Source organism: Vulpes vulpes, chromosome 9, assembly GCF_048418805.1.
Source record: "Vulpes vulpes isolate BD-2025 chromosome 9, VulVul3, whole genome shotgun sequence".
Classification (NCBI taxonomy): Eukaryota; Metazoa; Chordata; class Mammalia; order Carnivora; family Canidae; genus Vulpes; species Vulpes vulpes.
Window position 1 is genome coordinate 37,434,110 of NC_132788.1, and position 1,128,391 is coordinate 38,562,500.

A 1,128,391-nucleotide genomic window follows, 5' to 3' on the forward strand; every position below is an offset into this window, starting at 1 on the left:
ATGCAGGGGAGAAAATACATGAGGTAAGTGTACCACAATTGTGATTCCATGGAATGTATATGAGAATTAACTGCAAATAATCAAAATAGTTGTTAAGGTGGTCAGATCATGGAGAAAAATCTTCCTTAATATTTTCACCATACAATTTTGTGGATGAAAAAGTTGCTTTTTTAAAAATAAAGCAGATAGGCTAATGAATTCATATCTATAGAAACAGGATAATGATTTCTGAGATCCACAGCCTCTGCAGAACTGTATGCCTCCTCTGACAGTTGCTTGGCCATCCCCACTCAGGTCAGCCTGCTGTGGCCTGGGGTCCCAGGAAGAGAAGGCATCCAGGTGCCAATCTGCTTATGGCTACCATGTTTGTGACCATAATTGTCCTGAACTATCTTTGTCATCAGGAGCCTACCAGCTCCAGGTTCCTATCTGAAATGCTACCGAAGGGTTCTTTTTACTCATGTCCAGTAAGACAACAACCAATAAATTGGTTGAGAATGGTTTGGCACAAACTATAAAATCAACAGGCTGATTTATAAGACATAAACTTAATACCTTAAGAAAATGTCTCAGCCTTGGTCCTGACCTTCCTGGCATGGTATTGTCAAGTGATCTTCTGAGGCTCAGGCAGTTCTGTGCCTTGTACCATGTGTGCCCAGGCTCCCTGGGCATTTATATTCACCATATTCACCACAGGATATTGGCTCTTTGGTGTCTGCAGCTGTGCAAAGCTAATCACTAGAGAGTATGGTGATGGTTCCCTGGCCGGGGGAGCTTGTATTCAGACCTTCTGTCACACATGGGATGTGAACCGGGCCTGGGAGCGGTCAAGCCACTTATCCAGAACATCCACCAAGAAGGAGCAGAGCCAGGAAAGTAAAACAAACACATGGTCTGCTGGAAGGCTTGTAAAACAAAACTGAACCATGCATGAGACTGTGGGGGCACATATTTTTGTTCGGCAGCAAGGCTAGTACGCTGGGGGTTAATTGAACAAAGTCTTCACTATAGGGTGAAAGGGGTAAGTATTTCAGACCAAACCTGGCTTCCCCTAGAGCATTCTGCAGGACGGCTTTCTCCTCTGATGTTGGCCACTCCATGCTTTAAGAGTCTGAAAAAAAATAGGAACTGCCAATAACTACAAAGTTGGAGCTGGATTTGGACTTTGTAGGCGATTTAATTTTTACCACATGACATTTCACAAGGTGAATGCAACACAACCAAATGTGTGGACCAAGCCCAGCTGCTTCCTAACAGCTGACAGTGTGCTTGCTGCTCTATCATCGGAAGTATTAACAAGCTTGCCCAGTTTGCAAGAACACGTAGAGCCAGGGCTCTGACCCTCGTCTGTGTAAACAGCACCCACCACCCTCAGCCACCATCTCTGCCCACTGGATTTGGAATACTGAGTCATTTCTGAGTGCCTCAAGCCTCAAGCTCTTCTCTAACAGATTGTTTCTGGAATATTTCCGTTCTCTTTCCCTGCAGTGGACACCCCACTGAAGTAAGACATTCAAGATCTATTTAGGCTCTCTATCTTCCCACTGCTGACGCCTGACCAGCTGACTGAACTGAGTCACTACCATCTGAATGGCCATCATGACCAATCGACTCCTTCTTGGCCTCTCTCTTCCACCAGCCTCTCCTCTGGAGTGTGGGTGGCCCTCCCTGGTAAAGCTGGTTGACTATTCCTGGAAGCCACTTCCATATTTCACAGCCACATCATAAACACTTCCCACTTCATCCTTAGTTAGGTCTTAAGTCACATAATTGGATTTTCCACCTTTCATTAAGAAATTGCTGACTCAGAAAGACGATAACTTTTGATTGCACGTTTTTGAGAAATCTTTATATACCTCACTTTAGGCTTCTTCAGACTCACTGTTGTAGAATCAGACGATCACAAATCTTTTAATATTATGGACATAAAAATGAGGCACAGAGAAGAGAAGTGACTTCCTAAGAGTAACATGGTTATTAAGTGTCAAGTAAATATCCAAAGAGCTCTACTCGGAACTCTACCTTGTGATTCCTAGTCCAGGACATTTTTCTTGTATTCCTCCAGGATGCACCACACACACACACATACACACACACACACACCACCACCACCACCACCACCACCACCACCACCACCATGTAGCGAAATAGACAATGTTAGGTATTCACAATAGAGGTTACTCTATTGTCCAGATTTACGTGAAACACACTACACTATTCCTTTTGTTGTTGTTTTTAAACCAAGCTAACACTTCCAGTGATGAACGTTTCCAGATGTCATTGCATACGGTCTTGCAAAATAGTTTCCATAATTTTTAAAATCTTCAACTTGTTTCTAATTATGTTATATGCTGGTAGTTGGGAGGAGGTAAAAAAATCAAGAATGACAAATGACCCTTGAAACCCACTTCTGAACAAATGGTCACTGATGACATGGAATAAAAATAGAGAGCAGGCTATGGGGGCTGCAGAATGTAAAGAACAGAAGAAGTACCAACAGCTTTCCGAGAGTCAGAACTGGGTATATTTTGTTTTTATGTTGCTGCTTTTCACTTATTCATTGTTGATTTTCATCTTTTCCAATATGGTCCTTGTTTTTCTCCCGTCAAGCATTCTGAAAATTTGGCTATTTTCTGCCATTAATTATGTAAGTGGTCCTCTTTATAACATTAAATGGCGCACCTAGATGTCTGTTTCTCAATGTATCAGCTTTAAGGTAGAAGTTGATAGTAGACTGCTATAAGAAGTGGATAAATTACATGACTTTCCCTCCATTTTTCAGGAAAATGGTGTCCCTGCTGTGCGGGGGCAGGGAGGAGGGGAAGGAGGGAAGCTAACAGTAGAACCTAGTGATACCTGAGGGCATCTCCTCCCATTGATTGCAAAACCGTAAAGGGTAATGAAAGACTTCTATCCTACACAAGCAGGCTCAGATCCCTCAAAAACAAAGGTATGAATAACTGAAAGGAGGAAAGAATAATCCCAGCTGTCAGAGGTGCTGGCTAAAGACAAAGGGAATCCAGGATAGGCAGCAAAGAAGGAAACTCCGCTGTCGCAGAAACAGGGACTATCAGTCTACCCATATTTAGTATTAACACATAGGATGTTGGTGATAATGGACCTTACAATTAAATCTACAATGTGCAGATGATAAAATGAGTTTAAGAGACTTTACAGAAGAAAGTATATTAGCCAGACATACAGAACCTGGGTCTGAGTGATTATATGAAAGAGTTTGGTTTGTCTCCCTTTACAAAAGGTGTGTCATTCTGGTTGTATGACCAATAGTAGCATTATGTAAGAAGAATACATTTCTTTTTGCAAACTATAAACATGGAGGGGATCCCTGGGTAGCTCAGTGGTTTAGCACCTGCCTTTGGCCCAGGGCGCAATCCTGGAGTCCCAGGATCAAGTCCCACGTGGGGCTCCCGGCATAGAGCCTGCTTCTCCCTCCTCCTGTGTCTCTGCCCCTGTCTCTCTCTCTCTCTCTCTCTCTCTCTCTCCCTCTCATGAATAAAAAAATAAATACATCTTTAAAAAAAAAAACATGGAGCCCCCAGGCATGCTCTTTCACATCCTGAAGGCCTCAGGTCCTGCCCAGATGGACCTCTCCATAAGGCTGTTTGGGAGTCCCTCAGTGCACACAGCCGGCTTCTTGCAGAACAAGCAAGAGAAACAAGGAAGAGAACAAGGAGGAAGCCACAATGCCTTTTGTGTCCTAATCTCAGAAATGATACATCATCATGATCATTCTATTCCTTAGATACAAACCACCAAATAGAGCTCACGTTAAGTGAGCTCACATAAGAAAGGGTCATCTTTTGAAGGGAGGCATGTCTTAGAGCTTGAGAATGTTTTTTAAAACCGCTGCAGGGTATATGATCTGGATCTGCTTTCTTTCTCTTTAGCCACCCAGCATCTCACCAACATGTCTGCCTGGGGATACACTCACTGTGGGGGAGACATCCATCCTGGACCTGGCAGCTACGACACAGACCCATCACCTAAACACTGGCTATTCAAATCGATACTCTGAGCCTTGAGGGAGGGCTTCACAGACTCGGGGATTGTTGAGGAAGTGGTTTCCTGTGATGAAACCCTGGCTCTTGCACCCCCCCCCCTCCACAGCAGTCCTTGGTTCCTGCCTATTTCCTGAGTCTTTCCAACAGTGCAATGAGCTGCCCAATATCTTCCAATAATTTTCATTCCTGCCTGTTGGTCAGGCTCAGCTGGTCTTTCCTGGTACATGCTCTTGACAAACACAAATATATTAAAATCCCAGCAAAATAGTCTACCCAGAACCCCACCAGAGAACTAAGGGCAATGAAATGCCTCAACACACTCACTGCTAGACCTTGTGTGTATGTTTGTTTACGCGTATGCTGTGCATGTCCATCTTAATGTCAGCTCTATAAGAGACCATCTTATCCATTTTAGATCTTTTGAAAAAAATAACTTCATGTTTTGAATTTATTTATGAATCACAGGAAGCTGCAAAAAAACGGTAGAGAGTTCCTGCGTACACTTACCAGCTTCCCCAATGATAACATCTGCCTAAGTGTAGCACATACTCAAGAAACCAAGGAATATGACACCACTATCATTGGCATTGTACTACCAACTCAAATGCAGATCTTTTCCTTTTCTTTTCTTTTTTGAAGTATAGTTAACATACAGGATTATATTAGTTTCTGGTGTACAATATACAACAGTGATTTAGCAGTTCTATATATTACTCAGTGCTTATTATGATAAACACCCTCCTTAATCCCCATCACCTCTTTCCTCCATCCCCCTCTTCTCCCCTCTGGTAACTACCAGTTTGTTCTCTGTACTTAAGAGTCTGTTTTTTGTCTGTCTCTTTTTCCTTTGTTTGTTCATTTGTTTTGGTTTTTAAATTGCACATATGAGTGCAACCATATTTTTGTCTTTCTCTGACTTATTTCCCTCTGTTTTTCTGTGACTTATACCCTCTAGATCCATCCATGCTGTTGCAAATGGCAAGAGTTCATTCTTTTCTATGGCTGAGCAACATTCCATTTATATACCACATGAAAATTTCCTCAATATCACTAATCAGAGAAATGCAAATCAAAACCACAATGAGATATCCCTTTACACTTGGCAGAATGGCTAGAATCAAGAAGACTGCAAATACCAAGTGTTGGTGAGGACATGGTAGAAAAGGAACCTTTGTGTATCGTTGGTGGGAATGTAAATTGGTGAAGCCACTGTGGAGAACAGCACGGAGGTTCCTCAAAAAAATTAAAGATAGAATTATCATATGATCCAGCAATTCCACTACTGAGTATTTATTTATCTAAAGAAAACAAAAACACTAATTCAAAAAGATATATGCACTCTATGTTTATTGCAGCATTATTTACAATAGCCAGAGCATGGAAGTGGCCCAAGTGTCCATCTACAGATGAATGGAAAATGGAGATGTGGTCTTGCATCTTCAGGACCTGGGTAATAGTGCTTGGCACATGGTAAACATTCAACCAATTCTTGCTGAATGAACAAACAGGTGAATAAGTGAGTGAGTCAATTACAGCAGTACTTGGTGAAATTAAGTGGACACTTTTAATACCAAATTGTAGGATGCCACCCTACATGGAGAAAGAGGAAGGGAAAGAAAGAAGAGAGGAGATTAAGGGTCATGGAATGCAAGATGGTGGGGACAAGAAGTAAGATTTTTGAGCATCCTCCAAAGGGAGTGATACATGTTAGGATGCACTGTGCCAATCCCCTCCAAAAAATCTATAGTAATATTCTATATTATTCTTTGAAGTAGTATTTGACTTTGAAGACTTTGAAATTGTATTTGAATTTCATTTAAGCACATCAACAAGTAGAAGTGATCCTCAAGGCACTCCAGATATTTTCTGAATATTTAACTTACTAACAATTCTTGATGCTGTAACTTCATTGGAGAAGAAGATAGGATGAAGGAGGAGAGGTAGTATTCAACATACACTGACTCACTGGACAGTTGTGGAGGGAAGTAGGGCAGGGCTGTGATGGAAGGAGATGCCAGCCCCTGTTCATCCTCATCGGGGGAGGCCTGTGGCGGTAGCAGCAGGACACAAAGGGATCCCAAGATCCCAAGAGACATACGAAGACTGCAGAGCACAGTCATGCTATGACAGTGGTGAAGTGAGCAAGGACCCGTGGAAGAACAGGGAAGAATTTGCAATTGTGAAGAACAGAATGAAGTTAGATTTAGGTCTATTAAGTCACAAATATCAGATTCTATTCTTTTTACAATTGCAGAGTCATTAGGAAATTGACCGAAACTGAAAACTGCATGACATGAGTTGAATCATGACTCCCTCCTCCCTGAAAAAAAAAAAAAAAAAAAAAGTCTGTATTTTCCGGAATCTGTGAAAGTCACCTTACTTGGAAAAGGGATCTTGCAGGTATAATTTAGTATCTTAAACTGAGATAATCTTGGATTATTTGGGTGGACCCAAATCCAATGACAAGTGCCCTTATAAGAGACAGAAGATGAGGAGACAGACACAGAGGAAAATTCCTGGGAAGACAAAAGCAAAGGTGGGAGCGATGATCTATGAAGAAGGAACACCTGGAGCCACCAACAGTAGAAGAGGCAAGGAAGGATTTCCCCAGAGCCTTCAGAGGGGTTGTATCTCTGCTGACACCAGGACTGGGACTTTTGGCCTCCAAAACTTCTGGCCTTCCCATGACCTCTGCATGAGAAAATAAATGTCTGCTGCTTTAAGTCACAAAGTCTGTGGTAATTTTAAACAGTAGCCCTAGGAAACTAATACACTGCATAAGAACAAACACTGTCAAGTTGGAAAGTGTGGGCTCGTATAGCTTTCAAGACATTGAGTAATGGCATCTGTATCAGTCAGGGTTCAGCCAGTCCCATAGGAGATAATGAGATTTGTTGGAACGCATGGGCTTGTGCAATCATAGGGGCCTGCTGGGACAGTCTGAAATGTGGAGGGCAGGCTGGAGCCCTTGGCACATGCAGACACTGATGTCCTCAGGTTGACTTCCTTCTTTCTCAGCTCAGCTCTTAAGGCCTCCCTACTGGTTGATCAGGCCCATCCCAATTACCTGGGATTATGCTCCCTTACTTAATGTCAGCTGACTTCGGACTCTTATCACATCTACAACATACCCTCAGAGCATGAACTAGGTTGGCATTTGGTTAAATAACTGGGGACAGTAGCCACTCCAGAGAGATTGCTCCCACCGAAAGTTCTGACCATAACCTCGTCACTCATTGTCCCCAGAGCAGCAGACCTAGAATCCAAGACCGAGAAAAACTTGGTTAAGAATAGAGATGATGTGTCAAGTAAAATCTGACAAAGGTGTAAGTTGAAAAGTGAACATAAAAACAATCTTCAGGTTCTTTTCATCTCTCACTAGAGTTGACTTTTCAACCCAAAAAACGGAAAAGATAGTTTTTCTTCTCTCACTTTGGCCTCACAGGGATAACAGTCCTGTGTCACTGATACCCTGGATCCATAGACAACATAACATTTTAATTTTCAGGGATAAAAATAAAAAGTTGTTGCCAGGAGGAAGGGTCAGACAGTCAACTCCTGCCAGGGCTCTCTGTGTAGAATTTAGACAAGAGGTTGCAAGTTGGCAGCAGTGAGGCTGGTGACAAGAGCCAACCCAGCAAGGAAGGCAGTGCAGAAAACTGGAGACAGCTACACACTGAATGGAGTCACTGAGCTGCCAACCACTGCCTCCCCTAGACCTCTACTTATGTGGGAAAAACACTTGAGATCTCACTGGGACAAGCCAATTTCTGTGAGTTTTCTCTTATTTGCAGAACAAGAAATGTGGCTGATCAGACAAAAACAATACTCACCATAAAGTCTATCTTGCCTACCTCAGCAGGTTATTATGTGAATTCAATGAGCTAATGCATCTATAAACAAGATATAAAATAAGGCCTTTTAATATACTGCCCAGCATGTGACGGCTGCCCAAGAAATATGTGCATATGTGTCCTAAATGATGCCACAACACACGTGAAGCAAATGGCTGACTGTTGTTTTTTTTTAAAGATTTTAGTTATTTATTCATGAGAGACAGAGAGAAAGAGAGGCAGAGACACAGGCAGAGGGAGAAGCAGGTTCCATGCCAGAGCCCAATGTGGGATTTGATCCCAGCAACCCAGGATCATGCCTTGGGCTGAAGGCAGATACTCAACCACTGAGCCACCCAGGCGTCCCAGCAAATGACTTATTTGTGAGCTTGGTTTGTCTTTTCCTTTCATAAGAGCAAATGAATAAAAGCATAGGAAATCAAAATATATGTATTTTTTGATCCAGGAAAACAATGGTAAATTTTATTTTTCACAAAGAGGAGAGAGCATTATTGTTTGTGAATTTGCAATTTGCATCTAAATATACATTTCCCCTTAATGACAGATTTTGAAAGATTTTGAGCAAGTCGAGGAGATATGTACAATGCCACACCAGCCCATCCAACTTGAAAAAGGCAGAAGTTACTCTCACCAGTTCATGTGTGTAGACTAGGAGGAGGCTACAGATCCAGGAGACGGGGACACTAGCAAAAATTACGTCATGCCCCTAGTGAACCTTGGAAGGTCATCAGAGACCATCTCTCTGCTTCAGGCCAGCCAGAATCTAAACCACTGTGGGAGATGAGTGCTCACCTAGCCTGTCATGCCACCTGCTCCTCATTAATCAGGATGACATCTGGAGTCAAACGTGCCCTCTTGAATTCTGGAAAGCATCCTGGTGCATGATGATGGCATTTTTCCTTGGATCATGACAGTGAAATGTATTTAGTCAGGTTGCAGTAGCAACTATGCCTTCATGGAAACCTCAGAAAGTGGACCCCAGTTTCTGTAACGCCATAATATATGGGGCAGGTGAAATAGGTGAAGGGGCTTGGAAGGAGGCTGACCTTCCAGTTATAAAATAAATAAGTCATAGGGATGTGATAAACAGCACAGGGAATATTGTAATAACTTTCCGTGATGTGATGATAACTAGACTTATTTTGGTAATCATTTCATGGTATATGAAAACATTAGATCACTATGCTGGACACCTGAAACTAACAGGATATTGCATGTCAATTATACTTCAATTAAAAAATAAACTAAAAAAATAAGATATCTCAAAACCCCTCCTCCTGAAAACTTTACTGGTTTATAAAGAATGGTTTGGGGATGCCTGGGTGGCTCAGCAGTTGAGCGTCTGCCTTCAGCCCAAGGTGTGATCCCCAGGGTCTGGGATTGAGTCCTACACTCTCTGCCTGTGTCTCTGCCTCTCTCTGTGTGTCTCTCATGAATAAATAAATAAAACCTTTAAAAAAATAAAAATAAAGAACTGTTTGCCCTAATAAGTGAACTCTTCCACTTTACCACTTTTAGAAAGATCAACATTAACTGGAGCAAGTTATCATAGTGGTTAAGCAAAGAGACTGTTCTTTTTTGAATGTGCATTGATTGAATGTGCAGCTTCATCACATAGCTGTGTGGTCTTTGACAAGTTGCTTACCTTCTCTGTGTCAGAATTTCCCTATCTGTCAAGGGGGATATATCAATCATATTTTATGATCCTTTCACATCTTGAGGACCTTGCTGGCCAGGGGGGTGACTGTCCCTTCTAGGGCTAGCTAATTCCTAGAGTTAGCAAGCTACTTCACTGAAAGCATCCCTTTCTTATGCAAACCAACCATTCCAAAGCTGGTATTCCCAAACATCTCCTTTATCTGCCACCCAGTATTTCCCTGGCCCCATATCACCCAAGGGCCAGGTACTGGACAAGTGGAGGCCACCTCTATAGAACAAGGCCTACCAAAATTTCTGAAGGTATCCAAATCTAAATCTGCTCAAATCTGACTCCATTTCCTTATACATTCCTTCTCATCTTCATAGAAACCGTGCTAAAGCCTGTGAGCCATGCTTTCTCCTTCATACTCTGCCTCTTGACGCTGGCATTTCTCTATGTGGCATGTGGTAGGTATCTCATGCCCCTCCACTTGGAAACTGTGAGGTATAAAGTTTCTTTCAGTGACATCAATCTCTCGGTTGTTACTTGGTCACCTCTAAAAATTAAGCCCTGGGTACAAATGTAACAGGGTGATATTGAAGATTCCCATCTCTGAGGCCAGTATGAAAATCAAGCAACATAATGCCTATGAAGCATGCAGAATAGCACTTGAAATGCCCATAGAATGGTTTGTATGCCCATCATGGGTTAGCTATTACTAACTAGGCCCAGATTGCTCCCTGTCTTCAGATGGAAAGCTTACATGGCTCCTCACCACCACTGTCCTGGCTAGGTTCCCTCTCATTCCCTGTCTTGTGTTTGTAGCCTCCCTGCCTCCAACACCATGTCTTGCTGCACTGTCCTTCTTAAAACTTACCCTTTCTTTCTCTCTGATTTTCAGACTCCTCCTAAAAGCATGTCATCTGGTATACCAAGACCAAGAGTACATGTTTCTTCCCAAGAGGGCCCAATCCAGTGCACACATCTGTCCCAAGACACCTTGATGATTCAGTCACATGCCTCTCCACAATATCAACAAAGATGTGGAATATATTACTCCTCACATTAACATTTTGAACATAATAGCCATAATAGCTACTAGCAATACTTACTAGTCTCTTATGAGCCAATGCTTTGCTCATTTTCATTTAAATTTTATTCCTTAGTACAACTTTTGAACACAGGTATCATTTTACAAGTAAGAAAAGCATTGCACAGAGAATTTAAGTAGTTTACCTAATGTAACGACCATTGAGGGGCCAAGCCATATTTCAAATGTGTATTACCTGACTCCTACCCATGCCCTTATCACAGTGCTTGTGCGAGCTGCTTTTAATATTCTTAGGGTACTATTTACCATTATTGTCATACATGTGGTTGTTCTTATCATTACTGTTGACTCTATATTACTGGCCAACATCACAGAAGTTTTAATCTCTCCAGTTATCCTTCCCAACAATGAAGAATCAAACTTCTAGCATAAGCAACAAAGGCCACGTCCATTTAGAACACTAGCAAGCCAAAGTTTTCCTATCAATATTGCTTCCATAATTTACTTCTTCTCTAGTTCGTGCTGTTTATTGTAAAATCACTCATGTTTAAATACCACTTTTTCCTCTGATAGAATAATTTTAGAAACAAAACGGCAACAACTCTCCATGTATGAAACCAGACCAAGGACTGTTTGTTAGTCAATTCCCAAAAGGAAGAAAACCTTCCCATTCTATCATAATATTTTCTAATTAATTAATTAATTTCTAATTATAGAAGTATCAATTATCTGATTAATTATGGAAATTGAGTGATCTGTTTTATTTTTCTAGGCAAAGCTATAAAACTCTATGGGTTTTCTAGGCATGTTAATTCACTTTTGTATAAACGCAAAAATTACTTTATAATAATACAACTGACTATGAGTTGATTAAAGCATTTTCGCATACAGCCAGGGTTGGAGTTTGAGCCTTTATTGAAGCAATTTATTTCATTTATAAAACTATTGCATGCCATAGGAGCACTTAGGACCTCAAGCTCAAACCAAAAGCATTGAGTAGATGATGCCTTGAAAGACAGCATGCCATGAAGAAGCAGTTAAGATTCTAAGATAAGCCATAAAGACTCATGGTTAGAAAGCTCACAGAACTCTGATACAGGAATTTCTTTAATCTCTTTTTTCCAACAGAATAAACAAAGGCTCAGAGATGTTGATGCATGTAAAGCTCATGGCTAGATTATATGTAGTGTTGTCTTTAAATACAAACAACACATTGTTAATAATACTTAGCATGAACAATGCTTTAACAGCAACATTCACCCAACTATATGAGGACCTTCAATATGCCAGGTGCTGCTCCAAGTCTTGGGGTTAGTGAGGGAAGAGATGCATTGCTACATAGAAAGGATTACAGTCTAGTGGGGGGAGCCAGGCATGTTAAAGTTTAAAATACAAGGTGGTAATGATATATTATAGAGGGACCATTGGGGTGTCTGCCATGGGAGTATAGACAGGGACCTAATTCTGTATGAGTGGCTGAAAACTGTCATCAGGGCAATTCTTTCCCAACAAGAATCTACATTAATAGGTCTACAGACCCTTGAGTGACAGATGCTCCATTTTTCTTTTCACTTGTGAGGAATTCTAGCTCTGCACACTGTCAAACATGCCTCTCCAGCCTCAAATCTGAGCACACTCACTTGCTTACATCTGGCCACACTAACCTCTTCTCCTGCCCCTAAACGTCCTGCCTCGGCTCTCTTAAATACGTTCTCTCATAACTGATCTCTTCTTTACGCTCCCCTCTTACCCCATCTTGGTCTCATCTACAGGTCACACATCAACCCTTACAGGAACAAATGGGTCTCTGGAGACTATTGATCTGGGAAATCATCTCCAGCTCTGCCAAGACCATGCAGGTGCCCACTCTCTGCTTCCTTAGCTCCTCAGTGACCTGGCCCTCCCTTTCCTACCCCAACCCAGAAATGGATTCAGGGACCATATCACCATGTCCAGGACAGATTCATCATAGGCATTCAACAAGTAAGAATATAAGCAGCTTTTTAATCATTCATATCAAAATTCCGTTTCCATTTAAACATTGCATACACACACACAAATCAATTGTACAAACAGAATGGCATGTCTCTTGTACTGCATAGTTCTTTATCTAAAATGCACATTGCAAGGTGGGGGGCATATGGGCAGCTCATTCAGTCAAGCCTCCAACTCTTGATTTTGACTCAGGTCATGGTCTCGGGGTCATAAGATCGAGCCCCACGTCTAGCCCCATGTGGGGCTCCATGTTAAGCGTAGAGCCTGCTTAAGAGTCTCTCTCCCCCTCTCACTCTAGGTGTGTTAGGGTTTTTTATGTTTCTAATAAACTTTGTGCTATATTAGGCATATATTCATAGGCATTCAGATATCAACCAACCTTTTTGTATGATAGCAGTAATGATTATGAAGTGAAACAAAATGCACTTGTCAACTGTGAATCAGTATACAAATGTGTGAGGCACCATGAACATCTGGACTCTGCCAAGCTTAGGACTCTTTGGATGTCCCCCCGTCTCTGGTTCATTCCAGATTATTGTCCTTCTTCTTCCCTAGGCCTAGCCTAACCTAGCTGAAGACCCAGAAATGATCAAGAAAAATCCCCCCAAACCAAGAATGTTACAACAAACAACAATTAATACAAACATATAGGCCACTGTAAGCTTGGCACACTCCCACCTTTTCCAGCTTGATAACTGCTTATACTTGGGACTTCCCAGCAACCCCCCCCCCCCCACCACTGGTGAGCTAAAAGCTGCTCCCAACATAATGGGGGGTGGAGGGAGGCATGGTGTTCATCATCATCATCATCATCATCATCAGGCTCTAGCACACAGAGAAATAGTTTGGCACAAGGGGAGTAGCTTGTTTTCGAGTCAATCACCTGAGCCAACTCCAGACCCATCTCTTCTCAGCTCCGTGAACTTGAACATGTAAATTAGTTTGTCCTGATTCTTCATCTGAAAAATTCAACGATAATAAACTTCCTTTGTAAGATTTTTTGTGAACACAAAATGGGTTCACAATTTTTGGGATTAGGAAAGTGCCTAGCAGGCAGAAAGCACTCAATACATGGACTATTATAAGAACCATCGTTGTTCCATTGGTTTTCAGAAAACTAACTCAAACTAGTTTAGGCAAAAAGGGCAAATTTTGATTCAGGAGTACAGAAACAAGAGCTTAAAATGCCACAAGGACTTTCTCTTTGTCTTTTGTTTCAGTTGCTCTCTTTAGCCAGGCTAATTCTCTTCACTGGAAGATCCAATGAGAGAGACATTCCCCACCTGGGCTCCTAGGTTGGTCTGACCAATCCCCATGGACAGGACACAGGATCTGAGGTAGGTGGTACCTCTTACTCAAACCTGAGATTATGAAGCTCCTTGAAACAGAAGCACTCTTGCACACAGATAAAAGGGTCATCTGCTACCATGCTCACTGCTGGCTTCTACAGAAGCCATTCCCCTCCCCTTATGGAACACCTTTCTTTCTCATTCATTCATTCTCACATCTGTTTAAACATTTAATCACATGTCTGTATGGTGATAGATGCTTCGAGGTGGAATTAGAGATGAAAAAGACACAGCCTCTCAAGACTCTAAATTTTCTTTTATCCGTAGAGCCGCCTATTTGGCTCTCAAGTCTGTTTGTTAATAAAAAGAAATAGCTTCTGCCCACAGATTGATGGCTAGCCATGCTCCCTGTGAAACAATGAACACAGCAGCTGTTGCTCAACACAGGCCACCTTGTCCAGGAAACAGTGACTTCTGAAGGCCCAGAAACAGCTGCCTCAATTCACGGGTGACATGTGACATAATTCAGTGAATCCCTCTTCAAATGACGATGGGACAAGTGTTGGTATAACCTCCCCATGAATGAGAGTTTGGAATGTGGAGAAGAGCAAAGGGTGACAACATGGAGCTCAGCTCTAGAACACACAAACAGCTGCAGGATCATGTGAGAGAAGCGTGTAAGAGGCCAGGTGGGAAAGCCAGCATGAGGCCGACCCCTGGCCCCTCTCCCACAGCCTGCCCGGTGTTCATCCTGGGCCCCAGCTCAGCCTTCTCCCTTCTTTTTATCACTTTAATGAACATTTCTGAAGGTTCCCTTCTATGGACTGAATGTTTGTGTCCCACAAAATTCATACATTGAAGCCCTAATCTCCTGTGTGATATTTGGTGGGCAGGTAGCTTTGAGAAGTAATTAGGTCATGAAAGCTCCATCTTTCATGACCTAATGAAACTGAAAACTGAAACTGACCTGGCACCCTGATCCCAGATTTTCAGCCTCAATAACTGTGAGAAATACATTTCTGGTATTTAAGCCTCCAATGTGTGGCATTTGCTATAGAAGCCCAAGCTGCCTAAGACCTGCCTACCTAATGCCAAGGCTGCAGTGGGTTCTGAGGATAGAAAGAGAAATAAGAATGGCCCATACCCCAGAGGAGCATACCCCCTCAGGAGAAGCTCATAGACTGGCAGTGACTGTGGTGTGTACACAACTGGATGTGTTACCAAGTGCTGGGGGAACAGGACACAGAAGGAGATCATGACTCTGCCTATGGAACTCAGGTGAAATGAAAGAGAGTATGAAATTCGGGAAAGCAGTTTTTGTGCCTCAAAATATTACTCAAATATCTTTTTCATTCTAAAAATTAATATTTATTTCATTAAAATTACAAATTTTAAATTTTGATTTTCCTTTAGTTTTTAATCCAACATCCAAAGCTTATTCTACAGTCATTAATAGCATTACTGTAGCAAAAGGAACTCTAACAATTTATTGAGATTGCCATAAATAGTTCAAACTTATTTATAAATGTGAAATCACTTTTTTAAGGGCTATAATTTAATAAACAAAATCTTCTTTAGTACTTAAATTGCTCCTACAAAGCTAACAAATTTTCAAAGGTAATGATTCTAAAGTTATCCTAGATGTATATCATTTTAGTAAGACTTCAGTATAAAATAGTAAGTCAAAGTGAACTAGTCAATGATATATTTTTAATAGAATCATAAGGCTAATCTAATTGCTTCAATGACAAATTTCTTTTAAATGCTGCAAATCCTTAAAATGCCAAACATACACAATGTATTTTCCAACATTCAACTATAAATACCACATGATTGATGGATTTCATTCCCTTAAATATTTCTTCATTTCATTCTCAACTTTCTCAGGATTAAAAGATGCTTACCCACCAAGAAGGCAATCCAACATTTTCATATGTAACTCTTCTGCTTGCTGAGGTGAGGGTACAGGAGGATACAGCCCACCAAGGAGATAGAGGCTGAGCCTGAGCTCAGAGGCCTCATACCTCCAGGCCTATTTTTCTATGACCTACCAGGCTGAGCCATACAAAGATGGTGTCTTCACCTCATAGGGAGGGTGTTCAGGAAGCCCACACTCTTGGACCTACACGTGACTCATCCCCTTACCTAATTATTTTAATCTCTCATGGAAGCCTACAACTGCCAATCACGATGTTACATCCCCTAATTAGGTTTTGTGTCTGATTTCCTAGTTGGTTAAGATAGGAAAACAAACACTGAAGGCCTTGTGGAGAGAGAGGCACCTGGACTGCATTTAGAGGTACCTCCTCATGCCTTTCTGGTGCCTAATGCCTTCTTGCTGTCTGCTCACTATCCAGGGCCCCACTGTGTGACCCTGTGGGATGCTGGAGGTAATTGCATACATCTCCTCCCCAGGCCTCTGTCCAGTGATATCTCGTTGGTAGCTCGAAATCAGCCATAATGGGAGTGTTTACACTGTGAAAATGGATAGATACTATGAACATGCACCTTCAGGAAGCTAGTCGTTAGATACTCACCAGCACACAGTAGTCACCCCCTTATCCATACCTTAGCCTTCCATGGTTTTGGTCACCTGCAGCCAACCACAGTCTGGAAGCAGATGATCCTCCTGTGATGTAGGGTCAGAGGTCAGCAGTAGCCTAACACTAGATCACAATGCCTGTCATCCACTTCCCTTCATTTCATCATGTAGACATCTTATCATCTCACACCATCACAAGAAGAAGGGTGAGTAGAGTACAATGGGATAATTTGAGAAAGACCACATTCATATAACTTGTATTGCAGTACATCATTACAATTATTCTATTTTATTATTAGTTATTATTGTTGATTTTTATGTGCCTAGCTTATAAATTAAACCTTATCATAGTTCTGTATATATGCATAAGAAAAAGATAGTATATATGGGGTTCAGTCTCATCCACAGGTTCAAGCATCTGCTGGGGATCTTGGAACATAGGCCCCATGGATAAGAGGTCTATTGTACGGTTGGTGTTTCTCCAGTCAGGCTTGCAACCTCTGCTCAAGCTCTGTATTCCTGACCAAATAGTTGATTATTCTCTTCTGCCAACCAAATTTGGTCTATGCCAAGTCAGAGTATTCCAGAACTTTGTACTACTTTCAGGGAAAACACTAAAGTAATGATGGATTAACTAAATCACATTAAGATATCAGTAACAGGTATTTACAGGCAAGCTGAAAGAGGAGGAATCTTCCATAGCATGGTCTGAACAGATTATAATTTAAGTGTCACTCTCTGGGACCCTCTCTTGTTGTCTTGATATCTAGCTTTCCATGGCACTCTCTAGTATCTTTTTGGTTTTGTTGTTGGTCATAACCTTTTCTTTTTTTTTTTTTTATGATAGTCACACAGAGAGAGAGAGAGAGTGAGAGAGGCAGAGACACAGGCAGAGGGAGAAGCAGGCTCCATGCACCGGGAGCCCGATGTGGGACTCGATCCCGGGTCTCCAGGATTGCACCCTGGGCCAAAAGCAGGCACCAAACCGCTGCGCCACCCAGGGATCCCTGTTGGTCATAATCTTAAAGACCAACAAGCAAACCTATTATTGCCTTATTTTTTTTTTAATTTTTATTATTGCCTTTTTTAAAAGGCCACTTTAGGGGCATCTGGGTGGCACAATTAAGTGTCTGTCTTTGGCTCAGGTCATGATCTCAGGGTTCTGGGATTAAGCCCCACATTGGGCTCCCCACTCAACAGGGAGTCTGCTTCTCCTTCTCTTTTTGTCCCTCCGCACCCCACTTGTGCTCTCATGTGCTCCCTCTCTCTCTCTCTCTCTCTCGCAAATAAATAAAATCTTTTTAAAAAAAATTAAAAATAGCCTGTTCTTAGACTAAAGACCTACAACATGTGGTCTGACTTGCAAACACAAGCTGAGCCAATCAGTCTAGGAAATTGAAATTGGGAGACCGAGAGCTGAAGCAGTGAGCAATTAAGTTGAGATGAAGAGATATGAGATATAACAGAAGCTAAGAAAATGCTTTGGGCTATATGCACACTGAAGTCCTAGACAATAGAAACTATGTTTGAGGAGAGGAGGTTAGCATGAGAGAGAAATAGGGAACAGCATGCAGGGAGAAGGCTCAAGAGGAGAATCCAGTAGCCCAAGAAAGGAGCCTTATGCTCAGTAATCTTCCAGATTGAATTTCCAAGAAATCTATCTGTCCTTGATTCCTGCATTTTGATTCTCTTGAGATTTCTGAAACACACTTGAAGCTCCTTTTATCTGAGTTGGGTCAATGATACTGCAACCGAAAGACACCTGACTCAATTTCAATTTGAATTAACATTTTTGTATTGACTATTCAAAAATATGTCTCCAGGTTATTACATATGCTTTAAATGTATAGTGTTTAATAGTGAAATCACATTTCATAGTATGATTATGTTGTATAAGAGCCCTGAGGGCAGCTCGAGTGGCTCAGCGGTTTAGTACCTGCCTTCAGCCTAGGAGCCCCAGGATCGAATCCCACGTCAGGCTCTCTGCATGGAGCCTGCTTCTCCCTCTGCCTCTCTCTCTCTCTCTCTCTCTCTCTCTCTCTGTCTCTCATGAATAAATAAATAAGATCTTAAAAAAATATTTAGAACCCTGAATGACAAGGAAGTTGACAGTTGATGCTATTAAAATTATTCTATGGGTACTAAGAAACCCATGACCTGTGGTTGCCCAAATGATTCTGGAAGAGCTCCAGTATTCTTTTAAGAACTTTTTTTTTTACCGTCTAGAGTGGCAACATGCATGTACATACCAGCTTAGTAAGCAGAATTTAGCATGGAGAAATCCAGCATGCCTCTGAAAATTCCTGGAATACCTAAATAACTGAACCCATTACCCATGTTTTTACGAGGGCACAGTGGCTGTTTTCAGATTCCCCATGCTATTGTAACTCAGAATAATGCAGCCATAGCCCCACTCTAACCTGGTCTTAGTCATGGGACAAAAATTCTGGGATAAAGGCCATTGTGAAGTCCAGATGAAGATGAACATGTTAGGCACGCAGAAACAACACAGGCAAATAAGTTCTATATATACATTTTCTTTCTTTTTTTAAAAAAGTTTTTACTTATTTGAGAGAGAGAGAGAGAGAATGAGCAGGGGAAGTGGCAAAGGGAGAAGGAGAAGCAGACTGAGCAGGGAGCCCAAACTGGGGCTAGATCCCAGGACCCTGGGATCATGACCTGACCCGAAGGCAGACACTCAGCTGGCTAAGCCATCCAGGTGCCCCTACATTTTCTTTCTAATAGAAAGACTGAAAGAATGTAACATGTTATGATTGTCTCTTACAAGAAAAGCAGAAATGGTATCAGCTCAAAGATTGGCATCAGTAGGTAGTAAACCCTTGGGCAAGCTGTGAAGAATCCAGACTCCATCCTCTGTTTCAAAATGTAATAAATGTTGTTCTTTGTAGGTTTGGAAACTGTTTCGGAAAAGAAATTTTATCACCTTTCCTCACACAAGTTTTATCCACATGGTAACTTCAAAGATCTTCTGTAGCTCTCCTTTCTCAACATGAGGACAATTAGTCTTTCTAGCTCTGAATCCTTAACCTCACACCAATCATCCCACAAAATTACACCAATATTAGCAACTACCTATAAGAGAGAAAACTCACAGGTATTATTTTAAAAATAGGAGCATCTCTGAATGTGATGCAGCTTTTCTCTGAGTGCTTTGCCTTATCTTTTTTCAGGGAATGGATGGCACTATGATGTAGCTAAACCACCAATGAGGTAAGGGAACTTAAAGTTTTAGTGTTATTTAGTACTATTTAGAAATGATCATGAGTCTACATAATTCAAAGGTTAGTACTGAGAAAATGTGAGATAAAAGCATTTAATTACATTTTAAGCAATTTACAAATACAATGATTTCCTTTTGCTAGAAGATTGAGGAAGGAAAAAGGTCTAGTGAGCAGAACAGACTGGAATCCAACAGACTTGGATTCAAATCCTATCTACCTGACCCTGAGCAAGTTCCTCACTGCTCTGAATTTCGTTTTCCTCATCTGTAATATGTTATTACTGACATAGAACTTATATTTCATCAAGGTTAAATATTTCCTGTATTAATAATGCCCTCCTTGCCAGTTAACAAGAAGATTAAGTGGCATTTGTGATGTGATGTGTCTGCAATAAATGTGGTCTTAACGGTGGTACCAGAAAAAGGTCACTTTCCAAGTGGCCTTACACAGAGGTTTGACCATTCCTTCTACTACTCCTCTAGTTCCCTTTGACCTATGTTTTTTTGGCCAGCATGGTATTTGATAAATAATTTCAACATTAAAAAAAATTTATCAACATTTAAAACTTGGAAGATTTCACTTACAGTCCAGATTTCTGCCTTCTCTTGACAATTGGGAAGATCTGAGAACACATGACCCATGTTCTGATGGTCGACAAGTAGCCCGGGCTGAGAAGCAGGTATGCCTCTTTAAATGGGTTGCATTAGTTTCTGTTCACCACAATGTTCATCCAACCTACTTTTCTCACTTACATTTACTGCCTGAAATGCATCTTAAAAATAAAAGTAACATTTTAGGCAGAATGGCAGGCCAATGGGTGTTTTTCAGACATAAAGCAGTATGGACACTGTCTAATAACACAAAATGTTGCCAGGACGATAAAATTACAGCTCTTTTTAAAATTATTCACCCTAATTTCCTGAATCTTCATGCCAGGCCACATATTGGGGTGCACACAATGCTTTCCTTCAACAGAATCATAGACTCCCTGGGATGAGAGGAACCTTCATGATAATCTGGTTGAGGATTCATGCATTGCTTGATACCTCTCTACAACATCTCTGCCAGAGTTTTCCAGTGAACTTCAACCAGCTTAGAAAGTCTGGTCTCCTCCCAAGGCAGCTATTCTGACTCTTGAGACCCTCTTCGTAAATTGAACAGAAATCTGACTCCTCCATTATTACGCCAAAGTTGTTAAGTAGTACAATCTGCAAAGTACAATCACAAATAAACCCTCATTTAATCCTCTGCAAGACTGAGTTATTATTGAGATTGTTGCTTCTTTACAAATGAAGAAATTGAGGCTCAGAGAAGTTGCATGGCTTAGCCAAGGTCACATAACTGGTAAGTAGTGGCAAGAGGTGGTTTCCAGTTTCAAATTTCCATAGAACCAATAGTAAGGTTCTATTGTCTAGCCTATGAAATAATACTGCACATCTAATTTCTCTTTCCTGTAATACACCTTCATATATTTGAACACAGATATGATGTCTAACATGAGTAGTTCCTATTTCTAGCAAAATAGCCTCCTTTCCTTCAAACAAGATTCATTTGACAAGATTTCTGTGGTCCCCTCCCTTCCCATTTCTCTTGCAAACACGACTGTGATGATTCAATGTATGTGTCCATTTGACCAGCCTGAGGGATGCCCAGATAAACTGGTAGGAGATTATATCTGAGTGTGTGAGAAGGTATTTCCAGAAGAGATTAGCATTTGAATTGGTAGTCTGAGTGAAGAAGATGCTCTCATCAGTGTGGTTGGGCATCATCCAAACCACAGAGGGCCTGAAGAGAAGACACGCAGAGGAAGGGTGAATTTGCTCTCTGCAGATGTTTTATCTTCTCTTGCCTTCAGACATTAGTGCTCTTGATTCTCAAGCCCTCGGTCTAATTCCTGGGCTTTACCCAGTTGGCCCCCTGCTCCTGAAGCCCTCAGAATCCGAATTATACCCCTGGCTTTCCTGATTCTCTAGCTTCCCAACTTTTCAGCCTCCATAATCCAATAGGTAAATTTCTATAATAAATAAATATCCATATTCATCCTATTGGTTCCGTTTCTCCGGAGAAACTCTACCAATACAACAATCAATTTTAAAGTTTTGTTTTATTTTTTTTTAAAGATTTTATCTATTTATTTGAGAGAGAGAGAGAGAGAGAGAGAGAGAGAAAGCATGAGTGGGGTGAGGGGCAGAGGTAAAGGGAGAAGCAGATGCCCCTGCTGAGCTGGAGCCTGATATAAGACTCAATCCCAGGACCCTGGGATCATGACCTGAGCCAAAGGCAGACGCTTAGCTAACTGAGACACCCAGGTGCCCCAAGCATTTTATATGTATTACCTAATTTAATCCTCCCAACTCTGAGAGGCAACTATCATAATCCCTGTTTTATGACGAAGACACTGATGAGCTCATGCATCAAAGAGAGATCCCAAAGTCATACTGCTGGGAGTAGAGCCTAGATTCCCACTCCGGCAGGAAGACTTTAGCACTCTCACTTATAGCTACTTCCTTCTATAGTTTCTTGGTCTCTAACCCCCCACATTATGATCAGATCATAGGAGATGTTGGCAATGGATTTAGGGGAGTTGAGAAACACACTTCTCAAATCTTACTGGGATATCACTCAGCTAAAAGTAATCATCATGAAATAAAATAAAAGGAACACACTGTTTGGAGAATTCCAGACAGATGTGGGTTTAGATTTGAGCTCCAGCACTCACCACCTGTACAACCTGAGGCCATCTATTTGAGTTCTCTGAGCCTCAGTTTTCTCACCAGGGAAATGAAGATAAAAGTGTCAACTTCACATGATTGTTGAGAGTGTGCAAAGCCCCTAGCTCAGCATTAGCAGACTTCAAGGGATATTTACCCTCTTCCTTCTTTTACATGGAAAATGAGGCGGGTCTGACCTACTTACCCAGTGGTCTGGGAGCATGCTGGACTCTGCACTCATGCCTGGACCTCCTTGCTATACACTGTGTTTTGTGATCATAACATCCCTTCTTTCTCTTGCCACTGCTGAGTTTTATTCTGAGTATCCAGCCCATTCTTTATTGCAAAAAAGAAAATGCAATCCTCTTTTTGAGCTAGCTAAGTGAAAAACAAAATTTGGGAAGGGAAAAAAACAACAGCAAGGAAAAAAAAAACATTTCAAGAATTCTAGCTATGATAGGAGAAGGAAAACACATTCTCCAATTTTGGAAACTCCTCCATCATTCGACCCTAAATTTAGAATTGAACTCACCATTTTGGCATGTGGCACTGTAGGACTCTGCCACACTGGATTTCGAGTGGCTGCATTCTGACCGAATATCAGTAGAGGTAAAGATAACCGTCACAGGGTTTAGTCCTAAAAATCCCAAGGTGGCTTACTAGCTATGGAACCTGGTTCGGGCTGGTCAACCTGTCTCAAAATCAGTTTCCTTCAGTTTCCATCACAACAATGCTCCCATCCTCAATGGCAGTAAGGATTGAAGTACCAATGCCTAGGGAAAACTTAGCACACAGTAAACTCTCTTTTAAAAAAACCAGTTGGAATTATCATTACTAGTTAGATTTGATTCAATTAAATGCATCTTTGGAATACATTTTATTTTATTTTTTTAAAGATTTTTATTTATTTATTTATTCATAGAGATGCAGAGAGAGAGAGAGAGGCAGAGACATAGGGAGAGGGAGAAGCAGGCTCCATGCAGAGAGCCCGACGTGGGACTCGATCCAGGGTCTCCAGATCATGCCCTGGGCTGCAGGCGGCGCTAAACCGCTGCGCCACCGGGGCTGCCCTGGAATACATTTTAAAAATGTGTGTAAGCTTTACTGCAATAACCTAACGCAATGCTGTAAGAAATATAAGAAGTTGGAAATGGGAGTCATTGATCCCCATCAGTAACTATTCCTATTTATTGATCCCTACCTGTAACTATTCCTAGTTAGGTACCTTAAAATGTTCTTAACTTCCTTTCCCCTTCCACCTCCCATCTCCACCTTTCCTTCCTTCTCTTCACTGAAACAGGAGTCTAATTGGCTACTAAGGAAGGTCCACAGAGAGTTGATAAACAACAGGGTATTGACATAATAGTAACTATCTCTCCCCAACACTAATCAAATACAAAGTGCAAAATAGTGACTTTACCATGGAGGAACCAGCAGACACTGACTTGGCCATTTCATAAATATCAGCATCATACAAGTAGGTCATGGTGACCTCCAAGAAGAACACAGCATAATTTCTACCAAAAATGTGTAGACCGAGACTGGCTATGCAAAAACATTAGAGAGAACCAAATGAGCATCATCCTACACAGTAGAGGACCTAGACTTCTTTGTTATTACCATGAAGATGTAATTGACATATAACATTACTTGGGTTTAAGGTGTATAACATAAATATTTGGCATATATAGAGCAACATGATTACTACAATAAATTTAGTTCATATCCATCACCTCACACAGTTACAATTTTTTTCTTGTAATGAGAACTTTGAAGATCTACTTCATGCCTGTACATTTTAAGACTCTCAAGGACACCATCATAGGCTGAATTGCATCCCCACCAAAAATGTATATTGAAGTCCTAGCCCCCAGAACCACAAAACATCACTGAGTTTAAAGACAGGGTCTTCAAAGAGGTAATTAGGGAGAAATGAGGTCATTAGGGTGGGTCCTTATCCAATATGAGTGAGGTTCTTACAAGGTGAGGAGACCAGGACACAGACTCATCCCAAGGAAGCACAGAGAGAAGATTACCACCTCCTAGCTGAGGGGAAAGATCTAGGAAGAAACCCACTTGGCCAACACCTTGATTTTGGATTTCTGGCCTCTAGAACTGTAAGGAAATAAACTGTGGTTCAAGCCACCCAGCTGCAGGACTTGGTTATGATGGTCCTAGCAAGCTAATACCGACAAGAGAGGGAAAAACTAAGGATGTCCCAGACAGAAGGAAACAAAAGACACATGACAACTGAGTGCAACATGCCATCCTGATCCCAGACCAGAAAGAACAAGAAAGAAGGCGCTGGTGAGATGAGATTGGGGCCTGAGGCTCAGCCTATGCCGAAGAGATGTTGATTTCCTGGTTGGCAGGGTTGTGCCTGGTCATGGAGGACAGGGCTCTAGTTTTACAGAGCAACACACGGAAGTATTTAGGGATGATGGGGCACAAGGTGTGTGTGTGGGGGGAGACATAAATCAGTCTGAAAATAAAGAGGAAGAGCAACAGGGCAAATGTGATCAAATGCTAACAACTGGGGAATGTGGTCAAGGAAATACACACATTCTTTGTATCCTTCTCAAAGCTCGTCTAAAGATTTTGTTTTTTAAGGTAGATAACGTTATTTTGGGAACCCTTGTGTGTAGCTGATGGGAATGTAAGGTGGTACAACTGCTGTGGAAATCAGTATGGCAGCTCAAATATAGACTTACCATATGATCCCACAATCCACTTCTGGGAATATGCCCAAAAGAACCGTAAGCAGAAACTCAAATGCATTCCTGGACACTTGTGTTCATAGCAGCATTAGTCACAATAGCCAAAAGGGGAAAGCAACCCAAGTGTCCACTGATGACTGCATGGATGAACAAAATGTGATGTGCACATAGAATGAAATTCAGCCTTAAAAAGGAAGGAACGTCTGACACATGCTACCATATGGGTGAAACTTGAGGATATTATGCTAAATGAAATAAATCAGTCACAAAAGGACAAATGTCATATGATTCCTTTTTTGAGATTCCTAGATAGTCACATTCAGAGACACTGAAGGGTACCAGAATATGCCACCCCAAAACATGCCTCTCTGGCAATGGATTCTTTTGAGCTTAAAAGCCATTGAGAACCAGCAGATATAAGAAAGCTCTGAAAATAGGGGACCAATTTTCCTCTTGTAAAAGGAATTTGCATTTAATTTTTTTTTTTTTTATTATTTATTTATGATAGTCATATATATAGAGAGAGGCAGAGACAAGGCAGAGATAAAGGCAGAGGGAGAAGCAGGCTCCATGCACCGGGAGCCCGACATGGGATTCGATCCCGGGTCTCCAGGATCGCGCCCTGGGCCAAAGGCAGGCGCCAAACCGCTGCGCCACCCAGGGATCCCAGGAATTTGCATTTATAAAGCAAACTTCCATTTGTAAAAATTATCCTCTTTCCAAGACTAGGAAGGGGAAGACTGTTAATAAATCTTATCAAAGGAAAAAGATCTGTATGACCAACCATACTAAAAACCCTTCTTTACCAAGCTTCCTGGCTACCTTACCATAACTCCACTCTCCCATCAAGAAGCCCCAAACCCATTTCCCTTTGCTTAGGCTACTATGGGATCCAAGCCCAAGCTCTAACCACTGCTTTGGTTACTCATTGAGGGTGCTCCCATGTGTCTATGTGTGATGCATGTATTAATACATTTGTGTTTGTTTTTCTCTTGTTAATCTGTCTTTGGTGTTTTTATAGAGCTCCAGCCAGAAAATGTAAGAGTGAAAGAGGACTTCAACTACTTACATTTTGACTTCAAACCTTCTAAGTGATAAGGTTCTTCTATCCAGCTTATGTCTAAACTTGGGCAAAAGACCCTATGGGCAAAGCATCCCCTGATGGGAACTGAAATCAGCCCCTCAAGCAATAAGGACCAGCCTGAGCCAGCAAGATCCTGCCTATGATTGACCCCAAAACAACGATGACTTGACCTTCACTGCCCACCTGCCCATACTCACCAACCTTTGTCCCCCATTTTCCTTACATAAACCTGGAAGAATTTTTGGCCCTTTGGAGATAGTCTTTGAGACATTAGTCTATCATTGTACCAATGGCGGCCTCACTGAAATAAACCCCTTTCTTGTCTCATCACCACTAGCGTCTCTGCCTATGGACATTGTCAGCGGTGAGTGGCCAAACCTGTCCGTTTGGAACCCCTGGAGCCACGTACTCTTGCACACGGGGGTCCCAGCTACAGGAGGGAGTAGGAAAAAGGAAATATATCCCCTCACAAGACTAAGTAGGATATTGCCAGTAGCTGTAGGAAGAGGGCAATGCTGGATCATGATCTAATGAGTACAGAATTTCAGTTCTACAAGATGATAAGTGTTCTGGAGACTGATTGCACAATCTGTGAATGTTCTTAACAATACTGAACTTACAAGGAGTTAACATAGTACATTTTTTTTTAAGATTTTATTTTTCCCCTGCATGGAGCCTGATGTGGGACTGGATCCCAGGACCCCGAATCACAACCTGAGCCGAAGGCAGATGGTCAACCACTGAGCCACCCAGATGCCCCAAGATAGTAAATTTTTATGTTACCTATATTTTAGTGATTTAAAATGTTTAAAAAGATACCTTCACTATTACTTCTCTCTTTATATATCTGCCTTTTCTTCCTTAGCTATAATAAAAATCTCTGGGGGCCGATAACATGTCTTAAATGTTGCATCTTTCAGAATCAAAAGCCAGGTCCCAGGAGCTGCCCAGTACAGGTATGCTTCTAGGAATCCTGCGAGTGAATGTCTGAACTTGCAGCTGCCTTGGAAGACCTTGAATATGGGGTTTCCTTACTTAATATACCCCGGCATCTATCACAGTGCTCTGTATATAATAAGTGCTCGATAAATGTTCACTGATGACAATGATAAGGACCCAAAAGGTTCTTGAAGGCTTTCTCGCTCTCCTGGCGACAGGCATAGGAACACATCAGCTCTTGCTGAGTGGCCTAGCTTCTCACGGTCTGGGAACGTGTCTACTATGACATATCTTGCAGAAGTTAGTTAGACTTGGACTAGAAGCCAGTTCTTCATTGGCCTTTTTTCCCTCTACATTACGACTAAGTATATGCCTCCATTTTTACTAACTTTGTAAATTCAGGGTTCCATGAAAGGAATCCAGAAATACATCAGAACACCTTTGAAATGCACAGGAGGGCCAAGAACCCATGGAGTGCCGGAGACTTGGCATGTGTTATTTCATTTCAACCTCACAGCAAACCTCACAATTTAACCAGGCTTCTACTGAGAAAATGGAAGCTCAAGAAGGTTATGTAACTTTGCCACCAAGTCCCACTGGTGAGTGGCAGAATCTGGGCCTTCTCTGGCACGCCACAGGCCTCCAGGGGTCAGTGGGGTCACTCCTCTGGGCCGGCAGGTGAGCCCAGAGCTCTGGAGACAGCTAGACCAGAGAATGCAGGAACTTGATTGAAAAGCCCTCTGGCAGAGCATTAGGTGTCTGTGTGGCCAAGGCAGCTGCCCTGGTGCAGCATCAGGGGTCATCTCACTACTACTCTCACCAGGAAGAGAAGATGATTCTCAGAAGTGCATCTGAGAGATTCTTGGGAAGTAACTGACACACACTCCATTTCCTATGATCCGAGCAAAAATGGGACTCTGTGTTCGGATTGGTATCCCTGGGCTGGGGACACCTAGGAACTCTCATTTATCCTTGGCGCAGTCTGCTCAGCAACTCAGTGCTTTCTCTCTCTCTCTCTCTCTCTCTCTCTTTTAACTTTTTAAAATTTAAATTCAATTTGCCAACATATAGTACTTTCTTGAATAGTCGGTCTTTATATACACAGAGATCTTTGTGACTTTGGCTACACTCTTGGCCTGCACACATCATTTCCCCAGAGCCGGCTTGACAGCTCTGCTCTCAACCACAGGAGGGCGCAGTGGTATCATTTAAAAAACCTCCCCACCTCAAGGCTGCTGCTGTGGACCTGGTTTTGGGAAAAGATCCCATTTGGGTTTTGGGGGTGGGGGGAGGGGATTAGAGTTTTGGTTTTTACAAAAGATGACTCTAATACAAATGCAAATTAAGTTGTTCAAAACGGGAGCCTATTCCAACCCCCCGCATCTTGCAAATAAGAAAACTAATCCCAGAAAGTTCCAGGCCTCTGCTGCCAATGGGACACAGGTGATTGGTGACCAAATGTACCACTCCAGGCTTCTCCGGAGAATCTGACCATAACCCGCTGGGATCCAGTGGTTGAGTGGGGGCCACTCACGACTCAGAAAGCACACAGGAAGGCCCAGAGGACAAGAGGGTACAAAACCCCACTGTGTGTTGCAGAGAACTGCCAGGGAAACATCAGCATCACTTCTAGACTTGAACTTATGGCCTAATGGGGGAACTCAGTGAGTACAGCACTCAGGAAGAGCAGATCACAGGCAGAGGTGCCAGGACCCATACCTGCAGAGATCTCCCTGAAAGGGCTTCATAAAACCTGCCTTTGATTCATGGATACCTCCTTGTCCACCACTAACAGTTGACAAAGAATGGTTCTGTTCTTGGACAAAGGACCCCATATAAGTGATCACTAAACAGGACAGGTGATGAGAGAGGATGGATGGTGGTCCTCTTAGACAAAGGAACGCCAAGAAAGAGCTGTACAGTCCTGTCCCAAATTATACGATCCATCCTGCTGATGTTCAAGCACTGAGTTTCTGTGTCTGCTGGTGGCAGGAGTGCAGTGGACTTCACGTCCGAACCCCTGGGGCAGCGCTGCACATGGAAAGCTCTGTAGGCCCCGGGGGCTCAGGCTGGCCCCACTGAAGCTAACCCACCGCAGGCTGGAGCCGCACACGGATTCCCCGGGCTGCACCGGCCCTGCTCAGAGACAGCCCCATGTCTCAGTTTTATTTCATTTACACCTTTGCTCCATTTAGTCATGATCACTCTAACTCCATCACTGTTGTCTGTGTACTTTTATTAACTACCTGCTCTCAGATAATAACCCTGCGTCCTTTTCCAGAGGAAGGCAGCAAATCAAGAGGACCAAGAGGACCAAGAGGACCAAGAGGACCAAGACCGTGAGAGATGGAAGGTGCTGAGAATGAAGGTGATGGAAGGTAAGAAAAGTTTTCTGGTTCCCAAAGGTCCTGCTGCTCAGGCCTCAGGCTCCCTCTTGGGTGTGGAGGCCAAACCCACAGTCGATCTCAGAAGGAGCAAGCTCCCTGCCTCTCAGGTTGTTAAAGAGATACAGTTTGTTTCTTCTAGAGGCATAGAATTAGCAGGATGATAAGAGAGGGTTATACTTTATCATTTATATAAGCCCTGCCTTTTCCAAAATGGTTTTGATAGAATTTACACTAAAAAGTGTGTGACAGGCCTTACTAACGGAAGAACGGAGGGGCTCCTCGGTGGCTCAGCAGTTGAGCATCTGCCTTCGGTTCAGGTCTGATCCCGGGGTGCTGGGATCAAGTCCCTCACTGGGCTCCCTGCAAGGAGCCTGCTTCTCCCTCTGCCTCCCTGTGTCTCTCATGAACAAATCAATAAAATCTTAAAAAAAAAAAAACACACACACAGAGATGAGGATGAAGTATCAGGAGGGGAAAAGAGAGTAAATATAAGAGTACTCACAGGTAAGATAGTTTCTTTTTCTCTTTTTAAGATTTTATTGATTTATTCATGAGAGACACAGAGAGACAGACAGACGGGCAGATGGAGAAGCAGGCTCCATGCAAGGAGCCCGACATGGGACTCGATCCCGGGTCTCCAGGATCAGGCTCTGGGCCGAAGGCAGCGCTAAACTGCTGAGCCACCCGGGCTGCCCAAGTAAGGTGGTTTCTATCATGAAGTATGAAACATGGCTCTGAGCTTCCTGGAGGCCAAGGCAAGAGTAGAAACAAGAGAAATGCATATAGTAGTAGACAAAAAAAAAAAGGAAGGTATGTTTTTAAAAATAACTTTTTTTTTTTCCCTAGACACCAAATCTAAAAAGAATTGCCATATGCAAGGATTCATAACACGGCTTTGAGTCAGGAAACAATGGACAACACCTCCATGAGAATTAATTCACACAAATTGACAGGAATAAGAATTGATATTAAAGCACAAGTTGGTGAAGTTAATCCTGCCAGGGGTGGGCTAACATGAGCAAACTTAAGAAAAACTCAGGATTCCAACAAATGGAGACACGGAATGAAGGATACCTATTCATTCTGCATCGTGTGCAGGAGGTCAGGCTTAAATGTTGATGACAGATTATTCCTTATAAATGCAAGTGGAGCTGCTCAAAACAGGAGTCTGCAAGAAGCCAACATCTCTGATCATAAGTTAGGAATGATTTTCATCAGCCGTGTATCTGGCCCCTGTGCAGGCACCCCGGGCACACACACCAGGCTGTGTGAGGGTGTCCACTGGCAGGGATGTGCACACACGGAGAATGTCTACACTGCACATGTGCAACACAGCTTGATTTCATAATCTCATTTCTGGATTGAATTTTGAGCAGATGTGCCTTGCTCTTGCTCTCTCTCTCTCTCTCTCTCTCTCTCTCTCTCTTTTTAAGGGTAAAAAGTGATGAAAAATGCTGTGGTTTTAAAATTAAGTGAGCACTCAAAAAATATTAGCTCTGTTTGGCTTCAGGTTTTGTTTTTTCCTATACTCTAAAGTTCTCTTCTTGGCAGCAAAATGTCCAGTTGAAAGCGGCATGCCTATTGCCTCCCCATTCCTTAAAAAAAAAAAAAGAAAAGAAAAAAATGCCTGTGGAAAGTCTCCATTAACTGAAAGAGAGAAGTTATTCACACTTTGGTTTTACTTTTAAATGATAGCCTTTACTTAGTTTTTTAAGCATCTGCAATACATTAATTGATCAATAAATTAATTAAAAGTGTAGCACTTTAACATGCCTAGTACTTTGCTGGGCTACAAAACATGATCATCTATTTCTTCTTGAATATTTCTCATGAATACACAATCTTGTTGGAGGAAACTAAAACACAGAACACAGTTAGAGGGTAGTAAGTCCTACTACGTGTCAAATCCTCAAATCTGGAGAAGGAAGGACTATTGTGGGGAGGAGTGAGCAGGGAGGAATGTGAGCAGGGAGGAATTTTTCATGCCTAAGAAAATAAGAAATATCTAAGCATCTTACAACTCTCAGCTCTTCTCCTCTCCGACAAATATCTATCCAGCTCCAAGTTGACACCTCAGGTTTCACTGTGACCCCTTACTTCCTCTTAGATCTTTAAACAAAAAAATCTTTTCTTAACATGTCGAAGGCTGAATGAAGAGCAAGAAAATCTTGCATGTCAGTAAAACACCGGAAATTGCAGAGAACAAGTGTCAGCTCACAAGTTCATCACCTTACACATGGATCCCTGAGCACATTCTCACATTTTTTTCTTTTAACCCTCCCTTGGCAACCTTCCACTCAGACATCACCTTTTATGCAGAGAACCAGGCACTTTTCTCAGCACCATGAATCCTATTCTCAGCCAGGTGCGTAGCCACAGAACATACAGCAACAGGGTGAGACGAGCACCCCAGGACGTGACTCCATGCAGAAGAAATTGCAGCCCAGGCTTCTTGCACAGCTGGGACATTGGCGGGGTCATACATGTACAACCTAATTATACATGAGGTGTTTTGAGAATTGCAAGTGTGTATCTAAGAGCAGAAACATATACAAACTTTAACCCACATGCACACACTGTTCACATCCACAATACACATGTGCCACACACAATCAGGCTGGTTTGCTATGGCTATTAACAGGAAAAGACAATTAGAGTTTTTATTATTACAATCTTGTTTGAACTTTTGCCTCATCAGAAATGTAACAAACAACAAAAGAAGAAATCCCTATGTTTATCCTAGTGTAGCGTATTTCTCTTCTCTCAAATTTTTATGAACACTATTGAGGAAAGGAATACTTTCTGGAATTACCCATGCAATTTTTTGGTGGCAGTGTGGTTACCAGCTTCATTCGCCTCCCGATAACCCTGAGAACCCTAAACACTGAGGACCCTCTGACCCCAGGGGACAGAGCCTGGGCAGCAGTGGAGATCTCATTTAACAGGTAAGATCTTGGGTTCAACTGACAGATCTGCCACCCTCCCCAATATCAGTTTGCCAAGCCTTTGTTAAATACCAACCGTGGCCTTGTTCTACACAGTGTGGGATGATTAACAAAAGGTTGGTGCCCTTTGGGCAGTCATTGTTTTATAGGGAATTCTAGAAGCAGGAAGGAAGGAGGGTCTCAGGGGGGTAGGCTTTGAACTGAATCAGTCTCTAAAGATAAATTGGTCAACAGAATTAGAGAGCGGAAGGGAAAAGACTGTTTTGGAAGGTGGACCTTTCAGAAAAAGCAAATAACTTGAGCAACAGCACCAACACAAAAAAGCCAGAGCATTTGGAGAATTTCAAAACACTGTGCATGACTGAGTATAAGGAGCACGAGAGAGAGTCTTTTGAGAAATACGGCTGGAGAGGTAATGGGCGGCCAGAACTTGTGTCACACAAAGGACCTCTTATGCCACACAAAGGAATTTGGATTTTTTTTCTCTTTAGGCATAAGGAAACCATTGAAGGGCTTTAAACAGGCAGCAATGTAATCAGATTTACTCTTTGGAAATAAGACCTCCTGATTAGTTAATGAGCTCATATTTCTTTTCTTGTGTGTCAACTATTGTTTTATCGCTTGGTCTTTAGACTCTATTATTGATTGAAATAACAAAATGATGGGAGTTAAGAGGTTGTGCCACTTAACCTTCCAAAGCCTGTTTCATCTGCTTTCCCAGTAGGGATTATACTATCTACTTTACCTTACTGGTTTGGTGTAAGATTAAACTAAGATACAGACAGAAAAACCAGCTTGCAGTACTGTTGCCTTGATAATGGCTGCTGGACTCCATCAGTTAGCTGGTACCAAGCAGAGTAGAAATGAATTACTATTTACAATTGGACCAATTATGAACAAAATCAGAAAATATTTGAGCTAGCACAAATTTTATAAACCACACTGAGTCTTTCATTTTATTTTGTATTTTAAAATGTTGATATCTAGGTCCCAACTGAGAGATTCTGATTTTATTAGGGGGTTGGGATTTTTGAAAGGATCATGAGGTTATTTGATATGCAGTTAGATTTGAAAATCACTATTCTAGTATTGTGTGGCTTTACAAGTATGTCCCTTTAAATTCTCCAGTAATACATTATACACATGCTGTATAAACTGTACTAAAACATACAGAAAAAAAAACAAAGGAAGCTATTGAGTTCATTTTATGAAGCAAGAACAATCATAATAACAAAAAACTAAAACTTAAAATTCATCCAAAGACATTAAGCTATAATTAATCTTTCCTATGAATATAATTATAGAAATCATAAATAAAATGCTATAAAAATATTTAAACTGTATATTAAAGGAATAGGCCAAGTAGAATTTATTTGAGCTGAAAGATGGTTTAATATCAGGAAATTTGTAATTATAATGCATCATCATTTAAATAATATTTATTTAGCAATATAAAGCAGCAAGTACCAACGCAATGAGTATATAAGATAAACATTGTCTCCATCCCACAGAATGTATGCTGCAGTGTGAAAGATAAATATTAAATTAATGGTATACACCAAAAGGCAAAATAAGAAAAATATTAATAAATACCAAGTGAGGGCAGCCTGGGTGGCTCAGCGCTTTAGCGCCGCCTTCAGCCCAGGGTGTGATCCTGGAGACCCCGGATCAAGTCCCACATCGGGCTCCCTGCGTGGAGCCTGCTTCTCCCTCTGCCTGTGTCTCTGCCTCTCTCTCTCTCTCTCTCTCTCTCTGTGGGTCTCTCATGAGTAAATAAATAAAATCTTTTAAAATACATACATACATACATACATTAATACATACATACATACATACCAAGTGATATTGGATAAAGTCAAACACCAAAACAGTTAGAGCTAGGAATAGAAAATACATTTTAGCATGCTATCACAATGAAATGTATTTCCTTCTAGTAGCCAATATCCTGTGAAAATCAGGAACAAAACGCTATCTGTTTAAAAAAAGAAAAAAAAAAGCTGTCTGTTGATGTCATTATGATTTTCATTGTTCTAGAATTTCCAGTCAACAGAAAAATAAATTTAAAAAAATAAGAAATATTACTAAGTAGCAATGATTTGGTAAGAAAGATTACTAAGTAGCAATGATTAGAAAAAAAAAACCTGATTTTTCTCCTAGAAAAATAAGGTGAATCATGCAAAAATTATTATAATTAATTTTTAAAGTTTAGTTTAAAAGCTGAATGAAAGATAAATATGCAATTCTAGTAACTGTCATATATGTATTTTACGAATTAAAATTATTTTTTTCACTAAACTCCGTCTCTTTACTCCCACACCTGATTCTCAGAAAACAAGACATGTCCCTTTCTCAAAGAGTGTACTTTCAGTGACTACTTCCTCATTTGATAGGTCAGCTGGCCATATGACCCTGTCACTTAGATTATGAAATGAAAAGCGATCCCCTCTAATTTTCACAAGTATGCTGTGAAGTAAGTTTTTTGATTACAGCATTTTACACAGTATTACATAAGGAAATGCTGCAAGGTCACAAAGCTAGAGGTAGAAGTGACAGGACCCAGGCCAAATCTGACCCTGAGGCTCATGTTTGGTGAATTATCATACAAATCAAATAATAAATGTTACAATCAACAAAAGAAAAAAATCATAAGCTTAAAAAGAGAGAGGAAATACAAGGTTATTTTTTTATTTTTTTAAAGATTTTATTTATTTATTCATGAGAGACATACAGAGAGAGAGAGAGAGAGAGGCAGAGACACAGGCAGAAGGAGAAGCAGGTTCCATGCAGGGAGCCCAACGTGGGACTCAATCCGGGGTCTCCAGGATCACATCCTGGGTAGAAGGCAGATGCTCAACTGCTGAGCCACCCAGGCATCCCATGGAAATACAAGTTTAAAAGCTATACTAGAAATCACAAAGTAAAAGATCCATGCATTTACTTGTATAAACATTCTCAAAAACTTGATCAGTTCCTCAAATTGATAAAAAGCATTCACAAAAAGCCTACAGCTGACATTATACTTAATAATAAAAGCTGACTGCTTTCCCTTAAGAATGGGAATAAGTTAATGATATTTCTACTCTCAGCACTTCAATTTAATATTGTACTGAAGTTCTGGTCAGTGCAATAAGTAGGAAAAGGGGAATTAAAAGCATACAGATTGGGAATGGAGAAGTAAAACTGTATAACACTTGCAGACAATATGATCTACTATATGAAAATCCTAAGGAATCTTCAAAAAACCTACTAGACCTGATAAGTTAGTTTAACAAGGTCACTGAATCAGGATACAAGCATCAAATAATATACAAATAAAATTGAGAAGACAAATCTTTTCAAAATACCATCAAAAAGGATCAAATATTTAGGAGCAAATTTAACAAAAGTACAAGACCTATACACTGAAAATTACAAATGAGGAAAATTAAAGTGGACCTAAGTAAGTGGAGAAATATGTCATAGTCATAACTTGGAAAAATTTTAATATTTAACATGTTTAAGATGACAATATTTTTAAGATTCTCCCCACCTTGATCTATAGATTCAATGTAATCTCTACCAAAATCTCTTCTGGCTACTCTATAGAAATTAATAAGCTGATCTCAAAAATTATATGTAAAAGCAGAGGATACTGAATAGGCAAATCAATTGCAAAAAAAGAATAAAGTAGGAGGACTTACACTATCTGATTTCAAAACTTATTATGTAGCTATAACAATCAAGTCAGTAAAAAAAAATCAAGTCTGTGTTATTGGCATAAGATTAGATACATAAATCAGTGGAACAGGAATGTAAGATCATAAATAAACCCATTAATTTGTAATCAATAAATTTTGAACAAAGTTGTCATGACAACTCAATGATAAAAGAGTGGTCTTTTCAACAAATGACACTAGAACAATGGGATATTCACAAAGAAATATATGTGTGAAACGAGATCCTTACCCCATACCATACACAAATATTAGCTCAAAATTTATTTATTTATTTATTTAGCTAAAAATTTATAATAGACCTAAAAGCTAAGCATTCAGTCTATAAGATTTCAAAAAGAAATCATAGGTACATCGTTGAAAGTCACTGTGGTCTTAGACCAGGCTAAGAGATTTTAGCTGTGAGATCAAAACAAAACTAATAAAAGAAAAACTGATAAATTGTGTTTCATTAAAACGAAATACTCTGGCTCTTCAAAACACATCATTAAGGAAATGCAACGCACATCTCAAGCTGAGATAAACATTTGCAAATCATATATCCAAGAAAAGACTTGTAGCTCAAATAAAGAATTCCTCAACTCCACAGAGAACTTTATAACTCCATAGAAAACAAGCAATCCAATTAAAATTAGGCAAAAAATCGAACAGATAATTCACCAAAAATATATTATGGATAAAAAATAAGCACCTGGAAGCTGCTCACACACATGCACACACACACGCGAGCGTGCGCGCATGTGCGTGCTAGAATGTCTATAACCAAAAAGGCTGATAACCAAATGTTGCTGAAGATATGGAGGAATGGATCTTCATACATAGCTGGTGGGAACATAAAAATGATACAGTCACTTTGTAAAACAGTTTGGCAGTTTCACAATAAGTTAAACAATCTGCTCCTAAATATCTACTCAAGAGAAATGAAAATGTATGTCTAAAGATGTACATGTGACTATCCATAGCAACATTATTTATAGCAGCCCCAATTTGGAAATATCCCAAATGCTCATAACTGGTAAATGGATAAACAATATATGGTATATCAATACAATAGGATATGGTAATAGAAGAGAATGAATTGCTGATACATGCAAGAATGTGAATGAACTTTAAAAACACTATGTTAAGTGAAAGAAGCCTGACACAAAAGACTTTACTGTATGATTCCATTATGTGACATTTTTAGGTAGGCAAAATTATAGAAGACAAATCAATACTTGCCCGCTGCTGCAGCTGGGAGCAGGAAATGGCTTCAAGTAGGCACAAGAGAACTTTTTGGATTAATGGAAAGGTTCTAAAACTTGACTGATGATTGTGCAACTTTACAAACTTATAAAAACTCATAGAGCTATACAGTTACAATGGTTGAATTTTATTATAGGTATAGTGTACCTCAATAAAGCTGCAGTATGAAAAAAGACAAGCAGAGGAAATAATGACAGCAAATATAATGGAAGCATTATTTATTTTAATGTCTCTATTTTATAAAATACACAAATATCAATAAGGATAGCATTATAATTTTTAAAAATTATTATAAAAGAGTTCAAGCACACAGAAGAGTTTGGGAATAATGGGGCAAAAACTAGTATATTCACTATTCAGTTCTGTTGGAATTCAATATTTTGTAATTTTTGCTCAAAATAATTTTTGGCAGAAAAGGAATGTAGAGAAAATAAATTCTCAAGCATTATTATTGTAGCATCTCTGGAAAGAAATCTGATAATATCTGTTCAAGCTAAAAATATACATATATTTGACAAGCAATCCCACTCTTAGGAATATATCTATATTAGATATAAAGCTATCAGTACATAAGGATGTGTGTCAAGGGTACTATTGCAAAAAGGATGTGCAAAAGAAGAATCAAAGAGATTATTCATTGATAAAGGAATGGCTGAATAAACTGGGGGCAATTCCATAAAATAAATAAACTTTTCAGCTGACTTGAAGATTCTCAAACACGTATTTATTTTTTTTAATAATAAATTTATTTTTTATTGGTGTTCAATTTGCCAACATACAGAATAGCACCCAGTGCTCATCCTGTCAAGTGCCCCCTTCAGTGCCCGCCAACCAGTCACCCCCACCCCCCGCCCCTCCCCTTCCACCACCCCTAGTTCGTTTCCCAGAGTTAGGAGTCTTCCATGTTCTGTCTCCCTTTCTGATATTTCCTACCCATTTCTTCTCCCTTCCTCTCTATTCCCTTTCACTATTATTTATATTCCCCAAATGAATGAGACCATATAATGTTTGTCCTTCTCCGATTGACTTATTTCACTCAGCATAATACCCTCCAGTTCCATCCACGTCGAAGCAAATGGTGAGTATTTGTCATTTCTAATGGCTGAGTAATATTCCATTGTATACATAGACCACATCTTCTTTATCCATTCATCTTTCGATGGACACCGAGGCTCCTTCCATAGTTTGGCTATTGTGGACATTGCTGCTAGAATCATGGGGTGCAGGTGTCCCGGAGTTTCACTGCATCTGTATCTTTGGGGTAAATCCCCAGCAGTGCAATTGCTGAGTCATAGGGTAGATCTATTTTTAACTCTTTGAGGAACCTCCACACAGTTTTCCAGAGTGGCTGCACCAGTTCACATTCCCACCAACAGTGTAAGAAGGTTCCCCTTTCTCCACATCCTCTCCAACATTTGTGGTTTCCTGCCTTGTTAATTTTCCCTAATTCACTGGTGTGAGGTAGTATCTCATTGTGGTTTTGATTTGTATTTCCCTGATGGCAAGTGATGCGGAGCATTTTCTCATGTGCATGTTGGCCATGTCCATGTCTTCCTCTGTGAGATTTCTGTTCATGTCTTTTGCCCATTTCATGATTGGATTGTTTGTTTCTTTGGTGTTGAGTTTAATAAGTTCTTTATAGATCTTGGAAACTAGCCCTTTATCTGATAGGTCATTTGCAAATATCTTCTCCCATTCTGTAAGTTGTCTTTTAGTCTTGTTGACTGTATCCTTTGCTGTGCAAAAGCTTCTTATCTTGATGAAGTCCCAATAGTTCATTTTTGCTTTTGTTTCTTTTGCTTTCGTGGATGTAGCTTGCAAGAAGTTACTGTGGCTGAGTTAAAAAAAGGGTGTTGCCTGTGTTCTTCTCTAGGATTTTGATGGAATCTTGTCTCACATTTAGATCTTTCATCCATTTTGAGTTTATCTTTGTGTATGGTGAAAGAGAGTGGTCTAGTTTCATTCTTCTGCATGTGGATATCCAATTTTCCCAGCACCATTTACTGAAGAGACTTTCTTTCTTCCAGTGGATAGTCTTTCCTCCTTTATCGAATATTAGTTGACCATAAAGTTGAGGGTCCACTTCTGGGTTCTCTATTCTGTTCCATTGATCTATGTGTCTGTTTTTGTGCCAGTACCACACTGTCTTGATGACCACAGCTTTGTAGTACAACCTGAAATCTGGCATTGTCAAACACTTGTATTTAATTGAAAAAAAAATAAGATTCAGAGATAGGTGAATTAAAATCCAAATTTTGTAGAGTTCTGGTACAAGATGGCAACATAGGAAGACTTTGAACTCCCCTCCTCCACAGAACACACTACATTACACCTATCAATAGACAATTCCTCCTGAAAAAGAACTGAGGGAAGACTGAACAGCTACTGAACAACCAAAGATTGGGAGAATAACAGGAGAACAGCGAAAGAGACAGAGACACAGCAAGAAAGGGAAACCACACTCCCAACACTGTAAATGGCAGAAGAGAAGGATAGTGCTGAGGTAACGGGAATAGATCGCTCTGTCCTTGGGCAAAGGAAAAAATTTCCTAGAAGACAACACGAGCTGTAATTTCTCTGACATTTGCTATAGCAGCATATTTCTAGACATGTCTTCTGAGGCAGGGGGAATGAAAGCAAAAGTGAAATACTGGGACTATATTAAAATAAAGAGTTTTTTTCAGAGCAAAAGAAACCATCAAGAAAACAGAAAGACCATCTGCTGAATGGGAGGATATATTTGCAAATGCATATCTGATAAGGAGTACATATCCAAATATATAAACAGCTTATACACTCTACAACAAAAAAGACCAAATTATTAAATTAAAAAGTGGCCTGAAGGCCTGAATAGACATTTTGCCAAAGATGACATATAGATGGCCAACAGACACATGAAAAGATGCTCAACATCACTCATCATCAAGGAAATGCAAATCAAGGCCACAGTGAGATATCACCTCACACCTCTTAGAATGCTAAAATGGAAGAATACAAGAAACAGTGGGTATTGGCGAGGTTGCGGAGAAAAAGAAACCCTCATGCCCTATTGCTGGGAATGTAAATTGGTACGGCAGTCACTGTGAAGAACGGTATGGAGGTTCCTCAAACAGTTAAAAATAGAAATACCACATGATCCAATTTTTCCGCGATTGGGTATTTATCCAGGGCAAATGAAAACACTAACTCAAAAAGATACATGCACCACTATGTTTAATGTGGCATTATTTACAACAGCCAAGACATGGAAGCAAGCTAAGTGTCCATCAATAGACAAATGCATAGGAAAAATGTGTGTGCGTGTATATATACATATACATATACATATACATATACATATACATATACATATATATACATACATATATATAATAGTCCATACATTGGAATATTACACAGTCATGAAAAGATGAGGTCTTGCCATTTAAGACAACATGGATGGACCTAGATGATACTATGCTGAGTGAAATAAGTAAGAAGAATAAGAAAAACAAATACTGCATGATTCCACTCACAAATGGAATCTTAAAAAATGAAAACATGAAAAGCGGAATCAGAACTATTAATACCGATGGTTGCCACATGTGAGGGGGCTGTGAGGTTGGGCAAAATGCATGAAGGAAAGAGGAAAATATAGGACTCCAGTTATGGAATAAGTTACAGGAACAAAAAGCAGAGCATAAAGAATACAGTCAATGATATTGTAATAGCTATGTAATGGGCCAGATGGTAGCTATATACTTGTGGTGAACATAGTGTAATGTATAAACTTGTTAAATCCTCTCCCCCTGAAACCCTTTATAAAACTCTCTATAAATGTGTGCTCATGTATACTTTTGTATTAAATCTAAGCATAAGCAATTAGTGGGAAAATAATGTTGAATTTCATTGGTCATAAAAATAAAAACTTTAGCATGCCAATAATAAATATGCCATTCTTACCTATCAAATTTAAAAACTTTCAAAATAGAAATAACTTATTCAAGAAATGCTTCTAAGAAGCAGACACTCTCATGCATGGATTCTGGAAATATAAATTTGTGTAACCCTTTTGAAGTACAGTTTGGATATGTTCTAAGCACACTAATAGCATTTTTATACTTTGACATAATAATTTCAACAATGCACTTGATTCTTTAAAAATAATTTGATAAGGGATCCCTGGGTGGCGCAGCGGTTTGGCGCCTGCCTTTGGCCCAGGGCGCGATCCTGGAGACCCGGGATCGAATCCCACGTCGGGCTTCCGGTGCATGGAGCCTGCTTCTCCCTCTACCTATGTCTCTGCCTCTCTCTCTCTCTCTCTCTCTCTGTGTGACTATCATAAATAAAGAAAAATTAAAAAAAAATTGATAAGTACACAACAATGTTCATTACAGAAGTAAATTTAATCATTGAAACTGTAAATAAAAAATTCTTAATAGGAGACTGGCTAAATACATTTTAAAATGTGCAGTAATTACATTGTAAATTAATGTACATTATACATACAGTAATTAAATGAATGGCAATAAAGACTTTGCATAACTTCAAAAACTGTTGATGTGATAGTATTAATTAGAACAAAGAAATACAATTATATACAAAATATGATATAAACGAGGCAAATAACTTTTTGAAGCCAGTAAGGAATACTCTAAAAAGGTCACAGATCGTTTCTGAACCTTGGGATTACAGGTTATACTATAAGATGGAAATCATTGTAAATGGCTAGTAATATTTCTCTCAATTGATAAACGTATTCCCTTCTTTATATAATGGTACCAACCTCCTCCACCAGTCACTTACATCATCCTGTTTTACTTGCTTTGTAGCACTTTTCCCTGTCTGAAAAATCTTATATAAGTTATTCAACTTATCTGCAGTCTCTCTCCTTTTATTAAATGAAAGCTCTGTGAAAACAATGAGATTTTCATTTTCTTCACTGTCACATGCTCAGCCTGTCCATAATGCACTCAATACATACTGGCTGAATGAATGAAATATGTATAAAGACAACGTTACAAATATTGGCTGTCGTTCTTTCAAATGAGGAAGAGAACAATGGTGATGTCTCCATTAGCCAAGTGACTCTCAAATCAGTTAATTCAGATAGCTTATATTAATAAAAAATTTTAATTTAAAATATTTATATATTTAACATATAGAACTGGTAAATTTATTCTTCAGTTGTCTGGGTAGTATCTCAACTTGAGAGGTGTTACACCATCCTATTTTATGTAGTTGTTAAAAGAATTTATATATGCTTTGAAGATTCAAACCTCAGGCTAATCTAGTTCAGGATCATAATGAACATGTGTATTCACCTCCCATCCCTCCTGAGGGCCATCAAGTGACAACACAGAAGCACAAAGAAGAATGAACTCATACACAAAGAGAGCAAGGAAGAAGGATATCAGTAGACAGAAACTTTAACAAATTTCCAGGAGACAGAAAGCAGATGAACAGGGCAGCAAAGGAAGCTAGAGCCCAGAATTTAACTGTGCAAGGGAGCCAGTCTCCCCTCTGGAAGTCAGAAGAGTCTTGGACCTTAGAAATGGCAAGTACAGTGAGAAGAAATGAAAAAGAAGGCAGAAAACCAGAAGGAATGATTTTTTAAAAAATTTTAATCCATTCCACACTGTTACTTTTAAAAATACAATAAAAAAGAATTAAGAGAAAAATATAATTTTAAAGGCAAAGATATACAAAATCAAAGCTCAAATGTTTTGAGATCCAAAAGACACAAGATTGCATTTCAACATAATCAGAATAAACTTAAAATAAGAAAAAAAAAAGAATTATAAAAACGGTACACATTTATTGAAGGTGTGCATATATGCAAGCAAAACAGGGAATTGTTATTTAATAAGTTTTTGTTATTCTGCAGTTGTAACTAGTTATGAAAGAAATAGTGATTTTAAAAAGAAGAGGGGTGCCTGGGTGACTCAGATGGATAAGCATCTAACTCTTGATTTCAGCTCAAGTCTTGATCTCAGGGTCCTGGGATTGAGCTTTGCATTGCATTGAGTTCCATGCTCAGTGCGGAGTCTGCTTGAGGATTCTCTCTCTCCTTCTCCCTTTGCCCCTCTCCTCACTCATCCTCACTTTCTCTTTCTCTCAAATAAAATAAATAAATCTTTTTAAAAAAAGAAATAGTGATTGCCCATACAAAAGAAAAATGTCTGGGTTCAGCTTGTATGCCTAAAATACAAATATTAAAAAATTATAAATTCACATAATTATTAGAAATACTTGGGCAGCTCGGGTGGCTCAGCGGGTAGTGCCACCATTAGCCCAGGGCAGGATCCTGGAGACCCAGGATCAAGTCCCATGTCAGGGTCCCTGAATGGAGCCTGCTTCTCCCTCTGCCTGTGTCTCTGCCTCTCTCTCTCTGTCTCTCATGAATAAATAAAAAAAATAAAATCATAAAAAAAGAACTACTCATATATAATGTTTGTGTATATGTTACTATGGTAATAATGTATATGTATGTATAATGTATATATGAATATGTATACTTTTTAATTATATGCATTTATAAACAATTATCAACAAACCTTGTATATATTAATATATGTTTATGAATATGTATGACATCATAAGATTTACATATAAGATAATATTATACATTTTGCTTTTGTTAAAAAGATTTTATTTATTTATTTGAGAGAGAGGGAGGGAGGGAGTGTGAGCAGGAGGAGGGTCAGAGGGATAGGCAGAGAATCTCAAAAAGACTCCACATTGAACATGGAACCTGGTGTGGGGCTCCATCTCATGACCCTGAGATCATGACCCAAGCCAAAATCAAGAGTCAGAGGCTTAACTGACTCAGTCACCCAAGCACTCCTATTTTGCTTTTTATAAGGAGGTATATTGCTATCTATTTCTCTCTGTAGATCTGTTAATATTTGCTTTATATATTTAGGCACTCCTATATTGGGTACATAAGGATTTACAAACATATACATACATATACTTGTGTAACATATATTTTATATATAAAGGAGAAACAAACAGAAATATAATGATAGTTAGGAACTTTAATTCCCCACTATCTAAAATGGATAGATCATCCAGACAGAGAATCAATATGGGAACAGCAGATTTAAGCAACACTATAGACAAATATACAGAACTTTCTGTCCAATAACAGCAGAATACATATTCTTTTCAAGTACATGTGAAACATTTTCTAGAATAAATCCTATGTTAGGCCACAAAATAAGTCTGAGCAAGTTCAAGAAGGTTGAAATCATATCAAGTATCTTCTCTGAGGGCAATGGTATGAAACAATCAATAAATAGCAGGGGGGAAATTGAAAAACTCATGAATACTTGGAAATTAAACACTGTTCTCCTGAACAATGAATGGATCAAAGAAGAAATTAAAGGGAAACAAAAAAATACTTTGAGACAAATGAAATTAAAAATGAAAACAAACCATACCAAAATTTATGGGGTATACCAAAAACCGTTCTAAGAGGGAAGCTCATAGCAACAAATGCTCACATTAAAAATGAAAAAAAGATCTCAAGTAAATAACCTAACTCTACACCTCAAGGAACTAAAAAAAAAGAAGAACAAACTGAGCACAAAGTTAGCAGAAGGAAGAAAATAATAAAGGTTAGAGTGGAAATAAATGAAACAGAGAACAGGAAAATAATATAAAAGATAAACAAAACTAAGAGTTGGTTCCTTGAAAAAATAAATAAAATTGACAAACCTTTAGCTATACCACCCCCCCAAAAAAAGAAATAAGACCCAAATCAACAAAATTATAAACAAAAGAGGAGATATTACAAATGATACCAAAGAAATACAAAGAACTATAAGAAGTTACTATGAACAACCATATGCCAACAAACCGGGAAACCTAGAAGAAATGAAAAAATTCTTAGAAACCTACAACCTATCGAGACTAAGTCAGAAAGAAATAGAAATTAACAGGCCAACTATAAGTCAGGAGGTTGAATTAGTAATCAAAAATCTCCCAGTAAAGAAAATCCTAGGACCAGGTGGCTTTACTGGTGGATTTTGCCAAACATTCAAAGGAGAAAAATTTACATCAATCCTTCTCAAATTCTTCCAAAAACTCAGAGGAGGTAACACTACCAAACTCATTTTATGAGGCTAGCATTACCCTGATACCAACACCAGAAAATTACACTACCAGAAAGGAAAACTATGGACCAATGTCCCTAATGAATATAGATGCTATATTTCTCAATAAAATACCAGCAAACCAAATTCAGTGGCACCTTAAATAAATTGTTAACCGTGATCAAATGGGACTTATATCTGGGATGCAAGGATGATTCGACATGTGCAAATCAATGTGATACATCACATTAATAGAATAGAAAAAAAATTATATTATTCTGATAAATGCAGAAAAAGCATTTCACAAAATTTAGCATCCATTCATGATAAAAAAAACTCTTAACAAATTAGGTACAGATGGAATATACCTCGACATAATAAAGGCTACATATGACAGCCCACAGCTAGCAGCATTCTTAATGTTGAAAGGTTAAAAGGTTTCCTCTAAGTTTAGGAACAAGACAAAGGTGCCTATTCTCATCACTCTTATTCAACACAGTACTGGAAGTCCTTGCCAGAGCAATCATACAAGAAAAACAAATAAGCCATGGAAATTGGAAAGGAAGAAGTGAAATTGTCTCTTATTTCCCTATAGTCCACAAAAAAATCATTAGCAACAATCAACAAATTCACTAAAAACCATTCAACAAATTCACTAAACTTGCAAGATACAAAATTAATATACAAAAATCAGTAACATTTCTAAACATTAACAACAAATTATCTGAAAAAAATAAATTGATTTTATTTACAATAGCATCAAAAACAATAAAATACTTGAGAATAAATTTAACCAAAGGGGGGAAAGATCTTTACACTGAAAAGAACAAGTCGCTGGTGAAAAAAATGAAGGAGACACAAATAAATGGAAAGGTACCCATGTTCATGGATGGGAAAAGTCAGGTTGTTAAAATGGCCATACTGCTGAAAGCTATTTATAGATTCAACATAATCTCTATCAAGGTTCCAATGGCATTTTTTAAATAGAAGTAGAAAAAACAATCCTAAAATTTATGTTGAATTACAAAAAAACCCAAATATCCAAAGCAAACCCAAGAAAGAACAAAGCAAGAGGCATTAAGCTTTCTAATTTCAAGCTATATTATAAAGCTATTGTAATCAAAACGGTATAGCAATGCATAAAGACAGACACAAAGACCAAGAGAACAGAATCAAGAGCCTAGAAATAAACCCCTGCATATATAGTTAACTATTTAACAAGATAATATTCAGTGGAGAAAAGACAGTCTCTTCAACAAATGGGGCTGTTAAAGTTGGATGTTCACGTGTAAAATAATGAAACTAGATTCCTATCACACACTAGTCACAAAAATTAACCTGAAATGAATTAGACTTAGGTGTAAGATCTCAAACTATGAAACTACAAAAGAAGACGTAGGGGATAAACTCCTTGACATTGGTCTTAGCATTTGGATTTGACACCAAAATCAAAGGCAACAAAAGCAAAAATAAAATATGTGGGACTATGTCAAACTTAAAAGCTTCTGTACGACAAAGGAAATGATCAGCAAATAGAAAGGCAACCTAGAATGGGAAAGAATATTTGCAAGTCATATATCTGATAATGGGTTAATATCCAAAATAGGTTAGAAACTCATACAATATAAAGAACTTATACTCATTAGAAAAAAACAAATATTCCAATTTAAAAATGGGCAAAGGACTTAAATAGACATTTTTCTGAAGAAGATATATGAATGAATGGCCAACAGGTATTCAAGACCATAATCCTTTCTAACACTCAAGAAAAAAAGAACCCATGGATTTTCTTAATGATATTCTCATGCTGACTACAATAGAAGTTGGGGGGAAAGCCCATCTTAAAGACAGAAAGCAGAAGGTCGGTTATTATTTGATGAGTTCCATCATCATGATCCATTAAAAATTAAAACTGAGTATTGCTATAGAGCCCCATAATATTCATTACGTGGAAGATGAGGAAAAAGACGTTTGTGCTTCTATAGTTTGAAAAGTTTGTAAGCCCCAAACTGGCATCTGACTATAAAATGACTTAAAACAAACATCATACACTATAGAAAAATATAAGAAACAGTTCCTTTAAAGTCAAGAAAAGTGTAAAAATGGCCACGATTACCATTTGAATTCACCATTGCACCAGATATACTAACTTGGTGAATTAGATAATGAACATATGATATAAGGGATATTTTAAAAATGTTATTTTTATAAATATTATATATAATACATTTTAAATAATATATTATTTTATATGATATATTTATAATATTTTATAAATTATAATTTTATAAATTGCAATAAATTATATTTATAATATTTTTATAAATATTATAAATATAATTCGATAATCACCAGAACAATTACAAACAACTAAAACTAGTAAAAGTTCAGCCAAGTTGCTTAGAGGACATAGTGATAAAAAGCTACCTTACTGCATAATCAGTTGCAAAATGTAGCATTTTTTTAAAAAGAAGAATTTTTTTATAAATTAATTTTTATTGGTGTTCAATTTACCAACATACAGAAAAACACCCAGTGCCCATCCCGTCAAGTGCCCCCTTAGTGCCCGTCACCCATTCCCCCCCACCCCCCGCCCTCCTCCCCTTCCACCACCCCTAGTTCGTTTCCCAGTGTTAGGAGTCTTTATGTTCTGTCTCCCTTCCTGATATTTCCCACACATTTCTTCTCCCTTCCTTTATATTTCCTTTCACTATTATTAAAAAGAAGATTTTTATTTAATTTTGAGAAAGAGAGCACGAGTGAGGGGCAGGGAGAGGAAGAAGCAGACTCCCTGCTGAGCAGGGACCCTGATGCAGGGCTTGATCCCAAGATCCTAGGAACATGCCCTGAGCTGAAGGCAGATGCTTAACTGACTGAGCCACCCAGGCACCCAAAATGTAACAATTTTAAAGCTCATTCACAAAAACACAAAAGCATTACTTGTGAAGAAATATAAAAGAAATATAAGGGGCAGCTGGCTCAACAGTTTAGCTCCGCCATCGGCCCAGGGCATGATCCTGGAGACCTGGAATCGAGTCCCACGTCGGGCTCCCTGCATGGAGCCTGCTTCTCCCTCTGCCTGTGTCTCTGCCTCTGTCTCTCTCTCTCTGTGTCTCTCATTAATAAAAAATAAATAAAATATTTTTTTAAAAAAAGAAAAGAAATGCAAGATGTGAAAGGAGAAATGCATAAAACTTTATCATAGGACCTAAAAAAGATCATTGGTACATACATTCATCATTTAAAAATTAACAATAAAATATTTCTTCCCCAAAATAAAAATTACATGTAATTCCAATAAAGTTTACAACATGTTTTTTTCACTAAACTTGCCTATTACCACAATTGAAACAGAAGGATAAAGAATAAAGAGCCAACATTAGCCAAAGCAATTTGGAAGAAGGAATGGAAGGAACAGATTCATTCATTTTGTAACCTATCAAGATTTATAAGTAGAATGATTAAATTATGGTGCAGTGCTTATGTGGGGATAATGAACAGAACAATGAAATAAAAGAAAATTAAGAAATACATTCATGCATATTTGAAAACTGTATATGGCAGAGTTAGAATTTCACTTCAATGTGGAAAGAATGGATTGATTATTCAATAAACAATATCAGGATTATTGGTTATCAGTATGGAGAAAATAAAATGGCGCAGAGGTTCCCGCTAAATCCAATATAATTTGCATATTATGCAAAAAATGTGAAAAGAGACTTTAAAAATTTTTAAAGTATGTAGGAAACTATTGTTATTTCTTCAATAGTAGGGAATAATACTTTAAACAACACACACACGCAAAAAAGGCATACAGGCATACAACAAAACCAAAAGACACAATGATCATTTTATCACACTAAGATGAAAATATATCATCGTGGTCAGGAATTCTTGAGAGAACCCCTTTCTAGAGGTTGGGTCCTTCATGCAAATTCATTGTAGTAATCATTTCACAGCATATTCAAGTCAAGTCATTATGCTCTATACCTTAAAATTCTACAGTGCTATGTCAATCATACCTGGATAAAACTGGGAGGTGGGGCGGGGGGATAAGCAAGAGAAAATAAAATAAAATGTATTTTAAAAAAAGGAAATCCATAGTAAATTGATCTATATTCTCTCATAATCTCTTAATGTGGATAAAATATTTTCCTGTCAGTGTAGCAGTCATCAAAATATATTCCTATTCAAAATTTAAATGCAAAACTACATTTGCTAACAGTAAGCATGCCAGCTTGGGTTTCTCAGCAATGTGTTAAAATATTACAAAAGTATATGAGCATTCTAAATATTCCTCTTTATCTCATTGTGATAAAAAAAGGAAAATTTCATTTGGTTAGCATGACAGAGAAGCAGGTAAGTTTTAGATTCCAGCAAAGGACTGTTGGGGATTTACCCCAAAGATTCAGATGCAATGAAACGCCGGGACACCTGCACGCCGATGTTTCTAGCAGCAATGTCCACAATAGCCAAACTGTGGAAGGAGCCTCGGTGTCCATCGAAGATGAATGGATAAAGAAGATGTGGTTTATGTATACAATGGAATATTACTCAGCCATTAGAACCGACAAATACCCACCATTTGCTTCAACGTGGATGGAACTGGAGGGTATTATGCTGAGTGAAGTAAGTCAATCAGAGAAGGACAAACAGTGTATGTTCTCATTCATTTGGGGAATATAAATAATAGTGAAAGGGAATATTAGGGAAGGGAGAAGAAATGTGTGGGAAATATCAGAAAGGGAGACAGAACATGAGAGACTCCTAACTCTGGGAAACGAACTAGGGGTGGTGGAAGGGGAGGAGGGCAGGGGGTGGGGGTGAATGGGTGACGGGCACTGGGGGGGGCGCTTGACGGGATGAGCACTGGGTGTTATTCTGTATGTTGGTAAATTGAACACCAATAAAAAATGAATTTATTAAAAAAATAAATAAAATAAAATAAAATAAATATGTAAAAAAATAAAAATAAAAAATTGAAGTGGAAAAAAAAAAAAGATTCCAGCAAAGGTATATTAACGCCTGTTTCAAGAAGAAGGATAATAATTTAAAACCCTAAGGGAGAAAAATGAAAAGGTATAAAGGGATGGCTCAATATAACAATTGTCCTATGGTAAAATTTCGAGCATTCAATGCAGGAACAGGAATGAGGGGTTCATGTGACTTGCCATGAGCACATTCCCCCAGTGCACCACTCAGCTCTGCTTGGGACATTGAGGGAAGGAAATGTTATTCCACTGTGTACCCGGATCAAGGCTGCTCTTCACTTTCTACTTTTAGAATCAACCTGCTGACATCAGAAACTTACAGTTAAAAAGACACAAGGTGAAATATTATCAGTCTTAATAATATTGAAATAAAGTCTTCACTGTCAGAAGTTACCAGAAATTGTCAGGGAGGAAAAAAGAGGGAAGATCAGAAGAGAGTAGAGAAAGGTAGTTCTGTAAAAGTGAACTTTTTCCTGGAAAGTTGATAAGTATAGTCTTTAACTGATTGATCACTTCCATTGCTATGAACTGTCCAGAAGAGGGACATCACGGAGACAGATATTAGAATAAGAATTGCCTGAGGCTGGGACTGAAATGAGAAGTGGCTACAAATGACCAGGAGGGATCTTTTTTTGGCATGATAGAAATGTTCTAAAATTAGATTCTAAAACATTTAGAAATGTTCTAAAATTTACCAAAATTCATTTTATTGTATACTTAAAATAAGTGAATTTTATAAGTACACAATACATCAATAAAACTGTGTTTAGGGATCCCTGGGTGGCGCAGCGGTTGGGCGCCTGCCTTTGGTCCAGGGCGTGATCCTGGAGACCCGGGATCGAATCCCACGTCGGGCTCCCGGTGCATGGAGCCTGCTTCTCCCTCTGCCTGTGTCTCTGCCTCTCTCTCTCTCTGTGACTATCATAAATAAATAAAAATTAAAAAAAAGAAATAAATAAAAAATTAAAAAAAAAAATAAAACTGTGTTTAAAAAAAGAACTGATTAAAAAAGTTGATGAGTCAGGGACACCTGGGTGGCTCAGCAGTTGAATGTCTGCCTTTGGCTCAGGGCATGACCCCAGGGTCCTGGGATCGAGTCCCACATAGGGCTCCTTGTGAGAAGCCTGCTTCTCCTCTGCCTGTGCTTCTTGTGAATAAATAAATAAAAACTTAAAAAAAAAATGATGAGTCAAAGAATAGATGTAAAGGCATAGCATTGGGAGCTGTTGGTAACCAACAGGAATCAAAAACAGAAATGTTCTTCAGAATTACCTAGGAGCCATGGGACAGGCTGAGAAAAAGTGGAATGGAGACTTGTTTATCAATTCTGTTTTTCTCTACTGTTTTGATTTTTTTAATCAATGCACAGATTACTGCAATACTTTATTTAAATTTTTTTCATATTTAGATTCCCTGATGCAGAAAAAAAATTTCCTACTTTGAATCTTTTAGAATCTAAATGTAAGTCATTATATCATCTGAGTAAATGAGCAGAATTTATTTTTTCTCCTAATGACCAAGGCCAAGCAGCAGACTTTTTTTACAAGCCACCTTTTTTCCTAACCCAACAGGGGCAAGAGCTCCAACGAGCAGAGTCCAAAGTTCATACCACTCCCAAAATAGAATGGTGTAAAGGAGAAGTAGCAACTGATCATCCCGGGAACAACATTTGGTATGGTTCGTGTCGGTGGTTGCCATGGATTAATAGATCAAACACAAATAATTTTCAGGGAAGCAAGTGCCCTAGAAACAGGAGATGACAAGTGAAGTCGCTAGTGTTATCAGCTGTCTTCATCTGTTTATGTAAGAATCCTGCCAAAGTAACCATCCATATGCTGGGGTGTAAGTCTCATGAGACAGCCTTCCTAACGTGAGCCGAAACTGATATGGTGGCTGATGAGAGATTGTTGACAGTGGAAACAAATATTAAGAACTTTTTGGGATATGAAGTAATGTGGGGGATCATGAGGGCTTAAAGCTACAAGCTAATGGCCTTGCACTTGGTTTAGTGACCACTACACTCAGTACCCAGGTCTCCACAAAGTGTGTGGGAGTTATTTCTGTATTTCATCAAGCAGCCAGAAACTTTAGACCTTCCCTTTAAAATAAAGTGGCACATGAACAGTGGTAATAACAATAAACCAGTCAGAGGGACCACATCCAGCCAAGTAGAATGTGGCTTACTTAGTGGCTCTAAACATGGGAGAACAAGAAGTGGGAATATGCCTACCTTTCTGCCAACTCCACCCAACCAAATATTTCCCATGTAAAAGTGAAACCAGACCTTTCATGGGCCTCTCTGCTGCCTGTCTGCCCTGACTTACCTCAGGATTCAGCTCCTTACCTGAATGTGCAACTAGGGAGCCCTACAGGCACTCAGGATGAGGTTGGGTTGTCCTTGTCATCTGCATGCCCCTAGGTCCCTGCTCCAGGGTTGAACAAGCCACAGCCATAAAAAGCGCAGTGGCTGGTCAAGAGGCCCCTGTCAGACACAGTGAGGTTGGAAAGAAAAGCATCATGTACGCCTCGAGGAGAACACCACTCTTCTCACCCCAAAGGTGGAATCGATTTCCTAACTATGATTCTGACATCAATTCTGATGTGAATGCCCCTTTTACCACACCACCAAGCAATTAACTCGATTTGGATACTAGCTGCCTGGAGATGGTGTCAGACCCCACAGGTCAAGAGTTCAGTCCCATTAGACTGTCCCCTCCCCCTTCCTCACCCCCAACTTCAGATGCCAGGCCAAGCACAGGTTACCACTTGTGCTTCTGACTGGTTAGAGAGTGGAGGTTCCTCCAACCTTTTCTTTCAGTCTGATTAATTTGGTAGAGCAGCTCACAGAACCCAGAAACATGTTACTTGCTAGATAACTGGCCTCTTGTAAAATGTTGAAACTCAGGAACAACCAAATGGAAGACGTGTATAAGGCAAGGTATGCAGGAAGAGGCACCAGCCTCCCTGAATCTTCATGTGCTCACCAGCTCTGAGACCCTCTGAATCCCATCACTTTTAGCTCCTAGGTTTTTATGAAGGCTACATTACGTAGGCGTGATCGATTACATCATTGGCCACTGGTGACCAACTCAACCTTTGACCCCCTCTCCCTTCCCCAGAGGTAGAGGGAGGGGCCTAGGAATGAAAGTTCCAACCCTCCAATCTCGAGGTTGGTTTCCCTGGCAACCAACCCCCATCCATAGGTGCTTTCTTAAAGTGGCTTCATTAACATAAACTCAGGTATGGCTGAAAAGGATGTGTTGTGAATATCAATATACCTTTTTCACTCCTTTTTTTTAAAGATTTTATTTATTTACTCTTGAGAGACAGAGACAGAGAGAGAGAGAGGCAGAGACACAGGCAGAGAGAGAAGCAGGCTCCAGCAGGAAGCCCGATGTGGGACTCCATCCCAGGTCTCCAGGATCACACCCTGGGCTGAAGGCGACACTGAGCCAAACAGGCTGCCCCCCCTTTTTCACTCTTAAGTCTTAGGAAATTCTAAGGGTTTTAAAAGTTCTGTGTTAGAAACTGGATGAAGACTAAATGATATATTTCTTATTATAAATTACAGTATCACAATAATCCTCTCAGTTACTATTTATATGATGTTAAAACAAATCAAAACAGAAAACCCAAATGGCCTTTTCACTAAGCCAGTACTATTTGTTTAGTGAGATTTTAAAATGCACGATCCAGTCAATGGGAGAGACAGCATCATTCATACAAACATTATAAGATAAAGAGCTAAACATAACATTGAAAATATAAGTCAACAATCACATTTGCAAGTATATTGCTGCCAGTAGTTGCTGATTAGTAGCCCCCGAAGATGAGTCCTATATCAATCTTTTAAGTGCAACTTACTGTTTCAGGGCTAAAGAATCTTAGAAGAAAGAATTTCTTGCCAATAATTAAGTTGTGTCCAAATATTTGTTTTTTTATCTGTAGAAATGTAATCAAGATTTCTTTCATTCCTAATACCATCAAAAAAGTTTCTGACAGGGGATCCCTGGGTGGCGCAGTGGTTTGGCGCCTGCCTTTGGCCCAGGGCGTGATCCTGGAGACCCAGGATTGAACCCCTCGTCGGGCTCCTGGTGCATGGAGCCCGCTTCTCCCTCTGCCTGTGTCTCTGCCTCTCTCTCTCTCTCTCTGTGTGACTATCATAAATAAATAAAAATTAAAAAAAAAATGGTTTCTGACAGATACTTCATGGTGATCAGATTTGACCAGCATTTTCTATGGCAGAAGTGCAGATGGCAGATGTTTTGAGTCTTCATGGCATTGACTGGTGGTTGAGTGTGCTCACACTGCACCCAAGTACAGTCAGGGTTGCTTACTAGATTTGCCCCTTACTTGCTCTGGGATTTACTGGAGGTCTATAAATATTAAAATTTTCATCTTCTCTGTCTCCATACTTTCCAGGGCTGCCATGAGCTTAAGTGGGAGCACATGTATAAAGCACACAGCATGGTGCTTGAAACATATAATGGTAGAAACTGTTACAAGTATTTCTACTTTACAGTTGGGGGAACTGTGGCCCGGAGAAATCCAGTGGCTTCTGAGCTCTGAGGTCACAAAGTTGGAGTCTGAATCTAGGCTATTGATAGTATGGCTGTTGTACATATTAATTGAGTGAATCAAGAAAAATCCTGGTAAAGAGAAGCACTCGGTTAGCTCTTTTATTACCACTTTATTTGTTTTCATGCTACTTAGGCCTTTCTCTGTATCTTACTCCAAGAATGAAAGGCTGGTATATGTATGCACATAGTCTATGAGAATGACAACCTTTTGAACTTACTGCATGTCTGTGACTCAGGCTTTTGAGAAAGCCATATTTTCTGCAGGCTATGAGATAGAGATAGCATATGGTAGAAACATACATACAAAATGACTTTTCCAAGTGGGTAAAGTCATTGGTGAAGGAACAGATCTAAATCCTTATAAGCCTCCTGGGCATTCTAGTTGTTTAGTGAACAGTTTTTATAAAAACTTGATGGTAATTATTAAATTTCTGAGTTGTCCCACCTAAGTTGTGGAGTTGTAAAATCACCCAAATTATGTACTTGTAATAAAGGAGAAATGGTGTATGGCAATGATAATTTTAAAAAAGAATGAGAGCCTGGTTTTTTATTTGAACACTGATCTCAAGCTTTACAGAAGTGCTGAAAGGAAAGAACATTGGGGAATTGGGTATGAAAAGGACAGAGGATTCCTTTCCTCTTTCTCTCAGCACTGCAGGAGCACAGCACAACTGATGCTGTTACCTGCCATTCTGGGAGGAGCTGTAAGGAGCAAATCAGGAGCGTGTCATGGTTATGTTCAGTAGAGCAGTCCTGCCTGTGATCCTAGCATCAGCAGTCATGAAGCTTTGGGACTTTGGGTAGGTTTCCTCATCTATGATACGGGGATCATGATAATACCAATCCTCTATTTTTTTTCCTTCCTTCCTTCCTTCCTTCCTTCCTTCCTTCCTTCCTTCCTTCCTTCTTTCCTTTCTTTCTCTCCTGGACCTGCTATTCATTTTTTTTTTTTTAATTGAAGTATAGTTGACTCACAATGTTACATTAGTTTCAGGTGTATGACACAGTGGTTGGACAAGTCTATGGCTTATGCCATGCTCACTACAGGTGGAACTCCCATCCACCACCCATAGCGCTGCTACAGCATCATTCCCGGTGTTGGACTTTTTATCCTGGTGATTTATTTATTCCACCACAGGAAGTCTGTACCTCCCATTCTCCCTCCACCACTTCGCCCACATCCCCATAGGTCTATTTTCTGTATTTATGGGTCTCTTTCAGCTTTTTCCAATAAATTTGTGGGAGGATTCAATGAGATGCAAGAAAATGTTTTAAAACTGCCTAGTACAGTGATGGCATACTACCTATTCACAACTTGCCTAGCAATATCCTCTTTTTTTTTTTTTTAAAGCACCTTAACAATAAGCTATGACATTTCTACAGATGTGACCACCATGAGACAAATAAAGCAAATATGAAAAAGACTACGGGGACCTCCAGTAATCCCAGCGGTGGGAGGCCCACTCTGTGCTCAAACTCTAAGTCGGGCCTGTCGCCCGTGATGGATCAGCTTACAGGGGCTGCCAATTGAGTCAAAGCAAATTCCAGCTCCATTAGCTTCATTTCCTTTGAACTAAAATCTGGAACATAACACTATAAACTTTCTGAAACCAAGCATTTCACATTAAAATGGTAATTGTTTTTTGAAGCTACTTCTGAAAATGCTTATTTTCTTAGGGAAAAAAAACATTTTAATATGGTTCAAATGAAATAGCAAGGCTTTGTTTGGTAAAGAAACCATCAGAATTAAAGAACAGTATTCAGTTATGATACACCATTTTGCCCAAACAGTCTTTGTTTGCTTATTTTTTCAGAATCCTATTTCTATTTAAAATTGTCCTTCAATCATTTTGAAATTGAATTCTAAGAGAAAGCCAATTGTGAACCAGGGGAGCTGGAGCCTGATGTTCTTCTGGGTCTATTCATGAACGCTGGGGTGCCTGCATTCTTTTTCCTTCTTTTCGGGGCTGGAGCTCTATACACAGGGATTCCCTTGGCTTGTGAACAAGCCCCTGGAATGCAGGCATTCAGCATCTGTTGCTGTCTCTGACAATCCCCTTGGGCCCTTCTCTCTCACCCTCACCTCTCCTCCAGCTGCCTGGTCACTTTTTATCCATACTTAACTTTCCAAAGGGAATTCTTTGCACAAGCAGTCTCTCAAAATTGTTTACTGAAGTCACCAACTGACTAGTCTGTGCAAGTCTAGGAGAAAATGCAGGGGAAGGGAACCTAAGAAAATATTATGATGAAATATGTGGGAAATCTATCAACTCACTTACCATCTCTTTAATAGCATTCATGCAGCTAGAGGCGTTTTCTCACTTATCTTTGGACATCAGCTTATGCTCCTCATGACTGACTGTTGGGAAATCTGGTTGACAAATTGAGCATCACTAGCCCCTTCTGATTTCTCTCAGACATAAGGGAAAAGTATATAGTATCATCATCTACTACAAAGGCTTATGGGCACATAAGGAGAACATGCCTGGTGAGGCAAGATGCAGAGCATTTTATGGGGGCATAAAACAATTACTTTGCTCTCAATGGCTTAGTTTTATAGGACACATTAATGAATGATAAATAATAATAGAAACTAGCATATTAAGTGTCAAATGTATGTGGTGTTTTATATATATATTATAGATATGTATAAAGATGAGGAGTTTTGTTCAGTTTCATTTTGATGTTGGTATGTGAGTCCATTAATTTGTGTGTGTAGGTGTGTATGTGTGTGTTAGAGAGGATGCTGCTGACATGGAAAATCTTAAACATCAAATTAGGAAAATAGGAAAAACAGTAAATGATTAGTGTTGCTTCCTTTTCACTCATTTATCCCCTTTTGTCCAACCCTATCTACTGACACATGTCTTCATGTTAAGACCCAGGTCAAGGTGATTATTGAATGCAAAGGTTTAATAAGCTCACCACAGACAATTCCAGAAGGTTTTAATTCCCTGACAATTCATCTAACTGAGCATTACCCAAGTTCCCTACTTGGACACATAACCATCTGGCTATTCAGCCCCAAATGTCAATGAAGGAGATGGTTTTCTTTCCTTGCATCTTCACTTCTCTGTGTACCAACAGAAGGTTACAGAAAGACACTAAACATCCCTCTTCACCTTTATTCCAACCCAATCACTTTATTCTTCAAAAATGGAAAAGAATTGGAAGAATTATCATGATTTTCCCTGACCCTATTTTCCAGTTGTTGTTGTTGTTGACTTTCATTGAACATACATCTTCTACCCTACCATTTCCTTTTCTTGACATTTCTAAATAGCCAGACTGAAGAAGGCATCCAATGAATCTCTTATTTTCCCTTCCGTTAAAAGTTAAAAGTTGGAGTTCCATAAAAAGTCAACACAGAAAATCCAGAAAGGGGACTCATCAAAGAAATAATGCAAGAATCTCTCTCAGAATTAAGAGTCACTAGTGTTTATTAAAAGGGCCAACAAAATAGCCAAGGAATTAAAAAGCAAAATCATATCCAAGTATGTTACCAAAAATTTTCAGAATCTCTAGACAAAGACAAAATTCTAAAAATTTATAAAGATAGAAAAAAGAAAATGCCACATTACTTCAGACATCTCAACAAAAACAATGGAAGCCAGAAGGAGCAATGCCTTTGAAATCCTAAAGGGAAATATTTTCATCCTAGAATTATATACCAAACCCAAATACAAGTCAAGCATAAATACATTATAATCATATTTTAAAATATTCAACTTCTCAAAAAAAATTTTGTGTGCCTTCTATCCTCTCACAAAAAGCTACCAGAAAACAAGTTCTACCAATAAACAGATAGATATTTAATAAAAGAAATAAGAGGTTAGCACAGGAAGAGGCAAAGTAATGGTTAAGAGAGATCCCAGGATGACAGCTGTGTACAAGGCACAGAGAACAAGCAGTCTAGATAAGAGGAAACAGGATGGTTATAGAGGAGACTTCTCCAGAAAAATGAAATTGCTAGAATGCCTCATGTACCTGAAAGTCTTGAAGGAAGATGTAGACATTTCATGAAGAAGCTGTGGTTGAACTGGCAAGAGGACAGAAAGTCAAGGGGAAAGAAAAGATAATTAGCTCCAGGAAAAACAGAACTTTGCAGAGAAAGGAAAAAGTAATCACAATTCATCACATAACTCCCCTATAAATAACATTTACATAGTTATAATGATGTAACTAAAAAATATTGGGCTAATTATTTTATAACCTATTTGAGGAGTCAAGAGAATAGGAAAAGAGACAGCTAATAGGAGGAAGCACAGTTAAATAATCGTCTTTTGTAGTAGGAAGATAACCTACAACAGAAAGATTGAAAAGGAGAAATACAAGCATGCCACTTAGAGAAAATGAAGGAAAGAGAAATTTAGCTAAAATAGGTCAAAGTGGTTGTCTAATAAAATGAAGGAAAAGGGAGGTGAGCCTACTGTTTTTCATAACCAGCTTGTTGGCTTAAACTATGAGCATGTGTAACTTTGATAAAAATTAGAGCCAAAGAAAATAATTAAAGCCAAGACAAATATATATACAAAAATAACCTAACAAAGGGGCTGGCTCCAAGAGGATTGGCTTCTGATACCATAAACTATGGAAACCTGGAGCTTCCATTGACAACTTCAATTAGGGAAGTTATCTAAATTGCCTTCAATTAGGGAAAAAAGACTACATGTATATGTTTAAAGTTATTGTAGTTAGCAATTACTGGGATTTTCTGGAATTAAAAACTTCTGGACCGGGATCCCTGGGTGGCGCAGCGGTTTGGTGCCTGTCTTTGGCCCAGGGCGCGATCCTGGAGACCCAGGGTCGAATCCCACGTCAGGCTCCCGGTGCATGGAGCCTGCTTCTCCCTCTGCCTGTGTCTCTGCCTCTCTCTCTCTCTCTGTGTGACTATCATAAATAAATAAAAATTAAAAAAAAAAAAACTTCTGGCACTATGGGAAATAAGAAAGATATTAGAAGTAAAAAATAGAGTGGCTCACATTCAGAAACAGAGAGTTGACTTATTTTATGAAACACATATACTTTTGGGTTTATGGTTTCAGTGTCTATGCAGTGTTTTCTCATAAGGCAAACCATGTTGTAGGTTACTTTCTGACCATTATAGACAATGACCTTCACCCACAAGATAATGAGTGATGTTGACCCTGAGGCTATCCTTGATTATTCTCCAAATGAATTTGAATAAGTGAGTAGAGATTACCTGAAATCTAGGGTGTATAGGAGTTCCTGACCTCAGCTTTGAAGAAAAGATTTAATGAGGAAACATTATGGAGGGAGTCACAGACTACAGGGAAGGTTCAAGAAGAACTCATCTTGGAAATGAAACCACCTGATGGTTGAGGAGAAAGTGTCAGTACCAAACTGGAATCTGAAACAAAAGATCAGATTTGCGGTCCCTCATTATAAGACAACAGAAACAAGAAACAATTGGCATAAACAAAAGCTGACCTTACGTGGACTGACAATGCATTCTGCTACATCTGTTTGGGTTTACTGAATGGTACTTTGCCAGCAAAGTTGGAGAAATGCATAAAAATAAATCCATCCCATTCTGGGCAAGCAGTATAATCAGAAAGAAAATATAATAAACCAATTCATGGAAATGGTGGGGGTGTATCCTGTAAAAATTCAAAGCCAACATATCCAAGCCAGGATTGACTTCTTCAATAAAATACTGCCGAGTTTCCCAAGACAGCATGTCTCCTTTACTCTCCCTCTGTCTCCGGAAACATCCCAACCCAAAAAGCCACTGGAAACAGTATCCTGGCCCAATTTCCTAATTCCAAAAATTCTACAGCAGATTATCCTAAGATAATGTCATTAGAAATGCTAGGCTAGTTTCCTGCTTGATTTCATTATAAGTCTGATACAAAGTCAACTACAACTATAAAGTAGGACAATAAATTCTAATCCTGCCCCTCAAACACTGGGGAAAAGAGGAAGGGTGGGACCAAATGTCTTTAGTAAAGCATGGACTTCTTAATTTTTCATAAATCATAACCTGTGTGCTCCTTAATTAAAACAGGAAGTTTTTCTGTTCTTCCTTTCACACCACAAGCCATGGAGGCCTTCATAGATATAAGAGATGATTCTAACTCTTTGTCTATCAGTCAGAGTCCCAGCAGGAAACAAGAGTTCACACAGAGGGCTCACTTCCACAACTTCAATGTGGGGTTTTTCAGAGCTATGGGCCCCATGAAGAGACCCATCAAAGATGCTGAGGCACCCAGAGGTTAGCAACATTAGGGAGCTATCATGGCCACTGGGGCTTGGAGGAACAAGGAGAGGAGAGAGGGTAACCAGAGCCCTCTTATCTCAGAGGGACAGTGATTACCTACCCTGCAAGGCTGACTCACAGAGAGCAAGGGGAGAAAGTGGATGCTGTCCATCCACTTGCCATGCCTCAAGGCTAGCTGGCAAGAAGCTGAGAAATGAAATTCATAGGGGGCCAGTCTCCCAGGAGTCAGAGAGAAGAGTGGAGAATGGACAGAGAAATGGGGGGAGGGAGGGAAAAATGGGGAATGACCAGGAAACCTTGTGTTTAAATGGTTGACTTAGAACACACCTGAAATGGATCTTTCAGAAGCTCTAAAAGTATGTGTATTTATATGTGCACATATGTGTATATAAATCAGAGATTAATAAATAAATGATACAACCACACACTAATAATCTTTGTCTCTCTAAAATGATCACAGTTTAATACAGTCATAAAGACACAAAATGCCTTAGGTTATACAATTATGGGTGTCATAGTGGTCCCCTGGCCCCCTGGATTTTCATTCAGTCAGGAATAAGGGGCCCAGGTACTTGTATTTTCAACAGCTCGATGATTGATTTGTTGCACGTACAATTCTGTGAATCATCCATTTCAATAGACTATGATCAGTCTTTCACCTCTAAGGAAATTCACTTAAGCAGATTATTTTCTTCCTAATAACTAGGTTAGGACCTCACTTACTGAAAGAAGGGTGAGAAAGGGGGGTAAGTTAAGAAAGGGAGAGGAGGTAAAGAGAGGAGTTTAAGAGAACAAAGATAGTTTCTGGAGGAATCAGAGGGACAAGAAGGGAGATTGGGGGCATAAAAAGAAATGGGAATCAGAAATGTGTATATGTGTGGCTGGTTTTGTATTAGAAGTCTTATCTAGGTCAATTTAAAACCTTTAAAAATTCTAAGCATTTAAAAGATTGTGACTATCTGCCAAGAAAGACTGAAGATATTGACACCCTGGTACCAATAAGCACCCCAAGAGCCCAAATTTTGGTTTAGAAATACCATTCTGAAATAAAAGAAACAGGTTTTCTTCAGTCATAGCTGATTCTAGGACTGAAGCAAGGAATATGCAACATTTACCCAAATATCCTGTAGTGTCAAGGTAAGAAAGTACTCAAAAGAATGGGAGTGTATTAAAGGGACACAGGATCTCGCCTGAAAGAGCTCCCAATGGCCAAATCTAGAACAATTAGAACAACAGAATAAATAACATAGAGCAGGATTTTTTTTTAAAAGCACTGGATTATAATTCAAAGTATAAAATAAATATACATAATTATACAAATAATATTGAATTTAAAAATGAAGAAGAGACAACATTTTCACCAAGAAGAGTTCCAAATAATACGTGTAGATATTTCCCTACCAAAGAGGTGGAGTTTAACTGCCCTCCTCAGAGGATGGGCCGGACTTAGTTATTTGCTTTCAGAGAACGAAGAACTGGCAAGGGAAGAGTAACAACTTTACATGGAGAAATCTGATAAACACTCTCTGAACCAGGTGATGAAGGTTACCATCACCAGCAACATCATGTGGATATCATATGCTCCCAACATGACATATGAAAAGGACACTTGTCTGTGATAGTCTTTCCCCAAATCCCTAATTCTGGTGCAATTATGAGAAGGACACCAGAAAAAAAACAAAATCAGGCACATTATATAAAATACCAGACTGGTACTCTTCAAAACATTCAAGGTTATGAAAAATAAGGAGAGGCTGAGAAATTGTCACAGTCCAGAGGAACTAACCAGACGTGACAAATGAAAGCAATGTGGCATTTGGGCTGGGATCATAGAATAAGAAAAGGACATTAATGAGAAGACATGTAGAAATTTCAGTAAAATCTGCAGTTCCATTAATAGGAATGTAACAGTGTTAAATTTGAGGAATTTCAAAATCATAACATCAATAACAAATAAAAGGTCATGTTTCAATTAGAACTATTGGTACTTTTTATCATATCTAAAGCAAAGTTTTTAAGACATTGGCTCAAGTCCTAACTTAATTGAATTACAAACCATTTTTGGAAAGCTGATATTGCACAAAACTTCATTTCATATTGCTTCATGTTATGCACAGTGAACATCTGGATGTTTCCATTCACTTTACTGAATTAAAACCAGCTCATCTCCAGGAAGTGAAAAGTAACTATTATATGAGCTCACTGGCCAAAAGCTGCATAAATAAAAGCTCATGTAAAATTTCTGAAAATTTCCTTGAACTAAAAATAAGCAAAATGAGTTATTAATGACTAGATCACTGATAAATTCACCCCAGGAGACATTCCAGAAGCTCTGTAGATAATCATCTGCTTCCACAATAAATGTCAGATTGTTGGCCTGTGGGAAATTTCACTCTCTAAAGTGGTAACAGGTTTTGATTAGTGCCAAAAATTCTCTTTAAAAGTTCCAATAGGAAGCAAAATTATTTGGATAACTTAAGGTAACCTGAGAAATTAGGTATTATAATTGAGAAGTTCATATGCTGGTAAATGATAAGAATATGCTCAAATAGTTTGCAGTATCTTTTTCTTGGTAAATCCCAGGGTCCTTAACACATAGTAGTGACGAGTTGTACACTTTTTTTAGACACCTCCCTCTGGAGACAATTAACTGATTCAGAATTGAGCTAGCTAGAAATTATTTATCAGGGGTGATATTTAGTTATAAGTCTTTTTCTTTCTAGAATACAGAATATTAATGATTCTTTGCAGCACCAATTTCAAGAAAATGTGTTGAGCAAGATATTTCCTGAATGCACTGGAAAATGATTTTGGGGTGCTGAGGGAACACTTCTACTTCCCTGGGCATCAGTCCCACTTAGTGGCCAATAAGATTCAGTGACAACGCTCTTTCTCTATGCAAGGCCTTCCAAAGTAGAAAGGGCAGGAAGGGAGAACAAGGGAAGGAAGGAGCGAGAGAACCAGACCTAATGTCTAAAAGTCCTAATCCACCACCAAAAAGCCAAAATGTTTCAGTTAACTATGATAGGGCATCCTGTGGCATTAATTTCATTTTTTTTACCAAACACAGGTTTTTAAATTTTGTCCTTTTATTTTTATTTTTATTTTACAGATTTTTATATTTCATTCAAAATATTGACTTTAATGTGTTCTGTTTTAAAGATCTCCAGTATGAACTGCTGAATTCCTGTAACCACAAATATGATATTCCAAAGTACTGTCTTCGTACCTCACATTAACATACAACTTATATAGAAGCATCACAACTAATTCATCCTATTGGACAATCCAGAGTGCAGAATCAGACAGTCCCTCCAGGGGACTGCTAAGTGCTTTTTTACCTACTAAAGGACTGGTGATGTGGACAAGGAAGAGTTCTTGGGTGAGTATTTTCTTTGCCATGTATCATGGCAGGAATTCCAGTTTCATTTGAATCCGTGCCTAGGGATTTGGATGAATTCAAAGCTTAACTTTGAGGGAAATCCCAGCTCTGCCAGCAGCTGCTGTTAAAGTCCACCTTGAGTTGGGATTGTTTGGACCTTCATTCCAGCAAGAACCCTGGCCAGATTTCTCAACCTTTATAAGAGGAGGCCCATCTTGCTCATTTGGTAGCCAAAACATACCAATTCTCTTAAAGACTCCACTAGGAAACAGGAATTATGTCTTTTTATCCCCAAATCTAGCACAGGACCAGCCTGATGAATAATAAATGTTAATTGAATGAGTAAATAAATACTATTTTATCATCCAAAGCCCCTTTTGTAAAGTCTAATGTGATCCCCTCAGAATTTGCCACCAAGAAAATGTTGTCTCTATTAAGGACTTTATGAGCACCCAACATTAGAATTATTTAACCCACTAAGCTTACATTTTTGTCCTGGCCACCAAATCAGGACCAAATACAGTGGCCCCCCCTCATCTGTGGTGGGGAAACTTCCAGGTCCCCAGTGGATGCTGAAACCATTGATAGTACCATAACCTATATTTAAAGACAGTCCCTGCTTATAGTGGTTTGAATGATGATTTTTTTACGTTAAAATGGTGCCAAAACAACATGCATTCAGTATAAGCCAAAATTTGAATTTTGAATTTGGATCTTTCCCATGGGACCATTCTCCTTTATGATTATGGGCCATAGTCACAGGTCCCAGTCTGGCACACCATCACAAGGGCCAACAATCATTCTGCACCTTGACAACCATGCTTTTTTGTCACTTTCAGAGTTGTGTTCAGTTACATGAGATACTTAACACTTTGTAATAAAATAGGCTTTGTCTTTGATGATTTTACCCAACTGTCAGCTAAAGTCAGTTCTGAGCACGTTTAAGGTAGGTTAGGCTCAGCTGTGATGTTTGGTAGGTTAGGTGTATGAAAGGCACTTCAATTCCCAATATTTCCAACTTACGACAGGCTTATCAAAATGTGACCCTATAAAGGTATAATACAGATCTTCCTATAAAAACATCCATGATAAAGTTTAGTTCATAGGTTAGACACAGCATGAGATTAACAAGAACTAATAATAAAATAGAACAACTATAATATACTATAATAAAAGTTATGTGAATGTGGTCTCTCTCTCTCTCTCTCTCTCTCTCTCTCTCTCAAAATGTCAGAGTGTACAGTAGTCACCCTTCCTGGGATGCTGTGAGTTGATAAAATGCCTAAACGATGAGATGGAGGGATGTGAATGACATAGGCACGGTGACACAGTGTTGGCTGCTATTGACCTTTCGATGATAAGTCAGAAGGACAATGATCAGCTTCTGGACTGAGGTTCACTGCATATAAGGGGGTCTGCTGTACCATGTTCAATCACAGTAAGGAGACTAACCAGATATTTTCTTTTCTGATCTTGACTAAACATATTGTTTAGTTATATTCTGTTCTCAGCTGCCTCAAGTTTGGAAAGACAGTAATCATTAAATAAATTCAGCCATGCAGTTATGGATCGCAGTAACTGATCCATGGTTTTAATAAGGTGTCCTGTTTTCCAGGGGCATGGAGACTTATCTTCTTCCTCTCCCTGAGAAGCCCAGGAGTGTTGTTTGTATCCTGAAGGCAGGAGAGGTTGCCATACCTCCCCCCAGGGTGATCAAAGGTTTTGCTTTTTTACCTGTGAAGGTCTTGCCTGGGTCCCGAGTAGAGAGTTCACTCCCCTCCCTTCACCACTAAGGCTTTTGGTTTTGTAAGAGGAAAGGTATGCGGGTCAGCTTCATGCAGGTCCCCAGAGGCAGCTGCTCACTTTTATCACCTTACTCCTGACAGGGGCTCCCCAGAGTCTTCAGACCTGCCCAGTCTCCTGAATGATCAGCCTGTGAGTGAGTGCAGTCTCCTATTTTGTCTGGGCCCCAGTTTTCCAGATAGACATGCTCACCTATCTTGGCCTCTAGAATCTGTTAAGATCCCAATGGATTCCTTCTTACTTGCTTGTATGGTGGCTGGCCTCCCCGTCACGTGCTACAAAAGGTGCAGAAATTCACAGATCTGGGCTTTCCTGGAGGAGCTGATCCCTCTTTGGGATTCCATTCACTTGTGACCTCAGCTTTCTGATGGGCTCCAGAAAACAGGATCTTGTAGATGATCCGGGCTTTTGTCATCCCCAGGGTAGAAGCAATGTTCCTTTACAGTTTTCTACATACTCAGTGGAAGCAGAACCCATCAAAAGTGGTATTTTGAACTATATTTAGGGTGTGTGCATGCACTGACTGTTTTTGCTAGCCCCCTCTGAGTTGTAGATTCACGTTCCTATTAGGCCTGTTGTCTCCCCTGAGTCCAACAACATATGCAGTAGAAGCAACCGGCTCAGTCAGGGATCTGGTCCTTTGCCAGGGTTTGAATACCAATCAGACCCATGACCTGGGTTTTATTAGTACTGTGCCCACGGCACCTGGGAAACCAGCCACCCTGGTGTGAAGTTGGGTTACATGACAGGGTAGAGAACAGATGGCGCCTACACAGTTATCACTTTTCGTATCAGGGTTATATTTTGGCAAGATCTCATAAATTCTCATAATAGGACCTTTGACCCACACAGGACAAAGGGAAATAGAGATGAATCATTCTAGCGATAAATATTCAGTAATTTGATCAACACAGTCAATCCAAATAATTTAAGTCTCCATGATATTAGCCCTCACCAGGAGCTTGGTTCATATAAACTATTATATAACAGATTTCTACTTTTTCTTGAGCTTTATTAATCAGGAAAATATGTAATGAAGTCTATATGAAAAATGAAGGTTTGGTGTCTTCCTAAAAGTTACTTTTTCAAACAATGGAGGCCACTATAAATATATCTCTACTAATAATCAACTTTCTTACTGTCTTTATGTTTCTATGTTAACTTGTTCTTGTATGGTTACTGTTTCTGGCTGACGTTGTATCAGGCCTGGGAAGGGAAAGCAAAATGTCCGTTCAAGCTATCATAATACTGCAGTGTGATTAACACCAGCTTTCATTAAGTTGCCTGAAGATTGTACCAAAAAAAAAAGTTATATTCTTTAAAGTTTTGAAGCAAGTAGCCTTAAGTTTAAATAATGGCAGATGACTGGTTTTTTCCTAATAAAAAGTTAAAAATACAGTCACTCTTGTTATAGGGGACACATGCTACCACTTTTTCTGAAGCAATTTTTTAGAGTTTAAATTACAAATACCAGAAGTCAAATGTTTATAATCAAAGCCTTAAATTCTGGTTTCACAAATCCCAGGCTGCCAAACAGGGAGCACATACCTTTTTAATTGAGTATTATGGCCAGAGGCCCTGGGCAGGGCTGAGAGTCAATAATGGGGCAGGGGTGCTTCTATCAGCAGGATCCCCTAGGGGATCCTCCAAAGAGGTGGACCTGTGCCCAACCTGGAGGTGATAGATTATTTCAAAAGAGCAGGATGGGAGGGATCATGTCTGATAGAAAAAGCTTTCACTTTTGGGTTTATGACTCTGTGCTAGTTGAATAGAGCAAGAGTCTCTCTGACTTTCTTAAGTACCCAACTCAGTAAGTTTTCTTTTGCAGTTAAGAATGACAGAGCAAGCATGTTTTTCTGGAAGCCAAACTAGTCCAAACCTTTCTCTGGAGAAGAGATGAAGAATAATTCTATATCTGAAATGAAAAGATCAGCCAATCATTTGTTAAATTAGAAACACATTTATAAGGGGAAAAAAAGCCAGATGGATAAGTATTTTACCTCAACCAAACTATATCATAAAATATAACTTTTAGATAAGGATATTAGCTTTCTTTAAGCATTTGTAACAGATCACCCAATTTCACAATCTCATTTCTTATGCTAGCTAACTTTTATCAATTAGCTGACTGTATATTTATTATTTACTGATTAGAGTTATTTGGAATGTAAATACTTTGAAAAAATTAAATTTTCCTACAGGCCCTTCCTTAATTTCATTCATTTCAAATCGTTTAAGATTTTATTTGATCAGAGACTTTCTTTTTTTAAAGATTTTATTTATTCATGAGAGACACACACAGAGAGAGAGAGAGAGAGAGAGAGGCAGAGACACAGGCAGAGGGAGAAGCAGGATCCCTGCGGGGAGCCCGATGTGGGACTCGATCTGGGACCCCGGGATCACGCCCTGGGCTGAAGGCAGGCGCTCAACCACTGAGCCACCCAGGCGTCCCTGATCAGAGACTTTCTAACTGACAGAATATAAAATGTTTTTGAGAGAAAATATGTTTCTTGCAAATATTTAAGTTCTATGTCAGAAAACTATTGAGATTTTTCATCACCTTGGTTTGTTCAGATTTGTATAAGTTATTTCAAAACAGCCTCACTTTTTATATTAGTTCCTTTGCTTTAAAAGACTCTGAACATGATTTCATTTACTTAGGGTGGAATTGCAATAGATCGAAATGACCTAAAACTACAAACCAAGGCGTTGTGCTAACGGAGCCACTTGTGCTTCTAATGTGGCTGCTTCACTTCACGTTGGCATCTCTTCAACCTCCTTTAGCCACATCTGTTTCATGGATTGATTTGGAAAACAAAAGGGTTATGAGAGCCTGGAAAACATTGATGTTGCCACCAAACATGAACTCAATCCCTCTGTCTTTGAAAGAGCCTCCCAAGGCACATTCTATGCATTTGGTTCCATGTGGAACAGCTTAGGCAATTCAAGAGAACTTCAATATTAGATCAAAAGTATATTTCCAGATGCCACTTTAAAACAACAAACAGAGATTTATAGTTTACTTCACAATAGAGGCGGCACTTGGAACAATGCTTATCATCAACAGTTCCAGCTTCTGCTGATTAAAAATAGTAATCTGTTCTTTTGAAAAGGCTACCAAAATATTTTGTACCAATCAAAAGAGAGTTTAACAGAGTCTATTAAATGCCACCCTCCCTCATCCCTTGGCTAAGGCACCATGCCTGCACTTCGGGAGAAGGAAGCGAGCGACAGGAACAAATAATTTGTGTTTGGAAAAGCTACTTTCATTAGAAAGGAAATAGAGGCAAGTGAAAGTCAGTTAAAAGAAAGAGTACAGATTTCAGGTATAGAGTTTCTCTTCGGTATTTCTGCTTGGTTCTTTTCCTAGGCCTTCCTCTAATTCACTCAGCCAAAGTCATCTGCCTCTCCTCGACATTTCCCTGGAAATTTACTGAAGTGATCCTCTGAGGAGAGTGCTAGCATTGTACTCAGGAGATATCTCTCCCAAAGTAGGTGCTACGTTGTTTGAGCATCTTTTATTTTTATTTATTTATTTATTTATTTTTAAGATTTTGTGTATTTGTTTATGAGAGACACAGAGAGAAAAAGGCAGAGACATAGGCAGAGGGAAAAGCAGGCTTCCTGCGGAGGACCCAGTGCAGGACTCCATCCCAAGACCCCAGGATCACCACCTGAGCTGAAGGCAGACTCTTAACCACTGAGCCACCCAGTGTCCCTTCTTTGAGCATCTTAACCACATCTTCAAATGTGTGTAACCCCTACTGTCTTCCAAATACAGATCCCATTCTGTAGTCACTACTGAATAAATGTTGAAGTAGAATGGAATGGAACTGATGAAAGGGGCACTAAAGAGTGACGATCGAAAAAGACTTTCATTCAAAATCAAAAGAAGTTCACAAAAATGTATCCAGAGAATAAAGAAATTTGTTCTAATTATTCAGTGCAACCAAATAGGGAATGGAAGGGCTATTCTTTTAAAGGAAAGTATTTGAGTTCTATCACATCTACTCATAAACCACTTCTCCCTCTTATAAACTAAGGTTACATATGGAGCAGAGAGGAAGGGAATGTGCCTGCTCTGAACTCCAGATGCAATGAGAGCTCCACTTATATTCCTGTTCCCCAACCCAGGTTCCTAGCTGTAGAACATCAAAGAGCAATGTTGGAGATGATTTGAATCTGAAATAGTTATGGGCGCAGTCTTCAGTCTGTCTTGCCCCCTATTCATTTAGCACAGACTTTTCATCCATCTCTACAGGAAAAAAAAATAGCTAGGAGGAATGAAAGCAAAGCCAAATTCTTTTCAAGATGGCAAAAAGAACACAATGAAAATGTCTTCATATAGTCTTCAAAATCTCACCCAGGAAAGCCACTTTAAACCTCAAGGTAGAATGTGATACTCTTGGATTGTTCCAGAAGAGTTGCTCAATCACAGAAATCTACATGGCTCCTTGGCAATAAACAAATAAAGATATGAATAATGTTGCTTCAGCATTTTTAAATGATGGTAGCCTGGAAATGCTTCCTCCCCCCACCACCAAAAAAAGATTAGTCTGTATGTTAGACAGGTGTCCTGGACTGTCTCTCTTAATCACTGAAAATAATATTCCCTTTCTCACTAACTTAATCCAGAATAATCTTCTCATATTATTATGATACTTTCAGAAAGAAAACACCTGTGTGTATCACCTGGCACAATTTAAAACTTGTTAACAAGGTGGTGACAAGGAATTGGATGCCATTTAGCAGTGGTAGCTACATGTTTCCAATAAACAAAGCTATTTTGCTCTCCTCAGTGCCTTGCTCGCCAGCACTTTAAATACGTGCCTTTCCTTTAGTGAGAGGTAGGATCACTGATCTTTGCCAGCAGGTGGTGCAAAAACCATATTGTAGAAAATATTCACAGAAAAACAGTAGGATATGTCAGGTCCGGTTCTCGTGGTACCCACACACATTGCTTTTGGAAGAAGTGATGGTAGAGCTCCCTTTTTTTGTTTTTGTTTTTTAGCATTAATTTATATTCTACTTCCATAATGCCCCATCTCTTCCCAACCCAAACCGCCTTGCTAATTTCACACATTTGGTGGGACATAAAGATGATCTATTTTAGCAGATAGATTATGACAAATCATAACAAATTATGACAAATTTCATTATTTGTTAGATTTCACCTCATTTCTTCTCTCCCCAGCTCCCTAAAGTTAACTCCAGATCTGCATAAGATCATCAGCGGCTCCCAAGAGGGGCAAGTTATTTGTGATGTAACTCTAGCATGTAGGGCTCAAGACTAAATCAGGGTCCTGAGATCTGATGGGTCCTGTCTACCAAGCTTGTGTGTCCCTCTCTCTGCCTCATTCTCTGCTTCCACTCAGGGGTGAGATCACATACAATCAAAACTGGTTCAAAGTAATCTACTATTGTTATTATTTAGTGACAGAAATGTTTAATCATGAGATGTACTGTGAAGAATAAATAACACAAAAAGTAAAGAACTTTGTGGGATCCCTGGGTGGCACAGCGGTTTGGCGCCTGCCTTTGGCCCAGGGCCTGATCCTGGAGACCCGGGATTGAATCCCACGTCAGGCTCCCAGTGCATGGAGCCTGCCTGTGTCTCTGCCTCTCTCTCTCTCTGTGTGTGACTATCATAAATAAATAAAAATTAAAAAAAAAAAGTAAAGCACTTTATAAATTAAAACGAATACAACTTTTGAATGGTTTAAAATCTGGTTGATTATTTCTTATATGACCTCCTTCAAATTCCTTAACTCTTCTATGCCTCAATGTATTTCTTTATTTACTTATGTTAGCTACCTGACAAGGGAGGGCATAGGGTAAGGCTAATGAGCACCAGAGAAAAAAAGAATAAACCCAAATTTAATTCTTATTCCCTGTTCCAGACACCATGCTTCTGACTTTCATAAACTTCAGTGAAACAGCTACTAAAAGTAGGGATAGTTCTGGGATTCAAATCCAAATCTTGGGTCTTCCATTGTTTCTTTTCAGATATTGATCTATAAATGCTAATTCAGTATTAGGTTACAGACTCTAGTATTCAGACCTGAGAAAGCTGCCAGGTTGTAAGTGACAGTCAGTGGTCTGGTTCTTCTTCTGAGAATGCCACTGTTACAGGGATACTATCAGATGAAAATCCCCCTTCCAGACACACATACAGACCCACACAAGTTCACTTTAAAATGGACTCCAATTTTACAAACGATAGAATGATCCTAGAAAAACTGAACATCCTGCCATGAGTCACAGAGACAGCTGGCTGCCTGAGAATCAACTCTCTGCTTCCTTTCAACTTATATCAGCATAGGACTAAGTACTCCAGACTCAAGTAGAAGAGTCGACAAAGTTTCCCTCATGCCCCACTCTTCTGTGATAGTCCTTGGTAACCCAGATAGGCCTTACATGATCTCACTGCCACCTGGACCACTTCCAATATCTGACCCTTCAGCTTCAAAGCTCATGCTTCCGTTCCCTGCTAACTCACTTCTCTTATCTGCACCTGCATTCCACAGGGGCTGGCTGGCTCCTGGCAAACTCGCCCAACCTGCCCTCCTCCACCTCTCTGTTCTCACCACCAAGCCCTTAAAAGTGCCACTCTGGGGACCTGAGTCATCTCCCGCTCCCAGCCTCTGAGACTCCCAGTTTTGAGACAAACACTTATCCAGTTATGGTTGTATTTATGTGCATTTAGCTTTCACAAAAAATTTAGATCAGATTCATCCCCAAACCTCCAACCTAATTCTATCCAAACCCAGAACTTTATATGCTCCATAAATCCTGGATTTTAAGTTAACTATTATGGAAATATATGTTTTCTATATAATCCTATAAACCAGCATTAAATAGCATATTTTGTATTGATTCACATAATCCGCTGTCTCTCATTACATTTGCAGATGTCTTACCATCAAGACACAGTTTGATCTTAATATATTCTAGTGTTACAGTTTAAGAAACTAAACATTTGATATATGTTTTCTCCTTTTTGTTGTTAATTATCCTTGTGCCTAGTTTTTCTACTCAACTTTTGCATTAAATTTATCAAATGAATGATCCAGGTAAAAGAAGAGCCCATATACATTTTTTTATATTACCCATATTGTTCAGTAAGTGTTTACTAAATATCAACCAAAGTACAAGACACAGAACTTAGCCCCAGGAAAGCAAAAAATTAAAAAGTGATACTCTCAGCCCTTCAGGGATTTATTACCTCAGAAAGGAAAAAGTTAAAAGTGTACACACAGCTCCACTAAGAAGCAGAATGGAGTAAACCTATATCAGAGGCATAAACAAAGTAGTTTAGAAACACAGGGAGGGAGGGATATTTTGGGGGTAGAGTGCAGGCTCTGATCCATAAATGCTAATTCAATCTTAGGTTACGAGCTCTATCAGAAAATGAAATCAGTGAGGGGGTGCTGGAGGCAGTCTGTGCCATTCACATGGCCAAAATGAACAGAGGGGACATTCTAGGCAACGGGACAGCATGGCCAAATCATAGAGGAGAAGACCTGGCATGCTGGTAGCCTTTTGCTGAAGCCAACTACTGGTGAGGGAGAACAGAAACAGATAATACCAATAGCCACTGGGATGAAAAGGAGGCTGGATTCAAGAGATAGTTAAAGAACAATCCCCGGAATCTGACATGTCATTGGGTAGGAGAGCATGAGTCCATAATGCCCTTCCTAAGCAGTAGGCAACATTTTATTTATTTATTTATTTATTTATTTATTTATTTATTTATTTAAGCAATTTTTAAAAAGATTTCATTTATTTATTCATGATAGACAGAGAGAGAGAGAGAGAGAGATTGAGAGGCAGAGACACAGGCAGAGGGAGAAGCAGGCTCCATGCAGGGAACCCAACGTGGGAGTTGATCCCAGGACTCCAGCATCGCACCCTGGGCCAAAGGCAGGCGCCAAACCGCTGAGCCACCCAGGGATCCCGTGTAGGCAACATTTTAATTGTGAAACCTTTATCAAATTGCACTGAATTTTTTACTCATATATCTTATTCCTTACTTGCATTTTACTCCTTAAGAAAAGGAACAGGGTCTTGTTTTCATCTTTGCACTTATGTTCATATTTGGTTGCATTGGTTAAGGGACATAAATACCATCTGTAGAGCATTACTAATATAAATCAGAGATATATGAAATGACAAGGGAGAGAGGAAAGAGAAAACCAAAGACAGATCTTCCTCCTTTAAGGGGACACTGCTATTGAAAGGATGGAAGAAGGTGGAAGAATAGAAGGAGGGCCCAGAAAGAGAGGAGTGCCAGAGAGTAGAGACAGCTACATCACACAAGCTGTGAGTTCAGTGGCACCTTGTGCTGAGAGAGGCAGGAATGGAAAACTCTTATGTCTAAAGGTCCCCAGGATGCTTGGTGTTGGCTGGGTGAGACATAGAAGGGCAAGTAGGGACCATCACCTCATCTTAAGAGGCCAGCAGTCCTCAGCTCCAAGGGAATGTTGACTTAGTACAGCCAAAGCTTCCACAGTTCTGATGAGTGTCAGAATGCAGATAGACATATCAATATTAAAGCTTAACAACTAACTTATGTTTGGAAGATAAAAATATGACAGCCAAGCATTACCTTGATCTCAGAGCCAGACAAAGACCCCACTAAAAAGAATTACAGACCAATATCCCTGATGAAAATGGAAGCAGCCAGTGTAGGACATTCAGGCAAGAGTGATATGGTGGAGAGAATAGATGTTGGAAATGATATGCAGTGGTTATGATCATCGAGACGAGACAGGACACCAATCCCATTACATGGGGCTGAGTAGTGAGTTGAGTGTTGAGAAAAGGGAGGCACAACACATGGAAAGTCACACTCCCTAATGGGTATGTCAACTCCCAAAGCCATGAAGACCAGCCATCGTGGGAAAACCTGCCTTTAAGGGCACACAAAGGTAGTCACCTGCTCAGAACAGCTCAGGTGGCTCCATTTCCCTAATTACAGAAAGCTTGGTGCAGAGGGAAAGTAAGTTATTGTATCTCTAAAAGCCTCACTACAATACCTGCAGGGGCCGGACAGCTGAGACTGGATTTAATCAGCCAAGGTCATACCTATTAGCATCCATTAATGTGCTATCTGTGGTGTCTTTAGAAGTTCCACACAGTCTGGGCAGATTCTTTCCAAACCTGAAATGATTTTGCTTTGGCTGTTGCGGCCTGGGTAGCCCAGAGGAGAGCCCCAGCACAGTGGAGTCTATTCAATGAGGCTAGTCTTGCATTTCAGAGGGTCTTTGCTTGTCAGGATGCCTGAGTGTTAGCTCTCCAGGGAGGACTGAGTAACTAGGAATGGAAATAATGATAACAAGGCTAAGACCTGGTCTATGAGGTTTCCTGTATTTATCGTAGTGCAACGTGAAATTGAATACTTAATAAATGTGTGTGTATGTTTAATGGAGAGCTTCCAACACAAGTGGAAAAATTTTTTTTTGAAATTTTTAAAAGATTTACTTTATTTATTTGAGAGAGAGAGAGAGAGAGATTGGAGACAGGAAGGGCAGAAGGAAAGAGAGAGAAACTCAAGCCAACCCGTGCTGAGAGCAGACCCTGAGATCAGACCCAAGCTGAAACCAAGAGTTGGATACTTTAACTGACTGTGCCACAGCCCCAAAGTGAAAAACATTTTTAGATGAGATTTTTTTCTCTTTTTTGAGTCCATTATCTCCAAATCACAGAATAGGCAGACATCACAGACACGCAAATGAGGTTTTTTTTTTCTCTTTTTTTTGTCCATTATCTCCAAATCACAGAATAGACAGACATCACAGACACGCAGCCAATGAGCTGTTTACAACCACATTCTTCATTTCCTTGGAAACATTCATAATTGTTTCATTTCAAAGTCAGTGCTATTTAAAGGTTATGAAGTATCTTATTGGAAAGCTCTAGTAAACATATCTTATTTCACTGAGCATTTCTGGAAAGTTACTTCAGAATTGTCCAAGATGATACAGAGCAGTTCTGCTTCACTGGAAAGAAGCAAAGGGTAATTTAGTAGCTGTAGGTTGAAACCAAATAATGTTGCCAAAACAGTGTGAAGCCTCTGGCTCAGGACCTTACTTCAACCCATAGTGATAATTCTCATTTTCATGAAAGCTAAGTACAATTTAGGGTTTCTGAAGTTCTCCCTAAATGTATAGTTGGTTCGCTTAATGTTTAATCTTTCCCACTGCTTTGATGTACGGATTTGTTTATTTTGTAATCATTTTTGTTTAAAGGCACCCTGTGATTATTTGACTGCTAGGCCCATTCTTGAAATCCTTAGGATTTTAAACTACCTGTCATAGTAAATCACTAGGACCATTCTGCCAAAAAAGAATAATGAGATTAAACTACCACACACATGCAAGGAATATCTAGGAATACAGTGGAGTCAATTTAAATATATACTAAATAGAGCATAAATGCATTGAATAGAATGCAGATGTAAGTTCATTCAAACTCAAGGCTTGAACATTCAAAGCACCTCTTTCTTCCAAACTAATGCTGCTGCCTGGGACTTTGGGTGGTCCTGGAGACATCTATCTCCTCTGGATAATTCTACCCCAGGGCAACAGCCAGACGAGAGCCTCAGGCAACAGCACACTGTTTTGGCTTTTCACATATAAAGAAATATTCTTGCGGGCTTAAGAGAAAATTGACCTGACACGTTTCCACACAGCAAAACTCTTCTTGCCCTTAGGACACCATTTTCCACCTTCGTACACACCAGTTTATCATCTTCAAAGCAAAGGAATGCCTTCATGGTGACTGATGTGCTCCAGGGAGGGGTGTTGGGTGAGAAGGCATACAGACAAGCTGGTGAGGTTTGCTCCTGAACAGTGACTGTCCTCAGGAACTTGACCCATTTCTCATTTTGCCATTTTCACAATTAAAATGCTTGCTATAGATTCAATGCTTGTGTTCCCCCCAAATTCATAGGTTGAAATCCCACCCCCAAAGAGACAGTATTAGGAGGTGGGGACTTTGGACGTGTTTAGGTCATGAAAGTAGAGTGCTGATGAATGAGATTGATGCCCTTTCGGGGCATCAAAGGAGACTCCAGAAAGTTCCCTCACCCTCTCCACCATGTGACATTATGGCCAAAAGACAGCCATCTATGAACTAGAGGGCAGATGCACCAGACACCAAGTCAACTGGCGGCTGCCTTGATCTTGGGCTTCTAGGCTCCAGAACTGTGAGAAATAAATGCTTGTCATCGTAAGCCACCCATTCCATGGTTCTTTGCTGTAGCAGCCTGAACTGATGAAAACAATGCTGAAAAGAAAGAGAAACCCATTCAGGGAATGGGTTCCCCATTATGGGAATTATTTCCCATAATTGTGATTTTTTTCATAATTAAAATTATGATATGACTGAATCTTTGTGTAGGTGCTTTTCAAATAAAAGGAAAAGTGACTTGTATAATATCATTGTGCTATTAGAATGAAATAGATTTGGTACAGCTCTTAATAGTATGCAAACCATTTTCCTAATGGTTTATAACTCATTCAAGCCCAGAACCAAGCTAACAAAGGTAAATGATGTTATTATTCTACTTAGATGCGGATCCTGGGGTTCAGAGAAGTCTACACTTCAAAACTGTCAGAATCATTATTCTTCTGACTTTCCAGAGACCATCCCTCCCCACCCCTCCCCAGTATGTACCAGTACTTAGCCTGTATCACAATTTTGTAGAATGATTCCTATTACGTGGTACTGGAGGGCAGGTTAATTGTCTTGCTTACTTAAACAGTAACTACAAAGTTAAATCAATTGTGCCGGAAGCCTGGATTACATAATGGAATCTTTTAAAATATTAATAGTATTCAGTATATTTGAAGTACTGAAAAGAATGGGCTATAATATTGCTCTGCCACAGAGATCTAAAAACATCAGTTCTGGGCACAGAGTTAATGAAACCAAAGCTGTTTTCTCGGCTATCCCGACCGAGTTCTCTACAAACCACTGAACAGTTCTGCTGAACCAGAACGGCCTGTGTCATCCCCGAAAATAGTAAGTGTGCACTGCATCGTCATTAAATGCTTGTTTACATGTGTTATTTTTCTCTTGCCAAAGGCTGGTTAATGTTTGATTCATTTAAAATGTTGAACAATAGACATACGTCCCTGAGCACACAAATATGTCTCTTTTATGACTAAGCAAAACGTCCACAGATTTAGGATATTTTCTCTCTTTTTACTGATTTGCGTTCCAATGCTGAACAGAAATCTCTAGTAAGCTGCGGGCATCATTTTGAAGCTCCGGTGTGTCTCTGGTATCTCTCATCACTGTCTTTTCTCTGTCTTTGCCTCAGTTCAATGACTTTACAAGATTGCTGATGGATTCTTTACTAAGCTGCTTCTTGAAAGGCAGATTGCCCCTGTGCGTGCTCGGGAAAACAAAAAGTAGCAAATGGTGTGGCTGGGTTAACACAAACTCCAACACTCATGGCTTCCATAAATGTTTCTTGACTAGAGCGTGTCTATACAGCTACTTAATCACAGTGCTGCTTTCCTGGTGGTCTTCCACCACAACAATCTTCCTTCCATAATTCATTGTTTCCCTCGACAAAAAGCTTTGAGCCATGATTTTCTATTCATTCTCTTATAGAACTGGATCAGATATATTATCTGGAGCCTAATCTAGTATATCAGGAAGTTAAAGAACAGGATCTCCAAGAACACTTTCAACGCTGAAGATGAGAGCCAGCAGCAGGGAGGTGAAGCACCAGTTATGATTTGAAGTTGTTTCATCTAGAGAAAAAATAAAAGAACATCAAAGGGATTACTTAATAATTGTTTGCAAAGTCTATAAAGCATGGCATGCCCTTAGTGATGATGATTTGAGATAGAAGATGATGAGAGGGTCTAAAATCCGTGGTTCTCACAAGCAAGGGTGCTTTTGCCCCCAAAGCACATTCAGTGTTTGGAGATATTTTTCACACTTTAGCTGGAGCTTGGGAGCAGTTGTTACTCTCACACAATGGGTAGAGGCCAGGGTCATTGCCGAGCATCCTACAGTGTTGGGGACAGCCCAACCCCAAAACAGAGAATGTCAGTAGTGTGAGGTTGACAACTAAGAAGACTCAAATCATGTTGAAGAAATGGTCTTCTGAGCACCACTTACTAAACCAAGTCACACAATTAGGGGAGTTTTCCCAATTTTTTTAGAGGTATAATTAACATACAGTGTTATCTTAGCTTCACGTGTACGACATATTGATTCAAAAATTCTGGGGTACCTGGGTGGGTCAGCCAGGTAAGCATCTGCCTTCGGCTTGGGTCATGATCCCAGGGTCCTGGGATGGGTCTGCTTTGCCCTCTACCTCTGCCTGCTGCTCTGCCTACTTGTGTTCTCTCTCTCTGAAAATAAATAAATAAAATCTTTAAAAACACACACACAGGGATCCCTGGGTGGCGCAGCGGTTTGGCGCCTGTCTTTGGCCCGGGGCGCGATCCTGGAGACCCGGGATCGAATCCCACGTCGGGCTCCCGGTGCATGGAGCCTGCTTCTCCCTCTGCCTATGTCTCTGCTTCTCTCTCTCTCACTGTGTGCCTATCATAAATAAATAAAAAAAAAATTAAAAAAAAAATAAAAACACACACACAGACACAAAAATTCTAAATATATTACTCAATACTCACCACAATAAGGGGAGTCACCAAACAGTGTAATTATCATCTTATTGATATCTTATATTTCCTATGCTGTACTCTTAGTCTCTGTGACCTATTTATTTTGTAATTGGAAGTTTGTACCTCTCACTCTCCTTTATCCATTTCACCCATCCCCCACCCATCTCTTCTCTGATAACCAGTTTGTTCTGTGTTTAAGGGTCTGTCTTTTTTGTTCGTCTCTTTTTCTTTACTCACTTGTTTGTTTTGTTTCTTTAATTCCACATGAGTTGAAATCATGTGGTACTTGTGTTCCCCTGTCTGACTTGTTTAATTTGAAATGGAGGCAACCCAAGTGTCCATCCGTAGATGCATGGGTAAAGAAGATGTGGTATCTGTGTATACACTGGAATATTACTCAGCCATTAAAAGGATGACATCTTGCCATTGGCAACATCATGGATGGACCTAGAGGGTATAATGCTATGTGAAGTAAGTCAGAGTTTTCTCAGTCTTCTGATCTACAAAGAATGGATGGGGATGTGCTGATGATTATTCACATTCTTCTGTCACCAGTTTCTGATGGTGTAAAATCATTATAAACTAACGGAAACGTCTTTACTTCATGGTTACATGGTATGTACATCAATCCCTTCACATGTTGTTCTTCCCTTTTGACAAGATTTGGGAGAAACCAGACTTGCAGAAGGTTTTCTGAAGATCCATCTATCTAGACATTTTGATCTGGATTGTTTTTTCTCTTCTTTTTCTGAAAGAAAATTTAACTGTGTATTAATGTTATCTTTACTCTGCTGCAAGGTTTCAGAAGCCATTTAGTACATAATATATGTCATTTAGGTTAATAACCCCAGTCATCATTAGACCTGAGAACAGTTCTAACTGCCCACCATGCCTTAAATTGTAGACTCCATATAACTAAATTTAATGTGAAAATGTTTTCTGTTGAGTTTATATAACACGTTTTGACCTGCTCAGTCCACAGGAAACCAGAAGACTGTAAATAGATTTTTAAAAGCTTTTCAATTCAGTGCAAACAGTAATCCACATTCAGGGTTAAACCTTGAAATTCCAGGAAGATTTGAAGGTTTTATAAGGCTTACCCACCCATTATGTTAACTACTATCTTTTCTTTTATTTTTTTTCTTTCTTTCTTTTCTTTTTTTTTTTTTTAGTATCTACGTTACATGCTTTGAAAGACAATTATCACAATGAAAGATTTTTTTTTAAAAACCCAAGATTTTACCAGTGTCTATAGCTTATTTCATAACTCTCAAATATTTGCTGCCTTTTGGGGCTAATATCTTTAGAACTAACTTAGATAGCACTAAGTCAGCCAGGATGCTGTCTTAGATGGATAAGAGTTCTCTGGTGGGACTAATATCTAGGACACTGTATGACATAAAATCCAGAGCCAAAGTTAGACTGCCTGGGTTCAAATCCAGCCTAACTGCTTCCTTTGGAGGATGGTGGGGATGTTGCCATGTTATTTATTTTCTCTATGTCTCAGTTTCCTTATGTGTAAATGGGAATAACAGTATCTCCCTCAGAGATGTTTATCCAAATTAAATGGTTAGACCAGTGATTTTCAAAGTGTGACCCACAAACCAGAAGCAACCACATTATCTGGGGGTTTATTAGAAATAAATGCAAATGTCCTGGACCCACCCAAACCCACTAAACCAGAAGCCATCCAGGCAGGTCTGATGCATGCAAAAGTTTGAGAAACCAAGTTAAACAATGTAAAATGTAAAACATTGGCTGGGACATAATAAACATTCAATATATGTTAACTATTGTTATCAGCAAATCTTAGTAAGCTTTTCTGAAGTATTTTACTACCTCCTTATTTATTTTAAAATATCTTTTTAAACATCTATTTTTGAAACACCTTGGCTTTCATATACTCCTGGCTTTTTGTCAAGTGCCAAGTGATTCATTCCTCCCACATCCCTGCCTTCCCGGCCTTCTGGGCTTCCTATCACTCTCTGCTTGCCTCCTGAGCACCCCCTCCTTCCTCTGTGAACCTTGTACCGGTCTTGTCACTGTGGAATGAGTTCTCATTGCTTTCTCCAGTAGTACCCCTGATTTTGTGAGAAGGGCAATGTACCCCAATGCAAGAAGGTGTGTGTGCATTTTAATAGTTTGTTTTAGGAAACAGATCTACTTCTTTGTTGTTTATCCTACTGCACAGCTCCAGGGGGCATTCACCCTATATCCTATATAACCCTGCAGAAGATGTCATCCCAAAGGACGTTTTTAGAACAAATAAGAAAAATGATGACCCAATGGCACTGAAAGTGGGATTCCTAGCCTCACTAGGTTCACAAATCAATTTAAATAATAGAAAAGAGAACAGCAAGCTTCCTTCCAAAGAGTACAGAATAGGGAGAGGAAGGAGAGAGAATGCCCTTATAAGGGAGAAACCTGACAAGCACTACCTCAGCCAGGTGACCTAGGTCAACATCAACAAACACAAATCACGTTGATAGCACACACCCTTGATTATATAGCCTTGTATTTTAGATCCAACCTACACATCTACCTTTAGTTCTTCTATTTTAACCTCATGTATCAGCCAACATGAGTATAATTTTCTTAAGGTCAGGTTTTACTATGTTTATTCTCTGCACAGTCTTGTAAATAGGATATGCTTAATTCTTTGAGAAATTGACAGAAGGAAAGAGAAGAAAGGGAGAGAAATAACCTTTTGGAAAAATAAATGGATTTCTCAGAAGATACAATAGATAAAATTGAGGTCATAAAGTACATGTCAAGGAAAATTTCTACTTGAAGAAACATACAAAACAGACATGGTAATGAGGGAAAGTAGTGGTGTTTAATTTAATATTAAAAGATTTAGCAAATCAGTTGGACACATTGACTTTTAAATGCTCTACTTCAAGATATGCATACATTGTGAGTCCTAGTGGTACCAGTAAGTATTAAGCCAACTAGAACTCATCAGTGCAAGTAAAGCTTTATTTGGAGTTATCTGCAGAATGCTTTTCTATCACATCCTTGGCTTATCTCTTTAAACAAACTCTGAAATACTCTAGAGTTTCATGGAGCTATTGCTATACACTCAATAGATATTCCATCACCTTTCTGCAAAGAATCCAACTTGTTCAGGTATCTCACAGAATGCTCTGGAAATGTGGCCTCCTCCCCAGGCCCAGATGGTTAACCATGATCGCATAAGACATCATGGTAATCCTCTTCACCTTTGCCAGTGATGTTTTAAAGACAGGGAGGTTACTCAATTCTGGTCAACAATATGAAAGAATTTTATGAGGGGGTTTATTGGAATGGGTTTATTTGCTCACTGTGAAGAGTCTCATGGATAGAAACCCCCTCCTTGGTTAGATATTATCTGGTCTGTATGTGCTGCATGCAACTGGGTGTCCTTTGATGATGAAGCATCAGGCCAAAAAATCCAACCACAGAGGAAAGATGGAGAGAATTTGAAAGCCCAAGAATACCACGGAGCTGCTAAATTAACCATTGAACTTCCTTATTTCCGTATTTCTTATTGTGTGAGAGGGAAATGAGGTTGTTGGTTGGTACTGTATTATTTGTAATTGAAATTGCCATGGGAAACCTGGGTGGCTCAGTGGTTGAGCGTCTGCCTTCAGCTCAAGGTGTGATCCTGGAGTCCTGGAACCAAGTCCCTTGTCAGGCTCCCTTAAGGGAGCCTGCTTCTTCAACTCTGCCTGTATTTCTGCCTCTCTCTTGGTGCCTCTCATGAATAAATAAATAAAATCTTTTTTTTTTTTAAAGGAATTGTCTTAACTATCAGATACCCACTCATTGCCAATAACCTTGTTAGTCTCATAGGTACCATTTTTTTTATCTCTACCAAGTAGAAAATTTATTTTTTAAAATTTTTTTTTAGAAAATTTATTTAAGCAGGGAAAATAATTACCACATCTTTCTAGCTGTGATTATTTTTTCATAATTCAATGTTTCTGAAATCATGATACAATTTACAATCAAGGCATGCATTTGATATGTAAAAGTTCCTTCTTTCCTTAGAATTATTATTGAATTGGTGGTGCAGATTACAACAGTTGTGTTTTAAACACTAACAAATCTGGTAACAGATTCAGCTTTATCCCAAAAGAGGGAAAGAATAGAGAAAACATCTGAAGAACTTAGTTGGAATATGCTAAACTTGAAATAAAAGGTTTTAATCTAGAGTAGGATTAGGATCTCCAGGGGCCTTACAATTATTTAATTTGATCCCCTTTACGGATCAAATTACACACACATACACACTCACACATGTCTATTCACCTGTAAATCTACATTAAAAAAGTTGGCATAGAGCATAGAGTCAGACTATAATTCCAGAATTGTACAGCTAGAAGAGGCAAACAAGAACAAATTTAAGGCTCTCTATTTATGGTACAATAAGAGCATATATATACATTTTTTTAATTTTACTTTTTTATGATAGTCACACAGAGAGAGAGAGAGAGGCAGAGACACAGGCAGAGGAAGAAGCAGGCTCCATGCACCAGGAGCCCGACGTGGGATTCGATCCCAGGTCTCCAGGATTGCGCCCTGGGCCAAAGGCAGGCGCCAAACTGCTGCGCCACCCAGGGATCCCAAGAGCATATATGTTAAATGATTTGATCTGATTTACACAGATCCATGTAGGAAGACAACCAATCTTTTTGCTTTCATTTTTTGCAAAAAGATCTTTCTAGTGATTTTTTTAAAAAGATTTTATTTACATATTCCTGAGAGACACACAGAGAGAGGCAGAGACACAGGCAGAAGGAGAGCCCTCTGCCTCCTCCCGTGGGGAACCCAATGGGGGACTCAATCCCAGGACCCCGGGATCACAACCTGAGCCAAAGGCAGATGCTCAACCATTAAGCCACCCAGGTGCCCCTCTAATGATTTTTATAAAATAAGATATCTTATAATTTCTAAGTAAAATAATCATTGGGATGTATTTTTATTAATATAGTGCAGAGAAATCATGTTCTTTCAGGCCATTTACAATTATGAACTTTATGTAGGATATGACCTTTAGGATTCTGATACTAAAGGATGCACACAAAATAAGCCCTAAATAGCAAGATAATATTATAAAAAATATATTTTAATGACTTTGAAAATGAACACAAAGTACAAACTATTCTAGAAGATGATTATGATTGACTCAAAAATTATATAAGCCTTAAACAAAACAAAGTCAAGCCAGTGGAGAAGAAACAAGAACACAGGGAAACCATGACCAGAACACCAGGCTACCCTCAGATTATACTACAAACAGCTTCATTAAATTCAAGAAAAGATTGCCTCTTTAATCAACTGACTATATTTGAAATAAGAAGTGGAGAGCACATCAATTCATTTTGTGATGCTACTATAATCCTAAAAATAATCAGATATTAGCAGTGTCAAAAATAAAAATTGCAAGCCAATATCACTGGTTAACACGGATGTAAAAATTCTGAACATTAGCAAATTGAAACCAACAATACAACGTTATATTTCTCCATTGCTTAAAACTGTTGTCTTTTTACATCAACTTTATGGAAGTATAAGTTCTATACTACATCATTTTCTACAATACTTTGAAGAAGTTTTTTAATATTGTCCTCATAGTCTATTTTATTCTTAGTGTTTTGGCGATCTAACAAATGTTTGTTATCCCAAAGTTACAAAAGATATTTCCCGTATTTTCTTCTGAAAGTTTTGCAGTTTTGAATTTATGTTTCAGTGTATGATCTATTCTGAGTTCATATAGTAAAGTAAGGTCATTCAGAAGTGAAATCCATTTCACCATTTGCTGAAAAGATAATCCTTTCCCCCATTGAATTGTCTTGGCACCTTTGTTGAAAATCAATTGACCATATATTTGTAGAACTATTTCTAGACTCTGTATTTGTCAATGTTAATTTTATGCATTGGCTTGACTGGGCTAAGGGATTTCCAGATAGCTGGTAAAACCTTATTTCTTGATGTGTCTGCAAAAGTGTTTCCAGAAGAGATAAGCAGCTGGTTTGGAGACAAATTAGAGAAAAAAGGAAAAGGAAGGGTGAATTTTTTCTCTTTGCTTGAACTGGACATGTCTCTTCTACCCTCTAATATCTGTGCTCCTGTTCTCCACCTTTGGGCTCAAAACTGAATCACACCACCAGCCTTCCTGTTCCCCAGCTTGCAAGTGGCAGGTTGTAGAACTTTTTGGCCTCTGTGATTATGTCAGCCAATTTCTATAATAAAGCTCTTTTATATATATATCTGTACAAATCCTATTGGTCTGAACTCTGAATAATACAATATTCTGGAGAACTCTGAATAATACAATATTCTATTCCAGTGATTTCTACCTGTTCTTACATTAATCCCATACTGTTATAATTACTCTTTAATAAATCTTGAAAAAACAGGAAGGCAAGTTCTACAACTTTATCTCTTTGTGCTTAAAATTGTTTTGACTATTCTAAGTTATTCACATTTCTACAAAATTTTGGAATCAGCTTTCAATTTCTATTAAAAAAAAGCCTGCTGGAATTTTGATTGAACTTCTATTAAATCTATAGATCAATTTCAAGAGAATCATCTTTTTAAAAATGCTGAATTTTCTAGGAAGTTCTGACACAGGCTACAACATACATGAGCTTCAAGGATATTATACTAAGTAAAATAAGCTAGTCACAAGAAGACAAATACTTATAGGAGGAATTTAGTCAAATTTATAGAAACAGAAAATAGAATGGTGGTTACTAGAGCTGTGGGGGGAAGAGGATGAGGAATTATTAATGTATATGGAATTTCATTTTTGCAAGATGAAAAATGTTCTGGAGGCTGGTAGCACTTCAATATGAATATACTCAGCACTACTGAACTGTACACTTAAAAATGGTTAAGATGGTGAGTTACACCTGTACTTTAACCACAACTAAAACTTTAAAAACACATATATTGAGTCTTCAATCTATAAACACAATATATCTATTTAGTTAGATATTCTTTCATTTCTCTCAATGAACAGATCTTACAATATTTTGTTAAATTTATCACTGGGTAATTTTATCACTTCATGTCTTTGATGCCATTGTAATAGGTGTCATTTAAAGACAGTTTTACTACCTCCTTGATCATTTACATCCCTTCCTTCCTCCCTCCCTTTCTTTTTTCCTTGACTCCTTTTTTTCTTTTTTCGCAATGTGGAACTCAAGTGGGAAGAACACACATCCCTTTCTTGTTCCCTCGAGAGAAAATGTTCCATCTTTTTCCTTATAATGTGTTGCTAACTCTGAGTTTTCACACTGAGGAAGTTACTTTTTATTCCTAGTTTGCTTAAATTATTTAATAATTGTGGATGATGAATTTTGTCAAATACTTTTCCTTGCATGTTGAGATCCTGGTGGTTATGTATATTCTGTTAATATGGTGAAGTATTTTTGGTTAATTTTTTAACGTTAAGCCAGTCTTATATTCCAAGGGCAAAACCCACTTGAACATGATGCATTGTCCTCTTTATATTTTGATGAGTCTGACTGACTAAAATTTTTAAAAGGTTTTATTTAAATTCCAGTTAGTTAACACAGAGTGATTGGCTAAAATTTTGATATGTAATTTTTTTGCCTCTATGTTCACAATACATAGATAAATATTTTTTCTTTCTTGTAATTTATTTTTCTGGATTTGGTATCTGGTTAATGCCCACATCAAAAATAAGTTGAAAAGTGTTTTTATTTCTCTGTTTTTTCAAAGAGTGATTAGAAGACTTGTGTAGAATTCACGAGTCTAAAACTACCTGGGTCTGGAATTTTCTTCACTTAGAAAGATTCCATCACACATTTAAATATTTAGTAAATATCAACATGTTCATGTTTTCTATTTCTTCTTGAATCACATTGGTAATATGCTTTAATTAACATAAATTTGTCATAATATCCTCTTATTATTCTTTAATATCTGTATGATCTATAGTGATGATCCACTCTCATTCCAAATTAGTAATGTGCTTCTTCTTTTCCTTTTTTTTTTTAAGATTTTATTTTTTTTATTTGAGAGAGAGAGAGAGAGAACAAGCAGGGGAAGAGGCAGAGAAAGGAGAAGCAGACTCCGTAGCAAGCAGGGACCCTGACTTGAGGGCTCCATCCTAGGACTCCAGTATCACGACCTGAACCAAAGGCAGATGTTTAACTGAGACACCCAGGTGCCCCGCCTCTTCTTTTCTTAGCCGTTCTACTATACTTTTCACTCTCCATCTCATTCTTTGAGCTACTGCTGTCATTTATTTGCTTCTACATTTATTATAAACTCCACAGTTAATTGTTATTACTACTTCTTTATTTTTTGTTTGCATATTTATTTTAATTTCAGTATGATTAATATACAATGTTATTTTCATTTTTACTTCTTCAAACTGTTACCTTTACCTACACATTTACCATTTCTGTTGCTTATCTCTCCTTTTTAAGACCCATGATCTTACTTCAAGTATGATTTTACTTCAACCTGAGGAATTTCTTTTAACATCACTTGTACAATAGGCCTATTGGGGGGGGGGAAATCTTTCTAGATTTTGTTTGTATGAAAGTGAATATTTTGCCTTCATTTTTGAAGAGTATTTTCACTGGACATATACTTCTATGCTCTCATTTTTTCTTTCAGAAATTTAAAGATGTCTTTCTGTTGTTTTCTGACTTCCACTGGTTATGAGGAGAAGTGTAGGACATTCGTAATCTTGTCCTTGTGAATATATGCCTTTCCCCCTGCAGTGGTTACATATAAGATTTTTTCTGCATCATTGGTTTTTAGTAATTTGAGTATAATTTGCCTTGGTGTGTTTTGCTTTATGTTTTTTTTCTGCTTGGAATTTATTGAGCTTCTTGGATCTATTGGTTTACAGTTTTTACCAAATTTTTAAAAATATTAATTCCTATATTTCTTCAAAAATATTTTCTGCCTCTCCTCATTCAAATGACATGTTGAATCATTTGATATTTCCCCAAATGCCGCTAAAACAATGCTGTTTTGTTTAGTCTTTTTTTTCTTTCTGCGCTTCAATTTGGATAGTTTATAATGCTATATCTCAAGTTTTACTGATTTTTTTTTCTTCTGCAGTGTTTAATCTGCTGTTAATCCCACTCAGTGAATTTTTCTTTTCAGGTATTATATTTTTCAACTCTACAAGTTTTATATATATATATATATATATATATATATATATATATATATATATAACTTAATTTGATATCCTAAATATGTATAATATTATATTATTATATATTATATATGATTATATATACATCTTAAATTTCCCTCCTGATTATATATATGTCTTCCCTTAAATCCTGAATACAGTTTTAGGCTCTTCCAGGTCTAAAGCCAGGATGACAGTAGGTCTCTCGCTGTCTTTTCCCTTTCCTCAGGAATCACAGTCTTCTACACCTTGTGCTCCAATGTGTTTCTGTACTTGTTTCATTATCTTGTCCACTTTTCTAATTGTTATGGCAGAAGGGCAAGTCCAGTGACAATGATCACAACATGCCTGAAGTGGAAGTTATTTGTAAGCTTTTAACACACAACCTAACTTCATCTTTACTCCCCCTGCCTCCTTTCACTCAGTTTCTCTCACTAGACTGTACGTTCTATCAGGTCAGGGACTCTGGTCTGCTTCCTACCTGTTGTGCCTCCATTACCTAAAATATGCCATAAATCTTTGTTAAATCTTTGAACAATTATTTATTTTATCTGTAATTTAAAGTGCTTTAGCCGAGAAAGAGTGATAGTATATTTGTTCCAGTGAATTCAAGTTTTGACAGGATACAATTTTTATAATCATGAGTCCATATTTACGGGTGTTTAGCCTGAACATGAGGCATTATTAATGAGCACAATGTGTGTGAAAAATGAGCTCTCATTGAGAAATTAAGTATAGCTAGAGAATGGGGATAGGTTAACATATTTCAGAGATATTCCTCACCCTTAAAGGACATAAGAATTTAATGAGCCTCTAGTCTGAACCCAGAGGGATGCTTTGTGGCTTAATCTTTAAACAAAAAACACTTGGAATTCAGCCATTTTCAAGGCAAATATCTTCTTGCTGACACCAACCATGGAATGTTGTCATGCATTTCACGCAAAGTGCTACTCAGACCACCCAAATGTACAGAGAGCTGGAATTCCATGTAGATAAGAGAACGGGGGGTATGAACAGTTTTATATCTACTTTCCAACCAGTATTGGTTTAGTAAATGTTAGTATGTGTACAGAATTTTGTCTAAGATATGCTTTCATTTTACCTGGTAGGGAGATTGTGAGGCAGTAGCTAACCTCTCTCACCTTAAACTTTTCACAGGTTACTGCTATTTGCCAAACAGTAACAGTTATGCAGGACCAAATTTACTTAGGTTAGTTTGTAATTGACCAAGTTGGGTTTATTCTCAAGAAAGCTAACTTAAGAAAATTTCTATTACTGTGATTCATCTTAGTAATAGATAAAAGGAGGAAAATCTGACAATCATGTTAGAAGATACATCATAGTTCTGATGTACAATTTCAAGTAAATCCATAAATTTTTTAAAATTTAGCAAACAAGAGGTGCACCAGGGTGGCTCAGTCAGTTAAGCCACTGCCTTCGGCTCAGGTCATGATCTCAGGGTGCTGGGATCAAGCCCTGCATGGGGCTCCCTGCTCAATGGGTAGCCTGCTTCTCCCTCTCTCTCTGTCCTTGCTCAGGTACTCGCTCGCTTACCCTGTCTCTCAAATATATATATAAAATCTTAAAAAAAATATTAGCAAACAAGAAATGGAAGAAAGCTTCTTGAACTTGAAAAGTGTTGTACTCAAATCTAACATTAAATAGACCTATGGAACAAAATGAAAACCAAGGAACAGTTTATTTTATATATAATATGTATGCAGTACTCTAGAGGCAGCATTATGAGCTAGTGAGGAAAGTATGAACTGCTCAACGAACTGTGTTCCTTTTCCTACCTCGGAGGAATTTGATCTTTGTTTTTTTTCTGTGATAATCTAGAAGTCCTAGAAACCTTTGATAAAAAGTCTGAATTACTTTAATAGAAAGTGAAAATGGCTAAATATCTAATCTCTTACTAATAATATGTCAAATATAATCTTATTGTGTGCAATTAGTTTTATTGCATATACTGAGACAATTACCTGTTCCCTGGTGGGGGAAGGATGCTTCATCTATTTGACTCCATACACAAAAATAAATTCCAAATGCATTTAAAAATCTAAGTGTGAAAAGGAAAAGTTTGGAAACTAGGAGAAAAAATTATGGAATGTCTTCGTGACCTTACAATAGAGAAATATTACTTCAACAAGACAAAAAAGCAAATACCTGATAATTCATCAGAACAGATATTATGTTAATATTATTTAACTTCAGCATAAAAAAGGTATCTTAGACAAAGATTAATGGTGTTCATTGCACCTACATCAGCCACAAATTAGTATCAAAATTTACATGTAACATTCAGCAATCTAATAAGTCAAAGACAAACCAAGGTGGAAATCGGACAACTATATGAATGTGTAGTTCAAAGAAGAAATACAATGGTTAACAAGCATATTAAAAGCATATTAAAAGATTTTCAAACAGAGAAATGAAGCTAGAAATAATAAAATATTTCATACTCATTAGCTAGCCAAAGTTTAAAACTAAGCATTGAGTGCGGCTTGTGGAGGAATGAGAACTCAGGGAGCACACAGAATCAGAACAACCGCTTGAGGAAGCAATTTGTCAACAGCTAGCAGATCCCTAAATGCTGTCTTCAGGTGTCTTTGTAAAGCCCTCACATATGTACACGTCGAGGGGTATGCAAGTACACTGGATGTTCATTGCAGCATTTTGTTTTAGTGAAGTGCTGGAAACAACCTAACTACTCATCATCAGGGCAGTGAACAAACATTAAATGTTAAGATCTGTGTGGCAGAGATGTTTGTCTCTTGTCCTTCCCTGAGGCTCAGCACCTAGAACAACACCTGGTTCTTAGTAGAAGCTTGACACATCCTTGAAACCTACATGAATAAATGAATTTTCACACCATATTATATCACACAGCAGATAAAACAGTCTATATGCATCGACACTGATGAATCTCAAAGAAAAATGACCTGGAAAAGAATTTGTGGAGTATAAATCCATAAATGTGTATTGTCAAAACACACAGAACAATGTTATATGCTGTTGATGCAAATGTAGGCACTTAACACAAAATCAAAATCCAGCTGGAATTTAGTGGGTCCCGCCCACATCGACACTAACTAGCAGGGCCAAACCATCACCAGCCCTGCACTGAAATTATTATGGCTTCCCCCTCTTAACTAGTCTCCCTGCTGTGCCCATGTTCCTGCCTGGAATCTATTCTCCAGACAATAGCCAGAATGGTTCTGTTAAACAATCATCAGGTCAATGCATTCCTCTGCTCAAAACGCTCAAATGGCTCCTGTCTCAAAAGCTCCTTATGGTGGGCTGCAAGGGAGCACCTCCTCGTCCTAGCCCCTGGCCCTCTAACCTCGTGCATTCCTCCAACCTACCCCGGCCTTGCCCCTTGAACAGAGGCTCCCTGGGCCTGGAATGTCTGCAGTCCTGATGTCTGGTGCTTTGCTCCTCTTCTTTCTTCAGATCTTCCTAAAATGTTACACTGTCACTGAGCAACCTTATCCAAAATTGAACACCCCTTCACCCCTCCCTGTTTTCTATTCCTGCTTTATCTTTTTCTTAGCACATCTTCTCACCTAATACACCATACATTTTATTTGTTTTTGCTCATTGTCTACCTCTACACTCTTTCAAACGTCAGCTCCAGGATTACAGGGACATTTGTATGTTTGATTTGCGGCTAAATCTCCAGGAACTAGAACACTGCCTGCTGCAGAGTAGGCTCAGAATGAAACATAAAAGCATTGTGGTCAGGATGCAGACTTCTTTCAGAATAGTGATAGACACTGGGGACTGAGGAATGTGTAGAATGTGGGGATGGTTCCAAATGTATTGTTTTATATTCTAATAAAAAAAGAAGCAAATATGGCAAATGTGAGCATCAAAAGAATTTAAGTAATGTATTTTTGTCTATTTTTTATTTTTCATATTCTTACTTTAAATTGATGGATAATATCTATATAATAAAGTACACTAACCTAACTGTACAAGTTTTTAAATTTTTAAAGAATTTTTTAGAGAGAGAGAGCATGTGAGTGGGCAGAGGGGCAAAGAGAGAGGAGAGAGAGAGAGAATTGCAAGCAGGTGCCACGCTCAGCATAGGGACAGACTGGGGACTCAGTCTCACCACCATGAAACCATGACCTGAGCTGAAACCAAGCGATGGAAGCTTGATGGACTGAGCCACCCAGATGCCCCAAGTGTACAACTTTTTATTTTTGTGCACATCCATGTGACCACCAGCTAAATTAATACCCCAAAAATATTTAGCACTCTGTAAACGTTGCATGTGCTCCTTCCCAGTTTATAACACTCCTGCCCCAGATAATCACTATTCTGACTTCAATTATCAGTTACACTTTCCTGTTCTTGAAATTCATACAAATGGATTTACACAAATACACTCTTCTGTGTCTGGCTTCTTTTACTGAAATTAACATTATTGAGATTTATCCACGTTGTTGCATGTACCAGTAGATCACTTTTTAAATATTATGGTATTCTACTATACAAATATACACAATTTTTTCTCTAGCGTCCCATTGTGGGCATTTGAATTTTTTTTCTCAGGTTTTGGCCATTGTACATAAAGCATCTATAAATTTCTCACACATATTTGTTTATAAACATATGCTTTTATTTCTTCTATGTGTATTCAAGAACTGGACTATCTGAATCTTAGATTAGGTGCATGCTTAGATCTAGTAAAAATTGCCAAATAGTTTTCTAAAGCAGTTGTTCCATTAATGCAGGCACCAATCATATCTAAGTTTCAGTTGCTCCCATCCTCACCAACACTTGTTATTACCAGCCTTTAAATTGTAACCATTTTGGTGGGTGTGTGGCGATATCTCATTTCAGATTCTAATTCGCATTTTCCTTAAGAGCAATAATGTAAAACACCTTTATTCACTTGGCCATTTGGACTCTTTTGCGAGGCTCCCACTTTAAAAATCAGGTTGGTTGTCTTTGCTTATCATTTGCAACCATTCACCTGTTCTGGAGAAGTTTTCTTCAGATACAAGTATTGTGAATCTATGGCTTGCTTTCATCTCCTTAATGCAGTTTTTTGGTGAGGAGAAACGTAAAATCTTCATGAGACCCACCTTCATGCTTTTGGATATTTAAAATGGTGTGTAATTAAACATTTTTAGTTAAAAAAGAGAAAAGAGGGTCTTTCCCCTTCCCTCATGGTTAGATGGAACATATACAGTTGGAAGGAGACTTCTTTCCTTCCTTCTCTCCTTCCTTCCTTTTCCTCCTTCTTTCTTCTTTCCTTTTTTTCTTCCCTTATTCCTTTGTCTTTCTGTCTTTTCTCCTTACCTTCTGTTCTCCATAGTTATTAGTATTTTTTGGTTTATCTCTCTCTCTTCTCTCTCTCTCTCTCTCTCTCTCTCTTTCTCTGTCTCTCCTTTATTGCTTCTTACTACTTTAAAAACAGGAACTGATTCCATTTGGAAGATGTTCCTTGTTCCAAGGATAGTGTAATGACATTGCAGGGTAAATAGGCTAGGATAGGAAGAAAACAAAATAGATCTCTAACTTCAAAACTTTCTCAAGTGTGAGTCTGTTAAAACTCCTATTGTTCATGCCACCACAGCACTGGTCCCTTTGTAGTTTCCAGCAGGAACGTTTCTTTGAGAAATTTTCTGCATCTCAGACACAAACTTCAACAACTGCCTTAAGTAGCAATGTCTGCTTTGGAAAGCTAGTCACGAAGAATTCTGGATTCTCCGGCCTCTGACAGAAGGTTTCTATTTTACTTCTCAAGGTAACTCAAAGGGACTGGTTTTAATCTACAAAACTCTATTGTCTAGATCTCCTTAGAGATCTCTGTTTTCCTTTGCACACCTTTCATTGCTGGGCTGTGTTACAGCTCATGATGCAAAGATACAAATTTCAGGGAACGTGAGATTTGGTCTTGGAGAAGATAGTATTCTCTTAATAATCCTTTTATTAATTCACACTAGATTAAGCAAGCACAGTTCTGAATAACATGGAATCTGTCTTCTTTGGATGATAGAAAATAAAACTAGGTAGGATATTGAAATTTTCACAGGAAATTAAGGAACATCATAAAAAGTAAATAGCTTTGGAGAATAATGCTCAAGAACTTAGAGAGGAAAGAATAGAGATAACATATTACAAAATAAGGCAGAGCGTAGAAAAGATAATATGTGCCAATCCACCCATTGACAAAGTAACAGAATCGAGGAGATAACAGATAATTCCTAGCAGAAATTAGTCATGTATTTATTCAACCACTCTTTTTTTTTTTTTTTTTTTGCCAACTGAGGTGCTAGGCATGGCTGCCAATTTATACAAGGCATTGATCCAGTCCCTAAAGGAGCCCTAAGGGCAGGCAGGAGTGGTCCTACGCCAAATTATGAGATCTACAACATAGCCTTTATCTTCAGTTTTAAATCTCTTTTTTGCAAACTTCTCCCTGCCCCTTCCCCTTTCTGTGGTTAATTTTCTAATTTCACCAGAATTAAAAACATTCTAGGAAATATATATAGTTAGCATAGTTACAGCTTAGTGGGAACTGAAGTCAATGTATCCTCTCACAGTGGAATTCGTATTTTAATGCTTATCTCTTTCAATTGAAATACTTGGCTGGCTTCAGTAAAGTGAGTCAGAGGAAGGTGGATCCAAATTCATCAGCAGAAAATGATAATAAAGAGCCCTTTCTGTAGCCCCACAGGTAAACCTATCACACATTTTATTATGGTAAGAAACTAAAGGTTAGCTTGTTTCACTGTAAGCTTGAAATAACTTTAGTTATAGTCAAAAAGGAAATCTTGAGTTGGGTCAAATGCTTCAGGGATTTACATCATGGAACAGTAAAGGAATATTCTCTCTGCAATCTGCTTCTTCAAAGAAGACTGTAGTTGGACTGCTCAGAGCAATATTTGTTAACAGAAGTAAGTTGATATAGTTGAGAGGGTCCAGAGCAAGGCACCAAAATGATCAAAGGAGTGATGTGTGCATTAAGATCAAAAGACCTGGCGGTGCGTAGATTGGCCAAGTAACGGTGGAGAGGGGGTATCTCGGTACTTGATAAGCGTCTACAAATATTTAAAAGGTGTTAGCACTAAAGAAGGCAAGTCCTTATTTTGCCTGCTTGGAGGTGAAACAGTAAAGGTAAAGTTAAGGAAAGAACAATATACCTAGAATATCAGGAAATACCTCCAACAAATAACAATTGAGGTTTCTGCAAAGTTAGACTATGTCTAATTTCGGACTTAGATCCGCTATGTCCCTAGCAGAAACTGAGCCTGAATAACTTTCTTTGTGAATCACTATATTTCACTGTATTTCTTGTCTCTATTATCCATTATTTAATACTTACTAACTTATCTTCTGCCTGTTGCTCAAATTCTCTTAATGAAGCATCTTTGCAGTATCTTTGTTAACTATATGCAGCATGTTTGTTACACAAGAAATGCCTAGTTTAGAATGACAGAGTTTGAAGAGCCACAGCAAGCTTGAGGTAACCATTGTCATCAGAGAGGCTGAGTGACTTCTCCAAAGTATACAAGCCTGATGACTCAAACAAGAGCTAAAACCAGGCCTTCACCCCAGTGGGACCTGATTCCCATCATATGGCATTTCATTTATCTTAAGATAATGTATATACACAATCCTATCTGACTCCATGTGACCATCTCAATTTAGTTTTTTCTTAAACCTATGATTAACAAATTTTAAGATTTTTTTTCCTCTGCCAGATTTCCAAATTCTCACATTTTTATTACTGCTTAGCAGAGATTCATTTAAAACTGCAAACTTGGGACACCTAGGTGGCTCAGCAGTTGAGCATTTGCCTTTGGTTCAGGGCATGACCCCGGGATCCAGGATTGAGTCCCACATAGGGCTCCTTGCGGGGAGCCTGCTTATCCTTCTGCCTGTGTCTCTGTCTCTCTCTCTCTCTCTGTGTGTCTGTCATAAATAAATAAAAATTTAAAAAATAAATAAAACTATAAACTAGGTTCATAAGCAGCTTTTATCCCTAATGGGAAAATGATCTCAGGGCAAACTGTCACTGAAGGCCAACCCACCTGTTGCCTTTGTCACAGCAAGATGCTTGAGCTGAGAGGGGAGGCCTTCTCCCTCACACACAAAATGAACAGTCCTTCTCACTGCAACATCTCTACCTAGGTCAAGCTTCACCCTTCACACTCAAGTTGGAAATTAAAAACCTTGGGCAGTGAAGAGCCATGATAGCCTTCTTACCATAGTGGGGGATAGCTTACCAAGTGAAAGTGGGGACTGTGTCATTTCTTTTTACCTAAAAACTTCAATAGTGTCAAGATGATTGTGGGAAATGAGCCACATCATATGGTAATGACTGATGTTGCTCCCCTGGCGTCACTCTTCATTGACTGCCCGTTTGGTTCTTAGCTAGACTCAAGAGACATGAGACGAGTACAATGTGGGTTGTGCCTTCAAAGAGTTCCTGTCTGATGTGCAGAGTGGGAACAGAAACCACTTAGTCTTCCATAGAAGACCATGGTAATTGCTATGGTGGAGACAGTAGGTGCTGGAATGGGTTATTTCAAGAGGGAGAGACAAGGGGCACCCATTCTTACTGACGTTAGGGAAAGCTTCCTGAAAGAGCAGTCAATTTTGGTTGTCAAGAAATCTTCTGTCCTACTTCTCTCTACACATACACAAGTATATAATATTCATAAGGTGAGTTTTTAATGGGTTTATAACATAGACTGCTATGCAACTTGCTTTGAAAACAACCTCAACAAATATTATAGATGTCCTTCCATATATGCCCATATCATTTTTTCAAATAGCATGTTTACCCTTTATTTAACCATTTATTTAACCATCATTCTGTTTTGGACAGTTGGGCTGTTTCTAATTTTCACTAACTACTAATGTAATCTGAATGACAGTCTCCTCTTCATTTCAGTCTCATAGAATATATTCACTCCCTGGGGTGGGGATGGACCAAGGAGGGTATTCTTTAGCTTCTGGAGTTGAGGTCCCCTGCTAGCTGGCATTCCCTCCCCCCACTCTACCACCCAGTGCACCACAGAAGGATGACTGCTGCTTTTCAGAAGGCTGTGGATGAGGGGCTGTGCTCTTTTGAAAAATCAATACAATCTCACAACTTTTTTAGATCAAATACGCATTGGCTTCCAAAAGCTCTGTAAGTAACACTTCCCCTATGATATTTAAGCTTTGTGGGCAGGATGGGAAGAAGTTGAGGGAGGCAGTGGTCAGCAATTGCTCCTCTGTTCACCTCATTGCCTCTGTTGTTCCAACCAAGATGGGCAATGCGCCTATGTTTAGTCCTTGAGAGGACTTTCCAGGTGGTTGTTCCCTGATTCCCAGTCCTCCTGAGTTCTGACACGAAGTCCTCCACCCACTGTCCCCATCCCTGACTCAAGAAAGTTGACTCCCACTGGAAGGTAACAGAGGGGGACTCAACCAAACTGCAGTGGAGCTTCTATCTGTTAGGCTCTCATCTCCAGAAAGCTGGTCAAGCCATTGTCCCCATGGACAGAGAATGGACAGAAATGGGCATCTCTTGATTTCTCTCCACAAGTAAAGCTGAGATTGATTAATCTCCTGCAGTACCTGAAGAAAACATAATTTACCACGAATCTATGTGAAGAATTTGTGATCAAGCCTATTTCTCCTATTACCTTGATTCTGACCCTATTCCTCACATAAAAAATGACCTTGGTCAAAGATGTATCAACCTCTCTCTAGGCCTGATTACTTTTTATTTTTATTTTTTCTAACTTTTTTTTTTAAAAAAGGTTTTATTCATTTATTTATTTAGAGTGAGCAAAGAGGGGGGAGAGGGAGAGAGAATCTCAAGCAGATTCCACGCTGAGTGTGAAGCCCAACATAGGGCTCGATCCCATGACCCAAGATCATGACCTGAGCTGAAATCAAGAGTCCAATGCTTAACGGACTTAGCCCCCCAGGTCCCTGTGGCCTGATTACTATTTCTAACGCCTCCACATTAACCGAGGATGCCCCTGCATGAGCCATCATGGCGAATGGCACCATGAGCAATACTTTTTTTCTGGTCTCCAAGTTTCTCCACTGACAGCAGAGGTGCAACTATCATGTCATTAATTACACAAATAATGCAGGGATGCATACCTTTCTCAGTGATCCTTGCACACACAGGTGCATTCCTGGAACTAGAATGGATCAGTAAAGCCATATTGCCAAGTACAAATTAAAATTCTTCCATCAGGGTACTATGGTAAATATTCCTTTTCCTCTGCATCGTAATATTTTCCTCCTATGTAATAGACTATAAAAAAGGAAATACTGATAAAATTCAAGGCGAAGCACAGTGAAAGTTGGAAAAACAGTTCATTTTCATATACTGCTGGCAAAACTTTTAATTGGTACAACCTTTTTGAGAGTAATGTGTCATTACCATAAAACTGTAAATGCATATCACTTGACCTAACAATCTTCTAAAAATCTTTCCTAAAGAAATATAAGCACATGCTGACCAAGATATTAACTATGGTATCATTTATAGTAACAAAATAATAGAAAATCATTTAATATCCACTAATAAGGGAATATTATGCTGGCATCCTGATATATTTAGTACACAAAAGTAAGTTTTAAAACAATACAGCAAGATACAGCAAGACCACTTTTTGTTTAAAAAAATGTGTGTGGGCACCTGGGTGGCTCAGTTGATTAAGCAGCTAACTCTTGGTTTCAGCTCATGTCATGACCTCATGGGTGGTGATACCCAGCCCCACACTGGGCTCCATGCTGGGGAGTCTCTCTCTCCCTTCTGCCCTTTACCTCCACTCGTGCACAAGTGTGTGTATGTGTGCGCATGTGCACTCTCTCTCTCTCAAATAAAAAAATCCTTAAGATATTGTGTGTGTATGTGGTGTGTATGCATAGTGTGGAGTGTGGAGTTTATGTGTGGAGGGTGGTATGTGTGAGTGCATGGTGTGATGTGTATGTGACATACATATAGTGTGTGTGGTATATGACATATACACAATGTGTACAGTGTGTGTGTGTGCATGATGTATGTGTGTGGTGTATGAACAGTATACTGTGTTCATGCCTGCTGTGGTATGTAGAGTTTGGGGTAGGAGTGGTGTATGTGTAGTGTGTAAGTGTGTGTGCATGGTATGACGTGGATGTGGATGTGAGGCATATATGGTATGTGTGCATGGTGTGGTGTGTGTGTGTGTGTGTGTGTGTGTGGTATATGTGCAGCATATGTGGTATGAGTGCATATGTGTGTGTCCACAGGGGGCATGTGTGTGTTGGCCCCTGTATAATGGGATTAGATTGGAAATAAGGAGGGAAACAGCTCATTTCTACTGCACACATTTCAGTTTCCTTTGAGCTCTTCTTACAGACTCCTGTACCAATGGTCTAATCTCTGAGTCATGTTTCTCTTTTCATGCTAGACCTTTACAGAGGAAATGGTGCAATTTCTATTCAAATTCCAGCACAAACAACCTTTTACCTTTTTTTTTTTTTTTTTAGGAACCTCATCTGAGGACAGTGTCTTATTTTACAATCTCTTCCCCAGTGTCAAAGACATTCCCAATAAAGGGACTTATTGTCAGCGACATTTGTTTCATAACGCTTTGCGCGTACATACAATTGTGGGATAAAGCAGGAGCAATGCATTTCCGGTATTAAATATCACACTGAAACAGTACTTAAGATACCAACTAGAAGGTTAAATAAATAGGAGGGAAGAACACCCTTGGCAGAAACCAGCGTGTTAGCTACCTTCTCTATTTGATATTTGCCAATAATGAAAAAGGCAGCCACACTAAAGGCAGCAATGGGAGTGTCCTCAAATCAAAAGAATATCTGCTAGAAGTACGTTCAATGAGCTGTTGACAGAGGTTACTTTGAGGGTCAGGACAAGACTTTTGCTTCTTGATTTAATTACCTAAAACTATATAATTTTTTAAAAGGACAAATCAGAATTATAATTGATGAGTGGATTTCTTTACTTTGTTTTTTTTTAATTATCCTATTTTCTATAATTAATATGTGCTGTTTTTGTAATCAGAAAAAAATCCCAATACTTGAAATTTAACATTTTTCAGAGGTGGACATATAAGCCTCCTACTGGGGATTCCTGTGGCCCAAGAAGCTTAGGTTAATTTACAGAGGCTATTAACACTTAAGTTGGCAGGGCTCCCTACTTATGAAAACAAAAACAGCATTTTAGAAAAATATTTAATTAACAGAAAACAATAGTGAAATAGTGTGATCTTGTAAAAGAGTACAGCTTTAGAGTTATTCACTCTTGAGGTTGATTTTAGCCATGGGGTCTTGGAAAGTGACACAGCTCTTCTGATCCTTAGTCCCTTGGCCTTTGAACTGGGGGATTTGGTATGAATTTAGCTGAGTGCCAGGCTGAAGAGAGAGAGTTAACCAGGAGCTATTATTATCAATGCTGAAGAATGCATATGAAAACAGAGTTCCACCATATTCCCAACCTCTCAGAGACCCCAAACAAGCTGTCAGATCATCATAGAGACATTTGAGGGAGGGCTGGACACTTTGTTGCCTCTAATTATAAAGCCTCTCCTGCCAAGTTCCATGTGCATGTAGCTCCAAAGTCCTTCACTTCTGGTCATTCTCCTGACTTTTTACCAGTTGGAATCTCTACCTTCTACTGGCTGCGGTCCTCACTATTTATCCATGTCATGTGCAGTCCTGAAAGACCACACCTTTAGTCTTAGCACAAAAAATTCTTGTTCCTTCCCAGAGGTTTCTGCCCCTCTCTGTAGGAGGCCCACATCCCACCAGGAGAGCAGAATCACAAAATGCTACTCCCTCTCCAACCTCTGATATACACAGACCACCTCTATTGTATTCCCAGTTATTCCTCCCTGTCACCACGGAGACTCCTGCTCTCCACCATACCCTCAGCTTGGTACTTGTGAAGGACCAAATATCCTTCTCTGCTCTGGGGCACTCTGTCCCTCTGATAGTGGAAGACTCACTTACTATCGAGCTGTACCAGTATATGAAAGTCCTACCAATCATTGAAGTCTGGACACACTTCATTTATTGTTTTGAAAGAATATTATTTTTAATCTTATACATTCATCTAAAGGATGATGCATCCGTAACCTTGAACTCTAAAATGAACAGAAATGAGGTATTCCCTTTAAAAACTATCATAATACATTAAACTTTTTGGTTGTATAGGACTGAGAGGTCATAGTAGCAATTTCTAAAAATGAAAGTTGCCCATTTTCAAATGCTGTGAAACACATTGCAAGCCAAAATGTAAAATACCTTTTGACTTCAAAACGAAAAATGTTTTTTTTAAAAGGTTTTATTTATTTATTTATTTATTTATTTATTTATTTATTTATTCATGAGAGACATAGAGAGAAAGGCAGAGACACAAGCAGAAGGATAAGCAGGCTCCATGCAGGGAGCCTGATGTGGGACTCGATTCCCGGGACTCTAGGATCACGCCCTGGGCCGAAGGCAGGCGCTAAACTGCTGAGCCACCCAGGGATCCCTGAGTAATGCTTTTTAAAAGAGGAATGTAGAGTGCCTTTCTCTTCCAAAGAGAAACAATTTTTACTCACCTGTTACAGTCAGAAATGACATGTCTTTTTTTCTAAGCTATGCTTTAAATAGTTAAGAATTAACATGTATTCCATACTTACTCCCCAACAGTACTATTTTAATGTTAACAAGAACTAAGGAGTAGGGTACTCTTACTTTCCTCATCTTAGAGATAAGGAACGAAGTTTGAAGTGACTTACTCATCTTCAGAAATTTATGTCAAAGTACTAGACCTCAAGCCAAGGCACCCTCATGTGAGAGACTATTTACCTAAGTTGTATGGTTCTAACCAGGACATTAAAAGGTAGAAATTTGGCTAGAACAGCTTCCTTTTCCAAACTCTTGTTTTTAAAGATTTTATTTTATTTATTTATTTATGAGAGACACACAGAAAGGTAGAGACATAGGCAGAGGGGGAAGCAGGCTCTCTCCAGGGAACCTGACACAGAACTTGACCCTGGGACCCCGGAATCATGCCTTGAGTCAAAGGTAGACACTCAACCACTGAGCCACCCAGGCATCCCTCCAAACTCTTTATATCTACTTCCAACAACATATGTATTTTTTACTTGCTTTCAATAATCTATGAAACTAGAAGATGAAAAAGAAAAACTAAATTTTGAGATTCATGTAATCCATAGGCTTTGATCTTGAATAACATTAGAAAAGTACCATAATGTAGTTATTTCCTACAAATTATAAATAGCAACTGTGCCATTGTATATGCTTTATGAAAAGGTAATTTTATATCGAGGGAAGAAATAATAGCCATTCTATACAAACTCTCCTATTAAATAGAAGATGAAGTAATTCATTCCCAGCTCATTTTATCAGACCAGCATTACCCTATACCTAAACCAAACAAAGACATTACAAGGAAAGAAAACTAGAGATCACTAACCATCATGAACACACATGCAAAAAAATCAACAAATCAAATCCAGCAATATTTTTAAAAACTCATGCATCACAATCAAATCCTTATAATACAAGATCAACCCAACATTCAAAAATCAATCAGTGTAATTCACTATATAAACAAAATGAAGAAAACCATATAATCACATTAATAGATACAGAAAAAGCATATCCTACAAATTATCATTTATGACTCATTTATAATAAAAACTCTCAGAACATTAGGAATAGAGATGGCTTTCTTCAATTTGATAAAGAGCATCTACAAAAAACACTACAGCTACCATTATTCCTATTGGTGAAAACTGTATGCTTTTTCTTTGAGATAGGGAAAAAGGCAAAGGTGTCCTCTCTTAACACTCAGACTCCACATCCTAATGGAAGTCCTTATTAGTGCAATAAGGCAAGAAAAATAGAAGACATACAAATTAGAGAAATAATAGAACAATCTCAACTTGCAAATAGCATTACTTAGGAAGAACATCCCAAAAAAGTTTAAATTAAAAAAAAAACTAAAAAAAAAGCTACAGTAGTAAATACAGTGTAGTACTGACAAAATAATAGACATATGGGTCAACAGAAGAGAATAGAGCTCAGAAATAGACTCACACAAAATATAATCAACCATTCTTTGGTGCTTGGTTTTTTTTTTGTTTTTGTTTTCAAAGGTACAAAGGCAATTCAATGGAGAAAAGATAGTCTTCAACAAATCATGCTGAAATAACTAGATGGTCAAAAGCAAAAAAAATTAACCTCAATCTGTACCTTATCACAAAATATTTAACTCAAAACTGGTCACAGAGTTAAATGAACAGTGTAAAGCTATAAAACTACTAAAAAAAAATAAGAGAAAATCTGTGTAACCTTAGATTGGTCAAAGAGTTTTAAAGTAGGGCATCAAAAGTATGATACATTTTTTTAAATTGCTGCATTGGTCCTTATTTTTTTTTAAGATTTTATTTACTTATTCATGAGAGACATAGAGAAGAGAGGCAGAGACAGACAGAAGGAGAAACAGGCTCCCTGTGGGGAGCCTGATGTGGGACTCAGTCCCAGGACCCTGGGATCATGACCTGAGCGGAAGGCAGATGCTCGACCACTGAGCCATCCAGGTGCCCCACATAGGTACTCATTAAATTTAAAATGTTTCCTTTGGAAAAGGCACTGATAAAGGAGTGAATGGATAAGCCACAGACTGGGGGAAAATATTTTCTAATTATATTTCTGACAAAGAACTCTATAAACTGAACAGTAAGAAAACAAAAGGTGATTAGTAATGAATAAGTCATGAGGATGAAAGGTAAAGCATTGGGAGTATAATCAATGGTATTGTAACACCGTCATGTGGTGACAGATGGTAGCTACACTTGTGATGAGCATAGCACAACATAAAGACTTGTGGAATCACTATGTTGTACACCCAAAACTAATGTAACATTGTGTGTCAGTTACACTTCAATAAAAAAATATATAACGAAACAAAATGCATAATCTGCAAAAAATACAAATAACATTTTAAAAAGAAAACAAAACAAAATACTAACTTTAAAATGGGCAAAAGGTCTGAACAGACACTTTACAAAAAAATGAGTAACAGATAAATATAGAAAAGATACTCAGCATCATTAATCATTAAAGAATTTCAAGGTAAAACTAAAAGATACCACTGCATACTTATTAGTTTAGCGTAAATGTGTAAATGGCAAATGCAAGTGAGAATATGGATCAGCTAGAGCTCTAACATGTTATTGGAAGGAATACAAAATAGTACAACCATTTCAGAAAACAACTTGAATATTTCTTGTAAAACTAAACATATCTATCATATGACTCAGCAATCCTGCACCTAGATATTTACTAAAGAGAAATGAAAATTTTTGTTCAAGCAAGAACTTGTACATGTTTATATTTAACAACTTCATTCAAAATTACCAAAATTTGAAACAACCAAAATGCCCTTCAACTTGTGAATGTATAATCAAGCTGTAGTATATCCATTCAGTGGAATACTACTCAGCAATAAAAAAGAACAATCATTGATCCACACAACAACGTAAATACATTTTGTTAGAGGATGCATTAAATGCAATTTGCTATAGTGGAAACAGACCAGACTACAAAAAAAAAAAAAAGTGAGAGGAAAAGATTAGTGGTTTCCAGAGGTTGGTGAGTACATGGGAAGAGTTGAATATAAAGGAGCAATGTAAGGATATTTTGGGGGTGATAAAATTATTCTCTATGGAGCTGCGGTGGTGGATACATGGCTATTCATTTGCCAGAAACCTGTATACTGTAGTGTAAATTTCCTGAATAAATTCCGTCATTTAGTTGATAGTATTGTATCAAGATTAATATTCTAATTTTGTGATGAAGAAGCTGGCTTCAGGATAAATGGGAACTCTCTGTACTATTTTTGCAATTCTGTAAATCTAAAATTATTCCAAAATAGCACTGTTGGGGCAGCCCTGGTGGCTCAGTGGTTTAGCGCCGCCTTCAGCCCAGGGCCTGATCCTGAAGACTCAGGATCGAGTCCCATGTCGGGCTCCCTGCATGGAGCCTGCTTCTCCCTCTGCCTGGGTCTCTGCCTCTCTCTCTCTCTCTCTGTGTCTCATGAATTAATAAATAAAATCTTAAAAGAAAAACAAAACAAAACAAAAAAACAAAATAGCACTGTTATAGAGATGCCAGGGTGGCTCAGTGGTTAAGCATCTCCCTTTGGCTCAGGTAGTGATCCTGGGGTCCTGGGATCGAGTCCCGCATCAGGCTCCCCGCACAGAGCCTACTTCTCCTTCTGCCTATGTCTCTCTCTCTCTGTGGGTGTCTCTCATGAATAAATAAATAAAATCTTTAAAAATAACATAAAATAATCCCAAATAAAAAAGTTTTCAAAGATAATTTTATATTAAACTGGGTATGCTATACTGAACAGGATCTCTCACATAATTAAACTCTCCTTTATTTTCTATTGAACATATTAGATAATCTGAAGATTAATCTGGAAATTTTGTTTTACAAATGGAGTACAAACTATATTCCTAAGTATGCTCTTAACATATTTCTATTGTTTGAAAGTGAATCCTTCACCATCTACTCTACCACTTTATTTTTCAATTCTATTTAGCAGAGCTACTGTATTCTATTTTTCCCTCAAATTTTGTCTTTTTCTGATTTTACCAAGAATGATAACTGTTCTGTGTGTTTTATGTCCCCAGTGGTGCGGTAGATGCTCTTTCGATTTCACAAATAGTTGCGTCATTAAATTTTTGACTTTATTATTTTATTTTTTTTCAAAAGATTTTATTTGTTTATTCATGAAAGACACACACAGAGAGAAGGAGAGATATAGGCAGAAGAAGAAGGCTCCCTCTGGAGAGCCCAATGCCAGACTTGATCCCAGGACCCTGGGATCACGCCCTGAGCTGAATGAAGGCAGACACTCAACCACTGAGCCACCCAGGCATCCCAAATATTTTGACTTTATATCAACATTTCTTAAAGTACACCTTAGGGCAGGCCTGTTTTCACCTAACATTGTACTTTCTGATGAAGCCAAAATATCACTCTTTTCCTCTCTCTCTCTCTCTCTCGTTCTCTTTTGCGGTGTTATTCTGAAGAAATTTCTTAGTGTGTCTTTCCCCAGTTTCTCATTGTTCCATTTGCGTTTTTGTTAGTGTGGTCAAGCTCCTGGGAAGCAAGATTCATAATTAGTCTGGTGTATTAATCAGCATAAATTCTGAACAGGCAGAAAATGAAATGGAAATCATTTAATTAATTGGAAAATACAAGTTTGATAGCTGATCCGAAAACTAGCCAGAGCTCAGAGAAGTATTTGGACAGTAATATGTTATGGTGGATAAGAATGATATTGTAATCTCTTAAACTCTCAATCTCTTAAATTGAAGAACAGAAAGTAGCAAGGCTGCAATTGGGTAGTTGGAGGCAACTTCATTGTGAATGAAGTACCTTTTTGATCACTGATGGTGGGTGTGTCTGTATGTATCTGCTGAATTAATTTGTTTATTGCTGCTGTTGTTTTATTAGAACAGAACCACTCCATTGCAGATAGTTTTATCATATTCACTGTTGATGGGTCACTACTTTGGAGAAACTTGAATTTGACAGATTATTTAAATCACTAGCTATTCTATTGTCTTGTAGTTATAGATAAATATTTCTAATTTCCAATATTTTATGTGAGGGACATTTAAGAATTAAAACTGACAGTGCTATAGAACCCAATATAAAACAATGTAAGTCTTTGAAAATTCAGTACTAGTATCAATGAAATTAACTTCATTGCTCTGATAACAGAGAATGCACCTCTTTAACTGACCTATAGTACAATGATATATTATTAAGGTCGCAAAGAAAATCACAAGAAATCAATAAAAGTGGAAACAACATAATTCATGTATCTAATCATACATTTCCAACATAAAGAGAATCAAAATAAGTATTAGCTACTTAGAGATGATGAATTTCATTTTTAAACCACAGATGGTTCAAAGAATAAACCCAAAACCAAAATTATGGAATTTTTAAAGTAATGTCTAACACCATTATGAGGCTTGAACTCATGACTCTGCAATCAAGAGCCACATGCTCTACCAACTGAATCAGCCAGGCCCCCAAAATATTTAGATGATAATGAGTACTATTAAACACTATAGAATTCAAAGGACTTCTGATTTTAGCTCCTACATGTAAAGAGATGAGAAGTCATGACTCCTATCCTTATAACAAGAAAAAACGGAAAATCAGTGACTTTTCTAGATCCATGAGGGAATTGAAGTCACAGGGCAAACTGTAACCTCGAAATCTGGAGAGATGGGGAAATATAGAGAATTAAAACAGAGATCTGCTTACCTGAAGCAGAAGCCACAGGAGCCAGTTACAATCAGGAACACTTGAATAATAATTTTGATGAATTCTTAGAGACTGAGTGTAGACTTGTGAGAAATTCTGGGCAGCCCAATCTTAGTGGAATCAGCACACTTTCTTAAATATTACCTCCAAAAACTCCATCATGTTCTTTCAGTGATGATCAGAGAAAGAACCTTTGTGTTTTGGTCAGAGGAAGGGGGAAAGGGACACCTTTCCCCAGAGGGATGTCTGGGTGGCTCAGCGGTTAAGCACCTGCCTTTGGCTCAGGGAGTGATTCTGGGTCCGAGGATTGAGTCCCATATCAGGCTCCCCGCAAGGAGCCTGCTTCTCTCCCTGCCTATGTCTCTGCCTCTCTCTCTCTCTCATGAATAAATAAATAAATCTTTAAAATAAATAAATTCCCAGAACATTTCCACAACAAAAGCTTGCCCTCCAGAGGAAACTACTTTACCAGAGACTTATCTGATGTGGAGCAAGAGCAACAAGTCAACTTCAACCCCTCTGGAATTCCTGCCTTATATATATAAATATTTTTTTTTAAAGGCTAAGAAATGTTTCTGAAATCCATAATCCAGGAACTCAGGCCCACTAAAAAACTGAGATTTAATCATAGGAGCATAGAAAGCTTTCCCTCCCCAACACTTTGCCACCACATCAAAAGGGCCTTGGTACTGACAGAATTTTAAGACACAGACTATTTAAGAAGAAGTTCTTAGGGAACTTAGGGAAAGCAATGGGAGAAAAACAACACAAGGAAACTAGAAGAAACCAAAACCTCTGGCATCTGCAGCTACAGCAAACATTAAACGCAGCCTAGATCTGAGCCAGATTTACATAATTCTAACCTCACATAACATAAGAGATTAACCTCATACAAAAAGTCTAATTATCTCATATGGCATGTACAGGTCTCAACAAAGAAATGACAGGCATGCTAAAAGACAAGACAAAATCCAGTCTGAAGAGATAAAGCGAACATCCTAACGAGACTCATATATGATATAAATTTTAGAATTATCATATAGAGAATTTAAAACAGCTATGATTAACATAGTAAGGGCTCTGATTTAAAAAAAAGTAGACCGTATGCAAGAACAAATAGCTAATGTAAGCAGATAGATCCAAATTCTAAGAAATAAAAAAAGAGAAAAGCTAGAAATCAAAAACACTGTACAGAAGTGAAGATTGTCTTTGGTGGTCCCATTGGTAAAATAGACACAGTGAAGTAAAGAATCAGTGAATTTGGAAAAAATATCAATAGAAACTTCCCAAACTAAAATGCAAAGAGAAAAAAAGAATTTTAAAAAGTCTATGGGTCAATTACCAAAGGTGTAACATGCAAGTAATAGGAATGCCAGTAGAAGAAGAAAGAGAGAAAGGAATACAAGAAATATTTAAAATGATAATAGCTTAGAATTTTCCAAAATTAATGACAAACATCAAACTATAGACCCAGGAAACTTTAGAGAACACCAACCAGAATAAACATCCAAACTTCTCCAGGGAAACACATCATATTTAAACTACAGAAAATCAAAGGCAAAGAGAAAATCTCAAAAGAAGTCTGAAGGGAAAGAAGAAAGAAGGAAAGAAAGAAAGAAGAAAAGAATTTGATCTATTTAAAAGTATGGATAAAAATTATATCAGACTTCTCATAAGAAACCAGGAAAACAAAAAGAGAGTGGAGTGAAATATTTAAAGAGTGGAAAGAAATAAAAACCCTCACTAACTTAGAATTATGTATCTGACAAAACTATCCTTCAAAAGGATATAAGAAATCCATTTTTGAAGAAGAAATAAACTCTCTCAGACAAATACAAACTCAAGGAATTTGTCACCCTGCAAGAAATGTTAAAAGAAGCTCTTCACTAAAAAGGAAAATTATATAGGTCAAAAACATAGATTTATAAAAAGAAAGACTGAGTAAATGAAAGTATAATAAAAATTATTTTTCCTATTTCTTTTTGTTTAATAAATAACTGTTCTGATCAATAATAGCAACAGTATGTTGGGTGATTGTGGTCTATGGATAAATGAAATAAATGACAACAATGTTAGAAGAGATAGGAAAGAGGAATTGGGAATGCTCAGTTATAAGGTGCCTTATACTACCCATGAAACATTACAGTATTATATAAAAGTGGACTTAGATTTGTTGCAGTGGTTGTCATAGAGTTTGTGATATACTTTTACAAATAATAAACAGATTGAGAAGAAAGGAATTAAATTTTCTTTGTTCACAGATTACATGATCCCCAAGGAACTGACCAAAAAAAAATTAAAACTAATAAGTGATAACAGCAAGGTTGCAAGATATAGGGTTAATATGCAAAGGTCAAATGCTTTCTTCTGTATGAGCATTGACAACTGAAATTTGAAATTATAAACACAATATCATTTATATTAATACATACACCCCAAAACCACTCTAAAATACTTAAGTATAAATCTTAAAATATACAAGATCTATATGAAGAAAACTACAAAATTCTGATGAAATAACTGGAGAGCTGTCCCATGTTCTTGGGTAAGGAGGCTCACTATTACTAAGATGTCAATTTTTCCCACTATGATCTATAGATTCAATGAAATCTCAATTAAAATTCCACCAATTTATTTTGTGAATATCAGCAAACCATTTCTAAAGTTATATGGAAAGGCAAAAGACTGAGAATTGCCAACATAATACTGAAAAAGTCAGGGGACTTATTATCTGGATTCAAAATATACTATGAAGCTACAGTAATCAATATAATGTGATATTAGAAAAAGACAAGATGAAATGGATAGACAAAAGAGACAAAATGGAACAAAGAGTCGAGAAATAAACCTACACATACATCAACGTATCTTTGACAAAGGATAGGCTCTTCAACAAAAGGTGTTAGAACAACTTAACAGTCATGTGTAAAATGAATCTAGACACAGACTTTATACCTTTCACAAAAATGAACTCAAAATGGGTCACAGACCTAAATGTAGAAAAAACACAAAACTACAAAATTTCCAGAGGGCAAAACAAGAAGTGACGATGGGTTTGGTGATGAGTTTTGGATATGATACTAAAAGCACAATCATGAAAGAAAAAATTGATCAGGTAAATTTTACTAAAACTAAAAACGTCTGGTCTGCAAAGATATTGTTAAGAGAATAAAAAGGTAAGCCACAGACTGGGAGACTACTCACAAAACACATATCTGATATAGGATTTGTACTTAAAATATACAAAGAACTCTTAAAACTCAACAATAAAAAAATATGTTTCCCAATTTAAGATATGCAAAAGATGTGAATAGGCACCTTACCAGAGAAGATATACGGATAGGAAGTAAACATATGAAAGGATGTTCAACATCAAATGTCCTTAGGTAATTGCAAATTATGATGAAACACCACTACACATAATGGCTAAAATCCAAAAACAAAAAAACAAACAAAAAAACCTGACAATACCTTGACAAGAATGCACAGCAACCCAAAACCCTTATTCATTGACAGTAAGAATGCAAAATGACACAGTAACTTTGGAAGACGGGCAATTTCTTAAAAATTGAACCATAGTTTCACCATGAGATCCTGCAACCACTCTCCTAGGCATTTATTTCCCGAAGTGAGTTGAAAATTGACACCCACATAAATACCTGCACAAAGATGTTTAGCAACGTTATTCACCATTGCCAAAACTTGGAAGATACCAAGGTGTTCCTCCATATGTAAATAGACAAACGATGGCACAGCCAGAAAATGGAATATTATTCAGCAATAAAAAGAAATGAGCTTTGAAAAAGCTCATATTAAGCCATGAAAAGACAGGGAGGAACCTTAAATGCATTTTACCAAGTGCAAAAAGCCAATCTGAAAGGCTACTTACTATATGATTTCGACTGTATGAGAGTCTGAAAAAGAAAAAGCCACGGATATATTCAGCAGTTCAGTGGATTCCAGGGGTTCAGGGCAGGTGGGATAAGCAGGTGGAGCACATAGGATTTTTAGGGCAGTGCAACTATTCTGTGTGAGGCTGTCCTGGCATATACATGACATTATGCGTTTGTTCAAATCTATAGAATGGTACAGCACAAAGCAGGAACTATAGTGTAAACTGAGGACTTCAGCTAATGATATAAATATTGATTCATTAATTACAAATCACACTACTGCAAGATGTGAATAATAGGGATGCCTGGGTGGCTCAGCAGTTTAGTGTCTGCCTTCAGCTCAGGTCCTGATCCCAGGATCAGGGATCGAGTCCTGCATCGGGCTCCGAGCAGGGAGCCAGCTTCTCCCTCTGCCTATGTCTCTGCTTCTCTTTCTCTGTGTGTCTCATTAATAAATATGTTTTTTAAAAAGATGTGAATAATAGAGGGAACTTTGTATGAAGCATAGGGCTTACATGGGACATCTCTGTACTATTTTATTTTTCTGTTGGTCTAAAACTATTCCATAAAATGAAGTCTCTCTATATATATTAAAAAGTTAAGCACTGGCATCAGCAAATTGCAAACTAACACATTATGAGGCACCACTGAATTCCCTTTTGATGGGTAAAATTATAAAGACCGACAGTATCAAGCGTAGTCAAGGTTATAGAGCAAATGGGAATCTCCTACATCACTGGCAGGAATGTAAAATGATATAACCATTTGGGAAAACAAGTTGGCAGTTTCTTGTAATGTTAAATATATGCCATGTAACCCAGAATTTCTACTTCTAGGTATTTGCCTAAGAGAAATAAAAAATATATACCCACTCAAAGACTTGCATACAAATGTTCATAACAGCTTTATAAGTAATAGCCCAAATGTGTACTTTAATTCCTCTCTTTAATTACTTTCTGCAATATTCTGCTTCACTCAATAGTCCCCCTGAACTGACATTTTGAAGAAGAGAGAACGTTTTTTTCCCACAGGAGAGGAAGCAGTCCAGCCAGAGCGGGGGTTGTCCACAGGAGCTGAGAGGGATTTTTAGGAAGCAGATTGGAGGCTTTCTGATGAGAATATAAGCCTTTTTTGAAATTTTGGGTGGGCTCTGTATTAGGGCTACTGTAATAAAGTACCTATTGTAGACTGAGGGGTTTAAACAACAGAAATTGACAGTCACAGCTCTGGAGGCAAGAAGTTTGAAATTAAGATGTTGGTTGGCAGGGCTGGTCCCTTCTGAAGGCTGTGAGGGAAAATCTGTTCAAGGCCTCTCTCCTTGGCTTGTAGATGGCCATCTTCTCTCTGGGTCTATTCATCATCTTCTGAAGAATCTGTGTGTCCCTGTGACCAAATTTAGGTCTTTTTTAGGAAGAAACAAATCATAATGGATTATAGTCTACTCTAATGACCTCATTTTAAGTTGATTACTTCTGTAAAGACCTACCTCCAAATGAGGTCACAGTCTGAAGTACTAGGGGTTAGGATTCCAACATATGAATTCTGGGTTCACAACTCAACCCATTACAGGCTTGAAACATTCCTTTTTAAGGACCTGTAGAGGATAATTGGATAATGTAAGCATGGTCTCCGGTCTCTGAAGGACTTGAGGACATCTGGGTTACCTCGGACCCACATTAACTGGACCCAGGCCCTGTGTGATGTTTTGCCCTACTCCTTTGAAATATTAAGCCCAACTCAAATTTGGGTTTGATCTCCCAAATAAATGTTGGCGTCTCACTATTGTTCTCTAATTCTCACAGAGAAAGAAAATGAAACTTGGCTTTTCTGTTGAGAGTGTTTTCTGCTTGGTTCTCAGTTTTTCTCCATCTTAAAGGTTTTTGTAGAATACACATAACATTAATTTACTATCTTAACCATTTTTAAGTGTACACTTTAGTGGTACTAAATATATTTATATTTTTGTGCAGCCAGCACCACCAACTGCTTCTTGATCTCTTTTCATCTTTGTGATCCTGAATATTTGTCCCCATTAAAAAACAACTTCTAATGACCCCTTTCCCCAAACTCTTGGTAACCAATACTCTTTGTTTTAATCTCTCACTTTCCCCCACACTCCAGGTTCTGGTAACTACCATTCTACTCTGTGTTACTAGGAGTTTGGTGAGGCTTTTTGTTTTTGTCTTTGTAGGGTTAAGATTCCACATATAAGTGAGATCGTATAATATCTGTCTCTCTGTGTATGGCTTATTTCACTTATAGTATATCCCTCCAGTTTCATCCACACTGTCAAAAATGGCAATATTTTCTTCTTTTTTAAAGGCTCAATAATATGCTATGCTATAATATAATGGAATATGTATATTTCAGTAGGCTAATATTCCATTTTCTTTATCCAGTTATCTGTGGATGGACATTTAGCTTATTTCCCAAGCTTGGCTATAGTGAATAACGCTACAGTGAACATGCGAGCATGGAGCTGTTTACTCTTTGATTTCATTTCCTTTAGATACATATTCGAGTGGGATTGCTCGATCTGCTTTGCATAAGCTCATCTCAACAACATTGGGGAGGTAGATGCTGTCATCTTCTTGCAGTACAGGAAAATGAAGCTTTGTGTCTTACCCAGATTGTCCAAGCTGCTATTAAGTTCCAGATAAAAAAGACAGCCCTTCTGACTCCAGTACCCATGCTCTTCCCATAGCATTGAGCTACTTCACATGTGAGCAAAGTATATAAATGGAACAAATTTTAAGTTTATTCCTCCCGTTTTATGTATATACAACTATGTTAGCCCATATAATCCAGGATGTATCTAAACAAAAAGTTGAGAAAAGAGGCATTAGAAAAAGAGTTCCAGGGAACTAAGAACTTTACAACTTAATGGAAGAAAATGTATGTTACCTGAACCTGTATCTCACAGTTGCAGGAATGCATGCCATTCCCCCTGCGAGGTAGAGAACCAAAGGAGGCATGTTTCAGCTGTTGGAAAGAAGACAGCAGGCAGTGGCAACGGAGGGACACGTGAGGCGCCCTCTCAAGAATCTCAGGAAGCCCCGCCATTCTTTGATATGACAAATGGAAGCTTCCTCAGTTTTAAGTGCAATGAAATGCAGCATCAGGCTCCTCACTGGGGATCAAATTGCCGTCCCAGCACCATTACACAGCCAGGTGGCGAAATGCAATTTGGCCAAGAGAGTAAAATAAGCCATTTATAGGTGATGTGGCACCAGGAGTCATCGATAAGATGTAAGCCAGTGTTATTGAAACAGATCACTGAGCAGAGTGTAGTGACATACTTCCTATCACCATGGCATCAGACTTAATTTCACTAATCTAAGTTTCTTGGAGGGAGAGAGAAACGCTTTGCAGTAGCTCCCCTTCATGGTGCCGTTCAGAAATAACAATGGTCCAGGCCACATCTCCACAATGAAGGGAGCTCCGTGGGCTGAAGCACAGCACTAATGAGCCCCGGGTCAAGAGGTCACTCCTCATTCGAGAAGGGCCTTTAGCCACACTCTGCTCCTGGCGACAGATGGGGCCCTAACCTCATTCCCCTTTCATCTCACACGTGGTGGGGGCGGGGGAGGGTTTTGGTCACAAGAGGACCAATTCATAGTCATTCTCAGTGAGTTAGTGAATAAACTCTTCCATTGGAGATGATGCTGCCTTGAGAGACGTATTTTGAACAACAAATCTTCTTGGTGAGATTCGTGTAAATCAAGGATCATTTGACTGGTTTTCATGGGAGTCCCTGCTGTAAGCTTCCAGGGAAACTGTAAGAATCCCTCACCTATTTTGGTGAGGGACTGTTGGTGTCAAACTCTATCAAGACACTAGGATTACTTGCTGATGCAGACACTTACATAGCACTGAATTGTTATGACTTCATATGTCGGCACATGGGGAGACCTTACTCATGAGAGCAGGGTGATAGAATATGGATTTCATGCTAGTTGCAGGGCCGGATGACCTCCAGGAAGAAATGGGCATATGACTACTTGGTAATATTTTGTACTGTTAAATATTCTCATTGTATTCCAAGAAGCCCTGGAAACGTCATGCAGAGTCCAGGCATCACAGGATTTTTCCTGCTCCACTTTCAAGAAGTCATAAAGAATCACATCTGCACTTCAAATACTATCTGAGCTCTGTGCCTCTTTGAGAAATGACACATGAGATCGAAAATTATAAAAGAAATGTTGAAAAGTAAATGAGACTATTTACACATTGCATATGCTGAGCTCATTAACTGTTCAAACCAGTATTTTGCTATTAAAATTTGTTTGGGATTCATAGAGCACGTTATAAACTACACTTTCAGGAAAATAATATTAGACAAAACAAATTAGGGAGGGAAGTTACATAAAGATGAAATTCTACTGTCTTCTCAGTTTTGCAAACATAATTTTAACTCTCCTTCCAGAAGTTGGCAAATTTCCATGATAAAATAGAAAATTTTCCTTCACTCTGTGAAAGAGTGGTCTCTAATTGAAAAATGCACCCTATCCTAGATTGTAATGAAAGTGAAATTTCTGGTTATCTTCTATTCCAATGAGTACTAAAAATAAAATAATCTTATCGTATCTAATCTGCCAATGTTAAGGACCAGGTTAAAAAAATTCTAAATAATGTGCAACAGGTTTGATTTTAAATTATGGAGAATTAGACTAATGTGGTGATGCTTTATGAGTTAAGAGTGCAAACTATGGATTTAGGAAAAACAGTCCTGAAGGTACATATGGCTTTGGGGTCAGCACAGGGCAAGTGCTTTCTCTACCTAACACTTTTCTTTTGTGAATTTAAAAATGCTTAACAGGTGTTACTGAATTATACCTATCAAAGGACTGCATATTGTTTTAAAACCTAGTTTTCAGAATCCCTGATGAAGACCAAGAGTAAGAGTTAAGTCTCTGTCCAAAGACTGCTCCACTTAAGTCTCTAGGATAGAGACTTAAGTGAAAGGGTGGTAGATATCAGCCACTGATGAATTGTTGGTTATCTGCTGAATAATTACCTTCATTGAAACACCACTGTTTAGTTGACAGTCAACTTCTAATAATTTAAGTTGCAAGGAAAAGACAGCTTACTTTAAGATCCTTAAAGACATGTCACATTTAAAACAAAGACACATTTTCAAAACATTACCCCCTCCATGTGTCAGAGCCCCTGGGTGTTTTCCAGAATGGTCTTATAGTGCTATTTAACTACTCTGAATATTTGACACCCAGTCTTTGTGAAAAAGTGTGATTCTTATCAACGAAAAGGCAATTAAATGTTGTCATTTGGAACCCAGATGGATCAGGGATCTTATCACTCTCCAGCAATCACTGTCCTTTCCAACTGGGAAACAGATAACAGAAACTGCACTGCGTGAGGCACAATAGCCTAACGTGATTAGAAATCAGGCCGACTCTGGCTTCTCTGGAGCTGTACTCCCCCACAGGCTGAATTATAGCTCTCCTACCAGTCCCACGGCGCTGAATGATGTCATGGGATCTGCAGTTCAGCGAGATGAAAGGGATAAAGCAGAACCCGCTGGCACTAGGCAAAGCTTCCAACACACAATCCCCAACACAGCTTGGGAACCGAAAAAAGCTACAGATCCAGCCACTCAGCCCAAGCTTGGGGGAGCCACCGGTACTGCCTGGTTGCAGAGGGGAAGGGGGAAAAAAAAGAGGAAAACAACGTGATCCATGTTAAACAAAAGAATTTGTGGACTAGGAGGCGGGAGGGTGACTACCTGCCGAAAGGGAACTTTCTGATATCCGTGCATATATATAAACTTAGTCGTGCCTTTCATGTTCTGCAACTGATCACCGATCAGATTACGGGCATTTCATCTCTCTGCTCGTCTGCCTTTGATCTGCATGGTTAATTTTATTTTCCTGGATTTGAAGTTTCGTCTGGGCTTGTGCTGACATACATTTTTGGGAAGGTAGAAGCATTTGGCATAGAAGTGCTGCCAAGGAGAAACTAAGTTGCCGAAAGGGTGAGTACTGGAAAGAGTTCAGCACGTTGCAGGTACAGCACTTTCTGTTTTGTGTAGCTTTCACTTGACTTTTCCTGTGTGTTCTAAGAAAAAGATGGCTTTAATCAATTAAAAGCAGGCATTTCTCTACTTGAATACTACATTATGTTATATGAATGTGTCCGAGCAAGGAGGATTCTCATTGCCAGTTTAATAGTTCATGCAAAAGGGTTTGCAATCTGTCATGCAAATTTTACTTGGAAATGAGTTGTTCAAACAGGAAAAAACAGAACGCTAACTTTAGCATACAACCCGCCTTCAGAGCCTGAGATCCGTAAGCTGTAATTGCTCTAAGTATTTACAGGTTGCTTTATTTAGTAAACAGGCAGTGGAACTTTACTGGCTGCCAATGCTTTCCTTGTTTTCTTATATAAAAGAGTATAGTGCATCTCTGGCAATACTGTGCCTTTCATTTATTTATTCTCTCACCTCCAAGATGTAAACCTATCAAATACATTTCCTTGTGCAGTTTGCATCCTCAAGGGAATCACTGAAAAGGCATTCAAGTATGATTAAAGCCTTTTATGTGTAAAACTGAAGAATTTTAAAACAGGGAGGGTAAAGTTGTGCCAAGTTTGGTTAAAAAATTCTCTAGTGATTTTCAGTAACCTTTGGAAATAGCACAAGCCTTATTTACAGAAACATTCACGATGTTAGTATTCCTAAATTAACATTTACTTTAAATTTATAGTGACAGCTGTTGTAAGTTAAAATTTGCCAGCTGTTTATGAAAACTGAGTAATCAATAGTTACTAGGCTGTATATAGTTTTTAGTCACATTTTCACTTTAGTTTATACTCAACTTGGCAAAGCCAAAATATATATCGTGGTGTCTAATTTGAAAGTTCAGTGTTTTTTTTTTTTTTGTCAGTTCAATAATCTCACACACACACGCGCGCACACACACACACAGAGAAATTTTTACACTGAAATGCAAGAATTTAAATACAGTGCAAAAGTAAGAGCTCCACATTCACATTAGTTCACTTTAGTTTCTAGTCCTAAGTTTATTTGGGTAGAATAATTATCATCACAATGGTCTGTTTTATGCTAGCTGAACCACAAAGAAATTATAAGTGATAAGACTAGTTATCCTTTAGTCTGAAATTCTGATGAAACAGGAAAGGTCTAATGAGCCTCATTTCGAATGTAATTAATTTTTCAGAGCCAATTAATTTAATCACTTTCTAAACTTTCCTCCAGATATTAGAAGGATGGTAATTAGCACTGTTTGCTTAATTTTAAAACTTTGGTAGCTGTTAAGTGGAGATTATTTAAAATTGTACAAGACGACTATATTTTAGAAATGTGTCAGTAAGAATTTAATCTGAAAGATGTAACTGTTGTTTTTAGTCATGCCAGGAGAGGCATTTAATTTTTTGTTCTACTGACAATGTGTAGCAAAGCATGTCCAAAATATCCTGGGGTATCTGTTTAGGTTGATTCTTATATTTGTTTGCTTAAAAAATCCTCTCTAAATCACCAAAGCAGTTTTAATGTTCACATTCCAATAAAGAAAATTAAGCTTTTAAAGTAATGAGTGGAGAAGATGCCTGAAGAAATAACATGCTTAGGAACTTGATCATTTAGTTTAGATTTGAGATTTATAAAAATGTTAAACCATTGTTTATTCTGCTACTAGGCTCATTTTAACAGCTACAAGTTCTCCTCGGCACAAAACAAAAGGGAGAATTAGCAATTATCTGATTAATTTAGGCTTTGTAGAAAACTAGCTTGGGCAAGTCAAGTCCTTGAAAATCCACTTCAGTGTCTGAATTAATTCAATTAATTGTTTACTTCTTGTGTCTTGGTTGAGAAATGAAGCAGATTGTGTTTGATTTTCAAAGAAAGGTGGCCCTTACCGAATGTACAGGTAGAGTCTCAAAAAGGCATTTCTTAATTAATTGCCACACAATGATCTGGATGGTGACTTAAGTAGCTATACTCCATCATACTTCTATGAAGGAAACCCTTATGTCATATTTTTCAAAGCACTCTCCTATCTATTGCTTCAATGGCAGCTTTGTTACTGTAGAAGTTCCAAGTCTTCAAAAGACTTTTATTTCTAGTCCTGATTCTGTCACCGAGTCGCTATGCGACCTTAAGAGAGTCACTTCACTACTCAGTTTTCTCATGTGTGAAATGAGGGAGGCGCCTCTATCATTGTGAAAGAAGCAGGGTGGAATTTTTAGAGCCATTTTACAGATGAGAAAACTGAGATTAGGGAAAGGTTGCCTTGACGACCCTAACCAAGGTCGCTTGGCTGGTTTTTCAAGTCCTAATCCAATGTTCTTTCTAGTTCACCATGCATAGTTTTGCATAGTCTGTTTTTTTAACAACTGCACAAGAGAACAAATGCACCATGTAGCTGAACAGAGAACAATGTTAGTTCAAAAGATAAAGATGGCTGCTTCCTATTGGAACACACACACACACACACACACACACACACACACACACACACATTTTGTTTGTTTGTTTCCATGATAGGTATGTCAATCAACTGGATTAGTCTGGTTGTCTTCCAGCTGTTCTCTTCACTTCTATATTTCTAAGCAGTCTAAACTCAATTATTGCTGCACATAATGTATCAGAAGGACTAAAATAGTTTATACCAAATATTAATGTATCAGCGCAATGTGGAGTTATATACGTTTGTGTGTGTCTGCCTGTGTATTTGTGTCTATACAAGTTTGGCATTATATAGGCACATTTTTTGTGTTTTCAAGGAATTCATGTTATCTTAGAAGATGTCAGTGGGTCCCTGATAAGTTTAATAGTTAATGAAAGGTTGTTATTCATCTAGGGAGATTCCCAGTGGGATTTTTATGAGATTTCACTTTATAAGTTTCATATGATTCTCTCTTGAGATGTGTTTCATACTACATTTGATTATGTTAAGAATCCTTGAATGTATTTCCATTAACTCTTTATGTTTCTTTTTTCCCTGAGGGGGAAAAAATGTTTCTTGTGAATAAATTTAATTTGTGGACTATGAATTTTGAACAGACAGTACTCTTAAAGCTAAATAGCTATCCCTCATGTCTTATCATCCTCATAAAGGTTTCATATGAGGCTTTACAGATTATTATTCAGTAACAATCACTAATATTTATTAATTCACTAAATTATTAATTCACTTATACTTATTGAATACTTGTATGTCAGGCACTCTCACAATGGTTTTTAAAAGACTATCTAATTTAAATTTACAATCACTGTCATCTGCATCATACAGATGAGGAAAGTGATTCTCAGAGAGGTTAAAAAACATACGCAAGATCACAAGGCTAATTAAGTGGCAGCTCTAGAATGTACCTGATTTCAAATCTTGGTTTCTTTTGTTCTAGGGCTAGGTAGTTAATTCTTTCCATTACAAGAATTATATAGAGCCCAACTTAACTGTTAGCAAACATTACAACCAAAATCTTGGCCAAAAAAAGCGTTCTGTATTTTTTCTTTCTTTTGATATATTTTATGAGAACTATTAGAAATTTTTGATAGAGTTTTCCATCAGTTAGCTATAAAGGAGCTTAAGACATAAAGCATTCTTCTTCTGCTTTGCAACTAGACAGAGATCAATAATTGGCCATTGGCTTGGTCAGATTTTCTTCTCTATGATGGTAGAGCCAGTCCAAGGAACCCTGGAAAAATTAATAATTTGGTGCCCCTTGCAAGAATGATTCTTTATAATTTTGTCAGCCCAATTTACAAAAATGGGCAATGAAAAAGGGGGCAGAAGGAAGCTACCTGATGGCTGTGCTTAATTTCCCCTCTATGTCACAAGCTTTGGCCTGTGGAGTTGTTTCTCAAACCCCTCCTCTTGCTGGAATGACAACTCAGAAGGTACCAAGTCTCCCATCCTTAGATGGAGAGGTGTTAAACCACTATCCAGGGTGAGTTCATTTACTCTTTGCTGAAAAGGGGGAGGAGGAGGGAGAGATAAGGCTTTCCATTGACCTTATCAAGCCATTCCCTCCAGCTTCAAGAACTCTCTGCAAGAGGAGTTCTGACAAGAGCAGCTTTCTCCATGTTAAGCCACATGCAGAGGAGTCTGCCTTTAGATTTAGAGGAGTCAAGGGCTCATTTCTTCTCTCATTAGACACGTGAAAAGTCTAGCTAATGGGGGTGTCGTGAATTCACAAAGATCAGTGCAGGTGCTACAACTTATAACAACTTTGCTCTATAAATGTCATGAGTTTGACATTACATAAACTAAATAACTTCCTTGGCCTTTTCATGTATATTGGTCTATGCACTAATGGTATGGTGAAGATTATATTAAGATTCAGGGAGACTAGATTTTGATTCCAGCTTTATTATTAACTTGGTGTGTGACCTTGAGCAAGTCATTCAATGTCTGGCCCCAATCATACACTGAGAGTCTAGAATTGGCTGCAGTGGGTGTTGGGGTTTACTTAAATAGCTGCATCTTGGTTATTTTCTCCCTTATTTTCTTAAATGTATTTGACAAACTTGATTAATATTTGCGGTCCTCATTCCCGTTTATTAATTCACTCAACAAATTTTAATGAATACCTGCTATGCACCAGGCACTGTGATTTATCCATAGTCAACGAATAGGTTAACTGGGCAGATCAATCAAATACACATGAAATGATGCAAGAACTAATGGACTAAATAATGTCTTACTGTCTCTAAGTACAAAAGGAGGCCAGGAAATAAAAGAGCACTTGGCTGAAGTCAAAGAGGTAGTTCCTGAGCTGGCATATTAAATTCCACTGAGAAACATTTATTGAACATTTGCTTGGGTGTTTGATATTATCAGAGATACAAGTTTGAACAGAATATATCCCTTCTCTGAAAGCATTTTTAACTCCTTAGGGAAGAAAGCTAAGTCATAGACACTTAGGACTCGAGGGAGATGTGGCAAGTACTATTATGGTAGTAAGAAGTTCACAAATCTTGGATAGACTCATAAGAGTTGTGGCTTTTGAGCTGGTTCTTAAATAGGAGTAAGGTAAGTAGGTAAGGAGCCAGAGCAGTAAGGGAAGTAGGTGAGTATAAAGAAGAAGCTCAGCAAAGGGAAGAGGAAATTCAGGGCACATTTGAGGCAAGGCATGCAGACCAGTTTGGCCAGAATATAAAGTGTATGGCATCTTTGAATGTTAATTTAAGGAGTATGAAAGCCATTTTTTACAACGAGGAACCTCTTGTAAATCTTTTAATTGGACAGTGCCAGTGATGAAGTCCAGAGAAAGCAGGACTGCTGGACAGACCAGCAAGGACAAAGATTGACCAGCTGTGGCAATATTCAGATGACAGGTAGGGAGGACCTGTACCATGGTGGAGGGTGTGAGACCAAGAGAAAAAGATGAAGAAAGGGTGAGTGTAGTTAAATCTCACAAAGGAAGAAGCAATAATTCAGGTGAACAAAGACACTGAGTGCTCCGTGCTCTAGGCTCTGAGATAGTAAGAAAATAAGATGTGTCCTCAGATGATTGAAGTCTAAGGTAGGAAGGGAGCTCAGACGAACAGATAACTTCAATATAATGACAAGCATGTTACTGCAGTGCATGTAGCAGTACTAGTAACAGCACAGATAGGCTAGGGAAACTCTTTTCTTCTTTCCTTATAAATATGGCAGACTGCTCTGCATGTGGCTTAACAAAGGAACAGGCAGGCTGGGCAGCCGCCCATGATGCCAGGCAAGGCTGTCCAAGTATAGGGACAGTTAGCAGGATGGAGAAAGCTGTTCTTGTCAGAACTCCCCTTTGCAGAGAGTGGTTGCTGCTGGAGGGAATGGTTTGATAAAGTCATTGGAAAGCCCCACCTACTGACCTCACCTCTCCCTCCTTCTCCCTTTTCATCAAAGAGCAAATTGTACTCACCACAGATGGTGGTGAACTTGCTTTCAATCTAAGGTTGAGACACTTGCCTTGAGGTTTAAATAAGATAGTGCGTATTATTTGTAAATTCTTTACAGAGAAGTTGTTACTGGGGTTTATGTTCTGGCCGTGTTAGATTTGAAGTAGATACCCTTGAGATGTGACGCTTGGGAATCATATTTTTTAATGTATATTCACAAGAACCTGGTCTAGAACTATGGCTTCTCAAGGTCAAAAGATGTGCTATCGGAAATTAACTAGAGCAACTCATTCATTTATTTATTCAACAAATATCTATTGAGGGACTACAATGGGGTTTGGGGTGTAGTAAGGAAACACAGGCTGTGGTTCCACCCAAAGAGTCGTGCAGTTGTGTCAGGAAAACAAAACCCACACACGAGAAATAGATGCCTCTTTGTACTGGAGTCATGCACAGTATCTTGAGTTTGAAGGAATTTTTGCCTTTTATTTACTTATTGGGCAGATGAAATAATAATTGCTTACATTTATATAGCATTCTACTGCTGCAAAGGTATATATATATATATACACACATGATTCTTTTACTCCTTCCAGCAAATTTGCAAACTGGGTACCGCTAGCTCCGTTTCATAGATGCACCAACTAAAGTTCCTGAGCTTCAGCCAGCACCTTACACAAAGCAATCGTAAAGGTATGGAGCCTGGGCACTGTGCTCCCCCACAGGCCAGCGGCTTTGAGTTTATCCAGCGACCCTGTGGGTTGGATGGGTTAGCGCTGGCGTGGAGGAGGTGGACACAGGCGGATACCAGGATGCACGGGGTAAAACTGACCACTAGGGGTTTCTGTCCGCGGGCGGGGGGAGCGCGCCTTGAGTGAGTATCTGCTGGAAAAAAGCGTCAATGGATGAATGAGACGGTGATGATGAGCTAGGTCATCACGATGTGGATCCACCTGGGCGAGCGCGCCGCATCGTTTCCTGGGTACACAGGGAACGGGCAAAAGCAGGTGCTGGGGAGAAGGTGAGCCGGCCAGGAAAGGCGCAGAGATCTTGGGGAAAATACGTCTAGGGTAGAAACGAACCTGTCTCCCTCCGCCGAAGGCAGTTCCCCTAACCGACGGGCTCTTGCTGGTGTTGGCGTCCCGGCCTCCCCCCCCCGCCCCCGCCCGGTCGGCAGGCCCTGCGCGGTCACCGGCTCCCGCGGCCGCAGGGGGCGCACCTCCCGCGCGTCGGACCTGAGCGGGAGAGCCCGACCCGCGGAGCCGAGGCTGCCCGGCGCGGGGGGCGGGCCCGGGGCGGGGCGGGGCGGGGCGGGGCGGGCCCGGGGGCGGGCTCTGGGTGGGCGGGGCCCGGGAGCGGCCACCGTTGCCGGGCTACGGGAGAGCGCTGAGCGCGCGGCGCGGGGAGCGCTCGGCGAGCGCGGGGAGAGGACCCGGTCCCGGCTGCGCACCCGGTGCGCGCCCGCGGCTCGGTCCACGCGGCCTGGCCCTGCAGGGAGCACGGGGAGCGGGGGCGGCGGAGCCTCCCGGTGGCCCGGCAGGTAGGTGCCCCGCTCCTCCGGCGCTACGCGGCGGTGCCTCACCCGCACCCTGGTGGACCCCGAGGAAGGGCAGCCGGGGAGGAGGCGGCTGCCCAACGGGGAGGGTCGCTTGGAGAAGGCTGCTCCGTGCAGGGGGGCGGGGCGGGGGCGAGCGGGCCGTGCGGGGCCAAGGCGCCCCCCGGCAGGGGTGGCCGCGGGAGAGGAGGGCTGCCGAGGGAGGGGGCACCCGAGATGGGGCCGGGGCGGGAGGGACGCGGGAGGATGAACGCCTCCGGCCTCAGGCGGCGATGGCAGTGATGGGACTTAGTCTTCCAGGCCAGGATCTTGTAAATAGAAAACCTGCGTGTGCAGTAGACCTTTGTGAGTGTAAATAAACCCGTGTGAGGCTTGCCGCCGGCCTGGGAGGGCGGCGCTGCGAGGCGGTGGGTCCGGACACCTCCCGGCCTCGGCGCCCCTGTGCACTCCCGCTCCCCGGGGCAGGCGTGCGCAGGCCCAGGCTGCCCACCCGCGGGAGCTGCGGGGGTGCGGGGGTGCTGGGCTGCGGGGCTGCGGGGGTGCGGTGCGGCGGGGGGTGCGGGGGTGCTGGGCTGCGGGGGTGCTGGGCTGTGGGGCTGCGGGGGTGCAGGGGTGCTGGGCTGCGGGGCGGCGGGGGGTGCGGGAGTGCGGGGGTGCTGGGCTGTGGGGGTGCGGGGCTGCAGGGGTGCGGGGCTGCTGGGCTGCGGGGCTGCTGGGCTGCAGGGGTGCGGAGCGGTAGGGGGTGCAGGAGTGTGGGTTACTGGGGGGGCACGGAACTGCGGGGGCGCGGGGCTGCGGAGGTACCAGTATGCGGAGGTGCGGGGGTGCGGGGCAGAGAACAGTGGCAGGGCTCAGAGATGGTCCGGAAACACAGCATTCTGAGGAAAAGAACACTTGGCAAATAAAAGCACTGTTAGTACAATGATGGGTAGAGCGTGGTAGGTTAGGGAGAAAGGTCCGTGTTCTCAGGACTGGTCCAGGTTCTGATGCCATTTCGTGGAATAGAAATTTACTAATACACTCTTGAAGGTGAAATTTGGAAGGCTTAAAATTCAAGGATGATCTCTTTGGATGGCAGCCAACTATTCATCAAATGTACATTTAAGAAATCCATGTCACCTTTTGCATTTTCATTAAAGGACTCAATCTGCAAGCAGAACCATAAGGCTCGGTCAGTGTTGTTTAATTGAAAGAATTGAATTCAAAATATCTATGAAGGCTTACTTTTTACTCCACTGACAGTTATCCTTTACTAGAAGACAATTTCTTCATATAAACAGGAAACAGTTATTGTTAAGCATGACTTATGCAAACAGAAAATTTTAATATGCTGTTATTTCATGATTAGATACTTCTCTTCAAAAGGGAGGATTATATTGCATTAGTTCAGGATTTACTCAGTATGTTTTCTGTTGTGCAGTTTCTCCTTAGGCATTTGTGCCAATGCTACTTTCATGTAGTTTACATATGTATACATATATATATTTTTTTATTTCAAGCACTGCTTATTCTCTAATTTGAAGATCAGTAACTTAAAGGGGGTGAGAATTGAGTCCGACTGTAGAAGAAAGTGTTTGACATTAATTATTATGCACAGAGAAATGGGTACTTAAAAAGAATTTATCTTTGAGTGATATTTATCAAGTTGCTCTGAAAATAATGCAAAACATAGAAATGCAATTTCATTGTGAAAATATTACTTGACATCAATACGTAAAACATTATTGTGAGCTGTGTAAGTTATTTTTTAACCTATGAAAATGTCTTATACCATCTATTTTATTACTGAGGCCACATGACCTTATTGACTTGAGAATTTTTCCATAGTAAGTGTTAGTATTTTCTAGGATGTTGATGGAAGTTATCTGTCCCTTTGATGAGACTGTCTTTTAAATGAGCCCCAGGCTGCATCTTGAATTTGAAGTTAAGGACATGTGAAGACTTTTTACACACTTGAAATTGCAGTGTTAAAGTACCTTTCCTGTCTAGAAACTTGAAAAAAGGAACACAGCTAATATATAAGTAGCCATAAGAAGCTTTTCAAAAGAACAGAAAATGACTTTTTTTTTTATTTCAGGTAATCATGAGCTTTTATTTATACCTACCTACCACACATACGAATGGAAAATGAATGGAGACATGTAACTGTCACATGCTGTCCTTATTATGTTAGTTTAATTTACTAGTTATAGCTCTAGTACATAACTCCAGGGCATGTTGGGGACTTTTAAAACATAAGTAAGGAAGCCTGCTAACACTCATGATGAGAATTTGATTCTCCTTTTTCACCTATTTAGATCTTTGAAGCTTAATCCAATCCCCTGTGACTACTTCCATCATTCAAAAAATTAATACAACACAAAAAAACTGCAGGCGTCTTGAACATATGAAAAAAGCAAGTCCTTTTAAACCTGATGAGTCAGTATTTAAAGTCAAAGATTTAAAATTCGGAAAAAGGCTAACATGCCCTATCTGTGTTGACTACAGGTTGAATGAGAAGGCCCACCTTGGATAATGTACACTCCAAATAAATAGACAGCTGCTTATGTGATAAGAAAGCCAGGAACAGTTCAACAGTGAAGTACATTTGTCTCATGGCAGCTGATTATTAAATGTTCATAGCCTTTTTAAAGTAACTTTCTAGATGAAGAAAAAGAACAGTAAAGCAGTATGAACACAATTTCTTTTCATGATTTAAAGGTTAAGCAGTGAGTTCATTCATCCTATTTTATCCGTCTAAAATGTTTACATTTAAAAGTAAGATGTTTAAACAGTATTGAGCTATCTTTTAGTCCACACATCACAGAATATGTACCTTTTAAACTGAAGTTTAAAACCTGGGTTTTAAAAAGGGAAGAAGCACCCATCAGCAATTAGATAAAACAAAGGAACTTGTATATCTAAAGATTAAATATTATGTAGCCACTCTTCAGTAGGCATGGAAAGGGCTAATAAGAGGAAATCTAAAAGAATGGACACTACTTAGACTGGGAAAGAGGACTTCAGATGTTTCAAAGAGAAGTTTTGGAATTGATCCAGACTTCTAAAATAAAAATTTAAACAGCTGTGTTTTAGAAATGGTTATGCACAGTTCTCTTAAGATACACTGTGTCGGCATTGGAGGTCCCCATGGTCCTTGATGCTACAGTTGTTCTACTTGTATTTTGAGATAGAGAAATATTTATGAATTGGGTGGGGGGTGGTGCCTGGGTTCAATATGCTGTATTTTGAGAATACTGACAGTGATTTTCTGAAGGAACACAAGGATGGTAGAGAACCCAAGGTTGACAGAATTTACAATCCAGAGAAACAAAAAGAATTAGTATCCAAAAACGCTATGCTAGGTTAAGTTCTTAAAAAAAAAAAATTATTCTAGAAGCTTGACAGTGGCCCCTAATGTTTTTGAACTTTGAGGGAATTGAAGATATTGTGTTTGGCAACAGAACATTGTAAAGCTTGTAGAGTTTTTTAGCAGAAAATATTTCATGATTTGAAAAAGGGAAATCTTTCTCATTCTGCAGCCAACAACAATATGTATGTGCTTATTACTGCATGCCTTTGTGAGCTTCCTAGGCTACAAAAGAGGCTGCCAACTCTATGATGTAGGAAGAATGATTTTCAGAACATAATGAAATTGAAGGCTAAGATAGAGGAAGGCTAGAGGGCAGGGGTTATTGTCCTGTTTGGAAATGGCAGTACCCTAAATTTCTAACTAGCTTTTTATTCTCTCAGCATAGGGAATGGACATTATTTCTAAGCCATTTATGATTATGTTCCACCATTAAAATGTAAAAGACTATATGTATAGCACTGGCTTTATTTCAATGCTGATTTTATAAATTGTAAGCCTGCCAGTTTACTTTAATGTTGATTTTTTAAAAAAAATATTTCAGTTTATTGCATATTGGAAAAATGTATGAGTTGACTGTAGCTTTATTACATAATGGTAATACAGTTTTAGGAGATGAAAACTGTTACCTATTGCATGCACTGTATGTTGGATAATAAATCAAATAACTTTAAAAGGTTGAAAAAGTGAAGAAATTAATTTATTCTGAAAAAGTATCCAGATTATTTGAATTATTCTGAAATTCATGTATTTTGGTCATTTATAAGATAAAAAATAAAATTATTCTCAGAAAGTTTACTGAAATAGGGGGCGCCTGGGTGGCTCAGTTAGTTAAGCATCCAACTCTTGATTGCAGCTCAGGTCTTGATCTCAGAGTTGTGAGTTCCAGCCCCATGTTGGACTCCACGCTGGGTATGGAGCCTATTTAAAAAAAAAAAAAAAAAGAAGGAAAGAAAGGTTACTGAATTGTTAAAAGTTGGAAAACAAATACTAGATTCTTATTTAGTGATCTTTGTTATATTATAGCACTATATTCAAGAACTGGGATTCTGGGGATCCCTGGGTGGCGCAGCGGTTTAGCGCCTGCCTTTGGCCCAGGGCGCGATCCTGGAGACCCGGGATTGAATCCCATGTCAGGCTCCTGGTGCATGGAGCCTGCTTCTCCCTCTGCCTGTGTCTCTGCCTCTCTCTCTCTCTCTGTGTGACTATCATAAATAAAAAAAAAAATTAAAAAAAAAGAACTGGGATTCTGAACTGAATTGTGTTATACCAAAGGATTTTATGTTTCAATCTCAAGTTACAGTTGCACATATTTTCCGCATATAGCTTTAGCCCTTATAACAATCCTAAGAACTAAAATGTCATCCCTAATTAGTCAATTTCTTCATTCACTCAACATGTATTGGGCACATATTGTGAGTGAGTTATAATTCTAGAGCAAAATCACAGTTCTTGTCATGAAGTCCTCAAACCATAATTGGTTTGGTTGGTGCTGGAGTGAAGGGAGGCGGCTCAGTGTGGCAATAGGAGATGGTGGAGTATGGGGCACTAGAAACCATATGTTCTTCTGTGTAAAGGATGACTGATGCTCAGCTCTACCTCACGTTGCCTTGGTGTGGGACTAGGTGTTTTAATTTTTCGAAAAAAAAAACAAGTTTTTTTTTTTAATATCAAAAACTTACTTTAAAAAATTAAGGGTACAGTGAGTGAAGAAAATAGTGCGGCTGGCCAGATGCAACACATGGCCTGCAGAGAGGCAAGTGTCCAGGTAATTACACCGCGAGGTAGAGATGAACCCAGGGTGCAATGGAAACAGAAGAGAAGTGCCATGCAAGATTTAGGAAGATCCCAGAAGAACTCTGACAGATTGTGGTGCAGGTATGGTAGATATAGTCAGAGTACATATAGGAAGGCCCCAGGGCAAAAGAGGCAGGCGGCAGTTGGGCAAACTGCAGGTTAAAACAACCAGGGTGGGTTTGGGAGCTAGTGGTGTGCCCAGCCAGTAGGAGATGGAGCCCAGAGCCACTCCTCCTTAGTAGGCTCCTGCAGAGGGCTGCTGGGACCCTGCCTCTCTGCCTGTTCAAACACCAGCGCAGGGTTTTTCCAGGTGAACAAGGAGGTGGAAGGGGCGTGCATTTCAGCACCTGTTGGATTTATCCCGGTTACCATTCATTCAAAGGAGCATGCTGAGCAGTTTGATTTGAGAAGCAGCCACTTTCTGTGCAGCTGAACAGAATGTTTGCAGCCCTGGGCTTCAGGCCCCCATCTCTTCTTTTTTGCTTTTGCTTGCCTGGGCTTCCCCAGACTGCCACTCTGTTTCATACTGTAGAACAGCAGTTGTCAAAGCAGAAGTTCCAAAATCCTAGAAGACAGTGAATCAGGCATCCTTAGTCTTTTCCTTTATTGCCTAGCTAGAGGCAGTTTCTCCACACACATTTTGCAAAAATGGTTGCTAGATTGTTAATAGATGATATCTAGTCTGGATTTTTTTTTGGCAAACTATGAAAACCCATAATCCCGATAATTCGTATGTCTCATGGTTGATAAGTCATCTCCAAATAAACAGGACACTAATATAAAGGCATCTTTCTCCCTGGCTTGGGCCCTGAATGCTCAGAAGTTAAAAGCAATTTCAATAAATACCTTTTTATTGCCTTATTTTTATTTTAAATATTATTGCTTACATGCTTGTTATTTCATTAAATTTTCCTTCTTTTTATGAATGCCAAAGCATTTCACAAGGTTATTTCATTTTTCTCCAGGAAATGCAAGGTCACACTTACAACACTTCACCAGCCAAATTGTTTGTTTCTAAATACCCCTTTGCCGGGTTATACTCAAATGTGTTTAGGAGATACCACCACCGCTGTTAAGCTGTGAGCTCCCTGGAAGTGTACTTTTGTAGTTCCTGCCCCAACTTGATATTGCCTTCTTTCAAGCACCTAATAACTACTTAACCAAAATGTGTTGAATAAATGGATAAATCATGAAATGTCTTATTTTGTTATGTGGTTTTGGTTTTGTTGATCATTTGTGTTCACGTCATCCTACTGTGCCATGGGCCATTGGATGCTGCAGTATAGGATGATAAAACCCTAGGTCAGCCTGGTGGAACAGCTGAGCACCCCATTTTGGAGTTACTAGGCATGGATTTGGTTTGTTTTTCACCATTTCTATGATGTGTCCTTTGACCTGCAGTTTTCCTCTTACATTGCATAGAAGTAAATATCTACTCTTTGTAAGATTTTATTTATTTATTCACGATAGACATAGAAAGAGAGAGAGAGAGAGGCAGAGACACAGGCAGAGGGAGAAGCAGGCTCCACGCGGGGAGCCCAACGTGGGACTCGATCCTGGGTCTCCAGGATCACGCCCTGGGCCAAAGGCAGACGCCAAACCGCTCCGCTACCCAGGGATCTCCAAATATCTACTCTTTTTAAAGTGTGGGAGTATGGAAACAACTATACTTTTTATAAAGTAAAGTCACAGTACTCAACATATAAATGCTTAGTTCAGACTTTGAATTGATTCTTAGTCTTTGAATGTTTTCTGCGCACCTGTAGGTCCAGAGATCTAAACTGTCACCTTCCACTGGATTGTGACCATCTGAATAATGTCTCCTGTTGGTCTAACAAGTCACAGACATTGGACCATTAGGTCTTCAATATGAATGTCATTAACTGCAACAATAACCATCGCCAGTGCTTATGTAGCATTTATTATGTGCCACAAACAGTTTGTATCAATTCACCGTCCTGGCAGTGCTTTATGAGTGCTATTCAACTCACTTATTCCTCACAGCAGTTTCAGGAGGCAGGTATTATCACTAGGCCCAATGCAGAGATGAGGACACTGAGGCTCAGGTTAAGTAACCTGGCCAAGGTCACACACTAGTGGGTGGCATTGCCTAGCAACTGCCCCAGGAACCAGATCCACCCCCGTCCTCTGCTAAGTATGTGAGGCACTGGGCTAGGTAGGCACTTGATATACATTATCTCAGGTAATCCTCACAACAGCCCGTGATACAGGTTCTATTTTTATCTCTACCAATGTGTAGTTTCAAAGTGACATTGCTAAGAAATGGGCCTAAAAACTCAGGTGCTCTAGTTAACACTTTTCCCTGATAGTTTCCCCTAAAAGCCAGGTTCTTAAAAAACCCATATTGGGTTTACATGCAGAAAAATGTTTGAACTTGGACTTTATATCATCCCATCTGCTGTCAGGACAATTGGGCAATCTACCCAGTCCTAATTACTTCCCAGCCTCTTGGTATAAAAAAAGCCAGGCTAAGCGAGAAGTCACCATAGAGAGAAGTGATATATTCCAATGGTGCATTTTGCCTTCTAGCTCCCAGTGTAATAAATCTGTTAAAAAAAAAAAAAAAACCTGCTCACATTTTTTAAAAGCAAATTAGGATTTTTAAAAAATCACCATATTATTCAATCATCAGACTTAATGCCTTGTAGATATAATGACATAGTAATAAGATATATCTGAGATAGAATGTTTATTCTTATTCATCACAGAAAAGTTAAGTCCATTACGTGCAACCAAATCCTACTTGTTTTCCACAATATATTCTTCATTGTTTTGTGCTGTTTTATTCTCTTCATTAATTCAAACATTTACGTGCCCACATGTGCCAGGTACTATGCTAAATACTGGGAATACAAAGAGTAATGAGGTGTGGAACCCCTTTTAAAGAAACACACAGTCTGGTGCCTAAAACTGGCATACAGATAAGCATAATTGCTATGTCATATGATCGATACTGTGCATGAATGTAGAAAGATCTTTAGGGCCATAGGGAACAAATAAATCTCTTTAGTGTGCTTGGTCTTGGCCAGCATCTCAGCAGGGCGACAGCTGAGCAGGTTCTTGGAGGGATTTAGGGAGAAAGGCTCTCAAGACCTAGGTTACAGCCTGAGCGAGAGGGCAAGACCACGGGGGTTCAGAAGAAACGTGGGCATCAGGCTATGGCAGAGCCAGATGGATGGGAGAGCAGTGACTAGTGATGACACCGGTGGGCTAGTGGGTGAGATTGTAAATGGCCCAGGTGCCAGGCTAAGGAGTTTAAAGTGTAATTTGCAAAGATCAACCCATTCAAACTATTTAATTTAGTGGTGTGTGTGTGTGTGTGTGTGTGTGTGTGTGTGTGTGTTGGGAGAATGATATAAGTTAGTACGTAGGATATAGTTCCATTCAGTTTTTTCTGCCCTATCATCTAAAAAAAAAAAAATTCTCCTTCTGATGCAGAAATCATAGTACTTTAATTTTTTTCTTTGTGTTTATGTGATTTTTTATTTTTCTTTTTTTCTTTTTCTTTCTTTTTTTGGTGTTGACATTTTATTTATTTATTTTTTTATAATTAATTTTTATTGGTGTTCAATTTACCAACATACAGAAAAACACCCAGTGCTCATCCCGTCAAGTGTCCGCCTCAGTGCCCGTCACCCATTCCCCTCCAACACCCGCCCTCCTCCCCTTCCACCACCCCTAGTTCGTTTCCCCGAGTTAGGAGTCTTTATGTTCTGTCTCCCTTCCTGATATTTCCCAACATTTCTTTTCCCTTCCTTTATATTCCCTTTCACTATTATTTATATTCCCCAAATGAATGAGAACATACACTGTTTGTCCTTCTCCGATTGACTTATTTCACTCAGCATAATACCCTCCAGTTCCATCCACGTTGAAGCAAATGGTGGGTATTTGCCGTTTCTAATGGCTGAGTAACATCCCATTGTATACATAAACCACATCTTCTTTATCCATTCATCTTTCGATGGACACCGAAGCTCCTTCCACAGTTTGGCTATTGTGGCCATTGCTGCTAGAAACATCGGGGTGCAGGTGTTCTAGCATTTCACTGCATCTGTATCTTTGGGGTAAATCCCCAGCAGTGCAATTGCTGGGTCGTAGGGCAGGTCTATTTTTAACTCTTTGAGGAACCTCCACACAGTTTTCCAGAGTGGCTGCACCAGTTCACATTCCCACCAACAGTGTAAGAGGGTTCCCTTTTCTCCGCATCCTCTCCAACATTTGTTGTTTCCTGCCTTGTTAATTTTCCCCATTCTCACTGGTGTGAGGTGGTATCTCATTGTGGTTTTGATTTGTATTTCCCTGATGGCAAGTGATGCAGAGCATTTTCTCATGTGCATGTTGGCCATGTCCATGTTGCTTATGTGATTTTTAATCTCATCATTTATTTTATAGACTTTTCAAGGAGTACTATATAATTTACCTTTTTGCCCCAAGAACATAACACATATTTTTTCATTATTAATGAAATACCCTGGAAAGAACTTTTAGAAAAAAGAGGGAAAAAAATTTCACCCAGTTACCACAATATTAACCTAACCGCTGATAGTATTCTGACTTACTTATTTTTGTACATAAAACAGGTGTATCTTCTGAAGTCAAAATCGTGTTGCCATGACTTCCAACCCAAAGTGCGTGGTTTGGAAGATACTACAGTATCTGTGTGCCTGCCGCAGTAGTTAGTACAGAATCCTAGTGTATTGTCTAGTGTATTGTTCCGATCAAACTAGTTGCTTGATTGTGGTATGCACTAACTTGGATCTTTTTTTTTTTTCTTGTATATTTGGGTAAATGCTTTGATATTTATACCCTCTCTTCCATTAATATGGAATTAATCCAAGAGATTTTGTGTTTTCCTTTAAAAAATCAGCACATTTTAAAAAATTAGGACCATGTCAAGAAAGAGATAACCCAAAGCATACCTTTTGGGGAATGTGATTTTATCTTCTCTTCCCAATTCTGCATCTGCACAGGCAGGAAGCTGCATGGTTGGATAACTGCTGGGTCATTTTGACATATGCAAAGAGGAAAAAGAAGCTATGACCAAAGAAGCTGGAAAAGCAAAAACCAAAACCAAAGAACTTTGAATTCAGTCAAAATGAATCATTCATTCAACAAACATTAAATTTCATTGTACTGATAATTGGAGCCACTCAGGTGGCTGGAGTAACTTTCTGGGCTGTCTGTCTCAGACAGACAGGGTTGTGTTCAGGCTCACCCCAGGCTGGCTGCTTGGCCAGCAGGGAGACAGCAGCCCGCCAGCCCTGCTTCCTTTGTTGTTAATTGCTATTGTTTTTCTTAAGGTCTTTGGTCCAGGGTTCTGGTTCTCTGCTCTGGTTTCTTTCTAAGTGGTCACATTGTTTGCTCTGGGTCTCTGTTAGTTTTGGAAGATTCAACTTTGAAGAGAAACTGAGCCCTTGTTTCTCTACCTAATAGATGGAACCACCAGCTGAGTCTTCCCTATTATTATTATTATTTTTTTAAGATAGATCTCTTCTCTGGACATTGTATGGGTCTGAAAAAAAGGCAGCCATGTCTGTTTCTACCTTTTAGGTCATTTACCATAAAGATGAGGTGGTTTGGCTTTATCTTTTATCGAAAAGTGAGTGCCTCCAATTTCATCACTTGTAAATGATTTTTAGATGTTCTTAAATAAATGCTCATTTTTCTGCTCATAGATTAGTTTCACTGTACTGGTTGGAGGAAGTACTCACACATGCCAAACATGAGCTGTATCTGCTTCTTTGTGGAGCTGCAGGCCCAAGACCCAAGCCTGATGTCTTTATTAAACAGAGCAGATTATGTTGCAAGGTATATGCCACTCAGGAGCACTGGAGCCAACCCACCTGGGTGTACATCTTGCTATGCCTCTCCTTGGCCTTGAGCAAGGGACTCCGTCCTCTCTGAGCCTGTTTCCCCACATCTCTAAAATTGGGTATCTACCTTCTAGAGTCATTGTGAAGGTAAATGAATTAATGTGCTGGAGATAGTGCCTGGCACATAGTGCTTAGCACATGTTCATTGTTACTTTATCACTATAATTGCCCTCTTGGCACCAACTTAACCCATCTACATGGTGGGCTTATATAGTCACTGTTGTAATATAACTCTATTGGGTGGAGCTGTTGGAACTATAGAGACTTGGGTAGAAAATAAAGGCATGCATAGGGGCACCAGGCTGGATCAGTCAGGAGAGCATGCCACTCTTGATCTCTGGGTTGTGAGTTTGAACCCCACACTGGGAGTAGAGATTACTTTAAAAGGTAAGATCTGTAAAAAAAAAAAAAAAAAAAGAAGAAAATAAAAGCATGTATAGCCTAGGAATTCAGAGCCAGTAGGAGTTTTGCATATAATGTGTAGGGAGACAAAGCTTCCACTCCCCTAACCTAAATTCTTAAAAGCTTACCTATTGTTTGTGTATTTTTTTTACAAAGTGATTTCCTTTAAAACATAAATAGTATTACCTAGTAGAAATGTTAATGGTAAACATTGTACAGTAAATACAGAACACCAGCAACCAATGTCATCCTGGTTAACTAGATCTTCTTGTCTTTTAGAAAACTCCTCCACAATAAATACACGTAATAAGAGCCATGGCTTTAAAAGTGCTCCTGGAACAAGAGAAAGCATTTCGCACCATTGTACTTTTACTGGCCTATTTGGTAAGTCAAGTCTTTCCTAAGAACGTGGTGAGAGAGTCATCTAAGTAGTACCAAAACAATCTTCAATTTCCAATCCAATCTTTTACATTTTTCTTTCAAATTGTATTTTATCATGTTACATTTCATTAGTAAGCAAAGATTGCTGCCAAGACAAAAGTCTTGACATTTGTAGCAATTGTTGAAATTATTTTGTTTACATTTAGATGAAGTAATAAAATCACAGCATTACTCATAGCTCTAGGACAATGGTACTCTGTTGTGTGTATAGGCTTATGTCTCTATAACACACCCTAGACCCTAACAAGACCAGATTCTCTTTGGAGCCCATGATTTACATAGTTTGTGAAGAAATTAGAATTGACTCTTAAAAGAGGTGTGATTTTTATATAGTTATTTAAACCCTTCTTGGTTCCAAAAAGCATTAAAGACAGAGGGAGAATTTTAATGTTTGAATGCTTGACATGAAAGATCTATGAAGGTGTTCAAAAAAGTTGAAATTTATTTCATCTGGAGATAGGATCATCATCTGCAAATGTAAAACGAATTATTCATGCTGAAGACAGTACCTGAAGTCTTCTTGAAAGACAAAGTAAGATAAGAGTGGGGTCACTTTGGAGCCTGAGATTCAGGTAGAGGAAGGAAAATTTTCCTTCCTTCCAGCTGACGCTGTTGCACATTTGAATGAATGGTCTAGGAGGGAGGTAGTGGGATTTGTTTCTCTCTCTCCCTCCCCCCGCCCTTTTTATAAAGATTTTATTTATTTATTCATGAGAGACACAGAGAGAGGCAGAAACATAAGCAGAGGGAGAAGCAGACTCCCTGCGGGGAGCCCAGTGCGACTCAATCCCAGGACTCCACGATCAGGACATCAGGACGTGGGCCAAAGGCAGATGCTCAACCACTGAGCCACCTGGGTGTCCCTGGAATTTGTTTCTCAGAGTGATTACAGTTTCTTTGTGGCTGAATGGAATCTCCACCTTGAATTCTCCCTCCTGCCTGCTTGAGAGGTTCAGACTTTGATTTTATTTAATTGGTTTGCAGGACATCATTATAGACACTCCTGCTTCAAGGAGGACATAGTTTGTACTGATTAATTACTCATCATTACAATCATCAAGAACAATTTCCTGTGCCTTTTTGTATAATTGCCATTCTGCAGAACAATAGTCTGTTCACCCAGTGCTTCTTAGAAAAGAGGACATGTCCTAAGTCATTTTGTCCTTTTCTACCTTAGGCACTCAGAAAAGTATCAGAGGAAGATAGCTGTTGATCCAAAAAAAAAAAAAGAGAGAGAGAGAGAGACACACACACACACACACACACACACACAGAACTCATTCAGGGAATACAGAGAAAAATCAGGCTTATTGACTTATTTGTTCCACTGACTTATTCAGAAAGTGATTTTGAGGGGCACCTGGGTGGCTCAGTGGGTTAAGCATCTGCCTTCAGTTCAGGTCATGATCTCAGGGTCCTGGGATCGAGCCCCAAATCAGGCTTGCTGCTCAGTGGGGAGTCTGCTTCTCCCTCTCTCTCAAATAAATGAAATCTTTATTAAAAAAGTGATTTTTATTCCTAAATTGAAAATTAAATTGGCCTCTGAATTCACGTTTACATTCAGTGATTGTGTAAATAATACTGATGATGTTGTTCCTTTCTTACTAAAAATATATGTATATAATTAACTTACTTTAAAATAACATTTTGCAAAACTTTTTTTTTCAGGCATGTGAAGTGATTTGTGAAACAGGAGACTGTAGACAACAAGAATTCAGGGATCGATCTGGAAATTGTGTTCTCTGCAAGCAATGTGGGCCAGGCATGGAATTGTCTAAGGTAAATATTGGATGCATGGTGAGGTTGTAAATCTGTGCTTTTAAAATACATTCTTTTGGGCTAAACTCTTTTATCTAATTACTGGTGAAGATTTGGACACGATGACAGAATTTGGTTACTTGAGCCAAAATTGGGTAAATTGAGAGCCAATTGAGAATTAGGTGATTACCCAATTCTCTCTCCAATACCTTTGATTCATATATCTTACTGAGATAAAAGGAGTAGGTTCTGATAATTAGAATCTAATTGTTGTTTTGTGAAATTTGTGCTTATCATATGTCAGCGAAAGAATAGAATTACTAAGGTGTATTTGAGTTAGTTAAAAAGAACCAAATACTCTACTGAAGATTTTGAAATAAAATCATAAGAGAAAATACTAACGCTACTTTCTTTTACTGGGTCTTCTTTTTCTTAAGATGAATTATTACCATTGCTAGTCACAAAGTAGCGCCTACAGTAACCATGCTCCATAGAGGCAGCGCCTTTGCAAACTAGCCTTCTGTACATTCTTTTGACAATGCAAGTGCTATTATTAATCTTCCCATGTTAGATGTACGTTATTCCCAGGAGCATTTTAAATATATTCATCTACCCGCTACTTGTTAAGAAGCGGTATGTCCCAGGAGGGCATATTTCAAAGTCTTGGGTATTCTCAGACCTTTTTTGCTTTATTTTCTAACCTTTTGAAGATGTTACTAGTTGTAGATAATTGATATGTCATTTTGTTCTAAATAAAGCATCAAAGTCTTCCTGCTAGAAAACGAACAAAAAGATTTTTCTTTTTACTTAAAGTGACTTTTAAAAGAGGAGTCCTTTGCCCCTACAGACTGCCATTATTTCAAGTGGAGTCTTGTCATTCATAGATTTTTGATCAATGATCCACAAACAGCAGGAAACAAAGCATTCTGCATTCTGCAAGTGATTCCTGGTGGATGGCTTTTCTCTGCTGGTTGTGTTCAATAAGTGGTGCCATTTAATATCCTGGGCTTTACATTTGGATTGAAACTGGCTGATCTTCGAACCCTGTGTTCCATTGACTTCACTGTGGCATCTAAACTGGTATTTTTTAGTCCTTATTGATTGTAGAGAGGTGCATTTTCAGATCTAGGTCTTGTGGTGGTGGGTGTAAGAGGATTCTTTAGAGCAGACCTGTAGATCTAGGATCAGTGAACAAAGTAGCAAAAAATGTGACAGTGCCCAACAGAAAAATAGATGATGAAGTTGCTACGTCTCAAAAGTTCTTCTTTTCCCAAATCTCTGTGAAAATCTGAGTGAAATGTCATAGATTCTGAAAGATGAGTAAATCATTTTCAGAAGTTGCTCCCTCTCCTTCATCCTTTGAATCTAGAGAGTATAGCCTCAGAATAATTTCTGGAGAATCAGACCAGGGACGAAGGTCCATTTGAGCTCTAGTATTTTTTTTTTTTTTTTTAGTATTTTTATCTAAGCTTTTTTTATTAAATTTTTTTAATTAAAAAAAATCTAACTTTTTATTGAAAAAGTAGGCTGACGGTCCTATCACCCCTAACATTTTTTTAATTTAAAAAAATCCATCTTCTGAGATTATCTGATAAGAGTTTTTCTATTTTACAATTTTCCAAATTTTCCATGGATTTTCAGAAGAAATATTTTTCTCTAGGTAGTAATTTTCCCCACATGTGGAAACAGGTGTCTATCCCTATGACACTGGATGCAACCAAAGAGAGTAAGAATTCTGAATAATTCTGCCTTTACTACTTGATTAGTGTTTGTTTCAATATTTATTATCATTTTATTCATTAGAAAAAGGACAAATTGGGTGAGAAAGACTCAAAGGAAAGGTAATGATATCACTGAAAAATTAGGGTAAGACCCACTTGGATGCACGAATGTCACAAATAGTGTATCATGCTCCTACATACCCTGAGGTATCTACCTTGAGTTGGACATAGTACAGCCACAGAGTACCTTTACTAAAGAACATCAGTCAACTTCAGATAGTTCTTAGGTCAAAAAAAGTGCCACTTAAATCTTGTCATATAAAAGTTAATGGATTTCTGTGTGTGTGTATATGTGTGTGTTATAAATTATATATTTTTGCCAGGTCTTTTATCTTGTTTTAGTTCCTAGCAAATAAAATTAGCAACTTAGCCTTGCTCATGCCCTAACAGAGCAAAGGAATCAAACATATCAATGGAATATATATTCATACTACGTTTCCTAGTATGTATATATTATAGTATGTATACTATAGTATATATAATTATATATAAAATACATTTATACATATAAATATACATATACATATGCACATATACATTATACATATAATATTATACATATTATATACAGTATGTATATATCAAGACAGCTTGAGGTTTTTTCATAAGTGATTACTTTGGGGCTGGAAGTTTCTAAACTGTCCATTCATAATTTTACAGTTTCTTCTTTCTAGGCTGCCTTAATTAACTCTTTAGCAAGAACATATATCTTTCAGAGGAGAAAAATATTAAGTTCTGAGTATATTAAAATCAGATAAATCACATAAATTAGCAAACCTTTTCAACTGGTTAACTCTGACATCCAAGTTTTACAAATCAAAGAAAAGTTTACATCTTTGGCTAATATTAAGCTTTTTTAAAAAAAAACATAATCTGATATTTATAAATAATTGAATTCCTTTTTCACTTATTATGCCAAACTTATAATTTGGAGGGTGGAATGCCTGTTCATTTGTAATAACTGAGTTCGGTAGTACTTACCTCTTTAACTAGGCTTAAGATTCTGGTTACCTGTGGTGCTTGAAATTTTGAATGCACAATGAACAGTAAGTATTTTAAAGTCAGTTATTAAAAAGTAGAAAAGCTGAATCAAATTATTGATCACAACCAGTTTTCTTTATATTAAGGGGAAAAAAAAGAAGTGCATTTTCACCAGACATGAGAGCTTTCAGATAACCTTTATCCTAACATTATTAAATTACTTGTTTCACTATAGTAAACATAACTTAAAACATATGTCCATTTTCTAATATTGTGTCTCTCAACCCAAAATAACAAATGCTGGGTCATAGGGTTCTTTGAATTACAAATGTGTTATCTGTGTCTTAAAACTAAAGCCTGGAAATACTTTGGGTAAGCAGGTAGTGTTAAAATTTCCATCTGTGGTTTTATTACTCCTAATGATTATTTTCTTTGGAAGGCGTTCAATTCTAGTTTTTTCTGAAGGTGTCGGGGCTTACTTTCCCATTGTTAGGTCTTTGCCATTTAAAACATGTAGTGTAGGGTTTGGGGGAGGTTACCAGAGTAGCATTCCTGGAGACAGTCTACACTTTGGCACACCAGTCCTAGGTGGTCAGTGGTCCATCTGACCTCTTTCACTTCCTTTCAGTTGTCAGATAGTAAGTCTGCACAGAAGCTCCAAGCTCAGTAATAACCATTGTTGCTTGTTTAGATTGAGACTTTTCCTTTTGTTGGCCACTTTTTAAGTGATTACTTATTTTAACCTTTCACCCTAGATACTTTCGGTTATGTGTGTCTAAGGGATGTCTCTTAGCAAATATGTGCTACCTCTCAAATATGTCTTCAGCTGTTATTCTGTAATATATATCATGCAACCAGAATAGATACTAGCTAACGTTTGTTATAATGAGCCAGATTCTATGTGATATTTGTATATTAAATTACAGAGTCCCTTTAATGTATGTCTTAAATAGGGGGTATAACTCCTTCTGTTTTATAGATGGGGAAACAGACATGGAGATGGTCAGTTGCTCTGTCCATTGCCACCATTAGAAGTGCTGGGAGAAAGTGGTGGGGCCACATGGTGGTAATGATTTCTTTTCTCATTTTGCATAGTGCCCATGTACAGTGCTGTCTGATAGAACTTTCTGTGATGGTGGAATGGTCTGTATCTGCGCTGGCCAATATGGGACTTCCTAGCCACTTGAAGTGTGTTATTGAACACTTGATGGGTGGCTCATGTCACTGAAGCACTAGATTTTAAATTTTAGCAAATGAAATTTTAAGTTTCGCCACATGAAATTGTGGCTGTTATATTGGACAGTGTAGCTCTCTAGAATGATGAAATTCCCTCTAGAAATTCTGGCTCAGGACCAACTTCTATAAAAAGAGATCCAAATCACGCTGACCTGATGCTTGTACATTCTAGGAGCTGCTTTTCTGGTCAGCCTTCTTCCTTTCCTTCCTTGTCTCAGCCACCCATGGCCTGGGCACTGGTTTCTGAACATCCATCTGCTTCTGCTTTCCCACCGCTCCTTTCAGCTGAGCCAAGCGGGAGCCATTGCTGTGGCTTCTCACACCATGTGGCACCCTCTGTGTCCCCATCTGAGCGGTCTGATGGCAGTAGCTAGTAGCTCTTTTGGGCTCTTTCCCTGAAAGCCCCCAGCATCCCATCTTCTCAGTCAGCTTCTTTTTGATAACTCGGCTTAATGGGTAGTTTTCCTGTGTCTTTGGGAAAATGTAGGATAGGCCACTGAGCCATCTGGGGTCTGTTTTGAGGATTTTCTTCCATCGAGCCATAGCTGGTCTTTTTCTCTTCCACATCGGGGTTTAGGTTCAGAAAGTTTAAGAGAAAGATCATTGATAATGTCTTTTTCCTATTTCCAAGACAAAAAGTACAAACTGTTGCTTACGTAGCTCCATGAGTGGTTACATGCTGGCATCTGGAGCCTTAAACAGCCAGCTTTTTGGCTCACAGAAATAAACAGCATTGCGATACGTGGGAGAGGATGACTTTTGTTTTCCCGAAGTGACCACATTAGCCTCTTAATTCTTACTGTCTAGAATCTGCCCAGCCACAGCCCCTCCTCCTCACCGAGTATTAATGCCAACAATGTGCTTTTAACATGATCACCTCCCAGCAGTAAACCAGGAAACTAGTTTTTGCATGAACCACTTGAAACAGTCTTCAAGTCTCTGGCACGGTTTTCAAAGTAAACTTTTCTAACCAATTATTGGGATGACTTTAATGTAAAAAATTAATTCTTGTAAACAACAACACACTTTCCTCCACAAATATGCACATTTTTAAAGATGTCTACTTTTTTGGAAAGCTGTTTTTGTCCCCATGAAGAAAGTCACACATGCACACAAAAAAATTAATATGATTTGCAAGCATTAAAAAGATTCATTTATGCCATCTAATTACAGTGTTGCTCACTTTATTTATGTTTAATTATACCTAATCGAGCCTGGTGATGTTTGGCAGATATTAGCAAGCTCTAGCTTGTAATTTTTCTTTAAAAAACTCAACTACAGATTTTCATAAACTGGAACTTGTGGGGCCGGGGCGGAGGGAGAACCTAGGTCTTTGGTGGTGTTTTATTAAAGGAAATTTAAAAAGCTGATTTCTAAACACCAGCTACATAAATCTAATTTGTCATTTCCATTTGCGTGCCCTAGATTTTCTCCACAAATAACTTCTTCTCTGTCCAAATTTGAGCGTTTCAAGTTCAAAGAACCAAAGTTAATAACTTATTGGCTGTACAAATAAATAGTGCTTTAGACCCAAGGCCCCCAAATGTATTTCCTGGACAATTGATGGTCTGTGAGGATCTCCCCTGTGGTCTGAAACTGCTCCTACAACATGTAGGTAAGATCCGCTTGTGTTTTTGCTAAGTGCTGAATTTGCAGAGGGAGAAAAGAGAGAAGGGGATTTGAGGACTGTTTACTTTGAGTCATTTTGCCACTGGAAAGCCACCAAATGTGGCTTAAAAATATTGGGCAGAGTGTCAGAGCTACTGCTGCCGCCAGCTTGGGTGGAAGCGGCCCAGCTGGATGCAGCCCTCTCTTGCCTTGGAACCAAGATAAGGAGGGTTGCTCAAAGCTTCCACCCCCACCCCACACTGACCCTCACCCTCATCTTCCATCCCCTGGCCCACCTCCGCCAGCCCCAGAGAATTATCTGGACTTACCAATTAGGACACTGCTGTGACCTTTATAGGGTTTGTTCCCTGGAATAAAGTAATGATACTAGTAATAAAACAACATCAGGAAACACTGCCTTCAATGATATTTGTTCATCCATTCATTTAGTCAGCAAACATTTATGTGTTACTCACCAGCCTGGTACGTGCTGTTAAAGAAAAAAATATCCAGTGGCACTTGTTAATAAGGACGGCAAGGCAGGCTTTGTTCGATAGGTATGGAGGGGGATCACAGCAATGGGATTTTCTAGTGGGGGAAAACCACTGGGCTCCATCCCAACACAACATGGGCTTATGGGAATTTATAGCCATGGAGCAGGGGTCGGTGAGTTGAAAGTTACTGAGGGCAAGCATCAAGGGTAGGAGGGGTCCTGGCTGAAGCCAACCTAACAGCTCTTTGCTGAAGACAAGCCAAGGTGATTGGACTTCAAGTCCCCATGAGACTTCAAGTATAGGATGAGGAACCCCAGGAGATATTGAGAATGGGTAGTTCTGGGTAAGCTGACTTAGCAGAGGACTTGCTAAAGCTGGATAGCACAAGGATGTGCACAGGTGTGCCTGGAAGAAGGTTAAGGAACCTGGCTAAAGTTTGGTCAATCAAAGAATCTTTATAAGTACCAGGTGCCCTGATAGGCTTTGGGGAAAGAGTGGTGGAGGGTGGTGTTAGGTATAGAGGATTGTTCACTTATTGTAGGATTTTGGGAAATCACTAAGAATCCTATGGCAATGCTTCTTTTTTTTTTTTAAATTGGGTTATTTTATTCATGTGTACATTTTCACACCTTGATGCTTATTAAAAGGCCTCTTCAGGGATTCAGGAAAGTTGTAAGTTTTCCTCTTAAGCTTTTAAGATACGAGGTCATAATTTCAAAAACAAAGACTCTAGGATTGTTTGAAAGCCTAGATACATCTCTGCCATTGGTATTCACGGCCAACCACGCTCCATAAAAATAAAACACATATATCTAATTCTGAGGGCCAGGCCAATGGCTGACTAATGCCCCCACTCCCGCCCTGGTGTCCTCCCATGTATCCTCCCTCACCGAACACAAGTACAGTCCTTCCAAGGAAATGGTGAGAGGGCGAGCTGTAATGTAACCTGAAAAGTGTCAGAGAACCAGAGCCGGACAGAGGGGAAAGCAGCAAAAACAGATTTCACTCAGGAACTATTGCAACAGGGGGAGAGAGGCCTCAGGATAGAACTAGGCTCAATTCCAAATGCAACATGGACAAGTGGGGATTTCAGCCAAGGACCGGGGTGGGAGGCAGTGGATGGAAAAGTCCTAGGAGGAAACATCAGGGCAGGGGGCATTCTGGCAAAAGCAGACCTAACAGGATTCTTGCTGAAGGCAGGCAGGGCGATCCGAGGATTGGAGGACCAGGAGGAAATTTGAGCAGGAATTGAGGGTGAGCGGATAGGAGGGTGGAAGATTCTGGTTTAACCAACCACACAGGATTCTTGGACAACTGACCTCTTGAGGACAAAGCCAAGGCTAGGGCCTCATAGAGAAAGTAGCTCACAGGAGCCTGTGAAGTTTGGTGAAAAGTGCCGTAAACCTCACCCACCAGCATGGCTAGCTTAGCCTCTTCTTTAAGTACTCTTTGTTTTATGTCACCAAAAATCCATTCCTTCCATTTCTTTATTCTCAACAGTAGTATACTAGCCTGCTCTGGGAAATCATATGCCGAGGGAAATTGTGCCCTTTATATTTAAAAGTAATGGGGGAAGCCGCAAAAGATTTTTTAACTGTTTTCATTAAATGTACCATTAGACAGTGTGATCAATGCCACAGTGCTTCAGCAGACCTCTGTGGTTGCCCCTCCGTCCTGCACTTGGGATGCAGTGATGACTAGCCTCCGGTAGAATGAACTCAACTATTAGCCACACAATGGTATGCTCTCCATCTGCTGGGAGGGAACACTCTCTAAGATGTATTGAGTACAGAAAACTGAAATATAGTTACAGAGTAGTGTGTTAAGATACACACACACACACACACACAGAAGATGTTAGGATATTTCTGGGAGCTTTTTCCCAAACCAGATAACAGCTGTTTGCCTGTGTGGACAGAATAGGAAGTAAAGAGACCAGAGATGTCAAAGAAGGCGTACTGTTTGATTTGTTTATAAAGATCTTGTGTGTAGTAGTAGTTTTTCAGTATAAAGAGTGATAAAAAGAAAAGGGACCAGAAATAGTCTCTGGCCCCGGGGGGTGGACACGAGTTTATAGAGGCACAATTTCAATATGCGCTCAGCAGTACTATCCTAGGCAGGAGGCTGTGAGCCACAAGCACTTCAAGCTGTTTGGCCTTTTCTCTTTTTCTCTTGGTAGTTATTTATTGAGCTTAATGGGGAAGATTTCAGGGCATTTCAACCACCTGGTTTTACTGAATGAAATAAAAACATCAAAGTAGACATTTATATTGGGGATAATTTAATGTTTATATGCTGTTTACTTTATAGCCTGGATTTCAAATAATTGCAGCATCTCTGTATTTATATGGTGCTTTAGAAATATGGCAGTCAGCTCTAAAAGCAGTTGCTGCCATGGACACGGTGCTATCACTTAATTCCTTGGGAATATCTTCTCTGAATTTCTCGTTAAGTCAAGGTTTCTAGTTAATTTAACGTCTAGAATGATCACTTCATAAATTTCTTAGACCATCATGAACTGCAAGCATTTTTTAAAATCTTAAAAATAATGAGGTTGGAATTTTGATACTATCTTTGGGAAAATGACAAATACTTTAGATAAAAGGTATTTTAAACTAAATTCCCCCAAATAGTAATCAGTCTCTATAAAAGTTCTCAGGAGACTACATGATTCACAGTACATTTTTAATACATTTAGGTATTATTTTGTTATTATAATGGACACACAGCTTTTTTTTTTGTTTGGTTAGATTTTATTTATTTATTCATGAGAACACACAGAGAGAGGCAGAGACATAGGCAGAGGGAGAAGCAGGCTCCCTGCAGGGAGCCCAGTGCGGGACTCGATCCCAGGACCCTGGGATCACCCCTTGAGCGAAACGCAGATGCTCACCCACTAAGCCACCCAGGCTTTGTTGTTTTTTTCTTTCTTTTTTTCAAGATTTTTAAAAAAGATTTTATTTATTTATTCATGAGAGACAGAAAGAGGGAGGCAGAAACACAGGGAGAGGGAGAAGCAGGCTCTGTCAGGAAGCCCAATGTGGGACTCGATCCCGGGACCCCGGGATTACGCCTTAAGCCAAAGGCAGATGCTCAACTGCTGAGCCACCCAGGCATCCCAAGGTTTTTATTTATTTGAGAGAGAGAGAAAGAGAGAGAGAGAGCACGAGGAGTGTGAGTGAGGTGGAGGAGCAGAGAGAGAGGGAGAAGCAAACTCTCCACTGAACAGGGAGCCCACCTAAGGATTTGATTCCAGGACCCTGAGATCATGACCTGAGATGAAAGCAGACACTTAACCAGCTGAGCCACCCAGGCGCCCCTGTTGTTTTTTCTATACATGATTTGATCCAATATAGAATGGACCCCCCAAAAAAAGTTTCATGGAATCCTCAGTCTATGAAGTATAGTGATATGTAAGTGACACACAATGATAATGTGGCAGAAACACACTAGTCAAAATGGTCTTCATGTATGTGCAATGCAAACTCTAGAATACAGTCAGGAATCAAAAAATAAGGACAAATATCTTCCCAACACTTAAATACTCATTATTTTTCAAAAGAGATGAGCCTACCAAAACACCTATTTGTCTTTCTTTCAAGTCTATGTCTGCTTGGATATTCATTTAGTTTTTCAGGAATGGAGAGAGGAAGAGAATTGTCAGAGACAGTGATACCCAACAGGACGAGGAGTGAGAGTTGACTGCCTGGCAAGGATATTAAACTGCCTACATACGCACAGGGGCTTCCTAGTTTCTTGTATTACAACACAACACAATAGTTGATTCAAGCAGGTATGGCTAAATTATATTTTGTGTACCATTTTTAAAAGACAGATAACTGCAATTCATTATAGACATATTTTTATTCTCTAAAAATAATTCAGATATAAATTTATGTTTTTTTAAAAAAAGATTTTATTCATTTATTCATGAGACACACACACACACACACACACACACACACACACACAGAGGCAGAGACATAGGCAGAGGGAGAAGCAGGCTCCATACAGGGAGCCCGATGTGGGACTCGATCCTGCAACTCTGGGATCATGTCCTAAGCCAAAGGTAGACACTCAACCACTGAGCCACCCAGGCGTCCCTATATTTATGTTTCAAGTAACCCAGAAAAAATTGGAGTCTGAGGATCCTTTTGTTTCCCAGTGAGGCTTTATTATACTTGAATTGGGAAAGTTGGTTTGTTGAGTTGTAGAGAATCTAGAAAGGTATCATTTACCTGGTGAATGCCCACTCTGTGCTTGATTTATAGTTCACTACTTTTTTAAAAAGATTTTATTTATTTATTCATGATAGCACAGAGAGAGGCAGAAACACAGGCAGAGGGAGAAGCAGGCTCCCTGTGGGGAGCCGGATGTGGGACTCGATCCTAGGACCTTGGGATCATGACCTGAGCCAAAGGCAGATGCGCAACCACTGAGCCACCCAGGCGCCTCTAGTTCTCATTTCTCTTAACCTTTATTTTCCTTTCTGCTCTCTTCCTTTTTCCTTCCTTTCTTTGTTGTGTTGCAACTTGTATATGACACCCTTACCATCCAAGCTGGCTGTATCAAAGTATAATTTTGAAACTTTGCTCTCCTGTGAACCTTTGACATGGAGATACTGAGCCTGTGGGCAACAAGTCCCCATCCCCCTATCCAAATGTCACAGGCACCACACTTTGATCCTGGAAGATTGTAAGAAAGAGGCTCCTGTCACACTGAAAGAGAGTCTTAGGATGCATTCGGCTGTCTCTGCAACTACTTAGCAAAAACACACTTCTGCCCCAGTGCAGAGCCACATCGCCCATGTACAAAGCACCAAAAACAGCAGGGACCTCCCCGCAAAGACCTACTCCATGGACCTAGTCCATGCCCAAGCAGTTCTTCTTGAATATGTATCTTTGGTATTTTCCTGATTGCAGGAGTAAGAGATGCTGTTTGGCAAAATTTAAATTATCGCAGAATTATAACAAATTCAAATCACCTCATAATTTCACTCCCCACCCCTTAGATAATATCTGCTAACAGTTTCAAAGAAATTCTGTGGAGCACCTGGGTGGCTCTGTGGTTGAGCATCTGCCTTCAGCTCAGGTCGTGATCCTGGGGTCTTGGGATCGAGTCCCACATCAAGCTCCCCAAAGGGAGCCTACTTTCCCCTCTGTCTTTGTCTCTGCCTCTCTCTCTATGTGTGTCTCTCATGAATAAATAAATAAAACCTTTAAAAAAATTCTAATTGTGAATAGTTCTTCAAATCAATTTTTTTTTCCTTCTGCTGTCTGTGCCTTGGATTAGAACATCGTCTAGTTGGAACAGTCAGGATTCAGAAGGTTGTTGACCTTTTTTTGCTCCCCTACTCTTTGATGTGGATGTTTAGAGTACACGTTTGAAAGGCTGGCTGAATAACTGAAGAGAGGAAGGAAGGTATGGCTCCTCCATGATATGAATGAGTTAATTAGTAAAAACTCTAAATTGAAGTGCTATTACGAATCTCTTTTATTCAGAAGTTTGTTGGGTATGGGGAATGTTATCTTTTGTGTTGGTTTTGATTTAATTTTTGACAGTAAGTTCTACTTAGTTGACTGTGCCTATAAATACAAATGAAAGGCTTTAAGTATATAAGTTTTATAGGCCAGTGGGAATTTTGAACTAGTAGGGATTTGCATTCTGCATCTGAGTTTTACAGGTGAGGAAATGAAGAGATTTTGTCAGAGTCCTTGCCTCTGCTACTGAGCTGTTTATGTGGGCTCGCTCAGCGTGCTCTCCAAGTGCAGAGATAAGTATCCTATGGATCCTACGGTGTCGAGGTATAGAATCCAATTCCAGAATGAAACAGTGTAGGTTCAAATCCTGGTTCTGACATTAGCAATGTCACCTTGGTTAAGGTACGGACCTTCTGGGAAGCTCCATACCCCCATTCATGAAATGGGAGTCATGATAACACTTTTCTCATTTGAAAGAAGTCTAAAGTAATGAGATAATGTGTATGAAGTTCCAGGCACAGAGTAAACACCCAGTAAACATTAGTACTAATTATCAATATTTTTGTAAGCGATGGGATCATATTTCCATTTCTGTATTATAACTTGTTTTTTAAGCTACCATGAACACATATCTACACATTCTTATTTTAAAAAAATATTTTATTTATTTGAGAGAGAGAGAGCAAGAGAGAGCACAAGCAGGGAGGGAGAAGGAGAAGCAGACTCCCCCTTGAGCAGGGAACTGTCATGGGGCTTGATTCCAAGACCCTGGGATCATGACCCCAGCCAAAGGCAGACGCTTTACCAACTGAGCCCCCCAGGTGCCCCTACATCATTCTTCTTATGGTTGCATTGTATTTACATTATACGATAGGCTCTGATTTATTTGGTTCTCAACCTTGTAGAAATGATCATAATGTGGGTCAAAGCACCATCCATTTTGCCCATCCATGGAAAGCAGTACTGTGTTTTGATGTTCAAATCTATCCGGAGACCTTTAGCATCACACAGCTTAATCCGAACAAGAATTGAGTGTTCTTTAAAGAACTACATCAGAATCTTTCTATTATCACGCAATAACACACGGCTAAACCTGTCAAGATGCTCTCTACTGGATAGATTTCTAGGCTTATCAGCTTAGGAAATTTCTTTCGCAGCTAGCCTCACTTCTAAAATATCACTGTTGAGATCCAAATACTTGTTTTCTGCCTTGCTAAGTGAGTAAGTGTCTGGATACTTCCCTGACTGTAGTTTCTGCACATGCCCAAGACTGGCTTAATTAGGAAAGAAGAAAGTGCCATAATTCTGCCATAAGCTAGCAATAATGCAGCAGTGGGGGTCCCCGAGAACCTTTATTATTCAAATGCTCGTGGCTTCTTGAATAAAGTGGATGACTAAGTATACTCTTCGTAGTAAGAGAGATTATTAGCAGTGGGAGACACATTTGAACTTGCTGAAAGGGCTGCCTTTGTATCCAAGAAGGCCTCGCTTGGTGATTATAAGACCAGGTCTTCCTTTTATCCCCGCCGTCTTTTTCACGCTTGCCACGTCTGAATAGCGTTCTGGTGCCTGTTAATCCCTGCAGGAATGCGGCTTTGGCTATGGGGAGGATGCCCAGTGCATGACGTGCCGGCCTCAGAGGTTCAAGGAGGACTGGGGCTTTCAGAAATGCAAGCCGTGCCTGGAGTGCGCGGCCGTGAACCGCTTCCAGAAGGCCAACTGCTCCGTCACCAGCGATACCGTCTGCGGGGACTGCTTGCCAGGGTACGTTGGGTGATTCCTTTCCTCCATAATCATAGGATGATGATTAAACAAACATTTCCCTTGTTCCCCCTGAAGGTGGTCACACCCCAACAGGAACCTGCACACATCTGGCGAGCGGTCGGGACATCCTCTGTGCCCACCATGTGCTGCGCCCCGTGACACGGGCTGGTTACGAATAAAACGCATAAGTAACGCTAACACAGGATTAGTGTCACGAGAATCTAAAGAGCTTCCTATAAATTGATGAAAAAGAAAATGTGGACAGATGGACAGAAGAGTGATTGGGCAATTCACAAAAGAGGCAACACGTGTGCCCTGTGATCCTGTGTCCACGTTCATCCTCGTTAGTGATCAGAGAAATGCAAATCACAGCCATTCACTCATTTCCACGGATATTTGTGAAGCAGCGTGGAGACATTGCTTTAGGAGAAGTGAGGCGTTGCTGAGGTAGAGAGGCCAAGAACCCTACCAGTGTGGAGTTTAGTTCCTAGTAAGGGTTTTCGAAAGAGCTAAACAGTAAATGATACATAAATTCTGCAGAAACGTAGCAGAGGATGATTTCTGTAGAAGAAAGAGAACCTAGAGCAGGTAAGGTGGATTAGGCATGTCCCGTGGGCAAACAAATGGCAGTGTTCAGGTGGGTGACCAGGGTAGGTGAGCTCTGAGCAAGACTTGGAGGAGTTGAGGCAGTTTGCTGAGTAGGTGTGGGGAGGAGAAAAGCACTGTGGACACAAGAATGCAGAGACAGGTCCTAACATGGACATGACCCTGGAGTTCAGGTGCTCTAGCAGTCTAACATGGGAATCTGGGCTCTCAGGCACTGCAGAGGCAGGGCTCTAACTGGACTTAGCCAGAATACGCCCACAGGGTCAGGGTAGCTCTGACCAAATGGCACAGTGCTAGTTCTGGGGCTCGTGTGTGTGTGTGTGTGTGTGTGTGTGTGTGTGTGTGTTTTAAGACTTTATTTATTTATCTGAGGGTGAGAGAGAGAGCGGGAGGGAGGGAGGGCATGAGTGGGGGCAGGGCATGGTACAGAGGGAGAGGGAGAAGCAGGCTCCTCGCTGAGCAGGGAGCCTGATACAGGGCTGGATACCAGGGCCCTAAGATCATGACCCAAGCTGAAGGCTGATGCTTAACCGAGTCACCTAGATGCGCCTCTGGGGCTCTTGTTGAGGGCAGAGGGGAAGACAGACCTGTGGGCCTGAAGGACGGAAACAGGACAAGAAATAATCTGATGGGCCAAGTGTGACCCTATGCAATGACTCAGCACCTGAACAGGTGCAAAATGTAGTGGTCTGACACCAAAAGCACAAGCAATAAAAGAAAATAGCTCTTAGACTTCACCAAAATTAAAATCTTTTGTGTTTCAAAGGATATCATCAAGAAAATGAAAAGACAACCCACAGAATTAGAGCTATTTATAAATCATATATGTGATAAGAGATTGTCTTATCTAGAATATATAAAGAACTCTTACATCTCAATAATGAAAAGACCAACAACCAATTAAAATATGGACAAAGGATTTGAATAGACACTTCTCCAAAGAAGATACACAGATAGCCAACAAACCCATGAAAAGATGTTCAGTGTCAATTTGCATCAGGGAAATGCAAATTAAAACCACATACTTCTAGCCAACTAGGATGGGTGTGATCAGAAAGACAATGACAAGGGTTGATAAGGACATGGAGTAACTGGAACCATCATCCACCATTGGTGGGATTGGAAAATGATGGAGCTACTTTGGAAAACAGTCTGGCAGTTCCTCAAAAAGTTAAAATAGAGTTACCATGTGACCCAGCAATCCCACTTTTAGGTATTGTAACCAAGAGAATTGGAAACCTGTCCACACAAAAACGAGTACACAAATGTTCAGAGCAGCATGATGTGTAATGGTCAAAAAGTGGGAACAACCCCGATATCCATCAACTGATAAATGGCTTAACAAAATGGAGTATATTCAAACGATGGAATATTATTTGATGATAAAAGGGGGTGAATTACTCATAACATGCAACAAAATGGATGAACCTACAAAACATGCTCGAAAGAAACCAATGACAAAAGATATATTCTATGATTTCATTTGTATGCAGTGTCCAGAATGGGCAGATCTATAGAGTAGAAAGAATATGAGTGGTTACCTGGGGTCGGGGGGTTTTGGGAAGACTGAGGGGTGACTGCTTAAGGGTACAGAGTTTCTTTTTTTGGTGTGATGAAGATGTCTAAAATTGTTGGTTCTGATGGTTGCTCAGCTCTGTGAGTACACTAAAGGCCATTTAGTTGTACACTTTAAGTGGATGGATTGCAATATATGTGAATTAGATTTCAACCTGCTACTTAAAAAAAAAAGGAATGGTCTATAATCTCAGGTGATGCTGATACCAGTGAATATTATTATCCAGGATTTTGACCTCAAGCAGACTAATCGAGGAACACGAACCGAGCATCTGACTCATCTCTGCTGTTCCTATTTTCCGCTTCTGACAAAAGCATGTCAGTGCCCACCTGCTCTCTTCATGTATGGGGCAGGGAGAAGAGGAGGTCCATGGGAGATTCAGGGGTGAGAGAGTGGGGAAGAGCATAGGACCAAGGGATTTAGTTTTTACAAAGAGGGAATCCACAGGGTTTGTGACTGGAGTGTGAGAGAGGGTGCGTTCTCCCCAGGACCTGGCACCAAAGTGCTTCCTCGTGCTTCATTGTCACCTGAGCCCACGGCTTCAGCTGCAACAGTGTTTGTTCATTCCTTAAGTAAATCCTTAGATGTGGGAAAGTCATATATAAGTGAATAGACATTTGAATGATGTTTCATAGTTTATTTATATGATTAGTTTAAAATTACATCCTTTCTAAGCCAGCATGAATGTATGTGGCAGGCAATAATTACATAGTGACTTTGACCCAGGCCTTCCAGAGTGTTTTAAGGTGCTCACTCACCCTCACTATATGTGTGTGAAGAAGGTAAAGAGTTGAAACCCATTTTATAGAGAGGAAAATTAAGGCAGAAAGAAAATAAGCCATTTGCCTATTGCTCCCAGAAAAAGGATGCCAAAGTCAGGCAGAGGGTGGGCATTTTCATTCATAGTGCTACTTCTGCCTTCTGAAGCCTCAACCTCACCCAGATAAGAATCTTCTGCTGCCCATAGGCTTAGCCCCAACAGGACAGTAGCGGCTTTTTCCCCAGTAACAGTACAGTGTGGGAATAGTCTGTCCTCGGTGCCCTCAATTTGAGTGATTGAAGACAGACAGTCCCCTTGTTCCCAAATATGACTTAAGGCTAGTTCCTTAATTTTTCTGACACCCATTCTTCTCATCTACAAATGATCATCTAATAATACCAACCTGCAAAATTGCTGGAATGATTGAGAATGTAATGTGTGCAAAGTACCAAGCAGAGCGCCTAATCCATAGTAAGCACTAAATACATATTTGATCTCGTCACCAATTAATGTTACTGGAAACCAGTGGAAGCTTCATATGACTTGTTCTATTTTGTTTTGTTTACAATGGGCCTCTGGCCTCCCCTTCTGGCTCCCATGTTCCCATCCTTTCTCTGCTAAGGGGACCTGGGGCCTGGCCTGAAAGAATTAACCTGGCCCCTGATGGTTCTTTGCTGTTCCTAGTAACCACGATAGCTAACATGTATTGAGCATTTACTATGTCCTGAGCAGTTTATTTAATCATCAAGACCATTCCATAAACCAGGGAGTAATACCAAATACCCTTTACAAAGGAAGCAGTTGATCCTTGGAGGGGATAAATGACTTGCTCAAGGTCGCCCAGCTTGTCATTTCACTGCTGAGCCCCCATACCTCATCCCGTGTCTGGTTTCACAGGGAGATTCCCCTGGAGCCTCTGTGACAGGTGACTAACCAGGGGGCTGCCACTGCCCTTCCGTGCCCTACCCTCATTGCACCCGCACACCCCATCAGCCTCTTGGCTCCTGAAAGTTGCTGGCATTGCCTTGGTGAGCTTTCTCATCTTGGTGCTTGGTCCTCCTTTGCCCATTCTCAGAGTTCACTCCATGAACCACTACACTGAGCTTGGCTTTGACCCTAGTGGTTCATCTCTTCATTAGTATTTGTTCAGTTTCAACAAGGGGCCATTGCTGTGGATTGCTGAGGACATAAATAGTAGGCTGTCCGTCAATACGAAACTGGTACAAATAAGAATACGGGAGGGGAGAGCATGCCCAGTATCTAACATGCACTGCAGAAAATTTAACCATGGCTTGACCGTAAGACACAGGACACAGTCACTGCCTTCCAGACTGCATTAAGCGAGATCATTATAAAACCAGAGTTGGGCTATGGTGTGTCGTCTCCCTGCAGCAGTGCTCTCAGTGAATGAAGAGTTGATGGTCTACAACCAGGCTTTCTTAAAATAGCACTTTTCAAACATGGTGTCCATTAGGCAAACTGGTGTTATTTGAATCCAGTCCAATTAAAAATTCCTCTCCAATTTCAGTGTTGGAGAAAAATTGGAATCTAAAAGATGTATTTATGTGCTGTCTTTCACCAAACCGTGATTAGATAAAAGCCAGTATGATTTCCTTTTGTCTTTATTGCATTAGCTATCTGAACGCCCAGAGTAAAATCTGAAGTTTGACTATAGAAGCCAGTTTAGCCAGACACCTGTGTATGTCCTGGGTCTCTTTTATTTTATTTTCTTAAAATTTGTATCCTTTCTCATTTGGGCAAAAAGCAGAGTTGCAAATGTTTCTGTGGCCCCAAACCATGATAGTCTAAGCAAAAGAATGTAAAATAATTTTTCAAAATTCTTACATGTATTTATTCACTGAATATTTTCAATTACATGTTAAAACTCTAGTTTCTGTATCTTCATCTTCAAATTGGAGGATAAAATGGAAAATTTTCTTTAAAATTATCTCCTGAAAAAATTAGATTAAATTAATTAAAATTTAAAAATTAAAAATTCAGTCAAAAAAAAAAACAAACCTTAGATTCTGCAATCCAGCCATTGGCATAAAGAAGCTGGCAGAGCAGATTCTGAATGCTTTTGTCAAATCTGTGCAGAGCTGTGAATAGCTGCTCTCAGAGTAACATCCAAGCATCATTTCTTCTAGTGAGCAGTGTTTACACACACGGGAGCCTCATGAATCGCTGTGCACACTCAACCTCAGTTCTAGTTAGTATTTCAAGCTGTTTATACTTCATATCTAGTGTTATTCTAAACGTGATGTAATTTGCTCACCTTCTAGCCACATTTCCAATGATGGCTCAAACCCATATTTTAATCAATATATTTTTGGGAAATATATTTCATTCAATTGTCAGGGAAAGCTCAGACCTCAAAACTTGCCACTAGATTTCCTTATTTTAAGAATGTTAAATGTCTGTGTTTGTTTCCCAAGGAGTATGTATTTCTCTGTGAATTATTGATCTAGAAAATGTTGGATAACATTTTTATTTCACTTGTTGTTCTGAATATTTATTTATGTAGAATGAGTATGTATAAAATGAATTGAGGCTGTGTCATCGTTCAGTTACTTATATTTGTCAAATTTTCTGGCTGAAGGGATAAATAGTATTAGTTTGCATATATTAAAATGTTTAATAAGAAATTAATCTTTAATTTCTTTAATATCTTTAATAAGAAAGCTCTCATATAGCCTTATGGTTCTTTCTTACCTCATGTTAAAATTTTTTATGTGTTTTTGTTGTAAAAAACACATAACATAAAATTTACCATCTTAACTATTTTTAAGTATACAGTTCAGGAGTGTTAAGTACATTCACAATGCTGCAAGTGGCTCTCCAGAACATTTTCATCTTCCCAAACTGAATTTCCATATCCATTGAACAAAAACTCACCTTTTCCTCCTCCCCTCAGCCCCTGGTAACCACCATTCTACTTTCTGTTTATATGAATTTGATTACATGCCTAATACAAATGGAACCATGTAATATTTGCCTTTTGTTACTGGTTTGTTTCATTTAACACATCCTCAAGGTTCATCCATGCTGTGGGGTGTGACAGGATATTTATCCAAGGACCTTTGTGCTGCATTCACTTTCTGGCTATTGTGAATAGTGCTGCTAGGAACAAGGATGTGCAAATATCCCTTCCACGCCCTGCCTTCACTTCTTTTGGATACAGCCCAGGAGTGGAATTGCTGGATCATATAGTAGTTGTATTTTTAATTTTTTGAGGAACTGCTTTTCTCCCCAGCAGCTGCATCATTTTACAGTGGTTCCAATTTCTCTTCATATCCTCCCCAACACTTATTATTTTCCAATTGAGTTGTTTTGGTTTGGTTTTTAGTAGCCATCCTAATGGGCATAAGGTGATACTTCATTGTGGTTTTGATTTGCATTTTCCTGATGATGAGTGAGGTTGACTGTCAGGCATCTTTTCATGTGCTTATTGGCCGTTTATATATCATCTTTGGAAAAATATCTATTCAAGTCCTTTGTCCATTTTCTAATCAGGTTATTTGATTTTTGTTGTTGAGTTATAGGTATTCTTTATATATTCTAGATATTAACTCCTTGTCAGATATATGGTTTGCAAATATTTTCTCCCCTACCATAGGTTTTTCACTCTGTTGATTATATCCTGCTTTTAAAATCCTGAAAAAAATTATTATTTTATTATCAGTCAATACTTTTTTTGATGTGACTTAACTTGTTTTAACTACTTTATTGAGGTATAATTGACATGTCAAAAGCTGTACATATTTACTTGATGAGTTTAGGGATAAGTATATATTGGTTTTATCCTTACTGCATAAAATTTTTAAGTTTCATGTAGTCCAACGTGTCTATTTTTCTTTTTGTTGTGTGTTTCACATATGCCTTTAGATTGCCTTTTATTGTCATATCCAAGAAATCATTGCCAAATTCAACATCATGAAGTTTTTCGCATTTTCTTTTAGAAATTTTATAGTTTTTGGGTCTTATGTTTAGGTCTTTAATTCATTTTGAGTTAGCTTTTTTGTATGGTGTTAGATAAGGTTACAACTTCATTCTTTTGCATGTGGATATCCAGTGTTCCCAGGACCATTTTTTAAGGAGACTGTCCCATCCCCAGTAAGTGGTCTTGGTACTCTTGTTGAAGATCATTTGACCATATATGTGAGAGTTTATTTTTGGGCTATTTCATTCCATTGTTCTTCATGTCTCTCTTTATGCCAGTATTGATTACTACTATCACTGATTATTATACTGTTTTGTATGCTGTACACTTTATTGATACTGCACACTATATTGATTTTATAGCTTTGTGATATGTTTCAGTATCAGGAAGTGTGAAAAATGAAGACTAAGCAAATACTGAATGTATCTGGGCATTTCAAATAATTTACCTAATTTTAAGCACAAATTTTGCTTCAACCATAAATCATACAGATTTGCTACCACAATATCCAATTTCACAAAATAATTGCATCTATCTTGCCCTCTATAGACTTGGTTTATTCTCCATATCATTATTTTGTCATAGAAAGATGTATTTTCAAATATATTTAGAAATAATCACTGTTAAGTTAGGTATATATATCTTACAAATTTTTTTCAATACAAATATATGTATGTAAGTTATATTAGCTGCTTTGGTAAAAAATCTAAAAGGATATATAACAAAGTATGTGCTTGTACAAAACAGAATTATATTATTCACCTTTCCTTTTTTTAACTTCTTGATATTCTGAGTTAGAAAAAAATGTATAGGAGATCTACATCATTGTTTCTTTAAAGGCCACTTTGTATTCCATTGCCTTGGGACTACCATGGTTAGTCATATCTACTGTTGTATACTGAAATTGTGCCTAACTGGGTTTTTTTCTTCTATACACGATACTATGATGGCATTGTTATGCATACAGCTTCACTCACTTGATTGTTTCTTTAGGATAAATTTCAAAAAAAATGAAATTACTGATTAAAGGATATATAAACTATTTTATTGAGTTCTGATGGCATATTGCTACACTGCCCTTCTACAAGTAGCAATTTATAATGCCACTGGTACATAGGCATGTGCTTATTTTGTCGGTACTCACACCAACACTTTCCAAGTTTTCTAAGTAAGAATGGAATATTGTCATTGCAACTTGCATTTACTTGATTAATTTAAGGAAGTTAAACATTTCAATGTTAAATTTTTAAAACTTTAATCACATCGTGTTTCTAGTTTTAAGTTTTAAAATTCTGAAATATTCTTCTTTTGGAAATTAATGTTATTTGCCTATCTTTCAACTGCAATATTCACTTTTACCAGTATGGTTTTTTAGGTTTCTATTACAGACTGGAATCAGATAATACTATGATTAGAACCATTTTTCAGTTTTCTTTTGCCTGTTGACTATGTTGGTGATGCTTTATTTATTTTTTGCTCTTTGGATGTCTTTAATATTTTGTATATGTGTATGTATGGGTCTGTGTGTATGCATGTGTGTGTGTATGGGTGTGCATGGGTGTGTATGGGGGAGGTATGGGTGTCTAGGGGTGTGGTAAAAGCTGTCAATCTCTTTCATTCTGGCTCCTGGGTTTCTTGTCATGCCTAGAAAGGTAATCCTCATATGAAGGCTATATAAGTATCTCCCGATTTTTTTTCCATTGCTTTTATAGTTTGCTTGGCTTTTTTTGGTCTCTGAATTTCAAGTGTTTAAAAACTGGCACTTGATTTACAAGGAATTTTGTCATTTAAACTACATAGAAATGCCAAAGACCACTGATTTCCTAATCCCTCACTAGCACCAGCACCTCAGTATAGTGGGGCTGAGAAGAATTTACAAAGTTATGTTTAGTGGAATTGATATTTCTTAAATGGTCACTGCATCTAAGGGTGTGTTTGTGGGGATTCGTGGGTGGCTCAGCAGTTTAGAGCCTGCCTTCCGCCCAGGGCGTGATCCTGGAGTCCCAGGATCAAGTCCCACATCGGGCTTCCTGCATGGAGCCTGCTTCTCCCTCTGCCTGTGTCTCTGCCTCTCTCTCTCTCTGTGTCTCTCATGAATGAATGAATAAAATCTTTAAAAAAAAAAAATAACGGTGTGTCTGTCTGAGAGAGTGTTGTATGTAAGCCTTTTTGTTGCTTTTTTTGAAAAAAGTAAAACTGATAATGGAGATGACTGATAATTTCTAAACATCGTGAATCTCTTTGCTGCAACTTTGAGCTCAGAAGAAAGAGCTAATGAGGATTCTTTTCTTTTCTCCTCTAGGTTTTATAGGAAGACAAAACTTGTTGGTTTTCAAGACATGGAGTGTGTACCTTGTGGAGATCCTCCTCCTCCTTACGAGCCACACTGTGAGTCAACTCCATACAAACACAGCAGAAGGGCTCTCGGCCTTTTTTTTTTTTTTTTTAAAGATTTTGTTTATTCATGACAGACACACAGAGAGAGACAGACAGAGAGAGAGAGAGAGAGAGAGAGAGAGAGAGGCAGAGACACAGGCAGAGGGAGAAGCAGGTGCAGGGAGCCCAATGTGGGACTCCATCCCAGGGCTCCAGGATCACACCCCCGGAGGAAGGCGGCGCCAAACCACTGGGCCACCGGGGCTGCCCTGTCGGCCTTTTAAAGAAACTTTCCTGCAGTTAGCAAATGGGGCAAAATCTCTCTCCACTGTAGGGCTTAGAGTGTGCATTCTTTTGTCAAGCTTCCAGCAGGATATAAAGCCCTTTTGTTGTGTGCCTCAGTCAACAAACTGTGTCCCTTGATTTGAATCTCAGAGCAAGATACAGACACTTTGCTGCTGCTTGTTTCATTCAAACTTCTATCTTGGGTTCTAGGTTTCTAACTGCAATTAAGTAGGTGATCCAATCCTAAGGCGTACTGTCTTTGCCTCGGGCTCATGAATTTCGATGTTTTCCCATCTTTTAGGCCCCAGTACTGTCCTATGGTGGCTTCCCTACTTTTCCAGAGACTTTCGTCACCATGAATCACCTGCCCTAATTAATGTATTTAAATTAAATATTGGCTCATTTCATTCACTCCTTCGTTTTTCTCCTTTAACACATAAATAGGAAGAGAAAAGCCATTGCATGGTGGGAATACAGCTAAATGAGAAATTTTGCCTTTTCTTCTCTGTATTAACAGTAATCTTCTTGATTGTATTGTTTCCTTCAATATAAAAGGTATTTGTGACAGGGCTAGCGATTTGTGTTGATTTTGAATAGGAAGGAGAGTGGATCCTCACTTTTCTTATTCCTAAATACACATGTGGCCAGTGGAAGTTTACAGGTAATGGGCCAGGAAAGAAGGCAGCAGGTGGGCTCCCCCAGGGTGCTCAGGGCTTGTCTTTGCTAAGCAGGATGATCGTACAGAAGCACCAGCGAAGCCTGAGTAGGGGGGTGGGGGAAGGTGCTCCATCCCATGCATGGGTTGCTTATGCCTTTCTGGGTAGCATGGGTAATGCTCTGAGGTCCTCTTGATTCTTTCTGTGACAGGAGCCCTCTTTGAACTAACTGAAAGTCATTGCATTATTGATAAGACCACACAGTACTTGTGTTTCCAAGAATGTCCCGGAATTTGCTGTCCGTATTATTCTTTCCTTTACCAAAATACATTATTTCCTATTCTTCATTTGATATAGTATAGTAGAAAGGCCAAAAAAAAGAAAAAAAGAAAAAAGAAAGAAAGAAAAAAAGGATTCTTCCTAAGTTTTACAAAGATATGTGGTGACTCTTTTTTATAATATACAAATATTTGCCAAATAATTAATTGTATGTATGTATGTATGTATGTATTTATGAGAGACAGAGAGAGAGAGAGGCAAAGACACAGGCAAAGGGAGAAGCAGGGAAGCAGACTCCTGCTGGGAGCCCAATGTGGGACTTGATCCCAGGACCCTGGGATTACGTCCTGAGCAGAAGGTAGTTGCTCAACCACTGAGCCACCCAGGCACCCCTAATTCATTGTATTTAACAAATGCAGTATCAAATGTTACTTATCAGTCCTAGGAGGTAAAGATACTGATTTACTTAGTTTTCTCACTGTCCCATCATCAGCTTATATTTGTCAATGAGGACACCAGGTCCAGAAAGGTTCATACCTTTCCATTGTTGCCTGGGGAATGGCGAAGACACCATTCAGACCCAGGTCTGTCTAACGCCGAACATTCTGCTTTTGTCACCACACTCTATTGTGTCCCTGAGAAAAACCAAAGCATCTAATCTATCCTCTGTTGTTTGATGTAATCTACTACATTTGACTTTTTGTTTGCTTTAATATTTGTCATTTAAACAAAAACTCTAAAAATCTAACCTAGAGGAGATATTTATGCTACACAGCCTGTAAAAGGACATGTCCTCTTGCCAATTAAAAGGGGGCAGTGGGGATCCCTGGGTGGCGCAGCGGTTTGGTGCCTGCCTTTGGCCCAGGGCGCGATCCTGGAGACCCGGGATCGAGTCCCACGTCGGGCTCCCGGTGCATGGAGCCTGCTTCTCCCTCTGCCTGTGTCTCTGCCTCTCTCTCTCTCTCTCTCTCTGACTATCATGAATAAATAATTTAAAAAAAAATTTTTTTTTAATAAAAAATAAAAAAAATAAAAGGGGGCAGTGACCTGGGCTTGCCATCATTTTGTCCAGAAGGCAAATTAAGATCATGCCCTTCATCTCAAACTACCATTAAGTGATTTAGTAAAGTAACTGCTATTGCCCAGTTTAGAGTTGGAAAGTACTAGGATTTTTTTTCTCTTTAATTTATTCGGTTTAAATTTAATATGATCTGGTCATAAGTCTGAGGCATTGGAATTTTTTGCCTTTAGGGATCTGGCTAAGCTCGGACATCATAAATTAGACTTTAAACATAGTTTTCACATTTAACTTCCAATGTCTTGTAGAGCCCTGAGTAAGTTACAATTTGAAAAGAAAATTAATTAATTTAATTTATTATGTATAGATATATCCCACCATATATGAAATTCTTTAGAAAGCAAAGAAAAACAAATGATTTCTGTAAGTCAGAAATGAAGCATGCAAGGTAATAGCCTTTCAAATCATGAAACAACAGTCTGGGATCTTTAGTGAGTGTTAATCCTTATCTCTGTAGAGGAGAGTTTGCTGCCTTTGGCACAGTTCTTGGGAATATGTCCAGGGCACAACTAATCTCCTCAAAAGAGATCTTGAAATCTTTTGGGGGAATTATGTAAGGCGCCTTATGTTTTCATTTCTTCTACTCAGAGTATTTCAACTCATCCACAAAAAACTACTTCTCCAGTGATTTTTCCCTGCTGAGGGGTTCCTATTTTATTTAGACTCAGCTGTAAGAAAGTGATGCCACTCAAGCTGGCTCAAGTAATGGGGTTTGTTTTAAGGATATACATAGTAGTGAGAGACTGGAACTTCACTCAACCTGGGCGCAGTCCTTCCTTGGGACCAAGGGCAGCCCTGGAGTCTGGGGGCTGTAGCCCCGCACAACAGGAGGCTCCGAGTCCTGCCCTGGCTCTGGTCAGCACCACTGATGCTTCCTCAGTCTGCAGAGTTCTGTTTACATCTCCTCCTTTCCTTTCATGCTTCCAAGGAGTTGGTCCATGCTTCCTCAGTCATGCTTTTCAGGGAGAGAATCTCGTTGGCCAAGGAAAATACCACCGTCCTATAAGACAGAGTCTTTTTGATTTAACTGTTGAACAAATCTTTGGGTGCCTTCTGGGGGCCAAGCGCAGAGTGATGGACAAGTAGATCCCGATTCTTTTCTTCGTGAGCTTATGGTATAGTAGGGGAGTTGTCAAATAACCACTCCAAATTAAACAGTATTTAGATACTACCCACATAGATGCAAAAGTGTGATTGGCCAGTCCTGTCCCTGAAGGGATCTGCAGTGCTCTAAGAATGTATAATGGATCATGATGTAGGAACATTACGGAAGATTTTCCAGAACTGTGACTTTTGAGCTATGATCTAAAGGATCAGTTGGACGAAGATGAACCAGAAAAGGTGACTAAACAGAGGACCAGGGAAGTCGGAGGAAGCCAGGAGTGTATGTAGAACATCCTCTCTTGTGCAAGTCAAGTCAGTTGACACTGGAAATGTCCTTTGTACTTAACATCTTGGAATTCATGACACTGACAAGCACTACTTCACTGAGTAATGGAAATGAAGCCAGATGATAATGAAATGACAAGCTAACGTAAGGGAAGGAATAGAGATGGTTATGGACAACTGTCTAGAAGTTTACCTGTGAAGGCAACATGGGAATATGCAGGCAACGGAAGGATTTCATTTTGTTTTATTTCGTTTCTGAGGTGAGAGACACATATGCTTGTTTGCAGGTTGAAGGAGACGGTCCAGTTGAGAGAGGTTGACTATTTTATATGAGAGAACAGTAGAATGATCAGTCATGTAAGGTTTGCTGGAAAAGGATCTTAAAGTTCATTTGTTGGGTTGGCCTTCTCTGGAAGGAGCAAGTGCTCCCTGCGGTAACCAGCGAAGGTGGGGAGTGGGGCAATGAACATGGACCTCTGCATTCCGTGGCAGGGGGTGAGGGGCTCGTGGATTTGGCTTTTATGTGTGTGAAGTCAGAAACATTGTGTTCTGCCCAGTGAGGCATGAGCCAAGGAACTCAGAGGCTGCAAAAGCACAGGTGTTTGAGAGTCTCATTACACAGTGGGGGAGGGAAGTTGATTTGAGAAGATAGTGGGTTTCCTGGTAGCACCAGGAAGGTGTCCAGATGAAGTTTGTGGTTATAGCAAAGCACCACTTGCTCCTCGAATGACGTCTATAGGTACTTCTGCTCTAGGGATGACTCAGGCCACCTCTGAGGCTGCCCCAAAACATATATAGATTGAGCCCTAAATGTGCAGCTTATAGCAAGCTACAAACAAGCCTTGATAATATTGCCTGTCTTAATAACACAAGAATAATTTTAAATGGATGTAAATAAATTTTCTTGTATTTATACAATACCTGAAATAAGCCAAAGTAATGACTTACATGAGAACTGAAAACTTCCCACATTTCTGTCAACTCTCCAAGGGACCACATATCACATTTCCTATATCTAGTCATCCATTGATGGACGGAGTTATTCCCTGTCATGGCTATCCTAAATAATGCTGCAATGAACATGGGATGCAGATATCTTTTTGAGTTAATGCTTTCATTTTCTTGAGGTAAATACCCAGAGGTGCAATTGCTGAGCTGTATGGTAGTCTTTTTTTTTTTTTTTTTTAGGAATCTCCATACTGTTTTCCATAATGGCTGTACCAATTTACATTCCCACCAGCAGTGCACAAGGGTTCCCTTTTCTCCACATCCTCACTAGCATTTTGTTATTATCTTATCTTGTTGATAGGAGCCATCCCAATAGGGGTGAAGTGATAGCTCATGGTGGTTTTGATTTGCATTTCCCTGATGATCAGTGATATTGAGCATCTTTTCATGTGCCTGTTGGCCATCTGTATGTCTTTGGAAAAATGTCTATTCAAACCCTCTGCCCATTTTTTAATCAGATTTCTTTTTGCTATTGAGTTGTATGAGTTTTTATATATTTTGGATATTGACCCCTTATCAGATGTCTGATTTATAAATATCTTCTCTCATTCATTAGGTTGCTTCAACATCACTTTGTTGATGATTTCCTTTGCTCTGCAGAAGCTTTTTAGTTTGATGTAGTCCTACCTTTTTATTTTTGCTTTTGTTGCCATTGCTTCTGGTGTCAGATCCAAAAAAATCATCACCAAGAACCAATGTCAAGGCGTTTACCACCTATTTTTTTCTGAGTTTTATGGTTTCAGGTCTTACAATAAAGCCTTTAATCCATTTTGAGTTAGCTTTTGTGTGTGGTGTAATAAAGTAACCCAGTTTCATTCTTCTGCATGTGACTGTCTAGTTTTCCCAACACCATTTATTGAAGAGACTGTCTTTTTCTCATTGTATATTTTTGGCTCCTTTGTCATAAATTAGTTGACCCTCTATATGTGGGTTTATTTCTGGGCTCTCTGTTCTGTTCCATTGATCTGTGTGTCTGTTTTTATGCCAACACCATACTGTTTTAATTTCTAGGGTTTTGCAATATAGTTTGAAATTAGGAAGCATGATACCTCCAGCTTTCTTTTTCTTTTCTCAAGGTTTCTTTGACCATTCAGGGGCTGTTGTGGTTCCATACAAATTGTAGGAAAGTTTGATCCATTTCTGTGGGGAAAAAAAACCCATTAGAACTTTGATAGGGATTGCATTGAATCTATACATTGCTTTGGGTAGTATAGACACTTTAACAATGTTAATTCTTCCAATCCGTGAGCGTGGAATATTATCTCATGCAGATTTTGAGTAGAACTAAATGAAATCGTAACCAGAAACCTATCATCCCCAGAGTTAGCCTAGTAATGACTACCTGCCTGCTGGCCTGCTTTCTTCTAAATGGTGACTGCATCTACCCTGCATCTCCTGCAGTCCTACCCCCACCCAGGTATGCTCTTTAGAGGTTATGGAGCTTGGGACTTGTCCCACGTCGGCAGGATCTCATGATGCAGCCGGCTTTGATCTTTGTCTTGCTGTCCTTCACCCCCACCAATGAAAGGGCTCCCCAGAAAGTGGCTGCAGTGGAATTTTTGTATTTGATTACTTGAATGGCTAGAGTACCAGGCTGAAGAAACCCTATTAGGCTGGTATCTTTCCTCCCCATCCCACGACCTAAGGCCTCAGGCCACATGCCCAACCAGCATGAGCTTGAAGCTTCCCTCCCCTCAAAATAAGGATGGATGTGTGACTGTAATTGATTAGTCCACTCATAACCTCTTTGTCAGGTCACCAATAGCATTAATTTGTGAGAATGGCTGGTTGGGCCTGGAGCACAGAGTTGATGAATGATATCACTGTAAATTGCAGATCAATAAAAGGCACCTTTACATAAAAATCCCTGCTCTGGGCTCTGTTCCTCATCACCTGATCTTCACTTCCTCAAAATGTGCACCCATTTAGAACATTAAGGGGAAATCAAGAAAAATCCACAAGAAATTTTAGAAGAACTATATCCTGCCCCAGGCCAGATAAGAAATGTAGATTTTGTATGATTTCTTTTAGCAATGTTTACTTAATTTGGAACAAATACTGTGGTTGGAACAAATGGTTTTGAAAAAAATCCAAAGGGGTTTTTCATCCGAGTATAGCTTTATTTAAGTGTGTTTAACCTAGATGTTTGCTTTGTTCTTGGGGGCTTTGTAAAACAAGCCATGTGATTCTGAAGAGATAAGTGACCAGATAAGTCTCTGTGTGGGGGAAAGACAAAAGCAGGAGCTGTGTGGGACTGGAACTATTTAGGAATTTGACATGGCTTAATGGTCTCAAAGAACAGCAGGTCTCTGTACCAATAAGTGATAAATGACATTAAAAAAAATGATTATTTTCCAAAGGAAACTTAAAATGCCTTCTAAGTAACAGATAAAGTAACATCAAAATAAACTGTTAACTGAAATATTTCCTCATTAAAGATAATTTTTAAAGTTTAGTAGAAACAAAGAAAGGGACACTACCAATAAGCAAAGCATTGCCCACATTAGAACTTAGAAGACAAAAGCCAGCATCTTGGTGGTTTTCTTTCATCCCTTTGCCATCTCTACCACTGATTTATGAACAATGGATGTAACTATGCTGTACATGCCACTTTGTGTCCTTTTCTACCTGAGGTATAGTTTTTTTTCATACACTATTGAAGCATTCATTTTAATGATATTACGGATTAAAGTAGCACGTCGGTGTTAGGGCTACAGTTGGGTTTGAAGACCGCTCTGTTACACACGTTGTTGTTGTTTGAATCACTGTCTATACCCCAGTGGATGGGGGCTCACAGTTTATGTGTCCAAAGGTATCAATACTCAATGTGCAGTTATTGCGAGGTTATTTCAAAGTAAGGGTGCCGGGTAAACACCTCTTTTAAAGAAAATACAACAAATTTAGAAGGAAATACATTGGGAGTCTTTTGAAATCGGCACCAATATGAGTCTTCAGGTTTTCTCTAAAAGAGGAGGAAGAGGAGGCAGAGGGAGAAACCTTGCCTTTGGCAAATTACAAGTGGATTTCAGCTTTTGCCTCAATGTTTTAGTGACTGGTGAGATTCAAAACCCAGTTCCTGGCATTCACGCAGCACCTAGTAGCCTGCATCGTGGGGTACTTTACACACTTACTGAGTCTTATCAGAGGAAATGGCCATGTGAGGGGATGCAGAAGGAAAGCATATAATCCAGGAGAATTTGGCATTTGCTTTGGAAACATGATGTGATTTTTATTCCATCTCTGGGTGTTTATTGTTTCTGCTCTTGTGATGATGAGTGAGCTAATACTTAGTGGCCAGACTTCTCAGGGTACCCCTGAGATCCTCTGCAGGTTGGACCACAAAGCCACGATGTGCTAATGAAGGGTGCCCTTGACTGAGGGTTTTCAAGTAGTCTGTGGTCCTCAGGCCGAGACTCCTCAGTGTCAGACTAGGGGACACTTGCCGTGTGTTAGGTGGATGGAACCTGGCTTTGGGGATTGTTGCAGAAACAGACAGTAGTGCCACCACGTGCCCTGATTAAGTCGCTAATGCAGCAGAGAAGGGGAGCTTCTTGCAGAGGAGCCTTACAGGTTTAGCTCTTTCCCGTGGAACAGGACTTACAGGGTAGGGGACAGGAAGCAATGAGACCAACCTACGCTCTCCCTTTCTTCTTGTCAATATGATGAGATCTCATTATCTTATTGGAAGATGATCTAAAATAGTGGTTAAAGGTTGCCTCTGCGGAAACGGAGGAGGCAGGTATCAACGGGTGTCCCTGTAGAACCGCAGCCCGATTGCTCTCTGCCGAGGGGAACAGCCTTGCAGCTGTCTCGCCGAATCCGTTTATATTTGGCCACAGGCACTGCTATGCCAAGCGAAGGAGCTGCAGTGGAGGGAAGGATGGAGGGAAGGAGGCAGCGGCAGAGATGGAGAAGGCAGGAAGCAGAAGGGCAGCCTGCGGCCAACGGGGGAGGAGCCCCAACACACATAGAGCAGCCCCAGGAGCTCCAAAGCCACTGGGATTTTGTGCCAGTTAGTGTAGGGGAGAGACCCATGCTCCGGTGACTGAGCCCTGAGGGTGTGTCTGGAATAGCACGGGGCCCGGGACTCATCATTCTCATTATTCTTTCTGGACCCCAAGAAAGGGGTGGGGAGACAGTCCAATGATGTTTGTTGAAACCTAATTTTTTAGAAAATGGAAAACCATTGTAATTGTTTTAGACTGGTTTCTATGGAAAACGATTAATCTTTTTTCAGCTTATTTACCTACCGAGAAGTGAACAATGGTTATGTGCAAAGAGGTTAAAAATGTGTTATGGCAAACACCTCCTTTTCCAAGGATGTGGGAAAAAGAGCTGGGCAGTTTAAATGTGTTGACCTCTTCAGAGGAAAAGTGTGCTATAAATGCTACCACTTTGTATGATTATGTAGCTATTTCAAATATTTGTCTTAGCCCTGGTTTCGCTCAAGTTCTAGAAACCAGAACTTCCTAAAAAAAAATGTTCCTTAAACTCATGTGCTCTACCTTCATCCTTTTGTCCCAATATGTTATTGATAAATATATGTAAGCTGTTAACTTTGTTTCAAGTGAAAGAAAAGGAAAGTTTGGATGCCTTGACCGAGTCAGGTGACCGTGTCCCTTGAAGGTGGAGATGCTTTGGAGAAGTTGTTTGCCTGTGACGTCAGGGAGGCAGGAGTGTCCTGAGCCCGAGGCACGGAGTGGCCCACGGTAGCTGTTGATGATTACCCCGTCAGCTATAAATCTGACTTCTCTGCCCTTTATCTTAAGTCTCTTTGAAATGTTGAAAGTCAGTGCGCCGGTGTAAATATTTACTCATGGAGAAACAGGCTGTGGTTTGTTAAAGGCCATCACTAAATTAAATGAATGCTAGATTAAGTACAGTTTATTTAAAAAATCTAAAATCCAACAGGCCTGTTTCACTAAGGTATAGACTTTTGCAAATGGAACAGTGATTAGCGTGCGTGTCCATTGAACGCGTAGCACATACATAAATGTGGAGAAAGCATTCTCACAGTTTCTGCCAAACCTCCCCTTCCCACGGCAGGACATTTATTGTCACGAGGTACTATATGAGGGCTCACATTGTGCCAGGAGACCAGCATTTGGTCCCCTGTGGGCTCACATTCCAAAGGGACTGGAATATGTCACCTTTACCAGTGGATTGAGATCTTTTTGCTTTTAAACAAGGGTGAACGCCTGGCCACTTCCCACATCAACTACTTAAGGGAGGGGATTTAATTTAAGGCACATAATTTTGAGGAGGAAGAAGAGAGCACCAAGAGAGTTTAAAATAGCAAATCTTGAATTCTGCACAGGACCAGACATTTCATCTGCATTTCTCGGTCTGAGCTTGCAGTAATTCTCTACTGTGCCTTCATGTCACAGTCAGGCAGCACAGAAAAGAGGAGACAGGATTCGAACTCAGGTCGGCCTGGTAGCTCAGACATGCCAAGTTCAATACTCACCTCTCCAAGTGAACTCGGGAGGAGCTCTCTTATTCCTATAAAAGAATTTTAAAATAATTTTAAGATTAAGGAAAAAATTTGAAACTATAAATGAAATGTAATTGAGTCCTCCTACTTGAAGAAATAGTGTAAAAAGAACATAAAAGTTAGCAAAGGTGGTAAAAAATAAAAATTGAAAGCTTGAAGTCCTATGTTAAACAGGAATTAGGTATTTTTATTTTTTTATTTTTTTATTTTATTTTATTTTATTTTTTATTTTATTATTATTATTATTATTTTGGAATTAGGTATTCTTAAAAGATTTTATTTATTTATTCATGAGAGACACACAGAGAGAAGCAGAGACACAGGCAGAGGGAGAAGCAGACTCCCTGCGAGGAGATCCATGCGGGACTCCATCCCAGGACCTCAGGATCACGACCTGAGCCAAAGGTAGAGGTGCTCAACCACTGAGCAACCCAGGGCCCCAGGAATTAGGTTTTTAAGGATAACATCTGACTTTGGGGATTTAAAACATTATTTTAACTGCTTTTTAAAATTATTTTGATCATCTCAGAGATATTATTTTAAGTATTCATGAAAATTTTGTCTATATTATGAATCATTTAGCGATTTTCTTAAATATCCAAAAAATATCTTTTCCTGACACTATTATAATTACAATTATAATTAAAGGGAGGTTAGGCTTTTTTTAACTGCTGCAAAATATTTTTTTTAATTTATAGATATACAAATATCATACAAGAAGGTGTGCATAATTCAGTGAGTTTTGATGGATCTGTACACCTGTGTAATCATCTCCCCAATAAAGATGTAAAACACTGCTGTCATTTCTCTAAGAAGAAAAGTCCTGTAAGGGATGACTTTGGAGTAACCTCAGAAGGGTTCACTTTATCTTACTTACTAGCTGTCATGAAGATGTGGTTTGAGCATTTTTTCATTCTCTCACATTTTAAAAAATGTATGCGTATATATATATATATATATATATATATATATATATATTAGTCTTTTCTGAACACGTTCGTTTTCTGTCCTGAGACCCAAGAGCTACAGCATGAAATGTTGAATTTTGTCTTGAAAGGAGCAAAATCTTCAGTATAAAACTTCAAACTGTCATTGAAAATTAATCATGTCTAGAAAGCTTTATAGTGGTCACAGGAGGCATGCTTTTCTTTAAAATGAGAAAAATTCCTTTTTTGGTATTAAGCTGATGTGTAATTGGTGTAATTCAGGAGATGTGCCAGGGAGGACTTTCTGAGTGCCTGATGCTCATCTTGACACAGTGGAATGATCGTAAAGACACCTCTGTGATGTTGTCATTTACCTGTGGGTCAGTCTGTCCACACGGTTGACTGACAAATATATTGAAGGCCTTCTCTGAGCACTGATGTGGGTACTGGCCCACAGCCAAATACACGGATGAAATTCTCAGTCCTCAAGGAGTTGGCATTCGAATGCTCCAGAGCTGGGGTATTATTTAAAATAAAGTGGTCAGGGAAGACCTCAATAAAGTGATCCTAGGGCAGGGCCCTGGAGGAGGGAAGGGAGTGAGTTGGACACAGCATGTTGGGACAGAGCCAGCAACACGCTTAGCAGAGCTGGAATCCAGTGGGGGTGGGGATGGACTTGGGGTGAGGGTGTAGACCACTGAAAGAGCTGGGAAGCCACTGTAAGGACCCTGGTCTAGCTATAGGAATGACATCGCCTGACTTAACTTTTAAAAAGTGTGTTTGGCTGCTGTTCAGAATAGACTTCAGAGGAGCAAGGGAAAAAGCAAGGGGACTAGTCAAACCCAGTATTTTTAACCGGTACAGTAAATGTAGGCACTTTGAGGAATAGGTTTCCTACCCTTTTCTCCAGATTTAATTATTAGTTTAATTAATTTAATTTAATCAGTTTAATGTAAATACATTTAATGAATTTAATTGTTAGTTATATTAATAATAGAATATTTGTTATATTTCGCTTGCTCTGTGTGATGCCAAAGAAAATTACAGAGGAATAGCATTTGATTGAGTTTTTTTTTTTTTTTCCTAAACTCCTGGAAGCCACAAAGTTGGAAGAGGCTAATTGAAGATTTTACATCAGTGCCATAAGATTTTAGTTCATCACAACTGTTTTCTATTACTTTAGGGCCTAGGGACACAGATGAAGATCTGAACAATAAAATTGGGAGAGCTTCTCTCTAACTTCCAATACTAATTGGCACTGAAAGGACACTGTCACATAACACCCACTTTTATCATCCCTGGACGAATGGAGACCCGTATCCACTTGATGTTTCTCACCCTTTAGCTCATGTAACCTTCACCGTGAAGAAGACATGATTTTGAGTCCTGGTCGTAGCACTAACTCTCAACTAGTTATTTAACTTTTCTGGGACCCTGGTTTTTCATGTACCAAATGAGGATTCTAATAATTTTAAAAGAGGAAACAAAGCATTGGTTGAATTCCTGAATCTGCTTCATGTTCTAAGTCTCCAAACAAACTAGACTCCTTCCAGCTTCACCCAGAGTTTTATTCTTTAACATAAATTATATCAACTGTAAAATTATAAAGAAATTGGTAGCAGTATCAATTCTGCCAGAGTAGGAGATAGAAAGAGACACAATCTACATTCAGATTTCCTTTTCAGTGTAGACCTAGCTATATGAAGCTGTGCATCAACATATATGCCTTTTCTTAGTTGGAAGTTAATGGGCAGAAAAAATTTTAAGTTTCATTACCTTAGAATAATTTCACAGGAGATTACCTCTTCAAATACAGCAGTGAGGTAAATAAAAATTATCCACTTTACTAATAACAGGGAACCTAACAATTATAGGATGCAGTGTACTTAGGTGAAAGCATGCCTAGCTTGACCCTGCCCTTCTCCACTTGAGGCAAAATGAACAAGGTCATGCTTTTACAAGGACATGGCATCCAGGAGCCTAAATGGAGCCTGGCACTCAAAGGGTTAAGCAGTCTGCGTGGGGAAGAGCCAGGGCAGGGACCCAATTTCATATCTTTGTTCTAGTTCCCAGATGGCAACCCTGTCTCTTAGTCCCAATTGAAGCAAAACTATTTTTGAGCTTGTGTATCCTTCAGCACAGATGTTCAAGGCCATAATAACGTGTTTCTTTTATGGTGTCCTTTCTGTTTCTTGTGTAGAAGTTTCAAAGCTTCATTGTTTCATCGGTCAAATAAACACAGCAAGACCTTATAGGACTGTGGGATAATAAAAAGAAAAACATCCTTGAAAGCAGGAAAAAATTGCCTCACTTTTTCATACTTGCAGAGAAATACTAGAGACAATCTGCTGCCATTTTTGCGGCCTATAATTTTTTCAGTGTTAATTATGGCATTTATCATAATTAAAGTACCAAACAGTTAGGCTTATAATCTACCCAGCACTGAAGAGAAATTTAAAATAATGAGCTCGCTTTTAGCATAACAGACTTTCTCTGAATAGCACGTGGCAGTGAAAGTCTCTAGTCAACCCCATGGATCAAAATGTGGCCAGCAAGGGCCTGTTGTTCACCTCCCTGACCGGTGAGCTGCTCTCCTGTAATAACTGTCTTCTCTGCTCCTCTTCTTTCTTTTTTTTTCCCCTCAAAGACATGCATGATAATATTTGTCCTATACAGTCCTAATGGGAAACAGACCTCTAGGCTAAGTGATCTTAGAGGCAAGATTAAGACTAGAAACAGAGTCTAGTGAAGTCATTTGCTAAGTCTCAGCTACTGTGATGTCAGCCTCCTGGAACAGACTTGCTACCTGGGATTTTCTCCCTTCCAGGGATGTTCTTTGTGTCATGATGGGGCCTTGGGATCCCCTCTGGCCTCCAGCCCTTCAGATCACTCTCTTTCTGCCTCCCAAGCCTTCACAGATGCCTGTGTATCTGCTGCCAGCCTGGATCCCTCACCCACCACTCCAGCACCTCTCTTAGTAATACTCTTAACCCTTTGTCTGCTTAACCCCTATCACACTTGCTTTAGTCCTCTCACTGGGCTGCTGAGGGCCTGTATATCCCAGGTCCCTTTATTTATTTATTTATTTTAAAAGATTTTATTTATTTATTCATTAGAGACACAGAGAGAGAGGCAGAGACATAGGCAGAGGGAGAAGCAGGCTCCCTGTGGACAGCCGGATGCAGGACTCGATCCCAGGACCCTGGGATCATGCCCTGAGCTGAAGGCAGACACTCAACCACTGAACCACCCAGGTGCTCCAGGTCCCTTTAATTTCATTGCTGCATTTCAAATAGTGTGTTCCATGACATATGTATCTTAAAGAGTAGAAGTTCTGTCTTCATCTGTAATTCTCTTTTGTCTTGTTGAGAAAAAATACAGCTGTTCAGTTCAATACCTTATAAATACAGTTAATTTTCATTTTTCAGATAGAAGTATTCACATTTTGCACTAATAAGTAAAATCCAAAGCCAAGGAGTGCCTGGGTGGAGCAGTCAGTTGAGTGACTGCCTTCAGCTCAGGTCAAGATCTCAGGGTCCTGGGATGGAGTCCTGCTCATCGGGCTCTCTGCTCAGCAGGGAGTCTACTTCCCCCTGCACATTCTTTCTTTCTCCCTCTCCCTCTCTCTCTCCCAAACAGATAAATAAAATCTTAAAAAAAAAAAAAGTCAAATTAAAAAAAACAAAATCTTTGCCTCACTGTCACTAACAGAGTCAACAGTGATGGAATAAGCCCTCAGCCACACCCGTACCCTGGATTAATCTGTCTTCCCCTTCCCCTGTAGTCTCCCCAATGGTTCTGGGGAGCAAACCATGAAATATTATGGCTCTGAGTCCACACTTTGTCTTCATTGCTTAGGCAGCTCCCCAGCCAGTACTGTGTGGTCCAAACAAAACAGGCTCCCATGGCCTACCAGTGGCCTGCACGCCCTGGCCTGGCAGGACGTAGGCCAATTAGGAAGCCGTGGTGTGCTGCTGAGAAGATAAGTGAGAACCAGGATAGTGGCTGAAGGGAGGAAGAGGAGAAAGATCCAAGCATTTGGAAAGATAGTTTGCAAAGCAGTATACAGTGCCGATGTGAAAGAATAATCTAAAGTCACTATTTTTCTAGCAACGTAAATGCAAAGTACTTATTAGAGCAGTCAGAGTGAATGATGACACTGGGGTTTTGGCTTAGGAACAAAACAAAACGATATTGGCACGATAACGCTTTGTACTTGGGTTGTTAAGTACCATCAACTTCCTTTGCAGTGTGAGTCGCCGTCGACGCCAGTCTAATACAGCAGCGTGGTGATGCCTGGAGCAGTGGAGGGGGACTGGGTGCTGCTGCCAGAGAGAAAGGAGCTGGGCTGCCCAAAAGGCAGATAAAACATGCGCTTGGGTATTTAGTTGGAGGAGGTTTGCAATGGAAAATGGTGGTCTCAGCTGAAAGGGGAACCAAGCCTCTGTCCAGGTACAGACTCGGTGACATCTGTCTTAGTTTTTAAAACCAGTTTTTGTAAACACACAGGTTAGCAGTTCAGGTCAGAAAACGCACCAGGCTGTGTTGATGAGAATTAGAAACTGCCAAATCTCTACCTAATTTCATACCATCAGCTTATTGCCAGATAAATGCTGTTGCAGACTTCCTTAACGACTACAACGTACCCGACTTTGAGTGAGACTTTGACTCTCCAGGTAAAAATAAAAAGGTAAATCAAGAGTTAAGAGGCATAGGATAAAATATCGCCAACATAGGATATCCCATGGGCCAGTGGAAGGAGGCGTCTGTCTTAACCTTTTTTAAAGATTTAATCTATGATTAAATGTGCATCTGTTTGCTTGTGAATGCTCTGCTGGGCCAGGCGGCCTTCCAGGCGTCTTCCTCCTTCCCATCTCATTTCTTTACTCAAGTGCGAGTACTTCTCTGGCATGCTGGCAATCCACAATGTCCAAGTGTCCATCTGAGTGTCACCAGACCATCCTCAGGAATGAAGAGTCAAATTACCTTGTCCAACTAACTGGTCTTTTTTTCTGCTATAATTTTGCAGTAAGGGAAGACCATTTATATATTTGAAGTAGAGGGGTGCCTGGATGGCTCAATGGGTTAAGCTTCTGCCTTTGGCTCAGGTCATGATCCCGGGTCCTGGGATAGATACCTGCATTGGGCTCCCTGCTCTATGGGGAGTCTGCTTCTCCCTCTCTCTCTGCCCCTACCACTCCCCTTGCTTATGCTCAATCTCTGTCTAATAAATAAATAAAATCTTTAAAAAACAATTGGCAGTAGAACCAGACAAATGTACATAAAAATGAGAAAACAGAGATTTCTTCTTCTCTGTCCCTTCCTTTTAGACAGCATTTCTATTTGTCCTTTTTTCCTTCGCTACCCTCTTTTTGCACGTAATTTAAATACATACTGTTGTTTTTGCTTAGTGCTTTTTTGTTTCTGTTTATCTGTCACTATGTAGTTAATAAGTCCAGGGCATGGTCTTAGTGCCCAAGGATCTAGGAAGAAATACAATTCATATAGTTTTAGTTCATTCTCTCTAAATAGCTATGCCAGTAATACTTAATATAAGCCTTTGAAAAAATGCGGAAATCTTGTACAAAAATTGGACTTGGTTGTAGAACTATCGGCTTGCATCTCATCCATGTAGAGTTCTCTACAGGGGTATTTAAGGAAGAGTAAGTGCAGGTCCTGTACCTTGTCTTCTGTATGCCTTGAGTGAGAACATTAACCACGGGAGTTGCTTTAAACTCCTGTGCCTGAGCTCTGTGTTTTCAGGGCTACCACTGCTACTGATAGATATTTGAAATTTTTCTTGGGGCACCTGGCTGGCTCAGCTGGTTAAGTGTCTGCCTTCAGCTCAGGTCACAATCTCAGGGCCTGGGATCAAGCCCTGCATTGGGCTCCCTGCTCGATGGGGAGCCTGATTCTCACTTTGCCTCTGCTGCTAGCCCTGCTTGTGCTATTTCTTTCTCTCTGTGTGTCAAATAAATAAATAAAATCTTTTTAAAATTAAAAAAAATTTTGCTTATCAAAGTCACAGTATTCCTTGAAGTTAGATATTTTGTTAATTTTTTATTGTTATATAACATTGCTTAATATTACCAGGTTAGATCATATTGGTAGGACTCTTCGAGATACTTACATAAAAGCAGTGGTAACTTTACTCTTACAAGAAATGCATCTAAACTTCTGGAAGGAACTATTTTGGCTTGTTTTTATTGTTAATTTTCCTTCTGAACTTGACAGTGCTTTAGGGATGTATTATGAGGACACATGCATGAACAAGTAACTCATTCCATCAATTTATTCAACAGCCTGTCTACTATGCAGATGGTTTCAACTGGGTTAAAATTCCAGATTCTGACATAATAATAATTACAATACAGTGTCTGATTCTGAATAATAATGGGAAAAAAGCATGGCTAACACTTATAGAAATTATACTATGTATGAGGTACGATGCCAACCCTTTAAGTAGGTTACTTCATTCAGTTCTCACAAAAATCCCTTCAGGTTGGTATTGTTATATCCTGATTTTACCAAGAAAGAAACTGAAGCAAACAGTTGTCTTTGCTGGTCATATGACTGCTAGTAAATTGCAAACTGGGGATTTGAACCCAGACCGTTTACTACACAGGTCTTAACCATTAGAATGTGCAGTGTTTTACAGTAAATTTTAAAGCCAGAAAAAGACAAAAAAGGAAGAAAGGATGAAGATATGCTGACACCTGTGGACCAGAAAGAGACTTCTGACTTAGTCCTTTTTAAAGATTTAATCTATGATCCTTCAGAAGCAAAGTGCTTAAATTGGTCAACAAGCAGTGCTTCCAGTTCTAGCAGTACCTGCCAGCAGAGCCCCAGTAAAAACAGCAGGTCAGAACTTTGGAGTACTGGAGTGTTTGCTATTTTAGTTCTCAGTAAATTCAGGTTCATGTAAACACAACTCAAATATGCTCTACATGTATGAGCTGTTTACTGCTAGAATCTGCTCAGTTATTATGTATATTAATTTATCCGGACAATCATTGGTACCATTTTCTGCTAAAGCAATGGGTCTAATTAAAAGCAACTATTCTATATAACTAAAATATTGATGCTGCATTCTTATCTTTAACCCCTTGATTCATAACTGTTCTTTCAGTACCAAAGTATTAACAATCACTTGCCTTATTTTACTCTCTGAAAGATGATTTTAAACCACTGACTTTAGTGAAGATTTTCCAAGAACAGAGATAAAGTTGTAAATAAGAACTGATAACTGATGGACCTGTTATTTAAGGAACTTTATACTCTTCTAATTACACACCTGTTCTATTCTAAAAAACTTGGCACAGTGTTTTGATGAAAACTTTCCAGAAGGCAATAAAAGGCTTCGATATTCATATAACCAATGTTTTAATTGCAATATTTGAACCTTCCTTTCTATAATTCAATGGAATTACTGGAATCATTTTTAATAATCTAAGGGAGATTACTATTTAAATGACTTCTTAGAAGAATAATAGAATAAACGTAAATGTGAAGGACATTCCTTAGTGCTTTAAATTTAAGAATGAATATATTTTCCTCTTCCCTCCCCACTCCCCCAAGAAGGGCATTTCACATTTTCTTCATGGTTTCCTTCCAACGAACATGGTAACAGGCTGACAATGGCAATAAAACAGTGATGGGCAGGCAGCCCAGAGGAAAACAGAGATCAATCAAGTCAGAGCTGGCAGATGGAGAGAAGGCTCAAAGATCCTTCATGGGAGCTCTCAGGGTCACCCGCTCTGCACTGCCCTAAATAACAGAGTAGTATCCATCCCATAATGCCACAATCAGAGAGCCTGTCAGTGCCATTGCAACATACTAGATTTCATATAGATGGATTTATTTTGGGTTCCAAAGATATCCTTTCGGCTTTCCCATTCCACTTTGCTTACATTCAGTGGCCCTTCATAGAGCCTGGCCAGGTGGGAAATAAAGGTGTAAAAGTTTACTTCTCACGGGTGGGTTCTCTTTATGGTACAGCCATATTTGTTGGTCATTTGGGTTAGTATTCAGAGCAAGCTTGAGGCCACTTTGGGATTCTGCCTTGATTCACTTGCATTTAAATCACAAAAGAACTGGTGATTCGTACAGTGCCTAGGCCCGAGCTTCGGAGAAGGAATCCAGCTCACCAGTGCAGATGTATCAGCAGATGTTCTTACAACATGGCTCCGCAGTGGAAGAGGGCTTGCAGGGCTGTGCTTTTGTGGATGCTCTCTCAGTTCAAAAAAGAAAATCAATAAAAAAAAAAAAAACCATATAGGGCATGACCTTGGAAACTCAGCACTCAGAGCATGGTGAAAAATTGGCCTGACATGATGAACTTTTGGTTCTACATGCACACAACTGGCTGTCCTAGTTACAGGTGTTAGAATATACTCCAGCCAGTGTTCACTTGTCACAGATGCTGGTGAACAGAGATCTCAAGCTAAAAAACATATATATATATTTTGGTGATGCTTCAAAGGTAGAGTCACAATGTTCCTTAGGAAAAAGATGCAAATCCTAGTCTGATTCTCCTATTATTCATTTGAGAAATGTTACTTTTTAAAATTAAATAATCTTGTGTAAGTAATGGGATCTTGCTTACATCATGATTTCTATTTATTATAAACTTCCACTGAGCTTTGCTCCTATAATTTTACTTGGTGACATCATATTTGAAAATCACATTTTGGTTTCATCTTTATTCAAAGTTTCTCATTCAACAGTAAATTTGTAAGTAGTTACAATGGGCAAGGTCACAGAAATAGAAACTGACAATCAAGCAGTACTTCCCTGTTCTCCTTCCATCTCCACCCCCTTGTAATATCTGATCTGCTTTCTGACTCTGTCACTTTGCCTATTCTAGATGTTTCATATAAGGAATGATATTAATATTTGTCCTCTTGCATCTGGCTTATTTCACTTAGCATAATGTTTTTAAGATTTGCTTATGTCACACCATGTATTGAATTTTCCCGTTTTTTTTTTAAGGCTTAAAAACATCATTTTATGTATATGCCACATGTGTGTTATCCAGTCATCTGTTGATAGATGATTGGGTTGTTTCCACCCTTCAGCCATTGTGAATAATATTGCTATGAACACTGGCATAGAAGTATCTATTTGAGTCCTTGTTTTCTGTTCTTTTGAGTGTGGACTTAGGAGTAAAAGTGCTGGGTGGTACCGTAATTCCATGTTTAACTTTTGGAGGACTTTTGCCAGACTGTATCCTCCAGTAGCTGTATCACTTACATTCCCACCAGTAATGTACGCCTCTGTACCAATACTTATTTTCTGTTTTGTCATCATCATCATCCTAGTAGGTGTGAGGTGGTATCTCATTGTGGTTTTTATTTGCATTTCCCTAATGACTAATGATGTTGACTATCTTTTCTTGTGTGTATTGGGCATTTGTATACCTTCTTTGGAGAAAAGTCTATTTAAGTGCTTTGCCCATTTTGGATTGCTTGCTTTTTGTTGTTGGATTGTAGGAGTTCTTTATATATTCTGAATATTAAACACTACTCAGATACATAGTTTGTAAATATTTTCTCACATTTCACGAGTTGTCAGCATCCTTGATGATGTCCTTAGAAGCACAAAGTTTTTGATTATGATAAAACCCAATTTATCTGTTTTGCTTTTGTCGCCTGTGCTTTTGGTATATATTTAAGGAACTATTGCCAAATCCAAGGTCATGAAGATTTTTTCCTCTATGTTTTCCCCTGGGAATTTTATAGCTTTTACTTTTAAATTTAGGGCTTTGGTTCATGTATTAATCTTTTAATACATGAGATAGGATCCAACTTCATTCTTTTGCATGTGGATATCCAGTTTTCCCACCACCATTTGTTGAAGAGACTGTTCTTTCTCCCATTGAACAGTTTTGGTACTCTTGTCAAAAATCAGTTGATCATTGTTGTATGGGTTTATTTCTGGGCTGTCAGTCATATCCCATTCGTCTGTATGTCTATCCTTATGTCAGTACCATACTTTCTGATTAGTCTAGCATTTGTAGTAAGTTTGGAATTTAGTAAGTGTGAATCCTCCAACATTGTTCTTTTTCAAGACTGTTTTGGCTATTTAGAATTCCTTGAAGTTCAGTATGAATTTTAGGATTTTTTTTCATTTCTGCAAAAAAAAAAAAAAACCATTGGGATTTTGATAGAGGTTGCATTCAATTGCATGTATCACATTGTTATTTTTTAATGGAGTTTTTACTTAAATCTGTACTTTTTAAAAAGCAAGCTCTACACCCAGTGTGGGGCTTGAACTCACAACCCCGAGATCAAGAGTTGCATGCTCTACTGACTCAGCCAGCCAGGCACCTTATGTATGTCACTTTGGATTGTATTGTCATCTTAACAATATTAAATATTCCAATCTATCAACATAGGATGTCTCTCCATTTATTAGTAAATCCATTTATTCTGCCATTTCTTTCAGCAATGTGTTGTAATTCCCAGTGTCCAAGTTTTTACCTCCTTAAGTTTATTTTGTGGAGGGTTTGGTGTCTATCTTTATAAGGACTCTTGATCTGTGGTTTTCTTTTTTTGTAGTGCCTTCATCTACACAGGGTAATTCTGGCCCCCTAGAAAGTTTGAAGGTGTTCTCTCTTCTTCATTTTTTGGGAAGAGTTTGAGAAGGAGTGATGTGAATCCTTCTTTAAATATTTGGTAGAATTCATCAGTGGAGTCATCAGGTCCTGGGCTTTTCTTTCCTGGGAAGTTTTTGATGACTGATTCTGTCTCCTTACTTCTAATGGGTTTCTAATAGGTTCTGATTTTCTATTTCTTCTGTGTCATTTTTGTTGGTTTGTATATTTCTAAGAATTGTTCATTTCATCTGGTTTATCCAGTATGTTGGTATACAGTTGTTTGTAGTATTCTCTTATAATCCTTTTTATTTCTATAAAGTCAGTTGCAATGTTCTCTTTCATTTCTGATGTTAATAATTTATATCTACTCCCTTTTTAAAGTCAGTCTTAAGTTTTGTCAATTTTGTTGATCTTTTCAAAGATCAGCTCTTGGGCTTGTTGATTCTCTGTATTGTTTTTCTACTCTCTATTTCATTTATCTCTGCTCTAATTCTTATTATCTCCTCCCATCTGCTAGCTTTTGGGTTCATTTACTCTTCTTTTTCTAAATGTCTTTGAAAGCTGAAGTTTAAATTATTAACTTTAGATCTTCTTTTTCAATATAGACTTATACTGCTATAAATTTTCCTCTAAGATTCCCTTTTGCTGCATCCCATAGGTTTTGTTATGCTGTGGCTTTGTTTTCATTCATCTGAAAAGGTTTTCTAACTTCCCTTGCAATTTCTTCCTTCACTTATTATTTAAGAGCATATTGTTTAATATCTTCATATTTGTGAGTTTTCCTGTTTTCCTTCTGTTAGTGATTTCTAGTTTCATTCCTTCATGATTAGAAAAGGGACTTTGCCTGAGTTCAATTTTTAAAAACTTATTGAAACTTGTTTTGTGACCTCACTTATGGTCTATCCTGAATAATATTCTATGTGCACTTGAGAAGAATGTGTATTCCACTGTTGTTGACTATATCCTGTTATTCTTAGAATAGAATCCAGACTCCACACTACAGTCTTTAAATCCCTCCATGAACTGACCCTGACCAGCTTCCCTGACATCACATCTCCCTCCACTTTCCTCTTAGTTCTTGCTCAGGAAATACTTTTATTTCCTGAGTTATTAATTAGCTTAATAATTTAGTGTAATAATAATAATAATGTGTCTTGATAGCATGTGAAACAATATATCTTTGTGAAAAGTTTTAAAATATATGGGAAACGCTTATATGTGAAACTTAAAGCAGCATTATTACAATACCCAAAAGGCAGAGAGAACCCAAATGTCCATCATCTGATGAATGGATAAACAAAAGCAGTATATCCAAACCATGGACTGGTATTCAACCATAAAAGGAATGAAGTTCTTATACATGCTACAGAATGGTTGAACCGTGAAAATATTATGCTAAGTGATAGAAGCTAGACACAAAAGGCCACATAATATTGTATGATTCCATTTAGATGACATATCCAGAATAGACAAATCCATAGAGACAGAAAGGAGATTAGTGCTTGCCAGGAAGTGGAGAGAAAGGAAAATGTAGATTGACTGCTTAATGGGTTTGGAGTTTCCTTCTGAGGTGATGAAAATGTTCTAGAATTAGTGGTGATGGTTGCATAGCATTATGAATATACCCAATGTCAAAAGTGGTAAATGTTATGTATATTTTACCACAATAAAAAAATCCGTCCAGTTTATATATATATGTGTGTGTATGTATATATATATATATATCACATATATATACACATATATATACACATACATATATATGTATATACACACACACACAGAAAAAGCTAATTTTGGAATAATATTTCTATCAGTTACTAAAAAGCCAACCACATAGTTCTAAGACCAAAGTCCAAGATGAAAAGAAATAAATGAGGAAGGCTCACTCTTGACATTTATACAATGTCAGAATGCTTGATATAAAGTGGATAAAAAAATCCAACTATTTTGTTTAGTGGCAGACTCTTTTGTGGTACATCTGGAATTCATGTGTTGAGTGCTAACATAGATATTTTGTTTAGCCAGTTTCGATTAACAAGATAAAGCTTACACTCCATAACTGTACCCTCGCCTCAATTAACATTGCAAAGAGTTCTTTGTTAGTATTTTTTGTTGTTGTTAAAGAGCATTACTAGAAATGGATTCATCAAGTTTTAATTTTGTTAAACCTTTATTTGATACAAGATTTTTATCAGTGGTGATAGAAGAGTATAGACAACAATGGATTGAATTGTAGTTTACTTGAAACAAACATAAAAGTCAAAGATAAAATATTTCAGTGAAAATTATTAGGAAATGCCTAAATTATATGCTTATATTTCAGAACTAATTGTCAGTTGAATTACATGTGCCAGAATATGGTTATCAATGCTCACACTTCCAATTATGTTGGAGAGACATGTTATAGGGAAGGAAACCTGATGTATTATTTATTTGCATGTGCTAAACTCTCTGATGAAAACACAAGGTATTACTGAAATCTTGAAAACAGAAACTTAGAAAACACAGTTCATTTACAGCTTGTTTTTCCCTACTGTATTTATTTGCTTCTCATCTAATTATATCATAGAGATCTTAAAAATAAAACTTAAAAAGATCATACATTATCTTTCCCTGCAAAAAAAAAAAAAATACAATAGCCTCTAATCTTGGGGATAAGACAGTTTGAATTTGTGAAGCTAGGTTTGTGTTTTAAATTAAGTCAAGTTATTTTGTATATGTTAGCTGATTAAGTAGAATTTACTGGTCTGTACAAAATTGGAGCCAAGAATCCTTCACACTATAGTAAATTTTTTGCTCTAAATGGTTGCAAAAAAGCATAGCATAATTTACAAAAAAAAAAAAAAAAAAAAAGCATAAGTTTTGGAGCCAGAGACAAATTAGGCTCACATCTAGATCCAACCACCCAATATTTGTTTGATATGAAAAAATATATAGGTATGTAGAGCCTTCTTCATGTACAAAACCCTCACTGTAAAGGATTATTATGACTTTTCAAAAGCAAGTAAGTAAGGGGCTGGCCCTCTGTAGGTGTTTGGCATACGGAAGCCAGGATAGTGTTTTGATAATCTGGTAGCTGTCTCTAAAAAATAATTATGGGTTCCTGTCATTAACAGTTCTGTAGATGCCTATGTCATTTTCTGCATACTTCTGCATAGTTTTAGGGGGAGAGGCTCAGTAAAAAGATAAGATTAGTTTGCCTGATTTGACAAAATGAAAAGAATGCTTTATCATTCCCTTTATCCAATTCAGCTAGTAATCAGTTTCCAAAATTAACACCAAAGCGGCTTTCACTGGAAGATGTGCATGGCCTCCCAAAGGTCCTCCCTTTTCTAGCTTCTTTGGTAATTCATTATAAATTAGTCATCATGATGGATGTATTGTTAACTAAAGTTATATTTGACATATAATAACTAAAATAAGACCCCTTTGTGATGAGTCCTTGGAGTACTAATTAAAACTGACTAGAGAAGGTGAAGTTTTTGTCTCATATTCATTCTGCGGGGATAATCAATAATCTTCAAGTTTTGTGTGTTGATAAATCCAAGCAACCCTTGCTCTTTCACCTGTGGTCACATTAACATCACATAAAGAGCATATAAGTGGAACTGTTATTTGCTGCCAGCTGTTTCCATCTGCACCATCACCAGCTGGGGAGCCAAGGGTGGAAGCATGTGAGGCAAAGACATTGGTGGCATAATCTCACCTTATTAATTAGAGAGGTCCCTGTTAAATTAACTTTTGGCTCTTTAGAATCTTCCAGTTTCTTTCACAAGTGTTCATTCATCCCATCATTTATCAAATACACATGGGCACCAGCTATGGTGGTGGATGGTATAGATATGGTAGTGGACAACACTGATGAAAATCCCTGCCCTTGTGGAAGCTGAATTTGAGTGGGAGGTGAAATTGATTCAGGTAGAAGCTAAGTTGCTATTATAAGGACACCCAAAAACATTGCCGCCTAGTTACATAAGATAGATGTTCCCCTCTCCGTCCGGCAGTAGTGCGACCAGTCCAGCATGGAGGAGCAGGTCTGCTGCAGGTTGTCATTCAGAGGCCAGCTGCTGACTCCCCAGCACGTTCCCAGCCTTTGGATATCTTCCTCATCAGTAGGATCAAGACTGGGCATAATCTAGCCATATCCAGCTTGCAGTCCACAGTGAAGGGGATGTCTGGGGCAAGCAATCTGTCCCTAAATCGGAGATGACACATACTTTGTGCATCACTTCTGTTCATCCCTCCCATCCCCTGTTGCCTCTAACTTAGACATATCATCATGCCTAGCTGCAAAGGAGTCTGGAAAATATGGCCTCTGGCCAGGCCCCGCTTAAACACAAGCCCAATGGGTATGTTTGGGGATGCAGGATGGGTTCTTTTACCCTGACCAGCGTAGAGAATGACAATGAACCAAACAAGTTAAACACATAAAGTGCCAGAGGGCAGTGAGGACTAGGAAGGTAAAGCAAGTAGGAAAGGGGGTAGGAAGCAGTGGTGAGACGCTATAGTTTTAAAGAGTTTGGTGAGGGGGGACGTCTTGCTAAGTGGGTGATGTTTGCAGAAGGACAGCTGAAGGAGTCATCTGTGCAGCCTGGGATGAGCCTAGCCCATAGGCTGTGAGCAGGAGAGGTCTGTGGGGACAGAGCGTTTGTGGAAGGAAGCGAGGAGGTCGGAACTATCAGAGGTTGTAAGAGGTCATCTTTTGGACTCATTTTGGAGTTTAAGATGCATCTCCATTCCAAGTAGAGATCTTCAAATAAGCTGTTAGATGAATCTAGAGTTCAGGGAAGCAGCCCAGACTGGAAATAAAAATTTTAGAGTAGTAAAATACAGCATCCTACTCAATCTTATTCTTTAATGTGAAGGCCTTGGGTGTTTCTGTAGGAAGAAATCAGCCAGGCCACAGATCACAGGACTTTCTTAATAGCCAACATGTCCAAGTGTGCATGGCCACTCACTCCACAGGAGCTCATCTGGCCTGTGAGATGCTCAGCCTCCTTGATGGTGGATCTGTTGTCTACTTGAGCCACTATTTAGTCTTCTCTATGAGGCAACCAAGCCTCAGAAGTCTTGTCCATGGCCAGGGTGGAAAGCAGTGAGAGCTAAAACAGGGAGGCCAGTTTCCTTCCTCCCACGTCAGCCCTCCTTGAGCAGGGCCCTTGGTCAGGAGGATGCTCTGGGAAGAAGGATCTTCTGTTTAGCAGGTTTGTAAACAGCCTGCTAGGAAGTCAACATGGTTACACATGTAGGGAGATCGGGAGTAGCAGACCTATGGAATTACAAATGAAACCCCCCAGAGCACTTATCCATAATAAGCATCGGAGCCTGATGCTTCTGACCCTTCCCAGACTCATCATAAACATTCCTCTCCTCCTTGCCTCAGTGACACTCAGGCATTGCTCTGTGTGCCTGCTGTGGGCATGTGAGATGAGATCCACACTGAGGCCGAGTGGCCCTGAAATGCTTTCTCGGGGCAGATGCACTATGCTGAACTGGCTTCATGCACAGCCGGACAGTCTGCCATTCAGAAAATCCCCTGATCTCTCCATGACCTGGCTGGTTTCTCCCAGCAGAATTGGGCATGGCCTGCACATACACAGGAGCCACATTTTGCTAATCTTTTCCTGGCAAAATGTGTTACTCACTCAGAAGCTACATGCATCCATGGGCCAGCATGGCTCACTGGAGAGGATCCCAAAGCCTGGTTTCAGTTCTCGAGCCATCTTACTTTGTGGTCTAACCTTGAGCAAACTACCCTAAGTCTTGGTTTTCTCATCTTATACAATGGGGCCCTCAGTGCATTGTCACAGCTTTGCCTGGTTGTAAGGGGAATGAAATCCCTGGAGGTCTGTTAGCAGTGTCCAGGGCTAGAATAGCACCCAAAGCCTACAGAAGCTCATTCTGGTCAGGTCTGTGGCCTGCACATTGAGTTCCTAATCTTTTAAGACTTTTCCTTAACTGGTTAGGGTCCAGTAACACAGACCTCTCCATGATATGTGTCTCTCCAGCTACATTCTGAAGCTGTTTAGGGGGTAAGATGTAAGGACACTATCTCTGCAACTTGGATATTTTGCACCTTGGTCACACTCCGAAGAAGGTAAAGGACTTGTATAAAAACAATTGCCAGACTTTGTTGGTGACCTCTGTTTCCTCTTCTTCTGTTTAGATTCTCATTCAACTTATTTAATGTCTTATAGGATGTCTTAGTCACAGTTAGGTACTCAGTATGTAATTGTTCCGCTGGGCCGAACTCCTAAGGAAATGTATAATATAAAATTTGCACTTATCTAATGTAATATAAAATTTAAGCTAAGAAAACAGTTCTCACTCTGAAGTAACTTTGCCGGAGGGTATTGCTAAGATTATAGTGGAATTTAATAACTTAATTAGGGTAAGAGATGCCTTTGTATTCCAGAAAAGTTAAAACTTTCCAAAGACTGAACATTCCTGTTCTCTGTTCTTTAGAAGTACTATCAGAATCCTAATAAGGTACGGGTAAAATTCCTTGCAGGCATTCAATACGCTTGGTCAACTATGGACAGGGAATTTAGTCGAGGCATGTGGGTGGGAAGAATCTTTAACCTCAGTATCATTGTAGCGGTCACAGGTCAGCAAAACAATATTTTTTAGTTTGTAGTAGAGAAATCTTTTTCTGAGAAATCATCAGCAACACCTCAATTAACCAGAACTTAATAGAGTAGAAGCCACTTCATATAATTGATACTCACCTCCTCCTCCCTCTCTCCCCCTCCCCTCCTTTTATTTTTTTTCTACTCAAATCAAAAAGAGTTATAAGGAAACAGGCTTTTAGCAGAAATTTATGTGAATTAGTGGTTCTTAAATGATAGACAGCCCAGTCTTCCATAGTGTCCACATAAATGTCTGCATTTCTGTATGTGATGATGGAGCCTAAAAATGATGAGCCCATTTTCTATAAAATAGATTGCTTGCTGTAACTGTTGTCATAAACTTGTACATATAAACAAAAATCCAGAATGTGGTTTCCAGAGCCCTGCTTCCCATGGAGACCTCTCTGAGACCTTTTCTTATTAGGTGTCAAACATTGAGAGGTAAAACTATTATGTTTTTCTTGTTCATCTTCAGATGCTACTTCCAGGGACATGTAGAGAGAAGGGGCTTTACTGAGTGCACTCTTTAAAAAAAAATCGATGTTATTATGACAACTGGATATCATTGAGATTACGATATTAGTACCCTACCATGGAAAGATATTTATTCCTAAGACTTTTATGATTCACTTGGGGAAAATAGGTCTTGAATCACAAACCACCAGACTCAAAATCCCCATCGGAGGTATTTTAGCATGTTTATAAAGTTCCTTTCATATGAAGGTACATAAGTTGACTAATATACTTACAAAGAAGTTAAACAAGAACTTAAAGAATGCTAATCATGATTCTACTTTAAATGGAAGTCCCAATTCTTAGTAGGATTTTCCTAAATATCCAGTAGCATGTGAATGAATGAGCTGAATTCAATAGTTACAACAGAGTTAGGAACTTTGAGATCTTCACCTCAAATCATGTACTGTGTTGCTATTCTGCAATAGCTCTTGCTAAAGCCCTGCATTGTGTGGAGCTGGTTTATTTGAGGAAGAATTTAAGCTGATCTCGCTCTGAAGTCAACCACCTTTTTCACAAACATAAGCAAGGTGGCAGTTTTCCACAACTGCACCATTTGGTCCAAACAGATAAGAATTCCATTTCCCAAATCCCTTAACCTGTGGGATAGCCTACTATTTCCCTTGCGCAGGATATGAATTCCTATTCGGTTATTGATTTGTCAGTGTTGGTACAGCTGTGCCTGTGTTCATATATCCTCCTGTGAATTTGTCCACTGATAGAGGCTGTTTCAGATTTAAATTTAATCTCTATCAGGTCAGGGATGTAATTTGTTTAACTTGCTGTATGATGCATTTCAGTTTGTGCTGTTTGATGATTATAGGATGTCTATATAGCTACAAGTGGTAAATATATTTTATGAATATGAAACATGTTTACGAACAAATATCTTTTAAAATGTCTGATTGGATTGTAATTCCTAATCATCCAAGCCCAAGGCCTTAGGTGCCTTCTGGGTAGCAATAGAAGACTTTTATCAATGTGGCCCCAGAATTCTTGAGCCTAGAAATACCAAAATTTGATGTTCCTGGATGATCACTCCTGTTTTCCTATTTTTATCAGTCAATATTACTAGCTCAGAAATTTCTGATTCTAGCCTCAGATGTCATATAGTGGAAATCAGTCTGATGTGATTGGAGAGATGTGTAGCCAGGGACAAGAAGAAAGGTACCAAATAATGAGTTGGCTTGCATCTAGGTGCCACGCTGCACAAATGGAGATATAAACCTTTAATGTCTAGGGTTGTGATATCCATACAACTGCCACTAGCTGTATATGGCCAGTGAGCACCTGAAATGTGCTTAGTCCAAAAGGAGATGATGATGTCAATGTGAAATCACATTGGACTTTGAAAGTTTTGTACAAATAGAGAATGTAAACTATGTCATTAATAATTTGTACATTGACTACATGAAAACAATATATTTTAAGATATATTGGGTTAGGTAAAATAGATAAATTTTACCTGTTTGTTTTACTTTTTTTAACATGGCTTCTAGACAACTTCAAATTACACGAGGGACACATGTTATGTTTCTCTCAGGCCACAGTGATCTGGAGTAACCCTCAGCCTTGCAGGAGCCCCCACTGAATGGCACTAAGGAAGTGAGAGCATCTGCAGGGAGCAGAAGGGCCCACCTCATCTTGCAGGGCAGGTACCCAGAGGAGGAAAAGGCATAACTGCCTGTCTGTTTAGGCTTCAAGCTCTCTCAGATTCTTCTCAGGTTAGTTAGTAGGTTATGAATTGACTGCACTTAATATAGATTTCTAATTTAAGTGAGTTCATGCCTCCCAGTACCCTAAGAAAGTTAAGTGCTAATTATATCATCATGATTAATAACAGCAATCAGTGGTTCTAGAGCACCGAGTACAGGGCCTGTTCTACATGCTTCACCTGATATAACACATTTCATTCTTTCAACAGCCAGGTGAGACAGATCCTATTATTACCTCCATAGAACAGAGGTGCGAGTGATACTCTGTGAGATTGAATAATTGGCTCAGGGTTAGAAATCCAGAGGTTAAGCCAGGCAATGAGATTCCAGAACCTTAGTCCTTGACCGTGATGCAATACCTCCCTCTAAAATAGAATCTCTTTCTTGACACTTTCTTAATACATTACTGTGCTGCCCGGCCATAGTATAGAAATAGTATTTGTTTGTTTGTTTTTTCTCTAAAATTTAGCTGTTGTTCAGTAATTCAATAGCCAGGCATTAAAAAATGTTCACTGTCTCAGAGATTGGGGGTCACAATTAGGTTGTGAATGATCCCACTCCTTATTTTCCCTAAAGTTGCCCCAAAAAGCATCCCTTAAGTCAGTGTGTTTGAAAATGTAGGCAGTCTAATTCTAATCAAATAGCAAATATTACACACCTACTATGTGCCAAATGCTGTGTCAAGCACTGGGAGATGGAGAAAGATGAGGAATTCCAGCTGGCAAACAGCTCTGGTCTAGTGGGCCTAAAAGAACATTCAGGCAATGCAATGTGTTGAGGATTGTGTGTCCGCGGGGCTGTGGGAAAGGAGTGGCACATCCACACATTTGGGGTGCAGGGTGAAGGTGCAGTGCTAAAGAGATCTTCTAAGAAGAGGGAACACTGAGCCTTCTTAGAATACCTCGTCTTGTTTTCTGGGGTCTGACTTACCTTCCATGAAGGCCATTATTAAAGATGACCCTCAAGTCAAGTGTAAGCATCAGAGTCTCCGAGGTTGTTGAGAGCCTGCTGACCCCCTTCTTGTGGTTTCCAGGTACCAGTAAGGTCAACCTCGTGAAGATCCCATCCACGGCCTCCAGCCCGCGGGACACAGCCCTGGCGGCCGTTATCTGCAGCGCCCTGGCCACTGTCCTGCTGGCCCTGCTCATCCTCTGTGTCATCTATTGTAAGAGGCAGTTTATGGAGAAAAAACCCAGCTGTGAGTTTGGAGCTCTTTCTGTTTGTTAGCATTCGGGTGAAATGTGTTTCTCATCATTGTCACCAGGGGGTCCACGAGGCCTTGACTGGGACAACAGTCAGGAGCTATAAAAGGACAGAGCGGACATGGAAAGGGAGTCCATAGCCCTTTGGTCCCCCAGAGGCACCGCTTTATAAGGACATTGAAAAAGCAGCAGCATCCCCTGCCACCCGGCAAAAATGAAAGCCATTCCAAGTTCTGGCAACAGAAATGCTCTATAATTTGAGCTTTACCATATTAATTCCTATTTGTGCCTCCATGTAAGAAGAAATATTTTTAAATGTGAACGATGGTTGTCTTTCTCTTCAGAAATATAAGAGCTAGAGGGGTACCTGTCTGCATTAAGGTGTTCGTTGGTCTTTATAGAGGAGATGGTCTTCACTGATGGAATTCTCGCCCCCTGTAGGGTCTCTGAGAGCACAAGACATTCAGTACAACGGTTCTGAACTGTCATGTTTTGACAGACGTCGGCTCAACGAATCTGCTCCCAGAGCATGTTGTCGGTGCCACCGGGACTCGGCCCAGACCTGCGGTAAGTGCAGCCAGTCAAGAGGCCATTCGGGGAGCACAAGGGACACAGACCTTGCAAACAGTTGTCCCTGTTCATCCCACAGCTAGGTTGCTCTGCTTGGTTTTCTAGTTAAAGCTAATATTGTTAAATTATTCTCTGTCCCCCAATGGTTTGGGTGTTTTGAGCCTCTTAAGTATCAAACAGAAGCATCTCATTAAAATTCTAGAATTGTTCAGCAACATTTTAAGGCAAGTTTACCTTTATTGTTTTGGGCCAACTGATTGAAAATAGTATCCTCCTTTTGTAGAGTAGGAGTGTATGTCTTGTCTGGTGGATTCAAGCTGAACTTGGATGTGTCTTATTAATGTCTTTTTGGACATTAATAAAGAAGAGCAGGGAGAAAGATCTATGGCAGGGGTTTACACATACCTCAGTTGCCCCTGGGACTACTGGCCGAAAGGAAGTTTAGGGAAGTCATGCAAATGGAAATTGGTTTCTCACCAGGGCAAAAAAATGGGCAAAGATAATACTTTCTCTGCCACTTACTTATATTCATCAGTATGAGGTTCAAACACTTACACTTCCCTCTCGGCCCCCACTGTGAAGACCCCTCACCTCCTCTACAGAGTAGAATTGGATGGCAGCAGCCTTCCTAGACGTCTGGCACTTCCTGCCTGGCCTTACGTTCTCATAGCACCTTTAAAGCAATGCCGAGAGTGCCATTTTGTCTCTCAGAGCCGCTCTTGAAGCTGAGTGTTTCAATCCACTTAGATTGACTGACGCTCTTGGAACTGACCAGTCGTTCTTACCAAGAAATTACAGGATTCCATTTTCTGATCTAACGTTCCATATGTGGAGTACGAAGTTTTCAGCAGACTTATTTTGCTACTGGTCATTACTGCCTTCTGTTTTAGGAATGGGCTGGGAACAAAATATAAGACTTTCTGTGGTGTGTGTGGCTCCATTTTTGCCTTTGTCTGTGTAGGTAATAGACTTGACAATACCTGAGTGATCCTCAAAACACCCCCAGTGCCGGGGTTCCCAGACACTGTGCTGGCACAGCGTGGCTGGGGTCTGAGAGGGCAGGAATAATTTCCTGAGAGATGAACTCCAATGTAGTAAAATGCAGTTTTGGGCAAACTCTGTCTCCTCTTAACTTCTATCCGAAAAGAAAGATTAAATAGGCAGATGGCGTTGGTGCATATCCTCCTAACAGAACACCAAGCCTACAAAGAATCCGCCCTGCTAAGGTTCAGGATAGCTGACCACTTACATGTGGTTTCCTGCTTTATGGCAGTGCCTTTTTTCTTCTATCTTTTTACTTTGACATAATTTAAGGCTTAAAAAAATGTTGAAAGAATGATACAAAGACTTCTGACGCTGTCTTCACCCAGATTCCCCAAATAATAACATTTTATCTCATTTCCACATCTGCTTTAACATTTTTCTAAGTAGCATAGAGATATATGTACTTATGCACATTTTTTCCATCTCCACTTAAAAATCAGTTGCAAATGATGATCTACATTTCCCCTCAATACTAATCATGTTTGTTTCCAAAGAACAAGAACATTTTCTTACAGAACAGCACAGTTTATGAAAATCAGGAAATTGACGTTAAATCAAAGCTATCGTATAATCTACAGAGCGTATTCAGATTTTCTTAATTGTTGCAAAAATGTCCTTTATAGTAAAAGAAAATCCCAAATGACATTGTTGCATTTAGTTGTCAAATCTCTTTACCTTATTTTAATCTGACATAGGTCCTTAATCTTTCATGACATTATTATTTTTGACAAGCACAGGCCAGTAATTTTGTAGAATGACCCTCCGTTTGGGTTTGCCTGATGTTTCTGTAGGACTATACTGAGAAATACTGCAGAGGTGATGCTGTGTCCTTCCCAGTGTCCCTCATCAAGAGGCACAGCATGTGTGGCTGTCTTGTTCTGGTCGGGGTAATTTGGGTCCCTTCGTTAAGGTGGCACCTGCCAGGTTTCTCTGCTGTAACTTTAGTGTTCTTCTCTTTGTACTTCATCAGTACCTTGCAGGAGACTCTCTGAGACTATGTAAATATGTAAATACCCTGTTAACTCTCCAAACTTTCGCCCAGGAGTTTAGCATCTACTGATGATTCTTACCTGAATCAGTCATTACGATGATGGTTACAAACGCTTGTGTTGTAATTCCATCATTCTCTCCACCTTTATGAGTTGGCTTCCTACAGCAAGAAAGAACTTCTTCCTTATTTATTTATTTGAATTAATGTGGACTTATGGGCTCTATTCCACGGCGTATGCTCCTTTGCTATCATCATTTACGTTGTTGCTCACATTTTCCTAGGTTTGGCCAGTGCATGTCCCTTCATGCCACCTCATGTGTCATTTTGACGTGTCCTAGTTATTCTTTTAGCACTTTCTTAATTTCTGGGACACAAAATAAGTTCCAGGCTCATCTTGCACTTTTGCTGCTTGAGCCCTAGAAACAGTCATTTTGAAAAGGAAAGGCAGTGCCTTTTGCTTTTAAATAATTTTGAAATGTCTCACGGTGAGCGTGACATGGGCTTGCTGAGTTGACTGGCCGTGGATCCAGGGAAGTTCCCCATGCTCACAGCAGCACAGTGACATATACTCACTTAGCACAAGGTGGGGCCTGCACTGAGAGAGATTTAGGCGAATGTGTGCAGTTATCCATCCTGCCTCACACTGGTTCACAAATGCATGTCAATGTTTAACATTCATTTTCAAAAAGAAAACTATTAATTCCACAATATTTTTTCCTTTTGATAAAAGAGAGAATTACTCATGAAAACTTGGGTTACACACATAAACATATAGATGTATATGTAAATATATAATTTCTCCACATCTTTTTCTCTCTTTCTGTGTGTGTCTCTATATTTGTATGCTTTAGTATGTATATGGTTCTATGAAACCAGAGTTATATATGTATGTGTATACAGAGAGAAAAGTTCACTAAATGTTGATAGTGTATATTTCCAGTTTATGAGGTTAGGTAATAGTTATTTTTAAATTTCTTATCTTAATCCCTCTCTTTAAAATCTTTTTTTTTTTTTTATTTCTTTTCTGGGACACCTGGGTGGCTCGGTGATTGAGTGTCTGCCTTTGGCTCAGGTCGTGTTCCCAGGATCCTGGGATGGAGTCCCACATCAGGCTCCCCACAGGGAGCTGCTGCTCCCTCTGCCTATGTCTCTGCCTCTTTCTGTGTCTGTCATTAATAAATAAATAAAATATTTAAGTTTAAAAAATTAAAAAAAAAATTTTCTTCAGTAGGCTTATATTATCTTTGTAATCAAACATCTATGCTGCCTCAGTGAACAAAATGGTTTGTAAAGATGTGTGTACACATCTAGTTGCTCCTTACATCACATTCCTAGAAGTAAAAAAAAGAAATAATAACTGTGTGTGAGTCTGTGTTTGTGTGTGTTAAGGGTTTGAATGTGTTTATGTTCTTGCTCTAACTGCTAGTCCACTCAGCAGAAATATGCTCTTGTTTCTACCATTGTCAGTGATGTAGGACAGTCTCATTTCACATTCGCTTTCACAGGCTGTGTCCTTACCTTTCAGTGTTATTTTTATTGTGGTAAAATGTAACATGTAATGTATCATTTTAACATCATTTAAGTGTGCAGTTCAGTGGCATTGAGCCCATTCCCACTGTTGTACAGCCATCACCACCAGTCATCGGCAGAGCCCCTTCATCTTTCCAAACTGAAGCTCCATCTCCAGTAAAGTGACCTGCCGCCCCCATGTCCCATTTTCCACCAGCCCCAGCACCACCATTCAGCCTGTCTGGGTTTGACTACCCGAGGTACTTCATACAAGTGCTTTAGCATTTTTGTAAGATAACATTTTGTAAGATAACAAAAAAGAGAGATTTTTTTTTTTTAAAGATTTTATTTATTCCTGAAAGACACAGAGAGAGGCAGAGACACAGACAGAGAAGCAGGCTCCCTGCTGCAGGGAGCCTGATACAGGACTTGATCCCAGGACCCCAGGATCATGACCTGAGCTGAAGGCAGATGCTCAACCACTGAGCCACCCAGGCTTCCCAAAAGAGAGAGAATTAAACCTCATATTTCCTTTCCCCAAAGAGTCACCCAAAGGGGAATAGCTGAATTTTCTCCAGCACTGTTGAGCCGGTATTAAAGAGAAAGTTCCCAGAAGACAGCCTTGTGCTTCACACCTCTGCTGGCTTCCCTAGGGCCTGTCCACTTGATTCCATCTCTGTGCTGTGATGAGGCCTGCAGCGGGGACCGGGTGACTCTTGGCTGTAGGGTGCATTCCAAGGCCACTCTTCAGGAGAGGTAACTCGGTATTTTTAATCCATATAATGCATGTCCCCTTGTGCAAATATGCATTCTACTAATCTAGCACTTTTCATGTCAAACTATGAGACATCATTTACAAAATATTATTAATGACATTCTGGACATCGGAGGGGGACAAAGCCTTGGCAAGAGGTAAATGAGTCTCTCAGGGTTACTGATATCCAGTGCGACATTCTTTATACTCTACACTCCATTAATTTTGTTTTTGTCTCATATTCATGATTTGTGACACTTCCGTCATCTCTAAGTAATTTGTAACCTATTGTTTACTCATAGAATTTTAGAATAGCCATCAAGAAACTCAGTTAAGACCCAGGAAACTGCCTATTTTAGACATTGGGTTAAGTATAACTATGTTGATTAGAAGTAGGTATAAAAATTCAGCTTTAAAGTAAGTGGAGAAATTAAACTTTTTGTGTGGAAGCAAGTTTATAGCAAAGGAAGCACTAGAATTCTGACGTAATCAGTTGTTGTTGCATCTAGAAAACTTGAAAGCAGAGCTGGCGTGTTGCTTTGTATTGGTGTTTTTCCTCCCCACAGGTGACTTAAAGATCTTTTGAATGTGTGTTTAGACACACAGGTCCAGCAGGGGAGACCATGCCCACGTTCTTCGGGTCCCTTTCAAGGTCCATCTGTGGTGAGTTTTCAGACGCCTGGCCTCTGATGCAAAATCCCATTTGTGGTGATGACATCTCTTTTTGTGACTCGTATCCTGAACTCCCCGGAGAAGAAACTCATTCTCTCAGTCCAGAGAACGAAAGCTCATCATCTTTGGATTCAAACAGTAGCCAGGATTTGGTTGGTGGAGCTCTTCCAGAGCATTCTGAAAACTTTACAGAAACTACTGATTTCTCTAGACGTAACAGCCCCCCGACAGAACCAGTGCTGACTCAGAATACACTGACTACCAGAAGCCAGCTACGGCAGGAGAGTGGTGACATCACTGACCTGACCACTCAGACATCCCTGCAGGTAAGGCAGTGACTGGCCTCAATGAAGACACAGCATTAACTCAGGACAGACCCAACGGGTTGGAACTCCTCTCACCATAGAAGGTGGGGGGACCTGATGAGAAAGTTTTTCCATCCTTCATAACTTCTTGGTCTTATATGGATAGAGAATATGTTTTAAATTAAATTACAAGTGGGTTTTGTTTTATTTTTTCAATGCATAGGTACTCTGGTCATAATGAGCTCCATCCTTTTACTCCTTGTAAATCCGAGTACTTAGCACAGCACCCCCAGCAACGTTCCTGGTTGAGAGAGATGAGTTAGTCACAGGACCATCTTGTAAACAGTTCCTCACCATCGCTTGATTCACCATCGTTAATGGGAATTTTGATCTCCCCAAGCTTCTCCTTTCCCTCTCTTTTTCTGATGTTTTTGAGATTGCTCTGCTTTCACTGATCTTTTTGGTTAGAAATTGATTGTCAGTCATGATCTGGGTCCAAAGACTGCATAATAACCTTCTAGAAGAAAGGGCTTGAAATCAGATTTGCAAGGAGATAGAGATGGTGACTGAGGGAACATGGGGCTTTCGGGCAGGCTGCAGGGCAAGAGGCAGAGAAGCATTAGGGAAAACTGGGCACCCTGGACTTACCTGATATGTCACCAATGCCTCTTCCGGTGAGGATATAGCCATTCCTGAATTTGACTTACTGTCTACAAGCATTTCCTTCATATGAGCCCATGTAATGTCGGAATATATTCTTTCTGAAAAGATGTCAACCTTTAGTGTATGAAGAGCAGAGTGTCAGCAAGAGTGAGGCTCCCAGGCCCCACAAGGCCTACACATATAGCCTTGCTCTCACTGCTTATGAGCAACCAATTCAGTCTGAAGCCAAAGTGTGAGGTGGTGTGCTCCTTTGAAGAAGAGCCTGTAGGTTATGTGTTGATCTAAATCTGTAGTACTTTTTTTCTCAACTACAAAAAAAAAAAAAAATTCTATAGAGACTTCATAGAGAATTCTATGCAGAAACCATTTGTTGACTTTGGAGAAAAATAATTTTGTTTTTCTCAAAATAAAGGAAATGAAGAGTTAAGGGAAGAAAAGCAAACAAATTGGGCATTTAAATTGTAAAATACATCTCTCTGTAGCAGAGAAAGAGCCTTTACTGACCTTGTTCTGTTGAACCATCCTGTAATTTTTGTAATTTCCATAATAATAGTAAGAAAAGACAACAGCAGAGTTGTGAGCTGTGTGGGGGTCTCAAGAATGGACAGTGGCCCACAAGCCTTGGGAGCTGAGCATACCCAGCTGCCTAGAGGAGGAAGTAACAGGCCCTAAGAGCAGGTGAGAGAGGCAAAAGACAGCTAATGCCAATTTCCCAGCCGGCTGCTTTGCCAAGTACTCTACAAGTCTTGAGAGACTCTTAAAATTAAATCAGTGACACAATTTCATTACATGCTATCAAGTCAATTGGTTTTGATCATAAACTTGCTTTTACTTTCACAAATGTCTGTAGTTACCTCTTCCCACACATCTGTTCTTAGGCACAAGTTCTTAGGGACCTAGAATTGTGTTCCCAGGGACCATCTATGGTTTTTCAGACCATTGTCAGCAAATAGAATTACCACTCATCTTCATTGTGTAGCTTGTCCCCACTTTCATGATGTAAGTTCTGAAACTAAGAGTGAAACATCTTGATGCCAAGTCATATCAGAACCGACTCACTGTCTACCTTTTTCTATTTGTATCATTGGTGAGATGGGGGCAGGAGTAAGCAGTATTATTACAGTTATATGAATGTAAATCATTTAGTGTAGAAGATTGATGTATATAATGGCATTAACTTCTTTTCAAAGACGGTTGTCAAGGTAATCATGATCTCCATAAAGATACTTTCAACTCAGATTATCATGAAAAGAAATGATAATTACATGTAAAATGAATGAGAAAATGTAACATTCAAGTTACACAATGTCATTTATTAGTGAAAGGTTTATTAGCTTTCTAAGATATGTTATCTTAGAATTCTTACATAATGTGGTAAATATAAATGAGGCATTCTGAATTCTGGAAAGGAATTTTTAAAACATGAATCATTTCAGTTTTCCCCCTATAATTAAAAACAACACATAATCTTTTGAGCCCATTTTAAGAGATAATCTTTTCCAGGTTCTGAAAAGCACTTTGCCTTTGGTTGCGTTTATTGAATACTTAGTGAGTGAACTTTAATCTTCAAGAGCAAACAGGAGAGAGATATAACTTTACATCCTTGGGAGACTGACCCTCTTCTTTGCTTCAAGGGTCAGCTGATTATTTAGCTCAACAGTTGTTTTTGTCAATACATTAGATTCCAAAAGGAAATTCAGACTTCCTTTTAATAGGCTGATTCTCCAAGATAGAGAACATACTTACTTCTCATAAAGAATTTGTTTTCATCAACTTGGTGTTATGGACCAAAGAACTTCCAGTTCCTTGAGTTCGTGTTTAGTTAGCTTGGTCCATGGGCTCATTCCTAATTCAGGACAGCATGGTATTTCTGTTTGAGAAATACAGAAAGGCTGCAAGAGTCATTATAGCATTCCCCACCCCCCCACACTTTAGTGATTTATTTATACTTATTTTCAAAGGACCTTGAAATTCCTACCTAAGCATTCACTCATATTTTCAGGTTTTTTTTTAACTACAATTCCTTTCAGGTTTTTTTTAACTACAATTCCTTCTTCTCTCCAGCTTTATTGAGATAGAATTGACACATCACATGGCAGTGTGATGATTTGATAAACATCTATATTGCAAAATTCACAATGGCTCTTTTGTCTTACAGGGTCAGATTGCTAATGCATGATGCATTTGTTTCCAAAAACTGTATTTTTACACAGTAGTTTTCTTGTGGGTAGTTTAAGACCACCCAGAATCAGATGTTGATAGTTATGGTGCAGGATAAAGCACATAGGCGTGAGAACCTTCTTTAGTCTGAATGACACAGTTCCAATCAAATTTTCCCTATACGCACCTCCCCAGAAAAGGGATAGAACTAAAATATTTGGGACATCATTTGCTAAAATCCTTGGGAGAATGAGGCCAACCTGTTTACTTACAGGAAAATCTTTTTTGGTGATGTTTTTCACCATCATTGAAAATGTCAACATGAAATAATAGAAGGAATGGTAGAAAAGATATGAGATGACCTAGGTTCTAGTAGCTTGGTCTCTTAAAAGCCCTATTTTTTTTTTCCATATCAGCAAAATGAGTACTATTTGTCTCCCATAGTAGCATTCATATGGGTATTACTATCATATCAATTGATCAATATATTTGATGAAACTATTTCAGATTTTTGAGAGTTCTTTCAGAAGCTTCTATTTCTAGATTCTCTCCTTCAACCTAGGGAACAAAGTATTTGTAAACTTACCTGATATGTCACCAATGCCAAATTAGTGGTAAAGAAGTGAATGAAAGGTTAACATAAAATGAAGATTCTTTTCGTTTGCAGTAACGTGCAGTTGGCTGATGCCTCCAGAAGTTAGATCGCTGCCCTTCTATGACAAAGGACAGCTCTAAGCATGCCCCTTTGCTGAGGATATTTGCCCTAGGAAGAGTGAGGAGAAGATGATTAGATGAGAAATCATTTCCAAACTATCTCTAAACTTTCTCCAGTGGTTTAGCAGAAGTTTTAAATGCAAAGAATGAGAATGTGACTATTCATTAATCATCTTTGTTCTGAAGGGACTAAAGGATCCTAACATCTTGCCTACAACTGCTTTAAGAGTGCAGCATTGAAACAAGCTTTAAATGTTTGAAAGGGGTCGAAAATGAGCAAAAGAATCATTGTTTAATACACTTGTTTCTGTGGGTCACATTATCAATTCTACAGTGTTATTTGCAAATACTGAGTGACTGTGAGTTGTTATAAAAATCTTTATTTTATCCTCAGAGTATGTGCATACCTGGATATCCAAACACTGTTAATGAACTACCTGTCCATATGTTATTAAAATCACATGTACAACAAGTAAACATTATGTATAATAATTGTCACAGACTGTAGCTCAGCAGTTTTCACTTGTAAGGTATTATTTTTCAAGCTTTCCTTTCTGTTGCTGTTTTAGGAAGCTTAAAGGAGTTGCTTCTTTCTGCCATAGAAGCATATGGATGGAACCCACTGGGCACTCGCCCCTCCGCTTAGGCTTATGAACTGAGCACAGTCTGGACCCTGCGCGGCTTCTGGGGGAAAAGAAAATAAATCTGAACCAAACTGATGGCGTTTTAAGCCTTTCAACCAGTTGCTTCTGAGCCAGACCAGCTGTAAGCTGAAACCTCAAGCAATAACAAGGAAAGACTCCAGGCACTCACAATACTTTGCATCTTTCCTAAACAAGAAGCTTCTATGCCACAAGCGTGACTTCAAAGACTGATGGGTCGAGTTTGCAGCCTACGAGATTATGAGCATATAACAAGAAACAGAAATGCATTCATGCTTATTTTCACGGCGAATGTGGTTTTACCGGACTGAAGACCCAGACTCTATGTTTTTTCATTTATACTTTCTCTCCAGGAATAATTTCATGTAGCCAATTATCCTACTAAAAGTCAGCGTCTGATTAGTTACCTGAGTTATTATGTTGAAGCGTTCAAAAATGAGTGTTTGTATGTGATGAAACTCACTTTTTCATCATCTGATTAGCTTAGGAGGTTATAATTGACTTCATATTGCCTGCCTAAATCATGGGTTTGTTAGAAGAAGGCAACTGGCCTGACTAGGAATCAGAGGAGGGCAAGCCTTCTCCAGAACGGAGAACCTGTAACCTTAGCTACTGACTTGTGAACCCCTGCCGGAGCTGGTAATGAGAGGAGCCTGAGCTGGGGAAGTGGTGGGGAAAGAGCTGCCCACCACCCTGTGTTAAAAACCACTTAGCACATGTATCCTAGAGACTTGGATACAATGATTAGCATATTTCTGTGAAAAGCAATTGATATGGAAGCATTTGTTACTTCTGACTCTGTGATTGAGCTTAGAAGATCCAGAATTTCTCTCTTATAGAAAAGTGATAATTTATAAAGATAATTTTCCTCCCCTCCCCTCCTTCTGCCTCCAAAGCCTACCAGCCTGTCCTCTATACCTATGAGTTTATTTTTGTTTTTGTTTTTGCGTCATATCTTATAACTAAGGGCTTTAGAAATTACTGCTTATCTGGTTCCCTCCTGCTGGAATGTAACACCCAGCGAATCGTCTTAAGAGACTGCACTACATACTAGAACGGGAAGAAAAAGCAGGCAGCCTAGAGGAGAGCAGTTCGTAACTGCCCTCATGGAGTCCGCCCAAGTGTTACAGTGGTCCCTCCGACTGTGCACATTTTGTTAGCACAGTGATCTGCCATAGGCAGTGATGCTGGATTTAAGTGTGGCGTCAGGCGCCCCATCCCTTACATCCTTGGTATTTACACACTAGAATTTTCTCTACAGCTAAGAGAGACAATGAACCCAGTTCAGCCACAAACCGGAAGATGGCTCATTTGCTCTTAATCTTTACACCCTGGAGAGGAATTACTTGAGCAGGATTTATCTGTTTCCTACTTGAACCTACATGATCAGCTCTGGCCTTTGTCTTTTCACATTTGCACTTAAAAAGGAAATCGAACATCACTGTGTTTGAGTGCACTAAAATATGTAGTTTCCCAATTGCCCCACCCAGATCACTCTTTTACCTAACATTAAATTGAACTAAAAAAGATCTTTCTTAGGACTTTTTATCTTCTCACTTATTAGACTATGCTTCTCTCTCTCTGTAGGAAGTTAGGAACATCTAATGAGCCTTCTTTGTAGCTGGACCGGTTTCTCTCCCCATGGTTTTAGGCTCTAATATGTGTGGATTAGCTTGCCTGTGCTTGGTTCTTCTCGTGACCTCAGTTCCTTGAACCAAAATAAGAAATTAGAATCATCTCAGAGTGACCCACAATCTTTTGTGTCTCCCTAGTACCTTCTTTTATTTTCCTTTTGGAGCATTCAGCAATGGTTTATAAGCTTTGATAAGTCTCCAGCTCTTAGGAGAGTTGCCTTTAGGAAAGTCATGTAAAATATTTAGGATTTGACCACAAGATGTCTATGAAAATGCACACTAGAGTTTCCTCGAGTGGCTTCACTGTAATTCACATATGTATGCCATTGTTTGCAATCTGAGCGTTTTGTTTTGACAGAGGGATGATCAAAGTAGGCCCGGGTTGTGCTGCTTCTGGTGACCTGAATATATTTTCCACATGTAGAAACCCTCCTCAACTTCAAAGACAAACACTTGCTGGAGAGACTAGTTGGATGGGAATGAGACTGTGGCCCTAAACCCTGAAACATCACTTTGGATCAGTGAGGAAATACTTAGGGTTGAAAGCTGATTTCATTTGATACTAAATTTGAAAATTCCAGGGTTATTTTATCAAGATGAAGACATTTTACCACTACCTACTGCAGAAACATATAATAATGTTAGATTCTATACTCTGTGTAAACACTTGAGAGGAAAAGCCCAATCTGCATTTCCCGTAGTTGGAATATCCTACAGCGATCACAGGAACTCAGCCTCTAGGATGTGGGTGCCAGGAAATCATCATCAGGTAATAATAGGGCTGGGAGTGAGAACTGGTGTGACTTCAAACATTACAGAGACCCACCAACAAGAATGAGACAAGGATTTGGGGACCGACCATGTAAAGGCAAGGGTTTCCTCATTTTGTGTATATGGAATATATTTTTCAAATATAGATTTTCTACTTTAGATAAAATGTTACTGTTGCTAATACCTAGTTAAGCTCCATTGTTCATGGTAGTAAAAAAAAAAAAATTGAAGAGAAAAGGAAAAAAAGTCCATCGTTGCTTGAAGGTCACCAGCTTGAATCAATTTAGATTTTATCATTACTATTTTGCATACTGGAATTTATAAATTTGTAAATTTTCATTTTCTTATACAAATTGTTTTGTAATATCCTTTTTTATATGTGAATAAAATCGTGACCTGGTATTCGTATTGACATGTCCAGTAAGAAGATGATTGGCGATCAGAATGTGGATTTGTTTTCCTCTCCTCTCCTCTCCTCTCCTGCTCTCCACCTGGGGGGTCTCACTAGGTTGTGATCCTTCCACTATAACACTCTCTGGCCCTCAACTGTTGTGAGGGGGATTTGAAATCCTTCGTAGTGACCTGATTGTATTTCTCAGGTATGTCAAGCTATTGAAGAATGCTCTGAGTTATTTGAGAAGCTTTGGCATCAAGATTCTATTATGATCTCTTTTTCCTCCTTCATTTTATGACATAAAGATGAAAAGAACTAAAGGAGGAGAGGTTTCATATTCATTCTTTGTGGAGGTCAGTAGGATGTTTTCTGCGGAGGAGTGGACCCACTCCCACAGAGTGACACTGGTTACTGTAAGAGTTTCTTTTTTCCTTCCCAGCTTCTGACCTTCCTTCCCTTTGGTAAAACTTTTAAAGCTATTATTAGATATTGAGAGAGGACTTTAAACTTCCTGGAAAAAATTGGATTATTTTAAAGGGATGCCATATTCTCTCAGCGGATTAGACTGTAGTGTTAAAATGACACTACGGGTTCCCTAAGGGAAAGACATTAGCTTCTTCTTCTTTTTTTTAATTGTACTTATTTATTAGAGAGAGACAAAGCATGAGAAAGAGAGAGTATGAGCAGGGAGAAGGGTAGAGGGAGAAGCAGACTCCCCATTGAGCAGGAGCCCAAGGTGGGACTGGATCCTAGGACCCCGAGATCATAACCAGAGCCAAAGGCAGACACTTAACCAACTAAACCACCCGGGCGCCCAGGACATTAGCTTCTCTCCCCCTTCTACACCTCCACCCACACACCAGCTCCTTGGCTCAAGTAGACTTTTCCCATGTGCATGCAATCCAGTTGGGCTTGTGAGTACCATCAACTCTCTGAGAAAAGTAAGTCAAAGCCTGTGAGGTTCTAACAAGAGGTCTGAAGTACTCTCTATTCACATAAACAACTTATTTTCATTATTACCACTATTAGGTCTCTTTGCAATTGGCTACTTGTCATTCTGAATTCGTCTATTAGTGCTATTTTAACTTGAGGAGGTATTGTCTAATTTCCTTAAAAGGTATTTGGCACCCGATAAGCTACATAGATGCTAGCTTAAATTTATCAATCAGTCATCTTGAAACTAAACAACAGTCTGAGAATCTCCAAAGTCTTCTATAATATCTAAGAAATTTCAGTATGACCTGGTATGTGGTTGTAGTCATGTAATTAAATGGAATCAAGTCAACAGTGCACAGTAGCAGTGGCTGTGTCACCTTTCAGCCAGAGGAAGGTCACAAGGTTTCTCCTGTAGAGATCAAGCCGACCAGACCCGGTCCGTTCGCAAACCAGCAGTGGCACCTGAATTAGTGTGATTTATGGCTGCTTTCAAATCAGCCTCTCCAGAAGACCTGAACTTTAAAAACTACTTTCTCTTCAACCCTGGGTGGTCTGATGAAGCAGGTTTCAATTATTAGTCCATAAAGACAGGATTTTGTCTTTTTATCTTAATTTCTAATGGCATTAACTAGTCTTACTTAAGATGGAAATAGCCATGTTCTGTCTGTTTTGTTTGGTGTTGAACTGAGCCAGCAGAACTCTGCAGAGGGATTTTCCTTACCTGGATTGATTGTTTACAGTCAACAGGAGATCTGCACAACAGTCCAGTGGCAATCCTTTAATAGCGGGTTAGGGAGGCAGGCTCTTCTCAGCCAGGCACACGTCACCAGCTCAGTGTACCAGATATGAATTACTTACCTTGAAGTTCTAAATACAAATTTAGTTCCTCTTGGAAGCCTCGTTCTGAGAAGAGCATGTTTCCTATGTCAATCCTTCCTTCTTTCCTTCCTCCATTCATTCATTCATGCATTCATTCACTCATTCATTCTACACATGTATACAGTAGTAGCATAGAGTATGTACTTGGTTGCCAATGTGATGCTAGGGTTAGAGCAAGCAAGGAGATATAAGGTGGATAAATCTTTTAAATATTTATAAGCTAGGTCTTTATTGTGACATCCTGGGGAAAGTCAGGAACGGCACAGCAGCTGGGTGAGGCCCCGGTATGCCAGGAAGGACCCTGTGAGTTCCCCCTGCAGGGAACTTTACCCTTCTTGAACTTTACCCTGTAGGGAATTTACTTCCCTTCCAACAAATGAGTGACATGACATAACAGCTGTATAATCTCTGGTCTTTCAGAAGCTTGGAAGTTATCAAACTAGGCAAGGTAGGCCTCTTTCTAGACACAGAATAGCCCCAGTCATTGAGAGGACATGGCCACCTGGATGGGGCAGGGTGGATAATCAGTCCCTGGTTAGGAAATACTGAGCCTAAGATCTTTCTCCTGTCATCAAGGTCGCCTTGGTCCTTCTGACTTCAAACGGGACCGTGCTGCATGTGAGATCTATGTTAAGGACTTGGCTGAACCACCTGCTCACATCAAATCAATACTAGGCCTGAGTCCTTGAGAAGACATAAGTTAGCGATGACAATCCACCCTGTGGGTGTGGCCTTGCCCTCCCAGAGCCCAAGGACAGCATCACCCATCAACCATGGCCTTTCTGTCCTGAGCCTGGGGCTCAGACTCCTGGTCCTCCTTGACCCAGCGTTCCAGGCACCCCTGTCATCACATCTGAGTTCACTTCTAGAGGGAAATGTGTTTTGTCCCCATTTCTCAATCTTAGCCAGGCCTCTTCACCTGGGAACTGACATCTCACCCGATCATTTGTTTCTTAGCCCGTCGCCCTTGTCTTAGAAATACTGTGGCTTCACTGTCCATTTCTTGCGTGGCTGAGCAGCCTCCCCCTCAGGAAATCCCAAAAGAGGTTGGCCTCTGGTTTTGGGTGGCAGCAATGGTTGGTGGTCTGAGCCCATTGCCTTTCCTGCCCCCTTCTCCTTCTGTCACTTCTGCTCACGAGGTGCCATGGTGTCTGTGGCTGCAGCCTGTCTGCTCCCCAGCACTCGGCATGCCTGCTGTGACACAAAGCTGCAGACCATATCTCTTTGGATACTTCAACCACAAGTAGGTGCACTGAGAGGTGAATAAATAGGCCAGCTGGAAATGGAACCCAAGCATAAATATGAGAGAGGAGCCACACAGAGAACCCCAGGTCCTCCCTGAATCCTGTTCTCACCCTTGAGGGGGTTCGTCCATGTGTTCTTTAGGGGCCCAGGACTAACAGGCAGCGGCCGTTGCAATAATGTGATGAAGAGTTGGCATCTTTCTGTAGAAGGAAGTGTTCATGCTAATGTCACCAAAGCCTAGCCTTGGATCTCGAGAGAGAAAATGGAATGTATGGTGTTAAGATTTCGGCAGTACTTTCTTTCTTTCTTTCTTTCTTTCTTTCTTTCTTTCTTTCTTTCTTTTTTCTTTCTTTCTTTCTTTCTTTCTTTCTTTCTTTCTTTCTTTCTTTCTTCTTTCTTTCTTTTTTTTCTAAGAGAGCGAAAGAGGAGGGGAAGCGGCAGAGAGAAAGGGAGAGAGTCTCAAGCAGACTCCTCGCTGAGCACCTAGCCAGTGTGGTGCTCAGTCCCATGACCCGGAGATCATGACCTGAACTGAAATTAAAAGTCAGATTCTTAAGTGTCTGAGCCACCCAGGTGCCCCCATCATGGGACTCAAGACTTTCTTAAGAGCCCAAGGCAGGGGATCCCTGGGTGGCTCAGCAGTTTAGCGCCTGCCTTTGGCCTAGGCCGCGATCCTGGAGTCCCGGGATCAAGTCCCACATCAGGCTCCTGGCATGGAGCCTGCTGCTCCCTCCTCCTGTGTCTCTTCCTCTCTCTCTGTCTATATCTATCATAAATAAATAAATAAATCTTTAAAAAAAATAAAATATTAAAAAAAAAAGCCCAAGGCACATATCCCAGAAGCCCTTGGTCTGTCAGATGAGAACTACTGCGACTTCTCATCTTTCTCTTCAGGCACAGGTCCTTTTGTGCTCCTTCTCCCCTTTCCTCCCATCAGTAGCTCAGATTGAGGTCTCCACCCTCAACTCTCCATTCTTTCCTCTGCAGACTCGCCCCTCACCACAATGGACAGCCCACATTAAGGGAAAAGCTTGGCTCTAGGTGGCTTTGATGTGATGACTAGATATTAGTTCAGGGAGAATAAGAGAAAAAAAAAGCTGTAGTTCAATGCTAGAAGAATAGCCAAGATGATTCTATCTGATGGGAGCCTTTGCACAAAAACTCATGACTGTCATTTGTTATGAGACATGCAAAATCGCCTGTAGTATGATTTCACCCTGCTGAGAGCTACAGAATCTTCTTAATTAGTCTGTCTCTTTAGTCCCACTTCTCTTTCCCAGGAAGTGGGAATTACTCTGCTGAAAAAAGAGTGATGCACAGAAAGAGCCTGAGGTCTTCGGTGACTCAGAGACAGTCAGAGCAACAGCCTCCGTCTTCTACACTTCTCAAGTGTCATTTTCATGAATCCAGTAGAAACTTGTTCCCCAAGACCCAAAGCACAGTCCCTGCAAGCGAAGCCTCTCCCATCCCCAAAAGCCAACCCCACCTACATGATCTTATAAATCACTCCAGGGGGAACTCTGTCTTCATTCTAAAAACAGGTTCTGCATTGCTCTCTAGCATTGGGATTTGGGTTCCTAGGAATGGCATCTCCGGGACGCTTCTCTCATTGGCCCAAAGGTGCAGTGTGCCATTTCTTAAGCAAACAAACTCAGTTGCTGATGTCCCACGCATCTTTAAGCAAATGATTGATTTTGTTAATGTAGACCAGGAGGCTGAATTTTAGAAAAATCATACATTAAAAAGTACAGTGGAATCTGCCACACAAGAAAACATGCTCATGGCATACAAGGTATTCCTCATTTTTAAACACATTTTATCTAGCTTGATCTGCACCTATATTCACAAGCTATAGCTCTCTGGGTATAATCATTGGTTATTCACCAAAATTCAATCCAATGAATAAAGAGTTACCATCACCAAGGATATAGCAACTTTGGAGACAGCTTCAAAAGATACATTTCAAAGAAGTCTTAAGTAACAGTAATATTATTAGAAGAACAAATTGCCCAATGAAGAGACATCTTTGAAGTTAATGGATATTCAAGGCTTGTTTGTTTTTTAAAAAAAATCCCAATACTTGACAGCTAGGCTTTGTACACTGGACACTTCTGTCAGAAGTGATGAATCAACTCAAAACCAGATTCTTCATTTGAGGACCCACTGATGATAATGTGTAGCATTTGAAAGCAACTCCTCTCTTCCTGAGCACTTTTATACCATTATTTTATTGGATTCTCACATCTATCCTTTGAGAGGTATGATTAGCTTCATCTTACAGATGAGAAAATGAAGATTCAAGGAGACTAAATAACCAGCCCTGAAGTCAGTAAACGGTAGAACTCAGCCATAAGAAAAAAAAAAAAAAAAGGAAAAAAAAACATACAAACAAAAAAACAATGAAATCTTGCCATTTGCAATGACATGGATGGAACTAGAGGGTATTATGCTAAGTGAAATAAGTCAATCAGAGAAAGACAATTATCCTATGATCTCACTCATATGTGGAATTTAAGAAACAAAACAGAGGCTCATAGGACATGAGAGGAAAAAATAAGAAAACGAAACCAGAGAAGGAGACAAACCATAAGAGACTCTTAACCATAAGAAACAAACTGAAGTTTGCTGGAAGGGAGGGGGTGGGGGGATGGGGTAACTGGGTGATGGGCATTAAGGAGGGCATGTGATGGAATGAACACTGGGTGTTACATAAGACCGATGAATCCCTGAACTCTACCTTGGAAACTAATAATACACTATATGTTAATTAATTGAATTTAAATTTAAAAATGCATTATAAAAAAAAAACAGTAGAAAGTGGTAGAAAGCATGTTAGAGAAGAGCTTTCAGCCAGTAAATCCCAGAGCTGGGATTTGAACTCTGAGTTTCTGATCTGTAAACCATAATCTTTCGGCCATGCAGTGCCGTTCAGAGCTGACCATTCATACTGAAGCAAACCGAGAAAAGATGCCACACCGTGTGACCATATTTGTGCAGAGTGAAGGGGTTAGATTGTAACAACAGGGCAGAGCCTCCTTGCTTCACCTGGCAACCCTAAGAGAGAGCTGGAAGGAACCTTAGCAGCTGTCTGGTCCAGCAGTTCGGCATGGTGATCCGTGGGTCCCCAGAGTTCCCAGGAGGCTGCCCACGGAGTGAGAGAGATGCCCGGCTGGAGAACATGGGACTATTCACCTCTTCATTTGGAAATGGAGATACATGGGCCTGGAGAACCTCATCTTCATCCTTGTTGGCTCCAAATCCACTGATCCTCCTCCTACTCCAGGCTGAATTCCATCCTAAATTTCTCTCTTTTCAGTTAATAGATGGAATTTGAGGGCCGCCCAGGCACGGCCCACGGCCTTTTTAATGACTCTGATATGATTGCATCCCACCTTGCACAACCCTCCCGTGCCTCTCCAGCCTCTCAGTGTCAGGTCCTGACTCCCCAGCAGGACAAGCAAGACTCTTCATGACCTGGCCCCAGATCATCAACTCAGCTTCACATCCCTCAGGCTCCCGTTCCATCTCAGTCTCTCATCCTACCCCGTGCTTGAGATTAAGAGTTGCACACTCAGGACACCTGGGTGGCTCAGCAGTTGAGCGTCTGCCTTCAGCTCAGGACATGATCCCAGGGTCCTGGGATTGAGTCCCACATCGGGCTCCCCATAGGGGGCCTGCTTCTCCCTCTGCCTGTGTCTCTGCCTCTCTGTGTGTGTCTCTCATAAGTAAATAAATAAAATCTTAAAAAAATAAAATTAAATAATACATACATACATACATTTATTGCATGGGTTAATGACTCTCAAATGCCTGGAAACCGTATGGTCTTTAGAATAAATTACTGTCCCTTCAGTGCCCACCCCTGTAATTCACACTGCTCTCCTGCTAGCCCCCTGCTTTCCTCCACCCAGGCCTCTGCACTTACTCTTCCCTTGAACTTCGATGCTGCTTCAGTCTTAATCTGAGGACTTCAGCTCAGGTGTACCACCCCCTCCACCAAGACCCTTTCCCTGGCCATGCTCCTCTAAAATGCATTCATCCCCATCACCTCCTCCACCCAGCTGACTTCCCTCTCAATGCTCAACATTTATCAATGCACGGCACTTGCTGATTTGTTCATAATCCACTTCCAGATAGAATGATCACGTCCCAAGTGGAGAACTCCGTCTTCCTTATTCATCACTAAATCCCAAGGCTGGAGCATTATGTGGCATATAGTAAATGCTTAAACATTTATTGAACAGTGATTCCATCTGTGTGATTGACGGAGTTCCTGGTTTCCTGTGAGCTCTCCTGACCCCTGCCATATTTACTCTGACCTTCCCTGTGTCCAACATGAGACTAAACAACATGTCATCTCTAATAGTTGAGGGCTGAGGTAAGTAGTGACCTACCAGACTCATGGGGCTTTTTTCCCCAGAAGAGGGGATGGATTTCCACAGAGGCAACACAACATAGCGGGCTAAAAGCTTGGGCTCCGAAGGCAGAGGGGCTGAAGCGAATCCTACTCCCACATGTGACAGCTGGGGTGCCCTGTCAGCATCACCAGACCCTGAGAACCAGGTTCCTCCATTGCCAAAAAGAGACAATAACTGTCTCTACTTCACAAGAGAGTTGTGAGAACTGAAAAAGAACTTAATGCACCCAAAGCCCATAGTTTACATTCAACAATCTATTATTATTATCATACATATTTTTCCAGGTCCCCAAGGACTACAACCCAAGTGTCCAAGAAGGGAGGCAGTGAATTGATGGAAATGGATGCTGAGACAAAAACAAAGAGGGTAGATTCTAGTCTGAGTTTTGCCACCAAGCAGCTGAGTGACCCTGGGCACATCCCTTCTCTGGATCTCATTTTTCTTATTCTAAAAAGTAAATAAATGCAATTTCATAAGCTCTTTCAGGCCCTTGGGTTCTGCGATCTGAGATCATGGCTTAAGGAGACTCTAACATGCTGCATACACACAGGGGGAAGCTGTAACATGGCCTGCTCATCCCTGTTCTCACCATACCTGTAGTGTACCATGGCTGGCAAGTTTCCAGCTCAAGCCCTAGGGTCCCATCCCCCTCTCACTGTCGTCTCAGGGAAAGAGCAGGACTTGGCTGTGACCACTCCCCCCGCCCCCTATTATTTCTGGATGCTGTTGGAGCAGAAACACTCCTCATTGAAAGTTTGCATGTTACAGAATTCTAGAACTGCTATGGGCCCCTGGGAGGTCATCAAATCCTTTTCTTTCTCTCTCTCTCTCTCAAAAAAAAAATCTATCTTATCCATCAGCAAATGAATGGATAAGCAAAATGTGGCAAGTACATTCAATGGAATATTATTCAGTCATAAAAAGGAAGGAAATTCTGACACAGGCTAAATATGGGTGAACCTTGAAGACATGACACTCAGTGAAATAAAGGATAAATATTGTATGATTCCATTTATGTGACGTATACCCAGAATAGGCAGATACACAGAGACAGAAGTAGAATAGAGGTTACAGGGGCAGTGGGGAAGGGAAATGGGGAATTAGTGTTTAATGGGTGTAGAGTTTCTCTTGGGGAAGATGGAAAAGTTTGGGGTATAGATGGTGGTGATGGTTACAACATTGGGAATGTATTTAATACCACTGAATTATACACTTATGAATGGACAAAATGGTCAGTTTTATTTTATGTATATTTTCCCACAGCAAAATTTAAAAATGCAGTCTATTATCTAAATTAGGATTCCTAGGGCCCCAGCCCAAACCACCTGAGATCTTCGAGATGGACCCCAGAAGCTGCAGGTGAAATAAACTTCCCAGGTGATTCTTATAAAACAGAAGTCCAGGGATGACTCATCCCTGGGGATGAGATGGGGAGTCTGAAGCCAGAGCCCTACCCCCTCTCCTGAAACCTCACAGCTGGTAGGAAACAGAGTACCCACTCAGCCATACTGTGTTGCCTCTGGAGGAGGACACTTGTCACAACACGCATGGCTCTGGGGACACGCTCCAGCAAGGAGCAAGACCAGTAGGGAGGGCCTGTGGGACCACCAGGAGGTGGTGTGGGGCTGGCAGGTTAGTGCCCACAAGGCCTCCACTTAGGACACTAAGCGGAAAGCTCAGTTGACCCCGGCCAGTGGGAGCCACCCTGCAACTTTCTTACCACTTAAACTTCATCCCGGGACAAGGAAAGGACAGTACCCACCGAGGTAGCCTCACCTTTGCAAGGTGAGCGCAGGGCAGGAGGCACCAGGGGGCTGTCAGGTGGCTGCCGCCTCTGGCAGCGCCTTCACTGGCCACCAGGGGAGCAGGAAAGGGCAGAGGGAGCAGGAAAGGGCAACGTAGCTCCCCTGTAGCTCTGATTGCGAATCCCCTTTGTTCCCTGCCTACTTCCAGCTGAGTTTTCCCTGGCCCAGCCCTAGAGATAGACAACTTTTCTACTATGTTCATAGTCATCTTATGTGTAGTCATTGCTTTATTTGTTTGACTAGTGTGCCAGGGTCTGTGCTGTGCTCTGAGGTCCAGAGTGAGTGAAAGGTGCCAGAATGGTAAGGGACAGTGGAAGTGGTGGATGAGTGGGTGCCAGGGAGGAGCCTGGCATGGGGTCAGGGAGAGCCAGAGTCCAGAGCAGGCTCAGCCGCTCACCTGATGCAGGGACTTGAGCAAGTCATTGAACTCTCTGTCTTTTTTTTTTTTTTAATTGTGGCAAAATATACAGAACATACAATTTACCATTTAAACTATTTTACCTATATGGCTCTGTGGCATTAGGTACATTCACATTGTTGTGCAAACTTACCACCATCTACCTATGGATTTTTTTCTCTTTGCAAACTGAAACTCTGCACCCATTAAACAACAACACCCTGCTCCCCCTTTTTTCCAGACCTAGGCACCCACCATTCCTCTGTCTCTATGAATGTCTCTAAGTACCTTATATACATGGAATCATGCAATATTAGTCCTACTATGACTAGTTTCTTTCACTGATCATGATGTCCTCAAGCTTCATCCATGCTGTAGGCTGTGTTAGAATTTTATCTCAGGGCGTTTTAATTACTCCTGTGCAGAAGGGTGACGATTGGTAATTCTCCAGAAAGAATATAGTAAGAATCAGAGATAAAACATGTAACATTGTATCACAGAGCAGCTGCTCAGTAAGCGGAAGATATTATCATTATAATTTCTACTTCTGTTGTCAGTGTGATCAAGTATGGAAAAAGTCTGCAAGCAAAATGGTAAGAGTCGAGGGTGCCTGGGTGGCTCAGTCAGTTAAGCCTCTGCTTTCAGATCAGATTATGATCCTGGGGTCCTGGGTTCAAGTCTGTAGTTGGACTCCCTGCTCAGTGGTGAGTCTGCTTCTCCCTCTGGCTCTACCTCCCCCTCAGTTGAGCTCTCTCTCAAGTAAATAAATAAAATCTTCAAAAATGGTAAGAGTCGAATCTGCCCCATCATCTGGGGCTGTGAGTTTTGGGGAGGAACTTCAGAAGGCACCCACAGTAATCTGCAGTAATCTGAAGGTGGGGGAAGTAATATGGAAACGGGAAGAAGAGAAAAGTGAGGCAGTGGTTTAGGAGCCTGGCCTCATTCACTCTAGGATGTGTGTGTAGAGGTGGAGTCCTGCTGGAAGGGAGGCAGGGAGCGCCTCATTCCCTGTCTGTGACGGTTTCCCATGGGTGCTGCTGTGAGAAACTCCTCTGAGCCAGCCTGGGGAGGAGAGGCCCCTCTGGGGCTGAATGCAGAAATGCAGAGTGTGAAAGAAAGACATTGGGGTGAGAGACTGTGGGAGGAGTTGGGCGGAGCTTCCCAGGGGGCCCTCCAAGTACCTGGCATCCAGGAGGGAGGTCACAGCCACTGCCTTTGAGCGGGCTGCAGGCGCCAGGTCAGCAGGTGTGGGGGAAGCAGCAAGTGTCAGAGGCAGAGGCAGCAGAGGTAACAGCAGAAACAGGTATCAGCGTGTGGGCCAGGGTGTTTGCCACCATCCACATGTTCTGTGGGAGCTGGATTTCTACCAGTCACTGATAAAGCCAGTTCCCTATATTCCCTCAGGGAATGAAGGCTGGCTTGGGGAAAACCAATTACCAGGAAATGCCAGGAATGGGGGTGGCACCCACGTCACCCCAAGATGAGGATCTGCCCATGCCAATACCTACACATGTCTACTTGCAGGGACAGAGGAGCCCCTGAAGAAAGAGCTGAGGCGACAAGGGATGAAACAGGAACACCTATGAAAGACAAACACAAAGCCCTCCTGCCCTGTCTGCCACCAAAGTATCTCACAAGACGAAACCAGCCACCATGAACAAGAACCAGCAGACAATGACAGGGCGAAATGACATCGTGAAGAATTTGCTGCCATTGAGCCACAATCTAGAATAAGTTTTGTTATATGATTCAAGATATAAAACAAGAAAAGAGAATTGTGCAAACGAAAAATAGGCAGATTTGGAAAAATATAACTACAACTTCTAAAAATGCAAAATATAATTGAAATTTAAAACTCAATAGATGGCTTAAACAGATGTTTAAAAAACAGCTGTAAAGAAAATTAGTGGGCTGGAGCCTGGATCTGAGGAAATGGAAGAGATGTGATAGAATGCATGAAAAATAATATGAAGAAGTCTCATGTATATCTAATAAGAGTTCCAGAAAGAAAGAACATGGATGATGAAAGAGGATATTCAGACACCATTTTCCAGAACCAAGTGCAGATCCTTAGACCCAGGTGAGCAGGCGCCCTGCTATGATCCCTGCCCCTCAGGGAGCTCTGGTGCTTTGGAGTGCCTTCCTTGAGGTTTTCTAAATTCCCCTCCAAAGGCAAGGACTGAGCAGAGTTGGCAGTGTTTAGGCATGGTGCCCTGAGCCCAGAGCAAAGCCCATGTGAACCATGATCCTACCTCTACCCTGCAAGGCACTCTCTGACTCTATCTGTGTTAGGGTTCAAGCAGATGCTCCCACAGACCTCAGGTCTTGCCCCTATGGGCTGTCTTGGAGTCCCCAGGGCCAGATCCTCGACCCAGGGTGGTAGCCTCATGAGTGGGGTCTCTCCCATTTGTCACAGCAGAACATCACATGTGATTGAGCTGCTAAAATGATGTTGACATGCTGATTTTGTTGACACAAGTGATTTATATGGACAAGGACCCACAAAAAGTGTTTGCTCAGGGCCCTACACATCTTATCATTTATCAGCGATAGCCATGAGTCAAACCATTAGTGTGAGCCTGCATACCATAAAAGACAGGGACCATCTTTAAAGCCATGAGAGAGGAAAAAACATCTGACCACAAAGGCAAGGCAGCAGCCTGAGCCCAAGTCCTCCACAAGGATAGAGGTCATGTGGCTTTGGAATAATATTTTTGAAACACTGAAGAAAATCCTCAGCCTAGAATTCTGTATCCAGATTAAAATCTCATTTAAATGCAAGGGTAGGGGCATCTGGGTAGCTCAGTGGTTAAGCATCTACCTTTGGCTCAGGGCGTATTTCCAGGTCCAGGGATCAAGTTCCAAATCGGGCTCCCCATAGGGAGCCTGCTTCTCCCCTCTGCCTGTCTCTCTGCCTCCCTCTGTGTCTCTCATGAATAAATAAATAAAATCTTATAATAAATAAATGTGAGTGTAAAATAAAGAAATTTTAAGACAAAAACAGAACATTTGCTACTCATGGAGTCTTGCTGAGGAGCCAAAGATTTTTATTCAAGAAGAAAGAAGAGATGCCCAGCTGGCTCACTTGGTAGAATGTGCAACTCTTAATCTCAGGGCCGTGAGCTTGAGCCACATGTTGGGTGTAGAGCTTATTTTTTTTTCCTTGTAGAGCTTATTTTTTAAAAATTTTTTAAAAGAAAGAAAGAGAAAAGGAAAAGAAGAGAAAAGAAAAAAAAGAAATGAACCTAGATGGAAAAAGTAAAGTAAAAGAAATAAGTGTGGACAAATTAAAAAATAATAAAAATAAATATCTGGGTAAATGAATGATAAAATCACAATGATAGCTACAACTAGGAGAGAGGTTGAGTTTATTCTCTTGAGTTTGGGAAGTGTGCAAACATGTTAAAATATATCAAATTTTACACTTTAAACATGACACTATTATTCTTGTCAATTATACCTCAATAAATCTTTTGAATAAAGAAAGAGAAGAAGTGGAACTAAAATCCATAATGATAATAGTTGAAGGATGGGAGAGGGAATCAGTTTCGACTGCTAAGATCTCTATGTTATTCAGAAGAAGGTTAAAGATATTCACACTAGACTCTGAGGCAAGTATGTAGTTTTAAAATTTAAGTGTAACCCACTTTAAAAAAAATGGAACAGATTACATAACTTCCAAACCACTAGAGGAGGAAAAAAATAGGAATAAAGAAAACTGCAAAACTTCTTCTTTTGAAAAACCTGAGAGAAGGAAGGACAAAGAGTTAAAGAAGAAAAAAGATGGTAAATAGGAGCACAAAATAACATTATTAATGTCTCAATGACCACAATTAGTGTAAATTGTTTAAACTCGGCAATAAAGTGCAAAGACTAGAAATTGAATAAAAAACAAAATCCAGCTTTGTTTTTTTTTATTTATAAAAAACATATACAGGGGGGTCTGGGTGGCTTAGTTGGTTAAGCATCTGACTCTTAATCTCAGCTCAGGTGTTCATCTCAGGGTCATGAGTTTGAACCCCACGTAGGGCTCTATGCTGCACATGGAGCTTGCTAAAAAAAAGGAAGGAAGGGAGGAAGGAAGGAAGGAAGGAAGGAAGGAAGGAAGGAAGGAAGGAAGAAAGAAAGAAAGAAGATGAAAGAAAGAAAGAAGAAAGAAAGAAAGAAAGAAAGAAAGAAAGAAAGAAAGAAAGAAAAGAAAGAAAAGAAAGACGAAGAATAAGCAGACAGGAAAAAATATCCAGGTAAATACCGCCTGAAAGAGAGCCAGGATTGTGATATCAACACAAGATCAAATGAACTTTGAGGCAAAATAAATAAATTTATTAGAGCTATAAAAGAGGACCATTGTATAATCAGAAAAAAGCAGCAGGAAACATAGCAATGTATGAACCTAATGGCATAGGCTCAAATATATAAGTGGACGATTAAAATACACACAAGAAATATAATATGGACAGAACTACACAGTGAAATTGTTTAATTGACCTCTGCAAGTGGGAGATTTTAACACATTTCTCACAATAAATTCAATGAAGCTCCAATCAAAATACTGATAGTTTTTTAATTGAACTTGATTGTGCCAATTCTAAACCTTTTCTAGAACAGCAAAGGGTCAAGCATGGCCAAGACATTTCTGAAGACGAATACAGTGAAGGCACAATAAAGAGAAGGTAATTATGCCAGTGCAGTGAGCAGCAGAAATCAGACGATACTACCTGAGGATGTGACACATGACAGGTGGCACTGCAGGTCAGAGGGTCGAGGTGGGGGGGACAGCAGGGTTGGTTATCTGTAGGAAAATTTGCAATTAAGTTGGAGATCTAGCTCATGTCATGCATAAAAATAAGTCCTATTGTAAATTAAAGATCTAAACATTCAAAGCAAAACTCTAAATTTTTAGGCTAAAATCCATTTTGGCCTTGGGTAGGGAAATATTTCTCTAATAAGACATAAAAACACAAACTGTGAAGGAGAAGATGGACAAATTTGACTGCAATTGGCCCTTGAACAAGGCAGGGGCTAGGGCATTCCCCCAAGCCCTGAGCAGTCGAAAATCCACATATAACTATGACCCTCTAATAGCGTAACTACTGATAGCCTACTATTGGCCGGAAGTCTTCCTGATTATGTAAACAAGTCTTCCTGATTATGTTATATGTGTTATACACTGTATTCCTACCATAAAGAAAGCTAGAGAAAAGAAAATCATAAGGGAGAGAGAGTACCATGTATAGTCCTGTGTGGATATTTGTTGAAAGAAATCCATGTATAAGAAGATCCATGCAGTTCAAACCCATGTTGCTCAAGGGCCAACTGTACATTCAAATTTAAGACTAGCCTATCACAAAAGTCACCAGATACAAATTGGTAAGCCAAACCACAGACAAGGAGAAGAGAACTTGCAAGGCCTATAACCAATCAAGGATTGGTAGCCTCACCAATGAGAAAAAGAAAAAATCACCTCTCAAGCTGGCAGGTATATTTACCTCTCCAGAAGAAGAGAGGGAAAAGATAGGAGGTGGTGGTGGGGAATGGTGAGACTCTAATTTGTTTGTTAAAGACCCTTGAAGCAACTACAGACAAAGCCAGCGTGTCTGTAATCTCAAGTGTGGTTATATAGAATGGATGGCTTTCCCTGTGTCTCCTGTGCCTTCAGAGAGGGTATAGGAGGAATGCCTGGTAGGGAAAATGAGTAAGAAGTGGGAAACTTTAGGGAGCCAAGACAGAAATTAGTGTGTGGGCATCTTTCCTATTAAGCTGACCTTCTTAAAAGCTGTCTGTCCACATACTCCCCTTTTCAATCATAATGTAATGCTCAAAATACATACCCAGACCCAAAGTGGACTTATAAGTACATGTAAATGAGTACACGTTATTGCATGATTGGAACAACACATGGAGCCCAGCTGGGCAAGAATTGCCTTCTGTATGACCTGCAGTGTTCCCACCCTGCGGGGGACACAGACCCCTCTTCTAATAGAAGGGTGTTAGACCATGGAGCACTGACTCAGACACAGTGACCAAACCAGGGGTACTTTGGTGATCACCCAAACTGCCTACAGGGGCCTTTGCCTGGTGACCTATCACTCCAGACACCTGGCCCCGTGGGGCTGCCTGAGTTCCGGAGGGCCCGGGAGCCTCTGGCCCCAGGGAAACTATTGAACTCACCGTTGCAGGGATTCTTTTCAGCAAGTAAGCTGGGCTATTCATCTGATACTAGTCATCTTGGCATGAAGTGTGTGGGGGGAGTTGGAATCTGCTCTTTGTTGTGGGTTCTTTGCGGGCCTGCGGCTCACGTTCCTGGGAAGGCCATCCGAGCAGCAGGCCACGTGTGTTCCGCTCACTCTTCCTCTCCCTGATTCTGCCGGCTGAGGTTTAGATTTCTACCTGCAGCACATCCCACCTCAGAGACCGCTGTATTTTGGCATCTGAACAAAGGCCCCTTCTCAGAGGCCAGTGTGTCTGGGGGAGCCTCCTAGGGGGAGAAGGCAGGGAGCCAGGCCATGCACCTGTAACCTAGCCTCGAGTGGAACTCTGCATGCAGGAGACACCACCATCTACAGTGAGCCTGGGCCTGCGTGTTGATAAACCTGCCTTGGCCTCTTCTGGGCCATGCAGCTATTTTGGTGATGTCCTGGACCAGGGCTGACATCAAGGTTGTACAACCCAGGAGTCATCTAGGATCCTGTGCTCAGATGGGCCCCTGTCTGGTTGCATGTTCCGCTTGCAGTCACCCTCTGAAAACCATCAGTCACTCTTTAACAAGGGACCCCAACATGTTCTCATGTTGAATCTGCCCCCGCCTTCCAAGGCCTGGACTGCATCGGAATGGCAGGGTTACAGGCATGACTAGATGAGAGGAGGTGGGAGGGATGATATGATGGAGGTGAAATGAAGGGGGTGCTCTGCTGTGAGCTGAAACATCGCTTCCCTTTTTCACCTCTCCTTTCCCTGCATCTACCCTGCCTGAGCCTCTCATTTCAAAGCACCCATCATGCCAACTAGAACTGGATGTCTGACAGCCCTGTCCTGAGAGCTGAGTAACCCCCTACCAAGGGATCAAGGAGTGGACACTACTACCTCTGGTTTATCTCTGTTTGAAGCATCTTGAATCACTACAACTTGAAAAGCAAGAGGAAGCCTCCTTTGGAATTCCTGATATAACCTAATCAGAGAAAATCAAGTGCCTTCCTAAGTAGAGCAAAAGCATCTGATGATAGCTTTGAATGAAGAATCAGGTGGCATTTGTGATGCTCTGAGGTCCAGGCTATCTTGAGAAAGCCCAAAGGGTGACTCCCTTTCTCTGGTTGTGAATTTATGGTTACATCCATTTTTGGAGACAGGTTGGCTTGTCTTTACCTCCTATGCTTTACAAAGGGGTTCCGATGATCCGTGTTGTGGCAAGCTGTTGTGGTAGAAGGAAGGTATGGGAATTTGGGGAGACCTCCAAACACGGGTCAAGAGAATCCTAGACTCTGAGCTCTCTTCCTCAGACCTTATGATGCTTTAGTTCACTTTTCCTCCAACATTGTAAAGGCTGGAAGAGTCGCACTTTAGGGAAAGTATAGGATTTTGACAAATCCACCCCATTTTATGAAAATCCAGCCAATTCTTTGAGCCTTAATCTGGGCAGGGGTGGGATCAGGTGTACTGCCTGTAGAGTAATGACAGCTGAAAATAACGTTCTATATAATGAAGTCCTGAATATTAATATACGGGAGAAGTGTGACTCAGGGAAAACCACTGATGTGAGATCATTTGTTTCTTCACATTTATCATCCCCATAAACCACCAACACATCCACATCCCCCCAACTTAATCTGCTCTAAACACTGCTTTTGCCACTTTTCCCTCCACAACCGACGCAGGTAGCAGGCAATGGGGTGTCATCGTTAGGAAGTGTCAGTAGCGTAGGGACCCAGTTCACACTGTCCCACAGCTGAGCCCCCTCCCGGAGTTACTGACTGCCAAGGTGGTCAGTTCTGAAGCCGTCGGTTCAAGGTGGGGTATGAGATCCGAGTTGAGCAGCACATGTAAACCGTTTGCACGTAAACCATTCTCAAAGTCTGAGATGAGATTCATGGAGATCAAATGAGTTTGTAGGGTCAAGAATGCTTGTTATAAATCTGCTCATTTGAAATTCGCAGTGTGCGGCTAAACCAAAATAACTCTAAAGATATGGGGATGCAGGAGGAAACTGTATCGTTGAGAACAAGATCCAAAGGGCTGGAATCAAAGCCAGAAGATTTTGATAAAGTCTAAATGTGGTAAGGATCCTATTTTACAAGGGCTAGGCTGGAGCCCTTCTGGGTAGAACAATCTCTGTTTTATTTTTAAAAATCATGCAAAAGGAGCTTCTACCCACCCCAAGTTCTGCCCCTTTCTTTGTTCCCCTCCATCCCATGCCTCAGAATTAACTACTGCCAAGCTTTTCTCAAATCTAAATGCAACCTCTTATTCTGGTACTAACGCATTTACATCATGTGAAAGAGATGGAACATTAGAGCTAATCTAATAGGATAGATTAGATAGGATAGGATAATGCCTCCCCCACAAGAACATTTAGGTCACTGAGTCTGTCTCCCAATTATTTTATGTTTTCATCACAGATCGTATCTCTGAGTCTCTCCATCACTCTTGCCATGATGGGCCCCAGTTGGCCAGGTCCCTGAATAAGCGACACTCTGTGAGGCAGGAGCAGAAGGCCGAAGGCCATCCGCTCCGCAGTACAGTTAATTCTCTCTGACGTTGCCTCCCTGGGGAGAAGACGGGGGAGGTTGCCGCCCATTAAGTGAAACTAAATAAGCTCCCGACTCAAGGATGAGAATAGGATACCAATAGCAAGAGGCGATAATTAGGGGCAGTAAATCAAAGGCAGGCCAATGTGGAAAAAATGCAAACTCTCACACTAAGGAGGACGAGAATCCCACACATAGTTATTAATGGCAAGGAGATAAAGTATTTGGAAAATACAAACACTGAAGAGACCTCAGGGGAACGAAAATGGCCAACAAATTATATGTGAGCTGGTAACGTGATCTGGCCGGAACAACCGCGCGAAACACAAGTAATTCTGAGCTGCATAGTTGAGGTATCAGGTCATGGAGCAAGGACGGGAGAGACCGCTCCCTGAGCCCTCAGAGACCGCAGCCACGGCCCTCAGACAGTGGAGAGATTTCCATGAGACGGAGGGCTTGCGGGGCGAGCCACGGCAAAGGGCTGCTCCGCGAGGGCCTGACCCGGAGCCCTGCGTGGGGTCGCTGAGCGCCAGGCCCCAGGGCGCCGCACGTCCTGCCCAGGGCGGGGAGGCCAGCTACCAAGGTGCAGGGAGGCAGCTGGCGGCCGTGGCCTGTTGGCCGAGTGGCTCTTCTGAGCACATGGAGGCCGAGGCGTCACCAGCCCTGCAGCAGCCTTGGGTTGCTCCGTGGGAAGGGCGCTGGGCGTCTCCTGCGGCCGGTCCAGGGACCCAGAACCGAGCCTCCATCGCAGGGTGGACACTCTCAAGGGCCAGGCTGCCCGTTCTTCCCTCACTCACCAACACCCGGACTTCGGTGACACGCGTGACAACCGTGATGTCCCGCGGGCTCGCCCTCCCGCCATGCCTGGCCTTTCTATAATTTCTCGTGACCCATTTTCTGCCTGTGTCTTCACTAAGAGCCAAGAGAGGAGCTGAAAGCAGGGGAGGACAACAAGGAGAAAGTGTGGCGGAGAGGGCGGAAACGCCTGGGGACAGCAGCGGGCCTGGGACAGCACAGGAAGCCTGCAGGGCCAGCCACGCGGGGCACAGCCGGGCTGGCCAGCCCAGGACCGCGGCCTGTCGGCCTCGAGGGCCCTGGCAGGAGGGCAGCGGCGGCGCCCAGCACCTCCGAAGGCGCCAGACAGCAGGCTGCGGGCGGGTAACCAGCGCCCTCGGCCTCATCAGCCCTGGGACCCACGTCAGGCTTTCGTGCTTCCAGTAAATGCTTAGCGAGCCTCAGGGGCCCTCAGGAGGGCACTTGAGATGAGCACTGCGTGTCATACCACATGCTGGCAAACTGAGTTTAAATAACATATTTTTATTTTATTATTTCTGTTATTTTTTTAAGATTTTATTTATTTATTCATGAGAGACACAGAGAGAGAGAGGCAGAGACACAGGCAGAGGGAGAAGCAGGCTCCATGCAGGGAGCCCGAAGTGGGACTCGATCCCAGGACCCCCGGATCATGACTTGAGCCAAAGGCAGATGCCCAACCACTGAGCCACCCAGGCGTCCCTAAATAAAATATTTTTTTAATAATAAAATAAAAACAAAACAAAAGACAGTGCAGAACTGAATAGTGTGAACCTCAGGGGGACATGGACACAGGGGGTGGGGATGGGAATGGAAGTCTAGTGGTGGTCACTGACAGGAAGGCCAAGGCCACTGAAGGCCAAGGCCAGGCAGGAGGCGCAAGGCATGAAGCATGTCACATGGCAATCAATGGCACAGATGCTGATTCACTCTGTCTGGATTTGAAGCTGTGTGACCTTTGTCAAGTGACTTAACTTCTCTGTACTTCAGTTTCCCCATCCGTAAAATGAAATAGAATTTCATTTAGAATGAAAAGAACAAAAAAGAGTATCCACCTCCCAGAGTTGCTCTGAGGATTAAACATGTTAATATATGGAAAGCCTTAGCACCCTGTCCGGAACAAAGGAAGTACTTGCTAAATAGGAGTGATTGTCTTTCCCATTGTGGGTTCGCAGAACTTGGAGAAATTCAGTATATTGGAGTGGGGATGGGGAGCCAGCATGCCCAGGGGCAAAAGGGCTGGAATGGCAGTGGGGGCTACTGACAGGGAGGGTGAGCCTCTGAAGGCACCCCCAGGGAGGCACAAGCCCCCTGGTCTTCCAGGGACTCAGAGGAGAAATAGCTTTCTACTTCTAACTTGCAGATTTAAAAATACATTTTTTCCATTATTTTTGAAATCATGTTCCAATTATATGACCTACAAAACTAAAATTAAAACACTTTGGTATTTTTTCTATTGCATAATTCAAGAGCTGTAGGAAGCTATCGCTTAAACATGCATTTACTGGTGGCTAAAAGAACAAACAAACAAAAAATGTCAGAGTCTAATTATTTGGCTCAAAAAAACACAGAAGGCTAGGGCAGCTTAGGAGAAACAAAAAATGAGTTCCACAAAAGTAGGTTACCAAAAATCATTAAGTTAGCAATCAAAATAAAAATAGTTGACATTTGAATGCCTACGGGGTCCTGCCCCTGAACGAAATGCTCCAGTGGCCAGCCACCCTCTCAGGCTCTCGGCCTGGAAATTTACGGCAAAAGGGCACTCGGGGGCCCTGGGAGAAGAATGACCCATTTCTACACTCTGGGGAAATCTAAGTAAATCTTTTAGATGCTGAAGAAGTCACTGATTTTTAAATTAATTTATAATACCATCACCTGTGCTTCTTTAAAATATATACATCCCTTCCCCAAAAGCTACATTTCTACAAGTGAGGGATCAAAGCCTTGAGCTGCTGTGGGGAGTGGGGGGTGGCATGGCCTTTGTTCCTCCCAGCTCTTGCACAAAGGAGCAGGATAGCAGGTGGGGCTGGGTGTCCGTCAGCCCACATGTCCTGGTAAGCCGGGTCAAAGCCCCTCACCTGTCCTGCGTGGTGACCCCTGGTGGGCCAGTTCTCTCTTCTCTGCTTCCCAACAGGCATGGATCCTCATCTCTTTCATTTATCCCGCTGGCTAAGATTTGAGGTAAGGCGTGGAAAGAGGAAGCCCCATCAGGCCTGAGGCCTCAGCTGTGTGCTGTAGCCTGGTTTCCAGAGTGTTTCGAAGCCTAGCAAGCAATAACATGCTACTTCGGTTTACTTGGCCATTGTAGTTTGGGTGGAGGCCTCCTTCCTGAAGTCCCTGGAGCCTGGAGAAGGCTGGGTCAAAGCCAGGCTCTGCATTCTGATGGCCATTACAGGCTCTTAAAACCATTAGAACCAACAAGCCGAAGCACATCTAGGTTCCCAATCATAGCTGGACACTCCAGTACTGGACAGGGTTCCCTCCATCACACTAGTGCCAATGATGAGGACACAAGAGAAGAACATGGCAGATGTCTAGAGAACCAGACTCTACCACAACCAGGCACCCTCTCTCCCCCCACCCCACCCCGCATCCTGGCTGCAAACCAAATGCTTCCTGGATGGATTCAGAAAATATAATGTAGCCCTTTAAAAAAAATGAGGGAGGGAGGGCACCTGGGTGGCTCAGTGGCTGAGCTTCTGGCTTTGGCTCAGGGTGTGACCCTGGGGTCCTGAGATCGAGTCCTATATCGGGCTCCCTGCATGGAGCCTGCTTCTCCCTCTGCCTGTGTCTCTGCCTCTCTCTCTCTCTGTCTTTCATGAATAAACAAATAAAACCTTAAAAATAAAAAAAAAGAAAAGAAAACTTAGCCCTGCCCTCTGACAACCTTCTGGAACTTGGAAGCCAAGCCACCCACATAATGCCACGAGGGTCTGAAGAAGAGTAAAATGTTGTGAGCACGAGAAGAGACAACAGACATGAGCGAGGCCTGAGGAAGGACAGTTCCCACCAGGGGCCCAGGACCATCAGCCCAAATCGCGCTGAGTGTCCGGGGGGTCCATAAATGAGAAGCAGGCCCCAGTCTGATGAATACCTACCTGGCCTCTCGCACAAGTAACGTGTATTCCCTCAGGCCTTTCCTGTACCACTCTTCCACACCAGCTTCATAAAAATTATAAGCCACTTTATCAGGGGTTACTTGGAAATTCTTGAGCCCTCTTAAAATGCTGAGGTTTGGAGAAGTGACTCCAGGAGGGCAGGAGGTGTTTGATGACTAATTATCAAGTTGACTACCTCCAGGCAAAATACTGGATATCCTGACACCTCCAGGGGAGGCTGGCGACCAAGAAGGATCCCTCCTCTGACTGCAATGGCCTGACATGTAAAGAGTTAAAAAGAAAATGCTCAAAGGTCAAGAAATTCGATACTGGATTTCTACAGCGGCCTGCCCTGGCCCACACATTCCCACTAACCATCCAGTGACAGGCTGAAGCCCTGCCAGATGCCACTTGAAAGGGAGTGGTTTTCTCCCTGCTTGCTGGAACTGCAAGTCTGCACATCAAAAGCCTTTGATAAATATTTGACAACATGACTCTTGCGCTGCCCTCCCTCCCCTCAGCCTGGATAAAGCATAGGGGACCCTGGTCTGCAGGGGATAGGGGTACACACTAGCCTTGGCACAGGCCAGCTGCACACAGGGCCAGAGCCCCCACCCATCTCTACTCCGTGGGAGTCCAGAGGACCAAAAGGTGCTCCTCAACACACTCACACAGCTCGTGGATGAGCAGTTACTGTACACCTAGCACTAGGCCTCGCACTTCATATCAACCGGTCATCGGTCAACAGGTCTTTGCTGAAGGCCCATCAAGCCCGATGCTCTTCTGAGAGCTGGGGACACAGTGACAAATAAAATACTGCTTTTCCACCAAGGGATTTAGTGATCCATGAGGGAGATGGTGTGATGTAACAATGGCTGGTGCTGGGGTAAAACCAGAGGAACCGGGGCCTGATAGAGTAGAGTCAGGAGAAGCGCCAATGGGGATGAAGCCTAACGTGGGATGCAGAAATCAGAGGGGTCATATGCTAGTAGGTGTTTAATAACCAATTCTTCGATCGCTTTTCAGACTTCATAGTTGCTGCTTCAAAAAGCGGTTTAAAAAAAAATTACCAGTTTTTCTCAATGAATCCCTGGGTTATGGCACATGCGGATTTCTGTGGTGTAGACACTCCCTCCGTGGCAGATTTCACGTTACTAAGGTGATGCCATCCAATGTGGAGTTGGGAAGAGAAGCACACACTGGCTCCTCGGAGTTGGTCTGAGCTGGCTCAGGCTCTCCGCTGGGAGGTGAGGAGGTTAAGGGGATGTGTAGTGTAAGGCTAAAGGGATGAACACTAAAGCTGGACACGCTGCATTCAAATCACAGCTCTGAGGCTTATTAGCTGTGTGATCTTAGGCAAGTAATCTTAGCTCTCTGTGCCTTAGTTTATCTCCCTGGCATAACAGGGTACCTCAGGATTGGTATGAGTAGTGAGTGTACATTTTTAGAGTGTTTAGAAAACAGCCAGTGCAGCCCCGGTGGCGCAGCGGTTTGGCGCCCCTGTAGCCCGGGGTGTGATCCTGGGGACCCGGGATCGAGTCCCATGTCGGGTTTCTGGCATGGAGCCTGCTTCTCCCCCTCTGCCTGTGTCTCTGCCTCTCTCTCTCTTTCTCTCTCTCTGAATAAATAAATAAATAAATCTTTAAAAAAAATAACATCCAGCATGTAATAGGTGACATTTAAGTGTTTTCCAAATAAAACCTAGAAGAAAGAAGAGCACAGTTGTCTGAGTTCACATTATGGGAGCTTTCTAGGTACAAGAACCAATTCACAGAGAGGTGCTATGTTATCAAAGCAGTAGAATGTCAGACAACAAAGTGAAGGAAAACTTTTGTTTATTGTTTCTTAAAATATATTGTTAGTCGTTAATAGAGTTCAGTGCTTTCAGAGAGACATCTTCAGCCTTAAAAGAGTCTGGCTCATTTCCACCACGGAGCCTTTGCACATGCTGTTCCCTCTGCTCTCCCCCCAGACATCTGACTCTTTCATGGTCTTCTTATAAGTCATTTTCCCAATGAAGCTGCCTCCAAACACCCGGTTTTGTTGTTGTTGTTGTTAAGATTTAATTATTTATTCATGACAGACACACAGAGAGAGGCAGAGACACAGGCAGAGGGAGAAGCAGGCTCCCTGAGGGGAGTCTGATGTGGGACTCGACCCCAGGACCCTGGGATCACGACCTGAGCCAAAGGCAGATGCTCAACCACTGAGCCACCCAGCCACCCCAGATATTATCTTTATCCTCAGAAGAGTGTTCCACACAGCAGAAGATACATGTGTAAAGAATTTAATACCTTATTGTAAAAAAAAATACTGCAGATTTCTGCAGATTTCCCAACTCATCAAATTAATAAGTGTTATTTACCACTTAAATAATGTAGCTTTTCTGCAGCAGGGTCCTCAGGCATTAGAGCCCCTGCCTCTGAGCTACCAGGAAGATTTACACACATACACATACACATACACATACACATGAGCAGTAAGATATTAAATCAGCATTATTTTTTAAAAATATTTATTTATTTGAGAGAGAGAGAGCACAAGGAGGGAGCAGGGGCAGAGGGAGAAGGAGAAGCAGACTCCTCGCTGAGCAAGGAGCCCGATGTGGGCCTCAGTCCCATGACCCTGGGATCATGACCTGAGCCAGAGGCAGTTGCTCAACCACTGAGCCACCCAGGTGCCTCTAAATCAGCATTTCATTTAATCTATCAAATGAATGATGTGTATGTTTCACATCTGCGTACATGTTTTCTACTAACATTTTCTTCATTTACATGCCTATAAAACACTGTGCCTATTACCATAAGATACATGTGAGCTATGATGAAGTCTTTCAGTAATAATCATGATTAATTCATAATCATCGTAACTCATTCATGACATCCAAGAAAGTCAGGCGTATGCTCTCCATGGTGCATTTCAGAATGCTTTTGCAAGATTGGCGTAGCATAACACAATAACCATATTTAAAAACCACGACCTGAATGGAAAGTATACCTGACTGCTTAAAATTTTAGAAAGCTGTCATCCTGAGGTCTCTGTCCTGGGTGCATTTGAATAGATCACTAGTTTGCATTGGTTGGGAGACTTACCACATGCCCTCAAATATTCCCATAATTCAAGAGTTCCAGGAATCCCTATAATATGGCTAGGTGGGCATTTTCTTTTGCAAAGTGTAGGCAGGAACAGGCCATCCTTCTTCCTTGTACTCTCACCAGAATATCCAAGGGCCACTATCATCACTACAACTTTGCTTGGCTATAAAGGACCCTGAACCACTCCCTCTCCAGACATTTTTTTTATTGGTGTTCAATTTGCCAACATATAGAATAACACCCAGTGCTCATCCCATCAAGTGCCCCCCTCAGTGCCTGTCACCCAGTCACCCCCACCCCCCGTCCACCTCCCTTTCTACCACCCCTTGTTAGTTTCCCAGAGTTAGGAGTCTCTCATATTCTGTCTCCCTTTCTGATATTTCCCACTCATTTTTTCTCCTTTCCCCTTGATTCCCTTTCACTATTTTTTATATTCCCCAAATGAATGAGACCATATAATGTTTGTCCTTCTCCGATTGACTTATTTCACTCAGCATAATACCCTCCAGTTCCATCCACGTCGAAGCAAATGGTGGGTATTTGTCGTTTCTAATGGCTGAGTAATATTCCATTGTATACATAGACCACATCTTCTTTATCCATTCATCTTTCGAGGGACACCGAGGCTCCTTCCACAGTTTGGCTATTGTGGCCATTGCTGATAGAAACATCGGGGTGCAGGTGTCCCGGCGTTTCACTGCATCTGTATCTTTCCTCTCCAGACTTTTAATTACAAAACCCACCTCTGTTTTTGACACGGCTAAATAGGGTTTTTTAAAGAGTTACCTAAAAACCAAAGTAAATTAAAAATTGATAGAATTGCCATGTGTGACAAAATCATATTCGGAGCAGGAAAATTTCACAGTAACAGGGTTTAGCAGGGAGCCAGAGTGATGCTCCACAACCAAACCCTGGCCTGAGATTGTCGTTCAGAGCTGGTGAAGTCTCTAATACTTCTCAGAAAATTTCCAGTCCAATTCCAGTTCTGAGGAACTTGACAGCTCCATTGTTCCCCTGGGATCTTGCCTTGCCCGGTACTCCTCACACCCCCGCCCCCAGGACTTGAGAAAATATTCTGACTCCCTTAGTGAAGTAGTTCTCAGTCTTCTTTAATCCTAAAATTTTTTCTTTAGGGAACATCTGGGTGGCTCAGTGATTGTCTGCCTTTGGCTCAGGTGGTCATCCTGGGGCCCTGGGATTGAGTCCTGCACTGGGCTCCCCACAGGGAGCCTGCTTCTCCCTCTGCCTATGTCTCTGCCTCTCTCTGTGTGTCTCTTCTAAATAAATAAATAAAATTTAAAAAAATAAAGTGAACATCTAATAACAATCTAGTAACAAGATATAAAAGTTCTTACTTATGAGATGAGTAACCTGAAAGTGAGACAATAAAAGAAGAAATTCAAGCTTTTGATAATTTCATAGTCTTTTCATCATGGGGTGACAAAATCGTTAGGCAGGGAAGAAAAATAGGTGCTATCTTAACCCAATCACTCTGGGAAACCAGTTGGTCATTTGTCGGGTTTCCTCCCTTCTCCCTAAATGCGGAATCTAGGGAGCGGCCAAAATGAGTTAGTGGGAGTCTCAGTCCGGGATGATGACAAGTTCCAGAGGTGGGTGGTGGTGATGGTGGCACAACAGTGTGAATGTACTGAACGCCACAGAACCGTACACGGAAAAATGGCTAAAATGGTAAATCTTTATGTTATGTATATTTTACCCCAATTTTTTGAGAGTCACAAAAGTGAACCCGCAGAACTCAGAAATGTTCTCTTCAAATGAAGCGTGTGTTTTTGTCATTTATTTTACTTCAATTTAATAAACAAGTGAGATGTCCCACATGCACAGCGAGGTGAGGGAGGCATAATGTGAGGGGCCAGGTGGGTCCTTTTGAACCAGGTGCGTCCTGTTGGGCCTCACAGTTTGCCTTTTGTGCTTTCTATCCGGGAAACAATTTGAGAAAATACTGAAAATATGCACGTGTAGCAATTTCTGTCTGCACCCCAGGCCCAGGCTCCCACTGCTCACCCCTGCCCCCGCCCAGCCTCCACCCTCCCACCCTCATCCCGCCCTTCCCTCCCCCAACACCCCGGCTTGCACCTGCGCATGCGCCCGGGTCTCCAGGCTGACCCTGACAGTGGGCAGCAGAGCAAGGCACCTTGTTGGTGTCTGTGTACAAATGTGTGGGTCACAGAAGGTTGCTTTTCCGTATCGTTCCTTTTTCTCCTACCCCACAATATTCATCTTTAAGGAATATTGGGCAACTTTATTCTTTAAAAAGTGACTACGTTAAGTGGAGACTATTTTCTTTAATTTCACCCCAAATCTCTTTAGAAAAAAAAGAAGGTTGTTATATGTTTTTATTCTGGGGTTTATATTCGAATCATCTAAAGACCTGTTAACATAGTACATGATTATGGTTAATAAACTTGCTTTTGGAATACTGATTGTGTCTGTGGGAAACATCCAGTATCAGGAAAATCTGCTTATATTTGAACATTCACCATTTCTTACAACAAAGTCCTTTGTGTCTTACTGACCATGAAAAGCCTCCCCTCTATTTTATTTTGTTATTTTAAAAAATATATTTTAAATTTAATTTGCCAACAGATTGGCCTCCCCCTATTTTAAATGAAGAAATAATTCAAATCAGAATGTTATGTTGGGAAAAAAAAGTGTTCTTTCCAAATTCTATGAGGCAATGTCTTTGACACATTAATGTTCTTGGAAAGGACATCTTATAAGTAAAAATGTGGTTGTGAATGTGTGTGAAAAAAATCCTATTTCAAATCGATTGAAGTTAGTTCAAGTCTCTTTCAATTCCAGTGTCAAACACTGAAATCAAAATAATTTTTGGGGATACAGATAATGTGCTTCAAGAATATAACTGGCACAGAATCAGTAAAAAGAAAACTTGGTGAAATTTTCTTTTAAATTTGGCCTTTCACTTCCTTGAAAGCAAAACATTAATTTTGGGAAAATAAAATATGGATGAAAGCCACACTAAATGTAAAATATAAGATGTGATGGCTGTTTTCAATAAAATTTTGGTATCATTTAAATATACTATATCAGCACATTTCTCTCCAATTCCAAATCCTCTTGCCTCTGATTAGCTTGAAAGTGACAGAACATGGACGCAATTTTTCAATCCCTGCAGGATGACAGTCACCTATTGATAGAAACTGTAGCCAACAGAGTGGCGGGGTTGTGTGTGCCCCATGGAGTCTGGGAGTCCCTGCCCTTCACCCCAGGCCCAGGTTAGAGCTGGTCCTGCTTTTCCCCTGGGAGGGGGGCAGGTGGGAGCGCAGGGGTGGGGCTAACAGACCCAGTACCTTTGGAGCCCTGTCTGGGAGATGGAGACCATCGATGCAGGCTCTGCAGTCGTTTAGAGACAAAACAAAATTGTATCAGGGGGCCTTAAGATCCCATAAATTCCAATATGGGACACAGGCTGCTCATTACAGTTTTATTTTTTATTTCCTTTTCCAGGGAGGAATCCTGTCCTTGCCCTTTTCACTTTATGGCATTAGGAGATTATTTGCTTCCTTAGAGAAGGTGCTGGTTGATCTTTTAGGTGATGTGACCTGCCAGTAATAGGATTGGAAGACTTGGCGAGCAACAGCCAGTGAATAAAGCCTCTCCTGGGGAGGGAGTGTGGGGGGGGGGGGGCGCTCCTTACATATGAAACCAGTGCCTAGATGCTTCCATGGCTTCTTGTCTTTGCTCCTTCCTTCTCCTGGCCAATTCAGGTACCTGGGCTAACACAGGGCAGGGGACACCTGGAAGGTCAGGTCCTCTATGGTCACTGAAGTCTTCCTATTAGGATGTATTCTTGGAGAGGTTGGGGTAGAGCTTTGCAAAGCCCAGAGCATATCTCAGAGGACTCTTCCCTGCCCCCCTTCAGAGTAGGCAAAAGCGTCTGCACCATAGGAACAACCTCAGGCTCTGTTTCTCCAGATTTTGGAATAGCTGAGTTGAAATAAATTCTTGGGAAAACAGATTCTTTAAATTCTCTCCACATAAGCCGAACTGAGATATAAGTACTTGTAAGAGGGACTTTCATGCATTTCACCTCCTCCCTTTTTCCAAAGCAGTGAAAAACATTCCCTAAATGGCATTTTAGACAGAAACCCAATGTGTAAAGTCTGTCCCCCAAGGTTGTCAATCCTCCTGATCCCCCTATGATCCCCCTATGATCCCCAAAGCGGAACTCCCGGGAATCAGCAGACCCTGTCTGAGAAACACTGACCCTGAGAAATACCCAGGAACAGCCCCATGCTAGCCTCTATTCTTGCCCTCTATAGCCCTCCCCCATGCAGACTCAGACCTAAAGGAGCACTGGAATCCAGCAGAGGTTTCTGCCCTGTTGAGGGAAGGCAGGGTATCACAGATTCCTTTGGGAATTTGTAGCTCTGGACTCTCAGACCAGGAATGTGTACAAACATGCAAAATTATACATATAGATTTAAGTGCTCCATGGACCCTTTGAGGCCAATCCATACAGTTCAGCTGCAGCACCATCCCTGCAAACTGGTCTCCTTTAAGGAAGCAATTTCATCTTCGATTGTAGGTGACACGTTAGAAATCAGCTTCTTGAATAATCACAATGAGTCAGGTTTTTTTTCTAAATGCTGGGGATTCAACGGGGACTCAGATGAAATCTCTGCCATTTGAGAGCTTACATGTATGTTAGAGGGGAAAAGACCATGAAAGCAGTCGAATAAATCGATGTGTTCTGATTCTGATTAAGGGAATGAAGAGGCATCATAGGTGGTGCTGGCGAGAGTGAGAACCCATCCAGGTGCAGCAGGGAAGCTCTCTCTGGGAGACCCAGAGGACTCCCCTAGGGAGCACTGGGGCCAGGCCTTCCAGGCAGAAGGAGCAGCAAGTGTAGAAATGGGTGAGGAGGAGCCTCTTAATCCCAGAAGAAAGCAAGAAAGCGAGTGTGCCCGGAAAGCTGTGCTAGAGGACACACTGGAGGGGCTGTGATTAATTCCTAGGTTAAGGGAATATGTCTGGGGCTTGGAGGAAGGATAAGAGCACCCTGCTTACGTGCACCGCATATAACCAGCCGGGTGCTCACCTGCCCCTGATGCCTTATTCCGTGTGCTCTTTCCAGAGAGCACCTTCCCTTCTTCTTGGAAATGGGCTCATTCTGGTCCAAGTCTTCTCTCCTTGAGGAGAGGCAGCATCTCACCCCTGTGCATTTCCTATGGCGATGCACACAGGGAGCTTGTCAACCATTAGCTCCTGTAAATGTTGAAAGAAAGCAGCTGGTGTCCCTGTGGCTCAGGCCTTCCACTGTGTTAAGGTTGGAGTGACGCCTGACCAGCTGAAGATCAACCTCAGATGAACACCAAGCAGAGAGGCTGGCTTCTGTGGGGCCACCCGAAGGCCTCACTCTTTAGTAGGTGATTTATTTACCATCATAGGGTGCAAGTGTTTTAAACATGTCCTTGTGCCAGGTGGTGAATTTTATAAACCAAATTTATTAACTATGTAAACCATTAACTGGGTAAGTAAATAAGCTTTTAGGGCTATTTGTGGCTGAGATTTCCTATAGTGAGAGACGAAAAATTGGCCCATGGCATTTATGAAGATGATACCTGGGGCCAGGACATTCTTCTCTGTCTCTGTGTCTGTCTCTGTCTCTCTCTCACAACACACATACACACACCCGTACACACACACCTGTGTTGCTGATGGAGAGAGAGCACTGGTTAGATAACAGCAAATGACATCAAACAACTCAGTGAGTCCCTTTCCGAGAGACGCAGGCCGGCTAGTTCTCTGGCTTGGCACCTCTCCATCTGGGGCATGGTCCTACACCTTAGCTGCTTTGATCTTCCCCCTGCCCTTGTACAGCTACTGGTCTTCCAAATGGACAGTTGTATGCTGGTTTCCTATCTTGTCTTCCCAACTTCCAGAAAGAAACAGAAGGGATTCTAAAACTCTAAGCCAAAGCAGCTCCTGGAAAGAAATGTGCCCAGAATAATGGACTAGGTGCCTGAGGGTGGGCCTGGGCCTGGGCCTGCCTCCTGCCACGGGGACGCCCATGGGCCACTGGAGATAGAGTCCAAGACCTTTCCTAAGGTGTCTGTCTGATGACAAAGGTGAGCTGTAGGTGGGGAACCAAAGTCAAACAAAGAAGGCAGCAAGGACGGCTGGGCACTCCCTTGCCTGGCTTGGCCTTTGCTGGTGAGGGTGGGGACTGGGAAGGGCTTACTTGGCAAGAATTCACACAGGTGTGGAAGCACACCCTGAAGGATCCTGAGAACATCACCACCAGCCCCAGGTGTGAGGGATATAGGGTATGGAGAGGCAGGTAACAGGCTGATAGGCTGACCACCAGCTGCTAGAAATCCTGGTGACTCAGGAGAGTGACCAGAATTCAGAATACCAGAATGCGGTATTGTGCTCAGAAATCCTGGGAATGCCCACATCACTCTGTCAATCACCCTTTTCCCTGTGGTTCAGCTGAGACAGATACAGACACAAAGATGGGAGGGAGAAGGGAGGATGTTGTCAGATTGATCCACCTCTTCCTGTCACCCTAGAGGGCTCTAAGATGATTTCAGAAGGGTTACAATTCATTCATTGCCCACTGTTGGGCCAAGCAATGTCCACATGACTTTCATTCAAAAAGCAGGGTCTATTTAGTCACATGTTATATGAGAACACTTAAGCTTCTGCTGCCTCAAGCTCCAGAATTCTTAAGGAATTGTATTTTCCCAGAATCATCCTCTCTCAACTTCACTATGGTGGCCCCAGGGTTGGAAAACAAGATCTACCATACCAAAGTGTAAGGATAGGGGCAATTTTAGGGCTCCATGCCTCTGGAAACATTGTCTAGCCTGTTCAAGAATTTCTCTCACACCTTCTATCCCATCATCCTCCAGGAAAGTTCCTCTATTAAGACTGCTCAAATCTCAAATTGCACTGTGGGTATAGATGTTTTGCCCAATGATTTCACAAAGATCAGCACAAAAAAGACTAATCCAGAGTGGGTGCACATTAAGGTACCCATTCTCACATTCAGCTGACATTTGAACAACATGGGGGCAGGGAGGGGTGACCCTCCTCCACGCGGATGAAAATCTACGTATAACTTTGATTTTCCAAAGCTTAACTGCTGATAGCCTACTGTTGACCAGAAGCCTTACCGGTACCATAGTCAACACTATTTGGTATATGTATTATATACTATATTTCTACAATAAATAAAATAAAGTGAGCTAGAGAAACGAAAGTGTTAAGAAAATCATGAGAAAAATACCTTTACAGTTCTGAACATATATTCATTTGAAATAATTTGCATATGAATGGACCTGCATAGTTCAAACTGACATTCATGGGTCAGCTGTACTGCTAGCAGTAATGTGTACTGATACAAACTTTCTAGAAAGAAATGTGGCAAAACACCAAAAGCTGCAAGCAATTTTGATATTGTTAGGCCTAGGAATTATGTTTCTAGGACTTTATCCTGAGGAAGTCACCATAAATGTTCACGAAGATTAATTGAAAAGGTACTTAATTTTTATGCTGTTTGGCAACAGCTTTGTCCAAGGGAATGCCTCTTCCACATCCTCTAGTTTTGTGGGCTCTCCCTCAATCTTCCCAGCTTCTACCTCAGAGAGAGAAACACAGTGGTTGGTTAGGTATAGGCACTGGGTGAAGGTATCAAAGGCCCTGGGCTTGGAGCATTTTTTCCTTTCTTCATTGCTTTCCCCTAGGGCCAGTGTGGGAGCTGGCGAACCAGTGGGTTGTCTGCTTGAAGCTTTCTCTGAGGCGGGTTCTTCCAGCGTACGAACAGAAGGACAGAGTTGGCAAGCCCAATTTGTCTCTCGTGGTGAGCTACACCTCCCAATTTAGCTTTAATTAGGAGAGAGGGTGAGATTTTGGTTCTCCACCTGTTGTGGAAAACCAGTCTCAATGGACTGGGGTGAAAAAGCTGGGTACTACTTACTGACTTCTTTCAGAGACCCTCAAAAACATTCAGTAGAACTATGTAGCTGTTAAAACTGGTATAGAAAAATACTTACAATCAAATTGGTCATATTTTAAAGCAAAAAAAAAAAAAAAAGAAACAGTTATAAAACAAGATGTAGTTCATTGCAGAGGGAGAGAGAATCTCAAGCAGACTCTGCACTGAGTGTGGAGCCCGACATGGGGCTCGATCTCATCACCCTGAGATCATGACCTAAGCTGAAATCAAGAGTTGGACAATTAACTGACTGAGCCACCCAGGTACTCAGTAATTACTTTTTATTGGATTTTTGGTCTTGGACAAATTTAAATTATTTAAGTGTATCCTTGGTTAATATTGATAATTATGAAGTGTTTAAGTGAGGATCAGATGAGCTGATGTACACGAAACACAATGTACACTGTAAGAAGCCATTTTCATTTAAAAGTTAGTGGATCATTATAACTCTGTATGTATTGTGTGTATCAGTAGGAGGAGACACTGAAAGGAAGAAGACAAAACTGTAAGGAGCTGTGACCAGGAGATTTTCCCCAGCACCCAGCATAGCATCTGAGTCATAGCAGGACACTCAGAATTAATGTTTATTAAATGAATGAAATGCGAGGCAGAAGGATTCATTGCACTAGAACAATGGTTTCTCTGAAAATAATTTCATGCAAATTTGATGTGATTGTTCGTGGTTTCTGTGGGGGCTGTGGAAATGCACTGTTTAGCTCTTCTTCAAGAGAGTCTGCAGTGGGAATTATAGTTGAGTGACAGCACCAGTTGCTAAGTCTTGGGATCTAGCAGTATTGGTAGGCTATGCTTTCCCTGGGGTCCTCCACTCAGCAACTGAGCATGCTGAAGGCACTAGTGCTGGACAACTACTGCTTCTATTTTTAACAGCTTAATTGAAGTATAATTCACATACCACAAAATTCACTTATTTAAAGTAAATACTTCAATGGTTTTTAGTATAGTCACAGAGTGGTGTAACCATCACCACTAATTCTAGAACATTTTCATCATCTCTAAAAGAAACCCCACACCCATTATCACTCACCTCCTATTTCCTCTACTCCCCCCCACCCCCCACCCCCCGCCAATTCCCTATATTCCCTAGGCAATCACTAATCTACTTTCTCTCTATATTTGTCTATTCTGGACATTTTATGTTTGGAATCACAAAATTTGTGGTCTTTCACTTAGCATAATATTTTCAAGGTTTACCCATGTTGTATGTATAACAATACTTTTTCTTCTTTTACTGCCAAATAATATACCACTTTTGTTTATCCAGTTATCAGTGGATGAATTGTGGGTGGCTTCTACTCTTTGAGTATTATGACTAAAATTTCTGTGAACATTCATGTATAAATTTTGGGATGGATAGATTTCACATATACATATGAATGGGTTATATTCATATGTAATCATATAAATATCAAATATATTTAATATATTCAGTATATTCCTATTTCATTTCCTGGGTATATCCCTAGGAGTAGAATTGCTGAGTCATATGATAACTCTATATTTAACTTTTTGAGTAACTACCAAATTGTCTTGTAACTACCAAATTGTACCAAAGCAGCTCTACCATTTTACTTTCCCATCAGAAATAATGAGAGTTCCGGCTTCTTCACAACCCCACAGATTTGTTACTGTCTTTTTGATTCTAGCATCCTAGTGGGTGTAAAGTGGTATGCTATTGTTTTGACTTGCATTTCCCTGATGGTTAATGACATGGAACATCTTTTCGTGTTTACTGGCTAATTGTATATCTTCTTTGGAGAAATATCTATTCAGATTCTTTGCCCATTTTTAATTGAGTTATTTGTCCTTTTATTACTGAGTTACAAAATTTCTTTATATATAAGTCCCCTGTCAGAGACAGAATTTGCAAATGTTTTTTCCCATTCTGTGCATTGCCCTTTTGCTTTCTTGTGGGCATAATTTGCAGCACAATTGAAAAGTTTAAAATTTTGATGCAGTCTAATTCATCTGTTTTTTATTTTGTCACTAGTCCTTTTGGTGTCCTATCTAAGAAGCCATTACTTAACCCAAGTCATAAGAACACACACTTTGCCTGCTATTCTTACCCCACCCCTCTCCTTTCACAGGTGTCAGACCTGCATCAGTGTCTAAAGGCTCTCCCTGCTCCCTCCTATTTATCCTTCACAGGCATTTCCCCCAACAGATCTCCTGTACTTCTAATCCTGTTTCACCATCTGCTTCTCAAAGGACCTGAACTGGCTCTGTTCCCTAAGCTAGTATTTTCTAAATCCCACTCCAAACCTGTTGATACACTTGGAGATATATCAGCTAATAATGGAAGAGAAATTTCAAGATATGGAAACTTCTAGATAACACTTCTTTTAAGTGATAGGGGCCCAATATCCTCTTTATAAGGAGACTAAGCCATTCAGCTCTGAATGTCCCAACCCATAGCCCTTCAACAGTGAGGGCTGAAATGGGCAATCAATATCTCAGGTGAAGATGAAGTAAGTCTAATGGGCTACTTTTCATTGATCACCAACAACCATGTAACATGATAGTTCTTTTCCTTGTGGTTTAACCCATTTGATTCCAGGTTTATGTTATTTGCAGCCCAAAGCATCCTAATCCCTTTTGGCAGCCATTGGATGCTGTGAGACACCTTTGAAGCATTCTTATAAGAAATCAATAACTGTACTCAAGAAGTTCAAGTTTGCATTCTACCATTTACAGTCAAAATAATAAATAAAATGTCCGTGTTTCTAAAAATCCTGTAGAAAATAAATTGACAGTTATCTTGTACAGCAAATGAAAACCAATCTTCATCCTAACTTTCTCTATGTGAGAATATTTAATCTATCTTTGAAAATGTAAACACAAAAAGTGGTTATATAGAAATTTAGAAGGAAAGTGAGGAGAAATAAGAATTATGAGCATTCATATGCACTAGGTACTTTCAAGAAGTTAACATTTTATAACAAAATAGAAATGTTTCATTAATCAGGAAAGCATACAGAAATAATTGCACTTCCAATCAAACCTTATCTCTTGAAGCCTGTCACCCACATGAGTAAAGAAAATTGTTATGGCAAAAGGTAGTTTAGCAAACTTGCTAATCATCAGCAAAGCTTCAGTGAAGATGCAGCCAGCTGGGCTACCACATAGCAGACATCCTATTAGTCACTGGATAAATAAGGATGAAAAGATACACATCTTGGCTTTAGTTTGTTCAAACGTAGTGGGGAGATAAATACTAATAAAGTATAATTCTAGATTTATTTTCTAAGAAGTTTTATTGAGATAGAATTCACATGCTATAAAATTCACCCATATAAAGTATGCAATGGAATGGTTTTGGTATATTACATTACCAACTTCTAAATATTATAAAATATTTATAACAAAATTTGTCTATCACCTTAACCGTTTGTAAGTGTATCATTCAGTGGCATTAATTACATTCACATTATTTTACAATCATCACCACTATCCTTGGACAAAACTTTTTCATCACCTGATATAGAAATTCTATTAAGAGATAATCCCATTACCTCCCTCCCAGCCCCTGGTAACCTCTAGTCTGTCTTCTGTCTATGAAGTTACCTGTTCTAGATATTTCATATAAGTGTAATCATACAGTATTTGTCTTTTTATGCCTGGTTTCTTTCACTTAGTGTAATGTTGCTGACTTTATCCATTTACAGCATGTATCAGAACTTCATTCCTTTTTATGGCTGAATGACATTCCATGATAATGGACATACTACATTTTGTTTATCCATTCATCAGTTGATGATAGTTGGGCTGTTTTCATGTTTTGGCTATTGTGAATTATGCTGCAATGAGTGTTGGTGAACAAATATCAATTCTAATACTTGCTTTCAATTCTTTGGGTATACGCTTAAGAGTGGAATTGCTAGGTCATATGGGTGATTGTGTATTTAGCTCTTTGAGAGACATAATTACAGGTTTCTGGTAATGGTGGATTCAGCATTTGGGCCAAACTTTCCATAGAAGATAATTTTTAAAAATCAGATGAAATATTTCTTAAAAATCTTAAAAGCATTCAAAAACTAACCATCTAATATGAAATTGATTGAGATCTGGGAGAGAATAGGTATTTGCAGGGGTGAGCTTGGGCACTCATGGTTTTTTGCTCTGAAAATGTTTGCCAATCTGAAAAAGACTGCTGTGCATTTGAATTGTACCTCTGATAGGCCTTCAGGACCATTCCACGGAGTAAGGGTAAACTAGGAATACAGGTAACATCCCTTCTGCTTTAGGATTGGATCCCTTCTGCTTTAGGATTGGATGACATCCCTTCTGCTTTAGGATTTAGAAGAGTGAAATAGAAATGAAACAGCTCTTGCATGGATTTTAGCAGCTTTGAGTCACGTGGGTTGCCCAGAAAAATCACTAGTCCTAAAATTGGAAGCATGTTATCTAGATTATTAGTGCTTTATGTGCTCCAAAGATGACATCAACTTATTTCTAGAAGTAATTTTGCAAATACCATTTCTAGTACTCAATGAAAGCAACAGACATATATAAACAAGAACCAGAGAAACAACAGATATTGGAATTATCAGACTGCAAGGAAACAGCTGCAAGGAAGCTATGTTTACCATAGTGAAGAAGAGTCAAATGTGAAATGTTCGTAAGGAAATTGGAAACTATTAACAATGCCACAGCAGATCTGAAAAAGAAACAGGAACAAATTCCAGAACTGAAAACATACAGCAACTAAGAGCTTGGGGGATGCCTGGGTGGCTCAGTCAGTTAAGCTTCTACCCTTGGCACAAATCACAGTCCCAGGGGCCTGGGATGGAGTTCCAGGTCAGGGTCCCTGCTCAGCAAGGAGTCTGCTTATCCCTCTCCCTCTGCCCCTCCCATCCCCCACTCATGTTCTCTCTTACTCTCTCATAAATAAATAAAATCTTAAAAAAAAAGAACTTGGATAGATCAAGCATATTAAATACAGCTGAAGATAGAATTAGCAAATTGAAAATATAGACCAGGTAGGGGCTATCTAGAATGAAGCAGAAAAGGATGAAAAACGAGAAGAAAAAATAAGAGACACAGAGGATACAATGAAGTCTAACATACATTTCATTGGAGTCCCAAAAGGACACTGGCCAGCACAATATTTGAAGAGATAATGATTCAAAATTTTCCAAAACATGAAAAGATAGTTAATTCTTGGATCTAAGAATCAGTAAATTTCAAGCAAGCTAAATAAGTAAGCAATAAGATAAACAAATATGCAGCTAGATACATCATAGTAAAACTAAAAAGTAACAAAGAAAAAGTCTTAAAAAGAACCAGGGTAGGAGGGAATAAAAATAGGTAACCTTCAAAGGAGCAAGACTCTGATTAACTACTGACTTTCCAATAGCAACAGTGAAGCCAGAAGGTGGTGGTGCAGTATGTAGAATGTGATGAAAGAAAAGAGCTGCCAACAGAAGTCTATACCCAATAAAAGTATGCTCTTATAATAAAATGAGACATTCTCATGATGAAACATTTGAAAAAAAATGAATGAAATAAAATAAAGACTTCATAGGCAAATGAAAATGGACTCTTAAGCAGATCCATGTTAAAAGAAATTCTGAAGGTGATCTTCAATCCGACATGGAAAGTGAAAGGTATGGGAAAGAATAAAGAGCAATCAAAATGGTAAACACACACTTGAATCTTTATGAGTACTAACTATATGAATAATAAAAATTATATATACATATAAAACAAAGAATATATAGTTTCCAAATTAATAGAAGTAACAAAATGGAATAATAAAATAAACAATGCAGTAATAATAGATATCAATAGAAGAATGAAAGAAAGGAGAAAAAAAGAATTTATTTTTTTAAAAGAATTCAAAATAGGTGAAACAAAGAAATCATATAGTAAGATGATTTATTTAACAGGAATGAATTAGTATTTTACACAAAACATAAGTGAACTAGGTGATCCAGGTAAAAGACAAAGAATATCAGAGTAAGATACAATATACTATGATAAAAGACACACAACCATTTAAGGATATAGTTAAAGGATGAAAAATACAGCACGTAAGCATTAATCAAAAGAAAACTAGGAGGGCTGCCTGGGTGGCTCAGTTGGTTAAGCGTCTGCCTTCAGCTCAGGTCATGATTTCAGGGTCCTGGGATCAAGCCTCGAGTCAGGTTCTTGGCTCAGCAGGGAGCCTGCTTCTCCTTTTCTCTCTGCCACTCCCCTCACTTGTGCTTGCTCTCTCTCTTTCAAATAAATAAAATCTCCAAAAAAGAAGAAAACTAGAAGCAATAATAAATTGGGCAAAACAGATTTTAAGCAAAAAAGTATAATTAGAGATCATCACATCATAATGATAAAAAAAAATTAAGTTATCAGGAAGATATAACCAGCCTAAATTTGATGTAATATGGCCTCAAATCAATAAAGCAAAATTGACCAAATTACAATGGTAAATAGATAAATCCATAATTATGGCAAGAGATTTTTAACACATCTTTCAGTAAGTAGAGTAAGCAGACAAAAGATAAAGAAAATGACTATTGCACCTAACAATATGCATTCTAGTAAATACACATTCTTTTCAAGGACATATAACATGCTAACTATGTTGACCAAATACAGGATGATTAAGCAGTCCTCAATACATTTCAAGATATTGAAATGGTATATAAAATGTGTTCTGACTAAATGTAAGAATCACCTGTTATACCATATTAGGTTATATTTTGAACTGAGTAATCACAATAATGAAAATACTACATGCGAATATCTTTGGGATGTAATTTAAAAGGTACTTGGAAGAAGGTTTACAGCCTTAAATGCATATTTTAGAAAGGACAAAAGGTTGAAAATTAAAAATTAAAGAGCTAGGCATCCGTCTAAGAAATAAGAAAAAGAACAGCAGAATAAACATGATGAAAGTCAGAGAAAATAATAAATAGTTCAATAACTAATAAAAAGAAAACAAACACAAAAAGAGAGGACAACAAAGCCAATGATTTGTTCTTGGAAGATGACTGAGGTTGACAAACTTCTGATGGGACTAATCGAAGACAAGACAAGACACACACACACACACACACACACACACACACACAATGTAAGTTAATCATAAGTCTAACATGATTTACATGGTCTTAAAACACACACAATCTGAAAAATTGATTTGAAGAGAGATTTCAAAATTTGAAAAATCCCACAAACATAATAGAGTTTTATGAGAACAGTTGTCTGGGGTAGAAACTCAAAGCCCAGGAAGTGACCACTCACCAAATGTACATGACTGACGAGTACCACAAGGATCCCTTCTACAGCCAAGGGAAGCCATCTCGGTGCATACTCCCAGAGCACAAAAGTAACCAGGCGGCAGTGCTGGACCGTGGCCTATGGAACGCAGGACTCAGTAGGACCCAACACAAGCTGGAGGGAGAGGTACTTGCATTCAGGTACTTGGTTTTATGTTCTTCATCTAGAGCTGCAAGGCTCCTTCTCAGCAAAGCAGAGGGCTTTCTCCTTTTCTGCTGATGTGTACAAGCCAACTTCCACTATTTTGGATCCCCTTGCTTAGAAAAAGATCTCCCATGAACCAATCCATCATCCACATTACTTGTTATCACTGCCCTGTCTTCCAAGCAAGTATGACATAATTTGTGTGATGAAAACGCACATTGTAGCAGAATAGACTATGATGACAAGGAAAATGAGGACGTGGTAAGAGTCTTGCATACATCATAAACCGGTGTCCTAGAGCCGAGGGCCCGCCAAGCCCACGCCTGGCTGTTAGGCGGGGCCCCCCGGCTCACCTGCCTCTTCCCTGGCAGTGCAGCTGACCCTGTCTCCAGGGCTGGAGATGGCCCTGGGCCCCAGGCGGGAGTACCGGGCCTTGCAGTTACATCTGCACTTGGGGGGCTGTGGGTCGCCCGGGCTCAGAGCACATGGTCGATGGCCACTGTTTCCCAGCCAAGGTGAGCATGTGGCAGAGAGGCCAACATAATGTGATCGATATGCTCTCACAGGCTCCTTGGCTTCCAGGCTGAACTGGGACACAGAGTTCATGTCCAATTATCCTCAGGCCAGCTTTGATGTTCATTCAGCTGCCCGATCCCCTCATGATCAGCCAAGTTGGCACCAAGCTCTATATCCTGAAGGAAATTCCCCAAGAATATTATTTTTACCCTTTTCTCCCTCATCGTGGCTGCCTCTGCCCCTCAGGGACTCCCAACCATACTTTTTCCTTTCAGGCAATAGAACATAAATCTCTCAATGAACTTAGGCTTTATCAAGCAAGAGCCAGGTGAAGAATTAAGGCAAATTTATATCTAGTAAAATTTCCTTCTATTCTTTAACTGAGGTATATATCAAACACAGTGGAGTATGGGAGAAGATGTGCCTCTGTCTGGAGTAGTCGTGAGAAACTTCCCAGAGCAATTCGTGCTCCAGCTGAGACTCTGAAAGATGTGCAGACATGTTCCAGGCTGTTTAGCAAAGGAGACAGCTGTTTTGAAGATAGGGAAGATATATCTGAAGCTGGAGACAGGGGAATTGGCAAAGCACAGAAATCACAGGAACGAGGGTATGCTTCTTAGGTATTCTTAGCAGGACTTGGTACCCATGAGTCACTTTAGTAAGAAAGAACCAACAATGTTTAGGGAAGTATTGAGAAGAGTTTGCACAATATCCTAGAAATGCAGAGTCTTTTCCCTTCTAAACATGGGAGTCTAAAGATGGGGAAGTGCAGAGATGAGGTTGTTAAAATAACAGTCTTGATGGTCAAAGCATAAATGAGAAGACACACAAGCTAATCTAACCTTCCTACCCATGCAGGACTCCTGAAGCATCCATGATAGATGCTTATCAACATTTCCAGTGATGGAGGGGCCCATTTATCAGAATCCCTGTATCATTGTTAGCAGCTCAAGGTATTAGCAAGATATCCCTTATACTGAGTCAAAATTAGCCTGCCTCAGTGCTCACTGACAGTTTTTTCTTTTTTAGGATTGTAGATAAATCTGATCCCTCCTCCTACATGGCAATTTTAAAAATGTCTGCAGAAGGCCCTCATGTCTCTTCTCCAGGCTCTGTCCAATTCTTTTCTTTATGCCTCATTTATCATGCTAATAAACCTTCCATTTGACTCTCTTCCTTGGATGAGACCTGCTTTGTTAAAATCTGAATTGGGGTTCTCTAGAAAAACTGAACTAATAAATACACATTGGGGATGGGGAGAGAGAGAGAGAGAGAGAGAGGCAGAGATTGATGGATGGATGGATTGATTGATTGTAAGGAATTGGCTCACATAATAATGGAGGCTGGCAAGTCCAGATCTGCAGGGCGGGTCGGCAGGCTGGAGATCCAGGAGAGCTGATGTTGCAGGTGAGGTCCAAAGACAGTCTGCTGCAGAACTCATCCTTGCTCCAGGAAGGTTCATCTTCTGTTCTATTCAGGGCTTTGACTAATTGGATGAGGACCACCCACATGAGGGAGGACAATCTGCTTTACTCAAACATTTTACATTAAATTTAAACATTAATCTCATCGAAAAACACCCTCACAGAAACATCCACAATGATATTTGACAAACTATCTGAGCATCATAGCCTAGTCAACTTGACACATAAAATTAGCCATCACTGTGTCTGTCTTGAGAATGTGGTACATAAACATGAACACATCAAGCCAGCCACACAACTACAGAGCCCTGTGATTGGTGGCAGTGGTGTATTCTGCACCTTTCACATACCTCTTGGGATGATGTGGACTGACCCATCTCTATGCTCCTCAGGCAGATGATCGTGAGATCCAATGGGCACCATATGCCATCCTGTTGCTCTTCTCCCCATTAGCCGGACCAGGTTTCTTGATAGAATAATCTACACTCATTGATTCCATTTCTTCATGTTATTCCTCAATTTCTTTTCATCTGGTTTCTTTCTCCACTTGATTCCCAAATTTAATAGCAGCTATGGCCCAGCATGCCCCTGACCCTTCACACGCTGGACACTATCACTCTTTCAACCTTGGAAACCCTTCCCTCCCTTTGCCAACGTGATCCACCCTCTCTTCCCATTTTGTTCAGTTCAACAACTTTCAATGGCTGTGTGTCACCCACTGCTGGGTACTGGGGACATAGAAACCACTCAGACCTCATTCCCCCTTCAGTTTTCTTGACTCTTGTCTCTCTTTGGGCTCTTTCTTTTCAAGGTATAGAAGAAAAAGCACAGTAATATATAGATTGCACAGAACTCCATAAAATATGAATTATCCATTAACTAAATACTGAGCTCCTATATTGTGTAAGACACTGAAAGGGACCTACCCACAAATGACTAAGATGTAGCCTTTCACTTTTGAGGAATTAACAGTCTAGTAGCAGAGATGATAGACATGTTCACAAATGCATACATTATCAAGTAGAAAGTACAAGAGCTCTCAAAAAAGATTTAATTATATGCCCTAAGTCAAGATCAAAGGAGAGAGAAGCCTGCTTATGGTCTCAGGCAAGTGGCATCTGAGTTGAAACCAAATGTGAGTGCAGGATTTGAGCACATAGAACAGAAGCAAGGACATTCCAGGCAGAAGCAGCTGCATAAAGAAGGCACTCGCAAGGTGAGATGGAAGGTCCACAGGGCCCAGAATGTGGGCAGCTGTCAGCTTCACCCTAAACAGTTTGGCATGTTTTTCAAATGTTCAATAGGGACTTGGTGTAAAGGTTTTTTGGTAGCAACACGACGTGGCGAGCAGCATGCCTTAGAAGGGTCCTCTAACGGCCACTGAGATGACCAGGATTGAGCAGTGATGGAGCCAGTTCAGGTGGCAGCAAACGGGCTGAGTCAGAGGGAGGCCTGGCGAAGTGGGAAGACAGAACTGGAGGACCCAGCAGAGGGAGACTCTTCAGGGAAGGACCCATTTGGGGTGAGGGAAACAATGTGAGTTCTGGGTTCAGCAATTCAGTGACTGGGAAGAGATACTGCTTGAAACAGAAGTGGGGCATTAAAGCTACACGTGTGGATAGTGATGTCTTAAAGGAAGAGGAAAGGCTTTCTCCTGGATACAGCCTCGGTATCTAGAAACTACTGCTTGAGTTCTGTGTGCGAATGAGGTACCACTGAGGAGATGGACTTCTGGACTATGACCCCCCCCCCCCCCAAATCACATGTGATGCTATTTGGTGGCAGGGCCCTTGGGAGGTAATCAGGCCATGACAGTGGAACCCCATTAGTGCCCACAAAAGAAGAGGCAGGAGACCGGGAAGAGAGCCCTCACCAGAACCACGCCCACCTGGCACCCTGAGCTCCAACTTCCAGCCTCCAGAACTGTGGGAAACACATTTCTGTCTCAGGCCCCCAGTCTGTGGCATTTTGTTATAGCAGCCAGAACTAAGACACAGCCAGTGCCCTGAATGAATCTTTTCTTGTGTGAGATGCGTGGTGTGGGTTCTGCTCCCTTCTCTGAACCCCAGGGCACAGTGTGCATCCTCACTGGATGGTGAGAGGAACCAGGAAGCGTGTGCCACAGCCGGGAACACTGACCCAAAGGAACAGAAGATGGGTCACATGGGTCTGTCAACAGGGTCAGGTGTGGCAGGAAATGTAGGGAATGTGAGAATGAAGATCAAGTAGGCATGGTGATTTGAAAGTCCCCTGGGAGAACACAGGTTGACTCAGGGACATAAGGCAGACTGCAAAGTCCTCTTTGGAGGCCCAAAAGGCCTCTCAGGAAGTTCTCGAAGGAAGGTGATCAGCCCCTGGTGGTGTGGGGACAGGGATGAAGCATCTTCCAACTTACACTTGTCATAACCTAAAGCTACTTAATCATGACCATGTGAAACCCAAGCGGCCTTCAAAGTTTGTAAACTATGAACGTACTTGAAGCCCCCTGAAAATCAGCAACTTTTATCTCATGAATATAAAATAATCTGTCTGGTTCTGAGTTTCTCTGGTTCTTTTGGGCAGCAACCCTTCTTTGTTCTAAGATCCTTCGTTCATTTGCTTCACGTGAGTGGCCTGGCCTACCTGATGGTGGACACAGGCTGACCGTCTGCATGCCTTGCCGAGTGTTCGTTTCACTCTCTAGTTCTCACCCATCACTTCCTGCAGGAGCTCCCGGAAGACCTACTTGCTCTTCATATCCTCGTCTGACCTGCAATGACACGCTGGAAGTGCCTTGGTTCTTCAGCACCTCTTGACTACGGTGTTAGCAACTTGAGGGCAGGATTCAGATTGTATTCATCTTTGTATTTATAGCACCCAGCCCAGTGCTTAACAAGTAGTAAATGATCCAGTCTGAACAGCTACCAGCTGTACTGAGAATCCACACATGGTTGGGCATGAACAAGACAAACATACATACTACACACGTCACACTTCCTATCGTGTTTTTATGTGTTGCTTCAAAGTGATTCTCAGGAGCTCAGCTACTGTATGTACCCGAGGGACTGTACAGTTGTGTCCATCAGCCCCCACAGGACGTTAATGTTGCTCTCACTTAAGGAGTTCAGTTAATATTGTCATGAATAAATTCCCCTGGCCTTTGACCTCTCAGGAGTGATAGGGCTTGCTAAATATTGTAATGTGATGTTTAATGATCAAACCAAAGAATTGCTGGCCAGCTGTGGTGAGCATTCCCCCCAACATCCTGAAGATGTGCTCCATGCAATCCGAAGTTTCCAATTTCATTGCTCTGGAAGCACTGTGGACAATCAGATTGCCATCTGTCATCTCAGTCGTGCAGGATCCTATATGAAAATATCACAGACCACGTGACTCATCAACAAATAAAATTTATTTCTCATGGTTCTGGAGGCTGGGGGTCTAAGATATGGTATTGCATTTTACATATGAATTTTGGGAGAACACAAGTGTTCTACTATGGCATGTGTTCTGGCTCTTTATTATTATTACTATTCTTTAACTTTCCAAACTAAAAAGTAAAGGGACTTTGAGAAACACGGTAAGCTATAAACTTGCCAATAAAGAGCTGTCTGTCGTATGGAACTGGCTTATTCCGTAAGCAATCTGCAGACTATTAAAAACATATTGCGCTACAGAGCTGTTTACACTGCTTATCTTTCATCATCTCTTTGTGTGCATTTATGATCTTTGCCCTCAGTCTACATGCTTTTTCTGACTGTGACAAATTGATAATGCAAGTCTCACCTCTTCTGATGTATGTGTGTCAGCATCTTCGATGTTAGTGCGTGTACTTCAGAAGATGCCATTGTCCTGGTGAAGAGGAGAGTTTACTGGCCTTATGAGAGGCATGGAAACAGTGAGGGTGCTGACATGTGGATTGAGCCTAAGTGCTTACTTCTATGCTTCATTCCTATTAAACTCTGTGTAACTTAGGATGGCTTTGCAGGAAAACAATCCTGGTTCAGTTGTGGCCTGTATACGGTTGTGTCAGTGAGCAGGTCCCCGACATGCTGTTTTGTCACCACTTTTCTAGGCAAGAGTAAGTAGGACAACAAGGCCTTCTTCGCTCCCTTTTTTTCTAGTAGCTAGGCATAAGCAATTACTAAAAACTGAATGTGAGAAGTATTAACTGAAAAAATATAAACACAATTTGGTTCTAAATTTAATGTATTTTTACTAAATCAACCATAAAATATTTGAGTTAAAAATGGAGGTCTTCAGAGCAGCTTGACCTCAAAACACAGGCAGGAAGTTTTGACAGAGTTTGCCCCTTTCTAAGGGCAGGTGTTTTCTACGTGCTCCCAGCTCACCCAGGGGCCCTCACTTGCTGCACCAAGCTCTTTGCTCATGGCTCCTCCAAAAAGATTGGTAAGAAAGAATAAAAATAACTTTGCATTCAATGTTGAGTCAACATAAAAAGCCATAAAAGCAATTTCCCCAAATGTCCATGACATTTGCTTTCTTGAGGCTTCCTTCTTCCTGCTAAATATCTGCAGACTAGTATACAACTTGTATTTCAGAATTAAACAAAGACCTGGCTCAGCCACAGAGCACTCCTGCCCAGTGAGTAATGCCTTTTTTGCAACTAGCCATGTACAGGACGCCGGAGTAAAAATTAACGAGAACAATGGGTCAAAAGAGGTTTCTACACATATTCTAAAGCAAACATCACAGCTGTGCTTGAGACTTTTTGCTGAGGCTGATTTGGTCCTGATTTCCTTGGTGTTTACTTTTATCGTAAATTCCAAAAAAACAATTCCACATTTCCTCACTGGTCCTTTTGTGGATTCTTCTTAAAGCAGCAATAGGAGCAACCAGAAATTTCCATAAATCTCATCATTGTAAATGGTAACTATATCCAATGGATTTTAAAGAAGTTTCCAGAAGGATCAGGTTACAAGCTTCCATTACTTGTATGGTTCAAGCCCACCTGCACAATATTGCCTGTACTTGCTCCTCCTTTTCATGTCCTTGGACGCTTATTACTTTACGCTCGACCACATCGGAGGCTTTTACTGATATTCTGATACATATCTGGCACTTGAGATTGGCCAAAGGCAGCTGAGTCAGAATGCTTCAGGCCTTACTGAGCCAGATATATAAGGAATCAGTCAAGTGCGACAGGGAAGGAAGTATGAACTTCAAGAATGAGGGCTCAGAGAAGAGTGACTAACGCTTTTGGTAGGGTTTCTACTCAGCAGCTGGAAAAAATGGAATGTCACTAACCAAAACAGTGACTCAGGACAAATATTTGGGACAGAAGATGAGTTTGATTCTGGAGGCTGACTTTGATGTGTCTTCAAGATAAACAGGTAATGCAGACAGCTTGAAAAACACCTGGAATTTAAGATGAAAGTTCTAAAAATGGCATGCTACTTGACATCCCACATGGCATCTTGATGCTCAGTGTTTGCATCATGGAAGAAAACATGTCTAAAATGTTCTGTGTGCTACTTGGGGACCTTCCTAGGTCAAATGCATTTTGTTTAAATAGTAAATATATTTATGTTTTCTGGGTCTTTTATGTATTAGATACTTTTTATATTCCCAAGTCCTTCGTTATTTCATAATACAAAACAGCTGAATTCTGATTGTGACTATGGGCAAATTAGAGCCCCGTGCTTTGCTAAGGTGAATTAACCACATTGATACCACATGAGCTCTCCTTTGAGCTGCTTTTCCAATCCATACCTACCATCTATTACAAGATTTTGCTTAGGACCCATCCCTCTGGAAGCATTCCCTAACCAGTGCTCTTGTGGGAATGAAGACTCACCATCAACATTTTACACCATCCACACTACTCCATGCGCTCAAGAGTTGGCTTTTATATGGCCTTTTTCAAGTGTCACTCTATCGGGATCACTTCACCCAACCCAAAGAATGCTTGTAAGGATAAAATATTTAAAAACAGGAACACAGTATGTGCAGAAGTGCAATTAACCACAGACCAAGGGAGTACTATGCTGATGTATCTGGATTTTCAGAAAGGCATCTGACACAATTCTTCATGATCTTCTGTGTGTGTGTGGAAAAGACACAGAAATGTACCCAGAGGATGGCTCACAATTGCTGGATGATCGTACTCAAAAGATGAAGATTAAGTAATATATCAACCTAGAGAACAGTCACTAATGGCTCACCACCACTAGTGCCTAGTTCTTATTTGCCCACAATTTTTTTTTTCTAAAATCAGATTTGAGTCATGATTTACATGAGCACATAGGTGGCATATTTACCTAATTCTTCCCCCTCCACCACCACACAATTTAATACCAAGTTCTGTCAATGAACATTCCAGGATGTCTCTGTCTCTCTTCACCACCCAACCCCAACCTGCTCTAATGCAAGTCCTCATCTTTCCAGGTCTGATGTTTTAACATTGTATCATACTCTATTTCCCTGTCTATCTGCCCATGGGCATTGGACTCCTCAAGCAGAAACACAGTGTATGACATAAGGCCCTATGGCCTGTGTGGGTCATGTGACCATGCAACACTGTATCTAGTACATGACACAGTTCTTTGTAAACTGAAAAATGCCACATATACATCAAGCACTATTGTTAATATTTTATCTCAATCACCTTTACCAGGTCAGACTAAACATTGAGTATTAATACAATTTTTGACTATACAAATTGTTCCCTGAACTGTCCCAGAGATGTTTTCTGAACTTGTTTACATCAGCTGAGCATTCTTTGGAGTTGGAAGAATGCTTTAAATTTGGCTCTGTCATGAATATTAAACTTTTTGTAAATTTTAAATAATTAAAATTAACACATTACCTATTTAAAAAGTTTGGGAATAGAAGAAGAATGGAGAAAAAGGCCAATATCCCAACGCTAAAGATAACTACATTAACATTTTAGTCATTATCCTACAGTTCTTTTGCTACACTAATTTTTTTAGTGTTCATATATTCATAAGCACTTTAAATTAGATTTTTGGAACCTGGTAGTGTATCGTAACTACAGGAGAGAATTTTTCCCAGAGGAATTGCTGTGCAATTATGGGCTTATTCCCATCATAAGGAAAAGCATTCAGAATAAAATAACTTGCTATTATGATTTATCCAGCTGTTATTGTGAAAAGAGGCAATGACCCCTCTGCATTCTTAGAAGCTCCATAGAGATTTCCTTTCCTTTGATGCTTGGTCTAAATTACTTTTTCTTTTAGCAATTTTTAAAGAAAGGTACGAAGCTGGGGTGTTTCCTGAGCCCTTGTATATCTGAGAATGCCATTTTGCATCTCAGCCTTTACCTCTCAAAAGTTCTTTTTTCCTTGTCCCTTGGCATTTAATGGAGATGAACAATTGCATTCTGGGATCACTGTAATTTTTATTCCTTTATGTGTAAGCCTATTATTTCCAGCTGAATGTATTTAACAGTTACTTCCCACTTTTGTGAAAAAGGTCATCCATAGATACTCCAAAAAAGGGGTATCTACAACCAAATGTTTGGGAAATATTGGTGCCCATATGCAATGCGAGAGATGTTCTGTGATTGTAGGCTTGCTAACCTTCAACACTCAGCATTTCCCAAACGTTATTTGACAACAGGACCCTTTTGAGTTCATAGAATACTACATAACAGTTATTAGGGAGTGCTCTGCAAAGCCCAATTTGAGATACACTGGCTTGTAATTTTAATATATTTATAATTAAATTCTCAAAAGAAAAAGCAGATTGTGTCTAGGCAAGGGTCTCTTTTCAGTGTTTTATTTGTCTTGGTCTGGAATACAGGATTCCTTTTTTCTTTTAAAAAATTGTTGTAAAATATACATTACATACAATTTACCATTTTAACCACTTTTAAGTGTACAGTTCAGTGGCATTAAGTACATTGACGTTATTGGGTGACCATCACATGTTTCCTTTTAAATTGCACACTCATTTTTTCTTTCCATCTCAAAAAAGTTTCCTTAAATTCACTGAATAGCATGTATTCATTCGCCAAGGCACCTCCAATGTGCTAGATGTTGGTTTTAGCAATGGGAATACAGGAGGACATAAGAATTTACTTTTTGTTGTCACCTTTGTTCCAACCGTTCTGGCTTCATCCTCAGGAATCCTATCATCCGAAGGAGGTGACTCTTCTGCTTCTTGGCCATTAGCTCTCAACACATCCCTTTGACTTGCATTCTCAGATGTTTCTCAAGTTTGACCTCTACAACTTTGCTCTTTTCTGCTTTGCTACAATAAGGTTTTAAAATCATTGCACTAGTGTTTCTGTTTCTCTGTATTTTTCTTTCTTCTTCCGCTCATCTTCTCTCTCTCTTTTTTTTTAAAGATTTTATTTATTTATTCATATGAGAGAGAGAGAGAGAGAGAGAGAGAGAGGTAGAGACACAGGCAGAGGGAGAAGCAGGCTCCATGTAGGGAGCCCGACGTGGGACTCAATTCCAGGTCTCCAGGATCAGGCCCTGGGCTGAAGGCGGCGCTAAACCGCTGAGCCACCTGGGCTGCCCCCATCTTCTTTTTTAGCTTATTCTATTACCTTATTTCTGCTCACCGTTTCTTCTATGGTTTCATTAATACTGTGTTTTCTCAAATATCACCAGGAATACCAGAGAGGTTTTCCACAATGTGCTTTACTTCCTTGAACAAACAGTTTTTCAAGTTATGATCTTCCAGGTGATCTTTCCCTTTCCTTTTCCAGGAGATGTTTGCTTACAGGCTCCACACAGCTTCTTCTCCTTCACCTTCAACTGAAAAGCGACTGGTAAAAACCCAGAGGTTTCTCATTGCTGGTGGACCTGCTAACTGGCCAAAGAACCTTTTAAGATTTACTTTTAATTGACTGGCAGGTCGATGTCAGCTTCTTCAAGCCCATTCCTGGAACAGAGTTGGCGTTTGTGTAGTGCAACTTTGTAGGTAAGATCTTTCCTCACCTTGGCTCAGAGACTGTGAATAAATGGGGTGGAGCATACACACAGCTACATTCCTCCCTGTGTACTTGTTTCAGGGCTCTTCCTGTGGCCATCAACCCTCTAAGACTTGTCCATTCTTCCACTCTCTACCTTCTCAGTATAGAGGAGGCTCTGCTGCCAGGCTTGCCATACTTCTTACCCAAGTATTCTCTGTGAGATACTGTTTCCAAGTGTTCATAGACTGAGAAATCCAAATGTGGAGCAGCTGAAAGAAGGATAAATGGCAGGACTGTGGCTAAGGTAAAAGTACTGCCCTGGTGGTATGTCAGCAGCTCTGCTTTCTGGCTGGTACCCACTTTGGGTTTTTCAGTGTGAGCAAGGGGAGGGGACAGAACAAAAGCTCTCCTATCTAAGGGGATCCAGCATGCATGGGTCACTGACATTTCTTCGTCTGCTTCTGAGCTTGTAGAAATTCTTTCAGATCCTGTGAATAGGCTGGATGTGGGTCCCAGTTGTGGGGATTTCAAATCTTGTCTTTTGGCACCATCTTTGGTCATTTAGTGAGAAGCAGAAGAGGCTGCTAGCAGATGCCATTTTAAGCTAAAGTCTATAATTAAATTCTTGACTTTGATGGTGGGAAAACCCCACTGAAGAATTCCTTTTCTATTATTAACACACAGTGATACGATACACAAGAATGTAAAGCAGATGGGTTCAGGATGAAGTCAGACATGGTCTGAATCTCCCTTTCCTCATTTCTGCTGGATCTTGACACACCATTTGTTAATTGCACTTATCTTTGTACATTCATAGTCAAGCCAGGAAAGGACGAGTTCAAATCCGAGTCCATCTGTGTAGCCTCAGCACTAAGACTAACCCAGTGCAGTCAACTATGAGTACTTTGGAAATCATACTTGCTCTAAGTGCATTTTCAAATGGTAATCATTCAAAAGAATATGTGTAACTCTTCTGAAGACTGTTTCAAACTAAAACACGTTTGCTTTTAATTAAGTCTCTAATTTAATCAATTAGAGATCAATATGGGGGGAAAAGTTCAACAGGAGACTGGCTGGATTAAGGGAGTGCCCATACCTTGAATTTAACGCTAGGTTCTAGTTTTTATTAGCTCACTGAGTAGATTTCCATATGTTCAAAACTCTGCCAAACAGGCTAAAAGCCAGCATAATTAAAACAAATTATTTATTCCAAGTTCCATCGGTATAAGGTTTTTCAGAAATTAGAATACTGAAATCAGAAATGAGTGTTCACAGCTGTAGCATTTACAACCAAGTTCATATCTACACGATCTTGATTTAAAAGATCCAAGGTGCTTCTATCATTCAGAATCCATGAGGAAAGTTTCGAAATCTGGATCCAAGTCGGAAACAAGGGCACTTACAAAGTCATCCATAGAAGGACACTTCTGAAGCATACCTGCGAACAAAGAAAAGATGAGCCAGCATATCCACCTGGAGACAATAAAGAGGGACAAAGGCATTATACATTAGGGGAACATTCTGGCTTTTTGAAATAAGGGCTCATTACATAACTGCCTATGTAAACATTATAAAAAGTCACCCGTGAAAAGAATTCTTGGGTAGTGGGTGGGCCCTGAGGCTATTTATGATTTTAATATATTTTTACTATCTAGTCAGCAGTTAGTACAGAGATTTAGGACCAAATTCATTTCCCAAGGGTTTTTATATTGCAGATATTACTATAAAGTGATGTTAGAAGACCGAACTTTTGGTTGAGTGTGTTGGTTCAGAACTTAAAATGTTTAGTTGCTTATCAAGTTCCATACACTTTAAAATCAATCAAGTGTTATTGTTTTGCAGAAATCTTATAACAGAGCTAAGTTACTGGCTTTCCTCCAGATTTTCCTATTTTGGAGAACTCCTAGCTTTGTGACTTTCTAATTGGGTAATGAAAAAGTCACTTATAATCTCTGGTACTCAGATTTCCTCATCTAGCATTCAAGGTGGCTATCAAGATAAAATGAGAAGATGTAGTAGAAAACAATGAGGCATCATATCTAAAACATATTAACAATTCAGTAAAAAGCTAAATCTCTCTCTACTCTTTTTACTCCAAGGAAGTAAAGGACAAATATTTAAGCAATCAACCTTGTTGCCATGACCTATATTCTTGGCAGATAATGCTAACTCAAGGGTTGGACAGGGCTCTATACACTGGCATTTAATTTGGGGGTGGATCTCATAAAACTCATTCCAACACAGAGACATTAAAGGATGGCCAGAGTCCTATATTACCATCTCAATCTTTAATGCAATTCAATATAATATATCTTGAGTATTTGGTGTGTGTAATGACCAGGCCAGCTCATGAACAGTCAAAGATGAACAGGCTAAGTCACAATATGACTACCTGTAAAAGCTAAAATTATGAAGACCATTGAAGAAAATGCGTTTGCAACTTTGAGGTACGCAAAGGTTTCTTAGGATAAGAAAGTAATAACCATGAAAGAAAAAAATTGCAATATTAGGTTTCATCAAAATAAGAAACTTCTCTTTAAAAGAAATAATTAACAAAATGAATAGTTAATGAAAGAATGGGAGAAAATGCTCAATATATATCTCACATGACATTGGCATCCAATATATACATAAAATACTCCTTCAACTTATCATAAAAAGAATTTAAACAAATTCAAAATGGACAAAAGATTTGGGCAGACCTTTCACAAAAGAAAAAAAACAAATAAACAAACAGGTACTGAAAAGATACAACATCATTGTCATCTGGGAAAAGAAAACTGAAGCCACAATGAGGCACCACAACACACCCACTAGAATGGCTAAAATTACAAAGACCAAATGTAGGGCAAGGCTGTGGGCCAGCCTGCACTGTCACACATCAGTGATGGAAGGCTGAAATGGTACAAGCACTTTGGAAAAAGACCTAGGAGTTTCTTATAAAACTAAGCACACACATACCCTATGACCCAGCAATTTCCATCTAGGTATTTACCCAAGGGAAATGAAGGCATGTCAACAAAAAAGGACTTTACAACCCTAAACTAGGAACAACACAAGTTTCCACCAACAGGATATGGATAAACATATGGTATATTCAGAAATGGAATACTATTCAGCAATAAAAAAGAACAACTCAATGACACATGCAACAACATGGATGAATCTCAAAAAGCCTTACACACAAAGGAGTACATCCGGTTTGATTTCATTTATACGAAGTCCAAAAGCAGGCCCAACTAATCTGTGGTAAAAAAAATAGTGGCTACTTTGGGGAGTGGAGATGACAACCAACTGAGAAGAAACCAACTTCCTGATGTGATGGTAAATGTTCTCTATCTGGATAGTGATCCATTAGTAATGTGCATGCTCGCGTCAGGATTCATTAAATGGTACATTAAAGCTTTGTGCCTTTCACTGTATATAAATTTTATCTAAAAAAGAAAAGTAAACAAATACACATTTACTGCTGTTTGACACATGCTTTGAAAAATTACATATATTATATATGTAATATATATACATGGTGGATTGAAGGACTGATGGAGGAATGGATGGCTGGATGTGTGACAAAAACAACAAAATGTTCATTGTAGAATCTGAATGGCAAGTATATGAGTGTTGTGCTGTGCATTCAACTTCTCTGAATGTCTGAAAATGTTCAATATAAAACGTTTGGGAAAAAGTCAACTGTGGGTGTTAACAGTATACAAAGTGCAGTTGGTGGGAGGAGAGAGTGGGAGATGAATTCTGATGGAGATTCAGAAGGCTTTGTGGAGGGCTGGGATCTGAGTAGAAATCTGAGGGATAGAGAAGAGTCATATTCAAATTAGGGCCCTCTGTATGGAGAGGACCACGCAGGAAGGCACCAAGGTGGGAAAAGGCAGGATGTATACTCCTTTAGGGCTGGAGGAAGCCTGGAGGAGGCTCTGAGGGCACATGTGTTGTGGAGACTCTAAGATTGGGCACTAGAGTGACCAGGAAGGGAAGGTAATTGAGCCAGAGCATGGGAGGAAAACCAATAGCCTGTTACATTTAGGTGCCAGGGGGTGCTCCACCTGCAGGCCACCAGGCTTCAGTCAGCAGTGAGAACAGAGCTCAGGGGTGGGCCTAGACAGGACCAATGGACTTGCTCATTCCCATCAGTGGGAGCGACTGGGTGGGAAACTGCCCAAGAACTGGTTTGTGTGAAAGACATAAAAACAGCAGCTCTAAACACACACTCTTAAACCACTAACTAGACCTAGAGTAGTTAAGAACAATAAGAATATTGTAATATTTTCAACCGAGGACCAAAATATTTTCATCCTCATTCGAGGTCAAATTCTAACATCTCCATTTAGGAACTAACTGAGAAATAACAAGCTGCTGCCGGAAGAGAATGTCATTGCTTTGTCTTTATTTACCAAACGAAAGTTCAAAACACAATTTTCTTTGTATGGTAAAATAATCTCTATGGGCGAAAGAAGGCCTTTCCTCTGATCCAGCTGTATCTCTAAGGATAGAAATGTTGAGCCTTCGATGATTGCTAAGGTAGCACATTTCCCACTAGATCTTCAGATACAGGTTATTGCTTAAGTGGAAGCAATCTGATTAATAAATCAGGGTTCATGCATTTTCTACCCACCAAGTTTCTTAACGCAGGGAACAGCTGTGGGGAAAACATTTAAACATGGCTTTTGCTCAAATGTGTTAACCTTTATACTCTTTTCTTCCTTTTAGTATGTGAAACATTCTATAATTAAATGACTGGTCATTTATAATTAAATGCCTGGAGCTGTCAGAAGTTAAAACCCATTTATGCAGAGCCAACCTATTCAGTTAAGCATGGCTTCCCATCCCTTTGAAGTGGTTCATTTTCACTCGAAAAGCTGCCAATATAAAGATGACCTTGCTCTGTCCTTCTCGGGACACGGACCTAACTAGCACACATCCTTCTCCAGTTTCCCATCATCAGCCATGGTCACATCTCAGAGAATGTCCATCGCGGCCACAGAGAAAGCTTTTAAAAATATTTACACTCATGGCATTTTTCAATCGAATCTGGTCAGTAGCAAATGGCTTGATATGACTGCTAAAGAGGAAGGTCTCCAAGAGAGGAAACCAAGACCCAAAGGGATAAAGAGTAGCTCCTGAGGCAAGACTTCTCTTGGCATATTGTCAGGGTATCCTTGCTTTAATTAGATTTAACTGTTCTGCAAGTGGCAACATGAACGGACTTCTACACAGAGAATTAAAAGAAAAATGCAGTGTTTTCAGGCAGTTCCCCAAGTCAGAAAACTTAAAATTAGCTTTTATATGCATGTATGGTCAAAAAAATTCCAGGAACTCTTTGATTTTTTTTTTTTTTTAAGAAGCTGACAAAGATGTCCCCTTTGTCTTCAAGTCTTGATCTTCAAGGGTGATGATTAGGTCTGCAGTTTCTTGGAAGCCTCTGGGAGTTAGATTGGGGCTGCTAAGTCCAGAAGTGGGTGGAATTTACAAACATATTTCACTGTGGAAGTCACCTGACTTTGCCAAAAGGACTGAAATTTCACAGCTAACAAAAGTGTTGACAGCACTGTAAGAAAGAGCTGCATTAGGACAGACACTTGCATATATCAGTTCATAACAAGGAAAAGAGGTAGTTGAGTTTCACCTACCTGTCCTAGACGAAGAGAGACTGTATAATGAGCAGTTGAAGAATGATGATTTAATTTATTTTTCTCCTCATTTTACCTGAGAGGCAAATGGGCTAATAAAAATTGGTACAAGCCAGAACACTTTTGTCTCGACTGCTCTGCTCAAATGAGTGTGTTTCATAACCTTGAGGTACCGGGGCAATTATTCTGAGCCTGACTGAAATAAATTATGATATCACAAGGATTCCAAGACTGACTTTTGAAGCAATAAGGGTTTCCAAATCACACGATGTGCTCTTCCTTCTAGTACTTACTGGCACAGGGCTGGAAATAAAGCATGGATAAAGACACGAGGCATGAGGAGTTGACCCCCACACAGCTGGTCTAGAAAAGGTTTTATCAGAAAACCAACAACCAAGTGACGGTGGCAGTTATCTGCTGAGCATTCACTGTGCGCCAGGGATTGTGCTAAAACACACCTGTGAGGAACCTATCTTACAAATAAGAAAAGAGAGCGGAGAGAGGTCACGCAACTCTTACTTTTGTTGAACCCTGGGAGTCTGGTGCCAGAGCCCATGCTCACAGAGCACTGTGATTTATTATACTGCCTCAGGCCCTAGGATTCTGTAAAACAACACATTCTAAAAAGGTTCCTATTTAAACATCAGCATCCTGGATATGACAAAGCCCACCTGTGTGGAGATACTGGGGTGGGGGAGAAGGGAGTCTGCTGGCCTCATGATGTCCCCCAGGGCTGGATGGTCCTCCACTTATTAACTGGCCCCGTACGGCCTTGGGGCAGGGCCCAAATGGCCACTGTTTCTTGGGCAGGTTGGTTTTGGTGCTACCGAGCACATTTCACCAACCCTCCCAACTACTTAACTATCCAGGGAGGTAGAGCACAGGGCGCGAGCTCTGTCGAAGAGGCTGGTACCAGGAAAATGGCTCTTCCTCTCAGGGCACGGTGCTCAGCCACGCTTGGCTGCTGCTGCAGTTGTAGGCATGATACCAGCAGAAAAAACACCTAGGAGTTCCACACTTCAGGATGTTTTCTGGTTGGCCTCCAAGTATCTGTGGTAACCCCTTGCAAACAAAAGCCCTTACATGTTGAAGGGGCTCCCGACTTTGCATATTTCTATGCTTTCACCATGAACAGAATGTCAGCTATACGTGTACAAAGCTGCACATTCACGCCCTGTTAGTCTGTAATATGTAATATATCATCTAACCAGACCATCATTTAAATATCAACATATTCTTGGCAGGATCTCTTTAACTCCTTGAGTGCCCATCTGGATGTGCAACTAATACAACTGTCTGAAAACATGACTGGGTGCCTGGCTGGCAGTTTGCTCATGGCTCTAAGACAACCTGGCAAAGACGGACTCTTGTTCTGGCCCCCTTTACGAAGCACCTCAAGAATACAGGAGATTATTGGGGCACTTAAAAACATCATTGTTATTTTGAGCCTTGGAAGAGAAGTAGAATAGTTACACCTCCTCTTTGGGTCTATTTCATATATTGCTGAACACCAAGCAAGGGTGGCCAATCAAATAAAACTGGTTGAGTTTGTGACCAAAGTTTAGTGAAAGCAAAGAAGGGTGACTGAAGGAACTATAAGTAAAATCTCTGTGAGGGTTCCTTCTTTCACTCACTCACTCACTCACTCACTCACTCATTCATTCACTCACTCAATGTGGGCTAGAGTGCTTAAAGTCAGTTGAAGGAAGGCAAAAAGATCACTTAATTATTTATTAGGAAGATTCGGTATGTGTATATATCATATATAAAAATTACTAAGAATCTATTTTATAGAAATATATGGTCTCCTGGTTCTAAGAGCATAGTTCTCTGATGAACACCATGGGTATCACTCGGGAACCTGCTAGAAATACAAATTTTAGGTCTGGACCCCAGGCCTAATATCAGGAACTGGGAGTGGGCTCGGCAGTCAGCGACCCTGATGAAGTGTGAGAACCACAGCCCAGATGGACATGTGGAAACTGATTAAAGTGGAAAATGAGATCTGGTTTCTCTCCGCTGGCAACCATCGTTTGAAAAGTATGGGGCAAGAAAGATGTAATTAGTTTTCTATTTACCTAAACTGAAAAATACTTGTTTCTCAAGTGAAATAGGAAACAATCTCAGGAAACAATCTTAGGGAAAAAAAGGAGGGTTTGTTTGGGACACTGTTCAAAGTTATGATTACCAAGCCTCAAGAGAGAGGACACAGCTGGCTGGAAAAGCACGTAAAAGGATCAAGTGGATTTGGCATGAAGGGAGTCTGAGAACCTGGGGCGGAGGAGGAGGCTAGAAGGGAAGCTGCCACAAGCCATAAGCTGTGGGAGGAGGGCCATGCTGTGATTGGCCCTGATTGAGAGGTCTCCCAGATGGGAGGTGTGCTCCAGGGGTTGGTGGCAGGGTTTTTATTTTAGAAAAGGAAGCAGAGTATATTTTGCTTACTAGAAATCCCCTGGGAAATGGTGCTTTGTGTTTATTGATTATTGTCTCTTGTGAGGACAGCTCAGAACACATCTCAGAGGCTTCTTTCCTGTAGCAGTTCTGACTGGTCTGAGCTTGAGAACTGTCATCAAATCTGAGTTGCTAGGAATGCAGAGAGGCCACCTGGGGCTCCTTCTCTAGCAAAGAGACTGGGAAGTCACTACAGGAGCCAGTGGTCCACAGCAACATCATGAATTCTGTGCAAATGGGATCTTAGGGTGATTCAGAGTGGAGGGGGTGCTGGATGTTGCTGAAGTCGACTCTCCGTAGACTTGGCAAGATCCCCCCTCTGAGAGGCTCCGAAAGGATGCCCACACCTGGCTGCCAAGCTCCACACACCACGGCAATGAGCAGAACCATGCCTATACCCTCCTTCCTTCAAGACAGAAAGTGTTCCAACATTGACAAAAAAATTTAATTGTTTTGAGTACCCGTGTGCCAAGCACTATGTGCTAGAGATACGAGGCACATAGACATGAGTGGGACATGTTTTCTGCTCTTGACAAGTTGATTATTTGAGGAGAAAACCATATAAATACATAATTGTTTATGTAGAACAAAGGTGTACATAAGATACAAAATTGGTACAAAGAAGGGAGTGATCAAGTGAGTGGCTCATCATGGCACCAGCATCCCAAAGACAACATCCATTCCTTCTCCCAAGACACAGGAAGCTGTGCTTTCTGAACTCTGCTGTGACTTCCCCTTCAATTCTATGCCCACCTCCACATTGTTCCCAAAAATTCTGCTTTGGTAAGCCAGAGTAGGTTCTACTTTTTTTTTCAAGAAGATTCCCAGTTGATAAAAAGATCAGCTAACAAGTTATTAAAAGGGATTGAGTAACACCTGGGGGACACCGATATTTTTGTTTAAGGATCAACTTTCTAGAACCAGAGCTTGAACTAGATGGTCTTTTTTTTTTTTTCCACTTAAATGACTATCTTTCCTCAGATTCATAAAGTCTGAGTGATATACCGCAAGCTTTATGTCAGATTTCCTCTCCCCCAGTTCACTGGGGAGGAAAGGAGAGCTTTCCTGGCCAAAGAAGAGGAACAAGTATTCCACTGCCTTGCAATCCTGGCCAGGTGTGGCTGGGAGGTCTGCTAAGAGGTGGGGTGGGATTGTCTCCATAGTCTTTGGGTTCCTTCCTTGTAGAATCAAGGGGGAAAACGCCCTTATGTTTGTGGGTTTCAAAGGTGCACTGAGAGTTTGTGGACTAGACGTGTGTACAAAGCTGTCCAGCACAGAGATGAGGCCTGGGTGTGGTATATTTGGGAGCCCGGTGGACATAAGCCTGATATCCACTGGAATGGCCAGGTCCAGAACCCAAGATGACAGGGGAAAAATAACTCATTGGTTCTTTTAAAATCAAGGCTAAAGGTCAATCATAATCTTACATTCCAGACACTGGTACTTGGTCTAAATTATACTAGTCAGTTTATAGTTAGGACCTACAGGTAGTACTTATTTAGGGGTCAGGCTGGAGGACAAGAAAAGCTTTAGGCTCCCAGAGGAAATGTCCTGGGCATTCCCTACCGGGACACACAGCCTGCTCTACAAAACCCAGCAGAGTCACTACCATGTGGTTCCATAAACAGCTTCAGGGGCAATGTGCAGGTTAGGATTTTAAGCTGAATGGAACAGTATTTGTTTCGGCATAGCATTTTATAACTTAAATTTCAGTGTAATTCTCCTTTTCTCACTATACAAAAGTTTTCCTTTGAAGGGTTGACAAGGGAGAATAGAAAGGAAAGAGAAATTCTTCCTTTTCTAAACACAACTTTAGATGCCCCTAAACAAGGTACTAAAATCCTGATGGTTTAGTGAGTGATTACCTGAGTTAACAAACTGGTTAAGAGACCTTACCAGTCACTTCACCTATACCTCACGTCTGCTAAGAGCAATCTGAGTAAAGGTAAAATGCTAGAGTGTAATACAATGTTTGAAGATCATAAAATTGGCACAGTGCCATCTACTTTGCGAGATTGCTGTAAGAATTTTAAAAGATGGTGCATTTAAGACAGAAAATGCTCCATAACTGGTAGTAATAACAATCAGATCCAAAGGAAAGCCTACTTCCCAGTTCAGTGAGTTGAAGGATGAGGTTGTTTATTTACTTATTTATTTCACAAGTTCAATTCTAAAACATTGCTCTATGATTACATATTTAGGATATGATCATCAAACTCACAATCACAAGCTAATTATCCAGCAAAAGAATCACTCCTTGCTTTACTTTTTTTCCACTTTTTGCTATCTGCTTTTTAGGAGATAACTGTTTATCTGCTAAAAGAATGAAGCAAAAGATGCGGCTAAAATGGATCCATTTTTCTCCCTAATTATTAGTAGCTGTGAGAAAAGCTGGGAGAAGAGACCACTGGGATGAGGGGAAAGTTCTGGAAATGGACAGTGGTGATGATTACACAGAATCATGAATACACAACATTGTGACTGAAACACATATTTAAAAATGGTTAAGATAGTAAATTTTATACCATAAGTAACTTTTCCACAATTTAAAAAACAATGAGGAAGAGGGCCTGAAGTACTAAGATAGAGCCTTTGATTTACCCAGTCAGCTGGCTCTGCCAACCTCTCCTCTGTTAGCAAATGTTATTAATAAGGGGGATACGCCAACAGGCAGATTCTCTGTCCAGATCTAGGGATGAGTGAAAAGGCATGTCTGTGTACTCCCAACACCACTTCCAGTTCTAAAAATCCATCATAAGAGCAAATGGCTATTCTGTGTGTGTGCTGAAATAATTATATGTGCCAAATGCAGTGCAGCCTGATGAAGAATTACAGGTCAAAGGCTGGCCTGGCAGTTTGGAAAGTCTGAAGTGAAGTTTACGAGATCAGAACTCTCATTCCAGATCTGTCTCTCCCAAGCCTAGGGCGACTGTATTGCTCACCTTCTCTGCTTTGAAGTTCTTCTCTGCTACAAGGCTGTGGTTACCCACACCTTCTTCTAAAGGTGGATTCCCACTATCTACAATCAGTTCCTGGGAAAATCAGAGTATCAGCCAAAAAGTGAAATTCCTTTCTTCCTTTGAACTGAAAAAACCCGATTGCCTCCTAGGCTGGGTTAATATCTGTCTCTGGTCAAACAGGCAGTTCTGTCTGAGGGGCTGCTGACTGCATCGACACAGAGCGTCTGAACTTCGTCCGGGACAGAAGCTGATCCAGCCAGGCGAGCCCCACATACATGATCTGCTTACAAATTGGTTTACTTTAACTTCATTTTCAGATGTAATAATTCCATTTACAATTACGCTTCTGGGTTACAAAACATTTTGTCTTTTGTAGCTCCAGGTCTTCCTTAAACAAACACACCCACATATTAAACACGCACACACCCTCTCCAAAAATCAGTGCATTTACAAAAGGGAGGTCCTAGCCTTGAGAACGCAGGTGCTCCCTTCTCTTCCATCTCTTTCTTCCAGAAAGCTCTCAGCTATTTCAGAGGCCACGTTGAGTAAATATCCAAAGAAGCCAAAGATTAGGGATTCTATTTACTTGGCTATTATTTCGGATTGCCGTTTACCTCTATTACTGAAACTATGTCATAATCCTGGAGCCACTAAATTCTAAGTCTGGTTCCATGACATGCTTTCCTCATTTTTTCCTGTTGCACCATGCAAAAGAAGCTTGCTGCCATCGAGTGTGTTGTCAAGCCCTAAAACTTGCTGGACACTCATGTGTTCTCACTCAACAAATCTTATTTGGCTACAGAACCACTTTACTACATGCAATCCAGTTGATACCTTATCGATGCTACTTAACATCCACCACCTTTCACGTTTGTCCCTGTGACAGCCTGCTCTGCAAACTCAATGGGATCTTTCTTGAGCATCAGTGTGTTTGTGACGAGCAACTCAGTGCCAAACATTGTAAAAGAAGGAGCAGGAAAATACAGTGGAAGATGCGCACAATCATTTCTAAAGCCAGAGTTTCCTGACACAACCTGAAAATTAAGTTTAAGAGATTGCAGTGCCCCAAGACCAGTCAGAGTGCCTGAATGGGAGTCAGGGTTCCACCAGTTGCTCTGGCATGAGCTTGGGCAGTCAACCACGTGAGCACTGCAGGGTCCCCCAGAGCAGGAAATGAGGTGACTCCGTGCAGAGGGCTGAGCACAGCCCCAGGCGCAGCAAACACACAAACACACCAACACACAGCACAGGTGCTTCTAGCAGGAGTCAGTGCTACCACTCTCACTCTTGCTGCTGCTCCCGCTCTTGTTACTCCCGCCTGTCCACCCAGCTCCAGAAATACAAACAGCACTAGAAATCAGTCTTCAGTGGTTAATATCCAACATAAAGTAATAGTTAGCTCAGGAAAATTAGTATGCGAAGGTGACTGTCCTAAAGTGAAAAAATTAGTATGCGAAAATTCCTATCCTAAAATGAAAAAAGAATGTGTGCAGAAGGGAAGACACAGGGGAATGAGGTACCAGAATTCCAGTTATTCTGAGTGCGTGATTTAAGATTTCAAGAGGTTTTTGTTTTTTGTTTTTTTAAAACTCTGTTTTCTTTAAACTGCTTGGATGGAAAATAGAAGTGGAGTTTAGCCATCCTCCTGACCCTATGCCTTAACTGAACTAAACATACTTTTAGTTCTATACCGGAAAAGATAAAAAAACAACACATGAGTTACTTGACAACCCCTACTTTGTGTGATGAGGTAGAGAAAAAGAACTTGATAATGTGATTCAAATATTTGAGATGTGAACACTCTGAGATTAAAAGGGGATTATTCTATTTAAAAAACAGCCTTAGGGACACCTGGGTGTTTCAGTGGTTGAGCATCTGCCTTTGGCTCAGGTCATGATCCCGGCGTCCTGGGATCAAGTACCACATCGGGTTCCCTGCAGGGAGCCTGCTTCTTCCTCTGTCTATGTCTCTGCCTCTCTCTGTGTGTCTCTTGTGAATAAATAAATAAAATCTTAAAAAAAAAAAAACCTTTAATATCAAGAAGAACTAATAAATAAAAGAAAATTAGGTTTGGCTTGATCGTTTCTTGATCTAATTTTGTTATTAGTAATGTTATATAATAATCAAATGGAAAACAATTTCTCTTAGATAGTTGAGAGCCTCAAATAAACACTGGAAAATATCTTGTAAAATGATCTTTCAGGAAACAATCCAGTTAAACCAAGAGACATTTTCCTGTCTCTATGTTCCCTGGCAACATTTCAAACAAGAGTGGGTTAGCAAATGCCAGTTTCAATTGTTCCACTAAACTGTGCTCTAGATCTCTGGCCACTGCTATTATTATTTTACCTTTTATTGGTATGCTTGCTAGATGGAAATGCAGCGGTGCTGCCTGAGATACTTAGGGCTTCTAATTTGTTCTGCCCTTCAAGCTTGGTGCCTCGGGGTACTGGGCTAAGAATCTCCATCAAGAGCTTTGGGGATACGACATCTGCTTTCCTAACCTGTTTTTAGCCCACTGCCAACAGCACACATTTGTGACCACATGTTAAGAACACCATCTATAATGACCATCTTTAAAGAAGATTTTATAACATTTCCATTAAGTAATCAAAAGGAACTGAAGAATACCATCTGCGTTCCTTCTAGAAAGTAGAGTTGATATAATCTCGAAGTGGAACTGCTAGTGTACTTCCTGGAATGAGTCTACTACAAATTATTTACTTGGAAACAAAAAGGCTCTCACATCTCAAAAGAAGCCCAACTCCAGAGACGTTGTCTCTGATGACTACACAAGTGGTGGAGGGCTCCATCACGTTTACACGGCCAGTGGAGAAGGACAGTTTATTAGGATTCAGAGACTACCAAGGGGAGCACTGCCCACCCAAAGTAAACAGCAACTAAAAAGCATATCAAAAGTCCATGGCTCCAGGGAACCTAGATGGTTTAGCAGCTTAAGTGTCTGTCTTTGGCTCAGGTTGTGAGCCCCTCATCAGACTCCCTGCTCAGTGAGGAGACTGCTTCTCCCTCTGCCCCTCTCCTCACCCCACTCATGCACTCTCTCACACTGTCTGAAATAAATAAAATCTTGAAAAAAAAAAAAAGAAGTCCAAAGCTCCAAGAGGGCAGCAGAGGAGTGCCATGAGTGGGCAGATGCAGGGAACACCTCCAGGGGTGTGAAGATATGACACCCCAAGTCAAATCTCTGATGAGGCCTTTAGAAGCTTGGCACACTGTGCTAGTTACTCAATTTCTCTAGGCCCTGCTCCCCATATATGTGGAGTGGGCATAACACTACATTGCAGATTAATGTTAGGTGGCTTACAGACACTGTCTGGGTCTGCATCGAACATTTTTGCTGTGACTTCCAGTATGTCATTGCTCCTTGACCTCTTCTGCATACTGAATCTCCTGCCTGCATGCTGACTATCTGAGATCATTTGGGTAGGAACTTGTGATGCCCAGGGTTTAATAAGAGCTGCTCTACTGTGAGCACTAGTGAACATGCAGTGCCACGGCCTTTTGTCTAACGAGGTTCTCTAACTAGCCCTTCTAGCCAGTTGTTTGATAATTAACCCTCACTGGCAAGCAAGGCATTGTACTGAAATGAAAAGTGCCACATGTATACATATGGCACATTTTATATATAATGTAGCATACACTGGCAGGTTAAAAGTTAAAATTCTGAAAAAAATAAAATAAAATTCTGTTTAAAAGTTATTTCCCTACAGGCTTTTCATCCTCTTTGCTAGCAAAAATTATGCTGTTGAATTCAGTCAGTGGAACGTTGACAGTGAAACAGAGGGGAAAAAAAAATCCAAGGATAGTAGATGCTTCTGGGTTGTTTCACAGAAGAAAAAAAACTGTCATTTCCTGGTAAAGGCTGACTTCCTTTTACTGGTGTAAAGAAATCAATATGCCTTGTAGTTTCTATTTACCCTACACTGTAAAAATGATACAGAATGCTCATCGGTTCCTGGTACAGTAGTATGAAGTTATCTTTTTGATGTGCTAACAAAACACCATAACCCAAGAGTATTACTTAGTCCTGGTGCTCCAAAGTCAATTTATTAAGTAAAAAAATTGCCACTCTTCCCATAAGGGCATTTCACTTATCATACCCACATATTTTCTCTTTTGTTTATCTGTGTCATTGAAATACTGACCTTGTATTTTTATTATCAAAGACAATCTGAGTGGCTGTTCCCAGGGTGGGTGCCTCTGATCGCTACAGAATGCTACCTATCTCCAGGATTAGACGGGGTGTATTTTGGTTAAAGCGTCTGGTGAAATCAGGCTGCAGATTCCCAGATGTATTGTCCATTAACATAATAGGTATGTAGAGAGCTTTCCCAAAGGTCAGCATCCTGGCATATTTACATAGGTCTATACCTTCAGCATACCCCTTTCCAGGATGCCTCACCTAGTTGTCCAGTCAGTACCCAGTACTAAGGTAGCTGGCTCGGGACAGGAAAGGCTGAAACCCAGGAGCCCAGCAGGAACCCCAGACCGTGCCTGGTGCAGGCTGCTCAGCTCCAGAGTGGGCACCTTTCTGCAAACCCACCTCCCAGAAGGGGCTCCTTTTTCTAAATCTGATAGGATGTTATCCCTCTCACATAAGTGTAGGACCTCTATATTATTCCTGTTTATTTTCATGTCTCTAAAGTGCCTGCTTAGCAGTATTCAATAAATATTCACTAAGCTCAAATGGATTAACACTGCCAACAACTCATAATGCTTTTTCACATTATTTACTGCTCACTAACCCAAGGATATTAAAGTGGTACATTCTAACAAAAGACAGAATTTGGGACAGCCCCTTTGGTCTTAGGCTACAAGGGTGGTGTGGCTGAAAGCAAAGGGTCCTGGATGCCAAAATACACCAGGTGGCCAGGAAGAGGAGGAGACATCAGATGGAGGTGGTGGTGTAGGCTGAGGCCCCAGGGACCACTTGGCCTCAGGGAGGGTTTACTTAGAGTTGGTCCTCCTTTAATGAAGCCCCAAGAGTCGACTCAACTCCTATAACAGAGCCCACTACTCATTGCCATAAATCAAGTTGCAGAATTTATCTCTAACCTCCCACAGTAGGGAAAGCATTTTCCACTTAATGCGTATTTGCTAAATAACTATTAATTCACCAGATGGACTTAGTCTTGCATTATAGGAATTCTAAAACACAAGGAATGATCTATTTTGTTCTACCCTGCAGAATACTGGTTATGTACAGTGTAATAAATATAGGTGCTCTTTAGGGGAAAAGCTCTACCGAGAACACAAAATATGCTGGATAGAGAAATAAGATGATATTCACTTAGTAGCCGTGGCTCCCTTCTACCTGTGGATGAAGCCTCTTTGATCAGAAAAAGGATTGAGGCCCATGAAGCTGGGGTCCTGGTGTTGGTGTGGCGGGTGGCAGAAGCCAGAATGAGTGGCAGGAAGGCCAAGGAAAACTTGATGTCTAGACAGCAGGGCAGCCACAATGCCATGGCATCAAAGAGGGAAGGCACTGAATACACAGGTGACAACACAGAATACTTTCACTGTATATATTTTTCTTTTACTTTAGAAAAGAGCTCTGCAAAAATGTTTGGTCCCACGAAACCCTTAAAAGTATTTATGTCATATAAAACTTCTCAGACAAGGTGAATGAAAACTTGTCCTTCTTGTAATAACCACCGCTTTTTTATGGCACAAGAAATATTTCACCTTTTAAGTATATTTTAATATGTATGCATTCACTCATTTAACATATGTGTACTGACTGCCGACTGCAGGTGCTAGGGATCTGGTGGCGCACAGAACAGTTCCCCTCCTCTCACAGAACCTAGACCACAAGCCAATAAATGAAATAATACAGGTTGCAATTTGAAGTAAATACGTGCTGCAAAAGAAACAGAGTAAAACATGGCAGAGTAAGGAGGTAGAGGGTGACGGGGAGGCCTGACAACGAGGGAGAAATAAAGATGATCTAGATTTCTAAACATTTGAGCAATGCATCCAAAGTCATTTGATTCACTTCGAACAGCACAGTCCTGCTTGGCATGCTAGTAGTTTTAAATCATCTTATCTTTTAATATTTAATACATGGGAGAGGCTCCCTTAAAAGTCACAAATGTAAAATACATTCTGGGGTGGGCACTCACTCGTACGCCACGGGGCATATCTTTGGAGCATGTCCTGGCATTTATTTACTGGGAGTCCCTACACGCCCAGGGGGCACAGATGTCAGCCAAGTCAGGCAGAACCTGTCATGTGTTAATCTCTCCCTTCAAAGTCCCACTTAATTAAAAAAATAAAAAGCAAAGAGGCATATTTAAAAAGAAACAAACAAACGCAGGAATAACCATCCAAAGTCTGCGTGCATTTATTATTCTCATACGGTGTTAGGCCTGCCAGCTTTGTGCCATACATGGCAATATTTAGGGACTAACCACATTACATGCTTAAATGCTAATAGCATGTTTTAAAACTGAAGTAGTAACTACAACTAATTCTTAGTACCATAAGCCAATGGGAAATGTCATTTCTCTTGAAGACACTGTGTACGCGTTTTGACAATTGGAAAAACCAATCAAGCTAATGTTGAATAAGGACTGTTTATGTAGCTTTCTTACTTTTAAAACATCAGCTGTATTTCTGCTGACAGACAGGACTTCCTGCTCCTTCCCTGCTGTCATGCTTGTACTGTACAAATAACACCAACAGTAAAGCTGCATGCTAAGCATGTTTGGCCAATTCGGTTAGTAATCAGGTTATTTAAAAAAAAAAAAAAAAGTATCAACGCTCATTACCTAAAGACACCACATCAACAAGACATCAATCTTTTCAAGCAGACAGAATATTTTGAGTCCGTTTTAATGCTTGTATCACCCCGTCAATGAGAACTGTCACAAAGTGTAATGAATTTGCCTTGTGACAAAGTGGGTTTCCCATCATTCGAACTGTCTGGGAAGGAGGGGCTTCTGGAAGCTAATCAGTACACGGTTCCTTAGACAATTCTGGAATCAAAACCCCCTGACTTGGGAGTTTCTGGAGCTGAATTCCACATGGGGGCTGAACTGTCTTAGGGCAGTGGGCCTCCTTATTGGTTCTCTGTTCTCTCTTCCTTTCTAATACAACACACTTTAGTCGGTCACTGCTCCACTGCTCCGATCAACAGGTCCCCAAGGCTCTCAAGAGCACAATCACCTCTCCTGCAGCAAGAGAAGGGAATTTGGGAGTCATCTTTGACATCTCTCCTGCTTGCTCACTTCCACACAGCATCAATTCCAAGACCAGTTGTTCTTACGTCATAAATGGTCTTAAGTTAGAAAACCTCTTTTTCATCCCAGCTGCTTGCTCTCCTGGGCTGGTTGCCCTCATCTCTTACCACGATTGCTGCTAACAACAAGGGGCCCATTCAAATCAGCCTTACCATGGCCCCTCCTCAGCACGTAATGGATACCGTAGACCATAAATCCAATTTTGTCACTACCTGCCTTGGAAATACTCCCAGGGCTTTCTCATGGTCCTCAAGATGAATGTGTGGAAATGTGGCAAGTAGAATTGGTGGCAGGAGGGGTCAAACCACAGGTGGTTGTGCCATTACCAAAAAAATCTTACCAAAGAGGCTTTTTTTGTTTTTATACTGACAATTTAAAGGTGATTTTATATTTACTCAAGAATGGTGAGGACAGAGCATGCCCACGCAGCACACCCAGTTGGTCCATCCAACTCCTCCGCATTAATATCTCCTCTTGGTTGGGCATGTGTGTCACAATTGGTTAACCAATACCTATTGGTCACAATAGTAACCAGTATTACTGTTAACTAAAGTCATATTTTATTCACATTTCCTTAGTTTTTACCTAATGCCCTTGTTCTGCTCCAAGGATACACATCTGCTCCCCAGGACACCACCATGCACATAGCTGTCACACCTCCTTAGGTTCCTCTGAATTTTGAAAGATTCTTTGATTCCCTGACCTTGATGGTTTTAGGGTGTACTGTTCAAGTATTTTGTACTATGTCCCTCAGTTTGGGTTATGGGTTTGGGAAGGAAGATCACAGAGATGAAGTGCCCCTTCTGTTATGTCATATCAAGGGAACATCGTCTCAGCATGGCTTCACAGCAGTTGCTGATCATGAACACCTGAGTAAGTACTTCTCAGTTTATCTATAAAGTTATTGTAGGGGCACCTGGGTGGCTCAGTGGTTGAGCCTCTGCCTTTGGCTCAGGTCATGACCCCAGGATCCTAGAATCAAGTCCCACATCGGACTCCCCACAGGGAGCCTGCTTCTTCCTCTGCCTATGTCTCTGCCTCTCTCTCTGTTTCTCTCATGAATGAGTGAATGAATGAATGAATGAATGAATGAATGAATAAATAAATAAATAAATGTTATTGTAATTCTTCCTCACCCCCTTCCACATTGGATTCCTTTGGAAGGAAGTCATTTTGCACAGCCCCCACTTACGAGGTGGGGAGTTACACTCTACTTCCTTGAGGGAGGACTTCACCTATATAAATCATTTGAAACTCTTCTGCCTGAGAGATTTATTTTCCTTATTTACTTATTCATCCATTCATTCAATCATTTACATCATTAGAACTCCTGGATATAAATTTTATACTTTGTGTTATATTCCAGTAATTGCCTTATTTATTTTGTTGTGCAAATTGTTACAGCTTTGGCCGCTGGGAACTCTTTTAGCAAGTGTTTGCCTCCCTTTGACATCCTTGTGTGTGTTTCTGAGTACTTTCATATTTTCTGGTGCTCCCAGCTCACACTGTACACTCAAACCTAAAATAAACCATTCTCCAAGGAGCCCTGGTTCCTCTTAATGGAGAATGGTGTGGAACCAAGATTTAGGTGCTGGGTGCATTCATTGCTACTAGGACAAAGAAGATTTTTGTTTTTTAAAGATTTATTTATTTATTTATTTATTTATTTATTTATTTATTTATTTATGAGAGAGAGAGAGGCTGAGACACAGGAGGAAAGAGAAGCAGGCTCCATGCCGGGAGCCCAACGCGGGACTCGATCCCGGGACTCCAGGATCGCGCCCTGGGCCAAAGGCAGGCGCTAAACCGCTGAGCCACCCAGGGATCCCCGACAAAGAAGATTTTTAAAGAAAAGAGTAGTTATCACTATAGATTGTATTAATCTCCCTGGGGATGATCAGGGATGATCTCTTGGAATATAAACTATAATCCTCTGGTTTGTTTCTTGGACAAAAATAATATGTAATAAGCTAGAATAGATGCTACAGGGTAATTGTAGCAAAAATTAATGTGTTTTGAAAACTATAAAGCTTTGCAGAAATGTAAGGTATTACGATTTTAAGCTTAAGGTAAGGCCCTGTGGGCTTCTAGCCTTTGGTTTCATGAGTCAGTTCAGCAACAGGAAAACAAACTGAAGGGAGTTCCACTGTGAATGAACTCATTTATCTACTATTTCTTTTAGTTTTATCGATGTTTGGTCTTTTTAAAAACTCTGTCACGTTTTTACTTTGTATCTCCTTGCATACTGCTTTTGAAGGCAGGCGCTAAACCTCTGAGCCACCCAGGGATCCCTTTCATACTGCTTTTGGCCCCAGAGACATAAAAATGAAGCTGAGAGTTTCCTTTCTGGAAATAAGCAGAGAAGTAAACTTGTTCTGTGTTTGAAATAACCTTCTGGAATGCGAAAGTCGTGGACTTTAACCTTTCTTTTCCCCCACAAAATTCTTTGTGCAAAGGTTGAAGGGTAGAGCACAAGAATGCTATAACCAGAGGCAGAAACATGAAACTTCACTGGGCATCAGGCTTATTTGGCTGTGGTGAGAATCTTTCTCTTGGAAGCATCAAGATTAAAAATGATTATAAACTAAGTTGATAGCTTTACCACAAAAGTCTAAAGGAGCTCTTACAAAAACAGATTAAGGAAAATTTTATTGCTCATCAGTGGATGTCAGGCAGGCCTCTCCAATGTCAATGGGAATAGCTAGGATGTGACATTTAAAACAACAAACCGCAGGCTTTGGGGGATCATTAAGGCCTCAAGACTCATGTCACTTATATATCCCATGTTCTAAAGACCAGTTCGATCTCCAGAGAGAATTTAGAGATCAACTGAGGAAGACATGGGAGTCAGGAGGAGAGGCAGCACAGAAAGAGAATGACCTCTAAGTTTCATTATCTATAGAAATGGGGACCATGTGACCTACATATGGGAACTAAATTAGGTAGCACAGCAGAAGGCACCTAACAGTTTCTCAAAATGTTAGGGTTTTTTTCCTGATTATCTAAGAGATAATTCCGAACCTAAAAACTCAACAAGGCCATTTATTCAAACTTCTAGATGACATAAAACACAAAAAGATAGTTTACAAAGGAAGATACGGGTGAATAAATAATCTGTCACTCACAAACTGCTGCAATCCTATAACTTCTACCCTGACTAGCCATATCATCCCAGTCTTGTATTTGGTGTAGTAAGAAACAATTCCACTTCACAGTGGGTATGAAATATTACTCCCCTGCTACTCACAAACCTTTACTGCATGTTTGTCTTCTAGAAAACCATACATTTTCTGAAATGATTGTAATAGAAACTGAACTTTGGATCGTGTCCACCACAGCACACTTAAAAGTATTCCAGTGTATACTTTTTAAAAATAGCAAAATGAATGAAAATGCTGTTTATTGTTATTGTTTCTTTTAAGCAAAAACTTTAAGTTCTTTTATTACTCAGAAATGTGATACTTAACATAAACCAAAAAATACTGGCGGGTAGCAGATGGCATGAAGAGCAGAAAAACTCTCACTATACAAAGAGTTCAATCTCACCCCAGAGTTCCTGGCAATGAAAAAAGTTGGTTTCAGTCATGTATTGCCAAACTGTTGAGTGGGGGGATTAATAAGTAAACGAATATTGTGTTTATAACATCTACTTTTACATATGCCATGAATGTGTTTAAAAGCAGATGAGGACATAACTTCAATCTGTAGCTCCTTCTACTCCATCTGTTTTATCCCTTGGGTACACATAAGCGCCCCTTCAGAGATGAACTGGGGCAAGAGCTAAGGACAAGCATATTAGAAGGAAATTAAGTTGTGATGCCAAATCACCCCTCTTCTCCTCGAGGGAAGGTGAGTGACTTTCTTAAGAAGTAGTGGAGCTAGGGGCTGCAGATCCCAGGTGGCTGTACCATGTGACCTCCCTTTTTCTCCCAGGAGGGGAATGTGGTTTTAACTACTATTTAACTACCACGTTGTTTTCAAATGGGTTTAGAGTGTTGAGTGGAAACAAATACAGACTCTAGGAAAGGCTTCTGTGGCCCTGACTTGGACTTCCCTGTGGGGCTCCCTGGGAACAGAGCTGAGTCAGCACACAGGGCTGCGAGGCAGCAGCCTTTAACTGATGAACGTGGAGCAAAGGAGAAAAGGAGGAGGAATGCTGTGTTCTCCGGTACTTCCTTCAGACCAGGCTTTGGCCACAAGGGTGCTCATCTGTTGGTGGGACCAGAAAAGATCAACGGACTCAGGGTTAATGACGACTCATTCCAAAAATAGGTCCTGTGTTGTTTTGATTATTCAAAGACCAAAAAAGCATGGCATACTTGATTCCTTTGACTATGTATCATTCAAAGAGCATGAGTACAAAGCAGAGAGGTATTCTGACTCTAAGGAATTGCCTGGAGTTTATCTGAAACATAAGCCTTAAAGCACGGTTAATCAAGTTGTCGTTTGGTCAGGGAGGCACATAGCTTAAAAAAAGGTGTTCTTTCTTTATCTTCTGCTACTTGATGTAACTTTATAACTCTTTACATTTACCTAGTAAGTAGTTAAGTAACATATATAAACACCTATAAAAATTACATTTTCATACAAGAATACTACCTACTGGATTGTTTAAGCTTTTATATCACAACTCTTAGTAATTTCACCAATCACTACTCCTTGGGGCACCCCGGAGTTTGGCTATGAGCCATCCCCTAAGACATTCCTGTTTAGGGGTATGGGCTGACTGCCTACAAGAAAATGAGAAGCCACTGCTGGTCTTGTCTTACAAATCCAGCCCTATAAAGTGACAACAGCCATAATTCCTCTGCACGTCTCCCATTCATCTTTGACATGTAACAAATCATGTGAATTAATGAGATATGACGGAACAACATTAAGAAAAATATTAAAGTTTAAAAGCAGAACTCTCCCATTGTTGGTGTTAACTGGAATCTGAATACTTTATCGTCTCTGGTTTGAACCACAGTCTTGTTTTTCTCTCCCAAGTGTGCGAATTTCAGTGTGGAAAATATTAAGTTTCTTAACACAATGATGTTTCATCTAAAGAACAGAATTTTTAGAGAGGTTTGTTACAACATTCTTGGAAGCCAGTAGAAAAATATAACAGCCAAAGGACAAACATAGAAAAGGATTTGATTTTTTTTCTTTTGAGGGAACCGTATGTATGCTAATATTTATGTGCAGACAGTGTTTAGATCCTGGTCTCAAAGAGGAAAAGCTAAACACGCTGCCAGGAGAGTGTATGTCACAGAAAAGCTACAGGAGGAAGCAAACTGCAACAGCCCTTCTTGACTCACAGTGGGCTTTCTGTGAGACACCACAAACCACCAGCTGAGAAGTACACAATGTACACTCTCGGTGGTTTCTTATCATGAGCCTGGTCATCTCTCTTTTATGTGGGTCGGTCCATGAGGGTCCATGAGACACCCTTACCCTGGCGTCCTGTTCCACAGACTGCTGGAGAGCATTCTCTCTGCAGACAGAAGACACAGGTTTAATTCCTGACTGTTTTACTCACTGCCTCTAACACAGGCCAAAGACCTGACCTGTTTCAGCATCTGTAACATGGGAATAGTGATCCTTAGTACCTTATAGGGGTACTAGACGATGAAATTAGTTGATGCATGTAAACCATGTAAAACCTGCCCCTGGGTGTAGCAGAGTTCAAGACAGGCCATGAAGGAACAAGTGGGAAGAGAGGTACCCCTGGCATACCTTCTGCATCCCAGGATGACAACTCTGAGGCACAGGGTACCGACGGGAGACCAGAGTGATGTTGTGAAGGGCTTTTGTCATGGCGGTTGGGCCAGGCTACCTGAAACTGTAGGCTCTCTGGGTCAGCTGATCTGTTTTCTAAACAGAACACGGCATTGGGCAGATGGTGCCCGGGAGAAAGCACCTTCGTGGCCAAGTTCCACAAGAACCAGGTGTTTGTCTATGAGTCTTTCAGCACTGCCCTCAGCATAGCTCAGCACCATGACAGGGTCGGGCACCCAGGAGCACTCAGCACGTAGCTGCTGAGTAAAAAACAGACGAAGGAAAGGAGTTCTGAGAAAATGGGCAATAGGTATTAGATTGAACAGATCTAGGCAAGAAAACATTGATGTCAGACCCATTGCTATCCTGCTTCTCCAATACTGGATGTTATTTCCTAAAAGCAAAGTTTATCAGCTAGAGAGAGGTGTCAGCTGCAAATATAATTGTTGATATGTTGAGAATATCCAATAATATTCACATTTTCCTTAAAATATCTGTGAGAATATTTTATGAAAAAATGATGGTCATTTCCATCTACAGTTAAATTTTCAGGGAAAATACTTAAATGAAAAAAATTAACCCCCCATATTACACAGGAAAACAAGCATTGTGGTAATCTGGAAGAGATTTTTTCAGTGGGTAAAAAATCTAGCCCAATGCCTTGGGATTTCTAGCAAAGGCTTAACTAAGCTTTTGGAGAAAGAAATAAAGGAATAAGAAAAAAAATGAGTCCTTTAGGCTAAAGACATACACTGTGGCCTGTTAAAACCTAAAGGCAAATTTTCTGATAATTTATGACAAACTTACAAATTTCCTATTAGAGCATTAGGAACGTTTTAAAAGTTAAAACCTGAAATTCATGTTGGAATTTAAATAAATTGCAGTAACTAAAAATTAAATTGTTGTTTGGGATACAATAAATAGATGCTCAGAACAAAGTACACAGCTGAAGCCTCATCTCTAAAGGGAAAAATGTATAGAGAAAATATGAGCAGCTTTTATTATAGATGGTGCAAAAGCATAACTCAAAGATCCAATACTAAAACATAAAGCCCATAAAATGGGAGAGTAGGGAGAGAATGGGCAAAATAGATGGAGAGGACAGAGATACAAACTGCCAGGTATAAAATAAGCAAGTCACAGAGATGAAAAGCATGGCATAGGGAATATAGTCAATAATACTGTAGTAACAGTTTCTGGTGGCAGATGGTAGCTACACTTATGTGTAATATACAGACTTGTCCAAACACTATGTCGCATACCCAAAACTAATACATTGTTATGTCAACTATACTTCAATAATTAAAAATATATATATATATAACCCAGAAAACCTTTTTAAAAAATGGATCATAGAAAAATTACCAATCCTTTTGTTTTACCTTGCACCATGAGCATGGGCTCCTTGCCCCCGCCGTGTGCCAGCATCTCCCTGCGATAACGCTCCCCTGCTGCCCTGTGGGAGGGGAGAGAACACTCTGTTATAGTCCCAGGTCACACTTGTCTTAGTTTCTCAAAACGAAGCCACTGACATCATATTCAGAAAAGCTGTCACCTTGAGACAATTCAGTCCTTTGTTTTCTTGCTTCTAAAACTCTAATTCCAAATTTAAATTATTCTAATAAGTAAAACCGGGTGTGAAATATTTACTGTAAAAGGAGAACTGTATTTTCATCTTTCTGTTTCAGAGCAAGCAATCTCTCTTCAAAGAAAGGATCATTTAGTTTCTGTATTATATAGTTAAGTAAAAGGTATCCCATTCTCCATTACCTTTGGAGTTCCCTTAAAGTGCGATTTGAAATTATTTACACTGAGATGAAACAGAGAGAAAAATAACACTGTGAAATGAAAGTGAGGGAGACAAAGCTGGCAGGAGGGGGTTAATTACACCCCCTCCGGGGCTGAGGGTAACAAGCCTGGGAACAGGAAGTTGACTCCTGAGTGCACCAGGGGTGAAGGCAAAGGCAGGAACAGCTCATCTGCATCTTCTGATGCTCTCTCTCTGCTGGGTTCTATAGGGAACACTATCTATAATAATACTTGCAGGCAGATTTTGGAGAACTTTTACAGATAGAAATTCTCCAACTTATCAGCACCTGGAGACAAGCTATCTAACACTACGTTTGTATTTTATGAAAAATGCAATTCTTTTAATGCCAGATGACTACACACCATGATGCTCTAAGTTACACAAATGCACATGATGTTTCATTCCACTATTTCAGGAGCATCTTTATGTATGGGCAATTTTGTGAACATAGTTTCTAATCAGAAGTTTTGATAGTATTACAGTATCAAAAATATGTTGATATCAAACACTCTGTGGATGCAAAGGCAAAGTGTGTCATGAATTAGGAAACATGGACAGAAGGCTGGGCCCACCCAGGGAGGGGACGGGGTGGCCAAGAGTGTGCAGTTTCCCTCCCCTTGGACCCTGTTCTCAGGCCTCAGGTCTGCACTCCTTGGCTTTCTGGTGAGGCTTCCAGTCTGGTGATTTTTCAGAAGTTGGATCAAAAAGGATCCTTTGACATGGGTTAGAAATTTTCTAGTCCAGTGAGTATTTTTACTAGCTTACTTTTACATGTCTATAAAAGTATGGTGAACTACATGTCTAGGCAAGAATGCACATATAAACAAGATATAAATGCCTGGAAATATATGTATTTAATAGTATGCAGTTTTCTAGTAAAGTACAGTTCCTTTAAGCAAGATAATATTTTCCCTGGTTTATAGAAATCTCCAGTAAAGAATCATAATCCCCCAAACTGATTTATTATAGTCAATTTTGGCTTTAGGTCCTTTGAAAATAATAAAATCTGAAAAGCAGACCAAATGTCTGCAGTGTGCAAAGGGCGGAAGACAAAATAACATGTGGGTACCAAGCTGTAAAACATTTAAAAATTCGATTACATCAGATTCAAGTTCAAAAGGCCTTGGAACTGAATGTGATTATTAAAAGCTAAGAAAATCCAAGCCTACATCAAACTGCATGAAAAGCTGGGGGCTGGGCAGGAGACAGGGAAGGAAAAGGGGTCGGAATGAACAGACCTGCTTTATTATCTAAGTCCAGTCTGTTCACTGGGAAGCCTTGGGCAGACCACTTGTCCCCTCTGAGCCTTAGTTCCCTCTTACAAGAAGCACCTGCTCTGCCAAGGCTGCTGCAAATGTAAAATAATGTGCCACATGGGAACTTCTGGGCACTCTGCACATCCCAGGTGCCATTAATTTTAAACCACAACCACATGAAAGCAGTAAAGATACTAGTCATCATCCACAGCTGCCTGAGAAGTATTTGGATATGTGTTTATTTGCGTGGTGAGGAGATAAAATGCTTTAAATGAATATTAGACCAGATCATCATTAGTGGTTTGCTTTCAAAGGAAGCTCCTTCTAAGGACTCGACGGGACCAGAACTCCCTGACTTCCCCGAGGTTCCCGGCGTTGAGGGAAGCCTGTGAGAATCAGGGAGCCCACTGAGGGCACAATGGAAGCAATCCTGTGCTTCTTCCGTGGCCGGGGGGAGCTTACTGAGATGCAAGGCTGCCCCTCCCAGACCCCACTCTCCCTCCTTCTCCGGCCCACCACTGTGCGTGACCACCTCCATAGTGGGGATGGGGTGGGCACCATGTATCCCTGGCTGAAATCAATCAACCTCCCCAGAGTCCCTAACGGAATTGTTAAAGGCTCACACAGTCACCAGCTGAGCTGATGAAATATGCTCTGGACAGGGCTGAGAGTCACCACACAATTACGTTCATGACAGCTGTGGCCTCTGCTGTTGAACTCCTGCCCCATCCTGATGCTGGCAATGGTGAACAAGGCTGTTCGGGAGGGCACCCAGGAGGCAAGCAGTGGAGAGCGATGCAGGGCAGGAGTTCTGCAACTACCAATGCTAAGGGGTGGTCAGTGGCCCCCATAATGGGATGCCATGGAGGAAATGATCAGGGGAGCCACTCCCCTTCTTCAGACTGCCATTGTCCTACACGGAATGGAAGTGTTCCAAAGTCAGGTGGAGGGGGAGGGGAACTTTCCGGAACAAAGTGGATGCTAGAATCAATAATCAAAGTTTCTAATGGTGCCGCTCCCAAATGAACAACGGTGGCTAATCCTTTGCTGGGCAATAAGAAGGAAATCAGGTGTTCCCCATGAATGAATCCTTGGAAGCTTGCGCTGAAAATAAAGAATACTGTCAAAAGTAACAGAGAGCAGGGTAAAGACAAGGAGGGAGGCTGGAACAACTAAGAAAACCCACCAGGGAGGCATGGAAGCAGAGCAGTCTAGGCCCACTTTGGAGAAGCAAAGAGCTCTCACACAAAGGTCCCCACGGGCATGATGGGAGGGCGCCATGCCATCACCAGCGTGTGGCAACTGTGCGGTGCTGAGGAGCAAGTCAGAGGCTCAGGGCCAGGCTCTGTCACTGGAAGCCCGAGGGAGGCCCACCCGGAAGTCCTGGCAGTGGTGTGGGTGAGGTGGTGTGGGTGAGGTGAGCTTCTCAGCCTGGCTTTAGACACAGCAGGTTGGGGGATCACTAGCATTAGAGAATTCTTCCCCTTTGTTACCTGTTAAAAGGATCTTGTTGAAAACACTCTTTCCACACCATGGAAGCTACTGCCCTGGACATCAGGTAAGAGTAGTACTTGGCACCATAGCCCACAAGATGGCTGAATCGAAGCTGCCAGGCCTGCCAAAACAGAAACATAACACAGGAAATAGTAAGTCTTTGTATTTTCAGATATTATGTACGAGAACACAATGGAACCGCAATAAGGAAATCCGCAAAGGTTTTAATTCAGATTTAACTTTAGAGGGCCGTGTCACTCATGATATTAATATTTTTCCACATTTTATACACTGTTATGGACTGAAGTGTGTCCCTCTCCCCCCCCCAAAAAAAAATCATATGTTGAAGCTTAACCCTAATACCTTGGAATGTGACTGTATTGAAGTCAGGGCTTTAAAAGGGTAGTTAGACTAAAATCAAGCTGTGAGGGTAGGTCCTAATCCAGTAGGACTGGAGTCCTTATAAGAAGGGAGGGATACCAGGCATGGGCTCAGAGGAAAAATCATTGAGGGCACAGCCAGAAGACGGTCATCTGCAAGCCAAGGAGAGGGACCCTGAGGAAAGCAAACCTGCCACACCTAATTGTTCACAAGTTCATCACTGCTGAGATTCATTTCTGTGACAGACATGGAGAGAGGACAGCTCACACCCAGCAGGAGGAGCAAAGATGGTGGAATGGGGACAGCTTTCATATCCGGTGTAGCCTGCCTGTCATTGACACCAAGAGAGGGAATTATGTTATGGGTCTGGCACTGAGCATGTCATTTTTTTTTTTTTTAAATAAGGACAACGATGTTGTTATTGTAAGAAAGGCCATGTGAGTTTTCATGGAAGCATACTGTTCCACTGGAAAATCCTTGTCCTACAACTACTGTTCTTGCTGGGTACCTAAATGCTGAAACACCTACGTTCTGAGCTGTTAGTAATAGGAAGGTTATCCAAGTGCCAGCACATAAACTTAGCACAGCCTATTGATGGTAATGTTACTACAACAGAAGCTAGAATTACCACAGCAGTCCTCAAAAGACATATTTATGACCTAAATTTTTTTTGCTTTTCTAAAACAAACATGCAATAATCCACTGTCTTCTAATGTATGCTTTAGTTGATATTCACATTTTTTGAGGAAGAAAAATTGAAGCCTGAGGTTTTTTTTTAAGATATAAACAAAAAACTGAGCCTTAGTCATAATGACAGATTTATTATTCTTTCATTACTAATTTAATTTCTTCACTTTTTAAATGGAGGTGTAATTGATATATTACATTAGTTTTAGGTGTACAACATTATGATTCGATGTTTGTATGTATTTTGAAGCGATCACCACAGGAAGTCTAGAAGCTCGTTTTTTAACAAAGATAAGTAAGCATTCTCTAGCAAATCTTTTAATTCCCCAGGAAATAAAATATAAGGTATAATCCTTACCATAAACCTATAAACTAGATGAACAAATCCTACCTGATTAAGAATATTAAAAAAAAAAAAGAACAATGATTCCTTGATCACAGTGTGTGGCAAGTTTTAGAACACAGTCTATCTAAGTCTTACATCCACTACACAGGGACTCTAACGGTGAGGTCACAGCGCTACTTACTCTCTGCCTGTGCCCAACACGGTAAGGCAAATATTCTGTCTGGATTGGGCAAAGGAGCTATTATAAAAGAGGGTGTGCTAATGTGGCATTGTGTGTCAGCCATACTTCAATTTTTAAAAAAACTATTAAAAAAAAAAGGAACAGCACAAATAAATGGAAAGTTGCAAATGGGAAAAAAGAGGGGGGGGAGGTGTACTGGAGCACTGAAACTAGTTTTGAACATGAGGCTATCATGGCAGGGAGAAACAATTACCCTGCATAACCACTTTCCCTGTTCTTCAAAATGGCTATGCTTGGAAATAAAGTGAGCACCTTGTGAGTGATGCTTCTTATTGAAGGAAGGAGATGTGGCCCCCATTGGTCCCATGTTGGGCCAACTGTGGAGGGGAGATCCTAGATGTAGGGAGCCACAAGCCAGGAGTGTGGTTTCTGACTCTGTGTAGCCACTGCCAGCACAGGGTGGGTGCGCTCACAGGTTGTTATCTGGGGTCTGTTACAGTAACCAGACCTGGATCCCTCCTCATTTGCCCCAGGCACAGATGCCAGCACCATGAAAACATGAAGGGCACTGGAGCTGAGGCCCCAGAAGCTCAACTGAGGCCTCGCCCCAGATGGGAGAAGGTGACTGCACACTCTCCAGCCAACAGGTACCCTCAGTGGGGCAGCGGGGTGGTGGAAAGTACAGAAAGACTTTCTTTCCCATTCTGTTTCCTATGCAAGTGGTATTTGAATTGAAGGCAAATAGCCAAGGACCATCTATGGGCTAAATTCCATTATGATAAACCTGGAGAAGCTAAATTATTAGTCAAAGGGTTGGGTCTTTCAGAATTCATTTATAAGACATAACAGTTCTGTATCTGTCTTATTAAAAAAGGGGATCTATGTCAATTTTTCTGTTATGCCAACATCTTAATGGACCACTGGTAATCTTTCTCATATAAAGCCACTGATTGGGATACAATGATATCTTTTGAAATGGCATTTCACCTGCTGTTTTAACCTGATACTCCACTGATACTGGTTCTCATGCTACTGATAATGTCAAGGCGGAAGCCTCAAGATTGGAAGCACAGAGTTGAAGGGGTCCTGTCTTTGAGACTTCTTCTTGCTGATCTGCCATAACTAGTTTGGTAGCCTTTGTAGTACAGAGCAGAGTTTAATTTTGTTTAGACTCCAGCTGAATGCAAATTTGTCTTACCTTGAAAGCAGGCCTACTTGAACAGAGGCATTGGATTCAAGCTAAGAAATTTCTAAGTTCGTTCGTGTCATCAGCTCATAACTAAGTCCTCACATAAACAGAGTAATAAAATAAGACCTTTCAGAAGTGTAGAAAGAGACATTGGGATTTGTGCAATGCTCAATTTCTTGAGCTGCCACGGCGTCTGCCTTATAGCAACATGCCTACCTGGATACAGATGTTCTGGCACGATGTTCACCTCGTTGTGTCTTGTTCTTTAATTACAGGTTTGAGTTAGGTACTACACCCTTTCCATACTCAAGACACGCTAGAGAAATTACACCCACCTGACACCTTTCATCAGTGGTTTGCAAGTTTCTGGTAGGCTAAGACCTATGGTTCTACTGCTATTTAACCACAAATAGCTGAATTCCTTCTTATTCACCCTAATATTAAGTCTTTGTTATAATTTCACCCATTCATCAGGAAAAGGAAAGACAGCATTTCATTTTAAGCTCAGGAATTATGACACACTCTTCTTCCTTTGAAGTTGAACCTCTTTTCTTTCCAAGGGACACTACTGGATGGACACCTTCACCCTTCCTTTGAAGTGTAATGTGCGGATCTGGTCTTAAAAACAAAAGACACAAATCCCTTTACAGCGTTTCTTTTATTTTGACCAGAGGTGTAGTCTTCCAACCCTGACACTATCCCAAGTCATGGCTATTACAAACTTCTTGGTCAGACACTCACAGTGATCCCATAGACAGGAATGTGGAGCAGGTGAAGAGTGATCTAGAAACTCTGTGGAGACTATCACTTGCTTTAGAACTCAGGGAAGGGTAGGCTCTTTGAGGATTCTTATTCGCTATAGCCCCTTCCTCATCATGTGATTTTCCTCCATCCAAATGAGAGACAGGTCCAGGAATGGAAACACAGCAAAGTAGCTGGTTATCTACTATCTATTTTGGTTTTGAACGTCAAAGGGGGCTGGAGCAGAGTAAATACTCATTAACTACATGTTCAATGTTCAATGATTGAAGTAATCATTTCTCTTAATTTATATTTCAAATAGCACATCATTTCTTCATTTCTAACTATTTATGTATAAATGCTTTTAGCTAAAATTTATTTTAATACAATCTAATCAGTGACATTATAAATTGAGAACAGGAATGACACCCATTGCCTCTTTGGTGTGTGTCAAATGAACTGAAATTTCCTTAAGAGAAAAGACCACAATACTATGTCTACATCTGAACTCAGCACAGTATGGGGACTACAACAGGAATTCAATAGCCGTCTGCTGGATAAGTGGATGAATGGATGGATGGATTGATGGATGGACAGATGGACAGACACTATAGGAGTCTTTCAGGAAGATGCTCAATGTTATTGAAAAAATAGCCTCTGACTGCAATGAGGAGGCCAGGAATAATATCCGTATCACAAACAAGAGGATATTACAGAGCTAAAAGCAAACTTTGGATCTTATAGTATCAATAACAATTTTTAACTAAATATTTTTGCTACATCATTTGATAGATAATATAAGATTTTTGAAGACACCAGATCTCCAGGTCTGAACTATGTACACAATCTGTGTAGTGTTTCCTAGCATGTGACTTCAATCTCCTTCAAGCTTTGTAGACTCTAAACATTAAACAACGAGCCTAGCAATACCATGCCAGTTCATAAAGGCCTACTGTTCAATGTGTACCCGTTGTTAATTCGGGTAACTAAAAGACAACAAGACAGAAGCAAATTCCTGAGCTAGTCTTTATGGGTAGACCTTTTTGACTTTTTACATTCTCTACACGCAGGGTACCTCTTATGATACCAAATCTGTGGCATCCAAACTGTTCAACCACAGTGGAAAGCAGTAGCAGAAGCAGGTATTTTTCCATCTGCCTTCTCATGTTTATATTCTCTATCTCTCTCTCTTTTTTTTCTAATTTATGATAGTCACACACACACACACACACACACAGAGAGAGAGAGAGAGAGAGAGAGAGAGAGAGAGAGAGAGGCAGAGACACAGGCAGAGGGAGAAGCAGGCTCCATGCACCGGGAGCCCGACGTGGGATTCGATCCTGGGTCTCCAGGATCGCGCCCTGGGCCAAAGGCAGGTGCCAAACTGCTGCGCCACCCAGAGATCCCCTATATTCTCTATCTCTTAATGTATGTGTACGTATACATTTTCTGTGAATCAATACAGACTAGTATTTCTAATGTGATAAAAAGTTCCTATTGACACTTCACCAAAACCTGAGAAATGACTATGCCAAACAAATAGGAATTCTCCATCTGGAATATAAAGTGATTTTAAATGAAACACAGCAACTGTGTCTGACAACCTCTCAGGTGGCCCCCATAATCCCATTCACACCTTTGTGAAATCATTTCCCTTGAGTGTGGGCAGGACCTGTGCCTTGCTACTAGCTAACAGACTGTGGCAAAGGCAATGGAATGTCACCTTCATGGTTAGTTGTGCTATACATCATGTCTTGTCTGGGTAGCAGATTCACTCTAAAAACCCTCCGTGACCTGAGGAAGTTGGCAACCATCCTGGAGAAGCCCACCTGGCAGGAAGCCAGGTGAAGCCTTCCAGATCTGGGAGGAAGGCTTTAAGATGTGGGAATGGCCTCTTGGAAATATGGATGTCCTAGAGCTGAGAGCAAGAAGTCGGGACCCTGGGTCCCACAGCTGCAAAGAGATGAATTCTGCCAATGACCCAGGTGAAGCAGTCAGGCCCTACAAGAGGTTGCAGTTGGCTGACACCTTAGCTGAAGCCTGTGACACCCCGAGCATGGGACGCAGCTATGCTGTGCTTCTACCTCCTGACAAACAGAAAGAGAGGTGGCTATTGCCAATAAGTGTGTGGTAATTTGTTACATGGCAATAGAAAATGTATATTATTATTAATTTCAAAAAGTGAGAATTGTATTCAGAAGTGCCACTAAGAGAAATGAACGCCTGAAAATATGGAAGAAATACCTATATTTTTTAAGTGTCTCTTCATCAAAATCTTTTGATGACGTTTTTATAGATATTTCTGTAAATTTTTATAAATAGTTTAACATTTCCCATCTTACAAATAAGAATCAAGAAAGAGTAATTTGGTCACAGCTACTGGCAGAGATTGTTAAGCAGCCCACCTCATTTCCTTCTTCCTCTTAGAAACAGAATCACACCTTTTCCCTAACACATCTGACCAAGGTTGTGGTCACTCTGGTAGAGACTACCCTTCCCAGGCTTCCTCGAGGGGCAGGGTGGCTACACTACGTTCTCACACGCACAGGCGAAGGGAGGTAACGTGTACAACCATGTCCTTCAAAGGAATGCTGCTCATCCTTCTTCTCTTCCCCCTTCTCTGCTAGCCTTGAAAAGTGAAAACTGGCACCACCTTGGACACAGGTCAAAGCCATATGTGGAGGAGCTACCAGTCCACCAGCCCTATCTGCACACCCTTGCCTTGTCATGCAGGAGGAAATGAACTGTATCTCATTTAAGTCATTGTATTTTGTATTTCCAACTGATGACTACACAGGTCACATGTGTGGAGACAGAATTCACAGCCAGGTGTCTTCCTAAAATCAAAGCCCATGTCTCTTGCTACTCCATATTGCACATTTTAAAGTATTGAACTGAATCATGTGACCTACTGCTTTCCATGAATGGGAAAATTATAATCATCTTTATTTCAAATTCTGGACCCTCAGAACATATTCCTATGTATGACTTGCATGTTTTTACTTAACACCGTGACTGAGAACTTAATTTCTATCATACCAGCTTAAACACATCAAAAATACACCAGGTAGCTATTCTTACAGCTAAAAAGACCTTGTGCAAATGATAATAAGAGTAAGTGTTATAATAAGTCAACAATGTTAACACTTCTGGACTTGAAGGAGGCCTCTGGGACCTTTGAGTGGCCTAGAGCTGATAGCTAGGGAAAAGCTGGCTTGCATATATTAATACTAAACCTGCATATAATACTAAGAGTAAGTTAAAATGCTAACACTCCTCTCCAATATGTAAAAATATTTATTTTCATTACATAAAACCTTTTCCACATTACCATTCAAACTTGATTTCCCAAAGTGCCATTAAGAGAATGTGTAACCCCCAAACATACTCCTATGCCATATTTGTGTGTTTGTGACACAAATACTAATGACAACTGGAAGACATTTTCTATGATAATGGTAGAATTACGGCCTATTTTCAGGAGATAAGACCCAGTGTCAGAAGAAAAAAATTTCTAACAAACTGACCAACTCTCTTCAGGCAATCAATAGCAATATCAGTCATAATCATTATTAATGCATAATATATTAATTAGGAGTATATCTCTTTAGTATGTCAACCTCAATTGTCAGTTTTCTTTACATTTGGGTATTTAAAAGGAAAAATTCAACAAAACAAAACCCAAAACCTACTACTCCATTATCCTACTCCTACTACTCCTACTCCTACTACTCCATTATCAGAGCAAAGGTGTAACTGATTCAAACATTCATATTATTAAAGTGCTTAGTAGATGAAACATGGTAAAGTGATATTAATCAAAGTAAATGAGACAATAAATAAAAACCACAAGCATGGAACCGGAACCAAGACATGCTGGCATGTTTCTTCCTAATCATAGCTCCTTAATACTGCTTTCCCCCTTGTCTGTACCATCTCATGAGAGAAAGGAGGTTCCTCTCCATTCCAAAGGAACCATGGTCAGGTAATGAGGACTGCCACAGAATATGAGGGCTTCTGTGATCAGGAGGCACCAAGGGGATGAGAGGGATCCCTGTGAGAACAAGACACAATCAGGCACAGCTCTGGTGTTAATACACTCACCAAAAGAAGCTGGATTCTAAAACAAACAGAAAACAATGGATAAAACGGCAACAGTAATTCCATATATAAGAATAATTATTCTAAATGAAAATGGACTGAATTCTCCAATTAAAAGACACAGAATGGCTGGCTGGATTTTTTTTTTTTATAAGACCCAACTATATATGCTGCTGACAAGAGACTCACTTCAGCTTTAAGGACACATAAAGGCTCAACATGCAGGGATGGGAAAAGGTATTCCATGTAAATAGGAAGCAAAAGAGAACAAGGATAGCTATACTTACATCAGAGAAAATAAACGTTAAGACAAAACAGTAACAGAGACAAAGAAGGCCATTATTTAATGTTAACAGAGTCAATTCACCAAGAAGATAGAACAGTTGTAAATATATATGCTCCCAACATCAGAGCACCTAAATATCTTAAGCAAATGCTGAAAGATTGGAGGAGTAAAACACACAACCATACAGTAACAGCAGGGAACTTTGATACCTTTCAACAATGGACAGTTATAACAGACAGAAAATCAATAGGGAAACACTAGACTTGAATTTAAATCAAATGGTCCTAACATAGGCATATATATGCAGAACACTCCATCCCACAACAGCAGAAGAGCAGTTTTTTAAAAATATACTTCTTTATTTTAGGGAGGGGGAAAGGGCAGAGGGAGGGGAGACACAATCCTCAAGCAGACTCCCTGCTGAGCACAGAGCCTGACACGGGGCTTGATCCCAGGACCACAGGATCATGAGCCAAGCCAATACAAAGAGTTGGCCAACCAACTGAATGAGCCACCCAGGAGCCCCTAAAGCAGTTTTTAAAAAATAAACAAAATAGAAGAACCATATCTAGATTTAACAAGAGAAGAAGTGAGAGGATAAAATAAGTAATATTAGTAATGAAAGAAAACGTTACCACTGATACATGGAAATATAAAGGATCATAAGAGACTACAAGTAATGATACACCAACAAATTAGATAACCTAGAATAAATGGATGCATTCAGAAACATGCAATCTACCAAGACTGAATCAAGAAGAAATAGGAAATCTGAACAGACCAATTACTAGTAAGGAAATTCCATCAGAAACTAAAAACCTCCTAACAAACCAAAGTCCAAGACCAGATGGCTTCACAGGTAAATTCTACCAAATGTTTAAAGGAGACCTAATACCAATATTTCTCAAACTCTTCGAAGAAAAAAAAAGAAGAAGAAGAAGAAGAAGAGGGAACATTTCCAAATTCATTTTGGGAATCTAGCATTGTGACAATACCAAAATCAGACAAGGATTTGAAAATCGTACAAGAAAATTACAGGCCAATATTCTTGATGAATATAAATGCAAAAATCCTCAACAAAGTATCAGCAAACTGAATTCAAAAGTTTCATACACGACAATCAATTTACTACAGAGATACAAGCATGGTTCAACATCCCCAAATCAATCATTGCAAACATCACATTAACAAAAGAGGGAATTAAAATCATATGATCATCTCAATAGATGCAGGAAAAGCATTACACAAAATTCAATATCCACTCATGATAAAAACTCTCAACAAGCTGGGTATAGAGGAAATGTGCCTCAACAGATTAAAGGCCAAATATGACAAATTCATAGCTAACATCATACTTAATGATGAAACACTGAAATCTTTTCCTCTAAGATAAGGAAGTGGACTTAAATGCTCATTCTCGACACTTTTTATCACTGTAGTACTAGAAGTCCTAGCCAGAGCAACAAGGCAAGAAAAATAAATAAAAGGCATGTAAATCAGAAAAGAAGTGGTAAAACTGTCTCTATTGGTGACATATTATATACAGAAACTTCTAAAAATTCCACACTAAAAAAGATCCTGTTAGGGTAACAAACAATTCAGTAGGTTGCAAGATAAAAAAATCAAGGCATAAAAATCAGTTACATTTATATACCAACAATAAACTCTCAGAAAGAGAAATTGAGAAAACAATCCCATTCAGAATTACATGAAAAAGAATAAAATTAGGAATAAATTTAACTAAGGAAGTGAAAGATCTGTATACTGAAAGCTACTAAAGAAGACACAAATGGGAAGATATTTCATGTTCATGGATTAGAAGAATTAATATCACTAAAATGACCATACTACCCAAGCTATCTATAGATTCAGCACAGTCCCTATCAAAATTCTAATGGGATTTTCCACACAATTAGAAAAAACAATCCTGAAATGTGTATGAAACCACAAAAGACCTCTTGTGGGGTCTTAGCCAAAGTGATCTTGAAGAAGACCAAAACTGTAGACAACATGGTTCCTAATTTCAAACTATATAACAAAGCTATAGTAATCAAAACAGTATGGCAATGGCAAAGAGAGAGAGAGAGAGAAATCAATGGAACAAAATAGCCCAGAAATAAACCTACACATGTATGGTCAGTTAATTTATGATGAATGAGCCAAGAATACTCAATGGAGAAAGGACAGTCTCTCAAATAAATGGTGGTGGGAAATATGGATAGTCACATGCAAAAGAATGAAACCAGACTGCATTCCTATGCCATTTACAAAAATCAACTCAAAATGAATTACAGACTAGAATATAGGAACTGAAACTAGAAAAGTTCTAGAAGAAAACACAGGCAGTAAACTTCTTGACATCAGTCTATCAATGATATTTTGGATTTGACACCAGAAACAAAGGCAAAAATGCAAAAATAAACAAGTGGGGCTGCATAAAACTAAAAAGCTTCAGCACAGCAGAGGAAACCAACAACAAAATTAAAAGGCAACCTATGGAATGGGAGAAAATATTTGCAAACCCCATATCCAATAAAAGGTTAATATCTAAAACATACAAATAACTCCTACAACTCAGTAACAACAACCAGAAAACAAATTTAAAAATGTGTGAAGGATCCGATTGAATATTTTCCCAAAGATTATATACAAATAGCCACAGGCACATGAACAAATGCTCAATATCACTCAGGGAAATATATATCAAACCACAATGATATACCAGCTGTTGGAATGGCTCTCATAAAAAAGGTGAGACAAGTGTTGCTAAGCATATGGAGAAAAGTTGTTGGTGGTAATGTAAATTGGTGCAGCCATTATGGAAACCGGTATGGAGTTTCCTCAAGAACATAAAAATAGAATTACCTTATGATCTAGCAATCCTACTCCTGGGATATACCCAAAGGAAATGAAAGAACTAACTTGAAGAGGTATCTGTACTCTCAAGTTCATTGAAGCATTATTCACAACAGCCAAGGTACGGAAACAACCTAAGTGTCCATCAACAGATAAATGGATAAAGAAAATTTGGCCTATATGTGGAATATCATTCAGTCTTAAAAATCAGGAAATCCTATCATTTGTGACAACATGAATGAACCCAGAAGGCATTGTGCTGAGTGAAACAAGTCAAAAAGAGAAAGACATACAACATGATATTACTAATATGTGGAATCTTAAAAGAAAGGTCATAGATGGCTTTTAAGATGCTGAGGAATGTTCCCTCTATCCCTACACTCTGAAGAGTTTTGATCAGGAATGGATGCTGTATTTTGTCAAATGCTTTCTCTGCATCTTTTGAGAGGATCATATGGTTCTTGTTTTATCTCTTGTTGATATGATCTAACACGTTGATTGCTTTACTAGTGTTGAACCAGCCTTGCATCCTGGGGATAAATCCCACTTGGTCATGGTGAATAATCTTCTTAATGTAGTGTTGGATCCTATTGGCTAGTATCTCGTTGAGAATTTTTGCATCTATGTTCATCAGGGATATTGGTCTATAATTCTCCTTTTTGGTGGGGTCTTTGTCTGGTTTTGGAATTAAGGTGATGCTGGCCTCATAGAACAAGTTTAGAAGCATTCCATCCCTTTCTATCTTTCAGAACAGCTTTAGTAGAATAGGTACTGTTTTTCTATAAACATTTGATAGAATTCCCCTGGGAAGCCATCTGGCCCTGGGCTTTTGTGTCTTGGGAGGTTTTTGATGACTGCTTCAATTTCCTCCCTGGTTATTGGCCTGTTCAGGTTTTCTATTTCTTCCTGTTCCAGTTTTGGTAGTTTGTGGTTTTCCAGAAGTGTGTCCATTTCTTCTAGATTGCCTAATTTATTGGCATATAGCTGCTCATAATAAGTTTTTAAAATTGCTTGTATTTCCTTGGTATTGGTGGTCATCTTTCCTTTTTCATTCGTGATTTTATTAACTTGAGTCTTTTCTCTTTTGTTTTTAATAAGGCTGGCTAATAGTTTATCTATCTTATTAATTCTTTCAAAGAACACACTCCTGGTTTTGTTGATCTGTTCCACAGTTCTTCTGGTTTCTATTTCATTGAGTTCTGCTTGAATCTTTATTAACTCCCTTCTTCTGCTTGGTGTAGGTTTTATTTGCTGTTCTTTCTCCAGTTCCTTTAGGTGCAAGGTTAGCTTTTGTATTTGAGTTCTTTCCAGTTTTTTAAGAGACACTTATAGTGAGATATATTTCCCTCTCAGGACTGCTTTTGCTGTATCCCAAAGATTTTGAACTATTGTATCTTCATTCTCATTAGTTTCCATGAATCTTTTTTAATTCTTCTCTAATTTCCTGGTTGACCTTTTCATCTTTTAGCAGGATGGTGTTTTAACCTCCACATGTTTGAATTTCTTCCAAATTTCTTTTTGTGATTTAGTTCTAGTTTCAGAGCATTATGGTCTGAAAACCAAAGAGGTAAAGGATCTATACCCTAAAAACTACAGAACACTTCTGAAAGAAATTGAAGAAGACACAAAGAGATTGAAAAATATTCCCTGCTCATGGATTGGAAGAATTAATATTGTGAAAATGTCAATGCTACCCAGGGCAATTTACACATTTAATGCAATCCCTATCAAAATACCATGGACTTTCTTCAGAGAGTTGGAACAAATCATCTTAAGATTTGTATGGAATTAGAAAAGACCCCGAATAGCCAAGGGAATATTAAAAAAGAAAACCAGAGCTGGGGGCATCACAATGCCAGATTCCAGGTTGTACTACAAAGCTGTGATCATCAAGCTTTATGTAACACAGTCTGGTACTGGCACAAAAACAGACACATAGATCAATGGAACAGAATAGAGAACCCAGAAATGAACCCTCAGCTCTATGGTCAACTAATATTCAACAAAACAGGAAAGACTATCCACTGGAAAAAAGACAGTCTCTTCAATAAATGGTGCTGGGAAAACTAGACGGCCATGTGCAGAAGAATGAAACTAGACCATTCTCTTACACTAGACACAAAGATAAACTCAAAATGGAAGAAAGATCTACATGTGAGACAAGAATCCATCAAAATCCTAGAGGAGAACACAGGCAACACCCTGTTTGAATTTGGCCACAGCAACTTCTTGCAAGATACATCCATGAAGCCAAGAGAAGCAAAAGCAAAAATGAATTATTGGAACTTCATCAAGATAAGAAGCTTCTGCACAGCAAAAGAAACTGTCAACAAAACTAAAAGACAACCTAAAGAATGGGAGAAGATGTTTGCAAATGACACATTAAAGGGCTAGTTAGTATCCAAGATCTATAAAGAATTTATTAAACTCAACAGCAAAGAAACAAACAATCCAATCGTGAAATGGGCAAAAGACATGAACAGAAATTTCACCAAAGAAGACATACACATGGCCAACAAGCACATGAGAAAATGCTCCGTATCACTGGCCATCAGAGAAATACAAATAAAAACCACAATGAGATACCACCTCACACCAGTGAGAATGGTTAAAATTAACAAGACGGGAAACAACAAATGTTGGAGAGGATGTGGAGAAAAGGGAACCCTCTTGCACTGTTGGTGGGAATGTGAACTGGTGCAGCCACTCTGGAAAACTGTGGAGGTTCCTCAAAGAGTTAAAAATAGATCTGCCCTATGACCCAGCAATTGCACTGCTAGGGATTTACCTCAAAGACACAGATGCAGTGAAACGCTGGAACACCTGCAGCCCAATGTTTAGAGCAGCAATGTCCACAGTAGTCAAACCGTGAAAGGAGCCTCGGTGTCCATCGAAAGATGAATGGATAAAGAAGCTGTGGTCTACGTACACAATGGAATATTACTCAGCCATTAGAAATGACAAAACCCACCATTTGCTTCGATGTGGATGGAACTGGAGGGTATTATGCTGAGTGAAATAAGTCAATCAGAGAAGGACAAACATATGGTCTCATTCATTTGGGGAATATAAAAATTAGTGAATTAAGGGAAAAGGAGAGAAAATGAGTGAAAATATCAGTGAGGATGACAGAACCTGAGAGACTCCTAACTCTGGGAATCAAACAAGGGGTAGTGGAAAGGGAGGTGGGCGGGGGGTGGGAGTGACGGGGTGATGGGCACTGAGGGGGGCACTTGATGGAATGAGTACTGGGTGATATGCTATACGTTGGCAAATTGAACTCCATTAAAAAATTAAATAAATAAAATAAAATAAAGGTCAAACCCATAGAAACAGAGAGTAAAAAAGTGGTTGCTCAGGGGTAGCGGGGACAAACAGTGGGAGAAGTCAGAATAGATTGGTAAAAGAGTACAAACTTCTCAGTTATGGGAGTAATAAAGTCTGAGGATCTAACGTATAATACAGTGACTAGAGTCATACTGTATTGTAGAAGTGAAAATTGCTAAGAGTAGAACTTAAATATTCTCACCTCACCAATATGTGAGGTGATGAATGTGTTAATTAAATGTAGTGGAAGGGGATTCTTTCACAATGTATACATATATGGGGGGATAGATCACACTACCATGTTGTTACACTCTTAGAGTTACGTCATTTATACCTCAATAAAGAGAAAAAAGGAACATACACATATTTTTTTTTTTTAAAAAAAGAAGAAGAGGGATACTGTTTCTGTCTTCATTGTGATTATGAGTTCAAGAAAAGCAGTGGGAGTCTGTGGGCATTGAGACAAAACCCACAAAAGCAAACCTGGAAAAGAACGTGAGTGTCCCTTGTAGACAATGGAATTTTCTCCTCATGCATAAAAAAGTGATGCAGATGGGACAGTGACTTCTCAGTGTGGAAGAAAATCCAAAAGCGGGTACATCACCCATGGGCTCCACATGGGAACTCAGATGGGTGAGTGGACACAATCGGGCTGCATGAGCCACTCAACTCGACTCCTCCAAGGAACCAGTGCATTTATAGGTTTATAACCACGTCCAGCTTGGCTTGGAACAGGCAGACAACACTGCTAGCCCATGAGACAAAGGTGTGACATGAAAAGGGGGAGGACACTAATGTCAAATACGGGTTCACAGACTTCTCACATTAAGCAGGCAAGGAGAATCCTGGCATCTCTTCCTTAGGACTCTTAGCTGCTAGATTTCATGTCCTATCACTTTTTCCTCCTTTCTCTGCTTTTTGGCTCATCAGAAAAAAGTCTTTGTCCTTCCTTTTCTGTCTGCCTCACATACTCTTTCCTCAGAGATATCTGGATGGCTTAACTCACTCTCTTTAGTTTCTGTTCAAATGCTCCTTTACTGGCACAGCCTACTCTGAGGTTAAAAAAGGAACACTGTCTCACTCAGTGCTGATCGTGGGCACATTAGAAGGCCGAGAATGAAGGCTAGTCCTCAACTTTACTGCTGCCCTCCTGCTCCCAGGGGGCTGAGCCCTCATGCCAGGAGAAGCCCGCTTGTCCCCTGGGTCCCTGTTCATCTGAGTCCTCATCACGGAGGGCAATTCGCCCTGGCACTTGGCTAGGGCCTGGTTCACCTGCCTGCTGCCTCCATCTCACCCCAGTGCCCTCTGGGGTGGCAGATCTCCCTGACCCTGGACCCAAGCTCCTCAGCTGCAGGGCCCCCTTGCCCCACCACCACGACCACACCTGACCTGGTCCTCATTCAGTTCATTGGTCAGCACCTGGGATTTCTGTAGTGGAATGGCCCAGGGGAAAATGATTTGTGGAGGTGAAAGTTAAAAACACACTTTAATATTTTCAAAATACAACCCCAAATACAAATGAATTTTTATTGTCCTTTTCAAGTCTTCACAGAGAAAGCTAGAGGGGCTGTGTTTCCTTCCCTGAACCCCTAGAGCCTCTGGAACCTGAACCTACAGCATGGGCTACTTACAGACACCCACGCTCCTTTCCTCCTTACCTTGGGCACAACGCATAACAAAAACCATCCATCTTTTCAAAGTTGACTGAATCCTCCTGGTATGTCAGGCACTGCTACAGAGGGGAGCATTCTCAGACACTGCCCCCTGAGCATTCTCAGACACAGCCTACTGGAGAGACATACACTACATAAAGTGTCACCAGAAAGATTACAACATGACAAGTGCAATGTGAGTCCGGGCTTGGCACCAACCAGCTGTGTGAAAGATGACCTCACTAAGTAAGTGCTCATCTGGAGCATGACCATGATCATACCCACTTTACAGGACTGCTTCATGGATTAAATGATAGAAAGTAAGGAAAAAGTCTGTACTGTGTTGGCCTTTACGGATGGCTCAGTTTGTCAGCTACTAACATTGTTCTTTGCAAACAGGGAGAACAGCATGTACCTCTTTGCATCTCCTGCCTGGCCCAGTGTCCTCAAAAAATATTCACAAAAAGATGATGAAAAGAGTAGGAAAACTAGAATCAAACAACTGCAATTTAGACACAATTCACATCAGTAAGTCCAAATTTTCTTCCTATAATTAATTAGCTTCAATAATCACTAAAATCATAACAATGTCAACAAACAGGTAAAAATACTAATTAATTTACTGACTACACATGCACACACCCACATACACGTCTGAATTCTGGAGTGATACAATAACACTATCACACACAAAAAAAAGATTGTCACTTACTTTTACTAACTTCTCATAGGATTGAACCAATGGATACAGTTAACACCGAAGAATTTATGATAATGCTCCCAAAGTCCTATTATTTCATCCCTGAAATTTGTGAAATCTGGTGTCTGTACAGTAACACCTTCACCTATTAAACCTTATGCCTAATATGTTTAAGTGGTATTTACTCAGCTTCCTTGATCTGAGTGACTGCTGCTTTCCAAATCTATTGTCTTTTTTTTTTTTTTTTTAAGATTGTATGTATTTATTTGACAGAGAGAGTGAGAACAATCAGGGAGCAGCAGGCAGAGGGAGAGGGAGAAGCAGGCTCCCCATGGAGAAGGGAGCTCAGTGCGGGGCTCAGTCCCAGTACCCTGGGATCATGACCTGAGCCAAAGGCAGAATCTTAACCAACAGACCCACAGGTGCCCCCCAAATCTATTTTCTAACTCACATTGTGAAAGATCCCTCCAGACCACATGAGAAAGTACATCCTATGAACTTTCCTTTATGTTGCCTAAGACACACATAGCTAGACAGGCACATGAGGAAATGTCTTACTAAGGGTTATACTCTTGGTGAGATCAAAGTGAGTTGGTAAAGTTGGGGAACACCTTCACCTCCAGAAATGCATGCTGACCACCCCACCCCACCCCCCACCACCCCTATGCAATACCGTGAAGGCACTCTGGAAGTTTATGAAGTGAGGGCATATTCTGAAGGGCCGCTCAGGGCTTGTGACAGTACATCTTCTGTAGGTCATGTTACTACCTGTATTTTGTACAGAATAACCAACAGAAATAAAATACATGATTGATCCACTGAAATTATGAGGGTTGCCTGCTTTCTATCAACATGTCATCAATCCTCTCTGATGATCTCGTCTGAAGAATTTCCAAAATTCCTGATGTAACAGCTTTTAGCAATTTCTTACAAAAAAAGAAACTGCCAGAGTTATGGTTGAAACATATGGAAAATATGGGTAATGATAAACAGTACATATTACTGCAGTTCAAAAGCAGGGTAAGATAAAAAAGAATCGACTAACCATTAGTTAAAAGTTTGCAGTCACTATTAAAAAAAGGGGGGGAGCACCTAAGTATTATAACTTTGTATAAAAATGGTATCAACCAGCATTATCTTATAATGTTGTAATAGGAGCTACATATTGGCTTTCTTCTTCTCACATGTCCTAAAGTTTGAAAGTTTAAGGTGTAATCTTCAAAAGCATCAGCCATAGTGATGGCTTGTCTAAGGTTGATGGTCTTCTAAATCTATAGGTTACTAAGGTAAACCTTATTCTACATAACCATAGCCAGAACAGGCTTCTGAGGCAAGCTGGCCAGTTCAGTCTCCTCCCCTGCTGGAAGGAGTCAAACCCATCAAGTATCACCCTCCAAGTCTAAATGATGTCAGTATTCACTCTTCTCTTAAAAATCCAGGTAAAATCCACACACCATAAAATTCATTCTTTTAAAGTGTACAGTTTAGTGAGCTTCAGTATATTCAAAGCTGTATGACCATCACCATTAATTCCAGAATATTTTCATCACTCCCCCAGAGAAATATCTTATCCATTAGTAGCTACTCTGTATTCCCTCCTCCCTCCCAGCCTCTGACAATCACCAATCTACTTTCTACCTATGGATTTGCCTATTCTGGACATTTTGTATACATTCAGTCATACAATAGATAGCCTTTCATGCTTGCTTGCTTCCTTCTCTAAGCATAATATTTTTAGTTATTAATTTTGTAGCACATGTCAGCATTTAAACTCCTTTTTGTGTTCAAATATCTAATTGTAGGCATATATAACTCTTGTTTATCCATTCATCCAAATGTCAATTGAAGGACATTTGGGTTGTTCCACTTTGGGGCTATTATTAATAATGCTTCTATTAACACTTGTGTACAAATTGTTGGGTGGACATGTGTTTTCATGTATCAATATATATATTGAGTATATAGCTAAAAGTGGAATTGCTTGGTTACATGATAACTCTGTTTAACTCTTGGGGGGAACGGCCAAACTGTTTCCCAAAGCGTTACACCATTTTATACCCCCACTAGAAGTATACAGGGCTCTGATTTCTCCATGTCCTTGTTAATACTTTTCATTGCCCACCTCTTTTATTATATCCATCCCAGCAGTGGGAAAGAAGTGTATCTAATTGTGGTTTTGATCTGCATTTCCCTAAGGACAAATGATGTTGAGCATTTGTTATCTTGTGTCTTTTTGTTGATAGCTACTCTGACAGGTACAAGGTAATATCTCATTTGTGCTTTCGATGTGCATTTCCCTGACAATTACTGATACTAAGCACCTTTTCAGGTACCTGGTGGCCATTTGTATGTCTTTGAAGAAAGGTCTACTCAGATCCTCTGCCCATCTTTTAATAAGATTGTTTTTCTATTGAGTTATATGAGCTCTGTATATATTTTGTGTATTAACTCCTTACTGGATTATGTGATTTACAAACATTTTTTCCCATTCTGTAGGTTACCTTTTCATTTTGTTGATGGTGTCCTTTGTAGTACAAAAGCTTTTTAGATTAACGTAGTCTCACTCATTACTTTTTGCTTTTGTTGTTTGTGCTTTTGGTGTCAAATAAAAAATTTGTCGCCAAGACCAATGTCAAGGAGCGTTTTCCCTCTGTTTTCTTCTAGGAGTTTTATGGTTTCAGTTCTTATGTTTTAGTCCATTTCAAGTTAATTTCTGGGAGTGTTGTAAGATGAGGGTCCAATTTCATTCTTCTGCATGTGGTTAAACAGCTTTCCCAACATCACTTATTCTTTTCCCAGTGAGTATTTCTTGGCTCCTTGGTCAAATATTAATTAACCGTATATGTGAAGGTTTATTTCTGGGATCGATTCTGTTCCATTGCTCTATGTGTCTCTTATGCCTGTACCATATTGTTTTGATTATCATACCTTTGTAGTACAGTTTGAAATCAAGTCATGCAATGCCTCTGGCTTTGTTCTTTCTCAGGACTGCTTTGACTATTTGGGCCGCTGATTTTCATAGGAATTGCATTAAATCTGTACATGGCTTTGGGCAGTACAAACATTTTAACAGCATTAATTCTTCCAATCCATAAATATGGCATATCTTTCCATTTATTTGTGCCTTACTCAGTTCCTTTCATCAAGGTCTCACAGTTTTCAGTGTATAGATTTTTTGCCTCCTTGGCTAAATTTATTTCTAGGTATTTTATTCTTTTTGATGCAATTGTAAATGGGATTATTTCATTAATTTCTCTTTAGTCTACTATTAGTATATAGAAACATAATAATAATAAAATAATAATTTAAAAATAAAAAAGAAATGTAATAGATTTTTGTATATTGATTTTGTACCCTGAAACTTTAATAAACTCATTGATTAGTCTAACTTTTTCATAGTCTTTAGGATTTTCTATGTAAAGAATCATGTCATCTGCAAACAGAGACAGTTTTACTTCTTCCTTTCTAATTTGGATATCTTTTATGTAATTCTCTTGTCTAATTGTTCTGGCTAGGACTTCTACTATGTTGAATAAATGTGGTGGGAGGGAGACCTTGTCTTGCTCCTGAGCTTCAAGGAAAAGCTTTTAGTTTTTCACTGAGTATGACATTAGCTGTGGGTCTGCCATATATATGGCACTTATGTTGAGCTACATTCCCTCTACACTCAATATATTGAGAGTTTTTACCATGAACGAATGTTAAATTTTGTGACATGCTTTTTCTGCATCTATTCAGATGATATGATTTTTATCCTTCCTCTTATTAATGTGATTTGTTACACTAATTGATTTGGGGATAGCGAATCATGCTTGCATTCCTGGAATAATTCCCACTTGATTATGGTGTATGACCCTTTAATGTACTGTTGAATTCAGTTTGCTAACATTTTATTGAGGAACATGTTATTGCATCTATGTTCATCAGGCATATTGGCCTGAAATTTTCTTTTCTTGTAGTGTCTTTGTCTGGCTTTGGTGTCAGGCTAATGTTGGCCTTAAAGAATTTAGGAAGAGTTTGGAAGTTTTCCCTCCTCTTCTGTTTCTTTGAAGAGTTTGAGAAGGAGTGATATTCTTTATTTTTAATTGAAGTATAGCTGACATACAATATTATACAAATCTAAGGTTTACAACATAGATTCAATTAGACAAAGCTCAACAAGATAAATGTAGTTATCACCTGTCACCATACAAAATCATTGTAATATTATTGCCTATATTTCCTAAGCTGTACTCTTCATTCCCATGACCTATAACTGGAAGTTTGTACTTCTTAATCACCTTCATCTATTTCACCCATTCCCCAATCTCCACCCTTCTGGAAACACCAGCTTTGATCTCTGTATTAATAAGTCCATTTCCTTTTTTTTACTTGTTTGGTTTGGTTTTTAGATTCATGAGTGAAATCATATGGTATTTATCTTTGTCTGATTCATTTCACTTAGCACAGTAGTTTTAGGTCCATCCACGTTGTTGCAAATGGCAAAATTTCATTCTTTTTTATGACTAATACTCTCTCCATGGTATGTATACACACACACACACATACCCTACAGCTTCTTTATCCATTCACCTATGGACATTTGGGTTGCATCCACGTCTCATAAATAATGGTTCAATAAACAGGCATGTATACATCTTTTTGAATTAGCATTTTCATTTTCTTAAGGTAAATACTCAGTAGTAGAATTACTGATTGTATGATATTTGTTTTTAACTTTTTGAAAAACCTCTATGCTGTTTTCCATAGTGCCTGTACCAACTTACATTCCCACCAGCATGAGGGTTCCCTTTTTGTCCACATTCTCAAAAACACTTTTTATTGTCTTTTTGACACTAGCCATTATGACTGAAATAAGGTGGTATCTCATTGAGGGTTTGATTTGTATTTCCCTGATAATGAGTGATACTGAGCATCTTTTCATGTGTTTTTTGGCCATTCGTATGTCTTCTTTGGAATAGTGTGTCTGTCTATTTAGGTCTTCCTCTGCCCTTTTATTGGATTATTCATTTTGGTGTTGAGTTGTATAAATTCTTTATATATTTTGGATATTGACTTCTTACTGGATATATCATTTGTGAATATATTCTCCCATTCAATAAGTTGACTTCATTTTGTTGATGGTTTCCTTTGCTATGCAAAAACTTTTTAGTTTGATGTAGTCCCAATTGTTTACATTTGTTTCCCTTGCCTGAGGAGACAAATCCAGAAAAGATGATGTCCATCAGATTCATGTGAATGTCTTCTTTTGGGAGTTTTATGATTTCAGGTCTTACATTTAGGCCTTTAATCCATTCTCAGTTTATTTTTGTGTATGATATAAGAAAGTGGTCCAATTTTTCCAACACCACCCACTGAAGACCGTCTTTTTCCCATTGTGTATCTTGTCTCCTTTGTTATAGATTAAATGGCCATAATACTCTTGTGTGTTCTGATCCACTGATCTATATGTATTTTTTTGTGCCAGTACCATACTGTTTGATTATCATGGTTTTGTAGTTTTAAATCTGGGAGTGTGATATCTACAACTTTGTTTTTCTTTCTCAAGATGGCTTTGGCTATTCAGGGTCTTTTGCGGTACCATACAAACTGAAAGGATTATTTGTTCTAATTCTACCACAGTCCATCTGTCTGCAATGATAAACTATGGTTACTGCAGGAGCACTAGTGGGCAAAGAGGGCTGGCCACAAATGCTGTGGAGGGGCTGACTTCCCCCTCCCCAGGGCAGAAGTCACTTTGAAGGGGTGCTAGTCCTGACTGAGGCTGTCTATCAGGTGTGGCAGGGTGGGAGAGGAGAGGGTGTCAGGGTCCTTAGTTGCACCTCCAGGTCCACACCAGCTAGGAACCAAGGTAGGTAGCAGTAGTGGCCTGAGCTGGTGGTAGATATTCTTGGTTACGGGGATCAGCTGCAGGTGCTTGTGTAGCTGGTAAAGGCCAGATGCAGACACATGAAGTGGTGGGGAGCAGGGTAGGCAGCAAGGGCCAGGGTTGGCTCTGGGCTCACTTACACCTATCAGTGCCCTGGCTCTTGGCATGCTGCCCCAGGTTGAACAGTGTCTCCTCAGACATGTGCACTCCAATGGAGACAGATCACAGGGGTTGGGCCAAGGGCATGTGGGTGAGCAGATCACATAGGCCAATGACAAAAGACAGGGCCAGAACTGGGCCTGCAGTAGCTGCAGAGTCCCTGGCTGTTGGTGTGCTTTCCCAAGTTTACATGGTGTCACCCTAGGCATGTCCACATAATTGAAGCTGGTGACAGGTATTAGGCTGGCAGTGTGTAAGTGCATAGGTGAGGGGGCTAGCCACTAGTGATGCACGCAGACATGGAAGTCAGCCATCAGGGTCTCTGGAATGGTGTCTTGTGCTCATGTAGCCACAGAGGCTCAAACTAGTGTAGTTCCCGCAGGGAAGGAAAAAGAGCAGGGAGAGACTCTGGTGGCTGGTGTCAGCAAAAATGAATTCCTGTGGGGCAAACGCTGCTGAAATCCACAGGGGTCCACTTCTATGCCTTGGCTTAGGTGGCAGTATGAGCTGGGTCTGTCTGCAGAGAATGTCATTGTCACCCACAATCACTCTACCTGTGTGGCTGCTCTTGGTAGCCCATTTTTCCTCCTTTTTCTTAGCCGTCTGTCTTTCTGTCTCAGTTTTGCCAGTCTAGGTGGGGTGACACTGAAGTGCGACCTTTGCATGGTGCCCTGAAAGGTGGAGGAAGCTAGCTACCCATTGCTCTTCCTCTTCAGGCAAGGTGGACTCTTCCTAGCTGGGAAGTTCCCTGTGGCGCTGAGCAATGCTGACTTGGGGGAGGATATAATGTGGGCAAAATTCAGCTGTCTTCCTTCTCTTCTTACGAGGTAATTCTCAGGTCTTTTTGTTCTACCATGTTGCCAAAGTTTCCTAAGTGGAGTCCAGGGCTCCCTCAGATCCATTTTTGTTTGTGGGTAGCTATCTGATTATTGAGCTTTGTAAGGGGATAGAGACTGGAGTCTCTTATGTGACCATTTGGGTGATGTCATTCTTGGAATTCCACAGGCTTGATTACTACAGATTTTGTAGTAAGTTTTGAAACTGTTAAGTGTGAGCCCTCCGACTTTTTTCTTCTTTTTCAAGATTGTTTTGGCTATTCTGGGTCCCCTGGTTTCAAAATGTATGTTATGATCAGTTTGTCAATTTTGGCAAAAAAAAAAAAAGCCCCAAACCAAAAATCCACAGCTGGGATTTCACCATTGTATCTGTAGGTCAGTTTGGGAAGTACTGTCATCTTAACAACCTTTCTAGTCCATGAACATGAGACATCTTTTCCTTTCTTTAGGGCTTCTTTAATTTCTTTCAATAATGTTTTATGGTTTTCAATACACAAATGTAAAACTTTTCTGTTCAATTTATTCCTAAGTACTTTTTTCTGTTTGATGTTATTATGAATGGAATTATTTTCTTAATTTTTGGACTGTTTATTGCTACCGTATAGAAATACAATTGAGTTTTGTTATTAATCTATCCTGCAACCTTGCTGAATCCATTTATTAGCTCTAGTAGTTTTTCATGGATTTCTTAGGATTTACTTTTTTTTTTTAAGATTTTATTTATTTATTTGGCAGAGAGAGAGAACATGCACAAGTAGGCAGACTGGCAGGCAGAGGGAGAGGGAGAAGCAGGGAGCCGGATGTGGGGCTTGATCCCAGGACCTTGGAATCATGAACTGAGCTGAAGGCAGATGCTTGAGCCACAAATCCTGGATTCCTTAGGATTTTCTATATATAAGATCATGTCACTTGCAATAGAAATAATTTTACTTTCTCCTTTCCAATCTGAATACTTCTTATTCCTTTTTCTTGCCTAATTGCTCCGGCTAAAACCTCTAATATAATATTTAACAGAAGTGGTAATGGCAGACAATATTGTTCTATTCCTATCTTAGGAGAAAGCTTTCAATCTTTCAGCATTGAGTATGGTATTAACTGTGGGTTTTTCCTAAATGCTCTTTATTGGGTTGCTGCTGATCAGCACTAACTCGGGATTCCTTATTCTCAGTTATACTCAATTGATCCTCAGGTCCTGAAAATTTTATCTCAATATATTTCTTGTTTTTCCTCCCTTATGTACATGCCTACCATCAATGCCCAGATTTATTAGACCCTTATCATCTTCTGACTAGATGGTAAGACCTTTAAAGCAGGAGCTATGGTATGTGTGTATATATATATATGTATATACAGTGCCTAAAAGAATCACATTCATTCAACAAGATCAAGATGCTATGGAAAAGAAAGAAGCAGCAGCAGCTACTGGTGATAAAAAAGATAGATGTGAAAGGCAAAAAAACAGATTTTGTAGTAAGAGAATTCATTTTCACTAGAACATGAGTGAAAAGAGTAGGAAGAAAAAAAAATCAAGGTAATGTCTCAGAACAGGACATAGATCCAAAGCCGAATAGGAATCACTGAAGGAAGAAAGGAAGGGAGAAAGTGGACGGAGGGGCTTCAGGTCTGCAGCATGGTGGATCTGATACTTCAAACAACTGTCTTGAATGAAACAACTAAAATGCTGGGTAAATATATTTTAAAAAATATTTGTGAATGTGTTGCTGAGATAGGAGACAATAAAATGTTTATCAAAATGATCAAGTAGATCATTTTTACAAATAAAAATGGTTGTTAAGCATCTGTTAAAATCCACTGTATTTTTATACTTTGTTTTTGTTTCTTCCCTGTCTTCACTATTTTTACCCTCCAACCAGTCTCTGTATTGAAACCTTCACTTTTCCCTAGAGCTTCTACCTGTTTGTGTCACTACTCTGCTTACAAACATCAAACCTCCAGGGTCTCCCCCTTCCCTCCGGGATCATGTATACACCTCTGTGCAGATATACAGGGGTCTTTACGTTTAATCCTAACTTCATTTTCAACATCCATCCTCTCTTCTCATACCACACTCCCTAACATCAAGTAACTCACTAACGACCCTCTATCATACTTCCCTTGTCCCTTTTCCCCTCCTCCCTACACTTCCTTAAACTGGGGTAAAAATTGACTTAGATGTGACTAAGCATAGGGGTACCTGGGTGGCTTAGTCAGTTAAGTGTCTGCCTTTGGCTCAGGTCCTGATCCCAGGATCAAGCCCCGCACCAGGCTCCCTGCTCAGCAGGGAGTCTGCTTCTAAACAAAATTTTTTAAAAAAAGAAAAAGAAATGACTAAGCACAGATAAAATGCAATTTCTGATGCCTTAAGGCACAATTAAACACCTCCCGGTATAGAACAGAGCTCTCACTGCACCACAGTGCATCATACTGATATATGTACATACTCATCCTCAAAAGGCAATGTCTATAAGTGAATTAACCCACATGAAGAGAAATGGTGGTGTTGGGATTAAATAGGAGTTGTAGTTTATTTCTCTGTTGGGATTAAATAGGAGTTGTAGTTTATTATATCTCTATCTGAAAAAGGTTTTATGGTTGATTTGGAAAAGTGGAGAAGAATAAACAAAAATAAAGAGAGCCACAATAAATTAACATGGTGTTTTTCAAACTATGGAGCCATTGTCTGCTAGTGGTTTCTGAAATCAATATAATAGGTTGTGACTAGCATTTAAAAAATGAAAATGCAAAATAGAAACTATTGGAGCACAATGTACATAGGGTAACTTTTAGTTAGGGGTACTTTTGTTTTAGTTTTACACACAAATACACTCACCTACATATACATACAAATATTTGTATAACAGATCATAATATAGTACATTTCTTACTGTGAGCTTGGTCAGAATGCTTGAAAGTCAATGAGTTAATAGTTTGAAGGATACGGATAAGAAAACCAGTGTTACTCTAAGTAGAGAGAGAAGCCAAGGATATGACAATAGATGTAAAAGCTTAAGATGGTTGATCTCATAACACATACTAGATTTTACAATAGTAAAATGCAGGGAAGTAGATTATAAGGAGATAAATCACCTCTGTGGCTCTCTACATTTAGCACTTTGAAATATTTGTGTTTTTCTAACATTATATGTAATCAGAATGCAGGCTCTGGAATGATGTGCCAGTCTCTACTGATTCTAGTCCTACTGGTCCCGTGTTCATCATGTTTGTGAAATCTGGTTATCATCTACACAGAACAAAAGAAGTCACAGGTTGTATATTAAAATTATGAATCACTTTTAGCTAACCACTCTGAGACATCCCATCCTAAAATATGAAAGACAATCAACCTCAGAGGTAATCATAACAAACACAGTGGTAGAAGTAATTCAGAACATGGAGTTCACAGTATGGCACCAGTGCTTGTTTCCTGGGTTGAACAATGTACTCTGGGTTATCTGGGATATTGTCACTGGGGAACCTGGCTGAAGTGTACATGACAACTATGTTTGCAACTTATGAAAATGTTGAATGAATATTATGATGTTTTAATTCAAGATAAGAGGTTATTAAAAATAATTAGGATTAAAGTGCTCTGTGGATTCTTAGGATCGATGCCAGTAAGCTAATTTGAGATTACTCCACCTCTGTGACTGTGCTTATTACTCATGATGGAGACAAACCAGCTTACGGCTGAATTCTCTTATTTCAAATGAGCCAGCTCAGCAGCATCTAGTATTACTCCACACTTTTTCAATACTGTGCTTTTCTAAACTAAACTGTGGCCATGCATTATTCTCCAAAATCTTTTTATTTATTTCTTTATTCACTTTAATTTAATTTCAGCATAGGACTGGGAACATTTCAGAGGAGTTACTAAATTTTAAGAGGGAAAACAGGTTTCAAAAAGTGGCTACAAAATAAATGTAAACTATCATTTGATTTATAGACCTCCACTGCTCTCGTTTAAAGGACTTAGCACCAGGAAAGGGTTGTTTAGACTGTACTTTGGCTTAAGTGGAAAAAAAGTTATTGCTGAAATTGTATAAATCATCCCAAATATTGTTTGATTTTAGCTTTTAAGAGTCTGGGTTTTCCTAAGTGTTCGGAGAAAGTTTGGTTCACTTTTCACTCTCTATAAATCACCAAGTATTTCAAAGCTTCCCTGAGACATAGAAAAATATATACATGTGAAAAGAATGATTGCACCATCACTAAGCTAAGGATCTGAAGATAGTATTAAAGAAAGCAACACTGGGTCCTCGGTATTGTAATTATTAAATATGTAAAGACGTGTAAAAGACACCAAGATAAGCTATTCTCATACATTAATAACCACATGGAAAGCAGTTAGAAGGGCACAAATCCACCATAATGGTGCTCGAGACACTAGCTGTGCATTATTAACAGGGACCTCTGGCTATCTTTCAGGAACAGGAATCATCCTCAAAAGTCATTGACAAAAGAATGTGGCACGCGCTCTTGCAAAATGTGTTTGATCATATAAATTCCTTCTTTTGAATAAACAAACCAGCATAGGGAATATAGGCAATGGTATTGACAGAGTGTTGTATGGTGACTGATGGGAGCTATGCTTGTGGTGAGTATAGCATAACATATAAACTTGTTGAATCACTGTGTTGTACACCCAAAACTAACATAACATTCTGTGTCAACTATACTCAAATTAAAAACAACTCCCCCTTTCAGTAAATATTTATTATTACTGACAATAATAATAATGCTTACCATTTGTTTTGCATTTACTATGTGCCAGGCATTGGGCTAAATGCTTTTGACAAATATTATTTCTTTCAACCTTCCAATAACCATACTGGGTTTAATATTACCATCTTATGGATAAAGATCTGATGTTTAAGACTCAGTGTAGGCCCATTTGATTCTGGAGCTCTGTACCCTTATTCCTGCATTGCCTACCATATCGATTTAACTTACCCTCTGTAGAGGAGCCATCTTTACTCAGGTTGTCATCCCCCTACACAGAACGTTGGCTTTGTATATCCTATTTCCTCACAGAACTTTCTCACTCCTGTCTTTGCAATCTGAATATGTGACTCTTTATCCTGCCACGTCCTCTTCTCTACAACACACACTCTAGCCCTCTTTCAAATCATAGATCAAACTCAAAACATTTCAACCTAGACCACAACAACTTCTTGCTAGACATGTCTCCAAAGGCAAGAGAAAAAAAAGCAAAAATGAACTTTTAGAACTTCATCAATAAAAAGCTTTTGCACAGCAAAGGAAACAGTTGACAAAACTAAAAGGCAACCTATGGAATGGGAGAAGATGTTTGCAAATGTCTTATCAGATAAGGGGCTAGGATCCAAGATCTATAAAGAATTTACCAAACTCAACACCCAAGGAACAAAATATCCAGTCAAGAAATGGGCAGAAGACAGGAAAAGACATTTCTCCAAAGAATACTTACACATGGCCAACAGACACATAAAAAAATGCTCAGCATTCCTCAGCATCAGGGAAATACAGATCAAAATCACAATGAGATACCACCTTACATGGGCAGAATGGCTAAAATTAACAAGTCAAGAAACAACAAATGTTGACAAGCATGAGGAGAAAGAGGAACCCTCTTACATTGTTGGTGGAAATGCAAGCTGTATAGTCACTCTGGAAAATGGTACAGAGGTTCCTTAGGAAGTTAAAAATAGAGCTACCCCATGACCACTTAGTAATTGCACTACTAGATATCTACTCAAAGAATACAAATGTTGTGATCCAAAGGGGCACCTACACCCCAATGTTTATAGCAGCAATGTCCAAAATAGCCAAACTGTAGAAAGAGCCTAGATGTGCTTTGACAGATGAATGTATGAAGAATGGAATATTACTTAGCCATCCAAAATAATGAAATCTTGCCATTTACAATGACATGAATGGAACTAGAAGGTATGCTAAGTAAAATAAGTTAGAGAAAGACGAGATATATAATTTCACTCATATGCAGAATTTAAGAAACAAAACAGATGAACATAGGGGAAGGGAAAGAAAAATAAAATAAGATGAAATCAGAGAAGGAGACAAGCCATAAGAGACTCTTAATAATAGGAAACAAACTGAGGGTTGCTGGAGGGGAGGAGTAGGGGGATGCGGTAATTGGATGATAGGCATTAAGGAGGGCATGTGATGAGCACTAGGTGTTATATGCAACTGGTGGATCACTAAATTCTACCCCTGAAACTAATAATACACTATATGTTAACTATATTGAACTGAAATAAAGAATTTAAAATTTTTTCTCATTAAAACTATAAACCAAACAAGCATGCTCAATTTCCCTATTACATTTAGCATTATTTTGAAAGTTCAAGCCAGTGAACCTAGACATATGGACACATAAAGATTGGGAGGGGGCAGCAAAAATATTATTTATATATGTTGGGAGATATATTACATGTATCTCTACATAAACATTTATGTACATAAACATAACTGGAAAGTCCCTAAAATAGGGTGAATAAGTATCAGAAACAGTAAGCTGTTCATTAAGAGTGTCAGCCAAATGGGCAGCCCCAGTGGCTCAGTGGTTTAGCACTGCCTTCAGCCCAGGGTGTGAACCTGGAGACCTGGGATCGAATCCCACATCAGGCTCCCTGCATGGAGCCTGCTTCTCCCTCTGCCTGTGTCTCTGTCTCTCTCCCTTTCTCTCTCTCTGTCTCTCATGAATAAATAAATAAAATCTTAGGAAAAAAAAAAAAGAGTGTCAGCCACAAAAGCAGTAAACTAAAATAAATAACTTTCTATGTACCCATGGAGACTAGCTAGAAAAAGGAGGGAGGAGGAAATATATAATATCCACTCACAACAGAAAAAAAAAAACTTAAAACAGGAATACACTTAACAAGATATATGAGGGAAAAAAAAAAAAACAAGATATATGAGGGACTTCCAGTAAGAATATTATAAATATATGACAGTGTAACAGGAAGAGATAGAAAAATGGAATAGTGGAGCAAAGGCATGTCTATTCAAAAACCACCAACAACAAACCCTTCACAAATGACTATGCAGTCTGGGCAAGAACCCCTGAAATGGAAAGGCCAGAACCAAATCTTGTGCAGGAAAACTTTGTATCTCACAGAAGAGGCCTTTTCAAATCAGTAGGGAAAAACCAATTAGAAGAACTAAAGCTGGTTCCAAATTTCATACCTTCTACCGCCACAAACTTAAACAAAAATTGGAAAGTGAAAAATAAAACCACAAGAGTGCAAGAAGAAAATACGGGCAAAAATTTAAATATGGTTAGGCCAGCAAGTTCTCTTTAAGCCTGACAGAACACTGAAAGGAAAGTCGTTAAATGTTAAAAAAAAAAAAAAAAAAAAAATAGTAATAAAAGCTGAAAGATAAATAACAAAATGGAGGAAACATTTATGACAAAAAGAATAAAAGCCTGAAAATCCTATAAAAATCACTAACAAAAAGATCAATATAAAGATGAGAAAATGCAACAACAGGCAAAATTCAACTCCAATCGTCCAAAAAGATGGTAAAATATTCTAGGGGAAGCTCTTGGTTTCCCTAGTAATAAAATAATTGCAAGCAGAAATAAATTACAGTATCTGTGGTCTATCAGCTTGGCAAAAATTAAAATCAAATCTGTAAATGAATCTTCTATTGAACCACTCCCAACCTTAAGAATTTATTTTAAGGCTAGAGTAGTCAAGTGTACAAGACCTATGCATCCACAGAGCTAACTGTAGTCCTCCTATAACCTTGAAAACTGGGTTCAGAACCTTGAGCAAGAGTTAGGGTTAAGAGATAGGAGATAGGGTTCTGGGCACAGTTTCAGAACAAGAGGAGGGAGTGTGAGTACCAGATGGGGCCTGGGAAAACACACAGTGGGTGAGGGGAGGCCTTGGCTTGGCATATAGATGAGAGTCAAGCGTACATTGTCTGCTCTGCTCTGCACACGTAGCATCAACTTATTGTGCCTGGCACCCAAGAATAGAGAGGTCCTTGGAAAATTTTTGATAGAACACAAATGAACGAAGTCTAAACTGCATTTCATGGAGGATTGAGTTTAATCCCAGTAAAGACATCTGAGACTTCAAGGTGATTTGCGAAAGTAAGAGAATCACATTACAAAGAAATGGGTTCAAAGAAAGCCATTCATTTTCATCTATTAACATATGTGTAAGTTTTTTCCAAGTGAGAAACACACTTTCTCTCTGCTCTATGTCCTCTATCCCAGTACATGTGCATAGTGCTGGGTGATGAGAAACTACTCAATGTTGTGAGGAAACTGGGTGGCACTTCCAAAGCCATCTCTTTGAGGATGCACCTCTTACAAGGCCAGAGAGCTTGCATTCTCAACCTCCAAGATCACTTAAAGAAAACAGGGAAAGTATTTATGCTCTGGGGCAGGGCATTTTATATCCAGGGGGAGGGAGAGCTTCTACTCTGAAGCTAATCTAAGCTGAGCCCCGCTCCTTCATCTCAGTTGGGCTCCCAGGACTAGAAGAGCCACACGACCATGGTCATTTCAATGACCTTTGCCATCTTTAATGGCACAGAAAGAACTGAATGCCTGTGTCACTGAAAGCCAACTGAAGCTATGTGTTTGTATACATGTCTGCCTTTCCAATTTTACAAGGAATATGTGCTCATTATAGAAAAACTGGAATAAAAAATATAAAAAAGAAAATGAGAGCACCTGGATGGCTCAGTCAGTTGAGCCTCCGACTCTTGGTTTCAGCTTGGGCAGTGATCTTATGAATTGTGGGATCAAGGCTCTGTACTTGGTGGGAGAGCCTTGCCTTCCCCCTCAAAAAAAAAAAACCCCAAATCTTTAAAAGAGAAAATGGAACTCACCCTAATCCATGATTGTGATAAACATTTGTTAATGTGAAAGCTCTCTTCAGTCTGTTTTCAAAAGACAAAGTCACGCTATCTACAATTTCATTATAGGTTTTTCACTAAACTGATTTTAAGAATTATTTATTAACATTAATAGGTATGTATTACTTCATCATATGGGCTACATGAGTCAGGATATACTAAGTTACGATTACAATAACATGAATCCTAACATCTCAGTGGCTTCAAGAAGCAAAGATTCATTCCCTGAGCAGATGACACCTCTCTCTCAGGTCAACAGACTCTTCTCATGTCAGCGGCATGAAGATATCTACACTTTCAGGGTCTCCACCACCTAGAGGGTGGTTGGTTGCTGGGCCAACGGGAAGGAAATACACACAAGCGCAGAGTGGCCCATAGAGGCTGCGGCCCAGCAACGAGAACCATCACTTCTGCTCCATGACTTGGCTGAGTCAAGTCACATGACAATAAACTGCATGGAGCAAGAACATGCACTTCTACCACATGTCAGAGACAGCAGTGGAGTGTTAGTGAACAGGCCTGATGACAAGCACTGGGCACAACATTGTTGGATTAACTGTTCCTTCAATGTTAGACCCTCTCTAATTTTGGGTAAATGTGGTGATCATCAAATATATGTATACCTTTAGAATAAATTTCTCCATGTTACATTACTGACTTAAGAGGTATGTAAGCTCTTCATGTTTTTGATCTCTCCCGCCAAACCAATTTCTCTCCCCTATGAACAAATAAAATAATATATACATCAGTGTATCAATATGATCACTAGTGGTTGTCTTTTAATAAAATATAGTCATATGACAAATGAATGTATCATTTTGCTGCTATTTCCACTTGCATATTTTTGCATGCTAGGAAAGGCAAACCATTTTTCCTATATATTAATCATGTGCATTGTCCTCTTTTGTGACTGCCTTTAATTTTCTTTGTCCATTTTACTTTGGGCGAGTTTTCAGACTTTATTGTTATTCCTTTGCCCTTTTTTTGTATTTGTATGCACTCTTTATGCAGCAACAATGTAAACCATTTGTCATAAATGCTATAATTTTTGAAAACCAGTATGCTTATCTGTGAATCTTATTCATGTTTTCTGTGAGAAATTCAAATTTTGTGATTAAATCTATTCATTTGTATTCCCATTTGTGACTTCTATTTCTAACCTACTGCCCTTTTCTAAATGAAACAGGAGATTTTTTTTTAATGGCATTTTTTTCTATTTAAGTGTTTGCTACATTTGGAGCTTATTTCATGACAGTAAGTATAAAGCTAGGCAATACGTACACTAATCTTCATTTTATTCTGTCCCTATAACATATTCCCAAAGTTTGGAAAGCTTCTTAACTTCAATACAAAACTGAATGGTCATCCTGGCCTCTGCCACTACTGAAAATATCAGGAACAAATAAACAGAAAACCGTCCTTGCATTTTGCAAACTAACGTGAATACATGTCTCATTCTCCACACCTTGATCTTCAATTCCCAATTGTTTCAGTAAGATCAATTTTGAGCTTTCCCCATCCAACTGCCAGAGGCTCCAAGTGAGACCATCAGTTTCCAGGTCAGCGTGCTTTCTTATTTTTCCCTCCTACCCCATTGGTTTCTTTCTCCCATTCTCCTTTGTTGGTTCTTCCTCATTTTCCAGCCCTCTAAATGATGGCCCCAGGCTCATCTTTATTCATAACTTTTTCCATTTATACTCACACTATAGGGTGACCTCCCCAGTCTCTTGGCTTTGATACAATCTATGTGTGGGTAGCTGCAAATCCCAATCTCCAGCAGAGACTGCTCCTCTGAACTTTGGATTTGCATATCCACCTGTCTACAAGACATCTCTTCTTGTCTGAGTAGTGGTATCTCACATTTATTATTTCTAAAACTGATTTCCTGACTGCCCCAGGGATCTAGTCTTCCCACAGTCTTCTCCATGTTAATGGCAATGCTATCCTTTTGGCAGCTACGGCCAAAACCCTTGACTCTTTTCCCTCTCTTATACTACAAATTCTGTCTGCCCCCTACATCTGAAACCCTCAGATGGCTTCCTATTTCGTCCTCATTAGAGCCAAAATCCTTATACAAAGAAAACATTCAAGTGGCCTATAAACATATGAAAAAGTGCCCAGTAATATTAGTCATGAGAGAAGTACAAATTAAAACCACAATGAGATATGGCTCCATACTCTCAGAATGTCTAAAGTTATAAGGACTGACAATATCAAGTATTGGACAGGATATGAAGCAAATGTTACACTCAAACATTGCCTGTTGGTATGTAAACTCAGGAGAACTATTTTGAAAAACTGTATGGCAAGAGCTGCAATAAAACTAAAGTCTATCCTGTATTACTCCTGGGTGTATACTCAACAGAAATAAATGCTTATATCCACCAGAAGACATAGAACATTATTCACCTTAACCCCAAAAGGAAAGAGTGCAAATGTCTTGTCAATAGTGGAATACAGAAGCTGTAGTATATTAAAAATGGAATACTTCAAAGCAGTGGAAAAGATGAATTGCTGAAACATACACAAGATGGATGGGCTCTCACAGACATAATGCTGTATGGAAGAAGTCAGACTCAAAAGAGTACATACCATATGATGGCACTTAGATGAGGTCAGAAAAGGGCAAAACTAGTGGTTACCTTGTGGATAAGGTATATTGACTGACAGGTTGCAGGGGCCTCCTGAGGTATTAGAAATGGTGTATATCTTGATCTGAGTAGCAGTTACACAGGCATAGACATATATACAATTTCATGGAGCTGTATATTAAGATTTGTGTGTATCATGGAAGTTATGCCTCAGTAAAAAGGTTAAAAAAAAACCTGTCTATAAATATTTTTTGGGCACCTACCATGCATAAGTAACCCAAAGAAATAATGAACAAATCAGAAATGGGCCCTGCTGCTGTGAGAATTTTACTCCCATTGGGAAGACAGAAACTAATCAAATGACATCAAGAAATTAAGAAGTAAGATGACTGATATGAAGGGAAAGACTTTGGTTCTGTGGAAGTGTGCAACAGAGGAACTGGCTCGGCCCAGAGGAGTGACATTTCCAGTAGTGGTAAAGTGAGAAGGAAGAAGAGCCTGCTCCAGGCAGAGGGAAGTAAGTGCCAAGAACCAGCAACAAAGAAAAGGTGAGTGTGTTCAGCTGGACAAAGCTGGAATGACCCAACCACACAGGAACCCATGGGCAGCAAAGGTCTTTGGCCTTTAGCTTAAGAGTGACAGAAGGAACTGAAGGCTTTTAAGGGAGGGGTGTCATAATCAAATGTGTATTCAGAAAAGATCTCACTGATAGCTGTTTGGATATGAGAGTGGGAAAGTAGGTAAGGGGATACTCGTTAAGAGAATTGTAACTGCCCAGTGTAGAGTCAGCTTACCTGGGAAGAGAAGGTAGGAAGAGCAGTCAGGAAGCAGATTTGATATACCTTTACATCTAAGACAAGTGATTTCAACTTCAGGCAGTATGTGAGAAACCACAGTTAACACCTATAGAGAGGGGCCGAGGGCCAGGAGGCCAGAGTATAGCAGAGATGTTACACTGGGACCCTCTTACATCTTAATGATTTTTAGGCATGTACATATATTCTTACTCAAAATATAATTAAAATGTAAAATTAATATCACTCAGCGGGTGGCTTCCTTACATTACTAATGTTGCCCTTGGCCTCCCTGTTGGTCACAAGGCATAGAGATGAAAAGACACTGTAACCAGCCCCTCTGGGTACTGTCACTCATGAAGAATAGCAAGGTCTCTGCGTCCTGCTCACAGCTCACATTCACTGTGGATGAGAACTCGATTCACCTTAGAGAATCACCAGAGAAAAAAGCTTCCTGAAATGTAAACTGCCTAAAATCTAAAATACACACATTATCATTTAAAATACACAGTTTACCTGGTATAGGAAAAACTTAATATCCTGGATTTTTATTTCATTATATTTAACCTATGTAAATATGCAGGGAAAAAAAAGTATAGGTCTGTTCATGAAAACCAAGACAAAAATGAAAGCCGGTGACTTGGCTTGAAAGACTCTATTATAAAAACAACCCAGGGAAGTCCTATAATTTCCTCCTGTTTTAAATCAGTGAAATCTAGAGTTGCAGCTGTCCCACAAACTGAAACCATACAAATTTTTAGAAAATGAGTCAATCATGAGATTAAAGTTTCAATTTATAACACTTCTGTGTTTTAGTTACAAAGTCGTAAATAAATCTAGCATGACAGAGAAGGTAAATATTTTCTCAGTTGTTTATTCAGCCAAAGAGGAAAGGAATTTAGCATGCAATTAACTACTTAGGGTTTTTTTCGATATGCACCATATGGTCTTTGTATTTAAGAGAAAGCAAAAAATAAATATTGTTTTGTTTAATCTAACATTTGCTTAGCAACACCAAATACTCCAAATTCGTGCAACGTGGGCAACACCTTCACTTTCACGGAAGAGTTTCTCCATTTGTACAAGAGCTAGCACAGAAGAACGAAGGGAAATGGAACTTCTTCCCCAGGAAGGAAAAAATAAATAAACGAAATAGGAGGAATGAAGATTTTTATTACGTGATTTAGGTTGAGTTCTCTGGAGACAGAATGGTGAACTTTTAACCATCCAGGGGTTCTAGATCTAACATGTAATAGATAGCATTTATCTTTTTCACATGAAAAGGAAAGACCTTTATGTCATGCTTTACACCAACATCTGAGCAAGTGTGAGATTAAGAATAGTGAAGGTCAAAAGCAGACCTCAGATTTCTATATAACGACTCTCATGTAATCAGTTTCTCTTATGAGGCTTACTTTAAAAATAATTGGAAAAAATCTGATTGCTATTTTAATCTAGATCACAGAAATCATTTAAGAGCTAATTATTTATCCTCATGATTTACTTGTTTTTCTAAAATTAAAGCTTTTAATATAAAATCATCAATACTTGATTTTATATAAGATCAATAACCTGTAATATAATTTTAAAGTTATGAATTATTTTATGAAAATCTTTGAAATCTAAACTTAAAACTTTTAAAACATAATTTTTAATATATCTGAATGCACAAATATCAGATATCTACATGGATTTCTATACAAATATCCTGATACACTCAACTTATATATTTGTAAGAAAGTAGCCCTTCAAAATTGGCTTATCAAGGAGGAAAGAAAATAAACCCTAAGAGCAATAAATCAAAATTTTCACATCCAAGCCATGTATAGCAAGGCCATGTTCTCATAATGAGTGTTTTTGGTTTTTTTCTTTTTGAGACTTAAAGGAAAATAATACAAAACTCTATACAGTAAAATAAATATGGTAAAAGCTCTTTCAAAATCTCTCTGCACTCTTCCATTACATTGATTTCATCTCCCTATTTACAGCCTTCCACATGGTTAAGAGGTCTGTTTGAAAGTTAATCTGGGATGAGCACACTATATAAACAACTGGGTTTACCACTGGTTGCACTCCTATTTCCCGACTGGCAAATTAGAGGTTACTTTCCTTTGCATGTATTATCATGACACACCAATGTCAGCTTAAGAAACAGCTCTAAAAATTGAGCAATTTCAAGATGGGAAGCCCTCAAATTACACATAAATCTTATGCTAAAAGTTCATTTATTAGTCTGTTATTTGGAACTCAGAACACACATCCAAAATAAATGTTCTATAAACAACGTTCCAAGCTACTATACAGTCAATGTAACCCTGAAATAACAGAAAAGAGCAGGGCATTATATTGTTGTAATTGTAGTAGCAGAAACAGAAAACAGTATTTTAAAACTTTGGGTTTTGCTGGTACTTGGAAAAAAACTGTTCCTATTAGATCCTCTCCAACCACACTGGCTGATCCACTGTGTGTCCATTGCTTAAATATTCCCCTGAGTCATCTTCTAAATTTCCCTTCTTAGTCAGTAAATTCTCTTGGCTCAGTGCTGTCTGTGACCATAGCTTATAGTTCTCTCTCTCTCTCTCTCTCTCTCTCTCTCTTTCTGAGGTGAAGGTCTTTCAAATCTATATAGCTCCCACCTTGATTTGTTTTCTGGGCTTCAGACCCATTGATCCAACTGCTGCTCAGAGGCATCTCTACTTGGATATTCCACTGTCACTTCAAACTGTACTCAACATCTTTGCATCCCTCATGCGATTAAGCAGTGACCCCTCCTGTAGTCCATATTCCACTGAATGTCATCCTGGTCCCCTAGCCCCTCAGATGGCCTCCTTCCCATCATTCCTCATTCCTCCTTCTCTTCTCTTCTCTCCCAACCTATCAAACACCACATACCCAGATCTGTCTGATGGCCCACCCGAGCCCCTAAACCGCTCCTCTGTTCCTCCTAGCCACCCGTTAATCTTTGCTTGGCCTCCAGGTGTCTGAGCAGGGCTACATCCACACAAATTCTTACTGATGCCGAGTTACCACATCAGCAAGAATGAGGAAGAATGTAGGAACCAAATGAAAAACCAAAAGTCCCTCTTTTTCTTATGAATATTTCAGGTAAAAAGCGCCCCCCTTTGAAAATAAAAAACAGGGTCTCAACATATCATTTGTATTAGCTGTTTTATGCTTTGAAAGGTCTCAATCTTTTATATTCAGTCCATCTGCTCACAAAGCAATCTGAAGGGCTCAAAGAATATTTTGCTTAATAATGAAATGTTTGGCAGCTAGCCAGACATAATAATAATTATGTATGCATACCCTCCAACAAGCCATTGCTAATACAGGCTTCATGAGGGAAGAATTTTGGTCCGTTTCATCCACGCTATATTATATCCCCATTTCCTAATGTATGGCATATAGCAGGCACTTAATAAGAATAATATATTTTAAATATATCAACTGTTAAAAATAATTTACAAGTGTTACTTATAATAATATAAGTAATATAATTGAATGAATGTACAAATATATAAATTAGAATTTGGAAATGGTTTTATTTATACCAAATAACAAAAGGGTGCTTGCTTTTTGATATGTCTGACTAGCACAAATTTCAGCTGTTCTAATATGGAGAAATACTATAGATAATTACACTGAATGTGAATTATATATATCTCTTCCATGTGATTAGACATCATAGAAATAAGTCTCAATAGAAATCAGTCTCCCGTGGCAGAAGCCTTTTTGAAATGATGTGCCTTGAGCAGGTGGAAGCCAATCAGGTATGTTCCCCAAGAAGCCTGCAGGTCACACCCACCCAATGAGATGTACAGGCAAGCAATGTGTACAGATCATACAAATTCCCATCTCCCCAGCTCAAGTAAACTACAACTGGTGTGCCACTTTTACTTAGTTTAACACTGAACTGCCATAATATGTTTGTCACTGGTTTTAAAAAATTGGAGCTTTTAAATCTGGAAGGAATAATATTTACAAGAAACATGCTTTCTTTTTGCATTATTGGTGCTTGTTCTAACAGGAATAATGTCCAGATATGAACATGTCGTTCAATCCCAGTAAGAGCTTTCCTAAAATAATTCTTTTATTTTAGCTTCAATCAAGACAATAAATTTTAAGTTAAAATGGACAAGAAAGGCACTCTTCTCAGATATATTATTATATTTTCATGAAACAAAGACAGGTGCTTGGGACTTTCTTGTCCTGTACACATCACTGGTTTCTTTTTTCTTTTTTTTTTTTAAGATGTATTTATTTGAGAGAGAGAGTGAGCGAACGCACTTGCACATGAGTGGGAGAGAGGCAAAGGGAGAGACTCTTCAAGCTGACTCCTCACTTATTGGGGAGCCAGATGACGGGCACAATCCCAGGACCTATGAGATCATGACCTGAGCCAAAACCAAGAGTCAGATGCTTAATCAATTGAGCCACCCAGGCGCCCCCACATCACTGTTTTCAACCTGAAGTGGGTAAAAAGGACCAAGAAAGTCTGACTGGCAACAACATTTATTCAGAGAATACTGTTACTCCTGGGATAGCTGCATGTAAGATGCAACTTTACCAAACCACAAATCTACAAGTTAGTTCAAACGGTGAGATACAAATGAGTCACTAGCAAATCTTGGAAAACTGCAGTCTATCAGCAGAGCCAGTTGTTCATGCTTTGAATTTGAAAAATACTCACAAGGATAGAACTGAAGGGTCATAAGGCTAGAGAAAGGTTTCGCCCCATACTCTCCCAGACATGACTGTCAACTGCTCAAGAGAGCTAAGTGACAGTGTAAAATATAAACCTGAAATACTATAAAAATAAAAAATTCAGCATTTTCTAACTCTGAATTAATAATGTGGGAAATACACAATCATTTAGAAACAAAATATTCTGAGAAGAGATGGTCATTAATATAAAAACAAAACATTATGCTCCGAATAGAATAAAAGTGATAATAGAAGAAGACAAGCCTATTGGTATATGCTGTAAAGTTGCCCTCTACAACGGAGCAAGAGCTTTTTGGGTTCCTAACAAACTACTGTTAGAATAGCAAGACAATTACAAATTAAATCTGTTCATTCATATATCATACAGAGTACTTTAGCTCTCTCATAAATATTAACAAATTGATGACATAATAAGGCTATTTATTCACTTGAAAAATAAGCACCCATTATTTATTGCAGAATATTAATGGAGCTGCCCTTGTTAAACAGTTGCATAACATAAGTGTGGAGTTTGCTAAAATATGACCTATATGAGGCTAATGCCTAGAAATGAATCAGGAAGACTTTCATGGTCAACAAGCTTGGGAACACAGCACGAGAGACTCAATGTACATTTGGAGACATCTCAGATCCTGAGAAGCCCATTTAACATCATTTAAATGAGTATTCTCAAACATAACTGATGGGATACTTTATTCCCAAGACGAGCTATTAATGCACTAGAAGAGAAATTAATATAGATATACATATAATCACCATCTAAAAGTTTAGACCATATTACATACATGTAACTTGTGCAGGCTTTTATCAATATTATGAATACTCTGTAGGTTGTTGTTTAATTTATTTTCTCTTCTTCACATGGTTTCATTTGAGAGAATAAAAGGATTCATTTGAGAGAAACACTTTCTGGAGATAAGTTTATAGGAAAACTGTCACTCTTCCAGCTTGCACAGCAGGATGCTCTGAAGTCCTCCTCCCCAGTTGATATTCATGATAGACCTGCAATCATTCTCATAACCTCCACCTCCATGTCTAGCCGACCACCTCCAGGCACGTCTGGAGGCACGTCTGCCTTCTGGATTCTGCCTATTTTCTGTTCTCCTACCCCCTTCAATATTAGCTTTTCCATGGCCACTCTCCTAGTCCAAGGCACCAACTCTATCTGGCGCCTGAATAACTTCCCAACTGGTCTCCTTAAATCAATCCTTTACCACATATGTTACAGCCAAAATAACCTCTTAACAGTTAAAAATATTTTCTACATACTAATTTCCTACCATTTTTATATACTATTAAGGTGGGGAGAATGATGAAACTATCAATGTTATGCCCACTAATCGGTTTAAGAAATAAGACATTTCTAAAACTCCTATGATCCCATTCCTTGCTCCAGAGGTAAGCACCATCTGAATTTTATGCTTACTATTCCCTTACTTCTTATAGGTTTACTGCTTACGTATTTACCTATAATGAACTGCTTAGTTTTGCATGATTTTGAACTTTTTAATAAATGTATACAGTTTAATTCTTCTGAAACTCATTTTTTTACTTGACACTGTGCCTGTTTATTATTTGTGTCCCTCAATTTCCACTGAATAGTACTCTAGTCAATGAATATGACACAAATTATTTACCTATTTTTCCACTGACAGTCACTTGGGTTCTTTCCAGAGTCTTCTTTTTCCACATACAAACAGTGCCATTATAAACCTTCCTATTCTTCATGAAACAACACTTTGTCTAGGTTGGATATATGAGCTGTACTGCGGTGTCATAGGGAACGTCCATCTTCAGCTTTAACAGTAATGCCCAACTGTTTTCCAAAGTGGCCACACCAAGTGTGCACTCCTACCAGCACAGGTAAGAGTGCTTGGGACTCCAAACCCTTGTCAACACTGAGTCACTGAGTACTGTCAATTGTCTTTTTTTTTCTTTCTTTCTTTCTTTCTTTTTTTTTTTTTTTTTTTTGGTCAAACTAGTGAGACTAAGATGCTATCCTAAGGTGGTCTGAATTATCAGTTACTGATGAATGTGGGTCACTTTATATGGCTCCCTGTACATCTATGCTTTTCGCTCAAAGTACTTCAAAAATACTTCTCTTCCAACATGATACGTTTTATGGGTTTTTTGCCATAATAAAAGTAAATAACTAACTAAATAAAAGAAAATATCCTAGTTATAGGTGTTGAAAATATCTACTTTCAATCTGTGGTTTTCCTTTCACCATTTTTTACATTTCTTTTGATACAAAGAAGATGTAAATTTTCATACAGTTCAACTTATCAGTCTTATCTTATGGTTATCACCTTTGATACTGTAAATAAGATTTAAGATAGTCTGGGCAAGTAAAAAAAAATGGGAGGGGGACAATCAGAAAGACATTCTTTTGTATCATCTTCTAAAAATGTAAAGCTTTACTTCTCACATTTGGGTATTCAACTCACTTTATATTTGTGTGCAGAATGAGACCCAGATAGAAGTTTCATCTTATCCATATGGATGATTAATCTTTACAGCACCATCTTCTAAAAAGACTAGTCCCTCCTTGGCCCAAGACCTATATGGCCACCAGCTTAGGCTCAGGAGTCCAAACATGTGTTAAAGTAGCATTTGGGCGCTTGGCTCTGTTCTACTCTTCTACTTGTCCCTTCCACATCAGTGTTACCCTGCCTCAGTTCCCACTGCTTTATTTGGACACTAATCCCAAGTGGGGAAGCCTGTCAACTTGCTGCTATTCTTCAAAATTGCCCTGGCTATTACAGGCCATTGCTCTTCCATATAAAACAGTATAAGCTCAAACAAACCAATAAAATAACATTAAATTAATTGGAAAATAATACATTAATTAGAGATAAAAATGTTTTTGGCATTAAATCTTATCTATAAATTTGGTTCAGGTCCTCATTTACTTAGCATTTTGAAAATAAAGATAATATACTTTTTATTTTAGATTTTTTTCAAGTTTTTATTTAAATTCCAGTTAGTTAACATATAGTGTAATATTAGTTTCAGGTGTACAACATAGAGATTCAACACTTCCATACAACACCCAGTGCTCATTGCAACCAAGTGCACTTCTTTTTTTTTTTTTTTTTTTTTTTTAAATTTATGATAGTCACAGAGAGAGAGAGAGAGGCAGAGACACAGACAGAGGGAGAAGCAGGCTCCATGCACCGGGAGCCCGATGTGGGATTCGATCCCGGGTCTCCAGGATCGCGCCCTGGGCCAAAGGCAGGCGCCAAACCGCTGCGCCACCCAGGGATCCCCCAAGTGCACTTAATCCCCATCACCTATTTAACCCATTCCCCTCACCCACCTCTCCTCCAGTAATCTTCAGTTTATTCCAGATAACTAAGAGATAAACAGCCAAGAGTCTGTTTCCTGGTTTGCCTCTTCCCGTCCCCCATATTCAACTGTATTGTTTCTTAAATTCTACATATGAGTAACATCATATGATATTTCTTTCTGATTTATTTCACTTAGCATAATATTCTCCAGCTCTATGCATGTCATTGCAAATGGCAAGATTTCATTCTTCTTGACAGCTGAGTAATATTCCATTGTGTATATATACCACGGCTTCTTTACCCATTTATCAGTTGATGGACATTTGCCCCTTCCATGCTATTGCTGATAATGCTATGAACACAGGGGTGCACATACCCCTTCAAATCAGTACTTTTCTTTCCTTTTGGTAAATACCTAGTAGTGTAACTGCTGGATTGTGGGGTAGTTCTATATTTAACTTTTTGAGGAACTTCCAGTGTTTTCCACAGTGGCTGTACCAGTGCACATTCCCACCAAAAGTGCACGAGGGTTCCCCTTTCTCTGCATCCTCACCAACACCTGTTGTTTCCTGCGTTGTTCATTTTAGCCATTCTGACTAAATGGGATACCACCTTGCAGGTCATATCTCATTGTAATTTTGATTTGAATTTCCCTGATGATGAGTGATGTTAAGAACCTTTCCATGTCTGTCATCTGGACGTCTTCTTTGCAAAATGTCTATTGATGTCTTCTGCCTATTTTTTAAACTGGATTATTCATTTTTTTGGGTATTCAGTCTTATAAGTTCTTTATACATTTTGGATATTAAACTTTTTATCAGATATGTCATTTGCAATTATTTTCTTCCATTCCATAGGCTGCCTTCCAAAGTTTTGTTGACTGTTTCCTTCAGGCAGTAGCTTTTTATTTTGATGAAATCCCAATAGTTTATTTTTGTTTCCCTTGCCTCCAGAGATGCGTCTAGTAAGAATTGCTATGGCCAAGGTCAAAGAGGTTACTGCCTGTATTCTCCACTAGGATTTTGATGGTTCCTTGTCTCATAATCAGGTCTTTCAGACGTTTTAAATGTATCTTTGTGTATGGTCTAAGAAGGTGGTCCAGGGCAGCCCGGTCTCAGCGGTTTAGCACCGCCTTCAGCCCTGGGTGTGATCCTGGAGACCGGGGATCGAGTCCCACATTGGGCTTCCTGCATTGGAGCCTGTTTCTCCCTCTGCCTGTGTCTCTGCCTCTCTGTCTGTGTCTGTCATGAATAAATAAATAAAATCTTTAAAAAAAAAAAAAAAAAAAGAAGGTGGTCCAGTTACATTCTTTTGCATGTTGCTGTCCAGTTTTCCCAACACCATTTGTTGAAGAGACTGTCTTTTTCCGATTGAATACTCTTTTCTGCTTTGTTGAAGATGAGTTGGCCAGAGTTGTGGATGCAATTCTGGGTTTTCTATTCTGTTCCACTGATCTGTGTCTGTTTTGTGCCAGTACCTTACTGTCTTCATGACTACAGCTTTGTAATATAACTTGAAGTCCAGAATTGTGATGTCTCAGGTTTTGCTTTCTTTTTCATAATTGCTTTGGCTATTTGGGGTCTTTTGTGGCTCCCTACAAATTTTAGGATTGTTTTTCTCTAGCTCTGTGAAAAATGCTGGTAGTATTTTGATAGGGATTGCATTAAATCCATAGATTACTTTGGGTAGTACAGACATCTTAACAATATTTGTTCATATTTTAGATTTTTTAGTAGGTACCTCATACTTTTTATTTCCACAGTGGTATCTTTAAAATTGCTTTTGATTTGTTGATGATAAACAGAGATGGCATATTAATTTTTATATATTGTTTATCCAGAGAAATTGCTTACTTCTCATTGATTTCAATAATTTCCCTATACATACTTTGGGTTTTCTCAGCAATCAATCATCTACAAATAATGACAGTTTTGGGACTTCCTTTGTAATGCTTACATCTTTTCTCTTCCTTGTCTTATTGCCCTGATGAATGTTGCACTGTAGAATTCTAATGAGCATCCTCATTTTATGCTTTATTTTTATGGAAATGTTTGTTACAAGCTTAATGATGAACTGAATGAGGAAATGCAAATGTTTCTAAGTAGGAAGAATAGAATATTTATGAAAACCTAAACAAACTCTTTTTTGGGGGTGGGGGAGAAGACAAGTCTTAAAAGAGTCTTTCTTCTCTAAATGCTCTAAATGTAGCTATGTTTCTTCTAAAGACCATTTAAAATAATGTACTCAAAGGGCTATGGCTTTTGACAATGAACAAGGGAGATAATCCTAGAGAAGAAATAGATCTTTATATTTTCTCAAAAGGAAGTAGGACAAGGATAATGGGCTTAGTAACATCATCCTTCCTTTTAAATTAAAATAATTTACTGATAGTTGATTCAGATTTTAGTTGCTACTGTTACCTCATCTTTGTATATTTATTTATTGCACAGAAGAATCCTGGATGGTAGGGAAGTTTGAGTTCTCTTCTAAGGAGAAGTAGAGCTACATCATTATACGACTTAAAATAAAGGGGAGGGGTGGCAAGCAGCTTGGCCAAGTTCAAGTTCTACTGCATAGGAAGCTTCTCAGTCCCTCCTACTATTAGCCTTTCTGGAACTTTATCACTTTCCAGCCATGTTATAATTACATGGAGTTTAAGTACCATCCATTCTTAAAACTAAGCAAAGACTCTAAAATGAGCACAAAAACACATAAGCATAACAGCACATGAATCAGGTAGTGTTCTGTAAACTGGAAAAAGCTATTAAAACTAGGCCATTGTTATTATAATTTATTCCACTGAAGAATAGTTTATTCTCATTACCACAAATCTTCACTAAAATAGATAATCCAGAGTGCAATAATATACAGCATAGAACAATAAATTACATATAAAGTCAAAAATAGGTATGTAGTATGACTAGCATTATATATATGGAGATGATTAAGCTTCTAAGACAACAAAAACTATTGATAAGAAGTATTATGAAGATAAAATACACTGTTATTTTACTTGTCTGGTAAGTGTGAACTATTCCCATGTATGTTTGAGTATTGGGACCTGAAGATCCACTGGACAATCAGCATTTACTGATAAGCCTCTAAGCAGATATACTGCTACCCAATACCATAACATTTATTTGGCATTTTATAGTTTACAGAGCACTCTCTTCCTATCAGACTGGCTAAGCAGGAAGGATCAAGCCAGGCCCTACCAGCAGCCACTACACCACTCAGTCAGGGTAGCCTGCCTGAGAACAAAGTGCATCCTAAAAAAGACAGACCCGAGAAATACATTTTGAACAATATTCTACAAGAACTAACTAGATCCAGTTTACCTGAAACCAGATATACCCTTGCACCTTTCAGTTATGAGACTCAATAAATTCTCTTTTTAGCCTAAGCAGTATGAGTTGGGTTTCTACCAGTTGCACCTGAGAGCCCTGAATCACATAAGGGCTAGATGCATTGCTAACTGCACCAGCCACCACTCTCTCCATCACACCCAGTTTCCCTTCGGGAACCTTGGAGCAATGGAACAGCATGGTTTCATGAATCCCAACACAACCTACATGATCATGCATATGAACCTCAATATGAGCCCCACATATGGGAATATTATCTAATTCACAGGGTGGTTTGAGAGTGAAATTTGAGAGTGAAATTTGAGAGTGAAATTCTCTTGGAAAGCAGCTAGATGGAGTGTGGCACTTAGTATTCATTGAGTGGTAACAATATTCCTGCTTTCTGTGTTGATAGGCCATACTAAATGAGATAAGATATGCAAAAATTCTATTATAACCCCTGATACAAATAAGGTACTCAATAAATATCAATTTCTTTTGCAGTGAAAATAATGTGAGGCTGATAATCATATTCATCTTATATTGCTAGCCATTTTTCTCACTATAGGAAAATATAGGAAATCATTTTTCTCACTATAGGAAAATAAAGAATTCAGACTAACTCCAATAACCTTTTCCACCCCTTCCTTCCCAGGAATCTAGCAGGAAGTAAACAAACACATATAAATGGATGGTTGGATATACTAAATGAGCTAGGTAATTTCTAGCATTTGCCTCATAGGAAACCTTGACATAAATATACAGAATTCAAATTCTGCACGGGGGAAGGTGACCACAACCTACTCACTCTGACAGAGACACTAGCTGGACCATTCAATGGCACACAACAGAATCAAAACGCAAGACTCACAGTATTTGGAACGTATGGTAAGCCATAAAATTTCTCCTGTGTTTCCCTGAGAATGTCTGTGGTTGATGTCCTCAAGGGGTGTTTCCCATGGTAGATTTGATCCAGAGTGGCGTAAAAGACCTAGGTAGATGAAAACATTCACTCAGTTGTGTCAGTCCATCCTTACATCTCAGACATTGTGGGCCAAAGGTGTTAGAAGTGTGTCAAAGTAATAATTATACATAACCCTGTTGAAAACATTCACAAATAGAAGTGTATATGGCTTGGGATGTATTTTGTACCACCTTTAAGACCACGTTAATAATGAAAAGGAAAGCTCTCAATCTTTTCATCATTAAGGATATTTTTAAAAACTGGAACTTATCTATAAGGTATTCTTTATGTTGCATTAAATTTGTGACCATAAAACTGGAATTTGGCCCATAGATATCTATAGATATATTTAACATATGTAGGTGGGTCAATGAAAAAATAAAGTCACAACTTGTGACACTCTGGATCTAATAAATCCTGTTTGGTTTCATCATAGAATCCTGCTCTCTCTAAAATGAGAGCAAAGAAATGGCCCAAATCCCAGTTTTGTGAGGAGAAGGGACAGAACATTAAATAGTCGGGGTGAGATGAAGAAAGGACTAGCAATCTTGTGTCTGATGGGGGTACAGAAGTTACAAAGAATCTGGTGCAGCTGTTGCCCAGTTAGGGGAGCCAACCCAGACCCTACACCTGGTATCGGGAGATACCAAGGAAGCAGCTGCTGTGCTCCCGCAACTCTGCCTTACAGAGGTGACCAAGAGAGAAGGACCACTCACCTCTGAGTAGAGGAAGAGGCCATTAAAATATGATAGAAGAATAAACATTAGTTTGAACATGAAATTTGCTGCTTACAAAGTTCTGAAAACTAGATTTTACATAGCAAATTTAAAGTAAAGACAAAGTGCTTTTTCACTGGACCATATGGCTTGAGTATTAACATTGTTTGGAGTTCACCTAAAGCAAGAAAGCAGAAAATGCTTTATTTTAAAGGAAAAATTCTGACATGCAATTATGTTTCTGATATGTATCTTTCTGATTTAAAAATGGAATTTGTAGAGAATGTGCAGCTGTTGACTTAAAAGAATTGAGGATTAGTTTGGATAAAAGAAAAAATTCAAATGACCTCTAGCTTTTGGCTTCATCTAGATATAGAATTATGGTTCTAAATTATAAGTCAAGTTTAAACCTTCCTAGAAAAATATAGACATTTCCTAAATATAAATATTGTTTTACTCTAACTGGTAATCTAAACATATAGCTAAATACAGCTCTTTCAATTCTTTATTCTGTAATGAGTAACGATGCATAAAGTAATCAGAGAAGCCAAAATTACTCATCCACATCTTGTCTATATTCTAACAGAATAGGTTATTAGGAATTGAAACTTAAATTCTAACTTTAACAAAGGTGTTTTATTTTGGGGGTTGGGTTTTTTTTTTTTAATTGCTAATCTGTAAACAGACCAGAATTCAAAAGTTTCATTCCTAGAGTTATGCCTTTCAAAGGCATAAACATGGAATGACTTTAATGATAAAAACAGAGAAAAATAAATGAAATGTGCATGTTTCGTGCTTATTTGCTGATAAACCAAACAATTCTAAAGCAATGAGCCTATTTGCCCACCCAGGGAGTCATGCCTGTCTGGGAACAACAACTTTAGAGCCACAGAAAAACAGAAGCCTATTTTTCAAACAATGCACAAGAGAAAAAAAAAATTGCAATTTTAAGAACACTGTGTATACCCTTTTAGAAACCTGGAACAATTCATTTCCTTTCCACTCTTATTTGTGTGCACTGTACAAGGGGGCTATTGTAGAATAGGAAAGCTGGCACGGGGAGCTCTTTGGGCAAGAATTTGCCTCCCTCTCTTTTCTCTTCCTCTCTGTCTCTTGGAGGGGGTGGTGGTGGTTATTCTTTTGGAGAGTGGAAAGAAGGAAAGGTAGGTTTTTCCATTTTAAAAGAAAGTTTTTGCAACAAATATTCAAAAAGAAAGCCAAAACTCAGGCTTTTAAAAGGTAGGACTTCCACTATAGATACCATCATATCAAAAGACTTTTGCTAGGTAAAGCAAATTTTTTTCAAATAATTCAGAAATACTTTTAAAATTATATTGATATGCACAGACATTAATATAAATCAAATATAAATCCACAGTTTTTTCTGTAGTATACATTTTCTTCAAATATATATTTTAAGATACAACATAAACAGAGTTCATAAAGGCTGAATTTTACAAAACCATAAAGCAATTAAATAATGCCCACACTTTTAAATAGGTAGCTGGATCATTATAAAGTGAATATTGCCTGAGATGAAAGACGGGTATTTAGGCTGTGTTTATAGAATTCTCAAGACCTGATGAAGAGTAAGAATTCCATAAACAGTCTCAGTAATTACAAGTAACTGAAACATCTGGTATCATGTAGACCTGACATACAGATGGTTCATAAGATTTTTCTAGTCTGTATCTGGAAACCCAGAAAATTGGCTTTGAATATTATCTAAAACTAACAGTCATTACTGTTTAAACTTCACATCAAAACTACACAATTTTAAAAAGATACAAAGTGACATAAAATATAACATGATTGTTGAAATGTATGGTTTAGAAGTCATGTGACTTTCCCAAGCTTTGATTTTCCCAACTAAAAATGGGAAATAACCCTATTTAACAACCACTTCACAAGGACAGTGTGAGGACTGAACAAGTCGGTTTTGGTCAAGTTCTTTGAACTAAGATGAAAGAGATCTTAGAAGCATAATTATTATAATAAATGTGCAGCACTGGCAAGAATTTAAAGTTATATATTTATTTTGAATAATTACTCTGAAAAACTTCAGAACAAAGGTACATACATACCTGAAGTTGCATATCAGCTGCAGCGCACACCTTTTTAGATTCACAAAGCCGAGACACCATACTTTTGGGCAGTGACTTGAAAAACAAAAGAACATATATGTAAGTTGTTTCATAAGTCACTGCACTGTGTGCTTATGAAGTGGGAAAGTTAAAAACGACATCAAACAAAAAAGTTAGTAACAGAATTTAATCACGGTGATTGTCAAATTAGGGTTTATACATGAAAAACAGTTCTTGTAGGGAACTGAGACAGTGGCATTGATCTTTAAGAATCTGTTTAAAACCTTAGAAAAAGTGAATGCTTCTCTGTTCCTTTGTTACTAGTGAAAGCCTGTTCAAGTGCTCGTTGACTTTTTTTTAAAGACTTTATTTCTTTATGAGAGAGAGAGAGAGAAAGGATGAGCTTGTGGGTGTCGAGCAGGGAGAGGGCCAGAGGAAGAAGCAGGCTCCCTGCTGAGCAGGGAGCCTAATGTGGGACTCCACTGCAGCACCCTGAGATCATGACCTGAGCTGATGACAGACATTGAATTGACTGAGCCTCCCAGGCACCCCAATGACTTTTAAGTACATATAATAATGGATGATAGGAATAAGGGAGTCAAGTGTCAAGAAATAGATGATAATCCATGGTATCAGCCAGTATTAAAGCTGAACTGATATCCTAACAAAAACCATGATAATGAATTGCACATCCTTTTATTTTCCAACCTGAAAGAGCTGCAGAGCTTGGAAACTCGGTATAATGACCCTATCTGGTTTAAGGCTTCCTCTCTGAAACTAATTAGGCCTAATCACATAACATCATATATTCGCTTAGAAATAAACTGAAAACGTAGTCAAGGAAGCACTTTAGTCAACTTACTCTACTTTAAAAATTATTATTGAAACGCCCTAGGGGTGGTGGAAGTGGAGGAGGGCGGGGGGTGGGAGTGAATGGGTGATGTGCACTGAGGGGGGCACTTGACGGGATGAGCACTGGGTGTTATTCTGTATGTTGGTAAATTGAACACCAATAAAAAATAAATTTATTTTTTAAAAAAAGGGAAAAAAATTATTATTGATATTTACTGAAGACAGCTACCACTTTATACAGCTCTATGGATAATCTAAATGAAGCTAAAAGCTCCTCTACAAAGAAATCTGTTTAGGTTCCTAATACTACCATTGTGTAAATTAACCAATGAATGGACACAGTGAGCTATCTGCTGGCAGGGGGTTGGGCATTGCCATATTTACATGTGTGTATCTCCTCAGAGTGCCCACCCCACAGCAGACACTCAATAAACATGTCCAGAAAGAATGGATGAACACTAGAATGATCATTTTAAAAAGGCTTATGTGAAAGACTACAGCAGGATATGATGAAGGCTCAAACAACAAAGTCTATTCTCTTCTTCCTGTTCCGGTATAAGAAAGGGATACGGGACAAAAAGAAAATTTTGAGGAGTTAAGATGTGGATTGAAGGAGGTTGTATAGTATAGTTTCTGGCACAGGTGGAAGGCTTGAAGCTTTCTCACACCAGGGGCAACCATCTTGTATAAAATAAAAATGTCCTCAGACAATATTTTAAAAAGTCAAGATTTAGTCAGGGCATATATGCCAAAAGTCTCTATCAGAATGTTCAATTTCTTTAAACCTTACTTTACATTATACCTTCAGCTAACAGGTATTGTGCTATACTTGGATTTTTTATGCTTCATGAAGCTTTACTAGTTTTGTTTTCATAGAAAAAGAAGTATGTGGAAGGATGGCATTTTCTCATTTTTCCAACAATGAAAAGTACTGTGGACAAGCACTGCATTAGGCATTAGGGACAGAAGCTGGTGAACAGATAGGGTCCTGGCCCCTCAAGCTTCATAGGCTGACACTACCTATGTAAGCACAATATTAAAGAGAGTTAACAACTATCATGAGTTCTGAGAAGGAAAAGCAGTGCAGGTGGGTATGAGAACCATAACCTAGAAAGGCTTAGCAGAGGAACTGCCATAGGTGTGAAATTTGCAAAGCAAACAGGCATTAAGGAGACAAGGGACCGGCTGCAGGGAGAAAGAAGCACCCCATGTGGAACCCATGTGCGAAGGGCAGAAAAGAAGAGGGTCCTTGGCAAGTGGTGAAAAGAGCCAAGGGCAGGCAAGCAGGGCTCCACCAGGCAGGAGAGGCAGGCGGAGCCAAGCAGGGACACTGGTCTCCACCCTCAGTCTCTGCCTCATGGTAAGCCACTGGCGAGTTTTAAGCAAAGATGTCACAAGGTCAAATTTGTGTTTTTGAAAGACTTTTGGCTGCAGTGTAGACACTGGATAAGGGGAAGAAAGGAGTGGCTTAGGGAAAAAACACAGGAGGCTAGAGTTAGTGCACCAGTGATGCACATCAGTAACCCAAGCAACTACCAGAGACACTGGGCAGGGGCACCACTGGAGAGGGCTGGGGCAAGGCAGTAGGTGAGGCCCAGAGACAATGAGTACACAGGACACCACAGTTTCCAGACGTGTGCCAGAGAGGTGCACAGAGGAAGGGTAGTAGCTGCAGAGGGAAAAAGCAGGGAGGGAAAAGTCTTGAGGCTGGAAAAATGCACACGCAAGCTTAAGAAATGCTGATGGCAATGAACCCTGGGATACAGGCTGGAGATGTAGAGAGGAGAAGAAACAATGAGAGTACAAGGTTCCTGACCAGGCAGGAGAAGAGGCATAGACCAGGCGAGAGGTGGCTCAGACCTCCGATGTAGGGCTCCCACAGATGGGCGGTCAGACAGGAGGCTGTGAGAAGAGTTGGATTCCCAGGCTTAAGGAGGTGAGAGAAGGTGGTGGAGAGTGGTCCACTGAGAAGCGCAGCAGCATTGTCAGCCCCGGGAGAATCCTGGGATCCCAATCTGGCCTGGGGAATGGGCAGATCTGAGGATAGGGCAGATGGGGGAATGGGAGGTGGATGAGGAGGATCATCCAGTCAGCAGGGAGGTAGGAAGGTCCCCTGCCAGGCGGGGAAGCAAGCATCCCCAGGGCCCATAGCAGGGGTCAGGCATCTTTGAAAGGCTGATGATGACTTCTGCCCTGTAGACAATGATATGGAAACGCCAAGTAATGGATCTCAGAGCCTAACGCCTTTCCATTCGGAAGTAGCTCATTTATTTAGAGGGCAATACCTCAGAGATTCAAACCCACTCAGCAATGGTAAACGTTAAAGGGACAAATTTAATGAAGCTTGATTCTTTCCTTGTCAGGTTTACAATAAAACAAAAGATGTAAAGAAAGAGAGCATGGAAAGATGAGGGCAGCTAGAAAGAGTTCATCAAAAATGATTTGATAAAAGGAAAACACATACTATATAGTTGTATAAAATGTTACTGCTGGGGGAAATGAGTACCATTGCTGGTGAAGGTGACATGGGACCTCTATGTTATTTTTTTGCAACTTCCCATGAATCTGTAATTGTTTCAAAATAAAAGGATAAGTACCAAAAAAAAAAAAAAAAAAAAAAAAAACTCCCAAAATGATGTTATCTGTAAGACCACTTATGCTTTTAGCTTCCAAAGGAAAAAGAAACACAAAAAAGTTTTGGAAAGGGAAACTACTGCCCATTAAGTCAGGAATCAGAAATCATTAAAGATTATTATGAAGAGACCTGGGGAGCACCTGGGTGGCTCAGTCAGTTAAGCATCTGCCTTAGGCTCAGGTCATGATCCCAGGGTCCGGGGATAGAGCCCCGTATCAGGCACCCTGCTCTTCAGGAAGCCTGTTTCTTCCTCTCCCTCTGCCTGTCACTCCTCCTGCTTGTGTTCTCTCTTTAGCTCTGCTTGTCAAATAAATTTTTAAAATCTTAAAAAAGAAAAGAAAAGAAAAGAAAAGAAACCTACAATGTATCAGCATGTGTGGTAAGACAGTTTAAAACTGTCAAGAAGAAAAAAAAATTGTCAAGGAAGCATCTGGGAGTATCAGTTAGTGGGTTTTAGCCAAAAGACAGTTCGTTCACTCAACAAATATTTATTCATTGCCCATCATGTGACAGGCAAAGCTGATATATCAATGAATAAAACTGATAAAACATCCCAGTTCTCAAGGAACTTATATTCTAGGAAACCGTGTCATTATTATTTTTAAATTACTAATGGAGGGAGGAGGGGACACTTTTCATTACTTCAGCTCCTATAGGCTTAAAGAATAAAGTACCAGAGATTTAAAGCACCATCTCCTTTAGGTTGACCAAAATGATTCAACTGTGCTGTGTACACATGCAATCTCTAAACACTTTAAGTTCATTCGTGAGTTATCTCATGTTTAAATAAGAGTAAATAGGCAACAAACAGTGAATGAAGGTTAGATATGCATATAATTCACATTCGTATGCTTTAAAGGAATGAAATGGTAAAATATGCAAATAATTGATCTCAATGTATACTAAAAGCACCAGCAATTATTCTTGCATTCACTCAATAAATTCTTAGTATACGGTGCCATTCTAGAAACCACGGGAAGAAGACAACACCATCTCCTACCCTCAAAAGAATTATAATCAGATACCTGCTTCCCACAATGAAGTTTGTGCGGTATGTTGTAGCTGTATGACTTTGGGCTTTTACATTTATTTTCTATTTATATACGTACCCCTCCAAATTCAATACTGCAATTCAGGTATACTGTGGCTTGATGGTAAAAATAACCTTTTGCAAAATTTGTTTTATTAATACTCTAATAGGGGCACCTGGGGGGCACAGTTGGTTGAGTGTCTGACTCTTGATTTCAGCTTAGGCCTTAATCTCAGGGTCATGAGATTGAGCCCCAAGTAGGGCTCTGTGCTCAGCAGAGTCTGCTTGAGTTTCTCTCTCTCTTTCTCTCTCTCTCTCTCTGCCCCTCCTCACCAATGTGTGCTTGCTTGCTTGCTCTTTCTCTGTCAAATAAATCTTTTTTTAAAAAAATACTCTAAAAGTTCCTCCCCAAAAGGATTAGCAATGATAATAAAAATTCCAGTAAATATTAATTAGCATATAATTAATAAATGATGAAACAAAAGTGGGAAAATAAATGAGGTCAGAATGGAAATTGGGCACAGAAAAAAAAAAAAGGAAATTGGGCACAGAGATATACATCTCACACTTTCATTCATCTTCACAGGTGGGCCATAAATTTAGCTCTAGTTAGAGAGAGAAAGTCAGTGAGGTGCCTATTCAAACTGCTATGAGCACAGGTCTAGATCCTTTACCTGGGGTTCCATAATCCAGAAAGGTCTGAAGACTGAAAGCTTTTCACAAACTAGATAAAACACACTTGATGGCAAAATGTGGCCGGAACAAAAGTGAAGTTTTCAAAGTGTTAATTCTACTTTGTAAATATGCAGAAATACGAATTCCTTTGACTACAGGATACTCTGTCAGAACCCACTAGTTTTTAAAATTCAAAATATACAACAATATAGTTTTTTAAAATCCAGAATATACTCAATTCCAAGGTATGCAATCTCAAAGTTGTAGACAGAAAACAATGTACCTCTGTATGACATATATTTCGCCTGAGATATAAAGTGAACTTTCAACTGAAAAGAAAACAGACAAAAAATAAAGCTTTCCATTCAAAGCACTCCATAGACAGTACTGTGTACTTCTTCAAGAGATTTATAGGTGTGTGCCATTAACAATGTGTTAAATAACCAAATAAGTGAGAAACTCTTCCTACATTCTTCATTTTTTATCTATGGAACCCAACTCTATCTGAAGTTACTGGCCTTACATTGGACTTTGGCTGACTCCCATGCCCCCACGTTTACGGAGGGGAGGTCTTGCCTTATGATAGAAGGATACAGCAATAAAAGCAAGTCAGGTTTCTCCATGAGATTCTCCTCAAATAAATTACTTGCCTGGACATTCCCAGTTCAAGTTAGCATATTAAAAGTTATGAGTAGTCCTAGCTTTAAAGAACAGAAAACTTAATTTCTACATTCATTTCCTAAAATTATTTGAGCATAAAATGTGCTCATTATGGTATAAAAATACCATAATGCATCTTTATACAACCAAGTGATTTAATACCTAGGACACTAGTTGGGAAATAATTTGCTAAGGAAATGAGATGTAAACTATAAATACAAGAAAAATTATTACAAAGAAAATTTCTTTAAAAATATACAAATGCAGTTATACCATTCTCACTAATCTTTAAATTTCTTGCTGATCCTAAATTTACCCAGTTTCTTCAGAAAGCTTCTTTTCAGCTCTTTCAATCTCATCTTGGCACTCACCTCTCTGGAGGCCAGCAGACTCCCTGGATTTTCTGGAAACTGGCCTCCAGGATGCCCCAGCTACTTCCTCAGCCCCACCAGTTCAGGACCTTGGTCAGAACAGTCTCCTCTAACACATGTGAGCTGATGAGCTAATGAAGAACACACTAACCTGCTTTCCTTTCTGGCCAGGAAACAAACAGGCCATGTTCCAAAGGGACACATGTCCCTACTTTCCTCACTGAATTAGCACGTCCCAAAGTTCCTCTGACTTCTCCACTGCAAACCACTTGCTGCTCTCTGCCAGGCCACAGACAGAAGACAGGCCAGCCTCACACAATGAGTCCACCCTGAAAATGCCAAGTAATCTTAGGCCCAAGTCCCACGTTTCTCCCCTGCAAAATTCATTTTCTACAGCAACAAGAGGCAAATTGCCATTTTGTTCTTTTTCAGGCGCGTCTTCGCATCAATACTTATTTCAAGGAGCCATCTCTGTTAAACATAACAGCACATCTAGTTATATCCTTAACAAAGCTTAGCAATCTGCAACCCTACATAGAGCTATTCAGACATGGTTTTCAGAAGCAATCTGTATCCCTCAACAAGGGAAGACTATTTGGAACAAGGTTTGAGAACATGAATGAAGATTTATTTCAATATAATATTTACTGACTAAACTTTATATGTCAGATCATTTATGCCCTAGCCTGAGTTTCTTTTATAAAAACACCTATAGTGATTTTGTCTCTATCGAAGGCTGCTAGGTGTGAAGTAACTCTGGTTTGATGCTGGCTCACTCCCATGTTCCCTGAGCAGAGGCTCTGCCTGTGGAAGGGGACAAAGCCATAAAGGCAAGTCAGGTTAGTTAGGGAGACCCACTGAGCTCATCTTGGGAAGCATCCCATGGTGTGCAAGGGACCCTACTAAGCAGTCAGGTCACACAACAATGAAGCCTTCCCACCCGTGCTACCACAAACAGGAAAAGGAATGTATGTTGACACTAACAATGCAAGGGAATATTCCCCCAGTACCACAGGAGAGATACAGAGAGAGTAATGGAGGAATTTAAAAGACAGCAATTATTTAGTGTCTAAAAGGCAATTACTTATGCCTCCGTATTACTTGAGTGGTAGTATTTCTATTTCAAAGATTCACTCTAGCTATAAAATATAGGAAGTCACTGTGATCTTTACCCTCCACTGGTAAATAGGAAAACAGCAGAACTGTTGTTTCCACAACTGGGGCATAATATGCTAATAATTAACTACAGTGACAGAATTTATTTTAATAATTCAATATGAGGCAACCCTCTCGAGTCCCTTCCCTCTTTGGCCATTTTGTACTATCACTCAATAAACTTTGCCTCACTATCACTCAATAAACCCTGCTTTGCTGCCCAACCCCCAAAAAAATCAATATGAATTTTTCCACAACTATCTTTGTTCTTTATTTAAAAACAAAAATGCTTGTGTCATTTGTAAAGAAGTAAGATCTGACTTTGTATGACTAAAACAGAGACAGTGCAGCCTGTCTCATAATATATGCCAAGTCCCCTATAAACCACAGGGCCTCAGCCTCCATCTCAGAGTCCAGAAGGCTGCACTGCCCCAAGCCACAGTTCTGCTATGTGCAGAGTAGCAGTTCCTATTTCTAGCATTTAGTTCATTTATTCATCCTATCCTGATGAATCCATCTTATTGATGCATCCAGTGGTTTCCGTTTCAGTTTTTGGAGCCCCAACTACATTCTGAGGCACAGCCATCATGGTGTGAAAGGTCCCTTGAAAATACCTAGGGGACAGAAAGCCCCATCCTTTTCTGTGTACCCAAAGTACATGGCTGTACTAGAGCCCAGTCCCAGCTCTCAATTCTTCTTTTTTTTAACGCCACAACACAACTAATAGCTGAAAAGAAAAAACAAAAGACCATAAAATTGATCCTTCCCTCTGTCAAGAAGGTAAAGTCTGGTTTCCTATTCATAATTAAAATACGAATAACAAGGAAAATAATTACCAACTACATGAAGCCTGAAGCAAGTAAAGACCAGCAGCCTCAGCATCACCTGGGAGATTCTTGGAAATACAAAATCATGGGTGCTCCACACCCACCATGTCAGAATTCACATCTTAGCCAGGTCCCCAGGTGATTTTATGCCCATTAAAGTCTGAGATATCCTGACTTAGAAAAACATAAGCATCATGAGTACTTGAACAACAAAGGTGAGCAAAATTAAATCATCCTGATTTTACAAGTCGAACTGCCTTTGGGAAGGTAGCACCATGAGAGAGCCAGAGGACTGTGTCTGAGATCAGGCAGCTTGTGTTTTCAAGCTGCTACTCACTTGCTTGGGATGGCAGGCAAGTCTCCTGGTATTGTGTGTTCTCAATTGTGAAATAAGGATTAAAATAGCACTGTAAAAAATTGGTATAAAGATTTAATGTGGTAATAGTTATTCAGTCAATTTGTGGAAAGGATTAACTAACTAGATGAAATTCAAGTCCCTGCACCTAACATGTCTATCTTGCCTAAGGGCTATCATGGCTAGGGTGTCCACACAGGCAGGTGGGCCTGGCCATCTTGGTTTGGGACTACTGTTCTGTTCTAATTGATAAGAGCATCCCTCTTCCTTCTTTAGGGTGGGCGGGTGTGGAAGAAAAAAAAAAAGTGCTCTGGCTTGGACAACAGGTTACATCACTGTCCAGGTAACAACACGCTTCTCTGAGAGCTTCATTTGAGTCAAACACTGAGTTGTGCAGAGCATATGTACACTGTCTTCCCAAAGGAAGGGAGGTGTTTACTATAGGATAGACACAAGCTGCACTGCTGGCTGACCATACACACCAACAAAACCGTTAGAATAATAATAGCTTAGCTGTTACATTAAAGCAGCACATCATTTTTGGAAGGTTTCAGAATATCATCAAAAAATGCAAATATTTTAACGAACTCAGCATTACCTGAATTCTCTGAATGTTTCCCCATGAGCTCAACTTGTAAGCATATAACCTCATATGTTTTCCAGACATTTTCTATCACTTCACAATCTCACCAGTCTAATTTAAATAATGTCTTGTTAAAAGTTTTGGCATCAGACTTTTCTAGAGCCAAGTCACTGTGATAAAATAGCTTGTTTTATTTATGACCATTTAGAAAATGTATTATGGTAAAAGCTGCATAAATATTAGAAGTGAAGACATTCTCTGGTACAAACCCTTGTTATGGTAATAAATTCAGCTCTTCCCAAAGCAAAGAACTCCTAGCACTGATATCCTTTAGGAACATGTTGGATCTAATGACATAAACTTGTTGAGACATGGTCATCCAGAACAAGAAAAGCCTTCAGAGGCAGAAAGCCGAGCATCAAAGCTGTCCAGGGTATGAGTCGGCAGCCTCAATTTTGCAGCTTGATCCCATACCACCCCAAGCACTAAATCTCCACACGTGCCTATAACGGGAAAACAACTGGACTCAGCATGTATCAACTAGTCTGTTTTGCTATTATCCTATAATCCAGATGGCACATAATCAATATAATGAAAAAGCTGCCTACTCCCAAAGAGACAAAAATCTCAGATCTAAATCCACAGGAAATAACATTGCTTTTAGCTTCCATGACTCGTAGTGTTGCTTCTGACAAACTAAGATGAAATGAGAAAAAGGAATCTTTAGAAATGCTTATATGTTATCACAGACTCACTGATGGTTCAGAGAAATAGACAGAAGTACTTTGACTTTTACAGGGTTCAGTTAAATATTTTAATGTGTGATAGAGTTCTAACTTCCATTTTATTCTTTAAAAAAACTCCAATACCGTGTTCACACTTTACATATATTACAAAATTTGACTCAAAAACTAGTTTTTGAGGTAAGTATGGGGGTATTAATTTTTAACTTCTAAATTTGCATTTTTATTTTGTACAAAAAAGCTGGGGCACCTGAGTGGCTCAGTTGGTTAGGCATCTGCCTTCGGCTCAGGTCATAATCTCAGGGTTCCGGGATCGAGTCCCACATTGGGGCTCCCTGCTCAACAGGGAGTCTGCTTCTCCTCTCCCTCTGCCCCTTCCCCCTGCTCATGCTCTCTCTCAAATAAATAAATAAATTTTTTTTAAAAAGATATTAAAAAATAAAGAAAAGCAGAGAAGCCTCAGACAAGTTCAGGGACTCATCAGAGGTCAAGTGTGTGTGGTGGAAGACCAAGCTCAGACCCGCCTCCGCCTCCCAGCTCACTGTTCTTGTCTAGACATAATTGAGAAGCATGAAAGCTGAAAATAAGTTTCAAAACAACTTAAACCTGCCAAAACTAATCTAGTTCCAGTGGCGCTATGATTTTTACCTTCAATCCTTGTTCATATCTCCTGAGAGAGAATGACAGAAGATTTATTACAAGCCTATCTGTCTCCTTGGAAATAGATCTTAAGCAATTTTACCCTTGGGCTGACTTTCACGAACTAAATCTAACAATGACGCAGCACAGAACATTCTAAAATGAAAGCACTAGAATTCTACTGTTCTAAAAATAACAAAATGGAAAGAGGTCTTTGATTTTCCAAGACATACTGTAAAAGAAGTATAAGCCATTTCCTACCACACTAAAAACTGGAAAAGAGAAAACACCCATATGTTATAATATTGATTTTAGCAACTGACAGAAATTTAAGAAAGTTCTGATGTGAAACTAAGAGGTCTACTAACATCACAAATAGAAACTAAGAGACCAACCCCCATGTTACTATTGTGTGATCTTTGGGCAAATTAACCTAAATCAGTTTCTATAAAGTGTGGATAACCATGTACCTACTTCATGGTTAGATAGGATTAAATACGATAAACATATAAAATAATAAATGTTCATTCCTATTATTTGATAAATATTTTGTGAGAAAGTTACCTAGAGCAACAAATTTTAGTAGTGGCCAATGCACAAAATTGTACAAAAGCTGTAGATTCTCTCAAAAATCAAATGATTATATACATTCTTTAAGATGTTATTTATTCATTTGAGAGAGATAGAGAGAGCGAACGCACGAGCAGGGGAAGGGGCAGAAGAAGAGGGAGAAGCAGACTCCCCAGTGAGAGGGGAGCCTGATGTAGGGCTCAGTTCCAGGACCCCAAGATTATGACTTGAGTGGAAGCCAGATGCTCAACCAACTGAGCCACCCAGGCACCCCAGTATTTTTCCTTCTTTAAAGTTTTATTTTTAAGTAATCTCTATACTCACACCCCGAGATCAAGAGTCGCATGCTCTACTGAGTGAGCCAACTAGGCCTCCTGCATACGACTCTATTTAATGATTAGTGACCTAGTTAGGGTTGCAAGACTATCAGAAAAAAAACTTTCAGGTGAAGCATTATGAAGATTAAGAGGACAACACATGAGGAAGAAAGGAATAGTTCATCAGGAAAATTTAACAATTCTGTATATTTATGCATCTAATAAAATATACTCAAAATACATGGAATAAAGAAAGAAAATTTTATAAGGCAGTGAAAATACTGGATATGATGCCATGATGGCATTTGTCCAAATTCACAGGATGTACAATGCCAAGAGTGAACCCTAATATAAACTATGGACTTGGAGGATTATGTGTCAGTGTAGGTTCACCAACTATAACAAACACATACAACTCTGCTGGAGGAATATAATGGGGGGAAGCTCTACCCGTGGGGGGGTGGCAGGGAGTATATGGGAAATCTCTGTACCATCTTCCCAGTGTTGCTGTGAACCTAAAACTGCTCTAAATAAATAAAGTCCTAACTTCAAAAAAAAAAAAAAAAAAGAAAAAGATAGGTAAAACTAAGGTGAAAATATTATCCATCATCCTGGAAGATTTCCACCTCTCAATTTTTGCTAGTTCAAAAAAAGTAGTTACATATCAAAAACCTAAACAACACAATGAAAAGATTGTCTTAACAACAGACTTATATGCAACCCCAGACCCAACAATCAGAAAATACACAATGTACTCAGGCACAAACAAATCATTCCCAAAAAACTGAGGACATACTAAGGTATAAAATATCAACAACCCACAAAGAATCAGTAATAGGTATACTAATTAAATATAAATAAGAAAAAGATAAGCAAAGGTTTAAAACTTTTAAACTATATTTCTAACAACTTGTGGATCAAAGGGGAAATTACAATGCAATTAGCAACATTAGAAAGATTTTATATTAAAAGCATGGCATGCAGCTAAAGCGCTGTATCAGCACAATTTAAAATTATAGCATTAAAATGTGAACAGACATGTTAGATTATATTGAAATTGAATTAGTTCAGTGCCCACCTTAATTGAGGGATACAAACAAAGAAAGAGGAAGGAAAGAAGAAGAATAAGTGAACTAAAACAAACAAAGAGGATAAACAAAATATGCATTAGTTCTTTGGAAACATTAAAAAGACAGACAAACTTCTGCCAGGATTAATAGAGAAAAAATAAGAGAACGGTATTAGAAATGAAAAGGATATAACTACACGTTTAGCAGGATTTGAAGGATAAAAAAGAATGATATAAATAACTTTATGCCAATAAACTTGAAAACTTGGATTAAATGGGTAAATTTCTAGAAAATTACAACCTTGCAAAGCTTACTTAAAAGAAAAGAAGACCCAAAGACTACTGGGACTATTAAGGAATCAGTCTTTTAAAAAAAAAATCTTCCCACAGAGAAAATAATAGGTCCTGAATGGTTTTAGAGATGAATTCTGACAAAGTTTCAAGAAACAGATTAATACAATTGTATAAACCACTTTTAAAGAACAGAAGGGAAAAAGAAGGAACATTTGGAAGCTCATTTTAAGAAATGGTATATTCTTAATATTAACAAAGCAAAGAACAAGAGGATAACGAAAAATCATAAGCCAGTCTCTCATAAATACAGATGCAAAAATCTTCTGTATGAAAACATTAGCAAACCGAAGCCAGCGCTGTGTTAAAAATAAGTTAGGACCAAGCCTATCTAATCCTGCAATGCAAAAATGGTTTAACATTTAACAGCAATGTTCACTACATTAAGAGACTGAAGGAAAAAAACAACCCAATTATCTGAAAAGATGCACACACACAAAATCTGATAAAATACACTAACCTCTACTTCTGAAACCAATAATATGTTAATTGAATTTAAATAATTTTTTTAAAATGCAATACCCACTAATGATCAAAAAAAAAAAAAAAGTAACTAGAAATAGGAAAGAATTTCCTTTTCCTGAGATCTCCACCAAATCTACAACAAATATCTTTCTTTTTTTTTAATAATAAATTTATTTTTTATTGGTGTTCAATTTGCCAACATACAGAATAACACCCAGTGCTCATCCCGTCAAGTGCTACAAATATCTTTCTTTACGATAAGACACTGAAAACATTTCTTTTAGAAATCAGGATAAAGGCAAATAATGACCATATTACAGCGTCTATTCAACACTGTTCTGGAGGTTCTGGTAAGTCAAATAAGGCAAGAAAGAGAAATAAAAAGAGATAGGAGTTGAAAACAAAAAATAAAATTGTCATTTTTGCAGCAAAAGTTAACTGGCTAAAAAGGTTACAAATTCTATAGGTAAGTTACCCAAAATAAAAAGAAAGTTTAGCAAAGTGGAAACAAAATCTATATACAAAAAAGGATAAATAGCTCCTTTGTTTTTTTACTTTAAAAAAAAGTTTTTTTTTTAATTTATTCATGAGAGACACGGAGAGAGAGAGAGGCAGAGACACAGGCAGGGGGAGAAGCATGGGACTTGATCCCAGGTCTCCAGGATCACGCCCTGGGCTGAAGGCGGCACTAAACTGCTGAGCCACCTAGGCTGCCCAATAGCTCCTTTAAACAACAGTAACAATTAGAAAATATAATTCAGGGATGCCTGTGTGGCTCAGTGGTTGGGAGGGGTGCCTTCCACTCAGGGCATGATCCTGGAGTCCTGGAATCAAGTCCCACATTAGGCTCCCTGCAGGCAGCCCTCCTTCTCCCTTTGCCTATGTCTCTGCCTCTGTGTGTGTGTGTCTCTCATGAATAATTGAATACAATCTTAAAAAAAAAAAAAAAGAAAGAAAACATAATTTTAAAAAATATATTATTTATAATAGCTTCAAAAAAGTAGGGCATCTAAGATTAAGTATAGCAAAAGTTGAGCCTTAGGAAAAAAATTTAAAACTTTATTAAATGACTTAAAACACCTAAGAAATGGGGACACCTGGGTGGCTCAGAGGTTGAGCGTCTGCCTTCAGCTCAGGGTGTGATCCTGGGATCTAAGACCAAGTCCTGCACGGGCTTCCTGCAGGGAGCCTGCTTCTCCCTCTGCCTATGTCTCTGCTTCTGTCTCTGTCTCTCATGAATAAATAAATCTTTAAAAAACAAAACAAAACAAAAAACACCTAAGAAATGAAGAAGTATACCAGTCATGTATCGGAAGATCAATATGGAGTGATATCAGTTCTCTCCAAATTGATCTACTGATTTAATAATCCTAGCCAAACTCTTCTGTTTGTTTTTGTTTTTTTTATTTTTATTTTTATTTTTTTTTGTTTTTTTTTTAAATAGGTCAGTTAGTTCTGAATGTATATGAATGAACACAAAAATTCAAGAATAGACAAGAAATTTCTGAAAAACAAATGGAGGAAGACTTGATGAAGCTGCCATAATAAAGACAGAATGGTACTAGTATCAGGGCAAAAAATGTAAACAGTGAAATAAAAGAAAAATCCCATAAACAGCTTATTGCATATAGTGGGTACGTGCTTCATGATGGGTCACCAGAGAATGAGTAACAGTGCTAGGACAGGGCTATCCATTGACCAGAAAGGAAACTGGATTCTACCCTGTACTAAACACATAGAGAATTTCCAACTGGATTACAGAGACGGGAAAAATCAAGAAAAAGATTAAAATGTTCAGAAGAAAACAAAAGAATATCTTTATGGCTTTTAAGGAAACAAATGCCTCTCAAATAAGATCTAAGAAGCACTAACTATAAAGAAAAGATTGCTCAATTCAACAATGTTAAAATGCAGGAATTAAATCCATCAAAAGATACCACAGAGAAAGTGAAAAGACAAGCCACAAACTGAGAGGAGACATATGCCTACCACAGGATTACTGTTCTAACATAGCAAGAAGGAGGAGAGATCAATAAGAATAAAGTAAATCAGGCAGCCCCGGTAGCTCAGCGATTTAGTACCACCTTCAGCCCAGGGCCTGATCCTGGAGACCCGGGATCGAGTCCCACGTCAGGCTCCCTGCATGGAGACTGCTTCTCCCTCTGCCTGTGTCTCTGCCTCTCTCTTTCTCTCTCTCTGTGTCTCTCATGAATAAACAAATAAAATCTTAAAAAAAAAAAAAAGAATAAAGTAAATCACCGCATAGAAAAATGCACATAAGACAGACATTGAAAGAAAACAAAAACAGACAATAAAAACATAAAAAGCTATTCAACTTTAAAAGTAGCCAGGGAATGCTGCTTACCAGTAAAGGCCACAATAGCATTGTATTTCTTAACTATAAAGCTGACAAATCCACTTTGATATTGTCACTCTGACAATATCAGATGCTAGTGAGGATGTGGTGTGAGGGGAACACTTGCTAAGAGGAAGGCAAATAAATACAAATAGTTTGAAAGGTAATTTGGCGTTATCACATAAACTTAAAATCACACATCCCCTACAAATCCAGCAATTCCAGTCTTTCACATGAATACAAAAAGTATAAAAATGCTCGCAGCAGAATTGGGTGAACTAGCAAGAACCTGGAAGAATCCTTGTGACCGATGACAGGAGAATGACTTAACAAACTATGGAAAGTTATACTGAATTGAAAGTAGACAGATCGCAGTTACATGCACCCCTGATAAACTTTAGGCATATAACTGGGAAAAGCACACATTGATTATAAACAGTATAATATCACTTTTGTACAGCTCAAAAACAAAACTAAACACCATGTTGCTTATGAATCAATAACTCATGTGGCAAAAAACAATTTTTAAACAAAAATTAATAAGAATTCAGGTTGTCCTTTCTTTCAGAGAGGAGCATATAGTAATTTAAGTTGGGTTTAAGTTCACACCTGTTCATTTTATAGAAGTTATTTTTCAACATTAAATACTAAATTAAAAGTTTATTACTTTCAGAGGCACTTTCTTTCTAATCACTCATGAGAAGAATCTACTGAATTGAAATCAGCTTCATAATAACCCCCATCCACTATTACCAGTACCATTGGTTTTTACTCTGGAATGACATAGAACAATTACCTTTTTACTCTTACATGGCATCCTTCAGATACTATACAACACATTGCAGTTTCTTTTTTCTAGTCTTACATCATTCCCAATGTGAGATGGTTTCTAATTTTATACTAATGTAGCAGGCTACTCTTCAGAATATTTTCTAACTCACCAATGTCACTGCAGAACATGGCATCCCACACTGAACAGAATACTTGAGTACACACTGAAATACACTGGGGTTTGCCACCTGCTCCATACAATATGCAGAAAGAGTATTGTGGGAAAAGATGGGAACAATGCAAATGTGGGGGGAGAGTTGCTGGGGAGTAGGGGGGCTTAGATATTACTGGTTGCAAACTATGGACAAAGGGGACAGAGGCAGACACTGCTGAAGGGAAATAGGGTGGTGTGATATTGTGATATAAGAAATATATATTTGATCTTTATCCCTGCCTGTGTAATAACAATGAGAAAAACTCTGGATACTCCAAATAATCTGAGAATCAGGGACAGCCTACCTTCCTCATGGGGATGGATACAGGGATGAGAGTCAAGGGTCAGGCTTTTAAACTACACCATAGAAGTGCTTAGTGTTTTTAACTTTGGTGTAGGGGCTACGACTATCTTATTTTCTTGAATCCAGGAATGTAATAATTGTATTAAAAAATGTACCTGGGGCACATTATAATATATAGGGTGGGGGCACACTTACACCATTAAATAAATAGATAGTTAACAAGAGATATCAGTTTCAGAATTACTAAAATAAGAAAAATAAGTTGCATCATCTGCTAAAATTAACTCAAAATCAATTAAAGACCTAAACATAAGACTTAAAACTATAAAAGTCTTAGAAAAAAACATAGGGGAAAAACTTCATTACATCAGATCTGGCAATGATTTCATGGATATGACACCAAAAGCACAGCCAACAAAAGAAAAGAAAAATAGATTAACTGGACTATATCAAAATTAAAAACTGTGCATCGAAGGACACAATCAACATCCTGAAAAGGCAACCCATAGAATGGGAGAAAATACTTGCAAATCATATATCTGATAAGGGATTAACAGTAAGAATACATAAAGAACTCCTACAATCCCATAACTATAAAAAGAGATAATCCAATTATAATATAATAATAAAGACTTGAACTGACATTTCTTTGAAGATATACAAATGGTCAAAAAGTACATAAAAAGATGTTTCACATTACTAGTCATCAGGCAAATGAAAATCAAAACCACAATGAGACACCACTTCACATCCATTTGGATGACTACTATCAAAAAAATCAGAAAATAACGTGTTGATGATGATGTGGAGAAATTAGAACCTTGTGCTCAACAGTGTACAAAGTAGGAATGTAAAAAAGATGCAGTCACTGTGGAGAACTGTCTAGTGGTTCCTCAAAATATTTAAAATAGACTTTCTATATGATCGGGCAATCTCACTTCTGGATATATATGCAAAGGAACTGAAAACAGAGACTCAAGCAGCTATTTGTAAATCAATGTTCACAATAGTCAAAAGCTGGAAGCAACCCAAGTATCCATTGCGGATGAAGAGACACAAAAAATGTGGTCTATACCATAGTGGAATGCTATGCAGTCTTTAAAGAAAAGGAAACTGTCAGAGGCTACAACATGAGGAGCTTTAAAAACATTATGCTAAGTTAAAAAAAGGACAAAGAAAAAAAAAAAAAAAGAAAAGGACAAAGACTACAGGAATCCACTGATACAAGGTACCTAGAATAGTCAAATTCAGAGACAGAAAGTAGAAAGATGGTTGCCAGGGGCCGGGGGGAGAACAACTAAGGAGTTGTTTAACAAGGACAAAACTTCAGTTTGTAAGATGAAGAGAGTTCTAGAGGCAGATGGTGGGGATAGGAGCAAAAAATAAGAAGGTACTTCATACCACTGACGGGCACACTTACACAAGGTTCCGATGGTAACTTTTACATTATTTTTAGTACAACTAAAAAGAAGTTAAAATAATGTTTAAGGGAGAATAAGGATCACGTTTCCAGAAGTGTGAGGCCTACCTGTAGATAATTTTCTGCTTACTGGGAGCAACAGGAAAAGGGTTAGGCTTGAGGTGGGAAGAAATAAGCACCGAGAAGAGAGCCAGTCATCTCCAGCTCCTTGTATGGTACAGGTCCCTAATGTAGCCTGAGCTAGAAGATCAATGGGGAGACTCCATCAGGCTGTTGATTCAGTTCTGTCTACTAGGTCCAAAAACCTGAGCGCTTTTCACATGAGCAGCTACCAAGTCTGTACTCCTCTACTTGTGTTATTAATTTTAAGATTAATGGACAAGAAATTCTGCTTCAACTTTGATGTTGTAGCTTGTCAAGACAGTTCTGAATCTCAAATGAGGACCCCTGGCATTTGTTATCTCTGACAGCTGTATGGCCCCTACAAATCTGATAAGCATGCTTCTCATTCCTCAACCACAAGGAATTCATTGGCTATGCCATGCTCTAGTTAAGATAAAATATTTGTAGGTGTTAATAAGTCACTGATATATTATCCTTACTCTGAGAGTTCTCTGAAATATACCACATGATGGTTAAAAAAAAAAATCCTTTCCTAATATGTAGCAGAATAGGAAATGAAGCATAAAGATGCAACCCTGTTATTCTTCTTATGGGCTTTAATGTCATTTATTTACAAAGCCTTGGATTTTAGGGAATTAACTCCTTGTCCTTAAGGCTAAAACTGCCCTTAAAATGAAATCATCTAGCCACTTGGTATCTTAATTAGTGACAAGAAGAGGCAAGCCCTTTGCGAAACTCAAGGCAGTTACATGTTTCTGGCCTCCTGGCACTCTCTGTTCTCCATATGAATCGCAAAATTATTTTAAATTCTTTAGAGACTGTGTCTGCAAGTCCCTTTAGCCCACTGGATGTGTCTTCTGAATCTGAAACTTGAATTAATTCAAACAAGCTTACTGTTTCTTTCCATTTTCTTTCAGTTTCAAGTGTATCTTTGGACCTACTGTTGTTATCTTGAAACTATCTTGTTCAAGAATGGCTCTTCTTACAGAAGAATGCAATAATAAAATAAGAATAGTCCTGTTTGGGGACATGACATTATTAGTGGCTCTTGCCTTTCTTTGCTCCTCTGATGGTTCTATTTTGTAAATAGATAACATTTTTAAAACTGATTTTAGTAATCATGGTGAATTTCAGCACGAGATTTAACTTTCTGCTTTAAGTATTACTCTGAGAGGCTCATGGCAAACCTCTTACCTATGTTTGTTCTTCTCAGATCCCCTTTGCAATCTAAGCTCCTCAGCTCCTTTCCTGGTGATGCTGCTTCTTCAAGTGCCTGCTTTTCTCTCACAGGCCATACTTTAATTGCCAAATACCTCCATACATTGCAGTTTCTATTTGATTCTGGATTTTAGAGTTGTATTACTAATGGCCCCATGGATATGGCCAAAAAAAGAACTCTTCCTTCCTCAAACTTGGACCTCTTCCAGAATTCTCTTTTTATGTAGCCTCCATTTTTTATTCTCCTCTCTCACCCCTGTATCCAACTATCCTCAAATTCTTCCAATTAAGTCTCCAAGAGCTCTTGAACTCTGCTCTTCCAGGCCCCGGACAGCCAATGCCTTCATTCTGGCCCTCACCATTGCTTCACTACATATTTGCAAGTCTTCACTTGAGCCCTGCTCAGGGCTGAGCAAGGACACGGGTTCAAAGGTAGAACCCAGGGAAGTGTCTGCCAAAGGCTAAGGAACAAATGGGCTGGGGCAGAGTTGAGAGCCAAGAGGACCAGACACAACTCCCAAGAGGAAATGTGAGAGCAAAGCCCAGTGTAAACAATGGCCAAGAAAAACCAGTCAAGTCACAAACGGTGGTCTAGTAAATGAGCTGGGATTAAAAAGTGTGTGGGGGCAAGAGGACTGCAGGGATTGGGAGTGAATCCTAGAAACAAGAACATTCCAGTGTTTTCCTGTCTCTCCTTTTTCCTCCTTCTGTTCTTGCCACTACCAGCATCTTGTCATGGTCTCAGATTTTTCTGTGACTTTACAGGCTTTTCCTTCTGGCTGGAATGACCTTGTCTTTAGCTCTGTCTTAGTTCTGCTGAGATTTAAAGACCTTGAATGTCAGAATGTTGTCTCACTTACTCCTGGCTGTTTCTCAGGATGTTTCTCAGATGCTGAGAACAGTGCCTGGTACATAATAAAAACTCAATAACTACTTCCTGACTACTTCCCTATGTATGTCCTTAGTGTTCTCAGTAAATAGATTTTAATGAGATGGAAAGGGGCTGAGAGAGCCGACTGGCAAATTGCCCCTTTTACATATTTTTTCCAGACCCAGCAACTCCAGCACTTCCTGCATGAAGCCTCTTCTGGTACCCCCTGGCTCTGCACCCTACAGCAGGTGCAGGGGGGCCGGGGATCAAAGGAAGGGCTTAATCAGGTCTTTTGGATCATTCCCAAACCCCAAAATGTAAACCCCATGAGCAGAATGTGCTATTATTTGATGGTTTGTGTTTCTGTTACTGGCTGGGTTCTCTCTGCAGGTTAATGGACAGGTAGCTCATTGATTACCAATATCTCAATTCTGTCACCTTAATAATGGAGCTAAATTATGACAAAGACCCAGTCAGATTAGTTAGCCAGAAACTCCCCTGTTGACAGTAACAGATGAAATCAAGCTCCCAAATTAGAAATGACCAAATTGCACTAGAAAAAGACTCAGACATAAAGGTGGGTTTGGTGATTTTTTTCTGATTCCATTCATCCCTTCATTTATAATTTCTTTTAGTGCTTCTTATGTGCTATGGGACTCTAAGTGCTAAGGATCCAAAGATGACTGTAATTTCACAGCTGCACTCAAGGAGGTACAATCTAAGGAGGAAACATCAACTAATGTGACAGTAATTATATAATCCGAGTTCTCAGAGAAGGAGAAGAAGATATTTCACAAAGCAGGTGGAGAGTACACGGCACTATGTCCATAGTTAGGTTTATGGCCAACTCACCATAAGAGCTTTCTCATTGTCTTCCTAGTTTATAAAACTTTAAAATCTTTTAAGTTCCACTTTAAATCCAACTATTGAAATCAAAACTCTGAAGCTGAAGAATTTTTAGACCTACTGTGCAAGGCACGATGGGAAAAGAGGGCACTGCTCATCAGTTTTACAAAACAACGGAAAAATTTAAACCAAGAAAACAAATACTCAAAGGCATAAATGAAGAGGAAAGACCAATGGCTTTTCTGAAGCGAGACAGGTTTGAAGGACTATTGTCTGGAATCAGGTTGTTTGTTTCCCCCCTCCAGAAAACAGAAAGAAGCACTTCCCTCAGGGCAGAGTTGTGAGGACTAAATAAGCTAGGACTTAGCATGTAAGACAGAGCAGCTCTACTGGCTGGCAAAAAACTAAAAGTACAATAAAAACACAGCAGAAGGATTCTGGTTGCAAGAGAGGGTGACCGTCCTGAGGGGCTCCACATTATGCAATGGGCTGGGAAAGCTCACCGCCACCACCCAGAGGACAGCACTTTGCTTGTGTCTGCCCTACCTGCCCGGTCTGGTAGTGTCTGGCAAATTGGGTAACCACCCGATAGTCATTTGCAAAGTACTCCATCAGAATAGACGGAACCTCAGCAAAGTCAGTAGGGCACCTGGTCCCTAAAATGGGGAGGAAAGAAAAAAAAAAGGTTGGCATGAATCAAATCAACATATTTATCTTACTTTTTATGTACTCTTTAAAAACTTTTATTTGTACTTCTGATGAACTATAAGATTTAATTCATTAAATCAATATTTTGCTTCTATAAAATTATTGCACATATTTGCAGAAAAGTTTATTATAATCCCATATATTTCCCTGTGTATCAAAAGTAAAACAAAATATTTGCACAGCTGGATAAAACACCTTATAAAGCAACGCCTCACTCTCTACAAATAAATCCGACCTCAGCTCTGCTGGTCTACACACAAGACGCAAACTAAAACATTCTTATAATTAATAAACCATTTGTATCAATTCACTGAATTCTACCACAGAATGCTTTTATCCTTCATTTATTTGTTTGCTTGTTCTATGCTCTATGCTGTACTTTTCATCTCCATGACTTATTTCTTTTATAACTGCAAGTGAATACCTCTTAATCCCCTTCCCCTATTTCACCCATCCTCCAAAGCCCTCCCTTCTGGCAACCACCAGTTTGTGCTCTGTATTTTAAAGACTGTTTGGTTTTTTTTTGTCTGTTTGTTCATTTGTTTTTTAGATTCCACAAATAAGTGAAATCATCTGCTATTTGTCTTTCTCTCACTTATTTCACTTAGCTTAATACCCTCTAGCTCCATCTATGTCATTACAAATGGAAGTTCTCACTCTTCATGGCTAAGTACTATTTCATAGAATATATCATCACTTCTTCTTTATCCAACCCTTCATTTGTTTTAAAAGTACCTTTTAAAACCGTTGTTTGCTTCTTGTAACAAAGTCAACCCTCAATGCCAAAAAACAATATTTTAAACTTAAAATGACTTAAAGCAAAATCCTGTAAGAACTTTCTGGTAACATTTTATGATTCTGTCCAGCTAATCTACAGTCTTTTCAAATATCTTCTTCTCCCCCCAAATACTGGGTATACAAAGTTAGTTAATAAATACTGAATGACAGCAATTTAGCAGATGATCTAAAGCTGACCAATTGGGATAGGGAGCTTAAGACTTAGAGATGAAACAACTAAGAGGAAAGCCTACATATAATATCATCAAACATGGTCACATACCAGCTGAAAGAATGCCATATTACACAGGGGGAAAGCATAGGAAGTATCTTTTTTTTTTTTTTTAAGTATGATTTAATATGTATTCTAACTGATTCTGGAGAAAAAGAAGCAACATTCTTTCACTTACTCTGTTCTAGGTACTAAGGAAACACATATTTATTCACACAGACATAGCCAAAAACTTCAATTCCATAAAAAAAAGATAAAATGTAAAAGTGAAAATTCAGAAGACAACTGAGATAGTCCTCAGTCAGAACTATTAGCGAAGAAGGAGAAAAATGTAAGATGAACAGGTTGCATAACAAGTAGAAGGATGAGATGAGGCAACCTGCAAGAAACGACCACCTGACAATATGAAATGATCAAATTTTCTAAATAAAGAGCTTTTTTTTCCCAATTTAAAATAAAACACATGTTTTTAAAAGATGGTTGTTAAACAGAAGCGCCCTCTTAATGGCTCACCAGTGACGTGTTGGTAACGAGTTCGTCCCAGCATAGAATGCATGGCATGTCCCATTTCATGGAAAAGATTTTCCATCATTCCAGGAGTTAATAAAGTTGGTGAATTCCTTGAGGAATGGGGAAGATTCAGCATAAGAACTACGACTGGGAGCTGATAGTCTCCATCTTCCTTTAATCTGCCTCCACGGATTGTAAAATGGCAATCCTTGAAGGGTCAGAAAAAAAAACAGAGAAGAAAGTATTAGGTAATCTGAAGAATAAAATAGTTTTAATGAATATAAAATTGCACCAAGATGTCTCAGTTCAAATTTACCTTAGTCCTACTCTTCTATTTAGTCACAGGTACTTTTTCCTAACATTTTTTATTTTGTTAAAATTTTAAGTTTTTACCTTAAGCTTGTGTTGATTCATTCATTCATTCATTCATTCATTCACTCCAAAAATATGTATTGAGGAGATGTTATACCTGATGCTGGAAACACAGTCATCAAAGACCTTAGATCCACACACTCAACTGTACACAAGCAAGTGGGAAGGGCACAGACACCGAACCACTGGGGGTAGGGATACTAATGCTTACTGAACCCCTTCTATGTGTCAGGCTATAAACAGGGAGACACTTCTCATACCTAATTATCTTCATTGCTCAGAAGTGACGAACTCTGAACCATAGCAAAGGAAGGATTTTGGAGTAGCTTTCGCTAACAGGCTGAGATTCACATGCATTGTATCACTTATTCTTCACAATAACCCATAAGGCAGCTCTCTCATTATCCAGATGGAGAAACTGAAACTGAGCCTTGGAAACACTGAGTCACATAAAGAAAGTCACATAAAGCATCACCTGATGTGGTTTGTCTGCTCGCTGAAAGAAATCACAGTAAATGTACCCCAACAATCCTTCAGATTCATGAACCACAGCCTGGAAAAAAAAAAATACGTTTAATGGGGAATGAAGCCACCAGAAACTCTAAAAGTAGAAAAACATCACTAACAAGAATCTATATATAAAACATCCATAGCTGTAAGTAGAGATATTTTATTACTTTCTCCATCCCACATTATCTAGAGACACATTCTATTTTCCCCTCTCAGAGGATTTTGATTTGGGGATTCTTCCCAGGAGAGGAAACCCTCCTTGTTTGAGCCCTTCATCCCAAACGCTAGTGCCCCAAGATAACCACGACCAAACACACCTCTTCAGACTGTTCACATTGAAACCTCCCCAGACACTTGGGAAGAGGCGCTAGCTAAACCATTCTAGATCTAAATCTTACAGTGTAGACATATGCCTCAAAATGCGAACCCTTGAATTCAGATACAACAAAAGGTTACTTCTCGCTTCAGCTGAAGATAAGTAATTTTATTTATGCCCTTCCCTCAAATTGGGCCTATAGAAGACGAATGGCTTGTGGAGATCTCAACAGATAGCCTTTGGCTTGCCTCCTTTCTCTTGTCACAACTCAAGCAATCTGCCACAGAGAACCTAAGCTTTGTGCATTACAACTTCGTACAGGCATATATTCATTAATTCAACAAATACCTCTTAAGCACCGAGTAGGTGTTTGAAATTTATAAAGGCATTCGGATATTAGCAATGAATAAAACTGGCAAATAACTGCTGTCCAAGTGAGGCCTACACCCCACACTGGGGGAAGCTGGGTGGGCTCACACCCTGTAATGAAGCAACATTTTCATTACTTGCATTGTCATCCTTTCACTTTTGCCAAGTTTTCTTTCATTGTATCTCTGCACTTTATCAGGCTCCACCACTTTGTGAGGTACACAGATAATCAGGTAATTAGTGCAGTTATAAAGTGTGCTCCTACTCTATCCTTTCAATTCTACCACCACGCCTATTCCACTCTCACAGAACACAGCCAGAAGGCCATGAGACAGCTTTCTTTTCTTGAAATACTGGAACAGAGTACAGTGTAGTACGCATATAGGCAGAAAGTAAAACAGCGTAACAACTACACAGAGCCTTTGTGATACACAAACAAGTCCATAAACCCTCATAATCTTACCAGGAAAAAATAAACAGTCACATCTCAAATAAAGTGGGCCCTAGTAGGAGAAAGGTGGACATCAAGCTTTAAGTCACATCAGAACATGGGATATAAATCAATATATTATGCAAATAAGTTCCATCTTCCACAAGATGGGAAGAGGGTTTAAAAAAAAAAAAAAAGGAAAGGTTAGACACAAAGGACTCTGAAATTAACCAAAAGGGACACTGAGCACTGCAGGAATATGAAGAGTAATGACAAATTTCCCTTTAACTAGAATTTGTCCACATACAAAGACTCAACTTTTTATCAAGTCCTGAAAAAAATTTTTCAGAGAATTCACTATTATATGTTTCTATCAACTTAGGGCAACAACTGATTTTAGAGAAAAATGTTTTTTTAAACAGTGTCCTAAGTCAGAAGCAGTGACCTGGATTTTTCATGAAACAGAAATAAGGTGAGACACACTCCATCAGGGTAGAGCTAACTTGAAGATGAAACTGCTGTTAACTCAATTACTGAACCCAAGAGATGATGTGGTGTAACTCTACACCAACTGGATACTTACCAGTTTGCGAACATCTTCACACCATACCTCTCCTTTTGCAGGCTGCTCTGCATATAACGTAATTCCTAATAGTTTGGTAAACAAAATATTTAGGCCTTCCATGCATGCTCCAAGAGAGAAAAATGGGCAATATAAACTGGGTTCAATATTATACCTAAAAGAAAGAGAAGAGGTTTAATAGCATTTTTGTTTACTTCAGCTTCTTCAGGTAAATCCAGTTAACTCCTTTAACTTCTTCATTTAAAATTCAGGATCATGGTTGCTAAAAAAAGAATTGAAAACAAAAAAGTACATCTCTCTATCTTGCAAGGAACTTTCAGAAGAAAGGCAGTCTAATTATTCTTAGTAGTAAGAGTAGTAAGTAGTACTTCTTAGAAGCAAGAGTACTATTAGTAATGAGTAATTTAGGTAGACATACCATTCCCTAAACTTCATTCTTTTCAGGAGGCAGAGAGGTGGACAGACTACTACTATTTACTTGCACTGACTTAATTAGGCAATCCAGCTCAATTACCCACACTACACACATTCCTTTATGCATACCTACAGACAGAATCTAACCAGTGTGAGCTATAATGAAATATGAAATATATTCTATTCTAAAAAATTACAACTTCTATCACATAAATAACAAACTCAAGTCCTGAGGCATAGTGAATTTAATTCTATCTCTAGTAAATTAATTCACTATCTTTAGTGAATTTAAATTCTATCTCTAGAATTAGAATTAGAATTACTAGATTAGAATCTAGTAAATAAATTCACTATCTTTAGTGAATTTAAATTCTATCTCTAGTAAAACACTTGTTAATGGAAAAAGTCTCTAACATAAACAATCAGATCTTAATTTACCTGTTTTATAGTTCTATACCTTAAATGAAGCATAATGTACTGGCAAGGTTAATTATTCTTCACTCAACTATGACTTTTTATGTCCTCTTCCAACATAAGCCAAAGCACATCCAGAATATATGATGTGAGTGCTCACTTTTGGGTAATTAGGTCAGGCCAAATTTTATGACCACAGCTAGAAAGAATGGCTCTAGAATAATAGAAATAGAATAGCTTATTCTATTTCTAGTCTCTGGAATTAACAAAATATATACTTGTGGTGACAGAAGATAGCTTAGCATTACGTATACACTTGTTGAATCACTATATTGTACACCTGAAACTATCATCACATTGTGTGTCAACTATACTTCAATAAAAAATCAACTAAAATCAAAACAAAATATATATAAACCTTCATGTAAAACATATACAAATGTATGCTTATTACTAAGTGAATGATTGGATGTAGTAAGCATGTATAAATTATACCATAAAAGAAATTTTGGAGATGCCTGGGTGGCTCAGTGGTTGGGTGCCTGCCTTTGGCCCAGGGTGTGATCCTGGAGTCCGAGGACCGAGTCCTGCATTGGGCTCCCTGCATGGAGCCTGCTTCTCTCTCGGCCTATGTCTCTGCCTTTCTCTCTCTATCTCTTATGAATAGATAAATAAAATTAAAACAAAAAAAAAGAAATTTTGACTCTAGAAATCCACAAATTTACAACTTAGTTCCTGATCAATTTTTCATAAAAAGGATCTCACTGGCGAAAGATATATCAGCAGTTCAGTGTCCTTGGTCACTTGATTCACATACTTGTGCAGGCTGTCAAGAGTCCGCCGGTTTTTGGAGCTAGGGAATAAGGAGAGTGTCTGTCTCTCTGGAGCTCACTGTAAAGGAGGCAGAGAGGTGGACAGACTACTATGGTCTCCCAAACGTGGGGTAGCAGCAGAGTGGTGCTAGAGACACCATCAGAGGACTCAGTGAAGGACACAGACGGAGGGCCAGCAAGGGGGTATGATGACTTCACTTGTGGAAGAGAAGGTAGGAATAGGAAGGGGTCACAGAAAGAAACTCAGGACCAGGAGTCTGCTGGGAGGGGTGGAGACAATGAATAAGGACAATTCTAGGGAGAAGCAACAGTGTGAAGTCAGGAAACAGCCTGGTAACTTCTAAACCAGTGCCTAAACATGAGTGAGTTGATATGGGGATAAACAGGAAAAGAGAGGCAGGGGAGTCTGGACACACATGGGCAGGATTCAGAGAACATAAACTGAGGGATTAGGACTTCACATTGTAGGCACATGGTCTCTCAACTTTTTGATTATGTACCCCAATTCTTAAAATAATTTTTACGTATTCAACCTTAATATATGTATATTAATAAATTATATGCATGTGCTATTGTTCTACATTTCAAAACAAAAAAAAAGTGCTCGCTTTGGCAGCACATACACTAAAATCAAAACAAAATGAAGGATACATTTTTACAAGTTGAAATGAAAATAAATCTAAACAAAATTTCTAATGCAGTATGTCCACACTCTCAGTGAATTGCTTACAGATTGGGAGACATGGAAGACTACTTTTTTAGGCAACAGAGAAGCAGTCTGATGATTTCTGGAACACTGCGAAGTTGACAGTGGAGGGAGGAATGCAGGAGAGGTGAGGAGCGCAGACAGTAAACTAGGGTCTGAACCTAAGCAAAAGCAGGTAGGGTCAAGGAAGAGGAGGCAGATATGAATTTGTTTTTCTTTGAGATGAAAATGTTTTGGGACTATGTGAGTGAGAAAGAATGGTCTAGAATAACACATAGGTTTCTGGCTTGAGCCAGGTACATGGGATGGCAGAGTCATTTGATCAGAGCACTAAACAGGAAAAAAGAAAGAAAGGCGGGTGGGTATGTTTGTGGGAGAGGAAGGGAGGGTGGGGTGCAGTTGTGGGAGAAGGGCAGAGGAATCACAGAAAATAAATTCAATTCTGGAGACACTGACTGTGAAGTGCCCATAAGGTGTCAGACACTCAGGATATTAAGTCAGAGGCTTTACTGCTCAGGTGTTAGTTAACTGTTGAGGGAGAAGCATCACCGGGAAGGGTGATGCAGCCTGAGAAGAGGGTCAACAGATCTTCCAGATGAAGAGATGAAAAGGAAGACAGAGAAGAAAAGTCGGAGCTGCTAGGGCATGGAAAGAAAGGGACATGATGGAAATGGGGGAGAAAATGTATTGTAAGAACAGGAAATAATGGAGGCTTTGGTGTCCTGACATGTAAGGAGCCTGGAAGGTATTTTTCTATCCTACCAACAAGTAAAACAGTCAACTAAAAATCACCAACTCTTCTTGTATCCAGCATAAAATTGAGGTCACAGAGCAAAATGCTGCTCCAAAAAATATACAGACAAGCAGGCATACAAGAATCACAATTCATAGAACTCTCCAGTGTAGACAAACATTAAGGTAGGAAAATTTAAACTAAAATTGATAAATTGCGGGAGCCTCAGTGTGGACAAATCTGAGAGTTAAAAACTCTAGGGAGGCCCAGTTTAGGGGGGATTCCCACACTTTTCATGAGTTTTCTTTCCAATAGCCCTACTAGGTTCTCATAGTAAAGATGGAGAAAAATTCTCGCAATGCTTCCAGCAGGGGGTGGGGGGATGGGGTGGGAAACAAGCCCTTTGAAATACACCAAAGAATTCTGTTATTCCTAACAAGGCTGCCCTCAAAAGAAACTACCTTACCAGAGCATAATTTACCTAGGAGAAAAGAAATATCCAACCCAGTCGCCGTCTCATCCAAACATGGAAGGGGAACTGAAAAGCACTTGCAGAAGTCAGAGCTGAGGGCACAGGCTTCGTACCAGTCTGAGACTTAATCACAGAACTTTAGAATGCATCCCACCCACCCCACCCTCACCACCACAGCAATAGAGACCCTATAAAATATAACAGGAGATACAGTTGAAAAACTGCACATCTCAGATATTATTTAAGTAGAAGTCTCCAGAGAAACCCAAACACATCAGAGATAAAGAAAGAAAGAAAGAAAGAAAGAAAGAAAGAAAGAAAGAAAGAAAGAAAGAAAGAAAGAAAAAAGAAAAAGGGAAAAATATGTTTAGCCTCCAATACCACAGTTACAGCAAAAGTAAACAGAGTCTAACTAACTGAAGTTCAACTTTCACCAAACAATTTCAAGTCATGATAAAAGAGCACAGTCTGAAGAAACAGAACAAGCACTAGAACTAAATTCAGGTTTGTCGGAGGTGTTAGAATAACCAGATTGAGAATTCAGAACAACTATGATTAGCATGCTAAGGGTTCTATAAGGAAATTCACAAGATTCATGGGTAATATAAACAAAGATATGGACACTCTAAAAAAGAATAAAAGAAAATGCTCATCAGTAGACTGGGCATGACCAAGGAAACACTCAGTGAGCCTGAAGAAATGTCAATAAAAACTTCTAAGAATATGATGTAAAGAAAAAAAAAGAATGAAAAAGACAGAAGAGAAGACCCAAAGAATTGTGGGATAATTACAAAAAATGTAATGTACATGTAATGGGAATTACAGGAGAACACAGAAAAAAGGAACAGAAGAAATATTTGAAGTCTTAATGGCTGAAAACTTTCCAAATGAAGGGCGAACACCAAGCAGGACAAAAAACATATTTGGAGGAGGGGGGTGCACCTGGGTGGTTCAGTGGTTGAGCACCTGCCTTCTGCTCAGGTCATGATCCTGGGGTCCTTGGATTGAGTCCTACATCAGGTTCCTTGCAGGAAGCCTGCCTCTCCCTCTGCCTGTGTCTCTGACTCTCTCTCTCTCTGTGTCTCTCATGAATAAATAAAATCTTTAAAAGAAACACACACATTTAGGAATATCATATTTCAACTGCAAAAAAATCAAAGACAAGGAAAAAATCCCCAAAGAAGATGGAGGAGGGCGGAATAATCACCTTACCTATAGAGGAGCAAGAATAAAAAGTATATCTGCATTCTCTTCAGAAACTACACAACAGAGAATGGGGCAGGATGGCAGAGGAGCAGGGTCTCCAAGAACCTGGCCCCACCAACTTACCTAGATAACTTTCAAACAATCCTGAAAACCTACAAATCTGACCTGAGATTTAAAGAGAGAACTGGAATGTTACAGAGAGAAGGGTTTTCGCTTCTAACAAGGTAGGAAGGCGGAAAAAAACAACAACAATGAATCAAATGGGGGGGGGGGGCGCTAGGAGCCTCTGTGACAGGAGAGCCCCGCCCCGGAGAAGCGGGAACTTTAAAAATCAGCACCAGATTCTTCCCGGAGAGAAAGGTGCACGCAGGGAACTCGGGCAGGATCCCAAGAGGGGCAGTGGAGCCCCCAGGTTCCCGGGGTCACTAACAGAGGAGGGGCGCCCGGGGAGAGTGCGCCACACCCCGCGGGGCAGTGAGGTAAAGGGCTGGAGAGCAGCCGGATGGGGCCTCGGGAGCAGCTCAGGGGTGGCTCCACGCGGAGGGGGCTGTGCAGCCCCGAGAGCGCGATTCCAGAGGCGCAGGCCCCGGAGCCCAGGGCGCCAGGGGACACAGCCCAAGATCCTGCGCACCCCCCTCCCCAGCACAGGACAATGAGGAATCTCCTGCCACCTGGCGCCCCCAAGCTGCGCTGATCAGCGATGCCCACCCCCGGAGCATCCAGGCCAGTGCAGACTAGATGCTGCCGTAGTTACTGTGGGAGCTGACTCCAGGGCTGGAGAGCTGGCTGCCGCCAGTGGTGGTGTCCCTCCTGGTGTCACCCTGTGTCTGGGAGGGTCGGGGCCGCCAGGGAACAGGGACCTCTCGGGGTAAACAGCTCCCAATGAGCCAGGCACCTGGCAGGGGGCAGGGCACTCGCCCAGGTGCACACACCTGAGAATCATAACGGCAGGCCCCTCCCCCAGAGGACCAGCTGGAAGGACAGGGGAAGAGCAAGTTCCTAACCAAGCAGCGCTGGAAAGCTGCAGGGGAAGTAGAGGGATTTACAGTATATGGAACCAGAGGGTACTCCTCCTCTTTTTTCTACCTTTTTTGAGTACAACTCGTTTCAGACTGTAAATTTCTAATTTTTTTTCTCTTTTCCCACCTTAACTACAATATTTTACCACCTCTCCATTTTTAAGATTCTTCCTTTTTGACTTTCATATTTGTACAATTACAGGTCTTAGATATATTTTCCACTTCAAGATTCCCTTCAACATACTCAAGTGAATTTTGGGAGATATACAAGACATGCTTTCTTTTGTTTTGTGGTTTTTGTTTTTTCTCTGCCTCATTTTGTTCTACAATGGCAGAAGTTAATACCTTCTAAAACATGACCAGTATGCACCCAGAACCAAGTGGTATACCATGCTGGTTCACTCTGTGAGATTCTTCATTCCCATTTGGCCCCCCTCTTTTATCTCATTTATGTTTTGATGGTCAATGTTGGAGCTCTCTACAAGTATTTCTGGTTTATATAAATTGGGAATTGAGCATCTTTGAATACACAGAACTTAATATACTCAGAAACAAGAGGATCACACTCTAGAACCCCTCAGGTAGACTACATTCTCCCTCCACTACAACTTCTTCACCACCACCATCTCCCAGTCCCCCCACTTTCTTCTTCTTATTTTCCTCTTCTTCTTTAGGATTGTTGGCCTTTTATTTTTTACTACTTTGTTTTAAAATTTGTTTTTCACTTTAGTGGTCCTTTTGTTTTATTTCATTCTGATCTTTGGTTTCAATTTCTGGTCTCTGACCTCGGCAGAATCATCTAGGGTAAAGTTTACTTAGGTCATAGTTGATACTCTTGATGCAGCCTGCTCATAGACACTCTGCACTGAGCAAAATGACTAGAAAGAAGAACTCACCACAAAACAAAGAATCAGAAACAGTACTCTCTGCCACGGCTACAGAATTTGGATTACAATTTGATGTCAGAAAGGCAATTCAGAAGCACAATTATAAAGCTACTGGTGGCTCTGGAAAAAGCATAAAGGATTCAGGAGACTTCATGACTGCAGAATTTAGATCTAATCAGGCCAAAATTAAAAATCAGTTAAATGAGATGCAATCCAAACTGGAGGTCCTAATGATGATGAGGATTAATGAGGTAGAAGAAAGAGTGAGTGACACAGAAGACAAGTTGATGGCAAGGAAGGAAGCTGAGTAAAAAATAGAAAACCAATTAAAAGACCATGAGGAAAGGTTAAGGGAAATAAATGACAGCCTCAGAAGGAAAAATCTACATTTAATTGGGGTTCCAGAGGACACCGAGAAGGACAGAGGACCAGAAAGCATATTTGAACAAATCATAGCTGAGAACTTCCTAATTTGGGGAGGGAAACAGGCATTCACATCTAGGAGATAGAGAAGATCCCCCTAAAATCAATAAAAACCATTCAATACCTCAACATTTAATAGTGAAACTTGCAAATTCCAAAGATAAAGAGAAGATCCTTAAAGCAGCAAGAGACAAGAGATCCCTAATTTGTATGGGGAGAAATATTAGATTAAACAGCAGACCTCTCCACAGAGACCTGGGAGGCCAGAGGGGGCTGACAGGATATATTCAGGGTACTAAATGAGAAGAACATGCAGCCAAGAATACTTTATTCAGCGAGGCTCTCATTCAGAATAGAAGAGATAAAGAGCTTTCAAGATTGGCAGAAACTGAAAGAATCTGAGACCACCAAACCAGCTCTGCAAGAAATATTAAGGGGGACCCTGTAAAAGAAAGAGGAAGCCCAAAGAAATAATCCACAAAAACAGGGACTGAATAGGTATATATTGCAGGGGTAGCAATCCTCATATCAGATAAACTAAAGTTTATCCCAAAGGCTGTAATAAGAGATGAAAAAGGACACTATAATATACTTAAAGGATCTATCCAACAAGAGGACCTAACAGTCACTGGAGAGGCCGGGCACTATGTGCTAAGCTCTGGAGACAGCAAAGCCGGCTAATGCTACTACTTGTCACAGAGTGGAGACCAGGTACTGAAGCCATGTGAAAGGTACAAGGATATCACAGCGAAGGACATGGGGGTCGTGGAAAAACTATCAGAAAACAACGAAAATAGAAAACAAAACAAAACAGGTATTCAGCTAAAACCTGGGGAGTACAGACTGCTATGGAAGTCTCCTGGAAGGGCACCATTTTCTCTGAACCTGCAAAGTGCTGTCTAAACTGGGACTTGAAAGATGACCAGGAAGCAACCAAGGAAGAGGGTCAACCAAAGAAAGGGGGACCTGGGGCTCTGAGGACTGGGAGGGTGTGAAGAGAAGTTGATAGCACTTGGAATGGTCAGAGGTGCGAGGGCACTGTTGCTTGGAGTTCCATACGGAGCCCTAAGCCCAGTCCAGATCCCAAAGGGCGCTGTAAACCATCCTCTCTAAAGCTATCAGCACCACTCCACTGCTTCACATCACCTAGGGGTTAGGCCCCTATGCTCTAGCTTGACGTAATCCTGGAATTGAATCACATCTCTGCCCCTTACTAACTTGATCTTGGGCAAATTAGTTAACCTCACTGAGCTTCCTGTTCCCACCTTAAAAAATATGAGATGAGGGCAGCCCGGGACGCTCAGCGGTTTAGGGTTTGGGGCCTGCTCTCGGCCCTGGGCATGATCCTGGAGACCCAGATTGAGTCCCACGTCAGGCTCCCTGCATGAAGCCTGCTTCTCCCTCTGCCTGTGTCTCATGAATAAATAAATAAAATCTTTTAAAAAAATTAAAAAAAAAATCACATATTTATGCCCCTAATATTTATGCCCCTAATGTGGGAGCTGCCAAGTATATCAACCAATTAATAACCAAAGTAAAGACATACTTAAACAACTATACACTAATACTGGGAGACTACAACACGGCACTTTCTGCAAATGACAGATATTCTAGGCACAACATCTCCAAAGAAACAAAAGTTTTAAATGATACACTGGACCAGATGGCTTTCACAGATATTTACAGAATTTTACATCCAAATGCAACTGAATATACATTCTTCTCAAGTGCACAAGGAACTTTCTCCAGAATAGACCATATACTGGGTCACAACTCAGGTCTCAACCAATACCAAAAGATTGGGATTGTCCCCTGCATATTTTCAGACCATAATGCTTTGAAACATGAATGTAATCACAAGAAGAAATTTGGAAGAAACTCAACACGTGGAGGTTAAAGAGCATCCTGCTAAAAGATGAATGGGTCAACCAGGAAATTAGAGAAGAATTAAAAAAATTCATGGAAACTAATGAGAATGAAGATACAACAGTTCAAAATCTTTGGGATACAGCAAAAGCAGTCCTAAGAGGGATATACATCACAATACAAGCATCCCTCAAAAAATTAGAAAAAAACTCAAATACACAAGCTAACCTCACACCTAAAGGAACTGGAGAAAGAACAGCAAATAAAACCTACACCAAACAGAAGAAGAGAATTAATAAAGATTCAAGCAGAACTCAATGAAATAGAGACCAAAAGAACTGTGGAACAGATCAACAAAACCAGGAGTGGGTTCTCTGGAAGAATTAATAAGATAGATAAACCATTAGCCAGCCTTATTAAAAACAAAAGAAAAAAGACTCAAATTAATAAAATCATGAATGAAAAAGGAGAGATCACAATCAATACCAAGGAAATACAAACAATTTTAAAAAACATATTATGCAGCTATATGCCAATAAATTAGGCAATCTAGAAGAAATGGACACATTTCTAGAAAACCACAAACTACCAAAACTGGAACAGGAAGAAATAGAAAACCTGAACAGGCCAATAACCAGGGAGGAAATTGAAGCAGTCATCAAAAACCTCCCAAGACACAAAAGCTCAGGGCCAGATGGCTTCCCAGGGGAATTCTATCAAACATTTAAAGAAGAAACAATAACTACTCTACTAAAGCTGTTCCGAAAGACAGAAAGGGATGGAATACTTCCAAATTTGTTTTCTGAGGCCAGCATCACCTTAATTCCAAAACTAAAGACCCCACCAAAAAGAATTATAGACCAATATCCCTGATGAACACAGATGCAACAATTCTCAACAAGATACTAGCCAATAGGATCCAATAGTACATTAAGAAGATTATTCACCATGACCAAGTGGGATTTATCCCTGGGATGCAAGGCTGGTTCAACACTAGTAAAGCAATCAAGGTGATAGATCATTTCAACAACAGAAAAAACAAGAACCATATGATCCTCTCAATAGATACAGAGAAAGCATTTGACAAAATACAGCATCCATTCCTGACCAAAACTCTTCAGAGTGTAGGGATAGAGGGAACATTCCTCAGCATCTTAAAAGCCATTTACGAAAAGCCCACAGCAAATATCATTCTCAATGGGGAAACACGGGAAGCCTTCCCTCTAAGATCAGGAACACAACAGGGATGTCCACTCTCACCACTGCTATTCAACATACTACTAGAAGTCCTAGCCTCAGCAATCAGACAACAAAAAGAAATAAAAGGCATTCAAATTGGCAGAGAAGTCAAACTCTCCCTCTTTGCAGATGATGTAACACTGTACATAGAAAACCCCAAAGACTCCACACCAAGATTGCTAGAACTCATAGAGCAATTCAGCAGTATGGCAGGATACAAAATCAATGTCCAGATATCAGTGGCATTTCTATACACTAACAATGAAACTGAAGAAAGAGAAATTAAGGAGTCAATCTCATTTACAATTGCACCCAAAAGCATAAGATATCTAGGAATAAACCTAACCAAAGAGGTAAAGGATCTATACCCTAAAAACTACAGAACACTTCTGAAAGAACTTGAGGAAGACACAAAGAGATGGAAAAATATTCCATGCTCATAGATTGGAAGAATAAATATTGTGAAAATGTCAACGCTACCCACAACAATTTACACATTCAATACAATCCCTATCAAAATACCATAGAAGTTCTTCAGAGAGTTGGAATAAATCATCTTAAGATTTGTGTGGAATCAGAAAAGACCCTGAATAGACAGGGGAATATTGAAAAAGAAAACCAGAGCCGGGAGCATCACAATGCCAGATTTCAAGTTGTACTACAAAGCTGTGATCATCAAGACAGTATGGTACTGGCACAAAAACAGACACATAGATCAATGAAACAGAATAGAGAACCCAGATATGGGCCCTCAACTCTATGGCCAAATAATATTTGACAAAACAGGAAAGACTATCATCTCCTGGAAAAAGGACAATCCCTTCAATAAATGGTGCTGGGAAAATTGGACAGCCACATGCAGAAGAATGAAACTAGACCATTCTCTTACACCAGACACAAAGATAAACTCAAAATGGATGAAAGATCTAAATATGAGACAGGAATCCAACAGAATTCTAGAGTAGAACACAGGCAACACCCTGTTTGAACTTGGCCACAGCAACTTCTTGCAAGATACATCCATGAAGTCAAGAGAAACAAAAGCAAAAATGAGTTATTGGGACTTCATCAAATCAGAAGCTTCTGCACAGCAAAAGAAACGTCAACAAAACTAAAAGACGACCTACAGAATGGGAGAAGATATTTGCAAATGACCTATCAGATAAAGAGCTAGTTTCCAAGATCTATAAAGAACTTATTAAACTCAACAGCAAAGAAACAAACAATCCAATCATGAAATGGGCAAAAGACATGAACAGAAATTTCACCAAAGAAAACATACACATAGCCAATAAGCACATGAGAAAATGCTCCACATCACCTGCCATCAGGGAAATACAAATCAAAACCACAATGAGATACCACCTCACACCAGTGAGAATGGTTAAAATTAACAAGACGGGAAACAACAAATGTTGGAGAGGATGTGGAGAAAGGGAACCCTCTTGCACCGTTGGTGGGAATGTGAACTGGTACAGCCACTCTGGAAAACTGTGTGGAGGTTCCTCAAAGAGTTAAAAATAGATCTGCCCTACGACCCAGCAATTGCACTGCTGAGGATTTACCCCAAAGGTACAGTTGCAGTGAAACGGCAGGACACCTGCACCCCAATGTTTATAGCAACAATGTCCACAATAGTCAAACTGTGGAAGGAACCTCGGTGTCCATCAAAAGATGAATGGATAAAGAAGATGTGGTCTATATATATGCAATGGAATATTACTCAACCATTAGAAATGACAAATACCCACCATTTGCTTCGACATGGATGGAACTGGAGGGTATTATGCTGAGTGAAGTAAGTCAATCAAAGGACAAACATTATATGGTCTCATTCATTTGGGGAATATAAAAATTTGTGAAAGGGAATAAAAGGGAAAGGAGAGAAAATGAGTGGGAATATCAGTGAGGATGACAGAACATGAGACTCCTAACTCTGGGTAACGAACAAGGGGTAGTGGAAAGGGAAGTGGGCAGGGGGATGGGGTGACTGGGTGATGGGCACTGAGGGGGGCACTTGACAGGATGCGCACTGGGTGTTATGCTATATGTTGGCAAATCAAACTCCAATAAAAAACATACAAAAAGAAAAAATAAAATAAAAAATAAAAATAATTCACTTTTTAATGGCCAGATAATAAAAATAAATATAAAAACAAAACAAAAAAATAAAGGATTCTGGGAAGATTCCAAGAAGGAAGCATCAGTAGTCTGTCTCCCCACTTAGAAAACTGTATTGGTACAATCTGTCTGATGAAACTGTTTTGGAACTCTGGGGTATTTTGAAGACATTCAGCTTCCAGGGGAAGGCCTGGAGTGTAAACTGTGGTCAGTTTTAGCTCTTAATACAGTAATACAGTAGTGCCTACCTATCCCCATCCACAGCCACATGGCAGGCAGCTGTGCATCTGTTCCTGGAGCAGCTTACACACAGCTTGTGGGATTAGGGTGGGCAAAAAGGACTCTGTTCCCCAAATACTGGGGATCTGTGCTCTGACAGTTGATTGCTGCTTTGCTCTTAAAGGTGCAAAGAGGCCAGCAGCCATTGTTGTATCACCCCCTATTGTTGCAAGCCTCCCTCTTCAGCTCAAGTGACTTCCAGATGTAAAGGATTCGTGCTTTTTTCCCTTCTTCATTTTTTACTTTTCCCTTTTTCGGAACTAGACATCATAAACTGGAACAACTTTCAAAAACAATTGTATATATGAGGAAAATTAGTGCACGTATCCAAAGAAAAGCTCAGAAAGATCTGGGAAAATATTAAGTTTATACCTCAAGTGATCCCCAGCACAGAAGCAGCTTACAACAGTCAAAATCACAAAAACAATAAACTAGAATAACATAAAAACCAGCAAACACTGGGGAAGTGTTCAATAAAAACATCGCAAGGCATACAACAAAATATGAAAGTATGGCCTACTCAGGGAAAGAAATAATTCAACAGCTCTGTCTCTGTCCCTGAAAAAGACTGAATGGTAGATACATTAGACAAAGATTTTAAAAGAACTGCTTTAAATATGCCCAAGAACTAAAGGAAGTGGAGAAGGCCAAGGAAATAATGTGTGACCAAAATAAAAATATCAATAAAGGAAGAGAAAAAGCTAAAAAGAAACCAGTAAGAAATCCTGAAGCTGAAAGGCACAATATCTAAAATGAAAAATTGACTGCAGGTGTTCAAAGGCAGATGTGAACAGAAAGAAGAAAGAAGCAGTGACACTAAAAAAATAAAAATGAAAATTAAAGACGCTGATGAATAGAAAGAAAAAGATTGAAGAAAAGTGAACAGAGCCTAAGGACCAATGGAAAACATACAAAGGACCAACATACATATTATGGGCATCCCAGCAGGAGAAAATAGAGAAAAGGGGGCAGAGAGAATATCTGAGGAAATAATAGCTGAGTCGTAGGGCAGGTCTATTTTTAACTCTTTGAGGAACCTCCACACAGTTTTCCAGAGTTTCTGCACCATTTCACATTCCCACCAACAGTGTAAGAGGGTTCCCTTTTCTCCGCATCCTCTCCAACATTTGTGGTTTCCTGCCTTGTTAATTTTCCCCATTCTCACTGATGTGAGGTGGTATCTCATTGTGGTTTTGATTTGTATTTCCTTGATAGCAAGTGATGCAAAGCATTTTCTCATGTGCATGTTGGCCATGTCTGTGTCTTCCTCTGTGAGATTTCTGTTCATGTCTTTTGCCCATTTCATGATTGGATTGTTTGTTTCTTTGGTGTTGAGTTTAATAAGTTCTTTATAGATTTTGGAAACTAGCCCTTTACCTGATACGTCATTTGCAAATATCTTCTCCCATTCTGTAGGTTGTCTTTTAGTTTTGTTGACTGTATCCTTTGTTGTGCAAAAGCTTCTTATCTTGATGAAGTCCCAATAGTTCATTTTTGCTTTTGTTTCATTTGCCTTTGTGGATGTATCCTGCAAGAAGTTACTGCACTGTTGGGGATTTACCCCAAAGATACAGATGCAATGAAACGCCAGGACACCTGCACCCCGATGTTTCTAGCAGCAATGTCCACAATAGCCAAACTGTGAAAGGAGCCTTGGTGTCCATCGAAAGATGAATGGATAAAGAAGATGTGGTTTATGTATACAATGGAATATTACTCAGCCATTAGAAATGACAAATACCCACCATTTGCTTCAACATGGATGGAACTGGAGGGTATTATGCTGAGTGAAATAAGTCAATCGGAGAAGGACAAACATTATATGGTCTCATTCATTTGGGAATATAAATAATAGTGAAAGGGAATAGAAGGGAAGCGAGAAGAAATGGGTAGGAAATATCAGAAAGGGAGACAGAACATGAAGACTCCTAACTCTGGGAAACAAACTAGGGGTGGTGGAAGGGGAGGAGGGTGAGGGGTGGGGGTGAATGGGTGACGGGCACTGAGGGGGGCACTTGATGGGATGAGCATTGGGTGTTATTCTGTATGTTGGCAAATTGAACACTAATAAAAAATAAATTTATTATTAAAAAAAGAAAGAAATAATAGCTGAAAGCTTTCCAAATTTAAAGAAAGACATGAATATAAACATTCAGAAGCACACCAAATTACAAGAAAAATATGTTCAAGGACACCCAAACGAAGACATAATATCATCAAACTTTCAAAAGCCAAATATGAAGGATTCATCTTTTTTCCTTTTTTAAAGATTTATTTATTTATTCAAGAGAGAGAGCGAGCGAGCGAGCATGAGCTGGGGAGAGCATGCACTGGGGGAGGGACAGAGGGAGAGGGAGAAGCATACTCCTCACTGAGCAGGGAGTCTGATGTGGGACTTGATCCCAGGACCCTGGGATCATGACCTGAGCCAAAGGCAGACACCCAACCAACTGAGCCACCAAGGCGCCCCTCAAGAATCTTATATCTAGTAAAACTGTCCTTTAGAAGTGAAGGAGAAATCAAAACATTCCCAGATAAACAAAAGGTAAGGAGTTCATGACCACTATACCTGCCCTGCAAAGAAATGATCAAGAAGTCCTACAAGGTGAGATGAAGGACACTAGACAGTAACTGAAATCATATGGAGAAATAAAAATGTCAATTACAGTAAATACATGAGCAACCACAAAAGCTATTGTTATTAAAACAGTAGTATGTAAATATACTGTTTTCTACAGTATTTAAGAAACCAATTAAAGAAAAAAACAATTATTAATGTAAATCTAGTATTACTATAGCTTTGGTTAGTAACTCTAAATCTTGTTTTCTATATAATCAAGGAGACCAATGCAGTTGAAGGAATTACTGGTTTATGTTTTGGGGCACTCAATGTGTAAAGATGTAATTCTGTGACATTTACAATTGAAAGGGGTGGGTACAGAACTGTAAAGGAGCACTTTTTGTATATTACTGAGGTTAAGCTGCTATAAAAGTAAAATGTTATAATTCTGTATGTTATTTTTTTAATTTTTTATTTTATTATTTATGATAGTCAGAGAGAGAGAGAGAGAGAGAGAGAGAGAGGCAGAGACATAGGGAGAAGCAGGCTCCATGCACCGGGAGCCCGACATGGGATTCGATCCTGGGTCTCCAGGATCGCGCCCTGGGCCAAAGGCAGGCGCTAAACCACTAGCGCCACCCAGGGATCCCTAATTCTGTATGTTAAACGTAATCCCCATGGTAACCACAAAGAAAATAACTATATAATGTACTCCAAAAAAATTACAAATGAATATAAACATTGAATTACAAAAAAACCCACAACACAAATGAACACACAAAAAAAGATAAGAATGCAGGAAATGAAGAAATAAAAACCTATTAGCCATAGAGGAAAAAGAAAAAAGCACAATGATCAAAGTAAATCCTTTCTTATCAGGACTTTAAATGCAAATGGATTAAACTCTCCAATCAGAAGACAAAGATTAACAGAATGGATAAAAACACATTATCCAACTCTATGCTGTCTAAAGGGATTAACTTGAGATCCAAAGACAGGTTCAGAGTGATAGAATGTAAAGAGATATTCCATACAAACAGTCACCAAAAGAGAACAGGAGTGGTTATAGAATAGACATAGGAGGACACAATATGTTAACTAAGATTCAATAGAGTTAAAAAATATAACAATTAAAAATATTTACACAATGACATCCCATCCGCATCAAAATATATGAAGCAGAAATGGAGAGAATCACAGGGAGAAATAGACATTCTACAATAACAGAGACTTCAATACTCCACACAGTCATGAATACAACAAGATAGATGATAAATAGGGAAACAGAGGACTTAACACAACAAATCATCTAACCCTGACAGCTATAAATAGAACACTCCACCCAACAGCAGCAGCACACACAGTCTTCCTAAGTGTACACGTGATATTTTTAGGATAGACCGTATATATTAAGCCACAAATTAGGTCTCGATAGATTTAAAAAATAGATATCATACAAAGCATCTTCTCGGACCATAACAGTAACATGAAAAAAAACAGAAAAACTCACCAACTAGAAATTAGACAACACACTTTTAAAAAAACCAATGAATCAAAGAAGAAATAGTAAGGGAAATTAGAAAATAATTAGAGATGAATGACCATAAAAACACAACATACCAAAACTTACGAAATTTATGAGATACAGCAAAAGTGGTGCTAAGGGGGAAATTTACAGCTATAGATGCTCACATTTAAAAAGAGAGAGAGAGAGGGAAGAGAGAGAGAGACCTTAAAACAATAACATAAAACAATGTTGGGGATGCCTGCGTGGCTCAGCAGTTAAGTGTCTGCCTTTGACTCTGTGTGATCCTGGAGTCCTAGGATCAAGTCCCAGATTGGGCTCTCTGCATGGAGCCTGCTTCTCCCTCTGCCTATGTCTCTGCCTCTCTCTCTCTGTCTCTCATGAATAAATAAATAAAATCTTTAAAAAGAACAACAATGTTGGTAAGAATGTGGAGAAACTGGAACCCTTGTGCACTCTTGGGGAGAATATAAAATGGTGTAGCCACTGCAGAAAATAGTATGGAGGTTCCTCCAAAAATTAAAAACAGAATTATCCTATGATCCAGTAATTCCATTTCTGGGTATATACCCAAAAGAATTGAAAGCAGGCTCTCTAAGAGGTATCTGCATACCCATGGTTCACAACATTATTCACAAAAACCTAAAATATGGAAGCAACCTAAGTGCCCATTTACCACTGAATGGTAAGTAAAATGTGGTGTACACACACAGAAACACCACACAAACACACACACGGAGGGATATTATTCAGCTTCAAAAAAGAAAGAGATTCTGCAATGTGCTATATAACATGGGATGAGCCTGGAAGACATTCTGCTACATGAAACAAGCCAGGCACAAAAGACAAACACTGTATGCTTTCACTTACATAAGGTACCCGGTCAAAATCATAGAGACAGAAAGGAGAATAGTGGTGGCCAGGGGCTGGAAGCAGGGGAGAATGTGGAGCTAGTGTTTAATAGGTACAGGGTTTCAGAGTTACAAGATGAAAGGAATTAGGGGACGGACGGAGGTGAGAGCTGCACGACAATGTGAATGAAATTAATACCTCTGAATTGTGCCCTTAAAAATGGCTAAGTTAGTACATTTTGTATTATGTGAATTTTAACTCCATGAAAAAAAGGAAAAGGGGAAAAATAAATAAAAGAGTAAAAAGAGTCTAAATCTTTTTTTTTTTTAAAGATTTATTTATTTATTCATGAGAGACAGAGACATAGGCAGAAGGAGAAGCAGGCTTCCCACAGGGAGCCCAATGTGGGACTCAATCTCAGGACTCCAGGATCACACCTTGAGTGGAAGGGAGACACTCAACCACAGAGCCACAAGGTGTCCCAAAAGAATCTAAATCTTAAGATTAAATCTTCTTAGGTTATAATAAACATATAAATTACTCAATTATGTTTATAGAAAAGAAATATAGTAAAGCTAACAACAACAACTTAACCTATCCATAACCTACATATATTTATTGATTTACCTATGGGTGGTATTCAGGTAAAATTCAATTAGCTTGGACAATTTAGCTTGGAGAAAAAAAATTAAGTATAGAATATGTTTATATAATATTCTACAATTTCAACTCTGTATAAATTATTACGAATGCTAAAAAGCAAATGATATTAATTTGAAATGAGTTAAGAAAAAATGTATTATAAAGTAACATAAATTCCCTGTTTAAAAACAAAAACCTCAAATAGTATCTCCTGGTTCCCTATGCCCACAATCTACAGGTAACCACTATTAACCATTTCTTGTATATCCTGATTCTATTTGGGTATCAAGGTTTATGTATACATGTGTGCATATACATATACATATACATAAATATAGGTATATATATATATACACACACACACATACAGAGCATATATATATAAAAAACAGAATTATACCATTCATACTAATCTGCAATTTCCTTTTTTAACAAAAATATAATTTGAAATACTGTCCATTTCAGTACACAAAGCTCTATCTCACTCTCTCTCAGGGGTACAGAGTCATCTATGACAAGCACCTTCCATAACTTCTATAGCACGTCTCCTACTCCAATATGTAGGGACAGGGTAGGGGAGGCAAAACCAGTACTGCTGTACCGTTTAATGGGAGTATCCTATCACTGACATTGTTTGGAATTGCTCACACATGGTGATGATAAAAGAAGCTAGACTTGTAATCATGTTTTTATTGATTGTAACTTCTCTACAGAAAACACCCACAGCTACCCTCCCTACACTGCTCTACCTCTCCTCCTACTGAGTAAGTCAGCCTGCTGTTAATTTATCTCTGCTACAGATGATGCTTCCGCAAACACTCTTGTCACATCAGGCAAGCCTATCTGCAGGACAGATTGCAGAAATAACCTTGTCGTACAAAGTATGAGTTTTAGAGGGGCGCCCGGGTGGCTCAGTCAGTTGGGCATCTGGGTCTTGATTTTGGCTCAGGTCATGATCTTGGGTCATGGGACTGAGCCCTTCACTGGGCTCCAAACTCAGTGCAGAGTCTACTTGAGATTCTCTCTCCTTCTCCTTCTGTCCTCCCCTACCACACTCATATGCACTCTCTCTCTCTAAATAACTAAAAATCTTAAAGCAAAAAAAAAAAAAAAAAAAAAGGTATGAGATTTAGAAAAAAAATTTTAGAAACGTAAATTTACTTTTATTTTATTTGGAGACTTTATATTTTTAAATAGGTATTCCAAATCATCCTCTGAAGCAAACTGTATATATTCCTATTAACTGTATATAAAAATGGTCAGTGTCCTCACTCTTGCCAATGTAATTCTGTAACGTTCTTTTTAATACTTCCTTCATTTCTTTCTTTGGCTCTATGGGTAGCATTTTCTTTTTATTTCTGATAATTTAGTGTGTTAAGAGTCTGCTTTTCCCTCCTCTGGTGGTTATCACTATCATTTTTTTAAACACTTAAGCATTTATTTGTTGGTTTATCAACTTTAAATAAGATCTATTCTCTGTGATTCCCACTATCACATCATCCGATTTTCTATTTCACCTTGCCAATCTTTTCTCTTCTTGTATATAGATGTAGGTATAACTATACTGGTGGTCTTTTTGTTAATTTTACTAGGTGCCAGGAATGGGAATAGAGCTTAAGGCCTTTATTTTGCACCATTTACTAGATCTCTCTAAGAATATACACAATGTGGGAGCAGCCACCATCAGTAGGTAGGAAGAAGAGAGAAATCAAAAAGGGCTGTGCTACAGAAGGAGTATTCTAGCAGTGGTAAACAGGACAGAGCCTAGAATGCAAAGATTCATTATTATGAAAGATTAGGGGAGATTCAATATTACAAATATGTCTATTTCCCTTCAATTTAATCTGTAAAATAAAAACTTATCCCTAAGTCATGATGATGATGATGTAATAATAATGGTAACGCTCACTCTGACACTAGGTTAATTAAGCCCTTTATATGTATCTCATTCAAGAGCAAAAACAATCTTGCAAGATAATATTTAGCCCCATGTTACCTGATTTACATGAAGATTTACAGGAAGAAAAGTAATCTCCCTGCAGTTGTAACATATAGTAAGTAAAAGGGCTAATAAAGCTTTCTTTCTAACAGGATGGTAATGGTATGGGAGTTGAGAAAAAATGATCCCGTACAAGAAAACTGAAGACATGATTCTGTTTAGTACCTTAGTACATAAGTCTTTTCCCCAAGGACTTGCCTACAAGTTCAAGAACTAAAGGAAGATGACACTGTATCTTTCACTCTTCCTTTTATTTCCCAAACCACTGCAAGAGGAAAGGACCTCCTGATCATACCGGGGTGTCAGAACCCTGAGGGCATTCCTAAGGCTGCCAATTTAGAGAAGAGGAAAGAGAAACAAATGAGAGGGTGGTGAGAAAGAAAAGGAGAGGGAGTTGAGAGTATGTACTGAAGAAAGAATTTGGGGAAACAGGAACCAGTCAGCGATCTCACAAACTGCAGAGGTTAGGGGGTGCTGAGGGCTAAAACCAGTTACTGAACAGTGATGACTGGCAGGCTGCTGAATAACTCGGGAAGACCAGTCTGACAGATGGACAGGACTAAGATTCAGACTATGGCTGTTAGAAAAAGGAAACATCTAGTGTGGACCACTGTCAGGGGAGGTCTGGCAGAGAAATGAGGACTACCGTCTTTCCAAGGGTCATGGGAGAGGTAAGCTGATTATTTGTATTTTAAGATGTGGGAGGGGCTCCTGGGTGGCTCAGTCCATTAAGCATCAGAGTCTTGGTTTCAGCTCAGGTCATGATCTGAGGGGGGAGATCAAGCCCTGGGTCAGGCTCCATGCACAGCCAGGGAGGAAGATTCTTTCCCTCTTCCCCTCCCCTTCCTGCATGCATGCTCCTCCTGCCTTTTCTCTCTCAAATAAATAAATAAATAAATATTTAAAAAAAAAAAAAAAAAAAAGACGGGAGATATCCTAGCAACTTGGCAGACATAGAGAAAGAAGTTAACAGAAAGGAAGAGATTGATGATATATTAAGAAAGAATAACTGATGAAGCAATCCCTGTGATAGTTTGGATATTATCTTACATTTGCATATTGCTTTACAATTTGCAGAGCCCTTTCACACCACAAGTCTCCCATATTCCTTACATAATTCTATGAGCCAGGTAGAGCATGAACTATCACTTAATTTTACTCGAGGAAACTGAGGCCCAGACAGGTTTGTGGGAATCCAAGGCAGTGTAGGAGAAAGAGCCCTGAAGTAAGATCTTGGATCTCTCTTTCACAGATTCTGTGCTTTGGGCAAGTTACTTGGCTTTCAGGGGCCTCAATCTCCTAACCAAGGAAATGAGGATAATACTTCCCAGGCTCCTCCAACACTCAGACAATGCCTGCCAAGGTGCTGGCAAGGTGCCTGTAGAAAAGTAGGCACTGCAGAAGCTACAGCCACACTTTGGCAAGGAGACTGAGGCAATGCAGTGAGCATTCATTAATATCGAGTGCCCGATAACTCAAGATAGTCAGGCACCGTGACCATAAAACATCACTGCAAGTGACAAGGGGCATCAGGTGAACATACAAGCGGCTTAAGAACAAAGACGAGACTATGGTTAACTGTGCGCACCAAAGGGTTAAGGATAAACATGTAAGGATCGTGGAGAAGTTCAAGACGGAGGTGGCCTCTGGGGTGGATGTTGAAAGAGGAGTTCCCTGGTGGAGGGGGAAGTGCATTCTAGGAGGAGAAACAGCACCCGCAAAGGCTCACGGGCATTCCAGCAAACAGGGCACACAAGCTCGATCAAGCCAAGATCCCCTTGGAGCTGACTCAGCCACCTCAAGACAGCAAGAAGAGAGCTCATAGCACCTGCATGCTGCTCCACACCCTCTGTGACTCCCACAGGTGGGAGGCGATTCCCTCCCAAAGAACAGCCAGAAGGGGAGAAAGTCTAGCAAAGCTGCAAAAGAAATGAAGAGGTAAAGGGACTTCCAGCAGCTATAAGTCAGACCTGAGGCACCTCGAGGCACATCCCTACAAAATATCAATCCCCAAACCGTGTGGGCCCCTGCCTTTCATGCTCTCAGCTGACACCTGCAACACAGTGTGAAATCACACGTAGGATGTGGCAGCGGCCACAGGTCACTGAGGCACTCGATGCCATGCCAGTGTTCATCCAAGTCACAGCTGGCAGCCACAGCACGAGAGCTACTGGTGTGCCCGTGAATACCTGCTCACAGCATCTCCGTCTGCAAAATCCCTCCTCTGTCATCTAAAGAGTCCCAGAATGGCAGAAAAGTGCTACAAGCAGCATGGAAAACCTTATGGCCCTCAGAGCCACAACCCAGTAGAAACAGAGTAAAACCGAAGTGCACTTTGAGGATCTGGTTTCATTGCCCATCCCTTTCATCACCTCAAACTCTTTTATAGTTTTACAAGAGAGTTTTACTACTATTTACAGTTAAAGATGTTCCACTGGTTTGAATCCAGAAATAAGATATGTCTGGAATCCTGTTATTCTTCTCCCTCAGAAAGAAATAGGAAGGAAATTACTGTTATCTACCCTGGATACTAAGTGAAGCTCAACAAATGAATGCTCTGTTATTTGTTCTGTTTAAAAATATGCTTACCTATGGGTTTACAAATTCGCAATTTTCTTTTTTTTTTTTTTTTTAATTTATGATAGTCACAGAGAGAGAGAGAGAGAGAGAGGCAGAGACATAGGCAGAGGGAGAAGCAGGCTCCATGCACCGGGAGCCCGATGTGGGATTCGATCCCGGGTCTCCAGGATCGCGCCCTGGGCCAAAGGCAGGCGCCAAACCACTGCGCCACCCAGGGATCCCCCAAATTCGCAATTTTCAAAGAACTAGAACTTACTGTGATCGGCATGGTAAAATAGTAAAAAATTAAAAAAAAATGGGTCTTTCTGATTAGGAGCCATAGAATTTAGCAATGTTTCAAAATCCCCATCAGAGACACTGATTATCACTGCAACAAGTACAAAAAGATTAGTCAGAGATTCTCAACTGAAGAATTCTTTGTTGTAATTTGAGGTCTTTAAAAACAACAAAAAGAGTCAATGTATCATTGCACTTATGAAGCACAATCTATGAGTCAGACTTATATTTCAATCTCTGATGCAGCTGGGATTAAAGAGAGAACTTGGACATTATTTCTAAACGCATCTTGGCAGTGAACTTCATGAAAACATAGAGACACAATTAAATAGATTCAGTGAATCCAGGTTGAAACTGCAGGTAAACATGGGCTTCAGTCCTCCCCTGTGCTAGTCAGGAGGATAAGGTGGGTGTGAGAGAAGCTTTGCACCAAATGGCAAACCTTGGGGAGGTTCAGGGCGGCAGAAGCCAGCCAGCCTGCCAGAGGGACATGTGGACTGGGGGAAACACACGCTGAACAGGAGCAGAGTAGGTGACAATGCTGTCAGGCAAACTATTTCTAACTTGATCAAGAGAAAATGAAATAAGAATGTTTTTGGCACCAGGGATGACTGTCTCAGCATGATTTTAAGGTGATGGGATTTTAAAATGTTTAGTCTTGAAAGCCATAGGGAGAGCTACTGTTTCACTGAGTTAAACAAAGGGAAGGTAGTAAAAGAAGTGAACATACTAAAATTGGTTTACCTTTCAGGTAATTGGATTGTACTGAAAAAAAAAAAAGATCATTCGCCCTCTCTGGTTTATAAAGAATCAGCCATTGCCAGTTTGCTTGTTTCTATCTTGCCTTCTGAGGCTAAAGGCAAGAAAAGTTCTGCAGCCAAACTTCCTGGTAATCAGAGAACAATGTTCCTCAATGGTGCCAATTAACTATACCTAGTTCACTGGAAACTGTACTCAACATAAATCAAAACTAAAGTTAATAAGTGAAGAAACAAAGTACAATTTTATCATGACCCTAGCGAAGTGGGAAAGTGAAGCAGCATGCCTGATGTAAAAAAGGATGATCACATTACCTGCTGGGGTACCAATCTGGATATTATGCCCCCTCCCCATCAAAGAGGCTGAAGCTAAATTTAAGGATGGCAGTGAGACCTCTACTCATAAGTCTCTCATTCAGATTCCTAAATTATATCAACATATAAAATTAGTCACACCTACGATGCAGTAGTAAGACAAAATACCCAAAAATAGTGGGGGATGTATAGCACCCAGACTGTAAGAAGCAGCAAAATGACACCACAAGAAAGCAATCACATAGATCCAGAAGTTTGAGAAACCTGTAGGGAAAGTAACCTGGTGTCTATAGCCAGTTAGTAACATGAAGAAGGTGGGAGGTGAGGCGGGGGCAGGAGGGGCGCAGATGTGCTCTAGAGTAAGAATCAGGAGACAAACCAAAGGAAATGTGCAGGCCTTGTCTGGTTCCAACAAACTGCCTGGGAGAAGACGGACCTGACACTATCAAGGACACAGGAATACAGACTGAGTACCAGATGATGCCAATGGGCCGCTGTGAACCTTCCTGTATTGTGCTGGGACTGCTGTAAGAAAATACCCATATTCCTGACAGAGCCGTAATAAAACGTCAAAGTGAAAGGACATGAGGTGTAGGGCCTGCTTTAGTCACAAGAAGGAAGAAAAAAGAAAAGAAAAGAAAACAAAAGATAGAAATGAAGCAAATCCAGCACAGTTTTAACAGTTACTCAATCTGGAAGATAAATATATGCAGGTAACCTACATTATTCTTTATATCTTCACTTATTTGAAAGTTTTCATAATAAAGCATCCTTTTTTAAACACTGACAGCACCCAGCTCACTGCACATACACTAGCCAATAAACCATACAACTTCACACATCAAATAAGTCTTTATTATCTTGAACACCAGTGTCAGCTGTCCATGAAAATCCAGGGTTTTCTAAAGAGTTTAAAACATAAAACATTCTTATCTCATTATGTGAATGCTCTTGAACTTTTTTTTTCTTTTTTTTTTTTTTTGAGGATATACCTTAGCAAGGAACAAGTGATACTGAATTCTCCTTCCCAATAATACCCTTATATAAAATTGCATCAAAATTAATGAAGCATGATTCACTGAAACTCACTATTAGCAGAAAAGAAAAAATTCACTGAGCATTAAAAATCAAACACCAAGGACACATTAAACAACTTTAAAATGATTACCTCTATAGGGGACAAAGCAAGGGGGAATGCCATGAGCAGGGATGGGGGTGACACCAAAATTTCTCACTGAGTACTTTTTAATGTTGTTCTGACTTTTGGATTCACACAAATGGACTGCCTAATCAAAAATCACATTTCATTTTAAACAAAACAACTGAATATATACTTTTCATAATTTAAAGAATTACTTCTCCTCTTACATGCGGACTCCAACTGCGGACACTAAAACTTGAAGAAAAAAAATTAAGATTTTTCTGTGCTCTTTAAGATGTCTATCGATCACTCATGTCACTATCTCCCAGGATTGACTTTTGGTGGTTTTAAAACACATTTGTTTCTTATCTTACTTCTAAGAGGTTCTTTCCTTCTTTAGGCGAACATTTAAGAAACTTAAAATGCATCTGAACATAAAAGCAAAAAAAAATTTAAAAAGGGTCCCTGGGGTTAACTTGAAGAAAAACTCAAATCAAGGAAAGCCCCTTCTATTTTTTGTTTCGTGTCAAAACACATATTTAAGTCTTTACTTGAAAGCAGAGGAATTTAACAAGGATTTAGCAGTCTTCACTTTGCTCCCTTCTAACCTCAAACCCAAACTATTATATTTTCATTTTCTTTTGTCATCCATTACCTGTGCTTCTCGGCCAACTCTTGTCAATCAAGATTATTGAAACCTCAAACCAAAATGCAGTCATTTGCCTTTTAAGCACCTTAAAATAGATGTTTAAAACCCTCACTTCTTACAGTCTCATCTGAAGCATTTATGTATCCCTTTGCTTGGTGCTTTTACTGAGTTAATAGCCTAACAAATGACCTAGTATTGAAACCTGAAGTAAATTAACTAAAGCCCCTGGTGTAACCAGGCAGGTTACATTGTGTTCCTGGAATACCTGGTGATTCCTTAACTCTAAGAACCAACAAGCCTGGTAAAAACCTTTGTCAACAAAAGAGTATTATGAAGGCCTCCCGAGGGTCACCCTGCTTTCAATAAATCTGACAGATGAAAACAGCCATTCACCAAAATATGATATCCTCTTTAAAAGAGAGAGAGAGAGAGAGAGAGAGAGAGAGAGAGAGAGAATCACTGGATTGTTTTTAATAAGGTTTTCAATTACTGGTTTATTGTTTTTCCCTTTTTCTTTTTTTTAATAATAAATTTATGTTTTGGGATCCCTGGGTGGCGCAGCGGTTTGGCGCCTGCCTTTGGCCCAGGGCGCGATCCTGGAGACCTGGGATCGAATCCCACGTCAGGCCCCCGGTGCATGGAGCCTGCTTCTCCCTCTGCCTGTGTCTCTGCCCCTCTCTCTCTCTCTCTGTGACTATCATAAATAAATAAAAATTAAAAAAAAAATAAATAAATTTATGTTTTATTGGTGTTCAATTTGCCAACATACAGAATAACACCCAGTGCTCATCCCGTCAAGTGCCTACCTCAGTGCCCGCCACCCAGTCACCCCCATCCCTAGCCCTCCTCCCCTTCCACCACCCCCAGTTCGTTTCCCCAATTACTGGTTTAGATACAGTCTTGAACAGTGGCTATCAACCAATATGTATTTACTGAGTCCAGAGTGTGTATTCCACAATTTACTGCAAATAGAAGAAACAAGTCACACTTTTTTCTTAAGAGCTTTAAGGTCTGGTTGATGAGACATGTCTAACACATAAGACCAACAGAACACATTGTTAAAGATCAAGTGTACCACATGTGGCTGTAAGCACAGTGGTGGCAGGAACTACAGTGGCTGTAGCAGACCTGGATGTCTGGTGGACTTCTGGCAAAATTTCTCAAGTAGGACAGCAAAAAAAGGCAAGGTGAACACTAGTAGCCACCAGACAGGCTCTGCCTGAGACAGAAAGGGATCTGACTTGGGACAGAGACACTAGTCCAGCTGAGGAAAGCTGTAAAGGAAGAGGCATGGTAGAAAAAAAAAAAAAAACAAAAAAAACAGAAGGATAGGTCATACCCAACAAATAACTGTGAGTGTGCATGCATTTGTTGTTAAAGAAAAGTGGGCTATGATCAGATCCTAGAAACCATGAATGACGGCTCCAATTCTATTTTGAAAGCAGTAGTTATCCCATGACCTTGAAGAGAAAAAGGACCAGAAACAAGCTGTCCTGCCAGCCAAGCACAGTCCTCCTCCCCGCTGGACACAGTAATGCTCTGGGAAGCACAGGCAAAGTGGACCTCTCTGGCCGTGTTCTCTCTCCATCATTAAAAGCTTCTCTGATAAGCATTCTACAACTAACTCAATACATTCATCATACTTTAGATAAGTGTTAGAGAAAGCTTCAGGGAGAAGTGACCACTCCTTCAAAAGATTTTAATTTTTTTTTTTTAATTTATGACAGACACAGAGAGAGAGAGAGAGAGAGAGGCAGAGACACAGGCAGAGGGAGAAGCAGGCTCCATGCACCGGAAGCCCGATGTGGGACTTGATCCCGGGTCCCCAGGATCGCACCCTGGGCCAAAGGCAGGCGCTAAACCACTGCGCCACCCAGGGATCCCAAAAGATTTTAGAGAACACTTAAAAAGCATCTCTTAGAGTAGATCATCTTCTGGAACAGTGTCCAGAGAAGTCCAGTTCCATATAATAATATTATTTCACTACTAACTCATTTAGTCCTATGAAGGAGGGACTATTATAACCCCCATTTTATAGATACCCTTGCTGAGAGGCTTCAGAGAGGACAAGTAACTTTCCAAAGATGGTGTATAGCTCATTAGTGGTTGAGCCAGAGCTCCCCCTGAGGCCCCCCAGACCTTGGGGAACATGCTCCAGATAACACTGCCACCCTACCTCGGGTGTTCCCACTCTTTCCATTGGCCTGTGTGGACAGCAAGACCCTGTCTCTGTGGCTTGTGCACAGGGGACAGACCTCAGTGATCTCTAAGTACCAACTCCAGAGTCAGTCAGCAACATGAAGATTTTGCAATCTTTGCAATATTGAACTTTGGTAGAAATGGAGAAGAGAAAGTCACTATCCTTTAGTCAAGGTCTTTTATTTAGGATTACTCCCAAACTTCTCAGGGATCCCATACTCCTAATTAATGCATATACTTTACAATTGAGTATAGCTTTCCAAGTCTTCAAATATTCATATATAATTTTCACAGAACTACCGTTTGGGCATCCTACACTTTCAAAATAAGACTAAATGACAAGAATATCACTTAAATATAAGGCTAAGACATTCATGGGTGACATAAAACAGAGGAATACCACATAAAAATCACAGTAGCAAAAATCAGAAAGAAACAAATTCATCTATTTTACATTACTTTCCAATGTCAAAAGTTTTTAAAACCCTTTTTTGATATGGAAGGCATTCATAAAATTTTAGTGTTCCCTTATGCTACATCTTGGTTGGCCAAGCAACCAAGTCAAATCTTGCTTTGAAAAAGTTTGAAGAGAGAAATCATTTGTTTTATGTAATGATAGGGAGCAAAGTCTGGGGTTTTGCAGCCATCAAACACATTTGTGAAGTAATTACATTAACCTATCATATATTCTAAGCACTCACTGTTTATTGTAATCAAATGATTTACAGATTTTGAGTAATGGTTTATGTGCTTCCATAGAAAAGGTGGCTCATGCTGAATTTGGGATATATGTATAAAAAACAGCTGAAAAAATATCAGGAGACAATATGCTTTGTAAGATTAGTCTAAGGAACAGAGATGACACAGAGAAGCCAAAGAGGAAAATGAATGAATATTAAGTGGGTAAACTCTTCAAGACACTGATCTCAGGGAACCTCTCCTCCTACCAGTGCAGAAAAGAGCACCAAAAGTTACTGCTTTCTGCTTTTATAACAAATATCAAAAAAAAAAAATCATTAAAATAAACAAAAAGCCTAATTTCAGTGAGATATGTACTACCCTTTACTTCATGTTTAAATAATGCATAGTAACAAAAAGATTTCAAAGTTAAATACCAATCAAATAAGCATATTATCATGATATATGCCAACATGCTTTATGAAGAAAAAGGCACAAAGCTTTTATTTTCTTCTATTACCTAAATCAATCTAACTCTGGGTTAAAGCTGAGGATCTCAAAAAGGAACTATAAGAGAAAAAATGTTAAAGATCTGTTGAAGTGTAGAATTGGAAGTTTGTTTTTTTTTTTATTTCTATTGCATACATATAGTTGCTTGGGACACAAACATTTCTAAATTTATTCACTTTGAACAGGCCTCCATATTTCTTGGGTTTACATGCAAATATAAAAATGACAGAACTAGAGGATATTTCAGGAAAAAAAGCATTCCTACTAGTTTGCCCATAACAGAATAAACACAGGAGAATATGGAAACCAAAGGACTACTTACATCAAGTTAACTGTCCTAAATCCTTATTTCACATATATCCTTCCAGATGTGCCAAGAAAGTGCCCACAATATATTCAAACAAAAATGAGGAAACATAAGAAAAATCACACAGCCCCATCCCAAGCACTACTTTATTCCTCTATTGGTTCAACATATATTTGCTGAGCACCCATCCTGGGCCAGAAATGAGAGAAAATCAGGGTTCGAGTAGAGTCTCAGCCCCCAAAATGCTCATTGTAGTAAAAGAACCTGGAAGCTACACACAGGAAGAAGCCAGATTCCAGACCCCACAGGGAGATATTTAAAAGTTTTAAACAAGGAAATGATATGAGCCATAGAACAGGCTGCGGGGGTATGAGGAGGGGATAGAGCATGATCCTATGCACGATTTTAATCCAGATAAAAAACATGTGGGCAAATGCTAACCATGCCAGCACGAGGCCCGGACTTGAGAGCATACAGGCTTAAAATGCAGGCAACTGAGTGAGTAGACTAGTTGCATACTTAATGTGCAAGGTGCTCAATAAAGATTAGCTTTTTTCTTCCTTCTCATATATGAAGATTTCTCCAAAAAAACCTTACCTTTCTGCACGAATCACACCACTGTAGTAAGGGGGATCCCAAGGCATTAATTCCTACAATGGAAAAATTCGTTGCTATGAAAGTTATTGACTATGCCACAGTTTTTACCAACAAGTTAGACAGCTTATACAATGTAAACCTGTTATCAGAAAAGTTTTATAAAAATCCTGAATATTCATGAAATACCTCTTTATTTTGACTTCCCCATAATCAAGGAGTACAAGGTATAAATGAAACATAATCCCAGAATTTGGGGAAAAGGTAAATAATGCAAAAAGTAAACATGAAAGTCAACATTAATAGATTAAAATAGCCATGTCAAAATTTTTCCCAAAATGCAACCCACATATCAATCCATAAAACATACTGCAGGTAAGATTAGGGTTCTAAAGATAAGATTAAAGTTCTTTCTAAATCTAAGCAGGCAGCTTAGGGTGGATTGCCAAAGTGAAAGCAACAATTTCAAGTGTAATGAAGGGAGAATTACCTCTAATCTTGCCAAAGAAAATATGTCATAAAGAAGCACTGTCACAAAAAAAAAAAGAAAGAAAAGAAAAAAGAAAAGAAAAGAAAAGAAAAGAAAAAAGAAAAGAAAAGAAAAGAAAGAAAAGAAGAAAAAGAAAAAGAAGAAGAAGGAGCACTGTCACAGAAGTTGGTTTTGACAACTGGTACAGAATACTGAAGGGAAGAAAAGCTTGAATACCTGAAAGATCCTCCTCCCCACAAATTGTCCAGGTGACAGGAGTGACTAAAAGCCCAGGCTGTGAAGTCAGAATGCCTGGGCTCAAGCTTTCAATCCACACTACTGTACGACATGGAAAAAGTATTTCTGCTCGTCAATGCTTTCCTGTTTTCCTTCTATACCACCTGATCTCACCCCTCTGTACCCCAAGCCCATCTCCTGCCACTTCCACCCTCCCGAGCTCCAGTCTGGCCAAACTGGTCCCCTCCCTATTCCTTGACCACAAGGGGCAGGTGCGCTCTCTGCGGAGAAAGCTCTGCCCCGAGTTACTCTGTGGGGCACTACCTCATCTCTTCCAAGTCTCTGCTCAAGTGTCTTTCTTTTTTTTTTAAGATTTTATTTATTCATGAGAGACACACAGAGAGAGAGAGAGGCTGAAACAAAGGCAGAGAAAGAAGCAGGCTCCATGCAGGGAGCCCAATGTGGGACCCGATCCAGGGACTCCAGGACCACGCCCTGGGCCAAAGGCAGGCACCAAACCGCTGAAACATCCAGGGATCCCTCTGCTCAAGTGTCTTGAGAAGTCTTCCCTGACCAATCCCTACAGAACAGCAACCTCCATCCTTGTTGCTCTGCATTATTTTCCCCTATTGCCCTTATCACCATACAACATGGCACGTATTTCTTTTTTTCATGTACTTACTATCTGCTTTCCTCCCCTAGAATGTAAGCTTCTTGAGGACAGGGACTTTGTTTGTTCGCATTTTTCCTATTATATCCTCAACTTGAATACTGCCTGGTACACAGTAGTGCCTCAATAGTTATTTGCTGAACGAATCAACAGCATCTCCCAAATACCATTTCTTAATGCACTTGGACTATTAAACAGAATACCTGGCATTGAGTAAAAACTCCATGAATGTTGGCTTCTTTTATCCTTTGATTTATCCTTTAAATTTTCAGGTCAGACATCATGTCCTCAAATAACAAGGTGTTCTTTTTTATATTTTATTCCATGACCATGGAATGTAGCCAATGTAAGATACTTCTAGGCTTACTATCCTTCTCCCAGCATCCCTGGAACTATGGCCCCCAAGTGTTCAGTTCCTGGGACACATTTCCTCCAACAGATGATCATTTACGACCTGCTACATACCAGAGAGTGCAGGCTCTAGGGAAATAAAACCCAGTAAGACCTGATCCCTGTACCAAGGAGCCGGTAATGGTCTAGACTCCACAATCAGAGTACAGTAGGTTATGCCTGTGATGTTGTACCATGTGAAACAGAGCCCATGAGAAGGGAACTGGAGGAGATAAAGCCTGAGCTGAGTTTTGAAGACCAGGCACATTGAATCCAGATGAGAAAGAGGGAAAGGCATTCCTGTGTACAAAGTTTGTAAAGGACTGCATGCTACCTACCACAGTCGTGGGCACATAAATACCAGTCAGAATTTTAAAACAAAAGAAAGAAAAGCAAAGACAAGCAAAGAAGCAAAGTGGTAAGTAGTTTTTAAGAAGCACAAGAGCATCACACAGGCATTACTTAGTAGGGAACGAGAGACACAGCTTAAAGGGCAGCAGAAGACAAGGCTGGAGAAACAGGTAGAAACAAAATGGAAAGGCTTGGTGGGAAAGCTAAGAAACAGGAAAGTAAATCTGAGAATTAACACAAGCCACTAAAATATCTTTAAAAAGTGGCAAAATCTTGGGGGATCCTTGGGTGGCTCAGCAGTTTAGCACCTGCCTTTGGCCCAGGGCGTGATCCTGGAGTCCTGGGATCAAGTCCCACATCGGGCTCCCTGCATGGAGCCTGCTTCTCCCTCTATCTGTGTCTCTGCCTCTGTGTGTGTGTATGTGTGTGTGTGTGTATGTGTCCCTCATGAATGAATAATTAAAATATTTTTTAAAAAAAGTGACAAGATCTGATCTGCCTTTTGGCAAAATCCCTCTGGTGACAAGTCATTCATTCATTCATTCATCCCTATTTCAATTAAGTGCTAAGTACCTACCTTATGTCTAACCCTGAACTAGGCACATTGCTAAGTAGTCCAAATCAGGAGCCAGAACAAAAGGCTTGAAAATCAGTTTGGCAACTACAATGATAATCTGGGTGAGAAGTAACAATGACCTCAACCAGCACCGCGGCAATGGGCATGGAGAGGCAAGAACACAGAACCCTCAGGAAGGAAGAATATATAGGATTTAGTAACTGATGGGAGGGTGGGGGATAAATACCTGAAGGGCAAAAAAAAAAAAAAAAACCTGAAGGGCTTGTCAAAACAAGGATTATAAGGCTAGAGATGCAATGGGTCTCATGTAGGGCTCAAGAATCTCTATTTCTAACAAGTTCCAGTTGATGCTACAGCTTCTGGTACAGAGAACACACTTTGTGAATCACTGGCCTAGAGTGAGTGCAGGTTCTGGCTATGGTAGCAAGGTAAAAACAGGGAATTCAGGAGAAAATGAGGCATTTCACAAATATCTGCAAAATAACCTGTATCGGTAAGGTATACAAAACGTCTAGAGAGGATAGTTCCATATTAGCTTTTAATGAATTAGCTTTTGACAACATACCTTATCTTTTCTGTTTCTATGTTCACCAAAATAAATTCTAATCTGTATCTAGTTTCCTAAGTGGACCTACCTACCATGCCAAAATATGCAGATGATTAATCCTACTTTGCTAGACAGCTCCTACCATAAATTAACAAGTTGACATGCTATTCCAGAAATTGGTGAATTTGATAAGATTAATCTATTTCTTAGTAGCTATATCTGAGAAATTGGTAAATAATTTCTAAATCTGCAAGGCTCATTTCCCCTAAATGTTCTCTATGATTTTGGCCCTGGCAGCAGCACCAAACCAAGAATTGCCAACAATGGCACCTGCAGGAAAATGATGCAACCAGCAACCCTGCTGTGTCCTTGAACCAAGTGAGAACCAGGGTCCTCGTACCTGGAATCCCATCACTTTTCAGGGCATGGCATCACTTGGGCAGCTTCTGAACATAAGGACATTTAAGCCTGTACAGTAAGACCAAGTGACCATTTAACCTTATGATTAAAAACAACACTTAAGTGTGTTAAGTTGGGGTATACTTTGAAGTCAATATTGATCTATTTAGTTGAGCTCCATAAATTAGCAAATAAAAAAGTAAACTGCAATGTTAACATTGATGGTTAAATTGCCACGTGCCAGATCAATCCTCCACTGAGCTTCCTCAAAGGCTGCTTCAAACTAAGAAGGCCACTTTCGGTAGAATGGAAGCAGCCTTCGTGTGACTGTATATTAACATATGTTGTTAATATACATTTATAGGTGTGTATATGTGTATGAGCATATGTGTGCATTAATGTCAACTAACCAACAAAAATACTGGATTTCCTGAAAATGTCAAACTCAGACATATGGATCAAGTATTTCAATACTTTATTCACCAAACCCAAGATTCAGAACCAAGACCAAGGATCAGAAACAAGAATACACACACCTTTAATATATCACAAGAGTTCTAGTGTCAAAAAATAAGGACTTCAGCTGATAGACTGTTTAAATTATAATCAAAATATTCCAAAATTGTCACTTACAGAATTTTGAGGATTTAGTTTCATTTTCATCCTTCGTATCATCTCAAAGTCTTTTATAGTTCTGTAAAATAGGTTTATCATTCATTGTTAGGAGAAAATTTTAATAATTACATTATTAAACAACTAGTTCTCTGGGGAAATAGGGTAACTGGGTGATGGGCATTAAGGAGGGTACTTGATGTAATGAGCAGGGAGTGTTATATACAACTGATGAATCGCTAAACTCTACCTCTGAACCTAGTAATACACTATATGTTACTTCATTGAATTTAAACAAAATAAAAAATTTTTTAAAAAAGAACTAGTTTTCTTATGTAACTTTCCCCAGTATTCATGATAAAATCAGAAGTAATTTGTAATGCAAATGTAAAGCAGTATTAGTCCAAATTTTACCTGTGTTAGAAGGGGCAGCAATATAGCATCAGTAAATTATCACAATTTGTCTTTGAAAACATCCTAGCAGATAGATACAGGACTTGAAAGTATTAAAGCTTGGAAAAATTAGCAATGTTACAGATACATGTAAAGGTTACAACCAGCAAACTTTATTTTTTTTTAATTTTTTTAAAATTTTTATTTATTTATGATAGTCACAGAGAGAGAGAGAGAGACAGAGACACAGGCAGAGGGAGAAGCAGGCTCCATGCACCGGAAGCCCGACGTGGGACTCGATCCTGGATCCCAACGTGGGACTCGATCCCGGATCTCCAGGATCGCACCCCGGGCCAAAGGCAGGTGCCAAACCGCTGCGCCACCCAGGGATCCCAACCAGCAAACTTTAAATCACCGCTCTTTGCTATACGTTAAAAAGGTAAGAGACTAACAAATTACCTTTATAAAAAAAATATAGAGATTATATAAAATATATAATTATATACAAAAATATAAAGAGAGGTTACTATTCATAATTTTTCTCCTACAGAAAACCTCTAGCTGGGCAATAATCAAATATGTGCTTAATGTCAATAGAATGTGAATTTTTTTATTAGAATTAACTCCTATATATACCTGTAAAAATCTGATGGCATGCTTGCTCAAAATATAATCTATTGTTACATACAAGGGAAGAAAGAATACTAACACTTAACTAATAAAAAAAAGTAAATTCTCAACTAACCACATAATTAACACTGCCTCTTCATTAAATCAAAGCTACAATGGTTCACCAGATTAAAAGAAAAGCTTAGAGTATATAGATATAATCCAAATTAGAGAGGATTGGGTTCTAAGGCATGAGTTTATAATAAAATAAAATGGAAATCTGAGCTAAAATTTAACATGCTAGTATAGTCAAAAAGGCAAATGAAAATTTAGACAGCTTTATGAGACAACCATGACATGTCTCTTCCTGGAATCCTAGGTATCTGAAGGCTACTGGAATGTGGCCTCTCAGCAAAGGACTAGAAAGCACCAGTGGAAGACAAGAAATTCTATCAAAGATGGAAAGGCAAAAAAAAAAAAACAAACAAACAAACAAAAAAAAACAAACAAACAAAAAAAAAAAAGATGGAAAGGCATAGCCAAACTGTGGAAGGAGCCTCGGTGTCCATCGAAAGATGAATGGATAAAGAAGATGTGGTCTATGTATACAATGGAATATTACTCAGCCGTTAGAAACGATAAATACCCACCATTTGCTTCGGCGTGGATGGAACTGGAGGATATTATGCTGACTGAAATAAGCCAATCGGAGAAGGACAAACATTATATGGTCTCATTCATTTGGGGAAACATAAAAAATAGTGAAAGGGAATAAAGGGGAAAGGAGAAAAAATGAGTGGGAAATATCAGAAAGGGAGACAGAACATGTTTTCAACTCATACCACCAAATGTTTTAATTACACATCAATGAGGGGTTCCAATGGCAATGAAGTAGTTAATCAGAGGGGTCAGCCTCAGTTTTCAAGATTATCACCTTAGAAAGACAGCTGTGTGCTTGCTAAATCTTCCTCACAGTTAATCCAATCTCTTGACTAGTCCACAGATCTGACCCAATATTCCCATACTTCTACCTCCTAATTTTTTATAAATCAAGTCTTATTTTATAAAAAACTACATGATACACACTCTAAAGAGTAGAATAAAAAAACTAACCTTTCAGAAAGTCTGTCTGATAGCTTCTCAAGGAACTGCATGACAGTCTCTAAAAATGAAATCCAAAAGAAAATATCTTTAATTACATAAAATAAAATGAACATACCTGTTAAAGTTGGGATGTAATGGTTATAATCTATGCACTACAATGCCATTAAGTGATCATTTTCAAAAGGTCCCAGGGCTGCTAACATATACTAGTCATATAATAAATAATTCCAGATGATGATGATCAATTTAACAGAAAACGAATTAAACAAATATAGTAATAATCCAAAGCCTTCCATTATACTCCAAAATGAGGAATGAATGGGGAGTCAAAATTTCAGTGTGTTTCTATCTACTCATACGTGTAAGAGAAAAATAAGTTTTTTAGAGCTTTCTAATTTTTCCTGAGTTTTAAAAAAAGATAGCTGGATTTTGATTTATTTATAAATATCAGTACAATTTAGAAGCATGATTCACTGAAAATTATATTTTAAAAATCAGGTTTTTTTCTGGACAACTATTTTTATTTTTCACATATAGCTGCAGAATAATCGATTCAGGATCAATACCAAAAGAAAATATGCCAAAATTAGAACATTAGAAATTTAAGCTCTGCTAGGATTTTAAGTACTTAAATACTTCAGCCATCTAGTCATTATATATTTGTTACAAACTCATAAAGGCAACATAGTACAGCAACGATTATTTTCCATGATAGGGAATTTTTCATGTGTATTTTTGAATTTACCACTTTTTGCCATTGATTTATGTATAGAGAGCTTTCACATGTATTTTAGAGTTTGCCACAAACACTGTTTTTATATTTTCCAGATGATCTTGTATATGGTTTTAAGTTTCCTGCCATCTCCAATTTATCTTCTTTCTGAGTAAAATACAAGCCTGAGAAAAGAATGGAGGTTAACCTAAACCAAGAAGCCATGGGGTTTCCTGCCACTGTTGATCCTTAACAAGCCTCGTACACACTAATCCTGAAAACAGTGCCTCATGTACCATATAAAATGGTATTAGACCTTTAAGAAAAAAACGGTTATTTCATTAAAAATGAAACCTTATTTCAGGATACCTACCAGCTGCATAGAAAAGTATTCTCAAGTAAGTCTATGCATGCTTTTTATTTCTAAACATTTTTTATTCACTTTCACCCATTTTTGTTTTTCTAGCTATTTTGTACATGAAAAATCTACCTCAATTCATCTACCTGAAAAATTGTCATATTAAAAAGAATGAGTTTGAAGATAAATGCCTCACTGGAGAATTATTTCCTAATTCACCTGTTGCAGGAATGGCCACCTTAAAACCTTGCTTCCGTCCTGCCCTCCTTCTGCCTCTTGCTGAAAGCTCACCATTCCCTCACCTCCAATTTCTAGTTTCACTTCCCTCACGAAACCCTTGACAACCACATGAGCATCTGACAAACTTCCCCCACTCCTCAAATCCTACAGCATTGTTTTGACACTGAAAAGGCATTGACCTATACAATTATTTATCTTTATATTTATATAACTGATCTCACCAAGTAAATTTTAAATTCCTTAAGGACACAAGTCACATCCAATGTGACTCTATGCACAATAGCCTAACTCCGAAATATGACCATACTAACCCTCTAGTGAGCGATGACATCTGGCATTAGCTGCAGCAGGTCCAGTGACCTCCAATCCACACTGCTCACCTCAGTGGTCAATCCTCAGCCTTCTTCAGACTGCACCTGCCCTCAGCATTTGAGTCAGCTGATCACTCCCTCCTTAAGACACTTCTTCATGTGGTTTCCAGGAGCACCTCCTCTGTTCATTTTTCTCCTCTCACTGATGCTCGTTCTTGGCGGCCACTACTGGTTTTTCCTCAGATTTCTGACCTCTTAAACCTGGGGGGCACCAGACCCCATTTCCCAGACTTCTCTTCTTCCTTAGATGCATTCACTCCCTTTGAGATCTCATACAATCTCAAAACTTTAAACAAAGACCTAGGGGCTCCTGGGTGGCTCAGTTGGTTAAGTGTCTGACTCTTGATTTTGGCTCATGAGAGTTTGGCTCATTTGGCTCACGGCTCCATGGTCAACAGGGAGTCTGCTTGAGATTCTCTCCCTCTCCCTGTGCTTCCCCCACCCACACGCTCTCTCTAAAATAAATAATCTTTAAATAAATAAATAAAGACCCAGATTTATATCTGTGGCTCAGAGCTCTCTCCTCAATTCCACAGATACATATCTAACTGCCTACTCAGTATCACCATGTGAACACCAATTGGTATCTCAACTTAACTTGAACCAAACCAAGCCTCCAGTCCTCCCCATTTTAGTTAACAGGAACTCACTATGTCTTTTCAGTTGACCAGGTTAAAAGCCTTGGTTTCCCCTTCAAAATGCTGCATATCCAGAATCAGACATATTCCCAGGAACTCACTATGTCTTTTCAGTTGACCAGGTTAAAAGCCTTGGTTTCCCCTTCAAAATGCTGCATATCCAGAATCAGACATATTCCCACAACCTCCTTTGCCACCATTTTGGTCAAGCTACCATCCTTCTCATAATTACTACAAAACAGCTTCTACATGGCCTCTCCTCCACCCCTGTCTCTCTGCAGTCTATCTCAGAGTCAGCAGCACATGACCTGCCATCAAAATTTAAGTCATGTCACCTTCCTTCTCTGCTCAAAATCCCTCAACGACTTGCCACCTCACTCGAGGAAAAGCCCTGCTGAACACAGCCCCTCCTTATCTGCCTCTGCCTCTTACCACTCCCCTCACTCACTCTGTCCACCGCTTTGCCCTTTGTGTTTTTCCTCAAACCAGGTCAACCTATGTAGGGCCCGCTGCACTCACTGTGTGTCCATCTGGAACTTTCTTTCCCTAGTGAGCCATAGGCTTATTTCTGCACTTCCTCCAAATCAACGTGCACATGCCTCATCTTCAGCAAGCGCCTCTCTGGCAAGTCAGTTTAAAATCCAGCACCAGGGCAGCCCCAGTGGCGCAGCAGTTTAGTGCTGCCTGCAGCCCAGGGCGTGATCCTGGAGACCTGGGATCGAGTCCCACTTCAGGCTCCTGCATGAAGCCTGCTTCCCTCTCCTCCTGTGTCTCTGCCTCTCTCTATGTCTATCATAAATAAATAAATAAATAAATAAATAAATAAATAAATAAATAAATAAATAAATCTTTAAAAAAAATAAAATAAAATCCAGCACCACCCCCACATGCTCATGCTCCTTATCCCCTAACCTGTTCAGTTCTCTCCACAACTTGTAGTAACTAATATCATACTGTGATCCTTACCTATTTATTTTGTTCTTATCTCCCTTATAGAAATATAAACAGCACAAGAGCAGAAATTTTTATGTCTTACACAGATTTATATCTAGGGCCTGGGATAATCACCAGCATGTAGTGGGCACTCAGTAAATATTGAATCAACGGATGAAAACAAAGACTGAAGATGATGTCTTTTATATTATCTGTTAAGTCTCAAACAGCTTATGAAGACCATAAGTTTAGAGCATGGGTTTAGGTTTCAGCTCTGCCACTTTTTAGCACTATAACTAACCTTGAAGGATACAAACATCTACCTCACACAGCTGTGCAGTAATTAAATGAAATAATGGCCAATGGCCCAGCGTAAGTATCTTACTATTATTACAGTTGATCCTTGAACATCAAGGTTCGAACTGTGCAGGTCCACTTATACAAAGGTATTTTCGAAAAATATGGTACAGTACTATAAATGTGTTTTCTCTTTCTTATGTTTTTCCTAATAACATGTTTTTTTCTAGCTAACTTTATTGTAAGAATACAGTATATAATACATACAACATATGAAATATGGGTTAATTGACCCTTTGTTATCAGTAAGGCTTCCAGTCGACAGTGGGATATTCATAGTTAAGTTTTGGGGGAGTCAAAAGTTACATGTGAATTTTAGATTGTGCAGGGTTGCAGGGATGTCCACAGCCCTGCATTATTCACGGATCAATGATACAGATAATAATAATAAAGTATTGTAACAATCTGGTGACAACAATGACTACAGAAAAACATACAAAAATGACATAAGATCTATTTAGGAGTTAAACGGGGTGAAAACAAATTGTATGCACAATTGTATGTTTGTCAGAGACAAACAACGGTGTCTCGGGGAAGTGAAAAGGCTTTGTGAAAGAGGTAGGTTTTGAGCTGAGCAATGAAAAACCATATAAGATTTAACAGACTGGGAGGTGGGAGCTGTTGCCCATGCAGGGAACAACATAAGGAAAGGAATGAGTGTGATGAGCCCATGGTTTTGCAGAGAGCGTTGACAGGTGAAGGAAATGGATGTTTCTGAAGAACGCTTTGGAGAAGATGGGGACATACTAGAGTGAGAAGGGATATGCATGGAATGAATAAAGACAGAACAGAATGAACAATGTGATCTTCCTCCCACACAGAATTCACTTCTAGTATTCCCTCTGTCCACGAAGGGCACGCCAGCCTAGATGCACAACCAGAAACCAAGGGTACCCAGCACACCATCTCCTCCTCCCTCTCAACCCATCACCAAGGCTCAGAGATTCAATCTCTAAAAGGTATCTTGAATAGGACAATGCCACCATCACAGCTACTCTACTCCTGACTCTGAGAAAACCCACTATAGACACTTAATTTATTAGTACTATTGTGTAAGGTTTTCTTTGATACATTACAAATCAGAAAGAACTCAACAGAACACAAGGCAAGACTCTCACAAACCCTAGGTTGCTTTTTCCCCAACACAAATCCTCCCATTTCGTACTCTTCTCTCTAAAAAGGAGGTTTATAGAACTATATGTTTTTATAGCACTAGCCTATATTCAACCTTGTCTTCAGCACATACACTGATCTTTCCTCCTCTTTCACACTAATTCTAACCAATTTGGTTAGGCTGACCACAGAAACTAGCTGAGTTATAATGAAAATAATATAAATAAATAAATAAATAAATAAATAAATAAATAAATAAATAAATAAATAAAATGAAAATAATTGAAATCAGCATCAATGAAAATTTAAGTATGACTTACTCTCAACATGCACAAGACATAAATTACCATGGTTGGAGAGAATATATGTCAAATTATTTGCTCTATTTAGAAGTCAGTTTTATATAAAGATGTAGAAAATCTCAATAAATGGGTCTCTGAGTATATTAAAAAGAGAACACTAATTTACAGCTATTTAAAATCAGAAGTTCAGTTTTGGGATCCCTGGGTGGCGCAGCGGTTTGGCGCCTGTCTTTGGCCCAGGGCGCGATCCTGGAGACCCGGGATCGAATCCCACATCGGGCTCCCGGTGCATGGAGCCTGCTTCTCCCTCTGCCTGTGTCTCTGCCTCTCTCTCTCTCTGTGACTATAATACATAAATAAAAATTAAAAAAAAATAAATAAATAAAATCAGAAGTTCAGTTTTACAAAAATCTTATTTTACCCTGAAAAGTTGGGTAGGTGAACAAGATTACCTGGATTTTTGGCTATTGTTCCTTGGAGGGCTCTGTGGGAATATGTGGAATATCCCACTAACTTGGCCAGAAGGTCTCTGTGGCTGAGCAACTCTTCCAAACATTTTAACTGACCGGCATTGGGATAAAGAAAAATTTTGTAAGCAGCTTCTCGAACCTATATTTAAAACGTAAATGGTAGAAGGTATAAGAAGTGTCATGACACAAAGGCCCATGCAATGACAATATAGGCTAACTCTCACTTCTCTATTCTATAGGTGATCATTGCTTTAAAAATAAAGTCAGGTTTTATACAGGATGAATAAAGCTTTTTGATCCATACTACAAAGCTTCTGTAGTATGGGATATAAACACATCCTTGACTGGAGTTCTCTGTTATAGGCTATGGTGGAACAAACATTCACCCAATGCATGTGCCATAATCAGATTAAAACTACAGGCATTAAGAATCTAAGTAGTCTCAAATGTCAATTATTATCTATCATACTTTAAAAATGAGTTCTTTGGGCAGCCCGTGTGGCTCAGCGGTTTAGCGCCACCTTCAGCCCAGGGCCTGATCCTGGAGACCCAGGATCAAGTCCTACATCAGGCTCCTTTCATGGAGCCTGCTTCTCCCTCTGCCTGTGTCTCTGCCTCTCTCTCTTTCTCTCTCTCTCTGTGTCTATCATTAATAAATAAATAAAATCTTTAAAAAAGTAATGAGTTCTTTATGAGACATGAATAAACCATTTTCATCATTCAAAGTATTAGCAGAAGTAATAATCTCACAGTCAAATTTTAGGCCTTAGTAACACTCAAGTATTTTTAAAGGTATGATGACATTATCACTGAATTTTGAGTTAAAACAGGAGCAACATACAGACAGAAGCCGAACTATGAAGAGAGTGGAATGCACGTACCAAGTCATCTGGAGCATCTGCATGTAGACCATCAATTATGACATGATTTCCAGTGACTACAAAGTTACGATGAATGTGTTCTGGTAAGAGATACTTCTCAACCTTGTTGGGAAAGTTAGTTCCCACGAGAAATGTATTACTCAAATCCAAGATTTTAACATTCAGGTCCACTGCTCTTTTACGCTAGATGCAGAGGGAGTAAAAGTTATTTAAAGGCATTTAAAGTAATATTTCACAACTGATTTAACAGACCATCTATAAAGATGGTAAAGCAACATATATGGTTAAATTAATTGAGATACTAAATAAAAGGAATACTATGTTGTTTATATATTATCTATAAAACATATAATAATATCCTATAAATAGTATAAATCTATTTTTGATAGATTCTTAATATCCTAACAGTTTTTATGGTATTTCTATGCTTTGAGATTTACATAAATTCCAGGGTTCTATTTTATGCCTATAATCTTTTATATAACTAATCTTTGAAATTAACGACATTTGGAAGTACAGAATTCTTCTCTAATCCCCAAAATAACCTCTTAGTTAAATGAATTGGAGTACAGTAGGTAGTTGAAGTATCGATATAAGTAGTTGTAGACTAAAAAGAGCAAGTAGGGGTGCCTGGGTGGCTCAGTCAGTCAAGTGTCTGCCTTCGGCTCAAGTCATGATCCTGGGATCCAGAGCCACCTCGGGCTCCCTGCCTGACGGTGAGTCTGCTTCTTCCTCTCCCTCTGCCTGCCACTCTCCCTGCTTGTGCTCTTACTCTCTCTCTTTCTGTCAAATAAATGAATAAAATATTTAAGAAAAAAAGCAAGTATTGGAAGGGAAAATTTGAAAATATACTCAGTCCTAAATGATGAGATAAAAAAGTAGAGGGAAAGGAAAGGAATTTTTGCAAGTCTTCACAGGAGCACAGTGAACACCCAGAGGGGGCTGCCCTGTAGTGTGCACACACTTGAGCAGCTACAGAAGGACAGCAGCACAGTGGGAAGAGAGCCAGACAGAGCCCACAGGGCAGGCCCGGTCTTCCAGCTCCGTGCCCGGTACCCGTCACCCTGCCAACTCACGGGAGAGGATGTGGATGGTGTTGGCACACCCACGTGGGCTTTTTCTTGCAGTCACACCTTTAGGACATACAATTTCCTGAGAAAAGATGTATTATCAAAGGGAGAGCCCACAGATGTTTTGGAAAAAACATAAACTGATTCATGTAATCAATCCCATCTACTGGAGGACAAGGAGGAATCTGCAGTTGTTATTACTAGAAAACTAGATGGGCACCTGGTGAAATCAGATGCACCTCTTTCTGGGATGGTGGTCACTAGCCTTCAACACATTCTAATTGTAGTATGACCCTTAAAAATGGTTAAGCAGCATTAACAATTTTTAAAAAGGTATTTAAGATGCCGACATATGCTTGATAAGATGTTGGGGGAAAATCAAGTATATGTTAACCACCAAAAATTTTACAAGATAGGGGCACACGGGTGGCTCCATGGGTTAAGTATCAGACTCTTGATTTCAGCTCAGATCTTGATCTCGGGGTTTTGAGTTCAAGCCCCATATGGGGGCCACGTTAGGTCCCATGTGGGGCTCCACACTTGGTGTGGAGCCTACTTTAAAAAAAATCACAATATAGAGAAATCAAACTTCATGGAAAAAAATTAGTTTTCAGATACTCCAATGTCTTTACAGTCCAAGTTTCTCTTTACCGATTTTGTCTCTATTATGGCCATCTATCGCCACCTAATGGCCACCAACAGAATAACCAAAAAGGTGAAAGATTTGGAAATTACACTACTTTCCAAAAATATTCCCCAAAGCCTTTACTAATGGGAAAAAAAAAAAGTCATAAAACTATTTCAAAGAATTTTAAAAATCCCCAGAAAATTAAAAACTGGGTTACTTCCTGCATTCACCAATTTTCTAGGCATAGCATTCCATCATTCTGAGGTAAAGATTTGATACTCTAAGAATTCTATGCAATTGTGTTATTTAACAAATGATTGCTAAAAAACATATACCTCCATCAATTTTAAACTTTTAAGTTATATTCATAAGAAACCTTAAAAATTAAATAAAAGATAACCTAGGAAGAATACAGAAAGAATATACAGGCCTTTATAATTTGTACATTATGTTGGTGGGTTTCTTTCAAAAAGCGTAACATGTCTCCTTTTATCCTGTCCTAGTGGAGCACCTTGGAGAACAGACACAGAGGTTACGAGAGAGGAGTTCAGCAGGTTTACTTTACTTGCATCTTTAAGGTTCGTGGGTTCCAGGGAGTGACATGCCAGGAAGGGCAGCTATCCTTTTAAGAACACTCAAGAAGTAAAAGCAGCAGGTTCAATGCTGGTGAAATAGACCTTGACTTGACACATAATACCTTTGAGTAAAGTTTCAAAAACATCTTTCCTGAGGATTATATAAAATAACAAGACTATTCACCTAGATTCTCTACTAGCAAGTCTACTATTCTCCACTATCTTCCTTCTGAATATCAAACTTAGTATTAGCTAGAATTATTATGATTCATCATACAGTCATTCAGCATTTGCTGAGGCCAAAACTGGAAAAACATGACTGGCATTCTTGGTCCTTAAGAATCCCATAATTTAGTTAAGTAATGCAATAGGAACAGCTTCAGTAACAGGCACTTAAAGATAAATGCCACATGCATGAAAGAAGTCAAAAGGGAATTCAGACGAAAACAAAACTCCAGGTGGGGGATTGATAAAAGCTTCACAGACACAGTGTCTGAAGATGAGCAGGTGTTTAAGGTAGGCAGGCCTGGTGGGCAGACAGAGGAGAAGGAAGAGCCACATCAGGGCCACAGAGAGAAGGCACAGTGTAATGAGTTACAGGGGAGCCAAGGAACAGCTAGGAGTGCATCACCATGTTTCTTCTGTTACATCTTAGCTGCTATAGGCAACAGAAAGTGACTGAGAGGTTCTGGGCAGGAGAGTAATGATTGAATCAATACTTTAAGGAAATCACACCAATGTTCACAGAGAGGTTGGACTGACCAGCAGAAAACCTGAGCAGGGAGAGCTGAGCAGGCTCTGGAGTCTGAGCTCTGTGACGTTGTCACATAAATGCTAGGTGCCTTGGTTCCTCGTCTACAACACAGGAATGATAGCAATACTCAAACAACCTCACAGCTATTATGAAGCTCTGATGAGAATGCATGCTTCAAATAGCAAATGCTTAATCACTATTAATTATAATGAGAGACAGGAAGACAAAGACCTTTAGGACAGGCCAGGTACATGGTGATAAGCTTCAGGGTGAGTTGTTTTGGGGATGCAGACAGACGTAGGAGCTCTACAGAAACAATCCAAGGACTCTGTCACTGATTAGGACATGAAAGTATAGGGAATTTAAAAAATGTGAACTGACCCCAAATTTTTATTTGAGTGAAACAGAAACTAGTGGATTTATTATGCAGAGAAGTAGTACTAAAGAACTGGCTTGAAAAGAAGCCAATGTGTCAATTTTAAACAACATACATTTACAGTAGAGCCTATTAGCCGTGGGGACTGCTGGGCGGCATGTCTTGGCTCAGGGTTGAAGTTAGGAGTCTTGTGTTGAGCCCTTAAAGCCACATAAACACACAGGTGTGCAAGTGGCCCCAGCATTACTCAAACCCAGCACTAAGCAAAATGGTATTACCTATTGTAGGTGCTGCATATTCCCAAGACCCTGACCTCGACTTTCCAAAGTACTCTGACAAACTAATCTCTATTCATAAGTAAACGGCTTTATGCTCTATTTATTAGGAGAAACATACCTATGAAAAAAAAAAAGCATAACCATAACAGACTGCAGGCAAGTAGAGGAGATAACTATGGAGCAGGAAGATCTTTCAGTGGTGCTCAGTCACCCCACTCTCCCAGCCCTGAGCTTAATATAGAAATGAGGCACTCATTTTCTTAGGATGCTGTGTTCTAGAAAGAGAAACAGCCAGGGTGAGACATTTTGGAAACAAAGGATGGGAACTTGAACAAATCATTTTGTCCTATTTCCTTATTTGTGAAAGGAGGGGTCTGAACAATGTCTAAGGTCCCTCCTGTTCCAGGGTAAACATTGTAGAACCCCTGCTTCCTGCTTCCAGAACAAAACCACATGAATCTGTCAAAGACACGTACAATATGAACACGCACATGTAAAGGTCTCAGCGATAATCCCTGTGCTTCCACTCCCAGACCTCAATCTTCAGCATTCTCAGCTTTCCTGTTCACTTGCCTCTCTTTCCTGATATCGCCCATCTAGGATGCCATAACACTTCAAACACCTCAACTGTCTCGTGTAATTTCATAATTCTCAACTATCATGCATAATGGACAAATTTCCAGAGAGTGCTACATTCAAATATAACTAATAAAAGAACTTCATAACACAAACAACCTAAAATTTCTGTGATTTGCATATTTAAGCAATGTACAAGGACTGTAGCAATAAAGATACCAAGCAGATATTAGTAAAATGAGCATAAAAAAGCAGAGAGGAAAGATTCACCTTTTCTTTGTCTAGATGGATTCCACTGATTTCAAAATCAAACATAAACAGTTCAGCCACTCGCCTGTAAATAAGAACCCAGGTTATAACATATAATAATAATAAATAAAATCACTTTCTTGTTAAATAAATTGGACTTTTTCAACCAAACTCCCCAAAAGCCAAATGTTTACATACACATGCATACATGCATGCACACATACAGATAAATTTGTTTGAAACCAGGAATTAACATCTTAAAAATCAGGCAAAATACCCAGCTGACTGACCGGGCATTTAAGCTCTCCTATGGATGATTTGGCATCATATACATCATGCTAGTGGTATAATAAGCCTTAAATTGAACCAAGGGAATGATGATTACTCAAATAGGCCAAATTTATCTGCTGCTCTGTTTTTTTTCTAGAAGAGATGGACATCCTTTCAATTATCCACTGCTTTTCCTTCAAAAATATTTGTCACATACTTTATGCAACCCACCAAATAAATACTCATGGGACACACACATGATTTCCAATTGCAACTAGATAAGCCTGTATACATATAACTATAATATACTTTATATCTAGCATGTATATTTAACAGAACTATACTCTAAGATGCTTGTGGGTAAAGACATGAATGTTTCATAAGGCATGGTCCCATAAAGGGATAAATACTTTTTGAATGAATGAATACAAGGTAAAGATAAAGTAAATTTCCTAACATGGATACAAATAAAGTATTTGGGGAGTTCTAAGAGAGACCATCAAGCAGGCTCCTCACTTATCAGCTTCCATTCACCTTGTGCTAAATTGGCTTAAGACTTGTGAGGGAAGGTTCCTCACCATCTCCAGAACTAGTACTAGTTTGCACTATGGAGAGGAACATTTTTAATAATCACTGAATGCATCTGCAAACTTAAGAGCAAGCCCTAATTTTCCTACCCTTTCCCTGATGTAACAATTTCATCAGAACAATAAAAAAAACAATAATGGAATAGAAAGTATCTTGGATAGTATCTAAAGTAAGGGGCAATTTTTCATTAATTTTCTCCTGTAATATCTTATATTTAGAAGGACATTTCTCCCTTTTTAGTTATAAGCTAATATGATATATTTTACTTCCCATTAGACACCAGAGGAATTAAAATGTTGAATTCATACCATATCCTAAATGGAAGAGAATTATGTGTGTGCTGGAAACAAGATGTCATCATGCTGTGCCACGAAAGCATGGACCGGTACACACAGTACATTAGAGTGAAAAACTTGGTCCCTGATGTCCAAAAAATAAGAGTGTAATATCACTCTTAAGTAAATCTGACTGATAAATATGTATCGGGATCAGGAAACAAGAGTGTATCTTATAGAGCTTATGCTAGTATTACTAACCTGTAAGAAAGAAGTAATCACACATCACTTTCTTAGCGATATGAAAATTACACAGTAAATGGTAGCTATTTATTTGGTGGTGAGGGGGAAAAGGATTAGAAAGAAATAGGGCAATCAACCAAATTAACCCCTTCTGGGCATCAGACCCTCCAGACACCTTTTCATCCTTTAATAAATACACTTTCTTTCCTGTCAAGGGCCTTCCAGTCATGCCATCCTCTCCATGCAGGTGGTGTGCTTCAGGGACAGTAAGTCCTCTCAAGAAAATCCAGCTTAGATGTTTTGGCTAGACCACCTTCCTAATGAGAAGGCCCGTTATAAAATGTTCTTAGAGCCCTGTACTTCTAATTCCCTACAGTGCAATGCAGTTCTCTTTGTGTGTGTGTGTGTGTGTGTGTGTGTGTGTGTGTGTGTGTCTGTGTGTGTCTGTGTGTGTCTGTGTGTATACTGGATGCTTCTCCTCAACACTACGCTGTGAGCCCCTCTGGAGACTGGGGTCTTGGTTTCTGCCATCTAATGACTGACTCTTCAGTGCCTGGCACAGTGTTTGTGTCTGAGTAGCTTCCATACCGACTTCTCTCACCTGCTGATAAGCGGCAGTGTGTCTACCTAGACCAATATAGACACATTGCCATATATTATCTATATGCATTTTCACCGATTTAATCTGAATACTATAGAATGCATTGAGACCCACAGAGGAAACTCTTCAGAAACACATACTCATCACTGTCCTTTCATGCAAAAAAAAATTATCAAAATAGTTCTGCATATGTACCTTGTTATTTAGAAAATTATCTGTTTTTATGAAGTTTTCAAATTTATTTCCACAGACTAGGGTTAACATAATTCCTTCTATATTTTTAACTTTCCCTGTTACATCTGTAATCTTATCTCATATTTTGGATTTGTAACTTTCAACAACTTTTAAATTATATTATCTACCGACTTCTTCATTTTACTCATTTTTCCAAAGAGTCAACACTTGGGTTTATTTATCATTTGTCTGTTTCCTAATGCTTATTTGCATTTTTCTTCTCTTTGTCTTTTCTCTTTTAAAATTCAGAAGTGCTTTAGTTTAAAGTTCACAGAAAAATTGAAGTATTACTTTTATTTTCAATTAACTTCAGTTGAATGTTCCTCACATATTTTTCTTTCCTATTACTAATTATTTAAAGTTATGACATTTCTTCTGTGCATTTTAGCCACCCACAATAAAAATGTTATTTTCTGTAAAAAAAATAAAATAAATAAAATAAAATAAAATAAAATAAAATAAAATAAAATAACCCCTTTTCTCCTTCCTAATACCACTGTCCTAGTTCAGGCAGCAGTCCTCCTTCCCCTGATATACTGTAGCTAGCCCTACTGCATCACCTTCCTCCAGTCCTGCATCCCTACGGATGACCTTTCTCAAGGTCAGAATCCCTTGGCGTGATCAACCTAGCACCTCATGAAACACCTGTCCTCCACTGCGAGGTCTCTGAAGGCTGTCCTTCACTACTAACCAAATTAGGGGCCTCTACTATGGACTCCAATAGCATTTATGATTTCCACTTACCAAACTTAATTTTAAAAAAAACATAGGGAGAACATAGAGTGTTTTAAAAAGGTTGTACTGGAGCCGTATGATAGTCATGAAAAAAAAAAAAAAGAAAGTCATGAATTGTAATGCTTGGGTTGTAAATGCTTTATAAGGAATTTAAGTATAATAAGCAAAGAGGGAACAAAGAATAACTTCAACCAACGTTTTAAAAAGTCAATATATGTACTGCAGAACATGAAAAATAATTATGACTAGCTTTACATGTAGGAGCTTATTCCTTTATTCATAGAGTACAAACCTGAGAACACCACCACGATAATTACTTATTTCAACTCCATCCAAATTCCAATAATTAAAAACATAAAACAGTGTGCACTTAGACAATTTTTCAAAGGCTCTACTGCATGAGATTTTCAGTTTTTCTTCCAACTAGTAGCAGCTACTTAGAATATTAAATTCTTTGATGCTATGCCGGAAGCTGAGTTTCTTGGCTAATGAGAATCATTTTCTTTCTCTTTAATCCTGCTACATGCTTGGAACCAATTTCAAATGTAACACCTCTTTCTGTCAATAATTTTTTTAAACTACTAGTTTTCTGGAATTAAGTTATCCAAATATTTGATCTACTCTCCTGGCTTTCTCTGACTTTTCATAAAGGGTATATTTATCTTCTTGATTATTGTGCCAGTATACCTTGAATGGACAGAATTAAAGTTCTTCTAAATTTCTGAAAATTCAATAGACCGCATTAATAATTTAGTCACTTACCTTCTTTCTTAAATAATGCAAAGCCCCTAAAATATCCCCATTATCTCTACCTCACAGTGATCTCCCATCCTGAACAGTCAACCTAAAACACATTCCACTCTGTCTCTTCTAGCAACAGTATTTTGTTTGATTTATTAAGAGGGGAAAAAAAACAACAGGCATTGATAAACGGGGATGAGAATGTATAAAGTAAGTTTATATTATATAAGTTCATTGTATAACAGCTTTGTGTAGAAATGTAGGGAAAAAGGAAAATCACTAATCTCACAAAAGATAACCACCACTAAAATTCTTATATTTCCCTCCAATCTGTTTATTTTTATTTTTTAAGGCTATGCAGAACATGTGAAATTAAATAACATAAAGTTAGAGAAGTTAGCACAGTGCCTAACATATAGTAGATACTTGAAAAATGTTTGCAGAGTTTCTGAATGGATGTAAGAGGCACTTAATTCCCTCACACCAACTCCACTTGATGGAGGAGGGCCAGGTGGACTGGTGGGGGACACGCAACAGGACCGCATCCTGAGAAGCAGAGACAGCATCTGCAGTCTCATAAAGACACTGTCTCGGTGAAAATGTAGTTGTGGCTAACATCAACAACAATAAAGACCCTCCCTTGGCTTCCACCCAATCTACTTGAGTATGTTATACTACTTATTTAAAATAACTGGGAGCCAAGTAACAGACTTTTATCTTGCTTTTTCTCTTAAAATTAAACCACAAACATTGAACATTTCTTTTTAAAAAATTTTTTTCAATTTATTTATTTAAGAGAGTGAACAAGACCACAAGTTGGAGGGAAGGTCAGCAGGGGAGAGGGAGAAGCAGACTCCCTGTTGAGCAGGGAAAGCCCAATGCGGGCTCCATCCGAGGACCCTGGGATCATGACCCAAAGCGAAGGCAGACGTCCAAATGACTGAGCCACCCAGGCGCCCCTATCTCTTTAAATACTCTTCAGAGGGATCCCTGGGTGGCGCAGCGGTTTGGCGCCTGCCTTTGGCCCAGGGCGCGATCCTGGAGACCCGGGATCGAGTCCCACATCGGGCTCCCGGTGCATGGAGCCTGCTTCTCCCTCCGCCTGTGTCTCTGCCTCTCTCTCTCTCTCTCTCTCTCTGTGACTATCATAAATAATAAATAAAAAATTTAAAAAACAAAACAAAACAAAAAAATACTCTTCAGAAACATGGCTTTTAATGTTTGTAATATTTGGTCTTATGGACTAAAAATATTTTCATTTTTCCCATTCCTGTAATTCATGCTATGATAAAAGTCCCTGTTACATACACCTCTTTATTCTTGTTTCCTGAGAACACATTCCAAGAAACGAAACTGATCAAAAAGGTGTCCTCCATAAATATTTATCAATTTGCACTTAACTAGACAGGACCCATTATCCTAAGCCATTCAAACTACCCTTGCTCTGTTTCAACTTGGTTAAGTGATGGGCTCTTTGTTCTTTAAGGATGGCAGGGTCCTGTTCTTTGAATGACTATTATGTGCCAGTCACTGTCAAAGCATTTTACTTTCATTATTTCATTTAAACTTCATAAAAATCCTATGAAGTACTTTTTAACTCTTTTCTTACAGAGGAGAAAACAAGACCTGGAGAGCCAAGGAGCTAATATCCAACCAAAGTAGTCTAATAGTACAGGCCACATGTGCAGCCACTGCTTCACATTGATTACATGTATCACACTTATTACACTGTTCCAGGTTTCTTTTTTTTCTTTTTAAATATTTTATTATTTATTCATGAGAGAGAGAGAGAGAGAGGGAGAGAGAGGGAGAGGTAGAGGGAGAGGCAGACACAGGCAGAGGGAGAAGCAGGCTCCATACAGGGAGCCCGATGTGGAACTCGATCCCAGGACTCCAGGATCAGGCCCTGAGCTGAAGGCGGCACTAAACTGCTGAGCCACCCGGGCTGCCCTGTTCCAGATTTCTTGCCCATCTGTTGCTATTCCTTATTTTGTGAAAGGAGAGTTTCACAAAAAAAAAAAATCCTTTATCTAATTTTCTAAAAGGAAATACACGTTTGTTGATTTTTAGTAATCTGTAAGGACTCTTAACACAGTAAAGATATTAACCCTTTATTGTGTAACATTTGTCCCAGTATTCTGTATTCTGTATTCTGTATTCTGACTGTGAATGTGGAAAAGTTTCGATGTACCAAAGTTTGCAGTTTTCAGATAATCAAATCAATCTTTTGTGGTCAGACTTTGTTATCATGAGAAGACAGACTTCCCATATTCCAAGATTTTCAATACTTTTATGATTTCCTTTTTTAAAAAGATTTATAACTTTAAGTAATCTACTATTTTCTCCGAATAGCAGGGAATCTGGCCTAACATCATCTACTGAAAACCCTACTGATACTAAATGACACTTTTATCATATACTAAATAGAGTCTTATATATATTCGTGACTGAATTTCTCTCTTCTTCCATTGATCTAATTGACTATGCTGGTTTAAGTACAAGACTTTTAAATATAGCATTTTTGTAATATGTCTTACTATCTGGTACAAATCCCTTTTTAGTGCTTTTCTCACCAGTTTTTTCCTGTCTTTTCAGCCACATTTATTGTCTATGACTTCAAAATCATTTAAAGTAAAACAGAAATATATTCTTTATAGATTGTATTTCACTGAACTTATGGACCTAGTAGAAAACATCACTGAGCTTTCTTCTTATCTAAGACAATGTAAGTTTCTCCACTTAATTGTCTCTCATACTTAAACTTATGTGTGGGTGTTGAGGTTCTGCATGCTTTGCATTCCTGAGTTTATTTCAAGGTATATTACAGCTTCTGTTGCTCTTGTGACTGGGGTTTTCCCTCCATTATATTTTCTGAAGATGATGAGTTTATGTTCCTTGCATATAAGAAAGCTCTTAATGGTTTTGGAAAAACCCAAGTAAAACAGGTTTCTTTATGGTTGGGCTTCTCACAGACTCTAATAAACTAAAACTCTTCAAGAGGAGACCATACATAAATGCAGGCCAAACTTAACTAATGGAACCCTTCTGGGAATACTTTTGAATAGCTCATAGAACTAGTATTTCAAGGAATTTATCAAAGAATAAGATGATGATCTACTACTCAATTTAAATCATTTCTTTTATATAGTAACTTGTTATGACAAGATAATTTATTAAATCTATAATTCTCTGGCTTATATGTACAATTTATAATTCTTGTCTCATACCTTACTGCACACAAGGTCCTCTCTGAGTGCTAGCCAACACTCGATGATACACAAGTGCCATGATATTTCAATAATTATTACTTTAAATTCTTGCTTTCCTCTACTTCCAAGTCTCCTTTCTAGAATACTGATACTCTCCCTTGCTCATTTTTTCCAAGGTAGTCATCATTTTGTCACTTTAAAGATCCTGTTGGTGTTTTTAGTAACATCTAGAAATGAGGATATATTCTGTTAGAACAAGTTCTTTGCACCTAAATAGCCTTCCAGTCCACTATACTTTTTCTGTTAAATATAGAAAAGTTGATCATTAGCAAAGTCAGGTTATGAATAACCTGCTATCTCTACTCAATGCCCATACCAATTGAGTATAAATCCAGCACAATGAGCAGGCATTCAACTTTGACTTGTTTTGTTAACAAAGACAGTGTTAAGCTCAAAGACAGTGTTAAGTATGATAAAGACAAACTATTCTGACGGTATAACCAGCTTTCCTAGTATCCTGAGGCTCAGGATCAATGTAGTGAACTAAGATCAAACCTATACCTGCATACTAGAAGTCAGGTGAAAATAATCCCCCAAAGACAGCCTCATTGTATGATTTCTATGGCATGGTGCTTGTGTATCAGATTAACAGTGAGATCCCATATCAACTGATCCCTGCAGAACAGGGCTTCACATGGGAGTCATAAGCCACATAACAGAGATAGGGGAGAAGGAAGCAAGAGGGAGATTGAGGAATGAAAAGAAGTAAGTGTCCCATAAAATACAAAGTAGATGAGCAAATACAAACAGGTAAGAAAAAATATTAACCTCTGTGCTACAAGACAAGTAATATATAGGTGGGTTAGTGACAAACTTATAAAATCATTATAAATAAATAAGCTTGAGCAAAGAAACATGGTATCCAAAATCCTACATGAAATATTTTTATGCACTGACTTAGAAATTCAGCTTTTTCAATTCAGATCATAATAAATGCAATTGAATAAACCAAAGGAAACCATTTCAAGGATAATGACATCCAACCAGTCAATAAAATCAAATTGCTTCTATCTTCTGGTGGTATCAATTATAGAACTTCAAACATGAAGCTAAGTGTGATTGCCAACTGCGAATAGGAAGTCATTCCATTGTGAAGCCCCTACTACAGGCCAGGAACTGCTGCAGGTGCTGGGATGCAGCCCTGAACAAAATAGACCCAATGCCTGCCCTCCAAGAGGAAGAGAGATGTAATCAAATTAGCAAACAGATAATGCTGGAAATAAGGACTGAGAAGAAAACACAAGCAGAGAAGGAGGAGACACCATTTGAGTGAAGTCCTAAAGAAAGTGCCAGAGTCATATAGTGACCTGGGAGCAATACTGCAGAGGGGGCTGTGAGTACAGTGACACTAGTTGTCCTTCCAATCTGCCTCAATAGTCACAACCATAATTAATGCAAAGGAATAAGTACCTGGTTTCTGGATCGAGGGACTCCACAAGTTTTTTATCAGCTAGCAATTTTTGCAAACTCTGATATAATTCCACATTTGTGTTCAACCTAGAAAAATTACAAATGAAAAAAATTAAACAATCTTCTAATATCTTCTATTTAACTTTACATTAAGAGAACGGTGTCACATCCTAGCATACACACGCCCACAGGCCAAAGGTTTGGGGTTTTGTTTTGTTTCTTTATTTAGTATAGAAATAGTACAAACCACAGTTAGTACAGAAACAGGCAGTCCCTCAAGCAAAGTGTCAGGGTACTAACTGTTGTGAAAGGTAAAAGGATAAATGTAAAGCCACGGTCAACAGCTGGAACTAGAAAAGCAGACAGGAGAGAGGCGAGGGGGAGGAATTTAGTAGCTGGTGAGCTGAGTGATCTGAGCCTACTGCCACTGAGAATTCATTCAGAGCAACATGCTGATGGCCATTTGTTTGTTTAATAAAAAGGGAATGAAGATGGGAGGAAGCATGAATACAAAGATTGTGCAGTTCCAAAGTGAAGAGCCTAGAACATGGGTGACCTTTGCCCACCTGGGCCACAGTAGCAGGCTCACATGGCCACACAGTGAGGAAAGCTCAAGGACGCAGGCTTCAGGGCCACACACTAGAGTTACAACACCAGCCCTACTACTACTTGGTGACCTCGGGCAAAGATTTGAACTCCTCCAGCTTGTTAGACTGCAGGTCACCCTGAGGGTTAAATGAGATGCTCCCGCCATGAATGAAGAAATAGTAGTTATGATTAAGTGGCCTTGCCAGCCTGCTCTCAGCCCCCCAACTGAGTACTGCCCTCAACCCAAGCCACAGTCCCACTACCAGGTCCTGAGTTCTTTCTTCTTTCCTGGATGCCAGAAAGCCCTGCCACTCTCGGAACTAAATAGTGACTTGGTTTCAGACATAATGTGATCCCTGCCCAGTAGATCTCCAGGGAAGGGAGGCTGTAAGAACTGTCTGCCCATTCTGACTCAGGAACTCAAGGATGGCCAGGTTCCCTAATGAGTCAAAAACCTACAGCTCTGTAGAAATTGAAGAGTTTCTGTTGCTATGGCTCTCGTGGACCACCCCAAAGACCAAGGGAACTGAGGCAGTCACCACCAGTGGGAAAATGTTCAACAAGAAGGGCAGGCACACCACCTCTCCTGCACCCAGGCAGCAATCCCAGGAAACTGGAAGAAAATCAATGTGGGCCCCCACCACCTCCAGGATGGCTCATTCAACAAGCTACTACATACATGTCAAAAGGACAGGCATTCAGACACGGCCTGTGCTGTATCCTCTTCAGAAGTTTCAGCACATCTCCCGCATTATGTTTTATGTCATAAGATCCTGAGATAAAGTCTCTATTTTAGTCTATGGCTGGCATCAACTATAAACAAACACACCTAACCTTAGGCTTTTATTTCCACTACTGGGGAACAAATCAATTCTACACACACACCTGAAATCATCCTATTTCTCAAAGATCAGCTCCAGTAGTTAAGGCATGATTCAGTTAGACTCAAGAGGAAAAGGAGTCCTGGTGCTCAGGGAGAACCAAGAGCAAAGCACGGGTGAAGGCCATTAGTTCTGTGCCCTGACCCACTTGCAGGCCCTCGACGGGCCTCAGGGCAGCCGGTGGTGTGGCAAAGAAGGAGAGAACTGAAACACTCTCCAGGATGAAGTGAAGACCTTGCACAGATACTCTTGACAACCATTTGCTACCAATTATGGTCTCCTTGTTGTCCTGCTGCAAAATTAAGAACCCACATGCATCAGACCAGAGCTGTATCTCAGCTCAGGCCCGATACAGTGTTCAAGGTGCCTCAGGCAGGCACCCCAGCAGCTCATACTCATTTCTTGGGGCTCTTCCCTGGGCAGTGCTGTCCCTCCCAAGGAGGCCACAATTGCAGTCCCTTCCTCATGCTCAGTGTCTGGAGTGTGCAGGGACCCATTTTATCTCAGTCAACGAGTAGATTTTCAATGGCTCCAAGAGAACGTACATGTATTGTCCCAAAGAGAGCAAATGATGCTCAGTGGGGGTGAAGCAGCAGTAGCACCTCCTGAAGCCTCAGGTCAAAACCAGAGAAGCCACCGCACTCTGTCTCCACACACCTCCTCCAACTTCTGGCTTGTGAAAAAGCCCTCCAATGTTTTCCAGTGGTATGTTCATGCCCAGCGAGCCCCTGCCATGCTCACTCGCTTTCGACAGTGTCTGGCATGGCCTCATGCACTTAAGTGCCTTTGAATATGGCACTGTCCACCTCAAAGTCATTTTCACAAGCACTTTCAAGCTCTTGGTAAAGGCTTAAAATATTTAAATCAACCCCAAGATTGCTTGAAAATAACTCATTTCATCAAAGCCCCAGCCTGCCTCAGCCCTCCCAGACAGTTTTATGATCTCCTTAGACAACCTCCCCACCCCAGATTCAAGGGACCACAAGGCTACTTTGCAGAGACAGTGTTGGCCTCTTGCCTAGAGCCCACAGCCATCAATGCAATAGCAGTTTCATTATAGGATAATCAAGAAATTCCAACTTGCCACTGAGATACCAAAAAACTCTTACTTTAAATAAATAAATAAATAAATAATAAAATGAAAAAATAAAAAACTCTTACTTAATGTAAATAATAATGAGAGTGGATGTTTGCTACATGCCTGATACCACCAGAAGCACTTTATTATCTCATTTTCCTCACAGTACATCTAAGAGGCAAATCACATTATTACTTCACTTGCAGACAAGGAAAAGAACAGATAAGTAAGCTGATGAATAGCCAGTCACAGTGCTGGTGCCAAGGAGACCACAGTGGCCTGCCCCAGGGCCCCCCTCTTCCCCAGCACCCTGGGCACTGTGCAGGGTAGCACACCATCCCCTAACCTGCAGGGAGGAGCCCTAGAGACAAATTTCCTAAAGCAAAAATCAACAAAACCACATCACCCAAGATTGTAATGAAAGGGAACAGAACATACTTTTCTACCATGGTGCCAATACTTCTACAAGCTTCTTCCGCCGCCTCTCTGAATGCGGGCTCAGGGTGAGCAATTTTCACAAAATCGGCCTAATAAAGAAGAAAGACAAAACCAAGAGGGAATTTGATGGAAAGCTTTCTTCCAAGATCTGAGGGTAAAAATGAAAACCTGTGCTTTCAAGTGTGCCATTTGGCTTGACATAGGCATTTCCATTACTGAAATTTTCCTAAACTAGAAGGGCAAAGCAGCTACTTTCTGAACATTTATTAATTCTGTTATTCCTTAGAATCGAGTGGGTTTCATTCCAAAGAAAATACTTGCACTAACTTTATTTTAGAAGTCTTTCTCCTTCAAAAATAAACACCAAGTGAATTCCTCCTAATTCTACAGTCCAAAAAAGCAGAATTTTATTTCAAATATTCTAAAACCGTTGGCAATATGGTCCTCACGTGTTAACCTGGCTCCAGAGAACAACTATAGAGGCTTTTTTTCAACTGACAGCATAGTTTCAAGACTGATTTAACTACATTCTAGCCTTTGTACAGAAAACAAAGGCACATTCTCTCTTTATAGGCCTTTTAATAAATATGAATTCCCAGTCTCAGCTTAAATGACTCATGACTAATAGTGGTGCAGTGGCTGCTATCCTGACTTAAGCATTATGCTGAGCTAGAATTATTTTTACTCTTTTAATGAAATTATGTAAAGCTAGATTTTAGTTTTCATGTTAATTGTAGCATACTGCAAAAGAAAAATGCAAGGGAACTACACATTCTTCAGTCTTCAAGAAAACATGTGTGACTATAATATGAAATAAAATCACCACAAGATAAAATTTCCTAATTTTATTAAACATTTTTAATATAAAAACATTTAAATCCACAGTTTTATACATTTGATATAACAATGACATTAGTACTTGAAAAATGAGCCATGTAAAATTTACAATTTGTATAAATTACTAATGTACATGTTGCAGAATTTACAATCAATATTTATTTCAAAATGCTGGCATATATTTTAAAATTCATTTGTGGGGCGCCTGGGTGGTTTAGTCGGTGAAGGGTCTGCCTTCAGCTCAGGTTATAATGTCGGGATCCTCAGATAGAACCCCACGTGGGAGGGGATCCCTGGGTGGCTCAGCAGTTTAGCGCCTGCCTCCGACCCAGGACATGATTCTGGAGTCCCGGGATCGAGCCCCACGTGAGGCTCCCTGCATGGAGCCTGCTTCTCCCTCTGCCTGTGTCTCTGCCTCTCTCTCTCTCTCTCTCTGTGTCTCTCGTGAATAAATTTTTAAAAATATTAAAAAAAAAAAGAACCCCACGTGGGTTCTGCTTCTCCCTCTCCCTCTGCCCCTCCCCCCACTGAGCACCCCTGCTCTCTCACTCTGTCTCTCAAATGAATGAATAAAATCTTTTCAAAAAATTCTTTAGAAATAGTGATAGCAATTGTATTAAAAAAGAAAAAGAAAGCAAAACCAAATGATCATTTGGTGGGAAATAACAGTTTATGAAGCCCTTGCCTTATTACAGTATTGATCTTACTGGCAGGTAAAGTCTTAAAAATTCAGAAGGAAAACGGTTCTTTGAATTTTTTACCCAAAGATTTCCACATAGAGATCACATTTAGAACTTTTTAAATGAGATTTTACTATACCTCATAAATACTAAAAACTTCCAAAATAGGACAAGCTATGGGGCAGAGTTAAAATCTCTTTAGAGAGGAGCAAAAAGCAAAAATGTAAGGAAAAAAAAAAATCCTAGAACACTACTTAATTAAAATGGAGGCTAAGACAACAAATAAACCACCAACAAAGTCAATACTTGACTGCACGTAAGTGAAACTCCCTGACAAATATTTTCCTTTTCAGATTTCAGTGACACAATTAAGCAAAGGTATGAGGCATCCTCGGGCAGTGCATGTCCCGTGTCCTCAATCGTTCAGGGTTCAGTACCTGCACACTTCAGAACAAAACTAAGATCCTATAAAACCAAGAAGTGACAAAAAGGAGTCTGCAACACACCTCACTTCACTCTTGGGAGAAACCCTTTAAAACACTATCAGTTTCCTTAAAATAGGGTGGGGGTTGCTTGGGGGGCTCAGTCAGTTAAGCATCTGCCTTCAGCTCAGGTCATAACTCAAGGGTCCTGGGATGGAGCCCCACTGAGCAGAAAGCCCGCTTCTTCCTCTTCCTCTCCCTCTGCCCATACCTCCCACTCGTTCGTGCTCTCTCATGCTCTGTCTCAAATAAATAAATAAAATCTTAAAAAATAAATTTCTCTTAAAATGGGGGCGCCCACAGTGACAGTATGACCATCTAAAAGGTATTTCTGCTCAATTCAGGTGTATGGGAGGGGAAGAATGTTCCAAACGGGGGAAAAAAAAAAGATGGGGAGGTGTTATGCTAGGTGAAAGAAGTCATTCCCAAAGGGCAAATGATTCTGTTTACCTGATGTTTTAGAAGAGACAAACTATAGGGATGGAGAACAGATGGGTAGTTGCCAGAGCTAAGAAGGGAGAGCTGGGTCTGACTGTACAGGGGCTTTTCTGGGGCAATGGAATAGTTCTGTACCTTAATTATGGTGGTGGCCACATGAATACATGAGTTAAAATTCATAGAACTGTATCATCCCCCAAAAGGAGTCAATTATACAGTAGGATCATTTTAAAAATAAATAAATACTTTTTAAAAAGATGGGGATGCTGACTTTCTAACCTCTCCAGGTACAGATGGCCTATTCATCTGACCTAAGCAGCCAGCCAGCCTGTAAAAGGTACAGAACAGCAGGTGAGGACATGAATTCTTCAGCCAAAATGCCTGGACTCTGAGCTCAGTTCCACCATTTACTGACTAGGTATATCACTTAACCTCTTACAGCCTTTCTTTCCTCATCTGAAAATGGGAGATATACTAAGAAGGTTAATTTAGTTAATCCAAACAAGCCTCTTACCAGAATCTAGTGCCTCATAAGATCTAAAAAAATAAAAAAAAAGTTAACATCAGAATATAAACTCCAGGCAGCCCCGGTGGCGCAGCGGTTTAGCGCCGCCTGCAGCCCAGGGCGTGATCCTGGAGACCCTGGATCGAGTCCCACGTCAGGCTCTCTGTATGATGCCTGCTTCTCCCTCTGCCTGTGTCTCTGCCTCTCTCTCTATCTCTGTCTCTATGAATAAATAAATAAAAAATCTTTAAAAAAAAAAAAAAAAGAATATAAACTCCATGAGGTCAGAGATTGCACCTGTCATGACTGCATTCCCAATGCCTAGAAGAGTGCTTGGCACCTGGTGGGGACTCAATATTGAATGAGTGTGAAGATATACAGTCCCATACCAAATAGACAAGATCAAGAGGGTCCACAATTTTGGATTATGTGCACTACTAAAATTTCCTTCACTGACATGACTAAAGCAAAGGTGGCTCTTTTGGGCAGCTAAAAAAAAATCGTGCCTTCTACGTCGACAATGGGCTTCTTAATGAAAAGACCCTATGTACGTTGTCTACTCCAGTTTCAAAATGTGAAAAAAGAAAGTCTATAATACAGGTTCATATCCAAACAGTTTTCATTGGAAAAAGACATTCCTGAAAAGGTTTATAAGCAGTGGCTTTTCTTAAGATTTATTATAAATGTACAGGTAAATGTCATATTAAAATTCTGGTAGAAGTTTTCATGAATGAAGAATCTTTGTCAAATGAAGACTCTTTGCCAAATGAGTGAGTAGTCATTCTTTTATTATATATCACATATGTATTTTTTTAACTATACATATTAAAGTACAGATTCTACATATCACCTTTTCCTATACATTTTTCCCATACCTAATGACTTACTCCCACTATAACAAATTATACTCAACAGCTCTCAAATAGGTCAGATGTTGTTAGTATACATGCCAAAGTGAGCACCAGATGCTCTGAGCTCTATAGTCTGTAACAGTAAACCTAATAAACTTAACTCAAATTTTAACAGCTTGACAGAGAGGTAGCTTCAAGGCTCACATCAAGCATCTTACCAAGTCAGCCACTCTGCACAAGGAATCGGAGAGCTCGTCAAAAATGAGCACGGTCTGGGGCCCAGGCGGCATGGAACACACGCGCTCCACCAGCAAGTCTGCCTTTCTCAGGGCATTTTCTTGTGCAATCCGAAATCCTTCTGGTGCACTGAGCTCGGGAACTCCAAAAAGACCCTGCAATCCAGAGAACATTTCCAATTTGTAATGAAGAATAGGATTTTTTCATATTAAGTCCTCTTTTCATAAAGGAAATCTTGGTTTTCATTGGTATATCATGTAATACCTGTGATCACAGACACCACGTTCACATTCCCCACATTGTTCCACATAAATTAGACTACAAATATTTTAAGGACGGAATTGGTCTTTCCTTTTTAATTATTTCATAAAAAACAAAAACAGAATGGTATAGGTTCAAAATCCAGCTCAGCCACTATTATAGAACCTACCTCATCAAGTGGTTAAAATGATTAAATGAGATGATACATGTTTGAAAAACATTTTAACAGTGTGGGGCACACAGAAAGCATTTAATAGATGGTAGCTATAATCACCAAGAGTTGTGTGATCTTGGTTGGCCAAGTTCTCTCTCCTCCTGGGCTTAATTTTCCCATCAGGCACAATGAAGATGACAATACATATCTCACAGCATGGATACAAGTACCAGGTTAGAAAGTATATATAATGTCTTTTAGGGATGCTGCTGGCCATCCAGCCAGGTCCAGTTCACAGTACCAAGTATTCCACAACTATAAGGTAGGGAGGAGGAGCTGATTTTTGAGCACACAGATATTTCTGAAAGATTTCATAAACATGTTAAAACCAACTCTTAGGTGGAAAGCAGCAAATTTTATATGTTCCCAAAAATATTTTAATATATTGATAAACACAAAAATCACTAACCCTCAAGAAGGCAGGTAAAAAACACGAAGCATTTACTATGCATTTACTGCATGCAAGAAGTGAACTATGTGCTTTATATAGGTCCTCTCATTTAAATCACATAACCCTAGTGTAGGAAACACCATCCTCCATTTACAGATGAGAAAACAGTTAAAAAAAAAACAAAAACATGTTTGAGGTCATTAATGGTGGGAAAGAAAGAACTTGAGCTTGCTTCATACATCTCTAAATCCCACACTTTCTCCCTACTTCTGTATTGCAATTTATCTGTTTGAAAGTCTTCTCTCCTGAGAAGGCAAAAGATCCTAGAGGTAGGAATCCTGTTCATCATTTAAACTAGCTGCCCAGCGTAGTGCCTACCACATGGAGAAACTCATGAATGAAACAAATTAAAGGGTCCAGTGCTTAATCCCGTAGATTAACTTTGGAGATGACTAACATGTTGATTTTCTAAATTAGCAAGAGATACAATTTTCAGGACTAAGAAGGCCCACCGTTTCTGCAAGAAGGGATGCATGAAATTAAACTCTTGCCAAAATGATTAAGAAGTTGAAGAAAAAAAAGACACTGCAGGCAGAGCAGAATCGGGACCAAAAATAAATTAGATTCTTTCCACTGATTTAATTTGATTCAAGTACAGGCTGTTTTTCATTTCCCAGCACACATGCCTATACTGCTCTTGGGAATTCTACACCTCAGACTACTAGTTACAGTAATGACAAAAAATTACATAAACCTTTAGGGGTGTTTGTTGTTCTTGTTTAATCAAAAACAATTCACATATCTGATACCAGTGTCTAAAATCATGATAAGCAAAAGAAAAAAAAATAAAGCTAAAATTAGCTATATTTCATCCGTCCATAACCAAGCTTACTCTTTCATCCTTCTACTCAGTACCTATAGATAGTTGCTCTCCTCCTCACAGCAATTATGTCAAAACCATACTATGTTATGTTAACCATATGGGAGTTGGTGGAGCCAATTCCGTATGAAAGTATTTTTTAAAACAAAGCTAATGACAGAGCTCAAATAAGAAAACACATCATTAGGCTCTAATGGTGTGACCATGTCCAAGACTGCTTATAAGAGGGGCAGTGTTAGAAATAAGCGAGAAACTAAAAAGGCAAAAATAAAAGTAATAACCTCAAGTGGGTAAAATCCACAAATGCAAAGGAGAACAGGCACCAGGCAAGTCCCTTCGAAGCCTGCCTTCCTGCCACCTTTACTTCAGTCGCTCAGTCCACACCGAGCGCCTAGGGAATGCCAGACAGCACGCTGGGTGTGTGGGCACAGAAATAAATGGGAACCGAATGAAGAATTCGGCCAGTGACTTCCCAGGGAGGTAGGGGGGGGCAATCAAGGTGGTCAACGCCATCAACGCCACTGCAGGGCAGGAAATCACTGTTCTCGCCACTTCTGCGCCTGCGTGCCTGGGTGGGGTCCTGTTATCGCCCCGCATCGGGTCCGCCGCAGGGGAGCCTACTTCTCCCTCTGCCTGTGTCTCTGCCTGTCTCTCAGGAATACAATCTTAAAAAAAAAAAAAAAACAGGGCATCCCCAGTAGCGCAGCGGTTTGGCGCCGCCTGCAGCCCAGGGCGTGATCCTGGAGACCCGGGATCGAGTCCCACGTCGGGCTCCCTGCATGGAGCCTGCTTCTCCCTCTGCCTGTGTCTCTGCCTCTCACTCTGTGTCTCTATGAATAAATAAATAAAATCTTAAAAAAACAAACAAAAAAAAAACAGTTCTGTGTTTTATAACAAGAGCCCAAAGCTTGGCAAAACATTAAGGACCCTATTTCGAGAATCAAAGAACCGAGTCATCACAGGCCTCCCGGATGCCACCGCGAGGTGCAGGGCGAGCCTCTCCCCACCCCAACACCCCCCCCCCAGGGCACAGGTGCACGGCGGCGAGGACCGCTCGGAGCGAGGGCGGGGCGGGGGCGGGGGCGGGGGCAGGACCCTCCCCTCCCGGCCGGACGCGCCGCCTCCAACAGGAGGAACTGACGCGGGGAGCGCAGCGGCGGCGCCGAGGAGACGGGTCCCGGGCGCAGCTCCGGCCGCACCCCGAAGGCCGCCCGCCCCGCAGGAGCAGCTGAGCCGCAGGGTCGCCGAGAGCGCGCCCGGGCCCCTGCCGTCCGAGGTGGTTCGCTGCCCGGCCCTTCCCACGCCAAACCACCCGCCCGACCCCGCCGGCCACGCGGGGAGCCCCTCCCGCACCGCTCACCCGGCGCTCGCCGAACAGGTCCAGGCGGCGGCCCTGGGGCTTGACGTTGAAGGCGGCGCCCACCGGGGACCAGCTGGTGCTGACCGCTCGGGCCCGGCGCCCAGCCCCCAGGCCGCCCGGGCCCGGCCGCCCCCGCCACCCGGCCGCCGCCGCGGGCCCGAGCCCTCGCAGCCTCCGCGCGCACAGCATCCTGACCCCGCCGCAGGCCCGCCCCTGAGCCTCAGCCCCGCCGCGAGCGCGCGCGCCGCGTTTCCAAGGCAGCGGCCCACGCGGCGGCAGCGGACGCCGGCGCTTCCGGTCGGGGCGCGCGGTCCCTCGGGACGGGAGCACGTCGGCGTCCAGAGGGCAAGAGCGTGGCCCCGCCGCCCGGACGCCGAGCGCCGCGGTCGTGCGCCCCCGCGTGCCCGGAGTGAGGAACGGCCGAGGGTGCCCCTGCTCCCCACGTGACCGGAGCGGGCGGGCCGTGTGGCTGCGGCTGCAGGTGAGCTGCTGCGGGCGCCCCCGCGGCTCCGGGAACTACCCGAGCGCCTGCCGCCCGCCCGCGCGGGCCACGCTCCTGCTCTGCAGGGGTCCTGCGCTGTGCGGGTGTGCGGCGCCCACTGACTTACCTGCAGCGAGCCTCCATCGGCTGCGCCTTGTACATGTTTTTCTTTTTGTTTTAAAGATTTATTTGTTTTTATTTATGAGAGAGAGAGAGGCAGAGACACAGGCAGAGGGAGAAGCAGGCTCCATGCAGGGAGCCCGACGCGGGACTCGATCCTGAGACTCCAGGATCGCGCCCTGGGCTGAAGGCGGGCGCCAAACCGCGGAGCCACCCAGGGACCCCTGCCTTGTACAATTTGTGATGATAATCGACAATATACATTTGCAGAGGGAGGATTGCACCAAACTTCACTCAACCACGAGGGAGTGAGAGGGTTTGGGGGCAGGGGGTGCCTGGGTGGCTCAGTGCTTGAGCGTCTGTCTTCAGCTCAGGTCGTGACCCCAGAGTCCAGGGATCGAGTCCCACATCAGCCTCTCTCAGGGAGTCCTCTCCTCCCTCTGCCTATGTCTCTCTCTCTGTCTCTCATGAATAAATAAATAGAATCTTAAAAAAAAAAAAAAAAAAAAAAAACATTGGGGGCAGGAGGCGAAGAGGAAATTGTGATTTGGGGCTTCAGATGGCGAGTGTGGAAAAGGGTGTGGCCTCATCCCCCTAGATGAACGGGAAGCAGCCACAGCTGGAGTGGGGTGGGGGGTGGGGTTCTCCTCGGGGAGGGAGGCTCAGCCTTGCTCCGCTTCAACATCCTCCTGTGCAGAGAGGGACTCTTGCAAGGTGCCTGCTCCTTTACCTCCCTGAAGTGCATGCAGGTTAAGTGAAAGGGTTTGGTCACAGTAAGGTGTTTCTTTTGAGAGGTTCTGTAGGTGGAGAGGGAAGAAAATCAGTAGTTGGAGAAGGGACAGAGGGGACATGAGGCTGCCACAGTGACCCTCACATTTTGCCTGGCGCTCTCATTCCACGCACCTGCGGCTTCTTGGTCTCTCAGGGTGAACGGGGTGCTGCTGAATGGCAAACCCATATGGGATGGGCCCCTTGAGAATTGACCCTTCTGCAGAAGAGAAGCCAGGTGTGTGGGTTCTGAGAAGACCACCCCCCACACACATAACACACATACACTAAGGAAGTAAGCAAGAGGGAGGCTGGCTACTGTCCTCCAAATACTGTTCTCCACCTCAGTTTTTGTTTTGTTCTTATAAAGCAGGCTCCACATCCACAGTGGAGCCCAATGCAGGTCCCAACTCACAACCCTGAGATCAAGACCTGAGCTGAGATCAAGAGTCCCATGCTTAACCTGCTGAGCCACCCAGCTGCCCTTCTCCACCTCAGTTTTATGCAGGAACTAGACCAAGTGATTCTGTTAAATCAGTATGAGTGCAGAGGGTATTGATGGCTGTGGTCTTCTGTGACCCCAGAAGGTTGATTCCTTTGCCTTGGGTGCCAGAAGTGTGACTTGTGCAGAGGAGCAAATAACCCAAGTGAACATTTTTGTTCCCAGGCAACGCATAGTCACGTTTTCTTAAACTCCTTTTTTAAGTCATTCCAGAGCTTTATCTCACCAGAGTATTTGGGCTTAGAGTAAATCTATGTTCATTTTAACATTGCCTGTTGGGTTTGAGGAGTCCTAAGAACCTTCTGGAAAGTTCCAGAGAGTCAGAAGTTAAAGCCAGGAGTGGTACATGCTTTCTATAGATAGCTTCTAATCCCACCTCCCTCCTTCCTTTCCACCCTCCACACACACAGCAAAAAAGTTTGTTTTCAGTATAGCCTGGAAGGGAGAAAAAACCTAATTGATTGTATGATAAGTTGTGATTTCATTTTATACTGAATTTAGTGATTCATCAGTTGCACATAACACCCAGTGCTCGTTACATCATCACATGCCCTCAATGCCCATCACCTAGTTACCCCATCCCTCCATCCTCCTCCCCTTCAGCAACCTTCAGTTTGTTTCCTATGTCTACTAATTTTTGTATGTTTGTTTTTAAAGATTTTATTTATTTGCCAGAGAGACAGAGCCAGGGAGCACAAGAAAGGCAAATGGCACAGGGAGAGGAAGAAGCAGGCTCCCCACTGAGCAGAGAGCCCAATGTCTGGGTATGGGGCTCGATCCCAGGACCCTGGGATCATGACCTGAGTTGAAAGTAGATGCTTAACTGACTGTGCCACCCAGGTGCCCCTCTACTGATTCTTTAATCAAAGATTTAAAATGATTTAAAATCCCCAAATCCCCACCTCCATGGTAATATCATATTCTTGGTCACTGGCTGGGTCTTAGGGCAGCTGTCCCACATGATAGACCTAATGCCTATATAGCAGACCCTTACAAAGATGTCAGATGTGACATGTAAAAAAGAAATTTCATCAAAATATTTGACAAAAATGCTTACTTTGTCGTATTTTCTTTCTTTCTTTTTTTTTTTTTTTTTGTCGTATTTTCTTAAAAGGTGTTTCAAATCTGAGAGCCTTCCTTTAGCCCAGAATGGTTGTCATACAAGGATACCTAACCATTGTAATGCAACATTTAAGCCTAAAAGTGTCCTCAGGGGTTGATGACTTATCCTAAATTAACAAGGTTTCTGGTGTTTCAGAGAGACTTGGCATAGTTAGACTTTTAAAAACTGCAGTCCACAAACAAAGGGTTGCAGAAGGGGGAATGGGGTAACTGGGTGTTGGGCAATAAGGAGGTGTTATACTATATGTTGGCAAATTGAATTTAAATAAAATATATTAAAAATAAATAAAAATAAAAACTGCAGTCCAGGTTCGTAGACAACCAATGAACAATACCCCCAAGTGGCAGATTAGACACGCTCCACCCCTGCCAGTCAACTTCATCTTCTTGAAATCCTTTAAGATATGTTTTATATCTCATCTTCTGTATTTGACCTAAAAAAAATAATTTCAGAAAAGCTTCTATCCTATGTAGCATCATAAATGTGTTTTTTCTTTATGTCTATCTCAACCTATAAAGTTGTATTCCTAAGTAGAAAGGAGTTTGTACTGTTCAGTCCATAACAAAACCAGGCTTTACACTGGGGAGAAATAGCTTAGATTATTACAATTTGAGAAAGCCACAGAAGCCAAAAAATGAGGCCACTGTGGCTCAATAAATAGAGTGATCAGTCACACTACAGCTGAGTGGAAGTAGGGCAGCAAGGGAGACATTAGGGTTGGGATGTAAAATTGAAGAAGACCCTCAGTGTCCGGGTCATGTGCCTGCAATGTCAGCACCTGGAAGGGAGCCTCTCCTTCTCTGCTGCACCCTGGGGGCCTCACTTGCTTCATCCCAGTCCTGGCTCTGTTCTAGAAGAAACAAACTAAGGAAGGCCATTAAAATGCCTGCAAGCAAAGTATTTCTGTACATTTCCAGAATTTTCCATAACCATTGAGTAATTTTTCAATATTTCATTTACAGCAGTGCTGCTCATAATTGTAATTCAGAAAAATCCCATTTTTCCCAAGGAACAAAGATATCATCACGTCAGTGTTGACTCCGTTGGAGTACGGAAAGAATGGCTCTAAGTCCCAATTTCTAGAGGTGCCCCTGTCAGGCAAACTGGCCCCAGACTGTGATTTGGAAAATAGCATAGCTTGAATATGCATTGAGCTTGCATCCTTCTGCTTCTTTATTGGTTGCTTTTAACTCATAGAAAAGTATATTGAGTTAACTTAGGCATATGTGATACTTCCAGAATTTTAGAGGTGTGGGACCATATGAAATTATTCCATTCCAGCACTACTGTATGATAGACTAGAGCACAGAAAAGCTAAATAACGTATCCACTTCAAATTCTTTTGTCATGGCTGGAACCACAACTCATACATCTCTACTCTTAGTCTTGGGCATTTTCCACTACAATCGTGCTTTCCCTCTCCTTGGGCCTTAGACTACTTAATATTCTTTTAGACAAGAGCAGTAGTAACCATGACAATAACAACAAAAACCCTGCATCATTCTGGCTCAAGTGACACTATAGTTCAGGGATATCTCTAGTATCTCTGTCTTCAGGAACAGCTGGATTTAGGGCTCTAAACAATGCCATGGGAACTGGGTCTTCTCCAGCCTTGTTTGATTTTGTTTTGGGGCTCTCCAGATTAGCTAAATGGCTGCCAGCTGAAGTTCTAGCTTCACCTGAAGAAGATCTTGTCTTCTTTCCCCACCTCCCACCCCCACCCCCACAGGCCTTCCAAAGTTGCAGTTTGCATCTCATTGGCTCTGATTGGATCCGTCCATTTTGGAAATAGTCACTGTGGCCAGAAGAAGGTACTATTCTTATTATTAGCCAGGCCTGAATCTCCAGTGTCTACACAACTTGAAAGACTTGTCTGAGAGTGCACACCAGGATGCTTTTTACCAGATGAGAGGTATTTCTGAACAAGAAATATCCTCTGTGGCCCAAAAGGCAAGTTTCTTTTCACCTCCCAGATTTCTTGGTATATTCATCTCCATCCTCTGGTTTCCACCATAACTCTGTTTGATGTCTCTGTCCAGGTACCTCTTCCTTCTGTGTAACTCATTTAAAAATTTTGTAAGATAGGGGATCCCTGGTGGCTCAGTGGTTCTGTGCCTGCCTTTGGCCGGAGACGTGATCCTGGAGTCTCGGGATCTAGTCCCAGTCAGGCCTCCCTGCAAGGAGTCGACTTCCCCTCTGCCTGTGTCTCTGCCTCTCTCTCTCTCTCTCTCTCTCTCTCTCTCATGAATAAATAAATAAAATCTTTTTAAAAAATTTTTTGTAAGATAAATAGTGAAAAAAAATCTAATGGAATTCTCCCTGATGGGTTTTGGACTCGTTTGGGACCCTTTTTTTCCTTCCTTTTTCTCCATTTTGGAATGGGACTGCCTATCCTGTGCCTTCCCCACCATTGTATTTTGGAAGCAGAGAATGTGTCTGGTTTCACAGGTTCACAGAGGGAGATTTTGCCCCAGGATGTGTTACATAATAGATCTTACCTGTAGCTGACATAAAGGATTTAGATGACGAGATTGGGGACTTTGAGCTGGAGAGATTTTACCTGAGATTCTTAGAGTTAGCATTGATGCCGACATTGTTAAGACTTTAGGGGATGTGGGATTTGGCACTGGGGAGGATCACGAATTTTGGAGGACCAGAGCAGTCTGTTATAGGATGAACTGTCTCACAAACAGATTTGTCAAAGTCCTAACCCTGGGTTTCTATGAATGTGACTTTATTTGGACACAGGGTCTTTGCAGATGTCATCAGGTTAAGATGAGATCATATTGGATTAGGGTGGCCCCTATTCCAAATGACTGGTGTCCTTATCAGAAGACGGATGTTTGCATACAGGCAGACACAGAGGGAAGACTGCCATGTGAGGATGGCGGTATGGCCTGGATGCTTCCACAAGCCAGGGATGCCTCGGTCCACTGGAGCTGGAAGCAGCAAGGTAGAACTGTCCTCAGAGACTTCAGAGGGAGGCTGGGTGCTGCTGACACCTTGATTTTAGACTTCTAGCCTCCAGCACCGGCAGACAACACTTTGTGATGTCTTAAAGTCCCCAGTGTGTATACTTTGTCCCAGGAAACTAGCACAGATCAAGTCTGGCAAAGGGTCTCAGAAACAACTACTTGTCAGACTGAATGGTGATTAAAACCTAAGTAGCATGATGAGCAAAGTACCCTGCAGCTTTCTAGGACGTCTCGTTGTCACCTGCTTGCAACTTTTATTACCCACTAAATGGAATGAACATTTGAACATTTCCCCTTTCTGTGTCCCAGAGTCATCAGAAATTCAGATGAGGGCCAAGTCCTGATATGGCTCCTTCAAACGCTAGAATGCCATCAGAACACTAGTCCCACAAGGAACATACATGCAAAGATTTCTTCAGATGAGGGAAATGAGAAAAAAATCACAAATAAATTATAATAAATAACGCAAATGTTTTTTAAAGATTTGATTTATTTTTTTATGATTTTATTGCATTTTTTAAAAGAAATCTCTGCACCCAATGTGGGGCTCGGACTCAGGACCCCCCAGTCAAGAGTTGCATGCTCTACCAACTGAGCCATCCAGGCACCCCCAGATTTTATTTTTAAGAAATCTCTACACCCAACATGGGGCTCAAACTCCCAACCCTGAGATCCAGAGCCACATGCTTTACTGACTGAGCCAGCCAACCACCCCACTGCAAGCATTTTGAAACCCTTGGAAACAACAATGTAAGTCACAAAAAAATCAGCTTTAGGAATAACTTTCCTATTGTTGCCTCTCTACAATTATTACAGTAATGAGAACAATTCATAGAGTGGAATCATCTGAGAACACATTCACCAAGCCAGCTCGGAGTGGCCAGGGAGGCAGACCCCAACAGGCCTCCCTGTCACTGGCTGCTGAACAGAAGAAAGCCTGTGAAAGTTGTGTCATCATCCTCATCCGCAAATAAGCCATTAAACCTCTCCCCTCCTGTCACCTGCATCCACACCTCGTCCCCCAGCTTCAGCGGCAGCACGATGCCACCCGAGGCCTGGTCCTCAGAGCTCATGTAACTGTCTTTGGTGTGCAGTATTTTCACCCCATTCTTGACCAAAGATACCTGAACATTCCTGGAGAAAACAGTGATGTGGTAGGTGAAGTAATAGACCCCAGCAACGTGGCAAGTGAACTTCCCTGTGGCTACATCATAATGATTAAACTCGTTGTACAGGATCTTATCAAATTTAATAGGAACATCTGAAGTAGGAAACTTGCTCAGGACCGTGAGGCCCACGGTGAAAGCACTCTTGGGCAAGACTGGAGTCTCGCCAATTTTCCCTTTCTCACCCCGGTCACCTTTCCAGCCTCTCATTCCCCGGACTCCTGGCTCTCCCTGGGGCCCCAAGGGCCCAGCATCTCCCTTGGGGCCAGGCTTTCCAATGGGGCCCATGGGACCAGGTAGACCCATTGGGCCCGAAGGCCCAGTGCTGCCCTTTAGCCCTTCTGGACCGCTGGGCCCCACACCACCTTTATCCCCCTTTTGCCCTTGGGGGCCAGTCTCTCCCCTGAGGCCTTTCTCTCCCATGGGACCAACAAGTCCCTTTGGCCCATGTTTCCCTGGGGGTCCTCGTGAGCCTTGATTGCCTTTGATGCCTTTGGCTTCAACTTTTCCATCTGCTCCTGCATGGAAAAAGAAAGAATAAAGGAATAAGATAATTTGTGAAACAGCACCTTGTAAAACCAACTTTGACTTTTGCATTATTGAGCATATGGATGGGATAAAGCAATGCCCAGGTTCAGGAGATGCTCGGAGTCTGAACATTGAATATTAATTTACTCCTAAATTGAGTGCACAGTGTACACACGAGCACACGCACACATGCCCACACACGTGTGTGCCTGAGAAACACCTTCTGACCCTACTGTGCTAGTGTTGGAGCTCACATTAGAAATTATAGCTCTTTGCCATCACAGTCTACTCTCTGACCACTAAACAATGCTGATCCTCGAGAACATGTCTTTGGAATAGGGAAGAACAATCAAAGGCAGATGAGCTCAGGCTGCTTTTAGTTAGCTGACTCTCAGCCCTGGGTCTGTGACATTCCCTAAAAAACTCCTCATGGGAGTGAACACAGAGTAAAGTCTTCATATAGTGTGGCAGTCATTGCTCTCTGCTGTCTGCTTGAGGCTGTCCATTGTACCAACTAGATCATGCTGATGGTCGCTGTGAGTACATTCTCCATGCTTTCCAGTGGTTATGAGCACGAAGTCTGGGGTTAAAAGCCAGGGTTCAAGCCTGTCTCCTCCACATAAGCACAATGGGACATTAGGCAGCTGATTAGCTACCTACACCTCTCTTTCCTCATCTGTGAAATTGGTATAATAATTACTACCTCGTTTCTAGGCTGTCGTATTGAGTCAATGCATGAAAAGCACTTAGAACAATCTAGCACAAAATGAACATTTTTTGTGTTTGCTATTGTGACCATTCCGTCTCCCCCTCAGTCACAACGACCAGAACACACCTTACCTTCAGGACCCAATTCTATCACCACCTCCTCCATGCAGTGTTGCCAGAAGCACTGAGTCAAAATTTAATGGTACTCCTCAATGTTCATCCACTAAACCAGGCTCAGCAAACTATGGCCCGTAAGCCAAATCCAGCCTCCCACTCATTTTTATGGCCCACAAACTAAAAATGGTTTGCATTTTTAAATGTCGCAAATAATATTCGGCAATACGTAAAAATTACACAAAATTCAGATTTTAGTTTTCATAGAGTTTTACTGGAACACAGCCCCACTTAGGTAGCATCTGTGGCTGGTTTTCTCTACAGTTGTGACAGAGACCGTAGAGCCTGTGAAGCTGAAATTACTTGTGATCTGGCCCTTTACAGAAAAAGAATCTTGAGCTTCTTAGAGAACAAGAGCTGTGTTGCCCTTATTGCTGGATTGTTCTCAGAACCTAGCAAAGGACTAGTCCTTGGTTATTAAGTCACCAATGACTCAGAATTAGAGCATGGTAAAATGGAACACAGTTTCTAACCTCGCTCTCCTTTCTCTCCATTCATTCCATCTTTCCCTGGGCCACCAGGATGTCCTGGTTCTCCTAGATAGTAGAGAAGAAAACAGACAAGAGTTAAAATTCCAATTCTGCATTTCCTAGACGTTGGCTCAGGCAGGGGTGTAGATTGGAGAGTCCTGGGAGTGTGCTTGGCTCTGATACACACATGCCCCTCACAGAAGTGCAGTTAGAGAGAGGCAGATGTGAGCGAGCGGCAGGGGTGCTGAGTGGTGTAAAAGAAGCGAATTTTGAAATGAGTTGGGTAGACTTCCTAAGCACCCAGTTCTGGGAAGGCAGGACCGGAAGGGAGGGAGTGTGTGCACAGATGGTCACAATTACACCCTTCTCTTGTGAGAGGAACTTGTGTAGTGACAGATTGTTGGAGGCACGGAGTGGCTTTCTCGATTCTCCTTTTCTATCACTCTTGCATAGAGTTCACTAACCTCCTATGAAAACAAAGATGACTGGGGTTACCGGGCACTACTTGAGATGGAAGGAAGGATTCTGGAAGGATCTCCAGCACCTTAAAGCGGTGGTAAGTGTTGCTGATCAAGCTGGCATGGCAGACCCCATTGGGAACATTGGATGAGTGAGGTTTTGCCTACCACACATGACTTTGGAGCTCAGAACAGGCTACCCTGGGCTCCAGCTTCCATGTCCTAAGTCAGCACATCTATAGTCAAAGGCAGTCCTTGCTGTAAGGAAGAAGAGTAGAACCAAAAGATGAGGGCATCATGAAGACACAAGTGTATCCTATGCATGTATGCACACATATGCACACACAGGTGCACACGCACACACATGCACATGCACTGTGGTCCCAGTGGGAGAGTAGGGGAATGGATTTCATTAAGAGTGAGGCTCTGTCTTTCACTGGGACTGGGCTTCTTACTACCCAGAAATGAAATCGGCCTAACACCAAAAAGTGACACAGACTCGCTGGAGATGTTACACATTGGAGACTCCACAGAGCAGATTTGCAGGGTAGTGTTTGGAGAGATGGTTGGTGACCATCTGCTGCATCCAGCCCACCCCACAACCCCCTTGGGACACCAAATGCCACAAGCAGGGAAACACCTGGACTTTCATTCATCTGTAGAGTAGACTTCCCTTAAGTAATTTGTTCTAATACTTGTTTCTCCAGATCTTAGCAAAGACTTTTTAAAAATCCATATGCCAACAGCATTTGCTGGCAAAGCCTTAATTTTAGTCCATCCTGATGTTGCTTCCTGTGTATTATCTCAATAATTTTTAAAAGATTTTTTTTTTTGAGAGAGAGAAAGCAAGACAGCACAAGCAGTGGGGGGAGTGGCAGACAGAGAGGGTGAAGCAGACTCCCTGCTGAGCAGGGAACCCAATGCAGGACTCGATCTCAGGACCCTGGGATCATGACCTGAGCTTCTTGAAGGCAGATGCTTAACTGACTGAGCCACCCAGGCACCCCTATTTCAACCATTTTTAGTCCAGCCAGAGGAATGTCTAATCCTATGATATAATTATGAAATATCAAAAAGGCTTCTAAATGTTCATCATTAAGCTTAGTGAGGTTTTCATACTATAATGTATTGTTTAGGAAAAGTAACAGTGGTTTGTGTTCACATTCCACACAGAGTCCTGGAACGTCTCATTAATGGGAGCGTTTCTATTAATAACTGATACCTCATGGCACAGTTTACACATAGGATGAGGTTCATTTTAATGAGTGTAAATGTAAATTCATAGGGCCAAAGTCTTAAAAGTCTCCAGGTTTCTGTCAAGCTTCCTGTCAGAGCTAACTAGTTCATCATCGTTATCTCCCACTCACATATGGTAGAAGAATTCACACTGAGAGATAGATGACAGCTCTGCTATTTTTGTTGGTTCTTTAATGTTTGCATTGTCAAGTCGACCTTCAGTCTTCAATTCCTCTGCAGAAGGGTTTCAGGCACCTGTCTGTGATGGTTCGATAGGACAATTTGAAAATCCCTCGGCTGGGCACATGTAATCACGGTACGCCACAGCACAGTGATGGACAGTGAGCCTGTGAGAGCTCACACTCCTCCCACAGGACCCACTTCAGGCCTCAAATGGCACATGTCCATCTGCAAAGAGACCAAACAAGGCTATCCACGCCAAGTCATATATTAAATATTTTTAAAGCTCAATTTTTTTCTTCATCTAAATTATTTTTTTAAATGTCAATAGTAGGGGCGCCTGGATGGCTCAGTCCAGTAAGTATTTGTTGATTTCAGCACAAGTTGTGATCTCAGGGTCCTGGGATCAAGCCCCATGTTGGGCTCTGCGGTGAGCTCAGCCGGAGTCGGCTTGAGATTCTCTCTCTCTCTCCCACCTCCCTCCCTACCCTGACTCATGCTCACTTGCTCTCTCTCTCAAATAAATATTTTTTAAAAAGAAATAAAATGTCAATAGTAGTTTTGATTTTTTTCTCCCTGCACCATGTAGATCAGTCTGCTTATGTCTCAGGTATAAGACCCTATGGTCAGAGCCAGACTCAAGAACCCCGTTCAAGAACCAGACCCATCAGTAGGTGTTATGGAAACCACTCATATACTCCGACTTTTGCAAATCTCTTTCCCAGAGACTAGATCCTGTCCCCAAATCTTCAAGCCCCAAGGCAGATTCCAGCACAGGACACACATACCCAAGTACAGCTTGTGGCTGTACTATCATCTACTTTTGTATACTCTGTAATTCTGCATCACCTGCCTCACTGTGTGGCAAGGCATTAACTCTTCCCTGCACTGTAGCTGGGTGCTCTCAGCTAAATATTTAGCAACCAGATTTCTCTATAGGCCCCATGTTCCAAAGACCCATTGTATCTGCCATCTGAGGCAGAAGGATCTACAACATCATATACTTCTGAAGATGGCCTTTAATAACAGAGGTGATGGCTAACAGTTGTCCCGTCTAGATAAGAACATCCATGAAAGATCCACCCCGGATGTCCCCCCCTCACTGACCCGGAGCAGAGAGGACATGGCAAACCAGGTTATCAAGTGCAAGGCTGCAGTTGCCTGGGAGGCAGGAAAGCCTCTCTCTAAGAAGAGGTAGAGGTGGCACCCCCAAAGGCCCATGAAGTTCAAATTAAGATTATTGCCACTGCAGTTTGCCACACTGATGCCTACACCCTGAGTGGGGCTGATCCTGAAGGGAGTTTTCCAGTGATACTGGGACATGAAGGTGCTGGAATTGTGGAAAGTGTTGGCGAAGGGGTTACTCAGCTGAAGGCAGGTGACACTGTCATCCCACTTTACATCCCACAGTGTGGAGAATGCAAATTTTGTCTAAATCCTAAAACAAACCTTTGCCAGAAGATAAGAGTTACACAGGGGAAAGGATTAATGCCAGATGGTATTAGCAGACTTACTTGCAAAGGAAAGACAATTTTACATTATATGGGAACCAGCTCATTTTCTGAATATACAGTTGTGGCCGATATCTCTGTTGCTAAAATTGATCCTTTAGCACCTTTGGATAAAGTCTGCCTTCTCGGTTGTGGCATTTCAACTGGTTATGGTGCTGCTCTGAACACTGCCAAGGTGGAGCCTGGCTCTACTTGTGCCGTCTTTGGCCTAGGAGGAGTTGGACTGGTGACTATCATGGGCTGTAAGGTGGCTGGTCCATCCCGGATCATTGGTGTGGGCATCAATAAAGATAAATTCTCAAGGGCCAAAGTTTGGAGCCTCTGAATGTATCAACCCCCAGGACTTCAGTTAACCCAACCAGGAAGTGCTCATTGAAATGACTGACGGGGGAGTGGACTATTCCTTTGAGTGTTAGTAACGTGAAAGTCATGAGAGCAGTGCTAGAGGCCTGCCCAAAGGCTGGGGTGTCAGCGTCATAGTTGGAGTAGGTGCTTCAGGTGAAGAAATCGCCACTCATCCATTTCAGCTGGTAACAGGGTGTATATGGAAAGGCACTGCCTTTGAAGGATGGAAGAGTGTGGAAAGTGTCCCAAAGTTGGTGTCTGAATATATGTCCAAAAAGATAAAAGTTGATGAACTTGTGACTCACAGTCTGTCTTTTGACCAAATTAACGAAGCCTTTGACCTGTTGCATGCAGGAAAGAGCATTTGAACTGTTGTAAAGCTTTAAATTCAACAGCAAAAACATGTCCATCCTTGTACCGAAGTCTTGTGGTCCAACTGGAACAGCAAGACAAGCAAGGAGATGCTCTTCCAAGTTCACAGCCTCTTAGTACCTTCTCTACTACTACTTCTAGAGTAATCTTCTCTGGGGAATAATATTTTTTGTATAATTCATAAATCTCTAATCAAGGACAAGGCTAATACAGTCATAAATCTGTTTTCTGAACTCTCCTTCACATGAATAATTGCCAACCCATTAAGGAATATTCTAACATAATAGAAGTAATTTCTGCATAAAAAAAAGAACATCCATGAAGGGGGGCCCTGTTGGTCTTGGCCTGCACCACGTACCCCAGAATCTGACCTGGAGCAGGCTCTCCACCACTGCTTTCTGGGCAATGTATGCACAAATGAAGGGGGGAAGCAGGCAGACAATGACTACACTGGTGATGAATGAATGAATGAATGAATGATCTAAGAGGAATGGAGGTGTAAATGGAAGGGCACCGGAAGGCCACTAGCTGGCAAGTACCTGCCTCTCCCTTGTCACCCTTTGCTCCATCTCGTCCATCTCTCCCGGGCAAACCATTGTGACCAGGATTCCCAGGGATGCCAGGGTGCCCTTGCCTGCACGTGTCCTGGGACTTCACGTCTCCCATGCAGATTCCAGCGGCAAGCAGGAGCAACCAGATCCTCATGGTTCAGTCGGCGCAGCTGAACTGTAAGAGGGAAACACAGACCAGAAGGGGAAGGCTTTGTTTCTGGGGTCACAAGACATACCCTCCATTCCTTGTCACGGGACCCACACCCACCCCTGCTCAGCCTTGGACAGAACAGTCAGGACAGATGGGGCGTGAGGGCGAAGCGGGTAGCCAACAGAGCTGCTTGCAGTCAGAAGGCCATTGCTCTTGGAAGGAAACATGTGACTGGGTCCACTCTTGATGGTGAGTGATCAAGAAGGAAGCCAAGTCCCAGGTCAGAAACTTCCATTTATCACTCTACTTTGGGTAAACCGCTTTTCAGAGACAAAGAAGAGATTAATACTTATCTCCCAGGGCTGCTGTAAAAACCACATTTGGTCAGTGTGCCTGAAAGCACATTTTCAGTAGTAAAGCAAACAATTCACATTTGATCCAGCGATCCCATTTCTGGATATAGATGCAAGAATCTCAAGTGGAGACTCCAGCAGATACTGGTACACCTATGTTCATGGCAGCCTTATTCACAGCAGCCTGAAGGTGGAAATGACCCACATGTTCGCTGACGCATGGATGGTTGAACAAAACGTGGCACATACATGCAATGGAATATGACTCAGCCTTTAAAAAGGGAGGAAATCCTGAAACTTACCACAACATGGATGAACCTTAAAGACTTCATGCTAAGTGAAATGAGCCAGACACAAAAGGACCACTATTGTACAATTCCACTCGCATGAGGTCCCCAGAGTCGTCACCCTTACAGGGTTTCTGTAAAATGGGGGTGGCCAGTGGCTGGGACAGTGGGAGTGGGAGCTACTGGTCAATGGAGACAGTTTGGGAAGATGAAAAATTTCTGGAAGTAGATGGTGGGGACACTGAACAATGTGAATGTACATAATGCCCTTGAACTGGACACTTAAAAGTGGCTAAAATGGTAAATTGTATGTAATGTATATTTTACCACAATAAAAAGAATAAAATGGAATGAAAAATAGTGAAGGGTTCCAAGCAGTCCTGGTATGATCACATGTATATTCCTTAAGGTTTTATTTCTACAGGAGAGCACTACGAAGGGCACACGCACACACATACACACACATGGGGCACACAGTTTGTAAAGTACACTTTCAAGTCCCCTCTCAAGTTCTTGGTCTGCTTTCCAGCCCCATGAGGAGTGAAGGCAATGCTGGATGATGAGGTTTGCAATCAGATCTGAAGGAGCAGAGCAGCTAATTAGGTCAAGTGCTCTAGACAAAGAGAACACACGGGTAAGACCCTAGGGCAGTGTGCACACGAGACTCATGGGACTTTCTTGACTACATTGAGTCACCCCAGGAAGGGCCACCGCGTCCCTCTCTCTTGTGGTGCCGTAATTGGGGGTTACATGTGTTCATGTCCCTGGATGGCTAAAAGTCTGACTCTTCATCTGACTGTATTTTCCTCCTCATTGTATTCTTAGTACTCAATATTAAGCCTGGAAGAGGGTGTTTTTTTTTTTAACATTATCTTTTATTGTTTTTTATGATAGTCATACAGAGAGAGAGAGAGAGAGAGAGAGAGAGGCAGAGACACAGGCAGAGGGAGAAGCAGGCTCCATGCACCGGGAGCCTGACGTGGGATTCAATCCCGGGTCTCCAGGATCGCGCCCTGGGCCAAAGGCAGGCGCCCAACCGCTGCGCCACCCAGGGATCCCTGGAAGAGGGTGTTGAATAAATATGTGTTAAATGAGATGAATGTGTGGTGGCAGGTATCTTAGGATGTTAAAAAAATAACATGACGCTAGTGAAACATGTCAGAACCCAGAGTCTCATACAATGCTGAGGACAACAGATGTCTGCACAGCCCTTTGGAAAGTTAAAGAGAAAAGGCATCTTAAACCCAGTGATCTCATCCTGAAAATTCTTCTTAATAATCCCAAATTTGTGTGCCAAAGGTATTAACCACAGCATTATCATAATAGTGAAAAAGTGCGTATTACATAATGTACAACAATAAGCGGTTCAAAAGTAGATTATGTAACCACTTAAATAATTATGTAGGTCACATAGAAATATGTAAAAGGTATATGTTGTGTTGAATCTGTAAGAAGTAGACTAAAATGTGCACATTTTGAATGTGCCTGTCATTATGGATGCATAGTACCAAAAGCTAGAAGCAAGTATATCCAAGTGACTTGGTTGCTTTAGAATGATGGAATGATGGGAGTTTTTCCTTCTTAAAAAATGCTTTTCTTTACAGTGTCTATTACAGTATTTGTAGATATGTATTTTTTTTTTAGATATGTATTTTTTAAACCCGGCAGACTTGTCACCCAAAGGATTAGATCGCCATCTTATGGAAGCTTCTAAATATCACATGGTCCAGTTGGATGCAAATAAAATATTTTTGGAAAAGGAAATACAGATGTTTCCCTTTGAAGTCACAGACTTGCACCATTTCAGGAAATTGAGTTGTTTTCTTAGAGCCAAATTCCATAAATAATCTACATCATCCTCTTTTGTTTAACTCAGAAATGACTAGTAGTAGTCAAATCTAAATGGCATAGACCAACCTCTGAGAGGTTTAGATCTTTCCGTTTTAATTTTTTAAATGTATATTCCATTTTTTCCAATAACACAAAGATCACAGGATCATAAAGGTGTCAAATTAGGATGAACTCCCTTCTGCCCTCCAGCTAGATAAGAACTAAGATCGAAGCAAGCATGTATCCTTCCGTAATTTCTTTCTCTAGTTTAGTGTCCTTGCATATACTTCATGCCTAGCACATAGACAACCTTTAATAAATGATTTTGAATCACCGAATATGCTTTGCTCCCAAATAAGTAGTGAAATAAGTTGTGGCACTGTCTCGAATAAGAAAATTAAGAAGAGGGACATGAGGGTTTGCACAGGGAATGCATATAGTAAACATATGAATATGTTATTTATAAAAATTAAAAGTTACATTTGTGGTCTCACAAAGCCATGGACTGGCTCCTCAGTTCATTAGTTTCATGGCTCATTAGTTGATACACTCAACTCTTCGTTCCTATGTCTGGTGTTTCTCCAGAATGCACAGGAGCTAGGAACTCCCATCTCCCATCCTTCCCTCCTCCCTCCTTCTCTCTTCACTGGATCACCGCCACCCCCGATCTATCTGTCATCCACACTGCACCTAGGCTGGGGGTCACTTATGAGGCGCCACCCTAGACTTAAAGCATTTTGAGGATAGCAGCTGCATCTTTTCACTCACTTATTTTCAGTGCGTCGCAGGCAAATATTTGTTGAATGATTTTAAAAGAAAGAGAGAAAAAGAACTTTTGATAGAAATATCCTGGCTCCAGGATATTTCCAAAAGTGTGCAAAGCATCACTTTGGGGAAGTGACTGGGTATTAATTTTAATCCATGTCAATGTCTTTGGTGGAGATTACTAGTTTCTTTATCACCTCCTCTCTTTGCTCCCAGTAATAGAAATTTTAGGTGGCAGGTGGCTGCCCGCAGTGGACACTTCCCAGTCTCCCTTGCAGCAGCCCAGATAATACAATGAAACTAGATTCTGGCCAGTGGGAAGTGAACAAGAGGGATCTGTGCAAGGACCACAGCCTTGAAGGGAAGGGCTGTACTCTCCCTGGGCACCTTCCCTTCCTGTGGCTGGAGTGAGCATGGCTGAGACATCTAGGACTCCTTGAAGGTGAGCAACACTTTGGGGATAGAAAAATTCTGGTCTCTGATGCCAGCACAGATTAGACCTGCCCATCAGCCCATCCCTGACATGAGAGAGAAGTATAGGGGCACCTCGGTAGCTCAGTCGGTTAAGTGTCTGCCTTCAGCTCAGGTCGTGATCCCAGGGTCCTGGGATCGAGCCCCAAGTCCAGCTTCCTGCTCACCTGGGGGAGCCTGTTTCTCCTGTCCCTCTGCCATTCCCTCTGCTTGTGCATTCCCAATCTCTCTCTCTCTCTCTCAAGTAAATAAATAAAATCATAAAAAAGAAAGTGAGAGAGAGGGAAGTCTGCTACAAACTTGTTTATTTGGGGTCTCTTTTCCCTACTACTAAGCCCACGTCTTGGTTAACACAAGGCTTCTGTGTCAAAGGGGTGCGCACTCATCCAAAGTGAGAGAGGTTTGTGACACATAGCCCAACTGTCAGAGTTGCCGAGCCCTCCCTGGATATTAAAAAACTGAAAATATCACTGCCTCAGACAGATCCATCTAAGCCTATGAATCAGAGAGAATAGATGCAATCCCTCTGCTAAACGTCAAGTTCCCGAGGTGAAGGACCCTGGCCTTCTGCTGTGATCTCATCAACCAGACACACTGGCACGTCAGGAGCAGAGGCACAAGACTGCAAGGGGCTTTGGAGTTACTGTTTTATAGGACCCCCCACCCACCCAGACACACACCATAGGTCCTGACTCAGTTAACTTCCGATTTCTGGGTTGTTTCTCCTATGTTAACCTGTATTTCTCCTTCATTAAATTTCTTGATAAAAGGTTACCTAATTGTTTTTAAGGATTTTATTTATTTATTCATGAGAGACACAGAGAGGCAGAGACGTAGGCAGAGGGAGAAGCAGGCTCCCTGTGGGGAGCCCGATGTGGGACTCAATCCCAGGACCTCAGGATCCCAACCTGAGCAGAAGGCAGATGCTTGACCGCTGAGACCCCAGGCGTCCCTTGAGGTCACCTAATTTGAGCAATCTGTGATGGATCTCCCAGCCTCTGAGCCTCTGCATCAGTGCATCAAACTCAAAGGATGAAAAAACCCCTAACATCCCTCCCAGATTCAACAATTTAAGAATATAAAAATCAAGACTTTTCCTCATTAAATACATTTTCTTCCACATGTCCCATACATTGTACACTTCACGTATTTCTTCTTCAACATATGTGGAGGGGCTTGTTTCTAAGCTACACCATGTAAATCAGTATAGCCATAAATATAAAAATGTACACACTGAAATTTGTGCCAGATAATCGGCAGGCTTCTCTAGAAAGCTCTCTAGGAAAGTCTGCTCTTCTTACAATTTGTTCTATAGCGTCATCCCTCCTCCCAGCCAGTCTGCAATGTTCTGGCAGAAGAACTTCAAAATCTGCTCTTCTCTCCTGTCCACTCTCTTCCTCAAGAATGAATTGTGAGACCAGCTTGCTCCTTTCCCCACCCAAACTCTGTAGACTCTGCCTATTTTGCAAATAATTAAGCAGGGTCATCGCACACCAAGAACTTACGAGCTGTTTTAGGACTCCAATGCCTTAGGTTGAATGTCAAGAAATCGTTTCCTAATGCACTTACCTGACCCCCAGGGCTGCAGGCTGCACCCAGGTGCTGCACACACCAGGAATCAAGGGCTAACTAAATAAAATCACGCCTTCCTGCCGTACAATTCCCTAGTGGGCCTGTCTGCAAAACAGCAGGAAGGGGAGGGAGCAGAGTAAGGCACAAGATGTCTTGGAAGAGCTTCAAAAATTGCAGCCACACAGGAGTCAGGTAGCATCTTCTCCCAGGACCAGTGCAGAAAACTTAGCTCCTTACCCCCCTCCCTGTCCTTGTGACTAAAGGGACAGAAATCAGGTACACTCTCCAAGGAATCCGCACAGCCGACGTCTTTCCGTAAAGTGATGCTCACGCCTTTGCTGGAGCAGCTCCCCTGCTGACCTTGGGCGAATTATGGGCCAACAGGACTAAACCGAAGTCCAACAGATTATTTGAATTACAGACCGTTGGAACTGGCATCGTTTAACTAGATGTCTCAGGCTTCTGAGTAGGTCCTTTGGTCTTAGACACTGTGTATGTTAGAATGTCATGCTGTTCTCATCACACACTCTCTCTCTCTCTCTCTCTCTCTCTCTCACACACACACACACACACACACACGCCACCTGCCACTGAGAGAAACATGGTGCGACTATTTCTTCGATGCTATGTAATCATTCATTTTTAATTTTTCCCAATCAGAGTCTATGAACATGGGTCTCTAACTTGAAAATAGCATCAGGAGGACAGACTCCTCAACGCTGGTTTTCCGAGGTGCTGAGAACCGACTCGGAGAACCTAGGTGGCCTGCAGAGGCCACATGGAGAATGGGGAACGCGGGCGGAGGGCGAGTCCCAGGGAACAGAGGCAACATGCTCTCTCCTGGCCAGGCCTCAACATCCTCATCTGCACTGCAGGCCAAGCCGTCCTGACATCACAGGGGAGTGGCAGGATTTAACTGGGTGACATCAGCCATCTGTCTTCCTCCATCCCACAGCCTGCCCTCACCTCTTGATTCATAGCGGGACAGGGCCGCTGCAGCATTTTCCCTGCTGAGGATTCCTCCTGCTTTTGCTGGCCTTCCCGGCCCCAGGTCATCCTGGCGTCCCCCTTCTCCATCCCAGGCTTCTTCCCTGTTCTCTTGCTCTGCTTTCTCACTCCCTGGGGGTGTTCCAGGCCGACCCCCTCCTTCAGCTGTCTGCACTCTAAGATTTTACAAATGTCCTATTTTATGATTGTTCACTATTTACTGCAAGGTTGTTGTGCATTTTAGTTAGGGTGAAAATTGAGAAGGTTGCTTTTGACCCAAGGCCACTTCAACTGTCTTCCGACAGAGTTGGCAAATTCTGAAAAAAAAAAAAGTTAAGTGAAATTTATTAAAGCATTGGGCTATCTTTGTGAGTGTGTGTGTGTTGGGGTGGGGGGACATCCACACTACACAACGTGGGGTTCAAATGAGACAGAGAGAAAGCAGGATTCCCAATTCTCTCCACCTGCCTGTCCCACTGTCACCCCTCTCTCTGGAGCTGTACGCAGGATTGCACTACCCACACATGGGACCAGAGTATCATCACATGGGCTCTGGCCAACCCAAAATTCTTTTCTGAATCCATTGATGGCGCCAGCACCCAGCCATCTGCACCGCAGGCCAGAACTAGGGAGCCATGTCTCCTGCCAATGGGTGCATGAAAGGCCGTGGCTCAGCACCCTTCACCTCCACCGTCCCCTCCTCTCCCACTATCTCTTTGCTGGACACCATTTCCCAAATCATCTCCTGTCTCTGGTTTTAAATACACCCTTTCCTCTGCCATGAGCTCCTGAGCAAATCTGGGCATGGCTTTCCTTGCCTTCAAAATGAATTCCCAGCACCTTGTCCTGGTTGGCAGATCCTTTGGGATCCAGCTTCCACCACTGGTGGCTTCTTACACAACCCATGGCAAGTTAGTTCAAGCAACACACCCAGGACCCCCGGCACTCTGGGTGAGCCCTCCAGAATGCTGCTTGGGCCTCATCTTCTGGGCCACCTTTCTGCCCTGATGCGCACCAGATGAGGGAATTGGCTCCCTAAAGACCTTAACTTAAATGCACCACTCTTGCTGCATAATTCACACTGAATTTTAATGACACCTTTATGTGCCTGTCTCCTGTCTCTGACCACATGCTCCTTTGGAGCGTTACTGATTTGAGCTCCCCCAATCCACAGGGCAGGTGGCTGTCCGGCTCGGTCATCTCCTTCCTCAGAAACTTCTATAAAGTTTTCACTGCTCTCTTTTCACCCTTTCCTACATGTGGCACCTCCTCGGTCCCTGGAAGCCCCCATTGAGGCAGGCTTTCAGGTTTCCAGTGCTCCCCCTCCCCTCTCCACCCCTAAGACAACCCCCTCTTCTAGTGCAGCCCAAGGATGTTGGGAGTAAACAAACACTGGGGACTAGCTGCTTGGCAACCTTTGTAGGAATACTTTCCGATTAGAAGTCACAGCAAACAATGGGCTATTTACTTAACTTCTCTGTGCTGTTAATTAGAGAAGGAAATTCGTATGTTCCCCGCCCCCAAAGGGTAAGCAGCAGATCTCCTGGTGAAGTGGCCCAATCTCCACCCTCCACTGGGGCAGCAGCAGCGTGTGAAGGCAGTTCATCTGCCATCCACCATCCACCATCCACCATCAGTAGCTGGCACTGCTCCTACAGGGGGGAGGAGGCCGTATCACTTTGGGCTTGATCTCATCAGCCTTATTTCCAACCTGTGGAGACTCTCCTCCCTGTTCACATGGGAGCCCTGTCCCCCATACCTTGCCAGTGGCTTAAGTCCGCTCATCCATCATGAATTTGTACTGATGAGAAGTCTATCAATGTCCAGACAGGAAATGAGCTCTAAGTCCCAGAAACCCGTCTAGCACTTGCTATTTAAAAAATATATACATATATATAATGTCTTATTTTACTACTCAAATGCATTACTGGAACCAGTTTGGCAAATTAACTTTAATATACAGATACAAAACAACAAATATAGATTCACAGTATTTACAAGGAATTATTCAAATAACATTGTAAATAATATTTTTTTTTTTTACAAAAATTTCATTCAACAGAAATACATATCAAGTTTTAGCAGTCTCATACAACACACTTCGGCTGTCAACAGCGAATTCAGTTTGGAGGCTGTCACGTGACTTAACAACATTGTCTTGATGTTGAGTTAAATCCAAGGAAAAGCTTGCAAAATAGGTAAGCCAAACACAACTGGTGTTAATATTTACAAAAAAAAAAAAAGCAAATTATTAAATTACAGGATTAGTTAAGGGAAAGTTTTTTCTTAATACAAATGTCGATGCCTAGGAGATGACTAAGGATGACAACCTTAAATGTGTGGTAGCTAAGAATATTTGCATCAAATATGTAAGCCTCTGGGTTTTTCCTTTTAAGATCATATAGTTGCTACTTACTCTTTTCACAACCGTTTGAACTCTACTTTCACTGCATGCATCCTGAGAATAACAGTATCAGCCAAGTGGATTTCTAACAAGGAGAAAATAGGTAGGTTAAGCTTAAAGGGACAAATGTTTCTGAGCGGCGTGACCTAGCTGATTGGTGCCCAGCATCCCTGGCATGTTGGCCATCAAAAGGACATGTATCCACACTTGTTAGTGCTGTCCTGGGAGAGACACACATCTACTTCTCCTCTCTTCCATAAAATAACAATAGAGCAATTTTCTCCTTAATTCCAGGCAAGCAGGCTGTTCTGGTGTGGCTATGTAACTAATAAGTTGATTTGTATTGAGAAATATCAGCAATTTGGGCATGCATAGTTTTCCAACTGATAAATGCTGGATCATGGCTATTACAGAAGAATCCTATTGTGAAACAAAGTTCAAATTAAATGCACTTTTGCTTTCTGTCTAGACAAGAGCAATGCAGGATTGAGGGGATTTTCTGAACAAGCATGGAGTTAGTCTTCGTCTGGATTAGGTATAAAAAGACACAACGATATTTAGGAACAGTGTGAAGATGGGGGTGAAATGTTTTCAATGACAAAATCAGATCCAGTAGGGAAAAAGAACTGATCAACTGAAAACTATGGAGGGACCCAGGAAAACTCTGGCACATTGCTGCCGGTCTTTTTCTTACTTGCAGGCCAAAGACGAAGAACACTCTTTCTCTAAGATTTTACAAATAGTCCATTTCATGATTGTTTACGATTTACTGCAAGGTGGTTGTGCATTTTAGGTAAGATGAAAATTGAGAGGGTTCTTCTGACCCAGAGCTGGCAAATTCTGAAACATAAATAATAAGTGAAATTTGTCAAAGTGTTGTGCTATCTTTGAGAGAGAAGCAGAGAGAGAGAGAGAGAGAGAGAGAGAGAGAGAGAATGTGTTGGGGGGCACCCGTATTATGCAATGTAGGGTTAAAAGGAGACAAGGAAGGAGAAAGCAAGATTCGCAATGAAATCCATGGATCTTATTCCATCTGGGGGCTCTTGGTCTATTTCTTTCTCTTTCCAAGTGAAACTACATGACTTAAATCAAGAAAGTAAGTTGGGTAAACCTAAAAATTTTAGTACTTGAGCCACCTATTCTTTATAGAACTCAATATGTCTGGTAATAAAACTCAAGCTAGATGAACAGATTTAAAAGTCAAAAGCATTCTACCTTCTTATAAAGATTTCTAATTTTTCAAAATCACCTTTGAAAAAGTCAAGCAGGACCACCGTGAGCGGTCGGGGTGGGTATTTGATCAACCAACTCTTCGCACTGTATCGAGCTCGCGGGGGTGACCCTGGGCCTGGTATGTGCTCTGGTGTCTGAGCTTCCTGCTCCTGTTAGAGAGCCTGGAGGGACAGGTGGTAACCAGGTTGGGCTTGGATGGGAAATAGAGTGGGACTGGTCACAGAACTGACAGCGCATCTTCATTGCACATTAGGAAACATTAGTAAATGGAAGCCCATGAAGTGGTTCTTTACTTGAATTGAATCATCACTGAAAATGTAACATAAGCAAATGGTTCTCTTTTCTTCCCTAAAGTAATCTTTATTAAAAAAAAAAAAAAAAAAGACCCAACTATTCAAAAATGTTGTATATACAAACAACTCTGTTTAGCACAGAGACTCCTATAGTTATTGCTGAGGGGTCGACAAAAAGCATTTTAAGTGTCGTTTTGAAAATATATCATTACATTTTCCTAGTAAAAAGGTCAGCTATATAAATGTAACTAAAATCGAGATGAATATCCAAAGAAGAAACAACACACCCGTACACACACACACACACACACACACACACGTGCAGTTGTACATGCAGAGCCACAGCGCCTCCTGAGAAGCTTCCTCACAGAAGCAAGCTCTATCCTGGGACACCGGGTACTGACGTCCACAGAGGCCACCCCGGGGTTGGGGACCCCAGGGCAGCACGACCTCGCAGCAGTCTGACATACAAGTGAGCACATCAAGGTGGCAGAGCAGGGTCAGACCAGGTAACATTTCCAGATAATGCTCTAAGGCCCCACTCAGACATCCAGTGATGTCACCTCCTTCAGGACTGGCCCTGGATAGGGAGGGAAGGTGGCAGGGGGAAGGAGGGACCAGACACTTAGAGGCACAGGTTACACCTCTGTCTAGGACACTACAGGTTTGTTTATTCTCCAGCTGGGCCTATTGGAAAACAGGACTTTCTGAGCGTAGCATACAGAAAGGGGATTCTGGACCAGGAAACTGCCAAGTGTGTACTACAATAGCCGGTCCAGTGCATTAAGTACAATTAAATGGCATCTCCCTTGCAGAATCTGTCTTCTTCAGACGTATTTAAAAGTTATTTTCATCAAAATTTACAATATAGACAAAGACAAGGAGAGTACTATGGCCAGGTATCGGCCCACATGGCCTTCGTTAGTAAAGACAGCTATGTCTTAGGTGTATTTCTAAGGTCTCTGTAAAAAGAAAGGATCTTCAGAACCCTCCTGACGGGTTAATAAGGGCGTGGTTAGCACTATCATTTGGGTTTTATGCAACCAAGTTGGCTCTGAATCCCAAGAAGGTGGGCTGCTCCGAACCTCATGCTTTCTCCATGGAATGTTCGGGTCACTCTAACTTAGTGGACGGGTTCATGCCATGTTCATGCCATGTTCATGCCATGAACACCTGATGGGAAAAGCGAACTGATGCTCTAAGAATGCCTTGCCATTGGTGCATGTACATATTAGTTTTATCATAAAATTAAAGTCAATGGGTTTTTGTATCGCAAACGGAGATGTCTGGCTAGTTCCGTAAGCCCACAATGTGCGAGGAGGTGTGATTTCTGCCCACGGAGTCATGTGCTGCACTCACCAGCAGATGGGACCTGACTTGAGAAGCACAAATCCACCGGGCAGTAGGACTCTGCACTTGCTCCCCAGAAAGCAGTTGCATCTTCAAGACCACTGAAGCTGCCTGGACCATGCTCCCCATGCGGAGCTCGTCATGCCTCTTCCTCTAGCCCATACGGGCCCCGCCCGGCCAGAGGAAGCCTGTGCTACTGCGTGGCAACCACTCAGATGACACCAGGGGACCCCATGGCCATCTGCACTGCGGTGGTAGGTCCTCTCACACCGTGGAAGAAGGAACAGCCTGCCTGTGCCGCCAAGACGTTATCATATCAACCCCATCATCACTACTGTCCCCTTCAAATCCATAGGCAAAAGTGGCATGGTCATCTCGTCCCTCCTCAGCACGGCAGCAGTGGGTGTGCCTGTCATCAGCGATGCCTGTTGGGGTCTCCGCTCAGCTTCTCCACAGAGCAGGTCCTCGGTTCCCACAGCCCAGCCGTCTGGGCACAGACCCCAGAGGGGTCTCGTGTACATCGGGGCCGAGCGTCATGACCTGCGTCTCCCTTCTGAGGAGGAGCTAGGCCTCTGAAGACTGAGGTGCGTCCAGACCTTCTATTCTTCACCAGTCCCTGCAAGAAGTTTTCAGCACACGAGAAACAAAACTGGGTCTCCTCTTTACAGACACCTCAGGAAAAGTGTGGCCTTCCATTTTCATTTCTTAAAAGGGGTGAGTTTGTTGAATGTGTGCCAGAAGAGCGAAGGCTTCCTCTTGGGTTCCGCCAGGGCAAACACCTGCTGCTGGGGGATGCTGGTGGGCACGGTGACGTGGCGCTGGTGAAGGGGGTGCAAGCTCTGGTGGGGCGGGGCCACGGGGCATCCGCTGTAGCCTAATACAAGAGGAGAGAAGGATGGAAACATGAACTGAGTGTCACTGGTTAGCCGAAAAGGGAAAAAAGTGCCAAGACTTGACTTCTTAGCTGATTGAGTCATATTAATTAATATAATCTTTTTTTTTAAAAGATTTTATTTATTTATTCATGAGAGAACAGAGAGAGAAAGGCAGAGACACAGGCAGAGGAAAAAGCAGGCTCCCCATAGGGTGCCTGATGCGGGACTTGATCCCAGGACCCGGGGATCATGACCTGAGCCACTCAGGTGCCCCTAATTCATATAATTTTAATTCATATTAACCTAAAGTACATCTAAGAGCTATCATAACACTTCTTCTTGCGTGCAGAACTGTGGCAAAGATGACCCCACAAAAACCCTCAAGGAGGGAGAATGAAACCCAGAGAAGTAATATGAATTATCCACAGTCACACAGCAGGACAGCAGGGGCAGGGTTGGCCCAGATGGCTGCTTGGGAGGAAAAGCAGGGAAATAACCTCAGTGAGAGCCTGGGGCCCTTCTGCCCTGGCCCAAATCCTACTCTGCCCCTCACTGGCTGTGTTTATTTGGGATGTTATCTGCTTTCTCTGTGACTCTGTCCCCTAAATCTACCGTGGGAATAACAGCACCTAACAGTTGCTATGAGAGTTAAGGGAGCTCATATAAGTAACGTGCTTATAACACAGTCCCCGGACCAAATCGCTTACTCGAAACAGTTTCATTGGGATAGGTGTTTTAAATCTGCACAGAGATAGGGTGCCTGGGTGGCTCCATCCGCTAAAGTGTCTGCCTTCGGCTCAGGTCATGAACCCAGGGTCCTAGGATCGAGGAGGCCCATATCGGGCTCCCTGCTCAGCGGGAGTCTGCTTCTCCCTCTCCCTCTGCTGCTCCTCCCTGCTTATGCTCTCTCTCAAATAATAATAAATCTTAAAAAAAAAAAATCTGCCCAGAGGTAATGAAAAAGGCCCTACTGCAATTAGCTACAGGATCATAAGCTAACTGAAAAAGTCAGTGTGACAGGGAATGAACATGAGTCTTAGAAGGAGTCGAGACTCCATTCAGAGAGTATCCCCGCCCTGATCTGCCACAAGGCTCCCCTGGCCTTCCTGGGTGAGAGGTGCCTGACAGGTGGACCCTCCCCCCCCCGCCACCACCAACAGTATCCCTTTCATCACGGTGCCTAGTGGCTGAGCCAGTGACTCCTGGAAGATACAGACACAAATAACACATTCTAACCAATGGATATTTACTGGTCACCTGCCATTGATTCGGAGATGAAAAAAAAAAAAAAAAAGAAGAAGAAGAAAAAGAAAACAGGTTTTTCTAGCTCAAAGTTATTTATCAGTAGGTTGCAGGTAGGGCAGTTCTGTATTTGAGAAAACAGGAAATGGGACCCCTAAGGGTTGTTTTGGTAATGAATTCTTGGCCCTCAGGAGATGGCACATCACCATCCTGGGCTTAACTGGGTCTTGTTTTTGCATTTTCAGTTAGGAAAAATACTGAATGGGACACATTTCAGAGGATAAATTGTTCTTAGAGGAGGAAGTCGATCTGAAGAAAAGCTTCTAAGAATACAACAAATATGTTTTGGAATAAAAATCCTTATTATTTTATTCATGTTGGGTGAAATTATCGACAATGTAAAAAAATCTTTGCACATGAGGCCCTTGGGCCGTGACCTGAGAGTTGGTGATTTTCAGTAGCTGCCCAGGCAATTCTAATGTGCATGGAGGGTAGGGAGTCCTTGCTCTCAATAAGATAGTGTGTCTTCTTTTCAACTAATTTCTTCATGTACTGGACTTTTAGATCTTTTTTCTTCCCTACATCAGAACATAGCTCGCACTGATCAGCAGTTTGGGGCTAGAGATTTCCTCCACGTGTGCCCAAAACATGCAGGACCTACTGGTTTGCCTCAGCCTGGTGACTGGCCCGAGGAAGAACACTGGTACTTCCTCAGGATGGGGAGATGCAGAAGCTCTTCGGTACTAATCCAAAACACACCATATAGGCTCATATTTAAATGGAGGTAAATACTGAAACATACACTCAAAACTAAATGCAGATTATTTTAAACTTCCTATCTTGGGGAGTGGAAGGGCCCTATCATTTTGAGTTTCGCCTGTACGCCTCTCCTCCACTCTGAGAGCTGGTCACCAGCACGCTAAAGACTTCAGACATTCTCCCCGATTTTAATTCCAGTACTGATACACACGAAGGAGATAAGGAGATGAATGAAGCCTCCTTCAAAACTCACCTTTTGACTTTCCGTGTCCTGCCTTTTGAGCATTTAACATGGCGAGTTTCTTTTGATTTTCTGAAATTTCCATTCCTGGATTTAGGAACAGACATGAGAAATATTCAAAACAGGTGAAATAAGTCAATCAGAGAAAGATAATTATCCTATGACTCACTCAAATGAGGCATTTAAGAAACAAAACACAGGAGCATACGGGAAGGGGAAGGAATAAAATAAGATGAAATCAGAGAGGGAGATAAACTATAAGAGACCCTTAATCATGGGAAGCAAACTGAAGGCTGCTGGAAGGGAGGGGGTGGGGGATGGGGTAACTGGGTGATGGGCATTAAGGAGGGCATATGATGGCACGAGCACTGGGTGTTACGTAAGACTGAGGAATCACTGAACTCTACCTCTGAAACTAGTAATACACTATATGTTAACTAATTGAATTAAAAAAATAAAAACAAGTGACATCATTGCAGAGTAAAACTAGAGCCATAACCCATATTAACCCTGAGGTGCTCTACATAATCTGCAGCAAAGAACCTTATTCCTCAAGGAACTCTAAGAGGCTGAGCAGACTACAAATGGAGAGTAGCAACGATGGTCACAAGGATGGACACTAGGATGACAGCCTCCCAACCAGGACATGTTAGCGGGTGCAGTGGGGCGCTATGAGCATCGACACCCTGAGCCTACTGAATAAATGCTGCCCGTAGGAGCTCCACCTGTCCTGGTCTGTCCTACAGCATGTTTAGAAGCACAGCTGACGACCCTTGAACAACATGGGGTTGAACCACAGGTCCACTTATATGCGGGGTTTTCCTAATAAATACAGAGCAATACTGTAAGTGTATCTTCTCTTCCTTACGATTTTCTTAAGAACATTTTTCCTCTAGCTTACTTTATTAGAAGAACACCACATAGAATGCATATAACACAGCAAATGTGTGTTACTCAACTATGTTACAGGTGAGGCTTCCGGTCAATAGTGGGCCACGAGTAGATAAGTTCTGGCAGGGGTCAAGAGCTACACATGGATTTCTGACTGTGTGTGGGGTCGGCACCCCAACCCCGCATGGTTCAAGGGTCAACTGTATTCAGGATTTGCAGATCTGGCTTATCTCCCCCGCCCCTGGGGAAGGGGTGGCAAGTATGGCCGGAATGGGCTGAGGACTGCTGGCTCTGGGGCCAGGGCTGGAGACAGAGGTGCCGCTCACCCATCTCGCGGTCCTCCTGCACGCGCCTCCGTTCATCCCCACACGCCTGCAGCCACCGCGCCTTGTCCTCATGCTTTTTGGCACAGAACAGGTGCACCTCATCGGTGGTTCTGCTGACAAGCTTGAAAGCGTTTTTGACGTGGAGGTTCCAGTCCTTGTCCCGGCCATCCTCCAGGTCCACGAGCTCCACCTCGTCCATGTCCGTGCGGCCCCTGTAGTAGAGCACATCCCGGCGCAGCAGGTCCTTCTTGCAGGACACCAGCTGGTGGTCAAACAGGAAGAACGTCCGCTGCTGGCTCTTGCCGTGCTTGCTGATTTTGGTCAGTTCCCCAGAATGGATCAGTTCGGAACTTCGGTCTAAGATATCCAGCCCCTGCAAGGATGAAAATACATTTTAAGATCTTCGGGCTCCGATTCCTTCAGAACAGGTCAGGGATACAGGAACAAGTCCTGACACCTTCTTTCTCCGACTTGCCAGTTATGAGGCATCCTTCCACAAGGCAGCAGAGCCACTTAAATCTCGGGCTGCTAGATTCCCTGGATACAAAATTTCTTTTCCTTATTTCCTACTCAATGGGAAAATGTTACAGTGCCCTGTGGTATCTGAAGTGACTTCCTGACAAGAAAGGATTGATGATAAATGTGCTGGATGAGGAGACTCCAATCGGTCAGAGATGGCTGCCCCTTGGAGAATAAGGATACTAAGGAGGCCTTCTAAGTGTAGGGACTTAGTGCTATTGACTCTGGGGCTCTGGCTTTCGAGGCTGGTATGCAGAGAATGGCTCCCAGAATAATAACTAGCTTCAGATCTTGGTCACAAAAGACCAGACAGCACATTGCCAGCAAGGTGTCGGTAACCTTCTGACCATAAATTATCTCCTAAATGTCAGTCCAAGAACACAAGGAAAAAACACATCTTTACGGTATTAGGTGGGGTTGAACCCAATGTAACTGTGATATTTGGCATGACCCTGGTCTTTTTTTTTTTTTTTTAAGATTTTATTTACTGGGATCCCTGGGTGGCGCAGCGGTTTGGCGCCTGCCTTTGGCCCAGAGCGCAATCCTGGAGACCTGGGATCGAATCCCACGTCGGGCTCCCGGTGCATGGAGCCTGCTTCTCCCTCTGCCTGTGTCTCTGCCTCTCTCTCTCTGTATGACTATCATAAATAAATTAAAAAAAAAAAAGATTTTATTTTATTTGTTCATCATCTCTGATGATGATCCACAGAGACAGAGAAAGAGACAGAGACACAGGCAGAGGGAGAAACAGGCTCCATGCAGGGAGCCCAATGTGGGACTCCATCCCAGGACCCCGGAATCACGACCTGAGCTGAAGGTAGATGCTCAACCACTGAGCCACCCACGCATCCTGACACTGGCCTTTGATTTATAAGACTTTATTGTCCTTCAATCCCAGTCATACACAATATTTTGTGGAGGCAAAATATCTTGGCTCCAAAATAGTTCTTCTACTTCTCTTGCCTGGAGCAATTCTGTGCTCCAGATTCTCCACTTACAAAGTAAGAGTGTTAAACGCAGTGATGTCTGAGGGCCTGTCTAAGCTCCAGGAGTATCTATGGCCCCTGAAATAGAAATATTTATTTCCAATGTTCACTGCTAGAACCTACTTTAGTTAAAAACCTAACTTCTCAATCCAAACTTTCTTAATCCTTAGGGACAGTGATTTCTGACCAATTAATTTAACATAGGATGAATTTTATCACTTCTTGGCCTTTTGGCTAAGATCAAGTGTACCAGGATGAATTTTACTTGGTCTGGAAACAATCTGAACAGTATGAGTTGTTAGAGCAAGCCACTTCACCCTGCCATGTTCCCATTTCCCTGCCTGGTAAGTGGAGGTAATAGTAGCTCCTACCTCATAAGATTATTGAGAGGACTAAATGAGTTCACATATAAAAATGGCTTAGGCCAGGGCCAGGCATGTGGTCAAGACAATTGTCACTGTGGTTGTTTTTACAAATAAGTTCTTGTGCATGAGTGTGCACAAAAGCATGCTGGACCATTATTACAACTTGTGCCAAGCACTGCATTTGCTACTGTCTTATATAATCCTCACAATAGCTCTATGAAGTTAGGCAACATTTTTAACCCCATCTTAAGGATGAAAATCTTAATCTTGCCCAGATCTACCAATTCAAACACAGGCAGTGTTTAAATTTTTTCCAGGGGCACCTGGGTAGCTCAGTTGGTTAAGTGGACGCCCCTTGGTTTCAGCTCAGGTCATGATCTCTGGGTCGTGAGATGGAGCTCTGTGTCCCACTCTACTCTCAGTGCAAAGTCTCTTGAAGACTCTGTGTCCCTCTGCCCTTCCCCCCCACCCCCTACGCTTACCCTCACTCTCAAATAAATAAATAAATAATATTTAGAAAATGTTTTCCAGTTACTCTCATGGAGTGTTATTTCTAGCAGGAGAGACAAAACACAAACCATAAATCAATCACAGACACTCTTCAGGGTTGATTTTTTTGGTGGAAATTAGTTACTGGTAAAGCAGCTGTTAGGTTCAACCATATGCTTCAAAATATATATACCGTTAAAGCCAAGAATATAAAACATCAATCACAAGATGTTACAGTGCGTCATCAAACTAGACCAGAGCGAGGGAGGGCATGAGCAGCGTTGGGTGGCACAAGGTGCAGGCAGGTGCAGGCACGAAGCACTTACCTCCCAGCCTACGATGGACACCTGCCACCGTGCTATCTTGTCTATGCTTTCCAGTCTGCGCTTGCGCTCATTGATCAAACAGGCTACGTTCTTCATGGCTTCATATGCTGCCTTTATGTTGTTGTAATCACTGTAAAGTAGAAGGTTCATTTTAACCATATAACCTGAAACTTGCAGAGGAAGACTGACAAAGTAAGACACTGCATCCTGGATTCATATACTAACAGTCTAGACAAAGTGGCATTTAGATAATGGCTTTTTCTTGTTCCTTCATGAATAGACCACAGTTTCCATAGGTTAAGGGAACTGACCGAATGCAATCCAGAATTCTTTGTAATAAGAATGTTTTCATTCATTTCCCAGAAATCACAATGAATGAAAGTAAATGCCACAAAATAAGTTTTAGTCACAGTGACAATGGGTTATTTTCATTAATAAGAAAAGGACCATCTTTATGATTGCTTCGGTCCTCCTATTAGCCAGTTTTGCCATATGAAGTACTTTAATAATCACTAACTCTTCTCAAGAGTAATTATTCACTTTGAGTCTCATCCTTTACGATGTTCAAGAAAGGATACAAACAGGACACAAGCCACAGAAGCTTGACACGGTGAGTTATGTAAATACTAACACCATATTCACCTCATTGACAGACCCTCATTTCTGCTGCTTCCATATGCTACAGTCAGATCAGACTAAAATGTCCTCGGGAGCAGGCTCTTGTTCCTTCAGCTTCTAAAACTGTAGGTACCAGGGAGACAAACTTCACACAGACTAGAGCAGAGCATGGCTAGTACTGGAAAGTTTGACATTCAGGTTTTGCTCAGCGTTAATAATTTGGGCACATGTAAACCAATCACCCAGGTAATGAGCTGAATTCTTTACTTTCCAGCACTTTCCTGTGTCTTATGTGATAGAGCCTTAGGATCGCAGGAGCACTGAATTAGAATCCTCCTGCACAGCAAGGGAAAAAAGCCTTGGAAGCAGACTCTATTGTCTATTTACCAAACACAAATAACTCAGCTCCTGGGAAGTCCCTGGGCATTCCCCCACAAGGCCGACCTGCTGCCTTAGGCAGGGTATTCACACTCAGAAGCAGAGCACAAAGGAAGAACAATACAGATACAAGGGGGCTGCCAAAATAATGGAGCAACCACCCACCCAAGGCCTCCAGCAATGAAAAAAGTGTACAAAATAATTGTACATTTTTTCCGTCAAGATTTTCTGTCAATTCTAGAAAAGAGGCAGAGTATAATGGTCTTTTGGAAAAAAAAATTTGTTTTGTTTTCCTGAAGACAAGGAAATGGGCTTTCTGTCATTTCCTTTAAAAGGATTTTTTTTTTTTTTTTTTGTAAAATTGCCCAAATATGCAAATACCTCCTAGTGAAAATGTGTTTAAACAAGAAGAATTAACTGCTAAAGAATGATACATGGACTTCTGGCCATACCTTTCCCATCTTGGAATGTACCAATCTCCTTTCCTTGTCTTACTCTCTTATGTATTTTCTCTAGTTTCTCATCATGGTATGTTTTTATTCTTTGTTTTAACATTTTCTTCAAATCTGTGGCTCTCTTGACTTTGCTATTTTCCTTCCATTCAAGTTTTCTGATTTTTCCATCAGAAAAAAAATATATAGAGCTCTCTTCCCTTTTTATCTACTTCAATGAACTCCTTTCTCTTACTCCTTTAATCTTAATTCTTTAAACTAACATCCACATCTAGGGTCTATTGTTTGGCAACCTAGCTCTTTTTCTCTTTCTACCTTCCAATCTAATTGCAAAAAGATTCCTTTTGCAAGCCCTATGTCTCCACAGGAGTCTGGCAACAGACAGGACAAAAGAATGCTCCATTCTGTACACCCTGCAGGGCCAGGCACTGCCATGGCTAATTTGATTGCCATCAGGGCAACACTTAGCTGTTAAAACCCAGCACTGTTGTGGGCTGGCACAGCAAATTTCCTCTGGGTACCCATCCTGTCCCCCACTCCACCTCATACTGGAATCTTTCAAAATTACCCATTCAAGGGCTACAGATGCACTGAAAGCTTTGTACATGGACGTCATAGGTGAGGTTTGATTCTTACCTCAAACAGTAAGGCTTCATCCTCAAACCCTGCCCACTGGCATTCCAGTTCTGGCCTGGTGAGAACATAGCAATGACTCAACCAGTGCCATCTAAAGGCACCACATGGTTGGGACCTGCACATCTTGGGGAATGGCACAGAACAGCCTGCCCATCCCAATACTGAATGGGTGAGATCTCACATATAATCACAGCACAGTTTTACATCATTCTGTTCATGTACATGCAGGAAAACAGTGAGTTGTTATGAAGTAAGCAATGGATTACTTTTTGGCTTCTCTAGAAGAGCTTAGTTAAGGACAAAGTAAGCTCCACAAGGAAATGGAGCACGTAGGTGACCATGATGAGAAGCCCCATGCTCCATGTGTTAAGAGGATGGGGTGGGATGGATTACGGACACAGGGCAAGCACTCGGTTGGTTGGGCAAGAAAGGTCTTAGGGGCACCTGGTGGCTCGGTTGGATCCAACTCTTGGTTTTGGCTCAGGTCACAGTCTCTCCGGGTCGTGAGATTAAGCCCCGTGTCGGGCTCTGTGCTCAGCACAGTCTACTTGGAGATTCTCCTTTCCCTTCACCCCTTCCCCTACTCACATGCGTGCATGCATGCTCTCTTTTTTTCTTTAAAATAAATAGATAAATCTTGAAAAAAAAAAAAAAAAAAAAAAAAAAAAAACAAAGGGCGAAGAGCTAGACAGGATCTCGGTGCAACGTTTCTCCAAGCTGACCCTGCACACTACTCTGTGTATCCTTGAGATTCCCCACTCTGATTACAGGGTTGAGACTTTGGAAGTCCTCACCCATCCATAAAGCAACTTTTTGTTGCAGTGTGAGATACTGTGCTGAGGGTGAGCTGCCTTAGGACAGGAAGTAAAAGATTTCTGAAACTGTATTCACACTGGTGTAGGTCTTTTAAAAATTGTTTTATTAACTACTTAATAGCTACAAAAAAGGATTTGTAAAATATACATCAGTTATAAGGACTAACATTACAATATAAATCCCTATGTGCTCATGACACAGTTACAGAATTATTCTTACTTTTTTAGTATCTCTAGGAATGGGTATTCTGGAGCCTCTTCAATGACCCTATTTCAAGACTTCATAATCCTGAACATTCTAAGCAAGGTGACAATTTCTTCCATAATACTAACTGAGAGTGTCAAGAGGACACCTAAGCCCACCTGTCACTGCCACTCTGTGAGGCTCTGAGTGCTGGGCGCAGGGCTGAGAGTGCCGGCACTGCTTCCACCCCATAGGGCAGGCTCTGCGTGCACATCTCCCAGAGGTACATGCCTCCCTCACCTGTGCTCCTGCGTGGTGTACTTGAGCAGCTCGGCCAGCTGCAGAGGGTACTTGCAGATCTTCTGCACCGGCGTAAGGAGGAAGCCGTCAATGGCGATGTCGATCATCTGCTGGAGCAGGCGGCAGGCTTCAAAGAAGTGTCTGTACCTGCCCTGCTTCATCAGGTTGGACAGCTCCGCGCAGGCGCCAGGGTGGTTGTTACAGTACTCGGAGTAGATGGCAAAGCCCTCTTGCTGGGAAGGGGAAGCACAGCTGTGTCAGGTTATAGGTGGGCTCGAGGCCATGACAAGGACAGGCTAGGCAGCCCTATCCGAGGGGAATCCTGGAAAGGAGGCACCCCAAGGTGTTCTGCTATGTTCTTCACACCTGGGCGATAAGCCTACATCTTCTCTGTAGGAAGGGGCCACTTACAGACCAGAGGGTGGGAGCTGGAAGGATGAGAGAGGGGGAAGGGGTAATCTTTGCAGGTGGCACCCTGGTCCCACTCAAAGCCCCCTCCGTGTACCCCAAAAGGGTGTGTCACAGCCACATGGGGCTTCCTGGGTGAGCAGCACCCTCTCCCACCACCGTCTCCGCCCTAGCTCTGCTCTAAGAAAAAGGCAGGCACTAACAAGTCCAACTCTCTCCCGCTTTCCTCTTTACTTTCACTGATACATATAGTCGTGACCATGACCAAGAAGTGAGGATGCAAGACCACCACCTGCTCGCCTCACTGCAAGTCCTCTCCCTGACATCCTACCCTCTGGCTTCCACACGCATGTCCCTTCTGACCTCCAACTGGAAGCCCCTGGCTCACTTCCTTTTGCCTAGACTTCTTGCCTCAAGGCTGCAGCCACCCTGCCAGGCCTTGGGACACCTGCCCTTCTCTCTTGGACTCGAGCGGCACCCTGCCAGTCCCCTGTGCATGCGTCGTGGCCTTTCCCCTACTCCCTGCACCCCTCCCCACGGTGGCCACTGTGGCCAGGCTGCTGGCTCACAGTTGTCTACCCTGCCCACAGCCCTTCAGCCTGTGTCCTGCCCCACAGTTTATATCTGTCCATGCTCAACACAACATGTCCACACCAGATGCCTATTTCCCTACAAGGCAGGTTTCCCTAACCCACCCATTCATTCTCTGGGACACAACACCCTGCAGGCAGTTCCAACTGCTGCTCTTCCATGTTCCCCAAGATCGGTTTTGTCAGCTGGTTCTCAAAGATCCCCACGCCAACATAGCTGTTTTTCCACATCCGCACTGCAGCCACCTGGACCCAGGCCCCCCTCCCCACCCTCCCTAGAAACAGCAAAGTCTTGCTCCTCAGCCAAACTCTCTGGGTGTTCCAGTCCAGGCAAGGCCCCCACCCAGAGGCTCTGTCTTCACCAGACCCTGCCCTGCTGCAGCCTGACCTTCGTTGACCTCTGAAGTATCTCTCTTGGAACCTTGTGCTCTGGCCAAACAGGCCTTTCACCACGTCCCAAACAGGCCCAGTGCACTCAAGGGGCCAATCTTCCTACTTGCCTGTCCACCACAGCCTCATTTTCAGCTGTTTAAAATCAACCCAGCCCCCGAGGATCTGGGGATACTCAGCATCTGCATAGTCACTGGGGTGGGTACCCAGCAAGTGCTGCCTGAAGAGGTGGTGGCAGTCAATGCTGTTATTATTACAATCATTACACCCATTTGAGCTGGGAATAAAGTCTCCTTCCTCTGAAATCTGTTAGTAGTAAACACGGGCAGTCAATTCTCAGTTAATAAGCTCGCCATCATCACAAGACTGTTCAGAGGCAATTTGGGCATCCTGAGCAGGGGTCCCAGAGCCGCACACCTCAGTCTGAATCCACACCTGCTCCCATACTAATGTGTGATCCTGAGTCAGTTACTCTCTGGACTATAGTTTCCGATGTAGAAAATGGGTAAAATAATCATACCTTCTCTACAGCAGTACAGGAGCTAAGGTAAGAAAACCCTGGAATCAGTGCTTAACATAAAATAGCCACTTAGTAGGTATTATGAGAAATTACTCCAAATACAATTCTAAAAGCCCTCAAAGGTTCATAAAAGTGCAAAGATTTTGAAATCTTGGAGGTATTTAGGTAAAGATTAACCATATAACCCACCAACTTAATTTGCAACTGACATCTCTCCATTCCATAGGAAATTAATCCAGCAAACAGAGCAAGAAACAAAACAGAACAAAAAAGGCCTCATTTCTATGTGGGGAAACACTTCAAAATTATTTAACAGGATGTTATTAATAAGAAGTAACAGGTGACATACATGTTGAAGAAAGCAGGATCCTATTTCACTTAAATGAGGTTCCTCTTTATTGTACTGTTTCTCAAGATCTTTCAGGAACTTTCTTTGGAATTTGTAAATATCTTCAATGTTTCCAAAAATGGTGGCTAGTTGTGCAACAGTGAACATTCCCGTGTGCTTGCGACACTGTCGAATATAGCCCTGCAAAACAAAAAAGTAAACTTTAAAAAAATTAATTTGGAGATCCAGAGAAATTATTATTTGAATAATGTAGCTTTTTGGGCCCATAGCCATTATCTTGGAATGGGTTTTAATTAGAGAAAATCATTTTAACCCTATGGGTCCCTGTTGGGATAATGATACTTCTATGACTATAGTATGCTATGAATATTTTAAAGACGAAAGGAAAGAGAACAGGTGCATGTGGTTGGATTTGTAATGCAAGGAACTATATAAAGTTTTCAGGTTATACTCATGAAACAAAGTTGCTTGGCTTCAAATATTAAAGCTCAAACATTGGGACTGTAACACTTTTTCTAAACTCTTAAGATGATCATTCTCCCATCCCTAATTTCATTTCACAGCCGAGAAGACTTGTCAAATACGGAATAGCACAGCTTGCTGAATAGCTCATGCAGCCGGCTCACTGTCATGGCAAAGAGCCAGGAACGTCTTACCCAAAGATTCCACCATCACCTCTTTTCTGCATGGAGCATAAATCTGCAGATCTTTAATCCAAGGCCCACACAGATTAGCGCACGATTCATTCTTTATGAACAGCACCCTAAGTTGTGCTATGGCCTGGGTAGGAGTTAGTGCGGTGGGAAGGAAAGGCCATAAATATGTGTGATACTTTTCCCCAAATCAGCACCATGTGATTACACAGCCTAAGTGGACTGCATGATAAAACACATACCACTCACTTTTGGTACAAACTTTAACAGAATGACAGTGTAAAGCTTCAAAATACAGGCTCTAGTGCACACTGTCTGGTTTAAATCCCAACCCCACCACTTCACCTGCTGTGTGCCTCAGTTCTCTCATCTGTAAAGGGGGGGAGAGGCGTTAAGAGGACCAGCTGATGGGAGTGTTTGTAGGAGTTAATCCAGGAAAGGGATGGCACACAAAGCTCAACAATTATTAGCCATGACTTATTTTCCTAAAACGGCACTTTAAAACTCCCATAACTATACACTTACATGGAACAAGACGGTTCACATATATAAGCTAAACAATTGCTCAATCTCTATGTGGCCAGTTAATCCAATTATAGAATGGGCACTTGTCTCGCTTCAGCTCGTCTTCGGTGCTGGATGTTCGGGGCTGAGCTGGGAGTGCAGACCTCAGCATTCACAGCCAGGACCGAAGGAATGATGAGACAGGGCCAACAGCAGTGTAGTGTTGCGCTCATCCCGAACCCGCAGAGGGCAAGAGTATCGTGGGAGAGGCAGACGTGACCGCACAGTAGAATACTGGGACACTGCCGAACACAGCCTTGGGTAGCACTAGATAAAACCAGTTTTCTTCTTTTTGGTCTGCATCTAAATGACTCTGAACCTAATTTGTGAGTCAGTGATTCAATGCAGTGAGATTGTAAACAGTGACAGACCTTTGTCAAATCACTTGGGTTTCACGGAAAGGGTGTTGCCTTCTCTGAATAATCTTGGGGGGTAAGTCCTCGAAGAGAGGACTGCACGGTGCCCAGAAACCTGACCAGAGCATAGAGCCACCGATGCTCACAGGGGCAGACAAGTATTCAGTGAGGGCGCACTCTGGGCAGGGGCCACATGGACGGAAAGGGGTCAGGAGAAGGGAGCGCCACAGAAAAGAATATAAAAGGAGGGTCTGACCGAGGGCCTATCAGGAGTATCACATGATCGCACAACAACCTGGGGGAGGCCACAGGGTCTGGCGTCTTACCTCGCAGATGTCCTTGAGGTGCTTGATGTATACTCGCTCGGTGTTCATGATCTCCTGGATGACATTGGTCCTCATCTGGTGCTTGCTCTCTGCGTGCTTGTGGCGGCTCTTGCCAGCATCCTCCTCCTGTTCCTCGCCCTGGGTGCTGCTGGAATTTTCCGACAGCTCTTCCTGATTGACACGCAACTGCAAGCCACACACACAGGTGACCAGTGACTCGGGGGGAGGTGGTGACCAGAAGCAGGCGGAAGGCCCCCCGGGTTCCACTTCTCTACGGTTGTGAGGAAGGCAGCCTGGCCCTAGGCTAAGGCTTCCTGTGCTCAGCAGAGCCAGGACTGTGCCCGTGGCTCAAACCTTGGTGGCAACGCCAAACAACTGGTTGACCACGGTTGAAATTTCTCCTTCAATCCAGTCTGATTCCTGAATGCTTTCATTAAAGTGATTACAAAGAACCGAACCTGTACAGAGTGGGCTTGAGCCTGACACCACAGTGCTACGGCCCACCACAGACAGTCGCAAGACACGTTTGTAAGCGCCACACACTTACTCTGACAAAACTTGCGGGGAACCAGGCTTCCTTGTCTTCATTGCGGCCCCACCACCAGTCCTTGTTGGAGGCTTCCAGAACCTGGATGACATCTCCTGCCTTGAAGCCCAGCTCCTGGTCGTCCATGGTCACGTGGTCCCACAGGGCTTCTGCGCAGACCACACTGCCATCGCCGATCAGCTGCAACGGGGATATGCTTAGTGCCAAACCAGGCGGGCGGAAGAGCAAGGGATGTGCTGTGAGCTCTCCCAGGGTGACACGGACTCTTCTACCTCATAAATGTACATACTGCTGGCTTGCGGTCAATACTTGGCCTTTGATTATTATACGAAAGGAGTTTCCACATTAAGGGAAACGGGGGGATCCCTGGGTGGCGCAGTGGTTTGGCGCCTGCCTTTGGCCCAGGGCGCGATCCTGGAGACCCGGGATCGAATCCCACGTCAGGCTCCCGGTGCATGGAGCCTGCTTCTCCCTCTGCCTATGTCTCTGCCTCTCTCTCTCTCTGTATGACTATCATAAATAAAAAAAAAAAAAAAAAAAAAAAGGGAAACGGGTAGGTGTCTCTCATGTGCTTTCTTTTTAAAGATTTTATTTATTTATTCATGAGAGACACACAGAGAGGCAGGGACGCAGGCAGAGGGAGAAGCAGGCTCTCCACAAGGAGACAGATGTGGGACTTGATCCCAGACCCAGGGATCACACCCTGAGCTGAAGGCAGATGCTCAATTGCTGAGCCACCCAGGCGTCCCTCATATGCTCTTAAAGGAAACTCCAAATCTACTTTCTTAAAGAAGGTAGAAACTCACTCATCTATATGTCAGTTATCTAAGGAATGTATCTGAAATATTCACCTCTAATATGGTTTTTGAACAAACTAAAAAACACAGAGCCAGGCCTCGGATGGTTATGAGCATACTTTATTGCAAGACCCTCGTGGCTTCACCTACAACTTACTCTTCATACTTCATTCACCATCTGAATAAAGTTTTAATCTAACTTTTAAAGAGAAGAGAGCCATCTCCAGATATTTACCAGCCAATGAAAAGATGGCTGCAGGTCCCTTCAGCATTGAGAGACATCATCATCATATTCTACAGCCACAACTGGTATTATTAACAGAGATGCGAACTCACCAAGAAGTGACACTCCACATGCTCCATTCAAGAACTCCAAAAGCCAGTAGTGCCTTCTAGAAAGACTTCCACAAAAAAGGGCTGAAGATGCCCAGTGGTGGAAAGAACACCAGATTTGTAGTGAGAAAGACCTGGTTTATGTCAGCTCTGCCATTTACTAGCAAGTGGTGCAGCCTCTTAGTTTCAGAGTGTTTATTAAAATATGGGTAATAATTCTAACATCTACCTCTTAGACTGGTTGTGAGATCTTTCTGAGACAATGTGAGGAAGAGCATTTTGTGAACTGAAAAGCACTACCTAAGCACTGAGCAGTAGTCGCTGCTCTTACTACTTAGAGCTGTGAGTGAGCTTTGGTTATCTGGAAAACTTAGATAAACTGTCCTTGAAAATGCTAGAATATCAGAGTTCTAGGTTTTAGAATATGTCTGGTAAGAAATAATCAAGAGGGGGTCTTCTGGGGGGGCTCAGTGGTTGTGTGCCTGCCTTTGGCTCAGGTCGTAATCCTAGGATCCTAGGATCAAATCAAGTCCCACACTGGGCTCCCACAGGGAGCCTGCTTCTCCTTCTGCCTATGTCTCTGCCTTTCTGTGTCTCTCGTGGAAAAATAAATAAAATCTTAAAAAAATAAAAGAAAGAACCAATATGGGGCACCTAGGTGGCTCAGTCAACAGGCATCCAGCTCTTGATTTTGGCTCAGGTCATAATCTTAGGGTAGTGGACTCGAGCCCCATGTGGGGCCCCCTGCTCAGCGGGGAGTCTGCTCCTCCCCTTCCCTCTGCCCCTCCCCTCACTTGTGTGTACCCTGCCCCCCCCCCAATAAATATTTATAAAAAGGAGAGGGGGGGAAAAAAAAGAATCAAGAGGGCAAAGTCTAAGTGATCCTGCATCCAGAAAACTGGGTATCCAAGATTCGCCACTGTCACGTGTGAATTCTAGTACCTCGTTGATGGCCAACTGTTCCCCTCCTGGCTGTAGGTATCTGGGGTTGGCCTGACAGAGATCTTCATAGCTGTAGTCCTCCTCACTGCCGTTGTCATCCACTAAGGCAGCAGACTCAGTACCTCCATCTGAAGAAACTAAAAAAGCAATGGCATGGATTGCGGTTAAAAAGACAAAGCTAACAACAACAAAAAATTTAATGACAAAATAAATGACTTCTGAGAACATACCCACACAAGGTGAAGGAATCATGTGGGTCTTACCTAGAATAAGAAATTATCAGAAAATTCCTACAGACCTGTCAATCCAAAGGTAGCAGTTGTGGCCAAGCGCCACAGTAAGTGGGAAGGAGAACTTCCCCGAGGACACTGCCAATGTTAACACACACCATTACTTTGCCACTTAGGATACTGGGTAAACTCTGTGTGATTTGGTTGACAATTTGTGCTCCAAAGCATATACAAAATATATAAATGCAGATTATATTTCTAAGTCATGTGCTGATAAGCTTGAGGAGATAAAGAAAATGAAAACAATCATTTTTAAAACAGTGTTCTGCTTCCATCTTTCACCTGCAAGGCAGTGGTGCTACCAAAATCAAAAGGTACTGATAGCATCATAAATGCAAATGTGTAGTCATTCTTTCCAGGTGTCCATAATATGAAAAGGTTGGAACTTATAGTGTTAAGGATTATATAGCACCTTTGACAAAAAAAGAAGAGAATGGGTATAGCATTCTCTCTTAGTTTAAGGATGGCCATAACATTTTGGAATGCCCACCTTGGCATTCAGATTTTTCTTTTTCCTAGGACAGTAGGCTACCCTCCCCATGGCTAATCTGTCATCCAGCAGAGGGAATTATACAGCGAAAGAGAAAATTCCTGTGAAGAAGACAGAGAGAGCCTTCATGGAAGTAGCTGGTTTGTTAAAATACTTGAAATGGCTCTTGATTGAGAACCAAATGTGGCCCAATTGGAAACACACGGTATATGGACACCCATCCATCTAATATGAGATTTGAAAAGTTGGGATGGGGGGGTGCCTCAAGAGTCTACGGTAAGCAGTAGGGTGGCTCCTTCAGGATTCTGAGTAGGAAGTGACAGGTTTTGAAAATAGGCCCCCTGACACTATAGAAAGAGAACAGGTTGTAGAGTCACAGAGTCTGGTCTGAATTCTAGCCTCACCCGTCTGTAGGCACAGGACCCAGAAACTTTCTCTGAGCTTCCTCCTCTATTTTAGAAACTATTTTCTTTCTTTTTGGAGAATGAGGTGAGATGATGTGTGTCAAGTTCCCAGCATCCTTGAGTTATGGTTGGGATTCGCTGAAAGAGAGTTTTGTGATGATGGCAGCGCGTGTGGTGGGAGCCGGGCTGGAGAGGACTTTGCCACAGTAGCCTGAGGGAGGGGTGGGAGTTCCTAAACCCACTGGGGAGATGATGGGTTCGTTGGAGAGTGGAACCAAGGGGGCTGCACCAGGGGAAATGGCAAGAGGAACTGAAATTCTAGGATGTTGTCTGTGCAGGTCAAGCTGATGACAGAGCAACAGAGAGGATGAAGTCAATGATGATTTGGAAAATCCCAAGTTATTGGTAGAGTTAACAAGACAGCAAAGTCAGAGAAGCCAGTGTGGTGGGAAGAAGAAGGCTGGTTTGAGACTCTCTAGTGCTATCTGTTCTTGCCCTTTTCAAGGACCCACAAATTTGGATTTCTAGTAACTACCCTCAGAGGACAGGTCTTCTTCCTAAACTAAACAACCTTTTTTAAAACATGAGATATGTTCTATTCTTTGTTTTGTTCTAAGTCTTCAAAATCTGACATGCCTTTTACATTTGCAGCCCATCCCAGCTGGACGGGCTGCATTTCCGGTACTCCACAGACCTGTCCAGCCCCAAGACCATGGCCCCGAGCTCTGCATACCAGGCCCCATGGCTTCCCTCATGTCATTTCAGCCATGCTGCAGTTGTGAACAACTTTTTAAAAGAAACACACTTTGGGGGCACCTGGGTGGCTCAGTCAGTTAAGCATCTGACTCTTGATTTTGGCTCAGGTCACGATCTCAGGGTTGTGAGATCGAGCCCCACTTCGGGCTCTATGGTGGGCATGGAGCCAACCTACAATTCTCTTTTCCACTCCCTTTGCCCCCAGTGACCCACTCAACTTGTGCACACACTTGGTCTAAAAAAATAATAAATTAAAATTAAAATTAAAATTAAAGCAACACACTTTGTAAATGGAGCCTAGAATTCTTATGTGAAAACAATGATAACTATTGAAAAAAGATCTGCAACAGTGGGAGGCAATCAACACCATGAAAATTAGCTCTAGGATCATATTATATGCATCAGACTCGAGTTTTCCTCAACGTGCACAGACAGGACTACCATTATGGTGATGAATTAAAGCCAAGTAAACTAGGGAGACAGAGGAAGCACATGGAGTAGAAGTCGGGGTTGGGGAAGACACAGGGTGAGCGCCCCTTTCACAAGCTGCCCCCTTCCTCTCCTGTGCCCGTTGTCTGTGCCTGAGCGCTGGACAGAGCACCTGCCAACCACGCCCAGCAGGCCAGGTCTTCACAAGGGCCCATGCTTCCCAAGTGCCTTCCCAAGGCCTGGGCGCCCCACTACACTTGGGAAACTCCCACAACCCAGCAGCCCTCCTCCTGTGGGCCTGGGGGTGGGGGTGCGGGGTGGGCCAGCTGCTTCGTGGGCCCTCCTCCAGCATACTTTTATGACAGCAGGGATGTGGTGAATTACAGCCATTGGTGTGAGTACCTCCGTCCCAGTTAGAGTACCAGGTTGTCGATGGTCTCCCCGTGCCTGGAGCAGCACACTGCGTGTCAGCGCAGTGAGCCTGGAGTTGGAGCTCTCAGAGGACAGGGTATCCTGGGCTCTGACCATCCTCTCCCACGTCACTTCTGCTCACTGTTACCCTGCTCAGTCTCATTCAGGGAAGATGAGGGCCCGTGTCTGAGAGGGGTACAAGGGAGCTGCCTCAAGGAAGAATGGAGGCAGGGAAAGAATGTCCCTTGAGGGCCTCACCACAAAGTCCGGATGGAAGCTCTCCAGACCCCTGGCACTGCCTTGCAGATCTGTAGCTTGCAGACTGATTGACCATGAAGAGAGGCAGCACCTGGCTCAGGGCAGTGCAGGTGGTCCAGGGGAGGGCCCAGGCAAGGGGAGTGCAGGCAGGTGGGCAGCAGAGAGCCAGCTGCAGTTGTGCATGTGCACACAAATGTGTGTCCACGCCCAGTAGGAGGCGATGCCACGTGGTAGGGCCTTCTGTCTCAGGGGGCTTCCCCCTGGAGTGCGATGCTGGTGGTGCGTCTGTTGCCCAATGCTGGGGTTTGAGTGGGATCTGGAGAAAGGCCACTTTGAGACGTGTGTGAGCTAAGAGCCTGGAAACCATGTGGTACGTCTATCTCCTATGCTGTGGACAGAGTGCTTGAAGGCAGAGAATATGAGGTCATCCAGTCTAGGGCACGTTCCTGATGTGTGTGTTTGGGGGCAAGGTGGTGGAGGGATAAAGTCTTGAGGAAGCAATATAAACTTTTTTGTACATGCATGAGTCTTTCCTATTAGGCTACAGAAACAAAACAAAACAAAACCCCAAACACCAAAGCTCCAAGCTTTCTCTCTAACTGGAGACCCTGGAGCAGCTGCCAGACTACCATGCCCAATAGCGACCTCGGTTAGCGGCTGAAATGTTCTGATGCTCCTGGGTAAGGAGGGTACATGCAAACCCTTGGCCTTTAAGGGAGCCCAGAGGGGCAGGAATCTGCAGATATCGGCCAACACTAATCTGGCACCGCCTGGCACCAATAGCATTCCTCATATCATTTTTCAGCTGCAGCTATTGAGCCAAAAACAGGGAAAAGCAGTAAAAGAAAGGCACCTGGGCTTTCTGCCCACAGCAAAGCCCTGAAAATGACACTTTTTTCCCCTCAAAAACCCACTGAACATTTTCCAGGGAGAAGTTTTCACCATCTGATCTGGATGTTGCTATGAAAATCAATAAGGGGGGGCGGGGGGACTAAAAAAAATAAAAAATAAAAATAAAAGCCAGTGGTGACAAGGCACAAACTCACAATTTCCTGGAGTCTAATGTGAAAATGATTCCATGGAAAAACTGCTAAACCTCCACAGGAGGTAGTAGAATGAAGTTGTCTGGAAATAGGTAAGGCCCTTCATCTACCTAGTGATGTTCTGAGTTGCTATCATACAGTCAGAAAACTATCTCTGGCTGAGGTGCACCATGAGAAAGATTTCCACAGTGACTGTTTCAACACCATAGATTAATGTTTACTAATCACTGCAGAAACAAGATGGTCCTGGGCGCTGGGTCAGCTGAATCTTCCAGTAGGTGAGTGAGGCAGGGCAGGAGGCCCGCAGTGGGAGGGAAGCCTACGGAATGTGGACAAACCTTGGCAAGCACCCTAGCTTTACTGACTTTCTAGCTTAATGACCTTGGCACCAGTCGCTCTTCCAACCTCAGTTTTCCCATCTACAAAATGGGAGTAAGTTTACAGGTTTTAGCTTTTCAGAGGCCATTCTTTTTCTCCTACCTGCCTCACATATCCCATGTCCCGCTCATCAACAAGTCCTGACTCTCCCCTCCCTTCAGAGTGCGCCCAGAATCTGGCCAGTTCTCGTTGCCCTCCCACTCTAGCCAGGTCACTGCAGCAGCCCCTCCCCGCTCACCGAAGTAGCCAGGGCCAATCTGTCACTCCACTGCTCCAAACCATCCGGAGGTCGAAGGCCAAGTCTCTGAAGACAGCTCCCCGACCCCAAACACACCCTGCACTTCCCGGCCTTGTCACGGAGCTCTGGCTCTGACAGCTCTCATTTCCTAGCCCAGCTCTCCTTCCTCAGGGTGTGCTGTTCCCTGCACCTGAGATCCTCCCCCAAGCACAGGAGGCTCGAGGCTTGGCCGAGTCCTTCTCACAGGCCCGTTCAACACCAGCACTCTCCGCTCATCTGCTTTCCGGATTCATCTTTCTCCATAGCATCTCTGACCATCTCATATACTTTGCTGGTTGCCTGTCCCTCCAACTACGGTGTAAACTACATTAAGGCAGTGATTTTTGTCTGCTTTGCTCTTAACTGTATTTCTAGTACCTGCACCACTGCCTGGTACACACAGGCACTAAGTATTTGCTGGCTGGCTGGCAACCAACCAACATACATACAATCAAAGAGCAGGGCTTTGGGTCAGATGGACTTGGCTTTCCATAACTGTGCTCCATAAAAATGGTTTTTGGGGAGCACCTGGGTGGCTCAGGTGGTTAAACGTCTGCCTCTGGCTCAGGTCATGATCCCCACAGGTCCTGGAATGGAGCCCCATGTCGGCTCCCCGCTGAGCAGGGAGCTTCTCCCTCTGTCTCTGCTGCTCTCTTGCTTATGTTCTCTTTCTCGCTCACTCTCTCAAATAAATAAAATTTTTTAAAAAGTGGTTTTTGGGGCGTGCCCGGATCGCTTATTTGGTTAAGTGTCTGCCTTTGACTCAGGTCATGAACTTCAGTCCCGTCTGGGGTTGAGCCCTATCCAGGCTTCCTGCTCAGTGGGGAGTCTGCTTCTCAGTCTCTTTTCCTCTCCCTTCCTCCCTCCCCCCTGCCTGTTCTCTCTCTCAAATAAATTTTTAAAAATCTTTTAAAAAATGGTTGTGGGGAGGTTTGAGTCGCTGGGTCAAGTTTCTTTCTCAATTTTTCACCTGCTGAATTGTCAAATATACATAGTAACAGCCATCGCATGGGGTCATTTGTAAATCCTCGACAATAACTTATTACATCACTGTGGACCTAAGGGAAATAATGATACTGAAACACATTACAGAAGTCCAAGATCATTTATTTCCCTCAGCATTACAATGTGCCAGGCACTGTGTCCTTTTGTGTGACCCGGCTCACAGAATCCTCGCGGCAACGCTACGTGGTAGGTACTACCGGGTTCACCGGATGAGTAGACTGATGCCCCAATAGTACACGGTGTGTGCAGCAGGGGTCAAGCCAATGTCATCCGCTCCTACTTACCAGCATTGCTGCCTCTGCCAGGACTACCTTTGTTCGTGGTAAGACAAAAACGATTGGACAGAGCAGCCCGGGTGGCTCAGTGGTTTAGCGCCACCTTCAGTCCAGGGCGCGAGCCTGGAGACCCAGGATCGAGTCCCGCATCGGGCTCCCTGCATGGAGCCCGCTTCTCCCTCTGCCTGTGTCTCTGCCTCTCTGTCTCTCTGTGTCTCTGTCTCTCTCTCTCTCTCATGAATAAAATCTTTAAAAAAAAAACAGTTGGACAGATATTAAAGATGGCTTACCACCCTGATTCTAGTACTTCTACATCATTCTGGAGAGTGGCAGTGTTCACCATCCCCTGTTCCTACGTCTGCCTTTTCTTCCTACTCCCCGCCTTCGTTCCCAACTGGGTCTGCAATGATCTGATTTTCTGCTTTATCCTTTTCCCTTTGTGATTTTAAAGACTCTTCTAAGCTGATGGGCTCCTTACGTTTCTGTCCTATCATTTACACACATTTTATGGAGTTGGGTTTCTCCACGTCTGCTGCCTAGAAGGGAGGGATTTTAGCACTACAGTGTGATACTGCATCTGTGCATATGCACTGCCTTTATATGTGTGCTCTCCCTCTGAGACCATAATTTCCTTTAGGGAAGGGAAGGGCCAGAGTACATTTTTTTTTATCCCTGGGACCTAGGATAATACCTGGCAGAGAAAAGGCACTTAAAAAATTCTTTTTTAACTGAAATGCAAATTGCTGATAAGTAAACTAAGGTTCCAGGAACTTTAAGGATTTAACTGGGCTACACAGTGCTGGCTGGGTCTGAGGCAGGATACACACCTGGTCTTCCTGCTTTCCATCCCCACCTGGCTCCCTGCTGGCCAATCTACAGATCACTTCCAAGGTAAAATGCTTTTTTTTTTTTTTTTCCTGGTCTGTACCTTTTCTTCCTTTCATTTTTTCAGTACAGTTGACACATGGCGTTACATAAGTTTGAGGCATGCCGCACAGTAATTTGACAATATTGTGCTGTGCTCACAAGTGGAGCCCCCATCTGTCACCGTACAGCGCTATTACAGTATCACGGAGTACCTTCCTTCTGCTGTGCCTTTTATTCCTGAGACTTATCCAAGGTAAACTGCTTTAAAACAACGGTTTCATGATTTTCACAAGAAACTACATAGTAGTTATCAATTGCATCCTGACAAAATTCTCCTGTAGTACTCCAGACCCTCGGTAATCTGACCCTTAATCTACTTAAGTGATCTTCTCTCCCACTGTGTGTGGAAGCCCAGAGTCACCTCCACCAGGCAGGCCTCTGCACAAACAGCAGGTCTGGACCACCGCCCACGTGGATTGCAGACCTCTTCATGCTGCTGATCACTTCCTCGCCAAGGGAATGCAGTCTCATTTAACCGAATGGCTTCAAAATCTTCAACTACAGACTAAGGTCAGTCATCGTGACTTTTTCTTTGGGAGAGATTTTGCATGATGTGGAGCTACTTCAAATTCTCAAAATGTACTTCAGCAAAATTAGGAGAAATGAATATATTCTAATAACAAAAGAGTAAATTTAATGTCTTCTTTCCTTTCCTCCTTTCTATTGTAGTAAAAAAAAATGTAACATTAAATGAACCATCTTAGCCATTTTTAGGTGTACAGTTCAATAGCGTTGTGTATTCACATTGTTGTGAACCGATCTCCAGAACTCTTTCATATCTTACAAAACGGAAACCTTATACCCATTAAGCACTTATCCTCCCTCCTTCCTGCCCCCGTTCCTTGGCAGTCATCTTTCTACTTTCTGTTTCTATGGTTCTGACCACTTTAGATACCTCACCATGAGTGGGATCAGACAGTGCTTGTCCTTTTGTGACTGGCTTATGTCACTTAGCATAATGTCCTCAGGGTTCATCCATGTAGCATGTTGTTAGAATTTCCTTCCTTTCGAAGGTAGAATCATATTGCACAGTGTGTACACACCATGTTTTCTATATCCATTCATCTGTTGATGTATTTGGGTTGCTCCCAGCACTTGGCTACTGTGAGTAATGCCACAGTAAACATGGGCGTGCATGTATCTCTTTGAGATCCTGCTTTGAATTCTTTTGAATATATACTCAGAAGTGGGATTGGTGGATTATATGGTAATTCTATTTTAACTTTTTGAAGAACTCCCATATTGTTTTCCAAAGCGGCTGCCCACTGCATATGCTCACCAACGATGCACTTGGTTCCTTGCCAAATACATGTCTTCTGTTAATATACAGGTGTGAAAAGGCCATTTGTGAAAACAATCTTGTAAACATGGAGCAAAGATTGTCGTGGATTAAAATCACTTTTAAAATCCCCAAAAGCCCTACATACAATAATATGAAAGCAGATATGGTGTGTTCTCTTTCCATAGCACTTCTTAAAGCTGCAGGCAAGCCCAACAGGAACATCCTTTATCATCTAAAAGCTCTGCACAGTGATTTTTAGCACATGCCTCTGGCTAGGGCCAATTCTGAAACAACACACCTTTTTCCATAGGGTAAACATACAGAAAAATTCTAAATCTGGATAAAATGAATTTTTAATGTTCTTGTTGAATTGTCACAATTGGCATCCTCCTGGAAAGGCTGTTGTTCTGTAGGGGTCTCCCAGCCACTGCACTTGGGCCACCTTCTTCCTACAGCAACACCTACCCAGTCCTGTCCCTTCTTCGGTTGCATCTTCAGATTCAGCCCTGAGAACTGCTCTCCCCTCCAGATCCCTGCTTACTTCCTGAAGGAACTGGTGACCGCCCCAGGCCTCATTTACAGCCTGGTTAGTTGGGGCTTTAGAAAAAACTGGACACAACCACATATCCATAGAGTTCAGGCTATTTTTAAGTCAGCAGGACTGCTGCAAATACAATTAGAGGTAATACAATTTGAGATGACCTAAGCTGTTTAAAAAAAAAAAGAAAGAAAGAAAAGAAAAGGCCAACAACAAACAACTTCCACATTCCTAAGGAAACATTCCTCAGGGAAGCAACAGACATTCTCCTGTCTGAACTTATATTTTGCGTTGGTGAAGGGATGAGACCTGGACACAGACTCCAAAGGTGAATTTTTATGACAGGAAATATCAAACATCACCAACAATGGAAAACTTTATTTTATAGCATGTGACAAAGGAAAGGACTTCCTATAGGAGTCTGGTTTGCGTACACAAAAGACAGGCCCATGTCCTGGCGGGAGTTTTTCTCAGGACACACAACACGTCTATTTCCCGTCTGGCTTATTTTTGCATGCTTAAGGGCTTTTGAGCAGAGTGATGGAATTTCAAAAGCACTGGTCCAGGAGCCTAAGACCTTGGTTTGGGTCCCAGCATGGCTACGTAGACAAAGACCCTGAGCCTTTGCTTTTTCATTTGCCACCAAGAAGGACAGCACCTCTCTTATGTGTCTTCACGCGTCCGTGGGGAGGGCAGATGACAGGGTGCATGTGGAAGCGTTTTGTTAAATCAAAGGAAGGTAAGAACGAACACAGTGGGCTTCACAATCAGCCACTTGATGTGAAGGTCATCCAATGTCAGCTGCTGCCATGATGGTGGGCCTAACCCCAATAAGACTATCTCCCAACTAGGCCTCTTCCCGCCGGTACAGCTCCTCTGTGGGGACTTCCACTCACCAAACTTCACTGATTACAGGGGAATTCCTACACGTAGAATAATCTGTTAAAAACATGTGCTTTAGAAAACCTCCTGCTGGTCGCTCAGACTTCCTCAGGTTTGAGATAAGCCAGTCTCACTTCCCATCCTAAAAATGGAAATAATCAACCAGGGAAGGCAGGGAGGCAGGCAGGCGGTTTGGACTCAGGGCACTGAGCAGCTCTCACAGAGCCACTACTACTATTGCATGGGCCAAAACCCTGACCACCCAGAACGACTCTAGGCCATGGAGATGCACACAGAGGGGACGAACCAGGTTCCAGGGCACTGACTCAATGGCAAAAGATGGGACACTGCTTCCTCTTCAGCGGTTCCACGTACCCAGTGTTGATGACACCCAATCACCTGGGAAATGTTTAGAAGATTCCTGCCCTCTGCTGGACCATGGAACCAAATTCTCAAGGAAAGGGGGGATGTTTGCTGAGTATCCATTTTTAAAAGCACACCAAGTGCTTCTTGATGCCTGGCTAAATGTGGGAACTGTGCGAACGAACTTAAGGCCAAATTTGCTTAAATCCACCAGCAGGGATCTGTTCTAGGATGTATGGGTTCTATTGCCTGTCTATGCAGCAAGCCACAATCTGGAGAGCAATGTACTCTGATCTCATTGGGGAAACCTTTGCTTTAGCTACTCTGTACCAATGAATGTTCCCTTTATTACCAAAAAGGACAAAATCCCTTTGCCCCTGGCTAACCTCTCCATGAGGAGCAACATTCTCACCCAAAGAGTTGATCAAATTCTGCCTCATAACTTTGAAGACTCTGGTTCCCACTTCTTGATGATGGGTTGCATGACTTTTTGGCTGTCCTCTCCATTACTCCGTGACCCCCTGTAGCAACAATCTCTCTCTCTGATGTTCTAGAGGCATGGGAGAGCTTACTGCTTTTAAAATATGCATCACATTTATATTGTTATATTTTAGCTGTTTAACTACAGTACTCTGGTTAGCTGTTCATGTGCCTATCTCTTCAAATCTGCCCCCACTCCGCTCCCCAAGAAAAGGACTTTCTTAGGGAAAAGAAACATGCTTACTAGTCAGTATCACTTGATTGGGTGAAAGGCTTGAATGAACAGCTTTTGTATCTAGAATTTAAAATGTTATTGTCATGAAAATCACTATTATGTCTAATCTAGACTTGCAAACCATTTTCCTTTTAAAAAGTATTTTTGGGGATCCCTGGGTGGCGCAGCGGTTTAGTGCCTGCCTTTGGCCCAGGGCGCGATCCTGGAGACCCGGGATCGAATCCCACATCGGGCTCCCGGTGCATGGAGCCTGCTTCTCCCTCTGCCTGTGTCTCTGCCTCTCTCTCTATCTATGTGTGACTATCATAAATAAATTTAAAAAATAAAAATTAAAATAAAAAGTATTTTTGAAAAAAAAGAAAAAAGTATTTTTGAGCCTTTTAAATATATTGACAATAAGATCAAAAAGAGTCCTAGAAATGAACATGGTAGCTTTCACTGATAACCTTCTATAGTGTCCATGGATCTTTTAAAAATAATTCTCTCAACATTTAGCTTTCCATCTCGCTTCTGCTTAGGGCCACTCCTGACTTCTGCTGCCCTGAGTGGTGATGGGAATAAATCACATCACAACTGAGCCTAATTTACACCATGGTCCTGATGGAGGATTTTGTTTGGATAAATGCTTTAATGAGTTTTGTTTTAAACTACCTATGAATCATCTTCCCTCTTCTCAATTTAAAACCAAAACCTCCCCTAGAGTTGGGTCATATACATATATACACTGTATCATAAAGAAAAGAGTCTCCCTGGGCTCATCAGCCAAATGGGTACTCAGAGCCCTCAGATACCAGGGTTAGGTATCCCCAAAACAATGCCCCCAGGTCTCTCTTCCTCTCTCTCCTGGGAGCACAGAGGCTAGAGAGACCTCAGCTTCCTCCTGTTCTGGAAGCTTGCCCTCCCTCTGTCCCATCTCCAATTCAGACGTGGGATCCAGGCTCTGGGTTTCTCAGTGTCTTGCCACTAACCCTCGGGTTTACCTTTGGCTTATCCCCTGGAATCTCCTTAGCAAGCTGCTGCTACTCCTTGGGTTTCTGGTTCTGACCATGGCTCCCCTGTCCACCACACTGCCACCTGTGGATCTGTCGTGGGCTCCTCTCCCCCACTTGGCTACTCCCCGCCAAAGGCTGTCTGGGCTGGTCTCACCACCCCTCACAGCTCCCGGTGGCTGCTTCTTATGCTGGCTGCACAAATCCTGAGCAAAAACCTGTCTGGTTTCACCACAACCCTGGAATGAACCTTCAGTATGTACCAGGCACTGTGCTCAACAGTTAATATAAATCAACTCAGTTAAGCCTTGTAAGCATCTTGGAATTATTACTGTCCATTTATAGAGGAGGAAACTGTGGTTCAAAAAGGTCACACCAGCACTCCTAAGTGGTGGGGCTGGAATTCAAATCCAGGTTTAACTGGCTCCAAGCAATCTTGCTACGCATCTGCCTCAGTCCGGGTCTTACTCAGTTCACAGGGACAGGACCACAACCTGGCAGCCCGCCCTCCCCACCTTCCCCCTGCCAGTCCCCTAGCCTGGCTTTCTCTGGAGAGGAGAGCCATCAGGCTGTCCCTCAGGGTCCCCCAGCCCCTCCTCTGCTCCCTGCCCAATCAGGGTACTCAAATAAAAGAATTTATTCTTTTTTTGCCACAATTTAGCAAACTCAGTACTTTTATCTTACGCTGGCATATCATTTAAAGTTGACTAAATACTGTGTTTGCTGTCATTTCCATCATATATATATATATATATATATATATATATACACACATATATACACACATATATATATATATATATATATGCTTAGTATAGTGAGTATATGAAAAAGTCTGTGGAACATACTGAACCAGTGAACATTCAGAGCAGGAAGAGAGAAGGTTCCTGCAGAACCGGCCTTCCCAGTTAAATAGAGTTCCTTCCTCTTCTTTACAGCTAGGCTCATCAAAGGAACACAGCCACCTGTGTATGGGGGGGGGGGGGGGGGAGGGGCAGGGAGCAGCAAGGTAGCCCCTAACAGAACACAGGGAGGGAAAAGAAGTGCAAAGCCTTGCACAGAAGATTCTGCTATGCTGCATCTCTTTAGCTACGTGGAGAGCATTCCACTCACAGCCAGAAGCTGGGTCAGGCCTTCCCTCGGCCTTTGCAAGAGTGTGGGAAGAAAGACTGGGAACCTTGCCCAGGGAGTGGAGGAATGCTGAAAGGAGGAGCAGCAAGACAGCGGGGGGCTCCCATCACTGACCGCCTGGCCGCCTCTGCTCTCCCACGCACTGGCTGGCTTGGCCGGCTGAGCTGTAATAAACACACAGACCCACCCATTGGTGCTCAGGATGAGTGGGGCGGCCAGCCCCTCTCTGTTCTCCATTCCAGCCTCATCTGGTCCACAACAGACAGAGGACCATGGTACTGAGTTACTGGAGTTGACAAGCACAGCCACTTGGTAGGCAAGTCTATGCTCTGAATGCAGTGGTTGAGTGAGCAACTTTTTAGTGAAATGGGAGTACACGCAGGTCTGGGTTTTTTTTAATCTGCCAGACACAGAAGCCATAACCACATCCCTGTCTGCTCTCGGCCAACACAGAAAACCGATCAAAACAAGGAAGATGTGCAAACTCTAAACTGCATTGCTCTGGTGAGGCCCAAGGCTGCCTTCAAGCTGTCAACTACAGTTCTCATTCATCTCAGCCTGAGTTACTGGCATTGATTTAAAGCAAAAACAGAGACAAGACTTTTAAAGAGCATCTTGTTGTATCCACATTGTAGCAGTTGGCTAAAATTCATTCTCCGAAGTAGTTTTTTCCTTACCCCTTTTAAAGAATACATGGATTACAATCTATAACTTTTTAGTGTGAGAGTACCACATTTCCTTCATATTTAAATAGGAACTACCTTAGCTCATAACACTCACAAAAATACTGAAAAGTCAGAAGGAGAAGAACAGTGCGGTAACCAAATGCGGGGCAGTATCACTTTTGCAAACAGTAAACAGTCTTTTTCAGCAATCAATACACAGCCTTCCATACCCCAAATTAGCAAGGAACATTTATATACAGCCCAACAATAAACCCTTGTATAGAAGAATTTCATGTAACAGAAGCAAAAACCAGCACAATAAAAACCAGATCTGTAACTCATACAGGACACATGCTGCTTCTTTTCTGTTTCACCCTAACAGCTATGCCACAAACAAAGCCAATTTCTTTGATTTACTGTATCCACAACTAAAAGTACCCTCAGGACGCTGCACAAGGATGAATGAACTCTCACAGACACGCTTACACTGACGAGCAGCTGCAAAGAGAGAGCACAGTAACTTGGAAGGAAACAGAGTGGAAGCAGCAACATTGCCACGACATAATAATTCATTCTGTGCACACATACCCATGTGAAGGCTTTCCAGACTCCAAAATCTTGCTATTTCCCCTCTAGCTACCATCCTCCTCTTTGAAGAACAGCCACATTCAGAGCAGGACCGGAGTGTGACTGAGCATCACGGAGAATCACACAGGCTCTCAGCTACGGGAACGGCAGAAATCGCTTATTCACTGCTTTGATGCTGTGCACACTCCCAGCACAGCCTGCCGGGCAGCTGACAGCTCGCTCACTGCTCAGAGCCGCCCAGAGCCGCCGGACAGCAGCCCCAGGCGTCCCAGGGACGACGTCAGGGAGGAAATTCGTACCAAACCCAAACACACTCACAAGCGGATCTAGGGGGGTCAAGAGTCTTCAATGAAGATGGCAGAAATGCCTTTGCTGCTTTTAATTACAATCCCAAAGCCTGAGTGAGACTTTCTGAGATCTTTTAGAAATGTATCTATTTCACGGGGAAAAGGCACAGAGGTTGCTAAGTTCAAGAATGGAGTTAGAATTTCATGACAAAATTTTGAGTTATGTTCATTGTAAATTTATGAAATCACCTTAAAGGAAGGGTTTTGTTCAAAAGATATATATATAGATATATATAGATATATAGATATGTATATAGATATAAATGTGTATTGTCTATAATGAAGAAAATCGCTTTTTTAAAAGCATCTCTCTAGATGACATACAGGCCATTTATTTCTCCTATCCTCACTAGTTTCTAAGTTATGTGCAACAAGCAAGTCTTTCTTTTATATTGTGAAATAATGACTGCTGACAAACTACACTTTCTTAGATTTCTTCATGCCAGGAAGATGTTGCCTTTTTAACTTTATGAACAATGAGATATAATATATGCAAAGGAGCAGTCACATGGTCATCCCTCAATAAATGGTGGTTAAAACCATCACAGTACCAGTTAGTAAATGCATGTTTTACTCTGATGGGACTCAGACCACCTGGGTTCAAAATCTGCTCTACCAAACTACATTAGGAAAAGTTTCTAAGTCTCTAGAGATCACAGTTTCTGGACTGCAGAATGGGTACGGCTGGGGCACCAGTAATCCTCTGAGGGTTATTGAGAACATATTAAAAAGTGTTTAGAATAATACTGACACTTGATTAGAGATTAAATAAATGTCACCAATCATGCCTCAACATCAAAAGACCTAACGTCCGTAAAAAGGTGCTAGTTCCCACAAGATTTACAGCATGGACTCACTAGGGAAAACTGTATAGTTAGGGTTATTACTATGTGCTGTACCGTAAAACTATTCTTAAGTATTTGTGGCTATAAAAAAAAAAGTGTGGCTATTTGTACTGCCTTAATGCATCTATCTCACCTTTAATTAAACCCAGCTAAAAGGAGTTTTCTTAGGAACTCACAGCTTCAATAATCCATAACAAAGGTGAAATTCATGTGAAACCCCCCCCCCACACACACACACATCACATCAGCTTCACATCTTTCCTTTGCAAATATTTTTTTTAATGAGTCAAATTTTTTAAATGATAGTAAAATAGGTCATTCAAAAGGGGATTATCTATTCTTTAAAAAGGTGGTATTAAATTAAATTATGGACTCAAAAGACTCCTTGGAATTGTTTCTCAAAACAGATTCTCCATATAAGGTAAAGTTTCCTATATGTCACAGGGAATACTAGTTGCCTAGAATGGTCCATGAAAAAAGTCTACCTCCAGGAAATGCACAAGGATAGGCATTAGGAGCCAGAGGCTCTCGTAAGTCCAAATAATGGTATCTGTGTAACATTGTTCAACATAGAACTTTCCAACCTTATTGGTCACAAAACTCTCTTTTTATAGTAAAACATATTACTACTCCCAAAGAAAATGTGCCAGGGCCTTGCCACTTGGGGTGCGGTCCACGGACCCATAGCACTGGCAGGACCCAGAGCTGGTTAGGTCCCATTCTACCGATGTAGAATCACAACCCACATTTTAACAAGGTCTGGGGCATTCAAATACACATTCAGATTTGAGAAGTATTGTTCAAGGCAATTCAAGAAACTTTCCCTGAGGTAATACCGTGAATGCCAGGGTGCTTCTTAAAAATCAATTCAGAAACTAAAGATGACCATGGAATGAATGGGCAGACGTAATTTTAGCTTAGAATGAAGAGGCAAAATGTTCAATATTGAGATACAAAGCACTGAAAAGTTGGAATTAATTCTGATGGCTCTCTCTTCTAACAGTTTAAATTCCAGCAGGAGGTAACTAAAATCCAGAGTTTTCATTTTCTTAAATTTGGGGTTTCTTTGGTTAAAATTGCAAGTTGTCAAGAAGAAAAAAGATCTCTTTGCCACATTTCCTTGGTATTGTCCTAAAGGTTTGTTTGCTCACTTTAACTTCTCAATGGCAGCTGGTACACAGGATAGCTCTTACATCCCAAAGACTTTTTCTAAATCCAGATACAGGGTCAAGGTACTACATTAAGATCCTTGGGAGTTTAGGATCTTAAATCAAAGTCATTTAGTAAATAAACTTACTTTACTGCACATCTAAAACAAAACAAAGATAAAAAGAAGGAAAATAAACAAAACTGTGTTTAAATGAGGCATCTTATCAAAGGATACTGACCCAACAACCCTTCTAAGATATTTTTGGAAGAAGTAATATAGAAGTTTGACTTTCAGCTTAAAAAAAAAAAATTTCTTTTTAAGTGATGAAAGCCTAGATTTACAAGATCAATAAGAAGACCACAACAAAGATCTTAAGACTTAAACTTCACCCCCGCCCCAACACACACATTAATCTATTTTCCTTGGATAAGACACCACTACATTACATGGTCAGGACTGGGCATAACAAACACTGATTACTGGCAACCCTAAAAGAATTAAGTAAGGGCTCAGTCCCATAGAAAAGAAGAGAAATTCAAGTTATATCTTAATATCAAATATTTAGAAATCAGTGGAGATTAAGTAAAAGTAGAAAATACATGCAATGTTATGATAATTTTTGTTATATAGATTTAGAAATTGAGGTGATTTTTTGGCAAAGTGATCCCTAAGATCCATATATATTTACACACACCCATATGGAAAGGAAAATGCCATAAAACTATTGGAGTAAGTTAGCAGTGATACCTCAAACTCAAACCAGCAGTCATCTCTGCTTCTTCAGGACTGTTTTTTGAGATTGACTAGGTGGTCATTAAGGTTCATTCCACTTAGCTTTGAATTTCTGATATCTTATTTTAAGTACAATATGGTATGGATTTTCTTTTATGATCATCTTCTGCTTGTGCAAAGATTACCAGCATTCATTTTCTGCTCAAAGTTTCCCAGCTCCTACTGCTGCTTCACCAAAGCAGCAACCTTCCTGCATGGTACAGAGGGGGGTCTTTAGCCTAAGAATATCCTAGCAACTTCATGTGCCTGCTGGGTTTAGATATGGCTCCATTACCAAGAGCTACAGGACATGTATAAGACAGGAGAAGGTCCCGGAGGATAAAGTAACATTATTCTTCAGCAATTCTTCTAAAACAACACTGTCAATTTTAGAAAACGGGCTCAAGGATGGGTACACCACATCACCACGAACCCAGGAAGTCCCTACATCTGGCTGGAATGAACCACAGTACCAACTCCCATTTGAGCAACAACTACCCAGAATTAAGAGTAACGCAAGATGCGTTCTATGTACAACCACTCGCTCTTCTCCACAGTTCCTAAAGGTGGACTGGGGTATTCCTTAACAGGAAATAATCTGCTACACTTGCTATTAGTTATTCAAACCAATGCTCCCTTGTCCCCACTAGCACAAATAAATATCCAGAGTGATCCTCTTACTCTGAATGGACTAAAAACAAGTAGTAGTATTAATCTACAGACCAGTGACGTTATTTTCCAGAGAAATATAAGAAAATATAACCCAGACAATCAACGTAACATGTAAGATAACATTTTCTAGAACATTCTGATGTATAGCTGTAGACACTGTTACAGTGTGCTGCCTGCTTATGTATGGCTAAGGCAGGCTCAATTTGGGTCTTGCTGAAATACCCCTCAGCAGCCAGGCTCCTCACCGCAGAAGGGGAGGACCCAGTCACATAGAGCACACAGGAAATGGAGCCGAGTTATAAGAACTTGCTTGGTGAGAACCATGAGCACATTTGAAGATATAGAGGATATAAATGTGCCTCTCTCTGTGTTTTCAAAGTTACTGCTTTTCAATCTGTGGTGATGCAGACTCGAACACACAAGATGATGCAAAATTTTTCTCAGTGGCTTAAATAAACCCTCCCATCTGCCCCTACTCTATGCCCCAACCTCTCCAAAAATGACACTGTTCCCAGGCACTGTTTATCACAATGTTTAGACTAATTCAGAAACAAATAAAAAATTGCCCTTTAGAAGAAAAGTTAATGTCTTAATTTTAAGACCTCTGCTTCTCCTGTCTCCTGTAAACAGCATGAGGATTTTTTCATCCTTCTGAACCTAGTACATATTTCGTGTCTGTTCTGTATTTATGTATTTGTCTTTGCAGTCTTAAGACTGAGCATGTTTCAAACATTATAAGAGCAAATAGGTACTGGATAAATTTCCCTTTCTTCTTTGTATTAAAGGCAATTATTAAGGCACGGTCTTAAAAGCCAAAACACCGGTATATGTGTAAGCACATAAAGAAAAAATCATTTTGTGTTTTTTGATGGAAAATCACAGCACCTGGAAAACAGGGTGGGATGGGAGTAATCTGGACTTTAAGTCAGCATGATCTGGTCTCAAGGCCAGCTACACTACTTACAATTTAAATCTTGCTTAACTGAGTAAGGGAAAAGGTCTGAACAGTTTAAAGCCTTGGATGTATCTCTGGGAATAGTAATATGTACAGAGCACAGGCACTGTGTAGTTGTTCGCTCGATGTTTATAGATCTACTGGCTCGCCTTCCTTGACTTTTAATACTCTTTCTTCTACTTTTAAAACTCAAGTTTGAAACTTGTATTGGACACAGGATAAAGACTTTTTTTACTTTTTTTTTTAATTCTAGAAAGATTTGAACAAATCAAGTTTTAGAACTGAGAATGTTTTAACTGTTAAGATGATAACAATTTCAAGAGTTTGCTAGGAAAAAAAGTGAAAAACTTGGTTATTTTTCTGAGACAAACTAGAACATTATGTTCCTTTTTACAAAATCCTGATTATAAGCAAAGACAAGATCTGAAATACCAGCTCAGATAAAACTCCTATCAGAGCTAACAGCATTTCTAAAACCTACAGGCACTACGGTTCAAGGCACTGATGTCCGTGTTTGTAATACTTGTTCTTGTATACGGAATAATTTCTAAATTCCTCTGACTGTGGAATCCACACTGTCTCACAGCATGGTCAGAAGAGAGTGCTTTTAATGTGTTCAGTGTAGCAGGCAGGAAAACACTCTTACTACAAGTATGTGCCTAAAGACAAGTGAACAAAGTTCTCTTGTTTCACAAATAAGTACAAGCAATGCCCAGTGTCCCTTGGTAGTATAGAGTATATAGGGAAGGGAGAAGAGAACTAGACCACACCTAACAACCAAAGCTCTCTATCACCAATACTTCAACTTGCTTTCCCAAGAACAGTTACTATCACTCTCAATAGGGGCTAAGCAAGCAAGATCTGACTTAGTATTTTCTCTCTGATTCATTATTGAAAGATAACTTCTGAAAAGCAGGCACAGAAAGAGATAATCCAAACAATAAGAGATCAGACAAAAAAGGTTTTATACTTGATAATAACTTCAAGGTGTCGCATACACCTTAACACCTGCTATTGCGTTTCTTTTTTCCCTTTGCTGTAACAAAAAACCTGGTGGAGTCTCTAAGTGATACTCTGGAACTTACTACTTAGATAACGTCTAAAATCTTGGTCCAAGAGAATTAACAGAAAAATTCTTCCTAGTTTTTACTTTTGCTAAAAACCCAAGTGTATGCATCTTAAGTTTGCTTATTTTATAGATGCTTAACCTATATTTGGATAATAATTAAACAGAATATTGTTCCATAAAGAATCCTAGTACTCTAGGGCTTTACTTACTTAAGTGACTTGTCTAAGGTTAAACTGCTGGTTAGTGCAGTTAAATAAGTAACTCAGAACTCTGGCTGTAAATATGGCCCACTGGCCTCACTCCCCCTTTTCCCCCTGGGTAATGAATACATCCCTCTAGTTCTTTGCACGAACAACAGCTGATATTTGGTGTACATTTACTGTACACCAAGTCATTCTCACACATCTGTGAGGTACAAAACATGACTACTTCCTTTTATAAATGAGGACATTAAGACTCTGAGATGAAGGTAATGTAGCTAGCCAACAGGATTAGGATTCAATTCTTTTTTTTTTTTTTTTTTTTTTGAGCTAAAAATATGTCATTGGGTCAAAGGAGAAAATTTACTTTCATAACAATAATTTTTATTTATTTATTTATTTATTTATGATAGTCACACAGAGAGAGAGAGAGGCAGAGACACAGGCAGAGGGAGAAGCAGGCTCCATGCACCGGGAGCCCGACGTGGGATTCGATCCCAGGTCTCCAGGATCGCGCCCTGGGCCAAAGACAGGCGCTAAACCACTGCGCCACCCAGGGATCCCCATAACAATAATTAGAATAAGAAATTAGAAATAGGATCAACAACAACAAACTAAGGCAAAGGAAAAAAACACATTTTCTCTGTATTGGCCAAGTAAAAGAATAAATCTCAAGTGTTTTAATAAATGTATTAATTTCATCACATGACTTTTCAAAAATATTTCTTCAGTAATTTCTTACAATTTATTTAATTAAAAAATCAAGGGTTAAGATGGCATAAACCATTCTGGTTAAATTTTCTCTACCTCCTCAATGTTGGGGTATTACTTCATAACCCTAAATCAAGGAATGGAACTTTCTGATGCACACTTAATATCACTGTTTTGTTTTACCAAAACATTTGGTAAAAATAAACAAGACACATCTGTATCAGTGAAGTTTCAGATACTGTAAAGCCAAAATAAGTTTTTTAAATGGCAGCAAGACAAAATGTTTTAATTACCCCTAACATTTAAGGGAAATGAGAAACAAGATCGATAAAACAGCTCTGTACTAAAACTTAAGGTCCTGACTTTCCCCAGGGCCTTGTAGCCACCCTCCCACTGCATTCTGGCTCTGCCCTCCCAGTGAACTCAAGCTGCCTTTGTCAATCAAGGTCAACACTGTCCTCCTCACTGCTAATCCAACACATATTTTTCAGAGTGCCCAACTTCACTCTGGATACATCTGACACTGTTAACCACTCTGTCCCTGAAGCCAGGCTTCCTCTGTCATCTGGGACACCACTTACCTATCTGACCATTCCTTTCCTATCTTCTTTGTGGATTTTTTTTTTTTCTTTTACTGTTCCCAGTTGATCCTCTTCTAATTTTTCACACACACCATGGATGATAACATTGCTTCCTGTAGCTTTAAGAACAACCACTCACTTGCTGAGGACTCTTAAGTATGCTCTCCTGCGTCTTCCTCCTCAGTATCAGACTATTATGATGAAGTGCATGGAGAGAACATCTCCACTTGGCTACTCCACCTGTGCCTCCAATTCAACATGCCAGGATTGGAACCAAGCCCCGCACTCACGTACTTTTCTCTTATGCTCCCCATCACCCAGGCACCCAGGCTTCAGCACACAAAACATCCAACTGGCTTGACCTCCAAGTTTTCATTTCTCCAGGACTATGGTAATGTTCTCTCTCTCCCTCTTTTTTTTAAAATTTATTTATTTGAGAGAGAGAGAAAGAGAGTGGGAGCATGAGCACATAGGTGGGGAGGGGGAGAAGGAGAGAAAGTCTTAAATGCAGAGCCCTGAGAACATGACCTGAGCGGAAACCAAGAGTCAGAAGCTTCATGGACTGCACCATGCAGGCGCCCCAACTATGGTCATGTTCTTAAATCAGGGTTCTATGCACCTAATTTAGCAAGAGATTCTTCCTGTCTCCAGAGAGGACAAAATCTGACCAGCCATGTCTCTGAAATGCAAATCTGATCATGGCACTGCACTTAAAACCCTACCTGCTCCTACCTGCCCCTGGGCTAATCTAATCCCCTCACCTAAAAGCCCTGAGTGGACAGGCTCCTTACCTCTGATTTCTGGTCTAGACTCATCTCTCAACACTTCAATCTTTCCCTCACCTCCTCCTGCTACAGCCAGGAGACCTACCGAAGCGGTCCACCCACAGGTGCAGTTGGACTGCCTGAAAGCCCTAAGTCCAAAACATCACACGTGCTATATGCTATAAACAATTTAAAACATATAAAAGTGCAGTAAGTTCATCTTTGTTATCACAAAGGACCAGAGGTCTTCATGTATGTCATCTGACTGCAATTCTGCATTCTTTCTTGCATAGGTCACACCAGAATGTGTCAAGTGTGATTTCCTGTTCTGGTTTCTTTCAAGATACTCGTGAAGCATTCCAAGTAGATTCCTTAATTTTTCATGTTTGTTTTTTTTTTTTTTTAAACAGCTATCAATTCTCACCTAATTGGACAGAAAATAGTTTTTTGGCAAATCACCTTTATTGAATGAATCTCTACAAAGTACTCGATTTAGTTTTCTTTTTTCCTTTTTTTTTTTTAAAGATTTCATTTATTCATTCATGAGAGACGCAGAGACATAGGCAGAGGTGTCCCTCAATTTAGTTTTCATAGATGTGAGTCTCTTCAGTCTTACACTTCATTCGTTTATATATTTAAGTAAGATCTATAATGACAATAATAAATATAGCTGTCATAAAGGGGTTTGGAGGCATGCCCTTGACCCCGTGTAGAGACACAAGTTAAGTAGTACCAAATGAAAAGCCTACTAAAGCAAGCACTCTGGATGCTTGGGTGGCTCAGTAGCTGTGTGTCTGCCTTTGGCTCAGGGCGTGATCCCGGGGTCCTAGGATCGAGCCCCACATCAGACTCTCCACAGGGAGCCTACTTCCCCCTCTGCCTATGTCTCTGCCTCTCTCATGAATAAATAAATTTTTAAAAATCCTAAAGCAAGCATTCAGCATGCTACAATCATCAGTCTTCAAGCACAGGACACCTTGAATCTGAGACACCTGCAGATGGGGTAAGAAAGTTTCTGTTGGGCAACCCTAACCTCAGTTTCTTATATGTGCTCTTCTTTCTCTCACTTCCATCTTTTGCATATGCTGTTCCCTCTGCCTGGAACATACCTTCCCCCTAACAACAAACCTAACCATTCACCCTTCCTGTTGTTACCTGTGAGACTCCCAGAACCCAGGAAACCCCCAGAAGCCTGTGCCTATCAATTTTATCTTTTAGAAACTAGCTAACTAATTGCTAGAACAGGAAAAGATACATTTTGAGTCTGACCTTCCCTCCACCCCAACCAGGACTACATCTGCGCAGATGAAAGTGCCCCACAGTGACCTGCTTCATTAATGTTAAAATCCCTGCTCTGGGAGGGGCAATAAGCTTCCATAGCATGATATACAATATAAGTATGGGTATGTTTTCTGAGTACACATGTGCAACTTTAAGCCTGCCCATTATATGAAATGAGGAGGTCTCCTTCGAATATTCAAATCCCAGTAAAAGGAGCCTGTTTACCCATTCAGGGAGGCATGACCTTGGAAATTATCCTGTGTTCTCCTTATTTACTATAAATAAATATAACCTTGTGAGGCACCTCCACCTGGTATAATAAGTCTACTACTCGCCAAGGAGCTGACCCACATTGGTTTAGTAACAAGTCTCAACTTTGATGTCACTTTCTCCTGGAAGTGTTTGGACTCCCCAGATCTGATTTGCATGCTCTCCCTTCACACTGAGCTCCTTTCTCCTTGTAATGGCTTTACCCTGGAGGTTTGTGAGTATGGTCTCTGGCTTCCTCAGGACCACCCAGCCTCTAGTACAGTGCCTCACTCATAAAAAGGCAGACATAGAGATATATAAACAAACATATCTCACAATATCACATAGATTTATTAGACGGGTCAATACAAATGAGGTATCTCCTAAACCAAGAACATATTAAAAGGTCAACTCTGAAAGTTTCAGGGCACCTTGGGCATTTCCTGAAATATCACTGTTTGATTACATCATTATGGCACATCCTATATCACTTACCAATAACATTAGTCGTTATCACCTGCAAAATACAGCTGAATAAACTTGCCTTTACAACCAATACCAGTTCCTCAACAGGGAAGAGTAAATAAATACACCTAAGGAAATCTTTTCCATTACTGAGCAAATACATTTCAGTACAAAATCAAATCAAAGAAACAGAAGTTGAAGACATGCAAAGAATGTCACCCCTGAATGATAATCCCCAACTGTACTTAAAAACCACTGGGCTTTGGGGATCCCTGGGTGGCTCCGCGGTTTGGAGCCAGCCTTCTGCCCAGGGCGTGATCCTGGAGTCCTGGGATTCGGCTTCCTGCATGGAGCCTGCTTCTCCTCTGTGTCTCTGCCCCTCTCCCTCTCTCTCTCTCTCTCTGTCTCAAGAATAAATAAATAAAATCTTAAAAAAATAAAAAATAAATAAAACCACTGGGCTTTCAAGACAGCGGACGTGTCTTCGTACACATTTTCTCTCCTTCAGACAAACCAACCTTAAGTGTGTGTAGGAAACACGCGGCAGATGCAAGCAAGCAAGGCCTGGGGGCCGTCGTGGGGTGGCCGTTGCGGGTGGGGCGTGGGGCGGGCTGCGGGCTCAAGGGCGGACACAGCGGCCGCCGCGCGCACGGCCAGGCCACGTGGGCGGGCGCACCCCTCCAGCCGGTGGAGGGTGGGGGGTGGGGGGCCGGGATGGGCCGCCCCGGTGCAGGTGCAGCTGCTTAAGAGGAACCCTCACCCGGCTCCCCGAAGAGACAGCCGCGCGCCGTCGTTTCTCTCGGGCCTCTCACATCATCATCGATCCGGCAAGAACTCCTGGTGTGGCCGCGAGGTTCACCTGCGCAGATGGCCTGCGGGGCACCCCAAGCCGCCTGGGGCTACTCGCGGAGAACCAGCACCCACCTGTGCGAGGAGAGGTCACAGATGGGGCTGAACCAAGCGCTAAGGTGCTGGGCAGAAGCCAATGCCTACGTCTGCCCACACTGTAATAGGCAGTGGGGTCCACCCAAAACCTACTAACTGAGCTCGCAAGGTGCTAACCAGGATATGCTTTCCTTTCCATCTCCTGGCCTGACAGAAGGTCCCAACAAACGTTTCCACGTGGATAGCACAGTGGAGGAAAAGCAATGCTAACTGGGAAGTAGGAGCTTATTCAGTGGGAGATGCCATCACCTTTTTCAGAGTTGAATGTTGGTCTAAAAAGTCCTCAATCTATTCTGTAGCAAAATGAAAAATGCATTATGTCGGATTTCTTATCACTAAGTACTTTATTTTGGAAATCTCTACATTACCTTATTCCTCACTTGTCTTTGTATTCTAGTGGTAGCCCTTGGTAAGACCCAAGATAAATTTGAGTGTGGTCTGTAATATTTTTTACTTGCTTTCTTACTGACACCAGAAACAGGGATTTTTAATCCCTTAGAGCAGGTTTTCAAAACACAGTTGACTCTTGAACAACATGAGTTTAAGCTACACAGCTCCACTAACACATTTTTTTTCAATAAATACAGAGCAGTATTGTAAATGTATTTTCTCTTTGATTTTCTTAATAACATGTTCTTTTCTCTAGCTTACTTTATTGTAAGAATACAGTATATAATACATATAACATACCAAATATGTGTTAATCAACTACTTATGTTACCAGTAAGGAAGGCTATTAGTAAAGGCCTAGCGGAGCCAAAAGCTATACAGATTTTGGGTTATGCAAGGGTGGGGGATATTCCCCTAACCCCCACATTATTCAAGGTTCAACTGTACTTCCTCCTCCACCAAACATTAGGCAAGCTCTAACGTACTCAAACGGGTTGACCAGTGTAGAATTTGTATCATTCTGTCCTTTGCAGATCAAGATGTTTTTTATATAAAAGTATTGGCAAGAATATGGAGAAAAAGGAACCCTCACGCACTGTTGATAGGAATGCAAAGTGGTATAACCACTGTGGAAAACAGTATGGGGGTTCCTCAAAAAATTAAAATAGTACTACCATATGATCCATTAATTGCATTACTGGGTATTTACACAAAGAATACAAAAACAGTACTTTGAAAGGATATGTGCATCCCTTTGTTTACTGCAGCATTATTTACAATAGCCAAATTATGGAGGCAGCCCAAGTGTCTATCGGTAGATAAATAGATAAAGAAGATGTGGTAATATGTTTACAATGGAATATTAGCCGTGAAAAAAGAATGAAATTTTGCCATTTGCAACAACATGGATGGATCTAAAGGGTATAATGTTGAGCAAAATAAGTCAGAGAAAGACAGATACTGTATGATTTCACTCATATTTGGAATTTAAGAAGCAAAACAAATGAACAAAGGAAAAAAGAGACAAACCAAAAAACTGATGGTTATGGAGAATAAACTTATGGTTACAGAGAGATGGTGGGTAAAGGGATGCGTGAAACTGCTGAAGGGGATTAAGAGTACACTTACTGTGATGAGCACTGAATAATGTATGGAATTACTGACTCACTGCATTATACACCTGAAACTAACAACATCCTATGTTAACTAACTAGAATTTTTTAAAAGGAAGCTGTTCTTTGTATACATCATGACTTTAAGGACTGGATTTTTTTTGGTTGTTTTCCTAATGAAAAATGTGGATAGGGATTATAATTTAGAGTTTTACAATGCTATTGTTAGCAACTTCAATTATTCTATCATTCTCCTGAAGACTGAAAAATTCTAGACTGGGTTATCAGAGCGCTACACAGGCTTAATTTGATTCTCTTTCCTAGCTGGAGAAAAAAAAATGACTATATTCACAAGAAATTAAGATGTAAAATTATTTAAAAAATCAAATCAATCAATAATTTGAGTAATCTAGAAATATTTTTTAAATTCATGAAAAGTCTAATTAATTCGAGGTGGCTGGTTGGCTCAGTAGGTAGAGCATGTGACTCTTGATCTCGAGCCCCCTCATGAGTTTGAGCCCCATGTGTGGTGTAGAGTTTCCTTAAGAAAACAAAAACAAAAACAAACCTAACCAAGTCAATTTGTCAACTTTGTATCTCCTTAGAAAACCATTTTCTTCTTTTTTATATTTAATGATTACTGTACCTAATCCTGTTTCCTCTCCTCTGTTAAATGGCATTATTAAAAATACTCTAATATAGTACTTAATGGTTGATGAAAAGGCTTTTAAAAATATAACACATTTTTTAAAATGGCATTCCCAAATCTGATTTTCAATGTCATGCTTTATTTAGTTCCTTGCTTGTAACCCATAAAGATTCCACAGAAATGTAATAGCTCAGGAAATTGAATGTTTTCCTTTCTGGGAAATGTTTCCTTTTTGGTTAAGATAATCATTGGGTTTATGTCACATGAGCAAGCTAATCCGAACTCGATGGGTGAGATAAGTAGAAAGATAGGATGAGTAGACATGACAAGAAGAATTTTAGAAAGTGATCAAATTTGACTTCTGATCAATACACACTAGTAAGGAAGGATGTAAGGCTGGAATCCAAAGTAAATATGGGCAAGTAGGCTGTGACATAATACGTTGCCTTGGATGTAAGACTAAAGCTTCATTAAAAGAAAGCAAAAGACAGCAAAGAAAACTCCCTGAGAAAAAGCTATCGCAGTGCAGATGTGCTTGCCAAGACCCAAGGAGGAAGAAGGACCACAGATACCATCACCAGCAAAGCAATAAAGTTTTTATAGGTTGGCAGCCTCTCATTCATGAATTTTATAGAAGCACTTATGAGTGCCATTGTGATTCCTGATCCAGATTCTATTATTTCAATACCACACCCATATGATCAATAAACATTACTGAGGAGTACTGCATGTGACCTTCACAGACTGTAAGGGTATTTAGTAAGGAGGTAAGACAGTACTCTAACTGAAGCAAGAAAGAAGTGCTAGTAGACAGGAACAGAGCACACTGCTGTGAAGTGCTGAGAGGAGAGAGCTCACCTCCACCTGAAAAGAGTAAGTCTTCATTTCTTAAACTAATTTGCTAATTTCTACATTTTGAGGAAAATTTAGTTGTGGGCATTTCTCAATTTGCATATTTGGGGAGTATCTGACCAGGGAGGAGGAAACATATTTTCACTGTTTTTAAAACTTGTAAGATAAATTTCAAACAAACACAAAAGTAGAGAAATTAAAGGATGAACCCCCAATTATCAATACTTTACCATTTTTTTTTCCAACCTTTCTCAGGAGGTTTTTGGATTATTTTAAAACAAATCTCATGTATTATGTTTCATGCAAAAAATATTTTAGTATGTACCCATAACACCTAAGGACTTAAAAATAACTACACTATCATGATCCCAACTAACAAAATGAACAAGAATTCCTTTGCTGAATTCTCAGTCCATGTGAAAATTTCCTCACTTATCTCAAAATGATCCTTTTATTTATTGGTATCAGGATCCAAACACTGCATTTACCAAACGTAATTTAGATTAAACCAAATTTATCCATTTGGATGACATCTACCAGAGATCATACACTCAACTCCTAGGCTCATGGAGCTGGCTATCATCCCAGCACTTCGATGGGCTATAGATCTGGACCCAGTCCTGGCCCACTCTTACAGCAGCGGAGAAGCCAGCTCTTGGCACATAGGAAGGAAGAAGTGCAAATACCAGAAGATAAAGGCTGGAGCTAGTCCATCATGGACTTACATCCCCTGGGCTCTGTCTCCCAAACTAAATGATGGAAGTGGCAGCAACTTTTGTGAGCACGGTACTGCTTATCTGTCTAGGCAAGGGGAAGTCATTGGGGAAGTCAGTGAGAGATGCTTCTGTTGCAATGAGGCCCAGGACCTCCATGGAGGTGGGACATATGTCACAGGAAAAAGGGCATAGCTCTTCTACTGGCAGCAGGGCCAGCTCAGTCATTGTAATGGTTGACCCACATGATTTCTGGCTATGCTTAACTTATCACAGGATCTGCAGGAACAAAAGTGATGAGTAACTGCATTGAAATATTAGTTGATTCGTACAGTAGGAAATCTCTAAACCTGGTGACAGAAACCATGACAGAAACTCAAGGGCCCTCACACAGCTCCTGGATCTCAGCTAGTTTCCAGACTCAGAGATTCTTCATGAAGCAGAAGACAGGTTGGGTAGATAGGTATCCCACAGTGACAACTCTTCCTTCCAGCTTTCTCAAAAGGGCGCTTCCAGCATTTATCTGGTAACTGTGCCCCCAGAAACTATACCCCCTGTAATAAAATCTAAGTGATAATTCTTCCTAATCCTTTCTGATTGAGAGGAGAGAGGGTCCCAGCAGGGATTTAGCTTGTGTGGATAGATGGCTAGGACAATGACGTGGCTGAATGGCTTGGGTAATCTGAAAGAACAAAATAGGTAATGGACAGGTTTGGGAAAGGAGTACGATAAGATACACCAGAACACACTCAAAGCACGATAAATCATCTGTCCCATATGAATGTCCAGTTGTGTCTCACATGAATCTGATTGCAAAAGAGCCTGTTTAATAATTGTGTGAACACTGTGTTCCACTCTGTAAACGCCAATCTTTGTTCCTAGTCATCTTGATGCTTACTCAGTAGGTTCAGGAGAGAAAAAAAAGAAAAGAAAAAAAAAAGGCCATGGTGGCAGAAATGGATGCCAAGCCTGGGCTAAACCACAGGGTGTCCCTCTCAACAAAGTTAATGATATGGTTCCTTGAAGGAACCAGACAGCTCCTTGTGGAAAGCTGATTACAATGGACCCTTTTCATAATAGAGGAGTAGATGATCTGTTCTTAGTGGGAAAGACATTTATTCTAGATCTGGATTTGTTTTCCTTACCTGTGAGACCTCTGCCGGAATGTCACCGAAGGCCTCATACACTGTCATGGCACCTCATATGACCATGCTTCTACCAGAGGACCTCAGTGAGAGAAGTACAGGGACAGACCAGTGTGTGCAAGTGCCACAAGTTTTATCCTGTTATTGTCCAGAAGCATACAATCATGGCCTAATGGACACGAAGTTCTGGAGATGGCGTGGGGACACAGATTGAAGTTGTGAAGCTGTCTTGGATGGGATGTGTGTGCATGTGAACCAGTGCCTGGTAAGGTGATGTTCACCCATAGCCAAAACAGATGTATCCAGAAACAAAGGGCAGGCCCGGGGGTCGCCGCTTATGATGACTTAATAATATATTTGCAAAGTATTTTCTTCCTATTCAGTAACTCTGCCCTGTCGAAACTGAATTTCTTCTCCCAAGAGAGAAGCACTCCCACTGGAATTCATAGGCCTAGCCCCACTGGATTAGAACCAAGGCCGGCCACTTTCGCCTCCCTACGCACCAGGCAAATAAGCACCCAAGACAGACCCGGATGTCTTTTGTGGTCAGTGCCACCACCATTGCTCAACTGGACTTATGCAACAACCTCCAAGCCAGTCTCCCTTCCTCTGCCTTTTCTCCCTCAAACTGTTCTTCCCCTCGAAAGCTTCAATCAGTGCCTATCACTGCTGGGCTGGCGATGGCTTCCCGTTTCACTTAGAATAACTGCAAGTCCTACCCGAGACCTGCAATGCCCTTTCTATCCGGCCGCAGCCTCCCCACCAGACTGCAACGCCCTCTGCTCCTGCCCTTGTTTCCTGAACTCTGGCCACCCTGGCCCTCTCACTGAACCCTCAGACACACCAAGTTCCAGCCGAACTTTGGACACCTGATGTTCCTTCCACTGGGACCACTCCTCCCTCAGATCTTTGGCTCATCTTTCAAGCCTCCACTCCAGTGTCAGCTCCTTAGAGACACTAGGTCACCCTCTGCTGGGCCCAGTCCTACACTCTCTACCACATCACCCATGTTCATTGTCTCTGGAGCACTCATTACCACCTGTGATAAGGGTATTTACTGACTTAGGGACCTGGTTTCAATGCTAGGATGTGAACTTTGCAATGCTTTATCCTCTGCTGTCTTCCAAATGGTAAAACTGGTGCCTGGCAGGCTCAGGTTGATGCTCCACACACATTTTCACAGACTGACTGAGTCTTGACTAAGGGAGGGGATGAGACAAGGGTATTTACTGACTCACTGAATTGGTTTCAGTGCTAGAATGTGAACTTTGTGATGCTTTATCCTCTGCTATATTCCAAATGGTAAAACCAGTACCTGGCAGGTGTTCCACATATTTTTATAGATCGACTGATTTTTGACTAAGGGAGGAATCTTAAAAAAAAGGTCAGAGCATTTCTAAGCAAGCAGGACCGCTAATAGCTCCACACCACAGAGGGAAGGTCTGGGCCACCTCAGTTGGCAAAGAACACTACCAGGTAAGGTCCTGGGCAGGAGCCAAGACAGAGCATGATACAGGAACTAGATGAGCAGAGTCAGTAGCACATATGGCCTTGCAACAAGATGCAGAAGAGAGAAATTTCCTTTTGTGGTATCATGTATGTATACATGATATTTATGTATTTTCTATTTCCTTTCCTCCCCCACCTCTTTCCACTACGAAAGGGTATGTTGCTTACATGTACCTCTGGGTATACAAAATGGAAAAGGCATTGCGACAGGACTGGAAAAGAAATGGCTATTACTCTGGAGGGCCTAGACTCAGGAGAGGTTTGTAGTAATTGATGAGCTTTTGGGGTGTCTCCTTCTAGAGAAGGAGGGAGAGGGTTTTTAATTATACATGGGATAGGGCATCACATTAGAATGACATTTTAAAATAAAATGGACACCCTCCACCCTGCTTCATTTTTTCTTTATAGGACCACCTGCTCTGTTATATGGTCACTTGTTAATTCATTATCCCCTCACTAGAATGTGACTTAAGGGCTTTGTTCTGTTCACTGATGCCACCTGGCACACAGTAAGTGCTCAATTGTTACTGAATATATGAACAAATGAATGAACAATGGAGAACCTGTCCAGACTCTCTATTTCTAATACTACTCAGATTTCCTCTAGGGGAATGACCTCCTTTCCACTGTGTTCAGCCCCTGTGACAGGGAATCCACAGACTTGCCTTCTACAATGGAAGGCAAAGGGTCTCTGGAGGCACCCAGCCCTTCACCCTGTTCCAGTGCCACCAGGAGGTAGACACGTCACCTAAGCTTCAAGAATTGATTTTCTCAATCCTGGGACTCTTGAGTGAAAGAGTCTATCTTGACTGAAGGACAGAGGGAACAGTTGGCCTTCAACTACTCCCGGCAGTGGCACTATGCCCTCCTGCTACATCCTCCCTCAGCTTCTTCCATGTGGTTCCTTGGTTCCCAGGAACAACCCCGAAGGTTATCCACTTCCCAGACTGGTTCTCTAGCCATTCAAGTGTTCAAGCTCAACAATTAACAACTCTGGGGACATCTGACACCGTTCCAATAAGTTCTCTTTTGGCTTAAGCTGGTCAAAGTTCGTTTTTGTTGCTTCTCAACAAAAGAACATTAAAGTCAAAATCAAACACTGGTACAGGAAGTACAGAAATCAGCTGTTTGTATATATACAGGGTTGGAGGAGCAATCACCAACACTCCTTCCATGTTAACTACACTGTCTTCAGTGTTGCACATTCCTGTTAAATCTTTGAACACATGTGTACATGTCATATATTGTTGTAATCATGGTAGATGTTATAGACTGAATTACATCCCTTATAGAGATGCTGACATGCTAACCTCAGTACCGTCAAAGTAACCTTATTTGGAAATAAGGTCTGAGTAGATGATCAAATTAAGAGGAGATAATTAGAGTGGGCCCTAATTCAGGGAGAAAGCCATGTGAATATGTAGGCAGGGAGAAAGGCAATACTTTGTGCCTTTCTCTACATGCCAGAGCACAAGGCACCGGAGACAATCAGAAGCCAGCACAGAGGAGCAACCACCCCTGCCAACGTCTTCATCTGACTCCTAGCCTTCAGTGCTGAGACACAAATTCCTGCTATTTAAGCCACCTGGTTTGTGGTACCTTGTTACAGCAGCCTTAGCAAACTCATACAATATATATGATTTTCTTTTCTTTTTTTCCTCACTTTAAAATTGTAGCTGTCACTTTTCATGTTGTTGCACTGTTTTCCTGTCGATGTTGTCAACTGTTCTGAGGTAGTGGCTCATGCAACACCCCAACTCACTGGTCTGCCATAACTGGACATTCACTTTGACTTTTGTGCCTACACCATATTGTGAAGAATAACTTGTGCAATAGCTTTTTTTCTCCTTTTGGATAACTTTCTGAAAACGTCACCAGAATTGGATGACCATGAGGCCTGGGGCTGAGCAGCTTTGCAGAAGGAAGACAATGAGTGCACTTTGTCTCCAAGGGCACACAAGTGAATGGGTTTTGAATTCTGAATGGGAAGAACGTTGACATACGCCAATGGGAAAGAAGGGAGTTCTAGACAGCGGGGGCAATGTGAGAAGCGCGAAGGGAGTGTGAAAGCCTACAGCAGATGCAGGAAGACTGGATGGCAAGCTCTGGCGGGAGAAGGGAGAAAAACAGATGGAAAGTGACACTCCGGTTTCACAAAAGTCCATAAACTCATTTAAGGAACTGGGGCTTGATTCCAATGGTGGGAAAGAGTTGAACATGAACAGTGGCTCTGACTAGAGAGTGTATGAAGCTTGGCCTCAAGGAGGTGATGGGGTGGCTGTGAGGGGAAGGGTTAAGGAGACTGAGAAGCAAGGTGATCCTGAGAGCCAATGGATGGGACCTAGTGAGGGGAGTGATGAGGAGGGGAGTGATGACTCCCAGGTGTCTATCCTACTGGGTTGAAAGACTGACAACGTCATGAGATGTTCACAGATTTCCTCAACCTCCACCTGCAAGTCCCACCTTGAGTCCTCCCAGTACATGTGACACGAGTTAGAAACCATGGCGACACCATGTGGGGTGGTAACATTCCCTCACCATTCACCAACTCCCTGACCTCTCACCACCCAGTGTAACACGGTCCTCGACGATTTCTGTGTCAGAATCCATCAGAGACCTTCTTGTCCCCATTTTTGGTCACCAGTCACATCCTCTTTGCCTGTCCTTAGAAATGTCTTCCTTGGCCAGGGAGTCCATACCTCCTTGCTCTCTTTCCCTTCCTTGACCCATCTTTTCCCTACCTCCCTCCTTCCCTCCCCGGAATTTCAGTTCTTCAAGTGACACCCTCCACCTTCTTCAAGTCTGTTTAAACCTCACCCCATCTTACAACTTCCGTTGCCACCATCACACGCAGGATGTGCCCACACAGCGAGGTGGTGGTGCTGCTGCAGCCAGCAGCCAGGCTTCCTAATGTCCAGCTCTTACTCTCATGCTCACCACATAATATTCATTTCTAAAAGTAAGACAGGAAACTGCCATTGCAGCTATAATCATTAGGGTTGGCTGCACCTCTTTCAAGAGGCAGCATAGTTCAGTGGTTAAAAATGAACCACTTAGTATTAAAAGTTCTATTTGTAGACTCAAATCTCATTTCTGCCCCCTCCTGAGTGACCTAAGGCAGGTGACCCATATATACCTGGGCTTTTTCATCTGTAAAAACGAGAATAATAGCATCTAACATGGCAGGTAGTTAACGAAGATCAAATAGGCTAATACATGGGAGCACATGGGGCAGTCTGCCACACGGTAAGTCCTCAATAAATGTTGGCTCTTGTTACTCTGGTCCATGCCATTCATTATCTGACCAGCTGATTGGTTCTGACATGAATATTGGCAGAGGGGAAGATTTTATTTTTTAAGAATGTAAACATCATTCTGAAAACATGCGGTTATTAATTCAAATCAATAAGCATTTACTGGACAAGTACTGTGAGAGCATATTAACTCCTGTATTAGACAAACTTTTCTTTGGTGTTCAAAACAGCATCTGCAAATCTCAAACACCCAGAAAGCGCTTCAGAAAGGTTCAGACATATGCCTGGGACTCCATTCTTAGCTCTCCACCTACAGGAACTTAGATACACAGATGAGGGGAGCAAACTTCTCAAGTGGGGTCACTGTGATGACACAGAGCACCCACCCCGGAAGAGCTGACGACACCCCCACGCCTGCATGAGCAGACCCTGAGGCAAGCCCTCCTCACTCCCAGCTGAATAACAACCAGGCCCAGAGGCAGTGGAGAGGTGCCCATTCGAATGGGCACATTTGTTTCATTGAAAACAGTCCAACATAAAAAAAAAAAAAAAAAAAAAAAAAAAAAGAAAACAGTCCAACAGAGGACTCCACAGCAGTTTCTAAAAAGGGACCCCTGAACAGGGTGGGCCTGAGAAACTCACCATTGGATGCTCGCATCTGCCGCCGGCGTCCCACGCGGTCCAGCCCAATGGGGGTGCTCTGGGAAAAGGTGAAGGGCCGCAAGCGGGCCGAAACCGCCTTGTAGGGCAGCACCTGGTGAGCTGGCACGGGAGGCCTGGCTGCCGGCTACAAAAGGAAAGCAAAACGCTGTGAGGGGATGCCAGGAAGTGGCACCTCCTGCAAAGCTCTTCACACGCACAGCAGTGAGCAGGTCGGCGCCGTCACCTCCAAGCCACTCACACATGTGAAACACTTTCTCCAAATCATGGCAAGAGCTTCAGGCTGCACTGGGGCTCAGTTGTGATGAATTATTCCAAGATTTTAGAAAACCAGTATCGACTCAAGAGCTCTTACCTCACGGCACACATTTCATCTTATTTGTCAGTAACATACCAAAGGGTAATACTCTAGTAAAAGCAACGTGTCCAAGAAGAAGAAAAGCAGATTTAGGAAGTGGTGGCTTTCTCACACAGATGCAGAGGCAGAAGGGTAAGAAGATGTGCTCCCGGCAGCCGCCTCGAGGGGAAGCACACGGTGCTAAAGACCCAGTCCTGGATGACAGCCTCGGACTGGCACACCCATCAGGGACATCCACATGCAGGCACTAGGTACGTGTTTGTGGAATACAAATGTTCCTTACCTAAACTATCATGACAAATAAGCTTTGTTTAAAAGAAGAGTTGGTTTTCCATGAATTTACCCAGGTCTGTTTAGAATCACCTATGTACCCTGTTGATTTTCCCATGTGAACCATCTCTATACAGCGAAGGTCAAGTTGGTTTATGCTTTCCTTAGGTTTTCTTAGTATTTTCCACCCAATTCCCTAAATGAGCTTACAGTACATAAAGTTATCTTACCACATTCCTTCTTGATGCTCCAAAGTGAAATGATTTCAAAGTGCTTTCGATTTTCCCCACACTGTGTTTTAAGTTAAAACAGATTACAGTTTGCTTTGGTTCAGAATTATTTCCTGGCATATAGCTCATCTCAATACCACAAAAAGTTCACGGTATTCTTCCATTTAATTTTTTATCTTAAGAATACAATTCAAAAAAAAAAAAAGAATACAATTCAATTGAACTCTATTAAACAAGAGGTATTTGAGCACTTCCTATAAACAAGGCATCAGGCTGGGCTCTACGGGGGGAATGTAAATATAAAATCCAATACTAACATAGATTTTCCCCTTTAAGAGAATATTTTGAGTCACTTAAGATATCAGCTAGCAAGCTCAAAAAGTGAAACTGGGCACTTAATCATATACTATTCTGGGAACCCCAGACTATGGCTGGGTCTCACCATTAGCATACACTCCTCCTGAACAGGGCCTTTATTTAAATGTTTTGTAGACTCAAAGTGTAAGTACTTGTTGAATTACTAAGGGGAAAAGATAAAGATTTTAAATCTATTGGTAAAGCAGTTGCAAAGCAGCAACTTGAATGTAAAGAGTTAAAAAATGGTAGGAAAATGATTTCCTTAGCTCCTAAAGAACCGATTTCTTATTTTCTTCTTATCTTTACATTTTAACATTGGAGGACACTTTCTCTTTCAAGAACTTCTTTCAGGAAGCTCACTAAATGTGCACTGCTACTTTTTCCTTATTAAGATCTCAGGTGATTTAGAACAAACAGCAAACCAGTTTCACATACTGTTTGAGATTCCAGGAAAGACAGAAGATTAGTAAAAGGCATCCACACGTCAGACGGTTAGTTTAATTCATGCGTGCTTTCAAAGTCAGGAAGAAAGGTTGTGAGTCTGTCGTCCTTGAGGCAGAGAGAAGAAAGAAAAGCAGCGGCCTGTTTAGTTTACAGAGGAGAACAAAGGCCAGGAAGCTGGAGGACTTGGTTTGCTTTGGTAGAAGCACACCAGATCTTACTTGGGCTAGAAGACTCTCTATTTCCTCTGTCTGGCTGTTCCCATAGAAGCTGACCCCGCCTATCACAGAGATGGGGCGTCTTCTCCGGCTTCCTCTGGGGCAGCCCACGGCAGGGTTCTGGTCCGCAGGGACTGTGGGGGCCGTGTTTGGCTGGTGGTCCCCCTCCGAGGAGTCCTCTTTCTGGGGGTCTACAGCAATTGAATCTTCAGGAATAGACAGACTTCGGTGGGCCAGCTGGCCATAGTCAGAGAGTGGTCGGGGCCTTGATCTTCTCCCAGAACCCCATTTCCTCCTGGTGATCCTCTGAGACTCTGTCCTTTCTTCATCTCGGGATGAGCCCCGCCTCCAGGATTCCTCTGTCATGACCTTTTCAAATGTGAACAAGTTAGGTGAGCACCAAGATCCAGGAAGGTATTGAAAGAGAACAAGCCATACACTCCCCTCCCAGCCTCTTCGGCCCTGCCTTAAGGCCTTATTGATGTACTTGTTTGTTTTAAAAAGTTATTTGTCTAACAGGAAGACATAACTGCACTGTGCATTAAAATAAGCAAATCATCTTTAATTGGAGGCTGAATTAAAACCATAATCTAAATAGTGATGTATGGTGACTAGTGATGGCCTATGATAAAATTTATTAAGGAAATCAGTTCCATTGCGAGTTGCTAGAAAGAAGGAACTACAGTGTTGCCCAAAAACACACATAACAACAGCATGGGGAAATGCAGAACTCCAAAAGGAGAAATGAATGTGTAATACCTTACACTGCTGCTCTAAGGTATTTTCTTGCAATAATCTTTAAAAATAGGATGTGCTTTAATAAAAGTAAGTCTGGGCTGTTAGCGCCTGACACTCAAGGACTTGGGTCTTTTGGGTAGAGCACTGAACTAGGATTCCAAGAACTAGATCAGGCTACTAACTAGCTGTGTGACCAGGACAAGGAACAACTGACCTTTCAGGACTAGACAATCCCACAGCTGGCAAGTCTGTGGTCCTAAACTAGGCAACACTTTCAAACTATTCAAATACTGTTTTCAGAGACATGCAGTGTACCAGCAAAAAACCATGAGGTTAGAAATGGACAGCCTTCTGGGTAAATCAGCCTGGGCCACTACCTAGCTTTGTAACCTCAGGCCAGTTACTTAAGGTCTGAGGATTCAGTTCTGTAGCTCTTCACTGGGGAATAAATAATGGGTCCTGGTGTGGATGAAATGCTGTAACAATGATAAGTGAGATAGCCCTTATCAGCCACAGTTAATTATTGCTCTTAAAAAGCAGTGTGTAGAATAAGCATGCCCAGATTCAGCCCGGCCTGCCAGATAACCTCTATGTCAGCATACCCCTCAAAGTCTGGGTTCAGAGGAAGGCTGCTACATAGTTCTACAGGAAGCACATGCCTGTGAGACTGGGCACCTCCAGTTTCTCCCATCTCTGGTTATTGTTTAAAAATAAAATAAAAAATAAAAACAGACCAGAACCCAGGGAAGAGAACAAGAACAGAGATGTCTCTCAAGGGCAGGGCAGACCTGCAGACAGCCTGCAGAACTGCCCCAGGCAGCCCGGCACTGCCCCCAGGACGGGCCCAAAAGATCATGCTACTCGCCCAACAGTGGCAATCGAGACCTCAAATATGGTTCCTGTAATTTTCAATCCCATGTGCCTCGGAGGTCCCTAAGATCATACACAGTTGACATCTAAGCAACACAGGAGTTAGAAGTGCTGCCCCTGGCACAGTAAAAAATCTGCATGTAACTTTTGGCTTCCCCCAAACTTTACTAACGGTCTACTGTTGGCTGGAAGTCTAACCAATAACAATCAACACATATTTGGTATGTTATACATAGTATAAACTGTGTTTTTATAATACTATAAGCTAAAGAAAAAAAAAGATGTTATCAAAAAAATCGTAAGGAAAATACATTTCCAGCATTGTACTGTATTTATAAATAATTTTTAAAAATCTGCATGTAAGTGGACCTGCACAGTTCAAACCTATGTTGTTCAAGGATCCACTGCACTATGAAAAATCTGATGAAGAGCAAAGAAAGCAGAAAGGAATTTACAGATGCTCTACTGCACTGCCATCATTTTTCAAATTAGGAAAACCAAACCTCTAGAAAGGAAGGGACTTGCCTACGGCCACACAGTAAGACAGACACTGAACGTGGGTCTTAAAATTTCTGTTCCCAAGATACCACAAAATTTCCCCACTGTACCAAGTCACCTCCGCTCAAAAGCAAGTAAGTTCTGGCAATCACCACTTACCTTGCTGTCTGTGGATTCTGACTGCATGGAACTTCATGTTTAAACCATGTCACCACTGAGAGGTCTAGAATACACCACCATAGTATAAAAACTCTTCTGAGCTCAAGGTATTCAAGAATAGACTTTTTTTTCTTCTGAACTCCTTTATTTGCCTGAAGCCAGAGCTTCCCAAAATAACTCAATTGTCATAAATCCACTATCTTGAGATAGGATTTTCTTTCTTCCAATGAGGGAAGATTTGACTCTTATCAGTTGAGAAGAGAAGACCTGGCCTCAGCAGAGGTTGCCACAAAACTATCAGACCTCCCATCTGCTCTTCCACAGGCCCATTTATCTTTCCTAAATTATTGGGTTTTCCAAGTCTTCACCACCTCCCCTTCCTCTAGTAAGAAATACAAATGCCCCCAATTCTTATCACTTCCTGGAGTCACTTTTTCCTGTAAACTCCCACTTACTTACAGGAATGAAAACCTGTCTTTTCTCTTCTAATCTGCCTTTTGGCAGTTCAATTCTATACACCCCCATGTACTAAGCCTAAGAGGGTGGAGGAAAAGTCTCTCCTCTCTAACACCACCATGGGAAAACACGAGAAATCAAGAAAACATTAATGTTTTTTGATTACATATGAAAAACAAGTTATTATTAAACCAAATGGCACAATTTAAGCAGTCAAGAATAAGTCCATTTATATTATCAACCTGTAATAAGAAGGTTCAGAAACAAGGTGTTAGAAAAACAGCAGCAAGACAAAATTATAGGCAGTAGTCTAACTGGTAACAAATCTATGTGCAGCTTTTTGTTGTTGTTGTTCTTTGGGTTGTTGCTTTTTGTTTTTGTTGTTTTTTCGGGTGGTTTTCTGTTTTTTGTGTTTTTTTGTTTTGTGTTTTGTTTTGTTTTGTTTTCTTGCACTTAATGCAACATGTAGCATGCCTCACTAAAGCCTTGCTGATGCAGACAGGAAAATAAGGAAATGGGTGTAGGAAGACAGGAGGCTGTCTTAGTTGTTCAGGTAAGAAATCCTTCTGAGACCAAAACATACTCCAGGAAGTGAGGAGGCTACATAAAGGCAGGTATTCTCAAAGCAGGAAATCAGAGGGCAGGAGACGTGCACAGGATGATTTCTTTAACACGTCATACCTCGAGTGTCAGCTACTATTCCCACCAGGGGGTACACATAAGAACCCACTATAATTCTCCTAGAACTATTTATAGAGTTCCACCAAAGAACAAAAGGAGAAAACAGCCTTTCTAAGTGGTACTGAATGTTCTAGGAATTGCAAAAATTAGTTAACAGAATAATATATACAATTGAAATGTCCACTTTACTCCTAGCAAAAGAGAAAAAAGGAAAGACAGTGATCCTTAGCCAGAAGAGACTTAGATTCCTAGCAAAATAAATGAGAATAGATGCGTATTCTAAAACTGAACCTTCCTTTGGCAAAGTTTATGTACTTCGAAATATGACAGAGGTTCATTCCGGGGAACAGAGCTTGACTGTGATTATATCTGAACTACAAACACCTACCACCACCATCACCACCACCACCACCACCACCACCACTACCACTCTCCACAAGTTATAACCTACCCGGGACTCTGATACAGGCAGTGGTGGCCCACAGATACACTGAAGGAACAAGCAGTTGACCATATCCATGCTCTCTGATATTCTTTCTCGCCTTTAAAACAGGACAGTGAGGGTGTAAGTGGCCATGCCAGAGCTATGTCTGCTGACGCTTCTCCTCACAATCCACCAGTTTGGGCTTCAGACCAGTCCAGGGCTCTAAGCTTAATTGGCCAATTCACACCCAAGTCACAAACTTTTGTAAACAAACTTTGCAGTGGAGTGGCTGCCCTTTTAACTCTCGCTTCTCTGTATAGTTTTAGAGTACTTTCTCTAGTCAGGAATCCTGAATTTTTTTCTTCCTCTACAAGATTTCTTTCTTTGCTTTGCAAAGTAAAAAGCCAAGATAGGTCTAATTACCTCCAGTGAGACACTTCAAAACATTTTTTGAAGCAACAGTGAGAGTAAGTTATTAACTGAGGAAAAAAGACTTGACAAAAAGCCAGGATGTCACATATATCCATTCAGAAGCTTAGTCTAAGTAAAGTATAGAGGATCAAATATCAAGAGCTATGGCTTGAATTATGCCCCTCTAAAAGGTATTGTTGAAGCCCTAACCCCTAGGACCTATGAAAATGATCTTATTTGGAAATACAGTCTATAGATGCGATCAAGTTAAGATGAAGTCATGCTAGATTAGGGGAGTCCTAATCCAATGGCTGATGTCCTTAGAAAAAGAGGGAAATTTAGACACAAAGACAAAAGTAAAGAGTCATATGAGAGCAGAGGCAGAGATCAGAGGGGTACATCTCTAAGCCAAGAAACTCCAAGCACTGCCACAAAACGCTTGTGCTGCTAGAGGCTAGACTTCTGGCCTCTACAACAATGAGAGTAAATCCTCCTGTTTTGAGCTGCCTAGTTGGTGGAAATCTGTCACAGTAGCCCTAGGAAACTCATATAGCACAGTAATTCAGGAGAAAATACTATAAGCAGGGAAATTAAGGTGCTTTGGGAAGATGAGAAAAAAAATTAACCAAAGCAGAGCTTTTACACTGGATGAGCCAAAGATATTCTCAAGATGCATACTGATACAATAAACAAGGCTCTCACACTTTCACAGGTTCTCAGCATCCTGAACACCATCAGGAACTCAGGTACAGTCACAGAACTGAATGTGAGACAAGAACACATCTCAACATCTCATGTTGCAAGGGGTCAGCAATAATGATAATAATCAGAGCTGTGGCTTCTGAATGTCCGTATGTGCCAGAACTACAGCAGGCAGCAGGCACGGGATACCCTACCTAATCCTCACCATCACCATGGGAAGTAGCTAACTATTCATGACATTTTACCCACTTAGACACTAGGGCAATTACTTGCTCCTGTTAGGAGAGCTGAAAGAAAGAGTTCCGCCTAATAACTCGGTCTGTCTGATTTCAAAATCTCGGTCCCTTCCGCTCTGCAGGCCTGCATCCTTGGCATACACTTTTACAGAAAGAAGATGAAATCTGGTAGGTCCTCCTGCCTTTAGCTGTAGAGCTGCTTGGGTGGGGGTGGGGGAAGGAAATCACAGGAAGAGAGGCTCTCTGGTACTCCTGCCAGTTGGGGAAAGCTAGCGACTCGACCCCTTCTCCAAATCACCATCTTAAATACATAAAATAGATAAAATTATAATCAGATTATGATAAAAATATTAAAAGAACTGAAACAACAATATATATAAAACACATAAATTGAGAAGACTAGCAATAGGTCTAGTGGAACATCCATCTAGTGGAACCTAGACCTATTGCTAATTCTTTTGAAGCACTGATAAATATACGAGATTTTAAGATACCAGCAAAAACTATTATAAAATGTAAAAAAGATCTGTGACTTCTATGGGTGACAAAATCACAGGTGTTGATAAAACTGCTCTGGCTTGTTGCCTACATTCATAATCAAAGGAAATGCTACCTTTTACCTACAAGGTAAAATAAAGCCCCACTCATCCATTTCTGTTGACACAATCCTCAGATGAGTGGAAGTTCAAAACTCCCAGTAGACAGCTTCACTTAAGACCAGTCTATGGTACCAGTTCTGTGCTCCAACTCTAGAAAAATGAAATTTTAGGCCTTACACATTATAAAGCTTAAAAAATGCACCTCACTATTTAAAGCTATATGTCTCTAACTAATTTCCCTTTAATGAAAATTAATGTGTCATAATCAAAAAGACCTAAGCCCTTTTTTTTAAGTGTGATTTTTTTTTAATCTGAATTGTAGAGTACTTGGGATGGGGTGGGTCATAAATACATGTCCTAGAATTTTAAGTGAGGGAGGGAATTCATAAGATCCCAGATCAACTACTACATTTTAAGGAGTTAAAAGTAAGAGCAAGAAAATGTTTATATATTTAGAAAGATGAAAGCTTGAGCATTGATGACATTTTTGTCTTTTTTTGTTACTTTAACACCAAAAAGATACTTAGTTACTTAGAAATCTTAAATTGTCATCAACTTGCATTTATAATCTACCTAAAATCATATTTTCAGGTATGTAAAGAAGGCATTATTACACCCATTTTGAAAATGAGAACCTAGTCATGAGAAGGCAATGGATTTAATTAAAGAGAACATGAGAGAGATCAGGTACTTAATTTCATCTTTGAAAGGGCAGCACCAGACATGATGTCCCCCATTTGTAGATGTACAAAAGAAAAAGGCAATATGGTTTATTGCAAAAAGCCAGAGCAGCAACTTCCACAAATACTAGACCTCAACACGTTGCTCCACAAAGAGCCTCTGCCTGCTTATCTCTTTTACATCTCTCCACTTCCGGTTTATGCTTCCCCTTTGGTGAATTCTCTGGGCTGTTTGTGGGTCCTCACTCACGGGTATAGGCATATGTATGTACATCTTCCCCGGCTCTTCCTCTCTACTGCTTCCTCCCCCGTCCCGCATCATCTCTCACCTCCCCTCTTGCTCTAGGCGCCACTGCCAGAGCGGAACTTTTCCCTTCAACTGGTCACATATGGAACTGCAAATACAGTTGGTTTTGTTTAACTTACTGAATCATGTTTGGTTTCTTATCTTTAATTTTTAGAACAAGTGGGTGGAATCATTTTTCTTTCTCCAAAGCTGCCTTTTCTTTTATACACCTTGATGGTGTGTGTGTGTGTGTCTGTGTGTGGAAACTGCAGTGGCACAAGGAGAGGCATTCCAGAAGTGGACCGCCTACCACCCAACCATTCTAATTCTCCCTCCTCCCAACTTTCCAGGGGTTCACACGCCTTTTCCTACCACACTTAAGCTAGTGAAGGAATAAATAGTTAGGTGGGGTTACTTCTAAAATTGTCCAAGCAAGAAGAGAAAGGGAGCCTCTGACTTGGTCTGAACCAAGTAAATGGCCAAACACCCCTCACTTAACTAACAGCCACCTTAGGAAATCATGCATGTTCAACCTTGCTCCATTCTAGTTCAAGGACCACCCTCGGAAGGGACAGACACCATCATAAACTTGTCGCTCCCCCTTATCAGACCCCAGATTTGGACTTAGCCCAGGTCTCTACAAGAAACAGAAGAGAAATGGAAACCCATTTACCAAGGGTTTCCTTCCATGGCTAGAGGCAGCAGTACATACTAATGCTGGGTAACATGCTTACCAACATACTACATCTTAAAGATACGAAGTTTCAACTTCTAAGAACCTTAGGGATTGTTGAAATTCTGATAGCAAATGACTAACCAAAAACTGTCTGATTATTATCAAATGAGATTATACACACACTGGTAATTTTTATGTAACTCTTAAAAATTAAAGGAAAAGAGAGAAGAAAAGGAACTATTATGATCTGGAAAGCTATGACCTTGTCCTTTGGGTTCAAGGAATAGATAGGCCATTTGCTAAAAAAATATGACACAGTATGAAAAATATTTAAAAATGTATTCATGCTTGAGGCTCTTGAAGTAAAAGGGGAGTATAGTGGACTTCAATTGCCCTTGCATGTGTAAAACTGATGATAAAATATACTTAAAACACACTTAGTGAACCTACCATTTGTTTTATAAGCAAAATAGTTAATTTTTTAAAAATGCAAATATTTGAAGTTCATGGAGAATACAATTTAACTCAACACTCTTAGCCCAGTTCTATAAACATAAAAAGGCACTTAAATAACTATGAACATTTTCAACACTGTTGACTTGTTACACTATACTGAGAAAGCGGTGCAGCTGAGCTCATCCTCATTTATTTAAAATAAAGAAATGAAGTCTATATGATTGTGATGCACCCCATCCTGGCCCCCCTAACCATGCCCTGTGCTCCTAACCCATCTCCCTTACATTGTGGGAGGAGGGTTACCACTGACCCTGGGCAAACACAGGGCCAGTGATGAGCTTTCCTCCCCTGACCTTCATAATAATTACTTAGGGGAATTCCATTTTGGGGGCTTATCTAAACAAACAAACAAACAAACCAAAAAAACAAACTCAAACCATCCTACCATCTCCAAATCAACAGCAACACAATCCTAGGTTTGGCACACAAGCAGAGAAAATAACAGAATTGTAGGTTGCAATTTATGCCTAGACTCATTAAGAGTAAAGACACATTTAAAAACCATTATATGGGCAGCCCGGGTGGCTCAGCGGTTTGGCGCCTGCCTTCAGCCCAGGGTGTGATCCTGGAGACCCAGGATCGAGTCCCACGTCAGGCTCCCTGTGTGGAGCCTGCTTCTCCTTCTGCCTGTGTCTCTGCCTCTCTCTCTTTGTGTCTCTCTCATAAATAAAGAAAATCTTTTAAAAAAAATAAAAAAATAAAAAAATAAAAAAATAAAAAAATAAAAACCATATAAAATAAATGTATGTAACAATTCTATCTTGACATTTTAATATGTATTTTATCTCTGAAACACATGATGACGAGTACCAGAGGTCTACTTAAACTTTCTTCAATTTATAAAAAGCGTTATTTTATAAAAATGAACTTACTTTCTTCTTTTCCAAGTTTATTGATAACTAAATATTCTAAAATCATGAACCATGTTTTAGATTTGAATATATCAAAAATCCACTGTCTTTCTGAACTGTTTTGAAGAGCAAAGGTTTTTTTCTTAATGCTGTTTTGACCTTCGTTGTACAAAGAGGGTAGAAGGAATTAATTAGGAGGAGAGGGGAAAGAAGAATGGGCAGCAGAGAAGGAAGTACCAGTTGATTCTCTACTGGAAGAAGACAGAGGTGTCTGTTCGAGGAATCACAAGCATTTCAAGTCATGGATGACAGCACACAAACACTCAAATCAATGGCTCCAAGTGCCTTTAGAATCAAGAAAACTGAGGGTTTCTGGATTAGAATGCAGAATGGCAACTTCATGAATCATCTCTCTTCCCAAACTATTTTTCATATTAGTGAAGGACATCCAATATATCCCACATTTGGTATTCTCGATTTGTTCCCGACCTTCACAAGCCAAAGCCACCCAATCACCATGTTCTGTCAATCATTCAATCTCAGGAGGACTCTGCTCCATTGTTTCTTAAGGAAGTATTCCAATAGTTGCTCAGTTTGTTTCTGTCACCAACCTACTCTATACTACTGAAACACACATCTAATTCTAGATGGCCATTACCTAGATAGAACAAACCCGAGGTCATTCAAAATCTTATCCAAGATCTCTCCAGCTCTGTCTTCAGATACAATTATTTTCCAGCCCATATCGAATGATTCACCATTTACCACATATTTATTTACTATATGTAATTGCAAATGAAGTAAATGTTGCTCTCTCTAGGATTATCTTTTTGCCTTTGTCAATCTATAAAATTTATCCTTCAAAACTCATTTGAAATACTGCTGTAGAAAAACTTCTTAAACTCCCCTGGGCTCTGAGCTCTTTGGTCCTTTCTGTGACTCTATTAAAACCACCACAATGTTTACATAGCATTTATTTGACTCAGCATCACACAAAGGCAGCTATTACTATTCTTTCCAAACTCCCAATATTATGGTAGTGTCCTCATAGTCTACACTGGAGCCTGAGAAATAGGGAATTAAAAATGCTTCACACATGTGGAAAGAGATGAATGGCTAAGTTGGTGGATAGACAAATGAGCAAATCAATGGACAGTTCTAGGTGGCAAGGAAGCTGTTCCCTCCCTATATTTATGGATGATTTTGTAAAAATGAGCTTGATTTAAGGTATTGCTTATTATAACTAAATATTTTTTTATTTTTATTTTTATTTTATTTTTTTTTTTTATAACTAAATATTTTTAAATCAATACCCATGTTTTAGATCAGGACACAACCATCCATTCCTGTCTCTTTCATAACCTACTTGAATACAGCCCACCCTGAAAACAGACTAGCTGCAATTTTCCTTCCCTTATTATTAATAACTCTGTTCTGAAGTTTCAGATATGTGAAGTACATGGTAATGGAATCTTTTCCAACAAGTAAGTGTCCACTCCTGGCAACAGAATGTAAACAGAAAGATTTAGAACCTCTAAAAAAATCTCTTTTCTATATTTCAGTTTAAGTTTGAAGCATTACTGTATTGGCAGGAGAAAGGGATAAGATGAAGAAGCAATGAACAAAGAGGGCATAGTGATGGGAAGTTGGAAAAAAGAACCCAGAAGAGTCAGAGAAAGTAATGACTTCATGAGGATTTTCTTTCTTCCAGCAGCAATCACTGACAACGGACTGCGTCACTCTCCCTGAAACTTAACAAGGGTCTGGCAAATGAACCTATCAGGAAAACACTGACCCTAAATTAAAGCTGCTGTTCACCAAGAATGCTTCCATCAAGAGTGGCTCAGCCTGGGGCCCCTAGATGGTGCAGTCAGTTGAGGGTCCAACTCTTGGTTTTGGCTCAGGTCGTGATCCCAGCAATCCTAAGATCGTGAGATCAGAGATGGAGCCCGGCATTGGGCTCCCTGCTAAGCACGGAGTCTGCTTTCCCTCTCTCTTCCCTCCTCCTCCACCTGCACACACACTCTCTCTAAAATAAATAAATTCTAAAAAAAAAAGTAGCCCAGCCTGTCTGTATAGGACTGTCACGTAAGGCAAGACCTACAGACAGCACCGGTGGTGTTCCTTTCTTTATTTCTGAGGGATATGAGAACATGCACTCAAGAAAAATATCTTGAAAATGTTTAATTCAAAGCCTAGCAGTGAAAGAATTAGAGATGAATAATTTATATCGCAAAAGGAGTAAAAACATAAAGCGAAGTGTACAACAGAACCTTGCTGTAAGTAAATAGGTAAAAATTCATACCATACATAAGAGAATGAGGCTGTAATGACTGACCTTCGTCACAAACCATATTTAAGGCTCCATGCCTACCTCTCCACCTGTAGGTGCTGATCTAGAAGAAATGCCACACTAGAGACCTGGAGTCACACCAGTCCTACTGTCCAAGGGGCTTTCTTCACTCTTGTGTCATCAAGGAAACTACCAAAAGTTGTCAGAAAAGGGACTGACGCCCCTTTGTTGAGCTGCTGAGCCCATCCCAAGTAGCCAAAAACCACATAAAAGAATCAAGAGGAAGGAATCTGATTTGGGAAAGACCAGCAGTGTCAGGAAATGGCTCATGCTCAGTGGAAAGAACATGAGTCTTGGATTCAAAAGAGAAAATAGAAAGGAAATTTATCAAAGGACTATGATGCCAGCATTTACCAATTCCATCTCATTTAATTAGAACACCCTCTGCAGCAGATATTTACACTTCTATTTTAAAGATAAGAAAGGCTATGACAAAAAGAAAGAAAGAAAAGAAAGAAAGAAGAAAGAAAGAAAAAGAGAAGAAAGAAAGAAAGAAAGAAAGAAAGAAAGAAAGAAAGAAAGAAAGAAAGAAAGAAAGAAAAAGAGAGAGAAAAAGATTATGAGATTCCACCAAAGATCAGGAAACCAGCAAATGGCTAGAACTGAAGTCTACGTGTCAGCTGTCATGCAGGTGGTGTTTCTGGGCCTTCTTCCCCATTCTAAGACCAGCTCTGGGCCCAGTTGCTATTCAGCAGCTGGAGGAGGGTCCTGCAACCTTTCTAAGCCTCAGTTTACCCACCTTTTAAAGCAAATACAACAATGCTGGCCTATTTCACAGGGTGGCTGCCAGAATCAAATGCAACAATATTATGTGAAGGACTTTTATTAGCTGCAAAAGTGTCATACAAATTTGAGAGGTTACTACTGGTACTTGTATTTTTATTTTTATTTTTCTGATGCATTTATTTTTAAGAGACAATTACATCTTCAGAGTTCTAAATGAGTTGGTAAAATTCCAGTTTCTGGGAGTGGGTGGAGCAACTGAGGTACTGACAATCCTCAACATGTTTTTTTTTTAAGATTTAAAAAAAAAATTAAGTAATCTCTATAACCAATGTGGGGCTTGAACTCATAACCCCAGAAATAAGAGTCATATGCTCCACTGACTGAGCCAGCCAGGCAACCCTTCTCAACAGATTTTGGGCCAAATTCTTCATTCTACTATTTCTGCTTGAAAAGGTTTCATTTCACTATTTTGCCAAAAGGAATTTTTGTTTGTATTCTGTAAAAATTCATATCCAATTGATATAGAGTTCGAAGAGAAAAATAGGATTACAGGTTACCTTTAACTTTTTCAGGAATAACTCTCTTTCCTAAATCAAGAGTTAACAGGTAGATCTGGAAGAGAAATGTGCAAACCTAAAAAACAGGATACTTAACATCTACAAGAGCCTAGGAACTTAATTCCTAGAAGGAATTAAGCAGAAATCAAGAGCCTGTCACTTAACCAACTGAGTCACCCAGGCACCCCTCCCCTTTTATTTTAGTGGGAAAATCCTACTTGATATTTCACTACAGAAAAACTATTCTAGAAATGAGCCACTTTATAAAGTTCAAGGATTACATGATTATATGTATACTACACTATTCTTTAGATTTTACATTTTTACAAAATAATTTTAGAAGTGGCTTTTTAAATTTATAAAGTTCAGTAGCCTGTCAGATATTAAACATCCAATCAGAAATATTTTGAAACATTCCATGGAAATTTCTTTTAAAAAGACAGAAAATGTTGACTTGATTGTTAAAATAAAAAGCTACTAGGAGCACCTGGGTGACTCAGTCAGTTAGGCATCCAACTGTTGATTTTGGCTCAGGTCATGATCTCAGGGTCATGAGATTGAGCTCCATATCCAGCTCTGCACTTGGCACAGAGTCTGCTTGAGATTCTCTCTCCCTCTTCCTCTGCTGCTCCCCCAGTTCATAGTATGTATGTATGTATGGATAATTAATTAATTAATTAAAATCTTGGTGGGTTTTTTTTTTTCTTTCACATTTAGGCTCATGATCTGCATTTTACAACTTAATAATATTTTTTTAAAGATTCTATCTATCTATCTATCTATCTATCTATCTATCTATCATCTATCTATGAGACTGCACTCACAGGAGTGGGGCAGGGGCACAGAGGGAGAAGCAGACTCCCCGCTGAACAGAGAACCCAATGCAGCTTCAATTCCAGGACCAAAGGCAGACGTTTAACTGATTGAGCCACCCAGGCACCCCTGACTTAATATTTTTGCCAGAGATCTTTTTCTCTTCAGTTCTTCTCCTGCAAAAAGAAAAATAAACAAAAAACACCTTAGGAGAAACTAAACATAAACTAGCACAAGGACAACTAATAGAAAGCATGGAAAGCATATTAATTCTCTTTACAACACCCTAAGTGGGGTGATGGTGAACAAATATCCACCCTAGGGTTGCTAATACTTTTGGAATATACTGATATAACAAATGTCCTTGTAATAAAATGTTAACTTCATTACAAAAATATTTTTTTAATTTTATTTATTTATTCACGAGAGACACAGAGAGGCAGAGACACAGGCAGAGGGAGAAGCAGGCTCCATGCAGGGAGCCCGATGTGGGACTCGATCCCGGGTCTCCAGGATCATGCCCTGGGCTGAAGGCGGCGCTAAACCCCTGAGCCACCTGGGCTGCCCATTACAAAAATATTTTTAAAAGCACAAATAATATATTTTCAAATTATCTTTCCAACTGTAATTGCAGTTTCTGTGATTCAGGTTCTAGGGCTTCTCTGTCAGAGAAAATTGAGAACCCAATGAGGTATGGAAATTTATATTCTCTGTAATGTAGAAACTGTGGACTGTTCAACAAATGAAGGTAAAATAACTGGATGAAATTATTTACCTCACATTACTCAAAATTTAACTAAAAATTGAGCATATGCCATTTACAAATGAGGAAAGTAAAAAAAAGAGAGGCAGAGGCAAACCAAAAAGAGACTCTTAACTATAGAGAACTCATGGTTAACAAAGAGGAGGTGTATGGAGGAAATAGGTGATAGGGATTAAGAGTACACTTATCATGATAAGCACTGAGTAATGCATAGAATTGCTGAAACACTGTATTATACACATGAAGCTAATAAAACACCGTAGGTTAACTATACTAGAATTAAAATAATATGAAGACAGCCCAGAGACTGTGGGAAAACATTTGCAAATCATATATCTGGTTAAGGATTTGTATCCAGAATGTATAAAGAAATCTTATGGCTCAACAAAACCAAATGCAGTAAAAGTATGAGCAGAAGATCTAAATAGACACTTCACTAAATAAGGTAAGGGAATGGCTAATGGCTAAGATTAGGAAAATGCTAATGAAAATCAAAGTGAGACACCATGACATACCCACTTGGAAGGGCTAGAATCCAGAATACTGGTGATACCAAGTCCTGGCAAGGGTGCAGAGAAACTGGAACCCTAATCACTGCTGGTGGGAATCTACAATGGACAACTGTTTAGAAAACAGTGTAGCAGTTCCTCAGATGGTTAAACATAGAATCATATATGACCCAGCAACTCACCTTCTACTTATCTACCCAAGAGAATGGAAATGTATGTCCACATAAGACTTGTACATAAATATTCATAGCAGCATTATTCATAACAGCCCCCAAAGTGGGAACAATTCGAATGTCTCACAACTGATGAGTGGATAAACAAAATGTGGGATAGCCATATAACTGCCTGTTACTCAGCCTTAGAAAAGAAATCAAGTGAGGGGCACCTAGGTGGCTCAGTTGGTTAAGTGCCTGCTTTTAGCTCAGGTCATGATCCCCGGGTCCTGGGATCAAGCCCTGCATCCGGCTCCCTGCTCAGCAGGGAGTCTGCTTCTCCCTCTCCCTCAGCCCCTCCCCTTGCTTGTTCTAATAAATAAAATCTTAAAAAAAAAAAAAAGAAAGAAATTAAGTGCTGATATATGCCACAACCCATGAATCAACTTTGAAAATAATATGCAAGGTGAAAGAAGGCAACATATTACATGATTCTATTTCAATGACATATCCAGAAAGGTATAATCTATAGACACAAAAAATAGCTCAGGTTCCAAGGATGGAACAGGGAGTGACTGCAAATGGACGTGAGGTCTCCTTCAGGGGTGATGGAAATGCTCTAAATCTAGATAGTGATGATGGCCATACAACTCCATAAATTTACTACAAATCATTGAACTATTCGCTTAAAAAAAATAAAAGAAAAAAAAAACTGAAATTGGGCAGCCCGGGTGGCTCAGTGATTTAGCACCACTTTCAGTCCAGGGCCTGATCCTGGAGACCTGGGATCGAGTCCCGCGTCGGGCTCCCTGCATGGAGCCTGCTTCTCCCTCTGCCTGTGTCTCTGCTTCTCTCTCTCTGTGTGTGTCATGAATAAACAAATAAAATCTTAAAAAGGAAAAACTGAAATAGAATGCAGTTCAGCAGTTGCCTAGGTCTTTACTGGGAGCAGGAATGACTGCACAGGGCATGGGGGAACTTTTTGGTATAATGGAATATTCTATAATTTGACTGTGGCAGGGACTGCACAGCTCTATAAATTTCCTAAAAATCATCAAACTGTATACCCAAAACTGGTAAGTTTCATGTTATGCAAATTAGACTTCAAAAAAAGTCCTAAAAAGCCTTGGGCAGACTTGCTAGGGTCACTACATTTCTTCTATATATGTGGCCTCTTATTTCTGCTTCCCCAGATGGTTCTGCGAAATAGCTGTGGATCATTTCTAACCTCCAGAAGAACTGTTTAAGTCTCCTAAACAGCTACCTGAGTAAGCCAAAGAGTCATACCTAAGTAATCTTGAAAGAGTCAAAATCATATAATGTATCTATATCTGATTCAGCCACACCAAAAACATCACCTTGGAGCTATCATGATGCGTTGAGTACCCATCACATCATCATCATCATCATCATCATCATCATCATCGTTGTCGTAAAACTTCCCAATTTATAATTCACATTGGAAATAGGCCTGACTTTAGCCCATTACTTCAATACTAAAGTTGGAGGGAAGTTTTATTTAAGTGACATCGTACCTTGTGCTGCCACAAAATACCCTTCTTTTTAGGAGTCAGGGAAAAAACTCAAGTAGTGTTTCTCAGGTGGGGGCCACCCCGGTGGGTAACAGGCAAGCTAAAACCAGCACCCGCAGAGACTTGGAGAAGGCCCTGAGTGGGGTGCCAACAGCACAAGCTGAAACCCTGTGTAGTAGTAACAAATTCTATTCTACAAAACCTCCCAGGCAAGTATTCAAATTGCTTTAACTTTATAAGACTGGGTTCCAACAATGGCTTCCAACAATTTTGAAGCTACAAGTCCCCGAGGAAGAAAATGATAAGATCCTAAAGCACTGGAGTGTTCAAGTAAACTGAGGCTCAGAAAAGGAAAGGGATTTCCCACCAGGGGCCTGCATGTTAGTGGTAAGGACTAGGAATAATAACCTAATTCGGCTCTGAGCCATTGTTTTCACGACTTGTTTGATTATTGATTCCAACATAAGAGATTGTCCCGATTACCCATCATCTTTGACTTCTCTCTCCTCCAGAACATTCAAATGAGAATTAAAAATATAAACTGTGGGGATCCCTGGATCGAGTCCCGCATCAGGCTCTCTGCATGGAGCCTGCTTCTCCCTCTGCCTATGTCTCTGCCTCTGTGTCTCTCATGAATAAATAAATAAAATCTTTAATATATATATATTATATATAAAATATATATGTGTGTGTGTATATATATATGTATATATTTATATATATTTAATTTAATATATATATATTTATATATATATATAAATTGTGAAATCATTTGAAATGTAACCTCTCCTCTCTGTCTCCATGGTTTTAGTATAGATCTCATCCCCTCTGGACTAAATTATTGAGGAATGCTCTCTCCCAGGACTGCCCCCATCCCAATCCTCTCTATGTAGCTGCTCTCCTTCTGTTGTCCCTGGTAAACACCTTGCTGGCTTGCTCCTGACTGCTGGGTAAAGTCCAAGCTCCAAGCAAAGCCTTTCTTAACTATGTACAGACCTATCTTTCCAATTTTATCTCCCACTTCTCCACCCAACCACCCTGTACAAAAGTTAAAGTGAGCAACGTGCAGTTCCCTTAGCACCACAGATTAGCATCTTTGTGGACACTTAACTTACTATGTGCAAAGCTCAGTGCTGAGTTCCCTACCTACATCACCTCATTTTATCTTCACAACAACTGCATGCGATAGGCAGGTACTCTAGCGACCCCCAGTTTACAGGGGAGGAAAATAAGGCGTAGGTAACTCTTCTGGCTGACTCTCCCTGTGTCTACAGACCTCCTCCCTCCCCCATGCTCTTCCAGTTAGCCTGGAAGGCCCTGCCACTCCTCCTCAACTGCTGCCCACTGCATTCCCCATCCCGATCTTCTTCAAGACCCCACACACTTGTCTATCCCCAGTTATGCAACTCTTTACCCAAAGTTAATAATCCTGTCTTTGGTGCTTTCGTGGTACTTTGTACATTCCTCACTGGAAATACCACACTACATAATTATTTGTATATATTCCAATATACAAAATAGAATGTGAATCTCTAAGAATAAGAATAGCTTTTTTTCTTTGACTCTTTCTTTTCCCTATATCTGGCATATATATCAGGGAGGTAAATACTGAGTGACAAAGTACCTTAGGCTTTGTAATGTGTTGTTTTATTTACTCCTTTTCCTTTCTTCCTGATATATTCTATTTCCATCCCCACATTTAAGAGCCTTATTATCTCTGAGCTCTCTCTGGAAATAAATCCCTGATAGCTTCCCCCTGGTCACCTTTCTTCCCAATTTTCTTCTTTACCAATGGTGGATTAACTTCCGTAAAACACAGTTCTGAGCTTGGCTCTTCCCAACTCGAAAGTATCCTTGACTCTGTGGTGCTATGAAGTAGTGTACATATTCTTTACTCTAAATTCAAGAGTGTCCATGATCTGGACTTAATGATTTCATCTAAACTTGGTTCATTCCCCTACATCAAACCAAATTATGTTACTTCCTGTTCTATCAAATCACATAGAATCTATATCTGATGACTGAAACTAAAATGTAGCCAGCTTATCTTCAAATCAGATTCAATCATCCTTATTAAACCTTCCTTGATTTGATACACGGGTAAAAACTACAACTCTTCTGAAATCCCACAGCATATGGTTTTACCTCTTTTGTGGGATTTAATCTATTCTGCATAGTTCATAGGATTTAGATACATCTTAGCTCTTTGAGGATGTCCTTGACATCCTCAAAGAGCTTCATCTAATTTGAGTGTCTGAATTTGCTTTGGTGCAGGAGTGAATGAACATATAAATGGTAGATCATGCTGGAACCTAACTCTCATGCTTAAAAAAAAAAGCGAATGTGAAGTCAAACGAACTGTTTGAAGATCTTTACAATCTGTCTTAAGACAATAACATAGTCAAAAAACAGTTTTGGAAAAATCTGATCTTAAATGGCCCATGTTTCAAGAAATCAGGCCAATCTAGGATGGAAAAATCATGTAAGTAGGTAGTAATCATCACAGAGTAACATCCAGTGTTAAACACTGGGCTAAGTGCTTAATGGGCATAAATCCCTTGGTTCCTATAAACATCAAAAACAGAGGAAGCTATCCCACATTCTAACCCTTAAGAAGACTGAGGCCTGGAGAAGCTCAGCAGTTCACTTAGTGGTAGTTATCTTGGAATGGCAGGGCCAGGATTCCAACCAAGCTTAAAAAAAAAAAAAAAAAATCTACTAAAAGACTAAAGCTCCCTCTCAAGGAGTTACAATGGATTTTCATCATTTAAAAGAGCTCCAAGGCGCCTGAGTGGTTAAGTGTCCAACTCTGGATTTCGGCTCAGGTCATGATCTCTGGTCGTGGGATTGAGCCCTGCATGGGGCTCCCCCACTCAGCGCTAAATCGGCTTGAGATTCTTTCTCCCTCTGCTCCTCCACCAAGTGGTGCATGTGTGCATACAAGCTTTCACTCTAAAAAAATAAATACAATCTTTAAAAATAAATTAAAAAAATAAAATTGCTTCATCTAGGAGCATATCTCAACACTATACTTCTGAATCTATACTGCATGAATAAGGACAGGGTCCCTTTCCTAGTGACCTAATTCAGCCAAATGAAGCTATTCTGTGACTTGGTAGGAAAACCAGCAAGAACACTAAATCCTTGTGCTTGTGCCTGTACCTTTATCACAGAACAGGAAGCACTGTCTGCAAGTATAAATACTAAACTGCACTTTTAAACCAAGTAACAGGGGTGCCTGAGTGGTTCAGTCCATGAAGCATCTGCCTTCAGCTCAGGTCATGATCCCAGCCAGGTTCCTGGGATCAAGCCCTATGTAGGGAGGGCTCCCTGCCCAGTGGGGAATTGGCTGCTCTCCGCCCCTCAACCCTTCTCCCTACTTATGCTCACTTGCTCTCTGTCACTCCCTCTCAAATAAATAAATGAATAAAATCTTTAAAATAAAATAAACCAAGTAACAATTTTAGGGAGTCCTTCAGCAGATAATTAGTCTTATGAAGAAACTCACCACTAGGTGGCAGAAGTATAAAGTCAACCAGGTGATTTTTCTACAGTGCTTCTTAAAAGAGCTGGACACTTGCCCATCCTTTTTCCACAGTAATAGAAAATCCTGTTAAACTGTTAAGTTTTTTCAAAGATTATTTTGTCGCTTTGAGAGTGACATGTTATACATAAATGGTTCTACAGTTAAAAATTATTCTCCCTTATTGAAAACTGTTTTGTAATATTTTAAATACAATATACAGAGATCTCAACCTTTTTTATATTCAACACTAACCACAACTTCAACTAGCTTTAAACATACAAGTAGAGGGCAGCCCCCGTGGCTCAGGGGTTTAGCACCTGCCTTCGGCCCAGGGTGTGATCCTGGAGTCCCGGGATAAAATCCCATGTCAGGCTCCCTGAATGGAGGCCTGCTCCTCCCTCAAAAAAACATACAAGTAGAACCATACCACCAATGAATTAAATAAAAAATAACACACTGTACATTAAAACATATTGACACTGAAATTAATTTTCTGTAATGCTATATAAGATAGACAAAAACTGCTTTTAAATCATAAAGGTTGTAGTTCCTGCACTTTGTAAGGTTTTTTTGTTTGTTTTATTTGTTTCATTATGCTTGGATTTAGTTCTAAATGTCAAAGTAAAAGGAGGCTTCAGGTTATATTTTACAAACACTAGTCTTTAAGTAACACTGAAGATTACCAATATGTAAAATGCAAGTTGGGCAAAAACAACATATATTTCTTTATGACATTTACTTTAAAAGCACAAGAGGAAGCTTGATATGCTTGATAAGAATTTGGAGGAAATAAATGCGACTTAAAAATGTGATAAACATCTTGAGGCAAATTTGTAGAATTATCTATACACATGTGTGCATTCTTGATGAACTGAGCCCTGCTTTCTATCTTTGGTAATCCCTTATGGGTAGAAATTAAATTATATACTATTAAATTATGTATAACTATATATAATTATATTATACTTAGTAAATATATGGATATAACTAAATAATGATCAAAACAGTTCCAAAAAGTTGGACATTATCTCTTGCATAATGTTCACTTAATAAGCACTCAGGAAGAAAACATTTTAATGATGATTTTTTACTAATCTTATTAAACAAAAAATAAAATCCCCACATTTCATATAAAGAACCCTCTAGACATATCCAAATCTTTGGAGCAGAGGGCTGGGGGTGAGGGGGGAGTTGTGGTTCTAAATCATCAGTGGGGCAGGTTGGGTGTCTGGTAGAAGGAATTATGCTTTATCTTATCATCCAGGGAAGGAAGGAAGCCCAGACTGGTTCAGGCTTTGGCCAATCGTACACAGAGCAAAACTAACAGAATTGGAACTCCTTCTCGATGCCGGCAACGAGTCCAGTGTCCTTACAACTGTTCCACAAGGCTTCTTTGGAAATACGCAAATGAGCTAATAGTCATCAATATACAAGACCTCTAGAAGACACGCTAGCCCTGAGGTCTCCATACAAACTTACATCCACAAAAAGTGAGGCAGCCTCACTCCTCTGGCTGCTCAGGGACACTTCAGGCTAATTTAGGTCTCCTGAATGTGATCTGCAACAGGCTTTCTACTTTTGAAGATTCTCTAAAAAGCAAAGGTCAAAACAGACAGTCCAGAAGCTATCCTGGCTTCCAAGTTCACAAAGGCTGCTCTGTAATTGTTCATCTACAGACATTAAGACAAAACTGAGGTCATCTCCAGGGATCAGTGGGAAGAAACAGTTGCTAGGGGATTATTTTCTATGGCAAGCACCAATTTATACCTGTAAAATATTCTAGAAATGTACGTGAAGAATAATTTACAATATGCACACATGGATGCATTTCCTCGTCTTTCAGCTCTGTCATGTACTGAATGCATTTATAAATAAGTGAAAATTACACAGGAAGGCAAAGTTGTCTGGATGCTTGACAGGATATGAAAAGAACATGGCTCCTGCAGCCTTGACAGTTATTAGTCGATTTGATTCATGAGACGCTTATGTTCTACTAAAAATAAGTACAATAACCATCATAAAAATTTCTTTGAACCATCATCACTCAGGGCTTGACAGGTATCAAACTGCCTGTTCCTAATTCGTTCCCAGGAAATAAAAAATTTAGAACACATAACGGCATCTTTAACAAAAAAGAGCTGCATCTACATGTAGTCTGTCGGAAAGGACACTGAAACAACTTGAACTATGGAGAAGAAATCTATGGTCAATAAAAAATGTTTCAAAACCCCAAAGTTTGAGAGCCTCCATCAGCTGCAGAGAATGGAAGAGAGGCCTCTATACCCAATCCCCCCCCCCACACACACACCCCGCCCAGAATCTAGCAGGTGGCTGGCCCACGGTAGGCACGGTTCTGGATGAATCGTGTGGCAAGAGACACTCAAGCAACTTCACATGGGAGCAATTCATTTCAGGGAGATAAAGAGGACGGCAACTTGACGGGAATAATCGTGCTGGCGTCCGACCGGCACGGGGCGGCCCGGGGGTCAGGAAGGGCGGGGCCGCGACAGGTGCCTCTCACGCAGCGGTCACCCCCGGAGGTCCCTGCCTGCCGTGCCCTTACCTCCTCCCTCCTTTCCTCCGGGCCCGACGCCGGGCGGGGGCTCTGCTGGGCGCGGCCGCTGGCGCTGTCCTCCCCGCCTGTGCCGCACGAGGCTTGCCCGGAATCCGGGGACGACCCCGGCCCCTCTGCCCTTTCTTCGCTGTCCACTGAGCTCAGGGACAGCGCACTGAGGCTGCCGGGGCACGCGGCGCTCCCCGCGCCTGGGCTCGGAGGGCTGCGGGGCTTGGGGGAGGTGGGCCGCAGGGGCGTGCGCGGCCCAGGGGAGCCGCCCGCTGCAGGCCCGGGGCCCGCGGCCGCCGGGGGGGACACCGCGGGGCCCGCGTCCCCCCGCGCGCCGGGGGCACCTGCGCCGGGGGCACCTGCGCACCTTCGCCAGTCCCGCTCGGCACCGCTGGACGCGCGGCGCGAGTAGGCGTCGTGGAGCCGGCTGTGCCCCTGCAGCCGCTGGCTCGCGCCCCCCGGCCCCGGCCCCGGCCCCGGCCCCGGCGCCGGCCCCGCGCGGGGGCTCTCTCGCCTCCAGGCCGCGTCGGCCGCGCTGCTCACCAGCCTGAGGACTCGGTCCCAGTCCCCGGCCCGCAGCGGGCTCCTCCAGCGCTTGGTCCTCCGGTCGGGCCCGCCCAGCTTCTCCGAGTCCGCGGAGCAGCTGCTCAGCGTGCGCCGGGGCGCGGGCCCGTCCGGCGCCGCCCTGAGGTCGGCGAGGTTGGACGTGGACTTCCTTTTGAAGGAGCTCTTCTTCAGAAAGTTCAGGTGATCCGTGCTCCTGCTCTTCCTGTACCCGATGCTGTCGCGCTCGGAGTCCTTCCGCAGGACCTCGCAGGCGGCGGGCTCCGCGCCGGGCTCCGCGCCGGGCTCCTGCGGCCCCGGGCGCCTGTCGCCGTCCAGGAGGCTGATGCGGCCCAGGCCGTAGGCGCGGCGGATGCTGCGGGACCGGTGCGTGCTCCTCTGGAAGGCGTCGTCGGCCTCCTCGGGGTCCGAGCAGTCGGACGCGGCCCCCGGGCCCGCCCTGGGGGCGTCCCACCTGCTGGCTTGCCTTGCCACCGCGGCACCATTGGGGATGGGCTTCCCCGGGTCCCGCTCGGGGGCATCTTCCTTCGCCGCCTCTGACCCCTCGCGGTTCTGAATTCCTTGAAGGACGGAGGACTTCAATTTTTTGAAAGATCCCATTTTCCGAAAGGAGGCAAGAGCGTTCCAGGTGGAGGAGTTCCCCATCAGGACCATGGAGCGGGGCCTCTCGGGGTTGGTGCCGGTCCTCTTCCTACTCACGGAGAAGAGGCGCATGAGCTTGGCAGGGCTGAGTCTGGCCTCCTGGGCTTCCGCCTCCCCGCAGTGGCTGCCGCTGCACCCTCCATTCGGACACGCTGGGTAGGTCACCGTCCTGGGGTCTCCGGGATCAGAGACAGAACCTGGGATTGCGGCAAGTTGCCCAAGGCCGTTCTGAGCTGTGGTCATGTTCTCGGGGCTGCGAGCCCGTGGCCACAGGGCAGCTGGGTTCAAACCCACATGCACATCGGTGTCCACCGGCCCCAGGTGCAGACCTTCATTTCCGAGGCTGCTGACAGCCTGGCTTTCGCCCCTGCTGTGCACATCAGGCTCCTCAGTTGTGTCCGCTGCCTGCAGCAGAAAACAAGGCAGGGATTTAGTCATTTTTCTCCCCACACAGGAACCTCCATAAACATTGCTTGTTATATTGTTGAATAATTCCTAATACTTAAAAAAGCATGCTTTATGACAGGGCTGATCAGCTTATTTTAAAGTAAAAATGTTACCCTTCTTAACTCATTACACAATGAATTAAAAGAGAATGTAAATATACATTCCTTTAAAAAATGAAAAAAAGAAAATTATGGGTCATGCATCCAATGTAAAGATAAATTCTCGAATCCACTGAAACTTGTTTAAATAAAACTTTTGAAAAACTGCTGGAATACAAAGGTCAATGCATCATTCAACACTGGGTCTTCTCTTTATTTAAAACAGAAGAAATTATTAATTATCAAATAAAAAAACCACGCCAACACCTATTTCTAAATGTGTCACAGTGAAACATCAACCTTTATTAAATTTAACACAGTTAAGAGGCAGATTGAGTGCTGAGTATTAGGCAAGAACTGGTGCAAGGAGCTATAGTAGAGACCAAGACGCTCTCAGCTGCCTACTGTCTACAGAATACCTGAAACTCTACTGAGACACAATGTCCTACAGAGACACATGAGTGGGAGGGACAAACTGAGGTTGCATGGAGGCTGGCTTTGTGAAGGAAACAGCATTAGTGAGAGGCCTCTGTCAACAGGATTCCTACTGGCTGGGAATGAAGAGAGAAAAGGATAACACTTAAATATTAGAAATTCAAACACAAAAATTCAACCTAAACAAATGGTGCACCTTCTTCTTTCCACACACCACACACATGTGATCCATGCGCTCTCCCCCAAGTGAAGACGTTGCTCTCCGTTTTTTTTTTTTTTTTTTTGCCCTTCAGGCCAAGACATGCTCAACCTGTGTGCACCAGCTTAAATGTCCCAGTCACCCTGTTCTCAACTAATGATTACTTAATGAAGGAAGGTAGGAAGGATTGTGATAATAACCATAAATGTCTACCACTCACTACGTGTTTACCACTTGCCAGGCCCCTGTGCTAAGTGCTTTAAAAACAGCATGTCACTGAGTACTCATACACACCTGCAAGGCCAATGATTTTCATTTTACAGATAATCAAATGGACACTTAGGCAGAGGGTGCTGGGGGTTCCTGCAGCTGTCCCTTCCAAAGCTGATACTCTTCTCTACTACTTCAAACTAATGAACAAAAAGAGAGGCAGAGCTGGGATATGAAATCCAGATGTGTGACACCAAGTTCAGTGCCTCATGACATAACCTAACTCACGTCAAATCCCAGAAGTCCTTATGCCAGTCAAGGCCACTATTCCAAAGGCAGTATTAAAGGCAGAAGAGGAGGGACACCTGGGTAGCTCAGCAGTTGAGCATCTGCCTTCGGCTCAGGGTGTAATCTCTGAGTCCTGGGATCGAGTCCTTACCATCAGGCTCCTTGTGTGGAGCCTGCTTCTCCCTCTGCCTGTGTCTCTGCCTCTCTCTCTCTGTCTCTCATGAATAAATAAAATCTTTTTAAAATAAATAAATTAAGGTAGAAGAGGAAAAGAAGGAAAAGGTTGTATAAAAACCTTAAGGTTAGGTCCCAATTTATCTTAGTCCTCTCAAGTGCAGAAGAAAATGTGACCTCATACTAAGAAGTCTCATCTAATTCTACTCTCCAGGTTCTGTGAAGGGTTCATTTTTATTTGCCCCTACATTGTGCCCCCTGAGATTCCCAGGGAGTCACAGCTAAAGGGCTGATTTCATCTGGGACCAGAGAGGCTATATAGACTTAGACCCCTGGAGCCTTTCTGATGTCCACTTGCCCAATTCCATCACTCAGAAGCCCAGGGGGGCTACCAAATGCCCTCTTGCAGCTTAATGTTCTCATGGAGAAATTAAGGAACCTGAAGAGCTGTAGATTGCTTTTGAATGAGCCATAGAAGCAGAAACTTGACTCATCGTGGCGCTAAGGCTGGGTGTAAATCTATAACCAGTTGTAAAATGAGTCTAATACTGAGTACCCCCTGTCTACTCTCACCTACTCTGGAGGAACAGGGGGCTGTGGTTGCTTCAGCTTCTCACAATCTTGAAAGGCAGCATATGGTCTATGCAAACATCAAGTCCAGTCACAGACACTGACTAATGGCATACTATGTAACAATAATGGCCTTGTTATGAATTGCACTGGATACAGAGGAGCAGATAGGAACCCTTTTCTTAGTCTGGCTGGACGGAGACAATTTACAGACACCACAAGTAGAGGGCGCTATGAGACCTTTCATAACCAAAGATGAAAGTGTCCGGCTATCCTTGAGGTCTCAAGGGGTGCTAGCAGTGCTCAATTTTTTTTTTTTTTTTAAAGATTTTACTTACTTACATGACAGAGAAAGAGCACAAGCAGGGGCACAGGCAGGCAGAGGGAGAGGGAGAAGCAGGCTTCCTGCAGAGCAGGGAGCCCCATACAGGGTTCGATCCCAGGACCCCAGGATCATGACCCCAGCCAAAGGCAGATGCTTAACCCATGGAACCAGCAGGTGCTCCAGCCAGTACTCGATTTTAATGTTGGCCAGTTTGAATGTTCTGTGACTGGCACTGAGGCAGGCCTAGGTTTTAAACTCAGTACTGTCATGTGAATCTTGAGTAAAGTCATTTCAGTCATCTGTGCTCAGGTGCCATCTACAAAAGAACATTTAAGTATAAGGTATATCAATCAACCAATTAATTCATAGGCCCCATCGTAAACTCAAGACAGTGACAAGGTGATAAGCTGTTCTAGATGGGAACTTGGCAATTACCAAAGGAAGATCCAGGAACCTAAATTAGATTGTGAGGCAATAAACTTGGGTGACCAGCTGTCCCTGTTGGCCCTGTGTGAGGGATTTTCTAGGACATGGGACTCTCAGGGCTGAAACCAGAGAAGTTCTTGGCAGACTGGAATGACTGGTCACCCTACAGTGAGTAGAACAATATAGTTGGAAGGATGGCTCAGTGTCCTGTGGTAGTCAAAAAGGAGTACATCCCTTTAGTCTAACACTCTTGAGATTGTCCCAAAGTGTCATCATCTTTGGGAATTCCTTCCTGATCCTCCTGAGATTAATGAGACCCCTTAACTCTGCGGGTTACAGGCAACTCACCACACTGCTTTACCAAGATATGTTTATAATGATATGTTTACATGTTGCCTTCAGAACAAGACTGAGAGTGGGAATAATATATATGTAAATTATTTATCTTGATGTAAAACTGTTTCAATATCTGTATCAATGTAACAATTCATCATATATCACCATATTTTTCCAATGTTAAGATGTTTAAATTTTTACAACACTAAAAAGTTAAGTATTTTCTATAATTTAAATTTTAAGATACAGATCCAGTAAAATACACACAGATGTGAGTTTCTGATTGAGGCAACATGCTTTTTAAAAGTCCAGAGACTTACTATTTCAACATGCTGCTGAACAACGTGATTGTTGTGTGCTGCTTGGAATGAAACTGAAAATCACGGAAAAAGGCTTTTCCTGGAATTTCCGAGAAACATACCAAGTAGCATTATTTAGAACTAATACTTTGACCTCTATTAACTAACAAGGGTTGCGATTCAATCAGTGGTTTTGTAGCAAGGCTTGTAAATTGTGGGAGCTCTGCCAGAGAGATTTATGAACAGAACTACAAGGAAGAATTTTAGATGGGAATATTGTGAAATCCATTGTCTACAAGCTGGATTCTCGGGTGTCTGAACTTTAGAATAGAACATTTCTTTTCACTCGTAATGAGAAATCTCTGAAAACAACTACGACCAGTAATTTTTAAGTAAGAATTTATAGTAATTGAATTTGAAATTCAGAAATACATACCAGGTTAAATGTACACACAAGGGGGTTTTTGTAATCTGTTCATGTAAAATAAAGAAAATATGACATTGGAGGAAAACAAACTGGAATATATTGCAAAATACATCGAAATCTGAAAGCATAAATCTCTGAATCACAGCGCTGTACAATATTGCCTGAGGGAACATCTAACCCCTGTTTGTAAAGATTAAGGCATTGAGACCCACCGGGTCTGAGAGATGTGCTCATCGTTAAGCCATTACAGGCGAAAGCACAGTGGGGCTGGGAATCAGAGGGACCAGGTTTGGGCCCCTTCATTCTAGACCACTTCCTTTCCTTCTGGATCTCACTGGTCACCAAAGGCAGTATTAAAGGCAGAAGAGGAGGCAGTATTAAAGGCAGAAGAGGAGTTCTATGTACTGTTTGATGGTACTGATAAAATAAGAATCTAAGAGATTCTACTCCATATCGTGACAATCAGCGCTCAGTATGGCTGCCAAGCCACTGCTTATTTCAAGTCTTTAGTGCCTTTCCACCTGGACACTGCATGAGCCTCCTGAAAAATATCCTGTCTTCCCATCACATCTGACACCTGCAAGCTGGCCAGTGTCCTTCCCAAAAATTGCAAATGGGGTCATGCCACTTCATCCTGGTGTCACTGGCTGCCACCTCTGAACGTGGAGGAGATGTCAGATTTCAGCTTCACACACAAAAATCCTCTCACTCTGGCCATGCTGAATTATTTACAGGGAGGCTTTATCATACTGCTGTGCTTTGGGTTATTTCCTCATTTGCTCTCAAGAGATCTTCTCCAGCCATTTTTGTCTCTCTGTATTGCAGGGAAGCACAATTCCCAGGCCCCTCTGACAAAGGGCTTCTGGCCAAGTTGGTCAATAGGAAGCACTGGTGGGAGATGATGCGTGTAGGAGAAGGTAGATGCTAGGGTATTTCTCCCTGTGTGCAATACCTACCACAGGGGTACTTCCAGCAGCTTTTCTCTACTCTCTGGCTCCAGCTCCCCCCTCCTAAATCCTAGTTCCCACCAGGTGGCACCAGGGCAGGACTCATGTAGGACCACCTCTTCCTTTATCCATCCAGCCTACGGGTAGGAGCATCTTCCCACTATTATTGTTCATCTGAGTTCCTCACTTTCATCTCTTCTGTTTCATGGCTGTGTAAACATAACCCCTATTTTAGATTATCTTTGTTTGAAATACCTAGAGATTATTTCTCTCTTCCTGACTGATAAATACGTGTTTTGCTAACTAACTTTTATTAATTCACATGAACTTTGCCCGAGAGGAACTCTTTGCTTACTGTCCAATTCAAATACCCTTTCTCTGTGGGCTCTCTAATGCATTACTCTATTTTAGCATTTGCCATACTGCTCTATCATGCTGGTTTCTCAGTTTACTTTGTCTACTAAACTCTGAAAAGGTTGAAAAGTTCTTTTACGTCAGAAACCAGGGATGCCTGGGTGGCTCAGCGGTTGCGTAGCTGCCTTCGGCTCAGGTTGAGATCTCGGGATCCGGGATTGAGTCCAACATCAAGCTCCTGCAAAGAGCCTACTTCTCCCTCTACCTATGTCTCTGTCTCTGTCTCTCTCTAATGAATAAATAAATTTTTTAAAAGTCAGAAACCAGATCTTATTTAACTATATTCTCAGCATTCAGTCAGTTACTGAATGAAGGAATACCACTTCTTTCGCATACCTTAGGTGGGTCAACATAACACATGGGGCTGGATAATTCTTAGCCAGGAGGGCTGTCCTATGCATTGTAGAAAGTTAGCAGTATTCCCAGTCACCACCTTAAATGATGCTATTAGGAAGAAGAAATATATGCTCTGAAAACTATGGAAGTGCTATCAATTAGTCTCAAAATGGTTTCGGGGAAACTACTGAAATTTATCATTTCCAATCATAAAACAGAGTGTTCTATGTACTGTTTGATGGTACTGATAAAATAATCTTTCAAATGGTAATATTGTCAGCAGCTATAGTTTCCTGCGGTAGAAAGCTCAACTTAATGTTTATGTTAACATTATTTTAATAGTTGTATCTAATTTTGTAGATTTTTTAATACATTCAATGAAAAAGAAAATTTAATATCATAGAAATGTAAATACTTATATGTTAATAGTTACACTCACCTTTTAACTATCAAGACAGATATTTCATTTAATAGGTAATCATGTTTATTTTTTTTAAAGATTTTATTTATTTATTCATGAGAGAGAGAGAGAGAGAGAGAGAGAGGCAGGCAGAGACACAGGCAGAGGGAGAAGCAGGCTCCATGCAGGGAGCCCAATGTGGGACTCGATCCCAGGTCTCCAGGATCAGGCCCTGGGCCGAAGGCGGTGCTAAACTGCTGAGCCACCCGGGCTGCCCTAGGTAAGCCACCCGGGCTGCCCTAGGTAATCTCGTTTATCTGACATTTTCTAATTTGAATGCTCATATTACACAAATTACATATCTGAGTTAATATGACAATGAAGAATTTTATAAACATTTCATAACGTACTTAAAATATATTTTTAATATTAATGTTGAACTGTATATATTGATAACATATACTTCAATCTATCTGTCTCAATATTAATCAACAAAATTTGAATTAAAAATGTCCAAAGAGGGTCCTAAAGTAACTGTGATTCTTAGGAAAGTGTTTTTCTTCTATAAAATTGTATTTTCTGTTTAAAATACAAAATGTGTCTTCTAAGGGTGCCTGGGTGGCTCAGTGGTTGAGCGTCTGCCTTTGGCTCAGGTTGTGATCCCAGGGTCCTGGGGTTGAGTCCCACACTGGGCTCCCCGCAGGGAGCCTGCTGCTCCCTCTGCCTGTGTCTCTGCCTCTCTCATGAATAAATAAATATAAAATCTTTTTTAAAATAAAGTGTTTCTTCTATAAAGTATGGCTTATGGAAATATGTAATATAACCCATGCTTTAATATTTTCCCTACTCTTTGTTCAAAGAAACTATTTTAACTTATTAAATGCAAAATAGAAGCAAGTTGGCATAAATATTAAGCTGGTATAGTTCTCAATATATCTCTTTATCCAGGAAATTAAAGTTAAATGCATTCATACTTGAGTAGAGAATAAGATTCTCTATTTCACACCATATAGTATCATATTAACCTAAATCATATATATATACACACACACACACACACACATATAGTGTAATTGGAGTACCCAAATTATTAACTTCTGTAATTTAAACCAAGACGGCTGTGAAAAAAAATAACAGATATATAGCTAAGATATTCTGATAAATATTAACTTCAAAATATTTGACAACAATAAATGTTTTATTTTATTGCAATTATATAGAATCCTATTTTCAGCAAGTTACAGTTTATGGATTGATAAAAAAAAAAGTCTCATGGTAGTAAGTCTTTCTCATGTACTGAACTTGCCCATTTTATTCTCCCTCTTTCTCTTCCTGACAGATCTCTTCTTTCTATTATTTGTTCCAATATCTTTCACAAAACCTTGCTGAAATCAAGACTGTGAGAAGCTGGAAATTCTAGCACCCCACATTTTATGATTAGGTTGTACAACAGGCAATGTGTTTCCTGATAGACTCTGTCCATCAAACTATATTTAGCTAATAATATAGCTACCACTGAATTTAACCATAATTTATAACACTTCCATAGGAAACTATCTAAGATTCAACTGTGAGTTCTAGATCCAGGGAGAAAGCTGCTTCCCATCCCACCCCCCCACCAAACTTCCACAAGTCCTTAACATAAAACATTTTCCTTCTTCTGTCCAACCCTCATGTATACCGTCTAAGGAAGAATGTCCCTTGCCCCTGGATCTGGTATCCTCAGGGTCTCTGTTGTCAAAGAATTGGGGGAGGATGCCTCAAAAAAGCCAGAGCTCTGGCTTCATTTAAATATCCAATCATTTAAGTGTTTAAAAATGGAAAGTGTATATAAGAAGGTAACTGTGGATGAGACTGAATCACTGTATCTTTGGGAAAGGTGTCAATTTCATACAAGCATGCCATTGTCTTGGCTTGCCTTATCTGGGTTACTAGGCTAAACCACATTCCTGTGGGTGAGATGGGGTTTCCCAATGGGGATAGGTGTTTGCTCTGTCAGTTCTGTGGGGCAGAAGGCGTGGAGAAAATGAGGATTTGCCAAGGCAGGTCTTAGACTGAAAAGAGGAAAACCTTCCTTTGATCTCTGAAATTGGGGGTCAGGCAGGTCTAGCAAGACATGTTCAGGTAGGTCTTGCTCTGTGAAATAGCTGACACAATCCACTGCACTATCCTGCCCTCCATCGCCCCAACACTCAGCAGAGTGCCGGCCTCAGAACCTCCCCTTCCTCCACTCCTACTCTAAACCTCAAAGCTGAAAGAGCCTTGGAACACTTCAGGAGAATCACTGCCAAATTTAAGTTCTAAAGATACCTTGCCTAGTTTCCTACACGTTGTCCCCTGTCCACCATCTTTCTCATGGTGAGTAAGACCACAGCAGTAACCACTAAAGTTCACGGTCAGGACTACCTAATGCCTGCAGCGAATGCCAAAACAGATGTCACCGCAAGCTGGACTTCCCTTGCATTTCCTATTCAGAGCAAAGTTTTCCAGATGGATGGCCCTAATCTTGAAGGCACTTTGAAGGTCACTGGAGCAAAAACAATGTTTCTGCTTGCTAAAGGCAGGGTTAGCAGAACCTGGAGCCATGCGTCATCAGATTCACAGTCTAAAACACCGGGTGCAGGCAGCAGAGAAAACCCCCTCCAAGGCTCAATGTAGCTTGTAAATACAGTGTTTGGGGAAAACACATTTACTAACTGCTTATAAGAATGTATATTTGCCTTGTATTTTCCCTGCATTTTCTTTTTGTTTTTGTGTTTTGCACAAAATGAGTTCCTAGGCACAGAATCACAATTTATAACACTGCATGTTGCGGGAAACAAGAACAATTTTCTACTCTGTTTCTATCCAGCAGTCAAACAGGTTTTAAATTGGGAGTTGCCATAGCAGCCCATCTTGCCATCACTAAAGATAGAGGTTCAGAAAACACTTTTTCCCTGCTCTGTTCAATCAGGTATCCCACGTTCTCTTATTTGTTTTTCACATTAAAGCAGTTGCCAACATCCCTTATATCATCTAATTTAAATTGTCTTCTGACTGAACTGACATTTGGATATTGTTTCCTGTCAGGCCTTTACACCTCTTGGGAAACATCATCCTTGCTACATGCTCAGTAGTGACATGGAGTGACACCACTGATGAACAAAGCCAGTAGTGGGTGACCAGGCGATAGTTTCTGAGGCCCTCTGACTTACACCTCTGCCCTGGGACAGCATGGCCCAGCCTAGCAGGAGCTGATCTGTGGCCACTTTGTTCAAGGAGGAGGCTAATCTGGTGAGCCCATCTTCATGGAATATCATTTATACCCCTGGGCATGAGGAAGTAATGCTGAGGACTTCAGACATGGTGCTAGAACATAAAGAAAACTTCCTGCTGCTAATGATGGAACTGTTTCTCACACTCTCCCATGGCTCAGAAAAGCAAACTGGCCCAACCACAAGGAAAACCTGACAGAGGGACAGAGGAGCAGAACCCTGGCGAGGAAGATTTATGGTGGAGAAAACACACATTTCTCAGGCTTTCATTGTTGGTGCCAATTTCTCTGTACATATTTGCCCTCCAAAGAGAGATTCGTTGGCAACTCAGAGGGCTCCCAGTGGCTTCTTTAGAGTTTGCCATTCTCTCTACACACACAGATTTGTGGCCAGAAGCTTCCGTGCAATCACGTGACCTGCTCCCTCATCACTTGATTTATCTGTTTAGTGCACCTGCTGTGGGAAAGGGCAGGGTTCCTGGGTGCTCACTGATAGCAGTCCAATAGATACAGCCTCTAGTGGCGACTGTGTTTACCATCTATTCTCCCGCTGACTCACTAGGTCCTGAGGGGACAGTAAGAGACAAGCCATGCTAAATAGCTTCAGCCCTTAGAATCTTGATCCCTCAAAACACCAACTCCCCCCACCCCGTCTTCCCAGTCAGGTCTGTCCCACCTGCCTTTGGGGCCTCACAGCCCATCAACTGTACCTATACCTCTGACACTGTGCCTATGAGGAGACATGGCCATCATTGTGGCCACAACACTCCTTCCTCAGCTTCATTCCCCTGACGTGATGTTCTGGCTCTCACAAGCCAGACACTTCTGGATGCCTCACAGGAACAGGAGCAGGTATCAAACCCAGGAATGCCCCAGCATAACATCCCACTGACATGGCTCCTCCAACGCAGAGCTTAATGATATTCTAAAATATGTCAGATGCTCGGCAGGGCCTGAAATAAAATGAATACTATATTCTATCTTTTGTGGAAAGTTTAAAACCAGTTTAGTTTAGGTACCCCAACCAACAAAACACCAAAGAATAGGAAAGACTTAAGTATCTGGAACCTAAAACAAGGAAAGTGAAGTAGTGTGCAAGATGAGACACAGGTTACCCTCTGAGTCCAGGCAGTTAGGAATGGAAACAGACGTGCCTTCTGAGAGCAGTCACAAAGAACCCAGGGCCAACCACCTGAGACCCAGGGAGGGTCCATCTCAAGTAAGTCCACACCTCAAAGACTTACAGCTGAAGCAGGTTAGGTGAGAAAGGGCATCGAGCTAAGGCTCAGAATTCCTGGGTCTGGATTCTTTGCCTTTCACTACCTTTGGAAACCTAGATCAGTCACATCCCATCCCAACCTCAGATTTCCCAATGTGATCCTAACATTTCTTTGAGAATATATCACAAGGTTGTTATGAGAAGCAAGTGCATTGTAAGCAGAACATTATCACTGAAATATTAGCTAGGTTCATAGCATGACACCTTTCTTTTTTTTAATTTATTTTTAAAGATTTTATTTATTTATTCATTCATGGGAGACAGAGAGAGAGAGAGAGAGGCAGAGACACAGGCAGAGGGAGAAGCAGGCTCCATGCAGGGAGCCCGAAGTGAGACTCGATCCCGGGACACCGAGATCACACCCTGGGCCGAAGGCAGGCGCTAAACCACGGAGCCACCCAGGGATCCCATGTGACACTTTTCTTTGTAAAGCATACATTTTATACTTATAGTTTAATATAAAACTGGTTAATAGGAAATAGAATTCCAGCTCAAAATTTCTAGATCGAAAAAAAGTGAAATATTCTATTGGAAATTCAATGGACTTGAGCTTATTATATATGCAACTGGGCTTAGGCAAAGAGATCCCATGCAGTCCCATGGGGGTGCAGAAAAGTACCCACATGTGTAAGCCACCATTTCGTAACCCACAAATGGAAGCCCATCCTGCTCCCTAAAGCCATCCTGCCAATTCAAAGGTCACTGCCAGATGAACATGTAAGGACCGGCCAAGGAATGCCTGTATATGGATGTTTCCCAAAGGATGGATCTGGAACCAAAATATACATTAAATTCCATTATTTCATTTTGAAATCAGCTCTAACTTTTCTCCATACACATGCATAATATCTGCCTTAGGACTCTCCTTTACCCTGGTAGTGAGATATAAGTAACAGATGTCTCAAAATTTTGGCAATTAGTATTCTAAATGTCAATTTAGGAGTCAACTGTTCAGAATTTAAAACACATTTTCCTGTAAGATGCGCCTATTATCTGCCCAATCTCCCTCAATTCATAATGTAAACAAAGTCTCCAATGGCAATATGACTGCTATATTAATTGAAATTACTAGTATATTAAACTAAATTAATAATAGCAATTAATAAAAAGAGGAACCTGATTTCTTTGGCTTAGGGGCTCAGATGGTATAAAGAAAAAGAAGAGGAAGAAGAGTTTTGTCCCCTCCTTCCTTGTACGAGAAAGGCCCTGTGACATTTGGAAGTAGGAACGTTTGTCTTTGGCATCCTCTGACCTTCCTCTCTTTCCACTCATCCTTTGTGAGCTACTCCCTTCCATTACGTAGGTTACTTCTGCCTCTTGAATACCTCTGATCTCTCCGTCAAGGAATGTCCTTGATGCTGTGGAGACCAGGGCAACACCACACAGCCCAGGGCACAGATATAAAGCCCTGTCACATCCTTGGCTGTAACTCACTACCGCACTATGGTCAGGCGCACTGTGGAGTAGGTGACCCTACACTAGCCTGCCAGTCACATCGCTTGTATTCATGGCATCTCAACATTCGGGGCTTATCTTGTTTGATGGTTGCTTCCCCTGTGGCAGTGATTTCAGAGCTCAGGGACAAGGAGTGGTACAGCCAAACAGTTACTTCTTAGGAAGAAGCTTTGTGAGTCTAAGCCTGCCTGTCCACAGAACAAAGCCCGCCTTTGAGTTTTTCAAGATCTGGCAAGGTAGCTAGCTGTGCAAGTGTATGCTTCAATGTGACCAACTTAACTATATTTGAATTTCATTTCAAAACAACCCTGCTTCTCCTCCGCAAAGAAAACAACCTGCCAAAGTCTGCTGGTTCGTTTGTTTTCTAATTATAATTTCAGAACTATAATGATACAGCAATCAACTCTATAGAGCCCAACAGTCTTCCCTAGACCAACTGCTCTGATGCAAGAGTCTACAGTTTGGCAACAGTCAGTGCCTCAGTTGCCTCTGGGGTGGTCACATAAGCAACAAGGGCCACATGCAGGTAAGAACACCTGCAAAGTCAACTAAGCCTGTCATCACTAGAGTGAATGTAAATTAGGAAGAAATACCAATGGCCTCAATGTAAATGTAGTTTACCATCATCAGCAAATACAAGCATCAGCAAATACTTCCTTGGTTCCTCTTGTCTGGTTGCTGTTAGGAGAGACATCAGGAGTAGAGTGGTGAACAGCACTCATCACCTCAGCCACCACAGAACTTTCTCCAGTTGAGGAAAGGTACAGCGACCCTTCAACAGCACATGGTTGAACTTCATGGGTCCACTTACATGCAGACTTTTTTCAATAAGTACAGTATAATACTGTAAATGTATTTTCTTTTTCTTATGATTTGCTTAATAACATTTTCTTTTTTCTAGCTTTATTGTAGGAATACAGTTTGTAATACATCTAACATATCACATACGTGTGGGTCAACTGTTTATGTTATTGGTAAGTAAGGTTTCTTTCTTTTTTCTTTTTTTTTTTTTTTTTTTTTTTTTTGGTAAGTAAGGTTTCTGATCAAGAGTAGGCTCTTAGTAGTAGTCTGTGGGGAATCCGAAGTTATATACGGATAATTTTTGACGATGTTGGGGGTCGGTTGCCCCTAAACCCCATGTTGTTCAAGGGTCAACTGTATAACTAAATAGGCAGTTGTAATGAACCCTGCATTGTTATGACACTTGAACTGGTCTCCTTCAGAAAGTGGCATGGCAGTAGGATCAAAGGTGGAGGGTACTGACATGACTGGTGGACAATGGGCATCGAGAGGCCATGTTAGGGACTCAGGTTTTACTCTGAGGATCAGGGGAACTGTCAGGAGCAGGTGACCTACATGGATCCGGAGACAGCAAGACCAGAGGCCAGGGAGGCAATTATGAGGCCAATAGAGCCACCAGGGCATGACAACGGTTGCCTGGACTCTTACAGGGGCTCTGAGATGGGGTTGGTGATGGAGATGGAATGCCATGGCCTGGTGACTGGCTAGATGTGTTTGTTGCATGAATGAGGGAGAATCGGTGTGACTCCAGGTGAGAGGCTGGGACCAACGGTTTACTGAACTATGAGGCCTAGAAGGGAGAGGATGGGGAGGGAAGACGAGGACTTCTGATCAAAATATACTGCCTTTCCATTGTGCAAGTAGTTATATCTAGGCAGCAGCTACAGATCACCCTGGGCCTGGAGTGGGCCGCAGATCCAAGGTTATCCTGTCACTGTGAAGGGGAAATAACATCAGAGGGGGCAAGAGAAGCAGCCCTCAATGATGGCTAGAGATGAGCGGCCTGAAAGTGGGAACCGAAAAGGAAATAGCAAACAGTGTAGACTTGGTATAAGGTCAAGAGGCAAAGTCAGAATCTAGAGCTCTAAGAACACAGATGCCGAAAGTGTCTCCTCATGACAAAGATCATCACTTCATTTTATTGACTAGCCCTTATAAGAACTGTCTTTTTGCCTTCGATTCGCTCACCCCACAATCTAGTTTCAATAAAAACACGGACCTTTTGAAGATATAAATTTAGTGAAGTTAAAGTCTCAGATCTCTCTCCACCTGAGACTGTCCAGCTGTCTGCCTGTCCAACTGAAAGCATAACGGGCTTAAAAGTAAAACAAAAATGATCATTTAAAATACCTACTGGTGATACTACTACAATCTCTGTGCATTTTCAAGTTGAATTCCTAAAATTTGCTTGGTAAGCATAGTCCTTGTTCCCCTAAGCTGGCGATTAGCAACATTTCTCACTGTATCACTGTGATAACGGATCCACACAGAGGAACTAGGAGCTTACCAATCCTGGGCAAGGCCCAAGAAGCCACATTCAACATGGGCTGGCTCTACAGAATTACAATCTTGCCCAAGAAACAAACACAAACATAATTAGAGACTCCTGTTTTCTAGGAATCTTGTGAACGTTAGGTTAAGAAAAACAAATACCTATATCCAACCTTCAAAAATGGAGTGACTTGGTTCATCTCTTGAGACTTCCATGTGACTTTAAATTGCACCCAGCACACTAATCTCCAAAAAAATTGTAAGTTTTTCTTAACTTTCTTCTTCTTTCTCTCTACACTTAGAAAGATCCTTTCTCAGCTAATTAAAACTATTTAGGTAAATGGAATTGTTCGGTATTTTTTTGGCCTATGGGCTCTATGACAGACTTAACTTGAGGACAGCAGGGCCCATGGACTGAGAAATTGGGGACCCTCTGAATCAGAGAGTTAAACCTATTTTCAGTTAAAGATCAATCTAGAAAGTATTCCACCCCCACGAGGCCTTTCATGACCGAATCACTGGGAGCAGCTCATACAGAAAAGCCAATGTGACCTGCCTTCCAGATGAAAGGCAAAATGGCTCTCTTAAGAACTCAGGCTCTATAGATATTTCCCACCTGGAATTCTAGTAGCCCTGGGAGATTATGAAATTATGCTGTAACTCTGGTATTCCTCAGGCACATTCCCTTTTATTCCATAGTCGAACAGTCTGGAATTGGAATCACTACACAGCTAACCAACAGGAATATGGAGCATGTGTCATTCATCCTGACTGGCAACTGAACCTATTACAAGTAATCACTGGAATACAGTTGCTTCCTCCCCGTTCTGAGAAGCCACCAAGTCCTTGATTCTAAACACAATCAGCAACTCTGAGCCTCACTTGACATTAACTGCCTTCCTCCAGCTTGCTGACAAAGGAATTCCAGTCTCAAAATTATTGGCAAACAATAAGAACAAGCCTTGCCATTTCCCAGCTGAAAACTTCAACAACTCCCCATCAGGCAGTGCTGCTCAAACTTTTCCTCTAACCTACTCCTGATAATAACAAATCCATGAGAGAGAAAGTAGTCTATATGACAGATATTCTCAATGTTCATAACCACCCTCTACTATCCCACCCATTTCACAGATGCAAATCTGAGGTTTGGCCCTAAGATCACACAGGAGAAAGATGTGGAGCCAGTATCTCTGTCAGGTATTCTGGTCACAACATCTGAGCCCTTACCCTACTGCAACTGCCTCTGCCTGGTGGCCCAAGAGAGCCAGTTCACACCTTGGGGAGGACTAAGGTAAGCAGGTTACTAAATACAGAAAATCTAAAGTTCTAGGATTTATCTTTAGAAATTATTTTCAGAAAGTTTGTTTTTATAAAAAAACAATGCTTTCCACCTAATAACGCTTAGGACAGTTTTTTATAAAAAAACAATGCTTTCCACCTAATAACGCTTAGGACAGTTTTTACCCAAAATACAAAAAATAGCAAGTATTAGCGAGGATGTGCAGCAATCAGAATCCCTGTGCACATTGGTAGGAATGGGAAATGGGACCGATGCTACAGAAAACAGTATGGAGGTTCCTCAAAAAGTTAAACATAGAACTACCCTAGGATCCAGCAATTCCACTCCTAGGGATATACTCAAAAGAACTAAAAGTTGGGTCTTGAAGAGATAGTTGTATGCAACATCAACATGTATGCAACATCATTACTCACAGTAGCCAAAAGGTGGAAGAAACCCAAAGACCATCTACAGATGAATAAATACATAAATGTGGTGTCTCCATACAACAGAATATTACTCAGCCTTAAAAAGGAAGAAGATTCTATACTATGCTACAACATAAATGGACCTTGAAGACATTTTACTAAGTGAAAAGGACCAGGCAGAAAAGGTCAAATACTTTATGATTCCAATCACGTTGATGTACTTAGAGTAGACAAATCCACTGAGATAGAATGGGTCCTGGGGGGTAAAGAAGGAATGGGGAGTTAATGTTTATATGGTAGAGAGTCTAAATCTGGGAAGATGGAAAGGTTCTGGAGATGGATGGTAGTGCTCAGTGTACAACAATGTGAATATTGTGCACTAAGTGCCAATGAACAGCTCTACACCTAAAAATGGTTAACATGCTGAGGGTTTTTTTTTAAGATTTTATTTATTTATTCATGAGAGCCACAGAGAGAGAGGCAGAGGGAGAAGCGGGCTCCCAGCAGAAAGCCTGATGTAGGACTCAATCCCAGGACCTGGGATTACACCCTGAACTGAAGGCAGACACTCAACCGCTGAGCCACCCGGGCAACCCCAGACTGAGTTTTATAATATATACATTATGCTACATTTTTAAAAAAAAATGTTCTGGCTTTAAAAAAATTTTTTTAAAAAGATAAAAAACGAAAAACCAGTGTCAAATTGACCCATTAAATGCATTAAAATTGGGACACCTGGATGGCTCAGCGGTTGAGCGTGTGCCTTCAGCTCAGGATGTGATCCCAGAGTTCCAGGATCGAGTCCCACATCGGGCTCCTGCATGGAGCCTGCTTCTCCTCCCTCTGCCTATGTCTCTGCCTCTCTCTGTGTCTCTCATGAATAAATAAATAAAATCTTTAAAAAAAATAAATGAGTTAAAATTTTCCAAAATATATCTGATTCAGGAAAATTCGTGATTATCCTATACAGTTTCAAAATCCCTGCACACAAAGCTTCAGATAATATTATTCGTGCAACAATGTCTGAAACAGAACAGGTGCTCCAGTGAGCTCCTAGCTATTATTCCACACAAGGGCCTCTGTGACCTGCCTCCCGCCACTGGTCACCTATGAGATTCAGCTCAGAAGTGATATTTCCTTGCTGGCTTCCTGATGGTGACAGATCTTGTGCTTAAACCAGGATGCTGTGGCAGACAGCATCTAACACACACCATGATATAAAGTCGGGTTAGTGCGTGACTGCCGAACCCCCAGCAGACACAAGCCCCTTGAAGATGGGCCTTAGTTATCCCTAACCACAGCATGCACACAGAACAGTATTTGGCACCTAACAGCAGCTCAGTAAATATTTGATGGAACTTTCATGGTCCCTTTGTAAACATTAGGTCTAGATGCCTACAAAGTAAACGTATCCATCTATGAGACAGACTACCAAATTCTTCCCATGAATTACCTGTAATGTCAAAAAATAAAGAGGCTTCCAGCTTCTTTTCCTATAGATCTACCAAGAAAAAGAAAGATAAGTCTGAGAATTGGAGGGCCCATTGAATTGAAGCTAGGAACAGGAATTAGCCTAGCCCAATTCTTGTCTTCAGGAATCAGCCATGAAATGAAGGGAAAGCCCGACATCACTGGAGTCCTGCCCTCTCAATTCACACGTGGGACTGTCTACATATGCGGTCCAGAGACCCGCATACCACATCGAATCCTTGATGTTCAAAGAAACATGGAGGGGACATAGGGCTTCCATCCCTTTTCTTGATTTGACACCGGACTAATGAGACAGTTACCAAAACAGACTTTATGAAATGAAGGCTTCTTTGTGTGGAATTTAAAGAGAGACGGAAAAAGCTGAAGGGCTGCATTATCAGTATTTTTTCCTTTTCTGTTAAGTGATGATTACCCAGACACCAATTTTTATCCTCCATGGAATGGTCCTTTGCACTTGGGGGACGTGGCACTTGGGAAAGTGGCAACTCCAGATATCTGTTCCTCAGAAACCTTGACATCATTAAAATCACAACATAATTCTTGGAGCTATTTATTGCTTCCCGAGTTAGGGTTTACCATTTCCTTATCAACTACCACCACATTGGACAAACATGTGCAATGCTTCAATTCTAACATTTTTTAGCGCACAAAATAAGTGGTTGTTCATAACATTATTCTGGCCTCTCATGAGTGCTTTGCTACCTTTGCTGAAATTTTCTTATCCCCAAAAATAGGAAATGTAAAAAGAGAAGAACAAAAGGAAAAAAAATTAAAAACACCTGCCTAATGAGAGAGTTGTCACTGTCTTCTACCTACATCTTCTGAATAGGAATATTGGACCTATTATCTATTATTTTCTAAGATTCTTCCTCCTACTCACTTCAGGTATTAAATCTCAATTTTAATTTTCTTCTCTAATTTGCACACACATAAAAAAGTCACAGGAGTGTTCCAATATTAGACCTCAAAGAAAGGTAAAGTTAAAAAACAGGAACTTAGGTCTTTGACCAAGGCCAGGACTGAGTTCCAGGGACTGTGCTGGCAGGATGCCCTGCCCAGCTCTGGTGCAGATGAGAAAGTGCTCAAGCAGACACTTGTCCCCAGGCTACTCTCAAGAATGTGCCTGGGCAAATTCTATGGGGGACCAAATGCTCTTTATGGTCATGGGCAGAATATTTACAGCCACCTATTTAGTGTAGATGTATAGTTTTATAGTCAAAAGAGGGCTTGGGGTGGGGGGGCAAGTCACAGGAAGATCAGACTCTTCTGCACAATGACATTATGGACATCCTTCTGAAATTAATCCTAGAAGAATTAAAAAACAAGCTCGCCACAACACAACAAAATGATATCCTTACCCGCTATCTTTTAAAAGCAAGAAGAGGGCAGCCCTGGTGGCACAGCGCTTTAGCGCCGCCTGCAGCCCGGGGAGTGATCCTGGAGACCCAGTCCCACGTCAGGCTCCCTGCTTGGAGCCTGCTTCTCCCTCTGCCTGTGTCTCTGCCTCTCTTTCGCTCTCTCTGAATGAATAAATAAATAAATCTTTAAAAAAAAATAAAAAATAAAAGCAAGAATAAATTCGGATGTATGGAAGACACGAGTCACGTATTACAAAGTCACTTATCTTAACTGTATAAAAATAAAATACTGTTGCAACATCGATAAACCTCAACAGCTAAGTGAAACCTGAAAGGGATACAGAAAAGACAGATGTAAAGTCCAGGTACTGTTTGGTTCTAGTGACATAATAAGGTGGCTAGAGAGTAAATCTATAGATACAGAAAGCAGATTAGTGGTTGCTGGGGGCCAGGGGAGGGAGTGTGGCCTATAAATGGCCATGAGGTTTCTTTTGGGGATGGTAGAAACAGTCCAAATTAGAATGTTGTTCTGCTGTGATGGCTGTTCATAGCTCTATAAATCTATGAAAATTTACTGAATCATACAATTGAATGAGTTAACTAGAAATACCAATAAATCTGTTAAATATACAAAATAAAAAATATTGATCATAATTGCCTTATGATTGATCTAATAAATGTTCGAGACAACAAGTTACATAGTTGATGGTAAAGCATCCAGGTCAAGAATTTCAGTCAAAAGAGCCACAACAGATTTCCCAAATCCCCACCTCAGAGAAGTCAATAACATACCTCCTCATAATTCCATCTTCATCACCAACAACCTCAGGAAAGGTCTTCCTTCTTGATGGTTTTGCTGTCACTCTTTTCAAGGAACTTTAAAACAAACATCTTAATCTCCTAGTATTTGCCCCTTTGGACCTGGCTGTGATCCAAAAGGTAGAGGAGAGATTTCTCACCTAGATGCCACACTCTCAGGGCTGGAGAGTTCTCCATGCACAACCCCCTGGGTTCAGATTCAGAATACAGTCGTAGTTACCTCAGTGTGAGGAAATGGCCAGTGTGAGCTACTAACAGAGCACCAGGGCCATAACAGGTGCTGTGTGGTGAGTGTTGCCCTACAAACATGATCTCTATTGTTCGTACTGTTTCAAGTACATGTTGCTGTCCAGCCTGCTAAACAGATACATTAGTGCATGTATGCCTGCTGCTGGCCCTTCCTTAATAGCTTCACAGGCAAACTGGTTATACCCTGCAAAACTGTCACATAAACTGAGCACCAGATGCCCTAGGTCCCACCATCAGCCCCTATTGAAAATTCCTCCTTTCTCTCAGCCTGACTGTATCCCACCAGCAGCTTCCTCTACCTCTAGCTACACTTTTTGCTACTCTTGGTTTTGTTTTATACTTTTAATTAATTAATTAAAATAATACATAAGCTCACAGCTATACCGAGTCTTTCTCATTCAAAGCATCTTTCTCGCCTCATGGCCACCCTTCTCTTTTCTCCTCGTGTGCATTTCCCCCAAGGGGACCACTTCCATGTGACTTTAAAAAGTCACCCAAATTAATTTTCTTGTTCCTGGTAGTCATATTTCTTCACAGATGGGATTTTTGACAGTTAGAAATGATAAAAGACTTCTTCTCAGTGTTTCATTTTACAAACAAGGACCTGAGAGATCAAAGCTCAAAAGCTGTTTATAGGAGCCTTATTCATGATTGCCCAAACTTGGAAATAACTACTACGTCCTTCAGGAGATGAATGGATAAATAAATGGGCTGCCACCAGACAATGGGATATCACTACAGTCACTGACTTTTATCACTATGAAAAGGATTGAGCTATTAAAAGCCATGAAAAAGAAACTTTAAAAGCAGCCAATCTGAAAAGGCTACATTCTACATGATTACAACTATATGGGATTCTGGAAAAAAGTAAAACTATAGAGACAGTAAAAAGATCAGTGGGTGGGCAGCCCCTGTGGCTCAGCAGTTTAGCGCTGCCTTTAGCCCAGGGAGTGATCCTGGAGACCCGGGATCAAGTCCCGCGTCAGGATCCCTGCATGGAGCCTGCTTCTCCCTCTGCCTGTGTCTCTGCCTATGTCTCTGTCTCTCTCTTTCTCTGTGTCTCTCATGAATAAATAAATAAAATCTTTAAAAAAAAAAGATCAGTGGGTGACAGGGGCTAAGGGGAAGGATGTATGATTAGGCGGAACACAGAGAACGTTTAAGGCAGTGAAACTATGCTGTCTGATACTATAATGATGGATATACATTATTATACATTAGTCAAAACCCATAGACCGCACAACAGCAAGGTGAGCCCTAACATAAACTAGGGACTTTAGTTAATAAAAACAGATTTAATAACATTGGCTCATTGTGTCATACTGATATAAGATGTTAATAATGGGAACCTGCGTGCAAAGGATGGGGGTATTTGGAAACTTTGTACCTCCCAATCAATATCTCTACCACCTTAAAAACATAAAGATCTAAAAAATAAAGTATATTAATTCAAAACATGAATAAAGACCTGCTGACTGAATAGGACGTTCAGCCCAGTGACGCAGACCTACTACTTGAGAGCTTTGTACACAGCACAGAGGGTCCTTGCTCACCTAGATAAGTGCCCAGAAACCACCCCTTATGTTAATAATTACGCTAACCTGATTAAGGTAAAGGGAGAACCACTACCATTACAACATCAGGATTTGAAAATACCTCCAATCAAAATCTAGACTCTATGTGCATAACCTTGACCAGCTGACTTTCAAATCCACATGAAAGAACAGAACAAGGGCTTGGGATGGCCTGCAATACTCCCGGGGCAGGGACAGGGAGATGAGACACAGTCTGCCCATTTTAAAGCAAGCAAGATTAAAGTTTGATTATTACATGAAGTCATGCATTTTAACTGAAGGAATGAGTATTGTTTATTTGGCTTTTTTTTCCAACTTGAAATGAGATTTTTATGACCCAAAAATGACAAGAAAAGTCATGGGTACTGCTTGAGTCTTCACTGAGGGCATAGGAAGAACTAATCCAGAGCTAATTGAAGGGGACAGCCAGGAGCCAAAAAATAAAGTTGCTTCATGGCCAGATTTCATAAGTCAGGCTTATCCAACTAGATAATTATATTAAAATATATTGTTTAGGAATATATTTATAAGTGGAAAACCAATAAGAAAAAGATAACAAGTGATAATTCCAAAATTCAGAATAAGGTTACCCTCCCTGGTAGGGGTCGGCAGAGTCTGAGGACAAGCAAGGAATATTTATAGATGTTGGTGGCATTTTATGTTTCAGGTTGGGTTAATGCATATGTGTTATTTGTTGATATCTGATTCACACAGGTTACAAATATTTTGTGTGTAACTTAAATATTTAATAAAACAGCTTTTAAAAAGACAGGAGTTAAAAGAATGGGTCAGAAAACACTAAAACAAATAATATAATATAATAGAGCTAAGTTAAGTATGCCAATCATTTGGCATCAGATAGGCCTATGTTCAAACTCCTAACACACCACTCAGCAGCCATATAACCCTTAACAAGTTACATTACTATTATGAGCTTCAGTTCCTGCATCTGAAAAAAGGAATGAGTATTCTTAAAGTTGTAGTTGGGTTAAATAGGATAATGCCTATTGAGTTCAGTGGGAGTCTGAGAAAGGATAAGAACAGCTCTCATCTGTTGACCATTGACCATGTGCCAAGAGCCATGAGAAGTACCTTATAGGCACAATCACAATGAATGATGTCAAGGTCATTTAGCAATAAGCCATGGAGATAAGATTTGAACCTGCAAGGAATCTGATTCCAGGACTAGAATCCTAATTCTAGAGCCACCAATAACTCTGATGAAAATTATGTATTATTATTAATGGTGCTGTTTATTATAAGTATTCACAGCCAAGGTTTTTTAAATTAGGTTAAAAATTATTTACACATGGCTAAGATGGGACTAGTTGACAAAAAGCAATTACTTCGAGAAGAACTCAAAGATGTAACCAGATAGCCGGATGTGACTGGACAGTGTCACAAAGCTAACAGAAATTCCAATATATTCCTAGTCTACACAAATGATAGATCTTTTGATATGAGCAGTTTTTTCATCCCTCCCCTAAGCCTATACACTGGCTGGTTAATTTGGAGTAATATATCCAATCCTAAGTACCACATTTAAAAGAAACAGACAAACTGCAGTCAGTTTGGACCACTGTCTGCCACCCTTTTCCTTCCACAAACAGTAGAAGGATTCTGGGAATCTGAGATTTTAAAAGATAACTATTAGGGAAGGTATCATAATGATTTTCCTATGGAAGAGGGAATAGAGATTTGTATGTGCACCCTTGGGTAGAATCTGTGTACAGAATGAGATTGCTTTCATTCTGGGACACAGAATTCATGAATAATCAAGGACACAGAACATGCCATCTAGGGAGGTTCATGGTTTCCACCGAAGGTGGGCTCAGTAGCTGGGGCCACAGACCACAGTGTGAGGGCTAGATTCATGACCTAAGGTTTTCTCCACCTTTACAGTTTTCTGATCCTGCAATACATAACACATATCCTAAAAATATAATCCTTACATAAATTGCAGTAAAATTCTGTAGGATTGGGCACCCATCTTCGATGCCTTCTGGTTATCACCTGGGAACCTGTCTTTGCAGGTTCTAACTCTTCTAACTTTGTTGAACTAGTTTCCATGTCCTAAAGATCACATGTGACACAGGGTCATATAGTACCTGGGATTTGTAAAACAAGGACAAAGAGAAGAGACTATAAAACAAAACTCACCCATTTATCTGCATAAGCCTATGTCCAGTTTTAAGTTCCAAACAACAGTTATTTAGGAAACTGATGCAGACTGCTACAAGAATGAGAAAGAGTGGTACCCCTACAGTAATCCCAAACCAAACTTAATAACTCAGGGAGAGAATCCTGTGGGTTTTGTTACCTGAGTCTAAAAGATTTAGTGGCAAAGCATTTCAGAGACCTCTAAACTTTTTTTCGTTTCTGGAACATACAGCAAAGCAATTTGTATCTGAAATAGGCTTGCTGTTTTATTACAAAGTGACTTTCTATGACTCTATATGGGAGTTGAGGTGTAAGCAGAAAGACTGAGTATTTGAAATTTTAGTACAGACAGTTTAGAAACAAAATGAAAAAAGAAGAGAGGAAAAATGGAAGGTTAGTTGTTGGAAGAGCAATGGCTCTTTAAAAAAAAAAGATTTTACTCATTTATTCATGAGAGACACAGAGAGAGAGGCAGAGACATAGGCAGAGAGAGAAACAGGCTCCATGCGGGGAGCCCAATATGGGATTTGATCCTAGGACCCTGGGATCATGCCCTGAGCCAAAGGCTGACACTTAACCACTGAGCCACCCAGGGGCCCTGTAATGGCTCTACTTTAAAGAAACCAAACAAAGGGATGCCTGGGTGGTTCAGTCAGTTGAGCATCTGACTCTTGGTTTCAGCTCAGGTTATGATCTCAGGGTCCTGAGGACCTCCGCAGGAAGTCAGCTTGAGGTACTCTGTCCCTCTCCTGCTGCCCCTCCCCCTACTTGTGCTCACTCATTCTCTCAAATAAATAAACAAAATCTTAAAGAAGGAGAGAAAGAAAGAAAGAAAGTGAAAAAGAAGAAAGAAAGAAAGAAAGTAAGAAAGAAAGAAAGAAAGAAAGAAAGAAAGAAAGAAAGAAAGAAAGAAAGAAAAAGAAAAAGAAAAAAGAAAAAGAAAACAGAAACCAAACGTGTTATTGCAGGATTTGAGCCCAAGACAAAAATCTGCCTCCAGGAGACCACGTGCACATTGAGAGACATAGGGAACTCGATGGACAGTCTCACACATCATCGTAATTTGGGTGGTATTAATCGGCCTAATCCTTATACACATTTTTAAAAATTACCCAGAAATGAAAACAACGTAAAGGATGGCAACTTTTCAGTTTCCCACCAGAGTAGGCCAAACAGGCCCACTCAAGATTCTTTCATTCTCTAGAACAGACTTTATTCTGACTTGCTGTCTACCCCTGATTAGGTAAATTACAGGTTAATTTGTAGATTATTTTTGTCCAGCAGTGATGCAAATAATTTCTGCCTTGCAGAGAACATACTACAAAGGTTACTGCCCTGTAGGACTTTAACTAGCTTTGTCTCTTAACAAACATTTCAGCAGGCCTTTCCTGACTATATAAATCTCTGCTCCTCTTAAAAACTGTTTGATATACTTAATCTATATTTAATCACCATTTTGCCATTTACTCTTTCCATCTTTATCACTTCTTTCCATTTTGTCTGTCACAATTTTTGTCACTATTATCATACACTTAACTACTTTATCATATGAATGTTAGTTAAGGTACCAGTTATGGGATTTCAGAGAGTAGAATGCAAGATCTGTCTTCCTTAAAACAGGAGTCTTCTAAAGACAGAAATACTAACCAAAATTAAGACTTTTTACCATAAAGTTAAGATTTCCAAATAACTTAGTCCTACTTTTCCAATATATTTGATCACTACTCACCTATACCTAGCAGCTAGTTGCTCATTTCATACTCAACTCCTTTTTCTCAAATTGGTTCTCTTCTTCTGCTCAATCCAACATTCAAGTCTAATTTAGAAATCATGCCTATTACTGTCTCTTGAAATATACTACTCTCTACAAACCTGCCAATTTCTTCAGAAAGTAAATGTTTAACGAACATTAACTACCAGACATTGTAATAGACTGTTCATGTATATGAACAAACAAGCAAAGAAGAAGCCAGAATTATTTCTAAAATGAACTGTAATCTTTATTTGACTTTCCAAAAATATAACCCACGGGGATGAATATCTCAAAAACTTGTTCTCTATTTTTCTATCATCTAAGTGCTTTCTACCTTTTCTACCTAAGTTCTTTTTTTTATAGGTTATGAGTATAGATATTATATTACAATATATTACATAGACCTCCTTAGCCTCTATGGTTCTTACTCATGTTCTCTTTGCTCTACTCATTCTCCAGATTCTGTATCAAATGCCCAGACACGTAAAAAGATCTGGAACAGTCTAATTACTCGTCTCTGCTCTTCATGCACAGTTCCAGTTACCTTCATTTCACATATGAGGACAGTAAGTCCTAGAGACTCATGGAGAGGTCCAAAGCCACAGGAGGCCTGAGGTGAACTCTGATGGAATAACAGAATCTGACCTCTTCTCTACCACACTCCACTACTTCTCAAAACTGATCTAATTCTAGAAATTTCCAACATGAACTTAACCATGCATGATCCCTTGGGGGAAGCAAAGTGATGTGTAGAAAGGGTAAGTCACTTGATCAAAGTCATAAGGCAAGTTTAAGCCCTGGGACGTAAACTCAGGTCCTTCCAGCTGTAAACTGTCATCTCTGACCATTTATTCACACATATTTAAGCACCCTGCCCAAAAATCTCTTTTCACAGCATCCTTGCCTCTTTTTCATTTTATGTTGACTTGAACTTGACTTCTTATATCACATCTTGGTGCTGTTTCCTCAAGTACCTTGCAGGATCTTAAAGTGAATGGATAACATCTTCTATAATTTTGCATGGCCCCAGCGCAGGGACCAATCAACATTAATTAAATGAATGGATGACATGAAAAGGACAATAAAAAAATCTACATAAATTGGAGGCTTTTTAATGTGCTGGTGAAAGGTACAGCTATTTTCACTTGATGTTATGTAATTTAAGACTTTATATTACAATAAATATTAGTTATCGATTATATAAATGTTATGAAACAATATAAATTCACGTAAAGGTTAAATATTATAGTGTAACACTTCAGAGTAATGTTTGCTTGCAACAGGCTTCTTTACATGAAGCTTTCAACCCTTTGGGAGTATGCCTTCCTTCTCACTGTCATTACAAGGGCTACATTGAAAACACCAGAAGTACTGACTGTGACACTCCTTGCCACATGTGAGAAATACAGGAAACTCTTAGAAAAGTTACCCTGAGCCCCTGAAATGTTTTGAAAACTCTGCCTTAAGTACTGTCACTTCTGTTGAATTTCTTGGCACCAAACAAACTGAAACACAAAAGCACTAAAATTAATTCAGTTTTCCCTACATGGTGGTCATCCAGACAATATGGAACATGCTTAGTTGTCACTATTTTCATAAATGAAAACCCCAAATTTACAAATTCTCAAGAATATATTCCCAGTCCTCTGTGGAGCACTTGTCACTAATCCAAAACCCCACTTAAGTTGATACATTCAGCCTTTTCCCCCTGGAACCTTTCTAGCCAACTAGTTAACAGGTGTTAATATGTACCTACATTAACCAGCGAAACTTCTCCCATGTTCTATTCACCCACCCATCCCTGGGAAAGTGAAACTGGGTATTATTAGAGTGAAACTGACAAATTAGTTACTTGGGAGACAGAGAAACCAAAACCCTAGACAACCCTCGTTATAGATAACCAGTACCTGAACGATTCAGAGTTTGCTGTAATACTGTATTGTTCCAGACAAGTGTTGACAAGGATGTGAAGAAATCAGAACCCCTTACATGGCTGGTGGGATGGAAATGGTGCAGCTACTTTAGAAACCAGTCTGGCAGCTCCGCAAAATATTAGAGTTATCATATGACCCAGCGACTGAGTCCATGCCAAGGTGTATTACCAAGAGACTTGAAAACATATGTCCACCCAAAAACTTGTCCGTGAATGTTTACAGCAACATTAGACCTAATAGTTAAAATGTGGAAATAAACCAAGTGTCCACCAACTGATGCAGGGAGCAACCAAACAGGATATACCTACAGATTTGAATATTATTTGGCCATATAAAGGAAGTATGGATACATGCTACACGTGGATGAGCCTTGAAAATATCCTAAGGGAAACAAGGCAGTCACAACACAGGCCATGTTACATGATTCCATTTATATGAAATGTCAAGAATAGGCCAATCCATGGAGACTAACAGACTAGTGACTAGCAAAGCTAGGAAGGGGAGAAATGGGGAAACTTTTAAAAAGCTGTATTGTGGGCAGCCCGGGTGGCTCAGTGGTTTAGCACCGCCTTCAGCCCAGGGCCTGATCCTGGAGACCCGGGATCGAGTCCCACGTCAGGCTCCCTGCATGGAGCCTGCTTCTCCCTCTGCCTGGGTCTCTGCCTCTCTCTCTCTCTCTCTCTCTCTCTCTTTCTGTGTGTGTCTCATGAATAAATAAATAAAATCTTTAAAAGAAAAAAATTGTAAAAATAAATAAATAAAAAGCTGTATTGTGGGGTACCTAGGCGGCTCAGTTGGTTAAGCATCTACCTTCAGCTCAGGTCATGATCCCAGGGTCCTGGGATCAAGCCCCACAACGGGCTTCCCTGCTCAGCAGGAAGAGTCTGCTTATCTCTCTCCCTCTGCCTCTGCTCATATGCTCTTTCTCTCTCACTCGCTCATTCTCTCTCTCTCAAATAAATAAAATCTTAATATAAAAATAATAAATTAATTTAAAAAATAAAAGGCTGTATTGTCTGCTCATATTAATTGAGATATAATTCACCCTACAGGATGTATTGTTTTACCTCCTGTTCCAATAAACAAACATTTTGTAACTGTTTTCAGATAAGAAGACCATGTGAGCTCCTTGTATAGGTACAAATGAAATCTCTGATTTATGCCCTGCAGGTGAAGCCAAGATTCCACATACCTTTAAGCAGATAGTGTACAAGTGATTTAGCCACAGAATAAATGGTAGTGTTAGAAGAGGAAATCCTTGTCCTTCCAACCTAATAGAGTAGACCAAATCAGTTAGTGGGGAAATGTTGATTATGCAGTTGCTAGGACTATAATTCTAACACTGTTACAAGTTAAGAAGTAAAATAATCACCCTTTGGGGTGCCTTGGGTGGCTCAGTCAGTTAAGCACCTGCCTTTGGTCAGATCATGACCTCTGGGTCCTGGGATCGAGCCCTGCAACAGGCTTCCTGCTCAACAAGGAGTCTGCTTCTTTCTCTCTCTCTCCCTCTGTCCCTCCTCACCACTTGCTCTCTCTCTCTCTCTCTCAAATGGATAAGTAAAATCTTTTTAAAAAATAAAATAATTATCCTCTAAAAGGTCACTTGAGTAGACGTTGGATGAAGAGTCAGTAATCCATTGCCATGGTCCATGAATGACTTGAATGTCCATAGGAAGCAACAATAGCAAGTATCCAGAGCACCCAGTCCACCTCCGCATCTACATTGGTCCAACAACATGTACCTCCTCTTGCAGACAGCCTGGGAACTCTCCTTTGCAGTCCCTGCCCTGCTCTTGCAGGCCAGAGAAAGAGAGGTCCCAACATGATCTTAGCTGCATGGACTTTTCTTTCTTTAAAAAACAAACAACCATATGTCTTGAATGATGCTAACTTCAGGGCACCTGTAAGCATGTTAAATCACAGATTCCTGGATTGGCATTCATCTGCCATCATTTGTGTCTCACACCCCCATCATGTACGGCTGCAGTGTCACCATCTTAGAATCCCTGTCCTGCAAGGACCCTTGGGGTGTGTGGTAAAACCACTGGAGCTCATGTTAACTGGAAGGTGGCCAAGATTAATGAGGCATCATCAAGGACACTGCTGCTGAAACGTGGATGCAAGGACAGGAAGGTGGGCCTGGAGCCTGAACACTGTCTCCTCTACAAACTATTCACCAATTTCTGCTTCTCATGCTTCTATAACCCTCAGTACTTCCTCCCTTCTAGTCTTGTCTAATAAACATATTACAATTCTCTGATTGCTTACCCTGCAGTGTCTGACCTGGAAACCCTCTGCAGGATGAGACTTCCTCCATCTTCTTTATCATCCATCACCCAGCATGACTCCCGTGCAGGTAAACAGTTAGGTCTTTTCTCCTACTGCTGCCTCCCTACACTCTTGCAACTGCTTCTGCTCTAACACTCGGGAAGCCTCTTCACCTGGATTCACCTGTCGCTCTCAGACCTAACCAAGGTCAAGTCCTCTTTTCAGCAGTCCCCCGGTGCCAACAAAACCTCCCTTCTCCGGGGTGCCCACCCCCACAGCCTTGAGAATCCTGAACCTCTCCATCTCCCTAACCCCACCCATTCCCCAAATCTTTAGATTCATTCCCTCATGTCTACTTTCTCTGCGGGTTCCCAACCTCAGAGGCTTCTTACCTCTCACCAAGATCTGTTAGCATTTTCCTCTGTTCTATTCTCCGGTCCATTCAGTGCCCAAATGCCAGATGGAGTTTCCCAAAGCTTATCCCTGGTCCCAGTCAACAGCCTGCTCAATAACTTTCAACGGCTCCCTGGATTAAAATTTTATCTCCTCAGTCCAGCCTTCAAGGCTGTCACTATTCATACCCACCCTCACTTTCAACTATTTTCAGAAACTTTAAGGAGCTCCTATGAGGTGCAAGGCACAGCGTGTGGCATTTTGAGAACAGTAGGAAGAATAAAAAATTGTTTCATCTCATGCTGTTCCCATACAGAGATGCTCCTGGCCTCAATCACCCAGGACTACCTGCTAGTCTCCACAAGCGCCTTTTGCTACCTTGCCTCTGTCTACACTCTTCTACCCAGATGGAAGGCTGCCTTCTCCATATTAGCCTCTCAAAATCCTACAAGATCTTCAAGATTTGCCTCACAGGACACCTCCTCCTATGACCAACTCTTCCCTTTGCTTTGCCACCACTTTAACCCCAATCACATCCAGGAGGGAAGCTCAGACAAGTCTGTAGTATGTACACCATTGTGAGGGCACCCAGTCCTAGGACAGAAGGGTAGATGTGCTTTCATTCACACCGAAGTGTCCACCACATTAAACACTTACTAATGCTACAACTTCGGGTCTTGACTCAAAAAATACAAATGTTTAACAAGACATGTGGAGTGAGAGGGGACAAGGTCAGAGGTAGGGCCACAGGAATGGCTAGAGTTAAGAAGAAAGAGGATGCTGGAAACCAGCATCCTGTAAAACACTGACAGTCAGTACAAGGAGGAGGAAGAGCTGGCAGAGACCCGCCGGACAGAAGTAGAATGAGGGGAGTGGGCAGCATGGGCACCAGGCAGAGCTTCAAGAAGAAGGCAGAGAGTCATTCACAGGGGTCGGTGTTGCAGAAAATCAAGAGGTAGCACGGTAAGGCCATGGATTTGAAAATTATGTGATCACTGTTTAACCAGGAAAATACTTTCATTACTTGAAGTACCTCAAATGCAAGGGTTTTCTAAATAAATCCACAGTGAAGAAGAAGAGGGGCAGGTATCTCCCATGCTCCTGCCAGGCTTCTGGAAGAGGAGAGTGGGGATACCCAGGGCAAGGACTGTGTGTTAACAAAGCTGGCTGGGAGCCAGCGTGAGCTCGAGCTGCTCAGAAAAGCAGCCACCTGTCAGTTGAGATCTGTAACTACTTCACCCAAGTCTAGAAATGGCTCATGTACAACTGAGGAGGGATGACTCTGCAATGGAAGAAGAGGTCTGGATTTGCCTATTACTTTCTCCCTTTGGACAGTAAAGGAATTAATGGGCTCTGAAAGCCTAGAGGTGCATGACCAGTGACAATACAGGTGCCACTGCTCTGAAAAGAGGAGCTTCCTGCTAAAGTGTCACACCACAGAACTTGGTGTTTGCTGAACAGTCTCCTAAAGGAAAGGGAATCATAAAGGGTTCCTTGTTGATTCTGCTGCGTTTGCGTAAACCCACACCTACACATCTGACCCAGACTAAGGCACTTTCAACTCAACAGCATGTTAAGTGTGACTTTGCAGAAATGAAATCACTTTCTTGATAAATTCACCAACTAGAATTTCCTGAGGATATACAAATAAAGCCAAATGCGCTATTTATCCTAGTTCTTGCTATTGCTTTCTTTTTCTCTCAATTTAATTGATTTTTCCCCCAATACTTCTGGTTCCCATGTCAAACAAGCTGCTTTGTGGAGGACCTCTCTCCAAAACGTGGATTTTCTAGGCACAAAATTAATGTGCCTGCTACAGTACTATACTTTCCTTTTGCTTTCTGAAATTTAAGGCTGAGAAATTCTGGAAGGTGACTTCTCTCTAGCTGTTGGGGCTGGCACAGTGGCATGATTTAGAACTTGATGACAAGCTAACATCATTTCTGCTGGAATCTTATACCAGAGTGCATTGCTAAAGTTCATTTATGTTCAGTTCTGGTACTTTGGGGTAGTCTATCATTGGTTTTGCTGAGTTTCTGTCTGAAGACTATTCTCAGCCCCTGCAACCATATGACATGAGGCTTGGCATATCCTTGTCATACCTTGAATTATTTCTATCCTTAATCACACTATTAATTTCTAAATGCTGGTGTGGCATCTAATTTTCCTGTGATTACTCCCCAACTTTCTAATTTTCTACTCTCACCTTCTAGTTAATTCTACATCATGTAAGCAGGTAGGCAAGGTAAGATGACTTCTCCATGCCCACAGGTAAACTGTAACATGAACATTTCCCCATGTGGAGATGGTGATAGTTAATTTTATGTGTCAACTTGGCTGGGCCATGGGTGCCCAATTTTTTGACCAAACAATAGTCTAGATGTTTCTGTGAGGTATTTTTTAGACGAAATTAACAGTTAAATCAGCAGACTTTGAATAAAGCAGATTACCCTCTATAATGTGAGTGGGCCTCATCCAATCAGTAGATGTCCTTAAAAGACTGAGGTCTCTGCAAAGAAAGGAATTGGGCCTCAAGATTGCCTTCTGATTCAAGACTGCCACATCACGTCCTGCTGGAATTCCCAGCCTCCTGAGCTGCCCTACAGATTCTAGACCCACCAGCCCCGAAAAATATATGAACTAAATGCTTAAAACCAATCACTCATTCATTCATTTATTCATTCTCTCTCTCTCTCTCTCTCTCTCTCTCTCTCTATATATATATATATATATATATATATATATTTATACACACACACACACACACACACACACACACATATACACATACATATATACAATTGGCTCTGTTGCCCTGGCAAGGCTTGATAAATCCAAGTTATTAGATACCTTCAGTAAAATTTATCATGCAATCTTTTAAATACCACACGTATTACATTATAACCAATGATCTGCTTAAGGTTTCTGAAATGAGACCATATTAGAAGATCAGATATACAGAACTGCTGATAATCATGAAGCCAAAACTTACAGAAGGCTGCTAATGGATTTTAAATTAAAAGAGCAATTATTTCCAGAGGTAACAAGAAAGTCATAACTTAATTTGGCCCTTTCAAATCTCAGTTCCTAATTCTCTACATTGGTTTATTTCTTACTGAATGGATCTCCAGGCAGCTTCAGAAGAAATTATAGCCTTGAATCAGGAAAATCTAAATTACAGACCCCTAAAAGTCATGTTCATGGCAGAACGTTGCCTATAAATATAATCCCTGTGGAAAAAATATTTGATAAAGCATGAGAATTTTACTGAGTGTCTATCACTTGTGTTGAAAACTATTATTTAAAAAGCCTTTACTGTACAGTCTTTGTAACACACACCAGCATCCACTCAGTGCTACAACACATGTCACAGTGAGGTACATTGGTCTCTTGTTATTAGGAAAGGCTTACATTAAGTTACATAAAGGGGGTAAGTGCCCACATTGGTAATAAATACAGTTATAGAGTAGGTCGCCATGTCCTCTGGAAAAACAAAACATAATGCTACATGAATGTACTTTTCAAAAGGCTGATTCCCAGTGCTGGCCCTGAAAGGTGTCAGCTATTTCCTAAGGTAACAACGAACTAACGTATCTCTTCAAATCCTTTAATAGTAAAGCACTGGTCACTTTCTATAGACTCTACCACTTGACTTTAAACTCAAACAATAACCAAACAATGGATTTTTCCTTCAACTCTGATCTTTATTAAGATAACTAAAGAACTATTTAATTTAAAAACAACAGACTGGACCCATTCTACCTTTCCCAGTCTTCGAAAGGCCACTAAACAGGTCACGCCACAGCGAGTATGATTTTATTTCAGGCCCAGTTGCTCTGTAGGAGAATTGAGACCATGAAATTATCAGAGCTTTGAACTTTGTCCTACACAGAATACAAAAACCCACCAGTGTGATCTCTTAAGTTCGTGCTGTTGCCTGGCATTAAGTTAATATATAACAACAATTACACACCAGAGAGAAAAAACTCAACAAGTTAAATATACACTCTAGGAAAACCCAAACTGGCAACAACAAGAAAGTGATAATCTGTGCAATTTGGCTGGCCCTATTTGTATGCTTTTCCCCACACTTTCCCACATATGTGAAGACATTTGCTTGTGACGAAGTGGTTCCGACTGAGGATTGCCAGGCTTACCTCTGATCCACTCAACAGACACAGGTTCTGTTGAGCTGAGTGGTTTTAGTTTTAAGAGAAAAGCAGCCTGACCACTTGGGTTCAGGTAATTCTTCCCAGAGAATACTGTATGAATTTCAACATCCAAATGAGTTTAACACTGATTTCTCAAAATAAGTCATTACTCAGGAAGCACAGATACCAGATAGCTACTCAAAGTCACTCATTTAAACATGGCAGTCAACACATACCACAAATAAAAAATCCACAGAGCTCTAGCCACTCTCCATTTAGCACTCAATTCTGTTACTTTTCACAACAATCCTGTGAAAAAATTAGCTTTTCCAGGGGCATCTGGGTGGCTCAGTTGGTTAAGCACCCAACTCTTGATTTCAGCTTAGGTCATGATCTCAGCATGGTGGATGGAGCAGCATGTCAGGCTCTGCACTGGGTGTGAAGCCTGCTTAAGATTCTCTCTCCCTCTTCCTCTGCCCTTCCCCACTCCTTGCTCTCACCCACTCATTCTCATTCTCTCTCTCTCAAAAAAAAAATAGCATTTCTGGGTAATTTTTTTAAAAGATTTTATTTAGTTATTCATGAGAGACACACAGAGAGAGAGAGAGAGAGAGGCAGAGACACAGGCAAAGGGAAAAGCAGGCTCCATGCAGGGAGCCTGATGTGGGACTTGATCCCGGGACTCCAGGATCATGCCCTGGGCCAAAGGCAGGTGCCAAACCGCTGAGCCACCCCCGGATCCCCATTTCTGGGTAATTTTTAGCAAGTTATCTTATCTCACTGAGCTTCAGTCTCATTTGTACACTGGGAGGGATAATGGCTACTCAGTGTGCTGTGTGTCCAAGGTAAACCAATACACGAAAAACCTGGGTAGCACCATTTCATAGGAAGCTTACATTATTAAAAAAAAAAAAAATCACACAGAGAAAAATCAGGATTAGAATGAACTCACCAAAATTTTAACCCCAGGGTAGAGAGAAATGCAGTCACCTCACTTCCTCTCTCAGCCCAGGTATGCTTCACAGATAAAGCCACTGTTATTGGCCAGAGGAGAACATTATAAAATAATGGAAGCCTTGCCTTGGAACTTTTTGACAGCTTTCCACATAGAGAGAGTTTCAACTTTTGGACATTATGCTTTCTCATGTACTAAGTTTAAGGAGTGATGACAACCTGGTCAAGTGTTTCTAATTCTACCATTAATCTTGGTTTGGTTTGATGGCAGTTTTCCACAGGGAAATAGTGAAGAATTAGGTCTATCCTGAAGGAAATTTGTATTCATTATATTGGACAAATTTATGTTCAGTTTATGTGATTTTATACCTGAAACATTTAGCCCTCTGCTCAAACAACTTCCACATGCAAACAAAAAAAAACTAGATGAAAACATTTAGATTCAGTCAGACAGAGTACATGAGACAATACTGGAAATAATAACTTGAAAAATGGCTTTACCTTTACAACTTTGAAGTCACACATGTATATAGCAATCTTCTCTACCTTTTCCAGTGAGTTATCGTAAATAAGGAATTTGTTTGAGTAGATGTCTTTCTTCAGAAGCTTCACATACTCTGATACCAAATGTGGCAATAAAAATAATGGTGTGTGCTGCATGTTGCTAACCCTCTGTATATACCAATGCCACCACAGGAAACAAGGTCATGATGGTCACTGCAGTTCCTCTGGGTTTCACTGTATTTGGTTTAATGGACTAGGCTCTGTTTAACAGGCCTGATTAATGAAGTAGAAAAACAGGAGTTTTCTAATGCTGATCAAATCTGCACAGCTAACTGTTTAATCCTATTAGAAACACACCAGATAGGAAGGTTAAAAAAAAAAAAAATTACCAGATAGGAAGGTTTAAAAAAAATTAAAAGATACAGCAAAGGTAGGATTAAATACGTAACCATAAAGTCACAGCATCGTAGCCTTGCTAATCTCATCTTTAAACTCAGAGTAGCGGAAAGGACCTTCCCAACTCAGGCTCTCAGCCCATCTAGAAATAGCTTTGCATCTCACCCAGCCAGGGCTCCTTCCCAGTGTAGGATTCTTCCTACAGAAAAACAAAAGCCCCAAAGAGTTTTCCACAGGGAGGTTAATAATTTCAACAAAACTGTCCACCCATCAGCCCAGGGTGTGATCCTGGAGACCGGGGATTGAGTCCCACATCAGGCATCAGGCTTCCTGCATGGAGCCTGCTTTTCCCTCTGCCTGTGTCTCTGCCTCTGTGTGTGTGTGTGTGTGTGTCTCATGAATAAATAAATAAAATCTTAAAAAAAAAACATCAAATGCCAGATGCTATATGAGGTGCTGATGACAATAAATATGAAGAGCACAATTACTTAATATTCAGCACTTACCAAAAGCCAGGTCCTGTGCTAAATGTTTCTCATTGAGTATCTCTCTGAACCCTCAAAGGTCCCTAAGAAGCAGATACTCATTGCTGCATGGCAAAGGAGGAAGTAAGACTAACATGGCTAGTGAGTGCCTGAACTTGAATCCAGGCTGTCTAGCTCTGGAGCCCATGCTTTTAGACACTTCCTCAAGCATTTAGGTCAAGGAAAAGTTATAGCAACAGCTTCTAGAGACATTCCAAAGAAATAACAGAAGAAAGAATACGCTTATGTCAAAGTATTAAGGAAAAATCTCAACTAATCAGCTATTAAACAAAATTTAAGACTTTTTAACCAAATCATCTATTATTTTAAATACATATTAGGACATGATTAATATCAGATAAGTGTTGAATACAAATATGAAAGCATGGTTCATATCATATTCATTCTTTAAAAGGAGCTTAAGCTAGAAGTTATAATAATCATTACATACTGAGTGCCTACTAGCACAAAGTATTAAATTAATAATTAATTTTATTCTAATCTTCACACCAATTTCTACATTATGTATGAGAAAACAGACTAACAGCAAACCTCAGAGGCTGGTATCTATCTCAAGCAGCCAGAATCAGGACTCAGGAGTGCTGCCTCTCAAATTCTCTTTTAACTACAATTAGGTCTATGTTTGAAATAATGCACACGGTCATGTGAAAAAGCATATACAAATATATAATACATATACACACTCATAAATGTTAAGAAATCTTGAAAAAGATTATTTTTCAGATCCTTTAAATCTAGGTAACTGGATAGAATGTTCCACTTTTACATGTTGCAAGATGCCAGGTACTTCAGGACAAAATGTGAAGCCGAGAACCCAGTCACTGCTCCCAGGAAGCTCACAATCAGTACAATAGACAAAAGGAGCAAGCATATAACACTGGAGACTGTAACGACATAGTACATAATTAAGTATGCTCATGGGCCTTAAGCATTAATGAAAGTCCAGGAATGAAACCAGCTTCACAGGGAAGAGTGATTAGAGAAAGCATCACAGAGCAGTTTGGATCCAACTACACAGGCCATGATAGATTAAAATAAAAAGAGTGACTAGAGTGAAGGACAATGTGAAGGGGGTACCTTCTTTTAGGAATTAAAAAAAAAAAAAAAAACAGAAAAGGAGAGAATTACCAAACTCATTCTATGAAGCCAGCATTACCCTCAAAACAAAAACAGGAAAAGACATCACAAGGGTAGAAAAACACAAACTAATATTTCTTATGAATACAGATGCAAAAAATCCTAAACAAAATACCAGCAGACCAAATCCTGCAACATCGAAAAATGATTATATACCATGGCCAAGTAGAATTCCTCCCAGAAATTCAAAGTTGGTTTAAAACTCAAGAATCAGTTAATATACTACACTATATCAATAAAGGACCAAAAAAAATCACATGGTTATCTCAACAGAAAAAGCATTTGAAAAATTAAACTTGGGGTGACTGGGTGGCTCAGTCAGTTAAGCATCTAACTCTTGGTTTTTGCTCAGGTCATGATCTCAGAATAGTGAGAATGGACTCCACGCTGGATATGGTGCCTACTTAAGAGTCTCTCCCTCCCTCTGCCTCTGCCTCTCCCTCACACTTGCATGTAAGCATGCACACTCGCTCTCTCAAATAAAAAACAAAACAAAACAAAACAAAACAAAACTCAGTTGACTACTTTGCATAAACTGGCAAGCAGATTCTAAAATTCATATTAAAATTAAGGGACACAGAATAACCCAATACAATTTTGAAAAAGAACAAAGTTAGTGAGCTTACACTTTATAGTTTCAAAACTTACTATAAAGCTATACTAATCAATGCAGTGTAGTGCTAGCATAAGAGCAGACATATAGATCAATGGAAACAGAACAGAGTCCAGAAATAAACTTTCATATTCATGGTCAATTCATTTTCAGCAAGGGTACCAAGACCACTGAATGGGGAAAGAACTGTCTTCAATAAATGATGCTGGGATAAAGGAACATTCACATGCCAAAAAATACCACTGGGACCTTCTTTCATATATATACAAATTTAAGTAAAAATGAAGCATAGATCTAAATTTAAGAGCTAAAGCTATAAAATTTTAAGATGAGGATATAGGAGTAATCCTCACGGAGTTGGATCAGACAATAATTTTTAACTATGACACCTAAGCACAAACAAGAAAAAACAGGTAAATTGGATTTCATCAAAATGAAAAACTTTGATGCAAAGGACACTACTAAATAAGTGAAAAGACAATCTATGGGAGAAAGTATTTGCAAATCATGCAAATCATGATAAGGGTTTAGTATCTAGCATATATTTTTAGAACCCTTACAACTCAGCAAGAAGATAGCAAACAGGGGATCCCTGGGTGGCTCAGCGATTTAGCACCTGCCTTCAGCCCAGGGCGTGATCCTGGAGACCGGGGATCAAGTCCCATGTTGGGCTCCCTGCCAGGAGCCTGCTTCTCCCCCTGCCTGTGTCTCTGCTTCTCTCTCTCTCTCATTAATAAATAAATAAAATCTTAAAAAAGAAGATAGCAAACAACCCAATTAAAAAATGAGGAAATGGGTGGTTCAGTTGGTTAAGTGACTGCCCCTGGTTTCGGCTAAGTTCGAGATCTCATTGGTCCTGAGATCAAGCCCAGGGTTGGGCTCCACATTCAGCGGGGAGACTACTTGAAGATTCTCTCTCCCTCTGCCCCACTCCTACTCTCCCACACACGTAATCACTCTCTCTCCCTCAAACAAATAAATCTTTTTAAAAAATGGGCAAAAAGCTTGAATAGATATTTCTCCAAAGTTACACAAATAACCGATATAAAAAGATGTTCAACATCATTATAGATCAGAAAAATGAAAATGAAAATCAAGTGAGGAAGAGGATTCTGGGAATATGGCAGGATAGGAAGCAGCAGCAATCTGTCTCCCACATAAACAAGTGCACTGGTAGAATCTGTATGATATAGCCATTTTGTAATTCTGGATACCACTGAAAGCATGCAACTTTCAGGGGAAGACTTAGATGATAAATTGCCATCAATTTCAGTCAGTTTCCGCTCTTAGCACAACAGTATCTACCCATCCCCACTCTCAGCCATGTTGGCAGGGAGCTGTGTCTGTGTTCCTGCAGCAGCCTGCACACAGTTCATAGGAGCCAAGATGGGCAAAAAGGGATCCCTCTAAATATCAGGGATCTGTGCTCTGATTGCTGATCATTGCTTCTGATCACAGAAGAGCAAAGAGGCAGACAGACAGCTATAGCTGTTTCACCTTCCCCTCTGGTGACTTCCAGGAAATTTAAAGGAACCAGTATTCCTTTCTCCTCTAGCTTCATTTTTTTGTCTTTTTCTTTTTAGGAAGCCAGACATTAAAGACTAGGACATTCAGTACAACTACATATACGGAAAAATTAGAAAGTGACCATGCATGCCCACAGAAAGGCTCAGAAAATGAGAAGTCATTAAGTGTACAGCTCGGGCCCATCCTCAGCACAGAGAAAGCCTATAAAAATCAAAACCAAAAAACAATGCCAAAAAAAACAGCAAACTCTGAAGAAGGAGAAGAATTTGATTTACAGAGTTACCACATTATTACATTCAAATGTCCAATGTGCATTAAAAAAAAAATAATCCCAAGGCATACAAAGAAACAGTAAGTTATGGCCCATACCAAGGGGGGAGGAGGAGGAAACTAAGAGATAATATCCCTTAAAAAGACCTGATGGCAGATCTACTAGGCAAAGACTTTAAAATAAAGTCTTTTTTTTAAAAAAGATTTTATTTATTTATTCATGAGAGATAGAGAGAGAGAGAGAGAGAGAGAGAGAGAGGCAGAGACACAGGCAGAGGGAGAAGCAGGCTCCATGCAGGGAGCCCAATGTGGGACTCGATCCCAGGACTCCAGGATCATGCCCTGGGATGAAGGCAGGTGCTAAACTGCTGAGCCACCCAGGGATCCCTAAAATAAAGTCTTAAAGATGCTCAAAGAACTAAAGAAAGATGTGGAAAAAGTAAAGAAAATAACATGAATGAAATGGAAATCTCAGATAGGACATTAAAAAATACCTAAAAAGAAACCAGAAAGCAATTCAACAGCTGAAAATTAAAATAATTGAAATGACAAATTTATGAGAGGGATTTAAAATCAGGTATGAGCAAGCAGAAGAAAGAAAAGCAAACTTAAAGACAGGACAATGGAAATTACAGTCTAAGGAACAGAAAGGAAAAAGACTGAGGAAAAACAAACAGAACCTTAGAGACCTGTGAGACATCATCAAATGGACCAACATCTAACATCATGGGAGTCTCAGAAGAAGAGAGAGAAAAAAAAGAGACAGTATTTGGAAAAAACAAATGGCTCAACATTTCTCAAATTTGATGAATATAAACATCCACAAAGCACAGCAAACTCCAAGAAAGATGAATTCAAAGACCTATACTGAGACACATTATAATAAAAGAGCAAAAGAGAAGGAAATCCTCATATAAAATGGATTCTTAACAAAATCATCAGATTTCTCCTCAGAAATTCTGGAGGCCAAAAGACAAGGACCAATATATCAGTGTGCTAAAAGAACACTGTCAACCAAGAATCCCATATCAAGCAAACCTGCCCTTTGAAAGTAAGGGAGAAATGAAAACATTAAACTGAGGGAGTGTGTGACCACTACATTGGCCTGCAAGAAATGCTCAAGGAATTCCTACAAGGTGAAACAAAAGGGCACTAGGCAGTAATTCAAAAGCATATGGATAAAGGAAGATCTCAAAAAAAGGACATTATAAAAGGTAGTATTACTATAACTTGGTTAAATAGACAAAATTTACAGGAAACAAAGAAGGACATTAGATACTAATAAAACATTCAATATGGCAAGAAGATATAAAAATTATAAACACTGCCACCCTTAATGATAGACCATCAAAATATATGAAGGAAGCAAAATAAACTATTGAAACTACACCAAAATAAAAAGCTTCTGTACAGCAAAGGAAACTATCAACAATACTCAAAGACAACGTACTAAATAAGATACTTCCACATGACATATCTGATAAAGGGTTAGTATCCAAAATATATAAAGAATTTATGCAACCCAACACCAAAAAAAAAAAAAACCCTCCACAAATAATCCAATTAAAAAATAGGCAGAAGACATACAGATGCCCGACAGACACATGAAAAGATGCTCAACATCACTCATCATCAGAGAAATGAATATCAAAACACAAAGACATCTGTCAGAATGACTTAAATCAAAAACACAAGTTTTGCTGAACACAAGTGTTGGCAAGGATGTGGAGAGAAATGAACCCTTGTGCACTATGGATAGGAATGCAAACTGATATAGTCACTGTGGAAAACAGTATGGAGGGTTCTCAAAAAGCTAACATAGAATTATCATACGATCCAGTAATCCCACTACTGGATACTTACCCAAAGAATATGAAAACACTAATTCAAAAAGTTAATGTGTGTCCCTATGTTTACTGCAGCATTCTTTACAATAGCCAAATTATGGAAGCAGCCCAAGCATCTAATGACAGAGGAATAAAGAAGAGGTGATACTGAGGTGGGCACTTGACGGGATGAGCACTGGGTGTTATTCTGTATGTTGGCAAATTGAACACCAATAAAAAATAAATTTATTTTAAAAAAAAGAAGAGGTAAAAAAAAAAAAAGAAGAGGTGATATAATATATACATAATGGAATATTAATCAGCCATAATAAAGAATGAAATCTTGCCATTTGCAACAACATAGATGGATCTAGAGAGTACAATGTTAAAAGAACAAAGTCAAAGAAAGACAAATCCTGTATGACTATACTCCTATAATTTAAGAAACAAAACAAAGGAAAAAAAGAGACAAATGAAAAAACTGACTCTTAACTATAGAGAACAAACAGATGGCTACCAGAAGGGAGGTGGGTGAGGGGATAGGTGAAATAGGTGAAGGGGATTAAAAGTACACTTACCACAATGAGCACAGAGCAATGTACAGAATCACTGAATCACTATATTGTACACCTGAAACTAATGTAACTATAGGTTAACTACACTGGACTTAAAAAAAAAAAATTAACATCGGGGGACACCTGGGTGGCTCAGCGGTTTAGCGCCGTCTTCGGCCCAGGGCCTGATCCTGGAGACCCAGAATCGAGTCCCACGTCGGGCTCCCTGCATGCAGCCTGCTTCTCCCTCTGCCTGTGTCTCTGCCTTTCTCTCTGTGTCTCTCATGAATAAATAAATAAAATCTTAAAAAAAAAATAACATTGGTAATTTCAGATCACAAAAACATATACATATATATATAGAATTCTATATATATAGAATATATGTATATAGGATACATATATGTGTGTGTGTGTGTGTGTGTGTGTGTGTGTATGTATGTATATGTTTTTGTAGACAAATGTGACCTAACTGGAGAAATACAGTTCCACAATGATAGTTGGAGACTTCAATACCTCACTCACAGTAATGCACAGAACAGCAGAAGTAAGGAAAACAGAGAGTTTAGAGACACAATAAACTAACTTGATCTGACAGACACAAAACACTTCCTCCAACAACAGCACAGACATTCTTCTCAAGGGCACAGAGCACATTTTCCAGGACAGACCAAATGTTAAGTCACAAATTAAGTCTCAATAGATTTAAAAAGATAGTTATCATACAAAATATCTTCTCTGAACACAACCAGATGAAGTTAGAAATCATTCAGCCATTCCACTTATACCCCAAAAAAACTGAAAGCAAGATTTCACAAAGACTTCTGTACACCTCTGCTCATAGCAGCCTTATTCACAATGGCCAAAAGTTGGAAATAACTCAAATGTCCATCAATAGAAGAACAGATAAAGAAAACGTGGCATATACATATAATGGCATATTATTCAGTCTTAAAAAGGAAGCAAATTTTGACATATGATACAGCATGAATGAACCTTGAGGACGTTCTATAAAGTGAAATAAGCCAGTCACAAAAATACAAATACTGTATGATTCAACTGACACAAGGTATTTATAGTAGTCAAAATCATAAAGACATTTTGGTATAATGTAATAAGGGTTGCCAGGGGCTGGGGGCAGGGGATAATGGGGAGTTACTGTTTAATGGGTACAAAGTTTCAGCTCTACAAAATGAAAAGGGGATTAAGGGGATAGATAGTGGGGCTCGTTGTCGAACAGTGTGAATGTACTTAATTCTCCTGAACTGTACACTTTAAAACGGCTAAGATGGAAAATTTTGATGTGTGGCCTTTAACACAAGAGATATTTTATTTTTTAAAAATATACACAAGTGGGGGATCCCTGAGTGGATCAGCGGTTTGGCGCCTGCCTTTGGCCTAGGGTGCGATCCTGGGGTCCCGGGATCGAGTCCCACATTGGGTTCCTGGCATGGAGCCTGCTTCTCCCTCTGCCTGTGTCTGTGCCTCTCTCTCTCGCTCTCTTTGTGTCTATCATAAATAAATAAATAAATATTATATATATATATACACACACACACATATATATACACTTTTATATATATATATATATCTGTACACACACACACACACACACACACACATAAGTGTTGGTGAGGAAGTGGAGAAATTGGAATCCTCATACACTGCTGGTGGGAATGTAAAATGAAGCTGTCTCTAGGAATCAGTCTGATAGTTCCTCAAAAGGTTAAACATAGAGTTACCATGTATCCAAGCAATGGTCAGTTTTACCCAAGGGAAATAAAAACATACTTCTACAAAAATACATGGACACAAACGTTCATAGCAGCACTATCCATAATAGCCAAGAGGTACAAACAACGCAAATGGCCATAAACTGGTGAACAAATGCAACGTAATATATCCATGCAATAGAATGTTACTCACTACTCAAGAGAAATAAAGGCTAATACATGCTCACATGCACAAACCTTGAAATGCTACGCTGAGTGAAAAAAGGCAACACAAAAGGCCACATAGTACACAATTCCTTGTAAATGAAATGTCTAGAAAAGGCAAATCTATAGCAACAGAATGTAGATGAGTCATTGCTTAGGTCTAGGAGTTCAGGGGGAAATGAGGAGTGACTGCTAATAGGTACAAAGTCCCCCTCTAGGGTGATGAAAATGTTCTAAAATGGAGAGTGGTAATAACTGGCATGACTCTATAACTATACTAAAAACAACTGAATTTTACACTTTAAATAAATGATGTATGTTGTATGTCAATTATATTTCCATAGAGCTGTTTCAAAAAAATAAGGCTAATTGCTTTGCTGTGATATCAATCCATTCATCTGGACAAAAGGTGATAACGTAAGAATGGTACAGTATGAATTGCTGGGTTATAGTCTCAGCTCAGCCATTAGGCAAAATGTATCTGTTTGGGTCATTATTTAAACTTTCTGATCTTCAATTTGTGCATTTTTTAAAAAAAGATTTTACTTATTTACTCATGAGACGCACAAAGAGAAAGGCAAAGACAGAGGGCGCCTGATGTGGGACTTGATCCCAGGACTCCGGGATCATGACAGATTGAGTATCAAAAGCAGATACTCAATCACTGAGCCACCAAGGTGCCCCTGTGCATCCTTTTTATATGGATAATAATACCTTCCTAGTAATGTATGGCACATAGTAAGTTCATTTATTATAGTACTTATTAGTAGTACTTTTAATAATTGTGTATAACATCATAATTGTCTAGAGAAAAAGCTCTTACTATAAGAAGACAGGTGTATGTTCCTCAGAAGTATCAAAATGATCTCTATTCATGGCAGTCATAACATAAAGGAGCTCAATACTTCAATGAACATTATTGCCCACTGCTGTTAATTCAATGAACATCTTCTTAAGAGCATGTTCCAATGGCAAGCATTGGCTTTGGATCGAATTTTCTAGTGTTCATGTCTTGTTTGCCCTACACAGGGAACTTTTTAAAAACTAACGTAATTCTGCAATATTTAAGAATAGAAAGATTTCACTTAAAAATGTAGATTTCCGAGTCTCTTGGAAAATAACACTGGGCCACATTCTCTGGGGACCTTATCCATGGAACCCGCAGAGTTTCCATGTGACTGCAGGCTCCTCTGTTACCTGCCTGGCCCCAAATGGCATAAGCATCCGCAATATCTGGGCTGTCATAGACTGGAGATACAGGGATAAATCAGCTATCAATATTTTGGAGCTCACAGACTAGCATGTTATGATGAAAAGAGCCATAATAAATACTGGGGGTGACTTATTATTAGCCAGAACTATTTTACAGAAACAATAAGGGTTCAAGAAGTTACGGGATTTACATAAGGCAAACCGTATCAGCCACACTGATACATGCCTAAATTATTATGAAAGTATCTGACCACTGTCTTGTAAATATCTATAAGAACTTAATGAACAGTTAAAAATAATGGTGAATCAGGGAATTAATGCTCATGACCGCCGTGCTTCGATTAACTAAGTAATAATGAAGAAGGTGAATAGACAGTACCACTTTCAACTTCTTTTTATACAAGGAAGAAAGAAGGAGGCTCGTTAATAAAATGATAGAAAATGAAGCATGAGCTTGTTATTTGTTAACAATTAATAGCTTAACAACCAAACATTCTATCATTTATTCTGATATACGGAGCTTCTTTAGGAAATAACCACCTTCTATTTTCACAGAAAACATTAAAGAGCCCCGAGGTGAGAGGAGGAAGACTGAGGATCATTTCTAGGAATCACGCCAGGTTCCTGTGTGTTTAATCTGTCCTTGGACTGACCTGGCCCCATTAATCAAAGCAACTGGTTGGGAAAATAACATGTTTTCATGATATGAAAAACAGATATTAAAGGGAAACTATGATGTCATGAGGGGGGAAAGCAAGCAAAGACTATGATAAATTTAGCTGTATTTTCTCACTTTCTCTGGTGTTACAGGAAAAGTAATAGACCAAGGTCTTGGTTGCCCTTCTGCAATTGTACCTGGTTAAACAGGTTAAACTAATAGGTGTGTTTACAAAATGATGAGGAGTAACTTCAGTATTGATACAGATACTAGATCTGTTTACATTTAAGTTCAACATGATTTACGTAGATAATTCTTTACAAAGTTGTGTTATTTTAAAAAATGTGAAAAAATTTTCCATTATACATAGAAACTTCTATTTCTTAAGAAATAAAACACAAAGATGAATATAAGTTCAGGAAATCTCTATCTGGACTCTATCTTTATATGAGGCTTAAGGATAAGGGGTGAGTAAACCCAGACCTCCCCTGTCCCCATTGTGCCATTTCACCTGGCACAAAGGAGACATGCAACAAATAACAACCTTTAATTGAAAATGACTAGGTAACCATGTAATAAAACATACTTCACCTGCAAAGTATTTTTAATATTATTTTGCAAATTTAAATTGTAGCATGTGAAACTAAAATAATCTTGGAGATTGAATTTACTCCTACGTTTCCTAGAAGTCAGTCTTAGCCATTGGGATTTCTAGGTTTTCCTTCTGTGGGAGAATAAAGATACTTAAGTCCGTATTTCTCTAGTTTATTTTTATATCCTCAGGAACTAGCACCATGTCGGGAACAGAGAAATTACACAACTGTTTTAGAATATGTTTGTCTAGCTTTTATATTAATAAGCAACTTCTGTGCTCTGGATCTAATTAAAGTAATGACTAAGTAAGTACTTAGTAAACAATAAGTTAGTTAACATGTAAATACTACTCAATAAGAAATAATCCAAACTTAAAACATATCCTTTTCTTGCAGTCCTGGTTGGGAACTTTAGCTGTTTGACCTCTGATTTTGAGATCAAGCTTGTTTTCCTTCAGACTTTCTAATTCTAAAACAATGTGTTTTTTGTTTGTTTGTTTTTTTAAGATTTTTATTTATCTATTCATAGAGACACAGAGAGAGAGAGAGAGGCGCAGACACACACAGGCAGAGAGAGAAACAAGCTCCAAGCAGAGAGCCTGACGTGGGACTCGATCCGGGGTCTCCAGGATCATGCCCTGGGCTGCAGGCGGCGCTAAACCGCTGAGCCACTGGGACTGCCCTAAAACAATGGTTTGATGAAATGGCCCTCTAGTACTTACATCTCCAGGAGACAATATAAACTCTACTCTCTCCTTGGACGGTTGTCAAAGTTATCTTAAATTGGCAATACAGACTTTTAGTCTCCTTATTTTTTGCTGACAATACGACTTCAAACTCTCTGCTGTCTAATCTCATTCCCTTCCCGTTACCAGAAAAAAACAAAAACAACCACTACCAACATTACTACAACACTCCATTTCAGAAGTAAGATCAACATCAACCAATAGGATAAGACATTTATAGCACACTCCATCCTACAACGGCAGAATATATATTCTGTTCAAGAGTGTATGGAACATATATGAAAACAGACAATAACCTGGGCTATAAAACAATCCTCACAGAAATTTTAAAAACTGAAATCATCCCAGAATGTATTCTCCAATCAAAATGAAATAAAGTAGAAATTAGTAAGAGAAGGATAACAAGAAAATCTCCAAATAATTGGAAAGTAAACAAGATGCATGTAAATAGTCCACAGGTCAAAGAAGAAGTCAAAGGGAAATTTTTTAAAAATATATTTAACTGAATGAAAATAAAACCCATCATTGTAGGGTACATCTAAAGCAGTGCTCTGAGGGAAATTTATAGTATGAAATGAATACATAAAAAAGGAAAAGGGACGCCAGGTTGAGCCAGTGGTTGAGCATGTGCCTTCAGCTTAGGTCATGATTTCAAGGTCCTGGAATCAAGCCCCGCATCGGGCTCCCTGTAGAGCCTGCTTCTCCCTCTGCCTATCTATCTGTGTCTCTCATGATTAAATAAATAAATAAAATCTTAAAAGAAAAAAGAAAAAAGAAGAAGAAACTTCAAGAGTTTTTCCATATTTGTAAATATAATCTACCATATTAACAGGCTAAAGAAAAAAATCATATGATCACATCAACCGATACAGAAAGAGTATCTGATAAAATTCAACACCCATTCATCATTAAAGCAACAATAACAACACCACCACAATAATACAGGAGAGCTCTCTCAACTTGATAAAGTGCATCAACTAAAAACCTGTGAAAGACAGTGTACTTTTCTCCTAAGATCAGAAATAAGAGACAAGGATGTTTGCTATCACCACTCTCTTATCCAACATAATGCCAGAAGTTCTTTCTAGCCAGCGCAATAAGGCAAGGAAAGGAAATTAAACGCATATAGATTGGAAAGGCAGAAATTAAACCATCCTTATTTGCAGATGACATGATTATCTACATAGAAAATCCCAAGAAATCTACCAAAAAATTCCTAAAGCTAATGAATGAGCTCTGCTAAGTTGCAAGACACAAGCTAAACATACCAAAAAACCCACTGTATTTCTGTATACCAGCAATGAACACATGGACATCAGAATTAAAAAATCAATACCATTATGGACCTTGAAGATATTAGGCTAAGTGAAATAAATCAGACAGAGAAAGACAAACACCTTATGATTTCACTCATATGTAAAATTTAAACAAACAAAACAAAACAAAACAAAAACAAGCTCACAGACACAGAACAGATTGATGGTTACCAGAGGGAAAGGGGGGTGGGAGGTGCAAAAATGGGTGAAGGAGGTCAATTGTATGCTGACAGATGGTAACGAGACTTTTAGCAGTGATCACTTCACAGTGCACACAGATGTCAAACCATAATGTTGCATACCTGAAACTCATGTAATATTATATACTAATTTTATTTCAATAAAAAATACAATACTATTTATAATCACTCAAAAACCAAAATACTTAGGTACAAATCAAAATCATTAACAGGGATTATATGCTGAAGACTACACAATGATGATGAAATTAATGGAAAGATATACTGTGTTTATTGATTGAAAGACTCAATACTAAAGATACTAATTCTCACCAAAATTCCAGCAAGTTTTGTAGATATGAGATTATTCTAAAATTCATATAAAAAGAGAAAGAAACTAGGATTGCTGAAACAATTCTGAAGAAGAAAAATAAAATGAGAGGAATCAGTCCATCTAATTTCAAGACTTGTAACTACAGGAATCAAGACTGTGATATTGGCTGAGGTACAGACACATAGCTCAACAGGACAGAAAAGAGAACTCAGAAAAAGACCTACACAAATATGCCCAATGATTTTTTATAAAGGTACAAAGCAACTGAATAGAAGAGGGATAGCCTTGTCAACAAAAAAATGCTGGAGCTACTAGACATCCACAGGCTGAAAAAAGAAAAGACAAGACACAAACACACAAAACCACCAAAATCATAACCTGAGTCTCATACCTTATACAAAAATTCAAAAGGATCATAAATTTAAATTTAAAATGTAAAACTATAAAACTAAAAAAAAAAAAAATAGAAAATCTTCAAAGAGTTCCTATTCTTAGACTTGACATGAAAAACATGATCCATAAAAGGGGAAACAAATCAATAAATTGGAGCTCATCAAAATTAAATACTTCTGTTCTGCAAAGGGCCTGGTTAAGAGCTAAAAGGATAAACTAGTTAGAGAACATGTATGCAAACCAGATGTCTCAAGGACTAGTATCTTCAGATAATTATGCTGAGTGAGAAAAGCAATCCCAAACATATTATGTTCCAATTTTATAACATTTTTTAAATAACAAAATTGTATGGAGAAGAAATTAGTGGTTGTTAGAGTGAAAGGAAGAAGTAGGGACAAAAGGGAAATAAGTGTCGCCATAAAAGGACAATATGAGGGATCCTCATGGTGACTGGTAATGTCTGTATGTTGACTATGCATATATATTTTTAAAGATTTATTTAATCATGAGAACAAAGAGAGAGAGTGAGAGAGAGAGGCAGAGACACAGGCAAAGGTGGAAGCAGGCTCCATGCAGGGAGTGGGACTCAATCTTGGGTCTCTAGGATCACGCCTTGGGCTGAAGACGGCGCTAACCCGCTGAGCCACCCGGGTTGCCCCATGTATCTTGACTATATTAATGTCAATATCCTAGTTCTGATGCTGTACTATATCATGTAAATATCATTGTACTAATCATGCATGTATATCTATAATTATCTCAAAATGAGAAGTTCTATTAAAAAATTAATAAACTAGAATTTAAAACTCTTCACAAATACAATTATATATTGTCTTAACTCTCAAATCCCCACTCCCTTCCCTCAGCAAACTCCTGCCTCTTCTGTTGTCAGATGTTCACTTTTACCAACCTTACTCTAGTTAATGAAAACAATCTATGTACAACTGTCTTCCACATAAACCATCACCAGGATTTGGGTATGCCTATCCCCACAATGTAAGTAGACAGGTTCAATAAGAGAGCCTAGGACCAATACCAGAAGTCTGTATGAATTCCAGCACAGATTACCCAGTCATGAACCAGCAAACAGATAACTATCACCTGTCTGTGGTAGTTATCAGCTTTCTCTATACCACCTCCTTTGAAACCTTGAAACATTTCCAGTTATCTGCATCAGACTGTGGGAAAAGCAAGACACATTATAGGCATAACATCATACATGAGACACATCAGTGAGAGACAGCCTTCCCAACACCAATTCTCCTTGCTCTGTCCTCCACATGGAAGCAGCAGATGCCATCAGATCTGCCCTATAACCGGTTCTGAGATGAGGATCACTACTTCACCATCTCCCTTCCCTTCATGCCAAATGGTAGCATTGACTACATAAGGCAGCCAATGGGCAATGCTTCCCAAATACCTTTGCACTTAGGTGGCACAAGAGTTGCTTCCTTGGGAATCTGAAACCATGCAGATCTGCTACTGAGCAGCTAGTGAATGGGTGGTCCTGCCACGGATCTGAATTTCTCACTCGTCTGAGGAGAGAGCTATACGATTCTCCCAATGGGGATATATCTTTCCAACTAAAAATTCACAACAAGTGTGTTCCAAGCTAATTCTTTCTGAGTCCTGCAGTGATGAGTTTATCCAAGGCAGAGAGATTTGTAACCAGGCATGTGTCATAACTGGTCACTGAGTGATCCAGTCGTCTTTAAACAATCACATAAAAGAACATTCTTCTGTTTGGGGGAAACAGTAATAAAACCACAAGCTTTCAAGAGTTTTTTGGGTTTTTAAAATCTTCTCTCACTAATGACTAAAGTGCTTACCAGGTCTTCTCCGTTGTGCCCTGGACATACACAGGTGGGGCTGTCCCAGCTCAATATGACAAGGGACTGGGAACCCTCCTGCTGAACCAGGTCTCCTTTTACAACGTTCTTTATCCCAGACTGATCTACACAGATACCCACTATCTTCATCTCAGAAGAAAAGTGTTCCAAGTGATACAAACTGTTCTTAAAAATCCCCAACCTGTACTGTGTAGAGTGAAACCTGGCCTCTACAGAGATCACTTTTCAGGAAAGCCTAGAAAACAGTACCATCCTGCTGACAACAGGCCATTTCCTTCTTCCTTTAGAGATTCTTCATCCCAGCAGGGGGGAAAAAAAAACTAAGAGATTGGTAGAAAAAAAAAAGGGGGGGTATTAAACTCCTATAGCATGAAATCAACAAAAATGTAATCATCCACTTGAACAATTCCAATTCAATAGTCCAGCATGCACCAAAATTTAATAAACCACTTTGCCTTAGAATAATTGTCACATGGGGTTTGATTTAATTAATCTCAGCAGGTTTGAAAACAGCTCCCAGGAAGTCAAGGTGATAAACTTTCTTCAGATGTGAAAGAATCAAAATGTAAGTTAACTATGCTACCAAATCAGACATATTTAGACAGTGGCAGTAATTTTATATGCTTTGACCTATCCACCTGTAAGAACTGACCTTGTTTGCCAGATCATTCCTGCTTCTGTGTACCACTTAAAGGCTTCTGGGTCAGCACCCTTTCAGGGTGAGTACCTCGGATGAGGGGTCAGATTAGAAATAGAGATTAGGAAAAACAGAAAGAGTTCTTGCTTCCTCCTGAGTTTCTTCTGTTTTAGAAGGAAGGCAGACAGCACTCTCTGAGCCCTGGGTATTTTTCCTAATTTTGAGTGGAGTTACAAGAGGCACAGATGATCTTCCAGCAAAACCACTAATAGGCAGAAGCAAGCATACATACCCTCTCACTTGTCCTGAGCCCCACTGCCCTGGAAGAAGATCCTAGCCCAGAAAGAAAAGCCTAGAGGAAATTAACCTTCATCACTCTCCTCCTATCCAAGAGTGAAACCTAATGAGAAAAGGGGAGACTAGTGTAAACTCTGGCAGAGTTACCATTGAGACTCGACATTGTACCAGGGCCTCACTCTGGCCCGAACTGCGTCTGTATTTATGAATGAACGGTCCCTATGTCTCAAGGAGCAGAGCATCATCATTATCCGTGAGCCATCCTGACTTGCAGAAGCACAAGACTTTACTGCCAGGTGCACGGCATTTCAAAAGCTGAGTCTGGAGACAAGTGTCTGCCTCCAGACAGCTCAACACTGAACAGAGCTGTTTATTCCAATACCGGTCGCTAAGGGCAGCAGATGAAAATATGAATATCCCACAGGCAGCCTGATTCCACAAGCTGCAAGTTTATAAATCACTCTTCTTACCCACACCTTACCATGACTTTTCATTACAACAGAGCACATCATTTTGGCTCTGTCATATACACCCGCCTTCGCACACAACACCACACACATACACCATCGATCATGGCCAGGAACTGCAGCCGGCACGTCAAGTACCCAATCCTTTTCTAGGAAGTATAGGACACAATAGTTCTGGAAAAGTGGCCTAAGGACACAGAGAGAGACGCTCTAATGCTAGAGCTGAACTGGATTTGGTAAAAAGAGTAGCTCTTCGGTAAGAGGAGCCAAGCAATCACTGGGGAGTTTAGATTTGTTTCAGAAAAGTCAAAGGTAGAGAAAACAGGTCTAGCAGATTTTAAAACATACTATTTTAAAGAATATTTTACTTATTTTTCCAAGTGTATTTTGAAGTGTTAACCTCAAACATTAAAAATCTAAATGTACTTCGAATTGTTCTCATCTTAAATATATAATCCTTTTGAATATAACTAAAGCTGTAGATACTAATATATCTCCGCCTTCTTTACTGTTTTCAGTGAGGGTGTGGGGGATGTTATTTCAGAAGGACCCATGGAACATTTAAGCAAGGGCAAGTCCTTTGAAGGCCTGTATTTCTAAAGCCTATTCAGATCCTGAGTAACTGGAGTGATAATGCTAAGACCACACAATGGAGGCTAGTCTTTACCATAATACTGAGCCACTTGTGTGCTGGCTATACAAAAGTTTCCCCAGTGGTAGATTTTCACTTGGTAATCGGGCAGCAGAACAAATATAGTGAATCAATTATTTCTATTTGCAGCACACATTCAAATGTCCCAGGGCCAATCTAACTGTAAACACCAATTACTTACATGCCCTACACAGAAAACAAAACCAAACACATAATCTAACTTTTTCACAGAAAGAGAACAGATCAAATACTTGAGATATGAATTCACCTATTTCTCATTTCTTTATTTAGTTTGGCCACACTACTAGGACTGATTCTAGACTAAAAGATATTACAAACCCAAAAAACCTCAACTGCATCACAGATTTCATTCTGAGGGTACTAACTGTAGATCACTTACTCGAACCTCCTGGTCCTGGGCAACCTACATTTTAATAACTTGCAGGATATATTGGAATAATTGTTGCATGGGGGTTGGCTTAATTAATCTCAGCAGGGTTCAAGGAAGGCCCATGAAGTCAACAGGAAAAATGTCCTTCATATGTTCCATTATTAAGAGTGGAGGAATTATGTCACCAAAAAGACAGGTATAGAAAAGGCCACAGTCATAAATCAAAACCAAAATACTTACACATGCTGATAAGAGAGAGACATGTTTGTCCAGAGGAGGAAAAGAAGGAATAAACTTACTAACTTGGTTGTTTGGTGCAAAGCAGAGGCTCATCAATAGTTGTCAAATTAATAAAACAATGAATGAAGGTGAACTTAATGTGTGTGACAAGATAGGGCAGGCAAAAAGATTATATACAACCTTTCAAGTAATGGTTAGAAATACATAATTTATGACAGAATGACATCTAGATCCTAGAAAATAGATCCATGCCAAAGAGAGACCAAGTCTAAAGATTTATTCCAGGATTGAAAACTGGCATTTAGGTACAAATGATAGATTAGAGCAGGTACAGGAGGGCTGAATGGCTCAGCAGTTGAGCCATCTGCCTTCAGCTCTGGGCGTGATCCCACAATCCTGGGACGGAGTCCCGCATCAGGCCCCCCACAGGGAGCATGCTTCTCCCTCTGCCTGTGTCTCTGCCTCTCTCTCTGTGTCTCTCATGAATAAATAAATAAAATATTTAAAAAAAAAAAAGATTAGAGCAGGTACAAAATAAACTGAATTCAGGTCCCAACTCTGCTGCTTACTAACTGAGTGACCTTGGGAAAGCATTAACCTCTCTACATTTCAGTTGCCTTACCTGAAAAATGTAGGCAGTAGTGGTACCCAACTATTATGTAGTTCCCATCATATTGTAAAGCATAGCTACCTCATGACTTTAGAATCTGGTTATACTCCAAAAACCCAAGTTTTTCCATATAGATGTAGGAAATGGTGCCCAATGCTGGGAAGGCTGTGGGAGGGGACATGCTCTGTTTACAGCATGATCCTTGTATCCTTGCAAAGAGAGAGCTTAGAGAATTATACATGGAGATCCACTGCCTTGGGCTATGTCACCTCTCACCTCTCAGAACAAAAGAGGGGACCACCAGGAGACCTCCAAACCAACAAGCATTTGACAAGCAACAAATATTAATCAAACAATTGAAATGGCTCACTTTCTCCTCCTGTTGCCATAAAACCATCAGAGCCTCCACCAGGCCCTCTGCTGAGCAAGAACAGACTCATTTCATCCTCACAACAGCCGATCACAGTGAATCCCAGATTTCATTGCTCATGGGAAGCTGCTAAAAATTCCAATGCCTTGGTCACACCCAAAATCAATGACAATATTTGGGGTGGCAGTAGGCATTAGCTTTTTTAAAAACCCCTGGGTAATTCCAATATGCAGCAAAGTTTGAAATGCTTACCTAAGGGCTGGGTGCTTTTACTACATACATTTTTCACATGAAGCAATTGAGGCACAGATAGGTTAACGCTTTCCCAAGATCACACAGCAAAGTCACGATCTGAACTCAGTTTGACTACTGTCAACACTAAGAAATCATGTCAGGCAGAGGTGTTATAGAAATTATACAAATCACTTATGTGCAATGAAAGAAATAGGGTGGGTAGAAGGAACTGTGAGTATGTACATACACTAGGCAAAGAAATGCAGGAAATGAGGATGACTGTGGACTCCAGGAAAATCCTACCCAATACAACCAGGGAGGAACAGAGTTTCCACTTTCTGAAAAGATTATCATATAGCCATGAAGATGAACTGTTTAGGACCTCTGGAAAGCACATGTTCTAGAACAATGGTTCTCAAACTTTGGTCTTCTGAAACCCTCAACAGGTCTGAGGAAAGCCCTAGAATTTGCTCTTCTAACAAATCCCCAAGTGATACTGAGGCACTACTACTGCTGTAGACACACCGTTAACAGTCATAAATGATGAGCGAGGAGCTATAGCCATGTAAAAGTGTTTCAGAGTCCCTAGGGTCACCGAGTGGAAGTCTGTCTACCCACCTCTGCTTATTCAATCTGCCTGAATCTGTCTTACGCCTCCCTCCATCAGCTACTTCCCCAACCTGCTCATCCCCTTCAGCCCAGGCTACAGGTAATTCCTCCTCCAGGAAGCCTTCCTGGACCTCTTGTGTGCTTCCTCCCCATAAACTGATCACTACAAGTTACAAGTTTCAAGACTTTCCTTTCACACATCTACCTCTCCCACTGGACAGGAATGTGAGCCTCCTTGAGGACAGTGGCTGTTTCTGACGACTTTCCATCTTCAGCATCCAACACAAGACCTGGCACATAAAAGGGACACAAAAGTTGTGCACATGTGAGCATGCCATCCTATCAGTAAGGGTGGAAATGAAGCAAATTTCTGAAGTAAAGCTGGTTTTCTCGTAGCCATAGATGGCCCCCATGTATCAACTGAATGTGTTTCAAAGTACATGTGTAAGTTGTTTTAGGACTCGGGACTCATTCATCTCTCTCTGTATCACACATGGTGGTTAAGTACTAAGGCCTGACCTCAGAAATGTGTTTAATGTGACTGAATTGTAACTTTAACACTCAAGTACAAGACTCCTCACTGTTTATATTACATAGAATGATAATTCTATGAAAGACTGTGATCAAAGCTCCAGTACCAGGAACACATCTCATTCCTGGCTTCCTGCCCCTCTGTTGTAAGACAATAAAATCATGGGCTTGCCCTCCCCTTGCACCTGCTCTACACGATAAGCAATCGTCCCAGTTTCCCACTTTTCTGCAGGCTGCCTCCCTCCACCAACACTTTCCAGTCTGGTCATTTCAGACCTGTGTTCTATTTCTCTCCAAGGTCAGCTTGCGACAGAACAAACTTTGTCGTGATATTAATGGAGGCTGGGGGGCAGACTAGCTGCCCCTTTCTTCCAAATTAGCCAAACAGAATCCTCTCTGAGCTCCCCCAATCTGGCTGAATCCAGGGAGTGAGGATGGGAGGCAGGGGAGGGTGCCAGTCCAGATCTGGCAGGCAAGAGTGCTTAAAGATATTCTGAGTCCAGCACATGGTCCCTGAAATTATAATGTTTGAGTTCTCAGTTCTTCCACAATGACACAGAGTGGTCCTACTGCAGGGAAATGGGCAGAGGTTATATCCGACCAAGAAATCAGGTCCTTTAAGGTCCTGGGTAAGATGAGGTAACAGGTCTACGACCAGGACATTTGCACATTAGGACCACAGGATGGGGCTTTACCTGTATCCACAAATCAGTGCCATCAATTAGAAACACCTAACATTTTCTTTCCATTCCCGGCATTGCCACAGCTCCCTGGTGCCCTCTCAGGCAGTGAGAACATGCCATGTGCACCCCCAGTGAGACAGGCAGGGATGGGACCTGGAACTTCCATCAGCCCTGGCCCCTCCCCTTGTGCTGCATTGGCAGCTCAGCAGGGAGGAACCATCTAGTTCAGAAAAGCCTCTGTGAAAAAGCACTGTGTGAGGGAGTTACAAGCCACAGAGGAGAGAGACACATGGAAGCATACATCCAGATCTCCTGCGCCAGGCAGCCCTGCACTCCAATATCATTCTTGTCACTTACTCTGGGGATTTGGCCACAGCAATGTCCCTCACCTCCATTTTTTCAACTGTGAAAGGAGACCAGGAAAACCTAATTTGCTCTTCCGTTACAATGATCCTCATATAAACTCTTGCCCTCCCCGTGCACCTGCCCTACACGATAAGCAACAGTCCCAGTTTCCCACTTTCCTGCAGGCTGCCTCCCTTCCCCAACAGCACAGAACACAGGTAACTATTTGAGTGACTGTTCCCTCAATTCTACCAAGGATGGAACCTAAGAACCTAACCACCCTTCTCTTTCTAGAAGCATCCAAGAGAAATTAATTACAGACAACATATACCTCAAGGCATCAGGGTTTAATTCAGTCAAGAAAGACTGATACAAAATGAGTTGAGCATCATGGATAAATAATACCCTCCAGGTTCCCTGAGGGTTCCTGGGGGAAGGGATTAAATAGACAGGCAGGAGCTGGGAACTAGGAAGGCATGGGTAGAAGTCCCACAACAAGAAAAGGTGGAGAGCATGGCAGAGCCAACACAGAAACAAAAACTAACCTGACACACTCTCCCCCCTTCACTTCTGTTTCATTTCAGATGCAAAGATGAAGGAAATCATGTGACCACTTTGTACCTAATGCATTTCTTCTGCAAATGGAAAATACAATTAAACATTACAGCTACTGATCTTCAAATTGCCATGTATTATATGATTTGCCTCTAGAAAGCAATGTACGTTTGGTGTTCCTTCCTAATGTTTTGGAAATAACAAAATTACTTCTTCCTAAAACCTCTGAATTTATACTTCCGAGATTTTATGATCCCATTTATGCCATTATGTATCTCAAAAGCAAACATTTTTAACTGTTTACCTTTTAGACATAAAAATAAATAAATAAACCACCAAGAAAACCACGGACGATTTCGGTTTTAAATGAATCCTTCCAAAGCCTCTTAGCTCAGGAAAGGAAGAGGAAAGAAGGTTCATTGTTTTCAGCAGCAAGCAGAGAGGTCAACCCACCAAGCTGCAGGGCGAGGCATGGAGAGCCCTGGCTGGACCAGAGATCAACAGATCTGGGATCTAAGGCCAGTTCTCCTGTCCTTTGGAGACTGCTGTTTTCCCTTGGATGTATCATTTTACTTCTTTGGGTCACAGTTTGCTCACCTATGGAGTGTAAGATCCCTTCCAGTTATCAAAATATAAAACTTTACCTACACTTTGTTTCAGTATCTGCAAAGGGGGGAATATTTGACTCAAACTTTCAGAAGGTGAAGACCAACAAGGAAATATTTGAACAAGGCTTTAGGATTATATAATGAAACAGAAATAAACAAGACTCCTAAAATCCCAGGGCTGTCGGGGGGGGGACCAGAGAGGTTTGGCCAGCTAGCTAAAGTGAATCTCAACTCTCAATGCACGGGAGACTGTTGGCAACGGTCTTTCTTCTAGCTTTCCCACAGCTAAGGGGACCAGTGTATTCCCTTCAGGAAGCAGGTTGGAAGTGAGCTTGAATTGACAGTCGGCCGGGGCAGTGTCCCCAGTCTTCCTGAAGGACATTAGGCATTAGGCTTTCCCCGTACCCTGTTCTACAGGTATAGCTATTAAGCCCTCAACCGGTATAAACTGCAGACTAAATAAAATGGGCAATTAATGACCTCATTTCCAAAGCCAAATCCCAGCCTACATCTGAGTCCAGAAGTTCCTACAGCACAGAAGCTCAGCAGTCATAAGGGTTCCACCACTACAGAGCCATGAGAAAATGGGCCTGTTACTTCTCTCAGCCTCTCTTGTCCCATCCGTAAAATGGGAAGAGTAGGAGTATCTACATTTCAGGTATGTGAGTAGGATTAATGAGGTATTATTGCATGTAAATCTCTCAGAACAGTGCCTGGCCCAGACTAAGTGTTTGATTAAATACTTTCATACTGATATCCACAGCAACATAATTCAAGAACTATGTATATGATCCTAGAGCAGATGAGAAGGTCGTGAAACCCAGGGCAGTCCGGGGGAAATGCAGCGGCTCCCTGCCTCCACCTCTTGACCCTTCCAGACAGTCTGAAACTGAAAGATGTCTGCAAGGTAACTGAGGACTGATAGAAAAAGAAGAAAAGGAACCTAGGGATGGTTGTGGCAGGGAAAAGTCACAACCAAAGGAACAAGGTGTGCTGTGAAGGCAGCAGCAGGCTGTGCTGGGGAAGCACCTGTCAAGGAGAAGTAGGTAAAAGGCAAGAAAGCACCACGTGGGAGAAACAGGGGAGAGAAGGAAGATGCCCGCACTCCTGGAGCACAAAAAAGTAGATAATCAAACTGGGTGAAAGGAAGATGGCAAATCTGGAGGCCAAAGGAGGTAGATGAAAACGACAAAATGGGATAAGAAACAGTCACATAAAACTAAAGGATGTGGGGGCAGAGAAGGAGGTTTGGCAGCATAAGAGAGACTCATTAGCAAGCAGCCACAGAACAATGGAGTGAGGAGGTCTGCAAGTTGGGGGACGTGAAGAGAAAAGGTGCATTTGTTATGAAAGGTGGAAAAATAAAACGGAGTGAGACTTCTGTGGCCGTTGTCAAGGGAAAGGGAAGAACTGGAGATCTGAGGGGGGTTATGGGGAAGAAAACACCGCGTAACACAGAAAATGCGATGAGGTGCAGAGAAAACCTTGGTGGGGGGGAGGGGTGGGGGTGGGTCTTGGATAGCCTTGGTAGTAAGTGCTAACTAAATTCTAATTGTTGTCCTGTTATTAGCATCATCATCCAAAGCTGGGAAGCAGTTGACCCAGAGAGTCGTGCTTGCTCGGTTTGCCTTGCTTTTCTCGCACTTGCAGGGAGGGGAAATTTGCTCAGGCGCGGCGACTTTGCACAGACGGGTGGCCGGCGGCACAGGTCACCTGAGTTGCCCGGACGTGGGCAGCGGGGCCGGCTGCTACCTTCCCGGTATGCAAATTAGTATGCAAATTCCCGCACACGTCAGCCACAGCTGGAACCAAACCGCCTCCAGCCGTGCGCGCCAAGTCAGAGGCGACCGACACCGGGTCCTCCCGGCTGCCTCGCGAAGAGACCCGGCGGGGACCCGCGGAGAAACTTGCTTTCAAAACGGAGTTCTCCGACCGCAAGCCCTGTAGGGCCGCAGCTGCGGCGGCACCGGGCGCGCCTCCCGGGGGAGCCGAGCCGGGACGGACGGGAACCGAGGCCGCCCCGGGCGCCCCGCGCGACCTCGAAGGCCAGGCCCGGCGGGGCGGGAGCGCGGGGTGAAGTTTCAGGGTGATCCCCGCACGGGCCGTGCTGCAGGCGGCCTGCCCCAGGAGCACCGCCCGCACGCGCCCCCGGGGGACGGCGCTGGCCGAGCCCGGGACGGGGACGGGGACGGGGACGGGGACGGGCGGGGAGGGGGCGGGGGCCGCCAAGCCCGCACCGCAGGGCACCAACAGGTGGGCAGCCTGGCGGCCCCGAGAAGCGGCCAGGAGCACGCGCAGGGCGTCCTCGGGCTACAGGCCGTCGATCGGGGCTAATTCCCCTCCGGGGGCCCCGCGAACAGCCCCGGCCGCCGGCCCCCAGCCCCGCGCGTGCCCCGCACAGCCGCGCGCCCAGCGGCAGCCTCACCTCGCGCGGCCCCCACTCGGCGGAGCCTCCGGAGCCAGTGGATCCAAGACGTCCCTACGAGACGGGGCCGCTCCCGGTCTCGCGGAGCTCGGAGCACGCCGGGCTCCCTCGCAGGAGCCTCTGCCCCGGCGCGCTGCCTCCGGGCTGGCGGCGGGCGGGGCGGCCGCTGGAGAAAGCGCGCGGCTCAATCCCGCCTGCGCCGCGGCCGCCCGGCTCCCCGGCCACGCCCCCAGCCGCTCGGGCCACGCCCCCAGCCGCTCGGCGACGCCCCCAGCCGCTCGGGCCACGCCCAAGCCACGCCCCCAGCCCGGTTCTCCCTCTCTCCCCGCTCCGGAGCGCTCTCCTTCCCCGGGCCACGCCCCCGGCCCGGATCGCTGTCCGCTCAGGCCACGCCCCCGACCGGGCGCTCCCTCCACGCCTCCGGCCCTGCCACGCCCCCAGCCCCGCGACCCCGCCGAGGCCGTCGGTGCCAACAGCCCTGCTGCCCCATCACCCTCCCAGCCACTTCCAACCCCCTACGGCGTCCCCCAACTCCCATCAGGATGTCCCCCCAGCCACGCCCCTGGCCCTGCTACACTTCCCCCAACTCCCTCTCTTCTTGCCCTCAGCTGCACCCCCAGCGACCACCCCACACCACTACCCCCGGCCCGAACCCCCTTAGCCGGGCTCTCCCCCTCCCCCACCCCCACCCCAGTCTCACTAGCCCAGGATGGGAGGAGCCGCCGCGTCGCCCAGGCAACTCCCCCCCCCCCACCAGTCCACTCACTCTCCCCCACCTCGCCCAGGCCTGGAGGTCACTTTAGAAGAAGGAACCCAAGCTGTGCGCATTTCTGAGCAAAGGAAATACTAGGGGAGGATTTTTAAACCCACCCTCCTCCCCAGGAACTGGGGAGTCTTAGTGTACCGTTCAGTGAACCCCCTCAAGGCGCTACCACCTTTTCGATGTGGCCCAAGGGTGATCAGTAATTCGCATGAAAACCACAGAGGAAAGCAAATCCTTCTGTGCTAGGATGTGGCCCCAAATACTCTGTAATTGTTTACATGCCACTGATGAAACTTACAAACATATTCTTTTTCAAAATGCCAGTTTTGGGTGATTCATTTGAATGGTTATTATGCACAACACTACTCTAAACGTGGATTACTTCTATAATCAAAAAACCATACAACTATTTTTAAACTAAAGAACATAAAAGGACTATATTACCCAATGAAGAGTCAAAATTAATTTTATGTATGCTTTTTTAAATAGCCAAAAACTATTCTGTATAATATCAAATGGTGGACACATGTCATCATACATTTGTCAAAATCCACACAAAGTAACTGATGTATGCTTGTTCATCATAATATATCAATATTGGCTCATCAGCTGTAACAAATGTACCACACTGATGTAAGATGTCAATAAAGAGAAATTTGGGATGGGGAGTATATGAGAACTCTCCTTTTTTTTCTGTAAACCTAAAACTGCTCTAAAGAGTCTATTTCAAATAGTCACTGATACCTGTGTTCCTAGGCAAGTCTTTTGCCTGACTTTCAATATCCTCTTCAGATTGGTTGGAAAATACCAAACTTTAGCCAGTATAAAAATCCTGGTGTCTTACCACATGCAAGTGCTTAATACTGGTTCCTGTCCTTAAAAAGAAATACATTTTTTAGTGTTTTAGTAAGAATCTTGAGCTCCTGAGATGAAAGATACTAACTTGTTGGAGCAAGGCAGGATGGTTCAAGAGAAACCTCATTGATAAGACATGGAGGGATTCAGCGCTTGACACTCAGCCCATCACTACCTATAAGCATTAAGTGAATAAATCACCAAACTTCTCTGCATCTGATTTTCCTAATCAGTTAAATGAGAAATCTGGACCAGCAATCTCTGAGTTTCATTCAGCTTCCGTCACTGCCAGGGAAATCTTGGTGTGGCTTCTGAGTAAAAAGGCCGAAGTCTCCCATAGTGACCTTTCTCTCTGCCCACAGGACCAGCCATCACTCACTGCCCTGCAAACAAAGCTGACATCTGCATTCCACCCTCCTCACAAAAGAGAACCTCCGGAGGTTTCTTTGAACTTTTTTTCCTCTCCAAGATCTGCTGCTACCAGACTCTGACTAGCAGCTGAAATTCTAACAGTAGCCAATCCACAGCTTTCACCAACCAAAGATTCATCGTAACACAACCAGCGCTTTCTGCAGAATGCTGTCCAGGGACAGAAACTACCATTTCTCACCAAGTGTGAGGTGCACATTTTTTTCTTATAATTATGTCTCCAGGGGCAGCCTGGGCGCCTCAGCGGTTTAGCACCGCCTTCAGCCCAGGGCCTGATCCTGGAGTCCCCGGATCGAGTCCCACGTCAGGCTCCCTGCATGGAGCCTGCTTCTCCCTCTGCCTCTCTCTCTCTCAATGTGTCTCTCATGAATAAATAAATAAAATCTTAAAAAAAAATTATGTATCCAAAATTATAATGTCTATTTGGGTTACTATATATTGGGCACTTAATATGCAGAGTCATTTACATTCATTATCTCTTTATTTTTTTTAATTTTTTATTTATGATAGTCACAGAGAGAGAGAGAGAGAGAGAGGCAGAGACACAGGCAGAGGGAGAAGCAGGCTCCATGCACCGGGAGCCCAACGTGGGATTCGATCCCGGGTCTCCAGGATCGCGCCCTGGGCCAAAGGCAGGCGCTAAACTGCTGCGCCACCCAGGGATCCCCATTATCTCTTTAAAGCCTCAAATCAGCAACCCTCCCACCCCCCAGGTACTATTATTATTCTTGTTTTCTAGATGGGGAAACAAGGTTCAGAGAAGGTGGGCAGCCCCGGTGGCGCAGCGGTTAGCGCCGCCTGCAGCCCAGGGCGTGATCCTGGAGACCTAGGGTCGAGTCCCACATTGGGCTCCCTGCATGGTGCCTGCTTCTCCCTCTGCCTGTGTCTTTGCCCCTCTCTCTAGTTGTGTCTCTATGAATAAATAAGTTTTTTAAAAAACTTTAAAACAAAGGTTCAGAGAAGGTGAATGAATTGCTTAAGGTCACCCAGCTGGGAAATGATGCCGCCAGGTTTTAATTTCACGCTCCTACTTTTAAATGCCATAAAGAAGGCTGTAATGGGACTTCCCCCCAGGGTTTCTGAGGAAGCATTATGGTGCTCCCTCTGCCGAAAGTCCCCACTCTTGAGGGTTTTTTCAGGAGAACAGACAAAGGAGGAAAGTGCTCTGGACTGAATGTTTATCCCCTGCCCAAGAGTCTCATATATTGAAGCCCTGAACCCCAATCAAATAGTTTTAGGAGATAGGACCTTGGAAGGTAAGGAGGTTTAGATGAAGTCATGAGGGTGAGGCCCCCTGATGGGATTAGTGCCCTAATAAGAAGAGAACTCTGGTTCTCTCCTCCTTCTTCCTCTCCCTTGGGAGGACACAGCAAGAAGGTAGCTAGCTGTAAGCCAGGAACTGGATCCTCACCAGACACCAAATCTGACGACTTGGTCTTAGACCTCCCAGCCTCCAGAAATGTAAAAAATAAATCCTGCTGTTTAAGCCACCCAGGGTGATCTTTTGTCATGGCAGCCAACCTGACTCATACAGAAAGGAAACTCCTATCTCCTTGTTTTAGACTTTTCTTTTTTCCTTTGAGGAGCTTCCAAAATGTAACCCTCTGGCCTAGGGCCCCACCCTCTACTGTGGAAGGAGTTACCTGACTGGTGGGTGAAATCCATTGGTCCATCTAATTTATTAGTAATTTATAAAAACCTTTCACTCTTCTCGAACCTCTCAACCCATACTACTCCAGGAAGCAATCTGAGTGGTCGATGTCTCTGCCTCAGAGCCAGATTGTCACCTGGATGGGGGTACCTGATGGCCTATATCTGGCTGGGGGAGCGAGAGGGGCATGCAAAGAATATTAGCTAGAAATTTCCACACAGATCCAAAGTCACAGTGTCTCATTGTCTTCGTCAGGAGTATCACGGACATTTTTATCCTCATCTGTCAGTCTCCAGTGTCTTGTTTCTTAATTGGTTGTGAAGGTGGGAAGGGGAGAAGAGGCAACTTGGCTGGGCCACAGTTACCCCTGAGGAGGAAGGTAAAGCCTGAAAGAACATAAGCCCCTTCCACTCCAGCCCTGTGGCTCTGGGAAAATTGTTCAACCTCTCTGTGACTTTCTTCTTCTCTGTGACATAGTGTGGTGAAGATTATGTGATAATGTATGTCAAGTCCTAGCTTATTGTCTGGCACATGGTAAAATGCTCAATAAACGGCGGCTGTCATTATTGATCAGAATGGATAAGAAGGATGTGCGGTCTTTTATTCCACTTTATCAGAGCAGACATCTCTCTAATATAAGCTTCCTAGGATGAAAGAGTACTGCTTGGTATTCATCAAATTATTTGGGCACCTAAGTATCTATTTGGGGGAGGGTAAAGAATGTCCAATTAATCTAAGCAGAAAGACAAAAGCATTTTCCTTGTTCTTTGCCCAGGAACCAGGTCCAGCATGCACTTTGCAGTGCACACCCTGTATGCTCACCCAAAAGGATGCTGGAGGAATCTGATGGATCTGGAGGGAATATGATTGGCAAAGCAGCCATAGGAAGAGAAGAGAATGAGCAATAAAATCACGTCCTCAGGGGCACCTGGGTGACTCAGTGGTTGAGTGTCTGCTTTCGGCTCAGGGCATGATCCTGGGGTCCTGGGATTGAGTCCCAGATCGGGGTCCCCACAGGAAGCCTGCATCTCCCTCTGCCTATGTCTCTGCCTCTCTCTGTGTCTCTCATGAATAAATAAATGAAATCTTAAAAAAAAAAACAACACACATCCTCAGTTTTTTTTTTTTATCAGAATCCACAGGAAGCCATTACTTTGGACAGTGACTCCAGGTTTCAAAAGTGTACATCAAAGGCTAGACTGAGGAGGGGACTTTTCAAAAGTGGTTTTCTACATAGTCTTTCTCTTTGCCTCAACCAACCAACTCCTGAAGTCCTGTCTTCTTTATCAAATTGCCATGATTGATACCCTCATCTATTAAATTTTGCTTTATCTCTCTAACCCCGGGTGCCCCTAACCCTCTACAGGATGTGATCTCTATGCTGGTGATGGGGCACTGGCTCTGGAGGCAGGCTGAGCTGCCAGAGTATCCCCTGTTCACCTCTCCCTAGCTGGGTGGCCTTGGATAAGTTCTTTTGAACCTTAGTTTCTTCATCTGTAACATGGAAATAGTAATATGTGCCGCATTATGGTGGGGAATTAGGCAAGATAATCTGTGAAGACTTTAGAATTGCTACACCTACAGAGAGTATGTAATATGAATGGCCACTAAAACTACACACACAGGCAACCCCAGGCCTGCCTGGTAAAGGCCAGTCTTTCTCAAGTTTACTTCATTGATGCCTTCCCTGACCTCCCTAGGGAGGGTTTATTACTTTGTATTCCATGAGATACATTTCTATTTTAAGACCTCAGATACATTTCTATTTTAGGGCTAACCAAAGAGATTATGAACTCCTTGAAGCAGTAAATATATATACATATATTTTTTTAAATTAATAGACTGTTTGTTTAGAGCAGGATTTGGTTTACAGAAGAATTAACTAGAAAGTTCACATACCTCCTTATTCTCATGCCCAACGGTTTCCCTCCCTGTTAACATATGGCATCTGTGTGGTACATTTGTCACAATTGATGAGCCTATACTGATACATTATTATTAACTAAAGTCATAATTTACAGCAAGGTTCACTCTTCCTATTAAATAAGTCTATGGGTTTTGACAAAGGCAAGATGTCAGATATCCACCAGCACAGTTATCGCACAGAATAGTGTCATATCTCTAAAAATCTCCTGTGCTCCACTGTTCATCTCTCCCTCCCCTCTAACCCTGGCAACCGCTGATCTCTCTCTACCATCCCAAAGTTTCACCTTTCCCAAAATGTTATATAGTTGGAATCATACAGTATGTAGCTTTAGCTAGCATTAATTACTTATTTTTTAAAGATTTATTTATTTATTTATTTGAGAGAGAGAGTACTAGTGGGAGGGGCCAGAAGGACAGAGAGAGAGAATCTCAAGCAGACTCCATGCTGAGCACAGAGCCTGACTTGGAACTAGATCCCTGAGATAATGACCTTAGCCGAAACCAAGAGTCAGACGGTTAACCAACTAATTGCTTCTTTTATCATGGCACCTAAGACTTCAGACACAAATTTGTTTTACTACTGATCAAAGACATTATGACCTCCTTAAGGGAAGAAATTTTTTTCTTTTACTTTATTTACTTTGGGATCTCCCACAACGCTAGATATATAGTGAGTACTAGGTCTTCCATAAAATAATAATACACGATTAGATGTTATTATATTCCTTAAGGTATATTACAAACTTGAAGAAAGAAAGAAATTTTTTAAGAAAACCAGTTCCGAAATTTAGGGTTCTGACAGTCTAGGCAGGCTGCCAGTTCTTTTTGGCTGATTTTTATAAGTCCCATTAAAACAATAATTCTTTTCAACTCCAAAATTCTAAGCAAACTCCTAATAACCACCATAGCCCACAACTATAATTTGAGATGAATCATGTGACCTATTTTGAATTTCAGCTCTGACCAAACTCTTCCATTTTAAAATCCAAGTTAATTGTTCCCCCACCCCACCCCTGACCACCACCACCCCTCACTGACTTCAAAAGTAAAGGAGAACAAATGGGAGAGAACAAGATGATTCACTGTTCACTTATAAGTAGCCTTTGAATAATGAGGAACAAGTTAAGGAGACAGTTATAGTAAATCTTACACGTTTCCTTCACAGTTCAGAATATTAACTAAGAAATATTCATAGTACATCTCTAGACCTGCATGGCAAGGGAATATAAATAAGTAGATGTGCCAGGAAAAGGAACTATAATAATAAAATCATATTCATAGAGGTTTAAGAAAACAGTGGTAAAGGTATATACTGATCAAAGTCAATTAGACTCTATGCTTCTGGCACCTTGGACTTACTGCATTGCCTAAGATATACAAAATGCTCCCTGAACATTTTTCAGAGTTAAACTGGTAATGTTTATAAGTAAGTAATAAGACTAAGATGTCTCACCACCATTATGTTAGCCGCCATTCTCTGAGCCAGTACAGGTAAAGTACTTCGGGCTTTACCTACATCTTTTCTTTCTCTCTCTAAGTTTATTTATTTATTTTTTTAGTAATCTCTGCACCCAATGTGGGGCTCAAACTGATGACCCTGAAAGAGTCACATGCTCTTCCAACTGAGCCAGCCAGGTGCCCCTACATCTTTTCATTCAGTCTTCAGAGTGAGAGCACAGGTTTGGTATAAAATACAACTGAATTTGAATTCCACTGCTGCCACTTAGTAGCTAAGTTACATAGAATGAGTTACTTTATATCTCTTAGTCTCCAATATTTAAAAAAATTAGGTATAACTTACATACTGTGCAGTACATACATAAATCTTACATGTATAGTAGGATGAGCGTGTGTGTGTGTGTGTGTGTGTGTGTTGGACCAATCCTAACACGATCCTCTATGATGCCTGCCTCTTGATATTTGTGTCTTTAAGCCACTGTCCCACTGTAGACAGAATCTGCAATTTTCACTCAACCAATAGAAAATGGCAAAAGTGATAGGGTATCATGTTATATAAAGACCCTATCCTAGCAGACTGGCGGGGAACACTCATTGCTGGCTTGGTGAAGTGAATGGCCCCGTTGAAGCCCATGTGACAAGGAATTGTGAGCAGCCTCTAGGGCCTAGGCAGTGAGGGGGGAGGAGTGTGGTCTCCAGCCAATATGTCAGTTATACATCTGCTAGGCAGTAAGTTCTGCCAGCAACCTGAATGAGCTTGGGAGCAAGTTCTTCTCCACTCAAGCTTCTAGATCAGAATCCACCCAGCCCACATCTTGACTGGAGTTCAGAACCAAGGACCCAGCTAAGCTGTACCCAGATGTTTGATCCATGGAAACTGAGAGAAAATATCTATATATTATTTTAACCCACTAAATTTGTGGTAATTTGTTTTCATGTCACAGAAAACTAATGCAATATCAATGTAACCACAAGGTTGATCAAAAGATTAGAACATCTCCAGCACCTCATGTGCGCTCCCAGTTAGCAATGCCCGCTGCCCCAGGGATAAAGATTATTCTAACCACCATCACCATAAATTAGTTCTGTTTGTTTTTGAACTTCATATAAATGGAATCATACAGTTGTATTCTTTTGTGTCTAATTCCTTTTACTTAACATTGTGTCTGTGAGATTAGTCCATGTTCCATGTAACGGTAGTTCATTCTTTGCCATTGTTGGGTAGTACTCCACTGTTTGAATATATCATGCCCCATTCTACTGGTGACGGACAATTAGGTTGTTTCTACTGTTGGTTATCATGCTTCTATGAACATTCTTGAGCATGCTTCTACTAGAAAAAATTTATACTTTTTTGGGTAACATCCAGGAGTGATATTGCTGGGTCATGGAGTCTGCACATGTTTACCTTTATTTGGGACTGCCCAACATTTTGTCAAAATGGTTCTATCAGTTTACATTCCTACAAGTGATATAGTAGAATTTGTGGGTGCTCCACCACCCTCATTAATGTTTATTATTGTCTTAGCCTCAAAAAATAAGGATAACAACAGTATACACTATCTAAAGTCATTGTGAACATCAAGCAAGAACATATGCAAATGTCCTCATAAAATAGAACTCATTTGATAAATAATAGATATTTATTTCCAGTTTGCTTTTCAGATCACACAGGTAAAGGGGATAGGCTGGAACTCAAACCCCAAGGAAGAAATTCCAAACTTCATCTTCTTTCCACCATACTTCCATTTGGTCACTTCCCAGACATTTTTCATGGGCATCAATCTCTACAAATGTTTCAAAGTTGTCTGTTTTTTAAGACTCCCTTCTTCTACATAGATCCGCAGGAAGTATGTGTTCTTTCTACACGACATAAAAGTTAAATAGAGCTGCACCCTCACGATGTGGAGGACAATTGCAATTTATTTTACAGAAAATTCTCACACTCTTTGTTGCCATTTACTCTGGTCATTCCTTCTACTAAATATCTTCTGTTGAAAGTGGCCTTGGCTGCCTTGATGATTTCTTCATCTAAAGAGCTTACTTTATGGTTAGTCTTAAATTGTCAACTCCTTCACTTACCTGCTATATACTAATAGACCTCTTACTCTATTACTTCTTCCTTGTTTACATGACAAGAACAAGTTCTATTCACAAATAAAGGCAGTGAAATGGAATATAAGCATTGTGTTGGGGAATCCCTGGGTGGCTCAGCGGTTTAGTGCCTGCCTTTGGCCCAGGGCATGGTCCTGGAGTCCTCGGATCGATTCCCACATCAGGCTCCCTGCATGGAGCCTGCTTCTCCCTCTGCCTGTGTCTCTGCCTCTTTCTCTCTCTTTTTCTCTCTCTCTCCCATGAGTAAATAAATAAAAAATCTAAAAGGAAAGAAGAAAGAAAGGAAAGAAAGAAAGAAAGAAAGAAAGAAAGAAAGAAAGAAAGAAAGGAAGGAAGGAAGGAAGGAAGAAAGGATTGTGTTGGTGGCAGCAAGGGGGAAGCTGGTGAGGTAGGCTATATAGCCCAAAGACAGGACAGCAGATGGACAATGTGGTTCCCACATCAGAGGTCCCCAGACCAAACAAGGATCTACTTGAAAAAATCCCAAAGACACTCAGGGCGGTCTAGCATCAAGGCCCATTTGCCAAAGGGCTAATGTGTTTGTAATGCAGTGGAATGTTATAATGTCAATTCAATGTTTGTGGAGGAAAAAATGCAGATGAAATAAAATCAGATTGAGCATACCATCTAGGGAGGATGCCCCAGTCTCAACTCAGAGAATATAATTAGACATGAGAACAGATGTAATACAGATTTTTCTTTTCTCAGACACATATTCAGGATTGCTTTTTGTTTTGGCATTGCCTTTATCATATTCAACTACCTTGGGTATTGAAATTCATAAAAGTTAGTGATGAAAAGTGTATTATAATTTAAAATGTATAAATGAGGGTGGCCCTGGTGGCCCAGCGGTTTAGCGCCACCTGCAGCCCAGGGTGTGATCCTGGAGACCAGGGATCGAGTCCCACATCAGGCTCCTTGCATGGAGCCTGCTTCTCCCTCTGCCTGTGTCTCTGTCTCTCTCTCTCTCTCTCTCTCTGTCTGTCTGTGTGTCTCTCATGAATAAATAAATAAAATCTTTTAAAAAATAAATAAAATGTATAAATGAGAAAGAACACAGAGAATCAATATTCAGGCCTGAACTCTGGGATAGGAGAAACAAAACTGTTTCAAGACCTATAAATTCCTCCAGGATGGCTAAATTCTACCAAACATTTAAAGAAGAGTTAAGACCTATTCTTCTCAAATTCTTCCAAATAAAAGAAGAGGATAGAAAGCTTCCAAATTCATTTTATGAGGCCTGTATTACTCTGATACTGAAACCGGAAAAAGACACTACAAAAAAAGAAAACTACAGGCCAGTATCTCCGATGAACATGGATGCATAAATCAACAAAATATTAGCAAACCGAATCCAACAATACATGAAAAAAATCATTTAACATGATCAAGTGGGATTTATTCCTGGGATGCAAAGCTGGTTCAATATCTGCAAATCAATCAATATGATATATCACATTCATAAGAGGAGGATAAAAAAACATATAATCATTTCAATAGATTCAGAAAAAGGTATTTGACAAAGTACAGCATCTATTCATGATAAAAAAAAAAAAAACCTTCAACAAAGTAGGTTTATAAGGGACATACCTCAACTTAATAAAGGCCATATGTGAGAAACCTACAGCTAACATCATACTCAGTGGTGAAAAACAGCTTTTCCCATAAGGTCAGGAACAAGACAAGGATGTCCACTCTCACTACCTTTATTTAACATATTACTGGAAGTCCTAACCACACCAATCAGAAAAGAAAAGTGAATAAAAGGCATTGAAATTGGTAAACAAGAAGTAAAACATGCACTATTTGCAGATGACATGATACTGTAAGTAAAAAAAACCCTAAAGACTCTACTAAGAAACTATTGGAACTGATAAATGAATTCAGTGAAGTTTCAGGATACCTCCCTAGATGGTATGCTTCAATGAACAGAGAAATTCATGCATTTCTATACACTAATAAAGAAGCCAGGGCAGCCCAGGTAGCTCAGCAGTTTAGCGCCGCCTTCAGCCCAGGGTATAATCCTGGAGACACGGGATCGAGTCCCACATCGGGCTCCCTGAATGGAGCCTGCTTCTCACTCTGCCTGTGTCTCTGCCTCTCTCTACCTGTGTCTTTCATGAATAAATAAATAAAATATTTTTTAAAAAAGAAGCCATAGAAAAAGAAATTAAACAATCCTACTTACAATTGCACCTAAAATAACAAATAAAAAATACCTATGAATAAACTTACCAAAGACATGAAAGACATTTACTCTGAAAAATACAAAACACCAGTGAAAGAAATTCAAGACAACACAGACAAATGGAAAGACATCCCATGCTCATGGACTCAAAGAACACAGATTGTAAACATGTCCATATTATCCAAAGCAATCTACAGATTTAATGCAATCCTTATCAAACTACCAATAGCATTTGTCACAAAACTGGAACAAACAATCCTAAAATTTGTATGGACCACAAAAGACCCTGAATAGGCAAAGCTACCTTGATAAACAAATATCAATCCTCTATTCTCACTTCTCCTTCTGGGATCCCTATAATGGGAATGTTATTATGCTTGATGGTGCCACTGAGTTCCCTACATCTACTCTCATTTTGCATAACTTTTTTCTCTCTCACATCCTCAGTTTGATTACTTTCCATTACTCTGTCCTCCAGGTTGCTGATTAATTCTTCTGCTTCCTCTAATTAGCTATTTTAGTCCATCTAGCATATTTTTAATTTCATTTCTTGTGTTTTTCATCTTTGGTTATTTTTTATTTCCTTCTTAAGGGTCTCATGGTGTCCTCTATTCTTTTCTCAAGTTCAGTGAGTATCTTTATGATCATTACTTTAAATTCTCTATCAGGCATATTACTTATCTCTGTTGTGCTTAGGTCTCTTGCTGTGGTTTTGCCCTGTCCTTGAGACACATTCCTCTGTCTCCTCAGTTTGTCTAACTCTTTGTAACTGTTTCTCTGTGTTAGGAAAGTCAGCCACATATCCTGCTCTTGAAAGTAGTGAACTTAAAAAGAAGAGGTCCTGAAGTGCCCTGCAAGGCAGTGTCCCTTATTTACAGAATTGGGCACTTCAGGGGTGTCTCCTAGGTGTGTTGCATGCACCCTGGTATTGCAACTGAGCCACTTTTTCCTTTAGTCCAGTCATCTGCAGTGGCTCCCTTTGCCTATTGTGAACAGAGTTTCATCCCTGTGGTGTTAGTGGACCAGTATGGGGCCACCCTGAGCTTGAGTTGAGTTAGACCAAGCATTTCCCAGAGATGAAGTAGCACCAAACTGCAGGGCACTTTCTCTATGTTGTTCCAAGAGAAGCGTTCATTTGTGGGTAGGGCCTTTAAACGGACCAGCTGTCTACCCCCAGTGCCCTGCTGGGCCTCCATCTAACTCATGTGTGTGTGTGGTTATCTTCTCCTCTCCCTCGGGCAGGAATCACACTGGAGTCGTGCTGGCCTTGTCAGGACTGCTTGCATACTGCTAGGCTTGTGGCCCTGCTTTGGATGGGCTCTGGTAGCAGCATATTGGAGGCCACAGATTCACAACACGTTCAGGGGAGGGGCATAGAGTGTCAGCAGCGTGGAGACTAGGGGCCCGGCCTGGCTGGAGGGGACAAATCCAGGAAGTCTGGTGGGGTTGGAGGCAGGGTGTAAGCAAGGCCTTGTTGGCTTCAGCAGGTAGTTATAGTGTTTACCCTGCGGGGGAGGGGAAGGAAATGGCACCTGCCAGCTCCTTTGCTCCTGAAGAAATCCCTCAGCAACTCTGAGATTATCAAATAACCTGCCTTCCCCTATGCTCCAGGCATTTTTCAAACTGCTGCTTCTACACTGTATCTCTAGGGGCTGTTTGTTGTGCTGTCTCTTTAAGGATGGGGGCTCAGTTTCCCCTTGTTCTCCTAGATGGCCCAGAATCTAGCCCACTGATTTTTAAATTCCAGGTTTTAAATCTCATTGATTCTAAGAACTCACAAAGTTCAGCTCCTCTGGTTTGCAAAGCCAAATACTATGGGGATTCATCTTCCCTATGCAGGCTCACCAGTGTGAGGGTTTGTTTCCTTCCCTTTCTGTGCCTGCTGCTCTATCCACTATGGTCCCACTAGTCTATTTTGCTCCCCACTGTGTCTCTACTCTTCCCACCCTCTTTGATGTGGCCTTTTCTGTACTTTTAGTTGTGGATTCTGTTCTGCCAGCCTTCAGATTGGTTTTTGGGTTATTTACACTGATGAGTATTACCTAGTTGTATCCATGGATGAGGTGAGCTTAGGGTCCTCCTATTCCACCAGCTTTCCACAATTTGAAATGTTTTTTATGAAACCCTGGCAGAGACAGAACTTTCAGGTATTTAAAAGAATATTTACATTCTTTCCATATAAATTGGTTGTGAATGATTAAATGTTGTTATTCTTGCTATTATCATTGTCTATGCATGGTTACTTCATGCCAAGCACTACGTTGCACATTTCATCATTAAAACCACACTCAGGGGATGCCTGGGTAGCTCAGCGGTTGAGCGTCTGCTTTCGGCCTAGGGCATGATCCTGGGTCCAGAGATCAAGTCCCACATCAGGCTCCCTGTGACGAGCCTGCTTCTATCACTTTCTACGTCTCTGCCTCTGTGTCTCTCATGAATAAATAAATAAAATCTTTAAAAAATAAATTAAAAAATAAAATAAATAAAACCACACTCAGGAAAGTTTATTATTACCTTCATTTTATAAGTGGGGAACGTAAGGCATGGAGAGATTAAATAAATGGCCCTAGGCCCTCAACTCATGTGTTTAGCAGAGTGAGGATTCAAGTCAAGGTGTGTTTCACTTTGAAAGCCCCAGCATACCCAGTATATACATCTTGTTGCTCCCGTCTGCTGGAGGACCCATCATCATGTTCACAAAACAGATACTCTGGTGCCACAGCAGGAGGTATCCAGAGTTTGGAGGCCATGACCTGGCTTCCATTTCCAGAACTGCGTGACCTAGGTCAAATCTCTTAACCTGTGTGAATTGCAATGTTGCCATCTCTAAAATGATGAGAATTATACCCTCTTCCCAGGATTACTGACTGAATGGATTAAAATATGGAAAGGCCCAGACAAGAACTTGTCGATTCTTTAGTGTGTATGTGGGCATGGGTGTAAGGTCGACATGCTTAATTTTATGTGTTGATTTGGCTAGGCTATGGCGTTCAAATCTTTGGTTAAACACCTGTCTAGGGACTCCTGGGTGGCGCAGCGGTTTAGCGCTGCCTGCAGCCTGGGGTGTGATCCTGGAGACCTGGGATGGAGTCCCGCGTCGGGCTCTCTGCATGGAGCCTGCTTCTCCCTCTGCCTTTGTCTCTTCCTCTCTCTCTTTCTGTGTCTCTCATGAATATATAAATAGAAATATTAAAAAAAAAAAAAACCAACACCTGTCTAGATGTTGCCTGGAAGGCTTTCTTAGATATGATTAACATTTAAAATCAGTAGAGTTTGAGTAAAGCAGATTATTCTCCATAATGTGGGTGGGCCCCATCCAATCAGAGCTATTAAAAGCAAAGATTAAAGTTTCCCAAGGAAGAAGGAATTTGATCTTAAGACTGCAACACAGAAGCCCTGCCTTAGTTTCCAGCCTGCCAGCCTGCTCTACAGATTTTGGACTTGCCAGTCCCCATTATCATGTGAGCCGTTCTTTCTCTCTCTGTCTGTATCTCTATTTCTATGTATATATTCTGCGCTGTTTCTCTAGAGAATCCCAACTAATACAGGGGTGGAAGACAAGTCTGGAAAGTCTTCAAAAAGGAAATCCTGCCTGAACCAAGTCCCCTGGAAGAACATACATGTACCAGTCAGAGACACCTGACAGGATTTGAATGCTCTGGATACTAAAGATAGCTAAACTGTAACTAAGGCTATCATCTGCTCTCTAGCTGACAGGCATGAAGTAAGTTCTGTAGTGTGCCAACCAAGGGATTTGTAGGAGCCAGGGGGTGTACCTGGGGCAGGGGCTGGAAAGGAGAGAGAATCTGGGTTGTTTGGAGAGGCCGAAGCTGTTTAAGGGGAGGGAGGTAGGGGATCCCTGGGTGGCTCAGCGGTTTGGCGCCTGCCTTTGGCCCAGGGCACGATCCTAGAGTCCCAGGATCCAGTCCCGCATCAGGCTCCTGGCATGGAGCCTGCTTCTCCCTCTGCCTGTGTCTCTGCCTCTCTCTCTCTCTCTCTCTCTCTCTCTATCTATCATAAATAAATCAATAAATCTTTTTTTTTTAAAGGGGTGGGGGGAGGGAAGAGGAGACAGAAAGCATTTTAAAGCATAGGCACCTCAGTGAAGGCAGGGCCTAGTCCTTCTCACAGCTTATGCCTCTACTCACCGCCATTTTTTGACATGACCGTCTGTCCACTCATCTACCTGAAATCTCAGCATTACTTGGGACCATACTTCCCTTCAGGACCCATGCCAGGAGCTTTCCCCAAGCCTGTGACCTACTTCTGATGGTCCCTCTGCCTGGAAAGCCAGCTCTGCTGTTCTCCACTTGACGATTCAGTTATTCTTTCTTCGTTGCTCAGTTCACATACCACATGACACCTTTCCTACATGTAGAATTAAATACCTCCTCATTTCTCTTCCCATAGATATCTTAGAATTATGTGTTTATTGTCATTCCTGGCTGGCAGCTTCTTCAGTTCCTCGAGCCTAGTATCCTACTCTGCATTTAATAAGGCATTCAATAACCATTCGTTGAATTAAATTGGGCTGGTAAAGATTGACTTGGATTTGGGAGATTTTGAAGTAACAACATCCATGATCATATGACTGATAAATGGCTAAACTGAGATTCAAATCCAAGTTTTCAGTTTTAACTTCAGGAGACTTTCCATTATGGCACAGCTGATAGACACACCAGCAGTGTGGGGCACCCTCGGGGCAACCCCCATTCCTGAGTAGGTGAGGATGGTAGACTGGCAACAGGCACCTGAGGCAAACAGGGGCCATCTATTTCAAATCTAATGGTAGCCAATTTTATTTATTATTTTTTTAAGATTTTATTTATTTATTCATGAGAGACACAGAGAAGGAGAGGCAGAGACATAGGTAGAGGGAGAAGCAGGCTCCATCCAGGAAGCCTGATGTGGGGCTCCATCCCAGGACCCCAGGATCATGCCCTGAGCCAAAGGCACACGATCAACCACTAAGCTACCCAGGCGTCCCTAACGGTAGCCAAATTTAGAGACAATTTTTTTTTTTTTTTTTTTTTTTTTTTTTTTATGATAGGCACACAGTGAGAGAGAGAGAGGCAAAGACGTAGGCAGAGGGAGAAGCAGGCTCCATGCACCGGGAGCCCGATGTGGGATTCGATCCCGGGTCTCCAGGATCGCGCCCTGGGCCAAAGGCAGGTGCTAAACCGCTGCGCTACCCAGGGATCCCCTAGAGACAAAATTTTCATTGACTGAGAAAGAAAGTCCGGGAGCAGAAGACAGGGAAAAAGTCAGAATGTTCCTCAAACTTCTACCACAACCCACAGTGAGAAAAGCATTTTATATTATAATCCAGAAAACACCTTCATGAATATAGACACACGGAGGAAATATTTACAAACAATGCTGAACCTTAGCCCATGCAATGCGTTCTGATATTCTCTAGTCCATCGGTTCTATTGTCTTTGGTTCCAGAAGATTCACTAAGGGGTGACTCCTATAGTTGAATAAACTCTAGTGCTCAGGAATGTGAAAACCACCACAGTGTGACAGTAAACAGGGCACAGACGTGACTCCCCTTCCTCTGCTCCTTTTCTTCCTTCCCCCTTTTTAGCCCACTCTCTTCCTCTTCTGGTGCAAAGATGGTTGGTTGCAGCTAGTGATCCTCTTATATCTGCCTTCCTAACAAACAGGTATTGTTTCCTTTCCTCGGCAGGTTCTACTTGTAACTTTAAGCTACTGGAAATATTATTTATGTAGTAACACTGACATATGTTCTATGTTGCATCATTGAGAAACCAGAAAGAGGCTCTTTTTCTCTTCTATTTAATATTTTCACAAAATAGAAAGCCCAAGAACTCAATTTTGGTGATTGTTCAAACAGTCTAACTATGCTGAGGACTAGATTGATATCTTTACTAGGCCCTCAGGATTATAAGGGCTAAACTAAATCCTGGGCTCCCGTGTGGGGTCTCTGAGCTCTTTACTTCCTCAGTTACAAATAATTTTACTGAGTGGTCAAATATAACATTCAAACCCTCATTCTGCTTCTTTGTAGACTGAGTTTACATTCCAGCAAGACTAACCAGCACCACTGAATCACAGGGCCCCTTTCTGCCACATGCTGAGAAGAGCCTTTCTTTATGATTGAAACACTCATGGAAACCATGAATAAACAAGCAGTTCTACCCAAATTGACAGCAACTCCTGTGTCCCTCCTCTCCATCCACCCTTCCCTGGCCTCCTCAAGCTTTCCAATCTCTCTGTAGCACACTCATGTTAGAACAGAATGTCATGTTTTTTTGCTTATCTAATCTGTTTAGTCAATCAAGCCTGTGTACGATGTAAACAGGAATAGACCCAAGGGGAAAAAAAAAAAAAAAAAAGGAATAGACCCAAGAGAAGGGCTAAGCCTATTGCCAGCTCAATTCTTCAACCAAGTTCCCTCTCTGGTTGACAACACTGCTCAATCTTGTGACAGGTGATGGCATTGTGAACTCCTGTAATGGGAGGACCAGGTGCTTGGGTTTGCTGCCTCATGTCAGGTGCTCTCCTCCAGGAGCCCAGGCAGGCAGCATTACCGAAGAGAAAGCTGTGTTTGGTTCCATTTCTAGGGTTGCCAGAGAGTTAGGTAGCACAATACACAGCACACCCCAGCTTATTTTCTTTCAATTCGATGGGCATTTCTGATATGATGTGACACATGCATGCATTTCTAAACAAACACCCTCTTGTTCTCTTCACAGAACGGGTATAAGGGTTCGACACCAATGAGTTCTGGGGACCAGGGCAAAATGCACACAGATTGAAAGAACAGAGTACAGAAGAAGGAAGTGGATGAAGGAGGCTGAGGAACAGGCTGCAGCCCTGGCAGGTACCCAACACTACCATTCAGGAATCTCCATGAACCAGGGCAACTTCTGCATTGGGTCAACATCCTTTCCCTGTTTGCCGGCTGCACTGAGCTAAACCATTCGACAGAAACTCAACCGATGGCAAAGCGGACTATACTATGTTGTCATGACCAAGTTACTCAATCAAGTCATCATTCCACCTCCTTCTACCTTCCCTGCTGTGGGTTCAGCCTAAATTACTAGAAATGCCACATGTCAAGTCGAGGCATCAACCCCCCATACCCATTAAGCAGACTAGTCTTCTTGAAGGACAGCTTTTACTTTATGGGGAGAACATTCCACTCTTAGTGGTAAAAACATCATTACTTAGCAGGTACCATCTTGTATCCGACACGTGCTCAGTGTTACAGACTCTGGAAGATAACACACTTCCTCACGGCCTCTAGGGAAAAAGAATGTGTTGAGAAAGATCAAGAATCACCAAAGTGTTTCTTTCTATTACCATGTGGAACACATAGTCTTTCTAGGAAGAAAACATTTTAGGTCTGAATAAGGTCAATTTTTAAAAAAATATTTTATTTATTATTTGAGACTAAGAGAGAGAGAGCACAAGCAGGAGGAGTGGCAGAGAGAGAGGGAGAAACAGACTCCCTGCTGAGCAAGGAGCCTGGCTCAGGGCTTGATCCCAGGACTTTGGGATCAGGACCTGAGCCAAAGGCAGATGCCCAAATGACTGAGCCACCCTGGTGCCCCTGAACAAGGCCTCTTAAAGGAAGAACTAGCACAAATAGTCAAAATTCAGGAAATGTTAAACAAATGTCAGCCCATCCATGGGATGGGCTACTCTACAGTGTTGCAGAGGGCACGTGGACTGTCGGCACATCGCCAATCACAACAGAAAAGGCTCTAGATGCAAGGGGATGTGCTAACTGAATGTATAACATGATTGTGATGTTTTAAAAATGCCTATGGACAAGTAAGAAAATCATTGGCAATTTAAAAAAATTTCTGAACACTTTCTATAATGACCTTTAAAAGAACATTTAATAGCCTACATTCCTATGTGTTAATGATCACACTGGTTTACAGGTTATTTCTTATTAAGGCTATGTAGATAAAACTATAGACTATTTAGTTATGTTATCTCCTTGGTAATTTTACTTATCAGTTCTTATCTTTAAATTAAACTGACACATTTCTTATTGACCCGCCCAGGTGGAGGCCACCAGCAATTGCAGGGAGACTTGGTCAGCATGAAGACTGGGGAGTTAACGGAATTGGGTGATTCACTGTGTCGGGTTTAAAGAGTCAGATGCTCCTGTCCACAATAGGAATTTGGTGCTGGGGTCAGAATGCTCACGCTTCATTGGCTGGAATTCCTGGTAATCATCTTTGAATCAGGACAGGCTTTGTCACTGAGATCAGAGAACCCAATCTATTGCCCAAGGTGCCCTCTACCCTAAACCAGCTTTGGATACAGCCTAAAATACCATTAATCCCACACCACCCTCCTGCCCAGGCTGCCAAGGTTCCCAAATATGTTTTCTTCTTCCTAGCTTCCAAGGCTCCCCAGAAAGCGACCCCACACCACCCATTCAGTCTTCTTCCCCACCTCTGGAATAGCCTCTTCCTTCCCTCTGCCAACATAAAGCCTTCTCTCCTCCAGGACCAGGTCATAGTCTGTCTTCCATGACGTCTTGGCCAATGCCATCTGCAAGGATTTTCTCTTCATAGCCTTCCTCATGCCCTCCTGGCCAGCACCACCAATTTGGCATCCAGTGGTTTTCTATTTTTTGTTCATGCACATTCTTCTCCACCTGGATTATGAGTGCAGCCTTCTCACACTGGACAAGAATCTTCCAGAAATATGGCTTAAGTCATCTGTATCTATTCTCACTGCATTAACTTTTTTTCTTTTTCCTTTTTTATACTTGCGTGTGTCACATAAAAGGCAAAGCCACACTCTATTAGTCTTTAAGAGCGTATGATGCTCTAATGCCCCTTTCCTCAGCATGTGCTGGCTTTCTTTCCACTTTCCAGGCAGCTCCTCTCCAGTCTGACAAATCCCATCTTGGTTCTTAATGCCTTTCTTCTCCAACCTATAAATTAAGGATTATAGGAAGTACTTCCTCATCTCTCTCTGCCTCAAGCACAAATCCAGCTACACTAATGCTTATTGTTCAGGTGCCAGCTTCTGCCCTCTGACTCTTCTTCTGGGGGCCTGCGGTTATTTTCCTTACGTCTGTTAACAGTCCACTGGATTTATGTCCCCTGTGTACTCAAATTCACCTAGAATCCTCCAGATGCACACTAAGAAATGCTATAGTCAGCTTCTTCAGATGTTAGTCTTTTCTTCTGAAGGGAAACACTTTAAACAGTGTCCAAAGACCCTGCAAAGTCATTATTTGGCTGGAATCCTCTAGCTATTTTACAATGCCATAGCTACTGTAGAAATAGCCTTAATTAATATCTTTAAGAAAAAAATAAATTTGATCATCACCTGTAGTCCAGTTAATTGGTATTTCGTGGCCATTGTAACACACCAAATTCCTCTAAGGTAGTAGGATTTATACATTCTAATTGAGTAACCTGTCCACGCCTTTCCACACTCTTTCCATGTGGAAACCCACCAATACCCAAATTGCAAGTGATGTCAGTGTGGCCAGGTGTCAAGAAGGTGGTTGACACAGGTGTCCTTTGACTTGCCTGGTTCTGAATAGTGGCTCACTGCAGTGAGTTGCTATACCTTTGATGCTGCCTTTTTTTCCCAACGCCCTTTCCCCTCTGCTTTCTGACACCTCAGCCCTCCCCGATGACGTCCCTGGTCTATTGAAACCTTAGTCCAAATCTGGCTCGCAGGAGAGGGGGCAGCACCTTAAGGTGGCAAGCAACCTCTGGGCAGGACCTGGAACACAAGGGCACAGAGGCCAAGAGCCAGCAGTTGGCCTGTCACCCACATTCTAGACACTGCCACCATGCAAGCTGGAACCACCATCTCTGTGCCTCCTAGCCCTGGGCTAGCCCAGGACCGGGGACTGGAAGCTCAGCAGCTGCTGCACCCAGGGCAGGGCTGCAGGAGCCTGCAGAGACCGAGGACCTCCACGAGCTCCTCAGCCATGCTCAGAAAAGCCTTCCCTGGCCAGCCTGGTGCAGCAACCAGAACAGAGAGCTTGTCTTGCTGCACTCCAATCCTTCTTAAGCAAGATAACCTTTCGTGTAGTGCACAGCATCACACCCGGGACACGGTGCTGAGTGAAGTTGTTCATATTCTATCCTCTTATCCCTTTGGCTTAGGAGGTAGAGTTTCCAGGTGTTCTTTATTTGTTCATTGTGATGGGAGAAGACAAGGAGGAAGAAGGTGCTCCACCTCCACCCACTCTCTTCACTTCGGCTTGGTGTTCCTAATGTAGGGGAAATGTGTGGTAAAACAGATCTCAGAATCAGGCAGATCTGGGTTCAAATCCTAAGTTGCCCACTGACAATTGTGTGACCAGAGGCAGAGGACTCAGCCTCTCTGGGAACTGAATTTCTCTTTCTTTTCTTTTTTTAAAAGATTTATTTATTTATTTATTTATTTGAGAGAGAGAGAGAGCCAGAGAGTGAAAACAGGAGCATGGTGAGGGGCAGAGGGAGAAGCCAGATGTGGGACGTGCTCCCAGGACCCCGGGATCATGACCTGAGCCAAAGGCAGACACTTAACTGACTGAACCACTCCGGTGCCCTGGGAACTGAATTTCTACTCTGCAAAATGAGGATAATAATAAAGGCCTCATAAGGTTAGTACAAAGGTCACCTGGGATAGAATACGTGCAGCACATGGATGACACAACCCTAAGGTTCAGTGAGAAGTTGCCTCCCCACCCCCACATGCTAAGAGCCTACTTCGACCAAGCCTAGACCAGGCATTTCTCAACAACATGACCTTATCCAATTTCACGGTCACCACATGAAATAGGTACGAATATTCCCATCTTATAGGTGAGGAATTAGGTAAACAACTCATCTACAGACATCTGACCAGAGAGCAAAATATTGAAGCTCCATGTTTCCAACCCCCTTTTAATCCCTTCCTCCAGTTTTGGGGGCCATTTCAGAACTTCTAAGACTACCCCACTGCAAGATGTGTCATTGAGTCGCCAGAAAGCTTCTGAAAGAATAAACTCCCAATGTTGGGTGTTACGTACTTCCATTGCAGCATGTTTTCAGTGAAGTGTTGATGGTACCATGACATCCCCAAGCTCAGGTAATGCACTCTCTTTATAACTGATCTCACGGTTCTAAAGTTTGGGAAGAAAGACCACAGCTTGGAAAACAACAGCTTTTTTTAAGTTTATAAGATACACATTTTTTTCTGCCTTGGGTCTTCATCTTTTAAAAATAGAACTTAGCATCGACTGATCCAAAAATGTAAGAGTATATTAATTATAGCACTGCCAGTAGCTGAGGATTTTTACCTACACAACACTTCTTTTCTGATGCCCTCCCCTTTCATCTCTACCCCATCCACCACTTAGGGTTTTTATTTTTTAATATTGGAGAATGTGGTGAGAGAAAAAAAAAGAAAGAAGGGGAGGACAGAAAGGGCATTGGGGTGTCCCTACCAGATCTCTAGGTACTTCCAATTGCTTTAAACACTAAGGGCTTTCAAGACATTCTACTGGGGGCCCCAGTGACTCTATCTGGAGGTAGTCTCTGATTTGGAATGGGCCAGAATGTCAGAAAAAAAGTGCCCTAGAGCAGCCCTCATCCAATGATTGCTAGGGGCTGCAGATTAATGCTCCAGTCTTTTATCCTCTCTTGCCTGCTCTCCCACCAGGTAAGTGACCTACATTCAACTCAGTGTCTCAGGGTTGGCTTCTGGATGAGCCCAACCTAAGAAGCAGTTTACAATTAGCCAAAGCCTGGAAATGGACTGCCAGCTTTTCAGCAGCAGAAGGCCGCTGGTTGACAATGAGTCTCTGCTGTCATGATAAGAGAAGGACTGCCAGCTCCATCTCTTCTCAAATTACCCAGAGGTAGAGAAACAAATAGTCTTCTAAAGGAATCCTTCCATAAATCATGATTCCAAACTTTAAGTGATTGAGGGATCTGCTAAATTCTTGAGAAATGCAGAGAATATTTGGGTTTTTTAAAAGACTTATTAATTTATTTTAGAGGGTGGGGGAACAGTGCAAGAATGGGGAAGGGCAGAAGGAAAGGAAGAGGGAGAGAATCTCAAGAAGACTCCCCGCTGAGTGTGGAACCTGATGTGGGCTCAATCTCACAACCCTGAGATCATGACCCTGGCCAATGCTTAACTGACTGAGCCACCCAGGCATCCTTATATATGTTATTTGTTTTATTTTATTTTTTTTAAGATTTTTTAATTTATTTAATCATGAAAGACACACACAGAGAGAGAGAGAGAGAGAGAGAGAGAGAGAGAGACAGGCACAGGCAGAGGAAGAAGCAGGCTCCAATCAGGGAGCCTGATGCAGGACTCAATCCCAGGTCTCCAGGGTCATGCCCTGGGCCAAAGGTGGCACTAACTGCTGAGCCACTGGGGCTGCCCTGTTATTTGTTTTAAAAGTAATTATCAGGGTGCCTGGGTGGCTTAGTCATTTGAGTGTCCAACTCTTGGTTTTGGCTCAGGTAGTGATCTTGGGGTCATAGGATCTGGCCTTACATGGGGCTCCACACTCAGGTCAGAGTCTGCTTGAGAGTCTCTTTCTCTCTTTCTGCCCCTCCCCACCATTCGCACATGTGTGTTCTCTCTCTTTAAAACTAAATAAATAAAATCTTGGGGCACAAGGATGGCTCAGTGATTGAACATCAGCATTTGGCTCAGGTTGTGATCCTGGCATCCAGAGATTGAGTCTGCAATCTCCCTGCATGGAGCCTGCTTCTCCCTCTGCCTGTGTCTTGTCTTTCTCTGTGTGTCACTCATGAATAAATAAAGAAAATCTTTAAAGTAAATAAATAAAAATAAACATAAATAATTTTTATAAAGATGAAGGAATTATCTTTTAAAAAGCAAATTCCAAAAAAATAAATAAATAAATAACAAGCAAATTCCAACACCCACACAAAATGTGAATATGAGAATTTTTTACATATACTGGGAAGGGCATGGTATCATGGGTATTTCTGGCCCAAATGCATGACCTCAGCCTAACATAAGAAGACATCAGAGAAATCCAAACTGAGGGAATAACTGGCTGGTGCTCTTTGAAAGTGTCAAGGTCACAAAAGACAAAGAGAGACTGAAGAACTGTAACAGCTTAGAGAAAACAGTTAGTTTTATAACAAAATGTAATGTGCAGTACTGGATTGGTTCCTAAAGCAGCTAAAGGACGTGAGTGGGGAAAATGGTGAATTCTTAATAAAACCCATAGGTTGGTAAAAATAGTGTTGAATCAAGGTTAATATGCTGGTTTGAGACATTGTACTGTGGTTAGATGTTAACGTTAAGGGAAGCCGGGTAAAGGACATACAGGAACTATCCTATTTTAACCACTTTTTTTAAAGTGTAAAATTAACAGAAAGGCTAAAAAAACTTTCCCTAGAAATGATGAACATTGTCCAAAATTGCTCTAACATCAGGACTATGAATCATAAGTGGGAAAAACTTGCTGGATAATCACTGGTTAAAAAAAAAGGTGGGGAGGAACACTGCCTGGTGTACCTTCTACAATCACACAAACTGGAACACCCATCGTAGTATTTCTAAGTCATATTTAGCTCATTCTTGGAAAGAGTGTTTTTTTAAGGAATTGTTTCCACAAAGCTCACCTGAGATGCTTGAGCCAGGTGGGTAAATAGCTACATGAAGACCTAACATCCCATTTGCCAGCTCCAGTTAAATGGCAGTTTTGAAGAAAAGGAAAATACCAGACTTTCCCAAAGTAGTGGTTAGTCTGCTCTGAAATAGCACATTGTTGCCCTGGAAGTGATACAGGAGTTAGAAAAAAAAATTGACAATGTGCACTTAATGATATATCTGGATCTCTTTTTCTTATCCAATGGAGTCTCCAGTTAGTGAGATAAAAGGCAACAACTTTTATAGGTTGCCCTATTTCTTACCTGCTTAACAGACATCCCATTAAATACCCCCCCGTATACGAGGCTCTAAGGATACAAAAATGAAGACTCAGACTACTCACTCATGAAGTACTAAGGGTTTTCTGCTTTTTTTTTTTTTTTTTTTTTTTAAGTAATCTCTGTACCCAGCATGGGCTCAAACTCATGACCCCAAGATCAAGAGTCACATGCTTTACCAACTGAGCCAGCCAGGTACCTCTGAAGTATTCCTGTTCTAACAGGGACTACCTTAATCATGTTATATAGATAAGCTCTTTCATAGAGGAAAACGTAAAGTATTTTTGGAACTTAGGAGAGAGAAGGATTAGCTCAGTGGGAGGGGTCGAGTAGGGCTGTGAGGAATAAGGAGGAGTTTGTCTGGTATAGAAGGGAGTGTGGACTGATGTTCAGAAATCGAGAGTGACTAGTGTATAGGCAAGCAAGAAGTGATAGAAGATTCAAGAGCACTATCGTGGGGGCACCTGGTAGCTCAGTCATATAAGCAGCAGACTTTTGGTTCCAGCTCAGGTTATTATCTCAGGCTCCTGGAAGGGAGCCCCATGCACTGGGCTCCTTGCTTAAGGCAGAGTCTGCTCCTCCCTCCACCCGCCCCGCCGTTCCTCCCCCTCACTTGCATGTGTTCTCTCTCTCTGTCTCTCTCTCTTTCTAATGAATAAATAAATAAAATCTTGGGCAGCCCGGGGGGGGGGGGGGCTCAGCGGTTTAGTGCCACCTTCAGCCCAGGGTGTGATCCTGGAGACCCGGGATCGAGTCCCACATCCGGCTCTCTGCAGGGAGCCTGCTTCTCCCTCTGCCTGTGTCTCTGCCTCTCTGTGTGTGTCTCTCATGAATAAATAAATAATATCTAAATAAATAAATAAATAAAATCTTAAAAAAAAAAGAGCATCACCATGGCCCGATGTAACAAAGTGAACTTCATTAGATTTCCTTGGAATGATTGATTTCCTTCAAAATATTGTCACCACTCTTATTCAAGATTACATGAAACAGAGAAGGTTTCACGATCATTGAATTAAAAATGTAGCAGAGAGGGCAGCCCTGGTGGCACAGAGGTTTAGCGCGGCCTGCAGTCCGGGGTGTGATCCTGGAGACCTGGGATGGAGTCCCGCGTCGGGCTCCCTGCATGGAGCCTGCTTCTCCCTCTGCCTGTGTCTCTGCCTCTGTGTGTGTGTGTGTCTCTCAGGAATAAATAAATAAAATCTTAAAAAAAAAAAAAAGGAAAAAAAATGTAGCAGAGACTCATCAAAGAGGTGAATCCTGGTCCTTACAAGTAAAAAACGTTGAAAATTAACCCAGATTTTGTGTGCCCACCTCCCTCCATTATATTATTCTTGGCTTTTTCAATTGAGTGAATAGACATCCACAAACAATATCTAGTTTAATTTTAGTCCTGAATGTTTAATAAACCATAGATAGTTGTTGCAGAAGGACCTGCATGCAAACAGAAATATGCATTAAAACCCAACTTGAACAAGCACATTTGATCTCAGCAGAGACAGAGGCTGGCTCTGGATTCTTCTACATCTGACCCTATTTGTGCTGGGTTCCGGAATCTCTTATCCCAGGTCCCACCAAATCTCTTGTTTATAAAGGGCTTTGAAGATGAAAACTCTATAGTTAAATCACTAGTTTCACTTCCAACATCAATGAGCCTTTTATATTTGGAAAATATCCTCTCTTCCTGTGGAAAGAACAAAGTGTGGATTGATTATCTGAGCATCTCAGCATCTGACAGAGCTCTTGGCCTTCTCCAAATCCAACACAATATTCAAGGATAACAATAGCTTAAATATAAACTAACTTTAGCCTAATAACTAACTTTATAAATATAAACTAACTTTAGCATTGATGCCTAAACACAAAACTGAAGAGTCATTTACCCCTACAAATACAAATGTGGACACTGAAGTAAATGGATTTACCTTATGATGGCCTTTGCAGCCATAGGTGATTAGACTCAGGTTAGAATTAAAACCCTTAAAGGTGGTCTATATCTGACATGTTATAGATTTTAGAACAGGAATAGATATATGTTAATTAAGCAAATGATTCTAAGTCACACAGCTAACTGATCCAGAACCAGGGACAGCCCCCACCTCCAACCCAGAGTGTTTGACCCTATGGTAGCATGTGCTTTCCACTTTACTAGATTACCCGAGCTGAATTTTATAGTTGCACTGGTAAGTAACCAGTATTCTGAAATCTTAGGACCTAATTTATATGCTTTTCAAATTCAAAGAGTTTAAAATTCAGAAAGCATGGCTTTCTCTAGTACCTTGATGTAACAGATGGTAATAAACCTACACAGATTTTTCTCTGAGTTATCACTCACCTGCCAATTTTTTGCTCCTTCCCCATCAGAAGAACCTTCTGCCCATATTTTCTTTTTAACTATTGTTGTGGGCTGAAGAGTGCCCCCCTCAAAAAAATCAGTTTAGGGGCACCCGAGTAGCTCAGTTGGTTAAACATCTGACTCTTGATTTCGGCTCAGGTCATGATGTCAGGGTCGTGGGATTGAGCTCAGAATGGAGCCTACTTAAGATTCTCTCTCTCCCTCTCCTTCTGCCTCATCCTTCTCTCTCCTCACTCTGCTCATGTGTGCTCTCTTTCTCTCTCTAAAAAAAAAAGAAGTTTAAAAAAATAGTTTTAAGTCCTAATGTCTTAAACCTTATTTGAAATAGAGCCCTTTCAAATGCAGTAAAATTAAGATGAGGTCATAGTGGATTAGGGTTCGTCCTAATCTGTCTGGTGTCCTGCAAAGAGGAGGGAAATTTGTACACAGAAACAAACAAAGAGGAGTTGTGTGAATATGGAAGCAGGGATTGGAGTGATGTGTCTACAAGCCAACGTACACCAAAGACTGATGGCAGGGAGCAAAAGCTGGAAGAGGCAAAGAAAGAAAGCCCCTGAGCCTTCAAAGACAGCATGGCTCTGCTGATACTTTAACTCAGACTTCCTGCCTCTGGAACTCTGAGCAAATAAATTTATGTTGCTTTAAGGCCGGGTTTATGGTAATTTATTATGACACCCCTAGGAAATGAATACAAGCATGTTATTAAATACGACACTAAAATGCAATAATATCCAACTTGATAAAGGATATAAAAAGATATTTTATGGCCAACACAAACAGCTCTTGCAACAACCATTGAAAAAAAAAATATTTGACCTCGCTATTTATTAAAGAAATGCCCCCTTAAAAGACCAGTGTGGTAGTTCTTTTATTCAAGTAGCAAAGTTCAGCTTAATGTCAATAGTCAATGCACGCCCAGCCGTGGGAAAACTGACAAGCTACACCTACAGTCGTAGAGGAAGTGTGGACTTGGTACCACCTTCCTGGGAAACAATTTGTCAGTCATTCAATAGCAATACTCACTATCACCTCTGGGCCTCTGATCAGGTCCAAAAGGAACAAAGGAAAATTTCAAGAACACACAGTAAGCAGCAGGCAGGCGGACATATCACCGAGTATCAGATTTTATAAAAAAAAAAAAAAACAGTTAGCGACCCTTCTGGGTCCGAGGCACGTAAAATTCTCAAACAAAAGTCTGAGAGCACAAGCGCTTCTTGATAATAGTTACTATTACTTCTTGAGAATATTACTGTCACTTAATAACCCTTCCTGATAATACTTAAGCTGCATTTATTTACTTTTTAAAGATTTTTATTTATTTATTCATAAGAGACAGAGAGAAAGAGAAAGAGAGAGGCAGAAACATAGGCAGGAGGAGAAGCAGGCTCCCCGCAGGGGGACCAGGACCCCTGGATCATGACCTGAGCCAAAGCCTGACGCTCAACCACTGAGCCACCCAGATGTCCCACTTAAGCTGAATTCAAATAGGCCTTGTTCCAAAATCCCACTCCAGGCTCAAAACTCATGATACATACTACATTCTACAAGCCTTTATAGTAAAAGCTATTTCCTCTGTTAGAAATTAATTTCTCATAGAAATCCTCCCAATTTTTGCAGCTTGAAGGAGGCCCCTAAGCTCAGCGGTGGCAAGGCGGGACTAGAACCCACATCTTGTCATTTTAGTTCATAGCGGTCTTGCACTCCACCATGACACAAGGAAAGTCTCTGCATTGACCTTTTCAAGGTTAAAGGAGACTTAGAAGCTAAGTTACAGGTGAGGAAACCGAGCTCAAGGAGACCGGATAATTTCTCCAGGTTCACTGGCAATGACAAAGTGTGCAAACTCGTCTCTGAGCCGCATGATCGTATCTCTCCTACATCACGGAACATATTCCATCCAGTTTCCATCAGCTCATACTGATTTGTTGCACCAAATCCATCCTGCATGCCTTAAACAAATATCTCCAGACCTACTGGGCACCAGCCTTGGGCTGGGGGCTCTCCGTCCAAGCCCGGCGGACTCAGAGGTCAACGGCATGGTGGCCACGGTGGTCCTCAAAGCCGAGCCTTGTCAATGTAGCATGGGGAGGTCTCGACTTAGAATTCATAGAATTCATCTAATGAATTTTCTGAGTATTCTAGTTGTTTCTGCCCAAAATCGTTTATTTAAAAATAAGGAATTTTTGTGGCCTGGCAGTGAAAGACCATTTGGAACCTCAGACAAATAATTTCCTGTTAATAATCTGCTTAGGAAAACTTCTCTCCCACACACCAGCCCAGCTGAGCTTAACGCTGCCTGCACAGCTTCTGAGGCTGACTGCTGCTTAAAGGCAGCCCAGAACCTCTTAATTTGGCTCAGGAAAGTGAACACATTGTTTTCAGGAGATCCAAAGATTTATCTAAAAAGCAGTATCCCCGTCCCCATTGTCTTTCAGATTGTGCTAGGTTTGCAAACTTTTGTGAGAAAAATGCGCTGGTCTCAGGCTGGCAGAGGAGTCACGCCAGAGGCTCCTGAGCTGAGGAGTCTTTACCCTCAGTAAACACCATTAGCATTTCATTATGTTCCCTTTATCCTGCAGTAATACTCAGGATTAAGCAAAAAGCTCCTGGTTGGGGCAATGGAGTTCTATCTAACATTAGTGTGAAAGCGGGAAAGCTAAATGCAGGATGTAATTTGCAGTCTTGAGTGATGGTGTTTTGTAAAAGGAACTGAACTCCTAATTTAGGAGATTATTCTAACCTTCAACCAATATGATTTTATAGGATCCACGGAAATACATATATGTGTTTAAGCTTGGTGTGCTATTTCCCGGCCAATATTTACAAATCTGAAGAAAAGAGAGAAGAGAAGGGAAAATTGCTTGCTTGCTTTTTTTCTTTTTTTTTCTCTCTCTCTCTTTCTTTTCTTTTTTTTTTTTTTTTTTTTTTTTTTTTTTGATGATGACAGCGAGTGTAGTGGTTTGCTAAGGCTGCCATAACAAAGTACCACAAAATGGCTAAAAATTTTGAACAGAAATTTGTTTCCTCCCAGTCTGCAGATCAGAAGTGTAGCATGAGCTTGAGGTGTTGGCAGGGTTGGTCCCTTGTGAGGGCACAAGTGGAGCCTCTCCTTGCCTCCCTGCTTGGAATACAGAAGGCCATTTCCCTGTGTCTATGTCCTCTTCCCTCTCTATGTATCTACCTCTTTGTCCAAATTTCCGCTTTTTATAAGGACACCAGTCGTATGGGACCAGGGCCCATCCTAACGACCTCATCTCACCTAATGACATGAACAATGACCCTATTTCCAAATAAGGTTACATTCTGAGGTACCGGAGGTCAGAGCTTCCATACATGACGTTTTAGGGGACACAATTGAACACATGACAATGAGCAAAGCTATCCTGAGGCTCATAAAACCACTGGACCGAGGCTTTGTACTTTATAGGCTCAGGAGAGAAGGTTGGTGCCACAAATGGCTGGGACAGTGAGTTTCAATTAGGACACGCAGGGCTACTCCTTTGGCTGTCCCAGGACCAAGGCGGGAGCCAGGAAACACTGTTGGCTGAGAAGGACCAGGTCCTATCCTGGGCCATGAGCTAGCAGGTGACTCGGATGATATAATTTACATTTTCCACAGAATGTTCCCTTTTACCAAGAGTTTCACTGTCATCCGTGTTGTCTCAGTGAAACTGTCCAAGGACCCAATACATGAGAGAGTAGCCTCCTCTCTCAGGTGAGAGAGTTAAGACCAGAGAGGTCAAGTGACCAGCCAAGGTCTTGGCGTGAGCAAGTAGCAGGGCCAAGACTGTGACCCACATGGTTTCCGCTGTCCACCCCCACATCCAGGGTTTTCTTCTCCAACTCAGAGACCCAGGGTTCCTGCAGGTATCCAAGGTCACTTTCCACTCACATCTAACTTCTCATGAACCTTGGGTGAAAATCTGAACCTCTTTCCTGCCCCTTGTATTCCATCTCTAATGGCAACATGAGGCTGAAAAACTTGGATCTGCTAACTCTCTTGCTCAGGAACACTATCTCTTGGTGAGTGAAGATCCTCCACAGAATGTTCCTGATCTCACTGAGGTTCGTGCATATGAGTGAACGTGCTTGCTTTTCTGGGAAAAGGTCTTTAGGGTGTCATCAGCTTCTTGGGGAGGTCAGCGTCCTCGAGCCAGTGAGAACCTCTGGTCTCTCCAAAGGGCATATCTGAGACGCCTGGGTGGCTCTGTTGTTGAGCATCTGCTTTTGGCTCAGGTTGTGACCCTGGGGTCCTTGGATTGAGTCCTGCATTGGGCTCCCTGCAGGGAATCTGCTTCTTCCTCTGCCTATGTCTCTGCCTCACTCTGTGTGTCTCTTATGAATAAATCAATAAAATCTTTAAAAAAAAATTTTTTTTAAAGTATGGCATACCCATCAGTTCCTTGGCCCCCTAAAAATGGTCTCATCCCCTCTCTTCTGGAACCATTTCCCAGTGGGATCCCTTTGCTGATCTAGGCCTGCCAAGAAGGGACCAGCCTCTGGGTATCAGTTCGACCTCCACACAGCAGGTGTTTCCCCATCTGCTTCGGGGGGGATCCTTCACAGCCGGAAGCTAGCCCCAGGGCTGATCTGTCCCCAGATCCAGAAATGGCCACATCAAGGCGTGTAGATAAACAAAGGAGAGCTGGTGGGACCCTGAAGGACTTAATACCGGATCCCTGGCAATCTCACAGCAGAACTCCTCACTGGGAAGGCGGCTGGGCATCCGGGTACTGGAGGCTTGGATAGGCCCCTGAGGGCCACATAACATCTCCAGCAGGTGCTGTCTGCATACTCGCTCCTTGGATAAAGGCCCAGACATCCTCATGGAAGGGAGGGAAATTCATCAAGCCCTGAGCCACAACCAATCACACGGCTTCTGAAGTTCTCTTTGCTTATTTGGTCAGGCGGGGTCCCGCCAGGCACCATCCTACCTCTCTCTTCCCTTTGGACCATTTGATAACTCTCCTTACTCGCTCTCGACTTCCCGCGGGCAACCACACATTCCACATGCCCCTGGAAAGTATGTGGAATCAGACTCACAGTAGGTTCTGGAGCCAGCTGCCTCCTAGACCAGGAAAACTGAGGAGCTCTAGTGAGACACCCAGTCGATGTGTTTTCGGTCTGGTCCGACACTGGGCTGTAACCTCTCCTGGAAGCCACATCCATACTAGATGGAGTTCTTATGTTCCTGGCTTGATTGCTTGTCCTGTTCCCTTGCCCTTTCAGACCAAAACTCTGCTTTCTTTTGTTATTTTCCTTTGAGTGGCCCTGGAACTACTACTCTCTGCCCCGTGCCCCAGTTCTGTGGGTGGGGCCGGCCCCCCAGCCCCAGCCACCTGCTAAAGTCGACAGAGCTCTCTGCTCAGCCTCTCCACCTACCCACCTGTTACGGAACCCTAGGACACCTTTTGGCCTACCTACCACCTGTTGCTTATCCCTGGCTATTGTATTGTACCTGCACAACCCGCCTTTCTTCCCTGAACCTCAGGTATATCTAGTACCTGCCCTACCTCCATAGGAGTATCTGGTTCCATTTCTCATTCTGTCTTCCCTCTGCCCATTGAATTGAACTCTGGAAACAGTGGGTGCTGGTGTTGAAACTCTTAGGCAATGTTCCAGACATACAGAACTAACTTTATTTCTGAGAATAGATCCCAAATGTCCTAAGAGCTATTAACTCTACTAAAGGGGGAGGGGCAAAAAGTGTGTAGTATAGTAATTGTGGTTTTAATTGGCTCTACCAGTCTCCCTGGGGCAAATCCTCAGTCTTTCAAGTTTCTCTTTCCCATTTTCTGTGCAGCATCTGGGCATAGGGGAAGTTTAAGGAGGCGGTAGTTGATCTTTGTGCTACCATCCGGTCCACACAGACCTCACAGTCTTATCCCCTGGGTCTCTGGGGGCTTGTGTCTCCTGGTTGCACCTGCCACCGGATCCACCTGTCTACTGGGATGGGCGGCAGTCAATCAATAATGCTGGCTTCCCTCCTTTGCCTCAGTGGGAACATCCACATATGCTATGTCCTCCTTGCCCCAACATTAAGTCTTTCAGGATCCCACCAGCTCTCTTTGTTTATGTACATGCCTCAATATAGCAATTTCTGGATCCCCCTCCCCACCTCCATTTACAAGCCTTGGGAACCTACATATGACAGGAAGGAAGCCATTACCCACCATCTCTACCCTAAGACAGCCATACAAATGAGAATTGGGACCAGAGCCCTCTCTGCTTTTTAGATCCTTCTCTGATCTCCTTGGAGCTTCTAAATATCTATTCCTTACACTGAAGGGCAATCACCTTTCTTTCTTTCTTTTTTTTTTTTTTTTTTTTTTTGGCAATCACCTTTCACAGCGCTTGAGCAGACAGACAAGGCAGACAGACCCCATGATGTGGCCTCCCAGAGCTGGCATTCTTAGATTCAGACAGGCACACAGGCAGTGACCCTCAGAGAAGCTGGTGGCACCTGCCACAGGACTGGGAATCAGAGGCAAGGTTTTAGACTCCAGTACTTGGCTGATTACCAAAAGAGAGATCTAGCTACATGGATTGTTTGTTGTTGTTTTTTATTTTTATTTTTTTTTAATTTTTTTTTTTTTTATTTATTTATGATAGTCACAGAGAGAGAGAGAGAGGCAGAGACACAGGCAGAGGGAGAAGCAGGCTCCATGTACCAGGAGCCGGATGTGGGATTCGATCCCGGGTCTCCAGGATCGCGCCCTGGGCCAAAGGCAGGTGCTAAACCACTGCACCACCCAGGGATCCCTACATGGATTGTTTGATAAAACTGGGGTCTCGTGTAAACTCTAGACCTCAAGATGAAGACAGAGACCAGCTCCTAGGCCTGACACTCAAGAACAGGGCCAGAAGAACACAGAGCATGATTTGAATCCATTACTGACTTTCCCTAGATCTCAGCATCAAAACCAAGCTACCATACGTCCAACCATAAACTTTCTTCCCTGTAACAGTTTACCTTTCATCTAACACAGTTTTGTAGGCTGTGAATCCACATGCAAATGCCAACGACATTGTTTACCTTCTGACTTTGCTCTCTTCCAGGAACCACTTAGGCTTATCAGGTTGCAGTTCTAGAACATCATTTCCTTTACGTCCTCCCTTTCCTGCTTGAGAATCTGCAGAGGTTCTGTGTCAGTTCCAACCCCTGGGCCTGTGAGTGAAGAAGCCTTTTAGCCACTCCTTCTGCCTCCAGCCCATCTCCTTTCTCAGGACTTCATGCCGGGGCACTTATTTCCTTCAGGCAAGTGCTACATTTCCAACAGCCCCAAGTAATGATTCCTGCCTCTGAAAATTATCAGTGCCTATCTTGTGATTGGCACATAGTCATGACAGAGGGAATAAAAATAAAAGAATTAGGGCCCTGGCTTCTAAGTTTCCCTCTATGGGAATCCCTTGAGGCCTGAAATTTCCTTTCCTAGACTTTGAATTCCAAATACCACATTTTCTTAATGTCTTCTAAGCCTGGCTTCATCACATTAGCCCCTTTTTGTAACTTATTAGTAAACATATTAATAACACTTTATATAAAATTCTCTATTCTTTTGAAATGTTTTCAAATAATTTTTGGTCTTAAACATCACCTGTGAGGTGTTAAGACAGTGATTTCCACCCCCACTCCAGTTTCACATTCGGGGAAATGACATCCTTAGGTTGCACACTTATCAATAAGGGCAGGAGGCAGGACTGGAACAATGTGCTCTGTTCTTCCGGTACAGCCCAGCATAAATCAGGATTGCATTCAGCCAGCCATGCAGAACTGAAGATCAGGTATGGTGGCCTAGCCAAAGAGTGGTCTACTTCTCTCCTATCCCTGGAAATTTGGAGATAAACCATCCAAGGGTGACATGGCAATTCCATGAGGTCATCAGGTTCCAGGCTGCTGTATTTCTTTTCCATCACCCCTGGCACGTGGTTTTCATCCTTGCAATGGTGAAATGAGTCCCTCCTCTAAGTACTAGCTCTGTATTCCAGGAAGAAGGGCAAAGAGTAAAAGTCAAAATGGTAGCTCTCAATTACTTCTTGAAGAAGTTTTCCTGGAAGTTGCACCCAGTGACCCCTCTGGCACCTCCTTGGCTGAACTGTGTCACCTGGTCAACCCTAGAAGCAAGGGAGTCTGGAAGTGTGGGTGTATTAAGATGGGCATATTGCCACCCTGACCCAAATCAGAGCTATTATAAGGAATGGATGGTTGACTGTGTCTGCTGCAACAGCCTCCCTCTGTATGCTGCCTTCCCTTAGGTGGCCCCATGGTAATCTGGCCTCCTCATTTCCTTGTCATCTCTCAGTCTAGTTCCTTACCCCTCAAAGTGTTACACTATCCCAAGGGAGCCAGACTCCCTAGCTGTTGCCCCCGTTTGTCAACAAAACTTCTATTTCCTCACTGCAAGTGTCAAAAAGCCAACATTCTATTAAAGTAATTAATATGACTCTATGAAAGCTGTGTTCAACCTGGATTTTGTTATATTTCACATTACAAATATGTGGTCTTCCATAAACCAAAATACATGTTCTCATAAACAACTGGAATGGCTTGTAAATCCCAATATTTCTGCATCCAAACTTGACCTCCTGGATATCTAGAAGTAGCACAAAATCCCTCCAGCTGACATGTCTTGATCGTGAGCTTTGTCCAGACTCCATGGATGCTGAGGTGAATGAGACAAGACCCCTGCCACCCAGGTGCTCTCTGTCTGGGTGGGGAGATGGTCCAGTGTCCTGGTCAGGTAAGCAGAGATGGTTCTGTGAGTTAGTCCGGGCCTCGTGGGGCCACAGAGAGAAGGGACACTGGTGTGGGCAGGAATCCAGGAAGATTGTGAGGAGAGGGAAGAGGAGTATTTGATCTGACATGGACAAGGTATGCCCAGAATGTGGTTTGAATTCTACTCTTTTTTGCTGTAATTAAGTGCACAAGAACTTAAAAACCCAGATAGACGTTGGTCTTTTCAAAGCAGCCACTAAATGGGCTTTAATAATACAGCCTTTGTTCAAAGCATTCCTTTCCAAATGCAATATGTTCAAATGCAGTTCCTTTTCTGGATTACTTTCAAGTGTATATGAAAATCTTTTGAATTTGCTCACTGAAAAATCCTTGTCCTTTAGAATGGCTTTTATTTCTGAACATACGGGGACTCAGATGGAGATAAACGTGGGAATCACAATGAAGCAAGACAGCGCATTGCTCCAGAGCTTACCCCAGCTTTCTTTCCAACAAGTTCACCTGCTGAGAGTCCCAACTCCTTAATTACATATGTAAAGCCTATAGAGAAAAAAGGAAAGAATTTAAAAAGCTGTCACAATTTGAACAGGCTTTTATTTAGGTCCAGGACAAAGGCGTGTTTTCAGGTCCTGTTGGTTTCTGTCTCCTCACTCAAACGATAAGTGGTTCCTTCTTTAAGGGCGATGGGTTTTATCCTGAAAAATGGTGGAAGCTTCAACATGCTATCAGCACAAAGAACTATCCACTTACCTATTCAGAGAACATGGATTTGGAATGATTAACCCTACAAGCATCTCCTCTTGTCTGATAAACCCCTTGTTCTCTTGACACTCAATGATGAGTAGAAAATGTAGCTAATGAATCAGAAAAGTTACTCGTCCTTTCATGTGCTTCTAGAATTCTCAGCTTTACTTTTGCCTGTGTCCCTGGCCTTTTCTCTCTTCTCTGAACATGCTTTCTCTCCTCCCAGCTGGACTCCGGCACAGTGGGTCAATTCATGTTTGCTAAGCAGTTTCCTTTTTAATCCACTAGTAGGTAGGTGTCCATATTGGCTCATACTGGGTGCTGGCAGGATTTTTCCTTTTGACTACCTAAGGTCTGGGCTCTTAGTCACCAGAACCATTAGCTGGTTTGTACAAAGCCACCTTCTGTTGCATCAGCCGGTGGCTCTCCAAGCGTGGGTATTCATGGGGACTTAGTTCCCTGGCATGATTCCCACACACAAGGCTCTGGGCACACATGGAGCTTGGTGCAAACACACCTCCAGCAATGACAGGCCCTCATGCAGGGGATGAGGTCAGCCTGAGGCTTCAGTGCCAGCACAGGGCAGAAAGGACACGTCCAGAAGGAAAGGGCATGGTGCAGCAGCCTCCAGGCCACCTCACCCACCTCTTAGCACTCTCCTAAAATGCTGAGGAGCCGGAGGTGACCTTCTGCATCAGGAAAAGACAATAGATCATCAGAAAGCAGCACAGGAACCACAGGCTACTACTCCAGGGTTCTCCAGGGTCCTGACCTTTCATTCAGCCCAGGGTCGTGGGATTTTTAACCCGCCCTCTTGGTCCCACAGCTACTGATGGTCTCTGGTCCTGAGGAGGGGGACACAGACAGTGTCACTACCCAGCCAGGAGTTGGATGGGACTGGGCTCAATTCCAAGGAGGAGTTCTGCCTGAAAAAACTTGGTGTCAGTCTTAACTGTTAAATACATGTCCAGTCTTTGCCTTTGGGCAAAGAGCGTATAGGGCAGAAACAGCCTGAAACCCTTGCAGGGATCAGAAACGACCAGCTTAGGGGGCCTGGTGGCTCCATTGGTTAAGCGCCTGCCTACTGCTCAGGTCATGATCCCAGGGTCCTGGGATCAAGCCCCATGTCGGGTGATTGTGCGCTCACTCGTTCTTTCTTTCTCTATCAAATAAATAAAATCTGAAAGAAGAAAGAAAGAAAGAAGAAAGAAAGAAAGAAAGAAAGAAAGAAAGAAAGAAAGAAAGAAAGAAAGAAGAAAGAAGCCACTAGCTCTTCCCTCTGCCCCAGACATAGTGCACTGTTCATGTCATCAAACGTCAGCAAATATTAGCGGAATTAAACCGGTGGCTGCTTAGTGAAACAAACCAGCACTTTTTTTTTTATCCATTTACTCATGATCTTTTATCCATTTATTTATTTTTTAAAAGATTTATTTATTTATTTATTTATTTATTTATTTATTTATTTATGATAGACACAGAGAGAGAGAGAGAGAGAGAGAGAGAGAGAGGCAGAGACACAGGTGGAGGGAGAAGCGGGCTCCCTGCGGGGAGTCCAATGCGGGACTCAATCGGGGACTCTGGGATCACGACCTGAGCCAAAGGTAGATGCTCAACCGCTGAGCCACCAAGCGTCGCAAACCAGCACTTTCTAATTAAAGTTTCTAATTTGTTTAGGCTTCCAGCAAAAGGCAGATTTTTTTTTTTTTTAAAGATTTATTTATTTATTCATTCAGAGAGAGCGTGAGAGGCAGAGACACAGGCAGAGGGAGAAGCAGGCTCCATGCAGGGAGCCCAATGCGGGACTCGATCCCGGGTCCCCAGGATCACCCACGGGCTGCAGGCGGCGCCAAACTGGGGCTGCCGGCAAAAGGCAGATCTTGAGTGTCCCTGCCACTCTCAGCTTTGGAGGTCGAGGGCTGCAAGAACCTTGGGTTCTTCTGTCACACCCCAACATCTCTCCAGGCCAGCCCCAATTTATGTTTTTAGCATTTTTTTTTTAATCCTGAGACACAAAAGGTTAAAAGGATCGACCATGGGAATTTAAGGCTTACAGTCAGGCTGGATTCTTGTTCCCTCCCTCCCACACAGGACAGATTCCTCACTAAATTCTTTGATCACTGGATGTTCTCTAACCCTCAACACTTTAGCGTTGGCTGTGCAAAGAGGACCCTGGCACCAAAGTTCAGACATTCTCTTTTTTCAGCTTGGCACCACCCAAACTTTGGATTTCAGGCCTGCTGTGCTGAAGTCACCTTTTAAAATAACAGAAATGGTTGTCAGAGGGTCTCAGTAGATGGTTGGTTGGGTGCCTCGGGGTGACACGAAAGAGGGTGGCAGCAAGGAATATGATTTGATTTTGGATGGCAAAAAAACTGAAAAAGTTTTCAGATCACTTGTTTTCTTACCAGGTTTTAAAGATCAGTGTGTAGTAAAAATGTCATTGTATTGGAAAGGTGAGCACAAAATTAATCATTCCAGAAATAAGAGAAACTGAAGGCCAGCCTTTAGTTCATATTTTCAGAGGAAAGTAGGCAGGTTTTTTTTTAAAAAAAGATTTTATTTATTTATTCACGAGAGACAACAGACAGAGAGGCAGAGGGAGAAGCAGGCTCCTAGTGGGGAGCCCAATGCAGACCTCGATCCCAGGACCCTGGAACATAGCCTAATCCAAAGGCAGACGCTCAACTGCTGAGCTATCCAGGCATCCCAGTAGGGTAGGTTTTTATAAGGTAGGAAATTTTGATGCCTAAATCCTCTTTGAATACATTCTTTTGCTTTTCTCACTCCTATGAATCCTGTTTCTTTTTTTTTTTTTTTTTTTTTATTTATTTATTTATGATAGTCACAGAGAGAGAGAGAGAGGCAGAGACACAGGCGGAGGGAGAAGCAGGCTCCATGCACCGGGAGCCCGATATGGGACTCGATCCCGGGTCTCCAGGATCGCGCCCTGGGCCAAAGGCAGGCGCCAAACCGCTGCACCACCCAGGGATCCCCAATGAATCCTGTTTCTAAAACAAGATTGTATGTCCCCATCATCTGGGAGCTCTGAATGCAGATTCCTGGGCCTGGGATCAGCAAGGTTGTAAAACCTTAGTTTGGGACAGGGAAGAACAGGGTAATTGGTAGTAAGCCACCTGAGGCCTGAGCAGTTCCCAGGGAACCCTCCTTGATTGCTCTGCCCCACTATTGAATTATCTCTTGGCTTTATCCCTCTCTTCAAAGAGCTAACCAGAAACCAAAAAAAAAAAAAAAAAATCTGACCAAGCATTGGGGTTAGAATCAATTTAAGTCAATGCTTTAGAATATTTTAAAATCTTACAGAACAGGCTAGGTAAGTTCTGAGGAAACAGAACAGGCAGAGGCAGAGGTCAGAACAGGCCCCGGATGTCATTTCCTCTCCAGGGTTTGACAGGTGCACATATTTAGATCACCCCACAGCGCATGGGGAAAATGCCCGATTGACTATCGAGGAATCCAATTCTATGAGCAAGGGTACCGCCTAGAATGGAATCCTACAGTGTCGCCTGGTGAAGGGCATTTTATTCTCCCGACCCCCTGGGACCCTAGAGTTTGCAAGTGATATGTTAGAGGTTCCATCCGTCCAGAGCCTCCCCTACAACTTCAAAGAGGATTGCAGACACCAGAGACAGTGTGCAGCGGGGGTTAGCCCTCTGACTACAGAGCAATTTACAGTCATTTATTTGTAAGTGGTTTTAGTTAATTACACTGTCATTTTGCCAATAAGGGAAGAAGTACTTGGATGCAGACTCAACTCAGAATGAAAGGGAAGGAATGAATAAAGCCATAGCAGACTTGTGCTTTTCTGTTTTATCTCCATCTGTGATGAGCAATTTAAATCATCGTGCTTTAATGTTACATTTAATGCAAATGTTATGCTTGCTCACAAGTCAATATTTTATGCCCTTTCCAGAACCTGATTACTGTTCAGCAAACACTGATTGGCATATCCTATAAGTGCTGGGATTAACTAATAATACTTTTTTGGAAAATGGATTTAAAGGGATCTGACCTGGACTTGCAGGGACTTGGCACAATGGCTTTCATTTATTGAACTCTCCCTGTGCTGGATATCTTCCGTCTCCTTCCTGGGCTCACCCTTCAGTTGACCAGCCTGCTGTGTCCCTTAACTGCTGGCCTATGTGGACTACATCCAGGAGCTCCCATGCTCTTGGGCTCCTGGTTGGGTTTGTGTGATGGAAAGCATGGCCCAGACTAGAAGGGGGGAGGGTGGGAAGGGATGGGGTCAGGCTGGAGGCGCTGTGGCCTGTTGCCCTTGACTAAAGGTCATGACGGCACCTATAAGGCAGCCCTCTCTGCCTGCAGGTTCTGATGATGACCTCTCAGGTCCCTCCCCTGGCACAGAGTTGATGCCCTCACTATTACTGGCCTGGGTCAGCTTCCCTACACCTTTGTAAGTCACTCCTTTATGAAACATTCTCAAATGTCCCCTTTTCCTACCATGAGGGACTAGCATTTCTTTCTTTTTTTTTTTTTTTTTTTTTTTTTATTTATGATAGTCATACAGAGAGAGAGAGAGAGAGAGGCAGAGACATAGGCAGAGGGAGAAGCAGGCTCCATGCACCGGGAGCCTGACGTGGGATTTGATCCCGGGTCTCCAGGATCGCGCCCTGGGCCAAAGGCAGGCGCCAAACCGCTGCGCCACCCAGGGATCCCGGGACTAGCATTTCTATTGCAACTTTAGTATTATTGAATCAAATCCTCAAACAACACAATGAAGTAAGCATTGCTAATTTTACAACCCTGGGACTGAGTCTCAGGCGAGTTAGTGAGATAATGGAAGCCCTGGCAACCCATTTCTGTTTGGCTCCACAACCTCTGGTCTTCCTATTCTAATCTCAAGAGAAAGAAGCTCCATAGTACAGATTAGGGAAGAGCTGCTTAGTTAAATATGTCTATTTTTTGCCCCCTAACCTCTGTTCCTGTTCAGGGAAACTCCAGAATGAATACTGTCACTGGCTTTAGAAAATGACTTAAATCTAACATTTGTAGAGGAGTAATCTGTCAGTTAGCTCAGCTGGTTAGAGCATGGCAATGATGAGACCAAGATGTGACCTCGGGCCTCTCTGTTTCTAGTTAATTTAATGCTGTGACAAAGTGTTTCATAGGCCCCAGGCTGCATCCACCTCCAGATCCCTCTAGACCTACATCACAGCAGTGAAGGCTGCTGAACTCCTGATGGCCCTCTTTTTTTCTTTTAAAAAATATTTTATTTATTTATTCATGAGAAAGAGGCAGAGACATAGGCAGAGGGAGAAGCAGGCTCCCCACAAGGAGCCTGATGTGGGACTTGGTCCCAGGACCCTAGGATCACACCCTGAGCCGAAGGCAGTTGCTCAACCACTGAGCCACCCAGGCACCCCCTGACTGCCGTCCTGACTTGCCCCACTGCCTCATCCCTCAAGGCAGCCCCTGTAGCACAAGAGGGCAGAGAAGGGAGCAGAATTGCAGCAGAATCTTACCATAGACCTGGGGGTGGAGGGAGGGATGTCCTTCTGTCATTTCCAGGCTGGGTCAGAGGGGAAGGTGCAAGACTCACCTGCCTGAGACAGGGCACCTCGCTCACCTGCTCTATCCCTGCCTCTCTAGGAATGACAGGGAGGACCTGAAGCAGAACTGGACAGTTACTCCCAGCTGCAGCGACATTCATCTCTGGGAAAATGAAGCATTTGAAATCCACATTCCAGAGTGGGTTCCCTTTCACCTCTTATTCAACCTTTATTGACTCTGCCAACTAAGCGACCAGATGTTTATTGAGCATCTTTTATTTTTATTTTTAGAAGAGTGCTGGATTTCCCATGCCCTTCTCCTGCTTTCTGGCACCTTTCCCTTAGGTTACCCGGAACACTTCTGCTTTTTCCTTGTTCCTCATCTCTAAAATGACCTCTCTCTTCCATTCCTACTCCCAGCAGGAAGAATTCCCATCCCTTGAATCTTGAAGATTCTAGCTACCTATGAGGAAGAAATTCCCTGATTATTCATTCAGCCAGGAGGATCTTAAACCCACTGGATCTCTGACTGGCAACCATTACAAAGTGTGGGAGAAAGTCGGTTGCTCCATGTGCTGCCTTCCAGGGATCATTTGCATTCTCTATCTGTGCTGAAGGAGAAATCTGAAGGAGACACTTGCAGTACACCTCCTCCCCCCCTTTTCTAACCTGACCATTCACAAGCTTCTGTTAAAGAGGCAAACTATTCTTCCTCTTTCACCCCATCTCTCCTCTGCCCCTTCCCTGGATCCTGAGGCTCCAAATGTCTCTTCTAATTGTCTTTTCCCAAAGCAATGAGGAGACTCTTGTTAGGGATGAGAGGATGCTTCCCTACTCTGAGTCAAGGATCCTCTCTCCCCACTTGTGTTAGAGGAAGCAGTTCCCTCATATGGAGCCTACAGACTCCTCTAGAAGAATCTACAAGAGGTGGGTTCTGTACCATCAAATACCCACCCCAGAGTCAATGCCTTTGTGGCCACTTCTACATGCTGTGCAAGCTGAAATTATGAGAGAGCAGGAACTGGCAGCCTTACAGAGGACACAGGAAGGAAAGAGGAAGAAGGAGACAATGGGGTCACTTGGGACGTAGGGTGGAGAGATTTTACTTTGCCACTACCTTCTCTAAGACCTCCTCCCCTCTGCCTCCACCCTTTCTTGCCCTGGGCTTTTCAGTTCCTTTTAGATCCCTGACCCCAGTGAAGGGAAGGACTCACTCTTACAAATCTGGGCAGTGTGAGATGAGAAAGAAAAAAAAAAAAAAACTGATAAAGTTCTAGTAACATTTGGTCCCACTGCAAACATTTGGACACGTCTGTACAGAACATTAGAAACGAATGAAATGGGCCAAACAGTGATTATATAAAGATGCAAATAAAAAAGGCAAAAATTGGAGTAAACACCCTCTTGTTTGTATTGAGGGACATAAGTATGATATATACAATACAGAACCACCAAACACCTTGAAAAGTTTAGTCAAATAGTTTATTTAGCTTTTGAAGGGGTTGAGTGTCCAATATTCAGTGAGACTTTGAACAATCCACTCCCAGGATTGTCATTTTCACCAAAGTCTAGGAAGGCACAACTTTATAAGAGCAGAGAAGCTCAGATATCCTGCCCCTGCACTGGAAAGGCAGAGCCAGTATTTCCTACCCCCCTCTTCTGTTTTTTCGGACCTAAGTAGGGGCTGCTGGTCTGGACCATAGCCCGGGAGGGCTTTCCACAGCCTGCCCCCTGGTATTCTGCAACTTAGAGAAAAAAGTGGTCATGGTCCACCTCGTCATGTAGATGGGCAATGAGAGAGATTTGGCTGCAGCATAGATAAAATACCCAAAATGGAAAAAACAAAACTTAACATCCCCTCCCCACAATTCCTTACAAACCAAAAACCAGTTTATCCTTGGCTATTTTCTAAGAACTCAGATGACTGCTTTCTTTGGTGAACTGACAGGTGATTCGATGCTTAGAAGATCCCACCTCAAACAGGTTGTGCCTGGCAGAGGAGGTTGGTTGGTTGTAACTGGTGACAATTCTGACAAATCCCGCCCTCCTCACCTGCGTGCTGGTGTGGCCACAGCTGCTTGCCCAGGAGCTCCTCGATCCACAAGGGCATCCCTCCCGACCCAGGGGTGGCAGGAGGCCCAGGTGGGTGGTGGGTGTGGGAGAAGCATCTCAGGGGCCTGGACCCTGGAGCCTTCCTTTCCCATAACCAGTTTTCCCTGGTTATCTCAAAAGCCCGAAACAGGAAATTTGTTAAGGAATTAACAATGGTTATCTCTGGGTGGAGGAGTTTGAAGTGACTTATTTTCTGTTTTAAACATTCCCCAGGGGGCCTTCGTAGCTTTGGTCATTTTTTAAAAATAAAATAAATAAATAAATAAATAAATAAATAAATAAATAAATAAAATCTAGAAAGAAAAGAAAAAAAAAAAACCAAACCAAACAAAAAACCCAGCAGGGGACAACTCCTCCTTCTTACTCATCATTTGTTATCTTGTAGTGTTCTGGCCCAGGAAGGTTGCCACAGTCAATGTCACTCCTTTCAGGACAGGGCAGTACCTAACTCCCATCTGTAAGTGGAACTCAGTGAACTGTCTCTCACTACACATTTGGTCCTATCTCTCCTATTAAACTTTAAATGCCTGGTGGGTAAGGATTCCAGGAAAAGGGAGCTGGACAGTCCCTTCAAGCTCCTAAATATCCACACAATTTTTTAAAAGATATTATTTATTCACAAGAGACACACACAGAGGGGATCCCTGGGTGGCTCAGCGGTTGGGCGTCTGCCTTTGGCCCAGGGCGTGATCCTGGAGACCCAGGATCCAGTCCCACATCGGGCTCCCTGCAGGGAGCCTGCTTCTCTCTCTGCCTGTGTCTCTGCCTCTCTTTTTGTGTCTCTCATGAATAATTAAATAAAATCTTAAAAAAAAAAAAAAAAAAAAAGGAGGAGCACACAGAGTCCCAGGAGTCTGCGGGGAGGGAGGAAGGGCCGGGCAGCATGGGAGCGCCTAGTGCAGCTGCAGGTGGCAGCGGGGTTGGCCCGAAGGGGTCCCACAGGTGGCAGCTGCACAAAACAACCCAGCGAGGGGCCATTTGGTGATGTTCCTAGTTGCTAGGTGGGGGGCGGGTGGGGGCAAGTCAGAGACCACAGTCTGCCTCAAGAGAGCTTCAACATTTGATGCATACTCATCACGCCAAAAGGATGGTCTCCTCCCGGATTTCCCAGCAGGACACCCTGAAGGCCTCCTCCCAGCTCCGCACAGAGGTGGTTTCTCGGCGCTGCCGGCCTCTCCCGCTGTCCAGGGCTTCTGAGGCCGCCTTCCGCAGCTCTGGCCGGTGGTGGGGTTCAGCTCTCAGAACTGTTCACGGTGAAGACACGACCTAAGACTCCACCCAGCGACAAGTTCTTGGCTGAATTTGGAGGCACAGACTGGGAAAACCTTGCAAAGAGGTTCTGGTTTTTTCTGAGTGACTCATCGGCTGCCTTTGCAAGACTTTTCTTAGTGACAGCTGCTCACACCAAGCAAAGGTGATCATGGTGTTCACCTCGGTTGGAGCAAAAGGAGCATGCTCTGATAAATGCCCCACAAAAGGCGATTTCCTAGACGTCTGGGTCTGTGAGAAAATGTCTAGCAGCTGCTGAGAAAAAAAATGAGTATCTGCAAGGGCAAATTTGGTCAATATTTTTTTCTCTCTCAAGATCAATTTGAAAAGTTGTCTGTAGAATTTGGGTAGAATTTTCTTCTTTTAAAATAGTTCCAGGTTTATCTTTGTCAGGGATTTGATAAGAACTTGAAAATTATCACCAAAAAAAAAAAAAAGAGAGAGAGAGAACACCCCCAAACATCTTTCCTGACCCCACTACATACTGGCCACGTGACTGTAGGCTAGTTACTTAACCTCTCTCTCCAAGGCTCTCTGTAAAATGGGAATGTGGGTTGGTATCTCCCTAAAGGAGCTGTGAGAGATGAGAATCTTTGTAACATTTTTAATGCAGGGAACAGCGCACAGTGAGTCCCAAATAAAAGTTCTCTGTAATGTTGCTATATTGACAGTTATTGAGAGGTAATTATGTGCCAGGCACTAGGCCAGGGGCTAGAGATGGGTAAGACCATAGTGTGGCCTCTCCTCTCAAGAAACAGGCAAACACGGTGCTTCTCAAGGTCTGGTCCCCAAGGCAGCAGCACCAGCATCAACACAGACTTGTTGAAAATGCAAATGCCCAGGCCCCACCCACTGACCTCGACCTCCTGGGGACCCCGCCCAGCAATCTGCCCTATACAAGCCCCTGGGTGACACTGGTGCCCGCTGAAGGCTGAGAGCCATGACAGAATGAATGGGACATATCCGATGTGTATTTAGTAATGATTCTATGTTTCAGGGAATTTAGTTTCCTGTCGCCAGTGCCATGATCACTACCAGGAGAGGTATCAGATTGACCCCACTCATATTTGAAATCAAGTTGGTTTCTCTGTGGAAAATACTCAAGCGTCTTTTAAAAATGTATTTATTGATTTTTACCATATCAAAAGTACAGACCAAGAGGACCTTTATGATCATTTCCTTTTCCATGGTCCTACCTGGCAAAATTTCTATCTTCTCCCCTGAGAGGATGTCTCTAGAAACTTCTTGGTCAATCTCCAAGACCCAACCCAGGCTGGATTTAAAAGCAAACCAAGAGAAGTTTGACTAATCTTGAGCTGCTTCCCCAAAAGCAAAAAGCAAAAATGGGAGAGATCATGTGACTCTAAAACATAAAAATGTGACTGATGGAGCAGGGCTGTTGAAGCAATGTAGCAGCCAGTCCACGGCCCAATACACTGGGAGCAGGGTACTGGGGGGAAGCTCCAGGCCGCAGTGGGTGGTGTTCTTTCTTTTCTGTTCACTAAACGATCTCCTGAGGTAAAAGCACTATATTACTATGCTTAAGGTAAAGCATTGACTTCCTACACACACACACACATATACACGCGCGCGTGCGCACACACACACTGAATTGCCTTCCACATCCTCACATATTGGTTTCCAGTCAGTTCCATCGCTGAAGAAGCAACAAAGAAAATTCACCAGAATTGACAGACTACCAGAAAGAGGAATGAAAATCATCTTTTTGTGGATTCTCAAGGAGCTGACTAGCAGTTCAAAAGCTATTCCAGTCCCAAAGCTCTTTCTGGAAAGCCATACTAGTTTTGTGGCACATCTGAATCAGAAAACCTAACCAAAGTCTACATTTGCTGCACATGAACTGTGCACTTCTCTAGTGAGCACAGTGAGAAGTTAAATTACTCTTCCACATTCAGACTCATAGAAACATTCTTGTGACTCAAGCCATCTGCATGAAAGATCAGACCCATAACCGCAGAGAATGCTTTGCAAACTTACAACACATCCTCCGTACTTGAGCTGGTGTTTATATAACTTGCTTTATTTTCTTGTTTTATTTAAAAAGATAACAGAGTTCCTCTACAGAAATAACCTATTAAACACTCATTCAGAAAAACCAAGAGTTGATGTCACCACTAACAATGGTTGGAACCAAAATAACTTTTGCCTAAAATATCCAATAACTGAGATAAAAATGTTTTGCTATATGCACAAATTGGCTCACAAAACTCAAACTTAGAATGGATGTTGTCCAGATGACCTCTGCAGTGGCGTTCCAGGAACACATCAGGGAAGAGAACCGGGAAGGACCTCAGAGACAGCATCTGTCCCGCTGCCTGGGAGATGCGGTCCCCAGGCACCCAGGCCTCCAGGAAGTCAGGCTTCCTTGTCTGTACGTCATCATGATAAGTAGCCCATCCTGTTAAGTGGCATCTGTCAGAATCAACTATAAAACAGCAGAATTCTAGAAAGCATTCAAGGATGTCTGAACCATAAAGTGGAGACCTTAGCGACAGAGCAGCAGAAACAGCATACAAGAGGAAATGCATGGGTGAGAAGTGGTGGCAAAAGCAGCCAAGATCAAAGACCACTACCAGACACTGAAGAACTCCAGAGAGAGTCTGAGCCCCCAGGCCAAGGAGACAGGCAACAGGGAGAGACTGCAGATCGCGAGTGAGAAAACAGTGTGGGATTGAGACCTGCATTAAGCTGCAGTAATTAAAACAGTATGGTAAGAAAAACAGAGACAATCAGACCAAGGGAATAAATAAAGACTCCCAAATTGACCCTTGTTTATGTGATAAATTTGTGTATGGCAAGGTGGCAGTAGAACATCCTGGTTAGAAACTGGTAAGACAGCAGACCACATGTCAGATCTATAATGAGATATTTGTGTTTAACTGATTAGAACATTTAGTTCATTTATTCAACAAACATCGGCTGTCTTTTCTGGTGCCTGGTGCTACACCAGGCATGGAAATTGCAAAGATGAATAAGGCCCAGTGTGCTGTGACATACTGGTTGGAGATAAGACGTCTGTATGATTAATTATAATACAGCATGGTAAGTGCTGCAGAGGTATTAAGTATCATGGTAGCAACAGGAACAGAGTAGCCAACTGACCTGGCACATTCAGGGGGGAGGTGTGTTCATTGGGGGTAGAAGATGTTTTGGCCAAACTATATGACTTTGTCTGCAGTGCCAGAGGAGAAGCCAACCTGTCCTCACTGGTGTCCTGCCATGAAGGTGGTCACACATCTGCAAGAAGGCACACTGGGCAGGAATGCAGAAATGTCGGAATGCTGCTGCCTTAAATGAGAGTGTCCTGGAGGCCAAGGAAAAAACTGTAACCAACCATATGCACTGCTGCTGCTAAGTAATAGAAGATGAGACCCAAGAGCTGTCACTTAGCAAGTCTTCAAGGACAATAATCCTTAAGTAATTCAGAATGATCTAGAGAGGGGCACCTGGGTGGTTCAGTAGGTTAAGCCTCTTGTCTTCCGCTTAGGTCCTGATCTCAGGCTCCTCGCTGAGCTTTTTTTCACTTTCCCTCTGCCCTCCTCACTCCCCCATCATGTGCACATGCTCCCTCCCTCTCTCTCTCTCTCTCTGTCAAATAAAAATAAATAACATATTAAAAAAAAAAAAAAAGGATGACCTGGAGAATGGAAAAAATGAGAATGCTCCTCCACGGATTGGATAAATTTTGTAAAACCTTAATAACAATTTCAAACAAGGACAGTATAAACAATAAAATCATGAGTCAGTCTGGATTAGGAAGGAGGCAAAATAGAAATAAGGTATTAGCAAATAAATTTCAAAAATGTACTTTAAAAAGGTATCATTATTGGGATAGTGTTACATGGTGACAGATGAGAACTCCACTTACGGTGAGCAGAGCATCACGCATAGGTTCGTAGAATCACTTAACATGACATTGTGTGCCAATGACAGTTCAGTACCAAAGAAAGATATAACCAAGTAGAGTTGTAATAATAGCTTCACATTAGAAATTTACATGCAATTCACCTCATTAAGAGGCAAAGTGGGAGGGGGGAAGTATGGTGCGTTAAATGAAACAAGAGTATTTGAACACTAATTTTTACCATAAAAACTGTTAGCAAACTAGGAACACAAGTAATGTTGATTAATTTTATATAGGGTATCCATCAAAAACCTAAGGCAAATATTGTATTCAAAGATAAAATATTAGGAGTTTTCCCTTTAGAGAAAATAACAAAGATACCTTATCACCACTTCTTTTCAAAATTAGACAACGGATCTAGCCAGCAGAATAAGACAAAAAGAAAAGAAACATAAAAATTGAGGGATGCAAGGGTGGCACAAGGGTTGAGTGTCTGCCTTCGGCTCAGGTCATGATCCCAGTGTCCTGGGATCGAGTCCCGCATTGGGCTCCACACAGGGAGCCTGCTTCTCCCTCTGCCTGTGTCTCTTCTCTCTGTGTGTCTCTCATGAATAAATAAAATCTTTCTTAAAAATTGTAAAGGAAGAGAAGGCTGTCATTACAGGAAATGACAGTCTAAATTAAAAGGACCAAAAAGCAGTGAGATTTACAATGCTCTTGGATGAAAAGACTCAATATTACACACAGGGCAATTTTCTCCCAAATATCCTAAAATTCAGTGCAACTTCAACAGGATATTTTGAGGAAGTTTACAGGCTCTAAAAATGGATGCAAAAGTAAAGGACCAAAGACAACTTTGAAAAAGTGGTAAATATGATTTGCCTTATTTGAAATGGACACTTACAATAAAGCCATAGTAATAAGATAGTATGGTACTAGAAGGAGACAATTAGACCAACAGAATAAATGGAGAATCCAAAATGGACTCGTGTTTATTTGATAAATTAGTACACGGGAAGATTGCATGAGAACTTAGTAGAAATAATCATACCATAAACAAAAATAATTCTAGCCAAATAGAGACATAACTAAATGTTCAAAGCTGAAACGTTAAAACGTTTAGAAGCAAGTAGGATGTACATGACAGTGGGATTAAGGAAACAGGATTTTTTTTTTAAAGAATTTATTTACTTATGAGAGACACAGAGAGAGAGGCAGAGTCACAGGCAGAGGGAGAAGCAGGCTCCCTGCAGGGAGCCTGATATGGGACTCGATCCCAGGACCCTGGGATCACACCCTGAGCCGAAGGCAGACACTGGACCACTGAGCCACCCAGGCGTCCCAGGAAAGAGGATTTTGAATAAAACAAGGCACAAATGACAGAGGAAAAAAATGATAGATTTGAATACAGCCCCTATATAAGGATGGATTCCAGGGGGTAAGATCCATGATAGAGAGAGAAAATAATGAGTGCCTGAATTAGAATACTAGCAATAAAGGTAGAAAGAATGGAGGATAAAATAGCTTATTTTGTTAGAATTAGAAACGTTTTTCCCCTAGTCTCTCTCCTTATTCTTACTAATAAAGAAGGAGTTAAGAATATGTTATAATCACAGATAACACACACATACTCAGAGGTCCAGAAGCCTCGGTCTTAGCTTACTCAATTCATCACATCCTTACCTGAAGTTGGTTATTGACTGCAAAGATCTGCCCTTCTTCTGTGTAATCTGCTTTATGGGCTATAAATTATCACTGTATTATCATACATTAAATATTTATTCCTTAAATAGCCTTTAAGTACCTCACCAGCAAGGATGTGTTTATTTCATTTCTGTGTTCCCAGGATCCAGCATGATGCTTGGCACATGGTAGGAGCTCAGTAAAGGCTTGATGAAAAAAAAATAGTCATTTATCCTCAAACCCCTGCTTCTCCTCCACCATCCTCTAGGTCTTAGCAAATTTTAGGTCCAGATCAGAGGGTAACAAATCCTCAGGGCTGATGCATTTCCAGGGAAGCGCTTACTCTCTACAGAAACTCAGGAAGGTCAAGGGGTGTGGAGTTGACCCACAAACTTCTTTCAATATTAAGTGAGTCGGGATCTAGTTCCATCAGTCCTGACCCTAAGATGCAGTCCATCGCTCAGGTTTGCTCACACATTTTCATATTCCTGTAGATGCCACTGGATCAAGGAGAATGGAGTCTGATCTAGAACCATCTTCCTCCCTTCCTTGCCCTCTCCTTGCCCAACGCTCTCGAGTCTGGAAGAACTGAGGGTGCTCTAGGAGAGTCAGCCTCAGCCAGCAGGAGAGCACGGCTGCATGGATTTCACATGCTCCAGTTTTGACTCTTCTCCACCTCCTCCGTGTGCACCCAGTACAGGGAAAGAAGCTAAGTGCCATTATTCTCCTTTACCTGGAGTTACACGGTTAACAACAAAGTCAGCAAACAACTAAAATAAGGCATTTTTGCCTATCAACTTTGTGAGTTTAAAAGTATAATGAGATCCAGGGCTAGAAGAAAATTAGTACTAGGTTTGAATGGGAGTGAAAGCTGATGAAAGTGGAAGTCTGTAAAGCAGTTTGGCAACGTGTATCAAAAGCCTTAGAAGTGTGCAAACTTTTGACGTAGTACTTCCACTTCTAGAATGCATTCCAGGGAGACAGTAGGCGATGTTAGCAGATTAAGCTAACAAAGATCAATTTACCAGAGTAAAATTTACAAGCAACTGAAATGCCCAGTATGGGGGTGTTGATTAAGTAAATTACAGTCTATCCATATAATGGAGTACTATGCACACATTTAAAAAGATAAAGATGATGTAGGAAATACTTCAAAATGTGGCCAAAATGGGGGGGGGGGGGGGAGGCTCTAAAAGGGTGTGTGTAGCATGAGCTCTCTTTCTCAAGTGGCCATAAAGTTTAGCTCTGATAGGGGATGCCTGGGTGGCTCAGCGGTTTGGCGCCTGCCTTTTGCCCAGGGCGTGATCCTGGGGTCCCGGGATCAAGTCCCACATCGGGCTCCCTCCAGGGCGCCTGCTTCTCCCTCTGCCTGTGTCTCTGCTTCTCTCTGTGTGTTTCTCATGAATAAATAAATAAAATCTTAAAAAAAAAAAAAAGTTTAGCTCCGATTCAATATGGCTAACTCAGGGCAAGTACTGGAGGGGGGGATTGACATCGGAGGGAGAGAGATTTTAAAGGTTTCTGGATGGCAAAGCAAATGTAAGTGTGTTATTGCTTAAAACAGAGTGGAGTAAACCCTACCCAGAATACTCACAGGAGGGAGTGAGGGAGTGGGGAGTGGGAGCCAGTCTTTCTGGCAAGACCCCAGGGAAGCTCTGGGCTTGGGGCCAATCGGCTTACAGAGTAAGAACAAGGAAAGGTGCTGAAAAGCAGGAACAAATTGGAAGCCTGCCTACAGAGCCACAGCACACGTCTCCCCAGTCCTGCGTGCTACCGGAAAGTTAGCCAGCATTTACTGCCCCTCTCCAATGGAGAGTTCTTCTAAAGAGAAATTAAATGAACCATGGAGGGAGACTTCTCGCTGGAAGGGTGAGTCTCTGCCCAAACTCTCCAGAAAGCAAGTCTCTAGATTCAGCCCCAAAGGCAGGCTTCCCATGAAGGGTGTGCCTAACAGAGAGGCAGCGCCTCACACCCCAAGCATCCAGAATGATTAACTGAGGCCTGACATATAAAGAGGCTGCATCTCACTGAGAGGTCAGGTTCAATGTTGAAGGAACAAGAAATTGAGATTTCAGTCTAGGTACAAAGGTGTGAAGGTAACCAATGGAAGGACTGAACATAGTAGTTGTTAAAAATGAAAGAACTAGGGCAGCCCGGATGGCTCAGTGGTTTAGCGTCGCCTTCAGCCCAGGGCGTGATCCTGGAGACCCGGGATCGAGTCCCACGTCAGGCTCCCTGCATGGAGCCTGCTTCTCCCTCTGCCTGTCTCTGCCTCTCTCTCTCTCTCTCTGTGTCTCTCATGAATAAATAAATAAAATCTTAAAAAAATATGAAAGAACTAAAGGAGTATGCAAATGGACTTTCATACCAGAAACTCAAGATACCACCTAAATTAATATATTAATGTCAATGAACAACTGATGCATTTCATTTAGAATTACAAGTGTTACCACCGAAAGGTCTAACACAGAAATAACTGCAAAAGTTTCCTCTTCCCTAATTACTGATTTTTGACCATGTACATATGCAGTTTAATAACATTTTGAAAATAAAGGGAAGTGCATGTAGTGATTCTCATTGTGCTTTTATATTTCTCATGTGGAATTCAGAGACAGCGTTAGTATGAAAATGTTGGAGTCTACATTGAGGTACCTTTGATAAGAGGATGATTTTTCTCAATGCATTTCCAGAAGCACAAGATTGATACCACTTCTGTTTAGTATTTTCTGAGAGAGCTAGCTCATTCAAATTAAAAGCCAGAGTGCTTACTTTTGCTTTTATTCTTTACTAGGGTCTTAGGTTGGTTGGTTGTTTTTTTCAGTTTGGCAAACCATTTTCCTGGCTTCTTGGGACTACACAGTGGCGGTTTTGATTATGAATGCTCCTCTCTCGGGTACAGCTTTCATTGTCACTGTGCACATAGAACATTTTCACCAGCATTACCCAGGGAACCGGGACTGAACAGAAAGCCAGAGCCTTACAACGTTTTGTTGTGAAAGGGACACTTCAAAGAAGCATCTGAACACCCAGCCATCTTGTGATCTCATATTTCATTCTCCTCCTTTACTTAATATATCTGCTTTAATTTCTAGTATTTCCTTCCCCTGATATAGTTGTAAAAGCTTTATTTATTTCCTCCACTACTCTGGCAAGCATAAATTCCCCCTCCCTTCTCTACTTTTTTTCTGCTTTTATCTTCCCTTCATGTTAGTGCCTAATCTGAAGGTTCCCAGAAATATAGTTTTCAGAGAGGAAATGCAACTGAGATCCTATCAGTTAATTCCTCAGATGTTCAGAAGGGTCCACAGACATTAGCACATGGTTACCTTTTGAATTCATGTTCCCACATTTGTTCAAATGCACCTGATCCGCTTTATCTGGAATCTGTAATGAATTTAGGAACAAGATTTTTCTTTTGTTGTCTCTCTCTGTACAAGATTGCCTACTATCCCCATTTCTTTTAGTAGCTTCTTGGTTTTATATCTACAATGTGAAATCTTTGTAAAGCGGTCACGGCCCTCACCTTGAACTTGTTTGTGAAGTTTGCTCCGGAGTGAGAGCGAACTCCATGGGCCCCAGCACCAGCGGATTCCATGTTGGAAATGAACAACTATTGAATTGTTGGTACTTAGACCCAGTGAAACACAATGCGGGTGTTGTTCTGTGAATGCCAGTAGCTGAGGGACCAACTGTTAACTGATCCACCAACGGGGTGAGTCTCTGCTACACAACTGCCCAAGTGAAGTGAGAGGAAGTACGGGAAACCAAAAAATCTCTCATGATTCCCACCAACTTCAATGGCAGAATAGTTCACATTTTCACATACAATGAAAAGTTCGGTGTAGTGAAAAAAAAAAAAAAGTCTTGGTTTCTAGCAGATGAAAGATGGGAAAGATTTCTATTAATTGGTATTAACCATAGACAGAGGCTTAAATAACGGAAATCTATTCTCTCACAGTTCCGGGGGCTAGAAGTTCAAGATCAAGGGGTCAGGAGGGTTGGTTTCTTCTGAGGCCACTCTCCTTGGGGTGTAGATGGGCCACCTTCTCTTTAGGCCTAAAGGCTATGTGCCTTCCTTCTGTATATACCTGTATCCTAATTCCCTTTTCTTATAAGGACACCAGTCATATTGGATTAGGGCCCATCCTAATGACCTTACCTTAACTTAATTACCTCTTTAAAGACTATTTCCAAAGATAGTTACATTCTGAGATACTGGGAATTAGGACCTCAACATATGAATTTCAGGGGGAGGGGACAAAATTCAATCTGTAACAGAGAGCTTTCATGTTCTTTACATTTCTTTCCTCTCCATTTCTGTTCTCCTAAAACATATTCTCTCTAGGCTTATTCTAAGCTCTTATTTCATATACCACCCATTGCCTTTTCCATTCCTCAACATATATTTGTTGACTTTCCATAATGCTCTCTTACACTGTGCTTGGTGCTGGAGATCCCAGGGTGACTCCTGCCACTGAGCAGAAACTGACATGAAAAAAACTGTAACCGGCCAAAAAATACTGTAATGGAGATTTGAATAACATTTTGTGGGAGCTCAGAAGACCCGTGGTTTCCACCTGGGAGCAAACAAGTTTGAGCAGAGAAGATAACAATGAAGAAGCTCTTAAAAATAATGAATATGAGTTCATCAGGAAGAGAAAACAGGGCAGCCCCGGTGGTGCAGCGGTTTAGCGCCGCCTGCAGCCCAGGGCGTGATCCTGGAGACCCCGGATCGAGTCCCACGTCAGGCTCTCTGCATGGAGCCTGCTTCTCCCTCTGCCTGTGTCTCTGCATCTCTATGAATGAATAAATAAAAATCTTAAAAAAAAAAAAAAGGAAGAGAAAACAGATAAACCATCATTTGAGAAGAGAAAATACAAAGTACAGAGCACACAAAGTATGGCATAGTTTTTGGTTGTAAGCTGGGGGACTGAGGATAGGGAGTAAGCAGAAATAAGACTGGAGAGGTAGGTTGGAGCCAGGCTAAGAAATTAGGACTTTAGGCAGAGAAAGCCAATCAATATTTTAAAGCATCAATTAATTAATTAATAATAAAATGTAGGTTTCAGAGCCCTTATATGCACAGTAGGGTTTTTTTATGTTGTCTAGACATACACTCAATTAGTTTTGCCTGGGCAGTCTGGACTCTGCTCATCAGTGACAGGACCTTTATCTGATATTTTATTTGCATTCCATATGTCCTTATCATCATCATCACTGTGAGGGAAATAATGGGTTAAAAAAAAAGGAATCCTTTTCTTTCTCAGAAACTATTGTCTCTATGCCTAATATCTGTCCGTGAAGATGAAGATACTTGCATATATCGTACATATAAAACACTTTCCCTTATATGTGTATTTAAGGGACAGTTTTGTAAGGATGGATAGATTTATGCCTGCTTTAAATATTTTCATCAAAACCTATTTAAAAGTTGGGTAGACTAAATCATATCTTCATTTAACAGAACAATAGAACCAGGATCTCTTTAAATTAACGTGAAGTGGGGCAGCCTGGGTGGCTCAGTGGTTTAGCGCCGCCTTTAGCCCATGGCGTGAGATCGTGGAGACCTGGGATCGAGTCCCACGTCAGGCTCCCTGCATGGAGCCTGCTTCTGTCTCTGCCTCTCTCTGTCTCTCATGAATAAATAAATAAAATCTTTTAAATAAATAAAATAAATTAATTAACGTGAAGTGAAATCAACTATCGTTTTTGTCAAACACCACTTTTTCCCTAAAAAGGTTCCATTTGATTATTTTTTAAGATTTTATTTATCTATTTGACACGCACACACACAGAGAAAGCAGGGGGAGCAGCAGAGGTAGAAGGAGAAGCAGGTACCCCGCTGAGCAGGGAGCCCAATACAGGGCTCCATCCCAGGACTTTGAGATCATGATCTGAGCTAAAGGCAGGTGCCTAACTGACTGAGCCACCCAGGTGCCCCTCCATTCAATCTTTATACCATTTAACAAAACAAAACAAAACTATTCACCCTACAGTGACCTACTGGAATTTTCTTAGTTTTTACATATATGGTGGACATTCTCAAACTTGTTCTCTAACAGTTTCATCTGAATAATTTCCTTTATAAAATCATTAAAAGTGGGGTGCCTGGGCTGCTCAAGTCAGTTAAGTGTCTGCCTTAAGCTCAGGTCATGACCCTGGGGTCCTGGGATGGAGCCCTGCATCAGGCTCTCTGCTCAGCAGGGAGTCTGCATCTCCCTTCACTCTGCTCCTTCCCCCTACTTGTGCTCATGCTCTCTCTCTCAAATAAATAAAATCTTTTTAAAAAAATCATTAAAAGTACATTTGTATCTCTCCATCTCCCACAGAACCTGGCGTACAGAAAATAAAAATGACAAACATGGTACATGGTACCGATACTTTATGTATAATTAACTCATTTAATTCTTATAATAATCTGTGAGGTATGTGTCATTATTATCTTTATTTTAAATATGTAAAAACAGAGCCACAAAGAGGTCAAGCAACTTGCCCCAAGAACCATAACACATCAGTGGCAGGTGGGATTTGAACCGAGTCTGACTATAGAGTCTGACATTTTGATCTTGGTTATGCTAGTTAAGAAGGTTTCTTTCTTTTTTTTTTTTTTTTAAAGATTTTATTTTTATTTATTCATGAGAGACACAGAGAAAGGCAGAGACACAGGCAGAGGGAGAAGCAGGCTCCCTGTAGGGAGCCTGAGGCAGGACTCAATCCCAGGACCCAGGATCACAACCTGAGCTGAAGGCAGATGCTCAACCACTGAGCCACTCAGGTGCCCCAAGAAGGTTTAATAAATATTAGTTTATTAATCAGTACACCATCTGAGCCTTTGGATTATTGATAGGACTGATTCCTCACTGAACTCATGCAGCTGCTGGAGAAGAAGGCAGCAAAGTGCTGGTCTCGCCGGACAGTGCCTGGCAATGCATTCCACCGCCCTGCGCCCCACCGCATTCTCTCTCCGGCACAGCTGTACAAGGTCAAAAGACCTGTGTGTGTGGCTCAGGAAGGCAAGGAAGAAACAATGTCCTGCTTTCTTCTCCCTCTACACCAGCAGATACATCGCCAATAGGCTTTTGTTTTTATCAACATGGCTCAGAGAGAATATACATTGAGAATGGTGGTTATAATTAAGTTTTAATTTTTTTCTAAAACTATGAAGGATATAATTAATAATAATAATAGCTACCATTTATTGAACCCTAAGGCAGGTACTAGGCCAAGTACTATAATGGTCTCATTTAATCTCCCAGACAACCCTAAGGGAGGAACTCATCTCTCACTTAGGAAAGTGAAACTCACAGGCTAAGGCCAAGTAGCTGTATAAGAGTAGAGTCCTCCTCTTCCTCCTCCACTTCCTCCTCTCTCCCGCCGCATTCCCCTTCTGTCCTCTCCTCTCCCACCTTCCCACTTTAGCTCCTGTTTATCTGTTTTTTCTCTCTTTCTTTATAAATTGAAGTATCAGTGACACATAGTAAAAAACTTCTTTTCATTAATTTTTTTGCAGAATAAAATGGCATTGTGGTTACACATTTTCTTTTAAATCTTTGTTGTACAATAAAGTGTTTACAGTGAAATTATGTCAACCCTAAAATACTCCAGACTAAATAAATAAATAAATAAAAATGAGAGTGCGGGGCACCTGGGTGGCTCAGCCAGTTAAATGTCTGACTCTTGATTTCAGCTCAGGTCATGATCTCAGGGTTGTGAAATCGAGCTCCATGTCAGGCTCTACAATGGGCATGGAGACTGCTTAAGGATTCTCTCTCTCCCTCTCACTCTCCCCTTGCACTCTTTCTCTCTAAAAAAAATGCATAAATCTTTTAGAAAAATAAAATGAGAGTACAAATGAAAGAAAAACAAACAAAAAAGGGACACATTTTTATAGTACAGCTCTGTGCCCAGATCTAGATAGGGGTATTTCCAGCACCTGAAGGAGTCCAGCTCTTTGTGTCTACATTTACTACCTAATGGAAATGCCATTAAAGTCTTGGTGAAAATTCACATCAAAGAAAGACCTTCTTGGGGTAAAGATTCTTCTGGAGCATTAGATTTTATCAGCAAAGCTTTCTGTGGCTAAGGTGCAACTGAAATCAGAAAAGTTCTTGAACCAGCCAGGTCATATTTGATTTGGACTTCAGCAGCTAATTTAAATTTAAATTCAACTTACCAAAAATGATTTGCATGAAACCCTTCATAGGAGAATATGCGCTCATAAAGCAAGTTGTCAACAAGACACACTTAGTCTGTGCTTTGATGGGACCTGTGACACTAGAAAGGAGCCCTTACTCCAGTCTGTGCTTAAGGCTGTGTATAGAGAGGACCTGAAGAGGTCACATGGATGATGACTGTCACATGGCCACTACTCATAGTGGTGTACTTTTGTGCTGCAACTACAGTATAAAGTTGTACCCAAAAACTGTTGCAATTTTTTTTACTGCCCTAAAAATTTAGGTAAGTGCTAAGTAGCTAAGTAGAATTAACAGATATTCTTAAAACTATATGGATGTCTTTTTTGAGGGCGGAGGGGACTGATATTTAGATTCTATCCAATTAGTTTATCAGATTTGATTCTATCAAATCTGGTTATACTCCAGAATTCTAGAATCTAAAGATTCTTTAAGTGATTGGCTGATACTTGGGTAAGGAAGGTGGTAAGCTGATGCTGCAGAATAAAAATATCAGTAACAGGTAGTGAACATGCTGATGCAGAATTTAGCTGAGAAGGAGTTTCAGTTCCAGTGTGTTCTTTTTTAATATAGCAGGATTATTTAAGGCCACTGAGATTAGAAAGGCTGTAGGAAACAGACCAAGTAATCACTGAAAAGTGCTGAAATCAGCCCTACTTAGAGTAACTCCTACTTGGTTAATAAACAGAAGTGACAAAATGGACATGAGTAATGAAATGGCAGTTACTGATGCTACAAATATAGATGCTACAACTATGCAAAAGGATGAGAATTCTCCATAATAGGATATATATACTTGTGTGTGGACTTTTCTGTAGGGAAATCTTATCTCATTTCTCCTCTAAGCCTTCCTCCCTTCCTCCCACACACACTTGAATCTCATCTGGAGAACAGATGAACCCATTTCACTGAGATGTTCATCACAGAGTGTCTCTGCAGAATACATGATCTCATATACAGAACACCCTAAAGACTGTTAGAACTAATAAACAAATTAAGTAAAGTAGCAAGATACAAAATCAACATACATAAATCGGTTGTGCTTTCATATACTAAAACAAACTGTCTAAAAAGAAATAAAGAATCCCTATTCTCAATAGCTCAAAAACAACAAAATACTTAGGAATCAATTTAACCAAAGATGTAAAAGAACTGTACCCTGAAAACTCCAAGACATTGATAAAAGAAATTGAAGAAGGCACAAATAAATGGAAAGATATCCCATGTTCATGAATCATTAGACTTAATACTGTTAAAATTTCCATGCTACTCATAGCTAATTCAAAGCAATCTCTATCCAATTCTGACATAGTTTACAGAAATAGAAAAAACAATCCTAAAGTTAGTATGGAGCCACACAAGATGTATCCTGATTTGTCTTATAGATCCATGGTAATTGAAACAGTATGGTACTCGCATAAAAATAGACACACAGTCCAGTGGAACAGAATCAAGATGCCAAAAATAAACCCATGCATATACAGCAACAAATATTTGACAAGGGAACCAAGAATACACAATGGGGAAGAGGTAATCTTCAATAAATGGTGTTGGGAAAACTCGATATCCATAGGCAAAAGAATGAAACTGGACCCCTATCTTAAGTCATGCACAAAAATTAAATTGAAAGGGGTTTAAAGACTTAAATACAAGATCTGAACCATAAAATTCCTAGAAGAAAACATAGGGGAAAATTTCCTTGACACTGGTCTTCATGATGATTTTCCAGATATGACCCCTGAAGTGCAAGGAACAAAAGCAAAAATCAACAAGTGGTACTATATCAAATTAAAAAGCCTTTGCACAGGAAAACAAATAATCAACAAAATGAAAAGGCAACCTATGTAACGGAAAAAATATTTGCAAACCAAAAATCTGATAAGAGGTTAATATCCAAATATAGAAAGAAACACAAATATTCCGATTATAAAATAGCAAAGGACAAAAACAGACATTTTTCCAAAGAAGATATACAAATGGCCAGCCAACAGTTTCATGAAAAGGTGCTCAACAGCACTAATCACAACAAGATACTATCTCACACCTATTAGGATGGCTATTACAAAAAAACATGAGAGATAACAAATGCTGGTAAGGATGTGGAGAAAAGGGAACCCTTGTGCACTATCAGTGGGAATGTAAATTGGTGCTGCCACTATGGAGAACAGTATGGAGATCCCTCAAAAAATTATAACTAGAACTACCATATGATCTAATAATAGCACTTGGGTGTATATTTTAAGGATATGAAATCACTATTTCAGAGAGATATTTGCAGCCTCATGTTCATTGCAACATTATTTATAAGGGCCAAGGCATAGAAATAACCTGTGTCCATCAACAGACCAAAGTATGAAAGGATAAAGAAACTATGAAATGATAGATGATAGAACAGCCACAAAAAGAAAAACTGTCATTTGTGACAACATAAATGGACCTGGAGGACATTACCTTTGGCTCAGGGCATGATCCTGGGGTCCTGGGATCGAGTCCCACATCGGGCTTCCCACAGGGAGCCTGCTTCTCCCTCTGCTTGTGTCTCTGCCTTCTCTCTGGGTCTCTCATGAATAAATAAATAAAATCTTTGAAAACAAACAAACTCGTAGAAACAGATTGGTAGTTGCCAGTGGCAGTGGGGTGGGGGAAATGGGTAAAAATGGTCAACGTGTACTTCTAGTTATAAGTTGAAAAGGTTCTGAAGATCTAATGTAAAGCCTGGTGACCACAGTTAACAATATTGTATTGTATACTTAAAAGTTATTATGACAGCAGATTTTAAAAATTCATCACACACAAAAATGCTAACTATATATTGATGAATATGTCAACTAACCTTATTGTGGTAATTATTTTACAAGACATACATATATCAAATCAGCACATTGTACACCTTAAACTTACACAAAATTATATGTGTCAGTTATATCTCAATAAAGCTGTGGGGGGAGACATCTGTGCGACCAAGGAAACAATAGAATGAAAAGGGGTTAAAGTCTAGAATATATAAAGGACTCCTACAACTCAACACTAAAAATCAAAGAGCCCAATTAAAATATGGGCAGAGGACTTGAATAGATCTTTCTCTAAAGAAGATAAATGAATGGCCAACAAGCATATGGAAAGATGTTCAACATCACTAATCATCAGGGAAAGGCAAATCAAAACTGCAATGAGGTACACTTCACACCTGTTAGTATGGCCACTATCAAAAAAACCTCTAAAAATATTAAGTGCTAGGAAGTTGTGAAGAACTTGGAACCCTTGTACACCCTTGGTGGGAATGTAAAATGGTGCAACCACTATGAAAACCAGTGAGATTCCACCAAAGTTAAAAATAGGATGACCATATGATGTAGAATTCCCATTTCTAGGTATATATCCACAGGAATCAAAACCAGGATCTCAGAGATATGTCCACTCCTGTGTACATTGCAGCATTATTTACAGTAGCCAAGAGGTGAAGCAACCTGAATGTCCATCGCAACAGATGACTGGCTCAATAAAATGTGGTATACAGGGATCCGTGGGTGGCGCAATGGTTTAGCGCCTGCCTTTGGCCCAGGGCGCCATCCTGGAGACCCGGGATCGAATCCCATGTCGGGCTCCCGGTGCATGGAGCCTGCTTCTCCCTCTGCCTGTGTCTCTGTGTCTCTCTCTCTCTCTCTGTGTGACTATCATAAATAAATAAAAAAAATTTTTTTTAAATGTGGTATACACATACAATGGAACATGATTCAGACTAAAAAAAAACAAAAACAAAAACCAGGAAATTCTGGTTAGGCTACAACATGGATATTATCCTGAGGACTTTATAAGAATAAGCTAGTTGGAATAAGCTAGTTGCAAAAAGACAAATATGGTATGATTCCACTTCACGGAGTTATCTGAAGTGGTCACTTATAGGAACAGAAAATGGAATGTGGTTACCAGGGGCCAAGGGTAAAATGGAGGGAAGTGAGGGTTGTTGAATGGTATGTATAGATGTTCAGTTTTATAAGATAAAAAAGTTCTAGAGATCTGATGCATAACAATGTGGATATAGCTAATACTACTGTGCATTTAAAATGGTTAAGATGGTAAATTTCATATTATATGTCTTTTACCACACACACACAAATAGATTAACCTAACACACAACAGTATTAAACAAGTTTCAACAAGCAAACAAAACTCCAGTTAGATGGCAAAAAAATAATCAAACCATGAGTAGCAATAAAACAGGAAAAAAATCAAGTATAGCAATGGTCACAGTACTCTTAAATTGTGAATAAACTACTTATCCAAATGTAGAGAATGGTCAAAGCACATCTGTATGAAGAAATGATATGTGCAAGCGAAAACCCTAATCCTTCTCTACTCTCTACTACTCTCATGCATACTTCTTTACTGTTGACCACCAAATGTGAGGGCTTTTTCCCATAGTGACCAATTGTCCAATACCAGCTGGGTGTCTAACAATTTAATTCTATTTTGACACTATCTGGAGTTAGCACAGGCCTTTTGATTAAGGGCTCTGTCCCACCAGACTGCTCCCCACCCCAACTTCAAAGGCCATGGCCAGTCCAGGTTGTCACCTGTGCTTCTGATCAGTTGTGTATAAATCGGAGGTGTCTACAACTCCTTTTGATAATTTGCTAGAGATTTTTAGAGGTTCAATTAATAGGCAAAACTGATAAAATCAACAGCCACTGGTGAATAGCTCAGTCTCCAATTCTCTCCCTTCCCAGGTGTGGGGTTGAAAGCTCCAAGGCTCTAATCACGGGGCTGATTCCCCAGGCTACCAGCCTCCATCCTGAGGCTATCCAGGAGATATCTTATTAGCATACAAAAGATACTCAACATTCTGGGGATTTCAAGGGCTTTAGGAACTGGGTTCCAGGAAAGGAGGGTCGGTAAATACTAAATATATATTTATCATCATGGCATAGTATTAACTTAAGAGCGTTTTTGAATATTATATTTGAGTGTGTGTGGAGAGAGAGGAAAGAGAGAGAGGAGGGAGGAAAGAAGGGAACAGGTGAGAAAAGGAAAGAGCAGAGCAAAGAGTGGAAGGAAACCAATGGCAAGCATTGATAAGCAAAATCATGTTGGATGCTAATAGTAGGTCTTTGTATTTTTCAAGATTTTATAATAGGCATGTATTTTGACAGCCAGAAAGAAAGCTTTTTTTTTTTTTTTAAAGATTTTATAATGTGCTCGCTTCAGCAGCACATATACTACAAGGTTTTATTTATTTATTTGACACAGAGAGAGCAAGAGAGCACATGCAGGGGGAGCAGCAGACAGAGAGAGAGAGAGAAAGAGGGAGAGAGAACTAGACTGAGCAGGGAGCCCGATGTGGGGCTCCATCCCAAGATCCTGAGATCATGACCAGAGCTGAAGGCAAATGCTTAACTGACTGAGCCACCCAGGATTTTTAAATTAAGAATCTTCAGGGAAAATAAAGAAGCACTGGGATGGGAAGTCCCTGTCATCTTTGGGGCTGGCCCATGGGAACAGCAACTGCAGGAATAGGAACTCAGGATCCCTATGTGATGGGGAGGAGCTGAAGGAGCCACAGCCACTGAAAAAAGTGGAGGCACCAAAAGTCACACTTAACCGGTTACAGTTTCACCTGGATCCTCAAATGTATGTGAATTTCCCTTTGAGAGCATCCAGCAAGTTTTTATTGCACATTACTCATGCATTCTGGTGGCGGTCAATAATGCTGTGATACTGTCAGTCACATAGATAGAAGTTTTCTCCTTCTCAGTGCTATAAAACCCAATGAAAATGTATGTCAAAAGAATGCATGAATGCATCATTGAAATTACTATTAAAACACTTGCTTGGGGTGCCTGCGAGAGGCTCAGCCAATTAAGCATCTGTGTTCAGCTCTGGTCGTGATCCTGGGGTCCTGGGATTGAGCCCCATGTCAGGCCCCTTAATCAGCAGGGAGTCTGTTTCTCTCCCTCTGCCCCTATTTCTCCCCCTGCTTTTGCTGTCTTGCTCTCTCTCTCTCTTTCTCAAATAAATAAATAAAATCTTAAAAAAAAAAAAAAAAACCAACCACTTTCTCAAAGGCAGGAGTTCCTTTGAAGGAGGGTGGGAGACTGGGATGAAAGTGTACCGTATATATGAATCTTTTTTTTTTAATTGATTTATTTATTCGAGAGAGAGGCAGAGACACAGGCAGAGGGAGAAGCAGGCTCCCTGCGGGGGGCCCGGTGTGGGACTCGATCCCAGGACCCTGAGATCACAACCTGGGCAGAAGGCAGACGCTGAACCACTGAGCCACTCAGGAGTCCCAGTATAGATGAATCTTAAGAGTAAAGGCGAAAATGATGGATGGCCCAGAAGGGAGGAGCTCAGGTAAAAAGAACATCTAGTCTGGATGTAGGGGTTTTTTTTGAAGAGACAGACAACTGAAGGACTAGAAAATCAAAATTCTGGCCCCAGCCTCATTCCAAATTTCTCCTGTGACTTTTGGCAAATAATTCTATCCTTCTGGGGGCCCCCAGTTCTCAGAAGTGAGTATTAAGGAAGGTTGGCTGGAGTCAGGCATCTTCATGAATCTTCAGCAGAACATTCTATCCTTACAAGACAGTGAAATGTAAAAAGTGACACATTCCTTTGGAAACAGTAGAGAGTTGAGATCAAGGTCTCCGCGAGCACATTTCAAGACGCATGAGCTCATGATACAAAAGTAAATTCATCTGAAGATGAAATGCACAAGCTGACAGCAGGAGAAAATGGAAAGTGATTTTTTTTTCCTCCTTTATAGAGCTCATTGGTACCTCAGGGCGAACAGAGTGTAATCTTCTTAAATGCTCATGCAGTGGGGAATACAGATGTCACTCAGGAAAGAGGTTTGGTAAGGAAATTTAAAGATCATAAATCACAAGAAATTATCTTGTCAGAGGCATAGTGCTCTGATGAGGTACTCCTAGGTTCTTTTTTAAAAAACCTTTTTAAATTATAAAATAAAACATTGATAGAGAACGCCATTACAAAATATGGCTTAATGAATTATTATAAGATGAACCTGTATAACCAGCACCCAGCTCAACAAACAGAATTTTGCCAGCCACACGGGCCCAGGACCAATCACAGCCCTTCCCCCACTGGTAACCATTATCCTTATGTTCACAGTAATCATTTATTTGCATTTCTTTGTAACTTTTTCTTGCAAGTGTCCATTCACAGATACAATGATTTCATCTTGACAGTTTAAAAATCCTTTGAATCTGCAGGTTACTCATCCCATTCTTTTTCTTCTCATTTATTTGTTTAAAAACTTGGGTCATTTGACCAGTAGAATTCCCCCCAAATTTGGATTCTTCTGCTTGCATGTTCATGTGTTTGGTCTGTGTATTACTCCATACTTTTTTTTTTAACTTAACATGTTTCTTCTTTCTTTCTTTCTTTCTTTCTTTCTTTCTTTCTTTCTTTCTTTCTATTTTAGATTTTATTTTCTTTATTTTATTCTAAAGATTTATTTATTTATTTATCCATGAGAGACACAGAGAGAGGCAGAGACACAGGCAGAGGGAGAAGCAGGCTCCCTGCGGGGAGCCCCGTGTAGGACTCGATCCCAGGACTCCGGGATCACAATCTGAGCCGAAGGCAGATGCTCAACCACTGAGCCACCCAGGCGCCCCCATGTTATTTATTTTAACACAACTGAATTGAGTGTGGAAGTGTGAAACAAATATACAACAGGATACATAGAATATATCCAAGGGGCTGCCTTCAAAATCTTATGCCACAGAAAAGGTAAAGAATGTGACAATGGGGACAATGCCTGGTTTAACCAAAAAGCTTTTATGACATTTTGTTTTAAATCATATATGACTACAGTCATCTCTGCTGAAGGATTTGGCAACGGTTTGTCTTTTTCTATTGTTAGTTTTTTAACATAGACACAGATTTGCTTAGAATGAAGCTGATTTTAAAAGCACACAAAAATTGAAGACAAAGAATGAGTTCAGCAACCTAGAGTGATAAAAGAATAAGATACTTAGCAAGTGCCCTGGACAGAAGACTGACTGTGCCAGGTGGTTGCTAACAGCCTGGGATTGAAGTCACTACCTTTGCAAAAACAAGCAGTTTAGTGTCAGAATGGTACAGGGGAGTCTGTATTTGTTCATTGGACTCTACTGGATCACAAAGAATAGCCAGCAGAGTTAAAATGTAGTCTCTATTAGAAAAACTGCATCTACTTAAACATAGCATTTCCTATAATAGTGTGGCTATAATGCCACAATACTTATTCGGGAAAAATCCTTTATGTAGTCATTTTAATAAAAATTATTCATTATTTTGAAATACAAAGTATTTTGGGATGCCTGGGTGGCTCAGTGGTTGGGCATCTGCCTTCGGCTCAGGACATGATTCTCGGGTCCTGGGATCAAGTCCCACATCAGGTTCCCTGTAGGGAACCTGCTTCTCCCCCTGCCTTTGTCTCTGCCTCTCTCTTTTTGTGTCTCTTATGAATAAATAAAATCTCAAAAAAAACTAAATATAAAGTATTTTAACTGAATAGCTGGTTACAGATAATCTTTGTTAAGATGCTATGTACAAAAAAAAAAGATGCTATGTACATCCTATCTAGTATGTTAACATTATTTATGCTTAGACATTTTTAATATCCAAACAGAACTTACTGCCAAATTATTACAGTAGATAGTAATTGATATGACATGCTTATTAACTGATCCCAAGGTATTATTACAGGTTAGCTTGGTGTTAGTGTCCTGCCTTTTTCACTAAATTCCAAACAGAGCATCCCCAGAACCAACAAACACCCTGCTAAGCATCTACTACCCAAGGACCAAGAAAACTCTTCTGTCAGGGGTGCTGCTGGCTCTGTTGGGAAAAGGCCAGGTTTCACTTCTTCTTCAAAAGGGACTGGTGGAAGTCCCTGGGTGGCTCAGTGGGTTAAGCAACTGCCTTCGGCCCAGGTCATGATCCAAGACTCCTGGGATAGAGCCCCACATGGGACTCCCTGCTTAGTAGGGAGTCTGCTTCTCCCTCTGCCCTTCGCCCTGCTCTTGCTCAATTTCTCTCTCTCAATGCAATAAAATAGACTCCTGCTGGGCATCCAGCAGCATGTTTTCCAGGGAACCGTTATCAACAGACTTAGAGGCTGCAACACTCTCCTGTTTCTGTTACTGCTGAAGTGCTCTTCTACCCAGGAGCTGAGCACGTTCTCCTCCTGCAGGGCTGGGTCCTGCTCTGAAATGCCGTGCCTAAGGAACTGTGCTGCAGTGGGTCGGGGTCAGGGTTAGGGTCGGGGTTGGGGTTGGGGTCAAGGTTGGGGTCGGTGGGCAATCCGGGGCCATAGCTCTAGCGGGTCCCAGCAGTGTGGGCAGCCTCAGACCAGGGGCCTGACTGAGCTTCCATCCTCCTTACTTGCTCTAATGACAACTGGACCCAAAGACTTGATTCAAATCATGCTGAAATCTTTTGGCAAGACCATCAATGGTGTTGTGGTCTCTCAGGAGGCTATAATGTCTGCTTTCCACTCTGTAATGTTAGCTGTGGTTGATGCTCAATGTCTAAATAGTGCTGTCTGATAAAACTTTCTGCAATGAGAGAAACTTTTTTAAAAATATGTTATTTATTTATTTATTTATTTGAGAGAGAGAGAGCATAGGAGAGGAAGAAGCAGACTCCCTGCAGGGAGTCCCATGCAGGGGCTCGATCCTAGAACTCTGAGATCATGACCTGGACTGAGGGCAGATGCTTAACTAACTGAGCCACTCAGGCACCCGAAGGGAATGTTTGTATCTGTACTGTCCACTGTGGAAGGTGCTAGCACATGTGGCTATTGAACACTTTAAATGTGGCCAGTGTGAGTGAGGAACTAAAATTTTAAGTTTATTTAATCTTACTTAATTAGAATCTAGATTTAAACAGCCACAGCCATCTGTGGTTAGTGACTACCCCATTGAGCAGCACAGGATACTTACATTTCACTGGCATTTGTAAAATGGTTCACTTATCTTCCTTTATTGTACCAAGTCGCACAGTGTGTAGACATTAAAGCCAATAAATGCTTGCTTTTCTCCACTCTTCACAAATTCTCAAGATAATGAATTGGATCCCCATTATCCTTTGTAGGTGACTTAGTTTTTTAAGATATTATTATGAACTCATGGATTTAAATATGAGTTTCAATCAATTGCAATTAACATTCATCATAAAATTCAAAAGTGCTCCATCTTGATTCAGGGGGAACTTCTTTAAGCTGGCTCCTGAATCCTTCTGACATTACCCTGCTAATCTGTGATAGCTTTGGGCCCACCTGAAATGACAAGCTGCTCCAGGGTGATCTTTTTACATTTTTTAACTCACAGCTGGAACAACCATTTTTCAGGAATTCCAATTTGTCTAAGAGGGAAAATATACTTCTAGACCTCAATGTGGATCCTAAAGATACTCACTGCTATGAGGTTGGTCATTATTTCTAGGCCACATCAGTGAACAGAATTAAGAAATGTTTTATCTTTAAAACATGAAAAAAATAAAATAAAACATTATGAAGCATCTGATGAGTTTATACTAATATACTAATATTTCCAATTCAAATTTAGGAATATATGGTTTTTGTTTTGTTTTTCAAATACTAGTAGTCCTATAGATTTATGGCCAATTAAATTTCAACAACAATGACAGGTCAAATGAATCAGGAAAGAATAGTCTCTTCAAAAAATGGTGCTGGGAAAACTGGATAACCACATGCACAGGAATGAAATTGGATAGCTTTTTCATAACATCTACAAAAATTACCTCAAAATAAATCATAGACCTAAACATACAAGCTAAAACTATAAAACTCCTAAAAGAAAACATAGTAACCTTGTATTAATTAGGCCATGGGGATCCCTGGGTGGCGCAGCGGTTTAGCACCTGCCTTTGGCCCAGGGCGCAATCCTGGAGAACCGGGATTGAATCCCACATCAGGCTCCCGGTGCATGGAGCCTGCTTCTCCCTCTGCCTGTGTCTCTGCCTCTCTCTCTCTCTCTCTCTCTCACTGTGTGCCTATCATAAATGAATAAAAATTAAAAAAAAAATTAGGCCATGGTTTCTTAGATATGACACCTAAATAAGACAAAAATAAACTGGACTTTATCAAAATTAAAAACTTTTGTACTTCAGATGGCACATCAAGAAAGTAAAAGACAACCCATAGAATGGGAAAAGATACTTGAAAATTATATATCTGTTAAGAGACTAGTAACCCAAATACATAAAACTTATGACTCAATGATAAAAAGACAACCCAGTTAAAAAATAGGCAATGTTTTTGAATAGATATTTCTCCAAAGAAGATATACAAATGGCTAATAAGCACATGAAAAGATTCCCAATGGCATTACTCATTAGGGAATCGTAAATCAAGGCCAGTGCTAGATACCACTTCACATCCGCTAGGATGACCATAATCAAAATGATGAATAATAACAAGTGTCTATAAGGATGGCAGGAAATTGGAATCCTCACATATTGCTGGTAAGGATGGAAAAATGTACAACTGCTTTGGAAAACATTAGACAGTTCCTCAAAAAGTTATGCAGAAAGTTAACCTATCCCACTCCTAGATACATAACCAATAGGACTGAAAATATATGCCTACCAAAAACTTGTAAACAATGTTTATAGCAGCATTACTAATAATTGCCCCAAAGTAAAAACAACCCAAATACCCATTAACAGATGCACAGATAAACAATAAGCGATATATCCATATAATAGTATTATTTGGCCATAAAAAGGAATGAAGTGCTGATACATGCTATAATATGGATGAACCTTGAAAATATGACAAAAGGACACATGTTGTATGAGCCCATGTATACAAAATGTCCAGAATAGGCAAATCCATAGACATAGAATATATATTGTGACTGCCACAGCGTGGGGTGAGAAGGGAGTGCCGAGTGATTGATAATAGGTTTCGGTTTCCACTGGGGTTGATGAAAATGTTGCGTAGTCAGACTGTAGTGATAGTTGTACAGCCTTGGAAATATACTAAAACCACTGAATTGTATACTTATTTTTTAAAATATTTTTTAAATTTATTCATGAGAGACACACACAGAGAGAGGCAGAGACATAGGCAGAGGGAGGAGCAGCAGGTTCCATGCAGGGAGCCTGATATGGGGCTCGATCCTGGGACTCCGGGATCATGCCCTGAGCTGGCACATGCTCAACCACTGAGCCACTCAGGCACCCCTGAATTGTATACTTAAAAAAGACTAGGATGGGAAGTAAAGTAACCCAGGCAGCTTCTCAAAGGCAAGCATAGTTATCAAGGTATATTTCTTCTGAAATAAAGAGCTCTGGATTGAGTCCTGACGTCTAGGTTCTTGTCCCAAGACCATGGTTGACAAAGAGGGTCTGAGAGATGTAGTGTTGTGGGTCTGGTACCATGAGACAAGACCCATCTCGAATGAGAATGCCTACAACTGAATTGATTGAAAGCACTTCTCTAGGAAGAGAAGACTCATTTGAGAAAGTATAGCTGAGAAAGTTAACTTTGGGAGTCAAATTTTGTGCAGGGAAAGGGGGGTATGTTTCAAGTCCATTGTTCTGAGTTCTGTATCCCCAGATGAGAAGAGTTTGTGGATTCATCCAATAGCCAGTATAACTTTTTTGATTATCTAAGGTGGGTTTAAATTTTATTTTAATTAATAATTGTGATGAAATACACATAAAATTTACCATCTTACCCATTTTTAAGCATACAGTTCTCAGCAGTGTTATATACATTCATATTGTTGTGCAAGCAAGCTCCAGAACTTTTTTCATCTTGAGAAAAATGAAATTCTGCTCATGACACAATATTCCCCATCCCCCCTCACCCAGCCTTTGGCAACCACCATTCCACCTTCTGTCCCTATGAGTCTGGCCACTGTAGGTACTTCAAATAAGTGGAATTGTGCAGGATTTGTCCCTTTTTGACTGGCTTATTTCTCTTATTTCACCATCTTATAGCATGGACAGGATTTCTTTCTTTTTTAGGGCTAAAGACTATTCCACTATAGGCAAAGACTACATTTTGTTTTGTCCATTCATCCTCTGACAGACACTTAGCTTGCTTCCACCTTTTAGCTATTGCAAATAATGCCACTGTGAACATGAGTGTACAGATATTTCTTCAAGATCCTGCTTTCCAATTATTTTGGGTAAATATCCAAAAGGAGAATTGCTGGATCAAATGGTATTTGTTTATAGTTTTTTGAGAAACTGCTCTACTGTTTTCCACAGCAACTGCACCATTTCACTTTCCCACCACAGTGCACTAGGGTTCCAATTTCTCTGCATCTTTACCAACACTTGTTATTTTCTGTTTTTTTTTTTTTATATATAATCCTAATGTATATAGGACAGTAAGGGGGCTCTACATAATGAGTTTGAAAAAGCTTTCACAAGTGTGAGTTTTATTTATTTGTTCTGGATATTTTAAGCCTACTGAAAGAGTAGGGACTATAGCAACAAACACCTGTGCAACATCTCTTAACTTTGTCAGATCACATTACTTCGCTGTATCCTACTCTGTCCTCCCCACCATTTTAAGATAACTTATACTGAGAGAGTTTTCAAGTTATCTAGTTCTCTCCAAAAAACATTTTCCCAAATATTTGAGCAAACAGAACTATTTATGCAGAATCATTAAATGTACCAAAACCTGGATTTTCTATGCTAACTTCAAGTTCCCACTACTAGATGCCATGCATTTCCAAAGTCCTCATGATCATGCTCCCTAGAGACACAAACACTTCTGTGATTGAAAAACTGCAGCACAATAATACTGGTTTGATAGCCAAAAGGTATAAACCTGTTTGTGTTTTTCTCTAAAAGTTTACATCCTAGGTCTGTTCCAGAATTTTCCTGGAGCCAGAGAGTCTGGCCTATGCTGTCACCTGCTATTTACATCTGCACACCCAAAAGTGGACCTCTTCGGACCTGCACCACTGTGGCAGAGTCTGGGATGGGGAGATGCCATCTGAGTGCAGCTGGGGCCACATCAGGTCCCTCTTTCCCCCCAGAACTCATCAAGAGCTAGACTCCCAAACACTGGGAGCCCCAGACAGATACACACAAGACAGGGTACAGCATCCCTGGGCCTAGGAGAGTATGGTGTGGCAATGGCTCAACATCTCCAGAGGATGTCAGACTCTCTTGAGGACCCTAGGTGTATGGGTACTGAGGGACTGGCTAAGATAAGAAAATAACACAGCTTTTCTTCTTACATCTCTCAAGAAAATAGCCATAACTACTTATTTTATACATTTCCATTAAAATCTCAACGCAGACAAAAAACCTTCTAGTTTTTTTGATGTGATTTTACTTAAAAGCCAATGCTTCTGGGCACCTGGGTGGCTCAATGGTTGAGCGTCTATCTTTGGCTCAGGTCATGATCCCGGGGTCCTGGGATTGAGTCCTGCATTGGGCTTCCTACAGGGAGCCTGCTTCTCTCACTGCCTGTGTCTCTGCTTATCTGTCTCTCATGAATAGATAGATAGAATCTTAAGAAAAAAAGCCAATGCTTCTTTAACCTTCACTGAATGCCAAAATACGCTTTTGCAATATAAGTGATTACGTGTTCTGGTCTGTTTCTTACAAGCATTCGAAACATTTGCTGAAGAGCCATCTGCATGTGCTTAAATTCAGAGTTCTTAACAATATCTTTTGTTTTAGAACTACCAAACACCAAAGTGCTCATGTGGGTATCATGGACGTGTGTCTGGGAATGGGGAGTGGAAGGTTGTGAGGGGCAAAGGTGAGGAGCAGAACTCCTTGTGTCAAGATTTAAAAAAATTTAGGCACAAATTTTTATCAGTGTCCTAATAAATGCAAATTGGCGAGTACATCTTTCTTCATCACATATATAAATCACCAATGAGATCCCAGCTTCACTAATTCCCACTGAAACCCACTCGAATTGTGATTCTCAAGTCACGTTTGTCCGGAGAGTTTCATGTGTTGTGATTCTTAAGGGGCCTGAGTTCTCCTCGTAGACCTATTCTCTGATGGCTCAGATTCTCTTTACTTCAATCTTCCAATGCTGAATTTGCTAAGAGCAGCAAAGCTACCCTTGAATAGGGGAGTTAAATTCCTCTATGAAAGTTTGCCCAAAGGTTGGGTCCAGATTCTAGAATAGCCTGGGGTGGGAGACGTGCTTGATAAAGACAGATTCCTGGCATCTGCTCCATGTTCACTGATCAGAAGCTGGGTGGTTGGAGCCCAGGAATGTCTATTTTGAATGAATCCCTAGGTGATTCTTGTACCTATAGATGTATAAGATCCAATGATCTGTACCTTAGCTCTACACTGAAGGTGGCTGCCATGAGGTGAAAGGTGACAGGGGTGATGATGAGCTGGTTCAGATGCAGTGATTCAGCTTAGTTCATATGTGGATAATTGAGAGATCCAGGGACCTGTACTTAACATATTAGCATAGCGAGAAATGTTCCTGGTTCTAGTTGTAGGTGACTCTAGAACTGCCCTTATCTTTTATCATGCAGCAAGCACAGCAAGAAATGAAGTTTGTTTTTTCTTTTAGTCTGAGAAGACAAATCAACAACAACAACAAAAATACTAAAAAATTACAAAAAAATGAACTTCCCCCCCTTTTAAGAAAATATTTATTTATTTATTTGAGGGGGGGACACAGGGAGAAGTGGAGAGAGTCCCAAGCAGACTCCCTGCTGAGCACAGAGCCCAAGGCAGGGCCCTATCCCACAACTCTGAGATCATGATTTGAGCTAAAACTAAGAGTCAGACTTTCAACCAACTGAATCACCCAGCTGTCCCAAGAAATGAAGATTTTTATAGAGAAGACCAGCCAACAGTTAGGAATACAGTATAAGGGAGCCCAAATAAGAGCTGCATAAAGAAAAAAATCTTGGCAAGTAGAGGTTACAACAGTTAAGAAAGGAGAGTATTTAGTTTGTGCTAGAAGCTAGTTTTTATTTTTAACTCTTGTAATAACTGGGATATTAAGTTGCTTATATGTGGAAAACAGGAGTTCTTGGTGGTTCTCAAACTTTACAGTGTACAAAATTCTGACTTAAAATTCAAATCCCAAGTCCTAAATTTCAATTTATTAGGTCAGGGAAAGACCCTAGGCAGCTGCGTTTTCACAAGCATCCTGACTGAGATTCATAGGTTCCATTACCCATGCACCTTGAATAACAGTGTTCAAAGTATTATTAGCACAGCCTGGCTCTTTCCTTATATATTTGCCCTTTATTCTAATGTTAGAATCTTGACTCTTAGTTCTTAAAGCAGCCAGGTTTTTCTTAAAATTGTAACATTACAAAAAATTCAAAATATTTAAAACCAACCTATTTAGCAGTTTTCTCATAACCACCAAGCTAAAGCTTCTACTTCTACGTGATACTGCCTTTTCCTACAATTGCTCCATTTAGCAGAAAAGAGACAAGTCAATCAGATTTCAAGGGAGCATTTGGGCCAGACCTTCTGGCTGTTTTTTGTGATATATCTGAAATGTGCCTCAAATTTGCATTTTTGTTGGAGCCACTGTTTCTTCCTAAGATCCATATCAAATTTCAGGTAAATATCTTAAGAAAATCTGGCTCACTAACTATAAGGTCTCTTCTAGAACTGGCAAATCACTGTAGAGTATTTGCATTCCTAAAGACAAGGAACAGTGAGGCACTGGTGAATGGAAAGTGAATTTCAGCATTTCCTGACTTTTATTCAATTCAGGAAGAATGACCAGCTTGAGTGAACCCATAGACAATTATTTTCACCCTTTATATATTTGAAAACAGGCTCAGCCACAAAGAAAAACACAGATTCCATTGATGTTTCTCAGTGAGGTTGACCTTTTAACCCTATGAAATATAGGTTTTTTTGGTTTTTGATTTTTGGTTTTTATTAGGGTCTGGTGGGAAGATGGATGGATTGTTTATTGTTTTGGAAAATAATGCAAGTAAAATGTGACCTTGCTAAAAAATGTGAACTCTCTTACTGTTTTACCAGGATGCTCTAGAAAAATAAGATTAATTATCCCAGTCTGCTATTTGAAAGGAAATGGTCATCTTTACTGATAATGAGCAGATACCAAACATTTAAAAATTCAACTTAATGTTACTGCTTCAAGCTTACAAGGAAAGGAAATGGTCATCTTTACTGATAATGGTCAAACATTTAAAAATTCAACTTAATGTTACTGCTTCAAGCTTACTCAAGAAACCTTTTCATTCTTACTAGCTTTTTCAGTAACTCCACATAATAGAGTATAAAAATGCCACATAAAAATATCCCAATATAATTGCTAAAAATGGCTGTCTTCTTTATAAACTACAACTTAAATCACGTAGAGATGTCAGGGTGCCAAACATAGGGCAGTTTGAAGGGGAATAACTAATATATCAATAGAACAATATGTTTTCAAGAGCCAGAGATCAACAGAGAATATTGCCTGGTATAGAGTTTTTCTACATAGTGCTCTATTAGCCCATTTCTAACATACCCTAAGGTTGGACTCCCTAATTAATTTCCTTTGAATAATCTTATATTTAAATTATCTCCCTCATAAACTCTCAATCTTAATCGCTTCCCATTGTACTTCATTGTTACCACTGTTTTTAAAACTCTGCCTCTTATTGACTCATCTATGTTGGATATGTAAACCATTATCTTTTCTTATTATTCAAGTAATATCAGTTGTAATCATTCAGTGACTATATGCAGCCACAAGTTAGTAATAAAGGCCTACTGGGGGGTGAAAAATAAATGCAATAAATATCTAATGCTTTTTAAAATGCTAGTTTATTTTTTAAATGCTATTGTTCATTTATTTATTTACTTATTTATTTAACTAAGCTCTACACCCAACATGGGGCTTGGTTCATGATCCTCAGGTCAAGAGTCTCATGCTTTACTGACTGAGCCAGCCAGGCACCCCAAGTATCTAACACTTTTAACTGACCCCAGAGGCACTAAGCATCCCCTTCCTAAAGCTGCTGCCCTCAGAGGACTGTCAGGATGCCTAAGAAATATCATATGACCCCAATTTCCTCTGTGAGCTAAGGTACAATCTCTAAAAAGCCCTTTAAAGAGGTCAGCATTGGAGAAACACCTCCAGATTAGTGGTGTAAGGACTTCCAAAAACCTCCATAAAGACAATGAGAAACTGGCAAAATCTGTCGAAAGCAACTTTTTCAGAGCTCTATAAGTTAATCAAGGGTTTGCAACACTCATAGAGTATTTATTCAAAGAATATGACTTAATCTCAGAACAGCAAACTTTGTGGCATTTCAATTTGCCCTGTTCCTATTCACTGCTCTCCCTAGCTCCACAGTAGCCTTGGAAAATAACAGGTTTATACCTTGGTAAGTGTGAAAAGCAGCAACCTAGCAGCCACAGGAGGGGACAGAATGAGTTTGGAACTCCTACAACCACACCATGAGAAAACTGTTATTTTTAAGCTTCTCTGCAAAGCTCCATTCTCAGGATATGTCTTTATTCAACCTTATTCAGAGCAAGTTCTGTGCAAAGAGCTGTATCCCTAGGGCATTTGTAAACACAGTCACTGGCAATTGTTTGACAACGCAGCTGCTTGTGGTAGTGATACCAGTTAAGACTAACAAGAGGCTGAACAAAAAACTTAAAAGGAAATGATGGGGAATGAGATGTCTTCAGGGGGCTTTGTAAAGCTGTAACATATTACTGAGAATCTAGAAGGCCACATGCATGTGCAGGGCTGCGGATATGCCCAGGGAAAGAGCTTAGAAGGCTTAATCTCTCACCTCTCGCTGACATTGAGACTTTGTACAAGCAGAGAGTGAAAGCTAAGGCAGAGATGTAAACAATCTTCTAGAATATGGAAGGCGTACCTCAACACACACACAGAGGTCCTTATAAAAGCCTGGAAACTTATTTTTTCAGTGCATTTGAGGAAATATCTCTCTAATTATTAGGCAACCACTAGCTAACTGAGCAGATATTAGTAGCTGCAAATGACAAAGAATGCATAGTTTGTAAACAGTTAATGCAGGAAAGTCACTAGACAAGCAAATGGCAATAGCAATAACAAAAAAAAAATCTCAGGGAGAAAGAAATCTGGATACTTAATATTTAAAACCTAGTTTCTATAAAAAAATTGTGACAAATGCAAAAAAAGAGTATAGTCCATGCCTAGGCAAAGAAGTGTTTAATACAAGCTATGCTGAAGGAAGCCCAGATGTTGGATTTGCTAGGCAAGGACTTTAAGTCATCTATTATAAATATGTTCAAATCACTAAAGGAAATCATGTCTAAAGAATTAAAAGGAAGTAAGAAAATGACATCTCACCAAATAGAGAATATCAATAATGTGAAAGAAATTATTGAAAAGAACCAGATAGAAATTCTGGGTTGAAAAGTATATACTGAAGTGGAAAATTCACAAGAAAGGCTCAATAGCATATCTGAACTGGCAGAAGAAAGAGAGAATTTGTCCAACAATCAATCAAGATGATCCAGTCTGCCAAACAGAAAGAGAAAAGTGTGCAGAGAAATAAACAAAGCCTCAGAAACCTGTGTGACACACAGGTGTAGCAACATACACATCACAGTAGTCACAGGAGGGCAGAGTGAGAGAAAGAGGCAGAAAGAATATGTGAAGAAATAATGCCTAAAAACTTTCCAAACTTTTAAAAACACTATTTTACATATACATGCTCAATGAACTCCCAGGACGATAAACTCAAAGATGTCTACATCACCTTTCCAACTAGGGCCCGGCAGAATGGCTCCCAAAAAGAAGGGTGGCGAGAAGAAGAAGGGCCGTTCTCCATCAACGAGGTAGCAAGAATACACCATCAACATTCACAAACGTATCCATGGAGTGGGTTTCAAGAAGCCTGCCCCTCGGGCGCTCAAAGAGATCCAGAAATTTGCCATGAAGGAGATGGGAACTCCAGATGTGTGCATTGACACCAGGCTCAACAAAGCTGTCTGGGCCAAAGGAATAAGGACTGTTCCATACCGTATCTGTGTGCGGTTGTCCAGAAAACGTAATGAGGATGAAGATTCACCAAACAAGCTCTACAAGCTGTTACCTATGTACCTGTCACCACTTTCAAAAATCTATAGACTGTTAATGTGGATGAGAACTAATCACTGATTGTCAAATAAAGGTATAAAACTGAAAAAAAAAAAAGATGTCTACATCTAGACACATCATAGTAAAATTGGTGAAAGACAAAAACAGGAAGAACTTTGAAAGCATCAAGAGAAAAGCAACTCATTACACATGACATGATGGATACAAAAATAAGAACAACAACTGACCTCTCATCAGACATCTGGAAGCCAGAAATCAATGGGTGACACATTCCAACTGCTGAAAGAAAAAGACTGTCAATCAAGAATTTGATAGCCACTGATACTATCCTTAAAAAAAGAAAAAAAAGAAAAAATTAATCACAAATAAACAAAAAATGAGAGAACTCAACACTAGCAGACCTGCCCTACCAGAAAAACTAAAAGGAGTCATTCAGACTAAAATAAGAGGACACTGGACTGGGTTCCACCCAGAGAAATAAAGAGCTCTGGAAAGATAAGTATACAGGTAAGTATGAAAGATAGTACAGATATATTTCTGCTTTTAATTATTTTATTTAAAAAAAATATTTTATTTTGCTATCTGATTTAAAAGATAGGTCATGATCTTGGGGTCATCCAATAGAGTCCCACATCAGGCTCCATGCTCAGTGGAGAGTCTGCCTCTCTATTCTTCTGCTTTTCCCCCCTCCCATTTGCTCTATCTCTTTCTAAAATAAGTAAAATCTAAAAAAACAGTAGAGTAAAACAAATGGGGAATTAAAATGGTATTAGAGAATGGTACTAGAGAATATCTAACCCAAAAAAGGTAGTAATGGAGAAACAAAAGAACAAATAAGACATGAGACACATAGAAATAGCAAAATGGCAGTTGTAAATTCTACCTACTTGGTGATTACATTAACTGCAAATGTGTTTCTTTTTCTTTTTTTTTTTTATTTTTTTTAATTTTTATTTATTTATGATAGTCACAGAGAGAGAGAGAGAGGCAGAGACACAGGCAGAGGGAGAAGCAGGCTCCATGCACCAGAAGCCCGACGTGGGATTCGATCCCGGGTCTCCAGGATCGCACCCCGGGCCAAAGGCAGGCGCCAAACCGCTGCGCCACCCAGGGATCCCAAATGTGTTTCAATCAAAACTGCAAATGTGTTTCAATCAAAAGACAGAGACTGGCAGTATGGATTTAATGAAAGAAAGAAAAGAAAGAAAAGGAAGAAAGAGAAAAGAGAAAGAAAGAAAGAAAGAAAGAAAGAAAGAAAGAAAGAAAGAAAGAAAGAAAGAAAGAAAAGAAAGAAAAGAAAGCCATGCAAAAGACATGAAGAGAAATCTCACAGAGGAAGACATGGACATGGCCAACATGCACATGAGAAAATGCTCTGCATCACTTGCCATCAGGGAAATACAAATCAAAACCACAATGAGATACCACCTCACACCAGTGAGAATGGGGAAAATTAACAAGGCAGGAAACAACAAATGTTGGAGAGGATGCGGAGAAAAGGGAACCCTCTTACACTGTTGGTGGGAATGTGAACTGGTGCAGCCACTCTGGAAAACTGTGTGGAGGTTCCTCAAAGAGTTAAAAATAGACCTGCCCTACGACCCAGCAGTTGCACTGTTGGGGATTTACCCCAAAGACTCAGATGCAATGAAACGTCGGGACACCTGCACCCCGATGTTTCTATCAGCAATGGCCACAATAGCCAAACTGTGGAAGGAGCCTCGGTGTCCATCGAAAGATGAATGGATAAAGAAGATGTGGTTTATGTATACAATGGAATATTACTCAGCAATTAGAAACGACAAATACCCACCATTTGCTTCAACGTGGATGGAACTGGAGGGTATTATGCTGAGTGAAATAAGTCAATCGGAGAAGGACAAACAGTGTATGGTCTCATTCATTTGGGGAATATGAATAATAGTGAAAGGGAATATAAAGGAAGGGAGAAGAAATGTTGGGAAATATCAGGAAGGGAGACAGAACATAAAGACTCCTAACTCGGGGGAACGAACTAGGGGTGGTGGAAGGGGAGGAGGGCGGGTGTTGGAGGGGAATGGGTGACGGGCACTGAGGTGGACACTTGACGGGATGAGCACTGGGTGTTTTTCTGTATGTTGGTAAATTGAACACCAATAAAAATTAATTAAAAAAAATAAAATAAAATAAAATACTATTCTCTAAAAAAAAAAAAAAAAAAAAGAATAGAAAGCCATGATCTATAAGAGACACATTTCAGAGTCAAAGATACAAGTAAATTGAAAACTGAAGGATGGAAAGAGATATCCTGTGCAAAGGATACCCAAAAGAGAGCTGGAGGAGATATAGCAATATTAGAGAAAATAATCTTGAAGACAAAAAATTGTTACTAGAGATTTAAAAAGAACATTTAACATTTCTTAAAGGGCTGGGGCTCCTGAGTGGCTCAGTCAGTTAGGTGTCTACCATTGGCTCAGGTCATGATCTCAGGGTCATGGGATTCTGCTCCTGACCAGGGAGCTTGCTTCTCCCTCTCCATTTGCCCCTACCACCAACTCATGCTCAATTTCACTCTCTCTCTCTCAAATAAATAAGATATTTATAAAATTTTAACAATTTAAAAAATTTAAAAAGGGACTCCTGGGTGGCTCAGCAGTTGAGTGTGTCTGCCTTTGGCTTAGGACGTGATCCCAGGGCCGTGGGATCAAGTCCCGCATCAGGCTTCCTGCATGGATCCTGCTTTTCTTTCTGCCTATGTCTCTGCCTCTCTCTCTCTCTGTGTGTGTGTGTGTGTGTCTCATGAATAAATTTAAAAACTAAAATTGTTAAAAAATTTAAAATTAAAATTAAAAAATTAAAAACTAAAATTGTTTAAAAAAATAAAAAATAAAAAATTTTAAGGTCAAACCATCAGAGGACATAATAATTACAAATATGCACCTAATAACAAATACCAAAAATACAAGAAGGGAAAACTCAGAGAAGCAAAGGGAGAACTAGACAATGAAACTAACATCTTCAATATCTTGCCATCAATAATGGATAGAATAACTGGGTAGAGATCAACAAGGAATGAACAATTTAAATAACATTAGAAACCAGTTGGACCTAATAGTCATCCATAGAACACTCAACAAGAGCAGAATATATACATTTTTCTTTGTGTCCATGAAATATTCTTCAAGATAGACCATGTGCCAGGCCACAGAACAAACTTTTTAACAAAGTTAAAAAGGAATAAAATCATAGAAAATGACTGACTACAATGAAATGAAATTAGAAATCAGTAACAGAAAAAAAATTGGAGAAATTCACAAATACTTGGAAATTTTAAGAACACATTCCTGAATAACAAATGGTCAAAGAAGAAATCACAAGATAAATTAGAAAGCACTTTGAGATAAAAATGAAGACAAAAGATGCTAGAACTTATGGGATGCAGATAAGAGAGAAATTTACTGTAATTTCCGGCTTAAGAATGAAAGATCTCAAATCAATAACATAATTTTCCACTTTAAGAAAATAGGAAAAGAAGAGCAAACTAAACCCTAAATAAGAAGAATGAAAACAATGATAAAGATTAGAATGTAAATACTGAAATATAGAACTTTTAAAAAATTGAAAAAAATCAACAAATTCTAGTTAGTTCTTTGAAAGACCAACCAAATTGATAAATTTAGCTAGACTGGCCAAGAAAAAATTAGAAGAGACTTAAATTATTATTATTATTATTTTAAAGAATGTATTTAATTATTCATGAGAGACACAGAGAGAAAGAGGCAGAGACACAGACAGAGGGAGTAGCAGGCTCCATGCAGGGAGCCCGAAGTGGGGCTCAATCCTGGGTTTCCAGGATCACGCCCTGGGCTGAAGGCGCGATAAACCGCTGAGCCATCTGGGCTGCCCGAGACTTAAATTATTAAATTGAGGTAGGAAAGAGGAGACATCCTTACCAACCTTACAGAAGTAAAAAAGATCATAAGGGGCTACCGTGAACAATTTTATGCCAACAATTTAGGTAACCTAAACAAATTCCGAGAAAGGCATGAACTACTAAAATTGACTAAAGAATAAATTAAAAATCTTGTTAGACACATAACAAATAATAAAATTGAGTTAGTAACCAAAAACTTCCCACAAAGAAAAGCCCAGACCAAGATAGCTTCACTGGTGAATCCTATCAGAAATTGGTTAAAGAATTAACACCAATCCATCATAAACTTTTCCAAAAAGCAGAAGAGAATATTTTCTAGCTTATTTTATATGGATAAAGACATTACAAGAATGAAAAAGTATAGATCAATATCTCTCAGTAATAAAAATGCAGAAATATAAATAAAAGACTAGCAAACCAATCCAGCAACATATAAAAAGGATTACAAAAAATAAAAAATAAAAAATAAAAAGAATTACACATCACAACCAGGTGGGATTTATCCTGGGAATGCAAGGTTATTTTAGCATGCCAAAATCAATTGATATAATATTTAAATTATTATTTAATTTAATTATTAATATTTAAATTATTATTATTTAATAATTTTTTTAAAGAAATATTTTTGTTTTGCTTTGGTTTTGTTTGGTTTGGTTTGGTTTGGTTTTTAACACACTGGCTCCACACTGGATGTGGAGCCCAATGCAGGGCTAAAACTCACAACCTTGAGATCAAGACTTGAGTCACTCAACTGACTAAGCCACCCAGGTGGCCCAACTGATATAATATATTTTTTAAATATTTTATTTATTTATTCATGAGAGGCACACAGAGTGAGAGAGAGGGGCAAGACACAGGCAGAGGGAGAAGCAGGCTCCCCACAAGGGGCCCGATGTGGGACCTGATCCCAGATTCCAGGATCAGGACGTGAGCCAAAGGCAGACAATCAGCTGCTAAGCCATCCAGGCATCCCTATAATATTTTTTAAAAACAAAATAAACTACAGCACAGAAACTATATAGTCATCTTAATAGACAAAAAAAAAAGAAAGAAAAGAGAAGAAAGAAAAAAAAGAAAAGAAAAGAAAAGAAAGAAAAGAAAAAAGAAAAGAAAAGAAAAGAAAAGAAAAGAAAAGAAAAGAAAAGAAAAGAAAAGAAAAGAAAAGAAAGAAAAGAAAAAGAATAACATGGTCCTGTTCATAGCCTGATGGGAGAGCTAGAGAGCATCATCTCTGAGAACAGGGACCACTATGCACACAGCCTCTCTAAATGCTAGAGACCTACCCTTCAGTATCCAGCCATAAACCAACCACACGTGAACAACAACAAAGACTCCTTCAAGAGCCTGTGGCCTCTTACTAGGAGTGAAATAGGCAAACTCATGTGCAGGTTTTCTTTCTTTCTTTTTTTGACATTTAAAAAAGATTTTATTTATTTATTTGAGAGAAAGAGCACAAGAGTTGCATGAGCAGGGGGAGCTGCAGAGGGGGAGAGAAGTAGACTCCCTACTGAGCAGAGAGCCCAACGCAGGGCTCGATCCCAGGACCCTGGGACTATGACCTGAGCCAAAGTCAGACACTTAACCGACTGAGCTACCTGGGTGCCGCAACGTGCAGGTTTTGATCACTCCTAACAGCTATTGCTGTCAAAGCAAGTAAAACTTCAGGACTCTTAAAATCTCCAACTTGACTTAACTATTGGTCAAACAAACTGAAGAACCAACCTGAGAGTCTGGAGACCAAGGTCTCCTCCAGCTCTGTCTTCACTGCTCCAATGCACCTGCTCCCTCCATCTCCACTGCTATGTCTGTGTCAGTGATGAGATCTCTACTGGAATACCGTGGATTCCCCAGAGGGCTCTCCATGAACCCAGCCTATGACAAGGCCCCCCACTGTATTCAGCACTCTTCTGCATTAAACGTTACCAGGATGAAACCCAGCATGCTCCCCAGAACTCTGCCCACTCTTCCCAGCTCATCTTGCACCACCTTCCCCTTGCTTTCTCTGTTCCAGCAACACTGACTTTTCTGTTCCTGAAACTGCAACCTGGCTTTCACACATGCTCTTCCCTCTGCATAGAACTAGCTCTCATGGTGTAACGATAGGTCCTGGAGCATATCTGTGGCCTCCTCAAAGAGACCTCCCTTACCATGCTATCTAGAGTAACAACTCCTGCCCTTCCCAATTGAGACACCTCATCCATTCCTTCATAACACAAATCACCATCCACTTATTCATATTTTTTTTACTGTTTATTTTCTGTTCCTATCTCTAGGTTGGAAGGAGCATGAGGAGGACAGGGCTCTTGTGATTGGTTCACTATTGCATCTGGAAAGACTAGCACAGAGTCATATTATTCAGGCCCCACAGAGCATGCTAAGGATTTTGGACTTTGTCCCAAGGAAGTGAAATTCATGGTCTGGCAGTGACATACATAGTCAAACTTGTACTTTGAAATGATCTCCCCACTTGACTATGGGGAGAGTGAGTTAGAGAGGGAAAGGTGAGGAGATAGGGTCATCTGTGGGGAGGTTGTTGGGGTGGTCCAAGCAAGAGGTGATGGTGACTAAGTATGATAGCAATGGTGAGAATGGGGAAAAGTGGGATGGACAAAAACTATGTTCACTGGATAGTCAGCACGACTTGGTGGTGGCATGGAGGGCAGGTGAGCAAGAAGGAGATGTCAAGGTTGAGGCTTAGGTGGTGATACAATTCAGTGAGAGTGGAGACAGCAGGAGCTTGTGTTTGTGGGGGAAGATAAGCTTCTGCTAGATGGTTGAGTTTGAGGTATTCATGGGACATCCAAGTGGAGATGTCAATAAGCAGTTAGATACAAAGATCTAATGGTTGGGACAGAGCTATAAAAGTAGAAGTTCCATCTGCATCCAATAATGTTCACAAATGTCATGTATACATTCAACTCCAGCAAGAGTAGAGCAAGATAGCCCCCCCATATATGAATTTTAATAGGGAAAAAATGGATACAAGTCCATACAGGATGTAGAAATAGAGAACTGGGTGGGTGACAAATAAGCATATGAAAAGATGCTCAACAACATACACCATTAAGGAAATCCAAAATAAAATAACAAGATATCACTATACACCTATTAGAATGGTCAAAATCCAAAACATTGACAACACTAAATGCTAGCAAGGATGAGGAACACTAGAAACTCTCACTCATTGCTGTTGGGAATGAAAAATGGTACAGCCACTTTGGAAGACAGTTTGGCAGTTTCTCACAAAGCTCTTCTGTGCAATCCAGCAGTCACAATCCTCAGTATTTACCCAAAGGAGTCAAAAATATTTTCATACAAAAACCTGCATACGGATGTTTATAGCAGCTGTATTCATAATTGCCATAACATGGAAGCAATCCAGGTGTCCAACAATAGATGAATGAATAAACTGTGGTACATCTAGACAATGGAATATTATTCAGCGCCAAAAAGAAATGAGCTATCAGGCTATGAAAAGACATGAAAGAACCTTAAATGCATATTATTAAGTGAAAGAAGCCAATCTGAAAAGGCCGCACACTGTACGATTCTAACTATACAATAGTCCAGAAAAGGCAAAACTATGGAGATGGTAAAATGATCAGGGGTAGAGGGAGAGAGGGATGAATAGGCAGGTCACAGAGTAATTTTAGGGCAATGAAACTTCAGACAACCCCTGAGCAACAGGAGTTTCAACTGCAGGGGGTCCATTTTTTTATATGTGGATTTCTTTCTGATAAATACAGTATAGTATGGTAAATGCACTTCCTCTTATTTATGATTTTCTTAATAACATTTTCTTTTCTCTAGTTCACTTTATGGTAAAAATAAAGTATATAGTATAGAAAACATGTGTTAATTGACTGTGTTATTGGTGACATTTCCAGTCAATAGTAGACTATTAATAGTTAAGTTTGGGGGGGGGGGTTTGTTTGTTTTTTCTTTTTAACTTTAAATTAGTTAAGTTTTTGTAAAGTCAAAAGTTATATGCTGATTTTCAACCCCGCAATGGGGTTGGTAACTCTAACATCCACGTTGTTCAAGTATCAATTGTACTCTTATGACACTATAATGATGGATACCTGTCATACATTTTCTCAAACCCATTGAATATACAATACTGAGAGCAAGCCCTAACGTAAACCATGGGCTTGGATGATTGGTACACCAGTGTGCCAATCTGATGGGGGATGTTGATATGCAGGAAGCTATGCATGTGTGGGACCTGGGAGTACGTGGGAAATCTCTTTACTTTTCAGTCAATTTTTCTGTGGACCAAGAACTGCTCTAAAAATTAAGGTCTATTAAAAAATATAAGGAAGGAGCACCTATGTGTCTCAGTAGGTTGAGTATCTGACTCTTGATTTCACTCAGGTCATAACCTCGGGGTTGTGGGATCAAGACCTATGTCAGTCTCCATGCTTAGCAGAGAGTCTGCTTGAGATTCTGTCTCCCTCTCCCTCTGCCCCTCCTGCCACTCTTGTACTCTCTCTCTCTCTCAAATAAATAAATCTAAAAAAAAAAAAAAAGTAAATGTAGTTGCTACTTGCTAGGACAGCACCAAAATTTTGTCTTCCAGGTCGTTGATCCATCAATCAATATTTGTCAACAAATGTATCAGTTAGAAGATAAAACAGTAAACATCCAGAGCTACACACTCAGTTCCATATATATTTTTATCTCCAGGGGAAGAAAACCAAAACTGAAGCTCCACACTCGAGCATAAGGTCTAAACAGAGTTCAGAATCTGAAGTCAGTTGAGTTTTTTTTTTTTTTAAGATTTTATTTATGTATTTCATGCACAGCAAAAGAGAGGCAGAGACATAGGCAGAGAAAGAAACAGGCTCCATGCAGGAAGCCCGAAGTGGGACTCGATCCCGGGACTCCAGGATCACACCCTGGGCCGAAGGCAGACACTCAACTGGTGAGCCACCCAGGCGTCCCATCAGTTGAGTTTATTTTTTTATTTTTTTATTTTTTTATTTTTATTTTATTTATGATAGTCACGCAGAGAGAGACAGAGAGAGAGAGAGGCAGAAACATAGGCAGAGGGAGAAGCAGGCTCCATGCACCGGGAGCCCGATGTGGGATTCGATCCCGGGTCTCCAGGATCGCGCCCTGGGTCAAAGGCAGGCACCAAACCGCTGCGCCACCCAGGGATCCCCCATCAGTTGAGTTTAAATTCTCATCCAATTTAGACACTTGGTAGTTACATGGCTTTGGGTACATTCTGGAAGCTCTGAACCTCAGGTCTGTAAGATGAAAACAAGACCTACCCCAAAAATTGTTTGGGGATCCAGTGCCGCAGAGCAGCATTTAGCACACGTTAATTCCCAGTCTCCTGGAACCATGTCTCAGCAGCACACAACTTCCTGTGACAATTTGTCTTCACTTAGAGAATTAAGATCACAAGACCAGAAATGTGTGATCTCAGGTTGCATAATCCTACTTAGACAGTTGACAAATTCACAAATTAGAGGGTCAGACACAGCTCTGGGGATATTAGAAAGTTATTATTAAATACAGTTGGAAAAGGGAGGCCAGGGGAGAAGCTGAAGGAAGGCCTGAGCCTTGGAAGGCTGGTTCTGGGTGAGCGGCTCATCAGTGGCTACAAACCAGCCAGCAATTTGCATCACAAAGGCCCTAGCAGGTCCTTGTCTGTCAGCTCCCACTGCAGCTGCATCACCAGCAGTGCCTCCAGGCAGAGAGGCAGGGGCCCCTGTGTGGCCTCCCAGAGTGCCAGGCTCCATAAGATCCAGTGAGTGGGAGAACAAAGCACTTCCCAGGGTGATCCAGGGGAGTGTCTGGGTGGGAAGGAAAGAAGAAGGGCCAGGGTACTTCAGCCAGTTCTCACCTCACTTGAGAATGCCTCATTGCATCCTGCCATTCTCTGACTTTGCAACTGAGTCATTCACTTAAAAATCTTTAACGTTGCAGTCAGAATGTCTAAAACCCAAAGATTTTTCACCTGAACCATAGCCAGAAATCTTTAGAATCTCATTAAGATTCCAATAAATTACACTACTTGAAGTCCCTGGATGCTGTCCATGGCTAAGGGTCAAAATTGCTTTTTTCCCTGTGTCCCTGACTCAGAGAAAACCAGCGTGTGTGATTGGTCAAGTATGTGTCCAAATACTGTCCCTTGGGGTGGGGGTGGGGGCACAATGGGCTGATCAGCAGTTGGCTGTGACTGAGCCACTTTGCAGAAGTGCAGGGGCAAGAAGCCAGCTACTGAGTGAGCCACCTAGCACGGCTCTGGTGCAGGATTAGTGCCAGGACTGGGAGGACCCCAGACCCTTAGTCTCAGGCCTCCTAACCTCCCCTCAACTCCTTCACTCTAGCTTTGGGCTGACAAGCATGGGAGCCAACAGCATCATCAGGTTTTACTTGTGATCCCTGAAGCATCTGGGTGATGCTCAGAGGGCCAGTCTTTTTGGGCATTCAGAGATTTAAGACTACATCCCCCAACTATGTTCATAGAAGGAAGCCTGTTATGGCAACTACACTATTTTTCCATATTTGCTTTCCACCTTTATTGAAATGAAAAGAAAAGGTTGAAGCCACTAGTAATTGAGACTCACTTGCTAGTCCAGAGTAGAGACCGGAATCTATTAAATATGCAATGAACTTAGCTTTCTTCCCTCCGTGAGCCACCATTATATTGAACCTCACTTTTCCTCCTCCCTTGGAGGGGGCTCATCCACTCTTCAACCTACTTCAGCTGCCGTCACTATCCAGGGGCTACCAAGCCGACAGTTCCTACCCACTCTCTCTTCTGGAATTTAGTATTGCCTCTCCTGCTTGCGGAAACTCCCATTTGGTATCTACCATGAGAAGGTCTTCCAGAGAACTCAAAATTCCACCTTCTTTCCTCTATGTCATTCTTCCTCTGAACTATTTCCTCCAAGATTCATCCTAGCCGCTGAGACTAAACCTTGAACTCACCCTCGCTACCGCCACACTCCTCTGCCTTCTCCCCTGAACTACTTCTGGCCAGTCACCACAGCCTGTTGACTGAGCCATTGAGCTCATCTCCTGAATCCATCCCTTTGTTCATATTTTTACTATAACGCAGACCAAGGCTCTTTTATAGAGTCAAGTTGGGACAATTTCAATCATTTTCCAATTTATTGCCTGTGGTACTGTGATTTATAGTAATACATAATATTATATATATTTTAATCTTCACCCATGGCCGTAGTTCTACAGGGACACATGGGGCACATAGCTCCTAAAACTTTGTAATCTCCTAAGTGATAAGAAAAATGAGAGCATCCTTTGTTACAACATTCGGTCTTTTGTCCAGGGCTCCTGAGACAAGTCTTAAATAGAAAGGGGAAAAGAGTATCTTATTATTCATAACAAGCCCTTTCAATCTGAAGTCCAAGTTAAGGAAGGTGGTTTTTGGAAAGCCTCTAGATAACCACAATGGGATCTGGTTGCCAGGGAAACAACCATGAGATTAGAGAGCTGGAACTTTCAGCCCCACCTCCTTTTTTTTTTCTTTTTTTAAGATTTATTTACTTATTCATGAGAGGCACAATAGAGAGAGAGGCAGAGACACAAGCAGAGGGAGAAGCAGGCTTTCTGTGGGGAGCCCGATATGGGACTTGATCGGGGATCCTGTGAGTCAAAGGCAGAAGCTCAACCGCTGAGCCACCCGGGTGTCCCCAGTCCCACCTCCTGACCTCTGAGAAGAGGAGCTGGGCTGGAGGTTGAGTTAATCACCAATGGCCAAGGCTTCAGTCAATCATGCCTACATTACAAAGCTTCCATAAGAAACCCCAACTGAAGGGTTGGTATACAGGTAGAGGTAGTGGGAGGCTGGAATGTCCAGAGAGGACATGGAAGCTCCGTGCCCTTTCCCCCATACCTTGCCCTGTGTGTCTCTTCCATCTGGCTGTTGCTGAGCTGTATCCTTTTATCATAAACTGTTACTCCTGTAAGTAAACTGGTTTCCTGAGTTCTTTTTTGTTTTTTTCCTGAGTTCTATAAGCTGTTTTAGCAAATTATTGAACGGAGGAGGGGGTTGTGGGAACCTCTGTTTTGTAGCTGGTGTGATAACCTGGCCTGGAGAGTGACATCTAGGGGGAGGGGCAGTCTTATGGGATCTGAGCTCTCAACCTGTGAGATCTGACATTGTCCAGGTAGATAATGCCAGAACTGAGCTGAATCGTAGGACACCCATCTGGTCGGAAACTGCCCCCAACATCTGGTAGCAGAGGTGAAGTATTGGGTGTACAGGACGAATAAAGTTTTTTCCTTCTCTAGCCCTGACTCTGTGTCTTCCTCCTCAAATTCAGTGGCCACACAGCAGCCAGATGACTCTTTCCAAACTTGACACAGAGGACTCCCTTGTTATAAAACTTCAGTGAATTCCCCTTGCATGAGTTACGAAAGTACAAAATGCCCAGTTAAGTCAGAGTTCCAAATAAACCCACAAACACATTTTTTTTTTTTGAGCAAGACTAGGTCCCATGCAATTTTTAGGACATCATTATACTAAAAGTTATTTGTTATTGATTGAAGTCCAGATTTTACTGGGCACAGTATTTCATTTGCCAAATCTGACAAATCTACCCCTTGCCTCCCTAACAGAAGTCAAACCCTTGTGTGGCATTTAAGGCTCCCCATCATTTGACCTTTCCCCACAGCCTTGTCCCACTGTCCTTACAGTCAGGCTTGTCTACTCCCTACCTTGGCAATAATATTCCTCCAGCCCAGGGCCTCCCCTCCCTCTCCTTGCTTGTTTAAATCCAAGCATCTCTGAAACTCCCTTTCTTCCCTGAATCCTTCCCTGGGCTCTCTGAGAGCTAGCACCCCGAGCCTGTAGAGTTTATTTACTCCGTGGCTCTGATCTGGTTAAGACGCTTTGGAATATTAAGAGCACCCTAGGACTCAGTAACCCCAAGAGCTAGGGGATGCATTAGCCATAAATGGCACTCTGCTCCTCACCTGGTCAGGAGCAGGAAGGCTAGAGTCCCACAGAAAGGCCAGCTGCAGCAGTGCTCACACTGAGTAAGCAGCTCACTGCAAACTGCCTGGAACAATCCTGCGCGGCATGGGAGGAAAGCCCTGCCTGCAAAGGGAGCTGGTTCACACGGAAGTGAAGGAAAAATCAGGTAGGGGTGAATTCAACATCTATAAAAGGCACATTACTGCAGGTGAGGGAGCCTCCCTCAAGGGTCCCTTGAGCTCCCCGCTTTGGTCCAAACACTCCCAATTTCTGCAGCTGTCCCCACCTAACAAAGCTTCCAGACTCATTACTCTTACCTTGGACATTCTCAAGTCAATCAATGCTGCTTTTTGAAAAGCAGAGCCAGAGCCAGATCACACACTCTGCATTAGGATCTCCAGGATTAAAGGTAAAAACAAAACAATGGTCTCCCCTTGACCTGAATCCCATGCTTCTAATGGGACACATGAGATTCAGTTAGGTATTCATCAACCCTGTCATTCTCAAGTTTGTTTGTTTGTTTGTTTTTAAGATTTTATTTATTTGGGCAGCCTGGGTGGTGCAGTGGTTTAGCACCTGCCTTCTGCCCAGGGCTGATCCTGGAGACCCAGGATCGAGTCCCACGTTTGGCTCCCTGCATGGAGCCTGCTTCTCCTGCCTGTGTCTCTGCCTCTCTCTCTCTCTCTCTCTCTTTCTCTCTCTCTGTTTCTCATGAATAAATAAATAAAATCTTTTTTTTTTTTTAAAGATCCCTGAGCCACCCAGGGATCCCCTCAAGTTTTATATTTAGTTCATGATTCAGCAAAATGCCCAAATGTTTTTCTCATAAATTGTTATCAAGCTAGGCTTCCTCTGACTTACACTTTCATTTTCCAATGGAAATAAGTGGCTGGGGACGCCTGGGTGGCCCTGTGGTTTGGCACCTGCCTTCCACCCAGGGTGTGATCCTGGGGACCCAGGATCAAGTCCCGCATTGGGCTCCCTGCACGGAGCCTGCTTCTCCCTTGGCCTATGTCTCTGCCTTTCTCTTTGTGTCTCTCATGAATGAATAAATAAAATCTTTTTTTTTTAATAAAATCTTGAAAAAAAAAAAAAAGGAAATAAGTGCCTTTACATGTCTCCTTGGGATCCCTGGGTGGCGCAGCGGTTTGGCGCCTGCCTTTGGCCCAGGGTGCGATCCAGGAGACCCGGGATCGAATCCCACTTCGGGCTCCCGGTGCATGGAGCCTGCTTCTCCCTCTGCCTATGTCTCTGCCTCTCTCTCTCTCTCTCTCTCTCTCTCTCTGTGTGTGTGTGACTATCATAAATAAATAAATAGATAGATAGATAAATAAAAAAAATTTTAAAAAAAACACATGTCTCCTTGATTTTAGGTCTGTATTCAAAACCTGGCTCTGGCAACTCTTCCAATGGCCATCATTCCCAACCTGTGCTCTCTGATGAGCACGCTCTGGAGCCTCACGTGACCACTGGCAGTCCCACCGATGGGGACTGCGTAGTCACCTGAAATTCATCTGCAGCTCAAGAAATGTACAGCATATCTCTTTCCATGCAAGACACAAGATAGCAAAGACACCCTGACATTTTGAAAAGGAGAGCTCAGAGGACTGGGGGGAGGCTGCAGAAATTGCTTAGTTCTCTGGAATCAATTGTTGGCCAGCCCACGACTGCACACGGTTATTAGAAGGTAAGAGTGAGGGCCCCAGATTCCCTTCTCTGGGCAATCTAGGAATCTTACAGTAGCAATTCAAGCGACTTCTCCACCCCCGTGGGCTCAGCTCCTCCTCCCTCCCTTGTTCCTCTACAGAAGCTGAACTGGGGGCACATACCCTTTCCCCACCTCGCAGATGCCTCCTCACATTGTACCCGGAGCGCCGCCAGGGTGCCCGATTCCCCGACTTCCACCCACATCTCAGCAATGAATTTAAATCGTTCTGCTCCTTTCTCATCCAGTACGTTGCTAAGTTACGGAAGATAATTAGGAACAGGTTTGGGAGCTCATTACAATTCCAGTCACGGTGCTCTCTCTCTGCCCTCCTCTTTTTCTGAGGAGCAGGAGGAAAATACTCACTGAGCCCAGCCTTGGCTCGTAGAGCAGGTAACGCAGGTGCTGGGCAGGGTGCAGCGGGCTCTTGCAAGCTGCACAGATGAATACGGGATGCGGAAATCCAGAAACATGTCATTGGGACCCGCCCCCCCTTGCTTTGAGGAAAATGTCAGAAAAGCACCTGGCCTCTAGATGGGGATTGCTGGCGCCCAGGGACAAGGGATGGAGCAGCCCGGAAATGAGCAGTTAAAACTTTAGAATTGGAAAGTAGCGGGCGGAATCCGTCTAATCACCATTTGGCTGAACGTGGCCCTTCAAACCGGTGAGCGCAGCCTTTGTGTCGAAGAGGGACTCCCCCGGACTCCCCAGCAACCCTTGCAGGACAGATCGGAAGAAAGCATAGTTTTAATCCTCCCTGATTAATGTTACAAAATGAGCTCCCCTGACACCTGAAACATCATTCTCTGCACAGATGATGAAGGAGGACAGGTCGGAAACCGAGGGAAATCTAACGAAACTCCAACCACCCGCAAGCGGAGAGAAGGCACCATATGCTCTCTTGAGGTCCGGGTCCCGGTTACTCCCTGAATGACCCGGTACCCCCTGGCCCAAGCCAGACCCATCCTCCTTTGACCCCACCGGCTTGTTTATGATCTGCGGGTCCGGTCCCCGTTTTCTCATAGTGCCCGAAGAGGCAGGGCTGAGGCTGACTCGGGCGCAAGGCACCCTTTGTTAGATGCCAGGAGCTGATGCTCCCTGCATTTGCCATTGGGCATCTGCCTCTATTCTGTTTCCCTGGGAGCTCTCCATTTGCTGGTGCGGGATCTAGTCGGTCCCCAAAATATTTACTTACATATTTTTAACATTTTATTTATTTATAAATATATTTCTGTATAAATTCATTTATTTATAACAAATAAATGAATATATGGGAGACACAGAGAGGGAGGCAGAAACACAGGCAGAGGGAGAAGCAGGCTCCCCATGGGGAATCTGATGCGGACTCGATCCCAGCACCTCAGGATCGTGACCTGAACCAAAGGCAGAGCCTCAGCCACTGAGCCACCCAGCCACCCTCCAAATTATTTATTGATGCCTTTCTTTCCCCGAGGTTGTAAGCCGCTCAGGGCTGGATCAATGCCTTGTTACTCTTTGCATCCATAAAGGTTTTTTTTATTAAACAAATAAGTTTTCGCCCTCAAATGGAAGCTATAATTTCTAGTCTGCCTTAGAAAGCTTAGACTCTTCCAACCATAACCATTTAGATTTATACTCCAAAATACTGAGAAAAAATTGTACAAAACTACTATTCTAATATATCAAAGAGGTCTCTAGTAAAGACTGCCCTTCATACTGAGACTATTTAGGAGTCTTGGGGTACTGTTGTCAGTGTATTTATGTGGAAATGACGTGAAGATCTCATTTTTAGTTCAGTTCTAGTTGCAAAGAAGAATTTCTGTGGCTCTCTGAGCACCTCACTGTGATGGGCAAAACTCTGCAGAGGGGTACCCCCTCATCTCAAGGGGAGTGCTTGACCAGTGTCACCTTCCTCCATCACAGCTAGTTATGTGATTTTAATAAAACTAACCTAGTACATTGAGTAGTACATATTTTTCAAGTCACACGGAGCTCAGCACCAGGGACTGAGCCTGCCTCGGTCACAGGAGAGCTGCCTGCCCCTTGATGAGGAACTTACCCTGGCTGAACCTTGCTATCCTCACCTGCCAACAAGATGTTGATAAACACCTTGCAAAGATGTAAGTATTCTGCATTCTGCACAAGAAGCAACTAGCATACAGCTTGGCAGGTAGCAGATGTTCAACAAGTGGCAGTGGGCATTATTATTATGATGATGATTTGAGGTACCAAGCTGATTATATGGAGAGAGTGAAGGGGCGCTGTGGGTGGAAATGGTGCAGCCATCTGAGGGCAATGTGGCAGCAGAACTCAGTGAAATTAGGTGAGCATCCGACCTATGACCCATAAGTCCCACTTTTAGAAGGAGACTCCCAGTGAGCACAGCGCAAGAGACAAGGCTCAGGTGACTGATCGTAACATTCTCTGGGGGTGGGGAAAGTGGGAGGCACTTTAAATGGGGCTTAACCTGGGGGAATGGATGGGAGAAACAGTGGCTGCCCCTGATAGAAGACTGAAGCAGACACAGGAATAAGCCAGAGGTACCATCAGAAACATGCACTGGTCTTTATTTATTTATTAAAGATTTTACTTTTTAAAAAAGATTTTATCTATTTATGAGACACAGAGAGAGAGAGAGAGAGAGAGAGAGGCAGAGACAGAGGTAGAGGGAGAAGCAGGCTCCATGTAGGGAGCCCGACGTGGGACTCGATCCTGGGTCTCCAGGATCACGCCCTGGGCTGAAGGTGGTGCTAAACCACTGAGCCACCCACGCTGCCCAGATTTCTACTTTTTAAAAGTAATCTCTACACCCAGTGTGGGACTCGAACTCACAACCCTCAGATCAAGAGCTGCATGCTCTACCAACTGGGGCAGCCAGGCGCCCCCATCCACTGGTCTTCAAAACACAGTCTGCTATTTGTTTAAAATTAAGAAATAGGATGACTCTCACAGCACACTATTACTATTACTGTTGTTGTAAATTTAAAATGCTTACATTCAGGCAACCATGCTCAGTACTCTTCGAAGATCTGTACAGACCCAAGGATGTGTGCCAAACGTAACAGGGCAGGTGCTTAAGGGTTGGAGGAGAGAAGGGCTAATGAGAGTGGGGAGTGAGGAAGAAGTGGGGAAAAAGGAATGAAATAAAACAAGAGAAGGCTCTTCCAGACTATTGGTGAACTGAAGTGATGAACGCATCCCCTCACTTTATGTTAGAAAAGTGTGTTGGTCTCTGCTGTGTGTCTTTTTTTTTCTTTCTTTTTTTTCTGCTGTGTGTCTTGGATAGATTTCCTTGAAAGGAAGTGCAAGGACCCAATGGAGTTCTTGGAGACTCCTTTTTATACCCATAGCACCTAGAATATGACAAGCAGAAAACCCATGCTTTAGTGAATGTCTGAAACCAAACATACTTATGCTCACATAGAGCGTTTATGTCCTGGAGGCTGACCGAAACCTTGGAACAACAGAAGGCATTCTTGCGAAGTTACTAGGAGGCACAGATGCCTCTTGGAGATGAGGAGGAAGGAAGAGAGGCATCTGGAGCTGGTTTCCCAAACCTCAAGGAGGTTGGTATCATCTTCGGAGGGACATAAGCCTTAAGCAGAGGAAACAATAGGAAGCACCCACGAGACATGAGAAAGCACAAAACTGGTCTGAACTTTACAGAACCCGGCAGAAGAAGACTCTGCTTGTTACGGGTAAGGCACACGGTACGCCAAGCAGGGTAATTGATGCTCTGTGACATCAGGGTCGAGGGCCAAATCCCAGGCCTAATTGCAAATTTAAGGGGAAATTACCTCTGCGATGATATATGGCATGTCAAGGCTAATGGATTCCAGGGTCTGCCTGGGCTCAAATTCCCAACTGCACATCCCAACTGCAAATGTGCACAATGACTCCGATTTTCCCTTACTACCCCATTCTGTATTTATTGGGTGAGAATGTGCCTTTTGAGCATTTTATTCATTTTGAAGCAATGAGGCATGTGATGGTGGCAAGTGATCGAGATCAAGCAGCGTGTCCAATTCTTTGTTTTAATTTCTGATACATCCTTGCTACCTAATTAATCTCTTCACAGGCCATTCATTCCATAGCAGGAGACTTTCCCATTTGCTGTGTTGTCCCTAGTTGTCTTTATAGCAGTAAAACTTTTGGAGTCTGCTTTAAGAACCTTTTTCTAGATATTTCTATTCTGACAGACAGAGCTACAGGGGACAGACTGTCATGAGGCAAAGATGAACTTTGGGGTTATAAGGGTTTGGGATTTGGATTGGCCTGTTGTAAGTAAGGACCCTAAGAAACAAGACCATTCAGAATTCTCAATGTTCTCCTTCAGTTTGGTGTTATTGCATATTTTAATATGGAATTACTTCTTGTTTCCGGTGTCATTTCCTTTCTGAGACATTGGTGTTTACAAATCAATGTAAGCCACTGGTGGCTCAATGGTTGAGCATCTGCCTTCGGCTCAGGGTGTCATCCCAAGGTCCTGGGATCGAGTCCTATATCAGGACCCCTATAGGGAGCCTGCTTCTCCCTCTGCCTGTGTCTCTGTGCCTCTCTCTCTGTGTCTCTCATGAATAAATAAATAAAATATTTTAAAAGAAATGCTGTCAGATCTTACTCTGAAAGTCATAGTATCTTTAGAGAGATGCTGGCTGGGGATACAGCCTAACTTTGTGACTTAGTGTAAAAGGCATGTGGCTACACACAAGAATCACCATCGTCAGCTGAGGGACAGAAGCAGGAGCCAGGAAAGTACTGGACATCATACTTGGTAGGAATAGCTTCTCCCCAAAGTCCTCAGGACTCTCCCCAAATCAGAATCATTAGACATCTGTACATTTTAAGTCTTAAGTCAAGATTCTTAGCTAAACCTTCTAGAAAGACTCCCTGAGAGCAATGAGCTACCAGGTCAGCAAAGAAAGTTCAACCAGAGTCTTTCATGTGGAAAAGTCCCTCTTCTCCTCTCCTTCTCTGACTTCTCTCTAATTCACCCTGCATCAGTGATCTTTTTCAAAAGTGTCCTGGATCATGCCATCCCCTCTCCAACCTGAACTCTGCTTAAAAACCTTTAACAGGGGATCCCTGGGTGGCTCAGCGGTTGAGCGTCTGCCTTTGAATCAGGGCATGATCCTGGAGTTCTGGGATCGATTCCTGCATCAGGTTCCCTGCATGGAGCCTGCTTCTCCCTCTGCCTGTGTCTCTGCCTCTTCTCTGTGTTTCTCATGAATAAATGAATCAAGTCTTTTAAAAACAAAAAACAAACAAACAAAAACCATTTAACAGTTTCCTAGTGTGCTGGGTATAGAGATAAAACCCCACTGTGGCTTCCAAGGCCTTGGATGGTCTAGCCCCTATTTATCTCCAGACTCATTTCATGCCACACAATTTCTGCTGTAGCCACACTGGCCTATAGCCACACTGGCCTTCTACACATCCTGCTCCCTTACACCAAAGGGCCTTTGCACATGTTGTTCTCACTGACGGGGATGTTTTCTCTCTCATTGTCTACTGCTTCCTACTCACTCTTCAGTTCTCAAGTAAATATCACTTCCTCCAAGAACCCCTCCCTGATTCTCTGGTTAGATCAGATGCCATGATAGGCTTATAACACTTTACACCCGCCTCAGCACTTGCCAACTGTAATTTTACATTCACTGGCTGATGTTCTGATGCTGTGCCCATCTTGCAAATTGTGCTCACCTTCTCCAGAATAGCGATTTCTTTCTTTTTCTTTTTTTAAACAGATCTTTCCATTTTCTCTTTCTTTTTTCCTTAATATTTTATTTATTTATTCATGAGAGACACACACAGAGAGAGAAAGAGAGAGAGGCAGAGACATAGGCAGAGGGAGAGAAGCAGGCTCCATGCAGGGAACCTGACGTGGGACTTGATCCCGGGACCCCAGGACCAGGCCCTGGGCTGAAGGCGTCAGTAAACCGCTGAGCCAACTGGGCTGCCCAGAACAGCAATTTCATTAATAATTGCCTAAATGGGTAAAGGAAGGGATGAACAAACCAGGGCCAAAATCCGCTCACACGATTGGGATGGCAGACGTAGGGCAAAGGTGGGTAGGCTGATAGATTTAGTAACACGACCTTCGATTAGGTCAACAACTATTTCCCAAGCACATCCACAGGGAAATGGAGACACAGATGGGCAGAAACAGCACGTAGCAACGACTGGTTGCTGAGGCCCCCGCGTGCTGGGCACTGTGCTGGGCCTCACGTGATGTCTCTGGAGGCTGACAGTTTGGGTCTGAGATCGAGCTCTGCATCGGGCTCCCCGCAGGGAGCCTGCTTCTCCCTCTGCCTATGTCTCTGCCTCTCTGTGTGTCTCTCATGAGTAAGTAAAATCTCCCAAAAAAAAGTAAAAAAAAAATTTTTTTAAGTATTCAAGTGCTGGAGGCTTCCGCTTTCTCATTTGTAAAATGGGAAAATGATGGCATTTATTTTAGACCGTTATTGTGAGGATTCAATGAACTAACGAACACAAAGTAGTACACAATGGTAGTTGGCCCATGGTAAACACTACGGGTATCATAGCTATTATTATCATCCTCGTTCCAACCGTAAGAAAACTGGGGTTCAGAGAGATTCAAGGACTTTGTTTAAAGCCTCAGAGTGAGCAAATGGCTAAGTTAGAACTCAACCGGGGTGAATCTGTCTCCAAAGTCTTTCCTTTCTTGATGCTGTTGCGTTTAGGGGCTGGGAGCACTGAGCCTCTAGGCTGACAGTCTTCGGTGTCTGCAAATTAGCTAGACTGGGTCAGCTGTGGGGTGAGAGCGAGCATGAGCAGAGAGGTACAGGTGGGCAGGCAGCCAGGTACACAGAGTTCTGGCCACAGGTACCTAGACAAAGTCTAAGTTTCCAGGACAGGAGTAAAGCAGGGACCAAGTGATGGGACCAGGAAGCTCCATCAAAATTCACAGTGGTGGGATGCCTGGGTGGCTCAGCAGTTGCCCATCTGCCTTCAGCTCAGGTCATGATCCCAGAGTCCTGGGATTGAGTCCCTTCAGAGAGCCTGCTTCTCCCTCTGCCTGTGTTTCTGTCTCTTTTTGTATTTCTCATGAATAAATAAATAAAATCTTTAAAAAAGTTTCACAGTGGCTGGGACCAGTTTGAAAAGTTAGTGTGGGGTGAACAAGATGGTTGGTGATATTAGACCAGGCTTCAGAGGTCTGTAGCTCGAGACTGGGATTAATCTAGAAGCTTGGGATGGCACTAGGTTGCAGGAGGGAAGAATGAAGGCATGGCCATGGGAACAGAGTTGTGGGGTGAAGCAGGTATCACAACAGTGGTAGAGCCCCCTCCTGAGGCTTGAAGCCAGGGGTGGGGAGCGTGGGGGGCAGGTAGCAGCAGGAGTGTGACCCTGATGCGCCACATTGGAGCTGGATGTGCATTTTCCTGTGGACGTATAGTCATACATGGTGTTGAGGTCTACAGTGGAGCATCGAAGTCCAACAATATGACTTCCTGGATCTCCCAGTACAAATCCCATTTCAGTATTCCCATTCTGTTCTTTTATTGTGGTCAGAACATATGTACTTGCCAAATCATGGATCTCAATTTGGGGTTCAGAAAATATGACCCCTATAACTATAGTTCAGCTGTACTGTGAATTAAACCAGCTCTTGTGGACTGGAACTGGGAGTCTAATTCCTATTTCTATTTCCTGTGGGAAAATTCATTCCAAATCCCAGAGAACTTCTTGGAACGGAACCACTCATAGGTTGCCTCCCCAGTGGAAAAATCCATTTGCTGATGATTAAGCTCAACGATAATGATATCATGCTCCTCCTCAACTTTAGTCCTCATTCTCTTTATCCACAAAAGATGGTATTTTAACAAAAACCAGAAATACCGAAAACTGTGGCTTGACAAAGGAACCCAGGGTCCCTTCAACAACATATAAATTAAAGGGAGACAACTTGGCATTTTCTGATTGAAAGCTAGTTGTTCTTGAGAACATAGCAAGGTTAATGGGGTCATCCTGCTGTAAGGATGTGCCAGCCCATCAGGCCGCCTAATGCAGGAGGATTAGAGGAGGAGTCTCGCCTGCACTTCGGGAGGACCTCACTTGAACTCTGCTTTCTCAGCTGCCTTCTGCATGGCTTCTGCCTTCCTTTCTGGGGGGAAAGCAATTGCCTTTTGATTAAGCAGGACATTCTAGATTTTTTGTTTCCTGTAAAACAAAATCTCTCTCTCTCTCTCTCTCTCTCTCTCTCTCTCCTTCCTTCCTTCTCACTGCCTTAGTTCTAGCACTCTACACCTACTTCAGCACCCCATGGTGCCCTATGGGTAACCAGAGCCACAACAACCTATATGGCCTTGAGTTTTAATGTCTCAGATTCTGCTAGTTTGTTTATAGTAATTTTTTCCTCTATTAACAAAGAGCTCTTTTTCTTTCTTTTCTTTCTTTCTTTCTTCCTTCCTTCCTTTCTTCCTTCCTTTTTCTTTCTTTCTTTCTTTCTTTCTTTCTTTCTTTCTTTCTTTCTTTTTCTTCTTCTTTCTTTCTTTCTTTCTTTCTTTCCTTCCTCCCTCCCTCCCTTCTTTCTTTCTTTCTTTCTTTCTTTCTTTCTTTCTTTCTTTCTTTCTTTCTTTCTCTTTCTTTCTCTCTTTCTTTTTTTCTTTCACAAATGATATCCAATAAGAATAAAGAAACAAGGGACCCCTGTGTGGCTCAGCAGTTAAGCATCTGTCTTCGGCTCAGGTCGTGATCCTGGAGTCCCAGGATCGAGTCCCATATCAGGTTCCCTGCAAGGAGCCTGTTTCTCTCTCTGCCTTGTCTCTGCCTCTCTCTCTATGTCTCTGATGAATAAATAAATAAAATCTTTAAAAAAAAAAGAATAAAGAAATAAAACAACAACAAAAATCTGTAAATGTTACTATCCCTTGGAACATCTACTTTCCTCAGTAAAGGTACTTTCCTCAGTACCTTGACAATGGTAGACATGCTTTACCACTGATCTGTTTAGTTTTTCACCCATCACTCAGTGATGGAGCACTTGCCAGACACGAGGCTATAACCTGGCACTCGAAGATGAATCACTCTTACCCCATAAGGAATTCAATCTGCAAAGTTTATAATCAGTATGGACACTGTATTTCATTCAACTTTAATGAGGAAAATTGAATAGATTATTTCCCAGTGGAACGTACTCCCTGTCCATGAAGTAAGCAAGTGGATAGCAGCTGTGTTCTTTGCTAGTTCCTTAAGGACACTGAGTAGAGTATTTCAATTCTAGAAGTGATATAAAACAGATTTCAGCTGACTATCTCCATACTGGATTCCTGGCCCTGAGTTACAAAAGTAAAATCCTAATTCCTAATATACTGGGATCCTAACTTTCAACCTTCCTGCATTAGCTGATGTGCCACAATTTAGTTACATTCTCAATTTATAGCTGTTCTTAAATGGCTAAAACATATAAAATGCTATGTTTCTGTTTTTATATAAAGATCTCTGAGAACCTCCCAGTCAACAATGTACATTAATGATGCTTATTATCTTAATGAAATCCAAAGTAAACACTTTCTTTATTTTACAGATGGAAAAACATGTTTATATGAGAGGGAAAAAGAAAACGGTCAGCTTGGTTTAGACAGCACATTCTAAAGATACAGATAGGAACAGAAGACCTTACAGAAAATCAAGTTTTCTGCCACACGATTTCCTTATTTTAGGTACTTTTTTTTCTATTCTAGACCATTTTTGTTCCTATGCTGCTACAGAATTTTTTCTTTCTTTTTTCAAGATTTATTTATTTAAGAAAGAAAGAGAGCACAAGATGGGGGAGGAGCAGAAGGAGAGAGTCTTCAAGCAGACTCCAACATGAATGCAGAGCCCCCATGCGGGGCTCAATCCCACAACCCATATAAGATCATGACCTGAGCCGAAACCAAGAGTCAGCCACTTAACCAACTGAGCCACTCAGGTGCCCCAGAAATTTCTTCTATAAGGATTTCTCTTCCACAGGAATTTCTCAATAAAGAGAGAAAGAAAAGAGGCAGATGCTTCTGAGGACTTGGCTTTCCCTTCAGTTCAGGAGTGTCTCTGAGACACAGGTGACCCTGTGACTAGCAGCAGAGTGAGCAGAGCTTCCTGTCTAGTATCTCTTGCACTCCTGATTTGAAGGGTAAGATGAAAAACTTTCACTCATTTTAACTTCAGCTGAAATTACAATCTTCAGGTTTCTTGGAACTAAATACTTAACTTTTCATGAAGCTGGATAAGCAACTTTGTCATAACCTTTCCAATTGCATAAAATAGAAACAATGCCAGCATTAAGGTGTATCTAATCAGCAGATGTAGCTAGAAGGTATCAGAATAGTGCGTGGTCATTAGAAATGAGAGGATATTTTAGCCATTCTGCTTTGCTCTTGGGTTTATTTAAACCCTTGGCTCAATGGAGAGAATTTCCTATATTAACATCTGCTCTATTTTTAATTTTTTTAATGTGAAATTCTACAAGGGTCAAGCTTATTCCTTTACACATTCATTCACTGTTATGGCTAACAACTCTTCACCAAGTACCTATGATCTGCTAACTGGAATTCTAGGTGATGGAGATATAACCTTATAATGTCAGCACAGGCCTCTGCTTTCATGGAGCTTATGTGGTAGTGGGTGACTGGTGGTGGGCAAAAAGTAAATGAATACTAAGATGTTGGAGAGGAAGTGGGGCTTTGTATGGATTTGAAGCAAGGTACTGTGATAAATACAAACTAAAGTGAAGAGTTATAAAAGGTCTTTCTGAGGAAAGATATTTAAATTGGAATGTAAGTGGCAAGAAGGAACCGGCCATCAGAGGTCAGGACCCCATTCCTTGCAGCCAGAAGGGCACACTTCCTCCCAGGAAGTGACTGAGGTCCAAAGGCAGTGTATTCAGAGGCAGCACAGATAAGCATCTCCACACAAGAGCCACACTGGGGCATCTGAATCCTAGTTCTACCACCAGAATTCAAGTACCAGGAATATTCCCCTAACTCCTCTGAGGGTGTTGTAACTCTCTGTTTCCTTGTTGGTAAAATATGGATAATTGTAGTTTCCCACTCACAGAATTGTTGCAAGTTTCAAAGGGATTCATGCATGTTAGAATAATGCCCAATACATGCTAAGTGTGATACTAGGGACGATCACTATTATTAGCATCAAAAGTGTTAAGTAGAGACATCTGGGTGGCTCAACAGTTGACCATCTGTCTTTGGCTTAGGGCTTGATCCCGGGTATCTGGGATTGAGTCTCGCATTGGGCTCCCTATGGGGAGCCTGCTTCTCCCTCTGCCTGTGTCTCTGCCTCTCTCATGAATAAATAAATAAAATCTTTTATAAAAAGTGCTAAGTATATACACTCAGGTTCATATCAGCATTATTCACAATTGCTTAAATTAAAGCAACCCAGATGTTTACTGATGGGTAAATGGATAGACAAAATGTGGCCTTTCCATACAATGGGATGTTACTCAGCCTTAAAAAGGAAGGACATCCTGACACACACCACATGGATGAACCATGAAGACATCATGCTATACAAAACAATCTAGTCACAAGAAGACAAATATTGTACAATTTCACCCAATATGGGGTGTCTAGGGTAGGCAAATTCTCAGAGAGAGTAGAATGGTGGTTGCCAGGGGTGGGGGAGGGGGAACGAGAACTTAGTGTTTATTGGGGGCAGAGTTTCAGTTTGGAAAGATGAAAAAGTTCTGGTGACGATGGTCATACAATGATGTGGACATAACTAACATTCTTGGACTAGACACTTAAAAAATGGCTAAGATAGTAAATTTGTTGTTATGTGTATTTCACCAAATTTTTTTTTAAGTGCTGAATATAAAGTACAATGTAAGAATCAAATCAAGGTAGAGACAGAGTAGCAGCTACGCAGTAGCAAAAGTTACTGGGACATGAGAAGTTGTACATCTCCAAGAGTTTCGATTCATCACTTTAGTCTACATGGTTGCCAGCCCAGATCTGTTCAGCTCACAGACTACCTGGATATTCATGGTGACCGTGGATGGAATTTTCACTTAAGACTATTTCCCTTCCCCAGACACCTGGGTGGCTCAGCGGTTGAGCATCTGCCTTTGGCTCAGGGCATGATCCTGGAGACCCGGTATCGAGTCCCATGTTGGGCTCCCTGCATGGAGCCTATTTCTCCCACTGCCTATGTCTCTGCCTCTCTCTCTGTGTGTCTCTCATGAATAAATAAATAAAGTCTTTAAAAAAATACTATTTCCCTTCTCACACTTTCCTGTTGCAAGCAACAGAAATTGGAAGGAGATGAGTTTATTTAAAGGATATTACATGGGCTTGAGAAGTAGGCTTAAAGCCAAACTTCCAGGAAGAGAGCTCAAACCATGCTGCTGTCTGGAGCTGGTTGGAAAACTGTACCACTGATGTCACTCAATCCTAAATGCTATCATTTACACAGCTGTAGCTGTAACTACTGCTGCTGTCAGCAACCAATGTCACTTGTAGGTGGGATAGACTCTACCCCCCTCCCCCCCAAAAAATACATGCCTCAGCTGTCACTCACCAGCACGGATAAATTCTATGTAGAACTTCCTGTTCTAAATTTCTCACGTGTATATGGACTAGGACTGATGGATGAAAGTCACCTGCCTGTGCCCTACGTGATATGGCAAAGTGAGTTCTTGGGTTTCTCTTGGGGTCATGGGATTCATAAATCTGGAAATTTTACAAAATAGTGTCAGTGAAAAGTACAGGGCCACCAGAATCTTAACAAATGTGTCTGTACAGTTGACTCAGACTTGTAGCATCAACATATGCTCTTCCTTAACACTGAAACTTCATAACCACACGCGTCTGGAAAAATGACCAAAAAGTTGCCATCATTGTCTTGGGTGGAAAAACTTGGTGACATCAAAATATCAATGATCCTTAAATCAACCTCTAAGCTTAAGGAGACAAGAACCAGTGGGGTCAATGTTGGAATGGTTTAGTTTGAAACACTAAAGGGAAAGTCAAATCTGGAATCGAGGAGATGGTCTGGTTTGGACATATGAATGGAGGAGTCATTTGTGCATTAGGCTTGCTGTTGGGCATGATTGCCAAGGATGAAATCTTGAGCAACAGTTCATGAGGATGTAAAAGAAAAGCAGCCAAGACAGGATGCTGAGGATTAGGGGAAGAACCGGGAGGGAAGTGAGGCCAGTGGAGTGGCCAAGAGCATCACAAGCACAGAAGGGTGCAGAGACTGGGAAAGAGAAGAGTCTCTAGTCTCGGTGACACTCCAGAACATAGCTTCAACCAAACTGTGAGTGCAAGCTAGAACTCAGGGGACTAAGTGGTGCATGAGTAGGAGGCCCAGAGGGGAGGCAGCCAAGTCTACGCCAACCAACCCTATTATGAAGTTTGTCTCTAAAAGGAAGGGATGGGGGAATGTGGTAGAAACCCTTACATAACAGAGTGGCTGGTGTTCAGCTCCCAAATGAGCACACACTGTGGAGATCAACCCATCTACGGGTCAACGTGAACATTGATCATCTGTGTGCCTAGTTCATAAATATGCTTGGTCTCTCATTTATATTTCTGCAAAGATTCCATTGAGTTTATTCAGGCACAAAGATTCTAGAGACTGTTTCAATTTAGAATAGTTCTGCAAATAGGTACTTAAATAGAGATGCTGGTTTTGGCAGCAATTCGGGGGCTTTAAGAAACAAATTTGTACCAGTAACTCTAGATATTTCTGTTTTGTGTTTCTAGGGTGAGTTACAAGTCATTTCTAAGAAAACATTTACCCTGTGACAGAGAATAACTTACATACTTGTGTGTTCAATTTTGTAGTGTGTCCAGTTCATTCTTACTTAATATCCTTGATTGGATATGTGCACTTTTTAAATTTTCTATAAAAATTGGGAAAAGAGGGATGCCTGGGTGGCTCAGCAGTTGAGCATTTGCCTTCAGCTCAGGGTGTGATCCCAGGATCCGGGATCGAGTCCCACATCGGGCTTCTTGAGGGGAGCCTGCTTCTCCCTCTGCCTGTGTCTCTGCCTCTCTCTCTCTCTCTCTCAATCTGTCCCTCTGTTTCTCATGAATAAATAAATAAAATATTAAAAAATGGGTAAAGGGCATATGAGTTGAATGATTAATATAGCAACACATGCTACGTATTTATGCCAGCAAAACGAGCAACAGCATGCTGTCAACTAGCTGCAGAGCCTGATTTCTTTACATCCTCCGGCTACTGGAGCACCCAGGGACAGCTGTCATCAAGTGCACAAGGAGAGAATTCCCTTACTCAAGAACTCTCTAAATTCCTGCAATGTTTAAACTTTTGCCAATGCAAAAACAGAGCTCATGGGCTTCCAGAAAGATAGCAAAGTGGGTGACAATGCCAAGAGCCTCCTCCTTCTCACAAAATGCTATGACGTATGGAACAACAAAAAGTTTTAGCAGCCAAAATGCCAGCGATGAATATTAAATCTGATCTGACCCATGGCAAGAAGTCTGTTTAAATGTTTAAATTCACAGTGCAGAGATGACAAGAACAAACTCTAGATGACAGAGGCCTGAATCAGACCAAGGTTCACATCTGGGAGGGCCTGTTCCCCACCGCTCACCCCCGCCCACCATTCCACCTCAGTGAAGTAAGGGCCTAAGCCTTTGCTCCCCATCTATAAATTATGGATAATCAGACCTGTATCACAGGTTTCTTATGAGGACTGAACATATTGATGCAGACAGAGTTTCACTCCCATGCCTTACACCAATAACAGTGGTGGCATCATTATTACTCCACTTTAGTCACAGCCTCTGAAGCTCATCATAGCAGGCTGAGCTCCAACCAGCTTTTGTGCCAGTTCCAACAATGTCTAGCTTCCTTGCCATTTGGCCTTGCTTTCTATTCCAATGTGTTTAGAATGAATTCTAGGCTCCTCTGAGTCTCCTGGGATATAGACTTCCCTTCTCTAAAGGAATGACACTGCCATGTTCAATCAGTTTATGACTGAGTGAAGGCATTAGTTTTCTGAGCACCTCTAGTTCCCCTGATTATAGGAAAGCCCTTCCCTGCACCGTAAGTGTATTGGTCAGGGTTCTCAGAGAAACAGAACCAATAGGATGTATATTAGAGATATAAATATAAAGAAAATATGTAAAGGAATGGGCTCATGTGACTGCAGAGTCTAGCAAGTCCCAAGATCTCCAGGATGAGCTGGCAAGCTAGAGACCCAGGAGACCTGATGGGTTAGTTCCAATCTGAGTCCAAAGGTCTGAGAACCAGGAGAGACAAGGATATAGTTCTAGTTCAAAGGCTGGCAAGTTTGAGACCTAGGAAGAGCCAATGTTTTAGTTTGAGTTCAAAGACAGAAAAGAAGCAGTGTCCCAATTCAAAGGTTGTTTAGGCAGGACGAATTCTCTCTTACTCTGGGGAAGGTCTGGCTTTTTTTTTGTTGTTCTGCTTACGACTTCAACTGATTGGTTGAGGCCCGCCCACCTTAGAAAGGACAATCTGCTTTCTTCTGTCAACTGAAATATTAATCTCATTTAAAAGAACTCTCACAGACACACCCAGAATAACGTTTGAACAAATATCAGAGCACCCTGGGGCCCTGTCAAGTTGACATATAAAATTTACCATTACAGGGATCCCTGGGTGGCGCAGTGGTTTAGTGCCTGCCTTTGGCCCAGGGCGCGATCCTGGAGACCTGGGATCGAATCCCACGTTGGGCTCCCAGTGCATGGAGCCTGCTTCTCCCTCTGCCTATGTCTCTGCCTCTCTCTCTCCCTCTCTCTGTGACTATCATAAATAAATAAAAATAAAAAAAAATTAAAAAAAAATTTACCATTACAATAAGCATATAGTCCCAAGGTTCAGGCCTCAGCTAATCAGTAAGATTCCACTGGTTAAAGCTGGACACATGACAAACCATTAATGAAAATGAAACAGATCAGATAAGTCATATACTGTGGATTTCTGGGAAAGGACATCCTCTCCTCTTTTCCTTTCAATGGGATTCCTAGAGTTGCTATAGTTGTTCACCATCCTGAGGAAATTTAGTGTAAGGAGCACAGAGCAGGCCAGGAAAGTCCCAGAGGAATGCTGTGGCCCTGATCAAGCTATATGTAAAGTCTGATTACCTCAGGACATTTGTATTGCCCGAGCAGATCCATCCTCTACTGTGCAACCCAAAATGGTTGAGTTTTCTGGAACTTGCAGCATAAAGTCTAACTGGCCTATTCACTCCAACACTAGGACCATTCTTGTCAGCAATCTGGGCTCTGCTTCTGAGCTCTGTCTCTGTAAAAGCAGTCAGTATCTGGGACTCTGTCTGAGCTAAATTATGTACTGAAGCTGGAAAGTCTCCCTCAAACATCACCTCTGCCTAGTTTTACCAGAATGATCTCTCTACCCTACCCCACCAAACCACCAAATCTCAAGCAGACAGGAATGCTGTCCCAGAGTGAACCCCCATTTGGAACATTCCTTTGGCCCTGAGATTTGAGCTGCGGGTCACCTTTGGGGGACAGCATTCTCCTTTTCTCAGTAGCCAGTGCCATCTGGTTGTGGGTTATGACTAAATGATAGGAAGAATTATTGCATTGGTAATATGACAGGAAAAACAAAATAAATGATCAAAGAGAGAACAGTTGTTACTGGCAAGTATAATTGTGGAAGCAAAACTATATTCCATCAAATCAGCAGCTTTTTTTATCCCCAAATTCTTTCCCTGAGAAAAGAAATAGGAGGTAGTTGGTAAAAGAAGAGGTTCCTTTCCATGCTGCCAATTTCAAAAGAAATATTAGCCTAAACTTCCCATCTAACAACTTTTTGATTTCGTATTTATTATAGATATGTCACCTGTGAATTTACTTATGTAACCCTCATCAATCTACTCATGTTTTTGACCTACACAAAGATTTAGGCTTTATCGGGTAGGTATTTCTTCACAATTTGCTTTTTATTAAACCATGTAGTTTTGATGCTCTGAAGTTTAATGAATAAATGCTTATTCAACCTAATCATAATCCTGCTCAATTTATAACCAAAAAAAAAATAAGTAAATAAAACATGAAGCAAGAGTCAGAAATCTAGGATCAGTGGGATTTCCACTGCTGCCTGGATTCTGGTATTTACTCATGAAAGTCATAACAGAGTTAACTTCTGACCAGGGATGAGAAAAGTACAGGACTTAGAGGTTTGGTATTGGAAGCGCAGCAGAGCCTGGATTGGGGAGTCTGTATGACAGATTGGGAGAGGGCCGAAGGAAGTACAACCAAGTCCATCTGCTTCCAGTGGAGCCTTGAATTCTTATCTTCAGAATGGCATGGGAGAAATCAATGAGCACTAGGTTTATAAGATTCATGGAGGCTGCTGTAACTAGAATAGTGCAAATGGCAACCCCAGGCCTCTTCTTGGTTTAGTCTGTCCCTTCCCAGGCTGAAGTTCCATGACTGCTGGTTGGGTCTAGCCTGAGTTTCTGAATCTGGCTGCTGTAGAGACAGGGTACAACCCTTCTTCCTGACCCTAAGGTACAGAGGATATGGGAGAAGAAGCCGCCCTTACTTGAGTGGGCTTCAGGGCAGCTGTGTTTTTGAGCGACAGCCAGGGTCAGTTCAGGCAACGAGGTGGAGGAAGATTTAGTGATGATGTAGGGGAGTGTGTTTTCCTGCAATGAGAGCTCCAGAGGGTAGGGCAGAAATGTTTGAGTGATAGTCAGCAGAGGCCTTGGGTCAGGGGAGAGGAAGCCCAGATCAGCTTGGGGTCAAGAGAAGTGGATGGTGGTTGGCCAGAGGGCCTTATAACTTGGGTGTGGATCAAGAATTACAATAATTCACTCATCCGTCCTATGAATATGTATTGAGTGTGCTCTCCATGCCAGATGGTGGTTTGGCAAGGAGAATACAGACGTGAATAACACAAAGTCCCTGCCACGTGCAGAGCATCTTCTAGTGGGGCAGACGTCGGGCTTTGGGGAGGTGCTGTGAGGAAGAATCGAGCAGGTAAGGGAGTCGAGAGGGACAGGGGTGCTTTCTTAGGTAAGGTGGTCAGGAGAGGCCTGTCTGAAGGAGGACATTGAGCAGAGAGCTGAAGGGAGCAGGGAGAGTGGGAGGAAGAGTCTTCCCGCAGAGGCCATGGCAGCCATCTGGTGTGTGGAGGAAGGCTTCCAGAACAGAGGGGCCAAAACACAGCAGCAGGGGAGGGAAAGGAGAAGTGGGCCGGAAGGCCTGGAGCAGGTAGGCTCGGGTCTTTGAACTTTATTCCAAATCAACGCCAGGCTAGTGGCACCTTGAGTGCGGAAGTGTCACGATCTGATGTCACACCACAGACCAGCGGCGTCAGGCTATCTGTAGCATCACTTCCATCAGCATCCATGAAGACAAGTGTGGCCTGGGCCTCTCAGGAACAGCCGAATGCAGGAGTAGGGTTTCTTTTCTGCCCTAGAAGTGAGTTGGGAAAAGCCAAAGTTGGTCTTTGGCTCCCAAGACTTACAGGATACTGGAAACAGGGGGGCTTGGGTAGCTCAGGGGGTTAAGCATCTGCCTTTGGTTCAGATTATGATCCCAGGGTCTTGGGATCGAGCCTAGGTCAGGCACCCTGCTCAGTGGGGAGTCTGCTTCTCCCTCTCACTCTGCCTCCCTAATGTGCATGTGCTCTCTCTCAAATACATAAATAAAATCTTAAAAACAAAACAAACAAAATATGGGAAACAGAAATAACTTCTGGTGAGGGGCTGTGGTCTCTAAAAAGTCAGCATCCGCCTAGATGGATCTGGCCCCTCCGGAGGAGGCACACATAGTCTACTGAGTCCGGGCTCTTCGTGGCTCACATGGGTTCCAGAGAAAGGCCTATTAGTTCCAGGTTGCTGGCGGGAAGCTCTAGGCAGAGGTGAGAAGTGTGTCCTTGCCGCCTGCGGGCTCTGAGCTCCCCACCCGAGGGACACCCAGCCTGAAGGGTGCTGGAGCTAACCGAGGCCGGGCCATGTCACGGGCAGGACCCTAACTGTAGCCAGAACAGCACCAACAACTAAAGCACCATCTGCAGCAGCCCCAGAGTACAATCGATCTGAAATCAAAGTGTAGCAATTCTGATTCTTCCTTTACTTAATCCTACGATGGGACTCTGAGACGGACAGCAGGACAGCAACGACACATGCAAACAGGTGCACGTGCAAATGTGAGCACACACGCCCTCCTGCCCCATACAGGTACTGCACTGCTTCTGCCCTGGGCCCCCTTACTGCCCTCCACCCACACTCAAGCCTCAGATTTGTAAAGACCTGGAAACTTAGAGCTGGATAGAAGCTCTTCAGTTACCTGAACTGATGTCCTCTGTTTTGCAAATAAGAAAGGACACTTCCAGAGGGTGAGGTGGTCTGACCAGGAATGCGAGCCTCTGGGAAGTTGGAGCTAAGGGGAAGGCAGGACCCCTCCCTGTTGCTGCAGACCAGCCTCTACCCTCACTGTCCGGGTGAAGGCCATCAGAGTGAGAGTCCCGTCATGACCACCTGCCCTAAGTTGTCCCGGATGGTCCTGTTCAACCACTCCCCTGCCTTCTCTCAAATGATGCAACTTCACCCAGACCCACAACCATCTGGGTGGTGCTCAGTAAACAGAACTCTGAGACCACAAGAACTGGGCATGGGGCTAGAAGTTTTGACAGCTCCTCCTAGAAGAGCATCAGCATTAAGCAATAACTTGGGAAGAGTCACTGTTGGTAAAACAGTCTGAGATGCCACCAAACCTCTTAGCAAGTACACATGGAAATGAGCGTGCTCTCCTTCACAGTTCTCCCATTGGTGAATTATGTCTCTCTCCAGTGAGGTCTCTATTGCTCACCACATCCCTGGACCTCCTCTTCAAGATAGCAATAGCAGTGCAAAGTAGGCTTTTGAGGCAAAAAGTACCCAAAGTAAAGCTTAGTTCTAAAACATACTAGCCAGCTGTGTGACTTTGGGTGAGTTAACCTTTCTGAATTGTACCTTCTCCAATTAAAAAAGAGCCGTAATTATGCTTAGTTTACAAAATTGATAAGATTAAATAAGATGACGGAAATGAAAATACCTGTGCTCAGTACATAACAGATTCTCAGAAATAATGTTCTTTCTTTCTCCTTTGGGAATTCTCCTCAAAAAGTGAAGCATTCATTTAAGTAACTGAGTGGTGCCAAATCGTTCCATTCTGAAGGCGAATTATACCTTTGAACATGGCCCAAAGCTATTAGGATTCAAGTGTGATAAAGAACAGCGATCAAATGGACAATGCAAGGTGCAGCTGCTGTGTTCGTAAGAATGATTTTCTGCAATGAGAAAGTTTCTGCAAATGAAAAACTTTTCTAGACGTTCACCATGTCCCAAGCACTGGACTGGGTGGTGTGGCTACAACAGTAAACAGATGATAGGCCTTGTCCTGAAAGGCTCACGGGTCTATATGAGCTACTGTGGCATTGCTAGTGGAGTTTTTAAAAATAATGTACATAGGGTTAAAGATATTCTAGAAACTTTGTTTAAAAATAAATTTTGCTGCCTCATATCTTAACCAATAAACCTGTAAAGACTGTACATAAATCATTAGAAAAATCAAGTAGATAATTCCCCAAATAATTAGTTATTCTTTACTAATCTGGCATGGTTTTACCATATAAAAATAAACAATTAATAAATTATTTGAATTTCATAATTATGTAGGCATTTTCCAAACCTGGGGTTGCAAACCAAAAAAGTTACTAATAATTTTCTTTGTTAGAATCTCTAATCAGGGTGCGCCTAGGTGTGTCTGAGTGAGTTAAGCGTCTGCCTTCAGCTCAGGTCATGATCCTGGGGTCCTGGGATCGAGTCCTGGTCAGGCTTTCTAATCAGCGGGGAATCTACTTCTTCCTCCCCCCTCCCCTTGTTGCTTGTGCACTCTCTCTCTCTCACTTCCTCTCTCTCAAGAAAAGAAATAAAAAAATTTTTAAAAAGAATCTCTAATCGGGTTATTAATTATTACTTTAAATAACAAATGGCCTTTATAAACACAAAGACAAAGCTTCCACTTGTGAGCTGTTTTTTTATCCTGTATACAACAAAAGCCACCCTAGGTAGGAGGTTTAACGCTGTTCTATTTTGCCTTGATTTCCTTAATTGTGAAATGGAGATATTAGAATTACCTATTCAAAATACTGTGGTGAGGATTAAATGAGCCCATAGGATTTAAAAGGTTTAAATAGGGCTAGGAGCACAGTGCATTGCTATGACCATTGTTATTCTAATCCGATACCCAAACAATAATACCAGGTAGTGGGTTATTGGCAGCTTTCTGTATTGGAATCCTGCATTCCCCTTATAATTAAAAGATGTCATCCAAAGTAAGCTTTCTGAGTTTTGTTTCATGGTCAGAAAAAACTCAATTTATGTGGCATCATGAGTATGCAAAGAGAAACAAAAATAAAGATACAACCCTCTGATGTGGCATGAGGCATGGAGGCCATGAGTGTGGTGCAATGGGAGTTCATCCAGGATGGAGCCTACGAGATGCTCATGTTGCTATGCTGGCAGCAGCTTGCCAAGTTTGAATCTGACCCTGAACATTCCTTTCTGCATTCTACAGCCCCTTGCCACAGCATCCACAGAATGAAGATACAGCAGCGTGGGGTTTGGCAAGTCACATCAGCCGCTGAGATCACAGGAAAACAAAGGAAGGGGATCTGTTATAATGAATCTCAGTCTGATTTCCTCTGAGTCCTCCTGAACCCCTGAGGTTGGGGAATAGGGCGTGGGCTGTGAACCTTCTCTCCCACCCCAATTACGGCCTTAGTTTAGAGTCATTGCATGCAGAGAAGAGAAAAGAAAGCAGTGATATGTGTGGCGTGGAGAATCCAAAAGACAAATACTGTCCACCTCTGAGACTCTACATCTCTAGTGCCATGATGGTTGAAGGTTGGGGAGAAGGTGGTAGGGATGGGGTAGACCAGGAGAACAAAGAAACAGAGTTTATATCACACTGAACCAGACCTTTCAGTGCCTTCAACATTTAGACATTCATGCAGAACGTCCCACAGCAACCTGGTCTGACATGGATGCTATCCTAGGACTCAGGGAACACTGGCTTGGTTGAGGGCCTCTCCACTGGAGAATGTCAGAAAACTGCTCACCGGAAGTGAAGTGAAGACACCCCTTTGCAGACTGAGAGGGGAAGCTGAGGACATTCTCAAGAAGATCAACAGCTGCAGGGGGATGGTGGGTATCAAAGGCTGAAGAGCGGGGGAGTCTAAGTCTAAGAAGTTCCATTTCTCCTTTCCCCCAGAAGCCTGGTGGGTAAGGAAGCCCATCCCCTTTATCTCGGGACAATTTGAGGAGCACAGTGGGACCTGTGGTCTGCACAGTTTGGATATCTTGTCAGAAACACAGGGCAGCTTGCTTATTCTTGTCCTCAGTCCTTTCTCCCAAAAAAAGCCACCAGAGCACATGGAAATGGACAAGTCTTTCTTTCTTTTTTTTTAAAAAAAATTGTTTATTTATTCATGAGAGACAGACAGAGGCAGAGACATAGGCAGAGAGAGAAGCAGACTCCTGGTGGGGAGCCAGATGCAGGACTTGATCCCAGGACTCTAGGATCATGACCTGAGCCAAAGGCAGATACTCAATGCTGAGCCACCCAGGTGCCCCAGCAAGGTCTTTCAAGTACTGGGAATGCACAGTTCAGAAGACGAGCCTGCTAAAACAAACTAATCTTTTCATTCACTCAAGATACAAACATGTCTGCATATTCTCCTCCTACGTGCTGGACATTGTGCTAGGCCCTTAGGGCATAACAACAAACCATCAGATAACATCTCCACAGCCACAGAGCAGAAATTCTGGAGGGGGAAACACAGCACAAAGCAAGAAAGTAAGAGTGTCATCTCAGCTGAAGAGTGGAGTGCTCTGGGAATGTGTAGGAGGAGGACTTAATTGGACATACCTCTTATATGGAGAAAGAATAACAGATCTAAGGTTAGGTTTATTCTGTTACTACTTTAAAAGTCCAAACACCAATCTCCTGGGTTAATCAGATGCTTAAGCCTTGCCTACCTGCCCCTTTCTGGAACTCCCAAAGCATCTCTAACTGGATCCTAAATACTTTCAGCTGGGTATACCACAGACACTGCTGTTCAGACCTTTCTTCTAGTCTCTCATCTCATCTAGGGGCAACTTGCTCTATTTACTCATTTGGTAAAAAGTGACAGATTTCCTCTATTTGACTGTTTTTGCATCCATGAAATGATGAAGAGCTCCCTCTATCCCATCTTCCGCCTGCAAAAGACAAGCTACAGTGTCCAAGAGGGCTTTTCATTGAGAGCATTGCTGGCTCCTCACATCATGAAAAACTGTTGTTAATATGCTCCGTAAATTGTTCAAACCACTAGCATTAATATGTGATATCTTTATATCCCCTTTCATCCCAACCATCCAGAAACTGCTTTCCATAATAAGATATGACATTGCCAAGGTCATTCATCTAAGACATCACAATCACTTTTTTCTAGGTCTGTGGGAATTAATAACCTCCTTAGTTCACTGAGATGAATTTCCACCAAGCCTATTTGACTTCGTGTTAGAACATCCAAGAATAGGGATCCCTGGGTGGCGCAGCGGTTTGGCGCAGCGGTTTGGCGCCTGCCTTTGGCCCAGGGCGCGATCCTGGAGACCCGGGATCGAATCCCACGTCGGGCTCCCGGTGCATGGAGCCTGCTTCTCCCTCTGCCTGTGTCTCTGCCTCTCTCTCTCTCTCTGTATGACTATCATAAATAAATTAAAAAAAAAAAACAAAACAAAAAAAACCATCCAAGAATATGTAGAGTTGGAAAGTACTTTTTGAGATTATTGACACCATCTTTATTATTTGGCAAAATGGAAAAACTAAAGCCCCAGAGCTACCTGGCTGGTAAGATTTAGTAGCCCCTAAGGACTGGTGGGGGGGCCCTTGGTCTCTGGTGCTCTTCCTACCACCACCACTGGCTCCCTATGGCTTAGTATAGTGCCTGGTACGTGATGCCATGAAATATCATGCAATACATACATTTTAAATGGATGAATGGTAATTGCTGAAGGTGTGATTAAGACCTTTGTATGTGTTAACTCATTTATTCTTTACAACAACCCAGTGAGGTAGGTACTGTTAATCCCCTTAATATACCAAGGTGTGCAGAAGTTAAGAAGTTTGGGGGCACCTGGGTGGCTCAGTGATTGAGTGGCTTCCTTTGGCTCAGGTAGTGATCCCAGGGTCCTGGGACTGAGTCCTGCATCAGCCCTCCCTGAGGGCTTCTCCCTCTGCCTATGTCTCTGACTCTCTGTGTCTCTCATGAAAAAATAAATAAAATCTTTTTTAAAAAAAAAGTTTGCCTAAGAGAACACAAATAGAAAAGGTCAGAGCCAGGATTTTCCAGGGCCCCTGGCTGAGTCTGTGATCTTGAAGACTATGTGGTACCAACAATGAAGGGATGGACACATCATAACAGATTATATAACCCTGAAGAAGAGAAGAGGGCTGGGGGAAGAATTTAAGAACCACAAAACCAAAATTGAGTGTCATACAAATGTGTAAAATTATCAGAAATATATGCGTTTTATACTGTATACACATTAACCACAGTCTGATACCCTTTCAGACTGCTAGACACAGTAGGGTTGCTGATCCGGACCTCAAAGGCTACGTAAAGTAAGGTAGAGCACAACATTTGCTTTCTTGCTTTATAAATTTTGAACTATAGCAATTGATATTAGGTTGCTCATAAAAAATTGAATTATAAATGTAAAATGGCAAAAAAATAAAAAAATAAATGTAAAATGGTAGTCATAATAACCACCTTCTGAAAGATACCTAGCTAAATCTAGTGCCAGAGAACATATAAAGATAAAAGAAGTTAACATCATTATTGCACCATTTATCAGTAAGAACTATGATTCTCGCACTATCATACATTTTCCCCCAACACTAAATTGGAACGTTACGTCTGGATGTGCTGATATTCCTAATGCCCTACCATGTACACTTCCTCTTGGCAGTTATTTTCTAGAAGTCCCTCCTCCTCAAAAACTTAAAAAACTTGAATGGAGCTAATTTTGCCAAACTTGACATTTACCTATCCAGGATTATTGCAAATGGATTTGAAGTTCTCTTTAAACTCCCCTGAATGATTTTCCTCCTTTCCTGGCTAAATGAACCAGTGGTCTACCACACTAGGGCTGCCAGGACAGGGTGTGATGGGAACCATGGACTTTCCCACGATGGTAGTAGCGTAGGAGGGATCTGTCATGTTGCCCTTGAAGTGACTACTCTTTGTGGGCTTCTTTACATCCTCCTCCACATCTCCCCTCTTCCTCTCCCCTTTGCAGGGCTGACCCTGAGCACAGGGCACCCATTATTCAGAGTGACCCAGCACAGGCAAAGCTATGCAGGAGCCTCAGGCAGATGCTGAACACAGAGGGGATGCCTGTGATGGCTATTTCATTTTTCAAGACGTCTACACCTTAAGCTTATAAATAATCCATAATAACTCTTCCTCTGTTGATTCATAAATGTTGGGAAAATCCTTGTAAATTCCTATTCCATGGCACACATAATAATCCATTCCTGGAAGTGTGATGGTTCCCAGTCAGGTTTCAAAGAGACATCAGGAGAACGAAGGGATTGTTTTGGTGTCTCTTAAAATTCTTGTCTGAGTGTCAATGGCTGAGTCACCAGCCCCCAAATATTACAAACATGAAACCAACACATCACAGTCCTCACATCTGCAGGATTCAGGAGCTCTCAGAGAGGACAAAGCCAGCAGGAGCAGCATCAACAGGAAGTAGCCCCAGAGTCTCCCAGAAACATCGGTATCTAGTGGCCTATTGGCCTAGTGGCCTAGCTTGCCACCTCCGCTCTCAAGAAAGGTCTAGAATGGTGCTTAGGCAGCAAGCTAGTTTACACTCATTTCCAGGTTAAGAAAGTTGAAGCCTGGGGTTAGAACAGCTCACCCAATTTCACACCTGTAATGGGTGGTGTACTTATGTCCCCAGGTCACCGCTACCTGAATATTAATATGCAGGAACTCGGTGCAAATCACCCATGCAACAATGGTTAGTGGGTGAGGGAGTTCAGTGGTTTTATGGTTCACTAGGTATTTGCATCTAAATGCAATGATTTTCCAAATTCTATCATCCATCCTTTATTGATCAGGGCACTCACTGCTTTATGAAAAAAAAAAAAAGTCAAAGTTCACATCCCAGTCTAAATAAATAAATAAATAGGTCAAAACAAGCTTAGAGGAGGCACATGAGGCAGTGCTCTCTCTAGCTCCGAAATTCTGCAAACTTAACTCATACAAGACCTTTTCTGCATTTCATGATAATAAAATGCAAGCAAACCAAATACACTTGCTCCCCAAATGCTGGATGTTTTGTATCTAAAATAAAAGTTTGTAATAAGTCTAAAATAAAAGAAGTCACAGAGGTAAATAACTTTATGCTGTAGGTACAGGGTGGTCCCATAAACTTAAAACAGGATGCTAAATGAGACTTGCTATTTTACAGATTAATGAACAGCAGGGGAGAGAGAAAATTCAAAAGAGTTGGGAATCAGAGCTGTTACACAAGGTAGAGGGGGGGAAGAAGAAGCCAAGGTTCTTAGTCCCAAAATATCCCTACAGGAAGCTCAGTGGAACAATTTTCCATGGCAAGCAGGAGACATGTCTCATAAATAACAAGCCGGGCAGGGCTGTGAGCAACACAAGTCATCTGTGGAGGAAGGAGGGCAAAGCTGACCAAGCAGGCGCTCCGGTGTCAGCCTGCCCTCCCCAAAGGAAAGCTGTGAGTTCCAAAGCCAAGACTCTGAATATTTATATTCTTCTTGGAAAATGTGTCTTATTTTATAAAGAAATTTCATCACATTCTACTGTGTCCAAAGAGTTCCTTAAAGCAAGATCCATTTATAATTCCCATCCCCTTGAAATCAGGCCAGCAGATGTGGAAACTGGCCTTCATTTGGAAATGGGGGGGAGTCAGGCAGAGATGCTCTGGCGGAGGTTCCTAGCCATCTGCCTGGAACATTTATTTCTCCTATAGTAGATTAAAAATAAAAGTGAAAACAAAACCCAGATAACAACTATATATATTATATATTATGTATCAGACCTGTATGCCTGAACGTAAGCATACCTGAACGAACCTGGTCTGCTCTGAATTTAAATCTAAGATCAGTTCTTAATGGTGATCAAGAAACAAACACTTCATGACCAAACTACGCCACCGAGGCCCCAAGATCCTTTCGAGCCATGCTTGTCCTCCATTCTTCCATCTGGAACTGCATTCAGAACAGAGGCCTGAGGAGCCCTGGAGGCCAGGTATGAGTGAGTCACGTGAAAAAGCCAAGCCTCACCTACAGCCATACTCACTCCCAGCAACTAGCAAGGTTTCAGCTCCTCCACGAGAAAGGAGACAACTGATGACGAGCACAGGTGTCATGGAAAAGCTGGAAACGGGAGATCTGAACACGGCAGGAGAGCCAGGCAGGTGACTGCTGCTGCAGGGAGGGGCAGGGAGGGGACCCAGGCAGGAGTGAACTGACTGGGAGATAAGGCGACAAGGGGGCTGTGCACAGAAGGTCATGGGAACTCGTGCGGCCCCAGGCCTCCACCACCTTGTCCGTCCACCACAGCACCCCTCCCTGACCCCTGCCTTCCTCCTTGTTCTCGCAGACTCAACTAACAGCATGCTTTTCCCCCTAGGATGTTCATAGCTCTGCTACCTCTGCCCCCATCCCCAGACCCTGCCCACTTCTCTTAGGATTCATCTCAGATGTTTCCTCTGTGGAATCTCTTCCTAGCCTCCCTTATCCCTCAAGCACCCCTGAAAGGGGTCATTCTCTCCCTTGGGCTCCACTGTACTCAACTACGGATACACAGCATTTATTCATCCACTTCCTTCTACTGACCCCCTGGGTTTAACCTCCCCTTACCTTCCAGGTTGCACATGTGTGTGCCCCAAATGCCTCCCCCCAGAATCCCATGCCTGGCATCCTCGAAGAACCCCCAAGCAGGAGGCGAAGGGCATGCAAGCATGAGACGGGACCCTGTGAGTTGCACCTGTTGCAGCTGGACAGAACCTGCAGAGGTAAGCGGCCAGGGTGCGGCCAGAATGTGACAGGCCAGCAAGCCCTGAGGGAGTCCATAAGGGCTGTCTGATGTGGCAGGACAGGCTGCAAACTGGAGTTTGTAGGGTGGGGGCGAGGGTGGTAACAGGTGTCAGTGGGGCCACTGGACAGACTAGGGTGGGGTGGGGGGCCAAGCAGGAACACCAAGGACAGGAAAGATCTGGCTTCTGAGGAAGCTTTACCTCCAGCCCCAAGCAGAATGTCATTCGCTTAAAATGTCAGGACAAAGACAGGCAACTCAGACCTCTGCAGGCACAACCTGTCCACCAACGTTGGAAACCACCCTCTGCTGCTCACATCCTCGTGGCCGATCACAAGGCCCCTGCAACAAGGTATGTGCTGTGTGGACAAACAGGACAGGGAGCTAACAGCTCCGAGAATCTAAGGAGGTTAGCACCAGAAGCGTTCCCGTAGAGGTCACACACTTTATGCTTCTCATGTATATTCAGGAAATCCAGAGAGGAGAAGAGGCTTCTCACAGCTTCCCACCTAATCGATGGCAGATCTGGTCTAGAACACCGCTTAACTCCTAGGACATGCCTCTCTACGAACATGATGGGGGAAAAACCCCCAAGTAGCACAACTTAGATGTTTTACTACAAAAGTACAAATGGGGGGGGGGGGTGGTAGCTGGGAGGCTCAGTTAGTTAAGCGACTGCCTTTGGCTGAGGTCGTGATCCCGGGGTCCTGGGATCGGGTCCCCCCCTCACAGTGGGATCCCTGCTCAACGGGGAGTCTGCTTCTCCCTCTCCCTCTGCCTCCCCTCCCCCTGCTTGTGTACTCGCACACGTGCACTCTCATTCTGTGTCAAATAAATAAATAAAATCTTTATTTTTTTAAGATTTTATTTATTTATTCATGAGAGACACAGAGAGTCAGAGACACAGGCAGAGGGAGAAGCAGGCTCCATGCAGGGAGCCTGATGCAGGACTCAATCCCAGGACCCCGGGATCATGACCTGGGCCAGAGGCAGATGCCCAGGAGACCCAATAAATAAAATCTTAAAAAAAAAAAAAAAGGTACATATGGCAGGTTTCTGAGAAGTGGGTAGACCTCGCAGGACATTATGGCAGCATCTATTCAGGCTTCCCCCTCGATTTTGTTTCTGAGTGTTGTGCAAATCAACACAGTCCTCGGCTGTGGGCCATACACGGCTCCTTGCGCACAGAGGTCCTGCCTGGGCCACCCAGGACCTTACAGACGGAGGTGGGCCACAGCACGCCCAGTCCCGGTTTTGGAGGTAGACCAAGGCAAGCTTTACATAACATTAGGACAGTGCATTATCACCAGGCATTTTAACTTCCTCTTGTGGACTGTTGCCCTCTGTGGCCGGAGCTGCTCTGGCTGGCCACCACCCCGGGCTCCCCTTCCTCTTTTGTTGGCTGTTGTCAGACTTAGGAAAGTGGGCCCTGAGGTCTGGTAGAGGGGCTGAGCCAGGCCCGGATCCTGCAGACTGTAGAACGTAAGGCACCTCAACTACTGAGTGTGTGCTGTTGTGTGTGTGTGTATTGTTTGTTTGTTTGCTTCAACATTCTCTTCTTATAACAAGGATGTTTGGCTTCTTGGGAGGACCAGTTGAGCAGGTTAATCTGGCTCTGGGAAAGTGACCAGTCGGGGTTATCAGATTTCACGGAGCTGGAAGCGCAAGGAAGGTTTTAGTCTTCTATCAGCTAAGATCAACTTTCTACCTGTTTTCTAATATCTTCTATATACAAATAACATTACAACAATTTCCCACAAATTCTTGGTTAGTATCAATCTCTGACGTACACAGATGGTTCAGAAAGAGTCTGAAAGAATGTCCTCTTGGCTTGCGGATGACTATGGTGGCCGTGAAGTACCTTTACTATGGTAAAGGTACTTCACGTCCTTTCTTCAGAGTATTTACACACCTGGCACAAAAACCCTCCTCTATAAATAGCACCTCTGCTCTCCCTTTAAAATCAATTTTGAGTCTTTAGTGTATAGAAGCGAGATAGCAGATATATGGATGAAATCTCTACCCTGAGTTGCACTACAACAATATTACATTTTTTTCCTCTAAGATTTTATTTATTCATGAGAGACAGAAAGAGAGAGAGAGAGAGAGAGAGAAGCAGGCACCATGCAGGGGGCCTGATGTGGGACTCGATCCCAGGACTCCAGGATCACGCCCTGGGTAGAAGGCAGGCACTAAACCACTGAGCCACCTAGAGATCCCCCAATATTACATTTTTAAAACCTATTATGACCATTTACACTGTCTTAGGTATTATTATTATTACTGGTACTGCTATTATTAATTTTACAATGAAGGAAACTAACTGGAGAAATGATATGTTTGTTTTTAGCCTCATCTGATTTGTTAGAATTCAGACATTTCTGAACCCTAATACAGAAATCAAGGAGCCAAAGATTTAATAGTCCTCCTGTCTACTTCATTAGCGTCAACTTATTATTATTTTAATTTCCTTTCGTAAGTCTTTTGGGGTTTTTTGGTTTCCTTCATTTCTTAAAATGAATTCTAACCTATCTTTTTAAAATTCCTTCTCTAGTGAAGAGGTATTAAAGGCTATTTCCTCTAAATACAACTTTTCCTGTCCATAGACTTGGTAAAAGGTCTCCTAGCTTTTTTTTTTTTTTAAGTGTATTTAAGTAATCCCTACACCCAACATGGGGCTAGAACTCACAACTCCCAGATCAGGAGCTACACATGCTTCCATGCTTCCTACTGAGCCAGCTAGGCACTCCTAAGGTCTCCTAGTTTTAAAGCTTTGCTAGATACCTTGAAACTTCACCCTCAACCTCCTCTTTGCTCTGTGCATACCCAATGAGAGTGTTCACTAATTTCTAGTATTTTAGACTGGGTCTTTATGTAATTTATCTAATTTGATTGGATTTTGAGGCAGATGGTGCTAACTAAAATCTCTACTTTCGGGATGCCTGTGTGGCTCAGTGTTTAAGTGTCTGCCTTCGGCTCAGGTGGTGATTCTGGAGTCCAGGGATCGGGCTCCCTGCATGGAGCCTGCTTCTCCCTCTGCCTATGTCTCTGCCTCTCTCTCTCTCTCTGTGTGTGTGTCTCTCATGAATAAATAAATAAAATCTTTAAATAAATAAATAAATAAATAAGTAATAAAATCTCTACTTTCTTGAGCCCTTGAAATGTCTCTCATTATCAAGTACCAAACTGAATTTTATAAATGTTAAAGAAAAAAAAAAGGAAAAATTGTATATTCTCCACTTGTAGGATACAAATTTCATTATGTATTATTACAGGAAATTATGAATGTGTGAAGATCCTATTTTTCCTGGATAATTTAAAGTATACCAGATCTGCTGAATCATGAAATAAAAATATTTAAAAGCATTCATTATATTTGTGCTTATCAAGTTCTGCTTATAGTTCTAATAGCTTTTGCTTTATGTTTAGATCCACGTTGTTTTTTACGTCAGTATCTAACTTTATCTCAACACACAAGGTAATGTTAACAATGCAACAGAAGCATTAGTCACCCAGGAAATACGAATGAAGAGCATAATGAAATCTCGCTCTGCTGCCAGATAGTGGGAACACCAAAATGAAAAAGACAGACAAGGCCAAGTGTTGAGGAGGATGAAGAGAGCTCCCACCCTGTATTGGGGGTATAAATTGGCACAAACACTTTGGAAAACTGATGGGATTTTTTGAAGCTGGTCAATATGCACAGCCTCACATCACAAGCTACCTTCTCAGGGATCTAATAGAAATGTACCCATACACTGACTATAAGACACGTACAAGAATGCTCATAGCGGCTCTCATGCTGGAAGCCCCAGTTTCCGTCAATAGTAAATTTAATAAATAAATTTTGGTATTGTATAACGGACTTCTACACTGCCACAAAAATAAACAAACTATAGCTTTATACACATTGCGGAAGGATCTTGCCAATATTATGTTGAATGAAAGAAGCCAGACACAAAGAGTACACACTAGAGAATTCCATTTATATAAAATTCTGAAATAGGCAACACAAGTCTCTGGCGTCAGAAATCTAGATAGTGGATCGACACTCTCTTAGGGAAGAGTTGTGGCAACAGGGATGGGATGAGGGTACCCGCGGGCTGTTTCTCAATTTCAATGCTAGTGCATGAGTGTGGTCGCTTTGGGAAGATCCCAGCAACTGCCTGTGTACGTAAGACTTCAGGCACTTTTCTGTGTGTGTGATATACTCCAGCAAACATTTTTGGTAAGAATCTAATACAGGCTCTCCACAGGATTTATCATGAAACAGAAAATGTCACACTTTACCTCTTTTTTTTTTTACACTTTACCTCTTTTACGAGGTTAAAATTCAAACTTCAAGGAAAAGTGTACCAGACACCATCCGAATGTCTTCTCATAAGTCATTTTGTAAAATCGTCAGCACCGCCCAATGAAGTGGGGAATGAAGTTTTATGATCCCATTTTGCAGATTAGCAAAGGGAGGCTCTGAGTAGAATCAGTTTGTTCAAGACCACACATCTGCTAAGTGGCTGATCCCTCCACCTTGGAGGCTGCTGGATCCAGTTGGCAGCCTGCTGAAGCTGCAAGCCTGGAGCAAGTACAAGTCACCACAACGCTGGGTGCAGTGGGTTTTTTCCCTTCCTTCATGGTATTTCATATGATTGCTTAGAGATAATTCAAACTGAAATTAAACTTTAGTGTTCCTCCATCTAACTTCTCAGCTTCCCTTGCACATTGGTTTTCTTTTAGCACCCTTTCTCATAAAGCCTGATGGTGTTTACAGTGTTAAGACTTTATTTATTTATTATTATGTTTTTAAAGATTTTATTTATTTATTCATGAGAGATACACAGAGAGAGGCAGAGACACAGGCAGAGGGAGAAGCAGGCTCCATGCAGGGAGCCCGACAGGGGACTGGATTCCAGGTCTCCAGGATCAGGCCCTGGGCTGAAGGCGGCGCTAAACCACTGAGTCACCTGGGCTGCCCGATTTTATTTATTTATTCATGAGAAGGGGGGCGGGGGTCAGAGACACTGGCAGAGGGAGAAGCAGGCTCCATGCAGGGAGCCTGACATGGGACTCAATCCCGAGTCTCCAGGATCATGCCCTGGGCTGAAGGCGGCGCTGAACCGCTGAGCCACCCAGGCTGTCCCTATAGTGTTTTATACACTAGATTTCTTCTGCTACAAGATCTGTCCTTATAGTATTTGCAATGATAAAAACAACAACAACAACAACATGTATTATGTGATCCACCCAATTCCACTTAATAATATTGCAGCTTTATTTGGGGCATTTGATGTTTTTATTTCATAGCAAGTTAAATTCAGATCAAAAAGTGTTTATTCAAAATGTATACACACATCCTGCCTATTTCCAAGCAGTTTTGGCTCATAATAAAAGGTGCATATAAAATAAAGCTGAGGGCATCCCCAGTGGCTCAGGGGTTTAGCGCTGCCTTCAGCCCAGGGGGTGATCCTGGAGACCCAGGATCGAGTCCCACATTGGGCTCCCTGCATGGAGCCTGCTTCTCCCTCTGCCTATGTCTCTGCCTTTCTCTCTGTGTGTGTGTCTCTAATAAATAAATAAAATCTTTAAAAAAATAAAATAAAATAAAGCTGAAATACACAATTTAAAACCTCACAAAAGGGAAAGAAACTAATTTAGGATAATACAAAAGCCATCACTGAACATTGAAATCAAATCACTGAACTCTAACCTTTCTGGAAAACAAGTACATAAATCTCCTAATCTGACAGAAAGAAATCAGTTATACAAAGAAGATAATTTTCCAGATATAAATTTCCAAGAGGCATGCCAAAGAAACTTATACAAAAGGTTTGATAATGAATGATACAAATCATATGTAGATATAAAGCGACAGAAGTGTCATCGCAGGGGCGCCCGGCTGGCTCAGTAGGTGGAGCTCTTGATCTTGGGGTTGTGAGTTTGAGCACCGCATTAGGTACAGATCATTTAAAAATAAAATCTTTTTTAAAAATGTCATTTTAGGAGGACATGTTCCAAATGATATATCCCTGGATTTTATTTTTCAAGAATAAGTTCCAAGGGAAAAAAAAATGAAAGAAAAGAAAGAAGAAAGAAAGAAAGAAAGAAAGAAAGAAAGAAAGAAAGAAAGAAAGGAGAAGAGAAGCAAAGAGAGGTTCTGGTTTCTTTTTTTTTAAAGATTTATTTATTTATGATAGACAGAGAGAGAGAGAGAGAGGCATAGACACAGGAGGAGGGAGAAGCAGGCTCTATGCTGGGAGCCTGACGTGGGACTTGATCCCGGGACTCCAGGATCGCGCCCTGGGCCAAAGGCAGGCGCCAAACCGCTGAGCCACCCAGGGATCCCCAAGGTTCTGGTTTCTAAAAGGCAGCGGACACCCACTGGGCTGGCCAGGCGGTTGTGGCGCCTCCGTCAGCTCTGGGAGGCCAGGAGGCCAGGTTTGCCCTTCACCTTCATTCAAGGCCTTTATGTTTTCCTGCCAGGCAAAACACAGAAATAGCAATTCTCACCCTGCCTGCTGCACATTACAGCATTCTGTGCAAGGCAACATGCTCTACCAGGATAAACCTACCTTCTCATCTCTAGCAGGGCCGTAAAAATAGGGGAAAAAACCAACCATGTTTTCAAGGTTGAGAAATCTGTCATTCTCATAACCTATGTCTTGAGGGTGATTTCATTTGTTCCGCCTTAGTGTCCTTTCCATTTTTGTCAGGAAGGGCATTTATTAGAAGATCTCAATGTGTGATGAATCAGCACAGAATTACAAAAATGTGACCTTTCACTATGAGTTGTTGTTGCCCAGTGTTCTGTTCTTCCCCTCTGGCATGAGTCTACAAATACAAAAATTCCCCCACTTAAAGTTACGAGAGGCAACTCACTGAGGACTTTATCCTCCAGAGAGGCATGCTCGTTTTCTCTGAGCTGACAACCATGCATTCCAATCTGGAAATTACCAGGGAACCCCACACTCGGTGTGTGTATGTGCATATGTGTGATGTGTGTACATAAACATATGTTCATGTACATTTGTGTGTTTTTGTAACTATCGCACAATGAAGGCCCAGAATCTGGCAGATGGAACCTCCTCTCTTCCCTGAGTAGAAAAGTGATTGCTACAAATCTCTCAAGCTGCAAGAGCCACCACCCTTGAGATGGGAGAAGTTGGCACAGTGTTCGATTTTTTTAAAAAGACATTATTTGACAGCTGCTAAGATAGTAGGTCTTAAAAGTTCTCATCATAAGAAAAAAATTGTAATTAGATGTTAACAATAAGTTCACTAAACTTATAGTAATTATTTCTTAAGTTAACAAGTCTTTATACTCTGCACCTTAAAAACACACATGATGTTGTACATCGATTATATCTCAGTAAAACCAGAAGGAGAAAAAAGCATAACATATGTCACGTAAGCATCCTATCCTCTTGTGCCTCACAAGTGTCATTGCCAAAGCAAATATCCATGGTAAGGCAGCTAAGGCCAAGCAGAGGAGGAACATGTCATTGAGCAAAAGAAGGGGAAAATGGAGACTGTTCCAGTAGGCTGTTCGCATCTCTCTATCTATGAATGTAAAGCCGAAGAAGAGAAAGGACCTTGCCAACACCAAAAATAAGTACCTGAGATTTAATGCGTTCGTATGATCCATTCAACTGAGCCACAATTGGCATTTTTAACCAAGCCACACAACGCCAAAGTCTTCATTATCAACTCAGACAAGATGAAGTTATATTTGTGTATCTTTTCATACCATGTTTGCATCACCCTATCACCTGCCAAACTGTTGTTAATGCTTTGAAAGTGTGAGCTAAACAAACAGTAGATTGGGTGCCTGGCTGGCTCAGTAGGAAGAGCACGTGACTCTTGATCTTGGGGTCATGAGTTTGAGCCCACGTTGGGTGTAGAGACTACTTAAACAAAAAGTTTTGGGCAGCCCAGGGGGCTCAGCGGTTTAGCGCTGCCTTCAGCCCAGGGCCTGATCCTGGAGTCCTGGGATCGAGTCCCACGTCGGGCTCCCTGCATGGAGCCTGCTTCTCCCTCTGCCTGTGTCTCTGCCTCTCTCTCTCTCTCTCTGTCTCTCATGAATAAATAAATAAAATCTTTAATAAATAAATAAACAAAAAGTTTTCTAAAAATTAAAACACAATAAACAGTAGACCTCTGAAGAACCAATTTCTCTACTGTACATTCCCAGAGGTACTTCTCCAAGAACATGTGTGAGAACGGAGAGGGCTTGATCAAATGCAGATTACCAGGCTCCACCACTGGCCACATAGGGCAGCCCCTCTTGGGGTTGATGATGGGGAATTCCTCTTTTGGTCAAGCTGCTCAGATTAGATCTATGTACAATACATCTTGAGAAGGTCCATCCTAGAGTTAATTCAGGAAGGCCGACCTGATGGTCAGCACACAAATGACTACTTGGGAGCCAGTTTTGTGAAATGATGAGCTAGAGCAGGTGTGTCAATGCACCCTGTGCCTCACACCTACGTGACTTGTGCGGAGGGTGGTCAATGGTTTCGTCTGGCAACCTCGTGTGCTTTGAAAGCTCCAGTATTCTAAATATGTAGCATTTAAGAACATGGCCCAGCACCTCATCACTGCCTCCCCGTCCCATTTGTGCTTTTTAGTTTTGTGTTACTTTTCCCTCCTTCTTCCATTCAGTTAGAATTTAAAATCTCCGCTGAGACCAATGTTACTCCTCCATGAGCCTTCAGAGCAAGTACTGAGTCCCTAAAACTATCTTCTGACCCCTGCCTTCTCTCTCATCATCTACATAAACTGCCTGCAGCCTCGGCTCTGGTAGTCAATGTACCCGAGGGAAGACTTAACCGGGTTGTCAACGTTGGTCCACACACAGCCTTCACTGTGTCCCACACACAACCCCAGAGCAAGGAATTCCCACTGCATTTTCTAATAAGATGATGAAAAGGAGAAGGCTGTGTGTTAAAGCATAAATATTGACCTTGATGAGTCACTCTGATTCCAGCTGACCTTTGCAGTGCTGCAGTGGGTTGCCAAGTCCCCTCTGTCCTGTTCTCAGGTGACAGGAACCTCCCTTTATTTACCTATCTTGCCCCTTGCCTCCTTCCTTGTAGGTATAGTGCGCTTGTGACCATCTTCTTGAGTGAATGAGACTAAGCCAACAGCTCTGATCCACCATCTATGCTAATGCTTGCTTTTCCCCATGCCCAGCCCATACCTCCTATATTTCTACTCTCTGATTGGTATGTCCCCTCCAAGTTTGGAGGCATGAAAATATGAGCTGGGTGGTAGGGTGGTGCAAAAAAACTAAAATGAAAGCATTTTCTTAATACCACCATGATTCCCTAACCCAACTCCAGGCTTGTCTGTGTTTCTATTATCTTTAAAACTTCGATCTACAAATTATTTGACAAAACCGATATGGGCTTTTTTGTTTGGTTTTATATAACATATAACAACATCTTTTATACCAGGGCTATTTACATGTGAGATTCTAACTCTGAGGCATTTAACTTTGACATTAGCATCAGACTATACTAATTTGAACCTGGCCAAAAATTTTCAATTAGGAAACTGAGCTTTAAAAGGATATTTTTGGGGCACCTGGGTGGCTAGTGGTTGAGCATCTGCCTTTGGCTCAGGTTGTGATGCCGGCGTCCTGGGATAGGGTGCAACATCAGGTTCTTCACAGGGAGCCTGCTTCTCCCTCTGCCTGTGTCTCTGCCTCTCTCTGTGTGTCTCTCATGAATAAATAGATAAAATCTTTTACAAATATAAATAAATAAATAGATAGATAGATAGATAGATAGATAGACAGATAGATATTTTTCTTAGAAAGAAAGAGAGGGGAAGAGCAAGAGCAAGTGAGAGAGAAAGAAAGAATCAAAAAAACAAAACAAAAAAATCTTTATATCCAAAATCCAGGTTGAGAACTCATCCTTTTGAAAATCCAAGTCATCTATATAACATTGAAACTGCCAGGGGATTCTACAAAGAGAACATGTCGTTTTTATTACAAGAAAAAGCTTTCCAAAATTTCCGGTGAGTTTTGAGCATACTGTGGGTTGAGTCAAGCTAAGTGTGCAAACTTGAACTATTTCAGCTCCATCCTATCCCCACCCTACAGTGTTCCCATAGATAAGACCACAGGTTGGTATTTATATATTGTTCTGTTTGTTGTTTCAAAATAAAACTGTTTTCACTGCACATGTCTGGATGTGGCTTTAACTGACGTACTAGCACCTACCCCAAGCTTCCTTCTCTCTGCTTGCTCCCACCACAAGGCTGGGGTCTCCTGGCGGACCATGACCACAGTATTTTAGTTCATGTTGTGATCTGATCTCAGCCAAAATTTCTTGTATTGGCCAGCCACAGTCCTTGACCTCAAAAAACAAGGAAGAGCTTTATAAAATGTATGATAATAACTAATTAGCAAGAGCCAGAGGAAGCAGATTCAGAATATTAATTAATAATTGATATTAATAAAAATATTTAAATTGAAGCACCTCGAAGACCCTTCCAGTTGGAAAAATTTGTATCCATAACAGAGATATCCCACTTGGATCTTCTTCAAGGAATTTCTCCTCATTAAAACTGGGCTTCACAAAACTGGGCTTCACAAAATTGGTCTTGCTGGTTTTGTGTTTTGCCTTCTCTATGGCTATAACGCCAGGGTGAATGGCTTTGTCTCTCTCTCCAACCCATGGCCTTGTCTCTCTCTCCCCAACCTATTTTAACTTAGAACACAAAAGTGGAGATCTGCCAGTTTCTCTTCACAGTAGTATTATCAGTTTCTGCCCCATACTCTAATTACTATTTGGTAAAAACAAAAACAAAAACAAAAGCAAAACAAAAAAAAACCAATTTGTTTAAAAGACTATGAACAGATAGCCTCAGACAGACTTTGTTTCAAATCCTGGCTCCATCACTTACCACCTATAAAGCCTTGGAACTTCACTGCTCAAAGGTTTGTGGAGCTTTAAATAAGACATGTGCCTTGCCTGAGCTTGAAACAGGGTAAGCATTCAGTAAAAAGATTAGTTCCTTTCTCTCTGCTCCCTCTCTAGGACCAGAGTCCCAGCTCACACTGTCTATCCAGTTTAGCTGGAGTAGTGGGACCCTTGCTATTTGGTTTGGCCATCCAGCACCTCGACCCTGTCTGTATTTTGGGAATGTCTGTTGATTGGGTTTTAGTGGCAATTCAGGGGAATTGCTACTGAGGGTGCTAATCTAATGACAAGTTGCTTGTGATTGGCCAAACATAGTCTGGTCTTCAGTCTCCCTTGTTTCTAGGGCAGTGGCATGCAGTCTGTGACACGCAGTGGCACTCAGCACAGTCAGAAAAACCTCACCAGGGATGCCTGTGTGGCTCATCAGTTGAGCATCTGCCTTTGGCTTGGGTCTTGATCCTGGGGTCCTGGGATCGAGTCCTGCATCGGGCTCCCCACAGGGAGTCTGCTTGTGTCTCTGCCTCTCTCTCTCTGTGTCTCTCATGAATAAATAAATAAAATCTTAAAAAAAAAAGAAAGAAAGAAAGAAAGAAAAATTTTTAAAAGATAAAAATAAATAAATAAATAAAATAAAATGAAAGAAAGAAAGAAAGAAAGAAAGAAAGAAAGAAAGAAAGAAAGAAAGAAAGACCTCACCATACTTTGACAGAGAATAGCAACCCTAGAGAGACAGGCCAGGGGTCAGCCTCTCCTGGGTGAGGACAGCACCAGAGGTCACTGGAAGGGTGCTTTCTTGGGGCAAACGCGGCATCACCAATGACAGCATTAATAGTTGCCAGAAAACCAAGTTCTGGTAGAGAAGACACAGGACCAGAGCCAGCTACAGAATTCTCTCCACTCCCAATCACACACATGACTGGGAGAACACATGGCAACTTACTAAAGACAAAAAAATAAATGTATATAACTCATCAATCCCTCTAGTTGATAGAGCAGCAAAAGACAAGAAAGGACCAAAGTCAAAGGATTCCTCTTGAGATCCAAGGCTTCCTTTTATAAAACTTGATAACAAAAAGAAATCTAAATAAGTCTAAGCATTTGCCGTGTTTTAAAATTCTGATTTGCAAGTTGAACTGTTTAAACCTCTGTTTCCAGATCATTAAACTTGTAAAAAAAATTGTGAATCAACTTCCACTATTTGTGCTCTCTTAGCCATGACACTATCAAGTTTCAACCTATGATTCCTGCTCCCCTCCAGGCTTTCCTCCTGCCAGGCAAATCTGTGGCGGGGAAGCTGACAAAGCCAGTTTGGTAAATGAGTAGTAGCTGGTAGAGAAATGACTAGCAGCTGCAGCCACAGCCGGGTTCAAATGTAGAATTTAACGTGGAACAATCAAGAGATTGTTTTTAGAACTCTGGTGACATCATACACCGTGAGCCTTTTATTCATCATCTGCACAGAACAGAGAAAGAAAGGGTGACTAATTACAGAGAGGCTGATCAGGGAGCAATCTGGATTTTATGGCAGGAGCCTGCCCTCTCCTTGTCGGTGGTGGTGTCAACAATAACCTTTTTTTATTGTCTCTGATAAAGGGTGCGTGAGAACTGGAAGAGTGACAACAAAATCACCCTATTTCCTTGCCTATGTCGCTGGGCTGCCAGTCTGGGCCATTACCTGGATGAGCTGGTTCCTTTGGATTCACATGCTCATTTTTCGGCCAAGATTAGAATTACATGCTATTGGTGAAATGCAGAGTTTTCAAAGGCATGCCTAATTAGTCAGTGTTTTGCCTTTTGGTTATAACTGGGATTTCCTAGGTCCCAGTGAGCCATGAATTAGATCAGAGGTTGGCAAACTCTGGCCCACGGGCCAAATGTAGCCCCTGCCCGACTGTGTAAATAGAGTTGTACTTGGACACAACAACACTTATTGTTTGCCTATGGCTATCTTCATGCAACGATAGTAGAATGAGAAGTTGCAACAGGCCATCCAACCGGCAAAGGCTGAAATATTTACTATTTGCCCTTTACTAAAAAAGTTTGTTGAGTCCTGAGTTCAATGCTTGTCTTGCTTCTTAGCACTACAGAGGCACAGTGATAAATATTGTAGTCATCTGGCCTATTTTCCGAGGACTAACCCCATATTTGCATGGGACAAGACAGAGGGGGCAAACCAAGAGTTCTCTTCCAAACGTAGACCCCCTTGTCAACATACAACAGAGAACTAAAAGCCCACTGGCACAGTTCAAGAAGGATTTGCATTTATAGTTGAGGGTCTAAAGGATGAGATGGTCTGTGAGAACTTTCCTGACCATGTTATAATAGATCTTGGGTTTAAAATCCCCTAAAAACCAGGGTGCCTGGCCGGCTCAGTAGGTAGAGCATGAGACTCTTGATCTCAGAGTCGTGAGTTTGAGGCCCACATTGAGGGTAGAGTTTACTTAAAAATAAATAAATAAATAAAATCCCCAAAGAACCAATCAGAGTATATCTGTTGAGAATCTAGCTTGGTTGTTATTAACCCTTTTGGGGAGAAGTGGTTACTACTTCTACAAAATGACATATACGTAGGCATCCACAATTTCATTTATAATTTCCAGAGGTTCTTCAACTCCAAAAAACCAGATTAAGAAACTGATTTTTTTTTTTGCTAGTTGTGGGAAAATAAATTTTATTTATTATTATTAAAGATTTTATTTATTCATGAGAGAGAGAGAGAGAGGGGCAGAGACACAGGCAGCAGAGAGAGAAGCAGGCTCCCCGTAGGGAGCCCAATGTGGGACTCAACTGGATACTGGGTCTCCAGGACCACGTCCCGGGCCAAAGGCGGCGCTAAACCACTGAGCCACCCAGGCTGCCCGGAAAATAAATTTTAAAAAGCACTAGTCAAAGAACCTGTTTTCAATTAACTTAATTAACAATTAACAAGTACATACTTGGCAACTAACTTTATCGAAATTGAGGGAAAAAGAGATTATTGTTGCTCAGTAAGGTGAGAGAAGTCTTCACAGAAGAAATGTGAATTACCTAAGCTCTGAAAGGATAGCTAAGTGTTAGAAGTGCAGAAAGAAGCAGGGACGGATGGTTCACAAATGTTTTCCAGGCTCAGACAGTTCTTAGGTTTAGTTCCAGTCTTAGGTTTCTTTCCAACAGGCCCCAGGCAGAGGAGCATCCAAAACATCCCTAAAAGACAGTCACCTTACACATCTCCAGATTCTGAGGCCTCAGAAGAAATCTCTGTACCTTGTTTATTGGTATTCTTGTGATTTGTATTCAGGACAACAGTGGATCCCAGCCAGAGTGGGCTTCATGCATGCTCAGCCTAATGCTCTCCTGTTGCTTTCTTGAAATCTGTCATAATTTTTTAAACAAAAAGACAGCATTTTCATTTTGAAGTGGGCCCTGCAAATTTTGTAGCCAGTGTTGATCCTGGGGGAAGAATGGATCCAATAGTAATATGATCAAGCATGGATAAGAAGACAAGAAAATGAACCACTGCCCCCATCCCCAAGCAGGGACACTAGTCTCAAGGGTGAGAGAGCCCCAATTCTTATATGCCATACTAAGGACTTGTCACCTGGTCTTATGAATAAATTTAAACTCCTTTGAATGATTAATATGAAGCAAATTATAATCTTCTAACTTCTCTCATAGCAAAGGCTGTCTAATCTTTCACTTGTGTGATTAAAATTTGCTTTCCTAAATTTTAGGATTTCCATCACATTTTTTAAAAAGAAAACCAATCCATAAATGCTATGACTAAATGAGGGGAGAAAGATTTTAATATTTATTTTGAATTTCACTATTTATGCCTTTTATTGTAAAGCTTACTCTGTATTTTTATTCCTGCAAGTTGCTGTAACAATTCGGGTTGGTCCCTTTTACCCATCCAGAGTCTTTGGTTCAAGGGGCTCCAACCCATTGACCTGCATGAAGGACCAGCCTTTTCTCCCTTTATAAGGCTCATGATCTGTTCATTGAACAGTTAATTCAAAGCAATTTCCTTCAGGACTTCGTTGCTATTGGAGATTTTGCTTTTCTTCTGAGAATGAAGAACTCTAAGTTTGAATAGAATGAAAAAAAAAAGGTGGAATTGTCAAGGTTCGAACTTGGTTTAGAGAACTCAGTATAGGGGTGCCTGGCTGGCTCAATGGGTAGAGTGTGTGACTCTTGATCTTGAGGTCTTGAGATCAAGCCCCAAGTTGGATGTAGAGTTTACTTAAAAAAAAAAAAAAAAGATGGGTGCCTGAGTTGAGTGCCTGACTCATGATTTTGGCTCAAGCCATGATCTCCAGGTCATGAGATTCAGCCCCACGTCAATCTCTGCACTGAATAGGAGGCTTACTTGGGATTCTCTCTCCTTCTCCCTCTGCCTCTCTCAGCTCAGGGACTCTCTCTCTAAATAAATAAATAAAATCTTAAAAAAAAAAAAAGATGTAGAGGAAGAACCTAGTATTTATCCAACAGACCACCACAATGATTCTGTTACTAAGAGAATGAATTTGAACTCTTCCTCAGGGCATAAATACAAAATGTAAAATAAATGAGCAAAAGGAAATGTTAATGGACCACATGCTTTCATGATACTTCATTTAGGGGAGCCAACCATTTTCCATAAAAAGTATAATATTTGAATCTGACAATTAAAAAACTAGAGCTTGGCTAAGCTAAATATAGGGAAGGAAGCTCTAGAGTCAAATTCAGCTTGCTTTGATGGGAATGGCCAGCCATGTAATTTAAGTCTTTTGTAACTAGACAAAAATGGAGACGTTTGTATGGTTCTAAAAGATCCAGATACCTTAAGTCAGTGGTATTCTAGTGGGGTCTCTATAGGACCCAAGGGTTCCAAGACCCTTTTGAGGAGCCTTAGAGATCAAAATTATTTCTGTAATAAAATATGAAGATGTCATTTGATTCTAACTATATTGATGCTTGTACCAAGGCTGCTAAAGCAATGGTGGGTAAAGCTACAGGGTCTTTGGCCTGAGTCATGGCCCCCAACTGTACTAGGAGTCCCAGTAAGTTTGTCACTACCCTGTACTTGTAGTTACAAAAAACAAAATGAAAACCAAACAGTTTCACTTAAGAATGTCCATGATGGGGCAACCTGGATGGCTCAGCGGTTTAGCGCCACCTTCAGGCCCAGGGTGTGATCCTGGGGACCCAGGATCAAGTCCCACATAAGGCTCCCTGCATGGAGCCTGCTTCTCCCCCTCCACCTGTGTCTCTGCCTCTCTCTCTCTCTGTTTTTCATGAGTGAATAAATAAAATCTTAAAAAAACAAAGAATGTCCATGATGATGTAGTAAAACTTTAAATTTCAACCTTTTTAATATTCTGTGTAACAAAATGGAAAGAACTCATAAAGCACTCCTGTTGCACCCAGAAGTACAATAATTGCAGAAGTATCCTTGTGCAATAGCTTGAGTTGCAAAAGCATTTGGTTACCATGGTGCACTATTTTTACTTGAAAGAATGACTGACAGACAGACTCCGGTTACTCACACTTGGGTTTGTTAGATATTTTCTGAAAAATCCAGGCACTGAAAGGAAAACAACAGGAGGTATTTGTTGCCAATAGTAAAATTCAAGTTTCAAGCAAAAATGAGGTTACTGAAAACCTGTCCATCACCATTAGCTTGACAGCTTTCCAATATCTCAAGACTTTTCTGATAAGATTGGTGTTGATATTAACAGATGTGCTTTCTTGATATGTATGTCAACATTTGGAAGATCTGCATAATTCAGTGAACCAATATTTTTCAAGTGATCAATGCATGATATTACCAAATCATGTATGAGTAAAGCAGCCATTGAGAGTGCAAAATAGAACAACAGATTTTAACATAACAGAATGAATCTGAAACTGATAGGACTTTCGATTCTACACTGTGATTCACTTTTAAGAAACTACGTTTGTCGAGAAACTCAAACCCACCATCATTTGAAAGGGTTGTTTACTTCTTTTTTCCAGTTATATATTGTGTGAGGCCAGATTTCCTCATACACTTCAACCAAGACAACATATTGCAACAGATTCAAATTAAATGCAAAAGCAGAGATGAAATCCCTATCTTCTATTAAGCCAGACATTAAAGAAATTTGCAAAACTCCCAAACAGTGCCACTTAAAAAAAAAAAAAAAAGATTTTACTTAAATAAATAAATAAATAAATTTTAAAAATAAAGATTTTACTTATTTATTTGAGAGAGAGCAAGTATAAGAAGTGGGAACAGCAGAGGGAGAGGTAGAAGCAGGCTCCACACTGCTCAGGGAGCTAAACTTGGTGCTCGATCCCAGGACTCCAAGATCATGATCTGAGCTGAATTTTTTTTTTTTAAAACCTTGTTATTATTATTTGAGAGAGACAGCATGGGGGTGGGGAGAGAACAGAAGGAGAGGAAGAAGCAGGTTCCCTGCTGAGCAGGCAGCCTGATCTGGAGCTTGTTCCCAGGACCTTGGGATCATGACTTGAGCCAAAGGCACATGCTTAAAGGACTGAGCCACCTAGGTGCCCCAAAAATGCCATTCTTCTTACTCAATATTTTTTTGGAAAATATACTTATTTTTATAAAAATATGTCATTTATGTAATAGGGTTATTACTGTGCTTTTAAAATAAATCAGTATTTTTTAAATTTCTCAATTTTATTTAACATAGTAAATATTAGTAATTTAGCCCATTGTAAACAAAAGCTCTTGAGGCTTTTCAATTTTTTTTTAACTAGGCTCCCAATGTTGGGCTTGAACTCATGACCCTGAGATCAAGAGTCACATGCTCAACCACTGAGCCAGCTAGGCACCTCCAGCCTCTTCAATTTTTAAGAGCACAAAGGGGTCCTAGACCAACAAGTTTGAGAACCACTGCCTTATATGAACTAAATACAACTTGACATGCAATCAATTAGTCTTACTTCTCTGGCATGTTTTTCCTCATGTCTGCTTCTTATTTCTTCTAAGTTAAGCTATGTGTCCAGGAACTCCTGGCTTTTAAGGTTTCTACCACTCTGTTCAATGTCTCCATGGCCAAAGCTAAACCAGGTGGCTTACAAATGTCATTTAGGGAGAGAGTACCTGAATTGATGGTGCAGTGGACCAACATTACAAGTCACCTCATCTACTGAGACCTGAGAGGGTTTACTGGACAATGAACCAACAATGAGTGCTACAGACTCTAAAGTAAGCATTCAGCATGAAATGATTAAATCCAGCCAATTTCATGGAGAATTTGGTCTCTTGCGTTGTATTTGATCCAGAGCAGAAAGGATATTAACCTTTTTTTTTTTCCATTAAATTCTGCCACTTGGCAGTAACTATATTAAGAGGAGCAGATTAGTAGGTTATGTAAGGAAGGTTCCCCTGGCTTTGATTTAGGTGGTTATACTACTTGATTTTCCCACTCTTGAGTGCCCTTCTTGCCCAAGACTGTAAATCCAAGAATTTCCCAGCATCATTCCAGGGAGTCTAAACAGTCTTTTAAACAGCTGCAGAATGTTGATGGTTTCATGATTCCTTAAAGGAATTTCTCTGTGGGTGGGGGAAGCCACCGCCTCTGACTCTTGATTAAATGTTTGAAAGCTCATCCACAACAATGAAAGGAACAGTGTGGGATCCTCAGAATCTCAACATAAACTGTCCCCTCTTCCATAAATAAGGACTTGCTATAGAAAACTCCCTATTGCCTTCTTCCTTTCGATTTACTGAAAAGACTATTTTTGATAAACGGGTAGCTTCCATAACTGCATTCACTTTAACACATTTCTCCTGGCACTGACTACCTAAAGCTGTCACATGGTTGAACTGTAAGACTCACCTGCCATGGAATGGACGGAAAGGCAGCCAGGGCAAAGGTGATTTTCTCCTATGACACACTAAGCAATATCCTAAACAAAGCTTTGCCTCATTTGGGATAAGACCAGAGGGTACACAGAGCACCCACAGCTCCTCCAGCATCGTGCTGGGTCCCACTGCAGACTAGGACAGGGACCAGGGCCTTAATGAGCCCTACAAAACTGAGACTGGAAAAAGCTGATTTGTGGCCAGTTTCTCCCTAGTCCTCTCTTCCATGTCAGAGTTAATTACAATAGTCAATTTTACCATTCTGGGTTGAAACCAATAAGTTAGCAGAATACTTTGGGTCAGGGAAGATGCCACACAGATCATATTAGCATACTTATTAATGGAAATGAGTCTATCTCTGATACTGTGAGGATCTGGCCATGGATAATGTAGGGAAACCCCATGGACCCTTCCAAACACAAAGCTGCTTTTTACATGCCTCTCAACTTGGCTGTTTTTGGCTTTCATTTTTATTAGATTTTTGAAGTTCTATTTTCTCAGTAGTTTTATAAAATTTGGTGACTTCACACATCCTATGGATGTTAGGTGAGTGATCTTGCCCCTCAATGGTACAGTCAACCCTGCAGGTCCAGGGTACTTTCATCAGCTACATAACACCAGAGGACTTGCTACAAGTCCCTAACAGTTAAATATCTTTAAAAAGCTAAACTAATATCTTATTTATCTAGATAAAATGTGAATTTCTTCTTTCTCCTCATCAAGAGGATTGTATTAAGCTAACCTTTCCAATCTACCCCAAATTGAATCAAACAAATAAATGAGTCAACCACTCCCCAGCCAAGACTATATCAAATGCCCCAGTATTTCCAGTTTTTAGTGACTCAGAAAACAAAGATTAAGTCTCAGACCTACTGATTCAACTAAACTGAATTATAAGGATGAAAACCAGACCCTGACCTATGGCAACCCTCTAGGGAAGGCCACCCTGATGTAGTGAGGGGATTTAGGTTTACTCTCATTTAAAAGTTTGGTTACATTTTGGAGCAAACTTAACTCTCAAATGTAAAATTAATTTGAAGTTATTCTGGTCAGGAACTAGGTTTTCCTGTGTTCCCAAATCTGTAATGTCTTATTTGCAACCCAAAGCTTCCATACTATCCATTACTACAGAAAAGAAATAAGTAAGCAGACTTTCCACACGACCACCCCTGTGAACAAATACAAAAGGAAACTCAAGATACTTATAATCACTCCTTGTGAAATCTCTGGCAGATGCATAGGTGGATTCATTCCAAAAGCATTCACTTCTTGCTACTGCCATATGAGTAATTGCTAAGAAACAATAGTGCCCCCAAGTACTCAACACCCAGAGGACAACTGTGGGTGAAGAATTATCTAAAAATGGAGAAGAGTGACCCAAAGAAGCAACTTGCCCAAAGAGATAGCTTCTAAATTTGGTACTGAGAACATCTTGGGGGCCCAGAAGTCTAATTGGGTATCTGAAGTCCATGTACTTAAGTCTGATTTAACTAAAGAATGTTGCATATAGATATAAAAGAGAGAATTTTCAACTTTGGTTGAGTATTGTTTAAGGGAGTGAGAACATATGAGATCATAAACTCATCAGGGACAGGTCACTGTTTTATTGATCTTTGCATCTACAGTGCGTGGCATGGTGACCAAAATGAAATAAATGCTCAGTACGTGTTCATAATTGACCTATTTTATGGTAGAAATCTTGGTTATTAGAAACATTAATTTTATCAGATATCCCTACTGGGCCTGGAGGCCATTTAATTTTCTTCGTTAATTTTCCTTTTCCTAATTCAAACTGCCAAGCATACCACTCACCACAGGTATGTTTCACCCACTGTCTTGATATCTAGAAAGACCCTGGAGAGTGGGTACAAATAGTCTAGTCACTGAAAAAGGACTGTCTCCCACTGTAAATTTTATATTGGAATTCTGGCTCATGATTTGTTAGCATGAGTCAGTATACTAGAGTCTGATTAGCTCCAGGTAAACTGATAATAATCAAGTCTCCAAATCAGTAAAGCTCAGGACAAGACCTTAGTCTTGCCAAACCCTCAAGAGATGACAAAGGGAGGTCCTACCCCTATGCTGCAGGTCAGTCCTGATACCAGCATCAGTGCCACCCACTACCAGTAGCAGTCCTAATGGTGACATAAATAAAAAAGACAAAACTATATAAATGAATATTTATTTATTTTTGCTGCTTTGAATCATAAAAGGTATCAAGAAATGGAAGAGAATATAGCAAACTAGATGAAAATATAGGTTTTGGAGGTTAGAAAAACTAGGGTTGCATTTGGTGGTTACTTTGTGAATTTAAGCAAATTATTTAACCTTTCTAAATCTCAATTTTCTCTGTGAAATTGAGATAATAATAATATCAATTTCATTAGGCAATGAGGATTGAAAGAGAGAATCTATGTAAAGATATAAAATTTTCCATTGCTGGCAATATAGTGAACTACAGATTGTAAAAATCTTCCTACTACAGAATACTTAAGAATGCTAGGTTCAGTATTTTTATTTTTTTTAATCTTTAAAAATGTATGGACTAGGTCACAAGAGAGTAAAACATTCCTCTGTAACCAGGAATGAAGCTGTAGGATAAATCCAAGGAAATGAGAAGTTCTTGGCCATTCAGCTAGCCTGGAGGCATGTTCCAGTCCCAGATGGTGCAAGCTTTCATCTTAAAGGAAACATGGGTGGCCAAGGGATTTGGTGGGAGGAGAACCAGAGACCACTACAGAAAGACAAGGCTCTTAAAAGGCTATGCCCTCAGAGAAATGTTAAATAAAGGGAAAACATAAACACCCTACCCAAGCAGTAGACAAGGAAAGTTACCTGCCTTGGTCTTGACTTTTAGCGTAAGAAAAAGTATCCCATGAGTCAGGTTGTCATATTTAGAAATTAAAATACAGAGTGCCATGGATTTCTAGGGCAGTGAAACTATTCTCTGATACTATAATGGTAGATACATGTCATTATACATTCATCAAAATCAATAGAATGTACAACAACAAAGAACCCTAATGTAGACTACAGACTTTGGGTGATAATAATGTGTCAGTGCCAGTTCATTGATTGTAATAAATATACCATTCTAGTAAGAAGATGTTGGGAGAGAGACTGTGTGAGTATGGGGAGGAGGGGTATGTGAAAACCCTATGGTTGATGCTCAATTTTGCTATAAACCCAAAGTTACTCTAAAAACTAAAGTCTATTTATTTTATATAAATAATATATACTACTAATATATTTATTATTTATTGAAATTCAAATTTAACAAGCATCCTGTATGTTTTATGACAACACTACACTTGAGAATCCATGGCTATTTGCCAGACCTAATATGGATTCGGGTCCTAAATTCACATTATCTGTCTAAAAACTGTAAGTTAAAATATTTATATTAAATAGATAAAATCTGTGGTATCCCTAGGTGGCTGGTAAAAGCAAACAAAAAGTCTCTTCCTGTAACAACGTATTTTTACTTCTGTAAAAATGTATCTTTACCTCAGGCCTTAAAACATTCTCACGAATAGATTTTCTTTAAAGATTTTATTTATTTATTCATGAGACACACAGAGAGAAGCAGAGACACAGGCAGAGGGAGAAACTGACACCCCACTGAGCAGGGAGCCCGATGTGGGACTTGATCTCAGGACCACAGGATCAAGACCCGAGCTAAAGGCAGACACGCTCAACCACTGAACCACCCAGGTGTGCTACAAATAGATTTCAAACAAATATAAGATTACAATAAAATATATATATATATAAGGAAACAAAGAACCACAGGAAAAAAAAATAATGGAATAGATTCACTAGGACTTTAGATATAGGAATGATCAGATATAGAAAATAAATTGTTTACAGAAATAAAAGAGGAATTGAAACCATGAGCAAGAAGAATTTTAAAACCAGAAATATAAAAACAAACCTCTAAAGTAAATATAATTATTGAAACAAAAACCTCAAAGAAGATTAGACATGATTGAATAAAGAATCAATGATTTAGCATCCGGATCCAACACAGAGAAAAAGAAAGAAAAATATGATGGGTAAGTAAAGAATACCAAAACTTGAGTAAGAAGAACCAACATTCAGGGATCCCTGGGTGGCGCAGCGGTTTGGCGCCTGCCTTTGGCCCAGGGCGCGATCCTGGAGACCCGGGATCGAGTCCCACATCGGGCTCCCGGTGCATGGAGCCTGCTTCTCCCTCTGCCTGTGTCTCTGCCTCTCTCTATCTCTCTCTCTCTCTCTCTCTCTCTCTGTGACTATCATAAATAAAAAAAATAAAAATTAAAATTAAAAAAAAAAAAGAAGAACCAACATTCAGTTAAAATTCTAAAAGGAGAGGAGATCAAATTTTCCAAAACTGATAGTAGTTTTGAGGATTGATAAATCCTCAGAATTGAGAATTATAAAGAATACCAAGCAAGATCACTTTAAAACAATAAACAAACATTACTAAAAAGTCAAAGAACACCAAAGCCACACACACACACACAAAAAAAAAGAATCAAAAGCAGCCAATGAAAAAGATACTACTTTATATCTAATTAGACAGTCAATTGACTTCACAGTTGCAACCATGGAACTCTGAAGAATATTATTTATAAGGTACTAGGAGAAATACAACTATCAATCTAGAATTATACATCCAGCAAAACTATCTTTCAAGAACTATGACAAAATAGAAACATTTTCAGATAAACAGATACATTCTGATAAATTGGGAACTGTATACCAACAGGAGACTGTCCCTAAAGACTTTTAGAAGAATTTACCACGGGAGGAAGAAAATAAGCCCAGATACAAAAAGGAATGATGAGTGAAGAAAGGGGTAACTATGTAAGTAAATCTAAACAATTATCAATAGTATAAGATAGTATTAATAGTCTAACCTGTGGGAATAAAAACAAAGCAAAACAAAAAAATAGTTATAAAAACACATTAGACCACAAATCAGGTCTTGCAAATTCTGAAAAGTTGTTGTCAAATAGACCACGTTTTCTGATCACACTATACTTACATGATAAATCAATTTTTAAAATGCTAAAAAAAAAAATCCTCTCATATATTCAGAAATTATAAAATATAAATAATTCATGTATCAAAGAAACAGTATAATGGAAAATAGAAACAACTAAAATTGAATTATAACAAAAATATTTTTTATCAGACTTTTTGATGTTTGATAACTATGTGAAGTTTAAGAAAAGGAAGAGAAAGAAGAAGGTGGGAGTCAGGGGGAGCACTTGTCTACTTTTGACCAAGTGTTATTCTAAAGATAAGAGCTGAAGTTCAGGGCAGCCTGGGTGGTTCAGCGGTTTAGCGCTGCCTTCAGCCCAGGGTGTGATCCTGGAGACCTGGGATCAAGTCCCATGTCAGGCTCCCTGCATGCAGCCTGCTTCTCCCTCTGTCTGTGTCTCTGCCTCTCTCTCTCTCTCTTTCTCTCTCTCTCTCTCTGTGTCTCATGAATAAATAACTAAAATCTTTAAAAAATAATAAATAAAAAATAAAACCTTCCTATAAAAAGAACAGTAGTTTTGTAACCAATTTCTACACACACTATTATAAACAATTTTACTAAACAGTAAAGGATCAAATAATTCTATCTTACCCAAACTCAAACAGAACAGAAAAAGAGTAAATAATATTGAAACAGATCTGTGAGATAGGAGAGGAGCTCTACTTCACCTCATACTTCCTTCCCCTGCACCCATGAATAATTCATGGCGTCCTTAATATTAAAGACATAAAACTTCAAACTTTAAAGGGTATTTGGAGGAGACTATATGATTTTGGGATAGGAAAGAACTTCTTAACTCACAAAAAGCATTAATCATAAAAGGAAAAAGAATGAATACATTAAAAACTTCTGTTCTGGGCAGCCCAGGTGGCTCAGCGGTTTAGCGCCGCTTTCAGCCCAGGGTGTGATCCTGGAGACCTGGGATCAAGTCCCATGACGGGCTCCCTGCATGGAGCCTGCTTCTCCCTCTGCTTGTCTCTCTCTCTCATAAATAAAATCTTAAATAAAAAAAAAAAGAACTTCTGTTCTGAAACTTCTGTTTCACCATAAAAATAGATGAAATAATAAGTCACACATTAGGGAAAAGATGTTTGTAACCTATATAACTAACAATGAATTAGTACCCAAAATATATAAAGTAAGCCAATTTTTTTTTTAAAAAAAGGACAAAATATATGATCAGATATTTTATTGGAAAGAAATGTAAATGGCTAATAATTATGAGAAGATGCTTGGGCACCTGGCTGGCTCAGTCAGTGGAGTGTGCTACTCTTGATCCCATGTTGTGAGTTTTAGCCTCACAAAGGGTTGTTGAGATTACATAAAAACAAAATCTTAAAAAAGAAAGAAAGAAAGAAAGAAAGAAAGAAAGAAAGAAAGAAAGAATAATCAACTTTATTAGAATTCACATTTTTGTGAATTCAAATTCAAATCATAGTGAGATATAACTTTGTATCCCACTCAATTACAGAAATTTGAAAACTGAAAATATTGACTTTAATAAGGATTTAGAGCAAAAAGAAATTGCACCAACCACTGGTTTTATGTATATATTTGTACAACTACTTTGGGAAAGAATTTAGGATGCTTTTTAAAAGTTGAATATAGGGGGATGGCTGGGTGGCTCCGTGGTTGAGCATCTGCTTTCGGCTCAGGCCGTGATTCCAGGTCTGGGGACCGAATCCCACATCAGGTTCCCCTTGGGGAGCCTGCTTCTCCCTCTGTCTGTGTTTCTGCCTCTGTGTGTGTGTGTGTGTCTCTCTCATGAATAAATATATAAAATATTTAAAAGTTGAACATATAGGGATGCCTGGGTGACTCAGCAGTTGAGCATCTGCCTTTTGCTCAGGGTGTGATTCCAGGGTCTAGGATAGAGTCCCACAACTGGCTACCTGAGAGGAGTTTACTCCTCCCTCTGCCTATGTCTCTGCCTCTCTCTCTGTGTCTCTCATGAATAAGTAAATAAAATCTTTAAAAAAATTTTGAACATATAGCTCCACTATGATCCAACAACTTCTTTTTTTTTTTTTTTTTTTTTTGATCCAACAACTTCTAAATGTATGTCCTAAAGAAATTTGTATATGGATTCTGGAAGACCTGTACAGAATATTCATAGAAGCGTGTCTGCAACGGTTAAGACTGGAAACAACTCAAATGTTTATTCATAAGATAATATGGATACATACACATACATTTTGGGATATAAGTACAGTGAAATACTTTAAAGCAGAGAAAATGCATACATTATTACCTCAAGAATCAGTATGATGAATGAAAAAGCAATGAGAAGGAGAATGCATACACTATGATACCATTTTAATTAAATTTTTAAAAATAAGCAACAATTGAGGTGCCTGGGTAGCTCAGTTGGTTAAACAACCAACTCTTGATTTCAGCTCAGGTCATGATCTCAGGGTCATGAGATTGAACCCTGCATCAGGCTCTGCACTGGGCACGGAGCCTGCTTAAGACTCTCCCTCTCACTCTGCAAACCATCCCCCAACTTATGTGCACATTCTCAATCTCTCTCTCTCTCTCCCTTAGGGGCATATGTATTTATGGTAAAACAACAAAGAGAAGAGAATTGAAAACAATATTCAGAAATGGGAGAAGATATTTGCAAATGATATATCCAATAAGGAGTTAGTATCCAAAATATATAAAGAACTTATTTGGGATCCCTGGGTGGCGCAGCGGTTTGGCGCCTGCCTTTGGCCCAGGGCGCGATCCTGGAGACCCAGGATCGAGTCCCACATCGGGCTCCCGGTGCATGGAGCCTGCTTCTCCCTCTGCCTGTGTCTCTGCCTCTCTCTCTCTCTCTCTCTGTGTGTGACTATCATAAATAAATAAATTTTAAAAAATGAAGTCTTTAAAATAAATAAATTAATTAATTAATTAATAAAAAAAAAAAGAACTTATTCAACTCAACACCAAAAAAAGAAATAATCCAACTAAAAATGGACAGAAGGCATTTCTCCAAAGATATACAGATGGCCAACAGACACCTGAAAAGATACTCAGCATCACTCACCATCAAGAAAATGCACATCAAAACCACAATGAGGTATCACTTCACACCTGTGAGAATGGCTAAAATCGAAAACATAAAAAACAAGTGTTGGAGAACATGTGGAGAAAAAGGAACCCTCCTCCACTGTTGGTGAGAGTGCAAACTGGTGCAGCTGCTGTGGAAAACAATATGGAGGTTCCTCAAAAAATTAAAAATAGAATTACCCTATGATCCAATAATTCCACTACAAGGTATCTACCCAAAGAATACAAAAACACTAATTTGAAAAGATACATCCACTCCTGTGTTTGTAGTCATATTATTCACAATAGCCAAATAAGGGAAGCAACCTGAGTGTCCATCAATAGATGAATGGATAAAGAAGATTTGGTTATATATAAACAATGGACTATTACTCAGTCATAAAAAATAAAATCTTGCCATTTGCAACAACATGGATAGATCTAAGTGAAATAGAGAAATACAAATACCATATGAATTCACTCATATGTAGAATTTAAGAAACAAAACAAACACAGAAAGAGACAAACATAAAATAGACTCTTAACTATGGAGAACAGCCTGGTGGTCACCAGACAGGAGGTGGGTGGGACAATGGGCAAAATAGGTGATGGGGTAAGATGCACTTATCTTGATAAGAACAGAACAATATACAGAATTGTTGAATTACTATATTGTACATTTGAAACTTAACACTGTACACTATACTAAAATTTAAAAAAATAAAAATAAAAAGATTTTAAAAACCAATTTTTGGAATACTATCTTTTGAGAGAAGACAGGGTGCATAATCAAGGACTAACACACAGGGAACTCTATTGTATTATATCATTTTATATACTACATATTATTATAGAACATTATAAACATAATGCAGGGGTCCAGATGTTCAGTCTATTATTATGCATTATAACACACACAAGTATTCTTTTGCATTACCAAATATTTATAAAAACATGAAAAATGTTGAAAAAGAACTTACTGTATAGCACATAGTCAGCATTCAATACTTAATGATAGATAACACAGTAGCTACTGTGTCTGCTGTTCTGTAGGAACGGTGTTGTGCAGCCACCAGATCTCCAGTGGCAGAGGACTCAGGGGCACCAGGTCACTAACTTTCCAGATAGGACTCCCTATTCATGTATGTGGCTGGTCTTATCGACCCAACCACAACCCAGGAGAATAAAGTAGTGTTTCTTCTTTAGCCAACAGCCTGGTTCGTCTTTACCTGTTCATCTTCCTCGTCCAGCCATCCAGCCATTCATCCATCCATCCATCCATCCATCCATTCAATAAATATTTAAGCACCTTCCAAGGTCTGAAAATCTCCAGACTTCAGCTTTCCAACTCCCATGATTTGAAGAATCTTAGGGAGATGATTGGCAAATGACTTGGCAAATTATAGATACATGGATGAAGTCTAGTCTAAGGTACATCTGATCACTCTCCCTTGGCCACCCCTCCTGCTAATGTGTCATGACATGGATTGTTCAGATTTATAAACCTGCATAGCATATGATTCACAAATCTTTTCCACATGTTGGCCATTTTCATCCCCTCAATCCTAGTAACTGAAGCTCACAGCTCACATGTACTAACATGAGATATCTACATGACAGGTAATCAGGGGATTTTTATCATGAACTGACTGTGATATTAGAGAGGGTCTGTATATATTAGTTCCTATTGCTGCTGTAATAAATTATCACAAACTTGGTAGCTTGAACACAGATTTGTCACCTACAGCCCTGTAGGTTAAAAGCCCAACAGAGCTAAAATTAACATGTCAGCAGGGCTGCATTCTTTACTAGAGGCTCTAGGGAAGAATCTATATTCTTGCCTTTTCCAGCTTCTAGAAGCCACCCACATTCCTGGGCTCCTGGCTCTTCCTCTACCTGCAAACCTAGCAATGTCAGATCAAGTCTTCACACAGAATTCCCCTGACCTACTCTTCTTCCCTCTCCCCACTTTTAAGGACCCTTGTGATTCATTGGGTCCACTGGATAATCCAGGATCTTTGTTCTAGCACTCTTTGCCATACAAAGTAGTATATTTAGGTTCCAAGGATTAGGGCAAGGACAACTTTGGGGGTAGGCATGGAATTATTCCACCTATCACACTATGAGACATCACTTGTTATTCCCTAATTTTCTCTCTAAATTAGACAATCTAAGCAAGCTATCAGGACCATGTTATCTCTACTTTCCAGAGAAATTAATTACTTGAGTTATGCCTTAACATCTACCTTTATAGAGGATCCAAGGGTATTGAACAACCTCTATGTGATTTTTAGAAACAGCTGAAGTTATTGTCTGGCATACTATTAAATGTTCTTTTAATATAGCAGCCTACACTATAAATTTTTGCTGGAGTTTAATTCCAGGAAAACTTCTAATTCAGCAGATGGATTCATCAAATGCAAACAACGTGGACCACAGGATTGCCTGCCTTGCACTGGCGGTCAGAAAACTTCAGAATGAAATTCATCCCACTTCCTGTAGATAGTTTCTGCTTTGTTTTAACTCTTTAAAAAATTTCTTATTTTGGATTTTTAAAGATACCACAGTACTCTAAGAAGCAGTCATTTCTGTCTTAATAAATATAGAAGTTTCTATTAACCATTTTTTAAAAGAAGATCACTTTCAATGACTTTTGAAAAATTTACAAATGCTTTAGCAGGTTCAGAATACTGTAATTAAAAACTATTAAGATTTTCTAAGAACTTGGGGTGCCTAGATAGCTTAGTTGGCTCTTAATTTCTCTTCAGGTCATGATCTCAGGACAGGAGATCAAGAGCTGCATCAGGCTCGCACTCAGGAGGGAGTCTACTTGAGATTCTCTCTCCTTCTGCCCTCTCCCCCACCCCAAATAAATAAATAAATATTTTAAAAAAATATTTTCTAAGAATTTCTGTCTAGTATGTGCTCAAGAGATATTTGATGAATAATGCCTAATTAACAGTGAACACTATAGCATTTAAGTGTTAGCATGTGCAGACTAAGAGTTCGTTTGGTCACATTTTGACATTCAGAGTAATTAGGTACAAATAAGTCCTCCAGTATTTATTTACATGGTTTCACAATACATCCTGACCTGCCTTTCCTGCTTGATATTCCTTTAATTACCTTTACATAACTGAAGCTTCAAGAAAATGGGAATTTTCAGGCTTCTCCTAAGTTCCTTCATTTATGCTATGTTCTGCGCTTAGCATATTTCCCCATCTCCTATTGTCACACCCCCGGGGTACCCCTCTGTGCATCCTTAAATGCCACCTTCTCCAACCCACCTTGCAGGATGCCAGTTCTCTGTTTTGAAACTCCATGGTACTTTGTTTCTTTCTTATGGTTCTTATATATTATGTTCTAATATCATCATGCAAGTGCACATACCCAGACATACACATATGCTCATGAACCATTTGAATTCTTTATATCCCCTTTTAAAAGAGAGTGCCTTATAAACAACATGTCTCTAAAGTATTCATCGAATTTAACTGCAGTACCTCTTAATTATAGGCATAAATTTTGTCCTAATAGGAATGGAAACCGTGCTACCGCTTATTACAATGCATTACATTGTTTAGACCAGATTATCTGGGTAGTTTACCCAAAGGTTTGTTGAAATTCAAATATATTTAGTTTAAGATTCAACAGCTCCCTCTCGTGGCCTCTGGGAAATTGACCTTGCTGGCCTCCAGAGTTAAAACAGAATTTCATTTTATTTTTAGAATTTTCATTTGAAGTGTTTCTCAATCAATTTCAGTTTTGATGTTAAAAGTTAATTATCACGGGGGCACCTAGATGACTCAGTCAGTTAAGCATTTGCCTTTGATTCAGGTCATGATCCTGGGGTCCTGGGATAGAGCTCTGTGTTGGGCTCCCTGATAGTTGGGAAGGCTCCTGCCTGCCGCCCTGCCTACTTGTGCTCTCTCTCTCTCTCTCTCTCTCAAATAAATTAATAAAAACTTTTTTTTAAAGATTTATTTATTTATTATTCATAGAGACACGGGGTGGGGAGGAGGGAGAGAGAGAGAGAGAGAGAGAGAGAGAGAGAGAGAGAGAGGGGCAGTGACACAGGCAGAGGGAGAAGCAGGCTCCATGCAGGGAGCCCTACTTGAGACTCGATCCCGGCTCTCCAGGATCACACCCTGGGCAGAAGGCAGGTGCTAAACCACCGAGCCACCCAGGGATCCCCTAATAAAATCTTTTTTTAAAAAGTTAGTTACCACCGAATGGTAAATTTTATTTGACATAAAGGTGTCATTTTTATGTGAAGAATAAATAGAGACAGTTATTGGTCAATGGTTTCCATCTCAAATGACTATAAACCTGCTTTTAAAAATTAACATATTTTAATTTAAATGTTAATAAATATTTGATTAAGGTTTAAAAGCAAGTTTTCAGAAAGTCACATATGTTTTTTCATTACACGAGAATGAACATACCTTGGAACTCAGTGACAATATAGAACATTCTATTTTTGCTTTTTCCAAAATTTGGAACAGTATCAATGACAAATAAGTTTAAAAGCTCAAGCATTGTAACTATACAACCAAATGCTCAGTTTGCAATGGAACAATTTAAAACAAGGGACCAAGTAAAATTGCAAAACCTTAAACTCAAAAGTACAGCACTTAACGAGGTCCAAATCCTTCAAGCCACCATGCCTAAGATCCCAGGGGGTCGCTGCCATAAAGGGAAAAGTGACAGAGGAGGTCAAGGTCTGGCTGTGGGTGGGTCTCCATGCTCTGTGGTGGGCTTCCTAAGGAGCAGCCTGCCTCAGCACAGCGCATCACACGGTGAGAGGCTAAGCTTCAGTAAAGATAAAGTGTCTGAATTCTGGCAGCACACAAAGAGCTCCAGCTGGCCAGAAGGCTCTCCAGAAGGACTCCAGGGACAAAGGGGTGGGGATCCTAACCTCCCCCAGTCCTCCCTGGTTCCAGAGCGGAAGAGAAGAAAGAAAGGGGCATCACTGAAGTCTCCATCTGTCATTGCTAACATGACCTCGTTTGAGAAATTAAAACATCTATTTAACAGAAGCTTTTCTTGTATACAGACTGTCTCTTTCCCTTTGGGTTCCCATTGTTGTCTAGGATTCCAACAATTAATTCCAAGCAACATAAGTTCTGTGAACAGTTTGATGGTTTCCCTTCTGTGGTTGTATTTTTGTATAAAATCTGACTTCAGCAAAGCATTTTCATCAATGATATTTATTCTAATTGGGAAGGAAGCACAAGATAAAAGAGGAGAACACACGTATTGCATTGTAAGTTAGATCATCCTTTAGCGTGTGACTTTAAAAATGCTTTAAAATACACATAAATTATTGCTAGGTAAGAGATTTTTTTTAAATCACAAGTTTACCAAAAAAGCAAAACAAAACAAAAAACACGTAGAAATTGTACCTGGTTCTATTGTTATTAAATTTGTAGTTTTTCTACAGTATGTTATAAAAATGTATACTGTTTTTCTCTGTCATTAATAAAAATCATATATCTTTGGGGCTCCTCCTTCTTTAGAAACACATTCACCTTCCCTGAGTATCACCCAAATTATAATAATATGCCCACTGAAATCCACCTGGTCAGGGATGCTTCAATATTCTCCTTCATCCTAAATATTAAAAACATTATAAAACAGGCTGAGTAAATTTTTAAGAGTTTATCATAATTTCTTTTCATCTGAATGTACACCAAATGATTTTGAAGTAAGATATTTAAAAAGTATGTGATAATCTATCCACTTAATAAGCAAAAATTTTGGAACCCAAATCCCATTATGTAATTTTTCCACAAACACAAATAGCTAAAAATTTTAAAAAATTCATCAAGTAAGCAAAATATGTTTAAAATAGCCTTTATTTCAGGTCAGTGGTAAATGGCAAAATGTCAGGTAAGGTTGATGGTGCGCGAAATCAATGAACTTCAACCCAGCCATCTGATCACCTAGCTAATAAGTTGCACCTTACTTATCATCTACTTGTCTACTAATGGATCGACATCATTGGGTTTCTGACATGTGAATGTAATCTCAAATTGGATTTCCTAAATTATGTATTGCCTAGCTCAGCTAAAGCTTTCCATAAGCTTTCATCTACTTCAGTTGGAGAATAAGGAGTATAAAAAGATATTTCATTCAAGACCTAAATGGCCTTCCTTAGATTCTTTTTTAGTCTTTAGTTAACCTCAATGGGTAAATTATGGCTATAAACAATGCTGAGATGAAAAACATGATCTTTTGTAACATTTCTATCTGTCCATCAGAAAAGACATTTTGGCCTTACAATCATGAGATGGTTGTTAATACAACTTAATTTGTAAGAAGACATGAATATGTTATATACATGGACGTGTATACTAAAATGTGTTAAACCCTAAGTGTATATCCATCCAATAAAAAACAAAGAGCCCCAAAACACTCCCAGGTTTTTTATCACAATAAAATATCCTAAAAATGTGAGAAATCTCCTGTTTGACTCTCCACTGATGTGAGGTGACTCATTTGCATTTGCTTACAAAATAAAATCATCCCAAAGTTTGCCTACAGATGGATTGGCCACAACAGCAGAATATTTGGTACCAATACTGCAGATTAATAAAGTTCATTTATGGTCTAATTCCTAATTATAGGAAGAGGAGGCCTAACCTCAAAAAGGAAGATGTCACTCAAAGGCTTTGATAGAAGGTGAATGTTGAAAGTCAAGAAAAGCATAAAGCTGTCAGTCTGAGTCTCCAGAAGTGTAGAGGAGATAGTGGGGTAGGGGAGGGGACAGGAATGGAAGCCCTTCTTACCAGGTTTGGAGCACTGGAGACTCGTAAGGACAAGTCCTGGAAAGGAAGGAAAAGATGTGCTATTAGCACACAGATGTGTGAAAGATTGTTTGAAGTTAAATTTGGATGTTAGATCTCTATTTGACCTGAAAAAAAAATGTATAAAGAAAAAAAAATATACACATACATACATGTATACATTTATATATACACACATACATCTCAAGTGGCCTTAATAGCAGATTTTAAAAGCATTGAGAAAATGACATGTTCTACCCAACATACTTGGATTGTGCAGCGGCCCCATGGTTCTGGCTGTGTTATTTTATAACTGAAAGCGCTGGGTTTCAAATCCATTGATCTCTGGTTAAGTGCATGGACTCCAAAGCCAGAGCACATAGGGTCAAATCCCATCATTTCTTGCTGCAGGACCCACAGCAATTATGTAACCTCTCTCCCTGGCTTGAAGCAGAATTGAGTGAAAACTACGTGAATTAATGTATAGAAAGGGCTTAGAGCAGGGCTTGGCACTTGCAAACATATGCAAATGTATAGTTATTTTGGGGATTTGCTCTCCATGGCTAAAAACTGGACACTTTCTCTGGAATCCTTGTTCCTTTACAGATATTTATTAGACTCTCTCCCGTGGCTCACTACTTGGCTCCCCGTCTGGAAAGAATTTCTGATCCCCAGTCCCTATGGCCTCATTCCATGCGTCCTGAGCTCATCACCATCTCTTACCTCCAGAAACCACCCTTTCCTGGATGTTGCCCGCCACTTCTTAGTTAGGTTCATGTTAATTTATGATCATCATACCATCTGGGTGAATAGAGAGCTGTTCGCTCTTTTGTTCACCAAGCTAACACATATTTAGTGAATGCTGGCCCTGGGTCGGGGTGGGAACAACATAGGCATGAATGAGGCCGGCAATCTCTGCACCCACGTGACTTATCATGTCTTTATTCCCATGCTGGGGGTCCAGGCAGGGTGGGAAGAGAACCTCCACCCTATTGCTGGAACTATGTGGCAAACTGCGTACTCCATATTCTGGAGTATCCTATAGGGCTACTCTCTGAACAAGGAGGCAATAAAACTTTTGGAAGAGAGAATACTAGAGGCACAATGGCTCAGAGGGTAAGAGCAAGGGAGTAAGGGAGCTGGTAGAGGGTGCTCAGGCTCTTGGGTTATGCATTGGTTCCTGGGAAAGGGAGTCGGCTCCGGTAGCATCAGTGGTGTCAAGGTCAGCCCAATGACACCTTGGCTGTAGGAATGGGAAGGCAATTTTAGGCCCAATGGTATGAGTGTAGTTTGTATCACTTTCTCTCCCTGCTGTTGAAGGGTAGATGTTCCAAGTTCTTTCAGCAAGAACTCAAGAAAGCTGAAAGCCAGTTAAATAAATTAGTGCAGGGGTGCCTGGGTTAGTGAAGCATCTGCCTTCAGCTCAGGTCATGATCCTGGGGTCCTGGGATCCAACCCAGCAAAGGGCTCCCTGTTCAGCAGGGGGTCTGCTTCTCTCTCTCTCCTTCTGCCCCCCCACCCATTCATGCTCTCTCTCTCTCTTTCTCTCTCTCTCTCTCTCAAATAAATAAATAAAACATAATAAAAATAGAATTAGTGCAACATGCAGGGTGCTGTCAGAAATGGGAAGAATTTCCAACCGGACACTGATGAGAACTGTAACTGCTGGGAAACAGCCATTCCAGCTCAGGAAGGGCAGCTACTGCCCTTCAGAGCTACTAGAGTCCTGTCAAAGGAGGAGTGCTCCCAAGTTATACTGGCCTCAGCCTGACCAGTCAGGAGAAACCACCAGGAGCAGAGCAGAAGGATAAAGCCACAAGCCAAGCCCAACGATTGACAGACTGTAAGAACATCTGGGGAAAATGCACCAGGTATCTCAAATCCTGCCAGGGGGCAGAAGGGCTTGGATTGGGGCTCCTACTATTTTACTGTAGGGCTCAGAACCCAGACACTTGTCACCATGGCCACCACGTCCTAACAAACACACCCTACACCCGCCACATCACCATAGGGCTGGGGTTACAGGTGCCGTCAGAGAACAGAGCACCATCAACTCTGTCTCCACATGGGAAGAGTAAAGCCAGCACTCAGGGGGTGTAGGGAACACAAACTGTGCTTTGGCTTCATGATAAAGTCTCACTAAATGATGAAAGTATCCCTTCTGGATGGTAAATTATTTGTTGTTGTTGTTGTTGTTGTTGTTAAGATTTTATTTATTCATGAGAGAGACAGAGAGAGAGACAGAGGCAGAGACACAGAGGGAGAAGCAGGCTCCATGCAGAGAGCCCGACGTGGGACTCGATCCCAGGTCTCCAGGATCATGCCCTGGACTGAAGGCGGCACTAAACTGCTGAGCCACCCAGGCTGCCCGGTAAATTATTTCTAAGTAAAATTAACTTTGTTTTAATTATTTAGATTTTGTCATGATGGGGACTCTAGAAGATTTGCTAGCCAAAATTCATGATCCAAGAGATACTCAAGAAAACCATCCTGGGAGAGGTGGTGCCTGTGAAGGCTGATGAAGGACCCTGGGCATCAGACCAAGAGGACTGCCTGGGGGCAGGGGGGAAGGTTGGGAGGAAGGACTTAGAGGCTACAGGTGTAGGAGGTGGTTCCTGTGCTGCTGCTCTGTGGGGAGGTGGCTGCGGAGAACCACAAGTGATTAACAATGACCAAAGCAGAAGCCCGAGCAGCAGGGGGTGGCAACAAGTGCGGCTGAAGAGCTAGACAGATTCAGATGGCTTGCTTGGGGGTTTAGAACCCATCCTGAAGATCGTCAGTCAGCCACCGTGACACGGTCAGATTTGTGCTATTGATAAATCACCCCCTGGGGGAGAAGGGACCTCAGGGAAAGAAATGAGCTGGGAAGCTGGGTATTATCTCTGAAATTTCGTGTTTATTGATCCGCACTGTGAAGAGTTTTCTTAACGTGTCCAGTCCATCTGGTACCTGGCAGGGAAAGGTAAACTAAGGTAAGGCTTTAACTGACATTCTTGGAATACTTTTTAAAAGAAACATTTAATGGGAGCCTGGGTGGCTCAGCTGGTTAGCAATCAACTCTTGATATCCGCTCAGGTCTTGATCTCTGGGTCGTGAATTCAAGCCCCATGTTGGGCTCCATGCTGGGTGTTGAGCTTACTCAAGGAAGGAAGGAAGGAAGAAAAGGAAAAGAAAAGAAACATTTAATAACTCCATGCATCAGTTTTGGAGTAAGCATTCATCACAGTAGATTTTCTTCTTCCAAGGCCGGTGTTGTTAAAACTCATATTAGGTCATTGTTTAGAAATATCATGTCTTGCTCTATTGAGAAATTATTGTTGTTCGTACCACTAAAATCCAGAGTCACCAGAAAGGGGGATGGTAGGAGGCTAACACAATGTGTGTAGATTACAACTTCAGCCAGCAGGGCAATTATTTCCTTTCGTCTGTCCCACACTAAACCAAGCAGTCTTTCCTTCTTTTTTTTTTTTTTTTTTTTTTTAATTTTTATTTATTTATGATAGTCACACAGAGAGAGAGAGAGAGAGAGAGGCAGAGACACAGGCAGAGGGAGAAGCAGGCTCCATGCGCCGGGAGCCCGACGTGGGATTCGATCCCGGGTCTCCAGGATCGCGCCCTGGGCCAAAGGCAGGCGCCAAACCGCTGCGCCACCCAGGGATCCCGCAGTCTTTCCTTCTAAAGGAGGCCAGTAAGTAACAATGATGAACATGAGGAGGAAGACCTGCATGGGTTTGTCACAAACTAAAAAACTGAGGAAACAGAGGAATAGATGGTTAAACATCGTGTGACTAAAATACTTGGGAAGATGGGGTACCTGGGTGGCTCAGTCCGTTAAGCCATGTGTCCTTGGCTCAGGTCATGATCTCAGCGTCCTGGGATCAAGCCTTGCATGGGGCTTGCTACTCTGTGGAGAATCTGCTACTCCCTCTCCCTCATTCCCTCCTACCTGCTCATGCTCGCTCTCTCTCTCTCTCTCTCTCACAAATAAATAAAATATTTTTAAAAAATAAAAAATAAATAAAATAACTGAAAAGACATGGCAGTCAAAAGAACACCTGAGAGAAAATTAATTTTTTAACACTTTACATGATTGTATTTTTAAACTTTTTTTTATAGTAAAAATGTTCAAGTACACTAAAAAATAGTGTTGAAATTCCCTCCATGGGGGTACCTGGGTGGCTTAGTTGGGTAAAGTGTCTGACTCCTGATTTCAGCTCAGGTCTTGATCTCAGGGTCATGAGTTCAAGCCCTGTGATTTTAAGCCAAGAAGAAGAAAGAAGAAAGAAAGAAAAGAAAGAAAGAAAGAAAGAAAGAAAGAAAGAAAGAAAGAAAGAAAGAAAGAAGAAGGAAGGAAGGAAGGAAGGAAGGAAGAAAGAAAGAAAGAAAGAAAGAAAGAAAGAAAGAAAGAAAAAGAAATTCCCTCTATGAACCCATCACCCAGATTTAACAGCCATCATTTCACTACACTCATTCCATTAATTTTCATTTTGCTGGATTTTTAAAAAGCAAATCCCAGTCTTCATGCCACTTCACCCCTGAATCATATAATATCCTCTCAAGAAGGGCCCATTTTCCTACATAAACATAATGCCATTATCATACTGAACAAAAATAGTATTCCTTAGTTAAGTAAGCTCTTGAGTTCAATGGTTGATTGGCTATAATCTCCAAGTTTACAAATAGGTCGTGTTCCAGAAATTTGGTTATAAGTCAGTTTAGATTTCAGGAAACATTTCCCACAAAAGCAACTTTAACTCAAATGTCACTGAAATGGAACAATAAAAAAGCAAACAATTTTCCAGCTAAAAATGGTAGCAAGTAATGCTTACCGCACAAAAATGTTTTATTTCTATGGAATAACCTGGACTAAACCTCTTTGTATACATTGTTTTTGTCCATCTTTAAAATTATTTCTCTTCTAACTGGAATTGGACAATTAGGATCATCCTAAGAATCTTGCTTCATGCTGCCATACTTCTTTGTGGAAGGTGTTATAGACAAGCGTTTCTCACATCTTAATGTACATTGGAATTGCCTGGGCATCTTGTTAAAATGCAAATGCTCCTTCAGTACATCAGGGGAGGGGCTCGAAGGTACCATCTACATTGTCTGCTTATGGGCTGTCCACGGATCACCTGCTACCCTCACCCCCATATTCATATGTTGAAGTCCTAAACCCCAGTACCTCAGAACATGACCTTATTTGGAAAGAGGGTTGATACAGATACAATTAGTTTAGATGAGGTCATCAGGGTGGGCCTTAATCTACTATGACTGATGTCCTTATAAAATGGGGAATCTGGACATTGACACGAACACCTGGCAAATGCCATGTGAAGTCTGCAGTCATGCTACTGGAAGCCCGGAGAGGACCCTGGAACAGATCCTCCCCTAGAGCCTTCAGAGGGAGCACGGCTCTACAGACATCTCGATCTCAGACTTGCAGCCTCTAGAATTGTATGAGATGCTCAATGTCTGTTGCCTAAGCCCTCGGTTTGTGGTACTTGTTTCCAGCAGCCCTAAGCAAACGAATACACCCCCCTCAGCACAGCCAGGGTTCGGAGGAATCCGACATTGAACACATTCCAGCACTGTACTCAGGGTTAGAATGATGGCTAAAAACTTAGCCCCTGCGGTCAGGCCCGTGTTCCATCACTTGTCCTGACTCAGGCCAAGCTTTGATTTCGTACTCTGTGGAAGGGCCGTGGTAACATGCAGGCCTGTCTTGTCAGGGTTTTTCAAGAATTAAATAAAAAACACATGTGATGGGCAGCCCAGGTGGCTTGGCGGTTTAGCGCCGCCTTCAGTCCAGGGCGTGATCCTGGAGACAGGGGGTCGAGTCCCACGTCGGGCTCCCTGCATGGAGCCTGCTTCTCCCTCTGCCTGTGTCTCTGCCTCTCTCTGTGTCTCATGAATAAATAAATAAAATCTTTAAAAAAAAAAAAACCCACATGTGATGTTCCAAACTCTGCTGACTTTCAAGAGAGTATTTTCTAGGACAAAAAAAGGGGGAAAAAACTCAAAAACTTGTAGGGAACCAGGGAGCAAGTGGGTAATAAGGAGTGGAAGAAGTAGGTGTGAACTACTCTTTCAAAGCTTTTGTTATTGTTGCTGTTTTTAAGATTTTATTTATTTATTCATGAGAGACACAGAGAGACAGGCAAAGACATAAGCAGAGAGAGAAGCAGGGTCCCCAAGGGGAGATCGATGTGGGACTCAATCCCAGGACTCAGGGATCACGACCTGAGTCAAAGGCAGATGCTTAAGCACTGTGCCATCCAGGTGCCCCATTGTTGTTTTTTATTGTTAAAAGGAAAGTTAAAAAGAAATGGGACTTTGAAGAACACACGAGGTCAAGAAAAAGTGTGTGTTTGTTTTTTAAGATTTTATTTATTTATTCATGAGAGACACAATAGAGAGAGAGGCAGAGACATAGGCAGAGGGAGAAGCAGGTTCCACTCAGGGAGCCCGACGTGGGACTCAATCCCGGGTCTCCAGGATCATGCCCTGGGCTGAAGGTGGCACTAAACCGCTGGGCTACCAGGGCTGCCCAAGAAAAAGGTATTTTTTTTAGGATGATCTTGGTTGTAGATATCTCATCCTCATTCTCAGAATGGGTGGAACCGGACTGTGTCCTCAGGTGCTGGGGAAGGCACAGGGTGAAGTGTGGCCCTGTCTCTCCTGGGTGCTCCAAGGCCTGGAGCCGAGAGGCCAAGAGGCAAGTGGAGTCACAGACCAGACATTGGTCATCTGAGGGGGTTAGGCAGAGGGGCACGGGCCAGGTAGAAGGAATGAGATGCTCTGCAAACCAAGGAACTCAAATAGAAGTGAGAGCCCCACTCAAGGAGCAGGCAGTGGGGCCTGGAGAAATTCTGTGAGGGGGGAGCATGGGATTGGAGCAGCATGCATGGGGAGAGCATACTAAATGCACCGAGTGCTGCTCAGAAAAGCCAGGCTCACACCCCCTTTCAGTCTGTGGATCGGGTCAAAGTTCCTCAAGCTTTGGCGACATCTCCCAGGAGACCCTGTGCCATCCTCCCACCCTGGTTCTGGGCTCAGATGTATGGGCTTTGCCCAGTGGGGCACTAACACATGGGACACAGCGCAGGCTTGGACTTGCTCACCTCTCCCCTCGCCCACCATCCTAAGAACATGTCCAGGCTAGCCTGCTGGAGAAGAGACCTTTGGCTCAGTCGGACCATCTGGACGGCCTGCTGGGCGCCCGCAAGGTGTGGGAGCCTGGGCCAGCCCAGGTAAACCCCAGCCTGCAGACCCATGCCCTAAATGAATGCTGAGAGCCACTAGGCTTTGCAGTAGCTCATCACATGGCAGAAATGTGGGAACAGTTGACTGACCTGGCAGCTATGGCAAGGACTCCTCTTGGAGACCAGAGCCTCCTACCACACACCTGGGTTGTGGGGCTGGTAACGAGAGATAGGTGAGCCACAGATGCCAGGGGCAGAGAGAGGAAGGAACCACGGGAGCCACTAAAATTGGAAGGCCATGACCACGATCACCTTGGCCAATTTCAGGGGTCCTAACCTGACGTCCCAAAGGGCAGCCTGTCAGAATTTCCCATATGGGGGTCTCTCTCACCCCTTAGACCCAGGAGGTATAATCCTTGTACTCATCCTAGTTACCTAGATGATACCCCAAAGGTACTTCCAGGTGGCCTGTGGCTCCTCCAGATACTGACCAGCAGGGAGCATCTGAGAGGAGACCATGAGAGTTTCGACCACAAGCTGGCCTGCCCTCCCCTCACCCCATGATACACCATTTTGGAATGTTTTGGGGAGGTTGGTGGGGTCCAGAGCTGGCAGCCAAGAAAGACTTCTTGAAACGACCTCAGTGCAAAATTGTGGTTTTATTAAAGCACAGGGGCAGGACCCATGGGCAGGAAGAGCTGCTGCCCCGGGATTGGGAGGGGCGACTGATTATGTACTTTGTGGTTGGAGCGAAGAAAATGTAAGGAAACTTTGAAAGGGGCTTTCATATGCTAACGTGGAGGCCTGGCTATTGTCAAACCAAGGTTGTTTTTCTCTCCAGTAAGGCATTAACATTAAGATAGCTGGGAGCTTCCTGGAGGAACGGGACACTCTGCCCGCCTCAAGTACTTGTCGGTGGGCTGCAGGTTACAAGGACAATTCCTTTCATCTACATTTCCTTCTGCCATTGTTTCCCACGTCACCCAGAGTCTAAATGTATTTTGGTCTGAAAGCAGAGAAAAGTTCCCAGCTCTGGAATGGTCCACAGACCCGGTGCCCATGATGGAGGGTCTGGCTGAGATGCAGAGTGGAGGCAGCAAGATTCCCAGGCAGATCTTGCATCATTGGCCAGTTATACCCTGGGCTTCTTGGCAATGGCTTGCCAGCGACCAGGTCCTTCACCTTCCTGCTGGGCCCCGTGGTCACAGGCAGCGACCACAGGCAGTCACTGCAGGACACCCAAGGCCTCTATCCTCAGTGAGTCCCGCAGTAAGTTCTATTTCAGATACAATGGTGGGCAAGACTAGGTCCTGTCCCTAAGTCTCACAGTCTAGAAGGCAGGAGGAGGTGGACAGGAAAGGCACCACTACAAGTGTATAAAGAAGGTCAAAGACGCCTGGGGATGTCACCTGCTCTGAGAATTCTGGGTCTGTTAGTGCAGAAAAACTACAGGGCTTCATAAACTCTGGCCAGTTCCTTCCTTGTGCCCATCCTGGGCCCTTCCCAGACCTGCTTGTGCAGGGAGGGCCAGCCCTGGAGCCCCGGGCCGGGGCCTGCAGTCGGCATCACTGGCTGCCTCTTGCCACCCCAACCGGGCAGGCTTGGGTGGACAGGTGTTGACCAGAGGAGGAGGCCACTGTCTCAGTGTGTTCTCTGCCAGGCAGGATATTAGAGACAGGAGCTCTGCTCCCCCAGTAAAGTTACAGGCCAGTGTTTTCAGCCACACCTGAAGAAGAAAGCAAGGCAGGATCAGTCTGTTTTGGACAAGTCTAAGGGTCCTGGTGCCAGTGGGTGTGCCAGCAAAGTCTGCCAGCTGTAGGACAGCCCCATGCCTCACGGACACCGCCCAGCCCGCAGAGGGAGCAGTGGTAGGATTCCAGACTCTTCTGTGGCTCTGGGATTTGTCCTCGGCAGCAGCCACACTCTCAGGCCCCCGCAGCAGGGTCACCATGGTGCCCAGGGGAGGGGCAGCAAGGCCAAGTTCCAGCCCAGGACTGTCTCGGGGCCCAGACCAACTGTGGAATGTGACGACTGAGCAGGAGAGCCACGCTGGCATTGCCTCGGGAACGGGGAGAGGAAAGAGCCCCAGGACCGGGAGTTGCACCCACTTCTCCCTCGGGGGCAGGTGAGACCTCTGAGCGCTGACTGAAGCCGGGAGCAGACACCCCAGTGTGGGCCCAGCCTAGGCTGGAGCTGGCGGACCCAGGGCCAAGCACGGCAGCACCGCGAGGGGGCCCCGCTCATGGATCAGGTCCAGGGAAGAAGGCAACCTCAAGGTCTCGCAGGGGTCAGCCTGCTGGGGCGTCCAGACGCATCACAGCAGGACGGAACCGGAAAAGACTAAAAGAGTTCGAGGTGGAGATGCCCTCCCAGGCTCAGGGAGGGAGTTTGCATAGGAAAAGCCAGCGTGCTGTCCCTGAGAACCGGGCAGGGGCAGGCCAAAGCATCCGGACACGTGGCACGGGACACGTGGCACGGGACACGTGGCACAGGACGCACTCGGCAGGCCACGGGTAGGGAGCCATGGGTAGGCAACCAAGGCAGGAAATAATGGAAGGAGACGATGGATGGGAATAGATATTCGTGGAAGGAAGATCAAAGGACACGGGAAGTGGCACCGCAGCAGGAAGGGAAGTCCTGATCCAGGCCGGCAGTAGAAGAGGGGAGCAGGGACGGTGGGAGAGAAGGTGGCCCTGCTGGACCGAGAGGGCCCAGAGAAGAAAGAGGAAGAGACCAGCAGGCCCGCTCTGGCCCCCGTGTTGGGACGTCTGTGACGCGCAGACCTGTATTCGGCAGCTCCTGACAGAGCCGAAGCAGAGTCTGGGCAGCGGGCAGCAAGCCGGCTCACACCTGCGCGGTGACACCCCCCCACACACACACACAACCCGCCGGCCTCTGGCAGGGCCTGGCCATTCAGGGACCTGCAGCAAAGTGCTCCTTGGGTTCACTTCCCAGTGCTCCCATGTGTTCCCAGAGGCCACATGACCCTGCATCCTGTTTTATGAGTAGCCTCCAGCCCCTGGTCCCATCACTGTATCCTTGCCACCTCTCCTCCCGCTCAGCCACATGGGCTCCTGGGCCTTTAAGTCACCCTATCAGCTGGATGCACGAAGTGTTTTTCTTAGTAGAGGCTGCAGAAAAAGAAAACTAAGAGCTCTCTGGGATGTGTGAGGAAAGGGAAGGGAGCATTGAGGAAAGGGGAGGAGGAAGGGAAACATGGAAGGGGTAGGGAGGGAGCACTCAGGGAAGGGGTGAGAAGGGAGCAATCAGAGGAGTGGGGAGGGAGCACTCAGGGAAGGGGTAGGAAGGGAGCGCTCATGGAAAAAAAGGGGAGGGAGCACCCAGGGAAGGAGAGGAAGAGAGAGCATGAGAAAGGAGTAGGAAGAGTGTGGGGCCACATTTTCTCTCATTCAGCAGACTAGGAAACTGAAAAGGAAAGAAGTCTGGAAAAAAAAAAAAAAGGAAAGAAGTCTGGAATACTGGTCTCTCCTTGAACCTACTCATCTTAACCTTGCTTTAAGAGAGTCAGGAGACACACAGTCTACACCTGAGCTCCCCCGAGTGTGACCCCACCTCTAATCACCCACCCTACTTTGCAGCCCAGGCCCACACAGCAGCCTTTTAGCTGCAGCTACCACAGTTTTCCTGCAGAACTTCCCAGTTATGCTTCACGGCTTAAAGTAGCAGTAAAATGTGCACTTTCTGGGGTGGCACGTGCACCCAGACCCTGATGAGAATAAATGCTGTTTATTATGATTTACTATGTATCAAGCACATATAAAATTTCATTTAATCCTCACAGCGACACCTGAGGCAAATAGTACTATTACCCCTAAATTTAAAGTGGAGAAAAGCCTGAGCCTTAGTAACTTCCCCAGATTGCACAGCTTGTCATCGGAGGAGGAGGATTTTGAGTTCCAGGGCCCCACTCCTAACCCCAGCTGTGATGCCACACACAGAGGAGGCTCCCTCCCAAAGAGCAAGCTCTGGTCCCAACTGCCCCCTAGGAAGACAGGAGGAGGTTGTCCAGCCGGTCCGTCCCTTTTCCCTGAGGCCACTCAACAAAATTCGTCCAGACTCTACACAGGTGCTGTGCCTATTGTTTTAGGGGACCCCTCTCTAGCTGGGCAAGAGGTCACCAGAATGACTACAGTAACTACAGGTAGAAAGTGATTCTCTTAAGAAGCACAGGTGGGGGCCAAGGCAGGACAGGTGCTTTGAGCTGAGGGGAGCCGCAGGGAGGGCTCTGTGAAGGAGCAGGCATTTCAATTGCATCTGCAAGGAAAGGCCAGCTGTGGGCGAGTAAGATCACCAAGGATGGGGCAGTGGGCACGAGGAGAGGCTGGTCCAAAACGATGAAACAGTGGGAGCTGCAGGGACCTTGTGCATTGTCCTTCTGAGCCGCAGCTTTATGTTTATCACACAGCAAGAGCATCCCTTTTCCTGCCCCTGTGGACCCGGCTCCCTCTGCACTTGAACAAAACCCACAGCACTCACTGGGAGCTGACAGGCACGATGGGTAAGTGGGAGGGGCTTGGGTCATGTTTCTGGGTGTTCTCCTGCCACCACCTGCCACCAGCCACCCCCCTCCCCCCCCCCCGCCCCCCCCCCCCCCCCCCGCGCGCCCCCCTGCCTGAGGTGCTGGCCTCCCTGAGACTCAGTCCCACAGCCGTGACCTGGGCTGGTCACTGTCTACCTGCCATGGCATTATCGTGAGGATTAACACTGGCCTGTGTCAAGTGCTCGCATCAGCACTGCACACAGTGAGTGCTCAACAGCACAGCTGCCCTTTGCACTAGCAGTAAGAGTAGCAGTAGTTACTACAGAGGCCTGCCCGCGGGCCCCACCAGCTCTTCTGCTGTACCCCAACTCTCCCTTCGTTGGCTGCCCTCCATGCTGGCCTTCTTTCCATTTCTTCATAGATCACAGTACATGAAGTGAGAACACACTGGAAACAATTTTGCCATGTATTTGTCTGAAACTGTTGCTTACTAATACCAATTACAGTTTTTTTTTAAGGTTTTATTTATTTATTCATGAGAGACACAGAGAAGGAGGCAGAGACATAAGCAGAGGAAGAAGCAGGCTCCCTGCAGGGAGCCCGATGCAGTACTCGATCCCAGGACCCTGGGATCATGCCCTGAGCCAAAGGCAGATGCTCAACCACTGAGCCACCTGGGTGCCCCTAGATTTTTTTTTTCTATCACATTCTCAATACCTAGAAGACTGTTTTGTGCAATGCTCAAGGACACTAGGCAGGCCCTATATATTCACCTGCTAATGAATTGGTGGGTCTCCTAGACTCAGGGTGTCAGCCCATAGATACACTCAGAATAAGAAAATTTTTATAGACGTTCATAACTCCTAATGGATGCTAACATATAAACTTACCCTCATATCCTCTCAGATATATTTTTACTCTGTCCATTATTCACCTCTCACAACAGAATTATGGATGGTTACTCACAAAATTGCTATATTTTCTTTGTGGCTCACAGTGAAAACCAAAGGAATGTAGAAGGCACCTATGGGTGCTTCCAGCTCAAGTGGTCTGAACGTCTTCTATCCAGATGTGAGTACAAGCGTGGCAATTGTGTAGCAGAACAGGTGATAATTATGCAAGAAATGGTGGACTGTATCTTAGAAGGTCAATTCTAAAGGTCAAGGGAGTGGAAGTCTTTATTAAGGAGAGAAAAAAATGTCAGTTATGTTGCTGTGTGTGTAGAAAGGAATCTACTCCTCTATTGACAAAAATGCCGAGGCAGCTGCTTGTGCCTCAGAGGCAACGTTTAGGTTTGTTGACAAATCTGAAAGAATGTGCATTCCTTGGAAAATGCCCTTTTAAATTTTGCGTGTCCTCAGACCCTTCAATGTGACATTTATCAGCTGTTCTTCCTCAGAGTGATTCTTTGGAAGACAGTTTCATGAACTACAATCTTCTCCATCTTACCCTCATCCCCACACCAAGAGTGGTCAAAACACATAAATTCATTCTTTCACCAGATAAGAAAGCTATCCAGTTGCACTTTTTCAGCCTTGATTCCATATTTCCCAAGCACCCATAAAAATACTGTTCTTTTGATATCTGCAGATACAGTTGACCCTTGATCAATGTGGGTTTGAGGTGCAGGGGTCTGTTTATATACAAATTTTTTCAATAGATTGGAAAATTTTTTGGAGATTTGTGACACTTTGAACTCACCCATAAACTGTTTAACCTAGAAATAAAAAGTTAAAAAGTCAGATATGTCATGAATGCATAAAATATATGTAGATAGTAGTCTATCATTTACTATTATAATATATAAGAATCTATTCTAAAAAGTTAAAATTTATCAAAACTTACACACCCAAAGACCATACATGGCACCACTTCCAGTTAAGAAAAATAAAAACATGGGATGCCTGGGTGGCTCAGCGGTTGGGCATCTGCCTTCAGCTAGGGGCATGATCTCAGGGTCTGGGATCGAGTCCCACATCAGGCTCCCAGCAAAGAGCCTGCTCCTCTGCCTGTGTCTCTGCCTCTCTCTCTCTCTCTCTCTGTGTGTCTCTCATGAATAAATAAATAAAATCTTAAAAAAAAAAAAAGGTAGCTGCTTAAAATGCCTGTAATGCTAATCATCTTCTGGTGAGTAGTTCATCTTCTTCAGTAAATTGTATATCACAGTAAAATGTGTGACTACAATTAGCAGTTAACTACTACTAGTTAAGTTTTGGGGGAGTCAAAATTTATACATACACAGATTTTAGACTGTGTGTGGGGTTGGTACCCATAACCCCAACATTGTTCAAGGGTCAACTGTACTCTTTCATGCTTAAATCTGAACTCTTGCCTCTGGACCTCCCCTGCTAAGCCCTGAGCTAGCACCCTATTTGTGAGCTAATTCCTTGGTCTGAGAGACTAGGCAATTGTCCATTTCACCTAAATTGGTCCCTGATTCTTCCTTGCTACTAAACATGCATATCTTTTAGAACGTGGTTTCATACATCCATCTAAATTTACTCAACTTTATCAGAATATGAGAAATGAAAACAATATGAAAATGTGAGCACTGTATACAGATTGTTAAAGAACAGAATTTCTTTTTTTTTCTTGAGACTTTATTTATATTTATTTATTTGACAGAGAAAGAGAGAGAAGGAGATTGCACGTGACAAGCAGTGGGGAGAGGCAGAGGCAGATGCAGAGGCAGAGGCAGAGGGGAGAAAGCAGCAGACTCCACATGGAGCAGGGAGCCCAAAACAGGGCTTGATTCCAGGAACCCCGGATCATGACCTGAGCTGAGGGCAGCCACTTAACCAACTGTGCCACCCAAGCACCCCAAAGAACAGAATTTCTTTACAATTAAATGTTATGTCATCTAGCACTTAACTCCTCCCCTAGAGAGCAGAAAAAGCCGGGTTATTATAAAATAAGGGCTTTCCAGGTATTATTTACTTAAGGAAATTTTAGAGTTTTTTTTTTTAATTTTAGAGTTTTTTTTTTTAATTTTTTTTTTTATTTATGTATTATAGTCACAGAGAGAGAGAGAGAGGCAGAGATACAGGCAGAGGGAGAAGCAGGCTCCACGCACCGGGAGCCCGATGTGGGATTCGATCCCGGGTCTCCAGGATCGCGCCCTGGGCCAAAGGCAGGCGCCAAACCGCTGCGCCACCCAGGGATCCCCAATTTTAGAGTTTTTTAAATTGAAAGCAAGTTGGCAAAGATTATTTATATTTAGTAAAAGGTAGAAATATAAAAGGGAATGTAACGCATTTTCTTTTTTTTTTAAGATTTTATTTATTTATTCGCGAGAGAGAGAGAGAGAGGCAGAGAGAGACATAGGCAGAGGGAGAAGCAGGCTCCATGCAGTGAGCCTGATGTGGGACTCTATCCTGGGTCTCCAGGATCATGCCCTGGGCTGAAGGCAGGCACTTAACCACTGAGCCACCCAGGAATTCCTGTAACGTATTTTCAAATGCCTATCAATTACTTCCTCTGATTTATTCTCACCTAGAGTAGATAATAATAATAATAATAATAATAATAATAATAATAATAATAAAGAAGTAAAGTAGGAGCTAAGTTCTCCCTGGGAAGCTGATGGTAGGAAGAGGTTTATAGTCTGATTTGGGGATCTCTAGGTGGGAATATTTTATTATCTGAGTGCCCCTTTTCATCCTACTGTTGGCTGTAGAGTCCCTGGTAACTGACATTGGATAATGTGAATGAACATCATTTGGGATGATAAATAGTATGGAAAGTAAATTTTCAGCTCTTGTAACAGAATAATCTTGGAACTTAATTAATTGGTACAGTGTTCTGATCCTTCCAGAGTCTTCCCAGTAGTAGGGAAGACTCTATGATGTCTTCTATGATGCCTCTACCAGTTCTAGGAAAACACCTGAAGGAACAGAGTCATGATGGAGGAAGTCTCTTCTTCACCAACTATTCAGTCTTCTCCCCTAAGGGGAGCACCACACTCCTGGATGGCCAGTGAGTCAAGAAAGAAAAAACCTGGAGAACTACATAGCCTGAAAATAAATGATCTGTAGCACAGGCTTCCATATATCATGAATCATAAATATATAAATGTCAATCCAACCTAAATTATATCAATTTGATAAGGAAGAAGTAAGCAATTGGCACGTTAAAAACTTTGAATGTTGATATAAATGATATGCATTCAAAATGCACATATAGCCTGTCAGTATAAGGAATCAGTATTTTACTCCTAACTATGTAGTTGACAGCAAAGCAATATTTTGTGGTTTTGTTTCATTTGTATAATAACTCCCTTCTTTTTGTAATTTACAAATATTGTTCATGATACTTGGAGATTTTATTTTTTAAAGATTTATTTATTTATTTATTTATTTATTTATTTATTTATTTATGAGAGAGAGAGAGAGAGAGAGAGGCAGAGACACAGGCAGAGGGAGAAGCAGGCTCCATGCCGAGAGCCCGATGTGGGACTCGATCCTGGGACTCCAGGACTGCGCCCTGGGCCAAAGGCAGGCACTAAACCGCTGAGCCACCCAGGGATCCCCGATACTTGGAGATTTTAAAAAGCAATCCTTTACCAGGGCACCTGGTTGGCTCAGTCAATAGAGCATGTGATTCTTGATCTCAGGGTTATGAATTCAAGTCCCATGTTAGGCAACAAAGCCTAGGAAAGGAAAGGAAAGGAAAGGAAAGGAAAGGAAAGGAAAGGAAAGAAGGAAGAAGAAAGAAAAGAAAGAAGAAAGAAAGAAAGAAAGAAAGAAAGAAAGAAAGAAAGAAGAAAGAAGGAAAGAGAAAGAAAGAAAAGAAAGAAAAAGAAAAAAGCAGTAATCCTTTACCAAAGGCAGAGAGGCTCTGCCTTGGAGAGGATAGCATGCCTGGAAAGAACCCATGTCCCTGAACATCCTTCAGAGGTAGACCAGAACTCCAGACTGCTCACCAGGACATATGAAAGGAGACAAGAGTAAATTTTTATATTTAAAAAACAATAGTAATATAGATTGTTCATATATGCAGTAAATATACAAAACAATTTATGGGGTGGCCAGAGAAGAAAATGGAACTGGAAGGAGCTTCAACTATATTGGTTCTTTTTATGGGTAGTGTGTACACAGATGTGTACTGTGTTTTTATTCATATATTTTAAAATGTTTCTAACATTGTATTATACATATAAATTAAATTAAATATAGAACAAAAAGTAAGCTATATTTTAAGATATCATTAACATAGTGAATAATGGCTGATGAATAATGTAAAAGAAATTGTTCTGCAAATATTTTGCATTTGCAAAAGAACCACAGACTTTCTCCTTTCATATTATTAATAATTTATTTTTTGCTTTAATTCAAGGTTTTTTGAAATGCATCATATGCAGTTCAGTCTGTGTTAGGGTACTACCAATACAGTATATAAAGAGCTGATTACATAATGAAGATTCTAATCTTAACTCTATTATTGTTTAAATTTTAGGTTTTCTCAAAAGCTACTTGTTATCATCAAGTCCCTTCATGCCTCCCAAGAGGACATTACTCCATATTTAGCACAGCAGCCTATTAATTCATGTTCGTCACACAGATACACACAACACTGTCTTTTCTCTGTGTGTTCCATTCATTATTTAAGCTGTCAATCTCTTCTAAAGTCTAATTTACCAAACCTCCTCTTGTAAACTTGCTGTTATCTCAAGGCCCAGCAATGCAATTGTCACTAGTGTCTGAGAAGCAATGCTTACTTAGCTTGAGATGTCTGTTACTGAGACATGAAAATGAAGTAATTCAACCCTTTCCCGGAGTTATTTGATACAGGTACTCCCCCTCCTTCTCTATATATGTACACACACACACACACACACACACACACTGCATTTATAGACCAATGTGGGGAGGCAGGGGGGGAGTGCTATAAACAGAATGATGTAGAACCAGACAAAAAGGATTTTGAGTTACTGCAAATGCTGTACTTCTTAAGACTTCGTGATGGTCTCAGGGAGCCAGGGAGCCAGCCACACACCCAGGCCTGAGTTCACAGGGACAATCAACAGAAGAAACGACAGAGGTATTCTCTGGTCACCCCATATGCAAAAAAAGAAAAATACTTAGCTGCACCACTCCTGGGAACAACAGAAGCAAAGGTTCTGACAGGGACCCAGTTCCTAAAGGGGACAGCAGGTGACATTAAGGCTGTACCAATCCTGTATGTTATGACTTATGAGGACAGGGAAGCGGGGGTTCCTAAGGACACGGCTGAAGAATGAGGGAAGCAGAGCAGCATCAGGCAGGAATCTCCGTCAGAGAACACAGCTGTGCCCCACCTATGGGATGGGTTCTAGGGATGCTGAGATTCTGAATCCATCCCTAGATGAGCCAGACAAGACTTGGGGCAATCTCCTTTCATGGAGACCCTGAGGGAACTGGGGAAACTCTTCTTTGGCTTCTAATCCTTATAGTCAGGTCAGTCCAACAGGCATGGATTGAGGAATCCCGAAGACCAATACAAATCCCACTTCTGTCCATACCTCAAGCCATGTAGGCCAATCGTGTGTTTTTCCAAGCCCAGAATGCTGTCCTAGGAAAGCCATCACCAGCTCCCCTACTCTCTCACCCAAATATGTTAACTCTCCCCTCTATGAAATACAGATCCAGAGTGATATTGATCCATTATTGGAATCAATCCATTTCTCAACACACCAGGCTTGCCTATGACGGCAAATACCCCGAGAACAGACTTTTTCTTTTACCCCTGGAACTGCAAGCCTAACTCAGAGTTTGCTATATTCTTGTCATTCAATATATTTTCATGCAACACATTTTTAGAAATGCTTTTAGATCCTAGGTCCGGTGATAGGATGAGCTATGGGATGGATAGATGAATAAATAAATGGATGTGATCAGACCTCCTCTGACACAACCACCTCATGTTATGGGGGAAGAAAACCCTAACACTGCTTTTTAGAAGCTCATGCCTATTGAAAAAAAAAAAAAAAAAAAAGAAGCTCATGCCTCAAGCATGCACCGGATCATGTCTTTGCAGCCTGGGTATGGGGCTCAGTCAACCTCTCCATCTCCACCATCACCATTTTTTTATTTTTATTTTTATTTTTTTTAATTTTTTTTTTAAATTTTTTTTTAATTTTTATTTATTTATGATAGGCACACAGTGAGAGAGAGAGAGAGAGGCAGAGACACAGGCAGAGGGAGAAGCAGGCTCCATGCACCGGGAGCCCGACGTGGGACTCGATCCCAGGTCTCCAGGATCACGCCCTGGGCCAAAGGCAGGCGCCAAACCGCTGCGCCACCCAGGGATCCCCTCCACCATCACCTTAAGTGAGTTCAATGTCTACATAAATGACTGCTGGCCTCTCAGTTCCCCTCATCTCCTCACCTCCCACGATCTTTTCCTTTATTCTGCCAACTTTCCCATAGTCATATCCTGGACCTGTCCTCTCCCAGAATCTATGTCCCGTTCTCTTCAGCAAGCTTCTCCATAGCCTTTCCCCATAGATTGCCTGCTCAGTTATCACCTCCCTGGAGATGCTCTAGAGGACTCCATTAAGTCCTCTACTTTCTCCAACCCATCAGTCCCCTCTTTTCTTCATAGCCCTCCTTATCTAAGGGTCGTCATTTAAATAACAGCCATGCCAGTATCCTAGCCCCCTCATCCCTCTGTCATCCCACCCATCACACTCACCTAGATGGATTCAACTCCCTGCTTCATCTGTTTGTGGGCTCTCCTAGTGAGCATCACAGTCAAGTAAGAAGAGACAATTCATGATCACCAACTTCAACAAGGACATCTCTCTGATCAACTCATTCTCCCACGTCCCGTGGTGACTACTACACACTTTTTCCACTCTCCTCAAATTCCCAACCACTACCCAATTATCACAACCTCTTGCTTGGTAGACAGCTTCACTTCCTATTTCTCAGAGAAAATACATGTCATCAGACAGAAAGTCCATTAAGTCCCTTGCCATGCCTGTAAACCTATGTATGGCTACATGTGTCCCTTCTCCTTTGTCTTACACTTAGAGCACTTAGAGGAGGGCTCTCCTCTCTGGACCCCACATGCCTCTGGCTATACCACCCTACCCCATTTCTCCCTGAACAGTTAAAGCAAGATACAAGACATGCCTCATCTCTTCCCTTCAGATCCTTCTTCAGCTGGGTTCCTCTCTTATTCCTAAATTCATACAAAAGGGCACCAATAATGCCTGTGCTACGAAATCCAATGGAGATATTTTAGTCCTCAATGTACATCAAAATACTTGACCTTTCGGCAGCCTTTGAAACTCTTAATCACCTCTCTCTCATAAAACCTCTCCTCCTTTGAATTCTGGGATGCCATGCTCTATTTGTCGTCCTCTCTAACAAGGCCCTTCCCTCTCCTTCCCAGGTTCCTCTTTTCCACCTGGCCGTTACCTGATGTGGTTCTTCTAGGCTTGGTCCTTGACCCTCTTCTGTCTTATTCCACACTCTCTCCCTAGGTAAGTTCACCCAGGCTGCATTACTGTCTGCTACAGGTTGAATGGTGCCACCATAAAAATGTGGAGTCCTAATCCCCAGCACCTGTGAATGTGACCTTCTTTGGAAACAGTCTTTCAGATAATGAAGGTATGATGAGGTCATTAGCCTGGGCCCTACTCCAGTATGACTGTCCTTACAGAAAGGGGAAATTTGGACAGAGAGACAGACATACACATAAGGAAGATGATACAAAGACACGGGCAGAAAATAGCCACTTACAAGCCAAGGAGACAGGCCTGGAACAGATGCTCCCTCACATCCCTCAGAAGGAACCAGGTCTGCAGACGCCTTGACCTCAGCCTCCAGCCTCCAGAACTGTGAGACAGTAAGTTTCTGTGGTTTAAGCCACTCAGTCTGTGATGCTTTGTTACAGCAGCCATAGGAAGCTGAGACACTCTCGAGTCCCACAGTTCTATCTCCGATCTAAGACCTCTCTCACAAGCTACCAATCCACTATCTTAACTGGCTACTCAACACCTTTTGTGGAATGTCAGAGAAACACTACAAATCAAAATTTTAAAAGAAAGAAGGAAAGAAATATAAGGTTTCCTATCGCAATAAGTCATATTCCCCTGAAACATGATGATAATTCTTAAAACCTCTGACTCCATCCACATGGTCCCACACCCAACCAACTCTGAATGCTCTCAAGTCATCCTCTATATTCTATCTGTCCCAACAACTCCAAGGCAAAAGGTGTCATCATTTCCTTGCTGGAAGAGAGAGCCCAAGATCACTCAGGAGAACCGGTAGCAGTGCCACTTGCTCTGAGCCGGTTACCTCTCTAGTCTCATCTGGTTTCACTCTCCCTTGGCACCACTGTTCACTGGTCTTTCATGTTCTTAAACACAACACAATCCTTCTCCCACACCGGGATGCTTCATGTACTCCCCTAGAATCCTCTTCTGGGACTGCCCCCAGTTTCACATGGCTAGGTCCTCTGTGTGATTTAGTTCTCGGCTTAAATGTCACATTCCAGGAAGGCTCCCCTGGCCAGTGCTATCCGGAATCGCTTCTTCTGGAGCAGTTGTCTATCTTAGCCTTATTTATTTCCTTCATAGATCTGATCCCATTAGTGAACTTTCTGCTGCCATGTATTCTGCTGTGGTCTGTCTCTCCACAAGATTTCTTTTGAGAAACCAGGGGCTGCTTCTGCCTTGTCCATCATCACATGCACAGTGTCTGGGAATGTTCCTAGACACTCAAAGCCTGCCTGGCTTTGCAGTCTCTTCTCCTACCACACTATCTCTCATTTGCTTCCACACACCCAGCATGTTCTCCTCCAAGGCAGGACTCCTTTTTTCTACCCATATTTGTCCAGTTGAACTCCTACTCATACTTCAGAGGTTCTAACACCCACCACTTCCTCAGTGAAGGCTTCTCAGCTCCCACACAAGGTCAGGCTCCCTGTTGTACCTTCTGGCACAACATCTTCCTCCTACCAGAAATGAAATTTTCCATTGGATCAATGTCTAACTCTCCCAGAAGACCATATGCCCCTCAAGGTAAAAATCATAATCAGTTTTGATCACCATTGTATCCTAGTGCCGAGCACAACACTGGCATATCATTGCTTTAAAAAATATTTGTTTGATGAAGAAATGAAGCAATTTGCTCAAAGTTACATAGCTTATTATTAGAGGCCAACCAGGGACTAGACCCCACATTTCCTAACTCAGTATCTTGCATAGATACATATGCAAAATACATGATACATTAAAATGTGTAAAATGCATATGTACAATTTAAAGAAAAAAAGAGTACTCACGTCTGCTCAGGTTCAACAATAAAATACCTTTGTTATCTTAGAAGCCTCTGGTATGCTCTCCCTAATAGCATCCCCTTACTATTCCCAGGGGTAACTGCCATCCAAAATGTTATTTATTTTTTTAAATTGTTTTATTTATTTATTTATTCATGACAGACATAGAGAGAGAGAGAGAGAGAGAGAGAGAGAGGCAGAGACACAGAAGAAGGGAGAAGCAGGCTCCATGCCGGGAGCCCGACATGAGACTCGATCCCGGGACTCCAGGACCGCGCCCTGGGCCAAAGGCAGGTGCCAAACCGCTGAGCCACCCAGGGATCCTCCATCCAAAATGTTATTAACTGTGTTCCTGCTTTTGTGATAAGGATGTATCTCGAAGTAATATACTATTTAACAGAGCATGTATATATTCTTTTGTGCATTGCTCTTTTTTGTTATTGTTTAGCATCATGTTTTTGAGATTCCTTCATATTAATGTGTATAGTTGGAGGTCACCTTCACTGCTGGACAGTTATCCCATTTTATGAATATACCACAATTTCTCTAATTTTTGACCATTCATAGCCTCTAAAAGTCCAATTTGTGACCGTTATGAACAATCCCAACATTGTCATGAGCATCCCTATGCTTATCTTCTTGTATGTGTGTTTGTGTCTCTGACATAGTATCTAAGAGCACAGCTGCTAAGGCCTGTGGTTAGCACACGTTCACCTGTGTTTGCATACCAAACATCAGTTTTCTGGCACTTCAGAACCTCTCAGCCATCTCTAGGAAATCTGACTACACATTCTGTCCTGGTGTCCCTGCAACAATCAGCTTGGTGAGTTTTGCTCAGCTGCCACCAGCAGAGACAACTTCAGGCAGTTTCTGCCCCTACTGCTAGCTCCTAATTTCCTCCCTGCTTTGAACTCTGATGAGGCGCTATGCTGGCCATGAACTCTACCTTTCTAGCTGTTAGACAGGCCACATGTAACCTGAAACTATAGGGAAGTCAGTTCCCCATAGGGCAAACTTGAATCCATGGGGAGCTGGAGGAAGGAGAGAGAGAGAGAGAGAGAGAGAGAGAGAGAACCAGCAGGCAAGTTCACTCTCCCTACCCACTGCAGAACAGCCTAGTAGGTCACTCAGAGAAGCAACTCCCTCTGCTTTCCCTTCTGTCTCCTTCCTTCCTGCTTCTTGGGACTGTGCTCCCCAGTAACATGTGAGCAGAGCTTTGCCTAAAGCTCTCTTTTCTATAGAATCTAGACTAAGACTCTAGATAAGGCAAAGTTCTATATTATTGTGGTTATACCAATTTTTTTCTTCCACCAGTAGTTAAAGTTCAATTGTTCTACAACCTCTTCAATACTTGGTATTACCCAACTTTTAAATTTTCTGCCAGTCTGGGGAATATCGAATGCCATCTTTCTGTGGTTTTAGTTTTCATTTTGATGCTTACCAATAAGGGTGAGCATTTTTTTATGTTTTGGGGCTGCTTGTTGTTGAATATATTTTACTATACTGTCTCTCAGGTTTGGTGAATTGACCACTTAGTATTGTTACAGGCCAGATATTTGGCCTAGGAATCTTAACAATAAAGTGGCTTTGGATTCATTTTACCTAAATATCTAAGTAGAGGAAAGTCTGATATTAAAAATTAAAAAGATTTCTGATTCTGAAAAAAATGGAGTATTAAGAACCAGAGTTACCATCTCACCTTAAAAAATACCAAACAGCAATAAATTTTTTTTAAAAAAATCTGAAAATATGAAACAACAATTTTCAAACATTAAAAATCAGGCAATATGTGAGAGTGATCCCAGAGAGACAGGAGACAAATTCAGTAAGCCCTTTGGGGTGCCTGGTAGACTCAGGAGAGCGTGGGGCTCTTGATCTCAAGGTCATGAGTTCAAGCCCTAGGTTGGGTGCAGAGTTTATTTAAAAAAACAAATTAGGTGAGCCTTTGATTGCTCCAGTGAATGCCAGGAGAGAGCTAAGCTACTGGACAAGGAGGAAGGATCCAGACTCAGTCTAGAGATCTCCCTGAGTTGATACAGAGTTGTGTTTTCAGAAGAACATGGTCCATACACTTAAAATTACAAAATGCTGCTGAGACAAAAATGAGAGATATGCTGTGTTAATGGATCAGAAGATTCAACAGTGCTACCGTGTCAGCTCTTTCCAAATTGATCTAAACATTCTATATAATTCCAGTCAAAATCCCCACAGTCTGGGGCACCTGGATGGCTCAGTTGGTTAAACAACTGTCTTTGATCTTGGGGTCTGGGATCGAGTCCTGCATCAGGCTGTCTACTCAATAGGGAGCCTGATTCTCCCTCTCCCTCTGCCTTTTCCCCTGTTTGTGCTGTCTCTTATGTGCATGCTCTCTCATGCTCTCTCTCAAATAAATAAATAAAATCTTTAGGAAAAAAAAAATCCCTTTTTTTTTAAAGAAATAGAATAGCTATTTCTAAAATAAATAGAAATACAAAGTAACTGGAATAGCCAAAACAGCCTTGAAAACAAAAGTTGGAGGGCCTCTAGTACCTAAAAAATTGAGAGTATACAAATAGACTCATACATACATAGTCAATTGATTTTGACAAAAATGCAAAGACAATTCAATAAAAAAAAATAGTTCTTTCAACAAATGGTGCCAAAACAAATAGAAATACATATGTTTAAATTGGTTAAATACATATGGAATACATATGTTTAAAGGTTAAAAAGGTTAAAGGAATACATATGTTTAAAGGTTAAAAAAAACCTTACTTATTTCTCACATCATATATAAAAATTTATTGAAATTGGATCATAGCCCTAAATGTAAAATCTAGATATGTAAAACTTCTGGAATAACACATAGAAGAAAATCATTGTGACCTTAGGTTAGGCAAAGGTTTCATATATATATAACACTGGAAAAGAAAAGCATAATCCACAAGAGAAAAAACTTGATAAATTGGACTTGATAAAAATTAAGAAATTCTGCTCTTTGAAAGACACTGTTAAGCCACAGGGCTGGGAGATAATGTTTGCATATCACATATCTGATAAAGGACTTTTTCCCCATAATATACAAAGAACTCTCAGATGCAACTATTTGAAAACAAAGAATCCAATTTTTTAAAAATGGGCAAAAGATTTGGATAGTCATCTCACAAAAGATATATAGATGGCAAATTAGCACATGAAAAAAATGCTCAGGGGTGCCTGGCTGGCTCCATCAGTGGAGCACATAACTCTTGAGCCACTTTAAGGGTGTAAAAATCACTAAGAAAAATATATAAAAATTTTTTAAATGCTCAGCATCATTAGTTATTGAGGAAATACAAATTAAAACCTCTCTAAGATGCCAACTGGAATGGCTAGAATTTAAAAACTCACCATACTAAGCATTGTAGAGAATATACAGTAACTAGAACTCTCGTTTACTGCTAGTGGGAATATAAAATGATACAATGACTTTAGAAAAGTTTGTCAGTTTCCTAAAAATTTAAACACATCTACCACATGACCCAATCACTCCATTAGCAAGTATGACCACAGGAAAGAAGAAAGCATCTATCTGTTCATGCAAAGACCTATATATGATGCTTACAATGGTTTTACTTGTAATATCCAAAAGCTAGAAACAACACAAATGTCCATTCATAGGTGACTAGATAAACAATAGAATACAAAGCAACATTTGATCTTATAAAGGAGAAATTATTTGGGGGCCCCTAGCTGGCTCAGTCGGTGGAACATGCAACTCTTGATCTCAGAATTGTGGATTTAAGTTCCATGTTGGGTGTAGAGATTACTTTAAAAAATAAAATCACTAAGGGGGGGGGAGGGATTTTATTTATTTATTTAGAAGATTTTATTTATTTGAGAGAGAGAAAGAGTACAAGTGTAGGGGAGGGGCAGAGGGAGAGGAACAAGCCTACTCTGTACTGAGTGGGGAGTCCAATGTGGGGCTCACATGATCCCAGATCATGACCTGAGCTAGTGTCAGATGCTTAACCAACTGAACCACCCAGGTGCCCTTGGGGAAATTATTTTGATACATGCACATGTGCACACACATGCAAAGAACACTACTAAGTAATATAAAGGCATGACCTAGCAATATATTCAACGACAGGAATAAATCTTAAAATAATGTTTAGTGAAAGAAGTCAGACAAAAAATAGTTCATGCTGTTTAATTTCTTTTATGTAAAGTTCTAGAAAATGCAGACTAATCTATAGTGATAGGAAGCAAATCAATGTTTGTCTGGGAATGAGGGTATGAAGGTGAGATAGATAACCAAGGGGCATGAGGCACTTTTGGCAGGAATGGATATAGTCATTGTTTTTATTGTCGTCATTTCATGGGTGTGTACGTATGTTAAAACTTGCCAGATTGTACACTTTAAATATATGCAACTTATCCTATGTCCATTATACCTTAATAAGTTAAAAAAAAGCAAAGATAAAACAAAAATGGTGACCATTTCCACTCATAATATTCCTAATTTAAACTTAGTGGATGTTTAAATAGACAAAAAATAATTATTTTTTTAAAGATTTATTTTAGAGAGAGAGAGACTGCAAATCAGGGGAGAGAGAGGGGAAGAAGCAGACCCCCTGCTGAACACAGAGCCCAATGCCAAAATTAGGAGTCTGACCTTTAACTGACTCTGCCACCTTGGCGCGCCTAAAAAGTAATTACTTTTAGGTGCCTAGGTTTTTCTGCTCATCATAACTGATCTTTACAAGAGTGATTAGAAACTTAGAACTAATATGACTTATTCCATTTTTCACTGTTCTTAAGAGAAAGAGCAAGGACTCTGAGCCACATTTTCTTACCCATAAAATGGGAATAACACCTATCTACAGGGTTATCCGGATGGACCCAATGTAATCACAAGGATCCTTATAAGATCCTTATAGAGAGAGGAGAGAGGGAAAGGATAGCCAGAGAAGGTGATGTGACAGTAGAAGCAAAGGTTGTAGTGATGTGCTCGCTCACTTTGGAGGAAGACACCACAAGCCTAAGATTGCACGTGGCCTCTAGAAGGTGGAAAAATATGGATTCTCTCCTAGGGCCTCCAGAAGGAAAGCAATTCTGCTGATACCCTGAATTTAGCCCAGTGAAATCTATTTTGGACTGCCCCCTAGAACTATAAGATAATAAATTTGTGTTGTTTTAAGCCATTAAGTGTGCGTTTTGGTAATGTGTTACAGCAGGGAGAAGAAATTAATATATTCATAATCTATGCACGAGCCTTCATTTCCTCAAACAGACCACCATCAAGGGTCTGTTCTCTTCTAGAATGAATATCTCAATTCCTATGCATCTCACAGACACCATATCGACCTGTTCAGTATCCCTGTAGCTCTCCACTTAACCTTGTCTCCAAACTCACATGCCCCTCTTCAAAAAGGAAGCTCAGGTGTGCCTGGGTGACTCAGTCAGTTAAGGGTCTGACTCTTGATTTCGGCTCAGGTCATGATCTCAGGGTCCTGGGATCAAGCCCCACATCAGGCTCCACACACAGTGTGGAATCTGCTTGAGGATTCTTTTTTTCCCTCCTCCTCTGCCCCTCCCCGAACTTGCACTCCACACATACATGCTCTCTCTCTAATAAATAAATAAATACATCTTTTTTAAAAAATGAAACTCACATATGGACAGAACACATGCTATTAGGGGTCTGATCAGTACTAGGAGTAATGAATCACTGATTCCCATCCAATTCAAGGCAGCCTCACTCTTAGGAATTCTCATGGCCAGAGGATGAACATTTTTATTTTTTCCATGTTGGGAAGGCTGCCAGTTTGAATTTCTGTGCCTTTTGCCCTATCCTCTCCTCTTTTCAGACTTAGATCCTTTGTTCTCAGTTGCAAATTCATATCTTACTTAACATCACCTTCTTCATTTCCCTGCCTTTCACTATCTACATTATTTTTTCAGTGGATTTTGGTAAGAAGAATCAGAATGATCCAGATCACAGAATGTGATTATTATAAATATGAAAATGCATATCAGATAAAGATGAACATAACACCACATATTTATTACAAAAAGAATACCTCAGTCAGCCACAGGATTGCATTTTTTGGTGTTGAAATTGTCATCTTATTTTAGGGCCACCTGCCCAAGCTGATTGCTTTCTGTGGCTCTGCATCTGGGCATGATTCATTTCAAGTTATCAGTATAATCAATGTTCTAAAAATAAGCTAGAAATAATAACCAGTCTAGAAACTAAGACCCAGTAGTGCTGATGTTAATGTCAAACCGAGTTAAATAGAATTCATCCAAGGACAACACTGAACTCTACTTGGATCTGATCAAAGCAAAGTGGAAGAACAAAATAATCTTTAACTCATGTGTGTTCAAAGATCAATTCTTTCTTTGTCTTTCTAGGAATAAGAAGATCAGCCATGCATGATAAATCATTTTAACACATAATTTTTCATAGTTTTCCAAAAACAAATCAAAGATTGCTATATATCCTATGACTACCAAAGTTTCTCAACATTGGCGCTATTGACATTTTGGACATCATTCTTTGCTTAGGAGCCATCCTGTGCATTGAGAGATGTTTAGCAACATCTCTGGTTTTTACCTTCAGATGCTAAAAGCATCCTATTTCATACCTCATGACAATCAAAAACATTTCCAGACCCTGACAAATGTCCCCTGGAAGCAAAATCACCCTTCTCCCCATTGAGAACACAGCTAAACTAGCTCACTTATTTAGTAACAATTAAAGCAAATATTTTGTAGATTAAAGCAGATACTTTATAACCATCTCCCCATGTAAATTTACTTTCTAATCTGCCTTATATTCCTAAAATGTAGGGCTTGGTTACAAGCTATTTTCTACATAATTCCAAGGAGTTATAGGAGAAAATCTATTGCTTATTGCCTATTACAATTCTACTTTTGTGCATCCCAAAAGTAGTACTCAGAGACACCAGTTTTGGAAAGCAAAGCAATCAATTAATAACAACTAAATAAAAATTTTAAAAGTCACTCTATATTCATTTTTCCCCTCGTTGTCATTACTCACTGAAGAACAGGAAACTCCAACATTTCCCACCTGCAGCCATTAAAGACAGGCTCCCAATTATGTATGGGTGGGGCCTTTCCACCACTTGGAGGATCACAGAAATCACCTCTGAAAGATGCCTTCAGAATAATGTTGGCCAACCCTACATGTGAATCTTCTCAACCGTATCTCTATTTTTATTCGGATAGAAAGTGCTGCCTTTATTAAGAAAGACTCCAACATCCTCTAGCTTTCACCATAAGTCTGCTTTCCAGAGCCACGGCAGGATCTCCTTGGAAGGAAGCTCTTAGAGATGTTAGTGTTCCATTCATGCTACATTATGTTTCAAATTCTTGACAACTTTATGACATAAGCCCGCATAGGACCTTTGAAACCCTAGTTTTGCCAAAAGTTTTTTAAAGGTGATTTTGTAAGCCAGTATTATGGGTATTAAGCCCCTAATACATTTTATAGTAATGAAATTAGAGAATGTTTCCATTAGAGAATTTTTCCAAGTTGAAGTTTATGGTGCCAGGAATACACCTCCTTTACCCCAAACTGCAGCAGCCTGCCCCAAACCTGCAAGAATGGGCTCTGACTCCAAAGCTTGGCCATCACCTCATAATTGAGAAGAAGGATGTTTCGTTGTAACTGCTTGTTACTCATCAGGAAAAAAAAAAAAAAAAGACTGAAGAAGCATGACACACTTCCCACTTCTCAGACTCCAGAGAAGCATCCCCCGCCTTCCAAACCACTAGTGCCTTGAACACAGTAAATGAATTTAATTTCCTAACGAAATCTGTTGTTCAAATATTCAACAATCTCCCCCTCAAGCAGCATAAATATCACCTGCTGTGAGTAGGATTGGTTTTGCAGCCAGATGAAGGGGTTCACTGGGAAAGCACCCAGAGACCCCATCAGAGAGTGATCCGCCAGTTTCTCTCCATCTTGACAGAAGATGGGTTTTTCTAGGTAAATTCTTTATCTTAGCTTTGTGGGTTTGAATCTATGGTTCAAGAATGTAATATAGGCAGTCTGTGAGGAGGGGCGGGATGTGGATGATAAATGCACATCCTATCGGTTCCCTGGCTGAGAAAGAATGTCATTAGCAGAATCTGGCATCAAGTACTTGGCATCCATGAAACAATGTCAGCCTTCTTGAGAGGTGGTGTTATCTCTTATTTGCAGACAGGCCTTATAGCTGTAAATTGCTGACAAGGGAAATATGCCTGATTTTGTGCATAACACATTGTTAGAAATAACAGCATTTTAATGCAATTTACACCAGTCCCAGACTAGTTAGTAGCAGATCAACCAAAACCATTAATAAAAATGACCACATTTAGTAATTTGTCATCCATCTAAAGCTGTTGCCTTGAACTGTAAATGCCACTGACCCCGGGATACTCTGTCCTTCTCCAGGAGGCAATAAATTGTGTGTAATTCTGCAGATGCAAAGTATCAGGCTTAGGATTCTGATCTGCCATGGCAGGACACGCTTGGGGGATTCTATGTTCATGGCCTTTCATAGAGCTGGCTCATTTCATCCTCTATGTGGCAGCTCAGGCCGCTGACTTTTTAAAACCACATCTTTCCTAGTGCTTTCCACTCTTTTCTGAAAGCGCAGGTGACACCACTGCACCTTGTCAGTAGATAATGTGGCTAAAAGTGAGACATCCTACCTTGATATACAACTAAAGAGTCCCTTTGAGAATTGCACTTTAAAAATTAACACAGGTTCCGAGCAGAAAAACCCGAAGTTAGGCAGGGCTATTCTCAGACTTAAATATATGTAGCCTTCCAGATCTAGGGAACTTGAGTACACCTAGTAAAGACATTAATTACTATAGTCAAGAAAGAACCAAAAAGGGAGGTAATGGTCAGCAATGGGAAGAATGCAAACTGGAAGAAAGAGTATAACTGTACGTGAAGGAGGGCTACATCCCAGACATCTGCTATCTCGCTGAGGGGCCACAAACATCTGAGGAACGATAACTGACATTACTGAGCACTAAGCAAGTGACAATTAATTCTTGCTCTGAACACTCTTTATATGTTAACTCCATCTTCTCAACAATTCTAGAAGGTAGGCTCTGTCATTAACCATCTCAATTCTGCAGATGGGTAAACTCAGGCATGGATGAATTAGAGGAAGGCTCACAGCAGGGTGGCAAAGTTGGGATGTGAGAGGTCCCATATATGACACCATCCAGCCTCGCAGCCCCTTTGTCCTGCCCACATGCTCACAAAGCCATCTTCCAAGTACAGAACCAGGTTCCACTCCCCACCTCTGTTGGCCATCGGGTAGGAGGGGTAGGGGGTAGCTATCTATTCCTATCTATTCCTCTAAGTGACAGTCTCAGATGGCAATTAGTCCTCTTAGCACTCTGGCGTCTTCCTCAGTCCTATGCTTGGCCAGTCTGAGCCCACATCTGAAACAGAGGGTCACTTTCTCAGTGCTGACCAATCACATTTCTGACACCTACAATGCTACAGAGAATTTGTCCCAATTCTCAGCCCCAACCACTTGGGAACCTTTTGTTGTTGTTGTTGTTGTTGTTTAAAAGATTTTAGGTATTTTTTTAAAGATTTATTTATTTATTCATGAGAGACACAGAGAGAAAGGCAGAGACACAGGCAGAGGGAAAAGCAGGCTCCCCACAGGGAGCCCGATGTGGGACTCAATCAGGCCTTGAGCCAAAGGTAGACGCTCCACCACTGAGCCACCCAGGCGTCCCTAGGGGACCTTAAGAATTAGAAATGCTTGGAGAGCTTTTAAAAAAGGTCCAATTAGGAGCAACCCGGGTGGTTCAGCAGTTTAGCGTCTGCCTTCGGCCCAGGGCGTGATCCTGGAGTCCCGGGATCAAGTCCCACATCAGGCTCCCTGTATGGAGCCTGCTTCTCCCTCTGCCTGTGTCTCTGCCTCGCTCTCTCTCTCTCTCTCTCTCTGTCTCTCATGAATAAATAAATAAAATCTTAAAAAAAAAAAAGAGGTCCAATTATATCGGAATCTTTGATTGAGGGACCCAAGCTTTGGGATTTTTTTTTTTAGCTCCCCATGTGGTTCAACAGGCAGCCAGACTGAGAACCACCTTGCCTAACACTGCTTTGCCACAAGGACCTAACCAGCTGTGTCCATCAGGTTTCTCCACAGAAACACAGCCAATAGGAGATATCTACCTATCTATCTACCAGTTGAGAGAAAAACTGATCTATTATAAGGAATCCACTCACATGGTCATGGAGGCTGACAAGTCCCAAGATCTCCCCGGTGAGTCAACATGCTGGAGAGTTGATGGCATAAGTTTCAATCTGAGTCCAAAGGTGAGAGAGGACAGATGTCCCAGCTCAGAGACAAGCAGAAAGAGCAAACTCCCCCTTGGGTGGATTGGCTGAGGACTACCATACTGGGGAGAGCCATCTGCTTTACCCTGCCCACCAATTCAAATGTTAATCTCTTCGAGAAATAACCCCATAGAACACCCAGAACAAAATTCAACCAAATGTCTGGGCACCCTGTGGTACAGGTAAGTTGACACCTAAAGTTAACCATCACATCAACCTTCAAAGACAGTATCTTTCTGTCTCAGAGTGTTCTTTTAAAATGTCTGTACTGTACCCAGTAGGTGTGTGCATATTAAACTCTAAAAGGTTGGGACACCGGGGTGACTCAGCGGTTGAGCATCTGCCTTGGGCTTGGGGCATGGTCCTGGGATGGAGTTCCACATCGGGCTCCCCTGCATGGAGCCTGCTTCTCCCTCTGCCTGTGTCTCTGCCTCTCTCTCTCTCTCTCTCTCTCTCTCTCTGTATCTCTCATGAATAAATAAATAAAATATTTTTTAAAAACACTCTAAAAGGTTATGTTGCCATTTTATTCCTAGGGCATCTACTGTCAATTAAATGGTCTCCATACCTTTCCAATTACACATCCCTATAAACAAATTTTAAAAATTCTATATGTCCCTATACACATGTTTTATTAATTTATAAGTTAGGTTGTTTCAAATGGATAAAGATACATGTATATTCTGATATATACACACATGTGCATGTATATGTATGTTTGTGGGTATGTGTGTACACACATTCTGATCGGTCTGCCCACCCCAAAAGGATTACTGGTATAGATACTACATTTGTCTCTTTGGTGACAGGCTTTTGTATTGTTCATTCTTTTTTTTAAAGAGACATGGTATCTCTTCATCTAGGCTGTTGAACACTTAAGCTTGCTTGTAGGTCCAGCATTAACACAATGCCTGACACACATTGGTATAAATGGCAAATGACCATCAAGGCATGCTGGTCTTGATAGAAATCCTCATGCAGCATTATAAACCAGTGGCTGGCACTATTATTTAGCTTTTGCCATGTGCTAGAAGCACTTTCATACATGTAGCAGAGACTTCTAGCAGTGATTTCACCTGGACATACCAGACATGTTTCCAGGTACTCCACAGCCCCCAGGGTCCAGCCAAAGGAGTGTAAACTACAGAGGTGCATGTGCCATGAAACCAATGAATCTCGGCTGCAGGGCCCCATCTGGGCCTTGTAAGGATCTGTAGCAATTTGGTCACAGGCCACTTTGTTTTTTTTTTTTTTTAAAGGCTTCTCCCAAATGGTATTCTCTCCAGGCCTCATATCTGCCACCACTCCTGCCAACACCTTTCCCCTGGCCTGTGGGTAAGTCATCCAGGCCCCTGGGGGCCTGGAAATCACCTGTTGAAGGTGCTAGAAGCTTCAGGAATGGAGGTCCCTGCAGACTGTGAGAAAGGAGCCACCCACCACTGACCAGGAACATCTGCCTTCCGCCGTTAGTGAAACAGTACATTTTTCCTGCATCAAGCCACCAGAACATTGGGCTTTGTTTCTTGTAGGACTTAGTGTTACTCTAAGACATGACGCTGTTATATTTAATCCTAGCAACAGCCTGTGTGCCTCATGTGGCTCTGAAGCGGAGCCTTCTGTAAACTGCACGGGTCACCCAGCTGGAAGCAGGGGGCTCACCCCAGGCCATGGCTCCTGGGCACTGAGGGGGTGTGCTGTGTCCAGGGCTCAGAGCACCTGGGTCAACTCCAGCTCTCTGCCGAACGCTTGGGGAGCATCAGGGAGTGTGCTGTGCCTCAGTCATCCAGCTGCAAGTGGGCCTAATTATTTTACAGACTCTGTATTTTATTGCAAAAGCTATGTGAAATAATCCAGGTAAAACACTTAGCAGAGGGCTTGGCTTTATGAACATTAGCTCCTATCATTACAATAACCATGTGGTCATCATGACCATTTCTTCCTCCTGTTCAGGGTCACTATATATATTTACACATTTCAGTGTATTAAAAATCTTCATTCCTGGGCAGCCCCGGTGGTGCAGTGGTTTGGAGCCGCCAGCAGCCTGGGGTGTGATTCTGGAGACCCGGGATCAAGACCCGCTCCCTGCATGGAGCCTGCTTCTCCCTCTGCCTGTTTCTCTCTCTCTCTCTAATAAATAAATAAATAAGTAAATAAATAAATAATCTTTAAAAAAAATAAGATTTTTCTTCTCAAAAACAAAACAAAAACTGCATTCCCCAACACCAACTAGTACAGTCTCTCTGACCCAATCTTCTATAAATAGAGGTCACACAGTATTTTGAATATTCGGTTCTCCTGGTATTAAGGAATGAGATGAATATTTACCTCTTAAACCCTTGTCCTCAAAGGTGGTGCCTTTGATCCCAATGGCAACATGAACTGTACTACAGTTACAATCCTCTCTCTTTTTCCTTGTTAACCTCGCCATGAAAACTAGTTCTATCGACCTATGGAGGGAGAGAATAAAATAACAGCACAAAGACCGCTGGTCACCGGGAAGCTGGATCGCACTAATTTTGCAGGGGAAGCCCGGTGGAGGAAAAATTTCTTAGGACCACGACATTCACGGTAAATTTCCAAGGAGAATTGGTGAGCAGGAGGGATGCCCTTCAAGAGTGTCTTAAGCTCACGATTTGCTTGCTTACGTTAGACAGAATCCACTAAAGCAGGACCTTTATTATTTTTACTCTACTGCATGCTAAGTCCCAAATCAGCGACTGTGTTTTGCAAACACGGGATTCCTTGTCCTGAATCAGCCCCAAACCACACTTACTTCTCAAAAAGAGGACGTGATGGTATTAAAAAAGAAAGGACAGCAGAGGCTCTCTTGAAGGCTATACTCCAAGGCAATTTATGTTATGCTCAAAACCCATCCCCTCCTCACAGACCACAGCTGGGACCTCTGCCCCAAGCCTGAACACCCCAACTGCCCTCAGGGAGCTCCTTCCCTATTTGGGACTCTGCCCAGAATATTGGCAGGTGCCCTTTGTTTCCCAGCTACCCAGTCTTGACCTTGAGCAAGTCTTATGCTCAGTGTCACACTCATGAGGCCAGCATGCCATTAAGCAAACAAAAGCACAGCTAACCTCACCCACTTGCTGTACAGATTTCAGAATTTGCAGGGAAGGCATTCAGGGTTTCAGTACGTAACATATTATCACAACCCACTCACACATAGCAACACCCCATTCCCAGAAGACACTCTCTTTCAGCTCTTTAGGCATCTTTCAACAACCATTCATCACACTTATGAGCAATCAATGTGTTTAGTTGTGGGGGCAATGGAGACATGGTCCTGTTCCTTAGGTACTTACTGCCTGGTGGGGAGCACTTATTTGTACAAGGAAACAGGCCCTCCAAGTAAAGGGTGGTCAAGTAAGATAAATATTCAGGGGCCCAGGAGAAACCCCTGACTCAGACTGGGGGAGTGTTGGGCAGATCTTGCTGGATCAAGAGTGAGTAGGAGTTTTCCAGGTGGAGGGGGTAGAGGGAATGGAACAGGGGAGAACATTCCAGAAAAGTCAAAGTTCCCAAAACATGAGTGTGCACCCTGAGTTTGAGAAACTGAAAGATGACAAAGGGAAGAAGAAGTGTAGAAAAAAGGGTGAGTGAAGGAGGCTCGAGGGATAAGTGAGACAGGCCAGGGCGAGCTGGCCTTGGAGGCCCTGTTAAGGAGTTTGAGCTTTATCCTAAGGGCAAAAGGGCACCATCAAAGGATTTTTTTTTTAGTTTTTTATTTATTTCTGATAGTCACACACACACAGAGAGAGAGGCAGAGACAAAGGCAGAGGGAGAAGCAGGCTCCATGCACCGGGAGCCCGCCGTGGAATTCGATCCCGGGTCTCCAGGATCGCGCCCTGGGCCAAAGGCAGGCGCTAAACCGCTGCACCACCCAGGGATCCCTCATCAAAAGGTTTTAAGCAAAGATGTGCCAATCTGATTTGCATTTCATAAACTTTGCTCTTGGCTACAGATCATAGGACTACTGAACAGGGACAACTCTGGAGACAGAAGATGAGCTGGAGGTTGCTCCAGTAACCCCAAAGAGCTACAGTGGGGGTCTGGACACGATGATGGACATGGGGACCCAGGCTGGTGGGTACATGGGAGGGACACTGGCAATAAGCCAGCTGGATATGGAGGAGAGTTACAACTGCCTTAGAAAATCCACATGGGAAGTTGAGGAACTGAGGACTAGCTTTGTGGGTCAAAGGAACATGAATCCAGAGTGGGGCCTATTGACTTGGAGGTATCCAGGATGGGGTATTTGGATTAGCAAAATGAAATTTAACAATATGCTATTTGGTTTTGTTGGTTTTTTTTTTTTTTTTCAGTATATACCAAGCTATTTATTACCTTGGGTTTTTACATCTACCTTTTGGAAGATGAGTAAATCCTAAACAGCATTAAAATACATGGTGAGAAGTTTTTATAATGTTCTCACAGCGATACACTTTCTTCTGAATATAACCTCTCCAATAAAGCCTCCTACAGCATCAGATGGTCTGTCCCCTCAGTAAAATGTATTGTCATGGAGCCAGCATTTGGTCAATGGTGTTGAAAAGCAGGTTCCACTATTCTTAGACAAAGCTCCTGTTTCACAGCAGAGCTCCAAAAAGTCTCCAAAAGTCTCCTGTAAGCTATATTAAGGATGCCAAACAAAAGCAAATTTTTCAACAACAGCCAATATAAAAGCAGAGGTGGTGGGGGGGACTCAATAGCCCAACTGAGAAATGAACAAAGGAAATGAAGATAGTCCTGGGTGGGGGGAAGGCCCTAAAACTCCCAGAGTTCACTCAAGAGAAATGGAGATTGCAACTAATCTGAGACACTCTTTTCCACCATAAGATGAACAAAGATGATGGGCAGCCCGGGTGGCTCAACGGTTTAGCGCCGCTTGCAGCCCGGGGTGTGATCCTGGAGCCCCGGGATCGAGTCCCACGTCGGCTCCCTGCATGGAGCCTGCTTTTCCCTCTGCCAGTGTCTCTGCCTCTATGTCTCTCATGCATAAATAAATAAAATCTTAAAAAAAAAAAAGAACAAAGAACAAAGATGAAGGAGTTTGGTAACACTCTGTGTTGGTAAAGAGGTAGGGAAACAGACAGCTTCTAAAGAGTGTGTAAAATTGGTATAATTTTCATGGAGGATAATTTAGTAATGGCCTCAAAGTTAATATACCTATAACATTTTTTCCAGCAAATCCATTTCCAGAAATGAGTTTAATAGATATACATGTATGAAATGGTTTTAGTTCACAATTATCCACTGAAACATGGAAATAACCTGACCATCAATAGGAAACTGGTTTTTGTATTGTTATAACCACAGAACAGAATACTATGCAGCCATCAAAAGAGATGAAGGAAAGGAGAAACAACCCAAATGTCCCTTGACAGATGAACAGATAAATAAAATGTGGTATATACATACAATGGAATATTATTCACCCATTAAAATGAAATGAAATTCTGATATAGACTATAACATGGATGAACCTTTAGGACATTATACTAAGTGAAACAAGCTGGACACAAAAGAACAAATATTGTATGATTCTACTTGTTGGAAGCAGCTAGAACAGCCAAACTAGAAGAGTCAAATTCGTAGACACAGACAGTAGAATGGTGGTTACTAGGGGCTACAGGGTGTGGGGAGCTGTTGTTTAATGGGGACAGAGTTTCAGTTTGGAATGATAAAAAAGTTCTGGAAATGGATGGTACTGATGGTTGCATAACAATGAGAAAGTACTTAATGCCACTGAACTGTATGCTTTAAAATAATAAATTTTATGTTATACATATTTTACCACAATAAAAAAAAAAAAGAATGGAGAATTGCTTTATGTACCAATAAGGAATAATCTCCAAAGTGCATTATTCACTGAAAATGAAAGATCCAGAATAGCATGTGGATGATGTCATCACTTATATAACAAATAGAGAGGGGATAAAAGAAGTTATATTCACTAACACAGGTCCAGACTTCCTCTGAAGCATATGGAAGAAGCAGGTAATACTGGCAGCTTCCAGGGAGCTGATGACATGGAAATGGTAGTGGGGTGGAAGACAGAAGACAGGAGGCGACTTTTCAGTAGATGCTGTTTTCTACCCTCTAATTTCGCAGCACATATATAAGTTACATATTTTTTTAAATTCACACAATTTTTAAAAATTAATACACTTAATTTTTTAAGTAAAATAAGAGTTTTTCATGCTTTCCTGCCATCTTTCCCACTATGAAAACCCATGTTTTAAATCATCAGTTTTTTAAGTTAGATTTTTAGTAAACCAGCGGGATATATCTTTTTGTTCAATTAGCAAATTAAACCATCAAGAACACTAATGTTTAATATGAAACTACTTGAATAAAAATATTAATGAAGGACATTGTTTTCTATCATCTAATTCATACATAGTCTTTAGCCCAGCTACTTGGGTTATATCTTTCCCATCTTCTCTCTTTTTTTTTTAAGATTTTATTTATTTATTCATGAGAGACACAGAGAGAGCGAGAACGAGAGAGAGAGAGAGGCAGAGACACAGGCAGAGGGAGAAGCAGGCCCCATGCAGGGAGCCCGATGTGGGACTCGATCCTGGGTGTCCAAGATCAGGCCCTGGGCTAAAGGCGGTGTTAAACCGTCGAGCCACCCGGGCTGCCCCAATCTTTCCCATCTTCTCATAAGCTGTTTTCATAAATCGGATGCCAGTAAAAATTCCAGAAGCACCTTTCCCAAAGAAAGAGCCAAACAAGGACACTGGGAAGCACTGTCCCTACCCTCCTTCCAGTCTGCTCCCATAGCTTCTGTCCTGCCCGGTGCCTTCCATTCAGTGGCTGGGGACTTCCACTGTCTCTTCTCCTTTACACCCATCTAGTAATAACTAGCACAAAGTGCCTGTGATTAAAATCTGCAGGTATAATACTCATCAAATTTTGATCATGTTGTCTCCTATTGCCTTTAGAAGAGGCAATGTGACTCCTAAAATTCTGATTAGAGTTCTAGTAAAAACTGTATTTTTACTAGATGGACAGAGACTCCATCACTGGTCAACATTCTTGGAAAATTCTTTCACTTTTCTCATGTTTAATAGGAAAAGAATCTTAAGTCATTTTCTGAAGGAATTGGCCCTTCTTTTTCTTTTAAAAATAGTTTCTCACTGCTAGTGGCATTCTAGTTTTTCTTATTATCCTCAATACCTTAGTGTACGGCTTGCAGTGTGGCTGTGAAGACTGGCCAATATGAAATTAAAATTTTTACATCTGTTATTTATTGTGGGGGGTAAAAAACTATTTATACTTTGGATCATTAAAATACCAAACTTTTCCAAATCCAGAGCTTTTAGCTCCTAATTGGTGAACATTTAATTGCATAGCCAAATTCTTACCGGCCAAATCATGTCTTTTAGGGGTAAAAAAGTGCTTCATTCAGTGGTTGACTGTTCAAGTTGGCTCAACACAAACATTGCTGGAACAATGATTTGTTTGGGCAGATTCCCAGAGCTGACAGTGATTAATATATTTAATTGTAAAACTGCTTACACTTTTCTCCAGAGAATATATTCCCACAGAGGAACAGTTGATTTCCACATTATTTTAACTATCTTCCAACCCACTAAAAATGTGAGTATCTTATAAGTAGTGTGGTTCCTAGCTTTCAAGTCACAAACATACTTAAGAGATAGATGGGAAAAAATTGTTCTCTTTCTTTTTTTTTTCTCTTAAGCTTTGATCCACTAGTTTATTTAAAATATAAATTAAAATACCAAAATTTAAACTTTTTCAGAATTTCATGTTCTGCTTCATAGTTTACACTATTTGTAAATATGTAAGTATTTACCCTATTACATATTCTACACTAAATGATAATTGTACTTCACTTTGTTTTGTTGCAATTGACTACACAGGGATATCCTTCTAAGTTCCCAATCCAAAGAAATTACGCGTTTGGGTTGAGGATACATCCTGCGATATTCGACTTGAAATATAATATAATCACAACAAAAACAGCCTCAAAGGACTGTGACATTTTATGGCACTATGACTGCTGTATAGCCTGATGGCTTCTCAAAGCTGAGAGCTCACAGTCAAGACACGAAAGCCAGGAGCATCCAAAGACAATTACATTTTTACAAAGCCATGAACCGAGAGTATGAATTAAGAAAAGCTAGTAAATTCTCACCTCTAAAACTTTTCCTGGACTTTCCCAACTTTGTGCATGAAAACAGGTTGGTAACATTATCACTGACAATTATAGTCCCATAGGGTCCCTGGAAAACTAATGTGTGAAAAGGCACAGGACTGAGCATTTGGGATTCTTAGAGAAGACACATTCCATTTCAGGCTGCCTTTTAGAAAGGACAGGATTCCAGACAATAAAGAGCCTTAGAAATTATGTAATCAAGTCCCTCCTCTTGCAGATAACAAAATGTAACCTCTGGGAATTTGGCTTGCTAAACATTTCTTAATTGGTATTAGACACAAAGCTTACATGCACATGTCCTAACCCTGCACTGATGCTCTTTGCTCTTACATTTGGCCAGCCAAATAAAGTTCTTGTTGCACTAATCTTCAAGCCACAAACACTTAGTGCAATAAAAATACATTTCACTTGTTTGGAATTTGGCATATATTTTCCTTAGCAATAGATATACAATGACTATGTCTCAGAGCCAGCCCCAAATACTGAATGCATGCGCATGAAACAGTAGTATGCTTGAAAAACAAACAAGCAAACTTGTTTTCTTGTGAATCTAACACTGAACTGAATGTATTGTTCCGCCTTGAAAGGCAAGGAACAGAGGCATCTACACTTCCTACAGAGGACCCCTCCAGCTCCAAATCCCTGCTGCTCAGCTGGGGTCCAGTGGGTGAGGAGTGTGAAGCCTGGGGCTTCCGGAGGATAACCCCAGGGGGTACTTCTGTTTCCGGAGCTGGCTTCCCAGTTGCCATGTTTATTTTCTTCCCAGGCTTGGGATAATGACCACTTGCTGCTGCCTTATCTTCTGTCACCATCTAGGGTTCTGGACCAGTGTTTTTCTCCTCTCTGCCCTGCTGTTGCCCTCAACACAGTCTCCTAGTCTTATGTTGTTGCCACATACCTTTCTGTCCTTCAAATGTACACTCAAGTAGTGTTTTTATGGCTTGCCAAGGATTTACAACTACTCTCAGTGAGGGAAGAGATTAGAAATGGTTGTCTCTTCTGCTCCTTCAACCCTAGCCCCTTCTTTTATTTCCTTCAAATGGTGATGAGTTTCCCCCAGGTGTGTAAAGGCTTAGAATCCTGTGGCCAGACTCACCCAGGTGTAAACACATTCAAAGATAGGATTTCTTGAGCATCCTTACCAGATTGAAGCAAGACTCTGAAAGCCAGAAAGGGCCTGGGCTTAAGGGGTTGGGAAGATGAGAACTTGAAGGAGATAAGCATCTTCAAAGCCACAGAGAGGAAGGAGGATGTAGCTCCCTGGCCACCCAGCCCCAGCTGAGGCTGCCGTATGTCTAGCGGTGCACACAACAGAGCTTTCCTATTTTCATGCCTGTTTACCCGGAACTCCAGGATCAGCTACCTGAGGAGAAAACTCATGATATATCTTCTTATGCCCTGTCAGCACTGAGTAGATAGTAAGTGATTGATAAATACTTGCTGACTGCCTGGGAACTTTCAAGCCACTTCAAGGGCATGATTTTCTTCAGTAACACGGGGGAGTGAAAGGTATTTCACTGTACCAAAATCTGGAGAAGTCTAAACAGCCATGGACGGTAGGTTTTCCTTACACATGTCTTTGGCACTTTTCTCCTAATTTAAGGGGAGTGCCTCTGAGGCAAACTTTTAATGAAAAAGTGTCACAGTAGCTATGGAGCAGGTCAACCCGCCTCCTGGACCGATGTCAGCCGAAACGCACAACTGACCAGTTAGACCAACATCTGGCTCATATCAGGAAAAATACATAGTTTTGCCCTTCAGGGACTTATACTAACTTTCAAAGCTGACTTTTCAAATTCCAGGCACTGGCATCAATCCCTTTACTAATTAAGTATGCATTGCTCTGAGAAATAGGCACTCTTTTTTTGGCTGGGTAACAATAGCTATTCCACACAAGAACCTGTTTCTGAAACCACCCATCATGGAATGGAAAGCTACTGGATCACATCCAGAGAGTGCATTTCGAAAGCTTCTGGTATTTCTTGAAAAAGCTCCACCAAGTATATTGGATGCATATTCTTCAGTAGGGATATTTCAGAATATAGTCCGGAGCCTCATACTTGACGTAAATAGGATGGTCCCCAAAGGGAACAAGTCAGGAAGGTGCCATGAAGACATAAATAACAACTCCACAATGCCAGATGGTGAGGGGTAGCTTTTGTGGGACTAATAGAAACAGATTCCTAAAAACAATGGACAGAGTTTCAGTTCAACTTACAAAAAAAGGGCCAAGAAGTGACCTATAAAAACTCTTTTAGCAAATCACAAGATATTGCATGAAGAAAAGTAGACAGGTATGTTTCAGCCTTTTCTGAAGGCTGAACGTGAAGTAATGAAGAAAGTCAAGGAAACAAAAGTACTTGGAGATTCTGATGACTGGTTAGATACAGAAACTTTTATTATAGAAGACTCTGGAATCTTCTTTGGCTGTCTTGAAACACAGCACTGATTCCTACCTTTACAAAGCAGTCTCTGTGCTTTGAGCAAGGCGCTGGCCACAAGACTCACAGGCTTCCCCCTCGCCCCTGTTATTCTATGACCACAGCTTTTTAATACTTTGAGTCTTTGCAACGCATTCCAATTATAACTTTGTAAGCTGCTCAGTGCCTCAGAGAAAACTTTCAAATTCTTCTGGGTGCCTTTTACAGTCTGAAGTTTTACGCTAAACACATCTTATTTAAATAAGCTGGAAAAACCATTCAGATAGGTCACCCTAGCTTAGTTCCATGGCTGTGAGGGTTGTAAAATCTATGCTTCATTGTCCTCTCAGTATTGTGTGTTCATTTTTACTGGATTCATCACGGTACACAGGAAGTGCATAAGACTGTAGGACTCAAATTGTATGCACTCCAGAGCTCAAGAAAAGGCAAAGAGATAGGTTAGACCTAGCTGGCAATGGGATTATCATCTGCTTCGTCTGCCCTTGTCAAAACTTGACAAGGCTTGAAGCTTTGAGAGTGAAAATAAAGTATGAAGCAAGCTAAATATAGAAGAATCCAGTTCTGAATATCTTCTCTTTTTTTTTCTCTCTCTTTTTTTTTCCCTTTGTACATCCAGTGGAATACACCGATGTAAAAAAATTGCCACAACTTACTCAAACATTTATTTGTGCCAGGAGAAAATACTCGCAGGAAGAAAGCAACTGCAATAGGCCATGTCTTCAGAATAATAGATCAAGTTCACTTTTCCATTATGGACTGAAATGAGTTCTCCCCAAGTTCACATGTTGAAGTTCTAACCCTCCCTCCGAATGTAATTGTATGTGGAGACAGAGCCTTTAAACGGGCGATTCAGGTAAAATGAGGTCATATGGGTGGGCTCTAATCCAACAGGACAGGTGTCCTAAGAAGAGATTAGGACACAGACATATGTACACACAGAGGAAGACGATGTGAGGATACAGCATAAAGATGGCCACGTGCAAGCTAAGGAAGGGTATCAGAAAGAAAACAACCCCACTGACACCCTGACTTGGGACTTGCAGCCTCCAGAACTATGAGACCATAAATGTCTGTTGTTTCAATCAGCCAGTCTGGGCTACCTTGTTACAGCCATCCTAGCAAACTAATATATCCAGGGCTCCTTACTACCAATTGTGGACACTGGTTCCTTCTTTTATGAACTTCATTTCACTATTTCCCCTCACTTTCTTTTACCCTACTGAGCATGTCTTCCTTTCATCGGCCCTGACTCTGTCTATACTTGTCTTTTAAAAGAGGGTCTCTTCGGGATCCCTGGGTGGCGCAGCGGTTTGGCGCCTGCCTTTGGCCCAGGGCGCGATCCTGGAGACCCGGGATCGAATCCCACGTCGGGCTCCCGGTGTATGGAGCCTGCTTCTCCCTCCGCCTGTGTCTCTGCCTCTCTCTCTCTCTCTGTGACTATCATAAATAAATAAAAAATTTTAAAAAAATAAAAAATAAAAGAGGGTCTCTTCCCTTCTGCCCAAACAGATGTGGAACCTTGGAAGGCATCTTACATCTGGCATCCCCGTGTCTGTCTAGAGGCTTAGGTTCTCGAAGCTCACATGTGCATCTAGTTTTCAAGATCCTAGTGCACAGAATCATTTGGTATCCTCTCTGGCTGACTCTGACCACGTCACTCAATTTCTCTGAGTTTCTATGTCTTCATATATTTAAAAAAATAGTAATGGGAATTATTGCATGGGGTAGTTGTGAATTTCAATTCAGACAAAACATTGGAAAATACTCTCTTATTTTTTTTAAAGATTTTATTTATTTATTCATGAGAGACACAAAGAGACAGAGAGGCAGAGGCAGAGGCAGAGGCAGAGGGAGAAGCAGGCTCCATGCAGGGAGCCCGACGTGGGGCTCGATCCTGGATCTCAGGATCACGCCCTGGGCCGACGGCAGATGCTCAACCACTAAGCCACCCAGGTGTCCCCGGAAAACACTTTATATACTAATCACCGTGGCTCAGTTTTTCTGTTGGTAAAACAGGTACTGCCTAGAAGTTTGTAGTATAGTACCATGAAAAAAACAGATCAGCAAATAATTAGAACTTTTGTGACTCTCGATACTATGTATTTTAAAGGATTATTTCTACTCTATATTTCATTGGCCCAATAAAGTTTACTTTTGTTTCTCCTGCCACTTAATATTTATGAAGAATGTTGTTCTTGATACTGAAAGATGGGTTATGAAGACACAAAAGACCCGGTTCTTGCCTTCATGGATCCTGTAATCTATTTAGAAAAATACTTCTTATAGTAAAAAATGCTTATAAAATCAGTTCACAAAAAAAAAAAAATCAGTTCACAGAGGTTTTCAGGGTTCTGATCAGGTCAAATCAGGTACCTACCTGAACTCTCCAGGACAACTTCTCAGAAAGCACTTTCCAACTATCATGTACTAAAGCCACTGCCAGCAGAAGCTAATAAATCTGATTTAAAAGATTTAAAATTAAGAAAAGTAATAAAAACCAGAATGCTAAGTAGTGTATTTTACTTTAAACAAATCTAATTCTATAATTATTTATAAAATAGAATGCTTTCATAAACAAGTATCTCTAATATTCTTAAAACTTGATTTGAATAATCAAATTCTTTGTTTTTCATTAGCTCCTCAGGAACCCCTGAAAATAAGATAATTGACAATAACAACATTCCAGTAGAAAGAACATATACTCTTCAGAAATGCAACCAATATTTGACTTTAGAGATATCTGACTTTGAAAACATCTCAACCAAAAAGAAAGCCACATAATTATTTTTAGATATTTACAGTCACTATTAAGAATGATCCAAATATGGTAATTTGGTAGGGATATGGGGATAAAAGATTTAATGCTTCAGAAGCAGCATGTCCTAGCAGTCATATTTGGATTTAGATCCTGACTTTACCACTTACTAACTGTAAGACCTGAGGCAAATTACTGTACTTTCCAAGTCTCATCTTCCTCAGAGTTTAAATCGGTCCGTGAATAACGTGTGCATTGCAAAGGCAAAGGTGATGGCATAGATGAAGCACAAAGCTCAACTCTGTTCAGATCAGTGGCAGGGGATATCCTGGGTGCAATTTCTAAATAAGAACATATCAGAATGGATTTATAGTTGCTTTCTAGCCTTTTCCTCTCCCTAAACTGTGAATTCTTCTTTTTCTTTTTTTTAATAATAAATTTATTTTTTATTGGTGTTCAATTTGCCAACATACAGAATAACACCCAGTGCTCATCCCGTCAAGTGCCCCCCTCAGTGCCGGTCATCCAGTCACCCCCACCCCCCGCCCTCTTCCCCTTCCACCACCCCTAGTTCGTTTCCCAGAGTTAGGAGTCTTTATGTTCTGGCTCCCTTTCTGATATTTCCCACACATTTCTTCTCCTTTCCCTTATATTCCCTTTCACTATTATTTATATTCCCCAAATGAATGAGAACATACACTGTTTGTCCTTCTCCTATTGACTTACTTCACTCAGCATAATACCCTCCAGTTCCATCCACGTTGAAGCAAATGGTGGGTATTTGTCATTTCTAATGGCTGAGTAACTGTGAATTTTTCTAATTCAACTTTGTATGTTTCTCTCACCACTTAATCCCAAGTCTGGCTCTATACATAGGCACGGGGGGCTCCATCCCAGGACACTGGGATCATGACCTGAGCTGAAGGCAGACATTTCACTGACTGAGTCACTCAGACGTCCCCACATAGATAATTTTAAATCAGTGGCATGAGGGGCACCTGGGTGGCTCAATGGGTTAAGCGACCCACTCTTGATTTTGGCTCAGGTCAGGATCTCAAGGTCATGAGATGGAGCCCCACGTGGGGTTCTGCCCTGAGCATGGAGCCTGCTTAAGATTCTCTCTCTCCCTCTCCCTCTGCCCACCCATCCCTACCCTCGTGCACTCTCTCTAAATAAGTTAATTAATTAATTAAATAATTGGAAGCAGAAAAAGAAATAAATCGATGTGTGGAATGCAGCTTATGAACTATTAACAGATCAGTATCTTTGACAAACACAATGAAAATCTGAGAAACAAACTAAAAACACCAAAAGATAGCTTTAGCTATAATAGGATAAATGGGAAAGGCAGGGAGGGTGTAAAAATACTACTGTAGCTGTCAATCACTACTCTGGAAAAGAGCATTCAAATTCCTTTCCAATATTTTTTTCTGCAGTGTATGGCTAAAACAAATAATCTTTGAGATAATAAGCCAAAATTATCTAACACATTTACATGTAAAAAAATGTCCAGTGAAAAAAAGATATTCTCCCTCAAGCTTTGTGAAATTCGTCTTTGTAAAACATTTTAAGATGCAACTGTTTGAACGTTTCACACTGTACCTGCTACCTACTGCATGTGCTTTTATTTTGCAAAGATTTTGGTCACTATGTTGGAAGGTTGAAGGCCAATTCGTTTGCATGCATCCAAACCAGGTTCCATATATTTTTTAATAATAAAAATTAAGGGACGCCTGAGTGGTTCAGCGTTTGGGCCTCTGCCTTTGGCTCAGGACGTGATTCTGGAGTCCAGGGATTGAGTCCCGCATCAGGCTCCCTGCATGGAGCCTGCTTCTCCCTTTGCCTGTGTCTCTGCCTCTGTGTGTGTGTGTCTGATGAATAAATAAATAAATATTTAAAAAAATAAAAATTAAGGAATATCCTTCAGCTGATGCTATATGAAACAGAGTACTTATTGTTATTACTTTAGAAAGGAGTATTTTCTAACTTTTCCATGCCTTCTATCAGACCACAATCCAACATTTCGAAAGCAGAGGACTACAGCATTCAGCAGGTGGTAGCCTGATTGCCTCACCAAAGGACAAGTGTCGGCCAATACACTTGAGTTAACGATCGGGGCGAGACAAAAGTTGGCTCATCTTGGGGAAAAGCTCCCGAAGATTTTGCATCCCCCCCCCCCCCGCGCCCCTCCGTCGCCCGGCAACCCAGGCACGCCGTGGCTCGGCCCCGCCCCTGCTGCCATGGCAACGCGGCCGCGCCGGCGCGCGGGCTTTGTGCTCGGGGCGCCCGGGGACCGCTCGGCGCGCTCGCCCACGGCACCTGCTGGGCACCAACTTTTCCAACCTTCGCTGTCCAACGGCTCTGCCCGGCTCCTCCCCAGAGCCGCCGACCCCCGCCTTCTCTCACCCTCGTTTCCGAAAAAGCGTTACACGCGCACAGGATGGCAGCCACCTGCTGCTGGGTGGTCCCCCCTGCAAACGTGAGGGAGAGGGGACAGCCGGCAAAGGACACCCACTTACCTTCCTCAGCATCCCTCCACGATGGCCGGGGGCTCCCCGGGAGGATCCGAGCATCCCGCGCCGAGCTCAAAGTGTGAAGGAAGTCTCGGAGCAGCCGCGCGCAAACTTGCACCCGGGCGAGCGCCGCCCCCGGGGCCCCTGAGCGCCCCTCATTTGCACCACAAAGGGCGGGACCTCGGGCCCCGCCGTCGGGAGACGTTAATCCGGCCGGCGTTGGCCTTCCCGGCGGGAGTTCACTGCGGCTCCGAGGGGCTGCTCAGATGCCACATGCCCCCGGCGAGGGCAAGGGCGCTGACCCGCCTCCGGGCGAGGGGGACTTCCCGGGCCCGCGGCTCCGCTGGCGCGCAGGTCCGCGGGGGCCCGGGCGCAGGGCGGGGCGGCCGGCGGAGCCCGATCCCGGGGCCCTGGGTCAATTTCCTCGCAGGGCTCGTCTCCCCGGCTCCGTCCCCGCCCCCTCGTGGATGCATATTCATGAGAGGGCGGAGTCTCTCTCCATCGTTTTTGAATCCTCCGGGTTGAGGAAGCTGAGGGAAGGAAGAGGAACGGTTTGATTTGCAAGGAAACGCTGCGAGAAGAGGGTGGGAAAATAACTGGTAACCTAAATAAGCAAACGTAGGATCCCTATTTCACCGGTCGCATGCGCGTACACACACACACACACACACACACACACACGCTCTCACCATTTCTCAAAGCCTGAATTGGGCAAAGGAGATTTCAAGACGGTCCTGACTAAATTTCTTGCTCCTAATTATACTATTAGACTAACTGGTGTTGTTTGGTTTTTATTTTTTCCCCCGAGGATTTTTAACAATGATTTGAACCGTGTGCTCTTCATACCGAAGAGAACGGTTGAAAATTTGTATATACAGACCCCGCTAATTGCTATTCTATTGAACTGCATCATCATTGATTGGCACAGCCCTCCACCATTCCCCCCAAAAGCTAGATATTCTGATCTAGCAACAGTCAAGTTGCTAATTGGAACCCATTTTCAGAACATAAAAATAGAGTAAGAAAAATGATAAGCCCTAGGAAGTTCACTTAGGGGACAAGGACAGTCTGAGAAGCAGTAAAAGCCATTGGTGGGGAACTCTTACCCAGACAAAACAAGCAGCCCTCCAGAAAGGTTTCTCTTTCCTACCAGAAATTTCCACCAGGGGAATCATCATTAAAGTACAGCCTGGAATTCAGATCCAGTCTACCACTTAAGGTACAGGTAGTTACCTGGGTAAGGTGATCTGAATGGATGCAAAGATTCTTCTGCCTAAGGCTCAACCCCCAAACAGCCTGCCCTGTGCTTTTACTATCAAATTTACTCCTCTGAGTTAAAGTGCTACAGAAAACTCCCTGTTAAGATATAAACCTGTTAGCTGAAAGAGATGACCTGTACTCATTACCCCTCTGCAATTGCAGGTAGCTAGACTTACAGACTTTAGAAATCCATTCATTGCACAAATCCTCACTGGCTATCTACTGGTGGATGGTACATGCTGGGGAGACCACTAACAAGGAAACAGCCCAGGTCCCTGCCTTGGGAGCCAAACTTGGAGTGCAGAACAGACTACAAAGAAATAAGAGTCAGGCCGTTGTTATTGCTATAAAGAAAAATAAAGCCATTTAGAAAGGTACTGGAAGCCCAGAGAGTGTGGAAGTGTCATAAATTCCCCGATGGAACCCACTAAGACTGGAGACTAAATTGAGATTTTTCTGGTAGGGTTTTAGGTCCAATTAGGTATATGGGCAAATGGGTGCCTTTCTGAACCTGTTTCCCCATCAAACAAACAAAGAGTAGTCTCTATTTTCAGTAGTTTTTAGAATGGACAGAGGAAGTTGTACTAATTTAGTGTACACAGAGGTTCAGAGGGTCTGACAATGTTGCTGGTCAACAAGCACAGACTCATGTCAGACTGAGCTCTAAATCCATCAGCTGGGCAAGACACTTAATCTCTGACTCTGGTTTCCCCACTTGTAAACATGGGTAATAAAACCCACCTCAAAAAAATTAAAAATAAATAAAAAAATAAAAACCACCTCAGCAGTTGCTGAGAATATTAAATAAGATAATGTACAAAAATCTCAGGGTTAGTTCTTATAATTTTTCACTGGAGCCACTGGCCTTCAGGAGGCTAGCCTCTGGCACATGCTTTGAAAGCTGTGGTTGCTTGATTATAAGACTATGCTGCTTTCTAATTCTTGCTGGTCATTTGTAATTAATTCTTTCCCTATAAAGGGAAGTAAGATGTGAGTGGGAGAAAGCTAATGGTTACTGAGGCACCCTGCTAGCCTTCTACCCACATTATCTCTTTGTCATAGCTACCACTAACCATTGTACGAATTCAAAAGAGGATCTGAGAGGTCAATTTCCCTGCCAACAGCTCACAGCACATTACACTGTGGAGCTGGGCTTCTAATCCCTCCCTCCCAAAGCCAGGTTACAGCCCACAGCCCCGGGCTCCTTCAGGGCATGTGCTACTTTGGGCAGCAACAAACCATTGTGAAGCAAGAGAAGATTCTCCTTGTTTGCTGTTTCTTTAATAATAGAATTGCAGTGCTGTTGGTGGGAATGCAAGCTGCTGCAGCCACTCTGGAAAAACAGTATGGAGGTTCCTCAAAAAATGAAAAATAGAACTGCCTTATGAACCAGAAATTGCACTAGTAGGCATTTATCCAAAGGATACAAAAATACTAATTCAAAGGGATGCATGCCCCCTGAGGTTCCCCCCCCCCTTAGGTTTTATAAAAGTGTTGCCTACAATAGCCAAATTATGAAAAAAGCCCAGGTTTCCAGAGACTGATTTATGGATGAAGAAGATGTGGCCATATTACATGGCCATAAAGGAAAAATCTTGCCATTTGTAATGACATGGATAGAGCTAGAGTATTATGCTAAGCAAAATAAGTTAGTCAGAGAAAGACAAATACCATATGATTTCACTCATATGTGGAATTTAAGAAACAAATGAGCAAAGGGGGAATAAAAGAGACAGACTTGCAAACCAAGAAGCCTACTCTTAACTATAGAGACCAAGCTGATGGTGACCTGAGGGGAGGTAGGTAGGGGAATGGGAGAAATAAGTGATGGGAGTTAGGAGGACATTTGTTGTGATAGGTACTGGGTGTTGTATGGAAGTGTTGAATTACTATACTGTATACTTGAAGCTAATATTACACTGTATGTTAACTAACTGGAATTCAAATAAAAACTTAAAAACCAATAGAATAATAATAATATGTGATTATTTTCTTATACAAAAATGAGAGGGAGGTACATTTTCTAGCTCCTGGGAGCCAGCTGGATGTATCTCTGGGGTCATAGCAGTGAGTTAGAGAGAAGAGCTGCACCCGACCTGCCTCTCATCACCACCCCCACCCTGAAAGGTGCCAGGGAGAAACACACCACAGGAGGTTAGTCTGGACCAGCCTCTTGGCAGCAGGGGGTAGAGCAGAGGAGACCTTACCTTCGGTCCCCCCTGTCAAACTGCTTCCCAGAGGGCCCTGGTCAGTCCTCCTGTGGGGTGTCCATTGAAGGCTGCTTCCCAACAAAACAACTCCTCTCATCACCCACTTCCCAAACGTAAGAACATGGAAGACACCCAGATGTCTTTACACCAGACATTGTCAGAGCCCACTGCCTAGAAATAAGTCTTCTGATTGACAACCCGGTAGAAGAAACCATGGAAATATTCCAAGGTTTCAAAGGGAGCTTATAGAGCAATCCCCCCCATATGGGATAGTGCTTTGAAATGCATAAATTTTGGTGGGCATCAGATGCATCAGGGAAATGGGAAAAATGAAATTAGAGGTCAATGAAAAGAAAAGAAGGATTTGGAGCATAAAGTTGCCCTGAGTAAGGGTTCTATCTAAATTAATGTGTGCAGATCTAAGAATAAACCTCTTGAATGTTCCACTTAAACTGAGAAAGAGTTTGTTTCCTTCTTTTCTAGGTACAATGCTGCATCACTTCTCTAAGCATTCATACTTAGTTTTATTGGGAGATGTTATTCAAAGTATTATTTTCCGGGGGCGCCTGAGTGGCTCAGTGGTTGACCGTTTGCCTTTGGCCCAGGTCATGATTTCAGAGTTCCGGGATCTAGTTCCACATCAGGCTCCCCAGAGGGAGCCTGCTAATCCCTCTGCCTGTGTCTCTGCCCCTCTCCTTGTGTTTAACATGAATAAATAACTAAAATCTTTTTAAAAAATAAAATATTTTCTGATACATGTGTTGGAATCCATTTTTAATGGATTAAACTTTAAACTTTTGGAAACGCTAATTTTGGTTGTATGTCCTGAATAAGTCTGTTTTTGTTTTATTAACGTCACACTTTGGTCTGGAAAGAATTTTAGGTGGCACATGTAAATACATCCAATCCAATAGAACAAGAAAGAGAATTAAAAACAGGCAGATGAGGAAAATATAACACACGGGAAATGAGAACAGAAAAGATGAACACACATTCACATATTTATGTAAATTAGTGCATTTATATCTGTTTTCATCAAGACCCTTTTAGAACTAACTCTGAAAGCAATGTAAGCAAACCGTACAAAAATGAATCTTCAGTCCATTTAAAATAAGTAAAAAGACATGATGTATTTCATGAAAAACTATATATTTTTTAAAAGATTTTATTTCTTTATTTGAGAGAGAGAGTGCGCAAGACGGGTGCAGGGGACAGAGGGAGAAGGATAAGCAGACTTCCCACGGAGCAGGGAACCCCACTCTGGACTTGATCCCAGGACCCCGAGATCATGACTCAAGCCAAAGGCAGATGCTTAACTGACTGAGCCACCCAGGTGGCCCTGAAAAACAGTATCACATTTAAGGGGAAGGATGGAGTTGTGATGAGGCAAGAGATCTAGAAGCTTCCAAGATGCAAATAATTATAATTTTTTTAATTGTACATATTTGTTTTGTGTACTTTTGGAACATTTACTGTTTTGCTTCCTGATGATAGGAGAAAAATGTAATATACCTGTGTGTGTGTGTATGTGTCTGTAATTGTCTTTCATTAGCACTATAGTAGAATTACTACAGTGATTCTGAGAGTAAATAAAATCACTTTAAGGCAGCCCGGGTGGCTCACCGGTTTAGCACCACCTTCGGCCCAGGCATGATCCCAGAGTTCCGGGATCCAGTCCCACATCAGGCTCTCTGTGTGGAGCCTGCTTCTCCCTCTGCCTGTGTCTCTGCCTCTCTCTGTGTGTCTCTCATGAATAAATAAATAACAATCTTAAAAAAAAATAAAATAAAATCATTTTAGAGACCCAGGGGTAAACAATTATGTCCATTCCCCCAGGTTCTAGTCTAAGAGGGTCCTCTACAACCTATGAGCAGTAAGTCCTTGTTAACTAATTTGCTGATCAGCCTTTCTTCTTTTGTTTATTCCTGTGAATGACTTTGACCAGTTTTCTGAATGGGTATTTCTCCCATCTCTGTTGCAAGCCTACTTTGAGAGCTCACCAAGCAATAGATCTGACATTAGCCATAATTATCTGTGCAAGCATTTAGACAGTGTTTCTGGGTTGGAGATTGACCTTCACACAAAGGATTAGGAAGAGACTAACGTGGAAGAAGAGGAGACGGGAGTCGGGGAGGCCGGGCCATGGTGAACGGCAGCCCCGTGGCACAGCAGCATGAATCAGCAATGCCTGGGACTCCAGGAAAGACAACTGGTAATTCAGCCACACCTGGAGGTGCCAACTGGATCTCAGGTAAGTAGCTCACAGGGACGTCTGGGTGGCTCCACGGTTGAGCCTCTGCCTTTGGCTCAGGGTGTGATCCCCGGGACCAGGATCAACTCCGGCATGAGGTTCCTTGTGGGAAGCCTGCTTCTCCCTCTGCCTGTGTCTCTGCCTTTCTCTCTGTGTGTCTCTCATGAATAAATAAATAAAACCTTTAAAAAAAAAAAAAGTAAGTAGCTCACAAATGATGGCCAGACACTAATGTTACCTCCTAGTAGCATGCTCTAAATACAGTAAAATATTTGTTCACTTGTCTGGAGATCTTGAATCTTGTTATGAACACACTACTTTGTTAGATATTGTCATCTACAAGATTTAACTCAATTGTCACTCTTGTTAATTCTTTTCTTAGCCTCTGTGATCATGTATGGTTAATTGATTTGGATGAGAATTTCTTCTGCATTTGAAATACACAGAAATGCATTGTGTTCTCTTCCTGGATTCCTAATACACAAATACTGTTAGGCTAATTATGAGGGAAGTTTATTATTTTATGCTGCTTACAAACACAAATACATGCTTTAGAATCTCTAAATTTCCAAATGTAATATTATTCTGACTTCCCACGAATTGCTCTAGTGCACTACTGGGACTCAAATTAAATGAAAAGAAATCGGGGGGGTGGGCTGGTAATAAAGATTCGCATATGTCTACTGTTCTCAATTCTAGGCATCAAACTAGCATTTTACCTTGAGATCCTAATTAAAGTCAGTTTTCATCATTTTCATTGTGTACCCCTGAGAAATAGGCTTATAAGCAAAACTGACAAGCTCTGACAGTGTTATTAACCACCGACGTCAAACTTGATCATCGTAGCAGAGAATCCCCTTATGATATGCTGCTACATACTAACACCTCCTGGCTCTCAGTCTACCAGGTAGATACGGAGGGAGGAGAAATGAGATGAGTCAAGGTTCTGTTGTAAAGTCACCCCTTAGGAATCCCTTATCAATTGCTAATCAGATTTCCCCCAAAAGCATTAATTATGACCAGCTCTGCACATGGCTCTGTTGCTATTGAAGAAGTCATTACAAATTGTTCTTCCTCACTTTGACTTGTGTTCATTTGTTCACTTGGCAGCTGTTTTTCGCACAACTCTGTATGAAGCGAGACGCCTGGCACATGGGAATTTTTTTAAAAACCTTTGTCCATAAGGACATGAAAATATAATGAGAACATATATGTGTAAATCTACTTCCTGTAAATTAAATTGTTGCTTAAATGTGACTTTAAAAGAACAATTTGTGGGGCTTCTGGGTGGCTCAGTCAGTTAAGCTTCTGGCTCTTGATTTCAGCTCAGGTCATGATCTCAAGGTCCCAAGATGGAGCCCCCTCATCAGGCTCCACCACGCTCAGCAGGGAGTCTGCTTCTCTCCTTCCCCCACTCCCTACTTGTGCACGCATGCTCTCTCAAATAAATAAATAAATCTTGAAAAAAAATAAAAGAACAATTTGAAGAATTCTGTGAAAAATTCTTTTATAAAGCAAAGAATGCAATTGTAAAACAACAGTCTTAATTTGTAAATTGGAATTTCAGTATAAAGACACACATTTTTAAGGTGAGAGGTTGCTGAGGAATGGCAGATTTCTTTCTTTTTTTTTTTTTTTACAGATTTTATTTATTTATTCATGAGAAACACACAGAGAGAGAGGGAGAGAGAGAGAGAGAGAGGCAGAGACACAGGCAGGGGGGGAGAAGCAGGCCCCATACAGGAAGCCCAATGTGGGACTCAGTCCTAGGACTCCAGGATCGTGCCCTGAGCCAAAGGCAGACACTCAACCGCTGAGCCACCCAGGCAACCCGACGGCAGATCTCTTTATGAAAGTTCCTCAAGCTACATAAGTAGTGAGAAGGGCATTGGACACAATGAGGGACCCGGACCAGGGTGCTAAATGGAAGGAAGGGGGGAAGGTCACAGGGTGGGAAATGGAACCCCAAAGAGCAAGAGATACCATGGCACCAGTTGAGAAGGGGCCTCTGATTTAAGGCATAGCGATTAAATGACCACTGTCACCCTCAAGGACCTGGGAGTTTGGTAAAAAAAAAAAAAAAAAAAAAAAAGCCTTTAGTAAGGGCTACCATCTTGTATCATTGTGACAGCCCTGTGGCCCAAAGCAGTAAAACAATCACAGCTGTTGGTCACCCAGGAATGGACAGCATGGGGCTGGGGCTCAGGACAGGGCAAGATTGAGACAGATTCAAGGGACTCCAGGAGAAAGGAATTGTGCCCAGGGAGACTGATGTGGAGGAAATGGAGAGGCAGCTAAGCACACCCCAGCTCTCTGCCAGCTGCTCCTTACCACACTCAGATCCATCCGGGTTCCACTAGTTCTTTAAGTTCCACGGAGACAGGCAGGCGCTTCATTAAACACACAGAAGAGCCAATGTGTCTGAGAGCCACAACTTCTCGCCATGTAAAATAGCAGCCTTTCCAGAGAAGCATCTTTACATCACTGGCAACAGCCTCCAGTTGATCAAGGACTATTCACCCTGGAACAAACAAGGGAAGGTGACAAGAGTTTTATTGAACACATTCTGCATACCTGGCACCATCACCTTTGTTCAGCTTTCTGGATACACACACCTTTGTGACATGTTTTATCTTTTCCTGTCCTAGCTTCCTTTAAATAATCCATGTGGAACCATTAGCCATTAGCTTATTTAAATCCTTTCTGAACTGTTTCTATTTTTAGCCTGTGCATATCTTGGAAATAATGAGCTGTATCTTTATATTCATTGAAAAATGATCTACTTTTTATTTATTTATTTATTTTTGCTTACCTTGGTAGGATATTCATGTGTCACAGAGTACACACAAAGTACATAACTCATTCAGCACTCAGCTTACTGCCCTTCACTCATGCATTTGCTCAATAAGCATTGCTTCAGCACAAACCAGGTGCTGGATTCTGTGCCACGCATGGAAGAAACAAAGCAACATGCTCCCGGCTCTCGAGGAATTCATAGACTAATGGTGGAGACAGACTGGGAAAACTGACACTATAGTTGGAACACGAGTAGGAGTGTCTGAGCAAGGTGCTGTAGAAGCAATGAAGAAAAGTGCCTTTCTAAAATAATATGCAATACTTTGGGAATTTGCCTGCCACTTCCAGTCTAGACATTTTAGATTTCGATGATTTTTTTTGTTATTATCTTTAGTTTTTTCAATATAAATAATCTTTATCTTTTTATCCAGCCCCTTATGGAAGCCTCTGTAGATTCTTGAATTTTTTTTTAACGATTTTATTTATTTATTCATGAGAGACACAGAGAGAGAGGCAGAGACACAGGGAGAGAGAGAAGCAGGCTCCTTGCAGGGAGCCCGATGTGGGACTCGATGCCAGGCCCCAGGATCACACCTCATGAGCTAAAGGCAGAGGCTCAACTGCTGAGCCAGCCAGGTGTCCCTTAACTTTTTAAATGTACAATTTGTTCTATCTTTCTTGGCATTTGACTTGAAATCGAAGAATCTTTCTTTTTCTTTTTTTAATTTTTATTTATTTATTCATGAGAGACACACAGAGAGAGAGGCACAGACACAGGCCGAGGGAGAAGCAGGCTCCATGCAGGGAGCCTGACATGGGACTCGATCCCAGGTCTCCAGGATCACGCCCTGGGCTGAAGGCGGCGCTAAACTGCTAAGCCACCCGGGCTGCCCTTGAAGAATCTTTCAACTGTGGGCACAACATTATCAAAAGGTAAGATTGTGCCCTCAGGCTATTTCCCTCTTAAATATCAATCTCACATATAATTTTGCAGTTATTAGTTTCTTTTGAAATCCTCTTGAAATTGTAGTTGTTGGGAACCTGGCACTCAAGAAAACTTCTCTTCTTGCCACGAACTGATGGTGTGTGTGCACGTATGCTCATTTGTGTCTGTCTCTTCATGGTACACTGAGGCTAACGTTGGCTAAATTCTTTCATAAATACTAAACCTCCTGCCCAGAATGCTTTACTTAGAATGTACCCGTGACAACTAACTGTTCTTAAAAGGATGTGTGTTTTCTTGTAAGACATTTGAGTAGATATATAAAATATCAGTGATAGGCCGGTGAGAAAAATCCCAGGGTCACCTACAGCCAAACAGGATATTGTTGGCAACTAACTTCTACTTTTGAAAAATGAGAGCCATTCTGAAGTTTGTGATTCAGGTCACGGATGCTGAAAGTTCTCTGGCTGCCCTGACAGGAGAAAGCTCCTGAAAGCATTTGATGGAGGGCTTTTACAATTACCTTGAGACCCTTGTTAGGAGGGTGTGAGAGCCACAGATGCTAGTAGTTGCACCTGTAGATGCGCCACAAGCTTCCTTTTGGAAACTAAGAGATCACACATGAGAAGTCCTCTCCTGCCTCTTTGTCTTTCAGGAACACAGAAGGATACACATTCCATTAAAAAGTGTTTATGGCCTGAGTAAAGACAAAGCAATGAAAATAGAAAATAAAACACATTGATTTATGCCATTTAACTAGCAACCTTGATGCTTTTAGTCCACTAAACTATACACGATATGTTCATATTTATATTTCCATCCCACATGCAACCACTTGACATATTATATGCTTAATCATGTGCTCACTGCCTCTCCTCTCCCACTATAATTAAGCACCAGAGGGGACGTCTGGATGGCTCAGCGGTTGGGCATCTGCCTTTGGCTCAGTTAGTGATCCTGGGTCCTGGGATCGAGTCCCGCATTGCACTCCTCGCAGGGAGCCTGCTTCTCCCTCTGCCTATGTCTCTGCCTCTCTATGTGTGTCTCTCATGAATAAACAAATAAAATCTTAAAAAATAAAAAAGCACCAGAAAGAAAAGATTTTTTTTCTATTTTGTTCTGTTCTATCTTTGGCTCCTAGAATATTTGAGAAGTATTCAAATACATTTATTTAATGAATTCTGAATTTCAAAATGTAAGACTTGATCTTCAATCCTCATGAACTTAGGAGAAGGAGAGGGACACCTGGGTGGCTCAGTGGTTGAGCATCTGCCTTTGGCTCAGGGCATGATCCTAGGGGCCTGGGATTGAGTCTGGAATCGGACTTTCCATGGGGATCCTGCTTCTCCCTCTACCTATGTCTCTGCCTCTCTGTGTCTCTCATTATTAAATAAATAAAATCTAAAAAAAAGGAGAAAGATACTAAATGTCTATGACCAGTCCCCATGAATTTAGAAAGTGTTCAGGAAGATGCTGAGCAGCTAGCAAACAGGTACTTTTGTTTTCCAGCTATGGTCACTAGTTAAAAAATACCAACAATGGAGGCATAAAGAAGGTCTCAGAACATAGGACCTGCTGAGGATTCTCTGCATCTTAATACTGATTGAAAATCTGTGGGGCCTAATGGCAGATCCTGATTTCTGTGTTAAGTCATCTGAGATGACTCATCTTTAAAGGAAGTTGCATTTGATAATGGATTCAAGAAAAAAAATCAGAGAGAAGACGAGGAAGTTAAATGAAGAAAATTTCAAAAAGCTTTGAGTGTTGTGATCTGTGGATCAAATTCTATCACACTTGACAGTGTTTTGGAAGCATCGTGCAGCAGCTGTGGACCTGCTGCCACAGCCCCATCTCCTTGCAGCTCTGAGGTCCCCTAACTTCCAGGAGCTGGGCGAGGAGGGGCACAGTGGTTACTATTCCCATGGTGTTCCCCACCCCAGCACCCCAGTCCAGACAGCAGGACGACAAAAGCTGAGATGAGGCTGGAAAGACATCAGGACTGCTACTTTGTGCCACCGGCGTTCCCTGAGGTAGACAGCCTCATGGTGACACCTGAGTCCCAAGGAGGGGGAGGAAATGGATTCAGATGAAAAAGCACAAGTGTAGCTGGTGGACCGAGGTAGCCATTGAGCAACAGTGCACACCGTTCATGGCCCCCAACACGTATCCCTGTCAGCCCTGTATCCTAAACTGTCCCGCTTCCTTAGCAGTGAGGCCTGCCCCCGTCTGGCTCTCAGCCAAGAGGAGTAATAGGTGACCTTAGCTTCCTGCTCTTGAGAGATCTTCACCCTGAGTGAAGCTTCAGTGAGGCCAAATAAGCTGTGGTGTGAATAAAACCCCAGCCATCAAGCAGTGAACACACCCCTTGGGGTCTCACCCCAAACTTCCAATATGCTGAACTCACTTGCAGTTTCTTTCATGGGATTCTACAAACCCTCTGTCAAGAAAACCCTTTAGCTCCCCCGACTCATTGGCTTGGCTGAGCTTAGGACCGCTGCCAGGAAGCATCCTCTGACCTCCCAGCGCAGGAGCTCCTGCTCAGCTGAGCATCTCTGGCACTAATGTCACTGTTTAATAGCCTGTCAATTCATCTATCCACCTCCCTGATCCCCAGACTGAACTACGTGAGGGCAGGAATTACCCAGGGGTCATAGATCTGGTATACAGAGGCATTTAGTTCATGCACATGGAATGGCTGCATGAAAAGAGAAATAACGTACATGTAAGTGTTAAGAAAATTCAGAAAATGACCTTCCACTTGTGTTTCTCAAGATTTTGAATCATGCCATGAAAGATGAGACTAGATTTGAACAGGTGGAAATTGGAGAGAGGAAGGGGGCTATGAGAGGAGAGAGGGTGATAAGAAAGCCCATAGGGGGCAGCCCTCCTGGCCTCCTGCCTCTTGCCGGATGTATGAGACCTCAAGCAAGTTACTTAGCCCCTGTGTGTGCTGGTTTCCTTCTCTGTGAAATGAGAATAACATTGGATCCATTTACCAGTGTTCTGGGGACTGAATGAGCTAACATTTGTTAAGCCTTAAGACAAAGCCTGGCATATACTAAGCCTTTATGTAAATATCAGCTCTTATTAATGTTATTATTATTTTAAGTACAAATAAGAAATGTAGCAGGAATTCAGAGTCAGAAGATTGGAAAGTGATCCAGAACAGACCTGGCTGCTGCTTTTTTTTTTTTTTTTTTTTTTTGGCAGCCCAACATTCTAGATTTTTCTGAGAGTGCCACTTTCAAATAGAGTATTCCAATAGTTCTAAATCTATCTCAAGATTTTGTTGAGAACAAGAGGGTCATTGTGCCCTCATAAATAAGTCCCTGGATCTTTTTATTTAAGTTTCTAAAATGATCTGTATTTTGACACCAGGCATAATGCCTCTCAATTTCATCCTTAATTGAAAAAATAAAAAAGGACAGAGGAACGCTTGGGGAGCTCAGAGGTTGAGCATCTGCCTTTGGCTAGGGGTGTGATCCCAGGGTCCTGGGATCCAGTCCTGCATCGGGTTCCGCACAGGAAGCCTGCTTCTCTCTCTGCTTGTGTCTCTGCCTCTCTCTCTGTGTCTCTCATGAATAAATAAATAAAATATTAAAAAAAGAAAAAAAAAGGTCAGAGAAGAGATAAATTATATAAGCAGTAAACACAAATACATATGTACACATTAGGGCCAAGTCATACTTCTCTAAAGACCATGGCTACATGAGATATATAAACTGGTTAAGTTAAATTGTTGCAAATCCCATTTGCTATTTTTTTCTTTAAATGCTCTGGTTGGGATCCCTGGGTGGCGCAGCGGTTTAGCGCCTGCCTTTGGCCCAGGGCGCGATCCTGGAGACCCGGGATCGAATCCCACATCGGGCTCCCGGTGCATGGAGCCTGCTTCTCCCTCTGCCTGTGTCTCTGCCTCTCTGTCTCTCTCTCTGTGTGTGTGACTATCATAAATAAATAAATAAATAAATAAATAAATAAATAAATAAATAAAATAAAATAAATGCTCTGGTTGACGCAAGCCCCGTTTGCATTTACATGATCATAAAAATCATGGGGGAAAAATACACTAATGTGAATAGACATAAATATACAAGATGACAATAGTAGACATATAGTAGACAATAGTACACCTATATTTTCCTTAATACCTTCAGTTAAACCCCCATTAGTCCAGGTCCTTTGTTTTTTAGTCACTCATATGTCAATGTCTTGCCCCTTTCTTCAGCTGCTTTCCTTTAAAAAATAAAAGAAAGTTACACAGAAGCAGTGTTGGTTGCACTCCAGAGACCCATAGCAATGATGGACCCGAAGCCAGCAAAATGAGAGGGAAAGCCAATGCTGTGGGCTGATCCAAAGCAGGAAGCTAAGTCAGGCTCAGTTTTGGACCTGACCCATCTATGTCTGAGCATTGAAACTGGATTCTACTATAATCTTGTTTTTCCAGTCAGCTTAGGTCTACCAGAGCCCGGGCACCTGCCCCAAAAGCCCAAGTCCCCCTTCTGCTGTGTGGCTACCTGGGCAGGGGCAATTAGTCTCTACTCATGGCACACAGAGATGCCCTGTTCCCTCCTTGCCTTCTCTATATGGAGCCACAAAAAGAGCAGGTGCTTACAGCAAAAGAGCCAGGTTTGAAGTCCAGCCAGCACTTACCAGTTTGAGACTTGAGGCCATTCTTTTGGCCTTAGAGCCTTTTTCTAAAATTGGTACACATAGTATCTTAAGGATGTCTTCTCTTCAAATGAGGAGTAAACTGGAAAAGAGATGAAAGTGAGGTGCAAGACTGAAGATCCAGAGAAGAACAGCAAAGGAGTCTCCAGAGGGCCAATGCGGGATGACAACTGATCCCTGAGAGCAGAGGGCGGTTGGTCCAGCCTGGGGGCACCAGCCACCCTCAAAGACAGAGCCTAGGGCACTTGGCATGGTCATCCTGCCTCTGTACCAACTTTTAATGAGTGAACTACTAGAGGATGAGCCCCTGCAAAACAAAAGACTGAAGCAACACAGAGGGGGTCATGAGATCCAGGGAGTGGGGAAATGCATTGAAGAGGTTAGAAAAAGCTAGATGCCAGCTGCAGCAGACTGGACAGTTGTCACCCTCACAGAAGGAGAGAGGCCTTAAGGAGGATCACGGCCAAGGAACCCTGGAATTCCTTAGCCATGAGAGACACTATTGGAGAATATGAGGAAAATCATTAATTGATTGATAAGCCAGGGAATTCCTGACTTCCAGAAAAGAAAGGAAATCATCACAGTACACTAAATCCTGAACTGTGATTAATAGTTGCATAAGCAGAAAAATGTGGACAGTGAACATAGATTTAATTTAAAATTATCACTATTTCGAGGGGCGCCTGGCTGGCTCAATTGAGCATGTGCCTCTTGATCTCTGGGTTGTTAGTTGAAGTCCTGAATTGGGTGTAGAGATGACTTGATAATAAAATCTTAAAAAATAAAGAATAAAAAATAAATTATAACTATATTGAACAAAAGGAGGAGAAAAGGTAGAAAACATGATGGTGGATCAGAAATATAAAAAGTCAATAAGTCATGTTGAAATTGATTTAAAAAACCAATATACATATATTGTTTAGGCCTCTGGGAATGTTTAAGTGCCAGAACAAACATCACAAAGAGTTAAAACTGGTTGTTTCTGAAAAGGCAAATGATAGCAATGGATGGGAAAAAGCAAAAGCAAGGAATGGCTTTATTTTGATTTGAGCCTTCCACATTTGATTTTTTTTGAGCTATGTGCATACATTACTTTGATGAAAATGAGAACTAACTTAAAATCTCCACTGTGCCAGATTGTTACATGGGTTACTGGCGATATTTATAAAGTGCTTAGCACACAAGGACTGGTGCAGAAGGACACGCAGTCATGGTGACGATGGTCGTCATTACTGTTGCTGGTATCAACTCATGAGGTGGTCCAAATAAATATGCAACTGGTTACTTACCATGTGCCATGCACTACTCTGAGTTCTGTATGTGTACGTGAAAGACATTTGCAGAGTACTCTTAGTGCTGTTACAAAATGTTTATGTTTAAATGTTAATGCTTTTTATGAGGTAATGTTTGCAAAATTGAATTTGTAATTATGTTCCTTGGTAGGATTTAGATCACTCTTGAATAGGAAATTTTGCCATCAGATCTTTGTTGTTAATGAATGAACTTTAGTTCTGTGACCCTCCTAAAGTTGTGAGCAAATTTTTGAGAATGCACGTCAGTGTATTTTTTCCAGAGAGCCTATGCTTTTCATAAGGTTTTAACGAGGTCATAAGATCTAAAAGAGCCTGTAAAAATGTCTCTAGAGAATATAATATATTGATATGACTTTTTAATAAGTTTTGAGTGTTGAATATAAACATCTTTCTTAAATCCAAACTTTACAGTGTAAGAAGATCTCATTTCAAGAGACTAAAAAATAACTTCATTTGAGACTTAATATATGTAATATAATTCCATGACTCTAGTTTTTCTTGGATCACATCAACCGAGAGAAGTTAAAAAGGAGAGATTTTCTTGAAAGCATCATAAGTGACAAATGAGAGAGTGTCAGTGATCTACAAGACGGGATCATTGGCTACCTGTAAAGAAAAAAATGTATAAAAAGTAGTATGTTGGGGCATTTGGGCAGCTTAGTCAGTTAAGCCTCTGACTCCTGATTTTGGCAAAAGTCATGATCTCAGGGTTGTAAGATCAAGCCCTGCATCCAGCTGCACTCTCTCCTCTCCCTGTGCCCCTCCCCCATCAAAAGTAGTGTATTTGTGGTGCACTTGGCTGGCTCAGTCAGTGGAGCATGTGACTCTTGATCTCGAGGTTGTGAGTTTGAGCCCCAAGTTGCATGTAGAGATTACTTAAAAATAAAATATTTTTTTAAAAAGTAGTATGTTTGTTTGTATGCCCATGAACATGCACATGCAGAGGGGGAATAGAACAGGGAAAGAAATTAAGAAAGAAAGGAAATGAGAAAGAGTTAAAAATGTTTAAATCTCTTTAAACCTAATTCTCCTATCCCTTTTGCCTTTGAATTAGTCTTTTAACTCTTTCTTGGGCAGATAAATGTTCATTTACTTTTAAAAATTCTTTTATCTGCTCTCAGATTCTCATATGATCTCTTCTACAAATGAGCATCAGAATCACACAAAGGTACTTGATCTCTTTCATGCCCCAAAAGTTGTGGCACAAAGTCATAGGAGCTGTCATTCAACAAGCAGGTAATGAGCAGTGTGTGCAGGCTCTGCTCAGCTTGGGGCTAACCACACAACCAAGAGCAGAAATGGATGTGGTTTCTGTCTTCTTGGAGCTTACAGTTTGCTGGAAAAGATAGATTCCTTAATTAGTCACACAAATAAAGTGAAATCACAGGGGTGGGAAGTGCTGTGAGGGAGGAGGCCATGTGCCTGGAGAATCTGGGCAGGTGGTTTGGGCGGAGCAGTGACTTGGGAAAGTCGAGTGATGCTCCAGCTTAGATCACAGGATGCTGGGGCTTTCCCAGCTAAAAGGAGGAGGAAGGAGTGCTTATGACAAGGCCTGCAGCCTCTGCCAAGTCTAGAAAGAAGTTGGTGCTGTAACTGTATTACTTTGGAGAAATAGGTATGATTCCTCATATGTGTGCTGTGATCTTGGTTTTTCTTTATACGATGTAGACTATAGAATTAAGGTATAAAGTATCTTCTTTCTCCTAGTCACTCATCAATATACTGACAATATCCTAGGCCAGATTTGTGGGCACTAATTGATGGGTTCAGCTCCCCATTGCTGATAATTAAGGCCATCTGCTTCAAATTGTTATCTGATAGGGAGACTAAATCTCCATTACAAGGTAAAGCTTCTATAAGCTTAGCTGATGTTGACAGATTGTGAGAGTGGGAAGTGTTTCTGTGGATGAATTGCAAATGAAGGCAGCTACACAATGAGGAAAACTGGAAATTTTTGCCTTGAAAATTAAGAATGTGTTTTTTTAAATAAATACATATGTAGCTATTTAAAATGACATATGACCCATGAATATGATACTATCCCACACAAACACTGACCACTATACATGTGCTAAGTAAAGATAAGATCTAAGAAGATTGTATGGTGAGAAAGAATGCAAAAGATTTCCAGAATATGACCAGGAATAAAAGATCAATATATAAGAGTCATTTTATTTGTATATATTAACAGCAAATGACTGAAAATGACATTTAAGAAGCAAATACTGCCTTCTTAGAGCAACCACTAAAAACTAAATTAGCTTAAAAGCCAACAAATTAGTTACACAGTATACTAAAAAAAGTTTAACACATAAAAAGGAGGATAAAAAAAGCAGGACTAGAGTAATTTAAAAAAGAGAGAGAGATGTGACAAATAGAAAAATGGCAGACTTAAAATAATTCATATCAAGAATTAAATATAAGTGGATGATTAAACATTCCAATCAAAAGACAGATTGGCAGATGGAATATAAAAACAAAACCAACCTATGTGCTGTCTACAAAAGATGTTCTTTAAATGCAAATATGCAAATGAGTTGAAAGTAAAAGAACAGAAAAAGACATATCATGGAAACAGCATGAGAAACCCCAAGTAGCTATGTTGTTATAGGTTAATAGATTTTAAGGAAGGAGTTTTATGAGAAACAAAGAATTTCAAAACGATACAAAGATCAAAAGGCAGGAATATGGAACATTTACAACTGTATATTAACTTAATAACAGAGTTCCAAAACATTAAACATTGACAAAAAAGGAAAGAAATAGACAAATCCATGATATCAGCTACAGAAGAAACCATACTTTCTCAGTTGACAGAACATGTGGACGGAAAATCAGTACAGAGAAAATTCGACGAATATTGATAGAGCAAGTAGGCAGAAAATCAGTAATGATAGATAAAGCCTGAACAACATCATCAACCAACCTGACCTAATTGGCATTCAAAGAATGTATTGGCAATATGTTCTTTTTTAAGTACACATGAAATACTCACCAATATAGAATATCTAGAGCCATAAAACAAGCCTCAATAAATATAAACATAATGGGATTGCTTAGAGTATATTCTCAGACCACGATAGAATGAAACTAGAAGTCAATAACAAGAAGCTCCCTGGAAAATCCTTAAATATTTGGAAATTAAACCTACTTCTAAATAACCTTTGAGGAAAAAAGAAGTCAGAAGAGAAATTAGAAAATATTTTGAATTGAACAAAAATGTAAACAAATATCACATAAAATTTGTGTGATAGAGTGAAAAAAATGCTTAGAGGAAAATTTATGGCATTGCTTATATCAGAGATCAAGAAGAAATGATAAATCCAATGATATAAACTTTTTTCTTAAGGAACTAGAAAAAAGAGCAAATTAAACCCAAAGCAAGTAGAAAGAAAGAAATAATAAAGGTAACAGTGAAAATCAATGAAACAGAAAATGGACACAACTGAAGAGAAAATCAATGACATTGGAAGCTGGTCTCTTGTAGACATCAATAAAACATAAACTTCTAGGTAAACTGGTCAATTACAAATGCACAAATTACCAATAAGATGAAAAACTGAAAGAAGATTCTTACTATATAGTTCTATACTCACTAAAAGATGAATAATAAAGGAATGGTCTGAACGTGAATGACATTATGCCAAAAAATTCAATGACATATGAAATATACAAACTCCTCAAAAGACACAAATTACAAAAACAGACTCAGGGAAAATAGAAGACCTATAACAAATAAAACTTAAAAATGTTTTATATTAAAAGTCTTCTCATAGAGAAAACCTCAGTTTCAGCTGATTTCATGGTAATTCTATCAAACCTTTAAAGAATAAATGATGCCAATCTCTCACAAATTACATCACAAAAAAGGAGGAAATATGTATGGCTCTGATTTAATGTCTAACAAAGACATAACAAGAAAAAAAACACTATAGATCCATATTCATCATGGATATAAGTGTAAAAACCCTTAAGGAAATATTCAGAAACTGAACCCGGCAATATAGTGAAAGAATCATGAATCATAATCAAATGGGGTTTGTCCAAGAAATGTAGTATTGGTCTAATATATGAAAATCAATTAATGTAATTCATCATATTAATAAAATAAGGGAGGAAAAACCACACAATCATCTCAACAGATGCAGAGAAAGTATTTGACAAAGTTCAATACCCATTCTGATAAAACTCTTAGCAAACTCAAAACAGAACGAAATATCTTCAACCTGGAAAAAACATCAGTGAAAAACTTAGCATGGAACATCATATCAAATGTTGAAAAAGTAAATGCTTTTACCCTAAAACATGAACAAGACAAAGATACACACTGTTGCAACTTGTATTTAGCATTATTATTCAGCTGCAGGTCCTAAACGAGTGAATAGGCAAGAAAACATAAAATACAAAGCATAGAGGTTTGTTTTTTTTTAAGATTTTATCTTATTTATTTATTCATGAGAGACACACACACAGAGAGGCAGAGACCCAGGCAGAGGGAGAATCAGGCTCCCTGCGGGGAACTCAATCCAGGGATTCCAGGATCATGCGCTGAGCTGAAGGCAGATGCTTAACTGCTGAGCCACCCAGGCATCCCAAAGCATAGAGTTTGTAAAGAAAGAAGTAAAACTGAATTTACAGTCCACACGATCACATATATAAAATATCCTAAGGGAATATACAAAATCTATGAGAATTAATAAATGATTTAGCAAGACTCCAAGATAAAAGATTAATATGCAATATTCATTTTATTTCTACACATTAACAGCAAGTAAAATGGCATCTAAAAATAATTTACAATAGCACAAAATATCTTTAGAAATAAATATAATGAAAGGTGTAGAAGATTTTTACAATGTTGAGAGAAATTAAAAAAGACCTTAATAATGGAGACATATGCCATGTTTATACATTGGAAGATTTACTATTAAAACAGCAATTCTTCCCTAATCAATAGATTTAACACAATCTCTCTTTTTTTTAAAGTAGTTTCCATGTCCAATGTGGGGCTTGAACTCCCAGCCCAAAGATTAAGAGTCAGATGCTTGCTCTAACAACTAAGTCAGGTACCCAGATTTAATACAATTTTAATCAAAAGCACAGCAGGCATTTTCTTTTTTTTTCTTTAAGTATTTTGTTTTTAAGATTTTATTTATTTATTCATGGGAGACACACACACACACAGAGAGGCAGAGACATAGGCAGAGGGGATGTGAGTCTCGATCCCGGATCCTGAGATCACGCCCTGAGCCAGAGACAGATGCTCAACAGCTGAGCCACTCAGGTGTCCCAACAGGCATTTTCTTTTAGGAACTGACAAGTGGATTCTAAAATTGATATGGAATTGCAAATGACCTAAAATAACCAATTTTAAAAAGCAGAAAAAAAAAAAAGAAGAAAAAAGTTGGAAGACTTAAATCACCTGATAAGAAGACATTGTAAAACTACAGTAATCCAGAAAGTATAATATACATGTAAAGAAAGGCTCACCAATCTGTGCAACAGAGTACAGTCAAGGAATAGATCCATACATATATAATCAATTAATTTTTGACTAAGGTGTCAGAGTAATTAAATGATGGGGAGACAGCAAATGGCATTGGAACCATGCCACTGTCCACATTGGAAAAAAAAAAAATCTTGACTCTTACTTTCACCATATGAAAAAAATTAAGTGAAAATGGATCATAGACCTAAATTTAAAAGCTCAAATCTTAAAAGTTTTAGGCAGAAAACATGGGAGAAAATATATGTAACACAAGATTAGGCAATAATTTATTAAGACATAAAGGCATGGGGGTTCCTGGGTGGCTCAGTCAGTTAAGCATCCAACACTTGGTTTTGGCTCAGGTCATGATCTCAGGCTTGTCAGATTAAGCACAGCGTTGAGCTCCACACTCAGCACAGAGTCTGCTTGAGGTTCTCTTTCTCCTCCCTACAGCTTCCCCCCACCACTCCTGCACTCCCTTTCTACACATAATTAAATTTTTAAAAGACATAAAGGCATGAAACAAAAGAAAAATATTGATAAATTGGATTTCATTAAAACAAAAATCTTTTGCTCTTCAAAAGACTCTTCAGAAAATAAAGTGGAAAAAATTGGCAAAACATCCAACAAGTGGCTTGTGTCCTGAATATATACAGAACTATTACAACTTGCCAATAAAAAGACACACAGCTTAGTCAGAAAATGGACAGAAGATTTAAAAAAGACATTTCATAAAGGAATATAAGTAAAAGCCCAATAAGGAACAAGAAGGTGTGGGTTGCCTGGGTGGCACAGTGGTTGAGCATCTGCCTTCAGCTCAGGTCATGATCCTGGGATCGAGCTCTGTATTGGGCTCCCTGCAGGGAGCCTGCTTCTCCTTCTGCCTATGTCTCTGCCTCTCTCTCTCTCATGAATAAATAAATAAAATCTTTTAAAAAAAGGGGGGGAATGAAAAGGTGCCCAGCATCATTAGTTTTTGAAGAAATGCAAATTATCTTTTTTTAACATATTTTTTAAAGATTTTGTTTATTTATTCATGGGAGATACAGAAAGAAAGGCAGAGACACAGGCAGAGGGAGAAGCAAGCTCCATGCAGGGAGCCCGACGTGGGACTCGATTCAGGGTCTCCAGAATCAGCCCTGCGCTGAAGGCGGTGCTAAACCACTGAGCCACTGGGGCTGCCCAGAAATGCAAATTAAAACAAAAAGAAATACTGCTATATGCTCCCTGGAAAGGCTAACATTTAAGAAGCCTCACAATACCCAGTATGGGCATGGAGATGGAGCAACCAGCATACTCACCTAATGCTAGGAGTGATACTCTAATGATATATCCACTTGCAAAACAAGTTGACACTTTCTTAAAATGTTAAACACACACTTACTATTCGTCCCAGCAATTCCACTCCTTGCTAGATAGCCAAGAATGAATACATACATCCACACAAAGACATTGTATGTGAATGGTCATAGCAACATTATTCTTAATTGCCCAAGCTGGAAACAACTAATATATTCATAAACTAGTAAATTGGCAAACAAGTTGTTGTATATCCAGACAATAAAACACTACTTGGTGAAATCACAGAACAAACCCCTGATACATGTAGGACACATAAGCAGAACTCCAAAATATGCACGCTGAAGGAAACCAGACACAAGAGACAACACATTACTCATAAGAAATTTTAGGGCAGCCCGGTGGCGCAGCGGTTTAGTGCCGCCTGCAGCCTGGGGTGTGATGCTGGAGACCTCGAATCGAGTCCCGCGTCAGGCTCCCGGTGCATGGAGCCTGCTTCTCCCTCTGCCTGTCTCTCTCTCTCTCTCTCTCTCTCTCTCTCTGAATAAATAAATAGGTCTTTTTTTAAAAAAAAATAAGAAATTTTAGAAAAGTTAAAATCAGAGTGACAAAAAGTAGATTAGTGGTTGTCTTAGGCCAGAGCTAGAAGAACAGATTGACTGACAGGCATCACGAATTTTGATTTTGGTGAGGCTTGCATTCATTGTCCACATTTTGCAAACTCATACAACTATACTCCTAAAATCTATGAATTTTACTGAATAGAAAATTATCTCAAACATTGCCAAAAATCCATTTGCAAAATATCAGTATCTTTTAAATATTAAAAAAAAAAAATCAGGGTGCCTGGCTGGCTCAGTTGGTAGAACATGCTACCCTTGATCTTGGGGTCATGAGTTTGAGCCTCACACTGGGCATAGAGATTACTTAAAATACATATATAATTTTTAAAAACCCCAAATCAACCAGTAGGGATGCCTGGGTGGTTCAGTGGTTGAGCGGGTCTGCCTTGGGCTCAGGGTGTGATCCTGGAGTCCCGGGATTGATTGAGTCCTACATTGGGCTCCCTGTGTGGGGAGCCTACTTCCCTCTCTCTCTGCCTATGTCTCTGCCTCTCTTTTTCTGTGCCTCTCGTGAATAAATAAATTTAAAAATCTTAAAAAAAAAAATCAACCAGTAAAAGACTCAGTGGAAGAAAGGACAATGTGTTGGATATCCTCTGCTTCTCTACTAGATTCATTCGCCTAATCCTACCCTGTTCTCTACCCAGATAGGCTTAATTATATTGCCTATTGACTCTATCAATGGGCTCTTGCCTCTGGTTGGATTCAGCCAGTGCCCCAGTGGAAGATCTGAAGGGAGGGATTAGGGAGAGGTAGCATATTTACTTCTCTACTTCTGTTCTCTCTGCTGGGACCACAGAAGGCTAGTGGTACTACTCCTGGACCAAGGTTATAACTCCTATCTCCAATAGGAGCTGTGTGTATGGGGTACAGCAACTCCTTGCCCTTAATAATTCAAGCCTATGTGTGAAAATGAAGGACCCTGGAAGTGGTGTCACTACCCTAAATGTATTACTCTGTCCTCTTGCTTCTTCTATACTTTGTTGAGATATTTGTAAATATCACTTTTCTCTTATTTATCTCAAGTTATCCAACCTAAATGGTGTCATTTGTTTCTTTATTAGAACACTTACTGTGATGCCTGAGTGGCTCAGCTGTTGAGAGTGGGCCTCTGGTTCAAGGCATGACCCCGGGGGTTCCAGGATCCAGTCCCACATCAGGCTCCCTGCGGAGCCTGTGTCTCTGCCTATGTCTCTGCCTTCTCTCTGTGTCTCTTATGAATAAATAAATAAAATCTTTTTTTTAAAAGATTTTTTATTGATACAGAGCTCACAATAGCAACAAAGAATAAAAACTCCATTGGGATTCACAAACCAGAAATTGCAAGATCTATGTAAAAACAGTTCAAAATCAACAACAAAAGAACACTTAAGCAAATGGAGGGACATCTACGTACTTGAACAAAAAAATTCAACACTCTAAAGATGTCAATTCTTCTGTAGTTAATTTGTATATCAAACACCGACAGATATTTCTATTGTTTTGTTGCTATTACTGTTATTATTTCATTTTTAATTAAACAAATCAGTTTTAATATTTATGTTGAAAAACAAGCAAACCAGAATAACTGGGAAAACTCTGAAAAAGAAAAGCAAATATTGAAAAATAAAGTTGTCATCAATGTTTTAGAAACCTATGGTGTTGGAACATGAACAGGAAAGACCCATGTAATTAAACAGAAAGCCCAGAAATATTTACAAATCCTTATAAGACATTTAAATAAAAATTGCATCACAAGAGTAGAGCCTACTTAAAAAAAATTGCATCTCAAATCAGTTGGGGAAAGGACTATTTAATAAAAGTTTTGGAGACAACAGGTAGCATTCTGGGGGCAGGGGGGTGGAAGTATAGTTGAATCCATGCAGTTTAACATACATCCAGAAAAAGTCCAAATGAATAAAAAATTTTAGTGTAAAAGTGGAGTCAAAAAGTACTAGAAGTAAATATGAGAGCATTTGTTATAATTGTAGAGTGGTAAAAGCCTTTCTATTTATGACTTAAAATCCAGAAGTCATAAAAATGTTTTTAAAGTTTCGTATTACAAAAAAACACTGGGGGCAGCCCGGGTGGCTCAGCGGTTTAGCGCCTTCTTCAGCCCAGGGCCTGATCCTGGAGACCCGGGATCGAGTCCCACGTCAGGGCGCTCTGCATGGAGCTTGCTTCTCCCTCTGCCTGTGTGTCTCCCCCCCCCCCCCCACCCTCTCTCTCTCTGGGTGTTCTCTCATGAATAAATAAAATCTTTTAAAAACAAAACAAAAAACACTGGAAGTAATGCTAACACATGAAGTGGGAGGAATCAACATGCTTCTAGAGATCTATAAGAAAAAAAAAAAAAAAAAGACCAACAGTCCAATAGAAAAATGGCCAGAACAGTTAACAGAAAAAGAAATACAATTGAGTTGTTTTTTTTTTAAGATTTTATTTATTTATTCATGACAGACTCGGAGAGAGAGGTAGAGACACAGGCAGAGGGAGAAGCAGGTCCCCTGCAGGGAGACCCATGCAGGGACTCCATCCAGGAACTCTGGGATCACACCCTGAGCCAAAGGCAGACCCTCAATCCCTGAGCCACCCAGGCGTCCCATGCAATTGATTTTTAAACAGAGAAAAGATACTCAACTTTTCTCAGAAGAGAAGAAATGCAAATTACAATAACACTGAGAAATCTCTGTCCTTCTCTCAGGTAATAAAATGCAAAACTATGAAAAAGTATTCCTGGTGAGGCTGTGGACAAACAGGCTTTATCATGCACTGCTCTTAGGAGCACAAATCAGTATCAGCTCTACAGAGGGCTGTTGACAATATGTATTAGAATTCCAAATGCAATTACTCTTTGATCTAGCTATCTTATTCCTGTATATTTACTCTGCAGATATATTTGCACAAGTGAGAAATTATGTCTATATAAGCTTTCTACCTCACTATTGTTTTTAATAGCAAAAACCAAAACCAATCTAAATATCTAACAATGGAGAACCTGTTGAGTAAATTATGATGTATCTATACAGTATAATAATTTGCAGCCTAAACAAACACTGAAATGTGCTCTGTGTACTCATTGGCATAAAGAGAATTAGAAATGCTAATTGAAAAAAAGCAAGGTTCTGAAGACGTAGTGTGTGAACAAGAAAGAAAAGAAATAATATATATATATACTTACAGTTGTTTGTTTATAAACAAGAACACTCTGAAAGAATAGGCAAGAAACTAGTCGTAGTGGTCACCTGAGAGACAAAGCCTATGGGTGGTGATAGCTGGGTGGATAAGGGACAGAGGTAGGAAGAGGCTTGTCATCATTTTACCTTCTTCTATTTGGAAAGGTGTTGAACCCTGTAACGATTCACAATTCTCAAAATATAAAGACCTAGTATTCTTTTTTTTTTAGGTTTTTATTTATTTATTCATGAAAGACACACGTACACACACACACACACACAGAGGCAGACACAAGCAGAGAGAGCAGGCTCCACCCAGGGAGCCCCATGTGGGGCTCCATCCCGGGACTGCAGGATCACGCCCTGGGCGGAAGGCAGGCACCAAACCGTTGAACCACCCAGGTGTCCCAAGACCTACTATTCTTAAAAGTAAAATCTCAGAATGATAAATATTAGTATGCAAATTCAGAAATAATCTTTAACTTACAATGGGCTCATCACACCCACTGTTCCTCATGTTGTACAATGAGCATTTTCTGTGCTCATTCAGAGAGGACACACAAGAGCAAGTCTTGTAACCTTTGCCTCCCAGCCTTGCTAATGAGAAGTGATTAGATACGTTTATTCTGCTCCTAACCCCTCGCAGGACTCTGACCCATGAGAATTGCCCTAAGGATGATTCTCTCTCTGCTCATTGGCTTTGAGTCTCCACATACACTGATTTTCATAGCCTCAAAAGTGTGCATTTATGCACTTCCTTATTTGGACAAGTACAAAAGTATAATTTCATACTTCTATATTTGGACAAGTTAATATATGCAGTTGCAACATTTGCAACCCCACCGTACAATTCAACACCATTGACAATAATAATATGCCATTAGTTTAGCCTGACAGCACATACTTGATGCTTTTCATTTTTTCTTTTTCTTTTTTTTACGTGGGAACCTAGTTCATTCTGACTTATCTGTGCATAAGACAATCTTAAATTTTATCTACAAAAGCATCTAAGACTAGATGTTCTCTACAGATCATTGGCTCTCTAGCAGATGAGCATTCAAACCTGTAATTGGTGGAAATCACAAAATGAAAAAAAAAAAACAAAAAAAACAAAAAACAAACCCTTCCACAATCGGAAAGAGAGAAAAGGATAGGATTTAAATAAGTGAATTTATTCTCCCTCTTATTTTGGAAACCATGGTGACCAAGAGATTTGATTAAACCACATAATATGCCAATATAGACTCAGAAGCATCTTGGAAGGAATATATCCCTTTGATCAGTTTAGCTACTTTTCATACCAGGCAAAATTTTCCTACAGAAATTAATTTGCTTGCAAGCCATGATCAAGATTTTTCTATAAACCATACCACAATGGACAGATTGGTTGTCCAGTGGAAATGGCCTTTTATTTATTTATTTTTAATATTTTATTTATTTATTCATGAGAGAGACACACACAGAGGGAGGCAGAGACACAGGCAGAGGGAGAAGCAGGCTCCATCCAGGGAACCCAATGTAGGACTCAATCCCAGGACCCTAGGATCACACACTGAGCCAAAGGCAGCCACTCAACCACTGAGCCATGAAGGCATCCCAGGAAATGGCCTTATAATACATGGTCTAGCCTTGTTTCAAATGTGTCAGTGTCACTGGGCATGGGACTACAATCCTCAAAATTTCTGGAGAAATTTGAAAGTGAAATTATAAAATGGGTCTCCAGCCCAGGATTTTGGTGATTCCATTCCAATTCTATTCTGCCCAGTGGGTAGTCTATGAGTAGCATCTTTAGGAAATAAAAGCTAGTCTATATTCACATCCTTGTGAATCTGCTTTCCTATCCATTTACACATTGAAATGGTTTTACTGTGCTGCCTTTCTTTGAAAGAAAAGAGCATTTTGCATTTGTTAATGAGGCAGAAAATTCACCACACATTTGTAAGTAATCACACCCTTCCTAGCACTTGCTTTTTTACAAGATTGCATTCTTGAAATGAGGACTGTGTTCCTAAAAAGCTGTGTATTGATTTAATTTTTAAACCTCTAATGAATCTTATATTAGTGAAGTCCATGATTTACAGAAGCCCTGTCGTGAATTCTTTGTAATATGAATAGAGCTTCCCAATTGATCTTCTTTGTAGGGCTGGATCTTTTTATTTTTATTTTTAAAGTTTTTTTTTTTTAGATTTTATTTATTTATTCGACACAGAGAGAGCACAAACAGGGAGAATGGCAGGCAGAGGGAGAGAGATTAGCAGGAAGCCTGATATGGGGCTGGATCCCAGGACTCTGGGATCATGACTTGAGCCAAAGGCAGATGCTTAACAGACTGAGCCACCCAGATGCCCCAGGACTGGACCTTTTTAGAAGGGTTTTTTTTAAACAGAATTACTTCAGATTGTCAATTACTTAGATATATAATTATATTAGGTCCCAAGATTAAGACTGTGTACCTTTGAGTATAAAACTCATACTTAAGATGTGAATGTCCAGCTTGACCTCAAGAGAACATAAATATATAAGTATTATATTAATTATATATTTATTATATATTTTATATAGTTATATGTTATCACATAGTTACATATTTATATAAAATGTAAACTAGATGTCATTATGTAAATTATATAATAAAATAGCTATTATAAATTCAACAATATTATATATTAATTATAACATAATTAACTTTAAATTCTGTGTTTTTTTTTAAGATAGCTAATCAAAGATACAAACACACAAACACACATAATTTAAAAAGTCTACTTAAATACGTGGCTATGTCTGCTCCTGATCACAAAGATATTCACTCTCAACCATTTGCTTTTTAGAAACCACTTAATTAAGGTAGGATCGACATAGAAAAAGCTATATATACTTAACGTATACAACATGATGAGTTTGGGGGTAAGAATATACCCCTAAAACTATCACCACAACTGAGGCCATAATTCATTCATCCACTTCCCAAAGTTTCCTTCTGCTTCTTTTATTTATTTTAATTTTTTTCCTTTTGTGGTAAGAGCATTTAACATAAGGTCTACCCCCTTACCAAATTTTTAAGTATATAACACAGTACTGTTAACTATAGGCTCCATGTTGTACAGGAGAGATCTCCAATTTATTAATCTTGCAAATTGAAAGTTTGTACCCTTTAACTGACATCTCCCCCTTTCTCCCTCTTCCCAGCTCTTGGTAACTACTACTCTACCTTCTGGTTTCATGACTTTGACTATTTCAGATTCCTCGTAAGAGTGGGATCATTCCTCATAAGAGTTTGTCCTTCCCTGCCTGGTTTATTTCACTTAGCATAGTGTCCTCCAGGTCTAGCCACACTGTCTCAATTAGCAGGATTTCCTTATTTTTTAAGTTTGAATAATATCCCATTTTATGTATACACCACATTTTCTTTATCCTTTCATTCATCAATGGACATTTAGTTTGCTTCCATCTCTTGGATACTACAAATAATGTTGCAATGAACACAGGAGTACAGGTAGCTCTTTGAAATCCTGACTTCAATTCCTTTGGATATATACCCCTAAGTGGGACTGATGGCTCACACAGTAACTTTGTTTTTAACTTTTTGAGGAACCTCCAAAGGAAGATTTTGCATTTGTCACTGTTTTCCATAGTGACTACACCAATTTACATTCTCACCAAAGCATAGAAGTGTTCCTTTACTCCTCACTGTCACCAACACTTGTTTTGGTTTGTTTGATAAGAGCCAGTCTAATAGGGTAAGGTGATATCTTATTGTGGTTTTGATTTGCATTTCCCCTGATAATTAGTGGTGTTGAATATCTTCATGGTTATTTTTTTTTTTTCATTGATTAGTAGGAGTTCGTCATATACGCTGGATATTAACTTATCAGATATTTAGCCATTTGTTTTTAGTGTTTCTAGTAGTTGGTTTTCATTAATAATAATTGTATACAGTCAGTTCTTGGTTTATCAAACTTGCAATATAACTACTGACTTTTTTGCTATGATAGATGAGAATATGTTTTATTTATTTCTTCCCACTTATCCTTCCCCCTTCTCCTAATATTAACCATCACTATTTTTCATTCTTTAATTGGTATTAAAAGCTGATATAAACATTCATATTATAATTATATTAATCAATGTTATATCTGGTGAAATATAAAAAGGATAGCCTACTTAAGCATTTTCCTTCAACACAAGTAGAGGACATGACATTGCACCATAGAAGGAAGTATAATCATATTACTTAGCAATCTGCTAAGTATATAAGTATATATATATATATAGAGAGAGAGAGAGAGAGAGAGTCACTGTATATACTACATGTGTGCAGGTACATACAAACATTTATAAAAAGTCACTATATGGGGCAGCCCTGGTGGCCCCGCAGTTTAGCGCCGCCTTGGGCCGGGGTGTGATCCTGGAGACCCAGGATCGAGTCCTGCATCGGGCTCCCTGCATGGAGTCTGCTTCTCCCTCTGCCTGTGTCTCTGCCTCTCCCTATCTCTCATGGATAAATAAAAATAAAAATCTTTTAAAAAAAGTCACTATATGTATGATGGATGTGTGTGCATATACATAGAAACATTTGCACAAAGTGTAACATTTGAGATATATATATATATATGTGTAACCATAATAATATAAATGCAGTTTATTGATTTTAACTTTTGGATTCAATCTATAGGTAAATCACAGAGAACTTCATTATGGTTGTATATGTTCTGTATATATGGTACAATTATACTTAAATGATTTTTAAAATTTATACAATCAGAATATTCATATTTCTAAAAATATAAAAAAGGATTTGAGTTTTATTATTTATCTACTGACAGATCATGTTTGATGTGTATGTTGTGTATAACAGCACTTCAACCCTCAGGTGTCAGGTGTCACTAGTTTCTGGGTTGCTAAATACCAGTTTGCTGGCTGATGGTCTTGTTAGCAGAACTTAAGAGTTTAAATTTTTTTTTCTTGTTTTCTTCAGGGGCTTATATCTGACATCTCTATTAGATTATAAGCATCTTAAATCCAGGAACTGGGTTTCGCATAGTAGGTAATTAAGAAATGCTTATTGGTTGGCCAGTATCATACTTCCTGAGAATTTTATATACTTAATGTTTTAATGCTTTAATTCTAGTAACATTTCTCAGAAGGGCTGAGGGAACACTGATCTGAGTATGCAGAGATATTCTAGGTGATGTGGGAAGTATAGAAAGAAATGACTTCCAGTCTACGGTCTTAAGGAATACCTTCTGTAGTTGCGGAGGCAGACAGGGAAACAAGTGGCTTCTTGTGCCATAAGAGAGACATGGGTCAAGTATATAGGAGAAGGACAATTATTTTCCAACAGTGAGATTTTGGAGGACTTTGTGAATAAGGTGGTATCCAAGCTAAAGATGAATAGGATTTCGATAGACAGTAAAGAGGAGAATATGTGTAACAGGCTAAGGGAATTTTATTAAAGGCAGATGACTACTCACCAGATTTTGCAATCCCTTTCCTTCCAAAGTCTGGATTTCCCAGCTCCTTGTTGCATCTAGATACCCCATACCATCGATTCTCCCCCAGAGAATGTTAGGGGAAGTGACATGTGTCATTTGAAGCAAGGCACTAGAGAAATAGGTATATTTTTCATCTTCCCTTTCTCCATCTCCTAGACAGAGAGGATTCCAATCCCTTTGGGGATTCCAATCCTTCTTTTTCCAAGGGAAAGAGGAACCATTGAGAAATACTGGATATTTAAATGCTACATAAAACTCTCCCCATTTCCAAGAGCTCCGTGGGTAACCCCTGCCCAGATCATCACTCCTAGTGGACAGTACTAACAATGCAAGGCTACAGCCCCTGGGGCTTTCTGGGCAATGCAATTGATGGGTGATGGGAAGTAATTAGACTTCCTGAAGGAGACCAAAGTCCATGTAGGTGACAGGCTTGCCTTCTGAAAGATTGGACTGAAATTCAATCAGAAAATAAATGTCAAATCTGATCATATCACTGGATGTAAGTTGACACTAGCCGGTTAACATTTAACCATTACCCTTAAGGATAAGTCAAGTCAAGAAGAAGCTTTTAAAATAAAAGTGACTATTCTACTTCCAGATCAAATGTCTGTTAAGACTTACACATAAAACTGCACAAAAATCTATATAATTCCCACCATTCTGAGGCCTGCACCAATATGTGTGTTGAGACAAAGCATCCAGGGATATATGAGAATTCAGATGCAATTGGGATCTCACCTGGATTGATAATTGTTCTAATAAATAAATAAATAAATAAATAAATAAATAATGCTTGTTGTAATGATTTGTGAAGAGCCACATTGGTTAGCACTTCAGATTTGGATATCTGTCCCATCCCTTGGATTTTTACTTCCAGTCTGAGGAAAATGGTGGTGATTGCCACCCAACAGTCACCCTAAAGGAGACAAGCGTTGAGAAATAGACCAGGATATACTTTGCCAAGGGCTTATCAGTATTTCTGCCTAAACCATGATTTGCCATGAGATTCTGTATTTTCACGAATTATTGGCTTTACCGTTTTAAAAATACCTATCAAGGGTATCATTTTTAAGGAGAAGAGTGCATGGATTTTGAGACTAACATTCTCTCATAAAAAGCAAGGAACTGTGTGTATCAGAACAATATTTGTGTGTCTGTTGGGGATGAGCTTTTATGGACCAGGTAGCTAGAAATCTGGGGTCTCGATCAAGGGCAATTGTGACTTCCTAACCTAAATAGGCAGCCCATGCCTACATGAATGTATTTAGATCAAAGTGAAATGAGGTACTCTAACAGCATCAGTACAGGCATTGTGGGCTTTTATCTCATGCTGCTCTCAACAGTATTCAAGGAAGGGACACAACTGTGCTTTTAAGGGCCAGGACATCAGTAGGCAGGGAAACCTACTAGTGGAAGCAGCTTCCAGGGGAATTTATTAGAAAGATCACATAGGCACTAAGATTAGGCACTGCACACACTGAAATAGGCTTTGATATTTCTAACTTAACACCAGGATATGCATGTGAACTAGGACCAGGAGTCTGACTATAATCATCAGGCAGATGGATCTAAGCAAGAAGTTGGGGACAATCACACCAATCATCCAAGGATATATCACAGCATTTTAAAAGGAGCTATTTCCTTCTGATGCATTTTATAAAAGAGTTTATGTAACAGACTTCAAAAATCAGTAGGCCACTAGAAGTCGACATAACCCACCACACTGGCACTAGACCAGCTGATATTTGTGGGTCCACAGTCAAAAGAACAGAGGTCTTACCTATGTCCAAGTAAGAAAAATTATAGATCAACTTAACAAACAGTCAAATAAAAATAGATCTATTACCTTAAAATATAGCTTCATAACAGAGGACTAGGAAAGTATGTGTAGAGCTATGATTTTTATATGACTCAAGTAAAAAAAAAAATCACTGTTTAGGTTTTTATCATTAAGACATTAACATAGGGGTGCCTGACTGGCTCAGATGGAAGAGCATGAGACTCTTGATCTTGGGATCATGAGTTCAAGCCTCCCTTGGTAGGTATAGAGATCACTTTAAAAAAGACATTAACATAAAATTCTGTTATTTGACAATAATAATCTATGGGATGAAAACGAAAATTTAATTGAATTAAAAGTATGAGAACTTTCAATATATTATTAAAATGTAGAGTAAATGAAAAAATTTAAAATTTAAAAAAGATTTTATTTATTTATTTGAGAGAGAGAGAGCACAAGCAGGAGGAGGGACAGGGGGAGAGAAAGAGGAATACACAGACTCCCTGATGAGCAGGGAGCCCAATGCGGGTCTTGGGATCATGACCTAAGCTGAAGGCAGACACTTGACTGATTGAGCCATCCAGGGGCCCTCCAAAATTAAATTATTTTTAATATACATTTTCCAAAAGGTTAGTTTTATTAAAATATAATAAAATGACCTATTTCAATGTAAAGGCAAAATGCAACTTATAGTAAATTAATATCAAAATTTTAAATTCAAAAGCAATTAAGTAAAGCTGAAAATCATTTTTTTCTAAAATTTCATTAAATATTAAATATTATTGTCAAGGACATATATATATTTATATATATATACTATAGCTATATAAAGACATCTCAGTCTAGTGTTCAATTCCTGTATAGTTGCTTGTGGAAAGAGTTGGATAAATGCTCCACACATTATGTATAGACACCCCCTCCACACACACACACACGCACGCACATGCATGTGCACATTTTAATATTGCAAAATGTTGCACAAGGTCAAGTCAGTCTTGGCCACATCCAAGGACTCCTCCAGGTTCCCGAGGACAGGTATCTGGGGATGGTCACAGGCCCTAAGCAGCAGCACCCCCTGGGACAGGGTGGATGGGAGAGTGCTGTGCTGGCTGGGAAGGTAAATCTGCGGTTCCTCCACTCCAGTCTGCATCTATGCAAGTCATGAACACACTCAGACCTGCTGCAGAGAGAAGGAAGACATTGGATGAGCCACGCTACTGGAAAGTGATGCTTTGTCACCCAACACTGAGCACCGGTGTGCTGAGAGGAAACTTCTGATGAATTAGTTAATTTGTCTTTTATCAGAATACTTAGTCTCTCTGCCCCTGTGCCCTAGAGTCCTCCTGGTACTTTGGAGCAATGTCCATCTCCAAGGTCAACTGAGGCACCCTCCACATCTTCATGGCATTAAGATGTAAAAAAATGGATTCTCTGGGGCCTGCACACTGCTGGCTGCAAGAACACATATTTATGTTTACGGTCATGTGGTGCCAGAGCTGAGCACCCCAACTTAGAGGTGTCACCTATTCCGTAATACATTCACCTGTAGGCAAGCATTGCACAGAGCCAGCCAGCTGTCCTCAAGCCTAAAGAGGCACTGCCTGAAGCAGCGCTGTGGCCGAGACTATGATGCAAGCCTCATGTTTCACTTTAAATTTTCTAGGAGCCACGTTAAAAAATAACAAGAGGTAAAATTAATTTTAACAGTTGGTTTTCTGGGACATCAGGGTGGCTCAGCTGTTGAGTGTCTGCCTTTGGCCCAGGGCGTGATCCTGGGGTCCCGAGATCGAGTCCCACATCGGGCTCCCTGCATGGAGCCTGCTTCTCCCTCTGCCTGTGTCTCTGCCTCTCTCTCTCTCTCTCTCTCTGTGTGTGTCTCTCATGAATAAGTAGATAAAAATCTTTAAAAAAAAAAAAACGGTTTTCTTTAAGTCAAACATCCAAGACCATTATTTTAACATGTAGTCAATATAAAGACTATTAATGAGGTATTTTGTGTTCTTTTTTTTAAAAAAATCAAACTAAGACTTCAAAATCAGGTGGTAATTGAACACTCACAGTACATCTCAGTTCAGGTTGGCCATATTTCAAGTGCTCCATTGTCACATACGGCAACAGGCCCAGATATCTCCTTCTCGCGCCCATTTTCTAGGATGAACTTGAATGTCTTCTTCCAGTAGATAATGATGGCTAGTTTGTTTATTAAGCATTTATTTTATCACACACCATGATAAGCATGCTCTTCTAATTCTCTCATTTCACTCAGCCCCAGGTAATTTTTCTTTGCATATTTTAGAGGTAAGGAAATAGGCATGATAGTGATAGTTACTTGAGCAAGGAAAAAAGACATCTCAAATCCAAGAGCCCTCACTCCAGAGCCATGGTTGCCATACCTGTGGGACACCCTCAGAGCTCTCTGCTACACTCAAAGCCCCCAGATACATTCCACAAAAAAGGGAATCAAGAGATATCTTAATGTCTTTGCCCTTTCCTGACTCATTTTCATGAACTCCATTGTGGCATTTCCCTTGTTGGTTTCTCTCACTAAATACAAATGTCACCCCACCACTCTCAGCCCCCTCCCCCCCAGTGCAGGAGCCAAGTGAAATTCTATGTGAGGATTAATTTATTCCTAGTGAAGAGAGCCAAGCACATTGAGAAATTACATCCTGTTCTGATGCATGAATAATCAACTTGGAATAAGGACACAGTTCGTTGTTAATCTTGTCTTAACCAGACAATTTGGATATATAGTAGAATTTTCATCAGATCTATGGATCATGCCAACGTAAAAAAAAAAAAGGGCAAACTTTGCAGGTTAGATCATTGCTCTGATAGCATTCACCAACATAGAATCCCTTGATGGATTGTGCAAATCAATAAGGTATACAAAATGAGAGATTTCAACTCTCCTGTTTACTTCAAAACTGGAAAATATGGGGAGTGCAGATATCTATTAATAACTCTGGGCAAAAAAAAATCTGTAGAGTTGGGTCTCTTTTGTGTGAAGATGGCATCTATGTATTAAGGATTTATTTTTTTTGCTGTGATTAAAAATAAAAAGTTCCTTTTTTAAAAAGATCCCCTTATCTTTTAGAGGTACGTACTGACGTAGTTACACATGCAAATATATGACATCTGGGTTTGCTTTAGAATAATCTGTCAGAGGAAGAGGGGCCATGTATATCTGAGACAAGATTGACAAAGCGTTGACAATAGTTGAAGCTGATACATGGGGTATGTATTCTCTTTTATTTTGTGTATGTTTAAAATTTTCATAATAAAGTTTTAATGTACCTATAAAAGAAAAAAAAAGTCTTCAAAAACAGCCCTTCATTGGTTTACCACTTAACTCCTTTTGTCTTATTTGTGTGATTACTGTCACTTGAGGGCAGAATTTCTCAGCCTCAGCTCTGCTGACATTTGGGCCTAGATAATTGTTGTGGGGGCCTATCTCACACTTGATAGGAGATGTAGCTGCAACCCTGGTCCCTATGTACTAGATGATAGTAGCTTGGGAGCGAGCACTGCCCATATCTTCCAAACTTGTGATAACCCAAACAAAAAAGATTTCTGGAAATTGTCAAATGTCCTGAGGGCAGGAGGGAGCACAGAAAATTACCCCAGATGTGCACATCACGTTAGACTGTGGACAATTGGAGGAGTGTTTTCAATTTAGTGTTTCTGGTGACTAAAACAAAAATAAAACAGTGTCTAATAAACACTTGAATCATTAGGTTGGAGACCTGACCAAGAGCTATAGGTAAAGCAAAGCATAAAGAAAACAAACATAAAGAAACCAGCCCTAAGTGATGGTTAATTTTGGTGACAAGGGCATATAATTTATTCTTGGCGAGTTGTGTTTTTAAAAAAATCTTTCTAACTAATGAGGTTTGTTACTACAAGTAAGTAGGACTTATTAATTGAATTTATAAACTATAATTTTAAAATTACAAAATGTTGATCTTATATCATATAAAATTTTTATCATTTCTTTTTTTTCTTTTAAGATTTTATTTATTTATTCATGAGAGACACACAGAGAGAGGCAGAGACATAGAAGGAGAAGCAGGCTCCATGGAGAGAACCTGATGCCGGACTGGATCCTGGGACCCCAGGATCACACCCTGAGCCAAAGGCAGACAGATGCTCAATCGCTGAGCCACTCAGGCATCCAAAATTTTTATAATTTCTATAAAATGTGTATATTATTGATATTTGACTTGAGTATTCTTGCTTTTAACTATTCAGAGTTGAATTGAGTCCATGCTGCTTCATCTGTGGTATCTTCAAGTATAAGTCATGTATTCAGCAATCTCAAGTATTTAATACAGAATGAAATAACAGAATGTCTAAATAAGCAAACAAGTTCTCAGGCAGTCAGAAAAAAGTAGTACAAAGACTACAAATTTGTTTCTTCTAGAACAGTGGATACACACTCAGAACCAAGTCACTCTTATGTTGCGTATTTCCTATTTCCTTCCTACTAAAAAAAAAAAAACAAATTAAGGGGGGGTGGACAGAATATCAGAAACAAGTACATTTAAAAGCAGCAAATAGTACTCGATAGTCAAATAGTAACAGGCAACATCAGTAGCAACAATAAAAACCAAGTAGATATTGACTACGCTTCATATCCTTTATATATCACAGCACACTTTTTTTTTAAAAAAGATTTTATTTATTTATTCGTGAGAGAAAGATAGAGACAGAGATGTAGGCAGAGAGAGAAGCAGGCTCCATATGGAGAGCCCGATGTGGGACTCGATCCCAAGACCCTGGGACCATGACCTGAGCCAAAGGCAGACGCTCAACTGCTGAGCCACCAGGTGCCATCTTCTTTTTTTCTTTTCTTTAAGATTTTATTTGTTTGAGATAGAAAGCAAGAGAGAATGAGCAGGGGTGAGGCAGGAGGAGCAGAGGGAGTGGGAATGGCAGAGGCAGGGGGAGAGGCAGACTTCCTGCTGAGGGGGCAGGGGTGGGCAGGCTCAATCACAGGATTCTGAAATCTGAATCTTTGGCCTGAGCCAAAGGCAGATGCTTAACCAACTGAGCCACTCAGATGTCCCTATCACAGCACATTCTAAATATGGTCATTAATTCATTAACCAGATCAAAGAATAAAAGGCACCTAAGAAACATTTGTGGAATAAATGTCAAGGACAATGATAACTCTCAGTCAGTAGGGAAAAAAATGTAATTGTGTTCAATATATTATTATTAAAGCCAGCAAAACAATTTTAAAATACCCCCACATTCCCCAATAAAGTATTAAAGAAGAGTTTCCTTCTAAGGTGATAGTAGACTTCATTTATATGGAAACCTCCTCTTTTCTAGGAATATTGTCAAAATGAAGTGGTATTGGGGCTTATTCAAGAAATGCGGGATGTCTGGGTGGCGCAGCAGTTGAGCATCTACCTTCGACTCAGGGCGTGATTCTGGGGTCCCGGGATCGAGTCCCACATCCGGCTCCCTGCGGGAAGCTTCTCCCTCTGCCTGTGTCTCTGCCTCTCTCTGTGTGTGTGTCTCTCATGAATAAATAAATAAAATATTAAAAAAAAAGGAATGAAAAGTTAAACATTTGAAAATCACTGTAGTTCATCATATTAATAGGAATAAAAGAGAAAAGCCATATATTCGCATATGCTGAAAGAGCATTCCATAAAATTTGAGACCCAGATCATAAAAAAAATCAGTGTATTTACAAAGAATCTAAGATATCATACTTACTAATGAAATTTTTTTTTAATTTTTATTTATTTTTTTTAATTTATGTATGATAGTCACAGAGAGAGAGAAAGAGAGAGAGAGAGAGAGAGGCAGAGACACAGGCAGAGGGAGAAGCAGGCTCCATGCGCCGGGAGCCCGACGTGGGATTCGATCCCGGGTCTCCAGGATCGCGCCCTGGGCCAAAGGCAGGCGCTAAACCGCTGCGCCACCCAGGGATCCCTACTAATGAAATATTAAATGCTTTTCCTGTCACTGGGGAATAAGACAAGGATATCCGTTATCACCATTTCTATTCAACATTGTATGGGAAGACCTAACCTGTATGAGGCTAGAAATAGAAATTAAAGTATAAAGATAGGAAAGAAAAAGTAGGGCAGCCCCTGTGGCAGCGGTTTAGAGCCGCCTGCAGCCTGGGGTGTGATCCTGGAAACCAGGGATCGAGTCCCACGTCGGGCTCCCTGCATGGAGCCTGCTTCTCCCTCTGTCTGTGTCTCTGCCTCTCTCTCTGTGTGTGTCTCTCATGAATAAATAAATAAATAAAATCTTAAAAAACAAAAACAAACCCAAAACCAATGCTGGGGCACCTGGTGGCTCAGTTAGAAGAGCATGCAACTCTTGATCACAGGATTGTGAGTTCAAGCCCCACTTTGAGTATAGAGATTTCTTTAAAATAAGATTTATTTCAAAAGATTTTTATTTATTTATTCATGAGAGACACACACAGAGAGAGGCAGAGACACAGGCAGAGGGAGAAGCAGGCTCCATGCAGGGAGTCTGATGTGGGATCCCGGGTCACATCTTGGACTGATGGCGGCGCTAAACCGCTAGGCCACTGGGGCTGCCCAAAAATAAGATCTTAAAAAAAAAAAAAAAAAGCCCAATGATAATACAGTCACTTTTTTTTTTTAAACCAGTGCTGCCCTAGACAAGAAATACAAAAAAAAAAAAAAAAAAAAAAAAAAATCAGGAAATAGGCCTCAAAAGAATTCCACCTCATATTGCTGGTCCATTTTTGTTAGGATTATAAGAATATTCATTCTGGGGAGGATACACCAAATATATTTAGCAGAATCTTGGAATATTTAGAGATCTTGAAAGAGTGACATTAGAACTACACCCAGGGAATTGTAAACATTTTTAAATGCTTTGTGGTATTCTTGTATCTCTTTCTAAAACTATATTATAAAAAGATAAGCTTTTTTTTTTAAGATTTTATTTTTAAGTAATCTCCACACTCAATGTGCAGCTCAAATTTACAATCCCAAACTCAAACTTACAATGTGAGATCAAGAGTCACATGCCCTACTAACTGAGCCAGCCAGGCCTCCCCAAAAAGATAAGCTTTTAATCAGAATGTTATATATAGTCTGTTCACAACCAAAGGGCATTACAGCCAGGCTAGAGGTCATGGTCACTTAAATTGCCTTTGATATATTTAGAATTACCTATAAAAATTATTTATTGAATAAGGATGTTGAACACTTACTATGTTCAAAGAACAATAATAGATATTGTGAGTGTAAGAGGTTTTGTAAGACTTTTACTCCGATGTCTTATAATCTATTTGGGGTGATGGCGCACGTACACAGTGATAACAATAATAAAACTAATAAATAGGGATCCCTGGGTGGCGCAGCGGTTTGGCGCCTGCCTTTGGCCCAGGGCGCGATCCTGGAGACCTGGGATCGAATCCCACGTCGGGCTCCCGGTGCATGGAGCCTGCTTCTCCCTCTGCCTATGTCTCTGCCTCTCTCTCTCTCTCTCTGTGACTATCATAAATAAATAAAAATTAAAAAAAAAAACTAATAAATAGTTAACATTTATCTAGCATTTCTTATGTAAGATATAGTTTTCATATCTTATTTCACTTAACCTAGTTCTCAGACAACTCTAAGAGATGAGTGCTCTCATTTAACAGACATAGAAACAAAACTCAGGAGACCCCACCACATCCCAAAGTCACACTGCAAGAAGCAGAGAAACCAGGATTAGAACCTGCTGTATGGGGACACCTGGATGGCTCAGCGGTTGAGTGTCTGCCTTTGGCTCAGGGCATGATCCCAGGGTCCTGTTATCAAGTCCCTCATCAGGCTCCCGGTAAGGAGCCTGCTTCTCCCTCTGCCTGTGTCTATGCCTCTCTGTGTGTGTGTCTCTCATGAATAAATGAATAAAATCTTAAAAAAAAAAAAAAAAAAAGAACCTGTTGTGTGTATGGCAAGAGCTTGAACTTTCAACCACTAGGCTCTGGTGAAAAAAGTGCCAGGAGTCTGTCATCAATTGGAAATGATTTGGATTTTAGGGAAAAGCATGATCAGCTGGCAAAATAGAGAAAGCCTTTGGGCTGGAAATATAGCAATGTTGAACATATTCTCGAAGGCATAAATAGGCACAGAGAAAGTGTCAGCAATGCACGAAGGCAGAAAATTACAAGGCCGTTTCAGGAGACAAAGTATTAGCAAATCACAGATTCATGCTTAGGGGATGGGGTGGGATTATGGGGTTTGCACATTATCACAAAGGTGTTAATGAATTAAAGCTTTTGAGTGGGTGTACATGAAAGAAGAATCCTTTAAGTTCATAATCTAACATGCAAAATGATTAAAGATGGGGACAAATGGAAGGTTAGCAAGTAGTCCTCAGACCTAGCTGCATATTAGAATCACCTGAACAGTTTTTTTTTAAAAGATTTTATTTATTTGTTCATGAGACACACAGAGAAAGAGAGAGGGGCAGAGACACAGGCAGAGGGAGAACCAGTCTCCATGCAGGGAGCCCGATGTGGGACTCGATCCCAGAACTCCAAGATCACGCCCTGGGCAGAAGGCAGACACTAAACCGCTGAGCCACCCAGGGATCCTCCTGAACAGTTTTTTTTTTTTTTTAATGACAATATTGGGGCCCCATCCTGGCCAAGAATCTCTGAGGTTAGGACCAGACGTAAGAATTTTTTAAAAACTCTTCCAGGTGATTCTAATGTGAAACTAGGGTTGAGAATCACTGAGTGAGATTATTGCAATCATGCAGTATGTTTTATATGTTTTTGAGCTAGGAGGATAGCAGGGGAAATTATCAGACGCAGCAGATATGATTGAGGTAGAGGAGGAAGGACTGACTAAAATTTAGGGAAAAATTACTTTAAAATTCAATTTATTTAAACTAAAACAAAACCAAAAATAGCTCACCTATTTCTCTCAGCCCCTAGTCCCCTTCCTCCGGTAACCATCTATCAGTTCTCTTATGTCAGAGCTTGGTTTGATTAATTATTCCACATATAAGAGAGATCATACAGTATTTGTCTTTCTTTCTCTGACTTATTTCACTTAACATAATGTCCTTGGGTCCATCCATGTTGTTACAAATGGCAACAGTTTTTCTTCTTTTTTATGGCTGAGTAATTTCCACTGTATGTATGTTCCATATTTTCTTTATCCATTCAGCCGTTGGTGGACACGTAGGTCATTTCCATGTCTAGGCTTTTGTAAATAATGCTGCAATGGCCCCTTGAAAGTGCAGATATCTTTTCCACTTAGTGTTTTTGTTTCATTTGGATAAATTCCCAGAAGTGGAATTGCTGGATTATACGGTAGTTCTAGTTTTTGTTTTCCACAGTGGCTGCCCCAGTTTGCATTCCTACCAATGGTACGCGAGGGTTGCTCTTTCCTCACATCCTTGCCAACACTTGTTATTCTTATCTTTTTGATACAAGCTGCTCTAAGAGATAGGAGGCAGTATCTCCTTGTGGTTTTGATCTGCATTTCCCTGATGATGAGTGATGTTGAGCATCTTTCTATGTACCTGTTTCCTACACATATGTGTTCTTTGGGAAAATGCCTATTCAGATTCTCTGCCCATTTTTTAACATGTTTACTTGTTGGCTCTTGAGTTGTATAGGCTCTTTATATATTTTAAATGTTAATCTTTTGTCAGATATGATTGGCAAGTATTTTTCTCCCATTCCATAGGTTGCCTTTTTTTGCCTTATCTTTGTTGATAGATTCCTTTGCTGTGCACATCATTATGATTTTGATTTGCATTCCCTTAATAATTGATGATGTTGAGCATCTTTTCATGCATTTATCGGTCATTTACATATCTTCTTGGGAGAAACATCTATTTGAATCTCCATTTTGACTTGTGTTTTTATATAACAAGTCTCTTAAGATATGATTTGTGTATTTTTTTTCTCCCATTCTATTGACTATCTTTTTCCTTCTTTTTTGGTGGGGTTCTTTGAAGTGCAGAAGTTTTTGATTTTGATGAAGTTCAGTTTTTCTATTTTTTTGTTGTTGTTGCTTGTGTTCTGGTGTCATATCTAAGAAACCATTACCTAATTCAAGTTAATGAAGATTACTCCTGAGTTTTATTTCTTAGAGTTAGGTCTATGATGTATTTTGAATTAAGTTTGTATGTGGTGTGAGTAGAAGTCAAACTTTATTTCATTTTAATGCAGATATTCAGTAGTCCAAACACCATTTGTTGAAAAGATAGTTCTTTCCCCATATAATAGTCTTGGCACCCTTGTCAAAAATTAATTGACCATACATGTAAGCATTTTATCTCTGGGTGGAATTTAATTACATTGACCTTTATGGCTATCTTATGCCAGTCTCAGACTGTCTCGATTAATGGAACTTTTTTTTTATTTGTTTAAAGATTTTATTTATTTACTTCGGGGAGAGAGTCCACAATAGAGCACAAGTGGTGGAGAGGGAGAGGAAGGCTGCCCATCCATGGGACACCTGGATGGCTCAGTGGTTGAGCATCTGCCCTCAGCTCAGGGATCCAGGATCAAGTTCCGCATGGGGCTCTTTGTGAGGAGCCTGCTTCTCCCTCTGCCTTTGTCTCTGCCTGTCTCTCTCTCTCTCTCTCTCTCTCTCTCTGTGTGTTTCTCACGAATAAATAAATAAAAATTAAAAAAAAAAAGAAGGCTGCCCATCCAGCAGGGTCTGGTGTGGGGGGTTCAATCCCAGGACCCCGAGATCATGACCTGAGCTGAAGGCAGCTGTTTAATCGACTGAGCCCCCCAGGAGCCTCAATTAATGGAACTTTAAAGTAAGCTTGGAAATGGACAGGGATGTATGGGTTCTCCAATCTTATTCTTTTTCAAGATTGTTTGGGCTACTCTGGGTTCCTTGCATTTCCATATGAATTTTAGGACCAACTTGTCAGTTACTGCAAAAAAACAAAAAAGGTAGCTGGGATTTTGATAGGAGTCGTGTTAACTCTGTGGGTCCGTTTGTAGTATACTGCCATTATTGACAATAATAAGCCATTCAATCTATTACCATGGGATGTCTTCCATTTTACTTAGTCTTCTTTAAATTTTTTCAACAATGTATCATTTTTAGGGTACCGGCCTTACACTATTTTCTAAACTGATTCTTAAATATTTTATTCCACTATTTTCTAAACTGATTCTCAAATATTTTATTCCTTCTTGTATTCCTACAATTCCACTGTAATGGAATTATTTTCTTAATTTTATTTGCAGATTTTTAACTGTTAGTATGCAGAAATACAATTGATCTATGTGTATTCATTTTGCATTCCTCATAGGTATATACATTTGTTGAAAGTCATTGAATCTTGCATGTAAGATACAAGGCATTTTACTGCATAAAGCTTACCTCAATTAAAAAAAATGTGGTTTTAAAGAAAATAAACAGGACTGATTGCTTGTAGAAACAGACTGTTCTAATAACTGGAAATACTAAAGGTTTATATAATTGGACTGATTAAGCTAGGCCTGGCCAGAGAGCAAGGAGTGGCGGTGTTCAACAGAGCACAGCCAATGCCTGTTAATGGAAAAATAAAGTCATTCCATATTGATACTTCAGAGAGGTAAGACGACTCCGTAAATCAGTAACTATAGTGATAGAAGATAGTGTAGGCTGTGACTTGCGTTACTCTGACATGTTCTTTGTCAGAGTAATCTTGCAAACAAAAAAGCATTTGTTTTCTTTGGTCGTAAGTGATGAGCACCCCAGTCCCGACAATCTTTGTGCCTGGTGTTCATTCCTATCATTTGCATCTTGAAGCACCTTGAGAATAAATACAGCATCTCTGCTGTCTCTTCAGCCACCTCATAAACGCTGAGACCCTGCTGTATAGCATCACCAAGGGAAGTGTCAACTATCAATCAAGAAATAGGCTCTTATGGTGCAGATTCTGTGAAAATATAACAACTTCCAGCAAGTATCTTAGCCACCGGGATAGGCACGTCCATCTCTTGCAGTAGGAAATTTTATTTCTTTTTTTTTAAGAATTTTATTTTATTTTAAAGACTTTATTTATTTATTCATGAGAGACGAGAGAGAGAGAGAGAGCAGAAGCAGGCTCCATGCAGGGAGCCTGATGTGGGACTCAATCCCTGGACTCCAGGATCACACCCTGAGCCAAAGGCAGGCTCTAACCTGCAGAGCCATTCAGGGATCCCGGAATTTTATTTCTTCTAGAGATTTTATGACATTAGAAAATCTAGTGAACACTTGGTACCTATGCAATGTTTCCCATGACTTCTAGAGTTTAGGAGGAAAGCTTAAGACCCGAACCTCCTAGAGACATTGATCTTTGAGTGTGTGTAGTTGAAATTAAAGAATTGCAGACCAGAGGCATAAAGTGGGCCACATATATCTTGGATATTTCAGGATAATTCATCTTCAAGGTCCTTGGGCCTCATCAGACTTAGGTCTTAGACTAAAGTCTAAGAAAATACTGTGCAAAACTAGCCAATGTTTATTTAGGATATCTATCTTCAGTCTCCTAACGTGAGCTACTGTCATGTAAATAATTCAGGTATTCCTGAGATGATTACAAATAATCTGTACAAAATGGTATTACCATTTGTTGAGGGACCGTTCCATGCATTATTCTGGTGCTTTTTTAAAAAAAGATTTTATTTATTTACTCATGAGGGATATAGGGAGAGAGGCAGAGACACAGGCAGAGGGAGAAGCAGGCTTCCTGGGTAGATACTGATGCAGGACTTGATCCCTGGACCCCTGGATCACACCCTGAGCTGAAGGCAGATGCTCAAACACCAAGCCACCCAGATAGGTTCCCTGCTCTGGTACTTTTATATACACGGTCCCCAGTTTAATGAAATTTGACAATAATGTAAATAAATAGAGTTCACCTGCCAGATCAATACATTCACATTCATTAAAAAGATAACTAAAACAACACTGTTACATACATATTCCAATACTTTTTCTTAACACTGTTTTAAGCTTTCCCCAAATTACTTTGATTACAAAGGCATCAAAACCTACCATCACAGGTCTGTCCTTCTGATTTTCCCACTGAAAGATGAGAGAAGAAAATTCTCTATCTGTCATCTAAAATCTATTAGGAACTACTTTGGCTAAGCCTTGAAACTAAGATGCTGCAGATCAATTACACAGGAATGAACTGACATTTGCTTCCTGCCAAGAGGTAATACACACAGATAGAGAGAATGGCTTTTCTGAATGTAGTCCCAGAAAGCACAATATTTATCTTTGTAAGGATCTGAGGCTTAGGGAGATAGTACTAAAAGTAGTATGTTATAAATAAAGACTTAGATTTTGGAGAATCATGGAAGGCCTATGTTTCTTCAATACTGTCTTTTGAGCCAGCTTATCTCAATGTGCTGAAACAAAGAGAATGTTCTCTCTTATTTCTGGCAGAGTTGCACAGCAGTAAGGGGAGGAGGTAAATCCTTAATCCTCTCCTAGTATCTCTAGTAGAAGAAATACTGAAATGTTAAAGTTGAAACAGCCCTTAGAAGCCATGTGATCCACAGCCCTTATTTTACAGACAAGGAGACTGAGACAAAGGTTGAATGTGTTTTTGTTAAAGCTACTAGACCCTTGGAGCACCTGGGTGGCTCAGTAGTTGAGTGTCTGCCTTCGGCTCAGTTTGTGATTGTAGGGTCCTGGGATCAAGTCCCACGTCGGGCTCCCTGCAAGAAGCCTGCTTCTCCCTCTGCCTGTGTCTCTGCCTCTCTTTGTGTGTCTCTCGTGAATAAATAAATAAAATCTTAAAAAAGAAATCTACAAGACCCTTTGTCAGCCCTTCTGCCCTGTGTGTTATTTACAGAATATATCTGGAAGTTTTGCTGGTGGGACTGGGACTTGGGTCCTCTGCCATAGAGTCAAAGCAAATGTAAAAATGATTTTTCATAGATGTGTGATAACAGAATAGCACAGAGGATTATGGACAACAAGAGTCAGCATATCCCATTTTCAGAGAACAGCTAACTCTCTCCCCACCATGGCCCTCTAAAGAATTTCAGGTATATCCAGATGAACTGGTGTTTATCCTAAATGCAATTTTCATCACTTAGGACAATCTACTAAGGGAAGGCGCTCTGTGCTTCACAATTGGCTCTGGGATTTACCAACTACAAAGGGCTAGATATAGACTGGCTTGCTTTTAAAAATACCACTTGGCTCAAGTACAGATCTCTAAGGCAGCAACCATCTATAGCCTTAATATAAAATGAAAGTAGTCTTAAAAGAATTTTCCTATGACGTGAATTACGATCCATATCTATATATCAGAGATTCATGGCAGACATATATCTCTTAAATAAGAAAAATATGCTAAACTATAAATATATACACTTACAAACTACATGGATTCATACATAGACATATCTAAGAAGCTCTGCATTTCTTTTTGAGTAATAATTAGGTTTATACTTCAGTCTACTTATTTTAACAAAAAGAGCATATCCAGTGCCACTGAATGATGTCTTTCTAACAACACAATTAACTCCTAAACTTTCACTAAAAAACCAAATTGAATTTTCTGTTGTCTAGGGAAAAGACCAGTATCCTTTCTGAGACTCCATTTTACCACAAGTCTATATTAGATAGGAGAAATCCAAAATATCACTTTTCCAGATCTTGTAGCAAAAGCAAATTTTCAAGCAATAGACCCTCTTTGTTGAGGGTCGCCTGGGTGGCTCAACAGTTCAGTGTCTGCCTTTGGCCCAGGGTGTGATCCCAGAGTCTTGGGATCAAGTCCCACATTAGGCTCCCTGCATGGAGCCTGCTTCTCCCTCTGCCTGTGTCTCTGCCTCTCTCTCTCTCTCTCTCTCTGTGACTATCATAAATAAATAAATAAAATCTTTTATTCCTTGCTGAAGCAATGAATTTCAACAGTATTTGCAATGTTTACTTTCTGGAAATTAGGATAGAACCACACAGCCCTTGGTTTAGAGCTTGCAGGAAAGATGGTCTTTTCTATTTCTCTCATTTTATGATTCAGTAATATTGAATGAATTGGCTCTGGGATTTACCAGTCATCCTATTATGACTGTACTCTATTTAGTGAATATTTCACTGGCAGCGAGTGGAACAGGTAACACCTGTGCCGGTAGGAGGGAGGCCGCTCAGAGTGAACACTGGCGGCTGCGACCACGCGGCGCTGCTGTCTTAGTGCTGCCATCTGCTGGACGTTTCTGTCTCTGCAATATTGACCAAGTAATCTCACTTCTTGATTGTTGCTACATTTGTTGCTCCAGGTGCGTTTACAGAGGGAAAAGACGGACTTTCTGATATATGAGGGAAAAAGCATGAAGAATCGATCGTGGAATGGAAGGCATCGTTTCTGCTGTCCTACAAATGACTGTGACAGCTGATGGGAAGAGCCCATCCCGACATCAAACTCCATCTCATCCTGCCCGTCCCTTTGGTCATTTAACTCATAAATAGGATCAGAGCCCAGAAATCTAGCACATTTCCTCCCCCACGCCTGCATCCACTTATCTCTTGGCCTCCAGCTTCTGAAGCCACCATTGTCCATGTCCTCTGCTCTGGGATGCTGCTGAGCTCCTGGCACAAGTCAGTCTGCCAGGTACAGGTGTGGAGAACAGTCCTGGGGATGTCAGCTTGCTTGACAGGGTTCTTGTCAAGGTCATCGGCATGCTCAGCATCCGTGGTGCCTCCCCTCCTGGCTCTGAGTGGGTTCCAGCCTATTTCAGGGGAGAGCGCCCTGTGGCCAGTTCCAGGGATCGCCTGTGGCTGTGCCCTCCTGTTTGGCCTGTCTTGACTCGCTGACAATGCAGGAGATGTCCTTAGAGGCCCAGCTGTAGTTCCCAGCTCACCTTGTAAAGCCTTGCTATCCGCTGAAGGCGGATCCTCCACCAAGTGTAAATATTGAGTAAAAATCCCACTGTAGGAGGTTGCTCAAGAGAGGAGTTGCCCTGGAAATAAAGAGGAAATGCTTGCTGGTCAGTCAAGTCCTCATCCTCAAGGTTCAGAACCTCAATGACTTGCATTCCGGGGAGAGACAGGTGTGGGATTGGTGGATAATTTGCTTTCTTCCTTCCACCTTCTCATACAGTCTAGTCTCAACCTTTTTCTTTCCCCCAACTACAAAAACACACAAACACATACAAATACACACACAAGTGCAAAGACACATGCACAATGCAAACACAGACACAGAAACACAAACATATACAGACACACACGTACAAAGACACATATGTATAATGCACACGCAGAGACATGTAAACACAGCACATGCAAACACACACATGAAAAAGTATACACACATGCACAGTGCAAACACATAAGCATACATACCAACACATACAGACACAGAAACACAATCACATATACACATGACACACACAAACACATACAGACACACACCTACACTCCTCTTTCTACTTGGCTTGAAGCCAAATGCAGCACACTCTTTTTTTTTAAAGATTTATTTATTTATTCATGAGAGACACAGAGAGAGAGAGAGGCAGACACACAGGCAGAGGGAGAAGCAGGCTCCATGCAGGGAGCCCGATGTGGGACTCGATCCCGGGTCTTCAGGATCATGCCCTGGGCTGAAGGCAGATGCTCAACCACAGAGCCACCCAGGCGTCCCGCATCAAACTCTTGAATGACACACAAAGGAAGTTTTTAATAGGAAACTGAAATTTTTGAGGAGAGGAGAACCCTAATAATATGAGTTATTTATGAAAGTTTAACAGGCTGGATTAGCAGGAGCAGAGATGGAAGAAAGCCCAAGGAATCGTCTGTGTCTTCCCTCTAACTAGCATCCGGTCGACTGTGCCAGGTACTTCCTAGACACTGGGCTAATTCAGACCTCGCTCCTGCCTTCTGGCGACTCCCATCTCACAGAGGCTGGTAAACTCTGAGTTCTTCCTTGCATCCTTTCTCCCAGCAAACATTTACTGACTGACACTGGTAATTGCTGAAAGTGAACTAACTCTGAATGCACGGGCCTGAATTCTCCAGGCGATGTTGTTTCTAGGAAGGAGAATACAAATGTGAAAAGACAGCGGAAAGGAAGATTTACAGGGCACAAACACCACATTGGGAGAAGATGGAATACAAAATGATCTACGCTTGTAAACCCAGATGATGAGGAGCTGAGGGTGCTGATGACGGAAACAGAGAAGGCGGCCTGGCTGGCCCAGTGGGGAAGGCGGCAGGTGCCCTTGGGGACGCAGTGATGTGGAGTGACAGGGAGATGTAAATGTACCTGCTAGGCAGACCTTCAGATGCGAGGGACTGGGTTTGGGTCAAGAGTGAATGGTCACAATGGACAGGATCTGGGAACCATCTGGAGAAAGGGGAATCAGATCAGCGGAACATGAGATAGGAAAGGACGTACGGTGATTTCATTAAGTAGAAAAGGTCATTTCCTCCAAACACTGGTCCAAGGGTGTCCTCAGGTAGAGCTGAGCCAAATTCTTCCTCCTGAGCAATGAGGCTGCGTGGGGGGCCGTGACGTGAAGAGGTGGGGAGGGGAGTCCTGACATGAGCTGGGGCATCTCCACAGTTGGCTGCAGCTCAGGAGGGGCTTTGCTTCCTTGTCTTTGGGGAGCCCCATCCCAGGCCCTGAGGGGTCCAAGGCCCTAAGCACCCAAAATATTACAGAGCCCCCCAAGTGGACGAAGAACTCAGCGCATGAGACACAGTTGCACATTTCTTGACACCAAAATAGCTTTCTGTATTTTCATTGCCATATCAAGACTTCAGTGGATGAGATTCATCCCTGCACCCTCCATCCTGCCAATGCCCCTACCGAGAGCCCCATCTGCCTTCTGGAAATCCCAGCCCCTCCAGCCATCCAGGACTCTCATTTTCCTTAAGAGTCTGTTGCTCTCGGCTGGATGGCTGGGCCCTTCCCTGTTGCCCCAGGCTGCCCTAGGGTCCGGCTTCGTTGTGGCATCTGTCGTTCAATCCAAGGCTATTGGTGCTCACAGAATGCCCGAGCAATCTCAGCATGTGGGAAGGGACAGCAGGCCTGCATCTCTGCAGATGTCACCTGCCTTCTGTGCTATACTTGAGGTGCCACCCTGTGGCACACTTGGCCTCCACTCCCTGCATGCTTGGGAGCCAATTGGCTGGAGCTGCTTGGTCCCCTTGCTCAGTGTGGCCACACCCTGCTCACCCCACTTCCTGCCATCTCCAGAGCCAGGCCATGCACACTCCCCTGCACCCCAGTGGGCATTTGTCTTTAAGCCACCCGATGAGGGGATCCCTGGGTGGTGCAGCGGTTTGGTGCCTGCCTTTGGCCCAGGGCGCGATCCTGGAGACCCGGGATCGAATCCCACATCAGGCTCCTGGTGCATGGAGCTTGCTTCTCCCTCTGCCTGTGTCTCTGCCTCTCTCTCTCTCTGTGTGTGACTATCATAAATAAATAAAAATAAATAAATAAATACAAGTACTCTCTTATAAAAAAAATAAATAAATAAACCACCTGATGAGGCTTCTTGGCCTCAATTACTTCTCAGGAAAGTCTTCCATTCTTTCTTTCTTTTATTATTTCTTTTTAAGTAGGCTCTGCACCTAGTGTGGAGTCCAATGAGGGGCTTGACCTCATGATTCTGAGATCAAGACCTGAACTGAGATCAAGAGTTAGATGCTGGGCAGCCCCAGTGGCTCCGCAGTTTAGTGCCACCTTCAGTCCAGGGCCTGATCCTGGAGACCGGGGATCGAGTCCCACATCGGGCTCCCTGCATGGAGCCTGCTTCTCCCTCGGCCTGTGTCTCTGCCTCTCTCTCTCTCTGTGTGTCTCTCATGAATAAATAAACAAAATCTTAAAAAAAAAAAAAAAGTTAGATGCTCAACTGGCTGAGCCACCCAGGTGACCCGAGTTTTCCACTCTTGATTAAATGCTCCAGATGAACTCTCCCCAAACACAAGTTTTAGGTCAGGGTTAAATCCCCTTCAGGAAAGACTGTTCCTATAAAGGACTCTGGTGATCTCATTTCAGCAAAATTTATTAGGTGCAACTTATAAGCAAAACTTAGAAAGCCACAGGTTTATGGGAATGTCTAGATACACATTTAGAAATAACAAAATAAGTATTTTGCTATCCAACTTATTCAGGGAAGCATTAATATGGCAGAAAGAAGCCCAGATTCAGGATTCTAATCCCAGTTCTGCCAGTCAAGGCCCTGGGGCCTTTCCACGCCTCTGCTTCATCTAAAAATATGGGGGTTGAACTAGATTTTTCGCTAAGGTTCCTTTAAGTTTTATCACGCTGAGATTTTTTTTTAATCGCTTACCTTCTTATGTGATATGGTTTAGCAATTAAGAACTCTCAAGCTCCTATTTGACATTGTTGTTTGAGATGTTAACAATGGGAACACTGATTCCCCTCAGATCAGCTTTGCAGATAATCTTGTGTTTTATGGAGATGTCAAAGCAGGAAGTGCTTTGCTGGAACATCTGCAGATAGCTTCATCTCTTTTTGCAAGGTCATGGTGTTCTAGGTGCAACCGTGGCCTCTTATTTTACTCTGGAAGAATTTTATTTTTATTTATTAGCCAAAGGTAATGCGGTCAACTTCACAGTGGCTTAGCCTCACTTCTGAGTTAGCATCTTTTTTTTAATCCGTGTTTCCTGTTTCCCCAGCAGACTGTCTATGCAGAGTTTGAAAAAGCACTTTTAAGAAGTATAAAAGGCAGGGGCAATTGGGTGGCTCTAATGATTAAGCAACTGCCTTCAGTTCAGGTCATGATCCCAGGATCCTGGGGTATGAACCCATGTTGGGCTCCCTGCTCAGCTGGGACCCTGCTTCTCCCGCTCCCTTTGCCTTTCCCCCCTGTTTGGGTTCTGTCTCTCTCAAATGAATAAAAAGAAGAGAATGAAGAAAAAGAAGACAGAGAAGGAGAAGGAGAAGGAGAAGGAGAAGAAGGAGAAGGAGAAGAGGAAGAAAAGGCAGTCCTCCAAGTGAATCCCGGACCAAGGGCAGGGGGGATCTGCCCCCGACTCACACAATTCAGAGTCCCCAGTGCCGCTGTGAGGTTGAGCCTGGCTGGAGAGCAGCAGTTGGCCTGAGGGTGGGTCTCTGCTATGATGAGCAGGGACTTCTAGATCAAGTGTTGCCCATTGCTGGGCCGCAGCTTCCCCACAGCAGTCCTGGTTCCCAAGCAGGGCTGTCCCCTGGACCCAAATCTGACACCCAAGAGCTTTCTCAGAACGGGCTCAGGCCTCAATCACCCTCTCCCTCTGTTTCCCACCCATTCCCCAATTTGGGGGCAGCTTCTCCTTTTAGAACCACCCCCGCTTCTTGTGCCATGGAGACACTCATCCACCCTTTAAAAGCTATGTCCCTTCCTCTGAAGGCACCTCCTTCTCCAGGTCAAGAAATAAAATCGACAGGTTGGATTTCCACCTCTTCAGTGTAATTTCTAAATACTCAGAATTTTGGCTCTAGCAATTCAATGGATGAATAGGATCCGAGAACAACGTCAACAAAATACAACAAAGTACATCACAGGTACTGTTTCAGGTCGTATCGTCCTTTATTCCTTTCTCTTTTTCTTCTCATATGCATTAATTTACTCAACAGACATTTACCTAAGCCCTTCCTAGGTGTCAGACATGGAGATCTCAGAGACAGAGAAAAGTTGGTGATGTGTAGACAGATGTGTAGACAACGTATACCAGGTACTGCTGGGCAGAAGTTACCGTAATGGTCCCAGAAGACTGGCCCCAGGTCCCCCCTGGCTCCCACAGTCTGCAGTTCTAGAGGATTTATTGACCCATTTTATGGAGGAGAAAACTGAGGTGAAAATGGGGTTATAATTCACTCAATTCATGCCTTCTAGGGAGAAAGTGGTAATGTGAGCTTTGTCCTTGGGCCACGTCTAACACTGACTCCAACTCTCTGAGGAGCAAAGGTGGTCCTGATCCTGGCATGATGCTGTTAAAAAGGAAACCATGGGCCCCCAGTGGGTGTCACTGAGACCAAGATCCCAAACTGGGGCTTCATCGGATGCAGTTTCAAGCTCCCCTAAAGATGCAGGTATAACCAGTCAGTGGGGAGTTGTTGGTCATGCCACTGGGCATTCCCCATCCCACAGAGGAAGATGAGGGAATCTGCTTAGTAGAACCCTTTGCCTCCCTCTCTCCCAAAGGAAAGGGGGCTTTGGCTGGAACCATCCTTTTCTTTTGCCAGTAACTTTCTCACCACATCCTCTTTCCTTTTTTTTTTTTTTTAAAAGGAGGATTCAGTCTTTTTTTTTTTTTTAAGATTTTTATTTATTTATTCATGAGAGACAGAGACACAGGCAGAGGGAGAAGCAGGCTCCACGCAGGGAGCCCGATGCGGGACTAGATCCCGGGACCCCAGGATCACACCTTGGGCCGAAGACAGGCGCCAAACCGCTGAGCCACCTAGGGATCCCCCACATCCTCTTTCCAAAAACCTTCTAATTTGTACGACTCCTCATAACTCCCTCTACTTACTACCTGGGATGCTGCCCGATTCGTGAATTGTTTAATAAAACCAATTCGATCTTTAAAATTTACCCGGTTGGGGGGCACCTGGGTGGCTTAGTGGTTGAGCATCTGGCCTCTGGCTCAGGTCATGATCCCAGGGTCCTCCCTGCAGGGAGCCTGCTTCTCCCTCTGCCTATGTCTCTGCCTTTCTCTGTGTCTCTCATGAATAAATAAATGAAATCCTAAGAAAGAAAATTTACCCAGTTGGATTTTTGTTATTTAACCCTCACGCCTGCTGGATCCCCTTCATGGGTCCATGAGTCAAAGAAGGGAGAGTGTGTCAGAGCTGGAACTCAGGATCCCATGGCTCCTGCATCAAGTGTGGGCAAGCCACTTGGGCAGTAGATTCCTCAGAAAGTCTGCCCCGTTCTTACACTATTCAAAGTGTAAAAGCAAGAAAAACCCCTGAAACTCTTGTAATAAAGTGACCCATTCCCTCATCCCACAAACACTCATTCGTTGAACACAGGCTTTGGGAATAAGGAGGTTGATGAACGTGTCCACTGTCAGCTGGAAGACAGTGCAGACCCCCTCCCAATGCAGTGACAGTACTGACCCAGCTTAGCCAGTCCACACTCTGTTGTTCTGCACCTGAAGGCAAGAGCCTGCTCCATTCACCAAACCAGAAGTGTTTGAAGTGAGACACAGTTGCAGGACACCTGTTTGGGATCAGCATCCTCTGATAGCACCCCACTACACCCTATATCTCTCCAAGCCTTGCCCCGGCATTTCTGGGGGATGAAGGAAACAGCCTCTTGAACTCAGCATCATCACCACCAATCTGAGGTGGCATAGGGAGGGAGTGTTTGGAAGGGGGCTGGCAGGAGGAAGGCCTCTGGAGGTACTGACCATCTGAACACATTGTCATCACCCTCCGCTCCCCCTGCCCTGATGCAAACCAAGAATATCATCTCAGAGATAGTATCTCAGAGAATATCAAGTTGATGAACAAGACCGGGAACGGAACGTGTGCTTCCTGGGCCCTAGGTCTCCCTTCTCCATTCCATGAGCTGAAGACATGGACGCGATGGTAGGGAAAGACTTGGCAAGAAAATGAAGGGGATGTGAGACCAGTAGGGCCAGAGAACCCCACCTGGATGTTGGCTACACCGTGACGGTGACTGCAGAGTGCTCTGCGGGCGTGAAGGGGAAGCAATGCCGGTTGCATTTTCATGGAAGAGACTCTAATCAAAGCACGGGTCTTGAAGGACGAATCGGAGTCCACCAGATGAATAATGACGGGAAAGGCATTCCAGGTACAGGAACAGCATGAACTGGCTTATAGTTTATAGACTGGGGAGACGTTAGGTACGATGAGGCCTAAGATACGATGAGGCTGGGAGCAGCAGGAAGGTGATGTTGAGGAGGTTACGTTTTCAGTAAGAGATGGGAACTTTTTTCTGTAAAAGACGCCAACTAAAGCCTTTTAAAGAAAGAATTTATTTTTAGGAAAATTGTTCCGGTAGCAGTGTAAAAGCTAAATCCAAGGGGAGAGAGGGCAGCAGTGAGTTGAGTTAAAGGCTTCTGTCCTCCTGAGAGGTGGTCTGGTAATGACCCAGGATGAGAAGTCGGGGCAGTTTGGGTACAAACCTGAGATTTGGTTGACACAATTTGGAATGAGTTGAATAAGGAAGGTGAAAGATGAAAGAGATTAGGGACATTTTTAGGAAGAAGAAAGCGAGTTCCATTTTTAACATGTTCGGTTTGAAATACCTAACGATGTCCCTTAGGAAGAAGACATACAGAGTGTGACTGGAGCTCAATTTAGAAATGAAAATGAAGTTTGAGGTATTGATCTTGGAGTTGTCGGTAGACGGTGGTAGTCATAACTGTTTGGTGTGGGTCGGACCTCTCTGAAGGAACGGATTAAAAAAGAAGAGAAAAGGACTCTTTCCCAGATAATAAATGAGAAGGAGGTGACAGTCCTCAGGTTGAGGAGAATAAGAAAAAAGGGGCCATGGAACTCTTTCAAACCACAGATAATAACATGGCGAGGGAGAACTGGGCGGCCCCAGTCAGGGGTGGCAGGGCCTGAAGGCAAGCTCCTCAGGGGTGGGAGGCCGGCTGCCAGCGTGCGCACAAGCGTGTGCACGTGCACACTCACGCAGACACACACATACAGAGACCCACACTCGTGCACAGATACAGGGATCCACACAGTTAGACATATAGACACATACACACATGTAGACATACACACACACAGAGATGCACACGTATAGACATACACACACAGAGATACATATACACAGACACACATAGACACACACATACAGACAAATACACATGGACACACACATGTAGAGACAGACACACACACAGACACACAGACACATAAAGACACACACAGAGACATATACAGACAGACACACAGAGACACACACAGATACAGAGACACACACCAACACACAGGCATGTGCATACAGGCACGGAGGCATACACACACAAACACACAGACACACACAGGCACATGCATAAACATACAGATACACAATTTGATACACACACACAAACACATAGACACACACATATAGACACACACAGACACACACATACAGCATCTAGCCACACAGTAAGGCCACCCTGGACACTCTGAGGAGACGGGCTTCCATCCTCCCGGGCTGGTTTATCGCAGCTGTGGATTGTGGCCCCTCACGACTTACAACCAAAGATGCAACGGTCAAAGTACCCTGACCAGAGCTGGTGCCCACCACGCTGGAAACGTTGGAAGACACTTATTAGGCCAGTGCTGGCAGCAGGGAAGCAGGTGGCAGGGGCCGGGGTCGGCCTTTCCCTGCTTAGGACGGCCTTCCTTTTCCTATATGCAAATCTCCATTATTTCCACTCTGCAAGGCCAGTTCTTAAAACTTTTCTCTGAACCCTCCAGCTTGATAGGATCTTCCCCCCGATTCCCAAATCCTCCCAAATATTTATTGTCATACTTATCCTTTGACCCTTAGCGCTTGCTAATCTCTCTCTGTCCCTCCTGCTATTATTAATACTTTACGTGCTACTATATTTCTCTAACTAGAGTATACACCTCTCCCACATAATATCTGCATATGCCATAAAAACTCAGCTATGCGTTTAAATGGATGACTTTCCAGGACATTTGGACAGCCAGGAGCCTCTAGGAGTTTTGAGGCTGAAGGAGGAGGCAGTCTTTGAGAATCTGGTAACTCACATCTGGCCTACATTTGATGTCTCTGGCCCCCCAGTGGGACTTCAGGCCAAAAGTGACAAAAGCTCCAGAGTCAGGAAAGCAACATAAGGATGTCTGATGCTTCGAAAACTAGAACATAGCACTTGCTTTGATTATGAGGGCGTGAGTGACTCAGCCATTCTTCAGGTACCACGATCGTATCAATACTCCAGTGTTGTGAGTTTGTTAGCAAAATTGGGAGACCACATCAGTTATTAGATTGATGTCCAGTGAAAAAAGTCACAGACAGGCAGGGAAGAGGGAGGAGAGGCAATGAAGACCATTCCCGGGCCACCACAGACGTCCCACTTTACAAAAATCATCCAAAATGTGGTTGTCTCTTGGCCTGAGTTCTTGGACTTTTTTTTTTTTTTTTTTTTTTATAAGGGCTGTTGCTGCATGCTCTGCACACAGGAGGGAGGCTTGGGGCTGCCACAATTCTGCTGCCTTGGGAGCAGCACATAATGTAGAAGAACAAGTCTTGCGCAGCTAAATTCCTTAACTATATCCATTAAAGCAGACACACATTTGGGGTCCTTGCAAATAACTCAGCGAGGCGAGCTTCTGTTTCCTCTGAGCTCTGGAAAATTTTTAGTGGAAAGAATCAGAAACTCAATCAAATATGGGTAATTCCATTCAAGCAGAGAGAGTCAGACTGATGGGACAACAGAACGTTACCTTTATTACAGACAAAGCCATTACTGGAGAATGTGGCTTATGCCTATAGAAGAGTGGGCTTCCTTATGCCTGACCCCAGAACGGGGGAGCTAGGCCCACCCCGTCCATCTCCCAGGCAGACCCTGCTAGAACCTGCAGCACAAGGAACCCCATGGAATGTGCTCTCCCACCAAGGAGCCAATAATCAAGGGGAGGAGGAGAGAAGGCTGGGCTGCCCCGTCCCACCTCCCCTGTCAGGACACCCTGTAGGTGTGGAGGCTTGCACGAAGGCATCTCCTCCACATCAAGAGCGAGAAGGACTCTCAGTCTAACATATAATGTGCACTTTCATAAGTAAAACAAGAGTTTTACTACAAATACATAGTGAAACATTCTTTGTTTGATGAGCCCCTTTCACTTTGGGGTAAAAGATGAATGGAGGGTCAGGTTCTAAGACACCAAATGATAACGACTGAAAGGTTGTTCTGAATGAATAATGAGTTCCTTTTAAGAGACGCTCATCTTAGGGTGCCTCAGTTGGTTAAGTGTCTGACTCTCTGCCTCTGTCTCTGTGTCTCTCATGAATAAATAAATAAAATCTTAAAAAAAAATAAAAATTAAAATAAAACTCCCCCTAGAGTGCCCTCAATTCTTGTGCAATAATAAATGACACTGGAGGGAGGAGCTAGTTGCATTTGAGCTTTGGGAAGACTGTGTAGTATTACCATGTTTTAAGTAATTGTCATTTTCCATTTTAAAATACATGTTCATAGATCCTTCCTTCTTCGAATAACACTCTTTTCTGTTACTTTGTGTCTGGGATATACACAAGCCAATATACAGAGAAGCCTGGTGGTTCCATTTTCCTGGGTTTTAGGGGAAGTTTGAGCCAAAAGAATTGGGAGGTCCTCATAAATTCATAGGATATCTGTGGCATGGGCATCTTGGAACAAAAGTGTGGTATGGAATGTGGCGAAACTGCACATGCAGTGTGGAAATACATTCACATCCTCCCCACACATTCGTTGAGGATTGACTGTATGCAAGGGATCTAACAGAGCGAGGGTGGTAGAAGTCAAGTGAACAAGATGTCCTCACCTTCATGAAATTATTGTCTTGAAAGAAGATGAACCCACAGGGAAATGTAATACCCTGTAACATAAGCTTCTGTTTTGTTCTGTTTATTCTGGGAAGAAATGATTTTCCTCAGAATGTCATGAGATTGGAGAATGATTTTGAAAACTCTATTCATACTAGACACCTACTAGAACACTCCCACAGGAGGAGGTTCGTTGCTGAGTCACAGAAAACATGAAGAGGCAGATGGAGCTAATAGCAAGAGCTGGAATATTCTATGGGCACCGGGTCCATTTTCCATGGCTGTCATGTAAGAGAGCTGTGAAGTGGGGAGGGAAGGTATCCTTGAATAGGCTAGACCTCAGGACTAAAGGATACTTCAAACTTTAAAAAGCAATATTTGAGGGGCACCTGGTTGGCTCAATCAGTTAAGCATCCAACTCTTGATTTTGGCCCAGGTCCTGATCCCAGGGTCATGAGATAGAGCCCCACATCAGCCCTTCATCGTGGGGAAGGGTGTGTCTACTTGAGGTTCTCTCTCTCTCCTTCTGCCCCACTCCAAATAAATAAATATTTAAAAATTAATGAATAAAAAGCAAGCTTTGATATGAAACTTCGTTTGGAAGAGGATGTTGAGGCAGCCTGTTGTTTAGTTTTCTAGCTTCTCAAAGTTCACAAAACCCTCCAGCTTGTTAGAAGTGCAGCATCTCAGGTCCCATTCTAGATGCACAGAATTAGAATATGCATTTTTAGTAAGATCTTCAGGTGATTCACATGCACATCACAGCTTCCATGGTGCTGGTCTAGATCTGAAAAGAAGATACAGCCTAGGATAGATTTGGAAAGTCTAGATCTGAAAAGAAAGTATGATCCAGGACACAGCTGGGAAGAAGATAGAGGGTAAACACAAGGGTTGGTGGTGGTGGAACATGTGAAGATGTTGCTATAAAGGACTGTCTGGAGAGCAAAGCCATCTTGTGTCAAGCAAACCTCTTCACTGCATTTTCTGAGATCCTGACAGGCTGAAATCACCCATCTAAATAACTATAATAATAGCTAACATTTATACGGTGCCAGATACGCTTCCAAGCACTTTATATGTATCGACTAATTTTATCCTCACAACCCATAAGGTGGTGATGAATATTCTCCCAGTTGCACAGATGAGATAACTGAGGGGTTGGGGTGAAGTGACCCCCCCCCAAGCCCACATGGTGCAAGCCCCAGAACCAGGCTTTACACTCAGGCAATACCATTCCTGACTTTGTAGGTGTTTTTTACTGCCATGCTCTTATGCCTCATAGGATCTTAAGCTGTTTGTATTTGCTTTTTGTTCATCTTGTTTTCCTTGGAGTATTTTGTTTTGTTTTGCTTATTTAAGATAACCATCCTAACTGTACTATTCCAAGGAGAAATAAAGGAAGGGACTGGTGAGTGCTGGGCCACTTCATCCTCCAGCTTCTTGCCCTCCCACCTGTCACTGTCACGTACAAATTGGCAGGCTCCAAGCTGAATTCAATATGTTTTGCTTCGCCATAAGTGTTTTAAAACTCAGACATTTTCACACAAAAATCTGCATATCCCCATTGCTCTCTCCAGATGGCCACAGTACCCACTCGTCCCCGAGGTCTAATACCTGGCTGCTTCACGCTTTCCTACTGTGCCCCTGTGAAACCATCTTCCCCATCTTGTCCCCTCCTCCAACTGTGAGCTCCATGAGAATGTGTGTCTTGTTTAGGCATCTGTGTTCCTTTCTGAGCCCAGTGCCACGCCTGGGGTGGTAGGAGCTGTCATCGATGCTTCTCAGCGGGGCTACCCTTGGGCAGGAGCAGAATGGAGAGGAGTGGGGAGCAGGGGCACCAGAGGAATGACCGGGGAGGGGAGAGCAGAAGACCCCACACGGGAATCCTTGCCTTAGTGTGGGAGGCTTTTGTGAAATGACGGTGAATCTTGGTGATCCAAAAACAAATCCTTACTTTGGAGCAAGCTGTTGGGAAAGCCCTCTCGTCTTTGAGTCAAAGCCCATGCAGTACTCCATGGAAACCTGCCACGTTATACCAAGTAGCTGATTTCTTAATAAGCGAATTCATTTCTACTATAACATTCGCTCCTTCATTCACCATCTGTGCCTCTGAGCGTGCCTTCCCGGAGCCCTTCCAAGACGTTCACAGATTTTGATGCAGGATAAATGCGCGAAAAAACGCTTCGCTACCAGGAGGGCTGTTCTGTTCCCCACCCTCGTCAGTGCCAGCAAACATGTTCGTACCTGATTGCTGCTTCTCAGAAGCGTGAGTATTCATGACTCATGGGTGCAACACCACAATTGACTTCTTAAAGGAATATGGTCGTGTTCTCTTTAAAGAAAATACCAGGAAAGCTGGTTCCACTGTGGTTTATTGTTGGAAAGACCAAAGCCTCTGGATCTCCCACTTGTCAATTCTGGAATATAGTTACAATAATAAAGGATTTAACATGATTGGTAACTCACAGCTAAGTTCAAAAAACAAATCTTCACCCTAATGCAAGTGATTATTTTAGTCCACTTAAAGAATTCTGTAAGTATATTAAATATTCTTGGGATGCCTCGGTGGCTCAGTGGTTGAGCATCTGCCTTTGGCTCAGGGTGTGATCCTGGGGTCCTGGGGTTGAGCCCGATCCCAGGCTCCCTGAATGGAGCCTGCTTCTCCCTCTGCCTCTGCCTCTGTCTCTGCCTCTCTCTCTCTCTCTCTCATGAATAAATAAATAAAATCTTTTAAAAAAGTAAATATTCTTGCAGCTCATTTTTTTTTCTACTGGGAAAATGTCTAAAGGGAAAAATCAAGAGTCAGGTTATCATTTCTGGAGGGAAGAAAACTGAACCTCCCATAGTTGAACACTTAGACCTTAATTGAGCCTCAGACGTGAAATCTATCATTTTCCTCCATCTCTGATTCTCCTTTGCTCTCTCCCTTTTGCTCTTTCCTCTCTCTCTCTCTCTCTCAAATACATCTTGCTAACTAAGCTTTAAACTGTGTATATGGTACCATTTATGTCATTTAGTTTTATCCTTTTTAGGGTTCCTCTGTTATAGCTGTGCTCATGCTCCTTCTTCTGTCACCCTGGACATGATGGCCCCATCTCACAGTCCCAGCAATTCTGGCCTTCACGAGCTCCCAGCAGGGGCTCACTCATGAGACACTTGCTTCTGTTCACACTCTGAGTCATTTCAAGGGATTTGTTCTTTGTTTTTTCAAGTGACACATTATGTTAATCTCTCCATAAAGGATGGATATATTTTTTTAAATAATAATGGCCGCAGACCACCCCACTTTTATAAAATATTTTATTTATTTATTTGAGAGAGAGAGAGAGAGCATTAGCTGGGAGAGGACTGACGGAAGAAGAAGCAGACTCCCCACTGAGCTCAGAGCCAGACTTGCGGCTGGATCCCAGGACCCTGAGATCATGACCAAGCCAAAGGCGGATGCTTAACGATTGAGCCACTCAGGCACCCCAAGACTACCCTGTTTTTAAGTAGTCCTCATATTTTTTTAAAAAAAAAGATTTTTCTTTATTTATTCATGAGAGACACACAGAGAGAGGCAGAGACACAGGCAGAGGGAGAAACAGGCCTCATGCAGGGAGCCTGATGTGAGCCTCGATCCCGGGACCCTAGGAGCACACCCTGAGCTGAAGGCAGTCATTCAACCACTGAGCCACCCAGGCGTCCCTAGTCCTCATACTTGTTCTGGAATCATGTATTATAAACTTTCAAGTTAATTCAACAGGAATGATATTTTGAGATAAGTGAGTTTTTTTTAATCTTTTTTTATTTTTATTTTTTATTTATTTACTTATGATAGTCACAGAGAGAGATAGAGAGGCAGAGACGTAGGCAGAGGGAGAAGCAGGCTCCATGCACCGGGAGCCCGATGTGGAATTCGATCCCGGGTCTCCAGGATTGCGCCCTGGGCCAAAGGCAGGCGCTAAACCGCTGCGCCACCCAGGGATCCCGAGATAAGTGAGTTTTTAATCATACAATTCTGAGAAATTTTAATATCACTTATTTTAATATTCTTTAAGGATACATTTTTCATTATGATTTGCCTTTCCAGCAATCAGCATTGTCTTCTTCTTTATCCCCATCCTTATACACCCACTTGCAAACACCTGTAGTTTCTAAAAAGCTTTCAGATGCTTTATCTCATGTGATCGTCCAAGAACCCTGTGAAGCAGGTACTGTGATTTCCATTTCTTGAAGAAGCTGAGATGCAGGAAGAGAAAAGAATTTTTTTTTTTTAAGAGAAAGGAATTTATGTGAGACAAGTGGCAGGTGAGCCCTCCTGTGTGCTTCCTTACATGGTAGCATTGAGATGGGTACATGGATGCACAAGTATGTGGATAATACCAAAAGCTCTGCACTCAGACTTCCTGGATGTGAATCCTGGCCCTGCCATTTACCATCCAGGTAGACTTGGACCAGTTTCCCAACCTCTTTGTGCCTCCTTCCTCATCTGTAAAATGGAAATTATGATGTCTTCACCACCTGGTGGCTCAGTCAGTTGAGTGTCTGACTCCTGATTTCAGGTCAAGTCATGATCTCAGGGTTGTGAGATCAAGCCCTGCGTGAGGTGCTGTGCTCAGTGAGGAGTCTGGCCTTCCCTCTCCCTCTGCTCCTCCTCCTGCCGTGTGCGCGCTCTCTCTTTCCAAATTAATAGAAAATAAATAAAATAAAACAAAATAAATAAAAAGAATGTCTGCATGGTAGAGTCATTATAAGGATAAAATAAGTTAACACATGTAAAGCACGTAAGACAGCATGGAAAGCACCATGCGTTTGCCTTTCGTGTCGTGAACCTATCACTGCGAGTGAAGTTTCAGCATAAAAGTCAGTGTCCACACCAGAATCATATGATCAGGTGTCCATGTCAAAGTGACTAGGAAGGAAGAAATATTCTGCATAGCAGGTATCCTGGATATCAGTTTTCCTTAGCTGTCGTCAAAAGGCCACCCAGGCTAGAAGTGGCAGTGGTATGGGATTCAAATGTTTTAAAAGCTGTTGAGAGCATCCTGTCAATTGTTCATGGAAAGAGCAAATAGGATGTAGAGTAGATGGAAAGAGGGTCCATTACCCCAGGGCTCTTATCTCTTGCAAGGTTAAGAAGCTCTCTGTCTCTCCATGAATCATCATGAGTCAGTGAAATAAAGGGCGACAATAGCTTACAGTTCCACTTCCATCTTCCCACACACACAAAAAAACGGTTTAATCTGATAAAGTAAAATGCTAACATATTTCAAAGCTTCCATTACATAATTCAAAGAGAGTTTAGGAGCTTTCTTTATTTCTCTTAAATTATTCATAACATAAATCTTTGAAATATTTAAACTCCTTTCTCCAGTAGTTAAAGGAGAAGGCTGATGGAAAGCTCTCTGTGCATGTCCCAAAGAGACAGATCGATGCTGGGGGGCGGGTCTGGGGGGGGTGGGGTAGGACTGGAGCCTGGAGCAGGCGGGAATGACCTCCCCACAGAACCTTCAAAGGCTCTCATTCTGCATGCTCGGCTTTCTGGAACTAGGAATGTTTTCCTTTTGAGATCAAGGTTTTACCAAATGGGATTTATTTTTTCTAATGTTGTTCTCAAGGAAGAGCCTTTAACAAAACACAAGCAGACACGTGAAGAAGGGGAAACGTCCTCCTCCAGCAAATGAAAAGTCGCTCATTAGCAAAACACCGGGGTGCTACTATCTAGACGCTAGTGCAGCTGGCACCAATTCTGAGAGAATGATTCATTACCATGGTTACTGATGCCCGAAATATTACCTTCTGCAATCAGCACACACAAAGATCCTTTAAAGAGAGTGTAAAAATTAGAGCACTGTAAACAATTAGTGAAAATTGCCAACGGGCACGGAGGCTGAACTTACACAATACTGCTTTCAGGGCATAAAAACAGAGGGGATGCACCATTGCTGCACCAGCAAATCTTGCTGGAGGCAAAAAAAAAAAAAGAAGAAGAAGAAGAAGACACTCATGTTCAGAGAGTGAGCTGAAGAGCTGAAGGCCCCACCAATTAACATTTCTGTATAAATTTGCTATCGGACACTCCATGTCAATCGGTCACTCGGACAATGTTTGTTTGAAAAAGACCTATCTGATTGGTAATATTTGCATGAACAAGTTCTGGTTCATTAAATCCACGGTAAGTCTTTTTTAAGTTTTTTATTATTTTTTATTAATAAACCTTATTTTTTACACCAGTTTGAAGCTCACAACAAAACTGAGCAGAGAGCAGAGATTTCTAATATACCCGCTCTTCCCACATTTGTACAACCCTCTCACCATGACATCCCCCACCAGAGCACTACATTGTTATAATTGATGCACTTATGAAAAGAATTGGTGAACTTACACTGACACATTGTCACTCAAGGCCATGGTTCACATTAGTGTTCACTCTCCTCCGTGTTGTACATTCTAAGGTTTGGGGCAACTGTATAATGACACGTGCGCACAGAGTATTTTCACTGCCCTAAAATTGCCTGTGATCTGCGTATTCTTTCCACCCCAACCCCACTCCCCCAACCCCTGGCAACCTCTGCTCCCTTCACGGCCTCCACAGGCTTGCTTCTTCCAGAATGTCATATAGTTGGAACCATAAGTATGTAGCCTTTACAGACTGGCCTCTTTCACTCAGTAATACGCATCTAAGTGTCCTCCATGTCTTCTCATGGCCAGATAGCTCATTTCTATTTAGTGCTAAATAATATTCCATTGTCTAGATGTACCATCTTATTTGTCGTTCACCTTCCTACTAAAGGACAGCTTGGTTGCTTTCAGTGCTTGGCAACTACGCATAAAGCTGCTATAAACATCTATCTCTGTGTAGGTTTTTGGGTGGACAAGTGTTTGAGCTCTTGAAGTGAAAACCAAGGATTCCAACCGCATCGTATGGTAAGAGTATATTTAGTTTTGTAAGAAGCTTCCAAACTGTCTTCCAAAGTGGTTGCACTATTTTGCATTCCCACCATCAACCAGTGAGAGTCTGGTCAGTTTTTGCAAAATGTCTTGGAAAATGCAGCGTGTCCTACTGTGTAATATTACAGTCCAATGCTGTTGCTTCTTAGTAACAAGAAAGGAATAAAGTAGTTCAGAGAAGAAAGCCTGGTTGCTAACTGGCAGCAGTTTCCCTTCCAACTGCAGTGGATTATTTCCCAAATCTTGAAATAGGAAACTAGATTAAGTTCCATAAAAAAACTTTGACTGAGTGGATGAGTCATTGTCATACATAATTTGTTCTATTTAAAGAATGTCAACACCTTGAGGCAATCCATGCATTCATAAACTCTAGTCCAAACTCAGCAAATCCCAAAGCCCCACCTTGCTCTGCTGAAAATGGCTGCAGTAAAAACTCGATCGTTGAAAAGTCTGATTTCCATCATGATATTCGAACACATAATGAATTGAAATGTACCTTCTGCAGCATAATTTCTTCATAAAACCTCGCTAAATCAATTGGTAGTAGAAACAAGATAATAATCTATAAGGAGCAAGTGCTTTTGCATTTTGCAACATAATGTGCAAAGTCAGTTAAAATGTTAATTTTATCATCATTTTTTAAAGAAAGAATGGTGGTTTATCTATACTTTATTAGCCACTAGTATGATCTCAAGTGGGTAAGAATAAATACATACATGTATACATTCTATACATACATACATACACAGAAATAGAGATATAATGTAATCTCCATGTGAGCAAGGATTTTTTTTTTTTTTTGGTTTATATTGTCCATTGTTTTATCCTGCCTGGAAAAGTGCTAGCACATAGAAGACTATATTTACATTAGAGGTTAAAAGAAGGAACCATTATATATAAATATAGTCTTCTAATACCAACATTGTCTTCAAATGCACACATACACACATACTGGTATGAATGACTATGAAGGCTCCCACTCTCTCCTTTGATTTCAGAGAGTTGTTGATAGATCTTTGTGTTTTCTTTTTCTGAGTGCATGAGCTCCATGAAACTCCATGAAGCCTGGATTGGCTATATTGATAAGCTTACCGACACTGTAGCTCTCCAAGTTGATCTCAGCTGAAGGGACTGATATAGCAGTCACTACACCCTGATTCGTTTCTCTTTAAAAGCATTACATATGTTCCTGAGATTGACAGTGCCCGGGTACAGCCACATGTTTGCCTGGGTGCTGGGGCAGAGAAGTGAAGGACTCGTATAAGAATTACAGCAAGGGGCTTTACAGATACAGGCTGTCACCCACAAAGTGAGGCTGGAGTTTGGCTGGTGTGGAGTCCCTGTGGAGACACCATGTCTCTGTCAGTAGAGTATCCAGGACACCTCCGCCTAGTGAAGAAATCTACGAACAAAGAAAATTCCCAGTCCTACTCTTCTTCCTCAGTAGATAGCATGATGGAGCAGGCAAGAGCACTGGCTTGCAGCCCATCACAGATGGATTAACATCTCTCCTCTGCTACTTACTACTTGCATCATTTTAACCTCTCTGAGTTTGAGTTTCTGTAACTGTAAAATGGCAAAAGTAATCACCTACATCATAAGGTTCTGATAAGGATTGGCTGCCAGCGAGTATAGAGTATGGGGTCAACAGGAAACCTCTGGCAATTCTGTCCCAACTGTTCTGTGATGTGTTATAACATGTTCTCCTATAAAATGTTATGATCATCCTAACAACTGGATGGACCAGCGCCACATGGGCTGCCTTTGTTCACTCTTCCTACCCACTCTGAGCTGACCTTAGTAGTTTGACCCATCTCCAGCCGCTGATCCAATTCCATGGTGCAAAATGTGAAACACATATTTTAGTGGAGATTTTAGCAGGATTTCATAGACAGGTCTCAGCATCCAACATACAGCAGAAACAATAAAATTCCCTCATTAAACACCTCAGTACTTTCTTCAAAAGTTTCCCTTGACTGTAATCAATTTCACATCTTCTCCTTCTCTTGAAACACAGATTACACTAGCCAAAAGGCCAAGAAGTGATGAAACACAGATTCCAAAGGCCTGACCTGATACCCTAAGCAATCCCGGCCTACCCTCAGCATCATGCCTCACACTGCCATACACAGGGCTGCAGTCAGCAAATCCCTGCCTGACCCAACAGCTGGGGTGGCTCTGAAGCTCCACAGCTGTGGTCCTGATCAATTCTCTCTGGGATTCTCTTCTCTCCTGGCCTCATGAGAGGAAGAAATACAAGGCAACCCCAAAGTGAGACATGACGAATTTCATTCACAGTTTTTCCAGGGCTGCTCAAGTTTGCATGGCTGAGGGGTTCAGGGCTACCCATGTGGGCCTATGATTTTAGGGGCTCACCTTTCAGTCCTCTCCCTTTCCCTTGGGCTTTGAGCAGACAATTGGTTTTCTGTTCCTATCCTGCACTGCTACATTTTGAGGAGAATATTGGAGATGCCCAAACCAACTCCCTCCATCAGTCATGATCTAAAGGGCCCCAGAGTACGAGGCTCTTGACTTTCTACAATGAACAAAAGGGGTGGTTTCTAGGCAGACCGACTCAGACCCCACCTCCTCCTTGGCTTACTTCCCCAGCCATCCCCTGCAGGCCTGGATCACACCTACCACCTTTCTGTGTAAGGGTAGGAGGTGGGCTACAAGCTTTACCATCCCCCTGCTCAGCGTTTGAATCTTGAATTCCCCAACTTGCCAGTGGGCAAGTTTACTTAACCTCTCTTAGACTCAGTCTCCCTACCTGTAAAACTTGGATAATACTACCTGCCTCAGAAGACTATGGGTAAAAGCCAGTACCTGAAACAACACACATTCCCAAGAGTGATTATTTGATCCTGATTTGGACAAAGCTGGATTGGGGGTTCCTGTACCTATCTGACTAGCTCTATTATGAGGGTCAGTTGAAAAGGCCTGCATGCCTTCCTCAGAGGCTGGCACCACCACACAGGAGCCATAGTCCTTCCTGTCTGCCTGGACAAGGGATCTCATTCTCAACACACTTTGCTTTCCTCAGATGAGAAAAACAGGACAGTGGTTCTCAACTGGGGCAATCTTATGAAGTCCCCCACCCATCAGGGACATTTGGCAATATCGGGAGACATTTTTGGCTGCTCACAACTAGGGGTGGGTGGGGTGCCACTTGCATCTGTTGGGTGAGACCAAGGATGGTGCTAAACATCACACGATGGACAACAGGACAGCCCCCACAACCAAGAATTACCCAACCCAGAATGTTGATAATGTTGAGGTAGAAAATGTTGAAATAGACCCTGTCTCTGGAGTGTATGTGCTCACAGATAAAATGGTATTTTTAATTAAGTGAGGAAAAAAAGTTGTGGGAGGCAACTGTGTAAAAAGTATGCTTGTGGACAAATTCTCTGAAACGAAAAACAAGAAATGCTACTGAAAGTATGATCTCAGACAATTCTCTTGCATTTTAAATCTCCCTATAATGTGGTTGGGGCCATAAGTAAAGGAAAGAAGTGAATTGTCCCAGAGTGTGGCACAGGATTCAGCTAGTAATTTAAACAAGATAACCAGCCCTTGGAAACCCACTGACCTTCAAACTCTCTCCATTCACCCAGTGGGCCAATTTGTCCACAGCCAATGCACTTTGAAAATGCATGAGATAGAATCACACGAAGAGAAATCAGCATTTAGAGGGGCAAGAAAATCCATCCATGTGAAAATAATTTAAGTAGGGTTTTTAATATTCATTTAATTTTTACTTCATTGTTCACTAAACCAGAAAATGACAGCAATCGCCATGACTGGTTAGATCAAAAAAATTTCTAGTTTAACTGGCTTTTCCTTTTTTAAGTTTTGTTTTTTTTTCCAGAAACTATTTTGACCTGCCAAGTCATGAAAAACCGCCAAAGCAATCTATGTGTAAAACAGAACCAAAGCAGAACAGATCAGAGGGAAAGAAGCAAGCACTTAGGGTACCTTCTACATTATGGGACAGATAGTTTCCATGATGACAAAAGAAAAAAAAATAGGACATTTATAATGAAATGAAGTGGCTGAACATCAGAAGACCTTCTTAAATTGAGGTGGAAAAAGACTCCAACACATAACACAAAAGGCTAATCAGGGCAAGACATTGAAAAGCCCTATTCAGTAAGGGCCAAAGGATGGCTTAGCTCCCAAAATACCATTAAAGAACTTTACAGCCCGCATTTCTTGTTAGCTGAGCATGTGAGACACAATAACTGCTCCTAGTCACTGTCAGCCCAGTGGGGATAATTTGCAGGTAATTCATACACAACCTTTTTGCAGGCAGATTATGGGATTCACAAGTCTGAACTTTTTATTTTATTTTTTCAAAGAGAAAGATCCATTGGCTAAGAGTATGGACTTCTTTCAGATGTGTTAGTTATGGCAGCTTTTGTTGTTTCTGTCCCTAACCACTGGATATTTGCAAGCTCACAAATCATCCTTTTGATTTATTTATTAACACTCTGATCAATGCAAGGAAACATGAAAAATCTAACCTTTAATCTTTAAGATGGTTGAGATAGAATGAGCTTAGTTCCCTACTAGAAAATGCCAAAGTTATGAAACTATAAACTACATTATTTATGAAAGAGGAATGTGTCTTGACAAAAAATTAGCTTTCAGGCAGACTTCTGTAATGGGTACAGATTACTTGATCTGCTCATTCCATCCTGTCTAGTCTTGCTGTAATAATCTGTTTATTTATTCATTGATTCATTTATGCTGTACTCCACAAATGTTTCCAGGAAGCACACGCATACATATACCCCCACCACACACACACACACAGAATACTTGAGGTAATAAAGCTAAGGAAAAATAATTCCGCTAGGGAAAAATTAGAACATAGAATACATGCGACGTAATGCTATGAGTTCACAGGGTGGGCTACAACTTTGGTGCCAGGCTTCTTAATAGCCCAAGCAAAAAGCACACCCCAATTATTACAAGGTTCACAGAAGAAAAAGAGTGTTTCATTTGTTCAGTGTTTCTTAACTATAAAACCTGAGTGAATATTCTCTCTTGTGCCTTGTGACAGCAATCTCTAGAGGGATTGGTTAAATAATTGTAAGACTCTTGTTTTCTTAATTGTAGTGTTTCCAAAATAAGGACTAGAACACAATTTTGCAAAATCACTGCCATAGAGAAACTCACATAAGTGTCCAAGGAAGTATGCCTGAGGGCAGCACTGTCATACAGAAACAAAATAAACGTTCAGCATTAAGAGAATGGATAGATTTTGATATATCCATACATGGGAATCCAGCACAGCAGTTGAAATAAATAGATGAATTAGATCTACACTATTGAGATGGATAAATCCCAAAAACATAGAATTAAAAAGCAAGTTGGAATATGATACATATAGTGTTAATTGATATAAATGTTTAAATCTCCTTGAATAATACTATAAAAATAAATAATTAACAAAAACATAGAAACATAGATGGCAAGATAACAGAACAACTTCAGGATACTGATTCTCTCTAGGACAGTAGAGAGGAATATGGTGGTCATGACATTATTTGAACTCCATATGGGATGCAGGGCGTCGGGGAGCTTCCACTCTCTCTAAGACTTTCCTTCCTTCCTTCCTTCCTTCCTTCCTTCCTTCCTTCCTTCCTTCCTTCTTTCCCTTCTTCTTTCTTTTTCTTTTTTTTTTTTTTTTGTGCATAGAAATAATTTTATTTTGTATTGCAGCATAGTAGACATATAATCAATATTATTTCTTAGGGTGTACAAATGTATAAATTATTCACATTAAAAAAAATAAAGAACAGGGGCAGCCCCCGTGGCTCAGGGGTTTAGCACCTCCTACAGCCTGGGGTGTGATCCTGGAGACCCAGGATCCAGTGAGTCCCACGTCGGGCTCCCTGCATGGAGCCTGCTTCTCCCTCTGCCTGTGTCTCTGCCTCTCTCTCTCTCTCTCTCTCTCTCTCTGTGTGTGTGTGTGTGTCTCATGAATAAATAAGTAAAATCTTTTTTAAAAAATTAAGAACAGGAAGCCTTGTATGCAGGAGATATTAAAATTTGTACTTAATTTTGAATCTGTTTTTGACACTACACATAAAGAACTTTATAAATCTGAATGACTATGACATGATACACATTTGGACAAAGTATACATATGGATGCACTCTAGATGCCTAATTCACTACATGGCTAACTCGTTCTTCATTCGGTCATTGGGATTCCAGGAGCTGAAGCATATGTGGATCTGAAAGATACTTCCAGAAGTATATTTGTTACACTGGCATTTTAAGGATTTTTGTTTCTTCTATTTTGCTTTATGGTGAGGAGACTTTGTCTCTTTAAAAGCAAGAAGACCTTCAAGCCTGTTTTTTATTGGAGCAGTCTGAGCATGACAAGCTTCTTCTATGGCTAATCCTGTTACTAAATCAACCTCCATCCCTTGATTAATTGCTAATTTTGCCTCTCATCATAACACGTCCCTGAGGTAAAAACTCTTGCCAGGCCCAAGGCCTTGCAGTGGGCAGCATCCCCCTCCAGGTTCTGTTCTAGAACATGACTAATCAAGGTCACTGCTTTGGCTTCTTGGCCACTGGGCACATGTGCAGAGAAGAAAAGTTCTTTGGCCAGGGACATCCTGTTAGCAGGTGAGTTACTGGGTCCCCACTAATTTCATTAATCACTGCTCTTAATTTGGAGACAGAAGGGCCAACTTCATGTTGACGCTCTCATTCTCTATAAGATCCACACCAGCACAGAATATCCCTGGAACTTCATTCCTATTATTCCTGACTTTCCCTTTTCCTTCCTTTCCTTTCATTTTTTTCTTTCTCTTCCCTTCCCTTCCCTCCTTCTTTTTAAGGGGGGACTGGAGCAGAGGAAGAAAGAGAATCTTAAGCAGGATCCACTCTCAGTGCCCCAAGCAGGGCTTGATCTCACAACCCTGAGATCATGACCTGCGGGGAAATCAAGAGTCAGATACTTAACCAACTGAGCCACCCAGGTGCCCAGTGACCTCAGTTTCTTATCAGATTTTAAAGCATCTACAGCTTTTGAGAGCATTTTTATCAGATTTTTACTGAATGAGTTTTTGGCATTGGCTCTATTTATTCCAAGCACCACTATTCCTCAGTTCTCCTCCTCCAATTACCGCACTCACAGCCTGTCCTCATCTTAGAGCTGTAGCCCCTCCTCCAGCCTACCCTCTGGTGCCCAGCCCAGGGACGCAGATCGCCAGACAGCCTCCACCAGGGTCCAAGCTGTGCACGGCGAGCAGCCACCAAATGAGCACAGCCCACCTACAAGGTGCCCAAGGGCCCCGCCCACTGCCCCCATCACCTTATCTGTTTAGGACTTTCTTTACACAAAGATGTGAAACAAATATCGCAAACCAGCAAGCAGTCTAATTTTTGTCATGGGCATTGGGTGTCTATTATCCTCTCTGAACTTTCTGTGCATTGAAATCTTTAATATTTAAACATAAAAAAATGATGAAAGTTTGAGAGCAGAGGTTGAAGGATCTAGAATACCATGCCTAGGATTCTGAACTTTATTGTCTAGGCATTAAGAACATTTGTGCAGGGGCACCTGGGTGGCTCAGTCAGTTAAGTATCTGCCTTTGTCACAGCCCCTCGTTGGGCTCCTTGCTCAGTGAGGAGTCTGATTCTCCCTCTATTCCCTACTCATGCTCTATTCTTCTCTCTCTCTCTCTCAAATAAATAAATAAATAAATAAAATCTTTTTTATTTTTATTTATCTTTTTAAAAGATTTTATTTATTCATTCATGAGAGACACACATAGAGAGAGAGAGGCAGAGACACAGGCAGAGGGAAGCAGGCTCCATGCAGGGAGCCTAACGTGGGATTTGATCCTGGGTCTCCAGGATCATGCCCTGGGCTGAAGGCGGCACTAAACTGCTGAGCTACCCGGGCTGCCCAAAATCTTTAAAAAAGAATATTTGTGCAAACTTAATTTGAAAAAAAAAAAAAAGACTGAGTAGAGGGCAGACTTGTCTGAGCTGTGCTCTAGAAATTACCAGCCACATATAACTTTACTTTCTTGCTCTTCCTATGATACATACTTAACTCCATCCGTAAACTCTGATGTATTCCCTGTTTATTCTCAAAATTGTCCCACAGGGATTATTAGGGAATCCTCACTGTCCCATTTCACCAGTAGGCTCAATGTTTCTTGACTCAACTATAGATCTGTGGTAGAGAAAATTCTGGTTATTGTAAGGAGTGAATGAGAAAAATTGAGACTAAGGGTGGGTATAAGTTCAGGAATCAAGAAACATCACCGTTATTAAGAATACCCTAAGGGGAGCAACATAAAATTAACACGCAAAGCAGAGTTTGTGCAAATGGCACGCCAGTTCCCTAGTGGCCCAGCTATTTTAAGTACTGACTTAACTACATGTGATTAAGAGGAGCCCATCAAATAAAAAAGGCACACATGTCACAATCCTTGACTTGTTCCTCTTTGTTTGGGGATCATTCCGATGCATGTCAGTCATTACATTTCCCCCTACCCACCCCTCCCCGACCCCTGAGAGTAACTTTGCCTACACAGGAAGCTGTAGGCCACATCAGCTGCTCTTCTGGAGTCTGTGTATGTCCTACAGGAGTGCCTTCAAGGCTAAGCCAGGAATTTCCCATGAATCATGCACAGTCGCTGATGTAGAGAGGTCTGCAATGGGTATAACTGTGTAATGCGTGTATTTCTATTAATAGCTTTGCTTCTTCTCCTTAGACTGCAGGGCTGGCTACCAAGTGGAGAGGAGGAAAGAAAGAAAGAGAGAAAGAAGAAAGAGAAAGGAAGGAAGGAAGGAAGGAAGGAAGGAAGGAAAGAAAGAAAGAAAGAAGAAAGAAAGAAGAAAGAAAGAAAGAAAGAAGAAAGAAAGAAAGAAAGAAAGAAAGAAAGAAAGAAAGAAAGAAAGAAAGAAAGGAAAAAGAAAGGAAGAGGGACGTCTGGGTGGCTTAGTGGTTAAGCCTCTGCCTTTGCCTCAGGGTGTGATCCCAGCTCTACTTATGAGAGATAGAGAGAGAGAGGCAGGGACAGAGGGAGAGCAGGTGCCTCAGGGATCAGGGAGCTCTAGGTGGGCTCACTCCCAGGACCCCGGGACTATGACCTGAGCCAAAGGCAGACACTTAACCGACTGAGCCACCCAGGAGCCCAGAAATGAAATTCTGATGGCATTGTTGGAACTCTGAGATGCAGCCCTGTCCTTGGACTTTTCACTACATGAACCAGGTGTTCCTTTTCAGTTACAGTCTGTTTGAGCCAGGTTTTCTGTGCCTGCTGTTGGCCAAGACTGACGCATCCAGTGTCCTTTCCCATGCTCCATGCAGCTTCTGCAGTTCACCACACAGACCCGGTCACGACCTCACTCCCTTAGCAGGTGGCCTGCCTCCTGCTCCATAGAGAAAGAGAAGCCATCCTGCACAAAGTCCACAGCTTCTCTCTGACTTCTCATGTACCTTCACCTCCATCGCTGTTGGAATATCCTCAGAGGAGTACTTCCACCTGTCCACAGTGAGCTGGGTTCCCCCTGCTCTGGATCCTGTCCCCTCTGCCCTCCTCTGGGACTTAGCTTTACCAATCACTCCCTATTTTATCTCCAATCTCTCTGCTCCAGTGGCTCTTTCTCTTGAGCAAACTAAAAAAGAAAGAAAAGAGAGGAAGAAAAACAATTTTCCTTCCGGAAAATCAATCTATCATCACCATTCTTTACCTCACAATGTGTTTGCTTCAAAAAATATTCTCTACTCCCTGTACTTTCTTATCATTCATTCACTTCTCAGTTCACTACTGCAATTAGAATTCCTCCCCTCTACTTTCCTGGAACTGCCAAGTGCAGTGGCCTAATTTCAACATTTCACTCCTCTGTAACAGTTTATTCTGCTGATTTATTCTCTTCTAAATGGCCCGTTGAGCATTTCCCTCATAGATCTTACAGCTCCTTTTCAGTGGTTCTTCTCCATTTTCCACCCCTCCTGTCAACAAATGTGTTGCCTCTTCTGGATAACAAAACCTGTTGAAAAATCGACAAAGCCTATGGTTTGTTTCCCTAGAAACGTATTTTTTTGCATAGTATCGATCAAGGTTGTTCGTAACACACTGGAGAATATACTCCAGCTAGAAAAACCAGAGAGGGCTTTCCTAAAAGCTGCGGTGGTTCACATAAAGGTTTTGGGAATGCGAAACTTCCAGGAACTTTAAACACACAATGGAACTCCTCTGCCGGGTGAGAAAGCTCTCAAAATAAAAGCCACCACCCAAGCTGCTGGCACTGAAACTACAGCAGCTCTAGCAGGGACTGTGCCAGCAAAGTGGTGCCCTGCACCCTGCACTTCTCTCCTCTTGTAACTCCATCCAGATGGAGTCCCTCACCAGGTCCACTGTCTTCAGTTGACCCAGTTTCCAATCAAGGTCTCTCCCAAGCCCATCTTCCTGGGCAGAGCCTAAGTCTCATGCAGAATCCTGGCTTCAAAGGGAGTGGGAAATGTCTTTTCCACATTTCCAGCTCTGCACTGTAACAAGAGGTGAAGCAGGATAGTGTTGGGCTAGTAAATCTACTACGTCATTGTGTTTGTAAATGTAAAACTCAAAGACTAAAGTTTATCTTTCATTTTTAAAAAAACATTTTATTTATTTTGTTTGAGAGAGATCACAGAGGGAGAGGGAAAAGCAGACTTGCCACCGAGTAGAGAGCCCGATATGAGGCTCAATCCCAGGACCCTGAGTTCATGTCCTGACCCGAAGGCAGACAACCAATAGAACTACCCAGGCATCCCAAGAAACACATTTTAAATGTTAATGTTAAGTCTTCAGTCTTTTTTTTTTTTTTTTTTGGTCACAAGTGTCAGATCACAGTTGAAATTGCCTTTAATAGGAGAAGGAATTTATTGGCTCAGACAAAAAGTTCAAAAACAGAGCTAGCTTTGTTAAAATGTGTTCATGATCTTGGGCACCAGAATTTGCTCACTTAGGATCTCTCTCATTCTCTTAGTTCTGTTCCCACTGCTTCTCTCTTAGGCAAGATCTCCCTGCACTGATTGGCCAACAGCAATTGCTTATTCATATTCCTACCAGTACAACCCCAGCAGACAAAGAGCCCCTTTTCCCAAATAGTTTTAGCAGAAGATCTAGAGTGATGTATCATTGGACCAGTGAGTCAGGTGCTTCTCCTTGAATCAACCATTGTGACCTGGGGTTGCAGAGCTCTGATGGACCGTGTTTGAATGGTGTGCCCAGTCCCGAGTCCAGCATGGGAGGTGCATCTCTACATGAACAAGTTAAACTGAGGGATTGGAATAGAGGTGCTCCCCAGAGGAAATAGTATATTGTTTGCCAAAGGAGGGAGAATGGATGCTGGAAAGGCAAATTCAAGAGCTATCCCTTACACCAGAATTCTACTTCCTGCCTTCTGTTCCAGATTCCCTTTGGATAATCTCACCTACTTCTGTGGCTTCAACTACTTCCTTGGCTTAGGACCCTGGTGTCTGGAATAAACCTTACTTTGATTATTTTCATCCAATGAAATGGGAAGATCAAGTCAATAAAAGATATAGCCCACTTGAAAGGAAATTTTTTAAAAGATTTTTATTGGGGATCCCTGGGTGGCTCAGTGGTTTAGCACCTGCCTTCAGCCCAGGGCATGATCCTGGGGTCCTGAGATCGAGTCCTACATCAGACTCCCTGCATGGAGCCTGCTTCTCCCTCTGCCTGTGTCTCTGCCTCCCTCAGAGTGTCTCTCATGAATAAATAAATAAATAAATAAATAAATAAATAAATAAATAGAATTTTATTTATTTATCCATGAGAGACACAGAGAAAGAGAGGTAGAGACAGGGAGAAGACAGGGAGAAGCAGGCTCCATGCAGGGAGCCTGATGTGGGACTCGATCTTGGGACCCCAGGATCATGCCCTAGGCCAAAGACAGGTGCTAAGCCGCTGAGCCACTTGGGCTGCCCTGAAAGGAAATTTTTAAAGGGATTTTTTAGAAGGAGGAGGGGCACTATCTTTTTCTTCCCGATCTAAAAACATATTAAACAACATTCTGAAATGACTCACACTCCTTCTGGTCTTCTACTGAAAATGGAATTGTTCGCTGTCATTTTGTCAACATGGTGGACATAAACATTTTTGTTGAGGAATATTTTTTAAAATGTATTTATTTATTCTTCTTCCTTAGGAACAGAACTCTTGATCCTTGGGCTCATCAATTGAGATATCCAATTTAGCTCATCTAAGGAAGTTTCAGTGGTCGTATCTCACCTCAATTATCTTATTTCCCAGCAAGCATGATTTTGAGCAATTCTATCAGGGTTGTATGTTCTCTTCTGTTAGTGTAGTTTATCTTCTGGGGAAGAGGCATACAGGTCTGAGTAGGTGACTACCTTAAAACAAGCTTCTTAAAACATGTTCCCAAGATAGAGGAAACAGTGAATTATGACCTAGTGTTATCTGGTGGTATCCAAAACTGTTCCCAAGCACTATCCCCACCCAGACCCAGTTACTTAATATTCCTTTTTTGTTCAATATCCCCTATTAAAATTACTATCAATCTTTCAACAAATTAGAAATGTCTCAGTTGTCTGTCATCTCTCTCTCAGATCCAATTGGTCATCAAGTATTGTTACTACCTCCTGAATTCTCTCAGATCTGTATCTTTCCATCCTCCTCTGTGCCTACCTTAATTAAGAAGGTCCTTTCCAGGAATTGTGGACAACTTTCTGGGACTTATAGCAAAAGCCTGAAATGGTTGTGTCCATTCCTTCCATTGCTGGAAAGGAGAACCAGACAAGGATTTGACTTTAGCTTTGGCTTTAAATCTGTCCCCTCCCGCACCATGGAACTGGACTTACCAGGAGGAAATTATTTTTCCTCAGTGTCATCTGTAAAATGAAAGGGTTAGACTACATAATCTCCAAGGTCCTTCCAGCTCAAAAGTTCTGGAATTCTACTTCCAACAACTCTGTCCACACCCCATTTATCTCACGACGTTAGTGGGAAAATTAAAATTATTGTACTTTTAGTGCCGGTTGGAAGTGACACTGATGAATTCATAGTAATGAATCCTATGCCTAGAGATTTAAAGCCTCGTAAGTCAGAGATTTCAAGCATAGTCACATATGTTCAGTCCAGGGAGTAGGGCTTTGGGGACCATTTCTAGTCCCTGGGAAGGACTGGGGGACAGCTTCCAGGTAGGTCTGGAGAGCTAGCTCCAATCAGGCAGGCAGGACTTCAGAGAAGGTTGTGTCTGAGTCATTATTAGCCTCAGCACGAGAGCAACAGATTCCCGGGGGACCGGGGCAGGGCTCTTCTAGCATCTGCCACAGCCTCCTTCTCTTCACTCCTTTATTGTTTTCTCTTATTTAATTACTTAGGTAGCAGAGGTAGGGAAATTGTTTTAGTAGGCAGCACCAGATTTCTACCAGTGAGACACCTGTTTAAGACAACCCCTGAACCAGCCTATTGGGGGACAGTAAGGGAGCATGATCATGTAGGAGGTGGGGAAGCCAAGGGGAAAATAAGAGTAGGTAGTGGAGAGGAAAAGAAACCCAAACAGCCAGCAAATATAGAAAAAGCTGCTTGGATTCCCAGCAAATGGCTGACTGGTGAGGAATACAGAAGCCCTGCTCGCCTCAAGGTGGGATGGACTTCGCAGTGAAATAAATTCTCCCGAGCTCCCTGTGGGATCAGGCTGAGGGAACTTTCCTGAAACTACCTCCTTGCTTAACTAGATTTCCAATTGGAAGGATGGCATTTTTTTTAAAGATTTTATTTATTTATTCATGAGAGACACAGAGAGGCAGAGACATAGGCAGAGGGAGAAGCAGGCTCCCTGCGGGGAACCTGATGTGGGACTCGATCCCAGGACCCCAGGATCACACCCTGAGCCAAAGGCAGATGTTCAAACACTGAGCCACCCAGGTGCATTTAGGCTCAGAGGACCAGGTGACCCCAGCTGTCACTTACATTATGTTAGTAACATAACACAACTGGATTGCTTTCTGGCTTTTTAAAATTAAAAATATATTAAGCCTCTGTACTGACCTGTGTTCACTACTACATATCACACTAGAATCCACTGAGATTTATTAGGCTTCTCACAGGGAGCCTGCTTCTCCCTCCGCCTGTGTCTCTGCCTCTCTCTCTGTGTCTCTCATGAATAAATAAATAAAATCTTAAAAAATATATATTTAATACTGATTTTCCATAAAATTCTTTAATAGAAATTTTTAATTTTTTAAAAGATCTTTATTTATTTGAGAGAGAGCATGTGTGAGAGAGAGAGAGAGAGAGAGAAAGAGAGCATGAGCAGAGGACGGGGTAGGGGGAGGAGCAGACTCCCCGCTGAGAAGGGAGTCTGACCCTGGGCTGGATCCCAGGACCCCAAGATCATGACCTGAGCCAAAGGCAGACATGCAACTGACTGAACCACCCAGGCATCCCCAATAAAACATTTTAAAGAATTTTATTGAGGAATCCAACCTAGCTCTCCTTGCACATGGCTTGACCCTCAGTTTTAAGCCTTAGCAGTCCTTTTCTAAACCTTGAAAGTTACCATGGAGGAGGAAACATGTTCACCCAAATGGGTGATAAAAAATTGAAAGCCGTTTTGCAAACCTTTCAAACATTTATAACAGTTGAAATTAAGTTTAAAGAGCTCTAACAGCTCCTTCTTTTCTTTGATCAGGGGAAGTGGATGTTGGACCCAATTTGCCTTTTTGACACGAATGACTCCAAAAGTGGAAACTTTCCTTTGTGTAGCTCTCATATATGAGAGCAGTCACTCAGAGGACAGAGAGTCTGCTAAAAGTGCCCTTGGCCAGAAGCATGCTACCTGGAAGGACAAAAATTGGGGCCCAGCCAAGCCCTCCCCTGCCCATGCTCAGCTGTGCCTGGGGCAGAGGAACCCTCCCCTTGTACCTTTCCAGCACAGGCTCCACTCACGTCTCTACTCTTTGTCAAGTGGGCAGCAGTGGTAGAGGTGGATTTCCAGGAGCTGGATCACCTTGCTTGCATTTTCTAGCACTGCAGGGAGTCCCAGACTTTATTATCTGTTCTCAGGCCCATGAATACTGTGGGATTCAATACCGTGAATACTGTGGGATAGGCCCTCTACCCTCTGCCCAAGCCACTCTCTGGAACTCCAGACCAGGGTAGTGCCAACCATTCTGGGCCCTGCAGGAGATCAGCTCCTCTAAGCATACCTCTGAGGAATGTCAAGTTAAAGCTACAAACAGGGAGTAGAAAAGTAATTCTTTAAAGATTCGGAGAAACATTCTCATAAAATAAGAAACAAGTGTAGCTGGTAGAACAATTGGGCATGTAAGTTATGAGACTATAGTATCAATTTTAATTTCTTTACTTTTTTTTATAATAAATTTATTTTTTATTGGTGTTCAATTTGTTAATTTCTTTACTTATAGACACTATAACAAAAAATAACTTTTGAAAAGTGTTATTTGGGCCTGATAAAATTAAGCCTCCTTCCCCTTCCCCACATCCCTGAAATACGGCAATCCAATTATGATGCTAGCCACTCTGAGTCAGCATAGAAGATTCCACAGGTTAAGTAAGGGCATGGTCCTCAGCTGTCCTCATCTCAGATGCCTGCCACAGGTTTGGTCACCTGCACTTCTGACTAAATGGCTACCAGTTTGGGGGGTTCCCAAGACCTCTTCAGGGTTAAAGAGTTAATTGATAACTCATTAGAATGACTCAGAGAACTCAGGAGGGTACTGTACTTACAAATTATGAAAAAGGATACAAGTCAGGACCAGCCAAGTGAAGAGTCACATAGGGCAAGGTCTGAACAGTCTTAGGCACAGAGCTTCTGTGTCCTGTCTATTGGAATTGGGGTTGTCACCCCTCCCAGAATAACAATGTACTCATATCCAGGAAGCTACCCTCAGAAGCTTCAGTGTCCAGAGATTTTATTGGGGTTTCATTACTTAGATATGATTGATTAAATCATTGGCTTCAAAGTTGAACTCAATGAATCTCCAGCCCCCTTCTCTTCCCTGGGAGTGGGGAGGTCAGACTGTAGTCACAAGGCTTGGGGTCCTAGGCTTCTAATCACATGGTTGGTCTCTCTGGCAAGACCAGTCCCATTCTGAGACACCGCCTTAGCATAAACTCACATGTGGATGAGCAGCCCACTAGGAATAACAAAGACATTCCTATCATTCAGGAAATTTCAAAGATTTCCAGGTTATCTTTCAGGAAGCAAGACCAGATAAACTCTATTGTAATCCCTAACAACACTAGTTTATTGATACAAGACTCTCAGGATAAACCTCCCAGAAAAAGCAGGTATTTTATGGATTTTTCCACTAAAAGAGAACAAATGAACTGTTGGGAAGATAATTCTGGGCTAAATGTCAGTATGAGAGCAGGTCTTTAGGAGAATAAAAGACAAAGATGGCAGGAAGAAGGAAAACTTAAAACTGAAATGCACAGTCATAAAATAAATGATTAAAAAATGCAAGTCCTTGGGGTGGGGAAACTATAAACCATCAGGAAGAATGGAGCCAAGTAAGGTTTCACTTTTTATTACTATCTAAAGACCTACAGGTTGAGAAGTATCACTGTGGGAAGACCAATATTCTTTTGAACAAAATGTAGGATGTGGACTTGCCAGTTGATGGGGCACTTCTCCAACCACTTAAGAAGAAATCTACCTAACACCCACCGGGCAGGCACAAATTGATGGCTATGGTCATGCATCAGGCCGGTGCATATCTGCCAGATTGGGAAAACAAGATGTGACAAGAATCTTCTGAAATGTAGTCCCATGGGCAAAAGAAAGATTTAGAAGCTTGTTAAAAAACACATTACCATCTGGAAGTAAGTACAAGACATAAATCTATGTGAAATTGGTGTCTTGTGGGAAACACTGAGGTGCTAGCAGAGAAAGATCTTTTTAGATTGTCACTGTATTCTTGCCTGACAACTTGGACAGCCTGGTAAGTGAAGCAAGATTAGAGGCAAAGATGTCAAATGTACAGGCCTTCATTTTCTTCAAAGTGGGAAGTTTGAAAACTAAGCCTGTATATAGTGTGAATTTTTTTATGTTCATTTCATGAAGAGTGCATAAGTCTGTACAAAAAAGGAATATACTATTTTCCTAAACATTGAGACCTTAATTGTACCTGTTTAATATGTTCTTCACTAAATATTAGTTGCTTCCAAACATACGGCATTTGGTATACTGTAGACTCCACATTTAGATAACTATTTTTTCACAGAAACTTTCACTTCCCTGATAAGTGAAGAATACTATTATTAAAACTTTTAACAAATACACCAATATTACATCCTTTCTAAGATGCATATTTTCATGATTTTACATCTCTAAAACTGGGTACTTATTTGAATCAGTGGTATCTCACAATTATAATTGCAAGGATTATTTTTTCTTTATGATACATAAGAGAATATGCATCTATAGAAACTTAGATTGGATGAAATATGGGCAATTGCTTAAAATAATGTTATTGGATAAAACATTTAAAGTTTAAAGAGCCCCGTTGTCTTGAACAGCATGACAGGAATTAGCTGTCCAAATTCTAGAATTGTTAAAGAACCTTAAAAAGCACCTTTGGGCATGTAAATCTATAGCTTTAAGATATCATATGCTTCTCATTTAATCTCTTAATGTGCTAAGTTATAGTAATAGATTTTTTAATGTTGAACCATATTTCCGTTTCTGGAGTAAACCCAACATGGTAAGATGGGCATTGGTTTTATAGACTACTAGATTCAATTTTCTAATAGCTTATATGGAAATGTTGAATTCCACAGTAGAGATGTGGCTTTAATTTTCCTCAGATATATGCAACAAGGTATGGTTCCTCTTTCTCTTAAAGACATTGTGTTACATTGTAATTATCTCATCATTAATTGTTTGGTAGAACATTGGTTCTGCCACCTGGTTTTACTGGGAGGAAGAGTTTTCCCTACTAATTCCATTTCTTTATAATAGTTTTAGGACTTTCTACGTTATCTATTTCTTCTCAAGTCACTTTTGGCAATTTATATATTTTTTGGAATTTGCATATTTTGTCTAAAATTTAAAGTTATTGGCATGGCTTTATAGCACTCTTTATCTTTTTATCTTTGGCACACAGAAGTCATCTCTTCCCATTCTTTTTTTTTTTTTTTTTAATTTTATTTACTTATTCATAGAGACACAGAGAGAGAGGCAGAGACGCGGAGGGAGAAGCAGGCTTCATGCAGGGAGCCCGACGCGGGACTCAATCCCGAGTCGCCAGGATCACACCCCGAGCTGCAGGTGGCGCTAAACCGCTGCGCCACCGGGGCTGCCCGTCTCTTCCCATTCTGAATCTTACTTGTATCATCTCTTTTTCTTAATAAATATTATTAGATGCTTTTCAAAAGAATTGATTTTTTCTTTGTTGATCCACTTTAGAGTATCTTTGTTTCCAATCTCATTACTTTCTGCTAATTTAAATCCTTATTTATACCTTCTATGGGCTTATTCTATTATTCTTTTTTCTAACTTCTTAATATTTGATTAAAATGGATTATTAACTCATTAATTCTAGCCTTTTATCTTTTCAGATCGAAGCATTTTAAGCTGTAGAATTCCTTTTAAGTAACCTTTAGCTATATTCCATGTTTTAATATATAATGTTTTCATAATTATGCACTCCTAATTGTTTTCTAGTATCCATTCTCATTTATTCTTTGATCCATAAGCTATTTAAAGGCACATTTAAGACTTAAAAAAAAACTTTTTCCAAATGTATGGTGTGGTTTTAGTTATCTTATTTCTACTAATTTCTAGCATATTTATAATAAAAGAACATGTTCTGCGTGTAACTGATTTTTTTTTTTTTTAAAGCTTAAGGCCTACTTCATGGCTTAGGATGTAGCCAAGTTTCATAAATGTTTTGTTTGTGCTTGAAAAGAATGTGGATTCTCTAATTGTTTGATCCAGGATTATATGCATCCAAATATATAAGTGTTTCTCAAATCTTTATCCTTACTGATTTTGTGCCTGCTTGATCTTTCAATTACCAAAAAGGCCCACAAAACTGCTCTTCTGCTCTGATTGTGGATTTAACTGTCTCCTGTATGGTCCCCAGCCCATTCTTGGACCATGGAACTGAAAGTTCTAGGCCTCCAGGAATCAGTAATAACATCCAAGGATTCCTGGTCTCCCTCCTGTAATAATAGCTCAACAATCCATGTAGAGGAAAAAAAATGAACTTTGTCATCTTTAAGAGTTCTGTATAGGAGATTTTTTAAACTTTTATATTGCCAGAAACACGTAAGATCTCTAAGCCTCACTTTTTCATTGAAAAATGGAAATAATAATATCTGAGGTTGAGGGTCCCCAGGAAATGACACCAGGACAGAGATTTGTATTCAGGGAGTTTGTTGGGAAGTGTCAGTGGCCTTAGCAGAGAGTGTTATACCTCACTCCCTCATACCCATCAAGTTGAGCATGAACTGAACACATTAAGTAGTTGATGGTTCTTGAGCTAAGCCAAATGGCATGAATCTATTTTCTTTTTAAAGTTTTATTTATTTATTTATTTATTTATTTATTTATTTATTTATTTATTCATGAGAGACACAGAAAGAGAGACACAGGCAGGGGAGGAAGCAGGCTCCATGCAGGGAGCCCGATGTGGGACCCGATCCCAGGACTCCAGGATCACACCCCGAGCCAAGGACAGATGCTCAACTGCCAAGCCACCCAGGCCTCCCATGAATCTATTTTCTGGCACATATAATGGATATAACTATTTCATGGGATGGAGAGCTGCAACTAGACTGTGACATCAGACATGGGACCACTGGAGCACCTGGTAAGAGTTGTCTCTGACTGAGAGAATAAGACTCCTCTAGAAAGTGCCTACATCTCTTGGGTAACAAGCCAACATGCAGGCAGCTTCTGGTACTGAGAACAACCATCAAGGATTCTCAGTTACTTCTAAAAGGTCACTTTACACAGAGCATGGGGAATCTAGAGATCTCAGGAGCTGAGAAGGACATTAAGCTTACAAACCTAGAAGCTAGAAAAGCATAAAATCTTAAATGATCTTAAGTGGGAACCCTCTCCTTGATGGAACACAAATACACATTTTGCTGCTTCCACCCAGGGAACAAGGAAAAGGGGATGTGTCTACAGCCCTGGGTCCTAGTCTTTGCCCAGACTTCTATTTGTTCTTGGGAATGTCCCTTTCTTCATCTTACTGCTGGTTCATGAGCACCTGACATATCCTGGAGTGTGCAGGAATCTGTGAGTACAAAGCATAGGTGGATAGGAAAATTCAAGGGCAGTTTTCCATTGCTTTGTTCCCTTAGTTTCGATTTATGACATTAAACTCTTTCTTCTGAGACACATGTTTTTCACTCCCCTTTGGTTTGCAGTTGCTTCCTCAGGATTCTATACATTTGGCTTAAAGTTCTGTGAAAACAGCATAAAAGGAGAAAAATGTGTATGCCCTTAAAACTCTCCCGTGAAGGGTCACAATGGAGACCCACGTCTATCAGTATGTTCAGTGTGGCCAACTACTCTCTTCCTGTCAGAAATAGATGAGTTTCTCGGATTGAGTTTGGCTGCCTTGTCATATGAAAATGTTGTTATCATTAAATCCCAGAATCCCACATCCCCCTGAGGGCAGAGAGATGCTCATTCTGTGAGAAGTGCTTAGGAACCGAGGCTGATTCAGAGCACAGGCCTTGCTCGTCTGTGACTTGAAATGGTAGAAGCTATTGCCCACTTGCTTAAATTATTTTCTATCTCTTAAACCGACACAGTAACTTGTTTTTTTCAGGTTAAGGACATCAATGATCTCTCTCTACTAAGTGGGTGTACTAAACCCCTCAGCTCCCTGCCTTCAGTTATGTTTGTGCTATTTCTTACAGCCAGTTGTTTGGTGTCTCAGGGAGTAAGCTCCTTTCCAATTTCAGCACCACTGTGTCTGGTCATTGTTGTTTTAGCTGCCAACTCTCCAAACAGCTCAGCTACTGTCCTTGACTTCTTCCACAAAGACTAGGCTTTCCCCCTTAGTCTCTCCTAATTGTATGTAGGCTTTTCATTTCAAAATAATGTGCCTCAGAATAAGACACTTAAGACCACCTTGACTCCCATTTGTTTCCTTGTTTGTATATAAGCATACTTCACCACTCTACACCTCCACCCCATCGAAGAAGTTCCTATTTATCTCTATGTATATCAAAGCAAGTTCTCTGTTCAAGAAATTTCAACTCCAGCCCATAAAGTTTTAATCTTTATAAATGCTTTTTTTTTTCAAACAAGAAGAACTAAATGAACATAAGCAAAAAACATACTATGTCTTAGACACCTATATTTCTGAAAATTAATAATGGTACAATCACTCTTCTAAATTAAATCTTATTATTCTAATTTTATAGAATAGGAAAATGAGTCTCACAGAAGTTAAGGAAATTGCCTGAAGAACAGATAAGTGCCCAAACCAGAATTCAAACCCAGATTCTATTTGGTTTCCAAATTTGGCCTCTTTTCACCACACCTACCTCCTTCAAAGAATTTAGGGTAAGTCTAGCATCTATGAGCTTTAGCCTCCTCATTGCCTCATTAAAGGGAAATTGAATTCAGTTATTTTGAGGTGCTTCTATGTTGATTCTAGGACAAGAGAAGAAGAGAAGGGGAATTAAAAGAGACTGGGAGAAAGGGGGAGGCACAACACAAAGGGAGTAGAGGCTTGGGAGTTTCTGCTGTCCTTATTTGTGGTTCTATCGATGTATATTTACTTTGCTTACTGTGACTAATCAGATCTCCCTTTGGAAGTTTACCCTCACATTCTACAGACAGATATAAAATTTTCTTGTTATTTAAGAGATATACAAGCCAGCGCAGTGTGAACAAGCCTATTTTAAGGGTAGTATATTTCAAAAAAATTATGCAGTCATCGATAGGTTTTTTAAAATATAAAAGGGCACAGCCTCATTAGTCTTTACACTGAATTTCAAAATACTATGGATTTGAACCGCTGGACATATAAAGTGAAAATATAGCCCTGTTAAAAAGAAAGCCACAGTCCAAAATGGTGGCACCTAGGCCAAGTCACCAAACCAGGACTTAGTACCTAACCTATGCCTCCCCCAGAAATTATAAGTTTTAACTGGTCAGTTGGAAATTTTCTCATCAGCATCAGAGGTTATCTGCCACATGGGTCCTCTCCATCTCCCAAAGGTCAGCCACCTACTAAAACCCACAGCCCTTCCCCCTAAGGGGAGATGACCTTGCATGAAATAATCCTTTTTATTTCTTTTACTAATAGGTCTTTGCCCCACTCTCCTTCCTATGAAAACCCTCTATTTCATACAATTCCTTCAGAGCATCTCTCTACTTGCTAGAAGGGATGCTGCCCAATTCATGAACTGTTTAATAAAGCCAATTCGATTTTCAAATTTACTTGGTTAAATTTGCTTTTTAACATCTCCCCCCCCCCCCCCCCAATAAAATAGAATAAAACCCAGAAAACAATTCTTTAAAAAAAAAAGACTCTAGTTGGCTGCTCCTATCACAGATCAGTTGGCCTCACATGTGCTTATGAGGAATGGAGATTTTCTGAGTGAAAGGCTCAGAAATCAGATCCACATCAGAATAATAAGGCTTTTGAAAGGCAATTACCCAAATCGAACAATAATTTTTCACTTGTTTACAAAGTGTGAAAATAAATACAAGCCACCATTGGTTTTTCCACCAATTTCATGCACGTACATCAGATTATCATTATCACCATCATTAGTATCAATTCTAAAAATTAAAAAGGCTGGAAATAAAATTCATCCTGGAAAAATAACAACCAAGAGAATTCACTTTAAATGTAAAGGAGCAACAAAATTTATTAACTGAATTAAACACAACAGTTAAAATGGCAGTGTTGTATTTTCATTTTAAGATGTTTGAATGAAACGAGAAAAGTGCTATTAGTCCAAGCTTCTTACATTCATTAAAAGAATGACTATCAAAAACAGCAACATGCACAATGATACATATGCACAAAATGGAGTTATATCAACAAATATACAAAATACCCAAAATAAAAATATTTACAGGTTTAAAAATATAAACATTGGTTCATTTATCCCATTAAATCATTGGAGTGGAGAAAGGAGAAAAGATCCTATTGCTATTTAGAATCCTTTTTTAAAACAAGTTTTAAAAACATAGAGTAGTTCTAGGAGACGATTTTTGATGTTTGGGGGGAATTTAACATTCTATTATAAAAATAATATCTATAAACCTACTAACAATTTTCCTCCTGTGCACAAAAATAATACAGCCAGAAGCTTGTCCTCAAAGACATGCCTGACTTTCAGGGAAACTAATTATAGAAATGGAGTTTTTCATTTGGGTCTTCTTTGTCATTATTTTCAAATAACCTGCAATTAATTCCCTATATTATACTGAGATATTTCATATAAATAACTTGGTCAAAACCTGAAGTTAGTAATGAGCCTGGTAGAGAGCTGGAGTCAAGTAAAAATGACAAAAATTTACTTTGCCTAGAACATCAAAACCATTATCCCTGATGTTCTTGATAAAACGACTACTCTCCGATCCTTCATGTTCAGTTAAATTTGTCCTAGAAGCAATAAGAATGTTATGTATTACTTTGTTAGAGTTTCTCTTCCTTTCTTTAGAAATAACTATAGTGGGGGGATAAATGGTTGCAATGTAGATGTTTGAAAAAGTTCACTAATTCCTTCAGGCTACCTAGGACCATTTCATGTCATGTTACAAGTTTTTCCTCTCTGTCCACTCTGTTTATGCAGGCTGACCAGATATTTTTAGTATCTCTTCTTTAGCTTATTAGATATTCCAGGTAGGTATCTAGAAAGTTTAATATGTCTCCGATAACCAGTCACTTCAGCTATATTTTATTAGAAATGTTATGTTCAGGCAGCCCGGGTGGCTCAGCGGTTAGCGCCACCTTCAGCCCAGGGCCTGATCCTGGAGACACAGGATCGAGTCCCACATCGTCAGGCTCCCTGCATGGAGCCTGCTTCTCCCTCTGCCTGTGCCTCTGACTCTCTCTCTCTCTCTCTCCCCGGGTCTCTCATGAATAAATAAATAAAATCTTTTTTTTTAAAAAAAGAAATGCAATGTTATGTTATGTTCTCACACAAAGCAGAAAGTCAATCCACCAATTATTGAGTAATTACCACAAATGACCCCAGTTTACATTTCAGTAGAATGACCACCTTTTATTGAAATCTTTTACCGAGTCTCATTAAAATGAGGTCTGAAATTAATTTTAAAAGCATTTTATACCAAGTGTAGGCAGGCCATATATTAGGGAAATAGTCTCGTTAATTGTGACCATGATGCAATTTCAAGTGAATTTTCCCTAAATACTGGGAGTGCTAACAGAATCAGAGTGGGAGAAAATTCAGGTTGCAACCTGCTGGATTCACTACTAAAACTGTGTTTGGTTTTATTATTGACAGAACATACATCAGATCACAAAATCTGTATGTAGACCTGTTTGTTTGCAACTCCAAAGTAATTGATGAATATAGTCCACAACTTTGACTGGCCCAGGTGGGAAGAAAACCTGCTAGTCTCTGACCTCTACCTTTTAGGCTTGCTTTTGAAAAGCCATCAAAGAATTAAAAAAAAAAAAAATACAAGTTCCTTTTAACTAAAATAATCATCAGTTGGATGGTACCCACAATTATAAAAATCTGGTTTGGCTCTTGCAGTTAAGGACTTTGATCAGTTTCTTAATTAAAACAAGTTTTACAGAAATTGATCATATGGCTTAAAAAAAAGATGTAGAATTAAAGCATAAGGTATACAGTTAGGTTTCTGATTCAAATTTTGTCTGTTACTTATGAAATGGGTGACTTTGGACAAGGTATTTCACCTTTGTGAGCATCATTTTCTTTCTCTGCAGGATGGAACCAATACCCAGCCTGCATGGTCCTTGTGAACAGTGGTGATAATAGTGTAAAAGAAAGCACAGAGCATCATCCCGGTGCAGGGCAAACACACAGTATATGTCAGTTATTTTACTTTAATATAAAATACTCAAATTCACGATGACTGACTTAATAGGTCTTCAATAAATATTGAGTGAATTAATGAATCAGAAAATATGACCCAGGATGCAGTGGCCATAGACAGAATGTAGGATGCACTATTTTTTAAAGAGCCAGGAGCTTCTCTCTGAATTTCAGAATTGTATCAATGCAGGGATCACTCAGCTAGTAGATATTTAAACAAACTACATGGAACACCCAGAGCAAGCCTAGACTAGGCTTATCGTGGAGAAACAAGTGCAACGTGCTTGGAATGACTGACGTCCTATAGGGAAGAAGTATCACCATGACAACAGAAGAGATTTCTGTCTATATTTTTTATGTTAACCTCAAGAAGGAGAAGATACCATCAAAAGAAAGCAGAGTGTTTGCCTATTAACTGTGCCTGGTTTCTCTGCCAGTGATACGACCACCATCGTCTCCAACACAAAACCAATGTTCGGCTTCATGACATGGGTTAGCTTTATTCCTACTGGAAGTGAGCTGGTCATGACATTGAGCTTAGCTCTTGTGTTCTTAGCTCTTGTGTCACTCTAAGTTACTGAAGAGTTTATATTTCCATCCCAGAGGCTAGAAGAAAAGAGTAAGAAAGAGAAAGAGGGGAGTTGGGGGTGGTGGTGGTGGAGATGAGATGGGATGGGACGGAAACAAACAAAAAGCATGAATTAAAGATGGCACACTGGGGAAATAATATTGCCTCAACCCACGCACCTGCTAAGAGGACCAAGTAAATATTTGTAAAGCTCCTAGCAGTCACTGGCATTTAGCAAGTACTCAGCACATGTTCATCATTGTTATAATTACTATTATTGTTTTGAGAGGAATTTGTGTGGCTTAATCCATTCCATTCATATTCAAGCTCACCCCATTCTGCTCCATCCCACAAACCATAAGCAACAAATGCAAAAAAAAAAAGTATTAAAATAAAAGTATTAAAAAAATTTTTTAAAAAAAGTAGGTAAAATAAAATAAAAGATGTTTTTAATGACTGTTAAGAAGGTCCAGTCACAGTACGACCATGTGTGAGCTCCAAACTGCACGTGTTTTTATGAAGTGTCAGATACAGCGCATGCCCCGTAAATACAGGTTGTATCGAATTACAGTAAACATTGGTCATAAGAGTGCGCCCAGTTCCCATTCTGGAGGCTTTGTGACTATTTTAATCTTTGCTTTTTTTCAGTTTGAGAAAGAACGCCTTTCCATAATCATGAAACCATCATTCTGAATCACTCCTTAAAAAGCATTATCTGGAGTGAGATAATAACATTCCTTATAAGCAGCTAGAGTTATAACAAACTATCTCCGCTAAAGCATTAGCACAGGGCAAAGGCTTTAAGAAGCAATTTATGACAGTCATCACAAAATCCTCAGAGGCACTCGGGTGACTGCCCTTGAGGGGAAGCCACGCTTAGGGAGGGGGAGCTACTGACAATGTTACAGACACATCTTTTTATGAAGTAAATGCTTGCTTCTTGCTTTCCCACACAGGGTGTGTAAGCCACCAACCAGTCTGCCATGCTAGCTTTTGGTCCCAAACTGTCATGAATATTTGTGCATAAGGAATCAGAAATTCCTTAGGCCCAGTTTCCACAAATAAGAATGTGTGCTGCAGTTCATTGCTCCGTCTGGCGAAAAGGGAGGGAAAACAGGCAGCGCCAAGGTATTCGGGTTTCTCCCCTTATCTCATGCAAGTACTTCTAACTGGTCATTCCCAGTGGTGATAAGAGGCAATTGTGGTGCTTTCTCTTTTTAAGAGTATAAAACTCTTGAATTAATTTCTTAAGAAGGATAAGGGAAGCGAAGTCTATGTGGCTAAATTGGAACACGCCTCCACAGAAACGGAACACAGGGGACCAGTGCCAGATTATCATCGTTCAGGAGAGAAATCTGGAATGACAATCAAGAAATGTGTTCCACTACACCAGTGTCAAAAGATGCCACCATCATGAGAAGTGTCTCCTTATTGCTATCTCAGTAAGCAAACATGGTGGGGACAGGACAGAAACTACCTCAGTCTGTTTCTTCATGCAAAGTTAGTGGCAAAAAGGCTCTGAAACCTAATCTGACAAAGATGTAAATAATGAAAACTCAGAAAGACCAGTCGAAGAAATCTGGATACCTAATATAGTCTTTTACCTTCATAACTGTGTAAGCAAAGGGTTATTTGAATAGTCATCCATGTGCAAATACTTCAAAACTACTTCTGAGACTAATGACAAAACCCTTGAAATCCTACAGTAAGTTATCACTCTCATAGACATTAAACACTTTGTATTTAAATAAGCAGATAATTAGTAGAAAATTTATCTTACGGATAAAAGTCTTTAACGTCCCATATGTCGTTGTTGTTAGGTAAAATAAAAAGAATCTGTTTTCTCTTGCAATTATTGAAAATGCTATCATAAAATTTCTCCCCGTCAGTGCTAATGGAAGAATAAAAGCCTCCAACTGCCATTAGTACTGACGCCAGAGTAGTTCAAGTAACATTGTCTGTGTAATGTAGATATTAAAGTCAGGCTGTCTTTGTGCAGAGCTATTAAACTCACTGATAAATTCAGGGCCAACGATTGATTTGATTTTTTTCCTCTCTAATTTGTCCAGCTCTCTGACTAAAGAGACCTCATCAGCCCCATATCTCAGAATCATATACACACACAGCAAAGGGGTCATCAGCCCATACTTAATCCTTCCCATTAAAAAAAAATCAGCAAATATGGCCAAATTAGGAAATGCATTAATACTAATTAGAATATAAATATTAAAATGCTCAAAAAAAAAAAAAACCACAAACAAACCCAGCAATCTCCAGGAATACGAATGAGAGAAAGTAGCCCTTGGCACAAAAAAAAAAAAAAAAAAAAAAAAAAGCAACCACAAAGCCTTATTAGTGGGTGGAAAAGGTTTAGTTGCAGGCTTCCTGCATTGGTCCTGATTTCCCATCTAGCTACTGACGCCACTTAATTAATTGCCTGCATCTTTTTTTTTGACTTGTGTGGGTGGAATTCTTAAAGATAGAGAGTTTTTTAGAAAATAGAAAGCATATGGAAAAAAGAATAAACAGAAAATATATCTTGTATAATGGGCTAATTGACAGGCAAGGGGAAGTGAAGGTAAGCTTTGCTGTCATTTTCCTTTACTTACAAAAAGAAGACACAGCCTAGTGGCATAATTGCAGAAATAAGTCCCCAAAACCATGAAAGCAAAAATAGTTTGTCTCAGTGCTAACAAAATAGATTTATCAATAGATTGCCTTTACCGTTATAATATTCCCATCAGTACTTCAGGTACCCTTAACTTTCCTGTACAATTGAACAGATGAACAAATATAATTTTGTCGTGGATGCACACAGAGAATATAATCCTCACAAGAAAATGCACAAGAAGAAAATAAAGATCCTTTGTTTTAGGGCTAGGAATAAAATTTACGTTCTCTACACTCACTAGGGGAAAATGAATGCATTCGGAGTCTAAATAGTACTATCAGCGTGAAATCAAATTTAAATCCCTTTCTCAAGACAGAAATAATTTGTAAAATATTTCCAAGTATACAGTAGATGCCTTTGTCTGTTAGTTTGTGCACAGTTGAGTGCATAAGCACGTGTGTGAGTGGCTTTATGAATTCCTCGTGGTGGGTTCAGAGTGCTTAAGGCTATGTCTGATTATAGGACCTCATCTATATAAGGAAATTAAATATTAAAACAGTACTTTGAAATAACATTAGGGATCTGATACAATGCAATAAAAGCCGATAATCTGACTAATAAGAAGATCCAACAAATCTCTACCACCTCTTCTAATTGAATCACTGCAAATTTAAAATGGAGAACAATTTACTTTACGCTACTGGTTCAAATTTGTTTGCCTTTGAGGTCCGTTTATTTTGTTTCTTTTGTACTCTTAAAATAGACTTCCATCTACATAACTTGCCCCTTTCTTTCCCTTAAGAAACAGAAAACAAGCTTAGAAAGCGTATAATATCAGTTCATCACTTAGGCAATCTCTCTGGAAAATGGGAGTTATATAGAAGTGTTTGTGCCATTCATATACATGCAGTGTTGCTTGAAAATGTCTAATCTTCCTGATACCATGAATCAACTCCTAGTAGAAGCTCTGGTCTTTTGATTAAACACACTGAAGTGCATTTCAAAGAGGATATTATATAATCATTAGATGCTAATAGCATTCTAGGAACTGCTTCAGTTAATCGCTCAAACTATTCAGGCATATGGTAACCCGTTCTGAAATAAATGTTTCGTCTAAAAGAACAGAAAACCTATATAATATGGAAACCACTTTTCAAAAAAGAAAATCTTGGCATAGAGTGTTGATGGTATGTATGCTTGCCAGTGTCATATTCTGAACATACCTGTCTCAATCATAAGTCTATAAATCAAAAGTCAAATAACATGGGAAACTCTATTTTTCTTTTCTTTTTTTTTTTTTTTCCCATATGTTCCTCATTTGGAAATCCCCATGTTGTAGAATGGTTGAATCCAAAATTTTTATAACCAAGGTAAAAAAAAAAAAAAATCTCTGAAAACCAGGATTGGGGTGAGAAGTAAATAGTCTCTTACCCAAGACAAGACAGAACCATTTCTCTGGGACATCAACACAATAGACCCTTTTCTTTTTTTTTCTCCTGCATTGAGAGCCAGAGAACCCATATAAAACAAAAACAGAATTTCTTTAGGTTACAGTACATAAAAGAACATCAGCGGTTCGTGGACAGTTATCATAACTAGTTATAAAACCAGATTTTAAATCCGAGGTTACTGACAGATTATAAAATGTTAACAGCTGGATAAACTGTAAAATATGCATTATCTACACATGAAAAGGTTACAGTTTATAAATGCTAGAATACTGTGTCTATTGGCATTTTAGTGGAATCTTTCCCTGATCCTTATTTCTTCACTGGGTGGGAAAGAAAAAGAAAAAGAAGAAACCTGCTCTGCTGAGCTTTTTATTTCTCCCCTAACAAATGGTCTACACCAACCAAACCAAAATGCTCCTTTATTGTCCTAGTGGTAGATATTGACCTATTTGCATACCCACCAACTGAAAGTAGGCAAGTTTTCTGCCAATGAACAATCCCTTCTGCTCATCAGGTAAAATACCTGGCTCTTTCAGCTCTGTAGGTGTTTCCCACACAGTGATACAGCAAAAGGTCTTTTTTCTTTTCTCTCTCTTTCTCTCTTTCTCTTTTTCCTGGAAAGAAAAAGGAAAAGAAGGAAGGAAGGAAAGTGTCATGGAAGAAGGGGGGCTCCTCTGGTGCTGGCAGTGGTTCCTCCAGGCCCCGTCTGGACGCTGGCACAGCCAAACATCATGGCATGATGCTCACTTGGGTTTGGTTAAGTCCTGTTTTCTGCAAAGGCAAGTAAAGGTGACTTCCAGGTGTTCAGTGCATCAAAGGAAAAAAGGAAAAAAAAAAAAAGATTTTTTTAAAAGGCAAAAAATCAAAAGTGCTCTGAAATCATTCTGGGGTAGCTTATTTGAGCGGAGAACCCCCTGTGTAGCACCCCTCTGGTGTATCCGGGCCTGCTGGCGTCGGTCCGGGCTCTGGAGCAGGTGCGGCCCACAGGCCTTTCTTCAGGGGAGCAGGACCTCGGCTCGAGGTTTGGGGGGGGGGGGGGGTGTTCCTAGACATGTGGTCCATCCCCCGGGCTTCGGAGGCCTCACAACTTTTTGGCACTGTCGTGGCACGCCGCGGCCCGGAGGGTGGTCCCGGCCAAACCCCGGTTGCTGACCCTGCGGACCAGCACCTTGGAAACTGGGATTTTTGTTCTGGGCACGTCACTCCGGACCGGCTGCTGGTGCGCCGCGGGGTGGCTGGACGGGAGGCTCGCGAGGTGCTTGACGCTGATGGGGATCTTGGAGTCCTTCGGCAGACCGCCGGGCGCGCGCAGCGGGCAGCTGGTGGCCACGGGGGACACGGGCTTCAGGCGGGCCGGGCCGGGCGTCTCGTCGCTGGCGGGGCCGGCGGCGGGGCCGGCGCGCGGGTCGGGGGGCGCGTCCCCGCTGGGGCTCTGCCGGGGGGCGCTGGGCCGCTGGCCGCCGGCCGCGCCGTCCTCCGCGGGCCCGGGCGGGGCCCCCCAGCAGCCCTGGTCGCCGTTGGGGGCGGCCGCCGCGGGGGGCGGCTCCGTGCGCGGCTGCGTGGGCCGGTCCGGGGGCCGGTCCGGGGGCTGGGCCGGGGGCGGCGGCTCGGGGGCGCCGCGGTCGAGCCTCCTGTGCTTGCCCGGGGGCGCGTCCCTGGCCCCTTCGGCGCTCCGGGCGTCTCCGCCCGCCCCCGCCCCCGCCCCCGCCCCCGCCGCCGCCGCCTGGGGGGCCTGGGGGGCCGGGGGGGCCGGGGGGGCCGGGGGGGCCGGCGGGGCCGCGGGCGCCTGGCCCTGGTCCTCGGCCTGGGCCTGGGCCTGGGCCTGGGCCAGCATGTCCCAGAACTCCCGGAGGCAGGTGTCGTCCAGCTCCTCCGGGCTCGCCATCTCCTCGCCTCCGCCTTGGTAGGCCACCACGCCGCCGGGCTTTCTAGGGGGCCCCGGCTGGCCGGGCCCGGGGCCATGCTGGGCGCAGCCGGGGCCTGCCTCGTCCTCGGGGTCTGCAATAATATCTCCGCAGCCTGTAAGAGAGTCAAAGCTTTTCAGTGAAGTCACGTCAGAAAACATCAAACAAATACGCTCCGCCGACGGGTCTGAGGGCGGGTCGACGGAGCCGGGGTCAGGGGCGCGGCCGCCGCCGCCGCCGCCGCCGCCGCCGCCTTCCGAGTCGCCGGCGCGGTCCCCGGGGCTGCGGGCGCCGCCGGCCGGCCGGGCCTCCCCCGAGCGCGGCTCCGAGGCGGCCCGGGGCTCCTGGGCGCCCCCGGCCGGCGCCGGCTGCCCCCCTGCGAGCTCACCTGCTGGCCGCGGCGGCGCGTCCCCGCTGGGCTGCTCCGGCGGGCTGGCGCGGGCGGGCGCGGGCGCGGGCGCGGGGGCGGGCGCGGGCGCGGGCGCGGGCGCGGGCGCCTCCTCCTTGACGCACTCCAGGCTGGCGGTGAGCGAGCCGGGCAGGATGAGGCCGCCCGGGGCCGCCGCGCGCTCGCCCTTGGCCTCCGCCTTGGCGCGCTTGTCCTTCCTGTGCCAGCGCATGCTGCTGAACAGCCCCTTGAGCCCTCGCTTTTGTTTGCCGCCGGCCTTGCCCGCGTCTGCCGGCTCGCCCCGGCCGCTCTCGGGCCGCCCGTTCTTGCGCAGCAGGGAGAAGAAGCTGTGGGACTTGGCCACCGAGCTGCCGGCCAGGGAGCCCGCGCCGGGCCCCGCCGGCCTGGGGGGCCCCGGGCGCGGCCGCCCCCCGCCGCCGCCGCCGCCGCCGCCGCCGCCGCCGCCGCCGCCGCCGCGGTCCCCCCCCCCCGCCGCGCGGCTCCTCCTTCCTGCCGCTCTCCAGCACCAGCACCTCGGCCAGGCCGTCGTGCGTCCGGCTGCGCACCAGCCCCGCCGGGCCCGAGCCTTTCCCGTCCCCTTTGTTTCGGACCCCAAAAATGCTGGGCATGGTGCCACCCGATCTCCTCTTCTTGAACAGTTTGAAGGCGGCTTTGTTAATCCTCCCCGACGGCTGCTCGGCGGCCGGCGGCGTCTCGGCGGCGCAGTCACAGTGCAAGTCCATGTCTGCCGCGAGGGTCCCGGCCCCGGCCTCCGCCTTCCTCCTGCAGCCCCCCGCGGACGCGCCGCCGCCGCCGCGCTCGCTGACAGCCTGGCCGCCGCCGCCGCCGCCGCCGCCGCCGCCGCCGCGGCCCGCGCTCGTCTCCATGGAAACCGAGCGGGCTGCGCCGCTGTCGTCAGCGCGGGCTCGCCCAGCCCGCCGTCACCCGCGCTCTCCTTCGACCTGAGCCGCTCGCGCCGCGCCGCGCCGCCGCCGCCGCCGCCGCCGCTGCAGCAAGAGAAACACGCCTAAGAGCGCGTCTCCGCGCCCGCCCGCCCAGGCCTTATGTAACACCCTCACCCACTTCGGAGCCGGCTCGGCTTGGCGCTGCAGGGTCTGTGCGTGTGGGGCAGGAGCAGCAGCAGAGCCTCCAGCCGCTGCGGAAACCAGAGCCCTCGGCATGGAAGGCAGATTCCCGCCCGCCTCGCCCACCTTCGGGTTCCTCCTCCTCTCCAGGAGCCCCGTGGTGCATCGCAAAAACCACCACCCCCACCACCACCCCCCTACAAAAATAATGAATAAATTAATTGATGAATAAAAGATAAAAAATAAAAAGGACAAAGACATTCACCCCCAACACAGAACGGTCATTGCTCTCAGCGCCTCTCCTGGACTTGACAAGTCTTTGTGTCTTTCCCAAGCCTTTCACGTCTGTCCTCATCACTTGGGCACCAAGCCCAGCAGGCATGGAGCGTGTCTGTTGACATCTGTGGCTTGTCCACTGCGGAGCCACAGTCTCCAGGTCGATGCTGAATCCTTAGCACTGCGGTTCCAGATTCTGGCTGCAAGAACACCGGCCGGCCGCCGAATACCAATTAGCAACTCTCTGCAAGGAAAGAAGTGCAGTTAGTTCTGCGAAGTGGAAGGTGACTGGTCCTCAGAGGCAACTGTGGCTTTTATCCCACACTCCAGGTCCTGGGGCTCAGGTCACAGAAGCCACGGCCTAGCCTGCACTTGATCACAATGGATGAGTGGAGGAGGGAGGACACACAGGTTGACAATCTCAGGTCCACTCCACAGGTGGTCCTTGGAGTTCAGGGTCTGCCTTCTTTTCCCTTGGGCGGGACATGGGCTTTACTCCCGATACCTACTGCTGCCACCCCCTACCCACTTCCACATCCCCAGGGCCTCCTGCAGCCCCCTCTGGGACAGGGAAAAGCCTGGCAGGGTCCCTGAGTGCCGGGGAGTCTCTGCAATTGCTCTGACCCACATCATCTGGGCAAAAGGGAAACCTTGCCCCAGGGAATGGCCCCATCTGGGGATCTTTTCTATAATCTGACTTCGATGGTGACTGCTAATATTATAACCTTGACACCTAATTTCCTGACCCTAACTGAAGGTTTATTAGCAATGAAAGAAGAAATTTGGAGAAGCATATACATATATTCATGTCATATATACATGAAAGAAGAAATTTGGAGAAGCATCTACACATATATATAATTTATATATATTTAATATTTAATAATATGTGATAAAGATATAATATTAATATATGATTTATTTTGTTCATTATTATTGTTTGGCAATATGTGATATTTATGTATACGTGAATATCCATCTTTTCCCTATCATCTTGAGCTTCATTTTTTTGTGAGCTACATGCATTATACCTGGAAACTCAAGGTTGTTTCTCTATGGGTTGAAGTCAGAGTTTTACTAATAATGTGTTAAGCCACTGCAGCTCCTGTAGCATGGAACACAGTTGGTTCGAATTTAGGACTTGGGGTTGTTAGCTGTATACTTGCCCTTTTCTGTTGATTTTTATCAAGAACATTGTTTTATAAAATTTTTAAAATAAGCATTTTGGATTCAGGAGAGGTTTTCATTCTCAGCATTTGTTTTTTGTTTGTTTGTTTGGGTTTTTTAAAGATTTTATTTATTGGGATCCCTGGGTGGCACAGCGGTTTGGCGCCTGCCTTTGGCCCAGGGCGCGATCCTGGAGACCTGGGATCGAATCCCACGTCAGGCTCCCAGTGCATGGAGCCTGCTTCTCCCTCTGCCTGTATCTCTGCCTCTCTCTCTCTCTCTCTCTCTGTGACTATCATAAATAAATAAAAATTTAAAAAAAATTAAAAAAAATATTTTATTTATTTATTCATGAGAGACACACAGAGAGGGAGAAAGGCAGAGACATAGGCAGAGGGAGAAGCAGGCTCCATGCAGGGAGCCCAATACGGGACCAGATCCCAAGACCCCCGGACCATGCCCAGAGCCAAAGGCAGATGCTCAACCGCTGAGCCACCCAGGCGTCCCTTTTTGTTTTTTTTTGTTTTTTTTTTTAAGATGTATTTATTTATTTATCCATTTATTTTATAGAGAGAGCATTTATGCAAGTGGGGGAGAGGGGCAGAGGCCGAGGAAGAAGATCTTGAGCAGACTCCCTGCTGAGCTTGGAGTCTGGCAGGGGGCTCCATCCCACAACCCTGAGACCATGATCCTGAGATCACAACTTAAACTGAAACCAAGAGTCAGACGCTCAACAACTGAACAACCCGGTGCCCATTTGAATCTGGCCAGGTCTCTGCCACTCATGCCACACATCCCTCCAGGACAGGGTTTAAACCTGAGACTAGAGAGGCCACTGCTAGTTTTAACTGACCACTTGACATGGTGAATCAGGGTTCTCATTGCCCTGGGGAGGGAAGAGGTGTGAAAAACTATAAAGAGAAATGCATTTGTTACTTCTTCACAAGCTTTTGAAGGCAGTTGAAAATCTTTTCCAGTTCTTTCACACACACCATACAATTGCTCTGATTGGTAGGTTACTACATAACTGTGTCAGTCTGAAAGAGTTTATGACTGGGGTCAGGAAAAAATAAAGCAGTCTATAAAAAATCTCCCCTTCTCCATCCCTGAGGCTGACGTTGGGAGAAGGTGGACTGCTTATCCACTGCAGAGCTCTGACTTCCCAGGACAGGCCAATGTGGGTCTCATTTACATGAGAATCCTTGCCTCTCACCCTCACCCCCACTCCACACACCCCTCCAGGAAAAATATGGCCAGGACTTTGGGATGGACATCATTCCTTTGAGACACAGACACTTAAAACAAAGAGAAAGAGACAAAGCAGTCTTTAATCTAGGAAGATGCTGTGGTGGCCAGTCCCTGGCCCTGAGGCAGAAGAAGGCAAGACACTTAGACTCCTCCTCATCTGAAGGCCCTAGGCAAGGGGAGCTTTAGAAGCCATGGTGTGAATGGGGACCTTCAAATATTTTCCATCCCAAGGTCCTCGTTATGGGAACTATCAAAAAAAGGAGAGTGTGGCCAGCCTATGGGGACCTTACCAGAAGAATCAGGCACATGGGGGGAGAGCACCCCCTTTCTAGGGCCCAGGAGCCAGTGAGGGAGGTAGATGGTTGAGTTCCAGCCCAACTGCTGGGGCGGGGGGGGGGGGGGCATTTTGAAGCCAAAGGCCATTGCTATGAATCATTGCAAGGGTTTACAGACACCTTAAATCACTCTTCACTGTCAAGAGTAGGGGAGGCAAAATCTGTATTTGCACAAAATGGCGACTATTGTCCCTGAAAGACAGATCATGACGGTGAGGATAATTTTACCAAAAGTATGCCTGTTTGGGGTTATAGTTTCCTCTTTCATTCTCTCTCCCCTACTTCACCAGTGCCCCCACGCACCCCCCAAACCTGCCATCTGAGAGAGCAAACAGAAAATTAGAGTAGGAAGTTGCTGAGGAGAAATGTTTCAGAAAAAAAGCTATTCCAGAATGATAAGATGCTTCACAAATGTGAACAGCAAGCGGGTTTTGCTGGAGACATGTGCATGCTTTTCTTTTTTGGCACAAGGGAGTGTTTATTATTCAGTCAGGGCTTTTTTCTCTGGGTAGCAAGCATCTTTGGAGGAGGTTAATCAAAAGAAGAGAAAAAAAGGTAAGAGAAGCCCAGGAGGAATCATCTGAGAGCTTACCATCGTCATCATCATCATCATCATCAATCCCCTCTTCAGGGAGTCTTCTGACCAGCCTAACTCTAGTCTGTGTCCTGAGCTTATTGGATGGAATTTTCTATCTGAGGGGAAACACCCAGAACATTTTGCAGAAAAGGCTGGGGGCGGAGCTGCGCTTCAAGCTGCTATACTGTGGATCTCCCCTTACCACAGCATTCCCGCTAAGGAGGCAGCTGGCTCTACCTTATGTCTGCCTGAGGTCTTTAAAAGGATAGTTTCATCAATGACATTCGGAAATGATACTTGAACTGGGATCAACACCTCCTGTCTCCAGACCACTTAGCCTGCTCTGGGCCCCGGCCCAATGGCAATGTCGCCTTCCTGCTCTTGGCCATCTCCACCTCCACCCCCCGCCCCCCGCCCACCATGATTATCCTCGAAGGCCAGAAGAGTGAAGATCCTCAAACATCTTTGTTATGAGGATGATTGAGGGGAGCTCCAGCCTTGCCAACCTTGACCCTCGTCCTGCAGTTAACTCTGTCCACGTGACCAAGGTCCATCCTTGCCCTACAAGGGATGCCATGGGCCTCCGTAAGCTGAGACTACAAGGTGAAATGTACAGTGGCCAGGGGAGAAATGTGTGAACGCCCCTTGCCAGTGAGCCTGGCCCAGGGGCCCACGCTACTGACGTATTTCTGTGCCCTCCTTTCCACGGAAGACACGGCTCTAGGTGAGCACTTGGCAGAGGACTACAGAGGTCTAAGCACAGTCGGCTGCGGCTAGACTGAAGTTCTTATGTTCTCGTTTGCATATTTTGATTTTTAATCTGTCCTAATGTGGGGTAATAGCTGTTCTGGGTATATGCTTACACAGAGAAGAAATTCATTTCTAATTAGTAACATGCAATGTAAAATCCACCCCAACTCTCAATTTTCCATATTAACCCTGGAGCACAGCTGAGGCAGCAGAGGGGAGAGAGCTCATGTCAAGAGGAGAGAGAATCCCATGTTGCCTCTGGAATGGCCCAGAAGCTCAGGGAGTGAGGTGTTCTGGGTTCCACGGGTCACCACTCATAAGGTGTCACCTTGGCCCAGCCCCTGTGGGTTTGTACCTGGATTGTAGAGCAAGAGGGTATGAAGAAAAGACCAAACAAAAGCAAAATGAGCACTTGTCTGTAACTTTGGTGGTTTGAATAAAAGTCATGATAACAAGCATCCTTATCATTGGATTTTTTTGGGTTACATTAGATACATGGGTTGAAATTATGTTCTCCTACTCTATGGTTTGTCTTTCAAGTTGGTATGTGGCATCTTACATAGATGTGTTTTTAAATTCATGTAGTCAAATGCATTAATCTTTCCCTTTATGATATTTATAATCTATATCTTAAGAAGATTTTCCCCCCTCAAAGTCAAATGATATTCTCCTATCTCAGGGAGCACAGGCCATGCAGAAGCTGGCAATGCTGGCATCGGGGTAGCTCCTAGGCCTCTCTCATACCTTCTAGTTCTTGCTGGTAACCACTGGCATCGCTTGGCTTCTAGACACATCATCCCAACCACCTCCATCTTCACAGGGTATTCTTCTTCCTCAAGTGTCATCTGCCTGTGTCTCCTCTCCTTTTATGAGAGCACCAGTTACGTTGCACTAAGGGCTCACCCCACTCCAGAATCACCTCATCTTAATTTTATATCTTAGTCACAATTGCAAAGATCCTATTTCCAAATCAGGTCACTTTCACAGGTATCAAAGGGTTAGGACTGTGATGTGTCTTTGGGGGGTCACAATTCAACCCACGACAAGCATCACCGCCAGTGATGGTGGTGGCATCCACCTCACCTTTACCCTTCAGTGCAGCCGCTAGTGCCCTTGACACAGACAGTAATGTGCTTGGACTCACTTTGGGGGCTTCACATTGGGTGCGGGCTTCTCCAGCAAGTGTAGACACTCGGCAGATTTCAAAGTCATTTCAAGGTCATGGAGGGCACTCATGGGGTTGCCAACTAGTTGTTGGCACACCTACATGAGGCTCCTGGGGTCTGTTGGGACCGTCCAAGAGGAACCTAGATGGCTGTCTGGATGGGATAGAATAAGAGAAACACTGTGGTTATTCTTGTTCTCTGATTTCCTACACATGAGCCAGAGCAGCCTGAGAAGCAGATTACACCATAACCATTGATCTGCTCCTCCCCATAGTTCCCCTTTTTCCCTGGCCTGCTATTTGGCCAAAGCTACTCTTAGAAAATATTCTGTCTCAGATTGCAGAGTGGCATGGGGTCCTTCCAGCTGTCAGCACCAAGGTGGGCACAAGGAAGCCAAAACTGGGCAGAATGAGGTCAGACAGCTGAGGCCATGTGGACAGGATGCCAGGGCTTCGGGCATGGATGAATGCACGTGATGGAGTGGCCAAACTCAGTGGTAGGAAGCATCTGATCCTACAGAGGGTGTGAACTAAACCAGAGTCCAAGATGAGGCCTGCAGGTGTTAATGAGGCAGAGGAATTCCAGAGTGAGAGCCTAGAGGGGCTGCAGAAAATGAATTAAAGCCCACGTACCTGCCCCTCCTTGGGTGTACTTGCTCTCACCTTAGAGAAATTCCACTGTGTCTCTGCTTCTCCGACATAGAGCAGTATCACATACAGGGTTGGTCCAGCCCTCTCAGCAGACAGACAGTGAGCATGAACCAGTCCATGCAGCTAAGGAAGGCCCTCTGCCCAGGTTTGTCCTTCCCTCCTGGTTTCCAGTCACACGAGCAAGCTGCTCTCCACCACAGCATCTCCTCATCACAACCGTCACACGCTCTGGATCGCTGGCTCCCTTTCTCAGCTACTTCAACCTCAGTCTCAGAAACATGAAGAGTTTGTTTGCTTTCCCATGCCACTCTGGTTCTGCCCCTGCTCCACGTCATAACATCTGCTCCTCTGGCCCTGCATGATGGCACAGGGGACATACATAAGAGCTCCAGACAGATAGTAGCAGGATCCTTCCTAGTCTCAGCTCCTGAGCCCATGGTGACATGGGGAAGTGTGTCTCATGCCCACTTCTTTGGAGCTAACTTGGATGGAGCAGAGCCCTTTCTTCTTAAAGACCCTAGCACTCTTTCTTTCTCTTCCATTCCCCAAAGCCTTGGGGTCTTGAGTAGTCTGGGCCAGCGAAACATATACATGTTCTTTTATCACTGAAGTTGGAACCTTGGCTCGTAAAGTTTAAATAACCCTACCTCATGCAAGTAAAAAAACCCTTATACCTGAAGATACTGCCATGGGCTTCAAAAGTTTATTTTGAACTTCAAAAAGAGTTATCTTGTTCTTGTTTTCTTTTTTCTGCATCTCTGCCTACTTCTTCTACTCTAATTTCCCAGCTCTGTCCCATCCTTAAACCCCTACGCACAAGACACAAACACACTTGCTCTCATAGTCTATATTCCAACAAGCCTGAGCAAATTCCCTGAATGTGTCACTGTCCATCTGCCTGGTCCACACTGTAGCTATCCTTTGGAGTACTCTTGCTTCACCCGTGCAGCTAATGCATCCCGTGCGTTCTCTATGTCATGGCTGGAAGCCGGGTTCCTCTGTGGCTCTAGGAGGTGTGGCCGATTCCAATGATACGTCACACACAATCAGGCGTTTTCTGCACAACCTCAATCATTGTAGTGCCCCAGGGCCCACTTCCCATAAATTGACTCTGGCTTGGACGGGCTAAGAATTGTGTTGACAAGGTAGAGCATAGTTCTTCCCTCTGTGACAAGCAGAGCTGCCAACCAGCAGAGCTGCAGGTGAGTTGCTCAGACATCCCAGTCAGAGGCTAATAACTCACTTTCTGGGGCCTCTTTTCCCGTTTTTGAGCTACATGGGATGAGGGTGTTACTTCCCTTGGTATTCTAAGCATTACTTAGGATTGTGTTAGCTTCTGTAACAGATTCCCACCCCCCCAAATAATGACTCAAATCAACAGAAGTCTATTTCTTGGTCACCTACCAGTTCTAGGTAGGTATCTAAGTCAATAGGGCAGGGGTCTCTTCCTTGTTCATCCACGGTCTCAGGCTTCATGCCTCACAACTCCCCTGGGGTCTTGTCTCCGTCCACATCTAGTCGGTTGTTGGAAAGAGATCCTAGAAGAAGCTTTGACTCAGACATGGTGTGTATCACTTTCTCTTATATTGCAATGGTGACAAGTAGTCATAGGGCCACATCTAGCCACAAGAAAGGGGGAAATATAGTCTCACCATGTGCCTGGCCACATCCCTATTACTATGGAAGGAGAGAATAGATTAGAGCAGACAGCTAGTGGAATTTGCTAGCAAATCAGCCCACTCTACAGCCATTCAGGGAAAGGAAACATCCCACATCCCCCAGTGGGCTCACTTTCCTCTCTATGCTTCCCCCTGCTACAGACCGTGCATTAGACCTCCAGACCCCCACATTCTGGTCTCTATCATCCGCTCCTGGCTCTCTCCATTTCCTTTAGCCTTCTCCTTTGGAGAGAATTTTTTTTGGTTAAAGCAAATACGTTTTGCAAATGTTTGAAATAGACTCAAGTGAATACCTGACTGTGGCTACTGCCGCATCCGGACTTTTAGGATGGTTCCCATATTGTCTTAGCTGCATCAGTTAGCATTTATTGAGTGTCTACTGTGTGTTGGGGGATGGCATGAATAAGCTATGGCCCTGCCCTTGATGGCAACCGGGAGACGCCCCGCTGTGAGCCTTGGTTCAGTGTGAAACCCCTAGCCGACTGACTGACAGCACCTTTGTTTCCTTCCAGGTGCTAGGCCAGTGTCATCAGGCCTCTCGGCAGCTTAAATGTTCATTTTCCCTCCCTTGCAAAAAAAAAAAAAAAAATCTACATTTTCCTCCATGATGGGTTAATCCCCAAATAGCCAGGCTTACTTTGGTCCCAGAGCCTAACCACCTACTGGGTTTTCTGCATGGGCTTTAGGTTCAGTCCCTGATCTGGCTTCATGTGGCTTGCATTTATGTTTCATTTCCAACCATCCCAACAAGGTTACTTCTTTCAAAAGACAGAAATCTCAGCAGATGTATTCATTCTGGGATGTTTCCTGGACACACACCAGTGAGCTCATTAGCCCAAGCTAACCATGAGGCTTTTCTCCCTGTCTTTTCTTCTCTTTCCTCTTTTTTTCTCCCCCCAGTTTGCAGCACAGAGCAAGATCATGTGGTCTCCTAGCAGCTCATTCCTATATGCACAGGGAGCTGGGACTGAAATTATCCTCAAGAAGGAGGGCCGTGCTTTCTAAACATGTGTACTTCTTCAGCGGGTCTGTTTGTATTTAGCGAAGACTGAAGCTCAAATAGGGAAACTTCTAGGTCAGCTATACTTTGCTCTAATAAAGGGAGAATCTAGCCAAAAAGAACAGCAAAACTATGGCCTGAGCTTGGAGTGTCTTGTCTGATTACCCAATTATTATATTACAGCTCAGATTAGGAAGGGATTAGCCTCCGAGGTTGGACAGATGGAGAACACTATTAAAATACCCCATGTAGGGTTTCAGAGTGAGTGGCAAAGTGACCACCTGTCCCTGTTTCTTGGGTCAGTCTGTCCTCATTTAGAGCCCTAAGATCGCTGTCTTTGATGCCAGTGGGTGGAGAAACTCAAGAGCACAGGAAGCAAGCTGGGGCCCCTGCCCCCATATCACCCGGAACTTCTGTGCTCCTGTTTCTCTCTCCCTAGCTTGTGCTCTGACCTAGAATGTCCTGGCAAGAAACTGTCAGCTGAATTGCAAGTGACTTGGGGTTGTTATCTCTCAGGGCCCTTGGGATCAGGTCTGGGATGGTTTCTTAGTTCATAACGTTTCCATTCCAGATCTTCTCTTTCTTTGTTAACTTCTGAATGAGCAACTCCTCCTTTCTTGAATTTCTGTAATTCAGGAGCTACACGGGGCTGCTTCTTGATTTCAGAGCTGGAGAGGAGTGAAGTTAAGATCTGTCCTGTGTCTCTGTGCCTTTTCACCCCTGTGTTTGGGGAGCTCGGGGTGGTCTCTGTACCACTTTGCCGGGCAAGGAAGCTGAATGGCTTGGGCCTCATGTTCTAGTCTTGAATTCACAAGCAGAAAGGTGCTCTAAGCAGTTTGTTCAATAATTAATAAGCCACTTAGCTCTTCTGCTTCAAGTCCTTTATCTTACAGGAATGGTGTTGCTAACCTCAGAAGGATGTGTACAGGAACATTAAAGGTTGATGAGAAAACATTATGCCAAGTAAAATATGTTGGTAATCTCAAAATTGTAATGGTCTAGCCAGATGAACAGGCCTTTCTTACATATCTAGCTCAAGTCAATTCAAGAAAAGCATATTGAACACATTGAGTGCCTCCTCCATCAAAAACTTGGCCTCAACATGACAGGACATAGAATCTTAAGGTTGAAGGAGTCATCGATCTCCAAATTCTACAAACAGCCTCCCATTCATGATTGGAATTCACCAGCCAAGGGGGCTTCACCACATCCAGAAGCAGCTTACACCGTGTTTGGACAATTCCATTAGAGAATTCTTTAAAAATAGAGTTGAGGGATCCCTGGATGGCACAGCGGTTTGGCGCTTGCCTTTGGCCCAGGGCGCGATCCTGGAGACCCGGGATCGAATCCCACGTCGGGCTCCCGGTGCATGGAGCCTGCTTCTCCCTCTGCCTGTGTCTCTGCCTCTCTCTCTCTCTCTCTCTATGTGACTATTATAAATAAATAAAAATTAAAAAAAATAGAGTTGAATTACTTTGTATCTTCATAGTGGGAACCCCTTAGTCCTATTATTACACTAGCACTGATCAGCAGTCTTTATGGACTAGGTATTATTCCAAGGGATTCTCACACGGTATTTAATCCTCACAATAATCATGAGGTTGGTCTTCCCTATTTTACAGAAAAGGAAACTGGGGCAAAGAGGTTAAATGATTTGCTCAAGATCTAACAGCTAGTAAATAGTCTGGTTCCGTAGTCTTCCTTCTTAATCATTGTTTTGATTATCTGTTGCTGAATAACATACCACTGCCACGCTAACACTCAGTGGCTTCAAACAATGACCATTTTATTTACTCAGAATTTTGTGGAACAGGTATTTTGTCAGGGCTCAGTGAGGTGCATCTCCTCCTACTCCAACTGGCATCAACTGAGGTCTGTTGTGGATTGCCGTGGGATGGCGGCTAGAACTGGACCTGAAGCAAGCATTTCAACTGGCAAAGGTAAACGCTGCATAAGCCAAGGTCCAGCTTCAGAAGTTAAACACCAACACATCTACCAAATTCTACTGGTCAAAGGAAGTCCCAGGGTTGCCTAGGTTCAAGGGGAGGATAACTAAACTCTATGTCTTTGTTGGAGAGTGCAAGATCATAGCATAAAACAACATGTGAATGAGAAAGATGATGATGACCATCAGAGAGAATACCATCTACCAAAACCACAATTTCTTTTTTTCTAGGAAATAGGTTCATGCGTACTCTCAAATGACACCTCTTCTGGAAACGGCCTCCAGGAGCTCTGCAACTTCAGTCTGTTGGGTTAGCCTTCTTTGCTCCAGAGCTGTTCCTTATCATCCTATCCTTTTTCTGTGATGTACCCCAGAACTTAGTGTCATATTCCAGGGTGTGCCTAGGCTGGTACAGAGCAGAATAACCATCACCTCCTGACTTCTAGATATGGATATTGAATCAAATGGGATTTTTGTAAAGATTTTATTTACTCATGAGACAGAGAGAGAGGCAGAGACACAGGCAGAGGGAGAAGCAGGCTCCATGCAGGGAGCCCAATGTGGGACTCGATCCTGGGACTCCAGGATCATGCCCTGGGCTGAAGGCGGAGCTAAACCACTGAGCCACCGGGGCTGCCCCAAATGGGAATTTATGACTGCCACACAGCGTCACATAGAAATTCTGCCACCTGAAATGTGTTGCCCCTCACTCCACACCTGGGTAATTGTTTCAAGGGACCCAAGTTCCATTTCATTTTATGGAATGTGGCCTGGCACCCTGATTCATTAGGCTTTCCTCGGTCCTGATTTGGTGTCCCGCCGTTTTCACACTCCTCTCCAGGTTTCTATGTGTGATGCATGACTTACCTCTTCCTTCCACATCTTCTTCCAAGTCACTGACAAGACTACGGGCCCACTCAGAGACAAGGAGACTCTGAAAAATACCACTTAAAAAAAATTAAATAAAATTAAATAAAATTAAATAAAATTAAATAAATAAAAAAATAAAAACCTCTCTCCACATTAACATCTAGCCATTGATCTGCACGTTTGCAAACTGGTAGGGCAGATTTGTTCAGGCATCTGTGGATTTATACCTTGTCCTGCTTTTCATCCAGCCCACTGTTTTACACCCAGCTGGCCTTAGGAGGGTGGGACGATCCACTGCTAGCACTTTCACTGGGTTCTGAAAACTCCCTGCTCTTCGCCTTTCTCTAGTGTTCCACAAGCATAATACTGGCAGCAAAAGAAATTGGGTCAGTCCGAATTTTCTCACTGAGTCCCTGCTGACTCCTGGTGATCACAGCCTCCCCTTCTGAAATCATTCTGCTTGCGCTCCGTGCCAGAATCTGCACCCCCCACCCCCACCCCTGCCTGTTTCTGAACACCAGCACACTGTTCACCCTTTTGCAGCCTTCTGGTACTTCTCTGTTCTCCAGACTCCCCCAGAGATCACCTCAGTGGTGTAGTCACAGAATTAAATCACAACACCTCTTGGAACCTGATCCTCTTATGAATCTGGGTCAGCAGACACAAAGTCAGTGTCAAGTGCTTCCCATTGTTTTTAAGAAATGTGGGCTTCTGCTTCCCTACAACATTGATTGCACCGCAGGCATAAGGAAGGCACAGTCTACACCTTCAAACCACTTATAGTATAGTTCAAGGAGGAGGTGTGTATGCTAATGACAGTAACATGATCACTGCCTTTAGAGGATGAAAGTGAGGCATTACAAGGTTTATAAGACAGATTATTTCTACTTGGGCAGGAAAAAGTTTCTTGGAGGCAGTGGCATGTGGAGTAGATCCTAAGTAGCAGGTGAATGCTGGCAAGAAGTGGCTCTCACATTGCCTGTTCACAGACATTCTTGAGAACAGCCAGGTAGTAGTGTACCAGATTCCTTTAAGATGCTTATATCATTTGACCAAGTGCTTTCAATGTCCAAGGAATTAACCCAAACACAAAGTTATTCAAAATGTGATTGAAGTGATAGTGCCCTTTAATGGAACACTAGACAGCCATCAAAAGATTGAGAATGTCAACCTGATATCAGCTCAGGGACTGAAGAGGCCCTCCCCTTGTCTCACAGATATCTGATTACCATGCCCTGATTCTCCGCTCCACAGTTCATGACAATGCAATTCTTTCCCACTAATTATTTAGATTAACGAGAGCTTCCTTCCTTCCAAGGACTTTTTTTCTGTCAATGCTCTGTCCAGGGCTGCCTAATTCAGCTTCCATTCTCCCCACAAGCATTCTGTGATTTGGATGATTTATTGTCGTTGTGAGGAGCCGTCAAGGGGGCTCAGATTAAGCAACCCAGCTCCCCCTCACTCTCACGGGCTTGCTCCCTCAGCTCCCTGGAGCAATTGACAAAGGATGCCCCCTGCTTCTCCCCAGAGCTTTCTTCTCAATAAAGGCACATTTTTCCCTAAAAGGAATTCTCATATCAGTTGCTAATAATATACATTTCCCCCTCACATTACTGTACGAGAATTTCTTATGACATGAGAAAATGCTTATGATAACATGAGCTAAGCAGGAAAAAAGCAAGAACAATCCTACAACGATTCCCAGTATAATCTCAACCATGTAAAACTATATGCACTAAGGAGCAGATTTAATTCAACAATAGTCGAGGCCACCTCTGGTAAGGGGGATCTGAGACTTTTGTTCTTCTATACCTACATTGCTATATTTTCCAAGTCTTTGAAGATAACGAAAATATTTGGAGCCCAAGTACTTCCAAATATCACCATTTGGAAAAATGAAGGCCAGGAAGTGAAGAAAAGCCAGGGCAGGACAGGAAAGGCAGGCTACCACCCCTGCCCTGGCACAGCCAGTGCGCTCCTAAAGGATGCCCGGCCCTCCTTGCCCTTCGAGGATAACCACTTGCCTCCGAGGGAAAGCTTGATTAGTTATCTGACTTCTCATCCTGTTGCCAGACTGCCTCTGTGACACCTGGCACTTAGGCAGGATTTCTGGGGGACAGAGCTTCCTCCCCGCTGGACCAAAGGACACCTGTGGCTGTGATGCCCAGGATGCACCTGCTGGTTTCCTCCTGGTGGCACTCAGGTGGCAACTTCCCTCCTCGTTCAGACTTACATGGTCAGGGGTGCTGCTCGGCTTCCATTTTCCTGTAAGCCTAGCAAGACTATGGGAGTTAACCTGGGCAAATTGTCTCTCTCCTCTTTTTTTTTTTTTTTTTTTTTTTTGCCTCTGCTAAACATTTAGCCTCTGACTAATCCACAACCATCACCCAGGATGTAAACAAGAAGGCTCTGTACAGCTCACCGGCCTGTTTCTGGAAGAAACATGAGGATCCATGAGCATAGGGAAGGGCCACTGGTATTTCCGTCTGAAGTCATTTCTCTGAATTTTCACAGAACTACCTCACAGCCACACACAATCTCGCTGCCGGGGATGTCTGGGAAGCACAACAGCTATTCACAGCTCGTCCTAGGATATAGACAGTGAGCTTGTGGGTGGGTGGTACTCCAATTCATTTCTCTCTTCTCTCCCTCCTTCCAACATGAAGCACTAGAAGAGAATGTTTTCCCCATTAATAATGTGCATGAAATTGCTTGTAGGTGGTGCGAGCAGACACTGTTCTTTTATGTCTTTAAATCATTACGAGAGGTGGGTTCTCTGCATAAGCTGAGAAGGATTTCTTCTTGCACCTGTGAAAATGATAGCACTCTGTCACCCCACTGTCACTCCACTCATTCATGTGTAACACATTGTGTTTACAGAGTTCGGCTCCTCTCACTTTGTACATAGATCTCCTGAGCTTGCCTCTGTTTCACCCCACTCCCCCTTGCAGGCAAGAAGTCAGGCAAGAAGTCTCTATTCTTGTACAGACTGAGGGAAGTACTGGAAAAGAAAGGGACCGAGGGTCCACATGCAACCCCCAGGAAGGAAGAGGGGGAAGGCCAGCACAACTGAGAGTCAGGAAGGGAACAAACATAAAAGAAGAGAGAGGGAGCAAGAGGAAGAACCCTCTGGTAGATTCCAAGCCATTTTAATTCTTCCCACCTCACACACTCCAGTAGGGAACCAGGTCCCAGCAGCCATATGGTTTGGGGAACACTACCTTTCTCCGTCAGCCATCCTGAAGCAGCCTCAACACTGCTAAAGAAGCAGTGTTCTTGGGGCGCAAATAGGAGCATCTAGACAATTCTCCTAGTTTTCCTTTCTGACCAGATTATGACCGAATCCCTTCTTCTATAGAAAGTCTGGAGGATTCTAAACAAGGGGGTGGTGAGAACCAACATATTTTCAGAATACCTCCTGGCCAACAGGTAGAGGTTAAATTTGCAGGACAAGGAGGACATGGGGAAGCCAGTTAGGGGATCTTCGGCAATCCAAGTTTGGACTAAGGTGGAGGCAGCAGAGGCAGTGGGGGAGGCAACGTGTGCTAACCAATGCATTCTTAGCCCTCAATGTTAGTGACAATCCTCCTAAGTTAAACATTAACCATTGCAAAGCTGGAAGTGACGTCTATGATAACCATTTCTACATTTAATCACTACTATTTCGTCAGTAATGTATTGAGCCCGGTAAAGGAAAATAAGACAAAAGGCTTATCTTCAAGCTGCTTGTAGAAGCTGGAATGGAAGGTTCTGCATCTGACCAGATGCGATGAGTGCCTTGAGAAGTACAACACAGAGGAATTCAGATCCTCCAACGGGGAGACATGATCACTGCCTGGGACAATCTAGGAGTGCTTCCATGGAGCAGGCCCAGATGTGTTGAACTGAGAAGGATGAGGGTCTTGGTGATTGTACAAGGGAAGAAGCTTCTCTGGGCAAAGTGTTGGCAAATGGGATAGGAATAGTACAGGGACTGGAAGGTATCAAGTGTATTCAAAAGTCCTAAGCGGTGGTTTGGGCTGGAGGGTAAGATCCACACAAAGGATCATGTGTGACACATTGCTGGAAGAGAAAGTTTGAGGGTAGATTAAGATCAGTTTAAGGAAACTATAAAGACAAGTGAAAGAATTTACTCCCAGGCTGAAGGTTTTGAGCAGGAGAGTGTTGCAGCTTGAGAGAGCTTACTGTTTTGTCCATCGCAGGTGGCTGAAGGAGGCAAAGCCAGGACCGGGAGGTTGGTCACAGATGGATCTGACTCTAGACAGGAAAAGAAACTAGATTGGAGAAATACTTGGGTGCAGAGCCATGATTGTCATTATCTGGTTGAATGTGAAGAAGAGAAGAAGAAAGAAAAGGGAACTAAAGCATGGTTTCGTGACCAGAAAGGGTGGGGCTGCCATTGGTTTCTAGCTAGCTGAATTTCAGGTGCACCTGGCACCCAAGGGTGGAGGTACTGCGCAGGCAGATGGAGGTGCATAGCTAATGCCCAGGGACACCAGGGCTGGGGTCCCTCCCTGAGCCTCCTTCTTGGAGGTAAGACTCAAAGCAAAGGGGTGCATGAAATTGCCGAGAAAGGATAATGTAGAAGCAAGAAGGAGGGACTGAGAAAGGCCGCAGGTAAGGAATAACAAGGAGAGCAGTTATCAAGATAGTTGGCTGACACTTTGCACCCCTGACCTTTAACTTGCTTGGAACTTAATGCCACCCGGGCACATTGCTGGCTTGATAACGTCCCAGGTGACCTCTGGCTTGCTTGTCTGGGTAGTCTGTCTCTACTTCATTCGACACTATGATGCCCAAGGAATAGAATTTACTGTTGTTAAGAAAAGTCTTTGACAAAATTTCTGTTGTAGAATTTGGTCTATGAGCTTGCTAAACCTCAAGTTTTCAAAATCAGATGATAACTCTGCAGTTTTAGGCTTCCAGAACTCTATAAATAGTATTTGTGTCTTCCAGGCTATCTCAAAGTCATTCAATGATATTCAAACTCTAGACTGGTGTACTTTCTGGGTTTTTTTTTTTTTTTTTTGATTTGTGATAGTGCATTGCCATTCATGAATACCACTTTTAGGATTGTATCATGCTGTATTTATGTATACCAAGATTTAAAAAATGGTACCCACCTGGTAAATAATCCAATCGTGTACACATTATGTACAAAATTAAGGACCTCAGCCATCATTTCCTGAGTTCGGATCTTCATTCACTTATGTTTTTATTTTATTTTATTTTATTTTAAAGATTTTATTTATTTATTCATGAGAGACACACACACACACACACACAGAGGCAGAGACACAGGCAGAGGGAGAAGCAGGCTCCATGCAGGGAGCCCAGCGTGAGACTCGATCCCGGGTCTCCAGGATCTGGCCCTGGGCCAAAGGTGGCACTAAACTGCTGAGCCACCCGGGCTGCCCTTCATTCACTTATGATGGGAGTATGTCCCAATAAACCCATCATAAATTGAAAATGCATTTAATACACCTAACGTATTGAGCATCATAGCTTAGCCTGGCCTATACAAAGGTGCTCAGTACATTTAGATCAGCTTCCAGTTGGGCAAAATCATCTAACACAAAGCCTATTTAATAATAAAGTATTGAAAATCTCATGTAATATATTGACTTCTGTACTGAAAGTGTCAAATAGCGTGGTGGTCTGGGTTCAGAATGGTTGTCAGTGTATTGGTTGTTTAGTGATGATGTGATTGAACTAGGGGCTGCGGCTGCTGCCCAGCATCAGGAGAGAGGTTCTTGCTGCATTATCACTAGCCCTGGAAAAGATCAAAATTCAAAGTTCTCCTTCTACTAAATGCATATCAATTTTACACCATGGTGAAGTAAAAAAATCCTAAATTGAACCATCCTAAGTGGGGACCTATGTGTAGAGGGTATGTTGGAGCCAGAGAGAAGGAACCACATCTTAGATGGTAAGTTTGTGAACGGTTCAGACTGCTGGGCAGAGCCAGCTTCTGGGCGTGTCCGGCTGCACAGGGTCCATGCAGGGCTAATGTCCTGCTGCTGCGTCTTGAAACTGTTAACATTTTTTGAACAGGGAGCCTTGCATTTTTATTTTGAAGTGGGGCCCCACAGATTATGCGGCCAGTTCTGCTGCAGAGCTAAACACATGTCTCAGTAGTAATGGAAAAGGTCAGTGGGGTCTTTGCTGGAAACAATGTTTGAAATGGCTCTTTAGGTCAAAGCAACACAGGACTATAAGGCTGAGGCCCCATGGGCTTCCCACAGTGAGGTCAGCTTTGGGGCTCGCCAGCCACGCTGGGAGCTCTACCTTTGAGGTCGGCGCCTGGCAACAGCTGCTCACCCTGAGTGACTGAAGAATTTAGCTGCAAAAATCTAATTTGGGACTCCCTAATTAAGCTAATGAAGTCAGATCATTTTAATCTGTTCTTGGTCTAGCCCTATGTCTAATCCCAGAATAAATAGATAATTGTGACTTTGTGGCATATGTGCCCTATTTTATGATAGATGAGCCAAGCAACAACTTTCCATAATTTTTTTTTGAAAATTTTAGGAAAGGAACTGATTTTTCTTAGCCAAATTGAATGCTTCAGAGGAGACAAAACTGCAATGCCTTTAAAATAAATCAATCGTGCTCCCATTTTACAACCTTTTACTGACTACTATAAATAAGTGGTGTCCAAATTACCCCTTAGTCCTGAAAGATCCTATATGATCCTCAAATTTTTCTTGTTTTATGAATAATAAACGTTACCATATACAGATGTCTCCTGAGACAGGCTGAAGTTGGTGAACTGGGGACCAAACCATCTCTCTCATTTAGCCTCATAATCTATAAACTAGGGAAATACACTATATCACCTATAAACTACATCAAATTATTTCCCGGAGACACATATATCTTTATAACAGTAGAAAAACCTTTAAAACCCAGAAACTGAAGGGATCATTCTGTTTAATCTGTCCATCTTCCACCAATCAAGATTGTTCTTTATGAAGTATTTCTACTGCTTTTTCAAATAACTGAAGTAAAGTCATTCTTCCCTTTTGGAGTTTATGGATTCATTTACTGATTAATATTTAAAATATTAATCCAAATCTTAGGCTATTTTCAAGTATCATATATTCCCCTCTTCAGAGGGCTTTGTGTTTCACCCACAGAATTTGACTTCTTCTAAACACATTAGAAAACACAGGCCCCATTTACAAATAGACTGGTTGGTTACCACTAACACTAATAATGATAGGGGATAATGTTAGATGCTTGCTCAGTGCATCAAGCCCTATGCCGAGTCCTTTATTTATTTATTTATTTATTTATTTATTTATTTGTTTGTTTGTTTGTTTATTTATTTATTTTTTGTGGGGTACAGTATACTTTATTGATGGTACATGACAAGGTAGGGCTCCCCAAGCCCTTCCCCTTCCTTGGGGTCTGGGATGTAAATTGGAGCTCAGGAAGTTCTCAGTGTGTTGGGGGATTAAGTTGGGGCAGGGACTCCCCAGCAGCTGAGGGCCTCTCTCTTCCTCTTGTTCTTGCTGGGGCTAGTGGTCCAGGAGGCTCTTACCCCTTGGAGGCCATGTGGGCCATGAGGTCCACCACCCAGTTGCTGTAGCCGAATTCATTGTCATACCAGAAAATGAGGTTGAGAAAGTGGTCATTGAGGGAAATTCCCACCCCGGCGTGGAAGGTGGAAGAGTGGGTGTCACTGTTGAAGTCACAGGAGACAACCTGGTCCTCAGTGTAGCCCAGGACGCCCTTGAGGGGGCCCTCTGATGCCTGCTTCACTACCTTCTTAATGTCATCATATTTGGCAGCTTTCTCCAGGCGACAGGTCAGATCCACAACTGACACGTTGGGGGTGGAAGGCCATGCCAGTGGCTCCCAGTTCAGCTCAGGGATGACCTTGCCCATAGCCTTGGTGGCGCCAGTGGAAGCAGGGATGATGTTCTGGGCAGCCCCTCGGCCATCACGCCACAGCTTCCCAGAGGGGCCATCCACGGTCTTCTGGGTGGCAGTGATGGCATGGACGGTGGTCATGAGGCCCTCCACGATGCCGAAGTGGTCATGGATGACTTTGGCTAGAGGAGCCAAGCAGTTGGTGGTGCAGGAGACATTGCTGACAATCTTGAGGGAGTGGTCATACTTCTCGTGGTTCACACCCATCACAAACATGGGGGCATCAGCAGAAGGACAGAGATGATGACCCTTTTGGCCCCACCCTTCAAGTGAGCCCCAGCCTTCCCCATGGTGGTGAAGACTCCAGTGGACTCCACAACATACTCAGCACCAGCATCACCCCATTTGATGTTGGCGAGATCTGGCTCCTGGAAGATGGAGATGGCCTTCCCGTTGATGACAAGTTTCCATTCTTAGCCTTGGAATTTGCCATGGGTAGAATCATACTGGAACATGTACACCATGTAGTTGAGGTCAATGAAGGAGTCATTGATGGCGACAATATCCACTTTGCCAGAGTTAAAAGCAGCCCTGGTGACCAGGCGCCCAATACAGCCAAATCCATTCACTCCGACCTTCACCGTCGTGTCTCGGGGACACAGCTGGCCCTGCACCAGAAGTTGCGGCTGGCTGTCGGATGGGGAGGAGCAGAGAGCCGAGTCCTTTGTTTATATCATCACTTTTAATTCTCACAATCACAAGAGGGAGGGAGCCACTGTTGGACATGAGGAAATTGAGGCAAGGATTGGCCCTGCCTTTGTCCAGTGGGTCCAGCTGGCCAGTGCGGGAGGATCTGAGCCAGGGGGTTCCAAAGCTCGAGGCACCCCTCAGATTCTTTTACATAGGAAAGATCTCAGTCCTCTGGCTTCCAATTTACCCTCACTCAGTTATGTATTATATGCAAGGTTTCCATTTGAGAACACTGCTGAGCCAGCATGATGGTCAGAACATATGGAAATCTAAATTTCCTTTACAGAGATAGCAACCAAGCATCTCAGTTCTTCTGAGATTGAAATATGTGTGACTTTCAATTTGAAAATCAGGAAAATCCTTGCCATCCCAGGATGATGGGTCATTCCACTAATAGAAAAGTAAGTAGTATCATGTGTATTTTGAAACAAAAATATATGCACCCCTGTGTGTGCATCCTATGTGAACACACTTGTGTACACCCCAAGACCACAGAGGCTGAGTGAACCACTTCAGTAAGCAGTATGCTCAAGTCTCACATCTTGAACATTGTGAGTCCCTAAGGACCCTAAAGTGAATATGGTCAGACTCGGAAAGACAAGCTCAAGGGAGGACCTTCCAAAAGCCCTGTGGATGGGAGTAAGAGGAAAATATGGAGGTGCCTGCATGGGCAGGAGTGCTCTGGGAGGAGCAGGATTGCCCCAGGAGCACCATTTACCTTTTTCTGTCTCTGGACTCACCTCTACCAGCCCCTAATTCTCCCCAGTGACACTTGACTCTTTCAATAGCAGGCAGCAGGGACCCGCGCTCTGCTTGGCCACTCCAGTGCCCTTCCTGCTCCCCATTCTCCTGCTGATGACCGCAGCAGCATTGTTCTTGCAGTCTTGGCCTATCTCCCCAAACTCTGATATCTCATGTTGGGGCAGCTGGACATTTTCAATAGGACGACATGCTGGAGGGAGTACATTTTCTCCCAAGACAGAGGCTGCTGTCTCTCTCCAAAGAAACCTTTAAGCATTTAGGTGGAAACCAATATGGTGGAAGGTTTTCATGAGGACCTATGAAGGAATCCTGGAGAACTAGAAAAAAGAGAAAGACACAGACTTTTTTCTTTTTCTTTTCTTTTTGGTATTTGTTGCTGAATAGCTCCTTGTTTACAATCCTTTGGGCATGCATTCAGTTCCTATGACAATGCCTATGGTGGAGCCAAAATGTGAAATCAGACTTATTGTCAACCACAGATGTTCTGCCAGAGTCTGGGTGGGGCCACACAATGAAGGAATATGGCATCAGCTGAGCATGCAACAGTGGCACACTCTGTGCTGTTTGCCATGACCCTCACTATAGTCCAGATGGGGAGCTTTTCACTCAAGTTTTGAAAATCCTCTATAGAGAAGATTCTAGGGAGAGGAGAAGGCAGTTAAATTTGGGTCGCTGAACTTAGTCCAATTTCAGAAAGAAACCACACTTTACTGCTGTTGAGTCATTTGCTGAGCTAAGGATGTGTACTTGAGGTTGACACATAGCACTGTCTTCCAGGAGACAACAGATGCCCAAATCATATTAATACTTAAGCTAATTTAAGATTCATATTAGCTCGGTTCAAGTGTGTCATTAGACTAATGTTTTTTACTTCTATTTTAACTTTGAGGTTGAAATGGGAGCAGTTGAAAACAAGCATGATATTAATTTACCTATAATCTCTTAGTAGGAATATGACATCAGTATCATTACTTGCATTGAAGGAGTATTTGCTCAATAAAAATTGAGTGTCAGGTACTACATTAATCCTGTGGAAGGGTGAATCTCCCAGTAAAATAATCACCCCATTTAATTTTTATTCCCTAATCATCTGTGTTCATGGCTGGGCTGCAAGTTTCATGAGAATAGGGGCCACATCTGTCTGTATCTCTCATGCTTCCCACAATGCCCCGAGAGCATATAGTAGCCACTCAATAAATATTTATCAAATGAATGAACATAGTTCAAATGAGGCAGGATCTCCACCCTTAAATTGTGGTAAAGGAAGCAAACATAAGACTGACTGAGTTGGCCAGGTGCCCCAGTCTTTTATTAACTAGAATCTGAAAGAATTTTTAATGCTATGAAGAGGAGGGAGAGACAGAGGAGGTGATAAAGGGTGAGACTAAGGAGGAAAGAGGGGAGAACTGTGAGTGGGAAGAGAAGAGGAAGAGAATTTGAGAGGAACAATGAATATAGGGAAATGGCAACTGGTCAGAAGGAGAGTGTGGAACAAAGGGAAGAGCATCAGATTGGCATTTTAGTGGGGTACGAGAGCAGCAGAATGTGGCACAATTATTTGAGTTCCAAGGTTGGAGGTGTTTGACCATCCATGAGTGTTGGGAAGGACACTGGCTTCCACTGCTGGGTGCCAGAGCTGAGGAGAAGCTCCTACTGACGTAGACACATGGACACAATTCAGGTAGAGTCGTGATGGCTATTCTCCTTCCTATGTCCTTCCCCCAAACACCTGCCCTGAGGCAGAGCCATAGCAGACCTGCGTAATAGGTGCTGTGTGGGGCTGCTGGAGGGCAGGCTGGGCACTGATGGCCTGGGCCCTGGAAGAAGACAGATTCAGATTGTCAGTCATGGAAAAGACCCATCAAGAGTTCCCTTTTCCCTTCCAGCCTGGCCCTGCTTTTTTTTTTTTTTAATTGGAGTTCAATTTGCCAACATATAGCATAACACCCAGTGCTCATCCCGCCAAGTACCCCCCTCAGTGCTCACCACCCAGTCACTCCAACCCCCTGCCCACTTCCCCTTCCACTACCCCTTGTTCATTTCCCAGAGTTAGGTGTCTCTCATGTTTTGTCACCCTCACTGATATTTTCACTCATTTTCTCTCCTTTCCCTTTACTCCGTTTCACTAATTTTTATATTCCCCAAATGAATGAGACCATATAATGTTTGTCCTTCTCCGATTGACTTATTTCACTCAGCACAATACCTTCCAGGTCCCTCCACGTCAAAGCAAATAGTGGGTATTTGTCGTTTCTAATGGCTGAGTAATATTCCATTATATACATAAACCACATCTTCTTTATCCATTCATCTTTCGATGGACACCGAGGCTCCTTCCACAGTTTGGCTATTGTGGACATTGCTGATAGAAACATCGGGGTGCAGGTGTCCCGGCGTTTCATTGCATCTGTATCTTTGGGGTAAATCCCCAGCAGTGCAATTGCTGGGTCGTAGGGCAGATCTATTTTTAACTCTTTGAGGAACCTCCACACAGTTTTCCAGAGTGGCTGCACCAGTTCACATTCCCACCAACAGTGTAGGAGGGTTCCCTTTCTCCACATCCTCTCCAACATTTGTGGTTTCCTGCCTTGTTAATTTTCCCCATTCTCACTGGTGTGAGGTGGTATCTCACTGTGGTTTTGATTTGTATTTTCCTGATGGCAAGTGATGCGGAGCATTTTCTCATGTGCTTGTTGCTGGCCCTGCTTTATCTTCTAGAGCTGCTTCCAGGGCCCCTCTTTCTATAGGCGAGAGGCTCCAGCCCTTGGAAGGGGCTTTCCATCACGGCTTCTGGGCATTTTTTATTCCGGATTACAGAGACAGGTGTAGCTTTCCATTGTAGGCAGCTAATAACTTCACTTGCTTCTCACTTGCCTTGATCTCTCTGGATTTAAATTCTTAGGACTGTCAGGAGGTAGTCAGGAAGCCCCAGGTCCCCCGGGAATGTACACCATTGACCTCGGTTTGTTTGCTTCCTCGATTCTTTATACTTGGGCTCCTGGTTCCTGAAATCATCCCACCAGGAGCATGAAATGCCTTTAGGACATCTCCGTGCTCTCTCGCTATCCTGTCAGAATTCCTGCTACCCCTGTGGAGCTTGGGGGGGCTGGGCGCTCATGTCAGCGTCACCAGGGCCATTTCTCCTGCGTGACAAACCACCTTCCTTTAGCAGCTCTGAAAGCTACAACTTCAGGGGTGTTTCTCTAAGTCACGAATCAGAAAATGATTAGCCCCAGGTGTCACAGCTGGTGATGGCCAAGCTGAGGTTCTCCCTGGCGTCCAGAATGTCAGCGCTACCCACTCAGTGGTTGCTCCAATGATCAGACCCTTGCCAAGCCTTTGCATATGTCTAACAAGTAGGTCGTGAGTGAATCATTTTTCTACATGAAATCTTTAATTTCCTTTTTTATGAAGGCTGGATATTTCCTGAATAAAACTCTTTAATCTGGCCTCTGGCCACTTTCTGTTCCTAGTGTGTTTTGATGATCTGTTGGTGCATGACAAATTGCCCCCAAAGCATGGGGGCTGAAGACAGCATTTTATTTCTCATGATTCCATGGTCTGACTGGTGGTTCTTCTCACTGCAGATGGCTCACAATTATGTGTCCGTATGGGGCATGGGCCGGCCTGGGAGGCCCAACAAGGTCTGTCACATGATGGAGGGCTGGCACCAAGTGTCTGTAAGTGCCTCAGTTCACAGGCCCCCTAAGCCCGCCCTCTGCACACGTGCTGTCTCATGTTCCGGGGCCACCCCATGTGGCCTCTCTCCAGCAGACCAGCTTGGGCTTCCTCCCAGCATGGTGGCTGGGTTCCAAGAGCGCAAATGTGAGGCTCTTGGGTTCCCCAAGAAGGGACATGATGACACATCAGCTGCGTTCCATCAGCCAAGTGAGTTTTAAGGCCAGCAGAGACTCGCGAGCAAGGACTGTCGCCTCTAGCCCCAGGCAAGCACAGTGTCAAAGAGGTGGTGGCCCTCTTTAACCCCAGCGTGTCACAGTCCTGTCCTCACACTTGCAACCCAGGGGGAAGGACAAACAAGTGATTGTCACTCCAGCGCTGCATATGTCCTTTTCAGACACCCCACCTGGCCGCATGAGTGCTCCAGGTGGTGACAGCTGTTAGGAACCCTGAGGGAAGCTCATGAAACAGGCCCTTGCAGATCCCAGCACCTCAGTTACTAGTGAACTCCTCACCTCCTCCCTCACCTCCTCCCTCACCTGCTTCTCAGGTGAGTAACGGTTCCACCTGTTGTCGTCTCCAGCTCAACATGTCTTCAGTCTAGGAGCCACTGACTTGGCATTTGTTACAGGTGTTCTAGCTGGCAGTACAGCCAACCTCTGCTGTGAAGATGATCCCTGCCTTCTCTCATTCTAGGTAAGGCCTGTGGTGGTGAATTTTATGTATCAGCTTACCTGGGCCATGGTGCTCCAATATTCAACCAAACACCAGCCTGGATATTTCTGTGAAGACATATTTTAAATGAGATAAACATTTTAAATCAATAAGCTTTGAGTAAAGTGGAATACCCTCAGTAACATGGTGGGCCTCGTGTAATCAGTAGAAGGAGCTAATAGAGGATCACTGAAGAAGACTGAATTCTGCCTGGTTTGCCTTCAGATTGAATCTACAACTTCAACTCAAGCTCTTGGATCAGCTGTTGGTGATTTCTGGACTGGCAGGTATTCAAAGCTGATTTTGAGGGGTGCAGGGATAAACTTTATGTTAATTTTTAGACACTCTTCTTTGTTGGGGCTCTTTCACCCACAGGCCTCTTAGTGTGGGCAATGCCACCTCAGGCTGGCCACTTATCTCCCCCAGCGCCACAGATTCCGACCTCCCAGCAGTACAACCCCCATGCACACATGCAGACTCTTGCTGCCCCAATGTTTTTGCCTGTGGCTTACTCAGATGAAGTCCTCTTTAAGATGGCTCCAGTCCAGTTCTTTATTCTGTGTAGATCACATCCCTTTCTAGCCTGGTGCCCTAGCAACAAGATAGAGGGTGTTCCTTAACTTTGCGGTCTCTTTATTTGTTTCTTTCCCAAATTCTCTCAAGAGAGGCAAGTAGGTGCTTTTGACTGAGGTGGTAATCTGGGGATGGGGTGGGGACAACAACGGATGGTGACATTTCTTGGGGCAAGGGCTACTGTTATTTCTTGGCTAACAATTATCAAAAAGGAACCTGTTCTATCTTTTCCTATCATTCTTCCTCTCTGCTATGTATGCAACAAGCTTCTCCTGACTAAATCCACCACTGTGGGCCTCTCCCAGAAGGTCCTAAAGTATGTTGGTGCCTAATATACCAGTCAAAGCCCTTTTGGCAGCAAGTAACAAAATATCTAAGAGTGGTTTGAGCAATAAGGGTTTATTATTATGTATAATAAGTTTAGAGGTAGAAAGTTCCATGTTGACCTGGTGGTTTGATTATATCAGGGCTCTAGGTCAACTTCTCTGCATTCTCTTGATATCTTTCTTGTGAGCTTCTTGTTCACAAGATGGGTGCCGCAGTTCCATACATCACATCATCCACCATAACAAACAAAGACAGGAAGGGAAGGATAAATTCACTTCATGTACTTCTCTTCTGAATGGAAACTGTTGCCCCAAATTCTCCAACAGGCTTTCCTTTACTCATTGGCCAGAGTAGGATCACATGCCCTCATTCATCTCTTGCCCAGACCCAATCACTAACAAAAGGAATAGGGTTAGCCGTAGACTTGTCATGATTCATCCTCTGGAGCTGGTTCCCTCTTCCTCTAGTCAGCCAATCCTAGAACACAACTGAGACTTCATTAGCAGGGGAAAGAAATGACTGGGTGTTGGTAGACCAGCATAGTGTCACTACAGGCACCAAAGACGAATGCCACCTCCTTCTGCTTCATGACTCTGCCTGGGGGGGCAAATCATGAGACAGCAGATATCAGTCCTTCTTAGAAACAAGACAATCACAGGTATGAGTGAGTGTTCTGCAGTTTAAATAGCCTGGTTCCTACATGCAGCGTGCCTCTGAAGTCCCTGAATCGGAGAGCAGGAGCCACCGCAGGTGCCACACCAAGACGCATGCCCTGGGCTGCAGGGTCGGCCACCTCACCTGGGGGTCCATCCTCCCAGGTGCCCAAGGCCCCTCCCCTGGGCAGCGCTGCCAGCCCCCTTGACTCTCTCTTCCACTTCCTGGGGTGGGTGCTGCTGAGGACTCGGCGCTGCAATGTAGTAACAGAAACAGGTGTTGTTTAGCATAAGCCCAGGAGAGAGGGGGAAGCAGGAGGGCTGGGCCACGCTGGGAAAACCAGCCAGAAGCACCGTGAGGGATGTCGGAGTTCTAATCTTTTTTTTTTTTTTTAAGATTTTGTTTATTTATTCATGAGAGATACACACAGAGAGAGAGAGAGAGAGGCAGAGATACAGACAGAGGGAGAAGCAGGCTCCATGCAGGGAGCCTGATGTGGGACTTGACCGGAGTCTCCAGGATCATGCCCTGGGCTGAAGGCAGGAGCTAAACCGCTGAGCCACCCGGGCTGCCCATGGGTGTCGAAGTTCTGACAACTTGTGTCAGGGGCTGCCCAGCCCGGGAGACTTTGCGGCCTGTAGCCGGTTAAGTAGATGGAGGCCGGCAGGAGAAGGAGGTGGAGAGCTGGGGCGGGCGGCGTGCTGGGAGAGCTGCAGACCTTACCTCTAGTTCTCTTTCCTGCCGCCTCCTGATGAACACTCTGGCAGGCTAGCGTGTGCCTGGTTTTAATTAGTTTGAGTATCCGTGCTCTGGGTTTGGGGGTTAATTTAATTTTCACCACTGTCATAGATTAATCCAATTCCCCTCTTGGGAAGTTTGAATGGGAAACACAGGGATAGAGTTAACAGATGAAAGAGGAAGCAAAGTGCAGGACAGAAGGCAGGCCGCAGAGAGCATCAGAGGGCCAGGAGCCTGCCAAAACAGGGCGGGGAGGGAGCACTGGCCAAAAGAATCGTTGGAAGAAGTTGTTCTGTGATGGAGATGAGCCTGCTAGCATCAGAAACTGGGAACTGATCACCTGGGTGCTGGGGCAGGGGAATCCAAGCTCAGGATGCTCCCACTGGCAGGGCAGGCTATCCTGTTTCCAGAGCTGTTTTTTCCAAAGAATGAGGAAGTCCACCTCCCACCCTGTGCTCCTGAATCCCCTGTCATGGGACACACACCTCCTTTATTTCCTCACACCTCCCCTCCATAAGCCCTCCTTACACAAAGTAACCAGATGAGGACCTTTTTATAGCACTGAAAGAGCTCGTTAGGATCATTGTTTAGTACTTGACTATTCTCTAACCTTCTTCAATTTATTGCTTCTTAATTTCGACCCCAAATCAATAAGAACATTTTTCATTTTTCTTTTTTTTTAAAGATTTTATTTATTTATTCATGAGAGATAGAGAGAGAGGCAGAGAGAGGCAGAGACACAGGCAGAGGGAGAAGCAGGCTCCATGCAGGGAGCCTAACGTGGGACTCGATCCCGGGACCCCAGGATCATGTCCTGAACTGAAGGCAGGCACTAAACTGCTGAGACACCCAGGGATCCCCAAGAACGTTTTTCTGATGGTGAGCTATGTCCCAAATCTCTGCACGTGAATGTCATGAGTGAGGGCTCTGGTACAGATGGTGTGTGCCTGTGTCGCCAAAGTATAGATTCATTCATTCATTCAACATATATATTTAATCTCACTAGGTGCCAGGTTATGCAGTTTCAGGATGAGCAACATGGCATGAATGTGTCACAGTTCTATCTGGAATATTTTATTTTTTTTAAATAAATAAACTTTTTAATTTTTTTAAAGACTTTATTTATTTATCCATGAGAGACACACACAGAGAGAGGCAGAAACACAGGCAGAGGGAGAAGCAGGCTCCATACAGGGAGCCTGATGTGCGACTCGATCCTGGGTCTCCAGGATCACACCCTGGGCCAAAGGCAGATGCTCAACCACTGAGCCACCCAGGCGTCCCTGGAATATTTTATACCTTAGTAAATAGTATTGAAAAACTGAAACCAAAAACAAGTGAATTTTAGAGGAAGAAAGGTAATGAAAATGTTTGCTTGCCTTATGGAAGGAGAAAGGACCACAAGGCCCTTCTGAATGGAGACGATTTCCTGGTGGGGGTGGCAGAGAAATGCAGGGATGACCCAGGTGTGCACCTTGGGTCTTTGCCGGGCAGATGACAGCACCCGTCTTCAGTGCCACTAGGTCTTCTCCAGACAGGCAGCCTGGCCTCAGGACCACCCAAAACTCTCCTGCCAGCACCCCTAGTGGAGAGCCACCCCTCAACCCCAGGGCTGCCAGCACATGGAAGCCAACCCCAACCAAGCTCTGTGTGCTCCTCGCAGGGGCGTTGAAAGCCCCAGGCAGCCAGGACAAGGCCTACATTCTGGACATTGGTGGCTGTGTGTTGGCTTTTAAATTTGAAAAATAATAAAGGTGTGTGAGGCCAAATGTGACTATAACAGGGTCATAAATGATTAATCCAAAAGAGCCATGTAGATGTGAGGGATTTTGAGTGCCAGGGTTTCAGATGCATTCCAAGGAAGGGAAATGTGACTTCTAGAAAGGTGCCAGGACTTTTTAGAATGAATGATTGTGCCGAAGCATTTGCTGGTTATATTTTGAATAATCAAGAAGGATCTGCTGCTGCTAATTGGCTAGCTGATTCATGGCCAAAATCAAAGACTGGATGGTGGGTTCAGGGGGACATCACTTATTTTTGGGGGGAAGTGGCATCATTTGGAGTCCAATTGATGCATGAGTTCTATCAGAATCCTTCAAACCCATTGTAAGAGATATGCTTTTAGCACACTTTCAAAAGGAGGAATGATGTTTCCTACTTTATGCCCTATCTTTTGGACATTACACCCCAAGAATTATTATGTGCTCATATTTACTATTTTTATATCACCACTGGACTGTTACACACTGCATGGGAGCCACCCAAAGACAGTGGCGACTGTTATGATCTGTGAAACACCTTTTTCCACACCTCCCTCAACAGCCCATTCTTGGTACAAGTGAGAAGAATTATACCCAGATCGAAACCCCTCATGAAGAAATGTAGATCCAGGATGGAAAACTCCTGACAGGAAACAAAGCCTTAACTTCAGACTCACGAGCCTTTGAAGAAATCATCCTAATCATCTGGGGGGAAAAATAGAGCACAAAAATAAAGCATTTAGATAAGGACTTTATGAAGAGTTTTGACTCTCCACAATGACAAAATTCTCCTCACCACTCTGGCTGAGTTCACCTGGCCTCAGCTCTGCTTCATTTCCTTCCAGAATGTACTATGCCTTGGAGAGGGATGTTCCATGAGGGGAAGTTGGCCTAGCTCTGTTTTCCCTTATATTTTGTATGTTGACACCCCGGACATTTCTGTCAAGCAGAAACAGCCATTGGTCTGCAAGGACAAAAGTCACCATTGGTCTCTCTGGAAACTCTACTTGGTACCCAGCTCCCCGACACATCCCAAATAGGAAACAGAGGGTGTCCAATTATCTGAATGACACATGGGGAAAAAAATACCCAACAACTCACAAAATCACCGTTGCTTAAAAAGAGCTCTTATATCTCACCAAGTAGGAACTGTCATTATGTCATTACCCGCAGGAGGGGCTCAGTAAGTTCTGTCGAATGGACGACTCAGGGTTCCTCACAGATGACTGTCCCAGCCCATTAGCTGTGCCCGGGCCCCTCTAGGTGAGATCATCTGTACCGGGGGCTGGCGGTGCTACAGGACGGGCGGGCTTCCAAAGCCAGAAGGGGTGACAGTAGCTCCACACAGCCCCACAGGCGGCTCCTCTTCAGAATGATGAGATTCTGAAAATGAAGCCCTCCCCGCCCCGTTACAACCTTCCATTCATTTCCCAGTTTTCTTAGGACGACCAAGTCTGAAATCCTTAACCTAGCCCACAAATCCCTGCTGACACAGCCTCTGGTTCTCTATCCTACCCAACTTCCTGCCACTGTCCCCTTGTCCAAGGCTCCAGCCACCTGGTCCCAAGTGCTCACCTGCCCCTACCTCAGTCTCCCCATACACCAGCTCTTTCCACCCCACCCCCCACTTCTTGCTCCAGGTGAGTTTGGGGCTCAGCTCACAGCTCGGTTAACCCCCAGAACCTCCTAGGGAAGGTCCCTTGCTAAAACCCTCATGTACCCTGTACCTTCACAGCATGTCCCTCTGCTGGAAACATGTGCTCATTGATAGAATGGTCTCTCCTTTTATTTTTTTTTAAGATTTTAAAAAATTTATTCATGAGAGACACAGAGAGAGAAGCAGAGACACAGGCAGAGGGAGAAGCAGGCTCCAAGCAGGGAGCCTAATGTGGGACTCGATCTGGGGACTCTAGGATCACGCCCTGAGCCAAAGGCAGCTCAACCGCTGAGCCACCCAGACGTCCCGGTCTCTCTTTTTAGGCTAAGTTTTGTGAGGCATGACCTCATCTTTCTCGCTCATCTTCACCCCCAGTAACCAGCACACTAGCTGGCCCCAGCAGGCTCACAAGGAAGGGGGAAGCTGGAAGCTCCCTCTCTCCTACCCACTGACCTTACAGACATAAGGACGGGCCAGGAACAAGATGATGGCTTCAGCAGGTGACTCATTTCATTATATCCCCATACTCTACAAAGAAATAGTCATTTTAAGACTTTTTCTCATAAAACTATTGGTTTGACCATATTAATTACATTTTAATATTAGTCCATGTCATGAAAGATGAATATTCTCAAAGGCTCTCCACCAGAAAAATGCCCTAGTGTGGAGAGCAGTGTAAGCCTCTTAAAGAAGCCATTTCTAGAAAATGAATACTTTCCACATATTGAGCATAATGATGTAGATTCTCTGACAAGAGAATCAACACGAGGTCTGTGGAACCTGTTTTCTCCTAGATTTATATCCACAGGCTACCTTACCCCCATGGGACTGGTAGAGGCATGTTCCGGATCTCCTGGTTCTGTGTCACAGATGAGAGCTATAAAGATTTTTTTTTTTAATTCATTAGAGACAGAGAGAAAGAGAGAGAGACACAGGCAGAGGGAGAAGCAGACTCCCTGAGGGGAGCCTCATGCGGGACTGGGTCTCAGGACCCCAGGATCACAACCTGAGCTGAAGACAGACACTCAACTGCCGAGCCACCCAGGCACCCCAGATGAGGGCTATAAAAGTGGGCGCTACTACTCTCCCTGCTGGCCTCACCACATGCCAGGCACCCCGAGAGGCAGGACTCACTGGTGAAAGGGCAAGTACCACCTTTCCCCGCTCTGCTGACTGGTGACCTCAGGAAGGGACCTTGCCCCCTGCACCCCTTGCACCCCCACTTTCTCCTTCATAGAGTGAAGATTGTACTACTACCTCCTCCACCGGGTTGTAAGGATCAAGGGACAGGATTCACGTCAAATGTTTAGCCTGTGGGAAAGCTCTCGGTCGGGGTTACCTGGTGTTACTGTTCAGCAAACCATCTCACCACGTCCTCACAGCAAACTCAGGGCAGATGTGTGTGGCGTGCACACGTGTATTTATTCATTACATCCCCATCGTCCAAGGAGGAAACTGAGGTTTGGGAGTGGGGGTAAAAAAATCAGCTTTCAGGAAGCCAGCCTGACCACGGCAGATTGTGGGGCTAACACTGGGATGCTCACAGAGATCGATCAGTCTGCTAAGCCCCGTCCTACAATCACTGCTGTGATCCGGAAAGAGAAGAGAAAACAACCCCATTGACGGAGTGGGGCATGAAACGCTGGAACCAGGAGCCCCTCAGCCAACCTTGGTATGACCAGGTGGCACTTCATTCTCCCCGGAACTGGGCAACACAAGGCTGCCAGGATCAAGGGTCAGCACCAGCTTTAAACTGGGAGACTGGTCTTTCTGAGCTTCCCATTCTGTGACTCAAAGGAGAATAATACTTCCTGCTATTCCAAATCTATAGGAACATGGTGAATATGCACCCTGGTACCCACGTAGCAGCCTCAGAATAGGACCTTGATCCAAATATCAGGACCTCTCAGGTTCTTCCTCCTCATTGCACCATGGGAGTCACCACACCCCCTCCCTGGGGGAGCTCTGTGACTCTAATACTCTACCCAAACATCTCATGTCATCATTTGCTCTGGGGATGGGGAGCCCAGCTCTGTTCTTCTTCCTTCCATGGAAGGAATTTCCATGGGGAAATTGGTTTGCTGCGTGCCCCCAGGCAGGAGGGAGAACTGGACCGACCGAAGGTCTTTTCCATTTCTGTTTCAGACTTCATCTCTTCTGTGCCCAATACTGGTGCTGATGGCACAGGGTGGAAACCAGTGTTTCCTTTCCGAGGGTGGCTCTCAATACCATAGCTCTAGGGCTGTGCACCGGCTTGCCTGTTGCATGTGTACCCCATAAGGCTACACGCATAACTCCTATCTCATGAGAGAGATTTCAGAGAGAAAATATATGAATGATAATATACTTCCGGAATAGTGATTCTTCAGGCTTTGATATAAAATAATATTTATGAAATCTTCCAGGCTTTGGGTTGAAAGTGAAACATGAAGGTCATAAATCTATCATCTAACTCATTAGGCGAGCCACGGTGCTCATGTCACATAAAGGAGGTCTATAGCTCTGAGCTCCATTCATCACATTATTCAGTGATTATCTCGAAACCAGTGGTGAGTCCCTTCCATAAGAGTGATGATTAAAGATAAAATTTATAACTAGGAAGCACAGAAGTCCATCTAGACTGTTGATGCTTAAGGGAGTGCTGGGCACGTGAAACTTAGAACATGATTTTGGGGTCCCTCCCCCCTCCTCTCCCCCCCAGTAGTCATGGCAGAGATGAACACTATACTGGGGGTGTAGGAGGGTCCATGTGTACCCCTGCCCTCAGTTAGGCAGAGAAAGTTGGCCTCTGCCTTTCTCTATCTCTGAGCTGCTCTTCCTCAGGAGCCCCATGCACTGCAGGGAGGGAAGGTGGGGATCAGAATTTCCCCAGACTCAGTAAATTCAGTCTGACATAATCAATCAAGTGTTACCTTTGCTATATCAGTCCCTTAAGTAAAATGCTGAGGCTCTCAGATATTTCCCCCTCTTCTCACTCTCCTCCAAGATGGTGAATGCGAGGTGGGGGTAGCTAATGATAGTATGTGGTGCTGGGGAATCTTGTCTTCCTTGGCACCTTCCAGGGACTTTCTGGTCATGACTCCAAGAGGGGCTAATGTGGCCAATTCTAGATTTGCTTAGGATCCCAGGACCTGTCTGGATTGGGAATGAGGCGGGGATGTACTAACACTCTCAACAGGGGTCCTTGTTACTGCCCCTGGTACTAAGTAGGCTTCCACCTGTCAGTGCGCTCGCTCGCATTAGCACACTCTCAGGGGGGCTGTCCTGGGCCATGGCCTCATGCCATACCAGAAGGGCTCCCACGGGGGACCAGTAATAATTACAAAGATACCTTCATAGAAAACGCATCTGTTTCTTAGCAATGGCGATGGGAAGATTGACATTATTATAGGCCATATATCCTACAGCAGAAGGTTTATTAAGGATAGTGATGCAAAGGAGAACAAGCAAAGGGGTCATGGTTTGGGCCCCTTTCACTCACAGAGAGAGGCGGGCAAGCAGGTCACTGTCAAAAAGATAAAATAAGAAAAATAAGATGAAAATCCTAGTGATGAACTCTCCCCTGTCTCAGTCCTGGCTCAGCGGGAACCTGAGGGCTCCCTCCCCCTGCCTGGCCTCCAGCACAGGGCTCATTCTTCCAATACCATCACTCAAGCATCTACACACAGTACCACCTTGGCCACGGCACCGGCTTCCCTGGTGATGACCCCAAATTTCCTTTCCTTGATCCCTCTTTAGAATTCGGTAAAGTGTTGAAGTTATGATTATCTTTTGAGCCGGGTGTCCTCCTGGGGCAGAGGTAAGGGGCCCAGCCCCTGCAGTCACTCCTAAGTCAGGAGCCAGGAGAGTTCAGGGGAAGCTAGACCACCCCCTGCCACGCTTTCCAGCCACCCTCACTCCAGCCCTCCCGTCTCCATTGCTGCACAAGACAAGGACAACCTCCTTGACCAGACTTCAATCAGGCTCCACAGTCCTCTTCTACTCAGCTTCATCCGTGGCCCCTGTCCTTGGTCTAGGGAGTCCAGTTTTACTGATGATGCTTAGTCAGTTTATTGAAAAACCCCCATCCTTGAGATCCAAGCAAACTCCTCTTCCTCACCCTGTCAACCTCCACAGCTAACCATGTAACCCCCTAGTAATTTTCCATCTGCTGCCTCATCCTGCCAATTGGTCAGAAACCCCCACCTGTTCCTATTGTATTCCCAGTTGCATTCAATCTCTCTCCCCTACTGCAATCAATAGTCCCCTCCTTTTGCAATTGTTTTGAATAAACTCTTTATGCCATTTTCACATGTGTCAGAATAATTTCTGTTTAATAGTTCTAAGACGACCCCAACACTTCCTCTCCGGAAATTACCATTTGATTTTGCTCACAGGCAGGGAAGGCAGAGCTGAGCAATCTGTCTCTGATTCACAGAGCATCAAGTGGGGAGATGGAGATGGAAGGAGCCACTTCCAAGGCAACTTCTTCACACCCGTCTAGTACCAAGGCTTCCAGGCCTTCCCCCTCTCTACCTGGCATCTTATCCTTGGGGGACCATTCCCTGGGCTTGGGGTGGTCTCAGAGTAGTCAGATTTCATACACCCCAACAGAGGAACATCCTACAAAATACCTGATCAGTAGTCTTCAAAGCCATCAAGGTCACAAAAAACAAGGAAAGATTGAGAAATCATCATGGACCAAAGGAGGTCACAAAGACAGGACACTGAAATGTCTTAATTACCATATTAGTAATCTAGATAGGATCCTGAACAGAAAAAGAGCATTAGGAAAAAACTAGTGAAATCTGAGTAAAGTGTACAGTTAAATAGTAATACTCTAATGTTAGTCCCTCAGCTGTGACAGAGGTGCCGTAGTAATGACAGAAGTTAACGACAGGGGACAGTGGGTTCAGGGTATGGAAGTCTTTGTGCCATCTCTGCTCCTCTTCCATAAACCTGAGACTATTCTGACATCAAATGTTTTCTGAGCCTAAGTTATGGCAATATTAAGTCATGAAAGAGACTAAGGAATGGAAGCCTCACGACACCTGGATCCTGCACCTCCAAAACTAGTGAAGGCAACACAAACGGGATCAAAAGAGCATGATGGCATTACCCAATGCTAATTACCTCAGATGTGTGGGACTTATGATTTTTAAATTATCAGTGACAGTACACAGAGTAATTAATTATAAAAGATTAACCAGGCTATGATTCGATTTAAATTTTGAATTGCAGATTGTGCTCCTTTTTCTTCCGGGTAATCCCAGTCGAATACATCTCTGAACTGTGAATTGCATTTGCAATGACACCAAAGGATTGGGAATCAGAATGTTTTCCTCCCTAAGATGACTACTGTTCAGCAAAGGATGGCCAGTCAATACCTCGGCCTCTCTCCTGCCCTCAGGCTACCCGATGAAACGCACCATGGACAGCAACTAATCCTAGGTTATGGGAGCAGAAAAGTGGATTTAGTCTTAGAGCTTTAACTCTGAAAGTGCCGGTGAAGATGATACTGGTGATACTGGCCAGAGCAACAGCATTTTCCCACACTGGCTTCCCAGTGGAGATGGTACCCAGACGGCCTGTCTGGCCATGGCAACGGGGTCACTGACTTCCAGTCACGCTGCCAATTGAGTGGCAGCTCAGTGGGGGAACCAAACTCAGCACAATGGAGGGCCTGCTCTTCCCTGGCCAGCTCAGCCTTACATGTAGCTCTTTTCCCAGGCCTTCGGAGGAGAGGAGAGGCCAGGCCAAGGGCACTGTGAAAGTGCCCCTTCTTTCCGCCATCCCACTGTTCCATTTCCCATCGCTGTCTTTTTCAATGAGCCAGCATTCATACACCAACAGCGGTAATATCATGGTTTTGACAGTGTGTTTGATTTTGTGTTCCTAAGAAAGGATTCATGGTGAGGACAAAGGTTCTTTATATCACATTCTCACGCAGCACAGGAGAAGCAGGCCAGCGGGGAAAAGCCTACACATGCAGTAAGGGGTTTAGATTTATTCCAAGTGCACTGGGAAGTCACTAGAAGGTGCTGCCATTCAAGGACAGTGTGTGCTGGCAAACTTAAGAGACCTGCCTGGAATGGGGGGAAGTTTATTGGCTCTGTCTTCTCCCTCGTAAATTTTAAGGATGTGTTAGAAAATTGGGGTCAAAGGAAACAATTTCCTAAAGTTTTGATTTCCTGAAAGGTTTACCCCACAAGCAAGCTGTTTTCATGGGATCCTACTGTAAGGCAGAATCAAGGCTTAATTCAAGAAAAGGATCTTGGCACGCTGGCCCCATCATACAGCACCTTTTCATTTCATCAATTAGTAAGTACTGATTCAGTACCAGCAGCGTGCTGAGCGCTGTGCTAAACGCCAGGAATAATGATCAAGACTCAGCCTCTGCCGTTAGGATGCCTACAGCTTAGTGTTGGAGAGAGGCAGGAATGAGTACTGGTTGGGAAAGACTCCTAATTTCATCTAGCTTTTATATGTTTCATAGACTCACCCCAAGTTAGAGCACTTATAGACTAATACCCACATTTTCTCTGGTGTTGAGATCCTGCAGCTTTTCACGTGTGAAAGCCTCCTTCAATCATGTTTAAAGTCTGTGCAATTTAAGAACGACTCTTTTGGTTGATGATAGTGAATTTACCAAAGTCAACACTCATCCACTCAGATGCCTGGAAAGTTGGGACATTGACCAAGTTTAATTTGGTGATTTCTTGTGCATCTTTCTATATCCTTTCTACTCTCTTTAGAATTCCAAGCTCTCTCATTGTCTCTCCCTCTACTCCAGCCTTTCAGGAGAGAATCTAAAACTTACCCACATTGCAGTTTAAGGAAGTGATGAAGCTCAAAGTGTGTTTCAATAGGGGCAAAGTTGTTTGTTTAAAGATTTTTATTTATTTCCTTGAGAATAAATGAGTAAATTTAAATTTTGAGTTGCACGATGAGGGAGCAGGGCAGAGGGAGAAGCAAATTCCCCACTGAGCAGGGAGCCCGATGTGGGTGGGGCTCTATCCCAGGACCCTGAGATCATGACCTGAGCCAAAGGCAGATGCTTAACCAACTAGGCCACCCAGATATCTCACAAAGCTGTTTTTTGTTTTTGTTTTTGTTTTTGTTTTAGTTTTGGCCTAAGACCCACTAAATTCCATGATCAATTAATATATGTTGAATAAAGGAATAAATGAATACATAAGCCAACAAAAATAAAATGAAATAAAATAAATAAAAATAAAATAAAATAAGATGTACTGGAAAGAGTAAAAGGGAAAGTAGCATTAGGCAGACAGATAAGTAGCATTTCATGACTCCAAGTAAGGTCATTAAGCAATTAGCAAACAAAAACAAAGAAAAGAGATTATAACAGCTGAAAACGTGGAAATGACGTATTCTCAGAAACAAAGATCATCCATCCCGGGAGAAGGCAGTTCACAACCTGATCCAAACACATATGTACACACCACACTGTCCTTCAATCATCTTGTCAAATACCAGGAAAACCTTACCATGTCCTGAAGCCAGCAGCAGCCCATAGGCTAGCTGGTGTTTGGGGCCCCAGGCCAGAAAATGACCCTCCTGACAGAAACTCTCTAACTAGGAGGGATACCGCAATGAGAAAGCAAAAGAAATTTGCACCAAATGTGTGTGCTTCTCTTTTCCTGGAAGCTGAAGCCTCTGATTTGCAATGTCTGCTACAGTAAAAGGTCAAGACTACTAAACTCATAGACTCTTGATGCCTTTGCTTGGGAAGAGGGTGCCACCCCTTTCCTTCCATTCGATTTCACTGCCTCATGGGGTTCATCATTTCCAGAGATCATTTAGCTCTGGATTTCTTGTTCCAAAAAGGAACACTTAAAGGTCTTAAATTATTCAACTTGCGCCAATTGATATTGACCCTTTGGGTAATTCTTTTTGCGAGCCACCCTTTACACAGCACGAGGACACTGTGTTGTATGATCATGCCTCCACCCCACCCCACCCAACACACACACCTCTACTTTATCTAAGTGGCTCTTACCTTTAAGATTTAGAGCTGTTTCCTTAGCCTCCAAACTTCTCTGTAGGGTAGTGGTATGTGGTAGAGTGAGGAAGAAAACAAAACCAAAATCAATGAGGAATGATAATATCTCTTAGTGAGGGCAACCCTGGTTACACTTTGGAATTATGTATGACAAACTAATCTGTTTCAGATCAGGTAAAAAAAAAAAAAAAAAGCAACATTATGCTGGTATAGAAGCAAGCCATCAATTTTTTGATATTTATCTTGCATTCAGCCACTTTGCTGATTCTTCATCAAATGAAATGTTCTTTAATTGATTGGCACTTTCTTAAGTAGACAATATTGATTGCAGTTTTTTCCTCCTTTTAAATAATATATAATTATTTATCCTCTATTTGATATTAATTGTATTGCCCAGAACTTCCAGGTAATGGTGAATAATAGTAATGGCAGAATTTTTGAGGTTCCCCCACAATTTTAATAGAAATACTTCTGGGAGTTCATATTTAAGTGAGCTGTGGTTCAACAGAGTTACATATTCTATCCCAAATGTGCATCTTCATATCCCTAGTGTTTTGAAGATTTTATCTCAATAGGACAAGAAGAGCCTTGAATTTCACAAATATCTTTTCAGCATCTTACAAGATAAAGTTTTTCCTTTTTAAGTTATTGATTTGGTTTATTAATATATTTTAATGTAGTTATTCTTGTATTTCTATAATAAATCCTATATGATCATAATAGATTGTTCTTTAAATGTGCTGTCAAATTTAATTTATTAGCATTTGATGTAGGATTTCACATCTACCTTAAAAGGTGAGTCTGAGGGTGCCTGGAGGGCTCAGTCAGTTGGGTATTCAACTCTTGGTTTCCACTCAGGTCATGATCTCATGGATCATATTGAGCCCTGCATGGGGCTCTGTGCTGGGTGGGGAGACTGCTTGAAGTTTCTCTCCCTCTGCCTTCCTTCCACTTGAGTGTGCCCTCTCTCTCTCTCTCTCTCTCTCAGAGAAGTGAATAAATCTTAAAAAAAAAAAAATAAAGGTGAGTTTTCTATTCTGGAATTTGGGGGAGATACATTTTTAACAAATTTTTAAAATTTATTTTTTATTATAGGTCTTATTCAAGTTTCCCATTTTGTTCAGTTAAAGATTTTTCTTTTTGTTAGCATTTACTGTTTTTCAATAATCTTTCAATATTACTCTATACTTAGTCATTTCTTTCTTCATTCAGTAAATTGAACCTGACTTAATAGATTCTATTCATAATAAGATGTCTGCCACAGAGACTTCACAATTAAGGGATATAATCACTGTGCCTGGTGCTGATTTAGCTGCTGGTGACACAGTCATGAGTATGCCATGAGAAGTCCTTTCTGATGAGAGCTTACATCCTAGTGGGGGAAACCACAGATGAAGGAAACAGATTGGTTGCGGTGGCAAAAAGATGGTAAGACAAGACCATGTGACGGATGTCAGCCAGCCTCCCTGCCTGGAACACAGTGGCCAGAGGAGCTGAGATTTCATGGGAAGAAGCTTCCAAAGGCCAAGGGGCCAGCATTGCCAAGGCTCCAAAGTCAGAATATGCGCAGCCGAATAAAGAGCAAAGAGAGGACAGGAAGAAAAAGCAGGTAGGTAATAATAAAAGAGGCCAAAGAGGAAAGCACATGTGAAGTCACTCAACCATCACACATCACATGGGAAGATACTAGAGGGTTTTTATCATGGTTGGGCATGATCCAATGCATATCTTCAGGAGATTTGTTTGGCTGATATAGAGAGTGTTGGGGCAGGGAACAAGAGTGGCAGCTGCAGCTGAGAGACTAGTTAGGCGGTTTTGTGGCTGCCCAGGAAGGGGTGTAAAGTGTTGCCATATTCCTTTTCTCAGTATGTTTGAGTTGTCTTTTTCTCCCTTGAGGAGATATTCTGGAAGTTTGCCAATTTGATTGCTTTTGTCTAAGAAACAACTCTTGGGTTTCCTGACTTACTCTTCTGATGTTCTCTTGTCAATAGTTCATTAATGGTGCTTTTTTCTTCTTCTTTCTTTTCTCTTTTTCTTCTTCTCCATTAATGGTGTTTTGGCCTGTATGACTTTTTCTATGTTTCTTTTTTACTTTTTGTCCTTTTGCTCTTTTCTTAGCTCATTGGTTTGTTGCTTTCTTTAAAATCAAAGACATTTAGAGATTTCAGCATACCCCCTAAACCTGAGAGGAAGCAAAATCTTAGTTTCAGCAGACATTGCCAGTTGGAGTACTAATTGCATCACATCAATGACTCAAATTTCACTAGGTCAAGATTCCATGTGGACATTTGTCATTCTTTTTGACCCCTAGTATGTATGTGTGAGGAACTCCTTACCATATGAAACACAACCTGCCTACCCTATATTACATGGAAATCCCAGATACTTTCCTACCTCCCCTTGCATTAGGACACAGACACTAAGCTTTCAGTTACAAGCCAGTGCCAGGAAGAACCAGTGGCTGTGAGAGCCCTCCTGAAATGAGGCAACAAGGGCCACAACCACACACAGTAACAGAGGAACTTAACGGAAGCTGAAGCAGAAAAAGTTCCATGAAAAGGAGAGATGACTAAACATATTCAATGTTCCTAGAAAACCAGATGAGGGGAGCAATGAAAGCTGGCCACGGAAGGCAGCAACAGGGAGATTGGGGGTAGTTGGAAGCTAAGGTAGCTCTTTCTGATGGCACCTTAGTGAGTGGAGAGGGCAGGCCATCATCTGGGAGGAAGGAGGCAGAAGGGAATGTTGGAGGTTGGAGGAAAAGGTAATGTGTGGGCCCACACTGAAAGGGGGACCATCACCTACTGTTGTTGGCATCTTTTTGAGATTCCTTGAGCATTTGAAATTCCCTCAACATTTCAGAATTTCTGTAGCAGTAAATCCTCCTAGCATGTGTGTAGTTTATTTCAGAGGATGTAAGAATGAAAGCTGGATAAACTGCATGGCACTCTAAAGCTCGTACTGAGAGAGAACCCCAAGTAGCTAGAGTGGTCCACCAGCTGCCCAGAGTCTGTAAAGGGATTGCTCAGATAGACAGATCGAGCAGGCTGGGCAGTGGGTCACCCAGCAGGGACCCTAATCCTGAGTTTCCTAAACAAAGCAGAACCATCCTCCTAGACATGGCCTCATCTTCCATGAAGAAAATGGACTTAATATGTTTGGAAATTATTTAAATTTGACTGATGTGAACCTCCAATATTTTTTTCTCATAAATATCCTTAAAATTGCAAAACCTAGTGAAGGCTATTTTACATACTTGCTTTTGCTTTTACTGAATAAAACATGCCTCTTCTTTCCTGAGCACACATTTTTAGCATTCCCCATCAGGGACCTCTATCTTTCTCTGTGGTTTAAATGCTTATCTTTGAATGTACTCCTATTCTATGGATGAGTTGAATAGAAGTCAAGTACATAAATATTTGAGATGGCTAAAAGCAAGCTTTCCCTGTCAAAACAACTGTACTTTACCACCGAAAATTGAATCCCAGGACTTAAAAGGCTTCCTTGTAGCCTGTATGCCCCAGACATCATCTCTAACCTCTCCTTTGGCTTTCTGATGACTGACTGTCACTCTTGAAAGAGTGAGACATTTTCCTTTTGCACATTTCCTGTAACGCCAAATCTCTATGACAGATACCTAGTTATGAATTGAATCTAAAAAGTGAGTGCCAGAGACTAGAACTCTAGATTAAAGGGTTTCACCACATTACTATTTATGAAAGAACATTTGACCTTCTTTCATTTTCATGTCAATATTAACTATGAGTTGTACACTATGATAAAACAGACACAAGAAGTCCGTATTTCAAGAGTGAACTACTGTATTTAATTTTGGATGTGAAGCCATCAAGTGGGGATGTTTGCAATGCTGCATTTGAGCTCTGGGATGGGACTCTTAAAGATAATTCCTTAAATAGCTTATTCCCATCTATTTTCCAAACACACTCGTAAAACCCTTGTGGAGAACAATGGAACATTCTCTACGTCAGACCTTGAGACTATAAATAGAAGATGACAAAAATAGATAATTCAAATAAATAAGAAAAAATTCTTCATAGCTTTAATTTTAACAGTGCCCAAGAGACAGAAGCCAGAAGAGATAGCCTTTCACAAGTAAATAAGGTGGCCAGAGGAGGATGAAGATGGTTTAATTTTAGAATCACATGGAAAATTTGCCTTATACTCAGAAGTTTTCTTTATAGCAACCATCATCATGGAGAGGTTACCAAAGTCAAAGGTTCTTTTCAGGGCGTATTTTCTTTCACTGTTCTGTTGCATTTCACATTGTGATCCACTCTCCTTTCCAAACCTTGATGCCTCTTGACTTCCTGTATTCACTGTCATTTTACCAATCCCAGAGTGCCCACTTTACACTAAGCCCCTGGGTTGTGTCATGAACACCTTTGTCTCTTGGAGCAGATATGTTCAAGGGAGCTACCTGAGAGTTTAAGAGGGTTATGCTGCAACTGGATCAAAAGGATGGGCATAAATGGGGGTGCAGGGAAGCCAGTGTCTGCTCTCACCCACTCTCACCCTTGTTCCTCAGGCCTGCCAGGCAGCTCCTGCCTTGGGGCTTTTCTATTTGATGGCCAACTCCTCATTCCCTTCCATCTTTGCTCCCATGCCATCTCCTCCTTCCACCATTATCACCCTACGCCACCCACAGCCTTCCCTTCCTCCTAAGCCCTCTTTTTTTTTTTTTTCATAATACTTCCAGTTTCTACCATACCATCTAAATCACTTGCAGGGGTTATAGTTTATCAACAGCCTCCTTCCTTCCTAGCAGCCCCTTCTGAGTCTGTTCCAGTATCTCTTGTCCTACTTGTTCCTTACATATTCCCTTGGGTGTCACACTTACTTCTCTTCAACAATGATTTAGTGCCTGTGATATGTTAGATATGTGGGCATTGAGGATATAAAGCTGAAATAAGCCTTGGTCCCTGTCCTCAAGGAGCTTATAATACACTTGAGGCATATAACACACTTGTGAACATTTTCGTGATGCTATGCTGAAGATATACACGAATTTATCTAAATTGCTGGGGGTTCCCAGGTGAACCACTCCTGTTTGATCAGGAGTTCAAGGATTCACTGGCCTCAGGAAGTTTGAAGGATGAGAAGTTAGCCAAGAAGAAAGACAAGGGGGAGTAAAAACAAGGGTTACACTGACAGAGCAAATAAGCGGCCCCAATTCCAGGCAGGTCTCTGCAATGCAGCACACACCATCTTTGGATGGCTGCGTTCTCCAATAACTTCCTCGCACACCTGAAATAAAACCCAAGCACCTAACCCGTGAGCCTGCCTGTCTGCCCTCATTTCCCTTCTGCACTGCTTTTAAATGTGATCCAGGGACTTTGCCATAAGTCCCCTCCTTAGGAAGACAAAATTTAAATAGAAAACTATGATAACATAACTTTTAACAAATGAACACTGTCTTAGTAAAAACAAAAACAAAAAAACAAAAGCAAAACGGTGATGGGAAGTTAAAACAATGCGATGAAGGGAATAGGGGGTACTTTCAGGTCACTTGCCTTTTCCTCTCAAAGTCTGAGGAAAGAGCTACATTCAACTGATATTAGACCCTCAATAAATGTAGGTGCCCTCTCCTTCCTATATGCTCATGATTCACAAAAGTGCCAGGTACAACAGACCTCTTTCCTGAGCTCCAGACTCTTGAATCCAACTTCCTCCTAACCATCTTTGCCCATGTTTTCCACAGTGTCTCAAATTCTTCTAATAAAAAGTAGAACCTATATTATCCCCCACATACACTCCTCTTAACAGCTTTATTTCTCAACTTGATTAATGAATGACATTATCCTTCTCAGCAGTCCAAGAGACATCAGAAATCCCTCCTTCTTCTCCACCCCCCACATTGACCTGGCATCGAGATCTTTCCATTCTCACTCCTACAACCCTCTCCACTCCTTCTCCTATGTGACATCCTGGCAATTAATATTTTGCTTTGGTCCTTTATCATCTTTACCTGAGCTATTCCAAGAGCTTCTTCTTTGGTACCTTCTGTCACAGCCTGGTGTTTCCCTTCCTCCCCTAATGCAGAGCTTGATTAGAACCTGCTCAAGGCAGTGGGCATGAGGGAGCTGAGAGAGTGATGGGAGCAAATGCCAATATAAGGATGAGCAACTAAGACCACCTCTTTGGGTAGCTAGGGCTTGATCTCACTCACAGGCACACACAGATTTCCTCTTGGAATTATTCACTGAAGAGAGACCAGAAGAAGCATTTACCCACTGGCTCCTAGTCCTTACTATGAGGGTGTTAAATTGATTACACTTGAGAGCCCAGGTAAAAGGGTGTTGGGCCAGGTACCAGAGATACCGGACACCTGCCCTGTTGAACCCACCTTTCTTTATGTCTTTCTAGAATATGAATCTGATTATGTAATCCCCCTGCTTAAAATCCTCCAGTTCAGTGAGCTTACAACAAAACACCATATCCATTAGAACACAGTATACAGGCTGCATGAAAGACCACTGTGGGGCAGCCCAGATGGCTCAGCGGTTTAGCGCTGCCTCCAGCCCAGGGCATGATCCTGGAGATCCGGGATCGAGTCCCACGTTAGGCTCCCTGCATGGAGCCTGCTTCTCCCTCTGCCTGGGTCTCTCTGCCTTTCTCTCTCTCTCTCTCGTAAATAAATAGAATTAAAAAACAAAAAGACCTCTGTGAGGGGCCTTTTTTCCTATGTTTTCTTCTAGGAGTTTTACAATGTCAGGTCTTACATTTAAGTCTTTAATACACTTCAAGTTAATTTTTGTGAGTGGTGTACATACACATTTTCTGAAATTTGTGATGATTGCCTTAAGTTACATTCATTAGAGTAGAATAAACAGACCAAGTGAAATGAACTATAAGGTTCTTGATTCATATTGTCATACTGTGTTCTAGATTAAAAGGAGGAATCCTGGGCAGCCCAGGTGGCTCAGGGGTTTAGTGCTGCCTTCAGCCCAGGATGTGATCCTGGAGACCCGGGATCAAGTCCCACGTCGGGCTCCCTGCATGGAGCCTGCTTCTCCCTCTGCCTGTAACTCTGCCTCTCTCTCTCTCTCTCTCTCTCTCTCTCTGTGTGTGTGTGTGTGTGTGTCTCATGAATAAATAAAATAAAATCTTTAAAAAAAAAAAAAGAGGAATCCTGACGTCCCCTCCCACCTACCTATTCCTACCAGTGCCCCTGGGCTCCAGCCATACCATTTTGGACTAGTCATGATACTTCTCTCTCTGTGATGTTTTCTCATCTTTCCATCTTAAATGTTGTTCTCTTCCTGGTGAATTCTTACTTATCATTTAAAACCCAAACCAACTACCATTTCTCCTGTAGAACCTTCCTAATGCCTACCATGTACCCCCAGCTCAGCCCACAAAGAAAGACTAAAGCTCCCCTCCTTTGCTTCAAAAATAGATAATTACAAGGAAATGTTATAGGGAGAATAATGTACACACTTTGTAATCTCACCTATCCTCTGGTATTACATGTCTGCACCCCTTCCTCACTGTCTTGTGAGACTCTTGAGGTCAAGGGTCCTATTTAATTTTGTATTTTCAGTGCCTTAACCAGTGTTTGACCCAAATATCATTCACTAGATATTTATTGAATTACAACACAGACACTTTGCTAAGCATTTAATGCATGTGTCATGTAAGCTCATGGAGGAATCAAAAACTTGCCCAGATAAAGTACACCTGAAACTCTGCCATCATGTGGTCCGAAAAGGATCAAATGAAGAGCTGACGGTTCCATCCCTCTACCGCTTACCTTCTCTACCATAGACAGCAGCTTGCTCTTTCTTCTTATCTGTGACACTTTAAACTATGGTCCTGTGAGAGCAACTGCTGTAAATATTACTAGTTCAGAATCCCCAGAAACGTGAAAATGGACATTGAGCCAGAGGCTTCACAGACAGCCCAGGAAAAGTGCAAATGGAGACAATGGCTCAGCAGAGTAAGAAACTGGATTAAAACATTCGGTGGGAACAAGCAGGGAATACAGTGCCAAACACAAGGTCTTCACAAAGAGGACGGCATTTTGTAGCAGCTGCATGGGAAGGAGGAGCATTAAACATTTATTAAAATTGCCTATTTTCAGAAACCATTTGGCCAAGAGCCACCTGGCCTGACTCTGGGAGCAGTGGTCCCAGCCCCACCTGCTAGGAGGCTGACTTCAGAGCACAGAAGCCTTCTAAATGGAATCTCTGCCGAAGGGCCCAGGACTCTAAGCAGCGTTAGATACACCCCCGATGTTCTCATTGTCCAACAGCAACATACAAATTTTAAAATCCTAACTTACTTCCAAGCTCTATCAGATGCTAAAATATTTAGATTAAATACTAGCATGGAATTACGAGGAAGGGAAGAGAGAGCTTATTAGAAGAGAGAGAGAATAATCCTGGCAAATCCTGGAAAAAAGAGGCTATTTGAAAATTAAAACCATCATTCTTGGTAAGTATCAATATTTTAACATGGTTTCTTTTAATTCCCTTTCTTTTAACTCCATCTGAAATTAGAAAAAATAACCTTAAAAATTCTAGGCCTGTAAAATAAATAAATAAACCCAGAAATAAATTCTGGGCCTTTGTGTCCACCGCCCACCCAATCCATAAAGCTCTCCTGCACAATTGCTGGATGCCCGGCAACGTGCTCACAGGTTGTGGATAAAACGGGGAAGACACTCCTTGCCATCAAAAGGCTTGCAATCCAGGACCAAAATCCCCTTTGAGACATTTTTTTTCTTTTTCCATGTACATTCCATAGGATATGTTCATTTGGACTTTTTAAATCAGTCATCTTTAATAATACTTCAATTCTTTCAATAGAAGGGTTTTACAGGTAAGTTAAGAAATTCTTTTCTCCCAATTATAAGTATAGTCTCTAGTCATGGTCTCTATTTGCTCACCTCCCATTCAGCCATAAATTTAATTTCTGCCTCTACGATCTAATTTCTTTTCTTTAAATTAAATTATCTCTATAGCATTTGACACAGTAAATAGTTTTCTCAGACTCTTCCTTCCTGGAACCTTCTAACTCTGGTTTCCCAGTGCTCTCTCTGTCTTGCAATTTTTTCTTGGGCATCTCTTCCTCTGCTTCCTTCCTAAGATGTCAGTCTCCAATATCTCATTCTAAGTTGCCTTAAGTTCTAAGGCCTCCCAATAAATTTTATGCACGCCGTATCTTAATCCTCTACTAGAAACTGGTGGCTTCCAGAATTTCTTTTTATAACTGAGGACTCTCCTTTTAATACCAGCCCCATGCTTCCATATATTATTTTATTTATTTATTTATTTTGCTTCCATATTTTAAAAAATGTCTTTGCTTGGATGTTCCATAGACATCTCTAGTGTAATATAACTAAGCCCAAGGGCATCTTTCCTCCAACATACTTTATTCTCCCCTTCTCTTCCCCACCTAGATGAATGGTAGTCCCACCCAACTCAGTTACCCTTCCAGAGAAATCTGGAGTCATCATTGACTTGTGCCTATGCACACACTCAGTCACTCAGCAATGTATTGGTCAGCAAACCCAGTCTATTCTAATTCTCTTCCTATTCAGGTTGCACCTTATCTTTCATTAATTTTTTTTTTAAGATTTTGTTTTATTTAATCATGAGAGACACAGAGCAGGAGAGAGAGAGGCGGAGACACAGGCAGAGGGAGAAGCAGGCTCCACGCAGGGAGCCCGATGTGGGACTCGATTCCGGATCTCCAGGATAACGCCCTGGGCTGCAGGCGGCGCTAAACCACTGCGTCACCCGGGCTGCCCTCCTTCATTAAAATCTTATGTCAGGCCTCTATAGCTTCTCTCTTGGGTAATCTCAGCAACCTCCTTTTGACCCCCTCTGGTCCAGAGCAGTCCTTCCAAAATACAAATCTGGCCTTATTCCACTCTCATTTAAAACCAAAACTTCAAACTGCCTTTCCATCTTCTTCAACATAACATCCAATATCAACTCTTACTACTCTCTAGTAACACTTTTCACTGTGATCATATTCTGAACTATTTGGAGTTCCCTGCAAAAGCCATGTTCTCCCCTATTTCTGTACCTTTGTTCTAAATAGAATATATTCCCCTTTTCCTTCCATGGCCAAAGCCTGTACATCCATCCCAAGCCTACCCATTCGTGCAAACAATTTAAAACCAACCTTTTGATGGCCCCTCCCTAAGCTGGGCTAGGATTTCTCTACATTATTATGGTAATAACTCACAGCAGCAGCAAAAGTAATAAAACAACTAATATTTACTGAGGGCTAACCAGTCACAGTGGTTCTCAAATCCAAATGTGTATTAGAATCACCTGGGAATGTTAAAATGATAGTCTCCAAAGCTCATTCCAATATTCAGATTCATCAGATTTGGGACTGGGATCAGGAACCTACATTTTTTTTAAATTTTTATTTATTTATGATAGTCACAGAGAGAGAGAGAGAGAGAGAGAGAGAGGCAGAGACACAGGCAGAGGGAGAAGCAGGCTCCATGCACTGGGAGCCCGACGTGGGATTCGATCCCGGGTCTCCGGGATCCGCCCTGGGCCAAAGGCAGGCGCCAAACCGCTGCGCCACCCAGGGATCCCAGGAACCTACGTTTTAAACAAAATATTCAAACTGATTCTGACACAGTTGATCTAGGAACCATATTTTGAAAAGTACTGAACATCAAACTGGCTCTCTGTCAATTGAGTCAATACATTGCCCCCAAATTAATATTCATAAAGTATCTTTTATAATTTCAAAACATCAAGTACTTGGCACCAAACACAATTATGTGCTTCACATATACCTGTCAGTTATGTTAAGCTCAGTGAGGTTGGTATTATCTATATAGATAAAGAAATAGAAGCATATGGTGATTAATTTGATCAAATTCACAGACAGGAATGATAGGATTTAAGTTTGGGTCTTGTTCCAGGATATCATATCTTGAATCATTCACTGACATACAAAAGCAATAACCAAAAGTTTCAATCATGTCTCCATGCCATTCAACTAAAGTAAATCCTTGGCTTGGGTTTGAAGGCCTTTAAGGGTTCTGCCCCTTGTGATGGCTAATTTTATGTGCCAACTTGACTGGGCTAAGAGATGCCCAGAAAGCTAATAAAACATTATTTCTGAGTATATCTGTAAGGGTATTTCCAGAAAAAATTAGCATTTCAGTTGATGGACTGAGTAAAGATGTTCCTCCCTCATGTGGGTAGGTATCACCCAGTCCATTGAGGATCCAAATAGAACAAAAAGGCAGAGGAAGGGTGAATTTACCCTCTCTTCTTGACCTGACACATATCTCTTCTGCTCTTGGACATCAGGTTGAACTTTTACCTGAGTCACATCATCAGCCTACCTTTCCCCTTTTCTCACATCTTTAGACTCAGAATGAATTACAGCACCAGCTTTCCTAGTTCAACAGCTAGAAGACAGCAGACTGAGGGACTTCCTGTCTTTTTCTACTGAATGAGCTGATTCCTATAACAAATTTTCATATTCCATATACATTTATATGTATATATATATTTTTAAAGATTTTATTTATTTATTCATGAGAGACACAGAGAGAGAGAGAGGCAGAGACACAGACAGAGGGAGAAGACTCCATGCAGGGAGCCTGATGTGGGACTTGGGCTCCAGAACTGCGGGACCATGGACCTGATCAAGGCAGATGCTCAACTGCTGAGCCACCCAGGCGTCCCATATATGTATATTTTTACACACACACACACACACACACACACAAACACATCTCAGAGATATTACAGGTTCAGTTCCAGATGTACCGTACTAAAGTGAATATCACAATGCAAGACAAATGAATATTTTGGTTTCTCAGTGCATATAAAGTTATCTTTACTATACTATAGTCTTTTAAGTGTACAATAGCATTATATCTTAAAAAATAATGTACATACCTTAGCTTGAAAATATTGCTAAAAAATGTTAACCATCATCTGCGTTTTCAGCTAATCATAATCTTTTTGCTGGAGGAAGGTCTTCCCTCTATGTTGATGGCTGCTGACTGATCAGGATGGTGATTGCTGAAGGCTCAAGTGGTTGTGGCAATTTCTTAGAAGACAACAATGGAGTCTGCAATATTGAGTAACTCTTCCTTTCCTGAATGATTTCCCTGGAGCTTGCAATGCTATTTGACAGCATTTCACCCACAGTAAACTTCTTTCAAAATGGGAATAAATGCTCTCAAATTCTGCTGTTCTTTTATCAGCTAAGTTTGTGTATATTCTAAATCCTTTATTGTCATCTCAAGAGTCTTCACAAAATGTTCACCAGGAGTAGATTCCATCTCAAGAAACCACTTTGCTCATCCATGAGAAGCAGCCCCCCATCCATTCAAGTTTGATCATGAGATGGCAACAATGTGGTCCCATCTTCAGGTCCCCCTTCTAATTCCAGTTCTCTTGCTGTTTCCACCCCATCTGTAGTGACTGCCTCCACTGATGTCCTGAACCCCTCCAAGTCCTCCATGAGGGTGAGAAATAACTTTTTCCAAACTTTTGTGAATGTGGATATGTTGACCTCTTCCTATTGTTCTTAATGGCATCCCATTCCAGGAGGGATTCAATTGATTTTGCCCAGATCCATTGGAGGAATCACTCTCTATGACACCTACAGTCTTATGAAATATATTTTTTATTATTTGTTCATTATTTTTATTATTTTATTTTGAAATGCAGGATGGATATTGTGTTAGCACGCATAAAGACCACATTCATCTCACTGTACATCTCCATCAGAGCTCTTGGGTGACCAGATGCATTATCAATGAGCAGTAATATTTTGAAAGTAGGTTTCAACAGTGGGCTTAAAATATTCAGCAAACCATGTTGTAAACAGATGTGCTGTCATCCAGGTTTCATTGTGCCATTTATAGAGCACAGCCAGAGCAGATTGAGCATAATTCTTAAGGGCCCAAGGGTTTTGGGAATGGTTGATGAGTTTGGCTTCAACTCAAAATTACCGGCTGCGTTAGTCCCTAATGAGACAGGCAGCCTGTCCTTTGAAACTTTGAAATCAGGCATTGGCTTCTCCTGTCTAGGTATGAAGGTCCTCATTGGCATTTTTTTCCAACAGAAGGCTGTTTCATCCACATTGAAGATCTGTTGTTCAGTGTAGCCACCTTCATTACTATCTAAGCTAGACCTTCTGGGTAACTCACTGCAGCTTCTATACCAGCACGTTCTGCTCCACTTTGCACTTTCTGTTCTGGAACTGACTTCTTTCCTTAAACCTCAGGAACCAACCTCTGCTAGCTTCAAACTTTTCTTCTATAGTGTCCTCACTTCTCTTAGCCCTCAAAGAATTACAGAGACTTAGGGTCTTGCTCTGGGTTAGGCTTTGGCTTAAGGGAACATTGTGACTGGTTTGATCTTTTAGCCAGACCACTCAAACTTTCTCTGTATCAGTGATAAAGTTGTGTCACTATCTTATCACTCATGTGTTTACTGGAGTAGCACTTTTCATTTCCCTCAAGAACCTTTTCTTTTGCATTCACAACCTGGCTTACTGTTTGGCACAAGAGGCCGCATTTTAGGCCTGCCTTGGCTTTTGACCTGCCTTCCTTACTAAGCTTTATAATTTCTAGCTTTTGATTTAAAGGAGAGGTGTGCTACTCTTCCTTTAACTTGAACACTTAGAGGCCACTGTAGGGCTATTAATTAGCCTAATTTCAATATTATTGTGTCTTGGGCAACAGGGAGGCCCAAAGAGAGGGAAAGAGATGGAGGAAGGGTCAGTAAATGAAGCAGTCAGAACACACATACTTATGAATTAAGTTTGCTGTCTTATATGGGCACAGTTCATGGCACTCCCCAAACAAATTACAATAGTAACATCAACAATCACTGGTCGGTCACAAATCACCATAAAAAATATAATAGTGAAAAAGTTTGAGACATTGCAAGAATTACCAAAATGTGAGCCATAGACACAAAGTGAGCAAATGCTCACTGACAGTCCCTGCTATGAACCATCTATGGAAAGATGCAAAATACCATCTGTGTTAGATCTCCTGATTAACCAATTATAAGAAGGCACTAAATGATTCAGTATATAATCTTTGGAACATTTTTGGGAAACTAAGGCATACAACATTGGTGATTGATCCTAATGTCACTGGACAAAGTGCTCAAAGAAAAGGGTGAACGACTTAATCCCACCACATGAATGCGTTCTAATAATTTTCTAATCAACATTCCCTCTCCTGTTATATTTTTATATCTCTTCTCTAATGTCTTCTATAACTGCTGCAGATACTCAGATCTTTCTTAAATAAAATTGTTAGATCTTGGAACTATAAGAAGACTCAGTAAGTGTTGCCCTTTACATTACATGTGAGGAAAGTGAGACTCTGTGGGGAAGAGTCTTGCCTGGGGGTACAGTGGCAAAGCTAGGACTAGGTCTGGCTTCTCCTGGCCCTTGGGTCAGTGTTCCTTCCACATCCTTTCATTTATCAAGGACACAAAAACACTTTGCTCTTAATAAGAAGGATTTTTATGGAGTGATGAATGTGTTCTAAAACTGGATTAAGGTAAGGGTTACACAAGTCTATTTATTTATTGAAAATCATTGTACATTTAAAGTGGTTGAATTTTAGAGTATGTCAGTTATGCCTCAATAAAGCTGTTAAACAATGAAATCTTATCCAGAGGGAATGGAATTTGTTCAGAAGCATGGACACAGCAGACAGCAGTAAATCGAAGTTATTGCTTATTACTGTTTCCTCCTCCAGCTGAGGTCTCCATCCTTCATTTAGTGTCAGACTTCGTGCTTGCTACTAAAAGGTAAGTTTCTCAAGGGCAGGGGCTTTTTATACCTTGTTGGCTTCTATAACCCCAAGTCCCAGAATAATCCTAGAGTAATCTGTGGTACACGGTACATGTCAAATATTTGCCAAATGGATGAATGAATGAAAAACATGCAAATCTCTATGTTCTTACTATACTCTCTACTGCACACTCTCTACTGCATAGAATTTGTCTTCTTCCTCCAGGGAAGGGCTGACAACCAGCCCAAAGTATACAGATACTTAAGGGCTTGGGGGCAGAGCTGGGATCAGCCAGGCTCCAAAGTCTGTGCACTTAATCACTGCTCTATACTGCTTTCCATTGCACTGAATAAATGTTAGCTGCTCTTTTACCAAATCTGTAAATAGCTAGCTTCTCTACCTCCCAAGAGATGGCCAAGTTGACTTGTGTCATTTCTTCTTTTAAGAGGGGGATGTTTTTTTCTAAAGAAGAAGAAGAGTTTTTGAATAGCAGAGCATGAATTTTGGAATCATAAAGGTGAAGTGTGAATCAGATCGCTAGCTGTCTGATAGTGGGCATGCCACCTATCTGCTCAAAGTTCATCCCTTCACAAAATGAGGAAATGCAGCATCCTTGCAGGGTTACTGACTTTAATGAAACAATGTGATGTACCCAGCATCCTACCTGGCATGCACTAGACACTCAGCTAATGCCAAATGCCTGAAAGAAAAAAAATGGGGAAAAGCACTGAAGTGGGAAAAGCATCAAAGGAAAAGATAATGAGAAGACAGCAGGAGTGAGATAAAGGTAAGAAGAACAGGCAGGAAGAAATACTCAACACACTTAACATAAATGTAAAGCACACACAAATTTTAAGCACAAGAATGACACACATTAAACACACTGAATGGATGTTTTGGGGAGTGGCATATAAGTGAGGTGAAAGGGAAACAACTCAAGACAGGGACTTACGCGAGCTGCTGTTGCTACTGTGTACCTGGAATCCAGACACCCATGGTTCTGCAGGGAAGAAAGGCCAACTTCTCTGCCCACTCAACTTTTGTTCCCAATCTCCCTGATGTTTTGTTCCCCTATCTACCAACTGCTCAAAAAATCTACCTCCTGCTGGATCCAGTGAGCCTAAAATCCTCAACAAATTCCCTTAGGCCCTCACCTGCCACAACTACTTAGCCACCAGACCTCCTTTCCCCTCCACAAATGCCAAGATTGCTTGCCAAGGATTTGTTTCTTGACAATCTGTCCAATGTTGGCTATTTCTAAAGAATATGTCATTAGAGAAAGACTTCAGAATTTATACCTTCCTATAGAACTACCTTGTATAAGAGTATACAGTTGTTAAGAACAGAGAGCAGAAAAGCTAACAATTCCATCTGTCAAGCTCTGGAAAATTAAACTGATGAGCAGATCTGGACAAGTGAAATCCCACTTAGATTTTTACTGCCCAATATGGCAGGCACATGTAGTTACTGAGCATGTAAAATGTGGTGAGTCCAAGTTCATATGTGCTGTAAATCTAAAATATACCAGATTTGGAAGACTTAGTACAAAAATATGTTAAATATCACATTCATAAATTTTTATATCAATTACTTGTTGAAATTATTATATTTTAGGTGTATTGTGTTAAATAAAATATATCATTAAAGTTAATTTCATCTGTTTCTTTTTACTTTTTTAAATGTGGCTCCTAGAAAGTTTTAAAATTACATATATGGCTTGCCTTATATTTCTATAGAAGAGTATTTTAAAATTTTATTATTTATTTATTTATTTATTTTTTAAGATTTTATTTATTTATTCATGATAGACACACACACACACACACACACACACACACACACACACACACAGAGGCAGAGACACAGGCAGAGGGAGAAGCAGGCTCCGTGCAGGGAGCCTGACATGGGACTCGATCCCTGGTCTCCAGGATTGTGCCCTGGGCCAAAGGCAGGAGCTAAACTGCTGTGCCACCCAGGGATCCCCTAAAATTTTTTTTTAAAGATTTATTTATTTTAGAGAGAGAGTGTGTGTGTGAGCAGGGGGAGGGGCAGAGGAAGAGAGAGAAGAGCATCTCAAGCAGATTCCCCACTAAGCACAGAGCCCACCCTGGGGCTTGACATGCGGCTCCATGCAGGGCTCACCCTGGGATTCAATCCCCCAAACCTGAGATCAAGACCTAAGACAAAATCAAGAGCCAGATGCTTAACCAACTGAGCCACTAAGGTGCCCCTCTCTACAAGAGTATTAATCTGGATTTTCCTCACAACTATTTCTCATTCAGGACTTTACCACTGATAATAACATCAGATGATCTTGTAACTTAAATAGCAGCTTCTCATTCACCCAATTTCATACTCGTTTGTGCTATTCAATTTGTCTCCAACTTCTTTCCTTAAGATATTCTGTGTTCGCTTTCATATGGTTATGAGTCTAGAATTTCTCATACATTTTGCCTGATCCTTTTGGCCATGTTTCTTATTTTAATTTTCATATTTTTGGTAACCATATCAAAACAAAAATTTAAGATGAGTTGAAGGATGATGGCTCAGTTAATGCAGCTGAGAAATGCTTTTCTCTCTTTTTCCTTGCTGAAGTATCAGCTTTTCATGGTGGTCACTCTTCCTTCAGTTTTTCAACCTATACCATGCAAGCACTAGAGAATAGCTGGGCTAAAGCCAAATATACCATAAGAAAAGAAAACAAGAGAGCAAAATGTTTTATGGACATTGATTCAAAAATCCTCAACAAAATACTAGCAAACTGAGTTCAACAGCACATTAAAAAGATTATAGACCATGACCAAGTGGGATTTATTCCTGGAATGCAAAGATGGTTCAATATACAAAAATTAATCAATATAATACACCACCTTAACAAAAAGGGAAGAAAACCACATGATCATCTCAATGCAGAAAATTCATTGACAAAATTCAAATCCCTTTCATGATAAAAACACTAAACAAACTAGGAATAGAAGGAAATTTCCTCAATATGATAAAGGCCATTTATGCAAAACCCATAGCTAACACCATACTCGATGGTGAAAGAAAGCTTTTCTCCTAAGATCAAGAACAATGCAAGATGCCTGTTTTCACCATTTCTATGCAACATAGTACTGGAAGTTCTAGCAAGAGCAATTAGGCAAGAAAAAGAAACAAAATGTATCCAAATGGGAAAGAAAGAAGTAAAATTATCTCTGCTCACAGATAACATGAACTTATATGTATAAAACCCTAAAGATTCCACACACACACAAAGGTTAGAGCTAAGAAATGAATGTAGCAAAGTTGAAGGATGTAAAATCAACACACAAAAATCAGCTGGGTTTCTATATACTGGCAATGAACAGTCTAAAAAGGAAATTAAGAAAACAATTCCATTCATAGTAGTATCAAAAAGACAAAAATACTTAGGAATAAACTTAAACCAACAGGTGAAAGAGACTGAAAACCATAAAACATTGCTGAAAGAAATAAAACTCAAATAAATGGAAAGATACCCCTTGTTCGTGGATCAGAAGACTTATTACTGTTAGGCCATTTATACTATCAAAAGCAATCTATAGGTTCAATAAAACACCTATCAAAAATCCCACAGCACTTTTGGAGAAATAGAAAAGAACATCCAAAAATTCATGTGGAATTTCAAGGGATCCTAATAACCAAAAAACCTTGAAAAAAGAACCAAGGTAGAGGACTCACACTCCCTGATTTCAAAAATTATTTTTCTTTTCTTTTTTTTTTTTTTTTTGTTAAAGATTTTATTTATTCTTGAGAGACACACAGAGAGGCAGAGAGACAGGCAGAGGGAGAAGCAGGCTCCCCAAGGGAGCCTGATGCCAGACTTGATCACCGGACCTGGGACCACAACTCAAGCCCAAGGCAGGCACTCAACCGTTGAGCCACCCAGATGTCCCTCAAAAATTATTTCCACACTACAATAATGAAATCAGTGTGGTACTAGCATAAAGGCAAATATGTGGACTACTGGGGTAAATTATAGAGCCCAGGAACAAAGAAACAAACCCTCACAAATATGGTCAGATTTTCAATAAGTGTGCCAAAGAGAAGAGTTTTTTCAACAATGTTGGAAAAACTGGGTAACCACATGCAAAAGGATGAAGTTGGACACTGATCCTACCATAAAATTCACCAAAAATTTACTCAAAATGGATCAAAATGAAATTATGCTAAATGAAATATACCAGACATAACAGGACATAAACTGCATGATTATAATTACACAAGGTAACTAAAATAGTCAAATTTATAGAGACAGAAAGTAGAAGAATGGCTTCCAGGAGCATTGGGGGGTTGTTGTTTAATGGCATGTTTGGGATGATTAAAGACTTCTACAAATGGGCAGGGTTGATGATTTCACAATACAGTGAATGTACTTAATGCCACTGAATTGTACATTTAAAAACAATTGAAAGGTAAATTCAATGTTATATATATTTTACCACAAAAATAACATAAAAAGAGGAAATGGACTTCTAGATTCCCGTGGGCTAACTGTAGCTACCTCTAATTAGCTGCGTTCTACAGAGAAACAGAACCAATAGGATATATACAGAGAAGGAGATTTATTATGAGAAATTAGTTCACATAATTATGGAGGCTGAGAAGTCCCATGATTTGCCATCTGCAAACTGGAGACCCAAGGAAAGCCAGTGATATGAGTCAGTCCACATCTGAAGGCCTGAGAATCAGGGGGACCCAATGGTGTAAACCCCAGTCCAGAGGCAGAGAACACCAGTGTCCTAGCTAAATCACTTAGGCATAATAAGAAGGTAAATTCTTCCCCCACTTTTCATTCTACTCAGACCCTCAGTGAATTGGAAGATCCCTACCCACGTTGAGAGGGCAATCTGCTCTACTGAGTCCACCAATTCAAATGCTAATCTCATCCCAAAACACCATCACACCACACTTAGAATAATATTCAGTGAAATGTCTGGGTATCCATGACCCAGTCAAGTTGACATATGAAACTAACCACCACACTCCCTTGTCAACTTGGCACCATACCCATCTCCTTAATCTCTAAATAGAGAAATAACGGGTCATATTCTGCCTCACATGATACGATGCTACCACATACAACAGAAAAAGCACTAACCCGGGCAGCCCAGGTGGCTCAGCGGTTTAGTGCCGCCTTCGGTCCAGGGCATGATTCTGGAGACCCAAGATCGAGTCCCATGTCCGGCTCCCTGCATGGAGCCTGCTTCTCCCTCTGCCTGGGTCTCTGCCTCTCATGAATAAATAAATAAAATCTTAAAAAAAAAAAAAAAAAAAGCACTAAACCTTTCCCCAAAAAAGGAAATAAAATCCTTGAGTGATGTTTGCTCTTTACTTTGATGTCCTATAACTTAAATACTATGATATAAATTAACAGTACTTAGATACTAAAATACAGTCAACACATTATATGTTATATAATAAGGGAATAAGAGGGAAAAAAACAAAAATATTTGCTTCATATGTATTCATACACAGATGTATTCATAACAAAATAAGGAAATACTCATGACAATTATAGTCCTTGATCTATAACTGGTCACATGGTCACTTCTGGTATACCTAATACTCATTCTGTAGTCCCTTTGCCTTCAGCCAGAACTTCATATGGTCATGGTTCTCTACCTGGTGGAGTGACCCAGACCTATATTCCTGAAGTGTCTGGGCTGTTAGTATTCTGACTGGATTGGTTTGTTGCAATTTTCCAATGATCTTAATCACAGGCCATGGTAATATTGAGACATCCATGAGGATCTCCTATTTTTTTTTTTTTTTTTAAGATTTTACTTATTTACCCATGAGAGACACACAGAGAGAGGCAGAGACACAGGCAGAAGGAGACACAGACTCACTGCAGGGAGCCTGATTCAGGATTCAATCCCGGGACCCTGGGATCACACCCTGAGCCCAATGCAGACGCTCAATCACTGAGCCATCCAGGCACCCCGAGGATCTCCTATATTCTAGATATATTTTTCCTTACCTCTCTTGTGTAACAACAACCCAATTTCCTCTTGGTAGTTAGGATCAATCACTCAGCCAGCACAGTAACTCCCTTCTTTGTCTGTATATTCAGAGGCATGAGGAGCCCAAAGTGCTGCTACAAGTAAAAGCAAACTATAGTAATACTAAAATATAATTAAAGGAAGTGCTGTGATAAGCAACCACTGATCATAAATTCAAAAACTCAGAATGGATATGGACAAAAATATGTAAAGAATTTTTAACTTAAAAAAGAAACTGAAGCAAAAAAAAAAAAATTCCAGAAACAAAGATTACATTGTAAGTTTCCAAAAGGAGAATATAATTAAGCAGCATAAAGAAAAAAATGTAAAAATTAAACAGAAATGAACAAAAATGGTAAAAAAGAGAAACTGATACAGAAAACTTAAAAAGATCCAACACTTTACTGCAGAAGTAAAATCAAACAATAAAACTAACATTTAAAAGACAATTCAAGAAAACTTCACTGTCATAGAAGATCTACATCTGTATGTTGAGCTGGGCCCTAATATACCTGGAAAAAACTGACCTAGAGGAGGTAACTACAAGACATGTTTGTAAAATGACTTGACTTTAAATAGAAAAAAATGCACTGGACCTTCATATGTATACAATGAAAGGACCAAGTCACTCATAAAGAAAAGAAATCTGGTTGGCACCAGACTTCTCAATAATAAATAAACAACAGGGACTCCTGGGTGGCTCAGTGGTTGAGCATCTGCCTTCAGCTCAGGGTGTGATCCTGGAGTTCTAGGATCAAGTCCCACAACGGGCTTCTTGCAGGGAGCCTGTTTTTCCCCTGCCTCTTTCTCTATGTCTCTCATGAATAAATAAATAAATCTTAAAAAAGAAAAATAAAGAACATTTTCAAGAAACTTCAGGAAAGAAAGTCTGAGCAAAGGATTTTATATTCAGCCATGCTACCCTTAAAGAATAAAATCTATAGAAAATATTCGAACACACAAGAACTAAAGAAAGATTGTATCTGCAAGCCCTTTTGAAGCATCTTATAGGTGATAAGCTCCACTGGGGGAACTTTGGCAAAAGTCTGGTGTTGAGCATCGAAGATATTTAGTGAAGCATTCTAGAGTACAACATAACTGAGGATAAAGGTGGGAGGTAATGTTATATGCTCTGACAAAGCGGAAATAACACAGCTGAACCAGGGAGGAGAAGGGAAGAGTAGAATTGGCTCATTGACTGACATGTAAGTAAGATGGGAGCCAAAGGTTATTACAGATAGCAAAATTAGAAACCTAAGTAAGGTAAAAAATGAACTAGATGCATCATATAATGTATCACTAAAAAGGCACCCACTTGAACACAAGTCAAATTTGTAATTACTAAAAGAAATGTTTAAAACTCTTTTTTAAAAGAAGACTACATAGTAAAAACAGCAAATATAAAAAGTTGTAGCAAAAATAGTTGTAGCAAATGTACACACCATAAAGTAATAAATTATGACAATGCTGACACCAAAGATGAGTCTATGTTAATATAAACAAATTAATAAACTGAAAATGAAAAAATTTTGATGATAAAAAGGATTGTTTACATAGGCTCAAATTACTTTTCCACAAAATACTAGTATTACTACTTTTAAAGAGAAAAAGTAATATTACACTGAAGAAATCTGGGACAGACCATGTTTAAAATTTTTTTACTTATTTATTTTTAGAGAGAAAGAGTGGTGGGACAGAGGGAGAGAATTGTTTTTTTAAATTTTATTGAGAGAGTAAAAGCAAGCAGGGGAGAGCAACGGGAGAGGGAGAGTGAGAATCTCAAACAGACACCGCACCCAGCATGGAGTCCAACGTGGGACTCCATCTCACAACCCTAAGATCATGACCTGAGCCAAAATCAAGAATTAGAGGCTCAACCAACTGAGCCATCCAGGTACCCTGGGACATACCACTTTAATCAAAGGATCATAATAAATACCACCCAGTAGCAGAATAAAATGATTTCACGATAGTACAAAAGCACTCATCATGAAATTCAAGGAAACACTGAGAAATGGTTCCTGATTGAAGAAGCTAATGAGAGAACCAAATTCAACATGTGGATTCAATAGTTGGATTGCCTTTTAAAATAAAGGTAATTTATTAATTTATTAATTAGGTAAAGGTATTTATTAATTTATTAAATATTTTATTATTTACCATTTTTAAAAATATGGAAAGGACAGCTGGAAAATTTGAACGGTGGTCTGAGGATTATAGCGTGGTTAACTTTCTGGTTTTGATGGCTGCACTGCAGTTATATGAAAATATCTTTGTAGGGAAAATACACTTATGTGCCTAAAGGAGATGGAGCAACATGTCAGCATCTTACTATCAACAGGGTTCAGGAAAAAAAGTTTCTTCTATACTTGCAACTTTTCTGAATAGTTGAGATTGTCTCAAAATAAATACTAAAAATAATAGTAAAGAAAACCCTGAGAAAGAAAAGTGACAATGCAGGGTTAGCTTTATTATGTAGCCTTGATAAATATAGCTGTATGGCTTTAGTACATGAATAGACACACGAACGCTAAGGAAGAGAATCCAGAAGCACATAAATATGACATCTCAAATCACTAACAAGAAGGTGAATTTACTAACAAATGACTGAAATAACCAGATAACCATTTGGGAAAAGATAAATTTTGATCCATATTTCTTTTTATATAACAGAACAAACTTCAAATCAGAGTCAAACGAAAAAAAAAATCTTGTAAGTACTAAAAGAGCATAGGTGAAGTCTTTTATAGCCTAGAATCAGAAAGTCTAACTATAACTCAAACAAGAAGCAATGTAAGATTAATAAAATTCCATCTCCAAAATATAAAACTCTGTTGCATGGCAAAAAGCACCAGAAGCAAATGACAAATAAAAATATATTTAGCACATTATATCATAGTTAGTCTCCCTAAAATATAAAAAGCTCATAAGTAAAGATAAAACAGAACCTGTTCAGAAAAAAATGGGCAAAAGACATAGACAATTCATGGAAAAGTGCAAATGGCCTTAAATATATGAAAAAGAAAAAAATATACTGATACCTTATCCAACCACCTACAGTATCTTTACAATGCCTTCCTATCTATCTATCTACACACACACATTTTGAATTATTTGGGTAAAATGGCATTTCTGAAATCTGTTTTAATATATGCCAATAACAAAAAACAAGAGTATCAAATATAATTAGCAAACTGCCATTAATAATTGATTCTACAGAGATACATGGTTTCATTATATTACTCTTAATTTTGAACTTTTGGACATTTGCATGATTAAAAGTTTAAAAAATAGGAATGACTTAAGTAGTATAATAAAATCTATACAATGAAGTACTATGCAGCCATAAAGAAGCAATGAGCAAGCTCTATTTGTAATGATACAAAGTAATCTCCAAGATTCAGTTAAGTGAAAATAAAAAAGCAAAGTATAGAATAGTATATATAGTATGTATCTATCCTTTGTTCAAGAAAAAAAGGGAATGAATATATATATGTATATACATAAGTATGCACATATATACATATTTACAAAAAAAAAAACATCGAAAGAGCAATAGAAACCAATAAAAATGGCTACCTATGTGGGAAGGATAGAAGGGTAGAGGGAAAAAAAACAGGGTGGAAGGGATGGTAATAAAATAAGACTTCTGCATATACTTTTTAAAAAAAGATTTATTTATTCATGAGAGACACAAAGAGAGAGGCAGAGACAGGCAGAGGGAGAAGCAGATTCCCCGCGGGGAGCCTGATGCAGAACTCAATCCCAGGACCCCAGGATCATGCCCTGAGCCAAAGGTAGACGCTCAACCATTAAGCCACCCAGGTGCTGCTGCATTTACCTTTATACATAAATTTGAATTTTTAACTATGCTTTATCTATTTAAAAATCCACTAAATGAAAAAGAAAATTAGTATATCTTAAGTTTGAAAACAAAATGTCTGTTGTATTTCAAATTAGTACAAACATACCTTGTTTTATTGTGCTTAGATTTTTTTTTTTTTTTTTACAAGTGGTAAGATACTCTATTGCTGTTCAAGACATCAATGCAAAGGAAAGTAAGGGACTGTTCAAGATAAGAGATTTAAGAGCTACAAGGAAATGCCATGCATGAACCTTCATTGGACAGGAGTTGAAAATTAAGAAAAAAGCCATATGGAGTCAGTGAAAGACTGGATTTTAGATGAAATCAGTGGATTATTAACGTCTTAGGTGTGCTAATGGTTTCATCATTCAGGATAAACTAGGTGATGCTATAGTAACAATGAGCCCAAACACAAGTTTATTTCTCACCCCTCTCGTGTAGCATTTTGGTGTTACGCCCCCCAAGCTATTGCTCTTCACACAAGAGTAATTCTGCATTTCCTTTAGGAATAAGAGATACTTACTGATCAGGGTCGTGGTTTAGAGTGTGATTCTCCTACCATTAGGCAGCAGAATCTCCAAAACATATTTAATGCAAACATATCTGAAAATTGCTTTGTTACACATTCTACTGTCTTACGAAAAGTCACTGTGCAGAGATATTTTACTTAGAAATAACTACAGTAGCACTAATATTGTTTATAAAAATGGCAGAAATTAGTGTTTTATTTTCTTAGAATAGTATATATCCTGTTCTTTAGTCAATTATTTTAAATTAGAGTCTTTTTCTAGAGACAGATTTCTAAAGCTTAGTCTGTATTTTTAAAAAGAGCTTCTACATTTTAACTAACCAAAACATGTGAATGCCAATTAGACTACTGCATGGAAAAGCCAACAAAATAGCTAAAACTTGGCCAATGAAAATAGATCGATATCACTGATAAAAGTCTACAACTGTTCTAAACACTTTTGTAAATGAACAGAATTTCACCCAACTTAGAATGCCAATGGAAAATGTTTCAGTACTCTAAAGCTGACCTGGGAAAAAAAAGAAAAAAGGTGGAAAAGGCTATTCGAATAGCCAAAATGCAGAACACTGGAAACACTGAACACTGGTGAGGATGTGGGGCAACTGGTGGGGATGCAAATAGTGCAGACACTTTGGAAGACAGTTTGGCAGTTGCTTACAAAATTAAACATGCTCTTACTATATAACCCAGTAACTGCACTCCTTGGTATCCACTCAAAGGAGTTGAAAACTTCTGTCCATACAAAAACCTGCACACGGATGTTTAAAGCAAACTTTATTCACAATTGCTGGAACTTGGAAGCAAGCCAGACATCCTACAATAGGTGAATTTATAAACTGTGGTGCATCCAGGCAACAGAATATTATTCAGGGCTAAAGAAGTGAGTGAGCTATCAAGACATGAAAAAACACAGAAGCTTTTTTAAAATTCTAAAACTTCAAGTTTTAGAACTTGAAATGCATTCATTAAGTGAAAGAAGTCAATGTGAAAGGCTACACACTGCACAATCCCTACTATGTGACACTCTAGAAATGGTAAAACTATGGAGACAATAGAAAGATCAGTGGTTGCCAGAGGTAGGGGGATAAGGAGGGACGGATAGGAAGAACAGAGGATTTTTTGGGGCCATGAAAAATACGTTGTATGATACTATAAAGGTCATCATACATTTGTCCAAAGCCCACAGAATATACAACAGTAAGGATGAACACTAAGGTAAACTATGGACTTGGGGTAATGATGATGTCAATGCAGGTTCATCAATTGAACAAATGTAGCACTCTGGTGGGGTATATAAAAAATTTCTGGACCTTCCTCTCAATTTTGTTGTGAACCTAAAACTACTCTTAAAAAAATAGTCTTTAAACAAAAAAGGGAGGGGTCCTGATCTACCCCCTGCTGCCCTGCTACTCTACCAAATAATAAGAACTTAAAAAAAAAAAAAAAAAAAAAGATTTCCCTCCATCTCTATTTAGTCAAGATTCCCTGAGCTACTTCTCGCCTAACTAACCTTTCAAAACACTGCCATATAAACTTTTTCCTGTAAGTCATTTTCCTTGTGTTTATCTCCAGATCTCTAGATTTGCCCTTGGGGAGACATTTTTACTCTGAATGTATATACTCACTAGACACTGCCTTCCACCAAAACTGTGACATTATCAACTCTATCTGCTGAAACTTTTAGCCCACTATACCTGTTTTAAATATTTTGGAAATTATTTTTATATATGTTATTATTTATCAAGATCGAACTTTGGAAAAAGGAATTGCTCAAACCCTATACTGTTATGATTAGTATAATGTGCAGGTCCAATTGCCTACTTGAGCAAAGAAAAAACCAACCACAACTTGATTCCATTTGTTTTTTTACCCAAAAGAAAAATATCCAAAGTAAAATATGAATATTTAATTACCTTTAAATAATATATCTAATAATTTACATGCTATACATCCCCAAACACACTGAACGTAAATTTTATGACATATACACAATCTGCTTTCTGCCAACATATACTCTGTAGGTCACTTAAGATGTTAACTAATTTCTCAGTCCATGTGTGAGCACATAAACACACACACAACACACACATATATATACATATGCCTGAAGTTGAAGATAATAAACCAAAAACATGTGAATATAAGAAATCTGCTAAGGAAGATTCTAAAACCACAATCAGTAACTGGAACCAAATAACAAGGCACAAAAGTTTCCCTTTGTGGTCACAAAGATTAAGTTTCCTGTCCCAGTGCTTAAGTATGGAAATAGGCTTGGCTAAATCACAAACTATATTTAATAGTGCATTTCTGTTACTGTTTAAAAAGGAGTATTTTTCTTATTACATAATGCATTACACAAAAGCATTGGAAAAATAAACAGGATAAGTTCTTATACAATAAAGCTTTTTTTTCACTTGAAAAAGATACTTGTTTATGCTCAAAACTAATGTAATAGATATAAGTATAGTAAAGAGAAGCATTAGGGATCCTATCCAGGTTTCCTACTACCCCTACATCATACCTCTTGCCAGTCATGTTACTTCAACCTTCAATTTTAAAGTCAGTTGGATGATACTGTGAATTTTTTTTTTTTTTGTCATTTAAAGATATGTTCCTAGCACACAGAATGGTTAACATAACATTGGAAAATGAAACTTTTCCTAGCATTTAAGTTGTTTTTGCTAAACATTAGCTTTGCACTAGGCTATCCTTAATTTTCCCTTTTTTTCCCTATGTTAACAGAGAAGAAAAAATGTTCCACATAGAAATGGCTGCCTTAAAATTCATGCAACCAAGCGAAACCTAAACTATTTGTACTTCCCTTTTGTTTAACCCCCAAAATTGGGGGAAACTGAAAGTCTGTCTTAGGAAGAGTAACTCACTGAAAAAAAAAACATATACATATATACTCTTCATTGTCTTTAAGAACAGTGTTACAGTCGCTTTTTAAAGTCTCACAGTTATCAAAGGGATAAAGCCACCACCAAGTAAGAATCAAAAGAATGCAGTAATCTATACATAAATGACAGTCAAACATGTTTACACATATTCAAGAAATCAATACTCTAAGCTGTAAATAATGTCATCAAATGTAGCACTGCACAAACTGTCATCAGAATAAAACGTTCAGTTTCATTAATTTTGAATATGGACATGGGACCAGCCAACCATGAACTTAACGGTGCACTTCTACATGTTTACACAGGAGTATTGTAGCATGCAGCCCCTGCAGTAATGACAGTGTACTTCTTTAAAAATCAAACAAGGCTGACCAGAAGAAAAAAACAAAAAATCCAAAAACTTGCTCTTGGCTATAAAACTTAAGAGTAAAGGATGAATTGAGATTTTAAGGCTTTCTTAGAATATTTTTTCATGGCACTTCTACATTAAACATCACCAATTGGCAAAACATGTAAATATTCATAGGTACATAGTTATGTAATCAAAAGTACATGCCATGTCAATTATTAAGTAAGGGAGAGCTTTGTCAAGTTTTGTTTTCTGGCAATTAAGTTATAGTTAAGGAAAGTTGTTCATGTTTGGCTGTAATTAACATATAAATCATACTGAAATGTCAATTCACTAGTCTATAGTACAAATTGTGTTTTGAATAAATCTGCCAATACCACTTGTTTCTTAAAGAACTGAAAGTCATTCCTTGCTGGAAATGCAATTAAACTGACTTATTTCTCTCATAGGAGTAGTTATTACCATTTCTTCAACTATTAAACTCTAAGATCATTATCAGACAAATTCCTTTTGGTCATGCACACTGATCATCTTTGCAATAATCCATTTCTTGCACCACAGTCAGTCCAGAACAGACTTTATGGATCTAACAGGTCATTCTTGCCACACCATACTCTAGGCTGACCACACCGGGTTCTGATTTGGAAAACTCTTCAGCATATTCACTGTAACGATTATCTGCTGGGTTGCTGCCCTCTATAGTTCGAAGAGCATGATTCACAGGTAACAGAGTTTGCTCCTTAAAACACAAGGAAGTTTTGAGGGTAGGTGATTCAGGATGAACTGAATGTAACAACTCCTTGGTAAGAATTCCATCTGTTTGCTTACTTTTACGTTGCTTAATTTTCTAGAACAAATACAAATTTGAAAAAAATTAATTATACATACCACATATTCAATATAGGTTAGAAAAAGAAACTATACTTTTGTAAATGATCTCTTTATGAAAAATACAAAGTTAAATCTCAAAAAAATTAATAAACCTAGTGCAGCAGAATAAGACATGGTTGAGAATCCTAATTGTGTACAACTTTTACAGTGGAAAATGGTTATTACAACTTGACTGCAAAATATCATTAGGCTTTCATATCTGAAAAGAGCACACATTACCTAGAAAGTATAAAAAGTAAATATCTTATAATAAAAGAAGTATGTATGAGACTTCACCCAGAATCATAACTGTATAATGTAATAAGCACACACTTATTTATTACCTAAAGGTTTTATTGCCTAAATTACTTTCTTACATGGTTTCCCTACAATGACTTGTTAGATAAACACAAAAAGGTAGAATACAACAAAATTTTTAAAAAATTTTTATTTTTTGAAAGATTTATATATACATTTTTGAGAGAAAGAGAGAGCAGGGGAGGGAAAGAGAAAGCATTTCAAGCAGACTCTCTGCTAAGTGCAGAGCCTGACAAAGGGGCTGTATCTCACAAGTGTGAGATCATGACCTGTGCCAAAACCAAGAGTTGGCCACTCAGCTGACTGTGGACCACCCAAGCGCCCCAACAGAACTTTTTTAAAACATAAGATTTTAAAAGCATTCTTTGGCAGAGTATCACACTCTCCAAATCCTTGGACTGATCTCTAGCCACTCATGGGCTTGCCTCTCTTTTGACACATTTTCCTACCTTCTCTTCAAGCAGTCATTAATTACCTTCTTATCTGCTTGAAAGACAGACATGACAGTCTGAGTTACAACAACTGTCTAGGATTTTTAAAGTATGTACTTACTGATCCTCTTTGCTTATATATGATGACAGAGAAAAGATTATAAGAAAGTCTAACAGTGGAGAGAGACTTCTTACACGAGATACAAAAGGCACAAAACATAACTTGACTGCATTAAAATTCAAAACATCTATAAAAAACATACCACAAATAAAATGGAGAAGATGAGAACGGACTGAGCAGAGCCACTTGTGAGATACACACACACACACACACACACACACACACACACCTCTAATAAAGAATTAATGTCTGGTATACAAAGAACTCTTACAGATCAATAAAGAAAAGGGAAATATGCCAACAGAGAAATGAATAGAATTTGGAATAGGCCATTCAGAGAACAGGAAAAATCAAATGGCCAACTAAATATATGAAAAGTCATTCAACTTCCTTTGTTATCAAGGAAATCCAAAACTGAAAACAATATGCATGTAAGAGATTATATAGTAGATATTAATAAAACATATAAATTAAAGCTACATGTATCAACATGGATAAATTTTAAAAACAATGTTGAGTAAAATAAAGCATCATGGTATAACAACCTTTATACGGTTTTAAAGCATGCAGTTCCTTAAAAGCTGGATGAAGGGCACATATGCATTCATGTGGTCTGTTGCTCTTTTATACCTTATAAAAAATATATTCTTTTGTATTTTTTCAATATATAATAAAAATATTTTAAATCACACAAAACATATTATAAATCGTGGATAAAAACATATATAGAAGTACAAAAATATGTACAGGACCAATTAACACCAAATTCAGCCCAAAGTAGGTGGGGAGGGCTGAGCAGGAGTATACTTCTTCAAGTATATCTATCATGTTTCATTTCTTAAAACAAAAACATGAAAAATCTGAAGCAAATATGATAAATGTTAAAATCTCACAAAGCTAGGTGGTAAATACCTGTTAAAATCTCACAAAGCTAGGTGGTAAATACCCTGATATTTATTATGTTCTTATCTCTACTTTTCTATATACAGCTGACCCCTGAACAACACAGGGGCTGGGGGAAGCAACTCTCCATGAAATAAAAAATCCACATATAACTTTTGACTCCCCCAAAACGTAACTACTAATAGCTACTGTTGACTGGAATTCTTACCAATAGCATACACATTGATACAATTGACATATATTCTCTAAGTTATATTAATATTAATAATATAACTGTTGACTGGAATTCTTACCAATAGCATACACATTGACATTGACACAATTGACACATATTCTCTAAGTTATATTAATATTAATAATATAACTGTTGACTGGAATTCTTACCAATAGCATACACACTGACACAACTGACACATATTCTTTAAGGTATATTAATACCATATTCTCACAATAAAGCTAGAGAAAAAAAAAAGTTACTAAGAAAACCATAAGAGAAAATACATTTACAGTATTGTAAATATTGAAAAAAAATCCACTTGTAAGTGGACCTGTGCAGTTCAAACCTATGTTGTTCAAGGGTCAACTGTACTTCAACTACTTCAATTTGAAAATTCAGGGAAAACAATTCAAACTAACCTATTGAAAACAGAGATCTGATTACTTTGAAGCAATCATGTATACTTCTGAGGTTTCCATATATACTAATTTACACTAAGAATATAAGTAAGGAAACACATTAATTTAATATTCCAAATATATTAGATACTTCAGAATACTTACAGATTCTAAGTCTTTAATATCGTTCTCTAACTGTTCATTTTGCTCATTCATATTCATAATTATATTAAACATGGACTGTCTAGGATGCAATGTTCGATCAAATTGGTGGTACATGTTTCTCCAAAACCTTTATGACAAAGACAAAAACAACAACTCAATAAATTGTGTTTGAGAAAAATAAAGTATAGATACCTCAATGATGCCAACTTACTTAAAATTAAAGGAGACTGTATTTGGCTCCAACACGGCAGATTTTGGAGATTTGGAACTATAGAGGGGATTTAAGTACTTCTTTTGGTCATCCAGGAGAAATGGCCACAGGGAGTAAGTCTTCTCCTTTAACCTTAACATAATGAGAAAAACCAAGATGTTTCCCACAGATGCTAATACTCATTTTTATAAACAGGCAATTGTTTCCCAAGTAGATTTCAGTTTTAATTTTTCCTTCTATTTGCAATCTGACCTCACCTTGTCTCTGAATTCTGTATTCTCCCTTTTCTCCTTTATCACATATAATCATGAAATAAATAAAACCAGGTCTCTTTGGACATAACATAGGTCTACCATTTTCTCTCACAACCATACACGTCAAGAGATTCCTTTCAGCTCACATAACTTCATAGACATGGTCTCTGTTATACCTATTTCAAATCAGCAGACACTTTGAGTAAGACACTTGAATCACTGTATCTGGGTGTAGCAGCATGTATTATAGAGCAGGGACAAATTTAAGTGCAAGTGAATAGCAAAAAAAGGAAGTAGGAAAAATCAGGATGTTATTCAACAGTAAAAAGATGCCAATTATATTGCAACTCTAAAAGTTACATGAAGTAAGTGGATAAAGGGTAGAATGGATTAGGCCAAATAAACATAAAATAGATAGGGGACCAGGGGAAAAATGGAGTCTGCTCATTTCTCTATGACTCCTAAGATGACCGATAAGTAAATTCTTAGAGAAAGACTATTAGGAAATAAATGTTTTTATTAACATCTTCCTTTGTAAGAGGATGTTTGGCACTGAGAAGAATAGTTTTTTTTTTTTCCTAAAATAGCTCTCTACTTTAAGAGTCACTTGCTCCAAATTATAATAAGCTACTGTGAATTACTATAGCACAGAGCTAAAGTCTTAACACTCTTTGATTTGTTCATCTTTGTCATACTCTTATTTCACTTGTAATTCCCTTTACACATCTTTAGAGTTTTCCAAGTGCTCTCAGTTCTGCCTTCAATTCTTTTTTTTTTTTTTTAAATACATTCATGAGAGACAGAGAGAGAGAGAGAGAGAGAGAGAGAGAAGCACAGACACAGGCAGAGGAAGAAGCAGGCTCCCCATGGGGAGCCAGATGCAGGACTCAATTCCAGGACCCCGGGATTATGCTCTGAGCCAAAGGCAGAGGCTCAACCACTGAGCCACCCAGGTGCCCCATATGCCTTCAATTCTGTTGAGAGTGAGAGTATGTGGCTGTCTTCAAACCACTACCAGATTTAGCTTCTCTAATATGTCACTTGGACATTTAAGAATCTACAACTGAAAAAAAAAAAAAAGAAAAAGAAAAAAGAATCTACAACTGTTCTTTATTAACTTGTAAGAAATCTAAAAGTTAGAAACCCAACCAAAAAAAAAAAAAAAGTATATAAGAACTTTTTGCTGTCTTATCCTGCATCTCCTTTGCAGCAAAATTTAGCGAGAAACCCCTACTCCCAAAGACTGGTTAGGAAAGAAGAGGTTTAAGACCCAACTCAGGGACACACTGCAGCCAACATAGATCTATGTTCCTCAACCTGCCTAGAAGTGTGAGGAGAACTGGCCTCATCTTACCTTAAAGCCTACAGTTTTTAAATCCTTTACCAAACGTTAAAGCTTAGTGATTAATACTTTCTAGGAAATGAAATACTGTTAAGATTTTTCTGTTTTACACATATATTCAGACCAGCAAGGAGTAGGAGGGTGGTTTCCAGGGTGTTTGTTGGTAAAGGTTTCTTGTTCTAGGTACTGATTACATAAATGAATGAGTTTCAAATTTATTGAGCTTTATACTTATGCTCTATTACTTTTCTGTATGTATGTGCTACATTTCAAAACAAATTTTTAAAATGTGTTTTTACTATCAACCTGAGGATGTGAGGGAAAGAGGGCACTTAGCTTCAGAAATACAATAAAATCTTTACAATAAAATTCAGTTCTATTACATACTGTCAAGATATTTTATGTTCAACCATGATTTATGTTAGAACTCAACTAAGTAGGAAAAAAAGAGCCCACTGTATGCAAACTATCTTACTTGAGCTCTTCTCTTTCCTTCTGACAATTTCCAAGGAAGTTTCCAAATTGGCAGGAATGAATATGTTCATGCATCTGAAGAAGAAATGCTTCGTTGAATTCAAAGGCTTGTGGGAACTGTTCGGTCAAATGCCACACACACTCCAAGAACTGAGTAAACACCGGTGAGACTTCCTTTGGGTCACCATCCAAATGGCCACACCTAGCCCCACAGAAAGTACAAGCTTTTAAAAATGCCTCTGGAAGAAGTCAATTTGTTCAGGTATTATCAAATTTAAACATACACACAGGAACCTAAAACATTCTATCTAAAAAAAAAAAGCATAATGTTTTTACTAAAACAATTTAAATTTAGGAGGGTCTATTATCAACCACAACATTAAAGGGTCTATTATCTTTTAAGTACCACAATCCAGACAAAAAAGAAAGGTAACAAGTTGCCATGAAAATTAACAAAGGTAAAAAAGAAAAAATTAACAAAGGTATGAAAATTGAAAGAGATGACAGAAAAAAATTAAATCAATTTTCATACCAAAAAAAAAAAAAAAATAAACCTATTGGCACTCTCCTCTGCCACTGGACATGCGAATTCATGAAGAACAGAAATATCTTTGCACTCTAAAATGGTCTTATTAGTTTTACAAAATACATAAATGTAAAACTATGACTCACCTTTCTGAAAACTTATGTCCAAAAGAGATCCAATCCTTTTCTATTAAAACCTTAATGACAAAAAGTAAAATTCAATTTACAACTACTTTCCATTTCTTTTGTCTAAAATGGATTCAATTCTATTAACAACATTTATCCTTTTCACTTAAGGTTGTAAACAAAACAAAACAAACTGTTGTTTAATTATAGGTAAAAGACAGTAAGAACCTGGATTAGAGGTTGGTTTAATAAAGAGTAAAAATGACACATAAAAGAAAAATACGGTAGTCCTGGGACTTAAATCATTTTGGTTGTGTTTATTACCTTTTAAGTGAAAACTACATGTTATAAAGGACTAGCACATTTACATTTTTGCATATCTAATGATGATATCTGCATAGAAAAATGGCTAGGAAAATGTAAATCAAAATGTTAACATAAAAAAATAAAAAAAAATGTTAACAGTGTTAACTGGGGGTAGTAAACTGGAGTGTATGCTTTAAACCTTTGGTTTATTTGTACATTACTTATATAATACTTACCAAAAAAGGAATGATAAAGAGACCAATAAAAAGTGTATATTCAAATTCAGTTGGTGATAGCTAATCTCTTGAATGGACTATCTTAATCTGTTTTCTCTGAGTAATAGGCTACTGAATATAATTCTACTGAATAATAATAGGCTTCTAATTTTTTTCAGTCTAATTTATACATTGTATCTTCTTAGTATTTAACGTATCTTGTAATTTCATTACATAATCACCAAGCACATTCTTTTCAGTGTCAAAACTGCCACCTTTAGGGGGGAGCTAAGATGGCAGCAGAATAGGAGGACTCTAGGCTGTTTTTGTCAGTTGAACACAGATAATTATCAAATCATCCTAACACCTGCAGAAACTGGCCTAAAGACTGACAGAACAAACTCTACAACTGTGGGGAGAGAAGAAGCCTCATCGAAGAAGCACTGAGTGGCAACATGATCCTTATTTTCAGCTGAGCACACTCTGGTACAGGGAGGTTAAATTCCTACCAGATAAAATGATGAGACAGAGAAATTTACCCCAAAAGAAAGAAGGGAGGTAGTATCCACTGCCAGGGATTTAAAAAAAACAACCACCTTTAGCTTCTCTTTGTTGTAAATCTCTCCAGAAAGCCACATATTGTGACAGGGTAAGATGCAGTTTCTAGGGCCATGTTGCCTAAGCTCAAATCCTAGCTTCACCACTTCCACCTGTGTGACCTCAGGCAAGTGGTTCTCAGGCTGGAGCCCCAGGTTTTACCAAAGGCCCTCTGCTGCTCCTCTACACACCCACACCTAAAACCTAACTCAGTATCTTTCTCACTCAACTTAGACTTCTACTTCTCTCAGTAGTGACCAAGAGAACAGCACAATCCATCCTAGCAACTGAGTCCAGAGACAGGAAATCATCCTGGAAGAGAGCTTCTCTCTTCTCCACATCCAATCCAAGAACAATTCTTACTGATTCTACTTTCTCAGCATACCTGGAGGCTGAACCTATTACCTCCTCTTGCATTTGTGTGGTACTGCCTTACTCCTGGGACCTCTTTTCTCTCCAGAGCTATTCTACCAGTTTCTACACTGGTCTTCCTGCCTCCATGTCCATGCCCCTCCACTTTGAAGATAGCAAGCCATCATTTTACAAAGCAGATCTAAGCAAGTTACCATTTCTTTTATTTGAAGCTCTTTAATGGCTCTCACTACCCAAAGAGGGTAAAGGCCAAATTCCAGTCTTCATCCTAACATATCCTTCTGCACCTGCTCTAACACCCTGAATTCCAGCCATCACACATCACCTGCAGTCAGCCTACAGAGCTATGCTTTGGATTTCATTGTTTCTTTTGCCTGAGAAGCTCTCACATTGTCCCTAGGCACTTATTACATGATTTCATCTGAATGTCTAGCAAGCAATTAAAGCCAAACATGGCAGAGAAAGTATTCCTTATCTTACACTCTTAAGGTAAGCTGTATGTAATTTTATTTAGCAGCACTTTCATTCCGTCTGTCCAAGACTCAATATGCTAGTGCCGCCAAATAATAGTGCTGAAAGGCATCTAGTGATATTAAATATTCCCCTGCTTTAAGATGGCACTGCATTTAATTAAATTAATGGAAACTTTTACTTGCGATGAATTAAGATGTAAAATTTGAAAACATAAGTTAATCTGATTGTATATTAAAAGACAAATAAAAAAACAGTAGCCAGGGCTTTAACTTCACAAAGCAGAAAATCTATTCAACTAAAAATTTAATCTTCAGATATAAAACATGCTTCCTAATATGTAATTACAATTAACAAATGAAGGAGTTTTAAACAGAAAGTTTACTCTAGAGTAAAATTTTTAAGTATTCTTATTTGTGCCTTGTTTTATATCACTCACATGCATTGGATAAAAATGAAGGAGAAAACACTGAATATTTCTACTATAACATTTTAGGGGAAAAAAAACGTTTAAAACTAAAGAGGTGGTAATGGAAATCAGTCTGACTCAAAGTTTTTCAGCCTCAGCACTATATACATTTTGGGTCAGATATATCTTTGTTGAAGGCTAACCTATGCAATATAGAGTATTGGCAGCATGCTGGGCCACTACCAGCTAAGTGCCAGTTGTGTCCTTTTCTTTGTACCAACCCAAACTGTCTCCTAACATTGCCAAATGTCTCCTGGAAGGACAAAAATCACTCCTATTTAAGAATCACTGGTCTAGCCAAATCACTCCTTACCATGAATCCTTTGATTGTTCTGTAGTAGGAATCCAATAAAAGAGAGCCAAGGGAACAAACCTGGGAAGTCCTATCCCAACCATCAGAACAATGTACCAACACACTTGCATTTTCCACCATTATCGCCTGAAAAGAAAGATCACATACTTCAATTACAGCAGAATACATTTTAGGTAGATCAATTAAGTTCTACTTACTCAAAAACTATACTAGCAAATATTGCATTACAAAGGAAGAGCAAGGACTGCAATGATAATGCTGCCACAGTATATTTTTCAAAAAACAAGACAAAATACAAAGCAAAACCAAAACTGCTATTTCCAAGTGTCTAGGGATCTCACCTAAGTCCCTAAAGTGCTACATGATTTTTTAAAGCTCAAATTAAAATAAGCCTTATTAAAGAGGTAAAACATAAAAGTTATCTGACTGGAAAGGGTACCAGCACCCAACAGAATAAACCCAACCATTAAAAATCCCCAATCAAAAATGAGTGAAGAAGAGTTACTTTGGCTAAGAAGATTGCAGCATCCATAACAGCTTTGATGTGGCGAAGCCATCCCGAGCTCTCCAAACCAGAGTAGAAATCACTGACAGAAAGCCCTTTGGTACCATTGACTGAAAAGGGGAAAAAAACATTTCGATTAGAATGCAGCCAGAGCCTCCACTTCTCCTATTCACTCCTATTCACTCAGGGAGCTTCCCTGAGTGAGTGAATTAGGGGGAAGAGCACAAAATAAAATGCGAGACTCTATAAATGAAAAGATGCTTCATTAGAACCTCAATACTGGATTTTCTGGGTACATTTTTTTTTTTTGGTCATTCCTTGTGCTTAAAAAAAGCTCCGATCTCTTCTTTAAAAAAAGAAAAATCTAGAGTACAAAGTACTTAATTTCAAAGTCTGATATTTTGGGATGCCTGGGTGGCTCAGTAGTTGAGAGTCTGCCTTTGGCCCAGGGCGTGACCCTGGAGTCCCAAGATCGAGTCCCATATCGGGCTGCTTGCATAGTCTGCTTCTCTTTCTGCCTATGTCCCTGCCTCTCTCTCTCTCTCTCTCTGTGTGTATCTCATGAAAAAAAATATAAAAATCTTAAAAAAAAGTCTGATATTTTAATTTTTAAAATTCCACACTACAACTGGAAAGATACCTTGATACTTAAATGGAGCATTATTATCAATTAAGCTTCATTGTACAGACTAAGCAAGAATATCTATATAATAATAATTTTTTTTGGCAAAACTATTAGAACTGTACTAATACATCAGCCACTAGCCAAAGTGACATGTGAATAATCTAAACTGAAACATGTGTAATAGTATAAAATACATACTAGTCAATTTCCAAGACTTAAAAAAGACCTAAAATGTATCATTACTAATTTTTTATCTGATTACATGTTAACATGTTTTTAATGCATTAGGTTAAATATATTATTAATGCTAATTTCAATTTTTTTTTTTACTTTTTATGAATGTGAATATAGGAAAAAGTTTTTTTTTAAGATTTTATTTATTTATTCATGAGAGACACAGAGAGAGAGGCAGAGACACCGGCAGAGGGAGAAGCAGGCTCCCTGTGGGGAGCCCAATGGGGGATTCAATCCTAGGACTCTGGGATCACACCCCAAGCCAAAGGCAGATGCTCAACCACTGAGCCACCCAGGCATCCTGGAAAATGTTTATTTATTTTTACTTTTTATTTTTTTTGAAGATTTTATTGACTTATTCATGAGAGACACAGATAGAGAGGCAGAGACATAGGCAGAAGGAGAATGAGGCTTCTCGCAGGGAGCCCAATGTGGGGACTCTGGGATCACACTGAGCCAAAGGCAGAACTCAACTTCTGAGCCACCCAGGCGTCCCTGGAAAAAAATTTTTTTTTTTTTAAGATTTTAAAATTTTATTTATTCATGAGCGAGAGAGAGGGGGGCAGAGACACAGGCAGAGACACAGGCAGAGGGAAAAGCAGGCTCCATGCAGGGAGCCTGATGTAGGACTTGATCCCGGGTCTCCAGGACAAGGTCCTGGGCTGAAGGCAGGCACTAAACCGCTGAGCCACCTGGGCTGCCCCCTGTAAAATTTTTAAATTACCTAATTTTAAATTTTATAATGTGACTAACATATTTCTATTAGACAAAGTTGCCTCAAAGGCAAACAATAATCATACCTTCCAATAATTTCTGAAGGCTGGACCGCATGACATGAATATTTTCAATTCCAACAAACTGAAATCGAATGTTAGAATAGTTGTCTTCATTTTCATAACCTTTTCCAGCTGCTCTGTTGGCCATTGCATTCAGCTAAAATTTAAAATTTTAGAAATTTATGGACAAATTGCTTTTATCTCTTCTTTACATTCATAAAAAGTAAAAAGTTTACCAAAAACATCATGGAAATACTAAATAAACCACATTTTAGTAGAATTTAAAGAACGCTTCAAAACTGAGTATGTTACTATTTTTTAATAAGTAAAAGTGTCACATGTTATTAAGAGTAATGAAGGACACTTTATATAAATAACAACATGACTGCTATAAAATGAAAGGTCAGACAAGAAGTTTCCCACAAATAATTTATGAAACTGATTCACTTATGGTTTTAGACAGTTTTCCAAATGTTTGTAATATTTCAAAAGTTAAAAGTTAAAAAGGAAAGAAGTATCTCTTATCTGAATCCTAAATAATTCAGAAGTGAACCAAGCAGGGAAGCTTTTCTGTTACATAATGAACCTATTAGATTCACTTCAGAGCAAGTCTGTGGAACACCTGATCATTCAGAGAGCCATGGGGACTCTGAGAAATCATCTGAAATACATGTGAGATTATTCAAGGTCCTCCATATTAGAGATTACTGGAGGCCCACATAGTATACACCGTGGCATATCATCCAATAGCTTGATACAGCTCCAAGAATTGGGCCAATATAAACTGGCCCCTAAGGGAAAAACAGACTGCCAGTAGGCCCATGGTCTTTGGTTACTAGATCACAGGTTCGTTTAAGATTTGGTATGTTTAATTCTTTCAAATAGGATTTCATGTTGCATGTTACTACAGTTTACAGAATATTCTTATGAACTTGGATGTAACAACAGCTAAATTGGAAGAAAAAATAGCTTTTTATTCAGTAGATGGGGTTCCAGGTTGGTAATAAGAACAGTTCAATTCTACCTACTGACTCACTGGTTAATTCAGCACCTATGATGGCTAAGATGAGTTAGATATTCAAATACTTCTACAATTTACTAATTAGGTTGAAGTTTAAACTAGTACAAACAATCAAAGAAATGCCTATTTGCTGTGTAGAAATCAATTATACAAATAAGAGATACTAGGTCCTGGGAAACAGATTGCCTTTGGGCCTCATATTCAGAAAGTCTCAGATTACAATCATCTTTTATATCTAATATCACCTAAAAGTAGTTCTGACCACTGAATTCACCCAGATCGAACAAGGAAGAAAAATAAAATTTGTCTTACAAGAGATATCATCAACATTTCTGACTTCTAAGAAAGTCTTTTCTTGTTAACAAGATAAAAGATTATCAAATTATCAATTTCTAGTTTTTAATGCTTAATTTACTCAGATTAATCTCCTCTTCTGTTTCCTCCATTATATTTTACGAGAATGCATAATGATGAGAATAACTTCTAAAACAGTTATCATTCTTTTCAACAAAGCTGCCTAAAATTGTGCTCTATATCGCTCACTCGCTTTTTCTCATCGCTTTCTCTTATTTTCTCATCATTCCAGATTTTTGAAGAAATCCTCACTATAATTCTGCCAATGTCCTTTTGTGTAGCCCACCAGCTCTGCATTCGATGCTATAATAAAAATCAAAAGTAATGTTAGCTATTACCATTGAGGATTTTAATTACTTTAGTTTCAGGATCCTATATGAATGAGTTGTTTAACCATGTTTATTAAAAGAAAAAGGGATTCTGACACTGGTCTCAATGATAAAAACTGAACCTAATGTTACAGATGCCTAACAGAACAACTATTTCTTGTTCACTATTTATAATTCTCTAGTTCAATGCTTCCTACCTCACTATTTTCCTTATTTTCTTGAATATTTCAAATTGAGGCCCATTATTTTATACAAAGTGTTTTGACAGTTAAAAATTCTACCAAAAAAATTACTAAGATTTTCTAATTTTTCACACTATTTAATATTTCTTGACAATAATGTAAGACTTATACATCATTAAGAGTTCCCAATATAAAATTCTGTTTTTCTAGATTTACATATAAATCAGAAGACATAAGAAATCACCATCTGGGAAATTGGTCTCCTAAGTTGGTATCCTTTAAAAGACTGCTCTCCTCAGTATCATTAGCCTCAGTTAATTTAAAACTGGGATTGAGATAGGTTAAATACGGGCAAATTGATCAACTCTCATTAATTAAAGTAACAAAGATAATTAAACTAACAGATTGTACTACATTCAAGACACATACTTTGGGCCTGGTATCCATGACATACATATAGCGATTGACCGGATTGGCTTTACTAATGGCTTGAAGCAAATGTTCGTCCTCCAGGCATCTGGCACTGAATCCTGATAGTGGTTGACTACATCGACAAATGGCAGCCTAATTTTAAAAGGACAGAAAACAGATTATCCAAAGATGTCTAAAACATGTCTAAAAACATGCTTAAAAGAAAAACAAAAGTTAAAATCCAACATGTAATCTGTTTAAAAGTTGGCAGGACAATTAGAAGATATTAACCCTGAAATCCTATTTGAATTAAACACTATTTGAACATCCTGATGTCACATAAGTTTTCCCAATATTCTCTTCTGAAAAACTGAAATGCCTCCTTATGTAGTTTGATGAAAAAAATCTTTTTTTTTTTTTTTTTTAAGATTTATTTATTTATTCAGTCAGAGAGAGCGAGAGAGAGGCAGAGACACAGGCAGAGGGAGAAGCAGGCTCCATGCAGGAAGCCCGATGCGGGACTCGATCCAGAGTCTCCAGGATCACACCCCGGGCTGCAGGCGGCGCTAAACCACTGCGCCACCAGGGCTGCCCTGATGAAAAAAATCTTAAGTTCTAAGAAGCAACACTTGATAAATTCTCTATCATGTAACCTACTAAGATACTTGCATGCTATGTTCTAGATGATGAGATACTTTCAACTGAAATTCAAGTAAGGGATTAATCAATAAAGATAGAACAGGATTTTTAAAAAGAGCAAAATTTGAGTTCTTATAATGTATTATTTGAGCTTTCAGATCTCTATTTAGAAATCAGCTATCTTTATTAAAATGAGACTACAATGAAAAAAATGAACTTCAAATTTGAGTTAAAATATAAATCTAAGTGTGCAAAAATATCTGTAAGAAGTAGTGATTGTTGGATTAGATATTTACTATTGTTCAAAGTCTTAAAAAAAGATTAAAAGATTTAGACCCAAATACTTTTTTTACAATCTCATTCATACCAGCTCCAACTTAAGCCTACCCAATCATTCAAACCATAGTATCATAAAGGGAAAAAAGTATACATAAATTCACACATAAAACCATGAAAATTTAAGAAGATAGAAGAAAATGAAGATTGCTTTATAAAATTCTTTTCAGATGTACTTTCTGATTTCTTAAATTGGGCACTGAATATCTATTTTCAGCCCAACATTCCAATAAACAATGTATAAAAATATGGGTGTGTCAAACCGAGGCCATAACCAGTCCTAACTCCCTTCCTATGACTTTTTTACGAAGAACAGACTAGGAATTTCTGTTGAAAGTTTCACTTTCCACCTCTGGTTTCCCAAAAACCAAGTAAAATTCTAATAAAGATATCTAAAATGTATAAAATTGGAAGATCAAAAAGGATGGAAAAGGAGAGAAAAATAGAGATTTTTTAAAAATTAAAAAAAATTTTTTTTGCATCCTGGTGATCACATTTATTGAAAGAGTTGGAAAAAAATTAAAATGCCCTTTAGCTTAAGAATTTTTGATTTATCTGCAAATCAACTCATTTCAGGAGTGGAAGAATCCTTGGTCATTTCTTAATATCAAAATGAACGCAGGTTTCTCTTTTGGATGTCTTCTACATTTAAAGAGGCAATCATACAAAATCTCCTATATTCCATACATGATAAACTCTTTGTTTCAGCCAACTCTTAATGGAGGAGCAACTAGTACAACACCATCTCCCCGGACAAAAAGCATCAGAATATTCCGTTTTGTTGATTTATATATCTCTTCATATGTTTCTTCATCAATTTCTATAGTAGTCACAGTTTCTTCCACATCTCCCAATATCATATTTAAATGCTGATCATATGCCTGTAATCTGCCTCGAAGCTCTCAGTCATTTCTCATTTTCACATAAATTCGCTCGTCCAGGCTGAGTCTGATGAGATCCAGGGGCTCTTCTACGGTGTTGGTAGTTTGTTGCTCGCCCAAATCATCCGCCATCTTTCAAACCCTGTGCCGTTTCCCCAGAGTAGAGATTTTAGTAAAATTTTAGGAAATGAAAGCAAATAGACAAGTTAGTAATGACCAATTTACCAGGACAAAGAAAGGTGCCAAGTTGTTATGAGTCAACATCTTGACAGCGAAATCCCAGAAAGACTCAGGATTTGGTACCTCTGAAAGCCTGAGCTGAAGTATAACTGAAAATAGAACTGGTTGAATATCCATATAGGGACTAGTAAAGGCTCCCAGATCTTCCCTCACCCTGAAGACAAAGTTTACTCTATGAAAAGGATTAACCTGAAGACTGGGGACAATATGCATAGCTGTGGGTAGGAGGGAAGCCCTATACCCCCCAGAACAAGAGGATTAAATAAAGCCTACAAAACAAAATGTGAGATCCTCCCATCTGCCTTCCCCCGCTTGAATCCTGGACAGAACTAACACACCACATTGGGATGAAAATTAACAGAAAGAATCCAAAGATAGAGATCACTCATGCACACAAACTTCTAAATAGTTTGTGGTACCTCACTCGTTAAGTATGAGAGGCCAGCCAAGAATCAGGTATTTGAAAGACATGAAAAACAAAACAAAAAGAAAAAACTCTGAGCAATAGACAACTAATGTGGGAAGCAAAAGAATTCTTTTTAAAAAGTCCTTAACATCTTCAGAGAAACCAGTCATCACGACCATGAATATAAAAGTGTCTAAAAAGTTCAGAAAGTAGGGAGAGTTCTTAGATTTTAAAAACAATATAGAAAAAATAAAGAGATGGGCTGGAAACAAAGTTGAAGTAATCTTCTAAAAACTAGAAAGAGATGGAAAATAGAGAAAATTAAGAAAAATGGAGGTTTACAGAAGCCCATTTGCCAACCAACACACACAAAAGTGCAAAACAAAGTAACAGAAGAGAGGAAGTCACCACAGAAATAGAGAAGTAACTTCTCAAAAGTAAGTTCCCAGAATCTTAAAAAACGTACCAAGGCACTTCATTGTGAAATTTCAGAACACTGGGGAAAAAAGATTCTAAAAGCTTCCTGAGGAGAAAAAAAATCAGGTCACAAAACACTGGGAGTTAGAACTGGCATAGAACTCCACAACCTACTAGCTGTTAGATTTAGGGAGAGTGATTTACCCTCTCTTCACAAGTTGAAAGTTATAGGTAACTGGCGAAGCCTACCTTGTAAAATTAACATGAGATTACATGCATGTAAAGCATCTATAACATACTGACTTGTGGCCTATTGTTACAAGCTACAAGGGAAAATTTTGCTGTCATGAGTAATACCTATTATAGTACCTCAGTATAAAGGTACTTCCTCCTCTACCTCTTCATATTGCAAAATCCTTCTGATTGAGAGAGCTTTCTAGAAAAAGCGAGAGCTGAAATATAGCTGGCTTTCTTCTTTTTCTCAGTAGTTGGTTTGTCTATCTGTTTTTCCCAAATACAAGCAGGATCAAAAGAGAACCACAGGAAAGAAGCAGCTATATCTGTTCACTAATCTCAGTATTTCAAGTCCCTACCAGAAGCAAGACAAGACTGAAGGAGGGTAAGGGAGGAAACAAACAGGACAAGTATGAGAATCTCTACATTTCAGGGTAATTTTAAAATTTCAAAAACATACTTGAGAAAAGCCAACACTCTCTATCAGCAATATTATAATAATGACCTCCCTATATAAAAATGAGTGTTTAATTGGATACTTAAACCTGAAGAGAGGTTATACCACATTTGTAAAAGAAAAAAGGAAACCTTCTTTTCTTACCTCTTTATTTTGATGATAATAGGAAAGAACCGGGAATCTTCCCTTGCTCCGGAACTTGGAACTACCAACAATTATTGGTTTGCTTGCTATTCGGGGAACATAAAGTTCTCTGGGATAAGTTTCACAAATCTGTAAAAATCAAATAAAACATAACCATTCTATCCACAGTTCAAAAATCATGAGGTTAAAAATCACCTTTAAAAAACTTTACAATTTCTTGGGATCCCTGGGTGGCGCAGCGGTTTGGCGCCTGCCTTTGGCCCAGGGCGTGATCCTGGAGACCCGGGATCGAATCCCACATCAGGCTCCTGGTGCATGGAGCCTGCTTCTCCCTCCGCCTGTGTCTCTGCCTCTCTCTCTATCTCTCTGTGACTATCATAAATAAATAAAAAATTAAAAAAAAATTAAAAAACTTTACAATTTCTTAAATGCAACAACAGTACATAGCAATATTGAGACAACATGCTACTATGACACTCTATCTCAGTACTAATATCTGAATTTCTCCAAAAGGTTGCTAAGTCAAAATATGTCAGTCATACAAAGACAAATACCATATGATTTCATTCATATGTGGAACTGAAGAAACAACACAAATAAGGGGGAAAAAATAGGGAGACAAACCAAGATACAGACTCTTAACTGTAAAGAATAAAACTGATGGTGACCAGAAGGGAGGTGGGTGGGAGGATGGGGAAAATAGGTGATGGGGATTAAAGAGGGCACGCACTTGCTGTGATGAGGACTGGGTGCTGTGTAGAAGTGCTGAATCACTATATTGTACACCTGAAACTAATATTATATTGTATGGTAGCTAACTGGAATTTAAATAAAAACTTAAAAAAGACTGCTAAGTTACCTTGTATTCTCGGTTGGCATCAGACAGCTGCCAGTTTGAATTTGGCACTCCCATCCTCTTATATTCCTCAGCAAGGTCAATGAGCTGCCAACCATGTAGTCGTTCCGAATCATTTTGTTTGGGATTATAAGAGAATGCATAGAGATCTTCATATTTTGCTATAGTTTACAAAATACACAAATGTTACAATGCAACTTCTAGGACTTAAAGCTCTACAAATAATAGTAACTTTTCAGTTTTCTCCCTCCATTATTTCTTTAAAATTTTCAAAGAGATAACTAATACCTGAACATATTTGAACTTATTTTCTCAGTTATTTCAAATGATTATATCTAAAGGCATGCATATCAATCTGAGATTCACCTATATAATCAGCAAAAGCTAATAAACAATACTTCTATATTAAATACTCTAGTGTAATAATTCCTTTTCTTAAAAAGTAAGTTTTAATGACAAAGACAGACACAGACACTTCTCACCCACCACACTTCCCAAATGAGATATAAAATGGAAATACTAATGCTGTGATAAAAAACTAGAGGTGGCATATAGAACATGAAATTTCATATACATTCTTTTAGGACAGTGTTGACCAAAAATGGCAATAGTTGCACAGAGTTCCAGAGACAACATGGTAAATGCTATAGGCTTTATGTATTAGGAGAGAAGGGTGTACATAAACCTGCTCCTAGACCATTGCAGTCCAGGTGTTCAACAAAAAAAAGTAACATTCAGTCACCAGTGTGCTTTGTCTCCTGGAGAGATCTACATACTTCAAGTCATGCTGGTGGAAGGAAGCCTCCAGATCTCAAAGGCATAAATAGTGATGGGTTCCTTTTTCAGAACTACATGACTTTCACTTCTACCTCTAGTCAAGTAGGATTCAACCTCTACTTTCCCTCTGGTCATCTCCCTTATGCTCCACTCTGATCAATTAAATTCATTGGTCTCACTGCTACCAGAGGAACCTGACCTTCCTTAACTTTTCTTTTAGCAATCAATTTCCAAGTCATTCCCCCTGGTTTGTGGATACCCGTGTGAAAAAAATAAAAATAAAAAATAAAAATAAAAAGCTGTGCTGTTGGCTACCAATAAACTTTAAAAACATTAATATAGGGCAGCCCCGGTGGTGCAGCGGTTTAGTGCCACCTGCAGCCTGGGGTGTGATCCTGGAGACCCGGGATCGAGTCCCACATCGGGCTTCCTGCATGGAGCCTGCTTCTCTCTCTCTCTCTCTCTCTGAATAAATAAATAAATATTTTTTAAAAATTAATATAAATCTATAGTTTCTAAAATCTGTACTCTAAATGTTTATTAACTTTCTCTTTACTCTAACCATTCTTACAATTCAGATCAGAAGCATCTAATTATTTCCAAACCAAATTTTTGGAAATAGAGTGCATAAGAATTTAAGGGTTACTTCAAGTATAAAGTAACAATGGCATATTAAGTATCTTAGATAACCCATCTCAAAATTAAGTAAGTTTGTCTCTAAAAACAGTACCTTGTTTTGAGAGTTGTAGCAAAGAATTGTAAATATCATGGCAATCTCTTTCTCTGGGAACAATGAAATGCACAATCCTGAAGTTTTTGCACTGAATCACAAGTGGGCATCCAGAAGTAGTCAAAGCTAGTTTCTCTACTAAGGCAATATGGTGGTGCAATATCTACAGCATGAAAAAAACATGTGATCATCATCATAAAAAAGTGCTCAGTATTGTATTCTCTTCCAGAGCATATATTAGAAATGCCCCCTTCACATAAAGTATTCAAAACCTGCCTACATTAGAACTATGCTCTGATACCTCTTCCATCACTCCACATATTCACTACATCATCAAACCCCAAGAACTGCATCTCCTACATATCTGTAACCTGTCTACTTCTCTCTTTGTCTGCTGTCACTCCCCCAGCTGCAATGCTGCCATTGTTTCTCACCTAATTAATTGTAAGTAGTCTTACAAAAGCTCTCCCTGTATCTACCCTTGACCCCCTCTAATCCATTTTCTAAAAGGCAGGTGAGTGACTATTAAAAAAACAATTAAAAAAAAAAAACAATATAGGGATGCCTGGGTGGCTCAGTGGTTGAGCATCTGCCTTCTGCTCTGGGGATGATCTCGAGGTCCTGGGATCAAGTTCTACAACAGGTTTCCCTCAGGAAGCCTGCTTCTCCCTCTGCCTCTGCCTCTGTGTCTCTCATGAATAAATAAATAAAATCTTTCAAAAAATAAAGATTAAAAAAGCAATATAGTTTATGTCATTTCCCAGACTCTAGGCTCAAGACTCATCTCAAGTACCTCTTCACATCAAGTGCAAGTGACAGTTCTCTTTTGGCTCCTCAAATTCACCAATCTCCTTTACATATACTGACATTTCCTACTAACTAGGAAATTATAGATCTACCTCTTCACCTAGAAACTTCTATTATTTCTGTCTGGCCTTTATTTAAACCTCATCACCAAGAAGAACACCCTGACAACTCTCATGGCCTTTCTCAAGTAAGTTAGGTCCCCTCCATTTTCTTATGCCTTATCAACTATATTTTTCCTTCACAGCACTTAGAACATGAATAATTCCTTGTATAGTGAATGTCTATTTTTCCAGCCAGATGTTGGGAACTTTGTAAGGAGCAATACCACAGCTAAGTTAAGCATCATTCTATCTGTAGCACCTAACACAATATCTGGAGCATTATAATGACCCTCCTCAAAAAAAAAAAAAAAAAATGTTGTATCTCATAAATCCAAACTTAAAATTTGACCAGACCAATAATACAGGTGTCATTGCTTCTACCTCCATCACAATAAATGCTTACTGAATGAATGAAGAAAGTCCTACTAGGGGATCCCTGGGTGGCGCAGCGGTTTGGCGCCTGCCTTTGGCCCAGGGCGCGATCCTGGAGACCCGGGATCGAATCCCACGTCAGGCTCCTGGTGCATGGAGCCTGCTTCTCCCTCTGCCTATGTCTCTGCCTCTCTCTCTCTCTCTCTCTGTATGACTATCATAAATAAATAATAATAAAAAAAAATTAAAAAAAAAAAAAAGAAAAAAAAAGAAAGTCCTACTAAAAACTCAACCCATAATGGCAGTTTAAATATATGATTATCCTTTAAAAATATATATATATGATTATCATTCATAGCAGTTCTGATATTCTCTTTGCTACTAAAAAAGTTTTTTTTCTCAGTATCATTCCTTATGAATTTAAAATATTTATGGAAAGTTTTTCTAGAAAGTAAAAGATCCTAGAGTTCCTGAATAAAACTGAATCATGGCAAGAAATTCATTCCAAATTAATCTAAAACTTTAACATAAGTTTGATAAAAAGTTCCAAACTGCTTTTTGCCTTTTTCTGTGGCAGGGTAAGAGATGATTATTTATATCATACATCATACATATATATTATACAATTATAATATTAAATGCTAATACTAATCATATAAATTATATATAGTGACTAATGTTCACATGTAAGATTAAATGTACAAAATAATCAAGAAAAACTTTAAAAAGACTAATAAGAACTTGTTCTACAGACATTAAAAGTATACACTACACAGATATTTAATACACATTGCACATATATAGCCCAAACTTATGGCCAAGATTTAGCACTATTAACATTTATATTAGCAGGCCTGTGCCAAGTTACTCAAAATGATCTAATAGTAACATCTAAAGAGAGTAAGAGACAATAAGCTACTATAATATCACTATTATGATTCTAATTAAGACCCAAAATTATTTATAAGAAGAAAATGTTGAAGAGACCTGACTGTGCCACTAACTAGTTATGTGATCTTGAAAAAATAATTATCTGTAAAATGAGAAAAAAGATAAAGTTAGTAAGTCCACTACTAGATCTAAAATATTTATTTCTATAGATCTAGGTTACTAAACATTTAATTCAGGAGAGACATATGGGAATACACTGATAAAAAGGCATTTTAAACACAGTAATAGGAGAGAATAAAATAGATGCTTTTCCACTGCCCCTCAAACTATTTTCCCAACATCTGCAAGAAGAGATCTATGGGAAACTTCCCTGTGTATCTCAGGAGATGAAAAACATACTGAGAAGATATTAAAGCAGACGGACAAAGGAAGGGTGGACAGAGTGGATGATAATATGACTAATGATTTTATAAGGCCCTGCTAGGTGAAATCCTTAACAGTTTCCAGGCCAACACTAGATGGGGAAAAGCTTCAGTGTCTCAAGGGAATACAAATTCTCTGAGATCAACATCTCAGGTAAGTATCTTGACTTACTTATTGCAATCACATATCAACTGGATGGCCTTCCTGGGAAAATCAAGAGAGTACAATAAAAGAGAGATTGTATTAAAAAGCTAGAATCAATAAAACAGTGTGCTATTATACAGTGGAATCAATATATCAAAAGAACAGAATAGACAGCTCAAAAGCAAACCCTCACTTTGTTTGACAGAGTTGATACTACACATTAATGCATTGAAACCATCAATAAACAATGCCAGTATCCATATGAAAATAATGAAAAGGATAAAAGTTAAAATGAATCCCTAAGTTATATCATCCGAGAAAATATCTTCCATATGTATTAACTAACAACTTATCCTGAAATACAAAATGTAAGCTTTTAGAAAAAAATACAGGAGAATCTTTATGACTTTAAGAATCCCTTAAGTCAGAAAACAGCACAAACCATAAAAGAAAAAATGAAAAATCTAATACACTAAATTAAATTTCTAATACACTAAATTTGAACTTTAATTCAAAGATGTATATACACACAAGACAAGCCACACACTGGGAGAAGTTATCTACAACACACATACCTGATGAAACATTAAAAACCAGACTCATAAAGCCAATAAAAGGACAAACAGCCCAACAGTAAAAGAAAGCTAAAGGCCAAAATATCCGAAAGGATGATTTCCTTGTAATCAGCAAATTAAAATCACAACTGCATATCCACCAGAGAGGCAAAAATTTTAAAGCTGATAATATCAATGTTGCTAATGATGGCAGACAACACATCACACTCTACTGAGAATAAACATTTTGAAACAACTATTTTGGCGAGGGCCAAAATAGTGAAGGAAAATTTGCACTTTTCTAAGACCTAGCAATTTTACTCACAGGCAGATACCTCTAAGAAATTCTGGTGCATATACAGGAAGAAATATATACAAAATATCCATTACTGTATTGTTTGATCTACAATCAATCAATTAAAAAATACCATAATTGCAACTTGGTATAAAAATACCATGGACAGGGTGTGTGTGTGTGTGCTTTCTCTCTCAAATAAATAAATAAAATCTTTAAAAAAAATAGCATGACTAAGTCACTTAAACTGTTAAATATTAAACACGTAATATACTATTTATATTTTTAAAAATTAAAAGGAACAACTAGGTATTTTATAATTATTAGTGCAGATAAAAAAAATCTTGCTATAACCTATAAAAGAGTTCCACATTTCACATGGTATCCTTGTTTTATTAAAAGGGAGGGTAGAAGTGATGAGGCGACTGAAAAAATTTTTGTTGAAACGGGTAACCAACGATTTTTTTTTTTACATGATCAAAATGAAATACAGCAATAGGCCAAATCCATTATTCTAAGTATGGTAAGCAGTATACCAGATGCCCTTCTTACCCAGGTTTCTTTCTGATGAGAGTCTATAAATAATAGATGTGTGGCCGTAAGATAGAGTGTTCCTGTTAGTGACTTATTGCTGGTACTGAATCGGTCAAGTAATTTCACTTGTTCAACCTAAAAAAAAAAAAAAAAAAAATTTATTTTTCATTTCAAAAGTAATGCAAATTCTTTATTATTATTCTTTTAAATGGTACATTTAAATCCTGGGATAACATTTTCCTCTTTCTATTAAAAAACATGAGTTTATTTAATGTTGAACATTAAAGTTCATGTATCTTGGGGAGTATATAAACCACAAGTAACACAAGTACTATTTAGAGTTATAAATACAACCAATAAAGGAACTCTGTAAAAAAACAACATAAATATTAAGAACGGGAAGGAGACCCATGGTATAAACAAACAAATGGTTTTCATATCCAAGAGTCCATATATATTTTTTATTTCAATATTATTTAGTTAACATATAGTACAATATTGATTTCTGGAGAAAATTCTGTAATTGATCGCTTACTTATAACACCCAGTGCTCATCACAAGTGCCTTCTTTAATATCCACCACCCATCTACCCCATTCCCCACCCACCGCCCTCCTGTTCATTCTCTATTGTTAAGAGTCTCTTATGGTGGGTTCCTCTCTCTGCTTTTCTTTTCCCCTTCCCATATGTCCATCTGTTTTCTTTCTTAAATTCCACATATGAGTGAGATCATATGGTATTTGTCTTTCTCTGACTGACTTATTTCACTTGGCATACTACCCTCTAGCTCCATCCACATCATTGCAACTGGCAAGATTTCACACACATCACCTTCTTTATCCATTCATCAGTTGATGGACACTTGGGTTCTCTCCATAGTTTAGCTATTATTGATAATTCTGCTATAAACATTTAGGATGCTTGTACCCCCTTTGAATCTGTATTTTTTAATCCTTTGGGTAAATACCTAATAGTGAATTTGCTGGATCATAGGGTAGTTCTATTTTTAACTTTTTGAGTAATCTCCATATTGTTTTCCATCCTATTCTCCAGGCTGCATCAGTTTGCATGCTGTTTTTTGAGGAGGCTCCATACTGTTCTCCAGGCTACACCAATTTGCATTCCCACCAATTGTGCAAGAGAGAATTCCCCTTTCTCCATATTCTCATCAAATCTTTTTTCTTGTCTTAATTTTAGCCATGCTGACAGATGCAAGAGTCCATACATTTAAGTTGGCAAAACAAGTAATAAATATATAAGGTTATTATCTAGCATCATGGAGTAAACTACCAGAAAAATTAAATCAACAGTTAAATGGTTGCAAACTCCAACTTAATCTCTATATTCTCCTCACCACTCCACCTAAGACATTGTTTTGTGGTCTGTTCTATGCTTTTACTCATACCATTCTCCCCTCCTAAGATGGTCTCTTCTGCTTAGCTAAGTGCTAAGTAAGCATTCTCTGGGGCTCACTGATACCCCATCTCCTAAGTGGAATCCTTTCTCAGAAAACTGACTGACTTACTTAAATATTCAGTTTCGGGATCCCTGGGTGGCGCAGCGGTTTAGCGCCTGCCTTTGGCCCAGGGCGCGATCCTGGAGACCTGGGATCGAATCCCACATCAGGCTCCTGGTGCATGGAGCCTGCTTCTCCCTCTGCCTATGTCTCTGCCTCTCTCTCTCTCTCTCTGTGTGACTATCATAAATAAAAAATAAAAATTTAAAAAAAAGTCTCAGTTTCATCGTTCCTTCTGGCTCTGAATTCCCTATCACAGATTATATCACATGTTGCCTCAGTGTCCTGTAGTGGCTGAGGCAGTAAGGTACCTAGTACTCCTTTATTAATAAACACACATACACACACACAGAGCTGCCACTGGAGAGTGGGGTTAGAGTTGGCCACTCCTACTGTGTAGGAGACTACTGTTTTGAAAACATAGTTATTTATTGCTGTACATTCTTTTTGGGGGGGGGGAGTAAAACAACCATTTCCCACTAAAAAATTTTAATCCTGGGCAGCCCCGGTGGCACAGCAGTTTAGCGTCGCCTGCAGCCTAGGGTGTGATCCTGGAGACCCTGGATCGAGTCCCACGTCAGGCTCTCTGCATGGAGCCTGCTTCTCCCTCTGCCTGTGTCTCTGCTTCTCTCTGTCTCTATGAATAAATAAATAAGTAATCTTAAAAAAAATAAATAAAAATTTTAATCCATAGTCGTAACAGAAGGTTGCAGATAGTTCTTTAACTTCTATGTCTAACAATTATCTCACTAATTCTGTACTTTCCCCCATTTTTTCCTTTTCCCTTACTAAAATTGAAGAAATGCCCCTAATTATGAAATTATGATTTCCACAATAATAACTACCACGTAAAAAGCTAATTAGCTCCCCTTGAAGAAATTTAATTCCAAAAGTTTTTTTTCTTTTAACAGCAGCTGTTCAAATAAGTTAAAATTTAACTGTAAAATTGAAATACCTGTTGTTGACACAAAATTTTATTTGTATGGGTAAGGCAATGAACTGAGTTTTAACATTTTCTTCTGGAAACTTAGATACGATCTAATTTATATAGCTCAGATCTGACAGTTGATTTGACATGTAAAAGCTATCAGATAATTATACACACTATCCTTTAAGACAATAGGAAAAGACTGTATGAAGATTTCTCTTGGAGATCTGCATTTATTTCATTGTTTAGGACCATTTCTTCCTTTTAAAAAATCTAACTCAATTATATAACTCACATTGAATTAAAATTTAAATTTTTTAAAACAATGAAATCAACTACTGTTTACTCTCCTTCAATAGCGCTAGACTTAGTTGTAAGGTGACTACAGCCAACCAACAGTAATACCGTAATATAAACCTCACCTGCCTTATCTCCAAAGCAATTAAAACAAAGTGTTAATGTTTCTAAAGAGAATTAATGAATACATATAGAAATAAAGGTTACTACAAAGTATTAACCCTACTCAAGCAATTAATGCCAATATCATTTTACAGCAATTCACATACTACTCAAAAAATTTAAAAAAAAAAGGATATTGGTAAGTAATTTAAAGGGAGTAGGAGCTGTCGTCATTACTACTTATTTAACTGAACAGCTTTTTTTATTTCTAAGTCCATATGAAGTTTAATCTGTGGACTTTTGGAAGATCATAAATATTTCTTATTAATCATATATTATGTATTAATCATCATAAAGAATTTCTTTTTTTAAGACTTTATTTATTCATAGAGACAGAGAAACAGAGAGAGAGAGAGAAACAGAGAGAGAGAGAGAAAGAGAGAGAGAGAGAGAGATTGAGAGGCACAGACACAGGCAGAGAGAGAAGCAGGCACTATGCAGAGAGCCTGACAGGGAAACTCGATCCAGGGTCTCCAGGATCACGCCCTGGGCTGCAGGCGGCGTTAAACCGCTGCGCCACCACGGCTGCCCCATAAATAATTTCTTGACAAAGCACAAATTCTCTACATGCACTTATCTACATGCAAAACAATAACACTACTGTCATTTGGATTTTAACTCTCTTCGTTCCATCTCCTACTTGTTACCCTTCTTCCTCAGGGGCCCCATTCTCTATAGGCAGCTTATCCACTGTCATTATTTTAACCTATATGTGAATGACTCTCCAAACTAAATGCCCAACTCTGAGCTCTCCTGAGTTCACATTGCCTGCTATACATATAACGACTACAATCATTCCTGACATAGTACTCAAGTCTTATTATATACTGAGTACTTTGATAAGTGCTTAACATACAGTATTTCTTTTAATTTTCACAATTCCTATCTAGTTAAGTACTATTAATCTCTGTATAGAAACTGAGACTTAGAGAAGTTAGTTAAATGTCCCAACACCACAGCTAGTAACAGTAAGTGGAACAGCACAGTAATAACCCTATGTCATAGGTCTGATTCCTTCCCACCATGCTATACTGCTCTACTTGGATGTCTTAAGACTCATGTTAAGCATACTGAAAATGAAATGGATCTTTCCTCACTCCTCACAAACAGGTTCCTAATCCTGTATTTCTGATGTGAATTAATATAGGACTCCATCCTCATCTAGTCATTAGAAATTCAGGAATCATCCTATGACTTCCTCTTGACTCCCAATATTCTTTTTTAAAAAAGATTTTATTTATTTATTCATGAGAGACACAAAGAGAGGCAGACACACAGGCAGAGGGAGAAGCAGGCTCTATGCAGGGAGCCTGATGTGGGACTTGATCCCAGAACCCCAGGATCACACCTTGAGCCAAAGGCAGACGCTCAATTGCTGAGCTACCCAGGTGTCCCAACTCCCAATATTCAATTAAATCACCAATTCCTACCAATTTTATAGCCTAAATATTTTAAAAATCTGCACCTTTCACTACTGTTAGAGTAGTTTCTACATTATAAAACATCTGTTCATGTCCATCTCTCCCACTAAAGCTATGACATACTCCAGGGCAAGAACTGTCTCTTATTTATGTCTGACTACCTGATGACTAGTATAGCATCTGATACAATAAATATTTGTTGGACTAGGGTGATCAGCCATAGACACATTTTCCACAGGGTGAAAACAGAAGATGCCCACAGTTTAGCAGTGGTCTCTTTTGCTGACATCACCCAAGAGATTTATTATATAAAATTCTACTTTGTAACATTATACTGTCTTTCATTTCTCTCTGCCACTTCTTCCTTACATAAAGGGTAAACAGTAAATACTCATTCAGTAATTTACAAATAGATGAACAAACTTCAAATAAGTAGAAAAATTACTAATAGTGTACAGTTATAGATCAGCTTTTTTGTTTTTAAAGCCACATGTGGACACTCAGTCTGCTATTCCCACCCCAACACCCAATTAAGTCACTCTTCCTCTAGAACTGCCTAACACTACACAGTTCTTTTGGGCTTGTCATCTATCAAGATTGGAAATTCAGGTTAAAAATACTCTCCCTAACACTCTAACCCTATTCCTTGATTCTCCCTAATTTCTATATCCAAAATTAACTTGAGATTCCATTAATTAAATCTTTAATTCTTCTTACCTATATAAAAGTCCCAAAGTCTAGCTGTTCATCTGAATCACCTCTGAAACTGCATAAATACAAATCTTAAGCCCCACTCAACTTCACTCAGTCGTCTCAGCAGACAGGACACCAAGAATCTGAATTTTTAAGAAGCTCACCAGGTCATTTTTATGCAAATAGTATTCCTTCTAACTTTAATTAATTAAAATTAATTAAATTCCAAATTAATCCCTCTTGTTTTTTTTTTTTAAGATTTTATTTATTTATTCATGAGAGAGACAGAGAGAGAGAGAGAGAGAGAGAGAGAGAGAGAGAGGCAGAGACACAGGCAGAGGGAGAAGTAGGCTCCATGCAGGAAGCCCAACGCAGGACTCAATCCCGGGTCTCCAGGACTGGATCCTGGGTCTCCAGGATCACACCCTAGGCTGAAGCTGGCACTAAACCGCTGAGCCACCCGGGCTGTCCCCCTCTTGCTCTTAACTTTTAACCAGGCTAGGTTCCTTCTCTATCTTTATGCTCTTTTCCTGAATATTTAAGGTCCCAGCTTGTATCCTCCCACTTTTTAAAAAAGCTTCTTATAACTTATGGCCCTTTAAAATATACAACCACATTATTGGCAATATGCATACACCCTCCCACACACACATCTTTGAAGAACATCCACGTAACTATACATTTTCAGAAAGAGTTTACTAATTCACTCCATAAAAATTCACTGGCTATCAACTAACCAAATTGTCTGGGTCTCACTTTCTTTATCTGTGAAATAAGGACAACAATCTCTTCCTTGAAAGCTGCAGTAAGACTGGATAATACATGTAGGTACTTTACCCCAAGTTTGCTTGACAAACAGTAAGCAATAAAATGCTCATGTTTGCAAAAATGACTGTTAGTAAGTTAGTAACCTGATGAGGTAAGTTGAGCCCTGACAGTCCTCTGTATTAAACTAATGCCAAGTTCAAATGGAGAAAGGAAGGAGAAGGCACACGGACTTTAAAAGCAAATTCAAGGAATGTCTGGGTGGCTCAGTGGTTGAGCATCTGCCTCTGGCTCAGACTGTGATCCTGGGGTGCCGGGAGGGCTCCTCGCAGGAAGCCTGCTTCGTCCTCCGCCTATGTGTCTCTGCCTCTCTCTCTGTGTGTCTCTCATGAATAAATAAATAAAATCTTAAAAAAAAAAAGCAAATTCAATATTCTAATGTGTGATAGAGCTGGAAAAACCTGTTTTTTCTAATATAACACTGGAAGCAAAGCTCAGCAAAATTTTTTTTAATACACAGAAAATACAGAATTCCCAATAGAAGAGCTAGAACACAAAAGGGGAGAGGCAATAACATTTGGTGAAAAAGAAACACCTGCTAGGGTAGCGCATCTGCGTTGTAGATAAAAGGATACAGAGTACTTTTAAGCACAGTAGCCCATGACCAGATATGGTATGTAAGAAGATCTTTCCAATTATAATGTGGAGAAAATGTTGAGTAAAGAAGAGACAGGAGGTGAGTAACCAGGTAAAAAGCTAATAATCTAGGAGTGCCTGGGAGAGATGTGATAAGGGCCTGGATTAAGCTGCCGTAGACAGGTGAAAGAGGAAGCCTATCTTGAGATGACAAAACCAAGCCCATCTTGAGATGACAAAACCTATGTGAGAAGGAAGGAAAAACAGAGGCTAGCTGCCATTCAGTAGGATAAAGTATAAAAGGAAATGTAAGTCTGAGAGAAAAGAGACTATATAAGACTTTAATAAATTGAGGATTATTACCATAGTAATCATATTCAAGAAAACATAATAGAAAACTTATTACAGGAGGAGGGGCGAGATGGCGGAAGAGTAGGGTCCCCAAATCACCTGTCCCCACCAAATTACCTAGAAAACCTTCAAATCATCCTGAAAATCTACGAATTCGGCCTGAGATTTAAAGAGAGACCAGCTGGAACGCTACAGTGAGAAGAGTTCGTGCTTCCATCAAGGTAGGAAGACGGGGAAAAAGAAATAAAGACACAAAAGGCCTCCAAGGGGGAGGGGCCCCGCGAGGAGCCGGGCTGAGGCCGGCGGGAGTGTCCCCAGGACAGGAGAGCCCCGGCCCGGAGGAGCAGGAGCTGCACCAACCTTCCCGGGCGGAAAGGGGCCCGCAGGGAGTTGGAGCAGGACCCAGGAGGGCGGGAATGCCCTCGGGCTCCCTGGGACACTAACAGACAGCTGCGCCCCGGGAGAGCCCCACACCCCGGGCCGAGCTCCCAGGGGCTGCAGCGCGCACGGCGGGACCCGGAGCAGCTCGGAGGGGCTCGGGCGGTGGCGCCGCGGGAGCGTGAATCCAACAACGCAGGCCCCGGAGCACAGGGCGCCGCGACACAGCCCAGGATCCGGCCTCCCCCGGGACAGGCAGAGACCTGGAGGGCCCAGGACAGCAAGGAGCCTCCCGCCCCGAGCTGAGCAGATCAGCGGCCCCGCCCCGGAGCCTCCAGGCCCTGCAGACGGAGAGCCCCGGAGTTACTGCACCGGGTGAACAACCCCCACTGAGCCCTGCACCAGGCAGGGGCAGAGCAGCTCCCCCAAGTGCTAACACCTGAAAATCAGCACAACAGGCCCCTCCCACAGAAGACCAGCTAGACGGACCAGTTCCAGGGGAAGTCAAGGGACTCAAAGTATACAGAATCAGAAGATACTCCCCCGTGGTTTTTGGTTTTTTTTTTTGTTTGTTTGTTTTTTGTTTTGTTTTGTGTTTTTCTTTCTTTCTTTCTTTTTGATTTCTGATTGCTTCCCCCACCCCACCCCCCGTTTTTGTTCTCCTTTCTTTTTTCTTTCTCTTTTTCTTCTCTCTTTTACCTTTTTTTTCTTCTTTCTCATTTTTCTTTTTCTCTTTTCTTTCTTTCTCTCTCTTTTTCTCCTTTTCCCAATACAACTTGTTTTTGGCCACTCTGCACTGAGCAAAATGACTAGAAGGAAAACCTCACCTCAAAAAAAAGAATCAGGAACAGTCCTCTCTCCCACAGAGTTACAAAATCTGGATTACAATTCAATGTCAGAAAGCCAATTCAGAAGCACTATTATACAGCTACTGGTGGCTCTAGAAAGAAGCATAAAGGACTCAAGAGACTTCATGACTGCAAAATTTAGATCCAATCAGGCAGAAATTAAAAATCAATTGAATGAGATGCAATCCAAACTAGAAGTCCTAACGACGAGGGTTAATGAGGTGGAAGAACGAGTGACATAGAAGACAAGTTGATGGCAAAGAGGGAAACTGAGGAAAAAAGAGACAGAAAATTGAAAGACCATGAGGATAGATTAAGGGAAATAAATGACAGCCTGAGGAAGAAAAACCTACGTTTAATTGGGGTTCCTGAGGGCGCCGAAAGGGACAGAGGGCCAGAATATGTATTTGAGCAAATCCTAGCTGAAAACTTTCTGAATCTGGGAAGGGAAACAGCCATTCAGATCCAGAAAATAGAGATCCCCCCCTAAAATCAATAAAAACCGCTCAACACCTCGACATTTAATAGTGAAGCTTGCAAATTCCAAAGATAAGGAGAAGATCCTTAAAACAGCAAGAGAAAAAAAGTCCCTGACTTTTATGGGGAGGAATATTAGGGTAACAGCAGACCTCTCCACAGAGACCTGGCAGGCCAGAAAGGGCTGGCAGGATATATTCAGGGTCCTAAATGAGAAGAACATGCAACCAAGAATACTTTATCCAGCAAGGCTCTCATTCAAAATGGAAGGAGAGAAAAAGAGCTTCCAAGACAGGCAGGAACTGAAAAAATATGTGACCTCCAAACCAGCTCTGCAAGAAATTTTAAGGGGGACTCTTAAAATTCCCCTTTAAGAAGAAGTTCAGTGGAACAATCCACAAAAACAAGGACAGAATAGGTATCATGATGACACTAAACTCATATCTGTCAATAGTAACTCTGAACGTGAACGGGCTTAATGACCCCATCAAATGCGCAGGGTTTCAGACTGGATAAAAAAGCAGGACCCATCTATTTGCTGTCTACAAGAGACTCATTTTAGACAGAAGGACACCTACAACCTGAAAATAAAAGGTTGGCGAACCATTTACCATTCAAATGGTCCTCAAAAGAAAGCAGGGGTAGCCATCCTCATATCAGATAAATTAAAATTTACCCCGAAGACTATAGTGAGAGATGAAGAGGGACACTATCTCATACTCAAAGGATCTATCCAACAAGAGGACTTAACAATCCTCAATATATATGCCCCGAATGTGGGAGCTGCCAAATATTTAAACCAATTAATAACCAAACTGAAGAAATACTTTGATAATAATACACTTATACTTGGTGACTTCAATCTAGCTCTTTCTATACTAGATAGGTCTTCTAAGCAAAACATCTCCAAAGAAACGAGAGCTTTAAATGATACACTGGACCAGATGGATTTCACAGATATCTACAGAACTTTACATCCAAACTCAGCTGAATACACATTCTTCTCAAGTGCACATGGAACTTTCTCCAGAATAGACCACATACTGGGTCACAAATCGGGTCTGAACCGATACCAAAAGATCGGGATAGTCCCCTGTATATTCTCAGACCATAATGCCTTGAAATTAGAACTTAATCACAACAAGAAGTTTGGAAGGACCACAAACACGTGGAGGTTAAGGACCATCCTGCTAAAAGATGAAAAGGTCAACCAGGAAATTAAGGAAGAATTAAAAAGATTCATGGAAACTAATGAGAATGAAGATACAACCGTTCAAAATCTTTGGGATGCAGCAAAAGCAGTCCTGAGGGGGAAATACATCGCAATACAAGCATCCATTCAAAAACTGGAAAGAACTCAAATACAAAAGCTCACCTTACACATAAAGGAACTGGAGAAAAAGCAGCAAATGGACCCCACCTCCAGCAGAAGAAGACAGTTAATTAAAATTCGAGCAGAACTAAATGAAATCGAGACCAAAAGAACTGTGGGACAGATCAACAGAACCAGGAGTTGGTTCTTTGAAAGAATTAATAAGATAGATAAACCATTAGCCAACCTTCTTAAAAAGAAGAGAGAGAAGACTCAAATTAATAAAATCATGAATGAGAAAGGAGAGATCACTACCAACACCAAGGAAATACAAACGATTTTAAAAACATATTATGAACAGCTATACTCCAATAAATTAGGCAATCTAGAAGAAATGGACGCATTCCTGGAAAGCCACAAACTACCAAAACTGGAACAGGAAGAAATAGAAAACCTGAACAGCCCAATAACCAGAGAGGAAATTGAAGCAGTCATCAAAAACCTCCCAAGACACAAGAGTCCAGGGCCAGATGGCTTCCCAGGGGAATTCTATCAAACGTTTAAAGAAGAAATCATACCTATTCTACTAAAGCTGTTTGGAAAGATAGAAAGAGATGGAGTACTTCCAAATTCGTTCTATGAGGCCAGCATCACCTTAATTCTGAAACCAAAGACCCCACCAAAAAGGAGAATTACAGACCAATATCCCTGATGAACATGGATGCAAAAAATCTCAACAAGATACTAGCCAAAAGGATCCAACAACACATTAAGAAAATTATTCACCATGACCAAGTAGGATTTATCCCCGGGACACAAGGCTGGTTCAACACCCGTAAAACAATCAATGTGATTCATCATATCAGCAAGAGAAAAACCAAGAACCATATGATCCTCTCATTAGATGCAGAGAAAGCATTTGACAAAATACAGCATCCATTCCTGATCAAGACACTTCAGAGTGTTGGGATAGAGGGAACATTCCTCGACATCTTATAAGCCATCTACGAAAAGCCCACAGCAAATATCATTCTCAATGGGGAAGCACTGGGAGCCTTTCCCCTAAGATCAGGAACAAGACAGGGATGTCCACTCTCACCACTGCTATTCAACATAGTACTGGAAGTCCTCGCCTCAGCAATCAGACAACAAAAAGACATTAAAGGCATCCAAATTGGCAAAGAAGTCAAACTCTCCCACTTCGCCGATGACATGATACTCTACATAGAAAACCCAAAAGCCTCCACCCAAGATTGCTAGAACTCATACAGCAATTTGGTAGCGTGGCAGGATACAAAATCAATGCCCAGAAATCAATGGCATTTCTATACACTAACAATGAGACTGAAGAAAGAGAAATTAAGGAGTCAATCCCATTTTCAATTGCACCCAAAAGCATAAGATACCTAGGAATAAACCTAACCAAAGAGGTAAAGGATATATACCCTAAAAACTATAGAATACTTCTGAAAGAAATTGAGGAAGACACAAAGAGATGGAAAAATATTCCATGCTCATGGATTGGCAGAATTAATATTGTGAAAATGTCAGTGTTACCCAGGGAAATTTACACGTTTAATGCAATCCCTATTAAAATACCATGGACTTTCTTCAGAGAGTTAGAACAAATTATTTTAAGATTTGTGTGGAATCAGAAAAGACCCCGAATAGCCAGGGGAATTTTAAAAAAGAAAACCATAGCTGGGGGCATCACAATGCCAGATTTCAGGTTGTACTACAAAGCTGTGGTCATCAAGACAGTGTGGTACTGGCACAAAAACAGACACATAGATCAATGGAACAGAATAGAGAACCCAGAAGTGGACCCTGAACTGTATGGTCAACTAATATTCGATAAAGGAGGAAAGACTATCCATTGGAAGAAAGACAGTCTCTTCAATAAATGGTGTTGGGAAAATTGGACATCCACAGGCAGAAGAATGAAACTGGACCACTCTCTTTCACCATACACAAAGATAAACTCAAAATGGATGAGAGATCTAAATGTGAGACAAGATTCCATCAAAATCCTAGAGGAGAACACAGGCAACACCCTTTTTGAGCTCGGCCACAGTAACTTCTTGCAAGATACATCCACAAAGGCAAAAGAAACAAAAGCAAAAATGAACTATTGGGACTTCATCAACATAAGAAGCTTTTGCACAGCAAAGGATACAGTCAACAAAACTAAAAGACAACCTACAGAATGGGAGAAGATATTTGCAAATGACATATCAGATAAAGGGCTAGTTTCCAAAATCTATAAAGAACTTATTAAACTCAACACCAAAGAAACAAACAATCCAATCATGAAATGGGCAAAAGACATGAAGAGAAATCTCACAGAGGAAGACATAGACATGGCCAACAAGCACATGAGAAAATGCTCTGCATCACTTGCCATCAGGGAAATACAAATCAAAACCACAATGAGATACCACCTCCCACCAGTGAGAATGGGGAAAATTAACAAGGCAGGAAACCACAAATGTTGGAGAGGATGCGGAGAAAAGGGAACCCTCTTACACTGTTGGTGGGAATGTGAACTGGTGCAGCCACTCTGGAAAACTGTGTGGAGGTTCCTCAAAGAGTTAAAAATAGATCTGCCCTACGACCCAGCAATTGCACTGTTGGGGATTTACCCCAAAGATTCAGATGCAATGAAACGTCGGGACACCTGCACCCCAATGTTTCTATCAGCAATGGCCACAATAGCCAAACTGTGGAGGGAGCCTCGGTGTCCATCGAAAGATGAATGGATAAAGAAGATGTGGTTTATGTATACAATGGAATATTACTCAGCAATTAGAAACGACAAATACCCACCATTTGCTTCGACGTGGATGGAACTGGAGGGTATTATGCTGAGTGAAATAAGTCAATCGGAGAAGGACAAACAGTGCATGTTCTCACTCATTTGGGGAATATAAATAATAGTGGAAGGGAATATAAGGGAAGGGAGAAGAAATGTGTGGGAAATATCAGGAAGGGAGACAGCACATAAAGACTCCTAACTCTGGGAAACGAACTAGGGGTGGTGGAAGGGGAGGAGGGCGGGGGGGTGGGGGGGAATGGGTGACGGGCACTGAGGGGGACACTTGACGGGATGAGCACTGGGTGTTTTTCTATATGTTGGTAAATTGAACACCAATAAAAATTAATTTATTAAAAAAAAAAAAAAGAAGATAGGCATGTAAGCCATGAACTGAGATCAAATAAGACTAAATAAAGGTATATGTTATTTGCTGGAGAAAAAAAAAAAAGAAAACTCATTACATGATTGCTTCAATATGCTACTGTTATATGGATATAACTGATAATAAAAGTAATCTGAACATTATTCCAAAACATTTATTTATTTAGCACCTTAGGTTCTGGAGAAACTTTAGGTTCTGAGAAAATTTACTGATTATTCTGTTCTAAACTGAAAATCCTATGTAAAAAAAAACAAAAAAACAAAAAAACAAAGGAAAATAGGTCTTTTTCTTTGCTAAAATTATCAGCATACAAATTTCAAACCAGAGACTTAGTCAACTTCTAAGCGCCAACTGCTGCCTCATATTTCCCTTTCACACCAAGGAATAGAGTATTTTACAGATGTTGCTACAGATTTTTCCATGTGTTCCTGGAAATGTTTTAAGCAGGTATTTAGAAAGCAATCACAACTCTTTCAGGTCACTAACACTGAAGCACTACAGAAAGAGTGTCAAGAGCCTTTAATTCTAGGTATTACCAGAGCCCCCCCACCCCCCAAAAAAAGAATGGGGAAGAAGTAAAAGGTTTTGGGAAAAGAAGAAACAGAGTAGGGAGAACAGAATTGCAGTGTGGTCACTATGGTAAGGATGGGAAATGCCAACACATTACTTTGAGGGCCATTTAGTTGAATTGTTGCCAACCTTGGGCCTGCACTAAAGGTACCCTAATGGTCTCTCAACAGAAGTTCATATTTCAGCTGATTACAAAGCTAGAAATGAAAAACACAGGAAATCACACATACTCAGCATTTATATCCAGAAAATTCAGACACCAAGTAGACTCTGGGACAAGAAAGGACCAATGCCCCATCCTCAACCAAAGCTCTACAGCTAACAGTTATATTTGACCACTACATGACAAGGGCTACTGAAGCAGAAAACACACGGTCAGGGCTTCTCTGACTTGCTGTGAGCAACCCCTATAACAAGACACCCATTCAGGACTCTTAGTACCATTATTCCACACTCCATAGCATGGATCTCTTTCAAAAAGAAAGAGCATCAAGTTGCCTTTGCGAAGCGGAAGGTAAACCTCAAAAGGGCAGAGATTTTCATCTTTCTTTGTTCATGTATTCCCAAGTTCTACAACAGCGTCTGGCTGCATAAATTATCAAACAAAACAGATCATAAATCCAAGGACATTTTTCAGTCTTCTCTCACTTTGCTTTTCTGCAGCATTGGCACAGGTGACTTTCCATGAATGGCTTCCTGTCTCACTCAGTAAAAGCCAAGATTTCACATTAGCCTGCAAAGGCTTGCCCCTGTTTCCAACTTTTCATTTCCTACTGTGCTCTCTCCTTCACTCACTCTCCTCTAGCCACACTGGTCTTCTTGCTAGTTTTTACTAACCAGGTATGACAACATAGGGATGTTGCCCCTGCTGTGCCTTCTCTGGGACTCTCCCCGCCACCCCTCCCCAACCCCTACTGCTGTGAAGATGGCTTGCTCCCTCACCACTTTCACTCTCTACTCAAGTATCATGATCTCTGTAAGGGCTTCCCAAACTACCACATTGACAGCTGTTCTCCCCCAACCTCACCCTGGCACCCTCCATAGCACTGGCATCTACTGTATTATGTATTTGGCTTATTAACTTTGTTTTCTGTCATGTCTCCCCCAACTAGAAAAGATGTTTTGGAATGGCAGGGGCTTTTGTCTGGAAACTACCATTTCCCCAGTACCTAGAATAATACCAGGCCCTAAAAAAGGAGAGAGAAGAGGAAGAGGGAGCAAAGAAGGAAATTAGAATAGGGAAGCCTTCTTTTCTTGTGATTCGTCTCTTCCCATTTTATCCCTAACACTCTTTCTCTGACTCCTCCTCCTCTGCTTGCCCCTTGTAAGTACTCCTGGGGCTCTAACATTCACTCTTCTCCACCACAGAGCCTCTACATGTACCTTGCACAAACTCATCCAGAAAAGAAAATATCGTGATTACATCAATAGATTACTCCCAAATCTATTCTTCTGGACCACACCTTTTCCCTAACCCTACACCTTCCTAATCAGCTACCTACTGGACAAGATCCTACCACCTCAGTTCTTCTCCATCCCCTGCCTTTCTTCCAGTCCCAATAACACTGACTTACCTCACTATTCAAATCTCTTTATTTTAAAAATATTTTATTCATTTATGTGAGCAAAAAAGAGTGTGCAGAGGGAGGGGGCACAGAAGGAGAGGGAGAAGCAGGCTCCCCAGTGAACAGGGAGCCCAGATCACACAGGGTTCGATCCCAGTACCCGGGGATCATGACCTGAGCTTAAGGCAGACACTTAACTGGCTAAGTCACCCAGGCACCACTCAAATCTCTTGATTAGACAATTACTCTGAGAAGAGGAGTGTTATGGTTAAGAGAATAAGACTAGTATCAGAAAGATCAGGATTCAAGTTCCCAGCTCCACCTCTTCCTTAATAGAACTATCTATTTGAGTCAGGTCACATTATTTAGTTTCTGCAAATTTCAGTCTTCTCACTTGTATAATGGAATAATATTAATTAGTCAAAATAGTGCTTTACGTGAGGAAAAGCACTCAGATACTCCCCACAATCTACTGGCTCTTATTCTTAGTTTGCACCTCTTTCCCTCTTTGTAACTGATTACACATGTATACATACACACATGACCGCACATCCTAATGACAAAAATGAGTAGCAGCTAGGCATTTTGCAATAATTCAACTTGAGCCCCAATGGGGTCAGATTTTCATGGGACATTCCATTCTTTAACAAACTCTAGAAAGCAGTCTACCATATATAGTTTAGGAAAACATTCTTCCATTACATTCTGTAAAGTTCCATTCACAAACAGCACATCATTCGACATCAACAGATGATGTCAGCCAAAGCACTAGAGCCTGGCAGGGAAAGGAGAAAGACTGCATAAAGAAGAACTGTCTCTGCATATTTCCCATTGTTTCTTGGCAAGACTACCTCATTATGGAAAAATTAGAGCTCAAAGTGATAGGCAGAGCTTGGAAATAGTCTTTCGGAAATTCAAATTCAGTCTTGACATCTTTGGCGATGCTATACAGTTAGTAAACCAAATATGACCAATAAGGATGGTATATCTGTTCCTGAATTTTATAACTATAAAGTCATTTAATCAGTACTCAGCTAAAACAGTTTATCTTATAAACCTCTGGTTCATAAACAATAAAAAAACCCATAATGATCATAAACAATACAAAAATAATACCACATAAATATTTACTTACGTCAAGAAGAGGTTTGGGGAGGAAAAAAAGCTCTCAGAATTATTATTAGGATTCATTTCTGAATATTAATACATTTTAACAATTAGATTAAAACCAGAAAAGTAATGAAAAAAAAATGATGACAAACCTTGGTTTAAATCTTAACTCTAGGGACACCTGGGTGGCTGAGTGGTTGAGCATCTGCCTTTGGCTCAGGGCATGATCCCAGGGTCCCAGGATGCACCCCACATCAGGCTCCCTGCATGGAGCCTGCTTCTCCAAACTCTGCCTGTGTTTCTACCTCTCTCTCTCCATGTCTCTCCAGAATAAATAAATAAAATCTTTTAAAAAAACAAAAACAAAAACACCTTAACTCTTAAGGGCGCTTGGGTGGCTTAGTGGGTTAAGCATCTGCCTTTGGGTCAGGTCATGACCCCAGCCAGGGTCCTGGGATCAAACGCCCCCCCTGCCCTACAGTTGGGCCCCTTGCTCAGTGGGAAGTCTGCTTCTCCCTCTCTCTCTGCCCTTCTCCCCACTGTGTGCTCACTCATTTTCTTGCTCTATCTCAAATTAATAAACTTTTTTTTTCTCCCCACTGTGTGCTCACTCATTTTCTTGCTCTATCTCAAATTAATAAACTTTTTTTTATTAAAAAAAAACTTCACTCCACCCCTCATGAGATAATTGGCAGATTATTTCAACTCTCCAAGCCTATTTCCTTCTCATCTGCAAATGTTGATAATATACCCAACTGGCAAGGTTATTTAAGAAATTAGTGACAATTTTGTATAGATTAGCATAATTGTGAAATTTTAAGTATTGTAAAGTAATACTGCACAGTTGGCTACACTGACATAGAGTTCTTGGGAAATATAATTATTACTTTTCAAATAAACCTGTCTCAGCACAGAACAAACCAATAGTTACACAGGACTACTCTACGGTCAATTTTTGATCATAGTGACTAAACTGTATAGTTCAAAACAGCTAAGTAAAGTTAAAGCAATTCATCTTTAATGTTGAAATACAAGCATCTTTCAGTAAATTAACTACATCCAAGTTAAGTTATGCAAAGTAGTATAATTATGCAATAGGTTATATTCATGTTAATATTTTAAAAAGCCATGATTTTATTTTTTTAAAGAGTTTATTTATTCATTCATGACAGAGAGAGAGAGAGAGAGAGACGCAGACACAGGCAGAGGGAGAAGCAGGCTCCATGCAGGGAGCCTGATGTGGGACTTGATCCTAGGTCTCCAGGATCACACCCTGGGCTGAAGGTGGCGCTAAACCGCTGGGCCACTGGGACTGCCCAAAAGTCATAATTTTAGAAAATATTATAGTTCGCACAATTATCAGAACATACAGTGAAGTCCAAGTCTATTATGCTCACTGCTCTATAGCCAGTGCTGGTCTGTGCCTAGCACATAACTGGGACTTGATAAGTATCAGTTTAATTGCAGCCTACCTACAGCCACTTAGGATTATTCCAGAGTACTAGTGGTCCTATGTTAGAAGAATAACTCAAATTACACAACTTGAAAAGTAATTTTAATAGAAAATTATTCAGAAATTTCCTGCTCCTTAAAAAGTCATAAAAGGACCTTACTAAACCATCAGGACAGGCCCATTGTGAAAAGCTACTATAGTAATACACATTTGGAACCTCCCAATCAGGACAAAAATCTGGTCTTGATGCATCCTCTAGACCGCTCTTCCACCTCTGCATTTTCTACTAGTTTGGTTATTTACTTAACTGCCCTTCCATCTGCCAACTTAAAGTGTCAGCAACTTGAATTATACAGTTAATTTAACATTCTCTTAAAAAAAAAAAGATTTTTAAAACAAGGATTAGTTTTTAGCATCTTCAATTTTATTATAGTATGTGCAGTGTCATAAACAAGTTCTAACAACAAAAAAAAATCCGCGGCACCTTAAAAAAGCTTGTGAAACATTTTAATGAGTAGACCTCAAATTCTCCATGGAACAAATGGGGGTAAGGTATGTCTGCTTTTTTTTTTTTTTTTTTTTCTAAATTAAGGGTAACTTTAGGATTCGCGGCAACTGAGAGATGGTTTCAGCAAAACCTGAAGAGTCAAGATTCACAGTGGGTCCTCTTCCGGATTTTGTGAGGCTCCGGGCGATCCCAACATCGTGTTATTCAATTCTTCTTGTCTTGATTTAAGTTTTCCTCCCTCCCAAATTTGAGGCCGAACTTAACTGTTGGTAACGTAGTTCGGTAATATTTTGACGCCACTTCCCTCGGTTTCAACATTGTAATGGAGTTATACGGACGCTTGTTCGTCCTTAGAAATAAATCAGTGCCTTTTGCAGGCAAAAATCAAGCATGAGATTGAACAAGATTAAGTGAAAAAGGGTTGCGTCAGACACTCTAAGGTGTGGGATGCCGTGCTCTCCTTGTCCCCAACCGCTCTCAACTGCTGACACGGACAAGGAAGCGCTGAGCCCTGAGCCGGCGGGCCCAGTGCAAACGACCGGACGCCGAGACGGAGGCTGACCTACCTCAGCGGCCCCAAAATCCCATCAACAGTCTGTCACACGGGACGATGCAACGTGAACAAGGAAAAGCTTACACAGTATCAGGTGCTAATCTGAGCGCTCGGCCGTTTTCCGGTCTTCGGGGCGGCGAAAGCAGCCGGAAGAGCCTGGGAGCAGCCGGAGCTAAAGCAGCCCCAATTCTGCCCAAGGAAGTGCAGCGCTGAGAGGGCAGCGACCAGTTTCATGGGACTCGACCTCCAGCAGCCCAAATCACCCACATCCCAACACCGGGCCCCGGAGCGAGGCTCGCGGAGGTCCAGGAGGCCTCCGCACCCACCCGGGCCCGAACTGCCCCGGCCCTCCCGGACCGGGCCCCGCAGGCCCGCAGCCCCGGTCCAGCCGGCCGAGCTCCCGTCGCCTCCCATCCCTGCCGGGTCACGCCACGGCGAGCGGCGGGCTACCTTGGTCGTACGGATGTGCTCCATCCCCAGGACAAGTCCGCCGGCGACGGGACTCACAGGCGTACCATGGAGCGAGAGAACCGGGGCGGGTACACCGACCCGGGCACAGCAGGCACCGCCACCCAGCCAGCGCCGCGGCCCCTTAGCCCGCCCCCGCACCCGGCAGCGTCAACCGCGCAGGCGCCGTCTCCTAGAAACACTTCCTCAAACCGGCGGCCGCGGAGGGAGCGGAAACCGGCGGGGCAGAGGGTCCTGCGAGGGAGAGCGGCGTCCAGTTTTTCCCGGGCCGCCGTCGACCCTAGAGCGCCCCCTGCTTGTGGAGGCTCGCCATCACCACTTCTCCCCCCACAGCAAGAATCTTTTCTAAGGAAGATCAGGTACGTTTCCTGCAGCCTTATTTGAAACAATCAGAATTCCCAGTACTACATACACACTAGTTATCCATTAAAAAAAAAATCATGGAGCAAATCTTAAATAAATAAATAGATAAATAAATGTTCAATGGGAAAAAAATTTTTTTATGCAGTAGATCCTAACAAGTAAAAGCTGAGCAAATGGAAAAATCATCAACTTTTCCTAGATTTGCAAGAGAACCGAGGTCACAGAGCAAACTGCTACCCCCAGAATTAGAGAGGGGTCAGGCAAATACAGAGAATCACGACTTAAGGGAATACAAACCCACAAGCAGCAACTTTACTGGGCACCGGTGCTGGGCAGTTTCTTTTACCCAGTATATCAGTTCCAACAATCCAGAAAAACTTAGAAACCATACTAAAGGGCAGAAAACACGCTGAAGAGACAGAGCAAGCATCAAAACCAGATATGGGTATGACAAGGATGTTGTTTAAATTGAAAATTTAAAACTGGATTAATATGCTGAAGGCTCTAATTTATCCAGATAAAGGCAACAACAGGCAAGAACCGATGGACAACGTAAACAGAGGCTCCTAAGAAAGAACTGAAGAGAAATGCTAGAGATAAAAAACACTGCAACAGAAATGAAGAATGTCTTTGATGGGGTTATTAGTCATTGGGACACAACTGAGGAAAGAGATCTCTATCCTCAGAGTGCTTGAAGATACCTCAACAGAAATCTCCAAAACTGGAGAACAAGGAAAACAAACACTGAAAAAAACACAAACAAACAGAGCAGAATATCCAAGATCTACAAAAGATGTAATATACATGTAATGTATATCCCAGGAAGAAAGGAACAGACCAGCATTTGGAACAATAATGTTGAAATATTCCCTCGAGTTAATGTCATACACCAAAGTCAGACCCAGTAAGATCATAGAACATCGAGCAGAATAGATATGAGGAAAACTGCATATCATTCTCAAACTATAGAAAGTCAAAGATAAAGAAAAAATTCTGAAAAAGCCAGAGGGAAAAAATCGTCTACCAATAGAGGAGCAAAGATAAGAATCACGTTTGACTTCTTTTCAGATGTCATGAGGCTGCAAAAGGAAGAAAAGAGTAAAGTGAAATACTTTCTCAGATTTAAAAAAATTGAGCAAATTCGTTGCCAGTAGAGCTGCCTTGGAAAAAAAATGTTAAGTCTTTAGAAAGAAGGAAAATGATAGAGGTTGGAAACTTGGATCTACGCAAAGAAAGGAAGTGCATTGGAAAAGGAAAGTAAATGAAAGTAAAATAAAAACATTTCCTCACTTTTAATTGATCTGGTAAGAAATATTTGGTCTAAAAGAGTAATAGCAATAATGTATCTGATTATATATGAATGTGCACACACACACACGTGTGTGTGTGTGTGTGTTTATGTGTAAGTGAAATGAAGGGAAGGACAAAGGATGGGAGGGAGGAAGGAGGAATTAGGATTATTTGGTTATGAAGTACTCACACCAAAAAAATTATGCTGTAGAGGAATATAATATAGCAAAAAATATTGTTGCTGTATTACTGAGTGAAAATTAAGCTGGCTATAGAATGATAAGATCAATGTGACTCTCATAATTTTTATTTATATAACAAAAAGTTTGCATTTCTAGATGGGAGGATTGTAATTTTTTGTAATTCTTCTATTTCAGTGGTTCTCCATCTGAAGTGATTTCACCCCTTAGGGGATATTTGGCAATATCTGGAGATGTTTTTGGTGGTCACAACGGGTGCATGTGTGGAGAGTGCTACTGGCATCTAGTGGGTAGAGGCTAGGTCTGCTGCTGAACGTCCTAGTCCTATAGTGCACCAAACACACACTTCCCAAAGAATTATCCAGACCAACATGTCAATTTTGAAGAGGTGGCAAAACCATGATTTATGTTTCCCAGGTGTTCTGCACCGAGCAGTTCCACTTATAACTAGAAAATGCTGTTTGTAAAACATCATCATCATTTTTACATCATCTCTCTTACTGTGTTTGGTGCTGTAAAGGCCTAACATCTAGCTTTTATTTTCTAATTAAAATTTTTGCCAGCATTTCATTCACTTATTTTATTCAACTTGTCTTGGTGTTGGTTTGTTTTGGTTTGGTTTTTTGGAGTGCCTGCTATGCTTCAGACAGATTGCCAAAGCAAGGGCTTATTAAATACAGCAGTCTTTGTGATGAAATTACTTACTCCTGTAGGTCAATAGGAAATGAGAATAAGACAGAGTCTCCTACAAACCAGTCTTGAAACAGTATCATATCCAGAAGAAACACAAATCCTGCTTCTAAGAAAACAAAACAAAGCAAAAACCATATTGAAAACCAATGTAGGGGGACACCTGGGTGGATCAGCGGTTGAGCTTCTGCCTTTGGCTCAAGGCATGATCCCAGGGTTTGGAGTCGAGTCCTGCATCGGGCTCCTTGCATGGAACCTGCTTCATCCCTCTGCCTAGGTCTCTGCACCCCCCGTCCCGCCATGAATAAATAAATAAAATATTTTTTAAAAAAGGAAACTAAGGTAGGTCCTTACTGAAGATCTTTTGAGAAAACAGAAGAGAGTGAATTATATTGGATAGCAACATCAAGACTTCCTTAATAAAACTTCTTTGTATACTGTTTCTCCCACATTTTTGTCATTTCTCCCTCTTCCTGTTCCCATACAGTTTAACCCTCACATACCAGGTTATCCTTTCCTTTTTTTTCTTGTCATTTCTCACTTTTTCTCTTTCACCAATTTTCATAGAGAGGTAATAACAATAACTAATAGTGATTATCAAGAAGCAGAAAGTGTACCAAATTTTTCACCTGTGTTATGAGGAAAATACTATTCCTTTCCTCAATTTAAAGATGAAGAAAGTGAAATACATGAAGTTAAGTAATTTGCCCAATATTGCAGAGCAGGTAAAGCCTAGATCCATGATGCCATGATGCAAAGTGAGACAGTCTGACTTCAGAGTCTGTACTCTTAACAACTATTCTATACTGGTTTGTTTTTCAAAATCTATATAGCAGATCCATTTATGATAATAAAATAGGCTAGGAAATTACCTTGCCTTAAAAAAACTAAAATAATAGGCAAAGTAGAAATGAAGCTCTGTAAAGCATCAGGTAACTGACAAGTTAGTGAGACCATACCAATGCAAACTATAAGGGAAAGTGCATACCCAGAGAGGTAAGCAGGATACTAATATTGTGGCAAGAGGGCCATTTCCATTTCTTGCAGGGCACAAAATTCAAAAGTCAAAATCCAGGGCCCACCCCAGGTAGGGAGTCTAATAAGGTACTTTTCCCACATAAAGCCAGGGCCATATGGAGGCACAACCAACCCAATCTCTAGAATATTTCAGGAAATTTGCATTGACACTGAGAAAAGAAGGGGTGTAATAATTGCCTGTCTTGGAAATATTGCAACCACAAAAAAAGTTAATAGATGGATTTACAGCCTAGATTCATACCACCTAAAAAACTTCCCCCAAATGCCAGGCTGTGAATATAGTTGAAAATGTTTGCAATTAGCAGTGTCTAGGAATCTTATTATAGCAAATACAAATCCTCTTTGGTTGGACTGTACCTCTATGATAGATTTCAAATAATTCTTACAATTAGTTTTCAAAGGAATATAATTCATCACAATAAAAAACTATCACACAAGGAAACAGTTCTCAAGAGATTATTGGCAATTACAACACAATGGCAATATGGCTTTATAATTATCGGGCTTTGTTTATAAAGCAACTGTTTTGTTTAAAGAAATGAAAGACATTTAAATTATTTGCAATATATGGGATTTTTGAATGATATAGTAAATATAAAGAAGAACCAAAGGTAAGTTCTACAAATGAAATACAAGAATTGGAATGGAAAGCTCATTGGATTAGACAAGTTAAAAGAAAGAATTAGAGGTGCCTGGGTGGCTCAGCGGTTGAGCACCTACCTTTGACTCAGGGCATGATCCCAGGATATGGAATCCAGGATCAAGTCCCACATCGGGTTCCCCATGGGGAGCCTGCTTCTCCCTCTGCCTATGTCTCTGCTTCTCTATCTACCCATCTATCTATCTCATAAATAAATAAATAAATAAATAAATAAATAAATAAATAAATAAAATCTTTAAAAATAATAAAGAATTAGAAAACCAGAAATTAATAAAAGAAAATTATCGACAAATGAAAGGAATACAAAGAGACAAAAAGATTATATAAAAGAGGTTAAGAAAAATGAAGGATAGAGTGAAAAGATCTAATAGAAACCTAATTATAGTTTCATAAGAATAAGAGACAGAGGGAAAGAGAGTGGGGCAAAGATAATATTTGAAGAGATAATGCCTGAAGATTTTTTCAGAATGCATAGAAGACACCAATTCACAGAATAAAGCAGCCAACAAATTCCAAGTATGATAAATAAAAAGAAATCTATCTCTGGACACATGATAGTGAACTATAGATTCACCATGGTGAATTCATTATGGCAACACCAAAGACAAAAATGAGGTTCTTAAAAGCATCCAAAGTAGAAGTACAAATTACCTCCAGTAGATCAACAATTAATTTACAGCTGACTTCTTATTAGCAATTGTGGAAGTCATGTAACATTGCAATGGTATCTCCCATATACAGAAAGAAACAGCTGGCAATCTAAAATACTTGTCCCTGGGGCACTTGGCTGGCTCATCAAATAGAGCATGTGACACTTGATCTCAGCACTGTAAATTTGAGTACCATATTGGGTGTAGAGATTACTTAGAAAAAAATATTTTAAAAATTAATTTAAAAAATAAAGCACTTTTCCCAGGAGAAAAAATCTTTCAAGAAATGAGAGTAAGGGGAAAAAACCCTCAGACATCTTCCAAAAAAACAAAAAGACTGAATTTGCCATGACCCATATTAAAGCAAGTTCTAAATAATACTTCAGGATAAGGAATATGATCACAGATGGAAGATCTAAGACACAAAAGAAATGAAGGGTTTTTTAAAATCTAAAGAAATGAGTAAATGTAAATCAACACTAACTGCATAAGACAACAATAATAAAGTTTTGTAAAGTTGAAAAACAATTCAAATATATGACTGAGGAGTGAAATAAAGTATTTAGAATCCTTGCATCACCTTAGAAAAGAGTAGTAGTGCTGGTTAACTTTAGCTTTAACAAGTTGTGCTTAGGGGCGCCTAGGTAGCTCAGTCAGTTAACTATCTGACTTTTAATTTTGGCTCAGGTCATGTTCTCACGGTTGTGAGATCAAGCCTGCTTAAGATTCTCTCTCTCTCTCTCTTTCTCTTTCTCACTCCCTCTGCCCCCTTCCCCTTAACACCCTCCATTCCTCGCTCGCTCTCTCTGTCTCAAAAAAAAAAAAAAAAAAGAGTTATGTTTGTATGTGTTAATTGCTAGGGTAACTGATACAATAATAGAAACAGCATATAAGTTCCAATTTAGTAGAAGATTAAAATGGCATTTTAAAATGATATATTTGCCACAGCATGAAAAGAATATTAAATGCCAATGAAAAAAATTAACAAAATATATGTAAGATATTTATAGGGAATGTTATAAACTCCACAAATGGAGAGATTGATAGATATACAGAGATAGACAAATCACAATTTCTCTCTCTCTCTCACCAACACACACACAAGAAGACCTAAATAAATGGAAAGATGCATTATGTTAATGGAAAAGAGACTCAATTTTAAAATATTTCAATTCTTCCCAAACTAATCTATCTATAAATTCAATGCACTCCCAATCACTATCCTAATAGGCTTGGTATGTGCATATATTGTGGGAGCATGGGAGAACTGTCGGTACCTATGTGTGATAAGCTGACTCTACAACATATATGATAATGTAAAGGACTAAAAATAATTCTGGGGAAGAACAAGAAGGCAAGATTTTCCCAAAGGAATTTTCAAGCCATTTTAAATTTACAGTAATTAAAGTGGTATGTTGCAAGAATAGGCAGTCTTGTGGAACAGAATGAGAATCCAGAAATAAATCCACATATATATAGAAACTTATGAAAAATGTGATATTGCAGAACAGTGTGGGAAAATGGACTTTTCAGTAAATGGGGCTGGGAAAATTTGATTTCTATATGGGTCAAAAGATGAAATTTGATCCTTGTGCCAAGACCCAAATGTGAAAAGCAGCATAATAAACTTTCAGAGGGTAGGTAAGGATATTCTCATGACCTTATTTTAGAGAAAAATATTTAAAATAGACCATAAAAACATTGTAGATAGTAAATTGAACAATATTTAAATGCACATTTCTATTCCTAAAAAAATGATGATAAGGCAGTACAAAGACCAACTGGAGTGTAACACATAATATATAAAGGAATCATATTCAGAAAATATAAAGAATTCCTACAAATAAATTATAAAAAGACAGAGGCTCCACAGAAAAATGAGAAAAACATTTGAACAGGACTTCACAAAATAGGATAGCCAAAAGTTCAATAAATATATGAGGGCAACTGTGTGGCTCAGTTGGTTAGCCATCTGCCTTAGACTCAGGTCATGATCTCAAAGTCCCTGGATCGAGCTCCATGTCAGGCTCCCTGCTCAGTAAGGAGTCTGCTTCTACCTCTCCCTCTACTCCTCTCCCAGCTCAAGCTCTCTCTCACTTGCTCGCTCCCTGTCTCTCAAATAAATAGATATTTTTAAAAATATGTAAAAGTATTTAACTTTGTTATTAATCAGGAAAATTTAAAAATGTGGACAGTGACATGTTTTGGCAAGGATATGTAGCAGCATGGAATCTCTGACCATGGTTGCTGTGGGAGTATAATTTGTTACAAAGCCTTTTGAAAACAGTTTATCATCCCCTTATACAGTGGAACATTACATAGCCTAGGAATCATTGACTCATTCCTAAATGTGGACTGTAGAGAACCTTAAGCATAAGAAATAGGATACATGTATAATAATGTTTATAGCAGTCCCATTCTAATAGCCCAAAACTACAAGCAATAGCAACAATAAAATAGAGGGGTAAATGGTGATATAGTCATAAAATGGAATACTATGCAGCAATGGAAAGGAATAATCTTCGGTTACATGTAACAAGGATGAAACTCACAAACATAAGCTTGAGCAAAAGATGCAAGGCATAGGGGCACCTGGGTCAGTTAATCATGTGATGCTGGATCTCAGGGTAGTGAGTTCAAGCCCTGCTTTGGGCCCTACGCTAGGTTTTTGTTCTTCAAAAAATAATTTTAAAAAAAGATACAAGGCACAAAATGATGCATATGGTATGATTTCATTTGTATTATAGTTCAAAAATAGGCAAAACTCAACTATGTTTGGGGTGAACATGTAGATGCTGAAACTATAAAGAAAAATAAAGAATATATTCCTATAATAGGATAATGGTTACTATTGGAAGGACATAAGAACTTCTAAGTTGCTTGCAGAACTCAGTTTCTTGGTATGAATGGTAGTTACAGTCTGGTGTTTAAAGAAATGAGAATTATTAGTTTATAAACAGTACTTACATACTTTATGCATTCTTCTGTAAGTATAGCATTTTGACAATTGGGAAAAGTCTATGAAGTGGAAAATTTTAACTTTTTTCCAAAACAATATATAATGGTTTTAAAAGTTCAAGAGTAGCAATAAGCTTATAACAAAATTTGGTTATCCCATGCTTCATCACCATTTCCACTTCCTAAAGCATTCATTTTAATTTTTGTCTTTTTCCTGTTTTTAACTCCATGTGTCTAAGTAACATAGTTATGGGACTCCTTCTTGACATTTTTTTCAGATTTAGACAATCTCTGTTTACTTCCTTCACTGAAGGTCAGAATTTCGCTATTTTGCAACTTCCCTGCTCTCAGACTCACATTTCTCCCACCTCTTGTCCTCCTAGAGTTTTAATACATTAAAAAAATTAAATGTGGGACGCCTGGATGGCTCAGAGATTAAGCTCTGCTTTCGGGTCAGAGCATGATTCTGGAGTTCAGGTATTGAGTCCCACATCGGGCTACCTGAGGGGACTCTGCTTCTCCCTCTGCCTATGTCTCTGCTGCTTGCTCTGTGTCTCATGAATAAATAAATAAAATATAAAAAATAAAATAAAAATTAAAAGTTAAATACACATTCATGTTGTCATTATTATTCTATTATACTGCTCACTGTTAATACAAATTAAGTACTCTACTCACATTTCCTTTATTATATAGTTACAATTTTTTTCCTGGCTCAATTGCCTCTTGGAGTCATTTACTTAGCCTACTTTGACTCTTGTATTAACTAGCCTCACACCAGATTCAATATTCCTCATGGTTAACACTGGCCGATAATCTCAGTTCCATTGTTTTTCCTTGAGACATCCTTCCAGAGGTACCTAGATATCTCCAGGAGCCTCTTCTTCCAGTCTGCTCTAGTTCTCTGGGCCTACTAAACGGGTATTATCTTTGGAACTCCCTTTCATCCTCCACTAGGGAAATGTCCTAATTAGTATTTATGTTGAATTCCTAGATCTTATGTTTTATTCTTCTTGATTTGCTTACTTTGCTATGTTTTGTTTTGGTGGGTGGAGTATACTCTTTATTGACTTCCTGAAATAAAGTGAAGGGCATCTTTGATGGATAGTTTAGTTAAGTCTAAGATCCTGTGCTGAAAAAAAATTTTCTCTTAGGAGAAAATTTGAGCTTTGAGAGCTCCCAGAAACACATCCTAACTCCCAAGGTACTTGTTTGGAAATCTGATCATTTCCTGGTGTCCCTTTGGGTGTCCTTGCTTTATTTTCTCAGGAAGCTTTTTGGTCTGAAATTTTAAAATAAGAAAACTTGGTTTTCTTTTTTATTTACATCCAGTGTATTTCACACATGCTATCTCTTTTAATCTAAAAACACTATTTTCTTTGATTCTGGGAAATTTTCTTGTATTATTTCTAAGATAATTACTCTTTTTTCCTTTTCTGTATTTTTTTCTTCTTCCTTCTTTTGTTCCTCATTGCTCTTCCTTCCTATTTTTCTTTTTCTTTTATCAGATATTGAAGCTGCTGGTCTGATTCTAATTTTATTATCCTTTTATTCCTATTCTCTAGGTCTTTGTCTTTCTAATATACTTTCAGGGAAATTTTTGCAACTTTATAGTCCATTGTTTTTTGATATTTTTTAATTGCTGCAGTTATATTTTTAATGCCCAAGACCTCTTTTTAAATTTTAAATAGGCCTTATTTTTAGAACACTTGCAGATTTACAGAATAATTGAAAAGGTAAGGTGACAGTTCCCACTCATTTCTCCTTTCATATCTCATTTCTTCTATTACTAGAATAATGTGTATTTGTCACAATTATTGAACCAATATGGATGTTATTGTTAGCTAAAGTTCATATTTTATTCAGATTTCTTTAGTTTTTATCTAATGTCCTATTTCTGTACCAGAATTCCATCCAGGATACCACATTACTTTAGGAGTCATGTTTATCTTTACTGTGATAGTTTTTTTATTTTGTCTTTTTATTTATTTATTTTTAAATTTATTTTATTTTTTTTAAAAAAGATTTCATTATTTATTCAAGTGAGACGCACAGAGAGAGGGTGAGAGAGAGGCAGAGACGCAGGCAGAGACTCAGGCAGAGAGAGAGGCCGAGATGCAGGCAGAGGGAGAAGCAGGCTCCATGCGAGGAGCCCGACGCGGGACCGGATCCCAGGTCTCCAGGATCAGGCCTTGGGCCGAAGGTGATGTTAAATCGCTGAGCCACCGGGCTGCCCCTTCTTTGTCTTTTTATAATCTTAACAGCTTTGTAAAGTACTGGTCAGGTATTTTGTAGAATGCCCTCGTTTTGGAATTTGCCTAATGTTTTTCTCATAGTTAAACTAGGGTTAAGGATTTGGGGGAGGAAGATCCCAGAGATAAAATGCCATTTCTATTACATCATATCAAGGGTACATACCCCCAACATAATTAATCACTGTTCATGTTCACCTTAATCATTTGACTGAGATAATGTTTGTCAAGTTCTCCTCCATAAAATTACTATTTCCCCTATTTCTGTAGTGTCCTCTTTTGAAAGAGATTGCTATTTACATTATACACTTTACAGAGTAGGGAGTTAATTCTTCTCTTGTAGGGCAGTATTTCTACATATAAACTATTGGGAATTCTTCACACAAGATACTTTTCTATTATCATTCATTCATCATTCATTCCATCTTTTGTTTATATCATTATGGACTCATGGATGTTCATTTTATACTTTTGGTTATAATCTGAGAGTTCCTTATTTTCTTGCTTGAGTTGTTCCAGCTTTGGCCATCAGGAAACCTTTCCCTGGGCTCCTATGTCCCTTTGACATACCTTATCAATATAGGTGGGGCTTTTTTTGTTTTTATTTTTACCACTTCCTTACTTTCTGGCACTAAAATATGTCCCAGTCTCATCTTGTATCTTTTCTACCCCAGCTCTTAGAATTAACAGTTTCTCCAAGGAGATCTAGTCCTTTTCATTGCAATAATAATAGAATCCAAGATCTGAGCACTAGGTGTGCCTACTGCTATGGAACATTGTTCCTTCCAGACTGAGTTCATTTGGTTACATACATTTTCCTTTTTCCATTGTTTTTTTTTTTTTTTTTTTTGGTAGCACTTAGTTCTGATTTTGTGGATCTCATATCTCTAGGTATTAATTTATTTTTGTTCTCAAATTATCTTTATTCCCTCTAGATTCCTTCTAGGTTTGTTGTTTTAGTTTCTAACTTTCATGTCACATCTGTTCTCTAATATCTGATGGTCTTCGACCATCCTTTCAATAAATAAAATGTCAATTAGGAGGAATCTTTGTAGGAGAGTTGACAATTGGCAAGCCAAACTATAGAATGATAAGCATTTTGTTGGGGATCCCTTGTATCACGATTTGAAGGGATTGTGAATTTTTTTTTCTCATTAAACTTTTGTTTCAATGGGTCTCAAAATTCTGTGACAGATTTCTGGTCAAGTTGTTTCCATTAAAAAGTACTGATTTTAAAAACTAATAACTTAAAACTGTCACACACGCAAAAAAAAAAAAAAACCCACAAATGGTCCACAAAACATTCTCCTTTCCTTCTGAAGTTTTTACGATGCATTGTTATCATTAACCAGTCTTTTACTATTAAACTTAAATGGCCAATTGACACAAACAGTTCTGAGACCGTTCTTCCACCACTGATTAAGACTGGGGTGGCAGGTATTAGGGATAATATTCATTTAGCCTTCTGAGCTTTCTGGGCAGAGTTGGTGACTTCGCCAGCTCCAGCTGCCTTCTTGTCCCCTGCTTTGATGACACCCACAGCAACCTTCTGTCTCATGTCACAAACAGCAAAATGGTCCAGAGGAGGATAGTCAGAGAAGCTCTCAACACACATAGGTTTGCCAGCAACCATATCAACAATGGAAGCATCCCCAGATTTTAAGAACTTGGGACCATCTTCCAGCTTCTTTCCAGAACGACGATCTATCTTTTCCTTCAGCTCAGCAAACTTGCAAGCAATGTGAGCTGTGTGACAATCCAGCACAGGTGCATATCCAGCACTGATTTGGCCTGGATGGTTCAGGATAATCACCTGAGCCATGAAGCCAGCTGCTTCCATTGGTGGGTCATTTTTGCTTTCACCAGCCACGTTGCCACGACGAACATCTTTGACAGATATGTTCTTGACATTGAAGCCCACATTGTCCCCAGGAAGAGCCTCACTCAAAGCTTCATGGTGCATTTCAACAGACTTTACTTCAGTTGTAACATTGACCGGAGCAAAGGTGACCACCATGCCAGGCTTAAGAACACCAGTCTCCACTCGACCCACTGGGATAGTATCAATACCACCAATTTTGTAGACATCTTGGAGAGGCAGACACAAGGGCTTATCAGTTGGACGAGTTGGTGGCAAAAGGCAATACAGGGCTTCAAGCAGTGTGGTTCCACTAGCATTCCCATCTTTACGGGTGACTTTCCATCCCTTGAACCAAGGCATGTTAGCGCTTGGCTCCAGCATGTTGTCACCATTCCAACCAGAAATTGGCACAAATGCTACTGTGTCGGGGTTGTAGCCAATTTTCTTAATGTAGGTGCTGACTTCCTTAACAATTTCCTCGTATCTCTTCTGGCTGTAGGGTGGTTCAGTGGAATCCATTTTGTTAACACCAACAATTAGTTGTTTTACACCCAGTGTGTAAGCCAGAAGGGCATGCTCACAGGTCTGTCCATTCTTGGAGATAACTGCTTCAAATTCACCAACACCAGCAGCAACAATCAGGACAGCACAGTCAGCCTGATTTGTGCCTGTAATCATGTTATCAGAGAGATAAAGTCTCTGTGTCCTGGGGCATCAGTGATGGTCACATAATACTTGCTGGGCTCGAATTTCCACAGGGAGATATCAATGGTGATACCACGTTCACGTTCAGCTTTCAGTTTATCCAAGATCCAGGCATACTTGAGCCTTTTCCCATCTCAGCAGCCTCCTTCTCAAAATTTTCGATAGTTCTTTTGTCGATCCCACCACATTTGTGGTACTGGCCAGATCAGATGGCCAGTAGTGGTAGACTTGCCCAAATCTACGTGTCCAATGACGACGACGTTGATGTGAGTCTTTTCCTTTCCCATTTTGGTTTAGGTTTAGCGGTGGTTTTCACGACACCTGTGTTCTGGTGGCAAACCCATTGCAAAAAAGGGGGATTGTGCATTTAAATGGGCTCAAGGAAGTCTGGGAACAGATGTCTTGTGAGCAGCAGCAGAGATTGAGTACAAGCCCCAAACACACATCCAAGGGATCCAGGGGATCCAAGGGATCCAGGCCATTAGCTTCTCTGTCAGTAGTTCTACCCCTGGTGATTACTGCAAGAAACAAAGAGCCTCAGTTCCTGTGTCACTACAAAAGGGCAGTTCACTCAAGGGAAATAAAGAGATACTAGAAAGAAGAAGAGTTTCATTCATTTAGATGTGTTTTATTTTTATTAATGTTCATCAAGCATATGGTCCAGTTTAAGAAAACTTCAATGTGTACCAGTGGTCTTAAATCCTTTCCTTCCTTAAAAAGTGGAAGCACAATAAATTAAACAGACTAAGTATTTCCTACTGTCTTCATCTCATCACTTATGCAAACAGGGGACTTATAATAGTTGTAGTTTTCAATGAAGGGGTCCACTGAGGCTAGTCTGAAGGAAGACCAGACAGCCAACAAGAGATCTGTTTCTTAGGGTTAGGCTGGTAAATATCAAAATATCAACTTAATCACTGACAATGAGAAATAAAAGTTTAAAGCAAACAGTAATAAATATCTGCATGTTCTCTTCCTATAAAGCTATGCAGACATTTTACATTTGAGAAGTTTACTTAGCATGAATTCAGAGCAAGGAAAAAAATGTTATAGATTGTCATCATTCAGGCAAAATCTTGATGTATCTGTAAATCCTATTGAGATGTACCAATATAGTGGTGTTTCTGGGCCAGGGAAGCCCCTTGAGGCAGCCCTAAAGGTTCATTATTATAGGAATATATCAAGTAACCCTAATTTAGGCTTTATTGCTGGAAAAGCCCCCTTCTGAGGGCCCTGTTGTTTCTTTATGCCAACTAAGTTCCTATCAAGACATGGTGTAGAAGCCATGCTGTCTTTCTATGGAGTCTTTAAATATTTGTGATTAGTTTTGTTTTGATGTGTAAAGCTATAACTTCATCATCCAAGTGGGTTTTGCATTAAAAGTAACAAATACGCAAAAAGCATTAAACAATCATGATGCTTTGAAATAATAAGGAATCAGTCTCCTAGATTCATTTCTCCCTAATGTTTAATGTTTGTTTTTACACTGTTAAAAAGAAAACACTTAATTCCCCTACAAAATGTGTAAGAGGTGTCTGATACTATGATTGTCATGTGAGATAACATTTCATATTTTTAAAATGTTGTTGCTTTTATAATTATGTTTACTATTTGCCATCTAATGGGATGTTGTAAAAGCAATTATACTTCTTAATTTGGGTGCTTCTTAAATAAACATAAGCCACTAATAGAGCAAGAATACTTCGTTTGACTACAGCTTTTCATTTTTCTCAGCTTTTATTTTTAGGTATATTATTGCAGAAGATGAAATCTATGATCAGAATTCTTTCTGGAATCAAAGCTATCTAAATTCAAATCTCCTTTTTGCTATTCACTATCTGTGTGAGTTTAGTAAAATTATTTAATTCCTCTCTTAGTTTATCTATCTGTAAGTAGTAGTACTTACCATCACCTTCTCCATTGAGTTATTTGTTTTAGTTATGTGAAGTAATGAGAAGAAATGTTCAAGCTTGTAGCTGGTCTCAATGAATGCTCAATAAATAATAGGTGTGTGCATGTGTGTTTTAAGAAGAATGCATCCCTGGGATCCCTGGGTGGCGCAGCGGTTTAGCGCCTGCCTTTGGCCCAGGACGCGATCCTGGAGACCCGGGATCGAATCCCACATCGGGCTCCTGGTGCATGGAGCCTGCTTCTCCCTCTGCCTATGTCTCTGCCTCTCTCTCTCACTGTGTGCCTATCATAAATAAATAAAAATAAAAAAATAAAGTTGTTTTAAAAAAAAAGAAGAATGCATCCCTAAAGATGTTTGCATACCTGCTATCCTCATTCTAACTCTTTATCACGGAGTTCGGAAATTTAAGGGGAATGGATGATAGATGAAACATTTGCTCTTATCTGAGTGAATTATACACTGTATGCAAGTGATCACATTATATATTCTAGAACTCTGTATTCTAGAACTCTGCAGTTGAGGACATGTACCTGGCCCAGCAAAGTGCACATAGCCAAGCTAGCCAATATGCCTCCGTCTCATACTAGGTGGGAGGGTGAAATACTATGTTTGCAGGTTAGTGTGGTTCTCATTCCCTCAGGAGTTGAGGACTTGGAGGCTTGCTCCTCATTCTATCTTAAAAAAAAAGTACTCATCATTTTTCAGTGTATCCTGATTGTGTGACTTTCTGAGTCCTTTACATAAGTGAATCTTGATGATTTACCCAAGTTGTATCCATGTCTGGTCTTTCTGTCCATTCACTCTGGTTGATACAATGGTCGGTTGTGCTCTGTTCTTTGTAATCCCTTCATTGAACACTGGATTCTTATGAGGTGAAATAGATAGCACTTTTTTCTTCACAGTTGAAGGGTACCCTTCTAGGTGGCTTTGTTGGCTCTCCCTTTACCTCTTGACAACTTTGTACCTATTACTCTAGGTTTTAGAAAAATAAGATTTTTAGGAATCTGAGTTCAATCTTACATAAATTTACCCCTTAATCCTATTCAAAGCTTCTTTTTCCCCATACCCTCCAGGTTTGATAATAGTGGGTTTGGAGGTGGGGACAGAAGTGAGGGGAATCTGTTTTGCCAAGTTTGTTTCACTTTCTCCCTGCTTGCTTACTAGCCTTTGCTCCTTGAGAGTCGGTCTCAGATTCCTGTGTGGCAGATTCCCAAATGCCCCTCTGTCTCCTTTGGGCACTCAGGGAGTTAACCATTCCTCCATCCTCTGGGACTTCCAGATCTTCTCAGTTCTCTGAAATAAGTGTAACCCTCTCCAGTTCATTTCTTATGAGCTAGCTGTTGCTTTCTGATATACTTGAGGTCTGGCTATTCCTTTTCTTCTAGACTTACTTCAAACTTCTCTGTATTCCAGGCTTGTCTCCCATGTCTCAATAACAGACTACCAACTCTGTCTTCCCGTGTCTCCCCCACATACATACACACTTGTGCTTAACCTACTTTGAGAGGGTTTCTATTCTTTGTAACCAAAAGAGGTCTAACCAGGCTATGGGAAAACTGATCAAAGAGAATTGGAGAGGTTGAGGGAAATTTTGTCCATGTTATGGAACAGTCTTATGAATGTATTACTGCTTCATAACAGTGGACACTGAGTCCTTCAGATATAGTGACTTGTTTCCTTAAAATATGAGAATAAGTGCAGTAACATTCTTCCTCTTTGGCTCCCATGTTTTTGAAACTAGAACCTGACTGTGCCCTCAGCTAATCTAATCAATTAAATAACGATTAAATAACAAGTTATTTTGTTGTTGCCTTTATTACTATACTCTGGTCCTATAGATAGTCCTTTGGTCTTGGTTCATTTTGGATATTTCCTGTTTCTTCAGTAGCACATATAACATTTATTTTAGTGTGGGTTCCTACTTAAATTGGTATATTAAAATTTAGCTATGAATAACAGAGACCCAACTATGATGACTTAACACAGAAGATGATTTTTCTTTAATTTAAAAGAAGTCTGAAGGGGTACCTGGGTGGCTTAGTTGGTTTAGCGTCTGCCTTTAGCTCAGATTGTGATCCTAGGGTCCTGGGATGAAGCCCCACGTGGGCTCTCTGCTCAGTGTGGAATCTGCTTCTCCTTCTCCCCCCTGCCCCTCCCTCCTCTTGTGCTCAGTCTGTCTGTCTCTCAAATAAATAAATAAAATCTTTTTAAAAAATTAAAAGAAGCCTAAAGGCAGGCAAACCATGGCTGGTATGGTGACTCTATACTATTTTTCTGCTATACCTTCCCACTCACCCTTCTGCTACACCCAACACCCACCTCCTAAGACTTTCATTCTTAAGTTCTTCACAGACCAGGATGGCTATCCATGACCTAGCCATGTGTCTAAGTCCCAGGCAGCAGGAAAGAAGGAGGAGAATGGTAAAAGGGATATATGGTAGCTACTCCTTTAAATGAGTCATACTCATACCTGAGGTGAATCTCAAGTCTTCCCCTACACTCAACTGGCCACAGGTAAATAAATGTATGCCACTTTGAACAAAATTGGGATTTTTTTTTTTAAGGGAAAAGGGAAGCATGAAAATTAATGGCAACAAGGTAGCTTCCCTCATTTATTTTATGCCGACATTGCCAAGATCCTTTTCCTGACCTTAATCTTATTCAATATCATTATCAAGTCATGAAAACAACCTTTTCGAGTCCCATCACCCACAATCACCAAAAGGAAGGACATAATTTCAAAACAAATGACCATATTTAAAATTAAATATAATTAGCTTCAGGCTTCCTGGTTATTAGTTCAGTCAATAATAGGTCATGTGGAAAAAAAAAATAGGTCATGTGACTTTTGATCTTGGGGTTGGGAGTTCGAGGTCCATGTCAGGTATAGAGATTACTTAAAAAAAATAAAATCTTGGGACACCTGGGTGGCTCAGTGGTTGAGCGTCTGCTTTCGGCTCAGGACGTGATCCCAGAATCCGGGATCAGGTCCTGCATCAGGCTCCTGCATGGAGTCGGCTTCTCTTCCCTCTGCCTATGTCTCTGCCTCTCTCTGTATCTCTCATGAATAAATAAAATCTTAAAAAAAATAAAATCCTTAAAAATAAATAAATATAATTAGCTTCATGTAAAACTTCCTGTATTGCTTTTTTTTTTTTTTTTTCATTTTTTGGGTGATAGGTAAAAGCTATATCAGGAAACAGATCATTGCTGTTCTGATCTATTGTTGGAAACTTTTGTTTTAGCTTTGGACTCCAACTTATTTTGAAAAATTTCAAACCTGTAGAGTAGTTGAGAGAGCAGTACAATGAACACCCATATATCTTTCTTGTAGAGTCACCATTTATTGACATTTTGTCACATTTTCATTGATCTATCTCTCCATAAATTTTGTTGTTATTAGATCTTTTGAAAATTTAATAGGATTTTTAAAAGGAAGGACAGTACCTAAATCTTTAAAGTTAATAGATTCCCAGGAATCTATTATTCAAGATAGGAATCTATAAATTCAAGACAGAGGTCAACTGGTTATACATAGGCTCTAAATTATAAATTCTCTCTTGGTTATTTCAGAGGATCAGACCATAAATATTGCAGATCCTCTTAAACAGACTTACAATTCCAACTTCCTTTCTATGTTAGAGCCTCTCAAATGAGACTTCTCAAAGAGTTATCCTGATCTGAACATACCATGGAAACAAACCTTTTTAGACATTTTAATGCAAGTCGAAATTAAATTGTTTTTTACAGGGCAGCCCCGGTGGCTCAGAGGTTTAGTGCCTCCTTCAGCCCAGGGCGTGATCCTGGACACCCAGGATCGAGTCCCAAGTCAGGCTCCCTGCATGGAGCCTGCTTCTCCCTCTCCCTGTGTCCCTGCCTCTCTCTCTCTCTCTCTCATGAATAAATTAATAAAATCTTTAAAAAAATAGTTTTTACAGTGCTATTGCCTTTCAGATAATTCAGTTTGATTATGACATTAACAATGTCACCATACAGCCAGTAAATCAGCAAAAGATGGGGTGTCTTAGCATGATTCTCGTAATATAAAAAACAAGGGGAAGCAAGATGATTTTCTATGTAATTTAGAATCTGAATCATTTGCTTCATCTATGGAAAGCAGTAATTCACATAGAATTGATACATGGGTTCAGGTCCCACAATGTCAAAGAGGAATATTTGAAACATCCTTTAGAATAGGATATGTACTCTAAATAAGGATGGTTAAGCCAAATTCCAGTGCCCTATGGTTTTGCCTGGCTGCATAGGCTTTTGGCTTAAATAGGCATGAAGCTTATATTGACATTTTACTATCAGGCTTTCCATTGAATAAACAAACAACTGGCATATAGAAACTGCTTTCTTTGGAGATTTATTTCTGTAGAACAAAGGATGAAAAGTGTTTTCTTTTTTGCTAATAGGACAAACAGAAGAAGGTATATGAAAAAAGGTCTTTCAGGTCCAGTCTCGCACTCAGTGTATCTAGGGCCATGTAATAGATGGTAACACTACTATTTGTTAAATGGTCCACTATCTATCTCAGTAGTGCTCCTCTCTGTAGCATCTTGGAGGTTACTGCTGCATAATTTGAACTTGTATCTGCCAGGTGGCTCAGTGGTTGAGTGCCTGCCTTTGGCTCAGGTCATGATCCCGGGGTCCTAGGATTGAGTCCTGCAACAGGATCCCCATGGGGAACCTGCTTCTCCCTCTGCCTATGTCTCTGTCTCCCTCTCTGTGTCTCTCATGAATAAATAAATAAAATCTTTAAAATAAACTTGTATCTGCCAGATACAAGACAAGAAACGCTGTACTAAAACTTTTATAAAGTTAAAAGAATAATTTGCTTGTCAATTTGAGTGGCTTCCCCAAAACTCAAACTTTTATCTGCATCATATTTCTATTTTATTTTATAAACTTACTTTTATTTTATTCACTTAGTTTTTTGAAGGTAGACTCCACACCCAACATGGGGCTTGAATTCAAACTGTGAGATCAAGAGTTGCATGCTCTACCAACTAAGCCAGTCACGGGTCCCATATAAACTTATTTTTAAAACTGTTTTTTAAGCAGGGGTTGTTGGGAAGATGGCAGAGTAGGAGGATCTTGGGCTTACCTAGTGTGGCATGGCCACCTAGAGAACACCTGCATTGACACAAATGACCCAGAAAGCAACCCAAAGACTGGAAGAACAGACTCTCCACAGACACAGACAAGAGGCCACAAGAAACAGATCCGTCCCCTCCGACACACTCTTGGCAAAATCCCATCAAAGCAGTGCCACAAGCCTGGCAGTGTGCAGGCATCCCAGACAAAGGCCAACACCACTCCAAAGTGAGTCTTGCTCTAGGGAGAAGGGAAGATAACAAAACACCAGTCTGTCTGCGACCCCAGCAGTGGGCTAGGGGCAGGCAGCTACTCTAACTGCACGCCCTATCCACTAATAAAAGCTTCTCAGGGGACAACACAGGGAAAGTGCCCTGCAGTTTGGTGCTACTTTACCTCTGGCAAACATCTGGTCTGACTTAACTCAAGTCCAAGGCAGCCCCAGGCTGCCCCACTAACACCAGACACCGGACTCCACCCACAATAGGCAGAGAGCCATCACAGATTGTACTGACAGCAAAAAAAGCTTGGCCACAATAGGATACCCCTGTAGCAACATACATAGGAGATATCCCCAAAGCACCATTTTCTGGTAAAAAGGAGACATTGCACTGTGGGGCACTACAGGACCTCTTTTTCATAAAGCCACTACTTTCAAGTGCAGGAGACATAGCTGACTTTCCTAACACATAGAGACACAGAAACAGACAAAATGAGGAGACAGAGGAATATGTCCCAAATGAAAGAGCAGAACAAAATCACGCAAAGATCTAAACAAAATGGAGATAAGTAATAAGTCTGATAGCGATTTATTTATTTATTTATTTATTTATTTATTTATGATAGGTTATTTAAAGTAATTTTCATAAAGACACTTGGTAGAATTGAGAAAGGAATGCAGGATCTCCATGAGACCCTCTACAAAGAGATAGGAGACCTAAAAAAGAACCAATTAGAGATAATGAACTCATTAAATGAAATTAAAAATAGACTACCTGGAATAAATAGTGAACTAGAGGAAGTAGAAGAATGGATCAGCAACCTAGAAGACAGAGTAATGGAAAGTAATCAAGCTGAGCAGATGAGAGGGGAAAAAATATGCAAAATGAGAACAGACCCAGGGAACTCAGTGACAATGTCAGACACAATAGTCACATGATAGAGAGAGAGAGAAGGGAGAGGAGAGGAGAGGAGAGGAGAGGAGAGGAGAGGATGGGAGAGAGAGAAAAGGGGGCAGAATATTTATTTGAATAAATAATAGCTGAAAACTTCCTGAATCTGGGGAAGGAAAGAGAAATCTGGATCCAGGAGGCACAGAGAGCCCACAAACAAAACCAAATCAAAGAGGTCTGCACCAAGACATAAAGTAAATAAGATGGCTAAAAGTAGTGATAAAGAAAGAATTTTAAAAGCAGCAAGAGAAAGGAAAGCAGTTACTTAAAAAGGAAACCCCATAAGAGTATCAGTGGATTTTTCAGCAGAAACTTTATAGGCCAGAAGAGAGCAGCATGATATACTGAAAGTGCTAAAAGGAAAAAAATCTGCAGTAAAGAATACTCTATCCAGTAGGGTTTTCATTCAGAATAGAAAGATAAACTTTCTCAGAAAAACAAAAGTTAAAGGAACAAAAACAGCCACATCCTGGTCACACATGATGCCATTGGTCTGTGGGTCCCAAAGTCACAGTCCGGCTGCCCTCCTGCCTGAGTCAGTATGCACTGCCAGCTACCTCCTCAATGTCAAGTCAACACATCTTCACCTCAAATCAATACGAACTCAAACTGACACTCTTTCCCTCAAATTCCAGCCCTGGTGGTCAAATCTGTCCACAAAAGTGGCCATAATGATGACAGTATAGAATGAAGCAATCGAAATAGTGACACTAATTCTGTGGAATATATAACAGATAAAAGGAGTGTTCTAGGCTGAGAACATCTCCAACAAACACATCAAAGAACATATAGCATGATCTTGGTTACGAAAAGAAACGAGCCTGGGGAAAATAAAACAAGATGAAATCAGAGACACAAACCATAAGAGACTTAAACATAGGAAACAAACTGAGGGTTTCCGGAGGGGAAGTGGTGGGGAATGAGGTAACTGGGTGATGGGCATTAAGGAGGGCAGGTGATGTAATGAGCATGGGGTGTTACATAAGACTGATGAATCACTCAACTCTACCTCTGAAACAATACACTACACGTTAATTAATTTAATTTAAATTTAAAAAAGAAATCCAAAATAAATAAAACTGTTTTAGATTTACAGAATGATTACAAAGATAATTCCTATATAGTTTCCCCTATTTTTTTTAAAAAGATTTTATTTATTTGAGAGAGTGAAAACTAGAGAGATCACAGAGGGAGAGGCAGAAGCTCACTCACCACTGAGCAGAGATCCCAACGTGAGGCTTGATCCCCAGAACCCTGAGATCATGACCCTAGCTAAAGGCAGCCACCCAACCAACTGAGCCTCCCAGGTGCCCCTAGTTTCCCCTATTATGAACAAAAGTAGTCCCTACATTTTTGCACGCTCTTTCCATCCAGCTAATCTTACGTGTTTTGTTAACTAATATATAAATTGCATGTGCCAGGCATTTTGATCTTACAAATTTTATGCTGGTCTGGTATTCTTCAAAAGTTTTGGAAAGAATGGAATTAAAAGATGTAGGGAGCCATATTTTACCTTCCTCCAAAACTCATCTGGTTCTTGTTTTTCCCCCAGGCAAAAGTACCCTAGATTTCCTCTCTAGTCCTCTTATTGACCATCTTATTAGTCATCACTAATAGCATTCTCTAGATCATTGAAGATCTAAAACCCTCAATATTTTTTTTCTCCTCCTGTTCAATCATCACGAAATTTTTCTACCATAGTTCAAATATGTCTCCTTTTAAATTATTATGGTAACCTCCATATTTAAAATGCTATTTAGTTTCTTAATTAAACAAATACAGAGGTGATGTATAAGTGCTTAGGCTGCCATAACAAAATACCACAGACCGGGTGGCTTAAACAACAAAAATTTACTTCTCACGATTTTGGAAGCTAAGAAGTTCGAGATCAAGGTGCCCATCAGCTCTTTTCTTAAGGAGGATGCCTTTTAGCTGTCTCCTCGGAAGTGGAGAAACAAAGAGTTCTCTAATGTCTCTTCTCACAAGGGAATTAATCCCATCATGAGGACCCCACCCTCATGACCTCATCTAAACCTGTTTACCTCCCACAGGCCCTACTTTTAAACACCATCACATCGGCGGTTAAGGCTTTAACACGGGAATTTTGGAGGGATACAGTTCAGCCTACAGGAGGCAGCAATGCCTGTCCAACCTCAACGCCGGAGAAAGAGCTGCATGAAGAGGCGTCGTGAGAGGTGAGCTTAGAAATGTTTGCCATATGGAGGATGAGTGCCAGAATACAGTGTTCCATCAAGGCAGTGCAATGGTGAGAATTGTTTTAGGAAAGCAACTCTGGTGGTTGCTTAGGGGATGAATTTTATTGGAAGCAATCACAGACCGGAAAACCCATTTGCGGGAGAAATGTAATAATCCCTGAAGGAAAAACAAAGACCCACATTATCACAGTACCTCAAATGCACCACTGACACGGGAATCTCTTCCTTAAATCTACATTTTTCTTATCTTTAAGGGTTGCTCACGGAACCCTTGAATTCCACACTATACTGTGCTTGTTTCTGTACTTCTCCCTTCCACCTTGTAGCTGCTCTAGCAGGTAGCAGAGAGGTGTCAGCAACGCCAAGCCCAAGGCCAGAAGACAGCCACGACGGGGGGGCGGGGGACACCTCCCCCGACCGGCCGGGCTCCCCAACACTACCCCGCGGGACACGCCGCAGCGCCTCGAGGACTTGAGCACGTCCTCGGACTTCCAGGGGTTTGCGCAGCACCAGGAGGCCGGGCACTCCACCCCCCACCCCCCAGAGGCCGCTCTTTGAGCCTTCCTGTGCCTAACGGGCTCCGAACACTGCGGAGCGCATGAATGAATGATTATCGAGCGATTTCCGGACCGTCAGGGCGCAGACAGCTCCCCGTCCCTCTCCGGGACGAGACGGCAGCAACCAGACTGGGCTCGGACTGCTCACTCGGGCCTTCCCCGCTCTGGGATTCCGCGCATCCCCGGTAGCAGTAAGGACAGAAGCAACAGAGGTCCAGCAGCCATAAAGTACAGATTACGTCAACGCATATGCAATTCAGAGCTGAAGGAAACGGCTGGGCTCGTGTCTAACGCGGAGCTCCCACCTTCGCAGGGAGCCGGCGGCGCGCCCAGAATGCGGCGTCCCGGGATGCCCTGCGCGGCGCGCCGGCCTTCCCAGAATGCCCTGCGCGGCGCGCCCACCCGCTCCCACCCCAGGGTGCCTTGCGCGGCGGGCTTGCTCCCGGCGGGCTCCGCGCGCGCGGCGGGCGCCGAACGTGGTCTCGGGTGGTTGCCCCACCCACTTCGGCCTTGTCTAGTCCGCGGCCGGGGCTTGAAGTTCCCGCCAGGTCGCGCCTGGGCCAGAGCGATGCGGCTCGGCCGGCCTCGGCTTTGAGAGAGGAGCGTCCCGCACCCCTTGCCGCTCGCCGACGGCGCCGAGCCTCCGCAGCCATGTCCACGGGCTTCTCCTTCGGGACCAGCACGCTGGGCTCCGGTACCGTAGCCGCCGGCGGGAGCGGCACAGGCGGCGGTTTCTCCTTCGGGACGGGGGCGTCTAGGTAACCGCCCTTCCTCAGCTTCCCGGCCCGGGGTGGGCGGGCCCGTCCCTCTCCCCTCCCGCTGGCTTCCGTGCGGCGGCCCGGGCGGGCTCCGGGCTGGGAGGCCCCCGCGTCCACGCGCGTCCCCGCGGGTCCCCGCCGCATCCGCCCCCGGTGTCCGCCGCCCGGGCTCTGGCTGCGGGCGGGGCCTGGGGTCTCCCGCCGAGCCCGCGCCGCGCGGTCCGGCAGTCTGAGGCAGAGGCGTGTGAACGGCGTCCTGGCTTACTCGGGGCGTGCGGAACACGACGATTCATAGAACCTTTTGAGGAGGGCAATTAGAAGTTTACCTCTGGTAATTCAGTTCCCGTAGCACGGTGTCGGTAGGGTCTTGGACATCCCAGCGCTTTCATGATTTCGTGGTATTTTAAACGAGCTCGAACCTTCGTACCTCACGGAACCGTATCCTTTCTTGCCGTTTTTTCCTGTTTTAAGTAAGTTTTGCAGCATTCACTGGTGGTAATTTTGGACATTTTGTGCAAATTAGCATACGTGAGAGCCGTGTCGTGATGACTCCCATTGTCTTCTGCTGATGCCGAAAAAATGTCGGTAGCATATTTATCGTTTTTGTGCAACCTGCTGAACCACCGCTTCGGGCGGTGACGACGTACGTACAGCTAGCAGAGGTCCAGAAAGAGTCCGTGAGAAGAGCTAAAAGTCAGCTTCGTGGTAAGAGATTGCATCTTTAGAATTCAGTCTTTTAAAGATAGAGGTGGAGTTCATTAAATCAAGAGGTGTGCGCAGAAAGTGTTTCAAGGTATCGCCCGAAGCTTAAGGGATATGATTGCAGATTAAAAAGGCAAAAATACCTTTGTTGTTTTAAGGGGGGGGGGGCAGAGACTACATAGTCAAGTAAAAAATCTGGGGATTTCCTTTAACATCCACTTGTGGAACTCTCTGCACGCTTAATTAACAAGGCCTGATAATTGACTTCCCATTGGCTTTGCTTCCAGGGCCACCACCCTACCCTGTTTCAAGCTTGTGTCATTCATGGACAGATATTTATTGAACACACTCCTGTGTGCTAGACTCTGTCTTAGGTGATGAGATAAATTAGGGTCCTGCTCTCCTTAAGCTTACATTCTTATGAAAACACTTAGGATTTCTTCCAGGTTTTCATCCAGTAACCCTTCTCATATTTGATGACAACTATTTCTCATCTCCTGCTTTGATTAATTCAGTGGAATTCCAGTTGCCATCTTAAAAATCTATTTTGATGCCAGTCCTTTTTTTTTTTTTTTTTTACCACATTATAGTCAGAGTCACTTTTTAAAATTCCCATTGCCTACCTTTCATGATTTTTCATTATCCTTGGAATGAAGTAAAAATACATCTTACCATTACACATAAGACCCAAATATTCTGGAATCTCTTCAGACTCACTCTAAGCCCATCTCCTCCTTTCAGTTTGCTCCAATTCAGTAATACAGACCTTCTGTGAAAAAAATAATTTTACATCATTATCCAGTACAAAGAAATAACTGAAACAGAGTTTCAAAAAAAGATATTTACCCTTACTTTATGTGATGCACCTTGATATTTTCTGTTCTGTTCCATTTCATTTTTTAAAATGCTGATTGTGATTGGCTACATTGATCTTTCTTCCTAATGGCTCCTAATCTTAGGTTGAAAAATGCTGCTGTAGCAACTAGTGCATTTTCTCAGTTTCTCAGCTGGGCTTGGTCAAACCGCTTCCCATTTGGGGGCAGGTCCCTCTGATTGGAATTCTCCTCCAACCTCCTGCCTTATATAACAAGCTAGTGTATACTTCTGGGACTCACATGTTGACATCTCCAGAGAGGTCTCTAGATCTGCAAATGTAGAGGAGGTTTCCATCCTCATTGTGCCTTGTAACATAGTACCTATCACAGTTGTATCAGTTTACTGTGTTTTTTGTAGACTTACTTTCTGATCCCAGCAATAGAATGGAAGCTCCATGACAGCGAATACCTTTTCATACTGTTTTTTTCTGTAGACACAGTGGAGCTCAGTACACATTTTTTGAATGAATGAATGATTGGTTAATCTCTTTCTCTCTGACTGGAAACTTCCTGAAGTCAGAATCTGAGTCTTGAGTCCATTCTCAATCCCTATGACAGTTCCTATGGAGAGGACTTTAATAAATATTTGTTGAATGAGTAAAAGATTTATTAGTGATCAGCTATAAACATGTACACAGTCTTCAGAAGGGCTTAGATAAGGGGCGCCTGCTTCAGTCAGAACAACATGCAACTCTTGATCTTTGGATGGTGAGTTCAAGCCCCATGCCGGGTGTAGAGATTACTTAAATAAAATTTAAAAAACAAAAATTTGGGCAGCCCTGGTGGTGGTTTAGTGCTGCCTGCGGCTCAGGGTGTGATCCTGGGGACCTGGGGTCGAGTCCCACATCGGGCTCCTTGCAGGGAGCCTGCTTCTCCCTCTGCCTGTGTCTCTGCTTCTCTCTCTCTTTGTGTGTCTCTCATGAATAAATAAATAAAAAATCTAAAAAATAAAAAAATAAAAAACAAAAATTTTAGAAGGGCTTAGATAAATGAAAGGAAAGACAGTCTAACACTTGTCTGGTAGAGTACTGGTTTGGAGATCTAACTGCCCCAAGTGCCATCTGGTGACTTGGTCTCTTAAGTAAATCATTTTAGCGAAGTTACTCCCCATGCCTCAGTTCCCACATCTGGAAAAGGGATATATTTATCTCACTGAGTTGTTGAATGAGGTAAAGCGTATAGAGTACTTAGCATCATATCTGGCACTTGATAAGTGTTCAATAAATGTTACTTTTTAAGTCCACATTAGGACATGCTGGAGAAGTTAAAACCTTATTCCTGACCTGCTGGAGTCAACTTGGCTTTTCTGTAACACATTCTAATGAGTCATTGGCAGATAATAGTGGGTTGAGGCAAAAATTGGTCCTGTCTGGGGTACCTTTTGTTAAAAGAGGTAAATTTCTCTGCCACAGAGGAAGTTCTCTTTTGCTTTTCTAATACCACTTTGATGTATTTCTTTGGTAATGTTTTCACCTTTAGTTATGAAACACTTCATAGTGTCTTCAGTTATCTTAAGTTGTCAAGAAATCTTAGGTATTTTAATTGTCTAAAAATACATAATTTAACTGTACATCTTTTGTATATTTGTGGAATAGCAGTAAAAACAAATGGGATCAGTGAATTATTTGGGAGGAAGGAGAGCATAATAACCATTTTCTTAATTTGGGGTCTTCAGAATTTGCCAGTGTTTATTAAAATACCCTTTTAATTCAGTTGATTAAGTGTTTAAAGATTTGTGCTTTGTTGGGGAGACCTTGTAGCCTTGTCCTGCCTAACCCTCTGTACTTCACACACCTATTATGCTCATAGAGCTTGTTTTAAAATAAGTGATAAACTTAGGGTATGCTCCCTTTTTTCCCCTCCTACTCAGTTTTGATGACTGATTCGTTCTGTTCTCACAGTGCTTGGGTGGCATAATACCTTGTATATAACGTGTTTAGTTGAATTTATAAGTGTTCCTAATGACGAAAGTAGTAACAACACTTATTAAGTGAATTCATAATGCATAATCTCTTAATCTATTGCAAAACATCTGTTAAGTGAGCAATATTATTCCCATTTTGCACACGAGGAATTAGAGGATCAAAAAGGCTAAGTGATGTAACACAGGACTCAGGACATTGGGGAGCTGGTACTGGAACACTGCTGCCTCCTTAAGTTGAAATGTCTCAGACTTTTAAGCTTTTTAAAATTGATCTTGGCTTCTCTTATGGAGATTGTGTCTGTATGGAAGAGCAGGCCGACCTAATAAAGTAACCTGTATAGGATGAATGGATCTCCCATTATGTTATGTGTTGTTATAATCTCTCTTGACTCTTCCACACAATTTTTGGAGTGTCAAATTTTCAAGATTTTTAATTTTTATAATTTGCTCTCCCACTGTAGATAGCAAATATGAGTCCCTGAGTTTTGATGAGAACAGTTGAAAGTTCTGAACTTTGTTCACATCACTTGTTATTATCAGCTGTTCTTTTTAAGCTTTCAAAAACTCTAAAGTGTATTTCTGCTGATGAACACATAATCTGGATAGAGGGTAATCTTACTTTGCATTTTACTCTTGCCAGGTTATGTTTAGTCTTCTTCCTCTTCCCACCCCTACTCCAGTTCTTATTGCTGTTTTGGTGGCAAGAAAAGTAACTGCAATTCCCTCTCCCCCGCCCTACTCCATGAATATGGTGATAAGTAATAGAGAGGTGGCAAAGGGAATTTAGGATAACTTTTCTATTTCCGAGTATGTTTTATTTTTCCTCATATCATCCTCATATCATTAGTAGTTGGGGAAGAACAGGTGAATTTAGAGATATGAACTGTACATGAGTCATTTAAGGGGAAAATGACCTACATTCATAGGATTTCCTTGTGGCCATATTAAAGTATGCTAGCTTTCAATAAAACTTATGAAAGCAGTATATGTATGATACTGTTTATGATTATTTGGGACCTGAAATCTTAATTGTTATGGATTATGCTTTTTTTTGAAGACCAGTCTCATATTTTTTGAGACTAATTTTGTGTGTACTTATTTTAAAAGAGAACAGGAAAATATTTGAATTTGATTGGTTAAAAATAGTTAATCCCTTTTGTATTCTATGGAGGTATATTAAATATGTTAAATGAAAGGTACTTAATCTTGAAGAGTTTTTATTTTTCTTAAGGAAATACTGGCTCTAGTAGACTTTTTTTGTGTTTTTTTTTATAAACAAGCAACACTTCTGTGGGGCTCAATTTTGGAACTCTTGGAAGCACTGCAACTCCTGCAACTACATCTGCTCCTTCAGGTGGTTTTGGAACTGGGCTCTTTGGATCAAAACCTACCACTGGGTTCACTCTAGGAGGAACAAATACAGGTAAGGAGGATTGTCCCACTTGCAGGGAGTTGGTATGGGTATTCTTTAAGTTCTCTTTTATAACTCTTTCCTTTACAAGGATTGTCATTGGCGACAGATCTAAAAAATGGTAAATAGTACGATGAAAAAATATAGAGGGATGTGGAATTAAGGGCCAGTGATAGGCCTAACATTGGTTATAATCTATTTTAATGTAAAGAAGGAAAGCACACATTTAGGGGTGCCTGGGTAGGTCAGTTGGTTAAGCATCCAACTCTTGATTTCTGCTCAGGTCATGATCTCATTCTTGGAATGAGCCCTGTTCAGGCTCAGTGGAGAGTCTCCTTAGATTCGCTCTCTTCTCCTAGACCTCTGCCCTCCCTGCTTGTACACTCAAGCTCTCCCTCTAAAATAAATAAATAGGGTATCTAGGTGGCTCAATTGGTTAAACATCTACCTTCTGCTCTGGGCATGATCCCAGGGTCCTCGGGGAGCCTGCTTCTCTCTCTCTGCTTCTGTTTCTCTTTCTCTCATGAAAAAAGAAATAAAATCTTTAAAAAAATCTGAAAAAGAAAAATATATTTAAAGAAATAAGATCTCTCTTTGTTTAATAACTTTTTTTGGAGTATACTTTGACATAAAGAAGACATACCTCTTTAAATATAGTAAATTAATTTTTATGTTAGATTATATAATGCGGTGTTTTACCTTAGTGAAGATAAGTTTACCAATTTGGACATTAATTAATTTACATATGTAGGACCAGCAGATCCTGTCTTGCTATAACATAATTTACCTTCCTTAGAGATGTGTTAAGTTTTTGTATTATTAAAACAATTGTTTCAATGGGAAAAGGGCAAGAGGTCAAGTTTTCTGGTAGACGTTTCAATAATAAAATCCTGTTTGTTTTTTAATACTTGAAGATATTTTGTTACTAAAAATACCTTTCAGTGGTGCTGCCGTTTAAAAAGTTTACTTCCTTGTTTACTCTTTTGTTCTCTACCCTCAGGGCCTCATGTTCTCTGTTACTGCTTTTTGCATTGACCTTCTAGCTTTGAGTTGCAACTTTTCACAGCCACACATAGAAAATGTAAGAACTGCAGGAGTAAATAGACCAGCCAGTGAGCTACTTGATACAATTCTGTGTGCCAGTGTTTGCTTGGAGTAGCTTTTTTTCCTCCTTGCCTAATGTTATAAGCAGGAGTTGTTTGCATTTATAAATATTACCTAATTTATCAAATTATATACAGCCTGTAATATGAAAGCCAGTGCTATAGGAAGAACATTTGAACATAGTGGTTATGGTGGAGGATACTGGTTGTTGTAGTGTTATTACACTCTGAGGATGACTCCAAGTCTTGCCATTGTGATAAACCCCAAAATATGCCATCTTCCATTGACGATTAAATTTTATTTCTTTTTGTCCCTAGGAATAGCAACAACTATAACTACAGGATTAACTCTGGGTAAGAATTTTTGAGGAAAGATCCCAGATCTGTGGTTTTCTACTCTTCTCTTAAATTTCACAGAGCTGGGGTATAGATCACAGACACTGACTCACCACAGAACCTTTTGATATTGGAGTTTTTTTAAAAAGTCCATGACTTTTTAATTCAGAAAGAAACCTTAAATACAGAAATGGTCTTTCTGTAGAGATTTATTTCACATTGTATTTTGTAGTCTTTTGAGTCCTTTTGGGAGGTGGGGGGAAGCAATAAACTATGGGCCAGAAGTCTTGGAATTAAACCCTGCTTGTACCTCAAATCATTGTGAGGTCTTAGGTAGTCATGTATCTGGCAGCTTTTAGTTATCTATAAAATGAATGTATTGGACTAAAAAGTTTTTGGATTCTCTTCCAGCCCCAAAACATCATTGTTCGCTGTAGTGATATGCCAAAGAGGATGTGAGTGAGTAGGATGGCAGTTAATGTCAAAGGAAATGAATGAATGAAAGGACAGTGAGGAAACTCAGTTAAAATTAAGTAAAATTAAGTAAAAAAAATGAAATAAACTAAAGATGGTAGCCTTTCTTCATTTGGATGATACCTGTTATTAGCAGAAAGCGTAACACATCTATTTACTACTAGAGATTTGGACAGGATTGGCTTCAGGGGGAAGCATTTGGATTCTCTTATTTTTCTGAGATTGTAGAACCTCTACAGGATTTTAAAGCACTGTATCCTGGCAGGAACTTCTGGTTGTGGTAAGGGCAATCCAGAAGTTTTAATTTCTGGCAGCTGCTTGGTGCTTTGAAGAGAAGCCAAAATGCAGGTCATATATATATATTTTAATGTTTTTAAGCAGCTACTACTTCCTGATTCTCGCCTTAGGTATACATAATACTTTGAACATTTTGTATTAGCTGTAGGTGTGGTGATGGTACTGATGGTGAGGATTGTACTGATGATGTCAAGAATTGCTGAGTTGCATGAACAAGGCATTGTTCAGTGTTATGAGGTGAAGGTGATTTGCGGGTATAGTAATATGTTCTTATATGCTCTAACAGATAAATGAAAGGCACCAAGGAAGGCAGAGGAAGAAAAAAAGCAGGAATTTATTTTGGGGACAGGAAACATTGCTGATGGAGGAGTGGAAAGGCCTAATCATAAAGGGATCCAGGGGAATAGCAAAAGTACTTGGTTCTTGGAGTTAGGATTCAGAAGTGGGAATAGTAGGGAGAGGGGAAGTGAGGAGTATGTTAGGACTAGATAGGAAAGGTGGTTGTGTGCCAGGCCTTTAGATGCTGCTGTAGAGATAGTATAGAGCTAGTGAGAGCTTTCAGTCAGGGAGAATCACCAGGGTATTATTTTGTGTGTGTGTGTTTTCTTGTTTTCAAAGTAACTGAACTAATTCCAAGAACATATGTATTAAAGGTTAGAAAGGCTGATAGCACAGAAACAAATTAAGAGGTTATTATAATAGTTCTTGAGAGGGAGATGACCTGAGCTAAGGATTTTTGTTTTTGTTTTTAAAGATTTTATTATTCATGAGAGACATACAGAGAGACAGACACAGGCAGAGGGAGAAGCAGGCTCCCTACAGGGAGCCTGGTGTGGGACTTGATCCCAGGACTCCCAGATCATGACCTGAGCCAAAGGCAGACACTCAACCACTGAGCACCCTGGTGCCCCTGAGCTAGTGTTTTTGAGAATGCTTGTACTCCAGGGATATTTCTGCAGTAGAATTGACAGGATTTGTGACTAATAGAATACAGGAGGAAGGGACATCAGGGTCATATGGTTTCTGGCTTGAGCAACTGAGTGGACCATGGCAGGGGATTCAGGAAAGTATTTGTATAGAGAGATGTAGAGGTGCAGAGGGAAGAGATATCCAAGTAAAGCTAACCAATGGAGGCTCTGATAGGTGTACATTTAGACTCATATTCCTGTAGTTGGAAATCTGCAGTTAGGAAGTATGGGAGCAGGCCTGGAGCTGTAGGCAGTATCATTTAAGAAGTGGATGGAAGAAGGAGATGGACAAAAGCAGTCTGAAAGGTGTGGTAGCAGGAGCTGACAGAAACAGAAGGAAGAGGAAGCAGTGGAGAATGGTTCAAATATCCTTGGAGGGAAGGAATATCTTTCTGCTAAGTATAGAGAAAGGAAGGATAAATGCTGTTTTGGGTAAATCCAGGGGTAGAACTAAAATTGGATTTTAATATTACCACATTGATTGGACTGATTTTTGCCTTTCTTAAATCACAGGGTCCTGTTTTAAGTATTCAGCATGATTTGGTCCCACCTTTTATGTTTTCCTCTTTTATACATATACAAATACATAAATCTTTCTTTTATCTACAAAAGTAGGATCACAAACTTTTAGGGATCCTAATCGAAACTGGTATAATACATACACAGTTATGGTAAAATAGGATTTGTCTGTTTGTTTGACCCAGGAACGCCAGCCACTACGTCTACATCTACAACAGGTTTCAGTTTAGGATTCACTAAACCTGCCGCATCTGCCACACCATTTGCTCTACCTATTACTTCTACCTCAGCTAGTGGTCTTACTCTTTCGTCTGCTCTGACATCAACTCCATCAGGTGAGGCAGAATGCAAAAAGTGACATTTTATGGTTGAATTTTATTTTGTTTTTGGCTCATGAATATAGATATCCACCTTTATTAAAGATAACTGATTTTGGAAAGTTTTTATTTCAATCATTCGGCAATTTTGACCTACTAAATGGCAGCAGGGGCCATCTTGGAAGTTGGTCTCTATTTACAGAGCAAAGCAGGGACCAGGTGAGAGGTAAAATGTAAAACTATTAATATCCACTTTGTTTTCAAGGAGTATTTTGATGACAAGAAAGGATAAGGAGTCTGTATAAACCTTGCCTGGGTTAGGATTCATTCCATTTTGAAGGCGAAATTGGTATCCTGGGTTGAAAACTCTTTATGACAATCCAGAATCAGTTACCTGATACCATTCTAGTATTACCCAGAACTCTTATTCCTGTCACTAGCTTTTGCTTTGAAGGTACTATTTTTCTTTATTCTTAAGTATATATAATTTTATCTTTAGTGAGTAGTTTTTCCCAAGTGTGAATTTTATCATGGATATGAGGTTAGCTGATTTGTTTGTTTTTGGTTTTTTGTTGTTGTTGGACATGTTTTGTAGCTTTTCTGGTGTTCTTAGAAATGTTTCCTTCTAAAGCCTTAAAATTTCACTTTTTATAGCATCTACAGGATTTACCCTAAATAATTTGGGTGGAACAACAGCCACAACTACTAGCTCCTCAACAAGCCTTTCCTTAGGTGGAGCCTTAGCTGGTTTGGGAGGTTCGCTTTTCCAGAGTTCAAATACAGCAACATCAGGTAATTGATGATATTCATTTTCCGAAATTGTAAATATTTATTTTAAAATTTATTTTGTCTTTTGACCTTTTGAACAGATCACTTTGTCTCTTTAACCTGTATGTTTTTCGTTTAGTATGAAAACTGAATTATAAAATGTTTTCCATACATAATTGGACATCTTAGCCACATTGTAGAATTAAATTTTTCTGCTTCTCAGTATTGACTGACTAGATAAAGAAGCAAAGAAGGGCCTGTAGTAAACTATTCTGGAGAAACTTGTCTTTTTAAAAATGGCAGTTGCATAGTCTTGGATCATCGAGTATCTAAGTTCATTGTAAAACAACTTGACCTTGTAAGTCCTGGTTTTAAGAATGGCTTTCCATTATAGATAGACTGAAAGGGTATTAGCATGCTTTGAAGGCAAGGTTTTAGAACACCTGTATTAAATTCATTACAGTCAGGCAAAAAAGACTAAAGTATCAGTTCTCTAGGCAGAGAATCTTTAATATTTTCTATCTTGGATTTTTCATTTCATGCTTATTTTGAAATTAGTTTCATGTTAAGGATTCTCCAGATGTTTTGAATATTGGAAATAAATAATAGAGTAAATATGATAGAATATATATAATGTAATACAATAATATAATGTAGCAGTGAGAAAAGCTTCCCTCTGATATGAAAACATTGTGTAATGATCTCAGATAGCAATATAACATCGAGAATTTCTGTTTAATGATTTAGTTAGGAAAAATTAGTAAGATGTTGAAATCACAGAATTTCCAATAATACATATGTTTATTTGCAACGGCTATTTAATTTCAGAAGTTTTACTGAACACCTAATAGATGTCTAATACTTGGTTGTGTGGGAGAAATGGAGTATGGCCTGGTGTTTTAAACTTAGGGTTCTTTCAGGTGCTTTGTTCAGATACTAATTTAATGAAGGAACTCTGGGCCAGTGAATGGGGAAAAAAGTTGGTGAAGATAACCTGTAAAAATTTGTAGTGTTCAAGTTTACATTGATCTTTCAAATATTTATCTTTGTCATTATTGTCTAACCTTGTAGGTATTCAAAATGTCCCTAACAACCAAATCTCTGGGTGACTATAACATACATTTCTTTGCAGGATAAGTACGTAAACATCCTTCCCAAAGATTCCTATGAGAGCATAACACAAAATTAATAGAAAGGGGAGGTAGAGGATTATTTTTGCTCTGCTAATGAGTTTTTAGGTCTGTTCTAATTTTTGTTAGGCTCTAGACACACGTCAGTATTTAATTTATGGCTATTCTAACCTAAAGATGCCGTTGACTTTTTAAAAAAATTAACAGTAAGCTGTATTTTTTTCATACATTGCCAGTATTTAAATCTAGTTTTCAGTTATCTGATGCTCTTACCCAGTACATCCTACTGTTTCCTCTGTTTTAAAAGTAGATAGCATCTTGTCCAAAAGAGCCCACAGTTGTGTCAGCTTGGGTGTGCATGGACTTAGATGATTTACAAATGCATGGTTTTTAAAATTTTGCAACTTGATTCACAAACATACATTATTGACTTAAGATTAACTATATAGTCTAGCACCTTCAATTCCTTTTGTCAGTGAGGTAGGATTTAAATAAATGAAGTCTACTTTGTTCATTAAAGTTTTGTTAAAAATGCTTGGAGTATGAAATTTGATGATATTTGAACTGTAAGGCTTCCACCAATCAGTTTAAAATTTAATAGTAAAACTATTTGCTTTATGTTATACTGAAGTCTTACAGATCATTATTAGATTATTTAATTTATCCATCACCAGCTTTATTGAGGTATAATTGAGAAGTGAAAATTATAAAATATTTAAAGTGTAGAGCATGATGATTTCATATATACATGCACATTGTAAATGCCCATCAAGTGAATTAACACATCCAATTCTAGATTATTTTAAAAGTATGTAATTCCAAAGCCTGATTGGAAGACAAGAAGTATTCATCTGAAAATAAACAAACTAAAACTGCTTTTTAAAGAGAGGGTTTAAAAAAACAAGTAAATTAATATCTTCACATATATTGAATTAACAGATACACTCTGACCTTTTTAGTAAAGAAAAATTGATAGACCCATCAATATATAGATCAAACTGATGTTTACCAGACAGGGTAGGTTTGGAGGATAGGCAGAATGGGCAAAGGTGAGTGAGGGTGGGGAGCACGGGGTACAGGTTTCCAGTTACGGAGTAAGTCAGAAGGATGAAAGGTATAGCCTAGGGAATATAGTTGGTGGTATTGTAAAAAGGTTGTATGGGGTAGTGACACTCGTGGTGAACATAGCATAGTGTATAGACTTGTCAAATCACTGCTGTATACTCACTCATGTGACGTTGTGCATCAACTACACTTAAAAAAATTACCTAAAAAGTAATTAAAATTACATTATCCAAACTACATATACTATTGAATCCAGCTCCAGACTTACTCCTTGTTATTTGCTTAAATCCAGTAAGAAGAAAAATAGGATCCAACTTAAAAGTATTTGAGAGCTTTGGTCTCTAAGGGAAAATCAAGATAAAGACTTCCAATGAACTTTGTAAATTATATTTGGCTTATTTGTAGGACTTGGACAGAATGCGTTAGGATTGACTTTGGGAACCACAGCGGCTACGTCAACTACAGGCAATGAAGGCCTTGGCGGTATTGATTTTAGTAGTTCATCAGATAAAAAAAGTAAGTAATGTTACGTTCTAACAGTAACTTAAATTCCTATGTCAAGAAGATTTTTAGTTATATTCACTAATAAAGTTTTTACTTTTAAATTTGCTTTATATTCCACAAATTTTGTGTGTTTAAGATTTTATTTTTGTAGAAAATTGAGTTTTGTACGTGCATGTCTTATGTAGCTGTCTTAATATGTGTATTAATATATATTCTTAAGTTGAGATGCACAAATATACGGTATACAAGTAGACCCTTGAATAACACACTTTGAACTGTGCAGATCCAGTTGCATGTGGATTTTTTCCAATAAATAACAGTGGAGTACTATAAATGTGTTTTCCTTATGATTTTCTTAATATTTTCTTTTCTCTATCTTATTTTATTGTAAGAATGCAGTATATAGTACATATAACATACAAAATGTGTGTTAATTGTTTATATTATCAGTAAAATTTCTGGTCAGCAGTAAGCAACTATTAAGATTTGGGGGGGTCAAAAATTATGTGTGGATTTTCAGCTCCCTGGGGACTTGGGACCCCTAATACCTACATCGTTCAAAGGTCAACCGTATTGCTTTTTAACCTGTTCTTTCTCATGTGTTACATCATTATTTCCTAAGTATTTGTCAATTCCGTACTTCTTTAGAAGTATTTTACTGCTGCTTAATGTCACCTCTGTGAATGGATAGATATATCAGTCTACCATCATTCTATTATTAGTGTTCATTTTCATTTTTAATTCTAGCAAGTATCAACATATTGAGCATCTTTATAGGGAGAGGCAACATGGTATTGTAGTTTAAGGGTGTAGACTTGAGCTGAAATCGCCAGTCTTCAAATCAGCTATTAACAAGCTCTGTGACCTTGTTATTTATCCCTCTGGTTTAGTTTCTTTATCTGTAAAGTGCAAGAAAATAACAGTACCTACTTCAGTGTTAGTCTGAGGATTACTATTTATAAAAGCTCAGAGCCAGGCACATAGTAAATACTCTCTAGGTGTTTGCTTTTTTATAAATTTCCATTCATATTTTTGGTGATTTTTTTTTTTTAATACCTAGAAACTGAATCATTGGCTTAAAGAGAAGGATGGTCTTGGAGATTCTTGGCATATATTGTCAAATTACTTTCCAGAAATGTTTTACCAATTTATTTCCCACCAACCAGTATGAAAATGCCCTTCTTGCTGTGCTCTTGCCATGCTGAATATTCTTTTTAAAAATTACCAATCCAGGGGATCCCTGGGTGGCTCAGTGGTTTAGCATCTACCTTTGGCCCAGGGCGTGATCCTGGAGTCCCGAAATCAAGTCCCACATCAGGCTCCCGGTATAGGCCTGCTTCTCCCTCCTCCTGTGTCTCTGCCTCTCTCTCTCTCTCTCTCTCTCTCTCTCTCTCTCTATGTCTATCATAAGTAAATAAATCTTAAAAAAATAATAATAATAAAAATAAAATAAAGTTACCAATCCAGGTTCATTTTGAAAAGTTTTTTAGTTTTGTTGAGTCTCTGCTTGATTTTTTGTTTTGTTTTGCAATATCTCTTCTGCCTCTGATGAAAGCATGTTTCACTAGGGTATATTCATGCATATTGTATTAAACTCTTATGGAGAACTTAGAATGAGGTAATAGATGAAGGTGTAAAAATGCTGTGTTTATATATCTATGTAAGAATTTTTTAATTTGGATTGGAATTTATTATATAGAGATACTATTCTAGGGTGAAGTACTGTTTTAAAAGTTAGCAATCCTAAAATCCTTTTAAATTTTGAAAATTTGGGATTATTTTTCTTTGGAAATTGATTTTTAAACATAGGGGTTTCTCTCTTGTTTTATTTAGTTTTCTTTGTAGCAACTCCAAAATTAGAAGAATAATCTTAGGTGTTTTAGCAGCTTATTTGTTACTTTGCTGGAGCAGTCTGGGTACTGTCCAGCTACTTTTATTTTAATTATAAAACTGTTTCTTTATTGTAATCATTTTTAACCTTCATGTTAAAGAACCAATTGAGGCAAAAGAGTAAGAGAAATGGAAGGAGTTAATTTCTCTTCTTTTCCCCCTGCCTCCTCCCCAATTGTCTTCCTCTTCTGTTGTGCCTTAGAGTTGAACAAAAGGAATATGAAGAATAAGTGCATGTGACTTGAAACTGATGTATTATGTCCAGTTCCCTTTAACCTCCTCTGTGTATCAAGGGATTCTTTTTTTTTTTTTTTTCCAAGGGATTCTTTTTTAATCTCAAGGATTTCTCCGTTTCTCTAGTAGCTATATCAGTTAGTCTTGACCTGCAGTATTGGGTTTGATCAGATAAAGAGTAGTAGGAAACAATGATCTGTGAGTGGCAGCATGGAGCAAGACCTAGAGATGAGGATGATCTTTGCTCTTTTAAATAACTGCTGGAAGACCAGCGAGCTACAACAGAAAGATCAGATTCCAGAGGTCGGCAAAGGGCCGTAGGGCCATGTGTGCCACATTAAGCAGTTTTGGAATTACACTGAAGACAGTTGAGACCCACTAGAGTTCTGATATGAGATACATATTTGAAGAAGAGCATTTGTGATAGCCATGTGGAAGTAATGTGCAGGAAAGCAAGAACAGATACGGAGTGCTGTTACGGAGCTTTTATAGCAGCCCAGGTATTATAGACACAGAGCTAGACAGACTAGTCAGGGCCCATGGTAAACTTAAAAATAAGCCTAAATTTTATATACTCAGGTCTATCTGTATATAAACTTCTGTAAATACAATGAAACAGAATATCAAAGAAAGAGCAAAGTAGTACATTAATCAGTAAAAAAGTTGAACTATTTGGAAAAAAAAATGAAATCCCTACGTTATATAACTGTGTCTTATCCAGTCGAAGACACCCATCTATAGAACATGGGTCCAATTGCAGAAATGTTTAACTATGAGTGAGAAAAATCTTAGAATCAGTGAAATACAAAATACGGAAAAATAAATTGTAGTTGGACTAAAGAGGCAAACAAAAGAAAGCTGATGGACAAAGGCAAAAGGTAAATGGCAAATTAGAAGTAAAATACTTGAGGGGAGGGGCAAGATGGCGGAAGAGTAGGGTCCACAAATCACCTTTCCCCACCAAATTACCTAGAAAACCTTAAAATCATCCTGAAAATCTACGAATTCGGCCTGAGATTTAAAGAGAGACCAGCTGGAATGCTACAGTGAGAAGAGTTCGCGCTTCTATCAAGGTAGGAAGACGGGGAAAAAGAAATAAAGAAACAAAAGGCCTCCAAGGGGGAGGGGCCCCGCGAGGAGCCGGGCTGAGGCCGGGGCGAGTGTCCCCAGGACAGGAGAGCCCCGTCCCGGAGAAGCAGGAGCTGCACCAACCTTCCCGGGGGGGAAAGGCCTCCCGGGGAATTGGAGCAGGATCCCCAGAAAGGTGGGGATGCCCTCGGGCTCCCTGGGACAGTAACAGAGGAACTGCGCCCCGGGGAGATGCGCCGAGCTCCCTAAGGGCTGCAGCGCGCAAGGCGGGACCCGGAGCAGCTCGGAGGGGCTTGGGTGGCGGCTCCGCGGAGGGGGCTGCACGGCCCCGGGAGCAGCTCAGCGGCGGCGGCTCCGGCGGAGGAAGAAGCTCCGCGCGGAGGGGGTGGCGCGGCTCCGGGAACAGCTCGGGGGCTCGGGCTGCGGCTCCGCGGAGGAGGCTGTGCGGCTCCGGGAGGAGCTCGGCGGCAGCGGCTCGGGCAGAGGAAGAAGCTCCGCGCGGAGGGGGCAGCGCGGCTCCGGAAGCAGCTCGGACGGTGGCTCCGCCGGGGGGCTGCGGGGCAGGAGCGCGAATCCAACAGAGCAGGCCCCGGAGCACAGGGCGCCTGGACACAGCCCAGGATCCGGCCTCCCCCAGGGACAGGCAGGGGCCGGGACAGCAAGGACGCTCCTGCTTGGAACTGAGCAGATCATGAGCAGATCAGCGGCCCCGCCCCGGAGCCCCCAGGCCCTGCAGACGGAGAGCCCGGGTGCTACATCGGGGGCTGAATCCAGGTTCCCAGAGCTGCCGCCCCGCCACTGTGGCTTCCTCCCGGGGCCTCACGGGGTAAACAACCCCCACTGAGCCCTGCACCAGGCAGGGGCAGAGCAGCTCCCCCAAGTGCTAACACCTGAAAAACAGCACAGCAGGCCCCTCCCCCAGAAGACCAGCGAGACGGACCAGTTCCAGGGGAAGTCAAGGGACTTAAAGTGTACAGAATCAGAAGATACTCCCCCGTTTTTTTTTGTTTTTGTTTTTTTTGTTTTTGTTTTGTTTTGTGCTTTTTTTTTCTTTTTTCTTGATTTCTGATTGCTTTCCCCACCCCCCCCCTTTTTTTTCTCCTTTCTTTCTTTTTCTTTCTCTTTTCTCTTTTTCCCCTTTTTTTCTTCTTTCTCTTTTTTCTTTTTCTCTTTTCTTTCCTTCTCTCTCTTTTTCTCCTTTTCCCAATACAACTTGTTTTTGGCCACTCTGCACTGAGCAAAATGAATAGAAGGAAAACCTCACCTCAAAAAAAAAGAATCAGAAACAGCCCTCTCTCCCACAGAGTTACAAAATCTGGATTACAATTCAATGTCAGAAAGCCAATTCAGAAGCACTATTATACAGCTATTGGTGGCTCTAGAAAAAACCATAAAGGACTCAAGAGACTTCACGACTGCAGAATTTAGATCCAATCAGGCAGAAATTAAAAATCAATTAAATGAGATGCAATCCAAGCTAGAAGTCCTAATGAGGAGGCTTAACGAGGTGGAAGAACGAGTGAGTGACATAGAAGACAAGTTGATGGCAAAGAGGGAAACTGAGGAAAAAAGAGACAGGCAATTAAAAGACCATGAGGATAGATTAAGGGAAATAAATGACAGCCTGAGGAAGAAAAACCTACGTTTAATTGGGGTTCCTGAGGGCGCCGAAAGGGCCAGAGGGCCAGAATATGTATTTGAACAAATCCTAGCTGAAAACTTTCCTAATCTGGGAAGGGAAACAGGCATTCAGATCCAGGAAATAGAGATCCCCCCCTAAAATCAACAAAAACCGTTCAACACCTGGACATTTAATAGTGAAGCTTGCAAATTCCAAAGGTAAGGAGAAGATCCTTAAAGCAGCAAGAGAAAAAAAGTCCCTGACTTTTATGGGGAGGAATATTAGGGTAACAGCAGACCTCTCCACAGAGACCTGGCAGGCCAGAAAGGGCTGGCAGGATATATTCAGCGTCCTAAATGAGAAGAACATGCAACCAAGAATACTCTATCCAGCAAGGCTCTCATTCAAAATGGAAGGAGAGATAAAGAGCTTCCAAGACAGGCAGGAACTGAAAAAAAATGTGACCTCCAAACCAGCTCTGCAAGAAATTTTAAGGGGGACTCTTAAAATTCCCCTTTAAGAAGAAGTTCAGTGGAACAATCCACAAAAACAAGGACAGAATAGATATCATGATGACACTAAACTCATATCTGTCAATAGTAACTCTGAACGTGAACGGGCTTAATGACCCCATCAAATGCGCAGGGTTTCAGACTGGATAAAAAAGCAGGACCCATCTATTTGCTGTCTACAAGAGATTCATTTTAGACAGAAGGACACCTACAACCTGAAAATAAAAAGTTGGAGAACCATTTACCATTCAAATGGTCCTCAAAAGAAAGCAGGGGTAGCCATCCTCATATCAGATAAATTAAAATTTACCCCGAAGACTATAGTGAGAGATGAAGAGGGACACTATCTCATACTCAAAAGATCTATCCAACAAGAGGACTTAACAATCCTCAATATATATGCCCCGAATGTGGGAGCTGCCAAATATTTAAACCAATTAATAACCAAACTGAAGAAATACTTTGATAATAATACACTTATACTTGGTGACTTCAATCTAGCTCTTTCTACCCTCGATAGGTCTTCTAAGCACAACATCTCCAAAGAAACGAGAGCTTTAAATGATACACTGGACCAGATGGATTTCACAGATATTTACAGAACTTTACATCCAAACTCAACTGAATACACATTCTTCTCAAGTGCACATGGAACTTTCTCCAGAATAGACCACATACTGGGTCACAAATCGGGTCTGAACCGATACCAAAAGATCGGGATAGTCCCCTGTATATTCTCAGACCATAATGCCTTGAAATTAGAACTTAATCACAACAAGAAGTTTGGAAGGACCACAAACACGTGGAGGTTAAGGACCATCCTGCTAAAAGATGAAAAGGTCAACCAGGAAATTAAGGAAGAATTAAAAAGATTCATGGAAACTAATGAGAATGAAGATACAACCGTTCAAAATCTTTGGGATGCAGCAAAAGCAGTCCTGAGGGGGAAATACATCGCAATACAAGCATCCATTCAAAAACTGGAAAGAACTCAAATACAAAAGTTCACCTTACACATAAAGGAACTAGAGAAAAAGCAACAAATGGACCCCACCCCCAGCAGAAGAAGACAGTTAATGAAAATTCGAGCAGAACTAAATGAAATCGAGACCAAAAGAACTGTGGAACAGATCAACAGAACCAGGAGTTGGTTCTTTGAAAGAATTAATAAGATAGATAAACCATTAGCCAACCTTATTAAAAAGAAGAGAGAGAAGACTCAAATTAATAAAATCATGAATGAGAAAGGAGAGATCACTACCAACACCAAGGAAATACAAACGATTTTAAAAACATATGAACAGCTATACTCCAATAAATTAGGAAATGTAGAAGAAATGGACGCATTCCTGGAAAGCCAGAAACTACCAAAACTGGAGCAGGAAGAAATAGAAAACCTGAACAGGCCAATAACCAGGGAGGAAATTGAAGCAGTCATCAAAAACCTCCCAAGACACAAGAGTCCAGGGCCAGATGGCTTCCCAGGGGAATTCTATCAAACGTTTAAAGAAGAAATCATACCTATTCTACTAAAGCTGTTTGGAAAGATAGAAAGAGATGGAGTACTTCCAAATTCGTTGTATGAGGCCAGCATCACCTTAATTCCGAAACCAGACAAAGATCCCACCAAAAAGGAGAATTACAGACCAATATCCCTGATGGACATGGATGCAAAAATTCTCAACAAGATACTAGCCAATAGGATCCAACAATACATTAAGAAAATTATTCACCATGACCAAGTAGGATTTATCCCCGGGACACAAGGCTGGTTCAGCACTCGTAAAACCATCAATGTGATTCATCATATCAGCAAGAGAAAAACCAAGAACCATATGATCCTCTCATTAGATGCAGAGAAAGCATTTGACAAAATACAGCGTCCATTCCTGATCAAAACCCTTCAGAGTGTTGGGATAGAGGGAACTTTCCTTGACATCTTAAAAGCCATTTACGAAAAGCCCACAGCAAATATCATTCTCAATGGGGAAGCACTGGGAGCCTTTCCCCTAAGATCAGGAACAAGACAGGGATGTCCACTCTCACCACTGCTGTTCAACATAGTTCTGGAAGTCCTCGCCTCAGCAATCAGACAACAAAAAGACATTAAAGGCATCCAAATTGGCAAAGAAGAAGTCAAACTCTCCCTCTTCGCCAATGACATGATACTCTACATAGAAAACCCAAAAGCCTCCACCCCAAGATTGCTAGAACTCATACAGCAATTTGGTAGCGTGGCAGGATACAAAATCAATGCCCAGAAATCAATGGCATTTCTATACACTAACAATGAGACTGAAGAAAGAGAAATTAAGGAGTCAGTCCCACTTACAATTGCACCCAAAAGCATAAGATACCTAGGAATAAACCTAACCAAAGAGGTTAAAGGGCTATTCCCTAAAAACTATAGAACACTTCTGAAAGAAATTGAGGAAGACACAAAGAGATGGAAAAATATTCCATGCTCATGGATTGACAGAATTAGTATTGTAAAAATGTCAATGTTACCCAGGGAAATTTACACGTTTAATGCAATCCCTGTCAAAATACCATGGACTTTCTTCAGAGAGTTAGAACAAATTATTTTAAGATTTGTGTGGAATCAGAAAAGACCCCAAATAGCCAGGGGAATTTTAAAAAAGAAAACCATAGCTGGGGGCATCACAATGCCAGATTTCAAGTTGTACTACAAAGCTGTGGTCATCAAGACAGTGTGGTACTGGCACAAAAACAGACACATAGATCAATGGAACAGAATAGAGAACCCAGAAGTGGACCCTGAAATGTATGGTCATCTAATATTCGATAAAGGAGGAAAGACTATCCATTGGAAGAAAGACAGTCTCTTCAATAAATGGTGTTGGGAAAATTGGTCATCCACATGCAGAAGAATGAAACTGGACCACTCTCTTTCACCATACACAAAGATAAACTCAAAATGGATGAGAGATCTAAATGTGAGACAAGATTCCATCAAAATCCTAGAGGAGAACACAGGCAACACCCTTTTTGAACTTGGCCACAGTAACTTCTTGCAAGATACATCCACAAAGGCAAAAGAAACAAAAGCAAAAATGTACTATTGGGACTTCATCAAGATAAGAAGCTTTTGCACAGCAAAGGATACAGTCAACAAAACTAAAAGACAACCTACAGAATGGGAGAAGATATTTGCAAATGACATATCAGATAAAGGGCTAGTTTCCAAAATCTATAAAGAACTTATTAAACTCAACACCAAAGAAACCAACAATCCAATCATGAAATGGGCAAAAGACATGAAGAGAAATCTCACAGAGGAAGACATGGAATGGCCAACATGCACATGAGAAAATGCTCTGCATCACTTGCCATCAGGGAAATACAAATCAAAACCACAATGAGATAACCACCTCACACCAGTGAGAATGGGGAAAATTAACAAGGTAGGAAACCACAAATGTTGGAGAGGATGCGGAGAAAAGGGAACCCTCTTACACTGTTGGTGGGAATTTGAACTGGTGCAGCCACTCTGGAAAACTGTGTGGAGGTTCCTCAAAGAGTTAAAAATAGACCTGCCCTACGACCCAGCAATTGCACTGTTGGGGATTTACCCCAAAGATTCAGATGCAATGAAACGCCGGGACACCTGCACCCCAATGTTTCTATCAGCAATGGCCACAATATCCAAACTGTGGAAGGAGCCTCGGTGTCCATCGAAAGATGAATGGATAAAGAAGATGTGGTTTATGTATACAATGGAATATTACTCAGCAATTAGAAACGACAAATACCCACCATTTGCTTCAACGTGGATGGAACTGGAGGGTATTATGCTGAGTGAAATAAGTCAATCGGAGAAGGACAAACAGTGCATGTTCTCATTCATTTGGGGAATATAAATAATTGTGAAAGGGAATATAAAGGAAGGGGAAAGAAATGTTGGGAAATATCAGGAAGGGAGACAGAACATAAAGACTCCTAGCTCTGGGAAACGAACTAGGGGTGGTGGAAGGGGAGGAAGGCGGGTGTTGGAGGGGAATGGGTGATGGGCACTGAGGCGGACACTTGACGGGATGAGCACTGTGTGTTTTTCTGTATGTTGGTAAATTGAACACCAATGAAAATTAATTAAAAAAAAAAGATCAAAATAATATTTCAGCTATAGGACCTAGTATACTGTCACAGAAATAAATAATGAAAATATCAAAAAAAAAAAAAAAGTAAAATACTTGATTTCTAGGTGCACTGTTTTTTACATTTTAACATCTGAAATTGAGATGTATCTTAAAATTAGGGTCTGATTTTAGAAATAGACACGTAATATACATATATATGAGATATATATATTATATATATATATATGACAGAATTCATATGCTTAATGTTGAAATAGGTCTTAGAAGTCAGTAAGAAACATCTCAAAGATATACCCTGATTGGCCATTCACTAATGGAGAAATAGACTTGTCTAACATTTGAAATGTTTTGCTTAGTGCTGTAAGACGTGTGAATTTAGGTTATAATGACATGGCATTTTTCATTTATATACTGGCAGGAATTGTTTTAAAAAAATATGTTCATTGTTGTTGAGGGTGTGATGGAAAGGTACGCTTATAGTAGATGGGAAGATAAATTGGAACAATTGTTTTAAAGGATCAGTTTGCTAATATATCAAAGGCTTTCCCTGATACAATCTTTGACCTATAAATTCCTCTTTTTTGGAATATAAATAATGTCATGACAAGTATTTGGAGATTTAAAGACATTGACTCTAGCACTATTGTTTATATAGTGAATGCTCATATGTTAAGAAGAAGGTTGTGCGTAAAGGTTCTGATACAGCTATGTTATCAGTATCCTGTGATCACTTAAAATCATGTTAAGTGACATGGAAAAGACTTAATGCAGCATGCTGAGAAAATATGTTAACATAACTTACAGTCATCCTGATTGCTTTTAAAAATGTGTGCATAGGGGCACTTCAGTGGTTGAGTGTGTGCCTTTGGCTCAGGTTGTGATCCCGGGGTCCTGGGATTGAGTCCTGCATTGCCCCCCCCCCCCCCCCCCCCCCGCCCCAGGGAGTCTGCTTCTCCCTCTGCCTATGTCTCTGCCTCTCTTTCTGTGTCTCTCATGAATAAATAAATAAAATCTTTAAAAAAAATGTGTGTATAAGTGCAGAAGTAGGTTGTAAGAGGATTATTGAAATTTTCTGGTGGGATGAAATTTTGTGTGTCCTGTATTTTCTTAATTAAGCAGGTTTTATTTTGTAGCATGAAATACATTTTTGAAAAGCAGAAAGTGAATCACTGCATTTTGCTGATGGAGCATTTTTACTTTTCTACTTTTAGATATATACTATTAATGAACTATTAAACAGATGTTAGAAAGTTGATATATCTACACACATTAAAAACTTCAACTTTAAAAAAATTGCTTTTGTTAAATATTTAGAGACATCCAGTAATCTGACATCTTTTAGTGTTCTAAACTGATAGAACCTCACTCTGAACAGTTAAACTGCGCTACACAAGAATATTTTTCATCAGAGTTGAAAGAGGAAGATTCTTGCCCTTGAAAGAAATAGATACAAATCAGCTATGTAATTATCTGTATGTACACAAACATATCTCCATGACATCATGACCTCACATATATGTAAGAGGCAGTCTAAGAAATACTTAGCAGTTTTTATATTTATACCTTAGTTTGTATTAAATTAAAACTTGAATTGGGAGTACATTGTTAAATGACCTGTTTTTACATGAAACTTCTTAAATTTTCTAGGTGATAAAACAGGAACAAGACCAGAGTAAGTTTACAATTTAACTTTTAAAATATTTTCATTGAAGAATTTTGTATATTAAATTATAGGCAAATGGTATGGTTGTAAGTAAATGAAACTATATAGGCATTTAGAAGAAAAAATATTTGAATCAGTTTTTGTCTAAATTAAAATAAACATAAGCTCTGGAAAGATTTTGGAAGGTTAAATCTGTAGTTTTTAATCATTAGGAAAATTTATAACCAGTTCTTTCTAGAATGTTTTCTATCTAATTTTACATATATATACCTTTTATAAATAAATTACTATACTAGTACCATTTATTTTCTGATGATGGAGAAAAAAGCCTCCATATACATCATATGTGTAAAAATCACTATTTTTAGTACTACTTATATTTTCTCACCTAATTTATATTACATTAAATACAACATATATAAATAAACGATCCAGTTCATATCTCCAAAACAACTTGTTTAACTCTATTATATGAATGAGGAAGCTGGAAGAGACTGAGGTTTGCCAAGTAGCAAATCTGTGACTGAAATTTATTTCATAATTACATTACAACATGTCAAGTTTCACTTATTCCTATCTCATTAAATATTTATGATTCTGTTAAGCTATTCCTAGGTTTCATTTTGTTGAACAAATTGAATTTATAAAGTAAAATATAATGAGCATCTTGTTACAGGAAATTTTATAGACTTTGTTTAATGAATGCTTTGATTTTTTTTAACTAAATATGTCAGTCATACAATTTTTGAGGTGGGGGAACTTAGTTCAATATTAGTCTAATGTGCTGTATTTTCTAAGTTTTTCGTTAAACATTTGGTCAGATGCATTTATGTGTACTTGTGATAGATGCCAGTCTTTTTTAGAAAAACATCTCCCTCTCAGATGAATTGTTAAAGTTATTTTAAAGGTCAGGAAATACAGGGTTTTCTAATAAAGAGCTTCGGAATCACCTAAGAAAGCTATACATGGGGAATATTTGCTTTATTTTCTTCTCAACACATACTCTAGTGAAACTCAGCTGTCAGCTTTTTATACTGTTAATGCCTTTAATACATCTGTGGCTTTTTTCTTAGGGATAGTAAAGCACTGAAGGATGAAAATCTACCTCCTGTCATCTGCCAGGATGTTGAAAATCTCCAGTAAGTGTGAAATATAATTAGATAAGTCATATTGAAGAATAGTAGAATATATTTTAGGGGGAACATCGCTTCTTCCTCTTAAATATTTTAAGTTGGGTAAAAATTTCAATATTCCTATAAACTCAAGAGAAAACAGAATAACAGGAATTAAAATTTTGTTACTGTCATTCTGAAAAAAGCATGTGAACCATAGATGGATTTTTAATATTTCCTTCTGAAACACTAGGACTCTGACCAACCTATCATAAATGTACTTTTTTCCTGTGGGAAACCAATGGTGTATTTTTTTCTTAAAGTTCAATTTTATGTATCTTTTTAGGAAATTTGTGAAGGAGCAAAAACAGGTACAAGAAGAAATTAGTAGAATGTCTTCAAAAGCCATGCTTAAAGTACAAGAAGATATTAAAGCTCTGAAGCAGCTTCTGTCGCTGGCTGCCAGTGGATTACAGAGAAACACCCTCAATATTGACAAGTTGAAAATAGAAACTGCTCAGGTAAACTAACTTAGAATAATTTTATCATAGAGTTTCATTTTGTTTTGTTTTATTCAAGTGGAAATCAGTCTTTTGTCAATTATAAGACAATACAGATAATGCTGTAAGAAAACTGTATAGTTTGTGTAGTTTTAAGTTGCTGTAATAGTAATAGTTACTGGTTTGTATTGAGTGCTTACTATTTATGAGGCAGTATTTTAAACAATTTATATTTATTAGTCCAGTTTAGTTTTCAGGACAGCTCTATGAAGTAGGGACTCTTTTCTTTGTTATATAAATAAGAAAATGGGCAGAGAACTTTGTTAGTAAATGGAAGAGCTTGGATTCAGACCCTGGTAATCCAGCTCTAGAGTTGATACTCTTAACTAGTTTGCTTCCTAAAAGTGCTTGTTGGCTAAATTGCTATATTACACAAGCTAGGCAGAAAAAGAGGTTTTTAAAATCTCTCAGCAATTAAATAAAAACTGTTTCGTGCTTTATAAATATTAAGTTCTGATGACTTGCTGGTATTAGATCTTAGTTAAAAATGTTAATGAGGTTCATGTTTTTTATCACTCATGTCTGTTTTTTTTTGTTTCCATTATGGTATAATATATGTATAATATATAGTTTTAATCTACATTGTTGGGAAAGAATGATGGTAGAAGATTTATTTTTGTTTTGTATTTCACAATTATAAAATATACTTGATCTGATCATGGCAGTTTAGAAATCTTTCCTTAAGTTTCCCTTCATCTGTTAATGAACTATGTGATATACCTTTTTCTTGTTTAAAGGTTTTACTTATTTATTCATGAGAGTCACAGAGAGAGAGGCAGTGACATAGGCAGAGGGAGAAGCAGGTTCCATGCAGGGAGCTGGATGTGGGACTTGATCCCAGGACTCCAGGATCACACCCTGAGCTGAAGGCAGACACTTAACTGCTGAGCCACCCAGGAGTCCCTGTGATATACCTTATTAAAGATATATTTGTTTATTTTAGAGAGAGAGAGAGATAGCACCAGTGGTAGAGAAGAGGCAGAGGCAGAGGGAGACGGAGAGAGAATCTCCAGCAGACCCCACACTCAGCAGGGAGCCCAATGCAGGGCTCTGTGTCTTGACTCTGAGGTCTTGACCTGAGCCAAAACCAAGAGTTGGGCACTTAACCAACTGTGCCACCTAGGCACTTCCATGATATTCCTTTTTAAAACATGGGCTTATGAGAGTGCTATGCTCTTCATAAATGAAGTGATAATTTAAAAAAAAATTTTAAAGGTGCTTATATGTCCTTTTTTATTGAAATATGAGTGACATATAAAACTATGTTAGTTTCAGGTGTGCAGTGTTATGATACAATATTTGTATGTATTGGAAAATGACCACAACTAATCTGGTTAACATCCACCACCATACTTATTTGGTTCCCCCTGAGATGAGAACTTTCAAGATCTACTGTTTTAGCAACTTGCAAATACGCAATACAGTATTATTAACCATAGTCACCATGCTATACATTTCATCCCCAGGACTGACTTGATTTTAAATTAGACATTTACCTGTGCTTATGAAAAGTCAACTATTAGAGAATACTGTGATATTTTTAATAAGAACATGTTCACTGAAGTAGCTATTCTAAACTCTGATGTTTCAACGGAATTAAAAGTCTTTATTGTCTACTCTCAGATTTCCTGGTTGCCTACAAACTCTAGTTAAATATGATTAAGATATTCTCCCTTGTTTCTTTTCCACTTATTCCTTCTGTATGCATCATCAGATATGTATGTATCATCTTTTTCGGAGGAAGGAAATGTTATGCTTTTATACAGTGAAGAATGCCAAGACTGATTAAACATTACACAGATTTATATAAATTATATGGGAAGGGTCATTAGCACGCTAATAGAGGAGGCAAATTCAAGAAAAAGAGTAATGTATGCTATAATGTGGTCCACTATAACTAGCGGTGGGTGATTCTATTTATAAATATTTGTGGAATAACTTTCGTGTATCAGACTTGATACACAAACCCAACTCCAAAGACACTAAAAGACTAGGGTACAAATGAAATAATAAAAGATTGAGTGTAGTATAAAGACGGCAAATGAAGAAGAGGATGAGTCAAAGAAAATTTCTTTAAGAAAAAAGTCATTAAGGGACACCTGGGTGGCTCAGTGGTTGAGTATCTGTCTTTGGCTCAGGGCGTGATTCCCAGGTCTGGGGATCAAGTTCCGCATTGGGCTCCCTGCGAGGAGCCTGCTTATCCCTTTGCCTGTGTCTCTGCCTCTCTCTCTCTGTGTCTCTCATGAATAAATAAATAAAATCTTAAAAAAAAAAAAAAGAAAAAGTCATCTCAGTTTAGAAAATGTTATAGGTGATATCAAAGAAATTTGATCTAAGATCATTCTTATTTCTAATTCCAGGAATTAGTGCTCTACCCACAGTTTAGGGAATCATCAGTTCTGACTCCTTTAGTGAAGTAGTTATCAGTCTTCTTTTCATCTTAAAAACCTTTTAGGGGCACCTGGGTGGCTCAGTGGTTGAGCATCATCTACCTTCGGCTCAGGTAGTGACCCCCGGGGTCCTGGGACTGAGTCCAACATCAGACTACCCACAGGGAGTCTGGTTCTTTCTCTGCCTATGTCTCTGCCTCTCTCTGTGTCTCTCATGAATAAATAAATAAAATTTTTTTAAAAACTCCGTTTTGGGAAATACAGGCAGTTAATTCTGAGGAGCAGTGTTGTGACTGCAAAAACCAGAACTTTATGGAAGCAAAGTCTTTTAAATCATTTTTTGGTTACATGACTCGAGTTCAAATAAGAAGGGTATTTAAACTTCTTCTTTTTTTGGGTAGGGCAGGTGCCAGTAGTTTGTTGAGGTTATATTGCTGAGTCCTTGTAGTCATTGAGCATTTTTAAGGATCTGTTATACACAGAGCATTTGAACAGAAGCATTTGGATCAAAAGACTTAAAATATACCGTAGAGAGAGTTATATTGGTTGGGTAACATGTTCCCGGGTACAAAGTATGATGATGATAGAGGCACAAAGGGCTAAGTGGGCACTTTTATCATCCATCCAGAGTAGGATACCTTTGTGGTGAATCTTGAACATAATGAGTGTTCACCAGGCTGGTAGAAAGAATACCAAGCAGAGGCATGGAGCCATGAAATAGGCATGTTTGAGGATCTATAAGCAGTTTGGTATCATAGGAACACTGTTTATGAGTGTGGGCCTGGCAAGAGGTAGGCAGGGTTCAGAGTTAATAGTTCAGATCTTTTGGGGGCATTTGTCCTGAAGTCAGGTAGGCTGGAAGACTGAGATGCCGAATGAAAAGGAAGTGGAAAAAACAGAGACTGTTAGGGATTTAGTTTGCAGTAAAATGAGGGTAAGAGGTTGCTGCAGGAAATATAAAGTAAAGTACTTTTTTTCCCCCTCTAAATAAAAGAACTTAAACAGAGGTTGAAAATCACTGAGGTAATAGGAACGTGGGATGTAAGGTAGTAAAAGCAGAGTATTGGTCTTGAAAAACCACTGGCTAAAACATAGGGTTGGCATTGAGGAATGGTAGAAGGCAATATAAGAATGGTTAAGTTTGTAAGTTTTAAAATTCCATGTAGTCTCAGGTCTTCCAGCTACATGAGTCTGGACAAGTTACCTCATGTCCTTGTAAGATCCCCTCTTCATTGGTTAAAAGGGAGACATGTACCTTATAAGTTTGTTATTGAAGATGAACCATGATACAGTACACATAATGCCTTAAGTATAGTGCTTGATACCTAGTGAGTTACAGAATGTTAACTGCTGCTGCATTGCTTTTTTAAAATAGCATTTTCTATATTTGTGTATTAAAGATTTTTAAATGATAGCATCTTTTGCTATAGATGAATTAATAAATTTCACAGAAGTCCATTGTTCTTATAATAGATCAGCAGCTCATTATAAATTTATCATAAAGTTTGTTAAAGGTTTACTTTGTCTTGGAAAGAGATTTTAGCAACTTATAAAGCAGGTTAAATATAGCATGTTCTTCTAATAGCATAGAGTGGCATTGAAGTTTCAGTCCAGAGAAAATTGGTATTTTTAAACTAATATTTAACCGGTCTTTTTTTTTTTTTTTTTTTCTTCTCTCTTTTTTAAACCTCTGATCTATTATTAGGAGTTAAAGAATGCTGAAATCGCTTTAAGGACCCAGAAAACACCACCTGGACTCCAACATGAAAACACAGCTCCTGCTGAGTAAGTTACTGGATTTTCTCACTTTAAGAAAGCAAAACAGTACAGTACACTGGCTAAGAATTTTTAGTTTACTCTGTAGCAAGCCTGGGTTGAGTAGCACTTGACCTGGATTCCTCCATTTAATTCTCATAATAACCATAAGAAGACATTTCATTACCTTCATTTTATTGGATGGTAAATGACAGCTAAAATTTGGGCTTTTAATCACTATTATGCAGTTGTACCTTATTTACCTGTTATGTACAGGGCCTATTCCACTGTATGAGATTCTGCAGGTAGTAGAACTTATGTTTTTATCAATAAGGATTTTTTAATTGAAAACATTTTTTATAATGGTCTCTTTCTTAAATAGGGCGTTGTAGAAATAGTTTAACACTTAAATTGCATAGTTTCAGTCACATAGATAATAAATTTTCAGGAAGAGTAATCAGAAAATGTAGATAAGTTGAAATTTAAAAAAATCCACCTGCATTCTTGTCACTTAGATTGTGTATTTGTACGGTTGCCATGTGATCTCTGTCTTGTCTCTTTTCTTTATATCCTTTTATGTTGCTAGAGCTGATAATAGCTTATATTTATCAGATGCTTACCATATGCCAAGCGATGTGCTTAGCACTTTACGTGCTTTATCTCATTTTCCACAAAACCTCTACAGCTGTTATTCCAGTCTTACAGATGAGGAGCCTGAGGCATGAAGAGGTGAAACTCTGAGCTTGTGAGTGATACGGGTCTGACTCCTGGTCCCTCACGTTCTTTTTTCTTTTAACTTTTTTATTATGCTATAATTTCAGTTTTATTTTTTTTTAATGTTTTTTTAATTTTTATTTATTTATGATAGTCACACACAGAGAGAGAGAGAGGGCAGAGACACAGGCAGAGAGAGAAGCAGGCTCCATGCACCGGGAGCCCGACGTGGGACTCGATCCCGGGTCTCCAGGATCGCGCCCTGGGCCAAAGGCAGGTGCTAAACCGCTGCGCCACCCAGGGATCCCTGTAATTTCAGTTTTATAGAGAAGTTTCAAGAATAAAACAAAGAAGGGGTACCTGGGTGGCTCAGTGGTTAAGTGTCTACCTTTGGCTCAGGTCGTGACCCTGGGGTCCTAGGATCGAGTCCCACATCAGGCTCCCTGCAGGGACTGACCCTGCTTCTCCCTCTGCCTATGTCTCTGCCTTTCTCTCTGTCTCTCGTGAATAAATAAATAAAATCTTTTTTTTAAAAAAAGTATTAAACAAAGAATTCCCGTATATCTTTTATCCAGTTTCCTTACATGTTAATAATATTTTTACAATACTTATTTTGTTTTCTGCTCTCTATATGTATATACATATTTTCTCCCTAAATAGTTTGAGTTATTTGCAGACATGATGCCTTTTATGCTAAAGTGCTTCAGTGTGTATTTCTTAAATATAATAATCTGTTACATAACCACAGTTGATCAAAATCAGGAAATTAACAAGGACAGTGATACTCTTATCTTTTTCAGATTAGCACGGTCTGTGCTTCCTCACTGGACTTCCTCTAGTATTTTATCCCTCTGTCTTGTTCTCCATGCTATCATCAGAGCTAGTTTTGAAATGGGATGAATTGTTTGATTTTCCACTACAAGAAGCTTTCATAGTTCTCCATTTCTTATAGGATAACATTCAGCATACTTTGCATGCTATTCAAGGTTTCTTTTCTTTCTGGCATTCTCTGGTTACATTTATCAGAATAGCGTAATAGTATTGCATCCTCTTTCTATAGACACTATAGTGTTTTCAGAATATAAGAACCGTAAGTAATTGCTTGTAAAATCTGGTTGACAATTGCACTTTTTAAAAATACTTTTTATTTTGAACTTATTTTAGACTTACAGGAAATTTGAAAAATTATAGTACAAAGAATTTCCTTATATCCCTTCCCTTAAAGTTAACAAACTGTGTAACCACAGTATAATTATCAAAGATAGGAAATTAACATAGGCGTGATATTATTAACCAAGTTACAGAACTTATTTGAATTTTATTGATTTTTTTCATTAACGTGCTTCTTCTTTTCCAGGATCCAATCTTTTCCACTACTGTACTTCTTCCATTCCAGATTCCTATTCACTTTGCATTTAGTTGTTATTTCTCCTTTATCTCTCCCAGTTTCTAACAGTTATTTGGTCTTTGTCTTTCATGACCCTGATATCTTGAAGAGTATAAAGTTACTTTGTAGATTATCTCTTCATAGAGATTTTTCGCAATTGAGATAAGGATGTGCGTCTTTTTGATACTTTGATAATTTACAAGTTTTCGTTTTGGTATTTGGAATGTAAGGAAAATACTAGTTTTAAAACTTTGATCTGACTTTGTAAATGTTTTTGTATAGCTACTTCAGAATCTTGGTTCAGCAGTTTGAGGTACAGCTTCAGCAGTACAGACAGCAGATTGAAGAACTAGAAAACCATCTTGCCACTCAAGCAAATAACTCACATATAACCCCTCAAGGTAACGTGCTTTCTGTGGTGATTTTTTTTTTCTTTTTTTGGATAGCATTATTTTTTGGTGAGAGAGGTTAAGGTGTTATTAATAATAGATATTCTACATAACTATTAGTAGTTGTCTTAAGCTGCCATAAGAAAATTTCCTTAAGGCCTTGAATAGATCTTTATTCTCTGTAAATAGAAAATGCTTTATTATGAACTGTTACAGAAGTCTCAGGGCCTTCTCCCTCCCTTTCCCTGATAACTGATGCAGGCACACTGCTCTCCGTTTGCTCACTGTTCTGTCTTCTCTTATTCATGCAAATATTTATTTAGTTTTTTTCCTCCTATACTTTATACCAAAAATTGACTCAAGTAATAGAAAAATAATACTGATTGTTACATATATATATTTGTGTGATAATATAATTTTCTTTTATAGATTTGTCAATGGCTATGCAGAAAATTTATCAAACATTTGTAGCTTTAGCTGCACAACTTCAGTCTATTCATGAAAATGTAAAGGTAAGTTCATTATCAGTTCACATATCTGTATATCTAGACCCAAGTGAAGTATTTATTTGTGGGGCACAGCATTCATGCTTATTATGGAACAGCTGAAATTACATATAAGTGAAAAAGACTAAAAGTAAAATAATCTGCAATCATGCTCAGACACAATCACAGATTTTTTTTTTTAAAGATCCAGGTGTTCTATGCATTCAGCTCTTTTAACTTTTTTTTCAGTTTATTGTTGTAAATAGTTTTCTGTGTTAATACACGTTTCTTCAACATTTTTAGTAGTTAATGTAGCATTTCATTGTATATGTGCATAGATAGTTTATTTAACCCATCCTCTTTTTTTTGGCCATTTAGGTTTCCATCTTTACCACTGTAAGCAGCACTACAGAAAATAAACATTCTTAGTAGCAAAAGCATTTTGCACTGCTCTAATTTTATATATGTTTTAAATACGTATTAGTCATCAAATGCTTACAAGCATTTTTATCAAATTTTCCTGAAATGTAAAGGTCTATAATAAATATTACTTTAGTTTTTTTAAAGGGATAAAGAGGATTCCCTGTTGTCTCACAGACTCACAGATGAGTCTTGCGTTGTACGGATTTTTTTCTCAATTACTATTATGAAAGTTTTCAAATATACATTCACAAAAAAGTAGGGTACTATTGTAATGAATGCCCACATACTCATCATTCAGCTTCAACTATTATCAAGACCCTGCTAGTCTTAACTTTATCCATCTTCTACACAGAGATGCTAGAATATCTTAAAGCAAATTCCAGACATGTCATTTCTAAGTACCCATGCTATTTTTTAAATTTTTTTTAAAGATTTTATTTATTTATTCATGAGAGACCGAGAGAGAGGCAGAGACATAGGAGAAGAGGTAGGTGGTAGACCGATGCGGGACTTGATCCCCGGGATTGTGCCCTGAGCCGAAGGCATACCCTCAACTACTGAGCCACCCAGGCGTCCTATACATGTTTTTTTAATGGCAGTTTCTCCTCTCTGATTTGAAAACTACCTTTTTCAGTAACATGACCATAAAACAGTGGGACAGATTCACACAAAATCACCTCTGATCATGTTGGATAAGCTTTACATGACAATTTGACCTACTCTTTTTTTTTTTGGAATTTACTCCTGAGAACCAAAGGATGTTTTGCGATCAGATTGACTATGTTGCCAATTATTTTCAGCTGCTTTTAGTGAGCAAACTAATTTCTGGACTCAATCGCTAATAAAAATCTTACAAGAGGTGGTTTTTATTTTTGTTTCTTGTGTATTGTTTTTCATGAGATAATCTCCTAAAATTGGCTTAAACCACCTGAGCCAGCCTGTCTTTAGTGACATTAACAAAATTGGACATTTTATCAGTAATTATACAAATTGTGGCTGAGGTCAGTTTTTTGTTTTGTTTTGTTTTCCCTTAAACCAGTTGTGTTTCAAGTCTCTTGGGCAGGTCATTATTTTCTAGTATCTGAAGTAGAATGGATATTTGTAGGCTGTTATGTCACATTGCATGGGTATGTGCATTTAATTGTACAGAGAAAAGGGAGGATGGATTAGGGGAGATCAATTTTAATATAATTCATTCTTGTGATATCACATTCCCTACTTCTGACTGTATATCCCACGGTTTTCAGTTCTTGGCAGTTCTTGGCTTCAATATGTTAGGAAAGTTTGGAACCGGAACATCAAATACACACAAAAGGGGTTGATAACATTTAAATATTGTAAATAACAGTAAGATTTCTAAATGTTCTACCTGTTAAGACCAAAAAAGATTAATGTTTATTAATTTCTGTTGAGAATGGTAGGGAGTCTGAGAATTCTACATCTCTTTAAAAATTTGTTTAAAACTGATCTAAATTAGATTAAACCTTTAATGAAAGTTATTTAGTAATTCTGATATGAGGTAGAATCATTCCTATTAATTGCCTTAATCCATGCAGATTTTGCACTAGGTGAACCAGCCCACCTTATGAACTTGGTAATTTCTCTTTCTTACTCTGAAATTATAAACTCACTCACTTCCCCTCTATGTCCCCCCTCCCCCCGGTTTGGTTACACAAGCTCAACATGAGTCATTCTCATTGTAAAAGAGGCAGATCGTATTAATAAAGTAAAAGCTGTCTTTATACCCCCAAGCCCTCTCTACTAAGGTAACCTCTTATTTTAACCTGTGTCACCCAGGCCTTTTAAAGAAGACATTTAACAAATAAAGATTTAGTACATGTTTTTAGCTTTTTGAATCTGAAAGTGCCCAAAAGGTCGAACACTGGAGGGGGAAATGTGAAAAACTGGAATATTGAAACTGGAATTTTATTATTTATTATTTTTTATTTTTTTTGAAACTGGAATTTTAGATACTACTTTGCTTGATTAAAAGCTGAGCTAACTCATTTTAAAGAGGGCCTCATGAGTGGGGCACTTGACAGGATGAGCACTGGGTGTTATTCTGTATGTTGGCAAATTGAACACCAATAAAAATAAATTTATTATTAAAAATAAAAATAAAGAGGGCCTCATGAAGCCAGAATATATTAGGCAATTTATTGTAAAGACATGACAAAGATAGGGAAGAAAATACTCAAAGAGAATAATAGAGCTTGCACACGTCATTTCCCACACCACGCATCACTAGCACTTTGATTTGCACTTTAGGGCAAATGTTTAATATTGGCAATATTGTCAGTGTCTTTCATCTGTCTGCTTACCTCCTTACTTCCTAGTTAGATTATTCGTATATTACCAAAGTCAACAGAACTTCTTAACCTCTTTTTTCTCTCCTTTAGGTGCTAAAGGAACAGTACCTTGGCTACAGGAAAATGTTCTTGGGAGATGCTGTAGATGTATTTGAAGCCAGGCGAGCAGAAGCCAAGAAGTGGCAGAATGCGCCCAGAGTTACTACTGGGCCCACCCCTTTCAGCAACATGCCAAATGCAGCAGCCGTTGCCATGGCTGCAACACTTACACAGCAGCAACAGCCTGCTACAGGTCTGAATGCATTCAAGTTATAGCTTCTTACTGTTCAAATGCAGAACATTGATGTGCATTTTTAAAAGTCTTCCTTTTGTGTTAGCACTAAAGAAATTTCTATGAGTAGCTGTTCCAATACAATCTAAAAATTGTGATGGACACAATTATAAACATACCTGATAAAAAATGCAGGGTAGTCTTAGCAATAATTATACATCAAGTAGATACTGAATATTGTGAATTACTTAATGTTATTTGCTGTATTGCTATAAATGCCCTTTAGAACATGGTGTTTCACTACCGAATTACATTTAAGAATATTAGATTCTAAAATTGTGATTGTATCATTTACTGTTTTAAAAGTCAGAGATAATGCAGCCATACATTGCATTTTTCATATATGATACTGATAGATGGTGCATTCTCCTTTCCTCATACATAGTGATTACAGAGTACCCCACATCTAGGATGAAGTACATTGTTACGACTGAAGGCGTGTTGAAGATGAGTTGGTTGTTTTTATGCATCATGACTGAAATCAGAAGGCAGGTCCTCTTAACCAAATTTGGAAGAAAGTACATACTAGAATTCTTTGTACCTTTTCAGAATGAACAGAACAGTAGCAAGAGCAGGAAAAAGATGTTTTGAGATGTTCTGGATTGCATATTAAGTATGAACTGGGAAGCTGGGCAGATGATGAAAATAATTAATGAGATATGGGAAAGCAGATAATTTCAGTCCTTGGTTTAATTCCACTACTAATGGGAGAAACATTTTTATGGTCTAGTTCTGCAGTGTGGAGTTTGGTCCTATGTCTTTTGAAGATTATTGTCTTTACTCCTCCAGTCTCTTTTTTTGTCAGGCTTGAAGTAGGACGTAGAAAATATAGTCTTAATGGATATTGACTTTTCTTTTTACTTTACTCGTTCATAATTTTTGAGTAATGCTTATTATTATCCTATAGCATGTGTCTTTCTGAAAGTTCCATATAGTCCAATAGTAAATTATAGTACAAAAAGAATATTGTATTCAGGCTGCCTCTACTAGGGAAGCATTCTCTGGTTTTCATTACTGGCAGTTTAAAAATTGTTCTTCACATTTGGAGATGACAGAATTGACTTACCATCAGTGAATGGCTGATGATTGGTTTATGCCAAACCGTCCACATTCCATGGCTGGATCCATGTGAATAGTGGCTCACAGTGGCACTATATAGTAGTTCTCTAGCTGGCTGGAGTGTAGGATTCATTCTCAAGTTATGGAGGGAAAAAAGTCAGTATGTGGCTGATTGCTGTCAAGTCAGTATAGGAATCAGCCCCGTAATAATTAGGATTATCAGTTCTCATGATTATTTAGCTAATGAAACCAACATAGTACTGATTTACTTTTTGGAGCCTATATTAATCCTAAAATAGATCAAATAAGCATGGGTTTTAGTAGTGTGTTCTTTAAAACTTAAGAGATTTCCGTTTTAATAAATACAACTTGAGAAAGGTCAGTTATGTAAAATGTCATAGTATAAATGAATTCTCTTCTGTGGTGTATAACTAAATTTAAAGCCAAACCACTTGTCAGCGTTGTTGTTCTTAATTCTTTTATGTAGAGAGTTTTGAGAGGTCATGCATTTTGGACTCATGAACATATGAAGATATATGTTCATTCTATAAATACAAGTGAGTGCTTACTATGTGCTAGGCTCCAAGGATACAGACGTAAACAATACGAGTGGAGTATGGTGTTTGCTTTCTGTGGTGGTGGAGAATGTTAGCTTAATTTTGAGGAATCATCTTGAGGAGGCTTTGTTCATTTAATTTTATTTGTGACTTTTGCCAGGCTCCAGGGAAACTTGACTGCTTTCTAATGTTCCCCACAATTTTGAAGCCTACAATAAGGCTTCCTGATTGGCTGGCAGGGATTATAATTTATCAGGCTAAACAGTCTTACAGTGTTTTCATTTTGAGTTGTGTGGATTTTTAGAACTGAGAAGCTAAACAATAGTAATAACAGTTTTGTATTATGTCTTCTCTTTTTCCTTTTATTTCTTTGAGGTCCTCCCCAGTTCCATAGTGCATTCCTTTATGCATCTGATAGGATGTTAGTTATTCCAGTCATGTCACCACTACAGTGAGATGGATGAGGTCTCTTAGATGCATTCTGATTTCATGAGTTACAGCCTGTTGAGAAATTACTGCATTGTGCTTTGTACTCAGTGATTGTTTAGGTCCTGCAACTTTGAGGACATTTTTTCTTTTTAAGTGTCAGTAACAAATTTTAAAGACCATCTAGATTTAGTTAGGTAAAGCATATGTGCTGTTTTTATACATCACTGTTGATCTGTGCAAGATTTGAGTTGTCAGGGGTTTTTTCTTTAGGTTGCATATGGGTTCTTCACTAATGTAAAAAGTGCAGATAGCTTCTTAGGCTGCTACCTTCTGAAGGTGGTTTCTGCGTAGTCTTGAAGGTGGAAGTATGGATTGAAGTGACTTCTTAACTTTTCTTTGGTGTTTTTTAATGAAAAAAATATATAATAGAGATTAAGCCTGCATGATTTATCATTATTGCTTCTGAAGACTGAAGAGAATTGATGAAAAACCAGCAGGCCAATTACATATCAAATAAGCATCAGTACATGGGTAAATGAAATATTAGTAGATCTTGAGTATACTTGTCCATCAGTGCTTTTGAAGCCTCTTAAAAAGCTTAAGACAATTACATTAGGATTATCAATATAATTTTAACTTAGGATAGATTGTTTTAAGCTAATGTACTGGGATTAAGTTTTGCTGTTGTGTTTTGACACTTTTAAAAGTTCTTAATGTTTACATAATAAGACTATTCTCATGTGACTTAGCTGCTATTTTTAAGGAGAGCTGAGACATTTTGTTAGGAATTTCTAATTTCTAGCTTTTAGTGTAGGTTTGAACATTTAAGATGTAGTGTTAAGTAGGAAATTTTAAGTATTTCATTTTAGTTTCTTGTAGTTTTGTGGTTTTGTTGTATTAAACAACCAAAGGAACATTCCCCATTAAATCAGTAAGTAAAAATTTTCAAATTGGGGAAAAAAGGCATTTTTTTGTTTCTAAGAAAAATTATTTTTAAAATATGACTTAGGAATAATCATACTAATTACATTAGGTATTTTGAGTAATTGAAAATTATTTAAAAATTTTAGCACTTTAGTCCTTTTCCTGTGAATGCAGTTTTACTTTTAAGAAAGTAGAATTTATTCTGGAAAATATGAATTACAGTGCTAAACTTGATTTTGTTGTGTGTGAATATATTATACGGTAACTTTTGTAAAATGTTACTCTACATGAAGATTTCACTTTAGGCAATTATTGGGATATATTACTACTAACTAGGTTTTATTTATGGAACTAAGCCTCTCATTGAATGACTATTCAGATTCTGAAACAGATTTCTTGAATTGTTTACGTGACTTTTGCCTGAAGGATTTAGATTCTGCTTTCTAATAGTGAAACTAATTTATATGGTGGCCAGAGTGTAATATATGCTAATACTTTGGCATGGGAGATATTTATCATGAGTTTTTAATATTAAAAAATGTTATACATTTGCCTACTAGTTTTATAAATGATGTTGCCTTCAGAATTTGTGTGAAGGTACAAAACTCAAAGTAATCATGTACCTGTTGTGCAATGGAAAGTCTTGTCATTGTCAGAGTTCTTGATTACCTATATCCTGAATATTGATGATTAGGGTTACTCTTAAAAACAGACCCACACACAACAAAAAGCATGTTATTTGAGTAACTCTTATGACTTGTAGGGTTGAGGGCTGTGGTGTGCATTATTCTTTAGGGTCTTCCACCAGCAGTGCCTCCTATTAACATGTGACACTTAAGTCTCTCAGTGTTAAAGAAACTGGACGTGTGTTTTCTATGTATTATTTTTGTTCAAAATAAGAGAGTAATATGCTTAGTTTCTTTTTCCTATAGTAACATTTTACAAAAGAGCTGCTAGGCAGGTATTTTATTCTCAAATTAATCTCAAACTGGATGTAAAAATTTAAATCCTTTTTTAATTTATTTTTTAATAATAGTATAAGAACTCCGGCTGCTATTAGTTCTTATTCTTTATTTTCTGGGTAGAAGCTATTTGAAAAGTCCAGTTTCTGTCCCAGTGTAGCAAAATGCAGTTTCCTCAGTTTTCTTTTTCTTTTTTTAATGCTTTATAATTTTACACTACCTTTTGAATATACAAACCTCATTCTTCATTAAACAACTTGAAGGCTTTGATTTTTTTTTTTTTGAAAATTTTAAATTTCAATCTGTATATTACTTTGGCTGTTCCCTCAACTTTGAGATGCACTGATCACTGTGCTTGAAAAAGACAAGACTGAAGATTGTACTATGAAATTTATTGAATAATTTTCATAAATTATTTATCAAATGAGAGATTTTTAGATTTTTGTATTCTGCTTAGTTAAAAAAAAGTAGTTAAAAAGAGAGGCTAGTAAGTTTGATGCTATTCTTGCCAAACAAACTCAGCCAAAATCTTTAACAAATGGGAAAAAGGATGACTAATTGTTCTGCATCTGAGTACGTTTTCCAAAATGTTGGAAAGAAACTTCTGAATTGAAATCTTGAATGTATTGAATCTGTCAAGGTACACAGCGGTGCCTTTGTAAATGTTCATTATCTATCTTATTTAATCAGGTGATAAGTGGTGTAATGTAGCAGAGCTTAATAATAGAACTCAATTATCACTTTTTGTGAACAAGTTGGAATTGTCATGTTACTGTGTAATTGATTTGCTTTAAAATGAACAATAAATTTAATAAAATAAAACATTGTCTTGTTTTTTATCTATTTATTGTATATATCATTTATATTTCATATAAAAAAGTGATGCCTAGTTTTTTGGTACTTACTCTTATGAAGTAACATGATAGTTTTGCCATGTTAGTGTCAGTCTCTTTGATCAGTTGAGACTTGACTCTAACGGTAAGGAGCTTGTTTTAAAAACAGAAAAAAAAAAAAAAAACCTTTACTAATTACACCAAGTAATTTTATCAGAAAACAAGTGGGGAGAGCTAAAACCATCCTAGAAATAAAATTAAAAGAATTATAATTTACAATACATTAAAGATTTCAAATTATTTAGTAGGTTAAACTAACAATCATTTTTCAATGTGGTAAGCCTCTTAATTGTATGGCGTGAACAAGTCACTTAAAAACAATTTTTTTTTTTGATAGGTAAATCCATTGGAATAGATAAATCAGGCTGGGGAGACATCCTGAAAACTGAATTTTAGCAAATAGAATTTGTCAAAATTAATCACTGTTTATTTAAAAAATAATTTCATAAAGAAACTTTAATCTTGAAAGAGTAAGGCAAATTTGTTTTTTTTCCCCCCCGTTTTGTTTTGTTTTGTTTTTGTTTTTGTTTTGTTTTGTTTTGTTTTTTTGTTATACCAGGGCCACAGCCATCTCTGGGAGTTAGTTTTGGAACGCCATTCGGCTCAGGTATTGGCACTGGCTTGCAATCAAGTGGCTTAGGTTCTTCAAACCTTGGAGGTACACTTTCATTTTTCTAATATTGCATTGGACTATTATACATTTGAATTGATACTAGCCTGTAAAAAAATTCTAAGAAGCTCTGCTACTTTGGAAGTTAAGGTTCCACCTGACAAAAGCAGTTCTACAAACATAATCCATGCTTTCTAGTATTAGATTTAGAACTTAAAAAAATCATTTCATCTTCGGTGAATAGTAAATATAAAAGAGTAGTAAGATTAACCGGTAGGGATGTTCATATTTTCAGAGCAATATGCTAAAATGTGAACTTGAAAATTACTTAGTTTTAATAAATTTAATTAACTTTAAAAAATCAGTAGTCTTAATAACATCAGTTTGGAGTCCAAACGACTTCTGGACATACATCCTAATCATTATCTTCTTTTTCTGTAAATGAACACTTTAAATGGGGAAATAATTTTATTATAATTGAACAGCTCAGCTTCTGTCTTTTCCTGAGCATTTTGGGCATATTTGCCTTTATGCATACTTGTATATTTAGTGATGAATAGTTTTATAAGTTAATTCTAACTAGTAAGGTAAGTGTTCTATAAGTCGTCATGTTAAGTAAAAACATATTCACAATTCTCTGCTATGGGTATTTGAAAGAGTGTACTGTGGCAAGTGTATTGTCATATAATGAATAAAGTTCCTTTATTTCCACTAAAATGTATCATCATAAGAGAGAAGCCTGTGAGCAATCAAGATTACTTAATGTAGTAAATTCTTTTGGAATTACTAGAATTATGGCAGACAGCATATTTCCTATGATCTATAATCCAATTTGCCATTACATATCTTAGCTTTATAGGCCATCATACTATCAAACTCAGTATTTTAGATAATCTGTTGCAGAGTAGCCTAAGAAGAATTGAATTTTATTTTTAGAGCACCTGACTTTTAAGAGAATGGAAGCAGGTCTTTACTTATTAGAATCACCTCTTTTATATAATGAAATATATTTATTTAAATTGTGACTATAGTATTAGAAAAATCATGATGATCCCACTCTAATTTTCTCAATTGTAATATCAGCTGGTATATGATAGAAGTCTACCGTTAACTGAGTATATTTAACATGATTGTGTTGTAATAATGCAATTTTTCAATGATAAAGGTTTGTAAGTGAAAATGTTTTGGTAAAAAGCAGAATAAAGTTTTACCTTATGGTACTTGGTGTTTAAGTTGTTGTGCATGTCATACTTTTTTTATAAATTTAGTTAGCTTTTTTTTCCCCCCAAAATGAAATATACCTAAGTAGATATGTTTATACCTGTTTGACTAACATCATATTCGAATGATCACTAACATTTCTAGTCCATTTGGGAGAGAAAATACTAATATGATCTTGTTTCTCTATGGCTTTGTTCTTTAAAAATTGTTGATGGGTCATAAATTTAGTCTAAATACATAAAAATGTTTATTTCAGATTAACCTGATTCTTCCAGAAGTCTGCGAAAGAGTAAATAGATTTCTGTAATAGCACTATATTTATTAGACCTTTGATAATTTTAGGTTTTACTTGTCAGTATCCTTTAACCTGTGTTTTACATACCATTGTATATTTCTCTATTACCCTTCCACTAGGATTTGGAACTAGCTCTGGTTTTGGATGCAGCACCACAGGGGCCTCCACATTTGGATTTGGAACAACAAATAAACCCTCAGGAAGTCTTAGTGCAGGTTTGTGTGTTTTTGGCCTGAATTTCAGGCAAATTTAAAGATGCAAATTATTTAATTTAAAAATATAAGTATTGTTATTTCCAGTATCCAAAAACAATCCCTGATTCAGTTTCTATCCCCTGAATGAAGCATGCAAGCCTAACAAATCATACAGTTTTCTCTCTCTTATAAACTAAAAAGTCAGATTGGTGAAATATTTCTAACAAGACTTAATAGTTTGATATAATAAGTTATCATTTAACTAAGTAGAGATTCTTTTAAACCCAAAGACTAGTGTCATGGTTAAACAAGTCTCTTCATTATTACAAAAATGAACCCATCATAAAGGTTTTAACCCAGTCTTTATCATTTTTTATTTAGGAAAATAATTTCTCTCCCAAAGAGATGTTTAGTTATCAGTTCCTTTGGTTTTTTAAGAATGCCAGTATTAGAGATGATGATTGATTGGATTCTTTGTTCATTTGGAATAGATATGTAATCTTTTGTTCTAGTAGAAAATTCTAAATTTCTTCTCCATTTTCTCTATATGTATAAATAATGGCTTTTTTTTTTTTTTTTTAACATGCAGTGCTTAGGGATAAATAGCATGTCTAAAATAATGACATATAATACATTTAAAATTATGTTTAAATTGACGGAATTTTAAGGAAATTCCATTTAATGTTAAGTGGTATTTAAAATCAACAGTTCCAAAAGAGTAAGATAAGAGCATTCACTGGTATGAGGAAGTAGGCAGTGATAGTACTTGATCTTATTGATGCAGGGGTTCTTACGAAATCAGAACAATTGGTACTACTCTTTCATGTGTTCATTGACCTGAAAATTGTGGGTTAAGGCCTTCTTAGAGGATTTAGGATTATAGAAATGGGTCCAAAGGTTGTGAAGTCTCTCTTCTAACTGTTAATAATATGTTTTAGAGGGGCTGAAGGAGGAAGGCACCGCGACATATTTAATTAACAGGAAAGTATCTGGCAACTTGAAGTTTTCTGTAGAGTTCAGATATTTGTGCTCAGGTTTCTCTTTGGGCCTGGATCACTAAACTTCTGTCTTTAAAGGTGCCTCTTAGTTGTTTGCTAAATTATTTTCCTGTAAAATTCCATGTTACAAATTTAGGGTTCTAAGATATTTGCTATTTTTATAAATTATATATTCTTTTAGCTAGAAATTTACCTCTCTTCCCCATTTTTTATATTTGTTTTTGTGATTTAATTTCTGATATGAATATTTTCTTCCCTAAACATAAGGCTTTGGCAGCTCAAGTACATCTGGGTTTAACTTCAGCAATCCTGGCATCACGGCGTCAGCTGGTTTGACATTTGGGGTGTCCAATCCTGCCTCTGCAGGTTTTGGAACAGGAGGACAACTCCTTCAGTTGAAGAAACCTCCAGCTGGAAACAAAAGAGGAAAGAGATAAACATATGGGTGGATGTGGTTGAGAGAATTCATAGCAGCATCGTTCATTCTATGAGTCTATTTTTCTAAAATCGATGCAGTAATTAAATTGCATCCCAGGAGATTTATAAAGTTTTGATATTTTTCCCTACTCTGGAATCTGAACTTTGTTCTTATTTGCCATGCTAAACATCTTTTTTCTTGTGAATTTGAAACCCAGTTGTGTATTTTTCATTATTTTGATTGTCAGTGTAAGAATTGTTCTGATTACATCACTAATTAGTAAAACCTATTTAACCTAGTGTCATAGCAATGTTTTTGTTGATAAGGTTTACATGATGTGAATATATGCACATTTGTTTCTTATACAGATGGTATGAACTTTAAGTCCTATACTAGAATCAGTTTGTTCCTTGATAAAGGCCTTTTGAACTACACTGCAGGGCATCTTGTGAATACATATGTAAATATATACAGAATAATACACACAGTTGTGTGTTCATATAAAATATATATTTACAGACCTACAACTTTTGCCTCAGAATTTTTTCCCTTTTCTAAGGGTATTCTATTTTTCACCTTTTAAGCTTCAAATCCTCAGTGCTTGTAGAACGATGAGCTAGAGGTATCAGGTCATTGCAGTTATTTGCTTAAAGACTTAATGAAATAATTACTGGTGTAAATATTTGACCAACTCTGCTTCATTGCCCCCAGTCTTTTTCATTTTTGTTTCCACCTTAACCTTTAGCAGCTACTCTGAATGAAGAGTGCTGTAAGAATCATCAAATAGACTTTAACAACTTTTATTATCCATATACCCTCATTACGCCTATATGAGATGTTTTCTCATATTGAGCTGAACCTTCAAGAGCATATTTGAACTCCAGACTGGTGTCTGGAAGCAAAGAGCTATAAAGCCAAATTGATTCTATGCAGGTGAAGGATGCACTATTACCTTAGTGGAAACTTTTCTAGCTATTCCAATACAGAGTTCTTTCTTACAGGGCTATTGATATTGACACCAAATGGAGTGGTTTATCAGCCTCTTAAATGTCTTAAGTAAGTGCTTAATGCTTAATTTGGAATAGAGAAACAATATATTTTAAGAAAAAAAGTATTCTTTGTAGCAACTATAAACTATCCCATTTTAACAGTGAACAGAACTCCAGGTAGTGACACATAGGCATGTCAGATTGCATCTGTGTAATATTTGTCTATATTAGTATTAATGACAGAGTGGGTGAAAAAGAGGGCCCTTGGAAAGAGAACTGCCTTAGCCATGATTTCAGTCAGAAACAGTTAGGTAGACCTACTTATCTTTCAAGTACAGTTTTAAATGGGATATGAACATGGAATTTCATTGAAAATAGTTTAATTTTTTATATAGAAGGTTTTGTACATAATGTGCATCAAGTGAATATTTTCAGAATCATTTTCACCAAGGCACCTTTTTTTCTAAAATAGGTATTGCATATATATATATATATACACACACATGCACACACACACACATATATTTTTAGTATAATGTTAGTTGGGTTTGATTTATTAAAGTGTTGTTAAATCTTTTATTTATCTGCATATAGCAATGATTGGCTTTTTGGGATTGAAACTTTTGCGCCTTGATGCATTAAAATAAGGAAAATGCTTTGTTTCTGAGCACTGAAGTTGTTTTTATTTTTGCATACTTCTCTAATACTGCTATCCCCAGATCCAGATTTTGGGGAAGGGTAGGAAAATGCGAGGTTTTGTGTTTTGAATTACTGTCAGAATTAAATACCCAATTACAGCAAACTTTTTTTTAAAAGGACGTTGCATTGTGCTGCAAAAATCTAAATATTTATATTTCTTATTTTTTTCTTTATATATTTTACATTTTAATATGTTGAACCACTGGAAATTTGTTACAGATCAATTTGTGATAGGAATTTAAATGTGTTGTCATTGTCGCCATTGTCTTCACTCTGTCCAGAGCCTATCATTATGTAAACAATAAAATTTATTGTGTCAGTTGCTTTGAATCTTTATAGGTGTCAATAGTTGTTCTTAATATATAAGTTTCTTTTTATTGGTCTTTTATTCTCTTTGGTCAGTTTTTAGTGTTTTCTTTTTACCAGTTTATGTATCTTGCTTCTTTTTGTAGAGTGAACACAAGATAGTAAGTTGTCCCTTGCTTTTGTCCTTTCAAGGTTACAAAAACATAGTTATATAGAAGAATATTGAGTAGAATGTGAAAGTCCCCTTCAATTCCCAAGCCCTGATTCTACTTTCTTTCCCTGAGTGTCTACTCGTCATAGTTTGGTGTGTATCCTTTTGAACCCCTTTTAAAAATGCAGTTTTCCACATACGTGTACATATGTTCATTTTTTCTTTTTTTTTCTCTTACATTTTATTCTCAGATCCTTCTTTTTTCTAACAAATGAGTTAAAAATCTGTATACTCTGATTTGCCTTTTTTCCCCTTTAATGATAGATCGCCAATGTTTTTCCATGTCAGTCCATGAAATTTGCTTTTATGTGCCATCCCATAGCATATTTTCTGTGGTTGGGCAATTCGATTCTTTACAGTATTTCAGTTTTACAGAAAAAGCAGTGAATATCCTTGTACTTGGCTCTTTGTGCTTATGTTTAATGTTTCTTTGGAATTGATCCTTGAAGAGGAATTGCTGAAAAGGCATACAAATTGTATTTCTTAATGTTGGATTGCCTTCTAAAATTGCTGTATAAGTAATGCACCTCTGCAGCGTGTATGAGTACCCATTTCCTAGTATTCTGTCACCCTATATATGATCAATCCTAATAATAAGTAGTAGTGAGGTTGAGCTTTTTAATATATATTTAGCCATTTGCATGTTATTGTAATTGTATGTTGATATCCTGTGTCCATTTTTATACCAGTTTATTTAGTAGTGTTTTTTTCTTGATCTCTGTAGGTAGTGGACATTAATATTTTTCTTGTGAGGTAGTTTGGACTCCTCAGCTGGGTTCAGACCCTTGCCTTGAGCCTGTGTGATCTTGGGCAAATTAATCACTTTTCTAGACCTTAATTAAGCTTTATCATCTGAAAAGTGGGGATGATAAAGATGGGTAGTCCTATTAATTATAGAATTTATTATTAATCTATAAAAACACTTGAATGGCATGAACTCCTGATACTTCTCAAGCATCAGTGTTGCACCATACCAGTACCTCACTGCTGTTAATCAGTATAACTGGGAGCTTTATTTTGGTACGTGATAGGGAAGATACCTGTTTTTACTCTTTTGTTTTGTGTGTGTGTGTGTGTGTGTGTGTGTGTGTAGGGTGGCTATTTTAAGACACCTATTCTTTAAGATAAACTTGATACCTTTATTTTCCTTTAAAAAATCTTACTGGGATTTTGATTGGGTTTATACAAGTAAAATACATTATGATCTGGGAAGAGTTGACAATATACATAGCATGATGTATGCATATATTAGGTCTCATTCTTTGAGCAAGGTTTTACAGTGTTTATTTGATATTTGGTTAATTGTTTTTCCTAACAGCATCTTGATTTTATTTCTGAGTGGATTTTTATCCTGCACTTGGTACAAGGTCATTCACATTATTACAGAAGCAGAATAACTGTTCTTTTGTGTTGGTAGGGTAAACCTAAGTTAATGTCTTACTAGTCTCAGATAGTGTTTTTTGGCAACAAGGGAATTTGAATAGTCCCTTTAGAAATACTGTAATGGGTTTTTTTACATATGAAATATTTGGGTTTGAATGATTTATCACATTTACTTCAGCATCCCCTCCGTGCCTTGTTCCAGTCTCACCGTTTGTAAACCTGACTGCACTGTAGTTTTGGGGGCTTACACCACCAAGTTATTAGAGGATGCGTCCTTGGGACTCGGTAACCCAGGGTCAGTGTCCTGAAAGTCTGAGCTGGAGGGGCTAATTTGTTTATTTATTTTTAAGATTCTGTTTATTCATGAGAGACACAGCGAGAGAGAGAGAGAGAGTGGGGCAGAGGGAGAAGCAGGCTCCACGCAGGGAGCCCGACACGGGACTCGATCCCAGTTCTCCAGGACCACAACCTGAGCCAAAGTCGGAGCTAAACCGCTGAGCCACCCGGGCTGCCCTGGACGGGCTAATTTAAATCTCTTTCACAAGCTCCCTTTGCCTATGGGGACCTCCCTTTATTGAATGTATAGTCTGTTGTGGGCACCACACTCACAACTTTATATACTTGATGATGTTTAATCTCACTATCATCCTATAAAGCAGAAAACCAGTTTCTAGATGAAAAAACTGCAGTTGAACTTAGGCAGTTTACTGGAGGTCGTGTGGCTGTCAAGTCATAGAGCTAGGTTTATTTGTGATAATAGGAATAGCACACTGATTTTCATGGTTAGGCTCTCAAAGGCACCAAAGGTAATGATATTGCATGATTTGCATGAGGGACATTCCAAGTATACAATAAAGTATAGTTGAAGGCAAGGTAAGTACAAAGGGCTATGGGACTTGAAGGTGAATAACCCTATCATGGGTGGAAGGAGGAAAAAGCAGGGCTACTATTAGCCACTATTCCCCGCTGCTTCCCTATGAAGAGGCTCAGAGCGGAGCCAGTCATTCCAGCATGAGGGGTGCTCTGCTCATCCTGAAAATGGTAAGGAGGAGTAATTTGGGCTATTGGGATCCTAGGAAGGTAAGTTTAACAAGAAAGCCTTTCCAGGAAAGCTTCCCTGACTCCTGTTACCCCAGAGAGCACTGCATGCTCAGATGGCATGAGACTAGATCCTTTTCCTGCCTTACAGAGCGATGAACCTCATCTGGCCCAAGGAGACCATGGAAATAGGCAAGAAGCTCAGGTGCTAAGAGCACACAGAGGGAGGAGTAGGAATTACTGGAAGAATTGGTCACTGTCCAAGTTGTTTGCCTTTTCCTACTCAATCTAACACACGTTTTCTATGTAATCTGCCTATTAAGTGCAACAAATACCCAGTTCACAAAGGCTGCCATGCTGAAGAGTAGGCTGTAAGTTTAACTTGCAGAGACCTTTTTTTTTTTTTTTTTTAAGATTTTATTTATTCATGAGAGGCCAGAGAGAGAGAGGCAGACACACAGAAGGAGAAGCAGGCTCCATGCAGGGGGCCCGACGTGGGACTCATCCGGGGTCTCTGGGATCCGGCCCTGGGCTGAAGGTGGCGCTAAACTGCTGAGCCACCTAGGCTGCCCAGAGACCTTGTCTTTGTCATCCTCACCCCTCTGAATCCCTTGGTAGCAAGTCATTTTAATTCATTTCATTTAATTCAGCAAACATTTGTTACTATTTGCCATATTTCAGTCACTGCTGGGAGTTTAGAGGAATATTACTATGAGTAGGGTATTTTCTATGCTCAATAATACTAGCTGACAGCCAGTGCTAAGTGGAGGCTACGGTCTACCTTTGAGAGCTTTACACGTATGAACTCATTCCTCAGTCCTCTTGAGATGGATGTTATTTCCTTTTTACAAATGAGCAAACAGGCACAAAAGAGTTCAATAACCTAATGGTCACTAGTAAGTAGATGGGCCAGCATTTTAGGCCAGGCTATTTTTCTAAGAGTCTAAGATCCTAATTCTGACTATATGTAAGTAGTATAATACAATTTGAACTTCTTACTAAGTGATAGGATAAAGGTACAAAGAAAATTGTTGAGAGCACAGAGGAGATGTTAACTGGCTTGAGGAAGCCCACCTCCCAAATTATAATAGGTGGTTTTGAGCAATGCATAAATATAAGATTTTATTTATTTACTTGAGAGCATGAGAGCAGGGTGGTGGTGGTGGGGAAGGCAGCAAAGGGAAGAAGAATCTTGGGGCAGACTCCGTGCCAAGCGTGGAGCCCTACTTAGGGCTGGATCTCCTGACCCTGAGATCATGACCAGAGGAGAAACCAAGAGTTGGACACTTAACAACTGAGCCAATTCTGGGGCCCCAAATTATGATTTATTTTCAATGAAGTATTAGCAATTTGAATTTAAAGAACCACATTGTTTAAAGATATTAAAGATAATTTTGCATTTGAGCAACATAAGGGAATAAAGGCAACTAATACTTCCCAGAAGAAGTTTCTGTTAAATCTCTTTTTATTCTGATACCTACTGTTTTTCTTCATAGCTGCATAGCATGTATGTCCACACTGTGTTTGATAACCTATGTGTTTGGGTGAATATTTAGATTGTTTCTTTTCCTTTTCCTTTTTTTTTTCTTTCTATATTAGAAGTAATTCTAGTAGGATAGGTAAAAATGGTATCCAGTTTTATTGACATTTCCTTAATTATGAGGGGGTTTGAACATTTTTGTGTGTTATTAGCCATCTTTAAAAAAATTATTTGTAAGAGCTCTTTGGATGGAATCACTTTTTATTTGTCGAGATGTTGTTGAGATAATTTTGGAAAAATTAATAATTTTAAACCTTTAGTCTTGGATCCATGTCACTTTTTAAAATGAAAATTATATCATCTCCCCTTCATGTTGCTTTCAAACTTTTTTTTTTTTTAAAGATTATTTATTTATGATAGACATAGAGAGAGAGAGAGAGAGAGAGGCAGACACAGGAGGAGGGAGAAGCAGGCTCCATGCCGGGAGCCCAACGTGGGACTCGATCCCGGGACTCCAGGATCGTGCCCTGGGCCAAAGGCAGGCGCTAAACCGCTGAGCCACCCAGGGATCCCTCAAACTTTCTTAATGTTTTATATTATTTCTCATATATTGCAAATGTTTTGCAGCTAACCTTTTCACCTGTTTATGGTTATTCTTTTGGCTGTGTAAAAATTTAATTTTACCAAAATTTACTAGTCTTTTTTTTTATGACTTCTGAGAATGAGTGAGAGATCAATGAGAAGACAAAAGAGATTAAGACATTTTAAGTTCTACAATTTATAGTCTTTATTTACCACTACAACTTCATAATTGTATGAAGTGGTCTTTAGAAGATTCAGCTAGCTGGCTGGTGCCAGGTTGTAATTAGAGGATGGCAGAACTGAAAGGAGACTTCATGCACACCACTTTCCAGAGTGCATTGACAGTAATGGAGTTTTTGAGCATTGCAGTAACACTAAGGTAGGTGATATTATCATTTATTTCTCTTTAGAGATGAGAGAAGAACCTAAGGAATTTGCTCAAAGTCCTAAAGTCCTAAGTGAGAATTCTAAAAACTCAAACTCCAGTATCACATGTGCTATTCTAATGAAGTCTTTTAGAAATCGATTATCAAATAATGGCACTTCCAGCTCAGTGTCATTTCCAAAGATAATGCCTTCTATATTGTTATATATTGAGAAGGCAGAAGAAAAGTTAAATGTCTGTGGCCAATGCATTTTTCTTTTAAAAAATTTTTCTCCTAGATGGACATGAGAACTTAATTGAAGGACATCAACTCTTAAACAACACGAGTGACAAGTTCTATTTTTTTTTATCTTGCAAACTGTATAGATGCCACTATGAAAACTGAAATAAACTATCTTTTAATTGGACCTTCTAGACTGAGCCCTTGTTTGATATAATGATTTTATCATATTTTTGAAATAATCTATTAAGTTTCTAAAAACTGCCACTTTTAGATTCCTTATGTAGTGTTAAGCCTATGTGATCTTATTTGTATTTTTTTCCCTAAAACTGTAATTGTGTGTGAGGTGCATGTATCTGTGTCTGTGTGTATACAAATATAATTAAAATCATTTGTATATTAAGATGGAAAATATATCATTGAAAGTTATCCCTGTTTTTGATGACATAAACATTCAAAGATATATTTTAATATATTTTTGTATATCAATATTATGCCCTTCTAACTGACTTAATAGTTTAGTGAATTTCTTACTCTTGAAAACAGAATTTTATTTTTTAATTTCAATAATCCTTATTTTTTATCAAAATCACATTACACAGTTTAAAGAGACAACTGTTTGGATAGCCTTGTTACAAAAGCAGCAGTCTCCCTTTTCTCCATTTGGAAGTGACTAATGAAATTAAGTAACCCTTTAAAGCTTTTAGTCAATTCTGTTTTTAGTCCCACCTTCACCCCTACTTACAAAAGTATCAGTAGCTTACTGCTCAGCTTTCCCCACCATAAGTAAAAGCTTTCTCAGGGCACTTGGGTGGCTCAAACATCCAACTCTTGATTTTGGCCCAGGTCATGACCTCAGGTTGTGAGATTGAGCTGGGTTCCATGCTGGGCCTGGAGCCTGCTTACGATTTTCCCTCTCCCTTCTTCTCTAAAAAAAAAGAAAAAAGAAAAAAAAGAAAATTAGCCTTCTTGATCTGCTAAGTCAGTTCATTTTCCACTCCATTTCCTAGAATTTCTTTGCTATTAGCTTTTTTCCTATTCTCATTGTCGTTGTGGTTTTAGACTACCTTTTAAAAATGTTGATCCTTTTTGGTAATTTTATTAAAAATTCATTTAATTTTACATTTTGATTTTATTTTGTGGAAATTCTCACTAGTCCTTTAAAAACTATGCCTGGTCATTTGATAATCTCTTATCCTTACTTAAACTTTCTTTTCTTTATGCATTTAATATACTCATTTTATATTTGTCATTGACAAGTCCAATATCTAAAGTCAATAGAGTCTGATTTTTTTTCTGTTGATTTGTTCAACATGACTTGTCTTTCTCCTTGTGTGTTTTATAATTTTTATCCTTAATAGGAACTTATTTTTGGGAATTATCTGAGGCTGAAGATGTGTTCCTCCAAAGAGGATTTGCATTTGCTTCTGTTAGGCACCTGACCCAGGTCCACTTCAAAATAACATCTCACTCAGGATTTTTTAGGTGACAAATATAGTGTAAATTGAAACCGTAGTCCCTTCTGAGAGTCAGCTCTAAGTAATGAATTCTCAGCAGAATTTTCTTTCATTTCAGAGAGCCAAGGCTACAACAGGCAAATTTTATTTATCACTTTATTATTATTTATATAGTAGTATGTTGACAAGGGGTTGGCAAACTATAGCCTGTGGGCCAAATCAAGCTCACTTACTGTTTTTGTACATTTATTTTAAAAAAAGCAACCATAGCCATTTGTTTACTTATTGTCTATGGCTGCTTCTGGTATGCAATAGCAGAATTAACTCATTGGGACAGAGGCTAAAAAAACCCTAAAATAATCACTGTCTTCTGGTCCATTAGATAAAAAGGATGGCTCCTAGTATGGACATTTGGTGTCCCTGTTCTACAGATGTGTGTGCGTTGAGGGGGGAGGGGTTCCTCTTACTCCTTAATTTGCATGGCTCATATTAATTTGGATATAGGCAAAACTGCTTAATTAAGAGACCTCAAAATGCAGTGGCTTGAACAAGATAGCTTATTTCTCTTTCATATGGTCCAAGTAGCAGTCCAGGGTGATGTGGCTGCTCAGCAGACTCAGAGGTCCAGACTCCTAATAGTGTTGTTTGCTATTTGGACAGTAATGTTCTTGTCTACACAATGGAATATATTTGCATTCCAGCTCATGAGAAGAGGGAAAATGTGGCGAGAACACCTCTTTTCCTTTTAAGAGTGTGATCTGGAAATTGCACATGTCACTTCTGCTCACATCACAGTGGCCAGAATGAGGCCACATAGCTACAAGTGAGGCTGGGATATGTCTTTTTTTTTTTTTTTTTTTTTTAAGATTTAGGAGGACTTGCAGTCTGTTTTTTGTTTTGTTTTGTTTTGTTTTTTTAAGATTTTATTTTTTATTCATGAGAGACACAGAGAGAGAGAGAGAGGCAGAGACACAGGCAGAGGGAGAAGCAGGCTCCATGCAGGGAGCCTGATGTGGGGCTCAATCCCGGGTCTCCAGGATCATGCCCATTGGTAAAGAAGAAGGGGACAATGTTTTCTGGGGGAAAACTGGTAGACTGCACGGGGTCTTGGGCCTTGGCCTATCGCCTGAACAACTGCTAAAACCTTTAGATCTTTGGTAGCTGCCAGACTGTACTTCTCCTTCCTCAAGCTTTCACTTCAATTGTTTGACTTTCCTAGCTAGCTCAGCTATGAGTCTACAAGGTGTTTTTAGGGGCACCTGGTGGGCTCAGTCAGTAGAGCATGAAACTCTTTATCTTGGGTGTTGTGAGTTCAAGCTCTACATTAGGCATATAGCCTACTTTTTAAAAAAGTGTTAAAAAAAATTCTACCCATCATTTTCAGTTGTTTTGTAGTGGGAGTATATTTTAGGAGATCTAATCCAAATATAGTTCCTTTTTTTAAAAAAAAGATTTATTCACTTATTTGAGAGAGAGAGAGAGAGAGCATGAACGGGAGAGGCACAGGGAGAGGGAGAAAGAATCTCAAGCAGGCATGGCACAGAGCATAGAGCCCTATGTGTAGGGCTTGATCTCACAACCCTGAGATCATGACCTGAGCCAAAACTAAGAGTCAAACACTTAGCCAACTGCGCTACCTAGGCCCTCCCAAATAGAGTTCTAAAGAGAGGCCCTTTACTTAATTGTTACAGGTACATATTCTATTGAATCTATCTTATTCCTGATATGGATGTAAGCTGACCTACATTGCATCTATCCCAGCAGTGATTTTACTTCTTTGTCTATGATCTAGTTTGTATTATCCTTTCTTCAAAATAACTATTCTTGACTAGCTTTTACTTTAACTCTGTTTCTGGTGTTGCTCCTTATTTTGACCTTTTTTTTTTTTTAAGATTGATTGATTCAGAGAAAAAGCATGAGCAGGGGGAGGGGTAAAGGGAGACGGAGAAAAGCAGACTGACCACTGACCATGGAGCCCAACACGGGACCAATTCCACAACCTTGAGATCATGACCTGAGCTGAAATCAAGAGTTCAACACTCAACTGACTGAGTCACCCAGGCACCCTATTTTGACCTTCTGTAACTTTATGTTCAGAGGGTGCAAACTAGAGACATGTAACTTGATCTGTTTGGTCCACAGAATGTTTGCTGATTTTTAAAAATCAGACTTTACATGAAATCCCACATCTCTTTCTTGTAAACAGACTGTGGACAGATTTGGCAGCAGTAACTGGCCACCCCACCTACTCAGGGAGCTGCGCCTTTCAGAGCTGTCATTGACCTTCCAATTTACCCCAGTCCCCCTGCTCCCTGCTATCTCCTGCATTCACATCACTTGTTGAATCACCTGCTGTACCAATATAATCATTTGCTCTGTTGTACACTGGCTTTGTCCACTCTTCTGTCTCCTTTAACTATCATAGGAGTCTTTACATTCTCCTTCACTAGTGCCATGACTGGTGGGGAAATTAACTCACAGAGATCCATGCCCCAGCCTTCCCTATTCAGAGAGATGTGAGACTGATGATGGTTAGCCTTTTCTCAAATAATCCTTAGGGAGGAAAATGTATTCACCACCTGGCAAATTTCTCAGAGCTGTGGAAAGTCCCAGGCCATCCATCATCACTGAATGCGGTGAATCCAAAACTGGAGCTCTGCAGTGCAGGGCAGCTGACAGCACGGGGCAGGGGAAATGATTTCCCTTCTGCCGGAGGAGGGCTAGTTAGATATTTCATATACTATTATTCAAGGCACAGTGTGTTTCCTGGCCTGCGAGAATTGTTTTTTGTCTTTTACTATTTTGTAGGTAATTAATAATTCTTTCTAATCATTATTTACATTTTCTATGTAGCTGAACAAAATATTGGTCTGAAGAAAAGTTCTTTTAAATAATAGGCAAAATCAATAATGTGCTGAGCATTATTCCTTTTGGTTTCCAAAAGAATTCCTCTCATACACTGTTTTATTTGTATTTGATTTAGAATTAGTGATTCTCTATTTTTTTTAACCATATGCTTCCTGATAGTAACAAACACATTTAGTGAACACCTATGGTAAGCCAAGCAGGAGTATGTGGAAAGTCATCCTGCCTTCATTCAGAATTAGTACTTCAATCTGCTCTGTATAAAATGGTAGCCACTTGCCATATGTGAGTACTGAGCACTTGAAATATGGCTAGTGTGATTAAAAAATTGTGAAAAATTGAATTTAAAAATTTCATTTGGGGAGCACCTGAGTTTGAACAGTCAGTTAAGCCTTGGATTCTTGGTTTTGGCTCAGGTGATCTGAAGGCCATGAGATCTTGCCCAGTGTCAGGCTCCATCAGCTTGAGATTCTTTCTCCCTCTCCCTCGGGCCCTCCTGTTTGTGTTCTCTCTCTCTCTAAAAAATAAATTAAGTAAATATTTTTTAAAAATTTCATTTGAATCAATTTAAATTTGAAATGGACATTTAATTTAAATATTGGGCAACATTATAAGTGTGTTTGGAACAACCTGGATACACGAGTCTACTTTTTGATTGTAAATTTTATTTAATCTACATGCAGATCAAGTAGTTCCAAGCAAATTTAGCACTTGAGAAGCTTTTAGTTGTAAAATCAACACTGGATTTTGAAGTCTTGGCATGAAAAAAGAATAAAATATTTCATTAAAATTTTTATGTCAATTTCATGTTGAGATGATAATATATTGGGTTAAATAAAACATTAATTTCATGTGTTTGTCTTACTTGTTTTAATGGAGCTCCTAAGTTTTAATTTAATTTAAATTTTAAATTATATATGTGACTTGACTTGCATTATATTTCTTGGACAGTACTGCTTGAGATAGTACTCATCATGGTCCTGGGACCACAAATGGCTTATCATAGACCTAAAAAGAGAAATCAATTGCAAAATTTTAATGTGTTTCTTTTTAAAAAAAAGTCTATGTCTATTGCTATAAGGCCTCCCAACTGCCACCTATTTCATTGTCTGTACCTTTGAAAGTGATCGGAATTCTTTTTTTTTTTTTTAAGATTTTATTTATTTATTCATGAAAGACATACACAGAGAGGCAGAGATGCAGGCAGAGGGAGAATCAGGCTCCCTGAGGGGAGTATGATGTGGGACTCGATCCCAGGAACCAGGGATAATGATCTGAGTCAAAGGCAGACACTCAACCACTGAGCAACCTAGGCATCCCAGTAATCAGAATTCTTAGTTACCTCCTCAAAATGCAAATAGGGTTATGTAAACCCCATACACTTTGGTGCTCTTTATCTCAAACAAGTTAGTCTAACACACATGGTCCCTCACACTCGGGCATCTACTTTACCAGCACTCTACTGGGGCTCTCACATACCAAGGCCATTCCAGGACACTGTTCTTTCATACCACTTTGCATTTGCATTCTGTACTTCCTTTGGAATAAATGGCCTCTTAATGCTATCTTTCCTCATCCATCCCCATCTCCTCCAGCAAAATTAATATGCACCTCTTCACTCTGGTTGGACTTTGAACCTTATGATACAGGCTTACCACATTATATTTTTGTTGCTCAAGGATATATTTGTCTCCCACATTAGATTATGTAATTCCAGAACAAGAGCCCTGTTTTATTTTGGTTTGTTTTTGTACCTTCATTTGATCGGACTCCATAAATATTTATGAATTGAGTGATTACTGCCATAGGAAAATGGTTAAGTCAGTGACCCACTGCTGATCTTTCTCTGTATAGGTGTTGGAACCATGCTGCCAGGGTTAGAATCTCTGCTCTACCACTTAGTAGGTATATGATTGTGGCCAAGTTATTTCCTGTCTTTTAAGTATCCCATTAATGAAATAGAGACAATAATACCTATCTTATAGGTTGATTGTAAGGATTAAGATGATCTAACATACATAAGATGCTTCAGTGCGAAGCATGCAATAAATATTAACAATTATAAGTGTCACAATACAGTCTAAACTATTTTTCTTTTTCTCTCAGGCAACAAATCACAGGTTTTAACTGGATTTCGAAAACCCAGTGTTACAGAAACCAATGAAGTAGGAAGAAAAATCCAGTTCTGAGCAGTCTTTGAATCGACAAATATCTACTTTGCAAGGAACTTCCGATTATTATTCTATGAGTCTCACTATTTAAGGATAGAACTATAAGGCTTAGGGTGAGTGTGGTCAAGATGTTTTGAATTCAGTAAAGAAAACTTGCCCTTTGATGTTTAAGGATGATCTAATGGATCATATACCAGCTACTGAGAGTGTTTTTAAAAACTAGGAAGTTGGCCACTAATTCAGTGTATATAAGGAACTGTGGAAAATTTACAGAAGGAGCTGACCAAGTATAGTGAATTAAATATTTATCAACTTTAATTATGCAACTCATTTTTTTAAAAAAACAGCCTTACTGAAATATAATTTATATACCATACAATTCACCCATTTGAAGAATACATTCAATGGTTTTTAGTGTATTCACAAAGTTATGCAATACAACAATTTAATTTTTGAATATTTTTGACCCCTCAGAAGGAAACCCCTTACATATGAGAACTCACTTCCTCTTCCTCCTCACCTTCCTTCCGCCCCAAGTCCTAGGGAAACTTTAATTTCCTTTCTGTATATGTGTATGTATATATACACACTTGCCTATTCTGGACATTTCATGTAAATGTGACTGGGATCTTTCACTTAGCATAATGTGTTCAAGGATCAACTGTATTGTTGGATATATCAGTACTTCATTCCTTTTTTACTGCTGAACAGTATTCTATTGCATGGATATAACACATTTTGCTTATTCATTCATTAATTAATGGAATTTGAGTTGTTTCCACTTTTTGGCTATTATGAATAATGCTACTATGAACATTTATGTACAGGTTTTTGTGTGGATGTATGTTTTCAATTCTCATGGACATGTACCTAGGAAAGGAATTGGTGGGTCACATGGTGATGCTAACATTTTGAGGAATTACCAAACTTTTCCAAACATTTTACATTCTCACCAGCAATATATGAAGGTTTCAATTTCTTTATATCCAGGTATTGTCTTGAAAAAATTATAGCCATCCTGGTGGGTGTGAAGTAGTTATCTCATTGTGGGTTTTATTTTTTTTAATATTTTATTTATTTATTTGACAGAGAGAGAGTACAAGCAGGGGGAACAGGCAGGCAGAGGGAGAGGGAAAGGCAGGCTCCCCACTGAGCAGGGAGCCTGATGCAGGACTCAATCCCAGGACCCTAGGATCATGACCTGAGCCAAAGGCAGACACTTAATCAACTGAGCCACCCAGGCACCTCTCATTGTGGGTTTGATTTGAATTTCCCTAGTGACAGATAACACTGACCATCTTTTCATATACTTATTGGCCATTTGTATATTATGCACTTCATTTTTTTTTAAAAGATTTTGTTTAGTTATTCATGAGAGACATAGAAAGAGACAGAGAGGCAGAGACACAGGCAGAGGGAGAAGCAGGTCCATTCAGGGAGCCCGACGTGGGACTTGATCCCAGGTCTCCTGAATCAGGCCCTGGGCCGAAGGCAGGCGCTAAACCACTGAACCACCTGGGCTGCCCTATGCACTTCATTCTTATGAAGCATACACTGTTCCTGTGTTCATTCTATTAACAAATATTTGTTGAGCAACTATTATGTGCTGGACACCTTTCTAAATGTCAGAATAGGTAAATGAATACATCAAACAAAATATCCAGACCTCGTGGAACATACATATTCTAGTAGGAAGATACAGACTATGTAAATAATAATAAGGTAAATATGTAGAATGTGAGGTGGTGATAAGCACAAGGAAGAAATAAAGAGGGAAAGAGAGATAGTTCTGGGGGTAAGGCTTACGATGCTAGATGAAGTAGCTGCAGAAGGCCTCACCTAGAAGATGGGGTCTAAGTAAACCTAAGAGATGATGGTTGGGGAGCCATGCAGAGACATGGGCAAAAACAGGCTGGGGAAAAAGCATGAATGTATCAAAGGCAGGAGGGTTCAGTGACTCACTCAAAGAGCATCAGTATGGCAGGGATGAAAGAGGGAGGAGAGTAGAAACCTATGGGAAAATCAGAGATAAAAAGCCATCAGATTGTGTAGGGCTCTGTAGGCTGTGATACTGGCTTTGACTGTCAGTCTGGGTGAGATGGTAAGTCTTTGGAGGATTTGTACAGAGGAGTATATGATCTGATCTCTATCTTTTTTTAAATATTGATTTTATAATATTTAGAGAACACTGATAAAATCAGAAATGTTTAATAGTTATACCTTTGGTCTTGGGAAAAAATAACACTGAAGTTTATTTGATTTAAATTCAAAAAGAACATAAAGCTTGGAAGCATAAAATTTGGCTGTGAGATATAGCTGCATGTCATAAAGCATGAAATATGTAAAACATTTAGCAATTTACAGAAAGAAGATAAATTTGAGAGATTTCTTTATTTATCAGAAAACTTTAGTAAGTTCAAGGATCAATAGTTTTTTTAATTGAGATATAGTTCACATATTAATTTTTGGTGTACAATGTAATGATTTAGTAGCAGTATATGTTGTGAATTGATCACCACAGTAAATCTAGTTAGCATCCATCACTACATATAATTACAACTTTTTTCTTGTGATGAGAACCTTAAAGATCTATCCTTACCAATTTTCACATTAATGTTGCACATTACATTTCCATGACTCATTTATTTTATAACTGAAAGTCTGTGCTTTTTGATCAACTACACTAATTTTGCCTACCCTCCCACACCCACTTTTGGGAGAAATTACTCTGTTCTCTGTATCCATCAGGTTTTGTTTGTTCGTTTAAAAAATTACATGTAGAAAATAGTATTTGCCTTTCTCTGACTTAATTTCACTTAGCATAATGCCCTCCATAACTTACATCCATATTATCACAAATGGCAAAATTTGCTTCTTTTTTTGTGGATGAATAACATTCGATTACAAACATTTACACCACATTTTCTTCTTCATTGATGGACACTAAAGTTGCTTTCATCTCTTGGCTATTGTAAATAATGCTGCAATGAACATGGGTTGTCGCATATTCTTTCAAATTACTGTTTTCATTTCCTTTGGATAAATACTCAAGTGGGATTGCCAGGTCATCTGGTATTTCTATGTTTAATTTCTTGAAAATCTCAAAAATTTCCATAGTGGCTGCATCAATTTATATTCCCACCAACAGTGCATAAGCGTTCCTTTCTCTTCACATCCTCACCAACACTTGTTATTTCTTGTCTTTTTGATACTAGCCATTCTAACAGGTATAAGTTAATATCTCCTGGTGGTTTTGATTTTCATTTCCCTGATGGTGAGTGACCTTGAACACATTTTCATATACCTGTTGGTCATCTCCTTGTCTTCTTTGAAAAATATCTATTCAGATTCTCTGCCCGTTTTTAAGTTGATTTGTTTGCTTGCTATTGAGTAGTATGAGCTTTTTAAAATACATTTTGGATATTAATCCCTTATCAGATATATGATTTGCAAATATTTTCTCTCATTCCATAGATTACCTTTTCACTTTGTTGGTGGGTTTCTTTGTTGTGCAGACGCTTTTTGGTTTGAGGTAGTCTCACTTGTTTATTTTTTTTGCTTTTTGTTGCCTTTGCTTTGATGTTGAATTCAAAACAGTTCATCACCAAGACCAACGTCAAGGAGCTTGCTACCTGTGCTTCATTCTAGGAGTTTTATGTTTTCAGGTCTTACATTTCAATGTTTAATCCACTTTGATTTAATTTTTGTGTGTGATATAAGATAGTGATCTAATTTTATTTTTTTGCATGTGGTTGTCCAGTTTTCCCAATACCATTTAATGAAGAGACCATCCTTTCCCTATTGTATATTTTTGGCTTTTTTGTCATATATTAATTCATCATATATGTATAGGTTTATATCGTTTCTGTTCCATTGAGCTATGTATCTATTATATGCCAATACTATACTGTTTTCATTACTATAGCTTGGTAATAGAGTTTGAAATCAGGAATCATGATGCCTTCAGCTTTGTTCTTGTTTCTCAAGGTAACTTTGGCTATTCAGGATCTTCTGTGGTTCCATACAAATTTTAGAATTGTTATTTCTATTTCTATGAAAAATGCCATTGAAATTTTGATAGAGATTGCATTGAATCTATAGATAGCTTTGGGAAATATGAACATTTTAACAATATTAATTCTTGCAATTCATGAGTGTGAAATATCTTTCTTTGAACTCCATCTTAACAGGATGTTTAGAGATGCATTTGTGCATGCACCCTTGGGTGAGAGGGTATTAGTTGTCACAGTGACTGGGGACCAGAAGTACTAAACATTGCAATGCACTAAATGTCAATAGGAGCAGTGCTAGAAAACACTGGTGCAAAGAAACAGGAGGTTAGTGGAGAGACTATTCCTGCAATATAATTAAGAAATGAGGGTGACTTAAATCAGGCTGAGGCAGTGTGAGTGATAAGCTCGATGATTTCGAATGTATTTTGAAGTTGGAGTTGACAAGACTTGCTGACAGATGGAATATGAGGTAAAATTAAGAGAAGAATCAAAGGTGACTTCAAGGATTTTGGAAAAAGTGAAGTTAGCATTCACTGGGAGGGTCAGACTGAGGAGGAGGAGGGGAAGGGGTGCTGAATTATGGGTACAGCCAGATATTTTAAGTTTGAGATGCCTTCAGACATACAAGTGGACACGGTAAGTAGGCAGTTGGTAAGTCTGCATTTAAAAAGAGTCTTGAGGGGTGATATAAATTTTGGAAGTTTTTTCTTTAAAAGATTTATTTATTTTAGAGAGATAAAGAGCATGAAGTGTGAGCCAGGTTTGGGGTAGAGAGAGAAGGGTATAAGCAGACTCCCCTCTGAGCAGAGGACCCAATGTGGAGCTGGTTCCCAGGACCCTGAGATCATGACCTGAGCTAAAACCAAGAGTCAGATGCTTAGCCAACTTAACCACCAGGTGCCCCTAAATTTTGGAATTTTACTAGGCCAGGTGATTAACAAAAGAGTCAGTTAGAAAGGGGACAAGCTATGGGCTTTCCAACATAAAAAAGTCAGAGTAATGAGCAGGAACCAGTCAAGGAGACTAGAAAAGAATGCCTGGTGAGGTAGAAGGAAAAAGGAGTTAGCTGTCAAGTAAGAGGCAATCTCTGGTCACCTTTAGCAGCACAGTTGGGTGCAGTGGTAAGGAGGAAGACCTGCCTGAGGTGGGGTCAAAGGGAAGGGGGAGATTCCTATTCTGGTTACTATGTTCTTTCCCCTGATAGCACATTCCTCATGCTGACTACGCATATAAACTCTGTACAGAACACAAAAACACTACACGAGGATGTTGAAAAATATGCAACAGAAGGCAGATTGTTGAACAGGGGCCAGTTTCCTTTTTTTTTCCCCTCAATGTTTTGCCTCCAGGGGCAGGCCATAGTAGCATATCAGTGCATTTTAGGAAGCTGACATTCCAGGCAAAACTCCCCAGTCTTTCTGGCCAGAGGATTCATGTAAAGGAGCCCCATGAACTGGAAAGAGTGTATGTGTAGTCTGTTTAGGGGTGGTGGTGGTGGAGGGTTGGACAGATCTGAGAAGAAAAAAAGTAGAGAAGGAGATTCCTTAACTCTGTATATGAACCTGCATAAGTCTCAGATCAACCCTGAACCACACGTGTGCAGGGCAGACCCAAGTCAGGGTTCCAAACACTTAGATAACAGAACTCAGACTGAAATCACTGAAGGCAAAATGGAGCTATGGTCTGAGGTTAACCAGTAAAAAATTAAAATATAGTAAAAATAAAAATATCAACATTCTCTAGAGCATTAGAACAGAACTCGGAAGCTGTATGCATTAATATTGACACTGTCCAAGACACAATACAAAATTACATGACATTGAAAGAACCGAGAAAATGTGACTCAGTAATGGAAGAGACAATACTGAGATGCTTCACAGAGTAAAAGAAAATTCACTTGAGATGATTAAAAGATAAGAAACCTCAATAGAGAAACAAAAACTATAATGAAAAACCAAATTAAAATTTATAATTAAAAAATACATTTGAAGTAAAAAATTCACTGTTGAAATTAACAACAAAATAAAATGATATAGGAAAGACAGTGAACTCGGAGATCAATAAAAATGATCAAATGTGAAGAAGAGAAAAACAATAAAAAAAAAAAAAGATGAACAGAGCTTAGGAACATGTGGCACTATCTTAAAAAAATTTAATATATGTCTTGTCTGGGACAAGAGTCCCAGAAGGAGAGAAGATAAATGGTAGAGTAGAGATAACATTTAAAGAAATAATAGGAACTTTCTAACTTTGATGAAAAGCATACATTCATAGACTCAAAAGGCTCACCAAACTCCAAGTAGAACAAGTTAAAATATGCTATGCCTAGGTATATCATAATTAAACTGCATATGATTAAAGATAAAGAAAGGTTTAAAGTAACTACAGAAGAATAACAGTTTAAATAATCATGAATTTCTCATCAGAGACCAAGGATGCCAACATTCACTGGAAGAACAGCCTTAAACAGTCGAAAGAAAATACATGGAGATGTAAAACTTATAATAACTGTAACACAAAGTGCATTGGGGGGAGAATAACAGGATCTCTATAGTTGCAAGATTTCTACAATTAATAGATTTGAAAGTTTAAATATGTAAATTGTAATCCCTAGAGCAACCACCACAACCAACAACAAAAATACAAAGAGATATAACCAAAATGTCAATAGATGAATTAAAATAGAATGCTAAATATGCTCAAATATTTAAGAGAAGTTACACAAGGGGAACAGAACAAAGCTTATGGGATTGAAGAAAATATTAATTTGGTTGTGCACAAGTGAATACATATGCCCAGCTTTTTCAAATTGTGCACTTTGAGTATATGTGATTTATAGTACACCAATTTTACTTCGAAAAAGTAAAAGAGTATAGGAAGAGAGAGACTCAGACATTCAGAATTTCAGCAAGTAACTGTTGGGGATTTACCCCAAAGATTCAGATGCAATGAAACGCCGGGACACCTGCACCCCGATGTTTCTAGCAGCAATGGCCACAATAGCCAAACTGTGGAAGGAGCCTCGGTGTCCATCGAAAGATGAATGGATAAAGAAGATGTGGTTTATGTATACAATGGAATATTACTCAGCCATTAGAAATGACAAATACCCACCATTTGCTTTGACGTGGATGGAACTGGAGGGTATTATGCTGAGTGAAATAAGTCAATCGGAGAAGGACAAACAGTGTATGTTCTCATTCATTTGGGGAATATGAATAATAGTGAAAGGGAATATAAAGGAAGGGAAAAGAAATGTTGGGAAATATCAGGAAGGGAGACAGAACATAAAGACTCCTAACTCGGGGAAACGAACTAGGGGTGGTGGAAGGGGAGGAGGGCGGGTGTTGGAGGGGAATGGGTGACGGGCACTGAGGTGGACACTTGACGGGATGAGCACTGGGTGTTTTTCTGTATGTTGGTAAATTGAACACCAATAAAAATTAATAAAAAAAAAAAGAATTTCAGCAAGTAAAGGCAACACTTTGGAGGAGACTGTTGAAAAGCAGGGTAAGAATTCAAGGGAAAATTAGAATCAAGAATTCTCTAAGATGTCAGAAATAATGGTATGTAGGTATGCTGACAGAAAACCCAATGGACAGGGAAAAATTGGTGATGCCAGGGAGAGAGGAGAGAATTGCTGGAATGAGGTCCTTAGTTAAGTGAGGGGAGATGGGACTTGTCTCAAGAGCAGATGATCCATTATAACTCAAACGAATGCAGAGCTAAGGGGAGTAGATGTAGAATGGGGTGTCATGGTAGAACTTGTGAAAGCTGAGTGTGCTGATGCAGGTAAGGTGGAGAGGTTTGAGAAGAAAGAAGATATAAAATATTTACCCTAGTCAGAAAGTGAATAAATTAGATTGCAAGACAATACTTACTGAGTACCCTTTTGAAGTTGGCAGTCATTCAACAAGCCCAGTCTGTAGAGTTGGGCATTTTTCTTTTCCACATTCAGATAGTCAAATTTTGATGTGTAGAACGCAGAGACTTGGATTGAATCAGGTAAAATGAAGCTGGGGAATCATAAGGCATTTAGGATTATAGAATTCAAATTGTGTAAAGAGGGAAATTATGCAATGAAATAATTGTAGAGTCAGTAGGTTTTTAGCTCCTATGGTGATGAAAAAATTATCATAGATGATGTTCAAAGAATGGGCTGGAAAATAGCTGGTAGGAAAATGTGATGATTGAAATTCAAGTTGTAGAGTAGCTTTCCAGTTACTGGTATTGACAGTCTAGAGCTGTGCTTTCAAATAGGCTTGGCTGGCTATTTAAATTTAAAATAACTAAAAGTAAACAAAATTAAAAATTCAGTTCTTCAGTCATGCTAGCCCCATTTGAAAAGCCATATGAGACAGAGGACCACCATGTTAAACTGCACAGACATTTCCGTCATCACAGACAGATGTACTGGGTGGTGCTGAGCTTGTGACCATGAGGATGAATGCTAATTAATGTTGGTGAAGATAAACATCAATGGAGGAAAGGAACTTAAGGAACCCTGAGGCTAGCGTACTGGATAGATCATCTACATGGACATTGGAGTCACTAAGAATCACAGCAAGAGTAGCACTGGAAAGAGTAGGGAATCAGTCAGGAGCTAAAGTCTTCAAAGAATGAGGTAAAGAGGAATGATCTAGGGTAGCCAGTGGTATAGTCAAGTGGCCTGAGTTTTGAAGCTCAGGGATTTTTTGGAGAAGGAGAGAGAATGGCCTGGAAACAGCAATGAAGAAAGGACACTTTCACCATCTCCTGGCCAGGTGTATGGGGGATGTGAGAGAAGGCAGCAACCCTATATGAAGGCTGCTGGGAAGAAGTATCCCCAGGAGAGAGGTGAATATTCCTGACAGGAATATTCAGAGTTTGAGGCCATAAGGGATTTTGCTGATGATTGACCTTGCCTTGCAGAGGACATGGGATCTAAGAATTAGGGAAAGGAGGGTGATGAGATTGCAACTTTATGAAAAGTTATATAGAGTTTGAATGTGGGAATTGAGGGGTAAATGGGAAATCCTAGGATCATGTGGATCCTAGGGCATTATAAGCCTAGTTCTGATAGTGTCAAAGCTGTGGGGTTGAATGTTAGATGAACTGGGAATCTTGCCTGGAGCATGCAGAGTTCCAGTGCCCCCTCTTAGGGACTGTTAGTGGAGATTTGGGGCCTGGGGCAAAGCTGTTCTTACTCTGAGCATATGGTACACACTCTTGACTCTTGTACATGGCAACTTGGACCAAACCCACAGGGTTTTTTCATTTCAAAAGTGCATTATATGCTATCTGATACATATTAAAAAAGGAAGTATGGGTTATGTGGGATAACAAGAGAAGGCATAATATAATAACAAACACATAATAAAACAAATAAGTATATTAATATAGATATACATTGTGAGTAGTAATGATAAACCCTCATGAAATCATCATCCAATTTAGAATCAGAACATGATCAGTAATGAAGTTACCTATGTGTTCTTCTTACCCAATCCCATCTTCCTGGCTCCCTGTAGAAGTAACTACTACTCTAAATTTTCTAAAATTTCTAAATTTTCCCTTGATGTTTTAAAAATAGTTTTTTTTATCACATATGTACATTTCCCTAAGCATTGTATTTTGCTTGTTTTGAATATTACAAAAATGGTATTTATATGTAGTCTGCAAACTGCTTATTTTCACTTAACATATTTCCAAGATTTATCCGTGTTGTATCTAGGTGTATCTAGGCTCATGAATGTTCCCGACTACACAAACACTCATTGTGTAAAATTAAATATCCCTTCTCCTGAGAGTGGGCACTGTCTACATTGTTTTCTACTATGAACAAATGGTTGTGATGTGTACTTCTGCATGTGTTTCCTGACACACCAAATAAGAAGTCCTCTAAGGCAGTGTTTTTCAAAGAGTGGGTTACAATTCATTAGTAAGTCATGAAAACAAATTTTTAGAATGCCACCAGCATCTACAGATTTTACCCAGAGGTGCGATATATCTTTTAGGGGTTCCCAGAATGGTGAATAGGGGAAAAGAGGAGGGACTTTGTACAAGTTCCCCGGTCTTTGTTGAAAACATGGAGTTGCTCCTTTGGCTGCATACATGGGAATCCATGAGAACGTTTATATTGTAGACATGAAGGGGATAGAGCTTATTCTAAAAGGAAGGCCCTGCAAATGTTATTGTGACAAACCTGGAAAGAATCTAGAACGTCAAATACCACACTCTGAAATTATTGGATCAAAGAAGATACTTGCCAAAACTAATGTGTGATGTGTGCATATTATAAGCACTCTAATGAACTGAGGGAGTTTACTGAAATGTGAAGAAAAATGCTCAGACAAAAATGGAAGTCAACAGAAAAAAGCATGGGGTTTAACTGGGACACCAGCTTGATCTATGTAAAAATAATGCTTTTATGAAGGCCCAAGGTCAGAGGTTTAAACTGCTGGGACTGATTATATAAACTTATGGCAGGGGCACCGAGGTGGCTCAGTGATTGAGTGTCTGCCTCTGGCTCAGGTTGTGATCCCGGGTCCTGGGATCGAGTCCTGCATTGGGCTCCCCAGAGGGAGCCTGCTTCTCCTTCTGCCTATGTCTCTGCCACTCTCTCTGTGTCTCTCATGAATAAATGAATAAAATCTTAAAAAAATAAATTCATGACAGGATTAGTATAAAAGAAATGAAGACTTCTGTATGAAAAAATAGAAAATATCAGTATATTAGGTAGAGCAATTATTGCTTTCTTACAGTATTTTCACTTGTGTTGTTATACTGGTTTGGGATATAAAATACATGATTGCAGCTCACAGTCACAAGATTTAAAGTCATTCTTCTATAGAGTATTTGAGTATGCAAATATTCAAATAGTCTTTCACATGAGTTGTTTAAATTTACATTCCTACCAGCAGTGTTTGTGAGTCTCTTTTTCTGAGTCCTCATTAGCAATAATAATGAGAAATTCCTTAATTTTTGCCAATCTAATTAGTATTAAATGGTATCTCCTGGTGGTTTTAGAATTTAATTACTAACTGACTAATAGGATTGAGAGTATTTTCATGTATATGGACCATTCATATTTTTCTTTCCAATTAAATATCAGTGATATCTTTTGCCCCTTGTTTTTCTATTGGGTTATCATTTTCTTATTAACTCATAATTCTAGCTGTCCATCCTTTAAAGTGAGTACTATCATCACCTTCATTTTACTGATGAAGAAACTGGCAGGAATTAAGTAATTTGTCAGATCACACAGCTAGTCGGTACCCGAGTAAGGAATCACACATGACACTCTGCTTGCAGGATGCATGTTCTTAACTGCTATATGATATGACATGTCAATAACTCAGGGAATTGAAATCTCCTCCAGGCCTGACGTATCTGTCGATTTCACACTGATGTTCTAGCAAGTTTTCATTATACACATTAAGGCTATTATATTAGGTGAATTGAATCTTTTATCTTTAGGCAGAACCTTTTTACCTTTAGTAATATTACTATTATCTGTTTTGTCTCTTATTAACAGTCCCTCTTGCTTTCTTTTTGTTAATATGCACAATGTAACCTTTCCCTTCTTTTGCTTTCAAAGTTTCAGTGTCCTTATATTTTTGGCATGTCTCTTATAAATACCACTTAGCTTAATAATTGAAAGAAAATTTTATCATTATCTTTAAAAGTATCTCATAAATTCTGATACTTAGGGCATTTCAATAACTTTATTTGGTAGGAATTTTGTAATTTAAAAAATTCCCCTTTCACCTGAGAGTTGTTAAATACAAGGTTTCAAATTTCCACTGGAAGAAAACTTTTAAAATATGTTTGTTGTGCCAAGACTTTTAAAGATAAAGAAACATGCAGGTATACACTCAAGCCCACTATCTGACTTTAATTTATTGGGTATGCTACATTTGGTTAAGTTTCATCAAATCTCCCAATAGAATTTTCAGAGGGAAAAAAATTTGTACGTTGATCCTACCAGGCTCTGTAAAATATCACCTCACCAGTTTCATTGGTAACCTGTTTGTTCTCCTTATTTAAGAGCCTATTTCTTGGTTTGTCTCCCTCTCTCCCTGACCTTGTTTTTCCTTTCCTCATTTGTTTTGTTTCTTAAATTCTGCATATGAATGAGATCATATGGTATTGTCTTTCTCTCACTGGCTTATTTCCCTTAGCATAATACTCTGTAGTTTCATCCATGTCATTGCAGATCACAAAATTTCGCTCTTTTTTATGGTTTTATAATATCCCATTATATATAAATCCCATTATCAACTGATGAATGGACACTTGGACTGCTTCCATAATTTGGGTATTGTAAATAATGCTGTAAACATAAGCGTGCATGTACCCCTTCAAATTAGTGTTTTTGTATTCTTTCGGTAAATATCTAGTAGTGGAATTATTGGATCACATAGTAATTCTATATTTACTTTATTGAGGAACCTCCATACTGTTTTCCACAGTAACTGTACCAATTTGTATTCCCACCAACAGTGCACAGGGGTTCCTTTTTCTCTACATCCTTACCAACATGTTGCTTGTGTTTTTGATTTTAGCCATTCTGACAGGTATGAGGTGATATCTCATGGTAGTTTTGAGTTTCCCTGGGGACATCCATTTTTCACTATGAAGTAGAACTCTACTAGCCACAGTGTAAATTCTAAAATTCCTAGACTTTAGACTGAGTTCTGTTTTTCAGGGCTTTAGACTGAGTTCTGTATTTCCCTATGCTTAAAAAGATTTGTTAAAGTCCTGATATTATCAGATCTATAATTTTCAATTATTGAGATTTACAGAGCACTATCAACCCCTTATAATGGCTAGAGCTTAAAATTAATCACTGAGTGCTCACAGTATGCAGGAAGTAAACTCAGTGATGTACTTAATTTAATTCTCTTTAATTTTATATTACAGATGAGGGAAAGGAAAGTTATCACAATTGAGCAATTGCTTAAGCTCATTGAGCTGATACATGGCAGAGCTTATGCTCTTAACCTCTGTGCATTTACTATCTTGAATAATGAAAATATTCTGTTTGGGACACCTGGGTGGCTCAGCAGTTGAGCGTCTGCCTTTGGCTTGGGGCATGATCCTGAGGTACCAGGAACAAGTCCCACATCAGGCTCCTTGCATGGAGCCTGCTTCTCCCTCTGCCTGTGTCTCTGCCTCTCTCTCTATGTCTCTCATGAATAAATAAATAAAATCTTTTAAAAAATTCTGTTTGCATATATTAGTTTTCATAGCCATATTTAATATCACAATTAAATGGTGATATTTCTCAAAAAAAGTTTGTTACTAATTAACAGTTTTATTACACTGTAACCAGAGTATCCTTTACATTATTTCTCTTTTATGGAAGTTCTTGATGTTTCTTTATTACCTAACATAAGATAAACTTTTGTGATTGTTCCATGAACAGTTGAGAAGAAGATATATTCTCTCATATTAGTGTATGAGGTTCTACATATATCCCAGAAGTTCTACTTTATTGGTGATATTGTTAAGTCTTCATTATTTTTAGCTTTTTATCCACTTGATCTAACTTGTAATAACAGCAGGATCTTAAAATCTCCTATTATTAATGTATTTGTATCTATTTTTTCTTGCATCTCCTGTACCTTGTATGTTTAAAGTTGTTTTTTCTGTAACCCTTTAGCTTCAAAGAGTTTGGCTATATCACTTTTGGTTTACATTTTCTTTATATACTTTGATTCACAGTGTTTTTCCTTGAATTTCTTTAAAATGTTGCTCCCATGTTTATGTTACCTCACACTTGTCAGAATGGCTAAAATAAAAAATACAAGAAACAGCAGGTGTTGATAAATATGTGGAGTAAAAGGAATCCTTGTACACTGTGGATGGGAATGAAAATTGGTGCAGCCACTGTGGAAAATAGTATGGAGTTTCCTCAAAAAAGTAAAAATAGAATCACCATATGATCCAGTAATTCCACTACTGGACATTGACCCAAACAAAATGAAAACACGAATTTGAAAAGATACATGCATCCCTATGTTTATTACAGCATTATTTACAATAGCCAAGATATGGGAGCAACTCAAATGTCTATTGACAGATGAATGGATAAAGAGGATGTGGCATGTACATATAGTGGACTATTACTCAGCCATATAAAAGGATGAGATCCTGTCATTTGCAGCAAGATGGAAGGATCTAGAAGGTATAATGCTAAGCAAAATATGTCAGTCAGGAAAAGACAAATACCATATGACTTTACTTGAGGGTTTCCTTTTCTCCACATCCTCACCAACACTTGTTATTTCTTACCTGTTTGATATAAGCCATTCTGACAGGTGTCAAGTGGTATCTCCTTATGGTTTTGATTTGCATTTCCCTGAGGATGAATGATACTGAACATCTTTTCATGTGTCCCTTGGACATCTCTATGTCTTGTTTAGAAAAACATCTATTCAGGTCCTCTACCCATTTTTTATTTTGATTTTTAATTTTTTAAAATTTATTCATGAGAAACACACACACACACACACACACACACACACAGAGGCAGAGACACAGGCAGAGGGAGAAGCAGGCTCCATACAAGGAGCCCGATGTGGCACTCCATCACCGGTCTCCAGGATCACACCCTGGGCTGCAGGTGGCGCTAAACTGCTGCGCCAGTGGGGCTGCCCCTCTACCCATTTTTTAAATTGGATTATTTTTTTTGGTATCATAGTTGTATAAGTTCTTTATATATTTTGGATATTAGCCTTTATCAGAGATGTCATTTGCAAATATCTTCTTCCATTCAGTAGATTGCCTTTTTTGTTTTGTTGATGTTTTCTTTTGCTCTGCAGAAGCTTTCTATTTTGGTGTGTCCTAATAGTTTATGTTTGCCTTTCTTTCCCTTACCTGAGGAGGAGACATATCTAGAAACATGTTGCTGAGGCCAATGACCAAGAGATACTTCCTGTGTTATTTGTTTTTGTTTGTTTGTTTTTTCAGGAGTTTTATGTTTTCAGGTCTCACATTTAGGTCTTTCATCCATTTTGAGTTAAATTTTGTGTCTGGTATAAGAAAGTGGTCCACTTTCATTCTTTTGCCTGTGGCTGTGTGGTTTCCCCCTGTATATTGTTTTTATTAATTAATTTATTTATTTATTTATTTATTTATTTATTTATTTATTTATTTATTGTTTTTAACATTTTTAAAAATTTAAATTCAATTTGCCAACATATAGTATAACACCCAGTGCTCATCCCATCAAGTGCCCTCCTCATTGTCCGTCCCCTGATAGCAGTCTAATTCTCTTGCCCCTAAAAGTTATTTTTTTGCCTGGAGGCCCTGAGGATTTTTTTCTCTTTATCTTTAAAGTTCTAACAGTTTTATAAGGTTCTCTTAATTTTCCCAGGTATCTGATTGATCCTCTCAGTAAGTATATTCAGCTTTTCTAATGCCTCATGAGAGTTCTCTTAGAGAACAATCTTCTGTATGAGTTCTGTGAGAGTGCCCTCTTTTTCCTCTTCTTCCTTATCCCTCCTCCACCAACAACTTTCTCTTCTTCTCTGTCCTCTTTACTCCCACATGTCCTCTCTCTGTTCCAGGGTTTATTTTCCTACTTTCCTCTGTGAGGGGCTCTACTTATAACCATGTTGGATCTTCTCCTGTATGCTGTGTAAACCATTTTCTCCTTTTAAAATCTAATCTCATTTTTTTACACTTTTTATACTTCTTTAATGCACTTCTTTAATGCAAAAGAAAGTAGACTTTCTTTTGAGCCTATTCTCTGAAGCATTGTAATTTAGTCTTCATTTCTGATATGATTTTGTCTTTTGCTTTCATTTCTTTCCTCATTTTCATCAAATTTTCCTTTTCCTTCTTTTGGTTTTGAATCCATTTAATTCCTTTCTTTTAACAAAAATTTCTCAAGGGTATTTTTTTTCATTTTCCTTAATGGTTTTGAGATTATTTAATTCTGTCTAGAGCACTGTGTTAGCTGTTTGCTTTTGCCAAGGAAAAACAGTTCATTGGGCTCACTAATTGAATCCTTTAATTCTTACCTTCTGATTTTTTCCCCCATTATGATAGTTTTGTATAGAAGAAGACAGCTTACATCTATTCATGTTAGGGGCAAGTTGTGTGTGTGTGTGTGTGTGTGTGTGTGTGTGTGTATTGCCAGTTATCTTTTGCTGTAGAACAAATGACTATAATGCTTACAGGCCTCAAATAGTAACTTTAGTGGTTTGCAAGTGTGTATTGGCTACTGGTGGTTCTTCAGTTGTCTCACCTGGGCTCATTCATGCAGTCACATTTAGCTGATGGGCTGGCTGGGGTGGGATCAGCTGGGGTGGACCACTGGGACTCTTCTGGAGTCTTTTATCCTGAAGGCAGTATTCTATGAGGGTAAGCATGGGAGCTACAAGGACTCAAGGCCTGGGCTCAGACACTACAGAGTGTCACTTCAGTTGCATCCTACTAATCGAAGCAAATCATGAGTTTAGCCCAGATTCAAGGCAGAGGGGAAATAGAGTGCTAAATCTCTGCAAAGGGCACATACAGATGGATAAGAGGAATTATTGCATCAATTTTTGTGAATAATCTCTACAGAAAATCACTAATTCCAAGAGAAACCTCTTCTCTCTATGTAAGTGAATATGTGAGAAACTACTGTTTTTTAATGGATTTTTTTTTTTGAGAAGAACAAAGGAGGCTGAGGGTGTGTGTCCCTCAACTGTTAGTTCACTTTTATCTTTGAGGATCCTAAATTCCCCCTCTCGTTTATTTTTTCCTTCACCGCTAAGTCTCCAAAGGGGCCTTGCTTATCTTTTAAAGCATTTTTTCCTGCAGAAGTGGTGTTTTTATGTGACTGCCACCTTGAGCCTAATGTCCTTTTAAGTTCCATCCCTGTGGTTAATACTCTGATGTACTGGGATACTTTTTTTCAATATTTTCATTCTTGAGGTGGAGTTTTTGTGCCTTGGGGAGCTTTTAGGTGAATAGTAAGCCCTTTGTTCCTTTAGTTTCTCTTTAGTGGAGACCTCCCTTCTTCTCCACAGTATCTTGTGTTGAGAATTTGAGGTGTATCTCTCTGGAAACCATTGTTTATTTTTTCACACACAAGTGATTTAAAGTTTGTAATCTCTATCTTCTAGTTATGCTGACAGCATGGGATTCAGGCTATTTTGTCTTCATGCTGTTTACTTTACTGGAGTTATGTGTGGGAATATTCAGCATAGATGACCACCAAGACCTCAGTGACCCAGAAGTTTGCTCTTGCTGTAATTCTTAATGATTAATTTGTTCCATCTCCTTGCTCTCTATGCTGTAATTCTGGATAAAATTTTTAAAAATGTGTTCATTAATTGCTTTTCTCAGCTTAAATTGTCATTTCAGCTTCAAGTTTAATTTTTCCCTTTGAAGGCCTCAGCTAATAGGGTAGGGAAGGCAGGGTTTAAGGTTCAACTCTTTAACTTTGTGGTGGGCTTCAGTAGGTAATGCTGCTTCCAGGGCAAAACTGGTCAAGTTTGTTTGCTTGTTGCCTACTATTCTCATTTCAGCTCCCTGTGTTGTTGCTGTTGTTTTTATCCCAGGCTTCCGCCAATACTACCTTTTTTGATAGCTTTTTAAAAAGATTTTATTTATTTATTTATAGACAGAAAGAGGCAGAGACACAGGCAGAGGGAGAAGCAGCTCCCTGCAGGGAGCCTGATGCAGGGCTTGATCCCAGAACCTGGGGATCACGACCTAAGCCAAAGGTAGATGCTTAACCATTGAGCCACCCAGGTGCCTCTTTTGATAGCTCATGATGCTTACTTGTGAACTCAGTAATACTTTAAAAGGTATGATGATGGCAGTGTCTACATGCTTTCAGCTGAAGGTCCTAAAGTGCTCAGTTAATTGTAATAGATTTTAGCTCTTTATATGAGTGTTTATGTGAGTATTACCTGTGACATGAGAGAGACCAGATAGGGATTACATGAATGCAGATCTAGAATATGCGTAGTATGAGATGTCTCTGTGAAAGTGGCAGCAAAACTTAATTAATTTTTTACATCAGAATCCCATTTGGGAATAAGGGGTAGTTTTCCTTGATATGTTCATTTGCTTTCCCAATAAACAAGCTTGATGACAAATACAGAGGCTCATTATCTATTTATATTTCTACCTAGCAATGATTGTGATTTTATTGTTTTGACCCATAAGGGAAGATATTTTAAATTCTTCCTTTGAGCCACCTTAGGTTCTAAGAGCCTGTTCACTGGGTTGTAGGCATTTTGCTGAGTTAAATTTATAATCTTTCAGTCTTGGGTCTTAACTATCTACCTCTGACTCTCCATGTTTCCAAATCACAGACATTTTGTCTTATGTAGAGTTGAACTAATCCTTGTTTCCACTGTCCTTTTTTTTTTTTAAATAAAGATATTATTTATTTAATAGAGAGAGAGAGGGAGCACAAGCAGGGGGAGTGGCAGGCAGAGGGAGAGGAAGTCGCAGCTTCCCCACTGAGCACAGAGCCCTGGGGTCTCAATCCCAGGACCCCAAGATCATGATCTGAGCTGAAGGCAGATGCTTAACTGACTGAGCCACGCAGGAGCCCCACACTGTCCTTGATTTCCAGTTTTACTCACCCTTTTGTTTATATAATTTGCCTTTTAATACTTAACATTACATTCAAAATTTGAACCTTCCAGTTTCCCTTCAGGATAGGATGATTAATGTCCTGTGCTGAGAGAGAGAGAGAAATTTGTTACTAGTCTCAGTTCACAAGCTGGGATGTAGCACAGCTAAACAAATCTCTGACAATACTTTACTAGTTGGGCTCATTGCATGGCTACACTGGAAAAGTAAGAGAAATACCTCAGATGGGTTGGGAAAGGGTCTTTTTTATTTTTATTAAATTTTATTTATTTATTCATGAGAGAGAGAGCAAGAGAGAGGCAGAGACACAGAGGGAGAAGCAGGCTCCATGTAGGGAGCCCCACGTGAGACTCGATCCCAGGTCTCCAGGGTCATGCCCTGGGCTGAAGACAGGCACTAAACCACCGAGCCACAGCCGGTACTGCCCAGATCCTTTGTATGTAAATCTGCTTTTCCCTAAAGATCTTTCACTGAAGGTAAATTGGCTGATCTATGTCTTTAGACTGACTCTGAAAATTTCCATAAAGAATCCTTTCGATGGTACAGGGGAAGAGGGGAGAGAATCTTGTAAAACACAAATCAGATTCTGTACCATAGAGATGGTTCCATAAAAGAGACAGACTGAAAATGCAGAATCAGAATCTTTAAGCTGCCTATTGTGCATCTTCACGCATACATCCCCCAGGCCAACATTTAATGAGCGCTGCCCACCTTTTCTGCTTGAGTGATCTCCAGCAGGAGGAGGGCCCATTTGTGTAGAAATAGCACTCCGTGTGGAGGGAGTTGCTATAATTCACTTGGCGGTGGCAGCTGCCTTGTTGAGGGTCCTCTTCAATCTTGGTTTAACATTGAAAAACAAGGAGCAGGGCTGTCTGTGCTAGATTGTTTTCCAAGAAGGCCAGACACATCAGGTCTCTGAAAATGCCAAACATCCAGTTTCCAAAAGACAAGATAATGATTGTCAGTGGCGATTGTGTTTCCAAGTTTTAGAGAAAGATGTGACTTTTCTGTGAGCTATTTTTAGTGGAAGAGTACCGTTACATTCTGAAGAACTCTGCCCTTGTGTTAATTTGGGGGCTCCTTAATTATTCTCTGCAAATAGGGTGTTATTTAAGGACAAAATCTTTAAAATACCAAGAATGGTCTCTATGTTTCTGCCTTACAAAACCATCACAGGGGTGCCTGGATGGCTCAGGTGGTTGAGCACCCCACTCTTGATTTCAGTTCAGATCATGATCTCAGCATTGTGAGATCGAGACCTGTGTCAGGCTCTGTGCTCAGCAGAGTCTGCTTGAGATTCTCTCTCTCTCCCTCTCCTTTCACCCCTCCCTCTTCTCAAATAAATAAATAAGATCTTAAAAAAAATACCATCATGTTTCTTTTGCAGAGTTCATAACATTTCCAGGCATCTTTTATTTTTATTTGGTTTAATTAGTAACCCCAACATCCCTGGGAGAAAGGGACAACATTTTTTTGCAGATGGATTAAGTGAATACATGAAGGAAATTGACCTACAAAATTTGCACATTAAGTGATCAAGTTCCAGAATATAATCATTATTTTTATTTTTTGAAAAGATTTATTTATTTGAGAGAAAGAGTAAGGGGGAGGGGCAGAGAGAAAGGGAGAGAATCTCCAGCAGACTCCCACTGAGCCGGACTCAAGACTCAATCCCTGACCCTGAGGTTGTGACCTGAGCTGAAATCAAGAATTGGTTGCTAGCCCCCATCATTATTTTTGGGAATAACTTTTACCAAAAAATATTCAAAAAAGTTTAATATCTCTTAGCTGCTACTTATAGAATTAATACATGCCTATTGCGAACAATTTAAAAACACACACACAAGCCCAACACTCAGAAATAATACTGTTTAAAATTTCATCATATTTTCCTTATCCTTTTTTTTTTTTGTGGAAAGAACCCACTTGCTAAAATACATTTTAAAAAGAAACAGAAAGGAAAATGTTACAGCTTTATGTTAAAGTTTTATGTTAAAATGTAAAGAGTCTTCAAATTTGTGCTATCAATCCCAAAGAATGTTAAATCAGACAAAATATAATTTGGTCATATTGGAAGAAGATGTGGATCCAACCAATGTTTCTTCAGTTCATGACCACAGTAGAATCAGAAAACACATAACAACACAGAAGGCATATCAACAGAAGGGATTCAATGTGAGGAATTGGTTACAGAGGTGCTGGGGGCAAAAGGAGCAAAAACTGAAGACAGTAAAATCTCCAGGAAGGAGCTACCATGCCTAAATTGAGGGAGTTGAAGAGATAGAAAACAAATTTGAAAGGGAGACCCACCAAGTTGGTGCTCAGACCTCTGGGGAGGGTACAGCCAGCTGCCACTTCACCTCAGTAATGTCTCCAGAGTTGAGAGGAGTAAATTGCCCATGTTCTCCTCTTGAAAACTCTACTCATGGACATAATCCAGTCAATGAGATATAAAGTATGGGCAATCATTATGGTGAACAAACCTGAGTTTGTTTCTAATTTGTATGTGTGTGTGTCTCTTACTTTTTTTCCCTTTGCTTGTCTGTTTTGTTTCTTAATTCCACATATGAGTGAAATAATATGGTATTTGCCTTTCAAACTGATGGTTATGGTAGGGGTGAGGGGGAGATGGGTTAAACAGATGATGGGGATTAAGGAGTGTACTTGTGATGAGCACAGGGTGATGATGTGTGGAACTGTTGAATTACTATATTGTACAACTGAAACTAATATAACACTGTACATTAACTAACTAGAATGAAAATAAAAATTTAAATAAAAAGATGTAGACTATACATATATATAGAATATATACATGGAATATATATATGGAATAGATGTGGAATATATATACATATTTATGTGTATCTATACATATATAAAATGTATATATATATAAAAGAAAAACTTAAATAAAAATATATGGAATACATATATATATATATATATATACACACACACACATACTTATAAATAGAATATTACTCAGCCATTAAAAAGAATGAAATCTTGCCATTTGTAATGACATGAATGGAGCTAGAGAGTATAATGGTAAGGAAAATAAATCAAAGACCTATATTTGAATAATTTTTTAAGTAAGCAATATCATTTATATTTTTACCCCTTTGACATTAGTTTGGCAAGGTTTTTATTTTTTATTTTTTAAAATATTTTATTTATTTATTCATGAGAGACACAGAGAGAGGCAGAGACACAGGCAGAAGGAGAAGCAGGCTCCATGCAGGGAGCCCGACGTGGGACTCGATCTGGGGACTCCAGGATCATACCCTGGGCTGAAGGCAGATGCTCAACCACTGAGCCACCCAGGTGTCCCTGTGGCAAGGTTTTTAAACAGATTTCCTAATAATGAATAATCCTCATCTTCTTAGAATAGCTCCATCTACTCAAGAGGTACCATTTATTTTAACTAGAATTTTACTAAATTCTATTTGCTAATATTTTACTAGAATATCCATTAATATCATGGCTGAGATTGTTCTATAGTTTTTTTTTTCTGTAGTTTCTCTTTTCTTTTTTCTTTTCTTTATTTATTCATGAGAGGCACAGAGAGAGAGAGAGAGAGGCAGAGACACAGGCAGAGGGAGAAGCTGGCTCCACGCAGGGAGCCGGATGTGGGACTCGATCCCAGGTATCCAGGATCACACCCCGGGCTGAAGGCAGCACTAAACCGCTGGGCTACCAGGGCTGCCCTGGATGCCTTTTTTATCTTTTTCTTGTCTGATGGCTGTGGCTAGGACTTCTGGTATTGTGTTGAATAAAAGTGGTAAGACTGGACATCCTTGTCTTGTTCCTAATCTTAGAGGAAAAGCTCTCAGTTTTTCACCATTGAGTATGATGTTAGCTGTTTTTTTTCTTTTCATATATGGCCTTTATTATGGTGAGGTACATTCCCTCTAAACCTATTTTGTTGAGAGTTTTTATCATGAATGGATGTACTTTGTCAGATGCTTTTTTTTTTGCATCTACTGAAATGATCATGTTTTTTTAATCCTTTTTTTTGTTTGGGTTTTATATCATGTTGATTGATTTGCAAATATGTGTCAAATGTGTAATACAGGGGAGTGAGCCATGTGAATTGGCAGCTAGTGTTACATTAGAGTTTTTCATCCAGGGATAATGAGAAGATGAAGAATTTGTTTGAGAGATAGAAGGCTTATGGAAAGACAGAGCAAGTATGTAGGGGAGAGAGATGCAAACCCAAGTGATCATTGGCAACCCAAGTGATCTTCTTACCCCTAGGTCTTAGATAATCTCCTTGACGCATCGTGCAAGGAAGAAAAGACAATTGCCAGACACCAGATGTATTTTGTCAACAACAACCAGTGAGAGCGCTGGCGCACAGGTAGCAGGTGCCTCCCCAGTCTCTGGTTCCAGGATAAAGATTGTCCAGAATAGTTGTAAGGAAGGCTACAATGCCTTGTAATGCTAGAGTTTTGAACCAGGAGACCAATTGGGCCCCAATTTTCTAGCACTGGTCCCTCAAATAATGGATTTTCAGTAAAGCTGGTGCCCCAGATCAAATCAAAGCCTTTTCCAATTTGTACACAAGGGTGGGAACATACAGGGAAGTTAGGTTTAGAATAATTTTTTCCCAATTTGATTTTACCCCCTACCCGGGAAGTCCTGATGAATATTGGAGATTTTACCATCCTTATACAGTCCGTTCCTGTAAAGATGCAGTTTATAAACCATCGTGGTTGAAAAGGAATACAACAATTACTGGCTGTATCGTACACTACAGCACAGAAAGTAACTGTTCAGTAAAAAAGAAAAAATCATGAGTGAGTTTATGCCATCCACTGTGGTACCCAAGTTTGTTGCAGAATTTTCCACAGCCCTGAAGGGGGCGGGAAGGGGGAGGCCAGTTACCCCCTGTGTAAGTGGTGTTTTTGGTGGAAATGGGGAGTTTAGGGTCCCCCAGGAAAGAAGGTCAAAGACTGGGGGGTTCAAGATATGTGTCCAATAGGTGTGATTTCCTATAGAGATAGGAAGCCAAGGAATCCCCATAACATGAACAGCACAGATATCTTGGGAACTTGGGAGTTAATGGTTATGTTTGCAAACATGGAAAAGAGTAAATTTTCAGGGGTCATTGGTGTTTCCACGATTTCTAAAGGTTTTTCTATTTATGTGGTGAGTTTTTTCAGGTCACCCCACACTGGCCCAGAGGACTGCATCGTGGAGGTTACAGATTCCACCCTCCTTTTTTTGGTTACCATCCCCAGAGGTGGCTGGACTGCAAACTGCCAAAGTTCTGGGACTGGGTTCTATCCCTGTAGATGCCATGGGAGGGTTGTGCAGCTTTAGTCTGAATCCAAAGGGGTCCTGAAGGAGACAACAGAGAAGCATACCCTCTTCCCCACATTAACAATCCCACCCAGTGCCTGCCATTGGGGTCCTTGTCGGAGATGCCAATACAGGACTAGAGGCTTGGGCCTTTCCTGAGCCGTAACAAAATGTCATTCTATGGCTGTAAGACCTGATGCATTGGAATTTTTTGAAATTTAGAGGATATAGGGATTTATAAAGTTGTTCCTAAGGGGAAGTGTATCTCTCCATATTCCCCCTTTTTTGTCTACATAGCTGTGCTTTTATAAGGCCATTGGCCCATTCAACAATGGCTTGTCTGGTTGGGTTATATGGGATATTGGTTACATACTTAATGTTCCATGTTTTGAAAAAGATTGCAAGGGCAATTGTCAATTTTAATCTGCTCAGGAAGGCCCAGTTGCAGCAGTTGTAGATAGGATATGTTTTTTTAACATGTTTACTAGTTTCTCCTGATTGGGCTGTGGCATGGAGTAGGCCAGAGAAAGTATCAATAGTGACATTGAGGTATTTAAGGTACCAAAGGGCTCCTAGTGGGTGACATCATTTGCCAAATCTCACTTTTTGTTAATCCTTGTGGATTAATCCCTCCTTGTGGAGCAATTTTGGAGTATCGTTGACAGACAGGACAGGTTTTAATGATTTCTTAAGGCTGCCATAAAGGTATCTTATAGGTTAGGGCCAAAGCTCTGGTGTCTCTGTGGAAAAATTGATGAGAAGCGAGTGCCTCCTGAATAGTTGTAGAAAACATCACTAATTTGTCAGCTCTATCCTTACCTTCTCCTAAAGGACCTGGCCGGCCAGAATGAGATCTGATATGAGTGAGATAGACTCACTCTGTCCTGGTCTGTATCAGATGTGGAAGGTGTCTAGACATATCTCATCGTTACTGTCACAGATAAGGGCTGTCTCAATGACCTGAATAGTACCAACTACATAAGCAGAGTCTGCAACAATATTTAAAAGGTGGTCATGAAAATGTTGAAAAGCTGCAATGACAGCACTAAGTTCTGCTCACTGAGTGGAGCTGCAGTGTATAGTAAGAAAATGTCTCCATATTTTGTTTGAGCCAAGTGACAGAACCCTTACCCGATTTTTTTGACCTTTGACAAAGACTGTTAAGGCATCAGGAATAGGAGTGGCAGATGGGACAAGTAAAAGGGTCAAGGGGAAGGAGTTGAAAGCCTTGCAAGATTTTGTCTCAAAGCAAAGAAAAATCAATGTTTCCATGATAATCAGCTAATACTATTTGAAAGATTTCAGATTGGCAGGGCACTGCCTAAAAATCCATCTTATTGATTCCTGGATTAATTATATCTGGGTCTTGCCCAGTATTTGACATTGGTGCCAGCCCTGTTTAATTAGTAAGCCTGTTGTTCAAATTGAGTACATAATTTCTTTTTGGTGTGATGGGCTTGAAATATCCATTCTAGGATCCCAAGATGTGGGGGAAGTTGACAGAGGAAGCCCGTGGGACTGTGAGGCATGTTTAAGATTATTAAATGTATCGGACTATCAAGGGTGACTCGTACTAAGTGACGAGTACTGAGCCATTTAGTTATTTTCTTTAACTCCTCCTTTGCTTGAGAGGACTCCAGGAGAAAGGAGGTCGAGGTCCTCGTTTAAGGTGTGGAAGACATGCTGCAGGCTATAGGTGGGAATGCCCATAGAGGGGCTGAAGCCAACTAATAGTCCCTAGCAATTTTTGAAGGTTGTTAAGAGTCATAGTCTCCTTAATTGCCAAAGTGACTCCCTGTGGTCAGATGTGTCTTTAAGTAATAATATAACCCAAATATTTCCATGGATCCATCTTCTGTACCTTTTCAAGGGTGATTTGTAAGCCTACCTGCTAGTATGATCTGCCAGATGGGCGTATATCTTAGCCAAGGTGATGGTGTCTGGTGCACCGAGAGAGTATTATCCATATGGTGATATATCAGAGCTTCAAGGAATATAGCATGGGTGGGCCATAGAGCACGGTCCCACAAATACTGACAAATACTGAGGCTGTTGACCATTCCTTTAGATAGGACCTTCCATTGGTACCTTTTTAGTGGGGCTCCTGAATTGATACAAGGCAAAAAGAAAGCACATTTTTCTCTATCATCCTGGTGCAGAGGAATAGTGAAGAAGCAGTCCTTTAAATCGATTATGAGGAGGTGATGACCTTTGGGAATCCATGCTGGGTTTGGAAGATCTGGTTATAGTGTGCCCATATGGACTATATGGGCATTTATTTGGTGGAGATCATTCCCAACTTTTTAAGGATACAGAAAATGGATGTGTTCCAGGCACTATGTGAGGGCTCTCTGTGGCCTTTTTAAAATTACTCTTTTTTTTTTTTAATTACTCTTGAACTAAGAATGTTGCTTGTTGCATTTTTTTTTCCCTTTTAAAGGCCACTGTTCCACTCAAACTGGTGGGCCAGGGACCCATTGTAGGCGGAGTGGTGGGAGAATTACAGTGGCCCTTAGGATAAATTTGAAGGAGTGCTAATACAAATATTTCGTTAGGTCTCAGCCCCATGGAGTTATGGGAAGGTCTAAGACATATGGCACAGTCATGGCCATCTGACCTTCTGGTCCCATCTATTTGAGTGGTTTTTTTTACTTTGGTGGTCGTGGTGGTGGTGGGTTGTTTGTGCTCCACCCAACTCTGCAACAGTCATAAAAGAGTAACTTCCTTCCATAGAGGAAACCAAGTCTTTGGAAGCAGTGATGGTCATATCAGCTCCTGAGTCTAGGAGTCTAGTGTAGATCTCTGTTCGACAGTAAGAGTTAGAAGAGGCCTCCCATGAAAGAGTTTGGTTACCCAGAAAGCCCCAGTGCCCCCAAATTCCTTGGGGCCTTTTGTTTTCTCTTTATGGGCAGGCACTAGAAAAGGAAGCAATGGGGTTGTGTCAATCACGTCGCAGTGGCGAAGAAATGAAAGTGCTTGTGATCATGACTTTGATTTGACCAGTACAATCACAATCTATTAGTCCTGGAGGGACTGGAATGCCCTGACAGATGACATTTGATCTTCCCAATATGAGGCCAGCACAGCCTTTTAGGGGGCCCCATATTGTGCTAGGAACTACTTTTACTTGATTAGCATCATCTAAAGAAGGTCCTCCGCAAGAGATACGTCCAAACCAGCACTGCCAGAGGTTTCTGTTTGTAGTTCAGCTATTTGTGACCAGAGAGGGTGACCCTGTTTGAAGGGCCTCTGGGTCCCACGAGGGGGCATGCACGTTCCAGGCCCAGATTTTATTGGTGCTCGGAAGCTGACACCCCACTTCCTGTTTCCCAAAATGTTGTTCCCCTCAGAGTCAAACTTTGAATGACATTGATTGGCCCAGTGAAAACCCTTCTTGCATTTAGGCCATTTTTGTTTGGGTTTAGGGGCGCTTTCTACTTTCTTTTTACATTCCTTTTGCAAATGTCCTTCCTGGACACAGATGTAGCATCTCTGAGGCTGGAGAGCTGCTGCAGGACTTGTGCCTTAAAAGTCTCCATACCAACAATTTCATAGGCCTTTATCATTTCCGCAGTGTTATGATGGTTGCCTCAAAGTGGGGCAAGGACCTTTTGACAATCATGATTGGCATTCTCATAAGTCAACTGCAGCCCCAGAACCTCAGCTACTTGGGGTATCGGCTTGCCTTATGGCAGCATTTTGTAGTCTATTAATAAAGTCAATTTAAGGGTCTGTGGGATTTTGCCTGATTGTGGTGAAGGACCTGGTGGGTATATTGACTTCGGGAATCTTATTCCAGGCTCTTATGGCTTCCTGAGATGTCTGACTAAAAATTTGCCTTTGTAACTGGGCCTGGGCATGAGGATCAACATAAGGGGCCAGACCCAGTGATCATATCAAACCCTATAGGAATTGCATTCTCCAGATTTTCCAGAGATAACGGTAGCCACATCTTTTAAGTTTTTGTAACCAAACACTGTATTAGGCTGTGGTTAAAACTGTGTGGACCAAAGTCTTCCAGTCCCAGGCAGTCATCTCATAACCTTGCCCCATGCCTTCTATCATCCCCTTGGTAAGTGAGCTCGGCATCCCATCATCAGCTCTGCTCTTCCTAAATCCCATAAACAGTGCAAAGGGTAGGATCTCATCTGGGGTCTTGCTTTCCTCCCCTTACTATGGGGAAGGCTCGCAATACCTCACCTTGGGTTTGCAGCCCCTCTGGAAAGCACCATTCCACGACAGGTTCATAGGCGGTGCTCTGCGGCAGGGGGCGGAGGGCCCGGAAGGGGGGACACGAGACCTCAGAGTCTTTGTCTAAGCACGAGGCATGTTGGAAGGTGATGACTCAGGGGCGAGAGAGGGAGGGGTGGCAAGAGGGGGTCTCTGGAGGGGGAGGAGCAGGCGGGAACAGAGCTGGTGTCTCTACTCTGCAGAGCGGTTCTTCTCTCGTCCTTGGACGGGCCTCAAGGCTGTTCTGCATACACAGGCTCCAACCCGGGAGATGTGAAACCTTCCCGGGCCCTGGAGCTCGGCGAAGCCCACGGCTGATGCTCTCCCGGGGCTGCCAAGCGTGTTTTCCCTCTCTGGGTACTGGGGGCACTGCCGTCTGACAACTTCACTAATTCAGTCACTTGTTGACCTGAGACTTTACATCCCGCTGCCTTCAGCGGACTAAGCAATTGCAATTTATGTTGTTTTTCCTCATGAAAAAGAGAACCGCGCATTCCGGCGGAGGAGAGAGCTGCAAAGAAGAGGAGATGCAGAGAAAAGTTAGCCAAGAAGATGGTGGGGACAAAAGGAGCCTTGGGCTCAACAGTCCACCGTGACCTTGGCATAGGCCCTCCACGCCTCACCGGGATGCCAAGCGGTACCCGTTTCCTGCCCAGGCTTGGAGGGGGCAAGTCGGGGTCCGCACTTGCCGCGGGGGGGTCTTCCGATGGGAGACGAAACGACGCCTCCGAGTCCCGTATCTCGGAGCAAAGAGAGGCCCGGAGGGGCGCCACGGTCGGGCCCCGCCAACAGGTGCAGGTGCGACCTGAACCCCGAGTCCGGGGCTGGGGAGCGGGGAGGGGGGTCTCCACCGTCGGGCCCAGAAGATGAGCAGGTGCGGTATGAAGCCCCGGGTCCGGCGGGGGGTGGGGGGGGCTCGGTTTCATTGCGGCGGAATGTAAAGTAGGTGGAAGCAAGGAAGGAACAACCACGCGAGACAGTGATCACGTGGGATCCCTGGGTGGCGCAGCGGTTTGGCGCCTGCCTTTGGCCCAGGGCGCGATCCTGGAGACCCGGGATCGAATCCCACGTCGGGCTCCCGGTGCATGGAGCCTGCTTCTCCCTCTGCCTGTGTCTCTGCCTCTCTCTCTCTCTCTCTCACTGTGTGCCTATCATAAATAAATAAAAATTAAAAAAAAAAAAAAAGACAGTGATCACGTGAGGGCGCGGGCGGGCGCCGGGACTCCGCCCGGCCGGAGGGTCCACCAGGGGGCAGCGGGGACGGGAGCCCGACCCCTGGGCCCCGCCACCCACCATCACCACCATCACCGCTGTTTTCAGCACCGACGGGTGGCAGGAGGAATGGGCTTTTGCCACAGTCTAGAGCTGCGCCCATTTCTTTCTTCCTTTTTAAAAAGGTTTATTTATTTATTTACCTATTTACTCGTAAGGGACACAGGCAGACAGAGGCAGAGGGAGAACAGGCCCCTGCAGGGAGCCGAGGCGGACTCGATCCCAGGACCCCGGGATCACGCCCTGGGCCGCCGGCAGACGCTCACCCCTGAGCCCCCCGGGCTCCGAGCTGCTCCCGCCGGGGCCTCTGCGGGTGCCCCGTGTCCTGGTTTCTCTTACCCGCAGAGGTCCTGCTCTCCCGCACACGCCCCGCACCCTCCGTAACCAGGGGGTGCTTCATAGCCTCGTCCTTCAAAGTTCAGCCCTAAACCTCCTGCCGTGCCTGCCGCTGTCTAGGACGCTCGCTGGCCCACGCGGCATCTGCTGTGCAGACAGTGCCCCTCGGTCGTCACGGGAGGGGCACAGCTGGGCCGCCGCGCGGTAGGGACGCCTCGGACACCTCTGGCGGAGGCCGCCTGCCACTCCTGACCCTCCAGAGCCCGCAAGGTCGCTCTTCTGTCGGTCCCGGCTTTGCCCTCTGCCTCCTGCCTGGAGCAGACCCCCAGACCGCTGGCTCCTCGCCTTCCTGTGCGCTTCTGCCAAAATGCAACCTAAAGCATTCTGGCTGTTAAATAATTCGGAAAACGTCCATCTATCTTTGCCCCTCCTGTTAAATGCAGAGCAAGAAAGTAGAAAGCAGGAGAAAAATGTTGGATGTGATGTGAGCATTAATGTTCGTTCTTTCTTTCTTTCTTTCTTTTTCTTTTTTTTTTCTTTTAGCATTAATGTTTCTAAAGTATCTTCAGCCCACAGAGGTGGTAAAGCAAGCCAAGTATTAAATGTTAGCTTCCCAAAACGTTGTTTTTGAGTTATGCTTAAGCAACTAATTCTCCAGGATTCTGGAGCCCGTTTGCCAAGAGGGTGTTTTTGACTCTGATCATGTCAGTGAGATCCGTCTATATCATAGCTGTGTTAATGCTTATTTCCTTTTTGGGGAGCCTGTGTGGCTCAATCAGTTAAGTGTCTGCCTTTGGCTCAGTTCCCGATCTCAGGGTCCTGGGATCCAAGCCAGTGTAGAGCCCTGCAAGGAGCCGGCGTGGGCTCCCTGCTCAGCAAGGTGTCTGCTTCTCCCTCCCCCTCCTTCTCCTCCTCTTGAGGACACGGGGGCTCTCTATCTCAAATAAATAAATAAAATCTTTTTTAAAAAAATACTTATTTCCTTTTCATTGCCAAATAGTATTCCAGGTATGGACACACCACTTTTTATTCATCTTTGCAGCTGTCAATGGACATTTCATTTTTTTCCAATTTGAGGCTATTATGAATAATGCTGCTATAAACATTGGGGTACAAGTTTTTGTATGGATGAATGTTTTCATTTTTCTTGGTGGATTCCTAGGAGCAAAATTGCTGGGATTATAAATTTATGTTTACCTTTTTAAGGAACTGCTAAAGGGATAGCCTTCTGGTTCTTCCTACTCAGAATCACCTCTCTACCTGGAGATTAAGCCTCGTTTCCAGGTAGCCTTAGTCTGATTTGTCCATGTGGTTCCTCAGGCCACTCCAGTGGTAGCAGGTGTGGGCTATGATACTGTTAGCTCTTTCCAAATGACTTGTCATTGACAGAGAGCAGGTCATAAAAGATGACAAAGCAACAGATGTTCGTCTGATGAACTTCAGAATTTAGTAAAAGTGAGTTTTTACTCATATTGTATATGAAAGGGCATGTGTTCGAAGCTGTGGCTACCTTTGGTGATCTTTGGCCAGCAGCTGTGGAAGAAAATCTAGATACTCGATTAAAGCCATTCATTCTGTTTATATAAAAGTATGCTTTGGTTTCCTGTTATTATGACTTTCTAGAAACACTTTGTTTCTTCTTTTTAAACATTTTAAAGGGGATCCCTGGGTGGCGCAGCGGAAAGATTATTTATTTATTCATGAGGGACAGAGAGAGAGAGAGAGAAACAGGTTCCATACAGGGAGCCCAATGCAGGACTCGATCCCATGACTCCAGGATCATGCCTTGAGCCAGAGGCAGACGTTTTAACTGCTGAGCCACCCAGGGATCCTGAAACACTTTGTTTCTTTTCTTCTTATTTATTTATTATTATTATTGTCTGATTTATTTATTTATTTATTTATTTATTTTATTTATTTAATTTTATTTTTTGACTTCTCCTCTGTTGAAAGACCTCTTTGGAGGGTACGATAATTATGAATGTGGCCTAGACACAGAACTGACAGCCGCTTGCCTTCTGACTGCACTTACTACCTACCTATGTGACCTTGCGGAAATTATTCTAACCCTGAGTTTTCTCATCCATAAAATGGGGAGAATCATGTAGTTTTTTCTGCATATTGTTTTGGAAATTACACGGTAAAATGTAAGTCAAGCATTTAGTTTATTGCCTGGTGCAGAATAAGCACTTAAAAATGCTAGCTGTTTTTATCATTATGATAAAACTAGTTCATCTGCTTTTTGACTTGTTCACTTGTCATGGACTCACTGTGTTGGCTGTTGAATTCCCCAATACCCTGCAGCTGTGTCGCATTTCCTAAAGATGTGCTTTATTCTGTTATTCTGACATCCTCTCTGGCCCCCAGCTCTGCTTGGCAGCAAACACTTGCTTTAATCACTCTGACATTCATCCTTTGCACATGTTCAGCCAACTGAAATTGTAGCAAAGCAACAACTTTAGGCCAATGGACTCACTATATTCCTACACTTTGTTTAAGGAGAATGATTGTACAAAATTTGAGAGAGTATAAGATGGAAATTAAAAATCATCATCCAGAGATAGTTACAGTTAATATTTTAATACTTCTCTCTCTAGAAAGCTATACAAATATAAAATCTAAATATACTTGTATATATAAATGTATATACATGTACATATGTATATAAAAAGAGATCACAACATATATACAGTTTTTCATCTCCCCTTTGTTCATTTAACATCATACTCTAAATAGTTTCTCAAGCCATTACATATTTTTTGAAAATTTTATTTTTAAAGAGAATTAGTTTTTTTTTAGAATTTTAATTTACTTTCTCATTCTTTTGTCATTGGGCTTGTTTCCCAAGTTCTTACTATTATAAAAGACATCATTATGAGTATCCCAGTGCAAGCATTTAAAAACTCACTTCCTTTTATTAGTATTATAAAAGTTGAGGTATAGTTTACAGTGAAAAGTGTAGATCTTAACTGTATAGTTTGGTGAGCTTTGGAAAATGCATACACCCAATATCCACTCCTTTGTCAAAAAACAAAACAAAACAAAACAAAAAACCCCCAAAACAACCTTTTTATTACTCCAGGAAGTTCCCTTGAGTCCCTTTTCAGTGAATCTCTACAACCTGACCCTTAGAAATTTTTTTTGCCTTTTCTTAAGCTTCATTTAAAGGGAATTGTGAAAAAGAAAGTTTCCCACAGGTGATTTACAATCCACTTACTAGATCAAGTAGGCTTTTATCTAGCAATTCATGAATTAAGGAGTGTTCTGTCTAGCAGGTTAGAAGTCAGCTTTAAAGAGCTGTACAAGGCAAGAGATTGTTTTTATTGAGGTATAGTTGGTATATAGCATTATATTTGTTTCAGGTGTACAACACGATGAGTCAATATTTGAATACATTATGAAATGATTACAAGAAGTCTAACATCTGTCACCATACAGTTACAAATATTTTTTCTTTGATAAAATCTTTTAAGATCTACTCTTTTAGCAACTTCCAAATGTACAATATAGTATTATTAACTACAGTTACTAGGTTGTACATGACATCCCTAGGACTTATTTATTGTATAACTGTTAGGAATGTGCCTCTTGACCACCTCTACTCATACCATTCCCCACTCCACACCCCCATATATAGGTTTACCTTGTCTATTAGTCTTTACTGTGTCCTCCACAGATAATCATGTTTCTTACAAATAAAAAGTGGAGCAAGTCCATTGGCACCATTTTCCCAACAGCATTTGCTCCCTTCAGGTCTTTGTGTCACATTTGGTAATTCTTGCAATGTTTCAGACTTTTTCATTATTATTACATTTGTTATAGTGATCTGTAATCAACAATTACTATTTGCTGAAAGCTCAGATGATGGTTAGCATTTTTTAGCAAGTGTTTTTTAACTGAGGTACACACATTTTTTTAGACATAATGTGACTGCACATGCAGCAGACTATAGAATAAACAACTTTTATATGTACTGGGGAATCTAAAATTTCACTGGAATCACTTTATTGTGATATTTGCTTTATTATGGTTGTCTGGAACCAATCCTGCAATATCTCTGATGTATGCTAGTATGAGTGAGATCATATGGTCTTTCTCTGTCTGACTTATTTCATTTAGCATACTGCCATCAAGGTCCATCCATGTATAAAACAGCAAGATTTCCTTCTTTATTATGGCTTGGTATATATATATATATATATATATATATATATATATATATATATAGTGGTTTTTCATATATATAGTGGTTTTTCCACATCTTGACTATTGTAAATAACACTGCAATAAACTTGGTCCTTGGTCAGATATCTTTTTGAGTAAGTGTTTTTGTTTCTTTCAGATGAATACCCAGAAGTGGAATTGCTGGATCATATGGTATTTCTATTTTTTAAAATTATTTATTTGAGAGAGAGCATGAGTGGGGAAGGATAAGCAAACTCCCCACTGAGCATGGAGCCCTACATGGGGCTCATCTCACAACCCTGAGGTCATGACCTAAGCTGAAATCAAGAGTTGGACACTTAACTGACTGAGCCAACCCCATGCCCCTAGTATTTTTATTTTTAATTTTTTGAGGAACCTCCATACCATTTTCAATAATAGCTGCACCAATTTACATTCCCACCAACAGTGTACAGGGGTTCCCTTTCCTGCGCGTCCTCACCAACACTTGTTTCTGGTCTTTTGATAATAGCCGTTCTAAAAGGTGGGAGGTGCTAATCACACTGTGGTTTTGATTTACATTTCTCTGATCACTAGTGATGTTGAGCACCTGGCAAGAAATTTTTATAGGTTGAGGTGAGCAGGAACAAGGGGGTTGTACCGGGCATTTGCTGATTGGTTAAAGCAAGGTTACTTTCCTTGTATGGAGCAAAGGAACATCTTGGAACAACATTAGGTAATTTGTCCTAGACAGATGGGCACTGATTGGCTGGCCCAGGCCTTTCTTTTCTGGGGAAGCCAAGCACAGAGCATAGAAACATAGTTAAGTTTTGGGTTGCTTATGTAGGGCTTAGCAGGAGGAATTTCAAGTTGGACCTAATCTAGTTACTTTAATGGAATCAGACCATCTCCCCCCTTTTGTGTCTTGCTTTCTCTCAGCATAATGTTTTTTAGATTCATGTATGGTGTTATATACATTGGTAATTTATTCCCTTTTATTCCTGAGTCATAGTCCATTATATGGCTATATGGCAATTTATCCATTTACCTGGTGATGGATATTTCAGTTATTTCCAGTTTGAGGCTATTATGAATAAAGCTACTATTAATATTTTTAAAGTCTTTTTGTAAATATGTGTACATTTCTCTTGGGCAAGTACCTCGAAGTAGAATTTCTGGGTCATAGGGAAGGTGTCCATTCAACTGTATAGGAAATTACAAGTTTTTCAAAGTGGTTATAACATTTTACGCTCCCACCAGCAAGTATGGATTCTGGTTGTTCACCACCTTTCTACAGTATTCAGAGTTGTTAATCTTGATTTCAGCATCATGGTGTGTAGTGGAATGTCATTGTGTTTTAATTTGTATTTTCCTGATTAACAAATTCAATTTGTCTTTTTAGTATTGAGTTGTAGTAGTAACATATATTCTAGAAACAGGCCTTTTGTCAGATGTATGCATTGTGAATGTTTTCTCCTGGTCTGTGGCTTACCTATTTGTTTTCTTGGTGATGTTTTTTGATGAACAGAAGTTATTTTATTTTTTAAAAGATTTTATTTATTCATGAGAGAGAGAGAGAGACAGAGAGAGAGAGAGAGAGAGAGAGAGAGAGAGAGAGAGGCAGAGACACAGGGAGAGGAAGAAGCAGGCTTCCCAAAAGGAGCCTGATATGGGAATTGATCCCAGATCCCGGGATCACGCCCTGAGCTGAAGGCAGACGCTCAACCGCTAAGCCACCCAGGTGTCCCCAGAAGTTTTATTTTTGATAATGTCCAATTTATAAGTTTTTTCTTTTATGGTTAGTGCTTTCTGTGTCTTGTGTAAGACATATTTTCTCCTATGTTTTCTCCTAGAAGCTTTATATGGTTAGTTTTTTACACTTTAAGTTTATGATCCATTTTGAATTAATTATTTGGTATGGTTAAGTGATCAAGGCTTATTTTTTTTTCATAAGAACATCAAGTTGTTATAGAACTATTTTTTTAAAGCTTTTGAGAGAGAGAGAAAGCACAAGCAGGAAGAGGGGCAGAGGAAGAGGGAGAAGCAGACTCCCTGCTGAGCAGGGAGCCCACTGTGGGGATCAATCCCAGGACCTGGAGATCGTGACCTGAGCCAAAGGCAGATGCTTAACTGACTGAGCCACCCAGGCATCTCTGTAATAGCACTATTTATTGAAGATACTAAATTTTCCCTATTGAGTTGTTTTGGTGTCTTTGTCAAAATTATTTAACCATATATACATGGATCTATTTCTGGACTCTATTTTAGTGATCTGTCTATTCATGTGTCTACACTACACTATGTTGACCAGAATTCACACTACAGTTAAGATTTGAAATCAGGTAATGTATGTCCTTCAATTTTGTTTTTGGGTCCCTTATTTTCAATGTCTTGCATGTCTTTCATTAATTTTCCATAAAAATTTTATGATTTTGGTGCAATTATATTTTATTAAAATTATTTGTTGCTAGTTTTGATAGATTGTACTTTCAAAAATGGCTGCAACAGTGTTTCCAATCCTTACTGTCTAGCAGAATCTTGCCCCTTTTCCATCAAGAGCTAGAGTCTATTTCCTGTCCTCTTGAAGTGACTGGCCCTTCGTGACTGCCTTAACAGGTCGTGGTAGGGGTGATACTGCATGATTTCCCAAGCTAGGTTAGAAAAGATGCCATAGCCTCCACCTGGCTGTCTCCTGGGACTCTTGGAAGCAGCCACCATGCTGTGAGGAAGCCCAGGCTACCTGGAGACGACACGGTGAAGTATACCAGATGACAGCCCCAGCAAAGATTCCAGCTGCAGCCAGCATCAAAAGCGAGACATGAATGCTAATAAGTCATTGAGGGGGAAGGGTT

General features: G+C 40.8%; 7 protein-coding genes and 3 pseudogenes across 22 annotated transcripts; 3 read left to right on the plus strand and 7 right to left on the minus strand.

Moving 5' to 3' along the window:
- Positions 1–117,864: 117,864 nt before the first annotated feature.
- On the plus strand, positions 117,865–206,806 carry TNFRSF19 (TNF receptor superfamily member 19). Of its 3 annotated transcripts, none has more exons than XM_025996668.2 (10): positions 117,865–118,506; positions 137,654–137,758; positions 139,484–139,594; positions 152,739–152,917; positions 162,102–162,187; positions 193,781–193,945; positions 194,391–194,516; positions 198,717–198,819; positions 199,416–199,815; positions 203,901–206,806. In XM_025996668.2, the coding sequence occupies exons 2-10, from the start codon at positions 137,690–137,692 to the stop codon at positions 203,907–203,909; spliced, it is 1,248 nt and encodes a 415-aa protein (XP_025852453.2). In that variant the 5' UTR covers positions 117,865–118,506; positions 137,654–137,689; the 3' UTR covers positions 203,910–206,806. The 3 variants fall into 3 exon arrangements, with proteins under 3 accessions (XP_025852453.2, XP_072575922.1, XP_025852452.2); XM_072719821.1 differs by lacking the exon at positions 117,865–118,506 and adding an exon at positions 125,096–125,395; XM_025996667.2 differs by lacking the exon at positions 117,865–118,506 and adding an exon at positions 125,756–125,914.
- A 50,504-nt stretch (positions 206,807–257,310) lies between these two features.
- MIPEP (mitochondrial intermediate peptidase) lies at positions 257,311–430,274 on the minus strand. 4 transcript variants are annotated; one of them, XM_025996669.2, is made up of 19 exons: positions 429,952–430,274; positions 426,827–427,000; positions 422,816–422,904; positions 419,831–419,917; positions 411,486–411,549; positions 406,959–407,141; positions 406,060–406,216; positions 400,593–400,641; positions 398,499–398,559; positions 394,229–394,281; positions 364,029–364,182; positions 362,296–362,373; positions 361,452–361,656; positions 359,768–359,877; positions 337,802–337,876; positions 334,909–335,028; positions 287,108–287,229; positions 283,931–284,004; positions 257,311–259,911 (listed from the first exon to the last, which is right to left on the minus strand). In XM_025996669.2, exons 1-19 carry the CDS (start codon positions 430,138–430,140, stop codon positions 259,814–259,816), a joined length of 2,142 nt encoding a protein of 713 aa, XP_025852454.2. In that variant the 5' UTR covers positions 430,141–430,274; the 3' UTR covers positions 257,311–259,813. The 4 variants fall into 4 exon arrangements, with proteins under 4 accessions (XP_025852454.2, XP_072575923.1, XP_072575924.1 ...); XM_072719822.1 differs by lacking the exon at positions 257,311–259,911 and adding an exon at positions 278,435–280,997 and having other exon boundaries at positions 429,952–430,260; XM_072719823.1 differs by lacking the exon at positions 257,311–259,911 and adding an exon at positions 282,678–282,808 and having other exon boundaries at positions 429,952–430,260.
- Positions 430,275–436,392: 6,118 nt separating this feature from the next.
- LOC112918616 (uncharacterized) lies at positions 436,393–449,529 on the minus strand. The gene is made up of 4 exons (XM_025996670.2): positions 449,046–449,529; positions 443,608–443,794; positions 438,970–439,032; positions 436,393–437,604 (listed from the first exon to the last, which is right to left on the minus strand). The coding sequence occupies exons 2-4, from the start codon at positions 443,771–443,773 to the stop codon at positions 436,832–436,834; spliced, it is 1,002 nt and encodes a 333-aa protein (XP_025852455.1). The 5' UTR covers positions 443,774–443,794; positions 449,046–449,529; the 3' UTR covers positions 436,393–436,831.
- LOC112918615 (alcohol dehydrogenase class-3 pseudogene) lies at positions 441,949–443,082 on the plus strand (annotated as a pseudogene).
- Positions 449,530–451,972: 2,443 nt separating the features above from the next.
- Positions 451,973–799,369, minus strand: SPATA13 (spermatogenesis associated 13). Of its 7 annotated transcripts, none has more exons than XM_072719826.1 (13): positions 799,244–799,369; positions 532,029–533,639; positions 509,755–510,120; positions 507,860–508,004; positions 472,493–472,629; positions 470,421–470,600; positions 469,874–470,059; positions 467,975–468,154; positions 465,718–465,950; positions 462,335–462,464; positions 459,650–460,022; positions 458,445–458,519; positions 451,973–456,189 (listed from the first exon to the last, which is right to left on the minus strand). In XM_072719826.1, exons 1-13 carry the CDS (start codon positions 799,295–799,297, stop codon positions 456,014–456,016), a joined length of 3,846 nt encoding a protein of 1,281 aa, XP_072575927.1. In that variant the 5' UTR covers positions 799,298–799,369; the 3' UTR covers positions 451,973–456,013. The 7 variants fall into 7 exon arrangements, with proteins under 7 accessions (XP_072575927.1, XP_072575930.1, XP_072575931.1 ...); XM_072719829.1 differs by having other exon boundaries at positions 532,572–533,639; positions 799,244–799,363; XM_072719830.1 differs by lacking the exon at positions 799,244–799,369 and adding an exon at positions 594,900–595,128 and having other exon boundaries at positions 532,572–533,639.
- A 72,479-nt stretch (positions 799,370–871,848) lies between these two features.
- Positions 871,849–872,827, minus strand: LOC112918551 (methylglutaconyl-CoA hydratase, mitochondrial pseudogene; annotated as a pseudogene).
- A 15,917-nt stretch (positions 872,828–888,744) lies between these two features.
- On the minus strand, positions 888,745–898,893 carry AMER2 (APC membrane recruitment protein 2). The gene is made up of 3 exons (XM_072719832.1): positions 898,355–898,893; positions 897,859–898,320; positions 888,745–897,585 (listed from the first exon to the last, which is right to left on the minus strand). Exons 1-3 carry the CDS (start codon positions 898,743–898,745, stop codon positions 896,648–896,650), a joined length of 1,791 nt encoding a protein of 596 aa, XP_072575933.1. The 5' UTR covers positions 898,746–898,893; the 3' UTR covers positions 888,745–896,647.
- Positions 898,894–964,052: 65,159 nt separating this feature from the next.
- Positions 964,053–1,009,815, minus strand: MTMR6 (myotubularin related protein 6). 2 transcript variants are annotated; one of them, XM_072719833.1, is made up of 15 exons: positions 1,009,507–1,009,815; positions 990,336–990,452; positions 986,197–986,359; positions 984,693–984,850; positions 983,834–983,962; positions 980,098–980,232; positions 979,347–979,460; positions 977,807–977,939; positions 976,148–976,257; positions 975,643–975,768; positions 972,921–972,970; positions 972,250–972,450; positions 970,179–970,310; positions 969,968–970,094; positions 964,053–967,391 (listed from the first exon to the last, which is right to left on the minus strand). In XM_072719833.1, the coding sequence occupies exons 1-15, from the start codon at positions 1,009,528–1,009,530 to the stop codon at positions 967,131–967,133; spliced, it is 1,980 nt and encodes a 659-aa protein (XP_072575934.1). In that variant the 5' UTR covers positions 1,009,531–1,009,815; the 3' UTR covers positions 964,053–967,130. The 2 variants fall into 2 exon arrangements, with proteins under 2 accessions (XP_072575934.1, XP_025852460.2); XM_025996675.2 differs by lacking the exon at positions 979,347–979,460.
- LOC140593868 (U6 snRNA-associated Sm-like protein LSm3 pseudogene) lies at positions 981,653–982,208 on the minus strand (annotated as a pseudogene).
- Positions 1,009,816–1,033,501: 23,686 nt separating the features above from the next.
- On the plus strand, positions 1,033,502–1,079,864 carry NUP58 (nucleoporin 58). 4 transcript variants are annotated; one of them, XM_025996676.2, is made up of 16 exons: positions 1,033,523–1,033,907; positions 1,038,689–1,038,831; positions 1,040,241–1,040,276; positions 1,042,702–1,042,851; positions 1,043,488–1,043,625; positions 1,046,202–1,046,312; positions 1,057,412–1,057,436; positions 1,058,501–1,058,566; positions 1,058,886–1,059,060; positions 1,063,195–1,063,274; positions 1,065,628–1,065,746; positions 1,066,164–1,066,246; positions 1,069,042–1,069,243; positions 1,074,666–1,074,764; positions 1,076,352–1,076,447; positions 1,077,692–1,079,864. In XM_025996676.2, the coding sequence occupies exons 1-16, from the start codon at positions 1,033,801–1,033,803 to the stop codon at positions 1,077,859–1,077,861; spliced, it is 1,800 nt and encodes a 599-aa protein (XP_025852461.2). In that variant the 5' UTR covers positions 1,033,523–1,033,800; the 3' UTR covers positions 1,077,862–1,079,864. The 4 variants fall into 4 exon arrangements, with proteins under 4 accessions (XP_025852463.2, XP_025852461.2, XP_072575935.1 ...); XM_025996677.2 differs by lacking the exon at positions 1,033,523–1,033,907 and adding an exon at positions 1,034,122–1,034,377; XM_025996678.2 differs by lacking the exon at positions 1,040,241–1,040,276 and having other exon boundaries at positions 1,033,502–1,033,907.
- Positions 1,079,865–1,128,391: the final 48,527 nt, after the last annotated feature.

Coding starts and splice junctions, on each gene's coding strand:
- TNFRSF19 (XM_025996668.2), top strand. CDS start 137,690: ATGGCTTTAAAAGTGCTCCTGGAACAAGAGAAAGCATTTCGCACCATT. Junction 152,918..162,101: donor TGCGGGGACTGCTTGCCAGG/GTACGTTGGGTG, acceptor TTTCTCCTCTAG/GTTTTATAGGAAGACAAAAC. Junction 162,188..193,780: donor TCCTCCTTACGAGCCACACT/GTGAGTCAACTC, acceptor TGTGGTTTCCAG/GTACCAGTAAGGTCAACCTC.
- MIPEP (XM_025996669.2), bottom strand. CDS start 430,140: ATGCTGTGCGCGCGGAGGCTGCGAGGGCTCGGGCCCGCGGCGGCGGCC. Junction 398,560..400,592: donor TCAGACAGACTTTCTGAAAG/GTTAGTTTTTTT, acceptor CCTATTTTACAG/AACTATAAAAGACTTTGAGA. Junction 284,005..287,107: donor CAACAAGATCCTTTTAACAG/GTAACAAAGGGG, acceptor CCCCTCCCACAG/GGCAGCAGGGGAGCGTTATC.
- LOC112918616 (XM_025996670.2), bottom strand. CDS start 443,773: ATGAGGATCTGGTTGCTCCTGCTTGCCGCTGGAATCTGCATGGGAGAC. Junction 439,033..443,607: donor GGGTGACAAGGGAGAGGCAG/GTACTTGCCAGC, acceptor TCTACTATCTAG/GAGAACCAGGACATCCTGGT. Junction 437,605..438,969: donor TGGAGAGAAAGGAGAGCGAG/GTTAGAAACTGT, acceptor TTTTCCATGCAG/GAGCAGATGGAAAAGTTGAA.
- SPATA13 (XM_072719826.1), bottom strand. CDS start 799,297: ATGCTCGGATCCTCCCGGGGAGCCCCCGGCCATCGTGGAGGGATGCTG. Junction 470,601..472,492: donor AACAGTTGGCCATCAACGAG/GTACTAGAATTC, acceptor TCCCCGTTGCAG/CTGATCGGCGATGGCAGTGT. Junction 458,520..459,649: donor GCAGGAGGACCGCGAGATGG/GTGAGCGGCACC, acceptor TCCTAAATCCAG/GAATGGAAATTTCAGAAAAT.
- AMER2 (XM_072719832.1), bottom strand. CDS start 898,745: ATGGAGACGAGCGCGGGCCGCGGCGGCGGCGGCGGCGGCGGCGGCGGC. Junction 898,321..898,354: donor CGGCAGGAAGGAGGAGCCGC/GCGGCGGGGGGG, acceptor GCGGCGGCGGCG/GCGGCGGCGGCGGCGGCGGC. Junction 897,586..897,858: donor CGCGCCGCCGCGGCCAGCAG/GTGAGCTCGCAG, acceptor ACTCTCTTACAG/GCTGCGGAGATATTATTGCA.
- MTMR6 (XM_072719833.1), bottom strand. CDS start 1,009,530: ATGGAGCACATCCGTACGACCAAG. Junction 986,360..990,335: donor CTCATCAGAAAGAAACCTGG/GTAAGAAGGGCA, acceptor TTCATGCTGTAG/ATATTGCACCACCATATTGC. Junction 976,258..977,806: donor CCTTCAGAAATTATTGGAAG/GTATGATTATTG, acceptor TCCCCTTTTCAG/TCAATGGTACCAAAGGGCTT.
- NUP58 (XM_025996676.2), top strand. CDS start 1,033,801: ATGTCCACGGGCTTCTCCTTCGGGACCAGCACGCTGGGCTCCGGTACC. Junction 1,038,832..1,040,240: donor TCTAGGAGGAACAAATACAG/GTAAGGAGGATT, acceptor TTTTGTCCCTAG/GAATAGCAACAACTATAACT. Junction 1,066,247..1,069,041: donor CTATTCATGAAAATGTAAAG/GTAAGTTCATTA, acceptor TCTCTCCTTTAG/GTGCTAAAGGAACAGTACCT.